Below are 977,423 nucleotides of genomic sequence, written 5' to 3'. Positions count from 1 at the left end.
TACACGAGACAAAAATCAAACAAAATTATGTGATCAATGACGTCATTGTGACGTCATAACATCATTTTTTGCTTGCTTTTTTCTTGCTGTAGTCGCTTGTTGTTGGTATTACTTTTTTGATTACAATAAGATACCAGTGCTAAAATAATTCCCCTTTCAAATATGACGTCAGAATTGCATCATGAATGACGTCATAATGGTGTTTTGTGATTTTTTTTCAGATGTTTTTCTTACTAGTTCAGGCCCTTGGGGGCAAAAATGAGCATCTTTAGGCTAAACGTGTTACAGGTTGTTTTTTTGTAGTTGATGAATCTAACTTCAATTTTAGCGAGTGCCGCAACTTTTTGGGTCACGTAATCACCCCCAAATCGGGGATTCCCCCCAAATCAATTTTGAGCTCTTTTCGCGGCATTTCTATCCAATTAGATACGTTATAGTTTTTTATTTGGTCTGACTGCTACTACAAAATGCACGAGATAAAAATCACGCAAAATTATGTTATTAATGACGTCATTGTAACGTCATAACATTAATTTTTTGCTTGTTTTTTCTTATTGTAGTCGCTTGTTTGTTGTTAGTGTTACGTTTTTGGTTACAATATGTTACCAATGCTAAAATAATTCCCTCTTCAAATATGACGTCAACATTGCATCATGAATGACGCCATAATTTTGTTTTGTGATTTTTTTTCAGATGTGTTTCTTATAGGTTAATATAGTAGGTAGGCAATAACCAGTATTTTATACAGGTTGATTAGTGATAGGCCTATGATGAATGTAGTTACCAAAAAAACTACTCAACATCGGCGTATGAACAGATCTTTCCAGGCTAGATTGGAGGGCAGGAAATCATCAGCCACTCAACAGTCTCGTCGTCCAGGACCCTCAGACCATGCGCATCGTGTGGAGGCCAGTGGGTTAGGCAGTGGCAGAGCCAGGCTCCACTTGTGCATGTCCGAACAAAAACGGCCGACACCAGTTCGCAGGCGGTTAAGCCTGACCCACGCAAGCCTTGCGAGGGACATCCCCGGTGGATGGGGATCGGCGTTGGGTATGAAGTCACGGAGCGTGGAGGTGTGTTTTTGCCACTCCGTGTTCGACATGTGGTTCAGTGTTCCGCACTTAAACTCAGTTCTTCTGTGTTCTGAAGTAGTTATTGTGCGGCAGGCACAAAGGGGCGTCTTGATTTCAGCCGTTGCTTTAAAGGTAGTGGTCGCTTGAATGTTGCATGGAGGGGATGGTCGGGGTCCAAAGCGCAGCAAGCGAGAGAAATCGTGGCTCCTTTACGACGTAGCTCAAAGGGGTTGGATGCCTGCTAGGATGGGTAGGTAGTCCGTCCGAGTGGGACGCAGGCATCCAGTCACAGTACGCAGTGCATCGTTAATGGTGGTATTAATGTGGTAGGTGTGAGAACTACGGCACCAGACTGGTGCGCAGTAGCCTATTCAGAGGTGGAATGAACAAGGGCTAGGGTAGCTGTACGAAGAGTTTTGGCACTAGCTTCCCAGCCGGAACCCGCCAATCGCCTCAAAAGTGCGACGCATGTAGATAGTTTTCTGCGCAGTGACTCCAAGTGTCGGCGGTACGTGAGTGACCTGTCCAGAGTTATGCCGAGATAAGTAGGTTTGGCACAGTAGGGCAGGCGCTCCCCATCAATGTTGATGCTTATTTCACGCTGTGCCTCCCGGTTGTTAGGGTGGAAGGCCGCCGACACTGTCCATGCCTTGCTGAGCTGTAGCTTCCATTTCTGGAGGTATGCTGATAGTGTTTACATGTCTTGGCTGAGGTTCTTCTCCACTGACTGCCAATTTCCCGCTGAGTGCAGGAGTGCCAGGTCGTCTGCGTAAGCATATTTCCTGGAGATGGTGGGGGGTATGTCATAGGTGTATATGTTGAACAGGAGAGGAGTCAAGACTGAGCCTTGTGAGACGCCATTTTTAAGTCGGCGTAGTCTGCTTCGACGGCCGCTACCGGTTGTGAGGGTAAAACTGCGGTTTGCACAAGTTCCATCATCATATGGACCATGTGTCTGTCATGAAGCAGGAGGAGTAACTTGCAGGTAAGGCCACTATGCCATACGGCAGTGGTTCCCAACTCGTTTTTAAGGCGACCCATTTTTACAAAAAATTCAGTTCGGTAAAATCTTGCGACCCAAGCAAATTGTCGTAATATTTTAAAAGCCATACAACATTGTGTTGCAAACAAACAGCACTACAAAAGCAGTAACTTTTTCCGAAAATAATATGTTTATCGAACCACTAATAAGATAGCTGTGCTGACTTGCTGTCAGTGAGTTTTTGAAATCGAGGCGATATTTTGCTTAGGCATAGCCGCATGTCAGCTTTAACTTCCAGCCGGTTTCGTTGTTTAGTTTTCAATACACACATGGCGCTAAATCCAATCTTACAAAGCCAAGTTGTTGCAAATTGAATCTGTTTTTGAATCCCTAATTGTGAAACTGTGGGATACACTTTGTACATGGAAGCCCAAAAGTGGATGTTTGCAGAATCTTTGGGGTATTTGTCTTTAAAGGACGCAAAAGAAATACGGTTTGCTACTTCTGTCGTTATGTCCATCAACTGTTCTGCAACATGGATGGAAAGTTGAGGCAGACCTTTTCCAACAAATGGATCAATTATCCAATCATTTTGGTTATTAAGTGTTAGAGATTCTCCATAGTAGTGCACAAACTTTTTGGCAAACTGTTCCAGGTGTCTAATTATCATTTGCTTAATATCAACTTCATTGCCACAGATATATTGCGTTAGCTGGGGAAACATATCGTAGTACTCATCTCTGGTGACATAACTTTTCCAGAATATGAGTTTTTTGTGTTAAGCAGAAACTTTTGCGGCGTGATCAATCGCCGTAAAACCGTTGCCTTGCATAAATTTAGAGAATTCAGAGAGTTAAATATATCGGCAAGGCAAGCAACTTTTGCCTTGAAACCTTCTTGCAAAAACTTCTCGGCTAATCTCACACAGTTCTGTTGCCTCAAGAAGATAGCAATCTCCTCTCGCAAATTACAAACTCGCTTCAGGACACGACCTCGTGACAACTATCGCACTTCTGTGTGCAACAGCAATGCTTGATAATAGCCTAATCAGAACCCACAAAGACGAAAACAAATGCCGATTTAGTGGACTTGTTTTGATGAAGTTTACACACTTCACATCATTCAACACTTCGTGCAGCTCTTGAGACAGCTTTTTTGCAGCAAAGGCCTCTCTGTGGAGAAAGCAATAAGTCCATACAGCACTTGGGGCTTTGTCTTTGATGGGTTTTACCACACCAGACTATGCGTGGTCCAACGTGTGGAAAACTTTGTCATAGTTTGTCCGACATAGCGTTTGTGACATATAGTGCACGTTACAATATATCGACGGTCGAAAACAAAAAAGTCGTAAGTCCATTTTTACACATTGGAGTAAAAGGCCAAAAAAACAATATTTTCCTGTTTGAATATCGTTAATGCTTTTGCTTTGAGCAATAATATCTGTAATTATAGTAGTAAAATAGTAGTAGATAGCCCTAAGAGCATAGGCTTTGAAAATGTAAAAAAGGGAATTTCTCAAAATGTCACTTACGACTTTTTTGTTTTCGACCGTCGATATATCCCGTAACTTTGTCAAGTTAATTTATGTTTGAGACTGAAATTTTTGTTGGGTTTACATTTAATAATAATAATAACTTAAAAGCGAAAATTATTAAAACTTCTTGCACTACGATCATGCTACAAAGCTTTCCGATGCCTCGACATGAAACGCTTCATGACTTGTGTTTATATTTTCCAGTTTTGTGATCGATCTCATCACGTTTGAAATTTTTTTTATTGTTATTTTTTTCGCCCAAGATACAATATGCCTGAAAAACAAGCGACCCCAAAAAATTATCAGGCGACCCAACTTTGGGTCGCGACCCATGAGTTGGGAACCACTGCCATACGGTATCATAGGCAGCCGTGAGATCAACAAACATGGCGCCAGCCTTCTTCTTAGCCGAAAAACTGTCCTCAATGTCTTGGGTCATAAGTGTGACCTGATCTACGGTTGATCGTCCGTGTCGGAAGCCAGCTTGCTCACGGGGGAGCTGTGGATCTATTATTGGTTCGACACGGGCGTAGATGAGTCTCTCGAAGATCTTGAAAGGGATGCAGAGCAGTGAGTTTGGGTGGTAGCTCTTCGGATCCCCTGGGGACTTCTTCGGCTTAGGAACTGCAATCACAAGGGCTCTTTTCCAGATTCTGGGAAATCTCAAGTGGCGCAAACAGCAGGAAAGGAAGTCTTTCAACCAGGACTTTGAGGCAGCAGAATGGAGTATCAACTCCGGGCATAGGTGGTCAGGGCCCGGTGCTTTACCTGGCTTTATGTGCTGGAGGGCGGCGGAAAATTCCTCCGGGGTGAACTCACCCGAGATGTTGTCCCCGTCTGGGGTTGTTACCCTCCAGAGGTCCGTCATTTCGTAAACAAAGAAGCTTTGAAACTATAAATGATTTCTCAACCAATGATTGTACTGTAGAAACGGTGACAAAATTTCATGAGGAAATTGGCTTTAGTGACAAAAAACTCCAATGGCTACATGCCTACATCACAAAGAAAGCAAAGGTTATCACGAGAGGTTTGGTGAAGAATTGATTTGTTTGGTACAAACGTTTGAAGAGCTTGATAACCCTTTCACCGACTCGTCTGAAAAACTTTTGACAATGTGCTCAAGGCAAGCCTCCAGTGATGAAGGTGTGCCACAGCTTCTAAACCTTCATAACTTTGGAAAAACAAAATTTGAATCGTTTGTATCTTCCAGTTTTCTTGAAGATCAAAAGTTTGCAAAACCAATAACCAAAGTATCATTAGACTTGTTTGGCAAAACGCGAACAACAAAGAAGAACACACAACCCATAGTCAAATATAAATCATCCCTTCTTCATAGAGTGTTCGTTTCAAGCTATGCTCGTGGCAAACATGATTTAAAGTTTTTCTTTAAGCACGAAGTATCATTGTACCCTATAGCATTATCTGCAAACGGTTCTTTGAGATCTACAGCAAAATTGGCTCTCCACACAATTTGGACGCTGTGGATGTCCACAATGTACTGCACCAAGTTGCAACGTCTGTATTATAGACGGTTCAGCACTCATGCAAATAATAAAACCCAGAGGTAATGTGAAAACATTTGATAAATACATTTTTTAAATCGTTATCTCTTACGTTACTAGCAAGGCAGCAAAGTACAATCGTGTTGACATTGTCTTCGATGTATATCTGAAAAATAACATCAAATCTTCAGCATGAAACAGGCGAGGATCTTGATGTTACGTGGTTGTCACACGTAATACTCGTCTTCCTCTCAACTGGTCTGAGTTTTTGAGATATGACAGCAACAAAACTGCGTTATATCAACTGGTTCAACAAGCTGTTATAAGATTGTTGTAACATCATTAGATACAGCTCTTAGTAATCAAACATTGGACATGTCTGAGATTTCTCCGTGTGATCACGAAGAGGCAGACACCCGTATGCTTCTCCATGTGAAACATGGAAAATCCGATGCCATAGTCAAAACATTAGATACTGATGTGGTAATTATTGCAATTTTGTGTTTTGACAAATTAGAAATCTGTAAACTATGGGTTGAATTTGGAGTTGGAGAAAAAACTCGTTTCATTCCAATCCATAATATTGTTTCATCTTTACCTCAATCTCTGATGATTTGCGTTTCTTTGCCTTTGTTTTATGCTATCACAGGCTATGATAGGCTACTGTTTCGTCTTTTTTCGGCTTTGGAAAAAAAGGCTTGGGATTGTTGGATGCTTAATCTTACCGAAATGTGTGGTTCATTTAACTCTCTGAATTTCTCAAGCTCTCCTATTTCTATAAATGACATACAAAAGTATGTCATGGCTCTTTATTTCAATGGTCCTACTATCACAGATGTAGACGAATGCCGTTACCCGTTATATGATGTTTCCCAATGGTTGCACTATTCAAAGGCTGCCACCAACGTCAGCTGCTCTGATGCAGGATTCACACAGAGCGATATATCAAGCTGAAATATGGAAATCAAGCCTCGTAAATGTTCAGCAACCATCTTCTCTTTTAGCTTGGGGTTGGAAACATAATGATGCAAATCAGCTTGTTCCGTTTCGGACCTCAAGCCAATCCGCATCATCGATTCACGAAATGATACATCATTGCAGTTGTCACTTGTCAGTCTACTTGTGGCTCTCGATATTCCTGTAAGAAAAAATCCATAAAATGCACAAGCCTTTGTTCATCCGAGTACGAAACATGCAATTCGACCACACAATCTCCAATCCTCTCTGATGTTTCATCTTCAATCCACATTGACGTTTCATCTCCAATCCACACTGACCATTCAAGAAATGCTTTTGATTTTCTAAATTCTATGTTTTAACTTGAAAAAACTTGTTGTACGAATTTTCTTAACATCAAATTACGTATGGTATGAATTTAACACTAAAAACCGCTACCGGTAGTTTTTTCATCTTGAATTGACAATGTTAAGACTCAGACATTGCATAATCAGGTGTCGTGTATTCATTTGATTTGTAGATCATAATTACATATTATTTTAACTTTTAAAGTGGCATGGCTAAAAGGGAAATTCACCCCTGGTAGTTGCTTTTCTGGTTATATCCTTGATGACGTCATTATTGCGTCATGCTGTACTGGTATTGCTGTTATTGCTTGCAATTGTAAAATTTTAGGCATTTGCAAAACTTATAATAATAGTATTTGATCGCTTTTTTCAGAATAAACTGACCTTTGGTTCCTGAATTTTAAGTTGTCTCGTCTTAATAGTGTAATGATGACGTCATAAAAGATGCAATCATGACGAAACTACTTTTGGGAATTGTGAAATGGTATTAGTAATGGGTACTCCAACTAAAACCAACAGCAAACGACCAAAATAGGTTAAAAAAGCAAAAAAAAAAAATTGATGACGTCATAATGACGTCATTAATCAAACTATTTTGTGTTTGTTTTGTCTCACTTATTTGTGTATGCTTTTTAAGTTAAAATACGCAAAAATCAAATATGCAATTGCACAAAATGCCGTAACAAGAGCTGAAACATGATTTTTGCGGAAATCCCCGATTTGGGGGTGATCACGTGACCCAAAAAGTTGCGGCACCCACTAAAATCAAAGTTGGGTTGACCAACTGCAAAAATATGCAAAAAAACAACGTGTAACACGTTTAGCCTAAAGGTTCCCGTAAGGGCCTGAACTATAGTTTTACCAATTAAACTTTTGTTTACGATGAGGGTAACATTAGCGCGCCGCTGCCAAGAGGTAGGCTACAGTTAAATACTTCTTGTCAGGGTTGCCAGTTTCAATCGGTTTAGTTTCGCCGATTAAGGTGAGGGTTAACATGATGAAATACCCATTTAAAATGTTTGCCAATCCCTAAAAGTGCCGACATTGCCTGACAAGTTGTAAGAGTTGCCAGTTTTGCGATTTTCGCTGCAAAATTGAACTACTTTTGCTTCGTTGTCAAAGAAAAATTATGCCAGCTACGAGTTGTGGTATTGTTGATTATTTTCATTTAGAACCGACTTTTAATAGATAAATACTACTTTTGCTTGAAAACATCCTGCAACACTGACAATCGGTATTTAGAGGTATAGTTGCCCTTTTTTAAGTAGATTTTAGGACGCCTATTCTTAAATGTGTATGTGTAACAAAAGAAAAATACATATCGTAAGACTTCAAATCGCCACCAGAATCAAACAACTTGCGGTTCGCCAACCAGGCTATAAAGTGAAACGACACCGTAACATAAAGCACAGTTTTGCCTCGTTATGTATACGTAACTAAAAAAGCAACTTGTAATTAAAAGGGAGGCACATTAGCTAAAGGCATTTGTGCACCTTCCAGTTCGTAAGGCGAGACTACACTTACTAGAGCTCGAATATTACACCAGATAAAAGACTCTGTGGGTGAGTCACTGGTTAAAGAGGGATAGTAGGGTGTACAATGTTTCAAAAAGTTTTTAGAAATTAGTGCGGCTATGTATTACGAGTTTCCACTTATGTTAAAAAGTATTTTGGTGAAGTTTCAGAATTTTCCCGACAAACTGTGGCTCTGCCGCCATTTTCAAAAAAAAATGGCGGCCAGATAAGATATCATGAAAATCTACAGCCCTAAACTGGCGCAATGTGATCATGTAATATGTCGATTACGGGGTTTTTGGGGTCTAAGAACACAAATTTGAAGTCAAAATCGCTCTACGACCACAATTTTGTAAAGTGAATTTTGACATATAGATGTGATGACACTGTTTTGAACGGCAGATTTACGTGAAAAGACCATCTTATTGTCATTTTAACCTTGAAGTGCATGTAATGATGTATGCATAATTTTTTTTAGTCGGTGTGATTATATCACTCAGTATGAGGGGAAAATGAACATGCACTTTCTCGTGTACTTCAGATCCGATGAAAACCTACTAACTAGTCTACAGTAGCCTGTAGGCTACATAGTTACTAACCTATAGGCTACCTACTTACCAACTAATGGACGGCAACAGAGTAGGCCTACCCCACGGCAGACCAAAAGGTTCGAAAAACAGAAGTAAACTCTCCCAACTGGGTAAATGCCTTCTACACGACGAAGATCATCATAAGCTACAGTGACTTGAAGAGTAGCTAGTAATCCTACGCCAGTTACAAGATTCAGATCAGTTATGCCACTGAATGAGACGGCCAGTGAAGCACACCGGTCATTGGCACAAAGACCAAAAAGAAAGTACTTCTTCATTGGGAACACTAGCAAAGACTAGGTGTTTCTAAGCTTCCTAAAAGCTCTGATGTTCTGGCTTAGCTGTTGTTCCTCAGAGACGAAAGTCACAGAACGATCAAGTCAACCAATCTATCGTGATAGCAAGGGAGGAAATTTTCCAGGTATGGAAACATTATTTTGGCGTGGGTTTGGTATTTGGTAAGAAAAACGAGATAAAATCTGGAACGGAGAAGGAATCGTGTAAGGTTATTGTTAAAATGCGATTATAGACTGGCATCTGAGGAATTTGTATGAAAGTTGGTATCAACTACAATTTGATTCCAGGCGTGAGAGGAATAATAGTGATTCATTTAAAAAACGTTTGCGTGATATAGAAGAAAATCTCAAGGATCCTCTGAATACGGTATATGTAAGACTACCTCGCGGTCAATTCTTATGCATTCTGGTATCATTGACTGGGAGACAGATCTGGAACATTTGAAAAATCAGCTCCGGCGAGATCAAGTAGGTTACGCATTGAGCAGAGATGCTATGCAGAAGAGAAGGGACTTAGCTAGAGTAAAACGACGCAGTGCAGCTTGTGAAAGGAAACAGAAAGAGGATGTTGCTGACAATTTTAAAACAGTGAAGTTGGACTTAAGTACAGATGAAGAAACAGAAAGTGATAGTGACAACTGGAAAACTCCCGAAAGGAAGAGAAAGAAAATGGATATTGTGTCTCCTACAGCTTTAACATCTGATCGACTTGGATTGAGCTATCGGCAAAGAACAATGTTCGTGGCTGCTGTGGCTCAAGCGTCCAGCATACAAGTCGAAGATACTAATATCTTAGTCACAACAGCTCATAAACTGGCTAATAAGACTAGGTCCTCTCACTCCCAAAATATCAGAGATGAGTTCCAGGCCCCTGATTTGGCAATAATTCACTGGGACGGTAAGATTCTGAAAATGAGAGGAAATGTTTCATCCGAACGGTGCTGTGTATATGTGTCTGGCTTTGGTTTTGATGATGAAGGTAATGCAGAAATAAAGCAGCTGCTGGGAGTGCCTGAGCTACCAGACGGCACCGGATCATCTCAGGAACAGGCCATAATAAAGTTGGTGGAAGACTGGAGAGTGAAAGGTGCCATTGGTGGTATGATGTATGATACAACAGCAGCCAATTCAGGGAAGTGGCAAGGTGCTTGTACATTGCTGAAAGCAACAATTGGAAAAGCAATTTGGAGCTTATTGATCAAGAGTGGCTACAAATGCCAGTAGGCTATCAGAATGGAAAAATTTCAAAAATCTATAAGAAATTAAAAAAATTCGTTTTGAACGTAAGGGTGGTCAACGATATTGCGAAACGCCGGATTAAGTTATTCACTGAATTTATTGACAGGTGTTCTGACGAGAGCCACCGGCAAGCTCTCTTGTTTGTTTTGCAAAGGCACAGCAAACAGTTCTCAGATTACAAAAAAGCTACTTTAGCCAAACTCAATTGTTAATGAAATTCGTCAAGAATTCAGTGAATTGATTGTTTGCGTAACTCTGGTGTTGTGTTGATGAAATACTGGGGATTGAAATCAATCAGGACTGAAGCATAAGGAATAGCATGCAGAAGAAACAGGGATAGATCATGTCTAAGAGTGATTAACTCAATTTCTATGTAAATGAATCGTGTTGTTATTGCAAAAGTTTGACAATTGTTCAAGATTATTCATTCTGGGGTGAGGAATTCTTGGTCAGGTTGTGTCCATGTCTGTAAAATTTCACCATAAATTTCAAGAGGTAAAATTTCACTTTGCAAAATTGTTGTCGTAGAGCAATTTTGACTTCAGATTCGTATTCTCTGACCCCAAAACCCCGTAATCAACATATTACATGATCACATTGCGCCAGTTTAGGGTTGTAGATTTTCATGATATCTTATCTGACCGCCATTTTCAAAAAAAATGGCGGCAGAACCACAGTTTTGTCGGGAAAATTCTGAAACTTCACCAAAATACTTTTTTAACAAAAGTGGAAACCCGTAATACATAGCCGCACTAATTTCTAAAAACTTTTAGCAAAATGGTACACCCTAATGGATACGACCTGGGTTGACTTCGACGACGATCGCAATTGTATTTACCTGAACAAGGATTCACGTTTGAAAGATGTTATTGTTTATTATATCAACGATAGACGACGTTGTATCAACGTAAAGTTCAATGCTGCGCATGATGAAATTTTAATGTGTTGTTAGCAAAGGGTTGAAGTATATTCTGTGTTTCTAGGTCTCTTTATTCTGTTTCTAGGTCTTATCTAGTGTTGCAAATCGACACCCTTTTTTAAGCTTTTTCAACCTGGTGGCCTAGAAACATTTATAAAATATAGTTTGTGTTGTCGTTTGCATTACTTTACGTTAATTGTGATGTTAAGCGCCTCTTATGCTCTGCCGTTTCATTTTGCATTTCGTTTTTCAATTCAGTGTTTAGATCATTTATTCATTTTCATTGTAGATATTGTTGTAGTATTTGCAATAATATGCTGGAAGCAGTGCTTGTTGCAATCAGCGCGAGGAATGTCTGATTCTCCCGAAGCTACATTCTTGCGCTGACTGCAACGTGTTTATGTTAAGTTTAATCAGTTCGAGTTATGCACTGGTAGAGACCACACGTGTAGTTCTTTTCCCTCAGTTTTCACAAATAAAAGGTATCAAACATGGCGCTGCGAACAGGATAACGATCCTTTTAAAAAATAAAGTGAAATGGCTTACACGTTTAGAAAAAGAGACGTCCCTAGGCTAGACCTGGAAGTTGACAAAGGCGCTTCTTTCAACGCTTGGAAGGAAGAATGGAACGCTTATGTAGCAGTGTCTGGCTTAGCCGACAAAGATAATCTTACATTTTACAATGTACTAAGACTTTCGTTCTCAAGAGAAACTGCCAACGTCGTTAGCAACTTGGGGTTGAGAGAAGACGAAGAGAAAAACCCTAGACGTATCATAGAAGCATTGAAAGCCTATGTAAAGGGTCTATAAACGAAACTGTGGAGCGCAAAAATTTAAAAAAACGCCTGCAGAGACCGCAAGAGTCTTTCGATGACTATTTAGTATCGTTGCGTGACTTAGTGAAAACCTGCAATTACTGCAATGAAGAATGCGCAAACAAAGCCTTGAGGGATCAAATCGTGGAAGGAACTCACGCTGAAGAGACCGTCGAAGAGTTATTGAGAGAGAAGCCTTTAACATTGGACAGATGGGTAGTAATTTGTCGAGCTCGCGAATCTGCCCGTCGGCAAAGAGCAGATCTTACAGTAGATCGAGTAAACCACGCTTCGGCCTACATGCGCAACAAAAAAAATTTAACTCAGACCGCTAAAAGGACAACGGCGAGTAAAGAAAGCTCAACTTGTAGCATGTGTGGCCGCCCGTGGCATAAAACTTTGAAAGACTGTCCAGCTCGCAATAAAACCTGCTTTAAGTGCGGCAAACTTAACCGTTTCTCGGCTCTATGTAAGAACCACATGGCAAGATCTGGTAATAAATTGCAGTTACTAAGCACTAATAAGGCAGATAAAGCTCTAAAATTGATGACGTTTCAAGAAATGACGCGTTCACTACGTGGAATCGGTAGCGCACCACGAGTAAATTTGGAAGTTAGGTCACCTAATGGATCGGCGAAAATCACCGTGCTGCCGGACTCAGGAGCGGATATCTCGGCCGCTGATGAAACGACCTTACGTTTTCTCGGAGAAGACGCACGGAACATGGGCCGTACCACGGCACCAAGAACTATATACACACTCGATGGATCAACACTGAAGGAGATTGGCCAGCTCAAGGTACAGCTGACGCTGGATAAGATAACTACTGAAGATATTTTATACATTTTTCCTTCTATTCCAGGCGGCATATTAATCTCGTGGAGAACAGCTAAAACTTTACGAATTCTCCCATCGTTTTATCCTAAGCAGATTAATAGTGTATCACGGAAAGCAACGACGAGCACTACACTGGAAGACTTGGTCGAGGAATTTCCAACCGTCTTCGATGGAAAGATCCGGGTAATGAAAGGGGAAGAATTTCGTATCGACATAATGGATCAAGCGCAACCATTTTGTGTGAGTACCCCTAGGGTGGTGCCTTATGCTTATAGAGATAAATTAAAAGAAGAGTTAGAGCTTCTGGAATCTCAAGGCATTATAAAGGCCGTGACGGAACCTACAGAATGGTGTGCACCTATCCTGGTCGCACCAAAAAAGAATTCGGATAATATTAGATTGTGCGTTGATATCTCCAAGTTAAATAGATTTGTGCGACGTGAACGTTATACATCTTCCTCGCCGGCTGAAGCTGTAGCCGACATTGATGCAGAACAAGCACGTTTTTTCACAACATTTGATGCTTTAAAGGGTTACTACCAGTGTCCTTTAGAAAACAATAGCCAACTGCTAACGACCTTCATCACTCCATTTGGCCGGTACAAATTTTTACGTGCTCCATTTGGTATTTGCTCAATCTCTGAACATTACAATCGAAGAATGGATGAAGCTTTCTTTGGATTAAACAACTGTCGAAAGGTAGTAGATGACGTTATTATATTTGACTCTAACGTAACCGATCACATCAATAGAGTAAGAAAATTTCTTCAAAGATGTGCAGAACGAGGGATCTCTCTTCATAAGGAAAAGTTTAAATTCTGTCAACAACGCATTAAGTTTGCTGGATTCGAACTATCCCAGGAAGGCTATAAAATTGATAGCTCCTTGTGTAATGCACTTAGTGACTTCCCAATACCTGCTAACGTCACTGACTTACGTTCGTTTTTTGGTCTCGCTAACCAGTTGTCTAGCAACAGCAAAACTGTAAGCAAGTACTTATTGCCTTTAAGACCTCTGCTTAGCAGTAAAAACGAATTTATCTGGACTCCGGAATTTACTGAAAGTTTTAAACAAGCGAGAAAAGCGTTGTCTGAAATCCCACTTCTTGCTTTTTACGACGTTAACAAACCAACGTGATTACAGACTGACAGCTCGAACAGCGGTCTAGGCTTTTTACTTCAACAATGCAGTGACAGCACCTGGCGTACGGTTCAAGCCGGATCGCGCTTTCTGACGGATACAGAAACTAGGTATGCCACAGTCGAAAAAGAAATGCTGGGTGTCACCTGGGCGATAAAAAAATGCCACAAATTTCTTGCAGGCCTGCCTCATTTTGACGTCATATCTGATCATAACCCTTTAATTTCGATTTTAAACCACAAGCGTTTAGATGAAATCGAGAATCCACGGTTACAGCGCATGAGGATGAAGGTCATGGAATACAACTTCACTGCTCACTGGCAAAAAGGTGCGTCGAATCAAGCCGCTGACGCCCTGTCTCGAAGCCCCGTGTCGGACCCTACACCAGATGATGAAATAGCAGAAAACGGTATCCAATCTGTGCACAGGTTTGCAGAACTCAACGCTTGCGTAGATTTAAATTTAAGGCTTGTCAATCTCAAAGAATTCGCATCAAACGACCAATGTTATCGCCAACTAAAGCAGATCATCGTCGATGGATTTCCCTATTAGAAATCTCAATTGTCTAATACGTTGAAACCCTTTTGGAAGATACGAAATGAATTATCAGTTGACAATGACTTTATTGTGTATGGTGGTCGATTATTCATTCCGAAAAAACTTAGAAGTGAGATACTTACTAATTTACACGACTCTCACCAAGGCGTTACCCGTACCAGGGAACGCGCTCGTTTGGCCATTTATTGGCCCGGCATAGACCATGACATTGAAACCATAATTTTATCGTGTCAAATTTATCGTGTCAATTTTATCGTGTTTGATACCTTTTATTTGTGAAAACTGTCAAGATGACCTCCCCTCGTTGTGCAAAGAGCCAATGGAGTTGAGAAATCAACCCATTCGCCCTTTTCAGGAACTAACGATTGACAGCTGAATTTAATGGACAACACTATCTAATTATGGTAGATTGTTTTACAGACTGGCCGTCAATATATTTCATAAGGCATAACACTACGTCTATTGTGATCATCAAAGCTTTACGTGACTATTTTACTCGCACTGCAATACCAGATGTTATTTGGTCTGACAACGGACCCCAATTCAAGTCTGAGAAATTCACCAAATTTCTTCATGAATGGGGAGTGCGGCATCGTACTTCTACTCCAACCTATCCGCAATCTAATGGGAAAGTTGAAGCAACCGTAAAGAGCATGAAAAAGTTAATTCGTCGTTCATGGACGCATCGCTACCTCGACGAAGATCAATTAGCAAAAGCTTTGATGCAGTATCGAAATACGCCATGCAGGAAGGACGGATTGTCACCTGCTCAGAAACTGTATGGACGACCGACTCAAGACACCCTTCCAGTACATCATCGGGCCTTCTCTCATAAATGGAAGAGCGAGATGCAACTAGCTGAAACGCAAAAAGAGATGTCCATTGAAGACACAAAAGCCTACTACGACAATCGTGCTCATCGTCTTCCTGAATTCCTGATCGGAACTCACGTCGCAGTACAAAATTCGAACACCGGACTGTGGGACATTTATGGGAAAATAGTCGCTGTGGACGACTACCGGAAATACACTGTTAAAACTGCTAGCGGCCGATTGTTAATTAGAAACCGCAAATTCATTCGACGGAGAGTATCTGCGTCTATCCCCTGGCCCATCGAGCCGCCGGACAATGTCAGACCTTCCGCTAGTGTCAACGTGGACTTGTCTGCTCGACCGCGCAGACAGGATAAGAGACCGAATCTTATCGAAGATCCGAGTTGGCCTTAACCTGCCTGGTGGAATGTATTAATTTTGGTGTTGTGTTTTATAGTGTCATTGAACTTAAAGGGGAGGTGTTGTAGTATTTGCAATAATATGCTGGAAGCACTGCTTGTTGCAATCAGCGCGAGGAATGTCTAATTCTCCCGAAGCTACATTCTTGCGCTGACTGCAACGTGTTTATGTTAAGTTTAATCAGTTCGACTTATGCACTGGTAGAGAGCACACGTGTAGTTCTTTTCCCTCAGTTTTCACAAATAAAAGGTATCAAACAGATATGATAAGCAGTTATTTTTTTTTTGTTACTTGATAAGGGCTAACGTGTGTATGGCCAAAACGTTTGTAGCTTATAGTTTATGTTCAATTTTAATGGATTATGTTAAATGCCGTGTGGTTTCTTGGTTGTATATGTCTGTGGTTTACGTTAATTATTGAGCAAAATCTTGCTCATAGCTGCAGCTTTTCATTTGATTCTAAGAAATATCATACGAAAAAAAGAAATTATATGAGCTTAGTCCACTTATTATGCCATTCAGTATCCTACACACAGTAGGCTACACAGCCACTTGCTCTGGAGCGGTGTCGAAACGTTTTTTCGAGCGTCTTGATACGTTTTCACCACTTGGCCTACAACTATGCAGATGCCATCTTAAAAAATATAACCATATTGCATGCTTGATATCTCATAAAAACTTCATCAGCATTTTCACTGAGCCACAGTGCATAGGTGCCATAGGAAATTTGTTCTTCAGCAGTGCCTCAGTTTTGTTGTATAAGTTATCGCACATATTAGCCTACTACAAACCTCAATAACACCAGTCCATCTGTTAGCAACAAATGTCTACAAATCAAGGGCGGATGCAATCAGCAGCCTTAATGGAAGCGATTTCCATAAAGCGCAATGATTGTCCGACCTTTGCGCGTACACCGTGAATAAAGTTACTTTTCTGCATTTTCGGGAGGCAGTTGCTCCAATCGCTCTCCTAGATCTGCCATTCCTACAAATCTACATTAAATATGTAGCCATTGTGTGAAAGAGTTACAAATTGGCTGTGCTGGTACTTTTATTATACTATTGTAATTCAAAATCGGTAACCTACCTTTATTTTGCACTATATCGACACAACATAATGAAGCTGAACAATGAACATACTATCTTCAAACTTTTTGCTGGTAGGCCTAGTCTACAAGCAAACATTTATTATGTTTTGACCCGGTTTGGGCATGTATCTTTGTTATTATCGGTTATCTTGCTTTATGCTTCTCAACAATTCAATTTATTTTTTCTGCCGGCGCAAACATGCACAGAACGGCAAAGTTGACAAAATCAAGCAAAGCATCGGCAAAGTTGACAAAATCAGCCTAAAATAGAATTTTAGATTCGGAGAGGTAACACGATAACAATGAACAATGAATAATAACTAAAACAGGGTTTTTACTTCCATTTAAAACGCCAATAAAGAACTTCCAAAAAATGCCAAAAACCAGACCGAAAATATCCAAACGCATGAACAAGAGTCTCCTACAAGTCAGCAATTGTGAACTGAGTAAGTGACAACTGAGCTAGAATCATTTCAGTAAGTGACTAAAGTTGACAAATGATTAAACTAAGCAACCGAAACTTGTCACAAACAAATTCAATTTAGCAAGCGACGACCAAACAAGTCCGATGCTTGGTACAATCTCATTCGCTGACTTGGACTGTAGCTGAAATGTGTTTGCTGAGTTGTCGTATGCCGAGTGGTCTGACAACCAAAAAAAGTAATATTTCTCGAATCTGGCATTACAATCGTTAATACGGTAACCTTGAGTGAAACAACACAAGTAAAATAACGCACAGTTTTACCTCGCAAGTATACTTAAAGAAAAGAGCAACTAGTGAATAAAAGGAGGCAGGATAGCTGGAGGCGTTCGTGCATCTTTCAGTTCGTAAGACGAAATTACACTATGGAGAGCTCGAATATTACACCAGATGAAGGACTCTGTGGATGAGTCATCTAGTTAAAGATGGATACGATCTGGGTTGACTTAGATGATGATCACCTCAAGAACAAAGATCGATATTTAAAAAATGTTATTTATTTATTATATCAACGATAGACGACGTTGTATCAACGTAATGTTCGATGCTGTTGATGATGAAATTTTAATGTGTTGTTAGGAAAGGGTTGAAGTAGCTTCTGTTTCAGGACCACTTTAACGACATCTAGTATTGCAAATCGACGCTCCTTCTTTATGTTCTTCAGCTTGGGAGCCTAGAAACATTAAACAATATAAATATTGTGTAGTAGGCTACGGTAATTAGCTAGTAGAAGGTTGCGCATAACTCGAAGCTGCAGTTTTTCTTCTGACTCTCATCAGCAGCTGCCATCAGAATTGTAAAAAAGAAGAGATATGGATTGTAATTTGTCTTTGGACTCGAATTATCGGATTATTAATATATCACAAATATGAGTAACAAATTTTTTAAGACTGAAACTGTTTATATTGCAAAGGAAATGTTGGTCTGTTTTTGTATTGCTTTAAAATCATGCTACTCATCTTCAGCCTTCGTCAGGAGACGATATGGAAAATTACCAAAATGCCCCGAAGCGGTGCAAGCTTCAAAAATGTTTGTTCAAGAAACATTTCCATTCAATATTTAGAAGTCACTCGCTCACTGGAGTTCAGCGATGCTCTGCTCCGTGTTGGTATATCTCTTGCTCATTGCTCCTTGAGTGATCTTGATCTCATTCAACTTCCTCTGCATCTGAACCTCCTCCTCATCAATCTCCTTGGTCTTCGCTTTCAAGTTCATTTGCTCCTCCTAGCAAAGTTAACATAGAAATCAGTTGTAGGCGAGAGTAGAGTGACAAGGTTCTATATTCATTATTTCATTCGCATGTAAACGACTAATTGCTGCTGAATGCTTAAACATAAAGAACGTAAAGATGATGTTGAAATAATCGATTGAATTGTTTAAGCGATGGGTGATTATATGAAAATACAAACCAGCAAATAAATGCTTACACAATCTAAGTTTATTGAAATTTGTCGCTGGCATCCCTGATCTTGAATGAAGTAACTTGAATCTGCTGATGTTTGGTCTCCATTATGATTTTTATCTGTAGTTTGCCCAACTATATGCAGAGGTAGTTATTAGGTTCACTGTGATGAAGTTGAGTGACTGACACCAATCTGTGCCTTAATTGGTTGTTTTAAGAAACACAGACCTTGAACTGATGAAGATAGGTTAGCTCCAATCTCGTCAAGTGAGAAACAGAGGGTTATTTTCACGACAAAACTTTTGAAACAATTGGACCCACACAAAGTTTATAAATAATTAACATGGTGCAGCACCAAGCATTACATGATGACGTCCAAACTTGGTCCATTGAAGTTTAAAAGCAACTATGTCGAGATTCTTTTGCATGAGTCACATTTCAAAGTTTAGAGCAGGTGGTGGAGAGCCAGGTCAGGGAAGCTTGGTCCAGCTCGGATGCAACCTAGTTCGTACCCTGAACAGTTCGGACCCTCAGTTCGTACCCTAAAAAGATCGAAAGAAAAAATTAAAAAAATCGGAAGTCGCTGATCGCAGTTTCCGCAAACATTTTAAAATTTTCCCCCTGAAAAGATCGAGAGAAAGGTAGCACAAAGCCGAAGTCGCTGATCGCAGTTTCCGCTAACCTTAACCATAGGCTAATCTATGCTCTAACCCTAACCCTCGCTGATCGCAGTTTCCGCAAACATTTTCCGTAGATTCCGCTAACCGCAGTTTCCGCTATCCTTTACCCTAACTCTAACCATAGATTAATCTATGCTCTAACCCTAACTCTCGCTGATCGCAGTTTCCGAAAACCTTTTTCCGCAGTTTCCGCTAACCTTTACCCTAACCCTAACTATAGAGCAATCTTCTATGCTCTAACCCTAACCCTCGCTTATCGCAGTTTCCGCAAACATTTTTCCGCAGTTTCCGCTAACCTTTACCCTAACTATAGAGCAATCTATGCTCTAACCCTCGCTGATCGCAGTTTCCGCAAACATTTTTCAGCAGTTTTGCTAACCGCAGTTTCGGCTAACCCTAACTCTAATCATCGAGTAATCTATGCTCTGCTCTAACCCTCGCTGATCGCAGTTTCCGCAAATATTTTTCCGCAGTTCCGCGGTTTCCGCTAACCCTAACCCTCGAGTTTGTTTGCGGAAACTCCGATCAGCGACTTCGGCTTTGTGCTATTAAACTGCGATCAGCGACTTCGGCTTTTTTTAATTTTTTCTCTCGATCTTTTCAGGGTACGAACTGAGGGTCCGAACTGTTCAGGGTACGAACTAGGTTGCACCCGTCCAGCTCTACTACTATGCATCCCATTTAGTGTTTTATAACTTTGACCCTCAGAAATGTCGCCGTATGGTTGATTGGTAAAACTCTGTGCAATTTTCAAAATGATGTTGATTCAACGTTGCTCCAGATTATGCGGTTGTTTCTCATCTAGACACATAATAGCATGCCTAACTAATGACAGCAACTGACTTGATGGCTACCTGTTTATGTCACAATGTGTGCAAAATAGAACATTATTATTGTTATAAAACATAGCATTGAGTTTATTTATTGAAGAAAATGAACGGCAGTAGATTTATTTATGTAGTCTTTCGTTTAAATATAGGAAGTGGCTACACTTACGGCGCCGTAAATACAGCTGTTCCATGCCTTTTTGTTCAATCTTTACGTCGCTATTACTGCGCACGCACGCTGTTGCTGCATCTGTGTGCTTGCTGGTTGCTGCGTATGTTTTTCTTTCAGTTTCACCTTCTCTTTCTACGTGAAAGACGAAAGAACAAATGAAAAAAAGTGCATAAATTCAACTACTTTTGCCAAGTGAATCTGTGGCGCGTGCGAACTTTGTCTGGCTCGTACTCCCAAGGATATGAGTTCGATTCCAACAAAAGGTGATTTTTTTTTAAACTCAATTCTAACCCGAAGTGACTCAATCGTTAGGCTGCGCATTTTTGTGGCCTTTTAGTTTGTTTTTATTTTTGACCATCACAACGAAAAACAGTACCGTATATGACAAACATAGCAGGGGTCTAGAAAAAGGTAGAAGCGACAAAACGCCGAGGTTATAGCATGCATGATAGCAAAGCAGGACTATCAGTTTGAAATATGGTACGGTCGTAACACCTCAGGCGCGGATCTACCGGGTGGGCCTGATTGGTACAGGCCCACCCAGATTGACAGTGGGCCCGCCCAAAATCAGATTTATGAAAAAAAACATATTAATATTTAACACTAGAACCACTAAGTGGCACTGAATTGTCTGTGCATCACTATTTCACAGCATTTGTGAAAGATATTCGGTAACACTAAGTTTTTGTATGCTGGCCCGCCGTAGCATTATTGGTGAAGGCCCACCAAGATATTTCCTAGGCCCACCCATAAATTACGTTCTGAATCCGCCACTGTAACACCTTATTAAAATTTAAAACAAAGAGAAAAAAAAGCTAGTGAGTTTTTTTTCTTCAACAATTAAAATGAGTAACAAAAAATTTTAAATTTATAAAAATTTTAGGTGTTACGACCGTGCCATATTTTAAACCAGTGGGCACCAGCGCCCCCTGGGGGCGTTTGCAACCATGAAGGGGAGCGCTGGCTATGAAGTGGGCGATTGGGGGGCGCTGAGAGTAAATCGGGGTGCCATTTACAAGAGGATTGCAAAGCATTTTGTTATCATGCAATTATGTTGGCAACGTTGCTTTGCAGTACCTTACAAGTTTGTTGAGGTCATAACGCATGACTTACTTTGAAGCACTGCGATTACGCAAATCCAATCTTTTGAGTGCTTACTACTCCACACCGAAGTAGACTACGATGGCTTTTCAAGGAAAATTGCCTTGCACGATTTTATTCGCTGTTTGAAACTGTTGTGGAATTTCTACAGAGTTGTCACCCTGATCTTGCTAATGGCCTTCTGGTTGTGATAAATGATATCGCCTGCTTGTCAGACATATTTACGGGAGAGGGTGACTATAGTCCTCACGACCTTTGGTCGACTTTGCCTTACATGCGAGAGTGGGAGCTCCCTATATGTTGGGTTTCTCAGCGAAGGCAAGTCGACCCTTGTGTTCTACCAGAAACAACTTAGGTTTGTGGTACCGAAATAGAGCTAAATCCCGAAAGCGGATTAAGCTGTTTCATAACACCCCACTAGTGTCTGAGGGCTGGGTTTGCCCGAGACACGCAAAGGTAGAGTGTCTTGCGTTGTTCTGAACGTCGGGGGTTACCAGTGCGGGGGAGGGTGACTAGTCCTCACACGCTTTAGTCGACGTTGCCTTACATGCAATCTTGAGTGGGAGCTCCCGATGTTTGGTTGCTCAGCAAAGGCAAGTCGACCATTGTGTTTTACCAGAAACAACTTAGGTTTGTGGTACCGAAATAGAGCAAAATCCTGAAAGCGAATTAAGCTGTTTCGTGCCACATATTTTTCAAATTTCATGAATTAAATGTATCCCTTCTGGGTAACGAAGTAAATCTAATCAAAGTGAAATCGGCACTGTCTGGTTTCAGTAATTAGCTCATGTTGTATCAGAGAAATTTAGATAGACGAGACTTTTTCCAAATCTCAAGCTTGCATCAACTTGATACCAGTGACCATAGGCGCCGACTTTTCAAAAAACCTTGGGGGGCGAGAAAGGTGATGACATCATTGTTAGAAACGATTCCCCGCCCATTTAATATTATTGTTGTATCTCTGCTCCATTCTATTTTCATGCTTGAGTGACCCGGCCATGCATTAACAATTTTTGCTAGTTGATCTTTCTTTTTACGTTTTGGCATGGACTGGAGTGGTCATTGTTTTATAAATCTGGAGAACTGGAGATTTGGAGTGACTAGGGAATATGTAAGAATTCGGTAAGCAACTGTTTGTTTCGTTTTATTATTGTCGTTTTCAATACACCATTTCTTCTAATAAGTAAGGCCTGCACTTTATCCAGTCTAGGCAAAAAACGTTCTAGACATCATTTATAAAACATACCTTTGCTTGGTGCAAGGTTATGCCTGTCTAGTTAACTCTAGCTAGTTGTGTAATTTGTTTGTTATCCTAGGGTAGTCTTTTCAGGTCTGCCAAGGATTCATTTATGGTATGTGCCTTTGTATAGCTCACTCTAGCTAGTTGTGTAATTTGTTTGTTATCCTAGGGTAGTCTTTTCAGGTCTGCCAAGGATTCATTTATGGTATGTGCCTTTGTCTAGCTCACTTTAGCTAGTTGTGTAATTTGTTTTGTTATCCTAGGGTAGTCTTTTCAGGTCTGCCAAGGATTAACTTTTTGGTTTGTGCCTTTGAGCCTGCCATGCTGTAAAGTTTCTTTGAACTTTGTAACTAGTTGTTTTGTTATCCTAGGGTAGTCTTTTCAGGTCTGCCTAGGATTCATTTTTTTGGTGTGTGCCTTTGAGCCTGCCATGCTGTAAAGTTTCTTTGAACTTTGTAACTAGTTGTTTGTTATCCTAGGGTAGTCTTTTCAGGTCTGCCAAGGATTCATTTTTTGGTTTGTGCCTTTGAGCCCGCCACGTTGTAAACTTGGTTTAAATTTTGTAAATAGATCTTCACTTTGGGCAGTCTTGTCAGGTCTGCCAAAGATTGAAGCTTCTAAGCCTGTACTCTGTCAGGCCATTGTTCTAGTCAGGTAGAACTGGTTACCGTTAAACCCTGTAATTTTAGTAGGTTGCTTACTGACATTCTCCGTAACATCGTGAAGGTCAATTGTCACCTCACCAAAGGTAAGTACCATACAGATTTTGTTTTTTGTAGCTTGTATATTGCTGTGTGTTAATTATGGCTCGTAAAAAGCCCAAGCAAACTCCAAGACGGAGTAAGCCAAATGGTTATGCTAGTGGCTCAACAGAGCAGCATGAGGCCGCCTCTAATATTAGTGGTCAACATGACAGTAGCGAAGAGCTGCCAGGTCTTGTTGTGTTAGAACAAGAGCTGGTTGAAATCGAGCTTGGCATAACTTCCATCGACATGGAGCTATGCTCAAGTGATGATTTCCTGAGCTCTTCTGAAGTTTTGGAGGTAAAGAAAAGATGCCTTGAACTTCAAAGGAAGCTCTCCCTTAAACGTTTAGATTTACTCAAATGCAAACCACAGCAATCAGGCTCAATAGAATCTAGGATGAACCGTATGGGGGAAAGCATTTATGGTTTGCTTGAAGCATGCTCTACCCTCATTCGAAGCTGTCGAGAGCAATCCAAGCGAGTGTCACATCAAACATCATCGGTAGTTATGGATGCAGGCAGTGACACAGGCAAAGCTGCTGAGTCTAGCAGTCACGTGACACCCCGTGAGAGTGGTGTAAAGATACCACCTGTAAAAGCAGAACAGGGTATCCTTCAGGGCAGCAGTAGTGCTAGTAATATTCTTAATCCTTACACATCTCCCTTTCGCACTGAAGCTAATAATAGTAGTGAATTTCCCATCGTCGTGCCTCAACCCCAGCTCAGTGCAGGGTTTCAAAATGTTCATGGTCCTCGGTTGTCGCTGGAGAAGTTTGACGGCAATGTGTTAAAGTTCTTTAACTTTAAAAGGCGTTTTGAACGATACATTGAGTCAAACTATCTAAGCTTTGAAGATCGCATCGCCTTTTTGGAGGACAATTGTGTAGGCCAGGCCTTGGAAGTAATTTCTGGCCTGAGTTGCTTGCAAAATAGTGAAAGAGCATATGGAATGGCATGGGATAGATTGAGAAAAAGGTTTGGCAACCCTGGAAAACTCATGGCCAAAGTGAAGGAAGATTTGCTGCAAGGACCCCCTATTTCAGAGTGGGATGCGCCGGGCCTCACAAAGCTTTGCGACAAGATGTATAAGTGTGAAGTCAGTTTCGATGGCTGGGGTAAGTCCCATCTTTTAAACAGTGATGAGGTGCTTCAACGGCTGTTCCTGCGACTTCCTTATAAGTTAAAGGAGCAGTTTGTTAATGTTAATCACTTGGGATCGGACTGTGCCACGTTTGGCGATTTAAGAGTCTTGGTCGAGGATGCAGCCTCTCGAGCCGACAGCCAATATGGCCATCTTATGCAACCAGGCAAAGATGTTAAGAGAGCTCTACAACCAACGATGGCTCGATCTAATCCGCAAGGTGGCTACAAGCGTGCTTCGGTTTGCACAACCCAAGAGCAGATTTCCCAATCTGCTAACCATAAGCAAGAGTCCTGTTGTTTGTGTGCAGAGTCGCATGCCCTATGGAAGTGTGAGATGTTTAAACAAAAGCCTGTTGCAGAAAGAAGAACCCTGGTGCAAAAGCATAGACTGTGTTTTTGTTGCTTGAGAGCAGGCCACAGAGTGGTTGATTGCAGATTTAAGAAATCTTGTGCAACGTGTGGATCGAGGCATAATTCACTTCTGCATGTAAACCGTGTGGAAGAGGAAAGCCCCTCTGCTCTGAAGAAGGGCATCTCAGCAACAACGTCCGCAACTGTGCCAGCAACATCTGGGACAACAATTTTTAAGGTTTTGCCAGTTAAGGTATGGGCTGGGGACCCCTCCAACTATACCTATACTTATGCTTTTATCGATGAAGGTTCTAGCGTCAGTCTATGCTCCTCAAGCCTCGTATCTCGCTTAGGGGTTGCTGCGACAAAAAGCAATGTGGAGTTGCTGACCACCAATGCTGTCTCCTTTCATGACAAGAAAATTGATTTTTTGGCTGTGCAGGGAATGGAAGAGCAGGCTGTGTTTTCCGTTGCAGATGCTCTGGTGATGGACCAGATTGTGGATGTCAGCCACAGTATTCCCACCGAAGCACTTAGTAGTGCATATAGTCATTTGGAGGACTTAAAGTTCCCTGAACTAAAAGATAGGAAGGTTGAGTTGTTATTGGGCAGCGATCTTCACCAGGCTTATCTTTTGCAGGAAGTTCGTACTGGCGCACCAGGAGAACCATGTGGACTGCACACTCTTCTGGGTTGGACCATTTATGGGAAAGATGGTGGCGATAGGCAACTCAACTCACCAGTAATGGTAAACTTTCTTAGCGTAAAGGAGTCTTGCGATAGAATGTTAAATGTATTGTTGCAGGATTTTAATGACATCGATGAGCCACAGGCCCCCTGTCCTTCAATTGAGGATAAACGTGCGCTGCAGATCATGCAGGACACGGTGAAGAAGGTGGATGGACACTATTCTGTAGGGCTGTTGTGGAAGGATGAAGACCCGGACTTGTGCAATAATCGCTCTATGGCACTCAAGCGCCTAGAGGGAATGAAGCGCCGATTTATTACTGACCCGGTGTTATTCAATAAGTATCGTGATAAAATGCAGGAATATGTTAAATGTGGCTATGCTGTGCCACTTGAAACTGGTGTGGTAGACACACCAGGGAAGACGTGCTATGTGCCCCATCACTGCACGACCAATGCGGCCAAGTTTAGAGTCGTTTTCGACTGCAGCGCGAAGTTTAAAGGCGTGTCATTAAATGACAAGCTGCTTCATGGCCCAGATCTCACCAATAACCTTGTAGGAACATTGTTTCGCTTCAGGCAACATCCGATCGCTGTTGTGGGCGATATTAAGGCCATGTTTTCCCAAGTACGTGTAGACGAAGGAGACAGGGATGCCTTTCGATTCTTATGGTATCCGGACGATGATCTCAAGCGGGAACCTGTCGACTACCGTATGCAAACTCATGTGTTTGGAGCAAAGTCGTCGCCATGCTGTGCTGCCTTCGCACTTCGGATGACTGCCAAAGACAATGAAGCAGGTGCTGATCAAAACACTGTTAACACAGTTTTAAAAAATGTTTATGTTGACGATATTTGTCATTCATGTGAATCGCCGGATCAGGCTATCGAACTAATACAACAACTGCGTGAACTATTACAAAGTGGCGGCTTCCATTTAACTAAATTCCTGTCTAACAGTGCAGAGGTCTTGAGTTCTGTGTTGCAGGAAGACTTGGCGTCGAAGGTCGATTTGCCTCAGTGCCAGCTTCCAACGCAGAAAACCCTTGGTGTTGTGTGGAATGCTGCGAGCGATTGCATGGAGGTGAGGGTGAGTATCCAACAAAAGCCTAACACCCGGAGAGGCGTTCTCTCCATGATTTCGCAAACATACGACCCACTAGGTCTAATACAACCCTTCATTTTACCTGCTAGGCAACTCCTGCAGCAGGCATGTGACGCTCAACTTGATTGGGATGAACCCCTTAATGGCCTTGGGCCAGTAAACATTAATTGGGAAGCTTGGTTAAAGGCCCTTCCAGAGCTTGAATGTGTTTCCATCGCTAGAAGCCTGACTCTTTTTGGTAAATGTGCTATCCGCTTTGAATTGCATGGTTTTTGTGATGCCAGTACCAGTGGCTATGGGGTCGTGTTTTATGTTAAAGTGTTTTATGATGATTCTGTAGTAATTTGTAATTTTCTATTTGGCAAGGCTCGAGTGGCTCCATTAAAGCCTGTTAGCGTACCTCGCCTGGAGCTCACTGCTGCTGTGCTCGCTGCCAAAGTCTGCAATTTTATCCTGACGGAGTGTGATTTTAAATTCAATTGTGTTGTCTTATGGACAGACTCAACTGTTGTGCTGCGTTACATTAATAATACTTCGACTCGTTTCCACACCTTTGTGGCTAATAGGCTGAGCACTATTCACATGCTTACCAGTGTCAATCAATGGCATTATGTACCGACTACTTTAAACCCCGCTGACCTCGCGTCTCGGGGAGTTTGGCCTGATAAAGTTAATACCGCTAAGCTTTGGTTTAATGGTCCTAAGTTTTTGCATGATGTCACGAGCAATTGGCCAAACCAGCCCGACTTTGTTGGCGGAATTTCGTCAGACGATCCAGAGGTTAAAAGCATTGAACATTGCTCAGCTCAGCAACACGCGATTACGGACTCAGACTCTCTCTGTCGGTTGTTTACCCGCTACTCGCATTTCCACGATCTGCAAAGAACGGTTGCATGGTTGCTTCGCTTCAAATTGTACCTGAAAAGGAAATGCCGAGATGACTCCTTGACTGTTAAGACAGATTCGCTCAGTGTCGAGGAGATGGACGAAGCTGAACTTGCCATTGTCACAGCCGCCCAGCATCAAGCATACCCGACGGTGTTCGCAGTTCTCCATAACCACCCAGGATTTGACGCCCCGGTGGAACTCGTGTCCGACCTGCAGTTGAAGAAGCATGTGGCTTTGAAGGAGCTACAGTCCCTAAACCCCTATGTTGTTAACGAAACGTTAAGAGTTGGTGGGCGATTGCAACAATCTTCTCTGTCAAGCGGAAGAAGGCATCCGATCATTCTCCCATATCAGCACCCAATCACCGATCTAGTGATCATGAGGTATCACGAACGAGAAGGACACATGGGATGCTCACAAGTCCTTACCGCCATTGCTTCCCGTTATTGGATTGTCAAAGGGCGATCAGCTGTCAAAAGGGTCTTGCATTCCTGTATGAACTGTCGTTTTTGGAAAGCTACCGCCGGAAAACAGCAGATGGGCAACTTACCTGCTCCACGCGTAAACAAATCCATTCCTTTTCAAGCTGCTGGCACTGACCTTCTTGGTCCATTGATGGTAAAGAGCGGCCGCAGCAGTGTTAAGCGATATGTTTGTATTTTTAATTGTTTGGCGACCCGTGCTGTGCACTTTGAGGTCGTGCAATCCCTGGAGGCAAGTGCATTCATTCAAGCCTACCGAAGATTCTGCAGCCGTAGAAACGTTTGTCCTACTGATCTGTACAGTGACAACGGAGGAAACTTTGTTGCTGCAGACCGCGAACTTCGGCAAGGACTCAAGAACCTCCATCAAAAGAAAGTCACCGATGCCTTACTTCGGCATGAAACGAACTGGCACTTCAACCCTCCGCGTGCTTCACATCAAGGCGGCTTCTACGAAATATTTTTTCGTTTATTAAGAAAATTGATGCGGTCGCTGGTAGGAAACGCTACGTTGGATGAGTTCGACCTTCTAACGCTGGTAGCAGAGATTGAAAGAATTTTAAACGATCGTCCCATCACTTCGCTCCCATCGTCACCAGATGATCTGCAAGCCCTGACTCCAAGTATGATACTCACCGGATCAGCTTGTGACACCCTACCGCCAGATGTTTTTATGAAGGCTGACGGTTATCGACGCTCTTGGAGAAAGACCCAATACCTCACAAACAAGTTTTGGGAACAATGGCTGTTGCAATATCTCCCTCTGTTGCAGCCCCGACAAAAGTGGTTTGGCACATCTCCAAGCTTGAAACCAGGCGATTTGGTACTGGTAACGGACGAGGCAACTAAACGTGGGCACTGGCTCAAGGCTATTGTAAAGGAAGTTATGCCGGACACTAATAAACTTGTCAGACGCGTGCGAGTAAAGGTTGCTGACGGTACAGAGTTTGTTCGCGACATCAGAAAGATCTGCCTGCTAGAGGGCAGTATGGACTTTTAAAATGACAATTTTGTTTTCTAGGCTGGCTGGTTGGCACGATTGCACAACTGACATTGCTCATACTGCTTAGGTTTCATATTTGAATTGTATTGCGTGTTTGTGTTTATTTTACTATTATTATTCTTGTGCTCCTCACTACCGCAGCTAGCGCGGCGTCGTCGATGCATTTGCATCCAGCAGTTCTGCCATAACTGTGTTATTGACTCCCATTAATAGTGTTGTTTCTATTTGCATCCTGCAGTTATTTACACTGTAGCAGTCTAGCTCTGTTTTTGGTCTGACTATTTCACACACCTGTCTCACTACTAATGCTTTTGCTATGTGCGATATTATTTTTCGTGTTTTGTCAATTCATTGCTTAATTATCACGACTCGACTTAACAGTCGCGTGTTTTTTCTGGTAGCCTACTTTTGCTCTGACGTTAATGTCACTTGCGCTGGTCATAGCATTGTGCAGTATTAGGTTGTATGTGTGCTTTTGTTTATGCCATATCCCCACTTCTGCCACTGGTACCATGTATGCTATCATTTGTTTTTCGTGTATCCGTTTATGCTGACTTCCAGTTGTCGGTAGACTTATGTTTTTGTGCTTAATTTTAGCAATCGCTAAGCATGTTGGTCAAAAGGGTTTTTTAACTCCTCTTGGGCGTGTCTTCGATGTCCTTCTGTAGGCTACTGTTATGCATGTTCTATTAAGTTTGTGTGTAATGCAAGCCAGCCTTTGTGTTGCAATTGTGATCCTTGCTAACCGCGAATATTTTTGATTCTGGTCGATATTTGCATAATTCATGTTCATTGTCGTTTATTTGGCCACCTTGTGGCAATTAGTTGGTTTGTATTTTGCTTCGTTGTAATCGTTTTACAGTGGTAAAACCCTCATTTGTTAAACTCTGGTTTTGGGGGTGGGTATGTTAGAAACGATTCCCCGCCCATTTAATATTATTGTTGTATCTCTGCTCCATTCTATTTTCATGCTTGAGTGACCCGGCCATGCATTAACAATTTTTGCTAGTTGATCTTTCTTTTTACGTTTTGGCATGGACTGGAGTGGTCATTGTTTTATAAATCTGGAGAACTGGAGATTTGGAGTGACTAGGGAATATGTAAGAATTCGGTAAGCAACTGTTTGTTTCGTTTTATTATTGTCGTTTTCAATACACCATTTCTTCTAATAAGTAAGGCCTGCACTTTATCCAGTCTAGGCAAAAAACGTTCTAGACAATCATAACCATAACGCTATTTTACTCAATTAAAATAGTCTTTGATTAAGCTTAGTGTCTTGCTTATATTGACACCTAGGTCGCAAACTGAATTTATTGGAACCGCTGCTTGAAACGATTAGTTTTACGCATGCAGTACGCCTAGTCGAAAAAAATTGATATTGTTAGCTCATAATTGGAACAGTTGGAAAACAAGCCGATTCCTTTCCTTTTCGTGCGAGTGAATAACAACGACCGAGACAGTGAAGTTATCGAAATAAAACCCAAAAAGTCATGATCTCAAGCAGAGTGGAAACACGCTTTCAGTTTTATTAGCTTCGTTTTGCTCGTTTTGTTAATTACTTACCTTCAAAGCGTAAACAACGGCGAAGTGTTTTCTCTTCTGTTTTTTTATCGAACGTCTTTATATCGAATACCGTATATGCTCGAGTATAGGTCGAGATGTTCACAAGTGATTTTCACCTCAAAAAGACAGGTTCAATTTATACACAGGACAAGCTCGGCAGTTTTCAAAACGAACACATTTTTGCTGCGGCAAAATCATTGCCGACGTAGATTACGGAGTGTGTAATGGCGTCGGTCGAACTAAAAGTTTTTGAATGCGTTCATTTGTAGTGATTCAAACTTAATTTTCAAATTTAATGATTTCTTATCAATTCTAAACTTTATGCACTTGTTGAGCAATATGCAAAGCTCACGAGACAAAACAGCGGAAAGAGCTGTTTTAAGAGATCAATTTTTTAATTTTTACGTGTAGGATATAATTGTTCTTATTACGTAACATTCCATGATCGTTGAAGTTGATGTAAAACCTTAACGGCCGCATAAAACAGTGATGTCAGGTTAGTTAGGTGATAATAGCGGTAAGAGACGTCGCTAATGCAAGCAATATCTGCGACCAAGACCATTAAACACTTTTTCTTTTATCGGTTTTCAATCTACCGGTAATTGTCACACATTGCGAACAAAACAATGCGCTCTGTTGAATCATAATTGATCTCACAGCGGGAAGACCTCGTAGAAAATAGCGCGTCTAATTTAGCTGGTTTACTTAATATTGCAGTAAATACTTACGTGCCTATTCCAGCAGTGTAAGTTACTCTACCAGCTATTTTGAAATTTCCATAAATGATACCGTATGAGAAAGCTATGCGATCAACTGCTGTTTTGCGGGCAAGAGGAGCAACGTAGGCTATTTTTCGCTTTCGGCATTCTTTAAGTCCGTTTAAATGATCAAAATCTCTTTCGCAAAGTGTTTTATCTTTGAAACACCACTTGTAATAACCATTTTTGTTGCCCCTCAACCATGAATTTACGGGGGGCACCGCCCCCCGGCCCCCCCGGAAGTCGGCGCGTATGCCAGTGACAAAGGCATATCTGATGTTGATGTAGAGACGTACAGCAATCATCTTCAAGAAGTACACAAAGACATGGGAGTTCGATTCCAGGATGTATTCCATTTAGAAATCCCTGACTGGATAATCGACCCATTCTGTAATATTTCTGAACATGGAATTCTTGAGAAGGAACTGATAACACTGCAAAGCGATTTTGCACTCAAAGTTCAATATCTCGCATCAATTGTTATGGTTGCAGATTGCAGAACCAAATCAAAGAGAAATACCCTCACGTGTGGAATCGGGTCAAAGTTTTTATCATAGCCTTTCTCAGCCTATACATACTTGGTGGAGCGTGCTTGCAGTGCCATGACAATGCTTCTGGATAACAAAAGAAACCGTCTTGACATACTTAGATAGAGGGAGACTTAAGATTGTTCCTATCCAAACTGGAACCCGATATCAAGAGGCTGATGGCATTTCACCCATAGGCGCCGACTCCGGAGGGGCGGCGCCTCCCCGTGAATTTAGCTCGGGGTGGCTGCCCCCCCGCAAATTATTTAAAAAAAAATCCTAAAGCAAATGTTTCTAAGTTCAAATTTGCGTTAGTTTGACCTTCATTTCGGATCGATCTCAATTAAAAGATCTACTTGTTGCAACAAGAGCGCTGCTCCTAAGATAACAAAAGAAGCAGAAGTACGGTAGCTGATAAACGCCAGCGTGGTGCCGTTGAAGCATTGTAGCAGTGATTGAAATACGTTTTTCTTGATTTCTTCCGCTTTGTTTTTTCTTGGGAGTGTCAACAACGAGGTGCAGTTTGCTCAGTTTAGTATCTACGCCTATTAAGAGCTAAAGTTCAAAGTGACTAGCATATCATTCGAAGTAGCCTATCACAGGCCTCGAAATTCGTTTTTGTTGACGGCAGACAAACGTGTCCGGTCTGAGCAGCTATCTCGGCGGACAAATTAAGTCGCACGGCGGACACACCAGTTTTAGCCGTCGATCGTCATGCCTAATCACTTTATCTTGATAATAATTCTTCGCCATTTCAGAACTATAACTACGGTTTTAGAAGGCTTTTTAAAATATCATTAAAGTCACTCTGAAACATAGGCGTAGCCAGGGGGGGGCTTAAGGGGCCATGGCCCCCCCCAATTTTCAAAGTTTGGATTCCGAAGTTGAGCTCTTTGTTTACAATATAATAAAATTTGTAGAAATTTATAACATTTTCCAAGACATCTGGCTATTAACACCCCAAGGACTTGTTTTAGACACACAGAAAGACACCAATAAATTTTGCAAATTGTAAATCGGGCAAAATATACTCGATTTACGTTTCTTTTAACCAATTTGTGGAAGCAATTTTAGAATGGCTTACTCTGTTGGGTTTTTGTGTAGCTGAGTTTTTGGTGTTCTCTAATTTTAGCCGTAGATTTTGCCGTTCGTGTGTAAGAGCTACCTTTAATAAGTTAATAGCTGTTTATCTGCTAATAAATTTCATACAAATATTACCCTGAAAACGTTTCCAGAAAGCGCTATAATCCCTTATTTAAGTTTAATTTTGCAAAAAATTTCCGGGGAAGCATGCCCCCGGACTCCCATAAAATATGCGTGCCTTCGGCACGCTCTAACCCCAACCAGTTTCATTGCTTCCCCTTGCTCAATGCTCAAGCCACCAGGATACGCCACTGCACATCAGGTGGCGATGTCATAAATCAAACACTTTGTCGTTCTCTTCAATTCATCAAATATTTGGCCCCCCCAAATTTTTTTCCTGGCTACGCCACTGCTCTGAAAGGCTTTCATCTGACCAACGACTTGCGCTTGAAGAGTCAAAGCGCCGTTTAGCTGGTCAATATGTCATATAACTGATTAACTTCCCCCTCGTGTGGCTTATTGCGTCACAATACTCTGGGCAGGAGTCGGAAAATTTCTACACTAACGCTATTATTTTCTGCTGTACAAAGTTTCACAGGCTTTTTTCTTTAAGTTTATTTTTGCGTGCCATGTGAGCGAAAGTGAATTTTTCATGGGTCTTTTCTTTCTTACTGTAATACCAAAACTTAACAAATTTTGTTGCATCTTGCTGTAATAGCCTACTCGTATATATAATCTAATTTAGTAACCAAACTTGCTGTATCATTATTACTCGGAGATCAAAGCCAGATATTGTGACGTAAAACTTGAACTAAATTGCGCGTGAGTAGTATAGAAGTAGGTCTACCTGTACTCCTATCGATTCTTAGCGAAAAATTCACCTTTGTTACGCTGATTCAATGTCATCAATCCTTGAAGCAACGTAAAAATCGGAAGTTTTCCTCCTTGAATGGAAGCTAAGGGATACAGTATTTACATTTTCTAGATGCGCGCTAGAATGCGCTGGAAAATATATTATTGCAATAATTGTTTGTGCTATGCAATGACCATTTGTATCGCTAGATCCTGTGTTGTTTCTCGGCGGACAAATATGACCGATCCAGATGATACTTGCCGCGGACATCACATGCTGTGACGGCGGATATGTCCGCCGTGAATTTCGAGGCCTGAGCCTACACTATAAAGCTTGGCGAAATACAATGGCAGATAGACGCAAACAAACATCAACATTTTGAATGTAAGCAATCAGTCGGCTAGAAAGTTTGCCCCCCGGCAATTTTCAAAACCCGGCGCCTATGATTGCACCAACCTCATCTGTCTCATTAGAGTTGGACTTGAAGTTGTAATGAATGGAAAACAACTTTGGTTGTACTTTTTTTTGTTGATGGGGCGTTTGATACTCTGTTCATTGTCCAGGGGGGCGCTATTAAAAAAAAAGTTTGGGAAACACTATTTTAAACTGATTGTCCTTCTGCTTTGCTATCAGTGTTGTTCAGGATCCGGATTTTTGGAGTCTGATCTTGCCGGATTTGAAGAAATTTTTCGGATCCGGATTGGATTGGATTCAATTTTTTTCAAGAAGGATCCGGAGCCGGATTATCCGAATCCGAATTTGTTTAACTTTGTTTAGTTACGTTTTAATAAATTGAATGAAATAAATTCCATGTAGTTGCTGTTCTACGTTTCAGGCAAGCTAGCCTCCTTAGATCTGGCAGCACTAGTCTGATACCGATGTACCTGTACGGGACTCGCACTCTCGCAGTCTGTCGCAGTCAAAGCAGCAGAGGCAAACCGGCAACTAAGCAAAGGCAGGCACGCCACGCTAAGAGGTTGATGAAAGTAGCCTACCTCGGTACTAGAAAGTGCTGGCCGGTGCCCAGCAGAAGCTAAAAAGTTTGCCATAGTAGATCTCCTGTTTCTGTGCAGTATACTATTATGCTTTTGATAGCTTTTGACTTGACATTTTAGATTTTATTCACATTATCAACTGTTAATGCTTTACTTGTACTCAACTCTTTGTTTAGGTCTGAGGAAGAATAGTTTTCTGAACGACTTACATTTCTGTATGGTTCATGGAAGTGAGCATGTGGTGACAATTTATTATACACTGATCTTATAATGACATAGGCTAGCCTAATTTGTATCATTTTATTCAAAAACAGTAGTTTTCTTTGTTTTGTTATTGTCGTTTATTGTTGTGTTTCAGATTGATTAGGGTAGGCTGAGTGCTACTTTAATATCAGTATAAATTCATTATGCTGCAATTGAGACAAGGATGGTAGGGACAGGGTAAGAAAAAAATGTTAGTGTATCATACCGGTATGTCTGCTTAAGTATAATGCTAGTTTTCGGATATTCGGATCTGGATTGGATATTGCTTTTCCTATTATCTTTGGATCAGGATTGGATTCGGATATTTCTAAAAAATTTCGGATTGGATTGGATTATCAAATTTCAATATCCGCACAACACTATTTGCTGTCATGCACGCCAACAGGGTTGCCATATTGGCGTTTTTCCTGCCAAATTCCACAAATTTGGCGTTTTTTGAAAGCGTTTGGCAGGAGAAAATTACGTTTGGCAGTTTGGCATTTTTTTGGCATTTTTTATTTTTGTGTCTGGCATTTTTTTTGTAATTATTACGGTACCGGTGCAACTCACCACTACAGTTTTTTCAAAAACTTTTATTAATGAAAGTCAATCAAAAAACTTTAATTTATGGACTGGAAACTTTGAATTCTTAATTTATTGAAATGGAAGCTCCAAACCAGAGGCCACTGGCCAGTCGGTAACGACTAGAACATCACACAACTAAGGCAAAAGAGCCACGCAGCTGGAGTCCTGTCTGTCATGAGTTACCAAGGGGGGTGGGGGAGACTTGTATACCTGGGACTGGTATATAAGCCCCCCACCCCCCTTGGTAACTCATGACAAAGACAGGACTCAATGGACATGGCTATTTTGCCTTAGTTGTGTGATGTTCTAGTCGTTACCTGGCCAGTCACACCAGTCACCAACCAAAGTTGGAGTTGGACTGGGCAGCTGGAGAGATGCGGTTTTGACATTTATTTTCTTGCCAATAGTAAGTGTTAACAGGGTATGGTTAATGATGCGCAGTCGCACCGTTTGAGTTGAAAGTATAGCTTAGGCCAGAGGTCTTGTAGAAATTTGAACCGGAACGTATTTGGCCTACCGGTATGCTGTACTGTGTATGAATGGCTGGCTGGGCTGAACACGTTGACATACAGGTAGGCTATAAACCTATACGGGAGGGTACTGTCTCAAAGAGAACACGGTCACTGTGCAGCCTACCAAGAATTTTGTTGACTTGAGCTGCTGAATTGGTACCGGAAGTTCTTCACCAGTACCGTACATGCAGTCTATTACGTATATATGGCATGTGAAAATGAAATGCGTTTTTTTTGGCAGTGGCTATTTGACCGGCGCCGGTCTTTAAATCTGAAACACTATTTGACCGTCATTACGTCATTGTCCAGTCACTTTTTTTCTTTTTCTCTTTCAAAGCAAAAGATGAGAAGCGCGCATATAAGTTCTGAATCCAACCATTTTATTCAACTCGTCATGTGGCGCGTGTGGATCGTCGCCGCTTCCTATTCTAGAGGGATTGAGTTCGATACTACCCAGAAGCGTTCTTCTTTTTTAACTAAATTTTGACCCAAAGTGCATTTTGTTGAGAGCAAAAATGTATTGCTTCGTTCGGCAAACACGGTCACATCAATCAATCATTTTATTTTTCGTCATTAACGCGTCCGGGACGAAAAAGATACTAACTACAAAAATCGATACATATAGACCTCCCAGCACGTTAATGAACGGGAAGACGTGGCAAAACCTTGAAAAGTTTAAAACGTGCCTGAATTGAAAAATTATGTAGGCTATATACCGTATCAGTAGTTAGCACGGCCACAATCGGAAAATTACCCAGAGAAATTCTCAAATTCCAGCAAATTAAAAAAACTCTAACTTTATTACTCACATTTGAAAAGACATAAAAAATAATTAAAAACTGACTAAAAAATGCACTTCGTGTCAAAATTTAGTTAAAAAAAAATAAATAAAGAAAAAGAACGCTTCCGGGTAGTACCGAACTCAGTCCCTTTAGAGTCGGAGGCGGCGACGTATCGCATGCGCCACGTTACGAGTTGAGTGAGATGGTTGGATTTAGAACTTATATGCGCTTCTCGTCTTTTGCTTTGAAAGAGAAAAAGAAAAAAGTGACTGCATAGTGACGTCATGACCGGTCAAATAGTGTTTCAGATTGAAAGACCGGCGCCGGTCAAATAGCCACTGCCTTTTTTTTTATCAGATTATAATCAAAATCTAATATTGTAGTCTGTCCACCCCCCCCTCCCCCCCCCTAGTTACGCCACTGTAGATCACCTTCAGTTAAGCTTATTCAAACAGAATATTTGCGATGCAAAAGTTTCAGACAGCTGTTTGATATTATGAATGCATGTGAAAACCCATCGGATGCCAGAATAGCTCCACATCCACTTGTAAAAACATGCACTACAAGGCCAATTGGTCTTTATCACCTTCCTCTGATTGCGCTTGGTTAATGCTTGATAGCTTCAACTATGTGGCTGCGTACAACCTTTGAAAGTTTGTTATAATTTAGCTTGATACATGCAGTTTGTGTTTCATTATTCATACTAAGTGGTCTATCAAGTTAAATTAAGACAATATACCATCAGACAGAGCTATCATCATTAGTCGTTATCTCCGCCTGCGGCAGAAATCACAGAGCTATATGTAGCACCAAATAGTATGGTGTATGACCTTTCTGATTAACAGGACAAGTGACTATTAACACTAACAGTTTGGCATTTTTTTTGGCAGTATTTTTTAAAACCCTGAAAAATTTGGCAGTTTTTGGCGGTTTTTATGAAACATTTGGCAGGCAAAGCTATTTTGGATCTGGCAACCCTGCGCCATAACGTCTGCGTTTTGTCGCTTCTACGTTTTTCTAGACCTCTGCTATGTTTGTCATATAGGCTACTGTTTTTTCGTTGTGATGGTCCAACCAAACTATAAACAAACTAAACTGAACAGCCACAAAAATGCGCAGCCTAATGATTGAGTCACTTCGGGTTAGAATTGAGTTTAAAAAAAATCACCTTTTGTTGGAATCGAACTCTTATCTATGAGAGTAAGAGCCAGACAAAGATCACACACGCCTCTAATTCACGCCTCTAATGCAAAAACAGTTGAATTTAGAACTTATGCACTTTTTTTCCAACAACAGCGCGCATGAGCAGTAAAAGCGACGTAAAGATTAGAAAAAAGGCATGGAACGGCTGTATTTACGGCGCCGTAAATGTAGCCACTTCCTTAAATATAACGACTAAAAAAAGGTTTTTATCATTCCTGAGAACAACATAATTAACTTTCTTCCTAAGATAATAAAAAAAAGATTGTAAATATTTTTTCAGGAGATGGTTTATACACCAAACAAATTGTTTAACTCGCTTGAACAGAACTAGTTTCTCATGTACTGGTCTTGAACAGTTGAAGTGATTATTTGCAACAACTTTACTCAATTTGCTTCTAAATATCGAAAGTTGTTTTTATGTTTCGTCTTGCTGGCGAGTAGTGCTGCAACATCGACATGACTGCTGAGAAGTAAGTAGAGGTTTTAGTTTCTTCTCTTATTTTATATGCAGCATACTAATATTAATACAGTAGACTGTAGCTATGTCGACAGTTCGCCTTTATCATTATCAACAACTTTTTCTATTTTTATTTGTTTATAACAGTGGTTCTCAACCGGTGGGCCATGGCTCACTAGTGGGCCATGAAAAGATTTTGAGGTGGGCCACAGACCCATTTAAAAATTTGCCAGAGTTAGTGAAAAATTTAATTTCATTTAAAGTGTTACTATAGTTAATTTTACACTTGTCATTGTGTGTTTTGTCTGGTTGTTTTGATTGTAGCAACAGTGCTTCTGTAATTTGCTGCAGAATGGTAATTTCCATTCTAATTATTGAAACAATAATTTAGGGACGTGATGTAATCAATGCCGTCTGTTGCATAATATACGAACGTTGATTTTAAGCAACCACAACAAGTACAACAATATGGTTCTGATAGGGAACCACTTGGCTCCGTGAAGAGAAATTTTTAACTTAAAGGGAGGAATAATCGTGTTGAAAGGAATTGGGAAGAAATGTAAATCAAATGTAAATTTATCTAAATAATCTATTGAAATCGTTAATTTATTTATGACTGAGCGCAGAGTTGCCAGATTTTTTCACAAAAAGTAGCAAAAAAGTAGCAAAATGGATTTGAAAGTAGCCCAATTTCTGCACGATGCTTTTCTTTCAAGGAAAATTTCCTTTTTGTATGTTGCATAATTTTCCAACATGTCCCAATTGTAAGATATTGCATAGTAGCCAGAGGTGGGCACCCGCTACTTTTAAAGTAGCGCGCTACCCGCTACCGCTACTTGGGCCAAAGTAGCGCACGCTACCGCTACCCGCTACCAATTTACAAAAGTAGCGCGCTACCCGCTACCGATACTCGGGTCAAAGTAGCGCGCGCTATCGCTACTTCTTCCGCTACTTTTGTCTAAAATGACACTAGGAAACATTCAAGTCCCTAGTGACACAAAAATGACCTTGAAAACGAATGTTATCATTCGTTTATGCTGTCATTTTAACGTCGTTATAGAAAACACATTCTAAGGGAAATTTATTGTTACGCAACTTTCAAAAACACGAGCATTTCAAAATGAGAGTCACCAAGTCCTGCCCACTTTTTTGGACCCCAAGTCCAGCACATCACTAAGTCCAGCACATCTTTTCCAACAGAGAAAAGTCTCTCCACCGCAGCACTGGAAGGAATGGGGGTGTTGTATTTAATGAACAGATGTTTTAACTCGGTATTCGAAAAGCTCAAGGACTTGCTCTTGTCCGAAAAAAAGGCGTCCACAATTGCTGCTTGCTTCTGCACCGACGTTTCACGGGATGGCGCAAACACTCCAAAAAATACATCCTCGGAGTCATGACTGATGTTGGTGTCACTCTTCTCGGTATCAACCTGGCTTGATGTCTCCTGCAACAGTCGAATTACATCTGTCTTGACTTTTTCTCGCAGTGCGTCAGCATCATCCGTGGAAACGTAGTGCAGAAATTGTAGCCACGACGTCTTGAAGGAGAGATGAAGACATGATGCCATAACGCATTTCATGTTGTTGAAGCACTTGTTGAATCGTTTCTTCACCCCTTCAAGGACTTTCACTTTCAACTCCTCACAGATCACAAGATCACTGATCTCGGTCAACTTCTTCCCGCAAATTGTGATAGTTGGAAGCAAGACTCCGTAATATGCCTTGGACTCGCCCTGGAGAATGTCTAAAGCCTAGCAGATAGGCTTCATCACACGGAGATATTCGCCGAAAAAGTTGACGTCAGCTAGGAAAGACCGAAACTTTGCAACCAAGCCGATTATATAGCTGCTTGACCACGCCAGTATTGCAAAAAAAACAAGCAATTTTTTAAATTTAATTTAAAAAGTAGCGGGTAGCGGGAGTGCGACTGAGCAAAAGTAGCGCCTCTACCGCTACTTTGGAAAAAAATAGCGCCGCTACTGCAGCCGCTACTCTAACTAAAAAGTAGCGCCGCTACCGCTACTTTTACCAAAAAAGTAGCGCCGCTAGTAGCGCCGCTACAAAAGTAGCGCGCTACTGCCCACCTCTGATAGTAGCCTATACGGTATCAGTTCCTACTGTACAATTAAACTTTATAACCTTAAATTACCTAAACAGAAAAAAGATTATATTTACAGTCAGTAATCGGGAAGATCACAAGAACTATCAAATACCAGAGCAGAAATATATGCAAAATAATGCTTACACCAACAATAAAGATTAACGAGAAGAGTTTAGCGCTGGGTAGCGCTAACCAGAGGAAAACTGGTCACAAAATTAGTTTTAACGTCACTCTATTAGCTTTATTGGGAGCTGGTATACAAGTCCCCCCCCCCTTGGTAACTCATGACAAAGACAGGACTTGACCAAACATATAGGGTGAAACTACTTTACCTTTGCTTTACTGTTCACACACTTCAATCCACATGTTTTGGTCAATTCTTCTTTGTGATGAGTTACCAGGGGGACTTTTATACCAGCTCCCTTTATTGTGCTACCATTGTTGCTGACTTAAAATATTATGAGACTGTCACAGCTAGCCTACATTAGGCTAATAAGATTTGCTACATTACTACCCACTACACCTGTACACCTCTAGTCTTTGTCTAATTAAACAATACATATCTTGTCTAAAGTTTACTAATTCAAACTTAAACCCAACTCTTAACTACAAAAAATAAGTCTATCACAAAATTCACTCTCTAAGTCTAACAATAGCAAGTAGGCTACTTACAAAAAACCCTGGGAAACTTCTGCATTTTAAAAAATGTTTAGAACCGGATAAAGGCTACAATACTCGGCCAACTGGGTAACTCAGCAAGTCGCCCATTGGCTAGGAACACTACAGGTGGTCACGTGGACGTGGTCATTTTTACCAAAAAAAGAGAAAAGAGAAAAACGTAAAAACGCTCGAAAGTGAGAGACGTGATGCAAGTCGATTATTCTGTGATTCTTTCCACTTTCATCTTTGTTAAGCATTTGGAAGTAAAAAGTAGCCCAAAAAGTCGCAAATGTCAAAAAATCGCAAACCTTCAAATTCAAGTCGCAAAGCGAATTAAAAGTAGCCCAATTCGCGATAAGTAGCCCAATCTGGCAACTCTAACTGAGCGCATAGTTTGTAATTTAGATCAACGTCGAATTTTTACAAATAACAGACCACTTTGTGATTAAAATCAAGTCATAGCCAAACTGAAAGCGGCAGCTTGAAATTTGTGCAGATCTGTTTTTAGTTTTTTTTTGTGAATTATTGTGTGGACAAATTGACAATAGTTGTGTCTTTCAAAGAAGGAATACGGCATTAATGTTGAGAACCACTGTAACTACAAGTTGGTCAATTCAGGGGCACGCATCTCATTGATGCACGGTATAATCTGTTTTGGAACATTTTCTGCCGTTTTTTTTTGTTTTTAAATCTATTTTGCAGTTTTTTTCTTGCATAAACAAGTAATGGGGCATAAGAATTTTTGTGCAGTAAAAATGGGCCACGAAAGAAAACAGCTGGAGAACCACTGGTGTATAATGAGGCCTTCCTTGTTTTCTACAACACTCCACTTGCAACTCCAGCGCTGGTTTCATGATTAACAATAGAAGTTAATCGAATGTAATCTCAGAAACACTGAAACAATAATCGTTTCATTTGCATGGCAGTATGGGTATAAAAAAGTAAACACAAAAAACACCTAAATGATCCCCTAAAACACCTAAACAAATTCTCTAAATAAACAGAAGTAGTGGCTAGATTTTCAAGAAATCACTGAATCGGTCGTCTCTGAATTGGGATTTCTCTGAAACAGGTCATTTTGCCAAAAATCTAAGTTATATGGGTCATTCTATTATAATACAGTCACACTGTGTAACCCATCCTCTCAGAATCTCTTCATTTTTTAATATGTTAGAGCTACTGGGAAAAGATGAAGATTGGCATTGACGCTGTCAAAATCCATCAAGCGGTTTTCAAGATATCGACAGTTACATTTTTGCCACTAGGGGCGCTGTTTTCGCATCACAAAAACAAATATGGCTTATAATTCTTATTTTATAAGATATCATACAGAAATAATGAAAATATGTATTCTTATAGTTTTTGGGGCAAGGAATTCAAATATGTTATTACATTTGTGAAAAAAGCAAAGGGAAACACTTTATTTTATTGAACAAAAGTTTTGGGGTGCTTCATTTCAATGCCCCATATCTCAAATCTGCAAAAAGATTTTTTCCCCCAACCAATGCTAAACTGTCAAGAAAAGCTACCTGCTTCATGTGCATAAGTATGATAAATACGTTTTGTTTCAAACTTCTGCAATTGACAAAAATGTTTTATTGCTATATTCACAATGTTTTCAATCAATAGACTTGAAGTATAATACATGATCACATTTTATTCTATTTGAATTAAGGCACTAATGATGCTCTACAGTAGCAGAGCGAAATGCATATGCCATAAATAGGGCTCTACTGATTCTCCATGCACTTTTAATATAAAATACATGATCACACAGCATATGCAATATGCATTATGATGTCAATCATAGTAAATGTTCTGGAATAACAAGATATCCAGGCTATCTGTTTTATGTGTAAAAGTAAGATAAAAGTAATTTGTTGCAAAATTTTGCAATTGTCATGAAAAAAAACAAAACATTTTATGGATACTTCAAAATACACTTCTACACAGTACACACTAGTTAGTGATGCTATCTATGATTTGATATGTAGATTGAATGTAGAGCATACACAAAACTGCAATATATCGGGATTAAAAAGTGCCAGTGATAAGTCAAGGAGAAACCAAAATAATGAGTGCAAGATTTCGCAGGGTTGATCGGTTTAAACTGGGGCGGTTTAAACTGCCCGGTTAAAACCTGGTTTAAACCGGGCAGTTTTGACCACTTATTACTGGTCAAAACCCCTTTAGTGTATGAATCAAGTTGCTTTTCAATTGAATTAAAAATATGGGTCCACGTCTTTTAGGCGCTGACAGTTAGGCGCTGGTCTAATAGGCGCGCATACTGTGGCGTCTGGATATTTAGGTGTGGAGCACTGTGGCGCCCGGTCATTTAAGTGCTATTCCGAGTGAAGTCTGTAGATTGTATCAGCTTGGCAAGGAGGGGCGTCGGGCAATGCTTTTCACACAAAATATTATATTGAACAGGAAAATATATTGTTTTGTTAATGCGTGTGCGTTGTTGGTCATGGCTTCAGTGAGTGAAGTTGCTTAAACCGGCAATGCTTTTTCACACAAAATGTTATTTTTTTGAATGCTTTTTCCGAAACCGGTAATGCTTTTTCACACAAAACGTTATGTTATAATTTTAAGCAAAAAGTTTACGTAATTTAGCCTACAGTCTTTTTGATCGAGAAATTCCAAAGTAAGGGGTTGCCTAGTCAGTTTTGACTGCCAATTCCAACGAGTGAAAGAAAAAAAATCCACTGCGTCCCCATCTTTAAGAAGTCCTCATCTGATAACTGCACCGCCAAAATATTTTTTTTTAATTAGCCAAAAAAGGACAGGCAAAGACTATGGATCTGCCATCATTTACATTTTTTTGCTTGAAATAGGCTACCTTTTAATCTTGGACGTAGGGATACTTCCTTGGTCATCATGGCCAAATCTCAAGGCGTGTGTATACGTCCGTGGTCGCGAAAGAGTTAACTAAAAATGAACTCAATAATGTTCGGAAGCTTGAATAATTTATTGATAAAGCTTTCACCAACGCAAACTTGGACTAACAACAAATAAAACAATAATAAATCAATAAAACAACAATATATTTTTCTGTTCAATATAACATTTTGTGTGAAAAGCATTGCCGGTTTAAGCAGCTTCACTCACGGAAGCCATGATATAATTTTCTGCAAGCTGCCAAGCTGATACAATCTACAGACTTTACTAGGAATAGCACTTAAATGACTGGGCGCCACAGTGCTCCGCACCTAAATATCCAGACGCCACAGTGTGCGCGCCTATTAGACCAGCGCCTAAAAGACTTGCTCCCAAAAATATTACCCTCCATGTTTAGTAATGATGTTCAACTATATTTTGTTTTGATCAACAATAACCTAAATGCTGCATTTGGAACAAGAAATATTCAATTTCTCTGTTTATTTTTGATATTTCAATCAGTTGGTATTTCAATTATTGATATTTCAATTGCGTGGTTATTTTAATTATCGAGAAAATTCAAATTTAAAAAATAAGTTTCTGATGAACCAAAAAATGCTTGATAGAACGATCAACCATTTGCACAGCCAACTGAAGTACAAGAATTTATTCCAACATTTTTTTTTTTATGAAAAACATTTACCATCAATTTTGCCATAAAATTTGCGCAACATTTGCCCTCCCGTTGCGTAGCACATAAGACGTAGCATGACATGTAATTAAGGTAGTAGTCTTAACGCTGTTTGATGTCTTGTTTTTGGCGGTGCTGAAACAAGAGAAAAATCCAAGATAAATATAATCTTTCGTACGAATTTTACAGGCAGCCATCTGTGACTGCCTGACAGGTCGGTATTGGCGGCCATTAATGAAAGTTCAAGCCTCCATGGCCGCCAGCTATTTCGAGGCCTGCATATCAATATGGTCACACCTGCTTTTATATTACCTAAATAGCCCATAGTCTAGGTAGCCGACCATTCACTACATAAAAATATAATTTCAAACCAGGTTTAAACCGCTTCAAGAGATCAACCCTGATTCGATAGTTTGACAAAGATTCCTCGCTAATTAGTACAGTGGCAGCCAACCCTCAAATAAAGAGAGGGCACTCAATGATGATGAATAGAAAATTACAGCTTACACTAAGATAAAAACGCAAACTCTGCATCAGTAATTTGATAAACATGTCCAGTTCTGCTGATGCTCGGTGCAGCAACTTTTGATATAACTTTTGTCCTAGGAACATATAAAATATCATCATGTTTTGGCCATTGAAACGTTTGACGTGGCCCACTGGGATGCATGAACTTGACTAAAAGTTCTTCATCAGCTGCTGTATCATTCAAGATAATACCAATCCACCATGCCTGGTCGTATTTCACTGCAACATTAACGTACTCCTCAACATTGAAGTTTTCAGTTTGCTGATGGCTATCAAAAAATTTGAAACAACCTGCAAACAAATGATCCTCTGCTGTGAATTTAAACCTGATGCTTGCAATACATTATAAGGAAAACAAATGATAGCTTCTGGTGCCTGGTATTGTGTGGCCTTGAATGTATCTTTTATTTGAAGCCCGTCGAATATCAATGAGCTTTTCTTTGGATAAAAAATAAAAACTGATTGAAGGCATAGCTGATTTGCATTAACTGTAAGCATCTTTCGCTGTCAGAATTTGATTTTGGCATGGCTGAGCTAAACTTTTGTGGAAAAGTTTTCGCTTAATTGCCCCACCAAGTCCATCACAAGAAGTCTTGTCATGGCTTGTAACGAAATTCCAATTTGCAGAAAATCCAAAGACCTGTTGATGATAGGTCAGACTTGAAAAAATTTTGAAGTTTTTTGTATTGCCCAGCACACCCATCTGAAAAGTACATACTCGATGGGTTGCATGAATGGATAGTTTTGTTTCAAATAGTGAGCCAATTTTTCTTGCATTGCAAACACAAAACTTGTATTATGATTCAGGTCATCAGAAAAGAAGGCCATGCTCTGTTGAATATGAGATGAAGTAGATACTGTAGAGCATCATTAGTGCCTTAATTCAAATAGAATAAAATGTGATCATGTATTATACTTCAAGTCTATTGATTGAAAACATTGTGAATATAGCAATGAAACATTTTTGTCAATTGCAGAAGTTTTAAACAAAACGTATTTATCATACTTTTGCACATGAAGCAGGTAGCTTTTCTTGACAGTTTAGCATTGGTTGGGGGAAAAAATCTTTTTGCAGATTTGAGATATGGGGCATTGAAATGAAGCACCCCAAAACTTTTGTTCAATAAAATAAAGTGTTTTCCTTTGCTTTTTTCACAAATGTAATAACATATTTGAATTCCTTGCCCCAAATACTATAAGAATACATATTGTCATTATTTCTGTATCTTAAAAAATAAGAATTATAAGCCATTTTTGTTTTTGTGATGCGAAAACAGCGCCCCTATTGGCAAAAATGTAACTGTCGATATCTTGAAAACTGCTTGATGGATTTTGACAGCGTAAATGCCAATCTTCATCTTTTCCCAGTAGCTCTAACATATTAAAAAATGAAGAGATTCTGAGAGGATGAGTTACAAAATTTCAAAATTTTGACTTTATTATAATAGAATGACCCTCATGGTAAGCAGTAGTTAATGCTGAAAAGTCATTTAATCTTCTGCAGTAGGCAAATTCTACTATAATTTTACAAGTAAGCTGTTTGAAATGTGTTTTTGTGCCATGCATTGCAGAGTGTTTCTGCTTTACTTACCATTTTCTAGTTTTTAATTCTAATAAATAAACTACATATATAATGATTACGGTATTGTTGTTGTTTTTATAAAGCAATTCAAACTTTGTCTGCATTTAAAATTTAACAATTAATTGTTGACAATTTTCATGTTGTGCGTACTATGAGCAGGAATAATTCATTTCAAGCAATATGGATGCAATGAATGGTTGGTTGTGATAGTTGCGCTGCTATGGTACATTGACTTGTATTCTTGTAAGCTTACAACCCTACATGTTCTTCGGATTAACTTTGTGTTCAGATCTCTCATTCATTGTAGCACAATCTTACAGCGGCAATTGTTTTGCTTTGTTGGCCCACACAAATTCTAGAATGTCAGCTTCATGAATGGTATGGAATTAGGAAAGTAGGTGATGTGCTCTTTATTTTAAGATTGATTTAATGGCCAGGTTAGCAATTGGAAACAAACCCAACCTATGCTTAGACATGACATTTGCAGAAAAAATTTTGTATTTTTTTCCCATAAACCTGTTAGTGGATTTGTTATGTGTTTACAATTTGCTTAGTTCATTTGATTAAACACAAATCGTAGAAGTGCATGAGGGTTATTATAGGTCAGGTGCATGAACAGCAGCTATGCAAGAATTTATCTACTGTACAGCATCGAAGTACAAACCGACTTCCGAGTAATCTTGTTCGTTTCTTTAGAAATTACGTTGATCATTTGCAATTTGTTTCTTGGTTTTCACAACTCTGTCTTGTGTGATAAGATTTTGTTTGACTCATTATTTGCTTATTCAAGATGTGGACATGGCTTGTTTGATTGATAGTTGCATCATCATCATCGTGGCGGGTTGTTTGTTTAAAAAATGTCTTTCACATCAATGATTGTAAGTTTGTGTTTACGTGGATAAAGTAGTCGTTGGATTTTCTTGTTACTAACAATCAGATGGAATTCCAAAACTTAATTGCAATTGGATAACAGCTGGACTTCCCAACTGAGTGCTATATTTGCTTACCGTGTTTGCTTAAAATGCCGTATAATGACATACGATTGTGGTGTGAAACAAATTTGTCTTTTCACTCAACTGCTGTATTGCTAGTTGCTACCTTTGTGAACTAACCTGGTAATTGTGAGCGAGTTCCTTACTTTACCCACAGCCGCCCATGTTGATTGTTGGATGCAACCAAGTGACCGTTTCATTGACATATTTGCTCTGAAGCTTTGCAAGAATCATTTGTTGTTTGTCACTGACTGTGTTGCGTTTGACGGTTGAAAAGCGTTTTGGATTGTCCTTAATAATTTTTAATTCTTTTTAAACACGCGTTTGGCCAACACAACAATGTATCAAACGGATCTACACTACATCTGGAAACCAGTTGGGTCATGCCTCTCTAGACTTGCCTCATCAAGGCATAATCGTTTACTCCTGGTGTGGGACGTTATAGTGCAGCCATGTTACGTTGGGGCTTTGCAGAGAGTGCTGCCTGTGAGTGTGGTGAAATGCAGACGGCAGGCCACATAATTAAGGATTGCCCACTGTACAAATCACCTCATGGTATGGAAGGTCTGGTCTCCATTGACGATGACACCAGGCACCTGGTTTTTTTTTTCGATCATTTATCGGTCATTGACCGATTTTTTAGCAAAATGTCCGAAAAAAATATAGTTAATTCGGTCAAAGTGTCCGAAAAAAACGTTTCTCAGCGAAATTTAACGTTGTAGCTAGCAAGGAAGTGCAAATTTTGGTTTGCATCAGCTACTTAAAAGGAAATATTTTCATCAGAAAAAATGACCGAAATGAATAAAATATGACCGAATTTTTTCAAGTCATTTCGGACAAATGACCGAAAAGTCTCAGCGAAAAAAAAAAACAGCCAGGCAGTGACTAACCGATGAATTTCCTAATATACAGCGACACGACAGAAGAAGATCAAACACTGATTGAAAAACGTGCCTTGGTGAAGATACGATTTTCGATACAAATTGACCTTTATTTATAAATTCTTGTGAAAAAGAACAGTTTTAACACATGCTGTGCTTTGTTATCGCGCGCTGTTATAATCAGGCTGTGGGTGGGGTGAAAAATATATCATATGATATGACTCAGATCCTCAGTATATAAATGAGCGACTCCCACTTCGGACACGCCAAAACCCCTTGGATTCCACACCCCTGGTTACAGTCAACGTTTTCTCGTTGAATCAATGGTAGCTGGTGAGTTTTCAGAATTTCCCACCAAACTGATGACAAAGGTTGCTGAAAGTCACGCTTGAGTAGTCTACTCATTTAATAAATCATTTCTGCTCAGTCCTTTAATGTTTTGTTTTCAATTTGCCACTTTGCCAACATCGATCCTTGATTTGGCTGAAAATAGCTTGGATTCCACTTTGGGGTTTTGTTTGTCTAACTCAAAATTATTTGAAGGAGAGTTTCATCCACCCACTGTCGGCCCTTGCTGGAATTGACATGAAACTATTTGCGTGTCAGTTGACGACGTTGCTAGCTACCCCACAGCCGCCCCAAGGGAGTGCGTTCTGAATCATGCGTTGGATCCTTCATACCGAGCAATTAGACGGCGGTCATTATGACGTCATCGTGGTCAATGGCGTGGATGAACGCGTTCGGATGTGTTGCTTCTTCATCATTTGAAGTCTGTGGAATCCTTTGGTTTAACTTTCATGTTAATTCCTCATGTTCAACCTCAACGCCACATCAATGCTGGTCTGCCTGATTGCGATAATCCGCACTTGTTTGGAAGCGAAGTCTTTCGTTGAACTGCCATGGGAAGGACAGAAGTTACTTTGAAGGCTTAGTTGGTGGCAGCTGTTACATCATCATCATGAAGTTCCTTCCTCTCGTCGAGGGTCGGAGGCAATAAAGCGCTGATTTTTTCTCTTGTTACATTTTATCAAATCCTAACCAGTCTTCAGTAACATTAATCCAAATTCTTGGTGGTCTGCCTCTTTTTTGTTTTCCATTCATTTTTCCACACCATTCCAGCACACCCCAGTTTAAATTTTTAGTGTTGGTAGAGTGGATCGTAGTTAATTGGACATCTAACACAGCGAGTATGTATTGGTTTGACAGGACAATATCTTGCACCATGTTTCAAGTTTGTTGAACCGCCAACTTGATAACTAGAAGTCTGGATCAGAAACATCAAGTGGCCACAGTTTTCATGAATATTACGCGTCACTGCTGCGTACGTCACGGACATCTTTGTGCCAGTGCTGGATTGGACTCGTAAACAGCAATGAACTATTCTATCTAGTTTGCACAAACTCAGTTTTCCCTACAGATATGTTGTCATGCAAACTCGCTAGGCAACTTCCATCAGGACTCGCTGGTCGTTCGCTGTCATTGATGACTATGCGCCTTGCTTGTGACGTCACATACCCGGAAGTCCTGCATGAGTAAATCTCTGTTCCTGTCAAACAACGCTGTGATTGGTGGATACGATCACGTGATAGTGAGTAGGGCGGTGTGCGAGGTGCATTCCATAAATATTCTTGGGAAACCCAGGTTGTTCACTGGAATGAAAGTTATTCCCTCTATAGTCGTGTATTAGCATTTGTAAATCCTATAAACGGAAACACTTATTTGCTGATACGACAGCGACAACTTGACATTCCAAAAGCGCGCGGCACAGTATCTTTATTTTCATGCCGTCCTTGGCATGCTGTTGCAATTATTGTTGTTGCGTGTGCTGGCAATTGCTAGTTGGCTAGAAACTTGTAGTGCTAGAAACGATAAAGAATTTTATGTAAAAACTATTCGGAAAAGTGAGATATTACAGCATAACCCATCATCATCTTATTTTTCCGACCACCTTGATAAACTAATATATTAAATGAGATAGGGTCTGAGATTGGTCGATTGTTGGAATCTAGAGCTGAACATCTTCTTAGATAGCAGTGACATCTTGTGAGCTTCAGTCAAGCTCGTTTCGACACTTCAATGGTATATTACTCTTTGCTTTCACAACGACTGGTGTGCTGTGAGTCGTATCAATATTCAACAAATCACCGGTTCTGGTGAGCCTTTGTAACTGAACTCGTGGGAATGCATCAGCGAGTGGTAGCTTCCAATGCTGGGCGTCTGCTTGTGCAATGAACCGTGACCGTTGTGACGTCATCATGGAGTTAATTGTTAGCCAACAGTGATTGATGCCTTCTATGTTTACTTGAGTAACTTACGCGCTTCCTCAGCAGCGTGACCGTGAAAATCACAACATGGCCTTTGAAACCCTGCGCGGGTAGAAAAGTGCATCGAGCTGGGAAGCAACTCAAGCGAGTTTACAATCGATGTTGTTTGCAATCGATGTTACGATCACTGGAACAATAAAATTTTTCCATTTATTATTAAAGTTCTTGTCAGGCGTCATTATGTTTGACTATTCCGCGCGATGCATTGCACCACTGTGGATGACGCAATATATTGTTGCCGATTGATCGATTGATGTTAACAAAGGAATCGAGTGAAGTGACGCGTTCAAGTGTTCCTCCTGTATCGTGCAGTGTAGCCTTGTAGGATTGCGCAGCATATCCAACGTCACTGTAATGTCAGATACATGATCGCTATGAAGTTCTCTGATTGATAGTGCAGAGCGTAGTCTGCCGCATGTTAATGATTGCCCGTTTCATCTGCGCAGCGTTCTACGAATCGTGCATTGTCATGACCTGTGAACTTCTTGTGTGACGTCACAAAGCAATAGTACGCGCTTTCTTCTTTGACTTCATCGAATTCTAAACTTTCATTGCAATAAACTTACAAAACGGTGTAAAACGGCGAAATGAAAGGTCACAATTTTTACTTTACTTCGAATAAATGCTAAATGACGGTAAACAAGCGCAATGTTGGTTGCAGTTTGCGTTACTGGCCTTCACGGGGTGAATAATAACCTGCCGTCTTAAGGTGTTGAATTAGACGCAACTTGTCTTCGTTCAATGTAGGAATCCCTCACAATTGTTGAAGCCGTCAATCAACATCGTGTTTGCATCGGATGATCATTGTGCTGCCTGATCACCACCTGAATAATTGAGCCATTCTTGTTTTTTTGCTTTCTTTCAACATCTCTGAACGTTGTACCAACGCAGAATGCGCCACCTACCCACGCTTCATAATAGCTGCGATTCAATGACGTCATCGAAGCGGCGGAAATGATGTCATAATCGAGATGCTTCAGTGAAGGCAGGCGTTTGACACGCTTTGCAGGGTAAGGGAGCTTCATGAGACGGAAAGTTTAGCAAGAGAATACTTTGTATTCGGTTGGTGTACCAAAATCATTTTCATTCTTTGCGAAAATTATTTTACAAATTTTTAGATGCAAGTGATAGTTGGGGAAATATGGAAGATAAAAGTTCTTGTGACAGATCACAGCATAGAGGCGAAACTTCGGCACATTGAATATCTTTAAATAGGGGGGTGTGTTATTTGACGAATTTCACGATGGTAACGTGGTACGGTGCTTAAAATATGTGGAGTAGTATCCAAATCCGGAACATGAAAACAATTATCATATTGGACTACCCTAACCCCCATGTACATGCCCCCTGAAAAGGGGGTATCCATAAATTCACCAAAGTATGAGTTTATAAGCCTTTTCACCAAACGACGTGTATTTTGGCAGTATTTATGGTGCTCCTTAAGGGGTTTTCGGGGTCTGTGAGTTCAAATATGGCATTAGAAATTACTTCCAAAAATCCAATATAATGGTAATCCAATATGGCGGCCAAAATGGCGCTTAGAATGGGTACTTTCGTAAAGTTTAACCAAACATAGTCATGTAATATGTCGAATTATAGGTTTTCGGGGGCGTAGAATACGAATTCATGATTATTTCAAACGAAAAATAAGCTGATAACAAGATATTTTCAAACTTATGACGTATATGTAATTTAGTATAAAACACAGTATTCAGCTCTTTGTTAGATTCATGCCGTCAAGAACAGAATTTAAATCAGCAATCGTAACATCCGCTTTGCAACTCAAATTTTTCAGGTAAGCTTTCAGATTGGCTCCATAAACAGAAAATGGCAACTTTTTATGGTCTTTCAATAAACGAAAAATGTCACTTTGTTTTGGAACTGAGAGTGCAGTGTCACAGGCGTATCTGATCTCGAGGTATAACCGCTTCTGTTTCTCAATCTCTGTTATATTACTATTTAGAATCTCATCCACATCAGAGTCCTTTGTAAAAGGACCGCCTTGTTTTTTCAGTACCATGAGCAAGCCAGCCATCTTCAGTCTAGTGCATTGGATACCGCCAGACTTGTAACAAAGGACTTGCAGGACTGGTGAGCAAATACTGGTATTACCCTTAAATCGTGGCAAGCGATAGAACAGATGATCCTTACAGTTATTGAAGAATACAAACTAAGGAAGAGTAAGAGGAATAGGTCAACAAATACAGAGCCAAAAAAGGGGAGTTTTTGGCAAACACGAGGCAGACATTTTGGACTGGAGACAGAGCTTGGTAGAAGTTTTCTGCAACTGGCATGTAGACACCACATCCATGAGTTGATTGGGGGGCATCTTGCTCAATTGTGTATAGCCCAACCACATGATCCAATGAACAACTGTTCAAGCAACTGGTGAACAATTGGAGCGAATTGAACCACAACTACACATTGATCGAGGTGACTGCTCCATAAAGAGAGTTGACAGGCTATATACATAACACCATCACCTTCCTTCAGACATGGATCGAAAACAGCACCAAGGAGAATCTTCAACATGACTACCTGGAGGTGACAGAACTAACACTGCTGTTTCTTGGAGGGATCGTCCCTGCCAGTTGGAGATCCATCACCATCAAAGCGCCTGGGGCATTCCACCATGCCCATTGGATTAGCAAAACTTTGTACACGTTTAAGGTGGCACTCTTCCGATGCCAGCTTGGGAATGTATGTGCACCCGAAGAATCGGAAGACATCACCACTCAACAGTCTTGCTGTATTCTTGGCAATCTTTTACACGAAAGCGTAGTTTACGTGCAGGAGTGCTGCTGATGCACCATCGAATGACCTGGTACTAATGAAGAACCCCCTCAAGGCAGAGGCCAGTATTAGCAAGGACCCAATGATGTGGCCTGCCAAATTTCTCTCCTTTGTTGTTCTGGCCAGACAGAAGCTACAAACCATATGTGGTATCTCTCAGAGAGATTGGTCCCTTTGGCACTCTTCTCAGAACGAACATCATCTAACAAACAGACGATCAGAAATGCTATGCTGATTGCTGAGGTACCATAACGCGACAGACAGTACACAGACAAGAAAACAGGAGATGCCAGCCTCATCAATTGGACACAAAAGCCCTCAAAGACTTCATTGGACATGACTCTTGGAGCATGTTTGAGCTCTTGAATATTGACTCCAGCTTTGTCAAGCTGCCCGTTGCACAATGGACCACCTCAGATAACTATACCGTCATGGCAAGAAAGTTGTGGCCAACCTCCATGTTGTCAATCACGCAGCAAAGTGGGCACTAGGACTCGCCACAGATTTGAACACAATAAAGCGTCCAAATGTGAAGAGCAGCTCGGCTCCAGGCACTATACAGAGTTGTGAAGGGTGTCCGAGAGAAGCTGCATGGACTGGCAACGTCATCTGAGGTTGTGACAAAAAAGTCACTGGCCTCCATTTTGTACAGTTGGGACTAATATGAATGTTTATTGTATGAGTTTGTATTGTGTACTGAAGTTACTTGGAAGTAATTGACTTCCATTGGTCAACAGAGGCATGTAGCTTTAGCAAGCACCGTCAAGCGCCTACAACGTAATGACAGAGCGATGGTAAGATGGACCTGCCTAGTCAAACCTGAAGACAACATCCAGTTTGAGACTCTGCTATCAAAGCTCAAATTAAAAGACATCAGTGAAGTCTCCAATTAGGCAGACTGAGATGGCTTGGTCATGTTGAGCGCAGCTCAAGCTGGATCTCGCAGGTCAGATGTGTCAACACCGCAGCACAGCGGGGTCAAGGTAGACCAAAACTTTCTTGGGAAGAACTTGTAAAACGTGACCTTGTAGCCCTGAACATGGACTCTGCCAACCCAATAAATCGAGAGGTGTAGAGGAGAAGACTTCGTCCCGACAGACAGACAGACAGGCCACACCCCGACATGAGGATTAATTCATGGCATGTATAATCAAAATTGGTTGATGATGATGATGATGGTACATTTCGGGATAACTAATTTTCATTTTGTTCAATAATTGACCATAAATGTGAAGAAAATATGTTTTTTTATATGAAAGTGGAATTAATTGTTTCGTAGACATCGTGTAAAATATGTTCCATGCTCTTTGGCTGTCTTTTTTGCATATTTTGGTACCAAAATGAGCCCTGACAGTCATTCACAGCCTGAAGAATCACCTCTTTAGTCAAGTTGTTGTCTTGCCGGAAACGGTTGCTATGGTAACGGACTGTCTGACCGTAAGATGTCATTGAAAAATAAAAATTTTATCATGGGTTTGCTCCTGATACCCATTCTCAACTTTTAGGTGACTTACAACTTCGTAGTATAAATTCTTAAAAAGAACCCCTTTTTTGGCCCAGCCTAATAAAAGAGGGTATTGCAAAACACAATGCAAAATAACAAGCATAATTCATCAGTATGAACATATATAAATACTCAGGTATATTCATTGCGCATGCCAGGAAAGAATAAGCCTACTTTTGGGATCAAAATCGTATTCTACGCCTTCGAAAACTTATAATTCGACATATCACACAACTATGTTTGGTCAAAATTTACAAAAGTACCCATTCCAAGCCTCATTTTGGCCGCCATATTGAAATACCGCCATATTGAAAATTCTTAGGAATTTTCTAATGTCATACTTGAACACACAGACCTCGAAAAGCCACATATGAGTAAGATAAATACCACCAAAACGCAAGTATAGTGGGTGAAAAGGCCAACAATCTCATATTTTTCTGAAAATAGGGGTACCTTATATTCAGGGGGCATGTACATGGGGGTTAGGGGGGTCGTATGTCGAATTTTCATAAATATTCTAGATTTTGATACTGCTCCACAAATTTTTAGCAGCGTACGGTATGAATCGACAATTAACACACCCCCCTACTTTAAACTGGCTGCTGACAGTGTACGCTGTACGATTTCTATTACAAGAATCAGTATCTTTGTATGAATCAGTATCTCTCCAGGTTACGTGGTTTATTCACAAATGCTTCTTCCATTTAACAGCATAACACAAGATATCAGACAAGCAGCTGCTATAAATAAACGAAATTCAAACTTTGGCAATAAATCCATTCATGTACTGGGACCAATGGTCTGGTCGGAGGTTCCAAGCAACTTGAAAGAATTATTATTTCACTGTTTTACAGAAGAGATTAAAACGTTAATTTTACAAAGCTATGGTGCATCGTTAGTGATTTGTTATGGAAATCCACTTGTTTGTTCAATGTATGTTCACATACAATTATTAATGTACCGGTTAAGTGAGAAATTTGAGAAATCTCTGTTAAGTTTTTGGAGTTTTCTATTGACGTTAATCTTAAAATGTTTGCTTTTTTTTTACATTCCTTTGATATTTTAAATGACAAAATCATCATTGCTGCAGGGTGGCAAATGACTTGTAGACCATATTATGGTCGTCTCGTTGTCTCCCTGTCATTGCGGGAACTTTGTACAACTTTGCACTTTTGCAGTGTATGTGCTGCACAACTTGCGTACTTCGAACATGTGCTGTTCCTGGCGAATAAACCATTGCCTGATTGGATGTTGCACCGGGTCAATTTGTGTATTGCTTGGTTGAAAATACTTGTTGTCGATTGTTGTACTTCCTTGGACACTTTCAATACTTCCATCACAGCAGGGTGTGGGACTGTGGATAAAAAATCATGAAACCTGGCGCGGGAAGCATAATTTAACCTGATTAGTTATTGTTACGTTGTAATAGCGTTTTTGCGACGTCGTTTGTCGGTTAGTCACTGTCAGGTGCTTATTGGAATGGGTTTGTTTTGGTCTGATGTTGTATTTCCGACCTCGTTGAAACGACTATCACTGGTTTCCGCTTCTCAACAGTTTGGGAATGTATTCCACTTCATACAAATGTTTAACTTGCGTTCATTTTGCATCAATCGACGTTGTGATTCTGTGAATCATCGGCATCTGTGGCTGCCTGATCACATCCTGAGGAAAGAAACTATTTCAATAGAAGCGTCACATGGTAACCTTCATGGTTTGAGTGGAGCTCGGAATTGAAAGTTCCAGAAATTGGGACTGTCTCATCCCGACGCGATGGGTCGCGCTTAACAATTGTCTCCTCAACGCTGTCATATTGAAGTCATTTTATTCCTTTGTTCGTTTAGTCTGTTTCTGTCTTTTATTTATATATGACCATGATGCTAGTTAGAGGAACCCTCTGTTTGCACGAGTTGGTGCATAAGTTAGGGTTAAGTTGGGTATTCTGAACCCCATCCCGTCCCACATTGCTCTGAAGGGTCCACATGGATGGAGTCTAAATGAGTCTCCTACAAGTTTGAAGCTGTTTTGAACTGAGAAAATAGCAGTAGAGCAAGTGACAACTGAGCTGGCAACACAACAACAGCAAGTGGCTGAAGTTGGCAAATGATGAACCTGAGCAAGGCGAAACTTGGCACAAGCCTGCAAATGGCATGTCAGTTTAGCAGGCGATGACCAAGCAAGTCCGAAGTAAGCAAGTAAATCTCATTTACAGACTTGACTGTGTAGCTGGAATGTACTTGCTGAAATGTCGCATGCCGACTGGTCCGACGACCGTTTAAAGCAGGGGTCAAACTCAAGTTGCTCTGAGCGAGGGCCAAATGAACACTTGTAAATTAACTCGAGGGCCGCAATACACAATAAGAAGTTAACAAACAAAATCGCACAGTGAGAACGCAATAAAGTAGGTGCAGTTTGAGTAGTAAGAACGCACCAAGAACGTAAGATTGCAATAGGCTAAACAGAAACTGTAGTAAAATCAAAGAGATGAAAAAATAACACTGTAAACACACAAAAACGCAACGACTTGGACCAGCAGAGCAAAAATCTTGCAACCGACGTTCAAACAGCGCGGAAAAATATTAAATTCTTGAAGAAACTGACTGGCGCAAGAAGTAAATAGGCAATGTTATTGTGATGTAACAATACAAGTGTTTGCACGTTATAGAGTAGCGTGACAGCAGCGTTTGAAAAGTCGTATGAGATTTGATAGGCATTTTCAGATTTTTTGAGCAATTTTAAAGTGAATTTTATCGTTTGAAATCCATAGAAAAAGTATATATTTGGTAGTTGAACAGTTACTGTGGTTGTTGCTTTATTAAAGTTCATAAATGCATCGCGGACTGCACCGGAACATCGTCACGAGCCAGATGCGGGTCGCGCGTGTTGGAGAAGCTTGGTTTAGAGGTTCCATGTTTCGCGCTTACTATCTTGGGGTTTGGTGGATGCTTTGTTCGTCCGGTGAAACTCTTTGTGCGAGTGTGAAAATCATTGAGCTATGACCACCCCTGGAGAAGTGACTTGTTGTACACGACCTGATAGCAAGATGGCAAAGTGCGCACAACAAAGTCCATCTCATGCATATGACCATGTGGGTGGTTTTGGTCGCACCAAGGCAAGTTACATTGCTCACCTCAGCGACATTCTCACTTTCCTTGTTCAATTGAGTGAATGACAAGTAATTATCTTTTGTATGAGAAAAGTCTTTTGAGAAGAAAATTATTTTCAGGGTTCCTCTCTAAGGAATGTTTGGAAATCTGTATAACCGTGTTGTCATCGCTTCAAAGAGACAGGCAGTCATCTGTGCGTGGCAGCTTCCTCTATTCTTACATCATTCAGTGGGAGTTGCCACAAATATCTTTTGGATCGCTATGACGTCATATCATGTGTATCCAACTTTATGCTGCTGCGACGTCATTTCCTTGAGCACCGCTCGACGTTAAATTTTCATTTACAAACCGCTTCTTTTTCGTTGAGTTAGATGTTGTGCACTATTTGTATCACCTCAGCAAAACGATTAACCACAGCAGATTTTGCAGCCTGGTTGCAGTATCATGGTTGTCGCAATGTCGCGTGTAGCCTCATCTCTTGCATGGGTTAGATTTTAGAAGCGGTGTTAACCCCCCCCCCCCCCCCCCCCCCGCACTGCAGTCACCCCACCTAGGCCTAACCATTGCCCGGTATATTGCAGGTGGTGTGGTAGGTAGATGTGTGTTGCGATCAAACTGTGCCAACTATGCTCATTATGAGGTAAGCATGCATCGGCTTGTTTCAGCAGCGATGACGTGGTTGTTCAGTCGGTAGACTCTTCAGACGTGAAATTAACGCAAATCAGTTTTTACCAGTCAGGTCTAATTGAACACAAGTTTACTGGAAGTTGCTTGGTCAACTACTTCCTATCGATGGTTTGAAACTGATTGTGCATACACTGTATTGCCATAACTTGACTAGAAACTTTCTTTTTTAGGTTGGAGTGGGTCGAGATTGTGGAGCCTCGGACGAAGGAGAGGATGTACGCCAACCTTCACACGGGGGAGTGTGTATGGGACCCCCCCTCTGATGTGCCCATCAAGCATTCCACCGAGTCACAATGGTGAGGTTTACCCATAAGCTGGACACATTTCTTTGGTGTGAAACTTAAGTGCCCAAAGGAGTTTATCTTGTACGTTCCTTGACGTTGCATCTCTCGATGAAGGTGCACGAAGCTCCAGCTTCTCATTGTTGTTGTGACGTCAATAACCGATGTATTGTTGCACCACAGGTGGGAGCTCTTCGACTCGAAGACGTCGCGATATTATTATTACAACGCGAGCACGCAAAAGACCGTGTGGCACAGACCCAAGGATGCTGACATCGTTCCTCTCGCTAAGCTGCAAACAATTAAACAACAGAGCTCGGATAAGAGTGAAAATAAGTCGAAAAACCGGTATGTGCGTGGCCAGATGTAACTTGTTTTTATGATGAAAGTCGCTGTAACAAGTTGCCCATTATGAAGCGACAATCATGCGAGGTTGGCTTCTTACGACGTTCATTGTTACAGGAGATCCGCTGGCGCCCGCTCAAGTGCTGTCAGAGGGTCCCAGAGGTATGTTGTTGGTAAAAGTTTGATTACTTCTTGTGAGTCACTGGGGATTCGTTTGCGCGATTTTCAAGAATTTCTGAAACCTATCGTCAGACATCGTTTTTAGAAAGTGTGAAGTGTAGATTCTTGAACCATGCCCATTCACACTTTGTTCCTTTTGACGTTGTGTCAATGTAAACTTATTGCAACAGCCTGTAAACTAAATTGCGTTTTTCTTTGTATTCGTCTTGTTGAACTGTTGTAATTTACTTGATGGATAATAATGTTCATGTATTTCTTGAATTTTGTTCTAGTATATTGTTGGAAATCGTGGCAGAACACCAATGTAAGATTTAGGCTTGCAGCTTTTAATTTTATGTAACCATCTATTTAAAATAGAATTTTTATGCGTGTTTGTAATATCGGAGTTTGCTTCATTTGTTCGTTTTACGTATTTTTCAAAATTTCTTTTTTACATGCGCTAGCTGAAGATGCTATCAGGCTACTGTGGCGAAATCGATTCTTAATAAATTACTCTAAGAGGTTAGATTGTTACAGTACAAATGCCAGCATTTGATGAATGCAAAATAGCAGTAGACTACCATGTGAAGGAAACTCTTCCAATTATTTCCGAATTCCGAGTTTTGTTAACTTCAACAATTGTCTTACGATACTTTGTCATCCCATGTTGTCATAGAAACGACTCGACGGGTAGCAGCGACTCCGAGCAGAGCAACCAGCGAGATCAGCCTAAACGGCGTCACCGAGTGTCGGGCGGGAAGTCACGCCGATCGGCCGATCAACAGGTCGGTTGACGCGCGCATGGTTGAGCCAGTCAATTGTTCGTCATAATCTGCGAGGAAATTTACTGAATGTCATTTCCTAAATCAATCGTCTTCAATTTGTATTGACTGTTTGTTCGTTTGTTGTATGGCTTGTTGTATGTTCGCTTTTTAGTCGGAAGATATGGGTTCGATGCCATGTTGGCCTACAACAAAGACTTTTTAGAATCGGTACTTATCTGCTTGGCCTTCAGCAAAGTAGTATATTCCAGGATAATAATGTACTCGGCTGTGCCTCTATAGAGCTGCACCGACACTGTCTGCTTTGTAAAGCCCTGAGAGCAACTCATATTTGCAATGGATAAAAAATACTCATTGTTATTATTACATTCTACTTTCGTTACTTTATCATCAATAGACGTTAGATTAACGATCTCACATTCCAGGGCGCATCCCCACACGGCACCAGCTTCTCTGTGTCCAATCCTTCCTACGAGAATGTGGTATTGCGTCACACTAAGTCTTGTCACGTGGCCAGACCAGAGGACACGCGCCGCTGGTCACCGTCACACTCCGATGAACAGGGATCGCTGGATTCGTCCGAAACGAAACCGAAACAAGCGAAACTAACCGACAAAGAGAAGTTTTCGCGAAGCCATAACGCCACCATGCCTAACTTACGTCAGAATGACGTCACGTCGTCTCCTGGCTCCCACCGGCGATCTCGTTCGCAGGACCTGGTGGCAGATCTTCCTGTGACCACCATGGAGACTCCGAAGGGATCGGATAGCGAGAGGAGCTCGGTCGTGAAGAGTCAGAGCTTCCCCCAACATAGCGCCCCCTCGCGGAAAGGTAATTTGTTCTAATTTTTAATGAAAATAGTAAAGGATCATGTAAATATAAGAAATCAGAATGCTTTGTATAGACATCGATGCGACGTTGTATGATGTCATAATATCCAGCTTATGTGGTCGTCATAGTAACGTTTATGATGTTCAGTGTTCCGCCAGTCCAGCAAGAGGACCACGGAGGTCGTTGACATGGAACTCTTCGCCAAGAGCAACTTGAATGTTCACAAGAAGGGTCTTCTAAGGAAGAAGATCACAATCCACACCATGCTCTCGTGGACCAGGGAGCCCATCCGGAAGCCAATGATCATGACCAAAGAGAAACAGGTTCGACTCCGATGGAAATGTTCTTTAAAAGTTAGAGAGCCATCATTGTTGTCGTCATCCAAATTCGGTTTTGCATTCACTAGTGGAGGTGGCCGATTGTTTCCCTGCAGAGATTGCCTCCACTTATTCTCCGTCTATCCATCGCATCGTCTCCCTTTAGTCCGACTTTGTCTGTCTCATTCTTCACCTGTACTTTCCGCATTCATTTTGGACGTCCCCGTTTCCTCTTCTCATCTACCTTTAAAGTCAATGCCTTTCGAAGAAAACTTCCTTCCTCCCTCTTTAGTACACGTCCATACCATCTTACTCTGTTTGCCCAAGCAAACGGTTCAATAATCTCCCTCATCTCAAGCACATCTATCGGTCTTCAGTCTTTCTCTCCCTTCTGGTTTTTACCCCATACATTGCTCCCACCATTGCCCTTTCCGTTCTTCTCAAAATAGCCAGCTCACTTTCTCTTAATATCCATGTTTCGTTGCCGCACAATATTGCAGACCGCACACAACTTCGATAGACTTTCTCTTTCATTTTTAATGAAAAATTTTTCCATATTATAATATTTCCTTACATTCCCTGAACTTTGCCCAACCCAACCTTGCTAAATTTCGTTTTATTGTCTCCCAGTTTCCAAAATTTTCTCAAGTAAACTGTTGTCACAACTTTTTTTTACTTGTTTCGTATCCAAGTCACCCACTATTAGTCTACGCTGCAATCCCATGGTATTGCATTTACATTCGTCAAGTATCTTCCGTCTTCCTGCCCAATCAAGATAAAATCAATCTCCTGGTCATGTCCTCCTGAGCTATATGGTTTTCACTGCAAGCCACCCTGGGTCTCCTTTGCTTCAAAGTGGCCACCCCTGACCACTCCATTTGTGACGTTGCAGCCAAAGAAAGAAGCGTGCGAGACCTTCAAGTTGATCCAGGCCTACATGGGGGACAGGAAGGCCAAGAAGAGCGACCTCGTCGCGCATGACGTCATCACCAGGGGTTGGCAGTGTCCGGGTAAGACGACATGACATATAACGTCATAGTAGCTTTAGCATTTTGTGTTATGTCTTCCAGTTATTGGGTGGAGCAAATATTTCGCAATGATGGCTTGAACGTGGTGAGTGATCCCGATGCACTTATAACGTAATGCACAACTTGATGGTTGCAGGTCTCCGCGACGAGATCTTCATCCAATTGTGTCGTCAGACGACAGCAAACCCGAAGCATGAATCGATGGAGAAGGGTCTTGAACTCCTGGCCATGTGTCTCTCCTTCTTCCCTCCCTCCACCAAGTTCTACAACTACCTGGAGGGATACATCTGCACTCATCTCGACCGGCCAGATGTCCAAGGTATGTCTTGAACCAACCAAACCTTCAACCAACTAATTTCTTGTAAAGCGATGCCGATGCATTGCTTCATGTTGCAGTTGTTGAACTATGTATTTTCACACAATATGTGTTATGAACAGTTGTACAGTGTACACCTCTATGGTGGATCTCAAGGTGACCCTAGCCTGGTAGCAATACAACCTTAGGCCCTAGCCAACTGTCCTTCCAGTGTCCATTCTGCAGTAGAAGTTTCACCGACAATGAACTGTCGATGAGGCTGAACGTTTTCGACAATGCATAAAATTCTTTCAAGAAAGATCATTGAACATATTTAGCCTAATCCTGCTCACATACAAAATGACCACACAACACAACGGACCAAGTAGAGAATTAATTCCAGAGTAGAAGTATCCAGACAGATTGCGCAAGACAGCTAAAGCACAAGACGAGATAATTGAACAAAACAACAACAAATGTTTAATGTATAGTTCCTGAGCTATGTCTGTTTATGGTTGAAAAAAGTAACCTCTCTACCCAAATAAAATCAGTACCATTGTCACCAGCGCGATCTTGCATCCCCGAAGTGATAGTTGTGCGTTATCTCACGTGATCGGTTGGCATGGTTAAAGGGTTACCTGTTATCTCCCTCCTCCTTTGCAGGGGTCAAAGTGTCGCAATATGCTGAGGTCAGTTACAAGAGACTCATCAAAATCATTGAGACCGGAGCCAAGAGGGTGAGGGTTCATATCCAGTTATACACCTGTTTATTGCTTGTTGCGTCATCAATGAGAGGAGCTCCACGGCGACTGCTTGCATCGATTGCGTCGTCGACGGCTGCTAGGGTTGCAATTTGTTTGCATTTTTGAAGTTGATCGCGTTATGTTTCTGGTGATTTGCGACGATAAAATATTCAATACTGACGTTTGACCTTTGACCAATCAGGGCAACAAGAAACCTTCGGCCGAGGAGGTCAATCAATCACGTCACTCGATATTCAATCCCTCCATGTTCGGGAATACCCTGCAGGAAGTCATGGAGCTCCAGGAACAAAAGTAAATTTCTTTTCCTTTTTCGTCTGAAATTGTGGAAAACAAACAGTTTGTGTGGTGCCCTCGTGTGGCAACAAAGTAGTCTCTATGTCTTTAGCAACTCATAGTAAGGCACTTCATGGTGAGGCACTTGATAGCAAGGCACTTTATAGTGTTTTTGAAGACGGACACAAACGTCCTCAAGCATACCATGAAGTGCGCAGTGTTCGTTATGCGCAGCTGCAAACATTTCATGATCCCCAGATGTTGACATTGATGTTGCATTCCAGGTTTCCAGACCGCCGACTCCCATGGATCCTGACCACCCTCTCCGAGGAGGTTCTGAGACTGGGAGGGAATCAGACGGAAGGAATATTCAGGTTTAGATTTTCTACCCCTGCTATAATAATCGTGTTTTTATTTGCACCCATTGCGATAATATAGATTACACTGCGATCACAGATACGATACAACTGACGACAGGAAGCAGTGAAGTGACATATAGTCTTCGAGTCAGCTGCTCCCCTTATTTTGGCTTGCCATTTAAGTGTCTTTGCCAAGACACAGCCGCGTGCTCTGGAGCGGTGTCGAAACCACGTCCTTTCAAACGTCGCGCAGACGACAACAGCTAGCTTCCGATCCTTTCAAATCTAACAACATGAAAATAATTGACTACTGTGAGATCATCGGCACGTCCGAAAGAATCGTCAGTGGCGTCATAATGGAAACGACTGACAGTGGGTTGAGGGCCGGCGTTGCGTTTTCTTCGAATCGTTACCTCAATTCAGAATTCGAGTATAACTTTTGCCAATTTCCAGAGTTCCTGGGGACATTGATGAAGTCAACATCCTCAAGGTCCAAGTGGATAAATGGGAAATCCCCACAAACCTCCGCGACCCCCATGTGCCCGGATCCCTGCTCAAGCTCTGGTACCGGGAGCTGGAGGAGCCACTTATTCCGTCACAATTCTATGATCGCTGCATCGAGCACTTCAACTCCCCGAACGAGGCGATCGGGGTCGTCTACCAACTTCCAGAGATCAACCGGCTCTGCCTCTCGTACCTCATCAGGTTCCTCCAGGTAAGATCCCCATCATTCTTCCGATGCTTGAGGCCACCACCGTGACCCACCATTATGACGTGATGATTGTTGTTCCAGGTGTTCTCGCGTCCGGAGAACAGCAAGTTGACGAAGATGGATGCAAACAACCTCGCCATGGTGATGGCTCCCAACTGCCTGCGATGTCTCTCCAACGATCCTCGCGTCATATTCGAGAACACGCGGAAGGAGATGTCGTACATCCGCACGCTGGTGCATTATTACGACACTTCCTTCATGGACGGGATAGTATGATCGCGACTTCCAGCATTGACAGAGACTTTCAGACAACGCCGCAGCATTGTTGTGATTTCCTGATATCAACTTCACACTTTATTATAAAATATTGAACTGTCTCAGAACTGACTCGGTGACGCAAGTTTTCGATAAAGAGCGCGAGGCCTGGAGATAGCTTCCGCGAAGCATCAATGAGCGCCCTCCTCCGATAGAGCGTCTGATTCTTTCACATCACTAGATGGAGACATAGTGCCTTCAGTGTTGCCTCATTGTGCCCAACCATTAAAATCCTGGGCTGGGGACGGTATATCACGAACGCGAAGCTTCCCTGCCACATTAGAAAGTTCAATTTCCGATTCGACATTGCTGTCCTTCACTAAGTTACAAGCTTGCTTCCACAATAAAAACTTTAAATATTTCAAAACCAACTTCTCCCTACAACGTGTGCACCACTTTTATATAACCGATAAAAAGTGCAATATTTTTTTTGTAAATCAGAAAGTGACGCCATCCTTCTAGTGTGGTGAATCAGCCAAACACGGATGTACTTTCGCCTCTATATGATCCAAAATCTTTATCCTGGGTGAATGAGTGCATCCTATTTATTTCATAGTTCCCGCCCGCGGCGTTCCGCTATCATAGTGACCCTGTTGACGCTGCACATTCTGATCGTTCAATCAGGTTTATTGCTTCAATGTTTATCCCTTCATTTATCAAGCGCTGTTTTAAATTTTTGTGTTTTATGACGTAAACACAGTGTTTCTGTGACGTAGTTTGATGGGAGCTGTTCCGCCAGGTGGCGTGGTTTGTCTTCCATATTTGCTCTATTGCGACACTGTGTGGTAATAAACAGATTGTTAGTGACGTTTGCAGATTGGTGGGTTATTGAGGTGGATGGAGTGAAACATTAACTATTTCAGTCCAGTCAGTACAGTCCAATAATTTTTAGTACAGTCGTGTGCTTAATGAAGTAATGTACTCGTCAATATGGCTTTTAATTCGAACTGTTGGCTGCCCACTTAAATACTTTAAACTTATTCTAACCCCCATAGTTAAACTTTGGTCAAACAATAGTTTAAAGCTTCAACTGGTAACAAACCGTTGAAATTTTTTTGTCACCAGCAAGGTTGGTTGGTTTTGAATCTTTATCCTCGGACTGACAAAGCCTTGATTGGTTATTTTTGGTAGTTTCGCATACTTGTAGAGGCTTTTGACGTAAAACCTGTTCCCGAGATTGACAGAGTGAAATTTCCGATTGCTGAAGTGTTGTTGCCTGGAATTATTCCATCCACTGGGTGCCGCTAAATGGAAATTAGTTCTGAAATGCTTTGCTCAAACGCATTTCGAGAGTGAAACCAGTGCCGTTTCATCTGAAATATTAGTTTGGTATGTCTTTTGCCGCCTGTAAGGTTGTTGAATGTGAATCATACTGCGCAAAAGATATTTGGGGACATTTAAGTATATTCGAGCAAGAAGTTTTCCGCACCCTCAAAAACCAAGTTTCTCCTCCGCTTATGCGACTTATAAATTAATAGAAATCGAACAACTTTATCTTAGAGAGACGTAACCGCAAGGTTATTTGGTGCTGCCAGTCCTTTCTGATTGATTGAATCTTTATCCTCGGACTGGGAAAGCTTCTTGCAGAACTTAATCCTGGCAGTTTCGCATACTTGTAGACTACAGGCTTTAAATCACTGACGCAGTCCCGGTCGAGAAAATGTTTTTCCCACGAGATTTCTGTCTCATTTGCATATTTTGGTAAAAGTTTGTATTAAAACCGTGTGAATGCAACATTTCCTCGATGGCACGGTTGATTCAGTGTTTTCATCCTCTGCCTAGTGGTCTTGAGAACGAGAGTTCGACGCCCGTCGAAGTCAAACTTTTTATTTTCTTAAAATTAATTTTTGCGGTGCACAAGAGCTTTTCAAAAAAGGTAGGGTTAGGGAAAGCTTATATTTTATTATCATTGCAGAATTTCATTGGCAAATAGTTATTTTGTAATCTGAATTAACCAATCTCTCAAAGCACTTTCGGAAAATCTTACTTTTAGAGTGATTGTGGAATCAATGCGACAGAAATCTCGAGGGAAATAAAATTTCGCGCCCGGTCACCGAGATTGACAGAGTGAAGTTTTCGATTGTTGAAGTCATGTTGCTGGGGAATTATTCCATCTATTAGATGCCACTGAATGGAGAGCAGTCCTTAACGTGCGTTGCTCAAGCGCACACCCCGAGAGTCGAACCAGCGCCGCGTGATCTTGAACCTTCTTCGTTCCAGAAGTGAGGTGCTAACCAACTGAGCTATTCTGCATTGTATAGGGGAAAGTCTTGACCTATGAACCGGGTTTACCCATGATCCACCCCCTTCAAAAAAAATTCTGTTGCACTCTAGCGTCAACTTGTACCATTTCTGAACGTGCTAATGCCTCAGAAGGTTTCTTGGAAAATTTTGGGTTAGAGCTGAAAGGCGTTTTCCAGTTGTTAAGGAAGTTCTGTTTTGAGCCTTCCAGAGTAAAATTTTGGTGCCATTGATTTTTTGTTCTGGTACCTAAGGTTTAGCTCAGTGCAGGAAGCTCTATTTCATATATGCAATGGTAGGCATTAGTGCTGAATCTTAGTTAGACTGCGGCTAATAACTTGCTTTAATTTTTTAGTTCTGATGCAAAGCATACCAATCAGGCTGGTCTTGACCCATGAACCACCAAGGAGCATGACTCTTGAGCCATGGTTCATGGGTGATGCCATTATGTCATAGTATGTAGGACTGTATTATGCTGTAAGGTTTAAGTGTAATTTAGCTTGGTTAAGGGTTAAGGGCATGTTCAAATCATATTTAAAATTAATATGTTTTCAAACACTAAACCTTTGTGATTTCATATCTCTCACTCAACAGTTGAGAGTATAAATACTTAATAGGTAATGAAAAGATTGGATTGCGCGCTTACAAATTCATCGCAAGCTGGGTTTCTTAGCTTTGTCATGTAATCTTAATATTACTATACCTACATTTTAAGCTGAGGCTATATTTACACTATATAGTGTAATAATAACCTCATGGCTCATGGGTAATTCGGGGTGGTTTATGGATCATTACCAGCAGCACCCTTGAGCCACTTTGGAGACTTTCAAGGAAATGTTCATAACTGATACGCTATTAAAGGTATTGATCTGAAACTTCCCCATGATCTGCCCCAATAGTTATGTTAAATGCTTTAAAAATTTGAGCGTTCTATCTTCAGCAAAAAAAAAGTTAACGCAAAAAATCTAAAAAGTGGCTCGTAGGTCAAGACCTTCCCCTAGGTATCGGCTATGTGCTGTATTTGTGTGGTTACGCGACTTTTTTATATCAGCTGAAAGGGTCAATAAAAACATCTCAGTTCAGTTTGTTTTTATTTCTGACCAACAAAGAAAAAGCAATATAGGCTATGACAAACATAGCAGAGGTCTAGAGAAAGGTAGAAGCGACAAAACGTGGACGTTATAACGTGCATAATACCAATGCAGAATGTAGCGGAACGTAACAATCATGTTTAAAATATAGCACGGTCGCAACACCTCTTTCTCTCTGTTGTACAAGTTATTTTTTGTATAATCCAATTGCAATGTTTCCACCAACCAGGGCCGGATTAACCATTAGGCTAATAAGGCTATAGCCTTAGGCCCTGAAAAAATTCGGCCCTTAGTTTTTGTAAGGCTGATAGTGATAGAGATCTAGTACTAGTAAAGTACAGTACAGTTTTTGCTTAAAAACGAATGACTGAGTTGAGTCAATACATATGAAAAGCCAATTTTCAAAACCTCGTAGGCGCCACTTTTACCGAAATTGAGTTTAGAGCAGGGCTTTTCAACCTGGGAGTCGCGAGCCGTTTTTCGGAGGTTTGCGAGGCGCTTGAAATTCCAGTGTACTGTTTTCAATTCTTTGTTGCCAGAAAAGGTCAAAAACTGTGTTTTTTTGCAATCACCCATTCCTCTACTTGAGGTTATTATATCGTTTAAGCTTTCAGACGTTGCAAAGGCTTTAACTATAGGAAAGCATTCAATGTTTTTCACCAAGTTCTTGTAGCCTACGTTGTTTTTGTGCAGACTAAAGTTAACCAGTAGCCTAACAAGGCTATCACCTATGCTAAAAATGCAAAATTATGTAGAATCTTATGCAAAATATAGATTTCTTAGTATCGTTTTCAATGGTAGGCCTATTGAAAAAAATTAGTGTCGGCTATTTTGTTTGAAAGTTCTTTCAGCAACAGGTGCACGCATTGACAAAAGTAGGCTATTAGTTAAAAATATGCAGCACCAACCATCTCACTGAATTTGTTTTAAATAAATCCATAAAAGATTGCAGTAAATTCAACCGGTGAAAGTGCGAAAACGTAGATTATCCTCATTATTTTTTCCCCTATTATCTAGCTAAGCTTGATAGAAAATGAACATAACAATCGGAGGAATGTAATAAGCTTAAAAATCGTGATATCGTAGTAAAAACAGAGAGAGACTGTTCACCAGGCATTTGGTAATAAAATTAATTTGCGTTCTTCTGGTGACTATTTACTAGGTTACCTCGTGATGTTAAAGATGATAACTAGCTTTTTTTCCGACGTTTCGTCAGTCAGCACGACTGACTTTATCATGGTGGCTAAAACAGGTTAATACAACCTGTTCAGCAACGATGGCACAACACAAAAACATACTGATAAAATGAGTAAAGTAAAGCAGCAAGAATCAGAATTAAAACACGCAACAAGATACCTAGAGGTTAAACTAAATGCAGTGAATGCCTAAAACCAGTAGGCTACTTCCCGCAGCGTAAATTTATCTATCTATTGGGCCACTGTCAAGAAACGTTGAAAAGACATCAGACAAGACAGAAAGCAATGGGATTAGCAATAACAATGGTAGAGAAGACGCACTGAGAATGGAAAAGGTGAAGCTAAAGTTAAAGTAATTTGTTGTACACAGAGGGGAAATTCTGACCATCTTTTTGGTTAAGAGCATGTTGTGCCTTCTGGTTTATGTACCATTTTTCTGTGAACAATCTTTTTGTATAATCCTTTTCAGTTTTAAGAATGGTGGCGTTGGTCCAAGTAATTTTATGGTCTGAATTTATAGAGTGTTTGCAAAGAGCGGAATGCTCTGGACGTTGAAATTTAATAGCTCTTTGGTGCTCGTTGATTCTAGATTTAAGATCACGTTTTGTCTGTCCAATGTAGATTAATTCACAGTCATGACACGGAACTTGGTAGATCAATCCAGAAACTTGGTAGATCAATTGATAAAGTCAGTCGTGCTGACTGACGAAACGTCGGAAAAAAAGCTAGTTATCATCTTTAACATCACGAGGTAACCTAGTAAATAGTCACCAGAAGAACGCAAATTAATTTTATAATCGTGATATCATCGCAAAAAAACTTTTTTCGTTTTGGAAGTTTACGTTGGAACAGCTAAACATAACTGGATGTCGGCATGAATCAAATTTGGTTAAATTTTTCATTAAATATGGTTTTGTTGAATACTTTTATGGGGGGGCGCGAGACTACATTGATTGCTCTGAGGGGGTCGTGGAAAAAAGTTGAAAACCCCTGGTTTAGAGTGTCATTAGGTAAAGTATTACCATAGGCACCTAGGCTACTATCCATTTCTTTCTTTCCAAATCTTTTGAATTTGCTTCAAATTTGATAATAAAAATTGTGTTTGTTTCCAAAACCAATTATGCGCCATCATTAGCCATTTTTCTGTTATGTTTATGTTATTTTACAGTTAATAATTTCAATTTTTCATGTAGCCTATGTATTTTTATTACTTTTTGTAGCTTGGTTTGCAAAATTAGGCCCTTCTCAAGTAAACAGCTTTAGGCCTACAGTAGCCTACCCTTAATCCGGCCCTGCCCACAACTAATTAGCACACAAGTACTTTTTCATTCACTCATTTAGCCTAAGTAACACTTCAATTATATGTTAAGAAAGAGGCGTTCTTCCAGGCTATCAGCACAAGGCTGAGCACTCACTAGTACAGTGTACATGTAACATGTACCATGTTTTTAACTAACAAATTTATATTTTAACTCTTTCGCGACCACGGACGTATACACACGTCTTGAGATTTTAACTATGATGACCATAAGGACGTATCCATACGTCCAAGTTTAAAAGGTGTTTCAAGCAAAAAAAATTTAAATGATGGCAGATCCATCCATAGTCCTTATTCATTCTGCTGTATCTCCTAAAGCATTGCGCGCAGAAACGAAGTAAAATTTTTCTCATGTGCAGAATTGTTTTGGCATTCGATTAAACTACATACATTTTCATATTATTGTAACATGCTTGGATGGTAAAGATTATAATGAAGTATACTTTTCTGCCAATTTTTAATTTTGTTAGAAATTAGAAAAAATACCGTTTGGAAAGTTGCTAGTTGTACATTGAATGTTTTAAATTTTATTGCAAAATATTTCATCTTCGGGTAGCTGAAGATGTATGTTTTCATTTGATGTCAAGATTGTGCGTCCACGTCGATCACATGAGATATTATTATGGCGTAAATCCAACAGGTTTTTGTGAAAAATGTCTGGTTATTTAGATTAAAACGTCGTGACCTCGGTGGTTGCGAAAGAGTTAACATTTGACCGAAATTTATCATTATTGCAAAATGCATGTCAATGCTGCAAATTCAAAACCTAACGTTCTCACAGAACATAAGTCAAGCCCCCTGTTAACAAATGCCACTCACACAGAATCTAGCTCAACACATCTGTATTTCTAATGCGACATAACTATAAAACTGGTATAGCTTTTCCCTAGATTCTTACGATAGCTATTATTGATGAAAAGGCTCTACCGGTATATTATGAAGTAAGCGGGGAATTGAAAAGGACATTCAATTCGAAATTAGACTTGCAAGCGAACGGACTGAAATTTAGAACAAGAAGGTTAAATTCACGACTGGGGAATGTCGCTCTTCTGACACCGGTCGCAATAAATTATATTGATTAGAGATATTTTTCAATTTCTCGAATTGTAACTTTGATTTAATAAAAATGTTTAATACTATTTAATATTTTTTGTTTTTTTGTAGGAAGTCATACCCCTAGACTAGACAGACAAAGAGCCTAAATTATTCCTTTTTAATTAGAGACTTAGAGTCTCTCAATATTCTTTTAAATTATCCTTTTTACTTTCCTTTTATAAACAAAAAATACGACAATAAGATTAGACAAAACCCTACGCTGGGGACATTAGAATAAGAAAATCCCTACATACAGTTGCAAATTAAAAATTAAAAGTCGCTGGTTCGACATTCGAATTGTGCGCTTGAGCAACGCACGTTAAGGACTGCTCTCCATTCAGTGGCACCTAATGGATGTAATAATTCCCCGGCAACAACATTTCAACAATCGGAAACTTCACTTTGTCAATCTCGGTAACCGGGCCTGTGTCAAAAGGCTCTATCTACCAGGAATGACTTTTCAAGGCTTTGTCAGTCTGAGGATAAAAATTGCAGCCAACCATTAGCCTAATGTTTCCCCAGAGACATCGTGTTTCCCTTCAAACCGATCTTTGCCACGTTTGATTTTTTTTGATTTTGCATTTATTCATTTGGCAACGCTAAAATGTCATAAATAAATAAATTTATTTGAATTCAATTTTGGCTAAATTCATGTTTGTAAGACTGGAGGCTGAGATGTTGGCCTTGATAGCAATCAGAATCACTATTATAAGTTAAAATCTCGAGTATTAGTTGATAACCACAGTCATTTTGTGACTACATTTGTAATGCTGGTCTGATTAGCACCCAAATACTTAACCAGAGTTTAGCAGTTGTGTTGTAAATCTCGAGAGCATATGGCAACACTTGAACAGTCGGAGGTTTGGAAATTGGAAAACAAATGATGCTGTATGAAAGATTTGAATGATGAGGGATGGAAGGCAGCCTCCCACCATTAACATGGTTTCAAGACATATTGTACTGTACAAAATTTGTAAAATAAATAGAGTAAAAGTTTTTGTTTGATTACTCTACATTTACTAAACCGAAACAAATCGATTTTCAGTTAAACCAATCTGACTGTTACCTGGATGGTGGAGTTAAGAATGGAGTGGATTCGAAGTTTGGTTGAGCAACTTCGCATCTTAGTTGAATCAAGCAAGTCCTGTATATTCTAGTTTTGTTTGTAAAGGAAAGAAAGATGTCCCTGTGATTTTCAATCCCGCAGTAATGCTTTTAGCACCAGTGGTTCTTATCCTTTTTCCTTGTTGGCACCACTTTCAAATCACCAACCAGTTTCCATACCCCCTTCTAGAATGACTCAAAAGTGATGTTGTTTGTTTGCTTGTGTAAATAACAAAACCATTGTGTTTCTTTAATCCCTATTTGTATAACTAACAATGCAATAACACAAAATGATGTTTTCCTCATACGAGGATCTGACAATTGGATTGTTTTTTTCTTGATGTTTTGTGCATCCATCTATCTGTACGATTTAACCCACTGCGATGTCATCCATACAGCTTGTTGATTGCCCAATCATGTCACCAAGATAGCAAACGGCAGGTATGATACGATGTCAAATTCTGCATCATCCCTTGGCTCCAAAACTACCTCTATTTGATTTGAAGAATGCAAAATACTTTCTCGGTAGCAGTGGTTAGGCAATAATTTGTGACGGTTTGCTGTTGATGATGGCATGAAATCGTTGTGTGTAGGTGCTGAGTGCTATGTCAAGAACCCCTGGCTTATAGACCAAAAATGTGTTATTGAAAATATTTACGTGAAAAGTGAAAATATTTTGCAGAGTTGAGCTACCGGTAGGCCTGTTCATAAATAGATTTTTTTTAGAGTGAAGCTGGAGTTTCAAAAATCTCACTTCGTTCAACACTGCTGGATGGTTGCTCGAGAACGACAACTCTACAGCAGCCAGCAATGAAACATAAGATTGAATTGAAATGCAATTCATCGGTCTTGATTGTTTGTTTACGTGTGAACACTTGATTGAAGAAACAATCAATCAAACAGCCTAAGAAACAATAACATTATGTGGCAGCAAGCAGAGCATTTTGAAAACCAAAATGCCAACTGTGATAACAGGATTACTTGATGGTCTGGTGTTCTTTAAAAAGACTGATGACAACCACTGTGCATTTCATTATTTTGTGGATTGAACTGTTAGAAACAACACAGCACAGTATCTCTATTCACTCAGTCAATTTTGGTTTAATGTAATTACTAACTTATTGTAGTTTGGGAAACTAGCTGATCGTATGCGCTACATTTTTCATTGTTAACAAGTAGTTTTGGTGGCTGGATAAATTAACAAGACTGATTTCTAAAGAAGGAATTTTGTCAACATTTATGTTCAGCGTTTTAGTTTTGCCATTTTTGCTTTGTAATAGTCCAGAGCTTGTGGTGCATTCGCAACTTTATAATACATTTGATATCACTTAGTGCCAATTAAGTACCGATAGCACTGGGCAACATTTTCCAACTTATTTTTTATTCCTTGCTCGTTTCATGTTTACTTAGACTAATGTGGCCATGCTGAATCCAAATCTGGTGTTAGATTTTTTCTAACACATCACATTTTTGAGATATGATAATAAAAATACCTTATTTTTGTCAAAAGTGGAAGATTTGGCGTATATACCATTTACCACCAACCTATGCAGTGCCATAGTGAAAGGTTAGTGTTAGACAGGCCAAAATAGCTTAAATAAGGTTACTGGACAAGCATTGCCATAAGCCTTGTTAAATCTTTGTTATTTCATGCAAAACATTGACAGGGGGGGGGGGGGGTCAATTATACTTTTAGCGTCACTTTTAGCTTGATATTATTGTTTTGTTAATAATTTATGCACTCCATGGCCTGGATTTCTGGATGTAGCACAATATGTACCGGTATGTGTAATAAACGTAACGTCAAACCTTACACTTTTGGCAAACGTAACAATTTGCTGTTATTGTTTCTCACAAACCTGACGTGATAGGATAAATCTGAGGTCAGATTTGGAATCAGCATCCCACAGTTAGTATAAGTCATATATTTTCATTTGAGGAATAAATTTGATGTTGCCCAGTGTAGTTATCATGTTTAACAAACCTGGTTTCTGTTTATTTTTATTGCTTCTATTACAACAGTTGTCAAAATCTTGTAGGGAATATATTGATTTAAAAAAATATCATAATGGAAGATTCTACTGAAAATAAAACAGTTCTTGTAACTGGTGGAGCTGGGTTCATTGGCAGTCACACGGTTGTTGAATTGCTGGAGGAAGGAAGAAAGGTGGTCGTCATTGATAATCTTTCAAATGCTGCGTCAGGGATCAATGGCATACCTCCAGCCATCGCTCGTATCAAGGATATTGTTACCGAGAAGGAATTTAAAAATCTCACCTTCCGCAAGGGAAACTATGGAGACAAAGAAATCCTTGATTCTGTTTTTAAGGATTTTTCTATCGAAGCTGTGATACATTTTGGTGGATTCAAAGCAGTTGGTGAATCAAAGCGACTGCCATTAATGTATTATCGAAACAACGTTGCAGAAACATTATCACTAGTGAAAGCGATGGCTGAACATGATGTGAAGTCGATGATATTTAGCAGCTCAGCGACTGTTTACGCTGAACTTCCTCCTGAAAAGCTTCCATTGATAGAAGATGGCCCAGTAGGCAACTGCACTTGCCCATATGCAAATACAAAATTCTTTATCGAAAATATTCTCAAAGATGTTGTTGTTGCCGATCCAGAGTGGAAGGTGATGGCATTGCGATACTTCAACCCAGTCGGAGCTCACAAATCTGGAAAATTAGGAGAAGACCCAAAAGGGATCCCTAATAATTTGATGCCTTACATCGCCCAGGTAAGAACTAACCCCATGTCATATTGCTGTTGATAGTTGTCTGTAATAATTTAAAGCTTATGCAATGAGTCCAATCTATCATAACATTTCAGGCCTCTAAGCTTCTTTAATTTCCTGACTATCAAGCATGGCCTACCAGAGCTTTATCCCAGGGACCAAATGGTTGCGCCTGGCAGCCAAAATAACAAATCCGTTAAAAAATCATGTTTTCAAAAAAACGTTGTTTGATGTTGTGTTTTTGCGTTCACTCAGGTAAGAACAACCCAAACAAAATCCTGAAATATATTTGTAGTTTTATTTAAATGCAGTGCTTCTCAAGTGGATGTAAACTGTAGAAGTAGAGCTAGTCTAGTTTTTGTAGGTTGATGATCAGACTTTTTGCAGCCGACGTTGCACTCTTGACTGTTCTGCTTTATTTTTGCAATTTTGTCGATCATTGTTTTTGGTAAGTACTTGAATTATGAGTTTCATCCGATCGCTTTAATATTCCACTTTTGTTTATAGGTGGCAGTTGGTAGGCGTCCACATCTAAATGTCTTTGGGAGTGATTTTCCTACATCGGATGGTACTGGAGTCAGGGATTATGTCCATGTGGTGGATGTTGCGAAAGGACACACAGCTGCACTGATGTCACTCCATAAAGTGAAATCCGGATTCCGCCCTTATAACCTCGGATCAGGGAAGGGAACATCAGTTCTTGAAATGGTGGAAGCTTTCAAGAAAGCATCCGGGGTCCCCATCGCGGTCGAGATGCAAGATCGACGTCCCGGGGACATTGCGATATTTTATTGCAATCCAGAGCGAGCTTGGAAAGAACTTGGCTGGAAAACTGAGCGATCCATCCATGAAATGTGTGAAGATCTGTGGCACTTCCAGAAATTAAACCCAAGTGGTTATTCTGATTCCTGAGTTCCTTTTAACTTGCTTCCTCATGGTCCTTGTAATCATCACCACGTTCAAATTGAATGAGTTGTTGGCGCGTAATTCTTGCTTCAGCTCACCACTTCCACAGGCTGTCTATTCAAATGGTTTATATTCGTTTTAATTTGTTTTCAGTGGGAGCTTATATGAAAAGGTGATGGCGCTTTCTCCATTTCACTTTAAATGTTACACAAGGTTCTAACATCTCCTTTCATTACGGTAGAAAGTTTTCAATTGGAAACGTGAAAGCTTTTTTTGCAATAGATCGATCATGTCTGATCAGTTGCGACCTCCGAATGGGAGGACAAAGCGGAAGAGTTGCCTAAAGTGACGTCACACAACCACGTCGCATCAAAGCCACTTTCGTTTGAAGCATGACGCGTTGCCCTCGGGCGCCACCTGTTGTGATGTTTGGCAAATTTAGATCCACCGCAGATCCTTCTGTCACTCTGTTCGTATTTATTGATACCAGTACTTAAATTGTGATAAATGTTTTGTTTTCGTTGATTTTTTGACGGAGGTCTGCTTGCGGGATTAGCCTCTTGTGTGAAATTGCCGAGACACAAAGTATTGGCTCAGCATTTTTCAGGTTGTTCAAACTTTTTGTGTACCTTATCTCAGTTTCTGTCACTTGGTTGTTTTGTTTGTTTGTCGTATCCACTCCAGGCTTACACCCGGTGGTTGAAGATTTAGATTAAGTGGACGGGAAGGCAAAGAAGCCAATCTTCGTGTCCACCTTCAGGCATGCCTTTAAGTGTCCTGCCAAAGACACAACCGCATGCTCTTGAGGGGTGTCGAACCGGCGCCCTATCGAACGTCGTTCCAGGAACGTCGTTCCAGGGCTCTCACCACTCGGCAATGCAGCCGACATGTCACTTGGTTGGTATGTCGCATTGGTGACGTCACTTGGTTGATATGTCGCATTGGTGACGTCACATACGTTTCGATTTGAAAAAGTGTCTGAACCACTCAGTGAATATTTGTGAAAGCAATATTTGTTTTTAGAAATAAATTATAATTATTATTTATGAAAGTTTCCCACCGTACCAAGTTTGCATTGATCCTTGTTGCTATATTCTTGTAGAGTTTATATCTGTATCTAATCCTGTATCTTCCTGCTGGTATTCGAACCAGCATGCACTGCATTGCCGTTACATTCTCGACAAGGAGTTCCCGCACCCTGACTTAATTATTAATTTGTAGTACTGTATTTATTAGGTAATCTCACGTTTTAATATTTATAGCTGTAGCGCCGCCACGTATTTGTTAATGCACGAAACACAGCTAGATGTCGCTTTCATGGACTCCGCTGTGTATTGTGCAACCTGCGTTGTAGTTACGCCTGGGAATAAACGCATATGTGAAACTTTTCAAATATGAATCTTCTTAGGATTCCAAACAGAGTGTCAAGGTCTTTAAACGTGTAGCAACTGTGTTTACTTTCATTGGCTGAGCAATCTACATCGATCGTTCTTTTGTTATGTTGGTTAAAGATATTCTATATGTATCTTTGACCTCACAACCCAAAAGTCGTGGTGTTTGTTTTCAAACGAAACAAGCAGATATGAAAACCTTCTGTCGCAGCGTGACAGCCTCCAGAGGGCAGCAGTGAAACATTCGCACTGACGTCATCGTGTTGCTTTGCGATGATTAACAGGCGTGACGTGCCATTCATTTCCGCTTAGAATCTCGCAACCTTTGCAGGTCTACAGCAGTTAGCCGCTTCTATGTAAGGGTTAGACACAAGATAGTTTTTTTGCATAAAATTCTTTCATAGTTTTGTGGTCATAATTGGTGCGCTCTTCCAGGTTCCGCTTTGTATCGAAGCGTCGTGACGCCATAGTAGGCTAGTTTATGACGCTTTGCAGATGACAAAGACAGCGAAGTTCAGAGAGGCGACCGTCGTTGCAAACACGTCGCATGACTGTACACTACAGCGATAGACAGACGTATACCTCCCTTTGATGATACGCCGATTGTAGTACTGATGACGTTTCGTTTGACGTATGTTATATTCAACGAGGTTACCAAAGTCAGACCAACTCATATTTGCGTCAAAATTTTCTCTACTTTGGGAAGGATTCCTTAAGAAAGTGACAGAGTAAATTTTCAGCTGGAAAGCCATTTCAACTTTCATCGTCGGTCATATGTGTCTCGTCCCAGGAAGCGATTGTGCCATGGAATTGTTCATCGTTAGTTGCATCACACTCATGCTTTTCATTGCTAATGGCAACGCACTAGGTAAGCTTTGTCCAGATTTCCATTCTGGATTCCATGAAGCATCTTGGCAACAGGCATGGTTTGTTTCAGATGATGCTGTTGCAGCAAACACAGCGTTTCCACTAGATGGCACACAAGACCTTGAAGGAAGTTCATCGTTAGAGGGCGCTACATGCCCGAACAAGAGTTGCCCGAAGCCCCATCTTCAATCCGGGGAGGTGGAATGCACTAACCATGGAATGGTCGGCAGCATATGCAGGTAGATACGGAAACTCCTATGACCCCATGTTGGATCATCACACGTCAATGACGTCATTACCCATTAAAAGGGGAGAATCTCTCACGAACATGTTACGATATATGAGTTAAAGCGATTCTAGCTGCAAAAAAACGATCAATTACTCGATAAAGATTGCCCATTTTTTACCACTTGCTGTCTTATCATCTCGGTCTATATTCTGTTGTAGGTTCGCTTGTCCTCGCCACCATGTTCTTGTCGGAAGTGACGTGGTGGAGTGCGTTGCTAATAGCGACCATTGTGACGATGCAATCTGGGTCCCGGATGTTCCCTTTTGTCGACGTAAGTTAACCAGTTGTCATGACAATTGGCATTGATTAATGTCAATAAACAATTGTGTGTTGGTTCCCGAGCTCAAGATTCATTCACGCAAGTTCTTTGTGTTTATCACGCCAATGACAACATCTTTATATTCATCCGACTTCTTCAGCTCTCTTCTGCCCCGATCTTCCAAACATTTCTCACGGTCGGCTGACTTGCACCAGAGGTTCCAAGCTCGGTTCTTACTGCGCCTACCAATGTGACGGAGGCGCAGTCATGGATCCTCCGGAGCATGATGGACGGTTTTGCTACAAGAACGCGACTTGGATCGGAGAGAAGGAGCCGATATGTTTCCTCCCCAGTAAGTAAAAAGGTGGCAAGTGTCAACACCACCCTAGTTGAGGAACAGCTCAAAACTATGGAGGGGGAGTGCTGGATATTCAAATGTATCAAATATTCGGAAAATAAGCCTGACATAAACCTGGAAAGCATGTGGTAGGCTACCAAATCGTCAGTGGGCCAAAAAACTTATCAGTTACGTTTCTTTCACAGGCCAGAGTGAATGTCTGATGTCATCAGCAGACAAGGGGCCACAGTATCGCGGCCACATCACGAAAACTGCAAGTGGGTTGCCATGCCAACGGTGGGATTCCCAGTTTCCTCACGAGCACTCCAGGTGGGACTTCAATTTCGCGTTAGATTCATTTGCATTGTTTGTTATGAATTGAAATTAATTTCCTGTGAAAAATTCACTGCCGATTTCTTGCGCTGGTTATCAAATCATTTGCATGACGAAGACTGACGTAGAAATATCCAAACTGATAACAAGAAGCAAATGAAACCGTAGCTAATGCTTGATATATCACGAATATCAAGTGTGTTTAGTTTGAATTTACAGAACACCTTCTCGATACCCGGGTTTCAATTTAGAGGGAAACTACTGCAGGAACCCCGATGACGAAATAGGACCCTGGTGCTACACCACAGACCCAAACATCAGGTTTGACTTCTGCAACGTCCCAGTTTGCCCAGGTGGGTATTGCTAGCTTGGTTGACAAACGCATGACGTGGTTGACGCGATGGTTTTTATTATGGAAGTTTTCCATTATGAACCAGACTGTTTGTAACTCACGACATAGATGCTTATGATATTTGAGTACCACTTTGTTGTCAAGCACAGTGGAAGAGAATCTACACAAACCTGTTGATCACTCAAATGAAGGAAGTTGTTGAAGGTTGTTCGACCTGCACGAACAGATGTTGGGATCAGGATGAGATGTTGCGATGAGGATCAGATCTTGGCATGATGAGACATTCTAATCAATCGTTTTGTTTACAGATCAGTGTCTGGCTCCACAAGGCTCCTTCCTCCGGTACGAGGGGAGGGTGAGCAGGACGAGAAGTAATTTGGCTTGTCAAAAGTGGTCCGACCAGTTTCCACATCAACATCACTAGTGAGTTCAAAGGTCACTCGATAAGTTTAAAGGTCACTCGATAAATTCAAAGGTTACTCGATAAGTTCAAAGGTTACTCGATAAGTAGGATACTTGATACATTGAAAAGTTCCTGGTCTCACTTGTTACTTCTCTGCGCGTTTCATCGAAAGATCATTCTCGACTATTCCAGTTCTCCTGATGAGTTTCCAGACTTGATCAGCAATTTTTGCCGCAACCCGAACAACAACTTGTTTCCATGGTGCTATACAACTGATCCTGACGTCGTTTGGGAATACTGCGAGATTCCCGCCTGTCCAGGTGATGGATACAGATAGCGTATAAGTACAGATAGCGTATAAGTCCTGCTCATAAATCTACTGCTTTGTAAGTTACACACCGCTCGATTTTAGCGAAAAAATATCTTTAAACAATGTGAATTGTGAATGTGATTCGAAAAGAGTTCGCATCGATTGGAAAGATAAAGCAACAACTTTGTTCCAGTGTTGTGCCTGGCTTCCCAGTTCGACACGGGGTTGCATTACAGGGGGAACCACGCGGTCACTCAGGGGGGGATTCCGTGCCAAGCTTGGGAGAGTCAGACCCCCCATAAACACAGCAGGTGAGTTTGGTAACGGAGCTGTTGTGATTCATTACAAGCAAAGCGATGCTGGTGTGTAGAAATAGACTTCAAGCTAGTCGGGGTTTTCGGTTCGACTCTATAGATGTTTTTGTTCTTTTACGTATCGAGCTGGAATCAACTGCTGTGTTTGAGAGGGAAACTTGATACACTGTCTGATATACGTCATCATGATATGGTTCATTGACAGCATGACATCACATCACGATGAAGTCATCATTTACAAATGATGGATGGCGAAATCTTTGACAACAGTACAAGCTCATATTCTCTTTTATTAGGCTATGTGATTTTGTGTCTCAAGGCAATTTGGGCAAGTTAACGTCCCGCAGCTGTGCCTTCTTAACACATTGTGACGTCACGTTTTTCGACAATTACGCCGCTTTTATTGCGTCATCATTTTGTCAGGATTCCAGAAAACTTTCCAAGTTACGGGCTTGTAGCGAATTACTGCAGGAATCCCGACAACGAGGCCAGGATATGGTGCTACACTACTGACCCGGATGTGAGGTGGGACTATTGTGACGTCCCTATATGTTCGAACGACATCTCAGGTTTGTGATTGGAAGATATGAGGAACAATGAACTATCGAACATGATCGATTTACCAACATCATGCTGTCGGTTTCAGATCAATGCCTAGCCGCGGTCTACAAGCGCGGAATCTACTACCGGGGGAGTCATGCGACCACAATCAGTGGGACCCCCTGCCAATCCTGGGGAGCACAAACACCCCATGAACACAACTTGTAAGTGTCATGTGTAAACAGTACTTTACTTTGATGCCACATTAAAGTTACGATGAACAGTGGGCTGAGGCTTTTATTTGAGAATGGGCCCTCACTATTACATAGGAGGTGGATTCCGAGGCATAACCTGTTCAACAATTAGCCTTTGTTGAATGACTAAGATGCCGTTGTCCAAGCGCCAGCGAAAACCTTTGAATGTTGAAGTGCTCGGTTGGGAGTAGATGCTTTTATATTTCACAATGATCGTTGCATCACTTGTGACCAATTTTGATTGAAACTTAACCGAGCAAAGCAAGAATCGAACTAGGGGCCTGTGGTTTAGCCTTCTAACCAGCTCAATATAATTTCAAGCTCACCAGAGAACAACCCCAACACAGGTCTGGAGAGCAACTACTGCCGCAACCCTGACAATCGTCCCGCTATCTGGTGCCACACAACAAACCCGGAAGTGCCGTGGGAATATTGCGCACTGACTATGTGCGCAGGTAACACTCGTTTCTGTCTTGCAATGAATTAAAGACTTTTGTGCAGAAACAAGATTTACTTTTCAACTTTCACACTTTCTAAGATGGAGAGATGCTGAAACCTTTGCCAAACTCCTGAACTTGTCCATCTCTGTTCATCAACGTTTGCTTCCAAGTCAGCTTTAAATTAATTGTAAACCAGTGACATGTTTTCATTTCAGTTTATTTAAATTGTTAATTATTCATGACAGTAATTTTGCTTTTTTAATGGAACATTAATTGCGAACGAATTTTTTACAACGTTTTTTTTTTGGGGATTTTTGAATTGTATGCTTGTTATTTGTGCTGATGAGTACTGATGAGTCTGCCTTCAAAATGGACGGTGAAAAATCTATAAATAAATTGTAATGGTTACCAATGGTTACCAAACCTGACTGTTTTTGTTTCCTGATTTTAGTTGATTGTCTTGAATCTCGGAACGACTCTGGAATACACTACAGGGGTGACCTTTCCGTCACTCGGAGGGGGATTCCCTGTCAACCATGGGAGAGCCAAAGTCCTCACGAACATAATCGGTGAGATCTTGATGAAAAACAAACATGGCGGATATTTTGAATTTACATTTGTCAAAGTTTTATTTTGGTTTTAAATTGATAAAGTTGTCATTAAAAAATCAAACTTTATTAGCGAAAAGCTCAAATTGTTTGTAACAATCGCTTTTCATCGTCTGTGTCCTCATCTGCTGCCATGTGGTATCGAACCCGCTGCTCCGATGTCGTCAATTTGGCTCTGACGCAAATTACGTCACTATTGTTTTGACCAATAGCGTTCTTGCTAATCTTTCAGCACACCTGGGAACCACCCGGTCTCCGGCCTGGAAGGGAATCATTGCCGCAACCCAGACGATTCTGCTGGTGTCTGGTGCTTCACTGCAGACCCTGGGGTGAGATGGGATTACTGCAACCCACCTCTCTGCACCGGGGATTCCCCAGATAGTACGATTTACCTTTAAAAAAATTGTTTCTTTTTTCTTCATTGCACCTCCATTCATGGATTGCGCCCATCTCATTGAATCTCGCACCTCCATTAGACCCTCGCCACATTGTGGGTCATCATGTTGGTGGGTTGAGCCGGGTTATTTAGTTCAAATTATAACCCTGCATCAAAAGCCTCTACAAGTATGCGAAACTACTAGGAATAACCAATCAAGGCTTTGTCAATTGTCAGTCCGAGGATAAAAACCAACCAAGTCTTAATTCAATTATGATTAGTTTAGTTTTACTAATTTCATGGTTTAGATTAATTATGATTCGTGGTCACTGAATCTAAGAAAAGTTTGCACGACCAAACCAAAATGTAACTTTCATTTTCATAAAATAAAGTTTTATTTGTAGATGCAAAGTAATCGAATGAAGAAATGACATCATCTTGACGTGTGCTCTTGGTGTGACGTTGATTGTACGTAATTGTTGCGTCAACTTGCCTGCTGCTGGATTATCTTGGATCGCATTATCAGAACTTACACATATTACACGAACAAACAGCACTTTTATGGCTTTCAAGTATTAATTCTGCAACAAGATAAAACTGGCCTCATGAGCTTTTGTAGAAACATAAAAACTCAATGCTTGGCGTTGTTGTTTCATGTTCGCTCAAAATATATTCGAGGTTTGCGAGAGAGATGACCACTTTTTTGTGTGAAGGGCCTGTTACTTGTTACCACGACTTGGCAAGACAATATTTCATTGTATGTTAATCTGTCCGCCCCGACAGCTCAGGTAGTAAGTTATGCGCAAGACTTCATGAAAGAAGAAGCTTCAAGATCAAACGGCGCTGGTTCGACTCTCGGGGTGTGCGCTTGTGCAACGCACGTTAAGATCTAATCAATGGCATAATTCCCTGCAACAAGACTTCAACAATCGGAAACTTCACTCTGTCAATTTCGATGACCGGGCCGCGTCAGTAATTCAAAGCCTCTACAAGTATGCAAGACTACCAGGATTAAGCTCTGCAAGAAGCTTTCCCAGTCCGAGGATAAAGATTCAATCAATCATTGTAGTTAAATTTGTTGTTAGTTTCGCTTCATCACCGCAACGGGTTGTCTATATTCAAGAGTTGCAATGCTTAACATTTCTTGGCCTTCTCAGAACGACAGGGATTCCAGTTGTGGTGTTGTGGAAAGTTCAATTGATATCAACCCTGAGCAGGCAAACTGATAAGTGCATTAGCATTGTGACGTAACAGTGAGAGATTCACGTGACAACCAATCGATGGCTGTCTTCTTGATTTTATTAGGTCGTTGTGTTGCCATGACAACTTCGTAAATTAATACTAAGTAAATCTTGACGTCATAGAACAGGCGGTTAAGTGATAAGCCAAGTTGTTGCAAACGCGTCGTTTGTGAGGTCATCAATAATGCATCCCGCGCCAAGGTGAGATTGAGGATGATAATGACGACTGCTGGAGCAAATTCTTGGGGTGATTTCTTTAAACTGTGCTAAACCTGGTTTGAAAGCATTTTGATAAACTTTATACAACGTCGCTGTAACGTTATTTTGTGTAGTTTTGAAGCTTTGTGCACTGTGGGCTTGTGACCTTGACAAATGGAAGATAAACTGCGCGCTGGAACAGACGTTGATACAAGAACCGTGGATCGATTCTGGCCTCGGCACTAACGAGAGTAGGGTGGCCAGTTCCTTTCTCTCGCAGCCTTTCCTGCAGCAACTACGCCCACCCAATTTATTGCACCCAAGTGAGCGGTGTTTTCGACAACCAGCTAAAGCCGGGAGTCGAACCAGGTTTGCATGATTGGAAAGCCAGCGCCATTCCACCGCCATGGTTACTGTGTAGGCTTTCCAATCATGCAAACCTGGTTCGTAAAAATAAGGAAAAAGTACAATAAGCGCGGAAAAATAAAAACAACAAAAGGAAAGACAAAATTATCCCTCAACGATATAGTTGAGGTAATGATCAAATCAATATAATTCATCTTTGAAAAATCGTTTTCCAAATTCGCGAAAATCAAGAAATTTCAGCGGAGTTTGGCACATGTTTTCATTTTTGTCTGTTAAGAGTCTTTTTTGTGTCGTGCTTATCTTATGATTATTGCAAAATTCCATGTGGCCAGTGGAGTGTTACCAAAAATGGCCTAAATTAGAAAAAGGAGAAATGGCGAAGATTTATCACGAATGCGTTTATTAAATAATGGATGAAATTTAGAAAGGTGTAGGCCAAAAATTGCCTGTGGCTAAATTTTCATGTCAAGTTAATTATTTGGGCTTTTGGAGTGCCCCCCAATCAAATGAGTCACGCTAAGCTACTGCTTCAGCCCCGTGTAGTTGCATTGCAACCAGGGTCGGATTTAGCTGATGGGAGGCCCGGGGCACTTTTAGATCGGGGGGCCCCGTACAAAAAACACCTCTGCGTCTACAGTAGCATCAATCCAGCACTTTATAGAAACTTCAAGCTTGAAAGCTGAAAGAAAAGAAAAATAATAATACAGAGTCACATTTTTTCTACGTCGGGGGGCCCTTCAAAAGTAGGGCCCGAGGCACCTGCACCCCCTAAATCCGGGCCTGATTGCAACAATTCCAGAAATCCTTCAAATCAACCTTTACCCTACGCGCGCTGTCTGGCACCTGATGTAGTGAGCGTCATCGTTAACATTTCCATTCCTTAAGTGAAATTGATAGAAGCGAAGTCCTTGTTTGGCCATGAAAGGAATTTGTGACGTAGCAATGAGTGTCGTGGTCGTTACGTCACCAAAGATTGTGACGTTCTTTCACGCTTGAATTGCTTTTTCACTATATCGGACTGAGAAAGCTCTTCATGATGCTTGACCTGAACTGACTTGAAGACGAAGTTGCAGCGGTATGTTAATGAAACGATCATGCGAGGGAAGCATTTATTGACATTATCTATCACAGCGGAGATGACAGAGAGTAAACAATGGCTTCCAGTCACTTGCGGTCATAAGGATGATTGCAATTATGACATAAGGATGAAATAGACAATTGCTTTCTCAGGGAAGGAAATTGTGCCATTTTTCTCTCAAAGAAGCTATTGTTTGAAAAATTAGCTTATTTTGAAAAATTGCATTCCCAAACTTCATCAGTTAATAAACTTTGGTTTGTTTCTTATAAAAATATAATACATCGCAAACTAACAATGATACCTAGCCAGGCATTATAAAGATGCTATCGCTTACTCTATGACGTCACAGTAACAAGTTTCATTCAAACGTTGAACAAACGTAGATTTGTGTTTCCTTCAAAACTATCGATTGTAGGAGTTTAGTAAGAAAAAAAAAACCGGGAACGCGTTTTTTTAATTTTATTAAACGTGACCACGTGACCTCTCCCGATGTTTATAGCATCCAGGTAGATGCACAAGTAACCTGCTTCAAACGTTTCAAGTTGAGTTAATCTGCCAAGAATATTTAGTTTCGAGTTGAAAGTGAAAGCAACTTTTGTTTTTTGCTATTCAGTATAAATAATTAAAACCAGTCAGAATAGTTGTTTTCTCGTGAAACACAGAGATGTCATGCACTCGTAAACAATGGAATAGTGACTCAAAAACAATGGGATAATGAGGATAGGCAGGAAATTATTCAGGTGAGATGTGGGCTCATGCGAGCTCGCGTCGTCATAAAGATGTTAGCGATTCTAATTGTGTCTAGAATTTTTGCGACTTGTATTTTTGCGACTTTTTGCGACTTGTAAAAGTATTCCATAGAATGATGAGGAAAGGTTGAAAGGGTGTGGGAAAGTATTCCATAGAATGATGAGGAAAGGTTAAGCTGATCCATTAATGAACATAACTGACTGCGCAGGAGCTGACTGCGCAGATGTAAACTGATCACGTGTTTCATTGCAGATCAGTTTGTTATTGTTGAATATTAAAATATGGTGACGTCAGCTTCAGACAACCAATCAGAAACAAGTAAGTCATCAAATTGTTTCACAAAATGTAGAGCCTATATTACGGCAGCGACACTCCTGAACTCTCGATTTTAACTTTGTTTTAACGTCCGCGTTTTGTCGCTTCTACCTTTTTCTCAACCTTTACTATGTTGATGTGTATTGTTTTCGGTGTGAGGGTGAGAAATAAAACTGAAAATATTGACAAAGTTATGTTCTGCTGAAGATCTTGCCATCCCAAAATGCTTCATGAATCATTGATGAACTCACTTAATTATGACGCCATAGATCACAAGCCATTACGATGGCCGGGCAGTTTTCGCCTCATAGTTCTGATGGGTATGGCTTTCATTCCAGGCCAGGTTGTAACCAAAGACTTTAAAAGTGACACAAAACAAAATGTCAAGGCCTTTGAGAATAAGCTCAGTGGCCGGGTGGTTGCCTCCTTCTGCTCGAGCGCTGGTAGTTCTGAGTTCGATTCCAAGTCAGGTTATATCAAAAACATTAAGATTCTTTCAAAGTAGCCTAGTGTTTGTTTCTTGCGTAAGGCAAGCCGCATCAGTCGGATAATAAAGTGCGCACGTCAAAAACAAACTCTCACGAACCTGAGTAACAGCACGACGTTTAACATGATAAAAAAAAATAATAACAAACAAATTCTCCATCCCGTATTTTCTTGAATAGAAACCGCGGCTACTATTTTTTATTTTTTGAACGTTTCGTGCGGCTTCTATATTTTTTTATATGAATGTTTTTGTCTTTTAATTGGTGCTTAATGGGCATTCGAGTTTATCTACCAATATTAGGCTACCAGTAACAAGAAAACGGAAACAGTAAGTCAGCTGCAACTTTAATGCCTGTTTTTGGATAATAAATAAGCGTAGGCTATACTATTGCACTTTTATCTGTTCGTTGTTCTTAAAAAAAATATTATTGAATACTGGAAAGTATTCAATATAGTCTTTATGTAAATTTTGTGTGATTGTGAGTTACTTTTGTGCTTTTGTCATATATAATTCTAAAGCGCAGCGACAACTTTTTGTTCAGTGACAAACCAAAATGCGCTATGATAAAAATAATCATAATAAATATATAATGATAAATAATAATAAATGTGATAATAATAAAATAAGTGTTTTTGGCCAAATAATAAACAACGCATACAAAACACAAAGCACATTTCTTTTGTGTTGTCAGTTTTATTGTTTTGCAAAAAGCCGATCAGTGTAATATAATATCAATGTTTGAAGTTGTCTGATCTATGATGTAATAATGTCAGTCTGGGCTTTTATCAGGCCATTTACGCAGTGAGCATGAGCGTTCACTTGCTGACATGGTTGGTTGAGTTGTCATCCCCCATCAGTAAAGGAGGCCAATTGTGTTAGTTCGTTTTGTGCTTATGAGGTTTGCAATGAACCCTAATTGTCCGGTAGCCGTGTCAAAGCCTGGGACAACTTTTGTTGGGACCGTGATTAAGTCTCCACCAGAAGGGATTTTGTTATTCCTGAAATTCTGCCACTCCGTTATAATATTAATTGAGAATAAGTCGGTTTTGTAGAAGGGGTGTCTAATAATGGTATAGGCTATTAAGGAAAGATTTGTCATTTTTTAAGTAAAATTAGGCGTTTTGCAGTGATTTGAGATTTATTGATCACACTTTGGCAATTTGAATTCTCAAAACTATCATTTCGAAGCGATGTAAAGTCAATTTAGCTTAAAGTTCAAAATCGAAATTACATTGATCTTCAGTCAGGCCTCCAGTTCGCGCTTTGTCAAGGCTGTGCAAGTGTGTATATAGATCGCTATGACCAGTGCAGGATTAAGGTGGATGCTATTGATGCTGCAGCATTAGGCCCATTCCTGAAATAGGCCCAGACAAAAACAGACGTGAATTTTCCGGACGCTGAACAGTTTTCCTTTGCTTAATTAACCCACAAATAATTCTTATTATGAAATTTGTAGTCCGACTTTCGCACGCCTAGGCACAGTGTTACGCCTAGGCACGTAAGATAAAGCAAGATTTTGGCATAGACTACTTATTTAAGATGAAAAATTATAACACTTTTCGAGCTGTTTCAGGGCCCTTCATTACTTCAGCCGCAGATAAGATGCACGGCTTTATTAACTCTTCCCCAATCGTGTATGCTTTTTTTGGTTTTAACTATTCGTAGAGAAACTAGATAGGATTCATGAAGAAAGGATTTTTCGGTAGTCGTCATCTTTTCATTTGCTTTTTTTAATCGTTCATATCAGAGAATATTCGTCCAAAATATTCAAGTGGCTTGCCTTCAAGATTGTTGTGCTTTGAATGAAAGTGACGAACAACTTTAGAAGGTTTCATAACGTCATTTGGCAGAATTTGGGAGCACACCAAACATTAGGGCCGTGACGATTGTTCACTACCCGGAACTATTGTAAAACCAAGCTCCAAGTATTTTTATTGTATTGCCTGACAAATTCCCCTTTTCGTTTCTTACTTCCCTCTGTGACACTCAACTTATCTGCATATGCCCTTTTCGTAGTTTACATTTGCACCTACTGATACTTGGTTCATTTCCATTTTGAGAATTATTTGTTTCAGAAGTCTTAGTTTTTTCCTTCTTGTTAAAATACACTTGTTGGTTCGTTGATTCCATATTAATCCTTCTGTAGTTTAACAGGACAAGCTATTGCAGCATCTGAAAAGTGAAGAATGACCTTGTATTACAAAACTTTTTGAAAGCTAGACGCAGTTTATGACGAAACAATCATAAACGGCACAAAATCTAGGTCATCGGAAGGTTAACATTTGGATTTCTTTCGGAGCTAACGTCATTGAGCATAAAGCAGATCGAGAATAAAGCTCAAAATCTCATTTCCTCGTATCCAGATGACTTGGAAGACACGCTGGTGGCTGAGCTCATACAGTTTGCTGCATTTATGCGCACCCAGAAACCGGTGAGTGTGAACGAGTCAGCAGAGCTTACCATGTACAAGCTTTTGTCGTCGTTGAACCTTTCTCAAACATTTCCAAACGTCGAGATTACTTTGCGCATCTATCTGTGCTTGATGGTGTCTAATGCCTCCGGCGAGCGGAGCTTCTCAAAACTGGGAATAGTCAAAGGAGAGCTGCGGTCCTCGATGAGGGAGGAAAGGCTAAACATGCTGGCGCTTATGAGCATTGAACATGAGGTGCTGAGCAGCCTTGACTGCACTGACATGATCGAAGATTTCGCGCTTGCTAAGGCTCGAAAAACAGTAGTATAAGTAAGCAGCACTAGCGCAGCATTGACAATATGCCAACGTTAAGTTGATCTGGATTAGCCTTTTCTTCATTAACTCCGCTTTTCAGGCAATATTGGTATTGAATTGTGTTGGTGTTACATAGCCTGATGTTACTCTCGAGTTTTTACGATAACACGTCGTTATTATTGTTCATGTTCATTAAAATTTGGCTGACTGCGTCGAAAGCAATAAAGGCTCTTTGGTCGGTCTGATTACGCGTGTACGGTGGAGTCAGAGTGTCGAATGCATATGTACCAATGCCTAGAAAAAATAGGCCTGTTTTTGCGCTGCAGCATCAGGCCCAGTTTCGTCTTAATCCGGCCCTGGCTATGACCACAGATGCAAATGAGCGAGAAAGTGAACTTAAGAAGCGCTCGATCGCGCGCTCGGTTAAGCGCCCACCTTTGTGAACAAAGAATGGGTAACATCAAACGGCACTGGTTCGACTCTCCAAGTGCGCTCTTAAACAACGTATTCCCGGCAACAAAACTTCAACAATCGGAAACTTCACTCTGTCAATCTTGGTGACCGACCCTGCGTCAGTGGTTCAAAGCCTCCACAAGTACTCGTTTTCTTCGCTGGCAAAGTTTCGATGAATTTCATTTTAAATTTGTGACAAATCGTTTGAAGTTATTATCGCTTTAAAATTAAACTGATTATTATAAAACAATTTAATTACACAAGACGTCGTTTGGGCCTTATACTTGGCTTCATTGTTTACGAAACAATGCACAAAAATGCAGTGGAAAGTTTGTGCATTGCGGCAACATCTTCGTCACTCAAAGCATTGGAAAACTGATGCTTTATTTGCTAACAAACCACAATGCACTCGTCCAACTTTTCAACCTTTTTTTTACTTTTGCGACACCTTACGGAAAAATCTTTAAAATTTTCAGGTTCAGAAATTCAATTTTCCTCAACTTTGATTAAAGAAATTTGAGCTGATGTCTCTCAACTTCTGTTCTGGTTCATCGATGTTATTGAAGAACGAAAGTTGAGGATAATAAGTAAACAAAATTAGTTAGGTTCGAAAACTTGTACAATCTATTGATAAAACTTTCACCATTGTAAAAGCAACTTCTTCAGTATCTTATTCCAACAGAATAATTTTAGTTAATTTATTTAAATAGAACACTGAAGAAGTCGCCTTTACTTTATCAATAAATTATAAAAGCTTTCGAACCTGACTGATTTGAGTTACTTATGATGCTCAACTTTGACTTTGCATTCAAATTTGTTGATTTCACATTCTGCTTCTGTGTCTCCAAGATTGATTGGGAATGGCTTGCAACATCTTGGTAGAAGCTCCTCATTGGTGCAGACAGCACTTCATCCATACAGACAGCACTTCATCCATACAGACAGCACTTCATCCACACAGACATCACTTTATCCATGCACACAGCACTTCATCCATACAGACATCACTTTATCCATGCACACAGCACTTTATCCATACAGACAGCACTTCATCCATACAGACAGCACTTCATCTATGCAGATATCACCTCGTCTATTCAAGTAAAGTTGAATGTTTGATTTTAACATTTTTGTTTAGTTTCCGTGGCAACAAGCGGGAAAAACGTCATATCCGCTTCACAATCGAATGAGTCGTCAACGACTTCCTCAAATAAGCGACGAAAGAAAAGAAAACGGCGATTAAGCAGCGAGGTAAGCGTCATGTACGTCACAATGCAAAGGATTTGTGCCTGTCTTCTCATGTTGCAGCAAGATTGCCATTCTGCACTCATGTCAGGCTAACTTTAGGAACGTGTTTTGTCATATACTCAGCTTCAAAAACTATAATGTAAATAAATGTTGATCATTTTCCTACAGTTGAAACATTTCAACATACAATTAAGTCACAAGCATACAATTCAGGTAGGCCTACCATATTTTCATCGCTTAAAAAGAGAACACGTTTCGCCAACAAAAAAAATGCAAGTAGAATTTTAAGAAAATGAAAATTCTGTGTTTGGCATTGCGTCCTCTATTGGAGCAACAGAAACTAAATGAGTTCCTCATTTGATCAGTGGTCATCTCTAATTTCACGTCATAATTGTTCTGTTATGATTAATTAATCGCTTGTGAGGTAAAAGATTGCTTTGTTAGTCACAAAACTCTGTGAAGTCACAATAGATAATTGTTTGTTTTCTCCCGACTGCATTTATTGTTCAATCGCTGGCTCTACGTCGGAAAGCGTTGAACGAATTGATTGGAACTAATTGAGTTGTGTTCCTTTATTTGTTTAATCAGGGGAACAAGCTTTTAGGATAAAATATCGGTTTGGTTGAGCGGTTAGTTAAGTCCATTGTGACATCATCATGCACATGGTTGTTTGTGGGAATTGAAATTGTGAGGAAAGATATCGATTTCGAGCCGCGCAGGCCGCTTGTTCGAAGGCTGATCTTTCCAATTAGCTGCGAGTTTAGATCAGACTGCCACAGAAAGGAAAGTTAATGGTTTAGACTTAAAGCTGCCGATAGCTGGAAGCTGTAGTTGCTGAGCTCGATGTCCAACCGTCTACAAGTTCTACCATTGTGCGGTCATAGAAATGCGAAGTTGCCATGGTGAAGCTCAATTTATTTCAGAAGAAACGTGTTGCGTGGCAAGAAGCGAACAATTTGAAGGTTATACAAAAATAAAAGTTAATGAGCTGGTTAAGCTACATAGTTTGGAGTGCGTATGGAAGCAGCTTTCTCAGCATTTGGGCTCCAGCGGAATGCACTGTGAAATGACGCAGTGCCAAACCGAATGTTGAACTTCCGATCAAGTTATTATATCCTTAAAGAGGTAGAAGTTTTTTTCAGTATTTTATTGTTGGGCCGAATGTTAAGCGCTGAAACGTTAAGTTTTAAGGATTAACAAGGCCTAGAAATGAAACGCTGATGAGTCCAGTGCTACAACAGATTGTGTTTCAACTATTTCTTAAGAAAAATGATATAACAAGATTTTGTTAAATTATTATCTTCAAGTTTGCAATAAATTTGTAGTCTGTTTTGTTAATTGCGGTTGTTAAAAAAGTTTTACACTTTCCATAAATCCATTTGATCGAAAGGGAATATATATACCTTATGAGGGAACATATATACCTTATGAGGGAACATATATACCTTATGAGGGAACAAGGGGTTAAAGTCAGAATATCAATCACCAGAAGTAGAAGTTTAACACCTCTGGCCACCCCTGATTGACCTATACCATTCTTGGCCACCACTAAGCATTCCTGACCTCCCCTGACTCGTTGTCACGTCATGAAGGATGTGACCGTAACTACAGTTACAAATAACTTGAGCCTTAATTATGAGGTCATCCCGAGAGACCAGGCATTAAATGTGCTCCGAGCTTCCATCTTTGAAATGCGTCACTCGTGTAAACCACAAAGCCGCAAATTTGGCGACAGCAATTGTTGCTTCACTGTTAGCTAGTTCAGATCTATGCTCAATTGCAGAGATAAATTTCTTGCATTCGCTCCATATCGCGTTGTTTAAGATTTGCTTGATGGCTTGGACGAAATTGGTTAACCTTCTTCCCTAATGGAATCAACAAATCGATTTGCTGGCAATGTCGCGACCTAATCTAAGCAGTGCTTAGATGTATATGATATCACAATGCTAAGCAAAGAAATTGATTGGTTGAATCGCAAACTATAAATCCAAATTCACAAAACCGAACAAAATTCAAACAATTCCCCTAATCCACTATCTTCAGGAAAATATACGAAATAATGTTTTCTAATTTAATCTCTAAATGATACATTAGTACTAGAATTCTTCTTCTGATAATCCACAAGTTGGCGCACTCTTCCACGACAGAGTAGTTTAGAGCTTCTTGTTTCCTAGCAACCCTTCATGATTGTTCACGTAAAATTAATGTTACGCCATTCTCATCATTTAAGTTTTAGGTGTTCGAAATTTTATGGCTAGATGCCCTTCCTGGTGATAAGCATGTTACTGGAAATGGTAGACACTCCTCCAGCTAAAGACTGCTTGGAGCGTGTTTTCTGGGATGAGGAGACTAGTGAACGGGGAACAGAGAGAGGCTATGAACTTACACATCACCTGTTGAAAGGTGCCACCCCTTCAGAACCCTTGAGCCTCTTTTTGAAATACCACTGACCACAATCATATCTGACCACAATTTGCTGATCACTGATTTTTAACTTTTCCATCAAAACTCTTAAACTTCATTGACAATTCAGAAGTAGACGACGCATTCCTCCGCAACATACCTGAACGCTGGAAGGCCCGACTTGCTGTGTTGAGTGATAAAGAATAGATGTAGTTAAGTTGTATGTATATTATTCCTGAAGAGGACATCTTGTGATGTCGAAAACGTTCGATACTTAATTTGTTGCGTAGTTTTGTGTTTCTATATGTAATAAACTTGAAGATGTTAAACTTGATCACGTTACTCGGCTTCGTATACCTATGGTTCAACAAGACAAACGCTCTACCGAAGCTCTATGATAAAGAATAACTTTCATTCTCGCTTTCATTATCAGTAAATTGAAACAACAACAAATGACAATTTTTGAAAATCCTTTTAGGTTTTAAGGTCTGTGCGTTGCATTATTGTCACGTCACAATGCCTGTGGCTAAGGGCGCTGGATACGTTTTATCTAGCGTCAACCAGAAGAAGAGAGCTAAGCAAAAGATATTAGAACAGATTGACGAAGGGAATATTGATGGCCGCGAGACGGCGCTAAACATCCAACAAGAATTAAGACGAAAACGTCGCGAGGAAAGACGCCAAGCTCGCGGATGTCGTCACTGCCGACGCAATCACAATGTCACAATGGACGCAATAGCGCGGAACGTATACGTGAAATGTATCGGTTGCGGCAAAGTGCTGGTCCCCGTGCTGCCGCCTAGCAACGGAGTGAGGACGTTTGTGAGGTCATGCTGTGCTGACTTCAAAGGAAAACTCTCCAGGGTGAGTTGAAGTCGCTGTAGCGAATTCGTAGCGTCATGAATGTCCGTGGATGTTCAGTTGTGCATCTATTGCGTCACTTTTATCTTTTTCGTTCGATTGCGACAAAGTTGTATTTTCACTAGATCCATACTCGTTGGTTTAATATAGCGGTTCCCAATTAACCTATGGTACCCGTGCCACTGGTGGTACGCTAAAACCTTCCAGGTGGTACGCAGGTAGGCTATGTTTTGTTTTCCATCACAAAAACTGTCTTTACAACTTTTACCAGAATTGAGTTATCACAATTGTAAATTTCATCAACACGTCGGTTCTTTTGTGAAAGTTTTATCTACGTCCACTCAATGGAGTTGGCTCTCTAGAAAAGCAAAATCAGGCGCAGCTTGAGGACGAGTTTCATGTATTGTGAAGAAGAACCACAATTGCTGAAAACATTTGCCTAGCTACCAGCTCAGTGACCGAGTGGTTTTGCCTTTGGCTCTGGTGCTGGTAGATCTGAGATTGATTCCAGGTCGAGTCAAACCAAAGACTTTAAAAACGGTACCGATTGTGTTCTTTCTTGTATAACACAGTGAGAATAAATCGGATAATAATGTGATAACATCGTAAACCAGATCTAAAAAATTCAACATGAGCCCTGTCGCTAAAAGACCTTAGCTGTTGTAGAGCGACAATAAATAAAACCATAACATTATTATCATTATTATTTGCCCAGCTAAGGTTTTGTTGACACCTTCCAGCCAGACATTGCATTACATAATTTAAATCTGTCATTTCAAAACAAAATTTGTCTGCATTCGAGTTTAAATTTGTAAATGTCTCTCTGGTTGATGAACCCGCTACGAAATCTAGAAGCTCATGACCAACCTCAAGAACACAGTCGCACATTCTTCCAGAGAATCGTTCCTTATGCTCCACTGCTCTATGATGCATGTTTTGTAGATGAAAAATATTCCCCTGTAGGCATCAGCCGTTCCACCACCTTTGTTTTAGCTGACCTACAGTAGTTGTTGGAACCGGATTATATTAAAAGCAGAAACGTTGGTAATTTATACTTTTGGAGGATCCTAAATCTTTCCAATGGGCTTAAAATTGAACTTACAGAGCGTGGGCCTCAAACTGGTATCGGACCCCAATTATCCTCTCAAAGGACCTAATGAAAAACTTAGATATCCAGGCCGACCACCAGACTAGTAAGATGTTACAAAAGTTAGTCATTCAATGCATTTCTCATGTTACGTTGTCTTCTTATGAGGTAAGATCCTTTAACGAGAACAAACAGGGATTTGTAGCCATCATTACTGTTATGCCCTAGAGTGGAAGTAACTTATTGGAATCGGGCTATAAGAGTTTGTGACTAATTTTTGCCAAGCAGAACTTGAAGTTTGTATTTTGTACTAACAGTGACGTTATTGGCAACTAATTAGCGTCTATAAAAAATACTGGGGCCATGATGTCATCATTGAAATGCACTGACGTAATTATCCAATGGATCTTGTGGACGAATTGTGCGTAGAGCGCGAAGATTCCGTCTGCAAGTGGTTGTGTGAACGGACGCCAACGAAACGATGCTGGACTATTTTCGTAAATTCTTAGAAATTCAAAAACAATAAGACAATGAAGTCAAACCTCAGGCATCGTTTCATCGCCATCTCTCGAGTATAATCGATCACTACAATTTATTGCTTCTTTGAAATTGTTCTATTTGCTGCGTTTGATCAAAACAAAAACTAATGGTTGCAAAGTAAGAAACATTTTCATGAGTTGACGTAATAATTCATCACGCCCGACTCTATTATCAGAAGAAAGATTTTGTGATGACATCACGTCATCTACCAGTTTATAATCGTTGTTGCATTGTTTTGACGTTATTCGGTCTTAACTCGCAGCCAGCAAGGAGCCAAGCATGCATAATGCATCACCGGCATCTCCTGATCCTTCACTCGATCACATTGTTGGTGTGTTGGCTTTATTTCATGACGTTGCTTCAACGTCCTCTGTTGGTAAAGTGATGCCTCTATGGTCGACTACAGATCCTATGACAACAACGTTGGACAATAATATTGCAAACAGACCCATCAGGCTCTAGATTGAAAACGGGCCGCACCATCAACGATTGATAATTTTCAAGCCACCTAACGCAGTGAAAGATCACGTCCTGGATGATGAAACCAAACAGTGGCTGCTCTGTGGCCTTCCAATGTAGTTTGGCAACATACTGAATAAAGGATGATAAAAAGATGGACTCTCGGCACCAAGAGGCTCACACGACTAAAAACAAGTGACTTCGAGTGACGCAATAAACGATACTCGATGAATGTAATCTGCACATGTTTTGTTCAAGACTCGATTCCTATTCTTTGTAGAACATCATTCTCAGTGAAGATTGCGAAGAAATACCACTCTTCTTTTGGGGCTCGGTGAGGTAGTTGGATGGTTGTGCTTGTTATCAGTGATTCGCGTTTTGGCTCAAGAAACATTAGACTACTACGGCGCCTGCGTTGAATGAACCCATGACGCGGTGGAATTGTTGCGTAACAAGCGTTCGAATGGGCGTCGTATAATCTTTCTATTCACTGAGATTTTTTATCTTGAGAAACTTCAACTAAACCAACAATCTTTCCTATTCAGCAAATCGCCATCATGTGTGAGGTCACAATTGACTGATTCGTCACAGCTCACCTTCCTGGATCAAATTTGAAAGTGCGAGTCGCATAAAAGTTTGCGCGACGGATGCGGCGAGCTGTTAGATTGGAATGTGAAACTTGCCATGGTCTTCATATTCCAAATGTTTGAAACCAAATATTTCAAATGGAGTTTAATTCCTCTGATGTTGCTATATGTTCTGAGGTATTCTGTGACTTCACAAAGGTGGTTTGAGCTTTCACCAAGCTGGTTTTCAACGACCCAGACTCTTGCTCAACCCAGGAAAGTTAAAATTTCAGTTTATGTCGCTCACTGAGTGGATTGCTACAACTTGGAAAAGCAAAGGAATCGCAAAGCCGATCTCTCTGCAACGAAAATAGGAATTGATTTTCTGGATTAGTGCATTAGCTAAAGAGAAAGCAATTCATGGTTTCAGCATTTAGCTATTTGTTGGTTGAAAGAACGTCGTTGGGCGTTGCATCAATGTAAAAACAGAACATAGCTGGAGGCAACCTAATGAAAAGCATAAGCAGCAAGGTAGCAATTAATTAGCTGTACCGGTTTGTAGCCTAACCCAGCCACTGAGAGAGTTGTTTGCTGCGTTTGAGGTTGTGGATTGTTACGCCAATTAGCCTGTCTGTGACGTGATGGCCAGGCTGGTTGGGGACTGGCAAGGACAGCAACTTCTGCTTGCGTTCTACGCTTCAACTTTAAAGGCTTTCGGAACAAAAATATTTCTGAACGAAATTTATTTCAACGTGATGTTTTTACCCTCACTTGACAAATTAACAATTCGTTAATAATTCGAGGCAGCCACGACACCGACGGTTTATTCGTTTACAATAAGCAAGTAGAATGATCATCCATGCGAAGACGCATAGTCGATGCAGCTAGTCAGTTATTCTTCAAAGTGATGCTTATTTACGTTATTGCAATGTGTTTTTTCAATTAAAAAAACAGAAAAGCTGACACCATTTCAAAGATCGATCGGCTTTTGAAGGAATTCATCCACTGTTGAGAACAGCAGCAGCAGCTAGGCTGTTGGTTCAACAATTGGCTTCATCTCTAAATAACATTAAGCAGATTCGATTCAAAGCATAGCAGGCGAATAGAGAAGAAACTTGTAGAAAGTATAATTTTTTTTTAAGCATGTGTCATCATCTTTTTAGATTGATTCTGTGGTTAGCAGTTTACTCATTCACGTTTTTAATTGTGCTGATTGATTATTGCGTCATAAACTGGTTATGAAATCAGCTTCTAACGATGATTGAAGATCATTCAACCGAGAAAGACCCAGCAGAAGCTGAGGTGAGTAATACGGCTGGATTTTTATTGAGCTGATCCTCACACTCCGCTAGCGGCTGTACGCACCGTGTGGTTCAGACCCTGTTGTACCAACTGTGTGTCATAGTTCTCACCTTGACCGACCGACTCCTTCAAGTACCAGGGTTCATGGCAACTTTATGTTCATCAAAGGCTTTCTCTGCAAACAACATTGTGATAAAGTTGTAGATTTTTGTTGAAAGATTTAAATGGTGTCTATGACTTTTGAAGATGCTTTCTGTGATACACTTACAATGACATCAATTTCCCAAAGTATCAGCGCAGTAGCGAAACACTTTCGTTGAATGGAAATGCGAAACATGTGGTGCCGAGCGTGGCATTTTACTTTACTTACAACGGTACTTGCCCAAAACAAAAAGATATTACTAATTTACTAGTTTAAATAAGCGATTTATCTGCAGGTCAATGAACGGGAAAATGTGACCTCACATTCTAGAAAGGTTTTGTCCTGTTATTTCATAAAGCTGTTTTATAATGTCCTAACAATTGGTTTAAGTGAAATTGTGATAGTTGAAAACAAAATAAGGCAGTTTAGTTGTGAGTCTTTACAGCCACTGGAGATAATGTCCTGGCATCGCCAATTTAGTGGCAACTGGGTTGTTGATCCTTCCATGTCGTTCGCGTTTTGTCGCATCTACCTTTGCTATGTTGACGTGTATTGTTTTTGATATGATGGTCAGAAATAAAAAAACAACAACTGAACTGTTCCCACATTCCAGGACCAACGATGTTGGTAGCCAGCGCCGCCTTGTTTTGTCGCTTTTGTTATTGTAGGTTTCGCCGCCGCCATTTGTTTTCATGGTACAGTGACTACACTGTGACGCAACAGTGCCTGAAGCAACGCGGGACGTGTCACGTGACCAACCAGGCGATGGTCGCTGTTCGCCCTCGAGCACCATACCCCTCCCCTGGTTGGTCACTAGACTAGCATCACTTTCAATCCTGATAGTTTCGTTCCTCGCGACTTGTCACAGTAGTCGTCGTCGTGCCATCGCTGGCTTAGATTGGAAGAGCGCGGTTAGTCAATCAAGATACTTTAAAGCGCAGTGAAGCGTTACTACAACCTCTTCACGTCTTCGGTCAGCATTGTTGTTAGAGTTCATCTATGTACAATTGGGAGGCGCATGGTGATTGGTTCAGTGTGGAGATACGAGCTGTGTGATCGTTCTGGTGTGTAAGGTACGAAAGTGATGGCCGAGGCGTAAATAATGACTGATTTCGATGCCAGATAAATCTTATTGTGAATATACAGCGAATACCGGTATACACTTCAGGCTGGCTGTCTGAGCCACGTAAGTTTGTTTGGGTGTTTGTTCACAAAAAGCCCTTGGTGATGTCACTGAAACGTTCTGTGACGATTTTTGAACGTAATAATGGAAACCGGCTTCGATGACATATTATATGTATTTGATTTTCGTTTGTTTGATTCTGGGCAGGAGAGCAGCTTGGTTAATGTTTAAACCAGAATGTCTCACTCAAGTAAGCAAGTCGTGACCTAGCGTCGACATAACGTCCATTCACATCAATTTTTAACAAAATACTGAGAGTTTATGAGCGAGCAAGCAAGGTTTAAGATGATGGACGCAGAAAACGTAACCCTATCTCTACGCAGCAAGCAGGTCTAACCTGTGGCTAATGGCGGTGCATTATTTGAAGTAACGACCAGATCGGAATCCAGTTGCTATTTCAAAATGTTGCTGTGGTTGGTGCAGTCAAGAGTGTTGAAGTTGAATGACAGTTGTATTGATTAACGCTAGACAGCACTTTCTACAAAACGATAGGACAGCCTCATAAGCTTGCACTGGTAGGCCACATTATTTCACCATTTAACTACGTTTGATGTTCGATGTGGGAGGAAAGTTTTTCTCAAAACTGTCTTGAACTGAGTTAAGATTTGTGCGGACATAAGAATGTTGACTGATATATTACATTGGCTCAATATTATTTGACGTTGCTACAATGTTTAAATGATTTCATGTTGAATGACAATGGTTTAGCTTAGGCAGTAGTTTGGGTAAGTTGCCTGCACAAACATGGAAGAGAACGCATCATTTCAGCGCGCGCCCAAGTACAAAAGCATGTCCAGGAAAGGGGTGGACCCCGCAGCAAGCATGAGAGAGGTAAATGTTTTCCAACAGTGCTTATTGTGATGTACAGTAGATGACAGGTGTGACCTGATTTCATTTCGTAGTAGTGGTGTGGGAACGTTTATAATCCAATTCTGCATAATTCGTAATGTTTTTCTTCACTGGTGTACGCAGTGCTTGGAAAGATCACTCTTGTAATAACTGCTGCTCAAGTGAAATAATGATTATTTTTAAAACTGAGACGTTTGTTTAATGCTAAATTTTTGACGTTACTTGAATGTTCGTAAGTTACGTGTCTTCAGAAACCTTTACTTTATTTTTGTGGTGAATGCTTTGGCTTTCCACCCCGACTCGAAGGATCGTGGGGTGAGCGTATTTGTAATCTGCAATTCCCTACAGCAAGCATGTGAACTTCGTGATACATTACTGATATAATGTAAAGTAATTTGATGAACGATTCGCCATAGGAAGATTGGCGTTGCGCTTTAGCGTCAAAACACCCCATCTGCTGCTGCAAGCTAGACAGACCGCTCACATATTACTGTGGAGAAGTTGTCATCTGGTGCTTATTTCTGAAGCTTTTGCCAGGTTCCAGCTGGGGAGGCACATTTCATGCAGCAATTTCATTCCTGACTATACTTCAGCAGAGTATTGCGCACTTGGTGTTCCTCTGGTAATGTTCACTGCCACAATATTGACGCTGCCATCATCGGCGTCTTGCGCACTAACAGCGAATCAGCGATGCCTCATCTGAAAACCGGTATTGACAGATGTAAGACATCGATGAAGGAATGGGGGCATTCCTTAGGAAACGTAACTTGGGAATGCGGACAGGAGCAAACGACATCTGCTCGAATGCCTTGTCTGAACTGGGGTTTATCTTTTGCCCCAGAATATTTTGCCCTGGAAGCAGAGAACATTTAACTGTGTTCTTCAATTTTATTGAACACTCATTGGTTCAGCAACCCACCAATGACCTTCATACGTCTAACACGTGGTATTAATGCGTCTAGCCGTCTAATACTCTCGCTCCGCCTAACCGTTGTGTACAAGACGTGTGAATAGATCTTTAGCTCTATGGCGGGTATGAAGAGCCCGTACATGACGCTCATAAGGGCGCCGGTTCGATTCTGCTCAAGAACATGCGGTTTTATCTTGAAGAGATTTTTATATTGAAGAGTTTGGCTGTTGATCAGGACAATTGTCGTTTCTAGACATGCTTGCTGAAGGTGGCGCTGAAGGTTGATACCTTTCTTACCTTTCCGTCCATCCATGTGACAAAACCCTTGCATCTGGTTGCACTAATATAACTAAACGTTGCGTCATTAAGCATGACGTCATCAAGCCTCTGGGCCGTTGGTTTGTACATTCATGCAATGGTCTTGTCTTCGTAGAATTTGAAAAGTGTTTGCATATTGACCTTTGAACCGAGAAAGCCTTCATGTTGTTGGTGATGCTGTTTGAATTAATCTCATGACTTCTCTGACGTAATCGATGCAATTGCTGACGACAATTCCATAGTTTGTGGCGTGCGAAAAGATTGCTCGCACTTCTTTATTTGTTTGATGAAAGGTTCAATTTGTGTGCAGGTTTCAAGTTTATATGAATGCGCAGCGCTGGTAGATTTTTGACGTTGCACAAAATTTTGTTGAAGATTTTTGCAGACATTGCTTTCGATGGTAGACCGAAAACGTGTTTGGTTGAGTTGAAGTTTGGACTGTTTGCAAACAAATTGTCCAATACGTGCTGGCAATGTCAGCTACTTTTGTATTGAAATTCCAAGATGGAAGACGTCACTAAAGTTTTCATACGATGTCTTCTCCTGAAGTTGTCAGTGGTCCAAATGGAGTGCAGTGGGATACGTAACGATCAAAGAAATAGCAGCGAGTACAACACTAAATTAATAAAATCAAAGCTTTCACCGCACAAGTGTGGCTTCATCAGTACATCTTTCTTATTCGTATAAAATTAATGTTATTATTTTATTTGAATAAGATTATGCGATCATTTCTTTCACTGTTGGAAGCTGTTGATTCTTTGGGGCGTTTTACCCAAAAAGAGTTGCTTACCTAACCCCCCCCCATTGACACAACATTCGAAGACCTCAAAAATCCAAAGCAGACTCCGTGTTAGTCGTTGCTAGGCAACAACGTCGCGTTCGAGCACGAAGTGACCGGATCGCGCTGAGTTTCCGCATCTCGATTGTGACGTAAGTGCAATGAAAGCGATCGATCTATGAGGGGAGAAAGCAAGAGAAAGAAAACCGAACTAATCAATATTGTATCGCGATGGACCGCTCGCGTTGTTTGTTCCAGTCATGCCGCTGTCCGCGTGGTCTGGCGTTGCTTACAAGTTAGAAGCTTCCAGTCAAGCAGTGCACAGCCCCTGATTGACGCCATTCAGTGGTGTTTGAACACCCCTTGGTGACGCCACCAGGGGCTATAAGTTGTTTTTCGTTGTAGGCGATGACTGATTGTTAGCATTGCTTGCATCTTTTGCAGTTTTAAATTTTTAAACTCAATGAAACTAATTTGCACAAAATATTTTGAGTCTTCAGTGGTTGAATGATTGTCACTTGCAATGGTGAAGGAAACTCGCTCATCAGTGTCCAGTGTTTCCGATGTGAGTATTCAGAATATGAGCTACATGTTTAACGCAGCACAGACAGAGCCGCATCTCAGTTGTGCAGTTCGTAGCCAGATAGACAAGTGGCACTTGAACCGATCAGACACATAGAACGTGTACTAGCTTCGCTACTCAGCAGTGTCATAGAGCTCCATGAACATTGCAGCTACCTCCGCGATGTTCGTGTACGGATCGCGATGTTCTCATTGTGTTGACGCGCGCGGTTCATTGTTTTGTTAATATTTCATCTACTTTGTGCTGGCTTCCTGTCATTCAATGGAATCCTTAAGATATTTGGTTGGATCACTTCTTGCTTCTTGTCATCAGCCGCGTGGCTGGAAGGCGACCGCTGGAAACAGATCAATGATGTCATAAACAAAAAAGCTTCTGTGCTATGGTTGTTGCCTGAAACCTTGATCACTGAAGAATAGAATAAGTTGTTATTCAAAATTTCTAACGTTAAACTTCCTGAAGTAAATGTTGAACAGTGGTTTCGATCACTCAAATTGTGAAAGTTTGTCTTTTTTCAACCTTATTATGACACCACAAGGCATATCATGCATTATTCAAGACCCCTTTCCTCCTAACCAATCAGGCAACGCTGCAAGTGCTCATTCGCTCAGCCGTGACGACGCCATCTTGTATGGTAACCGACGCCCTACTATGAAGTAATGCTGACATCATAAGACGAAAGAGTTGCGCTCATTTGTGTTGGAGTTGCAGTTGAAAAATAAGTTTTTGTTGACGTAGTTTTGTGCCATCACTTGCGTTTTGATGATGTCAGTGGAAGTTATTTGAAGCTTTCGTTGTGGGTTCTTCCAGTGAAAAACCAGGATCATGGCCGGGTCTGGTATAGTGACGCTGCTCCAACGCACATAGAGTGGAGGCGATGTCTGTCCAGGAACCATTCAGAGGATCCATGGGATTGCTTCAGATTATTTGCACAGGAAAATAAATGTTTGCGCACTTAACATCGTGGAATTACTAAACATGTAAAGTTGTAAACAATAAAGTCATGACGCAAACAATGGAATGAAGCTGTAAACAATGACGCCATCGCATAGTTTACAGCTGAGTAAACATCCGATGTCATAGCAACAAATGTTGATGGATTGGTTGTTGATGAAAAACGGAGGCTTTGTTCTTCATGATTGGTTGACAGTTCTTTTTGTTTCCACAGGGCGGAGGAGGAAGTTTACTTCGCGCGGCACGGACCGGCAACTTGGAGAAGGTGGTGAGCTTGTTGGACAATGAAAACGTCGATATCGCCACTTGCAACAGCGTAAGCGACTCTTACATTGTCCGAATTTTGTTTGTTCTACGTACGTATTTTTAAATTTTCCTTTTTACGTGTGCTAGCTAAAGATGCTATTACTATAGCGAAGTCGATTCTTAATAAATTACTCTAAGAGGTTAGATTGTTGTGCAAATGCCAGCATTTGATAAATGCAAAATATCAATTCCATTTGAAGGAAAAAGTAATCTCATTTTGTATTTTCGTTTTGTTCTCGGTCGGATGTGTCGACTTAGGCCGACTACACCACCACCCGAGCAAGAATATCAAACTATCTTTCTTTTCAGACGGGTCTCACTGCGCTCCACCTAGCGGCGAAAGAAGGTCATTGTGACATCATAGAGGCGCTTCTAGAGCGTGGGGCCTCCGCAAACCAAGCGACGAAAGTGAGCGTCTTATAAACTTTAGCAGTTTTTTTGCGATACCCGACGCTGTTACGTGATTAGAACCAGTAACAATAGTGACGAAACAATTAATTGATTTAATTCCAGATGGGCAACACTGGTCTGCACATCGCTTGCTTGGCCGGGAGACTCCCTGTTGTGAAACTCCTGTTGGAGAAGAATGCGGACCCGAACGTCCTGGCACAGGTTGGTATCAAGTTAAACTGACGTCATAATGCCATAGTGCAGTGCAAGTTTCGTAAAAGCATTGCTTTGTTGCACCCACTGCTGCAGTGGTAATAATGAATGGGCGATCTAGATTTTAATATTAACCAGCTTTTGTTTCGTCAGAACTCTTTTACCCCCCTGTACATGGCCGCCCAGGAGGGCCACACCGACATTGTGTCCCATCTTCTCGACCACGGAGCAAGTCATAATATATCCACAGAGGTACGCGATTGTAGTGTTGCCATTAATCGTCTGAAGTTTGTTGTTTGATGATCAGCAATTTGTAGTGGAACTTGCACATTACAGGATGGGTTTACCCCTCTAGCGGTAGCCCTGCAGGAAGGAAGAGACCGTGTGGTGGCGATATTGCTTGAGAAGGACGACAAAGGGCGCGTAAAGCTCCCCCCACTCCACATCGCAGCCAAGAAGGACGACGCTCAAGCGGCTGGTCTCCTGCTACAGAACGACAACAAAGCCGACACCACGGCCAAGGTGAGTTATGCTCTGTTGGATCACAACGTAGAGTACATGATGACGTGACTACATCCATGACATGTTCACTGACGTCATTTGTTTTTGCAGATGGCAGTAAACCGCACCAGTGAGGTAAGTTCACTTTTATTTTCTTGTCCAAACATTGGTTGCATATTGCATGAATGCCGACCCGCGTCGTCGATGCAGATGCCACCGACCGCCCCTGGCATTGTGTGCAACTTATCCTTCTGTAGGAACAATACAATTGTGACAAACTCGCCGCGATGCCGAAACTGGTTTAACTTTTTTAGCAATTGATTCAGTAAAACAACCGAAAAGCAACGTTGTTGCAACGTAGCTGTATAACCGGGTTTAAGTTGCTTATTGTAACGTCACTGTTTACTTTACGATGACGTCAGCCAAGAGTTGTTGACGGTGTTGTTAAGTCACGATGTTGTACCTTGATCTAACAATCGTATATTGTTGACCTCACAGAGTGGCTTCACCGCCCTCCACATAGCCGCGCACTACGGCAACGTTTCCGTCGCTGAAGTCCTCCTCAACAGGGGAGCCATGGTGGATTTCAAAGCGAAGGTGAGCTCAGCATCTGTAGGTGAAGTCGCGCTCTCATTATGATGCTGCTCATGAATTATTGAAGACATAGGAATTCATAATTTATTTGCTTTCGCACTTGGCGCTGCATCGCTCGAAGCCCCATTATGTGTCATCGTTGGTTTCAACTATCCACCACAAGGTGGCGACCGATTGCCCCCCATATGAGATCCAGTTCCCACAAGCATCTTGTTCATCAGCGATTTGAGCGATGTGAGTCATTTACTGATCAAAATATGAGTTTTTAACGTCAACAAAATGTCTTTTAACGATAATCCAACGTTGCACATGTTCTGTAGAATGGCATCACGCCGATGCACGTCGCGGCGAAACGCGGCCACACCAGATTCTGCGGCTTGCTGCTTGATCGTCACGGTCGAGCGGACTTGTGCACACGTGACGGCCTGATGCCCCTCCACTGCGCGGCGCGGTCAGGACACTACCCCATTGTTAAGCTGTTCCTGGACAACGACAACACACCGAAGAATGCCAAGACAAAGGTTAGTGGTTCGATTCCTTCACTGAGCAAATAAAAACTTTCTATTTTTTGATATTCAACATCGTTTGTGTTGTCACAAGCGTTGGCGCCATTAACTTGTTATCAAACAGACGTTTGAAGCAAAACTTCTTGATTCTATGGGTTACGCATGCGTGGCTGATGAAGACTGTGGCCGACGTACAAACTTAATGAGTCGAATGAATGAAAGATTTAAAAGACAAAATTAAAACCAAAACATATTTGAACCAGAGGTAAGTGTAGAGCCGGATGACAAACTATCACTTTGAAGTAGATATGTTGCAAAGCAATCACGATAGCGTTGATTGACCGTTAAATTGCGTTGCAGAACGGACTGTCAGTCCTCCACATGGCGGCGCAAGGCGGACATGCGCAAGTTGTGGAGCTCCTATTGGCCAGAGGTTTCGCAGTGGATGACGTCACGTCGGTGAGCCGATTGCGTCATTTATAGATGACGTATTTGTATTTGATTTATGTCTTGCTTGAGTTTCAATTTCATTCATTAGCGATAAAAATTTTGTTCCCGACGTTTCGCCCGCCGACGGCTTCTTCAAGTTTTGTTCAATTAATGGTAAAAATGAACAAAGCTGCTCAATTTATCTTCAAATTTAATGGAAGTCGTTTCCATCCAGGACTACCTGAGTGCTCTCCACATCTCCTCCCATTGTGACCACACAGAGGTCGTCAAGTTGCTCCTCCAGCACGGCGCATACGTCGATCTCAAGGCTCTGGTGGGTTCTTCAAATACGATCAACTAACTAATTGCTTTCTTACCTTAACATTTGTTAATCGTCTCTTCAATGTAATTATTGACAATTGTGACGTGATAACCATTGTGACTGCATCCTCATCTTAATAATCAACATCCTCCTTAGAATGGCTTCACTCCCCTCCACGTGGCGTGCAAGAAGAATCGGATAGAAGTTGTAGAGTTGCTCCTCCTCTACCACGCCAACAAGGAAGCTCTCACTGAGGTGGGATGTCTTACATTGCGATGACGTATTATGACGTAGAGATTGGTTGATTTCCGCCACACATCGCAATGATGTCGTCACGCCGCGATAATTCGAACGCGGGCTTGGTTGTGTGGTGTGATGTGCTTTCTGCTATACAACGTTATGGTTTGATGTTAAAATGTCACTTTTAGCAGATCGGCTCGTGTGTGTGTGTATGTGTCAGATCATTCTGAATCTCACTTGTCCTACCCGACCAGTGTAACCAAGTGTTCAGTTTGGTGACTTGTCCGGCCTGGTATCGCACCTTGCCACCGACTAACCATCTTGTTGTCTTCTTAGTCCGGACTCACCCCTCTCCACATCGCTTGCTTCATGGGGCACTCCCAAATCGTGGAACTCCTGGTGGATAGGAACGCACAACTAAACACCGTCAATGTGGTAAGTCCACGTCAATATGACGTAGCCGATGAAGTTATTACTGACATAATTAGTTAGTCTCCACACAGTGTGGTTATTCGATCAGCGACATTGGACATTCTATGCAGAGGATGGTTTCTGGATCGTTTTGTCCCCTCCCTCGGTGGATTAATTATCTGTTACTTCAACCTAGCAAGAGAGCATGACTCGACATTATACTTCAGTGGCAATGACGACCATGACTCGGCATTATACTTCAGTGGCAATGACGACGCGAAATATTTATGATTCGAAATGTTTAACATTTTCATAATATTTTGTTTCGACGCCAAATTCTTTCGTTTCGAAATAACTTTCAAAGCGAAACTGAGTTTTTTTCAGTTCAAGGAATTTCATTTTATTTTCTGAAAAATTCGTTTGTTTTAGTTTCGTTTCGAATTGAGTTTCTTGATGAAAAATTTCGTTTCAAGTAAAAACTTGATTGGTTTCAAACAGCCGTACAGTGTAGGGCCTACCCCTACAGGGCTTTTACGCCGCCACCTGTAACTTATGACGTTGTGTTGCAGAGAGGTGAGACCGCCCTACACATGGCCACCAGGGCTGGACGGACCGATATCGTCACTTTCTTATTGCGTCATGGAGCGAAACCCGACGCGAGAAAACAGGTGCATGACGTAGTGTCGTCTGACGTCGTCGACGCGTCACCGACGTGACGTCACAACTGGGGAACGTTCAAGCCCGACATTGTTGGGACTGTCAGTTGCATGGCTGCTTGCTTTGATAGTTTTTAAAATAAGCCGAGTATCGATCAAATTATCTGCGACAGTGTTTCCAAATATCTTTATTCAATGTGCAGTCATGCATGAAATTTATGCTCTCGTTTTATCGCAAGGTGGCGCCATTTCATTTTGTACTGTGTTGCATCAATTGTTTCGTCATCTTTGTGACAAGAGGAACATTCCCGCGTCGGTTGTTACCGCCACCCAGCGTCTGATCTGTTCGCGGGAATGCTTCCGACATTGGCGGCAAATTTATTACAAAATGGGAGGGGGCCGACCGAGCGAGAACGTTCCTCAGTGTTTCCATTTGTTTTTAACTTTTGTGACTTGTATAAATAAAACGGTATGTGATGCAGTTGTTTGTGTTGTCATAATTAACTTTGTTGTTCACGCTGCAAGGAGTGGGAGGGAATCTACTTCGAGGTGAGTGTCAAGACAACCATGTTGTTCCAATTTCGAAACCCTTTCTCGGTCGAATACTGCATCGGTCAATTGTTTATTGCAGCAACAACAGGCTTCACAATGTGGATATTAACGACCTGTTTCAGTCTGATGCTGCGAGTTCGCATTGGTGACAGCGAATTGCAGCATCAGACTAAAACAGGTCGTTGATATTTACTTTGTGAAGGACGCAACGATCATGCTGCTAAAAGCGAAACCCAATCTATTGCTACAAAAACAAGGTTATTGTAAAAGTTAACTTTTAATACCATTGGTTAAACTTGTGGGCGGAGCCTGATGTTGGACTGTTTCTATTGGTTGAATTTACAGGAGTCACAGACCTGCCTCCACCTAGCGGCCAGGTTGGACAAGCTGGATATCGTCAAGATTTTGATCAAGGTATTGGCTTCTATCTCTCGATTATTACGTCACCAGATGACATCACAATATCGACTTCATTTGGTGTGGGCAGCTTAGGATCTATGATGACAGAATTGTTTGCATGTGACGCGGAGCTTTAGATAGGGATGCTACGTTCAGTCTCAGAGTAATCTTAAAAGTCTCCAACTGCGCCTGAAGCTGCATATTGTGATCAACTTCCGTCATCATAGACCTGGTTACATAGGCATGACCGTACCATGGATTTGTACGACCATTTGTCTTTCACTATTTTCACTTCACTTTAAAATTTCGTATTAGTCCATGTTTCTAGAACCATAAACAGATAAAACCAAGCAACCACACGGCATTTAACATAATATATTAAACTGAACATAAGCTACGAACGTTTTCGGCCATACACATGTTAGCCCTTTTCAAGTAACAAAAAAAAATCTGATTTCACAATAACGTCTACATTGAAAATAAATAACTGATCTACGCAATGAATTGAAAACGAAATGCATCAGTGGGAGTTTGCAAAAATTTTTGGCATAGGCTACATTCCCCTGATGCCTCTGGCCAGGGAGTCGTTGCATCACTAAATTTTCAATTCCGCGCTTGCGATAAAAACCTCACACCTATCCCAATGAAATTGCCTTTTCACGAGAGATCTCATCGAGAGGCCAAGTCAGGGATTCATGGGCCAAGTTTACACTCGAAAGCGTTAGTAGGGCAAGTAAAGTCAAGATTTTCTTAGTAAGTTATTTAGGTTTGGTTTTAAGTGAGAGATCTGGAAAGAAGGAGTAAGTGTCAAAATCATAGGTCAATTTTTATCGTTAGGTCAATTTTTAAATTTTAAGTTTATGAAGTCAATTTTATGTAATTCATACAACCAGTCCAAATGCTGAAAAAAAAAAAACTGATAGGCTACATCAACAACTTCTTCATCAATCTCAATCTGTGCTGACTCTGAGTACAGATGGCTACCTCACACCAACCAATTGTGCAATACCGTAGGTGTAGCCTACCGTTGTAATGAAACAAAATTGTTAAAAATAAAAAATGACATTCCTAGAATAATGAACATGGGAAAACCAGATATTTCATCAGCACAGTTTACTCCAACACTGTCAGCCCACGACTGCTTCTGTAAAAAAATAGTTTTTTGATACTTCTGGCCAATGACAGAACCTTTTAATGCTGAAAGTGTGAAACATTAATTCCATTATGTTACATTTCAAATCTTGTTCTTGGTAGATATAACGTTCTTTGTGGAGTTAGTTACCTGCTTGCATCGCCTTCAGACGAGCTGAATAGCTTATGTTCTGTTGAAGATTTTAATAGTTTTGGGTTGATTTAAATTTCTTTGTCGTTAATGCAGCCGTCGTTTAAACATAAAACAAGAAACGGTGGTTCTCTCAGTCAAAATTTCGGTTTGGTTAATAAAGCCAATTTTTTCAAATTATAAATTCAAATATTTTCCTTTTTGCGGTCAATAAAAACTTGCCCTAGTCAAAGTCATTAGTAATCTTAACACAGTCCAATTGACTCTCATCGTTTTCCGTCTGAACCAAGTTTTGTTAATCCTCTTCATTTTCGTTATTCTCATTGGCATATAGTTCAGGATTCGCATCCATCTAATACTTAAAGCATGATATCCAAGTTAGAAGCGAACATTAAAACTTTTCTGTCGATGATTGATTGAGGTAATCTTTATCCTCTGACTGGGAAATCTTCTTTGAGAGTTTAATCCTGGTAGTTTCGCATACGTGCAGAGGCTGTGAACTACTGACGTAGGCCCGGTTACCGAGATTGACAGAGTGAAGTTTCCGAGTTGTTTATGAATTATTTATTCCATCCACTGAGTGCCGCTAAACGCGCACACACTGAGTCGAACCAGCGTCGCTTGATCTTGGAGTTTCCTCGTTTATGATCAGACTCGTCGCCAACAGATCCTCCGGATGAACTTCATAAACGCGCAACAATCGCACCGAAGTTATCTTGGGGCAAGTTGCTACAGTGTGACGGGTGTGAAAGCAACTGATGGCATCGGTTCGATTCCCACCTAGAGCGGGTTGTTGTGTCGTCATGATTGAAGGTGGGGATATAACGACAGGTGCCTCGAATCCAACCTCTGTACCGTTGGGATCGCCTCGGGGTCGTTTCTTGATCCCAACCACACTTCAATAATGTCGCTGAAGTCCATTGAAACAAAACCTCTTGTGCGTAAAGCTGCCGATCTCGTCTTGCGTTTGTTTTGTTCACAATAGCTCATGGGTACCGCCCCGATAGCTCAATTGGTTAGCGCGTCACTTCTGGAACGAAGAAGCTTCAAGATCAAGCGGCGCTGGTTCGACTCTCGGGGTGTGCGCTTGAGCAACGCACGTTAAGGACTGCTCTCCATTCAGTGGCATCTAATGGATGGAATAGTTCCCCGGCAACAAGACTTCAACAATCGGAAACTTTACTCTGTCAATCTCGGTGACCGGGCCTGCGTCAGTGATTCAAAGCCTCTACAGTCTACAAGTATGCGAAACTGGCAGGATTAAGCTCTGCAAGAAGCTTTTCCAGTCCGAGGATAAAGATTCAATCAATCAATAAGTTTAGGAGTTTCTGCTCGATTCCTTTGATTACAATCAAGTGACCTCTTGACCAATGAACGCTCACAATTATACGTAGTCATGCGGACGTCATTGTTACGACATTGCAGAACGAGGCTTACGTCGACGAGAGAATGGCGGATGGATATACTCCTCTGCATGTTGCCGCCAGGGAAGGTCATGTGGAAATCTGCGAGGTTTTGTTGGAAAACAATGCGTCGGTCGGCTTTGAAACAAAGGTATGACTCGAACCTATGTACAGTATATGCAGAAAGGTATTCGTGGCTTTTCAAAGTTCATTGCATTGTGTGCACACACACACGACGCGGTATGTCACGTTCCTAATGTTTTGAGAAACCTCTTTTAATTGAGTCTATTATTTTCAACTAACCGACTTTCAGTTCCCGGAGTTTGCAATTAGAGTTTCCACGACGAAATTGCATCACAATAGCTCGTATTCGCATGTAACAATCGCACTTTCATGATTGACTTTGACAAAACAATTTTAATTCGAGTTCGAAGCACTTCATGACTGTGGCGTTATATGAAATTTCAGAAAGGATTCACTCCTCTTCACTTGGCAGCCAAGTATGGAAGACTGGGAGTGACCAATCTCCTCCTGAAGATGTTTTCATCTCCGGATTCCAGTGGAAAGGTGATGTGCTTTTGGTACTCGGAAGTGTTGTGATAATTCGTTGATGCTGTTTCGTTGACTTATTTTAACTGTGAAGTTTTATTTGAAAAAAAAAATGACAACATTAGTTTCGATCCCATGCCGGTCTGTATCGTATCGGTCACGGCCTGTTGCCTATCGATCACGGTCGGTTGCATCTATTAACATAGATTTATCATATCGGTCTCATAATTTATTATTTGTTACACCGGTGAAGTTTTGTTTGAGAAAGCTGACTTACCCTTGTAAGAGTTTCAGCGTGATTGAAGCTCGAGTACTTGTTGCATATCGGTCACGAACATGTCTTGCACAGGATGGACTAACCCCCCTACACGTGGCTGCCCATTACGACAACCAGCAAGTGGCGTTATTGCTTCTCAAAAATGGGGCTTCTCCTCATGCCTCAGGAAAGGTGAGTTCTGGAAATCTGTAATGACGTAATCATGTGACGTGATTAGAGCATACGTCATCTTGCACGATGTTGATTGACCGATGAGTTCATGATGACGTATGCTGTCGCTTACTGAGCTGATGTGCTCCTCCATAGAACGGATACACTCCTCTTCATATCGCTGCTATGAAGAACCAGATGGAAATTGCTCTCACGCTCCTGGAGTATGGAGCATCACCAAACTCCAAGACGAGAATGGATGTGACTCCTCTCCATCTCGCCTCCCAGGAAGGACATACTGACATGTGCAGCATCCTCCTTGCCAAAGATGCGAACGTCAACGCTCCTGCTAAGGTAATTCCCCGTTTCCATGACAACCAGTCTATACCGTCATTGAATCTGATTTGATGGTTGCCTTCACTTCGATTTTTTTTATTTAGTTGTACCTCACGACGTAGACGTCGTGTTAGTGATGGCACAATATGGTAGATGATGACTTGTCATCTTGCAATTGCAGCATGGACTGACTCCGATGCACCTGGCAGCACAGGAGGATCGCGTTTCGGTCGCTAAGCTTCTTTACGACAATGGAGCACTCGTTGACCCTTTAACAAGATCAGGTGAGCACTTCCTCATCACCAGATGTTGGTTAATGCAGTTATCAACAGCCATTGGTATGAACTCAAGCGTTAGTTTAGGAGGATGATGTCAAGAACGATCCATTGACCATTGATAGTTCTGTTGGAGCTAGTTATTCATGAGTTGATAACTTTACGTGGTCAATATTTGACTTATTCCTTTATGAAACGTGACAGTTCTCTCCTTTACAGGATGCACCCCACTCCATATTGCCTCTCATCATGGCAACATCAATGTGGCTAACTACCTACTCTCCCTCGAGGCCAAGGTCAATGCAAAGACAAAGGTGACGCTTTGATCAACTTTATTCAAAGACGTAAAGTTGTCATCGAAATGATTGTGACGTAATATTAACATACGCAAACACTTTTAGAACGGGTACACCCCCCTGCACCAGGCTTCCCAGCAAGGGCACACTCATGTGGTCAATCTACTTCTCAAGTACGGGGCGTCCCCGAATGAACTGACCAATGTAAGTATTGTTGCGTTACAATGGCATTGTTTGTACTTTGTCGCGAGTCCACCTGTCATATCATCGTGTAGCCTACGTGGCCTCCAAGTGAGTATGGTGATTAATGGATAATGACGTTTGCAGAGTGGAAATACTGCGCTGTCATTGGCTAAGCGGCTTGGTTACGTCACCCTGGTGGACACGTTGGAAACAGTGACGACAGAGATCACCACCACGGTTCGTTGCTTCGATTGTGTGATTGGTTGAAGATGTTGATTAATTATTGTTCAATTTTGGTAGAGAAGTGACTTTCTTCAACCATAGACAGATAAAACCAAGCAACCACACGCATTTCACTTCATACAATTAGAGTGAACATAAATTATAAACTACGATCGTTTTCGGCCATACTCAAGTTAGCCCTTTTCAAGTAATGAAAATAACTAATTTTACAATAACATCTACATTGAAAATAACTGATCTACACAATGAATTGAAAAACGAAATGCACAAGAATGAAACTTTATTATTAAATGAAATTATTGTTCAAACCCAGTTCCCGGATATCAGGCGACCCGACACTTGTTATTTGGTGCGCAAGGTTGTTGCCATGGCATGTCCATGGCAACCAGCGCTAGAGCTTGTTCAGAATGTTCAGTGGTTTCTTGGACTTTTCCATTTGAACATTTCTTGAGAATAAGATCCTCCTGAATTTTTGTTCATTTTAAGATGAGCTTCATTGAACAGGTCACCATATCCGGACCTTGCTCCTCCAGACTTTCATGGCATTCACTTTTGTTAGTTCCTCCTCATTTATCCAGCAGTGATGGACTTGAAATTAGCGCGTCATAATGCAAGACACGACATATGCGCTCAACGTCGGATACAGAGATGATGACATACGACGAAGAAACAACGCAAATATTTATAATTTTTAGGTGAGCGAGGAAAAGCGCAAGTACAACATTCCAGAAACCGTCAACGAAGGGTTCTTGTCTGATGCATCTGATGACGAAGGTAAGTGATGCGATGACGCAATACTTTAGCTCGATGGGTCGTGACGTCATGTTAAATTCGTGGAAGCCAGGATAGTTGGATAATGGCGAGATGACAAATGGCGCACTGTAGATGGTTCAATGGTGCAGATGGTTCAATGGTGCAGATGGAGAGCATCTACCGTTCACAATCGCGCTTCATATCAATTTGTGGGCGCGGTGCACACTGCACAAGTCAACCAAACGAATAAAATCAGTAAATGAAAACAATCAGGTTTCATAACCAATAAAATGTATTTCAAATTTCAAATGATTTTTATTTAGTTACTAAACCTGATTGTTTTTGAACCTGGATTCGTTTGGATGAGGAATTTTAAACCTCGCCTGGGGCTAGCTTGTTGTTTGCGGGTTGCACTGCAAGCTTACTTGGTTGACAAGGCGATAACTGGTTTAGTGATCAGCAGCGTTGATATCGCAGTAGCGAAGCAAGTAACCTAGCAACAGGGTAGGTGAGTTGTCATAGCCGCGCCCATTCTTATGTTATTTGCGTCACATGATGACAGGACGTCGCTGTTACGTCATAGTAAATTCTTCGCAACGGCGACTTAAATCAACGTCACTGTTTGTTTGACGCGATCTTGTAGTTGAAAGAAGCAGGTAATGATGTTGACTACGTGGTTGCAGGAGACGAGCACTCTGGAGGAGGAAGATTCCTCACTAACGATGAGATGAGAGAGCTTGGAGACGACAGCATTGTTCCGACGGAAGCTTCCATGTTCGCGGTCAGCAAGTGAGTGCCAATAGCTCGACACTTCTCCATCGATTATTGTTGATCAAACAATTGGTTGTTGGTAACTTAAACTTTCAACTCATTTGATTAAAAGTTGAATCTAAAACTAATTTGTCCGGTTTAGTTTCAGAAAGTTCAAGAATAAATAATTCCTTGATGACTAAGTGTTGCCAGTGGTTCACTTTCCTGTTGTGGGATTAAATAGCCAACTTGTCATATTGATTGTATGTTGATACGGTATCGCCTCGTTAGGGACTTGCGATATGCTACACTCGATCAAAACGCGACGTTGAGCGACGGTAAGAGACGCTCGTGGTCATCATCAGTGAGCGATGATGATAAAGTGAAGTCCAGGAGGAGTCCTTGTCATAGCGGGTATGTCGTTGTGGAGTTCTCCTTGTCATAGCGGGTATGTCGTCATGGAGTTCTAGTCTAAAATTCTGAAATCTATCGCTTTGTCTTAAAAATATTTGTTTACGATATCGCTTCAGTGATGCTGAAAAGTCCGGCTCAAAGTGAGATGTTTATTTCAACTTTTTAGATTCCTTGTCTCTTTTATGGTGGACGCTAGGGGTGGAGCAATGAAAGGAGCTAGGCATCCCAACATTCGGGTGTTGGTTCCCCCTAAAGCTTGTCAAGCTCCCACCAGGGTCACCTGTCGCCTGGCCCGACGACGCCCCACATCGTCTCGCTCCCCCCAACCTTCCGTGTTTGATGGGGAGGGGAGAGGAGGAAGAGTGATGGAGGTTGGACCAAGAGGGAGCTTCCTGGAGTAAGTGATGATTGATACCAATACGTCATCATTATCAAACGTATGCATGACGCAACTGAGCTATTTTAAAATTGCGTTTGGTTTAACTTTTGACTTTACGAAACACATCCGAGGGTTGCCCATTGAACGGGTGCCCGTTAGTTGCTTGGAGGCAATCTCATAGTCACCACAATGCTAGATAGTAAGGTTGTGGATGAGATGTTCATTCATGCATGACATGGTCGGCCAATCAGTTTGAATTCGATACAAAGCTTTGTTGGTAAACAGTTGATGATTGATGTAGTCTTCAATGCTTCCATCAACCTCTACCGGCTGCAACGAGTCATCAATTGCAAAGGTGGCGCCAGGATGTGCAACTTTGTTCAGATCTTTCACATTTTGTCGCGTCACTTTTGTTTGTCCCTTAAACGTTCAAGTGTAGTTGAGGTCAAAGGTTAAGATATACTGCTGAAGTTTTTCCTTTTTGCTTCAGTCATCTCTACAACCCCCGAAATGCCCCCCCAATGACGGAGGGGGAGGCCTTGGCCGCGGGAGTGCTTCAGCTTGCGCCGAAGCAGAGCACATTTTTGGGGTAACTCATTGTGTCGTCTGCAAGTGGTGTCTTGTTAATTCACGTCAACAATGATTGAATAATAATCGTGTAATTATTCGCGCACGTGTTGCAATCAGCGGGAACCTAGTGCATGTCTGCCACGATACTGCTATTTTACTTCAGTGTCATTGTGACGTCATAACCTGTGACGTAATTTTGAAAACTTACTTGTGGTTTGAATCTTCAAGTACTTTGTGTTCTTCATTTCAAACCTCAATGCAAATATAGCTGTAAGTTTCCTAGACTGCAAGAGATCGGATTTTTCGATCGCTTGTCATATGGGGGAGGCCATTGAACCTTTTCAACTTCCTGCAGTGACATTGAACCTTCATTTAAACGACGTCATTTTCATCAGCTTGAACAATTACTTGTAATCTTGACAGAACTGTTTTTATTCTTTTATAATTATCACCTAGTTTTGAGGTACTCGCGTGGAGTAATAGTCATGCGACCGCATGAGTCTTTGCGCACTTGGAAATTCAGGCATCGAATTGTTTGTTGTTGAAAACGTTGTTGAGCACAACAAGGTTTCGGATTTTTATAATTTTATTAAAATGATGCAATTATTATGTATCTGAACACAGACCAGTGGCGTTGGAGATTCCTCACCACGCCAATGTTAATCAAAACAACCGCCAGATGGTGGTGCTACGGAGCAACGATGGGGAAACGTGGAAGGCCCATGAAGCGCCGTGTACGGATGCAGAGTTCCGGAAGAACTTCAAGCATGAAGGTGGGTGGTATGGGGCTGGGGGGCTTCGAGGTAGTATGGGACTGGGGGGCTTCGAGGTAGTATGGGGCTGGGGGGCTTCGAGGTAGTGTGGGGCTGGGGGGCTTCGAGGTAGTATGGGGCTGGGGGGCTTCGAGGTAGTGTGGGGCTGGGGGGCTTCGAGGTAGTATGGGGCTGGGGGGCTTCGAGGGATGAAACAATAAAAGATGTGTTCTGGAATTTGAACATCGTCGTCTTGATTTATTTGTGTTGTCTGCTGCATCACGTGATCGCTTATTGTTTAGACTTGGAGTCAGCGGAAGAGTTAGCGTCTCGCCGCGTCATCCGCATCATCACCAAGGACTTCCCAAGATACTTTGCTGTCGTGTCACGCCCCCTCGAAGACTCGCTTGTGATTGGTCCAAGTGGAGGCGAGATTAACTCAAGCGTGCTATTGAACGCGAAGGCAAAGTTTCCAGAAGGTTCATTGACCAAGAAAATCAACGTATCAATGCAGGCACGTCATTGCTATTGTGTGTAATAGAAGCTCACGTGACCTTGATGACATAGGCGCCGACTTTTTAAAAAACCTTGGGGGGCGAGAAAAGTGATGACGTCATAACCATAACGTTATTTTACTCAATTAAAATAGTCTTTAATTAAGCTTGTAGTGTCTTGTTTATATTGAAACCTAGGTCACAAACCGAATTTATTAGAACGCTGCTTGAGACGATTAGTTTTACGTAAAAACTTTGATATTGTTACCTCATAATTGGAACAGTTGGAAAACAATTCTTTTCCTTTTCGTGGGAATGAATAACAACGATCAAAACAGTGAAGTTATCGAAATAAAACGCAAAAAATCATGATCTCAAGCAAAGTTAAAACCCGCTATCAGTTTTATTAACCTCGTTTCGCTAATTGCTTATTTTCAAAGCACTAACAACGGCGAAGTGCTTTCAGTTTTTTATCGAGAGTCTTAATAGTCTTTTATCGAATACCGTATATAGCCTACTCGAGTATAGGTCGAGATGTTCGCAAGTGATTTTCACCTCAAAAAGACAGGTTCAACTTATACACGGGACAAGCTGTTGTCTCCAGCTCGGAAGTTTTCAAAATGAACACATTTTTGCTGAGACAAAATCATTGCCGACGTAGATTACGGAGTTTGAAATGGCGTCGGCCGAAGTAAAAGTTTTGAATACGTTTATTTGCAAAGATTCAAACTTAATTTTCAAATTTAATGATTACTTGTCAATGCTTTATGCACTTGTTGAACAATATGCAAAGCTCACCAGACAAAACAGCGGAAAGAGCTGTTTTAAGAGGTCACTTTTTTATTTTTGCGTGTAGGATATAATCGTTCTTATTACGTAACATTCCATGATCGTTGAAGTCGATGTCAAATTTTAGCGGCCGCATAAAACAATGATGCCAGGTTAGCTAGGTGATAATAGCGGTAAGAGACGTCGTTAATGCAGGCAATACCTGCGACCAAGACCATTAAACACCTTTTCTTTTATCGGTTTATGATTGAATTCTCACACATTGTGAACAAAACAATGCGTTCTGTTGAATTATAATTGATCTCACAGCGGGAAGACCTGTTGAAAATAGCGCGTCTAATTTAGCTGGTTTGCTTAATATTGCAGTGAATAGTGACGTGACTATTCCAACAGTGTAAGTTACTCTACCACCTACTTTGAAATTTCCATACCGTATGAGAAAGCCATGTGATCAGCTGCTGTTTTGCGGACAAGAGCAACGCAGGCTCTTTTTCGCTTTCGGCATTCTTTAAGTCCGTTTAAATTATCTAAATTTCTTTCGCGAAGTGTTTTATCTTTGAAACACCACTTGCAATAATCTTTTTTGTTGTCCCTCAACCATAAATTTACGGGGGGCGTCGCCCCCCGGCCCCCCCCGGAAGTCGGCGCGTATGCTTGATGATGTCATAATTGTCGACCATCAAAGCTTCCGGGTCGTTTGTTGCGACTTTTCCTGGAGTTTTTATGCAGCATCGAGAGGATTGGGATCTTCTTTCATTTTCTTTCCATCCAGGTTCTTCCGATCACATCCGAAATGAGTCGACGAGCTGTTGGAGGGAAGGCGAAAGCAAGCTCTGTGCTCACAATTGAACCTCGGAGGAGAAAGTTCCACAAACCCATCACACTCTCAATCCCTCTACCAGGTGAGGCATCCATCCATCAACTGGGCCTCTTCTCGATATCGGATGAAAAGTTTATCTTTCTGCAGCGTCTTTCCCCTAGAATTCCAAAACAAAACTTTTTTGCAATATTCGAGTAGCCGCTCTATGTGGCCGAGTGGTGCACTGCAAAGTTCTTTGACTATTTCTTGTCCACAGAAGGAACTGATATGAAAGAATATCTGAGTTCAACTGATGATTCCACACTTCGCTTACTCTGCAGCATATCAGGTAACGGCCAGGATGGTGCGTGGAAGTTTCGGTATGATCTGGAACTTCTATTTTTACTTAACAATGAATGATTGTTAAGTTATAATGTATGAATGATGGACACAATGGATATTTTGTTGCGTTCTGGGATACTTTCGTGTATTTACTTGACAAATGACATTCTTCAAAAATTTTCAACATATTTTCTTCCAGGTGGATCTGATCCTGCTCAGTGGGAAGATATTACCGGATCAACTCCTCTCAACTTCCTAGATAACTGCGTCTCTTTCACATCCACAGTGTCTGCAAGGTACCAGGGGTCCTACCACTTTCATTCCATGTTTTTAGGAAAACTATTTTGTGCTTTTAAAGAATCAAGAACAATTTTGATTAGTTTGGCTTAGTGGTGAAAGCGTCTGAGGTCTTCTTCACGTAATAATTGCGTTTCGCTGGTTGTTTTTACAACTTGATTGGTTGTCCAGGTTCTGGTTGATTGATTGTCGCCAGCCTTCCGAGTCGTGCACGCTCGCAAATCGAATCTACGCCGAAGCCACTCGCGTTCCGTACATGGCCAAGTTTATTGTTTTCGCCAAGTCACGTGATCCTCTGGAATCGAGACTTCGAGTCTTCTGCACGACTGATGACAGGTGAGCGAAACAGCCTCGTTTGAAACATTGTTTTCCAAAGAAAATCGTTTTTTAAAAAGAGAGCTAAGCCTTTGCTCGCGCGACAGTCATTCCTAACTTTGTGACGTCATCGCCTCATTAGGTACGAGAGAACGCTCGAATCACAGGAGGGAATGGAAGAAGTAGCCAGGAGTAAAGATGTTGAGATAATGGAGGGAAGTGAAGTGGTGATGGAGTTTTCAGGAAACATCTCGTCTCCTCTTAAACCAGGTCAACATCACAAGTGTGTCTTCAGGAGCTGTCTTGACAACAAGATACAACTGTTAGCAAAGGTCAGTTACTTGCCGTATTCTCACATATCATGGGCTTGGTCATTGCTTTCAACTCTCCCGATTGGCTTGCGGCGTATGCTGGGACACCTAGATGGGGTTTTATTTACACGATAAATTGTCATTTAATTGGATCCCAAGATCACAAATCACAAGCAATAATTCCCTCCAGTAACAAGTCATGAGAGTCAAGTCAAGTTCATGAGTGACAAGTCATTATGTGGAGACTTCCAGTGAGAACATCTCTGTCTTCTCAGGTTCGGGATTCGACCCAAGAGCCCTGCGGCCGTCTAACCTTCTACAGGTTACCCATGGGTTCGGTGAAAACCCATGGGCCCAAAAAAACCCTGTGCAGCCTCAACGTCAAGCTTCCCCATTGTGATCCGGTGAGTTGATTGGTTGAGAATGTTCGAGTGCTGTTATTTCGTCATAGGCGGCATTGTGCTACAGATTGTGACGGATTGGCCAACAGTCCCGGCATCCTACTTTATGCTTATGATTCGTCTACTAATTCTTAACTATGTAAAACAGACTTCAATTCAAGTGTGAAGGAAATATGCTTAATATGACTTCAACACCAATGTTGCAGCCTGCAGGATTAAATTTAAAATGTATACTGCTGTTTTGATTTGGTATCTTGACTTATTTTTCTCTACTGCAAGCAAATTATGGACAATAAAATATTTGGGTTGAATAATGAAATTAATCACTTTTGTTTATCGTACAGTATTTTGTCTTTCACATTATTTATCTCATAGTGCTTTAAAAGTCTTCCTGCATAAAATGACATCACTGACTCTTCACGTTAAATTAAACGAGTAAAAATAATTCGATTTCTAATAAAAGTAACTCTTTTGATCTCACCCTGCACCACTCACCCTGCATCATCACTCACCCTGCTTTGTCACTCACCCAGCTTTATCACTCACCCTGCTTCATCACTCACCCTGCTTCACCACTCACCCTGCTTCATCACTCACCCTGCTTTATCACTCACCCTGCTTCATCACTCACCCTGCTTCATCACTCACCCTGCTTCATCACTCACCCTGCTTCATCACTCACCCAGCTTCATCACTCACCCTGCTTTGTCACTCACCCTGCTTCATCACTCACCCTGCTTTATCACTCACCCAGCTTTATCACTCACCCTGCTTTGTCACTCACCCTGCTTCATCACTCACCCTGCTTTATCACTCACCCTGCTTTGCCACTCACCCTGCTTTATCACTCACCCTGCTTTGTCACTCACCCTGCTTCATCACTCACCCAGCTTTGTCACTCACCCTGCTTTGTCACTCACCCTGCTTCATCACTCACCCTGCTTTATCACTCACCCTGCTTTGTCACTCACCCTGCTTCATCACTCACCCTGCTTCATCACTCACCCTGCTTTATCACTCACCCTGCTTTATCACTCACCCTGCTTTGTCACTCTCCCTGCTTTATCATTCACCCTGCTTTATCACTCACCCTGCTTCATCACTCACCCTGCTTTATCACTCACCCAGCTTTATCACTCACCCTGCTTTGTCACTCACCCTGCTTTGTCACTCACCCTGCTTTATCACTCACCCTGCTTTGCCACTCACCCTGCTTTATCACTCACCCTGCTTTGTCACTCACCATGCTTCATCACTCACCCAGCTTTGTCACTCACCCTGCTTTGTCACTCACCCTGCTTCATCACTCACCCTTCTTCATCACTCACCCTGCTTTATCACTCACCCTGCTTTATCACTCACCCTGCTTTATCACTCACCCTACTTTATCACTCACCCTGCTTCATCACTCACCCTGCTTTATCACTCACCCTGCTTCATCACTCACCCTGCTTTATCACTCACCCACTTTTGTCACTCACCCAGCTTTATCACTCACCCACCTTTTTCACTCACCCAGCTTTATCACTCACCCTGCTTTAATTCGCATGAGCTATGTTTAATCAACTCCTCTAGAAGAAGTTAGTTGACTACTGTATAATCACACTGACTTCATATGACGTAACAAAGTGATAGTGTGATCAGCGATGACGCAGTCGTGTTAATATTTCTTGACTTGAAGGATTCGGATTCGGACGGAGATCACGTGACCTCTCGCCTACAGGTAACTCAGCGCGCATGAACACTCACTTCTTCTCTTGTAACTATTCATCTTGTTAGGGTTGGTTGTGGGGGGTTTGTTAGATACTTCTGGGGAATCCCCCTCAATTATGAAGGCAACAATAAACATCCCCAAGGGATAAAACAAACTCCGCTCCACCAAGGCCCAAACTAAGACGATGCAACTGTGTGACATGATTGAAACCAAACGGTTGAAATTAACTTTCAGCGGACGGAATGTGGTTGTGCATGCTATAGTTTCAATAATTCTGCTCTAGTTTGTTTGCGTACTAATAACGTTAATAAAACGTAATAACGATCAAACGTATGACTACATATTGCCACTAGGTGGGAGATGGGAAGCCGAGCAGCCTGGCCCAAGAAGTTGCTGAAGCGAAACGGAGGTATTACCTCATCGATCCCTCTGCAGGTTGGTTGCATTGTGACATCACCATTGTGCATTATTACAGCATAGTTTATTAGGAAATGATGATAATGGTTACGTTTGTGCGACGTAAATGCCCAGTTATAGAAATGTTTAGAAACTGATTTTGGTTTGCAATCAAACTTCATTGGTTTCTCAATTATGTAAAAATAATTTCTTTCTTCCACGCTGCTTTTTCTGGATCGCCAGTTGATGTGCCGGATGATGTGGAGAGCTCCCCAGAGGAGATTGCCAGGGACATGGTTGAGGTCATAGAGAAACTTCAACAGGTAAAAACGATTCTGGAGCCAGGAGTTGAAAACAGGTTAGGAGGTGGACACTCGAAGGACAAAGTGGATGCGAATAGAAAAGACGACGTTGGAGTCAAAGAAACCACTGAAGTTATGATGGAAGTCCGAGATCGTCTTCATGCTGTCAAAGAGATTTTAGAGTCTGGTGATGAGCTGGATGCGGAAAATACAATTTTACTTGAAGAGGAGAAAAACAAAGTTTCAGATTCCCTGTTGGACCAGGAGGACGCAACTGATCAAAGTCATTCTGTGATGAATCAGGAAGAAAAGCTCAATTCTGATTCCGTAGAATCTACATCTCAAAAAATAAAACAATCTCTTTTTACCTTCAAGCAAAATGTGGAGGAAATGCCTCATCATTCTCCTTCATCTGATGCTAGAGGATTGCTGGAACTTCATGGCTGCGCTAAGCGCTCCCCTGAAGAGGTGGAAAAAATTTCAAAAGATTTTGACATCCTTTCAGAAGAAATTGATAATGAATTACACAATCGAAGATCAAAAGACATTCTCTCGGTTCAGTTCGAGGAGAAAATAGAATCACATTTGAGTAGCTCCCTAAACGATCTCACATCTATTTCGAACAAATCTTCCCACGATAAGGATTCTATACCACTTGCAACCTCATCTAAATCTTCAAAAGAAGATCCTTCATCTTTAAAATGCGACTTGATCGATTTTCTTGCATCCGATGTAGAAAAAACGCAACTTCCACGTTTACAAGAACAAAGGGATACTGTGAACGAAGTTGCTTCCGAGACAATCCTTCACCGAGACGACGTGAAAGTTATTGAAAATACCATCAGAGATATCAACTGCGATGAGGAATTAACTCGGATTCTTTCTGATGACTTGGATCGTCATAGCTTGGTCAACGCAACAAGGACATTGTCTGGAAGCGGTCGCTTGGTTGAAGAAAGTGAAGTTTTTGAGACGAAGCGTTCTGCTCCACTGAACAGCGCGAGCAAGGCAGATGACCACGTGTCTGCATCGGAAACTTGTAGAAACGAGAGTGTAGATGCTGGGGAGCTTGAAAGTGTTGAGAACGTGGATGTAAAAGAACCACCTGTTACTCCCGCTAGGTCGGTTCGGTTTTTTGAAAATGTGACTGTGATTGATGATTCCAGCATCAGTCCTCTTCATGCCTTGAATAAGAACATCACTTTACAATCTTCCATTGACAACGTTTCTTCCGATAGAAGCTCAGATATCGCAAGTGAGGAAAGTGATTCCGACACGGGATCTGTATCTTTCTCTCCTCCTTTATCTGACTCCGAATCTTGTCAAAGTATTGAAGATGAGGTGGCTGATGAACAACCGATCACCCTCCAGCAGAGGATCAAAGCTTATGAAGCAGCAACCACAAAGTTACATAAAGAGGTTGAAAAATTCAAAAAAATAACATCTCCTTCAAGTCCTGCAAAAATCACTTCGAGCTGTGAATTTAAGCAATCGTTGTTTGAAGCATCTCCTCCGCGTGATCCGCTGAGATCCCCAAAACGTCAGACATTGGAAGAAGTTTTAAAATATGACAATTGTCCTAAAGATAGCCGTCATTCTGATGAAGAGTCGCAGAGTAAGGAACACTCTCCCGTTGTTGTGGAGGAGCATCACAGTGTTCACGAGTTGCTGAGAGCTTGGGAAAGCGTTCAAACTCCAAGTGGAAGTCCAGTCAAGTCTCCTGCTCGTCAGAAGCACTCCCCCTTGCCATCAAGTGGCGACCAACATACACTTTGGGAAGCGGAAATTGTTGAACAATCGCAAGAATTCGTTGTGTTTGATACTGATCATGAAGAGTCATTCCAACAACGTCAGACATCTAGTGGTTTCTTCAGCTCGAAAGAAGTTAGAAACTCCGTAGATACAACGTTTTCTGATTTCAAAACCATGACGCTAGTTGAAGCTGAGAAAGAAACTAGGCTACTCCAAGGCGACTCAGAGGCTAGCTTTCAATATGGAGATGATCATGAAGATGAAGACAGAGATCATTCAGATGTGGCTGCCGAAGGACAAAATATATCGCACAAACCAACAGAAGTTAACGAGCAAGTTTCTGATCATGTTACCATTCAGAACTTTTGTGGAAAGGATGTTATCATTGAGCTCAGCAGAGGAGAAGATAAAGTTCCGGAAGAATCGGATCCATGTGTTTCTCCGATGGAGGAATTAAGCGAATTTGAAATTCTGGAGAAGAATTTTTACAAGGAAGACGTTGAAAAGATGGCTCAATCGCAGCCTTCTCAAACGATGGATTTCAAAATATTTTCTGAGGAATCTAGTTCCCCACAGTCGCAGATAAAAGGTTCTACCGCAGAGTCAGCTTGCGTTGATGGAAAAGTGGTTGAAATGTCTGAAAAAACAAAAGTTGAATTTGTTGAAACTGTGAAGTTGGAAGCAGAATCTTTTGGCAAATCTAATTCAAGAAATACTGGTGATGCTTCCAAGAGCTTATATCTGGTTCCTGAAGTAATTATCTCCAAGTGTTCCCAAGAAGAGCTAGACAAGCTAGCTGAAGGCAGTGTGGTGCTTCAAAAGGATGGAGATGTTAGTGATTCTTGTCACATGAACAAATTCGAAAATGTTGATTATGAAGACACAAAATCGACCGAAGCATCCGCAATGAACGTGAAGTATGTGGTGGAAGAGACGGACACAAGATGTAGGAGTGAAACTAAAGATGAAGAAGATTTTTATTCTAACCTGGTGATGGATAACAATTGCTCTTCGACAGCTTTGTTTGAAGCGTCGCCAGATAGCTGTGATGACGTGGATCACAGCTCAGTTGATAGTCGACCACGTGTTCTCAGTGACATCACGGAGCAATCAGAGCAAAGTACAACGAATGAAAGCGGCAACCAATCACGCGAAAGCTCCCCACAGTCCGATTCATTGTTTAAAGATGCATCGCAAGAGGAATGCGATGATGACTCTTCCAGTATTCCTGAAGCAGATAGTCATCCATGTTTGTCATCTCCTCCACAGGTGGTTGATCACCAGCATCTTCTTCAAGATCCAAGAAGCGAAAAATCCACTGATGATGACAACATTCACTCGTCAACCACATGTGCTGATGATGTCGAATGCAAAATATTTGCTGTTTCTTCTTTAACTTCTTATGAAGAAACACAACGTGACACTGATTTGGTTTTGAGTACCGAGCAAACGTCTACTGAAAGTCATGAATATCTCAGAGAGGAAACTACTTTATCAACTGATGAAACTCCAACCATGAGAGCTACCATAGGTGAAGATGGAAGCGGTGTTGATCTTGATTGCATCATGAAAACGTCAGATGTGGAGAGGGAATCCCCAGAAGATTCTATGAGAGGTGATGTTGATGGCCCACTAGTATCACTCAATGTTGATGATGTTGCAAATGAATGTCCAGCGATCTCTGATGATGATGATGATGCAGTTGCCGTCATCAACCTGGAAACGAAGCCATCTTTGCATTCCTCATCATGTCATTCTGAAAACTTCAATTTGGGTCTTTCTATGGAAGCAGCTCACCAAGTAAAACATATCTCTGATGACTGTGATCCTCCAAGATCCCCCATCTGTTCATCACACGATGATGCGGGCGTTTCACAGGAGGAAAAGACACAAGATGAAACCAACGACCATTTTCATCAACTCAGGTTTGAAGGCGGTCACCCTGATAAAGATCAAGATGAAAGTAATGAAGATGCAATGCTTTCTTATGAGAACATTGTCGAAGTAAGTCTTGAAAAACGAATCTTAGTGCATCATCATGACATCAATGAAGAGTTTGAAAATGCTTCTCATGCTTTGTATGCAACTGATCCTGTTCAAGACCCCGATGATGTCGCTGGTTTCCTGATGCAGAACACAGATCTTGCTGATGGAGGCTCCATAGTAACTTATGGTGATGTTTCTGAGATACAAAATTTAGACGTAGAAGACAATGCATCTTCAGAGCCCGCTGACGAAAATGTATCAGTTCAACCCTCCCAAAGTGACAGCGAACCTCCAGTTGATAAATCTTTCACAACTGGCAAATTTATTGATTATGACGTAAGCCATTTGCCGTCCAGCTACAACTCAGTCGATGAGCAGCTGGAGGAGAGTTTGAATGTTGATCATTCTGTCAGCATCGAAGAAGTGATGCAAAGTAAGGTCACAAAAGAATTCTTGTCGAACGATCGCCCTGGCAGCGATGCTGATGACCTTGAGATAAGTGGAGAGTCATTGGAGACAAACGAAGAGTCCGTCCGTAGTGACACCACTGGCAGGTTGAATCGGTGTGTCTCATTTCCGGTTGAGGTTTCAAATGAGGATTGCAGGCCAACAGAGGATTTGGAGGAATCTCTAATCACCTCAAGTCGTGAATGTGCTTCACTTGTACAAGCTTCGACCCAGCTTCATTTAGCTGAAACTGAACCAGTTTCAAGAGTGACCGAGATTGATGAGGTCACGAGTGCTGAGGCTGGCTTGACAGCAACATGTGATGACGTCACAAACGAACCAAATTGTGGCGATGTGGTTGCTGAAGGGATCGCTCATCTTGAGAGGACACGGATGAGTTTTGATTCAGTTTGTCACGTCACAGACAAAGATTGTTTGGATTATTCATGCAGCTCAAGCAGCAGCCGTTCGTCGGTGGAGCGCAGATGTGATGACGCGGAGGAAACTCATGGTGACAAAGGTTCCATAGAGTTATCTTGTGTGTCTGAAGGAGAATCAACAACGGGAGTGGCAGGAAGATCTAATAACCTCCCTCAAGATGACGATGAGAAGATTTTGGTGACGCTCGAAACAAGTAGTGATGTCATGGTGGGTGACTTCATCACTAATAAAAATGTTTCTGATGACGAAATTTGTACTCATCATGAAGTTCGTGATGATGATAAAGTTTATGATGATGATCTTTATCATGATGTTATGCATGTTGATGGTGAACTTCTGGGTGATGGTGATCACAGTATGGATCATGCTCATGAATTTCAAGCTAATGAGCATCGTTGTGCTGATGATGAACTTCATACAAGCGATGAAACTGATGAAGAAAATGAATTGCGTGCTCACGATCCACTTTATGCGGGTAGCAAGTTAGATGCTGATGATAAACTCGGTTCCAATACTGGGACCGACGATGAAGCTAGCCAAGTTGATTCCTTGCCACTGAGCATGCAGTCACATCACGTCGATTCACAAACAAAATCTTACTCTACTATTGAAAAGGAAGTTGTTTTGAACAGTGATGTTAACGAAGGTTTGCTTCTGTCAAGAAGTGACGAAGACGTCAATGACAACTGTCGTTCTTCGTCAACTTCATCAGAATACAAAGTTGAGAGCATTTGTGATATCACAAAAAGCGTTGTATCACCGCAGTACTCGGATGGTGATCGTAGTGATGAGGATGCAAGAAGTGAGCAAAGTGCATTTTATCTTGATGTGAAAGATGATCAATGGACTAGTCAGAATGATGAACATCTGATTAGTCATGGCAACTCATCAAAACCTTCTTCGTGTAAGGAAGATCCACCAGTTTTACATCACGAATCTGATGCTGAAATGAATAAACCAATTGTAGACAATGTCGATGCTGTGGCTGGGGAAGATTTATTTTTTTTCCTTAGGAAAGGAGAAGATGTGAAAGAGCATGAAATATTTCATGAAGATGTGAAAGATCATGAAATGTTTCATGAAGATGTGAAAAAGCATGAAATATTTCATGAAGATGTGAAAGATCATGCAATGTTTCATGAAAATGTGAAAGATCATAAACTGTTTCATGAAGATGTGAAAGAACATGATGAAATGCTTCATAAAGGTGTGAAAGAGCATGATGAAAACCATCCAGAAAATGATGATGATTCAGGTGATGACAAAGACAGCCAGTCAACACTAGTTGGAACTCCAGATCATGGAATCAGCAGTTCTGAAAGCGAGGATGAAGATCAAAACATTAAAGTTGAAAAAACTTCTTTGTATCCATCACAAAGAGGTGGATATGATTGTGATGCTTCATTGTCGACCGAGCGAGTTTCAAACCAGATTGATGAATTTCAGACATCACGTGATGAGGATGTTGGCGTGGAGTGTGTTTCAACTGACATGTTGTCTACTTTACCGAGAAGCGAGAATGCAGAAAGTGTCAATGAAACGATCATTGAGGAGCAGAGTCCGGTTGAGTCGGATGCTGCTCAGGAGGAAACGATGCGGCAGTATGTTTGGGACGAAGCTGTGGAATCCAACTTCATAGAACATGATGATCTGACTCCAATTGTTGAAGAAAATTATTCTCTTGATCATGATGCTCCTGTTAGTATTGTGGATGATAATTATACTTGTGACATCATCAGTGCTTTATCGCAGAACAAACCAGACGGAAAAAACAAATTTAACTTTAAACAAGAGCAAAGCACCGATGCATCCCACGCAATCGTTTCATCCATCAGATCTGGCAGTCCTGGTAACATTGAAAATCTACCGATAAACATGGATGTTAGCAAAAGAGTTGAAACATGTGATTACAATATTACTGTCCACGGAGATGTTTGCTCTACTTTGAACGCCATGGATGGCCCTGGATCATCCAAGCCCTTTTTTCCTTTAGATCATTTGCATGATCAATCAGAAACAGAAAAATCATTTGACCATGTTCCACATCCCAATATACACTCTTCCCCTATGGAGTCTCCAAGACCAGATAGCTCAGATGATTTGACTTCTTCTGTGACGAATGAATCAGTTCAAGTGGCAAGTCAAGCAATCAAATCTCACGAACGAGCTCATTTTAATCCTGTCAGCAGGACACACCACCTCTCCGACCAACCTGAACACTATCACGCTGTTGAGTCTGATACGTTGTCAGATTCTGAGCTGGTCTTTAGCGAAAATGACCATGGAACACCAGGAACTGCAGTAATCCAGAAAGACTCCCAAATTACTGAAATCGATCGACCTACATCACCAGTTCCGATGCTAGTTGATGATCTGTCTCCTCATGAACAATATTTATCACGCATTGAACTTGATCAGGTCTGCGATAAGGAATTATTAGAATATGAAAGCTCCGATAGTTGTGTTACTCAAGAATCATGTGATTCTTCTCATAAATATCACGATGATGGAGGTGGTGAGCTATCATTCCCTGAATATCACGAGGAGCATCATGCTAAGTCATTCACTTCTTTAGCACACAAACAAAATGAATGTCATCAGGACAATCATGATGACCAAAGCCAGGTTGAATACAATCGTGATCTTGCCAATCAAGGACATGACGAAATACAACCTGATTATGTGATAGATCATCATCATGAAAATCGTGATAATCAAAGTCAACATGACCAAGGCGATCACGAGGAACACCAAGACGATGTTCATGATTATCAACAGAAAGAACATCATAACACTCAAAGTGATTATGCGCAAAATTTTCATAATGATCAACAAGAAGACCGAGATCACATTTTTCCATACGAATGCACGAAAGATGATCCAGATGAAAAATATTGTGACGAAATACATTACCGATATGGCAAAGTTGATCACGAGAATGATTATGATGAACAAACAGATCACGAATATGCACAAGATGATCACAAGGAAGATCATGTTGACAAAGTACATCACGGATATGACCAAGATGATCACGAGGAAGATTATGATGACCACGTACATCAAGATGATCAGAAAGAAGAACATGATGACCAAACACATCACCAGTATATCAAAAATGTTCACGAGCAAGATCATGACGACCAAGTTCATCACGAATGCGTAAATGATAATCAAGAGGAAGATTATGATCAACAAAAAGATCACGAATATGTCAAAGGTGATCAGAAAGAAGAACATGAATATGATCCAGTTCATCACAATGAATTTGCTCAATTAAAACATGATTACGAGAAAGATCATGATGACCAAACAAATCACAAATACATCAAAGATGATCAAGAGAATGATTTTGACGAACGAGCAGGTCACGAACATGTCAAAGATGATCACGAGACATATTATAAGGAACAAACAAATCACGGATATGTGAAAGATGATAATGAGAAAGATTACAAAAATCAGGCACATAACGAATATGTCAAATTTGGTCAAGAGGAAGATTGTGATAAACAAACACATCACCGATATATCAAAGATGATCACAAGGACGCTCACGATCAACAAATCGAACATGAATATGAACCCAACGATCACAAGGATGATCATGATGAGCAAACCGCACATGAATATGATCAAGATGATCACAAGGAAGATCATGATCAACAAATCCAACATGAATATGATCAATATGATCACAAGGAAGTTCATGATCATCAAATCCAACATGAATATGATGAAGATGATCGCAAGGAAGATCATGATCACCAAATCCAACATGAATATGATGAAGATGATTACAAGGATGATCATGATTATCAAATCCAACATGAATATGATGAAGATGATCACAAGGAAGATCATGATCGACAAATTCAACATGAATACGATCAAGACGATCACATGGAAGATCATGATCAAGAACTGCCACAGGAATATGATGAAGATGATCACGAAGAAGATCATGATCATAAAATCCAACATAAATATGATGAAGATGATGACAAGGAAGACCATGATCATCAAATCCAACATGAAGATGATCACAAGGAAGATTGTGATCATCAAATCCAACATGAATATAATGAAGATGATCACAAGGAAGATCATGATCGCCAAATGCAACATGAATATGATCAAGATGATCACAAGGAAGTTCATGATCACCAAATCCAAAATGAAAATGATGAAGATGATTACATGGAATATCATAATCGACAAATTCAACGTGAATATAATGAAGATGATCACAAGGAAGATCATGATCGACAAATTCAACATGAATATGATCAAGATGATCACAAGGAAGATTATGATCATCAAATCCAATATGAATATGATGAAGATGATCACAAGGACGATCATGATCATCAAATCCAACATGAATATGATAAAGATGATCACAAGGAAGTTCATGATCACCTAATCCAACATGAATATAATGAAGATGATCACAAGGAAGATCATGATCGACAAATTCAACATGAATATGGTCAAGATGATCACAACGAAGTTCATGATCACCTAATCCAACATGAATATGATGAAGATGATCACAAGGAAGATCATGATCGACAAATTCAACATGAATATGATGAACATGATCACAAGGAAGTTCATGATCACCAAATCCAACATGAACATGATCAACACGATCACAAGGAAGATCATGATCATCAAATCCAACAGGAATATGATGAAAATGATCACATGGAAGATCATGATCATCAAATCCAACATGAATATGATGAAGATGATCAAAAGGAAGACCATGATCGCCAAATCCAACATGAATATGATGAAGATGATCACAAGGAAGATCATGATCACCAAATCCAACATGAACATGATCAAGATCATCTCAAGCAAGCTTATGATCAGCAACCTAAACATGATCACAAGGAGAGTAATGGTCAACAAATCGAACATGAATACGATCAAGATGATCACAAGAAAACTCATGATCATCCAACTCAACATGAATATGATCAACACGATCACATGGAAGATCATGATCAAGAACTGCAACCTGAATATGATCAAGATGATCACAAGGAAGATCATGATCACCTAATGCAACATGAATATGATGAAGGAGATAACAAGGTAGATAGCGAACACCAAATCCAACATGAACTTGATCAAAAAGAAGTTCATGATCACCAAATCCAACATGAACATGATCAACACGATCACAAGGATGATCATCAAGTCCAACAGGAATATGATGAAGATGATCACAAGGATGATCATGATCGACAAATTCAACATGAATATAATGAAGATGATCACAAGGAAGATCATGATCGACGAATTCAACATGAATATGATGAAGATGATCACAAGGAAGATCTTAATCACCAAATCCAACATGAATATGATGAAGATGATCACAAGGAAGATCATGATCACCAAATCCAACCTGAGTACGATCAAGATGATCACAAGGAAGTTCATGATCACCAAATCCAACATGAATATGATGAAGATGATCACAAGGAAGATCATGATCACCTAATCCAACATGAATATGATGAAGATGATCACAAGGAAGATCATGATCGACAAATCCAACATGAATATGATGAAGATGATCACAAGGAAGATCATGATCACCAAATCCAACATGAATCTGATCAAGATGATCACAAGGAAAATCATGATCACCAAATCCAACATGAATATGGTCAAGATGATCACAAGGAAGATCATGATCACAAGGAAGATCATGATCGACAAATTCAACATGAATATAATGAAGATGATCACAAGGAAGATCATGATCACCTAATCCAACATGAATATGATGAAGATGATCACAAGGAAGATCATGATCACCAAATCCAACATGAATATGATCAAGATGATCACAAGGAAGATAGTGAACACCAAATCCAACATGAATTTGATCACAAGGAAGTTCATGATCACCAAATCCAACATGAACATGATCAACACGATCACAAGTATGATCATGATCATCAAATCCAACATGAGTATGATGAAGATGATCACAAGGAAGATCATGATCACCTAATCCAACATGAATATGATGAAGATGATCACATGGAAGATCATGATCATCAAATCCAACATGAATATGATGAAGATGATCACAAGGAAGACCACGATCGCCAAATCCAACATGAATATGATGAAGATGATCACAAGGAAGATCATGATCACCAAATCCAACATGAATATGATCAAGATCATCTCAAGCAAGCTGATAATCAGCAACCTAAACGTGATCACCAGGAGAGTAATGGTCAACAAATCGAACATGAATATGATCAAGATGATCACAAGAAAACTCATGATCATCCAATTCAACATGAATATGATCAACACGATCACATGGAAGATCATGATCAAGAACTGCAACCTGAATATGATCAAGACGATCACAAGGAAGATCATGATCACCTAATCCAACATGAATATGATGAAGGAGATCACAAAGTAGATAGTGAACACCAAATCCAACATGAATTTGATCAAAAGGAAGTTCATGATCACCAAATCCAACATGAACATGATCAACACGATCACAAGGATGATCATGATCATCAAATCCGACATGAATATGATGAAGATGATCACAAGGAAGATCATGATCATCAAATCCAACATGAATATGATCACAAGGAAGATCATGATCGCCAAATCCAACATGAATATGGTCAAGATGATCACAAGGAAGATCATGATCACCAAATCCAACATGAATATGATGAAGATGATCACAAGGAAGATCATGATCGACAAATTCAACATGAGTATAATGAAGATGATCACAAGGAAGATCATGATCACCTAATCCAACATGAATATGATCACAAGGAAGATCATGATTGCCAAATCCAACATGAATATGGTCAAGATGATCACAAGGAAGATCATGATCACCAAATCCAACATGAATATGCTGAAGATGATCACAAGAAAAATCATGATCACCAAATCCAACATGAATATGATGAAGATGATTACAAGGAAGATCATGATCACCAAATCCAACCTGAGTACGATCAAGATGATCACAAGGAAGTTCATGATCACCAAATCCAACATGAATATGATGAAGAAGATCACAAGGAAGATCATGATCGACAAATTCAACATGAATTTAATGAAGATGATCACAAGGAAGATCATGATCGACTAATCCAACATGAATATGATGAAGATGATCACAAGGAAGATCATGATCGACAAATCCAACATGAATATGATGAAGATGATCACAAGGAAGATCATGATCACCAAATCCAACATGAATATGATCAAGATGATCACAAGGGAAATCATGATCACCAAATCCAACATGAATATGGTCAAGATGATCACAAGGAAGTTCATGATCACCAAATCCAACATGAACATGATCAACACGATCACAAGGAAGATCATGATCATCAATACCAAATCCAACCTGCATATGAACGAGTTGATCACAAGGAAGATCATGATCACCAAATTCAACGTGAATATGATGAAGATGATCAAAAGGAACCTCACGATCGAGAAACTCAACATGAATATGATCAACACGATTACATGGAAGATCATCATCAACAAATACATAAATATGATGAAGATGATCACGAAGAAGCTCATGATCACCAAATCCAACATGAATATGATCAAGATGATCACAAGGAAAATAATGATCACCTAATCCAACATGAATATGATGAAGATGATCACAAGAAAACTCATGATCATCCAATTCAACATGAATATGATCAAGACGATCACATGGAAGATCATGATCATCCAATCCAACATGAATATGATCAAGATGATCACAAGCAAGCTTATGATCAGCAACCTCAATATGATGAAGATGATCACAAGGAAAATAATGATCAAAAAATCCAACACGAACATGATCAACACGATCACAAGAAAACTCATAATCATCAAATCCAACATGAATATGATCAAGATGATCAAAAGGAAGATCACGATCACCAAATCCAACATGAATATGAACAAGATGATAACAAGGAAAATCATGTTCAACAAATCCAACTTGGATTTGATCAAGATGATCACAAAGAAGATCATGATCACCAAATCCAACATGAATATGATCAAGATGATCACAAAAAAGGTCATAATCAACAAATCCTACATGAATATGATGAAAATGATCACAAGGAAGTTCATGAATACCAAATCCAACCTGCATATGAACGAGTTGATCACAAGGAATATCATGATCACCAAATTCAACGTGAATATGATGAAGATGATCAAAAGGAACCTCACGATCGAGAAACTCAACATGAATATGATCAACACGATTACATGGAAGATCATCATCAACAAATACATAAATATGATGAAGATGATCACGAAGAAGCTCATGATCACCAAATCCAACATGAATATGATGAAGATGATCACAAAAAAGCTCATGATCACCAAACCCAACACGAATATGATCAAAACTATCACAAGGAAGCTGACGATCATCAAATTCAACTTGGATATAATCAAGATGGCCGAATTCAACAGCATGATTCTCCTCAATTTTATCACGAAAAAGATCATGAGGTGCTATATAAAGGCGTTGGTGATGACGATGATGAAAGTGAAAAAATATTAATTTTCCCAGAGAATTTTCAAGAAGTTGGGAAAGGAGAAGTCAACGATCAGTCGTTGATGATGTTTCAAGATTGTGACACAAATGTAGACAAAGATCATTCCACGCAACGACAAACACCTTCTGCTCCTCAATTGTGTCCAATTATAGCAACAGATGTGTTTGAAACAAATGAAGAAATTGTTTACGGCGATTCCAGTCGAGTTTTCACTTCTAACAACAATCAAGCAGTTGAGCAGCATGTAGTTAGTGATGTGCGATCAAATTTCCATCCAGCATTCTTTGGAAATGAGTCTGCATCAACATCTCGAATGATATCACTGGATGAAAGCATTAATAGTGTGTCTACTCCCAAGACTGCCGATTCTGTTGGAGAGGTTTCAGCAGGAGATGAGTTTTCTTTCCGTCAATTTCCATCCAAAAAAGATGGATCACTTTCGGTTGATTCTACGGGGACTATTTTCCAATTTTCATCATCAGAAATGTTTGCTTCAGAGCAGTTTTACTCCACGGAAAAGCTGATCTCAGCCTCCCCGACGGTTACCACGACTCAATCTTCTGACAGTTTTCAACAACTCGGACGTCCTATCAGATTGTCATCTCCATTGTCTTCCCGCTTTCACAGGGAAGAGGGACTGATCTTCCATGAAACTTCTTTTGCAAGTCCATCTGCTCCTCCAAACACCATGTCTACACCCAGGAGCAACATAATCCACTATGAAGAGCTTTTCAACATCCAGCATGATGATGGATTATTTGCATCGGGAGGAGGAGCTTGGAAGCATCATAAGGATGACAAGGAAGGTGATGTTGATAACAAAGATGATGATCGTTCTTCCACGTCATTGGAAACCATTATTTCTCAAGAGCAGGTAGGTTCCTTCTCAGAAAAACTGTCAAAATTTGTCGAAACTATTGAAAAAACTCAACATGTCACTGAGGTATCAGAAACTGTTGTCCCAGCGGCTCCATCGGCTAGAAGTGTCATGGATGTCATGGACACTGAAACCGCCCGAGCCCAGGCCGCTCGGTTTGAAGATTTATCTTACATGTCGATGGCGTATGACGAGGCCACTAGCTGCGATTATTTGGTGACAATGAGTAGTGAGAGCGATCCAAGTCCAACTTCACCAGGAATGATCAATGACGTACAATCACATTCCGGAGGAAATTCAGAACAAACGAGCAACGAACAAGCTATAGATCTTCATCACGACAAAGATTTCAAACCAAAACGGAGTCGTATTCCAATAGCAAAAGGCCAATCGTTGGGAACGAAGACCGAAAAGAAGTCGAAGAGTTCCAAAGGAACTGGTTTATCAAAAAGTTTACCAACGCGGTCCAAGAGTAAAACACTTAACAAAGATAACTTGAGAACTCATGATGGGATAACTGCATCTTCGAAGGTAATGATGCGAGCTTCATCAGCTTCCAAGCTCCCTGTCAGAAAGAGCAGCTTTCCTAAATCAAAGAAGAAGAAGCCCAAGGTAAGGGCAATGAACGATACTCTGCCTTGCTACGATGCATATTCCACAGTATCGGAATCCTCATCTGGGAGCAGTTTCTCAGTAAAGTTTCAACAGAGTGGAGGAAGTTCTCCTGTACAAGAAAGCATCTTCAGAAGTGATGTATTTTACAGCAAGCCTCCTCTGAACAGCGAGAAGTACATTGCACTCCGGGATGGAGTCTACACTTACAAGACATCTCCTGCTCTTGAAAAAGAGGAATGGGAACGCAATCAAGCTGAAATCCGATCAGCATCACCATTTTCCGCATCATCAGATGGAAACGGAAAACGAAACTTTCCAAAATCCTCCCACGATGAACATCACATGACAACCAGAAGTGGCAATATACTTTCCAGTGAAAATCCTTTTTTAGAAGCAAGCCCGGGTCTTCAAGGATTATGTCCCAAAGTCCCGGGCTCGCAAAGGCTTATCACTGATGAACGATCAGAGGTCATTCAAAAACGCGAACTTTGTTCCAATAAGCAAGGATTTCAATCAACGTTGACTTCAAGCGGACACAGATCTTCTGCTATTCCGATTCCTATTGTGACGAGCAGCACCCGTATCTCGCCATCATCAGGGGAGCTGTCTCTTGACAGTCTGAACTCTCATCAGGATAGTTTGAATGATAAGGATGCATTAGACCCTAGCACTCCCCTCTCATCCGATTCTTTAGATTGTGACTCCGTCATCAGGGAAGTAGAAGCAGAAGCGGATGTTCTCTCAATCACTCCTGACTCCATAAATTTATCTCCTGGGTTTCTGCCAAACGTTCTTCACACATCTCTGAAACAAGAACAACCACCATCAGTTTGCTCCAATATCATTGCTGTGGATTCTATAAAAGAAAACGCTTTTATGATAGAGAAAGAACGTACATTGTCATCAGACTCTTTGGATGTCGGAGATTGTGCGTCAGGCAATGATACTTCAGATCTACTTTCTCATGTTCTCCATGAAAGTGGTTTATCTACCTCTTCATCGTCTTCGTTCCAACCGTCGTCGTTGATGACAACTTCTTCATGGATGGAAACATCTCATGGAGGAATTGCATATTCTTCCCACCATTATACCACTGCAACGCCTAAGGAGCTGCTCCATGGACCAAGATATGACAGTTCGTTACTTGTCGTCATCCGTATGACGTAACCATTGCTTGTCGTCATCCGTATGACGTACCCGTTGCTTGTCGTCATCCGTTTGATGTCATTGTTGCTTGACGTAGTTGATGCTTACTGTTGAATTTACGTTGAGTAAAATTGTTTGATCGGTTGTGCTCATGCGCGTTCTGTGTTATCGTACATTGATGTTGAAATAACGTTTAAAAGATGTCAACAGCACACTGCCACACGACAGGTGCACTGCGGCACGCCAATGTGCCAGGAGATGCCGTTTGGTGTGCCATATAGAAACGTAGCACGAACATACTTTGTTCAATTACTTTTATTTCAATTTGCACCCAAACTTGTCTAACTTACGTCATATTTGTGATTGTGACGTGGACATTGTTAGGTGTATTCCCCATATCTTTGCATTGTTCTGCCATGTTCGTTGCATGAGAACTTTCGGATCATGGAGATTAAAATGATGACACGTCATTAATATCCAGGGGGCTTTCCCCGAGCAGATTTGTTTACTACCAAGCAATAGTAACATCCAATGTACTTCCACAGATGTTTAGTTCCGTCGTTTTGTTACGTCATAGTGGCTCATGTTTGTCTGACGTCATGATTACGCATTGCAGTAATTATGATGAATTTGTGTTTTCGTGTAAAATACTTTCTCACGTTTGAAGCGAAACGAAACAACTGAAGCTTTAAAATTGGGAGCAGAGTCCTCAGTGCATTTATACGATTACACTTCGGTAATCTTAACCAAGTTAGTCACTTCGGTAGCGTTATATCACGTTGGGGTGGTGGGAGGAAGAATGGTTAAAAGGAATGACTAAAACTAGAGTTGGAAACACTGGACTGACTAACTTTTGTTTTATTTCCAACTAAAATATTTTTCTAAATTTTTTGAGAGTTTATGGATCAGTTTGGTTTGACCTTGCAGGTGACTCAGTTGGGGAAAGGTTATTTGACCGAAAGCGACAAAAGGTGGCAGCAGAGTTGGGAATTCAGTGGCCCCAGCTCGCGGGAGCGTTGGGTCTCGGTGCTGATGAAGTCTGGAAAGTGCAAAGACAATGCGACGGGGGCTCCCCAGGGGAACAGAGCTCTGCCATGCTTCGAATATGGGCGGAGACTCAAGGGGAAAAAGCTACAGGTGATTGGTTGTTCTGACAGAATGATTGACACTTTATTACAATTATTGATTTGCACGAAATAAATTGTCCTTGAATCCAAACAGATGAGAAGTTGATTGCCGCCCTGGAGGATATTGATCGGAGGGATTTGATCGCTGTCTTCAACGAGCCTGTTGTCGAACAGGGGAATCACCGAAATACACAAGTCGATGGGGGATCGCGTTATGATACGTCAGGTGACGTCACTAGTTTCACTTATGTTCTTGTGCAACTACCTGAGGAGGAATTCCACCAGCGCTAGATCTTTCACGAAGGTCACAACCTCTCATTAGACTCTTGTGTTGATAACATTTCAACTCAAACGCGACATTGCGACCATGTTCCTATCAGGAGCGTTGTTTCCATCGTCCCTCAGGCACTTCTGATTTCCGGGCGTTTTAATGATAGTTGACCATGCCGCCTGCTCGGATGGTGGAAGATACAAGAAGTCCCCACAGGGTAGGCGACGAAAAGCAATTTCATACCCAGACCATTTATGGTGCTAGAGTTTGGTTTAACTTCACTATCTAACTTTCACAATTGCAGGATTCAACGCGCTAGCGGCCGAACTGGGTTCTCCTTTTCCTGGTTCTGCAGGTCACGTGAGCTCCCCCTACCCCTTCCCGATCACAAGGCCGGCCCATAGCACCTCCACACCGTCCAACAAGGTAGGCGAGGTCTAACGCGTGACGCAATCTTCGCGACCTAATCATTAATTTAAATTTAGTCGTTGTCGTGCCTGTGCACCTGTTTCTGTGTCTTCTTCTCAAGCCCAATTGTCTGATTCGAGCATAAGAGCCAACACACAATGACCTTTCCTGTCGTTTCTGTTTGTTAAAATATGCACAAGGCGCGGTGTGTTCAAATTATTCCCAGTTTTGGTACCCGGTCAATTGATCGACAGACAATTTGTCGACAGTCATTTGGTCGACAGACATTTGGTCGACAGACATTTGATCGACAAGACATTTGGTCGACAGACATTTGGTCGACAGGACGTTTGGTCGACAAGACATTTGGTCGACAGAACGATTCATTTTAGGGTTAGGGTTAACTAACCCTAACCTAACCCTAACTCTAACCCAAATGTCCTGTCGGCCAAATGTCTTGTCGACCAAATGTCTTGTCGGCCAAATGTCTTGTCGACCAAATGTCTTGTCGACCAAATGTCCTGTCGACCAAATGTTTGTCGACCAAATGTCTGTCGACCAAACGTCCTGTCGACCAAATGTCTGTCGACCAATCGACCGGCCACCCCGGTTTTAAGTTGCGGCGTTTCTGATTTTTGGTCTTTCCTTGTGCGAATTATTTATGTTTATTGTGTTTTTGCATATTTTTGTTTGTTCGCCAACAGAACAAAATTAACTGAACTGACAAAACAGTTTGTGACTGCATACAGCACGTCCAGTTTTCTTCCTCCAACTGCATCACCAGGATAGAATTGTTGAAAGCTCCAGAGTCGATGCTCAGAAGCATCGCTGTGCCAATGAAACTTTGATTGTTCCACCAACCAACAAATCTTTTGCAAGTTGTCTCTAACAAGGCGGCTTCATAAATCTTAGGCAGAGCTCACTTTGTTGGGAATTTCTGACGTACTCTGACGTCAAAGTTAAATCATCATTCTCAATGTTACCACAGTTGTTACCACAATGTTATCACAATAGTTACCACAATTGCCATGCTCGTGACTTGAGGCCCAAGTCGACGGGCGTTAGTGCATGCCTAATCTCACTTTCAACAAATAGAATAAACATGCGATCCAACCAGGTCATTGTTGCAAGAGAAGCTGTTATGGCTTGACCGCACAATGGTTGTTTGTTCGAAGCTGAGGTGACGCTCACAATTTAACATCCCATTCATTCGACAGGCCCGCATCGAGTCATCGGACACGTTCATGGAGGCGCCACCTAGTGCGAGCGAAACCGACGACCCAAACAAGCCCCATTTTATTTACGGGAATTATGAAGGTGAGAGGGCCGATCTGGGGGGTAACCTCGTCATTAAACAAACTTTGAAAGTTTTTAACTTCTAACAACATTAAATGTGTTTGTCTTCAGATGACGATGCCGTTGGCGACGCAAAGGATAGAGATGACGCGGCAACTTCTGATAGGTAATTAATGTTTTGTTGTCGATACTTGCGACCAGCTTAATGCTTTCGGTCATGGTTGACTGCGTCTAAGACCTTAGGAGCGAAATTGTCGCAATCTAAAACTTGTGGTGACCGAAGCAGACTGACAGGAAACTGTGTTTGCAGGAGCGCTGACTCTCGGCCACCATCTAGAGGATCATCAATTGTATCATCATCGACCACCAGTGGCGAGCACGAGATGAATGATGCTGAAGGTAAGCATACCACCTCAGCTGTTTGAGGTGTCAGAGGTATCTTCTGTTGTTCCTGAAACTTGTAATGTTTTTGCAGCGGCTGTCGTATCTCTACCTGTAGGCGCTATAGAGACTGGCAACGAAGAAGTTCCAGAGGTTCCGCTTCACTCAGTAAGTTCCACCTTCATTCTTAGTTCCACATTTATTCGTAGTTCCACATTCATTCTTAGTTCCACTACATTCTTAGTTGCACATTCATTATTAGTTCCACTTCATTCTTAGTTCCACATTTATTCGTAATTCCACATTCATTCGTAATTCCACTTCATTCTTAGTTCCAGTTAATTCTTAGTTCCACTTCATTCTTAGCTTCACTTCATTCTTAGTTCCACATTTATTCGTAGTTCCACATTCATTCTTAGTTCCACTACATTCTTAGTTGCACATTCATTATTAGTTCCACTTCATTCTTAGTTCCACATTTATTCGTAATTCAACATTCATTCGTAATTCCACTTCATTCTTAGTTCCAGTTAATTCTTAGTTCCACTTCATTCTTAGCTCCACTTCATTCTTAGTTCCACTACATTCTTAATTGCACATTCATTATTAGTTCCACTTTATTCTTAGTTCCACATTTATTCGTAATTCCACATTCATTCGTAATTCCACTTCATTCGTAGTTCCAGTTAATTCTTAGTTCCACTTCATTCTTAGTTCCATCGGTCGTTGCACATTTCTCACTTACGCCGTCCAGGAAGTTCACAATCCTGCCACATGCTACAATCGAATCTAGCGCTTGTCGATGACAATGGCATTTGTACCTAACATAAACCCACCTACCTGCCATCACCCAGGCGGCAAATCAACATTTTTTTACATTGAATCAACGTCTGCAGACGTTGCATCAATGTAAAAGCTGTTTGAATTGGTGCCTGGGCATGAGATGTCAACGGGCTAGGCTGCTCTCCGTGAAAACTATGACTTCATTACTACGCAGATGGAAACGTCAAGGGTCAGCGCTGACGTCAAAGTGGAAACTCAGACAAGCGCTGACGTCACCGTGACGACAGTGACGCGAACGGTGATAGTTGAAAGTGAAAAGACTAGCAACGTGAGTGGCGACGATACGTCTATTGTTTGATGACGTCACACTGCATTATCACATCGCTGGTTTGTTTGAAATCGTGATCAAGGATCCTCATTGTTCTCCTTCTAGAACTTGTAGAACGAACTGCGCAGAAATTTCTAACCTCGAACTGGCGACGTTTGCTAGCGCCACCAAGCAGCAATTGAAGCACACCTCCGAATAATTTCAAAATTTCTTTGCAGGTTTCCCTTCCGGATCGGAATGCGGAAGTTTCCCAGGATGGTAGTGACGTCATTGAAGTTTCTCGACAAGTTAAGCGCACCGTTATCACTAATAATGACGCACGACGTAGTTCTGATGACGATTAGATGACGTTTGCAATTAGAGCGACGTGATTTAGTTTTATTTTACGTGCTTGCACGCGGTGTCATTGTGTAGTTCCTTTAAACTTTTCATTTTTGCTTAATTACAGTTTTTTGTAAAAATAATTGCTGCGGTAAGGGGAACCCCCCACTTCATCCACCAGTTGTTTATCAATCATCACCGCCCTATGTTACCCGATCGCTAGTAGGTTTCTGCATGCTGCTGTGTGGCCACTGACTACGTCAGAGTTGATGACGTGTGGTCGTTGCCTCAACCGTCAATCTTGGGATGTTTGTCAGGGTTTCCGTCAGTATTTGTTTAAATTGTCGGAGAGGCCACCAGCGGCAGTCGTGGCCACCAAGCAATCATCTTCAAGCAATTCCATGTTTGTAGTTTAATTTAGCTTGTAGCCTATTGTTGTGACGTAATTATTTGACGTCTGATACGTCACTCGAGCGCTCATCATCTGCTTTATGCGATCCTGTGACGTCAAGGCATGTTGTGGAGCGATCGGCAAAAGTATGACGTTTGAAAATAAAATGTACAACTTAACTCGATCAACCGTGAATTGACTGAAGAGGAGAAGTTGTCAAAGTAGTAGCCTAGCCTACTAGTTTTTTTACCCGGCCTTTGTTTCGACAAGGCTTGCATCAGAAGCAGCTCATAGCTCATCAAGACAACATTTAGAAGGGTAGCCTACTGTGCAGGGATTTTTTTTTTATTTAAATAAAATTATAATCCCCTGATAACAGCAGAACCGCTGCTGGCGTAACTACACTCCGATGACACAGAGGTAACAAAAATGAGTCTCAAGGAATTATTTTATTCGTGAGTTCGAATTGCAGAATTAATGTGTTATGCAGTGGGGCTGCGTGCCATGGGGCTGCAAGGCTGCAGCCCCACCTGAAAGAACGAGAAGAGGGAAATATCTTTTTCTTTCACTTTGTTCGACCCGGTTACTTTTTTCACTTAAGAATTGCGGATCGAAAATTAAAATATTAAAAGTTTCGTTTGGCAACACCGATATTGGGCAAACTGCTCTGCAGCCCGAGATTCAGGATTTCAAGCGCTCTTTAATTAGCTAAGAATTATCCTTGAAGCTCCGCCTCTTTTGGTATTTTACAGCAATTTTTGAATCTGTTGGGACTGCATGGAAAACAGCCCCACCTAACCGAATAACTTTACAGACTGTAAAGTTAGTTTTTATTTCGGAGAGTAGCGATGAGCCATGAATGTAGAAGTGTTAACTGTAGAGTTAGGGTATTCAACAGGTTATAGGACGTGCTAGAGCATCTCAAAATCACTTGAACCTTGTATGCAACGGCTAGGCTAGTCATTAGTCAAGACTAAGCTCAATACTAGTAAAGTTTGTCGCCAAAGCAATAGCCTACTGCTAGTTTCTTCAAATTATAGCTTAGGAATAGGCTACATTAACTTTTTAACAAAATTTGAATGCATTTTTTCAAAATTTGGGGTAAAAACATGCTCAGAACGCTCCAAATTTAATGTATTTTTTCAAATTTTTCTGGGGGGCGAAGTTGTTCGCATTCGGCGAACTCAGCGACGGGCTTCGCCCCCCAGATTATTTATTGCAGCCCCACTGCTCCCAAACTCCACCAGCCGTCACTGGTGTTATGTGTTAAAAAATAATGTGTTTTGTATCAAAACTTATTTGTACCATAAACAGACATAACTCAGCAACAACACTACATTTAACATTATAAAACAAATAGCGAACGTTTTCGGATGGTCATACAGCCCTTTTCAAGCCAATAAGAAAAAATACGTATTAAAAGAAATACTAAAGAATCATATAGTATCACAGCAAATATATGGTCAAATCTAAACATTTAAGAAACTTTCTCGCTCACACAAAATGATAACTGAAAATTACACAGCACAACGGGTCAAGTATTTGAGAAGTAAAAATTAATTAATTGTTCAGAAAAGGAATCAGACAGAATTACGCAAGATTGGCAGAAGCACAGCACGAGATAGTGGCGCAAACAAAGCAAATGCGAGAAGCACAAGACGTGATAATTCAATCAAAAACTGTTACAGATAAGAAGCTCCGCCAGCAAATAATTGCCTGTTGAGCCCTGGGTTTAAAGATTTGATGATCAATGCCTCGTGAATCTTGGTGTCGAACTCGGACAAACACTTACGAACAATTTTGAAGGACTGCAATGACGGTTTATTGTTTGAGCACGATTGGCAGTTTCTAATATGGTCTTTAACTGCACTGTTTTTATTAAAATTAGCTAAGTTTAAATGCATTTGTCTATCCAATTATGCAGTTTCAAGTATGTTTATCGTATCCTGGGTTAATCTGAGTCGAGAAAAGACGAAATCGTCTTTCGCAGCTCGAAACAGTCTCAAAAACCAATCTCGTTAGAAGTCGAATACACAAGAATGGCGCACTAACGATAAAGAACCTTTGTCTATGCCATTAGTTGATGGTCTATCCCTGAGGTCGAGAACCTATGGATCGCTAGCCATAACTTATATGGCTCTTTTGATGGTGACGTCTGCCTCTCCGATATAGACTAATCTAAGATGGCACTTCTTGACCTGGCAATTGGCTAAAATAGCGCTAGAAATTAGCGCTGACGCTGACGCCGCCAATTTCTTTAAGAGCTTACGCAGTACTTTACGCCGTGAACTTTTTAGGCGATTTGCGCTGACACCGTCAATTTATTTCATTGACGCGTGCAACACTGGTTATTGGGTGGAAAACGATTTATCAATTTGTTTTTGTTCACAACAAGTGAGTTTTTTAAAGAACGCTAATAAACAATGGATAGGCTATTAATCACGGGTCCCTACTGTAAAGTTCTTACTCGGATTGTTGTTTCGACAAGGGTGGCAGAGGGAAGCAGGTTTGTAACTCATTGTAGAAGGGTTCCTACAAGTTGCTCTTCCCATTTTTATTCAACTTGAGAATGGGATCAATGCAGATGAGAGGTATGCTACACGATATTTATGAGCATTCACGGAGTCGATGAAAGATAAATTGGAGAAAGGGTTTTGAGAACCAGTAAAAAGTACAAGTTGATCACAAACATATTTGGTATCATCACTTGTAGGTAGTTGCTTCCTCCTCCAGTGAATGTGGTGCCGAGGAACAGACCTCAGACCACATCATCAATGACTGTACCATCTTTAAGCCACCTAACGGTGTGGAAGGTCTGCGCGTCATGGATGATGAAACTAAATACTGGCTGCTATCTAGCAGCCTTCCAGTGTAGTCCGGGAACATTATGAATCTGGGGTGGTAAAAGGATAGACCCTCGGCCCCAGAAGCTCAGACGACGACGACGATCACTTGTAGGCTCGGGATGGACGACAAGTTGCTCCTCGTGCCCCATCCTGTGAGTAACATCTGCACCCAAGCAGATGCCAAACGAAACTTGTCAACCAAGAGCCTCCACCCGGACGGCACAGCTGCAAGGGGCAATGGACAAGTTTAGACGCCCCACCATTCTGCAGTTCAACATAGAAGGCTACACAACAAGCAAGATCAAAGTTGTGGAGCAGCTTGCCCAATGCCCATACCAACCGGGCACTAGTCATCCTCCTCCAAGAGACCCACTGCACCTCTGCAGATAGGCTAGCTATTCCCAACTACACGCTAGCCGGGTCTACCTTAAGCAGGAAGCATGGCATTGCCAGGTTTGTGCATAAGAGCCTGAAGTGGACCTTTGTCGACCAATCTCCAATTTATGCTGAGATTGAGTGGGTGTGCGTTTGTATCTCAGACTACAACATCGTCAACATCTACAAGCCCTCACCCTCGCGAATGTTGCCACCATCCCTTCCAATGTTCCCCTCCCCCAGTCTCTACGCTGGCGATTTCAACTGCCAGCACATCGACTGGGGCTACAGCAACACAAGCAGCGACGGAGAATTGTTGGCTGACTGGGCCTCTACAAACCAACTTGCCCTTCTATTCAACCCAAAGGAACCAGCCAGTTTCCACTCCGGCCGCTGGGGAACAGGGACAAACCCTGACTTGGCCTTCGCGAGTGTCGACAGCTCTCTTCCAGACAGACGTGTGCTTAAGAAGTTCCCGCGGTCCCAACACCAGCCGTCCCTCATCATTGTCCCAAAACTTGTGGCTCCTGTCCCGACTTCACAGGTGAAGCGATGGAACTCCAAAAAAGTCGATTGGAATCAATACAGCCTCCTAACCAATGAGTCTGCTGCAAAGTTACCCTCACCTGAAACATGCAACGCAGACGAGGCATACCAGGACTTCTGCAATGCCATAATAACTGCGGCAAAGGCCACAATACCACGTTGCCATCGAACCAGCTATACACCATGCTGGGACTCTGAGTGTGAAGCTCTCTATCGCTCCTACCTAAGCGCCACAAGTGGTGCTGCTTCTAACACCGCCGCCACCAGACTACTTGAGCGGCTGGACACAAAGAAGCTCGAGCGATGGAACGAAGCTATCCAAACCATCGACTTCTCACATTCAAGCCGCAAAGCATGGAGCATCATCAACGACCTCACTGGGCGCTCAGCAAACTCCCCTCGTCAGTGCCCCGTTTCTGCTAATGCCATCGCTTCCCAGCTAGTGCAGAACGGGGTCTACAAGACAAAGGACCGTAAGGCATCCCGCCTTGTTGCCAAGGAAGTATCTGCCCTTTGGCGAGTAGAAACACCACAAGAGGAAGCAATCTCTGGAGACTTCACTCCAGAGGAATTCACCACCGCCCTCCGCCTTGTGAAACCACACAAGTCTCCCGGACCGGATAAGATCTGCCCTGAGCTTGTGCTCCATGCTGGCCATGCCCTAAAGTCCTGGTTACTTAGATTCCTCTCTTCCTGCCTGCGCTGTCTTTCTAGATTTTACAGCTGCCTATGACACCGTATGGCATCGCGGCCTTACTTACAAGCTGCTTCGCCTGCTTCCTGACCGACATATGGTTCATGTGATTATGGAACTTGTCAGGAATCGAAGCTTCACCCTCACTACCGGTAGCTCACGGCGAAGCAGACTGAGACGCCTGCAAAACGGCGTCCCACAGGGATCGGTCCTGGCTCCACTTCTTTTCAACATCTACACCCACGACCTGCCAACTACGGTCTCCGCAAAATATGCTTATGCGGACGACCTGGCAATTTTCCACTCCACAAAGTCGTGGGAAAATCTAGAAGACACCTTGAGTCAGGACATGAAAACTCTCTCAGCTTATCTCCAGAACTGGCGACTGAAACTCAGCGAAACCAAAACTGTGACAGCAGCTTTCCACCTCCTTAATCGGGAAGCTGATCGTGAGCTACACGTCCAGAACAACGGAAAATCTCTGTCCTTCTGCCCGAAACCAAGATATCTTGGGGTGACACTACAGATCGCTCACATACTGCCACCATTTGGTGTCACTGCGCAAGAAACTCACATCCCGCGCTGCGCTACTCAAGCGCCTGGCAGGCTCTAGCTTGGGGGCGAGGGCTGACACTTTGCGTATAGCAGCCTTAGCCCTTGTCTACTCTTCAGCAGAGTACTGTGCACCTGTTTGGTGCCGCAGTGCTCACTGCCATAACATCGACACTGCCATAAACAGCGCCCTGCGCACAGTGACCGGATGCCTACGTCACATACCATTGGACAATCTCCCCATTCTCGCTGGCATCCAACCCGCTGAGCTTTGCCGCGAACAAAGCCACTCTGTCCCTCGGTCGACGGGCACTGGAGCCTAACCATCTTCTCCACCACAAGATCTCTGCTCTCCCAAACGAGCACCTCTGTCGACTGAAATCAAGACACCCATTTGTGCCAGCCGCTCAACTTCTTATCAACGAAGCTGATGTACAAGACATCTCTGCGGCTGCTTGGGCGGACCATGAATGGAGTTCTGAATGGAAGTCAACCGCAACCAGACTCTATTCGTTCATCCCCGACGCTGACACACGCCCCATCGGTCTAACACTACCAAGACAGGCATGGGTGCGCCTCAACCGTCTTCGTACGGGCGTCGGGCTTTTCCGCTCAACCATGCACCAATGGGGAATGGCCTCTTCCTCCTCCTGTGAATGTAGTGCCGAGGAACAGACCGCATACCACATCATCAATGACTGCTCCATCTTCAAGCCACCTAACGGAGTGGAAGGTCTGCGTGTCATGGATGATGAAACTAAAGACTGGCTGCTCTCTAGTAGCCTTCCAGTGTAGTCCGGGAACATCGTGAATCTGGGGTGATAAAAGGATAGACCCTCGGCCCCAGACGTTCACACGACGACGACTTGTAGGCTACAACGACGCTTAGACATAACATTACTTTAATCCCATATAGGCCTATAGCCTAATTTTAGGCTACTCAACGTGCAGAGCTTTGCGTACCGGTAGGTAGTTCGGAAGAGAATGGCTGCACCTGGAAGACAAGCTGTCTTCGTCGCATTCTCCGCTTCCCAATAGATGGATCCTCATAGGAACCATTTGTCCAGGGCCTTCAAGCCCATTTGAACCATCACCGAATGCTCCTCGTAAAAGAATCCCCCATCATACTACGCCCTACTGATCAGACCGTGTAGCCTACAACTTTGAATTCTGGCTGTCCAAATCACATTAGCCGCATCCATTCATAGATCACAATTTCATTTCACAGACAGGTAGATTAGGCGTTTATCAGTGACCTAACTTAGATAAAACGTTGTTTTGCTTGACTGAATAAGCTATGTAAGTTTTTGTATTTCTTAACGAAAAAGCTACAAGAAGATATGAGGACGCTAGGTCTACTAAGAAGAAACATAAACGCTACCTCTGACGATTAGCGAAGCAGCATGTAACCCTATAGCTACACATCGAGAATGGTGTAAAGTAACATAACATAATTGTTTATTGGCTGCTGCGAAAAAAATGCACAACGAATCAAAACACAATGTACATAGCAAAAGAAAGAAAATGATGAAAGCATCACAACAGCGGGAGGCTGTGAAGTGACCATTCAAGGTCTTCAAGTCAAGCAGCCACCCCTTAACTCATCAACGATAACTTAGGTAATTATAGGCTACAGTAATTGGCTAATTGAGAAAAAGACATCTTAACTTGTGGGCCTATTTTTGCTTACGTAAAAACTTTTAAGACATTTTGGCTTGCAGTGGAATTATTAGGTTAATGGGGTTCCCAATGGACCCAGTCCAAAAGTAGGCTACCTGATAGACTCCTCTGTAAACGATAATGGGAATCGGAGTGGGGTGGAGTTAACAACCTTCCTGACGAAACAATGCACTAATAGCACCAACTTAAAAAGTGATAAAAGGCTATACCGTACCATTGTGCCTGGAATGCCAACCAATGAGGTCAGTTCCATTTGCTGTGAAATAGGCTTTCCTAAAATCGATTTCCAAAAAAGCTCATGGAAATCAGTAGTCTAATCACTGTTATTTCTTTTTGTGCTTCCCTGCATGGGGAGAAGGTAAAAAAGACTGAGAAAACCCGCTTTACACAAATCATTTTTAAATGGATTTTGCACGTTATGCCAGGTGGGAACCAAGTTTTCTTTGTGTAGGCCTACCGTACGTGCACTCGTTCGTCTCAATGGTTTATCCCTTGCAACTAGCCAATGAAACAAATCCAAACAACAGTTAGGCTGCATAATAACTTGAAATTTAGCAGCCCAAAGCTAAAACTTGTCAAGCATCGGAGAAGCAAAACATTGGAGTAGAGGAAGAACGTGACGTGTGGAAAGAATTGACAGCCAACCTTCGACTCGAAGACGGCACAGGATGATGATGAAAGCTGAAAAGGAAGAATAAAAAGTAATTTTAGTGTTTTCAGTCAAAAAATGGCTATTATTATTATTTATCTGCGTCAGACAAAGCTTTCAATATCCAAAACAAAACAACGAAATAATAAACAAACTGCAAATGCACAAAGGTCACAGAGAGCCACTTTGGATGTGGTCAGTTTAAAAGCACACTAAATAGGCTATCTACTGTTACAAATTTACATACAATGAGCGTTGGAAGAATTGAAAGTATTATTATTTATTACTGCTATATTATAGATGTACATTTAATTTTGATGTAAAAATAATCATTTTTCTAATTTGAATGGAATTTGCAACAGCATGGCCCCTGTTCAGGCACCTATGCTGTGTGAGAAGCGAAAGAAAATGTTCTTTGTCAAAAATGCACCCTTTCACCGACAGAGGGCGTTCTTCTGCTTTTGAAACTTTTCCCGCTTTAAGAAAGCAAATACATAACCGTGGTTTACCATAAAACAACATCACTTAAAAACATAAAATATTTTTCATAAATTAGTTGAAACACTTATGAAGCTTGCAACATGTCAAGATATTACAACCTCCTCCTCATTTTGCCATTTTTGCTTGCACAATTCTCCTCACTTCCTAGACACGTTTTTCACCAATCAACGTCAATCTAACGTCTGAATGATCACGAGGTCGCCATGTTGCCTGCGTACGCGCTTACTGCGCAGTCACATTACGTCACTTCTACGTTGATTCATCGTCCAATTGGCGAAGTCGTTCCAGACAGGCTGCAGGTAGGAGCAGTTGATTTTTGGTTCATGTTTCAACTAATATTTGATACAAATTTTATCGGTTTCAAAATTGTTTCATTGAGTTGATGATTTGTTGAAATGAAATGTTGGTGAGAGTGAGATACTGCGAGGTTTTCGATGGCAAATGAAACGTGCTTTCTCGCTTCGCCATTGCCAGTCGGCCGCCATTACTGCGATTTCCTGTTTGGCGGCTGCTGGAACACATCGTTGTAGTTTGGTTTATATCCATCTGTTTTTAGATCATAAATGTGTTTCGTCGTCTATGTCGAAGCTATCACAAATACTTTCTAAAAATTTTGCAAAAACGTGAAATAATTTGCTGTTATCAGTGACAACTAATTTTAGACATCCAAGCTAGAGGCTAAGTTTAAATATTTGAACACTTGCAAGTAATATGTTATTAGATCCAATCTTCTTCTTCTTCTCTCGTTTGACTTGTAGCAGCTTAGATTGGCAATTGAAGATCCAATGATCCAATAGATCCAATGAAAATGCAAGATATGCCTAAAGTTTGCTATGAAATTTGCATACAAAGTCCAAACATATGAAAAGCAATTGCTTGATGATCCAAGGTCCTTTATCTGGCATGTGTTCAATCTTGTTTTGCTTATGGCTTGTTTGCAAAGCTTCAAAAATCTAGTGGTTCAACAACTATTGAAAAATAAATGCATTCATTATCTAAGTTTAGAATTCACAAATGTGTCAATGTCTGGTTATTGATTAGAAAAAATGGGAATTTTCTTTGAGCTAAACCTTCAAAGCTCATTTTTACATTATACAAAAGCAAAGAAGAGTTCATGCCCCTAAGTCTTTTGTTCAAACTGAAATTCTTAAAACCAAATTCTGTTTTGTTGCAAAATTGTTGCCTTGGATAGCTTTGGTTTCTTAACTAAAAAATATCATATAAATGACTTAAACCTTTTAATAAGGCTATGTTGACTATGTTCAACTTAATTCTATTGAGACAGCAGGTTGTTGATCAATGATTTACTTGGAAATGCAAACGTTAGTCAGCAGTCTATTACCACTCACAGTTTTGCAATGACTGCGATTATAGCGAATTAATATAGATTACAAACGAAAAGGGAGAAGTTCTTTGTAACAGTCACAAACTTTCTATTGTATTTACTTTTGATAAAATTTATAGCCTAGCCTATGAAAACATCAAATGAGCATATACTATAGATTACTAATGTCTGATCCTGTGTGCCAACATATACCGGTAGCTCATAACATCATTTCGTCAATATCAATCGTCAAGTGCGTTGCAAATTTAGAAAATTCTTCTATGGTAAGTGTGTTGCTTCGAAATGTATGTAACATATGATTCCACAAGAAAAGGCGATATATCAAAATTTCAAATATAAATTTTTAGGAGTCCGCGACCGCTTTAAAGGGATGCAACCTAATTCATACCCTGAACAATTCGTACCCTCATTACGTACCCTGAAAAAAAAATCGAGAAATAAAATTTAAAAAAGCCAAAATAGTACACGGATCAGAATTTCCGCTTAACCCCAACTTTAAAATGTTGGCGGAAACTCTGATTAGCGGCTTCGGCTTTGTGTTAATTTTTCTCTCGATGTTTTCATGGTATGAAACAAGGTAGCACAAAGCCGAAGTTGCTAATCAGAGTTTCCACAAACATTTTAAAGTTAGGGTTAAGCGGAAACTCCGATCCGTGTGCTATTTTGGCTTTTTTAATTTTTTTCTCGATTTTTCAGGATACAAAATGAGAGTACGAATCGTTCAGGGTACGAATTAGTTTGCATCCAAAAGGGTCCACCAAGACAAAAAGGTTGGGGACCACTGGTTTAGAAGTTTGGACAGTTTGGACGTCTTGGTGCGATGTTTGTGCTTAGTAAAATCCCGCTGCGAGTAAATAACTGTTTTTGTCCTAATTAAGTGCTCACTTTACGGCAGTATTTTTATGGCAGTGGCTATTTGACCGGCTCCGGTCTTTGAATCTGAAACACTATTTGACCGGTCATGACGTCACTACATAAGCACTTTTTTCTTTTAAAGCAAAAGACGATAAGCGCCTTAAGTTTTAAATTCAACACTGTTTCTTCAACTGAGTCCGTGGCGCATACGTAACGTCTCGGGCTACCATTCTAGAAGGAATGAGTTCGATACTATCCGGAAGCGTTCTTTTTTTTTAATTTTTTTAACTACAAAAGGATACAAACTGATAGAATCAACAAGTGAATAAAAAAGTTTCAAAACGAATTAAAAAAGTTTTTTCTAGTCTTTATTTTTAACAAATTCCTTTCATTTCTTAGCACAAATTCTCTGAAAAAATCACACCTTCTAATAGGCTGTAAGATTACGTTTCGCTGAAGTCCGAAGTTAAAAATTAAATCCAGTCTCATTGTCGCACAACAATCAGTCAAGTTTCAAATCATCATCTCAACCAACCCTTCAAGACAACTTTCCACTTTCAGTTTACTACCGGTACGCTACGCTGAAGAGGTCGGGAGATCGAAACACTGGCCTTTGTCCGTAGTTGCTTTTCATAATGTTTTTTTAGACATTCTTTTTGGGTCAATAATGTCTTTTTAGATATTACTTTTAAAGAAATAAAAAGGAGTCAAAAGGCATGTAAATTTCACTCTGTGTGGAGCTACATGTACTTGAGAGGTTAACTGTTATTCTTTTATTCACAAATTAAAAAAACTTAACTTTATTACTCACATTTGGAAAGATTTAAAAAAATGGGCTGTAGGCTACTCAAATTAAAAATTGACCACAAAAATGCACTTTGGGTCAAAATTTTGTTTAAAAAAAAGAACGCTTCCGGATGGTATCGAACTCATTCCCTTTAGAATGGCAGCCCGAGACGTTACGTATGCGCCACGGACTCAATTAAAGAAACAGTGTTGAATTTAAATCTTAAGACGCTTATCGTCTTTTGCTTTGAAAGAGAAAAAGAAAAAAGTGCTTATGTAGTGACGTCATGACCGGTCAAATAGTGTTTCAGATTCAAAGACCGGAGCCGGTCAAATAGCCACTGCCTATTTTTATTGCCGTAGCAGAATAACCATCATGACGTTGCAGCTGCATTTACCATGGCAATTGTCGTGTGCCGCCGCTAATTTCGAGGACTGCTTGTCTCATGGGTTTTTGTCATCAAAACTGTAATTTTTCCTATACTGCGACATGATGCCTTTAAATATCCATTGCTGGCCATTATTGCCATTTGTCGGGCAATTTTGAGCATTGTCGGACTGCCAGTTCCAATTGAACCAGTTTCGTGGATTATGGTTCGAGTTACGATGACATGTGGTTAGGGTTAAGAGTAGGTTATAGTCCGATAGCTATTTATTTTGTCTGCCAGTGTTGCCAACCACACTTAATAAATGGGTACCAATTTTTTTCTAAATGGGTACCAAATTGATAAACAGAGTACCAATTTTTTTTTCATTTTTAAAAATAGCAAAACTTTTATCAACTTTATTAGCGCAGAACAAAATTATGATATTATCAAATTATGATCTTTTTTTGTGCAATTTGCTTTTACGTGTCAAACCACGTTAGATCGATGTGGATTGACAAAAAAGTTACAAACTTTACAGTACCGGTAGCTGAAATCTTTTTATCTTTGTTATTTACCAGGCTAGATTCAGGTGGGCTGCACGACCAAGTGAATTCAACTTCCCATGTTTCAAATGCTATTTTCATGATAGCATTTGGTTGCTTTTGCCATATAGCCTACCATGCAGCAAATCAAATTAGAAGTAACACTGCAATGGTCGCAGAGTCACCCATTGGTGCACAGAAATAAGCAGTTTAATACAATTAGACTATTAATCGTTAATATAGCAGGTCTAGCCAATGTTTTCTGAAAAAGGCTATTACTGCAACTACGTTAAAATTATTTCTGTTTTAAGCTAGTTGGCTACACTATTTATTTAGATACTGACGCAGTAGGTCTACAAATTAGTGGTGTACCGATACTCAAGTATCGATGTTATCGGTTCAAAACAGTCAGTTTTAAAGTTTGCAACTGCCATGGCCCAAGTTTTAAACATGTAGGCATACCGTACAGTTTATTTAAAATCATAGATTATAATTAATCAGAACAAATGTGTGATGTGACAAAAATGTGATAAATAAATAAACTGATGGATTGATTGAACAAAGAAAATTAGGCTACTTTAAAGTTCAGTTCTTTAAAGTTCAGTACCAGCAGTTCATTAGATTATAATCTGCTGCAAAGCTCTTCTTCAGCGGAAACCTTCAACCGTCACAGCCAATCCAGTCACCTACTTCAACAGGCTACCAACACGTCAATAGGTACCCCTTTCACCTTCTCCACAGCAAAAACCTTCCACTCTTACCAACTTCAGTATTAACATGTAGGCCTACCTTCTCTTCAGCAAATCCGTGCTTCCCTGCAAACTTCGCTGTCAAATTACCAATCAGCACCCATTCTTTCCTTTAAAACCCTCATCTGGCAGCTATTTTTTATAAAATTTTTTTTTTACGAGACGAAATAAAAACACGTCCACCCTTACCATTACCAGGCAATACCAAAGGCAAAATAAAGACCAAAGACAAACAAAAGACCCAATGTCAACCTAGCGCTTTGCTCATTGTCAGGTAGTCAAACTTTTCCGATATTGAAAAAAAGTACAATACGAATAATAAAAACTAAAAATTACAAATGGTACCAAATAGTACCAAATTTTTGCAGAGTGCCAAATCATTTTTTAGGGTACCAATGCAACCAAAATAGTACCAAATTTTTAACTTTTTGGTACTCCAGAGTACCAAACGGCAACACTGGTGTCTGCCAATTCTTGAAAATGTCCACAGTGCCTGACAATTTTCAAGGGTTGCCAGATCTCTTGAGTTTTGCCCAGTAGAGTGGGATAGTTTTGCTACCCAGTTGCAGGTTATTGTATTGTTGATTTCTTATAACTTTGAATCGACTTCAATAGAATAAATACTAATTTTACTTAACTTTTTCTCACCATGGACGTTTATATATGTCTTTGGATTTTGCCATGACAACCAAGGATGTACCTATATGTTCAAGGTAAAACAGTCCTACAAGCAAAAAATGTGTCAGCCACCATTTACATTTTTGAGTCATTTTAACAGCAATTACCAAAATATAGAAATTTAGATAAAATTTTTGCACAACCTGTGACAAAATATTTATTTGCGAAGCACACAATGTTTCAAAAATACCGTATTTATCCATGTATAAGTCGCATTCGTGTATAAGTCGCACCCCAAAATTTGGCTCAAATATTGGTACAAAATTTTTTTTTTAGCAAATTTTATTGAAAAGCAACAATCATCAATTCGCAAAAACAATCGTTTTGAAATAAAAAAAATGCCGTACTTTCATGTCGCCATGTGTTTGCTTGCCGAAACGTGCCTTTTTCTCATTGCAATCAAGCGTGCCGCACACGCACATGCGAGATGTTCGCGTTAAAATTCACATGCATGCTGTGCAGTGAGCATGTTAATGCGATGCTCGCAATCCTCAAACGCAAATAATAATGCTTAATAGCAGCGCTAACGCGGAATCTGTAGCATTTGTTTGTCAAAAGTTTAGAACCTTGTGCATATATAAGTTGCACCCCAACCTTTTTGGGCAAGACTTGGTGCAGAATTTTGCGACTTATACACAGATAAATACGGTAACCAAATTACGTTTAAACAGTGTGCCACTAATAAAAAGTAAAACCAAGAAAAATAAGTCATTTGGGAAGAAGTCTTCTATGTAAAATTTTAAAACTCGTAAAGGGTGGGATTTTTTCCCTAATCTAGTAGCAGATCGAGTTAAAAATGTTTGTTCACAGCTGCTTTATACATGGCAGCATCAAAATGTGGATCTTGTGGCACCAATAACACTTCATATGTTATTATCATTTGTATTTTATGGCAGGTGATTGTTTTAAGTGAACACAATGTCTGCTCATGGAAACATAATCGTTAATGATCTGCTCTGCTTTGTGCAAAACAATGGCTTATCGCTCAGCTTGTCAACTATATGTCGCCTGTGTCTGGAGAGCTATTCATCGAAGGAAATCTTTGATGCAATGCAAGTCCTAACTGATGCAACAAAAGATTCAATTGTGACGCCATCATACATTGCTAGTTTGTCAACCAGAGGAAATGATAATTGCAGCCAAGAAGAGTCAACAATGAAAATTATTTGCCGATTCTTATCACTGACAAATCATGTAAATATGCCGCAGTTTGTTTCCAATGGAAAACGACAGCCAAAGCGTGGTTTATATCAAGATGCTCTTTCAACGGCTTGTTTATGGGACGAGCTTCGAGAGCTGAAGCAGGCTATCATAAACAACCATACACAAGTCTGCAATGAGCTTCGTGATTTGAGATCCAGCGTCAATCACCGAAACAAGCAAACTTGCATCAATTGTGCCGGATCAAATCCCAATGATGGTTATGAGGGTAAGTGCAGTTACAACCCTATTACATGATATGCATTGTTTTGTCACAACAGTTTTGCTAGTTCTGATTGCGTTTCAAATTGAAGCAGATGTTTAGTGGTCTGGCTGTATAAACAATGTGAAGCAGATGTTTAGATAAAAAAAGAAACGATTGGAACTTAGATGAGTGATCGAAAAAGAAAGTTTGATATAAACTTGAAGATGCAGAAAGAAAAGTTATGTGAAGACATAGGTGAGATCTGAGACCAGCTTGGATGCCACAACCACTTAATTAAAATGTTATTTGCTCAAGAAAGCAGCTTCAGATTTGCTCACGTTGTGAATTGTGATTAGAGGTTGTTACTGTTGGTCTGATAAAAAATAATGTGCAGGTTAATGATTTTCACCTTTCTTGATTCCTTATGAACAGTTGATGTCAGGTCAAGATAGAGATGAAGGTTTTCTCAAGGTCCATTGTAATTTTAATAGCTGGAAGTGTGGGTTCAGACGTTCCAGCCTTTGAAGATGTTTATTGCAAATATTTCCAAAATTCCTTAATTGAAGTTGCATTGTGATTCTTGTACAGGTGATGATGGCGAAGGAAAAGGGGACATGCATACCAATGAGGTAAATTTGTTATGTTGATTTTGAAAGTGATTTTATATATTGGTTGCACATTTTGTGGTGTGCGATTTCAGGTAATGTATGTGAAGCAAGCACTTCACTACAACAGTGTTTCATGTAGGTTATATGACAGCTTGGGAATCACTAATTGCAATCTTTATTCTATCATATAGAATTTTTATAGTTTTTATTCCTTTGTTAATATGTGTTGTATCTTTTGGTTTATTTAAGTTGAATTTATGCACCTTGCTGTTGTCCTCCTTAGATCTTCTCTTTTGCGTTGTGTTTATCCATATTCTTTGTTAATTAGCGCTTCTCGTTTTAGGTTTACTTTTAAAAGTTTCTCACAGTATCTTGGTTGTACACTTTTTGAATAAAACACAATTAAATGAGTTTAAAAACACAACTTCAGCATGACTTGTTAAACACAACAATACGAAAAGGTTGTTACTTCATTGGTAATATAAACAGGAAGTATATATTAAGTTTGTCTAATTTGTTTTGCACTGAGTTCCACATAACAAATTTTGAAAACTGTGAGTTTGATATATTTGTGTATATGGATCTTGTAAAAGCCCAGTTGACATCATCACAACAATGACTTCTCACTTGCAGTATTGTAGTGCTGTATGTAACTATTTATGTTATATACTATGTTAATTAGTGTTTATATATTGGAAATAATTCCTATCTTGTACCAGGCTAATGGTGCTGGGATGGCTCACATCAATCCATCTCCTACTGATGAAGTTGAGGCTCTCATGAATGACGACAACATGAGAAAGCGAAAGTAAGCAGTTCGGATCTTTTTCAAGACTCGATTTGGATTGGTTCTGTTGTTTGGCTTGACTTTTGTTACGCTTTGAGTTATAGCAAAATTATACTGTAATAATATACTATGTATATATTACCTATATGACGAAAAATATGTCAAAACGTTTTTGTACACAGCTATAGTTTTAACTTATTTTTTAATATTTTTTTTGACAGACTTTGAAACACAGTTCCACTTTAGTAATTGTTTCATATAAAAGTGAACAGGACGAGAAAACTTTGTGTGCTTCCCCTGTCCAGTTAACTTGTAGTAGTTTGCAGCCTAATCAAACAAAGACTTAATAAATGCTTAATAAATAAAAAGACTTGTCTCTTAATAAATGGATCGTTCCAATGTGTTTAATCAGATTTTTGTATGAAAAAGTGGCGTCTGTAGCACTAATGTGTAATATGTTTCAACTGCTCCATCGTTGGTTAAAAACTGTCATTGTCATTGAATGGTACGCAGGCGAGAGGGTGACGGTGGGCATGGAGGAAAGCTGCCATTCCAACCAATCCCGACTTACAGCACATTGCAACCAGCGATCAACCCGTCTGGCCAATCATCGTTCCCACTTTCAAACTTTAACAACCCTCCAGCCGGGGACCAACAAAGCAACTGGTTTTCAAGTAAGTTTGAGATCGTGAACGATGTTGAACATGTTATTGCGTTTTGAATCAAAGTAAAGTTTTCAGACTGAACAAGTTGAAGTTATCTACAGATTTTACCTTCAAGGCATTTTCGTTATCAACAGCACATTTAGCTTGTTTTGTTTTTCACATTGTAAATTGCCAATAATTCCAAGTTTGAATTATTCAAGAATCAAATATTGCAATAAGAAGCAAACTAAAGCCACAAGCAATGGCATCTGATCTTCCAATTCATTTCGATTTTAGTGATTGCAAAGAAAACAATTTATTTTTTTTCTATTGAAAATACAAGACTTAGATTTACTTTATTGTATAAACTTTGATCCAATGTGTTATTACGTGTAGTAAGTGCAAATACAATGATATGAATAAAAATGAATATTTTATAGTCATTTCGGACAAATGATTGAAAAGTTTCGGTGATAAAATAAACCCAGGCCTGTGCGGTATGTATCGGATCGGTACTAGAAATAATAATGCAAGATGGCCTATTGTACCTACTTGTTGCCGCCATGTTATTTGATTTCTTCAATGTAACAGAAGTCAGTTTTCATCTGTTGTTAGGTTATATATATGTATTTTGATGAGGCAACCTCTACTACAATTAAAATTGTAGGTGCACGGAACTTCATTGATGTGATCAATAGGACGACTGCTACACTCTACGTCCCAGCAGAGCATCTCTCAACCTTACTCCCTTAAAGTCAAGATGTTATTTGTTTTGTAAAATCTTAGGTTTGAAGCAGAGTCAGCTTGGTGGCTGCGTGTTACATTTTCAACCCCTTCCCCAAAGTTTTCTTTGTAGTTTGGGATTTTTTAAGGTAATTGGGTGTAGTGGCCCTTGTGGCCTTCAATGTAAATATTGTGTTCATTCACAGATCCTTCAGGGGAACCCTTCCTGCCACCTCCAACTGACTCTGCGACAAAACCAGCCAAAGCAAGCAGACGGGGTCGAGTGTCTTTAAAAAAAGGTATTTCTTAATTTGACTTCATTTTATGAAAAACCTTTTTCGAGAGACTTAACACGAACCCATATTTAAACCACTGTGGTGTCGCCGATTTGATTCCAGTCTTATTAGACCTCTCTCGGTATTGATTGAGTTTGTCAGCAATAACGATTTGATTTCACGCGCTCTTTGCAGAGGTCGAAGGAGTGATTGAGCAAAAGTTTCAAGCGATTCGGAGTCTTCAGGAGACTACTGCTGATTTGCTGAGTCATGTGATCCGTCATAGTGGCGTCATGCCTCCTGTGACGCAATTGCCAAGTGACATCGTCTTCCCGCTGAACACTCTCGCTGACGTCGCTCATCTGGAGGAGAAGCTAGAGGACCCATCCACACAACAGACAGTGGTAAGCTAACCCTATTCAATCTGCTAACACACCAGTAAGACACTTCAGCATTTCAAATAATTTAATTATTATCAGGGCTGTGGATTCCGAGGGATTTCGGTCTGACGTCGTAAAAAAACGTCTCTGGTTTTATACTGTTCAAACGATAAAAAGTAAAAAAATTATTCTGAAGCTTTTTTGCAATTATTCTTTCTTGCTCTTCGTATGGCGCGCTATAACGTCACCAGAAAATAGACGTGTTTGTTCTTGTAAAAGTTACCGTTTCAATTTCAAGCACAACTTCAGTAAAGTTGCAAAATAAAGGAAAATTTTTTTTTTTAAAAAATCGGGCAACACTGAAGTCGGCTAGTTCTAAACCGAGAAGTCGTAAACGCATATTTTTCGCCCGACTCCACAGCCCTGGTTATTGAACTGGTTTTCGTTGAAATCAGAACCATCACAATCATAGGCGCCGACTTTTCAAAAAACCTTGGGGGGCGAGAAAGGTGATGACGTCATAACCATAACACTATTTTACTCAGTTAAAATAGTCTTTGATTAAGCTTAGTCGCCACCCGAATTTATTAGAACCGCTGCTTGAAAATGAAACGATTAGTTACGCATGCAGTAGCCTACGCCTAGTCGTAAAAATTTTGATATTGTTAGCTCATAATTGGAACAGTTGGAAAACAAGCCGATTCGTTTTCTTTTCGTGCGAGTGAATAACAACGATCAAGACAACGAAGTTATCGAAATAAAACGCTAAAAATCATGATTAGCAGAGTGGAAACCCGCTATCTCGTTTTGCTAATTACTTACCTTCAAAGCGCTACCAACGACGAAGTGTTTTCTCGAATGTTTTTTATCGAAAATCTTTATAGTCTTTTATCGAATACCGTATATACTCGAGTATAGATCGAGATGTTCGCAAGTGATTTTCACCTCAAAAAGACAGGTTAAACTTCTACACGGGACAAGCTGTGCCGCAAAATCATTACCGACGTAGATTACGGAGTTTGCAATGGTGTCGGCCGACCTATATCTGCGACCAAGACCATTGAAACACCTTTTCTTTCAACGGTTTTCGATTTAATTCTCACTCATTGCGAACAAAACAATGTGTTCTGTTGAATCATAATTGATCTCACAGCGAGAAGACCTCGTTGAAAATAGCACGTCTAATTTGGCTGGTTTACTTAATATTGCAGTGAATAGTTACGTGACTATTCTACTTATTCTATCGTCTACTTTGAAATTTCCATACCGTATGAGACAGTCATGCGATCAGCTGATGTTTTGCGGACAAGAGCAACGTAGGCTATTTTTCGCTTTCGGCATTTTTTAAGTCCGTTTAAATTTTAAATGATCTAAATCTCTTTCGCGAAGTGTTTTATCTTTGAAACATCAATAACCATAATTTTACGGGGGGCTCCGCCCCCCGAAAGTCGGCACGTATGATCACAATGATGCTGTGTATTGTATCACACTGCCACCGTTTGTTACATCAGGTGAACCATCTCAGTCTGGTGGGCGGCTCAAGCGCTAAGGAATGCACGCGACGAATACTCAAGACCGTTTTGTCTAACAAGCTTGCTCAGCATATGAACTGGAAGGGAAAGGGGGACAAAATCGCCTTCTCTAACTTCAAGATCCGTGACGTCATCAACAGTAAGTGTCGCTGCATCGCGCAAGTTTCAATCGCCATTGTTGATATTGGTGGTTGCACTTGGGTGGTGTCGAACTGGCGTCCTATCCAGTACCATCCCAGGGCTCTCACCACTCGGCTATGCAGCCGACGGGGCAGGGTCAATAGTAAATTTACGAAAAACTGTTCGACTCATTCCTGATTCTAGACTATTTTTGAAGCAATTTGATGATTCGAGTACGGTTGTAAATTACTAACTTTTTTAAAGATCTTTTATGTTGCAACATGGCAAGCTTAAACTTGTGCTATTAAAAGCTTTTAGTTTTAACTTGTTCATTGCTGCACAATCCCTCTGTGACATTACAATGCCTAAGTCTGGAATCACAGTCTCTCAATGTGACGTCCAATTCTGGTATGTAATAATGGCTAACTTTTGTTTTGCGACATTAACCCGATAACCGTAGTTTAGTGAGCTGACATCTTCGGAACTGATCCTGCGTTATCGACCGCTTTTTGTTGGTCGTATTCAGGCTTACGCCCGGTGATTGAAAATTTAAATTAAGTGGACGGGAAGATAAGGAAGCCAATTTTCGTGACCACCTTCAGGCCGTTAATGACATGCTATGGTTTACAGGAGCTGTCCGGACCAACAGTCTGACAGTGGAAGCTACCAACTACGAGATCGAAGCTCAGATCAAGGCCTGGTTGCGGTTTGCTCCTGCCAGGGAAGGTGGACGTGGTCCTAGCACCCCGAAGGCTCAGCCTCCCGGACAACTCCAGACAGGACAACTTGAACCGATCCGAAGCGACCTCACCGACATAAAGCTTTCCCCGACCCACCAAGCGAATATAGAAGCAGCCCATCAGGCCTCAATTGAGGCCGCACAGCATCAGGCGAGCATGGAGGCGGCCCATCAGGCCAGTCTAGAAGCTGCCCACCAGGCAAGTTTGGAGGCTGCGCACCAAGCTGCTCAACAACAGCAACATCAGCAAGCTAATGCCCCCCCGCCCCCTCCTCCCCCACAACAACCTACCATGTGATTGATGACGTCATTGAAACTGCTGACCATTCGAAAGCCTAGTCAACGTCATATCCTACGTCACTGCTGTTTGTAATCGACTCTTTGATTTGCCGTTTGTCGCATCGCGGCGGCAATCTCGCCGTTTCTTATGACGTTGCCATGCCGGGTGCTCTACTGCCCTCAAGCTGATGCTCGTCGGGAGTAACTCTGTCCATTTGTTGTAAATGTGTGTTTGTGATGTAATCATATAATCGCTTTCTCGCGCCTTTCCGCTGTAGTTGGGATACCACCGCTGGAAGCCGTACGTGTCTGGGCCGTTCCATCTGGTTCGCGGGGTATCTCGGGTCGTCTGATTCTTAATAAAAGTGATGTACACTACCAGGCTGTGGCAATCAAGTTTCTAACTGCATTCGACAGCATCCACTACAGGAGTCGAGTCGCGCTTCAATTGTATTGTACAGAACGTCATAATGCATCGTGTGCGCGTTCCTGTGTTGTGATAATTCTCTGTACGAGATGGGTAATGTACGATCGTTCGTGTGTTGGACATTGCATTTAAACATCACCACACAGCTTTCTATTGCATTGTCACCATCTTATCTGATACGGAAAATTACGTAACATTGAAACGCATGAAATGGCGTACAGCTGCGTCAGTACAATAGTTTCACGCTGTTGCGCGATCGGTGGGTGTCGCTACAGCCACACCCAGAAACACTTGTTTATCCTCTGTCTTGGTTAAAACGTGGTAGCCCTGCTTAGAAACGATGCGCGGCGACACTGATATGAATAATGAAGGTGGTCTGGTACTCCACGTGGTCGTCTATATCCAGTGACGTCGCTTCCGCCTGTAGTTGGTAGGTTCTTGCTCTATCCAGCCGCTGTGTTGTGAAGACGACTCCCTTGTAATTCTCGTTCCTGATGCCGAATGGACTCCCGAAGAGGAAGCGGGTTCGGAACCTGATGAAAACGCAAATTAATTTCGATGCGACGCGCGAAAGCACGAGCGATTTTGGATGCGGCTCACCTTGTCTTGAGATGCAATCGGTCGTCGTTGGTGTAGACAGCCAACCTGACCAGATCTTGGTTCGCCCCTATCCCGAATGGAAGAGCCACTGTCTTGTATTCGATGCCATATCGCGGCTGGTTCTCGCAGTTCGGTCCGAAGCATTGTTTGACGCAATACCTGTCATGACATCATCATTCAGTTTTACTTGCCTCTACTCCAGTGGTATTGTGCCCTTTTATGGCTGGCTACAATCGTTGCCAATATGGTCTATTTCTCAGCATTGCATTAGCAGGAAGAGATCATTCCCAATGTAGGGTTGAGCGGAGAAGTCCAATTCCCTTACAAACCTAATCAATGGGTGAGTTTTGCCTCCTAAAATGACAGTTGATTTATCTCTGTCTAGAACAGTGGTTCCCAACCTTTTTGTTTCCACGGACCTCTACCTAAATTTTACCTGAAACTCAATTAGGGAACGTTCAAATATTACGTAACGCTTTTTTCCCGAATTTTTGACCCCCCCTCCCCCATGTAACGCTTTTTACTACAAATTCAGCACAAAAAACTACCATTCCGTACTCGAAAGCGTTACGTAACGTTTTGCTTGAACCCCCCTCCCCCCCCGATGTGACGCTAACGTAACGCTTTGCATAAACCCCCTCGAAGGCGTTACGTAATATTTGAACGTTCCCTTAACATACGGTACTATTGTACTGTACTGCTATTTTGCATTCATCAAATGCTGGCATTTGCACAACAATCTAACCTCTTAGTGTTATTTATTGAGTAAGAATCGATTTCGCTATAGTAATAGCATCTTCAGCTTATTCAAATACTATTGTAATAATGATGCTACTCAACTACCGTACTGTGTCATATTGCATTGCCGCTATGACTCCTGCGGCAAATATCATGTTAAACGGTTGCTCAAATAAGAAAATGAATGAATTGCTTGTTCAAGAAATGTGAGCAGTATTTGAATATTAAGGTGACCCAAAGTGCCATGCCGAAACTTTTTCTTATCATTAAGCGAACTTAATGATGAGAAATGAAAGTAAAAAGATCGCTTTCCGTTTTTTTCCAAAATTCATCAAGTTAATCACGGACCCCCAAATGCTTTCTCACGAACCCCAGGTTGGGAACCACTGGTCTAGAACTTATTGAGTCACAATGACGACCTACCCGCTTGTTGAGGTCCGGAGATAGCCGACAGGACAAGGAGTGTTGATGCAACTGACTGACCCCAGCTGGTTGAAACACATCTGGTTCGGGAGACAGCGAAGTAGACCTTCTTTGCATTCATCAATGTCTGAATATTAACACGTTTGTTAATCAGCCTCTCACATTCATCACTGCACCATTTGCAGATCTCCAAACGGAAATGCCAACCTCACAGCACGTGATTGCAATACAGTCCAATGACTGCAATGCATGGGTGGAATAATGTGACTGCTATCACCTCACATGCAAGAACACCACGTTTACTGTACGAACACTTGAACGTATTTTGTTGGTTTCTTGTGGTCAGGAAACACTCATCGGGTCTATGCCAGAAGTCAACTTAAATTTCCAAAATTTTAGCCTTTATACAAAAACAAGTCAAAACCTTCACAATTCCTCTTGTTGGCAGCAACCCTGTAGCCTTCCGGACACACGCACTCGTAGCTTCCGATCGTGTTGTTGCAGCTGTGTTGGCAGATTCCCGGGACATCGTTGCATTCGTTCAAATCTAATGTTGCAAGAGACAATTGAGTTTATAATGCTATCTTCATCTTGTCTCATAGCCGTGCGAGTCTAAAATAATTCGGAGGGGCAGAACAAAATTTTGCTCAAATATACCAGTATCGAAATACAGTAGTTATCTGCATTGAGCTTTAAAAATGAGTGCTTAAATGAACATGTTGATTTGGGCAATTTCATAGATGGATTAATCAGATTCAGGTAATTTCATAGTTTGTTGGTGCCAGGGGCTTACGCAAGAGGGGGGGAGGGGGTCAACCCTTCACCATCGTAATAACAAGGCCGATTGTGATGCCATGCACTGTAGATACAGATTGCTGAAGTTCATAACCGCAGTTAGGCTGAGCAGTTGTAACAAAATGTTCAGGTGATAGGCTACTCTATAAAACACAGAATGCGTTTAAGTAGCAAAGTTTAGCGATTCGTGTGCAGCATCCAGCAAGTTAAGTTAATCAAGCATAGTGGTCTTGCGACATTGATGGACTATTAAGCTATAATGGTACCTTGGTTTGGAATCTTTATCCTCGGACTGACCAAGCCTTTAATAAGTTATTACTGGTAGTTTTGAATAGCTACTTGTAGACTGTAGGCTAGACTCGTAGAGGCTTATTGGCAAAGTGAAGTTTTCCGATTGTTGAATTAATTATTGTTGCTGGAGAATTATTTTATCAAAATGTTTCATTAGATTAGCAAGAAAATAGGATTTGACCAAGTAGGCTAGTGTGTAGCCCAGCAGCAGACTGCTGAATAGGCTAAGCCATCTTTACATTACCGTTCATCTGCACTTTTTCAGCAGCATGTTACAGGCACAAAAGTACGGAAAAAACGTTTGTGTACCTATCACGGATCATAAATAATAATAAAATCGTTAGGCCTAGTAAGGTGGTTGCAAGTAGTAGGAAATAACATTTTATAACTTTTTGTATTATACTGTTAAACTTACGTTCATATTGGAAAGTTAGTTGCTAAATAGTTAATTTCTCCTTTACAGTTCATTGATACACCATAAGTGAAAGTTTATGCTTAAGATATACCTAATTACCTAATTCATGTTGTGTGCCAAACTGTCAAGGAAACTATAAAAATGGACCAAAGGTTCGTGTATTCGGATTTCCTAAAAATGAAAAGCTACAAAAAAAAGTGGCTCAATGCTATTCGAAGAGAAAAAAGTTTGTTGTTACCAACAGCAGTAAGGTAGGTTTCTCCAATTTCGCTATTTACTATTGAGGGCATGCATAATAGCCTACATACACACATACATTTTAATTGTCTTAAACAATACTTAGCCTACCTTTGAACACTCTGTACATTGTACAATTTACATGCCTTTATTTTCATAGGTTTGTGAATTGCACTTCCTAGAAAATGAACGGGAAAAGGTGGCAAAACCTTGAAAGGTTTAAAAGTGGATTCTATTAAAGCTGTGCACCAAATTTGTGATGCCCTTGTTGTATTACAAAATACTGCTTCAACATCCAAATGAGACAGCACTTATAATGCCTTGATTTTAAACTTAATTTTATCACTACTGTTGCCGTTGAAGTGTGATTCTTTTAAGTTTTGTTCTGTCATATGCTCTTCATGCTGCTCTTCTAAAGGTATCGGAATATTGTATGTCTGATTTAGGTGCAAATTATGTATTATTGGAAAAATTTTAACCGACACCTTAGAGCAGTGGTCTCCAACCCGTGGGTCGCAACCCCAAGTGGGGTCGCTTTAACTTTTTCTGGGGTCGCTACAACTCACCATATTCAATTTGTTACCGTTTCAATTCATTTCCAAAAAAAATACCTATACTTTTTTGAGTTGAAAAAAGAAGTGTGAAAAAGGGCATGAAAAATATAAATTAGTAAAAATGGTTTTGTGGCCTTGCACCAATATTCTTTTAAACAATTATTGTTTTAAAAGAAATAATAAACTTATCAGTGACAAATTAGCCAAAAGAAGAAAACTGCAAACTTGGAAGTACGGTAATTTACACTTTTTGTGACCAACTTAGGCTATTTTGAAGTGCTTGTATATTTTTGTTGCGCTATGAAATTTGTCTGAACTTTTACTACCTTTATTTCATGATGAAGGAATGATGACTGAGTTTTAACTTTACATTGATTCAACATTGTCAAACGCTCAACCAATGTGAAACTGTTGGCTCATTGAACTTGTGTTACTTTTGTATATTCGACTTTTATCGGCATTAATAAATAAATGTTGCTTTTGCTACTCTCACTGCATGCTTTGATTCTTATCTGGTCAAGTGGTCATGCTTGTTGTGTGTACGGTACTAAAAATAAAACAAACTACATAAAAGTTTGTGTTTTCAAATAACAGGACATTGCGTAACTCAGGGCTGCTCAACTGGCGGACAGCGGTCCGAATCCGGACCTTCTGGGTGTTGATGGTGGACCTTGAGCTTTTGAAAGAATAACCTCATTGCCACGTTTTAGGGCTTCTTTATTTCTACTGGGAGGAAGCAATTTTTACTGTGATTATCTTAGTTGTTGGGAGGCTTCGAATCCCCAACACTTTCTCAGAAATCCAAACCGAGTGCATTTTACAATTTGGGTAGAGAGGTAACTCTTTTAAACCATAAACAGACATAACTAAGCAACAACACTACATTTAACATTATAAAAACAAAAAACAACAAGCGAACGTTTTCGGCTAGTCATATAGCCCTTTTCAAGCCTATAAGAAAAATACATTATTGAAAGAAATGCTAAAGAATCATATAGTATCACAGCAAAAATATGGTCAAATCTAAACATTTGAGAAACTGCCAAATGTTTAGATTTGACCATATTTTTGCTGTGATACTATATGATTCTTTAGCATTTCTTTCAATAATGTATTTTTCTTATAGGCTTGAAAAGGGCTATATGACTAGCCGAAAACGTTCGCTTGTTGTTTTTTGTTTTTATAATGTTAAATGTAGTGTTGTTGCTTAGTTATGTCTGTTTATGGAGTACATTTTAGGCTACCATAAGTGGTTTGGTACAGATAGTTTAACTTTCGTGCGACTTTCGTGGTTGCGTGTGAAATAACTTATTCCCTGACCGCTAAAAATATTCAACTTGTCAAACTGGACCTTTGTAAAGATTAGTTGAGTAACCCTAGTATAACTGGTCTCTAGTAGAGTTTAAAAAAAAAGATACCTGTTGGTTGCTGATAAACCGCAGTGTATCCACTAGCTGTGACGTAGACATTTACGTCACAATAGCGCAATTGGCCTTGTTATCTCGGAGGTGACGGTCAACCTCCCATTGAGCTTGATATTTAAAATTTTTTTATTGCTTAATGACTTAAATGCGTCATCCTCTAATTTTCTTAGTTTATTAAACACGTATTTGTGTTGTGGTACTTAGGTCTACAGCAATTACAGCCAAGAAACTATCTGCGACAAAACAACGTGAAAACTTGAGGAGCTGGCATCGAAATTTCTAAATTTTTCGCTTGCTTTTGTTGTTTATAAGTTTAGTACAGCTGCTGCTTGAAGCTAAACTGTGGGCTATTGCGTACCCAGGTTCACCACCAGCTTGAATAACCGGTCTGCTTTTTGGCGGTGGCTTGCCTGTTATTTAGTAGGCCACAGTTTCCACCGTTTGATTAGACATCTCCTAGGTCCGAGCATGAGCAACTTTATTGTTACATTGAAACGTTTTTAAAACATTGCTTTGTTTCATTTTGACGTAAAATCTCTTTATCTTTTTTGATTTTGAGATCTCAGCAATTTGGTTTCGTTATGCTTTTATTAGGTTAAAAGAAATATGAAATGCCAATGCATGAGAATCGTAGGCTACAAGGTAGAAAGCGACAAGACAAAAATGCGTGGGATCGCGTAAAAAGTGTTTACGATAAACTGACTACTTTCACTCAGGGGTTTTTCAAGCAAGACACTACCCATTTCAAAGTTTTGTTTGCTAAATAAATGATAATTAATCGCAGGATTTGTGTAGAGACTTTTTATCACCTTTAACCAACATTTTTGTGTCCCAAAGTAAAAGCACTACAACGAGTATTTTAAATTCCATTTGCTACAAAATGCAATTTTAACGTAACTCAAATGAAAAACGTCTTCGTACTCCACAGGAAACACCGGCTAAATTCTGAGCCGACAGTGGATTGCATTCACGATTTACGTTGCATGAGCTAAACGCATCAAGACATGTTCCCCTCACGACCATCAGCACTCTTGATAACGCACCATGGCCGATCTTCATAGCAACTGTCCAGTGTCCATACAAATCTTAATGTGGGCTAATAAAGCTATAGCCTAAATTTATGTTTTTTATTTTTTTGTAACATTTTCTTTTTTTTCTTTTCCCTTTACATCTTAAATTTTTCTGAAGGTGTTGCGACCGTGCCAAATTTTTTTCAACTCAATAACTTACTTTGGTCACAAGCACGTTTTAACGTTCGCGTTTTGTCGCTTCTACCTTTTTCTCGACCTTTGCTATGTTGACGTGTATTGTTTTTGATATGATGGTCAGAAATAAAAACAACTGAACTGCATTAACCAACAAATTTTTAACAAAAAAAATACGTACGCTAATGTTTTTGTTTGTTTTTATTATCTCTATCCTGCGTTGCAGGAAAGCGGACTTGAGCGCTATGCATCGGTGTACGCCTTCCGACGTACACCTGACCCACGCTGCAGCCAACTGCAATGTCTGTTTCCGGTTGTCTACTCTACTTATGACTTAAATTTGGTACTACCCATTACTCGAAATCGATCACTGGGTAGAGGCAATTATCGTAAAGTTTCTTGCCCAGAGAAACAAGCTTTCTCGACCATCTTGTAGCCCTAATCATCAGTACAATGACAAGTGTAGGGAAGGTAATTGATACACTTTTAACATTTTTGCCTGTTAACTTAAAATTACGTGACACAAACTATTGATTTTAAGCTGAAATGAAAGTCTGATCCCTTACACAGTATACACACTTTTTAAAAGCATTTTCACTTTTCTATTTTTGTTACTTTTTTTTAATTGAAATTTTAAAAACGTCACTCAAATGTATCAATTTACCTTCCACGGAAGGTAAATTGATACACCCGGAAAGTAATTCGATACAGTAAGGGACCCTTCAAATATTACGTAACGCTATCGAGGGGGAGGGGGTTTATGAAAAGCGTTACGTTAGCGTCACTTAGGGGGGGAGGGGGTTCAAGCAAAACGTTACGTAACGCTTACGAGTACGGTACGGTAGTTTATTCGTGCTGGCTGGTATCGTCGTTTGGTTACTAAATTAAGCTGAAATCATGTCCAACAGCACCTATTCAGCACCAACAAAATCTCTATCAAGTATCAACTACGATACTGTAATTCCCGTAATTCCATACAAGTTCTAAGTCAGGGACGGGCAACATACGGCCCGCGGGCCGGATCCGGCCCGCGACGGGATTTTGAGCGGCCCGTAGACAGTTTCCGGTCTTTTATACATAAATGTGGCCCGCGGCCACACTCTGCCGCAATCCCCACACTACTTGCTTACGACGTCAAATAATAGTGACTGTTAGTTATTCTTTAGTTCTTTGATTTCGGTTTTTAGTGAAGTGACAAGCATGTTATGTTCCGTCATAAACGGGCCCTTCCATTCTTTTTCTTTGTCTCTTGTAAGAATCTCCTTCAGTCTCAAGCCGGAAAAATAGATCAAAGTGAAATTTGGCTGATTAGTGTAATAATTAAACCGGCAACGTATACAAATAATAGTGATTGTTGGTTAAACTTTAGTTCTTTGTGTTTTTAGTTTCTTTGTTTTCAGTTAGAATTAGATTTTGAATTTACACTAAATATTTTCCTATGGATTTTGCCAAGAAACGTAAAGTTGAAAAGGAGTGTCGCTAATTTAACAAATATGCTCAAGCGCTTTTTCACACAAGTCGTCAAGAAAGCAGTAGGCTACCGTATGTTTGCTTTGCAATGAAAGTGACAACTTTGATCGACCACAGATGTCTCATTGACTTTAGCAGCTAGTGAAGTACATTACGTTAATTGTTAATAAATTCATTAAAGACTGTTTTTGGTCTTTATGCTTTAAACTTAAAGGTGCACTGCAACGAAAATACATGGCTTTTGTATTTGTAGATCTTTCTGATATAAAACGTTTTTCAACAATTTTTTTATTTTTTGTGTTACCATTAATTAAAAAACCTTTTTTGATTTGAATGATTCTGATTGGTCAAAATTTTTGATGACGTGATTGGCTGGCAACGCCGCATCCAAGGTCTACTGTTTTGCGTGCAAACACAAGGAACAAATCGCGTAGGCTACCGAAACAGCGAACAATTTTGTGCTAAGGGAGTTTTTACGCCCTTAAAATGGTGGCTTCTCTCCCGGTTGTACTAACCGGGGAATCGTCAAAGGGGTATCCTTTCATCGTTTATTTCATTGTTATTTCAGGAAAACTTTCGCAAGTGCTGTAGCCTATTATAGCACACAATCACTTATTGGTCGTTGGTTAATTCTTGGTCGCTGGTTTGAATCTTCATCCTCGGCTTACTCAGTTTGAGAATGCAGATTCAAACCAACAGCAGTTGTTTTTCAATCTCAGTGGCGAACCCTTTTATTCAATGAAGTAGTGTGCCTGCCTCTGCACACTAGTGTGTATGAATGTGTAGTTAGATTTACTGTGATGGGGTGGTGGCTGACTAGATGACTGCTTATGGTCTTTCGCTACCATCCTGATTGCGCCATAATCTAACCAACAGTTGTACAATGCATTGTTTTGACAATTACATTTTACTCTGATTGTTGTTAATATATGGCGCTGTTAAAACAAAATAAATTGACTTGACTTGACTTTACCTCTGAATAATGACTACAAGCTGAAGAAATGGATCTCGGCGATGAAACTCAAAGACCCACCTGTAAACAAGCACTGCCGTGTGTGCAGCAATCAATTTCTGGCCAACGATTACCAACGTGATCTACAGGCAGAGCTACAAGGCACCAAGTCCAGACACCTGCTCATCCCTGGAGCTGTTCCTTGTCTTTGATTTTTCAAGATATGTGAAAGCCACTGTCAATGCAGTAGCCTACCCACAAAACTCGATCGACCTAGGTACAGGTCTGTGAGTATAATCGGGCGTTTGGTATCGAATAGCAAAGCGAGAAAACAACAAGACTTTGAAACAGTTTTGGTTTTGGCTAACACAGAGTCATTCTCCTGGCAACATTCGCTTTCGATTATTGTCGGCATGATGGCACAATTACCACATATGAGCCTACACCAATGCAAATTTTCGATCCGCTTGCTGTAGGCTACTAAACGTTTTCAGTAGGTACATAACGTATTAATTCCAAAAAAAGAATATAATATACGGTAGCTAAAATTTCATGTCTCAAACGTATGCTTTAGCTGCATACAAACCAAGATATTTTATCAGCACGTGTTTCCACGTCATAATTTTGATATAAACTGGAAAAACGGGCTTTGTAATGGAAAAGCGTTACGTGGGGGAGGGGGGTTGACAAAAGCGTTACGTTGGCGTCACATGGGGGAGGGGGGTCAAAAATTCGGAAAAACAGCGTTACGTAATATTTGAACGCTCCCTAAAACTAATACAGAAATCCCCTTTGACAGCAAAACAATAAATGAAAATTTAATATGTGGTTGGCGTGCTTGGGTGGAAGGATGACTGTTGAGGCCCATGTGTGTGGTGAAGCTTTTGCAGCGGGATGGACATGGGAAGGATCGTTGGCTAGAGTTCTTATTCAAGGGGGGTGTTTTCCGCTTTCCTCATTTTTTGACAGCAGATAGCGTGTAGGCCTACGAAAGCCTATATTATAGTTGTTTCCCAAAGTAGCAGGTCTTGTTAATAAAGAATAACTTATTTAAATCAACTAGATCAATGACATTTATTACAGTCACAAAAAGAGTTTAATATACTGTATCAATTTACCTTCTCCACATGTATCAATTTACCTTTTTCAAAAATGTTATAAAATTCTGATTTGTGTATGCTTGGATGCACATTGCAGAAAAAACGTGACATGCCCTTGAAGCCTTTATCAATGAACTGTCAAATGAGTTTGGTTTCATTTTTCAGGAACTTTTCTTTAATTTTCAAGACGAAAATAATCATGAGTTAAAAATTTTACGAAAATACTCAAAAAAACACACTTTTACAATTTTATACCATAAAAGCACGAGTTAGCTGCATGGTGCAATTTTTGTAGGCATTATTTTCACAGATCTTCCACCTAATGACAATATTTTTGACCAATATTTTTTGTACATTTCTATCAAATTACCTTCCGTATCAAATTACCTTCCCTTCCCCTACGTTTAGTGACCTGTCATAGGCCCACTTTCGTTTCAGCCGTAAACTATATGTTGGTTGCGATTAGAATGGTATTATGAATTTTTTTCAAAACCCCACCCCTATGAAAAATTACTGCGTACGCCGCTGGTTGGTGCCAAAATTAACGTACATAGAAGGATCAATGAGACAGTTTCATAGAAGGATCAATGAGGCAGCTTCATTTCTTCAAATTTTTGCCCGGATGTGCGATGTTTTGCCAACAGGGAGACGGCTGTCTCCTGGCTCGTGCGGCTATGCCTTGTCCACACTTAATATGATTATAATCGAGATTAGAAACAACGTTATGACAAAAACATGCAACAATGCGTCCACATGCACGACGCGTATTAGTGATTGTGACGTGACAATGTTGCAAACCTTTGCAAGTTCCATGTATGATGTGGAAACCAGGAGGGCAACTTCTCCGCTGAACAACATCGACTGCAAACCTGACATTCCGCCGCGTTCGGGAGCGTTGTCCCAGGCGGAAGCGATAAGATTGTGTCGGGGTCTGGCGTAGGTCAATAGCTGGTCTGCGTTGTGGCAAGCGCTCAAGTCCGACGCAAGACTTCCTGTCGGCCAAGTATAGGAGACCAGGAGGACAGATGCAATCGAACGAACCGATGGTGTTGACGCACTTGTACGGGCAAGGACTTCGCGCGTAGTCGACACATTCATTTATGTCTTCACGAACGACGACCAATGAGATGTTGACACGTCATCATGCACGTGGGTTAGTGAAAACAAAAACAAGAAAACATGGTTAGTTACGTCATCATGCACTAGACTCAGGCAAATCCACGCAAGACATCCACATCGAAAAACACAAACTTGTCTTAGTTACTAAGATATATCCATAGCAACACCAAGTTCATAACCGAGCCTTACCGACACAGGGAGGGTTCTGATTGGTGGCCTTAAAACCAGGGGGGCATGCACAATTGTAACCCCCTTCCGTGTTGCGGCAAATCATTCCTGGACCACATTCGTGTCTGTCCGTCGTGCATTCATTGATGTCTGGGATGAAATATAAAGTTAGTCATGGCAACCCTGGAGTGACGTCAAGATTACCGGGTAAGTTTGCATGAACCACTCACCTACACAGACACCGTATCTTGTCTTCTCCATCCCAGTTGGACAGTCATCAATGCATCTGTATCCACCATCTGTATTCTCACATCTCTGGTCGTCCCGACACGCTCGTCGATAACACTCGTTGATATCTACGCACAACACACAGCATTTGTTCCTGTCACTAAAACACGACATTTCATTAACTATGTCACTGTTGATGCAAAAAAATCGAAACGGTGGCAACACTTCCATCTACACAGTTGAACTCACCAACACACTTTCCACGACGTGCTCTTCTGTATCCATGCCTGCATTCGCATCTGTAGGAACCAATCGTATTGTGGCACACGTGGTTACACACGCGTTCGCCCGGTGACTCACACTCGTTAATGTCTGCGTCACAATGAACATTATGATCTCTGCACGATCAAACCAAAGAACAGCGTGTGTTGCTAACACAGCGGCAGCACTCTTGGGCCAGCATCGCAAAATGACTCGACACAAACATTGATCTATCAAGTAGAAAAGACAACAAAGAGCCAGCAAGTCAGTCGCCACCTCCAAAAAGTGACAAAAAGAAAAATAACAACACATAAAAACAAAATGAATTAGTGACAATAGAATCGTAAGTGGAGAAAACATATTCTAATACACAGTGTCAATAGCACTACTGCCCATTAACCTTGCACTGACATATCACTAACAACAGCTAATCCCCCTCAAACTTTTACCTTCACATGTTCTTCCATTGTTGGATCTTTTGAACCCGGGACCACACGTGATCACACACCTGTATCCACCCAACGTGTTGAGACACTCGAGAGTTGGTGGACACTTGAACAGGTCAGTGACGCATTCGTCGATATCTGCAAGACAACGTCATCAGAACAACGCGTCGTCACCGGATGACGTATTCCCATAGAGATATGTGTGAACGTCTTCGATCGAGAAACACTTTTGCATCACTTTCTACGGCATGGGAAATCAATAGTGTGACGTCACTTATACACAAGAATTACTCTATTGTGTCGTCATCTCACCTTCGCACTGTCTTCCATCAGGTCCGATGGCGTATCCATCCGGACATCCACAGATGAAAGATCCCATGACGTTGATGCAGCTGTGGGAGCATGGCTGCTGGGTGTCGCACTCGTTCTCATCTGTAGAGGAAAACCTTTCAGTTACAAATCTTGTTTGGATGAGCAGTTGGGCCAGATCGGCGATCGATGGACCTGGTTCAAGTCCCTGTGCAGTCACTTCTTTAACGTGGAAAGCAATTATCCTGCGTCACTTCTTTAACGTGGAAAGTAATTATCCTACGTTGAGAAGTTGAAAAACGATGAACGTTGATGCCAATCACAATTGCTGTGCCGCAGATGACACGTCACTATCCTCCAATGAATCACCCTCTTGACCTGAATCAATCGATTGTGAATGAAAGTGACGTAACAAAGTGCGACTTCGGTAACCACTCAAATGTTTGGTGATTGTTACCCAGACAATACATTCCGCTTCTGTCGAGAAGGAATCCATCAGGACATCGATCACTCGGATCTCCCTTTCCAATCTTTACGTCCACCTGAAAGGTCAGCTCCTCCACAACCGGATCGTATGTGACAAGTATGTCGCTAGCCGAGAGCTGTTCTACCAGGAAGGGCATCTGCATCAGTGATTGAAGAAGTGTACTTGATGCTAGAGAGTCAATTTAAAAATTCCTCAACGAACAATGAGAGAAGCTACGAGATGCCGCAAGATTTTTCCAAGCTCTTACTTTGTAAAAGTTTTGAGAAGCAGCCAAGTTGAAAGATTTATAAAAAGATCATTTGAACGACAATGAACGTGACGACCATAGAGCCAATGGCGAACTTGATCTACTGTACAAACGACCTACCCTTCCCCTGGAGGAATTGTAAGTGATGGAATGATTCCATGTGTATGGCATGATGTAACCACCAATAGAGATGAGGCGATCCGAGTAAGCAAACAATCTTCCTGCTCCCGTCTGGACGTAATCTTCCGTGTAATCCTAGGACAAGAAGAAGAGCTGAAACTCTCGTAAAACACAAAACGTTGCACTTGGTATACCAGCTCGGCGGCTTAGTAAATAAAGCGTCCTCTACTGTGTCAGTACATGCGAGTTTGATACCCCATCCGATTTTATCAACAACTTCATAAAAGTGACAACAAATTTCACTCATGCTTTGCGCTCATTATTGAGGGAATGGACTGTTTGGGTAATACATACTCGGTTGAGCCTCTAGAGCTGCTCTGAAAAGGAGAAATTTTCCATGTTACAGACTATAGTTTTGCGCTTATGAATATTGTTTCAACGTAAAAAAACTAACTTTGATTTCAACAACAGTGTCCGGTTCCGTTTCGGGGACATCCCCTTCCATCACCACTTCCATTCTCAACTTTCCTTCTGCGTCAAGTCCTTTTGCTTTATGCGTCATTTTGACGATGTCGCCGCTCGCGAATTCAACCTGGGGATACACGCTTCATTCACGTAGGAATTATAGGACCAATAACTTAGAATAAAGTAATGAAGAACGCATTTAAAACTAGTGACAATAACACGTGGGATTTGAAAAGCGTCACGGGTGTGAAAAGCACAGAAAAGAATAATTTGTTTAAAAGCATAAAAGTTTGTATCGCAATTACACAAAAGTTATACAAATATTAATATTGGCTCCTTTGGGCAGCAATGGCGGGGTACAGAGTCAAAGGTCGCGAAGCACTCACCATGACCGAGCGGTCAAATAGTCCCTCCGTGAGTGTGTAGCCATTGTAGGCCCCCTCGATCTCACGCGCCATCGTCCAGTAAATGGGGCTCAACAGCGACACCTGTGTCTTGAGATATGGACCTGTCAATCAAATAGTGGTGATTGGAATATAATTGGTCGGCCTTTGAAGTTAAGTAAGCGCTCATCGCTAAACCGCGATAAAGACAATGATCAGAAGATGATTGCGATGAAAATGTACGATGCTGCTTTGATAAAATAGTTACTCCAGTGTTCACATCTTAAGTTATGAAATAAAAACATACAACTTTGGTAGAGAGTTTGCTTTGTTGAATCATAGAGAAATAAAACATAGTAACTTTAGCGGGTTTAGCATACTTTATTACACACAAAAATATAACATAATTAAAATAAACTCAAACGTTTTCGACACGTACGTGTGCCCTCATCAGGAATTAAATATGCAATACATAAAGTGAAAAATCGTAAGATAAGTTTGACTTTGCACTATAACTGTAACGACACTCTGGACTGAAAGCACAAACTGAACAAATGATACGAGAATGATTGCGAGTAAATTATGCGGTGAGAAACAGATCACGTGAGGTGTAGACTACAGGCATTGGACAAAACAATTAGAACACACACAAAAGGAACGATGAGCCACAGGCGAATAACTGCCGGTTGAGAGATGGATTGTTACGTTTGATTCGGCTTCCATGCTCTTAGTCTGCAAATCAGACCTGCCTCGAGAGATGATTTTAAATTGGTCGATCGAAATATTGTCAGTGCAAGTTTCACAAGAGGCGATGTGCTCTTTAATTGCACTTTTAGTTGTTAAGTTTGGGTTTAAGTGCTCCCCGGCCCTTGTCAACAAATGTCTGGTTGACATACCAATGTATGTCTGGTTTGCGTCACGCAAACAACTAAATTTATACACAACATTCAAAGAAAGAGCAAAGGAGGTAGGCGACTTCAGTTGACTACCTCCTTTTACATTTTTACTTTTACACCTCACGTGATCTGTTTCCCACCGCATAATTTACTCGCAATCATTCTCGTATCATTTGTTCAGTTTGTGCTTTCAGTCCGGAGTGTCGTTACAGTTATAGTGCAAAGTCAAACTTATCTTACGATTTTTCACTTTATGTATTGCAACTTAAATTCCTGATGAGGACACACGTACGTATGAGGATATTTATCTACTGATATTTATCCACTGATGAGGATACACACACGTATCGAAAACGTTTGAGTTTATTTCAATTATGTTTTATTTCTCTGTGGTTCAAAAAAGCATAAAAGTAAAGAAACAAAATTTATTAATTGTCGAATACTGATCCAACCTTGAATCAAGGAAAACAAATTCGGTACTACAAGCAGGAAAAGCAAACGTGATACTAACGCCGACGCAACTATGACCGAACGTGACGTCATTATCAAGCTTTGCCTGTACCAGAAGAGATGATGCGGTGGGAGATGTTGCAGAGCAGGAAGAGTGACAGGTTGGCGGGAAATAAGATCTAATTAAACTCAATGACAAACTTCTTGACTTAAACGCCTCGGTCGATTGTTGATTTCATCGTCTCCAGTTGCCACCATCCATTCTCTATGATGTCACAATGCCCTACTGATGTTGCTTACCTACAGAAGGCGGGATGTTGGAGATCTTCGCGACGATTCGCGTCTTATCATCGCCGATGTCGGTTCCATTAGCGGAGACGTCTGATCCTCCGAAGGGAATATCGTTGATGCTCCCGAAGATGATTCCCTCCCCTTGTCGCGGTCCACCTGTCAATCAACTCTATTAGAAATCTACTTGGTCAAATCTTCAATGAGGTCCAATGTTTTCCGGTTTTGGTCCGAACCTCCGTTCTCAACACTTTAGTACTTAGTACTTAGGAATGTACTTGGAACGCAAAAGATAAAGTATTCCATCGCTTGAAGTTGTTCAACTGGAATCGACGACGATCGCAGGCACCCACCTCGACAGAATCGCGTTCTACATCGATCACTTTGTGTGGCATCTCCTGCACACCAGCGCCCACTGCTGGAAGGGCGCGGATTGTTACACAGCCGAGTCCTGGTTCGATCCCCGAACCCGCACGTGCGACTACACTCGCTCCACTCCCCCCATGTGGACCAACCACCGTCCACTGCAGAAACACGGTTCTCATCATTGTGACGCAACAATGGCCACTCGCCGTACAACAATTAATCACTTTGAACAATTTAGTGAAAACCTTTTTTTCTATGAAATCACCACACTACTCATATAAAGATCGTACAGGGATGTTAGTTTCCGTTGAAGCAACGCCAATAAAAAGGAAATTCTTACTTCCACATCACAAAGCTTCAACAATTGCTACCAACCTGGGCACGACTGCAGTCCACACGCGCGCAATTCCGAGTCGGTGCCGTAGCAGAAGCGGCCTCCAAACCGCGGAGGGGGGCTGGTACAAGATCGATAGCGGTTCGCCTGCCCACCCCCGCATGAACGGGAGCAAGAACTCCAAACTCCCCAGCCTGCCCAGTTCCCATTCACTGAAACACAAAACATCGAGGCAGTGTAGCAAATGATTACGGATACATTCCTTGCTCTCTTCTTGTTGAATTTATTGTGCGGGATTCCAAACAGATCTGCAACCAAGGAGGGAAAGTGCTACGTAAGCGACGTCATCTATCCACACAGGTGCAACAAGCGTTGATTGGATAATCATCTCATTCATGTTCATTACTTGGATTTAAGAAATTAACTCTAAAATAAACAACATTTACCCATTTATTGACGTTGATGCAACCTTCTTTTCACCTACTCACCCGAACAAGCTTCAGTGTGACAATTCTCTGTTTGTGCATTCGACCCAGAACAGGGGCGACCACCGGAGGTCGGGGGAGGGTCAGAGCATTGCCTTGTCCTGCTTTTCGAACCTCCTCCGCACGAAACAGAGCAAACATCCCACAATCCCCATGGTGACCAGTTCCCATTCTCTGTGATGTAACAGACCAGTATTAGCATTGTTAACGGATTTATGTGGTGGGTCGCGCTTGCCGCGATCACTGCTTCAGGAATTTAAATGAAGAAAAAACAAACAAAGAACGCGAGGAACGCGGTTTCAATTGTTCCACCTACCTGGACATGGGTCAGCGTTGCAAAGACGCGAGTTCGTTTCTGCACCAAAGCATCTTGCCCCTCCCCCAGATGGTGGGGGGTTGTTACAGTGACGTAATCGATTCTGGATAGCATGTCCGCATGAGGCGCTACATGGAAGCCAAGGCCCCCAGTTTGACCATGCCCCATTCACTGCGTGAAAACATTGTGATAAAATAATCAAGTAAATAGTCTTGACAACATCATTTTATTCAACTTTTTCTTATATTGTTGTTTCGTATGACACTGTAAGTCCTTTTTCTAATGAACATTCAAGACCAATGAATAACACTGAAGATGAACACAAGTTTAGTTTTCGAAGCTCACCATGAGTTTAGTGTCTACATTTTAGGCTCTTTATTTTTTGATTAGATTAACTATGCGTTCCAACCATTTTGCTTCAATGTTTGATAAAATACACAAGCGAGTTATTTTACTGTAATGACAATTCATACAAATTGTTTCAAATCTTCCTTCAGTTGAGCAACGTTTGAATCTTTACAAACCTGCGCATCTCAACCCGACGCACACCAACTGCTCCGTGTCCTTCCCACTGCATGGGACCCCTCCATGTTGTGGTCGTGGATTGCTACATTCACGTGATCTTGACCTTACTCCTTGACCGCACGTCACCGAGCATCTCTCCCAGAACGTCCACAAGCTCCAGCCACCATCAACTACAAAGAAGAAGAACAAATGAATCGATGGAAGACATTTCGATGCAACACAATACATCATTCCGTGGTGACGTCACGTTACCTGGGCAAGTTCCTTGCTGACATTCTTGTTCATCACGTGACGCGGCCCTGCATCCCCGCCCACCGTTGGCTGGAGTGGGGTTGGTACAAAACCTTTGCCGGTGTCTTACCCCTGCCCCACACGTGGTAGAGCACGCCCCATATTCTCCCCATTCTGAATAACCACCATGCACCTGGTTGAAGAAACAATGAAATGAGCAAGTACTGACGCAATGATGGCTGCGGTATGACGCAACAAAGACTATTGTGAGTTTTTAGGTTTCCCAATCAGTGACGCAAGGCAAACAATCCACTTACCCTGATAGTGACCAGCGCGGGAGATACGTCGCTCCCTTTGTAGTTGGTCGCGATGCACTCGTACTCTCCAGTATCCCCCAGACGACTGGCGACGATACGCAGGGAGTTGTTACTGAGGATCGAGGTTCGGTCACCGAATGATAATGGAAGGGATTCCTTTCTCCATTCTGCAGAATGTTCGATATTAGACGGATTCAAAACAATGAACGCATGCGGAAAGAACAGAAACAAACAAAGACCAATGAATGACAAATATGTTGAATTGTCAAGTGGCACTGCTAAGTTTCAACATGAATTCCCAAGTGAACTTCGTTCATATCCTGTAAGTAAATGAAGCAATAAATGAAATAATCTACAGCTGGAATGTATAACTTATGGAAGTGGTCAGTATCAGCATTGGTGGCTGTCGAAGTGACTTACCAATAACAGGAGTTGGTTGCCCTCTAGCTGCGCAGTTCAGCAATATCGCGTCGCCTGCGTCGATTATTTTATCCGAGGGAGAGAGAGTAATCTCTGGCGCCATCTCGAGGGTGAGCTTTAATGTGCGTTCCACCTATGGACAGAAACAGTCACGTGACGGCGGTATAATCTCGCTTTGCATTGATGATGCTCTGATGAAAAGTTGATGTAGACGACTCACACTTCCTGCGTCATTGAACGCGGTGCATCTGTAGTTTCCACTATCGGTTAGTTCTGTGTTGTATATCATCAGTGATCCATTTGCAAACTGTCGTATCCTGTTCAGGCCTGCAATGGGCTGAACAAAACGTGGCGTGGTTACAATGATAGAAGAATCATTTTGGGACACAGAAAAATGAAAGCAAATTTTAACCACGGCATTTATCAACTTTTGATTTGGAATTATATAACTCGGGAAGCCAGCTTATGACGTCAACCTAGAGAGATTTCATTTACTTTCGTCATCATTTCAAATCAAATTGTAACGTCACAATGCATCATCTTTTAACCTGTCCATCTTTGGTCCAAGTGATGGTTGGACGAGGGTCCGCCTCTACGTGACAATCCAGCATAGAGTTTCCTCCGAGATTATCCACTTGATTCGGGTTCAACTCATCCAGAAAGTGAGGAGGAGATCTCACTGTAAGGAATCCAGCTGCCAGCCTCTTCCCAGCAGGGTTTGTTGCCTCACACATATAGGATCCAGTGTCCTGAGGTCGCACATGATCTATCACGAACCTATGTGAACATAGAAAGTCATGATGATGAAACTTCATTCTGGATTGCTCACGCTATGACGAGCCACTGGCAGATGATGACGTCAACAATGGAAACAATCACTAGCCGGTAGAGCGTAGTAATACAAAAAACTTCTGCTATAACAAGGGATTGTTACGTCATTGTTAGGGTACCTGCTCTCCCCAGAAGAATCAGTGGGTCTTCCTGGGACTGGTTGGTCTTTGAAAACCCAGCTGATGGTGGGGGTTGGTGTTCCGGATGCGGCGCACACGAGCTCGAGCTGATCACCGGAGCTGAGTTCAACATCCCTGGGACCCTTAGTGATGATGGGAGGGATGCGGACTGTGACCTGTGAAAATTTAAAAGAAAATTTGAATATTTGCCCGAAATCTATTTTCTTTGCGTTGTGGCAGGAAACTCACTTTGTAATATATTGGAAATGTGCCTGTAAACTTTTAATCTTTGGAGAACTTGCCTTTTAAGTTTGTACCTCGTGTTTCACGTTTTGCCTTACGCGTTTTCGATGACCTCTTGATTGGCCGCTGTTAAATACGCTTTCCTGACAGCGTTGCGATCTTTTTCATTTCATTTTCCAACTCGAGTTCAACTAGTTGTCAAAGTCAATCGTCAGTGCCGCAGCTATGTGGGCGTGTACATTGCCAATTTATGTTTGAGATTCAAATAAAGTTATCTGTTCGTCTTTTGAGAGTTCGTCCGAAATAGTCAGACGTAAAGGCTAGCGCGAAACATTACATGGTGTCAGAAGTGGATTCGAAGTTGTCGAAGTCCACGGACATTACATGGTGTCAGATGGATTCGACGCACGCAGCAAAGACAGCAATGAACTTCCAACAAGGAAATGTTGCGAAGAATTTTAAAAAGTGGAGGAGGATGGTCGAGTTAAAGTTCGAATTTGCGAATTTTTGTGATAGTTGGAAAACTAATCACCGAACGTTTAGCAGTCCATTACACCCGAAGTTACATGTCGAGAAATGCAGCAACTTGCAGCTGATGAAAATGCTGCCGCTGATGAAAAGTTGTTGCTGATGGAAACGATGCGCTGCTGATGAAAAGTTAAAGGAAAGTTGATTTACTTTTGTGCTGTTTGTTTTGAAAGCTTTTAATTTGCTACTTTTGTTTTGTAATATAGTATAATGTATTGTTTTGATTGCAGAAAACAATGTAATCCCCTTATCTTGGTGAAATCATAGTTTCAAAGACAAATTCATTCTTAGTTACATTCCACTGTAAAAGCAGAATCAACTGCAGAAATGCTTTGTTCGAGTTAAATGAAATGCTAACAACGAGACAACGTGCTATAAGTTGTTCTTGCTGTTCACCCAAGCTTTTTGAAAAGTAAATTGTGTAGTAGATGTGATTTCATTATTTCATGTGTATTTGGCAGTGTACCACTCTTCATAAGTTCATTTTAATCTGTTTGTTTATTGTGAAATAGTTTTCTTTCTTCAGACAAAGGGAGATGTAATATATTGGAAATGTGCCTGTAAACTTTTAATCTTTGGAGAACTTGCCTTTTAAGTTTGTACCTCGTGTTTCACGTTTTGCCTTACGCGTTTTCCATGACCTCTTGATTGGCCGCTGTTAAATACGCTTTCCTGACAGCGTTGCGATCTTTTTCATTTCATTCTCCAACTCGAGTTCAACTAGTTGTCAAAGTCAATCGTCAGTGCCGCAGCTATGTGGGCGTGTACATTGCCAATTTATGTTTGAGATTCAAATAAAGTTATCTGTTCGTCTTTTGAGAGTTCGTCCGAAATAGTCAGACGTAGCCTAAAGGCTAGCGCGAAACATTACATGGTGTCCGAAGTTGGATTCGAACTTGTCGAAGTCCACGGACATTACACACTTGATGACGAGATGACCAAGATGTCGATTTGATAATAATCTGCCTCTAGGCAGAAATACTGTCTAGTTTTCCTTTGTAGGTTTGGACAGGACTTTCTTTCATTCATGCCATGTTGAACCGTTTACACAACAAAATGGTTTCATGCACTAAATCTATCGCATGTCGTCCAGGTCAAAAAATAGAGCGTCTGGATGTTTGTCGATTGAGGATAAAAATTCTATACCAACCATCATCATCATCATCATCGGCCATGCCTGAGTAAGGCGTCGGCTACCGTGAGTCTCCACAACGATCGATTGTCCATACTTCTAATTAGGTTTTCAAAATTTTGGTTTGTCCATGTTGAAAGATTTTTGAAGATTTCCAAACGTGGACGTCCCCGGTGCCTCTGACCAGGAAATCGCCCCATCATTGCCGAGTGTTCAATTCCGCGTTTGCGGTAGACATGCCCGATAAATGTCATTTGCCTTTTTTTGATAGTTGTGATGAGGACGCCAGGGGTGCACCCAGAGCGTCTCCACACTTCTTCGTTAGTGATTTTATCCGTCCAGTTTATTCCCATCATTCTACGAATGAACCAAATTTCAGCACTGTTGATCTTCTTCTCTATCTTCGGGCATACAGTCCAGGATTCACAGCCATATAACAGAACTGACCAAATGTACACATGTAAAATTCTTATTCTAGTGTTTAGAGAGATTGAATTAGATTTCAGTATTTTGTCCATTTTGATGAAAGCTTGTTTGGATTGTGCAATTCTTGATTGCGAACCAGAAATACCAACCAGAAAGACTGAAAAAAGCAGAAAAGTTTCACTAAAGATTTTTTGAAGTAGGCTACGGGATGCTGAACTACCTGATCAAAAAGGTTACATAAAAACAGTTGCCAGATGTTCAGCAAAATCCTATTTGATTAGCTCAGAAGTAAAGCAATGCTTATTTGTTAGCCTAATCCACTCCAAAAAAAATTGCAAAAGCAAAGCAAGTAGACATCATCGTCATTCAGCCAGTTGCGTCATTGCTGGCAGACGACAGATTCCACACTATTTTGTCTTTGGCTGTTCTTATCCAGGTGATATCAACCTTTTCTTCAATGTTATCTCCCATCTTTTGTTGGTCTCCCATTTGTTCTCTTTGTACTTTTTGCTGTCCAAGTATTCAAGTATTTTCCGTCATTCTTGCCACATTTCCTATCCATTGCCTACATTTTCGCCATTTCATTAAAATCTTGATATATGTTTCAGATCATTTCAAATTTTGTCTATAATTTTTTTCTTATCATGTTCCGCTAGGCTGCTGCAATTTCTGGTTTGTTGCTTTTTGTGGAAAGATCAAAGAAAAACGAGCTCGTGGAAAACAATGTCCCACTTTCCTCTACAAGCTCAAGGATCATCTTCACAGTACCAGGGCTATAACAAGCATGGCACACAAAGAAGAAGTTTTCTGAGTTACCAGCGACCACGTTTCTGCTCCATATGATAATGTTCCAACCTTAATCGAAATGTTTTCACTCTTTAAAAATGTGACGAATCTTCTTCAACCTGAAGTTATCCTGTGGGTCACCTCAGTTTTCATGTCGTTTTCTGGTGTTGTCATTGCCCCTAGATATTTGTATTGATCAACCTCCTCTTTTTTCCATCTATCCCGTTCTTGGTTGTTTTTTCAGTTGTCTTTTACTTGTTCATCTTCATTTCATCTCGTTTCTCGTCCCGGTTCAGTTCCTCAAGCAATTGTTGCAGAGTGCATTTTGACTGTGCAAAAAGGATGATGTTATCTGCAAATCTGAGATTGCTCAGCAGTTGTCCATTAACAACAAGTCCTATCTCAGATATGAGCCTCCTCAACTGCAGCTGTTAACATAACAGGTGAAAAGTGTCACATTGGCGCACCCTTTTCTGAATCTTTATTTTATCGCTGTTCTTCTTTTGTAACTTATTTGTTCTTCTTTTCATGTAGCGTCATGTTCGATAATGTTGACTACATCATGATATTGAATTGTATTAAAAACAGAGGGAAAGTTTGATGCCAATCAAAACTTATTCAGAAGATAACAAACAACTAAAATAAAAGAAAACTGATATTTTGAATACTAGGCTGAAAAGAGTGAGCAATGAGCACTGAGCACTGAGCAGGGTTGATTATACGAGGTAAAGTTAGTTCAATATTATCATCACTACGACTTTCCAGGCTCGAAGCAATACCAGCCAAGCCAGCCCAAAGACCTACCGGCGAGGTGATGAACTTACATCAAAATCGACGGAACTTCGTCCAGCCGCGTTGATCGCGGTACCGATGTAGTGGCCAGAGTCTGATGCTTTCGCGTTGTCGATGGTCAAGCTGCCAGAATCACTCAAGCGGAACCGGAAGTTACTTTCGGTCACCTTGAAGCAAATGAAGTGGAACAATCATCAATAGTTTCGATTACAAAACGGAACAAACTTACTGAACTAAATGAGGAGTAACCTACCTATGGTTTGAAATTAAATGAAAACGACCGTAGTCTGTATGAAGCCGCATGGTGGCCTACCAACCTCTCTGCCATCCTTTGTCCACGTCACTTCTGGCCATGGCTTGCCAGAAACTCCGACGGTTAAAGCGATTTGTTCCCCTTGGTTAACAATGACGTCAGGATCACCGATAACCTCAATGGTCGGCGACGCGTGAACGATGAGATTCAGATAGCGATTGATGGTACCGGCAGGGTTGCTTGCGGTTACGGAGTATAAACCTGAAAGTTTGATATAAAATAAAACATTCAATGTATTCAATGACAGACGGCCAAGCAAACCTCTACAGTGAAATAAGGCTCACGTTGGGCAGAATTTTCAGGCGGAAGCTAAGCTGATCAACAAACAGTTCCGTAAATAGTGAATCCTGGAGCAAGATGACAGACAATGGTATCAGCTAAAATGGTTATTCAGTGGATGCAAATGTTAGAAGTTACCTTCGTCCTCTAAAGAAATAACCGGAATCTGCAACGAATCGTCATCACTCTCGATCACCCGTCCATTCCTCATCCACGTCACTTCCGGTTCCGGATGAGCGCTCACGGAGACCGATAGAACAAGAGGCTGCGAAAAGTGACGGTCGGAAAAGAATGTGTTGGTGTCAAAAACTTTTTCGGAAGCCTAGCCCTGTCTAACGTTGTCTGCTTGATAATCCCTTCACAATTATTGATGATGTCACTTTATGCATTCTTATAAATTGAGATTGATGTAATTATAGGAACCAATATTTTCGGGCTTCTGGCCTTTGCGGGTTTTTATCTTTAGAAAAACTTTTCCGGTTTCAGTTTATGCATTCAATCACACGCACGATGTATAACTTGTAAGTCTTGTCCCTTCTTCAATGCTGAATGTTGTGGTGGATTTCTTGGCACCTCTTTGTACCCCTGTGGTGGTTCTGGGGCGCCACGGTTCATTCACTAACTAATGCCAACTCACCTCGCCCGCGATTACTGTCTTTGTGGTGGGGAAGTCCCCCTCGAACACAGGAACAGTGAACACGTCCAGTAACACGTCATGTGTCGCAACTCCTGCAGAGTTTTGCGCAACACAGGTGTACTTCCCTACGTCATCGACCTTTGAAGATGCAAATTAATCATTATTACTGTTCAGCGATGACGTAGTAGTTGTGATGCACCTACAAGATACGGACGTTCAGCACCATATCATCGACCATACTAAAATGTCAAAATACCGACTCAGCAAAATCTGCATAGAAGAAAAACAGAAAGAGAAACGTGGCAGACCACCAAGACAACTTCCAGACATGGACTAAAGACAATCTCGACAGTGGGCGAGCCAGTTCAAAACTGTGACTCATGGAAATCGGACGCGCAGTTTGCTTCAGGTGGAAATGGCGATTGAATATATAAAGTTTCTTAAGGAAAACTTCATTTCAAGCCATGAAGAATCAATTTGATGACGAATCTTTACTGAGTCGCCTTTGAATACAAAGCAGCTTCACGCGTTGGAACCCAATAAGGCCCCGATGACGTAGTTGGAGATAAATAACACGAATCATCACTGTGAAGAAAGGGGCGTTCTTCCCGGCTATCAGCACAAGGCTGAGCACTCACTAGTACAGCGAGCAGCTGCGATTCGCCAACCATAACGGTGTAGCTTCCACGCTAGCCATTCAGACCATCCAATCAACAATATGTTTCTCGGCAGCCGATTTGTAGCAAGAATTGACAGCGACAGACACGTGTTTCGCCCATGAGGCTGGGCTTATCAGTATCGCACCGTATTCTGCCACAAATTTATTCGACCACCGCTTTACCAGTCAGTTTAACTCTTATCTTTGTGGAAACAAAGAAAGAGCCAACAAAACCAGCAGGCGCCAGGGCGAAACACGTGTCTGTCGCTGTCAATTCTTGCTACAAATCGGCTGCCGAGAAACATAACGAATCATCATTGTTGATATTTACAGTATGTACTCTGAGATGACATCCTCTCATGCCTAAATAACAAGATGGCTCCTCAGCTCGTTGGTGATTTTGTGCAAAGGAAATATGGAATAAAGGGAAACTTTTAGGTGGCACCTTTTTGATGACCCTTGCACCAACAATGCCGCTGCTCAGCGACGAAATGAGACAAGAAAGTTTTAACAAACGGATCAAACGCTCGTCACCTCAGCAGCAGCGACCATCAAGCTGTTGTCATCCATCATGGTCATCCTCGGCGTCTGATTGGTTATCAACTCCGCTCCTTTGCGCCATGTGACCATTGGTTGTGGTGTGCCTGACACGTCGCAAGGAAGCGCTATAGAGTCACCTTCAAACACCGTCATGTCGTCGGAGATGGAGCTGATCACGGGATGGGAGTGAACTTCAAGTTCAACTTCATATCGCGCTGTGCCTGTTACGTCACACACGTATTAGAATCATCGGTCCGTTGCTGAGCCAACGATTGGAGATCGTCCTACCTGCCGCGTTTGTGGCGGTGCAGACGTAGATCGCGTCATCCTGGATCCTCACAGAAGGAATGACCAGCCCGTTGCTGAGGTCAACGAACATCTCCGAGTTGCGTCTGAACAAACACAAGATAAACAATCGTCACGCAATGATAACAAACGATATTGTCTAATTCATCTTCAGTCTAAGCTCCCAGTTGTTACTTAACAATGCTCAGGCAACCTTTCATGCAACCAACCTGCTACTTATTCTTTGGCCGTTTTGCATCCACTGGACTTCTGGGCGTGGTATTCCACTGACGTCACATGCAATCCTTAATGTTGCCCCAGGATTCCTGGTTATCTTGCTGGGGCCGGTGGGGATGCTCGGAGGTACTTTACAAATACACAAAGTAAAGGCAGGAAAATTGCTGTGGCAGTTGATGAATTTATGCTTATGTTTTGTTTATTGTTTATGCTACGCTTATGTTTTTATTGCATGTTCAACAAAGAATCCGGTGAATGACGTCACTTGACGTTTTATAAACCATCATGGCAAATCGAACCTTGTACAAACAGCGAGATGTCTCGGTGTGCTCTTCCAGCCGCGCTTGACGCCAAGCACCGATAAAAACCAGCATCAGACACCGTGACGGACGCTATTCGTAACGAACCACGACCCAAAACGCTGCGAAGAATGTGTTGTCAATTGAAATATGAAACAAAGGAAGAAATTAAATGCAATAAGACATTAGCGGTGTTGATTGTTCACGTCATATCTTGTCATGGTTTGCTTGTAATACCTGTACAGGGGATCGGACTTGGTGGCTAACTTCTGACCATTTTTAGTCCAGGACACCTCGGGTAGGGGAACCCCCTCGGCTTCACAGTCCAGAGTCACGGGGTTATTAACGATCACGGTGACGTTTGTTGCTCCTTGACGGATTGTGGGAGGAACTGAGTAGAAAGATGATGATGTCATAATTAGAAATAAAAAATAAAGTAATTACAAATTATCAAAAATTAATTAAAGACATGATGCAAGAGCACCCACCTTGTACCAGAAGTTCAATTATCCTCCTCTCTGATCCTGCTCCGTTTGATGCCAAACAAACGTATCTTCCAGCATCCTCTACATCTACGCTCTCAAGCAACAGGGATCCTTCCTCTCGGAACGTGTAACGAGGAAGATCTTCATCCAGTTGTTCACTTCCCTTCCTCCATTTCACCTGCATCATTTGGTATCCATGATAGCGGATGAGGTTCAGGCACATCATGGAAGTCAACCGTAATTATCTCCTAACTGATTGGACTTATAGCGTCATACGAAACAACAACGACCGCCATTATTTAGTGATTTTACAGTTAGATACAATTTTGTGTTCAAGTGCAAGCTGTTTATTGTTTCTCAGAGATGTAAAACGTTCCATGCGTAGTTGAGTTAAAAAAAAGTTTATTTCATCTGCAAGAAGAGTGCCGGGTCATTACGATTTAAGGTTTCAAAGACGTTGTTTATCTATTTTGATATTGAAGATGCTGATGTTATCATTGTTGCTCATTTTGAATCGTGTAATTGAGAGCATGGTGATGTGGGGCACAATGAAACGGACGTTTTCAAAGTTTTAATCCAAACAATGAAGTAAGATTTATTACTGAGTGAGCAAATTAGAAGCAAAAGTGTTGATGAACAAAACATTATTCAAGCAAAGCGTTGTTTTCCAACATCTCAGTGAAATTGTCCGATTTCTTGGTACGTTGAGTTATTGCTGGCAAATGGTGACAACCAAAGTTAAATAATGCATCCAACCGCTTTACGGTTCAGAAGATTTCGCTGCTGGGTTACTGTGCCTCGAAGAATGAGAAGATAATGTTCTCATTATACTAAGCCAGGCACTAACGAAGGTAGTGTTACCAGTTACTTTTTCTCGGCAACAACGAAACCTTTAGCAACTATGTCCACCCAACTTGTTACATCTTGAATGGACATGGTCAGTGATTTTCTAGAGGGGTTTGTATCAGCTGCGCCATTCTACAGCTGCGATATTGATGAATAAACAAGTCATTTACATTACACGTTACAAGATATTGTAAAATGAGGTTATCGAAGATGTAATGTTAGACCCACTTTTGGAGTAGGTATGCCTCTGGCAACACATGGAAGAAGAACTGTGTCTCCCTGAGTCGCAGTGATGGACGTGCGTCCTTCATCTATTGTTGGAGGCTCGAAGACGCTCAGGTGGGTCACTTGCGACGTAGTGCCTAAACAAAACAATTTGTGTTTACGTTTAGAAATCAGAATGAGTCGAATTTTAAAGGGAATCTGATTGATAGAAGACCGGGAAAGGAACCAAGCTACTCACCTGCCACATTGGTCGCTATGCATGTGTAATCAGCAGAGTCAAATGTTTGGACGTCGAGTAGAAACAGAAAACGTTCATGTTCATTCAACTAAAACAAAGGAACGATATGTTGGCTTCAATAAGTTCGAAGTAACAATAGCTTGCAAAATAGTTTGCAGTTCTTAACTGATCCTAAACTCAACGAAGCACAGAAGCGATGCACTGTTATTGAAACAAGTGATGATATGATTTAGACCATGTTCCCAGTGGAAAAGTGAACATTCACTCACCGGATTTCCATTCTTTAGCCAGCTCAAGGTCGGAGGAGGGTATGCGTCTGACGTGCACTCAAGCGTGACGTTGTCTCCCACCACCGCCGTGACGTCATTGCCGTGATCGTTGATTGTCGGCGGAAGATTGACAGTGACGTGATAATCCTTCTCGGCCACCCCGGCGGGAGATGACGCGAGACATGTGTAGGTGCCAGTGTCGGATAGCTGCCACATGTAAAATTATTCAATCATCACAAAGGAACAGGTATTATAGAGAATTGTTCTGCTCCAGACGTAACAACTTTTTATGACTTTCTCCGGAGACTCATCAAACCTCAAATGGGGTTAAAGGCAATTTATGTGTTGCCTTATTTATATCATCTTCATCAAGCATTGTTCAAAACGCATTTGTCTTAAGTTGACATACATTGATCAACTCTATCAGCCTCGCTAACAGAAGACTTTAGAAACCTTGCTACAGATTAAATAAAGTCGGTAAACTTTAGAAAAGTGGTATAAGTAAACCTGCACTACATGCATTACCTGTGCACTAACGATGTACATCTTTCTTCCATTTTCAAGAACTCGCGAGCTATCGATCACTGGTTCTTCTTCATTCTTCACCCAGCTGACAACTGGACGTGGGACGGCACTGGCATCGCAGATAAGATCCACGCTGTCGCCTACCTTCACAACGATTCGCTCAATCTCATCGGATCCCACTATACTAGTCCGCTCTGATAAATATAAAATTAAGCAGCTGAGGAAAGTGAAATAAATGAATTTCACGAGAACATTTGAGCTCTTCTGTTCGACCAAATTATGTCACTTGACAAAAATAAAGAAAAATAGTAAGAACAGTTCCAACAGTTACAGCTGCGACAAAGCAACTAAAATGATAAATTCCAATGAGCTCACCGTACACTTGAAGATCGATGTTCTTATTCCTCTGGCCAGCAATGGACAAGGCCAGGCAAGTGTACCGAGCCGTGTCACCGACCTCCGTCTTTGTTATAACAACTTGCTGTCCGTCCGCCACAGCTCGGATGCGTGATCCCTCTCGTGGATAAAGTCCTCTCAAGGGATCTTGGTTCTATTAAGTTTTATTGTTGTTAAACTGTCACGATGATAAAATGATTATGATGTAGCATTGCGCAGTCAAAGATCCAGTATGAAGTCACAGATTGACTGAAAGCTATCTCGTTTTTGTTTTGGCGGGTTTGGCGTGACAGAATCTCATAACCATAATCCAAAATTTGGAATCCCATTGGAAATCTACCACGAATGTTTTGAAAAGTATTATACAAGCAACAAAACGTTCTAAACAAATCTTCACTTCACATTTCATCTGACCACCAAAGCATGAAGATTCGTTTTACCTTGGTCCAGGCCACTTCCGGTTGTGGAACTCCCAAAGCTGTGCAATCAAGCGTGACGCTTTCTCCAGTGTAAACAATTAAGTTTTCATCTTCACCGGACAGGAACGTTGGCGAAACTGAAAGTTGTAGTTTTGCAACAGGATATTTAGTTGAGGAATTCAGCAAAGAATTGATGCTTTGAAAAGAATTCAAAAATAGACATCCCATTGATAAAAAGTTGAGTGACTCACAACACTATCATGCTCTTGCAGTATTAAGCAATAGGAGGCGCGATCGGTTATGCTAACGCCCACTCACCATACACGTCCAACATGAAGTCGTGACTAACTCCTCCAGCTTTGTTGGTTGCCAAGCAACTATAAGATGCTGTGTCCGTTTCCTGAAGCAAGAATGAAGGAATAAAAATTGTTGATGAATAATAATCATCGAAGTTTAAAAGACAATTCGATATTCTAAAGGAAAAGAGATTTGCTGGAAGAAAACTACACAAAAATGAGCGATCAGCAACTTTGCTGATTTGATGCTTATTTAGGCAAATGTTTTGTTTTTAGAAAACATAAAATGAAACATTAAAGTAGCATCTGACCTGAGCGTGTAGAATCCTGAGTATTCTTCCTGCGGATGCCAACTGTATTCGATCGGAAACCTCCAATGGAATCCCGTTACGAAGCCACGTGATCGATGGGGGAGGAATGCCACCGGTGACGTTGCATTCCATTATAACAGGGTTGCCAGCAATCGCCTGTTTTTTTGAAGTGGAAAGTTGCAGCAAATATTGAAACAGCGCAAAACACTTACGCGAAGTGAACAAGTTTCGCAAGTTTGTTGTACAAACAAATGAAAAAGCACAAATCAAATAAAGTGATTATCATCTCAAAAAATTACAAAATGTAAAATACAAAACGTCATAGATTAAGACAATCAGTGGTTCTCAACCTTTTTAGGCTTACGGCACCCTTTAGCAGAAAAAAAAATATTTTGTGTCACCCCGTGGTGGACCAACGATCTTTCACTTCGAATGCAGCAGGTAGTTGAAACATACATCAACCGTTTCATATTAAAGACTATTAAAAATAGTAACCTATTCATAGCTTCTCTACTTGACTTTCCGCTGTAATGCAACCTGGAGAAAAGCAGGCAAGTTCGCTTGTGCGTGCCCATCGGGAAAGGCAAATACAAGTAGTCCTCGCTTATTAAGCCCACCTCAGGGCCGGACGATTTGTGTTTATTATGCAGGGGACAAATTTCTGCCACTCTTATACGCATAATTGACTATGACCAACTGTACTATGGTTAAAAGTTGCCAAATAACAACTGTACACAACGATCGGTTCTTTCCTGTTCTACGCTATCCATTTTTGGGGTGCACCGAAAATTGCGTTTTTTTGCGAGTTGTGTCAGCAACGAACATTGCTTTTTACAGCCATACGATCAACATTAAGAACTGAGTTAGCAGCGTAGTAAAGCGTGAAATTGTGGAATGCAAGATAAAAATAGTAAATTGTGACGCTTTTTTACACAATTTCAAGCAAATACAATCGAAACTTGGGCTTATTAAGCGGAGTTTTGGGCTTACTAAATGTTTTTTATTACAAGAATAATTAAATAAAAAGGAGTAATTCCAGAATGGATCAAATTGGGCTCGATAAGCGGTTAGAGAAGGGAGAGAGTTAATTTAAATTTCAACTTTAGCCCTGATTTTAGGTTGCAACAGTACATTCTAGACCTCTAGAGTTTGCCTTTAATGATGTAACAAAAATTTCCTAAACAAAAATGAAAATTTCATTAGCAACAATATCCTAGCTAACCAATTGAGACAGATAAATAATGAATATGAAAAATAGCTCGCGGCACCCAAGAGTATTGTAAATGGCACCCAAGGGTGCCGCGGCACCCCGTTTGAGAACCACTGGATTAAGTCTTACTTCAATGTGCTCAGGCTCTCCGTCAGCGCCTCCTAGTGTAGGAGGTACCAGTATGTGGAGGTTGATGCTGCCCCTATCGCTACCGGCTTCGTTGGTTCCCTCGCAGATGTACTCCGCCCCATCTGACAACTAAATATTCAAAGCTGGTTACTGGAACGTTCTGACGTTTATAGCGTCACTAAAATTATCGTGACGTAATGAATGTTCGTTAGGTTACAAAGAACAAAAGCATTAACAAAGTATATTTGAATCACATCAGGAGACACCTGTGCTCTGTAAACGTGAAGTGTTCCTTCTTTGTCGGACACAGCAAGATTCGGGTGAGTGCGTCCTTCAATTGCTTCTCCATTCTTGTACCATGTAACATCCGGTCTAGGAATCCCGGTGATGATGCATTGAAGAACCTCGTCCTCTCCCAAGACCACTTCCACTTCTGGTTCGGGAACAATCACTTCCGTTGGAACTGTACGAGATGAAGGATTGTGACTTTTTCTTACTGTGCTTTAGATGCCGTGTTCAGAAGTCGATGACGCATTCAATCTGATGGTGGTTTGGGATTACGCCACTCAAGATCACGCAGCGCTGGTTCGGCTCTCGGCGTGTGCGCTTGAGCAACGCATTTCAGGACTGCTCTCCATTCTGCGGCACCTAGTGAATGGAATAATTTCCGGGCAACAACACTTCAACAATCGGAAAACTTCATTCTGTCAATCTCGGTAACCGGCTCTGCGTCAAGAGCCTCTACTACAAGTATGCGAAACTTCTAGGAATAACCTATCAAGGCTTTGTCAGTCCGAAAAAGATTCAAAAACCAACCAACTCACTACCTACCTTGTACGCGCAAATTGAATGATTTTCTTGCTTCACCGATTGTGTTGTCAGCGTGACATACGTAGCTGCCAGCATCTTCAACGTTGCTGCTTCCTGTATAAACAAACAAAATGACTCCTAGCATAGCAAATAATGGTTCACAAATCATGAGACACAAAGACGACTCCCAAGGTGTTTATAGTTTGATAACTGCATTCGACTAAAGGATCCTCCCACGATCCCATGATTGCACCTACCATCTCATGGTTCCTCCCACGATCCCATGATTGCTCCTACCATCTCATGGTTCCTCCTACGATCCCATGATTGCTCCTACCATCCCATAATTGCTCCTACCATCCCACGATTGCTCCTACCATCCCATGATTGCTCCTACAATACCATGATTGCTCCTACCACTCCATGATTGCTCCTACCATCCCATGATTGCTCCTACCATCCCATGATTGTTCCTACCATCCCATGATTGCTCCTACCATCTCATGATTGCTCCTACCATCTCATGGTTCCTCCTACGATCCCATGATTGCTCCTACCATCCCATAATTGCTCCTACCATCCCACGATTGCTCCTACCATCCCATGATTGCTCCTACAATACCATGATTGCTCCTACCACTCCATGATTGCTCCTACCATCCCATGATTGCTCCTACCATCCCATGATTGTTCCTACCATCCCATGATTGCTCCTACCATCTCATGATTGCTCCTACCATCTCATGGTTCCTCCTACGATCCCATGATTGCTCCTACCATCCCATAATTGCTCCTACCATCCCACGATTGCTCCTACCATCCCATGATTGCTCCTACAATACCATGATTGCTCCTACCACTCCATGATTGCTTCTACCATCCCATGATTGATCCTACCATCCCACGATTGCTCACCTATCTGAAGGCGTGTTCCTCCGGTGAGGATTTGCATATTTGCGTTGTTACGCAACAACGCGTCATCTTTCATCCACGTCACCGTCGCTTTGGGAACAGCGTATACGTCACAAAACAAAGTAACTGGACTTCCCCGCACAGAAGTGACATCTACGGAGGGTGGGCCAGCGATGGTTGGGGGAACATTTACTGAAAGTTTGAAATTCCTAAAATAAACAGAGACAATGTTAACGCAAATATGGAGTGGCATCTTTGATTCCTCGGACATACTGAAAAACAAATTATTGATTCATTGTTAATACCCTGGCATTTTGTGATGCTAAGATCATGTTCAGCCAGTTGCTCTATCTAATATGTGAGATGTCACCTTTGTAACCCCCATCAGAAGAATTACATTAGGCAGAAATGCAACCCATTCAGACTAACAATGCACAAACAAAACCTGCAAGAGCGTCACAATGATGAACAACTCACTTTGATTGTATCCCAACGTCGTTGGACACTACGCACATGTATCTTCCTGCATCTTCTTCTTTGGAGTTGTGTATGGTGATAATGTCTCTTCCTTCTGACATTACCAGCTCCTCATTCTGGTTCAAATATTAACACAAGAAAAGTAATTTTTGCTCTCTCTGCTAATTGGTCAAAGTTAAGGTGTAAAATACAGTGTTGTCGTAGACTTATATTTGTTCTGTGTTTATTGTGTAAAGTATCTTCGAGCCGACAAAATTAGCTTGCAAAGGTCATAGTGGTACACCCTGCTTACAGATGATGTTTAAAGTGAGGTTGTTGCTAAGAATTTGAAATCGGAAATGTAACTAGTTGTAAGATTTTGAAGAAACAATCAATGATGATGAACGAAACGTTTGAGAGCGAACGCAATTCGTGACGTTGTAAAGGCGTCGGGATTGGGACCTACCAGTTCGTCTGGTTCGATTGGAATTCCATTCTTTGTCCACTCGACATTTGGAACTGGGACCGCGTTGCTATGACAACTCAAAGTTGCAGTGTCACCTTGATCAACGGTGATGTCACCCGATGACGTAGGAAGAACAGGAGCTACATACGTCACCACTTCGTATACTTTCCTGGCCTGCAACGTCATAAAGTGAACAATGAGCATGAAGGAATGAATCATGTTCAACACCAGAGACCTTCAAACACAAGTTCTCCTCATCAGACTCACCGATCCAACCACGTTCGTCGCGATACAAGCAAACCGTCCATCGTCAGTTCTCTGCGCGCTCGATATGATCATTAGTCTCCCGTTTGATATGATGGAGTATCGGCGATCATCGCGACTCAGAGGCTCTTCATCCTTTATCCAGCTTATAGTCTACAAGTTGTATTACGTCATTAATCAGGTGATAGCAACAATCTGTATCAACAGAACAGATATTTTACAGTTGGATGCAACATAACGAAAGAACAAACGGATACGGATCAGGCTCCTCTTACTGGCTCAGGTGTTCCGCTTGCATCGCAGAGCATAACAACCGCTTGGTTTTGTGTGGCCACTTTTCTTTCGAATGGAGGTCCGGATATCGTAGGAGCGATTTGGATGTTGGCAATAAACGCTTTGCTATCTTGTCCTGCTTTGTTTTTCGCCCGGCAATCATAATGGCCGGAGTCTTCCTGCACAGAGCTCCTGAAAACGACCATTGGTTGAACGCAGAGGCATCAGCAGAGCTTGAAAGACGAAGCAAAAAAGTCACAGCATTCACAATACCAATCGATATCTTCACTGGCATAAATAAATCTACGAATCGATCATAAAACCAACTACACGTTGCAACCGTTTCCGCACTTGCAACATGGACACCAGTGTAGAAAGCAACTCTGGCACTCACAAAAACCATTCCTGTTTTAACATTTGCACGCACATCAACCCCTTTGCTTTCAACAAACAACCCACACTTACAGCACAGTCAAACGTTGGCCTTCCTGGTCTATGACGTATTTCACGTCATCACTTTCCAACGGAAGTCCGTTTTTGTACCACGTCATTATCGGCTGGGGATGTCCGGTCACAGGGCACTGGAAACAAAACAATCGATTTCGTTTAAATATAAAAGTGACAATAACTGGAAGAAATGGAACCTAATTGGAGAAGTATAGACTTTTTAAAATTGTGAGAAAAATACTTTATTCCGTCCAGTTTCGTGCTCTCAAAAAGAAACAATATGAATTTCCAATAATCCGAATCACGTGATCTGGAAATCTCTAGGAGCAAATTTATTATAGGAATGAATGCAATGGTCGCCATTGTACGAAGTCTTATGGCAATGTTACTAGGGTGGCTTACATTGAGTGTGAAGGGATTATTGACGGACTGCCTTATGATCTCTGGAGTGTCGTGATCTCCAACATCAATAGAAGGAGGAACATTCACCGCAACATCAGTCACTTTTTCATCTCTTCCTACGTTGTTAGTGGCAACGCACGTGTAGCGACCTGTATCGGATGATCTGAAACATCAACAGTTGAGAGGTTGAAGAAACAATGAGCTGGATGGTGAAGATTAATTATAACCTTCCCCGAGGAATATAATGTTGGTATATAATGATTGGCATGGACTGTTGTTGGTTGGATGTATGATTGGCAGAGCACAGAGCGGGCATTAATATTTGTCGTAAGTGCAAAGCAACAGTTTGTGGCTGCGCTTTTAAGATGTGTATACCCATCGCAGATACGCGATATCTCAGCACTTTATTAAGCAGACAGTGTCAGCGCTGGTATAGACGCACAGCCGAAAGCCTTATTCTAAACCCATCCATTCCTTTACGTTGCGTGCCAAGCAAGAATAAGATTTCTGAAAAAAAATGACAAGGTATCGAACCCATGTCTGTCGATTCCGAGGCGAGCATTCTAACCACTAAGCCACCAAGACTGAATCTTTATAAGAACTATTACATCATGTTAAGTACAAGCCACGTTGCGTCATTGGATTCATACATAAACCGCCCGACTCACTTTGCGCTTGAGATTTGCAAAGAGCGACCGCCTGGAAAGATGAATACGTCATCACTTGAGACAATCGGAGCACCGTCTTTGAACCATGTCAACTGAGGAAGAGGCACCGCTGTAATCTTGCAGTCGATGTGCAAGGGAGATCCTTCATTGACGTCAACCACCGCGTGATCCTCACCATCCGGGAAGACAGGAGGAGCTGTTGAAAAAGAAGCGTTTCCAGAATAGTCGCAACTGCGCCATTCGTTCAGTATAAACAAATGATGCGGTTAATTCTAGTATTAGAAAAAAATTAACGAATAAACAAGAATTTATTGTAAACTAACTTATGGTAGGCAATCGCCATCAACTAACTTATGGTAGGCAATCGCTATCAACTAACTTATGGTAGGCAATCGCCATCAACTAACTTATGGTAGGCAATCGCCATCAACTAACTTATGGTAGGCAATCGCCACCATCAACTAACTTATGGTAGGCAATCGCCATCAACTAACTTATGGTAGGCAATCGCCACCATCAACTAACTTATGGTAGGCAATCGCCATCAACAAACTTATGGTAGGCAATCGCCACCATCAACAAACTTATGGTAGGCAATCGCCATCAACTAACTTATGGTAGGCAGTCACCATCAACTAACTTATGGTAGGCAGCCGCTATCAACTAACTTATGGTAGGCAGTCGCCATCAACTAACTTATGGTAGGCAGTCGCCATCAACTAACTTATGGTAGGCAATCGCCACCATCAACTAACTTATGGTAGGCAATCGCCATCAACTAACTTTGTACTTCCACATCGAACATCTTTGCATCCTCTCCGGCATCATTGATGGCTGTGCATCTGTATCTTCCCGTGTCTGATGTCTGGCTTGTTTCAATCTCCAGGAGTTGATTTCTGGAGGACAATAAGATCCGAGAGCTGCATGCAAGTTATCCCATTATTGCCAATCAAAGCCATGTGTTAGCCAACTTTTCCGTTTTAATTACAAATTTATATATTTTGTCATTTACTTTGATTGTAGTCTCTCTCTCCCTTTCCACCACGTGATAGTCGGGAAAGGGCTTCCTTCGATTATGATGCATCGCAGCAGAACGCTGTCGTTGACAGGCACACCCATTGCCTTTGGTGGAAGTTCATCGGCGCCTTCGATGACCGGTGGCACTGCGCGACAAACATTGTTCAATAACTGATACAATTGTGATGCAACTAACGTGACGCAAAGATAGCAGTTCCAAAACGAATTAATATGTCGGTCTCATTCAACTGTTTTTAAAGTCTGTGGCAAAGTCACCAGGAGGAGCAAGCAACTGTTGCTCGCATTTTGGAGAGAACAGTGAAGACAGTGATTGGAATTTTCGAGTAGGATTTCGTATCTAAAACATAGCGGGGTTTTTCATAGGCGGCTTACCGTTGACTATGAGCTGGAAGTCCTTGCTAGCTTTCCCGGCTGGATTGGACGCCATACAAGTGTAGACACCTTTATCGTCTTCCGCCGTGTTTGAAATTCGAAGATATCTTCCTCCAAATTGCACCAGGAAGTTCGTGTCGCTCTCCACATCAATCACACGTCCATCTAAGGAAAGTATCAACTCAATGTTCATTGATTTGCTTCAAGATAAAACTTGTTTTGCTCTGCCGCAGTGAGGAAAAACATTTGCAGTAATGTTGAAATAAAGCAAAAGCAATGTGTATTTCTACTTATGCATATTGTATGGTTGAAGACGACAATCGGTCGCAGCAAGCCATGGCTTCAATATCAACAATAAACGTTCTGGCAGCTTGAAAGTATAGTTTGGACTCCAAGTGCTACTAATAAACCAATCATGATTTCATTGTACTTTTCAACCATTGGATGGTAGGAGATGGTATCCCGTATGCTGAGCAACGAAGTAGAGTGGGGGTGTTGACGTGGCTTGTTACGATTGGTGGAGAGCTGTCGTCGTCATTGATTGTCGGCGGCACTGAAATATTAAGCACGGATGATTTCTGTCATTAAAGTTGTGTCAACATCAACTGAGGCAAGCATCGAACCCGCGACCTCTTACCCCTCACGTTCACTTTGTGTTGTTTCGAGTCCTCTCCCGCTTCGTTGACCGCGCGGCACGTGTAGTCTCCAGTGTGCTCCAGATCGGCCGAGTCCACAGTCAAGTAACGCCCGCTTTCAGACAATTGAAATCCCGCTGAAGAGCTCGCGATAACGCCGAGAAGGGTTGAAGCGATGCGGTAGCCATCTTTTTTCCACTGAGCAAATGAAACGTTGACGGTTTATAAAGAATGTTATAAAATGAACAACGAGTGACAGTTTCAATCTTCCAAAATACTTTGCTAAACCCAGCTCAAACTTAATTAAACTTTTCTAAATATTGATCTATGGCAATGCTTGACTTGGCATCCGTGGGTTGTAGACTTAATAGGGAGCTCAAGGGGTACTTTTACATTAAGGCCGGCTTATTTTAGCGACCGGATTTTTTTCAAGGGCCCCGAGAACGAAAAAAATCTCCTATTCTTTGGATTAGTATTGTTTTTTGTTTAGAGGATTCTCGTTTGGAGGTATTCAACCTCTCGTTTTGGTGCCGAGACTAAACAATCTTCCCAACTATCCATGTACTTACCTCCACATCCGGGATAGGGTATCCAACCACGTTGCATTCCAAGCGAAACGGTTTCCCTCTATTCACGTCATGCCTGCTGATGACGTCACTGTCCGGTATAGAAGGAATCGAATAGACATCAAGTTGTACGTCACGCGACGTAGTGCCAACCACATTGGAAGCAACACACGTGTACATTGCTGCGTCACCATCCTGCAGCATGGTTTCATTGTTACGTAATTGTTACGTCACCAGTGATCAACACACTCAGCCGGTTCGGAATCTCATCAAAAGAAAGTTTTTTATAAACTTTGTGGACAAACCTGTGCCGAGGAGACAAAGAGGATTCTTCCGCCAGATTGGGTCCTCACTCGGGGGATGGGGGTCAGTGGTGCCCCGTTGACTCTCCACTCGAGAGTAGGGGGAGGAACAGCATCGGCGTCACATGACAAACTTATGTTGTTTCCACGCGCCACCCAGCGGTGTTCTACTTCCGTGCTATCCCGGATGGTTGGAGGGACTGAAATCAAAATTTTGTTGAATGGATTTATGTAATCTTCCTTTATGCCATTTGACTTTTTTGTGTTTTGCTCATTTAGCTTTAGGAGCATTGACTTAGGGTTGGACACTTCTTCATACGAACAACAACTTAGACACTTTACTTTGATTGTCATTCGATCAGCTTTTCCTTTCTCCAATTTGTTGCGTCACAATTTTGAAATAAACCACTCATTTCTTGACCTAGTTCGTAGCTTCAGACTTTGTGAACACGATAAGTCGCCTACGCCGTCAGCTTGTCATTATTACACTGATTGTTGTCATAACAACCGACCTCTGACGTCCACTTGGAAGCGCTTGTCAGCGACTCCCACGTCATTAGTGGCGATGCAGATATACTTTCCAGAGTCCTCAACTCCACTTTGATCCACTGTTAGATAGCGTCCGTTCTCGCTGGTGTACGCTCTGAAACAAAGCACAATCATTGGCTGGTCACTTTTCAAATCAGCCAATCACGAAAACCGGCAAAGCAAACCAACCTGTCAAAAACCTTTGAAATTTTTCTTCGGTTTTTCTTCCAAACTATCTCAGGAGTTGGCGTACCCGTGACGTCACATTCCAAAGTAAGCTCTTCACCTCTGTTGACCACCACCGTTTCTACGTCATCGCCTCCAACAATGGAAGGCGGTTCAAGAATGATGACGTCATACGCTTTCACAGCATAACCTGCGACGTTGCTAGCATTGCAGGTGAATAACCCGGAATGACGTACCTGTGGAGACTCCCATACGTCATATTATATCTCTCGTCTTATATTTTACAGCATGCACGTCATATTGCGCTGTATCCACAACAATTCAAGTAAAAATTGCACCATAAGAATAACCAGTGGGGTTCGCAGGGAAGATATTGGGCCATGCCCCTCTTTTCATAAATTTTTACAAAATATTTCAGTAATTTGAATTGAAGTTAAGCGTTTACAGTGTAACTTGAAGATGATAAAGTGTTAGACTTTGTCAAAAAATTGAATTGAATGCATCTTTCCTCCTCTAAAAAAGTCTGTATACGGCCCTGAGGATAATTAAAAAAGGGGCGTTGTTTATTTGCGGTCGCTTGGTAATAACCTGCTGCTGCTTTTGTATGGCAGGACTTCTGTGAATCGTATTTAAAACCCACCTTTGCTGACTGGATAACTAAGACTCTATCATCGGACCGCACGGTAGCGCCATTGGGAAGTGGCCGTCCATCTTTTGTCCACTCAACCACTGGATTGGGCAGCCCATCATAACCGCACACCATTTTTATTCGATCTCCAACAACTTCAAATAATCAGAAAGATAAAATTATCTTGAACTTGTTTTATAGCGCAAAACGATGATAACTTGTCGGTTTGAATTTTACAGCAATTTCTTCTGATAGAATAGTCAATAAATACCACGATCCTGTGCGGTTGTGTTGATGACGTTTTCATGACTTTGGTAAACTCCGAAATGTTTCACTATAAACAGACAAAACTCGAAATCTAAAATGTTTGCCGAAAAACAAAGAACTTATGAAGACGATCTACGCATGCACAACAACGTGGTTCGAAGTACCGTGTTCGATCCTTGAATAAGCTGGTCCTGATATTGTGGGAACGACATGAACTTTCAGTCGGAAGTTCTTGTTTTGTTTTCCGGCGACGTTCACAGCTTCGCAATGATACACAGCGGCATCATCTTCCTGGAACAACTCACATTGTTAACGCCTCGCGCGTCAAGCATTGTCAGTTCGAGACAAACACAGATGATTCCACGTCATAATAGAAACGCGTGTTACGAACCTGGGCCCATAAGATGTCGAGTCTAGAGTTGTTCGAACTTAATCTTATCCCAGGACCCAGTAACAGGGGCCGAGAGTTCTTAAACCACGTGATTTGAGGGGGTGGGAAGGCGTCTACGTCACAGAGCATTGTGGCGGGGTTGTTCTGGACAACAGTGATGTTTTCAATCTGCTCACCCCCGATGCTGGGGGGCACTGAAATGTAAAGGCTAGTTTAGCTTTATTGTCGATAGTGGATGTATAAGTAAAAACGTCCGTGCTCATCATCAATCTTCACACCCATCGTCATTATCAGTGTGGTTCTGTCGTTCACATTAAATCGTTTGCGATTGTGATGACGTCAAAGCAGACCAAGTTAAGTACTAAAGAACTAATGTAGTAAGTATCACTGGTGTTCTAAAAATTATTATTAATATCATCATCAACATAATGCATCTTCATTATCAACATCACCATCTTCATTATCAACATCACCATCTTCATTATCAACAACGATGATGTTAAAATCGACAAACTTGAAGACTTACAGAAGACATCAAGTTGAAAGTTTTTGGAGGAGTTTCCAGCGGAGTTCGTTGCCACACATTGATACAAGCCGGCATCGGACTCTTCTGCTCCTGTGAGAGTCAACTTTGATCCTCCTGTGGAATATAAGAGCGTGATGAAAGATGTTGTGAAATTAAGTTACAATTCTGACCACGTCTTGTTATCGACTCACCTGCAGAAACCAGAAACTTCTCGCCACGAAGCGTCGAGACCGCGCGTCCATTTTTCATCCACGTGATCCTTGGTGTTGGGATACCCGTCACGTGACATTGCAAAGTGACGTCATCATCCAGCACAACGTTAATCTTCTCCGTGTCACCTTCGCCGCGAACAGAAGGCGGAACTGCACAAAGAAATGGGGTAAGGAATGCAATCATGGAAGCATAGCCACCCGAATCGTTATAATTTTAGAACATGCTGTGGTTGGTAAAGCCCATACTCAATTACTGAGCTTCGAAGGCTTTTATAATAATCGGCCTTCCGCACTAACAACAGTAGGGAGGCCAGTTCCTTTCTCTCGCCGCCTTTCCTGTGCCAGCAATTATGCCCACCCAATTTATTACACCCTGGGTAAAGATTATGGGTGTGTATCAACAACCAGCTTTACTAACAGAAGTGAAATCAATTTTAAGATCACAGTAAACTTCACATCACTGAAAAGCGAGGCGCCCTATCCGCCACCCCACTGCTTTGTTCGGTAGTTAGTAAAAATTCACATCTATTTATGTTAACGCAACCCTCTGGACCGCAAACCACACGAAAGTAAATGAAAGAACAGTAAGCATGTTGCATTCAGGAATAGTTCATCACTTGCAAAATGATGCGATTGAGGGAAAGATTTCAACGTCTGCAGACATTGAATCAATGTAAAAATGATGGATTATATTGTCTGGGACAAAGAAAAGGAAGGTACCACCCAGTGAAATTCGCGTGGGAAGGCACCACCTCAGCAATGTAGCGATAATGACGTCATTTTACTTCATCAGCTTGTTCAGCAGATGTTGCTGATTAGTCTGAGAGTTGTATATTGGTCACGTGTTCATACTGACCAATCACGTCCAAATGATAATTCTTCCGAGATCTTCCCGCCACGTTTGTAGCCTCACACCAGTAGTTTCCTACGTCATGGAGCTGCGTGCTCAGAATGTGGAGTTGCTGTTTGTTGTTTGTGAAGACATAATCACGCGATGCGTTGATTGGTTGGTTGTCCCTGTTGTACCAGCGAATCTGTAAAGTGCGTTCGTATTTACGGTGGCAGCTGTGTCACGTGTCAATAATGTTACGTCACAATCAAGCAGCAGACTAACCTGTGGAGTTGGTTTTCCTCTTTTGATTCTGCACTCGAGCATTTCCGATCGGCCAATGGTGATCACCTTGTTCTTAGTTTTACCGTGTCCGTATATCACAGGAGGTACTGCAACGTACAAACATGACACCAAGGAATGGGAAGGAATCAATGTGTGTACTAGGCTAGTCACGTCTTGTGGCCTGACTGGAGAATTGGCACCGCACTAACTATATCTTTCGATTTTCGACGTCAGAACGAACTAATATTGCTCATAATTTAAATGAAACTTCCGATGAAATTGACATTTTAATCGGGTCACCGCAGTGAGATACAATACCACTCCGCCTTATTGCTCGGCATAATATCATTCCGTCCGGCACAATATTCTTTCCCCAAGAAAAATATCATACTGTCCTTTTGTCAGGCACAATATCCCTCCGCCAGGCACAATATTAACCTGCATCAACAATTGTTAATGGTGGCAACATACCGTATACCACTAGCGACATCTGTCGGCTGTCTTCTCCAACTTCGTTATTCGCCAAGCACTCGTACGCCCCCTCGTGGCGCCTGACGTCGGTTCTTAGCATCACCAAAACTCTTCCGTTATCTCGCACCTTGAGAATAGGGAGATTACATTACGGGACGCACAGCTCCGTTGTTCCGCCAAATGGTCAATTGACAATTTTGAAAAGCCTCACTGCAAGCTTGATTTTAACAAAAACCTTAAAATACTCTAAAACCAACTTTACCCCCCTTATGCAACCCATATATTTTGTAAACCAAAAAAAAATATAACCCTTCTAGTGTGGTGGATGAGTCAGAAGAGGATGTAATTTAGCCTCCCTTTGATCCCTACTGGAGGGGAGTCTCTAATCACCACCACCAAGTCATGATCAAGCAACTACGTCGTTTAGTAGATAGTCTTTATACTCACTCTGACGTATCTGCTATTGACCAATCGCACTCCATCTTTCAACCACGTGATCGTTGGAATAGGGATGCCAGTTGCAACACATCTTAGTATATAGCGGCGCCCCTCCTTGACTGTATGCTCCACTCTATTTCGTCGCGGGTAAGTTATTGTGGCCGGTACTGTAATGTAGCAGGAGGGTGGAGTTACTAGTAAAAATCAATGCGAGAAACTGATCCGTCCCTGATGGATATACATGTCGAGATGAGGTACTTTTATGTGACCAACTTTCATACAGAAACACAGATGGACTGCTGTGCGGCTCAGTTGTTTGTCGAAACTGCCATCGCGAGGATTCGAAACCACTGCAAAATAATTTCTTGCTTGTTTGCAACAAACCAAGATTTGTTACGTCACTTCACCAACTCCATGCATTCCAATTGTTTCGTAGGAACAGTGGCAGATCCGGGAAAAAGGGGGCGATCGCATGCCCCTAATCACAGAAAATTAACCCGACTCATGGTGTATTTGCAAGGTCGGATTAATGTATACCTCATCATGTTATTGTTGAAATCGTCCACAAAAACTCTTTACAGGGACCACCACTGCCTAGGATCAGTCAGGACTGCAGATAATTTACATAGAAATCTACTAACCGTGAACAATAAAGTTGATTTTTTTGTTGTCTCTGCCAACGCTATTGGTGGCCGTGCATGTGTATTCCTTGGCGTCTTCATCTGTGACATCAACAATTGTGAGGTCCTGGTCGCGATTTGATAGCGACATTCTATCATTGAATTCAAGCGGACTCCCATATGCTTCCCACCTGTGCAAAAATAGACTAAGAAACAACGTAGGCCTACATTGTTCTGTGAACAATAATCTACTATTTGTAATCACTGTTCGATGATTGTTTATTCTCCGATCAAGATATAAACATCGGAATCTTCGAAATTGCACATTTCAAAAGTTTCTCACAAATCAAACAATAAAAGTTGATAAAAAGGGGTTTTCAGCAACTTTTCCATTCGACAGGCTATGAACAATGAAGACTTTGTATGCGTAACTGCCCAGACTGAGATCCGAACCAGAATCCCTTACTTTAGTGATCACTTAAGGTTACGAGCTCGACTTAAGATCAAGCGGCGTTGTTTCGAGTCTCAGGGTGCGCACTTGAGCAACTCATTTTTAGAACTGCTCTCCATTCAGCGGCACATAGTGGATGGAATAATTCACAGACAATAACACTTCAACAATCGGAAACTTCGCTGTGTCAATCTCGGTAACCGGCCCTGTGTCAAGATCCTCTACAAGTATGCGAAACTACCAGGAATACGCTCTCAAAGAAGCTTTCCCAGTCCGAGGATAAAGATCAAATCAAGCAGTCGATGTCATGAAGCGAAACCTACCTTATTTGTGGGAATGGGCGGCCGTATACTCTGCACATCAGTGTTACCGTATCATGCTTAGTGGCTATCACTTCTTGGTCAGGGTTGCCAATCACGGGAGGAACCAAAACATCGAAGTTGTAAACTTTGTTTGTATCTCCCACGTCATTGGAAGCGATGCAGGTGTATTTCCCTCCGTCCGACTCTCGGGCGTCTGAGATAACCACATAAAGACATAGACACAAAATCTCTCAGCTGGTTTATTGCTCTACCGAAGGCGATGACAATGAAAATTATTGCACCAAGTTTGGCAACATTTTTAGCATCCCAGACAGAGTAAAAGCTGCCATCTGCCGACGTTGAATCAATGTAAAATCACTGTCAGAGATCACTAAGTAATAACACGTGGCCAGCGACAAGCTCGCGGGGTACATTGTGTTGGTCTATAACATAACACATTAGATAGTGCACCGGTCATACACCGGCAGGTGATTACTGCAACAGAATACTGACTCGTGATGGTCAATTGTCTTCCATCAGAACTCAATACTTCATTTCCGGTGCCAGAAAAGATCGGGATTCCATCTTTCATCCAGACAATGGTCGGTAGTGGCTTGCCTATTGCGTCACAGATCAACGTCTCGCTTGCTCCAAGCAACACCGTGACGTTGGATGATACGTCACCAGCAATACTCGGTGGAACTGCATATAGAACGCGCAGGCATTATTACGTATGTGCATTTACGTGCGCATTGCTGTGCGTGTCAATGATGACAACCTTATGACGTAGCCGCTAACAAACGTTATAACAAAAATATCAGCTACCCCCCAAGAATATGTGGCTCCATACAAGCTGAAAATTACATGGCAGTTGAAAGGAAAGGTTGCTTGCATGGTGCCAGAGACATCGCGCTTTTTTAACCAGGATTTTTTAACTTTTTTAACGAAAATTCCACACTAAGCATTGACGGACTCACCTAGGACAGTCACAGTGTAAGTCTGCATGTCCTCTCCAGCCTCATTGGTAGCTTTGCAAACGTAAGCTCCTTCATCTGCTACTGCTGTCTGTGAAACTTCAATCACTTGATTGTCGTCACTGATACGCATGCCTGGCCGTGACGTCAGAACAACATCATCGTGCAACCAAGCGACCGATGGTTTAGGAATTCCAGTGACACTAAAAATAATAAATTCTTTGGCTAAGCTATCTAGGCCAAAGAACTTCCACAAGTCTCCTACGTTTTCGTGAGGTGTGAGCTGAACATGCGTCGTTGTGTAGTTTCATGTGTCGTTGTGTAGTTTCATGTGTCGTTGTGTAGTTGCATGTTTCTTTGTGTAGTTGCATGTTTCGTTGTGTAGTTGCATGTTTCGTTGTGTAGTTGCATGTTTCGTTGTGTAGTTGCATGTTTCGTTGTGTAGTTTCATGTGTCGTTGTGTAGTTGCATGTTTCGTTGTGTAGTTGCATGTTTCGTTGTGTAGTTGCATGTTTCGTTGTGTAGTTGCATGTTTCGTTGTGTAGTTGCATGTTTCGTTGTGTAGTTGCATGTTTCGTTGTGTAGTTGCATGTTTCGTTGTGTAGTTGCATGTTTCGTTGTGTAGTTGCATGTTTCGTTGTGTAGTTGCGTGTGTCGCGTGTAGTTGCATGTGTCGTTGTTTAATTGCATGTGTCGTTGTGTAGTTGCATGTGTCGTTGTATAATTGCGTGTGTCGTTGTGTAGTTGCGTGTGTCGTGTGTAGTTGCATGTGTCGTTGTTTAATTGCATGTGTCGTTGTCTAATTGCATGTGTCCATAATCTATGAAGGTTTTGACAAATTAGATGCTGAGCTGGGCAACGTTCACGTTCTCGTGCAATATTGTTTCAAGTGTTTTTGCTTGATTGCTATTTTACGCAAGAACTTATCAGGCTGAGTTAATGTGTGCAAACCGAGTAACAGATAGTTTAAGAATTCCAGTGACAATAAGATAACAAAATTTTATACAATGCTATCTAGACTTAAACACTTCCATACATGGGATGTTCGTCCAAATAAACTGCAAAGGGTATGTTGTTATACTTATAAAGTTATTACTTATTGTGTTGTCATACTTTCCAGTAATAGATAAGAAAAATCAAAAATCATTTTTTGGCAACACTGCTTCAAGGCGTTTTTTTTCCTTGCTATTCTTTGTATTTTAACTTAGAACTTATCAGGCTTGAGTTGCTGTGTACGAGGCAAACACACTCCACCAATTGCATCCCTGAAATGACACCAGGCGTATGACTTACACGCATTGCAGAGTGAGAGGGTCATTCGCTGTTAGGGTGTAAAAGCGGTCACTTCCTCGAATAGAAGGCGGCACTGTAACAAAAACAAACAATCAACAACAAATTGTCATACGCTGATGTCCAGTGATCTCCCTACGCTACTTTCTAGCACAGTTAATCTTTGCAATTATACCAAAACCCTGACAATATTTCCCAAGTTTTTGGCGAAACCACGAAGCCATGCAGTTGTGACAAACGAAAGGGTACAGTGACAAAAGAAAGGGTACAGTGCTTTATTATTATTATCATGTTGCAGCATTTTATTTAGTTGCATTCACAGCTGCTGGCCTTGCCAGGTCACGCTGCATCACCAGGCTGCAAATCTGGAATTTTTTACGAACTATAACGGGCTGAGAAAAGTGCAAGTCAAACTTAGCTCAACAAAACAAACAGAAACTTTCACCAGACTCAGCCCAAAGTATTAGGCTACAGCTTCTTGCACAACATCGTTCTCTACGCTGCATAGTGTCTTCTACTTGAGCAGAGGCGATTAATTGAAACCAGATTACCATGACATTGGTCATTGTTGGATCACAAGAATAAAGAGATTTCATAAAAAGCATGTTATGACTCTATGATGGTACTGCTAATTTGCATTTATCAAATGCTGGCATTTGCACAACAATCTAACCTCTTAGTGTAATTTATTAAGTTAAGAATCGATTTCGCTATAGTAATAGCATCTTCAGCTAGCACATGTAAAAAAAGAAGAAAATTTGAAAAATACGTAAAACGAACAAATAAAGCAAACTCCGATGTTATCAACACGCATAAAAATTATATTTTGAATAGATGGTTACATAATATTAAAATCAAAACCTGCAAGCCTAAATCTTAACTGGTGTTCTCCCACGATTTCCAACAATATACTGGTACAAAATTCAAGAAATACATTAACCTGATCATCCGTCTAGTAAATTACAACAGTTTAAGAAGGCGAATACAAAGAAAAAACGCAATTTAGTTTCAGTCCATTGCCGTAAGTTTATATCGATAAAGCGTCAATAAAGAATAAGTGTAAATGGGCATCCATCTAGTAAATTACAACAGTTCAACAGGACGAATACAAAGAAAAACGCAATTTAATTTCAGTCCATTGCCATAAGCTTACATAGACAAAGCGTCAAAAAAGAATACGTTTAAATGGGCATAGTTGAAGAATCTACACCACAGGGGTCGGAGGTTGCTGATGACATGGGATTTAAGTGGTTGGTCGAATCAATTTCTGTATGTTTATGGTGGCTTTGATTGTATGTAACCATTTATCTTCAGCGATGTCTAAATAATGTTTGCTGGGTTGTTCGGCGAAAGTAACCGCAAAGCAGTCTGCCAGAGCTGGTTTCTTTTTGAGTTCAATATTGTGGAGTTTCGCATAATGTTTCAATAATGCTGCTTTGTCACCGGATTTATCAAAGTAATTAAAACTGTTCCAAATAGATCTATGTGTGGCCCAACGTGTGGAAAATTTTGTCATGGTTTGTCCTACATAGTGTTCGTGACATATGGTGCACGTTGCAATGTATATCCCGTAATTTTGGCAAGTTAATTTTTGTTTTAGACTGTATGTTTTGTTGAGTTTACATTTAATAGAGGTGCATTCTTTTACCATAGGCTTATGCGCTCCATGGTTACCACACAGTGCACATTTGCCGCATGGTTTGAAGTAGCCATTGGTCGGTGTTACTGTATTCAGGGCAATTTTTTTGTATTTTGTGAGTAAATTTCCCAGCGTGCTTGGCTTTTTATATGTCATCATTTGATTGGGCTGTAGTTTTTTCTCTGCGTTGGTGGTCTTGAGTAAATTAGGAAAAGATGTAGGCCAGATTACTCTGTGGGCTTTGGTTGCATTTTTTTCTGTGGGTTTAGGTATCCGTTCTGTCCATTTTTCAGCAAGATGAATTTTTTCTTTGATAAGTTTTTGGGGAAAATTTGATTTCAAAGCCTTGTTTTTAAGATGTTCAAGTGCTGCAGTGTAGTCGTGTTGTGTTTCATTCAATCTCCTGAGTCGTAATGCTTCTCCATGTATGATTGCCTTGAATGTAGATGTGGGGTGATGTGATTTACCGTTGAGGTACAAGCGATCAATAGCTGTTTCTTTGGTGTAGTTGGCGGTCACAAATTTAAAGTTCGAAGTTTTGCAAGTGTGGTGGTTAACATCTAGAAACTCAACATTTTTATCAGTTTGGGAGGTGTTGATTTCTCTGAAAGTAAGTTCCAAGTCGTGATTTTGAAATGCTGTAATTAAGTTGCGTTTTATCAATTCTGTGGTCTTTTGGCCAAATGATATGATCAAACAATTAGATCTAGGAATTAAAACTAACCCTGCACAAGATAAGCTAACAACTGTAACAGCTAGAAATCTCACACAATGAAAGAACACAACACATAATTATAGAGTATACCTTGCCGCCTGGGCTATACATATCGATTGCGACATCCAGTTTATGTTTATAACAACTTTATTGTAAACTCGTCATGTGCACTTCGACGCGACAGTTTGCTGGACATGGAGATCATGGACTTACCATGAACATTGAGATCAAAAAACTTTGAAGCATCACCGACCCTGTTAGTTGCAATGCATTTGTACGAGGATGTGTCTGTTACCACGGCTTGGTTGATCCGTAATACCTCTCCATTGTCTCGTATCTCCACTCGCTCTTCGTCGGCTACAAGCGGGGTGAGCCCTGCAAATTACCACAACCCAGTGAAACTTATCACCATGTACTTTAGAAACTAGACATTTCATCACAACTTCAACTTGTATTGAGACAATCTAGCCTTCATACCTTTAAACCATTCTATATGTGGGAAGGGGATCCCTTCAACTCGGCACTCCAATTGCACTGCGTCATTCAAGATAACAGTTTGAGTGGCCACGTCATCACTGTCGTGGATGGAAGGCCGAACATATACGTCCAATCTGACGTACTGTGACAAATCATGGCGTCAACGTTTGCAAGAGTAGTTGGTATGAGCTAGTTCATGTTAGAACTCTTATACACTGAAACCTTTTTGTCGTATCCCGGTTTTGCCTGACACTGAAAGGTTTACTTGATCCTGGAAACAAGGAAGATCCACTTTCAAAGGATCTTCATGTTTCTCCTTGAATGTTGTCTCACGAAGACATAATCGCGCGCGTCGATACAAACCAGAGGTTTTCAATATTCTACCAAGCAACCAACTTATCTTTGATGAAGCTGATCTAATTTACATCAAGAAAAGTTGAAAAATTCTATGAAATAATTCAATGCAATGTAAGTGGCTGAAATACACGAATCATTTTAAAGTTCAAATGCTCATCAGGAATATTGTCTCAGCCATGCTTGCAATGTTCCTCTGATGAACTTGAAAGTAAAAGCAAAAACATCCATGTGGCTTTATTGCTTCACTAAGTGACTTAAATACACGGATCACCTTATTTGTTTGCCCGACTTTATTTGTTGCAGTGCATTTGTATAATCCAGTATCGGAAACTCTTGCACCAGTAATTCGAAATGTTTTTCCTCTTTGAAGAAGAGTTACATGGCCGGGATCTTCTTGAACAACCTGGACACGAAATGTGCATGTGACGTAATGTTTAACTGAGGTGTTCGCAAAATAACTACAGTGGAACAATACATTACCACTTTCCATCGAAACTTATCTTGCAAGAAAACTCTAAAAACCATTGAAGAAAACTTTAAGTACTAATTGAACACAAAAGCTTATGTTTGAGAAGCAGTTGTATAAAAAAAAAAACTGTAAAGTTCTACCTCTTCTTGGGTTTCTCCTCCGTACCATACAATTAAAGGAGGAGGAACAGCATCCGCTTCACAAGTAAGATCCACATCTTCTCCTTCCAGAACCCATATACTTTCAGTCTTCCCATCACTTCCTTCAATCTCAGGTCTCTCTGAGCAAACAACGGTAACTCATTAATTTGATTCCACAAGAAGACAACCACAGAGACCTAAGCGCTTGTGGTCTTCAGAGCTCACCATGGACTTTCACATTTGTGATTTCCGTCACAATGCCTCGCTCGTTTTCAGCCTCGCATATGTACTGGCCGTTGTCATCCGCGCTGACTACAAAGAGTATCAGAGTTCCATCGGCATCTATTCTCAGATTAACATCTTCATCACTTAATTCCGCCCCATCATGGTACCACCTGCAACAACATCTTCTTTATCGGCAAGTTGTCCTTTAAGTGGACACGAAGATTGGCTTTCTGGCCTTTCCGTCCACATAATCTGCATCTTCAACCACCGGACGTAAGCCTGGATCCGACAAAGCAAGTTTTCCTTTTAGGAATCATGTTAAAAACAATATACAGTACATCTAAAACTTAAATGTTTTTCATGCGCAAAAACCAGACAACTGCTTAAGTTGAGTCACCATAAATAAAGCCCAATTTTACCGTATAGTCGGCTTCGGGTCTCCCGTGGCGTTGCAAGTGAGACGGAGACTTGAGGCCTCGATAAGAGTTACTGTGCACTCATTGCTGTCAGACGTTAAGGTGCAGGCGTGACTACTGATTACAGGAATCTTCTGCACGTCCAGAGTCACTGAAGATGTGTCTCTTCCAGCAGGATTTATTGCCAAACAAATGTATTCATCGTCATCACTCAGCTTGGCATTGGTAATACGCAACTCGCTGCTTTCGGCTGTTAAAAAACAAACGTAAATCACTATTTGACACGAAAATACCACGATGCGATAAACAAGATCTCAGACTTGCAAGTTATCACAAAATGAAAAAATAAATCGCAGTGAAAGAAAATTCATATCAAAAATCATAAAAAACCTCAAATTTATTCAACTCACGTCCTGTCACAACTGTGAAGCGAGAATGAAAGTCATCTCCAATCTCTGTGTCTCCTCTTCTCCACTTAATAACAGGAGTGGGAAGACCAGTGGCGTGGCAAGTGAGAGTCGCATCTTCGTTCACCAAGATCTATGGAAGAAGAAGTAAGCAAGCAAGGTGCTCAACTATTCACCAAGATGTCTGGAGGAGGAAGAAGCAAGCAAGGTGCTCAACTATTCACCAAGATCAGGTGAAGAGGAAGAAGTAAGCAAGGTGCTCAACTATTCACCAAGATCTATGGAGGAGGAAGAAGTAAGCAAGGTGCCCAACTATTCACCAAGATTTATGGAGGAGGAAGAAGCAAGCAAGGTGCTCAACTATTCACCAAGATCTATGGAGGAAGAAAAAGTAAGATAGGTACTCCACTATTCACCAAGATCTATGGAGGAGGAAGAAGTAAGCAAGGTGCCCAACTATTCACCAAGATCTACGGAGGAGGAAGAAGTAAGCAAGGTGCTCAACTATTCACCAAGATCTGTGGAGGAGGAAGAAGTAAGCAAGGTGCTCAACTATTCACTAAGATTTATGGAGGAGGAAGAAGTAAGCAAGGTGCTCAATTATTCATCAAGATCAATGGAGGAGGAAGAAGCAAGCAAGGTGCTCAACTATATATCAAAATTTATGGAGGAGGAAGAAGTAAGCAAGGTGCTCAATTATTCATCAAGACCTATGGAGGAGGAAGAAGCAAGCAAGGTGCTCAACTATATATCAAAATTTATGGAGGAGGAAGAAGTAAGCAAGGTGCTCAATTATTTATCAAGACCTATGGAAGAGGAAGAAGCAAGCAAGGTGCTCAACTATTCATCAAAATTTATGGAGGAGGAAGAAGTAAGCAAGGTGCCCAACCATTCACCAAGATCTATGGAGGAAGAAGAAGTAAGCAAGGTGCTCTAGAAGTAAGATAGGTGCTCAACTATTCATCAAGATCTATGGAGGAGGAAGAAGTAAGCAAGGTGCTCAACTATTCACCAAGATCTGTGGAGGAGGAAGAAGTAAGCAAGGTGCTCAACTATTCATCAAAATTTATGGAGGAGGAAGAAGCAAGCAAGGTGCTCCACTATTCACCAAGATCTATGGAGGAGGAAGAAGTAAGCAAGGAGCTCAATTATTCATCAAGATCTATGGAGGAGGAAGAAATAAGCAAGGTGCTCAACTATTCATCAAAATTTATGGAGGAGGAAGAAATAAGATAGGTGCTCAACTATTCACCAAGATCTATGGAGGAGGAAGAAGTAAGCAAGGTGCTCAACTATTCATCAAAATTTATGGAGGAGGAAGAAGTAAGCAAGGTGCTCAACTATTCACCAAGATCTATGGAGGAGGAAAAAGTAAGCAAGGTGCTCCACTATTCACCAAGATCTATCGAGGAAGAAGAAGTAAGCAAGGTGCCCAACTATTCACCAAGATCTATGGAGGATAAAGAAGTAGTTTAAAATGCATGGGAATCAAGGTATGGAACAATTGACCCCAAAATATGAAGAAAAAAACATGAAAAAAGGCTACAAATTTTTCAGTAAAATGTGCAAAAACACTTCTTCAATAATCAAGACCTACAGAAGCGACATCCACTACCTGACTTTATGTCCATTGTTATTATTATTATTTTTTTGTATTTCTTGAGTCCGTATTAGTTTTTTTTCTGTTCTTCCTTCCTTCTTCTTTTTTGTGTCAATTTGCTATTTAAAAACGCAATACTTTCTTTCGTATAACTGTTTGAATGAGAGAGTGCAGACTCGACGACCTCATATGCCTTCAGGGCTACGGTCTTTCGTACTCTCTCATTGGATGCGCACTGTACGTTTTTGTTTTATGTACGTTTCGCATCCAAACAAAAATAAATGACCATCCATTCTATTATAAATTATAGGGATAGAAAGCATTTTACCTTGATCGAGGAAGGTCCTTTTCTTATACGAGGAGGGAGGAGGACATCAAGGGTCATCTCTCGTCTCACACTCCCAGCAACGTTGCTCGCGGTGCATGTATAACGACCTGGGATTTAAAGAATTATCAGAAACTTGTTGCTTAGATTGTTCAATTCCTAACGATCGCGTCTTGTTTCACCTTTTCATCTTAAAACGTTAAAATTCAACGTTATCTAAACATAAGATAACGTTGTTAAACACATGATGATGCTACTCAAAGAGTGATGATGACTTTGCTCAAATTTTACTGACGTCATATAAACATGATGACGATTTTCAAAAGTAACGTTCTTTAGATTGACGAGACGTCGTTTTCTGATGACGTACCTGCATCGGAAATCTTTGCTGACGAAACAGTGATGCGTCCATCTGACGTCATGACAATTCCCGCCTCATTTCCAGTCAGCAACTCTCCGTCTTTGGCCCAATTGTAGGTCGGGGGTGGGTCACTAATGGCAACGTGGCACTCCATTGTGATTGAGTTGTCGACTATGACGGTATAACGCTCTGGCGTGTCCTCCCCCAATCGTGGTCGCACTAAAACAAGGTCAGTTGAGAATGAGGAGCGACTTTGACACAAAGATAAACAAAAACTCACAATAAACATCGAGGTCAATGTCGATTGAATCGCTTCCGGCGGGATTCGATGCTTGGCACGTGTAGACCCCCTTATCGTGCTCAGTGGGAGATGAGATGGTGAGAGAGCCGTCATCGGACATCTGGAAGCCGGCGCGGTTGTTGAGAGAAGCAGTAAGTCCTTCCTTCATCCAAACAACTTCTGGAGAAGGATTCCCAGTAGTCGCGCAAGGAAGTGTCACCGGTGTCCGTTCAATTGTATGATATCGGGATTGGCCGGGCGTGATCGATGGAGAAACTGTTGAACACAAAACGCTATTATTACAAATCAATTGGGAATTTTTGATGCCGATGACGTTTTCGCTCACCCCATACAGCCAGGTCTACTCTTCGTCTGTCGTCACCAATCGCGTTGGTCGCCGTGCATACGTAGGGCCCTGCGTCGGTGCGACGAGCGTCATTGATGACAATGCTTCCAGCGTTGCTGATCTGAAACGGAATAACGCTAAATGCAAAACTTGGAAACCGGCAAAGAAATGAAATATCTTGTGACTGGTGTCAAACCCACAACAATGCTTGAAATGAACGACTCGGTTACATGTCTTGTAATACAAAGAAATTTATTCTCACACGAGTCAGTTCAATTACAGTACAAAAAGCTAAAAATCAATTTCGATCAGCTAGCAGCTAGATCTTCTTCAGTTAAGCTGAAAGCAAACAGCACAATATAATCAAATGATGAAATTGAAAGTGCGAAAGAATGAAAAGCGTTTCACTCTTGCTACGTAAAAGAATGATGGAAAAACTAACAATCACGAATAGCTAGTCAATAAAAAAATCAATAAAAAAGCAATCAGGTTTGGTAACTACAAAAATTTCTTGGTAGAGCTTTCGCCGCCGTAAAGGCGGCTTCATCAGTACTCTTATTCAAATAGAATGATTTTGAAATAGAAATATTTTGATTCTATTTGAATAAGAGTACTGATGAAGCCGCCTTTACGGCGGCGAAAGCTCTACCAATAAATTTTTGTAGTTACCAAACCTGATTGCTTTTTTATTGATTATTATACGTTTGGTTGAATCCGTTTACATGGATCCTACAATTATTTATGATTAGCAATTCCCAAAACATCGAGAAGCCAGAACTGAGGTTAAGAGTCTGCAGAAACCTTTTATTACGAATAGCTAGTGCTGTATATTGAAAACTACTGTAAATTCTTTAGTAACATAAAAAAGTTAATAATGTTGTATGCTGAACCGGTAGACCATGGTTCTTCGACTCACTGATACTCGGCCGCGAGGGGCGAAGGGACTTCCCCGTCTCATCCATTCGCGAGTGGGGTGGGGATTTCCCGACACGATGACGCATGGAATGACGATGGTCTGACCAGTTATGACGTGTGGTAGCAATTCTCCAACGTCCACACGAGGCAGAGCTGTTTACATCATATCTTTGTTACAAGCAGTTTAACATCAGGGAACATTGAAACAAGAATTACCAACGAAAGATTCATATCAGTCTGGATGGTAGCTGCTGACCTCGTGGTCTTTCGTTGCCATCTTTGTTGTACAAATGATTATTTGTGTTTTTGTACATCGTTGTTTATTCGTCAGTAGAAAAGAATACACTGAACTCACCTGTGCCTGTCACTGCCAACTGAGCCGATGACGTCACAGTGCGAAAGACGTTTATAGCGCTGCATATGTATGACGCTTCGTCATCCAGAGTTAGCCCAGATATGAACAAACTGTTTGTCAGTGGAAGTTGTTGGAATCGTTCATTGTCCAAGGTGGCGCTACTCTTCCCCCGTGACCACGTGATCTCTGGGCGGGGGTAACCGTCGGCCTCACAATGCATCGTCGCGTTATTACCTACGCACGATAGTGATGTCATAGTAGCGTCACTAACGTCATCAATATACAACTAAAATTTTCTATTTTGACTCACCCAATTCAACTCCAATATCTTTTGGGGTGACTATGAAGGTTGGGGCCCATCCCACCTGCAAGTTGACACTCCCTCGGTCTTCCCCCGCCCCATTTCGGGCCCAACATGTAAAAATTCCTCCATCCGATCTCGAGGCCTGACGTATGGTTAGCGTCCCATCGCTCTGAGTGATCACAATGAGATTGCATCGTTATATTATATGGACACGACAACGATGATTTAAAGAAAGAATTCCTAAACCGGCAGATGCCGAAAGTTTAAATTCTTTAAAACTAATATGTATGCATTCATTGAATGTAGGGGAGAGTGGGGTTAGTTGGAAGGCGGGGTTTGTTGAAAAATGATCATTTTTTTAACTCTCCATAACTTTTTTAAATATTTACTGCCAACATGTGAAGTAGTTTATAAAAACACACAATCCATGTTAGTTTCGATTTGTTCAGTCAAGGTATGTTTGTTTGGCTGACAATTTTGAGTTTTCTTACTTTCGAAGTAAATTTTTTAGCGTATTTGAAAACATCTCATGCGTCGATATCGTTAAAGATAGGAAGAAGTTTTTTGGTGTGTGTCAGCTGTAGGTGTTCTACAGCACTAAGAAATAAACAAATTTTAGTTTAATGCATCATGGTTGAATATTTTAGGAAAATAGTTTGTCATATGCTAAGGGGGCTAGTTGGAAAATAGTGGGTGGGGTTAGTTGGAAAATGTTTTAATAACAGCATAACTATGTAGTATGATACGAGTATATCGTCGTGGTATGATAATAAGTAGTATAAGTTCCAATGTACTTGTTTTAAGCAGACATACATTGTAAAATTTTAATTTGAATAACTTGGAAAGTGCTATATATGCGGTATCACAAGTTTTAACAATGCGTTTATTAAAAAATGTTTTTCCGATGATTAGATGTAGAGTTCATTGCATTTTAATTTTAAAGCAAGTAAACATATTTGCTTACAACCCCATGTAAATGTTTGTTGGTTGAAAAAAAGAGTATCCAGTTTATTAGTAGGCATTAAACTGACGTTTTTCAACTAACCCCAGGCATGGGGTTAGTTGAAAAATCAATTGTATGTTTGTTTATTTTAAATTTCCATTAAAAGCTGAATTGATTCAATACTTATTTTTGGTTGTATGATAGAGGACATCATAGATGATAATTTAAGCCGCTTCAAGTTGTCAGGTTATGCACCAATTGTTTTAAATTTCACTTTAAAAAAAAAACTTTTCGACTAGCCCCACTCTCCCCTACATCAGATTAACATTAATCAACGCTTAAATTACAATAACAGTTTTTACACTTCTGCAACGACCCTACAAATAACTTACAGCAACTTGGTACTTTCTCCCCGTCACGACTCCCAGACCTGACTTCCTCCACGTGATGCTGGGAGCTGGAATCCCGTTTGCCATGCACCGCATTGTGACGCTAGTGCCTTCCAGTATCAGTAACTCTGGTTCAGGAATCGAAACCACAGGTGCCTCTGCGATGACATTATCACTGCGTCACAATATTTCTAGGCAAACCACGTGTGGAACAAAAAACGACGACGATTGAAAGAATACGTCACACAAGCGGATTTCTAAAGCGTTTTAGTGTTTTATTGTCTAAACTCAGCAACAACAGTAATTTGCGTTTGTCACAGCGCTTCATCCGCTGAAGGCATCGTTGCTCAGCAGCGCCACACAATGGCAGAAAATAGAAACAATTTCACCTGTAAAAATCCACCGCACGGAAGCGCTGTCAGTTCCAGCCTTGTTGGAGGCCTGGCATGTGTACACTCCTTCATCTTCGCGTGCTGCGTTCACTACTTCCAGGTAGGAACCGTCACGTCCAATCCTGCAATGGTGACGTCATTGCGTGACATCATTCGTCTTGATCATTGCAAAACATTGAGATTAACATAGCTTGAATTTGTACATTAAAGGGCGGGGAAACCCAAATTAACTTTTTGCGAGTTTTTTGTTTCAGCGTGATGCCATTGTGTACAACATGCGTTTTACCAAAAAAAAATCCCAATTTTGTTGCCCTCGTCTCGCTAAGGCCGCTTTTGTTTCATACCCGTTTGCGAGGTCTCGCGCGCATCCATCCGTGACGCTGTACGCTGTGACGTCACAAGGTACATACAGCCGTAGCCAAAAGTTTAAGATTAGACTTGATTTATGACGATTTTTGCATTACTTCAAAATACTGCATCAGATATTGTTTCAGTTGCATCATCTTTATGCATCATCTTATATCTGATGCAGTATTTTGAAGTAATGCAAAAATCGTCATAAATCAAGTCTGGTCTTAAATTTTGGCCACAACTATATGTACCTTGTGACGTCACAGCGTATAGCGTCACGGCTGGATGCGCGCGAGACCTCGCAAACGGGTATGAAACAAAAGCGGCCTTAGCGAGACGAGGGCAACATAATTTGGATTTTTTTTTGCTAAAACGCATGTTGTACACAATGACATCACGCTGAAACAAAAAACTCGCAAAAGTTAATTTGGGTTTCCCCGCCCTTTAAAACTAATTAGTTACTTACTACAACACATTACACATTAAAACAGACTTATGGACACAATTTTAGCAGATATGTGGCTATACAGTGTATGTCATAGGTGACTTTGTTGAACCATAAATAGCGTTCACGTGTTTGATAATGACTAACATGTTGTATGGCCGAAAACGATTGCAATTTTTAGTTTATTTTTGTATATTGCTGTATGTTAAATGCCGTGACTTTGCTTTGTTTTATCTGTTACTAATCATATCAATAAGAATCCGTAAAATATGTTTAAAGAACTACGCAAGAATAATAAGTGAGTGAAACGACAATCCAATATTGCATCCATACGGACTTATTACATTAAGTCACAGATTACTTTCCATCAATGCTACGAACGACCATTTGAACGCTCAGTTGCACAATTACATTTTGTTTCTCATAGAATGATTCTAGTTTCCAATGGGAGATAGTTGACATTGAAACTTCTGTAAAGTTTCATTATTGTAAAATAGAATTTGAAGCTGAGGTAATGTGGCGACACAATGACAACATTCTACATTTCACAATATACAATTTTGGTAGAGAGGTGATTTTTTTGAACCATGGACAAATAAAATCTAACAACCACGCGGCATTTAACATAATATGAAAATAAACTAAAAATTACAAACGTTTTCGGCCACACTCATGTTTGCCTTTTTCTAGTGACTGATTGACTGATGCACAGACTGATGTTCACATGAATTGTTTTCCGCCGTATAATTTACTCGTAATCTTATAATTTTCATCTTATGCATATTGCAGATTAAAGTAATTCCTGATGAGGACACACGTACGTGTCGAAAACGTTTGAGTTGATTTTTAATTTTAATTGTTCTGTCTTCGCAACAAAACATGTTAAACCCTCTTAAAGTTGGAGTTGCTCTCTTGCGTTATATTGCCTTTCTCATTATTTCCGCTAAGGTTACTTTGTTTTGTTTGTCTATGGTTCATTTATCATTATATTACGTTAAATGTCGTCTGGTTGTTAGGTTCTATTTGACAATGACAACTGGTAACGTTTCGGTACTACCGAGGTATTATGATGCAACAATAGCCCATATTAGCGTTTGTTATTACGTTTTTTGACACCAAACACATTAGTTTTTTTCACCTTATTTTTCCAATGTCAAGAAGATACACTTTCCCTCTTAACCACTCCACACTTGGTGGCGGCAACCCTGTGGCCGTGCAATCGATACGAATGGTGCCACCTAGCGAAAAGCTTGATCGTTCTGCAGGAGTGATGGTCACAGATGGAGGTCCTGGATGCAATATTGGTCATAACATGAACAGTGACGACACAAAGCGTAGTATGACGTCAGAAACGAGGTAGGTCATCTTGAATCCTATGTAAGGATCATGTTTAAAACGTGACTCGTGGTCGTTAATACTTTGCAGGAGGCTAATCTCAACACCGCAGTCCAGATATTGCCTTCAAAAATTCTATATAACACATTGGATTAATTCCGGAATCGTGATAAAGTGCTTTGGCCCAGTTTGGAAAAATATATTTAATTTCATGTCCTGTGGTGTCAACCACGTGAGTACAATGGTGCGTAGTCTATTACGTCAACAACAAACCGACTCACTTTGCACAATTACCCCGATGACGCCATTGCTTTCCCCACCGATGTTGACGACGTTACATTGGTACTGTCCTTCATCACTAGGTAGTGCTCTTTGTATCAGCAAAGAGCCATTTCTAAGTTTTCTGGTTCTGTGGAAATGAAACTTCATCATTGGAGCTCCAACGATAAAAGTCATCCGGCTATCCCAAATGTTACAAACACGAAATGTCACCAATGCAACTTTTGATGACGTCACTCACCGAGCTTCTTACCTGAGCCTGTTCAAGTCTTCTCCGTCCACGCGCGACCACGTGATTGTGTACGCAACGTTGCTTGTGACATCACAAGTGAGCGCGATCTCGCCGCCTGGTGTTATAGTCACGTTGCCATTGGTAACAACAATGGGTGGACGCTCTGGAAGCGAAAACATCACACTGATCGATATCCCGTCGCACAAAGAAGCATTACGCGACAAAAACAATCCACGACACTCACCCTCTACGTCAAGAAACGTAACTCCAAAGTCAAAACCTAAAGAGTTATTCGCGAAACATCTGTATCCTCCCTCTGATATCTCCGTGACCTCCTCTATGCGGTAATAATCAGTTATCGAATCTCTGTAACAATCCATTCATCTGGTTAATGGCGTCGAAAAAAAGTCATTGCGTAATAACTTGAACTTGTTCTTCTTCATCACGTACATTACGTAACAGCGTGACGTCACACCGCATACAAACTACTTGGTTGAACGTTCGATTGTTCTGTATAAGCCACACTTTAAACAAAACCTTGTAGCTTAGCAGGCATGTTTGCAATGCCAAGCTAAGTTTGATTGATTCAAATCCATAATGAAATGCATTAACAAACAGCTGAAGAATAATATCACACGCATGCTTACATTGTTATTGATCGTTTGTTTACTTTGATCGCTGCATATAACAAACATTCAATCGCACAGACTTCAAAGTTGGTATGAAAATTGAAAATATGCTTTCAACCAAATGAATACTACGAGAACTTTTCACTGCGTTTCTCCCCAAAACAAGGGCGGATCCAGCAAGTAATTTTTGGGGCAGGGTTTTGTCAACCAAACATAGTGACGTGTGGGTCTGCAATAATCTAACCTTTCTAAACACTACCGCAACTACTTTTTTTCTGTATTTTAGGAGAGGCCATTGCCCCGAAATGATAATGATTCTACGGAGAACTTTCCAGACTCCACTCATTTCATCGACGCATTAGATACCAGGGCACCTGTCGGTCTGTTTATACTATGAAGTGGTTAAGTGAAAAGGAACCACAACTGGGTCAAACGGAACAAGTGAGTTTGTGCTTCAACGATGATCCACCTGTAAAACCTGGGGCTCCCAATATCCACCCATTCCCCCTCAATCTGTCTGCTCCACTTCACGTGGTATGGGATAAGACTCGTCACGTGACAAGGAATCTCAGCCGGATATTCAAAGTATCCCGGATGTGTTTCAGGAACTGCCACAACGGGAGCAACTGAAAGATACAAAAGCGAGCAAAATAAAATATCGCAAAAATTGTGGGTTTCTATGCGTTCACAAACAATTTATTGTCATTTGTCTTCCAGTATGACGTCATAAAGATCGTGCTAACCAGGCTGGATGTTAATAATCGCATTCTTGGTCGCGCGAACGAAGTGATAGTCGTCCAGAGTGAGTCCGTACACCGCCATGTAGAAAGGACGTCGTGGCATCACCATCGGCTCGACTGTGTACAGGTAAGGCTGGTTGGGATCTCGCGGTCGAGATAGCGACACCGTCTGTGACGTAACAAACAAGACTGTGACATTGGTCTACTTCGAAACTAATTGTTTCTCTTCACACCAATTTTCAAACGATGCTTCACAAGTAAAATGCATGATTTTTGATTGTAATTTAAAATTGTAGTAACAACGTCACACTTGTATTGATTGTGCCATAATAAGCGCTGTAGTTCATGCAAAAAATGAAACAAAACTTGATGTTTTTTGACATTGTGGACAAGAGCACTTGAAACAGGCTGATGTAGAAATTAGCTCATGTCCGAAGAGACTCAGACATTTTTCCATTGTGTTTCAGACGCCAAATACTGATGGAAATGATCACATCTTTCCCATAGTCGAGATTGTTGCTTTCTTTGGATTTGGTCTTTCATTAACTTCAGACTTCTGGCAGTAATTACGTTTGGCAGTTGACTGTGGCTGGTGATTCAAAGACCAAAGTAAAATTACACCAAGTTATCGCGTTGCATCGCGATTTCGAATATCAAATTCTCCTCCGTACAACTTTATATCAGGTAACCTGTTTACTAAAAATTGAATGAGGCTGTTCACCAGGCATTTAGTTAATAAGTATAATAACATCAAATATAGTATAGTTATTACTTTCTAAAACCTTTACAGCCTGTTTCACCCTAAAAGGAGACATCCTCAAAGGGCCCTTATTCAAATAGGATAATAATAAATAGTTAAACAACAAGATATACGTTCTTCTGGTGCAAACCAAGCTGAACTAATACAAGATGTATAAGGTTGATCAGCTTCGTTTGCACCAGAAGAACGTATATCGTGTTGTTTAACCTGTTTACCTGTTATAAAGTTGCACTGAGGAGAAGTTGATATTCGAAATCGCGATGTGCAACACTAAAGTGAAAGTCTAACAATTTTAAAGCGACACGTCATAGCGCACTGTGATCACATGACCGATATTTACTTGCCCAAACATCCACTGATTCACGTCCTGGTATTAAACAATTTGCTATAAATACAAGTACACCAATGGCGAGTGGCATCGTAACCAGGACTCACTCGAATGGTTCTTCCAGCGAAGTCGAGAAGTCGCAGCGTTCTGAAGCGGCCAGGCTTCTCGAGCCCAGTAGCGTTGATGAGAATGTAAGAGGGAATGCCTGTGATGTCATAAAGTACCAATATAATAACCGGCCTGACAGCATAGAGTTATAGCAATGTGTGTGCTGTCACTTAGCAGCAAATCGAAAAGACGTTCGCTTGGTTCAACAAACAAACTGCTCGATGCAAAATCATTGGCCTATACGTCATCGACATAATTACCGGAAACTGGCTGGAATTCTGTTTCTGTCCAGTTGAAAGTTGGTTTCCTTGAGAACCTCGCTTGGAAGTCAAGAGTGCTCAACCCAGTGACACGTAAAGAATGCTCTCCGGAGCTCCGAGCGTTTAAACGCCAAGTGCCTAAAATAAAAACGTGTTTCAATGATGCGGAACCACATCATTTTGTATCAGCAACCACAGGTCTTCCAAAACTCAGTTGTATCAGATCTTGCTCAGCTGGGACCTAGGAAGAGTTTTAGAGGAAAGTTCTGAGGAAGATTTATGAGATCACGTGATGGATCATGTTACGTGCCTGGTTTTGGTTCTTTTATGTTGGCAATGAAGACATTCTCCAGATTCAAGAGGACTTCTAGTCCGTTGCCTTCGGTCATGGTGATCCCATCTGGATCCACCAGAGTCAACATCCGGTTGGGTCCGCTGATGGATATAGTCACTTCCTGAAGTTCCGGATCAAAGGGAATCGTCCAATCGTGTTGTCCTCCCCTCGAGTGATCCGCCGCAAGGAGGACAACCTTATGAGCTTGTACCGAGACTTCGATGAACTTCACCACCTGAGACATAGAACATTATCTTGTCAGCACTACAAGCACTTGGCAGCACTCAGCTCATTAACGGGACGCGACAAGTCCTTCTGCATAGGACACGAAAGGTCTTCATCTTTTATCAATGCAGTTCAAAGTCAAGTAATTTTATGATGACATCATAAACGCAACGCAAGAAATATTTCAAAACGTCATCACCTCGGATACGTCATCCTTAGTGATGAGGAAGACTTGGCCGGATGATGTTGCGGCGATTCTTTCATAAGCTTTGTATCCCTTGTGGTTCTGATCCTCGCAGTCTCCAGTCAGGACAAAAACAACCTGGAAATTAATGTTCATTTTTTTCCTTTAGCTTCAATCGGCAAACCTCAAAATACTCGATAACATTGTAATGAACAACAACAACCTACTGTCTTGGATATAATTGATAATTTTAACTTGATACGGTGGCCTGAAAAATTTTCAGCTGCCTATTTCAGGCATTTCCTTTTCAGGCAGCCTACATCACACTACGAACCGGTTTAAGGCAGGTGCATTAATTTGCGGACCTGTCACCAATGAAACACAAATGTTTGGTGCATGCACATACAATTTTTAGCAAAACTCGAGATTGGATAAGAACAACAACTAGATAGAGCAAACAAGTTTTTACCGAATTAGATTAGAATTATCGACATTTTCCTCTAGTCTAATTTATCGAATTAGACAACTACTGTAGAATTATCTAGTTGTCCAAGTCTGGTGTGAACTCAGCTGAACTATCACAAGGTCAAGATGTGAAAGTGCACCTTGCACATCTTGTGATAGTTCAGCTTAGTTCACACCAGAAGAACCGTATCATGTTATTAATTGCGTGAAGTTTTGTTATTAATCGGAAAATACCCACTCGGGAAATACCCACCTGACTTTGTTTCCTCTGAATAATTTGCAAGATTTCTGGGAGCTGATAAAAATCCTTAGATCTTGCATCAGTGAAGACGTAGATGAAAGAACCAGGCAAGGATATGAGCAAAGCCTCCCTGAACATACAAAACCAATTGGTGAGTTCTAATCTAAGAAAACTAAGCTTCATATAAAGCGAGACCGCTACAAAATTAATAAAATGACATAACAGTCATGCCGGTAGCCAACTGAATGGAGGGGGATATGGAAAGGGGCAAATAAGATGAGTGAACACCGGCACTAATCTATTCATAAAAAAGCTTAGAACGTTTAGTTCATATAAAGAAGAATTTTTGTTCTCTAAAAATCTTTCGCATCTTCGGTGCACTATCGTTCATCAGAAGTAAACAATTTTCGGTTGAGTAGCCGAGTGGTGAGAGCCAAGGCTGGACGTTCGAAAGGGCGCCGGTTCGAGACCGCTCAAGAGCATGTGGCTTAGGCAAGACTCAAGGCATGCCGTCGATTGTGAAGTGATGTCCTTTCAAGTACAGCTCTTGATTTTTCTCATGATTATGAACAGTACGCTGCTCTAGAGTGAGATGCCCACGGCCCTTGTTTACTGAGTTGTTCCGTATAATAAGACACGTTGAAGAGAAGTCTATCACAGTAAACTTCTTGAACTAATGTTTCTCACCACTTCATTGCTTATTATTTATTGGTTCTCATTTGTTTTATATTAAACGAACCCCTTTTGCTTCTTTGGAATATTGAAGAACTCAATCAATATTTAAAATAAAAAAAGCAAAACTTTAAGAATTGAAGGAGCAAATTGCTGATGTGTAACATTTAATCAATACAATGCTTCCTCAATCATTCCGTGCCAAGCGGAATGGCAAAGCATTGGGGCATTATTCCTTGAGACATGGGTTCAAATCGTGGCCACGGTTCAAATCCATTTCAACTCTCCGTCTGAACTTTTCTTTTGATACAATGTTTAGGCTACATGGCTTTAAATGCCGTTGGTCAATAATTTGTTGGTTAATAAATAGATTTTTTGAAACTGCGTAAAGATATAAAGTTACAAATTGTAGTTCATTAATTGCGGTTGAATGGCTTCTTCTACCCCGTGATTACTCCGCTTGTTCTGGATGCTGTGCAGAGATGGAATGATTTTGAACGCAAATAGATTGCATTGCAATATTTTTTGGGAAAAATACTTAGCCTATTTGCAGGAAATAAAAGATCAACAATTTGACAGGAACAGGATCTTTCCAGATCTTTCCGACGTTTCCAGAGCTATAAAAGCGACAACTACTACCTGATTTTATCTTCAATGTCATTATTATTTCTTTTTTGCATTTCTTGCGTACCGTACATATTCGTTTTGTTTATTCCTTCTTTTTCATTGTGTTAATTTGCTATTTACAGTAAAACGCAATTTACTTTCTTTCGTATAACTGTTTGAATCGGTCTAACACTACCAAGACAGGCATTGGTGCGCCTCAACCGTCTCCGTACGGGCGTCAGGCTTTTCCGCTCAACCATGCACCAATGGGGAATTGCCTCTTCCTCCTCCTGTGAATGTGGTGCCGAGGAACAGACCGCAGACCACATCATCAATGACTGCTCCATCTTCAAGCCACCTAATGGAGTGGAAGGTCTGCGTGTCATGGATGATGAAACCAAAGACTGGCCGCTCTCTAGTAGCCTTCCAGTGTAGTCCGGGAACATCGTGAATCTGGGGTGGTAAAAGGATAGACCCTCGGCCCCAGACGCTCACACGACGACGACGAATGAGAGAGTGCAGACTCGACGACCTCCTACGCCTCTTTAGGGTTACGATCTTTTGCACTCTCTTCGGATGCACACTGGATGTTTTTTGTATGTACGTTTCGCATCCAAACAAAAATAAATGACCATCCATCCAACAACTAGCTTGAAGAACATAAATTGTTTCATATCATTCCATGATAAGATTGTAGGACACATCAGATTTACATCCCTGGTCTGAATTAGGACTCAGCGGACCTCTATGAAAACTACAAAGAAAGTTCCAATCGGATCCTTTCTCTTACTCTACAGTTGAAGCAGGAGAAAACGTGATGGCAGTTATCGCCAACGAAAAGAGAAGAATATGGCAAGATGTGATCGAATATACAGATCTGTCTCATAGCAGTCGGAAAGCCTGAAAACAATCGAATGGCTGTCGGCCGACTACACTAAACCAGACCACTATTACACCATAACTGTGATGTTGCCCTTCCTGATACAATGCGGTCCACTGCTTTAGCCCTGTGCTATTCGGCTGCAGAATATGCGCAGTTTGGGGACGATTCATATCATTCGCTTATGAATGCGCGGTGATAGTGTAGATCCACCCACCTGATTGCAGTCACACTCATCTCAGGACAGTCTCCTCCTCCTTGGACATACAAGTTCCTCAACGCGCGCGTGAAGGTTCGCGGATTTGACGTCACAATTGTCGGGCCAACCACTGTTAAAGAAAATTGAAACACCTGAAATCAACCTCTGCCAAACGTGGCGCATGAAGATGTGGCTTGTTTCGATGCGCGTGAAGATGTGGCTTGTTTCGATGCGCATGAAGATGTGGCTTGTTTCGATGCGTATGAAGATGTGGCTTGTTTCGATACTTTTCACGTAAATAAATTATTCGGCTTCTTAACTTTTCATAAATCGATTCTTAATCAAATAATCAGAGGTTCAGCTTATTCATGCCTGAATCTAATGAAATGTATTTTTCACTTTCGGTTAATGTTAATTTTGCTGCATCTGTTTAATGATGAAAGAAGTAACATTTTTGTATACCACATAATTAGCCTACCTCCAAATACAAAACAACAATTTAAAACGACAAGTCGTTGGTTATGCAAGAATTTCTTACCTGGATCATGAAAAGGGATGAGGACATAATTATGTAGGGGCTTCTCCACCCTCCCTCTAGTGGTCTCAAGTATCTGTCGCGCCCCTGCAGTCACTTGCTTCAAATCGTCCCACATCGACCCAGTGACGTCAAATACAAAAGCGAGTGTGGATGACCCTGGGATAACCTTGGACAGGTCCGGGCTGTAAGTGTCTCCCGTGATATTCCCCTGTATCGTCCCACGAATGTCTTTGATTCTTTTCCTTCGTCCCGTTTGACCACTGACGTATGTTAGCAACGTCACAATCGTCAACGTCACGATAAACATTGTCCTTCTTTCCATGCTCACGTGCTGCTGTTTACTCCAATTGCATCAACTAAGCTTCCAAGGCGACACCGCAAAGCGATTTAATTAAAAACTTGCAACAAACCGATGAAACCTCGATCCTGGCCTAGTAAGGTTTCTATTAACCTGCAACACGAATTCATAAAGCTCCAGCTGCAACAGCTTTGTTCTGTAACAAAGGCAGCTGAAATTAAGTCGAAAGAAAATTTGTCAAAACGAAATTTAGTTTCTAATAGCCTGACCTGACAGTGACTGGATTGTGCTTGGCGGCTAAACTTTGCAAACGTCTTTCGTGATAGCGCTACCATTATGAGACAACTAACATTGGGTTGTTGATCCATTGAAGGAGGCCGCCTTTGACGCGCGCGACCTAATGAGCCTGCACGGTGTCCAACGACCGGAAACCTCCCGAGCTCTGATTGTTTTCACTTGCAATCGACAATGGAGACAGAACGATCCTGTTGTTGGGCCGACGCTGCAGAAACGTCACAATACTGCTTCTGCCCCTTTCATTGTTGAAGCAACTCACAACAATTCCAACTCAAACCGCAGATTGTAAACGTTCTTCCCTTTGGTGAATAAGTTTCGAAATTAAATTGTTTGCAACATTTATCAAAATTTTTATGTAACTTTTCAGCATTGTCGGAAACAATGTGTTCCTAGTCAATACCCCCCCCCCCAGACAGCAAATCAGTTGTTTTTTGCATTAATTAAACGTCTGCAGACGTGTGGGCCGAGGAATGCTGTAACTCGAAGTTGCACACCCGGTTACACAACACACGGTTGTTGTTCTGAAGGTTGGTTGAGCAAAACCATCATGATACAAACGAATTAATGTGATGATACAAACGAATTAATTTCAGTCCAATCATAAACATGTTCATGATTGAACTGACTCGTGTGAAAATAAATTCCTTTGTATTACAAGGCATGTACAACCGAGCCGTTTATATCAAGCATTGTTGTGAGTTTGACACCTGTCAGAAGATACTTCATTTTCCTCATCATCATGTGATGAAGTTTGATTTCATTCTGCTCACAAAAATTGTTTTCTCGACGCAAAAGTCGCAACCAGAAAGTGCTTCCAACCAATTCATGTGCGAGTCTGCAACTTTCAAGCCTCAATGACAAACTAGCTCAAAAGTATCAGCATTGAACATGAACGGTAAATGCTGCATGAGCCTAATTTAAAGTGAACCGTAAACTAGCTGATTACAAGATCTCTTGTTTTCATGACATCCACCAAGAACAAATGAATACGATATTTGTGAAAGACCCGCCAGTGTCGAAACGTCATATCACGTAGAATGAACGTAAAAAAAAGTGAATTAACTTGTCGACAACCAAAGTGAATTATCTACTTATCTTACGCTTGACTTGACGAACTTCATTATTCCTGAACTGATCAAAACATTGTTCTACGTAACAATCGTTGTCATGGATTCTTTGTGAATATTGTCGCCATAAATAAAGTTATAACTTTCTACTGTATGTTTACTGAAGTTCGTAGCCTACTGTAGTTTTGACAATCTGGTCCTAAACTTGTGCACTCGCTTGAGGTGCGCTTCGAGTCGAGGAGAGCCGGAATGTGGAGAAGTCGCCTCTGAAAATCATTTTCAAGGTTTTTAATTTTATCTTATTTCGTGACTTCCTCGAATTGATTGGCCCCTGACACACTTGACTGGCCTGCTCTTGATGCTTGCTTCCAATTAAATATAATTAATTGATAGTTTTCATAAGTTTTTGTCTTTAACGGCTTTAAAGTTTTTTCATAGATGAATTCCTTATCTGGCAACATTCAAGGCATGAACGCCGCAAACACAGCTTTCTTAGTCATTCACTGACGGCCGGTAATCCTCACTTTTGCTAAAATTAACTGACTTGGATCGAATTAAAAATACATGAGCTGTGTATTTCGACTGTCATTAAAGTAAGATTCATTTCCTCAGCTCTGGACTTATGCAATGAACAAGTTAAAAGTCAGCGACAAAGCAAATTGAAATTTGCACCAACTTAACTTGAATGAAACGGAACACTTCGTCATCTTCCCACCAAGGGAAAGAACACTTTTTCTACAGCAGTGATTACGTAACACAGGATAGCGCTCTTTGTTCCACCTATTCCATACCTAACTTCCGGGGAGCTGCAGCTATTTCCTGTCGTCAATTTAAACAGCCTTGTTTCTAGACTGAACTATTTTCAGCGACTGCTCACTGTTTACCAATCTTCAAGATTTTCTCGAATGCAACAAAAATGTTTTTCTGATGCATTTCACCAGTCGGAGGTTAACAACAGGCGAGCGCGCTAATTAACAAAACGAGCGCTTGTTGACGTTTTGTAATCGGCCATCTTGGAGGCTTCTAATTAAACACTGAGAACAACTGCACTCTCTGAGCCAGCTTGGTGGTCGAGTGGTTATTGTCCTTGCCTGTGGTTCGGATGGTTTTGGGTTCAAGTCTTGAACAAAACAAATATTTATTTTCCTATTTAAAATTAGTTATCAAATATTTTTTTTTTTCAAAAGCATTTTAGAACACTCTTAGGCACTTTCATCTCTTTGATTTGACAAAAATTCAGATCATGTGATAGAAAGCCTAGTCAGGGTGGCTTCGTTCATCTCCAGTGCTGAGATGTCCAGACTCCGGCCTGCAATACGTTTTTGTGTGACCCTGAGACACGTTGAAATCATGCAAATTAAACTTGTATTTTTCAAAATTTAGTGAAACAGCATTTCTCACAGACAAAAGGCAAGCGAGAAAGGTTAGAATCATTGTTACGTCATAATAGCGAAATGAACTTATTAATGTTATTAATTGCCTGGAGGGTGAAGACTGAAGTGTGATATCGTCAATCATTCATTTCTTTAAAAAAAAAAAGAATTTCGACGCTTTAAACCCTGATTAACGTAAAGTCAATAGAGGATCCGCGTAAAGCAGATACAAAAGCATCTAATTTAGTGAAAAAAATTGAATGCAGTAATATTGACGACCTTTTAAAGTACATGTAGTTCATTTTTTTACTAGCAAATTCAACGACCGCTTTCGAGATTTTATAGCAAATACAAATATTTATTGCTGCTTACTTCTTTCTGCTTGAACCCTGGAGGTTCCAGCTCACCTGCAGCCAACTGGTGAAACTGACAGCAACATCTTTCTCTTGTGCCTTTTTACTAGCAGCCGGATAAAAAAAACATAAATGCAAAAGTTTGCAAAGAAAATATTGAGCTTGTTCGGTTGGACGTATTGGACGTTGTGTGAACATTGGTGTTGGTGTTCTTGGTTATAAATCGAAATCGATAAATGGATCAAAATCAAAAGAACGGCTTGAGATCAAACCGAGCAACTTTCAACTACTTGATATTTCGCTTGTCTACCATTATCCAGACCAGTGGCGGCTCGTGCCATGGGGCTGCAGGGCTGCAGCCCCACCTAAAAGAAAGAGAAGAGGAAAAATATGTTTTCCTCTGTATTTGTCCGACCCGGTTACTTTTATCACTTAAAAATTGCGGATCGAAAATTAAAATATTAAAAGTTTTGTTTGGCAACACCGACTTTGGACGAACTGCTCTGCAGCCTGAGGTTCTGGATTTCAAGCGCTCTGATTGGCTAAAAATTATCCTTGAAGCTCCACCTCTTTTTGTATTTTACAGCAATTTTTGAATCTGTTGCAGCTGCATGGAAAACAGCCCCACCTAACCGAATAACTTTACAGACTTTTTAAAGTTAGTTTTTATTTCGCAGAGTAGCGATGAGCCATGAATGTAGAAGTGTTAGCTGTAGAGTTAAGGTATTCAACAGGTTATAGGAAGTGCTAGGGCAGGGGTGGGCAACCTTTTTAACACGAGGGCTAGTTAGGAAAATGTAATGCTTACAGGAGGGCCGCACATCAAATAAACACTAATTCATATTTTCAGCAATGGAGTTTATCTTATTACAATTTTGTACAAGAATGTCATCCTCCTGCAGTGAATTCAATTCAAGCTAGATTACTACAGGCACAAAACTTATTTCACAGGTAGCCTACAGGGGAGTGAAAAGATGATCGTATCACTTCTTAAGCTTCGAAATTGTGTAAATCGAGAAAAAAATAGTCTTAATTTAAATAGCCTTAGCCTATTTGAGGAAAAATAGCTGGAAGAGGATGAAGGGCTGCACAAAAAATGGAAAAGGGCGCACGTTGCCCACCCCTGTGCTAGGGCATCTCAAAATCACTTGAACCTTGTATGCAACGGCTTGGCTAGTCAAGACTAAGCTCAATACTAGTAAAGTTTGTCTCCAAAGCAATAGGCTACCGGTACTGCTAGTTTTTTTAAATACAGCTTAGGAATACATCAACTATTCAACAAAGTTTGAATGCATTTTTTCAAAATTTGGGGTAAAAACATGCTCAGAACTCACCAAATTTAGTGCGATTTTTCTGGGGGAGACTCCCAGACCCCCCGCGAATTGTTTGCAGCCCCACTTCTCACAGACACTACCAGCCGCCACTGATCCAGACTTGCCCTGGGCATTCAAGACTTCAATTTCATCCTCTACGAGTCTACAACGACCACGAGCTGTGCTTCATAAAGTTTCTGAACAAGTTAATTTCTGATGGAAAAGCAAATAACTTATATAGTTTCACTTATCATATCCCATGTAAATAAACTTACTTAAATCTGCCTATTGCTTTGTTGTATTAAAATGACAGTAAATAGTACAATGTTGCTATATATGCAGCTTTCCTCACGTAAAACAAAATTGTCAGAGGCTGTTGGCCGGGGGCACTTCCGCATTATCAAATATAGCCCGCCTGGGAAAAAGTTTGGACACCCCTGCTCTAGTGCTATATCATGAATTTCATTTAATACTTTTGTAAATGGGACATTTAAGAATGACATGTTCACTGAGGTGGAAAACCATGGTGTCTGGTGTCAGTGGCACACCATGCTACATTTCAAGTCTCTTCCAGAGAAACACTCACACAAGCGAAAATTCGGAAGTATTTCAAATGGGCAAGAAATTGTATTATTCAGTTACCATCTCCGCTTGAAGCAGATTGTGTCCATAATAGAAATCGTATAAAGTTACGTTTGATGCACAAAATTTTTGTGTCTGACGTGACAAAATTATCATTTCTGTAGGGTGGCAATTGACTAGTACAGGGTTTCGCAAACTGTGGTCCGCGGACCATTGGTGGTCCGCGACGACTGCACAGGTGGTCCGTGGCGATATGACAAGAAATTAAAAAGCCACACATATAGGCCTACGTTGTATGCTGTATAGTACGTAACCTGTCAAAGATAATTGCCGCAGTTCGATATAATAACTTAAATGATTTCGAAAGCTTTTGCTATCTAGTATCGTTAATTTTACTTGTTGCACCTTCGTTGCAGTTAAAAAGTTGTTTACGAAAAATTCTCGTATTCCTCGTCTATTTTGACCGGATTTTAAAGCCTTTTGTTGTTACAAGGACTGATCTGTCAGGAGTGGACGCGAAGAAGAAGAATTAGCCGAATTATCATCTGATCGAACGTTAATGCTTAGTTTCAATCAAACATCTATTGCATCTTTCTGGTTGAGTGTTGTGGAGGAATACCCATTGCTATCGCGAAAGGCAACTAAAATTTTATTGCCTTTTGCCACGGACCTACATGTGCGAGACAGCATTTTCAGCTCTTACCAACATGAAGACAAAATACAGGTCCAGACTTTCCGTGGACCTTGACTTACGAGTTTGCCTTTCATAAATAACTCCGAGAATTGATGACTTATGCAATAAGAAGCAATCTCATCCGCCCCATTGATGTTGTCAGTTTTTTAAATAAACAAAATTCGGTTTTATTTATTTTGACCTTTGTATTGGGATTGGGGGTCCGCGAATAAACAGATTCACAAATAGTGGTCCGTGGCCCAAAAAGTTTAGGAAACCCTGGACTAGTAGACCGTATGGTCGTCTCTTTGTCTCTTAGTATGGGAACTTGTGCCGCTTTTGCAGTGTAGCCTATAGGCTACACAACTTGCATATTTCGATCATGTACTGTTCCTGTTTCTGGCAAATCCACCATTGATTGAAATAAATTACTGTATTTAAAGTAAATGTACGAGAAAGTCCAAGTTCAAATTATTGTACTTGTAATAATTAACCTTGTGACCTAAACTTAAACAAAACATAAACGCAACAATTTTCGCACGTTTACAAGGCACCTCTGGCACAAGCATTGAGGCACACCAGCAGGAAGCCTAGTTTGGAAGCCGCTAAACGAAAATTCATTTTCAACATATGGAACTTACAAACATTGCTTCAACTGTTGCCTAAGTCACAAAGAAAGTTTCAACTATTTCATCATTTTATGAGACGAAATGCTGCTGTCGTAACTTTGTTTGAAAATGTTATTGTCCAAATAAAACTCTTTCCAAGCAAAACAACTCGAAATAAGGTGAAATCAAAAGAATTACAACGTATCAAAGCAAAACATCTCAAAATATAAAAATAATTTCTCCTGAACACGTAAAAGCCTGAACAGTGAACAGGACCTCACCAGCAAATTGTTTTGAATGTATAATGAAATGGAATTTCTATCATTTCAAAATGGAACAAAACGAAGAAAAACATTTCTGTCGAAATGAAATATTTTTTAAATAATTTTGTTTTTATTAATTTTTCTTCTTATAAATTTAATTAAAAAGCAAACTATTTGAAATATTTTCAGCTGGTGCAAACTTCGGGATGGCAGCTGAAGTCCTTTGTCAAAACACAGGAATTGGTAATAGGGGAAGCAATTAAAGCGATCTACTGTTTCAAACAACTCACAGCAGATGGCGCTTTCAAATTGTGACGTCACACCTCGCTGTTTGTCGACTTTCATAATTATGACGTAATGAAGCTTTACATTGTGGGGGCGATGTTTGGTCGAAACGAATTTCGTTGCAAGAAAAATAACTCTGTCCACTTATTTCAAAAGGTTTTTATTTTGTTCAAACGTAAGTTTTAACAAATTACAAAATTCCTTTGCATGTGTGCAAGAAACGTTACAAGTTATGTTTTTATCTGCAGTTGACAAGTAAATCTTGGTTGAAGATTCTAATTTGAAAAGGATCATGGCCACCTGAAGATGCGGCCTGATTTGTCACATTTTGCAGATTTTGATTACAGCTACTAGTAGTGTTTGACTAACATTTTCTGAGATTTTTTTACTTTTTGCTGTCTCCTAATGATATAAAAGCTTTTTGTTGCCTTGGGGAAGCAATAGCAAATGAGAAAAAATAAGTTGAAAACGCTGAATCAGACTGTTATTGAAAATTAACAGTCTGACTAAAATCTTCGAAATCAAATTTTCTTTGTTTTTCAACATGTGAGGATGTTAAAACCAATTGTATCATCTGGGGAAAGCAGTAAAGAAAGCGTAAAAATTTAATTTTTAGAAACAGTCATTTAAAAATTCGCCCAAAGTTGGAGAAATCTGGAAATTTTAGCAAAATGTGACAAGTCAGGCCGTATCTTTAGGTAGCCATGAAAGGATCTCAACAGAAATGATTTCATCAACTAGTTGCTAACAGTGCAGGCCGTGGGAAAACTATTGTCTACCACTGTCAATTCTTGCTACAAGCAGATCCCTGTTTAATTGTGGTGAACGAAAGAACATTTTAGATGTAAATCCAAGTTTACTCATTACGACCTTGTGCGGAGAACGAGATTATTGTGACATCGCCATTGAAAGGAGCACCTGCTTTGTTGTCCTGGTTGGTTGATGTGGGACTCTGCAACCATCCAGATTTAAGACGCTGATGCCTCTCAACTTCTGCTTGGTTCGTCGATGTTATTGAGGATGCAAAGTTTTATTAGGGATCTTTATTTAGGATGCAACCGAACAATTAAACAAAATCAATCAGGTTCGAAAACTTGTATAACACAAGACAATATTTTTTGTGAATATTTTTTGTTATATTCAATGTTTCTATGTGTTTTTGGGGTCGCTGGAAATGCTACAACTTTTAAAAATGTGTTTGACTTTCCTTGGAAATTTTGTCTTGTGGCTTGCACAGAGACTGTCTCGTTTGGGAAATAAAAGCAAACTTCACCAAATCGTTTGAGATCCTCAACTTTCTTGGGCTGATACATTCGAAGGCATTGAGATCCTCAACTTTTTTGGGCTGATACGATCGAAGGCATTGAGATGTCTAATCGCAACTTCTGACGTCATAAACAGAAATTGCGTTTGGACAATCTTGGAGCCAACGTCATTTTCATGATTCTCGATTTGGAAATAAACAGCGTTTGGGATTATGTTTGTATTTGTTTGTATCAAACATGGAACTAGGGAGTAGGGAGTAGCATGTTTGTATCAAACATGCTACTCCCTAGTTCCATTCTAATTCCCAACCAGGTTTTTTACGTTGAATCAACGTCTTTTAATCTTTTTTAGATCATATTTTAGAACTTTGCGTTCTCAACATCAATTGCTCTTATGTAACCTTCATGCAAGACACAATATAGAAATTGCACCTTCCCAGTTGTTGCTGCCAGTTGCTGGAATTGTTTGCCTATTTGTGTAAAAGAAGCTGAAAATTTAAATGAATTCAAAGCTCGCTTGAAAACGTTCTATTTCCCTGAACATTATGATTGAAAGTACCGTAGTAATTATCATCATTGTTATGCACAGTGCCCAGGAGCATAGTTTACAGTGTGGGTGTGGCTCTATATTATATACAATGTTATTATTATTATATTTTGACTTAGTCGATTGTATATTTCAAGAATAAAAACTTCCAAGAATAAACTGAATCGACAGCACAACGTCAGCACAACGTCAGCTATTGTAAGGGGAGCCCCGTCAATGGTTGATGCTATGTTTTGGGATGATTGGTTGCAAATTTATATGACTGTTAATTGCTATACAAACATAATTAAATTGAATAACTTTGTCATCCAGTTGCCATCATGTCTTAAGAGCAATCAGCCATCGGTCGGTAGTTAAACTAAAGTTGAAGTCATACATAATCTGACCTTGAATCAATGTAAAAAAAGGTTTCAATTTCCCTAGTATCTGGACTAAATTTCTTCACCATTGTTAGGCTTTATTCTAAGAGATTTTGAGAAAAAACTTTTAATTTCTTTGGTGCCTGGCATAGATTAGAACCACTTTCTTACGCAACTGCTCCGTCCATGTCTGAGATTACAGGAAACAGAAGATTTTACAATTGCAAGGTGATAATAATAATGATGGTACCAACACGAAGCTTACCTCCTCAAATTGTTGTCATCTTAAAAACTGTGGACGGTCAGTTTCTTCCAATCATCAGCCGATGAAACAAACAAAAACTTCAACCACTTCGCTTCACTTTGTGAACGTCACAGTCAAACAGTTATCAATTCGCCAAAAAGCTGCCGACACATCAATTTCAATTGCTAGAAGTTAACTACGACTCCATTGAATATATAAGTTTCTAGTTGTAAATTATCGCGTTCCTTCCCTGTCGGCGGCCGCGCGATGTGATTATGACGATCCATTCAGCGCGCGTCATGGAGCTATCTCACTCGGTTGTAAAGCTCAGCAGGAGATCACGTGACTGCGATTAGCTCCTTTATTCGATTCGTTTATTGCGAAACCGACAAAAGATTTCATTAAGAAGCTTTGAGACTCGTTTTGTGTCCTTGCTTTCATTGAAATGTCAGTATTTCGTCGTGAAACGTCAATGCAACATCTAAAGCATCTTTTGTTTTCAGCAAAATGGGAAAATTTGTTTACCCTGGAAACTATTGTGAATGCAACAATTTGAAAACTGGAACGGTCTTCTTCTTCTTCGTGTGAACGTTCTTCGCCACTTCAGGGGTCGAGGGCTCTTACTTCTACCACCTTTGGAAAGTGGCGGCGACTCGGTCTACATGTTTGGGCAGGTGTCGAGCAGCCATTGAATTGATTCATCATCCAGTTCACGCAGACCACGCACACCATTTGGCGCATGGTAGATGGCGCAGTTACAGATGGTGTGGTCTGCGGTTTGTTCCTCTTTGCCACACTCACATATCGCGGATGGAGCCATCCCCCATTTGTGCATGTTGGAGAGGAACAGTCCGACGCCAGTACGCAAGAGGTTGTGCCGCACCCAGGCATTCCTTTGGTAAGACACTTAAAGGCATGCCTGAAGTTTGACATGAAAACTGACTTTCTTCAACCACAAGGCGGAAGTCTGAACACGACAAAAATGTTCATCAGCTGATAATAATGGTTCATCAGAGGATCAAGCGATGTTTGTTACATGATGTATCTGACCAATAAATTAATTAGTATCTAACCATAATCTAACTAGTATCTAGCCATAATCTAACCAACAGTTGTAGGCCTACAATGCATTGTTTTGACAATTACATTTATTCTGCTTGTGTGTTAATATATGGCGCTGTTGAAACAAAATAATGTGACTTGTGACTTGACTTGCTGTTATGTAACATTATGTTGTTGACGTACTTGTTAGGTCACAAAATCCCAGCTTTCCAACCCAGTCAAAAACTCAACTTTTTTCTTACATCGATTGAATGTCTACAGGCGCAATGTAGGCTACAAAAAGGATTGATTAATTGGTAGGGGCAAGAATAGCAAAGATCTTCAACAAGCTGATTACGTTGCACAAGCCCTTCTTACGTCATTACACCTTCTTACGTGATTACACCTTCTTACATGACGTATCTTTATGTTCGATGTCTTCATGGCCCGGTTCTTGGATGATAAGTAGAACCAAAATATTTCTAAGGCTTTTATAAAAGAAAGTTTAAATGCGAGGCTTAGGCTAAAGATAAGTAGCGAAGTAGACGCTGAAGTAGAAAATCTGCTCTGGTTTTTTGATGTTGTTGAGAATGAAAAGCTGCACAAGAATCTTTCATGATGCAACAGAGTTTTTTAATTCTTATATTTTCATTTACTTGTGCTTTTCCAGATAAGAATATAACGAGCAAATAAAGTCAAGTTTCCCGGTCTGGTGTGTCAGCTCTGGCACACCCAATTTGAGAAAATGCAAACTCCAAGTCCTATCAATTGTGTTTGTGTCTGAAGAACCTTTGTCGACTATAACGTACAGTTGGTGAAGCAATTCGCGAGTTTCACTGAAGCGTAATAAAGCAACTCAGCGGGCGGAAAGCGGCAATTTCCAGTCGTCTTTGCTGCTCTATTACGTCACAATGTGCGCAACTGTGCCGAATAATGAGAAATTTCATTGAAAAGAATTCACAACTGCATGTTGGTTTACTGCCTTATAAATCTGCCTAGAGAGCTTCGCGGCCTCATTGTGTGTTGCTGGGAAATTTCTGCAATGACTTTCACTTTTTTATGCTCAACTTAGTCAAATCATGGACGTTGCATTTGCTCTACGAATGCGAAGCTTCTTTTCTGGCCACATCAGAAGGATCAATTTTCAATTCGACATTTTTTACGTCTCGCTACAAGCAGAGATGGGCAAGATCTTGGATCTTGAAGATCAAGAAAAGTCGATCCAAGAAAAGTTGATTTGAAGCTTCCAGCTAACTTGGTTAGTGTTGCCATTTCAAATTTAAAACGTTTTCTGTCATGGTTATAATAAATAAGTCAACTTCCGTATATACTTTATTTTAACGTAAGATAAAAAATGATTCAACTTTGGGGAGAAAGGTAACTTTATCTGTTTATAGTTCAACTTCGTCTTGTAAATTCTAAAAAAATGTTTGCTTTCTTTGACCTAATTTTAGATGTATAAAAAGTTTAGAATGGCGGTGGTAAAACAACTGGACTCTATAGCCTGATATGTGCATCTTAAGTTTGACTCTCACTTCAGCATTGTAGTGCAATATACAGGGGCACCGGAAACCCTCCTTCCCTCAATTTTTCTCTGGATGGGGGGCATGGGGGCAATGGTGCCCTTTATGTAACCTACTGCACATTTTGCAATACAACAACTTCTGCTATTCGCTTTGAGCCTAATTAGCTTATATTATACAGCAGGGGTCACCAAATGGCGGCCCGCGGGCCGCATGCGGCCCGCCACGCTGTATCGCTGCGGCCCGCGGAAGATATCAGCGTACAAGTATAACCAAAAATACTTTTCTTGAGGAGTTAAAGAGCACAAAGGCAAAAAATACTTTCCGGGAAGCATATTTTCGCTTTGCATACGATTCCACCGACCGACCAAGCAGATTATAGTTCTAGGTAGGGGTTGCTTAAAGTTATTCCAATGCGATGTCCAGCCACACTGTCCCAGTGGTTGATTAAAACGTCTGTTCTCGAATTTCGAAAATGTCGAGCATAGGGTTGCTTATTTTAAGTTTGCAAATGTCATGTAAACACTAGTGTGCGCTTCACCGTTATTGTGTTTCACGATCAGTGTTCTCTTTATGTAAGTTTTTGTTGGCAAAATAGGTCGGTGTGCCAACTCAATTTATAATAAATTGGCAAAATATTACATATAAATTTAAAGACTTTTTCTGATTGTAGCCTATTATGAAAATATTTAGCTTAGTACTGCAAAATGTTTTTTTTTTTCTTCTTTTTTTAAAGAAATATAGAACGCTTCATGATTTCGCGTGTTATCCTTGCGCAGGGGCCATGCTAATCTTCTCTGTATCGTTCCAATTTTAGTATATCTACTGCCGAAGCAAGTTCTGCAAAATGTTGTTAATCAACAAATTCTTGCCACGCTGATAAGCATCGCAAGTGACAGTTGTCTATAACAAAAGAAAGACGGTTTTATAGACTCTCACAAAAAGGATGAAAAACCAACTCATTGCTTTTTTAAAGGGACGACTGTTCATGAATTACGATAGAATTACGATTTTTGAGTGATTTCTACAAGCATTTGTTTCATGGTGCCTGGCTTCTTTTTCCCTGTTATTAGAGCCTATTTTTCGCTGATATGTTTGTAGGTCACTATTGTTGCCTGTATTGCAATGTGTCAAACATTTCCTTGTTTACTAAAATTGTTAATTGCAAGATATCTTTTGTGAAGCAAAGTGACAACACCACTCTTGCTTGGCGATGAATATTCTGATGAAACCGCTCGCCTCACTATAAGTGCGCAAAACAAGTGGCCTCGTTTATTAGGCATTGTTAAAAAAAAGTCAAAAGTGTTGTAAAAGGAGCTTGGCCTGGCAGTAGCGTTGTTCGATTAATTTTGTTGCTGCGGTATTCTAACATAAATATGAACAACATGTAACGCTGGATACTGGGTACGAAATGCGTTCTTTTTTAGCATAAGAGTCAACCTACCTAACATTTTATTAGTGCGGCCCGCCACAGCTCTCCTTAGTGCCAAAGTGGCCCGCATGCAAAAAAGGTTGGTGACCCCTGTTATACAGTATACAAATTATCCCGGGGACACATTTCATAACTTACTTTGCAGCAGATTGTGATGCTATGAACGTGAAATTTATCTTTCGTTTCTTCTTGTTCAAGCTATTTCAATATATTTCATTCATTTATCTTCATCTGTCTCACATTTCGATTTATATGGCTAATAGAGGGAAAACAATTAACGAACTGCCCAGCATTATCGCTAGATCTTATCAAAACTTTAAAAAAAATTGGCCTTTCAACAACAAAAGTGCCCTTTTTTATATAACCTTGCCCACCCAGTCAAAATCGTTCCAGCGCCCCTGGCAGTATAGCGCGGTTGGGGTTGATAATTTCTGATTTCAGGGCTGCCAGCTTTAGTTCTGGTGTTTTCTGTCCAAGGTTTTGGTTTCTGGATTCCATTCTTCTTGACATCGTGCTAATAAGACCACCGTGTTCTCGCCACCATCGTACCCAGGAGTATTGTTGTCGTGACGACGACTGTCTGTGTATAAGCGGGCGTCTCAATTGCAAAGCGCCATGTCCGTTATGCTGCCTCTTTTTTATATAGCTTTTGTATTTTTGTTTCGAGCGGTTTATCTGGCCGCAAACCTCCAAACGTGTTAATAGCGCAGAAAACAGTATTATGGTTGCCAGATGGGTAAATGGTGCAATAAACATAATATATATAATCAAGCAAAACTTGAAAATACTTAGTAGCACAAATAAAAGCTTCCCATACGAACTAGACAAAATTTTGATGAAAAATGATGCTTTTCAAAGTTATTTTTTTTAATAAAAAGCATAAAACTAATGGCAAATTTTGTGACTTATCAATTCAATTCAATTTATTTTTCTTTGTTAGAATGCAAAAGAAATGATATTGCGAAAAAGAAATACAGTAACAAAACCAACAACAGAAAAAGGTGGCAAAACCTCTATTCTGATAAAAATTAAAACACTATGCCACTTTATTTGAAAAATTTTCTGGTTTTTACAAAACGACAATAAAAAATATTAAAAAAGAATGTACCGTACTCACAGACTAAACATTTTGTCTTTTTCAAATTACAACATAGTCTTTCAGGGAATTTCATTTAATCATGTTTTCACTGTGGCGTTTTAACCAGAAGTATCGCTAGCTAACAATACATTTTTCCGAAAAGTTTTAATCTTTTCCGGAAGGATGGTGTATCAACTGGCCTTCAGTATCAATTCACCTGCCCTTCCCTATTCTTAATAATAATAATGTTATGGATTTGTTTGAGCTATTATCACTCTACAACAGCTAAGGTCCTTTAGCGTGAGGGCTCAGTTTTAATTTTATATCGGGTTTACGATGTCATCACATTATTACCCGACTTATTCTCATTGCATTATGCAAGAAAGAACACAATTGTTAGGCTACCGCTTTTAAAGTCTTCGGTTTGACCCGACCTGGAATCGATCTCAGATCTACCAGCACTCGAGCCAAAGGCGATAACCACTCGGCCTCTAAGCTGGTTGTCACAACTCTTTGCTAACTGCATATTGAAATTTCATTACCGGCAACATTGAAGTTTAGGCTGATACAACGTCGTCTGTTGTTGATATTTTGTCGTTGTCACACAAGCCTGTAATGAACAATGTAATGAACAATCAACGGATAACATCAATAGATTATGGATTTCAAGCGCTCTGATTGGCCAAAAATTATCCTTGAAGCTCCACCTCTTTTGGTATTTTACAGCAATTTTTGAATCTGTTGGGGCTGCATAGAAAACAGCCCCACCAAACCGAATAACTTTACAGACTTTTTAAATTTAGTTTTTATTTCGTAGAGTAGCGATGAGCCATGAATGTAGAAGTGATAGCTCAATTGGTTAGTCCGCCCCGATAGCTCAATTGGTTAGCGCGTCACTTCTGGAACGAAGAAGCTTCAAGATCAATAGCGGCGCTGGCTCGACTCTCGGGGTGTGCGCTTGAGCAACGCACGTTAAGGACTGCTCTCCATTCAGCGGCATCTAATGGATGGAATAATTCCCCGGCAATAAGACTTCAACAATCGGAAACTTCACTCTGTCAATCTCGGTGACCGGGCCTGCGTCAGTGATTCAAAGCCTCTACAAGTATGCGAAGCTGCCAGGATTAAGCTCTGCAAGAAGCTTTCCCAGTCCGAGGATAAAGATTCAATCAATCAATCAATCAAGTGTTAGCTGTAGAGTTAGGGTATTCAACAGGTTATAGAAAGTGCTAGTCCAGCCTAGGGCATCTCAAAATCACTTGAACCTTGTATGCAAAGGCTAGTCAATACTAGTAAAGTTTGTCTCCAAAGCAATAGCATAGGAGTAGTAAGTAAATGTTAGTTTCGACTTGTAAATGTGTTAACCCTCAGTGTTAACCTGCCACAAGCACATTTGATTTTATACCACATTTATATAGTTATGAATATGAATGGTCTTGTAAATGTAATAACCCAAAGTGGTGAAGCACATTTGATTTTATGTGAGAAAGGTGAATCGCAAAGTGCAAAGTCCGAAAGTGCTAAGTCCGAATTATGTGCAACAAGCAGCGATATAATTGTGAACCAGCTTCATAATTCTCACGATAGGATATTGATAAAAAGGCATTATGAAATAATGAATTGAAAAATGAATCTTTCCTAGCAAAAACATAAGATGCAATCAACAGACATACGTCATCCAAGCATCAAAAAGTGGTAACGCTAAGTGGTGACGCTATATCAAATGTAGTGACGCTAAATGGTGACGGTTAACTCCGCACTAATTTTCTAAATTATAAAACAAAAATGTCTTATCACGAGCCTAAAATAATGCATAGGCTACATAAGATTCACTTACATAACCATACACAGAATTACATTGCTAAACCTGATTGTAACCATTTTTTTTTGCAAACCTTCATTACATCATTTTTTTAAACGCTTTACCAGGGAAACAACCTACAGTATGTTTGCGGTTATTTAACGTTACAGGATTGCTTTGTGTCATCGCTTTTGTTTCATGATGCTGCGCATTGAATGTATTAATTGCGAAATCGTTTTAATTTCGTAGGCTTTCATAATTACCTTGCTTTAATTTCTTTCATTACAATTACACTACATACATTACATAAAGAGCTTGTAAATGATGTGATTTTAACTATTTTTTATCTTCGCTTCGAAGTACTGCCATAATTGTTATTACAATACAATGCCTAAACACACCTAAAGCATATACTTGAAGATCATAAAAGTTTATTAACGTTATTTGTATAATGTTTCTTGCTCAACCAACATAAAAATAGCAATCTCACAAAATAACTAATGTAGTGTTGTTGATTTAAATTGTAGATCTTTTGGTTCTAGGCATATAGAACATCACGATTTGAAATACCAACGCAAAATATATCAAAATCATGAACACAGTTATATTGCCAACATTAACAGACGGAGCAGAAACATAGTCATTCACAAAACAACAAACAAGAAATCTGGCCGCGGCGCAAAGGAACATGGAAAGAATAATATTAAACATAAATAGAAAAGACAAGATTAGAAATGAAGTCATCACAAACAAAACTTGTATTGAAGATGTTATAGAAACAACAACAAACCTAAAGTGGCAACCACAGAATGGACACGAAGATATGCAAGAAGAACTAGAGCGAGACCAAAAAGAAGATGGCGAGAGGCCATAGAAGAAAAGATTGGTATCACCTGGATGAGAACAGCAAAAGACAGAATGGTGTGGAAACATATGTGGAGGCCATCTGCCAGCAGTGGCATGACCGGTTGATGTTGATGATATATCAACGCATGTTTGTTCTTCTTCCCGCACAACACGTAGTGCGGGCCGATCGCGTTGAAGTTAGCAAACTGTCTGTATGCGTATGGACCTAAAAATTATAGATCGGTTAATATGTAGGATTTAATTAAGATGATTTCATAAAAGTTTTGTTAACTTTTTATCGGTTTGGTTGTAGCCATGTTTTTTCGTAAAGTTGTTTGCTTGCAGGAATAGAGTTTTCACTGTTGATTCTGATGGATAGATCTATTGGTTCGATTCCAGAGCTTTCCAAATGCTGGGTTTTGTTCTTGCTGAATGTGTTATTTTGGTAAATCAATGAGGTTTCACTATTTTTTGGCTTGTATGGGTTAGTTAATTTCGTTATACTTTAATTCATTTATTTTCTTAAGCTTGTAAAAATAAAATTGCAATTTGTTGAAAATATTTTTTAAGTTTGTAAAAGAAAATTTAAGTTTGTAACTTAAAATAATTTTTCATGTGTATGTTTTCAGAGATAAACTTTCAGATTACAATTTGTTGAAACTACTTTTTTTATTTTCAGTTTGTAAGTTATGGAACTTAAAAGTTTGCAGCTGGTCAGTTAATTTTTGTTTTGATTTGTCAATCATACAACTTAAAAGTTTATAGTTTGTTAAAAAAAAATATTTTTAGTTGTTGGTTTTTACAAGGAAAGCTTTGTGATTTATTAAAATTATTTATTTTCATTTTTGCAAGTAACAGAACTAACATTTTCAATTTCTTAAAATAATTTTAGAGTAAAAACTTTCAGTTTACAGTTTGTTGAAATAATTCTTTTATTTCTTTCAAGGATAATACATCTGCTTATTTATTTATTTGTTTAATTTTTATATGTTACACAATTCAGTTTGTAATGTTTTAGCATAGAAAATCAAGATGAGGTATTTCCAGCAACTTAAAGCACGCTTATGATTTTATATATTTATGAATATGAATGGACTTGTAAATGTATTAATCCTAAGTGATGAAGCACATTTGATTTTATGTGAGAAAGGTAAATCGCAAAGTACAAAGTCCGAATTAAGTGAAGCGACATAATTGTGTAACCGGGTTCGCTTCATAATTCTCACGATAGGATATTGATGAAAAGGCACCTTATTATGAAATAATTAAAAAATGCTCATAACATATATAAAGTATAAAAAGAGTGGAATGAATGTTTTTTTTTATGTGGTAGTTTGGAAAACATGGAGAAACAAATCTCACCAATCTATGCGCCACAACCGTATGAATATAAACCATTGTATGAGGCTGAACAAGGCTTAGCTAACGAATCAAAACTTAAACGTGCTTCAGAAAAAGTTGTTGACATCGCCAGTACTTTCAATGTGAAGCATGAAATTGAATTTAATCCTCACTTAAGACGAGCTTCATTATCTGTTTGCGTCGGAAGAAAAGCGTTTCATCCTGAACAACTTTGCAAAGTCGCGAAAAAGCTAATTGTGAAACAACCGTTTTTTGCTTTTCCCTCCACGAAAAATATCTTACCAATTTTATACTGGAGCAAAGAAGAAGATTTAAATTATTGTTCTCATAGTCAGCATATCCAGCGTGTGAAAGAGGAGCTCCTACCTCAACAAATTGATTTGAATTTTACCAATGGGAAAGTTTACGCGCCAGCTGCCTATCTCTCGTATATTATCGATGGGAAAGTGAATGTGAAGGTTTATCATGAAGCGTGTCCCTTGCCAACTCCAGAAGATCAACACCAATTACAAGAAATCCTCAAATATTTAAAAGTCCTAAAGGATCAAACACCCAGCGCTTTTCGACCTCAAAAACGTATTAAATTAGATTCGATTCTGTGATTGTTTTGAACCATTTGTCAATAAAATATGATTGAAACTGTGCTGTCTTGTTTCTTTTGTCAGTCAGCACATAAGTTTTATTAAACAACAAGATTTCCAATAAAAAACACAGCAAAAATTAGTCGTAAAGCACATAGACACATACACAAATTATATTGATAATGGCAAAGTAGTGACAGCATCAGAACAGACGATACGTTTCACATAAAAATACGCCAATCCTTTTTTAGTTTGATGATATGTGTAAATTTTGTTTCTACATTCTGACAATTAGAAAAAAAATCAAAAAACCTAACGCAAACTACATCACTAATTGTTGCCTAAACTTAAGACAAGCATGAAAAAATACAAATTCTAGCAGAATGCGAGCACAAATTTTGCAACACGTAATGACACCTGATGATAAAAACACACAAACATATCTCCAAACACAGATTTTAACGTTAGAAATTATGCAACAGAAACTTGCGATATTTTGTTGTAGTTTCTTAAGCTTGTAAAAATAAAATTGTAATTTGCTGAAAATATTTTTAGTTCGTAAAAGAAAATTTAAGTTTGTGACTTGAAATAATTTTTCATGTGCATGTTTTCAGAGCTAAACTTTCAGATTAAAATTTGTTGAAACTATTTTTTTTTTATTTTCAGTTTGTAAGTTATGGAACTTATCAGTTTGTTAAATATTTTAGTTTTTGGTTTTTGCAATGAAAACTTTGTGATTTGTTAAAATTATTGTTCAGTATGTAAACGAAAATTTAAGTTGTGATTTAAAATAATTTTTCGTGTGTATGCTATTAGAATATTTTTTTTTAGTTTACAATTTGTCAAAACTACTTTATTAGTTTGTACTGTAAAACAAAACTTAACTATTCTTTTTATTTAAAATAATTTTTCGTGTGTATTTTCTTTGAGCAAAACTTTCATCATGTTTCCTTATTTCACATTTATTAACTTTACAAAATTAAATGTGAATAATTATATATAATGTAAACTTGATATTTGATTTAACTTATAAATTAATTAAGATAATAATAACTCAAATTGATAGTTTTCTTGTACATAGTTTTGTTTGAAGCAAAAAATATTATGATAATGTTTAGTTTACAATAACTTATTACTACTTATTGCGAATTAATGTGAGTTACTCTTAGATTGATATTTTGTTTTCTTATTTCTAAAAAAAATAATACATCGGCTTATCTATTTTTTATATGTTACACAATTCAGTTTGTAAAGTTTTTAGAGTAAAAAAAATCAAGATAAAGTACTCCAGCAACCATATCGGGGTGCTTGAACGCATAAGATGTGGCTACTCAAAGTGCACTTATAATTTGCAAACTCTTCAAACACTTTCGATGTGTCACATTAAACTTTTAAATGGCAACACCATATACTTAAGGTTTCACCTCCATTCTGTTCTGAAGTTTTTATTATTGAGCTGTTGATTCTCTGATCGATCCCATGCTTCCATTTGTAAGAAGTATTAGTTGTCTTGTTAATACTGGGGTCACAAGTGTTTTTTTTTCACATTTTCAACCCTCCTGTTAGTTTTGTTAAAAACAAGCATGGTTTACTTTGTAAATACTAAAACTTTTATGCTGGTAGTTTTATCAAGCATATTAGGATATATTACAATTCATCTGGAAAGATAATGATTACCTAAAACTTGTTGTTTTAAAGTAACAACAAAATATTCCATCTGACTCTTCCTTGTTTCTTCTCCATCTAAATTTGTTGTCTTATTATAAATCTCATGTACAAAATCGTGCCCAATAGACATCTATCAATGTCATCATACTTCTTCCACTAAATTTGTTCTATTGGCATGTATATCGTACTTGTGATTGATGTTACACAAGCGACAATTTATCAATCACCAAGCCAAGGTAGTCAACAAACCAACATGTTTACAAAAAACTATCATATTTATAGTATATATTTTTAAAGTTCATATAATTAGATATAATTTATAATACTATATTCTATTTAAATATTTATAATATATTTTATATATATGTGTTAATAACATAAATAGGTATAATTTTGTAGGATAACCTAGTTATAATATATGTTTTTTGAACATGTTGGTTTGTTGACTACCTTGGCTTGGTGATTGATAAATTGTCGCTTGTGTAACATCAATCACAAGTACGATATACATGCCAATAGAACAAATTTAGTGGAAGAAGTATGATGACATTGATAGATGTCTATTGGGCACGATTTTGTACATGAGATTTATAATAAGACAACAAATTTAGATGGAGAAGAAACAAGGAAGAGTCAGATGGAATATTTTGTTGTTACTTTAAAACAACAAGTTTTAGGTAATCATTATCTTTCCAGATGAATTGTAATATATCCTAATATGCTTGATAAAACTACCAGCATAAAAGTTTTAGTATTTACAAAGTAAACCATGCTTGTTTTTAACAAAACTAACAGGAGGGTTGAAAATGTGAAAAAAAAACACTTGTGACCCCAGTATTAACAAGACAACTAATACTTCTTACAAATGGAAGCATGGGATCGATCAGAGAATCAACAGCTCAATAATAAAAACTTCAGAACAGAATGGAGGTGAAACCTTAAGTACATGGTGTTGCCATTTAAAAGTTTAATGTGACACATCGAAAGTGTTTGAAGAGTTTGCAAATTATAAGTGCACTTTGAGTAGCCACATCTTATGCGTTCAAGCACCCCGATATGGTTGCTGGAGTACTTTATCTTGATTTTTTTTACTCTAAAAACTTTACAAACTGAATTGTGTAACATATAAAAAATAGATAAGCCGATGTATTATTTTTTTTAGAAATAAGAAAACAAAATATCAATCTAAGAGTAACTCACATTAATTCGCAATAAGTAGTAATAAGTTATTGTAAACTAAACATTATCATAATATTTTTTGCTTCAAACAAAACTATGTACAAGAAAACTATCAATTTGAGTTATTATTATCTTAATTAATTTATAAGTTAAATCAAATATCAAGTTTACATTATATATAATTATTCACATTTAATTTTGTAAAGTTAATAAATGTGAAATAAGGAAACATGATGAAAGTTTTGCTCAAAGAAAATACACACGAAAAATTATTTTAAATAAAAAGAATAGTTAAGTTTTGTTTTACAGTACAAACTAATAAAGTAGTTTTGACAAATTGTAAACTAAAAAAAAATATTCTAATAGCATACACACGAAAAATTATTTTAAATCACAACTTAAATTTTCGTTTACATACTGAACAATAATTTTAACAAATCACAAAGTTTTCATTGCAAAAACCAAAAACTAAAATATTTAACAAACTGATAAGTTCCATAACTTACAAACTGAAAATAAAAAAAAAATAGTTTCAACAAATTTTAATCTGAAAGTTTAGCTCTGAAAACATGCACATGAAAAATTATTTCAAGTCACAAACTTAAATTTTCTTTTACGAACTAAAAATATTTTCAGCAAATTACAATTTTATTTTTACAAGCTTAAGAAACTACAACAAAATATCGCAAGTTTCTGTTGCATAATTTCTAACGTTAAAATCTGTGTTTGGAGATTTGTTTGTGTGTTTTTATCATCAGGTGTCATTACGTGTTGCAAAATTTGTGCTCGCATTCTGCTAGAATTTGTATTTTTTCATGCTTGTCTTAAGTTTAGGCAACAATTAGTGATGTAGTTTGCGTTAGGTTTTTTGATTTTTTTTCTAATTGTCAGAATGTAGAAACAAAATTTACACATATCATCAAACTAAAAAAGGATTGGCGTATTTTTATGTGAAACGTATCGTCTGTTCTGATGCTGTCACTACTTTGCCATTATCAATATAATTTGTGTATGTGTCTATGTGCTTTACGACTAATTTTTGCTGTGTTTTTTATTGGAAATCTTGTTGTTTAATAAAACTTATGTGCTGACTGACAAAAGAAACAAGACAGCACAGTTTCAATCATATTTTATTGACAAATGGTTCAAAACAATCACAGAATCGAATCTAATTTAATACGTTTTTGAGGTCGAAAAGCGCTGGGTGTTTGATCCTTTAGGACTTTTAAATATTTGAGGATTTCTTGTAATTGGTGTTGATCTTCTGGAGTTGGCAAGGGACACGCTTCATGATAAACCTTCACATTCACTTTCCCATCGATAATATACGAGAGATAGGCAGCTGGCGCGTAAACTTTCCCATTGGTAAAATTCAAATCAATTTGTTGAGGTAGGAGCTCCTCTTTCACACGCTGGATATGCTGACTATGAGAACAATAATTTAAATCCTTCTTTGCTCCAGTATAAAATTGGTAAGATATTTTTCGTGGAGGGAAAAGCAAAAAACGGTTGTTTCACAATTAGCTTTTTCGCGACTTTGCAAAGTTGTTCAGGATGAAACGCTTTTCTTCCGACGCAAACAGATAATGAAGCTCGTCTTAAGTGAGGATTAAATTCAATTTCATGCTTCACATTGAAAGTACTGGCGATGTCAACAACTTTTTCTGAAGCACGTTTAAGTTTTGATTCGTTAGCTAAGCCTTGTTCAGCCTCATACAATGGTTTATATTCATACGGTTGTGGCGCATAGATTGGTGAGATTTGTTTCTCCATGTTTTCCAAACTACCACATAAAAAAAAACATTCATTCCACTCTTTTTATACTTTATATATGTTATGAGCATTTTTTAATTATTTCATAATAAGGTGCCTTTTCATCAATATCCTATCGTGAGAATTATGAAGCGAACCCGGTTACACAATTATGTCGCTTCACTTAATTCGGACTTTGTACTTTGCGATTTACCTTTCTCACATAAAATCAAATGTGCTTCATCACTTAGGATTAATACATTTACAAGTCCATTCATATTCATAAATATATAAAATCATAAGCGTGCTTTAAGTTGCTGGAAATACCTCATCTTGATTTTCTATGCTAAAACATTACAAACTGAATTGTGTAACATATAAAAATTAAACAAATAAATAAATAAGCAGATGTATTATCCTTGAAAGAAATAAAAGAATTATTTCAACAAACTGTAAACTGAAAGTTTTTACTCTAAAATTATTTTAAGAAATTGAAAATGTTAGTTCTGTTACTTGCAAAAATGAAAATAAATAATTTTAATAAATCACAAAGCTTTCCTTGTAAAAACCAACAACTAAAAATATTTTTTTTTAACAAACTATAAACTTTTAAGTTGTATGATTGACAAATCAAAACAAAAATTAACTGACCAGCTGCAAACTTTTAAGTTCCATAACTTACAAACTGAAAATAAAAAAAGTAGTTTCAACAAATTGTAATCTGAAAGTTTATCTCTGAAAACATACACATGAAAAATTATTTTAAGTTACAAACTTAAATTTTCTTTTACAAACTTAAAAAATATTTTCAACAAATTGCAATTTTATTTTTACAAGCTTAAGAAAATAAATGAATTAAAGTATAACGAAATTAACTAACCCATACAAGCCAAAAAATAGTGAAACCTCATTGATTTACCAAAATAACACATTCAGCAAGAACAAAACCCAGCATTTGGAAAGCTCTGGAATCGAACCAATAGATCTATCCATCAGAATCAACAGTGAAAACTCTATTCCTGCAAGCAAACAACTTTACGAAAAAACATGGCTACAACCAAACCGATAAAAAGTTAACAAAACTTTTATGAAATCATCTTAATTAAATCCTACATATTAACCGATCTATAATTTTTAGGTCCATACGCATACAGACAGTTTGCTAACTTCAACGCGATCGGCCCGCACTACGTGTTGTGCGGGAAGAAGAACAAACATGCGTTGATATATCATCAACATCAACCGGTCATGCCACTGCTGGCAGATGGCCTCCACATATGTTTCCACACCATTCTGTCTTTTGCTGTTCTCATCCAGGTGATACCAATCTTTTCTTCTATGGCCTCTCGCCATCTTCTTTTTGGTCTCGCTCTAGTTCTTCTTGCATATCTTCGTGTCCATTCTGTGGTTGCCACTTTAGGTTTGTTGTTGTTTCTATAACATCTTCAATACAAGTTTTGTTTGTGATGACTTCATTTCTAATCTTGTCTTTTCTATTTATGTTTAATATTATTCTTTCCATGTTCCTTTGCGCCGCGGCCAGATTTCTTGTTTGTTGTTTTGTGAATGACTATGTTTCTGCTCCGTCTGTTAATGTTGGCAATATAACTGTGTTCATGATTTTGATATATTTTGCGTTGGTATTTCAAATCGTGATGTTCTATATGCCTAGAACCAAAAGATCTACAATTTAAATCAACAACACTACATTAGTTATTTTGTGAGATTGCTATTTTTATGTTGGTTGAGCAAGAAACATTATACAAATAACGTTAATAAACTTTTATGATCTTCAAGTATATGCTTTAGGTGTGTTTAGGCATTGTATTGTAATAACAATTATGGCAGTACTTCGAAGCGAAGATAAAAAATAGTTAAAATCACATCATTTACAAGCTCTTTATGTAATGTATGTAGTGTAATTGTAATGAAAGAAATTAAAGCAAGGTAATTATGAAAGCCTACGAAATTAAAACGATTTCGCAATTAATACATTCAATGCGCAGCATCATGAAACAAAAGCGATGACACAAAGCAATCCTGTAACGTTAAATAACCGCAAACATACTGTAGGTTGTTTCCCTGGTAAAGCGTTTAAAAAAATGATGTAATGAAGGTTTGCAAAAAAAAATGGTTACAATCAGGTTTAGCAATGTAATTCTGTGTATGGTTATGTAAGTGAATCTTATGTAGCCTATGCATTATTTTAGGCTCGTGATAAGACATTTTTGTTTTATAATTTAGAAAATTAGTGCGGAGTTAACCGTCACCATTTAGCGTCACTACATTTGATATAGCGTCACCACTTAGCGTTACCACTTTTTGATGCTTGGATGACGTATGTCTGTTGATTGCATCTTATGTTTTTGCTAGGAAAGATTCATTTTTCAATTCATTATTTCATAATGCCTTTTTATCAATATCCTATCGTGAGAATTATGAAGCTGGTTCACAATTATATCGCTGCTTGTTGCACATAATTCGGACTTAGCACTTTCGGACTTTGCACTTTGCGATTCACCTTTCTCACATAAAATCAAATGTGCTTCACCACTTTGGGTTATTACATTTACAAGACCATTCATATTCATAACTATATAAATGTGGTATAAAATCAAATGTGCTTGTGGCAGGTTAACACTGAGGGTTAACACATTTACAAGTCGAAACTAACATTTACTTACTACTCATAGGCCTACTGTTAGTTTTTTCAAATTACAGCTTAGGAATACATCAACTTTTTAGCAAAGTTTTGAATGCACTTTTTTCAAAACTTTTTATTGCAGCCCCACTGCTAACACCACCAGCCGCCACTGGTAGTCACCCACCCGACTGAAGATCAAGCAGCGCTGGTTCGGTTTTTGGGGGGAGCGCTTGAGCAACGCACTTCAGAGCTGCTTTCCATTCAGCGACACCTAGTGAATGGAATAATTCCCGGCAACAACATTTCAACAAAAATTTTGAAAAAAATGTCCCGAGCAAGCTTGTTAAGCGATGGAACTTCAGAATGGCTAACTGGGAGTACTATAGCATCCTCACCAATGAAGCCACACAGCATCTCCCATCCCCTCACACCAACAACGTGGAAGAAGCCTACCAGGACTTTTGTGATGCAATAACATCAGCGGCAAAACAATCCATCCCCCGCGGCCGACGAAAGACCTACATACCGTGCTGAGATAAGGATGCAAAGCCTGTACTTCGACTTGTTCCACACTCCTTAGGGCAATGACACCAACAGCTCAGCCACAGTTCAGCTGGCAAGGCTGGACTCAAAGAGGAAGGAGCGCTGGACACACTGTAAAAAAAAGTGATTTTACATAAAAAAATATGGCAGCAGCGATGCCATAGAAATGAGGTATTTTCTTAAGAAGAAACGATATGTTATTGAACATCACATAGTTTTGGTAAATTGCATTTACGTAGTTGCTATGTCAATTTACATCCTGGTTGGTTAATTTACATATTTTATGTTCTGATTAATAACCGGCGTACGCGTTTTTATACAGACATTTTTGTGAAATAGACTTTTGTGATTTTACATATGTATGTAAAAATACATTCATTTTACGTATTTTTACATACATATATAAAATCACAAAAGTATATTTCACAAAAATTTCAATAAAAAAATTGGTATAAATAATCTTAGTTTGTAACCAACTTTACCATCAATATTATTCGGAGACCAAAGCCAGACATTGTGACGTAATACTTTTACTAAGTTGTGCGTGATTAGTGTAGATTGTAGAAATACCGTGTACCGATACCCCATCTTAGCGAAGAATTTACCTTTGTTACGCTGATTCAATGTTACCCATCGTTGAAGCAACGTAAAAATCGTAAGTTTTCCTGCTTGAATTGAAGCTAAGGGATACAGTATTTAACGCTTTCTAGATACGCACTACAATCCGCGGGAAATTATATTCTCGCAACAATTGTTCGTGCTATGCAATGACGACTTGTATCGCTAGTTCCTGCGTCATTTCTCGGCGGACAAATTTGACAGATCTAGATGGTACTTCCCGCGGACATCACATGCTGTGACGGCGGACATGTCCGCCGTGAATTTCGAGGCCTGTATACGGTTACTTATACAGTTCGACCATAAGCCCCGTGTATACCATAGCAATCCACAGTTTATAATTACAATCGGCTGGCGATGATTGAAACGTGTGGACTCATGGCCCAATGGGTTAGGCGTTAGACCTGTCTATACTTTCTTAACTGTACATAGGAAGCCTTGAGTTCGAAACCAGAGTCAAAGAGCTCATTAGATAGTCACAGGATTCGGTTAACATTTCTCCTTCTTCTCTTCTTCGTTTGAACCTTCTTCGCCACTCCAAGGGTCGAGGGGCTCTGCCTTTTACCACCCTTGGGCAGTGGCGGCGACGCGGTCTAGATGTTTGGGCAGGTGTCGAGCAGCCATTTAATTGATTTGTCATCCAGTTCACGCGGACCACGCACACCATTTGGCGCATGGTAGATGGCGCAATTACAAATGGTGTGGTCTACGGTTTGTTCCTCCTTGCCACACTCACAGATCGCGGATGGAGCCATCCCCCATTCGTGCATGTTCGAACGAACATTTCTCCTATAGTCAGTTATGACGTACTACCTCTCTTGTTGTTTCACTTATAAGGTGCGACTAATCCACTTTACACTGAAGAAATTCTGCATTATTACAAGCGCAGTCGAAAAACGGCGATAGCGTTTAGTTCTAGAAAAGCAGCAATGAAGGAACTAATTGACAATCAATAACAAACCATTCAACAAACGTGTAAATTAAAAGAACACACTCTTACACCAAAAGTTATCATTTGCAAAGTACAATGAAAAATTGGGGCTGGTTATTAAACATTTCCAAATTTGAAATTCACTACCAACTTGATAAAGCTAAAGCGGTGTTTATTGCAATTTAAATTGTTGAACTCACGATTAAGACACTTGATGAAGTTTATGACTGTGCTGTTGTTTTAGAACGAGCCCCTGCAGCACTTATTGCTCAATATCGTTATCGCAAGATAGATTAGCATTTAGTAAGCATAAGCACAAGTAAGAATAAATTAACGAAAGCAAAAACACAGGTGGCATATAACAGATTCTCTAATTTGCACGCCACAACAAAAATTGGGCAATAGCCTATACACTATACGGTCATTTTTGTTAAAGTTTAGGAGCACGTCTACTGAATAGAATTCTTTTATCAATTTTATTACATATGAAGTTCTTTACAATATTAAGGCCAATCAAAATGCATTAGCCATGAGCAGGCGCGGATCTAGGAGTTTTTTTCAGGGGAGGGGGGCCAGAAAATTTGAAAATTAATTAAAAAGAAAGAAAAAGATAAAACAAATATGAACAATGATACTACGACGTATACGATATGTTATAAAATAGAGGAAAAACGTTTGAAGGAAATGTAATTTCATCTGACCAAGCTCAAGCTCAGTTACGGTAAATGTTACATCTGACCAATCCCAAGCTAAACTTAGAGCCGTAAACCAATTCCAATGCAAAGGTTTATGCAATAAACTGCAGGGGTCACCAACTGGCGGCCCGCGGGCCGCATGCGGCCCGCCACGCTGTTATGTGCGGCCCGCGGAAGGTATCAGCGTACAAGTATAACCAAAAATACTTTTCTTGAGGAGTTAAAGAGCATGAAGGCAAAAAATACTTTTCAGAAAGTATATTGTCGCTTTGCATACGATTCCACCGACCGACCATTCAGATTGTATTTCTAGGTGGGGGTCGCTTAAAGTTATTCCAATGCGATGTCCAGCCACACTGTCCTAGTGGTTGATTAAAACGTCTGTTTTCCAATTTCGAAATTGTCTGTGAGCATAGGTTCGCTTATTTAAAGTTTGTAAATGTCATGTAAACACTAGTGTGCGTTTCACCGTTATTGTGTTTCACGAGCAGTGTTCCCTTGATGCAAGTTTTTGTTGGCAAAATAGGTCAGTGTGCCAACTCAATTTATAATAAATTGGCAAAATATTATATATAAATTTAAAAACTTTTTCTAGTTGTATTATGAAAATATTTATCTTAGTACTGCAAAATGTTGTTAATCAACAATTCTTGCCATACTGATAAGCTCCGCAAGTGACAGTTGTTTAATAATCAAAGAAAGGCGGTTTTATAGACTCTCACAAAAAGGATGAAAAACCAACTCATTGCTTTTTTAGAGGGAAGACTGTTCATGAATTACGATAGAAACGTTTTTTCGAGAATTTCCACAAGCGTTTGTTTCATGGTGCCTACTTTTTTTCTCCCTGTTATTAGAGCCTAATTTTCGCTGATATGTTTGCAGGTCAATATTGTTGCCTGTATTGCGATATGTCAAACATTTCCTTGTTTACTGAAACTGTTAATTGCAAGATATCTTTTGTGAAGCGAAGTGACAACACCACTCTTGCTTGGCGATGAATATTCTGATGAAACCACTCGCCTCCCTATAAATGTGCAAAACAAGTGGCCTCGTTTATTGGGCATAGTTAAAAAAGTCAAAAGTGTTGCAAAAGGAGCTTGGCCTGGCAGTAGCGTTATTCGATTTATTTTGTTGCTGTGGTATTCTAAGATAAATATGAACAACATGTAACGCTGGATACTTGGTACGAAATGCATTCTTTTCTAGCATAGAGTCAACCCACCTAAAGTTTTATTTGTGCGGCCCGCCACAGCTCTCTTTAGTGCCAAAGTGGCCCGCATGCAAAAAAGGTTGGTGACCCCTGCAATAAAGCAAGCTTTTAAACAAAAGTTATTGGAGCATAAGGTGTCGGGTTTTTTTGTGCGTATTTGTCCGTAATCTTAGCTTCGTCAATGTGCTGTGTGGGACTGCAAGAAAGTAACCCTAACGAACTGAGACGTTCTTGTCCACATGTTGAACGTTGGTAAGTTTTGAGTCGTTTTAGAGAACTAAATGTTCGCTCTGCCGTAGCAGTCGTGACAGGAAGAGTGCCAAATATGCGCAACATGATTGAAACTGCAGGAAAATACCGATCTCTAGCTGCGGTCAGAGTGTTTTCTAAATTGGATCCGGCGTTGCACTTCAGCTTTGACGACCATTTCAGGCCGATCGACGCCTTCACTTTAAACTGAAGCAGTTTCACAAACGCGTTCAAATGATCCGTCACGCCAATAACCTGGCAGTAGCTCCTGAAATATTATAGCTGGGGCAACATTGTCAGCGCCGAATCCTTCATCCAGCTGAACCAGAATCCAATCCAGAAAAGGGATGAAACCATTATAGTGATAATACTCTTCTGGACTTTTAGCTGGAACATTTCCTCAATTCTGTTGGGTTCCACTATATCGAGGCATGGTAATTTCACCTCCTATTTCCAGCATCAATTTTTTTGCCTCAACAAAAATATCGTGAAATTTTTTATCAGCATCACATCTTAAATTTTGCAGAGTAACCTTGAATTTTCGAATGCGGCCGTACGATTCTACCAAAAATTATTCCCCCTCCCCCCTCTGGGATAAGTTAAGTCCGCAGAGGGACTAATATCAGTTGTTTAGCAGCATATCAAACCATTTGATGAGGAAACATACAATTTCAACAATTCCTCACAAAATTTCGGGGGAAAAAAGAAGGTGAAGAGTGGCGAAATGGACGTGATAAGGCAGAATGGATATGGATTTTTTGACTTAGAAGTCATCAATTTGCATGAATTCAACAAAAAATTTATGTGTATAATTAAAGTTTACCATTAAAAATATGAAACGTTTGCCACTATGTGCTGTAGCTTTCTCATACGGCTCGGATTTTAACAATTTTACTATCGTTGCACAAGCACAAAGTAAGCACAAAGTAAGTACTAGCTTTATCTTGGGATAACTTAAACTTCACCAACCTGTACCAATTCTCAGCAATTTAAGTTTTACAATAAAATCATTAAACCTTTGCAAACTGAAATAGTATATCTTGCTTTATGCACCTGAAAAGTTTCAAGTTCATATCTTATCAACTAAACGAGCAACCTTCGTTCAAACGTAATCGCTCGTCGAAGCTTGTTTCTAATGCATTGTAAGGCGAATCGATCCTTATTCATTATACCCCACCCCTTTGTTTGCTGTGATCGGTGAATAGTGCCTCCACTAAACTTGCTGTTTGTGAGTATTTGACCGATTTTGGCGTTATATGACCTGGAATTAATTTAATTGGCAATTTTATTATAATAAGATCAACCATTGTTCACAGCTCAGCCTCACAGAGGCATGCAATTTACCCCATTTTGTTGTCCACTTTACCATTCCAAATGCAACCAATGGCTTTACCATGAAATCGGTTGTTTCCATTGTTGAGATAGAGGATGGATGTGTGTCATGAAGTTTCAATTCATATTCTAATATCTACCTTCATCTTCTCAGTCTCATCTGCTGCTGCAGAGGGCAGGACTCAAGGATATGAAGACACTATTTGGAAAAAGAGTTTCTTTCTTGATGACTCTTCAATGTGCAGCATTCCATAAATTTTGTGGAATTTTTTTTCTATGGATAGGTTTGGAACAAGACAATGCTGAAGTTTATTAAAAACACGTCTGTTTTAGGTTGTGCTGGTTACAACATTCTTCTCTCATCAACATATCAACCGAGAACTGTTGGTCTTTTGGTGACGCAAAACTGGTAAGCATTTCTTTGACTTGTTGAACTAATGAGGACAGTGGCGTACGCAGGATTTTCTCAAGGGAGGGGGCCATTGAAAATGCTTTTAAATCAACACGAAAAAATTAAAAAAAACGCCCATTTGCTAATAATAGCCGATAGGTTACTGGCATCAGTAGCGTAGCCAGGAATTTTGAAAGGGGGTGGGTTTGATGGTCGGCGGGTGTATTTGCCGAAGGCAACACTCAGCGGCCGGGAGGCCTCACCCAGAAAATTTTGAAAAATTACTTTGAATTTGGTGCATTCTGAGAGCATTTTCAACAAAAATGTGGGTATGAATATTCCTGTAAAATCGTGCTGTCTGGTGGCATAGCAAAAGAATAAGATCATGTTTTCTTCGGTAATACGGTAAATGTAATACGGTTTTGGCATTGCTATAATATTATAATAGGCTATGCTACATTGCCATTGGCGGGGTGGGATAGGTGGATTGGGCCATGTATTTCGTATTGGCTTAGTCCATTAGTTCTCAAACTGTGCGTCGCGACGCCCTGGTGAATCGTTTCAATTTTCCAAGGGCGTCGCAGAAGAGTTTCGTTTCATAGCTGAATTCAGTTTATCTTATAAAGATGAGGCATGGCCACCTGGAGATGAGGCCTGATTTGTCACATTTTGCAGATTTTGGTTACAGCTACTGCTAGTGCTTGACTGACATTTTTTGAGATGTTTTTACTTTTTGCGGTTTCCTAATGATATAAAACTTTTTTGTTGCCTTGGGGAAGCAATAGCAAATGAAAAAAAGTAAGTTGAAAAACGCAAAATCAGACTGTTATTGAAAATTAACAGTCTGACTAAAATCTTCGAAATCAAATTTTCTTTGTTTTTCAACATGTGAGGATGTTAAAACCTACTGTGTCATCTGGAGAAAAGAATAAAGAAAGCGTAAAAATGTATTTTTTAGAAAAATTTATTTAAACGTTCGCACAAAGTTAGAAAAACCTGGAAATTTCTGCAAAATGTGACAAATCAGGCCGTATCTTTAGGTGGCCATGGATGAGGTTAATCTTTGATTAGCAGTTTCAGTTGTCATCAAAGTTGTTAACTTCATTAAAACACGCCCACTGAAGTCAAGAGTTTTCAAACAACTTTGTGGAGAAATGAATGCAGCGCAACGGAGTTTGCTCTTTTAATTTTCATCCAGGTGGCTTTCGCTTAGAATATTCTTTGAACGCTTCTACGAATTGGTGGATGAACTTCAGGCTTTTTTGCAGCAAAAAATTAATCCACTTGCAGATTGTTTAGCTCAGAACAATTTTTTATTGAAATTGGCTTACTTTACTTTGTTTGTTTGTTTATCTTTACCCTGCATTGCAGGAAAGCGGACTTGAGCGCTATGCATCGGTGTACGCCTTCCGACATACACCTGACCCACGCTGCAGCCGACGGCAATGTCTGTTTCCGGTTGTCTACTCTACTTATGACTGAAATTTGGTACTACCTATTACTCGAAATCGATCACTAGGTAGAGGCAATTATCGTAAAGTTTCTTGACCAGAGAAACAACAGCAAGTGCTGGAGTCGAACATGCAGGCTCTCGACTGCGAGCCCAACGCGCTAACCACTCGGCCACGGATGCCGACATGTGTGATATCTTCGTGATATCTTCGCCATACTGAACATTTCTATGCAAGGGCCGAATAAAAATGACATTTCAGATAAAATTGCAGCATTCGTTAAAAAGCTGCTATTGTGGAAGGAAGATATAGCAAATCTGTCTGGAAGCTCTCGATACTTCACTTTCTTGTTCAATTTGCTTGAAAAGAAAAGTATGACGCTGCCTTCAAATTTGTGAAGCATATTTGGGCAACATTTGTCCAAGCTCGAGTCGAAATTTGCAAAATACTTCCTGAAAAATTTATCAAACTACGAATGGATTCGTGATCCTTTCGTCCAACCTACTCCACTGTCTTTTACTGCACAAGAAAAAGAAGCCTACATTGACCTTTCTTGTGACAATTCCCTGAAAAGGATGTTTAATTCAGGAAATCCGGCAAATTTCTGGATTTCAATGAATGGCGAATTATTACCCTAACGAATTATTATCCCATTTGTCACGTCATATTTATGTAAAGCAGGATTTTCTGCCTTGGCGGTGATAAAAAGCAAATTTCGATCACCAATAAACACTGAAAGAAAAATGCGGGTGACAATTTCAAAAATTCTCCCAAGATTTAATGAACTTTGTAAAAACAAACAAGCTCACACGTCACATTAAGTAATATGCATTGCTTTTTGTTGTTGTATCAACAAACACAACTTTAATAATAATTTTCTTCATTAACTTTTATTTGCTGGTGCGTCGCAAGTCAAGATAACTTTTCCAGAAGCGTCGCAACAAAAAAGTTTGAGAACCACTGGCTTAGTCTATAAAACAACATTGTTAATTGCTTTGACAGTGCAATCCAAAATATATTAAATGCCTTAATTTACGTCGTTAGCTACTAAAAAATTTTAAGGAGGGGGCATGGCCCAATGGCCCCCCCCCTGCGTACGCTAGTGAATGAGGATTATGTTATTTGTTTATTGCTTTGCTTTGTAGTGCTAAGTTTGGAATGCTAATCCAGGCATTGTGGAATTTTATCCACTTTTATTCCCGACCCTAGTTTTTGCAACAAAGTAATATTTCCGCAAATGATCAGTTCTGGTTTGAGATAGATATATCATTTCAATGCGATGACATTTTTATGCGATTATCCAGTAGGCCTAAACATACAATTACCTTGATTTGATTCAATATGTGAAATTTCGAGAAATTAGCTGTCAAAGGGAGTGTAAAAATGTCACAATAAAAATAAAAAATGTGACAAAATGGCGATAATATGAACGTTTGAAAGTCTCATCACAAGGCGGATGAAGTTACTATCATTGTCATTGTTGATGCACCTTTGTTGGAGCTTTGGTAGAGAGTTCGCTTTATTGGCAGTAATATGTAGAATTTATCATTATTTTATTTGGGCAAAAGTAAAAAGACAATGCAAAGAAATAAATCGAACGTTTTTGCAGAAGCTCTATGTGCTCACTCTTGGCTGTGGTTTGCAGGATATAAGCGTTTATGATCATGGAATCCTTTATGAAGACAGCAGACAGCAGGGGAAGATGAAGACAGCCTCTACGTGGCCTTCCCTACAAGTAACTTCGACCAGAGCTAACAAGCACTAGAAGTGAAACCAATGTCTTCACCACGTCACACGACAACCGTACCTACTCTAACGCCTAGCCAGCCCTTTTTAGGGCTTGCTCTAACGGTGATCTCGGCCAATATCGAAGGGTTTTCTTCAGCAAAATCAGCCGTCCTTGCTGAACTCTGCAAGCAACATCAATGCAATGTCCTCTGCCTACAGGAAACCCACCGAAGTGCTACACACCACAGGCCAAGAATACCCGGAATGGACCTCGTCAACGAAATCCCTCATGGGAAACATGGCAGTGCTATGTACGTAAGATCTGGATCACGCATTAACTCAGTTTCGTCCGATGATAGCAATAGCACCGAATGCCTGACTCTCCACCTCGATGGAATAGACGTAACATCTGTCTATAAGCCCCCAAATGAACCCTTCATACCAAACGATCTGATGGTGCAAAATGGCAGTACGCCTGGCTTGTTTATTGGTGATTTCAACAGCCACAGCTCGAGCTGGGGCTATAGAAACACCACTAAGGATGGAGAAGCTGTTGAAAAATGGGCTGACGATAATAACTTGCAGCTCATACATGACCCTAAGTTGCCCCCTTCCTTTAACAGCGGAAGATGGAAACGAGGCTCAAACCCGGACCTCATCTTTGCAAGTGACTCCATCACTATGGGCTGTGTGAAGCACATATTGGATCCAATCCCACATACTCAACATCGCCCAATCCGCCTCCGAATCAAGGCAGTTGTTACTCCAAAGGATGTCCCATATCAACGACGATACAACTTTCGAAAAGCTAACTGGAAGGGATTTACTTCAGATCTGGACTTCCACATCGCCAATTTACACACGTCATCAGATAAATACCCTGACTTCATAGAAGCTGTACGAAGAGCGTCAAGAAAAAACATTCCTAGAGGCTGTAGGACACGTTACATCCCTGGTCTGAATTCAGACTCAGCAGACCTCTATGAAGACTATAAAGAAAAGTTCCAATCAGATCCTTTCTCTCACTCTACAGTTGAAGCAGGAGAAAACGTGATGGCAGCTATCGCCAGCGAAAAGAGAAGAATGTGGCAAGATATGATCGAATCCACAGATCTGTCTCATAGCAGTCGGAAAGCCTGGAAAACAATTAAATTGCTGTCGGCCGACTACACTAAACCAGACCACCACTACACTGTATCTGCCAATCAAATTGCCCATCAACTCCTTCTAAATGGCAAAAGCAAAAATAACATGAAAAAGCAGTCTAAACCCCGGCTAATAAGACCTCAAAATGAACGCAACCCTCGTCTAACATCTCCTTTCTCAATTGAAGAACTGAAGAAGGGCATTGAATTTCTGAAACAAGGTAAATCTGCTGGATTAGATGGAATTCGGACTGAACAAATTAAACATTTTGGTTCAATCGCTCTGGGATGGCTGCTAAAGTTTTACAACAACTGCCTCAGCTCTTACCAAATTCCTAAGCTATGGAGAAAAGCCAAAATTATTGCATTGTTGAAACCAGGAAAAGACCCAACTGACCCTAAAAGCTTTCGTCCTATATCTTTGCTGTGTCATTTGTTCAAGTTGTTTGAACGGCTGATACTAAACCGATTGCAACCTCTCATAGAAGACCAACTCATTAATGAACAAGCAGGTTTCCGACCTGGTAAATCCTGCACAGGACAACTCTTGAATCTAACACAGCACATAGAGAATGGGTTTGAAGAGGGTTCCGTCACTGGAGCCGTCTTTGTAGATCTATCTGCAGCGTATGACACTGTCAACCATCGTCTCCTTATATCAAAGATCCTCAATATCACCGAGAACTTTCGATTCACTAAGCTGATACAATCATTGCTTAGCAATCGCCGTTTCTATGTTTATTTTTGTGGCAAAAATAGCAGATGGAGACAGCAGAAAAATGGTCTACCACAAGGAAGTGTTTTAGCCCCCATCTTGTACAACATTTATACAAACGACCAACCAATCCATCCTGGTACAAGAAGCTTCATATACGCTGACGATTTGTGTATAACAACACAACACAAACACTTCACTTCCGCGGAAACAGTACTCAGTGATGCTCTGGATGGGCTGACGACATACTACACGGACAACCACCTGCGTGCCAACCCCAATAAAACCCAAGTCTGCGCATTCCACCTTAGATCCCGGGATGCATCACGCCAACTAAACATTTCCTGGAATGGAACCAAACTGGCACACTGTATCAATCCCACATACCTCGGTGTCAAATTAGATAGGTCCCTCACATACAAATCCCATATCGAAAAAGTAAGAGCTAAGGTGGCTTCTAGAAATAATATTTTGCAAAAACTCGGAAACTCTGATTGGGGTGCCCTCCCTGACACAATACGGTCAACTGCTTTAGCCTTATGCTATTCGGTTGCAGAATATGCTTGCCCAGTGTGGGAACGCTCAGCACATGCCAAGAAAATTGACCCCATATTGAACCAAAGCTGCCGTCTGATTACAGGTTGTCTCAAACCAACCAACATCACGTCGCTGCACATTCTGTCTGGAATTGCTCCCCCCAACATCAGAAGAAGCGTGACCAGCAGAAAGGAAAGATCTTGTCAGGACATAGATTTGAGACACCCACTGTATGGCCAAACTCCAGCACACAGGCGTCTGAAGTCAAGAAAAAGTTTCCTTGCTTCAGTTGTCCCATTAGGTCATGACGATGTCGCCGCCAATGTGCGGGTTCAACTATGGCAGGAGGGACTGGCAGCCGGACCGACATTGGCCAATATGGAGCTCACACCCATGGAGAGCCTTCCTCCCGGAAAACGTGAACCGTGGAAGTATTGGCGATGCCTCAACCGCTTAAGAACTGGTATTGGCAGGTGTAAAACCTCGATGAGACACTGGGGGTATTCCATGGGGAGCACAAGTTGCAAATGCGGACAGGAGCAAACGATGCAACATCTACTCGAATGCCCTGACCTAAAAGCAAGGTGCTCTGCACAGGATTTGGCCGAGTTCAACGATAGAGCAAGAGCCTGCGTGATGCTCTGGGCTACGGCCGTGTGACACACGATGAAGAAGATGGAATCCTTTATAAGGAGGTGAAAGAATCTCTGGAGCTGACCAGGAATGAGTCAAGCTTGAGCAACTTGTGGAGCAAACTCGATAAGGTTGCAAAACTTCTTCCTTTGGCTCGATCAACGATGGTGGCGGAAGGTTTGTTGATTGCTAACTTTTTTGAATGCTCATTGCTCACCTTTTTTTATATAGGCCATGAAATCTGATATGGTTTGTATCCAAGTACAGTTTAATTGTGCATGTTGCAAATACATCAGTAATTGTGATGTGCGGACATGCCGTTATTATACTTTGTTTATACTAAACATGTTTCCTAATAATAAAAAGTGTTTTCCGAGTACACGCTGCATATGGTGTGCACAACAATAATTTGAGAACAGAGATGTGAAAATTAAGTCCATTACATGAAAACCCAGTGACTGATCTTTCTAACTGTCCTGAGTGGCGTCGTGACCCATCTTTTGTTTTAGTACTAGATGTGATGCCGATAGTGTTGATTTGTGCATGATGCAATCTTGATGGAAAGACTTGAATATATTTATAATATTGCCAAAACCAAGCCAATTTTTACGAAACAAATTTGTAGTGGCTGTTCGGTCTAGCTAGAGGCAGGACCCTAACCCATAATATTCCATGCCCACTGCCCAGGGGTTCCAGATTATTTGTTTACAAGTTAGCTCAGTGTTTAAGTTATGCACCCGACACAAGATCAAACGGCGCCGGTTCGGCTCTGGTGGTGTGCAGTTGAGCAACCCATTTTAAGGACTGCTTTCCATGCAGTGGCACCTAGTGGATGGAATAATTCCAGGCAACAACACTTCAACAACTCTCAGAAACTCCACTGTCAATCTCAGTAACCGACCTTGTGTCAAAAGCCTCTAGAAGTATGCGAAACTACCAAGGGTAACTTATCAAGGCTTTCTCACTCCGAGGATGAATATTTAAAACCAAATCAACCAGGTCCCTGTCATCAAGCTTCAGTACCTTGAAGTTGGACCCTTTTTGCCCCATCCACCCAGAATCCCCGGCCCCTGTGCACCAACGGATACGTACAGCAATGATCTGTCAAACTTGTCCCAACTTATGCAATCTTAAGTGTCACCATTCCTTAATTTAATTTCTTGTTTTGGATATTAAGATTCTTAATTGTAAAGCTCAAAATATATTAACAATACCAGCATTTATACAGCGCTACATCCACAATTCAACGACGTCCTGGCCGCTGTACATGGTGATGACGTAATGCATCCAGTCGTAACGTTCAGTAAGATAGAATGTTTACAAGTTTTGAATTTCATTAAACTTTCTGCTTTGCACAATTCTGGTAGCAACAGCTGGGAAGCTAGGGTTTCCATTGCGTCTTGAATGATTTAATGTTAAATTATCATCAAAATAACGTTGCAAGGACTTTTCTAGTTTCAAACTTAATTTGTTCCCTGCAAATTCTCATGAGCGGAGTGGTCATAAGAAGTCAAAGAAGAAGAAATCTCAAATTCCTGGCGACCTGGAGCTTGATGAGAGCTGTAAGTTGTTTCGTCATAATTGATATTATTTGAAACAAGTCAATAACTCAGTTGAGCTTCCGGTATAACAATCCGAGTTTAGCCAAAGAAAGTGAAATAAAATCAAGGTTTTGTTTACGGGCAACAAACCATCCTCATTAAAGCGTAAAACTATTGCAGGGTGGTGATGAAGACTTTGGAAACTATTGCAGTGTGGTGATGAAGACTTTGGAAACTAACAATGTGTCTAGGACGAGGATAGCATCCACAAGGTGGAGTTCGAGACCGACTGCAGTTTTACTGGCGAACTTTCTAGTGAGAAAGGCATCGCGAAAGTAGAGCGTGAACTCGTGCGCTATCGAAAAAAGAGCGCGAACGAATGGAGCTGCAGCTTATTGTAGCAACAGATGACGTCGCTAGTTATCTAATTAGACTATCATTGCAGCAGCATTCCAGATCAAGCAAATCGTCGTTTTCGTTCGGGAAAGTTTAAAAGGTGAAAGATTAGTGAAAGCTTGAAAAATAAGAAGTTGAAACGTCTCAGTCGCTTCTGGTCGGCATTGAACCGGAAACCTTTGAACTACCAGCTCGGAACCTGCACCGGTTGTACCGGTCACTGGTGGTCACAGCAAGTGGACGGCGAGAGATGAAACAATGAATAGAACATTTCAGACACAAATCCTCGACCAGGGTTTGTGGTAGAAGCTGATTATTTAATTTGAACTGAATTGATTTGAAAGGACGAGAAAAGACTTGAAAGAACGAGTGATGACTTTTTAAAGGCAATTCAAGAAAAGGAGAGGATTTCAAAAAAGAAAAGGGATGTTGTTGAGAAAGAAAAGCGAACCAAGTGTTCCCTATTTTCGCAAGATTCTAGTTCCTTAGGCAGGGATTTCCAAAGTCCGGCTCGTTGGCCAAATTCCACCACAGAGACGTTTTTATATGGCCCGCGCGTGTTGTTGCACAATATGTTATTTTGGCCAGCAGACACACAGAAATCTTGCAAATTCAACTTGCGTTGTTTAGAATAAAAATTATAAAGACAATATTTTGTTATTGCAGCAGCATTCCAGATCAAGCAAATCGTCGTTTTTGTTTGGAAAGTTGAAGCGCAATTTAATATTTGTAACTTTTTTGATTGTAAAACGTCTCAGTCGCTTTTGACCGGCATTGAACCAGAAACCTTTGAACTACCAGCTTTGAACTAATCAGTTGATGTTTTGATCAGATCAATTGGATGAAGAGGAATCAAAATCTCAAGCTCTGGAAATGCTTTAAAGGTGAGGAGGAGGAGGAACATTTCTGAGTATCCAGATATTATTACATATCGAGTTTGTACTTCGGTTCTTTGAACTCTATAAGTTCCGTTTCTAACAAAATGTTAAGGAAAGTAACTTCATGTGACGATAACAATTGTACAATGTTGTATTTCATAAACATCATGATGTGGGTTCGATTCCACGTCTAGTCGCTCTATTATCAAGACAACCTCGCAGCTTCTTATTGAAACGTTCCGCAGATAACGAGAATAAGAAGAAGGTGATCGAGAAGACACTGGAGGAGACCATAGCAGCGGTTACCAAGGCATCGGATGAGGTGAAGATGTTGAAAGTGGAGCATGATACCATAGTGGAGGTTGGTGGTGGATTCGTTTGTGTCTGGACTTCTTGTCATCGGCTATGAGCAAACCATCGCTGCCATTGTAGCGTCATCACACGCAGACGGCGCTTTGTTTCTGATTACATCACTTCCAGAGTTAGTCGCCAATCCCGAGCAACGGATATCCGGAATATTATCCGGGTACTCAAAGGTTAAAAAAATATTTAGCTACTTAACTATAACACAGTGTGTACACCAAAATGTCACTTGGGAGAGTAGCGCCGTTTCTAGCTAATTTGGGGTCGCTGATCACGAATATGGCCATTAAAAGATGCTCTTGTGTACAGTTTTTGCAAAAAAATGAATTTTCGTTTGATGCACTGCACTATATCACTATATAAAGCTGAAATGCAAGGTAATGTCAGTGTATATGGGCCATTCTATCTGTGTGATGATGATTTTTTCCTGCAATGAAGACCTAGAAGCTGGGATCCTCACATCGTTTATGCAGATTGTTCATCAAAGCTAGCTCCATGGAAAGCAGGACAGAAGAGAAGTTTGTTTGCCGTCGCCATGGTGTGGCGTGAACCCTTTAATCATGCATCTGACTGTTACTTTTGCTTCAACAAACTGCCCCAAGTATTGAATAAGGCAGATCGGGCTTTCACTGAGTATCCTCATGTTTCCACTGCAATACGACCTGTGCAGCATTATGCTGATGACCCTGACTTATCCATTCCTGTATATCCAGTGACTGAACACAGTGACAGTGACTCAAACATAGCATCAGATTCTCATGTTTCCTTGTCTGACTGCTTTGAACCCAGACCACGATGCGACCACCATGAAATCTCATTTCCGGAGTTCAACAATTTGGTCAGAGTACTGGAGTTGTCAATGAGACATACAGAGTTACTTGCTTCACGGTTGCAACAATGCAAACTTACAGATAAAGCTGTCACTGTTCGGAGTGTTCGTGAACGATCAGGGAAGGAGTTCATTGACTTTTTTTCTAACAAGGTGATTGATCTGCTGACATTTTGCGATGATGTTGTGTGACTGATGGGTGATCTGGAAGGTCATCATGATCTAGAGGACTGGCGACTCTTTGTCGACTCTTCTAAGGAAAGTCTCAAAGCAGTACTACTGCATAATGGGAATAGAAAGCCATCAGTCCCTGTTGCATATTCTACAACAATAACAAAGTCAAGAGAAAGTATGAAAGCTATCTTGGAAGCCATCAAATAGGATACATTCCAATGGTACCTGTGTGGAGACTTCAAAGGGTGTACATGAAGTGTACATCAGCATGTTCAACATCAGGTACATGCTGATGGGAATGCAATTGGGGTACATAAAGTACTGTTGTTTCTTATGTCTATGGCAGTGCTTCCCAACTGGTGGGTCGCGAAGCATTTCTAAATGTTATTGAAAGTTAAAATTTTCCAAAAAATACCTGCGATACTGTGGATCTCACAAGCCTCAGTTTGGTCTTGAACAGTAGGCTACTGCGCCTTGTCCATCGCTATTCTTATCTTCACTTCATTTGTTGACTTTCCATTTTCATGAATTGTGCACCCTGTTTTCTATTAGATCGGGAAATTATTGCATTATCCTTACATAACAATTATGCAACAATGTAACAAATACGTAACAATTAGATGTGTTGTGTGGTATTAACTATTTCAGTAGGTACGCCAGTAGTAAAGATGCCATAATAAAGATGTCATATTTCATTGTGGGTCGCACAATAAAACTTGCATTAAAAGTGGGTCGCGAACTGAAAAAGGTTGAGAAGCACTGGTCTATGGGACAGTTGAGCGTGACAATACCACTACATACAACAGGAATGGCCAGCTAGGGCATCATACAACCCTGGAGAGCACAATGTGGCCAACATTCTACTTGTTGATCCAAGAAGAATCCTTATGCCTCCCTTACATATCAAGCTAGGCTTTATAAAACAGTTTGTTGTTTCCCTGCAAACTGAGGCAGCAATTAATCAGTTAAAGGCACTATTCCCAGCTCTGTCTTAATGCAAAAGTTACAGCTGGAGTTTTTACTGATCCAGATGTTAAAAAAATATTGGAAGATGAGTTGTTAGAGAGCTTGCTGAATAGGACTGGGAGAACTGCGTAGGCTACATTAGTCTAAAGGCGGTGGTGCATAACTTTCTGGGAAACCATACAATAGCATTTTCATGCAGGTGAACGATTCCATCAAGATGTTGCAAGTATATCGAGGCGATACAAATACAAGGATAGCCGTGTGATGTTGGCTGGATTTTGCTGGTCGAGGAAGAGAGTCTGTACTGGTGAATACAAGCGCAAAGCTTCAGAACAACACTTCTGAGTCTTGCCTCAACTGGATTTAGTCACAGTCGCTATTATTTCTGACTTTACCACGTTTATTTAGCACAGTGCACACTAACTCTGGTTATATACAATATACAAAACAATACAACTTTTTTAATTTTTTAAAAACTCTTTTTCTCAAAGTTGGTACACAGGAGCTCATTTTAATGATGAAATTCGCTTTCAGCATTGTCGACTTGACCATAAAACATGCATCTATTGCCGGTGACAAATTTTTTAGTCAAAATGTGCAGTTGTACACACTGTGTAATAAACTACAACACAAGTTTTACTTTTTTTTAATGTTTCTAGGTTCTCAAGCTGAAGAACATGAAGGAGCGTCGATTTGCAACACTAGATGTCGTTGAAGAGGCCTTGGAACAGAAACTACTTCAACTCTTTGCTAACAACACATTAAAACTTCATCATCGGCAGCATCAAACTTTACGTTGATACAACGTCGTCTATCGTGGATATAATAAACAATAACATCTTTCAAACGATTAATGGTAAATGCGATTGCCATCAACCCATGTCGTACCGATCTTTAACAGTGGCTCACCCACAGAGTCCTTCATCTGGTGTAATGTTCGACCTCTCGTAACTGTATATTCGCTTTACAAACTGAAAGATGCACAAATGCATCCAGCTATCGTGCCTCTTTTAAATTACTACATGATTTTTTCGTTACGCATACTTTACAAGACAAAACTGTGCTTTATTTTACTTGTGTTGTTTCACTCAGGGTTACCATATTGACGTCAACGAATGTCAAGTCAACGTTACCAAATCAAGTTACCAAGTCAACGAATGAGCATCGAACTTGTTTGGTTGTCGCTTGCTAAACTGAATTTGCTTGTGACAAGTTTCGGTTGCTTAGTTTAATCATTTGTCAACTGTAGCCACTTGCTGAAATGATTCTAGCTCAGTTGTCACTTACTCAGTTTACAATTGCTGACTTGTGGGAGACTCTTGTTCTTGCGTTTGGCTATTTTCGGTTCGGTTTTTGGCATTTTTGGAAAGTTCTTTATTGGCAATTTAAATTGAAGTTTAAAAAACCCTGTTTTAGCTATTATTTATTGTCCAAAGTAAAAGTATGACGAAGTCCTAGTAACAAATTATCGTGTTACCTCTCCGAATCTAAAATTGCATTTTGGGCTGGTTTTGGCAATGGCAGCATTTGCTCATTGCCTTCCTGATTTCAATCAATCATTTTATTTTTCGTCATTAACGCGTCCGGGACGAAAAAGATACTAACTACAAAAATCGATATAAACCTAGCAGAGATACATGCCAAAACCCGACCAAAACATTTGTTTGCTTGTATTTGGCTACCAGTGAAAAGTTTGAAGATTGTAGGCTATGTTCGGCTTCATTATGTTGGGTCGATAGTGTAAACAAATGGTAGGTTTCCGATCTTGGATTATAATAGTATAATTATAAAAAAGTACCACCATAGCCAAGTTGTACGGTTATGTAATTATATTAGTAATGTAACTCTTTCATAGCTGCAGCTCTTTCATACAATGGCTACATATTTAATATAGATTTGTAGGAATGGCAGATCTAGGAGAGCGATTGGAGCAACTGCCTCCCGAAAACACAGAAAAGTAACTTTATTCACGGTGTACGCGCAAGGTCGGACAAATGCAGACCTACATATCATTGTGCTTTTTGGAAATCGCTCCCATTAAGGCTGCTGGCTGGATCCGCCCTTGATTTGTAGACGTTTGTTGCTAACAGATGGACTAGTGTTATTGAGGTTTTGTTGTAGGCTAATATGTGCGATAGCTTATACAACAAAACTGAGGCACTGCTGAAGAACAAATTTCCAACAATTTAATCTTGTGTAGGCCTGTGCACTGTGGCTCAGTGACAATGCTGATGAAGTTGTACAAGGTATCAAGCATGCAATATGGTTCTATTTTTGCGGATGGCATCTGCATTGTTGCAGGCTGCTTGGGTAAGCGGTGAATGGCATAAGTGCATTAAGCCGGCAGCTGTAGCCGAGTGGTTAGCGCGTTGGGCTCGCAGTCGAGGGCCTGCATGTTCGACGCCAGCTACCCGCACTTGCTGTTGTTTCTCTGGTCAAGAAAGTTTACGATAATTGCCTCTACCCAGTGATCGATTTCGCGTAATGGTGGTACCAAAATTTAAGTTATAAGTAGACAACCAGAAACAGACATTGCAGCGTGGGTCAGGTGTACGTCGGAAGGCGTACACCGGATGCATAGCGCTCAAGTCCGCTTTCCCGCAATGCAGGATAAAGAAACAAAAAAAGCCGATATAATTGAAACATCTCACTTGATAAATATACCGGAGTAGGCCCATAGACTTTTAAAGAGTTGATTAGTGGTAGGCTACACCGCTACAGAACTTGAGAATAGCGAATAGAAGGTTGCTCATAGGTGGAAGCGGCAGTTTTCTGTCTGACACTCTTCAGGAACTGACGTCAGATTAAAATAAACTTAAATGTGGTGAAGTATTTTTAGTAGAAGGAAAGAAAACTTAAAACCCATGTAAATTCTTCTTTTTTTTCGTATATTTCTTGGAATCAGACCAAAAATTGCAGCTATGAGCAACATTCTGCTTTCTAATTAACCTAAAGTAATGCAAACTATAACACAAACCTTACTGTATTAATGTTTCTAGCCCACCAGTTAGAAAAACATAAAAAGAGGTGTCGATTTGCAATACAAGATGTCGTTAAAGAGGCTATGAAACAGAGGCTACTTCAACCCTTTGCTAACAACACATTAAAACTTCACTATGCGCAGCATTGAACTTTACGTTGATACAACGTCGTCTATTGTTGATATAATAAATCAATAACATCTTTCAAACGTGGATCCTTGTTCTGGAGGTAAATACAATTGCGATCATCGTCGAAGTCAACTCAGATCGTACATATCTTTAACCTGTGGCTCACCCACAGAATCTTTCATCTGGTGTAATTTTCGAGCTCTCGTAAGCTTAGTTTCGCCTTACGAACTGGAAGATGCCTTCAGCTATTGTGCATTCGTTTAATTACTAACTTAGTTGTTCTTTTTGTTACGCATACTTGGCGAGGCAAAACTGTGCGTTGTTTCACTTTATAGCCAGCCTAGCGAGCTACAAGTAGGTTAGTTCTGGTAGCGAGTTTAGTCCTACGATGCGTGTTTTGTTGCAGAAATTGTGATTCAATCATTTTTCTTTTACGGTGCGATACTGATAAGCCCAGCCTCATGGGCGAAACACGTGTCTATCGCTGTCAATTCTTGCTACAAATCGGCTGCCCAGAAACTTATCATTTTTTTTTTGTTACACATTTAAGAAGAATAACCCTATTTGCTTAATTTACAAGTACCGGTTACAAGTCACTAAATTTAAAAAAATATCTGGCAACACTCTTAACCAATAAACTGATTCGAGGTCACCTACAATGTCCCTCATCTCGATGGCTACTTTTAAATACGACTTATCAAAGTTTAAAAAAATTACTCTGGCAACACTGTTAACAATAAACTTAATTTGAATTACTTCATAAAAATTAATAAATTAATAATACTTTTGTTAATAATTTGAATTCTTTATTGAAATTCTTTCATAAAAATTAATAAGTTAAATAAACAAACTTACTTTTGTTGATGTTTATCGACCTCAAGTTGAAGAACATAAACAAACCTTGGTTTGATAATATTATAAACATTTTTGTTGATGTTACGTCACCTGATGTAAACAAACAGTTTGTTGTATTTTTAACTCAACCAAACAAAATCACTGGATGACATAATTTTATTGTAAACATCAACAAATAAATAAAAACATCAACAATCCTTGTGCGTGAGGGGACGATCGAAGCCAACATGGATCTCCAACTTCTGTAAAAGACAAAGCGAATAATTGACGTTGATTTAATGTTGACACAATTAATTGTTATAACGTTGATACAACGTAAACAACTCTCACTTTATTGTCCGTCCGATCCAATGCTTCTTGTAGCTTGGATATTTCCTCCATGTTCGGAGATCTCACCCTCCCATCTCCATCATCGAGGGATTGCAACATCACAACTTTCTCCTCAACCTTGTGCAACACCTCGATGACGTCATCGATAGATAGGAGGTTGCCATAGAGATCCATCCGAACAATCTAAACACAAATTAATTATGACGCAACAATTAAACATAAACAATTTATTTATGTTGTGACTTTTTGTTTATTTATTTTATGTTTACAAGAATTGTTAGAAAATGATTAAAATTGGAAACTGGAACTTACTTTGTGAAACTTGTTGAAACTGAGACGTTAAAACAACGTAATGCGACGTTGAATCAACGTCTGACCATGAATCAATGTGTTGGTTATAAAAGTTAAACATGACTCACGGATCCACGCATCGATTTGATCGCCTCCTTCCATGGAAGGAATTCATTGGAATTCATTTCGCAGCCGGACAGAGCAAGGAATCGAAGTCGCGTCGGCATCGATTTGATGAATGACGTCACTGCATGGATGTCATTCTGAGTGTCGGAGTCATCCATCCGTATCCTCCCTCCAACAAAATGACTTCCTGCTGTGATTGTCACTTCCAAGTCGTTGCCTTCCCGCAGAATCTTTGTGATGGCGATGATGGAGCGACCATCATAGTGATCTAACAATGCAGGAATAATATCAATCAATATTAGCTCGGCTAACCAGGTTGTCATTTAAAACCACAGTTTGGTTCTAACCATAAAATAATCAAACATTGAACACAAGTTGTTTACTAAAGAACAAAACATTAATTCATTTATATCGCAAACAAAAATATAAACAAATTATTTTGAACAAAACTTTCAGATTTGAGTCAAAGTCTAATTTGAAAATAACTTGAGTAGACTTTTGGGTGCTGGTTTAGGATCGGCCGCCTTGGTTAGTGACGTCACAAAAATCTGTGACGTCATGCAAAAAAACGCAACTACTTGTAGGAAGGGTGCAAAAACGCGGAATAGAAGTAAAAGCGGAATGCCAATTGATTTTTAAATATTTGTAGGCATTATTATTGATCTAGCGCTAACTTAAACTGTTACTATTTTGTACCAATTCTCAGCAATTCATTTTTACAATAAAAATACTTGCTTTATTAACGTAACAACTTTCACGTTTATATGTTATCTACAAAACGAGCAATCGTGGTTCAGTATAAGCCGCCCACAGTTTGCTGTGATCGATGAATACTGCCTCCACCAAATATGCTGTAGCTTTCGCATTTCTGCTCGGATTTTAACAATTTTACTATCGTTGGATGGCATTATGCTTCATCTACCCGAATGGATTAATTGCCAATCTAAAGTAGGCACTATATTTATGTAGCGCTAACTTAAACTTTACTATTTTGTAACAATTCTCAGCAATTCAATTTTTACAATAAAAATACCAAACCAACACAAATTAAAAGAGTATGTCTTGTTTTATTAACCTAACAACTTTCACGTTTATATGTTATCTACAAAACGAGAAATCGTTGTTTAAACGTAACCGCTCGACGAAGCTTTTTTCCATTGCATTTTTCAAGGCGATTCGATCGTGGTTCAGTATAAGCCGCCCACAGTTTCACGTGATCTATGAATACTGCCTCCACCAAATATGCTGTAGCTTTCTCATTTCTGCTCGGATTCTAACAATTTTACTATCGTTGGGTGGCATTATGCTTCATCTACTCGAATGGATTAATTGCCAATCTAAAGTAGGCATTACATTTATGTAGCGCTAACTTAAACTTTACTATTTTGTACCAATTCTCAGCAATTCATTTTTTACAATAAAAATACCAAACCAACACAAATTAAAAGAGTAGGCTATGTCTTGCTTTAGTCAAATGTTAACTTTCACATTTATATCTAATCCACAAAACGAGCAATCGTTGTTCAAACGTAACTGCTCGAAGAAGCTTTTTACCAAAACAATGCAAACACAAAGCGATCAGTTTCCAGTGTTCATTACAAGCCGCCCACAGTTTGCTGTGATCGATGAATACTGCCTCCACCAAATGTGCTGTAGCTTTCTCATTTCTGCTCGGATTTGAGAAATTTTACCATCGTTGGAAAGCACGATACTGCATCTATCCGAATTCATTAATTGCAAGTTTAAAGTAGGCATTATATTGATCTAGCGCTAACTTAAACTTTACTATTTTGTACCAATTCTCAGCAATTCATTTTTTACAATAAAAATACCAAACCAACACAAATTAAAAGAGTATGTCTTGGTTTATTCATATGTTAACTTTCACATTTATATCTAATCCTCAAAACGAGCAATCGTTGTTCAAACGTAACCGCTCGACGAAGCTTTTTTCCAATGCATTTTTCAAGGCGATTCGATCGTGGTCCAGTATAAGCCGCCCACAGTTTGATGTGATCGGTGAATAGTGCCTCCACCAAATATGCTGTAGCTTTCTCATTTCTGCTCGGATTCTAACAATTTTACTATCGTTGGATGGCATTATGCTTCATCTATACGAATCAGTTAATTCTAATTCACAAATACACACTGGAGCCATTAACTGATGGTTTAAACTTTACTATTTTGTACCAATTCTCAGCAATTCATTTATTACAATAAAAATACCAAACCAACACAAATTAAAAGAGTATGTCTTGGTTTATTCATATGTTAACTTTCACATTTATATCTAATCCACAAAACAAGCAATCGTTGTTCAAACGTAACCGCTCGACGAAGCTTTTTACCAAAACAATGCAAACACAAAGCGATCAGTTTCGAGTGTTCATTACAAGCCGCCCACAGTTTGATGCGATCGGTGAATAGTGCCTCCACCAAATATGCTGTAGCTTTCTCATTTCTGCTCGGGTTTTAACAATTTTACTATCGTTGGATGGCATTATGCTTCATCTACCCGAATGGATTAATTGCCAATCTAAAGTAGGCACTATATTTATGTAGCGCTAACTTAAACTTTACTATTTTGTAACAATTCTCAGCAATTCAATTTTTACAATAAAAATACCAAACCAACACAAATTAAAAGAGTATGTCTTGTTTTATTAACCTAACAACTTTCACGTTTATATGTTATCCACAAAACGAGAAATCGTTGTTCAAACGTAACCGCTCGACGAAGCTTTTTTCCAATGCATTTTTCAAGGCGATTCGATCGTGGTTCAGTATAAGCCGCCCACAGTTTGCTGTGATCGATGAATACTGCCTCCACCAAATATGCTGTAGCTTTCTCATTTCTGCTCGGATTCTAACAATTTTACTATCGTTGCATGGCATTATGCTTCATCTACTCGAATGGATTAATTGCCAATCTAAAGTAGGCATTACATTTATGTAGCGCTAACTTAAACTTTACTATTTTGTACCAATTCTCAGCAATTCATTTATTACAATAAAAATACTAAACTAACACAAAATAAAAGAGTATGTCTTGGTTTATTCAAATGTTAACTTTCACATTTATATCTAATCCACAAAACGAGCAATCGTTGTTCAAACGTAACCGCTCGACGAAGCTTTTTACCAAAACAATGCAAACACAAAGCGATCAGTTTCCAGTGTTCATTACAAGCCGCCCACAGTTTGCTGTGATCGGTGAATACTGCCTCCACCAAATGTGCTGTAGCTTTCTCATTTCTGCTCGGATTAAAGAAATTTTACCATCGTTGGAAAGCACGATACTGCATCTATCCAAATTAATTGGTTGCAAGTTTAAAGTAGGCATTGCATTGATCTAGCGCTAACTTAAACTTTACTATTTTGTACCAATTCTCAGCAATTCATTTTTCACAATAAAAATACCAAACCAACACAAATTAAAAGAGTATGTCTTGGTTTATTCATATGTTAACTTTCACATTCTCTGCGATTCGCAATGACAATTTACAGTTTAATGCGATGGCTGTGCTTGGCAAATATATCAATGACTGCATCATGCTCGAGTGCAATATCCTTATTTAAATACATCTGAGCTAGACCATCCAAACGTGGCTCGGTCATGGTCGTGCGGTAATAATTTTTCAGGTACTTTAGTGAACTGAAACATCGCTCATTGGAGGCAGTTGTAACTGGAAGCGTAGCAAAGATTCGAAGTAATAATTTATGGATAATCGGATAAGTGCCGAGTTGTTCAGCCGCTTGATACGCATCCACAAGAGTCGCAGGTCGTTTATCCACAGAAACTGCAAGCCAATTCGCTCTCCATCTTCGCAATTCAATAGTAGCTGCAAAGCAATTGCTTGGTTCAACATCCAGCATTCCATGGTAGAAGTCAAAAATCTCGTCGATCGTGCAGTCCTCATCTTCATGAATCAATGAAGGCAGAAATGTGCTGACTTTAAAAGCTGAGCAGTGCTCATTGAATCTATCGTGAATTTGTGCCATGCAATTGTCAAGAAAAGGAAGAAAAACTGTTGATAAATTACATTGCAAAAAGTATACCCCGCCCCCCGCGCTAGGATGAATCATCCAAGCAATTATTGCGCTACAACTTTTTTTTTTGCAAAATTTGTATTTTATTTTTTTACCTGATCATTAGGGGGAGGCCATCGCCCTTTATCCTCCCCCCTAAATACGCTACTGCCTTGGACAATGGACATGCAACCAATTGATTCGGGTAGATGCAGTATCGTGCTTTCCAACGTCAGTAAAATTGTCAAAAAAGCTTCATCGAGCGGCTACGTTTGAACAACGATTTCTCGTTTTGTGGATTAGATATAAATGTGAAAGTTAACATATGAATAAACCAAGACATACTCTTTTAATTTGTGTTGGTTTGGTATTTTTATTGTAAAAAATGAATTGCTGAGAATTGGTACAAAATAGTAAAGTTTAAGTTAGCGCTACATAAATATAGTGCCTACTTTAGATTGGCAATTAATCCATTCGGGTAGATGAAGCATAATGCCATCCAACGATAGGAAAATTGTTAAAATCCGAGCAGAAATGAGAAAGCTACAGCATATTTGGTGGAGGCACTATCACCGATCGCATCAAACTGTGGGCGGCTTGTAATGAACACTCGCAACTGATCGCTTTGTGTTTGCATTGTTTTGGTAAAAAGCTTCGTCGAGCGGTTACGTTTGAACAACGATTTCTCGTTTTTTAGATAACATATAAACGCGAAAGTTGTTAGGTGATTAAAGCAAGACATACTCTTTTAATTTGTGTTAATTTGGTATTTTTATTGTAAAAAATGAATTGCTGAGAATTGGTACAAAATAGTAAAGTTTAAGTTAGCGCTACATAAATATAATGCATACTTTAGACTGGCAATTAATCCATTCGGGTAGATGAAACATAATGCCATCCAACGATAGAAAAATTGTTAGAATCCGAGCAGAAATGAGAAAGCTACAGCATATTTGGTGGAGGCAGTATTCATCGATCACGTGAAACTGTGGGCGGCTTATACTGAACCACGATCGAATCGCCTTGAAAAATGCATTGGAAAAAAGCTTCGTCGAGCGGTTACGTTTGAACAACGATTGCTCGTTTTGAGGATTAGATATAAATGTGAAAGTTAACATATGAATAAACCAAGACATACTCTTTTAATTTGTGTTGGTTTGGTATTTTTATTGTAAAAAATGAATTGCTGAGAATTGGTACAAAATAGTAAAGTTTAAGTTAGCGCTACATAAATGTAATGCCTATTTTAGATTGGCAATTAATTTATTCGAGTAGATGAAGCATAATGCCATCCAACGATAGTAAAATTGTTAGAATCCGAGCAGAAATGAGAAAGCTACAGCATATTTGGTGGAGGCAGTATTCATCGATCACGTGAAACTGTGGGCGGCTTATACTGAACCACGATCGAATCGCCTTGAAAAATGCATTGGAAAAAAGCTTCGTCGAGCGGTTACGTTTGAACAACGATTTCTCGTTTTTTAGATAACATATAAACGTGAAAGTTGTTAGGTGAATAAACCAAGACATACTCTTTTAATTTGTGTTGGTTTGGTATTTTTATTGTAAAAAATGAATTGCTGAGAATTGTTACAAAATAGTAAAGTTTAAGTTAGCGCTACATAAATACGGTATAGTGCCTACTTTAGATTGGCAATTAATCCATTCGGGTAGGTGAGGCATCATGCTTTCCAACGATAGTAATATTGTCAAAATCCGAGCAGAAATGAGAAAGCTACAGCATATTTGGTGGAGGCAGTATTGATCGATCACATGAAACTGTGAGCGGCTTATACTGAACCACGATCGAATCGCCTTGAAAAATGCATTGGAAAAAAGCTTCGTCGAGCAGTTACATTTGAACAACGATTGCTCGTTTTGTGGATTAGATATAAATGTGAAAGTTAACATATAAATAAACCAAGACATACTCTTTTAATTTGTGTTGGTTTGGTATTTTTATTGTAAAAAATGAATTGCTGAGAATTGGTACAAAATAGTAAAGTTTAAGTTAGCGCTACATAAATGTAATGCCTACTTTAGACTGGCAATTAATCCATTCGAGTAGATCAATCATAATGCCATCCAACGATAGTAAAATTGTTAGAATCCAAGCAGAAATGAGAAAGCTACAGCATATTTGGTGGAGGCAGTATTCATCGATCACAGCAAACTGTGGGCGGCTTATACTGAACCACGATTGCTCGTTTTGTAGATAACATATAAACGTGAAAGTTGTTACATTAATAAAGCAAGTATTTTTATTGTAAAAATTCAATTGCTGAGAATCGGTACTAGCGCTAGATCAATAATAATGCCTACAAATATTTAAAAATCAATAGGCTTTCCGCTTTTACTTCTTTTCCGCGTTTTTGCACCCTTCCTACAAGTAGTTGCGTTTTTTGCATGACGTCACACATTTTTGTGACGTCACTAACCAAGGCGGCCGATCCTAAACCAGCACCGACTTTTGTTAGTTGGTCACTAAATCACAAGTTTTGTCTTCAACGGCTTCGAAGTTTTATCAAATTAGGACAAAATACTTAGGCTAGCTTTGCAGGTGGAAACTAAACTTTTGTTAAAACATTAAACTAACCAGAGCTTGCAAATTAAAATAAACTTTAATTTCTTTGTCGATAAATCTTCGAAGCAACTTCAGAACTTGATCATGAAAATTTTCCAATCAGCCATTTCTTGCTGCAGCTCAATCGAAGCTGATGCTTTCTTCAAACTCAGAAGACACGGACAGAAACAAACTTTAAAGTATTTGCCTGTTGAAACCAAGCAGAATGATCACAGAATTGAAAGCTGAACCAACTATTTCTTGCTGCAACTGAATCAAAGCTGATGCTTTCTCTTCAACGACTGAAAACAAAATGGCTGTCGCCTGCAGATTTGGGCGGGAGTTTTTGTGCGGTGTTGCCAAACATAATTAAACTGGACAAATAAATTAAACCGACAACCAAAAGAATAAATTTGTAAAGCTAAACCAGTTGAAAAAAAACACTCAATAATTTCAACCTTTATTGAAAAGAATTCAAAATTAACTATTAGTTTGTAAGTTTCTACAATACGCACATATTATAAAAAGGTAAGATTAAGCTTAGGAATAGATTGCAATGTTGGCAACTCTGTTAGCAATCAACAAAAATTGTCGTCTGCAGCTTTGCGCAGGATTTCTGCGTAGTGTTGCCCAGAAAAAATAATATTTACTCACACATTTAAGTAGCAACTAGTGTTAGAAAATTTATTGTTTCGATGCTTTATTGAGGTTTGTTTAAATTAAACGTTTTTTTAAATTTCAAGTCATAAATATTGAATATTACGTTTCTAAGAAAAAAAATTTAACGTTCTCCCAGTTCAGTAAGCCGTAACATAACCCTTGCCTCACCTACCTAGGAATGAAGCTCGACCGACAATTAACCTACAAACACCATGCTCAAGCCCTCCATGCTAACCTATCAGCACGCACTAATTTGCTGAGATGCCTACCGAAATATCCTGGGGTGCTGGTACATCCACATTCCGTACAAGTGCTCTTGCACTTGTTTACAGCATCTCCGAATATGCTTTCCTGCTTGGTGCCGCAGCGTACACATTTGCAAAATTAAAACCACCATGAGAATAATCACTGGTTGCCTGCTTCCAACTCCCACTGACTTTCTACCGGTACTATCAGGCATCGCTTCATGTAGACTTCATAGGGAAAATCACGTACGCAGTCTGGTCCTACAAGCTATGTCAAGGGATGATCACCTCTTCAACCAGATTGTCCTAAACTCGCACTCCCAAAGGCTCCAGCGCCTGAAATTTCGACGCCCTTTTTCTCGACATGCTTCAGCTATCTGTAAATCTAACTTCCAAATTTCCTAAGTCTGCAACAGTGAATGGAGAGAAGTTGCGAGACCAACCCATGTCACAGTGCAGAGTCACTATATACATAGTCTGGAAAGTCAATGGCAAATCTGCCTGAGGTTGTTGTTTACAGCGCCACCTAGGAGAGCTATGGTTAAATCACAGAATCTGCTTGGAAGGTATGCAAATACAGGCATATTGTCTACTATCAACGGCGAAACTGTGCATGATATTGTGGTTGCAGACTTGTTTTAAACTATTGTAGAATGTTTAGGATGTTAGTTACAGTTATTATCCAGAAAAATTCGTTTGGTCTACTTTTCTGAGGCTTAGTTTAGCATGACTACAAGTAGTTAAAAGATGATGTGAGTTTTCAAATTACTAAGGAATTGATTAGTTTATAGTTTGAAGTAGTGGTCTTTAAAGTTCATAAGTTTCAATGTACCAAGTATATACATCAGCTTACTAATTGAAGGGATTAATTACTAAATATTTGTGAAAGCTTTAAGCTGAAGTAGGCTTGAAATTAGTACCGTAATTGGCAGATGCTACTTAGCCAGCATCATTTCCAAAAACATTGTTTGATCGATTAATTCAGTTGACAGTTATTTTAAAAAGGTCTATAAAGTTGTTTTATTATGTGATACAACAAAACGGTGATAGGTTTCAATCTGTGATACTCAAAATAGCCGCTCCCAAAAATAATGTATAAACAAAGAGCATTAGCAAGACAAATTTGAGTACCGGTAAGTATGTAGGTTCAGTAATTTAAAGCAACAATGTCATAAATATTAAAAGTCCTGAGATTTAACTTAAAACTAGTTAGGCTGAAGGAAGATACAGCAGAATCAGATACGGTACCTACCGTAACTTGTTCCATATTTGGGGAACCTGGTTTGCGACATAGCATAATTGGTTATGTAGGCTACAGACTGGAAATTTGATTGAATGGACCAGTTAAGGCAGTTATGCTGACAAAGGTTATGTTTTGTTTATTTCCTTTGTGTTGTAATTTTTTATTAGCATGCCATTTTTTTGTAGGTCATCAGTCTACTTTGAGACTACTAGCAAACACTGGTTTAATGCAGTAACCGGTTAACCACTACTTTGCTTTGTATCATCTTCTTTTCGCCCTTTTTCACATCACAGAAAACATAGGCTAGCTTATGACTGCTTGAGGTTTCAGTGGCATGGCTGAAGTTTTTCTTGTTGAAGTGGCTACCGTTACTAATTGCTTGTGATCTGCTTGACATGTTACAAAATACCTATAGGCTATCATAACGTGTCAAAATCAACAACTTGGCATTAGGTTGCATCCCAGTTTCTTAACTAATTCACATATTTAAAATGAACTGCCAAGTTGTTGATTTTGACAATTTGAATATTTCAGATATGTTACATTTTAGCATGTTACTTGTGGGCCTGTCATTCCTGATTTTGAAAACAATTTATATGCTTAATACAAATAGAGAATGTTCATAAATACAGTATATAATATATATATATTTCTTACAATGCAGCAATAAGTGTACAAAAAGGTTTACAATTATACAATTCTTAAAAGTCATTAAAATGTTGTCACAATGCTTGGAAGCTCTTCAAGACATGAGTGAAGAACATCTTATATTTTTCGATAAGGTATGTTGAGCTTGACTTCTTTACATGCAAAATACTATTCAACCAAATATAGTTATTACTATCTAAACCTAAAGCTTACTGGTTAACAATTCTCCGCAACAGCATTATCTGTTAACCGGGTTATTATATTGTGATTATTCTTGTATTTTTTTTTGTCTTTTTGCATGTATGGTAATTAATATGGACTTATTGGTGTGATGCAAATAAATTGTAATAATAATATTATCCACAAATATTTACTAATTAAACCCTTCCATTAGTAAGCTGCTGTATACACTTGATACATTGAAACTTATGAACTTTAAAGACCACTACTTCAAACTATAAACTAATCAATTCCTTAGTAATTTGAAGTCACATCATCTTTTAACTACTTGTAGTCATGCTAAACTAAGCCTCAGAAAAGTAGACCAAACGAATTTTTCTGGATAATAACTGTAACTAACATCCTAAACATTCTACAATAGTTTAAAACAAGTCTGCAACCACAATATCATCAACAGTTTCACTGTTGATAGTAGACAATATGCCTGTATTTGCATACCTTCCAAGCAGATTCTGTGATTTAACCATAGCTCTCCTAGGTGGCGCTGTAAACAACAACCTCAAAACATGACTTTCCAGACTATGTATATAGTGGCTCTGCACAGTGCACAAGCTGAATCGAGATGAAAATTTTAATTGGAAAAAACTATTATTGGCATCTTTACAAGTTAGTTACCATTATTTTATCTATTCCAGTAAGTAAGACAATTTGCGAATGAGTTGCTCTCTCTTGTATCGGACTTATAAAAGATGGCATTCTTGCGTTGTTTTAAAATCGACAGCTTATAGGCTAAGTTTCGCTCTTTAGATCCGAAACTAAAAAATTGTCTTATAAAAAAAGTCTAGACTTGAGGACACGTCAAGTTTAGTAAAATTGAAAAAAAATATTTGTTTGTGCTTACTCTGATGGAAAAAATTTCAAAATCGATCTAGAATTTTCAAAGAAAGTACAATTTGGGTGTGGAAAAGAAACAGAAGACAAGAAGCAGGTGTAGGCAATTTAAGGCGATGTGAAACTTGAATGGACAATATCAAATTATCACACAGGGTGACTAGCCTACTGTTGTGCAAAGTGTTTTTGTGAAGTTTTATGCAATAAAATCCAGTATCCGTAAACATGTAAGCATTTTAAGGTCAGTATTTTCTAATTCTTGCAAGGTGATTCCTCAAGAAATACTATCACAACGCATCAATCCACGTGATCCAGATAGCGCGCCCTGAATGGCTCGTTAGGGAAACGCGTTGTGTGTCGCACACACGCGCGCGAACGATTGCTGTCAGCTGTTGAGAGCCTGACTCCTGAGCAGTGGTGCCACTCCTAGTGTTTTTCCACTAGATCTAGTGTTTTTGGGTTGCATCTAGTGTTCTAGTGTTTTATTTTGCTATCTAGTGTTTTTTTAGTGCTATGTTGGTGTGAATAAGTTTGGACAGTTTTCAAAGTAGCCCCACCTATTTTTGTTTGGTTGCATCAATGTGTTTGTAGTGATTTTCAAAGAGGACAGCGAGTTTTTTGTCTGGTCACACCCAATGATGAGCAAATTTGATATATTTAGCATAAATACCTAAAAAATGCACACAAATGACTGTGAAAAGTGTTCAAAGTAGACTAAAGTAGGTAGCGTATCCTACCTTATGATAGGCTTACATTTCGTCGGTTTACATTTGATGAGTGTGGAATTCTTAAGACTACACTACCTCAGAGACTGTGAGTAATATTGTGTTTTTGACAATAAATTTGCAAAGGCCAAATTTGGGCAAATTTTTTTCCTACCCCGAAAATGATTTACTCTCCTAGTCCTATGGCTATGACTTCAGGGCTCTCACTTTCAAGGAAATTCATTTCTATTTTGAAATTTTAAGGACTTTTAACACTCACTAACGCCATTGGCTGTCATTTTTGTACATTATGCATGTAGGCCTAAATGATCATGTATTTATGATACTAGTGTTTTTTTTGTAAATCTAGTGTTTTTTTTTAGTCAAATCTAGTACATTTCCATGACAATAGAGTGACAACATTGCTCCTGAGACTAGAGATTTATAGCTTGATGCTGATCAGTGCTCTCATTTCACGGGAATTTGTCCCTAAATCTGGAGTTTTGACCACTTTTAGGGACAAGTTTAGGGAATTTGATGATTTAGGGATTTTTTGGGGATTTTAGCAGTTTTGTCTTGTTTGCTTACAAAAGGAATGAAAGTTTATTTGTATGTACAACTTTCAAGTTTTTGGCAAATGTAGCAACAGTACATGTACTTCTAGACTACCTGTACTGGACACAGGTGACGTATTCATCACGTGACCAACTGACCATACCACAGAGGACCCAAAGGAATTGCGCTTTTTCAAATCAGTTTTTCAAAAACTAGACAGAAGACAGAGTATTCAGTTCATTGAAGTTTTCTTATGAAAAATAATATATAGTTCAGTTTTAAACTTTGAAGGAAATTGTGTGCTTTGCAGAAAGGTAGGCTTCCTTTTTAATGTTTTGTGTGCGTGACTGTGATGTTAGCACAGCAGTAGCTATGGGAAAGCTTTGTGAGAATGGAACCTATGGTACTGCTCAGTACAAAAGTAGCCTATGTACAACTTTACAAAGCATAAAACATTATCAAGAAATACCACGTTTTTGATTGTTGACAGTGAATACAAGAAGGCTTGCATTGAGTGACATTGATAACAGCACAGCAGTAAGGCATGCAAGTTTGCAAGAAGTCAAGTTTTGGAAATAGCCTAGGCTACATAATAGTAGTAAGCAGTTAGCTATGGTATTTTGTAATTTTCGCAAAACTAAAGCATACAGTTTTGAAATCAGTTAGAAAGTGATGTTTCCAATTCAGCTGTCTTATCACAGCAGTTACATGTTAGACTAATTTGGTCATTCAATTTACAAATAAAGACTCCTGATGAATTGTTGCATGGTTGCAGGTTGTGTAGCTTGGTACAAATTTCAAATTATGGGACGTTGCTCTGCTTATGGCTGTAAAAGTGGCTATGTTAGGCATAAAACACCAAAATGTGTGTCAATGCACAGTTTTCCTTTTCAAAATCATGAACTGTGAGAAAAATGGGTCTGTAAATTCTCTCGAAAAGATTTTGTTTCAAGCAAAAGTTCGAAGGTGTGTTCTTTGCATTTTACTGATGATTGCTTTGTGAATTTATCGGAAGATTCTAATGCAAGTCGAATTAAGAAGAAAGGAACTTCAGATCTCAAAAGAAAGTGAGCCTCAGATTGTATATACAGATAAAAGCTAATGGTCTTTTGTACTTTAAGATGTCCGCATTGAACATGAACGGCTTAAAGTACACAAGACCCAAAGCTTAGTTCAGTTCAGTTTATTGGTTTTGTTGACGACAGAGAGGAAAAAAACAAAACAAAATTATTCAAAACACAAATAAATTCGAACAAATAAATAAATTCTAGTTAATTATCTTTTAAGATTTATGTTGCTGTGCTACCTCATATCTTATTTTCTCCATATAGGCCTAGTAGGCTGTTAAAAGTATGTATAGTGTTAATCATGTTGGGCCTACCAATGATATGCAGCCCTAGGCTTATTGATTAGGCTATGAAATTGAGACCTTCCATTGAATGTTTTGACTCATAGAGTACCGTACCGGTATGTGTTGTTTATCATGAAACTCTAATCTTAAAAAAGATGCATAGCTTTTGTATTGTCACTTTTACAGAAAACTAAGGAGTGATGCATTGCTAACATTATTTTCCAACTGTCCAACTTACACGTCCAGTGAGCCACCACCCAAACGATCCAAAACTACTTCTGCCAGTGCCAGACACAAACAAGATACTAAAAATGTAGAGAAAATGAGCAAATTATATTTAGAAAAAGACCAGGTGAGATCAATTGAAGACATATATCAGCGAATACAGACAGAACAAGCCATGCCATTTGAAATTACGGCGTTGTTAAAAGATGACATTTTATTTCTTTGTATATATTGTTGACATGACTGCTGAAATTCCATCCATAAGTCTTCTAAAGTTCGTTGATACACCACAAATTGACACATTCTTCCGCAACTGAGTTATACACTGACAGGTCCCACCTACTGAACCGGGTGGCAAGCCGAAGGCAAACAAGAAGGTGTTCCGCTGTTTGGGGCTTGGTGCCACAGATACATGCAACAGGGCCCGTGTCGTAGCCCCTCTCTACCATTGCAGACTTAGTACGTCCAACACCGGTTCAGAGTCGATTTAATGTTTTCCACTTTGCCCAAGGAGCGTTTGCTCCTGGGGGGAGGGACTCTGATTGTGGGATCTTCATTTCAGTGTATAATGGGTCATTTTCGAATTGTTTTTTCCATTGCCTAAGTCTTGCTTCTTCCTTGGTTGAGGTTAGTGGCTGAACGTGTGTTAGGAAGCTTTTTCTTGATTTCAACCGGGTTTGTGCAGCAGTTTTTCCATATAGAGGATGTTTTTCATCACATGTTTGTTTTAGCCTTTCAGCTTGACTGTTAACGTCTCTTCTTATGTGTGGTGGTGCAATACCAGCAAGCAGATAAAGTTTGTTGGTATTTGTGGGCTTCAGACACCCAGTAATAAGACGACAAGAATGATTGAGTACCGAGTTAAGCTTCGATGAGTGACAGGACCTGTTCCAAACAGGGCATGCATATTCTGCTGTGGAGTAGCACAAAGCCAATGCGGTCATTCTGAGGGTTTGTGGATTAGTGCCCCACCCAGAGTTGGTAAGCTTCCTCAGGATATTTTTTCTGGTGTCATCCTTAGCCTTTGTGTTGTCAATGTGCGTTTTGTAGCTGAGAGTACGGTCCAATGTCACTCCAAGGTAGACTGGGTTAGGGCAATGTTCCAGCTCTGCTCCCGACCAAGAGATTTTGAGGGTCCATTGTAGCTGCTCTGTTTTTTAGGTGGAAAGAACATACTTGTGTCTTTGAAGGGTTAGCTTTGAGGTGATTGTTGGTGTGATATTGTGTTAACTCCTCGAGCCACTTTGTGAGGTTTTGTTCTATAGCCAATGCCCACAAGAGGGGGGGACAACCGGTGCATTGCACCGGGGCCCGGTGAGTTCAGGGGGGCCCGACAAAATGTCTAAATTCACGCGCTAAAAATGTTGATTTCAACAATTTTGCATAAAATATTGTTGTTATATTAGTTTCGTGTTGCGATTGGGCCCACTCATGGGTGTGCCCTTTTTTAAAACTACAGAATTTTCAATTTTTTAGTTCAGAGGGGCCCGACAAAATGTCTAAATTCATGCGCTAAAAAGATTGATTTCAACAATTTTGCATAAAATATTGTTGTTATATTAGTTCCGTGTTTCGATTGGGCCCCCTCATGGGTATGCCCTTTTTTAAAACTACAGAATTTTCAATTTTTTTTAGTTCAGGAGGTCCCGACAAAATGTTTAAATTTGCGTACTAAGGTCGATTTTGCATAAAATATTGTTTTTTATATTAGTTTCATATTTCGATTAGCCAATCATGGATATCCCTTTGTTTAAAACTACAGAATTTTCAATTTTTTGACTTCAGGGGGGCCCGGACATTGTTTTTTATAAATAAATTTTTTTATAAAAAATATAAATATTAAAAATATTGTTTTTTATATTAGTTTCGTTTTTTTTAGAAAGTACTGAATTTTTATAGTTCAGGGGGCCCGACAAAATGTTTAAATTTCAGTGCTAAGGTCATGTTTGATTTGGCCAGGCTAAGCATCGAATCAAAACTAGCCAAAACGATTGATTTTGACACAGCCATCAGAAATTTTGCTGGTAGAAAGGCCAGAAAAGCTCCTCTAAAACGTACCGTGAAACCTTACAACTTTGCCCAGATATCATGAGTTAGCTGACAATTATTTGTTGTAAATTTTGTTGTAAAAGAGGTAATTCTTGTTGCAATGGCTTATCTGGTTTGCAAAGACATGTGCTAAAGCATGCAACAACTTAAATTATCAGAAGTAATCTTTTTCATTATTTTTTTGTTTGTTTTATTTTGCTGGGCAAAGTTGTCCCCAAAGTGGCAACTTTGCCCACAGCTAGTTTTTTGGCTATATTTTACACATTTAGTTGTGGATCAAGCAATTTTAACATGGTGTCATACAACTTTGCCCACAAGCAGTGTTTTTAAAAATAACTTACAGTAGAAAAATAACTTTCTGCCCAATTGGTAGGGACTTTATACAATTGGTTACCCTCATGGTCGCGATTAGCCACACCAGGCTTAATGATCGAATATTGAAATCAACTTGTTTACGTATTGAATAGAAATTGCTAACATAAACAGTAAAGAAATATGAACAACTACTGAACGACAGTATCATCAATCATGCACCTTTCTGTCGTCGTGGTCGTCTGAGCTTCTGGGGCCGAGGGTCTATCCTTTTACCACCCCAGATTCACGATGTTCCCGGACTACACTGGAAGGCTGCTAGATAGCAGCCAGTCTTTAGTTTCATCATCCATGACGCGCAGACCTTCCACTCCGTTAGGTGGCTTGAAGATGGTACAGTCATTGATGATGTGGTCTGCGGTCTGTTCCTTGGCACCAAAGGTGCATGATTGATGATACTGTCGTTCAGTAGTTGTTCATATTTCTTTACTGTTTATGTTAGCAATTTCTATTCAATACGTAAACAAGTTGATTTCAATATTCGATCATTAAGCCTGGTGTGGCTAATCGCGACCACGAGGGTAACCAATTGTATAAAGTCCCTACCAATTGGGCAGAAAGTTATTTTTCTACTGTGGCAACAGTGGATGTTACAAAAATTAATTTTCGGATACCAACAGCAGAACGATTACAATACATGTTTTACAGTTTGTGACAAATTACACAGAAAAGAAAATATTGTTTCGTCGATCAAAGATTGGTTCTGGAAGAACGCGAGATATGGCATCAAAGTCCACAAAAGTCTGATCCTCATTCAAGGGCCATGAGTACTTGTCACAAGACAAATTGTATGGGGGCCTTAAGAATTTGACTTCATAAACTGAATTGGAAACTGATTTGGCCCGCATACAATTTGCTATTGTCACCCGTTGTGTTTCGGGAGGTTGAACCAATATATATTAAATTCCACCACTACCCAATTAGACACCATTAATTCATCTTTGTTTGGTTTTGAAAGAGCTGCTGTTGTTTCCATGTTGGCATTGATATAGATTCCCATATTTTTTCTGCACAATGTCGTCAGATGTCATATAGTGCCAAAATGTGGTGATTTGGAACGTCAACCTGGTAGACAGCACTAGTGATGGAGCAAGCTGTAGCTCTGGAACCAGAGCTGTGTGCAAGCTTATCCTAAAAATTATAACTAAACAACAGAGAAAAAATCATAGCCATCAATCCAGCTTGTTTCTGCTGATTTAAAAACTGCTAGCAATTAGAGATTTAGCTGAATGAGGTATCACCTCATATTCATGATGTTATTTTAACCAATCACAGCAATGTGTCTCTTAGTGACTTGTAATCAAGTTCATGACCTTAGGTACAAACTTTATAAAAGTCATATGAAAGAAATAGGCAGTTTGTGTTCGCTGGAGTGATCATGAGGAGTGGGCAAAGTTGTACCCAAAGTACAAAATAAGGGGTCACAACCACTAAAATGCCCAAAAAAATATCAAACTTCTTTGAATTTAATAAAAACTCATTTGCACATACTCATGAATAAATATAGAAGCTTTGCATATGGAAAACACTCTGCATGGGTAAATGACCTTTGACCCCCATGTGAAATTTCCGACACATAGTTTTTGCATTTTTTTCCCTTATATTTTCTTTTGGAATTAACTTAATGAAAATAATCTTAAAAAGTTATTTTTTTCTGCTGAAACAATTAATAAAATATTCATATTTAACAATATCATCCATTAAACAAAACCAATAAATCATGAAAACCGTATTGTGGTCGGATATACAAGTCACAAATTTCGGGCAAAGTTGTCCACCCGGGCAAAGTTGTAAGGTTTCACGGTACATATTATAGGCTTTATGTGAATAGGCCTGTTTCAGAGTGTGGGTTTTATGTCATATTTGATTGTGTGCAGGCTGCCTTGAATTTGCAGTTTTTGTGGTGGTCAAACGTGTCCAACTGAACTTTCTCCTTTGGCTTGTTAAAAATGCAACACCGGGTCAAATTAAATCATTTGCAAATTTTCATTGTCTATTGTAAACACTTCAGGGCTACTACTGCTAAACATGCAGTGTTAATGAGTCACAGGTCAGCACCATCTGCCAGAGAAGTATCCTCAGACAACTTCAAAAATGTGTAATTGTGTATCTGTACTACTGTAGCCTACATTCTTACAGTATATACAATTACCAGTACAGTACTAGTTAGATGTGCACTGTGCAGTCACTGGTTTGTAATCCTGTCTAAGTTTAATCAGTTAGTTGGAAGTCTAAGTTTAATCATGACAGAGACCAGCAAACAAGTCTTCCGGCAAGGCCTGCATAGTTGAATGTAGTGGAAATGTCTGCCAGGTATTTGAAAGGTGTGAATATTTCATTTGTTTATGCTTGTCATTGTTTATGTTTAACACAAATATTGCAGTGTGATTGAATATTTCAGTTTATTTCACTGTTTTAATTTCAGTCTTAAGCCTGGGTTCTTTAATGTGAATATTTGGATGTGTAAGTTTTAATAACCAATTGATTGATCAGGTTAGGTTACAGTCATGACGCAGAAGGTATTCCATGCATTTTTCTGACATCTTGTCAATTTATGACACTTAAGCAAGCAGTGACAGTTTGTATGTGTAATCATATTGAACTGGTACTGTTGTTTAGTGTGATATTTTATGAGTTTAGAAAATAGTAAAAAGTATTGAAATATTATATTGTTAGAATTTCTGAGTAAGAGGTCATTAACTGTCACTTTTTCAGTACAAAAGTGTTCAAGTGTTTTTTTTTTGGGTATCTACAGTATTTTTGAGATTTTAGGATTTGTTGAATCATTTTGCTATACTGTACATATTGGAATGCAAGCAAGTTTCATGGAGGCAGTGCTGGAAAATAATTTTTGACCTTGTAGCAGGGCTAAATGTCATAACAGTCTAACAGAAATCGAAAAAAAAGTGAAAAGATTAGGTAGTGAAAGTGTGATGTTTGAGTAAAAAATCATAGGTTTTTGTTGTTGTTGAAGTACAGTTACTTTTAACTCTAGACAGAGTCAAAGTGTCCTAATTGCAGTGCAACTTACTTTTTCCAGCACTGCAGAAAGGTGCTGATTTTCAAAAATATGCTTAGTATATCAATAAATTTTTTTTTTTTTATTTCTTAAGTTTTCGTTTGTTTTTGCTGTTTATTTCTTCGCTATTCGTAAAGGTAAAAACCCTACATCTTCTCTGGCCAGGCCATTCCAATCTTATTCTTGAATTTCAGGAACAGTGTCAATATTGACTCAAAACAGGCATTCTGTATGTATGCACTAAGCAGGATGTCTGTGAAGTCTTGATACATAATATAGCCTAGTGATAGATGTAGGTACAATGGTACATTCTATAGGTAACTTCTGGGTACTGATCACTTGTTGTGGAAATGAAGAGAAAGTGACTCACCATCCTGCTTAAATGCAGTTTCACTCAGACAAGCAAAGAAAACCAAAGGAGTGAAAATAAGAAGCAACAGCCTATTGATCTTGAAAAGAACTTTGTATATATGATATGTCATGATAGTGTCATTTCTACCATTCATCCTAAGTTTGCTCCCCTAGTGTCTGCAGATTTCAAGGTCAGAAACAGTATATATTGTATATTAATGTAAAACTGTATGCACATTGCACACACAGGGGCACCGGAACGATTTTTGACTGGGGGGGGGGGGCAAGATTATGAAAAAAGGGCACTTTTGTGGCTGAAAGGCCAATTTTTTTAAACGTTTTAAGATAAAATATAGCGATAATGTTCATCCATGATTCTATCAGCTCATTATCGAGTAAGTTAATAATACAAGAGTCCGGTATACAAAGAACAATCACATGGAAGGGCATCATGCTATGTTATAATGATGTAACCTACTGTGATACAGAATTTTGTGTGGTGGATATTATTTTGAGGCAAAAATGAAAGATTATAATTAGGCTAAAAGCGAATAGCAGAAATTGTTATAGTATTGCAAAATGTGCAGTAGCTGACATGACCTTCAAAGGGCACTTTTGCCTCCCATTCAAAGAAAAATTGAGGGCAGGGGGGCATCCTTCCCCCGCTTCTGGCGCCCCTGTGCACACATATGCAATGCTATGTCAGCCATGCCGGATAGTATTGCCATTTCTATCTCTGTGTGTAACTGGTAGGCTATACCCTATATCTGTGAATTTAAAGTTGTAAACACCACTATAATACTGCATTCTTTGTGAATTAATGGATTGTTAAACCTAATTATTCTTTGTAATATATTTTAAACAGATCTGATTTAAAAATAGAAACACTGTCCAGAACACCATGTGTGCATTGGCCTTGTGGATTAACACGCACCGCAAATTTTGCTTGTGATTTGTGAGATATCATGCGACATGTCGTTCTGGGGGGGCCCGGCAACAACATCTGCACCGGGGCCCGGCAGGGCTCTTGGAGGCCCTGTCTATAGCAACAAAGGTCTTTTCTTGTGGTGTTATGCAAAGATCATCGGCGTATATAAACCGCTTAGTGTGTTGATCTATCGGCTGATCGTTGGTGTATATGTTATACAGTAACGGTGCTAGAACACTTCCTTGAGGAAGTCCATTCCGTTGATGATGCTGATACCAAGGATGGTCGCAATGATATAAAATTGTAGAAAGAACAACGTTTTATTAGCTTGAAGGACATTAAAATTGACTACAGGAACAGTTTAAAGAGAGAAAGTTTAGTTGGTTTACTACACACCCAACAACGTACCGGTATGGAGTCAGCTGACAAACTGGGTTTAACCTGTTAAGCGTCACTCCTGGCAAATGAAGTTGCTTTCGTATTGTCATCTTTCGTATTGTCACCCGGGTCCCGGAGTCAGCTGGCTTATCAGCTGACAAACTGGTTTTAAGTGATCAAGCTAAATTGTTTAAGTTGGCAATGGCTGTGAAGAGTTCAGCTACAGGTGCTGAAGCACATCATGCACATGAACTAATTGCTAGTCAAATTAGCTGTGATGAATAAGTCGTTAGTCGTGCACAGTTTATGTTATTTTAGCATGTGATGAACATTGGTAAATCTTCACTCTATCCCTGTAATGTTAAGCATCACTGTACATTTTAAATACTGCTTTTTGCTTTGAGACTTATAAATCCAACTGACAACGAAGTCATGTAGAAAGGTTTCAGCTAGTGTTGTTGTTTAAACCGCCTCTTGTTTTTCGTTTCAGAACGTGAAACTGAATGTAATAATGATTTAGAGAATTTTGATGTAATCTAGGGATTTTTAGACGTAGCTTTGGGGACTTTTTTCTTTTCATTTATGAGAACACTGATGCTGATAAGGCTGCAGAATTCAGATGAGAAGTTGTGTTCTGCCGAACTGTTTGCTATAATTTTATGCTTGGTTGTTAAATAATCATTCAAGCTTCGGTTCAAAGTTAGGTTAGGCTAGGTTTTCCAAATTTTGTAAAGTGGGAGGCAATGTCTGTAATTATCAGGTCTTCTGGAATAAGAACTGCTTATTCAGGTCAAGTTGCTATTTGTGGTTCTGACATTTCTGCATTTTCGATATGTAGCTTTGAGAATGACACTATTAAAGTTCATAGTATTACGGAAGGCTCAGACAACTAAGTTTTCAGCTCTTAAATTCTTAGTTCTGTCTACAGTATATAGGCTATATAGATTACCTTTTTTTTTTTAATTACATTAATCTCTTCACATAGCCTATTATCTTTAATTCATAAAGCTGACCTTGTTGTGAGTAGCATTATTAACTGTTAAATCATACCTAAAAATTTTAAAAAGCGAGTAAGAAGCATGGAAAGCTCTTCTGTCATTGGACACTCCAAGGAGCTTCCCACTGCTGATTCTTAACTAATTCATCTACTTGTTTTAAAGTATCAGGTTCGGTGGCCGTGCTTAACTATATTTATCGATGCATATACCGCAATATTAGATCCATTCATGCACGTCTTGAACCATTAAGGTTTTGTCACGTTTTCCTTTTGTTGGTTTTGTTACTGTATTTCTTTTTCACAATATCATTTCTTTTGCATTCTGACAAAGAAAAATAAATTGAATTGAATTACCAACACTACAATATGTACTTGCATTCTGTGCTTTGATGAAGGTGATACTCAAGTACTTTACTACTTTTTCTCTGACACATTTTGATTAAGGTGGTGGCATAAAACATAGACCAACTCGTATATTTCCATATGGATAAAGGGTAGTTGTTAAAAATACTAACATATAGCTTGCATGAATGAACAGTACACGTAGGTTAAAATAACCAACTAGTAGACACTTTTCAAAACCTTAATGTGTTGAAATAATTAATTGCACGTTCACAGAGCTAGAGCACTCATAAGCAATTGTTTTTTCAGGAAGAAGGAAAAAGGCTAACTATTCTCTTTTCAAATGAAGATCGCATTCCTAAAACAGGATTAAAGTTTTTACTCTCCCAACGTTATCGTGGAGTAGAAGCACCGTTATACCAAATTGGGCCTCTTGACAAAAGAACAACGAAACCGCTTCAGAAGAGAATTTACAAAAAGGTGAGTTCTTACATATCTTTTCAAATTTTTTTGTCTAGTAATTTTCTATGACATGTACCAAACTTTTGTTTGATCACAGGCTTGTATGAGTATATTCTTTGATAACATGGTCATGCAGAGCCAGGTCCCATGTTGTGTACTGGGGTTGGTCAGTTGTTGTCATTGACGTGGCTCTTCTAACAACATTTATTGATTGGAGCCGTATGAGAAAGAGAATGGGGTTACTGCCAATTCTACAACCCCACTTCACCATTGCAGATGTAGTGCAACCAACTCTAGATAGTAGGTGGTTTAAGGATTTTTCCTTTTCCTAAAGCATTTCCTCGCGGAAAAGTGATTCAGATGTTCTGATTTCTATGTCTGTAAAGGCAGGCTTGTGCTTTCACTAAAGCTAGTCGTGCTATGTCGAGAAGATTTTTCTTGACTATCACTGATTTTTGCTGCCATTTGTCCGAAAGAGTATCATTTGTTATGATTATTTGTTTTGTTTGGCATATATTGTTTTTCGTTGTGACAGTCAGAAATAAAAATAAACTGAACTGATTTACATGGATTATTTTGTGTTCTTTACATTTCTCATTCACACAAAAAACTTGTTTTTCAAGAGCCTCAAACAACAGCGAGTAGATAACTTCGCTGCAGCAAAGAAGTCACAAGTGATAGAGGAAGAGAACTGGAAAAAACAGCAGTTTTCTGCAGCAATTTGATGAAGAAAACGACTCTCCTTTCGAACCAGCTGCACCTGGTACATCTGAATGTGACAATGCCCCGGTATCCAGTGATTATCCTGCTCTGCGATCTTTTGCTGTAAACATGTTAGAAAATATTCGCAAATGCAGTAACTCTGGTGATGTTTCATGTCCGCACTTTTACCCCACCAAAATTAAATTTTGATGCCAACTCACTGTGCTCTTTAATTGATTATGCCACGCTTACTGAGTCTATCCTTACTTCACACTTGACCATGGATGAACTAAAGGGTTTGATAAACAAAAAGTTCGAATGCCCTCATTTTCCTGCCCATACTCAGGCTGTGGAGCGCCTCATTCGGGAAGTCACTAACGCATGTGGAAGTGTTGCTGGCCATCGACGACGGGATGGTTTTATTCGGGAGAGAATTGCCTGGCGTAGGGTCTTGCCGAAAGCAGACACGAAATCTGACTTTCTTTCATTGGCTGCAGTATATTGTTTTGATATTCACCACTGTTTCTTGTTCATTGTCTTTATTCTTCATTCGTTTGTGCACGTTTTACAAGCACATATAAAGTTGGTTGGTTGATGTGTAAGCTACTATTGGTTGAGTTGCAGTTAGTATGTCTGTCAAAAAACAAATGTAAATCGGCGAAAACAATAAGTTTTTCCTTCAAAAAATTTGTACCTGGCAACTCTGTGCTGGCAACAAATGCCAAGGACAACAATGACTACATTTTTAAGGTTACTGAATATTTTTGCGTGAAATTTTACAGAAATACTCTACATAGCAATAGTCACCCTGTGTGATAATTCGATTTTTGATTTTCACATCGCCTTAGTAGGCATACAAGTGGAAATTGAAATCATTTAAACAAGTAGCCTGTTCAGGACGGAAATTTAATTAATTGTTTTGAAATACAACTTTAATATTTACTAAAGGTTTTTTGTTATTATGAAATTGTTATTAAAATTAAACTCGTAGCCTATCTCATTTTTTAAAAGCTGTGCTACCAGACCTTTTGGATCATTTGTGGAAAAACTCGTAGCATCAAAATTGGCTTGCTTTTGTAGCTTTAACTTTTCTCACAAACTGTTACAATTATGAGTCTTCTTCTTTATATGCTTTTGAGTACAAAGCTAAAACCTCAATTGCTAAGGTAACAGGGATCAGTTGTCAGTAGATGTTACAGAAAATATATTTCGCACTTATTCAGTGCATCGTCAGTTCTGAGATCAGTTCTGGAGATCAGAACTGACGATGCACTAAATAAGTGCGAAATATATTTTCTGTAACATCTACTGACAACTGATCCCTGTTACCTTAGCAATTGAGGTTTTAGCTTTCTAGATATGGAACAGGGATCGTTTCGGAATAAGACTAGGTCAGAAAGCGAGGCAGACTCCGACGCAGCTCAGCATCAGCCAAGAGCAGTTAGCTACTTTTGAGTACAAGTTTTAATTTTTTATTACCTCTTTGGCCACCTTTCAGTGAAGTAATAAATGCATTTAAATCTTCAAACTGTGTTTCATTAGTGAACTTTGTACAATTTTTGAATTTCAACCTGCATTTCATTTATCAAACTTTATGCAAAAAAATAGTACAAATGCATTTAACAATATTTAATTAATTATTATTTTTCTAAATTCATACGGTCGCACTGAGACGGGTTGTGGTGACTTTTCACCATGACGAATCTTTGTTTTATGACTTCACAATGTTGTTTTTATTTGAGTAAAAACTTTCAAAGTAAAAAATTTTGGAAACTTGTCGCTACTGTACTTACATGTTTTTAAATTTATATTTTTTTGATGTTCATTGTATTGAAGTTTTAGACTAGCTTTACGCTACTTTTACTTACCTGCAGCAACTTTCCGGGTTTCTTTCAGCAATTCCTCAAGAAATAGTTGCCTTTTCTGCATTTTTTCGTCTAAAATAGAAAAACTTGTCATTAAAATTATGATTTGTAAACGTCACTTTGATAAGGTGGCAGGACTTTTATTTTAACTCTTAACTAAATTATCAAATGTTACCAAATTGCAAGTACATCTTCGTAGATTTTGCTTCAGTAAATTTCCAGATGCTTTACTGGTGAATATTCCGCATTTTATGATTTGTTCTAATTAGTCTCAACAATACAGAACAGGTTTGTATGACATGCGGCTGCAAACTGTCAGCTCGACAGCTCAATTGGTTAAGTGTCCAATATGTGTACGAAGAAACCGCAAGATCAAACAAAGCTGGTTCGACTCTCGGGGTGTGCGCTTAAGCAACGCATATCAAGAACAGCTCTTTATTCAGCGGCACCAAGTGGATGGAATACTCGACAAAACAGTTAATGAAGTCAAACTTGGTGACCGGGCAGCGAAAGTTTTTTCCCACGTACTTTCTGTCTTATTTACATATTTTGGTAAAAGTTTGTATTAAAACCGTGTGAATGCAACATTTTCTCGTTGGCACGGTTGGTTCAGTGGTTTCATTCTCTGCCTAGTGTTCGTGAGAACGAGGGTTCGACGCCCGTCGAAGTCAAACTTTTTTTTTCTTTAAATTAGTTTTTGCGGTGCGCAAGAGCTTTTCAAAAAAAGTAGGGTTAGGGAAAGCTTATATTTTATTATCATTGCAGAATTTCATTGGCAAATAGTTATTTCGCAATCTGAATCAACCAATCTCTCAAAACACTTTTGGAAAATCTTACTTTTAGAGTGACTAGAATCAATGAGACAGAAAGCTCGTGGGAAAAAAATTTTCGCGACCGGGCACGGGTCAGTGGTTCAAAGCCTCTAGTAGTATGCGAAACTGCCAGGATTAAGCTCTCAAAGAAGCTTTCTCAGTCCGAGGATAAAGATTCCACAATCACACAATGAAATTATGTCATGCGGCCTTTGAGATGATTTGAATATATTATCGTTGCAATCTATGTTTGACGCTGAGTGTAATTACAATGTTTGGTTTATTACTTCAACTTCAACTAATCACGTTTGGTTTGTTGTTCTTTGTCACTGTCGCAAACCGCTTTACAATCGATGATCTGTAGCGATCTTCCTGGCGTCAGCACTACCTGACTACTCACTATAGAACAGCGAGCATTGTGTTTCGCTAACCATACCGGTGTTGATTTTAGTTAGAAAAAATATTTGAGTGATACAGAATTGTAGGAAAGTTAAGGAATGGTAGCCTATAAATGTCTTAGCATAGCAAAGAGTGTGAGAACCTAGAAGTTAGAATTGTTTAGTAGGAAAGAGTAAGTAGCCTAAGCCGTTATGATATAGCGCCAAGTTAGGGAACGTTCAAATATTACGTAACGCCTTCGAAGGGGAGGGTATGCAAAGCGTTAGGGAACGTTCAAATATTACGTAGCGCCTTCGAGGGGGAGGGGGGTTTATGCAAAGCGTTACTTTAGCGTCACATCGGGGGGGGGGTTCAAGCAAAACGTTACGTAACGCTTTCGAATACGGAATGGTAGTTTTTTGTGCTGAATTCGTAGTGAAAAAGCGTTACATGGGGGAGGGGGGGTTGAAGAAAACGTTGCGTTGGCGTTACATGGGGGAGGGTGGGGCCAAAAATTCGGAATAAAGCGTTACGTAATATTTGAACGTTCCCTAAGACAATAATGTAATATTTCAAAGTAAACCCATTGCCTATTCAACTACTTAACATTCAAATGACCTACACTGTTAATCAAAAGGGTGGAAACCTTGGGGTGGAAATTTCCATGGGTGGAAATCTCTCGCGGCAAGGGTGGAAAGCGAAAAGAATGGTGGATATTTCCACCATCTAGAATTTAATCCACCCTAAACTGTGGAAATACACACGTTGTTAACAAGGAGGGTGGAAAGGTTGAGTTGGAAATTATTGAGGGTGGTTATTTCTCGCGGCAAGGGTGGAACGAAGGAAAGGGTGGATTGTTCCACCCATCTCAAATTTGTTCAAATCTCAAAATAGAGATAATTAGCGTATAGCATCAGTAGCTTTGCGGTATGGTAGGAAGAGAAGCTTTCTACACTGTTTAATTTGAAAAAGTTGCAAAAGCTTTTTCAATTGCCTTTGTAGCCAAATTCAGTGCATTGTTTCTGCAATAAGCTAAACCAGCTCATTAACCCAAAGATAAATACAGATGGTACTGTAGGTTAAAGATTATTTACTTGTAGCGTCTGTGGCATAACATGTGTGTTGTTAAAAATGCTTAGATTGCTGGTGTAGGCTATAGCTTATAAGCTTAAAGCGTATTTGAAATGAATTTCTTTGAATGAAAAGAAGCTTTATTCCATAATCTGCAGTTTGAATTGAAATATCTGTAAACATTAGGCTAATACCAAAGAATAAAGGGAAAACATAAAATTAAAAATTTATTTTAAAACAAAGTTTGATTATGAAAGACCTTATAGACTATTCATTCATTGAGCGACGTACTTTCTATGTTTAACGGTGCTGATGAGTTCCACTAATAATTCAAACTAATACAAATAACAAAAGTAGGCCTACCCAACCAGCAAAACTGGTTCTATTCACATTGATTCAATGTCTGCAGATGTTGAATCAATGTAAAAAAGACCAGTTTTGTGGGCTGGGGCATGGATTTCAAAAAAAGGATTTTTTTCCAGAAAGTTGAAAACGATGTACAAACAATATCAACTTATTTTTCATTTCGACGTCCTAATCAGAACGTCACCCTATAAAATATTGTGTTAACAATAGCTAAGTGGTAAAACACTATGAATAATGGCATATACCGCACCAAACGCTTTTTGCATTGCTTAAACAAAATATTAGTTCTTGTTTACTGCTTTGCAGTTGAGACTGAACTAATATTAAAAAAAAAACAAGCATGTTTATCGAAATTACCGTTTTGGAAATACGATTCAATGAGAAAGAACTTGCTAAAAGTAATCAAAATGAAAAATTAGTGGGCATGCAATGTAATCATATCCAATCAAAATGTTGGCAAAAACAAACACAAGCAATAATTTCATTGAAAATCTTATCTGAGTGAGAAAACTTGTTGGAAACTCCTTCCTAGCAGTACTTCACAGTTACAGATATTTTCAATCACAAAGACAGGACGTCACCAGGGTCAAAAGTATGAATTGCCACTTTTATTGTGTTGTTGCCTGTAAATTATTTCATCCTCTTGGTGCCGCTAAAGAAAGCTGTTCGTGTAGCGCAATGCTCAAAGACGTGTTCCGACAGCTGAATCATCGCTCTTTGATTTCGAGAAATTTGAGTTTGGTAAACTATTTCCACAGTATTGTCGGAGCAAACAAACGAGTTCAACTATAACAAATTTATGAGAAATGTTCAAAACAAATTTTTTTCTATGAAAAAACTTTTTTTCACTGGAATGTCTTTTTAAAATAAGTTTGTTTTAAGCAGTACTCAAATTTACTGTACGTTTGTGAACAATTGTAGAAATTGGGCAGCTTAATAGTTTTAGAAATGAGGAGTGATCGAAACGAACTTAGAGAAACAACTATAAGGATTGTGAATTTATGTAAATATCGAATGACTAATTTTGAAATTACAGAATCAAGACCAAAACAAATATTGATTACCAAAGCCTATTGCTCACCATCCCTATGGAAAACCATGTTCTGCTGAAACACATCAGCTCAAATCTTACAAAATGTTGTCAGTAATCTTTTTTGCCCCAGAGCCCGTGATTTTTATCACAGAACAACATAACAGCTGTTAAACATTTACCTTGACATTTAATCCAAGCAACAAAGATGAAAAGAAGCAGACCTCCAACCTTTAGACTGGGGAAGAAAGTTTTTACAAAGAAAATAATATACATTTGTTATAACGATTTCCCCATAGGACATGCACGACATGAAGAATGATGTTGCGAACAATTTTTCATTTGCAAAATGACGATCAGCGATTACAAACTCCGAAACACGAGATCTCTCGTAAATTTGAAAGAATCGAAAAAAAAACGACTCTAAACGTTAATCCATACCCAAGAATTTATTAGGTTTACTAATTGCAAAAAGAAGAAAGTCATGACATATCACCTTATTGAATTCTTCACGCACACTGCATAAGATACAATCAGACTGAAACAGATTTATGTTAGTCGAGCTTTATGTGTTGCGAGAAATACTACAAGTTAAATGTTTCTATCTGCAACATGAAAATTTTGATTTGAACCATCAACATTTTGATAAACATCGCTTCAAAGAATTGATTTTGAACAGAGTATTTTCAGAATACCTGAAAACGACATTCTTCTAAAACGAAATGAAATTTCGAAAAAAGGAATAACGATTAAGTTTTCAATGAGACGAAATCCTACAAAGCATGTCAACAGCGTCACGATTAACTTTAATAATACCTCCTACCCTACTTTTCATTCAAAAGTGGACCTCATTTCTTTTTCGATATTTGACTACTGGATTCTTTTCATGTTTTTACAAAGGATTGGTAGACTTTGTAATCATTTTAGCTAATTCATTGTTTTCATAACACACTGAGAACCCTCCCGGAGCGAATCGATTTATCAGCTTTCCGCCGAAACAGCTCTTGCCCCAGACAGCAAAATCCGTCGTTTTTACATTGATTCAAAGTCTGTAAACGTGGAATGTAAAAACGACGGATTTTGCTATCTGGGGCGTGATCATTATAATCTCTTTTGCTTTCTGCTTTTCCTTATTTTCTGTTCGCTCGTATACAGAGTAAGGCTCGTATACAAAGTAATTACGTTTTATAACGTGTTTTAATTGTATCGTCGTATTGAGCTAGCTGGTAATTACAGATGGCTTGGAAGGCTGTTGTTTTAACTTCAGTTCTGTTCAGTTGTTTTTACTTACTTCGACATCAGGGGTCTCCAAAAACAACAAATCACAATTTACAACGATTTTGTAATTTTCAGACCTTTCTCATGATTTGCATTATCGTTTCGAACTGATAACTTGACAAAACGAAATAGCTTGGTTGGACTTGTTTGCGTTTTTCGTACATAATATAGTAGGGGAGAGGAAACAAATTTTGCTTGATCTAACGTTTCTTGAAATGTTGTAGTTTTGTTTCTAATAGCCCCAGTTAGCTTACAAACAACAAATTGTGAAGCTAATATAGGTAATATTGCATTATATAGGTAGTATTGGATAATATTTGTATAACTGCATTCACAAATATAAGTAATAGCCTGCGACAGAACAACACATCGCATGCAAAACAAAAAGTAGAAATAAAACAAAAACTGACATCAACTGCAGGGCCGTTGAGAGGATAATTGAGGCCTGGTACCAATGAGATCCTTAATCCCCAAATCAGGACACTTCTAAGAAACAAAATGCACTGTATCCGAACAAATCTCGGTGGTTTCTTCAAGTTCTCAGGCCCTTAGGTAGGTTACAGGCCCCTAAAATCATCTCGGGCGTCCAAAAGTATTTTCTGGACCCCCCTGTCAATGCTATTGTCAACATGCAATAAGCTTGTTACACATATCTTTCATAAAGTTAGGAGTTGGACTTTGTTGTCTCATGGCCATGGTTGTCTCTGGAAATTCTTTATGAACCCATTGCTTATAATTCATGAATCTAAGCGTTGGATCCGATCCTCATCTTTACTTTCATCACAGACCAAACCAGTATAAACTTTGTTGAAATATTTTTGAAAACGTGTTTTCCATCGAAGGAGGGGTTGGCGGTTGCTAATAATACTTCGTCCGTTATCGCCAGAAAAAATAATCCTTCAGCAATTTCAGTCGGAGTTGAAGGCTATTCCAGATAATATCGGTGCTGACAATGCTGTCATCGAAAAGTGCAAGTTCTTGTCTAGTATCCTCTGTTACACCTTTATCATTACCTAAGCGTTCACAACCGTTTTCTGGAGAGTATATGACAGATCTGTCATGTCTCCTGGGCAAAACTAATCGGTTTCAAACACAAATCAGTAAAGCGTTGATAAAAAAAATAATGAAATTTCATAAGCCTTTTCACTTCTGTGTCAACAGTAACAGCTTTCTCAATGCTTAGGTCTACTTAGTTTGGTGACTGTATGTCCTTAGAAGTGTAAAAATGTAGCCTCAAAGGCAATGGTTGCATCTTGTGTATGATTGACATGATTTTGGTATATACATTGCAATGCAGAGTTGAGGTCGTGGCTATCTAGTCTAAGGACAATCTTGTGTTTTTACTCGACTTAAAATTTTAGATAACATTTTCACACAATATGCAAATACTGCACAGTATCCTATATATATTTCTTGCGTGTTTAGTTGATTTCAGCAACATGGTCCTGTGTTTTGCCATGTTAGACAGGTAGCCACTACCTGGTCTCGCTCCCTAAAGAAGTCAGTCGTGTCTGATTGACGAAACGTCGGAAGAAAAGCAGATTGTCACTTTATACATCGTCATCGTGTGGTAGTTTATCTTAATTTGCACCACTAGAACGCATCATGTTATTTAACTAAATGCCTGGTGAACGGACTCATTCAATTTTCAACAGCAGCCTATACTTCGCAGTTGGACCATTTCTTTTTTCAAGCATTGATAAAGATATTAACCACAACAAGCAATCAGACGTTCAAGAGGAACAATATCCTGCAGAACAGCTTTGGTAGCTACTGTATAGTCGAAAAATTGGTTTTGTACACAATTTCTTTGTGTATTCAGGAAAAATCGAATCATTGCCTGATCAGCCAGACTTTGGAGCCAGCTCCAATGTGGTAATAAATTTATGCAGATCTGTTTCAAGAGGTCTTGACCATTTGCTTTACTTTGACAGATGGTTTACATCTATTCCTCTTGTGACCCATCTGGAAAAATCAAAAATACACTGTTTAGGGACTTGTGGCAGTTAATCGGCGTGGATCACATTTTCCGGTGACAAAATCTTTTGAAGTCTGGAAGGGGTGCTCATGAAGAAAAGAAAGTTGTGGTTGATGGCACGGAAGTGCGTGCGGTAAAATGGATGGGCAACAGATCTGTCATTTCATTGTCCACCTTTGCCTCTGCTCAATCAATAGGAGATTGCAAACGGTGATTGTGAAGGAGTACAATCAGTTTATGGGAGGCGTTGATTTTCAATGTATGACGATTATCCAGCTTTGGTGAAGAAAGCACTACGAACTATTATCCCATTCGCCATGTCGTATTTATGTGAAGCAGGATTTTCTGTCTTGGTGGTGATGAAAACCAAATGTCGATCACGAATAAACACCGAAAGAGAAATGCGAATGGCAATTTCAAACATTCTCCCAAGATTCAATGAACTTTGTAAAAACAAACCAGCCAACAAGTCACATTGAATAATATGCATTGCTTTATGTTGTTGTATCAATAAACACAACTTCAAAAATAAGTTTTCTCGTTAGCTTTTATTTGCTTGTACGCCGCAAGTCCAGAAAACTTATCCAGAGGCGTCGCAACAAAAAAACGTTTGAGAACCACTGTCATAGACATTTTTGGAGTCTTTTAAACTTAACATCGATGGTGGGGTTGGCGGGTTGCTAATAATACTTCGTCCGTTATCGCCAGAAAAAATAATCCTTCAGCAACTTCAGTCGGAGTTGAAGGCTATTCCAGATAATATCGGTGCTGACAATGCTGTCATCGAAAAGTGCAAGTTCTTGTCTAGTATCCTCTGTTACACCTTTATCATTACCTAAGCGTTCACAACCGCTTTCTGGAGAGTATATGACAGATCTGTCATCATTGTCATGTCTCCTGAGCAAAACTAATCGGTTTCAAACACAAATCAGTAAAGCGTTGATAAAAAAAAATAATGAAACTTCACAAGCCTTTTCACTTCTATGTCAACAGTAACAGCTTTCTCAATGCTTAGGCCTACTTAGTTTGGTGACTGTATGTCCTTAGAAGTGTAAAAATGTAGCCTTAAAGGCAATGGTTGCATCTTGTGTATGATTGACATGATTTTACTTTTAGTATATGCGTTGCAATGCAGAAATAGCCTACGGTAAATTTTGATGTTGTGGCTATCTAGTCTAACGACAATCTTGTGTTTTTACTCGACTTAAAATTCTAGATAACATTTTCACACAATATGCAAATACAGATCCTATATATATTTCTTGCATGTATAGTTGATTTCAGCAACATGGTCCTGTGTTTTGCCGTGTTAGACAGGTAGCCACTACCTGGTCTCGCTCCTTGAAGAAGTCAGTCGTGTCTGATTGACGAAACGTCGGAAGAAAAGCAGATTGTCACTTTATACATCGTGTGATAGTTTATCTTAATTTGCACCACTAGAACGCATCATGTTATTTAACTAAATGCCTGGTGAACGGACTCATTCAATTTTCAGCAGTAGCCTATACTTCGCAGTTGGCCCATTTCTTTTTTCAAGCATTGATAAAGATATTAACCACCTAACAAGCAATCAGACGTCCAAGAGGAACAACATCCTGCAGAACAGCTTTGGTAGCTACTGGATAGTTGAAAAATTGGATTTGTACACGATTTCTTTGTGTATTCAGAAAAAATCGAATCATTGCCTGATCAGCCAGACTTTGGAGCCAGCTCCAATGTGGTAATAAATTTATGCAGATCTGTTTCAAGGGGTCTTGACCATTTGCTTTACTTTGACAGATGGTTTACATCTATTCCTCTTCTAAACCATCTGGAAAAATCAAATATACACTGTTTAGGGACTTGTGGCAGTTAATCGGCTACCAGGGATCACATTTTCCGGTGACAAAAGAGGTGCTCATGATGAAAAGAAAGTTGTGGTTGATGGCACGGAAGTGCGTGCGGTAAAATGGATGGGCAACAGATCTGTCGCTTTATTGTCCACCTTTGCTGCTGCTCAACCAATGGGAGAGTGTAAACGGTTTGACAAAAAGAAAAAATGTTCTAAAACGGTACCTTACCCTGCAATTGTGAAGGAGTACAATCAGTTTATGGGAGGTGTTGATCTCATGGACTCTCTCATGGCTCTATATCGAATCAAAATAAATCATTTTTTAGATCTAACTATAATAATCTGCTGGCTGTTGTATAGAAAGGACTCTTTCGCTGTCAGTGGTTCTGAGAAAACAATGATGCTTCAAGAATTCAAGCTTTGTATTGCTGAAGCTCTGCCTCTTGAAGGAAAACCTACGACACCTCGTAAAAGAGAGCTGCTATCACAGACAACGACTTCACAATTCATAAAAAAAGAAATTAGGTGCTGCTACCAAAGCAATACCTCCTGTTGAAATCCGAACTGATGGGTACCATCACTTTCCAGTAGTGATGACAAGAGGAAGATGCAAGAACCCCAATTGTAAGGCAGCCCCTGCGTTTTACTGCGAAAAATGCAAAGTGCATTTTGCATTACCAAGGACAAAAATTGCTTTGTTGATTTTCACCGAAATTACACTGTTGACAACTGGTATTTCTAATATGTTTCAAATGTGGCTTCTAATTTTTTATTGTGCTTTTACTTGGAGATTTCCGTGCGTTTGAAGTGGTGCTTCTTATGACGATGCCATGTGGCGTAGGCTACGCAGGAGCCGCGGTGCACCGTCTCGACGACACTCCTCAACTCAATAATCACCTACGCAAGTCAATAATGGGATTCCTGGGGAGAAGTAGCCTACTGCTAGTAGCCTACAATACAACCAAAACCAAATTATCAGCCACAGCCATTCAAAAAGCGTTGTGCCATATGTGTTGACGACATCAGAGGAACGGGATATTCCAAAAAATGAAATAATCTCATCAAAGTTTCTCATCGTTTCTTCAAATGCAATATGCCTTTGTACTCAGCTGGTCATACAGGCAAATGTTAAAAATTTCATGGAATCAAAAGATCACTAACGATGAAGTATTATCTAAATTCAATTCAAGCAAATTCTCTTACAAATAGTCAAAAGAATAAAATTGAAGTATTTCGGACACACAATAAGGCAAAACTCGTTACAAAGATCATTAATAGAAGGGAAGATAAACGGTAAAAGAAACAAAGGCAGACCAAGAATGATTTGGACATCAAACATCACTAAATGGACAAAACTAAGTTATGAAAATGCAGTACGAACAGCTCATGGTCGAGAACAATGGCGCATTGTATTCAACCCTCAATACGAGGAAGAAACAATGATGATGATGATGATTTGTGCTCAAAGCACACGTTGAAATTATGTACCGTATTTTCTTGAATAGAAACCGCGGCTACTTTTATTTTTATTTTTTGAACGTTTTGTGTGGCTTCTATTCGAAGGCGGCTTCTATTATGTTTATATGAAAGTTTTTGTCTTCTAATTGGTGCTCACTGCTCGGTGGGCATTCGAGTTTCGAGTAACAAGAAAACGTAACCAGTAAGTCAGCTGCAATTTTAATGTACCGGTATCTTTTGTGAAACCGCTAATCCGACAGCTGCTATTATGTTCGCATCTGTGTGAAGCAAACAAAACCAAAAGGAAATACCTTTTGCTTTACCTGCCGCCTTTTAATTACAGTACCGTGCTCATCCAACTTTATGCAAAGCACTGAAAAACAATGAGCCGGCTCCAACGCAATGTGTAGTGTGTGTGCCGGTGTATCATATTATATAGCTTTACGTGCGAATCTTACATCGTGCTTTACTTCTGAAATCTTCGATGCTAGAAGCCCATAGATATTTTACTGGTTGGAAAATCTGGCATTGTTACATTATGTTACAATGTAAACAATGACTAAAATTTTCAGTAAATAATGACGGTTTACATTGTTGTGCAATGCAAAAATGACTGATTATATCGGCCGGATATCAATGGTTTCTATCGTTTTCAACATCAAATTGAAACAAAAATTGCATTTGCTTTTCACAAGCCAATGCTTTCCGAAACTTATAATGTCTAGTTTTCATGGAAACAAGCATCCCTTATCAATAGTACCTAAAGTATTGCCTTTTTTGTTTGTGTTGTTTTGCCTTACAATCGCATGAAAATATTTCGATGTGAGAAGAGCAGCCTACTATTGAAATTATATGAAATTTCTCATTTGCAAATTTGTTGTTGTTTAAATTATTGATTTTCACGACAGCGTCTAACAAAGAAGCAAAAGCCGTTCCAGTTGCACTGTAGCACGTTTATGACTAACCATGTGGGATACTCACTAAAATACAATTATAAATAACGCTAGGTTGGATTACTTCTTTTATTGTCTATTTCTACCAGACAGTTTACTTGCTACGTCGTAAGTAACAACTAACAAAGACAACATAAAAGACACAAAAAGAAAATACAGTTGGACAGAAACTATTACCTGAAAGTGGTAAAACAATGGGTACAAGCAAAGCAGCCATTATCTCAGACACAAGATCCATCCTTTACGTTGATCGTCTTCAGACGTTAAAAAACGTAAAAATGACAAAGTTTTCTTTCTAGGAATAGTTTTTAACAAGAACAAAGAAATTGTCATATGGTTTCAACAAAAGAAGTGATTTCACCGTAGTTTCAAAGTTTATGGTAATAGTTGACATGGAGCTACAATAAAAAACAATTAATTTGTAGGCTACCCGATTATTACCCTTCTTCAAATTTTTCAAACCTTTAGATACCGCACAGGATTGATAGAATAAAGCTGTCACCGTTTATTAGTCATGTTGTAAAGAAGTAATTTTGCTGTACCATAGACAGAAGCAAAACAAATCAATTGGGTTTGAATGACGCTATTGAAACCCAATTACCCATCGGTCTATCATCTGTGTGAGGTGTAATCTGTGTATTGTAGTCTCTTGTTAGTCTCTTGTTATAAAAGCTGAAAATTACGTTTTGTTGGTTACTTGAAAGAGAAGTTATTTTGTTGTACCATAGAGTAGACAACTAATCAATCTCAATTATGACAGTGTGGTCCAAGTGCAGACCCGCGAGCCAAATTTGGCCGCGAGCTCCTTTTTTTTGCCCAGAGAACTGATAGTCAGCTTTGCTTCAATGTAGCAATATCACTTCAATTTTTGTTTCTTTGTTATTGTAATTGACAAAAAACTTTGTGAACGATCCTTTGTGATGCATAACAATGTTTTTAGTTACTCGCCTTGTTGTCCTAGCCTAAAACTTACCAGTTTCGCAAAACCTAAAGGTCAAGATAATGAGTAGACTACTTGTAAAAAAAAGAAAGGTGGAAGAAAGATCATTTTAAAATAAAGAGGAAGAAGATTATTTATTTGCAGAAAATTCAGGAAAACCACTCTGTCTAGTTTGCCAAAAAAAACAGTTTCAGCTGCTAAAGAGTATAACGTCAAGCGCCATTATGAGTCTTTTCACAAAAATAAGTTTAAACTGACGACATCCAAAGTGGTTCTCTGTGGCCTTTGGCTATGCGATTATGGGAGCCAGATCAGGCCGCAGAATCAAAGTGTTAAACGTAGTAGCATATTTTGGGTGGAGGGTAGAATATTTTAACATTTTTGTTTGTGCTGTATTTTGTGTGCGACAGCATCGCTGGTCAGATAAATGAAGCGTGAATTGGATGGTGAAAGAATTGTTTTCGCTTCGTCGACGAAGAGACGCTGACCTAATTTACTGGTATCTCTGTGCGGTCGAGTGTGGCGAGGATTGACAGATGCCTCAGAAATGTTAAAGTGTTAAACGAAAGCGTTGTTTGTACGTTGTAAATTCTTTTCGCTGACCAAGTTTTTATGTGCAGTAGGCTACTTGTTTTGTTTAGTTTAGTTCCAATGGCAGAGCTAGAGGTAGTCATAATGCAGAGAAAAGCACGATTTAAAATGAAGTTATGTTATTTGTTTAATTCACAGCAAAACTTTGTATGAAACCTACTGTAGGGGATAGTGGTATTGTTTTGTTTGTCGCTGTGACTTCATCGTGGATTATCAACAACTAGTGAACTAAGTTGTTCATATACATGAATTTCCCCTTGAAGTAGAATATTGAAATCAACTACGTAATTGCGTTACTTTGGGCGATCTGCACCTTGGACACGAAATGGTTTGGTAAGTAACATTGTGACTTTTTTCTAGTACCGTACTATAATTGTCAAACTAATTAAACCAAAGTTATTGACTTTTTGTCTATCTACAGTAGTATTCTTTATGTTGTGTATATATGCTGTAACACCAGTCTAAATTGTAACAACAAAAAACATGTAGGTCGTAGCAGATTATTATATATATTCTGTAATCTGTGTATTTTTTGTTTACACTGTTTGTTTTTGTCACAACTTATAAAACCAAATGCTGTCAAGGTTAGGTCTAAAACATTTGACCAGTTATCCATTTAAACCAGTGGTTTCCAAAGTGGGCGCCAGCGCCCCCCTGTGGGCGTTTGCAATCATAAAGGGGGCGCTGGCTATAAAGTGGGCGATTGGGGAGCGCTGAGAGTAAATCGGGGCAGTTACAAGAAGATGATAGCAAAGCATTTTTTGTCATGTTTCGCTTCAAGGAAATACAAAAGAAGACGGTGACTATAAGAGCTCTGTGGCAGATTTTGTAGCAATTATGTTGGCAAAGTCGCTTCACAGTGCCTTACAAGTTTGTTGAGGTCGTAACACGTGACTTACTTTGAAGCACTGCGATTACGCAAATCCGATCTTTCAATCCGAGAGTATTTTGATCTAGCGTTCGTCTTAATCTATCTTTGAAGACTGTCATCAAAGCAGTGAATAAAATTAAAGCGCACGCTCTGAATACACGCTTATTCAAATGATTGTGCAATGAGAATGATGAAGCTTTTGAGCGCATACTACTCCACACCGAAGTACGTTGGCTTTCCCAGAGAAATTGATTCACGATTTTATTCGCTGTTTGAAACTATCAAGGAATTTCTGCAGAGTTGTGATCCTGCCCTTGCAAATGACGTCCTGGTTGTGAAAAGTGATATCGCCTACTTGTCAAACATAGGCTATTTTCCTAATTTAATGAATTGAATTTATCCCTTCAGCGTAACGAAATAAGCTCGTGTTGTATCAGCGAAATTTAGCTAGACGAGAATTTTTCCACTTCTCAAGCTTGCATCAACTTGATACCAGTGGCAAAGGCATATCTAATCATCTTCAAGAAGTACGCAAAGACATGGGAGTTCGATTCCAGGATGTATTCCAGTTAGAAATCTATGATTGAATAATCGACCTATTCTGTGATAGTTCCGAACATGAAATTTTTAAGGAGGAACTAATAACATTGTAAAACGATTTTGCACTCAAACCGAAGTTCAACATCTCGTATCAATCGTTCTGGCTGCAGAACCAAATCAAAGAGACATACTCTCACGTGTGGAATCGGATCAAAGTTTTTATTATTGCCTTTCCCAGCTCATACTTGATGGAGCGTGCTTTCAGAGACTTTTTGGTAATTTGTCCGATATGACTTGAAAAAATTCGGTCATTTTTTATTTATTTCGGTCATTTTTTCTGATGAAAATATTTCCTTTCAAGTAGCTGCTCCAAACCAAAATTTGCACTTCCTGACTAGCTACAACATTAAGTTTCGCTGAGAAACGTTGTCGTGTTTTATCTGAGAAAAGTTAGAACAGACAAACGTTTCTTCAACGTTCATCAGCGAAACTCAACCTTGCAACATCCGGCCGCAATTGACCGAATTGACTATATTTTTTTCGGACATTTTGCTAAAAATAGGTCAATGACCGATAAATGACCGAAAAAAAAAACAGGACTCTAGTTTTGTCATTTGACTAGAAGAAGCAGTTAAACCACGAACCCATACCGGTAACTCTTTATTTAATTTGATTAAATAGGTGAAGCAACTTACATTGCATAGAATTGTCTGATAATATTCTATTGTGAATTATTTAGCGTGAGAATATTTAATATTTTCTGGCAACTTGTCATGTTTTGCACGATGGTTTTGTTGTGTCTACTGTTCTAAGTACATATCAAAGCCAAGAGAAAGTAACTGGCCACTCTCCTTTCGTTAGTGCCGAAGGCCTAGTGTGATGACAACCTTATCTTCTCATTCCCAAAACTTAGTAACTGAGTTTGGCACCACATTTACCTTATCTATTAATTATGCACAGCTCATAGTTATTTTGTATTTGCAGATCGCTGGAGAGCTCTGCTGTGCTTACCACTTGTATTCAAAGAGGGAATACAGCATTTTGTGATAATTGGCGCTGTAAGTCATCAGTCTACCGCTAGCTATAATTGATTACAATTACATTTTTTACTTAAACGGTTTGATGCTGTTACCTCGCAGTATCCGTATCATAATGCACGTAAGCACTATGTAAGGTAGGAGGCACTACTTCACCTATTAGAATGTATCAAAATAAAAACAAAATGGAAAAATGATGATCATCGTAGAATGTGTATGACTGTCTTGCAATATTAGTAAAAGTTATATCTCATTTTATATCCCGCATTCACATTAAGCGCTTGCTTAATGAAACAAAATTTGTCGGAAAATGCTTCACAACTCATTACTCACACCTAGTGGTCAAAATTGTTAAACCGTACATCAGCGGAAACATCATCATTTACAGATGATGATTCCGCTAATTCCGCACCTAGTGGTCAAAATTGTTAAACCGTATATCAGCGGAATGCCAACTCTATTTTCTTCGCAATAGTGCACTCTCCAAGACAGAGCGTTAAAAAAGAGGTGAGATCACGGGCTCTAAGTCCACTGACGTCACAAATAAAAGAGAGAATTTTTTTTCCATTTTTTTGCTTGCAAAAATGCGCATGGTTTTTATCGGGGCTCTGGAATAGGAGTTTTTAAAAAAACAGGCAAGACTGCAACTCCGGCTGCATACAAAACGATAAACAATGTTTTTCAATTTTAAACTGCATGCAATTAGATATATAAGACTAAGCTTCTATTACTTACAACAACACAACTTTAACGCACAACGTTTCATAGAACCACTGATTATTATTCTTTTTGTATTCTTTTTGAATACTCCAAAAAACAATCTGGAGGTCCTAAAAAACCTTACAACACTGAAGCCGGAGTCAGCCAGTTATAAATCGAGGAGTCGAAGTCGTAAATTTTTCTCCCAACTCCACAGCTCTCGTTTTGACACATTAAAGCTTTGGATGTTTTAAAAGAATTTTGTTTGAGCAAATGAAATTTCAAGAATCGTGGTGAGAAGCAAAACTAAATAAAAGAATTGAAACTGAAACGAACCAATAATTTCAAGTAGCTTTAAGATTAATTCGAAGTGTTCGGTTTGCCCTATTTTCTAGAAACGTAAGTGCGTTTGAAAACAAAACCGTGTCATGACGAATTTTTGTTTTGTTTTTTTATGTACAAATTCTGCAAAAAAGTCAAAGTGTTCATGTTAAAAGAGTTTTTTTTAACCATAAATAGACATAACTAAGCAACGAGACAACATTTAACATTGTGAAAACAAAAACGACATAACAATCGTTCTCGGTTATGCAATTTGCATCTAGTAGTCTTCATCAAGCCTTTAAAACACCTTGTACCTTGAATAAGAAATACTAAAGATTAGACAAAAATATACAGGATAACAACAAAACTATGGTCTAATCTAAACAATTGAGAAACTGCTATATCTTGCACACATACGAAATGAGAACTAAAGTTACAGCTCTTAAAAAAAGCGTTTTGTTTTGCCTGATCGAAGATGAAATTAAAAGTGAAATGAAATGCAGATGAGATGATCAAAATTGAATTGAAATTTGAATTTTATTGGATAAATGTTTTATTAATCAGATCATAAACAGTTTTTCGAGGGTCACATTTTGCTGCTGAATATTTCATTTGCCTGCCATTTTTATATTGGTGCGAAATTGTTACATTGCCAATAACTCTGTAAAGCTTATTTGTGTGCCATAGAGATGGTAGTGTGTCACAACAACACAATTCGTTAGCATCGTATAAATCTATACCTTTTCCAAGTATAATCAGTTTTACCATAGGCCTATAATTCTTATAAGGTTGGATCAATGCTAATGTTACATATTGTTTTACAGGATGACAGTTTCAGCTTGACAAAAGTCACAACTCCTTATCTGGAGCACATCCGAGGGATTTTCTCTACACGTGCAAAGGCAACTGCTATGCCACATCGAGGAGCCTGAAACTGCACTGCTTCTGCTTCTGCACACGTATTGGATATTTGATATTAACTTTCCCCAAGAAGTCGCCGAAACGCTACAACTATTAAATTACCTGTGTGACATTTCCCGGTTTCCGTTGATATTAGCACACCTGTGCAAGCTTTAATAAATCAGTTTTGAATAACAATTTAGTAGTGCTGGTGTAAGGCAGTGATTTTTAACATGATTGTGTTCCTCGGTACACTATATCGTTCCGTAAAAGATCGTCAGGTGTTCCGCAAGAAATTGTTAAAATGGACTAGCGTTCTATGGAACACAGGTCGAAAATTAAAATCACAACTGCTTTGCGTTTGCCTTTCTGCAATTCCTGCCCGTATATCAACTTTGTGCAATTGTGCTCATCCAAACAGGCCAAGATATCGCATTGAGAAAAGCTGAAAGTGAATAAACTGTTGTTGTATTGTTTATTTTATTGCATTATGGATTAGCCCATATTGTAAAATCCGATTTGGTGTTCCGTAACATTGTTTTAATGGTAGTAAAAACAGAGAGAGACTGTTCACCAGGCATTTTATAATAAAAGTAATTGTCTTGTCTTAATAAAAGTCTTGTTGCGTGTTTTAATTCTGATTCTTGCTGCTTACTTTATTCATTTTATCAGTACGTTTTTGTGTTGTGCCATCGTTGCTGAACAGGTTGTGTTAACCTGTTTTAGCCACCTTGATAAAGTCAGTCGTGCTGACTGACGAAACGTCGGAAATACAAAAGCTAGTTATCATCTTTAACATCAGGAGGTAACCTAGTAAATAGTCACCAGAAGAACGCAAATTACTTTTATTATTGTTTTAATGCATAAAGTGTTCCGTGGCTCAAGAAAGGTTGAAAAACACTTGTGCAAGGAACACTTTTTACGCAACTTGACGGATAGGGAGGCAGAAAGTGCAACAAAAAAACAGGAACACGAATTAATGCGATAAAAAAAACAGTCTGAATTGTAGAGTGGACATTTCCAACTCAAGCAAAAGTAATAAGGTAAAAATTAGGACCATCCTAAAGGGTGGAAATTTAGACAGCCTGAGAGTAAATGCTACTGAGGTGGAAATTTCCACCTCAGATGAAGGGCGGAATTTTACACTTTTTGTGGTGGAAAAATCCACCCTATGAGTGTATGGGCCTAGGGTGGAAAACAGAGACTAGGGTGGAAATTTCCACAGTTTAGGGTGGATTTTGCTGGGGGTGGAAATTTCCACCATTGCTCAAGGGTGGAAATATCCACCATTTTTGGTGGAAAAATCCACCCTACAGAAGCATAGGGTGGAAAACAGAGACCACCCTTAGGGGTGGAAATTTATATACTTTTTGCTTAACAGTGTACTGTATTTCAGTGTTTATAAAAGTATGAGCTAAAATGTACCTTGTATAGCCAACTATGGAAATGCTTGGACATTTTAGACTTTTGAAATTTGACTGTGAGACGACATAACATTAAAAAAACTTAGTAAATAAATTATTCCAGCCCTTCTGTGGTCGGAAAGAAAAAGTCAACTAAAAAGTAACTTCAATTTTAAACTTAAACTTGTACGAAAATTTTTTAACAATTTAATTATCAAGATTTAATTTATTGGAATAATATATGGGAACAAAATCAATAACAGAAAAAAGTTGCAAAACTGTTTAAGGCGTGCATATGATGTAGACTTAGAGCATACATGTAAATCAAAGTACAATGTTAATATGATGTTAATAAATGTTAAAATGATTAACTTTAATATAAATTTAAATACGATGAAGTTAAAAGACTTCTCTTGTTAGGTGAAATATAAAACTTTGAAAAACTAAATTACCTTAACTTAACTATTAATTAGTTAAATAATTAATTTAACTAAATTATTTAATTTATTTTTTACTTCGAAATATTTTTTTCATAAAAGATGTAAATCTGCGCTTCAACGATTGATGTTTTGAGTCTTGTGATGCTGAAGATGAAGCATTCTGAGATGATGATTGAGGTCGATTTGAAGCGTTGGGTGGCGTAGTCTGTTGTTGAGATTCTTGAAGAATGGAATCTTGAAGGAGATCTAAAATAAATATGTTTATATTACAACAATAGATATTATTTAGTTATAGCAGACATGTTTAACAATTTAATATTTTTATATTATCAAGATTTAATTTATTGGAATAATACAGTATATGGGAACAAAATCAATAACAGAAAAAAGTAGAAAAACTGTTTAAGGCGTGCATATGATGTAGACTTTAAGCGTACATGTAAATCAAAGTACATTTAATAACGGCCATCAAGCCTGATATTATGTCAACAATGTGTTTATTGGGATGTTTATTTGTTATACGATAATATTACCAGAAGAGCTTGGTTGGTGGGAAGATGATGGCGTTTGTGATGATGTAGATGCACTTAAAGGTTGTTGGGTTGATTTGGAGGTTGAGTTGCCTGTAAAAATTTAATATGAATTTAAATATAATGAAGTTAAAAGACTTCCCCTGTAAAATGGATAACAATGAATAATACGGTAAAATGAATAAACTACAAAACTAAATTATTTAATTTATTTTTTACTTCGAAATATTTTTTTCCTTAAAGATGTAAATCTGCGCTTCAACGATTGATGTTTTGAGTCTTGTGAAGCTGAAGATGAAGCATCCTGAGATGATGATTGAGGTCGATTTGAAGCATTGGGCGGTGTAGTCAGTTGTTGAAAGTCTTGAAGAAGGGAATCTTGAGGGAGATCTAAAAATTAATATACTGTTATATGTTTTTTGTATACTGTAGTTTCTTACAAAAAAGCTTTTGGTATGGTTGTAACAATACGTAACAAAGATTAACGACAAATACAAATCAATTATTTAGTGATTGGCATGATTGTAAACATTATATTTTCGTGATAATAGACCCTTTGTTCACTTAACAAAAGCTCTATTGAACTTAAACGTGGTGTTACCTTACAAATTGACACAAAGCGGTAAAACTTGCAAACACAAACTATCGAATAACTGACCTAAACAAAACCTGTAGGCCTACGTATGCTGCCAACAACTCTACAAGACTGCCAGATTATGACAAATAATGAACCAATACGTAACAAAGAAACTTTTAAATTGAAGCATTGTGACCAGTAAGCTTGCTGCTGCGCTGTCAGGAAGAAGGAAGATGTGTGACGACGAGCGACGTGTCACAATGATGTAATAACCTAGATAGTAAAATTGGTTGTTTTTACATTGATTCAACGTCTGCAGATGGATCAACGTCAAATGCACAATCTTTTCTACCTGGGAATTATATTTGAAATGATTCTTTGTTAAAATAATGTTAGAGCCCATTTTGCAAACTGCAGTGCCCACAATTCAATCCCCACTATACAATACACTGCTCTAAAGCAGCTGAGTGATGGAAGAGCTGGGAATTAAAGATTATCGATACATGTAAACGATCGCCTAGCCTAGTGGTTTCCAATGGAGATAAATATCTTTCACTTGTAGCTGACAAGAAAGCACATATCGTATATTGTTCCTTGTCACAACATATTCACAAAATATTTAGCCAATATTCCTACTTGAGGCAATTTGTGAAGACGACGTTGATGGTTGCGTCAGTGCTGACGTAGATTCTACTGAAGGACGTTGGTTCATTGCAGAGCTCGATTGATCTGTAAATTTGGAAAAATAATTTGTTGTTTGTGCAATAGATATTATTTAGTTATAACAGATAAACAAATAAGCAAATATTGTTCATTGCCACATTGTACTCGCTGTGTAACACTTGTGCCTCTTCTAGCATAAAGTTATGAAGCACAAGATTGAGAGAATACAATTGACAAAATCAAACAAATATTAATTACATAATCGCCTGAGCGCTCATTCACAAATAACGTCAAGGGTCCAATTACTAATGATATTTGTTGAAAGGAATATCAATTATTATAATGAATTTCTCCATAAGATAACAAATTATATCTTGACTTGGTCTATTATAATGAAAAAAAAACTCTATGATTAGATTTGTTGTTAGTGGTACGATAAATAAACTGTAGATGAAATAAAAATTAACCTTTGTTTATGAACGGATCCAAAAGGAGTCCTGACGTAAATTGTACAACAACAGCCCAGTGGTCCTTCAGCAGGTTATTTTGAACGAAAAATCTAAAATCGCTTAATGACATTTCACGACAGATATATAAAGCACTGAAGTACTCCTGAAAGGTCTGGTGGCTAAAATATAATCGTTGCTGCCCTTCCATGAGCGCATATTCTCTGTTTGCTCCCATTAGAGTGACGACAAGATCTTGAACTTCCTGACTGGAGAGATTATTTTTTTCAAGGTCGTCTGTTGTGATTAAGACGGTTCCTCTTTTTGTTGCTTTGTAAGCGAGTTTGGAAAGTTTGATGACAATATCATCTGATATCGAAATTCTAGCGTGTGCTGAGGTTTTAAGATTTAACAATACAGTATAAAATATCCTGGTCATTGTGGATATATCATCAATTTGTGACGATCCAAGGGATGCTCTCACGTAGAGCTGCAGCATCAGAGGGTTGTGGCACATTGATGTTAAGTGTGGAGTTTTTACTGCAAGATTGTACCAAAGAATCTCGGATTGTTGTTGGTCGTTGACTAAAGCGTCGAATAACGTTTTCATGTTGTTAGATGTCAGATCACGAATGAAGTAAGTGCGTTTGGGTTGGCATCTTTCAGGAATATGAAGCATTGCGTGTGGTCGAGAAGTGAATATCAAGTGACAATTCTTAAGAAATTTTTGCAGACACAGATTTGAAACAAGATCCCTATATTGAAGTGGAGTGTTGTATTTGGATTCTTCTACATTTTTGTTCAAGTTCCAACTCACTTGATCAAATCCATCCAAAATAATAAAGCAGTTTTCTGGATTGGCTGTCATCCATTCAAAAACAGAATTCTGTTCTTGGTCGCTTAAGTTGTAATTGCAATCTCCCAGTAAAAACTCTTTCAATGTAAATTGTCTGTTGCGGTCATTCATGTCCATAAAAAGCTTCCTTAGGACGAGAACATTTTCATTATGAGAAAGTCGTCTTGCCAGACGTTTCGATAAAGTTGTTTTTCCTGACCCAGGATATCCAATTACTGATACAAACCTGTTGGTTTGAATATCAGAAACTAATTGATCGATTGTTACTGCTTGGTCAGATTTACTTAATTTAATTCCTTGACTTTTGGGATTGTACTTGTTATCGTCAGGAATGGACCTTCCTTCGTAAAAATGAACTTTATACATTTCACAATAAATTTCTGGAAAACCCTCTGGAGAAACGTCAAAGCTGGAGAGATCAACGTCATATTTGCGATGATATTGTTTGCGAGCTGCATGTTGCAGCTTTTTTAATTCTTTTGCAGAACCTAAACAAAAGAAAAACAAAAACATATTTGAAAAATTACTTTTGAATTGACGAGTGATCTTATTGGCAACCTCACTTGATTAGACTTTGAGTGAGTTATGGTTAAGCAAATATTAGAAGCTTGGTAAAATATCCAAACATATACGGCTAAGTACAGTTACGATTCTGATTTAATAAGCTTGTTCAACACGTTATGTGTTTTACGTTTCTCAGTTTATCAATACAATATTCAAAACATTTGTGAAGGATATTGCAAATTGTAAGCCTAAACAAACGGACTTTAGTAATTTTACCAAACCACCACGTTTAGACCGCTGGAAACAAAAATATTTCGTTTCTTTTAGAGGCAAAATTTAAATCTTTATTTTTGTTCAATTTGGGTAGAGAGGTTACTTCCTTCACCGCAAACAGACATAGCTGAGCAACATCACAACATTTAACATTATAACAAACATAAATTAAAATAAAATGTCGAACGTAGTCGGCTACGCCTATTGCTCTTATCAAGCCAATAAAATATTAGGCTACATTCTTTACAAGCACAATCTACAACTACTGCTTATCTTGCACACAAATGGACTGACAACTCAAAAAGATGACGCAGCAGAACGTGCCGGGAATTTGAAAAAGGAATAAACTAATGTTCAGAAGAGAAGTGTTTGAACAGATTACGCATGATGGACAGAAGTACAAGCCCGAGACACAAACAAAGCACAAAAAAAACACACAACAACACTAACAAGCCATAACATGTGGAAATTTAATTGAAAGACTGTTAAGAGATAGGAGTTATTAGTTCAGAGTTATGCATTTGTAACAAAACAAATAAAAATTTTAGAATGTACAATGCTCCAAAAATCTTGCACAATATTCTTCAAAAATTTAATACTGACAATTTCCTACCGATCGGTCAAAATTACGTAGCAGAAGATATGGAAATAGTGAAAGTAAAGGAAGAATATGCTGCTGAAAGAGTTATGTGGAGGACTGCCATTTGCACTGGCGACATCACTTAAAGTTGGAGTAAAGCCAGAAGAAGAAGAATATGCTGGTCCGGAGTGAAGAGTTGTCGCGGTCAAGAATTTGTCAGAGTTGCCAAATTATTTACTTTATAAATATTGTTTTACAAGCTTTGCTATATCAGAGATGCCCGGTACTTCAACTGAACACTAAACAGCATCACGTTATTTTAAAGTTGAATTAAGCATTCTACCATTTTTAATGCAAAAGTAGTTTATAAGTTATGATTATATAATTAAAAGTAGATTATATTTTTAATTATTTAATGAAAATAATGTTGATGTGATCGTTTGCGGCAGATAGAAATGTCCCATTTTCATGGAAATTGACAAACTCGTTTGCAATGGTGACAAAACTAATGCAGGGTTTGTTAGCTGACCTAGAAACTTTTACTACAAGTGGCGTTTGTAGTAGCCCGGATGTTGCATCGTTGCTTAAAACCGTGCAATCTTAAATTAAAACTTTGCTAGATCGGAAGGCAGTCGCAATATTATCTTTGAAACGACAAACAACTTGTTATAACGTGGAAAGCAACTTTTTTATTATAATTCCAAAATCCAATAAAATTTAACATTTGCCGAAACTTTTATTTTTTTCAAATGACTGTTTACTAGAAGTTTTTGATAAAAGTTTGTGTAATATTATATGAAACAATTATGAAATCTTTTTATGCGTGTCTATAATGAGTCTGGAACTTAGTGATTGGTAGCCTACTTGTGGACATTTGTGTGTCAGTATTATCGAAAAGGTGTTATTAGCATATTCATGCTAAAAGTCTAAAATATTTTACTAAAAGCAAAAAAGCTTATGTGACGTATCATAATATGAGGAGGAAAGGTCAACAGCAACCAATATTACGTTATAGCGATATTATAGAGATAATACCAAGCAAGAAATGGTATATCTTGTTTTTGAGTGTGACACCACAATATCTGAGTGGCCATCAATTCTCTATGGGCAGACTGCAGTTGCCTGAAATAATTTTCCAAGGATCAACCTACGAAGTCTTGCCGTTGTCACTTACAGTATATTGCTACAGGTCCTCTAGACACACTGACCTCAAAACCAATTGTAATCAACATCCTGTTTTCTTAAATAGTTCAGAACAACTGACCCAAAGGCCCGTCTCAGCAACTGAAGCAAACAAAAATTCATTCATTTAAACAAATCCACAAAACCTTGATCAATACTTTTGTTGATATTTATTAACGTTGTTGTTTTATTAATGAACAAAATACAAAGAGATGCTACTTTGAAAAAAAAAAAAATACTTTGAAATATTTTTTCTATTAAAATGTTACTTTTAAAGTATTTACATTTTTATTGCAACGAACAAGTGACTTTATAATGTTTTTTGTATGATTCTAGCTTCGCAATAAAATCAACGATATATTTTGCTAATTGTTATAACATTTTGCTGAATCTTTTGAGTTTTCCGTTGTTTCGAAGATTAAAAGTATGAAGCTGATTTGTTTGCATAGCTTAAGCTTGGCATGGTTACAGTTGATAGTGAAGCAAGATTGATTGACAATCAAAACGACTTATACAACTTTTCAATTAAAATACAGCAACATAGCAACAGTTTGCAAACTCTTTATGTCTATCATCATTTAGCTCAATGCCTTATGCCTTAATAACCGAGCCATTATTACCATAATTACGGAAACTATTTCAATCAAATATAAACAGTACAAACCTTCATTTTCAGACTTGGCACAGCTTTGCTCCGGCAAATTGTAGATCGTTGTATGAAACTGCCTCTTGTCAACGTGTTTCACCACTTGTTGATACTGCCGCTGGTCAACCTGGACCACTTGAAGATGCTGCCGCTGATCAACCTGGACCACCTTTTGATCAACATGTTGATGGACAGTTGTAGAAAACTGTCGGTTGTCCTGGTAAGTCAGATGTTGCTGAGCTTGTCCTGTGAGAAAACTTTTTAAATATTGTTTTGACAATTAACATGTGAGCCTTGAATTTAACGTAAGAAGACGTCAATGCTTAATGTCGGGATCATGGCGGTTGTAAGTTTTGTTCTCTTTTAATAAAATGAAGCAACATATTTTAAAATGCGTGAAATACGTAAAAACCAATGCTATCAAAATTATCAACATGTTAGAGCAACAATCAAATCAAACTCACCTTCATCCACCACTTTCTCACTTGAAATTCCTTCGTTATTGTTTGAGAGAGACATGTTTTCTAATTTGTGAATCTCGATAGAATAGAATACTAAAACTTAGCAGCTGACACTACAAAACACAATTGCAAGTGATTATAATGACGCTCCAGTAACAACAAAACAGACAAATCAAGCAATTATAAAGTTTGATTGAACATGTTTTATGGCGACAAGCCACCTTGCTTAGCATCAAAATTTACAAACTTGTGTAAACGTTAGTCACACTATTTTGTTTCATCTAAAGCGTACGCCCGGGGATTGAAGATTTAGATTGAATGGATGGATGGCAAGGAAGCAATTTTCAGGTAAAACACAGTCGCATGCTTTTGGGCGGTGTCGAACCGGCATCCTATTGAGCGTCGTACCAGGGCTCTCACCACTCGGTTGCGCTACCGACACATTGTTGCTCTAACTCTGACTTATCTTCACCAATTAAACTAGAAACAGAGCAACAACATTTATTTTTACTGTTTTAATTTGACCCTTCCAAGATTCGAACCTTGTCCTACAAGTTGTCGACTGTACAGAAGCGTTCAGTCGCTTGCGCTTATAACTGAATTATCACGTGAGTATCACGTGAGCAATGCGTGGCCAGGAAAACGATAGAAAAAATGAAATGTTCTTGATGAAAAAAGTTTTTACCTCACAAGCATAAACGAAAAGATTCTTTGTTTACGTAATCGCAACCTTGATAGACGTTGAAACAATACTTTGTTTGCAATGTCTTGCTAATTTAAAGATTTGGAAATTAAATAAACCAAAACTTTTGTTGATACTTTCTCTGTCGGCAACAATCCAGTTATACTTCAAACAGCTTTGCTAGGCGTATGAACAACAAAAGCACGGGTTGCAGTAGATCACACATATAAGTTTCGACATCAGCCAAGTTAAACTTCTATCTCACTTTTTCTTCCATTGCAGCATATTATTAGCTCATAGACCTCTCGCTACAAAAGATATCTTTCTACAGACAATGTTGTGCGCATCTAGTCACAGTACGCAATATGTCATTGATTGGCTAGTCGATGAGGCGAGTGTAGGCGGTGCGGTATTCAACGATGGATTGAACCAAAGCCAATGTGTCAGCACTTGCACCCAAGTTGTGCCCGCCAAACGCCTCAGCAAGTCGACGTGAGAAGTCATATTTTTGTGTAGGGACCGTAGATGGTGACGGGGTGTGGCATCCAACCTGCTGGGAATTATACACCTGACTTGTCTGACAAAAGAGCCTAACCACTTGCTCCACGCAAAGTTCACATCCAACCTGAAGAATCTCCCTGGCGATTAAAGTCAAGACATCTCTTTGTACCAGCTGCTCTTCAATTGATAAATTATTATATGAAAGACACAATGCAGCATGGTGGGGTCCACGTCTTTTAGGCGCAGACAGTTAGACGCTGGTCTAATGGGCGAGCACACTGTGGCGCCTGGATATTTAGGCGCGGAGAACTGTGGCGCCCGGTCATTTAGGTGCTATTCCTAGTAAAGTATCCAGATTGTATCAGCTTGGTAGGTAGGGCAATGCTTTTCACACAAAATGTTATATTGAACAGAAAAATCTATGGGTGAAGCTGCTTAAACCGGCAATGCTTTTCATACAAAATGTAATATTGAAGAGAAAATTATGTCATGGCTTCCGTGAGTGAAACTGCTTAAACCGGCAATGCTTTTCACATAAAATGTTATATTGAACAGAATAATATGTCATGGCTTCCGTGAGTGAAGTTGCTTAAACCGGCAATGATTTTCGCATCAAATGTTATAAGTTATTGAACAGAAAAATATGTTGTTTTTTTAATGCTCGTGTTCGGCATTTATTTGTTGTTAGTCCTGGCTTGCGTCGGCAAAAGCTTTATCAATGAATTATTCAAGTTTCTGAACATGTCTGAGTTCACTTTTAGTTAAGTCAAATAATAGCCACACTACACATCAGTAAAAAATATACCGTACCGTCCGTAGGCTACGTAGCCTATATTCAAGTGGGTGGTAGGCTTGAGTGAAGAGTAACTTAGTTTTCTGTCAAAACCCCGACTAGGTTTAATAACGAGCGAAGTCTCACCATGATGCTTGCAACTTGTAGCCAAGGTGTAGCCTATATGCTCTGTAGAAATGTATTCATGTGAACAGTAGTAGGCTAAAGCGTCTTACGCGTTCTCGTCACATGGCCAATCCATCCCGAGTAGAAGCAATTGCGAAAGATAACAGATCAAGTAAAGTTCCATCTGGCTGCAACTTGTGTTCAGGATGCATTGCAAATGTCATGTAGAGATGTGCTAATATCAAGAGTAGTAGAGCGTTGTCTCGCACCTCATCTCCACACGGTCTATCCGTCCCAAGTAGAAGTAATTATTAAAGGTAACAGATTGCACAAAGCTGCGTCTTTAAACCGGCAACTTCTACTCCAGAAGTACGTGTCCTGTGGAGATCAGGTGGTCTATTGCTCTAATTGCCCTGCATATAAGCCGACATTGAGTCTGAGCACTGCATTTGTGCATAGAAAGGTTTGGTAATTTGCTACTCCAGAAGTACGTGTCCTGTGGAGATCAGGTAGTCTACTGCTCCAATTGCCCTGCATATAAGCCGATGTTGGATCTGAGCACTTCATTTGCACCAAAAAGTTTGGTAAGTTTGCTACATCATAAAGCAAAGATTGATATGGCAGCTTCGACTATTTCAACTTCACGTAATCGTGAAAAAATTGCTGCTGATGGCTTCATGTATACATTTGATAAAACGAGTGTCGATAAAACTAAGAAGTTTTGGCGTTGTGTTGGTCGAAACGAGGGATGCAAAGTTCGAATTCACACTGATACTACAACAAACGAGGTAATATGGCGTGGGCTACGTAGCCTAACTATTATTAAACAAAGTCTTATCGATGTTGCAATTTTCTCGCTAGAAATTATTTTTCAAAAGGCACTGAAAGTTGATTGGTATCAACAAAGATATTTTAAGCTAAGCCGTAGGCTATCACTGAATAAATTGCTGTGAGCATAGATTAGTCTATTAGCAAGAAGTCATGTTGCAATCGTAGGCTCAGAGGTGGGCAAAAAGTAGCGCCTCTACCGCTACTTTGGAAAAATTGCCCACCTCTGCGTAGGCTACAAGGGTTTCTAGTACTGTAGGCTACGGGATGCGAAATTGTCTTCTAGGAGTAGGCAGCGCTAAGTAATAGTGCATTCAGGTATTTTTCAACATACATGCTTTTCTTGACTAGGTCAATAGTAAACCAGTGCTTGTTTGTTAAATGACTTTCAAAATGTTTAAAAGCGCACAACTTTGATTAATTAATGCTATAATGTGTGCAAACTTGAGATGTCCAAAGCGATTATACTACAGCCTGAAAAACTGTAGCCTACATTAAAAACTCTTACCGTGGATAGATTTTCCTATTAATTCACATGTAATATTTTTTTACACTCGAATGAAAGTGGTTTTTAATCAAGCTGTAATTGGTCGAGTGATCTATCGGGCTACAGTGCACAGTTTGTGCAATTATAAGTTTATGGGCCTAATAGACCTTTTCCGAGCTGATATCAGTCAGGCGTGACCGGGTAAACACAGTCCTCTGAGATGGCGCAGACAAAACAGATTTTGCTTGAAACTTGTTGCATTTTTGCGCGTATTGTAAGTTGTAACGACATCGCAACGTTTTCTAAGTAATTTTTATCTGGACAAACATGTGTTTTAATGTCTATGAAACCTTTAATCTTGCATTCGTTTGTAACAGGCCCAGAGTAAGTTATGATCATGTGTAAAATTGAGTGCAGTACCGGTAGGCTACAAAGTCAGAAATTCAGATTATGTTGAGGTTCAGTTCAGATTATGTTGATTAACTACCGAACCGGTAGCCTGCAAGCCTAAATTGTGTATTTTCCTTTGTAAACAGAAAAGTAAGATACACTGCCAACTTTCCCGATTTGCCTACAGTGTCACGATTTCAAATGCAACATCAAACTCTTTCTGATAAAGCGCTAGCAATATCATGCACTATCGAAGTATCTCTTCTGAAGAATGCACAGATACTACAAAAAGAAACAGTTGAACAACGTGACAGTGATCAGCTCCGGAGCTCTCTTTTATCATAAATTAGCTCCAGCTCCTGAGCTTATTGATACCACTGCTCCGGCTCCAGGCACCGAAAAGTGCTTTTATTAAAATAATGACGACATCCAATTTAATTTCTAAAGCTTAAAATTGCCTGCAGTCAACTGTTACTAAAAAATGGCACAACTTTATGAAATTTGAGGTACTTTCATCAAAATGTTATGCGGAACTAGGCTACGTTTCACAACGTATTCGTTAATTCGACGTCTGATTACGCAAATAATTTCTTAAATTTTGTTAAGGGTTGCTGTTAAATTATGTGATTTTAGCCAATAGTAGTAGCATCTTAGGAAATACATCGGAGCCGGAGCTATTTTTCAAACAACTGGCTCCAGCTCCTGCTCCAGTTCCACTTGAATTTCAAGTAAAGCTCCAGCTCCGTTGAAAATGCACGGCTCCGGGGCTCCGGCTCCAAAGCCCTGCTTACAAGTATTTGACTGTGGCCTAATAGTAAATCCTGGCTGTTCACACTTGGAAGCTTCTCCAGATGGGAAAGTGATAGATTTTTTGCGCAGGAAAGCCAACTTTAAATTTTGGAAATAAAGTGCCCATACAAATATAGATACCATAGCGTCAGAGCAGCAACGTCTCACCCTGTCTTTTGCTTAGAACTGAACCAGGCAAACAACTTGCCACAATAATTATTGAAAATCTCTCATCACTATTATTTCCAAATTCAAGGACAAATGGCTATATCCGGATGACTTGGTGTGATTTTATTGTGTGCACGTCCAAGTCACTGTTTGTACAGAGAATTCCATGTGATGATGATTTTTGGAATTGTATGTTACTTAAACTAAACAATTTTTACTTCGGCCATGCTTTAAACTATTTATGTAGCCTACTACAGAGGGAGCTCAATAAATCATTTCGCTCTTTGAAATCTGCACATTTTTACATCTAAAGCAACTTTATTCAGTGCAGACAAACAGACGGTTCATATTCAGCTGAGGTGATCACAGGTCACTGCATGAACATGATGAAATTAACAAAACATGTTTACAAGCAATATCTAATCTTTTTCTGACGAAAGTATTGGCCTTTGAAAATTGCAAAGCATGCAACAAACAGCCCAAATTTGATTAACTATTCCAAGCATGTTAACTGGTATCTTTCTGTCAAAAAAAATGAAACGAACTGACAAAAGGTTTCATAAACATTAAAACACATGTTTGTCCAGATAAAAATTACTTAGAAAACGTTGCGATGTCGTTACAACTTACAATACGCGCAAAAATTCAACAAGTTTCAAGCAAAATCTGTTCTGACTGCGTCGTCTCAGAGGACTGTGTTTACCCGGTCACGCCTGACTGATATCAGCTCGGAAAAGGTCTATTCTACTGTTGCCTTGTGATACTCTGTAATTTGCAAAGCGGACTGGAAAAACGCTGGATTTGTTTTCAGATCGTCAAACAAATCAATCGACACAACCAAGATAATAAAAGATGCGCTCATACTAAGCAGCATGCAACGCTCTCCTAGCCGCTGCACTTTAGTGTGAGTAGCAGACTCATCGAGTAAGCAGAGTCATGCAGCAATCAGCCAGCCACAAGCACAGTAAGGGAAACACAATAGCAATAATAGTAACGCAATAATAACGCAATTTTACGACACTGCTTCTTGAATTAGTCTAACTTACTTGATGTTACAGCTTAATTCACCGTAACCATTGCTTGCTTTGTTTAGGCCGACGACGAAACGGTGACGGGAGACGAAACCCCATGTTTCCATTGGAAATGTGGAACGTTCACGACCGAGTGCTTCATGACCAGGTAGGCTACACTGACCACTGAACCAGATATGATTCGCGGTTTAGGCACAGACTTATGCAGAAGAATGCGTCCTGCCTTGGTCTAGAGTAGGTTACGTTTTTTTACAATAGGTTGCTATGACTCATCATTCATATGGTAATGCAGTGTTGGTTTTTAGGATCGAACAAACAACCATGCCGAGGCCGCACACAGGAGAATCCAAAGTGAGCTGGGAATGGACCACCCAACACTTTGGAAATTGATCGACAGTTGCGGAAGGTGCAAAAATCTCGTGACCTGGAGTACGAGCAAAAGATTGCTGGATATGCTCCGCCAGCAAAGCGTAGAAAGTACAGAGATGCAGACAAAAGGCTGTTAACTTTGGTGAATCGCTTCATCGGGAGAAGTGGCGGCCCCAGTCAAACAATGTGGGAGTTTCTTCGAGGAGTGAGCCACAACTTCCACATGGGACCTTAACATTTCAAATTACCTTCTTTATGTTCATTGTGTTTTTTTATTTATTTGCAGTGTTTAATTGCGCATTTTCCGTATTTATTAATTGTATAATAAAAATCTTCATCCTTCCACCTCGTGTAGCCTACCTTCTCAAACAAAAGAGCTTGCTGTGGGTTCTTTGCTGTAGCCTACTTGCAAATTCAGGCACTGCACACCAAAATTTTAACCACCCGCTTACGGTATGTTTTTTTAATGATGTTTAGTGTAGTTATTATTTGACTTCACTAAAAGTGAAGTCAATAATGTTCGGAAACTTGAATAATTTATTGATAAAGCTTTCACCAACGCAAACCTGGACTAACAACAAATAAAACAATAATAAATCAATAATACAACAATATATTTTTCTGTTCAATATAACATTTTGTGTGAAAAGCATTGCCGGTTTAAGCAGCTTCACTCACGGAAGCCATGATATAATTTTCTGGCAAGCTGCCAAGCTGATACAATCTACAGACTTCACTAGGAATGGCACTTAAATGACCGGGCGCGACAGTGCTCCGCACCTAAATATCCAGACGCCACAGAGTGCGCGCCTATTAGACCAGCGCCTAACTGTCTGTGCCTAAAAGACTTGCTCCAGCATGATGTGCCACCGAGACCGGACTCCATGGTTATACCTAACGCAGGCCAGTGATAACCATTCCTTTAACCACCAGGCTGGCAACAAGGGATCCACTCATTTTTACTTTGTATAACGCTTTTGGCGATTTAAAAAGTGCTGCTACAAAAGCTGGATATTTGCTCACATTGATTACGTCATAAAGTTTTGTATTGTCGATAAAATTGGTTGGTTGTGCTTTATTTGTGTATTACCGTGATTTTCAAACTGTGCTTCGCAACGAACTGGTGCGGCGTTTGAAATTTCAAAGGACATTGAACAAAAGTTTGGTTTCGTAACTAAAAAAATATCACATGAATGAATCAATATTTTTTAAGGCTGTGTTCAACTTAATTCTTTTAGCAGATTAATGATCAATACTTAACTTAGAACTGCAAACGTTAATCAGCAGTCTATCACCACTCACAGTTTTGGAATGACAAAGATTATAACAAATTAATATTGATTAGAAATGAAAAAAAGGGGAAAGTTCTTTGTAACGGTTAAAAGTTTTTATTAATTTTTGATAAAATTTATAGAAAAACATTAAATCAGCATGTAGATTACTGATTTCTTTTATCCTGTGTGCCAACATATTGCTCATAACATAATTTCGCCATTATTAGGCTATACACCTGGCTTGTCTGGCAAAAGAGCCTAACCACTTGCTCCACGCAAAGTTCACATCCAACCTGAAGAATCTCCCTGGCGATTAAAGTCAAGACATCTTATTGTACCAGCTGTTCTTCAATTGATAAATTATTATATGAAAGACAAATATTATATGAAAGACACAATGCAGCATGGTGTGCCACCGAGACCCGACTCCATGGTTATACCTAACGCAGGCCAGTGATAACCATTCCTTTAACCACCAGGCTGGCAACAAGGGATCCACTCATTTTTACTTTGTATAACGTTTTTGGGGATTTAAAAAGTGCTGCTACAAAAGCTGGATATTTGCTCACATTGGTCACGTGATGAAGTTTTGTATTGTCGATAATGAATTGGAAGGCTATAACTATTTCAAATCAACGACACCAGTAAATCTTCGCTATTCCGTTAGAGCAGTGGTTCTCAACCGGGGGTCCGTGAAGCTGATCCAGGGGGTTCGTGAAGGTTTCCGAGTTTGCAGCATGATTGATAAACAGGGCCGTTGACAGGATTTCTCGGGCCCGGTACCAATTTATTTTCGGGCCCCCTTCGGCCTTCATCGACTATGTTATGAAAATAAAGGTTGTGTACATGTACAAACTTTTATTGATGTCGTTTAAGCATGGTCATTTAACAAATCTTGCGCAATCTTAAAATTTCTTGAACCGCAAAACTTACTATCTCTATCTAGCGGTTGCTTTTTTGAACTTTTATTTGTCACATGGCGCTAGAGTATTCTAGGCTCACCAGAAGAGAATTTACAGCAAAGGTAGTGCAGACAGTCAGAAAGTTTTCAATTTGATTTGGGAAAGGTGTTTGGGCCTCGATCAAACATTTGCTGATTGCTGCAATCTGAAAAGCGGTTTTGTGCAGTTTTTAATGCAGTGAAATGCAATTTTTAGTGCAGAAACAGGGATAGCAATCTTCTTACCTGTGCCATTTCAGTTTGAGTTTAAACAAATATTAACCTGTTTATGTTGAAATTCGTGTTTCGGGTAATATTCATTGTTAGGGAAATCACTATTACTAGACTAAACTAAATTCTTATTTTACTGTTTGGTGGCTGAAGTGGCTATTTGACCACCAGAAAGCTGAAGTGCAGTGCTGTGTTAAGCCCTTTGTGGGCCCCCGGGGCCAAAATAATTTTGAGCCCCTTATTGGCAAGCAGACTTATGATAATATAGTGTGCATGTTAACTGCACTGATATGGAAAGGTGGTTAACTTCACTAGAGTTTCTCACCAGTTGAGAAAATAATACAAATGTAAATAAGAGCAAACACAGGTCCATCAAGTCATAGCTACACCTTTGCTTGCAATGAAAGCCAAAAGTGTTAACGATTTCTAAACATACTGGCAACGGTCATGAAGCGTATGGGTCATTCAACCCAGATCTTATATCACACAGTAGAAGCTGGTATCAAAATTTGACATGCTTATCACATTGAGTTCATACAATTTTTTACATCGGACAAGAATTGACAAAATTATGAGAATTTAAATTGGTTACCTACATTTGGAAGCAATTTTTTCCAAAAATTACAATTGGCATTTGAAATTTCACTAACCTATTATTTTTAAATGTATATATAGCCATAACATAGCAAAACAGTTTAGAAGTGCAAAAAAAAAAGTGAATTCACAAATGCTTTAACAAACAACATTTTAACACTTTCACCAAGTGGGAATTATGTTTTGCCTTATAGGATCGCCGAGGTGGAGGCTGACTTGGTGACCTGATAAGGTCTTTCGCTTCTTTCCTATCTCACTTTTATGTAATGTACCACTTGTACCAGTGCATTTGATGTGATATTTTGTGAAAAAAAATAAACCAGTGATTGATTGATTAAACCACTCACCTATACAATACTTTCAAAAAGCTAACAAGTACCCAATCAAAATGCTAACAGGAAAACTCAAGTGTACTCAAATGTGCATAATCAGGAACTTAAGTACGATAAAAACAATGGTTTACCAATCTAGTGATATACTTTCAATTCACAACAGAACAGTGTTAATCCATAACAGTACAGAATGGCGTACATGGTTTATTAACTAGGCCTACTCACACAAGATACACTATTATTAGAAACCTGTTGTTAATCATGCTATATTTCACTAAAGCATTTTTTTTATTAATTGCCTTATTTTTGGAACATCGTGGTTGCTGAATTTAAGAAGCACAATTATTATGAGCAGCAGTTGCTGTAATCTAACTGTTGAATTAACTTTTCTACATGTAATTATTTTTTCATATGCAAACACCATTGGTCATGCTAAAAACAGTTGTTATTGAAATGGTGCATGAGTGCTGACTTATGTAGATGAAGTTTAATAACTTCATCACATGTTGCAACTACTTCACAGGAATCACAGCATACATAAGAAAATTACTATGATCTTTAACAAAACGGAGCAATATTTACAGTGTAACACTAGTTAATAGGTTTCTAGGTAAGGTCTAACAGCTTCATCACTCACTGACAACTTTGCAGTACTCAGAAAGCCTTCATAGGTTACTGGTGCTTAATGAAATGTTATAATGCTTACTGCACAATACCGGCTAACTACTACCTAGTTAAACTTTTATAACTTCATAAACAATCATCAACCCAGCAGTGTACAGAACACAGCAGAAATATAACTAATAGTAAACACAGGTCTATCAAGTTATAGCTTCATCTTTGCTTGGAATGAAAGAAATGAAACATAAAGCAGCAACGATTTGAAATCACAAACAAAATACTGGCAACTGTCATAAAATACTTATTATACTGGTATCTAAATGTAATATGCTGGTTACACTTGCTGATAGCTACCTCTGTAAAGTCAGGGATATTTATAATTGCGGGATTGTAAATGCTAATTAATCTATGAGAAATGCTATTTTGTTTACTGTTCACAATTTTTTAGCAATAAACAAAATATTACTGCACAAATGGAATAGGCTACAAATAAGACAAACATTTTTATGGCCTACAGTTAAAGGCAGGTTAATTGATTATACATATATATTAGGGTGCATCATCTCCCCCTTATTTTTTAAATCAAAGTTGTGCCATTGAGAAATGGTGTCCATTTTAGGTCAGATTCAGCCAAAAAAGTTATGGGGGTTGTGGGACCCCCCCTACCACCACCTCCGCAACCCCCCAAATCCGCTTCACTAAAATCGCAATAACTCAAAAACCAAACAAGATAGACAAATGGTGTTTGGTATCAACATCATCGCAACTACTTGATTTAATTCAAATCTGCCAAAAAATTTGCAATTTTATGTGAATTTTAATTTTGCAAACTTCTTGGTGTGCCATCCTTCAGCCCCAAAGTTGGGCAGTCCGCTGGTAGCATTATCAGTGACTTCGCTTGTGACTTGTTACGTGAATGGAAGTGCTCTATAGATGGGACCATAAGCATGGTGTTTGACACTACATCTACAAACACTGGTCTGTGGTCAGGAGGTTGTGTGGAACTGCAAGACCGGTTAAGCAAACCACTGTTATGGTGTGCCTGCAGAAAGCACATTGGCGAACTTATTGCTGGCAGTGTTTTTGATGCACTGCAAATTGAAACATCCAAGTCTCCAGAGATCACAATATTTAAAAACTTTCGAAGTTTCTTTAGCCATGTTTCTCAAGATAATATATATATCTTTTCCTCCTTATTTCAGTGAAGCCGAGTGCATTTCAACCAGTGGAATGGATTTCCTAAATAAACAAAGAAAAGATGGTACAGATCTTGCTATTCAACTGCTGACAAAAAATGATAGCAGTGATATCCCTAGGGCGGACTATGAAGAGCTTTTACAACTACTTCTTTTTAGTTTTCAAACACCCCTCCCACACAAGCCATTCAAATTCAAAAAACCAGGTGCAATTCATAAAGCTCGATGGATGGCTAAAGTGATTTATGCAATAAAGCTTTTTTTGCTATCTATGGAGGCGGAAAAAGTGATGGATCCAAATAATGCCAGAAAATGCTTGATTTTACAACCCAAGGACACCAAAAAGCTGAAAAGATATGCAATGTTTCTTTTGTATGTGTACATTCCTTGGTGGTTTCGTTGTGGTTCTGCAATATCTGCTCCACAGGCTGACCTAGCAATGATAAAAACATTGCATCAATACAAACAGATTGATGCAATAGCAGCGTCAAGTGCTTTAAAAAAGCTCCATTTACATTTGTGGTACTTGACTGAAGAGATGGTCCCACTTTCCCTGTTTGATAACCACGTTAAGGATGAAGAGAAATGGGAAATTGCTCAAGCTCAGTTAAAAGTAAAGGAATCAGCCCCATCAGTCCCTCAAAAGAGACAAGGTAATGGAAAGCCAACATTTCCAATGCTGGTTGATGAACAATCTTCCCTGGCAGACTTGATAGGAGAAGATTCATGGTACTTTTTTAAACTGTTAAAGTTAGAAACAGATTTTTTAAAAAGAGATGTTAAAGAGTGGCCAAAAGATGAACAATATTTAACTGGAAGAAAAAAATCAGCATTAATTACTGTTGTTAATGACTGCTCAGAGAGAGGAGTTAAGTTGGCCACAGACTTCCAACCATCAGCTAAAATACCAAAACACTTTGAGAATACACTTCAAGTGGTGGAGAAAAGCAGATCCAATAGGCCAAACTTAAGGAAAAAGCCGCTCACATGAGATATGGTAGATTTATCAATTGTCTTGCCAAGTGAGCAATACATCATTATTTATTACATTATACTGATATTGTATCTACCATTCATTTTTGTACACTTCTTTATTCCAAGAGAATCTCCTGATAAGCAAGCACGCACATGTGTTCCTCACATTGTACTAAGACAGTAACGTGTGTTTGATGTGTTGATATATTTCACTCTATCAGTGTGTGTTGTGTAACAGCAGGCTTGCTTTACACCAAGATGGAAATAATACAAAAACTTGTATGACAACATTAAAATAAGACAAATTGGCTATGAACTAACTTTATTAGGCCAGTTATCACAAAATCAGATATTTTATAGCAAATGATATTTCAAAAATTGATTGATTTTCAAATATTTTTGTATTTTGCATGAACATACGAACCCTGTCATAAAATCAAAAATTAAAATTCACATAAAACTGCAAATTTTTTGGCAGATTTGAATTAAATCAAGTGGTTGCGATGATGTTGATACCAAACACCATTTGTCTATCTTGTTTGGTTTTTGAGTTATTGCGATTTTAGTGAAGCGGATTTGGGGGGTTGCGGAGGTGGTGGTAGGGGGGGTCCCACAGCCCCCATAATTTTTTTGGCTAAATCTGACCTAAAATGGACACCATTTCTCAATGGCACAACTTTGATTTAAAAAATAAGGGGGAGGTGATGCACCCTAATATATATCATACCTATTACACTACTCAATGTTCGCTTATTACTTGCTAACCTTTGACTTTGAGGTCAGTTTTTGAATTGTTTGTCTTACTTTTGGTGGTCGTTCTTAAGCTTGTGGCCTGCTGGTCACTTTATCTGGTTCTTACCACAGCAATTAAAGACATGGGTAAAAATCGCATTAAATGCTTCATGGTTTCCGGTACATTCAAGGTTTAACATTTGGCTAAACATAACTTTTGAAAAAAAAAACTATGCAAAGAGCTTGGAGAAAAACATTCCCTTGTTTGGAACATCTGCAAAACTTTTGCAGCACGTCTGCACCATTGCTAATCATGTAAACGAATGTATTCCAATTGCAATAACGGCAAAGCAAAGTTTGCTAGGTTCTGACAAACCTCCATGTTCATTGTTCAGCCATTTCAAAGAATTCCTCTTTGAGAGTTTTGTTTATCTGAAATGTTCAAAGCAAGAATGTCGGTAGTTCAAACAAGACATCTTCTTTATGAAATGCTGAATGAAATCTTGGTACATAGCAAGGTTACACCATTCTAGAACTAGATTACCGGTTGTAAACCAGTAACATTCACTTTGAAGTAAAGCTTAAGAAAACAAAACACCCTGTAAAACCAAAACGTTAAGCTAAAAGTGCAACAGCCTTAATGCAGCTTCTGACACTTCAAAAAATACTTTTACCTTGCAAGTTATACCGGTAGATGTAGAAAAAATATTTTATTGTTAAATGGGATATCAATAGACCAACCATACTTTAAGCTAGTCCAGTATTACAAAAAGTATTTCATGTGTCTTGTTTACTTATTGGCAGACTTCAAAATCAATCGTACCTGACTCTTAAAGTTTATGCTAACGAGAAGCTACCGGTAACCTACGCACAAATCATGAACGCTTTCACCTTATGCTAAAGAAAGGTTTCAATCTATGCTTTTGCAAAATTTAGACAAGGCATTGCAATTAAGTTATGCAAATGTCTTATATAATTTGCCCATTTATGACAATCATTTTAAAATGAGCTGTCTACTTCGTGGTTTAACCTATAACAGTAGCACACAAAGTATGGTGACCCTACCACTACCAGTGTATAAAGCGATTTCAGTTCAACAGTTGCCAATTCCAAAGTTTTACCACAAAATACGAAAAAATAAACAGCCAAAATAATTAGAACACATTTATCTTAAACACACCTTTGTAGGAATTGGGCCTGTCTTGATTTCAAGTATTCAATTGCAACCAACCTGTTTTATTTCAAATACAGGTAATTTTACTAATGTTGTCACATTTTAACTTTTCAAGATAATGTGGTTTTTAGAGATGTTTTGGTATAAGGGCCCAGCATCTCATTAGTACCGGGCCTAAATTATCTTGTCAATGAACAAGTAGGCTACACGCAGTAAACTTTAACAACTAAAAAACAGATTGTTACTGAAACGCAAAAGTCAATTACCTGTGGGCCCCCTGAAATTTTATCACAAAATAACGACCAAGATAGTGTGGTGATTTTAGAGATATTTTGATATAAGGGCCCAGGCCCAGCATCTCATTGGTACCGGACCTAAATTATCTTCTCAATGGAAGTACACACAGTAAACTTTAGCAGCTAAAAAACATGTTGTCACTGACACGCAAAAGTCTATTACTAGTAGGCCCCCTGAGATGGTGGGCCCAGTACCCAGAAGGGGGCCCGGTACTTTACCATCTGACGGCTGAAATAGCAGTTTTAACCTCTGATGGCAATTCCTTCAGATCTGATTATATTAAGATCTTGATTATGTTTGAAGTCGCGGGGAATTTTTAAAATCCGGGCCCCTTAAATATTCCGGGCCCGGGTCCAAAAGTACCACCTAGACCCCCCTGTCAACGCCCCTGTTGATAAATTACGAAATTTAAAAATTGGTTGGTTGTGCTTTATTTGTGTATTACCGTGATTTTCAAACTGTACTTCGCAACGAACTGGTGCGTCGTTTGAAATTTCAAAGGGCATTGCACAAGTGTTTGGTTTCGTAACTAAACAAATATCACATGAATGAATCACTATTTTAATAAGACTATGTTCAACTTAATTCTTTTACCAGATTAATGATCAATACTTAACTTAGAACTGCTAACGTTAGTCAGCAGTCTATCACCACTCACAGTTTTGCAATGACAAAGATTATAACGAATTAACCTAATATTGATTAGAAATGAAAAAAGGGGGATGTTCTTTGTAACGGTTAAAAAGTTTTTATTAATTTTTGATAAAATTTATAGAAAAACATTAAATCAGCATGTAGATTACTAATTTTTTTATCCTGTGTGCCAACATATTGCTCATAACATAATTTCGTCAACGTCATCAATCGTCATAAGTGCGTCTCGAGTTCAGCAAAGTCTTTTGAGTGTGTCGTTTCGAAACTGATGAAACATTTGATTCCGTCATAGTAGAAGCGATATACCAAATTTCAGATAAAAGTTTTTGAGGGTCCGCGACCGCTTCGAATGTACCAAAAAGGGGTCCGCCAAGACAAAAATGTTGAGAACCACTGCGTTAGAGTATACACACAAAACAACTGTACTCCTGCCTTCTTGGAAAACTTACTTCAATAGTAGTTACAATATACATTTTGCAACATTAAAATCCTTGTGCAGAGGCAAGAATGATAGATATTGAAAGCAAACAGCGTTGACACGGATTGTGCAGGCGCCAAGGTATGCTTTTGGACCTAAAATAATTTTAGAGACCCAAAGTGTTTACGGGGTCATGGGCCACTTGGGTCAGTAGTAAACTACTTAAGAAGTAATAAAGTAATGGCTTATTGCAGCAGACTTACAGTAAGCATAAATAGAAATTGTACAGGATATGTAGGATAACTCAAGTTGCATCGCATGGAATAAATAGACTCAGGAAATCACAAATGAAGCGTGACTTCCAACATATACAGCAGTTTGTAGCTAACTCAAAACAAATCGTGGGTGATTTTCTAACAAACCAAAGGTAAAGAACATATCCTGGAAAGATTTTTATTCGATTTCAGCTCAAATGACTCGATTTGCACAGCAATGAAAACATTGGGAAACAAAATAAAATGAGTTGAAATAAAATAAACCAAGAACTGAAAAGAGCTGAGAACTTCAAACAAAGCTTCAGTTTTTGATCGAAAGAACTGAACACAAATTATTTCACTAACGTTTCACAAAGTTCGCCCCGATTGCTCAGTTGAAGGACCTGACTTTCTACACTGAAACAACGCAAGGTTAATAGACGCTGGTTCGAATTTCGAAGTGTGCGCTTGAGCAAGGCATTCTTGCTACACATCTTCAAGTCTTGGTATGATTCCAGCCGAGTTAGATACAATAGGGTAGTGATTCTCAAACTGTGGCATGCCGAACTCTTCCAGGTGAGACGCCAGAACTCATCTAAGTAGACAGAAGTTACATGATGACCTTTAATTTATTGTCAGCTATCTTTCCATCTTCACATGTTTATTACAGAACAAATACATTGCTCAACAGAAGTTGACAAGTAATTTACTTGTTGCATGAAATTGATTGAAAATAAATTTCATTAAAATTTTACCATGTCAGTTTCTAACTCAATCCACTGAAACTTTTCATTCAATCTTGTATGACGTCACAAGCCATAGTTTAAAGAATAGTAAAACGAACAAGTCCAAATAGTTGGAAGTATGAAAACTACAAAAGTGGCTTCAATTGCGACATGGACATGATTATAAAGTTTGTTTGTTGCAGTTCATGGTCTGTGCTGCCTTGTACCAACTTTGTCACTTAACCAATCTTTGTTGCTACTGTCATATCGTGGAAAACTATACACACGTTTGTTTAATGAAAGATTTTGATGAATTCAATATCTGATACATTTACAATCGTTTGAGAGGTTTTGTATCATCTTCAACACCACTTAAACTTCAACGATTTTAATTTATTTTATATAAACGCAACGTTTCTATTATTTTTCGTTGTGATTGTCGGAAATAAAATCAAACTGAACAGTTTGTAAGATCGTCTTTCATTTACAAGGTGGTAGCCTATAAGCCTTATATCACGACTTATTCAAATAGAATTATCTCAGTGAAGATCGGGTGTAGCATCAGGCAACCCGCACCGCTAGACGATCTTACACTGTACAAGAAAGCAAGATATGCGAACCAGTTGCTATAGATTTGTAGGATAAAATAAAACACAACATAAAATTAAAACATAAATATAAAAAACACAAAATAAAATTGATAATATAAAATAAAAACATAAATATAGCTTATAAACGCAATATTCAGGAAAAGCAAATTATGCAGACCAGTTGCTATGCATTTGTCACAGCAGCTACTGCTGCCATCATGTTGTTTGTAAGTGTTTTTGTTGTAAAAGCAAAGTCAAACAATTTCTTTCTATTTGATTAATAACTGACATTGACAGTTATTGATTAATAACTGACAGTTATTGATTAATAACTAAAACAACAACTGACACCATCTTATATTATGTGCCAAATAATTGAAACTTTGGATAGCTTTATTGCTGTAGAACACCTTGCCTGAAAGAAAGCCCATATTTACAGCCCCATGAGCCTCTGTCTGGCGAGGGCCACCGCAATGGGTCCCACTTATTTTTAGTCAGTTCTACGTTTTATTCACTTTCTACTTGATTATCCAACGCAAAAATAACATCAACTTATGATTATTCGGGAATAAATTTGATGTTGTAGATTATTTTGCAAAACTAATCAAAGCTGTTTAAAACTTCTTATTGCTATACAAGGAAGTAAAACCTACCCATACAGAAGTGGGAATTTCCACAAGCCATAGCTTACAAACGTTACAATAGCGAACGTAGTAGTCATACTTTAGTTGGAAATATAAGGACATTGTTAGTAAGTAAACAATAAATTTAAAAATAATTTCATTATACAAAATTGACAAACCGTTTCACAAACTGCTCAATACTGCTTACAATATTTCAAAGACCTTCCTTCTATTCAGCATTGTAGTATACGCTTGCAGAAAATTTCCAAGAATTTGAAAATAAAACAAACAAATCAAATCAGGCAGAAACACACAAAGCTTCATTCAGTTGGTTACTTATTTATTGAAAAGTTGCTTCCACAAATTATGTGCAAATGGAAAATTTTCTGTGAGAGAGTTTATTAAGTTGTGAGATAAATTAGAAAATTGCGAAATTACAATAAAAGCATTGAAGTCGTTTTTATAATCGATGCTGCGTTCAATGAATCAAATGCTGAGCTTGCAAATCAAACAATCCACAAATCTCATCAACTCTTCCATTGCAGCCCAGTGTCCCAAAGTAGCCTAACAATAACATAATGGCCCTTTATAAAGAGTTTCCAAAGACGTCATATCTTAAAACTCATCATGGTTATAATTTTGCAAGTTTTCTTATTTCGTCACAGGGTAGTCGGCTAAGCATTGTGAACGTTCATATATTGAATTCTCATGCTCATACAATTTGCGAGAGAAGGTTCATCCATCCTTCAGATGCAACACAAGCAACATACCTAAGAGGACAGAAGTTGCCACAAAATAATCAATTTTAATTTATATGTCAGCTATCTTCACACCTTTGAATGTTTGTTACAAAACATCTATATTGCTCAACAGAACGCCAGTTGCCAAGTAATTCACTTGTTGCCAGAAATCGATGGAAAATAAATTTCATTGAAACTTTGCCGTGACAATTTTTAACTCAATCTCCTGAAACTTTTTATTTAATCGTCTGTGACGTCACAAACTACCAAGTTTAAAGTTAAAACAAAGTCCAAATAAAACAAGAAATACAATTAATTTGCAACAAGTTCTCAATGCCAAGCAAAGTGAATTACATCAAATGCAGCTTCTATTCACTAAAAGCTTAACAGGCTGTTTCACTGTTAGGATTATTATAAGGTTCTGAATAACTTGCAAAATAATAAATCGGTAATACTTGAAAAGGTATAAAATATTATAGCCTTGCCCTTTTTCCTTCCGTTGTTCTACAAATGAAACAAATTTTTGGTGCAGTTCAAACACGTTTAACCACTTTTTTCACTTGAAGGTCTCTGCACCCCGAAGCGAGCACCCCGACTGAAATCAAGACCCACATCGTGTCAGCCGCTCAACTACTCAAATGTCGACAATGCAGTGCGGATCTGGAAAAAAGTTGGAGAAGGACTAAAGTTTTAACAAAGCAAAATTTATAACATAAATGGACGATTCAAAAGTTAATGTCGAAAAAATAAAGAGGGGGTGTGGGGGCTTGCTCCCAGGAAAATTTTGACAAATATGATATTGTTTTGCTCACTTTGTAGGCAGATTTGGCGCAGTAATACTGTTTTTTATCAAGATGCACAATTTGCATGTCAGCTAACCATAAGTCGCTTTGTAGGCTAAGTAACATAGTTCAAAAAATTGGATTTGGGTTGAAAGTTTGGTTTAAAATTGAAATTAGCGTACCATTTCAAAAACAATATTCATCCACGACCACAGAATGATTTCAATTATTTATTTCTTGAAAATTTGTAGACTATAGCCTGGTTTCTTAGGCTTTGGTATAGCTTTTCAGCTGACTGAAACTTTGAAAATATATCTGAGGTGTCCTGTCCTTCGCTTTACCGGCAGTATGTTTGCCGCTCACTTCACTTTATAATAGTGGTTCTCAACCGGAAGTCTGCGAAGCGATTTCAGGGGATCCGTGAAACTTTTCGAGTTTGCAGCTTAATTGATAAAGTACAAAATTACAAAATTGGTTGTGATTTATTTGTGTATTACTGTGATTTGCAAACTGTACGTTGCAACGAACTGGTGCGTCGTTTGAACTTTCAAACGACATCGCACAAAGAATAGGTTTCGTGACTAAAACAAATCATATGAATGAGTTAAATCTTTTAAGAAGGCGATGTTGGCTATGTTCAATTAATTCTTTTGAGACAGCGGATTGTTGATCAATGCTTAACTTATACTGCTGACTAACAGTTGGACTTCTATCAGCACTCACTAAACCACTGCTTTATAGCATATTTCCATTACTGTAATACTGAAATTTGCCACTTTAATTGTTAATTAACTGGGATATTTGAGTGAGCAGTGTTTTGTAGGACACAAAAAGCTTTTTATTCCCTTAATCCACTTTTGAAACTATACATGCCTATTGCTCAACATCGCTGATTAAGTGAATAAAATATTGTTCATCAAGCAAAGCAAGCGAGAAAATTTTGCAAAAATGGAAAACAAATTCTTAATCGAATGTTATCGTACATGCAAAATTACAAACCGAACAGCGCTGCACAAACTAAGTATGGGTGGACCCCTAGATGAAGGTGAGCCTCCAGCCGAGGATTTGAGAAGCAGTAAATATGGCTTTGGACGATTTAAGCTGTTGATTATATCGAGTTGCTGTTGTAAATTTTTCTATTTTAACCCTTTACTGACGGCGACGACTTCCTGTAGTCATTTCAAAACAATTTTTTAAAACGTGGTGTCTTTCAGTCAAACTAAGAATAATACCAGCTTGGATTTTGAAATTATTATCAGTTTATTTGGTTTTTATTATTTTCGCAAAATGAGAGCGTTAGCATCTAAAGTAGGTCAAAAACATTATTCGCCATCGAATAAAGTTTAATATGAAAGTTTTTTACTGGCGCGATGGTATAAAGAAGCAAAACTTCAACAACAAAATACACATTGAGTAAATCTACAAGGACTGTTTACAATGCTAAGCGTAATTCGCTTTATTTTTTATAGTATCTATCACTGCATATTTTATGCATACGCTTTTCACATTTTAGACATCGCAATCTTGTGTTTTCTATGCACACTACACATCGTCAGTGTGAGTATGATACAAGGATATGATTTACAGCGTCAAATCTTACGGTTGTCCTCGGTGGCGCAGTTGGTCCTCCTAGGTGGAGCTTTGGCATTTCCATCTTTTCCAATGATCGTGCGATCTCCCTCCTAAATTGGAGATGGTTTACAGTGGACTTATTCATATGGTTGTAAAAGCAGAAAGCAGCCACAACTGATGAATTGACAATGTGGGAAAAAAGATTCCACCACCATTTCTTTGACCGAAGTCGTGCTGGTTTATAGGAAGAGAGTTTCCTGTTGCATACATCTACGCCACCCATTCATCGGTTATAGATCGTAATAACCACTACCACGTTTAACCACTTTTTTTACTTCAAGGTTTCTGCACCCCCATGCTAGCAGCTACTGCTAGTGTTTGAATGACATTTTTTGAGATGTTTTTAGTTTTTGCGGTTTCCTAATGACATAAAACTTTTTTGTTGCCTTGGGGAAGCAGTAGCAAATGAGAAAAAATAAGTTGAAAAACGCTAAATCAGACTGTTATTGAAAATTAACAGTCTGACTAAAATCTTCGAAATCAAATTTTCTTTTTTTTCAACATGTGAGAATGTTAAAACCTATTGTATCGTCTGGGGAAAAGAATAAAGAAAGCGTAAAAATTTAATTTTTAGAAAATTTTTAATGTAATGTCAGCTATCTTCACACCTTTGAATGTTTGTTACAAAACATCTATATTGCTCAACAGAACGCCAGTTGCCAAGTAATTCACTTGTTGCCAAAAATCAATGGAAAATAAATTTCATTAAAACTTTGCCGTGACAGTTTTTATATAGCGCTGCATCCATCGCAGAATGCGTTGCTTCTCAGCGCTTTACAAAGCAGACAGTGTCAATCACGCCTAAGAGAACACAAGTTGCCACAAAATAATGAATTTTAATTTATTGTCAGCTATCTTCACACCTTTGAATGTTTGTTACAAAACATCTATATTGCTCAACAGAACGCCAGTTGCCAAGTAATTCACTTGTTGCCAGAAATCGATGGAAAATAAATTTCATTAAAACTTTGCCGTGACAATTTTTAACTCAATCTCCTGAAACTTTTCATTTAATCGTCTGTGATGTCACAAACTACCAAGTTTAAAGTTAATACAAAGTCCAAATAAAACAAGAAATACAATTAATTTTGCAACAAGTTCTCAATGCCAAGCAAAGTGGATTACATCAAATGCAGCTTCTATTCACTAAAAACCTTAACAGGCTGTTTCACTATTAGACCCATTAGGATTAACGTAAGATTATCTGAAAAACATGCAAAAATAATAAATCTGTATGACTTGAAAGAGTATAACCATCATAGCCTTAACCTTTTTTCTTCCGTTTTAAAAGGAACAAATTTTTGGTGCAGTTCAAGCACGATTAACTAATTTTTTCACTTGAAGGTTTCTGCACCCCGAAGCGAGCACCCCGACTAAAATCAAGACACCTATCGTGCCAGGCGCTCAACTACTCAAATGTCGACAATGCAGTGCGGATCTGGAAAAAAGTTGGAAAAGGACTGAAGTTTCAACAAAGCAAAATTTATAACATAAATGGACGATGCAAAAGTTTATGTCGAAAAAAGTAATAGTGGGTGTGGGGGCTTGCCCACAGGAAATTTTTGGCAAATATGATATAATATTGTTTAGGTCACTTTTTAGGCAGTTTTGGCGCAATACTGTTGTTTTTCATCAACATGCACAATTTGCATGTCAGCTAACCATAAGTCGCTTTGTAGGCTAAATAACACAGTTCAAAAAATTGGATTTGGGTTGAAGGTTTGGTTTAAAATTGAAATTAGCTTATCATTTCAAAACAATATTCATCCGCGACCACAGAATGATTTCAATAATTTATTTCTTGAAAACTTGTAGCCTATAGCCTGTTTTTTTTTGGCTATGGTGTAGCCTTTCAGCTGGCTAAAACTTTGAAAATCTATCTGAGGTGTCCTGACCTTTGCTTTACTGACGGTATGTTCGCCGCTCACTTCACTTTATAGTAGTGGTTCGCAACCGGGAGTCTGCGAAGCGATTTCAGGGAGTCCGTGAAACTTTTCGAGTTTGCAGCATAATTGATAAAGTACGAAATTTCAAAATTGGTTGTGATTTATTTGTGTATTACCGTGATTTGCAAACTGTACGTTGCAACGCACTGGTGTGGCGTTTGAACTTTCAAGCGACATCGCACAAAAATAGGTTTCGTGACTAAAACAAACCATTAAAATAAGTTAAATCTTTTAAGAAGGCGATGTTGGCTATGTTCAACTTAATTCTTTTGAGACAGCGGATTGTTGATCAATGCTTAACTTATACTGCTGACTAACAGTTGCACTTCTATCAGCACTCACTAAACCACTGCTTTATAGCATAATTCCATTAATACTGAAATTTGCCACTTTAATTGTTAATTAACTAGGCTATTTGAGTGAGCAGTGTTTTGTAGGACAAAAAAAGCTTTTTACTCCCTTAATCCACTTTTGAAACTATACATGCCTATTGCTCAACATCGCTGATTAAGTGAATGAAATATTGTTCATCAAGCAAAGCAAGCGAGAAAATTTTGCAAAAATGGAAAACAAATTCTTAATCGAATGTTATCGTACATGCGAAATTACAAACCGAAAAGCGCTGCACAAACTAAGCATGGGTGGACCCCTAGATGGAGGTGGCCCCCAGCCGAGATTTGAGAAGCAGTAAATACGGCTTTGGATGATTTAAGCTCTTGATTATATCGAGTTTCTGTTGCAAATTTTTCTATTTTAACCCTTTACTGACGGCGACGACTTCCTGTAGTCATTTCAAAACAATTTTTTAAAACGTTGTGTCTTTCAGTCAAACTAAGAATAATACCAGCTTGGATTTTGAAATTATTTTCAGTTTATTTGGTTTTTATTATTTTCGCAAAATGGGAACGTTGGCATCTAAAGTAGGTCAAAAACAGAGTATTTTTCGAAAAGCATTCGCCATCGCATAAAGTTTAATACGAATGTTGTTTACTGGCGCGATGGTTAAAGAAGCAAAACTTCAACAACAAAATACACATTGAGTGAATCTACAAGGACTGTTTACAATGCTAAGCGTAATTCGCTTTATTTTTTATAGTATCTATCACTGCATATTTTATGCATACGCTTTTCACATTTTAGACATCGCAATCTTGTGTTTTTTATGCACACTACACATCGTCAGTGTGAGTATGATACAAAGATATGATTTACAGCGTCAAATCTTACGGTTGCCCTCGGGGGCGCAGTTGGTCCTCCTAGGTGGAGCCTTGGCATTTCCATCTTTTCCAATGATCGTGCGATACCCCTCCTAAATTGGAGATGGTTTACAGTGGACTTATTCATATGGTTGTAAAAGCAGAAAGCAGCCACAACTGATGAATTGACAATGTGGGCAAAAAGATTCCACCACCATTTCTTGGACCGAAGTCGTGGTTTATAGGAAGAGAGTAGCCTGTTGCATACATCTACGCCACCCATTCCTCGGTTATAGATCGTAATAAGAAATGGCTGCTCTACAGATTTCTTTTTTTTTGTTCTTCACCCTTCGTTGGACGGTTTGCGTTGGTGCAACACCATAGTAATTGCTTGCAACGGTGACGACACAATTATCGTTCCATCTGGCGCATCGGTACCGACTTCCATCTGGCGCATCGGTATCTGGTGCAGACTACAGTACAGTACCATCGGAACGGTAGTCATATGTACCTCTAGGCTGTTTCTGCCATGCTTTCTTGCAGATGAGGGAACATTTACTTGTCCTTTTTTGAAGTCATTGATCTCCAACAAACTTTAAAAAATATAGGTCATATCACTGTTAGATATAGATCAGAAGCGATTACAGGAATACCATGCTAGAAGTATCGCTGATGTGCTCTTCAAAATGTGGCTGGATGGTAAACATCTCACTATAATCCCTGCGTCAGAAAGCCGTAGCTTTTGTGTACCAGATGTTGCCAACGTTCTCATTTTGGGAACATACAGTAAATGCAACCGTGAGAAAGAGGCCTCTAAAAATTCGCAAACAAATATTATGGAAAATGATTTATTAGTTATAATGCAACAAAATTAAAAAGAAAGTTCCGAAAAAAGTTTGCAGGTATATAATTGGGAAAAGCTTATTTCTGACAATTAAAAAGTCGCTTTTTCAGTAAAATTAAAAGTACAATGTTTACAAAAATTATAACTTTTACGCATACATTAGAAATATTATTTTTTCAGCAACAGCATACAAAAAAGGAAAGATTAGAATTCGATTCGAGTATAACTGTACGTGACTTTAATTTCATGTTCCCCTAATAAAAACGTTGGCGCGTAAACGGTTGAATAGTCAAGACACATTATACAGACTAAAATGCGTGGGTTCCCAAAGAGCTGAGAGCCCCGGTTAGCGATTAACACAGCCCTGCAAGTAATTATGTTCCTTCTGAACGTTTCAGAGCTGAACAAAATGTTGCTGCTGCTGAACTACGACACAATGTTTTGATGGTCTACGGCACTTTCTAAGGTCCGCAGCAACACAAGTCCGATATGGCGATGTAGCGACATTCCAGAAGTAATTGCACAAAGTCCAACATCCGTCTCCGTGGGGTCGGTTTGCCATAGTCCTGAGAAAAAACGTAGGTATTTCACCCCAAAGCACCTTATTGCTCATAAACATGATAGAAATCTAAATAGTCGAAGGGGCGCCACTCGCAATCGACGGCACGCCTTTAAGTGCCTTATTAATGACACATCCACATGCTTTTGAGCGGTGTCGAACTGGCGCCCTATCGAACCTCGAACCAAGGATCTCACCACTCGGCTATGCAACCAGCCTCCATGGGGAGTGTGATAAAATTTGTTTCAAAAGTTATCACACTCACTAGTGAAAAAATAAAAAAATTTTTTTAACTATTTGAGTGTTTCCGTAACTCTAACTACACAGAAGTAGTTCTAAGTAAGTGCAGTAAAAAGCTGAAGATCTTGTACGGTTAACTGCCAATGTTCCGCAAAAGGAAGACGACGTCACTTCCGTTAGACACCTGTATAACTTCTTTAACCGTCACAAAACAGTTTTTTATCACAATAATAACCAAACATCAAAAATTTACTCAAATCTGACAAGTGGAAGTATATGCGCGGTAAAATAAAGGTTAATGCTGTCTGCAAAAAAAATTCAGAAATATCAAAAAGCTGCCACAAGCGGTTGCCGCTTAATCAACTAAAACTTCTCTCAAAAAAAAAACTTGAATAAATGCCTTAAATAACAACTAAGTCCAAATAGATGGAAGTATGAAGACTACAAAAATGGCTTCAAATGCAACATGGACGTCATTGTAAAGTTTGTTTCTGTTGCAATTCATGGTCTGTGTTGCCTTGTACCAACTTTGCCACTTAACCAAATTTTGTTGCTGCTGCCATCTCGTGGAAAACTATATAGGCTACACGTTTGTTTAATTTAAGATTTTGATGAATTCAATATCTGATGCATTCACAATCGTTTGAGAGGTTTTCTACAACTAGAGGTTGGCCATGAAACTTTGTCAGATGTGGAAAAAGTTGTTTTGTTATTCACAGGCATTCCATGTATTTGTGATTAGTTGTTGTTGTTGGTTTAAACTTTTATGCTTAGACTGAAAAAACCTCCGATAGGTTATTCCTGGCAGTTTTGCATAGCCTACTTGTAGAAGCGTGTGAGCAACATCTCCCACTCCCGAAATCTACTAGTGTGCCTTGTGGTGGCACTGGTGAGTTATGGAAGTGGGAGCGTGTATTTGCAAGACAAGAAAAACAACAAGAGGTTTGGGGGGTCTCCCCCACAAAAGTCTGCCCATTATTGTGCTATGCTACGCCAGAACTGAGTAGGACATTGTAATTTTAAACTAATTTTGGAGATAGTTTTTAACTGTTTTGCCAAAAACGAACTCAAAAGACTCAACGCACCAAAACATGAAGCACCAGCAACGATGGCTAGAAAGCTTGGAAAAATTACGAGGGCCAGCTCCAACAAAATTGCCGCTTCAACCTTTAGGTTTTCGTATTCGATTTGTTATTATCTGTTTTTAATTTTCTAACAAGTGGTTTTTCACCTTTATTGACTTTTGAATTATTATTTTTGTAACATAGTTTGTTGGTGTAAAAAAAATGTAGTCAACCAATATTGCTTCCAGGCTGTGTAATACCAGTATTCAGTGGCGTACGCAGGGGGTGGGGGGAGGGGGCATTGGGTCATGCCCCCCCCCCCTTTTAAAAATGTTTTAGTAGTTAACGAAGTAGATTAAAGCATTTAATATGTTTTGGATTGCTCTGTCAAAGCAATTAACAATGTTGTTTTATAGACTAGGCCAATACGAAATACATGGCCCAATCCACCTACCCCACCCCAGGTATGCCAATGTAGCATAGTGTTCTGTAAGCCTATTATAGATATTAGTGAGAGAGAAATGGATAAAGTCTAAACTAAAACCATACTGGGATATCATGAAGACGTCTGGGATATCAATGGCCAGTAGCATAGCCAAGGGGAGGGGGGGTTGGGACTTGGGGGTTACAACCCCACTTTGGCACGCGTGTGACGTCACAAATTGAGAATGATGCTTTCAGTTTCTTTATGCTTGGGAATGATGGTTTCAGTCTAAAAAAAACTTGCCTAATTTTAAACAAAACTGCATTAAAAGAGCGAGTTTTGCCAATACCAAACATTCAAACATCTCAGCCAGGAATTAACAACAAGAAAACATAGAGACTTAGCTTTATTTCCTAAAATTGCCGTAGAAAACATGATCTTATTCTTTTGCTATGCCACCGGACAGCACCATTTTACAGGAATATTCATACCCACGTTTTTGTTGAAAATGCTCTCAGAATGCACCAAATTCAAAGTAGTTTTTCAAAATTTTCTGGGTGAGGACCCCCAGACCCCCGCCGCTGGGTGAGGTCTTAAGCGGAAACGCCCCCTTTCAAAATTCCTGGCTACGCTACTCTCAATGGCCCCCCCCCCCCCTTGAGAAAATCCTGCGTACGCCACTGCCAGTATTAGTGTTTCTAGAATGTTTGAAACAGAAACTGCAGTAGCCTAAGTTCTGTATCAGATATAGGCTACGCTACGCATAGAAACAGTTGCAGCACTGTTTGGCGTTGGCCCTAGTGTTGTTAAGCGGACAAACGGAGTTTCGCATTCCGGTTTTCTTAGGTATCCCTGATGTTGACTGACTGAATGCTTAACCGGGACTTTGTGGTTGATTGACCGGGAGGCCGGAACAAAACCTCAGTAGCCTACCAGTACCTACCCTTTGAGAGAATAGTTCTGGCCGGTATCAAAGCGATCTTCGGACCCCAAATCCAAACACTTCTGAAGCAAAACACTCTACATCCAAAGAATACAATATCAATACTTCTTCAAATTTCAGGGCCGTTTTGGTTGATTGACCAGGAGGCCACGACAAAGCCTGACAAAAACAGGGCCGTTGAGAGAGAAATAGCAATTTGTTATTCAGATTCTATAAGGAGCCTACATAGCGAAGCATGGTCTACACCAGGGGTCACCAACTGGCGGCCCGCCACGCTGTATCGCTGCGGCTCGCGGAAGGTATCAGTGCACAAGTATAACCAAAAATACTTTTCTTGAGGAGTTAAAGAGCACGAAAAAAAAAAACTTTCCGGAAAGCGTATTTTCGCTTTGCATACGATTCCACCGACCGAGTAATCAGATTATAGTTCTAGGTGGAGGTTGCTTAAGTTATTGCAATGCGATGTCCAACCACACTGTCCCAGTGGTTGATTAAAACGTCTGTTTTCGGATTTCGAAAATGTCTGTGAGCATAGAGTTGTTTATTTTAAGTTTGCAAATGTCCTGTAAACACTAGTGTGCGTTTCACAGTTATTGTGTTTCACGAGCAGTGTTCTCTTTGTGCAAGTTTTTGTTGGCAAAATAGGTCGGTGTGCCAACTCAATTTATAATAAATTGGCAAAATATTATATATAAATTTAAAGAATTTTGCTGATTGTATTATGGAAATATTTAACTTAGTACTGCAAAATGTTTTTTTTTTTTTAAGCAACATGGAACGCTTCACGATTTTGCGTGTCATCCTTGCGCAAGGGCCATGCTAATCTTTTCTGTATCGTTCCAATTTTAGTACATGTAGCCTACTGCCGAAGCAAGTAGGCTACTGCAAAATGTTGTTAATCAATAAATTCTTGCCACGCTGATAAGCATCGCAAGTGACAGTTGGCTATAATAAAAGAAAGACGGTTTAGACTCTCACAAAAATGATGAAAAACCAACTCATTGCTTTTTTAGAGGGACGACTGTTTATGAATTATGATAGAATTACGATTTTTCGGTGATTTCCACAAGCGTTTGTTTCATGGTGCCTGGTTTCTTTTTCCTTGTTATTGGAGGCTATTTTTTGCTGATATGTTTGCAGGTCACTATTGTTGCCTGTATTGCGATGTGTCAAACATTTCCTTGTTTACTGAAATTGTTAATTGCAAGATATCTTTTGTGAAGCGAAGTGACAACACCACTCTTGCTAGTTGCTTGGCAATGAATATTCTGATGAAACCGCTCGCCTCGCTATAAATGCGCAAAACAAGTGGTTTCGTTTATTAGGCATTCTTAAAAAAGTCAAAAGTGTTGTAAAAGGAGCTTGGCCTGGCAGTAGCGTTGTCGGATTAATTTTGTTGCTGCGGTATTCTAACACAAATATGAACAACATGTAACGCTGGATACTGGGTACAAAATGCGTTCTTTTCTAGCATAAGAGTCAACCTACCTAAAATTTTATTAGTGCGGCCCGCCACAGCTCTCCTTAGTGCCAAAGTGGCCGGCATGCAAAAAAACTTGGTGCCCCCTGGTCTACACAATAAACTTAGCCTACATCGCAATAACATAGCCTACTATTTGTAAACATAAAGGAACGCATAAATATGCTCAGTGTTGAATAATAATTCAATTCGATTAGTCAGGAACAGCGAAAGAATATTTGGTCATCGAGTCAGCTGTTCCAAACTGGAGCAAAAAAATTCTGGTCCGATATCAATCAGCTCCTCGCGCCCCAATTAAGACACTTCTGAAAAAAAACATAGGCTACTAAATCTAAAGAATACAATATCCTTAAAATTCCAAGTCCCTTGGAAAGATTAGGTGCCCTAAAAATTAGGCTATTCTGGGTTAAAAAGTTGCCTACCCCCTGTCAAAGCTAATGACCGAGATCTTCGAAAATCATTTCTTGAAACTGCGCTCAAAAATTAATAAGCTGTAGGCCAACAGGCAATGTCAATCGTATAGAAAGTCAAAAACAATTATTAAATTTTTGAAATCGTCGTTGTCGTGTGAGCCTCTGGGTCCAAGGATCTATCCTTTTACCACCCCAGATTCATGATGTTTCTGGATTAAGCTGGAAGGCTGCTAGAGAGCAGCCAGTATTTTATTTCATCATCGAAGACACGCAGACCTTCCACTCAGTGGCGTAGCAGCCACCTGGCGGTTCTGGCTCTGCGCCAGGGGCGGCAGGCTGCAAGGGGGCGGCAAAATGAGGCTGCACAGTGCACACAGATCGTGAAATGAAGTAGGGGAAGGTGGGGTAAGTTGAGCAGGTTTTTATAAAAACGCGTTTCTTGAAAATGTGTCAGGGTTCAGAGAATATTTTTGTCATGGATGTTAAAGGTATGCTCATTGGCCCTGTTTCAAAGCAAAATTATTTTTCTTGTCTCTTATATTTCATCTGATCTGAGTAGTTTTGTAAAAGTTGCTCAACTTACCCCACCTTTTTTTAATGGGGTAAGTTGAGCAACAGCATGGGGTAAGTTGAGCAACAATGAATCAAGGCGTTGATTGCTTACATTAATAAGAAATCAAGACAACTTCAATTTCTTAAGTTGCAGAGTTAGTATTAATAGGCTACTTTCTTGCAACTGAGCCATTGATATACCACTCAGAATATGTTTTTGGTCTTCGTATCTACTGTAGGAAGGGGGTGGTTGCCCCAATTTTCAATATATCACCATATAAACTATTTAAATGTTAAGCTATAGTGAGGAGTTTTTGGAAAAATCTCTTGCAGACCGATCACGTAAGGCTGTAGTAGGCCCACGACTTAAACGGTCCGTACACAGCCTTGTCTAGAGGCTGTAGTTGATGCGATGTGTGGACTGTGGGGTGGTATGGTAGCAAAACCACACAGCTAGCTCTGCATAGCTCTACTGACTGAAGTGACATTAACGGCAGCGACAGCATTCTTCACTCGATTCATGTAACGAGTCAGCGTCATTCGTTTAATACCATGATGAATAGAAGCAGCATTTACGGATTTTTCATTTATAACATTAATTATCTGCTGCACTCCTCAGCACAGCATCTTGAATGTTTCCCCTGTTTGTTTTTCTTTGGTATATACGTGGCATTGTATTTAACCCATGGCGATCTATACTACTGGCCATCCCAACGTGGCAACAGCCAAACAATGTGGGGGCCTATTAAGTTTTGGCAACTAACAGATATTAGGCGTAAAAAAGGCGTTTTTGCATGAATTATTACTAAAAACAAATACTTCTGGATTAGAAAACGAATTTTTTAACATACTGAGTGTTGTGAAAGTTGGGTCACTCTTGATTTCGTGTAGGCTACCTTGATTCTGTTGATATCTTGATTCTCATGGTATTCTTAACATGTAGCTATTGTCCTGCTTTCTTGCCACTTATTTAATAATATTACATCTTAATTACGTTTTAGCACTGTATTTACAATTTTTAGGCTAAAAAACATTACTTGACCAATGAAAATTGCTGATTTCATGTTGTAACACTTATCTCAGTCGGTAAATTGAAATTTCGTATAGGTGTTCCCGACAATTTTCACCTATTTCAAACGTCATATAAAAACAGTTCAAGTCTACTGAATATTACGTCATGGAAGTTGCTAGAAAATGTTCCAAAATTGCACCATCGTTAATAAGACTTGTGTCAAACCTGTTTAAACCTGTTTGGGCCTGTTTAAACATGAATGCATTGGTTCACTAGCTTTGGACACCTGTTTTGAATTGCGTGACAATTGATTTCACTATTGCGTCACAGTTATTTTCTACGTGAATTTGAGATATTGATATCTATTCTGGTCATTCGTAAAATGATTGCTTGAAAGTTGGCCGCTCATTTAACTGTTGGCTTAGTGCTTGCTAGCTGGACAAAAGTTCCGTCTTTTATCCAAGTAATTTGTATTGTAGTGACAGTTTTTAGAGGTGTAAGGCGTTGCACCAGTCATTTCGATAGCCGTGGGCTAGTTTTACTGGAATACACTTTTGAATAGACGTTTCGAAAGTGTGTTTATTTTTCGGTCAGTACATACAGACGAACGGATTTGGGAATTTTATGTTACAATTTTCCCACGAAGAGATTATGGTTTACCGCTGTGACCAATAGGCCCCCGCATTATTTGGCTGTTGCCACGTTGGGATGGCCAGTAGTATAGATCTCCATGATTTAACTGACCAAGCGATATATTTGAAAAGGTAACCTGTACATCAATTGTAGCTTTAACATGAAAAGGAAAGAAAAAACAAGATAATTAGCTGGCTTGACCTGATCAGCCGTCTTAAAGTGCCCCTGACAGGTTGGATCCAAGTATAGTAACTTTTTAAACCATTTCCTAGCGCAGAATTACACTTAGCGAACTTTTTAATCTTAACCTCGTAACTCGACTGGTTAGGGCGTAATTTAATCAAACGACTGCTCCGCAGCGCCACCACAGGCGAAACTCCATATTTCACTGCTCTGGGACGACTTTGGTGGTATTACGTCATTGTAAGTCGGCGTTCTTAGCGACGGATGAAACATACGTTTCCTAGATGTAATTGCTGGATCACAGTTTAGTCGGAGTTGGTACAAGCGGTTGCTTTTTTCAAAGATCTGTTGTTTTTTACAGTTTAATAAAACTGTACTGGATACGTTCCTACAAAACCTAAAATATACTTGAAGTGAAAAATGAAGAAATTGTACGAATCATCATTCATATTTAATTCATCATCACTATTCAAAAATAAATAAAAGTTCTCTCTCTCTCTCATGATGTGCCCTCAGTACGTACATAGCAGAGTCTATACATGTAAAAGCCTAGTTTACCTGTACAAGGGTACGTTTTTGTAAACGTTGTTGTTTAGAAGTGCTGAAATCATCATCAGCAACTGGTTGCATCTTTGCTTTTATAGATGGTAGCCTATGGCAGATTTCTTCAAAATGTAAAGTTTGCTCAAGCCCATTTTTACTTGAGTGGTATTAACAAAATCATCTTCAGTGAAGTGAAGAGAACATATACGACTAGTTTTGTATGGCCCATCCTACTTTTGAACACTTGAAGAAAACTTCGACCATTTTCTTCTCAGCACCTTGTTTTGTGGGAAAGCGTGAAAAGCACACGGTCTTTGTCACTGACACTGTCACATATTATTTATTTACGTCAGACAAAGCTGTCCACATCGAAAACAAAACAACGAAATACTGTAATACACAAACTGAAAATGCACAAAGATCACAGAGAGCCACCTTGGATGCCGTCGGTTTAAAAGCTCACTAAATAGGCTATCTACTCTTACAAATTTACATACAATGAGCGTTGGAAGAATTGAAAGCATTCAGAACGACAAAAACAATCAGATGACATCATGTCTGATATAAAGCGATTTGAGGAGTGTATGCAATCGGTTAATAAACGAAAACATGTTTTTTCCTCAATAAAGCATCAAACGTAGTTACATTATTCATTACTTGATATTCACGGGCACTGACCTAACGAGGCAAGTTGTGCAATATTCTGAAAGAGTCATTGTAAGCAACACGTAATTGTTTTATACTAGAAGATCTAAACTTGTTCCACAACTGGGATAAGTAAAATGACATACAATAAGAACGAAATAAACTGTTTTTTACAGCGGGTGAGCATTTAGAAAAATTGAGATTTTGCATTATTTGCAGCACAATACTGAGAACGTACTTGCCTTGAAATATAATTTTCATCTGAGAACTATCAATAAATACATCCAGGTATTTTACAGAGTCTGTGAACACAATTTCAGATTTACCTAGATGTAGCAGAGGAGCACGTAAAAGATAAAAGTTTTTTGGGGAGAATAACATACCAAATGACTTTTTAGAATTGAAAGTAATTTCATGTTCAACAGCATACTTGTGGCAAACATCTAACAAATTTTGTAAGCCACACAAACTAGGCGAGATGCAGCAAATGTCATCAGGAAACATAATATGATTTAGACAAAAGTTGCCAACATAGCAACCAACTTTTGTTTTATTGAGATAAGAAAGCTGATCAATATATACGGCAAAAAGATAGGGGCTGAACAGTGAACACCCCACCTTGTCAGACTCCGTTGGACACAGTAAATGATTGGCACAGGTGACCTTCCCACCTCACTTGCATGGTTTTTTTACTATAAAGGCACAAAGGTCACCAGTATTCCAATAAGCGAACAAAATAGATAGGCAGTAGGCACGTTATGTGTGATAAGCGTTTTAAACAATAAATGATGATTGACTTTGTCGAAGGCTTTTGAATCATCCAAAAAGACAGAATATACAGGAGTGTCATGACTGATATAAGAGGACACTGGTTGTTTTAATAAAAAACACTCATGTCAGTACTATGAGCAGACTTAAACCCAAATTGATTGTCACTGGTATTCAAGAAAGGCAATAGATGATTCAAATAAAACATTCAAACAGTTTTGAGATTACTGTAGCTAGAGCAATAAGTCTATAGTTACCTGAATCTTGAATGTCGCCATTCAAATTCTTTACAATCGGGACTAAGACAGTGTTCAAGCAAGAATTTGGTACAGTGCCATGACTAAGACACATATTAAAAAGTACACTAATATAAAAACGAATAATCAGCATAAACAATATGTTCAACTGAAATTTTGTCAGCACCAGCAGCGCGGTTTAATTGCAGTTTGACAAGCAAGGAACCAATTGTGTCCATGTTGCAACAAAAGTTGTAATATTTATCCCTAGAAGAAATACATGAGTTAACAAATTCTTTTTCAGTGTTGGTTTTGCTAGAATTTAGCAAGGAGCTGTAATGATGTTTTCACATCTCAGCAATTGCTTCAGGACCTTTTGCTCCACCAACATTTACAGGAAGAGAACTCTTTTTGCAAGTAGACTTTTTTACTTTCTGCCAAAATGACTTATGTGAGCTGTCCAAGTTGAGTGCTGAGGCAAGCACATTTGCTCTATGTTGTTTAGAGGCATGATTACAACGGTGAAAGGCTTTTTTAAACTCCTTTCGTTTGCTCTGCATCAACTCATATAGGTAACCATTTCACTGTTTCCCATTTTTTACCTACATGATGTAACTTTCTCTGGCAGTAGCATGAGCTTGCTTAACATGATTATTCCAACCAGGAACAGAAAATATGTTACATTTCTTCTTTACATCAACAAAGATTTTATCAAAAGCTGCTTTGAGAGCATCAGTTATAATATTATAGAAAGAGTCTATTGAGGCAACATGAGAAGCATCTGAACAATGAGAATTATTGCATTTAATACTTTCAGTTGGCAAGGAAATTTTGGATAGATATTTTTAAATACAGCAATAGGCTATACATGAACAGCAATTTTTAGGCATTGCTTCAACCATAAATTAAAGGTAGCCTACTGTTTGTGAGATACTGTTGTTACACTGCAAATGGCTATAGCCAGATTAGGACAAATAAAAAAGTATCAAAATTGTAGCCCTATGAAACTGCAATTTCAATTGAATTGAGATGCTGTTTGATAAAAATAAACTCAACCTATTTGATCAAAACCTGGTAGTACTAGTAAGTTCACTTTTCTATTTCGGTAATTCTTAATTTGCACATGCTTTAGACCAACAGAGCCCAACACATTCTCGTTTTGCAGTAGCCGTACTATACCTAACCAAGTCACCAGTCACCACAGATTGTATCCTTACCGCTTACGGTGACGTCACAGCGATGTTGCCGTTTTTATTTTCGCAATAGAATGAGTGTCAGATTCGCCGATGTCAACGAAAGTTTGCAAGCGTGTAACTTAGTAGCCTGTTGATATTTTTTACAATTTTCTGGTCAGGGAAGTTTGTTAGTGTCACCTTTTTGGTATCTTAGGTAAATTTCGCAAATTTATTTATCTGTCAGAGGCACTTTAAGTTATTTACTGGGTAAGTTGAGCAAATGCTCAACTTACAACTTGGGGTAAGTTAAGCAACTGCTCAACTTACCCCATCTCCACCATTTTAAAAAAATATTAATTTTTTCAAAGACTGCTAGAAAACTATATTACATTATTGGCTACAAGCCGAGGCAGATGTAACGTCTACCTCAATTGCCAAACGAATTTCATGTATCTCTACTAATAATTCAATAAACAGAAATTTCCGCCGCTGCCAAATATTTATTCCTAAGCACCTAAACTCAAAAAAGTGGAACCATTCCTAAACCTAAACAAAGCTTCCAGTTGTTTAGGTCGATATAGTGGTAGGCACTTTAACATGCAGATATCCAATCCGGCACGAACCAATCAGAAGCTACGCTGTTCTTGACGTCATCAAGGTTGCGTCTAGGAAGAATAAAGGAAAAACGCATATTCTAGCTAAATTAAATCAATGCTTTGCCATTGGTTGACTTGGCGCATTGGGTTAAGGCGGTGGTAGTCATTACACTGACGTGGGTTTGATTCCCACCTCTGCTATAGCTCTTTTTTCTTCTGTAATTAACAAACAAAGTTCAAAGTAATAATTACATGTAATTCTCTGGCTGAATGCTGGAATGGTCACAATTGGACAGATAACGTAGCATCTGATTGGTTCGTGGTTGGATTGGACAGAAGTCCACGGATTGGATATCTGCATGTTAAAGTGCCTTCCCGATATAGTGGCTTAAAATGCATTCTGGGTAAAATAGCTTGGTGGCGGAAAAATTTGTTTTAGCTTTTCCGTTTTCCCGGAACTAGGGGTTGCTCAACTTACCCCATTGCTCAACTCACCCCACCTTCCCCTAATGCAAAAATAAATAAACAGTAAAACAAGAAAATGATTTACAAAGAGACAGCTAGCACCCCTTAAAAAATTTAAGGATAGAACAACAGCTAAAAAGCTTGCGCGATGTTGGATATAGCTGTAGCCTGTAGGCCTACTCCGTCTGTTGTTCAATTCTTAGTAGCCTAACATGTTTGTTTGTTTGTTTGTTTATCTTTATCCTGCATTGCGGGAAAGCGGACTTGAGCGCTATGCATCGGTGTACGCCTTCCGACGTACACCTGACCCACGCTGCAGCCGACGGCAATGTCTGTTTCCGGTTGTCTACTTATGACTTAAATTTGGTACTACCCATTACTCGAAATCGATCACCAGGTAGAGGCAATTATCGTAAAGTTTCTTGCCCAGAGAAACAACAGCAAGTGCGAGTGGCTGGAGTCGAACATGCAGGCTCTCGACTGCGAGCCCAACGCGCTAACCACTCGGCCACGGCTGCCACTAACATTTAATACGTCATAAATCTAGAGGAGTTTCTCAAAGCTCAAAATGATAAAGTCGTATTTACGTTCTACCATGAATGATGATCGGCTATCAGCTCTATCGATTCTTTCTATAGAAAGAGACTACGTTCGAAAACTTGATTTTGAAGACATTATCGCTGATTTTGCTTCGGCGAAAGCTCGAAAAGTTCAATTTTGAGGCGGCTATTGATCTTTTATTTGCCTAATACATTTGTTGTCCATTTTTAGTCTTTTATTTTCGCCTTAAAGCTGAGACAGTGAGGCTTCTTTCTCAAGCCAGTGCCGGTGTTTGGGGTGTGCAAACCATGCGATTGCACAGGGCCCGCAAATTAGGGGGCTCGCAATTTACTCAGAAATGCAGTAATTTTTGCCATTTCCAATGGAAAAAATTCGATTCACAAGCAAGTACCGTTATCCTTGAAGTCAGTTGCGGCTTTAGGAATTAGTAACAAGAAAACATGGAGACTCAGCTTTATTTCCGAAAAATGCCAGAGAAAACATGATCTTTATCCTTTTGCTATGCCACCGGACAGCACCATTTTACAGTTAATATTCATACCCAAATTTTTGTTGAACATGCGCTCAGAATGCACAAAATTCAAAGTCATTTTTCAAAATTTTCTGGGGGCCCCCCAGACCCCACACCGCTGGGTGTCGCCTTCGGCGAACACGCAGTCAGGCTTTGCCGCCGGCCGTCAAACCCCCCTCCCTTTCAAAATACTTAGCTACGCTACTGAATTGGATCATTGTCATTGGGGCCCGCAAAGCACATTCCGCACAGGGCTCGAAATACCCTAATACCGGCACTGCTCAAGCAATATAGAACTTCTGAGACGCGGCACATTATTTGTAATTATTTTTTATTGAAACGATTGCTTGAACATGAAACTATTTCAAATTTGCTGCAGTTTACTTAGGGCGGCATTTTCAACGAAAGCCAGGGGCGGCAGCATGTGCTCCTACGCCACTGCTTCCACTTCATTGGGTGGTTGGAAGATAGTGCAATCGTTGATGATGTGGCCTGGGGTCGGTTCCTCAACATCTCATTCACAAGTAGAAGAACAAGACGTTCACCATTGGCGCATGGTTGAGCGGAAAAGCCTGACGCCTGTACGGAGATGGTTGACTTGAGGCACACCCACGCCTGTCTTTGTAGTAGCCTGTTTGTAGTGTCTTTGTAATCGTGTAAAAAGTCAGAAACAACTTTTTGTAATCTTTCCTATTACGTCATTGTATCATGTCATGCATCATTGAGTTTGTGTCATTGTGAGTGACTGCAAACCAGGATTTCTGTGGTGCAAACTGCAAAGCTAACAGCTGTAAGCTGATTGCTGTCTTGGATAAACAAGATCAAGCAGATATACAGTAACTGGTTTTATTTTTGATATTGTATTGTTTTTGAATAATTTCTGTGCCAGGGTGATCCATTTTTGGTCATGTTTTCTGTGCATTTTCAAATTTTCAATTATATTAGTCATAGGTATCAAGCTGAAAGCTTTCCGACAATAGGCCTATGTTGTTTTTTTTTAATTTTCCTAAGAAAATTAAAAACAATTTAAAATCCCACTTGGGTAATATTTCTTCCTACTCCTATTGAAATTTTAGTTTGAAAAGTGCTTTTTTAAAGATCTACCGGTACATTGCTTGGCTTGTTGAGTGTTATTACACTGGCCGGTCGGACACAATTTGTGGTGCCGGCAGTTTTTGAACTGATTTAGACTAACTTTGGGGAGCAGACTCCGAAAATGCAATGAGTTTTTCTCCATCAAGTCAACTTTTTAAGTTGCAGTGATTTTGACTTATTGCAATTGCCCTACAAAGTAGCACAAATACAATACGTTTTAATGCTGTCATTATGGGATTACAGGGTCATTTCATTATAATTCATCCAGGCCATGGAACCATAAAATTTAGAATTGTCCCATTTTTTCACAGTTTAAAATGCTTGAAATTCTGAGTTATTTGGCACAAATTTTGTCAAAATTAATTGAGCGGTTTTTGTTTTATCACTATTTTAATGTTTGACCACCAGGTGGTGATTTTTTTTAGTGAGCCACATAAAAATGCTCATATCTTGCGACCTATTTACCCAATCTTCATAAAATTGGTATCTATCCCCAGTCCTCGAAATAAGCGGCGGCACACGGCAATTGCCGTGGTAAATGCCGCCGCAAACGTAATAATGGCCATTCTGCTACGGCAATAAAAATGCCGTCGCAAAATGAGCACTTAATTCGGACAAAAATTGTTCAAAATTTCTTCCTGTTTGATTTACTCGCAGCGTGAGTTTAATCAGCAGAAACATCGCACCAAGACCTCACCTCGGACTATTTTACTTGCTGTGAACACTCACACAGTCTTCAAAATTAGCATATTTTTACTTCGCAAAAACGTTGACGAGGTCAAACGGCAAAAGTTGAAATTGCCTCGGCAATTGCTGTGAACGTTTATTACGAAAAAATTATACCAAAACATGTAAAACGAGAAGAGAAAAAAATAATTGAATAGTCTATCACGACGGCACTGTTTGATTTGTTGTGATGTAATAATACCAAAAGCAGCGATCAACGCGATACGCACACTGTTACGGTGATTCACGCTATAACTCATTGGGGGGAAAAGTAAGTTAATTTTGGGTTGATTCAACGTTCGAGTCAGCACAAATCGATTTAAGTTTCCCGGCGAGTTATATCGCGTAACAACAATGCCCAATAAGATATTTACGTTTGTTTTACATTAATTCGACATCTAGCGACGTTAAATTATCATGAAATAACGTTAATTGCTCAATCAGGTACCGATAACAAATCAATAGCTCCCTGCGAGAAGATTGCCTCGATTTACGTATACAGTACACGTACACTAACATAATTTCTGCACAATTAGGATACTGCGAGCAACACAAAGTCTGTTAGATAAAGAACTAGTCAGAATCGGAATCATCGGAGAATGAGGTTGTCGCGTCGTCACTGGAATACTTGAAGACGCAAAACTGCCCGTTCATGAACGTGCGATGCCATATGATTGGAAGCATTACTTTTCTTTACTGCCAAAGAACCATTTATCCAATTTTGTACCACTTTTTATATTCGCAACGACACCGGTCAAAAATAAGCATTCGATGAAAGAATAACTTTTGCGTAACAATTAAGCCAGTATTTATAAGGTTGCAAACTTTTTACAGTTCACAAGAGCATTGTCAGCGTATAAAATAGCGTGCGTGATGCTCTGGGCTACCGCCGTGTGACACACGATGAAGAAGAAGCGCATAAAATTTCTTTTGATTAAAGCATACGGCAATTGCCGCCGCAACCCACGGTTTGTTGATTTGGCGACGGCAATGTTTTTGCCGTGGTAGATGGAAGCTAACTTCGAGGGCTGTATCCCCCCATTTTCAGAGGTGGGCTTTCCAAAAATGAAGGTTAAAATGAGCTACGGTAGGAGTTATACTTTTTGTGATATAAACATTTGTAGTGCTTCGATAGCATGGCCGATTTCGCCATGCGGCCACGCATTTTTTTGATCATTATTATTAGCATAGATGTTATATTCCAAAAATATCTTTTAAATCACTTACAATTCACAACCTCATAATAAAAATTGTGCACAAAAATGCAGAATTTTTAAAATAGCCATAAACATTGGATTTTATTTTATTTTCATAAGCCCATACTAGGCGGTCCGCCCCTCCCCCCCATACTATGCCACTGTATGTCAAGCAAAGAATAGTAGTATAATACATTATTACACAAAGTGAAGGAGTCAAGACATAAAGATGAATGAGTTTAATACATCGAAAGCATGTAATGAGCTTGTCCAATGTGGGAAATAATTATACCATTTTCCAAACATATCTCGCTGCTACTGGTAGGACAGTGTGCACAGTACAATTGCATTACTTTAATTTGTCAGAAGTTACATTAAAGAACAGCGACAGTCTTAATAGTAAAGTGAGCTATATGCAACAATCTAAGAAATACATAACAATCTGAGAAAGGAAGTACATTGTCCCACTATTCTGAGGATATAACTACAAGTCTATACACTTCTCCTATCATTTCTGAATTGGAATATATATATAGGCTTTGTCTGCACTGATCATTGTAAAATTACATGCATACCGGTACATCATTGTAAGATTATTAGTGCCAAGAAGTGTACGAAACATTAAAGATAGTTTTCACTTTTCACTGACTTTCTGCAATAAAATATGATTAAAAAGGATTCAATAAACCTATAGTTTTGCATGCATAACTAGTGCATCCCATTTTGCATTTAACATTATGTGACACTGGACAAAATATGCTCACTGCAGAGCCATTACAACATGTGAGGGCAACAATCGGAATGAATGAAAACGCAATTGAACAAGGGCCGCCATGCATGTAAATAAACCGACAACCACGGTTTCTACCATATAGCTAAACATGTGAGAGGCAGCATAAATTACTATACAATTGAACACGGGTTGTCAATTGTCATGCATGCGAATAAACTTTAAACCACGATTTCTAGCATGTACAGTAACTAAGTATTGTGAGAGGAAGCAAAAATATAAATACAACATAAATAAACAAAGGTTGTTGCACACTTGGCCACATAGAACAGCATGCCATTATTGTAACATTAGTCAAGACCTAGACAGCAATTTCAGGCAATCAAACCCAACATAATAGAAGCCAATCAATGCTCATCTTGAATGCAAATGAAGCGACGATTCACAGTTTCTATGTTTGGAGCTGAAAATGTGTATATTCTGCCAGTTGTAGTGGAAGGACTGTCCAAAATCGTTATGATTGAAGAAATGTGCATGTAACACTTATCTTCACGGCCAGGCCAATTGAAAGATGGAGAGGGGCTACAAGGATGCATAAAATTGACAAGAACATCATTCTTTTCTTTGTCCACGATTTCAACAAGCCCAACCTACCCCTGTTCGTCATAAATACATGCTACATAAGACATGACACTTACATCTTGGATGTTTATCATTGGGGCTGCATCGAAGAAACAATGTGTGCCAGTGAATTGTGGATCATCTGATACCCGCTTAAAACTGAAAGAACCAATACCACTTGAACTAGAGTAATGGTATCCACGAGTACCAGGCACAGTGCTTCCACGCTGGAATCTTTGTTCAAGAGTCTGAAAGTTGGTAATTTTTTGCCACAAGTCATGGTAAATCTCCATGTGACGGGATTGGTGGAGTAGTAAAAAGGAAGCTGGGTAACGAAAGTCTAGGCAGACCAACTGCTAACCAAATTTTGACTGATGCAGCTGCCTTTCAATACTGCTCTGAAGCTGTAACAAGTGTAACTTTAAGGTTACACTTGTTAAGAATAAACCCTCATTCTTCTATATAAAAGCTGAGGAATTGGTGCCAGTAAGAAATACTCAACAAAGATTCCAGCGTGGAAGCACTGTGCCTGGTCCTGAATTTCTTCTATCCTGATGATTTTGGACACTACAACTGGCAGAATATACACATTTTCGGCTCCAAACATGGAAACTGTGAATCGTCGCTTCATTTGCATTCAAGATGAGCATTGATTGCCTTCTATTATGTTGGGTTTGATTGCCTGAAATTGCTGTCTAGGTCTTGACTAATGTTACAATAATGGCATGCTGTTCTATGTGGCCAAGTGTGCAACAACCTTTGTTTATTTATGTTGTATTTATATTTTTGCTTCCTCTCACAATACTTAGTTACTGTACATGCTAGAAATCGTGGTTTAAAGTTTATTCGCATGCATGACAATTGACAACCCGTGTTCAATTGTATAGTAATTTATGCTGCCTCTCACATGTTTAGCTATATGGTAGAAACCGTGGTTGTCAGTTTATTTACATGCATGGCGGCCCTTGTGCAATTGCGTTTTTATTCATTCCGATTGTTGCCCTCACATGTTGTAATGGCTCTGCAGTGAGCATATTTTGTCCAGTGTCACATAATGTTAAAATGCCAAATGGGATGCACTAGTTATGCATGCAAAACTATAGGTTTATTGAATCCTTTTTAATTGTACTTTATTGCAGAAAGTCACTTAAAACTATCTTTAATGTTTCGTACACTTTGTATATATGTAATTTTACAATGATCAGTGCAGACAAAGCCTACATACCGTATTCCAATTCAGAAAGGATAGCAGAAGTGTATAGACTTGTAGTTATATCCTCAGAATAGTGTGACTTTATTTTGCAATGTTATCTACCGGACCGGTGGGGTAATATGTACATATTTGCTCAGATTGTTGCATGTAGCTCACTAACCTCACTTTACTATTAAGACTGTCGCTGTTCTTTAATGTAACTTCTGACAAATTAAAGTAATGCAATTGTACTGTGCACACTGTCCTACCAGTAGCAGCGAGACATGTTTGGAATATGGTATAATTATTTCCCACATCAGACAAGCTCATTACATGCTTTCGATGTATTAAACTCCTTCATCTTTATGTCTTGACTCCTTCACTTTGTGTAATAATGTATTATCCTACTATTCTTTGCTTGACATACAGTGGCGTAGTAAAGGGGGGAGGGGCGGACCGCCCAGTATGCGCTTATGAAAAAAAAATAAAATCCAATGTTTTTGACTATTTTAAAAATTCTGCATTTTTGTGCACAATTTTTATTATGAGATTGTGAATTGTAAGTGATTTAAAAGATATTTTTAGAATATAACATCTATGCTAATAATAATGATCAAAAAAAATTTGAAAAATAGGCATGGCCGCATGGCGAAATCGGCCATGCTATCGAAGCACTACAAATGTTTATATCACAAAAGTATAACTCCTAGCTCATTTTAACCTTCATTTTTGGAAAGCCCACCTCTGAAAATGGGGGATAGATACCAATTTTATGAAGATTGGGCAACTAGGTCCCAAGATATGAGCATTTTTATGTGGCTCACTAAAAAAATCGCCACTTGGTGGTCAAACATTAAAATAGTGATAAAACAAAAACCGCTCAATCAATTTTGACAAAATTTGTGCCAAATAACTCAGAATTTCAAGCATTTTAAACTGTAAAAAAATGGGACAATTCTAAATTTTATGGTTCCAAAATTTTAATTTTCTGGATGAATTATAATGAAATGACCTTACAACCTTTATTATTACTCTTGCAATTCATTCTAAAACAAACAATAAAAGCAGACAATGCCAAGACAATTGCTTTCTGTGTTAAAAATGCTAGTAAGAGCAAATCAAGACAGCATAATGGTGCTTTTTTTCAGAAATTTGTTTGATAGTTGTCAATGTCACTTTGATAGTTGTCATTTGATAGTTGTCACTCGAGTCTTCATCAAGTTTAGTCAGTACTTGTTTTCTATTTGGAGTGTTCATTACCTGTAGCTGTTGAGTGTTCATTATATGAACTATGATTTTAATTTATTTTTTTCTGCTGTAAATATGACAAAACATTTCCCTTGGCAACAAATTCTCAGCACTAAATTCTCCAGCACCGAATTTCCTTGGATTGAATTTTGTGGCCCCAGTACTGGCATACCAGAAAGTGCAACAGTCGTAAACTTAGATTGTAAAGTACGGTAGCCTACAGAATTGCAATAAATTTATGTGAACCAAAGTTCATACTTACTTGTTTTTTATGAATATAGGCTATTAGGATTTAGAAGACAAGCTAAAGCAATAAATTGCTGGGTTTGAGTTTAGTGTTATTAAGCAGTACTAACAAAGTGAGCTGTCAAGAAAGTTGTGAAGAAAGTGAGCAATTGTCAAGTTTATTATCGTACATTTTTTGAAATTGAGTTTATCAGTTTTTATCTGTGATAATGGCACTTCTGTTGGATGTGAAATGATTGCTCTGCAAGTGGACACTTGCAAAAGTATGAGAAATTAAAATTGTTTCATTTGAGAAGGACTTCATTCAAGCTTTACTTGGTTTTGGTTTGGTTTGGTTTTGAATCTTTATCCTCGGACTGACAAAGCCTTGATAGGTTATTCCTGGTACTTGTTCGCATACTTGTAGAGGCTTTTGACGCAGGGCCGGTTACCGAGATTGGCAGAGTGAAGTTTTCCGATTGTTGAAGTCTTGTTGCCGAGAAATTATTCCATTCATTAGGTGCCGCTGAATGGAGAGCTGTCCTGAAAGTGCGTTGCTCAAACGCACACCCCGAGAGTCGAACCAGCGCCGCGTGATCTTGAGCCCGGCGCGTAACCACTGAGCTAACGGGGCGAACTTCAGGACATGTGTTGGCTAGCCAGGCTCTCAAGTCTTCATCAAGTTTAGTCTGTATTATATTATACATGTTTTCTATTTGGAGTGTTCATTACCTGTAGCTGTTGAGTGTTCATTATATGAACTATTTTAATTTTTTTTTTCTGGTTTAAATGCGGCAATAAAACATTTCCCTCGGCAACAAATTCTCAAAGATAAAACAAAGATAGGCACGCTTTGTAAAGCGTGCTTATCTTGCTTATTTTTAAGTGAAGTTGGGGATCAAGATAAGTCTTGGGCTCCCCACATTGTTTGCAAAACTTGCAAAGAACATTTACGTCAATGGACAAACAAAAGAAGAAAAGGATTAAGGTTTGCTATTCCAATGGCGTGGCATGAATCAAAAGATCATAATAGCGATTGCTATTTTTGTGCAGTAAACACAAAAGGCATGAACAGGAAAAATAGGAATTCCTTGCAATATCCAAACCTACCTTCAGTAATCAGGCCAGTGCTACACAGTGAAGAACTTCTTGTTTTTGAAGGGTTTGCACAATTAAATTTACTTCCTGACAGCAAAGACGAGTAAGCTTTCACTGACAGCGATTCCACCCTTGCTAAAAGCGAACTTACTCCTGCTATTTTACCTCGTCAAGTTTTTTCTCAGAGAGAACTCAATGATTTGGCGAGGGATGTAAATTTATCAAAGAAATCTTTTGAGTTACTGGCTTCAAGACTCAAAGAAAAAAATATGTTGGAACCAGGTATACTGTAATCACTTTTTATCGGAAACACCATGTCAAGTTTTTTTTCTTATTTTCTTCCGGAAAATGATATTGTATACTGTACCGATGTGAAAGGTTTTCTTAAAAAGCTTGGTGTGGCAGAATACAATCTTCAAGATAGGCGACTTTTTATTGATAGCTGTAAACGAAATCTAAAATGTGTTTTACTGCATAATGGAAATGTTTGTGGATCTGTACCACTTGGACAATTGGACATTCAACAAATCTCAAAGAAAAGTATAGCAAATTCAAATTTGTTTTGGAAAAAATTTCATACTATGAAAACAATTTGGACCATTTGCATTGATTTGAAGATGGTTGGATTTCTGCTTGGAATGCAAGGTGGATACACAAAGTTTCCTTGTTTTATCAGTTTGTGGGACAGCAGAGCAATAGATCAGCATTGGAATGCAAGGTGGATACACAAACTTTCCTTGTTTTTTCAGTTTGTGGGACAGCAGAGCAAGAGATCAGCATTGGAATGCAAGGTGGATACACAAAGTTTCCTTGTTTTATCAGTTTGTGGGACAGCAGAGCAAGAGATCAGCATTGGAATGCAAGGTTGATACACAAAGTTTCCTTGTTTTATCAGTTTGTGGGACAGCAGAGCAAGAGATTAGCATTGGAATGCAAGGTGGATACACAAAGTTTCCTTGTTTTATTAGTTTGTGGGACAGCAGAGCAATAGATCAGCACTGGAATGCAAGGTGGATGCACAAAGTTTCCTTGTTTTCTCAGTTTGTGGGACAGCAGACCAAGGGATCAGCATTGGAATGCAAGGTGGATACACAAAGTTCCCTTGTTTTATCAGTTTGTGGGACAGCAAAGCAAGAGATCAGCATTGGAATGCAAGGTGGATACACAAAGTTTCCTTGTTTTATCAGTTTGTGGGACAGCAGAGCAAGAGATGAGCATTGGAAAATTGGCCTACGAGAAGTTAAATAATTTCTGGCGAGAAAAATGTTCAAGCTCATTCTCTGGTGGAACGATCAAAAATTGTGTTACCTCCTCTTCATGTTAAGTTGGGTATCATGAAGCAATTTGTAAAAGCACTTGATTAAAGATGGAAATTGTTTCAGATATATTTGCACAAAATTTCCAGGATTAACAATTGAAAAGTTAAAAGCCGGTATATTTGATGGGCCTCAAATCAAAAAATTAATCAATGATGCTTTTGTGAAAGTTGTTAAGAATTTTTTTGGGAAATAAAATGGCATCCAATTACAAAGAGCTCGTGTCTAACTTCCTCAGAAGACTCCAGGATGTTGGTGTTAACATGAGCATCAAACTTCATTTTCTGCACAGTGATTTAGACTACTTTCCTGAAAATTGTGACGATTTGAGTGACGATCAAGGGGAACGTTTTTCTTCAAGACATTAGTGAGATGGAAGTCAGATATCAAGGGAGATGGGATGCTATAATGCTAGCGACTATTGCTGGTCTATTAAACGCGATGATGCTTTTGTGGTTCACTCTCTTAGATCTCTTAAGCGCAGTTTTATGGCAGACACTTATGCAAGCTGAAGATTAAGGAGAAAGTACCATACCTTTTAATCCTATGTTTGTGTGTACGTTTTAAATTTCTTTGTTGGCTTGCTGAAGTTGATTTGTGTCTTTTGACAATACATTTGACTTTTAATTAGATTTCACATGAGCATTGATGCATAAGTTCACTATGCAGTAGAATAGCTGTAACTAGAAAACTAGACCTGATAGGCAAAAACTGACTGCATTTTTGAAATCAGCGACCACAAATTAGCTGAAAACAACTGAAATATTTTCGGCACACAATTTTTTTTTTTTTGACTAGTGTTGTCATACGATTTAAACACACAGTACCGTATTTTACGGACCATAAGGCGCACTTTAAATTCTTTTTTTCCTCATAAATTGATCGTGCGCCTTATGGTCCGGTGCGCCTTATGTATGGATCAAGTGCGGTAGTGCTTTATTGCCTACACTCAAAACCAGTACCGATACTACTATTATATATGGTCCGGTGCGCCTTATGGTCCGGTGCGCCTTATAGTCCGGTGCACCTTATGTATGAACAAAAAACTAATCAAAGCAATTTATTGACAGTGCGCCTTTTGGTCCGTAAAATACGGTAATAATAGTGTTATAAGCAGATTGCTTGTACTTTTTTCATGCAAATAGCTTTCGCTGACCATGCATTTTCCAGTTAGTTTTGAGAAATGCTATGCACAATACAGCATACCATACACCAAAGTAAATTCTTAGCTGTAGATGTGAATAATCAAATTTTTTGCCACTCTGGATCAAGAATTTCACAAAGTGTGTCTCGTGAGAGAGTTGCAAGGGTACTGTGAAAGTTTATTGACTTGAATGTTGCAGCCATAGGCGCCGACTTCTATTTTTGCACGGGGTGGCGGATAGCACAATATGGCAACCTAAAAACTTTCAAACTGCATGTTTTTGTTTGATTTTTACTAAGCGTGTTTTGTAAGTTAGATGCAATTGTCTTTTCACACCTGATTTGTAGCTCGATAATTTACAAAGCAACCTAAGAAACATCAAGGCATGTCGTAAATTTTATTGTTACGTTGCTGCTCCGACACTTAACATTTGGCAAAAGTATTTTTGCGAACAGCAGCCCTGTCAATCCAACTGTTAATCAACTGGTCAAGTTGTAACCGTGAAGCTTCAGCTTGATAAACATTTAAAATTAGGACATGGTTCAATCGCTGATTGCATCATGGTAGATCGCAAGTAGGTTTTTATGTGCCTAAGTTCACTAAACGATCGCTCCGTTGGGTTTATGTCATCTTTAAAGATGGGAGCGACATTTTCAAAAGCAGCTCTGTTCTCTTCCGATGCTTGATCCTTGGCAAGCAGAACTGTGCCATGTCATTGATCGTTTTCATGTCCATGGGAATTGGCAGGGGTGTAGCTTTCCTCGAATAGAATCATGTAAACGTGTAAATTTGCAGAACGTTAAAACTGCTACTTTACTAAGGGCACTTTTTAAATAAAACTCAAAAAGTTTCGAAAATTGCATTTTTTAATGAAATTTGAAAATAGATATTCATTTAGGGCAGGGGTGACGAACCTTTTTGCTGTCGCGGGCCACTTTGTCAATTACACATGAGTTATCGGGCCACACAACTTTTTAATCGTCAAAATTCCATGACGTCATAGATTGGAATCGACCAGAATTGGTGAATAGTGTTTTCACACCTTTACACACCACACCTTAGTCCGGGAACATCGTGAATCTGGGGTGGTAAAAGGATAGACCCTCGGCCCCAGACGCTCACACGACGACGACACCTTTACCTTATAACTTTCCTATTTTCTAACTTTAAACCCTGAAAGTTAGTGTTTAGGGCAGTGGTTGCCAACCTTTTTTACCTGGTGGACCCTTGTAGTCGACATTCAAATTTAAATCCCCCCCCCCCTATAAATTTAGTTCGTTAAAAACTCGTTTACATTAATATTTCAATATAAGTTTTGGAAGATAAACTAAACTTTCACTAGTAATAAGCTTTTTAGCTGGTAATATTTCTTTTCAAACTAAAATAATTTAATTAAAGAAGAACGTAGCTGAAAAGTATTTTATTCAAAGAATAGGCATTCAAAATTCTAAGAGTAAATGCATTTAACAGTCTGTGTGAATCTTGTGATTTTTTTTCGATAACTCATGAATGTCGTGGAAGAGTATTGGAAAGAGCACAACGATTATCATTCTCCACGTCTAATCTGTTTCTCTGTTTTGTTTTCATTTGCAAGAGTTGAAAAATCTGATTCGCATAGATAAGTGGAAGCAAACGGAAGGATACTTCGAGTAGCTTTCTCTGCCACTTTGGGATAGGAATTACACGTTAATGGCCAAAATCCAGTGATTGATATCTTTCTGAATAAGTCTCTTGCGCAAGAATCCGTTTTGAGTTCTAAAAATTCATCCAGCAATTTATCGAGAAGTTTTTCCACCAGCAATGTGAATGGCTTCTGATCAACGAAGCTGATGAACAAGACATCTCTGCGGCTACTTGGGCGGACCATAAATGGAATTCTGAATGGAGGTCAAGCACCACCAGACTCCATTCATTCATCCCCGACGCCGACACACGCCCAATCGGCCTGACACTACAGAGACAGGCGTGGGTGCGCCTCAACCGTCTCCGTACGGGCGTCGGCCTTTTCCGCTCAACCATGCACCAATGGGGAATGGCTTCTTCCTCCTCCTGTGAATGTGGTGCCGAGGAACAGACCGCAGACCACATCATCAATGACTGTACCATCTTCAAGCCACCTAACGGAGTGGAAGGTCTGCGCGTCATGGATGATGAAACTAAAGACTGGCTGCTCTCTAGCAGCCTTCCAGTGTAGTCCGGGAACATCGTGAATCTGGGGTGGTAAAAGGATAGACCCTCGGCCCCAGAAGCTCAGACGACGACGACGACGTGAATGAATTTTGTGTTAAATCAAGCTCATCGTCATAAATTTTAGGAAAATATCGAATGAATTCCAGTTCTAATTCTAATGCTGTGAGATGTTGCAAAGTCAATTCTTTTTCCAACTCTGGAAGAACTTGTTCTTTGCCATCAACAACCAGCAGCAATAATAATTCTTTAAACATGGGAACATGTTCAATTGTTCATTCTAACTTTTCACTTTTAATTATTATCAAGCTTGCTGGTGAAAGCTTCCAAAGCATCTTTAAGTGCTGAACGGTACTGGTATCTACTCCTGGAGGGGCTACCCAAACCAGGCTGGTCGAAATGTAGAGGCCAGACAAAACGTACTCCCCTCGCGAGGAAGACAGCAGAGCCTTCTAGTACCTTAAGACAATCTCCAAATGACGATGACATAAATCAATCACTCTCTTCCAACCTTCCTTGAACCATCATGGAAGCAGTAGCCTACAGTTTGTAAATTTCCATTGTATCAATATGTCAATGGCTCATGGATACAGATAACCCATGTGGATGAGCAATCTGCTTTAAACAGAGATGGCAATTGAATATATACCGTATATTGGTGTTTTTTCCTTGCATTTTCAGATTTAGTTTATTCAATGGACCAAACATATCAACCAAATAAGCAAAGAATCTAATCCATCTGTCATCATTCAGCAATGAAACAAATTCCAATTTTATTTAAAAGTCAAAAAATAATTTAAGCTCGTCTATGAGCTCAAACACTCGTTTGATTACGTTTCCTCATGAAAGCCATCCAGTATTTGCACGAAACAGAAGTAGACCTACTTGATGGATTGCATCCATGTCAGATTGTCAGTGCACTTAAATAATCGGGAGTTAATCTAATAATAATTTCCTCTTTAACGCTCTAATCTAGGCCAACTTACTAGGCTTAAAAGGTTTACAATCCTAAAACCAAATTCCCCCTCAAACTTGCAAAATTCCCCCCTAGTGGGGAATTCTCCCCCGGTTGGGAACCACTGGACTTCAGGGCAAGAAAATAGCAAAGGAAAGGTGTACCAGTGAAGGCATAAAATAGCTTTGAGATGTCTTTTGTCTTCAATGCATGAGCGATTGTCAAATTGTTTGCGGGCCGCACAAAATTCTTTGACGGGCCGCATGCGGGCCGCATGCGGGCCGCAGGTTCGTCACCTCTGATTTAGGGGGTGGAGATACCAATCATCGAGATAATTTATTTCCAAGTATTTTATAGCTGTCATAATTTATAGCGATATTATGAGCAGTTTAAAGTTTTTCATAAAAGATTTTTGAGGAAGGCAATGGAAAGATCGTATTTTATTGATTAATAAATCCCATTGTAAACCTAACAAATGTAACAATGACTTATGACAACTAACAAATAAAATGATCGCAACAACAAGGAAAAAACTCGTAGCCACGACGTGTTGCGTAATCTTCACGTAGCTTGCTTGATGTTACGCGAGTATCACGCTTGTGACAAAAACAACCATTTTCTTTGCAATCCTGTATTGGTTCACCTCTTGCCTTACGTTGACTTGAAGCGAAAACCAATGATCAAAAAAAGATTTAAACGTCCGTTCAAATTACATTTATTTGCAGTAAGTAATGTAACCTAAACGGGGTGGCTGCCACGGCGTAAGTCGGCGCCAGTTGTTGCAGGCTTGCAGCCATGGTGCAAAACTACAAAGAAAATTAGTCTAGAAGGGAATGGCTATATTTGCTTTCATGTTATAGTAGACCGACAGTTAACTGCGTAAATCGCTTGACCATCAGACCACTTCGTCGTTGTTTGTATGAAGCAGAAAGTTTGTGATTAGCTAAATAGAAGAATTTATGTTGTCTATCTTCACGTGGTGAATCTTGGTCACTGGAAACTTTCCCAAGGTAATACGACAACCAGAAGCAGAAACTGCCGAAACTGCAGGTGACAGACCACTCCAAACAGATGTTAAGTCCCGAATCATAACTATTTGTGCACAAAAGCAGGCATACCTTTTACCTGGCCTAGTAAAAGCAAATTTTATTGCTCTACATTGATTAAAATATATAGTCAAGTGGGGTAAAAAAAGCAGTGGGGGTATTGGGGTAAAAAAAACAGTGGGGGTATTGGGGTAAAAAAAAAACCTTATCATTTTACATCTAAAATGAGTAGATATTCACTTAACTTTTTTAGTGTCTGTTTAAGTGGTCTCTGGTGAATACTTTGAGGGGTAGAGGAAAAAGATTGGATTTGATAAAGAAGAGATATATATATATGTTAAATAGAGTAATTATGGCCAGCGAAGGGTGCAAAAAAAGGTTCGGACAACTTTATTAAAGGTTTTTGCTCAGTTTTAGTGATAGGTGGTATGAATGTTTAAATATTATATTGTGAGTACTATGTTGTGAAGCTACTTGATGCAACAAAGACTGGAGCCTCCAAATGTTTGTGTAGATTATTATTAAGGTGTTTCTTTTACCCCAATAATTTTCGTTGATTTGGGGTAAAAAAAACAGTGCATTTTATGGAATGTTTTGGCTCATATTGGTGTTACATCAACTGCCAAGCAGTATGTCACCAAAAGATACAAAAACAAACTTCTGGATACGTATCAGTGCCAATGTATGCATGTGTTATGCACGATCAATTGATGTAGTGGGAATTGGGGGTCCGAGGTTAAGGTTAGTGTTGCGGGTTAGTTGATCTATAGCGCAGATTGAGAGCACAGAGTGGTCCAGTGATTGTGCATAACACATATACAATCATACATACACAAACTGTTGTTTGATTTGTTGTTTTTTAGTTGCATGTTTATTTACAAACTGCTGGTTGATTTTTTAGAATTCACAATCCGCGAAATTTAATCGCCCACTCAGCACGTTCAAACTAGAGCTGCAGTTAAAATTCAGGATGGCGTGCATAAGTAGTAAGTACACTAGACACAATTGTTTTCTTGCTGCTGTTTTTATTACAGAAACGAGACTTTGCGATTTTACAATGTGTATTTTAATCAAAAGTGCATACAAAAATTGTGGAAAAAATTGTTTACATCATCATCATGCAAGAGAGTGATGAGAAATTCAATGCAATGCAAGGAATGTGGAAAGTGGGTACATGCAAGATGTGCTAATGTCAAGAGAGCCGCAACAAGATTGGCGAAGTGTTTTGTGTTTGGGAAATGCAGTAAAGGAAGGAATGAAGTGGAAGGCCATGATGATGAGTTCTGCCATGGCATCGAAACGGGAGCAAGTCTTTTAGGCGCTGACAGTTAGGCGCTGGTCTAATAGGCGCGCACACTGTGGCGTCTGGATATTTAGGTGCGGAGCACTGTGGCGCCCGGTCATTTAGGTGCTATTCCTTAGTAAAGTCTGGAGATTGTATCAGCTTGGCAGCTTGCCTGAAAATTATATCATGGCTTCAGTGAGTGAAGCTGCTAAAACCGGCAATGCTTTTCACACAAAATGTTACATTGAACAGAAAAATATATTGTTGTTTTATTGATTTATTATTGTTTTATTTGTTGTTAGTCCAAGTTTGCGTTGGTGAAAGCTTTATCAATAAATTATTATTGAAGCTTCCGAACATTATTGAGTTCAATTTTAGTTAACTCTTTCGCGACCACGGACGTATACACACGTCTTGGGATTTTTGCCATGATGACCAAGGAAGTATCCCTAATTTTAATCAAATAGGCTACCTTTTAATGTCCAAGGTTAAAAGGTAGCCTATTTCAAGCAAAAACATAATGTAAATGATGGCAGATCCATAGTCTTTGCCTGTCCTTTTTGGCTAATTAAAAAAAATATTTTGGCGGTGCAGTTATCAGATGAGGACTTCTTAAAGATGGGGACACAGTGGATTTTTTTTCTTTCACTCATTGGAATTGGCACGCAAAACTGGCTAGGCAACCCCTTACTTTGGAATTTCTCGATCAAAAAGACTGTAGGCTAAATTACGTAAACTTTTTGCGTAAAATTTTCCAAATTTTTCCATAATCATTCTGCTGTACCTCCTAAAGCATTGCGCGCAGAAACGAAGTAAATTTTTTCTCATGTGCAGAATTGTTTTGGCATTCGATTAAACTACATATGTTTTCATATTATTGTATCATGCTTGGGCAGTAAAAATTATAATGAAGTACACTTTTCTGCCAATTTTTAGTTTTTTTAGAAATTAGAAAAAATACCGTTTGGAGTTGCTAGTTGTACATAGAATGTTTTAAATTTTATTGCAAAGCTTTGCATCTTCGGATAGCTGAAGATGTATGCTTTCATTTGATGTCAAGATTGTGCGTCTACGTCGATCACATGACATGTTTTTACCGCGTAAATACAACAGTCTTGTGTGAAAAACGCTCTACTACTGTTCACATGAATACATTTCTACAGGGCATATAGGCTACACCTTGGCTACAAGTTGCAAGCATAATGGTGAGACTTCGCTCGTTATTAAACCTAGTCCGGGTTTTGACGGAAAACTAAGTTACTCTTCACTCAAGCCTACGGCCCGCTTGAGTACAGCCTACGGTACATTTTTTACTGATGTTTAGTTATTATTTGACCTAACTAAAAGTGAACTCATACATGTTCGGAAACTTGAATAATTTATTGATAAAGCTTTCGCCGGCGCAAACCTGGACTAACAACAAATAAATGCTGAACACGAATATAACATTTTATGTGAAAAAATCATTGCCGGTTTAAGCAGCTTCACTCACGGAAGCCATAACATATTTTTCTGTTCAATATAACATTTTGTGTGAAAAGCATTTCCGGTTTAAGCAGCTTCACCCATATATTTTTCTGTGTAATATAACATTTTGTGTGAAAAAGCATTGCCAGTTTAAGCAACTTCACTCACTGAAGCCATGACCAACAACGCACACGCATTAACAAAACAACAATATATTTTCCTGTTCAATATAATATTTTGTGTGAAAAGCATTGCCCTACGCCCCTACCTGCCAAGCTGATACAATCTACAGACTTTACTAGGAATAGCACCTAAACGAACGGGCGCCACAGTGCTCCGCACCTAAATATCCAGACGCCACAGTGTGCGCGCCTATTAGACCAGCGCCTAAAAGACGTGGACCCATCGAAACAGTGACAGACTTCTGTTATCTGGGTGATCGGATAGATGGAAGTGGTGGATGTGAAGCAGCGGTGACAACAAGGGCAAGATTGGGCTGGGCAAAGTTTAGGGAATGTGGGGAAATGTTGTATGGCAGAAAATTTTCACTAAGGATGAAAGGAAAAGTATATCGGAGCTGTGTGCGGCCTGCAATGCTATATGGTAGCGAGTAGGGTGGGCTGAAAAAACTTTTTTTTTGAAAATTACGAATGGGGGGGTCCTAATGCCTGGCAAATGATCCAAAAACATCCCAAAATTTTTTTTGGGGAGTTGGGGGCAAAAACCAGCCTCCAACTCCCCCATCAAGGTCATGCGGGAGTCAAATTTCATGAAAATGCTGTAACTCGAGAACCGCTTGTGGTAGAAAGCTGTTCTTACTCTCAAATGATGCAGAATAGTCATAATTCTATCTGTCCTAAAACAACTTTTCTTCGTAAGTAATATATTTATTGAGATATTTAGAAAAAACTGGTATTCCATGTTCTTATGTACATTCGCATGTGCTTATCACATCAGCCTTTCTAGATTTTCGCTATTAAAACTGCTGACATGCAAACTTCAGCAGTCAGCACTTGTCACCAAAGCATCTCTTTTGATGAGTTGTGTGCAATAGACAATTACTGTAGACATAGAATTAGACCAATGAACGTCTTAAGAGCGTTCATTAAAAACGAATACAAAACGATATACTAGCAAAATCTAATATAAAATCGTCTCCACTCCTGCACATATGAAAGGCCATTCAGTTGCAAAGTTATCATAGCAGTGTACACTGTATCATACAGTATAATGTTCTGCAGTGTATAACCGAAATGTTGTAGCCTTCCTGAATTGTAACTGGCTTGACAAAACGTTACGTTGGCGTCACATGGGGGAGGGTGGGGGTCAAAAATTCGGAAAAACAGCGTTATGTAATATTTGAACCTTCCCTAAGACGTTTCACAATCAAAATACTACTGGCATCTTGTTTTGAGTAATATAAAGTTGCAGTGAAAAACAAAAAAACAGTGAAATAATGCAGGATGCAGCCCACAGAAAAGTGACACTGCAGTTATTACTTTGCCTAATTTGTGGAAAAATGAGACTTATTGTCAAATTTTTTCATCATCTTTCTGGATCTAATTTTTTGCCGTATAAGCCCATCATGTCGCTCAAATGTTGCAACTGCTGTTGCTGCTTCACTGACAAGCTTCATGTGGCGCTCAACTGCTTGATTGTGGCATGGATGTAGCAGCTTGAGAGGGTTGGTACGAATGTCATTTACTTCGGCAGAGGACTTCTTCCTAATTGCTGGTGGTTCAGTAACACTGTCCATGTTCAATTGTTCATGTCTACAAGTTTGTAATAAACTTTGGCCTTTACGTTAATTTTTGGGACTCTAAAACGGCGAAAGGTTTCAGAAGATACGTCTTCATCTGGTTCATCTTCTGGCCAATATCATCCATAACTTTCTGCTGGGATTTCAGCATCAGCACTTGCCTGCAGCTCACCGCGGATAGCCATAATTTTGTTTACTGCAAAAACAGCGAACCTGGTAATCACTATCATCCAACATGGCCAATAAAATATTTTCTGGGTGAGCAAAATAGGCATTGCGCTCGAGAGATGTTATTGCTGTTTCTCTTATTTTTAGACTAGGCAACTTTGTAATTCGCTCTAGCAATGCATGGAAATTGCACTTGCTGCACGGATTTTAAGACTTTACATTTCCGAAGAAAAACCATCAAAAAACCTTGGTCTTTTAGCAAAATTTTGTGTTAAAATTTTCTTTCCTTCCTGGTTTGAGATAAAACGAAGAAATACCATATCTGAAGGAGCAAAGAATTGACGATGAAATCGGGTATAATTATGTTTGTCAACAATGCAACCTCGTTTCAGTCGAAGCTTCTATTGGTATAAACAAGCACATCCATCGCATTGACACGTGAAAATAATTTTTTTTAAAGCATCTTTTCTTCTTTTGTAAGTGTGCCGCGTGCGTTTTATATTTTTTCTAATGTGCCAGAAGCTGAAAAAGTTTGAGAACCACTGATTTAGAGATTGTTGTATTTTATTCCACAGTATCGTTTCTTTTATAGTTGAAATTATCAAAGATCTTAAAACTAAAAAGCGAATTAAAGTTTGGATTTCTTCCCGACAAAGGGACCATAAAAGGAATTTTTGCATTAAAAGTGATAACAGAGAGATGTATGTCCGATTCTTCTGTTTATTTAGATGATTTTGTATTTTATTCCACAATATCATTTCTTTTGCATTCTTGCATTTTATCCAGTGTTTACCTTTGAGTGCCTGCCCAGACGGCAAAATCCGTCATTTTTACATTGATTCAACGTCTGCAAACATTGAATCAATGTAAAAATGACGAATTTTGTTGTCTGGGTTCGTTCAATATAAGTGTTTTACATCAAAAGAACATTTTTCATGATTAACAATAGAGGTTAATGAGATAAAGTCTCCACGAAAACGTGTCAACGAAAAAAAGACAGTTGCCAAATAGCGTTTGACATAAAAGATGAAGTTAAAACCTAAGTGGCAGTTTAGAATAAACCTGGGTTTCGGCGTTACATGACCTGGAATTCCTTTGGTTACTTCGTTCGTTAGACTCTCAGTTAATGTTACTTTATCATGGCAGATGAATATGCAACGCAATGCAAAGGTGAGGTTTTTCTACATGATGGCTATATGTTTCAACTAGCTCAATATAGTGCAGACAGGCTTAAGAAATACTGGCGTTGTTCTCGATGTGATGAGAAATGCAAGGCTCGCATCCACACTTGTGCGGCAACAAATCAGGTAATAATGTGTGTTATGATGACGGTTTTCTTTGGTAAAGTTGTGAATATGGAACGTACCATATCACTAGGGATGTTTCCGGTGTCATAAATATGATTTAAGATCTCAGTGGTTAGGTCTAAACCCCACTCATCTAATGCTTCGATAATTTCAACTATAAAAGAAACGATATTGTGGAATAAAATACAACATTCTCTAAATAAACAGAAGGCGTCGTTGGATTTGGAATTTTGTAACCTAGTTGAGGATTCTAATATATTCTAAGTTTGCATACAGACGGTGACGTAGGATACATGTCGATTTTATGTGAGCAAACATTTCAATTTAATAGTACAACATTTTTCGCTAAATTTCATTTCAATTTATTTTTCCTTGTCGGAATGCAAAAGAAACGATATTGTGGAATAAAATACAATTCAAAACTGTAGCTGAATAGGGAACTAGCCGAATCGGACTGTAGCCGAATAGGGAACTAGCCGAATCGGACTAGCCGAATTGGACTAGCCGGATTGGACTAGCCGAATCGGACTAGCCGAAACGGGCCATTCCGATGAAATCAATATTATAATAAATAAGAAGAAGCTTTTATACTAACAGGTGTTTTATTTTACCCCATGAAATTTTTTTTTACCCCAAAGCTGGGGTAAAAAAAAATTCAGGTATTTTGTGCATAATTTTCAAACCAGTTAACACTTTCATGCCTGGGCTAGGGCATCTCATGCGTTACGAAATTTTAAACGCTGAAAACCATACAATAAAACTATTCTATCTATTCTAAAAAGCTGAAATTTCATGACTTTGTCACAAAGTTCATACGCATATTGGAGATGCTACTCAAAAATTTGTATCTCAGATACTTTTTGAAATACAACGTGGTTTATGACACCTTGTCAGAAACATTTTTGCAGTTTGCTCTTTTTAGGAGCAGAAATTTTCTCCTGTTGTTTCTTTATTCACTGGTGTTATGTGCCGGCGCATAGCACGTGCCCAACTTGCAGAATTGAATCTTTTATAGAAACATCACCCTATTTGCATTGATTCAACGCCAGTAGACGTCAAAATGAGCATCTCCTTTCGTGCCTCGCCTTGCGTTGGCTTGTGCAGCTGTAACCGAAATGATTGCGCCGCTTTTACAAGACATACACAACATCAACAGACGTCGAACGTATGTAAGTAATAGTTTAGAGTGAGCTTTGTAAATTGTGGTTGGTGAGAGATGTCTGGTTGGGTAACAACGAAAGATGCAATCCTGCGCTGGCAAAGCTCTTCTGAACTGTGAAAGAGTTTGCAACTTATAACGTGGACGCTTCATTGCGAACGGCGAAGACAGTGTAGATTTACAGCCAAGCGATGCGTCTTTTGATGTGTCTTACCCATGGCTTACGTAATACAGGCCTTGCCATCGTGCGAGCTGGAGTCCAAGCTGGAGGCGAAGCTTGCTTTTGAACTGTTTGCAGTGAAGAGTTCTCTCAGATTCGATAAGATAATAAAGAGAAAGAAAAAAATTGCTCCTCCGCGATCTCGTAGTATTTCTCGTATGTATCGTCACAATGATTGATTCAGAAAATATTTTACGAAAGTAGCCAACTAACTAAAAGGTTTTTTTTTTCTTATTTTGGTTATGAAATAGCAATGTAGTGTTGATTTTATTTTATTTTGAACAACTATAGCTGTACCTTGAACAGTCAAAATATCAAAGAAGACTTCTCTACTATAGATACAGCCAGAAACTCCCAAGGTGTATTAGAGGACTAAAACGATAAAAATTTTAATAAACAAATTACAGAGTAGAAGTTACTCTGCATGTTTGTTTTTGACAGAGAATTTTACCAAGAGCCTAAAAGTATCTTTGCGCAGGGCTAGGTCAAAGCAAGAGATTAAAACTTTAGTTTTTTTATCTGTTACTGATCAGGAATAGGCTATAAGGAACCTAAAAGGCAAGCCTATGGTTGAATAAAATCATATACTGTAATTAACTACTCGCATGTTATATTTAGGTAACTTAATAACAATTAATTCATAATGGGGCGTAAATGTGTGCTGAATTGCAATTATTACTTGCTTCTTGCCAAAGATATGATAAATGTGTAGTCTTGTAAACTTTTGCAGTTGGTTACTTGACATGAATGTATATTGTTCATTGCAAGAATGTATCAGTTTTTTCATACAATGAACGGAATGACTTGTGAAACTTGACTAAATTTGTTAAAACAATTTAGTAATAGTTATTCAGTTATTAAGAAGGCTGTGTTTATATTTACACAATAGTATAATAATAGCCTCTATAGTGTTGCCAGATAAGGAATTCTGCCTAAATTTGAGAAAAGATTAAAGCTGTTGAAAACAAAAACTTGTAGTTTGGAAATTTTTTTTAGTCCTGGGCAAAGATTAAAACCCTATTCTTATTCCTAACTTTAAACCCTACCTTAAACCTTCCTAACTTTAATCCTAACTCTGGCAACACCTGATTGTAACAATGGCATTAAGTGTGGAAAAATAGCCACTTCCTATTAAGAAATACAGAAAGCTAGCTAAATCATCAACAACAAAATGGCAAGGCTATTTGCTTTAATTCTGGTCGTTAATGAGACTGTGACTACTGCTGTATATATATGATAGTGATCAATGCTTTCAGAGTGCTCAATGTATTATGTGTTACCATCATGACTTTTAGAAATTTAATAGGCAAATAACTTACTGTAGATTTAGAACATACTGTACAATACACAACATTATTGCTACAATTTATGTGTCAAAGTTATGGAGCTGGAGAAGGGCTTTATTGGAAAATCAAAGGAATCTGATGAATGTCATAAAACGTGGTATACCAAACGACAAGAGTTGTTACCCATTGCACAGTTGAAACGAAATGAACTAGAACTTGCATAATGGAGAGCATGAGTCAAAGTGGAAGATTGCATTTACGACTAAGTGCAAAGATATGCCTTTATTCTTATTGAGTATACATATTGCGCGATGTGAAAAGAGACAAACGAGATGCTGCAATCTCTTACAACTCCATTATGGAGTTAAGCTTCCCAAAGCACGCCAATCAATTACATTAAATACCCATGGCAAGAAGTTTGATAAAAACCCACAATGCAATTACACCCAGATTGAAATTATGCATCACTTGCCAAAGACAAGCAAAACAGAGCTTGATATTCTAGCCAAGGGCAACCCTTCTGACACGGATGAGTGTGATGATGCATGCTAATCATCAAGTATATACATCTGAAACTGACAGTATCAGAATTTGCAATTACAAATAACGAAGGTGCATTGATGCACTTAATAAAAGTCTTTTAAATCAAAATCTGTCACCAATCTAATTGAACATTTACTATGACATCATGATGCTTATGCTGTGTGATCATGTATTTTTTATTAAAAAATCAATAATCAGCAGTGCCCTATTTATGGCATATGCTTTTCGCTCTACTACTGTATAGCATCATTAGTGCCTTAATTGTATGACACTTCGAGTCTATTGATTGAAAGCGTTATGAATATAACAATGAAAAATTCATGTCAATTGCAGAAGCTTGCAACAAAATGTATTTATCATACTTTTCTACATGAAGCAGGTAGCCTTTCTTGACAGTTTAACATGCATTAGTTGGGGGAAAAAAATCTTTTTGCAGATTTGAGATATGGGACATTGAAATGGAGTACCCCAAAACTTTTGTACAATAAAATAAAGTGTTTTCCGTTGCTTTTTTCACAAATGTAATAACATATTTGAATTCCTTGCCCCAAAAACTATAAGAATACATATTTTTATTATTTCTGCATCATACAAAATAAGAATTCTAAGCTATTTTTGTTTTTGTGATATGAAAATAGCGCCTCTGGTGGCAAAAATATAATCGTTGATATTTTGAAAACTGCTTGATGGATTTTGACAGTGCAAATGCCAATCTTCATCTTTTCCCAATAGCTCTAATATATATATTAAAAAATGAAGAAATTCTGAGAGGATGGGTTACAAAATTTCAAAATTTTGACTGTATTATAATAGAATGACTCATACATATTGTCTTTCATTGTGCTTTTGTGTTGTGCTTGTATTTACGTTACTGATGTTAAATCAACGTTAATAATAGCAGATTATGCTTGACAAGAAATATTGTTTTCTTGTGTGCATTTGTACCGTTTCACTTAACACCTTTTATTCTACTATGTGCTTTATTTAAATGTGTCATTCATTGTAAATCGAACATAGAATGCATATAACTTATCAATTAAATTTAAAAAAAAATATTATTATTTACTGATATGGTATCAATCGAGCAGGATTTAACAAAATGGGCAAACAAGCCTTGAAAAGTGTGTTTAGCAAGTCATAGACATGAGTTTTTGTTCGCCTCCAGCTTGGACTCCAGCCTGCACGATGGCAAGGCCTGTATTACGTAAGCCATGGTCTTATCTCAGTGGCGTAGCCAAGGGGGGTTGGGGGTTACAACCCCCCCCCCCTTTGGCACGCGTGTAACGTCACAATATTCGACACGGGCTATTTTAGCCCCGTGCTAATTAATCGCTAATAACGGGAGCTATGAAAATCACAGAGCCAAAATATTTTGCAAGATAATAGCCATGTGTATTGTGCGTGTAGAAATTAAAATTTTACCCCACAAAGTTATTGAAATAAAGTGTTTGAGATGAAAAAACGATAGAAAGTAGGTTTTTATTCTAATTTCCCGAAAACAGCTTCAAAATTGACCGTTCCAACGCATATTTTTGAATTATAACATGGAGTAATGCTAAACTAAACAAAAATTTACTTTTCCTTATAAACATAAGGCATTTTTGGGCGTTTTTACATTACAAAGAAATTGCACTAATATTTATAATCTACCATATAATTTGTTTGCTCAAATATCAAGCAGCGAAATGTCGACTCTGGTTTACCGCTCTTGCCCTGACCTAATTCTAATCGTAGAGAAATAACCACAGCTTGATATGTCGTATCGTGTCATTGCGAGTGCCAACAGCTTATAGATACTTTGCTTATGTCGATACAACGTTCAGCGGTGTTGCGATACAACCTAAGAAAATCATGAGTTTGTTTCAAATTGCATTCCTCTTGAATGAATGCTTTTTTGTGACGCAAAACTTTCGCAGGAAATATCGGCCGCTTTACAGCGGTTCACCATCGTCAGACGTTGAAACAGTACAAACATTTGATCTGTGAAAGTAATGCCTATCAGCGAAAATGGAAACACATAATGTCATCCAGGCACTGTTTATTGAAAATGAAGACATGCAGCTCGTCATTGCATTGAGAAAAACTGACTTATCAAAATTTTTCGAAGACAAGAAATTCTAGTCACAAAAAAAATATGACTTGTGCGAAATATTGTACAAAACAGACCGTATTACAAGTGTAGTAAATTAGCATCGTCAAGTATAATGGTAATGAAATTGAACCGCACAGCTTTATAAGTAATATTTCGATCAATTAATAGATAGAAAAATACCCCGCTTTTGAATAAAACGGTGATGACCAAATCATCATCGGCCATGCCTGAATAAGGCGTCGGCTACCGTGAGTCTCCACAACGATCGATTGTCCATACTTCTAATTAGATTTTCAAAATTTTGGTTTGTCCACGTTGAAAGATTTTTGAAGATTTCCAAACGTGGACACCCCTGGTGTCTCTGACCAGGAAATCGCCCCATCATTGCCGAGTGTTCAATTCCGCGTTTGCGGTAGACGTGCCCGATAAATGTCATTTGCCTTTTTTTGATAGTTGTGATGAGGACGCCAGGGGTGCACCCAGAGCGTCTCCACACTTCTTCGTTAGTGATTTTATCCATCCAGTTAATTCCCATCATTCTACGAATAAACCAAATTTCAGCACTGTTGATCTTCTTCACTATCTTCGGGCATACAGTCCAGGATTCACAGCCATATAGCAGAAATGACCAAATACTGTGATTAAAATATCTAATCTCATAATCAGCGATAACATGATAAGAACAAATCTTATGATAGCCCGCTATTTCATTATGAAAACCACTGGTAATAGCAAATTTGAGTTTGCTGTTAATTTATGGTTTCGTCCCAAAAATGTTGACATTGTATGGCGGAGTGACCCACGTAGAATAGGTACATCATCCAATCGTCTAGACATGTGTGGTTTGACTAATGACATGGCCAGCTGCCACCCCTCCACAAAACTTTCGTCTCCCTTGGCTTGTGAAAAGGACAACTCGCGGTTCAAGTAACTAATGGTCATCGCATTGACCCGCGCAACGTCTAAAATGTAAGAAAATGCAGACACAGTCCATTTTGCTGATTTCGGCTTGACGCTATAATATGCCATCTTCTGGTCGACGACATCAGTCCCACCCTTGATAAAATCGTAGAGCTTGATTATTGCAGGTTTTTCCTTTCCGTCATCTTTGGTTACTCCAAGGATTGGCTGCATAGTTGATAAGACCAGAACATTGCGTTTACCGGTAGATTTTGGTTTGACTGCGTACGACGTAACGTTAATGTATTTTCTCGACTCCTCCCAGTAAATTTTGGTACTGAAGACTTCCCAATCAGTGAGAGATTTTAACTCGCTAACCCCTTTTCTATTGCTTTGCCATTTTCCAACTAAAATTATGTTTTTGTTCCAAAGCCATTCTGCCTAATCAAGTGAAGTGTAAAAGCGATCAAGGGATATGTTTCGTCCTTGAAGCGAAGAAACTCTGTCCAAATTGTGTATCAACGTTTCCACATATTCCAGTGGAAGTCAGATAGTGTGGTCCTGGTACACCTACTGGCTTACCCGCATAAGCTATGGCGGTATAGGTGAATGACATACGCGCACTATTTATGCTTCATAGCAACAAATCATATTTAGCAGGCTTATTTTTTGCCTGAAGCTTATTGCCTGAAGGACTCACCAACGCGGATGGAAGCAAAGTCTCATCCAGTGAAAGGAAGTCTTCTGGTATTAAAATCTTTTCACAATTTCCAGTAAAATATTGGAAAAGTTCTCTAATTGCTGTAAATCGATCACTTTGCCAGCGATTGGCCCTTGTGCTTTTATCATCAAAACAAATATTTGCAGACAGAAATTTGAATCGGTTCAACGACATTGTCGCACTAAATGTAGGATGTCCATATAAATGGGAAAAGCAATCTTAATTCGGTGAAATGTTCGCTTGAGTAGTCCTCTAATACACCACAATCCAATGAATGCTTCTAGTTCTATGGCATCAGTTTGCTGAAAATGTGAAGCATGCCAAGATGTTCGTTGAGCCTCCGATATTCGCGATAGCCTCTCTCGTATACATGTGCTGGTGCTTGAAACAATGATGTAGATCATCTCTGCTGTAAATAAGAAACGCCATGCATCATACGACGTCGTTGCATATTGATAATCGCGCTTTACTCCTGGTAAACTGTGCACCACATTAGCAGAGTTTTGTCTTCCTCTTATTGATGGTTGCTTGGTACTCCAAACAACTTTCACTCTACTTCTTTAGTCAACAACCATCGACATTCGGTCCTCTTCCTGGTCAGGCAATGTATGGTAATTTTCCTCATCCAAGGCGCTATCTAATGATTTGGCGGCATGGCTCCTACGACGTTGGGACTGCCTATGTCTGACGGTCACGACCTCATCTTCGTTACTCAATTGTCAGATGTTAGCGGACCACCTTCACCATCAGATAAAGGCAAATCAACATCACTATCCGAAAAATTTGCATCTCTTTCATCTTCGGTTGCTAATAAGTTTGCCGTTTGCCTTGCATCATAATACACATTCGAAACCATAATTTTGAACTGTGGTATAAGGTACACACGGGCCACTTGCTGAAACAAAATTTATTTTGCAAGAAAAATCAATCCAACGTAGGGTGTGAGAAGGTTTTTTTCTTCAACTGTTCGTGTTTTGAGCAATAAAGAAGTTAAATTTAATAATACAATAATTGGAGGAAAGAGCAGACATTCGTTACAATTATTATTCAGACGCTATACTATCCCTTGCTGGCAGAGTCAGCCATTTGCATTGATTCAACGTTGGCAGATGTTGAATCGTTGTTGAGTGACTGATTTTGATAGCCGAGGTGACTCAACTGCTGTATCGCATTTTTCGCTCGATTTTGCCATTGTAAAAACATAGCTTCATTCTTACCTTTGACTGACGATAAAAACAGCAGTTTTCGAAACGTTTGAATAATATGTTCGCTAATGTGTTAGCTTTGATATTCATAGTCCGAATTTCCTCTAAATCCTACGGTTATGCTCCGAAGTTTATTACTTTACTTCTGGCCTTTTCAATATCAAATTGATTGGGCCATAGAACATATTTTTTTCATATAGCCTAATGATGTAACCTGACTTGTAATATCGCCATGGTATTATGTGCATTTCTACATTACTCCTGTACGCAACGTTGGTCTTTAGCATACTAACATATCGTAGATGTCGTTTTATTTGGACAGTTGCTCATAGTAGGCTACTCCCAGAGTTAAATATACTGCAAACGTGTTGCAGATAATCTATATCGCACCTTTAGAGGAATTCATCAGTACGATTTTACATAATTCAAGAGTTTGCCGCAATAATCAGGAATGCTTTGTGTCTTATTCAAAGTATTCTTCATCTCATAAATAACAAACTGCCATGAGACATCAAAATGACGTAGAATAGCTACAAAGTTTATAAGTTTTGCGCAAAGAAATTAAAATGAGCCAGGATACTTGGTTTCTGTCCGATATAAACTCATCTATATTTGTCTAAATAGGTTGAATGACAGTAAATTGGCATAATTTGACTGTTACAACCGATTACACAAATATGTGAAACGTATATCATAATGATTTTTAGCAATGATGGGATCGCTTGAAGTACCTCCCATTCTTCATTGTAGGGACGCTATGAACTCATAACGAAAATCAATGACCTAGAATTCATTACACCGTGGTGCTGACAAAACACGTTATGTATGTAGCATGACAGGTGTTATATTATATTGTATCGACGCTCTACGAGATAAATACCAGTGAATATACTTGCAAGAATCTAGGGCAGTGGTTCCCAACTCATGGGTCGCGACCCAAAGTTGGGTCGCCTGATAATTTTTTTGGGTCGCTTGTTTTTCAGGCATATTGTATCTTGGGCGAAAAAAATAACAATAAAAAAAATTTAAAACGTGAAGAGATCGATCACAAAACTGGAAAATATAAACACAAGTCATGAAGCGTTTCATGTCGAGACATCGGAAAGCTTTGTAGCATGATCGTAGTGCAAGAAGTTTTAACAATTTTTGCTTTTATTATTGTTATTATTATTATTAAATGTAAACCCAACAAAAATTTCAGTCTCAAACATAAATTAACTTGACAAAGTTACGGGATATATATTGTAACGTGCACTATATGTCACGAACGCTATGTCGGACAAACTATGACAAAGTTTTTTACACGTTGGACCACGCATAGTCTGGTGTGGTAAACCGCATCAAAGACAAAGCCCCAAGTGCTGTATGGACTTATTGCTTTCTCCACAGAGAGGCCTTTGCTGCAAAAAAGCTGTCTCAAGAGCTGCACGAAGTGTTGAATGATGTTGTGAAGTGTGTAAACTTCATCAAAACAAGTCCACTAAATCGGCAGTTGTTTTCGTCTTTGTGGATTCTGATTTTATTATCAAGCATTACTGTTGCACACAGAAGTGCGATAGTTGTCACGAGGTCGTGTCCTGAAGCGAGTTTGTAATTTGCGAGAGGAGATTGCTATCTTCCTGAGGCAACAGAACTGTGTGAGATTAGCCGAGAAGTTTTTGCAAGAAGATTTCAAGGCAAAAGTTGCTTACCTTGCCGATATATTTGACTCTCGGAATTCTCTAAATTTATATATGCAAGGCAACGGTTTTACGGTGATTGATCGCGCCGCAAAAGTTTCTGCTTAACACAAAAAACTCATATTCTGGAAAAGTGTCAGCAGAGATGAGTACGATATATTTCCTCAGCTAACGCAATATATCTGTGGCAATGAAGTTGATATTAAGCAAACGATATAATTAGACACCTGGAACAGTTTGCCAAAAAGTTTGTGCACTACTATGGAGAATCTTTAACACTTAATAACCAAAATGATTGGATAATTGATCCATTTGTTGGAAAAGATCTGCCTCAACTTTCCATCCATGTTGCAGAACAGTTTATGGACATAACGACAGAAGTAGCAAACCGTATTTCTTTTGCGTCCTTCAAAGACAAATACCCCAAAGATTCTGCAAACATCCACTTTTGGGCTTCCATGTACAAAGTGTATCCCACAGTTTCACAATTAGGGATTCAAAAACAGATTCCATTTGCAACAACTTGGCTTTGTAAGATTGGATTTAGCGCCATGTGTGCATTGAAAACTGAACAGCGAAACCGGCTGGAAGTTAAAGCTGACATGCGGCTATGCCTAAGCAAAATAACGCCTCGGTTTCAATAACTCACTGACAGCAAGCCAGCACAGCTATCTCATTAGTGATTTGATAAACATATTATTTTCGGAAAAAGTTACTGCTTTTGTAGTGCTGTTTGTTTGCAACACAATCTTGTATGGCTTTTAAAATATTACGACAATTTGCTTGGGTCGCAAGATTTTACCGAACTGAATTTTTTTTTAAAATGGGTCGCCTTAAAAACGAGTTGGGAACCACTGATCTAGGGTACGATAAGGCGTTGTGAAATCAATAATCGAGCAATTTCGTTATGATTATGGGAATACAACATGCATCAAAAAGAATCAAATCAAAAATAAATGTATTGCAGTCAAACGTTGTCGTAATCACCGAATTGACATAGTTTGTTTGTTAGCCGGCCAAGCGTAACTAATCAGGCGACAATACGTCTTCACAGTTCAGTTGAGTTTTGTTTTTATTTCTGACCATCACAGCGAAAAAGAGGTCTAGAAAAAGGCAAATGACACGAGAGTGGGAAAAACGAAAGATTTGTTTCTTTATTATAAAAATCAGGCAGCTTTCAAATTTGACCGGCGTTCATAAATACGTTTATTAACAAACTTTAATAATATGTATTACAAACATGTTAATATCATTCAACGCTCAAAGGCCTTGCGATTGTTTTTCCAGCGGTAAAAGATTCTAGTTCATAACTGAAAGAAGTTATAAGCGGTTAAACTTTAATCAAAGAAAAACAGAAAAACATCGTCTCAAAAAGCCCAGATATGAAAGAGTTAATGGATTTAAAAAAATTCATTGTGGCATAATAGACATACATGCTCTCTATATTGTGACCAACTTTAGTGGTCATACTTGATAAGCTAAAAAATCTAGGACAACCTTTCTGAAAAAAATTTTTTTTTACCCCATTTGACTATATATACAATATACATAACTTGCAGTAAATTAATTGTAAAAAAATCAATCAAATTAGTAGTAAAACAATTTTTGCAATTATCAGATCTTCTTGGATAAAAGCTGCTTATTCTGATACAAGGTCAAGTTGCTGTTTGTCATTCTGACATATTTATGTATTATGTTGATATGTAGGTTTGATAATGGCACTAATAAAGTTCATGGTATTACAGTAGACTCAGACAGCTAAGTTTGCAGCAATTAAATTCTTAGTTCTTTGTCTGTATGAGTGTATGTGTGTAGAGTGTATTTTTTTTTTCTTCATAAAATAATATATATATCAATCTTTTCACATGTTATCTTCAGTTCATTAAGCTGACGTTGTTCTTGGCAGTGCTGTTAATTGTTAAATCATGCCTAAAAGTTAAAATCAATCAATCAATGTTTTATTTGTCAGTAACAGGAACATAGGTACATGTTTGAAATATGCAAGTAGCCTATTACACAATGCAAAAGTTACACAAGTTCCCATACCGACAGGGAAACAACGAGACGACCATACGGTCTACTAGTCAATTGCCACCCTACGGAAATTACGATTTTGCCATTAAAAGAGAATAAGAAGCATGGAAAGCTGTCATTGGACCCTCCAAGGAGCTTCCCACTGTTGATTTACCAACACTACGAGATGTCCTTGCACTCTGACCTTTGTTGAAGGTGATACTGAAGAACCTTATTACTAAATTACTTCTTGACAGGTTTTGGTTAAGCTTGGTAGTGGCATGAAACATAGATCAACTTGTATTTTTTCACATCGATCTGTCTAACGCGTCCTCTCTTGTCAATCCCACCTTGCTGCTTTCTTCCTCTACTTGTCTTTTTAATTTATTTGTCACATTTAAGTTATTTATTACTGATAGACTGCGCGGCTTGCAGCGCAAAAAATATTATATATATGTTGCACAAGCACACTCGCTGATTGTCATTGCAGTTTCCAGTATTGAGGTTTTCTCACAGAACTGGTATAGGAGTTGTGGGGCTTGCTACTATTCGGCTAGTCCGATTGGGCTAGTCCGATTCGGCTAGTCCAATTCGGCTATTTCCCTTTTTGGCTACAGCCCGATTCGGCTAGTCCGATTTGGCTAGTCCGATTGGGCTAGTTCCCTATTCGGCAATTTTTTGAAAATCCAACGATAATCCTTCTGTAATTCCAACGATGTCTTCTGTTTATTTAGAGAATTTTGTATTTTATTTCACAATATGGTTTCTTTTGCATTCCAACAAAGAAAAACAAATTGAAATGAAATTTAGCGAAAAATGTTTGAACTATTAATTGAACTGTTTGCTCACATAAATTCGACAACGATGCCTTCTGTTTATTTAGAGAATGTTGTATTTTATTACACAATATATTTTCTTTTATATTTGAAATTATTGAAGCTTTAGATGAGTGGGGTTTACACCTAACCACTGAGATCTAAAATCATATTTATGACACCGGAAACATCTCTAGTGATATGGTACGTTCCATATATATTCATAACTTTACCAAAGAAAACCGGAGCAACAGAATGCTCACTCCACAGAACAATTAGCCTTATGAATTATTTAACAAAGATCTTACTCCGAATCATGATGATGAGATTGAGACCAAAACTAAAATCGGAAATTTCAACAGCACATTTTGGAATTGTTCCAAACAAAGGGACCACAAAAGGAATTTTTACATTAAAAATGATAACAGAGAGATGTATGTCCGATTCTTCTGTGTATATATTTAGAGAAATTTGTATTTTATTCCACAATAGCGTTTCTTTTGCATTCTTGCATTTTATCCAGTGTTTACCTTTGAGTGCTTTCCCAGACGGCAAAATCGGTCATTTTTAAAAATGACGAATTTTGTTGTCTGGATTCGTTCAAAATATGTTTTTTACATCAAAACAGCATTTTTCATTATTAACTATAGAGGTTAATGAGATAAACAGAAGTATTTTGTTAGTTGTTCGAGTGTGTTGTTGTTCAAAATACATGTAAAAACTTACATACGAGTTATTAATTACGGTGATAGCATAAATTTGATGCTCTAAAACAAAGCCATATATTATCATATATAGTATAGTCAAACTGGCAAATGAGCGGACGGACAGTTTTTTACGATAATGCGCGGTTCATAAATTTAGAGTATTAACCGGCGATTCAATTCGATAATATCAAACCTCCATCTTTACACTCTGACTACAAAAAAAATTAGGCCTATATCACGTGAAAGTTACGAGTAATTAAGCATTGATTTCAACGACCTAATTTTTGGGCAAAGTCAACTTTACGACCGGTTTTGCGAACTTTGATCTTCCACTTTGCAAGGCAACTTGATAGTTACTTTGAACTTTAGTCCAACCTAGAGTGGTTTCACTTTAACTTGAATAAAAAAATGTCTACTTTCTGGCTTTCTTTTCCAATTAAAAATCATTAATCAGCGCATTCGAAAAGGTTTTCCAGAATTTCGTTATTGCTTTGTGACATGCATTTCTGTTGTAAACAACTTTCCACTTTTTTCTCTGCTATTCTCTTTTAAATACTGGCGCGCGGTAATTAGGAGTGGTAATTACGCAATTCATTATGACGCAACCAAAGGCTTCAATTTATCACATGGCTCACCCAGACAGTAAGATCCGCCATTTTTACATTGATTTAACGTCTGCAGACGTTGAATCGTTGTAAAAATGACGGATTTTGCCGTCTGGGAAGGCACTCAAAGGCAAAAGAAACGATAAATTGTGGAATAAAATACAAAATCTCTAAATAAACAAAAAACGTCGTTGGATTTACAATTTTGTAATAGTTGCGGATTCTAATATATTCTAAGTTTGCATGCAGACGGCGACGCAGGATGCATGTCAATTTTATCTGAGCAAACATTAACAGTTCAAAAATAAATTTAATTCGCTTTTTAGTTTTAAGATCTCAATGGTTAGGTCTAAACCCCACTCATCCAAAGCTTCGATAATTTGCAACCAATGGCTTTACCATGAAATCGGTAGTTTCCATTGTTGAGATAGAGGATGGATGTGTGTCATGAAGTTTCAATTCATATTCTAGTATCTACCTTCATCCTCTCAGTCTCATCTGCTGCTGCAGTGGGCAGGACTCAAGGATAGCAAGGCACGATTTGGAAAGTGAGTTTTTTTCTTGGTGACTCTTCAATGTGCAGCATTCCATAAATTCTTTTGAAATCTTTTCTATGGATAGGTTTGGAACCAGACAATGCTGAAGCTTATTGAAAACACGTCTGTTTTAGGTTGTGCTGGTTACAACATTCTTCTCCCATGAACATATCAACCGAGAACTGTTGGTCTTTTGATGACGCAAAACTGGTAAGCATTTCTTTGACTTGTTGAACTAATGAGGATTATGTTATTTGTTTATTGCTTTGCTTTGTAGTTCTAAGTTTGGAATGCTGAGGAATGCTATTCCAGGCATTGTGGAATTTTATCTATTATTATATATTCCCGATCCTAGTTTATGCAACAAAGTATTATTTCTGCAAATGATTAGTTCTGGTTTGAGATATACAATTTCAATGTGATGAAATCTTTATGCAATTGTCTAGAAATTAGCTGTCAAAGGGAGTGTTAAAATGTCACAATAAAAATAAAAAATGTCACAAAATGGCGATAAAATGAACGTTTGAAAGTCTCATCACAAGGCGGATGAAGTTACAATCATTGTCATTGTTTACGCAACTTTGTTGGAACTTTGGTAGAGAGTTCATTTTATTGGATCAGTAATATGTAGAAATTTATCATTATTTTATTTGGGCAAAAGTAAAAAGACAATGTAAAGAAGTCCAGAATGGCCCGTTTCGGCAAGTCCGATTCGGCGAGTCCGATTCGGCGAGTCCGATTCGACTAGTCCGATCCGGCGAGTTCCCTATTCGGCGAGTTTTTGAAAGGAAATACTCGGGTACCGTAGCCTAATTATAATTGTCGTTTTTACATCGTTTTAACGTCGCTAAACATTGAAATCGTGCAGAATGGAATAAAAATAAAATGTTTGAACTATTAAATTAAAATTCGTCATTTCAGTTCAGTTATTTTTATTTTTGACCATCATACACGTCAACATAGCAAAGGTGTAGAAAAAGGTAGAAGCGACAAAACGCGAACGTTAAAACGTGCTTGTGACTGAAACTGAAGTAGGTTACTGAGTTGAAAGAAATTTGGCACGGTCGCAACACCTTCAGAAAAATTTAAGATATGAAGGGAAAATAAAACAAAGAAAATGATACAAAAAAAATCATGTTTATGTCTATAAGTTAGTACTTTTGAATAGTTAAAATGATTAGTTTAGATCAACAAATGTGTGGCCTACAGCTTGGATTGAAAGGAAATTATTGGGTACCGTAGCCTAGTTATCCCGACCAGCAAAAATTTGATCCAAGAACCCAGTTAGCCTAACAGTTCATTTTTACATTGTATTAACAGAATGAAAAGGCTAACCAAATGTGTGGCCTATCGTTTTAACGTCGCTAAACGTTGAAATCGTGTAGAAAAGAGAACTTTGCTGACTAGGATACGTTGAAACTGAAAAACATTCACAGAAGCCCTACGATACGTTGCAGTTTTAAGATGATGATGATGGCGTATGAGCGATCTTTCCAGGCTAGATTGGAGGGCAGGAAATCTTCAGCCACTCAGCAGTCTCGTCGTCCAGGATTCTCAGACCATGCGCACCGTGTGGAGGCCGGTGGGTTAGGCAGTGGTGGATGACATGGTCTGCGGTCTGTTCCGTGGCACCACACTCGCATTCTGATGAAGGAGCCAGGCCCCACTTGTGCATGTCCGAACGAAAGCGGCCGACGCCAGTTCGCAGGCGGTTAAGCCTGACCCACGCAAGCCTTGCGAGGGACATCCCTGGTGGACGGGGATCGGCGTCGGGTATGAAGTCACGGAGCGTGGAGGTGTGATTTTGCCACTCCGTGTTCCACATGTGGTTCGTCCAGTGTGCCGCAGTTAAACCAAGTTCTTCGGCGTTCTTAAGGAGTTGTTGTGTGGCAGGCACAAAGGGGCGTCTTGATTTCAACCGCTGCTTTATAGGTGGTGGTCTCTTGAGTGTTGCATGGAGGAGATGGTCGGGGTCCAAAGCACGGCGGGCGAGAGAAATCGTGGCTCCTTTATGGCTTAGCTCAGCGGGTTGGATGCCTGCTAGGATGGGTAGGCAGTCCGTTGGAGTGGGACGCAGGCATCCAGTCACAGTACGCAGTGCGTCGTTGATGGCGGTATCAATCTGGTGGGTGTGAGAACTACGACACCAGACCGGCGCGCAGTACTCAGCGGTGGAATGAACAAGGGCTAGGGTAGCTGTACGAAGAGTTTTAGCACCAGCTCCCCAGCCGGAACCCGCCAATCGCCTCAAAAGTGCGACGCGTGTAGATAGTTTTTTGCGCAGTGACTTCAAATGCCGGCGGTACGTGAGTGACCTGTCCAGGGTTATGCCGAGGTATGTAGGTTCGGCACAGTAGGGCAGGCGTTCCTCATCAATCTTGATGTTTATCTCACGCTGTGCCTCCCGGTTGTTAAGGTGGAAGGCCGCCGACACTGTCTTTGACTTGCTGAGCTGTAGCTTCCATTTCTGGAGGTATGCTGATAGTGTTTGCATGTCTTGGCTGAGGTTCCTCTCCACTGACTGCTAGTTTCCTGCTGAGTGCAGGAGTGCCAGGTCGTCTGCGTAAGCATATTTCCTAGAGGTGGTGGGGGGCAAGTCGTAGGTGTATATGTTGAACAGGAGAGGAGCCAAGACTGAGCCCTGTGGGACGCCGTTTTTAAGTCGGCGTAGTCTGCTTCGACGACCGCTACCGGTTGTGAGGGTAAAACTGCGGTTTTGCACAAGTTCCATCATCATATGGACCATGTGTCTGTCAGGGAGCAGACGGAGTAACTTGCAGTTTTAAGATAATGTATTCAGACGTTGAATCAATGTACAATAGGGTGGTCCTTATTTTTTGACTTTTGAAATTTTTAAGTCTCACCCTCCCAAAAGGTTCCATTGTAGATAAAAACACTCTGTGTGAAATATTTTTGAAAAAATTAATGTTTAGAGGTTCCTCAAGGCCCTTGAAATTTCCCCATACACTATGTATTGTATAGGCCCTATAGGGGGTGTGATGCAGTAATGCGGTAAGAAATAAACTTTTTGAAACCCCTCTAAACAACTTTGTGCAGATATGAAAACACCTGAAAGCACTCTTAATCACAGTATTTTAACAGCAATCACAAGACACAATTGTTCCACTCTACGACATAAATGTGTATTGCACAATTCTCACAAAACACAGTTGTATTATTAGAGGACACAATAGCAGGCCTCGAAATTCATGGCGGACATGTCCGCCGTCACAGCATGTGATGTCCGCGTGAAGTACCATCTAGATCGGTCAGATTTTTCTCCTACTGCATCTTTGACTGTGCACTGGGACGGAAAACTTCTTCCAGATTTAACTGGCAACAAAAGTGTCAACCGCCTTTCTGTACTAGTTTCTTATCATGGACAAACGGCAAACGCAGCTTCTATCCATACCTAAATTGGCATCTGGGACAGGTGAAGCCCAGACTTTAGCAGTTTGCCATGCAATTAAGCAGTAGGGTCTGGAGGAAAACATACAAGCAATGCGCTTTGACACAACTAGCTCAAATACCGGCCGTATAAATGGAGCCTGTGCCATTGTCGAGCAGACTCTTGGTCGAGATCTACTGTATTTGACATGTCGCCATCATATCATGGAGCTTATCGCTGGAGCTGCCTTTAAAAAGGCAATGTCAACAACCTCTGCACCAGAATGATGTTCTGCTCTTTAAACGGTTCAAGGAGCAGTGGGAGTACATAGCTCAAGAGAATTATGAAGATTCTTCCTCTGTTGAAGAAGCTGCAGCTGGTGTTAAAGATATCAAGGATGACTTATTCAGTTCATTCATGTAGTATTGGCCAAGGAAAAGCAACCTCGTGATGATTATCGTAAACTAATGGAAATCTTATTGCTTTTTCTTGGATACTAATTATCACCATTGTCATGTACAGCGCCCAGGAGCTGGGTTTTTTTTTTCGCTGACACTTTTCGGTCATTTGTCCGAAATGACTTGAAAAAATTCGGTCATTTTTTATTTATTTCCGTCATTTTTTCTGAGGAAAATATTTCCTTTCAAGTAGCTGATACAAACCAAAATTTACACTTCCTGACTAGCTACAACATAGGCGCCAACTTTTTATGCTGTATTGACGATTGATACATAAAACAATAGATGAACTAGCGATCGGCAGCAGGACAACATTTTTTGAATGCAAACCGCAACAGCTTTGCGATAAATGATCACTAGAACGAGTAGGATGCTACAATTCTACACCAGACAAAATCTGTCATTTTTACATTGATTTAACGTCTGTAGACGTTGAATCAATGTAAAAATGACTCATTTTGCTGCCTGCGACATAGCAAAAATCTACCATTTTGTGTCGGTTCAATGTCATCAGATATTGAATGCACCCAAAAACAACATAATTTGCTACGTAGACGGAGCGTGCGTTTAGCTTTATGCGCTTGCAAACAGACTCGATGTTGCTTTCGAAAGTCGAAACCTCTGCAGTGAATTGTCGCGGCAGTGAACCGCTCGCTGTGAAAACGAACTTGAAGTCTCGGCCCGAGGTAACCACTAACCAACGTAACAAGGGCTGGTACAAACCGCATTGCGCACACGCCGCATAATCAACACAACTACGGACTCGCGCAAACTGCATGGCGCACACACGACCGTTGCCATAGAAACCTGATCAAAGGCGGGGAATATGCGCATTTTTTGTTTCATCTGCAACACGAAAACAGGTCAGTCATAAGTTGCGATATTGTAGTGAAAAGGGAGCTATAATCAAACGTCTCTCCGTAACTATTTTTAAAGAGCTGTTTACGGATGTCAGCAACTTCTAAATTTATTCAAGGTGACGTGCTGTTGAATTGATGTAAACGTGAATGATTTTACTTTCAACAGGTACATTTTCAAGCATATAATCAAGTTAGTATTTGCATTCCATTTTCAAGACATTGTCATTCCATTTACAGTATACCTTTTAGTAAACCTTTTCGTCTCTTGTTTCATGGTAATAAATCTAATTCGTTGCTAAACTTTATGTTGTGCTTAGCTTAAAGAGTCGCAGTCCATCAACCGCTACTTTACGCAGACGCATGGCATGTGTTTGCTTAACCGAAGTGGTCGAGTTTATAATAATTAACGGTAGGTCGAACGTAGCGATAACTCCGAGTGTGGCAATAAAAGCAATCCTAGTGTGACGACATACTGCAATTACGTCATTCATCTGCGTGACATTTTGCTGAATTTACGTTGCTGCTGATGAAACACGCTTTCGCCCCCACGGCCAAAAAAATAGTTAGGCGCCTATGAGCTACAACATTAGGTTTCGCTGAGAAACGTTGTCGTGTTTTATCTGAGAAAACTTTCTTCAACGTTCATCAGCGAAACTCAACCTTACAACACCCAAATTGACTATATATTTTTCGGACATTTTGACCGAATTGACTATATTTTTTTCGGACATTTTGCTAAAAAATCGGTCAATGACCGATAAATGACCGAAAAAAAAAAACCCAGCCCAGGAGCATAGTTTGACTGTGGATGTGGCGCTATATAAATATTGTTATTATTATTATTATTATTACTACACTGGGGCAAGCTAATTTTAAAGCACCTGGTGCAAGACATGCACGGTGGAGGATGAAAGTGATATACACCTTTAAGGTGTGGTTATTTCAAAGTCAGTTTCACCTGACATGCCGTGAGCCAAACGGTCTCCGTGACCTATGTGTGTTTTTTACACGTATCTATATCAAGGCATGGATAACAGCTCCTTTGGCTATAAAAACTCCCAACAATGATTTGTTGTTATATAAAGAATTGGAATCTTATAAAACTGTTAACAAAGGTACCTCCAAAGCAACAACTGAAAAGGTGAGTCGTCATCTGTGGTATCTTTCGGAAGAGCTTGTTGGCCTTTCTCTGTTTGATGATGATGTTGCAGCAAACATCAAAGAAGAAATAGTGAAAGGGATGAGAGTTGGAGAAGAAAATTTGGAAGCACCCAAGAAAAATTTGAGTCACCATGACACTTGACAGCATAAAAACTAAGACACTATCTTCATTTGCCAGTACAAGCACAAAGTTATTGTTCAAAAAATTAGCCTTCCAGATTCTTTTCTCTATCTCTCTGTGTCGGAGTGGGAAGAAAACAGTGCTTATCAGACTGCTCGAGAACTATGTAAATCTCTGGCTGTGACCAATGATAATGCAGAAAGAGCTATAGCACTTATCCAAAACTTTTCTGGGCGACTCACTAAGGATGAGGATCAGTTGCAGTACCTTCTTCAAGCCGTTTCACAACATTAAAAATGCATTTCTGAACCACTTAAAATAGCTTTGATGTGACATTTTACCCTTGAGGCGTTGACCATTATAACCTATGATGACTATTAATTTGCATTTAGCAAGTTTGTTTAAACATGACTGCAATATCGTATGAACTACAATTTTTCTAAATTACACATCCAATATATATCTATTCAGCATGTATTTTTATTGCAACTAAAGGCTCACTCATAGCTATTGCTTTACACTGTTTGTTGCGCAACATTTCGAAGCAGTTAAATATGCTTCATCAGTCATCACTTTCAAACATGTGAACATTATCATTTTTTTATGACTAAGATTTATCATCAAAATCGCAAAAAAGAACTTTCATCTTAGGTATACCAAACTGGGTTATTCTTTGTGCCATGCTGATGAAAACAAGCCTTAACATTTGTGCATTTCAAATCCGCATGGCAAAACCAAGCTTACAGAGGTATGACATAGCCTTAGCCTACATGCATAAAAACGTGAAATTTCAGAGGCCTCGAGGAACCTCTAAACGTTAATATTTTTCAAAAACATTTTTACACAGGGTTTTTTGTGGTAAATGGAACCTTTTTGGGGGGTGAGACTTGAAAAATAATAGAAAATTTTTTTTAGCCCCAAATAAGGACCGCCCTAATGTACAAATGAAATGTTATGCTAAATGGGTTCTTGGAACAATTCGAAGGGCTTCTGTGAATGTTTCTCAGCTTCAACGTATCCTAGTCAGCAAAGTTCTCTTTTCTACACGATTTCAACATTTAGCGACGTTAAAACGATGTAAAAACGGCAATTTTTGTTGGTCGGGATAACTGGGCTACGGTACCCGATAATTTCCTTTCAATCCAAGCTGTAGCCCACACATTTGGTTAGCCTTTTCATTCTGTTACTATGTAAAAATGAACTGTTAGGCTAACTGGGTTCTTGGAACAAATCGAAAGGCTTCTGTGAATGTTTCTCAGTTTCAAAGTATCCTAGTCAGCAAAAGCTCCCTTTTCTACACGATTTCAACGTTTAGCGACGTTAACACGATAGGCCACACATTTGGTTAGCCTTTTCATTCTGTTACTACCTACAATGTAAAAATGAACTGTGTTCTTGGAACAAATTTTTGCTGATCGGGATAACTAGGCTACGGTACCCGATAATTTCCTTTCAATCTAAGCTGTAGGCCACACATTTGTTGGTCCAAACTAATCATTTTAACTATTCAAAAGTACTAACTTAAAGACATAAACATGATTTATTTTTATTTTTGTAACATTTTCTTTGTTTTTTCCCTTCATATCTTAAATTTTTCTGAAGGTATTGCGACCATGCCAAATTTCTTTCCATAGGCGCCGACTTTTCAAAAAATCCTTGGGGGGGGGGGGCGAAAAAGGTGATGACATCATAACCATGACGTTATTTTACTCAATTAAAATAGTCTTTGATTAAGCTTAGTGTCTTGTTTATATTAACAAATAGGTCGCAAACCGAATTTATTAGAAGCGCTGCTTGAAAGGATTAGTTTTACGCATGCGGTATGCCTAGTCGTAAAAGTTTTGATATTGCTAGCTCATAATTGGAACTGTTGGAAAACAAGCCGATTCATTTCCTTTTCGTGCGAGTGAATAACAACGATCAAGACAGTGAAGTTATCGAAATAAAACGCAAAAAATCATGATCTCCAGCAGAGTGAAAACCCGCTATCAGTTTTATTAACCTCGTTTTGCTAATTACGTTTACTTTCAAAGCGTTGACAACGGCGAAGTGTTTTCTCTTCTGTTTTTTATCGAAAGTCTTTATAGTCTTTTATTGAATACAGTAGGCTATACTCGAGTAAAGGTCGAGATGTTCGCAAGTGATGTTCACCTCAAAAAGACAAGTTTAACTAACACGGGACAAGCTGTCTCCAGCTCGGCAATTTTCAAAATGAACGCACTAAAAATCGTTGTCGACGTAGATTACGGAGTGTGCCTAAGTAAAAGTTTTGAATACGTTTACTTGCAGTGATTCAAACTTAATTTTCAAATTCAATGATTTCTTGTCAATTCTAAACTTTATGCACTTTATGCACGAGACAAAACAGAAAGGGGAGATCATTTTTTTATTTTTGCGTGTAGGATACAGTCGTTCTTATTACGTAACATTCCATGATCGTTAAAGTCGATGTCAAACCTTAGCGTTCGCATAAAACAATGATGTCAGGTCAGATAGGTGATAATAGCGGTAAGAGACGTCGTTAATGCAGGCAATATCTGCCCCCAAGACCATTAAACACCTTTCCTTTATCTATTTTCGATCTAATTCTCACACATTGCAAAGAAAACAATGCGTTCTGTTGAGTCATAATTGTCTCACAGCGGGAAGACCTCGTTGAAAATAGCGCGTCTAATTTAGCTGGTTTACTGAATATTGCACTGAATACCGGTAGTTACGTGACTATTCCAGCAGTGCAAGTTACTCTACCATCTATTTCGAAATTTCCATACCGTATGACAGTGGTTCTCAAACTTTTTCAGCTTGTGGCACATTAGAAAAAATATAAAACGCACGCGGCACACTTACAAAAGAAGAAAAGTTGCTTTAAACAAAATTATTTTCACGTGTCAATGCGATTGTCGTGCTTGTTTATACCAATATAAGCTTCGACTGAAACGAGGTTGCATTGTTGACAAACATAATACCCGAATTTCATCGTCAATTCCAAGCAGTCTCTCTCGTTTACAGCTTTTAATTTCAGTCAAAACAGAAAAGCCATGTTGACATAGCCATGAAGATGCAAATGGCAATATAATTTTGATTGCTTTTGCACGGATCATGAAATAGAATTTGGAAGCAGACGGCCAAAACGCATCCAAGTTTTTTTGTGGCAACAGCGTTTGAAAAACTGGGTCGTTTCGTAAATCAATGAGCTGTTCTTCTTCTTTAGAAAGATTGCTTGATTCATTGCTTCCAAATGGTGTAAGGTAATGTTAGCAATAGCTAGCATAGCAGCCCAATAGTGACGTGGCAGTTACCCTGCTGTATCGGCAATGCCATAATTGGTTTCATCGTTACATATGCTTATTTATCATCTATTGAAGGAGTTAAAGCGCTTTTAAGTCGCATTATGCTTGTCTGAATGGCTTATTTTAAATATTTATAGCCTACAGTTCTTTCCCAAAATTTCAAAAAGATTTGCGGCACACTTGAGAATCTGTGACGGCACACTAGTGTGCCGCGGCACACAGTTTGAGAATCACTGCCGTATGAGATAGCCATGCGATCAGCTGCTGTTTTGCGGGCAAGAGCAACGTAGGCTTTTCTTGCTTTCGGCATTCTTTAAGTTCGTTTAAACTATCTAAATCTCTTTCGCAAAGTGTTTTATCTTTGAAACACCACTTGTCATCACCATTTTTGTTGCCCCTCAACCATAAATTTACGGGGGGCGCCGCCCCTCGGCCCCCCTGGAAGTCGGCGCGTATGTTTCTTTCAACTCAATAACTTACTTCGGTCACAAGCACGTTTTAACATTCGCGTTTTGTCGCTTCTACCTTTTTCTACACCTTTGCTATGTTGACGTGTATTGTTTTTCATATGATGGTCAGAAATAAAAACAACTAGAGATGTACCGATGTATCGGTATCGGTGATATTGGCCATTTTTTGAGTATTGGCATCAATATCGGCAAAATTTGGCCGATACTGTGGCCGATACTAAACATGTAAAAAAAGGGCGTTTGCTGCGGATTTTCTGCAGAAGAAAAGATATAGATTTTTTTCAAGTAGTAACTAACGTCACATTAATCTGATGTAGAAAAATAACAACCTAGGCTATTCAAATTTTTGATACCTCACACTCCCATGACTTCATACGCGCACCTTTTGGCATTGTTTGCTTACAGTGATTCTTTCACTCAAACAAAACGTTTTGTTTCAGCAGTTTTGCGTTGTTCGATTCTTAAGTTGTGAAGGAGACTCAATTTCTCCAATATTTATCATTTGTATTTCTTTTTTACTCTCAGCAGAGGATAAAACCAGGCCAAAACTACCCAGATAGCAAAAATGTATAATTTTGCATCGTTTTTACATTGCTAAACGTTTAAAAAACCCATGTAACTTGGTTGTTTTTAGTAAGCTGGTTCTATCAGTTTGTGATTTAATTTCCACCTTTCGTTGTAATAAACTCACCAAGCTTAAACAATGTCATGGCAGATTAAGTAGGCTCAAAATGAAAGCAATGGGACTACGAATCCTCACTAAACTAATCAATAAATGGTCTTGTTGCGCCTAAGATGACAACCTCATTGTGAAGAAAGGGGCGTTCTTGGTTTGGTTTGGTTTGGTTTTTGAATCTTTATCCTCGGACTGACAAAGCCTTGATAGGTTATTCCTGGTACTTGTTCGCATACTTGTAGAGGCACTTGACGCAGGGCCGGTTACCGAGATTGGCAGAGTGAAGTTTTCCGATTGTTGAAGTCTTGTTGCCGAGAAATTATTCCATTCACTAGGTGCCGCTGAATGGAGAGCAGTCCTGAAATGCGTTGCTCAAGCGCACACCCCGAGAGTCGAACCAGCGCCCCCAGCTATCAGCACAAGGTTGAGCACTCACTAGTACAGCGAGCAGTTGCGATTCGCTAACCATAACGGTGTAGCTTCCACGCTAGTCATTTAGACCGTCCATTCGTCCAATTAACTATATGTTTCTCGGCAGCCGTTTTGTAGCAAGAATTGACATCGACAAGAATTGAAATGGCTAGTGTGGAAGCTACACCGTTGTGGTTAGCGAATCGCAACTGCTCGCTGTACTAGTGAGTGCTCAACCTTGTGCTGATAGCTGGGAAGAACGCCCCTTTCTTCACAATGAGGTTGTCATCTTAGATGCAACAAGACCATTTTGATTAGTTTAGTGAGGATTCGAAGTCCCATTTCTTTCATTCTGAGCCTACTTATTCCGCCATGACATTGTTTAAGCTTGGTGAGTTTATTACAACGAAAGGTGGAAATTAAATCACAAACTGATAGAACCAGCTTACTAAAAACAACCAAGTTACACGGGTTTTTTAAACGTTTAGCAATGTAAAAATGATGCAAAATTATACATTTTGCTACCTGGGTACCGGTACCGTAGTAGAGTGGTTCAAAATAACCGACTTTTGAAATGTTTATGGGCCACCCTCCCAAAAGCTTCTATTTTATACAAAAACACCTTGTGTAAAATATTTTTGAAAAACATTAATGTTTAGGGGTGGCCCAAGGCCCCCGAAATTTTGACGTTTTGACGAAACACTGCAGATTTAAAACAGCCATATTTTGAAAACCCTTGATGCAAACATATAAGTGTTGGGGTTCATTTTCATCAGTATGGTGAGCACTGTCATTTGGTGCACAGCAACAGTTCAAAACATGCTATATTAAAATATCCGATTTTTTTTAATTTGATCAAAATTCTTGATAATGCAGTTATTTTAGAACTCAACTCTACCAGTACGAGTACATGCTATTGCTTCAATTGTGCCGGTTCAAGAATTGTAATTGAATGACTGGAATGCTCAGAATAAAGAAAACCACAGAGAAGAGAAATTGTATATAACACCTATTTTATCAGCAAATCTTGACCACACCAATGTTTCAGATAGAGCTGCTATGTACATTTGTACAATTGTACATAGTCAGTGAAACTGTAAAAAGAGTTTACTTTGAGTACATCAAGCGTAAGGCGCAGCAGGTACAAAGATTTCTGTTGCAGTTTGCAACAGAAATCTTGAACAACTTTTCTCCTAATGCAAATTTGACTGTCCACTGTGATGGAAAACTTTTTCCAGATTTAACAGGAAACAAGAATGTTGCCTGCCTTCCCACACTAGTTACTTTTCAAGAAAAACGCAGCTCCTGTCATTAGGTACAGGTGAGGCTCAAGCTCGAGCAGTTTTTCAAGCGTTTAAAGAATGAAACATCGAAGAAAAGGCACTGTGTTTTGATGCCACAAGCTCAAACACTGGTCCAATAAATGGAGCCAGTGTCATTATTGAACAGTAATTGGGTCAAGATCTGTTATATTTGGCATGTCGCCTCCACATACTTGAAGTGAATGCAGTTGCTGCTTTTAAAAAAGTAATGACATCATCATCTGCACCAGGTATCCAGCTTTTCAAACGTTTTAAGAAGTTCTGGGAGTTTATTGATCAAGACAAGTTTGAAGATGCCTCCACAGATGAGGTAGCAGCAAGTGGTATTGAGGACGTTAGGGAAGGACTGGTCGAGTTTATTAACACAGTGTTGACCAGGGAAACACAACCCTGTGATGATTATCGGGAAATTATGGAATTGTCGTTGCTGTTTCTGGGAGCTCCACCATCTAATAAAATCCGATTTTGACCCCCCGGCCCAACCATCATGCACGTTGGATGGCTAAGGTCATCTACACATTCAAAGTGTGGATGTTTCGCCGTCAGTTTCGCCTGAGTCTCCAGGTCTGTTGTAACTGCTGATTCTGCAGGTCTAGCTGTAACCAATGACCATGCAGAAAGAAGCGTTGAAGAGGAGGACCAACAATAGTGGGTATTTTATGCAAGTTGTTTCTTAGCACCGCAAGAAGTTTCCTTGGCCACTCAAGACCGCAAGAAGTTGCCCTTAATAGGGCAACATTGAGTGGTTGGTTGCCATGACACCCCTGTTTTAAACAACTAATACCCACCTGGCCATTGTGGAGAGGACCCAAAATAACCTTGTGTGGATTGTGGAATTAGCTGATTCACTTCAGACATAACTACAGTATTCATCTTTCAAAATATAACCTTACTGTGAAAGATTATATTACTATAAAATTCATACCGAAAATACATGAAATACAAATTTTGAATTGTTTGACTTCATCAAACAACAGTGCTCACCATGCTGATGAAAATGAACTCCAACACAGATATGTTTGCTTCAAGGGTTTTCAAAATACGGCCGTTTTAAAGCTGCAGTAATTCGTCAAAACGTCAAAATTTCGGGGGCCTTGGGCCACCCCTAAATATTAATATTTTTCAAAAATATTTTACACAAGGTGTTTTTGTAGTAAATGGAAGCTTTTGGGAGGGTGGCCTATAAAGATTTCCAAAAAAAATTTGTTTACCCCTGTTTTGAATCACCCTACTGGGTAGTCTTGGCCTGGCAAAAGCTTTTCAACTAAACGACAAGTGCCCTTAGGTTGCACATTACTTGTTGAATAGTTTTTGTACGACTACACAAATCATTTGGTTTACATTTTACATCTTGTTATCCATTATGATAGCTTATTTGGAGAGTTTGCCCAAACACTTTATTAATTTTTCAGAAACCCAAATTATGATGTAATGTTTCTTCTCTTATACCCCAGTCCTCAATTACAGTGGACTTTCATTACTAAAGCCTACTAAAACCTTGATATAATTCCTTGCAAATACCAAAATTGCTTCTTTTTGTAACACCAAAGTATCGGCCAAAATATCAGTATCGGTATCGGCCTAAAAAAGTGATATCGGTATCGGCCAAAATATTGGTATCGGTACATCTCTAAAAACAACTGAACTGACATAACGAATTTTAATTTAATAGTTCAAACATTTTATTTTTATTCCTTTCTGCACGATTTCAACGTTTAGCGACGTTAAAACGATGTAAAAACGACAATTATAATTAGGCTACGGTACCCGGTAATTTTCTTTCAAAAACTCGCCGAATAGGGCACTCGCCGAAAAAGGCTCTCGCCGAATAGGGAACTCGCCGAATCGGACTAGTCGAATCGGACTCGCCGAATCGGACTCGCCGAATCGGACTCGCCGAATAGTAGCAGACCATGGCGATCTATACTACTGGCCATCCCAACGTGGCAACAGCCAAATAATGTGGGGGCCTATACGAAGTTTCAATTTACAGACTGAGATAAGTGTTACAACATGAAATCAGCAATTTTCGTTGGTCAAGTAATGTTTTTTAGCCTAAAAATTGTAAATACAGTGCTAAAACGTAATTAAGATGTAATATTATTAAATAAGTGGCAAGAAAGCAGAACAATAGCTACATGTTAAGAATACCATGAGAATCAAGATATCAACAGAATCAAGGTACACGAAATCAAGAGTGACCCAACTTTCAAAACACTCGGTATGTTAAAAAATTCGTTTTCTAATCCAGAAGTATTTGTTTTTAGTAATAATTCATGCAAAAACGCCTTTTTTACGCCTAATACCTGTTAGTTGCCAAAACCTAATAGGCCCCCACATTGTTTGGCTGTTGCCACGTTGGGAAGGCCAGTAGTATAGATCGCCATGTAGCAGACCCAAAGAAGTAAATCAAAAGTTTTTTCTGAAGCTCTATATGCTCAGTCTTGACTGTGGTTTGCAGGACACAAGCGTTTATGATCATGGAATCCTTTATAAGGAGGTGGAAGAATCTCCGGAGCTGATCAGGAATGAGTCAAGCTTAGCCACTTGTGGAGAAAACTCGACAAGGTTGCCAAAACTTCTTCCTTTGGCTCGATCAACGATGGTGGCGGAAGGTTTGTTGATTGCTAACTTTTTGAATGCTCATTGCTCACCTTTTTATATAGGCCATGAAATCTGATATGGTTTGTATCCACGTACAGTTTAATTGTGCGTGTTGCAAATACATCAGTAATTATGATGTGTGGACATACCGTTATTACACTTTGTTTATTTACACTTTTGTTTTATTAAACTTTGTATTGTTTTAGGATGTATGGGAAGGCAAGATAGAGCCATCATGAATCAACAGTCAACACCTTACAATAGCCAATCAGCAGACAATTTTCAAGCCTTAAGGTTTAAAATTAATCTCACGTTTACAGAGATAGAGCACTCATAATGGAATAGTTTTTTAGGAGTCTGGAAAAAGCTAATTATTTTCTTTTTAAAAAAGTTGCCAGCGATTTTGTCATCATCTGCTGTCGTGTTAACTCTATCCTTTATTGCCAGTAGAATCAAGCATCCAGTCATCAGCAATAGTATTTTCGATGAAGCGGATTTCATATTCAAAAGTGCAACACCTTCAATGATAAATTGGTTAAGCATTTTGAAATGCCGTTGTGTAATATCAGCTTGTCATAAATCTATTTGTAGAGACTCATGCCAATGGAGAGCTCACATTTTATGTATTTGTAATTTCGAGCAACAGCAAGTAACCGATTTCGCTGCAGCAAAGAATCTCAAGTGACAGAGGAAATGAAGTGGAAAAAACAGCAGTTTTCTGCAGCAATTGATGAAGAAAATCACTCTCCTTTCGAACCAGCTGCACCGGAATGTGACAACTGTTGAGACTAGTAAAGGTGGGGTGTACTGAAAACTTGTGGCAAACCTTTTTATAGGGCGATGTCTTTTCCAAAGCTAATTAATTTCAGGTTGATGCTGCACTCACTTTAAAACTTCTTCTGTTTTTGGCTTGTGTACACCATATACAGTGTTTATTTTTAATAATTTTTAAGTATATTGGGCGAAAATAATTGAATATTAATGCAGTGTGTTGTGTGATTATGTAATACATGTTACTACAACAAAACCAAAGTCTCATCTTATGCAGGATGTATTCCTACTCTTGCCATAGCATTGAAAAAATGCTGCAATATCATCAGTTTTTGCTTGCCAAGCAAGTATAGAGTTGCCATGTATTTTTTTCAATATCTTACCGGACTTCACCATTCTTTCCCCAACAGGGTAAATAGTAGGCCTAGTCACGTCAGGCGGTATTGTTGCTATTAGAGCGGAATGGCCCGTTTCGGCGAGTCCGATTCAGAGAGTTCCCTATTCGGAGACAGCCTTTTTCGGAGCGTTTCCTATTCGGAGATTTTCTGAAAATCCAACGACGCCTTCTGTTTATTTAGAGAATTTTGTATTTTATTCCACAATATCGCTTTTGCATTTCGACAAAGAAAAATAAATTAAAATGTTTGCTGATGAACCTTTTTCACAAACGATGCTGTAACTCAAAACAGTCAAAGAATTTTTGATACCAACAAAGCTTTTGAATGTAATGAATGTAATGTAATATTTCATATCAACAAAATAGCGTCATAAACTCTGGCTTATCGTCCTTATCAAAGCTTAGTAAGAGAATATAAAGGCAAACCAAACGCGGTAGCCTATGGGTTTCATCGAAAGGAAATATGTTTGCAACCGCCAAATTGGTCAGGTTCAACTTCGGTACGGTAGCCTAGCTCTAAAACCTTTGCGATTTCAAAGCAAACAGTGAGTGTGAGTGGTGTTTTTCTACTATTTCTCTATTTTCGTAGGCCATGTTTCATACTCAAAACTACACAGCAGGTACCGAGCTAAAAATAGCTTGAATCAAAAATTTGAGCGTCTGTAACTTACCTTCGCACAAAGCGAACCAATCAATTTATTAACTAGTTGTCTTATTTTTTGCAGTTATACGTGGTTCTTCTGAAAAAGCAAAGTTGGGTTTTCCCACTCCTATATGCTTTGCTACCCAACAAAACACGAAGGACGTACACGACATTGTTCAGCGCAATGAAGTAATCTCTAAATGTATGTTATTGATAATAAAATGAATAATCGTTGGATTTACAGAAGGCGTGGTTGGATTTTCAAAATATCTCCGAATAAGGAACTCTCCGAATCGGACTCGCCTAATAGTAGCAGACCCGTTTTGTTTGGGCAAAAGTAAAAAGACAATGCAAAGAAATAAATCGAACGTTTTTGCTGAAGCTCTATGTTAATGTGCTCACTCTTGCCTGTGGTTTGCAGGATACAAGCATTTATGGTCATGGAAACAGTTATAAGGAGGTGAAAGAATCTCTGGAGCTGACCAGGAATGAGTCAAGCTTGAGCAACTTGTGGAGCAAACTCGATAAGGTTGCCAAAACTTCTTCCTTTATCTCGATCAACGATGGTGGTGGAAGGTTTGTTGATTGCTGACTTTTTGAATGCTCATTGCTCACCTTTTTATATAGGCCAAGAAATCTGATATGGTTTGTATCCACGTACAGTTTAGTTGTGCGTGTTGCAAATATATCAGTAGTTGTGATGTGCGGACATACCGTTATTATACTTTGTTTATATTAAACAGGTTTCCTAATAATAAAAAGTGTTTTCCGAGTACACACTGCATATGGTCTGCACAACAATAATTTGAGAACAGAGATGTGAAAGTAAAGTCCGTTACATGAAAACCCAGCGACTGATCTTTCTAGCATTTTGGTCATTTTTGATCTTTCCTATATGGTCTCCTGACGAAGACTGGTAGCATGATTAAAATAATAAAAAAACAGACCGACTGATCGAAATTATTTGACTAATTTGAAATAAACAGATTATACAAATACAAACCAACATATCCTGTGCAATATAAACAGATTTATCTTTGGACTCAAATTGTTAGAATATTAATATACGGTATCAAAAATATTAGTAAGAAAATGTTCAACACTGACGCATTTTCATAGTCTCCACTCTCCAGTATAAACTAACAGCTATCTGAAGGAAAATTAATATTGCAGTAAAGCCTACTGTATATAACTTATATATTATGTCACAAAACTGGAACGAATTTATATTTAACGACCAGTCCTGAGACAGAATTAACAAGTTCCAGGTTAAATTCGCCATCGATTTGAATGTTGTTCATAAATGTAATGGACATGTTTCGTTCGTTTACGTTGATCTGGCGTTATGTTTGATACCTCGGGAGCGAACATGAAGAACTTCAAATCCAACTGGAGAATCGACCAATCAACACTTGAAAACTCAGCTGGATGATGCCGCAGGTCTTGATGGAGATGCTGAGAGTTTCAAATCCAACTGAAGAATCGACGAATCAACACATGAAGACTCAACTGGATGATGCCACAGATCCGAATGGAGATGCGGAGAGTTTCAAAGCCAACTGGAGAATCGACGAATCAACACTTGAAGACTCAGCTGGATGATGCCACAGGTCCTAATGGAGATGCTGAGAGTTTTTTTTTTTTAACTTTTCTCGACTGTCATCTCTTTCACGCTACACCTTGTCCGGTGACTCATGACGCAACAGAAGCAGCGCGCCATCGACCTCCCGCCATGTTAATGACCAGTCTGTGTTCTTGTTGCTTGTGTTAAATAATCACGTTTCGTTTTCTGTCATTTTTCACTTGATAATCTCATCCAATTTTTTGTCATGTTCTTTCTTCGGTAGGCACCCAGCACTTTATTACCCGACAATTGCTACATTATTTGGGTGTTCTTAGTTTTACCGGTTTTACTTCATGATCTGTTTTTGTATTGTCTTTTTCCTTCCTAGTATACCTTTTGCTAAGCACCAAGCAGGGAACTGTGAATACCATTTTTTAAAGACTTTGGTATGACCTGACCGTGTGTTGAACCGATGGGCTACTGACTGCCAAGCTAAGTGCTTATACACATTTCGCTACCGTGCCAGTTAGTTTATATTCAGTTTTGGCTACTAAGTATTCTAGAATGCATGTGAGTCGTGAATGTTACTGTTACCTGATAATTTGTCTGGTCACATTTTTTTCAGAAACCTATGATAGAGCTCGAGAGAAAGAAAGAGCTTCACTTGACAAACCGGACATCAATACTGCCACTGAAAACGAATTGGTGCATTTACCAAAGAAGCGAAAGTAAGAAATCTAATTTGTTTGATCGTATTTATTGGAGGTTCGGTCGATATTTTAACGATTTTTGTAAAAATCTTTATTTAATTGTAGTTCAATCTGCATGCACATAGGTACAAACATCAATACACACACAAATTTTTGCATATGGTGATATCCCCTGGTTTTGTGCATGTGCTCACTTGGTATAGGTGACTGACACTTTGTTTAATTTTTCCAGAATAAAACGTCCACGGTGGTTGGTTCAGTCGCAGTCGGAGTCGTCTGACAGTGGGAAAAATTATGAAGCTGTTGCAAACTTTTCTGGGGAAGAAATTCCACCAGCTCCTGTTATTCCATCAAAAAGCACTCTTAATAAGGCACTCCCAATTGGCTAGTGTAATATGTTAGTTGAACGGTAACTGTTTAAATACTTAAATAGTCTCTGGTGTCAATTAATGTGAACTGTTGATTATTATTGATATATGATTTATAATATATCATTGTCTTCGTTTGCCGTTTTAAGATCGAATATTGTACAGAACGACAGTGAGGCACTGGAGGGAGCTCATGAAATTAGTCACTGCAGTACATCATTGGTGGATGAACTCTCGCAAAGTTCTTACAGATTTCAGGAAACTACCAGTTGATGTTAAGCTTTGTAACTTTTGATCAATGATCATTGGTCACCACCTCACAATCACAAAAATGTGGAGAAGAGCTTTAGTAGTTGCGATCCCTAAGCCTCACAAGCCACCAGAGGACCCAAGGAGTTATCGTCCGATATCCCTCCTCTGTGTTCCTTTCGAGATCCTCGAAAGACTGATCTACGCACGCGTCAACCCAATTATCGACCCGCTCTTTCCAAAAGAGCAAGCTGGGTTTCGGCGCGGAAAATCCACCGTAGATCAGGTCACACTCTTAACCCAATACATCGAGGACTGCTTTGAGGCAAAAAAGAAGGCCGGCGCTGTCTTTCTAGATCTCACGGCTGCCCACGGCTCTCTCAGCCTATCTCCAGAACTGGCAACTGAAACTCAGCGAAACCAAAACTGTGGCAGCAGCTTTCCACCTCCATAATCGGGAACCTGATCGTGAGCTACACGTCCAGAACAACGGAAAATCTCTGTCCTTCTGCCCCGAACCAAGGTATCTTGGGGTGACACTGGACAGATCGCTCACATACCGCCACCATTTCGTGTCACTGCGCAAGAAACTCACATCCCGCGATGCGCTACTCAAGCGCCTGGCAGGCTCTAGCTGGGGGGCGAGGGCTGACACTTTGCGTATAGCAGCCTTAGCCCTTGTCTACTCTTCAGCAGAGTACTGTGCACCTGTTTGGTGCCGCAGTGCTCACTGCCATAACATCGACACTGCCATAAACAGCGCCCTGCGCACAGTGACCGGATGCCTGCGTCCCACACCATTGGACAATCTCCCCATTCTCGCTGGCATCCAACCCGCTGAGATTCGTCGCGAAGAAGCCACTCTGTCCCTCGGTCGACGGGCATTGGAGCCTAACCACCTTCTCCACCACAAGATCTCTGCTCTCTCAAACGAGCACCTCCGTCGACTGAAATCAAGACACCCATTCGTGCCAGCCGCTCAACTTCTTATCAACGAAGCTGATGTACAAGACATCTCTGCGGCTGTTTGGGCGGACCATAAATGGAATTCTGAATGGAAGTCAACCGCCACCAGACTCTATTCGTTCATCCCCGACGCCGACACACGCCCCATCGGTCTAACACTACCAAGACAGGCATTTTCCGCTCAACCATGCACCAATGGGGAATGGCCTCTTCCTCCTCCTGTGAATGTGGTGCCGAGGAACAGACCGCAGACCACATCATCAATGACTGCTCCATCTTCAAGCCACCTAACGGAGTGGAAGGTCTACGTGTCATGGATGATGAAATCAAAGACTGGCTGCTTTCTAGTAGCCTTCCAGTGTAGTCCGGGAACATCGTGAATCTGGGGTGGTAAAAGGATAGACCCTCGGCCCCAGACGCTCACACGACGACGACGACCAACTCACCAAGTATTTTTCCTCTATGCATGACCTTTTTTAGTTTACTAATAGCCCAGTGAGAGTATCCTCGTGTCCTTAATTATCAAAGGAAAAAGGACTCCTTTTGGTAAATGAGGAAAAAAGTGCTATCCTGTCATCTACAGTCAGTTCCTTTTTACTAAATTATTAGGTTTGGTTAGGTTAGCTGCACTAATCCTTGCCTGATTATTCGGCAAAACAAGCTTGCTTGTAAATAGCATCAAGATACCTATAAAGGTAGTTGTGCTTTGAAATATTTTTTTGCTTGTTCGTTGGGCTTTATTGAGTTTGATGTATTTATTCTCTATTCAAAATACCTTCTAGACTAGAGACATCCTAAGTATTTCTACCCTGTGGTAATTGCCTACTACCCACAACCATGTTGATGACCCCTTGTGTAGATAGTAGATAATGCCTTCTTTGACAAAATTAGTTTTGCAACATTTGAACAAAGCATTTGCTATGTAACCTACTGTGATTATATGCATGCAGGCTCAGTAAACATCACTGTGTAGAGCACAAGGAGATCTCGGCCCATATCATGTACAATTGGTGTAGGATAAACCCATGAACTGAAATCAGTTAAAGCCTTGCAAAGAGGTTCAGAGTGGCGCATTTGTTAAGCGGTATACCGGCTTAAGGTATAATCTCGTCGATGAGCAAGAATGGTACAAGCTCACGAGTCGTGGGTTCGAATCCCACCTCTGAGCCATTTTATGGCTATCTTTGACGTTAAAAACATTTGCTATTTGTTTATTTTACAATTTGGGTAGAGAGGTAACTCTTTTAAACCATAAACAGACATAACTCAGCAACAACACTACATTTAACATTATAAAAACAAAAAACAAAAAGCGAACGTTTTCGGCTAGTCATATAGCCCTTTTCAAGCCTATAAGAAAATACATTATTAAAAGAAATGCTAAAGAATCATATAGTATCACAGCAAAAATATGGTCAAAGCTAAACATTTGAGAAACTGCCTCGCTCACACAAAATGATAACTGAAAATTACACAGCACAACGGGTCAAGTATTTCAGAGGTAAAATTAATTGATTTTTTTTTTTTTGGATGTAGAAATCAAGATAAATGGTAATGGATTTGATACTTGGGTCTGGCGTAAACCTACAAACACTAATCTTTTCCTTAATTTCAGCGCTGTTTGCCCGTCTAATTACAAATCTGCTTTGATCAAGTGCCTTATCTCGCGAGCTCGCGACATTTGCTCGAACAATGACTGTTTCAACAATGAAATTAATAAATTACGCTCATACTTTGGTGCTAATCATTATCCGACTTGGTTTTTTAACAAGGTTCTTAGGGGATTTTTGAATTCGGTTTCCACTACGTCTCCAGTTGAGGAACCTGATTTCAAAAACTTTCTAACAATCCCGTTTGTTGGCAAGGAATCCAAACGTTTTGCCACAAGTTTGTCCAGATTTATTGCATTAAAGTTTAACGTTAAGATTTTTCCCGTTTATAAAACATTTAAAGCTGGTTATTATTTTCAGTTGAAGTCTAAAACTCCTTTCCGCTTATGTTCTAACGTCGTGTATAAGTTCACTTGCTCGCATGATGCGAGATCGTCATACGTTGGTATGACCACACGACATTTGGTGACGAGAGTGGGAGAGCATTTGAATTTAGCTAATTTTAATAAAAACAGTGCAATTAAAGACCATATTAGAAACTGCCAATCGTGCTCTAACAATAAACCGTCTTTGCAGTCTTTCAAAATTGTTCGTAAGTGTTTGTCCGAATTCGACACCAAGATTCACGAGGCATTGATCATCAAATCTTTAAACCCAGGGCTCAACAGGCAATTATTTGCTTGCGGAGCTTCTTACCTTTTAGCAGTTTTTTGATTGAATTATCACGTCTTGTGTTTCTCGCATTTACTTTGTTTTGTGCCACTATCTCTTGTGCTTCTGTCTTTCTTGCGTAATCTGCCTGAGTCCTTGTCTGAACAATCAATTAATTTTACCTCTGAAATACTTGACCCGTTGTGCTGTGTAATTTTCAGTTATCATTTTGTGTGAGCGAGGCAGTTTCTCAAATGTTTAGCTTTGACCATATTTTTGCTGTGATACTATATGATTCTTTAGCATTTCTTTTAATAATGTATTTTCTTATAGGCTTGAAAAGGGCTATATGACTAGCCGAAAACGTTCGCTTTTTGTTTTTTGTTTTTATAATGTTAAATGTAGTGTTGTTGCTGAGTTATGTCTGTTTATGATTTGTTTATTTCTTACAGAAACAGCAAGAAGATACGTCGTGGGCGACAATAACCTCCACAACTTGATAAAAGTTGCCCTGGAGAACCAAGAAAGATTGAAGGTGCTGACATCACTAGTTCAATCATCATTAAATGAAAGACAGGTGGATGTCAGCACCTATAATGCATTGCCCGAGGGCATCAAGTTGCCTCTATCTTCTATCGAAGAGTTAACGGCATTCGAGGAGCACATTCAAGTCGACGCTACGAAAAACATCTTGATTAGTTGCATGTCATTGACGCTTTTATTGATACGATATAAACGTACGTTTTATTTTTGTAAACTTTTTTTGCAGCACTGGCTTTTAAAGTTTAAGTCCAGAATGTAAGCGAGATTTGTTCTTATTTTATTGTTTTAATGAGTTTTTTATCGTGGAATACCATTTCAATTTCAGGTTAACATCCTGCAGGACATCGGGGGACGCTCCGTTGACGAGTTTGTCCGACGCACTCTCAAACACGTCCTAAAAGACGAAGTTGGTGATAATTACAATTTAACCGGACGAAACGGGAAAACCGGCACTGGCAAATTGAAAATATTTGAAGTACTTTACTGTAAGTGTGACCTTTGTTGCGTGTGATTCTAATATTTTCTTCCACATTTGTAATGTGCTTTTGATTGTTGGAGTCTCCTTGTTAATCTTCATTGTTGAAAGTTGTCTAGATTTGCATTGTTTCGCAATCTCGTATTGTATACGTGTTGCTGGTAGTGGCCACACACGTTGGGAAGGCTTGAAGATTGGGAAGGCTTGAATTGGCTGGACAGGCTGGGAAATATCCAATGTGCTGAAAAATGCCACTTTTTTTGCTTTTAATAATTTCAAAACTTTCTTGTTGGCCAATCATGCCTAAGTTGTTTTTCTCTATTCTAACCTGCTCTATTTTTCTTAAAAATGCCAAAATTTGTTGGTCCTCCAGCGCAAATATATTTTGGTAGAACTTTTAATGTGATTGATGCTACAGTAGCATCGGCTGGAATTTATTATGTAGCCTACTTCCTGTCTATGGCTACAAAAACATGTGTTTATCTATCATGGCAAAAATGCTCACTGCTAAAATTTAGGGCCCACAAGTAAATTTTCAATCTTTTGCAGGCGGTTTGAAAATAAACTTCGCAACAAAGTATGCCACATAGCAAGATTTGGAAAGGGCTGTTTCGAAGTGGTGTGTGGGAAGCCGTGATAGAGGTGGCAAACGAGCCGAAAGAGAAGGTTTAAAGAGAAAAGCTCAAGATGACGACGAGTGACACTTTTCGGTGTGACACCATATACTTTTCATGGTCTCTTCAGATTCCACTAGTATTGTGCGAATTGTAGTGCACTTTTTGCGCCTCCTAACTTGTCTTGTTAATATAGTGTTGTACGTATACTTCAAGGTGGTCAATGCAGTCCAAAAAGCAGAAGCAGCTTCACAGCACATCCTTCAGGTGTTAAACGTCCTAGCCCTTGCTGCAGATGCCAGATGGTATCATCCAACCAAATATATTTTGAACCTTTAGATGCTTTGTTCTGTATCCAAATAATTAAACACAATGGATTAGCGGTGGCCGGTGGGAGATTTCTAAAATGGTTAACAGAAGACGCGAAATCTAAGAAATAATCCACTCCACAATGAATTGTTCACACGTACTAAACTAAATTATAAACACGTTTCGCGGGCCGCACACAAATCAAAATTGGCACATCTTTGCGGGCCGCGCAATTTTTCTTCGCGGGCCGCATTTGGCCCGCGGGCTGCACGTTGCACACCCCTGTTCTAATATATTCTAAGTTTACATGCAGACGGCGACGCAGGATGCATGTCAATTTTATTTGAGCAAACATTAACAGTTCAAAAATAAATTTAATTCGCTTTTTAGTTTTAAGATCTCAATGGTTAGGTCTAAACCCCACTCATCCAAAGCTTCGATAATTTCAACTATAAAATAAATTGATAGGTTTGGAACCAGACAATGCTGAAGCTTATTGAAAACACGTCTGTTTTAGGTTGTGCTGGTTACAACATTCTTCTCTCATCAACATATCAACCGAGAACTGTTGGTCTTTTGATGACGCAAAACTGGTAAGCATTTCTTTGACTTGTTGAACTAATGAGGATTATGTTATTTGTTTATTGCTTTGTAGTGCTAAGTTTGGAATGCTAATCCAGGCATTGTGGAATTTTATCTATTCCCGATCCTAGTTTATGCAACAAAGTAATATTTCCGCAAATGATTAGTTCTGGTTTGAGATATACGATTTCAATGTGATGAAATTTTTATGCGATTATCCAGTAGGCCTAAACATACAATTACCTTGATTTGATTCAATTTGTGAAATTTCTAGAAATTAACTGTCAAAGGGAGTGTAAAAATGTCACAATAACAATAAAAAATGTCACAAAATGGCGATAAAATGAACGTTTGAAAGTCTCATCACAAGGCGGATAAAGTTACAATCATTGTCATTGTTTACGCAATTTTGTTGGAACTTTGGTAGAGAGTTCATTTTATTGTATCAGAAATATGTAGAAATTTATCACTGTTTTGTTTGGGCAAAAGTAAAAAGACAATGCAAAGAAATAAATCGAACGTTTTTGCTGAAGCTCTATGTGCTCACTCTTGGCTGTGGTTTGCAGGATACAAGCATTTATGATCATGGAATCCTTTATAAGGAAGTGAAAGAATCTCTGGAGCTGACCAGGAATGAGTCAAGCTTGAGCAACTTGTGGAGCAAACTCGATAAGGTTGCCAAAACTTCTTCCTTTGGCTCGATCAACGATGGTGGCGGTAGGTTTGTTGATTGCTAACTTTTTTGAATGCTGCTCATTGCTCACCTTTTTATATACATAGGCCATGAAATCTGATATGGACTGAATCAACTTCAACAATCAGAAACTCCACTGTCAATCTCAGTAACCGACCCTGCGTCAAAAGCCTCTAGAGTCTAGAAGTATGCGACACTACCAAGGATAACTTATCAAGGCTCTCTCAGTCCGAGGATGAAGATTTAAAACCAAATCAACCAGGTCCCTGTCATCAAGCTTCAGTACCTTGAAGTTGGACCCTTTTTGCCCCATCCACCCAGATTCCCCAGCTCCTGTGGACCAACGGGTAGGTACAGCAATGATCTGTCAAACTTGTCCCAACTTATGCAATCTTAAGTGTCACCATTCCTTAACTTGATTACTTGTTTTGGATATTAAGATTCTTTTGTGAAGACCAAAATATAATAACAATACCAGCATTTAAATAACGCTACATCCACAATTCAACGACGTCCCTGGGCGCTGTACATGGTGATGACGTAATACATGCAGTCGTAACGTTCAGTAAGATAGAATGTTTACAAGTTTTGAATTTCATTAAACTTTCTGCTTTGCACAATTCTGGCAGCAGCAGCTGGGAAGCTAGGGTTTCCATTGCATCTTGAATGATTTAATGTTAATATCATCAAAATAACGTTGTAGAGACTTTTCTAGTTTCAAACTTAATTGTTTACTGCAGATTCTCATGGGTGGAGTGGTCATAAGAAGTCGAAGAAGAAATCTCAAACTCCTGGCGACGTGGAGCTTGATGAGAGCTGTAAGTTGTTTCGTCATAATTAAGATTATTTGAAACAAGTCAACAACTCAGTTGAGCTTCCGGTATAGCGGTCGATAAATTTAGATAATTAAAAGTAGATAATTAAAGATATCGATAAATTTCCTGTCAGTTTTTACTTGTCCGAACTTTCTAGTGAGAAAGGCATCGCGAAAGTAGAGCGTGAACTCGCGCGCTATCGAAAAAAGAGCGCGAACGAATAGAGCTGCAGCTTATTGTAGCAACAGATGACCAGATGACGTCGCTAGTTATCTAATTAGACTGTCATTGCAGCAGCATTCCAGATCAAGCAAATCGTCGTTTTTGTTCGGGAAAGTTTAGAAGGTGAAAGATTAGTGAAAGATTGAAAAATAAGGTGAAACGTCTCAGTCGCTTCTGGCCGGCATTGAACCGGAAACCTTTGAAATACCAGCTCGGAACCCGCACCGGTTGTACCGGTCACTGGTGGTCACAGCAAGTGGACGGCGAGAGATGAAACAATGAATAGAACATTTCAGACACAAATCCTCGACCAGGGTTTGTGGTAGAAGCTGATTATTTAATTTGAACTGAATTGATTTGAAAGGACGAGAAAAGACTTGAAAGAACGAGTGATGACTTTTTAAAGGCAATTCAAGAAAAGGAGAGAATTTCAAAAAAGTAAAGGGATGTTGTTGAGAAAGAAAAGCGAACCAAGTGTTCCCTATTTTCGCAAGATTCTAGTTCCTTAGGCAGGGATTTCCAAAGTCCGGCTCGTTGGCCAAATTCGACCACAGAGACGTTTTTATATGGCCCGCGCGTGTTGTTGCACAATATGTTATTTTGGCCAACAGACACACAGAAATCTTGCAAATTCAACTTGTGTTGTTTAGAATAAAAATTATAAAGACAATATTTTGTTATTGCAGCAGCATTCCAGATCAAACAAATCGTCGTTTTTGTTTGGAAAGTTGAAGCGCAATTTAATATTTGTAACTTTTTTGATTGTAAAACCTCTCAGTCGCTTTTGACCGGCATTGAACCAGAAACCTTTGAACTACCAGCTTTGAACTAATCAGTTGATGTTTTGATCAGATCAATTGGATGAAGAGGAATCCAAATTTCAAGCACTGGAGACGCTTTAAAGGTGAGGAGGAGGAGGAACATTTCTGAGTATGAAGATATTATTACATATTGAGTTTGTACTTCGGTTCTTTGAACTTTACAAGTCCCGTTTCTAACAAAATGTTAAGGAAAGTAACTTCAGGTGACGATAACAATTGCACGATAACAATAATTGTGACGATAACAACAATTGTACAATGTTGTGTTTCATAAACATCATGATGTGGGTTCGATTCCACGTCTAGTCGCTCTATTATCAAGACAACCTTGCAGCTTCTTATTGAAACGTCCCGCAGATAACGTGAATAAGAAGAAGATGATCGAGAAGACACTAGAGGAGACCATAGCAGCGGTTACCAAGACATCGGATGAGGTGAAGATGTTGACAGGGGAGCATGAGATCATAGTGGAGGTGGTGGTGGATTCGTTTGTGTCTGGACTTCTTGTCATCAGCTATGAGCAAACCATCGCTGCCATTGTAGCGTCATCACACGCAGACGGCGCTTTGTTTCTGATTACGTCACTTCCAGAGTTAGTCGCCAATCCCGAACAACGGATATCCGGAATATTATCCGGGTACTCAAAGTTTAAAAAAATATTAGCTACTTAACTATAACACAGTGTGTACACCAAAAAATGTACACACTGTGTAATAAACTACAACACAAATTTACTTTTTTTAATGTTTCTAGGTTCTCAAGCTGAAGAACATGAAGGAGCGTCGATTTGCAACACTAGATGTCGTTGAAGAGGCCTTGGAACAGAAACTACTTCAACCCTTTGCTAACAACACATTAAAACTTCATCATCGGCAGCATCAAACTTTACGTTGATACAACGTCGTCTATCGTTGATATAATTAACAATAACATCTTTCAAACGTGAATCCTTGTTCAGGTAAATGCGATTGCCATCAACCCAGATCGTACCGATCTTTAACAGTGGCTCACCCACAGAGTCCTTCATCTGGTGTAATGTTCGACCTCTCGTAACTGTATATTCGCTTTACAAACTGAAAGATGCACAAATGCATCCAGCTATCGTGCCTCCTTTCAATTACTACATGATTTTTTCGTTACGCATATTTTACGAGACAAAACTGTGCTTTATTTTACTTGTGTTGTTTCACTCAGGGTTACCATATTGACGATTTTAGTACCAAATTCGATAAGCTTGGTTTTTTTTTTGGTGGTCAGACCACTCAGCATACGACAACGTACGACATCAGCAAGTATTTTCAACTACTGTCCAAGTCAACGAATGAGCATCGGAGTTGTTTGGTCGTCGCTTGCTAAACTGAATTTGCTTGTGACAAGTTTCGGTTGCTTAGTTTCATCATTTGTCAACTTTAGCCACTTGCTGAAATGATTCTAGCTCAGTTGTCACTTGCTCAGTTTACAATTGCTGACTTGTAGGAGACTCTTGTTCATGTGTTTAGCTATTTTCCGCTTGTCATGTGGCATTTTTGGAAGTTCTTTATTGGCAATTTAAATTGAAGTTTAAAAAAGCCCTGTTTTAGTTATTATCCATTGTTCAAAGTAAAAGTATGACGAAGTCCAAGTGACAAATTATCGTGTTACCTCTCCGAATCTAAAATTGCATTTTGGGCTGGTTTTGGCAATGGCAGCATTTGCTCATTGCCTTCCTGATTTAACTGATAACAGCAGAGATACATGCCAAAACCCGGCCAAACCATAATACATGTTTGCTTGTATTAGGCTACCAGTGAAAAGTTTGAAGATTGTAGGCTATGTTCAGCTTCATTATGTTGGGTCGATAGTGTAAACAAAAGGTAGGCTACCGATCTTGGATTAGAATAGTATAATTATAAAAAAGTACCACCATAGCCAAGTTGTAATGTAATTATATTAGTAACGTAACTCTTTCATACCCATCAGCTCTTTCATACAATGGCTACATATTTAATAGCCTATAGATTTGTAGGAATGGCAGATCTAGGAGAGCGATTGGAGCAACTGCCTCCCGAAAACACAGAAAAGTAAGTTTATTCACGGTGTACGCGCAAGGTCGGACAAATGCAGACCTACACATCATTGGGCTTTTTGGAAATCGCCTCCATTAAGGCTGCTGGCTGGATCCACCCTTGATTTGCAGACATTTGTTGCTAACAGATGGACTGGTGTTATTGAGGTTTTGTTGTAGGCTAATATGTGTGATAGCTTATACAACAAAACTGAGGCACTGCTGAAGAACAAATTTCCAACAATTTAATCTTGTGTAGGCCTGTGGCTCAGTGGCAATGGTGATGAAGTTGTACAAGGTATCAAGCATGCAATATGGGTATATTTTTGAGGATGGCATCTGCATTGTTGCAGACTGCTTGGGCAAGCGGTGAATGGCATAAGTGCATTAAGCCGGCAGCTGTAGCCGAGTGGTTAGCGCGTTGGGCTCGCAGTCGAGAGCCCTGCATGTTCGACTCCAGCCACCCGCACTTGCTGTGGTTTCTCTGGGCAAGAAACTTTACGATAATTGCCTCTACCCAGTGATCGATTTCGCGTAATGGGTAGTACCAAATTTAAGTCATAAGTAGAGTAGACAACCGGAAACAGACATTGCCGTCGGCTGCAGCGTGGGTCAGGTGTACGTCGGAAGGCGTACACCGATGCATAGCGCTCAAGTCCGCTTTCCCGCAATGCAGGATAAAGAAACAAAAAAGCCGATATAATTGAAACATCTCACTTGATAAATATACCGGAGTAGGCCCACAGACTTCTAAAGAGTTGATTAGTGGTAGGCTACAGAACTTGAAATTTGCAAATAGAAGGTTGCTCATAGGTGGAAGCGACAGTTTTCTGTCTGACAGTCTTCAGGAACTGACGTCAGATTAAAATAAACTTAAATGTGGTGAAGTTTTTTTAGTACAAGGAAAGAAAACTTAAAACCCATGTAAATTCTTTTTTTTTCGTTTATTTCTTGGAATCAGACTAAAAATTGCAGCTATGAGCAACATTCTGCTTTCTAATTAACCTAAAATAATGTAAACTATAACACAAACCTTACTGTATTAATGTTTCTAGCCCACCAGTTAGAAAAACATAAAAAGAGGTGTCGATTTCCAATACAAGATGTCGTTAAAGAGGCTTTGAAACAGAGGCTACTTCAACCCTTTGCTAACAACGCATTAAAACTTCACTATGCGCAGCATTGAACTTTACGTTGATACAACGTCGTCTATCGTTGATATAATAAATCAATAACATCTTTCAAACGTGAATCCTTGTTCTGGAGGTAAATACAATTGCGATCATCGTCGAAGTCAACTCAGATCGTACATATCTTTAACATGTGGCTCACCCACAGAATCTTTCATCTGGTGTAATTTTCGAGCTCTCGTAAGTGTAGTTTCGCCTTACAAACTGGAAGATACCTTCAGCTATTGTGCATTCGTTTAATTACTAACTTAGTTGTTTTTTTTGTTACGCATACTTGGCGAGGCAAAACTGTGCGTTCACTTTATAGCCAGCCTAGCGAGCTACAAGTATGTTAGTTCTGGTGGCGAGTTTAGTTCTACGATGCGTGTTTTGTTGCAGAAATTGTGATTCAATTATTTTTCTTTTACGGTGCGATACTGATAAGCCCAGCCTCATGGGCGAAACACGTGTCACTGGCAACACTCTTAACCAATAAACTGATTCGAGGTCACCTACAATGTCCCTCATCTCGATGGCTACTTTCAAATACGACTTATCAAAGCTTAAAAAAAATAATCTGGCAACACTGTTAATAATAAACTTAATTTGAATCTTTATTGAAATTATTTCATAAAAATTAATAAGTTAAATAAACAAACTTACTTTTGTTGATGTTTATCGACCTCAAGTTGAAGAACATAAACAAACCTTGGTTTGATAATATTATAAACATTTTTGTTGATGTTACGTCACCTGATGTAAACAAGCAGTTTGTTGTATTTTTAACTCAACCAAACAAAATCACTGGATGACATAATTTTATTGTAAACATCAACAAATAAATAAAAACATCAACAATCCTTGTGCTTGAGGTAAATACGATTGCCATCATCATCGATGCCAACCTGGATCTTCAACTTCTGTAAAAGACAAAGCGAATAATTGACGTTGATTTAATGATGACACAATTAATTGTTATAACGTTGATACAACGTAAACAACTCTCACTTTATTGTCCAACCGATCCAATGCTTCTTGTAGCTTGGATCTTTCTTCCTTGTTCGGATCTCTCCCCCACTCCCCATCATCGAGGGATCGCAACATCCAAACTGCCTCCTCAATCTTGTGCAACACCTCGATGACGTCATCGACACATAGGAGGTTGCCATCGAGATACATCCGAACAATCTAAACACAAACTGATTATGACGCAACAATTAAACATAAACAATTTATTTATGTTGTGACTTTTTGTTTATTTATTTTATGTTTACAAGAATTGTTAGAAAATGATTAAAATTGGAAACTGGAACTTACTTTGTGAAACTTGTTGAAACTGAGACGTTAAAACAACGTAATGCGACGTTGAATCAACGTCTGACCATGAATCAATGTGTTGGTTATAAAAGTTAAACATGACTCACGGATCCAGGCATCGATTTGATCGCCTCCTTCCATGGAAGGAATTCATTGGAATTCATTTCGCATCCGGACAGACCAAGGAATCCAAGTCGCGTCGGCATCGACTGGATGAATGACGTCACAGCATGGATGTCATTCTGAGTGTCGGAGTCATACATCCGTATCCTCCCTCCATCAAAATGACTTCCTGCTGTGACTGTCACTTCCAAGTCGTTGCCTTCCCGCAGAATCTTTGAGATGGGGATGATGGAGCGCCAATCATTGTCATCTAACAATGCAGGAATAATATCAATCAATATTAGCTCGGCTAACCAGGTTGTCATCTAAAACCACAGTTTGGTTCTAACCATAAAATAAACAAACATTGAACACAAGTTGTTTACTAAAGAACAAAACATTAATTCATTTATATCGCAAACAAAAATATAAACAAATTATTTTGAACAAAACTTTCAGGTTTGAGTCAAAGTCTAATTTGAAAATAACCTGATTAGACTTTTGTGAGCTGGTCACAAAATCACAAGTTTTGTTTTCAACGACTTCGAGGTTTTATCAAATCAGGATAAAATACTTAGACTAGCTTTGCAGGTGGAAACTAAACTTTTGTTAAAACATTAAACTAACCAGAGCTTGCAAAATAAAATAAACTTTGATTTCTTTGTCGATAAATCTTCAACCAACTTTAGAACTTGATCATGAAAATTTTCCAATCAGCCATTTCTTGCTGCAGCTCAATCGAAGCTGATGCTTTCTTCAAACTCAGAAGACACGGACAGAAACAAACTTTAAAACATTTGTCTGTTGAAACCAAGCAGAATGGTGATAGAATTGAAAGCTGAAACCAACTATTTCTTGCTGCAACTGAAGCAAAACTGATCCTTTCTCTTCAACGACTGAAAACAAAATGGCTGTCGCCTGCAGATTTGGGCGGGAGTTTTTGAGCGGTGTTGCCAAACATAATTAAACTGGACAATTAAATTAAAACCCCAAACAGGAAAATAAATTTGTAAAGCTAAATCAGTTGAAAAAAAAACACTCAATAATTTCAACCTTTATTGAAAAGAATTTAAAATTAACGATTAGCTTGTAAGTTTCTAAAATACGCTCATATTTTGCAAAGGTTAGATGAAGCTTTCGAATAGATTGCAATGTTGGCAACTCTGTTAGAAATCAACAAAAATTGTCGTCTGCAGCTTTGCGCGGGATTTCTGCGTAGTGTTGCCCACAAAATAAAATATATTTACTCACACATTTAAGTAGCAACTAGTGTTAGAAAATTTATTGTTTCGATGCTTTATTGAGGTTTGTTTAAATTAAACCTTTTTTTTAAATTTCAAGTCATAAATATTAAATATTACGTTTCTGAGAAAAAATTGAACGTTCTCCCAGTTCAGTAGGCCATAACATAACCCGTTTCTCACTTACCTAGGAATGAAGCTCGACCGACAATATTATTGTTGCGACCGAGCCAAATTTCCTACAACTCAATAACTCACTTCGGTCACAAGCATGTTTTAACGTTCGCGTTTTGTCGCTTCTATCTTTTTCTCGACCTTTGCTATGTTGACGTGTATTGTTTTTGATATGATGGTGAGAAATAAAAAACAACTGAAGTGAACTGAACCTACAAACACCATGCTGAAGCAGGCCCGGATTTAGGGGGGGAAGAGAGTGCAGGTTTCCCGGGCCCCCCGAACCTTGAAGGACCCCCCTACGTGGAAAATATGTGATTTTATGTGATTTTTTTTCCTTTCAACCTTTAAAGTTTCTGCAAAATGCTGTGCAGTGCTCGATTAATGCTACTGTTGACGTAGTTAGAGGTGGTTTTTGCACTGGGGCCCTCCGATCTAATAGTGCCCCGGGCCCCCCATCAGCTAAATCCGGCCCTGTGCTGAAGCCCTCCATGCTAAACTATCAGCACACAACAATTTGCTGAGATGCCTACCGGAACATCCTGGGGTGCTGGTAGGCTACATCCACGTTCCGTACAAGTGCTTTTGCAATTGTTTACAACACCTACGAATACAACACCTTCCCTCACTTGGTGCTGCAGCGTACACACTTGCAAAATTGACACTGCCTCAACACCACCATGAGAATAATCACTAGTTGCCTTCTTCCAATTCCCACTGACTTTCTGCCGGTACTATCATCAGGCATCGCTTCAGGTAGACTTCTTAGGGAAAATCACGTACGCAGTCTGGTACTACAAGCTATGTCAAGGGATGACCACTTCCTCAACCAGATTGCCCAAAGCTCGCACTCCCAAAGGCTCCAGCGCCTGAAATTTCGACGCCATTTTTCTCGACATGCTGCAGCTATCTGCAATTCCAACTTCCAAATTTCCGAAGTCTTGAAACAGTGAATGGAGAGAAATTCCGAGACCAACCCATGTCACAGTGCGCAAGCTGAATCGAGTGGATGAAAATGTTTATTGGAAAAGATTATGATTTACATTTTTACAAGTTGGTTACTATTATTTTATCTATTCTAGTCAGAAAGACAATTGCGAATGTGTTGCTTTCTCTTGTACGGTATCAGCTTGCCTTAGTGAACTTATAAAAGATGGCATTCCCGCGCTGTTTTAAAATCGACAGCTTAAGTTTCGCTCTCTAGGTTCAAAACTAAATATTTGTCTTATAAAAAAATCTAGGCTAGATGACACGTCAAGAATCTGAGAAGGTTTGCTGTGTTTTTCACATTGATGAATCTTTGTTTTATGACCTCAAAATGCTGTTTTTATTTAAGTAAAAACTTTCAAAGTAAAAAATTCTGGAAACTTGTCGCCACTGTACTCACATGTTTTTAAATTTACCTTTTTTTGATATTCATTGTATTGAAGTTTTACTTACTTGCAGCAACTTTCCGGGTTTCTTTCAGCAATTTTTTAACAAATAGTTGCTTTTTCTGCATTTTTTCATCTAAAACATAAAAACTTGTCATTAAAATTGTGATATGTAAACGTCACTTTGATAAGGTAGCAGGACTACAGTATATGCATTTATTTTAACTCTTAACCAAGTTATCAAATGGTATTAAAATAAAACAAGTGTTACCAAATTGCAAGTGCATCTTCATAGAAGTTTGCTTCAGTATATTTCCAGATGATTTTTCAGCGAATATTCTGCTTTTTATGAATTGTTCTAATAGGCGTCAACAATGCCGGACAGGTTTGTATGACATGCGGCTGCAAAATTTTCAGCTCGATAGCTCAGTTGGTTAAGCGTCGACTATGTGTACGAAGAAACCGCAAGATCAAACATAGCTGGTTCGACTCTCGGGGTGTGCGCTTGAGGAATGCATTTCAAGGACTGCTCTTCATTCAGCGGCACTAAGTGGATGGAATACTTGACAAACAACAGTTTTTGTCAAACTTGGTGACCGGGCATGCGTAAGTGGTTCAAAGCCTCTACTGGTATGTGAAACTGCCAGGGGATAAAGATTTCACAATCACTCAATGAAATTATACCATGCGGCCTTCGAGATGATTCGAATATATTACCTTTGCAATCTATGTTTGACGCAGAGTGTAATAACAATGTTTGGTTTATTATTTTGACTTTAAATAATTACGTTTTTTTAATTGTTCATTGTCACCGTCGCAAACCGCTTTGCATTTAATGATCTTTAAAAATTTATGTCAAAGTTGCTTCAATGCGTGATGATTTTAATAGTGTTCCAATTATCGTAACCTTGCTAAATCATGTTCAAACGAAATTTATTAACTTTGTTAACAATTTCAGTTATTTAAGTACTGTTCGATAAGCTTGTGGGCAATAAAAAATCTAGGGAAGCATTTGATCACGTACTATACCCCTTAAAAAAAATTGAGAAAAAACGTGCAAATAAAATTTTTCTTCATTTTTACAAATGTTTTTCAATCGCTTTGCTCGTTCGTCCTCATTTTTATGAGCCTAATCGACGGCGTTTTGCACATAAAGTTTCAGCAGTAGATTTTAGGGGTAGAAATGTTTTATGTGCTTCCTCAAAAACTAAGACAATAATGTAATATTCCAAAGTAAACCCATCGCTAATTTCAACTACTTAACATTTAAAATGACCTATTTCAGTGTTTACAAAAGTATGAGCTAAAATTTACCTTGTATACTAAGCATAAGGAAGGCTTGGACATTTCAGACTTTTGAAATTTGACTGTGAAACGACATAGGCTAACATAAAAAATAGTAAATAAATCATTAAAGCCCTTCTGTGGTCGGAAAGAAAATATCATATCAAACGTAACTTTAATTTTGAACTTAAGTTTGTACGAAAATCTAGTTTTTATTTGATAAACTTGGTCAAATATGAAGTGTGGGTCGTGATAGAAAACCCATTAATGATCCTAAAATGCACAAAAGACGGTTAAAAAAGGTTAAAACTGTCAGCTGTTTCTTGGGGCAAGCCCCGACACCATCTCCCGCACTATTTTATTTGTCGGAGCTCAACTTTTACACAATCCGTTTTGTCGACATCCTCTTAAAAAAATTTCTAGGTTTGGTACTTCATGCGATATTATAGGCGCGATATGGGGCCACTTTAAAACTAGTGTTTAAAAGTATGACGTCATCTTTTGATTTTTACCATGTTTGTCATATTTAATCCATTATTTATATCCATTCCGCGTGCGGTTAAAAGACACAGAAAGCTTGTTTTTATTTGATATAAGTTTTGACATTTTCTTGGTGGTCTCCATAGCTTCTCAATTTAATTTGCATAATTTGCTACTTACCGGTTGGCTTCGGTAGAAATATTTTTTGCATTGTAGATCTGACACTTTCCTTCAATGTTAGTGTTTTTGACTTGAGTTGGAAAAAAAATGAAGAACTTTGGGAAGATGAAGTCGCTGTAACGAATTGAGACCACTTAACAAACTGAATGTTTTGAAAAATCTTCTGCTTGTAAAAAGAAGAATCATTCAACAATTTTTGAAATATTTCAACGTCTTATCCTTCATCACTAATATTCAATTTTTCTTTGCTTGAATGAAACAGTAAGGATGATGTTAGAATAATATATGGGAACAAAACTAACAAAAGGAACAAGTGGCAAAACTACAAAAGTTTAAGGCGTGCTCGTGCATATGACGTAGACTTAAAGCTTATACGGAAATCAAAGTACATTTAAATACGGCCACCAAGCCTGACATTATGTCAACAATATGTTTATTGGGATGTTTATTTGTTATACAATAATATTACCAGAAGAGCTTGGTTGGTGGGAAGATGATGGCGTTTGTGATGAGGTAGATGCCTTTGAAGGTGGTTGGATTGCTTTAGGTGTAGAAGTGTCTGCAAAATTTTAATATGCTTTAATGACGTTTAAAAGTTTTGTTTTATTTAAACAAGGAAACATTCACTCAATCAATGCTTTATCAGCAATTTTTTAATGCAAAACTTATGAAACGAAACACTCAATCACCAAAATTGGACATTTATTGCATAGAAAGCAAAATGAAATATATTCCAAAAACACCATTAATTTACTTCTGAAAAATACTTACTTTTGATCATACAAACAGATTACCAGTCTCATTTTTTAATCCTAAATCGATTTCGCTATCACAGCATCCTCAGTAGAATCATGTGAGTATAAGCAATAAATCCATGATTATTATAATCTTGCCAAGATCTTGTTAAGCCTCTTGACATGATCATACTGAGGATGCTGTGATAGCGAAATCGATTTATGATTACAAAAGTGAGGCTGGTAAACTATTTGTTGCGTTGAGTAACAAGGCTTATACTAATGATACGAGACAGTTAACCGCTTCAAGTGGACAGAGTTTGCTGGGTTGGTTCACAAAACAGAAAATTTTTGTTAGTCAATTTACCTTTGTTCATGTCTGGGTCCAAAAGAAGTCCAGATAAAAATTCTACAACAACTGACCAGTGATCGACCAGTAGGTTAGTTTTAACAAATGATTTAAAATTGTCTAAAGGCATCTGATGGACCATGTATAAAGCACTAAAGAACTCCTGAAAGGTTTGGTGTGAAAAATACAATCGTCGGTTACCCTCCAAAAGACCACACGATCGATTTGAACCAAACAAAGTGACAACAAGTGCTTGGACTTGTTCGCCTGTTAGGTTTTCTCTATCTAGGTCTTCGGGTGTGATTAAAACAGTTTTATTCTCAGTTGCTTTAAACGCCAGTTTTGATAAACTGATAACAATTTGGTCCGAGAGTGAAATGGCGTGTTCTGATGATTTGAGATTTTCCAGCACCCTGTAAAATATTCTAGTCATTGTCGAAACATTTAAAATTTTATGTGATGAACCAAGAGAAGCCCTCAAGTACAATTGTAGCATCAAGGGATTGTGACACATTGATTCTAGATGAGGAATTTCCGCGGTTAATTTGTCCAATATCTCACGTGATTTCTGTTCATCGTTTATAAAAGCATCAAGTAACGTTTTCATATTTTCACTCGTTAAGTCTCCAACAAAATAGGTTTGATTTGGGCGACATTTTTTAGGAATTTTGAGCATGGCGTGTGGTCGTGAAGTGAATGCAATGTGGCAATTGGGTAAAAAAGTTTCTCGACACAGATTCGACACAAGCTCCTGGCAGGTGAGTAAAGTGTCGTAATTAGATTTTTTCACTTTATCTGTCAAATTCCAGTTCACCTGGTCGAATCCGTCAAAAACAAAAAAGCAATTTTGTGCATGGTCTTTCATCCAACTAAAAATTACATTTTGTTCTTCGTCTTTTAAGTTAAACTTTACATCTCCAAGCAAAAACTCTTTCAATGTTAGTTCCTCATCATCACAATCACTCATGTTCATGAAAGGTATCCTCAGAACGAGAAAGTCCTCATTTTGGTTTAGATGCCTTGCCAGGCGCTTTGACAACGTTGTCTTTCCTGCCCCAGGGTAACCGACGATTGATATGAAATTTTGTAATTGACATTTGGAAATTAGTTCATCAATAGAAACTTTTTTATCGGACTCTTCAAATTTAATTTGTCTGGTTTTGGGATCATACTGGTCATCGTTGGGAATGAACCTCCCCTCATAGAAGTCAATGGACAGCAGCTCTGGGTAAACTTCAGGCAAATTCGATGCGGGATTATCAAACTTTGACACATCCACATCGAATTTGCGATCATAAAGTTTTCCTGTGGTTTTCTTTAGTTTGTCGAAGGCTCCGTTTGGACCTGAATAAATACAACATCAATTACACTTTTGAATTTAATACACTCAAATACACTTTTGAATTAGTCAACAACAAAAATAAATAAAACTAATATTTCCTTACATATAATTATTAGCTGAGTGTTCCCGACAATTATTCACCAAATCAAACGTCATATAAAACCGTTATGGTCTACTTAACCTAGCTGGCATCTTACGTCATGGAAATTGCTAGAAAATGTCCAAATATTGCACCATCGGTCGTAAGACCTGATGAAATATTGCATCACTACCTTTGAACACCAGTTTGAATTGCGTGACAATGTTTTTCATTATTGCGTCACAGTACTGCGTACGTGAGTTTGAGATATTGCTATCTATTCTGGTCATTCGTGAAATGGTTGCTTGAGAGTTAGTCGCACATTTAACTGTTGGCTTAGTGCTTGCTAGCTGGACAAAAATTCCGTCTTTATCTAATTAGTTTGTATCGTAGTGACAAGTTTTAGCGGTGTACGGTGTTGCATTCCCATTTCGACAGCCAGGTGGCTAATTTTACAGAAATACAAATTTGAATAGACGTTTCAAAGGAGTGTTTCTCCTTCGGTCATTACATACAGACGAACGGATTCGGGAATCTTATGTTACAATTTTCCCACGAAGAGATTATGGTTTACCGCTGTGACCACTGAGATGAGCATGGTCTTCTTCTAAGATTCTTTTTTAGTTATCTTGAAGAAGAATAAGATCAAGATCACTTTTTTTTTGTGTGATCTTGATCTTGAAGAACAATAAGATCAAGATCACTTTAAAATTGAACATTACTTACAAGATAAAGAATTTTTTAGAACTTATTCTGTACAAAGTAATCGGTGGCAATTATTGACATTAAACCACTTTTAATATGATATGTTTCCAAGAAAATTCGAGTTGAACTTTCAATCGAATTTAATCAGTGTTGCCACTTCAAAATTTGAACAGTTTTATGTGTTAGTCATTAGAAATAAGTCAACTTTAGTATATACTTTACGTTGAAGTATTATAAAAAAAACGGTCCACAATTCTGTTTTGTGTATGCTAAAAAAATGTTTGCTTTCGTTAACCCAATTTTAGATGTTTAAAAATTTAGAATGGCAGTGCAAAACAAACTGGACTCAATGGCTGACTTTGGTCATTTAAAGTAGTTTATTGCAGACAATTACCCAGACCAATAATTTAGGATCTGAGCATATGCTGCTTCTTTTTGTATGGCTTTGTAATTTTGTTTGGAGCAGTTTATTTGACTGCAAAACTTTGAACGTTTTTGATAGCACACAACAATATCAAGGTTGCCAGATGGGTAAATGGTGCAATAAACAGTGATATAATCTGGTGAAAGTGATCTGATCTTGATCTTGAAGATCACCAAAACTGGTGATCTTGCCCATCTCTGCTTTTTATATTTCTTGATAGCTATTAGTTAGAAAGACAAAATAAAGCAACTTTAGCGGGTTTAATCACAATGCTCTGGGCACGAGTCGGAAAATTTCTACACTAACGCTACTATGTTCTGCTGTGCAAAGTTTCACTAGGCTTTTTTCTTTAAGTTTATTTTTGCGTGTCATGTGAGAAAAGTGAATTTTCCCTGGGCCTTTTCTTTCTTACAGTAATACCAAAACTTTTGCTGCATCTTGCTGTAATAGCCTATTGAACTCGTATAATCTAATTTTGTAATCAACCTTGCCTTATCAATATTACTCGGAGATCAAAGCCAGACATTGTGACGTAAAACTTGAACAAAGTTGCGCTTATTAGTGTGGAAGTACCCGTACTCCCATCGATTCTTAGCGAAAAATTCACCTTTGTTACGCTGATTCAATGTCATCAATCGTTGAAGCAACGTAAAAATCGAATGTTTTCCTGCCTGAATGGAAACTACCCAGACAACAAAATTTATCATTTTTGCATTGATTCAACGTCTGCGTCTACATTGAATTAATATAAGAATGATAGATTTTGTTGTCTGGGTGAGAGATACAGTATTCACATTTTCTAGATGCGCGCTAGAGTGCGGGGAAAATTATATTCTGGCAACAATTGTTAGTACTATGCAATGACGATTTGTATCACATGCTGTGACGGCGGACATGACTGCCGTGTCCGCCGTGAAATTCGAGGCCTGAATAATTTTCCATGAAATGTACCAAACTTTTGTTCGATCACAGGCTTGTATGAGTATATTCTTTGATAACATGGTCATGCAGAGCCAGGTCCCATGTTGTGTACTGGCCACTGGGGTTCGTCAGTTGTTGTCATTGACGTGGCTCTTCTAACAACATTTATTGATTGGAGCTGTATGAGAAAGAGAATGGGGTTACTGCCAATTATACAACTCCACTTCACCATTGCAGATGTAGTGCATCCAACTCTAGATAGTAGGTGGTTTAAGGATTTTTCCTAAAGCATTTTCTTGCGGGAAAGTGATTCAGATGTTCTGATTTCTATGTCTGTAAAGGCAGGCTTGTGCTTTCACTAAAGCTAGTCGTGCTATGTCGAGAAGATTTTTCTTGACTATCACTGATTTTTGCTGCCATTTGTCCGAAAGAGTATTATTTGTTATGTTTGGCATATATTGTTTTTCGTTGTGACAGTCAGAAATAAAAACAAACTGAACTGATTTACATGGATTATTTCGTGTTCTTTACATTTCTCATTTACAACAAAAACTTATTTTTTAAGAGCCTCAAACAACAGCGAGTAGATGACTTCGCTGCAGCAAAGAAGTCACAAGTGTTAGAGGAAGAGAACTGAAACAGCAGTTTTCTGAAGCAATTGATGAAGAAAATGACTCTCCTTTCGAACCAGCTGCACCTGGTACATCTGACTGTGACAGTGTAACAATGTCCCGGTATCCAGTGATTATCCTGCTCTGCGATCTTTTGCTGTAAACATGTTAGAAAATATTCGCAAAAGCAGTAACTTTGGTGATGTTTCATGTCCGCACTTTTACCCCACCAAAATTAAATTTTGATGTCAACTCACTGTGCTCTTTAATTGATTATACCACGCTTACTGAGTCTATCCTTACTTCACACTTGACCATGGATGAACTAAAGGGTTTGATAAACACAAAGTTCGAATGCCCTCATTTTCCTGCCCATACTCAGGCTGTGGAGCGCCTCATTCGGGAAGTCACTAACGCCTGTGAAAGTGTTACTGGCCATCGACGACGGGATGGTTTCATTCGGGAGGGAATTGCCTGGCGTAGGGTCTTGCCGAAAGCAGACACGAAATATGACTTTCTTTCATTGGCTGCAGTCAGCCTGCAGTATAATGTTTTGATATTCACCACTGTTTCTTGTTCATTGTCTTTATTCTTCATTCGTTTGTGCACGTTTTACAAGCACATATAAAATTGGTTGGTTGATGTGTAAGCTACCATTGGTTGAGTTGCAGTTAGTATATCTGTCAAAAAACAAATGTAACGGCGAAAACAATCGAATATTAATGCAGTGCGTTGTGTGATTATGTAATACATATTAGGCTACTACAACAAAACCAAAGTGTCATCTTATGCACAGAGTGCATTCCTCCTCTTGCCAAAGAAGTGAAAAAGGCTTTAATATCATCAGTTTTTTGCTGACCAAGCAAAAATAAGGTCGCCAGGTGATTGTTTAATACCTTACCGTACACCGCCAGCCTTTACCTAAAAGGGCAACTAGCAGTCGCGTCATATGTAATTGTTGTGGTTGTTGAAGTTGGAATTTTTTACAATTTAAAAAAATAAACAAAGTTTTTTCTTTAAAAAATTTGTACCTGGCAACTCTGTGCTGGCAACAAATGCAAAGGACAAAATCGACTACATGTTTAAGGTTACTGAATATTTTTGCGTGAAATTTTACAGAAATACTCTACGTAGCAATAGTCACCCTGTGTGATAATTCGATTTTTGATTTTTTTAAATTTTTTGGTTTTCACATCGCCTTAATATATATAAAGCTAAGTACAGTAAAGAGTTTGATTTAACGTCTCATTTCTTCCACAGGTCATGCGTTTTATATATTTTCAATACATGTATACGGTACGGTATGGACATGTGATAAGGAGGGAGGAAGGAAGTTTTCTTAGAAAGGCACTAGATCAGCGGTTCCCAAACTTTTCTAAAAATTTTGCCTGGTGGACCCTTTGCAATTGTTTTGATATTTCGCGGCCCTATAAAAATCAAAGAATGCTATAGGAAAAATGCAAAAACCACACCAATGAAAGAAAAGCAAAAACAATCAAATACGGTAAGCGTTTAACTCTCCTATCTACTATAAGTGCTACCAACTCAGTCTGCTACTACATCTACACCGCGACAGTCACTCCTCCGTTCAAGGGTCAGTTGACCCATGTTTCTTGTAGTAGGCTACACTAGTGCAGTCACGATTGTTTCTAATGTTAACAACTTTCTAACTATAGCGAACGATTCACTGATAGCATGATTGTAGTACAGCATAATAGCCTAGATGCTTTATGATGTCACAATTAGAGACCTCCTAAAACACGCAATAATGTTTACAACATTTGCTCACTCAAGACTAATGATAAAGCAAGCAGTACACCTGAGAAATCTTCATTATCCAATCACAATCATTAAAAATATAAATTCTCAGTGCGGACCCTCTGAAACTGCTGTACGGACCCCAGTTGGTCCGCGGACCCCAGTTTGGGAACCGCTGCACTAGATCTAAAGGTGGATGGGAAGAGGAAACGCGGTCGTCCAAGAAGAACGTGGAAACAACAAGTGAAGGATGAATTTAAAAAAGTCGGACTGAAGGAGGAAGATGCAAGGGACAGGGTGAAATGGAAAAAAGGGATTAAAACAATCGGCCACCCCCACTAGTGGGGAACAAATCGACGATGGATTATGATGAATACAATGTTAAAAACATTTGCGAAGCATTTTGTTAAACTTAAGCTGAAAGAACAACAAATCACCATCCTTCCAAACATGGCTGTTCGAAACAAAATATTTTGTTTCCTTGAAAACCGAAATTCCATATCTTGTTTTTGTTTTCGTTTCGAAATAATTTTGTTAGCAAAAGGATTCGTTTCGTTAAACCATTTTGCTTCGTTATCCATTCGAAACGAGATGACACACAAAAAAAATTGAAAGTGGAATTTACACCGAAAACTAAAAACAAAAATGCAGGTGTCGAAGTGATCTTGATCAGTCGTTTTCAAAAGTTCCATAGTCTACTAGCAATCCCCATCGATCGGCATCGCAAATGAGGGAATGTACACGTATTGCACTCTTAGAACGAACCAATAATATCAAGGATTTCTAGAAGTATGGGATGCAAAAATACTCGCTCAGAGTAGGGTGCGTTATGCAAAAGTGTTGCCGGACGTTTTTAGTTAAAATGTTATTGTTGGTTGTCTCATGAGTAAACAAACCCTAAGCCAAGTATTTTAAAAGCTTTGAACAACTCACACATGATCTAGTTGTAAACCTGGATACAACAAAAATAACTTTTGGTGTTAATAACGTGTTGCAATAACCTGATCTGTAGAAGTTACAACTTAAAATTAAAGAATAAATTCAATAAAAAATCACTAATGCAAGAATTTGAAATCTACTTCTTAATAACTTGATTGTGTTGCGTAGCAGCAGCGTAGTGTGTAAATTTGTATTTAATGGCTGTAGCTTAATTGCTTTGAACAGCAATAATATCTAAAAACTGTCGCAAAAACAAATTGAATTTATTGAATTTTACAAAATTTTGAAAAGATTAACTACAAAGCAACGGTTTACTTCTGAGCTGACCAAAAAAAAAAAAAGTATCTGACAACACTGTTTTATAACGTACCCTACTGTAAGTATATGCCTTCGCATCACGTACAACTAGAAATCCCTGAATGATACTCACGCAATTCGCTCTTAATTTAGCACTTCTGTAAGCTAAATCATATTATTATGACGTCATAGATATCTTAAAAAAGAGGTTATGAGCTTCAAATTCCCATTAGGTCAAGCCACACTACTTTAGTTCCCCTGCCATGTTGTAAAGACTCGATGAGATAAACTGATGACATTGTTTTACGCGTTCATATTTTTTATTTTAGTAAAAAAAATTAAGTTTAGAAATATTTTTGTAATTTTCAGAAAAACATTTCGTTAGAAAATTTTGAAACATTTCTTTTGATGCAAAAATATTTGCCATGATTCTTTTTCGTTTCAAATTATGTTTCTTTGTGAAAGATTTTGTTTCAAACAAAACTTGTTTTGAACAGCCCAATGAGGAAACTAAATTATGTTTGGAAAAAATCGTAAAATTATTGAAATATAAGACTTCGTGTAATATTTATCCTGTATTCAAAACATTTGAAATTCATTAATTTAAACATATCCACAAAGTCCTGATCAATAGTTTTGTTGATATTTACTAACGTTTGTCTTTTATTAAATGAACAAAATGCAAAGAGATGTAATGATACTTTGATTTGTTATTGCATAGTTTAACATGGTTACAGTTGAAGCAAATTCATTGACAATTAAAACTACTTATACAACTTTTTAATTAAAATATGGCAACATAGCGACAGTTTGCAAACTCTCAATGTCTATCATCATTAAGCTCAATGCTCGGATGCTTTAACAGCCGAGCAATTATTACCATAGTTATGGAAACTATTTCAATCAAACATAACAGTACAAACCTTCATCTCCAGATGGAACACAACTTTGTTTCGGTAAATTGTAGATCGTTGTATGAAACTGCCTCTTGTCAACTTGTTTGACCACTTGATCAACATGTTGATGATGATGATGGGCATGATACTGGCGCTGGTCAACCTGGACCACTTGTAGATGCTGCCGCTGGTCAACCTGCTGGACCACTTGTTGATACTGCCGCTGGTCAACCTGGACCACTGCTTCTTCAACATGTTGATGTACAGTTGTAGAAAACTGTCGGTTGTCCTGGTAAGTCAGTTGTTGCTGAGCTTGTCCTGTAAGAAAACTTATTAAATATTGTTTTGACAATTAAAATGTGAGCCTTGAATTTAACGTAAGAAGACGTCGATGACTTGATGTCGGGATCATGGCGGTTGTAAGTTTTGTTCTCTTTCACTAAAATGAAGCAACATATTTTAAAATGTGTAAAATACGTAAAAAGCAATGCTATCAAAGTGATCAACATGTTAGAGCAACCATCAAATCAAACTCACCTTCATCCACCACTTCCTCACTTGGAACATCTGCAATTCCTTCGTTATTGTTTGAGAGAGACATGTTTTCTAATTTGTAGTTGTCGACAGATTAAAATACTAAAACTTAGTAGCTGATACTACAAAACACAATTGCAAGTGATTATAATTGCTCTTCAGTAACAACAAAAAAGACAAATCAAGGAATTATAAAGTTTGATTGAACATGTTTTATGGCGACAAGCCACCTTGCTCAGCATCCAATTTTACAAACTTGTGTAAACGTTAGTCACTATTTTGTTTCATCTAAAGCGTACGCCCGAGGATTGATGATTTAGATTGAATGGACGGAAGGCAAGAAAGCAATTTTCAGGCATGCGTCGTTTAAGTGTCATGTCAATAACACAGTCGCATACTTTTGAGCGGTGTCGAACCGGCATCCTATTGAGCGTCGTACCAGGGCTCTCACCACTCGATTACCGACACATTGTTGCTCTAACTCTGACTTATCCTCACCAATTAAACAAAAAACAGTGCAATAAAATTTAATTTTACAGCTTTAGTTTGACCTTTCCAAGATTTGAACCTTGGTCTACAAGTTGTCGACTGTGCAGAAGCGCTCAGCCGCTCGCGCTTATAACCGAATTATCACGTGAGCAATGCGTCGCCAGGAAAACGATCGAAAAAATGAAATGTTCTTGATGAAAAAAGTTTCTAACTCACAAGCATGAACGGACTATTTGTTTACGTAATTGCAACGTTGGTAGACGTTGAAACACATTTTTTTACAATCGTTTACAAGTTTTGAAGATTTAGAAGTTGAAGAAATCAAAGCTGTTTATTCAGACTTTTGCATCACAACCAACATAATAATAGCAATTAATGGTTTATTTGCCATAAATGAAACCAGTAGGCCGACATGGTCGAAATATGCAAGTTGTATAGCCTATACACTGCAAAGTGGCACAAGTTCCCATACCGACAGGGAGACAACGAAACGACCATGCGGTCTACTAGTCAATTACCACATAACAGAAACGATAAGTTTGTTACGGCAGACACAAAAAAATTATATATATTTTATATAACAGAAAAATACAACGATCCCGCGCTTTAAAATATCCACCAAAAGGAAGAACAAAGATTTATTTTAAATATTGTTTACTCAAAATTACAAGAAATAAGCAGAGATTAGATTTCCATAACATACAATTTACGATTCTCCATAGCTTTGTAAAATTATGGAGATGTGGGGATTCGTAGAAGCCATTGAAGCCCCAATCGAACGAAAATAAAATCCGCCATACTCAAGCTTCACCTTGTTTGAGGTCATCAGTGGTGCATGACTATGTTGGCTTGAGCGGGAATCGACTTTCTAACTTGTTGAAAATTTCAACTACCTGCCAATAAGAGAATGTGTTAAATTTAAGTGTTGCAAGATATTGTGGGCACCTATGTAAAGAGTGTGTGCTACCGCTACTGTGCAATAACAGTTCAGTCAAAACATTGAACAATATCTCGCAACACATAAATTTAACATACTCTTTTATTGACAGGTAGTTGGAATTTTCAAGTTTTGCCCGTTGACAATTATTTCAAAATTTCCTTTAAGTAATTTTTTTTCATCTCTGTCAAACCCATCAAAGCATAACAATGTTTGCAAATTCAATCCACATTCAAAACTTATAACCGGAAAGTTAGTTTTGGGTTAGTTTTAAACGGACAAATTTTGTGATACAAATACTTTAAAATAACATACGCCTACAGTTTGAAAAACATCTGATAACACTTTTTCTTAAGGCACTCCTTTCTTGGCAGTTAAGGTAGCCTATTTGGAAATCCGGTTCTTCTGAACCCCTGCTTTGGTGGGAATCGAACTTCCGACAAGTTTGTACTATAATGTCGAACACGTCGTTCTCAACCACTTGGCCACATCTCAAGACAATGAAACAACAGCTTTGGTTGGTTGATAGTTTTGAATCTTTATCCTCAGCCTGACACAAAGCCTGGACAGGTAATTTCTGGTAGTTGCACATTCTTGTACGGGTTTTTTTATAGGCAGAGTCGGTCACCGAGATTGACAGAGTGAAGTTTCCGATTGTTGAAGTGCTGTTGCTGGGGAATTATTCCATCCATTAAAGGCCGCTGGATGGAAAGCAGTTTATAACGCACGTTGCTCAAGCCCACACCCTGAAAATCGAACCAGCGCCGCTTTATCTAAATTTTCTTCGTTTACAAAGTCACGCGCTAACCAAAGGAGCTACCGTACCGGGCTATATGGTAGCCTACAACTTCAATTAATCTTTTACAACCATGAGAGCTTACTTCGACACTTACTCTGACTGTTACAAAATACTGCTTACCTTTACCAGGGGTGTGATAAACTTTATGGTCCTAAAAGCTGATAGAAAGGCGGCCGAGAGAAACAAACAGGCAACTGTAGTCTCGTTAAAGCCAATGCTTTACCATAGTGAGAACCCGTCTCATCTCTTAAACCTAGGAATCAAATATGGAACCACCTTTACAAAGCTAGGACCTATACAGAACTTTACTTTCAAGAACAAGTTGTTCATTTTCTTGCTTCTTTATTCACAAATTGTGCTTATTTGTTGCATCATTTAGCAAGAAATCTGGTTGCTTTTGATTGTTGGCACACTAAAGCCGCCATTTTGTTTTATTTTCACAATGACCATCTCCTCACATGCAAGTAATGAGAAAAAGTTTGAACCTGACAGTGAGCGTTCAAATCATACTTGAACAGCTGCAGGAGGTGAATAGATACTCTTGCAAGTCACGTGGGTTTAAATCAGAAGAAAATTATTCATCAGAAGACGTTGTCGATTGCAATTCGCTGTAAATTCTTAAGCAGAAATCTTCCGCGTACATGCAGCACTGTAATTGTGTCTGTGATGCTGTCGATACGACACAGGATAAAATTAAATTCTTCAATTGCCAACCATAAGATGTTAGACATAATCCTATCTTTATTAACAAACCGGTTCAAATTGTATTTAATTTGTTTGTATAAGCATGGCAATATTTCTGGGCTTCCATGTGTGGGAAATCAAACAACTGCAAATCATTCAGTTCAACAATGACAACTTCGCTTGATACCGCCAAGCGCAAATATTAATAACTCCGCTATAAGTACAATCTGTTCAAATTGTTTGTTCATGATAAAATTTGTCGTAACTAATAACTTCTAAATTCTTTCCTTATTGTTTGCAGGGCTCCTATAATCTCAACAATGTAGCATCGTGCGGGACAATGATAGCTCGGTAAACGATCAGCGACGTGGAAGTGCAAACTAGTTGATGACTTTGCTAAGTCGAATGTTTGTCGAACTGTTGGTTCATGATAAGATTAATTTGTGCAGCATAGCAACGAACAATGTGGGTGATGCCAGGACTAGATACGAGCAACCTTGAAACTGTTTGTTTGCTAACACTGGTTCTTGTAAATTGCCAACCTGATATCGGATGATGTTTTTGCAGAATTGGCCAAAGTAGAAACGTCAATCATCATAACATTGAAGTGCTGATAGGAATAAACTATAAAATGTTTTTATCATGAATTTTTGGTTCAGAGTGTTTTTTAGATTCTATCACCACTTTGCGCAGTTCAGAGTTGCCACTTAACAGCAGCTTTACATGTCAGCTGCGTCGCATGTTTCCATAGAGTCGTTTGGCTGGCATGATCGTTCTCATCGTAAACATAAACCTCACTTTCACCATGGAAACCGGGAGATTCCCCTTTCATGAACAGCTTTTCAAATTTGTTTGAGTTTCGTTTTCAAGCCTTGCATGTTAACTTTATTAACTTCCTTGCTTCATTTGCCTGTATAGGTCATCCGTCCGCAAGTGGTTACCAATCATTTTTAATGCGTGGTTTCTTTTGTATATGTTGGAACTTTTCTTTCCTTCTTTAGTTCAAACAGTAGGCTACACATCGCTGCAGGAGTTGATGTGTTGCTTTTTACGGTCGCTTAGTTCGTACGTTCTCTATTGAACTGCTACCGTAGTCAGCAGGCAAGTTCCTGTGCCTTTAGGTATGCCACTATAGTTTTAACATGGATTGTCAAAAAAAGTTAAAACAACAAGCTAGTTTTTGTAAAAACACTTTTTTAAACTTTGACTCAAAGTTTATCCTCTTAAAGATAAAACAGTGTCTCTAGAGTAAGATGCATGTTCACTTCCTCTTCCCTCAAAGACAAATTTAACTCAAGCAATATTGTGAGTGGATAAGCGAACAACTAGGTAAGTTGGCTGTTGAGCCACAGAGCTGAGCGCATACGAAGCGTATGTGCAGCTCCAGAAAAACGTTAATTTAACATCAATCGTGAACGTGGAGCTGCGTTCTGACATGCTCTCCCGCCTACGTGAACAAACATCTTCATACCTAAATCACGATTTCAAAGAATAACCTGAATAGTTTTATACCCAATAAAATAACAAAAACGCTTGTTTCAAATAACCCTAATTTACTGTTAAAATTTCTCCCTGAAACTCAAAAAATTTCTCGAATTACTACTTTAAATAATAAAAGAGTTAATTCAATCTAAAAACATGAAATATTATTTTATTTTGGGGTAACGTGACTCTATTTTAATCGGGGGGGAGGTGGAGCAGGGGCACTTTAAAAGCAGACATATTAATTTTTATATAAAATTTTTGGGTTAGGCAATTTTTAGCCTGTAACATTTGAAATTTAACCCACTACCCAGTAAACGGATTGATACTGATGCCTGGCTATTTTCGCCTTTCTCAATTGGCCTGTTTGTAAAATAATGCATACGATATACACAACACGAAAAAAGACTCATAACAAACAAAAATAAAGACATTTAAGCAATTAGGTTAGGGATTCTTGATTATTTTGAAATCTACAAACGAGTTTTGAAAGATTAATTATTAAAACATTATTCTGTTCCTGTTGTACAGTTAATGAGACAAAATAAGTTACTGCCCGCAGACAGAAAAATTCGTCAAGAAATGACAGATTTTGCTGTCTGGGTGAGCATCCAGCATTCAACAACTTATGTACGTCATAAATTTTCAAATTAAATTGAATCAGTGGCGCACGCAGAAATGTTTTGTTGGGAACGAAGGAGAAGGGTTGAAAACAGTTTCCATGACATTACGTCAAGCAAAACCATGGTAACCACCTTTTATTCAACGACAGGAACAAAACTGAGCTCATGAAAAGTTAGAAAATGTTGTAATTATATTCATCATCAGAGCTGCAAGTTTGTTCAGTAAATTTAATCGACTTGACGTTTTTGGATAAAAATGTTGTAAAGTTTTATGTGTAGTGAGTAATGTAGGCCATGAATGCAATGCACTGTGTGACACAGTGCATCTGTGTGCTAATAACTTATCGCGGGCCGGGTTTGGTCGGTCTTTCTTGTGGTAACTTACAGGTAACTTACAAAAAAGCATTTTCCTTGAAGTTGCGTTGAGATTGCATCTTTATCAATCAATCAATCAATCAATGTTTTATTTGTCAGTAACAGGAACATAGGTACATGTTTGAAATATGCAATATACACAGTACAAAAGTTACACAAGTTCCCATACCGACAGGGAGACAACGAGACGACCATACGGTCTACTAGTCAATTGCCACCCTACGGAAATTACGATTTTGCCATTTAAAATAAGCTTACAAGAGAAAAATAATAATTGAAACGTTCCCGCGCTTCAACAACAGCATACGCACAAAAAAAACATATTGATGATAACGTAGGCCAAAACACAAAATTCCATGAAGCAAGCAGAGAATAATAAAGTTTCCGAAGCAACTGACAAGTTGGTTTCCATAACATATCACTTACGATGCACTGTAGCTTTGTAAAATTAACGTTTTGATCTCTTTTTTGAAACAATGAAATGATAAGTTTTTTAGCCTACTTGGAACCTCTGACCAGAGCATTGGTCCCAATACCTGCATGGACTTTTTGCCAAATTCTGTGTTTGATCTGTTTATAAAATAATTGTTGCCTGTTTGATATCTTGTGTTATGCTGATGAATAGATGAAGCATTTGTAAATAAATCACAATACGTAGACGGATACTCATTCATATGAACTTTGTACATATGTTTTTTTATTTCAATGTTATGTATGTCTTTTAGTTTCAAGATGTTCATTTTGAAAAATAAAAAATTAGTGTGAGCATAGTAATTTTGTTTCGTTATTATTCTTATAACCTTTTTTTGTAATTTTATTAATGGATCCAGTGCACTGTCACAGGCCTTTCCCCAGCTTGAAATACAATATTGCAAATGACAGTAAATCAAAGCGTGATACACATCTTTTAAAGTGTCTGTGTTGACATAATTTCTGAGTTTAAGCAACGCCCATGAACCTTTTGCTACTTTTCCGCAAATTTTATCTATGTGATATTTCCATGTTAATTTGTTATCTATGTAAACGCCAAGGTATTTTATTTGATCTTTTCGTTGAATGCTTGTGTTACCAATGTTAATGTTAAAATTTTTTATGTGTTTTTTATTTGTTATTAGCATGTATTCAGTTTTTGAGAAATTTAATGATAATCTATTAAGCTTCAACCAGTTGTAAACTTTTTGCATTTCGGCATTCACATTGTTCTGCAAATTTATTTCACATTTGTCGCTCATCGTAAGATTGGTGTCGTCAGCAAATAGTTTCACATTCATGTTTGTTGAATTTGGTAAGTCATTTATATACAGTAAGAAAAGAAGGGGTCCCAATGTCGATCCTTGGGCACACCGCAGGTAACCTGTCTTGAGTTTGAAGAGATTCCATTGACGACCGTGTGCTGTAGACGATTGCTGATATAGCTTTTTAACAATTGTAATGGAAAGCCCCAAAAACCGTATGTTTGCAGTTTCTGTATGAGAATAGTGTATATTTTTAATATATTTTTAATATATTTATAAATCTGGTTGTTGTAGTGATTCAGTCTTTATTCCTCGCCAGTGAAAAAATAGTTAAGAAACGGTAAGAAAAACATATTTTTTTCAAATTAAGTTTGATTGTTGTGCTGAAACTAAAAAATTGTCAGTTAATTAAATAAAAGTTGATTGCAGTCAATAACCGAAAAAAAGTTGTAGATATTTGTTCTATCACTTGTTTATTGTTTTGCAACAACGTGATTGTTGCATCACATTAATACGAATTTGCGGGTGTACTGTAGGCCACTAATATTGTAAAAGAAATGCAAGAACAAAGTCATTACATTCTGATTTTGTAACTTTTGTAATAATAACAAGTTTATTTATTGAAGTATCTAATTACTTTTTGAAGAGTATTAACAAAATTTATTTTCTTACAAGCAATTCGTAATTTTTAAATATTTGTTGGTGGGGATTCCATAACAAGCGCAAAGTAAATCATGGATTCCGCGATGACAAAAAGATTAAAAAGCGCTTATGTAAACAAAATAATTAGGCCTGAAAGAAAGTTGAAGAAAGTCATATTGGCAATCAATTACAAAACAGTTCAGATATCACGCTCAATGGATGCGGTTGACTTCCAAACCAACGAGAATATAGATTTTAGCAATGCAGAAACTCATGAGAATACCTTTATCCTTAAAATTAGAAAGTCTACTCGTGGCAAAACAGCAAATCTTTAGGCTTATTACACTGATTCTTAACTTACTGATTTCCGCTGACAACTAAAAGACAAAAAAAAGTTCAAACCTTGATCGAACAGATAGACGATAATGACGTCATAAATACGTTTATAAATATTATTATTGTTAACAAATGTTCTAAAAACACAAACTTCATTAGAGACATATCTTTTGAAGTGAACTGGACACCCTAACCCGCGATGCTTAGCGAATTTTGGAAAATTATCCAAAACAGTCAAAACGAACGATATTATACGAATGGCAAATGAATTTGGAAATTTGGAAGCCCATGATCGCTAACGTTTATCATATCAGGCACATAATCATCATCATCATTCAAAATCATTAGAAAAAAAAATAAATTGGAAAAAGTTCCAGATTCTGGAAAGCTGGAACGTGCAACGAGATCTTCTCTGGAAACCTGGTCTCAGGGGCAGAAGATTTATTTTAGAGATTAATTTCAAATAGGCAGATAGATTTTGGAGTGGATTTGTGAAATATAAAGTGTTGGTGAAATAAAATTGCGTTTGAGAAATTTTCAAAGCAGTTGTAGACAAATGCAATCGGCAGAGTCTGACAACGTTGCTTTTCATCACAAAAACGACAAATTAAAAACTGCCGCCGCGATTGGTGCGCTGCTAGTTGGCCTAAGCGATTGTGAGGTCACTAGGTGATTGTTCACTCTGTGAATTGAAAATGTGTGCAGTGCTTGCGATTCAATTTCCTTCACAAGTGCGCTTCCTACACTATTGTGTCGCACAATCACTTGAGAACGTGCTTATAAGCTGATTCGAATAGACTTTTTTTTAGTCATGACTCGAATGCATGACCCAATATCTTCAACCACTAGACATAGGTCTAACTACGAAACAATTTGAAACTTTATAGATATTTCGCCAATGTCAGCAACATCAAACTTGAGTAACCGTATCGTGGCACTTTAATGCTTTGCTTGAAGTTGGACATGAGATTGCCTTCTCTTCTATGCGACCTAGATACAAATTAAAAAATTACAAAATCTCCCAAACTAGTTCATCATTTTCATTCACAAAACCAGGGTGGTAGATGAGATTGTCCATTAAGTACAAACGCAAGTGTCATGATGAACTGAAAACCGATTTCAATTTAAAATTTTACTTAAATACTATGACCTGCTTTTGAGGAGACACTTCGCATTAAAGTGCAAAATAAAAGTTTATCCCTTAAAACCATGAAGCTCCTTCCCAGTTGTGAACCATTGATTAGACGAAAAGCAAGGAAATGCCAAGAAGAAAATCAAACGCTTTCAGGTCACGATTGCGCCTCCTCTGGAAATACCTGACTCAATTACACGTGCAGAGAAATGGACAGTTGGAACTTAAATTTTTGTTGTTGCTAAAACTGCAAACGATTCATTTTCACCAAACAGAACATTGTTCAAAATTATTTAAAATTTAACATATTCATAAATTAATTTTGTTTTATTTCTAAATATTTTGCTTCGATTAAAATTGATTTCGTTTTGACTTGAAAAAAATTTTCTATAATTTTCCTATTGTAACAAGAAGTTTTATGTGTGGGAAATGTGACAGCTGCAAATCGTTGATCTCAACAATGGCAACTTAGCTATCTTGGTACCTCCAAGCACAAACATTAATAACGCCGCTACAAGTACAATCTCCTTCAAATTGTTTGTTCATGATTAATTTGTCAGAAGAAAAACTTTCAAAGTGCTTGCTCATTGTTTGCAGGGCTCTTATGATCTCACAATGTAACGATAATAGCTCGGTTATCGCAAACTCGGTATCGGATGATATCTTTTGCAAAACAGCTAACGTACAAATGTCAATCATTATGCACTAATTACAAACTGGTCAAAAGAAATGTCGATCAACTACAACGTAAACACGTGTAATCAACGTTGGTAATGCTATAAAGCAACGAGTTGGATATCGAACAATTTCTGTAGGATCTAACCAACGTAATTACGTCATGTGTTTTGTGTCTTTTTGAAAGTGCAAAAAAACTCACAGTTTTTTTGCACTTTCAAAAATTATTATAATTACTATTTTTCTTAAGACACAGGTGGAATGTTTTTTAAATATATTTTACACTTTTTACTATAATTAGTGTATCAACTTTGTCTGTGGACAATTGAAAACCTGGCCTGTGAGTCACTACGTACATGTTTCAAAGGTTTTCAAAGTATTCCGTAAAAAAATACTAAGTTAATCTCAAGAAATATGTTTGCTTGGAAGAAAGCTTCATCGTCAGCAAGAACAATAATTGCTTTCCAAGATACAGTGACTAGATGTGACTAAAAGCTCTCACTCAACAGAAATGACTCCACGTATTATGATTGTTTTTTTCTTAAGATTGCAAACATGTAACTATTTCAAAACGTTTCCTCATGTTTTCCGTCATCATCCGCCCGTTAACTCAATGGTTAAGCGCCTGACTCCAGCGGCGCTGGTTCGATTCTCGAAGTGTGCGATTGAGCAACGATGGATTAATTCCCTGGCAACTAAAATTCAGCAATTGGAAACTTCGCTCCTTGGTAATCGGCCATGCGTTGAAAGCATCTGCAAGTATGCGAAACTATTAGGAATAAACTATCAAGGCTTTGTCAGTTCAAGGTCAAAGATTCAAAACCAACCGAGTCTTTCAAGTTATAAACTACCATTTGTCCCGAAGAAACGACCTTACTTCCAGCTTCAGTTGGGGTCAATGGTAAAATAAGTTTTCTAATTTCGATTAAAGTGGCGCTTTTGTATACTCAATTGAATTGGCGTAACGCCCCATAATTTCGATTAAAGTAGCGGTTTCGTGTACTCAATTCAATTAGCGTAACGCCCCATAATTTCGATTAAAGTAGCGCTTTCGTATACTCAATTCAATTAGCGTAACGCCTCATAATTTCGATTAAAGTAGCGCTTTCGTATACTCAATTCAATTAGCGTAACGCCACATAATTTCGATTAAAGTAGCGCTTTCGTGTACTCAATTCAATTAGCGTAACGCAACATAATTTCGATTAAAGTAGCGCTTTCGTATACTCAATTCAATTAGCGTAACGCCCCATAATTTCGATTAAAGTTGCGCTTTCGTATACTCAATTCAATTAGCGTAACGCCCCATAATTTCGATTAAAGTAGCGCTTTCGTATACTCAATTCAATTAGCGTAACGCCAGATAATTTCGATTAAAGTAGCGCTTTCGTGTACTCAATTCAATTAGCGTAACGCCCCATAATTTCGATTAAAGTAGCGCTTTCGTATACTCAATTCAATTAGCGTAACGCCACATAATTTCGATTAAAGTAGCGCTTTCGTGTACTCAATTCAATTAGCGTAACGCCCCATAATTTCGATTAAAGTAGCGCTTTCGTATACTCAATTCAATTAGCGTAACGCCCCATAATTTCGATTAAAGTAGCGCTTTCGTATACTCAATTCAATTAGCGTAACGCCACATAATTTCGATTAAAGTAGCGCTTTCGTATACTCAATTCAATTAGCGTAACGCCACATAATTTCGATTAAAGTAGCGCTTTCGTGTACTCAATTCAATTGACGTAACGCAACATAACTTGATATAATAATGAGGTTAAACTTTTGCATTTAGGGAGTACTAGAGCAATAAGACTGCCAGGTTGGAACTTTTTTGTTGCATATTCTACATGCGGTTGTCAAGTGCAAGCAACAAGCGACTGGTTTGAACGACTATATTTGTGATACGCACTGAACTTGTTTATGACGTTGCAATGACGGAAAGCAACTTTGGGTGTATTTCTCCTTTGTATTTTACACTTGGTGCACTTGTCAGTCACTTGTCACTGGTAGGTTTGTCCAAATAAATTTTATTGTTCCAATTTATTGTAGCCATGGTGTTCTAACATTTCTCAATACACGTTTTGTGAGATGGCGATATTTAGAATAAGTTCTAATTGCTTTAGGTTGTAACTGTGCTATCAGTTTATATTAGGCCGACATTTTGAAGACACTAAACAATGACCTAATAAACTTGGTGTTTATCGAAAAAATAAGAAATTTATTATTGAAACCAAAACAGAACAAACACTTTCTTCAGCAAACGATGCCATCGCTTTTTCGGCAACCAATGACGCAAGATTGACAGCGACGATGGACATGTGTTCAGATGGTGCTCACTTTCGTTTCTAGCAACGCTTCAAGCTCAAGGTCGACACCTAGTGGAGTAGAGTGACTCGTTTGATTGGGAAGCACTCCATAAGCACAAGAAATTTAACTTGATATGAAAATTATACAATTTTTTGGTCCATGAAATTCCAAATGTTGCCATTTTTAAATAAACACGTTTGTAATAAACTCAGCTATGTTCACCTTTCTAACTCGACCTATTTGCAAACTAATACGATATGCATATAACAAAAAAATGTTCCGTTATGTGCACAACATAACGAAAACATAACAAAATTAAATGCTTCCGAAACGTTTGGTGGCGAAGATTTAGAACAGGGGTGGGGAACCTGCGGCCCGCGGGCCGAATGCGGCCCGCGTGACTGTTCCATGTGGCCCGCGTCAAAATTTCTTTACCCAAAATGTATTGAAACAACAGCTCAAAAAGAGTAGGTTCTGCATTCTCGGTATATTGCGAATGGCCTTCGATGTCTAGTTGCTCCATCATAGAAGGCCATTTGTAACAACAATGTGTACGTCACAACGTGTAAGTCACTACTTCGCTGCATTTTTTATCTGTAAATAAAATTTCGAAGTTTTTCGTGGCCCGCCTGTGTTAGTTCTCATTTTATGTGGCCCGCAATACTAAAAAGGTTCCCCACCCCTGATTTAGAACAATTGTTTTATGGGTCGGCCCCACAAGTATTTACGGACCGCTGACCTAAACAACTGAGTTGATACCCAAGTTGCCATTTAACAGCAGCTTTACATGTCAGCTGCGTCGCATGTTTCCACAGAGTCGTTCGGCCGGCATGATCGTACTCATCGTAAACACAAGCCTCACTTTCACCATGGAAACCGGGAGATTCCCCTTTCATGAACAGCTTTTCAAATTTGTTTGTATTACATTTTCAAGCCTTGCATGTTAACTTTATTAACTTCACTGTTTCATTTGCCTGTATAGGTCATCCGTCCCCAAGTGGTGACCAATTATTTTTAATGCGTGCTTTCTTTTGTTTATGTTGGAACTTTTCTTTCCATCTTTAGTTCATACAGTAGGCTACACATGGCTGCAGGAGTTAATGTGTCGTTTTTTACGGTCGCTCAGTTCGTACGTTCTCTATTGAACTGCTATCGTAGTCAGCACGTGAGTTGCTCTGTCTTCAGGTATGCCAGTATAGTTTTAACATGGATTGTCAAAAAAAGTTAAAACAACAAGCTAGTTTTTGTAAAAACACTTTTTTAAACTTTGACTTAAAGTTTATCCTCTTAAAGATAAAACAGTGTCTCTAGAGTAAGATGCATGTTCACTCCCTCCTCCCTCAAAGACAAATTTAACCCAAACAAAATTGTCAGCGGATAAGCGAACAACTAGGCAAGTTGGCTATTGAGCCACAGAGCTGAGCGCATATGAAGCGTATGTGCAGCTCCACAAAAACGTTAATTTAACATCAATCGTGAACGTGGAGCTGCGTTATGACATGCTCTCCCGCCTACGTGAACAAACATCTTCATACCTAAATCAAGATTTCAAAGAATAACCTGAATAGTTTTATACCCAATAAAATAACAAAAACGCTTGTTTCAAATAACCCAAATTTACCGTTAAAATTTCTCCCTGAAACTAAAAAATTTCTCGAATAACTGCTTTAAATAATAAAAGAGTTAATTCAATCTAAAAACATGAAATATTATTTTATTTTGGGGTAACGTGACTCTATTTTAATCGGGGGGAGGTGGAGCAGGGGCACTTTAAAAGCAGAAACATTAATTTTTATATGAAATTTTTGCGTTGGGCAATTTTTAGCCTGTAACATTTGAAATTTAACCCACTACCCAGTAAACGGATTGATACTGAAGCCTGGCTATTTTCGCCTTTCTCAATTGGCCTGTTTGTAAAATAATGCATACGATATACACAACACGAAAAAGACTCGAAACAGACTAAAATAAAGACATTTAGGCAATTAGGTTAGGGATTCTTGATTATTTTGAAATCTACAAACGAGTTTTGAAAGACTAATTACACTGGTCAACAGCAAATTTTAATCGAGCTCGTGATTGATTGATTCTAGAAGCATTTTGTGCGCTGATTTCAAAAATGTCTTTACTTTTTTCCTAGCACATCATGTTTTCTAGATATTCCAATTTTAAAATTTTGAAGACATGCCACATTTACAGGCAAGTAAAGCAGTTTTTTTATTCGCAAATTAAATGTGACGTCATAATAAAACAATGATATAAACAATAAAACAATGAAACGTCATAATCAAGCAAAGGGACAAAATAACTTATCCAAACTTGGAATCTGCTCGCCGGCCGGTTCCTCATGATGAAACCATGTCGCCACCTTTACCTCCACAGGGAGGCCTAGATTCCATTGAAAATGATGGTGATGACGTCGCTTCATTAAGCGAACTCTCATCAACAAGTTCTGAGTATCAAGAAGAAGAAGAAGAAGGCAGGCCACAGTTATTTTCCCAGGAGCACCTCAATGATTTGATTAGAGACCTTGGCCTTTCAAAGCAAAAGTCAGAAATCCTTGCGTCAAGATTAAAAGACCTCGCTGCGTCTTAAAAGACCTCGCTGCTTTGTTTAAAGTTGATGGCCCCTGTGCTTTTGTCATGATATTGAAGAACTTTTTCACAAATTGGAAGAAGTTCACAATCCTCATGAGTGGCGAGTTTTCATTGATTTCTCGAAAAGAAGCCTGAAAGCTGTTCTTTTACATAACGGAAATGAAAAGCCATCCATTCCCATAGCACACTCGGTGCACCTAAAGGAATCTTATGAAAACATCGAAATTCTTCTCAATGCTATTAATTACAGGGATTATGAGTGGAGTATTTGTGGAGACCTGAAAATGATTGGAATCTTAATGGGGATGCAAGGGGGATTTACAAAGTACTGTTGTTTCTTGTGTCTGTGGGATAGTCGCGCTACTACTGAGCACTACCAGAAAAAGGATTGGCCAACAAGAAGCTCCTACAATCCTGGATGAGAAAGTGTCCAAAATGTCCCGCTAGTTAATCCTGACAAAATTCTTTTGACGCCGTTACATATCAAACTCGGCTTGATGAAGAATTTTGTGAAAGCAATGGGCAAATCAAATTCAAACGGTTTTCTGTACCTCTGTAAGAAATTTCCAAAACTAGGTCATGCATAGCTTAAAGAAGGAATATTTGTTGGTCCACAGATTCGAGAAGTTTTAAAAGATACTGACTTTGAAAAATCACTCACTACATCAGAATGTCGAGCATGGCAATCCTTTAAATGGTTATGCTTTAACTTTTTGGGAAATTTCAAGGCTGCTTCCTTCAGAAAAGGTCTTGAAAGGTTGCTCTCAACTTACAATGACATGGGCTGCCGCATGTCCCTCAAGATTCATTTTCTTCATTCCCACCTGGACTTTTTCCCTGAGAACCTTGGTGCAGTAAGTGATGAACAAGGTGAAAGGTTTCACCAAGATATCCAAAGCATGAAAGCACGCTATCAAGGGTTCTGGAACGAAAGGATGATGGGTGATTACTGTTGGATGCTGCATCGCGATGATCCAACATGTACACCTATGCCCAGCGATTTTAATGCAGCAATGTCTAAGTGTCATTGCAACATTTTAAACACTATCTTTGGTATCATGCTGAACGTTTTTCTTGTGTTTTTGTAATATATTACAGGGAGCTTAAAAACCTGACACTTCAGTATTGTGCTAGCTCAAGTATTTAGTACCTCAGACAAGGTTTAAGAAGCATTTTTTGCACTCTAGTGTCTAGTATGCATACATATGCAACTAAATAGTGTTGAATCTGTGAAAGCAATGCACAAATCTGAAACACTCTGCTCTCTGAAGCTAATCTAAATTTGAAAATTGTAGCGACAAAATCGGTATTTGAACGCAATATTGACGTTTCTGGTCAAAAATTTTCAGACCAATAACTTTAAAACCTGATGTGCTAGAGCGAAACTAGCGCCAGATTTGAAATCAGCAGCAAATTGTGGTCTAAGAAAAGTTACTCCCATTCTCGATTAAAATTTTTTTTCAAATTTTGTTAACCTGTGATTAAAACATTATTCTGTTCCTGTTATACAGTTAATGAGACGAAATAAGTTACTGCCCGCAGACAGAAAAATTCGTCAAAAAATGACAGATTTTGCTGTCTGGGTGAGCATCCAGCATTCAACAACTTATGTACGTCATAAATTTTGAAAATAAATTGAATCAGTGGCGCACGCAGAAAAGTTTTGTTGGGAACGAAGAAGAAGAGTTGAAAACAGTTTCCATGAAATTACGTCAAGCAAAACCATGGTAACCACCTTTTATTCAACGGCAGGAACAAAACTGAGCTCATGAAAAGTTAGAAAATATATATTTCCACGGCCATTATTCCAGTGTAACTACTGCACTGATGAGACCGGGAGGTCGAAACGGTGTGCACTGTCTGCAGTTATTGACGCTCTTGGTTTACGCCAATTGAGCACTTTACTGGAGGCACCTTGCTATGCATTGCGCAAAGCTCACTGCTTGCAGTTTGAGCACTTTGGCAAGGTTGGCAGTAGTACCATTTTTGGTTACTGATAAGGTACCACAAATGGGAAAATGTCACATGGAGATATATATATTTCCACGGCCATTATTCCAGTGTAACTACTGCACTGATGAGACCGGGAGGTCGAAACGGTGTGCACTGTCTGCAGTTATTGACGCTCTTGGTTTACGCCAATTGAGCACTTTACTGGAGGCACCTTGCTATGCATTGCGCAAAGCTCACTGCTTGCAGTTTGAGCACTTTGGCAAGGTTGGCAGTAGTACCATTTTTGGTTACTGATAAGGTACCACAAATGGGAAAATGTCACATGGAGATATATATATTTCCACGGCCATTATTCCAGTGTAACTACTGCACTGATGAGACCGGGAGGTCGAAACGGTGTGCACTGTCTGCAGTTATTGACGCTCTTGGTTTACGCCAATTGAGCACTTTACTGGAGGCACCTTGCTATGCATTGCGCAAAGCTCACTGCTTGCAGTTTGAGCACTTTGGCAAGGTTGGCAGTAGTACCATTTTTGGTTACTGATAAGGTACCACAAATGGGAAAATGTCACATGGAGATATATATATTTCCACGGCCATTATTCCAGTGTAACTACTGCACTGATGAGACCGGGAGGTCGAAACGGTGTGCACTGTCTGCAGTTATTGACGCTCTTGGTTTACGCCAATTGAGCACTTTACTGGAGGCACCTTGCTATGCATTGCGCAAAGCTCACTGCTTGCAGTTTGAGCACTTTGGCAAGGTTGGCAGTAGTACCATTTTTGGTTACTGATAAGGTACCACAAATGGGAAAATGTCACATGGAGATATATATATTTCCACGGCCATTATTCCAGTGTAACTACTGCACTGATGAGACCGGGAGGTCGAAACGGTGTGCACTGTCTGCAGTTATTGACGCTCTTGGTTTACGGCGACCAGGACTGCCGGCCGGCGTACCGAAAGCGCCGCCGCGATTTCAAAGGCGATCAAGAAGAATTCTTGGCTCTCAATTAAGGAAAATCAGTCAGTTTATTGCTCAGTTTGTTGTTCTGCAGTGAAACGAAATCAAAACTTGGTCAGGAAAGTTGAAAATAAAAATTCTCAGCAAAAAGAAAATTGTCAGTTTTAGAAACAGTAAATTTGCTAGCTGCCAGTGAAAAGTACGGTAACCTACTCAGTCTCGAACCATTCGGAAATTTAAAGAAAGGAAATTCGTCAACCTCAAGTCTTTAGTACCCTACCCAATCAACACGGAATACTTTAATACCCAATCTTTACCCTAGCTAACCTTTCCCACCCTTATCAAGCACCGGGATTCGCAATTCCAGCCCGGGCTTGTTACCCCCATCTTTACCCCGAAGATCACACTAAATTTTGGTTTAAGAAGAGAGAAGATCAAAAAAGACTTTAAAAACTGTAATTATTTGTGTTTTGTTGTTTTATAGTAATTTTCATAAATAAATTAAAATCCAGTTGCAACATTTAAAAACCAAAAAAATCCTAGCCTAATTTTTGAACATCTTTACATCAATATTGCCGCTCAGTTTTATCAATTCGTATAATTTTAGTTATATTGTGTAACCAACTTGTGTGCTTTCTACATTTTTGTAAAAATAAGCTAATTGACCCATCTATTTTACCCAAATTAACACCCATTTCGACCATTTTTTTTATCATAGCCTTTTAGCTTTAATTCTGCGACATTCCTAGTGTTGCCAGTGATCTTTCAATATAATTTTATCTCTTTCTTCTTAATCTTACATTAGACGTTATTCATATTTACTTTTCACTTGGAATCTCTCATCCTTGAACTAAACTGATTGTTTTCCACCAATTTTGCGACCTTTTGACTTGTATATTGTATTGTTGTTCTGTATTTTAGCCGTAAAGTATCTCGCATGGTCACTCTGCCAGCTGGCATAAAGTTTAATCGTGACATCACAATCGAAAATTTAAACAACTGCTCTTAAAGCATTAATTATCCTTTTTCAATCTGTCGCACTAATTTGTAATCAAACTTTGTTTTCTTTTCAACTTTAACCGACATTTCCATTGTAGTATTACTCATTAACGTAGAATCAACGTAAATTGTTTTATTTTATTTGTCAATTCTTTAGCAAATCTCTGATTCAACCCTCAATTTGATTGCAATCTGTCACTTGTTATTTAAATTGTTAGTTAACTCTCCAAAACATAGAAACGTCGCTTTAAACTTTAAACAATTAATTTGATTGCAATCTGTCACTTGTTATTTAAATTGTTAGTTAACTCTCCAAAACATAGAAACGTCGCTTTAAACTTTAAACAATTAATTTGATTGCAATCTGTCACTTGTTATTTAAATTGTTAGCTAACTCTCCAAAACATAGAAACGTCGCTTTAAACTTTAAACAATTTGTAATAACCAGCTTTTTAGAACTATTTTATTTAAACAATGTCTCGCTTTTCAAGTCGTACAGGTTTGAAGACTTCTAGAGATAACCTGGCCGGTGTTGGTTTCTCCTTCCCACCTTCTCAGTCCACTAGCTTAGGCTGGCTGACGAGGAAGCAGGTTCCTGTGAGTGGTCACTCACTCAACCCAGATGGTGAAGCCTCCCCGGTAGACTCAATGCTTTTTGCGAACTCGTCACTTCGTCACGGTGACGAGTGTCCGATCCGCAATCCCACACCATATCGTGGCTACCCCACCCATTTCGAGTCACCCTTCCCGAGGTCGAATAGACTGCAGTCCGTCTGCCCTATTCGCCTCACCCTCCCGTATCTATTCCCTCTTCTCTGTCCTTTCTCCACTTGCAGGAGGGCATCTCAACCCTACCGAGATGTGCAGGCGTATCAGGACCATATGCGAGCATTTCATGGTTCGCGCGCCGAGTTCCTGATCACCTGCAGCAGGTGCTACCGTGTTCTCCCTCGAGCTTACAAGCTAGATGGGGCCCAAGAGCACTGGCGATCCTGCCCCGAGGGCCTTCAATTGCCAACCTGCCTTCCCTGGCCGAGCAATGACCCGACACCCTCGGAGAGCCAAACCAGACCCCCTATTATGACCAAGCCTGGGCCTTCCTACACCTCTGTTGTCAGGCGTGGAAGGCGCCGGCCCTCGACTGCAGGCGCATCGGTCGAGGGGTCATCCCCTCTTCCCCCTTCCTCTGTCATCCGTTCTCAAGTCTTCTGGCGGCAAGGCCTAGACAGCACTTCCACTTCGCCCCCCTCACCTGACACTATGCCGAAACTATTCCATTCTATTCTATCACATCCAGGCAAGACTTCGCTCAGCCCTGCTGATACCGACAGCTTGCCTGATCTAGATGTGCTGTTTCTTCCTCGTCTGTCTTCGGCCGGACCTGAGTCGGAAAGTGGGGACTCTACCGACTCGTCCGACTCGTCGAACAGCGAATCTCTGTCCTCTTTCTCCACTTCCTCGCCTGATAGCCCAACCACGGACGGTTACGGCCCTGCTGTCAGTGCGAACCCTTTTCTACATGTACCCTTGCGCAAGCCGACCTCCACCGGAGCCGTGGCAGTGGACTCGCTCGGTCTATCCAAGCCGGCTTCGCGCCCTTCTTCTTCTTCTCTGCCTCTGACGGCTACCACCGGAGCTGAAGCTGGGGACTCTTTCAGCTCTTCCAAGCCGCCCATGCAAACCTTTTCTCCTAACTCTCTTCAGCGCTATTCATCTCACTCCTCCCTACCCTTTAATCCTGTCTCCACCTGCCCTATACAACCTTGTACCTCAGCGCTGTCTGCTGAAGCCCAACCTTTTATCCCACCTACCCAAACCACCCATTCTAAATTCCTTCCAAGTATCTCTTCCCAAACCTCGACTCGGCCCCGTAGTGACACCATGACATGCAACCAAGCCACGATTGATTCCGGACTCCCACAGACTACCCCAGGGATGTCCACCACACCCAACTCTCAACGATCCATCCAAGACCCTGTTGAACCGGTCAGGGAAAGTAAGACGAAGAGCTCCAGGCGGGCTCTTCGCAGTTTAGTGAATCTTACTTTAGCGGGTGGCATAAATTTCGACCAGTTCTGCATTGAATTGGAAGAGTGGACCGCTGGCACTTCGCCGCCCAAGAGGACACGTCCTCGCAAACCACGCTTCAATCGTGGCGCCCGGGCTCGCGCGGCTCGCCGTCGTTCGAACGGGGGTTCTCCTCGGTCGGACGGTGGGGGTTCGCGCGGGAACGGAGCCCGATATCGTAGCGGCGTGGGGTTGCGAGCCGCCTTCTCGCGGGACGCGAAGGGGACGGTCCGCCGGATCGTTGAAGGCAAAAATTGTGACCGTCGTTGCGAAATCCCACCTCAAGAAATTGAGGAGAGATTTCGACGCGACATGACCGCTCCTGAAGCCGGGAGTTGCTCGCAGATGCCCGAGTGGATGAACGCCCACTGCTACGAGCATGACAATGTGAACCTCTCCCCCGTCGATGACGGTGAAGGTCCCATTACGGCCCGGGAGGTGGAGGCGGTCCTCCAGTCGCTTGATGTCGGTTCCGCCCCTGGTTCTGACGGATTGTCCTACGGTTTCTGGAAGATCCTGGACCCAAGAGGGGGACTCTTGGCCAGCCTTTTCGAGACCTGCCGGATCAACCGTCGTGTACCGGACCAGTGGAGAACCAGCAGGATCACACTCATATGTAAAGACCCTGAGGGTGACCTGCACGACGTCAGCAACTGGCGGCCCATCTCCATCTGCCGAAACATATATAAGATTTACGCCGCCGTATTGGCCCGGCGCCTGCAGCGATGGGCGGTGGAGGGGAATGTTATCAGCCGAGAGCAAAAGGGTTTCATGCCCACGGAGGGCGTCTATGAGCATGTGTTCATGCTCGACACCATCCTCTCGGATGCACAGTCACGCAAAAGGCCTGTGTCGGTTGCGTTTCTGGACATCCGAAACGCCTTTGGCAGTGTCCGGCACGAGTGCATAGCCGAGGTCCTGCGTCATTTCGACGCCCCCACAGACCTTATTGAATGCATCTCCGACATATACGTCGCTAACACCTGCACCGTCCGCTGCGGCAATGGTGAAACCGAACGTATCCCTGTGGGGCGGGGAGTCCGTCAGGGCTGCCCGTTGTCTGGGCTGCTATTCAATTTGGTCATCGAGGTGCTCCTCAGGGGCGTCCGTGACAAAACGGATTGCGGCTACAACCTTCCTGCCAAAGAAGACGACATTAAAGTACGTTGTATGGCTTATGCGGACGACATCTGTCTCGTTTCTTCCGATCGCGAGCAGATGATCTCTCTCCTATCTACTACCGATCCCTTCTCTTCCTGGTCCGGGCTACGGTTCAACCCACGCAAGTGTGGCACCCTTTCGTATGGGAAAGTGTCGGCGTCCCGTCTGCGGGTCGACCCGAAACCTTTCTCCCTTGCCGGGGAGAAAATTCGAGTCATCCCCAAAGGCGAGACGTATAAATACCTCGGCGCTCGAACCGGTTACGCCTCGGACGCATCCCTAACCCAACCCTTCATCTCCACTCTGGAGAAGCACATTTCTTTATTAATGAAATCCTTTCTTACCCCAAGCCAGAAACTCCTGGCACTCACCTCTATCATTCTCCCGTCCGCGTCATACCATCTGCGAGTGCGGCGCTTCAGACAGTATGAGCTTCTGAGGCTTGACCGACTGGTATTGCGGTGTTTGAAGGTGGCGTGGCGTCTTCCCAAGTGGGCGTGCAGCGCGTTCTTCTACTGTAAGCCTGCATTAGGAGGTTTGGGCATCCTGAACTTGTGTCGCGAAAGTGACACGCTTTCGGTAGCTCATGCTTTCAAGATGCTGACGTCACCTGACAACATTGTCTCTGCCGTCGCTCTCGGGCAGCTTAGGCGTCATGCCTGTCTGAGGCTCGGCACTCCGGATCCCACGCCTGGTCACTTGGCCAGTTATCTAAACAGTGAACCCCCTCCTGACGGCACCCGCTCCAAACCGTGCCCTACAGGCGAGAGCCTGTGGGGCCGTGTCCCGGCGGCTACCCGTCGTCTGAACGTACGCTGGTCCGCCCGCCCGGATGGCGGCCTTGAGTTGGCCGCGGGGAGCTCCACAATCACCCCTCCCTTAAGGAAAAAAGTGGTGCCGACCCTCCATCAACACAATGACTTGTGGTGGAGGAGACAGTGGGAATCCAAACCTGACCAAGGCAAGACGGTCAGTGCCCACTGCCTGTCCGGATTCTCAAATTCCTGGACCCGGCGCCCGGAGCTCCTGGATCACGCGGACCGAGTATTTGCGTACAAGGCCAGATTGAACCTATTGCCACTCAAATCCAAACCAAGCCATGGCCGTCCTTACCTACCTGCCATGTGTCGTGCGTGTGGGAAAGCAGAAGAGACTCTCCCTCACATATTGAATCACTGCCCTACCGTGATGACTGTCGTCACGGAACGTCACAATTCAATATTGAGGGAGATCGCGGGGCACGTGCCTGCCGAATGGCAACCCGGGCTTGCCATAGATAGTACGGTTCCACAGCACGTGGAAGCGGGCGGTGCCGATCTGCGTCCTGACATCGTCTTGCAACGCCCTGACGGTGTCACGGTCGTATGTGACGTCACATGCCCGTTCGACTACGGCGCGGATTCTCTTCGAAAAGCCGCCGACAGGAAACACGACAAGTACGGCGAGTTATGTGTCAACATAAAGGAAGACAGGAAGCGCCCTTGCAGGGACGTCCTGTCACTTCCGTTCGTCGTAGGCTCCCTCGGGAGCTATGCCCCGACGAGCTCTCGAGCTCTGACGGCCTTGGGCGTTCCTGCTCGTGGGGTAGCAGAGGTGGCTAGAAAAGTGGCCTCCCTCTCAATCGAAGGATCCTTCCGCGTCTGGAAAGCTTGGAACGCCGGGCTCACTCGTGGAGGGGCTACGTCATAGAAAAGACGACATCAGCGATCAGAAACTTATTCCCTAATAACGTTGCAGTAAGTATCCGAGCGCGCAAGACAGCAAACCGTTTGGACGTTATAACTTTATAACAATATTGTGTTAAAATTGATCACCCTATATCACCACCTTATTTCTATAAACTAGCGCCATTTCTTTTATATGATACTCCAGTCTCATCAAAAACAAACATTCTAAAGTAAAAAGGAAGGAAATAAAATACCTCTTGTACATTGTGACTTGAGACTGGTTCAATAGTAATTAAGCAATTTCAATCACCACTAGATTCTCTATGTATTAATCAATCAACTGTTTCGAACTGTCATACGCTGTTTTCGCCTTGTAACGCTGTTCTTGCCCGCTCGGATCAACCTCGCTCCGCTTTCAACGCATCGATCAACACAATCCCCTGATCAACTCGATGTAGCCTCAAAATTTCTACCCCAAATTTATATTTTTTACCGGTAATGTAGCTTATCAGTGCCCCTGGTTTCGATCGCTAGCCTCCCCGACCCAGCTGGGCGAACCTGCCTCAACGTCTGGTCAGTGCACATCCGTGCTCGCCGAATGAAGGCCTACTCTTCTCCAGTGAGTTTTAATTACACTCCCACCTTTATTTTTTGTTTTGTTTTATTGATTAATCGAGCCTCTGCTCCACATGTTTATTGAATATTTCGTCTGCCACGAGAGCCAAATTATCCCTAAATGGTCCTACTCTCTTCCTCGTGGGAGACCCCAATTTTATCCGCTCTGCCTGCTGGCAGACCGGGTATAAGAGTCAAAGTACCTGCGCGAGGACGCGTGAAGGAGACGTGGGCGCCACCCGGCGGTCAATTACTGCTGGTTACAGCGTCCACACGCGACGGGTCGCCCGACCCGTCGCAGGGCTCTTTTCTGGGCTATGCAGAAAGAGCCTGTCTCCCTGGCCCGCTCCGCCATTCTAAATTTGCGGACGGGCCATATAGTGTTTCGATCCACATTCTCCCTCCACAGGTACCTCGACTCCCCAGCCTGGCCCTCGCGACCTAAGCTGGTGGACTTAACCCTCCGGGTGCATCGTCACCCCATAAATCACGCCGCTCCCCGCCGCCGCGGGGTGTGGCAGGCCGGTTTCTTAAAGTCTTCGACCTGGCTATGTTTGTTTGTACTCTCTCGCCGTGTCAATCTTTTGTACCGTGAGTTACTGATGCGAATAAAACAGTTCAACAAAAACTTTACTGGAGGCACCTTGCTATGCATTGCGCAAAGCTCACTGCTTGCAGTTTGAGCACTTTGGCAAGGTTGGCAGTAGTACCATTTTTGGTTACTGATAAGGTACCACAAATGGGAAAATGTCACATGGAGATATATATATTTCCACGGCCATTATTCCAGTGTAACTACTGCACTGATAAGACCGGGAGGTCGAAACGGTGTGCACTGTCTGCAGTTAGGCTGGTAATTATATTCATCATCAGAGCTGCAAGTTTGTTCAATAAATTTAATCGACTTGACGTTTTTGGTTAAAACTTTGTCAAGTTTTATGTGTAGTGAGTAATGTAGGCCATGAATGCAATGCACTGTGTGACACAGTGCATCTGTGTGCTAATAACTTATCGCGGGCGGGGTTTGGTCGGTCTTTCTTGTGGTAACTTACAGATAACTTACAAAAAAGCATTTTCCTTGAAGTTGCGTTGAGATTGCATCTTTATAAATCTGGTTGTTGTAGTGATTCAGTTTTAATTCCTCGCCAGTGAAAAAATAGTTAAGAAACGGTAAGAAAAACTTATTTTTTTCAAATAATGTTTGTTTTAATAAATTAAGTTTGATTGTTTTGCTGAAACAAAAAAATTGTTAGTTAGTTAAATAAAAAGTTGATTGCAGTCAATAACCGAAAAAAAATATTGATATTTGTTGCGTCACTTGTTGATTGTATCACAACAACGTGATTGTTGCATCACATTAATACAAATTTGCGGGTGTACTAATATTGTAAAAGAAATGCAAGAACAAAGCCATTAGATTCTGACTTTGTAACTTTTGTAATAAATACATGTTTATTTGTTGAAGTGTCTAATTACTTTTCGAAGACTACTAACGAAATTTATTTTCTTGCAAGCAATTCGTAATTTTTAAATATTTGTTGGTGGGGATTCCATAACAAGCGCAAAGTAAATCAGGGATTCCGTGATGACAAAAAGATTGAAAAGCGCTGATCTAAACATAATCCTTAGGCCTGAAAGAAAGTTGAAAAAAGTCATAATGGCAATCAATTACAAAACAGTTCAGATATCACGCTCAATGGGTGGGGTTGACTTCCAAACCAACGAGAGTAGGCTATATGTTTTGCTATATGAAATTAAAACTCGGATCGTATTTCTATTTTCTGCTTGTAAAATCAATGTCCATGACCAAAACTGTGAAGCCTACAAAAAATAGCTGGTTTTGAAGTTCGGAGAAAAAGTTTTTGGGTAATCCAATTGTATTTTCTTAATAGTTTTGAGATGTATTATTTTTATCGTTTGTTTTGATTTTAAAGCTTATTTCCTATCAACTGACTTAAGTTTTTCTATTCCAGGGAAAATTTATCCGAATCGATTTCGATACTTCAGGATACATATCTGGAGCAAACATTGAAACATGTTTTGGGACTGCAGAAACTCATAAGAATCCCTTTATCCTTAAAATTAGAAAGTCTGCTCGTGGCAAAATAGCAAAACTTTAGGCTCATTACACTGATTGATTTCCGCTGACAACTAAAAGATAAAAAACCTTCAAAACTTTGATCTGACATAAAGACGATAATGACGTCATAAATACGTTTATAAATATTATTATTGTTAACAAATGTTTTTAAACCACCAATTTCATTAGTGACGTATTTTTTGAAGTGAACTTAACCCACGAGAAATTTTAAACGAACTATAACTTGAAATTGATTAGGCGAGTACTTGCCTCCCGTCGCTAATAAGCTGAACTATCGTAACTCCAAAAATGCAGTTTTGAGAAAATTGAATTTTAAAGTTCACGCTGTGTTTGCTGTACGGTACATTGTTTGATCTTTTTAAAAGTTCTCTAACGGAAAAACATAAAAACTAAACATTGTTTTTCATGGAGTTTTGCTGTTGAAAAAAAAAGATAAATCTTTTTTGCAAAATTTGAACGTTAGAATAATGAATATGAACATACGATAGTTTAAGAAAAAAAAAAAAAAAATTGTCGATATGTAGTTACAAGAATACAGCAAAATTGTTGTAGCCTATGCGAAATAGAAAGAAATATAACTAAGTTGTTGTTGTAGCCTAAATTGCTGTAGCCTATGCTTATCCGCTGACAAACAATATTGTCAGCGGATGAGCGAACAACGAGGGAAGTTGGCGGTTGAGCCACAGAGTTCTTCTTCGTCGTATGAGCTTTCTTCCGGAATATGTTTGGGCATGAGGTTATCAGCCACTCGACAGTCTCGTCATCCAGGGCCTTCAGTCCAAGCGTTCCATGTGGTGGTTGATGGATTGGGCAGTCATGGACGACATGGTCTACTGTCTGGTCTGTGGCACCACACTCGCATCCCGGTGAGGGAGCCAGGCCCCATCTGCACATGTCTGAACGAAAGCGACCGACGCCAGTTCGTAGGCGGTTAAGCCGGACCCACGCAAGTCTTGCGAGGGACATTCCCGGAGGGTGGGGATCGACGTCGCGTAGGAGCTGAGCGCATACGAAGCGTATGTGTAGCTCCAGAAAAACATCAGTTTAATGTCAATCGTGAACATGAAGCTGCGTTGTGATAAGTTGGCTACAACGTTTGCTCTCCCGTCTACGTCACCAAACATCTTCAAATTTAAATTACGATTTCAAAGAATAACCTAAATAGTTTTCAATGTTGTACAACATGTAGGCTAATGGTGAAACAAATTAATAAAGTCAATATAATCTTGAACAACAAACACACTTGTTTCAAATAATCCAAATTTACTGTTAAAATTTCTCTCTGAACCTTCTTCCAGCGGCATCATTTTACAACGCAAACAGGCGGCATAAGTGCAATTGTACCTTCATACAGTATATGTTGCATGAAAATGAGGGTAATCATACTTTCTGTATGGTTCTGATTGGTCCGAACATTTCAATACACTAATCAGACATAACTTATATGATTGTTGGCATTGCTATGTCTGCCAAGCCAATGCACGAAAACAACGTAAAACTAGGAAAAGCTTTGTGGTTTGTGTCCAACATGTTTGCGACAAACATTCGCATGCAAAACAACGTGTGTTATTTGTAAAAATTAATAAAAAAGCTTCCTAAATTATCTTTAAAATTGTAATAAGTTTTTTTGTATTTTTTTGCTACAACAAAAAACTATTTCTCCAAAATAAAAATGCTATCTTTATTTTTTCCACGAAACAAGTTCGAGAAGCAATGGACTAGTAAACAATCTCGTTCCAATTCTTAAATTAAAACAATCGAAAGAAACCAACGTTAATCTCCTTGTATTTTAAAGCTTGTTTGTACATTGTAATTTATAACTTACTTTGTACACAACAAATTGATTTGAAGTATTTTCACTCTGTTTCTACTTTTGTACGTTGCTGGTTATATTACCATGTTCATGATGTGAGCTGAATATGTTTCTCATCGTATTACGTTGGAAAGACGCAATGGATATTTTCTTGTATTGCCCATTTCTGAATCTTCATATAAACTCAAGAGAGATATTCAATTTTTATTCTGCTGGAAAGATCACGAATTCCAACGTGACAAGATGAAAACAAACTAAAATTAATGTTGAATGTTGAACAATTCAAAGAACTACATCAGTGATTTACAAAAGTAAATTACAAAAAGTTTATGAACAATTGTTCAATGTCCAAAGCAATACGTAGATTCACTAAAGAGCTTTATTGCGCGCTTTTATGATCAACTGTTTGCTCATTGTTTGAATAACTCTCAGTAAAGGCGAACAATTTATCACCAAACTCAACAATACCAGCTTAGCAAACAAGGATGCCTCAATATCAAGCCACAAACGAGCGTGACTTGTAAATCATGAAAGCATCCAAAGCGTTTCTTCATTCTGTGCAAACCGGCCAACTGCTGCCGTCGTAAAGCTGCACTTAATGACTTGCAAGTTAAACAAAAAAACTTTCCAAACTGTTTTTCGTTCGAAATATTTATGAACCAGCTAACTGTCGCCAACATTAAAATCATGGTCGATTGTTCTTTCAAATATTTAAACGTAAAAGTTGACTAAATTTTGACTGACACTTTTTGTGGCTGCGCCTCTCCAAAGCTGCGCTGACACTGTCTGATTTTTAAGCGCTGAGTAGCAACGCATATCTGGATGGATACAACACTATCATATATGAAAACACGCAATACAATCATTATATAACAAATTTTCAAAATTTCTTTATCTTTATATTTTTATTGTTTGCGGATGATTTCGAGAAGCTGATTCCAAAAACGCAATGATCACAGGCCACAGCATATAAACTGTATTTTTGTATGTCTATTGGCAGGGCCATAGCAACAAAGAACGTGGCCCCCTCCGAACATAAGTCCGGGCCCCTTCTAACGCAGAAACTGGAATGTGGTATTTATATTATACAACATGCAGGGTTCATATAATGTATACACAGTAGAGAGCACAGTTCCTCTAATTAGCGAAGCTAACCGCGCTTTGGTTAGGGGATTAGCATTTTCGCTAATATTTAGAAATTTTAGCAAACTTGTTAACGAAAGTAAATTTATTGGAAATCCGATGATTTCTTTGTTGAAAGCTAACTTTTACATTATAGCTGCGCCCACCATTGTGTAGCTTATACATAGGTCTACAGTAACAGTGTGGATATATATTCCATAATTACGTAAAGCGCTTCTTTCGTGCCTTGTTCTGCGCAAATTGTAAAAGGTCATAGTCCAGGGATTTGGTAATCTTGTTTTCGATGGTAATTGCAAGAGCAGAAAGCCTGTCATCTGTCACGGTAAAGCGCAGGATATTCTTGATCAGTTTCATTCTGCTGATGGTCCTTTCAGCACTGGCGACAGTACCTGGTGTGGTCGGTCAGAAGAATTCTGAAGCAAATGCAAAGATTCGGATATATCTCCTGAAGGCTGTTCTTGTACGTTAAAAAATGCTTGCCGTGACAAGTCCTCTTTCTTTCTCGATGACATATATAAAACGATTCAATTCTATTATTAGTTCGTTGGCATCAATGTCTCCTATTTTTCTTCTATTTTTTGCAGTAATTGTCTAGTTCCATTGTCAGCCCCGTTAGCTCAGTGGTTAGCCTACGCATCCGCTCAAGACCACGCGGCGCAAGTTCGACTTTCGGGGTGTGCGCTTGAGCAACGCATTTCAGGACTGCTCTCCATTCAGCGGCACCTACTGAATGGAATAATTTCCTGGCAACAACACTTCAATAGTCGGAAAACTTCACTCTGCCAGTCTCGGTATCCGGCCCTGCGTCAAAAGCCTCTACAAGTATGCGAAACTACCAGGAATAACCTATCAAGGCTTTGTCAGTCCGAGGATAAAGATTCAAAACCAACCAACCCAACCATTCTCTCTGAGACACTTCTACAGGCTGCTACCGTTGTGCAGAAATTCAAACAACTTGTACCACTCCACGAGTTGGTCAAAGCGCGAAGAAACAAAAGAAATGGCCTGATCAGTGAGAGCAAGAAAAAATTGCGATTTGAATATTTCTACAGCAGAAAGACGACTCGAATCATCAGCACATTCGTAACCAAACATTCTCTTCCTACGTCGCACCATGTTTTTTGAAAAACCTGCTCAATACCAATAAGCTAAGCTATTTCGCGTGCATTTGTGACTATGTAGTTATATTATGCATTTCGATAGTCTTCCAAAAACTTCGGCGGAGGGGCTCTCATTCCTTGCGGGGCCCCCTCCGATTGGAGGGTTCGGAGGGCGGTTGCTACGCCTCTGTCTATTGGGGACCAGGACAAGGCCTGCTGGGTTGCTCCATGTACTTGGTGGCAGCTATCACAACATATAAACTGTATTTTGGGATGCCTATGGGGACCAGGACAAGGCCTGCTGGGTTCCTCCATGTACTTGGTGGCAGCTATCACAGCATATAAACTGTATTTTGGGATGTCTATTGGAGACCAGGACAAGGCCTGCTGGGTTCCCCCATGTACTTGGTGGCATAACATACAATAAATACATGATGATGATGATGATGTTCGCCCTTCGTTTCCGAAGATGGCCAATGAGACTGAGATCAAGCTTCTTTTTTCTTTTTTTAGTGTTGACTTTAAATACATACAATACTAAACATAATACTAAACTATACATATAATAAATACATAAATACAAAACATACAATACACAGTGTAAAAAATTTTTAATTTTTTTTTTATCTTTATGTTTTTATCGTTTGTGGATGATTTCGAGAAGCTGATTCCAAAAATACAATGATCACATTATTCCTTTATCATCAACCGTTAACTGTCAAAAGGCCAATTTGCATAAATAGGTTACGCGCTCAACCGATCCGTTTCATAACAAATGCACAATGACTTTGAAACTCTCTCAACATTATTGTTGTGTGAATCAACGTTTCCTTAATATAGTTCGACGATGAGGTCTCCAGCAATTTTGATAAATTGAAAGAGGTCTGGAACATAACCATTAATTTGCTGTCAGCTTATTGGGGGTTCGGGTTGATTGTCTTACTACTCAGGGGGTACTTAACGGAAATAAGGTTAAGAACCCCTAACTTACAGTCTACAGCCTAACCTTTATCTCGTAATATGTATAGAAGGCTTAAATCTGCATATTCCTTTGATGTATAACAATGGCATTAAACTAACACAATGGCAAAATAAAACTTACTTATAATGCGTCTTTTCCGCTGCAAATCAAATCTGGCCGTCTGAAGACAAGTTTAGACACTCCTGCTAAAGCGTTTTGTAAAAACTTCTTATTGACCAATGTCTTTTACTCAGCTCCCTTGTTTGTTGTGAACGTAAATTACGCTCCGTATGTCAATTGGTTACATTTGAAGTTATTCTAGTAGTTTATAAAAAATAATGACTTTAATTTAAAATTTTATTACTTGATAAGAGTCATGATGATAACAATAACATTATGTAACATTGTTTTTGTTTAAGTCATTTGTTTGATGCTCCTTAATGTTTTTTGTGGCGCTGAGTTTGAAAATCATGTTAGTGTTTTGTATCATTGAGATTTTTGCTGCAATCACACTTTCACTATTTATGACAATCTGTATTGTTTGTTATGATTATACTTCTATGTTGCGTGATAATAGATTTAGCTTTTAGTGATCTTCTGTTAGCTCTGTTTAAACACGAAAATCACGATTAAACAGCAATTTGTTATCACAAGTTATAAAACAAACAAAATACACTTTTTTAAAGACTTAAAACTTTAAAAGTGTAGACTACTGTTGTACGAGTTTTTCTTGACCAAAAGTATTTTCCATTATCAAAAATCACATGTAATCGCTCATGATTGCACTGCCCCAGCAGCTCTGATATCGTCTTTGCATTGGTTAAATATCGGGGTGCAATGTCTCATTATGTTTCTCACTAAAGCCCCTAAAAATTTGTTGAACGAACTCAAAGTTAAAAAAAAAAATCAAGTATGGACATGCGGCATCCTATCTTCTGGTAACTTGTGATGAGTGTCTTCACTATCTCTTTGTAATTTGGATCTTTATTGTTTTCTAAAAAAACATCAATGTTTTACTAACTTTAGTATCTTGGTGGAATCTCTCACTATGTTTCACACTTTCGCGACTCTATATCAAGAAAAAAAAATACATTAACAAGTTATCCGAAAGGCAGTAGCGTTGTTATGGTAGCCTATTGCTTACCACGGTTTTACAGGTTCTTTGTTTGAATTAAGACTTCATTATTGAGTGGTAAGAATATTGACTAACAGTTAGCAACTAACAAATTTTAATGGCATTGCAAAAGATGTTAATAAAATTATTTACTTCAAGCACTTTATCCTGAACTAAAGTGCGAAAGTTGTGCCTGTTTGATGCAGATAAATTTCTCAACTCCAGGAGTGGTATTAGAGAGGCACAAACGTAAGTCGTGCTCCACATTAAGCCTTGATCAAAGTTTTTATTTTATGTTTAACTGCGTTGAAAGTCATTTTCAAGCAACACACATTTTTCTCTAGTATAGAATGTTAAACAATAGCAACACATGAAAACTAAACTGCCATCCAAGTACCCTTAGAAATTTTCTTGTAAGCCCCTGAAGGTTCGCGAACCCAGGTTAAGAACCCTTGCTGTAAGTTATCTGCTTTTCCTTGAGAAATTGAAGCATTCAGAAACGTTGTAAAACAAAGCTGTGTTTAGGGATATGAGTGTTTTTTGCGCTCGTTGTTTTTAAAAACCTTTTTTTTACGATTACATATGCATAGATTATTTTTACATGTTTTAGATCAGGGGTGTGCAACGTGCGGCCGCGGGCCAAATGCGGCCCGCGAAGAAAAATTGTGCGGCCCGCGAAGAAAAATTGTGCGGCCCGCAAAGATGTGTCAATTTTGAATTGTGTGCGGCCCGCAAAACGTGTTTATAATTTAGTTTAGTCTGGTACCTGCGAACAATTCATTATAGAATGGATTATTGTAGGCTACATTTTGCACCTTCTGTTAACCATTTTAGAAATCTCTCACCGGCGACGGCTAATCCGATTGTATTTAATTATTTGAAACGTCAGTAGATCAGAGGCTCAGAATTGCACAGGGAACAGCTCAAACTATGAAACCGTATTCTGACGTTAATTTTGTGAAGCACAACTTACTGGTGCTGATATTTTTACTGAAGTAATTGATGCCTTTGACAAGTTCAAACTGGACTTGTCCAGCTGATGCGGAATAGCAACTGATGGTGCTCGATCCATGTCCGGAACTGGCATTGGATTCATAGGTCTCTTGAAATCTGCCTTGAGGGAGAGAAAAATCGATGATGACATAGCAATTTTTCATTGTATCATTTACCAGCAAAACCTGTGCGCCAAATCCTTGAAGTTCAAACACGTCTTGAGCCCGGTTATTAAGGCAGTAATTTCATTCGAGAACGAGGGTTCAGCCATTGTCAGTTTCAAAAGTTTCTGGATGATCTCAACACGACACATAAAGATCTACTTTACTTTTCCGAGGTGCATTGGTTAAGCAAGGGCTGCATGTTGCAACGATTCTACAAAATACGGAAAGATGTCGTAATTTTTTTGATTTTACCGAAAACATCTCAACCAAGATGACTTTCCACATTCGAAAAAATTCATGGCTTCAAAAATGGCTCTTTTTGGCTCGACGTATTTGTGCGAACAATTTTTTTCTAAAATGGGCGTCATAAAATATCCCTATCGATCGGTTCTGACAGGCGAACACCTGGAAAATGGACTTCGAATTGCGAACACTTCCATTAAGGTGAATTTGGAAAAAGTCGTCGGGAAAAGAAACCAGCTGCAAATTTCTCACTGAACTCGTAGTCGGTGTGACAATAAATTTGAATAGCAGTTTTCTTCAGAAATTTATGCGTCTTAACTTATTATTTTTGCAAGAAGATAACCTCTAATAATGCCATAAGAATAACATGAATAAGAAAAAAACTACTTTTTTGTGCCTGCAACTACTAGAAAGCATAATATGTTAAATAAATGTGCGGCCCGCGATTTCACCCAGATATTTATACATGGCCCTCCTGTAATAAAGGTTGCACACCCCTGTTTTAGATCATTGGTAAACTCTTTATCTGGTGTATATTGATCTGTGCGATGTGTAGAAACAAATCGGTTTATTTTGTCACTCATAAATGTAGACAAATGATTACATTTTGTCCCCTGAAGAGCCATGTAGTGATTTTTATTTTATTAACTTGTTGAGTGCAGATGACCACAATTGTTGTGCGAGGTAATCGCTGTCACTGTGCCCAAGAACACAATGGTTGATTTTGATATCGCAGCTTTTTATGGCGCATTTAATTTCGCTTTGTGGTCTCAACGGCGCTGTGAAAAAACCGCGTGTACTGCCAAGCGTGTTGCAAATAGGCTACTTTCATCAGCGGTAGGAAAGAATTGATACAGTTAATGCGACTTTCAAATTCATCAATTATGTCGCTAATAAGCAAAATGTGCTGTCAATCGATCTATTGACTTTGTGCTCTGGCATACGGCAATTAACATTGTCGGAACATTGCCACAAAACGGCAATGAACATTGTCGGCTGCGTAGCCGAGAGGTGAGAACGTCTGCGCGACGTTCGAAAGGACGTGGTTTCGACACCGCTCCAGAGCACGCAGGTGTGTCTCGGCAAAAGACACTTAATGTCAAGCCAACATAAGGGGGTCAGCTGACTCGAAGACTATATGTCACTTCGCTGCTTCTTGTCGTCTGTTGTATCGCATCTGTGTTGTTATTGTGTTCATAAATGTAGTTGTACGGATGAGAGTTTAGTATTCGAAAACGCGTTCTGCAACATTGCTTTGCACGCTCCAATGCCTGATGGTAATTTCTGGTAGGTTTCCATCACGCGTTGAAGCAGTGTATGACCAGTTGTTTCGTTTTTCTTTGTTTATTGCATTGATCGGTTAGTGCTTGCTTATTTGCAGACATTTCTGAATAAATAGCCTACAGTTTGTTTGCAATGACTAAAAAAAAACAACAAATCGAAGAAACGGAAGTCTCCATCTTCCAGCAATCTAAATAGTCAGACTTGGAATTTCTCAATGTAGAGAGAAAAAAAGTTTTCTCTGCCTATAAAACGTTGAATGGTAGTTTTATTAAATATTTCTGGAAACTTCCTTCGTTTCATATTATCTGAATTTTCTTTTTTCAAGAAAAAAATATTTTCTAATCATCCTGTTAGTAGCTGTAGCTTTGTGGACAAAATAGAGATTTCATACAAGGTTCCTTGGCGTCAGGGATAATTAATTTCACCTAAGGTAGGAGCAGGGCCAGATTTAGCATATGGGGGGCCCGGGGCACTTTTAGATCGGGGGTTCCCGTGCAAAAACCATCTCTACGTTTACAGTAGCATCAGTCCAGTACTGCGCAGCATTTTGCAGAAACTTTAAAGACCAAAAGGGAAAAAATAACACAAAATCACATTTTTTTCCACATAGGGGGGCCCTTCAAAAGTCGGGGGGCCCGGGGCAACTGCCCCCTCTGCCCCCCCCTAAATCCGGGCCTGGGTAGGAGTGAGTTTGACAAACCGATGGTAAAACGGACACTGTATTGGCTACATTTATGTAGCCTACTCCATCGTTCGGCAACATCGCCCAGGTCCACGTCTCTTCAAAATTTGATATTTATTAAACGGCTTAAACAAAACATGAAAAATTGAACATTAAAAGCGAAATAAATAACAAAAAAAAGATCACAGATACGTTCTGTTGATGTTAAATTTAAAAGCTTTGGTTTAAATTTGAAATGTTGCGATGCGCAGAACTTAAATCACTCTGCGCAAATGGTCTTGTGTCATTGTGCATTGGTGAGCGTGTGTGATCCACATGACAACACACAACGTTCAAGTCGTAAGTTAAAACAATGCAAAGTCTAAAAGCTGTTGCTTAAAAGTTTATTACAATGACTTGCAATAAATAGTTTGCTCATTGTTCGAACGAATCTCATTGATACCGAACAATGTATTTCGAAACTCTTTCAGCATAGCTTTATCGTAAAACTTCAAGTTGCAAATCATAAAAAGTTTCCAAAAAGTCCTTCATTGTTCAAAGCAAAGGATTTACCCATAAATATCTCTGCACGCAGTTCCAGTAACTTGTATGTTTATTGTTAGAACGGTTTTCATTATTGCAAACATACAAATTGTAAACTATAAAGTTTGTCCAAAATAATAGGATCATTTCGGATAAACTTAGTGTTTTATTGTTCGAACGAATTTCATTACAACAGAACAACTTATCACCAAACTCAGCAATAACAGCTCAGCAAACAACAGTGCCGCTACATAAAACCCACAAATATAACTTGTAAATCATGAAAGGCAAAATATTTTCACTTTGCGCTAGAGTTTCATTAAGCGGATGCCGCCAACAAACCCATGACCTTTGTAAAGCTTCACTTCATGGCTTGCAAATCATCAAAGTGCCGGATAGCTTTTTTTTATTCTATGTCTGATTTTGTCAACCGGCTACCTGTGGCCAACATTAAAATTATGGTGTAGTTTGCTTCGAATCATTTGATATAAATTTAAAGACTTTATTGTTGTTTAAGAAAAAGACTTCATAAAAAGAAACCTAAAAATTGAAGATGTCAACAATAGAGAAGATGGAGGAGTCGCTGCCGACAACTGGTCGACCCTGATGTTTCGAAATGAAGACCAAGCTTTTTTAAAGCAAAATGGATAGCGACGACTGTTGTTTAAGCTTGAGAATATTTTCTTGAATAGTAATGAACATGGCCACATTAATGAATTAATTACATAATTACAAATCATTCAAATCAACAATAACAACACATTAGCTTGATAATAAAATTAATTTGCGTTCTTCTGGTGACTATTTACTAGGTTACCTCGTGATGTTAAAGATGATAACTAGCTTTGTATTTCCGACGTTTCGTCAGTCAGCACGACTGACTTTATCAAGGTGGCTAAAACAGGTTAACACAACCTGTTCAGCAACGATGGCACAACACAAAAACATACTGATAAAATGAATAAAGTAAAGCAGCAAGAATCAGAATTACAACACGCAACAAGATACCTAGAGGTTAAACTGAATGCAGTGAATGCCTAAAACCAGTAGGCTACTTTCCAACAGCGTAAATTTATCTATCTATTGGGCCACTGTCAAGAAACGTTGAAAAGACATCAGACAAGATAGAAAACAATGGGATTAGCAATAACAATGGTAGTTATTGCTAATCCCATTGTTTTCTATCTTGTCTGATGTCTTTTCAACGTTTCTTGACATTGGCCCAATAGATAGATAAATTTACGCTGTTGGAAAGTAGCCTACTGGTTTTAGGCATTCACTGCATTTAGTTTAACCTCTAGGTATCTTGTTGCGTGTTTTAATTCTGATTTTTGCTGCTTTACTTTATTCATTTTATCAGTATGTTTTTGTGTTGTGCCATCGTTGCTGAACAGGTTGTGTTAATCTATTTTAGCCACCTTGATAAAGTCAGTCGTGCTGACTGACGAAACGTCGGAAATACAAAGCTAGTTATCATCTTTAACATCACGAGGTAACCTAGTAAATAGTCACCAGAAGAACGCAAATTAATTTTATTACCAAATGCCTGGTGAACAGTCTCTCTCTGTTTTTACATTAGCTTGATGTAACAAAGCGCAAAAATTAATACAACTCTGCTAAGTGCAATTTCCTTCAACATCCAGGACTTTACTCCGTCTCAGTTCAAAATGTTTGCTCATAATTTTGCATCAATAAACTTTACAAACTGCTTATTGTTACCAGGACTCTAATAACGCTAACAGTGCGTCATTGCGCTGTGCAGCATTATACTCGGTGTACGACGACGCAATCAACAACGTTGCTTTCAGTTTCGGTGGGTCTGTGGCAAGTTGAACTGCTGAACTTATCATTATTTTAAAGCTTTCGTAGATTCTAACATCTGTTGTTGTCAGACCATTTGGTGACAAACGAATTAAAAAGGCAACAATTTCGTGTGCACAGAAGATTGGAGGAGTGATGCAGATTGATTGGAATCTTTCTATTACTACACTTTTTGTTGTCGCTTTGAGGCCACATGTCCGCAGCTTTTCAAATACGGAACTGTTTAAACTTGAACTTTTTTCAGTTGCATGTTTTATTTCTCACCATCAAATCAAAAAAAAAAACAATCTTACTTGCCATGACATACCAGGAGTCTAAAAAAAGATAGAAGAGACAAAACGCGGACGTTAAGGCGGGCTCAAGAGAAAAATAATTTACTAAATACAAAAATTGGTATTGGGCAAGGTCGCAACACTTTGAGATATTTAAAATGTAAAAAAGAAAACAATTGGAGTTTTAGAGAAAAAAAGCTTATATAAAATAACAAACAAAAGAACTTAATAGACAATTACGATGTTGGTCGGTCGCGGTGCGTTATCAAGGGCGTTGATGGTCAACGTGGGAGACACAGCTATTGGTGAGTTAGGTTTAGTTTAACCACGCAACTAGACCACAAGAAAGTTCTCAGCTCCGCAGGGGAAGTTGAACCATGCGCTCGGGCAATACTACCACGACAGAGCGGACTTGCATGGTTCAACATAACTAAACTCAATAAATTAAAAAAAGAGTTAAAAATCAATTAAAGTTGTCATTACGTCACAATCGAGGATTGGTGTACTGTGTCATAGTGACACCTTCCGGAAGTTTGGAAATGTATTTCAGTCGCGGTGACTTTGACTAATCGCTTGAAAGTCTTTCGTGTTATTGTTGTTTTGCAGATTAACATTTATGAAAGGTTATAAATTTTTCATTTTGCAATGAAGTAATAAAAGAAATACTACTCTTTATTCTCCTCTTTCTCTTCGTACCAATATTGATAATTATTCAGCGGATTTCACTGATTAATTATTTTGCAAATGTCGTTGGCTCTAGTATAGGGTTGCCATACCGTCCGGAAAATTCCGGACATGTCCGGAATTTAGGGTTGAATTTTGCGTCCTGGAGGAATTCAAAAAAATGCTCAAATGTCCGGAATTTTATGATGAGCGTTTTTGGGGAATTAAAATTGCCGGAATAATCCTGTAAATTAGGGGTGTCCTAGAAAATTCGCTCAGCCAGCTCATTTTACTGCATCTGCAATCGTACTGTGCAGTGCACACTGCCAATCCAGAACATTGTTATTTCGTACCGTGTGCATTTTTTTTACTACGAGGTTGTACAGAATTATGATGTAACAGAGCGTTTTCTTTATCAATGATGTTTACCACTTAGAAGTCAATGTTACCATTTTAGTCTTTTTAAAACCAAATCTGGTTTATTTTGCAACCGTTTGGTTTATTTTTTTCGATTTGGTTTATTATTATTATTATTTTTTGGTTATAATTTGTTTTTTTAACATATTTTACGTCAGGTATTCGGTTTGTTGCAGTGATTACTTTACTCGAACAAGTTTTTTAGTTTATTTCTGCTATAGTTATTCAATATTTTGACTGGAGGAAAGGTGGTTTGCAATCAAAATTGATTGAGTTTACAAACAAGGCGAACGAGACTGCCGACACAATAGCCACCTATGTAAAAGACACCTTAAGGATGCTTTTGAAAAAATGTGTGGCATTTACAGGAGACAATTTATTGTAATACTATGTTTGGATGACTTCGGCGTAATGAACAAGGAAACAATGTGTTTGCAAAGTTGAAGAAAATGTTAAACCCATCATTGATTGGGGTTGGCTGTTCATCACACGTTTTGAACAATTGTATCCATCATGGGGCTGAAAGAATAAACATCGATATTGAAAATAATATCAATAAGATATTTCAATATTTTTCTATTTACACAATTAGAACTCAACAACTGAAAGAATACTGTGAATTTGCAAATTGTGAATACAAGGGACTTCTCTCTCATAGCAAGACTCGCCGGCTCTCCTTGTTTCCTGGAATTTCAAGATTGTTAGAAATTGTTAGAATTCGTCATAGCACATGACTAGGGAACTGTGTTCCGAAAGCTAGTGTAATTTGATATTGCCAAAAAGAACCCGCAGCATCAGGCTATAACAGATCGTTTGAATCTACACTGTGAAGTAAGCAACGATCATGCTGCTAAAAGCGAAACTCATTCAACTACATTGTTAGAAATGTTTTCACCCCTGAAGTCCTACTTTTTGTCACAAGAACATCCACCAATACAGTAGAATTCGTCTATAGTGACACCTGAAGAGACCGCGGAAAAAGTGTCACCATAACCGAAGTGTCACTATAGCCGAATTCTACTCAACTGTTGCGTATGCAAACGGGACTTTGCAACAGGTGTCACTATAGGCGAAGTGTCACTATAGCCAAAGTCACTGTAGGCGAATTCTACTGTAGTTATTAAACGGTTCTTTGAAAATGAAATGAGCGAGTTATACCTTTGGCATATGCACTCACTAATGTCCGTGTTTCATGGACGTATTCAAGCAGTTGAGAGAGAAAACAATTCCGTTGCAGAAGTGCTAGAAAATTTGGAGCTGGTTCATAAGGTGCTTGAGGAAAGGAAGAATGAAAACTTTATGTCCTTGAAAGTTAAAAGGCTTTTAGTTGAAAAAAGAAAAGAGGAATATGAAGATGAATCACAAGATGAATGTAACAATTTTCTTTCCGAAGTTGCAAACCTCTATGAGAGATGCTTGGAGTACCTGTGCAAATGGATGAAACCAATGGAAGAGTTTGCTTGTTTCAAATGGATGACCTTGAACGAGATACCAAGTTGGAAGGATGTAGACTGTAGAGCCTTACCTAGAATATTTGATTGGTAATGGGGTTGATGTGGACGATGCAAAGTGCTTTGACCAAATCTGTAACTTGAAGCAGTTTGTGGAAAGTTACCTACAGGACGAAGAATTTATTAAATTTCCAACGCATAAGAAATGGTGCAAATATTTCGATCAGTCTACGAACATCACATGCCACTCAGAAATTTTAAGGATTGTTCAGTTTTTTTTTGCTATTACATCCCACAATGCCAATGTAGAGAGACTCTTTTCACTGATGCAAAGTTAGTGGACTAAAGAAAGAAACAAGTTGAGCGTTGCGACTATGAAAGGCATATTGACTCTTCAATATAATTTCTAAGATATGTGCTGTAGTGAATTTTTCACATTTTTGAAATCACACAAGGCGGCAAGGCCCTATTGAAGAGAACTAGATCTTCAGAAAAATATGCATGGTCAGAAGAGTAAATTTGTAGTGACTTGACTTACAAGCGTGTCTTTAATTTGTTTTAGGCATGTAATTGCTGTTCTTCCTTTTTCGGCACAACCTAATTCTCATTATTATTTTTCACTCTGAAGTTGAGATTTTTTTCAGTGACGGTCCGTAGCTATATTTAAAGAGTGCTTACCCTGCCTGGTGTAAGATTCTGCTCGTGACAGAAGACAATACTTTTCATTTCGGTAGCTGGCGCTTTAGCATGAGTAGCCTATCGTACAACGTTTGCAGCTTTAGCATTTCGGTAGCGCATATATGGTCTCATGAAAATAGTCATGCACTGTCCGGAATTTTGCCTTTTCAAATATGGTAACCCTAAAATAGAATTTTTCTTTGTCGGGATGCAAGACAAGCGCTATTGTAAAAATAACATACAGCATCTAATCCAATAAAAGGAAAAGGTGGAAAAGCCGGACTGGTTTAAGACGTAAATGTACAAGATCTTTTATGATGCATGTATCGATGAATATAATTAGGTACGGCCACCAAACTTGATAGTTGATTAGTTGAAACGAGTAGCCAAAGATGATTAGTTGAAAGAATTAGTTGTCTCCTCGTTCCTAAAACAACTGGATGGTCATTTTTGAAGCCATACAATAGGTGACGACAAGAAGTACTTTAAGATATTAACGTATGCAGTGGCAGGGCTGTAGCCTAGGCCTAGGTTATAGTTACTGGGTGCCCAGTGCTGTGTTAAGGGGGGGCCAAGGGGGGCCCGGCCCCCGGGCCCACCATCTCAGGGGGCCCAAAAATGGTAGACTTTCGCGCTTTAGTAAAGTTTTTTTTGAGTTGCTAAAGTTTACTGCGTGTAGGCTACTTGTCAATTAAGACGATTTAGGTCTAATTATACTAAAATATCTCAAAATTGGCCCCTTTACTACACTGAAACATCTCTAAAAACACCATTACTATCTTAAAAGAAAGTTAAAATGCGATAAAGTTAGTATCATGATCTGCAGAAGTGTATTTAACATAATTATAACAGGTGGGATGCAATTGAATATGTGAAAAAATAACATACAGCATCTAATCCAACAAAATAAAAAGGTGGAAAAGCCGGACTGGTTTAAGACGTAAATGTACAAGATCTTTTTTGATACATGTATCGATGAATATAATTAGGTACGGCCACCAAACTTGATAGTTGATTAGTTGAAACGAGTAGCCAAAGATGATTAGTTGAAAGAATTAGTTGTCTTCGTGTTTCTAAAACAACTGGACGGTCATTTTTGAAGCCATAGTCTGTAGCCATAGTCTGTAGGCGACAAGAAGTACTTTAAGATATTAACGTATGCAGTGACAGGGCTGTAGCCTAGGCCTAGGTTATGGTTACTGGATGCCCCAAATGATATTGCCGACGGACGGCCTACGTTTGCAAATGACGGAACAATAGTCTGACGTAGGTTCAATGTTTTGTTTCAGTTTTGAATCTTTACCAAGGCAAGTTATTTGTTTCAATAGCTTCATTTAAGTAAGATATACAATAAACCTACATCGCAATAACATACAATTCGTAAACATAGAGGAACGCAAAGGCTAAATATGCTCAGTGTTGAATAATCCTGACAAAAACAAGGCCATTGAGAGAGAAATAGCTTAATTTGCTAATCAGATTCTACAATAGCAGCTTAGGCTAGGCATAGCGAAGTAGGATATACAATAAACTTACATCGCAATAACATACAATTCGTAAACATAGAGGAACGCATAAATATGCTCTGTGTTGAATAATTCAATTCGATTAGCCAGGAACAGTGAAAGAATATTTGGTCATCGAGTCAGCTGTTCCAAACTGGAGCAAAAAAATTCTGGTCCGATATCAATCAGCTCCTCGTGCCCCAAATCAAAACACTTGAAACCTAAAAAAAACACACCACATCCAAAGAATACCAAGCCCCTTGGAAAGATTAGGTGCCCCAAAAATTAGGCTATTCTGAATTCAAAAGTACCCCCTGTCAAAGCTAATCACCGAGACGTTCTCAGCTAAACCAGAACGCATACTTAGCCTACTTTCAATTACGTAAGCTATATTGCTATATAAAGTAAGAAACAATTTTTAAATTTTAAAATCGTATCGTCGTCGTCGTGTGAGCCTTTGTGGCCGATGATCTATCCTTTTACCACCCCAGATTCATGATGTTTTTGGATTAAGCCGGAAGGCTACTACAGAGCAGCCAGTATATTATTTCATCATCCAAGACACGCAGACCTTCTACTCCATTGTAGGGTGGCAATTGACTAGTAGACCGTATGGTCGTCTCGTTGTCTCCCTGTCGGTATGGGAACTTGTGTAACTTTTGTACTGTGTATATTGCATATTTCAAACATGTACCTATGTTCCTGTTACTGACAAATAAAACATTGATTGATTGAAGATAGGGCAATCTTTGATGATGTGGTCTGCAGTCGGTTCCACAACATCACAAGTAGAAGAACAAGACATTCACCATTGGTGCATGGTTGAGCAGAAAAGCCTGACGCCCGTACGGAGACGGTTGACTTGAGGCACACCCACGGTCCCACGCCTGTCTTTGTAGTAGCCTGTTTGTAAATTGTAATGTTTTTGTAATCATGATGTCTATTCAACTTGTATACTGAAATGATTTTCAGACAGATTGATGGAATGGAGGGTATCAGCATAGGAGGTATGAACATATCCAACCTAAGGTATGCAGACGATACTGTTTTATTGGCGGAATCAACAGAAGCTCTCCAAACAATAATAGAAAAAGTGAACAATATTGGAAAGGAATATAACATGAAAATCAACATAAACAAGACGAAAACTATGATTATTACAAGAAAAGAAAATGTACCAAGTTTAAATATTACCATTGGCGGAATGCTGGTCGAACAAGTCAAAAGCTTTACCTATCTGGGACACACAATAACTGAAAATGGCAGATGCAATACGGAAATATTGAGACGAATAGAAATAGCAAGAAACAACTTCGTGAAAATGAAAAAGACATTAACAACACGCAAAATTAACATCAACACTCGAAAACGAATTGCGAAATGCTATATATGGACTACACTACTCTACAATGCAGAAACATGGACACTGTCATCACAAATGGTTAAACGACTTGAGGCATTTGAAATGTGGATTTATAGAAGAATGCTTAAAATTTCATGGAAGGATAAAATCACAAACAAAGATGTACTATCCAGAATACAAACCAACATGGAAGTTCTACAAACAATTAAATCAAGAAAATTGAAATATTTTGGCCACATGATTCGCAATAATTCTATTCAAACACAACTACTAGAAGGAAAAATGAACGGCAAACGAAATAGGGGCAGACACCAAGAGTTTGGACTAATGATATTGAAGACTGGTCAGGACTTAACTACAAAACTGCAAAAGAAAAAGCTCAAAACAGAGAAACTTGGCGTCTCATTGCCTCCAACCCTCGACGAGAGGAAGGAACTTAATGATGATGATGATGATGATAAAAAGTCAGATACAGCTTTTTGTGATCTTTACTATTACGTCATTGTATCATGTCATGCATCATCGAGTTTGTGTGTGCATAGCTTACAGCTGATTGCTGCCTTGGAAAAACAAGATCAAGCAGATACAGTAACTGGTTTTATTTGTGATATTGCATTGTTTTTGAATAATTTGTGTGTCACGGTGATCCATTTTTGGTCATATTTTCTGTGCATTTCCAATTTTTCAATTATATTAGTCATAGGTATCAAGCTGAAAGCTTTCAGACAATAGGCCTACCGGTATGTTTTTTTAAAAATTTTCCTAAGAAAATTAAAAACAATTTTAAATCACACTTGGGTAATATTTCTTCCTACTCCTAGTGAAATTTTAGTTTGAAAAGTGCTTTTATTTTAAAGATCTACATTGCTTGGCTTGTTGAGTGTTATTACACTGGCCGGTCGGACACAATTTTTGGTGCTGGCAGTTTTTGGACTGGTCTAGACTAACTTTGGGGAGCAGACTCCGAAAATGCAATCAGTTTTTCTCGATCAAGTCAACTTTTTAAGTTACAGTGATTTTGACTTTTTGCAATTGCCCTACAAAGTAGCACAAATACAATACGTTTTATTGCTGTCATTATGGGATTACAATCTTTATTATTACTCTTGCAATTCATTCTAAAACAAACAACAAAAGCAGACAATGCCAAGACAATTGTTTTCTGTGTTAAATGCTGGTAGGTGCAAATCAAGACAGAATAATGTTGCTGTTTTTCAGAAATTTGTTTGATAGTTGTCATCTTCCATCCATCAGTGTTCTTAACTGTGATAACAGTACTATTGTACTGTTGGATGTGAAATGATTGCTCTGCAAGTAGACACTTGTGAAATTAAGAGAAACTAAAATTGAAATTGTTTCATTTGAGAAGGACTTCATTCAAGCTTTACTTCAGGGCAGGTGTTGGCTAGCCAGGCTATCTAGTCTTGATCAAGTTTACTCAGTACTTGTTTTCTATTTGGAGTGTTCATTACCTGTAGGCTACCTGTTGAGTGTTCATTAAATGAACTATTTTAATTTATTTTTTTCTGGTGTAAATATGATAAAACATTTTCCTCGGCAACAAATTCTCAGCACTAAATTCTCCAGCACTGAATTTCCTTGGATTGAATTTTTGTGGCCCCAGTACTGGCATACCAGAAAGTGCAACAGTCGTAAACTTAGATTGTAAAGTACGGTAGCGTACAGAATTGCAATAACTTTATGTGAACCAAAGTTCATACTTACTTGTTTTTTATGAATATAGGCTATTAAGTTTTAGAAGACAAGCTAAAGCAATAAATTGCTTGGTTTGAGTTTAATGTTATTAAGCAGTACTAACAAAGTGAGCTGTCAAGAAAGTTGTGAAGAAAGTGAGAAATTGTCAAGTTTATTATCGTACATTTTTTGAAATTGAGTTTATCAGTTTTTATCTGTGATAATGGCACTTCTGTTGGATGTGAAATGATTGCTCTGCAAGTGGACACTTGCAAAAGTATGAGAAATTAAAATTGTTTCATTTGAGAAGGACTTCATTCAAGCTTTACTTCAAGGCAAGTGTTGGCTAGCCAGGCTCTCGAGTCTTCATCAAGTTTAGTCTGTATATACATGTTTTCTATTTGGAGTGTTCATTACCTGTGTACCTGTTGAGTGTTCATTATATGAACTATTTTAATTTTTTTTTCTGGTTTAAATACGACAATAAAACATTTCCCTCGGCAACAAATTCTCAAAGATAAAACAAAACACGCTTTACAAAGCGTGCTTATCTTGGTTACTTTAAAGTGAAGTTGGGGATCAAGATGAGTCTTGGGCTCCCCACATTGTTTGCAAAACTTGCAAAGAACATTTACGTCAATGGACAAACAAAAGAAGAAAAGGATTAAGGTTTGCTATTCCAATGGTGTGGCATGAATCAAACGATCATAATAGCGACTGCTATTTTTGTGCAGTAAACAGTACACACAAAAGGTATGAACAGGAAAAATAGGAATTCCTTGCAATATCCAAACCTACCTTCAGCAATCAGGCCAGTGGTACACAGTGAAGAACTTCTTGTTTTTGAAGGGTTGCCACAATTAAATTTACTTCCTGACAGCAAAGACGAGTAAGCTTTCACTGACAGCGATTCCACCCTTGCTAAAAGCGAATTTACTCCTGCTATTTTACCTTGTCAACTTTTTTCTCAGAGAGAACTCAATGACTTGGCGAGGGATGTAAATTTATCAAAGAAACCTTTTGAGTTACTGGCTTCAAGACTCAAAGAAAAAAATATGTTGGAACCAGGTATACTGTAATCACTTTTTATCGAAAACACCATGTCAAATTTTTTTCCTATTTTCTTCTGGAAAATGATATTGTATACTGTACCGATGTAAAAGGTTTTCTTAAAAAGCTTGGTGTGGCAGAATACAATCCTCAAGATAGGCGACGTTTTATTGATAGCTGTAAACGAAATGTAAAATGTGTTTTACTGCATAATGGAAATGTTTGTGGATCTGTACCACTTGGACAATTGGACATTCAACAAATCTCAAAGAAAAGTATAGCAAAGTCAAATTTGTTTTGGAAAAAATTTCATACTATGAAAACAATTTGGACCATTTGCATTGATTTGAAGATGGTTGGATTTCTGCTTGGAATGCAAGGTGGATACACAAAGTTTCCTTGTTTTATCAGTTTGTGGGACAGCAGAGCAAGAGATCAGCATTGGAATGTTTGTTTTGTTTGTTTGTTTATCTTTATCCTGCATTGCGGGAAAGCGGACTTGAGCGCTATGCATCGGTGTACGCCTTCCGACATACACCTGACCCACGCTGCAGCCGACAGCAATGTCTGTTTCCGGTTGTCTACTTAACTTATGACTTAAATTTGGTACTACCCATTACTCGAAATCGATCACTAGGTAGAAGCAATTATCGTAAAGTTTCTTGCCCAGAGAAACAACAGCAAGTGCGAGTGGCTGGAGTCGAACATGCAGGCTCTCGACTGCGAGCCCAACGCGCTTACCACTCGGCCACGGCTGCCGATGCAAGGTAGATGCACAAAGTTTCCTTGTTTTATCAGTTTGTGGGACAGCAGGGCAAGAGGTCAGCATTGGAATGCAAGGTGGATGCACAAAGTTTCCTTGTTTTATCAGTTTGTGGGACAGCAGAGCAAGAGATCAGCATTGGAGAATTGGCCTATGAGAAGTTAAATAATTTCAGTCAAGAAAAATGTTCAAGCTCATTCTCTGGTGGAACGATCAAAAATTGTGTTACCTCCTCTTCATGTTAAGTTGGGTATCATGAAGCAATTTGTAAAAGCACTCGATTAAAGATGGAAATTGTTTCAGATATATTTGCATAAAAGTTTCAGGATTAACAATAAAAAAGTTAAAAGCCTGCATATTTGATGGGCCCCAAATTAGAAAATTAATCGATGATCCAAACTTCCCATCTTCCGTGAAGGAACATGAACTGAGTGCCTGGGATGCTTTTGTGAAAGTTGTTAAGAGTTTTTTGGCAAATAAAAAGGCATCCAATTCCAAAGAGCTTGTGTCTAACTTATTATATATACTCAGAAGACTCCAAGATATTGGTGAACATGAGCATCAAACTTCATTTTCTGCAGTCATCTAGACTACTTTCCTGAAAATCTTGGCGATTTGAGTGACGAGCAAGGGGAGCGATTTCATCAAGACATTAGTGAGATGGAAGTCAGATATCAAGAGAGATGGGATGCTACCTGACTATTGCTGGTGTTCTAAACACGATGATGCTTTTGCGGTTCACTCTCGTGGATCTCTTAGAAGCGCAAGTTTTCAAGTTTATGGCAGACACTTAAGCAAGCTGAAGATTAAGGAGAAGTTACCATACCTATTCATCCTATGTTTGTGTGTACGTTTTAAATTTCTTTGTTGGCTTGCTGAAGTTGATTTGTGTCTTTTGACAATATATTTGACTCTTGAAAAGATTTCACATGAGCATTGGTGCATAAGTTCACTCATGCAGTGGAATCGCCGTAACTAGAAAACTAGACCTGATAGACAAAAGCTGACTGCATTTTTGAAATTAGCTGAAAACAGCTAAAATATTTTCAAACCACCACAATTTTTTTTTTGATGGCTAGTGCTATCATACGATTTAAACGTACACAACAGTAGGCTACTTTTTTTTAAGCAATTTAAAAAAATTCTCCAAAGTTTTCTGGTTTAAACTGTTGGACATGCTTTCGAACACTCCTCTCTCAAGTCTCAAGCCGAAATAATTTGTCCGTGTCCATATTCCTTGGAAGGCCAGTCGCCGATGGATGACATCAAAAGCATTTAAACTTCTTTATTAGGAAGTGCGATTATTCCTTTTGTGTGCTCTTCTGTTTTAATGAAGCCCTGCTGTGCGAAAATTGGTTCTTTGTAGTGCGATGTCTAGCACATAAGATTATGGCCTGGGATTACAGACACTGTCTTTGTTTTGATTGCATGCATCTGTCTCACCTTTGCATCATTTCGCCTTTGAACATTGCAGACAATCATGCGAAGCAAAAAAAAACATTCTCTTTGCTAACGGTACAATTATACGATTAAATGAATGAAGTATGCAAACTAGAAGCAAATCCTGATTCTTTTATCCGACTTATTCTTTTAAGCGGTATACGCTTAACCGATGTTTTTACTTAACTTTAGATCGGATTTGGTTTAGGATTTCAGGTTTTGATTCAAATAAACGATTGATACGTTTAAGCAGTATACTATTAACCGATTTCGTCTGTATAAGCAGATTGCTTGCACTTTTTTGGTGCAAATACCTTTTGCTGACTATGCGTTTTCTTAAATTTGTCTTGAGAAATGCTATGTACAATACAGCATAGCCTACTGTACCTGACCAAAGTAAATTCTTAGCTGTGGATTTGAATAGTATTATAATGAAATTTTTTGTCAGTCTAGAATCTAGATCAAGAATTTCACAAAGTGTGTCCCGTGGGAGAGGCACAAGGGTACCGTGAAAATTTATTGACTTGATTGTTGCAGCCATAGTGCAAAACTGCAAAGGAAATTAGTCTAGAAGGGAATGGCTATATTTGCTTTCATGTTATAGTAGACCAACAGTTAACTGCGTAAATCACTTGAGCATCAGACCACTCCGTCGTTGTTCGTATGAAGCAGAAAGTTTGTGATCAGCTAAATAGAAGAATTTATGTCGTCTATCATTCTTCACGTGGTGAATCTTGGTCACTGGAAACTTTCCCAAGGTAATAACGACAATCAGAAGCAGAAACTGTCGAAACTGCAGATCACAGGCCACTCCAAACATATGTCAAGCCCCGAATCATAACTATTTGTGCACAAAAGCAGGCATACCTTTTACGTGGTAGTAGAAGCAAATTTTATTGCTCTACATTGATTAAAATATATAGATAATTTATTAGTAGTAAATCATTTGTAAAAAATCAATCAAATTCGTAGTAAAACAATTTTTGCCCTTATCATGTCTTCTTGAATAAACGCTGCTTATTCTGATACAAGGTCAAGTTGCTATTTGTCATTCTGACATAATAGGCTATTATGTTGATATGTAGCTTTGATAATGGCACTAATAAAGTTCATGGTATTACAGTAGACTCAGACAGCTAAGTTTGCAGCTATTAAATTCTTAGTTCTCTGTCTGTATGTGTGTACAATGTATCTTTTTTTTAAAATAAAATTATGTATCAATGTTTTCACATGTTATCTTCAGTTCATTAAGCTGACGTTGTTCTTGGCAGCACTGCTGTTAACTGTTAAATCATGCCTAAAAGTTAAAAGAGAATAAGAAGCATGGGAAGCTGTCATTGAACTCTCCAAGGAGCTTCCCACTGTTGATTTACCAACACTACGAGATGTCCTTGCATTCTGACCTTTGTTGAAGGTGATACTGAAGTAACTTATTACTAGGGCAAGTTTTTATTGCATTAAAATCGTGAGATATTTGCACTTAAAAGAAGTTGCAGTAAAAAGTTGCATTTATGCACAAGTACATTTAAATTATTAGGGTATGAGATACTCGAAAGGTTCTGTTGTATAACAACTTAAGACTTGCAGGATGTCTGCTTTTTTCTTTCTTTTTTGTACGCTATTGAACATTTTTATGTTCTTGAGATTTGAAACCTACGTCATAGCATTTCGCTGTCAGTTCCTGCAGAGCTGTCAAATTTAACTGGTTGGGGTTGTTGAACTTCTAACTTGCAAGCCAACTGTTGCGTCATAGATAACATTGAGATACCGCTAATCTATCAGACTATCACATAGCTCTTTGTTATGCAAATCAAAGAGAATAGAACAATATATACCTTAGTGGCGAAAATGTAATTTGCGTTTTCTTGGCAACCACTAAACCAATTTGAACATAATTCAGCATAGCCCCCTTTTATGGTGTAAGGGTTTAGTTTTTGGCATTGGCCATTGTAACACTGCGACTAGAAGGCAGTGAAGTATCAGTATAAGGGATTTGATTGTATCATATTTCCGTAACAAAACTAAACTTACATCAGTTCAAACAACCAACAAAAGATTTACAAACAAACACCGTGTAAGGAGTTACGAGTTTTTGGCCGAATTTGGCATTATATATATGACCTAAAATTACTTTGATTGGCAATTTTATTATAATAAGATCAACCATTGTTTACTGCACAGCCCTCACAGGGGCATGCAATTTACCCCATTTTGTTGCCCACTTTAGCATTCCAAACGCAGCCAATGGCTTTACCATGAAATCGGTTGTTTTCATTGTTGAGATAGAGGATGGATGTGTGTCATGAAGTTTCAATTCATAATTCTAATATCTACCTTTATCCTCTCAGTCTCATCTGCTGCTGCAGCGGGCAGGACTCAAGGATATGAAGGCACTATTTGGAAAGAGAGTTTCTTTCTTGGTGATTCTTCAATGTGCAGCATTCCATAAATTTTTGTGGAATTTTTTTCTATGGATAGGTTTGGAACCAGACAATGCTGAAGCTTATTGAAAACACGTCTGTTTTAGGTTGTGCTGGTTACAACATTCTTCTCTCATCAACATCTCTCATCAACCGAGAACTGTTGGTCTTTTGATGACGCAAAACTGGTAAGCATTTTTTTGACTTGTTGAACTAATGAGGATTATGTTATTTGTTTATTGCTTTGCTTTGTAGTTCTAAGTTTGGAATGCTATTCCAGGCATTGTGGAATTTTATCTATTTCCGATCCTAGTTTATGCAACAAAGTATTATTTCTGCAAATGATTGGTTCTGGTTTGAGATACAGTATACAATTTCAATGTGATGAAATCTTTATGCGTAGCTGTCAAAGGGAGTGTTAAAATGTCACAATAAAAATAAAAAATGTCACAAAATGGCGATAAAATGAACGTTTGAAAGTCTCATCACAAGGCGGACGAAGTTACAATTATTGTCATTGTTTACGTAACTTTGTTGGAACTTTGGTAGAGACTTCATTTTATTGGATCAGTAATATGTAGAAATTTATCATTGTTTTATTTGGGCAAAAGTAAAAAGACAATGTAAAGAAGTATGGAATGGCCCGTTTCGGCGAGTCCGATTCGACGAGTTTTTGAAAGGAAAGATATCGGGTACCGTAGCCTAATTATAATTGCCGTTTTTACATCGTTTTAACGTCGCTAAACGTTGAAATCGTGCAGAATGGAATAAAAATAAAATGTTTGAACTATTAAATTAAAATTCGTCATGTCAGTTCAGTTATTTTTATTTTTGACCATCATACACGTCAACATAGCAAAGGTGTAGAAAAAGGTAGAAGCGACAAAACGCGAACGTTAAAACGTAGTTGTGACCGAAGTAAGTTATTGAGTTGAAAGAAATTTGGCACGGTTGCAACACCTTCAGAAAAATTTAAGATATGAAGGGAAAATAAAACAAAGAAAATGTTACAAAAAAAATCATGTTTATGTCTATAAGTTAGTACTTTTGAATAGTTAAAATGATTAGTTTGGATCAACAAATGTGTGACCTACAGCTTAGATTGAAAGGAAGTTATCGGGTACCGTAGCCTAGTTATCCCGACCAGCAAAAATTTGTTCCAAGAACCCAGTTAGCCTAACAGTTCATTTTTACATTGTAGTAACAGAATGAAAAGGCTAACCAAATGTGTGGCCTATCGTTTTAACGTCGCTAAACGTTGAAATCGTGTAGAAAAGAGAACTTTGCTGACTAGGATACGTTAAAACTGAAAAACATTCACAGAAGACCTACGATACGTTGCAGTTTTAAGATAATGTATTTAGACTAAAATTGCAAGTTACTCTACCATCTACTTCGAAATTTCCATACCGTATGAGATAGCCATGCGATCAGCTGCTGTTTTGCGGGCAAGAGCAACGTAGGCTTTTCTTGCTTTCGGCATTCTTTAAGTCCGTTTAAACTATCTAAATCTCTTTCGCGAAGTGTTTTATCTTTGAAACACCACTTGTCATCACCATTTTTGTTGCCCCTCAACCATAAATTTACGGGGGGTGCCGCCCCCCCCCCCCCCCCGGAAGTCGGCGCGTATGTTTCTTGCAACCCAATAACTTACTTCGGTCACAAGCACGCTTTATTGTTCGCGTTTTATCGCTTCTACCTTTTTCTACACCTTTGCTATGTGGACGTGTATTGTTTTTCATATGATGGTCAGAAATAAAAACAAGTATATAACAACTGAACTGACATGACGAATTTTAATTTAATAGTTCAAACATTTTATTTTTATTACTTTCTGCACGATTTCAACGTTTAGCGATGTTAAAACGACAATTATAATTAGGCTTTGGTACCTGATAATTTCCTTTCAAAAACTGGCCGAATAGGGCACTCGCCGAAAAAGGCTCTCGCCAAATAGGGAACTCGCCGAATCGGACTCGCCGAATAGTAGCAGACCCAAAGAAGTAAATCGAAAGTTTTTTCTGAAGCTCTATGTGCTCAGTCTTGGCTGTGGTTTGCAGGATACAGGCATTTATGATCATGGAAACCTTTATATTGTTTACATTGTTTACGCAACTTTGTTGGAACTTTGGTAGAGAGTTCATTTTATTAGATCAGTAATATGTGGAAATTTATCATTATTTTATTTGGGCAAAAGTAAAAAGACAATGTAAAGAAATAAATCGAACGTTTTTGCTGAAGCTCTATGTGCTCACTCTTGGCTGTGGTTTGCAGGATACAAGCATTTATGATCATGGAAACCTTTATAAGGAGGTGAAAGAATCTCTGGAGCTGACCAGGAATGAGTCAAGCTTGAGCAACTTGTGGAGCAAACTCGATAAGGTTGCCAAAACTTCTTCCTTTGGCTCGATCAACGATGGTGGCGGAAGGTTTGTTGATTGCTAACTTTTTTGAATGCTGCTCATTAGGGTGGTCCTTATTTTTCAATTTTGGAAAATTCAATGTCTGACCCTGCTAAAATGTGCTAGTGGGCACAAAAACACTGTGTGTAAAATATTTTTAAAAAATATTGATGTTTGGAGGTTGCCCAAGACCAATGAAAAATCACCATACACCACCCCAATAGACGGAATGTTGTTCGGTTCATCATATTGAATTTACACCATTATTTTTCATAAATGAATTTCTAACAATGCTTTCTTATTTTCTAAACAGATTGTTAAGCTAAGTAGAAAATAATGGCAAGTGCGTCTAAAAGCCGAAAACAGGTGTACCTTCTAGATCAGTGGTTCTCAACCGGGGGTCCGTGAAGCCATTTCAAGGGGTTCGTGAAAGTTTCCGAGTTTTCAGCATGATTGGTAAATGTTGAAATTTAAAAATTGTTTGTGCTTTGTTTCGGTATTAGCCTACAGTGATTCTCCAACTGTAAGTTGCAACGCACTGGTGTGTCGTTTGAAATTGCAAAGGACATTGCACAAAGGTTTGGTTTCCTAAAAAATATCATATCAATGACTTAAACCTTTTAATAAGGCAATGTTTGCTATCTCCAACTTAATTCTTTTGAAACAGCAGATTATTGTTCAATGTTTAACTTAACACAGAATGACCCGTTTCGGTGAGTCCGATTCGGTGAGTCCGATTCGGTTAGTCCGATTCGGTGAGTCCGATCCCTTAACGGGGGATTTTTTCAATTTCTTTTTTAAATTATCGGGTACCATAGCCTAAAATCATTGCCGTTTTATGGTTAGGGGTTAAGGTTAGAGGTTAGAAGTTAGGAACTCACCGAATCAGACTCACCGAATCGGACTCACCGAATAGTAGCAGACCCAACTTAACATATAGCTGATAGCATATACAGTAGTGCCAACATATAGTTCATAAGTCATAACATAGTTTCGTCAATCTCATCAATCGTCAAGTGTGTTGCGCCAACTCGCATGGGTGAGCTTATTGAAGCCGCTGAGCGCAATGCAGGTTTACAAAAGGTCAATAACTATTGTAAGAATGGGTGAACTAGGCTACGGTACTGTAAGAATGAAGAATCTACGTAAAAGCCTGGATTCTTGCTCCACTTGCCGTTAAAGCTCCCAACAGTGACCTGTGTGTTTTGAAGAGCTTGGTTGATGATAAGTGCATCAATAAAGGCATCTCAATGGTGACAGCTAAGAAGGTGGCTGCTCATTTATGGTATTTATCGGAAGAGTTAGTGGATCTTTCCCTGCTGGATGATGACATTCCAACAGATATGAAAGATGAGATGGTGCAAGCAATGTCTAGCAATGCAGGAGAAGGCCTGGTAAAACAGGTTACATTAGTATTTGGTAACTTTAAAGGGAAAATGTTATCATCATTCTTCACAACTAACACAATGTAACACATGGTCACTCTTCAAGAAACTGAACATTCCAGACTCTTTCCTTCCAGCAACAGAGTGGGAGAAAGATGGAAATTTTCAAACTGCTAAAGCATCAGTAAAGTCTCTGGCTGTTACAAACGAACATGCTGAAAGAGGAGTTGCTCTTGTACAAGATTGCTCTGGACGTTTCACAAAAAATAAAGAACAATTACAATTCCTCCTGCAAGTCGTTTCTGATCACCGTAAGAAATATCCACAAACCCTCAAAAATACTTTAATGCAACAATGATTGGTTGGTCACCACCATGACACTCTTGTTTGGCATATTGAATATACTGTACTGTCTAACTAAGGACATGGACATTGTACAGTATAATATCCTAAATTAAGGGTATTAGAAATATAGAATATCGGTATATAATATAACTATATCAAAATATAGTTATTACTATCTGAATTCTTAAAGGGGCAGTAAACCCCAAACCATACTTTTCGATTTTTTTGTTTGTAAGTGCTCTAGACATGTATAATAAGTAGTTGTCGTTGAAATTTTCCCTTAATTTCATTGCGTTTCCTTTGTAGGGCCGTTTTAGTTAGCCCTTAGTTTCAGAGCGACGCGTGCTCACTGAACCGTGCGATAATCACGTGTGACGTCATGAGAGTACTAGCCGATCTTATGTTCGCGCAAGAATGCATTGTATGCAATTGTTCTGCAGACGTTGAATCAATGTAAAAAAGCGACTGATTTGTTATCTGGGTATGTTCACACTGAAACGACCATTTATTAGGTTTAAATGAAGTAAGAGACGAAGTACATCTGCAAAACACAAGCCAACAATATAAAACGAACCAATTAAATCAGTCTCACACGATCAGAACTTAAAGTAACAAAAGTCCCTTTAACTGAACACAGCAAGAAAAGCTCTTATGAAAATGGGCTTGCAGAGAAAACAATCAATGGAAAGATGCAGTGTATGCAAGTGTTCATAGTGTCGTTTCCAACAAATACAATGAACTACATGTATTTATGTCGATTGTAAGCGGCTTAGTAGTTGATAAAATGAACACTGAAAGTAACTACCTTTCGACAAGTACCATATTAGTTTGTAAAGAACTAGGTCAAGAAGATTCTTAAGACCTCTAGTAAAGCTTACTGTACTGTCTGTACATGTTCAAAATCCACTCTCTCTGTGCACACGGAAAAGCTTTTTTCAAAGCAGACTTTGAATTCTGACTTTTTATTTCAAATCAGGATATTTAAATCCAACGTATTCGCCGCTATCTTGATTTGAAAATTTCGATCTAATTGCCGAAACGACGCATGACGGCAGAGGCACACGGATTGAACGTCCAAGGTAATCCCAGATCCAGCAAACAAACTGTCTATAGGCAATGTGCCTATAACGTCTGTAAAAACAACTTTTGGCTACATTTACTCTTGTTACGGTAACTCCTTCAAATTCAAAACAACTTTTTAAATGGCCGCGAGTGTTGTATGTGCCGATTCGATGGGAGACGGCCATGGCCGCAAATTTTTTTTTGACTTGGCAATGGGAAGCATGTACATTGTACACTGTACAGCCAAATACAACTTGTATTGCTTCAGTGAAATTGTTTTCAGTGAAATAGCTTAGCATCAATAAATCATCATTAGGCCTACGTTGTTGCTTTCTGGGCGAAGTTGGCCTGTTTACGAGCAGTTTTGAGAAAAGTACACATAATAGCAAATCAGTCGCTTTTTTACATTGATTCAACGTCTGCAGACGTTGAATCAATGTAAAAAGCGACTGATTTGTTATCTGGGTATGTTCACACTGAAACGACCATTTATTAGGTTTAAATGAAGTAAGAGACGAAGTACATCTGCAAAACACAAGCCAACAATATAAAACGAACCAATTAAATCAGTCTCACACGATCAGAACTTAGAGTAACAAAAGTCCCTTTAACTGAACACAGCAAGAAAAGCTCTTATGAAAATGGGCTTGCAGAGAAAACAATCAATGGAAAGCGCGCCGAGCAGAGAAACTATAACGTACAAACACACGTAAAATAAACGTAAATTTGTTATAAGACACACTGGCTTTTCAATGAGTCATGTAAAAGAAGCTGGATTTGCTAGCTAAAGTATAAAATGTACTGGCTGAAGTCCATACCTGAAGAAGTTGCAAATTCACTATTTTATTCAATCTTGTGTCCATTCAGTGCTGTGCTTCCCACAATGTCCAGGAGAATCTACCCTTCCATCTCCTGCTAACATGAGGTCAATACCATCACCTTCCAATTGTTGACGTACAGTGTTCTGGTCAATGACATATTAAAAATTCTTATCAATGACACTATTTTAAAGAAAAGATTGAGCGCTTCCGTTTACAGTATGTGTGTGTTTCCATACATCAGGAAGCATTCATAAAATATCTATAACAGATATATCATTGTTTACAAACTTCTATTTGAATAAGTTTATACTGATGAAGCTACACTTGTGTGGCGAAAGCTCTGTATTTAAATAAACCGATTCTTCTGATTTGGTGTGATATTGTTTACTTTATTTAAAATGTTTTGTCACACCGTGCATCCCAGTGGATCATCAGTTAAATTATAGGAAAATTTGATGAAAAGTTTAGGAACGAAGTTTTGTTTTGGAATGTTACAAACTTACCCCAGCTTTTCACTACGTTCATTGGTAGACACCTCCGAAATTGTATTTATTGAGAAATTTGGATAGTGCATTTCATTATCTTCAAAAGATATGTCTTGCAAAGCCATTCTTGCTTTTTTGGGAGTGGAAGTAAGGTAATCTGATGGAATTCATTTTCTTTCTTGCAAGTTGCAGGTCACACCTACAGATTGTGTTAATACCAGGGCATTAGCCTGAGTTGCTGCAATAAACATATTCCAAATCAAGCAAAGCAACTTTTACAGTATTATTTGGCATCACTTCTCTTTCCAAAGCTATTAAAATGTACACTACTGTTATTTCATAATATGTTATATTATAGAGTCAAAGTTTCTTACCTTTTGCTGCACTCATTGGCTTCAAGGCAGCTTGGCATCCTTTTGATGAACAAGCACGGAAATCTAACACGTCATATTGTGTTACAGCATCACTCACAAGTAACCATTTCTGTTTGGCATGACTTCGGCTTTTTTAAAAAAATTTCTCTCGATCTTTTCAGGGTACGAATTGAGGGTAGGAATTGTTCAGGGTACGAATTTGGGTGCATCCCTAGCCAGTAACTGAAAAAGAAAACAACAATGTATATATGAAGGAACATTTTTTGTTAATGCATTTGGTGAATTATACATGGGACGTTCTAAAAGCGCATGTAGCTGGGAATCACTATACCAGCAGGCAGCATACATATTGTAAACTTATGGAAAACAATTTCTCAAGGATGCTATTCGCTACTTATGTACGGTACTTTATAACAAACATGTAGTAATATAATTGTTAGCTTAAAATTACCTCAAGAACTTGCCGCTTCCTAGCAGCCGGTCGCATGGATAAAGTGGAATTTTGTTGTGGAGTTATCTCTCCACTGGACTTTGAATCCAACGGTTGCAAAGTTGTTGAAATGTTTTTGTTGGGAAAAATTGAAGGGCATGCATTAAGGTTTAAATTGAGACGTGTGGCATGACCCATGTCAAATTGAAAAAGATTTTGAAAATCTGTTTCCTTGAAATGGAGTCGCCATATTGTGCTGGACTCTGTTGATCCTGGCCACACTCTTGTGGTGTTTACAGACTTGTTCCATTTCTTTTTTATGGTACGATTTTTTGGAAAATGGAACAAAGAAATTTTATCAGTAGCCTAGAAGAACTGCCAGATGAACAGTTATAAACGGTACAACACACCGATTTGGCATGATGAGTACCAAATTGTAACAGGTTTAACTTAGCTTACTCACACAGCACTGGGGAAGAATGCATATTGAGATATAGGCCTACTTGTCTAGCCAATACACAATCACAAATTGAAATACATGAGTAAATACTGAGACTGGTAGGTAGGCCTATTGTGCACACAGCACAGGAAACAGCACTGACTAATCATGAAGTAAAAAATAAATGCAAATCTCTGCAACCCTTGACTGTCTAAATCTGCTGTTAAATACCATCAAAACTATGCAAACACTGCAAGGTCTAGCCCAAAATGTTTAGGTTAAACGTCCAATAAAAAGTTTAGTGTAGTCTGTAAAATCATGTAAGCTAGCACCAAGGCTACAATAAACTAAATCTGAACTTCAATTGTAACTTGGAATAATCTTATCCACTGCTGCAAACGCATGCCACACCTAAAACAAGCAAAATATTTGTCCAGCAGTACTCTCATGACGTCACCCGAGAAAAATTTTTATTTCGACAACAGTTCGCGCGGTGTGTGTTCGAATTACAAAACCAAAACTTTGTTTTAAGATTGCGTGAGAACAAATGAGTATTTTTTCATAAAAACAAGTGCAACGTGTTTTTGAATATCCCCTTTATGTATTTCAACTCTCAATTTGCATTTGAAAATGGGGTTGTCTGCCCCTTTAACAGCCTGTTTCACCTCAAACGGATCATCAGAAGGGTCTTATTCAAATAGAATCTATAACTATAACTATGTAACCTATTCTATTTGAATAAGACCTTCTGATGATCCGTTAGGTGAAACAATTTGTAAAGGCTTCAGATAGTAATAACTACATTTGATTTAATTCGCTCTGCTTTGCCTTTTTGCTTGGCATTGAGCACTTTTTGTAGTATTAATAGTTTTCATTGTTTTACTATAACTATGTATATATTTTATAGGTATATAATTATATATGTTTATAGGTATATTAATATATATTATTTATAGGTATACATAACTATATATGTTATTTTCTGTGTTATCAGTATGATTTCTAGACTGAACAAAAACCTGTTAAACACAGTATAGTCAATCAATAAGTATTTTGTGTTACTCTGTGATGGTTGATGTTCTTTTGATAAAAATCTATGACGCTAGAACTTTAAAGCATCAACTTATTAATGTCCTTCGCCAAGCTTGGCCCCCTCACAGTAAATAAAGAGATGCTAAAGTTCAAAATGTTGAATCAGAACAGGTTATGTGACCAGCCAGGCATATTTATTTCCCAGAATTTGCTACTTTCCGTTCATCGTTAGCACAGATAGCATGGACTGATGACTGCTATACAATCATGGAATGATGTAAAAAACACTAATTGTGCTCTATTTCTTTGACATCTAGTACCGGTATATGCACATTTTTTGCTATAAATTTCAAATTTCAACGGCTCTGGGCTACCACTATATGTACATATATTCTTTTCATATTTTACACAGAGTGTTTTTTAGCCAATGAGAACATTTTGGCATGGTCAGACTTAAAACTTTTACAAAAAAAAATTTACCCTCAAATAAGGACCACCCTACTGCTCATTGCTTACCTTTTTATATAGGCCATGAAATCTGACATGGTCTGTATCCACGTACAGTTTAGTTGTGCGTGTTGCAAATACATCGGTAGTTATGATGTGTGGACATACCATTATTATGCATTGTTTATTTACACTTTTGTTTTAATACACTTTGTATTGTTTCACATGGATGTAGGGAAGGCGAGATTGAGCCATCATGAATCAACACCTTACAATAGCCAATCAGCAGACAATTTTCAAACCTTAATAGTTTAAAATTAATATCACGTTTACAGAGATATATCACTCATAATGGAATAGTTTTTTAGGAGTCTGGAAAAAGCTAATTATTTTCTTTTTAAAAAAGTTGCCAGCGATCTTGTCATCGTCTGCTGTCGTGTTAACTCTATCTTTTATTGCCAGTAGAATCAAGCATCCGGTCATCAGCAATAGTATTTTCGACAAAGCGAATTTCATAATATTCAAAAGTGCAACACCTTTAATGATAAATTGGTTAAGCATTTTGAAATGCCGTTGTGTAATACCAGCTTGTCATAAATCTATTTGTAGAGACTCATGCCAATGGAGAGCTTATATTTTCTGAATCAGAAAAAACAGCAGTTTTATGCAGCAATTGATGAAGAAAATCACTCTCCCTTCCAACCAGCTGCACCGGTATGTGACAACTCTTGAGACTAGTAAAGGTGGGGTGTACTGAAAACTTGTGGCAAATATTTTTATTGGGCGATGTCTTTTTCAAAGCCAATTAATTTCAGGTTAATGCTTCACTCACTTTAAAAGTTTAAAACTTCTTCTGTTTTTTGCTGCTTGTGTACACCATGTACAGTATTTATTTTTAATAATTTTTAAGTATATCGGGCGAAATAATTGAATATTAATGCAGTGTGTTGTGTGATTATGTAATATATGTTACTACAACAAAACCAAAGTGTCATCTTATGCAAGATTGCATTCCTACTCTTGCCATAGCAGTGAAAAAATGCTTCAATATCATCAGTTTTTGCTTGCCAAGCAAGTATAGGGTTGCCATGTGTTTGTTCATTATCTTACCGGACTCCGCCATCCTTTCCCCAAAAGCACAAATAGTAGGCCTAGTCACATCAGGTTGTATTGTTGTTGGTAAAATTAGAAAATTTTCCAATTCAAAAAATAAACAAAGTTCTTCTCCTTAAAATATTTCTACTTGGCAACTCTGAGCTCGCTACAATTTTCTATGTCCAGTTTTAGTAGTAGTCCAGTTTTAATCTGGTGATGTCCCCGTTTCCGAGGGTGGCCGGATTCACCTTCATATGCCGCAATTGCCTTCTCACCCTGCCTCCACATCGATCTGTCTAACGCATCCTCTCTTGTCAATCCCACCTTGCTGCTTTCTTCCTCTACTTGTCTTTTTAATTTAGTTGTCACATTTAAGTTATTTATTACTAATAGACTGCGCGGCATGCAGCGCAAAAAATATTATATGTTGCACAAGCACACACGCTGATTGTCATTGCAGTTTCCAGTATTGAGGTTTTCCCACAGAACTGGTATAGGAGTTGTGGGGTCTGCTACTATTCGACTAGTCCGATTGGGCTAGTCCGATTCGGCTAGTCCAATTCGGCTATTTCCCTTTCGGCTACAGCCCGATTTGGCTAGTCCGATTGGGCTAGTTCCCTATTTGGTTACAGTCTTTATCAGTTAGTTCCCTATTCGGCAATTTTTTGAAAATCCAACGATAATCCTTCTGTAATCCAACAAAATCCTTCTGTAAATCCAACGATGTCTTCTGTTTATTTAGAGAATTTTGTATTTTATTCCACAATATGGTTTCTTTTGCATTGCGACAAAGAAAAACAAATTGAAATGAAATTTAGCGAAAAATGTTTGAACTATTAAATTGAACTGTTTGCTCACATAAAATCGACAAAGATGCCTTCTGTTTATATAGAGAATGTTGTATTTTATTCCACAATATATTTTCTTTTATAGTTGAAATTATCGAAGCTTTAGATGAGTGGGGTTTACACCTAACCACTGAGATCTAAAAGCATATTTATGACACCGAAAACATCCCTAGTGATATGGTAGGATCCATATTCATAACTTTACCAAAGAAAACCGTCGAGCAACAGAATGCTCACTCCACAGAACAATTAGCCTTGTGAATTATTTAACAAAGATCTTACTCCGAATCATGATGATGAGATTGAGACCAAAACTAAAATCGGAAATTTCAACAGCACATTTTGGAATTGTTCCAAACAAAGGGACCACAAAAGGAATTTTTACATTAAAAATGATAACAGAGAGATGTATGTCCGATTCTTCTGTGTATGTATATATTTAGAGAAATTTGTATTTTATTCTACAATATCGTTTCTTTTGCATTCTTGCATTTTATCCAGTGTTTACCTTTGAGTGCCTTCCCAGACGGCAAAATCGATCATTTTTAAAAATGACGAATTTTGTTGTCTGGGTTCGTTCAAAATATGTTTTTTACATCAAAACAACATTTTTCATGATTAACAATAGAAGTTAATGAGATAAACAGAAGTATTTTGTTAGTTGTTCGAGTGTGTTATTGTTCAAAATACATGTAAAAACTTACATACGTGTTATTAATTACGGTGATAGCATAAATTTGATGCTCTAAAACAAAGCTATATATTATCATATATAGTATAGTCAAACTGGCAAATGAGCGGACGGACAGTTTTTTACGATAATGCGCGGTTCATAAATTTAGAGTATTAACCGGCGGTAAGTATTAACCGGCGATTCAATTCGATAATATCAAACCTCCATCTTTACACTCTGACTACAAAAAAAAATTAGGCCTATATCACGTGAAAGTTACGAGTAATTAAGCATTGATTTCAACGACCTAACTTTTGGGCAAAATCAACTTTACGACCGGTTTTGCGAACTTTGATCTTCCGCTTTGCAAGGCAACTTGATAGTTACTTTGAACTTTAGTCCAACCTAGAGTGGTTTCACTTTAACTTGAATAAAAAAATGTCTACTTTCTGGCTTTCTTTCCCAATTAAAATCATTAATCAGCGAATTCGAAAAGGTTTTCCAGAATTTCGTTATTGCTTTGTGACACGCATTTCTGTTGTAAACAACTTTCCACTTTTTTCTCCGCTATTCTCTTTTAAATACTGGCGCGCGGTAATTAGGAGTAGTAATTACGCAATTCATTATGACGCAACCAAAGGCTTCAATTTATCACATGGCTCACCCAGACAGTAAGATCCGCCATTTTTACATTGATTTAACGTCTGCAGACGTTGAATCGTTGTAAAAATGACGGATTTTGCCGTTTGAGAAGGCACTCAAAGGCAAAAAAAACGATAAATTGTGGAATAAAATACAAAATCTCTAAATAAACAAAAAACGTCGTTGGATTTAGAATTTTGTAATAGTTGCGGATTCTAATATATTCTAAGTTTACATGCAGACGGCGACGCAGGATGCATGTCAATTTTATCTGAGCAAACATTAACAGTTCAAAAATAAATTTAATTCGCTTTTTAGTTTTAAGATCTCAATGGTTAGGTCTAAACCCCACTCATCCAAAGCTTCGATAATTTGCAACCAATGGCTTTAAATCACAGAGGCATGCAATTTTCCCCATTTTGTTGCCCACTTTACCATTCCAAATGCAGCCAATGGCTTTACCATGAAATCGGTTGTTTCCATCATTGAGATTGGGGATAGATGAGTGTCATGAAGTTTCAATTCATATTCTAATATCTACCTTCATCCTCTCAGTCTCATCTGATGCTGCTGCGGCGGGCAGGACTTTTTCTATGGATAGATTTGGAACCAGACAATGCTGAAGCTTATTGAAAACACGTCTGTTTTAGGTTGTGCTGGTTACAACATTCTTCTCCCATCAACATATCAACCGAGAACTGTTGGTCTTTTGATGACGCAAAACTGGTAAGCATTTCTTTGACTTGTTGAAGTAATGAGGATTATGTGATTTGTTTATTGCTTTGTAGTGCTAAGTTTGGAATGCTAATCCAGGCATTGTGGAATTTTATCTATTCCCGATCCTAGTTTATGCAACAAAGTAATATTTCCGCAAATGATTAGTTCTGGTTTGAGATATACGATTTCAATGTGATGAAATTTTTATGCGATTATCCAGTAGGCCTAAACATACAATTAATTTGATTTGATTCAATTTGTGAAATTTCTAGAAATTAACTGTCAAAGGGAGTGTAAAAATGTCACAATAAAAATAAAAAATGTCACAAAATGGCGATAAAATGAACGTTTGAAAGTGTCATCACAAGGCGGATGAAGTTACAATCATTGTCATTGTTTACGCAACTTTGTTGGAACTTTGGTAGAGAGTTCATTTTATTGGATCAGTAATATGTAGAAATTTATCATTATTTTATTTGGGCAAAAGTAAAAGACAATGCAAAGAAATAAATCGAACGTTTTTTCTGAAGCTCTATGTGCTCACTCTTGGCTGTGGTTTGCAGGATACAAGCATTTATGATCATGGAAACCTTTATAAGGAAGTGAAAGAATCTCTGGAGCTGACCAGGAATGAGTCAAGCTTGAGCAACTTGTGGAGCAAACTCGATAAGGCCAAAACTTCTTCCTTTGGCTCGATCAACGATGGTGGCGGAAGGTTTGTTGATTGCTAACTTTTTTGAATGCTCATTGCTCACCTTTTTATATAGGCCATGAAATCTGACATGGTTTGTATCCACGTACAGTTTAGTTGTGCGTGTTGCAAATATATCAGTAATTGTGATGTGCGGACATACCGTTATTATACTTTGTTTATATTAAACATGTTTCCTAATAATAAAAAGTGTTTTCCGAGTACACACTGCATATGGTCTGCACAACAATAATTTGAGAACAGAGATGTGAAAGTAAAGTCCGTTACATGAAAACCCAGTGACTGATCTTTCTAGCATTTTGGTCATTTTTGATCTTTCCTATATGGTCTCCTGACGAAGACTGGTAGCATGATTAAAATAATAAAAAAACAGACCGACTGTTCGAAATTATTTGACTAATTTGAAATAAACAGATTATACAAATACAAACCAACATATCCTGTGCAATATAAACAGATTTATCTTTGGACTCAAATTGTTAGAATATTAATATATCAAAAATATTAGTAACAACATTTTGAACACTGACGCATTTTCATAGTCTCCAGTATAAACTAACAGCTATCTGAAGGAATATTAATATTGCAGTAAAGCCTACTGTACTGCTATTTTGCATTCATCAAATGCTGGCATTTGCACAACAATCTAACCTCTTAGTGTTATTTATTAAATAAGAATCGATTTCGCTATAGTAATAGCATCTTCAGCTAGCACATGTAAAAAAGAAAATTTGAAAAATACGTAAAATGAACAAATAAAGCAAACTCCGATGTTATCAACACGCATAAAAATTATATTTTAAATAGATGGTTACATAATGTTAAAATCAAAACCTGCAAGCCTAAATCTTAACTGGTGTTCTCCCACGATTTCCAACAATATACTGGTACAAACCTCAAGAAATACATTAACCTTATCATCCATCTAGTAAATTACAACAGTTTTAGAAGGCGAATACAAAGAAAAACGCAATTTAGTTTCAGTCCATTGCCGTAAGCTTACATTGATAAAACGTCAATAAAGAATAAGTGTGAATGGGCATCCATCTAGTAAATTACAACAGTTCAACCAGACGAATACAAAGAAAACCGCAATTTAATTTCAGTCCATTGCCATAAGCTTACATAGACAAAGCGTCAAAAATGAATAAGTGTGAATGGGCATAGTTGAAGAATCTATACCACGGGGGTCGGAGGTTGCTGATGACATGGGATTTAAGTGGTTGGTCGAATCAATTTCTGTATGTTTATGGTGGCTTTGATTGTATGTAACCATTTATCTTACTGTATAATTTAGCCTACTGTATATAACTTATATATTATGTCACAAAACTGGAACGAATTTATATTTAACGACCAGTCCTGAGACAGAATTAACATGTTCCAGGTTAAATTCGCCATCGATTTGAATGTTGTTTATAAATGTAATGGACATGTTTCGTTCGTTTACGTTGATCTGACGTTATGTTTGATACCTCAGGAGCGAACATGAAGAACTTCAAATCCAACTGGAGAATCGACCAATCAACACTTGAAAACTCAGCTGGATGATGCCGCAGGTCTTGATGGAGATGCTGAGAGTTTCAAATCCAACTAAAGAATCGACGAATCAACACTTGAAGACTCAACTGGATGATGCCACAGGTCCTAATGGAGATGCGGAGAGTTTCAAAGCCAACTGGAGAATCGACAAATCAACACTTGAAGACTCAGCTGGATGATGCCACAGGTCCTAATGGAGATGCTGAGAGTTTTTTTTTAACTTTTTTTGACTGTCATCTGTTTCACGCTACACCTTGTCCGGTGACTCATGACGCAACAGAAGCAGCGCGCCATCGACCTCCCGCCATGTTAATGACCAGTCTGTGTTCTTGTTGCTTGTGTTAAATAATCACGTTTCGTTTTCTGTCATTTTTCACTTGATAATCTCATCCAATTTTTTGTCATGTTCTTTCTTCGGTAGGCACCCAGCACTTTATTACCCGACAATTGCTACATTATTTCGGTGTTCTTAGTTTTACCGGTTTTACTTCATGATCTGTTTTTGTATTGTCTTTTTCCTTCGTAATATACCTTTTGCTAAGCACCAAGCAGGGGACTGTGAATACTATTTTTTAAAGACTTTGGTATGACCTGACCGTGTGTTGAACCGATGAGCTACTGACTGCCAAGCTAAGTGCTTATACACATTTCGCTAGTTAGTTTATATTCAGTTTCGACTACTAAGTATTCTAGAATGCATGTGAGTCATGAATGTTACCTGATGATTTGTCTGGTCACATTTTTTTCAGAAACCTATGATAGAGCTCGAGAGAAAGAAAGAGCTTCACTTGACAAATCGGACATCAATAGTACTGCCACTGAAAACGAATTGGTGGATTTACCAAAGAAGCGAAAGTAAGAAATCTAATTTGTTTGATCGTATTTATTGGAGGTTCGGTCAATATTTTAACGACCGAAAAGTCTCAGCGAAAAACAAAACCCAGCATCATAACGGAATAAATGGTCAGGGTTTATGAAAGGCGGTATGCAGTTGAAACAATCTACTGAGCTGCGAGAAGTTGCAACAATTTAGTGTCGTTAGATGGTCCCACAATAGCATGTGACAGTGACAATCCCGATAAAGCAGTTATTGCGTGGTACAACGATTCTATTGCAGGACGCCTCCCAGACTTCAACAACGCTAAGTGGTCATTTTAACACTGTTGCAAGTTTAATTCTATTTACTTGTGCTATCGTTATTTGTATTTTGGCCTCCAAGCACGCAGATTTGGCCGCCGAGAAGGAGCTCTTGGTAGGCCACGATGGTTGCCGGAAAAAAATACGAGTTTTAAGGCCTGTCTCATAACCCTTTCTGTTCTTTGGTAGTGAGCTTAAACTGGCTTCTGAACAGCCACACCTTTAACTGGGCAAGCACAAGCAGATATCGTCATCAATGCCTTCAAGGAATGGGGTATTGACAAGAGTGTTCAAGCATTGTGTTTTGACACAAGTGCTAACACAGGTAGACTTGGGGGGGCACATGTTCTAATTGAACAAGAACTTGGTACCGATCTTCTGTTTCTTGCGTGTCGTCACCGCATTATGGAAATTGTGATTGGAACAGTGTTGATGACCTGCATGGGACCCTCTTCTGGACCAGACATGGGACCCTCTTACTTTTCAAACAATTCCAGGCTCATTGGGAATTTCTAGATCTAGAAAACTTTGAAGATCCATCCACGGATAAATATTGAATATGTCAGTGAATCCCTTTCTGACGTCAAGAATGATATCCTGAGTTTAATTGAGAGTCAGCTAGCCGAAAACCACCCAAGAGATGATTACCTAGAAATGCTGAAATTGTCTATGATTTTTTTGGTGGAGTTCCTGCCAACAAAGTTAAGTTCAGGGCTCCGGGACCGGTGCACTAAGCCCATTGGATGTCGAAAGTTATCTATAGCATAAAGGTGTGGCTGTTTAGAAGCCAATTTAAGTTCATTACCAAAGAACAGAAAGGTGTTACGAGATATAACCATCTTTACCATTTGGGTTTATCTCAAAGCCTGGATTACAGCTCCTCTCACAGCCTGTGCTCCCAACAATGACCTCCTGCTCTTTCAGTCCCTGGTACACCGTGGTGCAGTACAAACACATTAACCCAGCCATTTCTAGAGCAGCAGCAGTGAAGCTCGTTGGCCACCTGTAGTATTTATCAGAAAAGATGATTGAACTGGCCTTGTTTGACAAGAATGCGCCTGCAGCAGTGGAACGAAAAATGGTTCTCGCATTACAAAAACAAGGGAAATGCAGATCCTCCGAAGCGAATTCACGTGAATCTAAAAATATTCAAGAAAGTTGTTTGGTCGACTTTGTCACACAAAGATCTCAAATGCTTTTTGATAGAAAAAACCTTCTTGATGGTTTTCTCAAAGCAGATCCAGAGACACGGAAAGTGCGAGAAAATTTTCAAGCAGCATGTGACATTGTGCAGGGCTGCAGGCCATAAAGTTGTCAACAACCACGCAGAACAAGGAGTAGCTCTAATTCAAGAGTTGAGTGGCCTACTAACATGTCATGAGGAACAATTTCAGTATCTGTCACAGGTTGTGCACGAACACAGAAAAGCATAGCCTGACAGCAACAAAAAGACACTCACTGAGAAAGTCTGAATGGTTCATGGTTATCAATTGTCTGGCAATTGACTTTGTATGACTGTATGTGCAAATGTGCATTGTGCTGTGCATCACATATAATATACATCAATTGCAACAATTTCCAGATTTTACTGAAATTTCAACCTGTTTCAGCTACCACTAAATGTTAAAAAAATATGTGTTTTTGTATTCATTTTGTAAAAATTTTAAAATCGCAATTTTCCAAAAGTACATATTTACCATTGTTTGACTTTACCAAGTTATAGTACTCTCCAACCCGATGAAAATGAACCCAAACAGATGTATGTTTGCTTTAAGGGTCTACGAAATACAGGTATTTAAAGTTTGACCCATTTCGTCAAATACCCCCAAATTTCAAAAGCCTTGAGCTACCCCTAAACGTTAATATTTTTCAAAAATATTTTACACAAGGTGTTTTTGTAGTAAATGAAAACCTTTGAAAGGGTGAGACTTTACAACTTCAAAATTTCCCTTTTTTTGAACCACCCTAGTATCCATGTACAGTTTAGTTGTGCATGTTGCAAATACATCAGTAGTTATGATGTGTAGACATACCGTTATTATACTTTGTTTATATTAAACATGTTTCCTAATAATAAAAATTGTTTTCCGAGTACGCACTGCATATAGTCTGCACAACAACAATTTGAGAACAGAGATGTGAAAGTAAAGTCCGTTACATGAAAACCCAGTGACTGATCTTTCTAGCATTTTGGTCATTTTTGATCTTTCCTATATGGTCTCCTGACGAAGACTGGTAGCATGATTAAAATAATAAAAAAACAGACCGACTGATCGAAATTATTTGACTAATTTGAAATAAACAGATTATACAAATACAAACCAACATATCCTGTGCAATATAAACAGATTTATCTTTGGACTCAAATTGTTAGAATATTAATATATCAAAAATATTAGTAACAAAATTTTCAACACTGACGCATTTTCATAGTCTCCAGTATAAACTAACAGCTATCTGAAGGAATATTAATATTGCAGTAAAGCCTACTGTATATAACTTATATATATTATGTCACAAAACTGGAACGAATTTATATTTAACGACCAGTCCTGAGACAGAATTGACAAGTTCCAGATTAAATTCGCCATCGATTTGAATGTTGTTCATAAATGTAATGGACATGTTTCGTTCCTTTACGTTGATCTGACGTTATGTTTAATACCTCAGGAGCGAACATGAAGAACTTCAAATCCAACTGGAGAATCGACCAATCAACACTTGAAAACTCAGCTGGATGATGCCGCAGGTCTTGATGGAGATGCTGAGAGTTTCAAATCCAACTGAAGAATCAACACATGAAGACTCAACTGGATGATGCCACAGATCCGAATGGAGATGCGGAGAGTTTCAAAGCCAACTGGAGAATCGACGAATCAACACTTGAAGACTCAGCTGGATGATGCCACAGGTCCTAATGGAGATGCTGAGAGTTTTTTTTTTTAACTTTTCTTGACTGTCATCTGTTTCACGCTACACCTTGTCCGGTGACTCATGACGCAACAGAAGCAGCGCGCCATCGACCTCCCGCCATGTTAATGACCAGTTTGTGTTCTTGTTGCTTGTGTTAAATAATCACGTTTCGTTTTCTGTCATTTTTCACTTGATAATCTCATCCAATTTTTTGTCATGTTCTTTCTTCGGTAGGCACCCAGCACTTTATTACCCGACAATTGCTACATTATTTCGGTGTTCTTAGTTTTACCGGTTTTACTTCATGATCTGTTTTTGTATTGTCTTTTTCCTTCCTAGTATACCTTTTGCTAAGCACCAAGCGGGGAACTGTGAATACCATTTTTTAAAGACTTTGGTATGACCTGACCGTGTGTTGAACCGATGAGCTACTGACTGCCAAGCTAAGTGCTTATACACATTTCGCTAGTTAGTTTATATTCAGTTTCGGCTACCAGCCCTCGAAATTAGCTTCCATCTACGACGGCAAAAACATTGCCGTCGCCAAATCAACAAACCTTGGATTGCGGCGGCAATTGCCGTATGCTTTAATCCAGGGGTTCCCAACCTTTTTTACACCGTGGCAACTTTTGAAAATTTTGAAAAATCAATGGCCCCCCTATTTTTTTCAACCTTTTGAAAAAATTAAGAAACGTCATTTTAATTAAAAAACTTGTTTATACAGTAACCGGTAGTTAGAATGATAAAATAATATAAATACAACACACAATAAACATGATAGTACATTAATTAGTTATTATTATTGCATATGCAGTTAATGCAATGGATGAGCTTGTTTTTGCTCTGACAATGTCTTAATTGCTGGTTTGGTGGTGGAAAGAGCAAGCCGCATGTCATGTTGAATATCCAAGACACTGCGCTGCTTTGTTTTCAGAAGTAATATTGTTGAAAACCCACATTCACAAAGATATGTTGATGGGAGGCAACAGCAATGGCATGACAATTTCATTAAGCTTAGGGCACAATTTGCTTAGTTTTGCCCAAAATGTGGTCAAACTATCTTTCTCAAAGCTCAATCGGGTTTCCGTCTCTTCTTGCAACTTCAAGAGCTCGCTTTGAGCACCAAGATTTGGACAAAATGTACTAGTATTTTTATTAAATTTTAATTTATTTCTTTTGTTATATAGTGTTGGAGTGGACTTAGAGATAATATATAAAAAATAATTATTTTTTAAATTTTTTCATGGCCCCCTTGAAAAAGGCTCATGGCCCACTAGGGGGCCATGGCCCCAGGTTGGGAACCCCTGCTTTAATCAAACGAAATTTTATGTGCTTCTTCATCATTGTGTGTCACACGGCTGCAGCCCAGAGCATCACGCAAGCTATTTTATGCGCTGACAATGCTCTTGTGAACTGTAAAAAGTTTGCAACCTTATAAATACTGGCTAAATTGCTACGCAAAAGTTATTCTTTTATCGAATGCTTATTTTTGACCGGTGTCGTTGCGAATATAAAAAGTGGTACAAAATTGGATAAATGGTTCTTCGGCATTAAAGAAAAGTAATGCTTCCGATCATATGGCATCGCGCGTTCATTAACGGGCAGTTTTGCGTCTTCAAGTATTCCAGTGACGAGGCGACAACCTCATCCTCCGATGATTCCGATTCTGACTGGTTCTTTATCCAACAGACTTTGTGTTGCTCGCAGTATACTACTTGTGCTGAAATTATGTTAGTGTACTGTATACGTAAATCGAGGCAATCTTCTCGCAGGGAGCTATTGATTTGTTATCGGTAGCCTACCTGATTGAGCAATTAACGTTATGTCATAATAATTTAACGTCGCTAGATGTCGAATTAATGTAAAACAAACGTAAATTTCTTCTTGGGCATTGTTGTTACGCGATATAATTCACTGGGAAAATTAAATCGATTTGTGCTGACTCGAACGTTGAATCAACCCAAAATTAACTTACTTTTCCCCCTCAGTTATTTCACATGAATTACCGTAACAGCGTGCGTATCACGTTGCTCGCTTTATCGCTACTTTTGGTATTATTACATCACAACAAGTTAAACAGTGCGGTCGTGATAGACTATTCGATTATTTTTTTCTCTTCTCGTTTTACATGTTTTGGTACAATTTTTTCGTAATAAACGTTCACAGCAATTGCCGAGGCAATTTTAACTTTTGCCGCTTGGCCTCGTCAACGTTTTTGCGAAGTAAAAATGTGCTAATTTTGAAGACTGTGTGAGTGTTCACAGCAAGTAAAATAGTCCGAGGTGAGGTCTTGGTGCGATGTTTCTGCTGATTAAACTCCCGCTGCGAGTAAATCAAACAGGAAGAAATTTTGAACAATTTTTGTCCGAATTATTTTGCTCATTTTCCGACGGCATTTTTATTGCCGTAGCAGAATGGCCATTATGACGTTTGCGGCGGCATTTACCACGGCAATTGCCGTGTGCCGTCGCTAATTTCGAGGACTGGCTACTAAGTATTCTAGAATGCATGTGAGTCGTGAATGTTACCTGATGATTTGTCTGGTCACATTTTTTTCAGAAACCTATGATAGAGCTCGAGAGAAAGAAAGAGCTTCACTTGACAAATCGGACATCAATAGTACTGCCACTGAAAACGAATTGGTGCATTTACCAAAGAAGCGAAAGTAAGAAATCTAATTTGTTTGATCGTATTTATTGGAGGTTCGGTCAATATTTTAACGATTTTTGTGAAAATCTTTATTTACTTGTAGTTCAATCTGCATGCACATAGGTACAAACATCAATACACACACAAATTTTTGCATATGGTGATATCCCCTGGTTTTGTGCATGTGCTCACTTGGTATAGGTGACTGACACTTTGTTTAATTTTTTCAGAATAAAACGTCCACGGTGGTTGGTTCAGTCGCAGTCGGAGTCGTCTGACAGTGGGAAAAATTATGAAGCTGTTGCAAATTTTTCTGGGGAAGAAATTTCACCAGCTCCTGTTATTCCATCAAAAAGCACTCTTAATAAGGCACTTCCAATTGGCTAGTGTAATATGTTAGTTGAACGGTAACTGTTTAAATACTTAAATAGTCTCTGGTGTCAATTAATGCGAACTTTTGATTATTATTGATATATGATTTATAATATATCATTGTCTTCGTTTGCCGTTTTAAGATCGAATATTGTACAGAACGACAGTGAGGCACTGGAGGGAGCTCATGAAATTAGTCACTGCAGTACATCATTGGTGGATGAACTCTCGCAAAGTTCTTACAGATTTCAGGAAACTACCGGTTGATGTTAAGCTTTGTAATTTTTGATCAATGATCATTGGTCACCAACTCACCACCTCACAATCACAAAAATCTGGAGAAGAGCTTTAGTAGTTGCGATCCCTAAGCCTCACAAGCCACCAGAGGACCCAAGGAGTTATCGTCCGATATCCCTCCTCTGTGTTCTTTTCAAGATCCTCGAAAGACTGATCTACGCACGCGTCAACCCAATAATCGACCCGCTCCTTCCAAAAGAGCAAGCTGGGTTTCTGCGCGGAAATCCACCGTAGATCAGGTCACACTCTTAACCCAAGACATCGAGGACTGCTTTGAGGCAAAAAAGAAGGCCGGCGCTGTCTTTCTAGATCTCACAGCTGCCTACGACACCGTATGGCATCGCGGCCTTACATGCAAGCTGCTTCGCCTGCTTCCTGACCGACATATGGTTCACATGATTATGGAACTTGTCAGGAATCGAAGCTTCACCCTCACCACTGGTAGCTCACAGCGAAGCAGACTGAGACGCCTGAAAAACGGCATCCCACAGGGATCGGTCCTGGCTCCACTTCTTTTCAACATCTACAGTTCTACACCCACGACCTGCCAACTACGGTCTCCGCAAAATATGCTTATGCGGACGACCTGGCAATTCTCCACTCCACAAAGTCGTGGGAAAATCTAGAAGACACCTTGAGCCAGGACATGAAAACTCTCTCAGCTTATCTCCAGAACTGACGACTGAAACTCAGCGAAACCAAAACTGTGGCAGCAGCTTTCCACCTCCATAATCGGGAAGCTGATCGTGAGCTACACGTCCAGAACAACGGAAATCTCTGTCCTTCTGCCCCGAACCAAGGTATCTTGGGGTGACACTGGACAGATCGCTCACATACCGCCACCATTTGGTGTCACTGCGCAAGAAACTCACATCCCGCGCTGCACTACTCAAGCGCCTGGCAGGCTCTAGCTGGGGGGCGAGGGCTGACACTTTGCGTATAGCAGCCTTAGCCCTTGTCTACTCTTCAGCAGAGTACTGTGCACCTGTTTGGTGCCACAGTGCTCACTGCCATAACATCGACACTGCCATAAACAGCGCCCTGCGCACAGTGACCGGATGCCTGCGTCCCACACCATTGGACAATCTCCCCATTCTCGCTGGCATCCAACCCGCTGAGATTCGTCGCGAAGAAGCCACTCTGTCCCTCGGTCGACGGGCATTGGAGCCTTACCACCTTCTCCACCACAAGATCTCTGCTCTCCCAAACGAGCACCCCCGTCGACTGAAATCAAGACACCCATTCGTGCCAGCCGCTCAACTTCTTGTCAACGAAGCTGATGTACAAGACATCTCTGCGGCTGTTTGGGCGGACCATAAATGGAGTTCTGAATGGAAGTCAACCGCCACCAGACTCGATTCGTTCATCCCCGACGCCGACACACGCCCCATCGGTCTAACACTACCAAGACAGGCATGGGTGCGCCTCAACCGTCTCCGTACGGGCGTCGGGCTTTTCCGCTCAACCATGCACCAATGGGGAATTGCCTCTTCCTCCTCCTGTGAATGTGGTGCCGAGGAACAGACCGCAGACCACGTCATCAATGACTGTACCATCTTCAAGCCACCTAACGGAGTGGAAGGTCTGCGTGTCATGGATGATGAAACCAAAGACTGGCTGCTCTCTAGTAGCCTTCCAGTGTAGTCCAGGAACATCGTGAATCTGGGGTGGTAAAAGGATAGACCCTCGGCCCCAGACGCTCACACGACGACGACGACCAACTCACCAAGTATTTTCCTCTATGCATGACCTTTTTTAGTTTAGTAATAGCCCACTGAGAGTATCCTCGTGTCCTTAATTATCAAAGGAAAAAGGACTCCTTTTGGTAAATGAGGAAAAAAGTGCTATCCTGTCATCTACAGTCAATTCCTTTTTACTAAATTATTAGGTTTGGTTAGGTTAGGTGCACTAATCCTTGCCTGATTATTCGGCAAAGCAAGCTTGCTTATAAATAGCATCAAGGTACCTATAAAGGTAGTTGTGGTTTGAAATATTTTTTTGCTTGTTCGTTGGGCTTTATTGAGTTTGATGTATTTATTCTCTATTCAAAATACCTTCTAGAGACATCTTAAGTATTTCTACCCTGTGGTAATTGCCTACTACCCACAACCATGTTGATGCCCCCTTGTGTAGATAGTAGATAATGCCTTCTTCGACAAAATTAGTTTTGCAACATTTGAACAAAACATTTGCTATGTAGCCTACTGTGATTATAAGCATGCAGGCTCAGTAAACATAACTGTGTAGAGCACAAGGAGATCTCGGCCCATATCATGTACAATTGGTGTAGGATAAATCCATGAACTGATATCAATTAAAGCCTTGCAAAGAGGTTCAGAGTGGCGCATTTGTTAAGCGGTATACCGGCTTAAGGTATAATCTCGTCGATGAGCAAGAATGGTACAAGCTCACGAGTCATGGGTTCGAATCCCACCTCTGAGCCATTTTAAGGCTATTTTTGACGTTAAAAACATTTGCTATTTGTTTATTTCTTACAGAAACAGCAAGAAGATACGTCGTGGGCGGCAATAACCTCCACAACTTGATAAAAGTTGCCCTGGAGAACCAAGAAAGATTGAAGGTGCTGACATCACTAGTTCAATCATCATTAAATGAAAGACAGGTGGATGTCAGCACCTATAATGCATTGCCCGAGGGCATCAAGTTGCCTCTATCTTCCATTGAAGAGTTAACGGCATTCGAGGAGCACATTCAAGTCGACGCTACGAAAAACATCTTGGTTACTTACATGTCATTGACGCTTTTATTGATACGATATAAACGTACGTTTCTTTTGTTTTGGTAAACTTTTTTTGCAGCACTGGCTTTTAAAGTTTAAGTCCAGAATGTAAGCAAGATTTGTTCTTATTTTATTGTTTTAATGAGTTTTTTATCGTGGAATACCATTTCAATTTCAGGTTAACATCCTGCGTGACATCGGGGGACGCTCCGTTGACGAGTTTGTCCGACGCACTCTCAAACACGTCCTAAAAGACGAAGTTGGTGAAAATTACAATTTAACCGGACGAAACGGGAAAACCGACATCGGCAAATTGAAAATATTTGAAGTACTTTACTGTAAGTGTGACCTTTGTTGCGTGGGATTCTAATATTTTCTTCCACTTTTGTGCTTTTGATTGTTGGAGTCTCCTTGTTAATCTTCATTGTTGAAAGTTGTCTAGATTTGCATTGTTTCGCAATCTCGTATTGTATACGTGTTGCTGGTAGTGGCCACACACGTTGGGAAGGCTTGAATTGGCTGGACAGGCTGGGAAATATCCAATGTGCTGAAAAATGCCACTTTTTTGCTTTTAATAATTTCAAAACTTTCTTGTTGGCCAATCATGCCTAAGTTGTTTTTCTCTATTCTAACCTGCTCTATTTTTCTTAAAAATGCCAAAATGTGTTGGTCCTCCAGCGCAAATATATTTTGGTAGAACTTTTAATGTGATTGATGCTACAGTAGCATCGGCTGGAATTTATTGTGTAGCCTACTTCCTGTCTATGGCTACAAAAACATGTTTTTATCTATCATGGCAAAAATGCTCTGCTAAAATTTAGGGCCCACAAGTAAATTTTCAATCTTTTGCAGGCGGTTTGAAAATGAACTTCGCAACAAAGTATGCCACATAGCAAGATTTGGAAAGGGCTGTTTCGAAGTGGTGTGTGGGAAGCCGTGATAGAGGTGGCAAACGAGCCGAAAGAGAAGGTTTAAAGAGAAAAGCTCAAGATGACGACGAGTGACACTTTTCGGTGTGACACCATATACTTTTCAGTGGTCTCTTCAGATTCCACTAGTATTGTGCGAATTGTAGTGCACTTTTTGCGCCTCCTAACTTGTCTTGGTTAATATAGTGTTGTACGTATACTTCAAGGTGGTCAATGCAGTCCAAAAAGCAGAAGCAGCTTCACAGCACATCCTTCAGGTGTTAAACGTCCTAGCCCTTGCTGCAGATGCCAGATGGTATCATCCAACCAAATATATTTTGAACCTTTAGATGCTTTGTTCTGTATCCAAATAATTAAACACAATGGATTAGCGGTGGCCGGTGGGAGATTTCTAAAATGGTTAACAGAAGACGCGAAATCTAAGAAATAATCCACTCCACAATGAATTGTTCACACGTACTAAACTAAATTATAAACACGTTTCGCGGGCCGCACACAAATCAAAATTGGCACATCTGTGCGGGCCGCGCAATTTTTCTTCGCGGGCCGCATTTGGCCCGCGGGCTGCACGTTGCACACCCCTGTTCTAATATATTCTAAGTTTACATGCAGACGGCGACGCAGGATGCATGTCAATTTTATCTGAGCAAATATTAACAGTTCAAAAATAACTTTAATTCGCTTTTTAGTTTTAAGATCTCAATGGTTAGGTCTAAACCCCACTCATCCAAAGCTTCGATAGTTTGCGACCAACGGCTTTACCATGAAATCGGTTGTTTCCATCGTTGAGATAGGGGATGGATTAGGGTGCATCATTTGCCCCTCATTTTTTTGTTTGGTTTTCTGCAGTGGATTAAAATGTTCCTTTTTATGATTGTTGAAGATGTGCAACTTTTCAGAAGAATTCATTAACATCTAGGGGTACCACAATTGGATTAAATTATGTCATTTTTTGTTATTTTGGGGTCACTTCATGGCGACTGGTGCAGTTGTTGAACCATATGCCGTAGATTTTTATGAAATTTGATATGAAGAATCTCCATGCAATTCTAAGAAAAGTGATACCAATTTTACCAAAATCGGCCCCGTACTTTTTGAGATATCGGCGATTGAAAATTGGCCCTTTTCGTGATCGCTCATGCGTAAAAATCAACTGCAAATTTTGTTTGACCTATTATGAAGGTGTTTCAAAAGGTAACTTGAAAATTCCAATGCATATGAGTTATCCAAAGTAAGGAGATTCTGAAAATATATATTGTTTGTTTGTTTTTATATCGCTACAGGCCACCAAGTGGCTAGTTTCACCTATGACTATTTGCGATCAGTCATGCATGACGAAACTTTGATCGCTTGTAGCAAAAAACACTCTACTTCGATTTTTCTGCTACTTGGCTTATATGAAAGGTAATTTTCTTGGCATTGTTGCTTCCAAATATGAAGTGGGATGTTTGAGTGGAAATGAGGTAGTTTGCTGTAGTAAGTGTACCATGTATTTTTTAAAGTGAAGGAAGGATGGGTAGCACAGTATAAACAACTGACTGAGGGGAGACGTTAAAACCAATTCCGTGACCGGTTACAACGTCTTATACAACAGTTACAATGTTAAATTGGGATTCTCATGAATTAGAAAAACACAAACTGAATGGGTTCTGGAAGCTCCAGCCAAAACGCACCATTTTGGCCTTAATGTGCAAAATTTTGACAAACCAATCTTCATATCTGGTTGTCTCTTTTTAAACTCTGATACAACTCATTTAGTGTCACCAAAATCAATCTTCCAAAACCTCAACCACGTCAACAAAGGGCTTTCCCTCAAGAGATTATTGATTCTGTATGAAGATGATGAATTTAGTAGGCCTAGGTCAAAAGAGGGTCAAAAGGATAAAGTGTCTGTGGGCAAAAAATGCTATCAACAAAACGATTGGTTTTGGTGACACTAAATGAGTTGCATCAGGAGTTTAAAAAAAGATCTCAAGTTACTGATAGAGGCGGGAAACTTGGCAGAATCTTACAGACTTGCTTTCTTTAATGGTCTGTGATATTACCGGTACCTAAAAAGAATGCATGTTTTGCAAGTGTGACCAATGTCCATCTTCAAAAGTTTTGAGAAGCCACCTTAACTCGCTGTTTGAGGATCATGATGAAGACATCACTTTTAAACAGTGGACAACAGTTGATAGAGCAGAAATTGTTACGATGATCAGTTGATCACGAGTGTTCCAGATTTCATAGAAACCTTGATTGAGAAGCTGGTCTAACTTTTTCCACATAGTTATGTGTCCAAAGCACAATCAAATTATTACAAGTCCAGAAAAGAAAATTTGCAAGAAGGTGAAGTTTTAATTGCAATGGACTTTTTAGAAAATTATTCCTTTCATGTGCAAAATGAAATCTTGGGCTTTTACTGGACACACGCCCAAGCAACTGTGCATCCAGTACTTTGCTATTACAAAAACACCGACTCCGACATGGTTGAACACTTATCCCTTTGCCTTCTATCAGACATAGCCTACTGGTTCATGACGTGCAAATGGTGTATTACATTCAAACTGCAAAGTTTAAACGTCTTGTCAAATTTATCTTGTCGTGCTATGGCTGGTACTGGTTTTTAGCATTGTGCCAAGTCAATGCACCAACAAACGACTTGCGCTTTATTGAAGTCTTACACCAATACAAAGAAGAAGACAAGCTGGTAGCAGAGGTAGCGCTCAAGTATTTCATGCTACACACATGGTACTTGTCTGAGGAACTTGCTCCCTTTGCCCTTTTCAGCACCAAGACACTGCCAGCTGAGAAAGCAGCAATGGCAAGAGCAATACTAAAGAAAATGAAAAGTTTCAGACAGCCATTAAAAAGATTCGTAGAAGGTTTTGGAAAACCAAGGTTGATTCTAGTGTTGCCAGCCACCAAGTAGTTGGCTGATCTAATCAATGAAGATTCCTGGTTCCTTTTTGCAGCACTAAAGCTTGGCCATTGTACAAGTTTCATGGACGAAGATGTTCTTCAGTGAGACAGCTGTCCTTCATATGCAGCTTGCTGCAACACAGTTGTAAAGCAGGATGCAGCTGAACGGGGCCGTCAAGCTTGGATGCGACTATCTTTCATCGGCAAAGTGTGAACAGAGATTCCAAACTGTTCTGCAGACTGTTGAAGGGAGCTATCGGCAGTGTCCGAATTTACGGAAGAAGGAAATGAACAACAATGGATACTGCATATTTAGTTGAGCAGGAAACTGTGCCTTTTCCAACTGTGTTATTTCAGTTCGGAAATTTTGCAAATTCAGCAAAACAATGTGCATTTATTGGTGTTTTGTGACCAAAACAGTGAATGTTAAAGTTTAGATAAAGTTCAGCGAATATTTTTTTGCAATAAAATGATCAAAAGGTGTGCAGTTTAGAGAGAAAAACCCTAAAATGAATGATTTAACGCTTTTGGACTAACGGTACATATGTGTACCACAGACATGCCATCTGAAACTAGGCTTTTCGCATTTTTCGCTCGACGTCTATATGTCAAAACTTCATTCGCAATGTGGTACCCCTAGATCCAAATCATTTCGCATAAAACTTCACAGGTGTGTTCACTTTGACAAAAGGAACACTTCTGACAACTGCAGAACAAAGTTTAAACGAAAAAGGGCAGATGATGCACCCTAGGATGGATGTGTGTCATGAAGTTTCAATTCATATTCTAATATCTACCTTCATCCTCTCAGTCTCATCTGCTGCTGCGGCGGGCAGGACTTTTTCTATGGATAGGTTTGGAACCAGACAATGCTGAAGCTTATTGAAAACACGTCTGTTTTAGGTTGTGCTGGTTACAACATTCTTCTCTCATCAACATATCAACCGAGAACTGTTGGTCTTTTGATGACGCAAAACTGGTAAGCATTTCGTTGACTTGTTGAACTAATGAGGATTATATGTTATTTGTTTATTGCTTTGCTTTATAGTGCTAAGTTTGGAATGCTAATCCAGGCATTGTGGAATTTTATCTATTTCCGATCCTAGTTTGTGATGATGAGAAATTCAATGCAATGCAAGGAATGTGGAAAGTGGGTACATGCAAGATGTGCTAATGTCAAGAGAGCCGCAACAAGATTGGCGAAGTGTTTTGTTTGTGGGAAATGCAGAAAAGGAGAGAATGAAGTGGAAGGCCATGATGATGAGTTCTGCCATGGCATCGAAACAGTGACAGACTTCTGTTATCTGGGTGATCGGATAAATGGAAGTGGTGGATGTGAAGCAGCGGTGACAACAAGGGCAAGATTGGGATGGGCAAAGTTCAGGGAATGTGGGGAAATGTTGTATGGCAGAAAATTTTCACTAAAGATGAAAGGAAAAATATATCGGAGCTGTGTGCGGCCTGCAATGCTATATGGTAGCGAGACATGGGTATTGAGAGAGAGTGAACTGGCAATACTGAGAAGAACGGAAAGGTCAATGGTGAGAGCAATGTGTGGGGTGAAAACGAGAAGGGAAAAAAGGACTGAAGAATTGTTGGATATGCTAGAGATGAGAGAGACCATAGACCAACTGGCAAGGGCAAATGGAGTAAGATGGTATGGACATGTGATAAGGAGGGAGGAAGGAAGTTTTCTTAGAAAGGCACTAGATCTAAAGGTGGATGGGAAGAGGAAACGCGGTCGTCCAAGAAGAACGTGGAAACAACAAGTGAAGGATGAATTTAAAAAAGTCGGACTGAAGGAGGAAGATGCAAGGGACAGGGTGAAATGGAGAGAAGGGATTAGAACAATTGCTGCGCGGAAACAATCGGCCACCCCCACTAGTGGGGAACAAACCGACGATGGATTATGATGATGATGATGAGTTTATGCAACAAAGTAATATTTCCGCAAATGGTTAGTTCTGGTTTGAGATATACAATTTCAATGCGATGAAATTTTTATGCGATTATCCAGTAGGCCTAAATATACAATTACCTTGATTTGATTCAATTTGTGAAATTTCTAGAAATTAACTGTCAAAGGGAGTGTTAAAATGTCACAATAAAAATAAAAAATGTCACAAAATGGCTATAAAATGAACATTTGAAAGTGTCATTACAAGGCGGATGAAGTTACAATCATTGTCATTGTTTACGCAACTTTATTGGAACTTTGGTAGAGAGTTCGCTTTATTGGATCAGTAATATGTAGAAATTTATCATTATTTTATTTGGGCAAAAGTAAAAAGACAATGTAAAGAAATAAATCGAACGTTTTTGCTGAAGCTCTATGTGCTCACTCTTGGCTGTGGTTTGCAGGATACAAGCATTTATGATCATGGAAACTTTTATAAGGAGGTGAAAGAATCTCTGGAGCTGACCAGGAATGAGTCAAGCTTGAGCAACTTGTGGAGCAAACTCGATAAGGTTGCCAAAACTTCTTCCTTTGGCTCGATCAACGATGGTGGCGGAAGGTTTGTTGATTGCTAATTTTTTTGAATGCTCATTGCTCACCTTTTTATATAGGCCATAAAATTTGACATGGTTTGTATCCACGTACAGTTTAGTTGTGCGTGTTGCAAATCATACGCGCCGACTTCCGGGGGGCGGCGCCCCCCGTAAATTTATGGTTGAGGGGCAACAAAAATGGTGATTACAAGTGGTGTTTTAAAGATAAAACACTTCGCGAAAGAGATTTAGATAATTTAAACGGACTTAAAGAATGCCGAAAGCAAGAAAAGCCTACGTTGCTCTTGCCCGCGAAACAGCAGCTGATCGCATGGCTTTCTCGTACGCTATGGAAATTTCAAAGCAGATGGTAGAGTAACTTACGCTGCTGGAATAGTCATGTAACTATTCACGGCAATATTCAGTAAACCAGCTAAATTAGACGCGCTATTTTCAACGAGGTCTTTCCGCTGTGAGACAATTATGATTCAACAGAACGCATTGTTTTCTTCGTAATGTTAGAGAATTAAATCGAAAACCGATAAAAGAAAAGGTGTTTAATGGTCTTGGTCGCAGATATTGCCTGCATTAACGGCGTCTCTTACCGCTATTATCACGTAGCTAATCTGACATCATTGTTTTATGCGACCGCTTAGGTTTGACATCGACTTTGACGATCATGGAATGTTACGTAATAATAAGAACGATTATATCCTACACGCAAAAATAAAAAAATGATCTCTTAAATTTAAAACAGCTCTTTCTGTTTTGTCTCGTGAGCTTTGCATATTGCTCAACAAGTGCAGAAAGTTTAGAATTGACAAGAAATCATTGAATTTGAAAATTAAGTTTGAATCACTGCAAATAAACGTATTCAAAACTTTTACTTAGGCCAACGCGATTTCACACTCCGTAATCTACGTCGACAATCATTTTTAGTGCGTTCATTTTAAAAACTGCCGAGCTGGAGACAACAGCATGTCTCGTGTTAGTTGAACTTGCCTTTTTGAGGTGAAAATCACTTACGAACATCTCGACCTTTACTCGAGTATATAGCCTACTGTATTCAATAAAAGACTACAAAGACTTTTGATAAAAAACAGAAGAGAAAACACTTCGCCGTTGTCAACGCTTTGAAAGTAAGTGATTAGCGAAACGAGGTTAATAAAACTGATAGCAGGTTTTCACTCTGCTTGAGATCATGATTTTTTGCGTTTTATTTCGATAACTTCACTGTCTTGATCGTTGTTATTCACTCGCACGAAAAGGAAACGAATCGGCTTGTTTTCCAACTGTTCCAATTATGAGCTAACAATATCAAAATTTTTAGGACTAGGTGTACTGCATGCGTAAAACTAATCGTTTCAAGCAGCGGTTCTAATAAATTCGGTTTGCGACCTATTTGTCAATATAAACAAGACACCAAGCTTAATCAAAGACTATTTTAATTGAGTAGGCTAAAATAACGTTAAGGTTATGACGTCATCACCTTTCTCGCCCCCCAAGGTTTTTTGAAAAGTCGGCGCCTATGTTGCAAATACATCAGTAGTTATGATGTGTTTTGTGGACATACCGTTATTATACTTTGTTTACATCAATCGTGTTTCCTAATAATAAAAAGTGTTTTCCGAGTACACGCTGCATATGGTCTGCACAACAATAATTTGAGATCAGAGATGTGAAAGTGAAGTCCATTACATGAAAACCCAGTGACTGATCTTTCTAACTGTCCTGGGTGGCGTCATGACCCATCTTTTGTTTTAGTACCAGATGTGATGCTGATAGTGTTGATTTGTACAAAATGCAATCTTGATGGAAAGACTTAAATATATTGTCAAAACCAAGCCAATTTTTACAAAACAAATTTGTAGTGGCTATTCGGTCCACCTAGAGACAGAACCCTAACCCATAATATTCTATGCCCACTGCCCAGGGGTTCCAGATTATTTGTTTACAAGTTAGTTCAGTGGTTAGGTTACATGCCCGACTCAAGATCAAACAACGCCGGTTCGGCTCTGGTGGTGTGCAGTAGAGCAACCCATTTTAAGGACTGCTTTCCATGCAGCGGCACCTAGTGGATGGAATAATCTCGGCAACAACAATTGCAAACTTCACTTTGTCAATCTCAGTAACCGTCCCTGTGTCAGGAGCCTCTACAAGTATGCGAAACTACCAAGAATAACCTTATCAAGGCTTTGTCAGTCCGAGGATGAAGATTTAAAACCAAATCAACCAGGTCACTGTCATCAAGCTTCAGTACCTTGAAGTTGGACCCTTTTTGCCCCATCCACCCAGATTCCCCCGCCCCTGTGCACCAACGGATAGGTGCAGCAATGATCTGTCAAACTTGTCACAACTTACGCAATCTTAAGTGTCATCATTCCTCAACTTAATTTCTTGTTTTGGATATTAAGATTCTTTTGTAAAGGCCAAAATATATTAACAGTACCAGCATTGATATAACGCCACATCCACAATTCAACGACGTCCTGGGCGCTGTACATGGTGATGACGTAATGCATCCAGTCGTAACGTTCAGTAAGATAGAATGTTTACAAGTTTTGAATTTCATTAAACTTTCTGCTTTGCACAATTCTGGTAGCAACAGCTGGGAAGCTAGGGTTTCCATTGCGTCTTGAATGATTTAATGTTAAATTATCATCAAAATAACGTTGCAGAGACATTTCTAGTTTCAAACTTCATTTGTTTACTGCAGATTCTCATGGGTGGAGTGGTCGTAAGAAGTCAAAGAAGAAGAAATCTCAAACTCCTGGCGACCTGGAGCTTGATGAGAGCTGTAAGTTGTTTCGTCATAATCATAGGCGCCGACTTTTCAAAAAACCTTGGGGGGCGAGAAAGGTGATGACGTCATAACCTTAACGTTATTTTAGCCTACTCAATTAAAATAGTCTTTGATTAAGCTTGGTGTCTTGTTTATATTGACAAATAGGTCGCAAACCGAATTTATTAGAACCGCTGCTTGAAACGATTAGTTTTACGCATGCAGTACACCTAGTCCTAAAAATTTTGATATTGTTAGCTCATAATTGGAACAGTTGGAAAACAAGCCGATTCGTTTCCTTTTCGTGCGAGTGAATAACAACGATCAAGACAGTGAAGTTATCGAAATAAAACGCAAAAAATCATGATCTCAAGCAGAGTGAAAACCTGCTATCAGTTTTATTAACCTCGTTTCGCTAATCACTTACTTTCAAAGCGTTGACAACGGCGAAGTGTTTTCTCTTCTGTTTTTTATCAAAAGTCTTTGTAGTCTTTTATTGAATACAGTAGGCTATATACTCGAGTAAAGGTCGAGATGTTCGTAAGTGATTTTCACCTCAAAAAGGCAAGTTCAACTAACACGAGACATGCTGTTGTCTCCAGCTCGGCAGTTTTTAAAATGAACGCACTAAAAATGATTGTCGACGTAGATTACGGAGTGTGAAATCGCGTTGGCCTAAGTAAAAGTTTTGAATACGTTTATTTGCAGTGATTCAAACTTAATTTTCAAATTCAATGATTTCTTGTCAATTCTAAACTTTCTGCACTTGTTGAGCAATATGCAAAGCTCACGAGACAAAACAGAAAGAGCTGTTTTAAATTTAAGAGATCATTTTTTTATTTTTGCGTGTAGGATATAATCGTTCTTATTATTACGTAACATTCCATGATCGTCAAAGTCGATGTCAAACCTAAGCGGTCGCATAAAACAATGATGTCAGATTAGCTACGTGATAATAGCGGTAAGAGACGCCGTTAATGCAGGCAATATCTGCGACCAAGACCATTAAACACCTTTTCTTTTATCGGTTTTCGATTTAATTCTCTAACATTACGAAGAAAACAATGCGTTCTGTTGAATCATAATTGTCTCACAGCGGAAAGACCTCGTTGAAAATAGCGCGTCTAATTTAGCTGGTTTACTGAATATTGCCGTGAATAGTTACATGACTATTCCAGCAGCGTAAGTTACTCTACCATCTGCTTTGAAATTTCCATAGCGTACGAGAAAGCCATGCGATCAGCTGCTGTTTCGCGGGCAAGAGCAACGTAGGCTTTTCTTGCTTTCGGCATTCTTTAAGTCCGTTTAAATTATCTAAATCTCTTTCGCGAAGTGTTTTATCTTTAAAACACCACTTGTAATCACCATTTTTGTTGCCCCTCAACCATAAATTTATGGCCCCCCCGGAAGTCGGCGCGTATGGTCATAATTGATATTATTTGAAACAAGTCAATAACTCAGTTGAGCTTCCGGTATAGCGGTCCGAGTTTAGCCAAAGAAAGTGAAATAAAATCAAGGTTTTGATTACGGGCAACAAACCATCCTCATTAAAGCGTAAAACTATTGCAGTGTAGCGATGAAGACTTTGGAAACTATTGCAGTGTAGTGATGAAGACTTTGGAAACTATTGCAGTGTAGCGATGAAGACTTTGGAAACTATTGCAGGGTGGTGATGAAGACTTTGGAAACTATTGCAGGGTAGTGATGAAGACTTTGGAAACTATTGCAGTGTAGTGATGAAGACTTTGGAAACTATTGCAGTGTGGTGATGAATACTTTGGAAACTATTGCAGTGTGGTGATGAAGACTTTGGAAACTATTGCAGTGTGGTGATGAATACTTTGGAAACTATTGCAGTGTAGTGATGAAGACTTTGGAAACTATTGCAGGGTAGTGATGAAGACTTTGGAAACTATTGCAGGGTGGTGATGAATACTTTGGAAACTATTGCAGTGTAGTGATGAAGACTTTGGAAACTATTGCAGGGTGGTGATGAATACTTTGGAAACTATTGCAGTGTAGTGATGAAGACTTTGGAAACTATTGCAGGGTAGTGATGAAGACTTTGGAAACTATTGCAGGGTGGTGATGAAGACTTTGGAAACTATTGCAGTGTAGCGATGAAGACTTTGGAAACTATTGCAGGGTGGTGATGAAGACTTTGGAAACTATTGCAGTGTAGTGATGAAGACTTTGGAAACTATTGCAGTGTAGTGATGAAGACTTTGGAAACTATTGCAGGGTAGTGATGAAGACTTTGGAAACTATTGCAGGGTGGTGATGAATACTTTGGAAACTATTGCAGTGTAGTGATGAAGACTTTGGAAACTATTGCAGGGTAGTGATGAAGACTTTGGAAACTATTGCAGGGTGGTGATGAAGACTTTGGAAACTATTGCAGTGTAGCGATGAAGACTTTGGAAACTATTGCAGGGTGGTGATGAAGACTTTGGAAACTATTGCAGTGTAGTGATGAAGACTTTGGAAACTATTGCAGTGTAGTGATGAAGACTTTGGAAACTATTGCAGGGTAGTGATGAAGACTTTGGAAACTATTGCAGGGTGGTGATGAAGACTTTGGAAACTATTGCAGGGTGGTGATGAAGACTTTGGAAACTATTGCAGTGTAGTGATGAAGACTTTGGAAACTATTGCAGGGTGGCGATGAATACTTTGGAAACTATTGCAGTGTAGTGATGAAGACTTTGGAAACTATTGCAGGGTAGTGATGAAGACTTTGGAAACTATTGCAGTGTAGTGATGAAGACTTTGGAAACTATTGCAGGGTGGCGATGAATACTTTGGAAACTATTGCAGTGTAGTGATGAAGACTTTGGAAACTATTGCAGGGTAGTGATGAAGACTTTGGAAACTATTGCAGTGTAGTGATGAAGACTTTGGAAACTATTGCAGGGTAGTGATGAAGACTTTGGAAACTATTGCAGTGTAGTGATGAAGACTTTGGAAACTATTGCAGGGTGGCGATGAATACTTTGGAAACTATTGCAGTGTAGTGATGAAGACTTTGGAAACTATTGCAGTGTAGTGATGAAGACTTTGGAAACTATTGCAGTGTAGTGATGAAGACTTTGGAAACTATTGCAGTATAGTGATGAAGACTTTGGAAACTATTGCAGGGTGGTGATGAAGACTTTGGAAACTATTGCAGTGTAGTGATGAAGACTTTGGAAACTATTGCAGTGTAGTGATGAAGACTTTGGAAACTATTGCAGGGTAGTGATGAAGACTTTGGAAACTATTGCAGTGTAGCGATGAAGACTTTGGAAACTATTGCAGTGTAGTGATGAAGACTTTGGAAACTATTGCAGTGTAGTGATGAAGACTTTGGAAACTATTGCAGTGTAGTGATGAAGACTTTGGAAACTATTGCAGGGTGGCGATGAATACTTTGGAAACTATTGCAGTGTAGTGATGAAGACTTTGGAAACTATTGCAGGGTAGTGATGAAGACTTTGGAAACTATTGCAGTGTAGCGATGAAGACTTTGGAAACTATTGCAGTGTAGTGATGAAGACTTTGGAAACTATTGCAGGGTGGTGATGAAGACTTTGGAAACTATTGCAGTGTAGTAATGAATACTTTGGAAACTATTGCAGGGTGGTGATGAAGACTTTGGAAACTATTTCAATGTAGTGATGAAGACTTTGGAAACTATTGCAGTGTAGTGATGAAGACTTTGGAAACTATTGCAGTGTAGTGATGAAGACTTTGGAAACTATTGCAGTGTAGCGATGAAGACTTTGGTAACTATTGCAGGGTAGTGATGAAGACTTTGGAAACTATTGCAGTGTAGCGATGAAGACTTTGGAAACTATTGCAGTGTAGTGATGAAGACTTTGGAAACTATTGCAGTGTAGTGATGAAGACTTTGGAAACTATTGCAGTGTAGTGATGAAGACTTTGGAAACTATTGCAGGGTGGCGATGAATACTTTGGAAACTATTGCAGTGTAGTGATGAAGACTTTGGAAACTATTGCAGGGTAGTGATGAAGACTTTGGAAACTATTGCAGTGTAGCGATGAAGACTTTGGAAACTATTGCAGTGTAGTGATGAAGACTTTGGAAACTATTGCAGGGTGGTGATGAAGACTTTGGAAACTATTGCAGTGTAGTGATGAAGACTTTGGAAACTATTGCAGTGTAGTGATGAAGACTTTGGAAACTATTGCAGGGTGGTGATGAAGACTTTGGAAACTATTGCAGTGTAGTGATGAAGACTTTGGAAACTATTGCAGGGTGGTGATGAAGACTTTGGAAACTATTGCAGTGTAGTAATGAATACTTTGGAAACTATTGCAGGGTGGTGATGAAGACTTTGGAAACTATTTCAATGTAGTGATGAAGACTTTGGAAACTATTGCAGTGTAGTGATGAAGACTTTGGAAACTATTGCAGTGTAGTGATGAAGACTTTGGAAACTATTGCAGTGTAGCGATGAAGACTTTGGTAACTATTGCAGTGTAGTGATGAAGACTTTGGAAACTATTGCAGGGTGGTGATGAAGACTTTGGAAACTATTGCAGTGTGGTGATGAAGACTTTGGAAACTATTGCAGTGTAGTGATGAAGACTTTGGAAACTATTGCAGGGTGGTGATGAAGACTTTGGAAACTATTGCAGTGTAGTGATGAAGACTTTGGAAACTATTGCAGGGTAGTGATGAAGACTTTGGAAACTATTGCAGGGTAGTGATGAAGACTTTGGAAACTATTGCAGTGTAGTGATGAAGACTTTGGAAACTATTGCAGGGTGGTGATGAAGACTTTGGAAACTATTGCAGTGTAGTGATGAAGACTTTGGAAACTATTGCAGTGTAGTGATGAAGACTTTGGAAACTATTGCAGGGTAGTGATGAAGACTTTGGAAACTATTGCAGGGTAGTGATGAAGACTTTGGAAACTATTGCAGTGTAGTGATGAAGACTTTGGAAACTATTGCAGGGTGGTGATGAAGACTTTGGAAACTATTGCAGTGTAGTGATGAAGACTTTGGAAACTATTGCAGGGTGGTGATGAAGACTTTGGAAACTATTGCAGTGTGGTGATGAAGACTTTGGAAACTATTGCAGTGTAGTGATGAAGACTTTGGAAACTATTGCAGGGTGGTGATGAAGACTTTGGAAACTATTGCAGTGTAGTGATGAAGACTTTGGAAACTATTGCAGGGTAGTGATGAAGACTTTGGAAACTATTGCAGGGTAGTGATGAAGACTTTGGAAACTATTGCAGTGTAGTGATGAAGACTTTGGAAACTATTGCAGTGTAGCGATGAAGACTTTGGTAACTATTGCAGTGTAGTGATGAAGACTTTGGAAACTATTGCAGGGTGGTGATGAAGACTTTGGAAACTATTGCAGTGTGGTGATGAAGACTTTGGAAACTATTGCAGTGTAGTGATGAAGACTTTGGAAACTATTGCAGGGTGGTGATGAAGACTTTGGAAACTATTGCAGTGTAGTGATGAAGACTTTGGAAACTATTGCAGGGTAGTGATGAAGACTTTGGAAACTATTGCAGGGTAGTGATGAAGACTTTGGAAACTATTGCAGGGTAGTGATGAAGACTTTGGAAACTATTGCAGGGTAGTGATGAAGACTTTGGAAACTATTGCAGGGTAGTGATGAAGACTTTGGAAACTATTGCAGGGTAGTGATGAAGACTTTGGAAACTATTGCAGGGTAGTGATGAAGACTTTGGAAACTATTGCAGGGTAGTGATGAAGACTTTGGAAACTATTGCAGTGTAGTGATGAAGACTTTGGAAACTATTGCAGGGTAGTGATGAAGACTTTGGAAACTATTGCAGGGTAGTGATGAAGACTTTGGAAACTATTGCAGTGTAGTGATGAAGACTTTGGAAACTATTGCAGGGTAGTGATGAAGACTTTGGAAACTATTGCAGGGTAGTGATGAAGACTTTGGAAACTATTGCAGGGTAGTGATGAAGACTTTGGAAACTATTGCAGGGTAGTGATGAAGACTTTGGAAACTATTGCAGGGTAGTGATGAAGACTTTGGAAACTATTGCAGGGTAGTGATGAAGACTTTGGAAACTATTGCAGGGTAGTGATGAAGACTTTGGAAACTATTGCAGGGTAGTGATGAAGACTTTGGAAACTATTGCAGTGTAGTGATGAAGACTTTGGAAACTATTGCAGGGTAGTGATGAAGACTTTGGAAACTATTGCAGGGTAGTGATGAAGACTTTGGAAACTATTGCAGGGTAGTGATGAAGACTTTGGAAACTATTGCAGGGTAGTGATGAAGACTTTGGAAACTATTGCAGGGTAGTGATGAAGACTTTGGAAACTATTGCAGGGTAGTGATGAAGACTTTGGAAACTATTGCAGGGTAGTGATGAAGACTTTGGAAACTATTGCAGTGTAGTGATGAAGACTTTGGAAACTATTGCAGGGTAGTGATGAAGACTTTGGAAACTATTGCAGGGTAGTGATGAAGACTTTGGAAACTATTGCAGTGTAGTGATGAAGACTTTGGAAACTATTGCAGGGTAGTGATGAAGACTTTGGAAACTATTGCAGGGTAGTGATGAAGACTTTGGAAACTATTGCAGGGTAGTGATGAAGACTTTGGAAACTATTGCAGGGTAGTGATGAAGACTTTGGAAACTATTGCAGGGTAGTGATGAAGACTTTGGAAACTATTGCAGGGTAGTGATGAAGACTTTGGAAACTATTGCAGGGTAGTGATGAAGACTTTGGAAACTATTGCAGGGTAGTGATGAAGACTTTGGAAACTATTGCAGTGTAGTGATGAAGACTTTGGAAACTATTGCAGGGTAGTGATGAAGACTTTGGAAACTATTGCAGGGTAGTGATGAAGACTTTGGAAACTATTGTAGTGTAGTGATGAAGATTTTGGAAACTATTGCAGTGTAGCGATGAAGACTTTGGAAACTATTGCAGGGTGGTGATGAAGACTTTGGAAACTATTGCAGTGTAGTGATGAAGACTTTGGAAACTATTGCAGGGTAGTGATGAAGACTTTGGAAACTATTGCAGGGTGGTGATGAAGACTTTGGAAACTATTGCAGTGTAGTGATGAAGACTTTGGAAACTATTGCAGTGTAGTGATGAAGACTTTGGAAACTATTGCAGTGTAGTGATGAAGACTTTGGAAACTATTGCAGTGTAGTGATGAAGACTTTGGAAACTATTGCAGTGTAGTGATGAAGACTTTGGAAACTATTGCAGTGTAGTGATGAAGACTTTGGAAACTATTGCAGTGTAGTGATGAAGACTTTGGAAACTAACAATGTGTCTAGGACGAAGATAGCATCCACAAGGCGGAGTTCGAGACCGACTGCAGTTTTACTGGCGAACTTTCTAGTGAGAAAGGCATCGCGAAAGTAGAGCGTGAACTCGCGCGCTATCGAAAAAAGAGCGCGAACGAATGGAGCTGCAGCTTATTGTAGCAACAGATGACCAGATGACGTCGCTAGTTATCTAATTAGACTGTCATTGCAGCAGCATTCCAGATCAAGCAAATCGTCGTTTTTGTTTGGGAAAGTTTAGAAGGTGAAAGATTAGTGAAAGGTTGAAAAATAAGAAGGTGAAACGTCTCAGTCGCTTCTGGCCGGCATTGAACCGGAAACCTTTGAACTACCAGCTCGGAACCCGCACCGGTTGTACCGGTCACTGGTGGTCACAGCAAGTGGACGGCGAGAGATGAAACAATGAATAGAACATTTCAGACACAAATCCTTGACCAGGGTTTGTGGTAGAAGCTGATTATTTAATTTGAACTGAATTGATTTGAAAGGACGAGAAAAGACTTGAAAGAACGAGTGCTGACTTTTTTTATAGGCAATTCAAGAAAAGGAGAGGATTTCAAAAAAGAAAAGGGATGTTGTTGAGAAAGAAAAGCGAACCAAGTGTTCCCTGTTTTCGCAAGATTCTAGTTCCTTAGGCAGGGATTTCCAAAGTCCGGCTCGTTGGCCAAATTCGACCACAGAGACGTTTTTATATGGCCCGCGCGTGTTGTTGCACAATATGTTATTTTGGTCAGCAGACACACAGAAATCTTGCAAATTCAACTTGTGTTGTTTAGAATAAAAATTATAAAGACAATATTTTATCATTGCAGCAGCATTCCAAACCAAGCAAATCGTCGTTTTTGTTTGGAAAGTTGAAGCGCAATTTAATATTTGCAACTTTTTTGATGGTAAAACGTCTCAGTCGCTTTTGACCGGCATTGAACAAGAAACCTTTGAACTACCAGCTTTGAACTAATCAGTTGATGTTTTGATCAGATCAATTGGATGAAGAGGAATCAAAATCTCAAGCTCTGGAAACGCTTTAAAGGTGAGGAGGAGGAGGAGCATTTCTGAGTATGAAGATATTATTACATATCGAGTTTGTACTTCGGTTCTTTGAACTCTATAAGTTCCGTTTCTAACAAAATGTTAAGGAAAGTAACTTCAGGTGACGACAACAATAATTGCACAATGTTGTGTTTCATAAACATCATGATGTGGGTTCGATTCCACGTCTAGTCGCTCTATTATCAAGACAACCTTGCAGCTTCTTATTGAAACGTTCCGCAGATAACGAGAATAAGAAGAATGTGATCGAGAAGACACTGGAGGAGACCGTGGCAGCGGTTACCAATGCATCGGATGAGGTGAAGATGTTGACAGCGGAGCATGAGGCCATAGTGGAGGTTGATGGTGGATTCGTTTGTGTCTGGACTTCTTGTCATCAACTATAAGCAAACCATCGCTGCCATTGTAGCGTCATCACACGCAGACGGCGCTTTGTTTCTGATAACGTCACTTCCGGAGTTAGTCGCCAATCCCGAACAACGGATATCCGGAATATTATCCGGGTACTCAAAGTTTAAAAAAATATTTAGCTACTTAACTATAACACAGTGTGTACACCAAAATGTCACTTGGGAGAGTAGCGCCGTTTCTAGCTAATTTGGGGTCGCTGATCACGAATATGGCCATTAACAGATGCTCATGTGTACAGTTTTTGCAAAAAAATGAATTTTTGTTTGATGCACTGCACTATATAAAGCTGAAAGGCAAGGTAATGTCAGTGTATATGGGCCATTCTATCTGTGTGATGATGATTTTTTCCTGCAATGAAGACCTAGAAGCTGGGCTCCTCACATCGTTTATGCAGATTATTCATCAAAGCTAGCTGCAAGGAAAGTAGGACAGAAGAGAAGTTTGTCTGCCGTCCCCATGGTGTGGCGTGAACCCTTTAATCATGCATCTGACTGTTACTTTTGCCTCAACAAACTGCCCCAAGTATTGAATAAGGCAAATCGGGCTTCCATTGAGTATCCTCATGTTCCCACTGCAATACGACCTGTGCAGCATTATGCTGATGACCCTGACTTATCCATTCCTGTATATCCAGTGACTGAACACAGTGACAGTGACTCAAACACAGCATCAGATTCTCATGTTTCCTTGTCTGACTGCTTTGAACCCAGACCACGATGCGACCACCATGAAATCTCATTACCGGAGTTCAACAATTTGGTCAGAGCATTGGAGTTGTCAATGAGACATACAGAGTTACTTGCTTCACGGTTGCAACAATGGAAACTTACAGATAAAGCTGTCACTGTTCGGAGTGTTCGTGAACGATCAGGGAAGGAGTTCATTGACTTTTTTTCTAACAAGGTGATTGATCTGCTGACATTTTGCAATGATGTTGTGGGACTGATGGGTGATCTGGAAGGTCATCATGATCTAGAGGACTGGCGACTCTTTGTCGACTCTTCTAAGGAAAGTCTCAAAGCAGTACTCCTGCATAATGGGAATAGAAAACCATCAGTCCCTGTTGCATATTCTACAACAATAACAAAGTCAACAGAAAGTATGAAAGCTATCTTGGAAGCCATCAAATATGATACATTCCAATGGTACCTGTGTGGAGACTTCAAAGGGTGTACATGAAGTGTACATCAGCATGTTCAACATCAGGTACATGCTGATGGGAATGCAATTGGGGTACATAAAGTACTGTTGTTTCTTATGTCTATGGCAGTGCTTCCCTACTGGTGGGTCGCGAAACTATTTCAGGTGGGTCGCGAAGCATTTCTAAATGTTATTGAAAGTTAAAATTTTCCAAAAAATACCTGCGATACTGTGGATCTCACAAGCCTCAGTTTGGTCTTGAACAGTACTGCGCCTTGTCCATCGCTATTCTTATCTTCACTTCATTTGTTGACTTTCCATTTTCATGAATTGTGCACCCTGTTTTCTATTAGATCGGGAAATTATTGCATTATCCTTCATAACAATTATGCAACAATGTAACAAATACGTAACAATTAGATGTGTTGTGTGGTATTAACTATTTCAGTAGGTACGCCAGTAGTAAAGATGCCATAATAAAGATGTCATATTTCATTGTGGGTCGCACAATAAAACTTGCATTAAAAGTTGGTCGCGAACTGAAAAAGGTTGAGAAGCACTGGTCTATGGGACAGTTGAGCGTGACAATACCACTACATACAACAGGAATGGCCAGCTAGGGCATCATACAACCCTGGAGAGCACAATGTGGCCAACATTCTACTTGTTGATCCAAGAAGAATCCTTATGCCTCCCTTACATATCAAGCTAGGCCTTATAAAACAGTTTGTTGTTTCCCTGCAAACTGAGGCAGCAATTAATCAGTTAAAGGCACTATTCCCAGCTCTGTCTTAATGCAAAAGTTACAGCTGGAGTTTTTACTGATCCAGATGTTAAAAAAATATTGGAAGATGAGTTGTTAGAGAGCTTGCTGAATAGGACTGGGAGAACTGCGTAGGCTACATTAGTCTAAAGGCGGTGGTGCATAACTTTCTGGGAAACCATAGAATAGCGTAGCATTTTCATGCAGGTGAACGATTCCATCAAGATGTTGCAAGTATATCGAGGCGATACAAATACAAGGATAGCCGTGTGATGTTGGCTGGATTTTGCTGGTCGAGGAAGAGAGTCTGTACTGGTGAATACAAGCGCAAAGCTTCAGAACAACACTTCTGAGTCTTGCCTCAACTGGATTTAGTCACAGTCGCTATTATTTCTGACTTTACCACGTTTATTTAGCACAGTGCACACTAACTCTGGTTATATACAATATATGATACAAAAGAATACAACTTTTTTAATTTTTTAAAAACTTTTTTTCTCAAATTTGGTACACAGGAGCTCATTTTAATGATGAAATTCGCGTTCAGCATAGTCGACTTGACCATAAAACATGCATCTATTGCCGGTGACAAATTTTTTAGTCAAAATGTACAGTTGTACACACTGTGTAATAAACTACAACACAAGTTTTACTTTTTTTTAATGTTTCTAGGTTCTCAAGCTGAAGAACATGAAGGAGCGTCGATTTGCAACACTAGATGTCGTTGAAGAGGCCTTGGAACAGAAACTACTTCAACTCTTTGCTAACAACACATTAAAACTTCATCATCGGCAGCATCAAACTTTACGTTATTACAACGTCGTCTATCGTTGATATAATAAATCAATAACATCTTTCAAACGTGAATCCTTGTTCAGGTAAATGCGATTGCCATCAACCCAGATCGTACCGATCTTTAACAGTGACTCACCCACAGAGTCCTTCATCTGGTGTAATGTTCTACCTCTCGTAACTGTATATTCGCTTTACAAACTGAAAGATGCACAAATGCATCCAGCTATCGTGCCTCCTTTTAATTACTACATGATTTTTTCGTTACGCATACTTTACAAGACAAAACTGTGCTTTATTTTACTTGTGTTGTTTCACTCAGGGTTGCCATATTGACGATTTTAACACCAAATTCAATAAGTTTTGTTTTTGGTTGTCAGACCACTCGGCATACGACAACTCATCAAGTACTTTTCAGCTACTGTCCAAGTCAATGAGCATCGGACTTGTTTGGTCGTCGCTTGCTAAACTTAATTTGCTTGTGACAAGTTTCGGTTGCTCAGTTTCATCATTTGTCAACTGTAGCCACTTGCTGAAATGATTCTAGCTCAGTTGTCACTTGCTCAGTTCACAACTGCTGACTTGTGGGAGACTCTTGTATAACTTATGTGTTTGGATATTTTCCGCTTGTCATGTGGCATTTTTGGAAGTTCCTTATTGGCAATTTAAATGGAAGTTTAAAAACCCCTGTTTTAGTTATTATTCATTGTCCAAAGTAAATGTATGACGAAGTCCAAGTAACAAATTATCGTGTTACCTCTCCGAATCTAAAATTGCATTTTGGGCTGGTTTTGGCAATGGCAGCATTTGCTCATTGCCTTCCTGATTTAACTGATAACAGCAGAGATAGGGTAGTTCAGGGCAAAACAAGTCGTCGGGTAAAACCGGTCAGTTTGATTTTAATCAAGCATAACTTTTTTTTTGGAAATAATACACTCAAAAAAATGCTTTAGCGCAGTTAGTGGTTCTTTTGTGATGCGACAACAGCAACTGCTATGCAGTTTTTGCTTGCTATCTTTGTCTAGGCTGCGAAACGTAAGTTGGTGTAAAATTTTACCTTCATATTTTGGACTAACTTTTTTTTTGTGGTTTTTGGTTGTGGTGGTCCATTTCTTGTGTGTGCAAGTGTGGAGTGAAATTTCACACGATATAAAAGATTTACCGTTCCAATGCTTTAAAAAAAATGTCAAAAACCAACTGTTACATGAATATACATGCGTACCTTAAGTGCTCAATACAAAGGATAACTTACCTTTACAGTATATCATCATATCGTACTTATTAATCTTTGTTCTCTATAGTTAGTATCAAATTGCCCTGTTTTTGTATGCTTTACATAAAAATTGTTGCAATTCGGTGGTGGTATTCACGTTTTTCCCCGTTATTTCAAGAAAACTTTCGCAAGTGCTGTAGCCTATTATAGCACACAATCACTTATTGGTCGTTGGTTAATTCTTGGTCGCTGGTTTGAATCTTCATCCTCGGCTTACTCAGTTTGATGATGCAGATTCAAACCAACAGCAGTTGTTTTTCAATCTCAGTGGCGAACCTTTTTATTCAATGAAGTAGTGTGCCTGCCTCTGCACACTATTGTGTATGAATGTGTAGTTAGATTTACTGTGATGGGGTGGTGGCTGACTAGATGACTGCTTATGGTCTTTCGCTACCATCCTGATTGCGCCATAATCTAACCAACAGTTGTACAATGCATTGTTTTGACAACTACATTTTACTCTGATTGTTTGTTAATATATGGCGCTGTTAAAACAAAATAAATTGACTTGACTTGACTTGACTTGACTAAACAGAGCATTACACTATGAAAATTGTTAATTAAACCAAGACTTTCTAGTGTAAGCGAAATTACAATTATTGTAATTTGTCTCAAAACAACTCATCTTGTAGTTCTTCCTTGGAAATTAGTTTTTTGGGTATTTATTTTTGTTCAGTCATGGCTATTTTGGTTGGGGCAACACAAGTCAGTCATGAAGTGCTGTGCCAAACGTTTGGTGAAAATGCTAAATTCTTTAACCAAACTGTCATGTAGGCTTAGGCTACCTGGTTCATAGGGTATTAGTTGCCTATTACATCAAAAATCAGCTTATCCTAGTGTGAGCGAAGCATTTAGTTTGGGAGGGGGTCTACCAAGGGGGCACGATTTTTTTTGACTTTTGGCCATGTTTGAGGCCCTATCACTGCTAAACCAAATTAGGTAACAAATCAAAATTTTTACAGGTGATAGTACTTCTGCCAAATATTAAAAAAACAACATCGTTCACATTGTCACTCTAAAAGGTCATAGACATCCAAAGATGGCCGTTTCCAGCTCTCAGCTAAGATTTTCCAAAATTTTAAAACCTCGTCAAGACCCCATTTGTGATTGGTTTTGGCTGAAATTTGGTAGAAATGTTGTTTATAAGATTCTCTATGTACTGAAAAAATATCCGTACAAAATATTAAAGGATTTGGGAGTTATTTAATGTGAAACGTGGGTCGAAATGAAAAAAAGCAAAAAGGTGGGGTCCTTTTAATATCTTGGTTACCCCTGACCCCAGTGAAAATTTGCACTGAAATGTTGTCCACTTATTCACTAAGATATGATAAGTTTACCACGCAAAATTCAGTTATGGTTCTCAATGTTTTCTTATAGAAAGTGTGCGTCAAAGTTTGGACAAAAACGCAAAAAATCACAAATGAAAAATTTTAAAAAAATGTAACAATATGGAACTATAGCCTACTAGAAAACGTTTGAAGTGTATTTTTGATTGTGTTTCTATCAATTGTTCACAAAAGCAATTCTTCTAACATTTGGCAACTGTAATGTACCATGTATAGCCTACCTCATTGTTAGTGAACAAAATGGCAAATTTTGTCATAATCTTCCTTGCTCAGTTTGTTTTGTCGTCCAGAAGAACCATGGATTCGGCACAGTAATTGAACAAATAATGTCATAAAATGGAATCCAGCATGTTTGCTGATGTCTGTTCTGAACGAATGTGCTGCAGTGGTGTAGCCTACTTTGTATGTGAAACTGCATTTTGTATGTGTAAATATAGGCTACTCTTTCTCTCATCAAAAAACACTGACCTGTTTTACCCTTACTTAGGGGCAAAACCAGTCATTTGACTCGGTCGTAAAAATGATGTTTTATTAACATAACTTAAAAATAAATTTCACTTTTTTTTTGCTATCTTGTTTAAGGAAGCCTTAGTATAACTGTTTAACACTAAAAATTGAAACATTTTTAACTTTATGTGAAGATATACACAATCAATAATACCAAAATGTGACTAGTCTTGCCCCGCACTACCCTACATGCCAAAACCCGGCCAAATCATAATACATGTTTGCTTGTATTAGGCTACCAGTGAAAAGTTTGAAGATTGTAGGCTATGTTCAGCTTCATTATGTTGGGTCAATAGTGTAAACAAATGGTAGGTTTCCGATCTTGGATTATAATAGTATAATTATAAAAAACTACCACCATAGCCAAGTTGTACGGTAATGTAATTATATTAGTAATGTAACTCTTTCATAGCTGCAGCTCTTTCATACAATAGCTACATATTTAATATAGATTTGTAGGAATGGCAGATCCAGGAGAGCGATTGGAGCAACTGCCTCCCGAAAACACAGTTAAAAGTAACTTTATTCACGGTGTAGGCCTACGCGCAAGGTCGGACAAATGCAGACCTACACATCATTGTGCTTTATGGAAATCGCCTCCATTAAGGCTGCTGGCTGCATCCGCCCTTGATTTGTTGACGTTTGTTGCTAACAGATAGACTAGTGTTATTGAGGTTTTGTTGTAGGCTAATATGTGTGATAGCTTATACAACAAAACTGAGGCACTGCTGAAGAACAAATTTCCAACAATTTAATCTTGTGTAGGCCTGTGCACTGTGGCTCAGTGACAATGGTGATGAAGTTGTACAAGGTATCAAGCATGCAATATGGTTATATTTTTGAGGATGGCATCTGCATTGTTGCAGGCTGCTTGGGCAAGCGGTGAATGGCATAAGTGCATTAAGCCGGCAGCTGTAGCCGAGTGGTTAGCGCGTTGGGCTCGCAGTCGAGAGCCCTGCATGTTCGACGCCAGCCACTCGCACTTGCTGTGGTTTCTCTGGGCAAGAAACTTTACGATAATTGCCTCTACCCAGTGATCGATTTCGCGTAATGGTAGTACCAAATTTAAGTCATAAGTAGAGTAGACAACCGGAAACAGACATTGCCGTCGGCTGCAGCGTGGGTCAGGTGTACGTCGGAAGGCGTACACCGATGCATAGCGCTCAAGTCCGCTTTCCCGCAATGCAGGATAAAGAAACAAAAAAGCCGATATGATTGAAACATCTCACTTGATAAATATACCGGAGTAGGCCCATAGACTTCTAAAGAGTTGATTAGTGGTAGGCTACAGAACTTGAAAATAGCGAATAGAAGGTTGCCCATAGGTGGAAGCGGCAGTTTTCTGTCTGACACTCTTCAGGAGCTGACATCAGATTAAAATAAACTTAAATGTGGTGAAGTATTTTTAGTAGAAGGAAAGAAAACTTAAAACCATGTAAATTCTTTTTTTTCGTATATTTCTTTGAATCAGACAAAAAATTGCAGCTATGAGCAACATTCTGCTTTCTAATTAACCTAAAGTAATGCAAACTATAACACAAACCTTACTGTATTAATGTTTCTAGCCCACCAGTTAGAAAAACATAAAAAGAGGTGTCGATTTGCAATACAAGATGTCGTTAAAGAGGCTTTGAAACAGAGGCTACTTCAACCCTTTGCTAACAACGCATTAAAACTTCACTATGCGCAGCATTGAACTTTACGTCGATACAACGTCGTCTATCGTTGATATAATAAATCAATAACATCTTTCAAACGTGGATCCTTGTTCTGAAGGTAAATACAATTGCGATCATCGTCGAAGTCAACTCAGATCGTACATATCTTTAACCTGTGGCTCACCCACAGAATCTTTTATCTGGTGTAATTTTCGAGCTCTCGTAAGTGTAGTTTCGCCTTACAAACTGGAAGATGCCTTCAGCTATTGTGCATTCGTTTAATTACTAACTTAGTTGTTCTTTTTGTTACGCATACTTGGCGAGGCAAAACTGTGCGTTCACTTTATAGCCAGCCTAGCGAGCTACAAGTAGGTTAGTTCTGGTAGCGAGTTTAGTCCTACGATGCGTGTTTTGTTGCAGAAATTGTGATTCAATCATTTTTCTTTTACGGTGCGATACTGATAAGCCCAGCCTCATGGGCGAAACACGTGTCTATCGCTGTCAATTCTTGCTACAAATCGGCTGCCCATAAGCTTATCATTTTTCTTTTGTTACACATTAAAGAATAACCCTATTTGCTTAATTTACAAGTCACTAAATTAAAAAAAAATATCTGGCAACACTCTTAACCAATTCGAGGTCACCTACAATGTCCCTCATCTCGATGGCTACTTTTAAATACGACTTAACAAAGTTTAAAAAAATTAATCTGGCAACACTGAAAACAATAAACTTAATTTGAATTCTTTATTGAAATTCTTTTATAAAAATTAATAAGTTAAATAAACAAACTTACTTTTGTTGATGTTTATCGACCTCAAGTTGAAGAACATAAACAAACCTTGGTTTGATAATATTATAAACATTTTTGTTGATGTTACGTCACCTGATGTAAACAAGCAGTTTGTTGTATTTTTAACTCAAACAAACAAAATCACTGGATGACATAATTTTATTATAAACATCAACAAATAAATAAAAACATCAACAATCCTTGTGCTTGAGGTAAATAGGATTGTAACCATCGCCGATGTCAACCACGATCTTCAACTTCTGTAAAAGACAAAGCGAATAATTGGCGTTGATTTAATGTCGACACAATTAATTGTTATAACGTTGATACAACGTAAACAACTCTCACTTTATTGTCCAACCGATCCAATGCTTCTTGAAGCTTGGATCTTTCCTCATTGTTCGGATTTTTCCCAACCCAATCGAGGGAATGAAACAAGTTCGGATCTCTCCCCTCCCCATCTCCACCATCGAGGGATTCCCGCATCACAACTTTCTCCTCAATCTTGTGCAACACCTCGATGACGTCATCGATAGATAGGAGGTTGTCAAGGAGACTCATCCGAACAATCTAAACACAAATTAATTATGACGCAACAATTAAACATAAACAATTTATTTATGTTGTGACTTTTTGTTTATTTATTTTATGTTTACAAGAATTGTTAGAAAATGATTAAAATTGGAAACTGGAACTTACTTTGTGAAACTTGTTGAAACTGAGACGTTAAAACAACGTAATGCGACGTTGAATCAACGTCTGACCATGAATCAATGTGTTGGTTATAAAAGTTAAACATGACTCACGGATCCAGGCATCGATTTGATCGCCTCCTTCCATGGAAGGAATTGATTGGAATTCATTTCGCATCTGGACAGATCAAGGTATCCAAGTCGCGTCGGCATCGACTGGATGAATGACGTCACAGCATGGATGTCATTCTGAGTGTCGGAGTCATACATCCGTATCCTCCCTCCATCAAAATGACTTCCTGCTGTGACTGTCACTTCCAAGTCGTTGCCTTCCCGCAGAATCTTTGAGATGGGGATGATGGAGCGCCAATCATTGTCATCTAACAATGCAGGAATAATATCAATCAATATTAGCTCGGCTAACCAGGTTGTCATCTAAAACCACAGTTTGGTTCTAACCATAAAATAATCAAACATTGAACACAAGTTGTTTACTAAAGAACAAAACATTATTTCATTTATATCCCAAACAAAAATATAAACAAATTATTTCGAACAAAAGTTTTAGGTTTGAGTCAAAGTCTAATTTGAAAATAACCTGAGTAGACTTTTGTAGCTGGTCACAAAATCACAAGTTTTGTCTTCAACGGCTTCGAGGTTTTATCAAATCAGGATAAAATACTTAGGCTAGCTTTGCAGGTGGAAACTAAACTTTAGTTAAAACATTAAACTAACCAGAGCTTGCAAATTAAAATAAACTTTGATTTCTTTGTCGATAAATCTTCAACCAACTTTAGAACTTGATCATGAAAATTTTCCAATCAGCCATTTCTTGCTGCAGCTCAATCGAAGCTGATGCTTTCTTCAAACTCAGAAGACACGGACAGAAACAAACTTTAAAACATTTGTCTGTTGAAACCAAGCAGAATGATCACAGAATTGAAAGCTGAACCAACTATTTCTTGCTGCAACTGAAGCAAAACTGATCCTTTCTCTTCAACGACTGAAAACAAAATGGCTGTCGCCTGCAGATTTGGGCGGGAGTTTTTGAGCGGTGTTGCCAAACATAATTAAACTGGACAATTAAATTAAAACCCCAAACAGGAAAATAAATTTGTAAAGCTAAATCAGTTGAAAAAAAAACACTCAATAATTTCAACCTTTATTGAAAAGAATTTAAAATTAACTATTAGCTTGTAAGTTTCTAAAATACGCTCATATTTTGCAAAGGTTAGATAAAGCTTTCGAATAGATTGCAATGTTGGCAACTCTGTTAGAAATCAACAAAATTGTTGTCTGCAGCTTTGCGCGGGATTTCTGCGTAGTGTTGCCCACAAAATAAAATATATTTACTCACACATTTAAGTAGCAACTAGTGTTAGAAAATTTATTGTTTCGATGCTTTATTGAGGTTTGTTTAAATTAAACCTTTTTTTTAAATTTCAAGTCATAAATATTAAATATTACGTTTCTGAGAAAAAATTTAACGTTCTCCCAGTTCAGTAGGCCATAACATAACCCGTTTCTCACTTACCTAGGAATGAAGCTCGACCGACAATATTATTGTTGCGACCGAGCCAAATTTCCTACAACTCAATAACTCACTTCGGTCACAAGCATGTTTTAACGTTCGCGTTTTGTCGCTTCTATCTTTTTCTCGACCTTTGCTATGTTGACGTGTATTGTTTTTGATATGATGGTGAGAAATAAAAAACAACTGAAGTGAACTGAACCTACAAACACCATGCTGAAGCAGGCCCGGATTTAGGGGGGGAAGAGAGTGCAGGTTCCCCGGCCCCCCCGAACCTTGAAGGACCCCCCTACGTGGAAAATATGTGATTTTATGTGATTTTTTTTCCTTTCAACCTTTAAAGTTTCTGCAAAATGCTGTGCAGTGCTCGATTAATGCTACTGTTGACGTAGTTAGAGGTGGTTTTTGCACTGGGGCCCTCCGATCTAATAGTTCCCCGGGCCCCCCATCAGCTAAATCCGGCCCTGTGCTGAAGCCCTCCATGCTAAACTATCAGCACACAACAATTTGCTGAGATGCCTACCGGAACATCCTGGGGTGCTGGTAGGCTACATCCACGTTCCGTACAAGTGCTCTTGCAATTGTTTACAACACCTACGAATACAACACCTTCCCTCACTTGGTGCTGCAGCGTACACACTTGCAAAATTGACACTGCCTCAACACCACCATGAGAATAATCACTGGTTGCCTTCTTCCAATTCCCACTGACTTTCTGCCGGTACTATCATCAGGCATCGCTTCAGGTAGACTTCTTAGGGAAAATCACGTACGCAGTCTGGTGCTACAAGCTATGTCAAGGGATGACCACTTCCTCAACCAGATTGCCCAAAGCTCGCACTCCCAAAGGCTCCAGCGCCTGAAATTTCGACGCCATTTTTCTCGACATGCTGCAGCTATCTGCAAATCCAACTTCCAAATTTCCGAAGTCTTGGAACAGTGAATGGAGAGAAATTCCGAGACCAACCCATGTCACAGTGCGCAAGCTGAATCGAGTGGATGAAAATTTTTATTGGAAAAGATTATGATTTGCATTTTTACAAGTTGGTTACTATTATTTTATCTATTCTAGTCAGAAAGACAATTGCGAATGTGTTGCTTTCTCTTGTACGGTATCAGCTTGCCTTAGTGAACTTATAAAAGATGGCATTCCCGCGCTGTTTTAAAATCGACAGCTTAAGTTTCGCTCTCTAGGTTCAAAACTAAATATTTGTCTTATAAAAAAATCTAGGCTAGATGACACGTCAAGAATCTGAGAAGGTTTGCTGTGTTTTTCACATTGATGAATCTTTGTTTTATGACCTCAAAATGCTGTTTTTATTTAAGTAAAAACTTTCAAAGTAAAAAATTCTGGAAACTTGTCGCCACTGTACTCACATGTTTTTAAATTTACCTTTTTTTGATATTCATTGTATTGAAGTTTTACTTACTTGCAGCAACTTTCCGGGTTTCTTTCAGCAATTTTTTAACAAATAGTTGCTTTTTCTGCATTTTTTCATCTAAAACATAAAAACTTGTCATTAAAATTGTGATTTGTAAACGTCACTTTGATAAGGTAGCAGGACTACAGTATATGCATTTATTTTAACTCTAAACCAAGTTATCAAATGGTATTAAAATAAAACAAGTGTTACCAAATTGCAAGTGCATCTTCATAGAAGTTTGCTTCAGTATATTTCCAGATGATTTTTCAGCGAATATTCTGCTTTTTATGATTTGTTCTAATAGGCCTCAACAATGCCGGACAGGTTTGTATGACATGCGGCTGCAAAATTTTCAGCTCGATAGCTCAGTTGGTTAAGCGTCGACTATGTGTACGAAGAAACCGCAAGATCAAACATAGCTGGTTCGACTCTCGGGGTGTGCGCTTGAGGAATGCATTTCAAGGACTGCTCTCCATTCAGCGGCACTAAGTGGATGGAATACTTGACAAACAGCAGTTTTTGTCGAACTTGGTGACCGGGCATGCGTAAGTGGTTCAAAGCCTCTACTAGTATGCGAAACTGCCAGGGGATAAAGATTTCACAATCACTCAATGAAATTATATCATGCGGCCTTTGAGATGATTTGAATATATTACCTTTGCAATCTATGTTTGACGCTGAGTGTAATAACAATGTTTGGTTTATTATTTTGACTTTAAATAATTACGTTTTTTTAATTGTTCATTGTCACCGTCGCAAACCGCTTTGCATTTAATGATCTTTAAAAATTTATGTCAAAGTTGCTTCAATGCGTGATGATTTTAATAGTGTTCCAATTATCGTAACCTTGCTAAATGATGTTCAAACGAAATTTATTAACTTTGTTAACAATTTCAGTTATTTAAGTACTGTTCGATAAGCTTGTGGGCAATAAAAAATCTAGGGAAGCATTTGATCACGTACCATACCCCTTAAAAAAAATTGAGAAAAAACGTGCAAATAAAATTTTTCTTCATTTTTACAAATGTTTTTCAATCGCTTTGCTCGTTCGTCCTCATTTTTATGAGCCTAATCGACGGCGTTTTGCACATAAAGTTTCAGCAGTAGATTTTAGGGGTAGAAATGTTTTATGTGCTTCCTCAAAAACTAAGACAATAATGTAATATTCCAAAGTAAACCCATCGCTAATTTCAACTACTTAACATTTAAAATGACCTATTTCAGTGTTTACAAAAGTATGAGCTAAAATTTACCTTGTATACTAAGCATAAAGAAGGCTTGGACATTTCAGACTTTTGAAATTTGACTGTGAAACGACATAGGCTAACATTAAAAAATTAGTAAATAAATCATTGAAGCCCTTCTGTGGTCGGAAAGAAAATATCATATCAAACGTAACTTTAATTTTAAACTTAAGTTTGTACGAAAATCTAGTTTTTATTTGATAAACTTGGTCAAATATGAAGTGTGGGTCGTGATAGAAAACCCATTAATGATCCTAAAATGCACAAAAGACGGTTAAAAAAGGTTAAAACTGTCAGCTGTTTCTTGGGGCAAGCCCCGACACCATCTCCCGCACTATTGTATTTGTCGGAGCTCAACTTTTACACTATCTGTTTTGTCGACACCCTCTTAAAAAAATTTCTAGGTTTGGTACTTCATGCGATATTATAGGCGCGATATGGGGCCACTTTAAAACTAGTGTTTAAAAATATGACGTCATCTTTTGATTTTTACCATGTTTGTCATATTTAATCCATTATTTATATCCATTCCGCGTGCGGTTAAAAGACACAGAAAGCTTGTTTTTATTTGATATAAGTTTTGACATTTTCTTAGTGGTCTCCATAGCTTCTCAATTTAATTTGCATAATTTGCTACTTACCGGTAGGCTTCGGTAGAAATATTTTTTGCATTGTAGATCTGACACTTTCCTTCAATGTTTGCGTTTTTGACTTGAGTTGAAAAAAAAATGAAACACTTTGGGAAGATGAAGTCGCTGTAACGAATTGAGACCACATTACAAACTGAATGTTTTGAAAAATCTTCTGCTTGTAAAAAGAAGAATCATTCAACAATTTTTGAAATATTTCGACGTCTTATCCTTCATCACTAACATTCAATTATTCTTTGCTTGAATGCAACAGTAAGGATGATGTTGGAATAATATATGGGAAGAAAGCCAACAACAGGAAAAAGTGGCAAAACTGTTTAAGGCGTGCATATGATGTAGACTTAAAGCTCACATGTAAATCAAAGTACATTTAAACACGGCCACCAAGCCTGACATTATGTCAACAATATGTTTATTGAGATGTTTATTTGTTATACGATAATATTACCAGAAGAGCTTGGTTGGTGGGAAGATGATGGCGTTTGTGATGAGGTAGATGCACTTAAAGGTTGTTGGGTTGTTTTGGAGGTTGGGTTGTCTGTAAAATGTTAATATGATTAACTTTAATATAAATTTAAATACGATGAAGTTAAAAGACTTCTCTTGTTAGGTGAAATAAAAAACATTTTAACAATTTTTAAAATTTTTTAACAATTTAATATTTTTATATTATTTATTGGAAGATTTAATTTATTGGAATAATATATGGGAACAAAATCAATAACAGAAAAAAGTTGAAAAACTGTTTAAGGTGTGCATATGATGTAGACTTAAAGCGTATATGTAATCAAAGTACATTTAATCACGGCCACCAAGCCTGATATTATGTCAACAATATGTTGATCGGGTTGTTTATGTTAATGGAATTACTCGAAGAGCTTGGTTGGTGGGAAGATGACGATGTTTGTGCTGAGGTAGATGCCTTTGTAGGTTGTTGGATTGCTTTAGGTGTAGAAGTGTCTGTAAAATTTTAATATGCTTTAATGACGTTTAAAACTTTTGTTTTATTTAAACAAGGAAACATTCACTCAATTAATCAATGCTTTATAAGCAATTTTTTAATGCAAAACTTATGAAACGAAACACTCAATCACCAAAATTGTACATTTATTGCATAGAAAGCAAAATGAAATATATTCCAAAAACACCATTAATTTACTTCTGAAAAATACTTACTTTTGATCATACAAACAGATTACCAGTCTCATTTTTTATTCATAAATCGATTTCGCTATCACAGCATCCTCGGTATGATCATGTGAGTATAAGCAACAAATCCATGATTATTATTATCATGCCAAGATCTTATTAAGGCTCTTGACATGATCATACGGAGGATGCTGTGATAGCAAAATCGATTTATGATTAAAAAAATGAGGCTGGTAATCTGTTTGTTGCGTTGAGTAACAAGGTTTATACTAATGATACGAGACAGTTAACCGCTTCAAGTGGACAGTTTGCTGGGTTGGTTCACAAAACAGAAAATTTTTGTTAGTCAATTTACCTTTGTTCATGTCTGGGTCCAAAAGAAGTCCAGATAAAAACTCTACAACAACTGACCAGTGATCGACCAGTAGGTTAGTTTTAACAAATGATTTAAAATTGTATAAAGGCATCTGATGGACCAAGTATAAAGCACTAAAAAACTCTTGAAAAGTTTGGTGTGAAAAATACAATCGTCGGTTACCCTCCAAAAGACCACACGATCGATTTGAACCAAATAAAGTGACAACAAGTGCTTGGACTTGTTTGCTTGTGAGGTTTTCTCCATCTAAGTCTTCGGTCGTGATTAAAACTGTTTTATTTTCAGTTGCTTTAAACGCCAGTTTTGATAAACTGATAACAATTTCGTCCGATAGAGAAATGGCGTGATCTGATGATTTGAGGTTTTCCAGCACCCTGTGAAATATTTTAGTCATTGTCGAGATATTTACAATTTCATGTGATGAACCAAGAGAAGCTCTCAAGTACAATTGTAGCATCAAGGGATTGTGACACATGGATTCTAGATGAGGAATGTTCACAGTTAATTTGTCCAATATCTCACGTGATCTCTGTTCATCGTTTATTAAAGCATCAATTAACTTTTTCATATTTTCACTCGTTAAGTCTCCAACAAAATAAGTTTGCTTTGGTTGACATTTTTTAGGAATTGAAAGCATGGCGTGTGGTCGTGAGGTGAAAAGAATGTGACAATTAGGTAAAAAACTTCCTTGACACAAATTCGACACAAGCTCCTGGCAAGTGAGTAAAGTGTCGTAATTAGACTTTTTCACTTTATCTGTCAAATTCCAGTTCACCTGGTCGAATCCGTCAAAAATAAGAAAGCAATTTTGTGTATGGTCTTTCATCCAACTAAAAATTACATTTTTTTGTTTGCTTGCCAGATTAAACATTAAATCTCCAAGCAAAAACTCTTGCAATGATAGTTTCTCATCCTCACAATCACTCATGCTCATGAAAGGTATCCTCAGAACAAGAAAGTCTCTAGTTTCGTCTAGACGCCTTGCCAGACGCTTTGACAACGTTGTCTTTCCTGCCCCAGGGTAACCGACGATTGATATGAAATTTTGTAATTGACATTTGGAAAGTAATTCATCAATTGAAACTTTTTTATCAGATTCTTTAAATTTAATTTGTCTGGCTTTTGGATCATACTGGTCGTCGTTGGGAATAAACCTTCCTTCATAGAAGTCAATGGACAGCAGCTTCGGGTAAACTTCAGGCAAATTCGATACGGGATTATCAAACTTTGACACATCCACATCGAATTTGCGATCATAAAGTTCTCCTGTGGTTTTCTTTAGTTTATCGAAGGCTCCGTTTGGACCTGAATAAATACAACAGAATTAAAAGTAAATCTACACTTTTGAATTAGTCAACAACAAAAATAAATACGATTAATATTCCCTTACAGATAGCCTAACTATCAGCTGAGATGGGCATTGTCTTCATCTAAGATCTCTTTTTTTTTGTGATCTTGAAGAACAATAAGATCAAGATCACTTTAAAATTGAAGTTTAATTACAAGATAGAGGCATTTTTTAGATATTATTCTGTACAAAGTAATCGGTGGCAATTATTGACATTAAGCCCCTGTTAATATATGTTTCCAAGAAAATTCGAGTTGAACTTTCAATCGAATTTGATCAGTATTGCCACTTCAAAATTTGAACAGTTTTATGTGTTAGTCATTAGAAATACGTCACCTTTAGTATATACTTTATGTTAAAGTATTATAAAAAATGGTTTAACTTTGTCCACAATTCTGTTTTGTGAATTCTAAAAAAAGTTTGCTTTCTTTAACCCAATTTTAGATGTTTGAAAATTCAGAATGGCAGTGCAAAATAAACTGGACTCAATGGCTGACTTTGGTCATTTGAAGTAGTTTATTGCAGACAATTAACCAGACCAATAATTTAGGGTCTGAGCATATGCTGCTTCTTTTTGTATAGCTTTGTAATTTTGTTTGGAGCAGTTTATTTGACTGCCAAACTTTGAACGTTTTTGATAGCACACAACAATATCAAGGTTGCCAGATGGGTAAATGGTGCAATAAACATTGATATATTCTGGTGAAAGTGATCTGATCTTGATCTTTAAGATCACTAAGACTGGTGATCTTGCCCATCTCTGTTTTTTATATTTCTTGATAACTATTAGTTAGAAAGACAAAATAAAGCAACTTTAGCGGGTTTAACATGTTTTATTACAAAAAGATATAGCATAATTAACATTAGGACGACCAAGTGGCTTTTTTGACGCATTTCTATATTTGAACAGCTGGCATTCAGTCAAATGTTGCGCTTTTCGGCTGAAACTTCCTGACAATTATTGTTTCCTGTAGTCAACCTAAAGTGTAATTTTTATTACTCGTCTGGTACAAATAAAAAAGTTACACATGAAACAACCACCAGCTCAGTGGCCGAGTGGTTTCGCCTTCGGCTCTGGTGCTGGTAGATCTGAGATCGATTCCAGGTCGGGTCAAACCGAAGACTTTAAAAACGGTACCGATTGTGTTCTATCCTGCATAGCGCAGTGAGAATGAGTCAGGTAATAATGTGATAACATCGTAAACCTGATATAAATTAAAAATGAGCCCTGTCGCTAAAAGACATTAGCTGTTGTAGAGCGACAATAAATAAAACCATAACATTATTATTATTCATGAAACAACCTAGAACGACCAAGTGGATTTTTTGACGCAGCACTGTTCGGTAATGACGTAACAAGCGCAAAGACAATGCTGTGCGCGTGCGATGCAACTAACAACTCTGGTTTGACACAGTAGGCTTCAGCAACGTCGTCAGCCAGTTACATGCAGTCGCAGTGTATTTTTCAAAAGCAGACTATTTAGTACTGAAGGGTTTACAAAATCGTTTGTGCAATATCGTGCGATGGTTTGTTGAGGTAGTAGCCTACGCCTACTACTGATAACTGCAAAAGCTTCGTTGAATGTGTAGCGGACAGCAGGTAACTTAACTTATCCGCCCATACCTAGCTGTAATACTAGTCTACAGCGACATTTCGGGCACAACAATGTGGCAGAAATGATCCGAGAACGAAGTCTGTACTTCTTTATTACAAGTATGATTTTATTGTCATCACATAACTTAAAAGATTGCAATCGTCTTTCCACAACCGAACATAATCCAAATCATAAGTCCAACCCAGGAAACTGCACACTGAACATTGACTGACGGAGCCAGAAGTAATTTAGCTGATTGGCATACGATTTCTTAAGAGGTAAGCAAATTCCTAATCATACTTCAGGAAGCCCAAAGCACACTTAACAAACTACATGAATTAGTTGACTTACTGGGTAACATTACATATATGCAACAGAACGATAAGTTCAAAGCGGTAACAGGCGTTTAAGAAAAGTTGAAAAGACCTAAGGTGAAAATCCCGAAGCACAATTGTAAATTTCACGACGGTAACAAACCTAAGGAAAGTTGAAAAGACCTGAGTTGAAACGCAGGGCGCTACAAATGCAATAAATCGGTAAAATTACATTATGCGTCAGAAAAGCCACTTGGTCTGTCTAGGTGGTTCGAAATGCCGGTCTTTCTAGTGTTAAAAAATCAACTCAAACGTTTTCGACACGTACGTGTGTCCTCATTAGGAATTACTTAAATCTGCAATATACAGTAGAATTCGCCTGTAACGGCTTCCTTTATAACGTCAATTCGCCTATTACGTCACATTTCGCTCGGTCCCGGCAGAATTCCTATCTTTTACGTACATTGTAGTTCGGCTACAACAGCATCGCCTATAACGTCAATTCGCATGTAACAGCACCCTTTATAGGTCCCCAGACGTCTTTTGTTCGTTTATAACGTCACTTTAAGCCATCACCTTCACCACGAACGGTCAGTCTTTTAATCCAGTTAGCGCTGCTGCTTGCAAAATGTCTTCCCTATATTTCTATTTCCTTCCCTATATTGCTACGTGGTTTGCAACAAGGACTTGAATTAACTGAATTACCTTTTTTCTTCCCGCATGAAAAACTATCACGTGTAAAAAGCAGCTCTATGCCTTTTTTTGCTAATAAGCAATGACCTTTTCTACTACTGTATGTAACGAGCTGTATTGCACAAATTTCCTGTACCTTTCGCTGTAGGTTTTTTTTTTTTTTTAATTTTTTTGTTTGCTGTATTTTTCTGCGTGACTTTTGTCATTTTGGTGGTACACAGTAAACCTGACTGGATTATACACCTCTTTCTTTAATCAAAAGACAGTTTTGGAATAGCTTGCGGTAGTTCGTCTATAACGTCAATTCGGCTATAATGTCAGTTTTTGCCATCCCTTTGAGGTGCCGTTATAGGCGAATTCTACTGTAGGCTATATAGCCTACGTAAAATGAAAATTATAAGATAAATTTGACTATGCACTATAAATGCAACGACACTTCGGAGTCCGGACTGAACCATTAGTTACTTTCAGATATGAATTAAGCTTGCATTTATGAAATTAATCCACTCAGTGCATTTGTAAGACAAAGATGTGATTGTGAAATATTTTCTTGGGTTCTTTCGGTGGCTGCAGACTAAGCTACAAGTAGCCTACAACTATGTTATAAATGGCAACCAGCTTTATTTTTGACGTGTCGTCAGTCAGCACGACTCACTATCAAGGTGGCTGATGCAGTTGTATACTACCGCTTTAGCAGCAATATTGGACAACACAGGAAAATCTTGGAGTGAAAAGTTATCGTTTTTATAATTACAGTTATTTTATAATTGAATGACTGGTAAACACTGAACAGTCTTATTCTGTATCTACAAGCATATAAGTTATAATAATCATAATCATTCGCTATTTCCGCTTGCAGCAAATTGCGCATCAACATGGGTCACTTGACAGGGTCCCAAGTGATTTTATGAGCCGTACGCCCGTACTGCTTCCATGCTGGCTCAAGGCAGATTGGAAGAGGGTGATATGTCACCACATGTATAAGTTATAAGTAACATTAAATATGCATGTGCATTGTGCATGAAATGCATTGTAACCCGGTAATGTTAATTATTGCCTTTATGCGTCTACGGTACGGCAAAGCTCTCTACTGAAGCTCTAGCATTCGAACATCTGCAAATATTTTATAACTGATCCTTTATAGCTTGATTGTTAAGTGGAAAGTCATCAAAAAAGTTAAAATTATGAAGTTAAATGTCAGGTAGACCCACAAAGTTCAAGTAATCTAAAACAACAACGTTTTATAATAAATGCTGGGAACCCCTGCTTTGAAAGATAAGTTTTATTTGAATGTCATGATTAAACATTGTGACGTGATTTTGATTATTGTTGTTGTCATATTTCAACTGTACACTTGGTCACAGCGGTAAACCATAATTTCTTCGTGGGAAAATTGTAACTTATAGTTCCCGGATCCTTTCGTCTGCATATAATGACCGAAGAAACACACACTTGAACTTCTTTTCAAACAGTGTATTTCTGTAAAAATTAGCCCACGGCTACCAAAAACGAGGGGGTGCAACGCGTACACCACTTAAACTGTCACTACACAACAGATTACTTGGATAAAAGACGGAACTTTTGTCCAGCTAGCAAGCACTAAGCCAACAGTTAAATGTGCGGCCAACTTTCAAACAATCATTTTACGAATGACCAGAATAGATATCAATATCTCAAATTCACGTAGAAAGTAACTGTGACGCAATAAATGAAAGACAATTATGAAGTCATTCCAACAGGTGTTTAAGCTGATGTAATATTTCCTGTTTAAACAGGCCCAAACAGGTCCAAACAGGTCTTATGAACGATGGTGCAATTTTGGCACATGCTTTAGGAATTTCCATGACGTAATATTCAGTAGACTTGAACGGTTTTTATATGACGTTTGATTTGGTGAAAATTGTCGGGAACATAGCGGCCCCTAGTTATGACAGTCTGACATGGCATAACTAAAAAGAAATGACGACAATTGTGAGCCAATGAATAAAAACACACGATACACAAATTTTTTGAATCACTCACGTTTAAGTTAATACGCAAATACAAAGGGCATGCAAAGAATGAACAGCAATAAGAATAAACACGACGATACATGAAATTGGTACCATAGGTACACGCTAAATGACGCTATATACAATGGTTGCGCTAATAACCGACTGTTCCGGGCTCAGACAAGGGTCGGCCACCGCAGACAAAACCAGGCTCAAACCCTAACACTTAGGTGTTCTTTACGGGGGCGAGGCACGAAATATCCCTCAACACGTAGTCTACTTTCACTTTCCCCGTACTCTCATCATAGTTGCAGACGGCAACTTTGGCTCTACGAACCACAGGCTTCCCTTTCCTAATTTGTGGAACTACCTCATGCACCCTCCCAAGTTGATACTTCCCACGTTTACCAATGTCTTGGAGAGAACCTACCACTACAAGTTGACCAGGCTCCAAATTCTCGGCCATTTTTAGCCATTTTTTCCGGCCCTGAAGACCTGGCAAGTAAAAATCGATCCATTTATTCCAAAACTGCTGAGAAAGTGACAAATTGAACCGATAATCCCTTCTTAATTGGTCACGATCATGTGGTTGCCCAACAGCACAGTATGGGTCTAAGTATGGGGTCAAAAGTGAGGCAGGGGTGATGACAGTAAAATCCCTAGGGTCGTCACTCAAAGGTACCAAAGGGCGTTCGTTCACGATCCGAACGGCACTACCTGTGTACGTAAGCAGTTCAATAAAACTGGGCTTACGTATTGAAGAGTCCAAAATGTGAAAAAATGCAATTTTAAATTGTTTAACCATTGCCTCCCAGGCGCCACCTTGCGCCGGAGCATACGGAGGTATAAATTCCCAGTTTATCTCTCTCTGTCTCAGGGCGTTGTGAAATTCAGCTGATTCTATCAACTCGGGTAACTTCTTAGATGCTGCCTGAAAGGTACTTCCATTATCGGAATAGATAGCATTAACCTGCCCACGTAAATCTGTAAACCTTGTAAAGGCAAGTAAAAAATCACTCAGCGACAATGACGTAACCAGCTCAACATGAATAGCGCGAGATGCCATACATGTGAATAAGAGTCCCCAAGCTTTTTTGTGACTCCTACCTTCAACAAAGGTCAATGGTCCAAGATAGTCCAAGCCGCAATCAAAAAAGGGTTTCCTATGGGCAGTTGTGCGAGACAAAGGTAAATCAGACATGAGCTGCCTTATAGGCCGAGCTTTCTCAATCGCACATACACCACAATCATTAAGATACCTCTTCACGGAAGCATTACCATTAGCGATCCAAAACTTCTGTCGCGTAGACAACAAAGTGTGCTGTACTCCACAGTGCGCATTTCGATTATGATGCGACAGTACAACAAGCCTAGTGAAGGGGTGCTTCGAAGGCAAAACAATCGGATGCTTTGCTTCTAGAGAAATCTCGGGAGAATTACTTAAGCGCCCTTCAATGCGGATTACACCAGCATCATCTACACAAGGTCTGTACTTTTTAAGTGAACGCAATCCTTTCAAGCGTTCCTTCTCACGTTGCGAAGCGCCAACACTACCCCGCTTTATCACTTCCTCAAGTGCATCCGGCGATCGTTTGGTCATTAAATGTAACACATCGCCATACACGCTTTTCTGAACAAACTTCACAGTTAAGTCTAAGGCTCTATCAAGATAAGAGGCGTCCAGTTTTGGCTTCATAAAGCTACGCTTTTTCGTTTTACAGCACAAAAATTCAACAAAAGCAACCAAATAAGCAATTCTCTTTTTCATAACATACAAAGAAGGTGCGGCCTCGATCAATCTGTGAAGGCCACCCTGTCCAACGTCAAGCGACCCCTCTTCGTCACGAAGATATAGGCTATGGACAGGTACTGGAGTGGGGTTTTCTACAGATGGAATTTCTTCACACTGATAGAGAAGACTAGAACCATTTAACCACAACTCTCGAAACTCTTTCTTTGTAATAAGATTTGGCCTTGTGCCAACATCAGCTGGGTTCATATCGGTAGGGCAAAAACGCCAATCCTGGGCTCCAGACAACAATAAAATATGCTCAACTCGACGCGTAATAAACTTATTCAAACGTAAATCAGGGTTCTTAACCCACTGCAACACAGTCCGAGAATCACACCAAAAATACTTACTGCAGTCGGGCATCTTCAATGCCTCGTAGGCCTGCTTCACGAGTCTTGCTGTATTTAAAGCGGCAACAAGCTCTTTCCTAGCTATCGGCCAAGAAAACTGATTTTTTACAACAATGGTAGATTTACCCAGAACGAAAGACACACTCGGAACTCCGTTAACCAGTCTACGTAAGTAAACAACAGAAGAGAAAGCTTGATTCGAAGCATCACTAAACCCATGCAATTGATATGAAACAATATCATCAGGACTGCACACACCAGAGTTTGCAAAATACCATCTCGGTAACGAAAAATCCTTAAGCAGGTCCAAAGAGCGAAGCCACGACTCCCACTCTTTAACAAAGCTATCAGGGACCTCGGTGTCCCAATCAAACTTGTCTATCGCCAATTGCTGAAGTATAAGGCGTGCTTTTAGAAAAAATGGCGCTCCAAAGCCTAGCGGATCAAAATTTTGTCCAAGCTGACTGAGCATACTTCGGCGCGTGTGTTTAGCTAAGGGCATTAAGGAACATGCGATACGCATCTCGTCAGACTCGGTTTGCCACACACAACCCAATGTCTTCGCTGATGGCAAAGTCATATTTTCAGTCTGAAAGTCAATGTCACGAATCAAAGGTGAAAGCATCTCATTATCCAAATTTGACAAGACAATCATAGACTCCTTGTTAGCACTCCACTTAACAAGTTTAAACCCACGGCTATCAAACAAAGCAATTGATTCATGAGTGATTTGCTGAGCTTCCTCTAAGCTATCAGCCGAAAATATAAAATCATCCATGTACATATTATTTGCAATATTGCAGAGAGTCAATTCACCAGCACTGCTGGGATTCTGCTCGATCATTTTCTTTATAGCCAAGCAAGCGATATACGGGCTACTCTTTATTCCCCAAGGGTGTACACAAAAACGAAATGGTACCATCCTACCATTTTCAAGGTCATCATCTTCAAACCACAATATACGAAACAAATCCCTTTGCGACTCCGGTAACTTTATTTGAAAGAAGCATTTAGTCACATCAGCCATGAGACCAAATCTACCAAGCCGAAATCTAGCCAAGACATCTACCAGAGGGTTTAACAAGTCAGGACCCGAAAACATTACATCATTAACACAAGTTCCTCGAAATTCAGACTTGCCATCGTAAACAATGCGCTTTTTTAATTGTGACGTCACAAAGTATGGTAAATACCATTCAAATCCCTTGACATTTCCTGCTTCACCCGCGCGCTCAATATAGCCATTAGATTTAAGATCTTTCATGGTGTCAGTAAGGAAATCACGAAGTTCAGGTTGTTTTAAAGCTTTCTTTCTTAAAGCAGCAGCTCTATCTGACGCCAACACAAAATTGTTAGGTAGATCAATATCTTCCTTCAACGGAACAGGTATCTCAAATCGACCATCTTTCAACTCAATATTCGGTTCGACAAGTTCTCTAGCCAAAATATCATTGCGAGACAATTCACAGGTTTCATTTTGCAAAGTCAAATCCTGAATGACTTTATTCAGGTCTGCTATTTCCATATCACGAGACTCAATTTTACGCTGAAAGCCAGAGATGACATCCGACTCTGAAGACGTCTGCACTCTGCACACTTTAGCAACGCTTTCAACTAAGGGTGACTTACCACCACAAGCCAACCAACCGAGAGGAGTGAGTAAAGCATGCGGTTCACTGCGATTTTCACCAACACGTTCTTCTTTTGCCCACATCAAATAAGCGTTGTCATTGCCAATCAGTACATCTACAGTACTACAATCATTCAAATGAAACATATTCACGTCATGAAAATGACGGAAACCACTTAAATCTTGTTTATGAGGTAAAGTTTTAACATCGTCAGCCCAAGCTGGGTTAACCACCGAGGTTATATCACAAAACAGGTCATCAGTCTCTAACGACTGGATGTTGAGTTTAACAAGGTCAGCACAAGTAGGTTTCTGACCAGCCAGAGTATCTATTTTAAACGACGCTTTATCATACGGTTTAAGACCAAGTTCGCACACCAAGTCACTCGAAACAAAGGTCAACTGCGAACCAGGATCATGCTGACAATACACCAACTTCGATTTGCCAGTCATTGGATTCAAAACACGAGCAGCAGTAACGCGGTTAAAGGCTGCTTTAACATTTCCAATCTTAACATTACGCACAGGAACTCTGGCACCAGCATCATCTTTACCGACCGAATCCAGAGAATCACGTGACGTCACATAAAAATCATGCAGAAGAAAATAGTGTTTCCTATCGTTGGTAGGTCCACACTTACGACAGTTATTTGCATGATTACAGTCTCTAACCATATGCTGGCGCAAACAATTCAAGCATTTGCCAGCTTTCACAATGACATCTCTCCGATCTTTAGGTGTCAAGCGCAAAAATTCTTTACAATTAGACAAAAAATGATATTCAACTTGACCACGTGACGAACAACAAAAACACGCCGGTATGTCACTATGTCTGGCCACACCGCCGCGCGGTGCGCCAACAGCAGTCGAGTACTGCGAACTCCCTGAAATCACATTATCATGGGGCTTTACCGACGTCTGCCTAACCGGACATGAAGGCAATTTTCCTTTGCCAAACTTTTTAAAATGCTGCGATTCACCAGAATCGCCCATTAGCATAATGCTAAAATCAGTCGACTTGCGCGTTTCCTCCCGTACTACAAATTCAAACAAACTCTGAAAGGTAGGTTCCTCAGTGCTACCATACTGATCACCTAAAAAGTCAAGATAACGCTGCTTAGCGTCAAACGGGAGTCGCTTAGCCAAATCCAAAACAAAACGTCCTTCTAATTTATCACGCTGACCATAAGCTTTCGCGTAAAGCAAACACTGCGACAATTCATCTTTAAACTCTTTCAAATCACTGGAAGAGATAGAAGTCAATTTGCTACCATAGCGATACTTTCTAATTTCTGGTTCTGCGAAAAGACCTCCACGAACCCCAAAACGTTGGGACAAGCGAGCTAACGACATTTCTATCCTGTCTTCCTCTGACAAGCCAGGAGTGTCAGAAACCAAATTAGCAATCGTTTGTGCAGCTGTTCTAACACAAGCTGCTTGCAACAAAGTCAAACGAGTTCCCTTAAAGGGCGAAGCTGCCATCAAGGCCATAACACGATTTTTAAAGAAGACAAATGGCATATTATTACCATCGTAACCAATCAAGGCCGCCTTATCGAAGAACGTCCTACTATTTTGGTATTCAAAAAAGCAATCCTGCTGTTGAGAACTCGATTTAGCGGGAGAAGACAAGCTATATCCCTTAATGGGCTGAGTGGGCTCAGTCACATGCACAGCCCGATCACGATCCTCACATACGTTAAAATCAGGAGACACGATACGCCTCTCACAACCACCCAAATTACGTGTAGCTGGGCGATCAAAAACTAGCGGCGCTGAAAACTGTGAAGGGGGCAAAGCATTACTGCTAATGGCGGCCCCGTGACCTGTACGCTCTGGGGGAGGAGTTCGGTTGTAATTTGCAGACCTTGGCTCTACAGCCTTCGGAAGACCCTTAGCCGCGGCCCTGAGACCTCCTGAAACAGCTTGAAAAGATGTGGATTGTACAGGTCCACTTACAGATTGAACAGGCGTCTGGAAAAGGTTATGTAAATTAAACTGTGATTGATGTTCACTTCTGGAATGCCTAGAAGATCCCTTCTTAGAGCTACGCCGGGAGCCCACCTCTGATCGATATTCAGCTAATGCCACTTCCTTACGTTGTTCAGCCCTCAACTGAGCGTCTTTGAGTGCGAACTCAGCAGCTCTCGCTTCGGCTTTCGCGGCAGCCTCAGTTCGTACGGCCTCAGCTCTCGCGGCGGCCTCAGCAGCTCTCGCTTCGGCCTCAGCTCTCGCGGCAGCCTCAGCTCGTATGGCCTCAGCTCTCGCGGCAGCCTCAGTTCGTATGGCCTCAGCTCTCATGGCAGCTTCAGTTCGTATGGCCTCAGCTCTCATGGCAGCCTCAGCAGCTCTCGCTTCGGCTTCGGCTTGTATCTGGAGCTCCTCTCGTCTTAGCTGTAAGTTAATTTGTGCCACTATCCGTGACGAGCTCTCAGACATCCTAGTGCTTACATTTGAGGCGCTATCTTCAGGATGTATGTCAGCATCCAACCTATCTGAGAACTCACTTTCTTTTTGTTCGAAGTTATTTTTTAACGAGTTAAATTCGGGATCTACCCTATCACGAAGTTCTGCTAAGATTGCAGAGTTAAAAATTTTACTCAAGAGAGCATGGAAATGCCGTAATTCCTCTTCTAAAGTAGATAAGTTAGATCGAAAAATTAACAGTTCCTGCTTATCACTCAAAGAACCTAGGGCCACAGAAAGTTTCCCAATTTGAGTCAAAATATCCCGTCTAAGATGCCGGGCCTCTCGAACTGACTTAGCCTCATCGTTATTGGGTCCCTCCCCAGAATGGCCTGCCCGACCGCAAAGAACATCATCAGGCTTAAACTCAGTCGAGTCTACGGCGGTCGAGTCCTTGTCGCCACCGAGTGTAGACATATTAAATGTTAGGGCTAAATTTAACAATTAAAAAATTAAGTTACACAAACACACAAAATTACAGTAGTTATAAAAAACTTAACTGCAAAGACCGTAAAAAATACAAAAAAAAAGAATTTAAATGCACGATACCGTAGCTGTACGAGTATGTGAAGTCCCAACGTCCACAAAACTTGCTTGGATTCTTCCACTTGAATCTTCAAGCACAGATGGATTGCCTTTAATCTTCTTTCTTGCCAATAAATGTCAAAGTTATTTTTCTTCTGTACCAAACTGAGAAGAAATGTTTTTACTTTTTAGCTTAAAGTTCTTCAGTTGCCTACCGAGAAGAAATGTCTTTAATTTTCTTTGCTTCTTTAGACTACCAACCAACAAGATCTTCTTTTATTATTTCTTTGCTTTTGTAGCCTACCAACCAACAACTTCGTCTTTTATTTTTTGTGGTCACAGCGGTAAACCATAATTTCTTCGTGGGAAAATTGTAACTTATAGTTCCCGGATCCTTTCGTCTGCATATAATGACCGAAGAAACACACACTTGAACTTCTTTTCAAACAGTGTATTTCTGTAAAAATTAGCCCACGGCTACCAAAAACGAGGGGGTGCAACGCGTACACCACTTAAACTGTCACTACACAACAGATTACTTGGATAAAAGACGGAACTTTTGTCCAGCTAGCAAGCACTAAGCCAACAGTTAAATGTGCGGCCAACTTTCAAACAATCATTTTACGAATGACCAGAATAGATATCAATATCTCAAATTCACGTAGAAAGTAACTGTGACGCAATAAATGAAAGACAATTATGAAGTCATTCCAACAGGTGTTTAAGCTGATGTAATATTTCCTGTTTAAACAGGCCCAAACAGGTCCAAACAGGTCTTATGAACGATGGTGCAATTTTGGCACATGCTTTAGGAATTTCCATGACGTAATATTCAGTAGACTTGAACGGTTTTTATATGACGTTTGATTTGGTGAAAATTGTCGGGAACAACACTTTCTTTTTGAGTGTTTAAATAAAATTGACTTTTATTTAGCAATAAAACCACTCAAACCACGATGCAGCATAAAAATATTTGCGTATAAACCTTGTTTCTTAAGTTAGTTAATTTTGTGAATAATCTATTCATCTTCGATGTGAACATGAACAGTTGACAAACCTTCTTGATCGCCAGATCGAACATTGCTTTGTTCTGGCTGAAGAACAATCTTGGTTATGTTTTGCCGCTGATCAACCTGGACCACTTGTTGATGATGATGTTGATCAATATGTTGATGATGATGATGGGCATGATACTGCCGCTTGTCTTGCTGAATTAATTGAGGTTGAAGAACGGTTATATTGGTCGAAGCTTGTTCTGTAAGAAATAAAATAGTTTATTGTTATGACGTCACTTTCAATTTTCCTTTTTTGGGGATCTGTAATGCTAACGATTTTTATTTCGCAACAAAAGCCACTAAAACTACAATACAAAAATGTCAAAATATTTTAGCACTTGATCATTGTTAACCAAGTTTTTTCATCTTTGATCTTGAAAAGACAAGAAAGCCAAGATCCGTGTCTAACTTAAAATATGTGATTAAATGTCTTGGTAAAGAAACATCCGCATGCTCTTCAGCAGTGTCGAACAGCCCTCCTTTTAACCGTCATACAAGAGCTCTCACCACACGGCTATGCAGCCAACCATACAATGGTAACACAAAAGTTCTAACTAACACCAGAAGGCGTCATACGATATTTGAGAAGCTCCTTAATCAAGTTGTTTAAAATAAACTCACTAGAACTTTCTGGCAATGGTCTTTCAGTTTCCTCAGTTGAAGTTGTTCCGTTTTCTTCTTGATTTTGTGGGAAATACATTTTTTTATACTTTTGTAAATTGTTAGTCAGTTAATCAAAACAGAACTTAGTACGTAGTTGATGCTACAAAACACAATTGTGCGTCATAAACATCTGTATTATTTATCACAGTGAACCTCACAAATCAAGCCACTTAAAGTTACATTGAACAAACCAATATAAACGCGTGGTTTGAATAAGTTGTCGACTGCGGCTTATTGATCTCTTTGTTTTAATGCGACAAACTACTTTGTTTAATTTGAAATAATACAAACTTCATCCACGCGGGATTCATACATTATTGTTCTAACTCTAACTTATCCTCACCACCGAAATAACACAGCAAGTTATACTTTCAATGTTTCTAGTTGGACCAACACTAGATTCGAACCCAGGCCAACCAACTTGTCGACTGTGCATAAGCGCTCAGTATCTTGAGTTTTATAGCCGAATGATCACGTGAGCAGGGCGTAGTCAGGCAAAGAAAAGAAAAACGGGAATTTTCTACAAGCAACTCAGAAATACAATCTGTTAAGTGGATGCATCGTAGCTAGACGTTAAATCAATGCAAATAATAACATTAATATTTATTGTTCAACAAAATTTTTACACATTTAGAGCAGCAAATTTCACATTACCTCAAGTGTGGCGCCAATCAATGCTGTTGGAAACGAAAATATTTCGTCTCAACGATAATTCTTTGCTTGAAGTTCGTTTTGTTTGTTTTGTTTGGAAGTTCGAGTTGGTTGAAACTACAGTATGTCCTTAGCAATGAAATAAATTGATTACAGTGAAAGCAATTTCAATCATGCACTTAACACGTAGGAATCTTCTTCGTTTGAACCTTCTTCGCCACTTCAAGGGTCGAGGGGCTCTGCCTTTATAACCCTTGGGCAGTGGCGGCGACGCGGTCTAGATGTTTGGGCAGGTGTCGAGCAGCCATTTAAGTGATTTGTCATCCAGTTCACGCGGACCACGCACACCATTTGGCGCATGGTAGATGGCGCAATTACAAATGGTGTGGTCTACGGTTTGTTCCTCCTTGCCACACTCACAGATCGCGGATGGAGCCATACCCCATTTGTGCATGTTGGAGCGGAATAGTCCTTAAAACGAGCGTAATGCACTTAACACGTAGGAATCTCATCTATAACCTGCTGTATATCTATCAAAACAGTGATGGATCCAGAGAGAGGGTACTCCGTCACGAGCTTTACTCTTCCCCCCTCCAAAAAAAAAAAACACACACGTAAATTTCTACATTTTTCAAGATTTTCTCGCTCTCTTTGCTCGCTCCATCTCCTGCCATTAACCTAACGTTTAGCGGCATTGGGAACGCATGATTTCAGCAAGGGATTTAAGAAACAGTAGCCTACAGGTAAAGTTTTTAGGGTTCCTTAAAAACCAAAATGCAAATAATTCAAAGTGTATCTAAACCGTTATAAAAATAAAACCTATAAGCAGATGTCAAACTTCGTTTGTCCTATTGCCGGTCTACGAAATTATTTTTATCTTAAAACCGGTCCGTGATAGAAGGACCGCTGCAATGTAATCTATATTCCTTAAAGCAGAAATTTCTTACCATTGACAAAAATAAATGCAAAAGTAGCAAAACAAGCAAAGTAGACCTCTATGTGGAACAAATTGATGTTGAATTGAAAGTGGTTGCTTTGCATCTCAGTGGTTAGAATGCTATCAGTGCATTGGACCTAGGTTCGATTCCACGGTGAGGCAAGTAACCATTAGCAATGTGAGTGCAGTGCAATTGTTAAGCTTCGTTTCTTAGAACAAATAAAAATAATGTCATGTTTCCATTGTCTGCCGCTGTACGACAGCTAAATAACTTTCAATGGCTGTACACTTTCACTTTTGTTTCATATTAACAATGTGACTTGCATTGTGACCCAGACATCTTTCACGCTTTTACGCGAGAAAGAAAACGATCGGTACTTTAGTGAGATCCAACCAAGAATGCTATCCTGGCTTACTGAAAGCTGTGAAAAATACACCAACGGGGTCACCAATGAGTTGGTGTGTCTTATAATTGGCTACAAAACCAGCCAACAACAGTCGACAAGAAAGCTCGTGATTATTAAATATTACACAAATCGTAGAACATGAATCGGTGTATCTGCGGCAGTCCATGGTGAGTGCTGGTTTGTACCAACTTTGTCACTTAAATTCACAACCGTTTGTGAGGCTTTGTTTAAAATCTTTTTCAAAATAACATCAGCTATCAACATGAATTAAATATAAACCCAACCATAGAAGTACGGGCCAGGAAGAAGCGAGGTATTTGCCCTTCTTGTTGTCAAAGTAGGTCGCAAATTCAAGCAAACCCTTATTTTATTCCAAAACAAAACTTCGTTCCTTAACTTTTCATCAAATTTTCCTATAATTCAACTGATGATCCACTGGGATGCGCGGTGTGACAAAACACTTTAAATAACGTAAACAATATCACACCAAATCAGAAGAATCAATTTGTTTAAATACAGAGCTTTCGTCACACAAGTGTGGCTGCATCAGTATAAACTGCAACAATAATAAAGAATGATATACTATTAAGACATTACTATTAAGTTCTCTTAATTTATTGTCAGCTATCTTTCCACCTTCACATGTTTATTACAGAACATCTACATTGCTCAACAGAATGCCAAGTAATTTACTTGTTGCATGAAATAGTTAAAAGTAAAAAAAAAAGTTAAAGTTAAAAGTAGGTCACTTATTGCCTGAAATGGATGATGAATAAATTTCATTAAAATTTTACCATGTCAGTTTCTAACTCAATCCACTGAAACTTTCATTTAATCTTGTATGACGTCACAAGCCATAGTTTAAAGAATAGTAAAACGAACAAGTCCAAATAGTTGGAAGTATGAAAACTACAAAAGTGGCTTCAAATGCAACATGGACGTCATTGTAAAGTTTGTTTCTGTTGCAGTTCATGGTTTGTGCTTCCTTGTACCAACTTTGTCACTAAACCAAACTTTGTTGCTGCTGCCATCTCGTGGAAAACTATACACACGTTTGTTTAAAGAAACATTTTGATAAATACAATTTCTGATACATTCACAATCGTTTGAGAGGTTTTCTATCATCTTCGACACCAGTTAAACTCCAACGATATTAATTTATTTTATATAAACGCAACGTTTCTATTGTTTTTCGTTGTGATAGTCGGAAATAAAAGCAAACTGAACTGAAGTGTTTGTAAGATTGTCTTTCATTTACAGGGTGGTATGCCCAGGGCCCACAAGAGGGGGGGAGAACCGGTACATTGCACCGGGGCCCGGTGAGTTCAAGGGGGCCCGACAAAATGTCTAAATTCATGCGCTGAAAAGGTTGATTTCAACGATTTTGCATAAAATATTGTTTTTTATATTAGTTCCGTATGTCGATTGGGCCCCCTCATGGGTATGCCCTTTTTTAAAACTACAGAATTTTCATTTTTTTAATTCAGGGGGCCCGACAAAATGTTTAAATCAGGTCGATTTTGCATATTTTTTTTTGTATTAGTTTCGTATTTCGATGGGGCCCCTCATGGATAGGCTATGCCCTTTATTAAAATTACAGAATTTTCAATTTTTTAAGTTCAGGGGGGGCCGACAAAATGTTTAAATTTGCGTGCTCAGGTCGATTTTGCATATTGTTTTTTGTATTAGTTTCGTATTTCGATGGGGCCCCCTCATGGATAGGCTATGCCCTTTATTAAAATTACAGAATTTTCAATTTTTTAAGTTCAGGGGGGGCCGACAAAATGTTTAAATTTGCGTGCTCAGGTCGATTTTGCATAAAATATTGTTTTTTATATTAGTTTCGTATTTCGATTGGGTCCTCTCATGGGTAGGCTATGCTTTTTTTGTAAACTACAGAATTTTCAATTTTAGCGTTCAAGGCCCAGGGGGCCTGACAAAATGTTTAAATTTACATGCTAAGGTCAATTTTGCATAAAATAGTATTTTTCATATTAGTTTCATATTTCGATTGGGCCCATCATAGGCATTCTTTTTTTAAAAACTACAAAAAACACATATTGCAGTGTGAATGAATAAACGCAACGTTTCTATTGTTTTTCGTTGTGATAGTCGGAAATAAAAGCAAACTGAACTCTTTGTAAAATCGTCTTTCATTTACAAGGTGGTATGCCTATAAGCATTATATCACAACTTATTCAAATAGAATCATGTCAGCGAAGATCGGGTGTAGCATCAGGCACCCCGCACCGCTAGACGATCTTACACTGTTCAAGAAAAGCAAGGTATGCAGACCAGTTGCTATAGATTCGTCGGATAAAATAAAAAACAACATCAAATAAAAACATAAATATAAAAAGCACAAAATAAAAATAATAACAAAAAATAAAAACATAAATACAGCTTATAAACGCAATGTTCAGGAAAAGCAAGTTATGCAGACCAGTTGCTATGAATTTGTCACAGTAGCTACTGCTGCCATCATGTTGTTTGTAAGAGTATTTTTGTCGTGAAAGCAAAGTCAAACCGTTTCTTTTCTATTTGATTAACAACCACTAGATTACAGTGGTTCCCAACCTTTTTGTTGTCACGGACCCCTTTAGACAAATTATTAATTCTGCGGACCCCTACCTAAATTTTGCCTGAAACTCAATTAACATACTATATTGACTATTGCAATAATTATGCTACTCAACTACTGTACTGTGTCATATTGCATTGCCGCTATGATTCCTGCAGCAAATATCAGGTTAAACAGTTGCTCAAATAAGAAAATGAATGAATTTGTTCAAGAAATGTCAGCAGTATTTGAATATTAAGGTGACCCAAAGTGCCATGCCGAAACTTTTTCAAGGTAAGCAAATTTAAGGAGAGGGATATTGTTGCCTTTCTTGAACTAAACGACTGAACTGTGCTTGAGTTTTTGACAATGCAACTCGCATGTCATCTTCAACGTCCAGGCGATTTCGATGTTGTTTTTATTGTAACAAGAGCTGAAAATCCTGCCTCGCAAAGGTTAAGTGGTTATGAATGGTAACAAAACAATAATCGCTTGCTTTGCCGAGAATGGGTAGGTTTGCAGTTGTGAGCACCAAAATTCTTCCACAGTTTTGAAATGAAATTCAATGCGTATAATAACTCTTTTGATCTCAAATCAATTAGGTCATCTTTACTGAGATCGTCATCGATAATGTTGCTCAAGTCAAAAAGAAAAGGATTTCGAATCCATGTTTCAACTTTGTGCGGCAGGTGTTCTAAATTAAAATAACGTTGAAATGAGATTTGCAGGGTTTCCAAGAGTGCACAAAATTTTTCTCTCATAGAGATCAAAAGAGTACATTCTCTTTGAGTTTCATCTATCATCAAGATAAGATCTTCTAACATTGGAAAGTTAGCGTAATTACCTGCTTCCAATCTGCATTTCCAAACCGGCAACTTGGCTAAAAACGCTTTCAGTTTTTCAGCTGCATCAATTATTGTCACACCTGGTCCTTGAATGCCACGATTAACATTGTTAATATGACCGAAAATATCGGCTAAGTAGGCCATGCTGTATAGATAACTTTTACTTTCAAACAATTTTGAGAGGGGACTTCCTTTTACTTTCAAAAGAGTTGATACCTCATTTTTAGCTGCTGCAGTCGTTTTAAAACTTCTCCTCTTGATAACCAACGTACCTCAGAATGATACAAAATAACTTCGTAATCTGACCCTACTTCTTGACAGAGCGCTTTAAAAGTACGGTGGTTTACAGATCTGCTTTTGATGAAATTAACAACTTTCACGCAATTTGTCAGAATTTCTTTGAGACTTGCTGGTAAAGTTTCTGCTGCTAAGGCACAGGCCTACCTGTGCAAGAAGCAATGGGTAACAACCACGCGAGGAGTTTGTTTTTTATTAAAGCAGCAAATCTGGATTTGTTCCCGAGCATAGCTGGTGCTCTATCCGTACATATAGAACAAATTATTTTCCCAAAATTCATCAAGGTAATCACGGACCCCCAAATGCTTTCTCACGGACCCCAAGGGGTCCGCGAACCCCAGGTTGGGAACCACTGCACTAGAACAACAATTCACGATATGTTATGTGCCAAATAATTGAAACTTTGGATAGCTTTATTGCTGTAGAACACCTTGCCTGAAAGAAAGCCCATATTTACAGCCCCATGAGCCTCCGGCCGGCGAGGGCCACCGCAATGGGCCCCACTTATTTTTAGTCAGTCCTACTAGTCAGTCCTACGTTTTATTTATTTTCTACTTGATTATCCAACGGGAAAACAAAAACTACCATCCACTTATGATTATTCGGGAATAGGTTTAATGTTGTAGATTATTTTGCTAAACTAGTTTCGTTTAGCACGATTTTGTCGAGTCCCCTTGAACTCACCGGGCCCGCCCCGGTGCAATGCACCGGTTGTCCCCCCCTCTTGTGGCCCTGGCTACCATTGTGTTGTTTGCATGTGTCTTTGTCGTGAAAGCAAAGTCGAACCATTTCTTTTCTAGTTGATTAGCAATCACTAGAACAACAAGACACACAACCTTATATAACGTGTTAAATAATTGAAACTTTGGATAGGTTTATTGCTGTAGAACATCGTGCTTAAACGAATGCCTATGCTTACAGCCCCATGAACCTTTGGCCGGCGAGGGGCATCGCAATGGGCCGCAGTCTAACGTTTTATTTCTCTTCTATTTGATTATCCAACGCAAAAACAACAACTAACATCATCTAACATCAACTTAACATTACGTTTGTTAAACTAATCAAAGCTGTAACTTCTCATTGCCATACAAGGAAGTAAAACCCAGCCATACAAAAATGGAATTTTCCACAAGCTATAGCTTACAAATGTTACAATAGCGAACGTAGTGGCTATACACTTTGGTTGGAAATATAAGGACATTGTTAGTAAGTAAACAGTAAATTAAAAAACAATTTCATTATACAAAATTGATAAATGGTTTCACAAACTGCTCAATACTGCTTACAATATTTCAAACACCTTCCTTCTATTCAGCATTGTAATATACGCTTGCAGAAAATTTCCAAGAATTTAAAAATAAAATAAACAAATCAAACCAGGCAGAAACACACAAAGCTGCATTCAGTTGGTTGCTTATTGAAAGGTTGCTTCCACAAGTTATATGCGAATGGAAAATTTTCTGTGAGAGAGTTTATTAATTTGTGAGATAAACTAGAAAATTGCGAAATTACAATAAGACATTGAAATCTTTTTCATAATCGATGCTGCTTTCAATGAAGCAAATGCTGAGCTTGCAAATCAAGCAACCTATAAATCTCATCAACTTTTCCATTGTAGCACAGTGTCCCAAAGTGCAATATAATAATGGCCAGTTATTGAGATACAGGTGATAAAATTCTCAAATTTGGCAGAAGGATTTTCAATATGGCAATCTTGTTAGAGCCTTTTCTTGCACGGCAGCGTTGCCTTCCACTCTATAATGCAAACACCACGACCTTTGTACGTCATAAACCTTGGGAAAACATTTGTTGATGTTCAGTGGAGTACGCAAAACATTTCCATTGGTTGAGGGTTCCAAAAACATGCATGAAGTTACTGTTAAAAGTTGTTCTGAGAGTTACGTTGAAATTGCATCATAATACTTGTTGTAGTGATTTAACCCTATCTTAATACGAGCTGTTTTCGTATACGCCAGTGTTTCCCAACCTGGTGGTAAATTGCCCCCGGGGGGTAATTTGCCTGTTTTCGGAGGGTAACGAGACCGGAGGTTGTAAACTTTATAAAAGCAAAGGAATGGAACAGTCGTCTTTACAAGGAACTGTGCAAGAAGATGGGAGAAATATACGAAGTATTACTGTACCACACAAAAGTACGATGGCTGCCTCATGGCAAAGGATAACCCGCCTGGTCGAACTTCGTGAGGCTGTCCATGTTTTTCTGATAGAAAAGAAGTCCGACTTGACTGAATACTTCTCTAACCAACAGTGGATTTCCCAGCTGTGCTACCTGGCTGATATCTTTGGTGAATCGAACAAAAGCAATCTTTTAATTCAAGGCAAGAATGTAACTGTGATCGACACCAAAGTAGCCGGAGCAGCATTTATCGCAAAGGTTAAATTGTGGAACAAGCGAGTTGGAAGAAGCACAGTTTTAGACGTTTGTCATGTATCTCGGAGGCAATGGACTTGAGTTGACAGCGGCGTTGAAGAAGGACATAGCTGACCACTTAGGCCAGCTAGCCAAGAAGATGGACAACTACTTTCCGAATTTGAACACGGCTAGTTTTCAATGGTGCACTGAGCCCTTCACATGTGATGACAGCCAGGTGGATGATGATGAGTTCTAAAATTGTAGTCATATTGCCATACAAGGAAGTAAAACCCACCTATACAAAAGTGGGATTTTCCACACGCCACACCTTATAAATATTACAATAGCGAACGTAGTAGCAATAGCGAACGTAGTAGTAGCTTAGATCGCAAATACGAGGACATTATCAATGAGTATTGAGTAATCCATAGACGTTTCATCAAATATCCCTTATCTTTGAACAATATTTCAAAGACCTTCCTTACATTCAGCTTTGCAATTTATGTTTGCAGAAAACTATTAAGAAATTGAAAGGAAAATAAGAAAATCAAACCAGGCAGAAACACACAAAGCTTCATTTAGTTGGTTGTTGGTTTATTGAAAAGTTGCTTCCACAAATTATGTGCGAATGGAAAATTTTCTGTGATAGCACTAATTAACTAGTGAGATAAATTGGAAAATTGCGAAATTACAATAAAAGCATTGAAGTCGTTTTTATAATCGATGCTGCTTTCAATGAATCAAATGCTGAGCTTGCAAATCAAACAATCTATAAATCTAATCAACTCTTCCATTGTAGCACAGTGTCCCAAAATGCAATGAAATAATGGCCAGTTATAAAGAGTTTCCAATGACGTCATATCTTGAAACTCATCATGGTTATAATTTTGCAAATCAATCTCTATGGTTTCATGGCCACCTGGGGATGCGACCTGATTTGTCACATTTTGCAGATTTTGATTACAGCTACTGCTAGTGCTTGACTGATGTTTTTTGAGATGTTTTTACTTTTTGCGGTTTCCTAATGACCAGGCTTGTCCATGGGACATTTTTTTCTGTCCCATCCCATCCCATAGCAATTCATGCCTGTCCCGTCCCATCCCATCCCATGGGATTCCCATCAAAATACAATTCAATAAATGTTATTAAATTTATGGAAATTTAAGTCTAATGTGTACTAGATAGGACTAAATGTACAAAAAGAGATACAAAACGACAAAATTTATTGACTTTGTTAACTTTAAAGTTCAGAAAAGTTGTCTATCTATGACAATTCATTATCATTGGCACTCATATTCCGAGTCACTGTGCTCATTCAGCAAATTTTCAATTTCCTGTTCCACTTCAACTACTTCTGATAGTGATGATTTAGTTAGTTCGGATAGTTTCTCAACCATTTTCTGATGATGGGACAGCAATTTGTGCTGTCCCATCCCATCCCATCCCATCCCATGGGACATTTCCCATGGGATTCCCGTGGGAATCCCATTCCCATGGACAAGCCTGCTAATGACATAAAACTTTTTTGTTGCCTTGGGGAAGCAATAGCAAATGAGAAAAAATAAGTTGAAAAACGCTGATGAGCATGGAGGTGTGATCTCGCCGTGTTCCACATGTGGTTCGTCCAGTGTGCCGCACTTAAACCAAGTTCTTCTGCTTTCTTAAGGAGTTGTTGTGTGTCAGGCACAAAAGGGCGTCTTGATTTCAGCCGCTGCTTTATAGGTGGTGGTCTCTTGAATGTTGCATGAAGGAGATGGTCCGGGTCCAAAGCGCGGCGAGCGAGAGAAATCGTGGCTCCTTTACGGCGTAGCTCAGCGGGTTGGATGCCTGCTAGGATGGGTAGGCAGTCCGTTGGAGTGGGACGCAGGCATCCAGTCACAGTACGCAGTGCGTCGTTGATGGCGGTATCAATCTGGTGGGTGTGAGAACTACGACACCAGACCGGCGCGCAGTACTCAGCGGTGGAATGAACAAGGGCTAGGGTAGCTGTACGAAGAGTTTTAGCACCAGCTCCCCAGCCGGAACCCGCCAATCGCCTCAAAAGTGCGACGCGTGTAGATAGTTTTTTGCGCAGTGACTCCAAGTGCCGGCGGTACGTGAGAAACGTTTTCCATTGAAAAACGCTAAATCAGATTGTTATGGAAAATTAACAGTCTGACTAAAATCTCCGAAATCAAATTTTCTTTGTTTTTCAACATGTGAGAATGTTAAAACCTATTGTGTCGTCTGGGGAAAAGAATAAAGAAAGCGTAAAAATTTAATTTTTAGAAAAATTTATTTAAACGTTCGCCCAAAGTTAGAAAAACCTGGAAATTTCTGCAAAATGTGACAAATCAGGCTGTATCTTTAGGTGGCCATGATGGTTTGCAGTCGACCTTATATCTGGTCCTCTGTTTTTTATTCATGAGATCTCAAAATGTTTTCATAAAAATTTCTCTCCCCAAAGACATTAAATCTTTTCCAAAGTGTATACAAAACTTTATGAAATGACAACACTGATTTGTCTAGACAGCAGTTTAATTTTCTCATTTAGTCACAGGGTAGTTGACTAAGCAATGTGAAGGTTCATTTATAGAATTCTCATGCTCATACAATTTGCGAGAGAAGGTTCATTTACCCTTCAGATGCGACACAAGCATAATAATAATAATAATAATGATTGTTTTTATATAGCGCTGCATCCATCGCAGAATGCTTTGCTCCTGAGCGCTTTACAAAGCAAACAGTGTCAATCACGCGCAAGAGGAGAGGTTGACACAAAATAGTGAATTTTAATATATTTTCAGCTATCTTCACACCTTTGAATGTTTGTTACAAAACATCTATATTGCTCAACAGAACGCCAGTTGCCAAGTAATTCACTTGTTGCCAGAAATCGATGGAAAATAAATTTCATTAAAACTTGGGGGTGACAGTTTTAACTCAATCCGCTGAAACTTTTCATTTAATCGTCTGTGACGTCACAAACTACCCAGTTTAAAGTTAAAACAAAGTTCAAATAAAACAATAAATACAATTAATTTTGCAAAAAGTGCTCAATGCCAAGCAAAGTGAATTACAGCAAATGCAGTTACTATTCACTAAAAACTTAACAGGCTGTTTCACCATAAGACCCATTAGGATTATTATAAGGTTCTGAATAACATGCAAAATAATGAATCGGTAATACTGTATTTGAAAAGGTATAAAATATTATAGCTTTAACCTTTTTCCTTCCGTTGTTCTACAAATGAAACATTTTTTTTGTTGCAGTTCAAGCACGATTAACCAATTTTTTCACTTGAAGGTCTCTGCACCCCGAAGCGAGCACCCCGCCAGTTCAAAAATTGGATTTGGGTTGAAGGTTTGGTTTAAAATTGAAATTAGCTTACCATTTCAAAACAATATTCATCCACGACCACAGAATGATTTCAATAATTTATTTCTTGAAAATTTGTAGCCTATAGCCTTTTTTTTTTTGGCTATGGTGTAGCCTTTCAGCTGGCTAAAACTTTGAAAATCTATCTGAGATGTCCTGACCTTCGCTTTACCGACAGTATGTTCGCCGCTCACTTCACTTTATAGTAGTGGTTCTCAACCGGGAGTATGCGAAGCGATTTCAGGAGGTCCGTGAAACTTTCCGGGTTTGCAGCTTAATTGATAAAGTACAAAATTTCAAAATTGGTCGTGATTTATTTGTGTAGGCTATTACCGTGATTTGCAAACTGTACGTCGCAACGCAATGGTGCGGCGTTTGAACTTTCAAACGACATCGCACAAAGAATAGGTTTCGTGACTAAAACAAATCATATGAATGAGTTAAATCTTTTAATAAGGCGATGTTGGCTATGTTCAACTTAATTCTTTTGAGACAGCGGATTTTTGGTCAATGCTTAACTTATACTGCTGACTAACAGTTGCACTTCTATCAGCACTCACTAAACCACTGCTTTATAGTTATAGCATATTTCCATTAATACTGAAATTTGCCATTTTAATTGTTAATTAACTGGGCTATTTGAGTGAGCAGTGTTTTGTAGGATACAAAAAGCTTTTTACTCCCTTAATCCACTTTTGAAACTATACATGCCCATTGCTCAACATCGATGATTAAGTGAATAAAATATTGTCCATTAAGCAAAGTGAGCGAGAAAACTTTGCAAAAATGGAAAACAAATTCTTAATTGAATGTTATCGTACATGCGAAATTACAAACCGAACAGCGGTGCACAAACTAAGTATGGGTGGACCCCTAGATGGAGGTGGCCCCCAGCCGAGGGTTTGAGAAGCAGTAAATACGGCTTTGGACAATTTAAGCTCTTGATTATATCGAGTTTCTGTTGCAAATTTTTCTATTTTAACTCTTTACTGACGGCGACGACTTCCTGTAGTCATTTCAAAACAATTTTTTAAAACGTTGTGTCTTTCAGTCAAACTAAGAATAATACCAGCTTGGATTTTGAAATTATTTTCAGTTTATTTGGTTTTTATTATTTTCGCAAAATGGGAACGTTGGCATCTAAAGTAGGTCAAAAACAGAGTATTTTTCGAAAAGCATTCGCCATCGAATAAAGTTTAATACGAAAGTTGTTTACTGGCGCGATGGTATAAAGAAGCAAAATTTCAACAACAAAATACACATTGAGTAAATCTACAAGGACTGTTTACAATGCTAAGCGCAATTCGCTTTATTTTTTATAGTATCTATCACTGCATATTTTATGCATACGCTTTTCACATTTTAGACATCGCAATCTTGTGGTTTCTATGCACACTACACATCGTCAGTGTGAGTATGATACAAGGATATGATTTACAGCGTCAAATCTTACGGTTGCCCTCAGTGGCGCAGTTGGTCCTCCTAGGTGGAGCTTTGGCATTTCCATCTTTTCCAATGATCGTGCGATCTCCCTCCTAAATTGGAGATGGTTTACAGTGGACTTATTCATATGGTTGTAAAAGCAGAAAGCAGCCACAACTGATGAATTGACAATGTGGGCAAAAAGATTCCACCACCATTTCTTGGACCGAAGTCGTGGTTTATAGGAAGAGAGTAGCCTGTTGCATACATCTACGCCACCCATTCATCGGTTATAGATCGTAATAAGAAATGGCTGCTCAACTGATTTCTTTTTTTTGTTCTTCACCCTTCGTTGGACGGTTTGCGTTGGTGTAACACCATAGTAAATGCTTGCAACGGTGACGACACAATTATCGTTCCATCTGGCGCATCGGTACCGACTTCCATCTGGCGCATCGGTATCTGGTGCAGACTACAGTACAGTACCATCGGAACGGTAGTCATATGTCCCTCTAGGCTGTTTCTGCCATGCTTTCTTGCAGATGAGGGAACATTTACTTGTCCTTTTTTAAAGTCCTTGATCTCCAACAAACTTTAAAAGATATAGGTCATATCACTGTTGGATATAGATGAGAAGCGATTACAGGAATACCATGCTAGAAGTATCACTGATGCGCTCTTCAAAACGCAGCTGGATTGCAAACATCTCACTATAATCCCTATGTCAGAAAGCCGTAGCTTTTGTGTACCAGATGTTGCCAACGTTTCCATTTTGGGAACATACAGTAGATGCAACCGTGAGAAAGAGGCCTCTAAAAATTCGCAAGCAAATATTATGGAAAATGATTTATTAGTTATAATGCAACAAAATTAAAAAGAAAGTTCCGAAAAAAGTTTGCAGGTGTATAATTGGGAAAAGCTTATTTCTGACAATTAAAAAGTCGCTTTTTCAGTAAAATTAAAAGTACAATGTTTACAAAAATTATAACTTTTACGCATACATTAGAAATACTATTGTTTCAGCAACAGCATACAAAAAAGAAAAGATTAGAATTTGATTCGTGCATAACTGTACGTGACTTTAATCTCATGTTCCCCTAATGGAAACGTTGGCGCGTAAACGGTTGAATAGTCAAGACACATTGTACAGACTAATACGTGGGTCCCTAAAGAGCTGGGAGCCCCGGTTAGCGATTAACACAGCCCTGCAAGTAATTATGTGCCTTCTGAACGTTTCAGAGCTGAACAAAATGTTGCTGCTGCTGAACTACGGCACAATGTTTTGATGGTCTACGGCAGGGCTTTCCAAACTTTTTTGCTCGCGACCCCTTTTAATCTCCTAAAATTTTTCGCGACCCCTTACGATTAAAATGACAAACAGTGCGAAATATACATTTGTGATAGCCTATTTATTGAAAAGCTTAACTCGAACGAAAACCAAAAACAATTTACCGGCACTCTGTTCATTTTGTTTTTATATTTATTTTTGACCATCACAACGCCTATGGGTATGGTCAGGGCCGGATTTAGCTGATGGGGGGCCCGGGGCGCTTTTAGATCGGGAGGCCCCGTGCAAAAAATTCTTTCAAGCCTACGGCGCGAAAAACCATCTCTATGTCTACAGTAGTATCAGTCCAGTACTGCATAGCATTTTGCAGAAAACTTTAAAGGCCAAAAGGAAAAAAATAACACAAAATCACATTTTTTTCCACATAGGGGGGCCCTTCAAAAGTCGGGGGGCCCGGGGCAACTGCCCCCTCTGCCCCCCCCTAAATCCGGGCCTGGGTATGGTATGGGTCCGCCTATGGGTAAGCTACGGGAAACAAAACAAAAAAGCAAACACATTTATTCAGTGTGATGGGTGTGACTGCTTTCTGCCACAAAGCAAGTCCAGTCATGGCTCAGTGTTTGTTAATGCAGGTCTCAAGGCAGTTTCGATGTTGCTTAGGCTGGAACGGTAGGCAAAGTGAAAACATTTCAGACAAATCATTTTGAAATTTTGGCTTCCAGATGTTTAAATTTTTGATGAACGCATCAATTTTAGATTTCAATTCAAAATATTGATGTTTTTTCTTAGAAGGGACAAATTAAATTCGTTCAGTTTTTCAAGCAAATCTGACATTTGGCATTTATAATTCCAAAAGCTAGATGGGAAAATGGTGGACCAAGACTGAACTTTATTTTGTTGGAAAAATCACGATTTCGGTTTTCAACATGAATTGGCTACGGTTGCCATTTTAAACCGTTGACTTTTGAAAGCCACCTCACTTCACAATGCAGTACCGGTAAAAGAGTTTTTAACTCCGATTCCATTCACCTCATAAATTTTAAAAAATACAGGCAGCCTATTGAGTGCGCGACTCTAAATAAACTTAATAACTGTCACAGCATCTCCCACAGAAGTGTTAATATGCAGTACCTTGTGCAAATTGGTATACTTTCTGCGACCCCTGAAGTTCGTTACGCGACCCCTTGGGGGGTCGCGACCCCCAGTTTGGGAAGCCCTGGTCTACGGCACTTTCGAAGGTCAGCAGCAACACAAGTCCGATGTAGCCGATGGCGATGTAGCGACATTCCAGAAGTAATTGCACAAAGTCCAACATCCGTCTCCGTGGGGTCGGTTCGCCATAGTTCTGAGAAGGAACGTAGGTATTTCACCCCAAAGCACCTTATTGCTCATAAACATGATAGAATTCTAAATAGTCGAAGGGGCGCCACTCGCAATCGACGGCATGCCTTTAAGTGCCTTATTAAAGACACAGCCACATGCTTTTGAGCGGTGTCGAACTGGCACCCTATCGAACTTCGAACCAAGGCTCTCACCACTCGGCTATGCAACCAGCCTCCATGGGGAGTGTGATAAAATTTGTTTCAAAGGTTATCACACTCACTAGTGAGTAACTACAAATAAATAAACAATTTTATAACTATTTGAGTGTTTCCGTAACTCTAACTACACAGAAGTAGTTCTAAGTAAGTGTAGTAAAAAGCTAAAGATCTTGTATGGTTAACTGCCAATGTTCCACAAAGGGAAGACGACCTAACTACTTCCGTTAGAGACCTGTATAACTTCCCTAACATTCACAAAACAATTTTTTATCACAATAATAACAAAACAAAATTCAGAAATATCAAAAAGCTGCCACCTGCGGTTGCCGCTTAATCAACTAAAACATCTCTCAAAAAAAAACTTGAATAAATGCCTTAAATAACAACAAAGTCCAAATAGATGGAAGTATGAAGACTACAAAGATGGCTTCAAATGCGACATGTACGTCATTGTAAAGTTTGTTTATGTTGCAGTTCATGGTTTGTGCTGCCTTGTACCAACTTTGTCACATAACCAATCTTTGTTGCTACTGCCATCTCGTGGAAAACTATACAGACGTTTGTTTAATGAAAGATTTTGATGAATACAATATCTGATGCATTAAACTATAAACATAAAACCTCCGATAGGTTATTCCTGGCAGTTTTGCATACTTGTAGAAGCGTGTGAGCAACATCTCCCCCTCCCGAAATCTACTAGTGTGCCTTGTGGTGGCACTGGTGAGTTGTGGAAGTGGGAGCGTGTCTTTGCAAGACAAGAAAAACAACAAGGGGTTTGGGGGATCTCCCCAACAAAAGTTTGCCCATTATTGTGCTATGCTACGCCAGAACTGAGTAGGAGGACATTGTAATTTTGAACTAATTTTGGAGATAGTTTTTAACTGTTTTGCCAAAAACGAACTCAAAAGACTCAACGCACCAAAACATGAAGCACCAGCAACGATAGCTAGAAAGCTTGGAAAAATTACGAGGGCCAGCTCCAACAAAATTGCCGCTTAAACCTTTAGGTTTTCGTGTTCGATTTGTTATTATCTGTTTTTAATTTTCTAACAAGTGGTTTTTCACCTAGGAGCAAAATGGTTGGAACGCCTGGTTAATCTAATCAAAAAATAAAGACCCCAAAATGTAGATACCAAACTCATGTTCAGCAAACAAACGTTTCGAAAACTATACTGTCTTCATCTTCAGTGCTAGAAATGTATAACACATTTATAACACTGAAGATGAAGACAGTATAGTTTTCGAAACGTTTGTTTGCTGAACATAAGTTTGGTATCTACATTTTGGTTTTTCACCTTTATTGACTTTTAAATTATTATTTTTGTAACATAGTTTGTTGGTGTGAAAAAAATGTAGTCAACCAATATTGCTTCCAGTCTGTGTAATACCAGTATTCAGTGGCGTACGCAGGGGGGGCCATTGGGCCATGGCCCCCACTCTCCCCTTAAAAATGTTTTAGTAGTTAACGACGTAGATTAAGGCATTTAATATGTTTTGCATTGCTCTGTCAAAGGAATTACTGTAACAATGTTGTTTTATAGACTATGCCAATACGAAATACATGGCCCAATCCACCTACCCCACCCCAGGTATGCCAATGTAGCATAGTGTTCTGTAAGCCTATTATAGTGATTATTGAGAGAGAAATGGATAAAGTCTAAACTAAAACCATACTGGGATATCATGAAGACGTCTGGGATATCAATGGCCAGTGGCATAGCCAAGGGGAGGGAGGGTTGGGCCTTGGGGGTTACAACCCCCTCCTTTGGCACGCGTGTGACGTCACGATATTGAGAAAGATGCTTTCAGTCTCTTTATGCTTGGGAATGATGGTTTCAGTCTAAAAAAAATTTGCCTAATTTTAAACAAAACTGCATTAAAAGAGCGAGTTTTGTCAATACCAAACATTCAAACATCTCAGCCAGGAATTAACAACAAGAAAACATAGAGACTTACCTTTATTTTCGAAAAATGCCGAAGAAAACATGATCTTATCCTTTTGCTATGCCTCCGGACAGCACCATTTTACAGGAATATTCATATCCACAATTTTGTTGAAAATGCTCTCAGAATGCACCAAATTCAAAGTAATTTTTCAAAACTTTCTGGGGGAGGCCCCCCAGATCTCCGCCGCTGGGTGACGTCTTAAGCGGAAACGCCGGCGGGCGAAGCCCGCCGGCCGTCAAAGCCCCCCATTCAAAATTCCAGGCTACGCTACTCTCAATGGCCCCCCCTTGAGAAAATCCTGCGTACGCCACTGCCAGTATTAGTGTTTCTAAAATGTTTGAAACAGAAACTGCAGTAGCCTAAGTTCTGTATCAGATATAGGCTACGCTACGCTTAAAAACAGTTGCAGCACTGTTTGGCGTTAGCCCTAGTGTTGTTAAGCGGACAAACGGAGTTTCGCATCCCAGTTTTCTTATGTTGACTGACTGAATGCTTAACCCGGACTTTGTGGTTGATTGACCGGGAGGCCGGAACAAAACCTCAGTAGCCTACCAGTACCAACCCTTTGAGAGAATAGTTCTGGCCGGTAGGCTATCAAAGCGATCTTCGGACCCCAAATCCAAACACTTCTGAAACAAAACACTCTACATCCATAGAATACAATATCAATACTTCTTCAAATTTCAGGGGCAGTTTGGTTGATTGACCAGGAGGCCACGACAATCCAAGACACTTCTGAAACAAAACACTCTACATCCAAAGAATACAATATCAATACTTCTTCAAATTGCAGGGGCGTTTGGTTGGTTGACCAGGAGGCCACGACAAAGCCTGACAAAAACAGGGCCGTTGAGAGAGAAATAGCAATTTGTTAATCAGATTCTATAAGGAGCCTACATAGTGAAGCATGGTCTACACCAGGGGTCACCAACTGGCGGCCCGCGGGTCGCATGCGGCCCGCCACGCTGTATCGCTGCGGCCCGCGGAAGGTATCAGGGCACAAGTATAACCAAAAATACTTTTCTTGAGGAGTTAAAGAGTACGAAAAAAAAAAATTTCCGGAAAGCGTATTTTCGCTTTGCATACGATTCCACCGACCGACCAATCAGATTATAGTTCTAGGTGGGGGTTGCTTAAAGTTATTCCAATGCGATGTCCAACCACATTGTCCCAGTGGTTGATTAAAACGTCTGTTTTCGGATTTCGAAAATGTCTGTGAGCATATAGAGTTGTTTATTTTAAGTTTGCAAATGTCCTGTAAACACTAGTGTGCGTTTCACCGTTGTTGTGTTTCACGAGCAATGTTCTCTTTATACAAGTTTTTGTTGGCAAAATAGGTCGGTGTGCCAACTCAATTTATAATAAATTGGCAAAATATTATATATAAATTTAAAGAATTTTGCTGATTGTATTATGAAAATATTTAACTTAGTACAATTAGTACTGCAAAATGTTTTTTTTTTTTTTTTAAGCAACATATAACGCTTCACGATTTTGGGTGTCATCCTTGCGCAAGGGCCATGCTAATCTTCTCTGTATCGTTCCAATTTTAGTACATGTAGCCTATTGCCCAAGCAAGTACTGCAAAATGTTGTTAATCAATAAATTCTTGCCACGCTGATAAGCATCGCAAGTGACAGTTGTCTATAATAAAAGAAAGACGGTTTTATTGACTCTCACAAAAAGGATGAAAAACCAACTCATTGCTTTTTCAGAGGGACGACTGTTTATGAATTAAGTTATGATAGAATTACGATTTTTCTGCGATTTCCACAAGCGTTTGTTTCATGGTGCCTGGTTTCTTTTTCCTTGTTATTGGAGGCTATTTTTCGCTGATATGTTTGCAGGTCACTAGGCCTTTTGTTGCCTGTATTGCGATGTGTCAAACATTTCCTTGTTTACTGAAATTGTTAATTGCAAGATATCTTTTGTGAAGCGAAGTGACAACACCACTCTTGCTAGTTGCTTGGCAATGAATATTCTGATGAAACCGCTCGCCTCGCTATAAATGCGCAAAACAAGTGGCTTCGTTTATTAGGCATTCTTAAAAAAGTCAAAAGTGTTGTAAAAGGAGCTTGGCCTGGCAGTAGCGTTGTTCGTTTAATTTTGTTGCTGCGGTATTCTACCACAAATATGAACAACATGTAACGCTGGATACTGGGTACAAAATGCGTTCTTTTCTAGCATAGGCTAAGAGTCAACCTACCTAAAATTTTATTAGTGCGGCCCGCCACAGCTCTCCTTAGTGCCAAAGTGGTCCGCATGCAAAAAAAGTTGGTGACCCCTGGTTTACACAATAAACTTAGCCTAGCCTACATCGCAATAACATAGCCTACTATTTGTAAACATAAAGGAACGCATAAATATGTTCAGTGTTGAATAATAATTCAATTCCATTAGTCAGGAACAGCAAAAGAATATTTGGTCATCGAGTCAGCTGTTCTAAACTGGAGCAAAAAAATTCTGGTCCGATATCAATCAGCTCCTCGCGCCCCAATTAAGACACTTCTGAAAAAAAACACACTAAATCTAAAGAATACAATATCCTTAAAATTCCAAGCCCCTTGGAAAAATTAGGTGCCCCAAAAATTAGGCTATTTTGGGTTCAAAAATAGGCCTACCCCCTGTCAAAGCTATAATGACCGAGATCTTCGAAAATCATTTCTTGAAACTGCGCTCAAAAATTAATAAGCTGTAGGCCAACAGGCAATGTCAATCGTATAGAAAGTCAAAAACAATTATTAAATTTTTGAAATCGTATCGTCGTTGTCGTGTGAGCCTCTGGGTCCAAGGATCTATATCCTTTTACCACCCCAGATTCATGATGTTTCTGGATTAAGCTGGAAGGCTGCTAGAGAGCAGCCAGTATTTTATTTCATCATCGAAGACACGCAGACCTTCCACTCAGTGGCGTAGCAGCCACCTGGCGGTTCTGGCTCTGCGCCAGGGGCGGCAGGCTGCAAGGGGGCGGCAAAATGAGGCTGCACAGTGCACACAGATCGTAAAATGAAGTAATGCAAAAATGAATAAACAGTAAAACAAGAAAATGATTTACAAAGAGACAGCTAGCACCCCTTAAAAAAATTTAAGGATAGAACAACAGCTAAAAAGCTTGCGCGATGTTGGATAGCTGTAGCCTGTAGGCCTACTCCTTATGTTGTTCAATTCTTAGTAGCCTAACATTTAATAGCCTACGTCATAAATCTAGAGGAGTTTCTCAAAGCTCAAAATGATAAAGTCGTAGCCTATTTACGTTCTACCATGAATGATGATCGGCTATCAGCTCTATCGATTTTTTCTATAGAAAGAGACTACGTTCAAAAACTTGATTTTAAAGATATTATCGCTGATTTTGCTTCGGCGAAAGCTCGAAAAGTTCAATTTTGAGGCGGCTATTGATCTTTTAATTGCCTAATACATTTGTTGTCCATTTTTTGTCTTTTATTTTTGGCCTTAAAGCTGAGACAGTGAGGCTTCTTTCTCAAGCCAGTGCCGGTGTTTGGGGTGTGCAAACTATGCGATTGCACAGGGCCCGCAAATTAGGGGGCTCGCAATTTACTCAGAAATGCAGTAATTTTTGCCATTTCCAATGGAAAAAATTCGATTCACAAGCAAGTACCGTTATCCTTGAAGTCAGTTGCGGCTTTAGGAATTAGCAACAAGAAAACATGGAGACTCAGCTTTATTTCCGAAAAATGCCAGAGAAAACATGATCTTATCCTTTTGCTATGCCACCGGACAGCACCATTTTACAGTTAATATTCATACCCAAATTTTTGTTGAACATGCGCTCAGAACGCACAAAATTCAAAGTCATTTTTCAAAATTTTCTGGGGGCCCCCCAGACCCCACACCGCTGGGTGTCGCCTTCGGCGAACACGCCGTCAGGCTTTGCAGCCGGCCGTCAAACCCCCCTTCCTTTCAAAATACTTAACTACGCTACAGAATTGGATCATTGTCATTGGGGCCCGCAAAGCACATTCCGCATAGGGCTCGAAATACCCTAAGACCGGCACTGCTCAAGCAATATAGAACTTCTGAGACGCGGCACATTATTTGTAATTATTTTTTATTGAAACGATTGCTTGAACATGAAACTATTTCAAAATTTGCTGCAGTCTACTTAGGGCGGCATTTTCAACGAAAGCCAGGGGCGGCAGCATGTGCTTCTACGCCACTGCTTCCACTTCATTGGGTGGTTGGAAGATAAGTGCAATCGTTGATGATGTGGCCTGGGGTCGGTTCCTCAACATCGCATTCACAAGTAGAAAAACAAGACGTTCACCATTGGTGCATGGTTGAGCGGAAAAGCCTGACGCCTGTACGGAGATGGTTGACTTGAGGCACACCCACGCCTGTCTTTGTAGTAGCCTGTTTGTAGTGTCTTTGTAATCGTATAAAAAGTCAGAAACAACTTTTTGTAATCTTTCCTATTACGTCATTGTATCATGTCATGCATCATCGAGTTTGTGTGTGCAAAGCTAACAGCTGTAAGTAGGGTTGCCAGATTGGGCGCTTTTACGCCCAATTGGGCTACTTTTGATTTCTCCAGGCGCCAAAAATTTGCGTTGGGCGCGCTTTTTTGGCTGGCGCCCAATTGGGCTACTTTTTTTTTAAATGTAACATAATTTTTTTATGTAAAAATTGTATCATATTTAAGATTTTTACCTAATTCGTAGTTATTTCATTGAGGAGCAGCGTTTTTGGAGGCCTCGGTCAGGCAGGGTTACCAATTTGGTATAAAGATGCCAATTTTCAAAAATGTGCATGTTTAGGCTTTAATATCTGGCAATCTTGGCAACTTAAGTGATCCAGGTTTTCATGAAAATGCAGTGGACATCAGTTCAGTTTGTTTTTATTTCTGACCATCATAACCAAAAACAATATATGTCAAACATAGCAGGGGTCTAGAAAAAGGTAGAAGCGACAAAACACGGACGCTATAACGTGCATGGTGCCAAACCAGGACAATCAGTTATGGCATGGTCGCAACACCTTAATAAAGTTTTTGCAAATGTAGAAAGATGAGAAAAAAAGGCTAGTGATTTTTTTTAACAATTCATATGAGTAAAAAGAAAAACAAGACAAAAAGATAGTTTCTACGATGATCGACCATGGTGGGTTATCAAAACTGTTGATGGTCTTGAGGGGAACACTCTTGATGCGTTTGCTTATCACGAAAAGCGATTCAACCATTTTTTGTGTTTAGGTACCAGTACTTGTTTGTAGTTATTTTAACAAACAGTTGAGTGAATGCATGGTTGCCAATCTGTCTGAAAGATGTGAAGAACTGGAAAAACATTTATAATTTGGGACTGATGATCAAGCGCTCTGGAAGAATTTTGTATAATAGCCTATCTCTTTGCTTGGGCTCCATTTTGGGCTCTATTTTAGAAACCCCAAAAAAATTGGGCTACTTTTGGGCTACCTTTTGCATAAGCTTGGGCTCTTTTTTATATTAACCTCTGGCAACCCTAGCTGTAAGCTGATTGCTGTCTTGGATAAACAAGATCAAGCAGATATACAGTAACTATAATTTTTAATTATATTAGTCATAGGTATCAAGCTGAAAGCTTTCACACAATAGGCCTATGTTTTTTTTTTAAATTTTCCTAAGAAAATTAAAAACAATTTAAAATCCCACTTGGGTAATATTTCTTTTTACTCCTAGTGAAATTTTAGTTTGAAAAGTGCTTTTTTTAAAGATCTACATTGCTTGGCTTGTTGAGTGATATTACACTGGCCGGTCGGACACAATTTTTGGTGCCGGCAGTTTTTGAACTGATTTAGACTAACTTTGGGGAGCAGACTCCGAAAATGCAATGAGTTTTTCTCCATCAAGTCAACTTTTTAAGTTGCAGTGATTTTGACTTATTGCAATTGCCCTACAAAGTAGCACAAATACATTACGTTTTAATGCTGTCATTATGGGATTAGGCTACAACCTTTATTATTACTCTTGCAATTCATTCTAAAACAAACAATAAAAGCAGACAATGCCAAGACAATTGCTTTCTGTGTTAAATGCTAGTAGGTGCAAATCAAGACAGAATAATGGTGCTTTTTTTCAGAAATTTGTTTGATAGTTTTCATCTTCCATCCATCAGTGTTCTTAACTGTGATAACAGTACTATTGTACTGTTGGATGTGAAATGATTGCTCTGCAAGTAGACACTTGTAAAATTAAGAGAAACTAAAATTGAAATTGTTTCATTTGAGAAGGACTTCATTCAACCTTTACTTCAGGGGGGTGCAACCTAGTTCGTACCCTGAACAGTTCGGACCCCGAGTTCGTACCCTGAAATGATCGAGAGAAAAAATTAGAAAAAGCCGAAGTCGCTGATCGCAGTTTAATCGCACAAAGACGAACTCGAGGGTTAGGGTTAGCGGAAGCCGCGGGGTCATTTCATTATAATTCGAACGGGCATTGGAACCATGCAATTTTTTTATTGGCTTATTTTATTCCTCTCATTATGCTGAGAAAAATGACACCAATTTTATGAAAATTGAGTCAGCGGTTTTCGAGATATCACGTCATTTATATACTGTCACTAGGTGTCCTCGCGAACAGAAGAGCAACACGTTTATGACCATAATTCTAGACCCACTGGTCCAATCTTAAAAGTTTTTGTGACTAACCCCATGTTTTCACTGGTGGGCTTTCCAATAACATTGTGTAAAATGAGCTACTGGCAGTAGTTTTCATGATACTACTAGTTTTAACTATCTTTAATCCGCGACCAAAATGACAATGATCTGAGTTTTTTTTTTTTTTTTTTTAATTTATCATTGGAAAGAGGAAGGTTACATGTGGGTTATATGCCATTTTTAGATAGTTACTACATCAACTTCGACTTTTACAGCAGCAAAAAATTCATATATTTCAAGTTTTCAGCAAAAACAGAATATACGATTATATTGAATATTTTTCGGATGGCTGTGCCGCTCAATATAAAATTTACAAGTATTTTCTTAACCTTTCTTATCATTTCAACGATTTTGGTCTCCAAGCAAGCTGGTCATTTTTTTGCGACAAGCCATGAAAAGTCACCTTGCGATGGTGTTGGGGGAACACTGAACAGTCAAGCGAAAGTTGGCCAATGAAAGCTTAAGTCGACCAAGGGGCCAGCAAATGTTAAATGCTTCAGATGCATACGGATATTGCAAGGAGAACATCAAGGGCATCAGATTTACATTCATGAAAGCTGATGAAGTGGACTGTCAAAGAACGTATCTTAACTCCAAGAGATTTCCAAAGGGTTGCACACTGCACTGTCCCCAGTACCAAAGAGTATCATTTTGTTTGTCAGGGTTGGGTCAATGGGTCAGTCAGTTTCAAACGTCTTTCTGATGATGTTCAATTGTTCAAGTTGCCGGAACACATCAGTTCTTTTCAAAAGCACCTTCACTGGACATTGAAATAATCAAAATATCAACATGTAGCGTGTGTTTATGATGGAAAGTGGTGGGTTGGTATTGACCATGTTGATCGAGAACATAATGACATTACTGTTAACTTCATGCATCCTTGTGGACCATCTCCTTCCTTCATTTGGCCTTGTCATGAAGACAAATGTCTTATATGGACATTTCATCTATGCTCATGACATTAAATTGCACCAACTACATCAACAGGATGTACATATATGTTACCAAATTCCATTGCGAAAGAAATTAACAAGCTCCTATGAACTTTCATAAATAACAACTGAAACTCTCCTGTACGTTCTAGTTAGAGATTCTTTCACAAGGATAAAAGGTATTAGAATTTGCAATGCATGTTGTTAATATGTTTGAAGGAACTATTCAAAATGCTGAAATGCATATTTTCCCACATTTTCGATTCAGCCTATTAAACCTGTATGTAATATGTAGCCTATGCTCGACAACATTGGTTGTCCCCATGAGCGAGTTTAAAAATGATAATGTGATTGAAAACAGTTAAACAATCGATGCTTAGAATACAGCATACTCTATGCTCAGAAGTTTAAGTTGCTCTGTGTATATATATTTAAAGAAGGTTAACTACCAGTGCAGTTAAGTTATATACCGGTACTTAAAATTAATCCATTTCGGCTAAGTGACTGTTACACAGCAGTATTTATCTGTAAACAGTAATACCAACCTTGGAATACAATACTGATCAGGTTCGAGCCTAATTGCTGAGTTACAAAATGCTCTTAATTAATGAGTAACTAGTTGAAAATGATATACAACACACATCAAACCTTCCTCTTCCAATTCATAAAAAAAAAAAATTTAAAAAAAAATTCAGATCATTGTCATATCTGCCGCAGATAAAATGTAGTCAAAATTAGTCTATCATGAAAACTACTGCCAGTAGCTCATTTTACACAATGATGTTATGGGAAAGCCCACCAGTGAAAACATGGGGTTAAACGCAAAAATTTTTAAGATTGGACCAGTGGGTCTAGAGCAGGGGTGGGCGAACTACGGCCCGCGGGCCGCATGCGGCCCGCGAGACCATTTTATGCGGCCCGCCGGCATTTGCAGAAACTACTAATCATCACTTATTGTTTTAATTAAACAGATTACATGACAAAATATTATTCCCTTTACGAGTGTGTTTTTCTCTTCACTTTCAGTGCGTAAACACACACACATCAGTCGCGCATGTATTGCAACATGCTCTCACGCATTGTTTGATCATAAAATACAAATACGGTAGCGGCTACCGTAGGCCTACCAGTACTTCTACTTTCCTCCAAATAGCTTTTCATTGTTATTTGAGACGCACAGTTTAATGTTTTCTACTTCGACAGGATTTTTGTTAAAAAATAAAAGATTTATATTTTTACTCTGTTAAAATAATGAGTGTTGACAAGAAGCGAAAGATTGAAGACGAAAGTCGTGTTTTTAATACGTAATGGACTGTTAAATACTATTTTATCAAAATTGGGAATAAAGCAGTTTGCTTGTTGTGCCGTGAGTCCGTGGCTGTTATCAAGGAGTACAATTTAAAAAGACACAACCAAACCAGGAGATTGTGAAAAACTGTGAACACTTGCACAAGTCTCATTAATTTTTGTGATGATGATTGCATAGCTTTATACGTAACTGAGTGTGAAATGCAAAAATTGTGTTTAATATGAATATGCGTTTATTTACCAGGGTAAATTTTCCTACTTTGTAATGAGAGTGTGCGGCCCCCCGGCTGCAATATTTTTTCAAATGTGGCCCTCAGTACAAAAAGTTTGCCCACCCCTGGTCTAGAGTTATGGTCATAAACGTGTTGCTCTTCTATTCGCGAGGACACCTAGTGACAGCATATAAATGACGTGATATCTCGAAAACCGCTGACCCAATTTTCATAAAATTAGTGTCATTTTTCTCAGCATAGTGAGAGGAATAAAATAAGCCAATAAAAAAATTGCATGGTTCCAAAAAGTCATAATTTTGTCTGAAATATAATGAAATGACCCAGCGGGAAAATATTTGCCATAACTGTGATCAGCTAGGGTTAGGGTTAGAGAGCATAGATTACTCGATGGTTAGAGTTAGGGTAAGCTGAAACTGCGGTTAGCAAAAACAGCGGAAAAATGTTTGCGGAAACTGCGATCAGCGAGGGATAGGGTTAGACTAGAGCAGGGTTGTCCAAACTTTATGGGACGCGGGACGCATTCAGCAAGGAAATTAGATCGCGGGCCGCAGTTGACATTTTTCCTCTTATACACTGTCTCACCGTACCAGATGTAAAGTAAAACACGTACATGTGTAAATGAATCTTTATATTTATCATAAAAACATATTGGGGAATAGATTAAAGAAGCTAAGATGTGAATACTACGAATAAGAGAGTTTTGGAAATTTTAAGCAACGTCAGTAGACCAGGAAACCTTAAAAATAACTGACAAGTATGAATAAGAATAAACCATAAATTTATTGGTAAAAAGTATTTAAGGAAGTACGCAAAACGGTACAGTTTACTTAAAATTCAGTGAGATGGGTGTGCCTGCATTTTGGAAGCCAGCTCCTTTGTGTCAATGTCAACTGAGGTTAAGGCTAAACGAAGGCAGGCTTCGAGAGATGTTTGTTTAAGTAGATTCCTCTCTTTGGATTTAATCGACTTCATTGCGGAAAATGCTGCTTCACAAAGGTAGGTACTGCCAAACATTGACAGCAAGTGCAATCCAAAACGGCGTAAATTAGGATAATGCTCTTCAGAAAGAAGAGGCCAAAATTGAGTGATTGGCAGTGTAGCTTTGCTTAATAAAAACTGGTCACTTTGCAAGTCACACAATTCAAGCTGCAAATCGTCATCGGCTTCTGATATAGTTATAGTCAGCGGAGCATTGAATACATTGAAGTTTTTCTCAAGGTGCCGGAAATCTTGAAATCGCTTGTTGAAGTCTTCAATCAGGGTATCAAGAGTTTCAACAAAGCAGCAGAAGTTATTGTTCTCTATTTCTTTAGAAATAACGTCACAACTTGGAAAGTGAATCAGAATGTTACTTTGCAGATTACTTTTGAAGAGACATAATTTTTTGCGGAAGCCATCTATGAAACCATACAGAGAAGCAATTGTTTGATTCCTACCCTGTAAACTTAAATTGAGCTTATTCAGATGCTGAGTAATATCCGTGAAAAATGCTAGACCTTTCAGAAAGTTGACGTCTTGCAATAAACCTTTAAACCTATCAGTGTCTGCATTCAGTTCTTCTAAAAAGTTTAGAATCTCATTACGCAGACTGAAGAACTGCTGCAAACATTTCCCAGCACTAAGCCAACGAACAGTAGAATGGAGTGAAACGTCAGAAAATTCTGTATCCAAATCTTTCAAGAAATCAACAAATAGACGATGTCTCAGCGCTTTATTACCGCCTCTAATGAAATTAATAATTTTCGTTACATGCTGCATCACATCAGATAAACGTATACAGCAACTAGATAACGATTCTTGATGAATAATCAATAATGCAATGAAGCATTGGGCAGTCGACTCCAGCATCTCTCAAGTACCCTATAACCCCTCTTTTAGCTCCAGTCATTGATTTGGCACCATCTGTAACGATGCAAGAGCATTTCTGAAATCCACCATACTTGCTCACTAAAGAATTCAGCGCTTCATAAATATCAGATCCTTTCGTAGTGGTAAAAAGTGGGAGTAAGCGGAGTAACTCCTCACTGACATTAAACTGTGAGTCAATACTTCTAATAAAGACAAGCAACTGGCTGACATCCCTTATACAGACGAAATCGGTTAATAGTATACTGCTTAAACGTATCAACCGTTTATTTGAATCAAAACTTGAAATCCCAAACCAAATCCAATCTAATGTTAAGTAAAAACATCGGTTAAACGAATACCGCTTAAAAGAATAAGTCGGATAAAAGCATCAGGATTTGCTTCTAGTTTGCATACTTCATTCATTTAATCGTATAATTGTGCCTGTTAGCGAAAAGAGACTGTCTCTTTTTCGCTTCACATAATTGTCTGCAATGTTTAAAGGAGAAATGAAGCAGAGGTGAGACATACGCATGCGATCAAAACAAAGACAAGTGTCTGTAATCCCAGGCCATAATCTTATGTGCTAGACATCGCACTACAAAGAACCGATTTTCGCACAGCTGGGCTTCATTAAAACAGAAAAGCAGACAAAAGGAATAATCACACTTCCCAATAAAGAAGTTTAAATACTTTTGATGTCATCCGTCGGCGACTGGCCTTCCAAGGAATGGACACGGACAAATTATTTCGGCTTGAGAGGGAAGTGTTGGAAAGCATGTCCAAAAGTTTAAACCAGAAAACTTTGGAAAATTTTTTTTTAAATTGCTGAAAAAAAGTAGCCTACTGTTGTGAAATGCAGTGCGTAATTTCGTTTGTGCACTTTCGTTCAGTTGAAGAACATTGCAAATTAATTATTTTACCAGACAGCGCAAAAGACTTGAAAAAAAAAACTTTGCGATTTCAAAACAAACAAAACACAAACAGCGCAAAAGATTTGAAAAAAAATAACTTTGCGATTTCAAAACAAACAATGAGTGTGAGCCGTGTTTTTCTACCATACCACTATTTTGGTAGGCCACGTTCCATACTCACAACTACACAGCTGGTGCGGAGCTAAAAATAGCATGGTTGAATTAAAAACGTCAACGTCAAAGTTCGCGTTGTGACGTCACAAAGATCGGTTAGATTAAAAGAAGTCCGATTGCTACAGTTTGCAGAAAAATGCTTTGATCGTAAATGCTCTCCCAGTCAGCAAAGCTGGTCTTTTTTACATTGTTTCAACGTCTGCAGATGATAAATCATGGAAAAAGGACCAGTTTTGCTGGCTGGAACATACAGCACAGTGTTATGTAACACAGAAGTAGTAAACTCTTTAAAATTTTCGTAGGCCATGTTCCATACTCAAAATTACACAGCTGGTGCGGAGCTAAAAATAGCACGTTTGAATCAAAAACATCAACGTCAAAGTTCGCATTGTGACATCACAGATATTGGTGAGATTAAAAGAAGTCCGATTGCTGCAGTTTGCAGAAAAATGCTTTGATCATAAATGCTGTCCCAGTCAGGAAAGCTGGTCTTTTTTACATTGTTTCAACGTCTGCAGATGATAAATCAATGCAAAAAGGACCAGTTTTGCTGGCTGGAAAACACAGCATAGTGTTATGTAACACAGAACTAGTAAACTCTTTAAAGTTTAACCAGAATCGTAAACAGTTGTAGGAAGTATCAGTTGTAATGTGCGTTGCAGCCTAGTCAGCACAGACATCTCAACAATTACGCCCATTCACAATAAACCTTTTTTTTAGTAAATTGGTTAAACGAATCAATCGGATAATCGTATCAAAACGTCTGGCAAATAGGTGATTCGATTAATCGATTTCGTCTGTATCTGTGCTTTCATCAAGAGCGAGAGAAAAATAAACACACTGCTGAATTTGATTCATGACCTTCTCCTGAATGAAATTGCTAAGCTCTTCAACACGTCTAGCAACAGTTTGATGCGAGAATGGAATTTTTTCAAACCCACGAGCTGCATCGTTAAAGCCAATGGCCTTTCCCATAGTTATTGCACATCGCTTAATGAGATCACCATCAGAGAATGCCTTTTTGGATTTAGCCATCAAAAGTGATACATCATAAGAAGCAATGGTTGTAGAAGACAAAGGCTTCACTAATTGAAACATGTTTTCTTGACGCTTACGCAGGTTTGATTTGAGATCATTGAGTAGGGCTCGCCGCGCCTCACCAGTGTATTTATCATAGCCAGTGACATGAAGAGTGCTGTAGTGTCGTTGTACATTGTACTCTTTCATAACAGATATCATTTCATTACAAATTAAACATAAAACTCGACCACTTTGTTCTTTCACCAGGAATCTCAATTCCCAACTATCCTTGAATTTACGTTTTTCATCAGAGATTTTTCTTTTCTGAGCCATCGTGAAAAATGTGGCACTAAGTCTGAAAAGAAAGAATAAAACAGAATGTAATGGAGGATTAAGTAAAACTGAAATTATAAAGAATATTCTCAGCATAAAGCACACAGCCAATATTGCAAAAAACATTTTATTTACAAATGCCTGACGTTTCGAGATAAACTTTTCTCATTTTCAAAGGCTACATTGTACCGGTTAGGGTTAGGCTAAATTGTTGAAAACTAGCATAAGACGTACGAGGCAGAAATTTAATTTACGTAATAAACAATAACAATGCCTCTTTACCATTGTATTCATACTTGGTTGTTATGTCACTTATTCGGTCTGTCTGCACTGTCTAAGTACCAAAGGATCGGTCAACAGTCTCAATATTATATTAGAAATCGATTTCATGAGAGGCCGCAGCCCTCACATCGTCAGTCTATACTAATATGAAACAAGTTACGGTTCGTGCAAAGATAACAAAAAATACGCACTATGACGTAATAAGAATAAAACAAAGGCGTGAATGCCACGGGAATGCAAAAACATTATGTCACTTATATGCGGATTTTTATAAATTTACCATTTTAAGGTTGTTTTTCTAGGGTCGGCTTATATGCGAGGATATACGGTAATATACAGTTTTCTAGAAGAGGCGGCGGGCCGCATTGAAGGAGGTCGCGGGCCGCATGCGGCCCGCGGGCCAGGCTTTGGACAACCCTGGACTAGAGCTTAGATTGCTCTATAGTTAGGGTAAAGGTTAGTGGAAACTACGGATAAATGTTTGCGGAAACTGTGATCAGCGAGGAGGGTTAGGGTTAGAGCATAGATTGTTCTAAAGGTTGGCATAAATTGCGGAAAAATGTTTGAGGAAACTGCAATCAGCGAGGGTTACGGTTAGAGCATAGATTTCTCTATGGTTAGGGTAAAGGTTAGCGGAAACTGCGGTTAGCGGAAACTACGGAAAAATGTTTGCAGAAACTGCAATTAGCGAGGGGTAGGGTTAGAGCATAGATTAGTCTATGGTTAGAACTTAGAGTTAGGGTTAGCGGAAACTGCGATCTTCGACTTAGAACCGCTAACCCTTCCGCAGCAATCTTTCTCTCGATCTTTTCAGGGGGAAAATTTAAAAATGTTTTCGGAAACTGCAATCAGCGACTTCCGCTTTTTTTAATTTTTTCTCTCGATCTTTTCAGTGTACGAACTGAGGGTCCGAACTGTTCAGGGTACGAACTAGGTTGCATCCGCTGAGAATTCGTTGCCGAGGAAAATGTTTTGTCATATTTACACCAGAAAAAAATAAATTAAAATAGTTCATATAATGAACACTCAACAGGTAGCCTACAGGTAATGAACACTCCAAATAGAAAACAAGTACTGAGTAAACTTGATCAAGACTCGATAGCCTGGCTACTGGCTAGCCAACACCTGCCCTGAAGTAAAGCTTGAACGAAGTCCTTTTCAAATAAAACAATTTCAATTTTAGTTTCTCATACTTTACAAGTGTCTACTTGCAGAGCAATCATTTCACATCCAACAGTACTATAGTACTGTTATCACAGTTAAGAACACTGATGGATGGAAGATGACAACTATCAAACAAATTTCTGAAAAAAAGCTGCAACTTAAAAAAATCACTGAAATTGAGTTTATCAGTTACGCAGTGAAATTGAGTTTATCAGTTTTTATCTGTGATAATGGCACTTCTGTTGGATGTGAAATGATTGCTCTGCAAGTGGACACTTGCAAAAGTATGAGAAATTAAAATTGTTTCATTTGAGAAGGACTTCATTCAAGCTTTACTTCAGGGCAGGTGTTGGCTAGCCAGGCTCTCGAGTCTTCATCAAGTTTAGTCTGTACATGTTTTCTATTTGGAGTGTTCATTACCTGTATATATGTACCTGTTGAGTGTTCATTATATGAACTATTTTAATTTTTTTTTCTGGTTTAAATACGACAATAAAACATTTCCCTCGGCAACAAATTCTCAAGGATAAAACAAAACACGCTTTACAAAGCGTGCTTATCTTGGTTACTTTAAAGTGAAGTTGGGGATCAAGATAAGCCTTGGGCTCCCCACATTGTTTGCAAAACTTGCAAAGAACATTTACGTCAATGGACAAACAAAAGAAGAAAAGGATTAAGGTTTGCTATTCCAATGGTGTGGCATGAATCAAAAGATCATAATAGCGACTGCTATTTTTGTGCAGTAAACATACACACAAAAGGCATGAACAGGAAAAATAGGAATTCCTTGCAATATCCAAACCTGCCTTCAGCAATCAGGCCAGTGCTACACAGTGAAGAACTTCTTGTTTTTGAAGGGTTGCCACAATTAAATTTACTTCTTGACAGCAAAGACGAGTAAGCTTTCACTGACAGCGATTCCACCCTTGCTAAAAGCGAACTTACTCCTGCTATTTTACCTCGTCATCTTTTTTCTCAGAGAGAACTCAATGACTTGGCGAGGGATGTAAATTTATCAAAGAAATCTTTTGATTTACTGGCTTCAAGACTCAAAGAAAAAAATATGTTGGAATCAGGTATACTGTAATCACTTTTTATCGGAAACACCATGTCAAGTTTTTTCCCTATTTTCTTCTGGAAAATGATATTGTATACTGTACCGATGTGAAAGGTTTTCTTAAAAAGCTTGGTGTGGCAGAATACAATCCTCAAGATAGGCGACTTTTTATTGATAGCTGTAAACGAAATCTAAAATGTGTTTTACTGCATAATGGAAATGTTTGTGGATCTGTACCACTTGGACAATTGGACATACAACAAATCTCAAAGAAAAGTATAGCAAAGTCAAATTTGTTTTGGAACAAATTTCATACTATGAAAACAATTTGGATCATTTGCATTGATTTGAAGATGGTTAGATTTCTGCTTGGAATGCAAGGTGGATACACAAAGTTTCCTTGTTTTCTCTGTTTGTGGGACAGCAGAGCAAGAGATCAGCATTGGAATGCAAGGTGGATGCACAAAGTTTCTTTGTTTTATCAGTTTGTGGGACAGCAGAGCAAGGGATCAGCATTGGAATGCAAGGTGGATACACAAAGTTTCCTTGTTTTATCAGTTTGTTGGACAGCAGGGCAAGAGATCAGCATTGGAAAATTGGCCTACGAGAAGTGAAATAATTCCTGGCGAGAAAAATGTTCAAGCTCATTCTCTGGTGGAACATAAATTCAGATTCCAGTATCAAATTCAGATTCCAGTATTGGTTCACCTTGTTCATTATTAATAGCAGGAATATTTCCTCTCTCATCTCCATACAGGTCGCTAATATACTCTTCCCATCTTCGCGTCGCCAGATCTCGGTCGAAAATCATTTTTCGTCTTTATCCTTGATGCAATTGTTTTGTCTTGTATTTGACTTTCTATTACCAGTCATTTCTTTAACTTTTTGATGCATATCCAGGAGTCGATCTTAACTTTGTTTTTCACTACCCCACCGGACTAGTTGCTCCCCGTTTTCACTAGCCCGCACGATTTTTCACTAGTCCGACCAGTTTACTGACTTTTCACTTGTCTGATGACGTATTAAGATAAGTGTTTTGGCTTAGACTGAAACTAACTAAAGGCTTTCAGATTTCAGTACGCACAAGAGAGCAACAATACGCACAAAAACACCTTCTAGGTCACGGAGGCACACAAGCTCTTCAACTACGACAAGGTAGCAATCCAAATAAGCCTCAATTAGCGATAACTACCCAGCTAACACTAAGCGTTAGACACTTTGTAGTAACGTTGAATCAGCATTTGATCACAATATATCAACAAAAATACGTTAATTTCGCTAACTGCTGCCTGCTGGGATGCTGACTTCTCCGTGCTGACTCAGGGTTGCCAACCTGTCTTCACCAAAAAAAGCCAGACCTAGTCACAAAAAAAGCCTAATAAAGCCAGCAAAAAAACAGCTGAAAAAGCCAATTAGTATTGTCACGATTTCTTTCTATCTCTTACCAGGAAAAAGACTTGGAAAGGTTCAATGACGTAGTTTAATGGGTTAAACCAAAAAGCAGTCAATTAAATGTCGAATGGTTCTGGTTCTACTAGTGAAATGATAATCTAACTTCTTAAAGGACTTTAACGAACGGCTTCTCAAATAACTCTAATTTCGAATACAATTTATATCAGCACCAATTCTCATCTACTTGTATTCGATTGCTTCAACTCTCAATCAACAATAATTTCTGCACCAACTACCAATCCACAACTCATAACACAACTCTCATAATCAACTCATAATAATCATCATAATAATTACACCAGTATTTATAGAAGGTTTCTCGGTATAGTAACTTCGAGAAGGTTACGTAATGTCACACCACTCATTGTTCTGTCAAGTTGCATAAAATGCAAACAAGCAGAAGCTCAAAGAAGTTTAAAGAATGTCACGTAGGGTAGAAGATTCTTACATAATAAATATTTTGCAATCGGACATCTGCTGGTAAACAACCTTATGACGTTGTGACAAACGACGCTCAGAAATTATGAAAAACAACAGAACATTCCAGAGTTGCATACTTACAGACAATTCTAGAAATACGTTACATAATACAGATTTCTCATTCAAAGGTTACTTCAGGTCAATACCCGATAATAACACATCGCTCAAAATTCCACAATGAAAACAGCACATTCTGTCAAGACGCAAAGCAGCCCGACGCGAGGCCTTGCACATTGATTGTGACAAGTATTCATTAAACATACACATATAAAAAGTGCACAACCAAATAGTGTCCCACTGAACTTTGACTTCAGCGACAACGCAGAAACATAGTTAATGAAAAGACAAGCAACTAGAATATTTTCTAGTTTCAGCTTCAAAACGAAATTCGGTCAGACACTACAACCAAATATAAGGTAGAAATCACTGCTCAAATTGACGCAGACCGAATTTTTTACCTAAAAAAAAAAATTGCGAAAGATAAAATTAAGCCAAAAAAAGCCAAAATTATGTTGGCTTTTTATTAATTTGACAAAAAATCGATGAAACATGAAAAAAAGCCAGAAAAAGCCTAATTTTTCTGGCTTTTTTTATTTAAAAAAAAAATAAGCCAAGCGAGTTGAAAAACAACCAGATTCTCAAAATCTGGCTTTAAAAAAGCCAGATTGGCAACTCTGTGCTGACTACTACCACGCGTCCGCGTCGTGTCTAGCGAAACTGCGAGAAAAAAGTAGTCACGTGCTCAGTCGACCGACTTTGCCGCCTTCTTCGTTTGCAGTATTTCAGAATGACGTCGCCGATCGCTATTTTGTAAACCAAAACTTTTCACCAGCGAATATTTTCACTAGCCAATCGGACTAGTACTGCAAAATTTCTACTAGTCCGCGCAAATTTTCACTAGCCATTGGCTAGCGGACTACCGCTAAGATCGAACCCTGATATCTCGTGACTTGTGTGTAGCTTCTAATTGTTCTATAGTTTCACACTGTTCATCCCACCACTTTTGTTTTGCTGTTTGGCACTTATGATTTATTTCTTTATGTAGCTTAAAATACTGGATATTATTGTCTTTGTTTCTTTTTCTTTCTATCATCAAGTCTAGAATCTCTTGATTCATCCAAGGTTGCTTAGAAGCTTTTTTCTTTTATTTTAAAACTTTTTTGCTTGCATCATTCAAGTTCTTCTGTATTTCGTGCCATTGGTTTTCAATCATGTTCTCAGTGTCACCTTCTTGGGGTCCAGATTCCTTGTTCAGTAAGGCAAATTTGTTGTTCACCAAAAGATTGTACTGTCGTTTCGTTTCTTCAATTGTAAGTTGATTCATATCTAACTGTTCCAAAATGGGGTTTTGTTTCATTTTTTTTCAGTTTTATTTGCACCTTTACGACAACTGGATTATGATCAGAGTTTATATCAGCTCCTGGATACGTTTTGGCTTGTTTTATTGAGTTCTTGAATCTTTAATTTATCATAATGAAGTCAATTTGGTTACGTTATTGATCTCCAGGGCTATGCCATGTGTATAGTCGTCTAGGTGGTTGTTGAAATAAAGTGTTTGCTATTACCAGCTGATTCAGTTTGCAAAATTCCAATAGTCGTTTTCCTCGTTGGTTCATTTCTCCCAAACCATAACGTCCTGTTACTGGAAATTCATATTGGTTTCCAACTTTCGCATTCCAGTCTCCCATTATGAAAGTAATTTCATTCCTTTTGGTATATGATAAAACATTGTTTATGTTGTCATAGAATTCTTCTATTTCTTCATCTGTATGATCTTGTGTTGGTGCATATACCTGTATATATAACATTTATGTTGAAAGGGATTCCTTGCAGTTTCATCATTATAATTCTGTTGGACATTGGCCAATATCCGCCAATATCCCATCAGTGCAGATGTCACGCTTTTCTTTATTAGAATTCCTACTCCATGGATATGTTTACATCCGCCTGAATAGATCATTACAAAGCCATCATCTGTTATTTTACCATTATCTTTCCACCGTGTTTCACTAATACAATTTGGGTAGAGAGGTAACTCTTTTAAACCATAAACAGACATAGCTCAGCAACAACACTACATTTAACATTATAAAAACAAAAAACAAAAAGCGAACGTTTTCGGCTAGTCATATAGCCCTTTTCAAGCCTATAAGAAAAAATACACTATTAAAAGAAATGCTAAAGAATCATATAGTATCACAGCAAAAATATGGTCAAATCTAAACATTTGAGAAACTGCCTCGCTCACACAAAGTGATAACTGAAAATTACACAGCACGACGGGTCAAGTATTTCAGAGGTAAAATTAATTGATTGTTCAAACAAGGACTCAGGCAGATTACGCAAGAAAGACAGAAGCACAAGAGATAGTGGCACAAAACAAATTAATGCGAAAAGCACAAGACGTGATAATTCAACCAAAAACTGTTAAAAGGTAAGAATCAAATTGGTAAGAATCAATTTTTTCTTATAGGCTTGAAAAGGGCTATATGACTAGCCGAAAACGTTCGCTTTTTGTTTTTTGTTTTTATAATGTTAAATGTAGTGTTGTTGCTGAGCTATGTCTGTTTGTGTTTCACTAACTCCCATAATGTCAATTCCCATTGCTTTCATCTCCTGTTTTAAATTGTCATAACGCCCTATAGCATGCAATGTTCGTACATTCCATGTTGCTAGTTTGAGCATCTTTCCTCTAGTTTTCAGACAGCCTCCGTCAGGCTCATACCGTCCATAGGGCTTTGGGCATGTGCCGTCATCATAGTTGTCCATACTGGTAGATGGAGATGTTCCTTCCCTGTAGCAATTGAAGGATGTCTCTGCAGGGGTCACAAATCGATCCTTATATCTCACTTCATTGTTACTGACGTTCATTGTAGACTATGGATAAAAATACTCGATGAGGCTCCAATCTCTTTCGGGGTGACTGGCCGACGGCCGTTACTCACTTTGTCAAGAGTACGCCCTAGCGAGCCACATCGCTTTGCTGTTACGCCCTTAGTAGGGTGCGGCTGATGCCCCGTAAAATTTAAAACTTGATTGTAGCAACCCTAACTTTTTTTTGGAAGTGAGGCTTGGTCTACAAAGCTTAAATATGAAGTTTCAGCAAAATTGAATAAGGTCTAGGGGGTCCAGATTGCAATCAAACTTATAAGATTATCGATTTTCCCAAATTTCCGTTTTGACATTAAATTGAGTGATTTATGTTTAAAAAAAAGTTTAAGTGGTTTTTATATGTTCATGTGATACCAGCTAATTTTTGTAAATTATTGCAAATTATAGCTTTTATGCTGTGAACAGCAGCTTAGGTTTCACTTAGAACCAGTGTGTCAATTTAGGGGTAATTTTGCATACTTTGAGCAATGGAATTTCTGAAATTTTTGCAGAATTATGGCAAACTTTCTAAGTTTAGGCAAAATCTGTGGAGCATACTTTGCAAAAAATTTCAAAAACGGTGTCTTCGGATTGCAAATTCTTTGAATGAACATACCGTAACTGACACTTCAAAATCAGTGTTTTATACTTTTAATGCCATTTACCACAGCGCTGTGTAGGCTTTAATCATATTAAATTTAATATAAGCACTCCTTTGTTGCTTTTGAGTTAAAATATAGATATTACGAAGTGACATTCTAACATTTGTGTTTCAGTACTCTATGATTCTTAATTGCATATCATTTCACCACAGGTTTTCACCTTAAAAAGAATTACTTCACCTACATGGTGCCTATACGCAGCCTAAAGTAAGGGGCGACCTATATCTTCTTGAAGTTGTATACAAGCACCAGTTTTAATGCCCTGTATTACAGCTTGTTGTGTCAAAAACAAGAGATGTAACAAAATTTTTGCAATGCCAATCTTCAAGCAACTGCATAGTAACTTTGGACACAAGTGCTCCAATTGTTTCTGTTGAATGGGTTGGAATTATTGGAACACCCAACAATTTAATGCCACTGTTCCGGCGGGTCGATTGCCCTCTTGATTAGAATTGAAATTGTGATGAATTTTGTAACTTGGTTGGTTGAATTAAGCAACGTTGAATTTGCGTTCTTTCACTGTTATACGTTACGTGGCCCGCCTTCTGACCAAGACGTTTAATTTCTGATTGTCGCATTTGCCGCGTGCCGGGAGCCGTGGTTTCTGGAGAGTATTTGCCTGCCTTTGTGTTGAGTTTCATTTCATTATCGAAAAAAGCAAGCTAGAGAAATGAATGTGTACCACGGATTTAAGTTGTCGTGTTAAAGCCAATGTAAGTTGATACAAAATCAGGTTTTTATCCCAACTCGCTCTCAATAAATCAAAAAACAACAAGAAACAATTGCAAGTATGATTCAGGCAGACCGAGGAGGGATTGTAGGTAGGCAGTGAGCACCTACTCATGTAACCAAAAATAAAAACCTGATAATTGGACAACTGAAGTAAAGAACTATAAAGTATCTAAATAACGAAATAAAAGAATTAAAAGAACTAACAAAATTGACAGAATTGAAAGAACAAGAACTAAAGGACTAACTTAAAGACTAACAAATTTAAATTTCAACCAAGGAAGACTTCTGAAGGGGTGGTCAGCACATCCCTGCAACGAAAGGACTTTAATATAACCGTACTTTAATTGTGTTGTAAACTGGAACTCTATTGTACCGGAGCCTAATTGTGTATAATAACTTGTGTAAAATACTGTATTGTTTGTCAAAAGGCTTGCTCCACCGTAACTCAGAGAGCGGTAAGTTACTAATTAATGTTGGTTACGCTGTCCATTACGTTACGTGTGTCGATATTACTGTGTGTAGGCTGTAGTATACAGTAGTGTAATTTCTTAAATTGATAAATGGAAGGTGACGGTGGCCATCCGGTGTCTCGTACGCTTCCCGTTGGCAGTGGGACAGGGGGCGCTGCGTCTGGGGGCGGTGCGGCGGAACACCCGGGCGTTGGGCGGGTGTATCCTCAGGGGGTTCATGGCAGCCTTACCCATGCTGATTCCAGTGCAGAAGCTGTGCTCAGGGACGTCAGACACAAAAAAAGAGAGGTGCTGCAGGGGGTTGGAGAATTAAGGAGAGGTCTCCCCATGGTACATGATGAAGCGTTGCTAGAGCGGGCCTTGGTTGATATGGCGGAGTTAGAGGGCAACTTTGGAGAACTGTTAGAACTTGCGAATAAACTAAAGGATAGCACTATGATATCTGAAGCTACAGAACAGGTCAGGTTAGAGATTGAGGAATTGAGACGTACTATAAAACAGAAGCAAACCTCCAAGGTAGATACAAAATTAGGTACAATAAAAGGAAAATCAACCACCAGTGCCTCGAGTAGTCGCTCGCGCCGTTCAAAAGAAGAAGAGATTGAAATCCGGCTCGAAATGGAGAAGTTGCGGTGGGAAAAACAGATGCGGATGAACAAAGCCAAAGCAGAGGAAGCCAGAGCCAAAGCCAAAGCAGAGGAAGCCAGAGCCAAAGCCGAAGCAGAGGAAGCCGAAGCCAGAGCCGAAATTGAAATGCAGATCAAGGCAGCCGAACTGAGAGCAAGGCAAAGTAAGCTTGACTTGTTTTCACAATGTGGATCGGACCAAGGGTCGGAGCGCGGGCAACGACGGCCTACGGCCAGTAGTCTCGGAGTCACCGACTACATCCCCACAGCTACATGAAAGAGTGGAAGTCGTGGATTCATTCATTAGATTTACTAAAAGAATTTTCCATACCTAGATGGTATTTTGTAAACACAGAGCCGTGTTGTGCAGACGATGATATCGTATATCAGTTACATGGATTCAGTGATGCCTCCAATCACTCCTTTGCCTCCGTTGTGTATATACGTAGGCTGTGTAACGGAGTCCCTTGCGTATCCTTCGTTTTTGGCAAAAGTAGGGTTGTCCTCAAGCATCAAAGTGCATGGCCGATTGCCAGAAAGGAGCTTGTAGCCGCGCTTAATACTACGGAACTGTTAAACCAGGCAGCTAATGCACTACACCTGCCTGATCTTAGAAAACATTTCTGGTGTGACTCGAATACTGTCCTTCAGTGGATCAGAAATCCTGATTTACGATTATGCAAGTTTGTTACTCGTAGGTTAAATCGTATTTTACTCTTGTCAGAGGTGAGAGAATGGCATTTTTGTCCGACACATCTCAACTCGGCAGACGTTGGAACCAGACCGAATGCCATCACCAAAACAGGTTCCAGAGAGATGTGGTTGAGCGGTCCATCTTTTCTCATGCAGGAGGGCGAGGTCCCAACGGTGAATGGAGCAGATGCTGCTATTCGTAAAATGGAACTGTCGCCGGCGATAACGGTAAGTGAAAATGCAACTGCTGGCTCCATTAGCAAGATGATCGAAACCGCACCTACTTTGTACGTGTTGAAAAAAAGAGCCGCCTATCTTGTAGCTTTCACGGAGTTCATTGTATCCAAATGCAAGAAACATGGGTATGTAAAACCAAAGTTAAATGCATCCTATCTTGAGGACGCTTTAAATAGGGTTGTTTCTTACGTACAAAAAGTAGTGTATAGAGATTTGTTAAGTTGTGACGGCCTGCCGGAGTCGATCGATGTGGTAACAAAACGTCTTGCTTCAAGCGAAGCTGGTGCTGATAAACAGTGCCTGAAGGAGTTGCGCTCTCTAAAAAAGTATCGTCCTTGTGTGGACACACGGGGGAGACTTCGTATTGAAGGTCGATTGAGTAAGTCTCCCGAAATAACTGTCGATGCGAAGCATCCTCTTATTTTGCCTTCGAGGCACGCATTGACACGGCTAGTTGTCCTTGACGCTCATTGTGATAGCTATCACTGTGGTGTGCAACAGACACTGTTATCTACTCGTCAACGTTTTTGGATTGCAAACGGTAATTCCTCGGTGAAACACTATTTGCATGACTGCGCTCCATGTGCCTTAGAGAAAGCAAAGCCTATCAGGCAGCTTATGTCGGATCTACCATTACCACGAACCACGGCCTATAACAAACCCTTCTTCAACAGTGGCGTAGATTATTTTGGTCCAATGACGTTTGTGGAAGGAAGAAGCCAAAAGAAAGCATGGGGATTGTTATTTACCTGTCTTGCGAGTAGAGCAATCCATGTGGAACTTGTGACGTCACTATCTTACAGTGAATTTGTTTTAGCATTTACCAGATTTGTAGACTTGCGTGGATCTATACGTAACATGTACTCAGATAACGGGACCACATTTCAAGCGGCAGCTAAAAGACTACCAGAAATTTTGGAGTCTTCTGAAATTCAAACTTCTTTGCGAAAAAAGGGAATTAACTGGGAGTTCATTCCTCCGTATGCCCCGGCCCAGGGAGGGGCCTGGGAAGCAATGGTCAAGCAATTCAAAATTGCCTTTTCCCACGTTATTGGGAACTCATCACGGAAACCCAACTTTGTTGAACTTCTTACATTTACTGGTAGTGCCACAAGAATAGTCAACGAAAGACCTTTAGTCCCTGTCTGTGATGACCCTAAGGATTCTACTGTTATCACCCCAGCCGCCCTCCTTAACCCATTCTTGAGCCCATTTTCATCAGTAGGAAATCCTCATGACCGAGATGAGTTACGGAGAGACTATAGGTACAACCTGGCTCTATCTCACAGTTTCTGGGAGAAATGGATCTCTTTCTATTTACCCTCCCTGCAGGGTAGAAAAAAGTGGGCCAGTTTGGTGGAAAACCTACAGCCTGGCCAATTAGTGGTGGTTGGTTCTCCAGAAGATATAACTAAGAGAGGAAGGTACCGTCTGGGGAGAGTCCATGAGATCATCCCCCAAATTAGAAAAGGAAAACCGATTGTCAGGCGCGTCAGGGTGGCAGTCTCAGTGGTGGATGAGGCATCGGGTGAGGTCAAAGTGGACCTGGTCCTAAGGGATATATCGTGCGTTGCTCCTGTGGGGAATGCTTGACTGCGTTCAGGACCCGGCCACGCCCTGGTCTGTTGTTAGCTGGTGTCGTCGAGGCATCTGTACCACCCTTGCCTTTCATTTAAATTTGTAGTGTATTGTAGATATGTACCGCGCAAATCTGTTATTAACCTGCGTATTTCTATGTGTCATCCGCAGGGCTCCAATATGCGTAACTCAACAACATGTCTTAGTAACGTATGCTCTACAGCAATCTCAGTCATCGGCCTCGTTATAAGTAGCTAGTTAGTTAGGCCTACTGTGTAATGCATTTGATTTGTTTGCTATTGTGTGTTTCATGCAAATGATGTAAATGCTAACCGTGTAAGTATTCGCAAGCGATCTCAGTAATTTGCGTCATTATAAGTAGCTAGTTAGGTACTGTGTAGTGCGTCTGAGTTGTTTGCTACTATGTGTGTCTCATGAAGCTAACGTAGATATTAATCGTTAATCGTGTAAGTATTCGCCAGGCCATTGTGGCCAGGGTGTCCAAGTGCCTTGCACTGCTATCAAAAGATAATCACCGTTTTTGTGTAGTTTTAATGTACATACTTTCTGTGTATTGCATGTCGGGAATCGACCCTTCTACTTCAACCTTTATTTAATTATGTGCCATAATTAGGGGCCGCAATGTTCCGGCGGGTCGATTGCCCTCTTGATTAGAATTGAAATTGTGATGAATTTTGTAACTTGGTTGGTTGAATTAAGCAACGTTGAATTTGCGTTCTTTCACTGTTATACGTTACGTGGCCCGCCTTCTGACCAAGACGTTTAATTTCTGATTGTCGCATTTGCCGCGTGCCGGGAGCCGTGGTTTCTGGAGAGTATTTGCCTGCCTTTGTGTTGAGTTTCATTTCATTATCGAAAAAAGCAAGCTAGAGAAATGAATGTGTACCACGGATTTAAGTTGTCGTGTTAAAGCCAATGTAAGTTGATACAAAATCAGGTTTTTATCCCAACTCGCTCTCAATAAATCAAAAAACAACAAGAAACAATTGCAAGTATGATTCAGGCAGACCGAGGAGGGATTGTAGGTAGGCAGTGAGCACCTACTCATGTAACCAGCCACCAATGCCAGATATCAAAACTCGGAGCCTTTCATCTTGCTTTTTACTTGCTTGTTAAAGTCTCCAGAAGTTTTCCATCCCAATGTAAAGCACCAACAGCAAACAGCAGGTGGTGACCACGAGGAGAGAATTTTTCTGAAATATGTTGCGCTGTTTCAACTCTGTATCTGTGTGAATGAGATGGATGGAGATTTAGCTTCAAAGCATCTCCAGAACAGGCTTGAACTATAATATAGAATGGAGAGTAAGAGATAAGGCAGTTGGTGTAATGCTGTTTCTGATTGCTACAGAGACTAATCCTGGAGATTTCACTATGTCATGAGGAATGAACATGGCTGTTCCTGTTTTTGATCTTCTTTCATCGTTTTTCCTCTATCTCACAAATCATTGAAGATGTGCATGGCTCATTGTCCACGTCATCCTCAGCTTCTAAATCAATAGCATTATTTATGCCGTTAACTCAGGTCTCCTCCTTTGCTACTCGTCTATCTTGCTGTTGTCGCCTGGTACTGATCTTTTTTACTTTTGCTTCTAACACTTTATCTTTTCCAGCCATACTTGCTTCCCGGTTGCCTTGTATACTGATAAGGAATAGAATGTCTTCTTCATTGCTATTTTTTTCATTACATTGCGTGGCCAGAAAGTAAAGGTTTTGCTAAGCTTTTTCTGAAATTCCTGTATATTTTTTAGTGGTTTGCCTTTGTCTCTCTTAATCTTCATTTGAAACTCTTGCTTGTAAAAAGAAATTATATTTTCTTACATTTTTTGCTTTGCAACTGTAGAAATGTTAGCTCACAAGCAAAACGTAAAAACTTGCTCTTACTGTACTGTAATTACCTGCCTTCCTGATAAAATTGTTTGAATTAATTTGAAAATCACTTGCTTGTAGGTTGGTAACTTGCTACGTTTGATACCTTGATCTGCTTTTGTGGTAACCGTAGCGAGTAGAACATACCAAGGGTCATGTTGTGCATGAGAAGACATAGACTGGCAAACTTTTTTTCGATTAAATAGCCTACCAACAGAATACAAACTACACGTATTGATTCTGATCTGCAATTGATAAATACGATTCTATGAATGTTTCACCACATAGCATACTAAATGTTTAAGGTAATTCACAATACCTAAGTTGTCACAATTAAAATGGTTAGGAGCCTTGTCTTGATATTGGAGAAGTGCTCTGTAACGACTCCTTACATTTAACCTTATTCTGAAACTGGGAACAATGCCTTAGAAATTATCTGCACTTACTAGACTGAAACCTGGAGGTATTTGACAGAGCTAAACAGTGGTAAGTCATTTTGAAGGTATTATGACATCACATAGGCATGTTTTCACTTTCAGAGATTCTCAAGGTAAAGCTTACAAGTAGTGACCAGGAAGATTTCAGTCACTCACATTTAATAAAAGTTGTGTATTGTACTGGTTAATACACAGACTATGTTGTTCTACTGCTTAATACTTGTATTCTCCAGCAATTACATCAAGCATATTTTGCAATAGGTTGTCACATTACTTCTCAAAATAGTGTTTGGCTGTCTGCTTGCAAAACCATACTTGTTAAAAAATAGTATGGAACATAATAATAGCCTACTGTGTGAAACATTGCAACTGTGGAGCCTAGATGACCTTAAATACAGAATTTACCATGATAAATGAAGGACTATGTAGCACTGTAAAACTACCCGATTATGGCAATTAATTACCAAATTTCTCAATTTTCAATTCAAATCTGGACCCCCTAAACATTTATAGATTGGTCTTAAACTTCATAAATATTGTTTTTGTACCAAGTGTCACCTATAAAAAAATGTAAGGGTGTTTTGCTTCAGGTCGGGGCATCAGCCGCATCCTAGGCCCCTTAGAGCCATTGACCCGATTGATGAGTTCATTTGCCTCTCCAGCCGATCCAGTCTTCATGCACTTCATGGCATTGACTTCCCAATAAAACATGTCAAACGCAAACTATTTAGACATGCACCTCACTTAGTTTAGTCCGGCAGTCGAGCCGTTACCAGGGTGTGGCCGTTGGTGTGCATTACCAACTACGTGGAGCCATAAGTGAGACTTAGGATTTCAGTGGAGGACCAAAATTCTCTACCCACATCAGGGATGTGCGACTGGTAGGAACAGAGGTGCTACCTGTCATGAAAACCGCTACACCCGTAAGACATGGATTAGTTGAGTATTATTACACTGGCCGACACAATTTTTGGTGCCGGCAGTTTTTGAACTGATTTAAACTAACTTTGGGGAGCTGACTCCGAAAATGCAATTAGTTTTTCTCCATCAGGTCAACTTTTTAAGTTACAGTGATTTTGACTTTTTGCAATTGCCCTACAAAGTAGCACAAATACAATACAATACGTTTTAATGCTGTCAATATGGGATTACAACCTTTATTATTACTCTTGCAATTCATTCTAAAACAAACAATAAAAGCAGACAATGCCAAGACAATTGTTTTCTGTGTTAAATGCTAGTAGGTGCAAATCAAGACAGCATAATGGTGCTTTTTTTCAGAAATTTGTTTGATAGTTGTCCTCTTCCATCCATCAGTGTTCTTAAAGTTGTGATAACAGTATCTACCTACTGTTGGATGTGAAATGATTGCTCTGCAAGTAGACACTTGCAAAAGTATGAGAAACTAAAATTGAAATTGTTTCATTTGAGAAGGACTTCATTCAAGCTTTACTTCAGGGCAGGTGTTGGCTAGCCAGGCTATCGAGTCTTGATCAAGTTTAGTCAGTACTTGTTTTCTATTTGGAGTGTTCATTGCCTGTAGCTGTTGAGTGTTCATTAAATGAACTATTTTGATTTGTTTGTTCTGGTGTAAATATGACAAAACTTTTCCCTCGGCAACAAATTCTCAGCACTGAATTCTCCAGCACCGAATTTCCTTGGATTGAATTTTTGTGGCCCCAGTGGTACTGGCAATCTGGCATACGGTACCAGAAAGTGCAACAGTTGTAAACTTAGACTGTAAAGGTCTGGAATGCAGAATTAAGCTACAGAATTTCAATAACATTATGTGAACCAAAGTTCATACTTACTTGTTTTTTTAATGAATATGGACTATTAGGTTTTAGAAGACATGCTAAAGCAATTATTATTATTTATTTGCATCGGACAAGGTTGTCCATGTTCAAACCCTTAAATTGCTTGATTTGAGTTAAGTGTTATTAAGCAGTACTAACAAAGTCAGCTGCCAAGAAAGTTGCAAAAAAAGTGAGCAATTATCAAGTTTATTATCGTACATTTTTTGAAATTGAGTTTATTAGTTTTTATCTGTGATAACGGCACTACTGTTGGATGTGAAATGATTGCTCTGCAAGTGGACACTTGTAAAAGTATGAGAAATTAAAATTGTTTCATTTTAGAAGGACTTCATTCAAGCTTTACTTCAGGGCAGGTGTTGGCTAGCCAGGCTATCGAGTCTTGATCAAGTTTAGTCAGTACATGTTTTCTATTTGGAGTATTCATTACCTGTACCTGTTGAGTGTTCATTATATGAACCATTTAAATTTGTTTTTTCTAGTTTAAATACGACAATAAAACATTTCCCTCGGCAACAAATTCTCAAAGATATGCACACTTTGTAAAGCGTGCTTATCTTGCTTACTTTAAAGTGAAGTTGGGGATCAAGATAAGTCTTGAACTCCCCACATTGTTTGCAAAACTTGCAAAGAACATTTACGTCAATGGACGAACAAAAGAAGAAAAGGATTAGGCTAAGGTTTGCTATTCCAATGGTTTGGCATGAATCAAAAGATCATAATAGCGACTGCTATGTTTGTGCAGTAAACACAAAAGGCATAAACAGGAAAAATAGGAATTCCTTGCAATCCAAACCTACCTTCAGCAATCAGGCCAGTGTTACACAGTGAAGAACTTCCTGTTCTTGTTTTTGAAGGGTTGCCACAATTAAATTTACTTCCTGACAGCAAAGACGAGTAAGTTTTTACTGACAGCGATTCCACCCTTGCTAAAAGCGAATTTACTCCTGCTATTTTACCTCATCATCTTTTTCTCAGGGAGAACTCAATGACTTGGCGAGGGATGTAAATTTATCAAAGAAATCTTTTGAGTTACTGGCTTCAAGACTCTAATCTTACTGTAATCACTTTTTATCGGAAACACCATGTCGAATTTTTTCCCTATTTTCTTCCGGAAAATGATATTGTATACTGTACCGATGTGAAAGGTTTTCTTAAAAAGCTTGGTGTGGCAGAATACAATCCTCAAGATAGGCGACTTTTTATTGATAGCTGTAAACGAAATCTAAAATGTGTTTCACTGCATAATGGAAATGTTTGTGGATCTGTACCACTTGGACAATTGGACATTCAACAAATCTCAAAGAAAAGTATAGCAAAGTCAAATTTGTTTTGGAAAAAATTTCATACTATGAAAACAATTTGGATCATGTGCATTGATTTGAAGATGGTTGGATTTCTGCTTGGAATGCAAGGTGGATACACAAAGTTTCCTTGTTTTATCAGTTTGTGGGACAACAGGGCAAGAGATGAGCATTGGAATACAATGTGGATGCACAAAGTATCCTTGTTTTATCAGTTTGTGGGACAGCAGGGCAAGAGATCAGCATTGGAAAATTGGCCTATGAGAAGTAAAATAATTTCTGGCAAGAAAATTGTTCAAGCTCATTCTCTGGTGGAACGATCAAAAATTGTGTTACCTCCTCTTCATGTTAAGTTGGGTATCATGAAGCAATTTGTAAAAGCACTCGATTAAAGATGAAAATTGTTTCAGATATATTTGCACAAAATTTCCAGGATTAACAATTGAAAAGCTAAAAGCCGGCATATTTGATGGGCCTCAAATCATAAAATTAATCAATGATCCAAACTTCCCATCTTCAATGAATGAACAAGAACTGAGTGCCTGGGATGCTTTTGTGAAAGTTGTTAAGAGTTTTTTGGCAAATAAAAAGGCATCCAATTACAAATAGCTCGTGTCTAACTTACTCAGAAGACTCCAGGGTATTGATGTTAACATGAGCATCAAACTTCATTTTCTGCAGTCATTTAGACCAGGGCTTCCCAAACTGGGGGTCGCGACCCCTCAAGGGGTCACGTAACAAACTTTGGGGTCGCAGAAAGTATACAAATTTTACACAAAGCACTGCATCTTAACACTTATGTGCAAGATGCTGTGAAAGTTATCAACTTTATTAAGAGCCGTGCGCTCAATAGGCCACTCGTATATTGTAAATTTATGTAGTGAAATATGGAATAGGAGTTTAAAACCTTCTTTGCTGCATTGTAAACGTGGAACGCAAAACTAAAGCCAATGATTTAAAAAATTATTGGTGTTAAAAAATTAAGTCGTGATTTTTCCAACAGAAAAAAGTTTAGATTTTATCCGCCATTGTTGTAAAGACGTTTTTCGAAAGGCGTTTCAAATTATGCTATTTGTCAAGTTTGCTTGAAAAAGAGGAACGAATTTAGTTTGTCCTGCCAAGGAGAAAACATCTAGGCCTATGTTGAGTGTTGTTACATTGAAATCTAAAGTACATGTTACATGTTCATCAAAAAATTAAATATCTAGAAACAAAAGATTGAAAATGATTTATTTGAAATATTCTCATTCTCGGTAGCATTTCTCAAAAAAGTTTTTGGCTAACAATGGTGTGGAATCAAACGTTATTAAGCCTCTGGTTATCGACACTTGTGAAGACTGTTGAAAGGGTTTATAAAGTATTTTCTTCTAGAATTGGACAATAGGCTATCAATTTAGATTGGATCCAAAACCTATATTGCAATGGAAAAACAAAGTACCGAGCACCTCTCTTTGAAATCTCAGGAAAGAAAAGTTTGCAGATCTGTCTCTTGACTCTAAGTTGTGGCTTGAATTTTCTGGAAAAAGTTTCACACTTTTTGGCTTAGCCTAACGTTAAACCGGATTATTCACCATTATATGGCTTATCAGTAACCACACTCCTGCCGTTTGTCTCCACGTATAATCGTATATGTGCGTGTCAGTGTTTTCAATGTTGATAAAATACCGTTCCAGCGGAAGTAACATTGAAACTGCCTTGAGACCAGCATTGACAAACATCGAGCGACGGCTAGACTTACTTTGTAGCAGAGAGCAGTCGCACCCATCACACTGAATAGTGAATAAATGTGTTTACTTTTTGGTTTTGTTTCCAGCAAGCTACAGATAGTAAAGTAGTAGGCTTCGAGTACGGATAGCTTGTTTTTAGTTTAAATTGAACCTTTCAATAAATATCACAAACGTATATTTCACATTATTTATCCTTTTAACCGTAAAGGGTCGCGGAAAATTTTAGGAGATTAAAAGGGGTCGCGAGCAAAAAAGTTTGGGAAGCCCTGATCTAGACTACTTTCCTGAAAATCTTGGCGATTTGAGTGACGAGCAAGGGGAGCGATTTCATCAAGACATTAGTGAGATGGAAGTCAGATATCAAGAGAGATGGGATGCTACCATGCTAGCCGACTATTGCTGGTCTATTAAACGCGATGATGCTTTTGCGGTTCACTTTCGTAGATCTCTTCTCAAGTGCAGTTTTATGGCAGACACTTAAGCAAGCTGAAGATTAAGGAGAAGTTACCATACCTATTCAAGTATTCATCCTATGTTTGTGTGTACGTTTTAAATTTCTTTGTTGGCTTGCTGAAGTTGATTTGTGTCTTTTGACAAAATGTTTGACTCTTGAAAAGATTTCACATGAGCATTGGTGCATAAGTTCACTCATGCAGTAGAATCGCCGTAACTAGAAAACTAGACCTGATAGACAAAAACTGACTGCATTTTTGAAATTAGCCGGAAACTAGCTGAAATATTTTCAAACCACCACAAATGTTTTTTGATGGCTAGTGCTATCATACGATTTAAACGTACACAACAGTAGGCTACTTTTTTTCAGCAATTTAAAAAAATTCTCCAAAGGTTTCTGGTTTAAACTGTTGGACATGCTTTCCAACACTCCCCTCTCAAGCCGAAATAATTTGTCCGTATCCATATTCCTTGGAAGGCCAGTCGCCGACGGATGACATCAAAAGCATTTAAACTTCTTTATTAGGAAGTTTGATTATTCCTTTTGTGTGCTCTTCTGTTTTAATGAAGCCCAGCTGTGCGAAAATTGGTTCTTTGTAGTGCGATGTCTAGCACATAAGATTATGGCCTGGGATTACAGACACTGTCTTTGTTTTGATCGCATGCGTCTGTCTTACCTTTGCATCATTTCGCTTTTGAACATTGCAGACAGTAATGCGAAGCAAAAAAGAAACATTCTCTTTTCGCTAACGGGTATAATTATACGATTAAATGAATGAAGTATGCAAACTAGAAGCAAATCCTGATTCTTTTATCCGACTTATTCTTTTAAGCGGTATACGCTTAACCGATGTTTTTACTTAACTTTAGATTATATTTGGTTTGGGATTTCAGGTTTTGATTCAAATAAACGATTGATACGTTTAAGCAGTATACTATTAACCGATTTCGTCTGTATAAGCAGATTGCTTGCACTTTTTTGGTGCAAATAGCTTTTGCTGACTATACGTTTTCGTAAATTAGTCTTGAGAAATGCTATGTACAATACAGCATAGCCTACTGTACCTGACCAAAGTAAATTCTTAGCTGTGGATTTGAATAGTAATCAAATTTTTTGTCAGTCTAGATCAAGAATTTCACAAAGTGTGTCCCGTGGGAGAGGCACACAAGGGTACCGTGAAAATTTATTGACTTGAATGTTGCAGCCATAGTGCAAAACTGCAAAGGAAATTAGTCTAGAAGGGAATGGCTATATTTGCTTTCAAGTTATAGTAGACCGACAGTTAACTGCATAAATCGCTTGAGCATCAGATCACTCCGTCGTTGTTCGTATGAAGCAGAAAGTTTGTGATCAGCTAAATAGAAGAATTTATGTCGTCTATCTCCACGTGGTGAATCCTGGTCACTGGAAGCATTTCCAAGCTAATGACGACAACCAGAAGCAGAAACTGCCGGAACTGTAGGTCACAGACCACTCCAAACAGATGTCAAGCCCAGAATCATAACTATTTGTGCACAAAAGCAGGCATACCTTTTACGTGGTAGTAGAAGCAAATTTGATTGCTCTCCATTGATTAAAATATATATAGATAACTTATTAGTAGTAAATCATTTGTAAAAAATCAATCAAATTAGTAGTAAAACAATTTTTGCCCTTATCATGTCTTCTTGAATAAAAGCTGCTTATTCTGATACAAGGTCAAGTTGCTGTTTGTCATTTTGACATTTATATATTATGTTGATATGTAGCTTTGATAATGGCACTAATATAGTTCATGATATTACAGTAGACTCAGACAACTCAGTTTGCAGCTATTAAATTCTTAGTTCTCTGTCTGTATGTGTGTAGAATGTATCTTTTCTTTTAAATAAAATTATATACCAATCTTTTCACATATTATTATTATCTTCAGTTCATTAAGCTGATGTTGTTCTTGGCAGTGCTGTTAACTGTTAAATCAAGCCGAAAAGTTAAAAGAGAATAAGAAGCATGGAAAGCTGCCATTGGACCCTCCAAGGAACTTCCCATTGTTGATTTACCAACACTACAAGATGTCCTTGCATTCTGAGCTTTGTTGAAGGTGATACTGAAGTACCTTATTATTTTTTGACAGGTTTTGATTAAGCTTGGTAGTGGCATGAAACATAGACCAACTTGTATTTTTTCACATGGATGAAGTAGGGAAGGCGTTTTCACATTTTTTCACAGTAGGGAAGGCGTTAAAAATTTTAAATGTGAAGGTATAGCCATCATAAATCAACACCTTACACTAGCCAATCATCACACAATTTTCAAACCTTAATGGTTTAAAATTAATGTCACATTTACAGAGATAGAGCATTCATATGGGATATTTTTTTAGGAGTCTGGAAAAAGCTAATTATTTTCATTTCAAAAATGTTGCCAGCGATCTTGTCATCATCTGCTGTCGTGTAAACTATATCCTTTATGGGTCCACGTCTTTTAGGCGCTGACAATTAGGCGCTGGTCTAATAGGCGCGCACACTGTGGTGTCTGGATATTTAGGTGCGGAGCACTGTGGCGCCCGGTCATTTAGGTGCTATTCCTAGTAAACTCTGCAGATTGTATCACCTTGTCAGGTAGGGGCATAGGACAATGCTTTTTACACAAAATATTATATTGAACAAAAAAAAATATTGTTTTGTTAATGCGTGTGCGTTGTTGGTCATGGCTTCAGTGAGTGAAGTTGCTTAAACCGGCAATGCTTTTTCACACAAAATGTTATATTCAACAGAAAAAATATATGGGTGAAGCTGCTTAAACCGGGAATGCTTTTCACACAAAATGTTATATTGAACAGAAAAATATGTCATGGCTTCCGTGAGTGAAGCTGCTTAAACATAGTATACTAGGCTAGAGCTTTTTAGGTAAAAAAATACAATCAACCATTCAGAAAAATGATCTGTGACTTAATAAGGATGATACTATCATAATTTATCTCTGATGTCACAGACAATAACCTTATTTTTATAACATTTTGTGTGAAAAGCATTGTCAGTTTAAGCAGCTTCACTCACGGAGCACCTAAATGACCGGGCGCCACAGTGCTCCGCACCTAAATATCCAGACGCCACAGTGTGCGCGCCTATTAGACCAGCGCCTAATTGTCAGCGCCTAAAAGACCTGCTCCCTCCTTTATTGCCAATAGAATCAAGCATCCAGTCATCAGCAATAGTATTTTCGATGAAGCGGATTTCATTTTCAAAAGTGCAACACCTTCAATGATAAATTGGTTAAGCTTTTTGAAATGCCGTTGTGTAATATCAGCTTGTCATAAATCTATTTGTAGAGACTCATGCCAATCATATTATTTTTTTTTCAAAACGTTGCCAGCGATCTTGTATCATCTGCTGTCGTGTAAACTCTATTTTTTATTGCCAATAGAATCAAGCATCCAGTCATCAGCAATAGTATTTTTGATGAAGAGGATTTCATATTTAAAAGTGCAACACCTTCAATGATAAATTGCTTAAGCTTTTTGAAATGCCGTTGTGTAATATCAGCTTGTCATAAATCTATTTGTAGAGACTCATGCCAATGGAGAGCTCACATTTTATGTATTTGTAATTTCGAGCAACAGCAAGTAAACGATTTCACTGCAGCAAAGAATCACAAGTGATAGAGGAAATGAAGTGGAAAAAACAACAGTTTTCTGCAGCAATTGATGAAGAAAATCACTCTCCCTTCGAACCAGCTGCACCGGAATGTGACAACTCTTGAGACTAGTAAAGGTGGGGTGTACTGAAAACTTGTTGCAAACATTTTTATAGGGCGATGTCTTTTCCAAAGCTAATTAATTTCAGGTTGATGCTGCACTCACTTTAAAACTTCTTCTGTTTTTGGCTTGTGTACACCATGTACCGTTTTTAAACCAAGTACATCAAGATAAGGAACTATTGAACAACATAACTCAAAGGCAACTCAAATTTCTCGGTCACATTATCAGAAAAGGAGATTTCGAAAATCTCTGTCTAAGCGGCCGCCTTCTCGGGAAACGTGCTCGTGGCAGACAACGAACAACATTTATATCCAATTTCAATACATCGATCAGCCAACCAAGAACACTTTGGGACACTGCGCGACAAAGGGAACACTGGAAAAATTTACGAACTGAGCATCTAGTTCATCAAAGGCCGCATCGGCTATGATACTGTTGATGACACCATGTACAGTGTTTATTTTTAATAATTTTTAAGCATATTGGGCGAAAATAATTGAATATTAATGCAGTGTGTTGTGTGATTATGTAATATATGTTACTACAACAAAACCAAAGTCTCATCTTATGCAGGATGTATTCCTACTCTTGCCATAGCAGTGAAAAAATGCTCCAATATCATCAGTTTTTGCTTGCCAAGCAAGTATAGAGTTGCCATGTATTTTTTTCAATATCTTACCGGACTTCACCATTCTTTCCCCAACAGGGTAAATAGTAGGCCTAGTCAGTAGTCACGTCAGGCGGTATTGTTGCTATTAGAGCGGAATGGACCGTTTCGGCGAGTCCGATTCAGAGAGTTCCCTATTCGGAGACAGCCTTTTTCGGAGCGTTTCCTATTCGGAGATTTTCTGAAAATCCAACGACGCCTTCTGTTTATTTAGAGAATTTTGTATTTTATTCCACAATATCGCTTCTTTTGCATTTCGACAAAGAAAAATAAATTAAAATGTTTGCTGATGAACCTTTTTCACAAAAGATGCTGTAACTCAAAACAGTCAAGCAATTTTTGATGCCAACAAAGCTTTTGAATGTAATGTAATGAATGTAATGTAATATTTCATATCAACAAAATAGCTTCATAAACTCTGGCTTATCGTCCTTATCAACGCTTAGCAAGAGAATATAAAGGCAAACCAAACGCGGTAGCCTATGGGTTTCATCGAAAGGAAATATGTTTGCAACCGCCAAATTGGTCAGGTTCAACTTCGGTACGGTAGCCTAGCTCTAAAACCTTTGCGATTTCAAAGCAAACAGTGAGTGTGACGTGTGAGTGGTGTTTTTCTACTATTTCTCTATTTTCGTAGGCCATGTTCCATACTCAAAACTACACAGCAGGTACCGAGCTAAAAATAGCTTGAATCAAAAATTTCAGCGTCTGTAACTTACCTTCGCACAAAGAGAACCAATCAATTCATTAACTAGTTGTCTTATTTTTTGCAGTTATACGTGGTTCTTCTGAAAAAGCAAAGTTGGGTTTTCCCACTCCTATATGTTTTGCTACCCAACAAAACACGAAGGACGTACACGACATTGTTCAGCGCAATGAAGTAATCTCTAAATGTATGTTATTGATAATAAAATGAATAATCGTTGGATTTACAGAAGGCGTGGTTGGATTTTCAAAATATCTCCGAATAAGGAACTCTCCGAATCGGACTCGCCTAATAGTAGCAGACCCGTTTTGTTTGGGCAAAAGTAAAAAGACAATGCAAAGAAATAAATCGAACGTTTTTGCTGAAGCTCTATGTGCTCACTCTTGGCTGTGGTTTGCAGGATACAAGCATTTATGATCATGGAAACCTTTATAAGGAGGTGAAAGAATCTCTGGAGCTGACCAGGAATGAGTCAAGCTTGAGCAACTTGTGGAGCAAACTCGATAAGGTTGCCAAAACTTCTTCCTTTGGCTCGATCAACGATGGTGGCAGAAGGTTTGTTGATTGCTAACTCTTTGAATGCTCATTGCTCACCTTTTTATATAGGCCATGAAATCTGACATGATCTGTATCCACGTACAGTTTAATTGTGCGTGTTGCAAATACATCGGTAGTTGTGATGTGTGGACATACCGTTATTATACTTTGTTTACATCAATCATGTTTCCTAATAATAAAAATTGTTTTCCGAGTACACACTGCATATGGTCTGCACAACAATAATTTGAGAACAGAGTTGAGAAAGTAAAGTCCGTTACATGAAAACCCAGTGACTGATCTTTCTAACATTTTGGTCATTTTTGATCTTTCCTATATGGTCTCCTGACGAAGACTGGTAGCATGATTAAAATAATAAAAAAACAGACCGACTGATCGAAATTATTTGAGTAATTTGAAATAAACAGATTATTCAAATACAAACCAACATATCCTGTGCAATATAAACAGGTTTATCTTTGGACTCAAATTGTTAGAATATTAATATATCAAAAATATTAGTAACAAAATTTTCAACACTGACGCATTTTCATAGTCTCCAGTATAAACTAACAGCTATCTGAAGGAATATCAATATTGCAGTAAAGCCTACTGTATATAACTTATATATTATATCACAAAACTGGAACGAATTTATATTTAACGACCAGTCTTGGGACAGAATTAACAAGTTCCAGGTTAAATTCGCCATCGATTTGAATGTTGTTCATAAATCTAATGGACATGTTTCATTCGTTTACGTTGATCTGACGTTATGTTTGATACCTCAGGAGCGAACATGAAGAACTTCAAATCTAACTGGAGAATCGACCAATCAACACTTAAAAATTCAGCTGGATGATGCCGCAGGTCTTGATGGAGATGCTGAGAGTTTCAAATCCAACTGAAGAATCGACGAATCAACACATGAAGACTCAACTGGATGATGCCACAGATCCGAATGGAGATGCGGAGAGTTTCAAAGCCAACTGGAGAATCGACGAATCAACACTTGAAGACTCAGCTGGATGATGCCACAGGTCCTAATGGAGATGCTGAGAGTTTTTTTTTAACTTTTCTCGACTGTCATCTGTTTCACGCTACACCTTGTCGGGTGGCTCATGATGCAACAGAAGCAGCGCGCCATCGACCTCCCGCCATGTTAATGACCAGTCTGTGTTCTTGTTGCTTGTGTTAAATAATCACGTTTCGTTTTCTGTCATTTTTCACTTGATAATCTCATCCAATTTTTTGTCATGTTCTTTCTTCGGTAGGCACCCAGCACTTTATTACCCGACAATTGCTACATTATTTCGGTGTTCTTAGTTTTACCGGTTTTACTTCATGATCTGTTTTTGTTTTGTCTTTTTCCTTCCTAGTATACCTTTTGCTAAGCACCAAGCAGGGAACTGTGAATACCATTTTTTAAAGACTTTGGTATGACCTGACCGTGTGTTGAACCGATGGGCTACTGACTGCCAAGCTAAGTGCTTATACACATTTCGCTAGTTAGTTTATATTCAGTTTCGGCCACTAAGTATTCTAGAATGCATGTGAGTCGCGAATGTTACCTGATGATTTGTCTGGTCACATTTTTTTCAGAAACCTATGATAGAGCTCGAGAGAAAGAAAGAGCTTCACTTGACAAATCGGACATCAATAGTACTGCCACTGAAAACGAATTGATGCATTTACCAAAGAAGCGGAAGTAAGAAATCTAATTTGTTTGATCGTATTTATTGGAGGTTCGGTCAATATTTTAACGATTTTTGTGAAAATCTTTATTTAATTGTAGTTCAATCTGCATGCACATAGGTACAAACATCAATACACACACAAATTTTTGCATATGGTGATATCCCCTGGTTTTGTGCATGTGCTCACTTGGTATAGGTGACTGACACTTTGTTTAATTTTTTCAGAATAAAACGTCCACGGTGGTTGGTTCAGTCGCAGTCGGAGTCGTCTGACAGTGGGAAAAATTATGAAGCTGTTGCAAACTTTTCTGGGGAAGAAATTCCACCAGCTCCTGTTATTCCATCAAAAAGCACTCTTAATAAGGCACTCCCAATTGGCTAGTGTAATATGTTAGTTGAACGGTAACTGTTTAAATACTTAAATAGTCTCTGGTGTCAATTAATGTGAACTGTTGATTATTATTGATATATGATTTATAATATATCATTGTCTTCGTTTGCCGTTTTCAGATCGAATATTGTACAGAACGACAGTGAGGCACTGGAGGGAGCTCATGAAATTAGTCACTGCAGTACATCATTGGTGGATGAACTCTCGCAAAGTTCTTACAGATTTCAGGAAACTACCGGTTGATGTTAAGCTTTGTAACTTTTGATCAATGATCATTGGTCACCACCTCACAATCACAAAAATCTGGAGAAGAGCTTTAGTAGTTGCGATCCCTAAGCCTCACAAGCCACCAGAGGACCCAAGGAGTTATCGTCCGATATCCCTCCTCTGTGTTCCTTTCGAGATCCTCGAAAAACTGATCTACGCACGCGTCAACCCAATTATCGACCCGCTCTTTCCAAAAGAGCAAGCTGGGTTTCGGCGCGGAAAATCCACCGTAGATCAAGTCACACTCTTAACCCAATACATCGAGGACTGCTTTGAGGCAAAAAAGAAGGCCGGCGCTGTCTTTCTAGATCTCACAGCTGCCTACGACACCGTATGGCATGCATCGCGGCCTTACTTGCAAGCTGCTTCGCCTGCTTCCTGACCGACATATGGTTCACATGATTATGGAACTTGTCAGGAATCGAAGCTTCACCCTCACCACTGGTAGCTCACGGCGAAGCAGACTGAGACGCCTGAAAAACGGCGTCCCACAGGGATCGGTCCTGGCTCCACTTCTTTTCAACATCTACACCCACGACCTGCCAACTACGGTCTCTGCAAAATATGCTTATGCGGACGACCTGGCAATTCTCCACTCCACAAAGTCGTGGGAAAATCTAGAAGACACCTTGAGCCAGGACATGAAAACTCTCTCAGCCTATCTCCAGAACTGGCGACTGAAACTCAGCGAAACCAAAACTGTGGCAGCAGCTTTCCACCTCCATAATCGGGAACCTGATCGTGAGCTACACGTCCAGAACAACGGAAAATCTCTGTCCTTCTGCCCCGAACCAAGGTATCTTGGGGTGACACTGGACAGATCGCTCATATACCACCACCATTTGGTGTCACTGCGCAAGAAACTCACATCCCGCGATGCGCTACTCAAGCGCCTGGCAGGCTCTAGCTGGGGGGCGAGGGCTGACACTTTGCGTATAGCAGCCTTAGCCCTTGTCTACTCTTTAGCAGAGTACTGTGCACCTGTTTGGTGCCGCAGTGCTCACTGCCATAACATCGACACTGCCATAAACAGCGCCCTGCGCACAGTGACCGGATGCCTGCGTCCCACACCATTGGACAATCTCCCCATTCTCGCTGGCATCCAACCCGCTGAGATTCGTCGCGAAGAAGCCACTCTGTCCCTCGGTCGACGGGCATTGGAGCCTAACCACCTTCTCCACCACAAGATCTCTGCTCTCTCAAACGAGCACCCCCGTCGACTGAAATCAAGACACCCATTCGTGCCAGCCGCTCAACTTCTTATCAACGAAGCTGATGTACAAGACATCTCTGCGGCTGTTTGGGCGGACCATAAATGGAATTCTGAATGGAAGTCAACCGCCACCAGACTCTATTCGTTCATCCCCGACGCCGACACACGCCCCATCGGTCTAACACTACCAAGACAGGCATTTTCCGCTCAACCATGCACCAATGGGGAATGGCCTCTTCCTCCTCCTGTGAATGTGGTGCCGAGGAACAGACCGCAGACCACATCATCAATGACTGCTCCATCTTCAAGCCACCTAACGGAGTGGAAGGTCTACGTGTCATGGATGATGAAATCAAAGACTGGCTGCTCTCTAGTAGCCTTCCAGTGTAGTTCCGGGAACATCGTGAATCTGGGGTGGTAAAAGGATAGACCCTCGGCCCCAGACGCTCACACGACGACGACGACCAACTCACCAAGTATTTTTCCTCTATGCATGACCTTTTTTAGTTTAGTAATAGCCCAGTGAGAGTATCCTCGTGTCCTTAATTATCAAAGGAAAAAGGACTCCTTTTGGTAAATGAGGAAAAAAGTGCTATCCTGTCATCTACAGTCAATTTCTTTTTACTAAATTATTAGGTTTGGTTAGGTTAGCTGCACTAATCCTTGCCTGATTATTCGGCGAAACAAGCTTGCTTGTAAATAGCATCAAGGTACCTATAAAGATAGTTGTGCTTTGAAATGTTTTTTTGCTTGTTCGTTGGGCTTTATTGAGTTTGATGTATGTATTCTCTATTCAAAATACCTTCTAGAGACATCCTAAGTATTTCTACCCTGTGGTAATTGCCTACTACCCACAACCATGTTGATGACCCCTTGTGTAGATAGTAGATAATGCCTTCTTTGACAAAATTAGTTTTGCAACATTTGAACAAAGCATTTGCTATGTAGCCTACTGTGGTCATAAGCATGCAGGCTCAGTAAACATCACTGTGTACAGCACAAGGAGATCTCGGCCCATATCATGTACAATTGGTGTAGGATAAATCCATGAACTGAAATCAATTAAAGCCTTGCAAAGAGGTTCAGAGTGGCGCATTTGTTAGCGGTATACCGGCTTAAGGTATAATCTCGTCGATGAGCAAGAATGGTACAAGCTCACGAGTCGTGGGTTCGAATCCCACCTCTGAGCTATTTTATGGCTATCTTTGACGTTAAAAACATTTGCTATTTGTTTATTTCTTACAGAAACAGCAAGAAGATACGTCGTGGGCGACAATGACCTCCACAACTTGATAAAAGTTGCCCTGGAGAACCAAGAAAGATTGAAGGTGCTGACATCACTAGTTCAATCATCATTAAATGAAAGACAGGTGGATGTCAGCACCTATAATGCATTGCCCGAGGGCATCAACTTGCCTCTATCTTCCATTGAAGAGTTAACGGCATTCGAGGAGCACATTCAAGTCGACGCTACGAAAAACATCTTGGTTAGTTACATGTCATTGACGCTTTTATTGATACGATATAAACGTACGTTTCTTTTATTTTTGTAAACTTTTTTTGCAGCACTGGCTTTTAAAGTTTAAGTCCAGAATGTAAGCAAGATTTGTTCTTATTTTATTGTTTTAATGAGTTTTTTATCGTGGAATACCATTTCAATTTCAGGTTAACATCCTGCGTGACATCGGGGGACGCTCCGTTGACGAGTTTGTCCGACGCACTCCCAAACACGTCCTAAAAGACGAAGTTGGTGAAAATTACAATTTAACCGGACGAAACGGGAAAACCGGCATCGGCGAATTGAAAATATTTGAAGTACTTTACTGTAAGTGTGACCTTTGTTGCATGGGATTCTAATATTTTCTTCCACTTTTGTGCTTTTGATTGTTGGAGGCTCCTTGTTAATCTTCATTGTTGAAAGTTGTCTAGATTTGCATTGTTTCGTAATCTCGTATTGTATACGTGTTGCTGGTAGTGGCCACACACGTTGGGAAGGCTTGAAGATTGGGAAGGCTTGAATTGGCTGGACAGGCTGGGAAATATCCAATGTGCTGAAAAATGCCACTTTTTGCTTTTAATAATTTCAAAACTTTCTTGTTTGCCAATCATGCTTAAGTTGTTTTTCTTTATTCTAACCTGCTCTATTTTTCTTAAAAATGCCAAAATTTGTTGGTCCTCCAGCGCAAATATATTTTGGTAGAACTTTTAATGTGATTGATGCTACAGTAGCATCGGCTGGAATTTATTATGTAGCCTACTTCCTGTCTATGGCTACAAAAACATGTTTTTATCTATCATGGCAAAAATGCTCAACTGCTAAAATTTAGGGCCCACAAGTAAATTTTCAATCTTTTGCAGGCGGTTTGAAAATGAACTTCGCAACAAAGTATGCCACAGAGCAAGATTTGGAAAGGGCTGTTTCGAAGTGGTGTGTGGGAAGCCGTGATAGAGGTGGCAAACGAGCCGAAAGAGAAGGTTTAAAGAGAAAAGCTCAAGATGACGACGAGTGACACTTTTCGGTGTGACACCATATACTTTTCAGTGGTCTCTTCAGATTCCACTAGTATTGTGCGAATTGTAGTGCACTTTTTGCGCTTCCTAACTTGTCTTGTTAATATAGTGTTGTACGTATACTTCAAGGTGGTCAATGCAGTCCAAAAAGCAGAAGCAGCTTCACAGCACATCCTTCAGGTGTTAAACGTCCTAGCCCTTGCTGCAGATGGCAGATGGTATCATCCAACCAAATATATTTTGAACCTTTAGATGCTTTGTTCTGTATCCAGCTCCAACAGTTTCGAAATCTCACAAATAGTTATGAAGTTGGGCACAGGACAAGTGTCGAAAAGATCAAAAGACATGAAGGCGGTGAATATAGCCCTATGCGAGTAGATGGGTTAGCCTACGCAAGTAGGCAGTGGTAGCCGCGTGGGTTAGCCCAAGTATAACCCATTAGACGTAGGTGGGCTGCCCACTTGGGACATTTCTGCAAACCGTGGACACATAGGTACTGGGGACCATTTGGGTTAGCCCAAGTATAACCCGTGAGACGTAAGTGGGCTGCCCACTTGGGACATTTCCGCAAACCGTGGACACATAGGTACTGGGGACCATTTGGGTTAGCCCAAGTATAACCCGTGAGACGTAAGTGGGCTGCCCACTTGGGACATTTCTGCAAACCGTGGACACATAGGTACTGGGGACCATTTGGGTTAGCCCAAGTATAACCCGTGAGACGTAAGTGGGCTGCCCACTTGGGACATTTCTGCAAACCGTGGACACATAGGTACTGGGGCCCATTTGTGTTAGCCCAAGTATAACCCATTAGACGTAGGTGGGCTGCCCACTTGGGACATTTCTGCAAACCGTGGACACATAGGTACTGGGGCCCACGCAATACAATGTGGGTAACCCACATGCAGCCCAAGTGGCCCCCACGAACCTTTGCTGACTGGGATATGTGCGATAGCTTACACCCAAAACTGAGGCACTGCTGAAGAACAAATTTCCAACAATTTTATCTTGTGTAGACCTATGCACTGTGGCTCAGTGAAAATGCTGATGAAGTTTTTATGAGATATCAAGCATGCAATATGGTTCTATTTTTGAGGATGGCATCTGCATTGTTGTAGGCCAAGTGGTGAGAACGTCTTAAGACGCTCGAAAAAACGTTTCGACACCGCTCCAGAGCAAGTGGCTGTGTACTGTGTGTGGGATACTGAATGGCATAATAAGTGGGCTAAGCTCATATAATTTCTTTTTTTTCGTATGATATTTCTTAGAATCAGATGAAAAGATGCAGCTATGAGCAACATTTTGCTCGATAGTAAACATAAAGTAATGCAAACGACAACACAAACTATATTTTATAAATGTTTCTAGGCCACCAGGTTGAAAAAACCTAAATGTTTGTCGATTTGCAACACCAGATGAGACCTAGAAACACAGAATACTTCAACCCTTTGATAACAACACATTAAAACTTCACTATGCGCAGCATTGAACTTTACATTGATACTTCTTCATCTGTCGTTGATATAATAAATCAATAACATCTTTCAAACGTGGATGTTTGTTCTTGAGGTGATCATCATCAATGTCAACCCAGGTCATATCCATCTTTAACCAGTGACTCACCCACAGAATCTTTCATCTGGCGCAGGGGTCACCAAACTACGGCCCGCGAACTGATTTCATCCGGCCCGCCACGTGCTGCGGAAATAACAGCTGCACTACAACTGCTAAGGAAAAAAGTTACCAAACTTTTGTAAAGGACTGACATTGGTGTTTATCATTAGGCCACCACAAATGGGGACAGCCTAGGCCAAATTTGGAAAGATGTAATGTTTTTTCAAGAGCACGATGCCCTGTAGTGTATCAGGATAAGTTTTCCAGCGACCTTTCGATTTTCATCACAACTTTGATATTCCACCGCTGACTTTGTTATTTATTGTTCTCAATTCAAGTCAATGGAGATTCTAAATAGTTGTATATCTTTTCGCAATTTGCATCCGGCACACAGCTGTTAATCTCGCAGCAATCCGAGCCTCAGAGAAAAAAGTTTGGTGACCCTTGATCTGGCGTAATATTCGAGCTGTCGTAAGTGTAGTCTCGCCTTACGAACTGGAAGATGCACAAATACCTTTAGCTATTGTGCCTTCCTTTTAATTACTAGTTGCTTTTTTAGTTACCTAGGCTATGCATAACGAGGCAAAACTGTGCTTTACGTTACCGTGTCATTTCACTTTATACCCAGGCTAGCGAGTGGCAAGTTGTTTGATTCTGGTGGCGAGTTGAAGTCTTACAATATGTATTTTTCTTTGGTTACACATTTAAGAATAGCCGTCTTAAAATCTAGCCTACTCAAACGGGGGCTACTACCTCTAAATACCGATTGTCAGTGTTGCAAGATTTTTTCAAGCAAAACTAGTATTTATCTATTAAAAGTCGGTTCTAAATGAAAAAAAAACAAAGAAATCAACAATATCACAACTCGTAGCTGGCATAATTTTTCCTTGACAACGAAGCAAAAGTATTCCAATTTTGCAACGAAAATCGCATGACTGGCAACTCTTACAACTTGTCAGGCAATGTCGGCACTTTTAGGGATTGGCAAAAATTTTAAAAGGTTATTGCATCATGTTTACCCTCAAATTATTCGGCAAAACTAGACCGATGGAAACTGGCAACCCTGACGACAAGTACTTAACTGTACCTCTATGCAGCGGCGCGCTAATGTTACCCTCACCGTAAACAAAAGTTTAATTGGTAAAAGTAGTCCGAATCGAATAGGCAACCCTGACAACGGATATTTAGAGGAAACGCTTGCAGATCTCTTGTTTAAAAAAAGGTAGTTCAACCTGGCAACATTCGTCTCGAAGGTTACTTTTAGATAGATACAACTCTTATTGAAATTAAAAAAAAAATTAATCTGGCAACACTGTTAACAAATAACTTAATTTAAAATCTTCATTGAAATTATTTAATAAAAATTAATAAGTTAAATAAACAAACTTACTTTTGTTGATGTTTATCGACCTCAAGTTGAAGAACATAAACAAACCTTGGTTTGATAATATTATAAACATTTTTGTTGATGTTACGTCACCTGATGTAAACAAGCAGTTTGTTGTATTTTTAACTCAACCAAACAAAATCACTGGATGACATAATTTTATTATAAACATCAACAAATAAATAAAAACATCAACAATCCTTGTGCTTGAGGTAAATAGGATTGTAACCATCGCCGATGTCAACCACGATCTTCAACTTCTGTAAAAGACAAAGCGAATAATTGACGTTGATTTAATGTTGACACAATTAATTATTATAACGTTGATACAACGTAAACAACTCTCACTTTATTGTCCAACCGATCCAATGCTTCTTGTAGCTTGGATCTTTCCTCCATGTTCGGATTTCTCCTCCTCCCATCTCCATCATCGAGGGATTCCGACATCCAAACTTCCTCCTCAATCTTGTGCAACACCTCGATGACGTCATCCACAGATAGGAGGTTGTTAAGGAGATTCATCCGAACAATCTAAACACAAATTAATTATGACGCAACAATTAAACATAAACAATTTATTTATGTTGTGACTTTTTGTTTATTTATTTTATGTTTACAAGAATTGTTAGAAAATGATTAAAATTGGAAACTGGAACTTACTTTGTGAAACTTGTTGAAACTGAGACGTTAAAACAACGTGATGCGACGTTGAATCAACGTCTGACCATGAATCAATGTGTTGGTTATAAAAGTTAAACATGACTCACGGATCCAGGCATCGATTTGATCGCCTCCTTCCATGGAAGGAATTGATTGGAATTCATTTCGCATCCGCGCAGATCAAGGATTCCAAGTCGCGTCGGCATCGACTTGATGAATGACGTCACTGCATGGATGTCATTCTGAGTGTCGGAGCGATCCATCTTTATCCTCCCTCCATCAAAATGACTTCCTGCTGTGACTGTCACTTCCAAGTCGTTGCCTTCCCGCAGGATCTTTGAGATGGCGATGATGGAGCGATAATCGTCGTGATCTAACAATGCAGGAATAATATCAATCAATATTAGCTCGGCTAACCAGGTTGTTGTCTAAAACCACAGTTTGGTTCTAACCGTAAAATAATCAAACATTGAACACAAGTTGTTTACTAAATAACAAAACATTAATTCATTTATATCGCAAACAAAAATATAAACAAATTATTTTGAACAAAACTTTCAGGTTTGAGTCAAAGTTTTAATTTGAAAATAACCTGAGTAGACTTTTGTGAGCTGGTCACAAAATCACAAGTTTTGTTTTCAACGGCTTCGAAGTTTTATCAAATTAGGACAAAATACTTAGGCTAGCTTTGCAGGTGGAAACTAAACTTTTGTTAAAACATTAAACTAACCAGAGCTTGCAAATTAAAATAATCTTTGACTTTCTTGTCGATAAATCTTCCAAGCAACTTTAGAACTTGATCATGAAAATTTCCAATCAGCCATTTCTTGCTGCAGCTCAATCCAAGTTGATGCTTTCTTCAAACTCAGAAGACACGGACAGAACCAAACTTTAAAACATTTGTCTGTTGAAACCAAGCAGAATGATGACAGAATTGAAAGCTGAAACCAACTATTTCTTGCTACAACTGAATCAAAACTGATCCTTTCTCTTCAACGACTGAAAACAAAATGGCTGTCGCCTGCAGATTTGGGCGGGAGATTTTGTGCGGTGTTGCCAAACATAATTAAACTGGACAATTAAATTAAAACCCCAAACAGGAAAATAAATTTGTAAAGCTAAACCAGTTGAAAAAAAAACACTCAATAATTTCAACCTTTATAGAAAAGAATTCAAAATTAACTATTAGCTTGTAAGTTTCTACAATACGCACATATTATAAAAAGGTAAGATTAAGCTTAAGAATAGATTGCAATGTTGGCAACTCTGTTAGAAATCAACAAAAATTGTCGTCTGCAGCTTTGCGCGGGATTTCTGCGTAGTGTTGCCCAGAAAAAATAATATTTACTCACACATTTAAGTAGCAACTAGCGTCAGAAAATTTATTGTTCCGATGCTTTATTGAGTTTTGTTTAAATTAAACCTTTTTTAAAATTTCAAGTCATAATGATTGAATATTACGTTTCTAACAAAAAAATTAACGTTCTCCCAGTTCAGTAAGCCGTACCATAATCCTTGCCTCACCTACCTAGGAATGAAGCTCGACCGACAATTAACCTACAAACACCATGCTCAAGCCCTCCATGCTAACCTATCAGCACGCAATAATTTGCTGAGATGCCTACCGGAATATCCTGGGGTGCTGGTACATCCACATTCCGTACAAGTGCTCTTGCACTTGTTTACAGCACCTCCGAATATGCTTTTCTGCTTGGTGCCGCAGCGTACACATTTGCAAAATTGACACTGCCCTTAAAACCACCATGAGAACAATCACTGGTTGCCTTCTTCCAACTCCCACTGACTTTCTACCGGTACTATCAGGCATCGCTTCATGTAGACTTCATAGGGAAAATCACGTACGCAGTCTGGTCCTACAAGCTATGTCAAGGGATGACCACCTCTTCAACCAGATTGTCCTAAACTCGCACTCCCAAAGGCTCCAGCGCCTGAAATTTCGACGCCCTTTTTCTCGACATGCTTCAGCTATCTGTAAATCTAACTTCCAAATTTCCGAGGTCTGCAACAGTGAATGGAGAGAAGTTGCGAGACCAACCCATGTCACAGTGCACAAGCTGAATCGAGATGAAAATTTTAATTGGAAAATACTATTATAGGCATCTTTACAAGTTAGTTACCATTATTTTATCTATTCCAGTAAGTAAGACAATTTGCGAATGAGTTGCTCTCTCTTGTATCGGACTCATAAAAGATGGCATTCTTGCGTTGTTTTAAAATCGACAGCTTATAGGCTAAGTTTCGCTCTTTAGATCCGAAACTAAAAAATTGTCTTATAAAAAAAAGTCTAGACTTGAGGACACATCAAGTTTAGTAAAATTGAAAAAACATATTTGTTTGTGCTTACTTTGATGGAAAAATTTTCAAAATCGATCTAGAATTTTCAAAGAAAGTACAATTTGGGTGTGGAAAAGAAACAGAAGACAAGAAGCAGGTGTAGGCAATTTAAGGCGATGTGAAATTTGAATGGACAATATCAAATTATCACACAGGGTGACTAGCCTACTGTTGTGCAAAGTGTTTTTGTGAAGTTTTATGCAATAAAATCCAGTATCCGTAAACATGTAAGCATTTTAAGGTTAGTATTTTCTAACTTTTGCAAGGTGATTCCTCAAGAAATACTATCACAACGCATCAATCCACGTGATCCAGATAGCGCGCCCTGAATGGCTCGTTAGGGAAAACGCGTTGTGTGCCGCACACACGCGCGCTCGTCTGCTGTTGAGAGCCTGACTCCTTAGCTGTGGTGCTACTCCTAGTGTTTTTCCACTAGATCTAGTGTTTTTGGGTTGCATCTAGTGTTCTAGTGTTTTATTTTGCTATCTAGTGTTTTTTTAGTGCTATGTTGGTGTGAATAAGTTTGGACAGTTTTCAAAGTAGCCCCACCTATTTTTGTTTGATTGCATCAATGTGTTTGTAGTAACATCATAACATTTGATGCATTACTTCGGAAATATATTTTTTCTTTTGTTGGAAGATGTGAAGTATCATTTAACTCTATTGTTGCCTCCCTGATGAGGTCTGATTGCCATCGTATATCAAATTACCGTCTTCATTATAATACCGTCTTCATATTATAATAATTCTATGTATGCTATTATCTAGTTTTGATGGCTGCCATGTCATCTGATTGTCTTTATCGTTCTGAATACTTTCAGTTCTTCTAACTTGTAACACTACCGTACCATTATACCGTCTGTAAACTTGTAACAGTAGATAGCCTATTAGTGAGATTTTGTGCATTTGCAGTTTGTGTATTACTTCGTTGTTATTTATTTGTTGTTGTGCGTTATTTGTGCATTTGCAGTTTGTGTATTATTTCGTTGTTTTGTTTTGGATATGGACAGCTTTGTCTGATGCAAATAAATTATTATTGTAGTGATTTTCAAAGAGGACAGCGAGTTTTTTGTCTGGTCACACCCAATGATGAGCAAATTTGATATATTTAGCATAACTACTTTAAAAAATGCACACAAATGACTGTGAAAAGTGTTCAAAGTAGACTAAAGTAGGTAGCGTAGCCTACCTTATGATAGGCTTACATTTCGTCGGTTTACATTTGATGAGTGTGGAATTCTTAAGACTACACTACCTCAGAGACTGTGAGCATAGTTAATAAATATACCTAGTTCATTAGTTCCATTTAATTTGCCAGTTTTCTACAGGTTTTCCCATAGTGGTTTTGCTGAGTCAGCAAAACGTGTTAACCACCGACAGAGGGCGTACGTGCCGAGTTTAAACGGCAAAATTCGTATTCAGTTGGCGAACTAGGTTATTAACTATGCTGTGAACTAGGTTTATTAACTATGCTGTGAGTAATATTGTGTTTTTGACAATAAATTTGCAAAGGCCAAATTTGGGCAATTTTTTTTCCTCCCCCGAAAATGATTTACTCTCCTAGTCCTATGGCTATGACTTCAGGGCTCTCACTTTCAAGGAAATTCAGTTCTATTTTGAAATTTTAAGGACTTTTAACACTCACTAACGCCATTGGCTGTCATTTTTGTACATTATGCATGTAGGCCTAAATGATCATGTATTTATGATAATAGTGTTTTTTTTGTAAATCTAGTGTTTTTTTAGTCAAATCTAGTACTTTTCCATGACAATAGAGTGACAACATTGCTCCTGAGACTAGAGATTTATAGCTTGATGCTGATCAGTGCTCTCATTTTACGGGAATTTGTCCCTAAATCTGGAGTTTTGACCACTTTTAGGGACAAGTTTAGGGAATTTGATGATTTAGGGATTTTTTGGGGATTTTAGCAGTTTTGTCTTGTTCGCTTACAAAAGGAATGAAAGTTTATTTGTATGTACAACTTTCAAGTTTTTGGCAAATGTAGCAACAGTACATGTACTTCTAGACTACCTGTACTGGACACAGGTGACGTATTCACCACGTGACCAACTGACCATACCACAAAGGACTCAAAGGAATTGCGCTTTTTCAAATCAGTTTTTCAAAAACTAGACAGAAGACAGAGTATTCAGTTCATTGAAGTTTTCTTACGAAAAATAATATATAGTTCAGTTTTAAACTTTGAAGGAAATTGTGTGCTTTGCAGAAAGGTAGGCTTCCTTTTTAATGTTTTGTGTGCGTGACTGTGATGTTAGCACAGCAGTAGCTATGGGAAAGCTTTGTGAGAATGGAACCTATGGTACTGCTCGGTACAAAAGTAGCCTATGTACAACTTTACAAAGCATAAAACATTATCAAGAAATACCACGTTTTTGATTGTTGACAGTGAATACAAGAAGGCTTGCATTGAGTGACATTGATAACAGCACAGCAGTAAGGCATGCAAGTTTGCAAGAAGTCAAGTTTTGGAAATAGCCTAGGCTACATAATAATAGTAAGCAGTTAGCTATGGTATTTTGTAATTTTCGCAAAACTAAAGCATACAGTTTTGAAATCAGTTAGAAAGTGATGTTTCCAATTCAGCTGTCTTATCACAGCAGTTACATGTTAGACTAATTTGGTCATTCAATTTACAAATAAAGACTCCTGATGAATTGTTGCATGGTTGCAGGTTGTGTAGCTTGGTACAAATTTCAAATTATGGGACGTTGCTCTGCTTATGGCTGTAAAAGTGGCTATGTTAGGCATAAAACACCAAAAGGTGTGTCAATGCACAGTTTTCCTTTTCAAAATCATGAACTGTTAGAAAAATGGGTCTGTAAATTCTCTCAAAAAGATTTTGTTTCAAGCAAAAGTTCGAAGGCGTGTTCTTTGCATTTTACTGATGATTGCTTTGTGAATTTATCGGAAGATTCTAATGCAAGTCGATTTAAGAAGAATGGAACTTCAGACCTCAAAAGAAAGTGAGCCTCAGATTGTATATACAGATAAAAGCTAATGGTCTTTTGTACTTTAAGATGTCCGCATTGAACATGAACGGCTTAAAGTACACAAGACCCAAAGCTTAGTTCAGTACAGTTTATTGGTTTTGTTGACGACAGAGAGGAAAAAAACAAAACAAAATTATTCAAAACACAAATAAATTCGAACAAATAAATAAATTCTAGTTAATTATCTTTTAAGATTTATGTTGCTGTGCTACCTCATATCTTATTTTTTCCATATAGGCCTAGTAGGCTGTTAAAAGTAGTGTTAATCATGTTGGGCCTACCAATGATATGCAGCCCTAGGCTTATTGATTAGGCTATGAAATTGAGACCTTCCATTGAATCCGCCCCGATAGCTCAATTGGTTAGCGCGTCACTTCTGGAACGAAGAAGCTTCAAGATCAAGCGGCGCTGGTTCGACTCTCGGGGTGTGCGCTTGAGCAACGCACGTTAAGGACTGCTCTCCATTCAGCGGCATCTAATGAATGGAATAGTTCCCCGGCAACAAGACTTCAACAATCGGAAACTTCACTCTGTCAATCTCGGTGACCGGGCCTGCGTCAGTGATTCAAAGCCTCTACAAGTATGCGAAACTGCCAGGATTAAGCTCTGCAAGAAGCTTTCCCAGTCCGAGGATAAAGATTCATTCAATCAATCAATCAATGTTTTGACTCATAGAGTACCGTACCGGTATGTGTTGTTTATCATGAAACTCTAATCTTAATAAAGATGCATAGCTTTTGTATTGTCACTTTTACAGAAAACTAAGGAGTGATGCATTGCTAACATTATTTCCCAACTGTCCAACTTACACGTCCAGTGAGCCACCACCCAAACGATCCAAAACTACTTCTGCCAGTGCCAGACACAAACAAGATACTAAAAATGTAGAGAAAATGAGCAAATTATTTTTAGAAAAAGACCAGGTGAGATCAATTGAAGACATATATCAGCGAATACAGACAGAACAAGCCATGCCATTTGAAATTACTGCGTTGTTAAAAGATGACATTTTATTTCTTTGTATATATTGTTGACATGACTGCTGAAATTCCATCCATAAGTCTTCTAAAGTTCGTTGATACACCACAGATTGACACATTCTTCCGCAACTGAGTTATACACTGACAGGTCCCACCTACTGAACCGGGTGGCAAGCCGAAGGCAAACAAGAAGGTGTTCCGCTGTTTGGGGCTCGGTGCCACAGATACATGCAACAGGGCCCGTGTCGTAGCCCCTCTCTACCATTGCAGACTTAGTACGTCCAACACCGGTTCAGAGTCGATGTTTTCCACTTTGCTCAAGAAGCGTTTGCTCCTGGGGGGAGGGACTCTGATTGTGGGATCTTCATTTCAGTGTATAATGGGTCATTTTAGAATTGTTTTTTCCATTGCCTAAGTCTTGCTTCTTCCTTGGTTGAGGTTAGTGGCTGAACGTGTGTTAGGAAGCTTTTTCTTGATTTCAACCGGGTTTGTGCAGCAGTTTTTCCATATAGAGGATGTTTTTCATCACTTGTTTGTTTTAGCCTTTCAGCTTGACTGAACGTCTCTTCTTATGTGTGGTGGTGCAATACCAGCAAGCAGATAAAGTTTGTTGGTATTTGTGGGCTTCAGACACCCAGTAATAAGACGACAAGAATGATTGAGTACCGAGTTAAGCTTCGATGAGTGACAGGACCTGTTCCAAACAGGGCATGCATATTCTGCTGTGGAGTAGCACAAAGCCAATGCGGTCATTCTGAGGGTTTGTGGATTAGTGCCCCACCCAGAGTTGGTAAGCTTCCTCAGGATATTTTTTCTGGTGTCAACCTTAGCCTTTGTGTTGTCAATGTGCTTTTTGTAGCTGAGAGTACGGTCCAATGTCACTCCAAGGTAGACGGGTTAGGGCAATGTTCCAGCTCTGCTTCCGACCAGGAGATTTTGAGGGTCCTTGTAGCTTCTCTGTTTTTTAGGTGGAAAGAACATACTAGTGTCTTTGAAGGGTTAGCTTTGAGGTGATTGTTGGTGTGATATTGTGTTGAGCGTTGAACTCCTCGAGCGACTTTGTGAGGTTTTGTTCTATAGCAACAAAGGTCTTTTCTTGTGATGTTATGCAAAGATTATCGGTGTATATAAACCGCTTAGTGTGTTGATCTATCGGCTGATCGTTGGTGTATATGTTATACAGTAACGGTGCTAGAACACTTCCTTGAGGAAGTCCATTCCGTTGATGATGCTGATACCAAGGATGGTCGCAATGATATGAAATTTTAGAAAGAACAACGTTTTATTAGCTTGAAGGACATTAAAATTGACTACAGGAACAGTTTAAAGAGAGAAAGTTTAGTTGGTTTACTACACACCCAACAACGTACCGGCTATGGATTCAGCTGACAAACTGGGTTTAACCTGTTAAGCGTCACTCCTGGGAAATGAAGTTGCTTTCGTATTGTCATCTTTCGTATTGTCACCCGGGTCCCGGAGTCAGCTGGCTTATCAGCTGACAAACTGGTTTTAAGTGATCAAGCTAAATTGTTGAAGTTGGCAATGGCTGTGAAGAGTTCAGCTACAGATGCTGAAGCACATCATGCGCATGAACTAATTGCTAGTCAAATTAGCTGTGATGAATAAGTTGTTAGTCGTGCACAGTTTATGTTATTTTAGCATGTGATAAGCATTGGTAAATCTTCACTCTATCCCTGTAATGTTAAGCATCACTGTACATTTTATATATATACTGCTTTTTGCTTTGAGACTTATAAATCCAACTAACAACGAAGTCATGTAGAAAGGTTTTTGCTAGTGTTGTTGTTTAAACCGCCTCTTGTTTTTCGTTTCAGAACGTGAAACTGAATGTAATAATGATTTAGGGAATTTTGATGTAATCTAGGGATTTTTAGACGTAGCTTTGGGGACTTTCTTGTTTTCATTTATGAGAGCACTGAATTGCTGATAAGGCTGCAGAATTCAGATGAGAAGTTGTGTTCTGCCAAACTGTTTGCTATAATTTTATGCTTGGTTGTTAAATAATCATTCAGGCTTCGGTTCAAAGTTAGGTTAGGCTAGGTTTTCCAAATTGTGTAAAGTGGGAGGCAATGTCTGTAATTATCAGGTCTTCTGGAATAAGAACTGCTTGTTCAGGTCAAGTTGCTATTTGTGGTTCTGACATTTCTGCATTTTCGATATGTAGCTTTGAGAATGACACTAATAAAGTTCATAGTATTACGGAAGGCTCAGACAACTAAGTTTTCAGCTCTTAAATTCTTAGTTCTGTCTGCTGTATATAGGCTATATAGATTACCTTTTTTTCAAAAAATTACATTAATCTCTTCACATAACCTATTATCTTTAATTCATAAAGCTGACCTTATCGTGGGTAGCATTGTTAACTGTTAAATCATACCTAAAAAATTAAAAAAGCTGGTAAGAAGCATGGAAAGCCCTTCTGTCATTGGACACTTCAAGGAGCTTCCCACTGCTGATTCTTAACTAATTCAGCTCATCATAATCCATCGTCGGTTTGTTCCCCACTAGTGGGGGTGGCCGATTGTTTCCGCGCAGCAATTGTTTTAATCCCTTTTCTCCATTTCACCCTGTCCCTTGCATCTTCCTGTTTCTACTTGTTTTAAAGTATCAGGTTTGGTGGCCGTGCTTAACTAGCCTATTTTGTCGATGCTTATACCGAAATATTAGATCCTTTCATGCACGTCTTAAACCAGGGCTTCCCAAACTGGGGGTCGCGACCCCCCAAGGGGTCGCGTAACGAACTTCAGGGGTCGCAGAAAGTATACCAATTTGCACAAGGTACTGCATATTAACACTTCTGTGCGAGAAGTTGTGACAGTTATTAACTTTATTAAGAGTCGCGCACTCAATAGGCTGCCTGTATTTTTGAAAATTTATGAGGTGAAATAGAATCGGAGTTAAACACTCTTTTACTGCATCGTGAAGTGAGGTGGCTTTCAAAAGTCAAAGCTTTAAAATGGGTGACCAATTAACGCTGAAAACTGAAATCGAGATTTTTCCAACAGGATAAAATTCAGTCTTGGTCCACCATTTTCGCAATAACATCTAGCTTTTGGAACTATGTAAAATGTCAAATTTGCTTGAAAAACTTAACGAATTTGATTTGTCCCTCCTAGGAAAAAACATCAATATTTTGCATTGAAATCTAAAATTGATGCGTTCATCAAAAAATCGAACATCTGGAAACAAAAATTTCAAAATGATTTATCTGAAATGCTCTCACTTCGCCTACCGTTCCAACCTAAGCAACATTGAAACCACCTTGAGACATGCATTAACAACCACAGCCACGACTGGACTTGCTTTGTGGCAGAAAGCAGTCACACCCATCACACTGAATAAATGTGTTTGCTTTTTTGTTTTGTTTCCAGTAGGCTACCCATAGGCTTCGTTGTGATGGTCAGAAATAAATAAAAAATAAAAACAAGCTGAACTGAGTACCGGTAATTTATTTTTAGTTTTCTTTTGATGAAGCTTTTTAATAAATATCACAAATGTATATTTCGCACTGTTCGTCATATTAATCGTAAAGGGTCGCGAAATTTTTTAGGAGATTAAAAGGGGTCGCGAGCAAAAAAGTTTGGGAAGCCCTGTCTTAAACCATTAAGGTTTTGCCACCTTTTCCTTTTGTTGGTTTTGTTACTGTATTTCTTTTTCACAATATCATTTCTTTTGCATTCTGACAAAGAAAAATAAATTGAATTGAATTACCAACACTACAATATGTTCTTGCTTTCTGTGCTTTGTTGAAGGTGATATTCAAGTACTTTACTACTGTAACTTTTTCTCTGACACATTTTGATTAAGGTAGTGCCATAAAACATAGACCAACTCGAATATTTTCATATGGATGAAGGGTACCGTAGTTGTTAAAAATACTAACATATAGCCAGGGCCTCCAAGAGCCCTGCCGGGCCCCGGTGCAGATGTTGCTGCCGGGCCCCCAGCGCGACATGTCGCATGATATCTCACAAATTACAAGCAAAATTTGTGGTGCGCGTTAATCCACAAGGCCAATGCATACATGGTGTTCCGCACAGTGTTTTTATTTTAAAACCAGACCTGTTTAAAAAATAATACAAAGAATACGGTACATTAGGTTAAAGTATAAACACTCCACCATTTCACAAAGAATGCAGTATTGTACTGATGTTTATGACTTTAAATTCACAGATACACACTAGTTATACACAAAGATAAAAGGCTGTGGCTATAGTTACACTATGTAGTGTAAATATAGCCTCAATAATGTTGCCAGATAAGGAATTCTTCCCAAATTTGAGGAAAAGTTTATAGTTGTTGAAAACAAAAACTTGTATGGTATCATATTTTGGAAATTTTTTTTAGTCCTGGGCAAAGATTAAAACCCTAACCTTATTCCTAACTCTAACCCTTACCTTAACCCTTCCTAACTGTAATTCTAACTCTGGCAACACCTGATTATAACCATGGCAAAAAGTGGGTAAAAATATCCACTTTGAAGATAAAAATGGCAACACTATCCGGCATGGCTGACATACATATGTAGCAATTGTAGCATTTTGGTTTTTGGTTTTGGTTTTGAATCTTTATCCTCGGACTGACAAAGCCTTGATAGGTTATTCCTGGTACTTGTTCGCATACTTGTAGAGGCTCTTGACGCAGGGCCGGTTACCGAGATTGGCAGAGTGAAGTTTTCCGGTGTGCATACAGCTTTACATTAACATACCGTACAATATCATTTCTGACCTTAAAATAAGCAGAGACTAGGAGACCAAACTTGGATGAATGCATTGCTATTGTTCATGACATTAAGAAATATATATATGATACAGGCTATACCAACTTCATTTCAGGATCAATAGGCTGCTTCTTATTTTTACTCCTTTAGTTTTCTTTGCTTGTTTAATAGAGTGAAACTGCACGCAAGCAGGATTGAAGGTCACTTTCTCTTCATTTCTACACTCTACAGCAAGCAGTCAGTAGAAAACAAAGTTGAATATATTTCTATTTTCAATTCCTATCAATGTAAATGTACCTACATCTATCACTGTACTATGTATCACTACCTTTACAAATACCCTGCATAACTACAGAACACTTGAGCATTTTTGTACTGAAAAAGTGACAGTAAAGACTTCTTGCTAAGCAATTCTAACAATATTTCAATACCGGTATTTTTTACTATTTTTTGAACTCTTAAAATATCACACTAAACAAGATTATCTACAACTAAAATTGTACCAGTTCAACATGATTACACATAACTGTCACTGCTTGCTTGTGTCATAAATTGACAAGATGTCAAAAAAATGCATGGAATACCTTCTGTGTAATGACTGTAACCTAACCTGATCAATCAATTGCTTATTAAAACATACCGTACACACCCAAATATTCACATTAAAAGTTACAACAGCACTGAACTTAAAACACTAACACTGAAATTAAAACATTGAAATAAACTGAAATATTCATTCACACTGCAATAAGCGTTTTCTTGAGTTTTTTAAAAAAGAATGCTCATGATGGGCCCAATCAAAATACGAAACTAACATAAAAAATAATATTTCATGCAAAATCGACCTTGGCACGCAAATTTAAACATTTTTTCAGGCCCCCCTGACAGTAAAACATTGAAAATTCTGTAGTCATAAAAAAGAGCATACCCACGAGGGGGCCCAATCAAAATACGAAACTAATATGTATATATAATATGAAGTAAAAACCAATATTTTATGCAAAATCGACCTGAGCACGCAAATTTAAACATTTTGTCGGGCCCCTTGAACTCAACAAATTGAAAATTCTGTACTTTTGAAAAAGGGCATACCCATGAGGGGGGCCCAATTGAAATATGAAACTACCGTTAATATAAAAAACAATATTTTATGGAAAATCGACCTGAGCATGCAAAAACATTTTGTCGGGCCCTTTCAATTAAAAAAAATGAAAATTCTGTAGTTTTGAAAAAGGGCATACCCATGAGGGGGGCCCAATTGAAATATGAAACTACCGTTAATATAAAAAACAATATTTTATGCAAAATCGACCTGAGCACGCAAATTTAAACATTTTGTCGGGCCCCATGAACTCGAAAAATTGAAAATTTTGTAGTTTTGAAAAAGGGCATTTATAGGCTACCCAATTACCCATGAGGGGGCCCAATCGAAATACAAAACTAACATAAAAAACAATATTTTATGCAAAATCGACCTGAGCACACAAATTTAAACATTTTGCTGGGCCCCTTGAACCCAAAAAATTGAAAATTCTGTAGTTTTAAAAAAAGGCATACCCATGAGGGGGCCCAATCGACATAAGGAACTAATATAAAAAACAATATTTTATACAAAATTGTTGAAATCAACTTTAACGCGTGAATTTAGACATTTTGTCGGGCCCCCTTGAACTCACCGGGCCCCGGTGCAATGCACCGGTTGTCCCCCTCTCTTGTGGGCCCTGCATATAGCTTGCACGAATGAACAGTACACGTAGGCTAAAATAACCAACTAGCAGACACTTTTCAAAACCTTGTGTTGAAATAATTAATTGCACGTTCACAGAGATAGAGCACTCATAAGGAATTATTTTTTCAGGAAGCTGGAAAAAAGCTAACTATTCTCTTTTCAAATGAAGATCGCATTCCTAAAACAGAATTAAAGTTTTTACTCTCCCAACGTTATCGTGGAGTAGAAGCACCGTTATAGGCTACCAAATTGGGCCTCTTGACAAAAGAACAACGACAAAGCTTCAAAAGAGAGTTTACAAAAAGGTGAGTTCTTACATATCTTTTCAAATTTTTTTGTCTAGTAATTTTCTATGACATGTACCAAACTTTTGTTCGATCACAGGCTTGTATGAGTATATTCTTTGATAACATGGTCATGCAGAGCCAGGTCCCATGTTGTGTACTGGGGTTGGTCAGTTATTGTCATTGACGTGGCTCTTCTAACAACATTTATTGATTGGAGCCGTATGAGAAAGAGAATGGGGTTACTGCCAATTCTACAACCCCACTTCACCATTGCAGATGTAGTGCAACCAACTCTAGATAGTAGGTGATTTAAGGATTTTTCCTTTTCCTAAAGCATTTCCTCGCGGAAAAGTGATTCAGATGTTCTGATTTCTATGTCTGTAAAGGCAGGCTTGTGCTTTCGGGTCTGCTACTATTCGGTGAGTCCGATTCGGTGAGTTCCTAACCTCTAACCCCTAACTCCTAACCCCTAACCCTAAAACGGCAATGATAATTAGGCTACGGTACCCAATAATCAAAAAAAAATTAAAAAACTCCCCCGTTAAGGGATCGGACTCACCGAATCGGACTCACCGAAACTGGCCATTCCGTGTGGTTTCACTGAAGCTAGTCGTGCTATGTCGAGAAGATTTTTCTTGACTATCACTGATTTATGCTGCCATTTGTCCGAAAGAGTATTATTTGTTATGTTTGGCATATTATATTGTTTTTCGTTGTGACAGTCAGAAATAAAAACAAACTGAACTGATTTAAATGGATTATTTTGTGTTCTTTACATTTCTCATTCACACAAAAAACTTGTTTTTCAAGAGCCTCAAACAACAGCGAGTAGATGACTTCGCTGCAGCAAAGAAGTCACAAGTGATAGAGGAAGAGAACTGGAAAAAACAGCAGTTTTCTGCAGCAATTTGATGAAGAAAATGACTCTCCTTTCGAACCAGCTGCACCTGGTACATCTGAATGTGACAATGCCCCGGTATCCAGTGATTATCCTGCTCTGCGATCTTTTGCTGTTAACATGTTAGAAAATATTCGCAAAAGCAGTACGGTAACTCTGGTGATGTTTCATGTCCTCACTTTTACCCCACCAAAATTAAATTTTGATGCCAACTCACTGTGCTCTTTAATTGATTATGCCACGCTTACTGAGTCTATCCTTACTTCACACTTGACCATAGATGAACTAAAGGGTTTGATAAACAAAAAGTTCGAATGCCCTCATTTTCCTGCCCATACTCAGGCTGTGGAGCGCCTCATTCGGGAAGTCACTAACGCATGTGGAAGTGTTGCTGGCCATCGACGACGGGGTGCTTTCATTCTGGAGGGAACTGCCTGGCGTAGGGTCTTGCCAAAAGCAGACACGAAATATGACTTTCTTTCATTGGCTGCAGTCAGCCTGCAGTGTAATGTTTTGATATTCACCACTGTTTCTTGTTCATTGTCTTTATTCTTCATTCGTTTGTGCACGTTTTACAAGCACATATAAAGTTGGTTGGTTGATGTGTAAGCTACCATTGGTTGAGTTGCAGTAAGTATGTCTGTCAAAAAACAAATGTAAATCGGCGAAAACAATAAGTTTTTTCTTCAAAAAATTTGTACCTGGCAACTCTGTGCTGGCAACAAATGCCAAGGACAAAAATGACTACATTTTTAAGGTTACTGAATATTTTTGCTTGAAATTTTCCAGAAATACTCTACATAGCAATAGTCACCCTGTGTGATAATTCGATTTTTGATTTTCACATCGCCTTAGTAGGCATACAAGTGGAAATTGAAATCATTTAAACAAGTAGCCTGTTCAAGACGGAAATTTAATTAATTGTTTTGAAGTACAACTATAATATTTACTAAAGGTTTTTTGTTATTATGAAATTGTCATTAAAATTTAACTGGCAGCCTACCTAATTTTTTAAAAGCAGTGCTGCCGGACCTTTTGGATCATTTGTAGTAAAACTCGTAGTATCAAAATTGGCTTGCTTTTGTAGCTTTAACTTTTCTCACAAACTGTTACAATTATGTATCTTCTTCTTTATATGCTTTTGAGTACATGTTTTAACTTTTTATCACCTCTTCGGCCACCTTTCAGTGAAGTAATAAATGCATTTAAATCGTCAAACTGTGTTTCATTAGTGAATTTTGTACAATTTTTGAATTTCAACCTGCATTTCATTTATCAAACTTTATGCAAAAAAATAGTACAAATGCATTTAACGATATTTAATTAATTATTATTTTTCTACATTCATACGGTCGCACTGAGACGGGTTGTTGTGACTTTTCACCATGACGAATCTTTGTTTTATTACTTCACAATGTTGTTTTTATTTGAGTAAAAACCTTCAAAATAAAAAATTCTGGAAACTTGTCGCTACTAAACTTACATGTTTTTAAATTTATATCTTTTTGATGTTCATTGTATTGAAGTTTTAGACTACAGTAGCTTTACCCTACTTTTACTTACCTGCAGCAACTTTCCGGGTTTCTTTCTGCAATTCCTCAAGAAATAGTTGCCTTTTCTGCATTTTTTGGTCTAAAATAAAAAAAACTTGTCATTAAAATTATGATTTGTAAACGTCACTTTGATAAGGTGGCAGGACTACAGTATATGCATTTATTTTAACTCTTAACTAAATTATCAAATGTTACCAAATTGCAAGTGCATCTTCATAGAAGTTTGCTTCAGTAAATTTCCAGATGCTTTACTGGTGAATATTCCGCATTTTATGATTTGTTCTAATTAGTCCCAACAATACAGAACAGGTTTGTATGACATGCAGCTGCAAAACTGTCAACTCGATAGCTCAATTGGTTAAGTGTCCAATATGTGTACGAAGAAACCACAAGATCAAACATAGCTGGTTCGACTCTTAGGGTGTGCGCTTAAGCAACGCATATCAAGAACAGTTCTTTATTCAGCGGCACCAAGCGGATGGAATACTGGACAAAACAGTTAATGAAGTCAAACTTGGTGACCGGGCAGCGAAATTTTTTTCCCACGTACTTTCTGTCTTATTTACATATTTTGGTAAAAGTTTGTATTAAAACCGTGTGAATGCAACATGTTGTCGATGGCACGGTTGGTTCAGTGTTTTCATCCCTGCCTAGTGTTCGTGAGAACGAGGGTTCGACGCCCGTCGAAGTCAAACTTTTTTTTTCTTTAAATTAGTTTTTGCAGTGCACAAGAGCTTTTCAAAAAAAGTAGGGTTAGGGAAAGCTTATATTTTATTATCATTGCAGAATTTCATTGGCAAATAGTTATTTCGCAATCTGAATCAACCAATCTCTCAAAACACTTTTGGAAAATCTTACTTTTAGAGTGACTAGAATCAATGAGACAGAAAGCTCGTGGGAAAAAAATTTTCGCGACCGGGCATGGGTCAGTGGTTCAAAGCCTCTAGTAGTATGCGAAACTGCCAGGATTAAGCTCTCAAAGAAGCTTTCTCAGTTCGCGGATAAAGATTCCACAATCACTCAATAAAATTATATCATGTGGCCTTTGAGATGATTTGAATATATTTCCTTTGCAATCTATGTTTGACGCTGAGTGTAATAACAATGTTTGGTTTATTACTTCGACTTTAAATAATTACGCTTGGTTTGTTGTTCTTTGTCACTGTCGCAAACCGCTTTACAATCGATGATCTGTAGCGATCTTCCTGGCGTCAGCACTACCTGACTACTCACTATAGAACAGCGAGCATTGTGTTTCGCTAACCATACCGGTGTAGCCTCCAGGGGCGCTGGAAGCAGGGGGGGCGATTGCCCCCCCTGCCCTCAAAATTTCTCTGGTGCCATGGGGGGCAATGGTGCCATTTTAAGGTCATGTGAGCTACTAAACATTTTTCAATATAGCAATTTCTGCTATTCGCTTTTAGCTTAATTACAATCTTTCATTTTGCCTCAAAATAATATTCACACACATAATGGTATATCACAGTAGCCTACAGGTAGGCTACATGATGCCCTTTCGTGCTACCGTATTGTTGTTTGTATACCGGTATGTAGTTCTTGTATCATTACTCGATAATGAGCTATTGTGTAGGTCACAAACATAATTTATTGAAATTCTACCACCACTAGACTATGCTTCTTCAAAGATAGTTTTGTTACAACTATGTTTGATGTTACCACCAGCTGTGAAAATCAAACGCTAATGATTCGAGGCACCACTAACGACCGTTTTGCATTGCAGAGGATCAAATGTTGGGCCCGATGGCCCGGTATTGTTGATGGCTGACTTGTCAGAAAAGAAAATGTTCCTCGTGATCTTGATTTTAGTTAGAAAAAATATTTGAGTGATACAGAATTGTAGGAAAGTTAAGGAATGGTAGCCTATAAATGTCTTAGCATAGCAAAGAGTGTGAGAACCTAGAAGTTAAAATTGTTTAGTAGGAAAGAGTAAGTAGCCTAAGCCGTTATGATATAGCGTCAAGTTAGGAAAGATGAATGCTGAACGCAGTTTTAACGCCATGAGGCGAGTAAAAATGTGGCTTCGTACCATAATGACAGACAACAGTTTAAACAACCGAATGTTTGCGACTATTCACAAACAGGTGATGGACACCATTGACTTAGAAGCTGTTGCAAATCAGTTCATTCGAGCAACCGACGCGCGTAAAATGCAGGTCTACTTTGGATTGGTTTGATATTTTTTCCATAATATACAGTACAGTATACAAATTATCCCGCGAACACTTTTTATACTTTACTGCAGATTGTGACGCTATGAACGTGAGATTTACAGTATTTTTCGTTTCTTCTTGTTCAAGCTATTTCAATATATTTCATTCATTTATCTTCATCTGTCTCACATTTCGATTTATCTGGCTAATAGGGGGAAAACGATTAACGAACTGCCCAGCATTATCGCTATATCTTCTTAAAGCTTAAAAAAGGGCCCTTTTTTCATAATCCTGCCCCCCCCAGTCAAAAATCGTTTCGGCGCCCCTGGTAGCCTCCACACTTGTCTAGCCATCAAGACTTTTCCCAAAAACATGTGTTTCTCGGCAGTCGAGTGTAGCAAGAATTGACAGCGATAGACACGTGTTTTGCCCATGAGTATAAACTTCACCAGGAACGGAACTTGCAATGACTAAAATTTTATGCACACAGTGACCATTATCTAGTCGATATTCCTACTTGAAGCAATTTGTGAAGACGAAGTTGATGGTTGCGTCATTGCTGACGTAGATTCTACTGAAGGACGTTGGTTCAATGCAGTGGTCGATTGATCTGCAAAAATGATACACGGTGTTGAAAAAACAGAATGAATAAATTTCTTGCTCTTGATGCAATGTTAGTGTTCATACAGGTTACAAATCATCCTCTTCTATGAAATACAGTGCTCTGAAGCTGCTGCGTGGTTGAGCCGTTGGGAAATAAAGATTGTGGGCACATGCGGATGATCGTCTAGCCCAGTGGTTACCAAAAGTGATTTTACTTGTAGCAGATTAGCAAGCACAAATTCCTTTAAGGAAATGTTTTTCAATCGTTTTGTTCGTTCAACCTCGTGTTTATTAACCTAATTGACTATTAACTTATTAAAATTAACTATTAATTATTAACCTGAGAAGAACGGAAAGGTCAATGGTGAGAGCAACGTGTGGGGTGAAAACGAGAAGGGAAAAAAGGACTGAAAAATTGTTGGATATGCTAGAGATGAGAGAGACCATAGACCAACTGGCAAGGGCAAATGGAGTAAGATGGTATGGACATGTGATAAGGAGGGAGGAAGGAAGTTTTCTTAGAAAGGCACTAGATCTAAAGGTGGATGGGAAGAGGAAACGCGGTCGTCCAAGAAGAACGTGGAAACAACAAGTGAAGGATGAATTTAAAAAAGTCGGACTGAAGGAGGAAGACGCAAGGGACAGGGTGAAATGGAGAAAAGGGATTAAAACAATTGCTGCGCGGAAACAATCGGCCACCCCCACTAGCGGGGAACAAACCGACGATGGATTATGATGATGAATTGACAGCATGTTTGATGCGCTTCCTCAAAAATTAAGACAATAATGTAATATTCCAAAGTAAAACCATTGCTCATTCAATTACTTAACATTTAAATGACCTATTTCAGTGTTTATAGAAGTATGAACTAAAATGTGCCTTGTATAGCCAACTATGGAAATGCTTGGACATTTCAGACTTTTGAAATTTGACTGTGAGACGACATAACATTAAAAAAACTTAGTAAATAAATTATTCCAGCCCTTCTGTGGTTGGAAAGAAAAAGTCAACTAAAAAGTAATTTCAATTTTAAACTTAAACTTGCACAAAATTTTTTAACAATTTAATATTTTTATATTACATCAAGATTTAATTTATTGGAATAATATATGGGAACAAAATCAATAACAGAAAAAAGTTGCAAAACTGTTTAAGGCGTGCATATGATGTAGACTTAAAGCGTATATGTAAATCAAAGTACATTTAAACACAGCCACCAAGCCTGATATTATGACAACAATATGTTTATTGGGATATTATTTGTTATACGATAATATTACCAGAAGAGCTTGATTGGTGGGAAGATGATGACGTTTGTGATGAGATGGATTCATCTGAAGGACCTTGGTTCAATGCAGTGCTCGATAGATCTGTAAAAATGAAGCACGATGTTGAAACATAAGATCAACGAAACTTACTGCCATTGATTTAAGCGTTCAAGCCGATTGTTGCAGCTATACACTTCACCAGGAACTCGCAATGATTAAAATTGTATGCACAAAAAGACCATAATCTAGCTTGTATTCCTACTTGAAGCAATTTGTGAAGACGAAGTTGGTGATTGCGTCACTGGTGACGTAGATTCATCTGAAGGACGTTGGTTCATTGCAGAGCTCGATAAATCTGCAAAAATGAAACACGCTGTTGAAAAAACAGAATAAATAAATTTCTTGCTCTTGATGTAATGTTAGTGTTCATACAGGCTACAAATCATCCTCCACTATGAAATACACTGCACTGAAGCTGCTGCGTGGTTGAGCCGTTGGGAAATAAAGATTGTCGGCACATGTGGACGATCGTCTAGCCCAGTGATTCCCAAAAGTAATTTTACTTACGTAGCAAACAAGCAAGCAAGCACATACTGTCCTTTGTCACAAGACAATGGCAAAATATCTAGCTTATATTCCTACTTGGGGCAGTTTGTGAAGATGAAGTTGATGATTGCGTCAGTGCTGACGTAGATTTCATTGAAGGAAGTTTGTTAACTGCAGAGCTCGATAGACCTATAAATTTAAAAAAAAGTTTAATTATTAGTTTAATTAAAGAGTTTAATTATTATATAAAACGACATCAAGTCTCAAGGTTTTATTTGTCAATTAAAATTTGTTTAAGGAGTATAGCTTATAGTAATAATTGTTTCCCATAAAGTTGATAAATCATGTCTCGACTTATAATGAAAAGAAGCGCAATAATATAATTTGTTGTTAGTTTTATGATGAATAGTCTTTAGATAACACAAACTTACCTTTGTTCATGATCGGATCCAAAAGAAGTCCGGCCGTGAATTGGACAACCACAGACCAGTGACCCTCCAGTAAGCTACTTTGAACGAATAATTTGAAATCAGGTAATGACATTTCACGACAGATGTATAAAGCACTAAAGTACTCTTGGAAGGTCTGGTGGCTAAAATAGAAGCGTTTCTGCCCTTCTAGGAGTGCATATTCTCTGTTTGCTCCCAATAGAGTAACGACAAGATCTTGAACTACCTGACTGGTGAGACTTTCTCTTTCAAGATCGTCTGTTGTAATTAATACGGTTCCTTTTTTTGTTGCATCATAGGCGATTTTGGAAAGTTTGATGACAATATCATCAGATATGGAATCTGCGTGTGTAGAAGTTTTAAGATTTAACAATACAGAGTGAAATATCCTGGTCATCGTGGATATATCATCCATTTGAGACGATCCAAGAGATGCTATCACGTAGAGTTGCAGCATCAGAGGGTTGTGGCATGTTAATGTTAAATGAGGAGTTTTTACTGTAAGATTGTTCCAAAGAATCTCGGATTGTTGTTGGTCGTTGACTAAGGCGTTGAATAACGTTTTCATGTTGCCAGATGTCAGATCACGAATGAAGTAAGTGCGTTTGGGTCGGCATCTTTTTGGAATATTAACCATGGCGTGTGGTCGAGAAGTGAATATCAAGTGACATTTTTTAAGAAATTTTCCCAAACAAAGATTCGAAACAAGTTCCGAATATTGAAGTGGAGTATTGTAGTTGGATTTTTTTACTTTTTCGTTTAAGTTCCAACTCACTTGATCAAATCCATCCAAAATAATGAAGCAGTTTTCCGGATTGGCTGTGATCCATTCAAAAACAGAATTCTGTTCTTGGTCGCTTAAGTTGTACTCGCAGTCACCCAGTAGAACCTCTTTTAACAAGAAATAGTCGTTGCAGTTGTTCATGTCCATAAAAGTCATCCTTAAAACAAGATGGTCGTCATTTCGAGAAAGTCGTCTTGCCAGGCGTTTCGATAGGGTTGTTTTTCCTGACCCAGGATATCCGATTACCGACACAAACCTGTTCTTTCGAATATCAGAAACCAATTGATCGATTGTTACTGCTCTGTCAGATCCAGATAACTCAATTCCTTGACGTTTGGGATTGTAATTGTCATCATCAGGAATGAACCTTCCTTGGTAAAAACCAACTTGAAGTATTTCAGGATAAATTTCTGGAATGTTCTCTGGAGAAACATCAACGTTAGAAACATCGACGTCATGCTTCGGGTGATAAAGTTTGCGAGTTGTTTTTTGAAGTTCTTTAAATTCTTTTGTTAAACCTGTAAATAAAAAATAAAAACATTCGGAAACATTATTTTTCAAAATGGCCACTTGCGTTGCTGTTAACGTTATTTGATTAAATTTTAGGTGATTTATGTTTTGACAAACTGGTGCTGTTTGTGAGCAGTGGGGCTGCAATGAATAGTGGAAGGGGGGACGAAGCCCGCCGCTGATTTTGCCAAAGACGACCGACTTGGCGGGGGGTCTGGGGGGTCTCCTTCCAGAAAAATTTGAAAAATCGCATTAAATTTGGTGCGTTCTGAGCATGTTTTTACCCCAAATTTTGAAAAAATGCTTTCAAACTTTGTTGAAAAGTTGATATTCCTAAGCTATATTTTTAAAAAACCTAACAGCATTCCTTTGGAGACAAACTTTACTAGTATTGAGCTTAGTCTTGACTAGCCTAGCCGTTGCATACAAGGTTCAAGTGATTTTGAGATGCCCTAGGCTGGACTAGCAATTCCTATAACCTGTTGAATACCCTAACTCTACAGCTAACGCTTCTACATTCATGGCTCATCGCTACTCTGCGAAATAAAAACTAACTTCAAAATGTCTGTAAAGTTATTTGGTTTGGTATAGGACAGTTTTCAGAGGCTCACAGGGCGGCCGCGACAAAAATCGTAATTGCTTGTACACACTACACAGTATTGACATAATTCGCGCCAAATTATTGAAAATTTTTCAACCGGAAGTAATGCTTTCAGTTAAATTTACCTTTGCATGTAGATCTAAAATACATTCTTAAAATATTACGTGTTATTTATATTAAAATTTCACAACAACGGTCTTAATTTTTATGTTTTTCCCACATCACTATATCCCTCCATTAGACTAATAGAATTTACCCTTCAGGACCTTTGGTACATATGTGTACCACAAAAGTTTAGCATTGTCTAGCAACATGTTTTTTAATTTTTTTTTATGGTTTTACTGATGAGATAAGTCAGATTAATCACTAAACATTGATGTAGAATAAAAATTATACTTTTTTTACATTTTTTTCTTGTTTTGTTGATCTTTCAAAGTTTACCGCTTCAAACCCTGACCAATTGACCAAACAAAACCAGTTAAAGCAAAGCTTAAACAAAATACAATTTCCAAATTTTTTTATTTATAAATAGATTATCTATTTAGGAAACGTTTAGAGACAAACACTTTTTGATAACTACAAGAAAATGATTAGACATCGTGGAAAAAGTTCATGGTACACATATGTACCAACGGTCCTCAAAGGGTTAATTATAAAATGTTACCATGTTTCCAGATTGAGCTATCACAAGATTTTGTAAATGACAACCAACTTTATTTCAGACTTGTCGTCAGTCAGCACGATTGACTTTATCAAGGAAGCTGAAACATTGGGGAGCAAATTTGTGCTTTTTTTAAACTTTGTATCCTGAAAATGTCTTCATTTCGTTCAATATGTTCCTGTGCTGTTCAATATTGTTGCTAAACTGGTAGTAGGCTATGCAACTGCATCAGCCACCTTAATAGTCAGTCGTGCTGACTGTACTGACTAGGCCACCACAAGATGTTGTCATTTAGAACATCTTGTGGTAGCCTAATCTAGTCTAACCTAGCCTAATCTACACAGATATGCTGATGAATTTTCATCAAAAAAGTTTGGGGTCATTTCACAACAAAATATGTACAACAAGTTTTAAAACCATTAGAATAGGCAATACATTTTAATTTGTTTTCTGAAATTGTTTAGAGCTTACTCTCTTGTTGCTCAGAGTGAGGAGATGACGTGGTTCGTTGAGATGAGCTTGGTGTTTGTGACGTCAGTTGAGGTGTTCCTTCTGAAAAAAAAAATCAATCTCCTTCGATTTCAAAGCCATGTTATCCTTCGTTGGGTTCACTAACTCACTCTTGATGATGTTGTTGATGTATAACAATTGTTAGAGTTCCCAATATGTGATGTGTGATAGTTGGGTACACACAAAGGTAGGAATCTGTTACTTTGAAAATAGCGCGCTATCGCTACCGTTACAATATGCATAAAGCGGCACTACCAGTTGATGAAAAGTAACGCACTGCCGCTACAAACTAAAAGTAGCGCGCATTGCCTCTAATTCTACGCGCTACTTTTGTCGTGAACTGACACTTGAAAGCTCCATTCAAGTGTCTTGCGACGTCAAAATGCCCTTGAAAACGAATAATATCACTTTCAGTACAACATTCGTTTACATTACAGTTTCCACGTCATTATGGGAGAACTGTTTCAGTGAAAGTTTATTCTGATGCTCCTGTGTTTCTCTTTTGTTTTAATCGATTTATTTCACTTCAAATTGGATATTAGCGTATAGCGGAAGTACGACTGAAGCAAGTGTAGCGCTCTTTCGCTACCGCTACGTTAGGACAAAAGTAACGTTGCTACTGCAGCTGCTACTCTAACAAAAATGTAGCACCGCTGTTGCTACCAAAAAAGTAACGCGCTAGTGGCGGCGCTGCAAAAGTAACGCTCTACTGCCCCACCTTTGGGTGCACAGGTGTTCAATCATGTAGTGTGCATTTCAAGAATTGTTGCAACAATTGTTAAGGTCTTGATCTAGACGTAGCTTCAATATATTCTTAATTGCAGTTAAATTTAAAATCTTAAAACAAAGTTAAACAGAGTTGAACTTGAACAATCTCAGCTGTGATAACGTATAATTATTTTAAGTCTATATTATATCGTAAAATAAACTTAGAATCATTGTCGCACTTGATCTTGTATTGAACTTACCAGGATTCGAAGACGATGATTGAGTGGAAGGATAGACATGCGATGGAGATGAGGATGGCAGAGATGCAGATTCTGCTGTTTTTGGAATTGTGTCTTGCAGTACTTCTCGATCAATTTCGGTTGGAGTAGCTGCAATATAACATTCATAATATTGCTTATTGTTTTTAGACTGTTTATGAAAGCATAAGTTACAAAAACAAAAAAGCAAATTATACAAATTATCTTCTGATTGAAGTAAGCCGCAAACCAAGCACATAGACCTCATGTAAAATCAGCCGCAATACTTGACGCACAGCACTTTATAGTTTTTTATCAAAACTATGTATTTATATCAAAGCGATGATTAAGACGAAATGATAAAAACAAGTTGATAACAAACTTACTTTGCTGTTGCACGTGCTGACGAGATGAGGAACTTGATCTGATGGATGATTGTGAATAATTGGTTTCATCTGCTTCTGATGAGCCTTTTAATAATTTATGACAAAACTTAACTAATGGAACTGAAATTGTAACTAAAATGTTATTTAAAAACATTTAACTTTAACATTTCTTTTCCTTTAGAGTTTAATTTGATTTGAAGTTGTTTTGCTTTGAAGTCGGTTGCTCTGAGAACTGAACGAGTAATTCTGTATGTGCCTACAATTTATGTTAGTAACAAAATGTTAAAAACAAGTTGATAACAAACTTACTTTGTTGTTGCACGTGGCGAGATGAGGAACTTGATCTGATGAATGATTGTGGATAGCTGGTTTCATATGAAGATGCTTCTGACGAACCTTTCAATAATTTGTGGTAAAACTTAACTCAAGGAACTGTGGTTGTACTTATTGCTGATAAACATCAAATTTTAATATTATTATTTATGTTATTGTACTGTATTTTGTTGTTATTTGGTATTATTATATTTTTTATCATTATTTTTGATTTCTTAGCTCTTTATGTTTTAACCCCATCTTGATACGAGCTGTTTTCGTACGTGGAAAGCACGTCACGGGCTATCTTAGCTCCTTGGTAATTAATCGCTAATAACGGGAGCTATGAAAATTACAGAGTCAAAATATTTTACAAGATAATAGCCATCTGTATTGGGCGTATAGAAATTAAGTTTTTACCCAACAAATTTATTGAAACAAAGTGTTTGAGATGAAAAAATGTCAGAAAGTCGGTTTTTATTCTACTTTAGCAAAAATAGCTTCAAAATTGAAATTTTTAAATTATATCATAGAGTAATGCTAAACTAAACAAAAAAATTACTTTTGCTCATAAATATAAGGCATTTTTGGGCGTTTTCACATTTCAAAGTATTGTAATTGCACTAACATTTATATTGTACTAACATTAAACTATATACTATAGTATATACAGTATATCTAGCATTGCACGAAAATGTCTAGAAACCTGAGACGAAATGCTTATTGTGAAGGGCAGGAAGGTAGAAAAATGACCAGTGCAGGTTTAGAAATTTCGCAAAGAATAAAAACTAAAAGTCAAGAAATGTCACATTTCTAAAATATTTCCTTCTGTGAAATATTTTACTGCTAGTGTGGGGCCTCCTTGTAGAACCCATGTCGCTACAGATAGGGTTAACAGACTATTTACTTGGAGAAGTACCAGCATAACATTCATTCATCATTATGTGACAATCACATAACGTACTGTTGTTGTAACTACGCTTCAGGTCATGTGTGTCAAACACCCTACCTCGGTCATTTAATTTTTTCAACATTTGTTAACTCGCAGAATGATATTGAATTCCTTTTAAAACCTGGCCGCCGAAAACCTGTTGCACCATAAACATCTTTTAATTATAATAACAATCTAGCTGATTGGTAAGGTCTGCTGCATGGCCGAGTTGTGAGAGCACTGGCAAGACACTCAAATGGGTAGTTCGACACCGCTCAAGAGCATGTTGCTGCGTCTTTGGCAGGACACATAAAGGTGTGCCTGAAAGTGGTCACGAATATTGGCTTCTTTGCCTTCCTGCCCACTTAATCTAAATCTTCAACCACCGGGAGAAAACCTGGGTACGAATAATATTATTATAATGAAGTATATTTTTATATGGCATTGCAGAATGCGTTGCTCATCAGCGCTGAACAAAGCAGACATTAATCAATATTAAACTGAAAAAAAACTAGCATAAAATAATTATGTTTATTTTTAAATTATATTTTGTTAAATGCGCTGCAAATGTGATAAAAATTGCTGTTAAAACTATCTACTGTATTACACGGCATTTAACATAATCCATTAAAATTGAACATAAACTATAAGCTACAAACGTTTGCCTCAGGCGCTTCTTATTTACTCAACGTCTTTTCTTGATGCGTCATGATGCGTCTTTGCCTCGTGTAATTTAAACGCCATGTGATGTGCCTTTCTCCTATGCTCTGCCGTTTCATTTTGCATTTCGCTTTTCAATTCAGTGTTTAGATCAGTTATTCATTTTTATTGTAGATATGATAAGCAGTTATTTTTGTTACTTGATAAGGGCTAACGTGTGCATGGCCGAAAACGTTTGTAGCTTATAGTTTATGTTCAATTTTAATGGATTATGTTAAATGCCGTGTGGTTTCTTGGTTGTATATGTCTGTGGTTGAAGAAAGTGACCTCTTTATCAAAATTGTATCTACTGTATTTGTATCTAAATTGAATAAATGTCAATATGTGATAACGCTTCAACTGTTCTGATAGAACCTTTAATGCTAGGTTAGACCTGTTCAAAATTGAAAATTTTTTACATTTTTTAGCCTCTCACCATTGTTTCCCATAATTTCGACCATGAGAAATCAGATAATAAAACAATTTTTCTCTCAGATGATGGAGTAATCGGCCGTGGCCTAAACATTTTCATTTTAGCTTAAATCACCCCTTTTTGAATTGTTAAGCCATGGTTTTGACGGTTGAACTCTTTATTTCAACTAAAAACACTTTCATCTAATGCCTTACAGATAGCTCTCATGTGAAAAATCAACTTTTGGAAATTTAACATCATTTTAAAAAGTGTGAAGATTAAGAAGATTTAAAGGCAGCACTTAGCGCCACTAGTGGTTAAAACGCATTTTGGTCATTTCAGGCAACCTATACACATCTTTTGAAATTTTTCAATGGGTCTAGTCTGACAGAAAAAGACCTCAGATTTGTATTTGACGATGACGTAAAGGTGACGTCATAAAATTTATGGTGACGTCGTCCTAAAATTTTTAACTTTGACAATAATGATTTATTAAAGGGCAAGAGATTGCTCATTACTCTGTAAGACAAGACAATAAAGTTAGTAGGCTACATTGCGTTATTAAGTGTCGCTTCACATTTGAGTTTTTCTGATTTGAGGTTTTCATATTTCACGCTTGTAAGTCTTCCTACAAAGCCGGTTGATTATTACGTCGACCACAAAGATTTATGGAATAGCAGCATCCGTTCGGAAGGGAGAATGAGAGTTTAAAGAAATAGCGAATAAAAAAATGTTTTAAAAAAAAGAAAAATTGCTAAAAAGCATTGATCCAACAAGATCGAAATCGCTTGTTTAACATTTTTTTTTTAAAACATTTTTTTTTATTCAATATTTTTTAAACTCTCATTCTCCTTTCCGGTATTGATTCCGTACATGGTATTGCACTGACTCTCGTGAAATTAGATTTATTTGTATTGATAATTTTTCGAATTTATGCTTTTGGAAATAATCCGTTAAAATTCGAGAGGGGCTATTGTTAGGTTTTATATGACTGTGCGTAGTTTATCTCAAAAATATGATTGTTGTTAAGGTTGTAAGTGGTTGTGCATAGTTGTGCAAATACAGATACCGTAGTTTGTGTTAATACATACAAAAGTAAACTATAAAATAAACTTTGTATCAGTTTGTATCCTCTGGGGATCCTTCTCTTGTATCATGGGCCAATCCTATAGATGTTTGCTGGTACACCCCTTCATTTTCTATAAAATAAACGATCTTCTTTGCAAAACATGTCTCAGCAAAAACAACATCTCACCTGCAGGATAATAATTGTGTTGGTGGAAAATGAAAGATCGATTGTCTGTTGGATTTTGAACAACCGTTTCAGCAGACAGTATGGTGTTTTCAGCTTGTCCTATATGCCCAACATGAACTGATGGTCTAGAAGACAAACCACTGCCAGAAGCCACTGACCGTTCCTGAAAAATACGAGTTTGAAAAAAATAGTTTAAACGGTTAAAAAAATAGCGAATCAAACAGACAATTATCAAACCCATCCAGTTTTTTCCATGTGGGATATAAGAATTTAATCTTTATGATGGCACAAAGCAATTTCTCAAAACAACAACATACTGTAAAAGGTTTAGAATAAGTCACAAAGGGGGCGTGGGGTCACATTATAAAAACCACAACATCGAGAGGCCACTGCTAACCGCAAGATTATTATCCAAGAAACGCTGGCATTGTGCTTATTTATTGAACAACGATTCGCTGCAGATGTTGACTGACCTCAGCATTTCTGCTCATACTCCTTCCAGTCGCCATTCTGCTCACTTTTCTGCTCGGAGTTTGACCTTCCACGTTCTCCATAGTATCTGGAAAGTAAAAAAATGGATTTACAATAAAAAAAGAATAATCAAGATACCTTAACATGTAATTTACAATATCGAGATGGCAACCAAACATACGATTTCACAATGTATATAATAACGACTTGTTTTAGTCTGATGCTGCGAGTTCGCTGTGGCAATAGCGAATTACGCTGGCTTTCGGAACACATTTCCCTAGTCATGCAATGTGGTGTTAAAGTCAGTGAGTTGTTCTTTAATGCGGATCTTTTGTTTGGCTTGAGGCTGCTGTCTGAGTTTCTGTGTTACTAAGTGTTATTACTGTGAAATTTTGTTGAATCGGTTGATTAATAGATTAGGTGACGTAGTTCATCCCTATTGGCACAGTTGTTAATTTCTGGATTCTGTCTTCTTATGAAAATGGCTTCTTTGAAGCGTAATTGTACCGCGTCGCTTTCTCTGGCAATGATTGTAAATTCAAAGTCGGCGCGGCACTGTTGTTGATGATCAAAGACCGAACTTTTAACTGAGCTAAGGTGTTCTTTCAGGCGGGAGTGGAGTAGGCCAATCGTGGTGCCTATGTAGCTTTCCCTGTATTTCTTGCATATGATCGTGTAGACAGTTCTTGGTGGTACAAATGTCGTCGTCCTGTAGACGGCAGTTTTGTAGCCGGCAAGGTTCGGATTTTAGTGGTTTTTGAAGGGCGTTCCGAAGGTTTCGTCAGCGTCGAAAGAGGCGGACTGGCAAATCCATAAAAACAAATTTAAAATGTATTGAGTTATATTATGTCTGGGTGGGTTTGTCTATTTTGCTGGTGTCGTCGTCATCTGGATGGTTGCTTAAAAAAGTTCTTGGGGTATCCATTGTTCTCGATCGTCTTCTCAAGTTTCGTCAGTTGTGGTGTTGCCCTGTTGAGTGAGGAACATCTATCTTTTCTTTTCTGTATTTCGTTTAGGAGTATTGGTCTTCTTGGTACCATTGGTGGGTATAGGGCCGAGTCGAAGCGTGGGAGTAGTTTTGTCTTTGCTTTTTTCTGGTAGAACTCGTGGCGGATTGTACCGTCTCTGTCGAGCTTTATAGTGAAGTCCAGAATCTTTGTAGTGAAGTAAACAGAGTCCAAAAATCAACAACAGTGCCAAAAGGGAAGAACTACGTCACCTAATCTACTAACCAACTGATTCAACAAAATTTTACAGCAATACCGCCTAACAACACAGAAAATCCACCGACAGCAGCCTCAAGCCAAACAAAAGAGCCGCATAAAAGAACGAATCACTGACTTCAACACCATTCGTCATAGGAGCCAGCTCAGTGGCCGAGTGGTTTCACCTTCGGCTCTGGTGCTGGTAGGTCTGATATCGATTCCAGGTCGCGCCAAACCGAAGACTTCAAAAACGGTACCGATTGTGTTCTTTCTTACATAAAGCAGTGAGAATAAATCGGGTAATATTGTGATAACATCGTAAACCTGATATAAAATTAAACATGAGTGATGTCGCTAAAATACCTTAGCTGTTGTAGAGCGACAATAAATAAAACCATAACATTATTATTCGTCATAGGAGACCAGCTCAGTGGCCGAGAGGTTTCGCCTTCGCCTCTGGTGCTGGTAGATCTGAGATCGATTCCAGGTCGGGTCAAACCGAAGACTTCAAAAACGGTACCGATTGTGTTCTATCCTGCATAGCGCAGTGAGAATGAGTCGGGTAATAATGTGAAAACATCGTAAACCTGATACAAATTAAAAATGAGCGATGTCGCTAAAATACCTTAGCTGTTGTAGAGCGACAATAAATAAAACCATAACATTATTATTATTCTTCGTCATAGCACATGACTAGGAAACTGCGTTCCGAAAGCCAGTGTAATTCGCTATTACCACAGCGAACTCGCAGCATCAAGCAACACCAGGTTGTTAATATCTATACGTTGTGAAGGAAGCAACGATCATGTCTCTAAAAGCAGAACTCAAGCAATTGCAATTAAACATACGATTGTTATCAATATCGACATCATGGTCAAGGAAAAGCATTAAATCAAGTTTGATATCGATAATTTTCACACTTGGCAGTGGAAATAGTCGGCAGTGGAAACACAGTGAAAGTAGATCTCGGTAATCAGGCTTGTGTCGGTCTGGTTTATAGCCCCTACAAGTATGCGTAACTGCCAAGAATAACCTATCAAGGCTTTCTCAATCCGAGGATAAAGATTCAAACCAACAAAAAAGCAACTAAAGGTGGTTACAATAAGGAGAGATGCCTTATTTGGCAACAAATTTTCAATTTTAATTTTAGCATCTGATATTCAGATGCAACAGAATATTATTAGATCCTTGGTAGCCTATATATTTTTTTAATTTTTCAAATACTTTATTACAATGCAAACTGGACTGAAAGAAGTTCGTTAAATTGTCTTCCTTTAGAACAATTCAAAACCAAACGGTATCCTATAGAAGATTGTGGTAATTTTAGGCAGAACAAAATCCCGGTAATTATAAAGTTAAATTTGAGGTACACAAATTGATGCTACAATCATAGTGGTTGCAAATTTTTATTCTCTTGGAGTAAAATGTAGCAACACATTTCAAAATGTGATATAATTTATGTGTAAAATATCAAAAAAGTCATGAGTATCAAAGTAGACTAATCTACATATCATAGAAACCCTCCAAGCAAACTTACCAGGATTGGTTGACAAGTCACCTTCATCCTTCACTTCTTCATTTTGAACAACTGTTCTGGTTCGTTTGCGAGACATTTAGTATTTAGTTTAAGAAACTTGACAAAAGAACAGATTTAAAGCTAACTATCTGTAATTAATGCTGCAAAACGCAAATGTGATTGATTTTAACGATGCTTTCCTCAAGAAAAATATGGCGAATCAAGCAATGATAAAGTTCCAAGGTGCAAACCAACATAACCTTTATCTTCAATATAATATATTCCACTGACACTAATTAATTTTCATATTTGTTTGGCGTAAAACCAGCTTCAACAAAACCAGCTTGTTTAACAACAAATGATACAATCTCATTCACGAGGGATTCATAAATTATTGTTCTAAATCCAACTTATTTTCATCACTAAGACCACAAACAGCGCAGTTTAATTCGGTTATTTTGTTTTGCCTTTCATTAGACTGCAACCCAGACCTCAAACTCGTCGATTGTGCAGAGGAACACTCAGCAACTCGGGTTTTATAGCGGAATGGTCACGTGAGTAAACCGTATGCAGAAAAAATGGAAACTTCTTTGTGAGCAACAAGCAAACCTCCAGCAATAAGCGATTTAGTTTATTGCGTTACATCGTTGGCACATGTTGAATCAACGTAAATAAAAATATTAAGGTTTTGCTTGATAAAGAGTCAACTTCTTTTGCCTTTGCTTGCCATCTTCACTTTCATTGAGACTTGAGAGGAAGAGTAGAATATAGTTGACATACAAAATTTATAAAACGATATAAAGTTGAATGTTGTTTTAGAAAAACACAAATTTTATTGCATTTCAATACTATTGATCGCAAATCAATAATAAAAGGTCAGGATTGTTGACTGTGGTTTGCTAGTCTTTAGAGAACAAGGGAGTTGACTCAACAATTGACGCAGTTCGTACGAGGGCTGATACACTTCATACAACAATCTCAGCCTTTTCTTATTGTTAAAAAGAATACTATTCTCCTGTTTGGTGTCGCAATACTCACTGCTGCAACATGAATTTCGGCCAATAGCCTTGTGTCTTTGATTCCCTCATGGGAGAAATTTCGAACTTGTCTCGTTTGCAGCCATCATCACTAGTGACACATGTTCTAGCAATAACATCTCGTTTTATTATTCTTGGGATGCATTCTTTATGAATTGCAGCTTGCTGCTTGCATTGTACAACCACACATTATGTTAGATTTGCGTTGTGTGGCGTTAGATTAACCATGGCTGCCTAAAGATGCGGCCTGATTTGTCACATTTCGTAGAAATTTTGAGAATTTGCCAACTTTGGGCGACTGTTTAAATGAATTTTTCTAAAAATTATATTTTTTGCCCTCCTTACTGTTTTCCCCAGATGACACAATAGGTTTTAACATCATCAGCTGTTGAAAAATAAAGACAATTTGATTTCGAAGAGTTTAGTCAGACTGTTAATTTTTCAATATCAGTCTGATTGAGCGTTTTTAATTTATTTTTTCTCATTTGCTACTGTTTCCCCAAGGCAACAAAAAGCTTTTATATCAGAGACAGCAAAAACTATAAACATTTCAGAAAATGTCAGTCAAACACTAGCAGTAGCGGTAGCCGGTAACCAAAACTTGCCAAATGTTACAAATCAGGTCACATCTCCAGGTGGCCATGGATTAACGCAGTGCTTGGTATTGCTTTGTGATTGTGGACGACAATTTTCAAATTGTAATGTTAAAATTATTATCTGCTTTAGTTGTTCAGCAAAAGCGTTCATAAAGTTTCAATTAATATTCTTCAAAAACCTGTGCTGCCATGTTTCAAAAAAATTTGAAATGTTGACAAAACTGTGTTTGTGGCAGTCGGTTGGAACTAAAACAATTGCGGTTTTGATCAACAGGTTATTTTTAGTACTATTATGTCCAACATGTCTTAACCAACATGCCTTAACCACTTGGCCACTTTTCTAGACAACAGCATAAAACAACAACTTCATGCTAAAACTTCAACTAATCTTTTACCAATCATGAGAGTCTACTTCTACACTCATTGTGGTTGTTACAAAATACTGCTTACCTTCACCAGGGGTGTGATAAACTTTGTGGGCCTAGTAGCTGATAGAAAAGTGGCCGAGAAAAACAAACTGGCAACTCTACTCTCTTTAATGCCAAATATTTAGTATAATGAGAATCGCTGTCACAATCAAGACTTTCTCGTCTTCCAAAGTTTGGGCCTTTGCAGAACTTTACTTCCAAAAACAAGTTGCTCATTTTTTAACTTGCGTATTTATTCTTGATAGCAGAATCTGCAAACAATCTACAGAACATATTAAATCATGTTGTCAATAAGTGTAAAGCAATGGGTTTAGAGTTAAATTCAAGTACAGCAGAATGCATGACGGTATTAAAAAAGAAAACTTATCCAAATTGCAGCCTAACACTCAATGGTGTTACAGTGAAACAAGTTGATAAATTTAAATATCTTGGGTACATTATAACTTCCGATGGCAAAAGTGTCAGTGAAATTAAAAAGAGAATCGCCATAGCAAAGGATACTTTCAGTAAAATGAGCACAGTCTTCAGGAATCGCAACATGACAATAAAGACCAAAATAAAAGTTTTAAAAGCATATGTAAAATCAATTCTAACCTACGGATGTGAATGCTGGACAATAAGTAAAGATATGAAGAAAAGACTAGAGGCTGCTGAGATGTGGTTTCTCAGAAGGATGTTGAGGATATCTTGGACTGAAAGAAAGAGTAATGACGAAGTTGTGAAACTGGAAAAAGCAAAAAAGAGATTAATAACAACAGTTAGAAGGCGCCAGATGCAATTTGTAGGTGATATTCACAGACATGGAGATTTGGCACTATTGGGGATGATGCAGGAAAAAAGAAGCAGATTGAGGTCGACAAAGATTAACTTATTTAAACAGCTTGAATCAACCACAAACACAACAGTCAAAACGACCGATTTTATACGAATGGCGAATGACAGAGAAATTTGGAAGACCATGATCGCCAACGTCTGTATCAGATCAGGCACATAATCATCATCATTTATTCACAAATTGTTTTTATTTGTTGCATCATTTAGCAAGAAATCTGGTTGCTTTTGATTTTTGGCACACTAAAGCCGCCATTTTGTTTTATTTCCACAATGACCATATCCTCGCATGTAATGGGGAAAAGTTTGAACCTGACACTGAGCGTTGAAATCATACTTGAACAACTATAGGAAATAAATAGATACTGTTACAAGTCACGTGAGTTTAATCTGTAAAGAAATTTCGTGTGAGGTCAACACATTTCACAACAAGTTTACAAATTAATACTCTTGCAGCTTGCTATTAAGTAACTTGAAATAAGTCATAAGTCTGGTGGAACAGGAAGAATTAAGGAACCAAGATATTTTTAATTTCTGGCAGGTTGGAGCTGAGATGAGTTCACGATGAACACGACTCTATATTAAAACAATGGAATGAAATCAGGCACCTGAACCAAAGTGATACAATCATGTTTGCCTGTTTGGGCAACTTCAGTGGATTTGATGACGTTGTACTTCATTTAAATTGCCGACCAATGTGGCGTTATAGAGGTCGTGAAAGGCTCTTTGCTATTGCACATTCGGCATTTTCAAAGTTGAAAAGAATTATTCATCAGAAGACGTTGTTGTCTACAACTCGCTGTAAATTCTTAGGCAGAAATCTTCCGCATACATGCAACACTGTAATTGTGTCTGTAGTGCAGTCTTAAAACGACACCGGATAAAATTAAATTCTTCAATTGCCAACCATCAAGATGTTAGACATAATCTTATCCTTGTTAACAAATCGGTTCAAATTGTATTTAATTTGTTCATATAAAGAATGACAATATTGCTAGGCTTCTATGTGTGGGAAATCAAACAGCTGCAAATCATTCAGAACGACAATGATAACTTAGCCACCTTCGTACCTCCAAACGCAAACATTAATAACTCCGCTATAAGTACAATCTGTTCAAATCGTAACTTACAACTTCTAAATTGCTTCCTCATTGTTTGCAGGGCTCTTATGATCTCAACAATGTAGCATCGTACCGGACAATAATAGCTCGGTAAATGGTCGGCGACGTTGAAGTGCAAACAAGTTTGTGACTTTGCTAAGTGGAAGGTTCTTCAATCTGTTGGTTCATGACAAGATTAATTTGGGCAACATATCAACGAACAATGTGTGTGATGTCAGGACTACATACAGCGACCTTCAAATTGTTTGATGACACTGGTTCTTGTAAATTGCCAACCTGATAGCGGATGATGTTTTTGCAGAATTGGCCAAAGTAGAAAAATCAATCATCATATAACACTGAAGTGCTGGTAGGACAAAATGTTGATCATCTGTGACGTGTGGTAGATGGTGGAGTCATAAAGCAATTTGTTAGAACAATGACACGTTTTATATGACAAAAATGTTGCTACGTGGCCTTTTGGCACATTACGTGTGTTTTTTGTTATTAACGAAGTGTTCGCTTTAAAATGTTTTTTATCATGATATTTTGGTTCAGAGTGTCTTCTAGATTCTATCACGACTTTGCGCAATTCAGAGTTGTCATGTAGTCCGCATATGATTATTATTTTGCGGAGGAATTACCCTTCAACTACCTGAACAACTGCGTTGCTACCCAAGTTGCTTCTCAACATCAGCTTTACACGTCAGCTGCGTCGCATGTTTCCATGGAGTCGTTCGGTCGCCATGGTAGTACTCATGTTTTTCAAAGGTAAAATAAACTTATCGCAACACACAAGGTAATAAAACTTATGCTAACCAAGCAATATGACATTCTTATTATTATAATCGCTTTAGCGTGGGTATTAGTTTCCATTAGTGTTGCCAAATAGATAGTTTGGTCTCCAATGTAGCGAAATTTGGAAAACTATTCAAAATCTTTAGAAAAAATAAATAAACTGCAAAACAGTTCTAGATTTTGGTAAGCTGGGACGTGCAAGAAGATCTGCTCTGGAAGCCTGGTCTCAGGAGCGGAAGATTTATTTTAGCGATCAATTTCAACTGGACAGATAAACTTTTAGAGTCGATTTGTTGTGAAATATAAAGTGTTGGTGAAATAAAATTGCGTTTGAGAAATTTTCAAAGCAGTCGTGGACAAATGTATTCGGCAGCATCTGACAACGTTGTTTTTCATCACAAAGACGACGAATTAAAAACCGCCGCCGCGTTTGGTGCGCTGCTAGTTGGCCTAGACAACTGTGAGGTCACTAGGTGTGTGTTCACTCTGTGAATTGAAAATGTGTGCAGTGCTTGCGATTCAATTTCCTTCACAAGTGCGCTTTCTACACTATTGTGACGCACAATCACTTGAGAACGTGCTTATAAGTTGACTCGAATAGACTTTTTTTTAGTCATGACTCGAATGCATGACCCAATATCTTCAACCACTAGACATAAGTCTAACTACGAAATAATTTGAGACTTTATAGATATTTCGCCAATGTCAGCAATATCAAACTTGAGTAACCGTATCGTGGCGCTTTAATGCTTTGCTTGAAGTTGTACATGGGATTGCCTTCTCCTTTACGCAACCGAGATACAAAATAAGAAATTACAAAATCTCCCAAACTAGTTCATCATTTTCATTCACAAAACCAGGGTGGGAGATGTGATTGTCTATTAAGCACAAACGCAAGTGTCATGATGAACTGAAAACCGATTTCAACTTAAAATTTTACTTAAATACTATGGCCTGTTTTTGACGAGACACTTCGCAATAAAGTGCAAAATAAAAGTTTATTTAAAAAAAGGGGAGCGATTACTTTGAACCCGTATCAATGTAAAGTCAATCGTCGTCGTTTATATTACAGTGTTCTCATTTTTCTTAAATAAAAGTTTATCCCTTAAAACCATGAAGCTCCTTCCCAGTTGTGAACCATTGATTAGACGAAAAGCAACGAAATGCCAAGAAGAAAATCAAACGCTTTCAGGTCACGATTGCGCCTCCTCTGGAAATACCTAATTCAATTACACGTGCAGAGAAATGGACAGTTGGATTTTTAATTTTGTTGTTGCTAAAACTGCAAACGATTCATTTTGCACCAAACAGAACACATCGGAGAGGAAATGACAACTTGTGTGGAATGTTCAAACTCACAAGTGAATGTTTGTAATTGGCCACTCAATATTGTCGTCAAAGAAACCATTAAAAGCACAGGTGATCGTGCGCCCTCTTTGCGTGACTTGTCAGCCTCTACTTGCTTTCACATGTTTGTGTATCACATTGCTCAAAATTATTTAAAATTTGAAAATAATTATAAATTAATTTTGTATCATTTCTAAATATTTTGCTTCGATTAAAATTGATTTGTTCGACTTGAAAATTTTTTCTATAATTTTCCTATTAATTGTAACAAGAAGTTTCATGTGGGGGAAATTTGACAGCTGCAAATCGTTGAACTCAACAATGACAACTCAGCTACCTTTGTAACTCCAAGCGCAAATATTAATAACTCCGCTATAAGTACAATCTCCTTCAAATTGTTTGTTCATGATTAATTCATCAGAATAAAAACTTCCAAACTGCTTGCTCATTGTTTGCAGGGCTCTTATGATCTCAACAATGCAACGATAATAGCTCGGTTATCGTAAACTCGGTATCGGAGATATGTTTTGCAAAACAGCCAACGTACAAATGTCAATCATGATGCATTAATTACAAACTGGTTAGAAGGAATGTCGATCAACTACAACGTAAAATACACGTGTAATCAACGTTGGTAATGCTATAAAGCAACGAGTTGGATAACGAACAATTTCTGTTAGGGTCCAACTAACGTAATTACGTCATGTGTTTTGTGTCTTGTCAGAAAACTCACAGTTTTTTTGCACTTTCAAAAATTATTAGAATTACTATTTTTTTTAAGACACAGGTGGAATGTTTTTTAAACATATTTTACACTTTTTACTATAATTAGTGTACCAACTTTGTCTGTGGACAATTGAAAACCTGGCTTGTTAGTAGTCACTACGTATATGTTTCAAAGGTTTTCAAAGTATTCCGTAAAAACATACTAAGTTAATCTCAAGAAGTATGTTTGCTTGGAAGAAAGCTTCATCGTCAGCAAGAACAATAATTGCTTTCCAAGATACAGTGACTAGATGTGACTAAAAGCTCTCCCTTAACAAAAATCACTCCACGTATTATGATTATTTTTTCTTAAGATTGCAAATATGTAACCATTTCAAAACGTTTCCTCATGTTTTCCATCATCATCCGGCCGGTTAACCCAATGGTTAAGCGCCTGACTCCAGCGGCGCTGGTTCGATTCTCGAAGTGTGCGATTGAGCAACGCATTTTAAGACTGCGCTCCATTTAGCAACACCTATAATGGATGGATTAATTCCCTGGCAACTAAAATTCAGCAATTGGAAACTTCGCTCCTTGGTAATCGGCCATGCGTTGAAAGCATCTGCAAGTATGCAAAACTATTACGAATAAACTATCAAGGCTTTGTCAGTCCAAGGTCAAAGATTCAACACTAACCGAGTCTTTCAAGTTATAAACTACTATTTGTCCCGAAGAAACGACCTTACTTCCAGCTTCAGTTGGGGTCAATGGTAAAATAAGTTTTCTAATTTCGATTAAAGTAGCGCTTTCGTATACTCAATTCAATTGGCGTAACGCCCCATAATTTTGATTAAAGTAGCGCTTTCGTATACTCAATTCAATTAGCGTAACGCCACATAATTTCGATTAAAGTAGCGCTTTCGTGTACTCAATTCAATTGGCGTAACGTCACATAATTTCGATTAAAGTAACGCTTTCGTATACTCAATTCAATTAGCGTAACGTCACATAATTTCGATTAAAGTAACGCTTTCGTGTACTCAATTCAATTGGCGTACCGCCACATAATTTCGATTAAAGTAGCGCTTTCGTATACTCAATTCAATTAGCGTAACGTCACATAATTTCGATTAAAGTAACGCTTTCGTGACTCAATTCAATTGGCGTAACGCCACATAATTTCGATTAAAGTAGCGCTTTCGTATACTCAATTCAATTAGCGTAACGCCACATAATTTCGATTAAAGTAGCGCTTTCGTATACTCAATTCAATTAGCGTAACGCCCCATAATTTTGATTAAAGTAGCGCTTTCGTATACTCAATTCAATTGGCGTAACGTCACATAATTTCGATTAAAGTAGCGCTTTCGTATACTCAATTCAATTAGCGTAACGTCACATAATTTCGATTAAAGTAACGCTTTCGTGTACTCAATTCAATTGGCGTACCGCCACATAATTTCGATTAAAGTAGCGCTTTCGTATACTCAATTCAATTAGCGTAACGTCACATAATTTCGATTAAAGTAACGCTTTCGTGTACTCAATTCAATTGGCGTACCGCCACATAATTTCGATTAAAGTAGCGCTTTCGTATACTCAATTCAATTAGCGTAACGCCACATAATTTCGATTAAAGTAGCGCTTTCGTGTACTCAATTCAATTGGCGTAACGCCCCATAATTTCGATTAAAGTAGCGCTTTCGTATACTCAATTCAATTAGCGTAACGCCACATAATTTCGATTAAAGTAGCGCTTTCGTATACTCAATTCAATTAGCGTAACGCCACATAATTTCGATTAAAGTAGCGCTTTCGTATACTCAATTGAATTAGCGTAACGCCACATAATTTCGATTAAAGTAGCGCTTTCGTGTACTCAATTCAATTAGCGTAACGCCACATAATTTCGATTAAAGTAGCGCTTTCGTGTACTCAATTCAATTGGCGTAACGCCACATAATTTCGATTAAAGTAGCGCTTTCGTATACTCAATTGAATTAGCGTAACGCCACATAATTTCGATTAAAGTAGCGCTTTCGTGTACTCAATTCAATTAGCGTAACGCCACATAATTTCGATTAAAGTAGCGCTTTCGTATACTCAATTCAATTAGCGTAACGCCACATAATTTCGATTAAAGTAGCGCTTTCGTATACTCAATTCAATTAGCGTAACGCCCCATAATTTCGATTAAAGTAGCGCTTTCGTGTACTCAATTTAATTGGCGTAACGCAACATAACTTGATATAATAATGAGGTTAAACTTTTGCATTTAGGGAGTACTAGAGCAATAAGACTGCCAGGTTGGAACTTTTTTGTTGCATATTCTACATGCGGTTGTCAAGTGCAAGCAACAAGCGACTGGTTTGAACGACTATATTTGTGATGCGCACTGAACTTGTTTATGACGTTGCAATGGCGGAAAGCAACTTTGAGTGTATTTCTCTTTTGTATTTTACACTTGGTGCACTTGTCAGTCACTGGTAGGTTTGTCCAAATAAATTTTATTGTTCCAATTTATTGTAGCCATGGTTTTCTAACATTTCTCAATACACGTTTTGTGAGATGGCGATATTTAGAATAAGTTCTAATTGCTTTAGGTTGTAACTGTGCTATCAGTTTATATTAGGCCGACATTTTGAAGACACTAAACAATGACCTAATAAACTTGGTGTTTATTGAAAAAATAAGAAATTTATTATTGAAATCAAGACAGACCAAACACTTTCTTCAGCAAACGATGCCATCGCATTTTCGGCAACCAACGACGCAAGAATTGACAGCGACGACAGACATGCGTTCAGACGGTGCTCACTTTCGTTTGTAGTAACGCTTCAAGCTCAAGGTCGACACCTAGTGGCGTAGCGTGACTCGTTTGATTGGGAGGCACTCCAGAAGCACAAGAAATTTAACTTGATATGAAAATGAGACAATTTTTGGTCCATAAAATTCCAAATGTTTCCAATTTCTAATAAACACGTTTGTAATAAAACTCAGCAATTTTCACCTTTCTAACTCGACCTATTTGCCAACTAATACGATATGCAAATAATGCAACATAACGCATATAACATATGTATATAACAAAAAAATGTTCCATTATGTGCACAACATAACGAAAACAAAACAAAATTAAATGCTTCCGAAACGTTTGGGTGGCGAAGATTTAGAACAATTGTTTTATGGGTCGGCCCCACAAGCATTTACGGACCGCTGACCTAAACAACTGAGTTGATACCCAAGTTGCCACTTAACAGCAGCTTTACATGTCAGCTGCGTCGCATGTTTCCATAGAGTCGTTCGGCTGGCATGATCGTACTCATCGTAAACACAAGCCTCACTTTCACCATGGAAACCGGGAGATTCCCCTTTCATGAACAATTTTTCAAATTTGTTTGTATTATATTTTCAAGCCTTGCATGTTAACTTTATTAACTTCTTTCAAAATAACTTAAACGTTTAATTGGAGGTCTTTATGGCTAGCGTGGAAGCTACACCGTTCTGGTTAGCGAAGCGTTACTGCTGCTCGCTGTGCTAGTGAGTAATCAGCCTTGTGCTGATAGCCGGGAAGAACGCCTTTCTTCACATAACCCACCCCAGGCACCTGCTGGTTTTGTTGGCTCTTTCTTTCCACAAAGATAAGAGTTAAACTGACTGGTAAAGCGGCGGTCGATTACTCAAGTGGCAAGAATACGGTGCGATACTGATGAGCCCAGCCTCATGGGCGAAACACGTGCCTATCGCTGTCTATTCGATGCTACAATCGGCTGCCAAAATAACTTAAACGTTTATTAACTTCACTGTTTCATTTGCCTGTATAGGTCATCCGTCCCCAAGTGGTTACCAATCATTTTTAATGCGTGCTTTCTTTTGTTTATGTTGGAACTTTTCCATCTTTAATTCATACAGTAGGCGACACATGGCTGCAGGAGTTGATGTCGGTTTTTACGATCGTTCAGTTCGTACGTTCTCCATTGAACTGCTACCGTAGTCAGCAGGAGAGTTGATTCGTCTTCAGATATGCCACTATAGTTTTAACATAGATTGTCACAAAAAGTTAAAACAACAAGCTAGTTTTTGTAAAAAGACTTTTTTAAACTTAAAGTTTATCCTCTTAAAGATAAAACAATGTCTCTAGAGTAAGATGCATGTTCACTCCCTCCTCCCTCAAAGACAAATTTAACCCAAACAAAATTGTCAGCGGATAAGCGAACAACTGGTGAAGTTGGAGGTTGAGCCACAGAGCTGAGCGCATACGAAGCGTATGTGCAGCTCCAGAAAAACGTTAATTTAACGTCAATCGTGAACGTGGGGCTGGGTTCTGACATTCTCTTCCGCCTACGTGAACAAACATCTTCATACCTAAATCAAGATTTCAAAGAATAACCTGAATAGTTTTATACCCAATAAAATAACAAAACCGCTTGTTTCAAATAAAAATAAAGACGTTTAGGCAATTGGGTTAGGGATTCTTGATTATTTTGAAATCTACAAACGAGTTTTGAAAGACTAATTATTAAAACATTATTCTGTTCCTGTTGTACAGTCTATGAGACAAAATAAGTTACTGCTCGCAGACAGAAAAAATTGTCAAAAATGACAGATTTTGCTGTCTGAGTGAGCATCCAGCATTCAACAACTTATGTACGTCATAAATTTTGAAAATAAATTGAATCAGTGGCGCAAGAAGAAAGTTTTGTTGGGAACGAAGGAGAAGGGTTGAAAACAGTTTCCATTAAATTACGTCAAGCAAAACCATGGTAACCACCTTTTATTCAACGACAGAAACAAAACTGAGCTCATGAAAAGTTAGAAAATGTTGTAATTATATTCATCATCAGAGCTGCAAGTTTGTTCAGTAAATTTAATCGACTTGACGTTTTTGGATAAAAATTTTGTAAAGTTTTATGTGTAGTGAGTAATGTAGGCCATGAATGCAATGCACTGTGTGACACAGTGCATCTGTGTGCTAATAACTTATCGCGGACGGGGTTTGGTCGGTCTTTCTTGTGGTAACTTACAGAACTTACAAAAGAGCATTTTCATAATATAATATAGCGAAGAAATGGTTAAGAAACGGTAAGAAAAACTTATTTTTTTCAAATTAAGTTTGATTGTTTTGCTGAAACGAAAAAATTGTAAGTTAGTTAAATAAAAAGTTGATTGCAGTCAATAACCGAAAAAAAAATATTGATATTTGTTGCCTCACTTGTTTATTGTATCACAACAACGTGATTGTTGCATCACATTAATACAAATTTGCGGGTGTACTAATATTGTAAAAGATTCTATTACAATATTATAAGATTAATATTAATATTAAAAGATTCTATTTGAATAAGACCTTCTGATGATCCGTTAGGTGAAACAATTTGTAAAGGCTTCAGATAGTAATAACTACATTTGATTTAATTCGCTCTGCTTTACCTTTTTGCTTAGCATTGAGCACTTTTTGTAGTATTAATAGTTTTCATTGTTTTAATATTGTAAAAGAAATGCAAGAACAAAGCCGTTAGATTCTGACTTTGTAACTTTTGTAATACATGTTTATTTGTTGAAGTATCTAACTACTTTTCGAAGACTACTAACGAAATTTATTTTCTTGCAAGCAATTCGTAATTTTTAAATATTTGTTGGTGGGGATTCCATAACAAGCGCAAAGTAAATCAGGGATTCCGTGATGACAAAAATGTTAAAAGCGCTGATGTAAACAAAATAATTAGGCCTGAAAGAAAGTTGAAGAAAGTCATAATGGCAATCAATTATAAAACAGTTCAGATATCACGCTCAATGGGTGGGGTTGACTTCCAAACGAACGAGAGTAGGCTATATGTTTTGCTATATGAAATTAAAACTCGGATCGTATTTCTATTTTCTGCTTGTAAAATCAATGTCCATGACCAAAACTGTGAAGCCTACAAAAAATAGCTGGTTTTGAAGTTCGGAGAAAAAGTTTTGGGTAATCCAACTGTATTTTCTTAATAGTTTTGAGATGTATTACTTTGTATCGTTTGTTTTGAATTTAAAGCTTATTTCCTATCAACTGACTTAAGTTTTTCTATTCCAGGGAAAATTTATCCGAATCAATTTCGATACTTCAGGATACATATCTGGAGCAAACATTGAAACATGTTTTGGGACTGCAGAAACTCATAAGAATCCCTTTATCCTTAAAATTAGAAAGTCTGCTCGTGGCAAAATAGCAAAACTTTAGGCTCATTACACTGATTGATTTCCGCTGACAACTAAAAGATAAAAAACCTTCAAAATTTTGATCTGACATAAAGACGATAATGACGTCATAAATACGTTTATAAATATTATTATTGTTAACAAATGTTTTTAAACCACCAATTTCATTAGTGACGTATTTTTTAAAGTGAATTTAACCCACGATGCTTCATAATCCAAAGAAATTTCGAACGAACTATAACTTGAAAATGATTAGGCGAGTATTTGCCTCCCGTCGCTAATAAGCTGAACTATCGTAACTCCAAAAATGCAGTTTTGAGAAATATGAATTTTAAAGTTCACGCTGTGTTTGCTGTACGGTACATATTGTTTGATCTTTCTAAAAGTTCTCTAACGGAAAAACATAAAAACTAAACATTGTTTTTCATGGAGTTTTGCTCTTGAAAAAAAAGATAAATCTTTTTTGCAAAAATTGAACGTTAGAAAAATGAATATGAACATACGATAGTTTAGGAAAAAAAAAAAAAATTGTCGATATGTAGTTACAATAATACAGCAAAATTGTTGTAGCCTATGCGAAATAGACAGAAATATAACTAAGTTGTTGTTGTAGCCTAAATTGCTGTAGCCTATGCTTATCCGCTGACAAACAATATTGTCAGCGGGTGAGCGAACAACGAGGGAAGTTGGCGGTTGAGCAACAGAGTTCTTCTTCGTCGTATGAGCTTTCTTCCGGACTATGTTTGGGCATGAAGTCATCAGCCACTCGACAGTCTCATCAGCCAGGGCCTTCAGTCCAAGCGTTCCATGTGGTGGTTGATGGATTGGGCAGTCATGGACGACATGGTCTACTGTCTGGTCTGTGGCACCACACTCGCATCCTGGTGAGGGAGCCAGGCCCCATCTGCACATGTCTGAACGAAAGCGACCGACGCCGGTTCGTAGGCGGTTAAGCCGGACCCACGCAAGTCTTGCGAGGGACATTCCCGGAGGGTGGGGATCGACGTCGCGTAGGAGCTGAGCGCATACAAAGCGAGAGTGCAGCTCCAGAACAACATCAGTGTAACATCAATCGTGAACATGAAGCTGCGTTGTGATAAGTTGGCTACAACGTTTGCTCTTCCGTCTACGTGACCAAACATCTTCAAACCTAAATCACGATTTCAAAGAATAACTTAAATAGTTTTCAATGTTGTACAACATGTAATGATAAAACAAATTAATAAAGTCAATATAATCTTGAACAACAAACACACTTGTTTCAAATAATCCAAATTTACTGTTAAAATTTTTTTTAAATTCTGAATGAATTCTATCAAACATTATATAATGATCAAACACAAAACATTGTCACTAAAAATCCAGTCGAACAAATTCCTCCAATTCTGAAAAGCGAAGTAGAAAAGGCAGTCAAACAGATGAAAAATGGAAAAGCACCCGGAGAAGACCACATAGTAATAGAGATGGTAAAAGCATAGTAAAAGCATAATTTTACAACGCAAACAGGCGGCATAAGTGTAATTGTACCTTCATATATGTTGCATGAAAATTAGCGCAGGTATACTTTCTGTATGGTTCTGATTGGTCCGAACATTTCAATACACTAATCAGACATAACCTATATGATTGTTGGCATTGCTATGTCTGCCAAGCCAACGAACGAAAACAACGTAAAAGTAGGAAAAGCTTTGTGGTTTGTGTCCAACTTGTTTGCGACAAACATTCGCATGCAAAACAACGTGTATTATTTGTAAAAATTTAATTAAAAAGCTTCCTAAATTATCTTTAAAATTGTAATAAGTTTTTTTGTATTTTTTGCTACAACAAAAAACTATTTCTCCAAAATAAAAATTCTATCTTTATTTTTTCCACGAAACAAGTTCGAGAAGCAATGGACTAGTAAACAATCTCGTTCCAATTCTTAAATTACAGTAAAACATCGAAAGAAACCAACGTTAATCTCCTTGTATTTTGAAGCTTGTTTGTACATTGTAATTTATAACTTACTTTGTACACAACAAATTTATTTCAAGTATTTTCAGTCTGTTTCTATTTTTGTACGTTGCTGGTTATGTTACCATGTTCATGATGTGAGCTGAATATGTTTTTCATCGTATTACGTTGGAAAGACGCAATGGTTATTTTCTTGTGTTGCCCAATTCTGAATCTTCATATAAACTCAAGAGAGATGTTAAATTTTTATTCTGCTGGAAAGATCACGAATTCCAACGTGACAAGATGAAAACAAACTAAAGTTAATGTTGAATGTTGAACAATTCAAAGAACTACATCAGTGATTTACAAAAGTAAATTACAAAAAGTTTCTAAACAAATGTTCATTGTCCAAAGCAATACGTAGATTCACTAATGAGCTTTATTGCGCGCTTTTATGACCAACTGTTTGCTCATTGTTTGAATAACTCTCATTAACACCGAACAATTTATCACCAAACTTAACAATACCAGCTTAGCAAACAAGGGTGCCTCAATATCAAGCCACAAACGAGCGTGACTTGTAAATCATGAAAGTATCCAAAGCGTTTCTTCATTCTGTGCAAACTGACTAACTGCTGCCGTCGTAAAGTTTCACTTAATGACTTGCAAGTTAAACAAAAACTTTCCAAATGTTTTTCGTTTGAAACTTTTATGAACCAACTAACTGTCGCCAACATTAAAATTATGGTCGATTGCTCTTTCAAATATTTAAACGTAAAAGTTGACTAAATTTTGACTGACGCCTTTTTGTGGCTGCGCCTCACCAAAGCTGCGCTGACACTGTCTGATTTTTAAGCGCTGAGTAGCAACGCATATCTGGATGGATACAACACTACCATATATGAAAACACACATTACAATCATTATATAACAAATTTTCAAAATTTCTTTATCTTTATATTTTTATTGTTTGCGGATGATTTCGAGAAGCTGATTCCAAAAACGCAATGATTACAGGCCACAGCATATAAACTGTATTTTTGTATGTCTATTGGCAGGGCCATCCCAGCCAGCAAGCCTATATGGGCCCCACATGGGGACCCATATGGGCTGATGTACGGGCCCCATGTGAGATGCCCATATGGGGCCCATACACATTGTGTCCGCGGGCATCACATTGCCCCCATATAGGCTGCCCATATTCATTTATGGGTTGCTCACACTCAACCCACAAATCTAATATGGGCTGCCTATATGTAACCCATAAATCTAATACAGGCTGCCCATATGTATATCAGGTATATAACTGCAGACAGATGCCAAAGTGCCAAACTGCAAGCAGTGAACTTTGCGCAACGCATAGCAAGGTGCCCCCAGTAAAGTGCTCAATCGGCGTAAGCCAAGAGCGTCAACTGCAGACAGTGCACACGATGATGAACTGTTTTATTTTGATCAACAACGCACGAGTAGGTATATAGGTCCATGTGACATTTTCCTATTTGTGGTACGTAAACACAAAAAATAGTACTACTGCTAACCTTGCCAAAGTGCTCCAACTGCAAGCAGTGAGCTTTGCGCAATGCATAGCAAGGTGCCTCCAGTAATTTTGCTTGTTCAATTTCATTTTGTGTTTGTTTAAAAGATCAACAAAAGTCGTTTGAGGCAACTAAAAAATCTCAAAGTCTAGACAAATGCTGATCGAGGTGTATATCATATTAGTATGGGTTGCCCACAAACCTTTGAATCACTGTGTGGGTAGCCCATGGTCTGCCCATAAAAAATGTGAGCAGTCCATGGTCTGCGCATAAAAAATGTGGGCAGCCCATGGCCTGCCCATGAAAAATGTGGGTAGCCCATGGTCTGCCCATAAAAAATGTGGGCAGCCCATGGTCTGCCCATAAAAAATGTGGGCAGCCCATGGCCTGCCCATGAAAAATGTGGGTAGCCCATGATCTGCCTATAAAAAATGTGGGCTGCCCATGTTTTGCCCATAAAAAATGTGGGCAGCCCATGGTCTGCCCATAAACAAAGTGGGCAGCCCATGGTCTGCCCATAAACAAAGTGGGAAGCCCATCAATATTTCATGCTTAGCCCATGATCAATAATTTTATGTGGCTAAATTTCTTAAAATGCATTTATATGATCACGCATTTGAAGATTGGAAGTTTTATATTCCACCTTGTCATTTAGCAACACATTCTGCAAGAAAGCCCACATTGGGCGCATATGGCAAAAACAAAAAAACCCACATAAAACCCACATGCCCACAAGCCCATTAAAATAGTATATGGGGCCCATATGGGCTTGCTGGCTGGGATAGCAACAAAGAACGTGGCCCACTCCGAACATAAGTCCGGGGCCCCTTCCAACGCAGAAACTGGAATGTGGTATTTATATTATACAACATGCAGGGTTCATATAATGTATACACAGTAGAGGGCACAGTTCCTCTAATTAGCGAAGCAAACCGCGCTTTGGTTAGGGGATTAGCATTTTCGCTAATATTTAGAAATTTTAGCAAACTTGTTAACGAAAGTAAATTTATTGGAAATCTGATGATTTCTTTGTTAAAAGCTAACTTTTACATTATAGCTGCGCCCACCATTGTGTAGCTTATACATAGGTCTACAGTAATAGTGTGGATATATATTCCATAATTACGTAAAGCGCTTCTTTCGTGCCTTGTTCTGCGCAAATTGTAAAGGGTCATAGTCCAGGGATTTGGTAATCTTGTTTTCGATGGTAATTGCAAGAGCAGAAAGCCTGTCATCTGTCACGGTAAAGCGCAGGATATTCTTGATCAGTTTCATTCTGCTGATGGTCCTTTCAGCACTGGCGACAGTAACTGGTGTGGTCGGTCAGAAAAATTCTGAAGCAAATGCAAAGATTCGGATATATCTCCTGAAGGCTGTTCTTGTACGTTAAAAAATGCTTGCCGTGACAAGTCCGCTTTCTTTCTCGATGACATAATTATATAAAACGATTCAATTCTATTATTAGTTCGTTGGCATCAATGTCTCCTATTTTTCTTCTATTTTTTTGCAGTAATTGTCTAGCTCCATTGTCCGCCCCGTTAGCTCAGTGGTTAGCCTACGCGTCCGCTCAAGACCACGCGGCGCAAGTTCGACTTTCGGGGTGTGCGCTTGAGCAACGCATTTCAGGATTGCTCTCCATTCAGCGGCACCTACTGAATGGAATAATTTCCTGGCAACAACACTTCAATAGTCGGAAAACTTCACTCTGCCAATCTCGGTATCCGGCCCTGCGTCAAAAGCTTCTACAAGTATGCGAAACTACCAGGAATAACCTATCAAGGCTTTGTCAGTCCGAGGATAAAGATTCAAAACCAAACAACCCAACCATTTTCTCTGATACACTTCTACAGGCTGCTACCGTTGTGCAGAAATTCAAACAACTTGTACCACTCCACGAGTTGGTCAAAGCGCGAAGAAACAGAAGAAATGGCCTGATCAGTGAGAGCAAGAAAAAATTGCGATTTGAATTTTTCTACAGCAGAAAGACGACTCGAATCATCAGCACATTCGTAAGCAAACATTCTCTTCCTACGTCGTACCGTGTTTTTTGAAAAGCCTGCTCAATACCAATAAGCTCAGCTATTTCGCGTGCATTTGTGACTATGTAGTTATATTATGTATTTCGATAGTCTTCCAAAAACTTCGGCGGAGGAGCTCTCATTCCTTGTGGGGCCCCCTCCGATTGGAGGGTTCGGAGGGCGGTTGCTACGCCTCTGTCTATTGGGGACCAGGACAAGGCCTGCTGGGTTCCTCCATGTACTTGGTGGCAGCTATCACAGCATATAAACTGTATTTTGGGATGTCTATTGGAGACCAGGACAAGGCCTGCTGGGTTACCTCATGTACTTGGTGGCATAACATACAATAAATACATACAATACTAAACATAATACTAAACTATACATATAATAAATACATAAATACAAAACATACAATACACACTTTACACAGTGTAAAAAATTTTCATTTTTTTTTTATCTTTATGTTTTTATCGTTTGTAGATGATTTCGAGAAGCTGATTCCAAAAATACAATGATCACATTATTCCTTTTTTTTTATCATCAATCGTTAACTGTCAAAAGGCCAATTTGCATAAATAGGTTACGCGCTCAACCGATCCGTTTCATAACAAATGCACAATGACTTTGAAACTCTCTTAACATTATTGTTGTGTGAATCAACGTTTCCATAATATAGTTCGAAGATGAGGTCTCCAACAATTTTGATAAATTGAAAGGGATCGGGAACATAACCATTAATTTGCTGTCAGCTTATTGGGGGTTCGGGTTGATTGTTTTACTACTCAGGGGGTACTTAACGGAAATAAGGTTAAGAACCCCTGACTTACAGTCTACAGCCTAACCTTCATCTCGTAATATGTATAGAAGACTTAAATCTGCATATTACTTTGATGTATAACAATGGCATTAAAATAACACAATGGCAAAATAAAACTTACTTATAATGCGTCTTTTCCGGTGCAAATCAAATCTGGCCGTCTGAAGACAAGTTTGGACACTCCTGCTAAAGCGTTTTGTAATAACTTCTTATTGACCAATGTCTTTTACTCAGCTCCCTTGTTTGTTGTGAACGTAACTTACGCTCCGTATGTCAATTGGTTACATTTGAAGTTATTCTAGTAGTTTATAAAAAGAATGACTTTTATTTAAAATTTTATTACTTGATAAGAGTCATGATGATAACAATAACATTATGTAACATTATTTTTGTTTAAGTCATTTGTTTGATGCTCCTTAATGTTTTTTGTGGCGCTGAGTTTGAAAATCATGTTAGTGTTTTGTATCATTGAGATTTTTGCTGCAATCACACTTTTACTATTCATGACAATCTGTATTGTTTGTTATGTTTATACTTCTATGTTGCTTAAATAATAGATTTAACTTTTAGTGATCTTCTGTTAGCTCTGTTTAAACACGAAAATCACGATTAAACAGCAATTTGTTATCACAAGTTCTAAAACAAACAAAATACACTCTTTTTAAAGACTTAAAACTTTAAAAATGTAGACTACTGTTGTACGAGTTTTTCTTGACCAAAAGTATTTTCCATTATCAAAAATCACATGTAATCGCTCATGATTGCACTGCCCCAGCAGCTCTGATATCGTCTTTGCATTGGTTAAATATCGTGGTGCAATGTCATCACTATGTTTCTCGCTGAAGCCCCTAAAAATTTGTTGAACAAACTCAAAATTAAAAAAAAAAAATGAAGTATGGACATGCGGCATCCTATCTTCTGGTAACTTGTGATGAGTGTCTTCACTATCTCTTTGTAATTTGGATCTTTATTGTTTTCTAAAAAAAAACATCAATGTTTTACTAACTTTAGTATCTTGGTGGAATCTCTCACTATGTTTCACACTTTCGCGACTCTATATCAGGAAAAAAATACATTAACAAGTTATCCGAAAGGCAGTAGCGTTGTTATGGTAGCCTATTGCCTACCACGGTTTTACGGGTTCTTTGTTTGAATTAAGACTTCATTATTGAGTGGTAAGAATATTGACTAACAGTTAGCAACTAACAAATTTTAATGGCATTGCAAAGGATATTAATAAAAATATATACTTCAAGCACTTTATCCTGAACTAAAGTACGAAAGTTGTGCCTGTTTGTTGCAGATAAATTTCTCAACTCCAGGAGTTGTATTAGAGAGGCACAAACGTAAGTCGTGCTCCACATTAAGCCTTGATCGAAGTTTTTATTTTATGTTTAACTGCGTTGAAAGTCATTTTCAAGCAACACACATTTTTCTCTAGTATAGAATGTTAAACAATAGCAACACATGAAAACTAAACTAACATCCAAGTACCCTTAGAAAATTTCTTGTAAACCCCTGAAGGTTCGCGAACCCCAGGTTAAGAACCCTTGCTTTAAGTTATCTGCTTTTCCTTGAGAAATTGAAGCATTCAGAAACGTTGTAAAACAAAGCTGTGTTTAGGGATGTGAGTGTTTTTTGCGCTCGTTGTTTTTAAAAACCTTTTTTTACCATTACATATGCATAGATTATTTTTTACATGTTTTAGATGATTGGTAAACTCTTTATCTGGTGTATATTGATCTGTGCGATGTGTAGAAACAAATCGGTTTATTTTGTCATAAATGTAGACAAATGATTACATTTTGTCCCCTGAAGAGCCATGTAGTGATTTTTATTAACTTGTTGAGTGCAGATGACCACATGTGCGAGCTAATCGCTGTCACTGTGCCCAAGAACACAATAATTGATTTTGATATCGCAGCTTTTTATGGCGCATTTAATTTCGCTTTGTGGTCTCAACGGCGCTGTGAAAAAACCGCGTGTACCGCCAAGCGTGTTGCAAATAGGCTACTTTCATCAGCGGTAGGAAAGAATTGATACAGCTAATGCGACTTTCAAATTCATCAATTATGTCGCTAATAAGCAAAATGTGCTGTCAATCGATCCATTGACTTTGTGCTCTGGCATACGGCAATGAACATTGTCGGAACATTGCCACAAAACGGCAATGAACATTGTCGGCTGCGTAGCCGAGAGGTAAGAACGTCTGCGCGACGTTCGAAAGGACGTGGTTTCGACACCGCTTCAGAGCACGCAGGTGTGTCTCGGCAAAAGACACTTAATGTCAAGCCAAAATAAGGGGATCAGCTGACTCGAAGACTATATGTCACTTCGCTGCTTCCTGTCGTCTGTTGTATCGCATCTGTGTTGTTATTGTGTTCATAAATGTAGTTGTTCTGATGAGAGTTTAGTATTCGAAAACGCGTTCTGCAACATTGCTTTGCACGCTCCAATGCCTGATGGTAATTTCTGGTAGGTTTCCGTCACGCGTTGAAGCAGTGTATGTGTTTCGTTTTTCTTTGTTTATTGCATTGATCAGTTAGTGCCTGCTTATTTGCAGACATTTCTGAATAAATAGCCTACAGTTTGTTTGCAATGACTAAAGAAAAACAACAAGTCGAAGAAACGGTAGTCTCCATCTTCCAGCAATCTAAATAGTCAGACTTGGAATTTCTCAATGTAGAGAGAAAAAAGTTTTCTCTGCCTATAAAACGTTGAATGGTAGTTTTATTAAATATTTCTGGAAACTTCCTTCGTTTCATATTATCTGAGTTTTCTGTTTTCAAGAAAAAAATATTTTCTAATCATCCTGTTAGTAGCTGTAGCGTTGTGGACAAAATAGAGATGGTTTCATACAAGGTTCCTTGGAGTCAGGGATAATTAATTTCACCTAAGGTAGGAGTGAGTTGTGCTTTTAACAAACCGATGGTAAAACGGACACTGTATTGGCTACATTTATGTAGCCAACTCCATCGTTCGGCAACATCGCCCAGGTCCACGTCTCTTCAAAATTTGATATTTATTAAACGGCTTAAACAAAACATGAAAAATTGAACATTAAAAGTGAAATAAATAATAAAAAAAAGATCACAGATACGTTCTGTAAATGTTAAATTTAAAAGCTTTGGTTTAAATTTGAAGTGTTGCGATGCGCAGAACTTAAATCACTCTGCGCAAATGGTCTGGTGTCATTGTGCGTTGGTGAGCGTGTGTGATCCACATGACAACACACAACGTTCAAGTCGTAAGTTAAAGCGATGCAAAGTCTAAAAGCTGTTGCTTAAAAGTTTATTACAATGACTTGCAATAAATAGTTTGCTCATTGTTCGAACGAATCTCATTGATACCGAACAATGTATTTCGAAACTCTTTCAGCAGCTTTATCGTAAAACTTCAAGTCATAAATCATAAAAAGTTTCCAAAAAGTCCTTCATTGTTCAAGCAATGGATTTACCAATAAATATCTCTGCACGCAGTTCCAGTAACTTGTATATTTATTGTTAGAACGGTTTTCATTATTGCAAACATACAAATCGTAAACTATAAAGTTTGTCCGAAATAATAGGATCATTTCGGATAAACTTAGTGTTTTATTGTTCGAACGAATCTCATTGATACCGAACAATGTATTTCGAAACTCTTTCAGCAGCTTTATCGTAAAACTTCAAGTCATAAATCATAAAAAGTTTCCAAAAAGTACTTCATTGTTCAAAGCAATGGATTCACCAATAAATATCTCTGCACGCAGTTCCAGTCAGTAGCGTAGCCAGGAATTTTGAAAGGGGGGGGTTTTCACCATCCAACGGCGGGGGGTCTGGGGGGCCTCTCCCAGAAAATTTTCAAAAATTACTTTGAATTTGGTGCATTCTGAGAGCATTTTCAACAAAAATGTGGGTACGAATATTCCTGTAAAATGGTGCTGTCCGGTAGCATAGCAAAAGGATAAGATCATGTTTTCTTCGGCATTTTTCGTCAAAAAAGCTAAGTCTCTGTGTTTTCTTGTTGCTAATTCCTGGCTGAGATGTTTAGTATTGGCAAAACTCGCTCTTTTAATGCAATTTTGTTTAAAATTAGGCAATTTTTTTTAGACTGAAAGCATCATTCTCAATATCGTGACGTCACACGCGTGCCAAAGGGGGGGTTGTAACCCCCAAAACCCCCCCCCCTTGGCTACGCCACTGGTTCCAGTAACTTGTTTGTTTATTGTTAGAACGATTTTCATTATTGCAAACGTACAAATCGTAAACTATAAAGTTTGTCCAAAGTAAAAGGATCACTTCGGATAAACTTAGTGTTTTATTGTTCGAACGAATCTCATTACAACAGAACAATTTATCACCAAACTCAGCAATAACAGCTCAGCAAACAACAGTGTCGCTACATAAAACCCACAAACATAACTTGTAAATCATGAAAGGCAAAATGTTTTCACTTTGCGCTAGAGTTTCATTAGGCGGATGCCGCCAACAAACCAACCTTCGTAAAGCTTCACTTCATAGCTTGCAAATCGTCAAAGTGCCGGATAGCTTTTTTTTATTCTATGTCTGATTTTGTTAACCGGCTACAAGTGGCCAACATTAAAATCATGGTGTAGTTTGCTTCGAATCATTTGATATAAATTTAAAGACTTTATTGTTGTTTAAGAAAAAGACTTCATAAAAAGAAACCTAAAAATTATAGATGTCAACAATAGAGAAGATGGAGGAGTCGCTGCAGACAACTGGTCGACCCTGATGTTTCGGAATGAAGACCAAGCTTCTTTGAAGCAAAATGGATGACGATGATTGTTGTTTAAGCTTGAGAATATTTTCTTGAATAGTAATAAACATGGTCACATTAATGAATTAATTAAATAATTACCAATCATTCAAATCAACAATAACAACACATTAACTTGATGCAACCATGGCCACCTGGAGATGCGGCCTGATTTGTCACATTTTGCAGATTTTGATTACAGCTACTGCTAGTGCTTGACTGACATTTTTTTAGATGTTTTTACTTTTTGCGGTTTCCTAATGATATAAAACTTTTTTGTTGCCTTGGGGAAGCAATAGCAAATGAGAAAAAGTAAGTTGAAAAACGCAAAATCAGACTGTTATTAAAAATTAACAGTCTGACTAAAATCTTCGAAATCAAATTTTCTTTGTTTTTCAACATGTGAGAATGTTGAAACCTATTGTGTCATCTAGGGAAAAGAATAAAGAAAGCGTAAAAATCTAATTTTAAGAAAAATTTATTTAAACGTTCGCCCGAAGTTAGAAAAACCTGGAAATTTCTGCAAAATGTGACAAATCAGGCCGTATCTTTAGGTGGCCATGATGCAACCAAGCGCAAAAATTAATACAACTCTGCTAAGTGCAATTTCCTTCAACATCCAGGCCTTTGCTCCGTCTCAGTTCAAAACATTTGCTCATAATTTTGCATCAATGAAACTTTACAAACTGCTTATTGTTTCCAGGACTCTAATAACGCGAACAGTGCGTCATTGCGCTGTGCAGCATTATACTCGGTGTACGACGACGCAATCAACAACGTTGCTTTCAGTTTCGGTGGGTCTGTGGCAAGTTGAACTGCTGAACTTATCATTATTTTAACTCTTTCGTAGATGCTAAAATCAGTTGTCGTCAGACCATTTGGTGACAAATGAACTAAAAGAAGCAACAATTTCGCGTTCACAGAACATTGAAGGAGTGAGGCTGATTGATTGGAATCTTTCTATTACTGCACTTTTTGTTGCCGCTTCGAGATCACATGTCAGTAGTTTTTAGAACTGTTTAAACTTGAACTTTTTCCAGTTGCATGGTTTAATTCTGACCATCAAAGCAAAAAAACAATATTACTGTACTTGCCATAACATAGCAGGGCTCTGGAAAAGGTAGAACCGACAAAACGCAGACGTTAAGTCGTGCTTCAGTGAAAAATAATTCACTCAATATAAAAATTTGTATTTGGCAAGGTCGCAACACTTTGGGATATGTAGAATTTGAAGCAAATCTAAAAAGGGGTAAAAAAGAAAACATTTGAAGTCTGAGAGAAAAGAAGATAAACCTATAAAAAATAACAAACAAAAAACTTGATAGACAATTGCGATGTTGGTCGGTCGCGGTGCGTTATCAAGGGCGTTGATGGTCAACGTGGGGGACAAAGCTATTGGTGAGTTATATTTAGCTCAACCACGAAACTAGACCACAAGAAACTTCTCAGCTCCGCAGGGGAAGTTGAACCATGCGCTGGGGCAATATTACCACGACAGAGCGGACTTCTATGGTTCAATATTACCACGACAGAGCGGACTTGTATGGTTCAACATTACCACGACAGAGCGGACTTCTATGCTTCAACATTACCACGACAGAGCGGACTTCTATGGTTCAACATTACCACGACAGAGCGGACTTCTATGGTTCAACATTACCACGACAGAGCGGACTTCTACGGTTCAACATTACCACGACAGAGCGGACTTCTACGGTTCAACATTACCACGACGGAGCGGACTTCTATGGTTCAATATTACCACGACAGAGCGGACTTCTACAGTTCAATATTACCACGACAGAGCGGACTTGTATGGTTCAACATTACCACGACAGAGCGGACTTCTATGGTTCAACATTACCACGACAGAGCGGACTTCTATGGTTCAATATTACCACGACAGAGCGGACTTCTATGGTTCAACATTACCACGACAGAGCGGACTTCTATGGTTCAACATTACCACGACAGAGCGGATTTCTATGGTTCAACATTACCACGACAGAGCGGACTTCTACGGTTCAACATTACCACGACAGAGCGGACTTGTATGGTTCAACATTACCACGACAGAGCGGACTTCTATGGTTCAATATTACCACGACAGAGCGGACTTCTATGGTTCAACATTACCACGACAGAGCGGACTTCTATGGTTCAATATTACCACGACAGAGCGGACTTCTATGGTTCAACATTACCACGACAGAGCAGACTTCTATGGTTCAACATTACCACGACAGAGCGGACTTCTATGGTTCAACATTACCACGACAGAGCGGACTTCTATGGTTCAACATTACCACGACAGAGCGGACTTCTATGGTTCAACATTACCACGACAGAGCGGACTTCTATGGTTCAACATTACCACGACAGAGCAGACTTCTATGGTTCAACATTACCACGACAGAGCGGACTTGTATGGTTCAACATTACCACGACGGAGCGGACTTGTATGGTTCAACATTACCACGACAGAGCGGACTTCTATGGTTCAACATTACCACGACAGAGCGGACTTCTATGGTTCAATATTACCACGACAGAGCGGATTTGTATGGTTCAACATTACCACGACAGAGCATACTTCTATGGTTCAATATTACCACGACAGAGCGGACTTCTATGGTTCAATATTACCACGACAGAGCGGACTTGTATGGTTCAACATTATTAAAGTTGTAATTAGTTGTAATTAATTAAAGTTGTAATTATTGGTGAGTTAGTGGTTACAAGAGTAGGTGCTCACTGCCTACCTACAATCCCTCCTCGGTCTGCCTCAATCATACTTGCAATTGGTTCTTGTTGTTTTTTGATTTATTGAGTTAGCGAGTTGGGATAAAAACCTGATTTTGTATAAACTTATAATGGCTTTAACAACGATAACTTAAATCCGAAATCCGTGGTACACATTGGCATTTCTCTAGCTTGGTATTTCGATAATGAAAAGAAACTCAACACAAAAGCAAAATTGTGACCAGAAACAACGGCTCCAGGCACGCAGCAAAAAGCGACAATCAGTTGTGAAATCTCTTTGCAGCCAGGCAAGCCACATCACGCAGGACACAAAAAACAACGCAAATTCAATGTCAACAAATTTTCATCACAATTTCAATTCTAAACAAGTTTTCATCACGATTTCAATTCTAAACAAGTTTTCATCACAATTTCAATTCTAAACAAGAGGGCAATTGACCCGCCGGAACATTGCGGCCCCTAATTATGGCACATAATTACAAACAAAAGTTGAAGTAGAAGGGTCGATTCCCGAAATGCAATACACAGAAAGTATGTACATCAAAGCTACACAGAAACGGTGACTATTCTTTTATAGCAGTGCAAGGCACTGGGATACCCTGGCCACAATGGCCTGGCGAATACTTACACGATTAACGATTAATATCTACGTTAGTTTCATGAGACACACACAGTAGCAAACAAATCAAGGGCACTACACAGTAACTAACTAGCTACTTATGATGACGCAAATCACTGAGATCGCTGGCGAATACTTACACGATTAGTATTTACATCATTTTCATGAAACACACAATAGCAAACAAATTAAATGCATTACACAGTAGCTAACTAGCTACTTATAATGAGGTCGATCACTGAGAGCGCTGTAGAGCATACGTTACTAGGACATGTTGTTGAGTTACGCATATTGGGGCCCTGCGGATGACACATAGAGATACGCAGGTTAAAAACAGATTTGCGCGGTACATATCTACAATACACTACAAATTTAAATGAAAGGCAAGGGTGGTACAGATGTCTCCACGACACCCGCTAACAACAGACCAGGGCGGGGCCGGGTCCAGAACGCAGTCAAGCACCCCCCACAGGAGCAACGCACGATATATCCCTTAGGACCAGATCCACTTTGACCTCACCCGATGCCTCATCCACCACTGAGATTGCCACTCTGACGCGCCGGACAATCGGTTTTCCTTTCCTAATTTGGGGAATGATCTCATGGACTCTCCCCAGACGGTACCTCCCTCTCTTAGTTATATCTTCTGGGGAACCAACCACCACTAATTGGCCAGGCTGTAGGTTTTCCACCAAACTGGCCCACTTTTTTCTACCCTGCAGGGAAGGTAAATAGAAAGAGATCCATTTCTCCCAGAAACTGTGAGATAGAGCCAGGTTATACCTATAGTCTCTTCGTAACTCATCTCGGTCATGAGGATTTCCTACTGATGAAAATGGGCTCAAGAAGGGGTTAAGGAGTGCGGCTGGGGTGATAACAGTAGAATCCTTAGGGTCATCACAGACAGGGACTAAAGGTCTTTCGTTTACTATTCTTGTGGCACTACCCGTAAATGTAAGAAGTTCAACAAAGTTGGGTTTCCGTGATGAGTTCCCAATAACGTGGGAAAAGGCAATTTTGAATTGCTTGACCATTGCTTCCCAGGCCCCTCCCTGGGCCGGGGCATACGGAGGAATGAACTCCCAGTTAATTCCCTTTTTTCGCAAAGAAGTTTGAATTTCAGAAGACTCCAGAATTTCTGGTAGTCTTTTAGATGCCGCTTGAAATGTGGTCCCGTTATCTGAGTACATGTTACGTATAGATCCACGCAAGTCTACAAATCTGGTAAATGCTAAAACAAATTCACTGTAAGATAGTGACGTCACAAGTTCCACATGGATTGCTCTACTCGCAAGGCAGGTAAATAACAAACCCCATGCTTTCTTTTGGCTTCTTCCCTCCACAAACGTCATTGGACCAAAATAATCTACGCCACTGTTGAAGAAGGGTTTGTTATAGGCCGTGGTTCGTGGTAATGGTAGATCCGACATAAGCTGCCTGATAGGCTTTGCTTTCTCTAAGGCACATGGAGCGCAGTCATGCAAATAATGTTTCACCGAGGAATTACCATTTGCAATCCAAAAACGTTGGCGAGTAGATAACAGTGTCTGTTGCACACCACAGTGATAGCTATCACAATGAGCGTCAAGGACAACTAGCCGTGTCAATGCGTGCCTCGAAGGCAAAATAAGAGGATGCTTCGCATCGACAGTTATTTCGGGAGACTTACTCAAACGACCTTCAATACGAAGTCTCCCCCGTGTGTCCACACAAGGACGATACTTTTTTAGAGAGCGCAACTCTCTCAGGCACTGTTTATCAGCGCCAGCTTCGCTCGAAGCAAGACGTTTTGTTACCACATCGATCGACTCTGGCAGACCGTCACAACTTAACAAATCTCTATACACTACTTTCTGTACGTAGGAAACAACCCTATTTAAAGCGTCCTCTAGATAAGATGCATTTAACTTTGGTTTTACATACCCATGTTTCTTGCATTTGGATACAATGAACTCCGTGAAAGCTACAAGATAGGCGGCTCTCTTTTTCAACACGTACAAAGTAGGTGCGGTTTCGATCATCTTGCTAATGGAGCCAGTTGCATTTTCTCTTACCGTCATCTCCGGCGACAGTTCCATTTTACGAATAGCAGCATCTGCTCCATTCACCGTTGGGACCTCGCCTTTGTGCATGAGAAAAGATGGACCGCTCAACCACATCTCTCTGGAACCTGTTTTCGTGATGGCGTTCGGTCTGGTTCCAACGTCTGCAGAGTTGAGATGTGTCGGACAGTAATGCCATTCGCTCACCTCTGACAAGAGTAAAATACGATTTAACCTACGAGTAACAAACTTGCATAACCGTAAATCAGGATTTCTGATCCACTGAAGGACAGTATTCGAGTCACACCAGAAATGTTTTCTAAGATCAGGCAGGTGTAGTGCGTTAGCTGCCTGGTTTAACAGCTCCGTAGTATTAAGCGCGGCTACAAGCTCCTTTCTGGCAATCGGCCATGCACTTTGATGCTTGAGGACAACCTTACTTTTGCCAAAAACGAAGGATACACAAGGGACTCCCTTACACAGCCTACGTATATACACCACGGAAGCAAAGGAGTGATTGAAAGCATCACTGAATCCATGTAACTGATATACGATATCATCTGCGCAACACGGCTCGGTGTTTACAAAATACCATCTAGGTATAGAAAATTCTTTCAGCAAATCTAAAGAATGAAGCCACGACTTCCATTCTTTTATGTAGTCGGGTGGCACTTCGGTGTCCCAATCAAGACCTTCAATAGTTAAACGCTGCAGAATTAACCTAGCTTTTAGGAAGAATGGCGCGCCGAACCCTAGTGGATCGAAATTTTGGCCAAGTTGGCTTAACATTGAGCGACTTGTGTACTTCTCCAAAGGTCGAAGAGAGCACTTAATGAATAATGAATCTGACTCAGTTTGCCACACGCAACCTAGAGTTTTTGCTACTGGTAAGTCTGTATCGTTTTTTTCCAGGTCAACATCGCGAAAGGAAGAAGCTAACATCTCCTTTTTGAAGTTGGACAAAACATCCAACGCCCCTTTGTTGGCACTCCATTTCACCAAACTAAAGCCTCGGCTATCGAACAAGTCAATGGCTTCTTTTGCAATCTCACTGACCTCATCAAGGCTATTTCCAGAGAATATCAGATCGTCCATATACATATTTTTTCGAATGGTACTCAGGGTCAGGTCACTGGCTCCAGTGGGGTTTTGTTCAATCATTTTTTGAATAGCTAAGCAGGCGATGTATGGACTGCTTTTAATTCCCCAAGGATGTACACAAAATCTAAACGGAATTACTTTGCCCTTTTCGATATCATTATTCTCAAACCATAGCAAACGGAACAAGTCGCGTTGTTCCATTGGTAATTGAATCTGGAAGAAGCACTTGGTTAGGTCTGCCATTAGGCCAAACTTTCCCAATCTAAAGCGAGCCAGAACTTGTGTTAAAGGGTTTAATATGTCTGGGCCCGACAAAATCACATCATTAACACACCTACCCTTAAACTCAGATTTGCCGTCATATACCACTCGCTTTTTTGCTTGGGATGTCACAAAATATGGTAAGTACCACACACATGCCGATGAGCCGTCGTCTTTTACCGGCTCAATGTACTCACTGGACTGCATTTCAGTCATCGTGTCTACTAAGAATAATCGAACATCAGATTGCTTTAAAGCCTTTCGTCGTAAGCTCAGAACACGGTCAAGAGCCAAAGAGTGGTTATCCGGTAATTCAAAGTCGGTTTTTAACGGTACGGGCATTTCAAATCTCCCATCTTCAACTTTCATTTGCGTCTCAACAAATTTTTGTGCTATGACATCATTGCGGGACAGTTCTATCGTTTCATCTGTTAGGGTTAAATCCTTTATTACATGTTTTAAACAACTGATTTCAATCTCCTGCGCATCAAAACTGTCAAGACTAAGTGACTCCTCAGCGACGTTACCATTAATGGCAACACGACGCACTTTAGAATCACCAAAGATCATAGAACCTCGACCTCCACTAGCCAGCCAGCCCAGTGGGGTTAAAATAGCATGGGGCTCTTCCCGAGTCATGCCAACACGTTCTTCTAATACTCGCATCAAGTAAGCATGGTCATTCCCGATTAGAATATCGACCGACATTTTGTTAGGTAACGAAATCAATTCAACATTATCGAAATGTGAAAACCTATTTAAGTCTTGATGCTGCGGCAATGTTTCGACATGGTCACTCCAAGGTGCATTTACCACTGCTTCCACATCACCATACAGTTCGTCAGTAACTAAGGATTGGATATTAAATTTAACCAGATCAGAGTGTATTTCTTGTTTGCCTGCTAGAGTGTCCATGCGGACGGATACGTTATCCGCGGCTTTTAGATACAATTCTTTAGCCAATCGGCTTGAAACAAATGTGAGCTGAGAGCCTGGGTCGTGTTGACAGTAAACCAGTGTGGTCTCTCCATTAGATGGGTTTATGACCCGCGCAGCCGTGACACGATTAAACACTGCCCTCTTATGAGCGATGCTTACGCTACGATTAGTGACGGCAGGTGCCGTTCTAAGACCATTGCCATTGCCCGATGTTCCTTGAGGATTCACATAGGCGTCGTGCAGTAGATAATAGTGCTTAAATCGGAAATGTTCGCCGCAGCGCCTACAATTACATGTTTGGGTGCAGTTTTTCGCTTCGTGTCCTAGACGTAGGCAGTTTAGACAACGACCAGTCGTGGCGATGACATCTCGGCGTCGCGACGGCGTCAAGTTTAGGAACTCAGGACAATTGGGTAGTCTGTGACGCTCTTGCTTATTCTTACTCTCACAATAGATACAGAGGATGTCCTTCCTCGTACCCTCAAAAGAGCGGCTACCAAACGTTTCTTCTCGGCTCCCAGAACTAAAGCCAGACCCGCGACTGCTACCTTGGGTGACATTTCTGACAGGCTGTGCTGAGGTTTGACGAATACGCATAATGTAATTATCACTTGCCGACCGTTTTGTATCTTTTCTAGCAACGACTTCCTCCATTAAGCGTATGGCGAAGTCCGTAGAGCGACACGTCTCTTCGCGATTTACGAAATCCATTAGGCTTTGGAAGCTTGGTTCCTCGGTGCTACCATATTGCTCTTTCAGATAGTACAAAAAGTCTTTCTTCGCATATCCAGGTAATCGACCTGCCAAGTCTAGTACAAAACGTCCTTCTAGCTGATGACGCTGGTTATACGCTCTAGCGAAGAGGGTACACTGAGCCAGCTCGTCTTTGAATTCCTTTATTGAGGATGATGACATCCCAGATAATTTATTGCCATGCCGTATCCGCCGAATCTCCGGCTCCGCGAGAAATCCGCCTCTAACGCCAAAGCGCTGCGACAAGCGATCCAGCGACATATCGATCCTTTCCTTTTCGCTCCAACCAGAAGTATCCGATGTTAAGTTTGAAATGGTTTGCGCGGCGCTACGTACGCAGGCTGCCTGTAGCAAAGTCAGCCGATTTCCCTCAAATGGGCAACTCTCCATTAGTGATTCGATACGGTTTTTAAAAAATATAAATGGCATGTTGTTGCCGTCATAGTTGATCAATGCGGCCCTGTCATAGAAAGTGCGACAATTATGATATTTATAGAACCAGTTTTGTTGATCCTCAGCGCCTCTGTTTGCATTAAGCCCTGGCGGGGATGTCATAACATGTCTAGTTTCTCGGCCATCATCTTTAACTAGTGGTAAATTACATCTCTCACTTTTAAGATCTTTCCTTACAGTTAAGGGGCATGTTTGTGACGGTTTCACAACCTTCTCTCTATAAAAATCATGTTGATCATAATGAGGTTCTCTTTCAGCGGCCCCATGAGTCCCCCCGGGCGGTTTTTCCAAAAAATTATCTTTAGTCCACGTTCTATACCTGTTTGTGAGGGCGTTCCCTGGAAAGAGCTTTCTTAGGGGAGTTTCTCTATGTGGCCGTTCCATTAAATTCTCCTGTTTAGCCTTGCTCTGTTTAGGTTGGGCATCTATGCTAGCGGCCCCATGAGTGTCATGGGATCTCCCAGGCGGATTGACAATGTCAACGTCCCACCTCTGGACCTTTTCTATCGCTGTAGGGATGTAGTCGGTGACTCCGAGACTACTGGCCGTAGGCCGTCGTTGCCCGCGCTCCGACCCTTGGTCCGATCCACATTGTGAAAACAACTCAAACTTACTTTGCCTTGCTCTCAGTTCAGCTGCCTTGATCTGCATTTCAATTTCGGCTCTGGCTTCGGCTTCCTCTGCTTCGGCTGTGGCTCTGGCTTCCTCTGCTTCGGCTTTGGCTTTGGCTCTGGCTTCCTCTGCTTTGGCTTTGTTTAACCTCATCTGTTTTTCCCACCGCAACTTCTCCATTTCGAGCCGGATTTCAATCTCTTCTTCTTTTGAACGGCGCGAGCGACTACTCGAGGCACTGGTGGTTGATTTTCCTTTTATTGTACCTAATTTTGTATCTACCCTGGAGATTTGCTTCTGTTTTATAGTCAGTCTCAATTCCTCAATCTCTGACCTGACCTGTTCTGTAGCTTCAGATATCATAGTGCTATCCTTTAGTTTATTCGCAAGTTCTAACAGTTCTCCAAAGTTGCCCTCTAACTCTGCCATATCAACCAAGGCCCGCTCTAACGACGCTTCATCCTGTACCATGGGGAGACCTCTCCTAAATTCTCCAACCCCTTGCAGCACTTCTCTTTTTTTATGTCTGACGTCCCTGAGCACGGCTTCTGCACTGGAATCAGCATGGGTAAGGCTGCCATGAACCCCCTGAGGATACACCTGCCCAACGCCCGGGTGTTCCGCCACACCACCCCCAGACGCAGCGCCCCCTGTCCCACTGCCAACCGGAAGCGTACGAGACACCGGATGGCCACCGTCACCTTCCATTTATCAATTTTAAGAAATTACACTACTGTAATATACTATAGCCTACACACAGTAATAGCGACACACGTAACGTAATGGACAGCGTAACCAACATTAATTGGGGACTTACCGCTCGCTGAGTTACGGTGACGCAAGCCTCTTGACAAACAATACAGTATTTTAAACAAATTATAATACACAATTAGGCTACAGTAGAGTTCCAGTTTAAAGCACAATCAAAGTTTATTAAAGTCCTTTCGTTGCAGGGAAGTGCTGACCACCCCTTCTGAAGTCTTCCTTGATTGAAGTTTAAATTTGTTAGTCTTGTTAGTTCTTGTTCTTTTAATTCTGTCAATTTTCGTTATTTAGATACTTTGATAAAGTGAATGTCTTCTGAGACACCGAGACCTAACCCTTTAGATACTTTATAACTTCTTTACTTCAGTTGTCGAAAGGTAATTAGGTTTTTATTTTTGGTTACAAGAGTAGGTGCTCACTGCCTACCTACAATCCCTCCTCTTGGTGCCTCAATCATACTTGCAATTGTTTCTTGTTGTTTTTTGATTTATTGAGTTAGCGAGTTGGGATAAAAACCTGATTTTGTATAAACTTATAATGGCTTTAACAACGATAACTTAAATCCGAAATCCGTGGTACACATTGGCATTTCTCTAGCTTGGTATTTCGATAATGAAAAGAAACTCAACACAAAAGCAAAATTGTGACCAGAAACAACGGCTCCAGGCACGCAGCAAAAAGCGACAATCAGTTGTGAAATCTCTTTGCAGCCAGGCAAGCCACATCACGCAGGACACAAAAAACAACGCAAATTCAATGTCAACAAATTTTCATCACAATTTCAATTCTAAACAAGTTTTCATCACGATTTCAATTCTAAACAAGTTTTCATCACAATTTCAATTCTAAACAAGAGGGCAATTGACCCACCGGAACAGTTAGGTTTAGCTCAACCACGAAACTAGACCACAAGAAAGTTCTCAGCTCCGCAGGGAAAGTTGAACCATGCGCTGGGGCAACATTACCACGACAGAGCAGACTTCTATGGTTCAACATTACCACGACGGAGCGGACTTCTATGGTTTAACATTACCACGACGGAGCGGACTTCTATGGTTTAACATTACCACGACAGAGCGGACTTCTATGGTTCAACATTACCACGACAGAGCGGACTTCTATGGTTCAACATTAACACGACAGAGCAGACTTGTATGGTTCAACATTACCACGACAGAGCGGACTTGTATGGTTTAACATTACCACGACAGAGCGGACTTCTATGGTTCAACATTACCACGACAGAGCGGACTTCTATGGTTTAACATTACCACGACAGAGCGGACTTCTATGGTTTAACATTACCACGACAGAGCGGACTTCTATGGTTCAACATTAACACGACAGAGCAGACTTGTATGGTTCAACATTACCACGACAGAGCGGACTTGTATGGTTTAACATTACCACGACAGAGCGGACTTCTATGGTTCAACATTACCACGACAGAGCGGACTTCTATGGTTTAACATTACCACGACAGAGCGGACTTCTATGGTTTAACATTACCACGACAGAGCGGACTTCTATGGTTCAACATTAACACGACAGAGCAGACTTGTATGGTTCAACATTACCACGACAGAGCGGACTTGTATGGTTTAACATTACCACGACAGAGCGGACTTCTATGGTTCAACATTACCACGACAGAGCGGACTTCTATGGTTTAACATTACCACGACAGAGCGGACTTCTATGGTTCAACATTACCACGACAGGGCAGGCTTCTATGGTTCAACATTACCACGACAGAGCGGACTTCTATGGTTCAACATTACCACGACAGAGCAGACTTCTATGGTTTAACATTACCACGACAGAGCAGACTTCTATGGTTCAACATTACCACGACAGAGCGGACTTCTATGGTTTAACATTACCACGACAGAGCGGACTTCTATGGTTCAACATTACCACGACAGAGCAGACTTCTATGGTTCAACATTACCACGACAGAGCGGACTTCTATGGTTCAACATTACCACGACAGAGCGGACTTCTATGGTTCAATATTACCACGACAGAGCAGACTTCTATGGTTCAATATTACCACGACAGAGCGGACTTCTATGGTTCAACATTACCACGACAGAGCGGACTTGTATGGTTCAATAGTACCACGACAGAGCGGACTTGTATGGTTCAACATTACCACGACAGAGCGGACTTGTATGGTTCAATAGTACCACGACAGAGCGGACTTGTATGGTTCAACATTACCACGACAGAGCGGACTTCTATGGTTCAACATTACCACGACAGAGCGGACTTCTATGGTTCAACATTACCACGACGGAGCGGACTTCTATGGTTCAACATTACCACGACAGAGCGGACTTGTATGGTTCAACATTACCACGACAGAGCAGACTTCTATGGTTCAACATTACCACGACAGAGCGGACTTCTATGGTTCAACATTACCACGACAGAGCGGACTTGTATGGTTCAACATTACCACGACAGAGCAGACTTCTATGGTTCAACATTACCACGACGGAGCGGACTTCTATGGTTTAACATTACCACGACAGAGCGGACTTCTATGGTTCAACATTACCACGACAGAGCGGACTTCTATGGTTCAACATTACCACGACAGAGCGGACTTCTATGGTTCAATATTACCACGACAGAGCGGACTTCTATGGTTCAACATTACCACGACAGAGCGGACTTGTATGGTTCAATAGTACCACGACAGAGCGGACTTGTATGGTTCAACATTACCACGACAGAGCGGACTTGTATGGTTCAATAGTACCACGACAGAGCGGACTTGTATGGTTCAACATTACCACGACAGAGCGGACTTCTATGGTTCAACATTACCACGACAGAGCGGACTTCTATGGTTCAACATTACCACGACAGAGCGGACTTCTATGGTTCAACATTACCACGACAGAGCGGACTTCTATGGTTCAACATTACCACGACAGAGCGGACTTCTATGGTTCAACATTACCACGACAGAGCGGACTTCTATGGTTCAATATTACCACGACAGAGCGGACTTCTATAGTTCAACATTACCACGACAGAGCAGGCTTCTATGGTTCAACATTACCACGACAGAGCGGACTTGTATGGTTCAAAAATATTAAACTCAATAAATTGAAAGAGTTAAAAACCAATTAAAGTTGTAATTAGGTCACAGTTGAGGATTTCGTGTCACTGTGTCATAGTGACACCTTCCGGAAGTTTGGAAATGTATTTCAGTCGCGGTCGTTCGTCGATTCATGTCGTCTACCTTCGCGTGGTGAATCCTGGTAACTGAAAAATTTTCAGGCTAATGACCACAATCAGAAGCAAAAACTGTAAAAATTGCAGGTCACAGACAAAGTCGCGGTTACTTTGACTAATCGCTTGAAAGTCTTTCGTGTTATTGTTGTTTTGTAGATTAACGTTTATGAAAGGTTATAAATATTTCATTTTGCAATGAAGTAATAAAAGAAATACTACTCTTTATTCTCCTCTTTCTCTTCGTACCAATATTGCTAATTATTCAGCGGATTTCACTGATTAATTATTTTGGCAATGTCGTTAGCTCTAGTAGTCTATTACATTGAACCAGCTCTTACGACTTATACTATACTATTGATGCAATAAATCGCATTGTCGCTGTGTCATTATTTTTTCAAATTTCATTCCCTAAAAATGGTGACAAAAATGTGGTTACCAAATACAAGATTGTTTATAAAAATTCTATTTTTTTGTCGAATTGCAAGACAAGCGATATTGCGGAAATATAACATAGGCCTACAGCAACTAAACCAACAAAAGGAGATGGCAAAACCGTACCGGTTTAAGACGTAAATGTACAAGATCTTTTATGATACATGTATCGATGAATATAATTAGGTACGACCACCAAACTTGATTAGTTGAAACGAGTAGCCAAAGATGATTAGTTGAAAGAATTAGTTGTCTTCGCGTTTCTAAAACAACTGGATGGTCATTTTTGAAGCCATACTGTCTGTAGGCGACGACAAGAAGTACTTTAAGATATTAACGTATGCAGTGGCAGGGCTGTAGCCTAGGCCTAGGTTATAGTTACTGGGTGCCTCAAATGATATTGCCGACGGACGGCCTACGTTTGTAAATGACGGCACAATAGTCTGACGTAGGTTCAATGTTTTGTTCGGTATTGAATCTTTACCAAGGCAAATTATTTGTTTCAATAGCTTCATTTAACAAACAAGGAAAGTAAATAAAATTGTCAAAACAATGGGTTAGAGAGTTGTTATTGTGATAGAAAGGCTTTGATTAGTTATTCCTGGCAGTTTGGCATACTTGTAAAGGCTTGGACCACTGACGCAGGTTCGGTTACCGATACTGACAGTGTGAAGCTTCGATTGTTGTTGAAGTGCTGTCTGTAAACTATAGGCTACCATGCACTATAGGTGCCGCTGAATGGAGAGCAGTCCTTGGAATGCATTTATGTGACTTAGCACGTAATATTGTGAGTGTTTTTCTCGAAAGAATTCCGATACAAAGTAAATTAAGTAAACGTATCGCGGTCAGCAACGTTGCTTGGTGAGTTAGGGATGTGGTCATTTTGATGACATGGCTTCGATTCTCACCCTCTGCCATAACTCTTTTTTCTTCTGTAACTGAATTGAATGCAAGAAGAATCTTAACGACTGCAATCAGATGGGTTCACAAGGAACATTGTCCTACCTTTCTTAACCGGTGCGCCTAAATGGAGAGCTGGAGAGCTGCATAGCCGAGCAGTGAGAGCCCTGGTTCGATAAGGTGCCAGTTCGATACCGCTCAAAAGCATGTGGCTGTGTCTTTGGCAAGACACTCAGACGCATGCATCAATTGTGGAGTGGCGCTCAGTGTGGAGTGGCGCTCAGTCGACTATAGCCCTTGATTTTTCTCATGATTATGAACAACAAGCTGCTCTTTAGAGAAATAATTACGGTCCTTCTTACGGTCCTTAGGGCTATGGCCTGCTGAACTGAAATGGAGAGCAGGTTTTAGAATACGTTGCTGAAGCGCACACCCCGAGAGTTGAACCAGCGCCGCTTGATCTTGAAGCTTCTTCATTTACAAAGTCACGCGCTAACCAACTGAGCTATCAGGGCGGACTTAAAAAATATTTTAATATGGTAGCCTAAGCCAAACTACACCCCACTATATATAGTCCAGCTGGAATTACAATATAATTCATATGCAATTGTCAACAATCGTCAACGGCGTATCTGAATAAGCGCTACGAAGTGGTGAGTAAGGTTGATAGGTGGGTTATTGAATAATCATCGCAACAGGTTTAACCTTATATAGTATAGGTCAAATGGTGCATAGGCTACTCTGCCACGTCTTCGCAGCGCCCATACATTCTACGATCCAATCGAAGACCATGTCGCACAAGCTCATTTATGACGTAATCGCCGTCGACGCCGCCATGCGGTGTCGATAACAGCAACGCGTCAGATTTTTATCCAATTATTTTATTTTATTAACATTTTCTATTTTGCAATAATATTTCACAAAATGTTGACAAATTAAATTACAAACTTTAGTTACATCTTCAAATGATTAATTTCAATTCTTGCGTGCAGCGACGTATGCAAAAGTTTCTCAAGGGAGGGGAAAGCATTCGAAGTAATTTTCGAAACGAAATGAACACGAATCAAAAACGTCCGTTTGCTAGTAATAACCAGTAAGTTATAATTGTATAAGATTGGCCTACCATAGCTATATATTCAGTTTGTAGTGACATAGCCGTACGAGCCAGGGGGGCAGCCGCCCCCCTGTTGTTTCAAAACGTCGCGAATCCGGGCAAAATCTTAAAATTATTAGGGCAAAAATTGCTATATAAAAAGCTACAAAATTACATGAATTAAGAAAAACTATAAATTAATATCTTTTACCTATCAAACTAAGTACAGCCTGTTATTTGCACAAGAAATGTGCCGCAAAATTTTCATTTGGCACACCCGTACTGATGTATTGTATTGCATGGTGATCAAACTATAGTATGAAATGCATTTAACCAACTGCATCATGCCAATTTGGGCAGCCACCAAAATATGTCTCTAATACTTTTGTGAAACTGCCCAACTCAAAACACAAAATTTGCTATATAGCTAATTTTATTAATTTTCACAAATGCATCGTGTTGATTTGGGCAGCTAAAAACATGAAATTATTTGATGAAACTGATTAGTCTGTCTGTTTATGCAACTGCCCAAATTAGCGTGAGGCAGTTTCCCCAAAATGAACAAAATCATTAATTTTTCCCACTTACATAACTGTATCGTTTAGATTTAGGCAACAAAAAATATGAAATTATCTGATCATAGTCTATTTATAAAACTGCCCAAATTGGCATGATGCAGTTGCCTCGCATCAAAATTTACAAAGTCTTTCATTTTTTTCATAATATCCATAAATGCATCATCTTGATTTGGGCAACTACAAAATATGAATTTATATAGCCTAAATCTGGTGAATAGCCTACCGGTACTTTTACAAAACAATGCGGGTGGGGAGGTCACAGTACTTTTTCAACCATAAATGGACATAGCTAAGCAACACCACAACATTTAACAAAAACATGTTATACCATGACTTCTTCCGCGCGCATTTTGGCATTGGTTGCTTGCAGTGATTCTTTCACTTAAACAAAACGTTTTGTTTCAGCAGTTTTGAGTTGTTCGATTCTTAAGTTGTAAAGGAGACTCAATTTCTCCAATATTTATCATTTATGTTTCTTCTTTAATCTCAGCAGAGTATAAAACTTGTAAAAGTTTTTCATCCATACGACGTCATGAATGAAATTATATCTCAAATCGGCGTAATGACGTAACATCATCTAAACATTTTACCGAATAATAAATTAACAAATTCGATCGTCAAAAGTGGTTTGGTGGTGGTAAATATTACGTAATGAAAAAAATGTGATAAGGTTGGAAGACATTACGTCATGTATTTTCAATACAAATATGAAGTTTAAAATTTATTATTTTGTTCATAGTCGTAATCCACCTTTAAAGCGGTACTACAAAGAACAATTATCGATAAGGGGGGCATCAAGAATAAGTCGACATGACTTTTAACCCTTAGAAGGTTGGGCTCCTGGGTTTTGCTCAGTTTGGGGGGGGGCTGTCAATTCTTCTTATGCTTTAGGAGTGATATCTCTGTTATTTTGGCACGGTTTCAAAATTTGGGATTCACTTTGTAAAATTATTCACGCTGAGCATATCCGAAAATTAAAACTAGTATGTGAATTTTAGAACTGCTCATATACGTTGAAATGTTGAGGTCACTTATCAATGTAATTTGTATCGTGAGTTTACACATTATTTTTTGGTAAAGTAATGAAGAACGTGCATAGTATTGTTGTGATTAATTTTTTTTACATTATTTTACATACAGCCAATGCCCTTCACGCTGTGAAACAATTAGGATTAACGAGACATGGGCCAAATTAATTACTTTCATCCAGCTGGTGGGAAAATGTTTCACAATAGAATATCAAATATTTCAGAGGATGTGCTGAGAAATGCCTTATATCTTTCAATTTATAACCTTTATTCGCTCAAAATTTTAGCTCAATAGAGGTGAATAAAAGTTATGAAAAGTCAAAAATCTCGTAGTCGCAGCCTCAGTGGTTTTAGAGATACAACTGTTGATACAAAAAAGTTGAATTGACAGCCCCCCCCCAAACTTCAAAGGGTTTGCATTGAGTCAACAGATCTATGCCTTAAGGTTTACGTCAGCTCCGGAGATCAGTAAAATATAAGGTTGTCATCTTCAGTGCAACAAGACCATTGATTGATTGGTTTAGTGAGGATTCGTAGTCCTATTGCTTTCATTTTGAGTGATCATACTGATTTTCAATTTATTCCTACAAGACGTTACGTAATGAAAAAATATATAACTAAGGTTGGAAGACATTTCGTCATGTCTTTTCAATTCAAAATGAAGTTTAAAATTTATTATTTTGTTCATAGTCGTAATCCTCCTTCAAAGCGGTATTACAAAGAACAATTTTCGATAAGGGGGGCATCAAGAATATGTCGACATGACTTTTAAGGTTTACGTCAGCTCCGTAGATCAGTAAAATATAAGGTTCTCATTATCGTGATTGTAAGCCGCGGTTTTTCTCTAAAAAACAGATTCCTGGTAAGCTAAACATTTTTTCCAGCCCTGGTAGAAAACAAGAGAAATTAAATAATATACCACTGTCTTGCACCAGTGGCGTAGCCAAGGGAGGGGGGTTCGGGGGTTTCAACCCTTCAAATTGAATTTACGGATGTTAATACATTGTTTACAAGAAAAGTTTTAGCCTATGATGTAATTTCTCGTCAAACTGTGCAAGGGTGCAAGCCATCTGCAACTGCTGAGACCGTTTGTTCGATCTAGATTAACATCTAAACAGCTATTCGTTATACAAAACTTAAATATATCAGAAATAACATAAAGTAACTTCATTGTCTCAAAGCTTTTTGTTTGACACTCATCAAGATGTATGACCTCTATGACGTTACATTTTCTAAACTTTGGGTTGACTTCAGAGCATAAAAGTTAGTGACTTACCGGAATAAGATCGTTTTTTGAATCAACCAAGGAGAAAATTGCTAAATAATAAAACTGTAATAATCTCGCAAAAAAAAGCAATCAATCTATGTCTCTAAAACAAAGTTTGCCTAATTTTAAACCAAACTGCATTAAAAGAGCGAGTTTTGCCAATACCAAACATTCAAATATCTCAGTCTGGAACTAGCAACAAGAAAACATAGAGACTTAGCTTTATTTCCGAAAAATGCCGAAGAAAACATGATCTTATCCTTTTGCTATGCCACCGGACAGCACCATTTTACAGAAATATTCATACCCACAATTTTGTTGAAAATGCTCTCAGAATGCACCAAACGGAAAGTAATTTTTCAAAATTTTCTGGGGGAGGCCCCCCAGACCCCCCGCCGCTAAGTGTCGCCTTCGGCGAACACGCCATCGGGCTTCGCCCGCCGGCTGTCAACACCCCCCCTTTCAAAATTTTGGACTATACTACTGTCTTGCACTATCAATATTTTGCCCCCCCAATGTTGAAGGTCTGGCGGCGCCACTGCCTTACAATGACGTAACAATTACTTTTGCACGTGACACAACAAACACAGGGTTGCACATTCCCAGACAGCAAATCAGTTGTTTTTTTACATTGATTCAACGTCTGCACACGTTGAATCAATGTAAAAAACGACTGATTTTCTGTCTGGGTTATTGCATCACTTTTAAAACCTGGTTGGCTAAACAGATCAGTCACATCACACTGATATTCGTGTAGCGCTATATGTTGGCTAACTGAATGCTTAACCGGAACATTTTAGTTGATTTACCGGGAGGCCAGGACAAAGCCTCAGATCCGGCACCAGCCGTTGAGAGAATAATTTTGGTCCGTATCAATGAAATCTTCGGGCCCAAACTAAGAAACTTTTGAAACAAAACACTCTACACCCAAAGAATACAATATCAACACTTCTTCAAATTGCAGGGGCGGTTTGGTTGTCTGACCAGGAGGCCACGACAAAGCCTGACATTAAAGTAAACACCAGGATCTGAGCCATCTGGAAGAGAGAAATAAAAATTTGCCAATCAGATTCTATAATAGTAGGCTATAGGCTACATAGCGAAGTAGGATATACAATCAACTTACATCGCAATAACATACAATTCGTAAACATAGAGGAACGCAAAGGCTAAATATGCTCAGTGTTGAATAAGCCTGACAAAAACAAGGCCATTGAGAGAGAAATAGCTTAATTTGCTAATCAGATTCTATAATAGCAGCTTTAGGCTAGGCATAGCGAAGTAGGATATACAATAAACTTACATTGTAATAACATACAATTCGTAAACATAGAGGAACGCATAAATATGCCCAGTGTTGAATAATTCAATTCGATTAGCCAGGAACAGCGAAAGAATATTTGGTCATCGAGTCAGCTGGTCCAAACTGGAGCAAAAAAATTCTGGTCCGATATTAATCAGCTCCTCGTGCCCCAAATCAAAACACTTGAAACCTGAAAAAAAAAACACACCACATCCAAAGAATACCAAGCCCCTTGGAAAGATTAGGCGCCCCGAAAAATATTCTGGATTCAAAAGTACCCCCTGCCAAAGCTAATGACCGAGACGTTCCCAGCTAAACCAGAACGCATACTTAGCCTACTTTCAATTACGTAAGCTATATTGCTATATAAAGTAAGAAACAATTTTAAAATCGTATCGTCGTCGTCGTGTGAGCCTTTGGGGCCGATGATCTATCCTTACCACCCCAGATTCATGATGTTTTCAGATTAAGCTGGAAGGCTACTACAGAGCAGCCAGTATTTTATTTCATCATCCAAGACACGCAGACCTCCTACTCCATTAGGTGGCTTGAAGATAGGGCAATCGTTGATGATGTGATCTGCAGTCGGTTCCTCAACATCACATTCACAAGTAGAAGAACAAGCCCTTCACCATTGGTGCATGGTTGAGCGGAAAAGCCTGACGCCCGAACGGAGATGGTTAACTTGAGGCACACCCCCGCCTGTCTTTGGAGTAGCCTATTTGCAGTGTTGTACGCGTCATTGAAATAATTTGACGGCGTCAGCGTCAGCGCGAATTGCCTAAAAACTTTACGGCGTAAAGGACTGCGTAAGCTCTTAAAGAAATTGACGGCGTCAGCGTCAGCGCTAATTTCTAGCGCTATTTTTTGCCAGCGTCTCATAAAACGGAAATATTTCAACCAAGTTCAGGCTAACAATAGCTATAAATAAAGAGCAGGTATTATGTTTTGAGACTGTAGCCTATTGTAATTAACTGCTCAGCCTATTAGTTATTATTTCCTTGCAGAAAAACAAGCATTTCAAAACGTTTGTCTGACAATCTGCTGCGTTTGGGACGCATATTCAAGGGCGCCGGAGCGATTTTTGACTGGATGGGCAGTAGTATGAAAAAAGGGCACTTTTGTTGCTGAAAGGCCAATTTTTTTTGTAAGTTTTAAGATAAGATATGGCGATAATGCTCATCTATCAGCTCATTATCGAGTAGGCCTAATGATACAAGTGTCCGCTATACAAAGAACAATGGCACGGAAGGGCATCATGCTATTTTATAATGATGTAATATAACTTAGGCTACTGTGATGGAGAATTTTGTGTCGTGAATATTATTTTGAGGCAAAAATAGAACATTATAATTAGGCTAAAAGCGAATAGCATAAATTGTTATATTGCAAAGTGTGCAGGAGCTTTCATGACCTTAAGAGGGCACCATTGCCCCCTCTTCCCTCCTCATCCACAGAAATTTGAGGGCAGGGAGGCATCCGCTCCCCTTGCTCCCCCCCTCTTCCGGCGCCCCTGCGCATATTGTCCTTTCCAAGCGAAAACATGCGTTCCACAGCAGCGCTGGTTGGTATTGGTGTGTTGTAGCCTATGTCAAAAACAAGTTGAAAACGTTTACTCGGAAAGGTATCACTGTTCCAAGCGTGCTGTGATAGTTTAGCATCATAGCATGTACAAATCTTTTAACGAGGTCCACTGCACCAACATCGCTCTTTTCAGGGGCATAGAGCTCTTGAAATAAAGTATATTCAACGTCCCCGATGCCATTCATGGATTTTTCGCTTTCTGTTTCTGATCTCTCGTTCTCAATAAATGGGTGATCACCATTTGGCGAACTTCTTCCGCATGTATTCCAGGGAGCCATTCCAACCAACGCAAAAGCTGGTAATTCGGATGAGTCGCGCTGGCCAGAATACATTGTGAAACTCTTATTGTGATTTGTGAAACGAGATTATCCATGAAAACAAAAAATGACGCTTAAAATCGGCAAAATAGTTGACGGCGCTATCACTTCCGTCAAATGAAAAATAAATTGATGGCGCTAGCCTCAGCGTCAACAAAAAGTTGACGCCGTCAAATGACGCCGTCAATTTGACGGCGTCAACGTACAACACTGCCTATTTGTAGTGTCTTTGCAATCATATAAAAAGTCAAAGACAACTTTTTGTGATCTTTCCTATTACGTCATTGTATCATGTCATGCATCATCGAGTTTGTGTGTGCAAAGCTAACAGCTGATTGCTGTCTTGGAAAAACAAGATCAAGCAGATACAGTAACTGGTTTTATTTTTGATATTGCATTATTTTTGAATAGTTTCTGTGCCAGGGGCCCAGGGTAATCCATTTTTGGTCATATTTTCTGTCCATTTCCAATTAGATTAGTCATAGGTATCAAGCTGAAAGCTTTCAGACAATACGCCTATGTTTCTCTTAAAATTTCCTAAGTAAATTAAAAACAATTTAAAATCCCACTTAGGTAATATTTCTTCCTACTCCTAGTAAAATTTTACTTTGAAAAGTGCTTTATTTTAAAGATCCACATTGAAAAGTAGTGTCAAATTCAGACAAAGCTAACTATAGAATAGATATTTGTGTGCAAAAGTCAAGACTAGTCTTGTTTATTTTTGATTAGACATGACTTGATTAGACATGGATTCATCATTATTAAGTTCCTTCCTGTCGTCGAGGGTTGGAGGCAATGAGACGCCAAGTTTTTCTGTTGTGAGGTTTTTCTACTGCAGTTTTACAGTTAAGTCCTGACCATTCTTCAATATCATTAGTCCAATTTCTTGGTGGTCTGCTCCTATTTTGTTTACCGTTCATTTTTCCTTCTAGTAGTTGTCTTTGAATAGAATTATTGCGAATCATGTGACCAAAATAATTCAATTTTCTTGATTTAATTGTCTGTAGAACTTCCATGTTGGTTTGTATTCTGGATAGTACATCGTTGTTTGTGATTTTATCCTTTCATGAAATTTTAAGCATTCTTCTATAAATCCACATTTCAAATTCCTCAAGTCGTTTAACCATTTGTGATGACAGTGTCCAGGTCTCTGCATTGTAGAGTAACGTACGGTAGTCCATATATAGCATTTCACAATTTGTTTTCGAGTGTTGATGTTAATTTTGCGTGTTGTTAATGTCTTTTTCATTTTTACGAAGTTGTTTCTTGCTATTTCTATTTGTCTCAATATTTCTGTATCGCATCTGCCATTTTCAGTTTTTGTGTGTCCCAGATAGGTAAGCTTTTGACTTGCTCGACCAGCATTCCGTCAATAGTAATATTTAAACTTGGTACATTTTCTTTTCTTGTAATCATCATCGTTTTCGTCTTGTTTGTGTTATTTTTCATGTTATATTCCTTTCCAATATTGTTCACTTTTTCTATTATTATTTGGAGAGCTTCTGCTGATTCAGCCAAACAGTATGAATATCGTCTGCATATCGTAGGTTGGATATGTTCATTGTTCATACCTCCTATGCTGATACCCTACATTCCATCAATCTGTCTGAAAATCATTTCAGTATACAGGTTGAAGAGACATGGAGATAGTATACATCCCTGGCGAACTCCACGTTTTATGTCCATTGCACCAGATAAACTATCTTCTATCTGAATAAACGCCTTTTGTGTCCAATATATTATATATAGATTAGCTATCAGTCGCAGATCTTTTCCATTTAAACCTATATCAGCCAAACATTGCATCAATTTTTCGTGTTTAACTTGGTAAAAGACTTTTTCATAGTCTATAAAGCAAGTATAAACATCTTTGTGAAGAGAGGGGCGTTCTACCCGGCTATCAGCACAAGGCTGAGCACTCGCTAGTACAGCGAGCAGCTGCGATTCGCTAACCATAACGGTGTAGCTTCCACGCTAGCCATTCAGACTATCCAATCCACGATATGTTTCTCGGCAGCCGATTTGTAGCAAGAATTGACAGCGATAGACACCGGACGAAACACGGTACTAAAAAAAACAACTTTTTTTTAGTAAATTGGTTAAACGAATCAATCGGATAATCATATCAAAACGTCTGGCAACTAGGCGATTCGATTAACCGGTTTCGTCTGTATATATATATTATAAATATGCTTTAGTCCTTCACAATCCAGAGCTCTTATCATTTTCGTTGTTATTTGATCTTACCAGGAGCTTTATGGCTTCATCAAATTCAGATTCCAGTATTGGTTCACCTTCTTCATTATTGATAACAGGAATATTTCCTCTCTCTCATCTCCATACAGGTCGCTAATATACTCTTCCCATCTTCGCATCGCCAGATCTCGATCGAAAATCATTTTTCGTCGTTATCCTTGATGCAATTGTTTTGTCTTGCTTTTGACTTTCTATTACCAGTCATTTCTTTAACTTTTTGATGCATATCTCGTGACTTGTGTGTAGCTTCTAATTGTTCTATAGTTTCACACTGTTCATCCCACCACTTTTGTTTTGCTGTTTGGCACTTATGATTTATTTCTTTATGTAGCTTAAAATACTGGATATTATTGTCTTTGTTTCTTTTTCTTTCTATCATCAAGTCTAGAATCTCTTCATTCATCCATGGTTGCTTAGAGGCTTTTTTCTTTTATTTTAAAACTTTTTTGCTTGCATCATTCAAGTTCTTCTGTATTTTGTGCCATTGGTTTTCAATCATGTTCTCAGTGTCACCTTCTTGGGGTCCAGATTCCTTGTTCAGTGAGGCAAATTTGTTGTTCACCAAAAGATTGTACTATCGTTTCGTTTCTTCAATTGTAAGTTGATTCATATCTAACTGTTCCAAAATGGGGTTTCGTTTCATTTTTTTCAGTTTTATTTGCACCTTTATGACAACTGGATTATGATCAGAGTTTATATCAGCTCCTGGATACGTTTTGGCTTGTTTTTTTGAGTTCTTGAATCTTTGATTTATCATAATGAAGTCAATTTGGTTACGATATTGATCTCCAGGGCTATGCCATGTGTAAAGTCGTCTAGGTGGTTGTTGAAATAAAGTGTTTGCTATTACCAGCTGATTGAGTTTGCAAAATTCCAATAGTCGTTTTCCTCGTTCATTTCTCCCAAACCATAATGTCCTGTTACTGGAAATTCATATTGGTTTCCAACTTTCGCATTCCAGTCTCCCATTATGAACGTAATTTCATTCCTTTTGGTATATTATATGATAAAACATTGTTTATGTTGTCATAGAATTCTTCTATTTCTTCATCTGTATGATGCGTACAAGTGCATCAACCTTGCGTACAAGTGCACTAGCCTTGGTCTACAGCTCAGCCGAATATGCCTCAGCTGTGTGGAACCGCAGCAGACACACAAAAAAGATGGATGTATGCATTAACGACACCTTGCGCATCATCACTGGCTGTCTCCGCCCCACACCTACTGCTTATCTGCCAACTTTGGCTGGCATTGCTCCTGCTCATGTCCGTAGGGAAGAAGCCTCTCACAAACTGGCTCTACATGCGAGACTCGATCCTCAACACCTTCTCCACAGTCACTCTCAAACAAATGGACCAGTCAGACCTCAACGCCTATCATCAAGGCGCCCATTCCATCGATATGCTACACAACTTGTGGATAAGAACTTCAGCTGCATGGAAACATGGGCCCAAGAATGGAACGAGCTGCCACATATTCCTCCCCAGTTTTCAGTTATGCCAGCACTCTCCATCCCTCCTGGAGCAGACCTCTCAAGAAAGGCATGGGTCACATTGAACAGGATCAGATGTGACGTTGGCTGTACTGGAGCTAATCTGTTTAGGTGGGGGTTGCATAATTCGCCGATATGTGTCTGCGGAGCGGTAGAACAAACAATGCAACATATACTCCACGAATGTTCCATCTTACGACCCCCAAGTGGAATCACTGGTATTCGACAACTGGACCCAACTACCGTATCTTGGCTGCACGAGGAGGCATTGCCAATCTAAGCTACTACAAGTCAAACGAGAGAAGAAGAAGAAGAAGAAGAAGAAGAAGAAGAATCTGTATGATCTTGTGTTGGTGCATATACCTGTATAACATTTATGTTGAAAGGGATTCCTTGCAGTTTCATCATTATAATTCTGTTGGACATTGGCCAATATCCGCCAATATCCCATCAGTGCAGATGTCACGCTTTTCTTCATTAGAATTCCTACTCCATGGATATGTTTACATCCGCCTGAATAGATCATTACAAAGCCATCATCTGTTATTTTACCATTATCTTTCCACCGTGTTTCACTAATACAATTTGGGTAGAGAGGTAACTCTTTTAAACCATAAACAGACATAATTCAGCAACAACACTACATTTAACATTATATTTAAAAACAAAAAACGAACGTTTTCGGCTAGTCATATAGCCCTTTTCAAGCCTATAAGAAAAAATACATTATTAAAAGAAATGCTAAAGAATCATATAGTATCACAGCAAACATATGGTCAAATCTAAACATTTGAAAAACTGCCTCGCTCACACAAAGTGATAACTGAAAATTACACAGCACAACGGGTCAAGTATTTCAGAGGTAAAATTAATTGATTGTTCAAACAAGGACTCAGGCAGATTACGCAAGAAAGACAGAAGCACAAGAGATAGTGGCACAAAACAAAGTAAAGCACAAGACGTGATAATTCAACCAAAAACTGTTAAAAGGTAAGAATCAAATTGGTAAGAATCAATTTTTTCTTATAGGCTTGAAAAGGGCTATATGACTAGCCGAAAACGTTCGCTTTTTGTTTTTTGTTTTTATAATGTTAAATGTAGTGTTGTTGCTGAGCTATGCCTGTTTGAGTGTTTGTGTTTCACTAACTCCCATAATGTCAATTCCCATTGCTTTCATCTCCTGTTTTAAATTGTCATAACGCCCTATAGCATGCAATGTTCGTACATTCCATGTTGCTAGTTTGAGCATCTTTCCTCTAGTTTTCAGACAGCCTCCGTCAGGCTCATACCGTCCATAGGGCTTTGGGCATGTGCCGTCATCATAGTTGTCCATACTGGTAGATGGAGATGTTCCTTCCCTGTAGCAATTGAAGGATGTCTCTGCAGGGGTCACAAATCGATCCTTATTATATATCTCACTTCATTGTTACTGACGTTCATTGTAGACTATGGATAAAAATACTCGATGAGGCTCCAATCTCTTTCGAGGTGACTGGCCGACGGCCGTTACTCACTTTGTCAAGAGTACGCCCTAGGGTCAAATCATTATATTTCAACAAGAAAATTGCAATTTGTAACCCAATAGGTGCCCCAATGCTTTTCATAGACAAATTTCAAATTTTTAAAATTGCAATAAAAAAAACTCTGAAATAGCACAAAATACTGTAATTTAGTGATCAAATTCAAACATGAAAAGTTTTTACTCTTTTTCATACAGTTTTTACAAGTTTTTTACAACGCATTGGGGCACCTATTTTGAATATTGGACACGATTCCTTGATTCCCGAAGGTCATTTTCCTGTTTTTTTTTTTCGAAACATCATCTCCTTTTCGGAGGGCACGCGCTTGAAATGGGTCATCTTTGAAAATAAAATCCCAGTTTTGACCCATTTGCAAGTCTTTTTTGCTTAATTTGACCTCATTTTTTAATTCTACACCCCCAAAAATGGTACATTACCAGTTTTCGCTACATTCCTAGCGTTAGAACTGCAAATTTTATCAATATTTGTATTTTTACCTTATTGCACACAGCGCCTCTAGTGGTACAATCAAATCAGTGTAGCTCCGCCATTTCTCGATGGATTTCACTGAAATTTCTTTTATCAAATTTAGCTCATTCAAGTGCAACTTATATCAAAAATTTATGAGTTTTTGAGACATTGGGTTACACCCCTTGTTGAATTATAATGATTTGACCCTCTAGCGAGCCACATCGCTTTGCTGTTACGCCCTTAGTAGGGTGCGGCTGATGCCCCGTAAAATTTAAAACTTGATTGTAGCAAACCTAACTTTTTTTTGGAAGTGAGGCTTGGTCTACAAAGCTTAAGTATGAAGTTTTAGCAAAATTGAATAAGGTCTAGGGCAGTGGTTCTCAACCGGGGTGCCGCGGCACCCTGGGGTGCCAATTGCAATGCTCAAGGGTGCCGCGAGATAATTGAAATATTGCAATACTGTGGCCCATTCTTTATTTTAACTTTAACCCGTTAAGAGCGAAATTTATTTATTTCTAACAGAGTTTCAGTGCGTATGAAGTTTCGCGTCTCCCAGTTATTCCCGGCTCCTTTCTGGAGAGTCGCTTAGTGGGGAAGTCGCTGGCGGTACGTTGATAATCCGCGGTAAGCCTTTGTTTTCTCGCCCAGGAAAAACAGTGTGAAAGAGATTTTGACTCGTTGCTGTTCTTTCCATAAAAACGTTTAAAACGCGTCAGTATTGCCAGGTTTGCTGATTTTATTTTGCGAAGATACCGAGAAATCCATTTTTACTAGACTCTCATATTGTTTTGAATCTTAAAGAAGAAGAAAAGTTAATTGACAATTGTAATAATGGAAATTTTAAGCTTATGCACAAACAGATGCCTCTCGACGAGTTCTGGATAAAAATTCAAAATGAATATATATATAACCTTGCGTTTAGAAGAAAGCTATTGTGCTTTTGCTGCAGTTTTCCACGTCATACCTAGACGTGAAAGTGGATTTTCTGTATTAACGAACATAAAAACTAAAAAACGAGAACGACTGCTTATAGTCGAGGAAGAAATGCGGATGGCTTTATCGAATGTGTCCCCAAATATTAAGGGCCTTTGTGCAAGGAGTCAAGCCCAAATTTCACACTGACTTTTGAATAAATAGGCTACATTTATTTATGCGCGCTATACTGTACAACTCATTGTGTTATTTCATACAGTTATTTGAAATACAGAAACCTCATAAAATTGATCCAGTTTTACCAGGGTGCCGCAAAGTATTTATCTCTTTGATAGGCTGCCGCAAGGTCAAAAAGGTTGAGAACCACTGGTCTAGGGGGTCCAGATTGCAATCAAACTTTTATAGGATTATCGATTTTCCCAAATTTCCGTTTTGACATTAAATTGAGTGATTTATGTTTAAAAAAAAAATTTGAGTGGTTTTTATATGTTCATTGTTCATGTGATACCAGCTAATTTTTGTAAATTATTGCAAATTATAGTTTTTATGCTGTGAACAGCAGCTTAGGTTTCACTTAGAACCAGTGTGTCAATTTAGGGGTAATTTTGCATACTTCGAGCAATAGAATTTCTGAAATTTTTGCAGAATTATGGCAAACTTTCTAAGTTTAGGCAAAATCTGTGGAGCATACTTTGCAAAAAATTTCAAAAACGGTGTCTTCGGATTGCAAATTCTTTGAATGAACATACCGTAACTGACACTTCAAAATCAGTGTTTTATACTTTTAATGCCATTTACCACAGCGCTGTGTAGGCTTTAATCATATTAAATTTAATATAAGCACTCCTTTGTTGCTTTTGAGTTAAAATTTAGATATTACGAAGTGACATTCTAACATTTGTGTTTCAGTACTCTATGATTCTTAATTGCATATCATTTCACCACAGGTTTTCACCTTAAAAAGAATTACTTCACCCACATGGTGCCTACACGCAGCCTAAAGTAAGGGGCGACCTATATCTTCTTGAAGTTGTATACAAGCACCAGTTTTATGCCCTGTATTACAGCTTGTTGTGTCAAAAACAAGAGATGTAACAAAATCTTTGCAATGCCAATCTTCAAGCAACTGCATAGTAACTTTGGACACAAGTGCTCCAATTGTTTCTGTTGAATGGGTTGGCATTATTGGAACACCCAACAATTTAATGCCACCAATGCCAGATATCAAAACTCGGAGCCTTTCATCTTGCTTTTTACTTGCTTGTTAAAGTCTCCAGAAGTTTTCCATCCCCAATGTAAAGCACCAACAGCAAACAGCAGGTGGTGACCACGAGGAGAGAATTTTTCTGAAATATGTTGCGCTGTTTCAACTCTGTATCTGTGTGAATGAGATGGATGGAGATTTAGCTTCAAAGCATCTCCAGAACAGGCTTGAACTATATATAGAATGGAGAGTAAGAGATAAGGCAGTTGGTGTAATGCTGTTTTTGATTGCTGCAGAGACTAATCCTGGAGATTTCACTATGTCATGTGGAATGAACATGGCTGTTCCTGTTTTTGATCTTCTTTCATGAGAGCGTTTTTCCTCTATCTCACAAATCATTGAAGATGTGCATGGCTCATTGTCCACGTCATCCTCAGCTTCTAAATCAATAGCATTATTTATGCCGTTAACTCAGGTCTCCTCCTTTGCTACTCGTCTATCTTGCTGTTGTCGCCTGGTACTGATCTTTTTTACTTTTGCTTCTAACACTTTATCTTTTCCAGCCATACTTGCTTCCCGGTTGCCTTGTATACTGATAAGGAATAGAATGTCTTCTTCATTGCTATTTTTTTCATTACATTGCGTGGCCAGAAAGTAAAGGTTTCGCTAAGCTTTTTCTGAAATTCCTGTATATTTTTTAGTGGTTTGCCTTTGTCTCTCTTAATCTTCATTTGAAACTCTTGCTTGTAAAAAGAAATTATATTTTCTTACATTTTTTGCTTTGCAACTGTAGAAATGTTAGCTCACAAGCAAAACGTAAAAACTTGCTCTTACTGTACTGTAATTACCTGCCTTCCTGATAAAATTGTTTGAATTAATTTGAAAATCACTTGCTTGTAGGTTGGTAACTTTTGTAGGTAGGTTGGTTACGTTTGATACCTTGATCTGCTTTTGTGGTAACCGTAGCGAGTAGAACATACCGAGGGTCATGTTGTGCATGAGAAGACATAGACTGGCAAACTTTTTTTCGATTAAATAGCCTACCAACAGAATACAAACTACACGTATTGATTCTGATCTGCAATTGATAAATACGATTCTATGAATGTTTCACCACATAGCATACTAAATGTTTAAGGTAATTCACAATACCTAAGTTGTCACAATTAAAATGGTTAGGAGCCTTGTCTTGATATTGGAGAAGTGCTCTGTAACGACTCCTTACATTTAACCTTATTCTGAAACTGGGAACAATGCCTTAGAAATTATCTGCACTTACTAGACTGAAACCTGGAGGTATTTGACAGAGCTAAACAGTGGTAAGTCATTTTGAAGGTATTATGACATCACATAGGCATGTTTTCACTTTCAGAGATTCTCAAGGTAAAGCTTACAAGTAGTGACCAGGAAGATTTCAGTCACTCACATTTAATAAAAGTTGTGTATTGTACTGGTTAATACACAGACTATGTTGTTCTACTGCTTAATACTTGTATTCTCCAGCAATTACATCAAGCATATTTTGCAATAGGTTGTCACATTACTTCTCAAAATAGTGTTTGGCTGTCTGCTTGCAAAACCATACTTGTTAAAAAATAGTATGGAACATAATAATAGCCTACTGTGTGAAACATTGCAACTGTGGAGCCTAGATGACCTTAAATACAGAATTTACCATGATAAATGAAGGACTATGTAGCACTGTAAAACTACCCGATTATGGCAATTAAGTACCAAATTTCTCAATTTTCAATTCAAATCTGGACCCCCTAAACATTTATAGATTGGTCTTAAACTTCATAAATATTGTTTTTGTACCAAGTGTCACCTATAAAAAAAAGTAAGGGTGTTTTGCTTCAGGTCGGGGCATCAGCCGCACCCTAGGCCCCTTAGAGGCTTAGAGCCATTGACCCGATTGATGAGTTCATTTGCCTCTCCAGCCGATCCAGTCTTCATGCACTTCATGGCATTGACTTCCCAATAAAACATGTCAAACGCAAACTATTTAGACATGCACCTCACTTAGTTTAGTCCGGCAGTCGAGCCGTTACCAGGGTGTGGCCGTTGGTGTGCATTACCAACTACGTGGAGCCATAAGTGAGACTTAGGATTTCAGTTAGAGGACCAAAATTCTCTACTTACATCAGGGATGTGCGACTGGTAGGAACAGAGGTGCTACCTCTCATGAAAACCGCTACACCCGTAAGACATGGATTAGTTGAGTATTATTACACTGGCCAACACAATTTTTGGTGCCGGCAGTTTTTGAACTGATTTAAACTAACTTTGGGGAGCTGACTCCGAAAATGCAATTAGTTTTTCTCCATCAGGTCAACTTTTTAAGTTACAGTGATTTTGACTTTTTGCAATTGCCCTACAAAGTAGCACAAATACAATACAATACGTTTTAATGCTGTCAATATGGGATTACAACCTTTATTATTACTTTTGCAATTCATTCTAAAACAAACAATAAAAGCAGACAATGCCAAGACAATTGTTTTCTGTGTTAAGTGCTAGTAGGTGCAAATCAAGACAGCATAATGGTGCTTTTTTTCAGAAATTTGTTTGATAGTTGTCCTCTTCCATCCATCAGTGTTCTTAAAGTTGTGATAACAGTATCTACCTACTGTTGGATGTGAAATGATTGCTCTGCAAGTAGACACTTGCAAAAGTATGAGAAACTAAAATTGAAATTGTTTCATTTGAGAAGGACTTCATTCAAGCTTTACTTCAGGGCAGGTGTTGGCTAGCCAGGCTATCGAGTCTTGATCAAGTTTAGTCAGTACTTGTTTTCTATTTGGAGTGTTCATTACCTGTAGCTGTTGAGTGTTCATTAAATGAACTATTTTGATTTGTTTGTTCTGGTGTAAATATGACAAAACTTTTCCCTCGGCAACAAATTCTCAGCACTGAATTCTCCAGCACCGAATTTCCTTGGATTGAATTTTTGTGGCCCCAGTGGTACTGGCAATCTGGCATACGGTACCAGAAAGTGCAACAGTTGTAAACTTAGATTGTAAAGGTCTGGAATGCAGAATTAAGCTACAGAATTTCAATAACATTATGTGAACCAAAGTTCATACTTATTTGTTTTTTTAATGAATATGGACTATTAGGTTTTAGAAGACATGCTAAAGCAATTATTATTATTTATTTGCATCGGACAAGGTTGTCCATGTTCAAACCCTTAAATTGCTTGATTTGAGTTTAGTGTTATTAAGCAGTACTAACAAAGGCAGCTGCCAAGAAAGTTGTGAAGAAAGTGAGCAATTGTCAAGTTTATTATCGTACATTTTTTGAAATTGAGTTTATTAGTTTTTATCTGTGATACTACCTACTGTTGGATGTGAAATGATTGCTCTGCAAGTGGACACTTGTAAAAGTATGAGAAATTAAAATTGTTTCATTTGAGAAGGACTTCATTCAAGCTTTACTTTAGGGCAGGTGTTGGCTAGCCAGGCTCTCGAGTCTTGATCAAGTTTAGTCTGTATGTACATGTTTTCTATTTGGAGTATTCATTACCTGTACCTGTTGAGTGTTCATTATATGAACCATTTAAATTTGTTTTTTCTGGTTTAAATATGACAATAAAACATTTCCCTCGGCAACAAATTCTCAAAGATATGCACACTTTGCAAAGCGTGCTTATCTTGCTTACTTTAAAGTGAAGTTGGGGATCAAGATAAGTCTTGGGCTCCCCACATTGTTTGCAAAAATTGCAAAGAACATTTACGTCAATGGACGAACAAAAGAAGAAAAGGATTAAGCTAAGGTTTGCTATTCCAATGGTTTGGCATGAATCAAAAGATCATAATAGCGACTGCTATGTTTGTGCAGTAAACACAAAAGGCATAAACAGGAAAAAATAGGAATTCCTTGCAATCTAAACCTACCTTCAGCAATCAGGCCAGTGTTACACAGTGAAGAAGACCGGGTCGCGACCCCAAAGGGTCGCAACCCCAAATGGGGTCGCGACCCATAGTTTGAGAAGCCCTAATCTAGACTACTTTCCTGAAAATCTTGGCGATTTGAGTGACGAGCAAGGGGAGCGATTTCATCAAGACATTAGTGAGATGGAAGTCAGATATTAAGAGAGATGGGATGCTACCTGACTATTGCTGGTGTTCTAAACGCGATGATGCTTTTGCGGTTCACTCTCGTAGATCTCTTAAAAGCGCAAGTTTACAAGTTTATGGCAGACACTTAAGCAAGCTGAAGATTAAGGAGAAGTTACCATACCTATTCATCCTATGTTTGTGTGTACATTTTAAGTTTCTTTGTTGGCTTGCTGAAGTTGATTTGTGTCTTTTGACAATATATTTGACTCTTGAAAAGATTTCACATGAGCATTGGTGCATAAGTTCACTCATGCAGTGGAATCGCCGTAACTAGAAAACTAGACCTGATAGACAAAAACTGACTGCATTTTTGAAATTAGCTGAAAACAGCTGAAATATTTTCAAACCACCACAATTTTTTTTTTTTGATGGCTAGTGTTATCATACGATTTAAACGTACACAACAGTAGGCTACTTTTTTCAGCAATTTAAAAAAATTCTCCAAAGTTTTCTGGTTTAAACTGTTGGACATGCTTTCCAACACTCCCCTCTCAAGCCGAAATAATTTGTGCGTGTCCATATTCCTTGGAAGGCCAGTCGCCGACTGATGACATCAAAAGCATTTAAACTTCTTTATTAGGAAGTGCGATTATATATTCCTTTTGTGTGCTCTTCTGTTTTAATGAAGTCCAGCTGTGCGAAAACTGGTTCTTTGTAGTGCGATGTCTAGCACATAAGATTATGGCCTGGGATTACAGACACTGTCTTTGTTTTGATCGCATGCGTCTGTCTCACCTTTGCATCATTTCGCCTTTGAACATTGCAGACAATCATGCAAAGCAAAAAAAACAACATTCTCCTCGCTAACGGTACAATTATATATGATATACGATTAAATGAATGAAGTATGCAAACTAGAAGCAAATCCTGGTTCTTTTATCCGACTTATTCTTTTAAGCGGTATACGCTTAACCGATATTTTTACTTAACTTTAGATTGGATTTGGTTTGGGATTTCAGGTTTTGATTCAAATAAACGATTGATACGTTTAAGCAGTATACTATTAACCGATTTCGTCTATATAAGCAGATTGCTTGCACTTTTTTGTTGCAAATAGCTTTTGCTAACTATGCGTTTTTGTAAATTAGTCTTGAGAAATGCTATGTACAATACAGCATAGCCTACCGTACCTGACCAAAGTAAATTCTTAGCTATGGATTTGAATAGTAATCAAATTTTTTGTCACTCTGGATCAAGAATTTCACAAAGTGTGTCTCTTGAAAGAGTCGCAAGGGTACCGTGAAAATTTATTGACTTGAATGTTGCAGCCATGGTGCAAAACTGCAAAGGAAATTAGTCTAGAAGGGAATGGCTATATTTGCTTTAATGTTATAGTAGACCGACAGTTAACTGCGTAAATTGCTTGAGCATCAGACCACTCCGTTGTTGTTCGTATGAAGCAGAAAGTTTGTGATCAGTCGAATGGAAGAATTTATGTCGTCTATCTTCACGTGGTGAATCCTGGTCACTGGAAGCATTCCCAAGCTAATGACGACAACCAGAAGCACAAACTGCCGAAACTGCAGATCACAGACCACTCCAAACAGACGTCAAGCCTCGAATCATAACTATTTGTGCACAAAAGCAGGCATACCTTTTACGTGGTAGTAGAAGCAAATTTTTTTGCTCTACATTAATTAAAATATATATAGATAACTTATTAAATCAAATATAGTTATTACTATCTGAAGCCTTTACAAATTGTTTCACCTAACGGATCATCAGAAGGTCTTATTCAAATAGAATCTTATTCAAATAGATTCTATTTGAATAAGACCTTCTGATGATCCGTTAGGTGAAACAATTTGTAAAGGCTTCAGATAGTAATAACTATATTTGATTTAATTTGCTCTGCTTTGCTTTTTTGCTTAGCATTGAGCACTTTTTTGTAGTATTGATAGTTTTCATTGTTTTAGATAACTTATTAGTAGTAAATCATTTGTAAAAAATCAATCAAATTAGTAGTAAAACAATTTTTCCCCTTATCATGTCTTCTTGAATAAAAGCTGCTTATTCTGATACAAGGTCAAGTTGCTGTTTGTCATTCTGACATTTATGTAGCAATGTAGGCTATTATGTTGATATGTAGCTGGTCACAGCGGTAAACCATAATCTCTTCGTGGGAAAATTGTAACATAAGATTCCCAAATCCGTTCGTCTGCATGCAATGACCGAACAAGAAACACGCCTTTGAAACGTCTATTCAAAATTGTATTTCTGTAAAAATTAGCCCGCGGCTATCGAAATCGAGATGCAACGCCGTACACCTCTAAAACTGTCACTACGATACAGATTACTTGGATAAAAGACGGAACTTTTGTCCAGCTAGCAAGCACCAAGCCAACAGTTAAATGTGCGGCCAAATTTCAAACAATCATTTTACGAATGACCAGAATAGATAGCAATATCTCAAACTCACATATGTAGTTCTGTGACGCAATAATGGAAGACAATTATGAAGTCATTCAAACAGGTGTTTAAACCTGATGTAATATTTCCTGTTTAAACAGGTTTCAAACTGAAACAGGCCCAAACAGGTTTGACACAAGTCTTATGAACGATGGTGCAATTTTGGCACATTTTCTAGCAACTCGCATGACGTAATATTCAGTAGACTTGAACGGTTTTTATATGACGTTTGATTAGGTGAACAATTGTCTGGAACATAGCGGCCCCTAGTTATGACAGTCTGACATGGCATAACTAAAAAAGAATTGACGACAATTGTGAGCCAATGAATAAAAACACATGATACACAAATTGTTTGAATCACTCACGTTTAAGTTAATACGCAAATACAAAGGGCATGCAAAGAATGAACAGCAATAAGAGTAAACACGACGATACATGAAATTGGTACCATAGGTACTAGGATCGGAATGGCCCGTTTCGGCGAGTCCGATTCGGCGAGTCCGATTCGACTAATCCGATTCGGCGAGTTCCCTATTCGGCGAGAGCCTTTTTCGGCGAGTGCCCTATTCGGCGAGTTTTTGAAATTTTTAAAAGGAAATTATCGGGTACCGTAGCCTAATTACAATTGCCGTTTTTACATCGTTTTAACGTCGCTAAACGTTGAAATCGTGCTACATCGTTTTAACGTCGCTAAACGTTGAAATCGTGCAGAAAGGAATAAAAATAAAATGTTTGAACTATTAAATTAAAATTCGTCATGTCAGTTCAGTTATTTTTATTTTTGACCATCATATCAAAAACAATACACGTCAACATAGCAAAGGTAGAAGCGACAAAACGCGAACGTTAAAACGTGCTTGAATTCGTCATGTCAGTTCAGTTGTTTTTATTTCTGATCATGATATCAAAAACAATTCACGTCAACATAGCAAAGGTGTAGAAAAAGGTAGAAGCGACAAAACGCGAACGTTAAAACGTGCTTGTGACCGAAGTAAGTTATTGAGTTGAAAGAAATTTGGCAAGGTTGCATCACCTTCAGAAAAATTTAAGATATGAAGGAAAAATAAAACAAAGAAAATGTTAGAAAAAAAATAATGTTTATGTCTATAAGTTAGTACTTTTGAATAGTTAAAATCATAGGCGCCTAACTATTTTATTGGCCGTGGGGGCGAAAGCGTGTTTCATCAGCAGCAACGTAAATTCAGCGAAATGTCACGCAGATGGATGACGTAATTATGTCGTCACACTAGGATTGCTTTTATTGCCACACTCGGAGTTATCGCTACGTTCGACCCGCCGTTAATTATTATAAACAAAGCTCGACCAAAACACATGCTATGCGTCTGCGTTGGCTAGCGGTTGATGGACTGCGACTCTTTAAGCTAAGCACAACATAAAGTTTAGCAACGAACTAGATTTATTAGCATGAAACAAGAGACGAAAAGGTTTACTAAAAGGTATACTGTAAATGGAATGAAAATACTAACTTGATCATATGCTTGAAAATATACCTGTTGAAAGCAAAATCATTCATGTTTGCATCAATTCAACAGCACGTCACCTTTAATAAATTTAAAAGTTGCTGACATCCGTAAACAGCCCTTGAAAAATAGTTACAGAGAGACGTTTGATTAAGTTTTCGACTTGCATTGCTCCCTTTTCACTACAATATCGCAACTTATGGCTGACCAGCTTTCAAGTTCCAATTCGCTGTAAAGATGAAAACAAAAGATGCGCATATTCCCCGCCTTTGATCGGGTTTCCATGGCAACGGACGTGTGTGCGCCATGCAGTTTGCTCGAGGCCGTTGTTGTGTTGATTATGCCGCTTGTGCGACTGTGCGCAATGCGGTTTGTACCAGCCCTTGTTACGTTGGTTAGTGGTAACCTCGGGCTGAGACTTCAAGTTCATTTTCACAGCAACCGATTCACTGCCGCGACAATTCTCTGCAGAGGTTTCGACTTTCGAAAGCGACAGCGAGGCAGTTTGCAAGCGCATTAAGTTAAACGCACGCTGCGTCAACGTAGCAAATTATGTTGTTTTTGAGTGCATTCAACATCTGATGACATGGAATCGACGCAAAATGGTAGATTTTTGCTATGTCACAGGCAGCAAAATCATTCATTTTTACATTGATTCAACGTCTGCTGACGTTAAATCAACGTAAAAATGACAGATTTTTTTGTCTGGGGTGGGATTGTAGCATCGCTACTCGTTCTAGTGATTATTTACTGCGAAGCTGTTGCGGTTTGCATTTAAAAATGTTTTCCTGCTGCCGATCGCTAGTTCATCTATTGTTTTATGTATCAATGCCGCATAAAAAGTTGCTCCCACGCGGAAATATGCGTGGGGGCCTGGTCCCCACGGCTTAGGCGCCTATGGTTAAAATGATTAGTTTGGATCAACAAATGTGTGACCAACACTCCTACAGCTTAGATTGAAAGGAAATTATCGGTTAGGCTACCGTAGCCTAGTTATCCCGACCAGCAAAAATTTGTTCCAAGAACCCAGTTAGCCTAACAGTTCATTTTTACATTGTAGTAACAGAATGAAAAGGCTAACCAAGTGTGTGGCCTATCGTTTTAACGTCGCTAAACGTTGAAATCGTGTAGAAAAGGGTGCTTAGGATACGTTGAAACTGAGAAACATTCACAGAAGCCCTACGATACGTTGCATTTTTAAGATAATGTATTCAGACGTTGAATCAATGTACAAATGAAATGTTATGCTAAATGGGTTCTTGGAACAAATTGTAGGGCTTCTGTGAATGTTTCTCAGTTTCAAAGTATCCTAGTCAGCAAAAGCTCCCTTTTCTACACGATTTCAACGTTTAGCGACGTTAACACGATAGGCCACACATTTGTTTAGCCTTTTCATTCTGTTACTACAATGTAAAAATGAACTGTGTTCTTGGAACAAATTTTTGCTGGTCGGGATAACTAGGCTACGGTACCCGATAACTTCCTTTCAATCCAAGCTGTAGGCCACACATTTGTTGGTCCAAACTAATCATTTTAACTATTCAAAAGTACTAACTTATAGAAATAAACATGATCTTTTTTTTTTTTGTAACATTTTCTTTGTGTTATTTTCCCTTTATATCTTAAATTTTTCTGAAAGTGTTGCGACCGTGCCAAATTTCTTTCAACTCAATAACTTACTTCGGTCACAAGCACATTTTAACGTTCGCGTTTTGTCGCTTCTACCTTTTTCTACACCTTTGCTATGTTGACGTGTGTTGTTTTTGATATCATGATCAGAAATAAAAACAACTGAACTGACATGACGAATTCAAGCACGTTTTAACGTTCGCGTTTTGTCGCTTCTACCTTTGCTATGTTGACGTGTATTGTTTTTGATATGATGGTCAAAAATAAAAACAACTAAACTGACATGAAGAATTTTAATTTAATAGTTCAAACATTTTCTTTTTATTCTTTTCTGCACGATTTCAACGTTTAGCGACGTTAAAACGATGTAAAAACGTCAATTATAATTAGGCTACGGTACCCGATAATTTCCTTTCAAAAATTTCAAAAACTCGCCGAATAGGGCACTCGCCGAAAAAGGCTCTCGCCGAATAGGGAACTCGCCGAATCGGACTAGTCGAATCGGACTCGCCGAATCGGACTCGCCGAATAGTAGCAGACCCTACTAGGATGCACCAAACGCCCCTAGGTAACCCTACCAAGCCTAACTTTTCTTTGGTGGTGAGGCTTCCTGAGAAAATGATATCTACAAATTTTTAGGTTGATTTGACCAAAACTGAGCTCCCACATTAATATTTGTCATTTAGATGGTGCACGTGTACTGTGAAAGCCTAAAATTTGGCCAAAATATCATTTCCCAAGATCCAGTAGAGCTAGAGCTGTTATTTAGCACCAAAAGATGTGAAATCACCATGTTTGTATCAGAGTGTGAAACTAAATATGCTTTATTTTTGACGAAATTAAACAAAAACATAATTTGGAGTGAAAATAGAACAGGCCAAGCAATTGCTCTATAGGCTATCACTAAAGTCACAAATCCATTTTTTGAAATTTTACGTATCATGACTAAGTAGTAGTCGTATGCATGATGCAATGCTAATAATGCAGTAATATTAACACCTACAGTATTATATATTATTCCACAGTTAGGAACCATGATTGTGAAACCAAGTTTCTCGAACGTTGGTTGGGTGTTGTCTGGTGGGTGTTGGGTGTTGTCTGGCGTTTTCAACCACTTGCAACACATTTTCGAACTTTTGCTCTTCAGAGCCAATGAAATCATAGCAAAGCTTCACACCACATTTAGCTGCGTCATTCACAACACTGATGCTGCTTACAATAGCTTCTATCTCAGTGTAATCATTTTCAAACTGCCAATATTCTAAAGAAAGTCCTGCTTTATTCTCATAATTTTGAAAAAAGACCACGAATCCATTCCAACATAATTAGACAAATCGTCCGAAACTTTTGTTGGCATGCTTATAAAGCTAGGTTTTCCTAAGCCTTTGCCAAACCTTTTGGTGCACTGATCAGCTCCATCCACTCGGGACTCAAACAACTTTGCAACCATCCTCTTCTTGTCATCAGTAGTGGTAGTGCTACTGAAAAGAGCCAACGGTACAAGCTCTTCAGTGAGATACCACAGATGGCTGCCAAAGGACTTACTAGCAAACTTCGCGACGACATCATCAACAGTTGAGTAGCAGATCAAAGAATTGATGAACGCTTGGTCACTTCCTGGGGCAGTGGATGGCACAGGTGCTGTCAGCCACCACGGAATGTAACAAAATACAACAAATTGCACAAACCGATGTATCTTCTCTGATTGCCCTGTGGCAAAATGGCACCTTATGGAAGCTCATTTTGAATCTTGCCTCCCATCAGGTCGAGCTTCATTGCATATATTATCTTCGCCATCCACCTGGCTGTATGCAATGCACCAGGTTTACGTAAAGAGGAAAAGTGTTGTCGACTCTCCATCGCTGAGATACAAAAGAACAAGAGTTACAAGCTCCTTATAGTCACCTCTACTATATGTCTCCTGGATATAATCTTCGCAAAGGTTTACAATTCCCAATTTTAAAGGCAATAATGCAGCCGGTATTTGAGGAAAGTCAATATTTTCTGTATTTTGGTGTGTTAGTGCGAAAAAATTTTCTTTGAATCTTTGAAATATTGTGACTTCAGGATTCTTGGAAACTTCAATTTTTAAACCGTCTCACACATGGGTCAATACAACTTCGCCTATGTGGTAACGGCATGCAAACCATAAAAGAGGCTTGTCTAGTTCTCTTTGTAGTGTCACACAACCTGCAGTTTTGGAACCAGTATTTGAGCTTGTTGTGTCGAAGACCATGCCTGCTAGACAATGTTTGACATTCCACTTTGTCAAAAGCTTGCAAGTTGCAATCGGATCTCCAGCTCTCTCGGATGACTTGTGAGGAAGTGCAGACACGCCTAGCAATTTGGTTCCACCAACTCCCGACAAGAGAACAGGCAATCTTTCGATTTTAGTAGTTCTGTCCAGCGTGTCCATCAGTTTGCCGTCCCAATGTATATTGGCAGCTGAAGGTGGATTTTAGCTTTTGTCAGCGATGGAATTCACAGCTTTAATCCTGTACCTCTCAGTTGAAGTACAGCCGAGATTCAGTGTTTTTGGATCTCCATCAACTGACTTTATAGTCTCCTGCATGACAGATGAGATGGCTGTTGAAGAAACATTGTTCCTCACTAATGCCTGGACCACACGAGGGGCGTTCAAAACATCTGTTTAGACTTTCCTTCTATCCTCCAATAACGTTTTTGAATTGTCATTAAGCTCTCCATGCTGACATACAATTTCTCAACTTCCTCAGCCATTTTTTGTGGAAAAAGAGTCGGTATTCTTGCCTTGTCATAGATTTCCTGTACTATTTTAACAGTGCTTTTAGCCGCCCCACGGCGGTCGCTCTTTCTAGGGTTTGTGATGGTTTGGAAATGGGCTAAAAACACAGTAAAATTTGTTGAGATGTAGGCAATCGACATCCTTTTATCATCCTCTTCTGTAGCAATTGTTCCAAGCAGAGTAAGTGTCATCTCTTCGGTGGCATTATCGAATTTAAACTTGGGCATTATGTTACTTTGTAGATAGTAATAATATAGTTTTACAATCTTCAATGACAAACAATAAATTTTAGATAGTACTTGTCAGAGTTACACAATTGTGTTCATTCTATAAAATGAATAACGGTTACTGCCCTCTAGTGTCCAAAATATTAAAAAGTAACAATAAAAATGAACTCTTCACCCTTAAAAATGGGGGGATAGACACCAGTTTTGCATCATTTGGACAAACATGTCAGGAAATATTGTCAGTTACGTGTTGGCCACTAGAGGCGGTATTGCGCTAGGGGAGAGGACAAAATTGCTTTCATCTTGGCTTCCCTTGCCCGAATTTAAACAATTTTTTTATCAATAGTGCAGAATGAAAAGGAGCATCTTTTCAAAGTAAGTATACTATCATATCTAAGATGTAGCTCCATCTAGTGGCAAATTTGTGTAAAAATAATGCTCAATCTCCTTGGAAAAGGGCTGTGTGGGAGGCCAAAACTTAACGAATTTACAAATAAATTTCCAGAAGTTGTTTTCTAAGCTAACCTCACCCACAAAAAAAAGTTAGGGTGTGTAGCATCATTTTAAAAAAATAGCTGGGCATACGGTGCACCCTAATAGGTACATGCTAAAATGACGCTATATACAATAGTTGCGATAATAACCGACTGTTCTGGGCTCAGACAAGGGTCGGCCACCGCAGACAAAACCAGGCTCAAACCCTAACACTTAGGTGTTCTTTACGGGGGCGAGGCACGAAATATCCCTCAACACGTAGTCTACTTTCACTTTCCCCGTACTCTCATCATAGTTGCAGACGGCAACTTTGGCTCTACGAACCACAGGCTTCCTTTTCCTAATTTGTGGAACTACCTCATGCACTCTCCCAAGTTGATACTTCCCACGTTTACCAATGTCCTGGAGAGAACCTACCACTACTAGTTGACCAGGCTCCAAATTCTCGGCCATTTTTAGCCATTTTTTCCGGCCCTGAAGACCTGGCAAGTAAAAATCGATCCATTTACTCCAAAACTGCTGAGAAAGTGACAAATTGAACCGATAATCCCTTCTTAGTTGGTCACGATCATGTGGTTGCCCAACAGCACAGTATGGGCCTAAGTATGGGGTCAAAAGTGAGGCAGGGGTGATGACAGTAAAATCCCTAGGGTCGTCACTCAAACATACCAAAGGGCGTTCGTTCACGATCTGAACGGCACTGCTGGTGTACGTAAGCAATTCAATAAAACTGGGCTTACGAATTGAAGAGTCCAAAATGTGAAAGAAGTATTTGGTCACATCAGCCATGAAACCAAATCTTTCAAGCCGAAATCTAGCCAAGACATCTGCCAGAGGGTTTAACAAGTCAGACAAGTCAAGAAAAGAAGACATTACATCATTAACACAAGTTCCTCGAAATTCAGACTTGCCATCGTAAACAATACGCTTTTTTAATTGTGACGTAACAAAGTATGGTAAATACCATTCAAATCCCTTGACATTTCCTGCTTCACCAGCACGCTCAATATAGCCATTAGATTTAAGATCTTTCATGGTGTCAGTAAGGAAATCATGAAGTTCAGGTTGTTTTAAAGCTTTCTCTCTTAAAGCAGCAGCTCTATCTGACGCCAACACAAAATTGTTAGGTAGATCAATATCTTCCTTCAACGGAACAGGTATCTCAAATTGACCATTTTTCAACTCAATATTCGGTTCGACAAGTTCTCTAGCCAAAATATCATTGCGAGACAATTCAGAGGTTTCATTTTGCAAAGTCAAATCCTGAATGACTTTATTCAGGTCTGCTATTTCCATATCACGAGACTCAATTTTACGCTGAAAGCCAGAGATGACATCCGACTCTGAAGACGTCTGCACTCTGCACACGTTAGCAACGCTTTCATCTAAGGGTGACTTACCACCACAAGCCAACCAGCCGAGAGGAGTGAGTAAAGCATGCGGTTCACTACGATTTTCACCAACACGCTCTTCTTTTGCACACATCAAATAAGCGTTGTCGTTGCCAATCAGTACATCTACAGTACTACAATCATTCAAATGAAACATACTCACGTCATGAAAATGACGGAAACCATTTAAATCTTGTTTATGAGGTAAAGTTTTAACATCGTCAGCCCAAGCTGGGTTAACCACCGAGGTTATATCACAAAACAGTTCATCTGTCTCTAAAGACTGGATGTTGAGTTTGACAAGGTCAGCACAAGTAGCTTTCTGACCAGGTAGGGTATCCATTTTAAACGACGCTTTATCATACGGTTTAATGCCAAGTTCGCAGACCAAATCACTCGAAACAAACGTCAACTGCGAACCAGGATCATGCTGACAATACACCAACTTCGATTTGCCAGTCATTGGATTCAAAACACGAGCAGCAGTAACGCGGTTAAAAGCTGCTTTAACATTTCCAATTTTAACATTACGCACAGGAACTCTGGCACGAGCATCATCTTTCCCAACCGAATCCAGAGATTCACGTGACGTCACATAAAAATCATGCAGAAGAAAATAGTGTTTCCTATCGTTGTTAGGCCCACACTTACGACAGTTATTAGCATGAACGCAATCCCTAACCATATGCTGGTGCAAACAATTCAAGCATTTGCCAGCTTTCACAATGACATCTCTCCGATCTTTAGGTGTCAAGCGCAAAAATTCTTTACAATTAGACAAAAAAATGATATTCAACTTGACCACGTGACGAACAACAAATACATGCCGGCAGGTCTTTGCGTCTGGCCTCACCACCGCGCGGTGCGCCAACAACAGTCGAGTACTGCGAACTCCCTGACATCACATCATCATGGGGTTTTACGGACGTCTGCCTAACCGGACATGAAGGCAATTTTCCTTTGCCAAACTTTTTAAAATGCTGCGACTCACCAGAATCGCCCATTAGCATAATGCTAAAATCAGTCGACTTACGCGTTTCCTCCCGAACTACAAATTCAAACCAACTCTGAAAAGTAGGCTCATCAGTGCCACCATACTGATCACCTAAAAAGTCAAGATAACGCTGCTTAGCGTCAAACGGGAGTCGCTTAGCCAAATCCAAAACAAAACGTCCTTCCAATTTATCACGCTGACCATAAGCTTGCGCGTAAAGCAAACACTGCGACAATTCATCTTGTAAACTGTTTCAAATCACTGGAAGAGATAGAAGTCAATTTGCTACCATAGCGATACTTTCTAATTTCTGGTTCGGCAAAAAGACCTCCACGAACTCCAAAACGCTGGGACAAGCGAGCTAACGACATTTCTATCCTGTCTTCCTCTGACAAGCCAGGGGTGTCCGAAACCAAATTAGCAATCGTTTGCGCAGCTGTTCTAACACAAGCTGCTTGTAACAAAGTCAAACGAGTTCCTTTAAAGGGCGAAGCTGCCATTAAGGCCGTAACACGATTTTTAAAGAAGACAAATGGCATATTACAGACGAAATCGGTTAATAGTATACTGCTTAAACGTATCAACCGTTTATTTGAATCAAAACCTGAAATCCCAAACCAAATCCAATCTAATGTTAAGTAAAAACATCGGTTAAACGAATACCGCTTAAAAGAATAAGTCGGATAAAAGCATCAGAATTTGCTTCTAGTTTGCATACTTCATTCATTTAATCGTATAATTGTGCCTGTTAGCGAAAAGAGAATGTCTCTTTTTTGCTTCACATAATTGTCTGCAATGTTTAAAGGAGAAATGAAGCAGAGGTGAGACATACGCATGCGATCAAAACAAAGACAAGTGTCTGTAATCCCAGGCCATAATCTTATGTGCTAGACATCGCACTACAAAGAACCGATTTTCACACAGCTGGGCTTCATTAAAACAGAAAAGCAGACAAAAGGAATAATCACACTTCCCAATAAAGAAGTTTAAATACTTTTGATGTCATCCGTCGGCGACTGGCCTTCCAAGGAATGGACACGGACAAATTATTTCGGCTTGAGAGGGAAGTGTTGGAAAGCATGTCCAAAAGTTTAAACCAGAAAACTTTTGAGAATTTTTTTTTGAATTGCTGAAAAAAATAGCCTACTGTTGTGAAATGCAGTGCGTAATTTCATTTGTGCACTTTTATTCAGTTGAAGAACATTGCAAATTAATTATTTTACCAGACAGCGCAAAAGACTTGAAAAAAAAAACTTTGCGATTTCAAAACACACAATGAGTGTGAGCCGTGTTTTTCTACCATACCACTATTTTCGTAGGCCACGTTCCATACTCACAACTACACAGCTGGTGCGGAGCTAAAAATAGCATGGTTGAATTAAAAACGTCAACGTCAAAGTTCGCGTTGTGACGTCACAAAGATCGGTTAGATTAAAAGAAGTCCGATTGCTACAGTTTGCAGAAAAATGCTTTGATCGTAAATGCTCTCCCAGTCAGCAAAGCTGGTCTTTTTTACATTGTTTCAACGTCTGCAGATGATAAATCATGGAAAAAGGAGCAGTTTTGCTGGCTGGAACATACAGCACAGTGTTATGTAACACAGAAGTAGTAAACTCTTTAAAATTTTCGTAGGCCATGTTCCATACTCAAAATTACACAGCTGGTGCGGAGCTAAAAATAGCACGCTTGAATCAAAAACATCAACGTCAAAATTCGCGTTGTGACATCACAGCTATCGGTGAGATTAAAAGAAGTCCGATTGCTGCAGTTTGCAGAAAAATGCTTTGATCATAAATGCTCTCCCAGTCAGGAAAGCTGGTCTTTTTTACATTGTTTCAACGTCTGCAGATGATAAATCAATGCAAAAAGGACCAGTTTTGCTGGCTGGAAAACACAGCGTAGTGTTATGTAACACAGAACTAGTAAACTCTTTAAAGTTTAACCAGAATCGTAAACAGTTGTAGGAAGTATCAGTTGTAATGTGCGTTGCAGCCTAGTCAGCACAGACATCTCAACAATTACGCCCATTCACAATAAACCTTTTTTTTTAGTAAATTGGTTAAACGAATCAATCGGATAATCGTATCAAAACGTCTGGCAAATAGGTGATTCGATTAACCGGTTTCGTCTGTATTACCATCGTAACCAATCAAGGCCGCCTTATCGAAAAACGTCCTACTATTTTGGTATTCAAAAAAGCAATCCTGCTGCTGAGAACTCGATTTCGCGGGAGAAGACAAGCTATATCCCTTAAGGGGCTGAGGGGGCTCAGTCACATGCACAGCCCGATCACAATCCTCACAAACCTTAAAATCAGTAGGCGCGACACGCCTCTCACAACCACCCAAATTACGTGTAGCTGGGCGATCAAAAACTAGCGGCGCAGAAAACTGTGAAGGGGGCAAAGCATTACTGCTAATTGCGGCCCCATGACCTGTACGCTCTGGGGGAGGAGTTCGGTTGTAATTTGCAGACCTTGGCTCTACAGCCTTCGGAAGACCCTTAGCCGCGGCCCCGAGACCTCCTGAAACAGCTGGAAAACGTGTGGATTGCACTGGTCCACTTACAGATTGAACAGGCTTCTGGAAAAGGTTATGTAAATTAAACTGTGATTGATGTTCACTTCTGGAATGCCTAGAAGAGCCCTTCTTGGAGCTACGCCGGGAGCCCACATCTGATCGATATTCAGCTAAAGCTACCTCCTTACGTTGTTCAGCCCTCAACTGTGCGTCTTTGAGTGCGAACTCAGCAGCTCTCACTTCGGCTTTCCCGGCAGCCTCAGTTCGTACAGCCTCAGCTCTGGCGGCGGCCTCAGCAGCTCTCGCTTCGGCCTCAGCTCTCGCGGCAGCCTCAGCTCGTATGGCCTCAGCTCTCGTGGCAGCCTCAGCTCGTATGGCCTCCGCTCTCATGGCAGCCTCAGCAGCTCTCGCTTCGGCTTGTATCTGGAGCTCCTCTCGTCTCAACTCGTAGACATCCTAGTGCTTACATTTGAGGCGCTATCCTCAGGATGTATGTCAGCATCCAACATATCTGAGAACTCACTTACTTTTTGTTCAAAGTTATTTTTTAACGAGTTAAATTCGGGGTCTACCCTATCACGAAGTTCTGCCAAGATTGCAGAGTTAAAAATTTTAGTCAAAAGAGCATGGAAATGCCGTAAATCCTCTTCCAAAGTAGAGAACTTAGATCTAAAAATTAACAGTTCCTGCTTATCACTCAAAGAACCTAGGGCTACAGAAAGTTCCCCAATTTGAGTCAAAATATCCCGTCTAAGATGCCGGGCCTCTCGAACTGACTTATCCTCATCGTTACTGGGTCCCTCCCTAGAATGGCCTGCCCGACCGCAAAAAACACCCTCAGGCTTAAACTCAGTCGAGTCGACGGCGGTCGAGTCCCTGTCGCCACCGAGTGTAGACATATTAAATGTTGGGACTAAATTTAACAATTAAAAAAAAATTAAGTTACACAAACACACAAATTATTACAGTAGTTATAAAAAACTTAACTGCAATGACCGTAAAAAATACAAAAAAGAATTTAAATGCACGATACTGTAGCTGTACGAGTATATGAAGGCCAAAAGTCCACAAAACTTGCTTGGATTCGTTCACTTGAATCTTCAAGCACAGATGGATTGTCTTTAATCTTTTTTCTTGCCAATGAATGTCAAAGTTATTTTTCTTCAGTACCAAACTGAGAAGAAATGTCTTTACTTTTTAGCTTAAAGTCCTTCAGTAGCCTACCAACCGAGAAGAAATGTCTCCAATTTTCTTTGCTTCTGTAGACTACCAACCAACAAGATCTTCTTTATTATTCTTTGTGCTTCTAAGTTCCAACTGACAACAGCGTCTTTATTTTTTTATGCTTCTAAGTGCTTCTTGGCCTACCAGCTAACAAGCCACGTCTTTTATTTTTTGCTTCTAAGTGCTTCTTGGCCTACCAACTAACAAACTTTGCCTTTTATTTTTTATGGTCACAGCGGTAAACCATAATCTCTTCGTGGGAAAATTGTAACATAAGATTCCCAAATCCGTTCGTCTGCATGCAATGACCGAACAAGAAACACGCCTTTGAAACGTCTATTCAAAATTGTATTTCTGTAAAAATTAGCCCGCGGCTATCGAAATCGAGATGCAACGCCGTACACCTCTAAAAACTGTCACTACGATACAGATTACTTGGATAAAAGACGGAACTTTTGTCCAGCTAGCAAGCACCAAGCCAACAGTTAAATGTGCGGCCAACTTTCAAACAATCATTTTACAAATGACCAGAATAGATAGCAATATCTCAAACTCACATATGCAGTTCTGTGACGCAATAATGGAAAACAATTATGAAGTCATTCAAACAGGTGTTTAAAGCTGATGTAATATTTCCTGTTTAAACAGGTTTCAAACTGAAACAGGCCCAAACAGGTCCAAACAGGTTTGACACAAGTCTTATGAACGATGGTGCAATTTTGGCACATTTTCTAGCAACTTGCATGACGTAATATTCAGTAGACTTGAACGGTTTTTATATGACGTTTGATTAGGTGAACAATTGTCTGGATTCTGGAACAGTAGCTTTAATAATGGCACTAATAAAGTTCATGGTATTACAGTAGACTCAGACAACTCAGTTTGCAGCAATTAAATTCTTAGTTTTCTGTCTGTATGTGTGTAGAATGTATCTTTTTTTTTTTAAATAAAATTATATACCAATCTTTTCACATATTATTATTATCTTCAGTTTATTAAGCTGATGTTGTTCTTGGCAGTGCTGTTAACTATTAAATTATGCCTAAAAGTTAAAAGAGAATAAGAAGCATGGAAAGCTGTCATTGGACCCTCCAAGAAACTTCCCATTGTTGATTTACCAACACTACGAGATGTCCTTGCTTTCTGAGCTTTGTTGAAGGTGATACTGAAGTAACTTATTACTAATACTCTTTGACAGGTTTTGATTAAGCTTGGTAGTGCCATGAAACATAGATCAACTTGTATTTTTTCACATGGATGTAGTGAAGGTGTTAAAGATATCAAATGTGGAGATATAGCCATCATAAATCAACACCTTACAATAGCCAATCAGCAGACAATTTTCAAACTTTAATGGTTTAAAATTAATCTCACATTTACAGAGATAGAGCACTCATGACATAATGGGATAGTTTTTTAGGAGTCTGGAAAAAGCTAATTATTTTCCTTTCAAAAAAGTTGCCAGCGATCTTGTCATCATCTGCTGTCGTGTAAACTCTATCCTTTATTGCCAGTAGAATTGAGCATCCAGTCATCAGCAATAGTATTTTCGACGAAGCGGATTTCATATTCAAAAGTGCAACACCTTCAATGTTAAATGACAAATTGCTTAAGCTTTTTGAAATGCCGTTGTGTAATATCAGCTTCTCATAAATCTATTTGTAGAGACTCATGCCAATGGAGAGCTCACATTTTAAGTACGGTACTGTATTTGTAATTTCGAGCAACATCAAGTAAACGATTTCACTGCACAGCAAAGAATCACAAGTGACAGAGGAAATGAAGTGGAAAAAACAGCAGTTTTCTGCAGCAATTGATGAAGAAAATCACTCTCCCTTCGAACCAGCTGCACCGGAATGTGACAACTGTTGAGACTAGTAAAGGTGGGGTGTACTGAAAACTTGTGGCAAACCTTTTTATAGGGCGATGTCTTTTCCAAAGCTAATTAATTTCAGGTTGATGCTGCACTCACTTTAAAACTTCTTCTGTTTTTGGCTGCTTGTATACACCATGTACACTGTAGGCCTACAGTGTTTATTTTTAATAATTTTTAAGTATATCGGGCGAAAATAATTGAATATTAATGCAGTGTGTTGTGTGATTATGTAATACATGTTACTGCAACAAAACCAAAGTGTCATCTTATGCAGGATGTATTCCTACTCTTGCCATAGCAGTGAAAAAATGCTGCAATATCATCAGTTTTTGCTTGCCAAGCAAGTATAGAGTTGCCATGTGTTTTTTTCAATATCTTACCGGACTTCACTATTCTTTCCCCAACAGGGTAAATAGTAGGCCTAGTCACGTCATGCGGTATTGTTGCTGTTAGAGCGGAATGGCCCGTTTTGGCGAGTCCGATTCAGAGAGTTCCCTATTCGGAGACAGCCTTTTTCGGAGCGTTTCCTATTCGGAGATTTTCTGAAAATCCAACGACGCCTTCTGTTTATTTAGAGAATTTTGTATTTTATTCCACAATATCGCTTTTGCATTTCGACAAGGAAAAATAAATTAAAAACAAAACTTTTGAATGTAATGTAAAAGCAAACCAAACGTGGTAGCCTATAGGTTTCATCGAAAGGAAGTATGTTTGCAACCGCCTAGTTGGTTAAGTTCAACTTCGGTACGGTAGCCTAGCTCTAATACCTTTGCGATTTCAAAACAAACAGTGAGTGTGAGCGGTGCTTTTCTACTATTTTTCTATTTTCGTAGGCCATGTTCCATACTCAAAACTACACAGCAGGTACCGAGCTAAAAATAGCTTGAATCAAAAATTTCAGCAGTCAAAGTTCGCGTTGTGACGTCACAGAGATTGGTGAGATGAAAAGAAGTCCGATTGCCGCAGTTTGCAGAAAAATGCTTTGGTCGCACCCCAGTCAGCAAAGCTGGTCTTTTTTGCATTGATTCAACGTCTGCAGACGATAAATCAATGTAAGAAGGACCAGTCTTGCTGGCTGGAACATACAGCAAACGATTTCGTCTGTAACTTACCTTCGCGCAAAGAGAACCAATCAATTCATTAACGAGTTTTCTTATTTTTTGCAGTTATACGTGGTTCTTCTGAAAAAGCAAAGTTGGGTTTTCCCACTCTTATATGCTTTGCTACCCAACAAAACACGAAGGACATACACGACATTGTTCAGCGTGATGAAGCAACTCATGCCTTCTCTAAATGTAGGCTATGTTATTGATAATAAAATGAATAATCGTTGGATTTACAGAAGGCGTCGTTGGATTTTCAAAATATCTCCGAATAAGGAACTCTCCGAATCGGATTCGCCTAATAGTAGCAGACCCGTTTTGTTTGGGCAAAAGTAAAAAGACAATGCAAAGAAATAAATCAAACGTTTTTGCTGAAGCTCTATGTGCTCAGTCTTGGTTGTGGTTTGCAGGATACAAGCGTTTATGATCATGGAAACATTTATAAGGAGGTGAAAGAATCTCTGGAGCTGACCAGGAATGAGTCAAGCTTGAGCAACTTGTGGAGCAAACTCGATAAGGTTGCCAAAACTTCTTCCTTTGGCTCGATCAACGATGGTGGCGGAAGGTTTGTTGATTGCTAACTTTTTTGAATGCTGCTCATTGCTCACCTTTTTATATATATAGGCCATGAAATCTGATATGGTCTGCATCAACTTCAACTTCGACTTTCATCAACTTCGACTTTCATCAACTTCGACTTTCATCAACTTCGACTTTCATCAACTTCGACTTTCATCAACTTCGACTTTCATCAACTTCGACTTTCATCAACTTCGTTTCTGGGCGCTGTACATGGTGATGACGTAATACATGCAGTCGTAACGTTCAGTAAGATAGAATGTTTACAAGTTTTGAATTTCATCAAACTTTCTGCTTTGCACAATTCTGGTAGCAACTGCTGGGAAGCTAGGGTTTCCATTGCGTCTTGAATGACTTAATGTTAAGTTATCATCAAAATAACGTTGCAGGGACATTTCTAGTTTCAAACTTAATTTGTTTACTGCAGATTCTCATGGACGGAGTGGTCATAAGAAGTCGAAGAAGAAATCTCAAACTCCTGGCGACGTGGAGCTTGATGAGAGCTGTAAGTTGTTTCGTCATAATTAAGATTATTTGAAACAAGTCAACAACTCAGTTGAACTTCCGGTATAGCGGTCGATAAATTTAGATAATTAAAAGTAGATAATTAAAGATATCGATAAATTTCCTGTCAGTTTTTACTTGCCCGAACTTTCTAGTGAGAAAGGCATCGCGAAAGTAGAGCGTGAACTCGGGCGCTATCGAAAAAAGAGCGCGAACGAATGGAGCTGCAGCTTATTGTAGCAACAGATGACCAGATGACGTCGCTAGTTATCTAATTAGACTATCATTGCAGCAGCATTTTAGATCAAGCAAATCGTCGTTTTTGTTCGGGAAAGTTTAGAAGGTGAAAGATTAGTGAAAGATTGAAAAATAAGAAGGTGAAACGTCTCAGTCGCTTCTGGCCGGCATTGAACCGGAAACCTTTGAAGTACCAGCTCGGAACCCGCACCGGTTGTACCGGTCACTGGTGGTCACAGCAAGTGGACGGCGAGAGATGAAACAATGAATAGAACATTTCAGACACAAATCCTCGACCAGGGTTTGTGGTAGAAGCTGATTATTTAATTTGAACTGAATTGATTTGAAAGGACGAGAAAAGACTTGAAAGAACGAGTGATGACTTTTTAAAGGCAATTCAAGAAAAGGAGAGGATTTCAAAAAAGAAAAGGGATGTTGTTGAGAAAGAAAAGCGAACCAAGTGTTCCTATTTTCGCAAGATTCTAGTTCCTTAGGCAGGGATTTCCAAAGTCCGGCTCGTTGGCCAAATTCGACCACAGAGACGTTTTTATATGGCCCGCGCGTGTTGTTGCACAATATGTTATTTTGGCCAGCATACACAGAAATCTTGCAAATTCAACTTGCGTTGTTTAGAATAAAAGTTATTAAGACAATATTTTGTTATTGCAGCAGCATTCCAGATCAAACAAATCGTCGTTTTTGTTTGGAAAGTTGAAGCGCAATTTAATATTTGCAACTTTTTTGATTGTAAAACGTCTCAGTCGCTTCTGACCGGCATTGAACCGGAAACCTTTGAACTACCAGCTTTGAACTAATCGGTTGATGTTTTGATCAGATCAATTGGATGAAGAGGAATCAAAATCTCAATCTCTGGAAACGCTTTAAAGGTGAGGAGGAGGAGGAGCATTTCTGAGTATGAAGATGTTATTACATATCGAGTTTGTACTTCGGTTCTTTGAACTTTATAAGTTCCGTTTCTAACAAAATGTTGAGGAAAGTAACTTCATGTGACGATAACAATAATTGTACAATGTTGTGTTTCATAAACATCATGATGTGGGTTCGATTCCACGTCTAGCCGCTCTATTATCAAGACAACCTTGCAGCTTCTTATTGAAACGTTCCGCAGATAACGTGAATAATAAGAAGGTGATCGAGAAGACACTGGAGGAGATCATAGCAGCGGTTACCAATGCATCGGATGAGGTGAAGATGTTGACAGTGGAGCACGAGACCATAGTGGAGGTTGGTGGTGGATTCGTTTGTGTCTGGACTTCTTGTCATCAACTATGAGCAAACCAACGCTGTATTGTAGCGTCATCACACGCAGACGGCGCTTTGTTTCTGATTACGTCACTTCCAGAGTTAGTCGCCAATCCCGAGCAACGGATATCCGGAATATTATCCGGGTACTCAGTTCTTAAAAAATATATATACACTGTATATTCCAAAGATATCTCTGCTATGATTGCAATTAATCTAAAAGTTGGACAAACAAGTTTATGTTCATGAACTTTTAGTAACGATTGCAACGAACATCAAGATTATATTTGAAACACAAGACCCGAGAAAGTTTTGCAACCAATCATATAATGAGCATTTATGGAATATAGAGTGTTGCACACGCCTCATGACATTTAAATTCTAATCTAAACTTGCTTGATTTTTGTGATTTTGTGTTAATCTCAGGTCAGATGCATCAACATTGCAGCACATTGGGGTCAAGGTGGACCAAAACTTTCTTGAGAAGAACTTGTTGAGCGTGACTTTTTAGCTCTGAACATGGACTCTGCTAATCCAACAGACCTCGAGGTGTGGAGAGAAAGGCTTCGCTCTCGACAGACAGACAGGCCACACCCTCAGCATGAGGATTAATTCATGGCCTGTATAATAGGCCATAGCAGTGTAAATGGCCATAAGCAGTATAAATAGCTGGCCAATAGCCAAAATGGCCAAAATAGCCAAAATGGCCAATAGCTGTATAAATGGCCATAGCAGTGAAAAAATGCTGCAATATCATCAGATTTTGCTTGCCAAGCAAGTATAGAGTTGCCATGTGTTTTTTTCAATATCTTACCGGACTTCACTATTCTTTCCCCAACAGGGTAAATAGTAGGCCTAGTCACGTCATGCGGTATTGTTGCTGTTAGAGCGGAATGGCCCGTTTCGGCGAGTCCGATTCAGAGAGTTCCTTATTCGGAGACAGCCTTTTTCGGAGCGTTTCCTATTCGGAGATTTTCTGAAATTCTCGAGGCCTTCTGTTTATTTAGAGAATTTTGTATTTTATTCCACAATATCGCTTTTGCATTTCGACAAAGAAAAATAAATTAAAATGTTGGCCGATGAACCTTTTTCACAAAAGATGCTGTAACTCAAAACAGTCAAAGAATTTTTGATGCCAACAAAACTTTTGAATGTAATGTAAAAGCAAACCAAACGTGGTAGCCTATAGGTTTCATCGAAAGGAAGTATGTTTGCAACCGCCTAGTTGGTTAAGTTCAACTTCGGTACGGTAGCCTAGCTCTAATACCTTTGCGATTTCAAAACAAACAGTGAGTGTGAGCGGTGCTTTTCTACTATTTTTCTATTTTCGTAGGCCATGTTCCATACTCAAAACTACACAGCAGGTACCGAGCTAAAAATAGCTTGAATCAAAAATTTCAGCAGTCAAAGTTCGCGTTGTGACGTCACAGAAATTGGTGAGATGAAAAGAAGTCCGATTGCCGCAGTTTGCAGAAAAATGCTTTGGTCGCACCCCAGTCAGCAAAGCTGGTCTTTTTTGCATTGATTCAACGTCTGCAGACGATAAATCAATGTAAAAAGGACCAGTCTTGCTGGCTGGAACATACAGCAAACGATTTCGTCTGTAACTTACCTTCGCGCAAAGAGAACCAATCAATTCATTAACGAGTTTTCTTATTTTTTGCAGTTATACGTCGTTCTTCTGAAAAAGCAAAGTTGGGTTTTCCCACTCCTATATGCTTTGCTACCCAACAAAACACGAAGGACGTACACGACATTGTTCAGCGCAATGAAGTAATCTCTAAATGTATGTTATTGATAATAAAATGAATAATCGTTGGATTTACAGAAGGCGTCGTTGGATTTTCAAAATATCTCCGAATAAGGAACTCTCCGAATCGGACTCGCCTAATAGTAGCAGACCCGTTTTGTTTGGGCAAAAGTAAAAAGACAATGCAAAGAAATAAATCGAACGTTTTTGCTGAAGCTCTATGTGCTCACTCTTGGCTGTGGTTTGCAGGATACAAGCATTTATGATCATGGAATCCTTTATAAGGAAGTGAAAGAATCTCGGGAGCTGACCAGGAATGAGTCAAGCTTGAGCAACTTGTGGAGCAAACCAGATAAGGTTGCCAAAACTTCTTCCTTTGGCTCAATCAACGATGGTAGCGGAAGGTTTGTTGATTGCTAACTTTTTTGAATGCTGCTCATTGCTCACCTTTTTATAAATATAGACCATGAAATCTGATATGGACTGTATCAACTTCAACAATCAGAAACTCCACTGTCAATCTCAGTAACCGACCCTGCGTCAAAAGCCTCTAGAGTCTAGAAGTATGCGAAACTACCAATTTGGTCACAGCGGTCAATCTCAGTAACCGACCTTGCGTCAAAAGCCTCTAGAAGTATGCGAAACTACCAAGGATAACTTATCAAGGCTTTCTCACTCCGAGGATGAATATTTAAAACCAAATCAACCAGGTCTGTCATCAAGCTTCTGTACCTTGAAGTTGGACCCTTTTTGCCCCATCCACCCAGATTCCCCAGCTCCTGTGGACCAACGGGTAGGTACAGCAATGATCTGTCAAACTTGTCACAACTTATGCAATCTTAAGTGTCACCATTCCTTAACTTGATTACTTGTTTTGGATATTAAGATTCTTTTGTGAAGGGCAAAATATATTAACAATACCAGCATTTGAATAACGCCTCATCCACAATTCAACGACGTCCCTGGGCGCTGTACATGGTGATGACGTAATGCATCCAGTCGTAACGTTCAGTAAGATAGAATGTTTACAAGTTTTGAATTTCATTAAACTTTCTGCTTTGCACAATTCTGGTAGCAGCAGCTGTAAAGCTAGAGTTTCCATTGTGTCTTGAATGATTTAATGTTAATATCATCAAAATAACGTTGTAGAGACTTTTCTAGTTTCAAACTTAATTGTTTACTGCAGATTCTCATGGGCGGAGTGGTCATAAGAAGTCGAAGAAGAAATCTCAAACTCCTGGCGACGTGGAGCTTGATGAGAGCTGTAAGTTGTTTCGTCATAATTAAGATTATTTGAAACAAGTCAACAACTCAGTTGAACTTCCGGTATAGCGGTCGATAAATTTAGATAATTAAAAGTAGATAATTAAAGATATCGATAAATTTCCTGTCAGTTTTTACTTGTCCGAACTTTCTAGTGAGAAAGGCATCGCGAAAGTAAAGCGTGAACTCGCGCGCTATCGAAAAAAGAGCGCGAACGAATGGAGCTGCAGCTTATTGTAGCAACAGATGACCAGATGACGTCGCTAGTTATCTAATTAGACTATCATCGCAGCTGCATTCCAGATCAAGCAATTCGTCGTTTTTGTTCGGGAAAGTTTAGAAGGTGAAAGATTAGTGAAAGATTGAAAAATAAGAAGTTGAAACGTCTCAGTCGCTTCTGGCCGGCATTGAACCGGAAACCTTTGAACTACCAGCTCGGAACCCGCACCGGTTGTACCGGTCACTGGTGGTCACAGCAAGTGGACGGCGAGAGATGAAACAATGAATAGAACATTTCAGACACAAATCCTCGACCAGGGTTTGTGGTAGAAGCTGATTATTTAATTTGAACTGAATTGATTTGAAAGGACGAGAAAAGACTTGAAAGAACGAGTGATGACTTTTTAAAGGCAAATCAAGAAAAGGAGAGGATTTCAAAAAAGAAAAGGGATGTTGTTGAGAAAGAAAAGCGAACCAAGTGTTCCCTATTTTCGCAAGATTCTAGTTCCTTAGGCAGGGATTTCCAAAGTCCGGCTCGTTGGCCAAATTCGACCACAGAGACGTTTTTATATGGCCCGCGCGTGTTGTTGCACAATATGTTATTTTGGCCAGCAGACACACAGACATCTTGCAAATTCAACTTGCGTTGTTTAGAATAAAAATTATAAAGACAATATTTTGTTATTGCAGCAGCATTCCAGATCAAACAAATCGTCGTTTTTGTTTGGGAAGTTGAAGCGCAATTTAATATTTGCAACTTTTTTGATTGTAAAACGTGTCAGTCGCTTTTGACCGGCATTGAACCAGAAACCTTTGAACTACCAGCTTTGAACTAATCAGTTGATGTTTTGATCAGATCAATTGGATGAAGAGGAATCAAAATCTCAATCTCTGGAAACGCTTTAAAGGTGAGGAGGAGGAGGAACATTTCTGAGTATCCAGATATTATTACATATCGAGTTTGTACTTCGGTTCTTTGAACTTTACAAGTTCCGTTTCTAACAAAATGTTGAGGAAAGTAACTTCATGTGACGATAACAATTGTACAATGTTGTGTTTCATAAACATCATGATGTGGGTTCGATTCCACGTCTAGTCGCTCTATTATCAAGACAACCTTGCAGCTTCTTATTGAAACGTTCCGCAGATAACGAGAATAAGAAGAAGGTGATCGAGAAGACACTGGAGGAGACCATGGCACCGGTTACTAATGCATCGGATAAGGTGAAGATGTTGACAGTGGAGCATGATGCCACAGTGGAGGTGGTGGTGGATTCGTATGTGTCTGGACTTCTTGTCATCAACTATGAGCAAACCATCGCTGCCATTGTAGCGTCATCACACGCAGACGGCGCTTTGTTTCTGATTACGTCACTTTCGGAGTTAATCTCCAATCCCGAGCAACGGATATCCGGAATATTATCCGGGTACTCAGTTCTTATATATACACTGTATATTCCAAAGATATCTCTGCTATGATTGCAATTAATCTAAAGATTGAATAAACAAGTTTATGTTCATGAACTTTTAGAAACGATTGCAACGAACATCAAGATTATATTTGAAACACAAGACCCGAGAAAGTTTTGCAACCAATCATATAATGGGCATTTATGGAATATAGAATGTTGCACACGCCTCATAACATTTAAATTCTAATCTAAACTTGCTTGATTTTTGTGATTTTGTGTTAATCTCAGGTCAGATGCGTCAACATTGCAGCACATTGGGGTCAAGGTGGACCAAAACTTTCTTGAGAAGAACTTGTTGAGCGTGACTTTTTAGCTCTGAACATGGACTCTGCTAATCCAACAGACCTCGAGGTGTGGAGAGAAAGGCTTCGCTCTCGACAGACAGACAGGCCACACCCTCAGCATGAGGATTAATTCATGGCCTGTATAATAGGCCATAGCAGTGTAAATGGCCATAAGCAGTATAAATAGCTGGCTATTTATACTGCTTATGGCCATTACTGCTTACTTAGTAATTATTACTGCTTACTGCTTATGGCTCTTGCGGATAGCGAGTTTCTTTCTTGGTGACTCTTCAATGTGCAGCATTCCATTAACTTTTGTGGAATTTTTTTTCTATGGATAGGTTTGAAACCAGACAATGCTGAAGCTTATTGAAAACACGTCTGTTTTAGGTTGTGCTGGTTACAACATTCTTCTCTCATCAACAAATCAACCGAGAACTGTTGGTCTTTTGATGACGCAAAACTGGTAAGCATTTTTGTGACTTGTTGAACTAATTAGGGTTATGTTATTTGTTTATTGCTTTGTAGTGCTAAGTTTGGAATGCTAATCCAGGCATTGTGGGATTTTATCTATTTCCGATCCTAGTTTATGCAACAAAGTAATATTTCCGCAAATGATTAGTTCGTGTTTGAGATATACGATTTCAATGCGATTAAATTTTTATGCGATTATCCAGTAGGCCTAAACATATAATTACCTTGATTTGATTTAATTTGTGAAATTTCTAGAAATTAACTGTCAAAGGGAGTGTAAAAATGTCACAATAAAAATAAAAAATGTCACAAAATGGCGATAAAATGAACATTTGAAAGTGTCATCACAAGGCGGATGAAGTTACAATCATTGTGATTGTTTACGCAACTTTGTTGGAACTTTGGTAAAGAGTTCATTTTATTGGATCAGTAATATGTAGAAATTTATCATTATTTTAATTGGGCAAAAGTAAAAAGACAATGTAAAGAAGTAAATCGAAATTTTTTGCGGAAGCTCTATGTGCTCACTCTTGATGGTTTGCAGGATACAAGCATTTATGATCATGGAATCCTTTATAAGGAGGTGAAAGAATCTCTGGAGCTGACCAGGAATGAGTCAAGCTTGAGCAACTTGTGGAGCAAACTCGATAAGGTTGCCAAAACTTCTTCCTTTGGCTCGATCAACGATGGTAGCGGAAGGTTTGTTGATTGCTAACTTTTCTGAATGCTCATTGCTCACCTTTTTATATATATAGGCCATGAAATCTGATATGGACTGTATCAACTTCAACAATCAGAAACTCCACTGTCAATCTCGGTAACCGACCTTGTGTCAAAAACCTCTAGAAGTATGCGAAACTACCAAGGATAACTTATCAAGGCTTTCTCACTACGAGGATGATTATTTAAAACCAAATCAACCAGGTCCCTGTCATCAAGCTTCTGTACCTTGAAGTTGGACCCTTTTTGCCCCATCCACCCAGATTCCCCAGCTCCTGTGGACCAACGGGTAGGTACAGCAATGATCTGTCAAACTTGTCCCAACTTATGCAATCTTAAGTGTCACCATTCCTTAACTTGATTTCTTGTTTTGGATATTAAGATTCTTTTGTAAAGGCCAAAATATATTAACAATACCAGCATTTATATAACGCCACATCTACAATTCAACGACGTTCCTGGGCGCTGTACATGGTGATGACGTAATGCATGCAGTCGTAACGTTCAGAAAGAAAGCATGTTTACAAGTTTTGAATTTCATTAAACTTTCTGCTTTGCACAATTCTGGCAGCAGCAGCTGGGAAGCTAAGGTTTCCATTGTGTCTTGAATGATTTAATGTTAAATTATCATCAAAATAACGTTGTAGAGACTTTTCTAGTTTCAAACTTAATTTGTTTACTGCAGATTCTCATGGGTGGAGTGGTCATAAGAAGTCGAAGAAGAAATCTCAAACTCCTGGCGACGTGGAGCTTGATGAGAGCTGTAAGTTGTTTCGTCATAATTAAGATTATTTGAAACAAGTCAATAACTCAGTTGAACTTCCGGTATAGCGGTCGATAAATTTAGATAATTAAAAGTAGATAATTAAAGATATCGATAAATTTCCTGTCAGTTTTTACTTGTCCGAACTTTCTAGTGAGAAAGGCATCGCGAAAGTAGAGCGTGAACTCGGGCGCTATCGAAAAAAGAGCGCGAACGAATGGAGCTGCAGCTTATTGTAGCAACAGATGACGTCGCTAGTTATCTAATTAGGCTATCATTGCAGCAGCATTCCAGATCAAGCAAATCGTCGTTTTTGTTCAGGAAAGTTTAGAAGGTGAAAGATTAGTGAAAGGTTGAAAAATAAGAAGGTGAAACGTCTCAGTCGCTTCTGGCCGGCATTGAACCGGAAACCTTTGAACTACCAGCTCGGAACCCGCACCGGTTGTACCGGTCACTGGTGGTCACAGCAAGTGGACGGCGAGAGATGAAACAATGAATAGAACATTTCAGACACAAATCCTTGACCAGGGTTTGTGGTAGAAGCTGATTATTTAATTTGAACTGAATTGATTTGAAAGGACGAGTGATGACTTTTTAAAGGCAATTCAAGAAAAGGAGAGGATTTTAAAAAAGAAAAGGGATGTTGTTGAGAAAGAAAAGCGAACCAAGTGTTCCCTATTTTCGCAAGATTCTAGTTCCTTAGGCAGGGATATCCAAAGTCCGGCTCGTTGGCCAAATTCGACCACAGAGACGTCTTTATATGGCCGCGCGTGTTGTTGCACAATATGTTATTTTGGCCAGCAGACACACAGAAATCTTGCAAATTCAACTTGCGTTGTTTAGAATAAAAATTATAAAGACAATATTTTGTTATTGCAGCAGCATTCCAGATCAAACAAATCGTCGTTTTTGTTTGGAAAGTTGAAGCGCAATTTAATATTTGCAACTTTTTTGATTGTAAAACATCTCAGTCGCTTTTGACCGGCATTGAACCGGAAACCTTTGAACTACCAGCTTTGAACTAATCAGTTGATGTTTTGATCAGATCAATTGGATGAAGAGGAATCAAAATCTCAAGCTCTGGAAACGCTTTAAAAGTGAGGATGAGGAGGAGGAGCATTTCTGAGTATCCAGATATTATTTCATATCAAGTTTGTACTTCGGTTCTTTGAACTTTATAAGTTCCGTTTCTAACAAAATATTAAGGAAAGTAACTTCATGTGACGACAACAATAATTGTACAATGTTGTGTTTCATAAACATCATGATGTGGGTTCGATTCCACGTCTAGTCGCTCTATTATCAAGACAACCTTGCAGCTTCTTATTGAAACGTTCCGCAGATGACGAGAATAAGAAGAAGATGATCGAGAAGACACTGGAGGAGACCATCTCAGCGGTTACCAATGCATCGGATGAGGTGAAGATGTTGACAGTGGAGCATGAGACCATAGTGGAGGTTGGTGGTGGATTCGTTTGTGTCTGGACTTCTTGTCATCAACTATAAGCAAACCATCGCTGCCATTGTAGCGTCATCACACGCAGACGGCGATTTGTTTCTGATTACGTCACTTCCAGAGTTAGTCGCCAATCCCGAGCAACGGATATCCGGAATATTATCCGGGTACTCAAAGTTTAAAAAAATATTTAGCTACTTAATTATAACACAGTGTGTACACCAAAATGTCACTGGGGAGAGTAGCGCCGTTTCTAGCTAATTTAGGGTCGCTGATCACGAATATGGCCATTAAAAGATGCTCCTGTGTACAGTTTTTGCAAAAAAAAAATGAATTTTTGTTTGATGCACTGCACTATATAAAGCTGAAATGCAAGGTAATGTCGGTGCATATGGGCCATTCTATCTGTGTGATGATGATTTTTTCCTGCAATGAAGACCTAGAAGCTGGGCTCCTCACATCGTTTATGCAGATTATTCATCAAAGCTAGCTGCAAGGAAAGTAGGACAGAAGAGAAGTTTGTTTGCCGTCCCCATGGTGTGGCGTGAACCCTTTAATCATGCATCTGACTGTTACTTTTGCCTCAACAAACTGCCCCAAGTATTGAATAAGGCAAATCGGGCTTCCATTGAGTATCCTCATGTTCCCACTGCAATACAACCTGTGCAGCATTATGCTGATGACCCTGACTTATCCATTCCTGTATATCCAGTGACTGAACACAGTGACAGTGACTCAAACATAGCATCAGATTCTCATGTTTCCTTGTCTGACTGCTTTGAACCCAGACCACGATGCGACCACCATGAAATCTCATTACCGGAGTTCAACAATTTGGTCAGATCACTGGAGTTGTCAATGAGACATACAGAGTACCTTGCTTCACGGTTGCAACAATGGAAACTTACAGATAAAGCTGTCACTGTTCGGAGTGTTCGTGAACGATCAGGGAAGGAGTTCATTGACTTTTTTTCTAACAAGGTGATTGATCTGCTGACATTTTGCAATGATGTTGTGGGACTGATGGGTGATCTGGAAGGTCATCATGATCTAGAGGACTGGCGACTCTTTGTCGACTCTTCTAAGGAAAGTCTCAAAGCAGTACTACTGCATAATGCGAATAGAAAACCATGAGTCCCTGTTGCATATTCTACAACAATAACAAAGTCAAGAGAAAGTATGAAAGCTATCTTGGGAGCCATCAAATATGATACATTCCAATGGTACCTGTGTGGAGACTTCAAAGGGTGTACATGAAGTGTACATCAGCATGTTCAACATCAGGTACATGCTGATGGGAATGCAATTGGGGTACATAAAGTACTGTTGTTTCTTATGTCTATGGCAGTGCTTCCCAACTGGTGGGTCGCAAAACTATTTCAGGTGGGTCGCGAAGCATTTCTAAATGTTATTGAAAGTTAAAATTTTCCAAAAAATACCTGCGATACTGTGGATCTCACAAGCCTCAGTTTGGTCTTGAACAGTACTGCGCCTTGTCCATCGCTATTCTTATCTTCACTTCATTTGTTGACTTTCCATTTTCATGAATTGTGCACCCTGTTTTCTATTAGATCGGGAAATTATTGCATTATCCTTACATAACAATTATGCAACAATGTAACAAATACGTAACAATTAGATGTGTTGTGTGGTATTAACTATTTCAGTAGGTACGCCAGTAGTAAAGATGCCATAATAAAGATGTCATATCTCATTGTGGGTCGCACAATAAAACTTGCATTAAAAGTGGGTCGCGAACTGAAAAAGGTTGGGAAGCACTGTTCTGTGGGACAGTTGGGCGTGACAATACCACTACATACAACAGGAATGGCCAGCTAGGGCATCATACAACCCTGGAGAGCACAATGTGGCCAACATTCTACTTGTTGATCCAAGAAGAATCCTTATGCCTCCCTTACATATCAAGCTAGGCCTTATAAAACAGTTTGTTGTTTCCCTGCAATCTGAGGCAGCAATTAATCAGTTAAAGGCACTATTCCCAGCTCTGTCTTAATGCAAAAGTTACAGCTGGAGTTTTTACTGATCCAGATGTTAAAAAAATATTGGAAGATGAGTTGTTAGAGAGCTTGCTGAATAGGACTGGGAGAACTGCGTACATTAGTCTAAAGGCGGTGGTGCATAACTTTCTGGGAAACCATAGAATAGCGTAGCATTTTCATGCAGGTGAACGATTCCATCAAGATGTTGCAAGTATATCGAGGCGATACAAATACAAGGATAGCCGTGTGATGTTGGCTGGATTTTGCTGGTCGAGGAAGAGAGTCTGTACTGGTGAATACAAGCGCAAAGCTTCAGAACAACACTTCTGAGTCTTGCCTCAACTGGATTTAGTCACAGTCGCTATTATTTCTGACTTTACCACGTTTATTTAGCACAGTGCACACTAACTCTGGTTATATACAATATACAAAAGAATACAACTTTTTTAATTTTTTAAAAACTCTTTTTCTCAAATTTGGTACACAGGAGCTCATTTTAATGATGAAATTCGCGTTCAGCATAGTCGACTTGACCATAAAACATGCATCTATTGCCGGTGACAAATTTTTTAGTCAAAATGTACAGTTGTACACACTGTGTAATAAACTACAACACAAGTTTTACTTTTTTTTAATGTTTCTAGGTTCTCAAGCTGAAGAACATGAAGGAGCGTCGATTTGCAACACTAGATGTCGTTGAAGAGGCCTTGGAACAGAAACTACTTCAACTCTTTGCTAACAACACATTAAAACTTCATCATCGGCAGCATCAAACTTTACGTTGATACAACGTCGTCTATTGTTGATATAATAAACAATAACATCTTTCAAACGGCTCACCCACTGAGTCCTTCATCTGGTGTAATGTTCGACCTCTCGTAACTGTATATTCGCTTTACAAACTGAAAGATGCACAAATGCATCCAGCTATCGTACCTCCCTTTTAATTACTACATGATTTTTTCGTTACGCATATTTTACAAGACAAAACTGTGCTTTATTTTACTTGTGTTGTTTCACTCAGGGTTGCCATATTGACGATTTTGGTACCAAATTCGATAAGCTTGGGTTTTTTTTTGGTGGTCAGACCACTCAGCATACGACAACGTACGACATCAGCAAGTATTTTCAGCTAGTGTCCAAGTCAACAAATGAGCATCGGACTTGTTTGGTTGTCGCTTGCTAAACTGAATTTGCTTGTGACAAGTTTCGGTTGCTTAGTTTAATCATTTGTCAACTTTAGCCACTTGCTGAAATGATTCTAGCTCAGTTGTCACTTGCTCAGTTCACAACTGCTGACTTGTGGGAGACTCTTGTTCATGCGTTTGGCTATTTTCGGTTCGGCATGTGGCATTTTTGGAAATTACTATTTGTTTGCTTGTATTAGGCTACCAATGAAAAGTTTGAAGATAGTAGGCTATGTTCAGCTTCATTATGTTGGGTCGATAGTGTAACCAAAAGGTAGGTTTCCGATCTTGGATTATAATAGTAATTTATAATTACAAGAAAGTACCACCATAGCCACGTTGTAATGTAGTTATGTTAGTAATGTAACTCTGTCATAGCTGCAGCTCGTTCATACAATGGCTACATGGTTAATAGGCAATAGATTTGTAGGAATGGCAGATCCAGGAGAGCAATTGGAGCAACCGCTTCCCTAAAACACAGAAAAGTAACTTTATTCACTGTGTAGCCTACACATAAGGTCGGACAAACGAAGGTCTACACATCATTGTGTTTTGTGGAAATCACTCCCATTAAGGCTGCTGGCTGGATCCGCCTTTGATTTGTAGATACTTGTTGCTAGCAGATGGACTAGTGTTATTGAAGTTTTGTAGTAGGCTAATATGTGTGATAGGCCTAGCTTATAAACAAAACTGGGGCACTGCTGAAGAACCAATTTCCAACAATTTAATCTTGTGTAGGCCTGTGTACTGTACCTCAGTGAAAATTCTGATGAAACTTTACAAGGTATCAAGCATGCAATATGGTTCTATTTTTGAGGATGGCATTTGCATTGTTGCAGGCTGCTTGGGCAAGCGGGGAATGGCATAAGTGCATTAAGCCGGCATTAAGATGTCGTTAAAGAGGCCTTGAAACAGAGGCTACTTCAACCCTTTGCTCACAACACATTAAAACTTCACTATGCGCAGCATTGAACTTTACTTTGATACAACAGATAAATAACATCTTCTCAACGCGGATGCTTGTTCATGAGGTGATTGCGATCATCATCAAAGTCAACCCTGATGGTGACAATCTTTGACCAGTGGCTCACCCACAGAATCTTTCATCTGGTGTAATTTTCGAGCTCTCGTAAGTGTAGTTTCGCCTTACAAACTGGAAGATGCCTTCAGCTATTGTGCATTCGTTTAATTACTAACTTAGTTGTTCTTTGTTTGTTTAACTTTATCCTGCATTGCGGGAAAGCGGACTTGAGCGCTATGCATCGGTGTACGCCTTCCGACATACACCTGACCCACGCTGCAGCCGACGGCAATGTCTGTTTCCGGTTGTCTACTCTACTTATGACTTAAATTTGGTACTACCCATTACTCGAAATCGATCACTGGGTAGAGGCAATTATCGTAAAGTTTCTTGCCCAGAGAAACAACAGCAAGTGCGGGTGGCTGGAGTCGAACATGCAGGCTCTCGACTGCGAGCCCAACGCGCTAACCACTCGGCCACGGCTGCCGACTTCTTTTGTTGCGCATACTTTGCGAAGCAAAACTTGTGCCGCTACACTTTATAGGTAGCTACAAGTAACCTAGATTAGTTTCAGTGGCGAGTTTAGTCTTACGATGCATTTTGTTGCAGAAATTGTGATTCAATCATTTTTCTTGTGTTACGCATTTAAGAATAACCGTCTTAAATTTAAAATCTATTTGAAAGGAGGGTACTACCTCTAAATATTGATTGTCAGTGTTGCAGGACGTTTTCAAGCAAAACTAGTATTTATTGCAAAACAGGTATTGTTAAAACGTTTTTAAGGATTATAATCTTTACCCTCATTGTAACCCAAACTAGCTTAGATAGAACTGGCAACGTTGACAATATATTTAGAAGTACCGGTTACAAGTCACTAAGTTTAAAAAAATACCTGGCAACACTCTTAACCAATAAACTGATTCGAGGTCACCTACAATGTCCCTCATCTCGATGGCTACTTTTAAATACGACTTATCAAAGTTTAAAAAAATTAATCTGGCAACACTGTTAACAATAAACTTAATTTGAATTCATTATTGAAATTATTTCATAAAAAGTAATAAGTTAAATAAACAAACTTACTTTTGTTGATGTTTATCGACCTCAAGTTGAAGAACATAAACAAAACTTGGTTTGATAATATTATAAACATTTTGTTGATGTTACGTCACCTGATGTAAACAAGCAGTTTGTTGTATTTTTAACTCAACCAAACAAAATCACTGGATGACATAATTTTATTGTAAACATCAACAAACAAATAAAAACATCAACAATCCTTGTGCGTGAGGTAAATATAATTGCCATCATCATCGACGCCAACCGCGATCTTCAACTTCTGTAAAAGACAAAGCGAATAATTGACGTTGATTTAATGTTGACACAATTAATTGTTATAACGTTGATACAACGTAAACAACTCTCACTTTATTGTCCAACCGATCCAATGCTTCTTGCAGCTTGGATCTTTCATCCATGTTCGGATCTCTCCACCTCCCATCTCCACCATCGAGGGAATCCCACATCACAACTTCCTCCTCAATCTTGTGCAACACCTCGATGACGTCATCGATAGATAGGAGGTTGTAATTGAGATACATCCGAACAATCTAAACACAAATTAATTATGACGCAACAATTAAACATAAACAATTTATTTATGTTGTGACTTTTTGTTTATTTATTTTATGTTTACAAGAATTGTTAGAAAATGATTAAAATTGGAAACTGGAACTTACTTTGTGAAACTTGTTGAAACTGAGACGTTAAAACAACGTAATGCGACGTTGAATCAACGTCTGACCATGAATCAATGTGTTGGTTGTAAAAGTTAAACATGACTCACGGATCCAGGCATCGATTTGATCGCCTCCTTCCATGGAAGGAATTGATTGGAATTCATGAAGCATCTGAACAGAGAAAGCTTTCCAAGTCGCGTCGGCATCGATTTGATGAATGACGTCACTGCATGGATGTCATTCTGAGTTTCGGAGGATCTCATCTCTATCCACCCTCCATCAAAATGACTTCCTGCTGTGACTGTCACTTCCAAGTCGTTGCCTTCCCGGAGGATCTTTGTGATGGCGATGATGGAGCGATCATCATTGTGATCTAACAATGCAGGAATAATATCAATCAATATTAGCTCGGCTAACCAGGTTGTAATCTAAAACCACAGTTTGGTTCTAACCATAAAATAATCAAACATTGAACACAAGTTGTTTACTTAAGAACAAAACATTAATTCATTTATATCGCAAACAAAAATATAAACAAATTATTTTGAACAAAACTTTCAGGTTTGAGTCAAAGTCTAATTTGAAAATAACCTGAGTAGACTTTTGTTAGCTGGTCACAAAATCACAAGTTTTGTCTTCAACGACTTCGAGGTTTTATCAAATTAGGATAAAATACTTAGGCTAGCTTCGCAGGTGGAAACTAAACTTTTGTTAAAACATTAAACTAACCAGAGCTTGCAAATTAAAATAAGGAAGTGGCTGCGTTTACGGCGCCGTAAATACAGCCGTTCCATGCCTTTTTTCTAGTCTTTACGTCGCTTTTAGTGCGCATGCGCGCTGTTGCTGAAAAAAGCTGGATATATAACTAAATTCAACTGTTTTCACCAAGTGATTCAGTGGCGCATGCGGTCTGCGTCTGATTCTTACTCACAAGGATATGAGTTCGATACATCCAAGAGGTGTGCTTTTTTTTAAGCTAAATTCTCACCTGAAGTGACTCAATCGTTAGGCTGCGCATCACAACGAAAAAACAGTATATGACAAACATAGCAGAGATCTAGAAAAAGGTAGAAGCGACAAAACGCGGACGTTATACCGTGCATGATACCAGATAGCCGAGTGGTGAGAACGTCTGCGCGGCGTTTGAAAGGACGCGGCTGTGTCTCGGTAAAGACACTTAATAGCAAGCCAAAATAAGGGGAACAGCTGACTCGAAGACTAAATATCACTTCGCTGCTTCCTGTTGTCTGTTGTATCGCATCTGTGATCGCAGTGTAGGCTACTGTATGTTATCGCAATGGGCGCAAATGAAAACACGATTATTATTATAAAGCAGGACAATCAGTTTAAAATATGGTGTCGTCGTCGTGCGTGAGCCTCTGGGGCCGAGGGTCTATCCTTTTACCACCCCAGATTCACGATGTTCCCGGACTACACTGGAAGGCTACTAGAGCAGCCAGTCTTTGGTTTCGTCATCCATGACACGCAGACCTTAGTTCAACTCTCCGTTAGGTGGCTTGAAGATGGAACAGTCATTGATGATGTGGTCTGCGGTCTGTTCCTCGGCACCACATTCACAGAAGGAGGAAGAGGCCATTCCCCATTGGTGCATGGTTGAGCGGAAAAACCCGACGTCCTGTCCTGGTATAGTGTTAGGCCGATTGGGCGTGTGTCGGCGTCGGGGATGAACGAATAGAGTTTGGCGGCGCTTGACTTCCATTCAGAACTCCATTTATGGTCCGCCCAAGCAGCCGCAGAGACGTCTTGTTCTCAAACCTTTAGTTAGGCTAGCCTACGTTACGATTCAATCGTTAGGCTACCGGTACGCATTTTTATGGCCGTTCAGTTTAGTTTGTTTTTAGTTCTGACCATCACAACGAAAAATCAGTTTGAAATATGGCACGGTCGTAAACACCTAAAAATTTTATGAATAAGTTATAGAATTTTAAAGAAAAAAAAACTCACTAGCCTTTTTTTTCTTTCTAAATTTATAAAAAAAATTATTAAGGTGTTCGACCGTGCCATATTTTAAACTGATTTTTCGTTGTGATGGTCAGAACTAAAAACAAACTAAACTGTTTCTGTTTTTGTTTTATTTTTTTGCTATTTGTTTTTTGGGTTTTGTGGCCGTGCTAAGTAGCTACTGATATAGCCTACTAGATAATTTTTCATTCAGGCACGTTTTAAACCTTTCAAGGTTTTGCCACCTTTTCCCGTTCGTTAACGTGCTGGTAGATTTATATCGATTTTTGTAGTTAGTATCTTTTTCGTCCCGGACGCGTTAATGACGAAAAATAAAATGATTGATTGATTGATTGATTGAACGGCCACCAAAAGCGTAGCCTAACGATTGAATCGTAAAGTAACCTAACTAAAGGTTTGAGAACAACACGTCTCTGCGGCTGCTTGGGCGGACCATAAATGGAATTCTGAATGGAAGTCAAGCGCCACCAAACTCTATTCGTTCATCCCCGACGCCGAAACACGCCCAATCGGCCTAACACTACCAAGACAGGACGCCGGTTTTTTCCGCTCAACCATGCACCAATGGGGAATAGCCTCTTCCTTCTTCTGTGAATGTGGTGCCGAGGAACAGACCGCAGACCACATCATCAATGAGTAAATGACTGTTCCATCTTCAAGCCACCTAACGGAGTGGAAGGTCTGTGTGTCATTGTAGCGATCCATTATTTCAACATATAAGTTTTCCTGCCTTTTACTAAGTTTCTGTAATTTTCCATGCAACTGCTCCCAAAGAAAATAGAAAAAAGGGCACACACAATAAAATGGTTTGTTCGTCCTTTGACGAGAGCTCTCTATCAATTCAAATCGGACTAGCTCACATCAAACCAGTTCAGTTAGACCAGTTCAGCTGTCAGAAAAACATTAAATTGATTGTTTAATTAAAATGTAATAACTCGTGATAATGTTTCACTATCCTGTAATTTCATTATTCTGTCCTGTTTGAATTCAAATTGTGTTATAGACCTACAACATTATACGAACACCTTCTGATAACTTAAAATTATAATTCGAATAACAATTGTGTGGAAATTACAGTATTTCATGGAGTCAGATAGCCAAACTAGATAAATTAGATAGATAGAAATGTCATCAGGCAGTCAGACAGCCTTCATCTTAATTCAACTTATAAACAAACCATCTTCATACTTACACTCATACTTAAATATAAACTCTCCTTATACTTAAATATAATAAATATAACCACATCATGGATGACGAAACCAAAGACTGGCTGCTCTCTAGCCTTCCAGTGTAGTCCGGGAACATCGTGAATCTGGGGTGGTAAAAGGATAGACACTCGGCCCCAGAGGCTCACACGACGACGACGTCATATTTTAAACTGATTGTCCTGCTTTATAATAATAATCGTGTTTTTATTTGCGCCCATTGCGATAACATACAGTAGCCTACACTGCGATCACAGATGCGATACAACAGACAACAGGAAGCAGCGAAGTGACATTTAGTCTTCGAGTCAGCTGTTCCCCTTATTTTGGTTTGCCATTAAGTGTCGTTACCGAGACACAGCCGCGTTCTTTCGAACGCCGCGCAGACGTTCTCGGCTATCTGGTATCATGCACGGAGCACGGTATAACGTCCGCGTTTTGTCTCTTCTACCTTTTTCTAGATCTCTGCTATGTTTGTCATATACTGTTTTTTCGTTGTGATGTTCAGAATTAAAAACAAACTAAACGGCCACAAAAATGCGCAGCCTAACGATTGAGTCACTTCAGGTGAGAATTTAGCTTAAAAAAAAGCACACCTCTTGGAAGTAACGAACTCATATCCTTGTGAGCAAGAATCAGACGCAGACCGCATGCGCCACTGAATCACTTGGTATTTACAGTTGAATTTAGTTATATATCCAGCTTTTTTCAGCAACAGCGCGCATGCGCACTAAAAGCGACGTAAAGACTAGAAAAAAGGCATGGAACGGCTGTATTTACGGCGCCGTAAACGCAGCCACTTCCTTAAAATAAACTTTGATTTCTTTGTCGTTAAATCTTCGAAGCAACTTCAGAAATTGATCATGAAAATTTTCCACTCAGCCATTTCTTGCTGCAGCTCAATCGAAGCTGATGCTTTCTTCAAACTCAGAAGACACGGACAGAAACAAACTTTAAAACATTTGTCTGATGAAACCAAGCAGAGTGATGACAGAATTGAAAGCTGAAACCAACTATTTCTTGCTGCAACTGAATCAAAACTGATCCTTTCTCTTCAACGACTGAAAACAAAATGGCTGTCGCCTGCAGATTTGGGCGGGAGTTTTTGTGCGGTGTTGCCAAACATAATTAAACTAGACAATTAAATTAAAACCCCAAACAGGAAAATAAATTTGTAAAGCTAAACCAGTTGAAAAAAAAACACTCAATAATTTCAACCTTTATAGAAAAGAATTCAAAATTAACTATTAGCTTGTAAGTTTTTACAATACGCACATATTATAAAAAGGTAAGATTAAGCTTAGGAATAGATTGCAACGTTGGCAACTCTGTTAGCAATCAACAAAAATTGTCGTCTGCAGCTTTGCGCGGGATTTCTGCGTAGTGTTGCCCAGAAAAAATAATATTTACTCACACATTTAAGTAGCAACTAGCGTCAGAAAATTTATTGTTTCGATGCTTTATTGAGTTTTGTTTAAATTAAACCTTTTTTAAAACTTCAAGTCATAATGATTGAATATTACGTTTCTAACAAAAAAATTTAACGTTCTCCCAGTTCAGTAAGCCGTACCATAATCCTTGCCTCACCTACCTAGGAATGAAGCTCGACCAACAATTAACCTACAAACACCATGCTCAAGCCCTCCATGCTAACCTATCAGCACGCAATAATTTGCTGAGATGCCTACCGGAATATCCTGGGGTGCTGGTACATCCACATTCCGTACAAGTGCTCTTGCACTTGTTTACAGTACCTACGAATATGCTTTCCTGCTTGGTGCCGCAGCGTACACATTTGCAAAATTGACACTGCCCTTAAAACCACCATGAGAATAATCACTGGTTGCCTGCTTCCAACTCCCACTGACTTTCTACCGGTACTATCAGGCATCGCTTCATGTAGACTTCATAGGGAAAATCACGTACGCAGTCTGGTCCTACAAGGACCACCTCTTCAACCAGATTGTCCTAAACTCGCACTCCCAAAGGCTCCAGCGCCTGAAATTTCGACGCCCTTTTTCTCGACATGCTTCAGCTATCTGTAAATCTAACTTCCAAATTTCCGAGGTCTGCAACAGTGAATGGAGAGAAGTTGCGAGACCAACCCATGTCACAGTGCACAAGCTGAATCGAGATGAAAATTTTAATTGGAAAATACTATTATAGGCATCTTTACAAGTTAGTTACCATTATTTTATCTATTCCAGTAAGTAAGACAATTTGCGAATGAGTTGCTCTTTCTTGTATCGGACTTATAAAAGATGGCATTCTTGCGTTGTTTTAAAATCGACAGCTTATAGGCTAAGTTTCGCTCTTTAGATCCGAAACTAAAAAATTGTCTTATAAAAAAAGTCTAGACTTGAGGACACATCAAGTTTAGTAAAATGAAAAAACATATTTGTTTGTGCTTACTTTGATGGAAAAATTTTCAAAATCGATCTAGAATTTTCAAAGAAAGTACAATTTGGGTTTGGAAAAGAAACAGAAGACAAGAAGCAGGTGTAGGCAATTTAAGGCGATGTGAAATTTGAATGGACAATATCAAATTATCACACAGGGTGACTAGCCTACTGTTGTGCAAAGTGTTTTTGTGAAGTTTTATGCAATAAAATCCAGTATCCGTAAACATGTAAACATTTTAAGGTTAGTATTTTCTAACTCTTGCAAGGTGATTCCTCAAGAAATACTATCACAACGCATCAATCCACGTGATCCAGATAGCTCGCCCTGAATGGCTCGTTAGGGAAAACGCGTTGTGTGCCGCACACACGCGCGCGAGCGATTGCTGTCCAGGGTTGCCAGATTGGCCTTTTTACGGCCAAATTTCAGAAATTTGGCCTTTTTGAAAAGTGTTTGGCTGGACAATTTTTGTTTGGCCGCTTGGCCTTTTTTTGGTCTTTTTTAGTTTCCCGATTGGCATTTGTTTGGCCTTTTTTTCTTTTGGTTTTCATAGTTCTTTTGGTTATCCCTAGCAACAGTGAAAAGTTTTGGTGTAGCGTTTTACATCATGCCCATTTCAAAGACCTTGCTAGCTATGCTTTAACATGTCTCTGCATCCCTGTCAGTAATGCAGTAGTAGAGAGGATTTTTTTTATTACTTACTGCAGTGAAAATAAACACGAAACAAAATGCAGACTGAGCTTTTGGAAACGATTTTGCGAATACAAACGGACATAGGCTGCTGAATGGAAAATGTTGCACAAACTTTGATGGCAGTGCCATAATGATAAGGCGTTTCACATCTGATATTGTTTATGGTGAAACTAGCAGTAACGAAATGGCAGAGGCGCTAGCTTTCCTATAATAAGGAGTGTTCATTGTGGAAAGATGTTAAATTTTAGTGTTTTTTAGTTGGACATAAATGCAATTGATTTCTTTGATTTTGCAGTGTTGGGTGTTTAATGTAGCCTACAAGTAATTATATTGGGTATAAATATTGTATATATATACTATTTCATATTGCATTAAGTGATATGCCAATATTAACTCCTTCTCACTAGTCACCTAGGTCTCACTGGTGGACGTTAATGGCTTTTTAGTTTACAGGATGACGCTTAGCCTAATGTTGTATGCATATTTCAGTTGTATTGTAATTGTTTCCATACCTATCTGTTTGTATTTAATGGATTGCATTTTTTCAGGAATTTTACTACGCGATTCTTCTTTAACAGATAACATGTAGAACAATAGAAACTTGGTAAATATTATCTAATTTGTTGTTGAAAGTAAGTGCAAAAACACCACTGATTTCAACAAAGAGAACAAAACCTCAGGTTTGGCCTTTTTTTCTATAATTTGGCCTTTTTTGGGGATGCATTTGGCCTTTTTTGTTATATCAATCTGGCAACCCTGTTGCTGTCTGCTGTTGAGAGCCTGACTCCTGAGCTGTGGTGCCACTCCTAGTGTTTTTCCACTGGATCTAGTATTTTTGGATTGCATCTAGTGTTCTAGTGTATTATTTTGCTATCTAGTGTTTTTTAGTGATTTAGTGCTATGTTGGTGTGAATAAGTTTGGACAGTTTTCAAAGTAGCCCCACCTATTTTTGCTTGGTTGCATCAATGTTTTTGTAGTGATTTTCAAAGAGGACAGCGAGTTTTTTGTCTGGTCACACCCAATGATGAGCAAATTTGATATATTTAGCATAACTACTTTAAAAAATGCACACAAATGACTGTGAAAAGTGTTCAAAGTAGACTAAAGTAGGTAGCGTAGCCTACCTTATGATAGGCTTACATTTCGTCGGTTTACATTTGATGAGTGTGGAGTTCTCAAGACTACACTACCTCAGAGACTGTGAGTAATATTGCGTTTTTGACAATATATTTGCAAAGGCCAAATTTGGGCAAATTTTGTTTGTCCCCCGAAAATGATTTACTCTCCTAGTCCTATGGCTAAAATGGCTATGACTTTGTAGGGTTCTGCCTAACTTACGACCCCAGCGTAGACTTTGGCTGTCTAGTTAATGTCTTTGTCCTTTGTTTAGCTGTCTTTGTTAATAAAAAATAAAAAGGCTATTTAAGCGGATATTGAGAGATTCTAAGTCTCTAATAAAAAAAGGGATAATTTAGGCTTCTGTCTGTCTAGGGGTATGACTTCCTACAAAAAGCAAACCAATCAAATAGAATCAAACATTTTTATTATTTATCAATGTTACAAATTTTACTATTCAGGGAGTTGAAAAATGGCTAACCAATCTAGTTTATTGAGACGGGTGTCGGATGAGTGACATTCTCCCGTCGTGAATTTAACCTTCTCGTTCTAAAGTTCAGTCTGTTCGCTTTGAAAGTCTATTTTCGAATGCTTGTCTTTTTCAATTCCTTGCTTACTTCATAATATACCGGTAGAGCCTTTTCATCAATAATAGCTATCGTAAGAATCAAGGGAAAAGCTATATCATACCGGTTTCATAGTTATGTCGCATTAGAAATACAGATGTTTTGAGCTAGATTCTGTGTGAGTGGCGTTTGTTAACAGGAAGTGTGACTTATGTTCTGTGAGAACGTTAGGTTTTGAATTTGCAGCGTTGAAATGCATATTGCAATACTGATAATTTCGGTTAAATGTTAAAATATAAATTTGTTAGTTAAAAACATGGTATAATACATGTTACAACTTCAGGGCTCTCACTTTCAAGGAAATTCAGTTCTATTTTGAAATTTTAAGGACTTTTAACACTCACTAACGCCATTGGCTGTCATTTTTATACAATATGCATGTAAATGATCATGTATTTATGATACTAGTGTATTTTTTGTGATTCTAGTGTTTTTTTCAGTCAAATCTAGTACTTTTCCATGACAATAGAGTGGCAACATTGCTCCTGAGACTAGAGATTTATAGCTTGATGCTGATCAGTGCTCTCATTTTACGGGAATTTGTCCCTAAATCTGGACTTTTGACCACTTTTAGGGACAAGTTTAGGGAATTTGATGATTTAGGGATTTTTTGGGGATTTTAGCAGTTTTGTCTTGTTCGCTTACAGAATGAATGAAAGTTTATTTGTATGTACAACTTTCAAGTTTTTGGCAAATGTAGCAACAGTACATGTATATACTTCTAGACGTACTGTACTGTACTGACTAACTGTACTGACACAGGTGACCTATTCATCACGTGACCATAGCACAGTGGACCCAAAGGAATTGCGCTTTTTCAAATCAGTTTTTCAAAAACTAGACAGAAGACAGAGTATTCAGTTGATTAAAGTTTTCTTGTGAAAAATAATATAGGGTAGGGTCATGCGGGGTCAAACGGGACACTTTATCAGTTTTTTGAATGCCACATAAAACCTATGATGAAATTTAAAAAAAAAATATTTACCACATAGCATTACACCTTTCAGCAATAAAATAAGACATTTTTCAGAAAAATTAAAAACTTGCAAAAACATAAAAAAATGTGCTAAGCTGGGGTAGTTGTGGCCCATTTGACCCCATCAGCTGTGGGGTCAAACGGGCCACAACTTCTATACGTCTAAATGGTAAGGAAAGAACTTCATTTTTACTATTTTATCACAGACCTGTTGGGTGGCATGCATTTTGTTCAAGTGATGCTCAACAATTTTAGCAATAAAGGCCTTCTACGCCCTTTTCAGATAAAGGTAGAACACATAATTTGCACTGCTCTTTTTGCAACTAAAATTGAACGATGTGAATAAGGAAACATTTTACAAATGTTCACCTTTAAACGGGCAGTCATAAACAGAGTAGAAGAAGCCAAGTCAAACAGCAGGGTCTATAGTTGACAATTGAAATAGGATACTATACAATAGGGTGATTCATGAATTGGGGAAAAATTAAAAGTTTGAAATTCAAATTGGGCACCCTCTCACATCGTGTCAATACCTGAAAAAATAATCCTGTCAAGTTTTTAAGGCAACTGAAAACAGTTTTAAGGTTGCTACCTACTTTGAAAGCTTCACGGAATACACTAATAGCAACACGGGATTACATGATAGGTATATAATGACAAAATTACTCAAAATTAAGTAGTTCAGTGTTGACAGATATCTAGAATGTTATCAGTTATAGTTATTGCATCAGTGTAGACTTATTCCTATCTGGATACAGCTGTCTGAAGTTTTAGACTGTCATGAGGAGGAACTACTTTTGCTCTTTGTCATTGGTGTGCAGAAAATTGTATTCGCTCATCACGCTCAAATTTGTATTCGCCACACCACATTCAGTTATGTCATTCACAACTCTCATGCCAAGTAGAGTCGATTTTGTAGCAATGTAGCCTGTAGGTGTCATTGGGTTCCTAAAAAGGTGGGTCTTGACTCAAAAAGTCAAAATGCAGTTCAGTAATTTTTTTAAATTGGGTGTTGTTTGCTTTGGTGAAGTCCTGCAGTTCTTTCCTATTGACAGTCATCAAGTCCACAATGGCAAGTTTAGAAGGGTTCTCAAATCTTGGATTTTTCAAAGCCTTTACCACTTTCAGTTTTATGCTTTCTATTTTCTTTTTGCTCAAAGAGAAAAGGCATGTCTAGAGCTAATCATGCAACCAACAGCTATGTCTAATAGTAATAATAGGCCTGTTTACCTAAAATATACCATAGAAATTAAATAGAATTAAAAAAGTTATGCAAGTGAGCTATAACTTGTCAAAAAGCCAATGCGGCCCATTTGACCCCATTTTATTTAAACAGAAAAATTACAAAAAGTAAAAAAGTGAGACTATTAATATTTTCAACATATTAATTCAGCATTATGGGGTGTATGCTGTTCAGTAAATTTTCATTCCAGCTTAATTAGTTTTTGTGGTATACCAAAGTTTTTTTGGTAAATTTTAATATTTTCACATTTTTTGGCCACTTTTTGCATCATCTGAAGTATATTTTCCGAATGTAGATCTATTAACTTCCGATTTTAGAAAAGAATAAGTAGGAAAAAAATGTGATAAGTAGGGTGTACCAAAAAAACCTTACTTTCACTGATCTTGCTGTTGGCTGGCAAAAAGTTGTGTTTGGGGTCAAAACTAATGCTAATATAAAACATTTTAAATTTCATTGTTGTTTGACGCCTATTTTCTTTGCGTTTCCATGGAAACAACCCAAATTTAAAAAAATGGCGTAACTTGAAAACCACTATAGTTAGAAAGCTCTAATAAACACCAAAAGTTTCAGAACACTAATATTCCTATGAGTGTTTAATACATTTTATGGGTCTAGGTAATGTAGTTTTTTAGATATTTCCTAAAATAGCGTTTTTGTAAAAAATCTAGTTAATTTACTCTAAATATTATTTTATACAAATTTTTGCTATGGCTGGCTAAAGTGGCAATGTAACAATCACACAATAGTCTGGCAATGTAAATAAAAAATTAAAGTACTTGACTAAAACCTTAAATTACCAGTATATTATTGGGGGGGGAAGAACAGTCACCTTCACGCGGTCCCCCCTGTAAGTAGCATTATAAATATGCGAAACGAAGACTGTCAAAACCGAACCTCGACCCGGAGCGCTCAGCACAAGACCCCACGAGAACCGCTCTTTTCAGAGCGCGGCAGTCCCACTGTCGACAAGTACCGTCGTCCCACCATCTTACAGCTGAACGCTGAGAGCATCACATCCAGCAAGATTGATGTGATCGAGCAGCTCGCTCATAAGAACCGAGCTCTTGTCATCCTCCTCCAGGAGACCCACTGCACTTCTGCAGACAAGCTAGTAATTCCACACTATTCACTAGCTGGGTCAACCCAAAGCAGGAAACATGGCCTCGCCACGTTCGTCCATGAGAGCTTGAACTGGACGCTTGCAAACTCCTCCGTCAATGAAGAAATAGAATGGGTTTGTGTGAACATTGAAAATTACAACATCATCAATGTATACAAGCCACCATCCTCACGCCTGAACCCATCATCTATACCCGCATTCCCCTCACCCAGTATCTATGCTGGTGACTTTAACTGCCAGCACACCGACTGGGGTTACAAGTACATCAACAGCGACGGAGAATGCCTGGCTACTTGGGCTGCGAACAACAACCTCGCCCTCCTTTACAACCCAAAAGATCCAGCCAGCTTCTGGTCCGGACGCTGGGGAACGGGCACCAACCCTGACCTGGCCTTTGCAAGCATGGACACAGACAGCTCTCTTCCTGACAGACGTGTACTAGAGAAGTTCCCACGTTCCCAACACCGACCTTCGCTCATCACTGCCCCTAAGCTTGTCTCTCCCATCCCAAGTGCCCCAGTGAAGCGATGGAACTTTAGAAAGGCCAACTGGAATCGCTACAGCCTCATAACCAATCAAAATGTGGCGGAACTACCATCACCTTCTACCGCCAACGTGGATGAGGCCTACCAAGACTTCTGCCGTGCTATCAAATCCGCAGCTAAACAAGCTATCCCTCGCGGCCGCCGAAAGAACTACACGCCGTGCTGGGATTCAGAGTGCGAAAATTTATACCACTCCTACGTTCGTGCCTCACCAGGTGCTGCCTCTACCTCAGCCGCAACAAAACTGCTCGATCGGCTAGACTCACGGAGGCTAGAGCGATGGAAAAACACCGTCAACACTATCGACTTTACACACTCTAGCCGGATAGCATGGAGTACTGTCAACAACCTTACGGGTCGTTCAGCACGCCCTTCCCGCCAATGCCCCGTTACTGCCAATAACATCGCATCAGAACTGGTGAAAAATGGGACCTACAAAATAGGCGATCGCAAGTTCTCCAAACTTGTAAAGAGGGAAACGTCTGATCTCTGGAAAATCCCAACACCAGACGAGGAAAGCATCTCTGATGAGTTTACGTCAGATGAGTTCACCGCTGCCTTACAATCTACTAAGACCCGTAAGGCCCCTGGTCCCGATAACATCTGCCCCGAACTTGTACTCCATGCTGGCACCGCCATGAAGTCTTGGCTGCGAAAATTCCTGTCTTCCTGCTTATGCCAACTCAAGATCCCCAAAATTTGGAGACGAGCCAAAGTAGTCGCGATCCCTAAGCCTCATAAGCCACAAGAGGATCCGAAGAGCTATCGACCTATATCTCTTCTCTGCATCCCTTTTAAAATCTTCGAACGTCGTTTATCTACACTCGAGTCGAACCAATTATAGACCCACTCTTGCCCCGGGAGCAAGCTGGTTTTCGACGTGGAAGATCTACTGTGGACCAAGTCACTCTCTTGACTCAAGACATCGAAGACTGCTTTGAGGCAAGGAAGAAGGCTGGTGCTGTGTTTCTTGACCTCACAGCTGCATACGACACCGTATGGCATCAAGGCCTCACCTGCAAACTGCTCCGCCTGCTCCCGGACAGGCACATGGTCCGCATGATCATGGAGCTCGTTTACAACAGAAGCTTTACTCTCACCACTGGAAGTGGTAAACCAAGCAGGTTACGACGCCTTAAGAATGGCGTTCCTCAGGGATCTGTCCTGGCCCCCCTTCTGTTGAACATCTACACCCACGACTTACCAATCACGGTATCCGCAAAGTACGCCTATGCCGATGATCTGGCCATTCTACACTTGTCGAATCAATGGCAAACATTAGAAGGGACTCTAAACCAGGACATGTCGACACTTTCGGCATACCTCCAGAGATGGAGACTGAAGCTCAGCGAAACCAAAACAGTGACGACAGCCTTCCACTTAAACAACCGGGAAGCAAAGCGCGAGCTCAAGATCAGCACCAATGGAAAAACCCTGCCCTTCTGCCCAAACCCTAAATATCTAGGGGTAGTCCTGGACAGGTCGCTCACTTACCGTCAACATTTGGAGTCACTACGCAAAAAGATCTCAACACGCACAGCTTTGCTAAGGCGTCTGGCCGGCTCTGGCTGGGGAGCCGGAGTTGATACCCTGCGCATTGCCACCATCGCGCTAGTTCACGCTCCAGCAGAATACTGTGCACCTGTCTGGAGCCGCAGTGCCCACTGCCATCAAATCGACACTGCCATAAACAACGCCTTGCGTATCGTGACAGGATGCCTGCGACCTACACCATCGGAAAATCTCCCTGTCCTTGCAGGCATCCAACCAGCTGAGCTTCGTCGCGAAGAAGCCATCCTGTCTCTCTCTCGTCGCGCTACGAACCCCAACCACTTGCTCTACTCAAGTCTCTACGAGTCTGTGAACGAGAAACCTCTGCGACTGAAATCGAGAGACCCATTTGTACGTGCCGCACAACTCCTGATGAAAAGTGCTGAAGACCAATCCATCAGTGCGGCTACGTGGGCGGACCACCAATGGAGCTCGGAGTGGAAGAAGAACTCCTCAAGACTCCAAAGTTTCATCTCCGATACCAGCCACCATCCAACCGGAAAGCATTTGCCAAAGAAGGCCTGGGTGCGGCTCAACCGCCTGCGTACTGGCGTCGGACTATTTCGCTTCAACATGCACAAATGGGGGATGGCTCCATCCGCGATCTGTGAGTGTGGCATGGAGGAACAAACCGTAGACCACACCATCTGTAACTGCGCCATCTACCATGCGCCAAATGGTGTGCGTGGTCTGCGTGAATTGGACGACGAATCAATTCAATGGCTGCTCGACACCTGCCCAAACATCTAGACCGCGTCGCCGCCACTGCCCAAGGGTGGTAAAAGGCAGAGCCCCTCGACCCTTGAAGTGGCGAAGAACAAGGTTCAAACGAAGAAGAAGAAGACCAGTATATTTATAGTATATATATATAACACTGGTCTACACAAAATTTCAGGTTTGGGTTTTGACAACCTATTTTAGCTAATTTTGGGGCGCTGAATCCGAAAATGAACTCAGATTTTCTCTATCACATCACGTTTTTGAGATATGAAATATCCCTAATTTTTGAAAAAAATCAATTTTTGCCCCCCCTCTGTTGTCAAAACAAGGAATTCTGATGCAATAAACACTGTTTTACCTGCAATAATCTAGCTTTAATGAACAAACAAGCATTCTATATTATATTCACACAAATTTGCGTTGTCTTTATTTAAAATTTCATGCCTTGGAATAAAAAATAGGCATGCAAAAGAGCAACCATAGTAACATCAAACGCTACATTATGCTGACGAACATGTCGATAGGACAGTGACAAGGTATTTTCTGAATTATAGCCTACAGTTCACACAATATGCACATAGACATTCCAATGGAGTGCAGAAATTCTGAAGACACACACAGAAATAGCAAAGTGCCAAAATAAAGATTGACTCAAAGGGACTTGGGCAGGGCGAGTTCAGAAACAGTCAAAAAAAGAGCTTTCATAAATATGAACTCTTCACTTATAAGCTTAAAAAGGCTCTTTTGAGGGACTTTCTTTTATGAGCAGCATCTGGAATTTCTCTTTTAAAACTACAACAATAGTCGGCCATCATGACAATCCCACCGACCTTGATAACGTTCCTGCATAATTTTAATATCCTGGTGGAAACGTTCACCCTGTTCTTCACTAACTTTCTCAAGGTTTTCTGGAAACTCATCCGCATGGCTTTTCAAATAGTGAACTTTGATGCTCATCCTGCATCTCAAATCTTCAAAACTAAGCAGTAGCTCCCTTAAAAGATCTTTATAATTTTCTGCTTTTCTGTTTCCCAAAAAATTTCTCACAACAGCACCGAAAGCATTCCAAGCTCTAGCCTCGAATGGCAACATTGATTTTACAAAATTTTCATCCTTTAACAATTGCCTGATTTGTGGTCCATTGAAAATCCCAGCTCTTTTTTTCTCTTCACTGAGACCAGGAAAAGCATAACATATATACTTAAAACACTCTCCTTCATGATCCAAAGCTTTTACATATTGTTTCATGAGACCAAATTTGATGTGAAGAGGAGGCAAGAGGATCTTTTTGATATCAACTAACTGATCACGTATGATATTTTTGTTTCCAGGTGTCAAGGTGAGCCTTGGAGGCCACTCTTCTTTGTTCCAGTGCTGATCCTTGGCCCTGCTGTCCCAGTAGCATAGGAAATATGGGTATTTGGTGTAGCCACTTTGTTGCCCCAGCAAAAAGTTCACCATTTTTAAATCTACACAGATGAGCCAACCATGCTCATGGTACTTTAACTTTTCAAGAAAGGTTTTGATGTCCTGATACTCTTCTTTCATTGTCACCGAATGTCCTATCGGAATAGAACCGTACACGTTACCATTGTGAAGTAGAACACACTTCAAACTTCGTTTGGAGCTATCAATGAAAAGTCTCCATTCGTCTGCATCATACTGTGATAATCCCATTTCTAGAAGAAGCCCTTCTATATTGTTGCAATAAACGAAATTGGGCCCCTTGTTTAAAAAGTTGGCTCTTTTTTGGCCCTTTTTGAACGTGCAGTTGGCTCCTTGCCAAATTTACATCTGGTAACCCTGCTGCACAGAGATAGCAGCTGACCCACAGATAACGCCTGAGAAGCCAAGACAGGGAGTTCAAGCCAGCATGGAAAAACTCAACGCTACCGATCTCCACTATGTCCTATTACGATTATTATCATAACAGGAACTTTTTTTATTTTAAAGGAAATCTGAACCAATTTATGAATTTAGTGTAAAAATATCTCTATGTTTGAAAGTTTATAGCTGTCAGAAAATAATTATATTTGACATTTTACTGCACTAAAAAGGGTAAAAATTGGTCAATTTCATTAATAATGGCAACGATAGAAAGAAAACTTGATGTGATAGAGAAAATCTGAGTTCATTTTCGGATTCAGCGCCCCAAAGTTAGCCAAAAGCAGTTGTCAAAACCCAAACCTGAAAAAAAAAGTTGAAATTTGTAGACCAGTGTAATCAGTTAACATGCAGTAAGCAATACTATTTTACTTCCTTTGACAATGCTCAAGACAAAAGGTGTACCAGTGGTCCGGTACCTGTGTAGCCGTAATGCGATAGGCAATGTTTTACGCATCATATCAATGGAAATCAATGTTGCTTGATTTGTAGTTTTTACAAGTACAGTTTCATTCCTTTTTTAGTAACTCTTTCTGATGATGTAGCAACTGCTGTGGCTTGTTTTTCTCTCAATCCTTTGATAATCTTTAAAAAAATTTGTTTTGCTGTAGAATTTTGGGTGAGTTTGTCATAAAATTCAGTAAGAAGACCCAATGCTCGTTCAGATGCATTGACAATTGGGATTGCTTTGATTATATTTTTTACCTTTAAGTATCAGTAGATTTTTGTGCCAAAACTTGGGATTAGCTGTGAAAAAACTTTTATCTAATTTGAGCAAATTGAACTAAGTCCATGAATCTTTTCCTATAAAGTTGTGGAGTTGAGTTTGTTCAGGAGCATCACATCATGCTTGTTGGATGAGTAGAATAATATATTCATTGAAAATATCTTTATTCAAATCACAATTGCTGAAGTTAAATCTGGTATCTGAAGCAACATTGAATGAAATCTCATGTCTGGCAGTTTTTCTAGTATTATATCATATACACTTATAGAGCCCTGGTTTACTGCATCCAATTCTCTTGATTCTCCAATCAATGATTTAAAACTACATTGCCAGTTGAGCAATGATATGAAAGAGATTCAAAAATATTCTGCAACTATACCTCCACTTTTTATTGAAATAACTTTCAGCATATTTGACAAAGTTTTATAAACATTTGTGGTACCTTTCTGAGCACCTAGTTATTTTTGCACTATTCAGCTATCATGCTTCCTTCACTCAAAAACAGAAAATGGGTAGAGAACTTTTAAATTATGATGGAGCATTTAAATCAAGTAAACTTTCAAAAACCAGAATCCAGCAAATGCCAGTTCTTCAACAACAAACTCAACTCCACAACCTTATAGGAATAAGACTCATGGACTTAGTTCAATTTGCTCAAATTAGATAAAAGTTTTTTCACAGCTAATCCCAAGTTTTGGCACAAAAATCTACTGATACTTAAAGGTAAAAAATATAATCAAAGCAATCCCAATTGTCAATGCATCTGAACGAGCATTGGGTCTTCTTACTGAATTTTATGACAAACTCACCCAAAATTCTACAGCAAAACAATTTTTTTTAAAGATTATCAAAGGATTGAGAGAAAAACAAGCCACAGCAGTTGCTACATCATCAGAAAGAGTTACTAAAAAAGGAATGAAACTGTACTTGTAAAAACTACAAATCAAGCAACATTGATTTCCATTGATATGATGCGTAAAACATTGCATATCGCATTACGGCTACACAGGTACCGGACCTCTGGTACACCTTTTGTCTTGAGCATTGTCAAAGGAAGTAAAATAGTATTGCTTACTGCATGTTAACTGATTATATATATATACTATAAATATACTGGTAATTTAAGGTTTTAGTCAAGTACTTTAATTTTTTGTTTACATTGTCAGACTATTGTGTGATTGTTACATTGCCACTTTAGCCAGCAATAGCAAAAATTTGTATAAAATAATATTTAGAGTAAATTAACTAGATTTTTTACAAAAACGCTATTTTAGGAAATATCTACAAAACTACATTACCTAGACCCATAAAATGTATTAAACACTCATAGGAATATTGGTGTTCTGGAACTTTTGGTGTTTATTAGAGCTTTCTAACTATAGTGGTTTTCAAGTTACGCCATTTTTTTAAATTTGGGTTGTTTCCATGGAAACGCAAAGAAAATAGGCGTCAAACAACAATGAAATTTAAAATGTTTTATATTAGCATTAGTTTTGACCCCAAACACAACTCTTTGCCAGCCAACAGCAAGATCGGTGAAAGTAAGGTTTTTTTGGGACACCCTAGTGATAAGTAAACAGAGTAACAGAATGGCCCGTTTGCCCCCGCGTCCCATTTGACCCCGCTTGACCCTATAGTTCAGTTTTAAACTTTGAAGGAAATTGTGTGCTTTGTAGAAAGGTAGGCTACCTTTTTTAATGTTTTGTGTGCGTGACTGTGATGTTAGCACAGCAGTAGCTATGGGAAAGCTTTGTGAGAATGGAACCTATGGTACTGCTCGGTACAAAAGTAGCTTATGTACAACTTTACAAAGCATAAAACATTATCAAGAAGTACCACGTTTTTGATTGTTGACAGTGAATACAAGAAGGCTTGCATTGAGTGACATTGATAACAGCACAGCAGTAAGGCATGCAAGTTTGCAAGAAGTCAAGTTTTGGAAATAGCCTAGGCTACATAATAGTAGTAAGCAGTTGGCTATGGTATTTTGTAATTTCCGCAAAACTAAAGAATGCAGTTTTGAAATCAGTTAGAAAGTGATGTTTCCAATTCAGCTGTCTTATCACAGCAGTTACATGTTAGACTAATTTGGTCATTCAATTTACAAATAAAGACTCCTGATGAATTGTTGCATGGTTGCAGGTTGTGTAGCTTGGTACAAATTTCAAATTATGGGACGTTGCTCTGCTTATGGCTGTAAAAGTGGCTATGATAGGCATAAAACACCAAAAGGTGTGTCAATGCACAGTTTTCCTTTTCAAAATCATGAACTGTTAAAAAAATGGGTCTGTAAACTTTCTCGAAAAGATTTTGTTTCAAGCAAAAGTTCGAAGGTGTGTTCTTTGCATTTTACTGATGATTGCTTTGTGAATTTATCGGAAGATTCTAATGCAAGTCGAATTAAGAAGAAAGGAACTTCAGATCTCAAAAGATAGTGAGCCTCAGATTGTATATTCAGAAAAAAGCTAATGGTCTTTTGTACTTTAAGATGTCCGCATTGAACGTGGACGGCTTAAAGTACACAAGACCCAAAGCTTAGTTCAGTTCAGTTTATTGGTTTTGTTGACGACAGAGAGGAAAAAAACAAAACAAAATTATTCAAAACACAAATAAATTCGAACAAATAAATAAATTCTAGTTAATTATCTTTTAAGATTTATGTTGCTGTGCTACCTCATATCTTATTTTCTCCATATAGGCCTAGTAGGCTGTTAAAAGTAGTGTTAATCATGTTGGGCCTGCCAATGATATGCAGCCCTAGGCTTATTGATTAGGCTATGAAATTGAGACCTTCCATTGAATGTTTTGACTCATAGAGTACCGTACCGCTATGTGTTGTTTATCATGAAACTCTAATCTTAAAAAAGATGCATAGCTTTTGTATTGTCACTTTTACAGAAAACTAAGGAGTGGTGCATTGCTAACATTATTTCCCAACTGTCCAACTTACATGTCCAGTGAGCCACTACCAAAACGATCCAAAACTACTTCTGCCAGTGCCAGACACAAACAAGATATAATACTGAAAATGTAGAGAAAATGAGCAAATTATTTTTAGAAAAAGACCAGGTGAGATCAATTGAAGACATATATCAGTGAATACAGACAGAACAAGCCATGCCATCTTAAATTACTGCGTTGTTAAAAGATGACATTTTATTTCTTTGTATAGTATATATTGTTGACATGACTGCTGAAATTCCATCCTTAAGTCTTCTAAAGTTCGTTGATACACCACAGATTGACACATTCTTCCGCAACGGAGTTATACACTGACAGGTCCCACCTACTGCACCGGGTGGCAAGCCGAGGGCAAACAAGAAGGTGGTCCGCTGTTTGGGACTCGGTGTCACAGATACATGCAACAGGGCCCGTGTCGTAGCCCCTCTCCACCATTGCAGACGTAGTACGTCCAACCCCACCCAGAGTTGGTAAGCTTCTTCAGGATATTATTTCTGTTGTCAACCTTAGCCTTTGTGTTTTCAATGTGCTTTTTGTAGCTGAGAGTACGGTCCAATGTCACTCCAAGGTAGACGGGGTTAGGGTAATGTTCCAGCTCTGCTCCCAACCAGGAGATTTTGAGGGTCCTTGTAGCTTCTCTTTTTTTTAGGTGGAGGTGTGATACTCCTCGAGCGACTTTGTGAGGTTTTGTTCTATAGCAACAAAGGTCTTTTCTTGTGATGTTATGCATACATCATCGGCATATATAAACCGCTTAGTGTGTTGATCTATCGGCTGATCGTTGGTGTATATGTTATACAGTAACGGTGCTAGAACACTTCCTTGAGGAAGTCCATTCCATTGATGATGCTGATACCAAGGATGGTCGCAACGATATGAAATTTTAGAAAGAACAACGTTTTATTAGCTTGAAGGACATTAAAATTGACTACAGGAACAGTTTAAAGAGAGAAAGTTTAGTTGGTTTACTACACACCCAACAATTAACGTACCGGTATGGAGTCAGCTGACAAACTGGGTTTAACCTGTTAAGCGTCACTCCTGGGAAATGAAGTTGCTTTCGTATTGTCATCTTTCGTATTGTCACCCGGGTCCCGGAGTCAGCTGGCTTATCAGCTGACAAACTGGTTTTAAGTGATCAAGCTAAATTGTTGAAGTTGGCAATGGCTGTGAAGAGTTCAGCTACAGATGCTGAAGCACATCATGCGCATGAACTAATTGCTAGTCAAATTAGCTGTGATGAATAAGTTGTTAGTCGTGCACAGTTTATGTTATTTTAGCATGTGATAAGCATTGGTAAATATTCACTCTATCCCTGTAATGTTAAGCATCACTGTACATTTTAAATATATATGTACTGCTTTTTGCTTTGAGACTTATAAATCCAACTAAAAATGAAGTCATGTAGAAAGATTTTTGCTAGTGTTGTTGTTTAAACCGCCTCTTGTTTTTCGTTTCAGAACGTGAAACTGAATGTAATAATGATTTAGGGAATTTTGATGTAATCTAGGGATTTTTAGACGTAGCTTTGGGGACTTTCTTGTTTTCATTTATGAGAGCACTGAATTGCTGATAAGGCTGCAGAATTCAGATGAGAGGTTGTGTTCTGCCGAACTGTTTGCTATAATTTTATGCTTGGTTGTTAAATAATCATTCAGGCTTCGGTTCAAACTTAGGTTAGTCTAGGTTTTCCAAATTTTGTAAAGTGGGAGGCAATGTCTGTAATTATCAGGTCTTCTGGAATAAGAACTGCTTATTAGACCTCCCTAATCCCCGGACTTTCTTCTGTTTTCTTCTATATTGTGACTTTTCTGCATGGATTTTCAATGCTGATTTCAAAAATATGCATAAAAATTTTTTTCGATCAACTTCTTGGAAGTTATTCGCTGTTGCTTAGCAACAAATTTTCATAAAAACTACAAAATTCCCCTTTAAAACCCCTTTACTTTTAACCTAGTATGTTGATATCTAGATTATCTGAAAGCACTTCTTCAGCTGAAAAATTAAAAAAAAAAATTATTAAAATTGGACAATCGGTACCAGAGTTATGACCGTTTAAGTACCCAGATTATGCAGTCACGCATGACCGATTTTTGTTAATTTATTGCCAAATGATACTAGAAAAATGGTGAAAGTTGCTGTCAAGGGGTTTTTGGGGGTAAGGAGTTCAAAAAATATATTAAAAAGTGTCTCAGAGCAACAGAAGAAAAGTTATTAAAAGATTGATACAAACTGTTATGCATGAATGATTTTGTCGCAGTCGCTTCATTCCTACAATGAGATGTATTCCTTAGGCACCACAAACGTTAAATGCCTGGAGTCATATACAATATAACGTGGAACCGATCATCTCAATGTAGCTTACATCTGGGTACCCATTGCACTTGAGGTTAAAATGCACGCTTCATTGCTCGGAAAGAGCTCTGATCAAGTGCAAGATGGTCACGGTCCGCCACAATTTCAATAACATCTCTCACCCAGCATAATGTAGTCTATGTATCTAAATCATGTGAAAAAAAATGGATTAAGTCAGCTGAACTTAACGTTATCCTTCTGTGATGCATTTCAGGTTTCACTATTGATCAGTTAGCATTTTCTACTTGTATCTTGTATGTATAACGTATTGTATACACTTCTGTCTAATATTCCGTATGTATTCATTTATCCATCATGGAGCTGAGGAAGAGTAAAATGAACAATGGTGGTTGCTTGGTAATTTGCAGCCTTTAAAACATTTTAAGGAAGGACAATTTGGACCAACTACTGGAGATGTTCTTCAGAAATACATATATCATCTTCAATTAAATCCTCGTAACCACCAGAGTGGGAAGCTCGCAGCTTGGGATACAGCAGTATGTCTAGCAAAAGTATGTCAGCCTGCTTGCATTCCACTGATGACAAAACAAAATATCTAAAACAAAATTATTCGTTTGGTTGATGAATACAAGAAATACAAACATGCCAAAAAGGAATCAGCTGCCTTAATTAAATTTCGAGAAACACTGACAACACGATTTATGATATCTGCTAAGAATGCCGAAAATTTTATTAACAAAAACAAAACATTGCTACCAGAAGATAAGGCAAAAGATATACAGTTTCTTCAATTTTGCAATAATTTTGATCTTCTCAGCAGTACTTTGAACTATTGATTCCATGTCACTTTCACTCAATCCATTAAAACAATCTCTAAATTTTGAAAAGAATGGATCATTTGGACCAGAAGTTGCACCCAATTTACACCTTACTGCTCCTGACAAGATGAGTTCAAGGATGTGTTGCTGACACGCAAACCAAAACAGTGATTTTCCATAAAGATCTCCAAATACAGTAGATATTAGCACCATTTTCACTGCCGGTATTTGCACTTGTTGTATCAAATAAGAGACCAACAACACTCTCTTCGATCTTCTACTCTTGCAAGAGCAATCAAACGCTTTGTGCTATATGTTTTCCAATGTCTTCTGAAATTAGAATGTCCCCTAGCATTTTCTCCTTATTTATGCCATACTTCTGTGACACAGACAGCTAAAAACTCCTGCATTTGTCCGCTTTGTTTTCTTCGCTTCCGATCGAAATGGACTACCAGATGTTCAGGGAAGATAAATTGGTCTTTTATGGTAGCAGCAGATTCAAGTTCATCGTGTTATCAGTTTTTCTTGAAATTTTATTGAGGCAGCAGATTCCTTTTTGGCATGTTTGTATTTATTGTATTCATCAACCAAACGAATAATTTTGTTTTGGATATTTTGTTTTGTCATCAGTGGAATGCAAGCAGGTTGCCATACTTTTGCTAGACATACTGCTGTATCACAAGCTGCAAGCTTCCCACTCTGGTGGTTACGAGGATTTAATTGAAGATGATATATGTATTTCTGAAGAACATCTCCAGTAGTTGGTCCAAATTGTCCTTCCTTAAAATGTTTTAAAGGCTGCAAATTACCAAGCAAACCACCATTGTTCATTTTACTCTTCCTCAGCTCCATGATGGATAAATGAATACACACGGAATATTAGACAGAAGTGTATACAATACGTTATACATACAAGATACAAGTAGAAAATCCTAACTGATCAATAGTGAAACCTGAAATGCATCACAGAAGGATAACGTTAAGTTCAGCTGACTTAATCCATTTTTTTTCACATGATTTAGATACATAGACTACATTATGCTGGGTGAGAGATGTTATTGAAATTGTGGCGGACCGTGACCATCTTGCACTTAATCAGAGCTCTTTCCGAGCAATGAAGCATGTATTTTAACATCAAGTGCAATGGGTACCCACTACCCAGATGTAAGCTACATTGAGATGATCGGTTCCACGTTATATTGTATATGACTCCAGGCATTTAACGTTTGTGGTGCCTAAGGAATACATCTCATTGTAGGAATGAAACGACTGCGACAAAATCATTCATGCATGACTGTTTGTATCAATTTTTTAATAACTTTTCTTCTGTTGTTCTGAGACACTTTTTAATATATTTTTTGAACTCCTTACCCCCAAAATCCCCTTGACAGCAACTTTCACCATTTTTCTAGTATCATTTGGCAATATATTAACAAAAATCAGTCACGCGTGACTGCATAATCTGGGTACTTAAACGGTCATAACTCTGGTACCGATTGTCCAATTTTAATAATTTTTTTTTTTAATTCTTCAGCTGAAGAAGTGCTTTCAGATAATCTAGATATCAACATACTAGGTTAAAAGTAAAGGGGATTTAAAGGGGAATTTTGTAGTTTTTATGAAAATTTGTTGCTAAGTAACAGCGAATAACTTCCAAGAAGTTGATCAAAAAATTTTTTTTATGCATATTTTTGAAATCAACATTGAAAACCCATGCAGAAAAGTCACAATAGAGAAGAAAACAGAAGAAAGTCCGGGGATTGGGGAGGTCTACTGCTTATTCAGGTCAAGTTGCTATTTGTGGTTCTGACATTTCTGCATTTTCGATATGTAGCTTTGAGAATGACACTATTAAAGTTCATAGTATTACGGAAGGCTCAGACAACTAAGTTTTCAGCTCTTGAATTCTTAGTTCTGTCTACTGTAAGGCTATATAGATTACCTTTTTTTCAAAAAATTACATTAATCTCTTCACATAGCCTATTATCTTTAATTCATAAAGCTGACCTTGTTGTGGGTAGCATTGTTAACTGTTAAATCATACCTAAAAATTTTAAAAAGCGAATAAGAAGCATGGAAAGCTCTTCTGTCATTGGACACTCCAAGGAGCTTCCCACTGCTGATTCTTAACTAATTCATCTACTTGTTTTAAAGTATCAGGTTTGGTGGCCGTGCCTATTTTGTCGATGCTTATACCGAAATAATAAATCCTTTCATGCACGTCTGAAACCATTAAGGTTTTGCCACGTTTTCCTTTTGTTGGTTTTGTTACTGTATTTCTTTTTCACAATATCATTTCTTTTGCATTCTGACAAAGAAAAATAAATTGAATTGAATTACCAAAACTACAATATGTTCTTGCATTCTGTGCTTTGATGAAGGTGATACTCAAGTACTTTACTACCGTAACTTTTTCTCTGACACATGTTGATTAAGGTTGTGGCATAAAACATAGACCAACTCGTATATTTCCATATGGATGAAGGGTAGTTGTTAAAAATACTAACATATAGCTTGCATGAATGAACAGTACACGTAGGCTAAAATAATCAACTAGCAGACACTTTTCAAAACCTTAATGTGTTGAAATAATTAATTGCACGTTCACAGAGATAGAGCACTCATAAGGAATTGTTTTTTCAGGAAGCTGGAAAAAAGCTAACTATTCTCTTTTCAAATGAAGATCGCATTCTTAAAACAGAAAGAAAGTTTTTACTCTCCCAACGTTATCGTGGAGTAGAAGCACCGTTATACCAAATTGGGCCTCTTGACAAAAGAACAATGAAAACGCTTCAAAAGAGAGTTTGCAAAAAGGTGAGTTCTTACATATCTTTTCAAATTTTTTTTGTCTAGTAATTTTCTATGACATGTACCAAACTTTTGTTCGATCACAGGCTTGTATGAGTATATTCTTTGATAACATGGTCATTGGTCATGCAGAGCCATGTCCCATGTTGTGTACTGGGGTTGGTCAGTTGTTGTCATTGACGTGGCTCTTCTAACAACATTTATTGATTGGAGCCATATAAGAAGGAGAATGGGGTTACTGCCAATTATACAACCCCACTTCACCATTGCAGATGTAGTGCAACCAACTCTAGATAGTGGGTGGTTTAAGGATTTTTCCTTTTCCTAAAGCATTTCCTCGCGGAAAAGTGATTCAGATGTTCTGATTTCTATGTCTGTAAAGGCAGGCTTGTGCTTTCACTAAAGCTAGTCGTGCTATGTCGAGAAGATTTTTCTTGACTATCACTGATTTTTGCTGCCATTTGTCCGAAAGAGTATTATTTGTTATGTTTGGCATATATTGTTTTTCGTTGTGACAGTCAGAAATAAAAACAAACTGAACTGATTTACATCCATGGATTATTTTGTGTTCTTTACATTTCTCATTCACACAAAAAACTTGTTTTTCAAGAGCCTCAAACAACAGCGAGTAGATGACTTCGCTGCAGCAAAGAAGTCACAAGTGATAGAGGAAGAGAACTGGAAAAGACAGCAGTTTTCTGCAGCAATTTGATGAAGAAAATGACTCTCCCTTCGAACCAGCTGCACCTGGTACATCTGAATGTGACAATGCCCTGGTATCCAGTGATTATCCTGCTCTGCGATCTTTTGCTGTAAACATGTTATAAAATATTCGCAAATGCAGTAACTCTGGTGATGTTTCATGTCCGCACTTTTACCCCACCAAAATTAAATTTTGACGCCAACTCACTGTGCTCTTTAATTGATTATGCCACGCTTACTGAGTCTATCCTTACTTCACACTTGACCATGGATGAACTAAAGGGTTTGATAAACACAAAGTTCGAATGCCCTCATTTTCCTGCACATACTCAGGCTGTGGAGCGCCTCATTCGGGAAGTCACTAACGCATGTGGAAGTGTTGCTGGCCATCGACGACGGGATGGTTTTATTCGGGAGGGAATTGCCTGGCGTAAGGTCTTGCGGAAAGCAGACACGAAATATGACTTTCTTTCATTGGCTGCAATCAGCCTGCAGTATAATGTTTTGATATTCACCACTGTTTCTTGTTCATTGTCTTTATTCTTCATTCGTTTGTGCACGTTTTACAAGCACATATAAAGTTGGTTGGTTGATGTGTAAGCTACCATTGGTTGAGTTGCAGTTAGTATGTCTGTCAAAAAACAAATGTAAATCGGCGAAAACAATAAGTTTTTTTCTTCAAAAAATTTGTACCCGGCAACTCTGTGCTGGCAACAAATGACAAGGACAAAAATGACTACATTTTTAAGGTTACTGAATATTTTTGCGTGAAATTTTACAGAAATACTCTACATAGCTGTGTGATAATTCGATTTTTGATTATCACATCGCCTTAGTAGGCATACAAGTGGAAATTGAAATCATTTAAACAAGTAGCCTGTTCAGAACGGAAATTTAATTAATTGTTTTGAAATACAACTTCAATATTTACTAAAGATTTTTTGTTATTATGAAATTGTCATTAAAATTAAACTCGTAGCCTATCTAATTTTTTAAAAGCAGTGCTACCAGACCTTTTGGATCATTTGTAGAAAAACACGTAGTATCAAAATTGGCTTGCTTTTGTAGCTTTAACTTTTCTCAGAAACTGTTACAATTATGAGTCTTCTTTTTTATATGCTTTTGAGTACATGTTTTAACTTTTTATTACCTCTTCGGCCACCTTTCAGTGAAGTAATAAATGCATTTAAATCGTCAAACTGTGTTTCATTAGTGAATTTTGTACAATTTTTGAATTTCAACCTGCATTTATCAAACTTTATGCAAAAAAATAGTACAAATGCATTTAACAATATTTAATTAATTATTATTTTTCTAAATTCATACGGTCGCACTGAGACGGGTTGTTGTGACTTTTCACCATGACGAATCTTTGTTTTATGACTTCACAATGTTGTTTTTATTTGAGTAAAAACCTTCAAAGTAAAAAATTTTGGAAACTTGTCGCTACTGTACTTACATGTTTTTAAATTTATATCTTTTTGATGTTTATTGTATTGAAGTTTTAGACTAGTTTTAGCCTACTTTTACTTACCTGCAACAACTTTCCGGGTTTCTTTCAGCAATTCCTCAAGAAATAGTTGCCTTTTCTGCATTTTTTCGTCTAAAATAGAAAAACTTGTCATTAAAATTATGATTTGTAAACGTCACTTTGATAAGGTGGCAGGACTACAGTATATGCATTTATTTTAACTCTTAACTAAATTATCAAATGTTACCAAATTGCAAGTGCATCTTCATAGAAGTTTGCTTCAGTAAATTTCGAGATGCTTTACTGGTGAATATTCCGCATTTTATGATTTGTTCTAATTAGTCTCAACAATACAGAACAGGTTTGTATGACATGCGGCTGCAAAACTGTCAGCTCGATAGCTCAATTGGTTAAGTGTCCAATATGTGTACGAAAAAACCGCAAGATCAAACATAGCTGGTTCGACTCTCGGGGTGTGCGCTTAAGCAACGCATATCAAGAACAGCTCTTTATTCAGCGGCACCAAGTGGATGGAATACTCGACAAAACAGTTAATGAAGTCAAACTTGGTGACCGGGCAGCGAAATTTTTTTCCCACGTACTTTCTGTCTTATTTACATATTTTGGTAAAAGTTTGTATTAAAACCGTGTGAATGCAACATTTTCTCGTTGGCACGTTTGGTTCAGTGTTTTCATTCTCTGCCTAGTGTTCGTGAGAACGAGGCTTCGACGCCTGTCGAAGTCGAACTTTTTTTTTTCTTTAAATTAGTTTTTGCGGTGCACAAGAGCTTTTCAAAAAAAGTAGGGTTAGGGAAAGCTTATATTTTATTATCATTGCAGAATTTCATTGGCAAATAGTTATTTCGCAATCTGAATCAACCAATCTCTCAAAACACTTTTGGAAAATCTTACTTTTAGAGTGACTAGAATCAATGAGACAGAAAGCTCGTTAGTAGTATGCGAAACTGCGACTATTGCGACCGGGCATGGGTCAGTGGTTTAAAAGCCTCTAGTAGTATGCGAAACTGCCAGGATTAAGCTCTCAAAGAAGCTTTTTCAGTTCGCGGATAAAGATTCCACAATCACTCAATGAAATTATATCATGCGGCCTTTGAGATGATTTGAATATATTATCTTTGCAATCTATGTTTGACGCTGAGTGTAATAACGATGTTTGATTTATTAGTTCGACTTCAAATAATTAAGTTTGGTTTGTTGTTCTTTGTCACTGTCGCAAACCGCTTTACAATCGATGATTTGTAGCGATCTTCCTGGCGTCAGCACTACCTGACTACTCACTATAGAACAGCTAGCATTGTGTTTCGCTAACCATACCGGTGTAGCCTCCAGGGGCGCTGAAAGCAGGGGGGCAATCGCCCCCCTGCCCTCAAAATTTCTCTGGTGCCATGGGGGGCAATGGTGCAATTTTAAGGTCATGTGAGCTACTAAACATTTTTCAATATAGCAATTTCTGCTATTCGCTTTTAGCTTAATTACAATCTTTCATTTTGCCTTAAAATAATATTCACACACATAATGCTATATCACAGTACAGGTAGGCTACATGATGCCCTTTCGTGCTACCGTATTGTTGTTTGTATACCGGTATGTAGTTCTTGTATCATTACTCGATAATGAGCTATTGTGTAGGTCACAAACATAATTTATTGAAATTCTACCACTCCTAGACTATGTTTCTTCAAAGATAGTTTTGTTACAACTATGTTTGATGTTACCACCAGCTGTGAAAATCAACCGCCAATGATTCGATGCACCACTAACGACCGTTTTGCATTGCAGAGGATCAAATGTTGGGCCGGATGGCCCGGTATTGTTGATGGCTGACTTGTCAGAAAAGAAAATGTTCCTCGTGGTCTTGATTTTAGTTAGAAAAAATATTTGAGTGATACAGAATTGTAGGAAAGTTAAGGAATGGTAGCCTATAAATGTCTTAGCATAGCAAAGAGTGTGAGAACCTAGAAGTTAGAATTGTTTAGTAGGAAAGAGTAAGTAGCCTAAGCCGTTATGATATAGCGTCAAGTTAGGAAAGATGAATGCTGAACGCAGTTTTAACGCCATGAGGCGAGTAAAAATGTGGCTTCGTACCATAATGACAGACAACAGTTTAAACAACCGAATGTTTGCGACTATTCACAAACAGGTGATGGACACCATTGACTTAGAAGCTGTTGCAAATGAGTTCATTCGAGCAACCGACGCGCGTAAAATGCAGGCCTACTTTGGATTGGTTTGATATTTTTTCCATATACAGTACAGTATACAAATTATCCCGCGAACACTTTTTATACTTTCCAGTAGATTGTGACACTATGAACGTGAGATTTACAGTATCTTTCGTTTCTTCTTGTTCAAGCTATTTCATTCATTTATCTTCATCTGTCTCACGTTTCGATTTATATGGCTAATAGGGGGAAACGATTAACGAACTGCCCAGCATTATCGCTATATCTTCTTAAAGCTTAACAAAAGGGCCCTTTTTTCATAATCCTGCCCCCCTCCCCCCCAGTCAAAAATCGTTTCGGCGCCCCTGGTAGCCTCCACACTTGTCTAGCCATCAAGACTTTTCCCAAAAACATGTATTTCTCTGCAGTCGAGTGTAGCAAGAATTGATAGCGATGGACACGTGTTTTGCCTATGAGTATAAACTTTACCAGGAACGGAACTTGCAATGATTAAAATTTTATGCACACATTGACCATTATCTAGTCGACATTCCTACTTGAAGCAATTTGTGAAGACGAAGTTGATGGTTGCGTCATTGCTGACGTAGATTCTACTGAAGGACGTTGGTTCAATGCAGTGGTCGATTGATCTGCAAAAATGATACACGGTGTTGAAAAAACAGAATGAATAAATTTCTTGCTCTTGATGCAATGTTAGTGATCATATAGGCTACAAATCATCCTCCACTATGAAAAACAGTGCTCTGAAGCTGCTGCGTGGCCTGTTGGGAAATAAAGATTGTGGGCACATGCGGATGATCGTCTAGCCCAGTGGTTACTAAAAGTGATTTTACTTGTAGCAGATTAGCTAGCACAAATTCCTTTAAGGAAATGTTTTTCAATCGTTTTGTTCGTTCAACCTCGTGTTTATTAACCTAATTGACTATTAACTTATTAATTATTAACCTGAGAAGAACGGAAAGGTCAATGGTGAGAGCAACGTGTGGGGTGAAAACGAGAAGAGAAAAAAGGACTGAAGAATTGTTGGATATGCTAGAGATGAGAGAGACCATAGACCAAATGGCAAGGGCAAATGGAGTAAGATGGTATGGACATATGATAAGGAGGGAGGAAGGAAGTTTTCTTAGAAAGGCACTAGATCTAAAGGTGGATGGGAAGAGGAAACGCGGTCGTCCAAGAAGAACGTGGAAACAACAAGTGAAGGATGAATTTAAAAAAGTCGGACTGAAGGAGGAAGATGCAAGGGACAGGGTGAAATGGAGAAAAGGGATTAAAACAATTGCTGCACGGAAACAATCGGCCACCCCCACTAGTGGGGAACAAACCGACGATGGATTATGATGATGATGTTGAATTGACAGCATGTTTGATGCGCTTCCTCAAAAACTAAGACAATAATGTAATATTTCAAAGTAAACCCATTACCTATTCAACTACTTAACATTTAAATGACCTACTGCATTTCAGTGTTTATAGAAGTATGAGCTAAAATGTGTCTTGCATAGCCAACTTTGGAAATGCTTGGACATTTCAGACTTTTGGAATTTGACTGTGAGACGACATAACATTAAAAAAACTTAGTGAATAAATTATTCCAGCCTTTCTGTGGTCGGAAAGAAAAAGTCAACTAAAAAGTAACTTCAATTTTAAACTTAAACTTGTACAAAAAATTTTTAACAATTTAATATTTTTATATTATCAAGATTTAATTTATTGGAATAATATATGGGAACAAAATCAATAACAGAAAAAAGTTGCAAAACTGTTTAAGGCGTGCATATGATGTAGACTTAAAGCTTACATGTAAATTAGAGTACATTTAAACACGGCCACCAAGCCTGACATTATGTCAACAATATGTTTGTTGAGACATTTATTTGTTATACGATAATATTACCAGAAGAGCTTGGTTGGTGGGAAGATGATGGCGTTTGTGATGAGGTAGATGCACTTAGAGGTTGTTGGGTTGTTTTGGGGGTTGGGTTGTCTGTAAAATGTTAATATGATTAACTTTAATATAAATTAAAATACGATGAAGTTAAAAGACTTCTCTTGTTAGGTGAAATAAAAAACTTCAAAAAATAATTTACCTTAACTTAACTATTATCTTAACTATTAATTAGTTAAATAATTAATTTAACTAAATTATTTAATTTATTTTTTACTTCGAAATATTTTTTTCATGAAAGATGTAAATCTGCGCTTCAACGGTTGATGTTTTGAGTCTTGTGGAGCTGATGATGAAGCTTTCTGAGATGATGATTGAGGTCGATTTGAAGCTTTGGGCGGTGTAGTCAGTTGTTGAAAGTCTTGAAGAAGGGAATCTTGAGGGAGATCTAAAAATTGATATACTGTTATATGTTTTTTTAATATACTGTAGTTGCTTAGGGAAGCTTTTGGTGTGGTTGTAACAATACGTAACAAAGATTAACGACAAATACAAATCAATTATTTAGTGATTGGCATGATTGTAAAAATTATATTTTCGTGATAATAGACCCTTTGTTCACTTAACAAAAGCTCTATTGAACTTAAACATGGTGTGACCTTACAAATTGACACAAAGCGGTAAAACTTGCAAACACAAACTATCGAATAACTAACCTAAACAAAACCTGTAGGCCTACGTATGCTGCCAACAACTCTACAAGACTGCCAGATTATGACAAATAATGAACCAATACGTAACAAAGAAACTTTTAAATTGAAGCATTGTGACCAGTAAGCTTGCTGCTGCGCTGCCAGGAAGAAGGAAGATGTGACGACAATCGATGTGTCACAATGATGTAATAACCCAGATAGTAAAATTGGTTGTTTTTACATTGATTCAACGTCTGCAGATGGATCAACGACAAATGCACAATCTTTTCTACCTGGGAATTATATTTGAAATGATTCTTTGTTAAAATAATGTTAGAGCCCATTTCGCAAACTGCAGTGCCCACAATTCAATCCCCACTATACAATACACTGCTCTAAAGCAGCTGAGTGATGGAAGAGCTGGGAATTAAAGATTATCGATACATATGAACGATCGCCTATAGCCTAGTGGTTTCCAATGGTGATAAATATCTTTCACTTGTAGCTGACAAAAAAGCACATATAATATATTATTCCTTCTCACAACATATTCACAAAATATTTAGCCAATATTCCTACTTGAAGCAATTTGTGAAGACGAAGTTGACGGTTGCGTCACTGCTGACGTAGATTCTACTGAAGGACGTTGGTTCATTGCAGAACTGGATTGATCTGTAAATTTGAAAAAATAATTTGTTGTTTGTGCAATACATATTATTTAGTTATAGCAGACAAACAAGCAAATATTGTTTATTGGCACAATGTACTCGCTGTGTAACACTTGTGCCTATTCTAGCATAAAGTTATGAATCACAAGATTGAGAGAATACAATTGACAAAATCAAAAAAATATAATTACATAATCGCCTGAGCGCTCATTCACAAATAACGTCAAGCGTCCAATTACTAATGATATTTGTTGAAAGGAATATCAATTATTATAATGGATTTCTCCATAAGATAACAAAATATATCTTGACTTGGTCTATTATAATGAAAAAAAAACTCTATGATTAGATTTGTTGTTAGTAGTACGATAAATAAACTGTAGATGAAATAGAAATTAACCTTTGTTTATGAACGGATCCAAAAGTAGTCCTGATGCAAATTGTACAACAACAGCCCAATGGTCCTTCAGCAGGTTATTTTGAACGAAAAATCTAAAATCGCTTAATGACATTTCACGACAGATGTATAAAGCACTGAAGTACTCCTGAAAGGTCTGGTGACTAAAATAGAAGCGTTGCTGCCCTTCCATGAGCGCATATTCTCTGTTTGCTCCCATTAGAGTGACGACAAGATCTTGAACTTCCTGACTGGAGAGATTATTTTTTTCAAGGTCGTCTGCTTTGATTAAGACTGTTCCTCTTTTTGTTGCTTCGTACGCGATTTTGGAAAGTTTGATGACAATATCATCTGATATCGAAATCCTAGCGTGTCCTGAAGTTTTAAGATTTAACAATACGGTATAAAATATCCTGGTCATTGTGGATATATCATCAATTTGTGACGATCCAAGAGATGCTCTCACGTAGAGCTGCAGCATCAGAGGGTTGTGGCAGATTGACGTTAAATGTGGAGTTTTTACTGTAAGTTCGTTCCAAAGAGTCTCGGATTGTTGTTGGTCGTTGACTAAAGCGTCGAATAACGTTTTCATATTGTCAGAGGTCAGATCACGAATGAAGTAAGTGCGTTTGGGTCGGCATCTTTCAGGAATATGAAGCATTGCGTGTGGTCGAGAAGTGAATATCAAGTGACAATTCTTAAGAAATTTTTGCAGACACAGATTTGAAACAAGATCCCTATATTGAAGTGGAGTATTGTATTTGGATTCTTCTACATTTTTGTTCAAGTTCCAACTCACTTGATCAAATCCATCCAAAATAATGAAGCAGTTTTCCGGATTGGCTGTCATCCATTCAAAAACAGAATTCTGTTCTTGGTCGCTTAAGTTGTAATTGCAATCTCCCAGTAGAAACTCTTTCAATGTAAATTGTTTGTTGCGGTCATTCATGTCCATAAAAAGCTTCCTTAGGACGAGAACATTTTCACATTGAGAAAGTCGTCTTGCCAGACGTTTCGATAGAGTTGTTTTTCCTGACCCAGGATATCCAATTACTGACACAAACCTGTTGGTTTGAATATCAGAAACTAATTGATCGATTGTTACTGCTTGGTCAAATTTACTTAATTTAATTCCTTGACTTTTGGGATTGTACTTGTCATCGTCAGGAATGGACCTTCCTTCGTAAAAATCAACTTTATACATTTCACAATAAATTTCTGGAAAACCCTCTGGAGAAACGTCAAAGCTGGAGAGATCAACGTCATATTTGCGATGATATTGTTTGCGAGCTGCATGTTGCAGCTTTTTTAATTCTTTTGCAGAACCTAAACAAAAGAAAAACAAAAACATATTTGAAAAATTGCTTTTGAATTGACGACTGATCTTATTGGCAACCTCACTTGATTAGACTTTGAGTAAGTTATGGTTAAGCAAATATTAGAAGCTTGGTAAAATATCCAAACATATACGGCTAAGTACAGTTACGATTCTGATTTAATAAGCTTGTTCAACACGTTATGTGTTTTACGTTTCTCAGTTTATCAATACAATATTCAAAACATTTGTGAAGGATATTGCAAATTGTAAGCCTAAACAAACGTATTTTATCAATTTTACTAAACCACCACGTGTAGACCGCTGGAAACAAAAATATTTCGTTTCTTTTAGAGGCGAAATTTTAAATCTTTATTTTTGTTCAATTTGGGTAGAGAGGTTACTTCCTTCACCGCAAACAGACATAGCTGAGCAACATCACAACATTTAACATTATAACAAACATAAATTAAAATAAAATGTCGAACGTAGTCGGCTACGCCTATTGCTCTTATCAAGCCAATAAAATATTAGGCTACATTCTTTACAAGCTCAATCTACAGCTACTGCATATCTTGCACACAAATGGACTGACAACTCAAAAACATGACGTAGCACAACGTGCCGGAAATTTGAAAAAGGAATAAACTAATGTTCAGAAGAGAAGTGTTTAAACAGATTAATGAGGAATAAACTAATGTTCAGAAGAGAAGTGTCCAAACAGATTAATGAGGAATAAACTAATGTTCAGAAGAGAAGTGTTTAAACAGATTAATGAGGAATAAACTAATGTTCAGAAGAGAAGTGTTTAAACAGATTAATGAGGAATAAACTAATGTTCAGAAGAGAAGTGTCCAAACAGATTAATGAGGAATAAACTAATGTTCAGAAGAGAAGTGTTTAAACAGATTAATGAGGAATAAACTAATGTTCAGAAGAGAAGTGTTTAAACAGATTAATGAGGAATAAACTAATGTTCAGAAGAGAAGTGTTTAAACAGATTAATGAGGAATAAACTAATGTTCAGAAGAGAAGTGTTTAAACAGATTAATGAGGAATAAACTAATGTTCAGAAGAGAAGTGTCCAAACAGATTAATGAGGAATAAACTAATGTTCAGAAGAGAAGTGTTTAAACAGATTAATGAGGAATAAACTAATGTTCAGAAGAGAAGTGTTTAAACAGATTAATGAGGAATAAACTAATGTTCAGAAGAGAAGTGTTTAAACAGATTAATGAGGAATAAACTAATGTTCAGAAGAGAAGTGTTTAAACAGATTAATGAGGAATAAACTAATGTTCAGAAGAGAAGTGTCCAAACAGATTAATGAGGAATAAACTAATGTTCAGAAGAGAAGTGTTTAAACAGATTAATGAGGAATAAACTAATGTTCAGAAGAGAAGTGTTTAAACAGATTAATGAGGAATAAACTAATGTTCAGAAGAGAAGTGTCTAAACAGATTAATGAGGAATAAACTAATGTTCAGAAGAGAAGTGTTTAAACAGATTAATGAGGAATAAACTAATGTTCAGAAGAGAAGTGTCCAAACAGATTAATGAGGAATAAACTAATGTTCAGAAGAGAAGTGTTTAAACAGATTAATGAGGAATAAACTAATGTTCAGAAGAGAAGTGTTTAAACAGATTAATGAGGAATAAACTAATGTTCAGAAGAGAAGTGTTTAAACAGATTAATGAGGAATAAACTAATGTTCAGAAGAGAAGTGTTTAAACAGATTAATGAGGAATAAACTAATGTTCAGAAGAGAAGTGTTTAAACAGATTAATGAGGAATAAACTAATGTTCAGAAGAGAAGTGTCCAAACAGATTAATGAGGAATAAACTAATGTTCAGAAGAGAAGTGTTTAAACAGATTAATGAGGAATAAACTAATGTTCAGAAGAGAAGTGTCCAAACAGATTAATGAGGAATAAACTAATGTTCAGAAGAGAAGTGTTTAAACAGATTAATGAGGAATAAACTAATGTTCAGAAGAGAAGTGTTTAAACAGATTAATGAGGAATAAACTAATGTTCAGAAGAGAAGTGTCTAAACAGATTAATGAGGAATAAACTAATGTTCAGAAGAGAAGTGTCCAAACAGATTAATGAGGAATAAACTAATGTTCAGAAGAGAAGTGTTTAAACAGATTAAAGAGGAATAAACTAATGTTCAGAAGAGAAGTGTTTAAACAGATTAATGAGGAATAAACTAATGTTCAGAAGAGAAGTGTTTAAACAGATTAATGAGGAATAAACTAATGTTCAGAAGAGAAGTGTTTAAACAGATTAATGAGGAATAAACTAATGTTCAGAAGAGAAGTGTTTAAACAGATTAATGAGGAATAAACTAATGTTCAGAAGAGAAGTGTTTAAACAGATTAATGAGGAATAAACTAATGTTCAGAAGAGAAGTGTTTAAACAGATTAATGAGGAATAAACTAATGTTCAGAAGAGAAGTGTTTAAACAGATTAATGAGGAATAAACTAATGTCCAGAAGAGAAGTGTTTAAACAGATTAATGAGGAATAAACTAATGTCCAGAAGAGAAGTGTCCAAACAGATTAATGAGGAATAAACTAATGTTCAGAAGAGAAGTGTCTAAACAGATTAATGAGGAATAAACTAATGTTCAGAAGAGAAGTGTTTAAACAGATTAATGAGGAATAAACTAATGTTCAGAAGAGAAGTGTCTAAACAGATTAATGAGGAATAAACTAATGTTCAGAAGAGAAGTGTCTAAACAGATTAATGAGGAATAAACTAATGTTCAGAAGAGAAGTGTTTAAACAGATTAATGAGGAATAAACTAATGTTCAGAAGAGAAGTGTCTAAACAGATTAATGAGGAATAAACTAATGTCCAGAAGAGAAGTGTCCAAACAGATTAATGAGGAATAAACTAATGTTCAGAAGAGAAGTGTCTAAACAGATTAATGAGGAATAAACTAATGTTCAGAAGAGAAGTGTTTAAACAGATTAATGAGGAATAAACTAATGTTCAGAAGAGAAGTGTCTAAACAGATTAATGAGGAATAAACTAATGTTCAGAAGAGAAGTGTTTAAACAGATTAATGAGGAATAAACTAATGTTCAGAAGAGAAGTGTTTAAACAGATTAATGAGGAATAAACTAATGTCCAGAAGAGAAGTGTTTAAACAGATTAATGAGGAATAAACTAATGTTCAGAAGAGAAGTGTTTAAACAGATTAATGAGGAATAAACTAATGTTCAGAAGAGAAGTGTTTAAACAGATTAATGAGGAATAAACTAATGTTCAGAAGAGAAGTGTTTAAACAGATTAATGAGGAATAAACTAATGTTCAGAAGAGAAGTGTTTAAACAGATTAATGAGGAATAAACTAATGTTCAGAAGAGAAGTGTTTAAACAGATTAATGAGGAATAAACTAATGTTCAGAAGAGAAGTGTTTAAACAGATTAATGAGGAATAAACTAATGTTCAGAAGAGAAGTGTTTAAACAGATTAATGAGGAATAAACTAATGTTCAGAAGAGAAGTGTTTAAACAGATTAATGAGGAATAAACTAATGTTCAGAAGAGAAGTGTTTAAACAGATTAATGAGGAATAAACTAATGTTCAGAAGAGAAGTGTTTAAACAGATTAATGAGGAATAAACTAATGTTCAGAAGAGAAGTGTTTAAACAGATTAATGAGGAATAAACTAATGTTCAGAAGAGAAGTGTTTAAACAGATTAATGAGGAATAAACTAATGTTCAGAAGAGAAGTGTTTAAACAGATTAATGAGGAATAAACTAATGTTCAGAAGAGAAGTGTTTAAACAGATTAATGAGGAATAAACTAATGTTCAGAAGAGAAGTGTTTAAACAGATTAATGAGGAATAAACTAATGTTCAGAAGAGAAGTGTCTAAACAGATTAATGAGGAATAAACTAATGTTCAGAAGAGAAGTGTTTAAACAGATTAATGAGGAATAAACTAATGTTCAGAAGAGAAGTGTCTAAACAGATTAATGAGGAATAAACTAATGTTCAGAAGAGAAGTGTCTAAACAGATTAATGAGGAATAAACTAATGTTCAGAAGAGAAGTGTTTAAACAGATTAATGAGGAATAAACTAATGTTCAGAAGAGAAGTGTCTAAACAGATTAATGAGGAATAAACTAATGTCCAGAAGAGAAGTGTCCAAACAGATTAATGAGGAATAAACTAATGTTCAGAAGAGAAGTGTCTAAACAGATTAATGAGGAATAAACTAATGTTCAGAAGAGAAGTGTTTAAACAGATTAATGAGGAATAAACTAATGTTCAGAAGAGAAGTGTTTAAACAGATTAATGAGGAATAAACTAATGTTCAGAAGAGAAGTGTTTAAACAGATTAATGAGGAATAAACTAATGTTCAGAAGAGAAGTGTTTAAACAGATTAATGAGGAATAAACTAATGTTCAGAAGAGAAGTGTCTAAACAGATTAATGAGGAATAAACTAATGTTCAGAAGAGAAGTGTTTAAACAGATTAATGAGGAATAAACTAATGTTCAGAAGAGAAGTGTTTAAACAGATTAATGAGGAATAAACTAATGTTCAGAAGAGAAGTGTCCAAACAGATTAATGAGGAATAAACTAATGTTCAGAAGAGAAGTGTTTAAACAGATTAATGAGGAATAAACTAATGTTCAGAAGAGAAGTGTTTAAACAGATTAATGAGGAATAAACTAATGTTCAGAAGAGAAGTGTCCAAACAGATTAATGAGGAATAAACTAATGTTCAGAAGAGAAGTGTTTAAACAGATTAATGAGGAATAAACTAATGTTCAGAAGAGAAGTGTCTAAACAGATTAATGAGGAATAAACTAATGTTCAGAAGAGAAGTGTCTAAACAGATTAATGAGGAATAAACTAATGTTCAGAAGAGAAGTGTTTAAACAGATTAATGAGGAATAAACTAATGTTCAGAAGAGAAGTGTTTAAACAGATTAATGAGGAATAAACTAATGTTCAGAAGAGAAGTGTTTAAACAGATTAACGAGGAATAAACTAATGTTCAGAAGAGAAGTGTTTAAACAGATTAATGAGGAATAAACTAATGTTCAGAAGAGAAGTGTTTAAACAGATTAATGAGGAATAAACTAATGTTCAGAAGAGAAGTGTTTAAACAGATTAATGAGGAATAAACTAATGTTCAGAAGAGAAGTGTCTAAACAGATTAATGAGGAATAAACTAATGTTCAGAAGAGAAGTGTCTAAACAGATTAATGAGGAATAAACTAATGTTCAGAAGAGAAGTGTTTAAACAGATTAATGAGGAATAAACTAATGTTCAGAAGAGAAGTGTCTAAACAGATTAATGAGGAATAAACTAATGTTCAGAAGAGAAGTGTTTAAACAGATTAATGAGGAATAAACTAATGTTCAGAAGAGAAGTGTTTAAACAGATTAATGAGGAATAAACTAATGTTCAGAAGAGAAGTGTCTAAACAGATTAATGAGGAATAAACTAATGTTCAGAAGAGAAGTGTTTAAACAGATTAATGAGGAATAAACTAATGTTCAGAAGAGAAGTGTTTAAACAGATTAATGAGGAATAAACTAATGTTCAGAAGAGAAGTGTTTAAACAGATTAATGAGGAATAAACTAATGTTCAGAAGAGAAGTGTTTAAACAGATTAATGAGGAATAAACTAATGTTCAGAAGAGAAGTGTCTAAACAGATTAATGAGGAATAAACTAATGTTCAGAAGAGAAGTGTTTAAACAGATTAATGAGGAATAAACTAATGTTCAGAAGAGAAGTGTTTAAACAGATTAATGAGGAATAAACTAATGTTCAGAAGAGAAGTGTTTAAACAGATTAATGAGGAATAAACTAATGTTCAGAAGAGAAGTGTTTAAACAGATTAACGAGGAATAAACTAATGTTCAGAAGAGAAGTGTTTAAACAGATTAATGAGGAATAAACTAATGTTCAGAAGAGAAGTGTTTAAACAGATTAATGAGGAATAAACTAATGTTCAGAAGAGAAGTGTTTAAACAGATTAATGAGGAATAAACTAATGTTCAGAAGAGAAGTGTTTAAACAGATTAATGAGGAATAAACTAATGTTCAGAAGAGAAGTGTCTAAACAGATTAATGAGGAATAAACTAATGTTCAGAAGAGAAGTGTTTAAACAGATTAATGAGGAATAAACTAATGTTCAGAAGAGAAGTGTTTAAACAGATTAATGAGGAATAAACTAATGTTTCAAAAGAGAAGTGTTTAAACAGATTAATGAGGAATAAACTAATGTTCAGAAGAGAAGTGTTTAAACAGATTAATGAGGAATAAACTAATGTTCAGAAGAGAAGTGTCTAAACAGATTAATGAGGAATAAACTAATGTTCAGAAGAGAAGTGTCTAAACAGATTAATGAGGAATAAACTAATGTTCAGAAGAGAAGTGTTTAAACAGATTAATGAGGAATAAACTAATGTTCAGAAGAGAAGTGTCTAAACAGATTAATGAGGAATAAACTAATGTTCAGAAGAGAAGTGTTTAAACAGATTAATGAGGAATAAACTAATGTTCAGAAGAGAAGTGTTTAAACAGATTAATGAGGAATAAACTAATGTTCAGAAGAGAAGTGTTTAAACAGATTAATGAGGAATAAACTAATGTTCAGAAGAGAAGTGTTTAAACAGATTAATGAGGAATAAACTAATGTTCAGAAGAGAAGTGTTTAAACAGATTAATGAGGAATAAACTAATGTTCAGAAGAGAAGTGTTTAAACAGATTAATGAGGAATAAACTAATGTTCAGAAGAGAAGTGTTTAAACAGATTAATGAGGAATAAACTAATGTTCAGAAGAGAAGTGTTTAAACAGATTAATGAGGAATAAACTAATGTTCAGAAGAGAAGTGTTTAAACAGATTAATGAGGAATAAACTAATGTTCAGAAGAGAAGTGTTTAAACAGATTAATGAGGAATAAACTAATGTTCAGAAGAGAAGTGTTTAAACAGATTAATGAGGAATAAACTAATGTTCAGAAGAGAAGTGTCCAAACAGATTAATGAGGAATAAACTAATGTTCAGAAGAGAAGTGTTTAAACAGATTAATGAGGAATAAACTAATGTTCAGAAGAGAAGTGTTTAAACAGATTAATGAGGAATAAACTAATGTTCAGAAGAGAAGTGTTTAAACAGATTAATGAGGAATAAACTAATGTTCAGAAGAGAAGTGTTTAAACAGATTAATGAGGAATAAACTAATGTTCAGAAGAGAAGTGTTTAAACAGATTAATGAGGAATAAACTAATGTTCAGAAGAGAAGTGTTTAAACAGATTAATGAGGAATAAACTAATGTTCAGAAGAGAAGTGTTTAAACAGATTAATGAGGAATAAACTAATGTTCAGAAGAGAAGTGTTTAAACAGATTAATGAGGAATAAACTAATGTTCAGAAGAGAAGTGTTTAAACAGATTAATGAGGAATAAACTAATGTTCAGAAGAGAAGTGTTTAAACAGATTAATGAGGAATAAACTAATGTTCAGAAGAGAAGTGTCTAAACAGATTAATGAGGAATAAACTAATGTTCAGAAGAGAAGTGTCCAAACAGATTACGCATGATGGACAGAAGTACAAACCTGAGACACAAACAAAGCATAAAAAAAACACACAACAACACTAACAAGCCATAACATGTGGAAATTTAATTGCAAGACTGTTAAGAGATAGGAGTTATTAGTTCAGAGTTATGCATTTGTAACCAAACAAATAAAAGTTTTAGATGCTCCAAAAATCTTGCACAATATTCTTCAAAAATTCAATACTGACAATTTCCTACCGATCGGCCAAAATTACGTAGCAGAAGATATGGAAATAGTGAAAGTAAAGGAAGAATATGCTGCTAAAAGAGTTATGTGGAGGACTGCCATTTGCACTGGCGACATCACTTAAAGTTGGAGTAAAGCCAGAAGAAGAAGAATATGCTTATCCGGAGTAAAGAGTTGTCGCGGTCAAGAATTTGTCAGAGTTGCCAAATTATTTACTTTATAAATATTGTTTTACAAGCTTTGCTATATCAGAGATGCCCGGTACTTCAACTGAACACTAAACAGCATCACGTTATTTTAAAGTTGAATTATGCATTCTATCATTTTTAACTGTTTGAAGGTTGGGGGGGGGCTGTCAATTCAACTTTTTTGCATCAACAGTTGTATCTCTCAAACCACTGAGGCTGCGACTATGAGATTTCTTGAATTTTCCTAACTTTCATTCACCTCTATTGAGCTGAAATTTTGAGCGAATAAAGGTTATAAATTGAGAGATATAAGGCATTTCTCAGCACATCCTCTGAAATATTTCATATTCTATTGTTCAAAATTTTCCCACCAGCTGGATGAAAGTGATTAATTTGGCCCATGTCTCGTTAATCCTAACTGCTTCACAGCGTGAAGGAAATTGACAGTATGCGTGGACCTTTTGTTCTCACCACGGCTTATAAGCGACGTCGATACAAGAAAAGCTTCAACTTTGATACGATGAGTTACCGTCGCTTGCGGTTGAAATTGCGTAAAATTAGACATAAGACTTGGTGCCAATGCATCTAGAGCGAGAATAGTTTTTCGCAGACAATTATGTCCTTTCAATCAAACAAAGCGTAGGCTACAACGTTATTGCCTACTATAGAAGCTGCTCTGTAACATATTATGATTTTGGTTTCAAATCTTTCCTTTTGTCCGACACACTATCAAAAGCAGAAAAGGCGTCGATGTTCCCAAAGCTTCTCACATATACTTGTAAACATTTATTTCCAAGTCGACATGTAAAGATTTGAAATGCAATACGCTTCTCATTTGTGTAGGATAAACCAGAACATCACGCTTTTGTGAAAAGGACGATCGTTCCACCACGTTTATACGTGATGCAGCTTAGTTGAATCAATATATTCGAGGCTTTTTGTACCAGGTTCACTGTCACTGATAAACTAAACCGCGATGCAGTACCTCGCAAAGCAATTGTAGCGTAACATTTCCATGTGCTATAACTCGTCATAAATTGTGAAAACTTGTGTATTTACTTGTCAAGTTGTCTCATGTGAAATATAAGTTTGCATAGCAATGTCACAATGAAATCTTATCTCCGTTTACCAAACTAAAGATATGAACTTATGCGACGTCTTGCAACGTTGAATCGACGGAAAGGCGGGTAACTGCCAAACTGAACTGAGAATGCATGAAAGAAATCGTTTATTATCGAATGGACGTGACGTCAGAAAACGATGAATCGACATAGGCTAGCGGCGAGAGATATTTTAGTTAGATAATGACACGCGGCAGCGCGTTTACATTGAATAAAAATACCTTTATTTTATCCATTTCTATTTCCATTCTTCCTAGTTTCGTCTCACAATAACAAACAAATGAAGTTACGCATATTTACTAAATTATTCAATAAACAATAATGCATCATCCAGCATTATGTCAGCGCTGATTGACTAGACATATTCACGAGTTGTGTGAGAATTGTATTCGATTAATCGCATTATTTATTGTAGGTAACACCTGCAAAAATTCAAGTAATTGCAGACTCTGCCTTCATAAGTGTAGTTTAGAAGTAGCCATCTCATATTGAGCCAATCCAATCAATGTAAAATAGAACGCTTTTACTTGATAGCGCGTGTGATATATAGGTTTTATCTAACAACTACTTTCAGTTACATTGAAAGTGAATGAGTAAGCATTATGCAGTCTGTGACAAGGACTGGAAATGTATAATCAGAAAATATAATATCATAAAGTATATTGCGTTATGTACATCTAGTAATTTTTATGAACATGGTATCATTTTGCAGGCAGGCGTTTTTATAGAGATACAAACTTATTCCATAGTTTGATTTATGGCACTTATCCAACTGTTTCATAATGCGAATAGCTGTTTTAGTTCAATTTAGAAAAAAATATAACTTATAACCGCAGACAGATGCAACTTTTTTCATGCTTTAGGCAATCGGCAGTACGGTGAACTATAGTGGTACATAACATAACCCATATGCGGGGTAATCGCAAGGGTCAACCCAAGTAATGGAAAGGTTCTTTTTGAATTATGGTGATGGAATTCTTGTAATGCTATTGAACTTCATCTTTTTATGAAAAACTTATATTGTTTGCATTTGCAAGAAATATCAAACTTTTGGATTTTTTTTATCACTGAACTGTCCGTTAGTAGAATGTTTCTTTATTACCTTAGTTAGGCCTATTGGTAAGTCAGGAAAGTATTTGTTGATGTGACATATGAGGACATTGTAAGAGACCGAGTTATTTTGTAAATAGTATTTGATTTTTGGACACCATCAAAATTTTCTCACAATACACAAATGCGCATCGAGATATAGTGCTCACAGTTTGGAAAAGTTAGATTGTGATAATTACAACTTGCCTGAGTAGGCCTACAGCAAGGGACAATCAAAATAGATGAAACCGCATTCATGGTAATATAGACGTTTTGCAAACTGCTCTTTTCGTTTTCAATATAATAACAAGAATGACAGCTTATTTTCACTAAACATATAAACAAATATCAAAAATTATGAATGAACAGCGCATCTATATTTTTCGGTTTAGGTTCAACAATGCATTCTAGCCGTCAAAATGATGGAATATTTGGTAATTTTGTTGAGACATACCATTGCTCAATCGTTGAATTTACATCAGAGATAATTTTATTAGATAGATTATCAGTTTCATGCACATGGTTTCATTCAGCGTTATAATGTTGTTTTTCAAGCCACGTGGCGTTCATGGTCATAACGCAACATTGCAGAAACAGCCAATATTGATACCAGGTAGGCCTACTAATTATTACGCCGCTTTCGTCGAATCTACGTCGCTAAACGACGATATTGTGCAAACGCCTGTTGGATTTCCCTTCTACGTGTAGTTTATCATAAACGTGAAGCATTGCTCAAAAAGCTAATCTGAATCACCATAGATAACCATAGCATTCATATAGTTTCATCATCAGTAAATATGTAAAGTGCACTTCACAATTTTTAACAACGGTCTGACAATTTATTATATTGCAAAGTTTTGATTTATTCTCGATTTTTATAATTCTGTGTAACAGTTTTTTTCTAACTAGTTTCTATGGGACTAACAATTTGTTTCATTATACATTTTCTTTAGTATTTCAACGCCATTATTAAAAAAATTACGTCCTTTTCACTTTTAAATAAAACATGGCAAGGCAAGGATTCAGTGCTGAAGAAATATTGCAACATGTTTTACTGGATTCTGACGACAAAAGCCAGGCGGATGATTTGGAGGATTTATGGCACTCCGATTCAGATGAAGAAGCGGATTCTTCTCCGTCAACTTCCGCAACAGCGATTCCGATCGAGATTGACGACCAGTTACCTTCCATGGGCGATGTTCAACCGGAGTTTGCGCCATCAGGACGGATTATAACATCGAAAAGACTGGTGAACAGCATAGATTCCTATCTCGACATGAACAACTACGATGCTGTTGAGTTTTTCTGACACACTGAAGTCTTATACAACTTTTGTAGAAAAGCCAAAGAACAGACAAGAGGGCGGCGTCAGCATTACTTGGTCTAATGCGAGACCGGTGCACAATGGGAGAAGGGGCCGGGCTAACATTATATCTGGCCCGATTGGTGTTAGAGGAGAAGCCAAAGAAGCCAAGACCCCTCGGCAAGCATGGGAACTATTTTTTTCTTTAAACATTTTGAACATTATTGTTCAAGAAACAAATAGAACAATTGCCACACTCATTTCTCAATTGCCAGAGAGAATTTTAGATGACAGCAGGTACTGCTATTTTGGCCCAACCAACAACGAGGAGATGCTGGCCTTTGTTGAATTGGAGTATTTTCGGGGGCTTTTAGGACAGGCTGGTCATTCCACGGATGTATTGTTCAATCAACTGCAAGGACATCCCGTGTTTAGTGCAACAATGAGCAAGAACCGCTTTAAATTTTTATTTTCGAACATTTCGTTCGACGACCAAAATACTAGGCCGCAACGTTGGAAGAATGACCGGTTGGCCGCATTTCGAGTCGTTTTCGAAATGTTTAACGAAAACTGCGGCAAACATGTCATTCCAGGTGACTACTTGTCGTTGGACAAAACGCTATACCCCATGAGGACACAAATTGCCTTCAAGCAATATAATCCAAACAAGCCTGCGAAATATGGCCTTCTGTTCAAGTCGGTAAACGCCAGCAGATTCCCATACACATTTGCGGCATCGGTCTATTCAGGTAAACCGAAGGAAGAGCCATTTAATTTTTACGTTCGTGGAACAGAAGAACTGGTAAAAGGAATGGTGATGAGCCTGGAACAACACGGTGACCTTCAAGGTCGGAATATTTTGTATGACCGCTTTTACACCTCCATACCACTCGCGCAGTGGTTGCTTGACAGGGGTATAACGTCAGCTGGAACCCTCAACGCTATACGTAGAGGAATACCCCTGGAAGTGAAGCAAGTGAGTGGTAGGGAGAAATCTTCGTACGAAATTTATTGGCAGACGAGTGAGGCTGATCTCAGCCTACATTCTTATGTAGTAAAAACGAAGAATTCTGGCATGCGGAATGTGTTGATGTTGACGACCATGCAACCTCTATTGGGGATTACCAAGGATGACGGCAAAAAGAAGCCAGGCTTGTATAAGCTTTACGACTTCACAAAGGGTGGCACCGATATCATCGACCAAAGGATGGGTTGGTTCATTCACGTGCAAAGCGAAGTCCCCACGGTGGACAACTACTGCGTTTGCTTATTAATTGCTTAATATTACACTTCTCCCGCCAACCCGAGTATACTCGTGCATTGTGACGTCATTTTTGACGTCATTTGATAATTAGATAAATCTGGTCTTTTTGTTTGCCAAACTGCATGAGTCTGACTGTTTTAGAAAGAGGAAGACTTGTATTGTCTAAAAGTTGAAAGAAATTACTAGGTTTGTATTTAAATTTCATCTGCAATATTTAATTATTTACAAAGAATTGTCATTTTTTGTAAAAAACTGTCATTTTTTGTGCAAAGTGAAGCTTATCCAGTTCTTTCCTCGCATATCGCGTCAATATCTCCGTGACAACCTTTGTGCTGCAAGTGTAGCACTTGCCTGACATTTACCGGTAAAGTTTATCGCAGTTTGAAGATTTTTTTCCCGATATCTAAACGGAAGCGAAAAAAGTAAAAAAAAACACAAATTTTTTGTAGTTTGTCAGAAATTTTAGTGATTTAAGGCATTTTCAAAAAAAAATGCACAAAATTTGTAAACATACTGTAAAAGACTGTTGAAAATGCACCAACTTTCATGTTTTGATTTTTTTTCTAGCAGTTTCCGTTCTCAAAATACAGCAGTTCAAAATCAAAGCCTTGCTCAAACTAAATTTTAAAAAAATCCACCAAAAAACTCTTGGCAGTGAAAGTGAGAAGGTGCCAAAGCCACAAAAAATAAACTACCAAAAAACCGTGGCCAATGTCAATGCTGTGAAAAGCCTTTATGCCCTGCACATTCCATACGAGTATGTCAAGTTTGCTTTTGCGCAGAATAAACTATTTGAATGATTGCGGTTTTATAAACTTTGGCTTCAACCACAGCCTAAATAAAACGCGGAGCTCAATGAGAGATTTTCCTTTTTTCCTTTTATTAGACAGATAGCTATTTTTACGTTGATTCAACATATCAAGACGTTGAATACTTGTAAACATGTGCGGTTTTGCAATTAGATTGCTTATCAAAATCATCTATCTTTTTTTGTATAAAAAGTGGGTCATAAAACTAATCGTAATACTCGATGTAAAATTCAGCATTTTTATATGCTGAAACAGTATTGTATTCATATTTTATAAATCCATTTTCTATTTAGAAAATATCAATATAATGCGGTTTGAGCATAGCTGAATTTTAGCACGGATACAACGACTGATTTTATGACTTTTATACAAACAAGGACAGAAGAGAAGTAATCTAATTGCAAACCCGCGCATGTTTACATCGTCTTGCAATGTTGAATCCACGTCGAAATGATTGTATTAGCGTTGTATTCAATTTCTCGTATTATCGAACTGTAAATGTGCAGCCACTTGTAATTTCAATGTGCCTCATTGCATATTCTTAAATATTTCTGAATTTGTGTGTACATAACCTGACAGAACACAGGTTGCTTTACCATTGAATCAAGTTGAAAAACGTTGCTGCAAGAGCCTTGTGCCAATTGCTGCAGTCCGGTATTGCTGTAACCAAATCAAAATACTTATCAATATTTTGCTGCCAAACTGACATTTTTATCGCATAAACGCCCATTAGGCAAAAAAAAAAGGCAGCTAATTCTTTGTAAAGTATTTCTCCAGGTTCACAATGATTTGACGCATAATAAATACTACTTTGAATAAATCTAAATATTGTTTGGATTTTAGTGTGTGGCATATGAATCTTAGAGAGCTTATTGAATCCACAAGAAAATGACCCGAGGCATTACAGATTTTCCTTTTGATGAAAAGCGTTGTGACGTTCTGTTAATTAATGAACCGTAACTGTTTTATTTTGAATTTCTTTCTGACTTCTGTTTATGTAAAGCATCATCGACTTTATCGGGTAATCTTACTCCTAGTACTAGCCTTGTATGTAGCCGAGTTCACATTGAACTTACATTGAGAGACGCTGTTGCAACTACAATACATTGCATTTAAACCGCTTTTTTTGTTGCATGATCTTCCATTCGTTTCGTGGATTACATAATAGTATTTGATAAACGCCACCCTGCTTCTTCAGCTGGTCTACATTTGTTAATAAAGCGTAGGAGTTGCTGTTCTTGGAACCGAGGTCACAAGATCATAATCCAAATTGGTGTGACACGCGTTCAGAAATCTCATTACTGCATGTAATTGATGAAGCATTGTTCTTTTAGTCAAGAAGCGAGCTTTATTTTGAGCGTGGGAAAAGTTATTATTTTGCATGAAAAATATAGATTCAAATTGAGATTATGTAAAAAAAATTTAATCACAACATGGCAATGCATGTTCTTCATTACTCTACCAAAAAATAATGTGTAAACTCACGCTACAATTGCTTTAATCGCAAAATAATCCAAAAGTCATAAGTCACCTCAACATTTCAACGTCTATGAGCAGTTCTAAAATTCTCATAGGTTTAATTTTCGGATATGCTCAGCGTGAATAATTTTACAAAGTGAATCCCAAAGTTTGAAGCCGTACCTTAAAAAATAACAGAGATATCACTCCTAAAGCATAAGAAGAATCGACAGCCCCCCCCCCAAACTGAGCAAGACTCCAGGGAGCCCAACCTCGTAAGGGTTAATGCAAAAGTAGTTTATAAGCTATGATTATATAATTAAAAGTAGATTATATTTTGAATTATTTAATGAAAATAATGTTGATGTGATCGTTTGCGGCAGATAGAAATGTCCCATTTTCATGGAAATTGACAAACTCGTTTGCAATGGTGACAAAACTAATGCAGGGTTTGTTAGCTGACCTAGAAACTTTTACTACAAGTGGCGTTTGTAGTAGCCCGGATGTTGCATCGTTGCTTAAAACCGTGCAATCTTAAATTAAAACTTTGCTAGATGGGAAGGCAGTCGCAATATTATCTTTGAAACGACAAACAACTTGTTATAACGTGGAAAGCAACTTTTTTATTATAATTCCAAAATCCAATAAAATTTAACATTTGCCGAAACTTTTATTTTTTTCAAATGACTGTTTACTAGAAGTTTTTGATAAAAGTTTGTGTAATATTATATGAAACAATTATGAAATCTTTTTATGCGTGGCTATAATGAGTCTGGAACTTAGTGATTGGTAGCCTACTTGTGGACATTTGTGTGTCAGTATTATCGAAAAGGTGTTATTAGCATATTCATGCTAAAAGTCTAAAATATTTTACTAAAAGCAAAAAAGCTTATGTGACGTATCATAATATGAGGAGGAAAGGTCAACAGCAACCAATATTACGTTATAGCGATATTATAGAGATAATACCAAGCAAGAAATGGTATATCTTGTTTTTGAGTGTGACACCACAATATCTGAGTGGCCATCAGTTTTCTATGGGCAGACTGCAGTTGCCTGAAATAATTTTCCAAGGATCAGCCTACGAAGTCTTGCCGTTGTCACTTACAGTATATTGCTACAGGTCCTCTAGACACACTGACCTCAAAACCAATTGTAATCAACATCCTGTTTTCTTAAATAGTTCAGAACAACTGACCCAAAGGCCCGTCTCAGCAACTGAAGCAAACAAAAATTCATTCATTTAAACAAATCCACAAAACCTTGATCAATATTTTTGTTGATATTTATTAACGTTGTTGTTTTATTAATGAACAAAATACAAAGAGATGCTACTTTGAAAAAAAAAAAAATACTTTGAAATATTTTTTCTATTAAAATGTTACTTTTAAAGTATTTACATTTTTATTGCAACGAACAAGTGACTTTATAATGTTTTTTGTATGATTCTAGCTTCGCAATAAAATCAACGATATATTTTGCTAATTGTTATAACATTTTGCTGAATCTTTTGAGTTTTCCGTTGTTTCGAAGATTAAAAGTATGAAGCTGATTTGTTTGCATAGCTTAAGCTTGGCATGGTTACAGTTGATAGTGAAGCAAGATTGATTGACAATCAAAACGACTTATACAACTTTTCAATTAAAATACAGCAACATAGCAACAGTTTGCAAACTCTTTATGTCTATCATCATTTAGCTCAATGCCTTATGCCTTAATAACCGAGCCATTATTACCATAATTACGGAAACTATTTCAATCAAATATAAACAGTACAAACCTTCATTTTCAGACTTGGCACAGCTTTGCTCCGGCAAATTGTAGATCGTTGTATGAAACTGCCTCTTGTCAACGTGTTGATACTGCCGCTGGTCAACCTGGACCACTTGAAGATGCTGCCGCTGATCAACCTGGACCACCTTTTGATCAACATGTTGATGGACAGTTGTAGAAAACTGTCGGTTGTCCTGGTAAGTCAGATGTTGCTGAGCTTGTCCTGTAAGAAAACTTTTTAAATATTGTTTTGACAACTAATATGTGAGCCTTAAATTTAACGTAAGAAGACGTCGATGACTTGATGTGGGGATCATGGCGGTTGTAAGTTTTGTTCTCTTTCACTAAAATGAAGCAACATATTTTAAAATGCGTGAAATACGTAAAAAGCAATGCTATCAAAATTATCAACATGTTAGAGCAACCATTAAATCAAACTCACCTTCATCCATCACTTCCTCACTTGAAATTCCTTCGTTATTGTTTGAGAGAGACATGTTTTCTAATTTGTGAATCTCGATAGAATAGAATACTAAAACTTAGTAGTTGATACTACAAAACACAATTGCAAGTGATTATAATGACGCTCCAGTAACAACAAAACAGACAAATCAAGCAATTATAGAGTTTGATTGAACATGTTTTATGGCGACAAGCCACCTTGCTTAGCATCAAAATTTACAAACTCGTGTAAACGTTAGTCACACTATTTTGTTTCATCTAAAGCGTACGCCCGGGGATTGAAGATTTAGATTGAATGGATGGATGGCAAGGAAGCAATTTTCAGGTAAAACACAGTCGCATGCTTTTGAGCGGTGTCAAACCGGCATCCTATTGAGCGTCGTACCAGGGCTCTCACCACTCGGCAACCGACACATTGCTGCTCTAACTCTGACTTATCCTCACCAATTAAACTAGAAACAGAGCAACAACATTTATTTTTACTGTTTTAATTTGACCCTTTCAAGATTCGAACCTTGTCCTACAAGTTGTCGACTGTACAGAGGCGTTCAATCGCTCGCGCTTATAACTGAATTATCACGTGAGTATCACGTGAGCAATGCGTGGCCAGGAAAACGATAGAAAAAATGAAATGTTCTTGATGAAAAAAGTTTTTACCTCACAAGCACAAACAAAAAGATTCTTTGTTTACGTAATCGCAACCTTGATAGACGTTGAAACAATACTTTGTTTGCAATGTCTTGCTAATTTAAAGATTTGGAAATTAAAGAAACCAAAACTTTTGTTGACACTTTCTCTGTCGGCAACAATCCAGTTATACTTCAAACAGCTTTGCTACGCGTATGACCAACGAAAGCACGGGTTGCAGTAGATCACACATATAAGTTTCGACATCAGCCAAGTTAAACTTCTATATCACTTTTTCTTCCATTGCAGCATATTATTAGCTCATAGACCTCTCGCTACAAAAGATATCTTTCTACAGACAATGTTGTGCGTATCTAGTCACAGTACGCAATATGTCATTGATTGGCTAGTCGATGAGGCGAGTGTAGGCGGTGCGGTATTCAACGATGGATTGAACCAAAGCCAATGTGTCAGCACTTGCACCCAAGTTGTGCCCGCCAAACGCCTCAACAAGTCGACGTGAGAAGTCAAATGTTTGTGCAGGGACTGTAGATGGTGACGGGGTGTGGCATCCAACCTGCTGGGAATTATACACCTGGCTTGTCTGGCAAAAGAGCCTAATCACTTGCTCCACGTAAAGTTCACATCCAACCTGAAGAATCTCCCTGGCGATTAAAGTCAAGACATCTCTTTGTACCAGCTGCTCTTCAATTGATAAATTATTATATGAAAGACAAATATTATATGAAAGACACAATGCAGCATGGTGGGGTCCACGTCTTTTAGGCGCTGGTCTAATAGGCGCGCACTCTGTGGCATCTGGATATTTAGGCGCGGAGCACTGTGGCGTTCGGTCATTTAGGTGTTATTCCTAGTAAAGTCTGCAGATTGTATCAGCTTGGTAGGTAGGGCAATGCTTTTCACACAAAGTATTATATTGAACAGAAAAGTATATGGGTGAAGCTGCTTAAACCGGCAATGCTTTTCATACAAAATGTTATATTGAAGAGAAAATTATGTCATGGCTTCCGTGAGTGAAACTGTTTAAACCGGCAATGCTTTTCACATAAAATGTTATATTGAACAGAATAATATGTCATGGCTTCCGTGAGTAAAGTTGCTTAAACCGGCAATGATTTTCGCATCAAATGTTATAAGTTATTGAGCAGAAAAATATGTTGTTTTTTTAATGCTCGTGTTCGGCATTTATTTGTTGTTAGTCCTGGCTTGCGTCGGCAAAAGCTTTATCAATGAATTATTCAAGTTTCTGAACATGTCTGAGTTCACTTTTAGTTAAGTCAAATAATAGCCACACTACACATCAGTAAAAAATATACCGTACCGTCCGTAGGCTACGTAGCCTATATTCAAGTGGGTGGTAGACTTGAGTGAAGAGTAACTTAGTTTTCTGTCAAAACCCCGACTAGGTTTAATAACGAGCGAAGTCTCACCATGATGCTTGCAACTTGTAGCCAAGGTGTAGCCATGGCCACCTGTAGATGCGGCCTGATTTGTCACATTTTGCAGATTTTGATTACAGCTACTGCTAGTGCTTGACTGACATTTTTTTAGATGATTTCACTTTTGGGTGTTTCCTAATGACATAAAACTTTTTTGTTGTCTTGGGGAAGCAGTAGCAAATGAGAAAAAGTAAATTGAAAAACGCAAAATCAGACTGTTATTGAAAAATTAACAGTCTGACTAAAATCTTCGAAATCAAATTTTCTTTGTTTTTCAACATGCGAGGATGTTGAAATCTATTGTGTCATCTGGGGAAAAGAGTAAAGCAAGCGTAAAAATCTAATTTTTAGAAAAAATTATTTAAACGTTTGCCCAAAGTTAGAAAAACCTGGAAATTTCTGCAAAATGTGACAAATCAGGCCGTATCTTTAGGTGGCCATAGTGTAGCCTATATGCTCTGTAGAAATGTATTCATGTGAACAGTAGTAAAGCGTCTTACGCATTGATTGATTGAATCTTTATCCTCGGACTGGGAAAGCTTCTTGCAGAGCTTAATCCTGGCAGTTTCGCATACTTGTAGAGGCTTTGAATCACTGACGCAGGCCCAGTCACTGAGATTGACAGAATGAAGTTTCCGATTGTTGAAGTCTTGTTGCCGGGGAACTATTCCATCCATTAGATACCGCTGAATGGAGAGCAGTCCTTAACGTGCGTTGCTCAAGCGCACACCCCGAGAGTCGAACCAGCGCCGCTTGATCTTGAAGCTTCTTCGTTCCAGAAGTGACGCGCTAACCAATTGAGCTATCGGGGCGGACTCGTCACATGGCCAATCCATCCCGAGTAGAAGCAATTGCGAAAGATAACAGATCAAGTAAAGTTCCATCTGGCTGCAACTTGTGTTCAGGATGCATTGCAAATGTCATGTAGAGATGTGCTAATATCAAGAGTAGTAGAGCGTTGTCTCGCACCTCATCTTTACACGGTCTATCCGTCCCAAGTAGAAGTAATTATTAAAGGTAACAGATTGCACAAAGCTGCGCCTTTAAACCGGCAACTTCTACTCCAGAAGTACGTGTCCTGTGGAGATCAGGTGGTCTATTGCTCTAATTGCCCTGCATATAAGCCGACATTGAGTCTGAGCACTGCATTTGTGCATAGAAAGGTTTGGTAATTTGCTACTCCAGAAGTACGTGTCCTGTGGAGATCAGGTAGTCTACTGCTCCAATTGCCCTGCATATAAGCCGATGTTGGATCTGAGCACTTCATTTGCACCGAAAAGTTTGGTAAGTTTGCTACATCATAAAGCAAAGATTGATATGGCAGCTTCGACTATTTCAACTTCACGTAATCGTGAAAAAATTGCTGCTGATGGCTTCATGTATTCATTTGATAAAACGAGTGTCGATAAAACTAAGAAGTTTTGGCGTTGTGTTGGTCGAAACGAGGGATGCAAAGTTCGAATTCACACTGATACTACAACAAACGAGGTAATATGGCCTGGGCTACGTAGCCTAACTATTATTAAACAAAGTCTTATCGATGTTGCAATTTTCTCGCTAGAAATTATTTTTCAAAAGGCACTGAAAGTTGATTTGTATCAACAAAGATATTTTAAGCTAAGCCGTAGGCTATCACTGAATAAATTGCTGTGAATATAGATTAGTCTATTAGCAAGAAGTCATGTTGCAATCGTAGGCTCAGAGGTGGGCAAAAAGTAGCGCATTTACCGCTACTTTGGAAAAATTGCCCACCTCTGCGTAGGCTACAAGGATTTCTAGTAGTAGGCTACGGGATGCGAAATTGTCTTCTAGGAGTAGGCAGCGCTAAGTAATAGTGCATTCAGGTATTTTTTAACATAAATGCTTTTCTTGACTAGGTCAATAGTAAACCAGTGCTTGTGTGTTAAATGACTTTCAAAATATTTAAAAGCCCACAACTTTTATTAATTAATGCTATAATGTGTGCAAACTTGAGATGTCCAAAGCGATTAAACTACAGCCGGAAAAACTGTAGCCTACATTAAAAACTATTACCGTAGATAGATTTTCGTATTAATTCACATGTAATATTTTTTTACACGCGAATGAAAGTGGTTTTTAATCAAGCTGTAATTGGTAGAGTGATCTATCGGGCTACAGTGCACAGTTTGTGCAATTATAAGTTTATGGGCCTACTTCTACTGTTGCCTTGTGATACTCTGTAATTTGCAAAGCGGGCTGGAAAAACGCTAGATTTGTTTTCAGATCATCAAACAAATCAATCGACACAACCACGATTCCAGTGCCATGACTGTGGAGATTAAAACGGTGAAGCATCATGTCAGGGACCGCGCCGTGGCAACCTTAGAACAACCTGCTCAAATGATCAACGGAGTCATGGCTTCCGTGAGTGAAGCTGCTTTAACCGGTATAAGGAAAGCTAGTTTAAAGCGAACAATACAAAGAAAGAGGAATAGTGCAAGCGGCGTGCCGCCCAATCCGCAAACACTGGAGGAACTTGTTATACCTCAGCAATACCGGTCTTACTGTCCAGTTTCTGGGCAAGGTAAGTAAGCTTGCTCTCTAAAGCAATAGGCCCATAATTAATAGCTGATCACTTCATGTCTTGGGCAAATTGCCAACGCAGCTAGTTGTAAATGGTGTATTTTTAGAAGAAAACTTTTTACTGCACGACACGGGTGCCGCCACAGGAAGCCGGAGAATACTAGTTTTCGGAAGGGAAAGCAATCTGACATGGGCAAGCAACCCAACTGATGCTAATCACCTGTTTATGGATGGAACGTTTAGCATCACACCACCTCTGTACAACCAAGGGCAGGTAAAAGTAAATTACGTCATTGTTATGTCAATGTTGCGTTGTCCAGAACATCAGATTTTGAAAAATCACAGTTTTAAATCCTTACCCTTTTTATGGTTTCATAGCTCTACGTAGTTCTTGTAAAGAGACAAGGTTGGGTGCTGTCTCTGCTGTACGCGTTACTACCGAATAAAAGCAGGCGGAAATATCAAGCTTTTTTCGAAATAATGCGCCAGTTGATGCCAACACTAAACGTAAGTCCAATGAATTGCCTTATTGCAGCTTTTACTGATTTTTATGTTACCACTGGCTTTACGCTCATGCACAGTTGCAGACTGCAGTTGCAAATTTACGCCTAGACCTTATTGACGTCTTTTGTAGCCAATAGGAATTTCAATGGATTTTGAAACAGCGGCGTTCCAGGCAGCCAAGGACACATTTCCGTCAACGCAAATATTCGGGTGCTTGTATCATCTCACCCACAACATGCAAAAGCACCTCAACTCAATACCAGGAGCTATTCGGCGTTACCGCAATGACTCTGAGTACGCGCTTCATTGCAAAACATTAATGGCGGTAGCTTTCGTTCCAATTGCACGCGTGGAAGAAGCATTGACAGCTTTGGAAAATTACTTGCAAGAATTGCACTTTCTGATCGATTGGTTGGAAGACAACTATGTAGGTGAGCATTGAGCTGCTTTAGGTTTGAGCTTTAGGTAGTTTATTGCATCTGTACTAAAATACATTTAGTTTAAGTTAACCTTTGTAAGGCTTTAATAAGCTGGTTGCAAACTTAACTCTATGGAACATAAAGTAGAACGATAATAAAAGATGCGCTCATACTAAACATCATGCAACGCTCTCCTAGCCGCTGCACTTTAATGTGAGTAGCAGACTCATCGAGTAAGCAGAGTCACGTAGTAACCAGCCAGCCACAAGCACAGTAAAGGAAACACGCTAGCAATAATAGTAACGCAATAACAACGCAATTTTAAGACACTGCTTCTTGAATTAGTCTAACTTACTTGATGTTACAGCTTAATTCACCGTAACCATTGCTTGCTTTGTTTAGGCCGACGACGAAACGGTGGCGGGAGACGAAACCCCATGTTTCCATTGGAAATGTGGAACGTTCACGACCGAGTGCTTCATGACCAGGTAGGCTACACTGACCACTGAACCAGATATGATTCGCGGTTTAGGCACAGACTTATGCAGAAGAATGCGTCCTGCCTTGGTGTAGAGTAGCTTATACGTTACTTTACAATAGGTTGCTATGACTCATCATCCATATGGTAATGCAGTGTTGGTTTTTAGGATCGAACAAACAACCATGCCGAGGCCGCACACAGGAGAATCCAAAGTGAGCTGGAAATGGACCACCCAACACTTTGGAAATTGATCGACAGTTTGCGGAAGGTGCAAAAATCTCGTGATCTGGAGTACGAGCAAATAATTGCTGGATATGCTCCGCCAGCAAAGCGTAGAAAGTACAGAGATGCAGACAAAAGGCTGTTTACTTTGGTGAATCGCTTCATCGGGAGAAGTGGCGGCCCCAGTCAAACAATGTGGGAGTTTCTTCGAGGAGTGAGCCACAACTTCCACATGGGACCTTAACATTTCAAATTACCTTTTTTATGTTCATCCATGGCCACCTAAAGATACGGCCTGATTTGTCACATTTTGCAGAAATTTCCAGGTTTTTCTAACTTTGGGCGAACGTTTAAATAAATTTTCCTAAAAATTATATTTTTACGCTTTCTTTTCTCTTTTCCCCAAATGACACAATAGGTTTTAACATTCTCACATTTTGAAAAACAATAAAAATTTGATTTCGAAGATTTTAGTCAGACTGTTAATTTTTCAATAACAGTCTGATTTAGCGTTTTTCAACTTCCTTTTTCTCATTTGCTACTGCTTCCCCAAGGCAACAAAAAAAGTTTTATGTCATTAGGAAACCGCAAAAAGTAAAAACATCTCAAAAAATGTCAGTCAAGCACTAGCAGTAGCTGCAATCAAAATCTGCAAAATGTGACAAATCAGGCCGCATCTCCAGGTGGCCATGGTTCATCGTGTTTTTTTATTTATTTGCAGTGTTTAATTGCGCATTTTCCGTATTTATTAATTGTATAATAAAAATCTTCATCCTTCCACCTCGTGTAGCCTACCTTCTCAAACAAAAGAGCTTGCTGTGGGTTCTTTGCTGTAGCCTACTTGCAAATTCAGGCACTGCACACCAAAATTTTAACCACCCGCTTACGGTATGTTTTTTTTAGTGATGTTTAGTGCAGTTATTATTTGACCTAACTAAAAGTGAACTCAATAATGTTCGGAAACTTGAATAATTTATTGATAAAGCTTTCACCGACGCAAACCTGGACTAACAGCAAATAAATGCCGAACACACGTAATAAAACAACAATATATTTTTCTGTTCAATATAACATTTTGTGTGAAAAGCATTGCCGGTTTAAGCAGCGTCACTCACGGAAGCCATGATATAATTTTCTGGCAAGCTGATACAATCTACAGACTTCACTAGGAATGGCACTTAAATGACCGGGTGCCACAGTGTTCCGCACCTAAATATCCAGACGCCACAGAGTGCGCGCCTATTAGACCAGCGCCTAACTGTCTGTGCCTAAAAGACTTGCTCCAGCATGGTGTGCCACCGAGACCGGACTCCATGGTAATACCTAACGCAGGCCAGTGATAACCATTCCTTTAACCACCAGGCTGGCAACAAGGGATCCACTCATTTTTACTTTGTATAACGCTTTTGGCGATTTAAAAAGTGCTGCTACGTAAGCTGGATATTTGCTCACATTGATTACGTCATAAAGTTTTGTATTGTCGATAATGAATTGGAAGGCTATAACTATTTCAAATCAACGACACCAGTAAATCTTCGCTATTCCGTTAGAGCAGTGGTTCTCAACCGGTGGTCCGTGAAGCTGATCCAGGGGATTCGTGAAGGTTTCCGAGTTTGCAGCATGATTGATAAATTACGAAATTCAAAAATTGGTTAGTTGTGCTTTATTTGTGTATTACCGTGGTTTTCAAACTGTGCTTCGCAACGCACTGGTGCGGCGTTTGAACTTTCAAAAGACATTGCAAAAAAGTTTGGTTTCGTAACTAAACAAATATCACATGAATGAATCAATTTTTTAATAAGGCTTTGTTCAACTTAATTCTTTTAGCAGATTAACGATCAATGCTTAACTTAGAACTGCAAACGTTAATCAGCAGTCTATCACCACTCACAGTTTTGCAATGACAAAGATTATAACGAATTAACCTAATATTGATTAGAAATGAAAAAAAGGGGAAAGTTCTTTGTAACGGTTAAAAAGTTTTTATCAATTTTTGATAAAATTTATAGAAAAACATTAAATCAGCATATAGATTAGGCCTACTAATTTTTATCCTGTGTGCCGACATATTGCTCATAACAAAATTTCGTCAATGTCATCAATCGTCATAAGTGCGTCTCGAGTTCAGCAAAGTCTTTTGAGTGTATCGTTTCGAAACTGATGAAACATTTGATTCCATCATAGGAGAAGCGATATACCAAAGTTTCAGCTAAAAGTTTTTGAGGGTCCGCGACCGCTTCGAATGTACCAAAAAGGGGTCCGCCAAGACAAAAATGTTGAGAACCACTGCGTTAGAGTATACACACAAAAGCACTGTACTCCTGCCTTCTTGGATGACTTACTTCAATAGTAGTAACAATATACATTTTGCAACATTAAAATCCTTGTGCAGAGGCAAGAATGATAGATATTGAAAGCAAACAGCGTTGACACGGATTGTCCAGGCCCCAAGGTATACTTTTGGACCTAAAATAATTTTAGAGACCCAAAGTGTTTACGGGGTCATGGGCCACTTGGGTCAGCAGAAAACTACTTAAGAAGTAATAAAGTAATGGCTTATTGCAGCAGACTTACAGTAAGCATAATAGAAATTATACAAGATATGTAGGATAACTCAAGTTGCATCGCATGGAATAAATAGCCTCAGGAAATCACAAATGAAGCGTGACTTCCAACATATACAGCAGTTTGTAGCTAACTCAAAACAAATCGTGGGTGATTTTCTAACAAACCAAAGGTAAAGGAAATATTCTGGAAAGATTTAGAAAACATTAGGAAACAAAATAAAATGAGTTGAAATAAAATAAACCAAGAACTGAAAAGAGCTGAGAACTTCAAACAAAGCGTTAGTTTTTCAACGAAAGAGCTGAACACAAATTATTTCCCTAAAGTTTCACAAAGTTCGCCCAGATTGCTTAGTTGAAGGACCTGACTTTCTGCATTGAAACAACGCAAGGTTAATAGACGCTGGTTCGAATTTCGAAGTGTGCGCTTGAGCAAGGCATTCTTGCTACACATCTTCAAGTCTTGGTATGATTCCAGCCGAGTTAGATACAATAGAGTAGTGGTTCTCAAACTGTGGCATGCCGAACTCTTCCAGGTGAGACGCCAGAACTCATCTAAGTAGACAGAACTTACATAATGACCTTTAATTTATTGTCAGCTATCTTTCCATCTTCACATGTTTATTACAGAACATCTACATTGCTCAACAGAAGTTGCCAAGTAATTTACTTGTTGCCTGAAATTGATGGAAAATCAATTTCATTAAAATTTTACCATGTCAGTTTCTAACTCAATCCACTGAAACTTTCATTTAATCTTGTATGACGTCACAAGCCATAGTTTAAAGAATGGTAAAACGAACAAGTCCATTAGTTGGAAATATGAAAACTACAAAGTGGCTTCAATTGCGACATGGACGTCATTGTAAAGTTTGTTTCTGTTGCAGTTCATGGTCTGTGCTGCCTTGTATCAACTTTGTGGTTTAACCAAACTATATTGCTGCTGCCATATCGTGGAAAACTATACACACGTTTGTTTAATGAATGATTGTGATGAATTCAATATCTGATACATTTACAATCGTTTGAGAGGTTTTCTATCATCTTCGGCACCAGGTAAACTCCAACGAATTTAATATATTTTATATAAACGCAACGTTTCTATTATTTTTCGTTGTGATGGTCGGAAATAAAACCAAACTGAACTGTTTGTAAGATCGTCTTTCATTTACAAGGTGGTAGCCTATAAGCATTATGTCACAACTTATTCAAATAGAATCAACTCAGTGAAGATCGGGTGTAGCATTAGGCAACCCGCACCGTTAGACGATCTTACACTGTACAAAAAAGCAAGGTATGCAGACCAGTTGCTATAGGTTTGTAGAATAAAATAAAACACAACATAAAATTAAAATATAAATAAAAAAACACAAAATAAAATTGATAATATAAAATCAAAACATAAATATAGCTTATAAACGCAATGTTCAGGAAAAGCAAGTTATGCAGACCAATTGCTATGAATTTGTCACAGCAGCTACTGCTGCCATCATGTTGTTTGTAAGTGTATTTGTTGTAAAAGCAAAGTCAAACCATTACTTTTTTATTTGATTAATAACCAGTAAAACAACAACTCACACAACCTTATATTACGTGACAAATAATTGACTTTGGATACGTATATTGCTGTAGAATACCTAGTCTGAAAGAGGGCCCATGCTTACAGCTCCATGAGCCTCCGCCCGGCGAAGGGTAGCGCAATGGGTCCCACTTATTTTTAGTCAGTCCAACGTGTTATTTATTTTCTACTTGGTTATCCAACGCAAAAACAACATCAACTTATGATTATTCGGTAATAAATTTAATGTTGTAGATTATTTTTCTAAACTAATCAAAGCTGTTTAAAACTTCTCATTGCCATACAAGGAAGTAAAACCCACCTATACAGAAGTGGAATTTTCCACAAGCCATAGCTTACCAATGTAACAATAGCGAACGCAGTACCTATACTTTGGTTGGAAACATAAGGACATTGTTGATAAGTAAACAGTAAATTAGAAAATAATTTCATTATACAAAATTGATAAACCGTTTCATAAATTGCTCAATACTGCTTACAATATATCAAAGACCTTCCTTCTATTCAACATTGTAATATACGCTTGCAGAACATTTCCAAGAAATTTAAACTAAAACGAACAAATCAAACCAGGCAGAAACACACAAAGCTTCATTCAGTTGATTGTTGGTTTATTGAAAAGTTGCTTCCACAAATTATGTGCGAATGGAAAATTTTCTGTGACAGCGTTTATTAACTTGTGAGATAAACTAGAAAGTTGCGAAATTACAATAAAAGCATTGAAGTCGTTTTTATAATCGATGCTGCTTTCAATGAATCAAATGCTGAGCTTGCAAATCAAACAATCTATAAATCTCATCAATTCTTTCATTGTAGCGCAGTGTCCCAAAATAGCCTAACAATAACATAATGGCCCTTTATAAAGAGTTTCCAAAGACGTCATATCTTGAAACTCATCATGGTTATAATTTTGCAAATTTTCTCATTTCGTCACAGGGTAGTCGGCTAAGCAATGTGAACGTTCATATATTGAATTCTCATGTTCATACAATTTGTGAGAGAAGTTTCATCCACCCTTCAGATGCAACACAAGCAACATACCCAAGAGGACAGAAGTTACCACAAAATAATGGATTTTAATTTATTGTCAGCTATCTTCACACCTTCAAATGTTTGTTACAAAACATCTATATTGCTCAACAGAACGCCAGTTGCCAAGTAATTCACTTGTTGCCAGAAATCGATGGAAAATAAATTTCATTGAAACTTTGCCGTGACAGTTTTTAACTCAATCTCCTGAAACTTTTCATTTAATCGTCTTTGACGTCACAAACTACCAAGTTTAAAGTTAAAACAAAGTTCAAATAAAACAATAAATACAATTAATTTTGCAAAAAGTGCTCAATGCCAAGCAAAGTGAATTACATCAAATGCAGTTACTATTTACTCAAAGCTTAACAGGCTGTTTACCATTAGGCCTGTTAGGATTATTATTAGGTTCTGAATAACATGCATAAATAATGAATCGGTAATACTTGAAAAGGTATAAAATGTTATAGCCTTGCCCTTTTTCCTTCCGTTGTTTTACAAAAGAAACAAATTTTTTGGTGCTGTTCAAACACGTTTAACCACCTTTTTTACTTCAAGGTTTCTGCACCCCCAAGCGAGCACTCCGACTGACATTAAGACCCACATCGTGTGAGCCGCTCAACTACTCGAATGTCGACAATGCAGTGCGGATCTGGAAAAAAGTTGGAGAAGGACTAAAGTTTTAACAAAGCAAAATTTATAACATAAATGGACGATGCAAAAGTTTATGTCCAAAAAATAAAGGGAATGTGGGAATTGCTCCCAAGTAAATTTTGGCAAATAGGATATTGTTTAGATCACTTTCTAGGCAGATTTGGCGCAATAATGTTGTTTTTTATCAAGATGCACAATTTGCATGTCAGCTAACCATAAGTCGCTTTGTAGGCTAAATAACACAGTTCAAAAAATTAGATTTGGGTTGAAGGTTTGGTTTAAAATTGAAATTAGCTTACCATTTCAAAAAAAATATTCATTCACGACCACACAATGATTTTAATAATTTATTTCTTGAAAATTTGTAGCCTATAGCCTGTTTTTTTGGCTATGGTGTAGCCTTTCAGCTGGCTAAAACTTTGAAAATCTATCTGAGATGTCCTGTCCTTCGCTTTACCTACAGTATGTTCGCCGCTCACTTCACTTTATAGTAGTGGTTCTCAACCGGGAGTCTGCGAAGCGATTTCAGTGGGTCCGTGAAACTTTCCGAGTTTGCAGCATAATTGATAAAGTACGAAATTTCAAAATTGGTTGTGATTTGTTTGTGTATTACTGTGATTTGCAAACTGTACGTTGCAACGCAATGGTGCGTCGTTTGAACTTTCAAACGACATCGCACAAAGAATAGGTTTCGTGACTAAAACAAATCATATAAATGAGTTAAATCTTTTAAGAAGGCGATGTTGATTATGTTCAATTAATCCTTTTGAGACGGCGGATTGTTGGTCAATGCTTAACTTAGACTGCTGACTAACATTTGCACTTCTATCAGCACTCACTAAACCACTGCTTTATAGCATATTTCCATTAATACTGAAATTTGCCATTTTAATTGTTAATTAACTGGGCTATTTGAGTGAGCAGTGTTTTGTCGGACACAAAAAGCTTTTTATTCCCTTAATCCACATTTGAAACTATACATGCCTATTGCTCAACATCGCTGATTAAGTGAATAAAATATTGTTCATCAAGCAAAGCAAGCGAGAAAATTTTGCAAAAATGGAAAACAAATTCCTGATTGAATGTTATCGTACATGCGAAATTACAACCCGAAAAGCGCTGCACAAACTAAGTATGGGTGAACCCCTAGATGGAGGTGGCCCCCAGCCGAGGGTTTGAGAAGCAGTAAATACGGCATTGGACAATTTAAGCCAGGGGTTCTTAACCTTTTTTGTTTCGTTTACCCTTGCCGAATAAAAAAAGTAAAATTTACCCCACCGTTTTGGTGGCCCCTTGTGATGCATCGTGTCCAGTCAACAGTGCGAAGAAATGCAAAACATCCTTTTTTGTCTGGATTTACCTTGGCTAATATCAAAAACAAGCTGTTTATTTGCCGAAGACACGATTGTTCTTGACGGGGTTCTGTGAAAAATAATGTCTACTCAAATATCCTAAATAAGTATGATAAAAGCACACAAGAATGTTTAGTTTTTTTTCTTTTATTAATAACTTACACGCAATTTGAACAGTCAATCAGTGAGACTTTTGTGCTTGCTTTCCACGAACAATTTTGGAGATTTTTGGAACAGTCGTTGAAAGAGCTACTCGCATGTCGTCTTTGGGAACTAAGCGAGATCGAAATTTTGTTTTAATAGTTAATAATGAAGAGAACCCTGCTTCACACAGATAAGTTGTTTAAAAAGGTATAATAACTTTAAATGCACGCTTAGTCAACGTAGGAAACTCTTCGACTAATCCACACCAAAACTTGGGAAAGTCACCATTGCACGATAAGAATTTAGAACAAAGCGTTGTTGAACATTGAAGATCAATCAATTCATCTTTGCAAAGATCATCGTCAGCAATACTTTCAAACTTGGCCTCGAAGGGATGAGTTATCCAAAGAGCAGTAGGCTACCGCTAAAACTTTCACCTTCAAAGTAACCGTCAAAGTTTTTTTTTAAGGCGGCAAGGTGCTGGCATATTTCGACTTCGAGGTCAGAAATCTCGTTGCGACTTCTACTGACTTTCCAATCATCAAATGTTGGAAAATTTGCGTAAATTCCTTTTTGAACTCTTCTACTCCACAGATCTAATTTTGTCTGAAAGCCTTGAATTTTATCACGTACATCTATAATGGTAACACTTTTTTCTTGCATTTGCATATTGAGCTGGTTTAAGCTTGAAAAAGTGTCTGTCAAGTAAGCCAATGCACCAATAAATTTGTTGTCGCCAAAATGCTTACTCAACGGGGATTTGCGTTTTCGAAGAAAAATCTCGATTTCACCATGTAGTTCAAAAACTCGAGACAAAACAAGACCCCTAGAGAGCCACCGAACTTCGGTGTGATAAAGGAGAACAGCATAAATTTGAATCAAAATCGAGTGCAACACTACCAGTTTTTTAATAACTGAAACAATGAAGTTTGCTTTAATTTATGATTCAGTAAATTTACCCCCTCGGTAAGTGATATTTACCCCCAGGGGGTAAATTTACCCCCGGTTAAGAACCCCTGATTTAAGCTCTTGATTATATCGAGTTGCTGTTGCAAATTTTTCTATTTTAACCCTTTATACTGACGGCGACGACTTCCTGTGGTCATTTCAAAACAATTTTTTAAAACGTGGTGTCTTTCAGTCAAACTAAGAATAATACCAGCTTGGATTTTGAATTTATTTACAGTTTATTTGTTTTTTATTATTTTCGCAAAATGGGAACGTTGGCATCTAAAGTAGGTCAAAAACAGAGTATTTTTCGAAAAGCATTCGCCATCGCATAAAGTTTAATACGAAGGTTGTTTACTGGCGCGATGGTATAAAGAAGCAAAACTTCAACAACAAAATACACATTGAGTAAATCTACAAGGACTGTTTACAATGCTAAGCGTAATTCGCTTTATTTTTTATATCACTGCATATTTTATGCATACGCTTTTCACATTTTAGACATCGCAATCTTGTGTTTTCTATGCACAGAGGTGGGCAGTACCGAGTACAATTGTACCGCGGTACTGTACCGCGGTACTTTTTGTGTACCGGTACCGGTACCGCGGTACTTTTTGAAATTTGTACCGGTTGCCTAAATACCCAGTACTTTTTTGGTCAAAATACCCAGTACTTTTATCGGTACTTTTTTTTCAACAATGTTAACTCCGTAACGATTTAATCCGTGTTTACGGCATTGAAAAAGTTAGAAGAACTGAAATCTAACAATATCGTTGGTGTTTGCTTGCCGTTGCCCGTTAGTGACAGTTTTGATGGAAGCCATCCAAACGAGATTTCATCACGTACTCCACAGCACTGATCATCAACTCGCCATGGGGTTGCATTCACATTTTCGGCTCTCGTTGATCCCACAATCGAACATGGATGAACGATATTCATTTCTTTCGGAAAGCATAGCGAAAAGCATCAAGACTCAGTTGATCAGCAAGCTTGAATCTTTGCTTGAGCAAGAAGGTCAGAATGAAGCTGAAGCAGCGACGACTTAGAAGAAGTTGCTCAGCAAGACGAGTTTTTCGGTTTTTTATTTGAGCAACCGAGAAGCCGACGACAAAGTGCATCTAAACTGGTTGATGAATTTCTCAAAATGAGTCCTCAGAGATGCATCACAGATGCATGCTTCAAGCATCCGACGATAGAAAGATTGTTTATTAAAACAAACACTGCAATCCCTTCAAGTGCTGCTATTGAAAGAGTTTTTTCCACTGCTAAAGATATTTTGAGGCCGAAACGAGCTGGATTAAGTGACACTCATTTTGAGATGCTACTGTTTTTGAAAGCGAATGCCTAGAACAGGCTTGCCCCAAACTTTTACTAAATACCCAATTAGTTATAAAGTAATAGGCCTATAACTTTAGGGTCTTATCAAATTTTTTTTTGTAAAGTGTTGGGGACTGTAATTTCATCAAGTTTTGAAAAAATATTTCAAAATACCAATATTTTTAGTCATAAAATATCTCACTTAATAGGTTAATTTTTAATGAATCATTTAGGTCTTAGGAAGATAAACTTTTCATTTTTAACAATTTCTCTTTAAAATATTTTTTTATCTTAGAAATGATACCTTTTTAACAGATTTTTATCAAAGTTACAACTTTCTACTTGACAAAATATAAAATTACTCGAGTAACGTTACTTTGGCATAAAACTAAACAAGTGAAAGTAGAAAGTACAGTAATGAGAAATAAAACCAGCCTACTCAAAAAGTACTAGTTACTGAACATTGCTACTTAACATAAAAGTAAAAAGGAATTATAGTGTCACTGTCTTTTATTTTTTGCAAGTTGCTTTTATGTTTATGCTAATTTTTATGCTAATTGCAAGCCAGTCCATTTTAGATGGATACCAGTTTTTTTTGTTTTATTGCTACTTAAGTAACACTACTTTCATTACTTTGCACCTCTGATGTTGAATGGCCTTCACTTCCAATATAGCTTTCTATACGGCATGTTGTGTTGGCCCTTAACTATAAGTCTATAAACTAACAAGTATTAATATGCCTACCTTAAATTGATGCATTTATACTGAGAAAAATCAAGAGACTTGTGACTTTATTTTCCGATCTGTTCCATTCAGCTTAGCGTGCCTACCAAAGGGCTGGTTGAGCAGTCTTTGTGTAGAATATGAACATTGTCATGGCGCGTGCTGTTACTTGTTAATATAATTGGGATGGAGATGAATCGCATTTGTGGTTTTAAATGTAAGATTATTTCGATTGCAATCACAAAAAAAATTCATCATTCCAAGTCTTGTAACTTGTATTTAAAAAAGTACCGTACCGAGTACCGTACCGGTACCGCGGTACTTTTTGAAAATAGTACCGGTACCGGTACCGCGGTACTATTTTTGACCAGTACCGAGTACCGGTACCGCGGTACTTTTAAATTGTACCGTGCCCATCTCTGTCATAGACTATGCACACTACACATCGTCAGTGTGAGTATGATACAAGGATATGATTTACAGCGTCAAATCTTACGGTTGCCTTCGGGGGCGCAGTTGGTCCTCTTAGGTGGAGCTTTGGCATTTCCATCTTTTCCAATGATCGTGCGATCTCCCTCCTAAATTGGAGATGGTTTACAGTGGACTTATTCATATGGTTGTAAAAGCAGAAAGCAGCCACAACTGATGAATTGACAATGTGGGCAAAAAGATTCCACCACCATTTCTTGGACCGAAGTCGTGGTATATAGGAAGAGAGTAGCCCGTTGCATACATCTACGCCACCCATTCATCGGTTGTAGATCGTAATAAAAAATGGCTGCTCAACTGATTTCTTTTTTTTGTTCTTCACCCTTTGTTGGACGGTTTGCGTTGGTGTAACACCATAGTAATTACTTGCAACGGTGACGACACAGTTATCGTTCCATCTGGCGCATCGGTACCGACTTCCATCTGGCGCATCGGTATCTGGTGCAGACTACAGTACAGTACCATCGGAACGGTATAGTCATATGTCCTTCTAGGCTGTTTCTGCCATGTTTTCTTGCAGATGAGGGAACATTTACTTGTCCTTTTTTGAAGTCCTTGATCTCCAACAAACTTTAAAAAATATAGGTCATATCACTGTTAGATATAGATCAGAAAGCGATTACAGGAATACCACGCTAGAAGTATCGCTGATGCGCACTTCAAAACACAGCTGGATTGCAAACATCTCACTATAATCCCTATGTCAGAAAGCCGTAGCTTTTGTGTACCAGATGTTGCCAACGTTCCCATTTTGGGAACATTAAAAAGTCGCTTTTTTAGTAAAATTAGTGCTCTTAGAAAGTACAATGTTTACAAAAATTATAACTTTTACGCATACATTAGAAATATTATTTTTTCAGCAACAGCATACAAAAAAGAAAAGATTAGAATTCGATTCGTGCATAACTGTACGTGACTTTAATCTCATGTTCCCCTAATGGAAACCTTGGCGCGTAAACGGTTGTATAGTCAAGACACATTATGCAGACTAAAATGAGTGGTTCCCTAAAGAGCTGAGAGCCCCGGTTAGCGATTAACACAGCCCTGCAAGTAATTATGTGCCTTCTGAACGTTTCAGAACTGAACAAAATGTTGCTGCTGCTGAACTACGACTCAATGTTTTGATGGTCTACGGCATTTTCTAAGGTCCACAGCAACACAAGTCCGATGTAGCCGATGGCGATGTAGCGACATTCCAGAAGTAATTGCACAAAGTCCAACATCCGTCTCCGTGGGGTCGGTTCGCCATAGTCTTGAGAAGGAACGTAGGTATTTCACCCTAAAGCACCTTATTGCTCATAAACATGAGAGAAATCTAAATAGTCGAAGGGGCGCCACTCGCAATCGACGGCACGCCTTTAAGTGTCTTATTAAAGACACAGCCACATGCTTTTGAGCGGTGTCGAACTGGCGCCCTATCGAACTTCGAACCAAGGCTCTCACCACTCGGCTATGCAACCAGCCTCCATGGAGAGTGTGATAAAATTTGTTTCAAAGGTTATCACACTCACTAGTGAGTAACTACAAATAAATAAAAAATTTTTTTAACTATTTGAGTGTTTCCGTAACTCTAACTACACAGAAGTAGTTCTAAGTAAGTGCAGAAAAAAGCTGAAGATCTTGTACGGTTAACTGCCAATGTTCCACAAAGGGAAGACGACGTCACTTCCGTTAGACACCTGTATAACTTCTCTAACCGTCACAAAACAATTTTTTATCACAATAATAACAAAACATCAAAAATTTACTCAAATCTGACAAGTGGAAGTATATGCGGTAACATAAAGGTTAATGCTGTCTGCAAAAAAAATTCAGAAATATCAAAAAGCTGCCACCAACGGTTGCCGCTTAATCAACTAAAACATCTCTCAAAAAAAAACTTGAATAAATGCCTTAAATAACAACAAAGTCCAAATAAGTTTGATGGAAGTATGAAAACTACAAAAGTGGCTTCAGTTGCGACATGGACGTCATTGTAAAGTTTGTTTCTGTTGCAGTTCATGGTCTGTGCTGCCTTGTACTAACTTTGTCACTTAACCAAACTTTGTTGCTGCTGCCATCTCGTGGAAAACTATATAGGCTACACGTTTGTTTAATTGAAGATTTTGATGAATTCAATATCTGATGCATTCACAATCGTTTGAGAGGTTTTCTACAACTAGAGGTTGGCCATGAAACTTTGTCAGATGTGGAAAAAGTTGTTTTGTTATTCACAGGCATTCCATGTATTTGTGATTAGTTGTTGTTGTTGGTTTAAACTTTTATGCTTAGACTGAAAAAACCTCCGATAGGTTATTCCTGGCAGTTTTGCATAGCCTACTTGTAGAAGCGTGTGAGCAACATCTCCCACTCCCGAAATCTACTAGTGTGCCTTGTGGTGGCACTGGTGAGTTATGGAAGTGGGAGCGTGTATTTGCAAGACAAGAAAAACAACAAGGGGTTTGGGGGGTCTCCCCCACAAAAGTCTGCCCATTATCGTGCTATGCTACGCCAGAACTGAGTAGGACATTGTAATTTTGAACTAATTTTGGAGATAGTTTTTAACTGTTTTGCCAAAAACGAACTCAAAAGACTCAACGCACCAAAACATGAAGCACCAGCAACGATGGCTAGAAAACTTGGAAAAATTACGAGGGCCAGCTCCAACAAAATTGCCGCTTAAACCTTTAGGTTTTCGTATTCGATTTGTTATTATCTGTTTTTAATTTTCTAACAAGTGGTTTTTCACCTTTATTGACTTTTGAATTATTATTTTTGTAACATAGTTTGTTGGTGTAAAAAAAATGTAGTCAACCAATATTGCTTCCAGGCTGTGTAATACCAGTATTCAGTGGCGTACGCAGGGGGTGGGGGGGGGGGCATTGGGCCATGCCCCCCCCCCCCCCCTTAAAATGTTTTAGTAGTTAACGAAGTAGATTAAAGCATTTAATATGTTTTGGATTGCTCTGTCAAAGCAATTAACAATGTTGTTTTATAGACTAGGCCAATACGAAATACATGGCCCAATCCACCTACCCCACCCCAGGTATGCCAATGTAGCATAGTGTTCTGTAAGCCTATTATAGATATTAGTGAGAGAGAAATGGATAAAGTCTAAACTAAAACCATACTGGGATATCATGAAGACGTCTGGGATATCAATGGCCAGTAGCATAGCCAAGGGGAGGGGGGGTTGGGACTTGGGGGTTACAACCCCACTTTGGCACGCGTGTGACGTCACGATATTGAGAATGATGCTTTCAGTTTCTTTATGCTTGGGAATGATGGTTTCAGTCTAAAAAAAACTTGCCTAATTTTAAACAAAACTGCATTAAAAGAGTGAGTTTTGCCAATACCAAACATTCAAACATCTCAGCCAGGAATTAACAACAAGAAAACATAGAGACTTAGCTTTATTTCCTAAAATTGCCGTAGAAAACATGATCTTATTCTTTTGCTATGCCACCGGACAGCACCATTTTACAGGAATATTCATACCCACGTTTTTGTTGCGGTATATGCGGTAAAATAAAGTATATGCGGTAAAATAAAGGTTAATGCTGTCTGCAAAAAAAATTCAGAAATATCAAAAAGCTGCCACAAGCGGTTGCCGCTTAATCAACTAAAACTTCTCTCAAAAAAAAACTTGAATAAATGCCTTAAATAACAACTAAGTCCAAATAGATGGAAGTATGAAGACTACAAAAGTGGCTTCAAATGCAACATGGACGTCATTGTAAAGTTTGTTTCTGTTGCAATTCATGGTCTGTGCTGCCTTGTACCAACTTTGCCACTTAACCAAATTTTGTTGCTGCTGCCATCTCGTGGAAAACTATATAGGCTACACGTTTGTTTAATTGAAGATTTTGATGAATTCAATATCTGATGCATTCACAATCGTTTGAGAGGTTTTCTACAACTAGAGGTTGGCCATGAAACTTTGTCAGATGTGGAAAAAGTTGTTTTGTTATTCACAGGCATTCCATGTATTTGTGATTAGTTGTTGTTGTTGGTTTAAACTTTTATGCTTAGACTGAAAAAACCTCCGATAGGTTATTCCTGGCAGTTTTGCATAGCCTACTTGTAGAAGCGTGTGAGCAACATCTCCCACTCCCGAAATCTACTAGTGTGCCTTGTGGTGGCACTGGTGAGTTATGGAAGTGGGAGCGTGTATTTGCAAGACAAGAAAAACAACAAGGGGTTTGGGGGGTCTCCCCCACAAAAGTCTGCCCATTATCGTGCTATGCTACGCCAGAACTGAGTAGGACATTGTAATTTTGAACTAATTTTGGAGATAGTTTTTAACTGTTTTGCCAAAAACGAACTCAAAAGACTCAACGCACCAAAACATGAAGCACCAGCAACGATGGCTAGAAAGCTTGGAAAAATTACGAGGGCCAGCTCCAACAAAATTGCCGCTTCAACCTTTAGGTTTTCGTATTCGATTTGTTATTATCTGTTTTTAATTTTCTAACAAGTGGTTTTTCACCTTTATTGACTTTTGAATTATTATTTTTGTAACATAGTTTGTTGGTGTAAAAAAAATGTAGTCAACCAATATTGCTTCCAGGCTGTGTAATACCAGTATTCAGTGGCGTACGCAGGGGGTGGGGGGGGAGGGCATTGGGCCATGCCCCCCCCCCCCACCTTAAAATGTTTTAGTAGTTAACGAAGTAGATTAAAGCATTTAATATGTTTTGGATTGCTCTGTCAAAGCAATTAACAATGTTGTTTTATAGACTAGGCCAATACGAAATACATGGCCCAATCCACCTACCCCACCCCAGGTATGCCAATGTAGCATAGTGTTCTGTAAGCCTATTATAGATATTAGTGAGAGAGAAATGGATAAAGTCTAAACTAAAACCATACTGGGATATCATGAAGACGTCTGGGATATCAATGGCCAGTAGCATAGCCAAGGGGAGGGGGTGTTGGGACTTGGGGGTTACAACCCCACTTTGGCACGCGTGTGACGTCACGATATTGAGAATGATGCTTTCAGTTTCTTTATGCTTGGGAATGATGGTTTCAGTCTAAAAAAAACTTGCCTAATTTTAAACAAAACTGCATTAAAAGAGCGAGTTTTGCCAATACCAAACATTCAAACATCTCAGCCAGGAATTAACAACAAGAAAACATAGAGACTTAGCTTTATTTCCTAAAATTGCCGTAGAAAACATGATCTTATTCTTTTGCTATGCCACCGGACAGCACCATTTTACAGGAATATTCATACTCACGTTTTTGTTGAAAATGCTCTCAGAATGCACCAAATTCAAAGTAGTTTTTCAAAATTTTCTGGGTGAGGACCCCCAGACCCCCGCCGCTGGGTGAGGTCTTAAGCGGAAACGCCCCCTTTCAAAATTCCTGGCTACGCTACTCTCAATGGCCCCCCCCCTTGAGAAAATCCTGCGTACGCCACTGCCAGTATTAGTGTTTCTAGAATGTTTGAAACAGAAACTGCAGTAGCCTAAGTTCTGTATCAGATATAGGCTACGCTACGCATAGAAACAGTTGCAGCACTGTTTGGCGTTGGCCCTAGTGTTGTTCAGCGGACAAACGGAGTTTCGCATCCCGGTTTTCTTAGGTATCCCTGGTGTTGACTGACTGAATGCTTAACCGGGACTTTGTGGTTGATTGACCGGGAGGCCGGAACAAAACCTCAGTAGCCTACCAGTACCAACCCTTTGAGAGAATAGTTCTGGCCGGTATCAAAGCGATCTTCGGACCCCAAATCCAAACACTTCTGAAGCAAAACACTCTACATCCATAGAATACAATATCAATACTTCTTCAAATTTCAGGGCCGTTTTGGTTGATTGACCAGGAGGCCACGACAAAGCCTGACAAAAACAGGGCCGTTGAGAGAGAAATAGCAATTTGTTATTCAGATTCTATAAGGAGCCTACATAGCGAAGCATGCTGGTCTACACCAGGGGTCACCAACTGGCGGCCCGCCACGCTGTATCGCTGCGGCTCGCGGAAGGTATCAGTGCACAAGTATAACCAAAAATACTTTTCTTGAGGAGTTAAAGAGCACGAAAAAAAAAAACTTTCCGGAAAGCGTATTTTCGCTTTGCATACGATTCCACCGACCGAGTAATCAGATTATAGTTCTAGGTGGAGGTTGCTTAAGTTATTGCAATGCGATGTCCAACCATACTGTCCCAGTGGTTGATTAAAACGTCTGTTTTCGGATTTCGAAAATGTCTGTGAGCATAGAGTTGTTTATTTTAAGTTTGAAAATGTCCTGTAAACACTAGTGTGCGTTTCACAGTTATTGTGTTTCACGAGCAGTGTTCTCTTTGTGCAAGTTTTTGTTGGCAAAATAGGTCGGTGTGCCAACTCAATTTATAATAAATTGGCAAAATATTATATATAAATTTAAAGAATTTTGCTGATTGTATTATGGAAATATTTAACTTAGTACTGCAAAATGTTTTTTTTTTTAAGCAACATGGAACGCTTCACGATTTTGCGTGTCATCCTTGCGCAAGGGCCATGCTAATCTTCTCTGTATCGTTCCAATTTTAGTACATGTAGCCTACTGCCGAAGCAAGTAGGCTACTGCAAAATGTTGTTAATCAATAAATTCTTGCCACGCTGATAAGCATCGCAAGTGACAGTTGGCTATAATAAAAGAAAGACGGTTTAGACTCTCACAAAAATGATGAAAAACCAACTCATTGCTTTTTTAGAGGGACGACTGTTTATGAATTATGATAGAATTACGATTTTTCGGTGATTTCCACAAGCGTTTGTTTCATGGTGCCTGGTTTATTTTTCCTTGTTATTGGAGGCTATTTTTTGCTGATATGTTTGCAGGTCACTATTGTTGCCTGTATTGCGATGTGTCAAACATTTCCTTGTTTACTGAAATTGTTAATTGCAAGATATCTTTTGTGAAGCGAAGTGACAACACCACTCTTGCTAGTTGCTTGGCAATGAATATTCTGATGAAACCGCTCGCCTCGCTATAAATGCGCAAAACAAGTGGTTTCGTTTATTAGGCATTCTTAAAAAAGTCAAAAGTGTTGTAAAAGGAGCTTGGCCTGGCAGTAGCGTTGTCGGATTAATTTTGTTGCTGCGGTATTCTAACACAAATATGAACAACATGTAACGCTGGATACTGGGTACAAAATGCGTTCTTTTCTAGCATAAGAGTCAACCTACCTAAAATTTTATTAGTGCGGCCCGCCACAGCTCTCCTTAGTGCCAAAGTGGCCGGCATGCAAAAAAAGTTGGTGCCCCCTGGTCTACACAATAAACTTAGCCTACATCGCAATAACATAGCCTACTATTTGTAAACATAAAGGAACGCATAAATATGCTCAGTGTTGAATAATAATTCAATTCGATTAGTCAGGAACAGCGAAAGAATATTTGGTCATCGAGTCAGCTGTTCCAAACTGGAGCAAAAAAATTCTGGTCCGATATCAATCAGCTCCTCGCGCCCCAATTAAGACACTTCTGAAAAAAAACATACTAAATCTAAAGAATACAATATCCTTAAAATTCCAAGTCCCTTGGAAAGATTAGGTGCCCTAAAAATTAGGCTATTCTGGGTTAAAAAGTTGCCTACCCCCTGTCAAAGCTAATGACCGAGATCTTCGAAAATCATTTCTTGAAACTGCGCTCAAAAATTAATAAGCTGTAGGCCAACAGGCAATGTCAATCGTATAGAAAGTCAAAAACAATTATTAAATTTTTGAAATCGTCGTTGTCGTGTGAGCCTCTGGGTCCAAGGATCTATCCTTTTACCACCCCAGATTCATGATGTTTCTGGATTAAGCTGGAAGGCTGCTAGAGAGCAGCCAGTATTTTATTTCATCATCGAAGACACGCAGACCTTCCACTCAGTGGCGTAGCAGCCACCTGGCGGTTCTGGCTCTGCGCCAGGGGCGGCAGGCTGCAAGGGGGCGGCAAAATGAGGCTGCACAGTGCACACAGATCGTGAAATGAAGTAGGGGAAGGTAGGGTAAGTTGAGCAGGTTTTTATAAAACCGCGTTTCTTGAAAATGTGTCAGGGTTCAGAGAATATTTTTGTCATGGATGTTAAAGGTATATTCATTGGCCCTGCTTCAAAGCAAAATTATTTTTCTTGTTTCTTATATTTCATCTGATCTGAGTAGTTTTGTAGAAGTTGCTCAAGTTACCCCACCCTTTTTTAATGGGGTAAGTTGAGCAAAAGCATGGGGTAAGTTGAGCAACAATGAATCAAGGCGTTGATTGCTTACATTAATAAGAAATCAAGACAACTTCAATTTCTTAAGTTGCAGAGTTAGTATTAATAGGCTACTTTATTGCAACTGAGCCATTGATATACCACTCAGAATATGTTTTTGGTCTTCGTATCTACTGTAGGAAGGGGGTGGTTGCCCCAATTTTTAATATATCACCATATAAACTATTTAAATGTTAAGCTATAGTGAGGAGTTTTTGGAAAAATCTCTTGCAGACCGATCACGTAAGGCTGTAGTAGGCCCACGACTTAAACGGTCCGTACACAGCCTTGTCTAGAGGCTGTAGTTGATGCGATGTGTGGACTGTGGGGTGGTATGGTAGCAAAACCACACAGCTAGCTCTGCATAGCTCTACTGACTAAAGTCACATTAACGGCAGCGACAGCATTCTTCACTCGATTCATGTAACGAGTCAGCGTCATCCGTTTAATACCATGATCAATAGAAGCAGCTTTACGGATTTTTCATTTATAACATTAATTAGCTGCTGCACTCCTCAGCACAGCATCTTGAATGTTTCCCCTGTTTGTTTTTCTTTGGTATATACGTGGCATTGTATTTAACCCATGGCGATCTATACTACTGTCCATCCCAACGTGGCAACAGCCAAACAATGTGGGGGCCTATTAAGTTTTGGCAACTAACAGATATTAGGCGTAAAAAAGGCGTTTTTGCATGAATTATTACTAAAAACAAATACTTCTGGATTAGAAAACGAATTTTTTAACATACTGAGTGTTGTGAAAGTTGGGTCACTCTTGATTTCGTGTACCTTGATTCTGTTGATATTTTGATTCTCATGGTATTCTTAACATGTAGCTATTGTCCTGCTTTCTTGCCACTTATTTAATAATATTACATCTTAATTACGTTTTAGCACTGTATTTACAATTTTTAGGCTAAAAAACATTACTTGACCAATGAAAATTGCTGATTTCATGTTGTAACACTTATCTCAGTTGGTAAATTGAAATTTCGTATAGGCCCCCACATTATTTGGCTGTTGCCACGTTGGGATGGCCAGTAGTATAGATCTCCATGATTTAACCGTATCTGCCACTGCTTCCTTTTGGCGTCAAGAGTTACTGGCCGAGACCATCAGGTCTACGTCTCTCTTATTGCTAATTACTCCGTCGGCTTAGCTCAAATAACAACGGGAAAAAGTATGCCGTTGGTCAAAAGCCTTATCTATCACTTCAATCAATTTATTTCGCAAAATATATTCGTGATTGTGTATTTTAGGTAGAAAAGGGGATAAAGACTCGGTTTTTGACCTATTTTCGCCATTTCTTGGTCAAATTTTTCAGTTCACATTTTATTTTGAAAGTCCTCTTGCATAGAACACAGAATTTCATCAATTTTGTTTTTCCGTTTCTGTGCAAACAGTATTCCATACACTTTTTGCACTACAAAGCAATTTGCGCAAATAATAAATTACCTTCCTAATTGATGCCTGCCAGCAAAGAATGACTCATATCGCGTCAAAGACCAACTCCCTAACCAGACAGCAAAATCGACGTTGAATCAATGTAAAAATGACGGACTTTGCTGCCTGGGTAGAGAATGGAATTTTAGCGCCGTCGTGTTATGACTGACAGACACAAAATGAAACCGCACGCTAATAGTAAACCGTCAATCAAGCTATTGAATATCAGCAAATTTCTTGCATTTTATAACTGGCTGTGACAAAAGGTTTATTGTGAACTTCACAATCATCCGATACCAACATGATCGGGTTTAAAAGTTGGGGTAAGAAAAAAAAGTAAAAGTCAAGAAATCTCAGGTTTCTAGCGTCACTGCTTCTATGTGAAATTGCTGAATTAGCAGAGGGCGAGACCATAGGGTCTACGCCAGTGACAGATACGGTTAACTGACCAAGCGATATATTTGAAAAGGTAACCTGTACATCAATTGTAGCTTTAACATGAAAAGGAAAGAAAAAACAAGATAATTAGCTGGCTTGACCTGATCAGCCGTCTTAAGTCATTTACTGGGTAAGTTGAGCAAATGCTCAACTTACAACTTGGGGTAAGTTGAGCAACTGCTCAACTTACCCCACCTCCACCATTTTAAAAAAATATTAACTTTTTCAAAGACTGCTAGAAAACTATATTACATTATTGGCTACAAGCCGAGGCAGATGTAACGTCTACCTCAATTGCCAAACGAATTTCATCTATCTCTACTAATAATTCAATAAACAGAAATTTCCGCCGCTGCCAAATATTTATTCCTAAGCACCTAAACTCAAAAAAGTGGAACCATTCCTAAACCTAAACAAAGCTTCCAGTTGTTTAGGTCGATATAGTGGCTTAAAATGCATTATGGGTAAAATAGCTTGGTGGCGGAAAAATTTGTTTTAGCTTTTCCGTTTTCCCGGAACTAGGGGTTGCTCAACTTACCCCATTGCTCAACTCACCCCACTTTCCCCTAATGCAAAAATAAATAAACAGTAAAACAAGAAAATGATTTACAAAGAGACAGCTAGCACCCCTTAAAAAATTTAAGGATAGAACAACAGCTAAAAAGCTTGCGCGATGTTGGATAGCTGTAACCTGTAGGCCTACTCCGTCTGTTGTTCAATTCTTAGTAGCCTAACATGTTTGTTTGTTTGTTTGTTTATCTTTATCCTGCATTGCGGGAAAGCGGACTTGAGCGCTATGCATCGGTGTACGCCTTCCGACGTACACCTGACCCACGCTGCAGCCGACGGCAATGTCTGTTTCCGGTTGTCTACTTATGACTTAAATTTGGTACTACCCATTACTCGAAATCGATCACTAGGTAGAGGCAATTATCGTAAAGTTTCTTGCCCAGAGAAACAACAGCAAGTGCGAGTGGCTGGAGTCGAACATGCAGGCTCTCGACTGCGAGCCCAACGCGCTAACCACTCGGCCACGGCTGCCACTAACATTTAATACGTCATAAATCTAGAGGAGTTTCTCAAAGCTCAAAATGATAAAGTCGTATTTACGTTCTACCATGAATGATGATCGGCTATCAGCTCTATCGATTCTTTCTATAGAAAGAGACTACGTTCAAAAACTTGATTTTGAAGACATTATCGCTGATTTTGCTTCGGCGAAAGCTCGAAAAGTTCAATTTTGAGGCGGCTATTAATCTTTTATTTGCCTAATACATTTGTTGTCCATTTTTAGTCTTTTATTTTTGGCCTTAAAGCTGAGACAGTGAGGCTTCTTTCTCAAGCCAGTGCCGGTGTTTGGGGTGTGCAAACCATGCGATTGCACAGGGCCCGCAAATTAGGGGGCTCGCAATTTACTCAGAAATGCAGTAATTTTTGCCATTTCCAATGGAAAAAAATCGATTCACAAGCAAGTACCATTATCCTTGAAGTCAGTTGCGGCTTTAGGAATTAGTAACAAGAAAACATGGAGACTCAGCTTTATTTCCGAAAAATGCCAGAGAAAACATGATCTTATCCTTTTGCTATGCCACCGGACAGCACCATTTTACAGTTAATATTCATACCCAAATTTTTGTTGAACATGCGCTCAGAATGCACAAAATTCAAAGTCATTTTTCAAAATTTTCTGGGGGCCCCCCAGACCCCACACCGCTGGGTGTCGCCTTCGGCGAACACGCAGTCAGGCTTTGCCGCCGGCCGTCAAACCCCCCTCCCTTTCAAAATACTTAGCTACGCTACTGAATTGGATCATTGTCATTGGGGCCCGCAAAGCACATTCCGCACAGGGCTCGAAATACCCTAAGACCAGCACTGCTCAAGCAATATAGAACTTCTGAGACGCGGCACATTATTTGTAATTATTTTTTATTGAAACGATTGCTTGAACATGAAACTATTTCAAATTTGCTGCAGTCTACTTAGGGCGGCATTTTCAACGAAAGCCAGGGGCGGCAGCATGTGCTCCTACGCAGGGCCTCCAAGAGCCCTGCCGGGCCCCGGTGCAGATGTTGCTGCCGGGCCCCCCCAGCGCGACATGTCGCATGATCTCACAAATCACAAGCAAAATTTGTGGTGCGGGTTAATCCACAAGGCCAATGCACACATGGTGTTTTGAACAGTGTTTCTATTTTAATATCAGATCTGTTTAAAATATAATACAAAGAATACATTAGGTTTAACACTCCATTATTTCACAAAGAATGCAGTATTGTAGTGGTGTTTACAACTTTACATTCATAAATACATGAAGAATGCATTGCTATTGGTTCATGATATTAAGAAATACCAAGTTCATTTCTGGATCAATACTCAATAGGCTGTTGCTTTTTATTTTCACTCCTTTGGTTTTCTTTGCTTGTTTGAGTAAAATTGCATTTAAGCAGGATTGGAGGTCACTTTCTCTTGATTTCCACAGCAAGTGGTCAGTACTCAGTAGAAAACAAAGTAGAATATATTTCTATTTTCAATCTACCAATGATGTAAATGTACCTACATCTATCACTATACTATGTATCGAGACTTTACAGACACCTTGCATAACTACAGAATGCCTGTTTGAGTCAATATTGACACTGTTCCAGTGTTCCTGAAATTCAAGAATAAGATTGGAATGGCCTGGCCAAAAATGACTGCTCAGAAATAAATAGTGAAAACAAACAAAAAGAAAAACTTAAGAAAAAATATATATATATATTTGTTGATATACTAAACATATATTTGAAAATCAGCACCTTTCTGCAGTGCTGGAAAAAGTAGGTTGCCCTGCAACTAGGACACTTCTAATTCTGTCTAGAGTTAAAAGTACTTGTACTTCAACAGAAGTGAAGACCTATGATTTTTTACTCAAATATCACACTTTCACTCATCTTTTAACTTTTTTTTCAATTTCTGTTAGACTGTTATGACATTTGGCCCTGCTACAAGGACAAAAATTATTTTCCAGCACTGCTTTTATGAAACTTGCTTGCATTAATATAGCAAAACGATTCAACAAACCCTAAAAACTCAAAAATATTGTACTGTATATATATATCAGAGATCAGAGAAGTTTCATGATTTCAGTATAATTGTAGGCTGTGTTTAGATATATTTACACTATATACTATAGTGTAAATATAGCCTCAGTAGCGTTGCCAGATAAGGAATTCTGCCTTAATTTGAGAAAAGTTTAAAGCTGTTGAAAACAAAAACTTGTATTGTGGAAATTTTTGTTAGTCCTGGGCAAAGATCAAAACCCTGACCTTATTCCTAACCCTTACCTTAACCCTTCCTGACTTTAATCTTAACTCTGGTAACACCGGAATGTAACCATGGCAACAAGTGGGTAAAAATAGCTACTTCGATAATTTGTAACCAAAAAAAACACTTGAACAGTTTTGTACCGTACTGAAAAAGTGACAGTGAGAACATCTTGCTCAGCAACTCTAACAATATTTCAATACCCATAACTGTCACTGCTTGCTTAAGTGTTATAAACTGACAATTTGTCAGAAACATGCATAGAATACCTTCTGTGTAATTACTGTAACCTACCCTGATCAATCAACTGCTGATTAAAACATACACACCCAAATATTCACATTAAAGCACCCAGACTAACACTGAAATGAAAACATTGAAATAAACTGAAATATTCACTCACACTGCAATATTTGCATTAAACACAAACACTGAAATATTCACAATAAAACACACATACAGCCCTCCAAATCCTTGACAGACATTTCCACCACATTCAACTATGCAGGGATTGCAGGCCTTGCCGGTGGACATGTTCGCTAGTCTCTGTCATGATTACACCTAGACTTCCAACAGGATTACAAAGCAGTGACTGCACATGCACATCTGATCTAACTATTGTTAATTGTAGAGTAAGAATGTACAGTTATACAGTACCGTACATTTTGGAAGTTGTCTCAGGGTATCTCTCTGGCAGATGGTGCTGACCTGCTCATTAGCACTGCTTGTTTACCAGTAGTAGCCTTGAAGTGTTTACAATAGACAATAAAAATCTGCAAATGATTTAATTTGACTTGGTGTTGCATTTTTAACAAGCCGAAGGAGGCAGTTCAGTTGGACCTCCACAAAAACTGCAAATTCAAGGCCTGCACACACTGAAATATAACATAAAATCTACTCTCTGAAACAAGCCTATTCACAATAAGCCTATATTTTTTAGAGGAGCTTTTCTAGCCTTTCTACCAGAAAAATTCCTGATGTGTCAAAATCAATTGTTTTGGCTAGTTTTGATTCGATGGTTAGCCTGGCCAAATCAACAAGACCTTAGCGCTAAAATATAAACATTTTGTCGGGCCCCCCTGAACTAAAAAAATTGAAAATGCTGTGGTTTTTTAAAAAGGAATGCCCATGATGGGCCAATCGAAATACAAAACTAATATAAAAAACAATATTTTATACAAAATTGACTTCAGCACGCAAATTTAAACATTTTGACGGGCCCCCTTGAACTAAAAAAATTAAAAATTATGTATTTTTAAAAAAGGGCATACTCCAGAGGGGGCCCAATCGAAACACGAAACTACTGTAATATAAAAAACAATATTTTATGAAAAATCAACCTTTGCACAATTTAAACCGATGCAAATTTAAACATTTTGTTGGGCCCTCCTAAGCTGAAATAATTGAAAATTCTGTAGTTTTAAATAAGGGCACACCCATGAGGGGGCCCAATCGAAACACGGAACAAATATAAAAACAATATTTTATGCAAAGTTGTTGAAATTTTTAGCGCGTGAATTCAGACATGTTGTCGGGCCCCCCTGAGCTCACCGGGCCCCGGTGCAATGCACCGGTTGTCCCCCCCTCTTGTGGGCCCTGCTCCTACGCCACTGCTTCCACTTCATTGGGTGGTTGGAAGATAGTGCAATCGTTGATGATGTGGCCTGGGGTCGGTTCCTCAACATCTCATTCACAAGTAGAAGAACAAGACGTTCACCATTGGCGCATGGTTGAGCGGAAAAGCCTGACGCCTGTACGGAGATGGTTGATTTAAGGCACACCCACGCCTGTCTTTGTAGTAGCCTGTTTGTAGTGTCTTTGTAATCGTGTAAAAAGTCAGAGACAACTTTTTGTGATCTTTCCTATTACGTCATTATATCATGTCATGCATCATCGAGTTTGTGTGTGCAAAGCTAACAGCTGATTGCTGTCTTGGATAAACAAGATCAAGCAGATATACAGTAACTGGTTTTATTTTGGCAGTGGCTATTTGACCGGCGCCGGTCTTTGAATCTGAAACACTATTTGACCGGTCATGACGTCACTCTATAGGCACTTCTTTCTTTTTCTCTTTCAAAGCAAAAGACGAGAAGAGTGCGTATATAAGTTGTGAACTTGACGATTATCTTCAACTGATTGGATGACGCGTGGGTTACGTCTCTGGTTGGTGTACCAGAGGGTATGAGTTCGATACTTCGCGGAAGCGTTTTTTTTTTTAATTTTTAATTAAATTTTGACCCGAAGTGACTCAATCGTTAGGTTGCTGCATTTTTGTAGTCAATTTTTATTTTCGGAAGCCTACAGCCCAATTTTTTATGTCTTTTCAACTATGAGTAATAAAGTCAGAGTTTTTTAATTTTCTTGAATTTGAGAATTTCTCTGGATAATTTTCCGTTCGTCATAAGAGGATGTGACCCTGTTTGCCGAACGACGCAAAAATGTAATGCGTCGTTCGGAAAAACGATGTTTTCCGAACACGATGTTTTCCGTGATCGGAAAACACGGTCACATCCTCTTATGACGATCGGAAAATTATCCAGAGAAATTCTCAAATTCAAGAAAATTAAAAAACTCTGACTTTATTACTCATAGTTGAAAAGACATAAAAAATTGGGCTGTAGGCTTCCGAAAATAAAAATTGACCACAAAAATGCAGCAGCCTAACGATTGAGTCACTTCGGGTCAAAATTTAGTTAAAAATTAAAAAAAAAACGCTTCCGCGAAGTATCGAACTCATACCCTCTGGGACACCAACCAGAGACGTAATCCACGCGCCATCCAATCAGTTGAAGATAATCGTCAAGTTTACAAGTTATATACGCACTCTTCTCGTCTTTTGCTTTGAAAGAGAAAAAGAAAGAAGTGCCTATAGAGTGACGTCATGACCGGTCAAATAGTGTTTCAGATTCAAAGACCGGCGCCGGTCAAATAGCCACTGCCTTTTATTTTTGATATTGTATTGTTTTTGAATAATTTCTGTGCCAGGGTGATCCATTTTTGGTCATGTTTTCTGTGCATTTTCAAATTTTCAATTATATTAGTCATAGGTATCAAGCTGAAAGCTTTCCGACAATAGGCCTATGTTTTTTTTTTTAATTTTCCTAAGAAAATTAAAAAACAATTTAAAATCCCACTTGGGTAATATTTCTTCCTACTCCTAGTGAAATTTTAGTTTGAAAAGTGCTTTTTTAAAGATCTACATTGCTTGGCTTGTTGAGTGTTATTACACTGGCCGGTTGGACACAATTTTTGGTGCCGGCAGTTTTTGAACTGATTTAGACTAACTTTGGGGAGCAGACTCCGAAAATGCAATGAGTTTTTCTCCATCAAGTCAACTTTTTAAGTTACAGTGATTTTGACTTTTTGCAATTGCCCTACAAAGTAGCACAAATACATTACGTTTTAATGCTGTCATTATGGGATTACAACCTTTATTATTACTCTTGCATTACATTCTAAAACAAACAATAAAAGCAGACAATGCCAAGACAATTGCTTTCTGTGTTAAATGCTAGTAGGTGCAAATCAAGACAGAATAATGGTGCTTTTTTTCAGAAATTTGTTTGATACCGGTAGTTGTCATCTTCCATCCATCAGTGTTCTTAACTGTGATAACAGTACTATTGTACTGTTGGATGTGAAATGATTGCTCTGCAAGTAGACACTTGTAAAATTAAGAGAAACTAAAATTGAAATTGTTTCATTTGAGAAGGGCTTCATTCAAGCTTTACTTCAGGGCAGGTGTTGGCTAGCCAGGCTATCGAGTCTTGATCAAGTTTACTCAGTACTTGTTTTCTATTTGGAGTGTTCATTACCTGTAGGCTACCTGTTGAATGTTCAATGTTCATTATATGAACTATTTTAATTTATTTTTTTCTGGTGTAAATATGACAAAACATTTTCCTCGGCAACAAATTCTCAGCATTAAATTCTCCAGCACCGAATTTTTGTGGCCCCAGTACTGAACTGGCATACCAGAAAGTGCAACAGTCGTAAACTTAGATTGTAAAGTACGGTAGCGTACAGAATTGCAATAACTTTATGTGAACCAAAGTTCATACTTATATACTTGTTTTTTATGAATATAGGCTATTAAGTTTTAGAAGACAAGCTAAAGCAATAAATTGCTTGGTTTGAGTTTAATGTTATTAAGCAGTATATACTAACAAAGTGAGCTGTCAAGAAAGTTGTGAAGAAAGTGAGCAATTGTCAAGTTTATTATCGTACATTTTTTGAAATTGAGTTTATCAGTTTTTATCTGTGATAATGGCACTTATGTTGGATGTGAAATGATTACTCTGCAAGCAGGGGTCCCACTCGGCATAAAATCATAAAAAATCATAAAATTTTGCTTGATTTGGAAAAAATCATAAAATAGCATAAAATATAGACACAATCATAAAAAATCATAAAATTTAGTTGTAATGGAGAACTGAACATGTAAAAATCAAAAAAATTACGAAGTGGCTATTCTTACAACATATTGTAAAACTAGCCTCTGAAGCTATTCTTACAAGCACCACTCAAGCAAGACGTTGTTTACTCGAGCAAGACCTTAATGCGCTCAGGCGTTTCATCCGACGACGCTCATACGTAATTTCGCGCGCATGCGTATTGGCTTGTGCTGCACACTTGATCGTAGAGTGAACCGCGGTAGTTGCTGATTTTGCTGATCGAAACTACACGTCAATGAATCCATCGTCATCATGATTACGAAGGGAGCATTATATTACAGTTTTGAGACACTTTCTTCGGCTATTAAACAATGGGAAAAAGAAAACTTTGTCAATACAATACAGTATGCTTGTGTGCATGGAGGAAGAACACCCAAATCATGTAGTCAAGGAAAAAGACCAAATCAAAGGTAAGTAATGATGGTTTTGTCCTTGGGTGCCCATAGGTTGAGCTACTCATGTAGCCTATATGCATAAGTTTTGCTAATAGATTGAGTTTTGCATAAGTGCAAATTGCCTACATTCCTTATGAATGCTAAGAACTTAGCAAAATGCATATATTCTGCTGAACCATTCCCGCATGCTGTCTATTGTAATAAGTTTTGCTAATAGATTGAGTTTTGCATAAGTGCAAATTGCCTACATTCCTTATGAATGCTTAGAACTTAGCAAAATGCATATATTCTGCTGAACCATTCCCGCATGCTGTCTATTGTAATTTCCATTGAATTGTCATGCCCAGAATTATTCCTAAGTTGCATTGAGTTACCCATTAGTTTTGTCAATTTACCCATATGTTACGTCGAATTGCTCATCAGCACAATTCGTCGAATTACCCGTAAGTCTCATGAAATTATCCATAAAGACATGCCTTATGGGTACTTCAACGCAGCTTTTTGGCAATTTGACGTCACTTATGGGTAAATCGACTAGATTTATGAGAATGCTCGGCTGAACTTGTGTTAATTCAACGTGACTTTATGGGTAATTCAGGTGGGCTTATCGGTAATTGGATGCAACTTATGGGCAATTTGACATGACTTGCTGTATGGCTACTTTAACGTGAGTTATGGCTAATTCAGGTGTACTTATGGGTGATTCAACACGGCCTATGTCACCTCATCTTTGTTGTTTTTCAGTACTTTTATCAAAGGTTGTCCATTTGGAATCAAAGTAAATGCAACGTCAGATGGAAAAGCGCTATGCATCACTGAGATTAGTAATGTCAATGATCATAATCATGATTTCAATGAAGTAAGTGGAAATAACCCTTTGTAGTAGTCATAGCCTTTGAGCTATGGTCACACTAGCCCTGTATATGATAAGGAGGCTTTCATCAGAAATTATGTGAAGGATAAAAAAGAGCAATAACATTAGGGGGGGGGGGGGGGGTTAATCGGCTTTTTTTTCAAATTCAATTTTAACCCAGGTTTTAGGATACAACAGTACATTCTAAGACCACTAGTAAAAAAAATTGAAATTTCCGTCCAAAACCCCCTCTATCCAAAAAATTACTTTTCGTGTATAATTGCATTTTGATTATGACACTTGAAGTTCAAATATTGTTTGCTACTGTACTAAAACACGTTAAGAATGTTGCAAGACAGTTTTTCTGATCTTGACTTCATCGTAAGACACGGTAAAGTGGTCATTTCACTTTGCGCGCATGACTACGCACATGCTGAATATGACCAGTTTGTGCGAAACTGGTCATATTCAAGCCGCCGATTCACCAAACCTGGTGATCTTGCCCATCTCTGTGGGTTGGACACCTGTCAAAAGATATGTCGTTTTCTTGATTATGTGCATATAAATTATTTTTCAGAATGCATTTAATTTGATGCCTAAACAACGAAGATTAAATGAAACAGAAAGCAGTGTGATCGGAGAAATGCTTGCCACCAAAGCAAATAAAAAGTTGGTACAAAAGCACATTGCAGCTTCTACAGGAAAAACAGTTATTCTTAAAGATCTGCATAATATTGCCGCAAAACAGAGACCTTTGTATGAAAACACCTATGATGAACTTATTAATGAAATGAACAAAGAAAAAGGTTAGTCGACAGACAAAACTTTTTTGTCTGTTATACAGTACAAGATATGTTCATGCTAAATAGTAGAGATGACTTTCTAATTTCTATGTGCAGTATGATAAGTAGTGATAGAATGAGCTCCGGTTCCGGTCAAATTCTGGCTCCGTACTGGAGGTGATGTGACTCCGGCCTAGAGCCGGATGTGTGTGTGCAAGCTGTGGTCAGGGTCATGACCTTGGAAAAATCTAATTTTTTGCATCATTGTAGTACTGCAGCAATGCAAGAATAGGCTACCAGGTTGCCTGTAACATTGGTCAACACCGTAGGCGTATTTGCAATCTACAGGTCGCTGCTGCAGATTGAGTGTCACATGATATTGTGAGCATTCTTCTTGAACCATTTCAGATATATTGTCAATTAAGCAATTCGCGATTGACCTCTTGCCGTAATGGTTTAGACTGCAGATGAATTATTTCGATGACGTGGGTTCAATCTCACCATTGCCAGTTCAATTTAAAGTGTTGACCGCCTGGTTTACCGGTCAATAGACTCCGTCTACTGCAGCAAACTGCGGATTACCAGTACGCACATCATAGTAGGCTACACAAGAAAAATATCTAATTTTCAGACGTTTTTCTATTCAGAAAACGTTTGTCTAGTATAACCAACACAGAACATTAGCAGTACCCTACAACGTGTGGAAAATTTGCAACATTGAGCTATAAAGGGTCAATTGAGAGTATTTTTTGCTTCATTTTCTTCACAAGAATTCATTCTACTTTCCCAAACTCATGCTCCAAAGATTTTTGTTGCAACATAAGGCGCTATGGGGATTGTAAGATTGAAAGCGGGATCAAGGAATTCAATCAAAGGTCTTCAATATCTTGAAACAATTCTACTTTGAGTGGATAGAAATAGAAAACATTGCTAAATTTGAAATCTACGTAAAAGTTTACTCCTAATGGATCCTTTTAACGGACCCTAAGCATTGCAATGTGGCATCTTTTAGAGAATGGGGTGAGAGTGGTATACAACCGCTCAGTTGGAACATTGATTATATGATGTAAATATTACCAAAGGCCTAAACATCCTTCCTCTGGCCAATAATTAAAATAACATAGAATAGAAAACAAATTTCACTAAAAGTTGATGTTTTTGCTTTTAAATCTGATGGAGTGCCTAATAGGCCTAATTGTTTTGCGCTATTTTAGTCTGGCCCAGGATTGTCAAGATTCTTGCTTTGTAGGGTATACTAATCCTCAGTTTATTTTCATTTTAGGTGCTGCAGTAGATGTGTTTGCAGATGATGACAAACAATTGCAGGCGATATACTTTCAAACGAAAGACATGCGGGAAACCTTTGCGGCATATCCCGAAATGCTGCTGATTGATGCAACCTACAAACTTAATGACTTGAGAATGCCATTATATGTGATGCTGAATGTTGATGGCTTAGGTCAGAGTGAAATTGTGTGTCTGTGGCTTGTAGCCACTGAAGACAAACTGACCATCAGCAAGCTGTTAACTCAGTTTAAACTCCACAATCCAGCTTGGGATAAAGTGGAGGTTGTAATGGCTGACAAAGACATGACAGAGCGGGATGCCATGATGAAAATGCTGCCTACTGCAGAAATTTTAATTTGCTATTTTCATACCCTTCGCACTTTTCGTAGAGAAGTTTCCATGGAAAAATTAGGCATTTCTTCAGCCCAAAGGCAGGTATCACTGGAAATTTTAGGAAAACTGGCAAATGCCAAAAATGAGTCAGCTTATAATTTACTGTATAACCAATTCGTTGACACAGTCCCAATTGCTGTCACAACATATTATAACGATAACTGGCATGCTATTCGACATCAATGGGTGGATGGACTGAGCAACTTGAAAGCTAATTTTTTGAACAGAACTAATAATCGACTGGAATCCATCAATGGAAAGTTGAAAAGTGTCATAACAAGATACTCAGGAATGACCATGTTTTTTAAAGATCTGATGGCATGTATCCAATCTCTTTCCACCGAACGTGACCACAAAGCGTCAAATGCTTTCCTTAAGGTTCCAATTGATGCGATTTCAAGTGTGGCGGAGAGACAATACCAACAGCTACTGACACCATTTGCATATATTCATGTGCAACAACAATTCAAGTTAGCGGAAAAGGTTGTCATGTCAGAGATTTTGAATGATTCTGCCATAGTAAAATCTCGTGTCCATGGGGAATTGGCAGTCACAACAACAGCATGTCCTTGTGGATTCACATCATCAATGCTGCTACCTTGTAGGCATGTCTTGGCAGTTAGAAGGCAGCTCCATATGTCAGAGTACAATCCCAATCTTTGTTCAGAACGGTGGACAATGCAATATTTTCTTAAATCCCATCGCCTGACAAGAAACTCACTGGACAACGGTCCTGCATCCACATTACCAGCTGTTGAGATTCTTAACAAGCCTCAAAGAAGATGTGTTTTATCAGAACAGCAAAAGTATCGCCGTGTTCAAGATATTTCCCAGAAGATTGCGTTAATGATATCTGAACAAGGAATGGATGAATTCCAATACAACCTGGATAATTTACGACAAATTGCAGAGTTCTTGCAGGAAGGAAAGAAATTCCAAGTTGTGAACTTTTTGGGTCAAACTCAGAAAGGTAGGCCTATATGCTAGCACTATTTACTAAATCAGAAAAACTAGCCTACTTTTTCAAATATCTGAAGAGATATGGGTTAGTTACTGCAACTTGCGTCGTGATTTTGCAGTCAATTTTTTTTTGAGCAATGATTTTTATGGCGTTGAGCTATCCAATATGTGGGCTAATATGTACTGCATGCGCAGTTGCGCACTAATTTACGATTATACAAGGTTGCAGATGCTCAGTAATTCTGCTTTTGTGAACAACTGCATGATCCTTTTCAGGCACTGATACTGGAAGTGCTGCTGCAACATCTTCCAGCAATGATCCTGGAATTGTATTTCCTACGGTCTCAAACAGTACTTTACAGCACACACCCGGTGACGTCTTGTCGACCGTTGATACCAGTGCGATTATGATGCAGACACCGTCCAGTTCTATTCAGTCTTTTACAAGTATGTGCTGTTTCTGAAACATTCATTTCTGATTAGTTGTTTTTTCTTGCATTGCATAATGCATTATGTTTATTAATTTTTTAATAAAAACGTTGAAATAGTGATGTTTTCTACGTTGTAGCCTATATTCGATTCTCGTGTTTATTAACAGATGATGCAGGATCAATTAAATTTCCACCGAAGATGATGAAACGTGGCAGGCCAAAAGGAGCTGGATTGACAGTCATTGGGTTACCACGCAAGAGACAAAAAAAGAGCGGACCAATTCCATTCAGACTGAAGTTGTCTTTTCAGAAAGAAGCAGGTTTGTTGCATTTATGTTTGTGTGACTTCATTTTTGTTATAGCCTACGTTAGTTTAAAAAACTACACTTTGACTTCTGTGGGTCTGCCTAGCCGATAGGCTACGTCAAAGCGTACGTAGGCTACATCAAACAAAGTCACCCATGGTCATATTTTTCAGCAATACTCAGTTGGTTTGTCGATTCTGAGGTAGTAGAAGAGGTCTTGCGTCCATTCAGCGATCGACTGATCGAAGAAAATGAAATTGAAACGTTGCCCGAAAGAATTCCAATGAAGTGTTTAGATGAAAACATTGCCATTGCTTCTGTGCGAAGACATTTTTCTTTTGACGGTTGGACGTTGATGGAGAACCTACTGACCACTTTGCGAAATAAAGGCCGCTGGTTGTGCATCTCCTGTTATTTAGATCTTGATGCAGGCGACAGCATCATGTGCGACTCGTGTCTGGATTGGCACCATCTGAGATGTCTTGGTAGAACAATGCCGCCAAAAACGAAGTCTTGGTTCTGCAGGAAATGCAACCTTATGGAGAAGTGACATTGAATGTTCAGGTGATACTGCAATCTCGCTTTGTCAATTAAACCAAGGTTATGTAAACCGTGAACTACGAAAAGACTTATTGGCCTTGACGCGTTATGCTTGAAACTTGTAACATTTGATAAAAATCGTTTCTTCAATGGTCCTCACATAAAACGCTAACGATGTGTTCTTGAATGACTAATGAGTCCAATCCTGGCATTAAAAGTTCTGATGCATTTAGGACATTTAACATTCTTTGGGAGAGTTGGCTGAAAGTCATGGACTAGTACAGGTTTGTAATGTAGTTGCTGCAATATACTACGGTCCAACAAGACCTTCAACAGTTCATCAATATTCAACTATTTTACTGTTTCCAACTTAACACAATTAGTATACGTATGTTGAACTCTTTCATAGCAAATGGTGGTACAGAACTTGAAAATAGCAAGTAAAAGGTAGCTCGAAGCTGCAGTTTTTTTTTTGACTGACTCATCAGGAGCTGTCATCAGAATAAAACAAACCTAAATGTGGTGAAGTACTTATAGTAGAAGGAAAGAAGAAAAACTGGAGCTTCAAACTATCAGCTACCTTATACTCGCTAAATCCAGATTTGTTGCATGTGTGTAGTATTTACATTTCTTCACTGTAATCTTAGGCTATGGCATAAATGCTTTGATTTCTTATGGCAAAAAATGGGTGATGAAGATCCATAAGTTTATAACAGTAAAAAATCAATTGTTTATTGTTGAAAGTGGTTGGCTTCAGTTGAAGATGCCATGAGATCCATTGAAGAGTACGAAGCAAAAGCAGGAACGAAGCTTGTTGTTGTTCAGAAACGAGCATACGGTGCCATGTTAATGTTGATTTTTAACATCCTGTCATTGTAATTCACTAGTGTACTAAGTGTTGATATTCATACTACAATAATAAGCCTTTTCTTTGTTGACAAAGATTCTGAAAAGGTTTCTGCAAAGCACAGTGTTTTCACCAAAGTGGAGGTTAGGCATCATAAAAGAGGAAACGGTTTACTAACTGCAAAAAATGCTATAAACATATGTAAATGTGTTCTGTTTCATCAACTTTTCATCTCGTTTCTTAAAGACACTCAGTTTTCAGGTGTAAAAGCTTTGTTGATTCAAAGTAGCCTAGCCTACTTCACTGACCTCTTTTGTATTTTTTCCATCTAGTGTGCCAAATCCATACGCCTATGTGGTGTTATTGATTGGACCAAGTGACATGTCCAGCGGTAACCAAAGGCAGGGTTTGGGTCACAACCAATCTTTTTGAGACAATTTATTTTTTACCATATTCACGTAGTAGGCTTGGTGGTTTTCAATGTTACGTACAGTACCGTATATTATTTCTGTAGGCTACTATCATAAGATGAAAATTTAGTTGATTGTAACTCATCTTAGATGAAGATAATACGATTGTTGCATCGTTGCGGCCAAGGCATTTGCCTCTTGGATGCAACTTACAAGACGTCCAAGTATTCCCTTCCTCTATTTTTTCTTTGCGTCAGAACGAATGTTGGTTACCAGGTTGTTGCTACGTTTATTATCCAAAATGAACAAGCTTCGGACATAGCAGAAGCACTTTCTGTTGTAAAAGGGTGGTCAGAAAACTGGAACCCTTCGTTTTTCATGACCGATAAATGTGAGGCGGAAATCAAGGCCATCGAAAGCGTTTTTTCAAGTTAGTGAATTGCATTAACATTTTCGTTGCTTGTGTGCTGTCTCCATTGCTCATGCATTTGTGTCGTCACTGTTAAGTTGCTACTGTACTTTACCACTCAGTGCCCACGACTTCTTGTTCCGCAGATTGCTACGTGTTACTCTGTGCCTTTCATCGCGAACAAGCCTGGGAAAGGTGGATGAGGAAAAGTGACAATGGCGTTCGCGATGATAAAGCAATTGTGCTGACATACTGGACGCAATGAGGAAAGCAACTACATAGAACAGACTTGTTTGCAATCAAACCAGGCGACAATGAGCGAATGGCAAACGCGATACCCCCCTATTCAGGGATAATATGCGTGTCTGTGACCGCAGGGGACCTGGAGCCGAGTTGTTTTGCACGTTGATAGCACCATGCAGTTGCAAGCACAGTAATAGGCTACTGAGCTCACATTTTGAACAATTCTGTGATCTTCACACCAAGGCTTTTTTTCAGTTGCTAACACGGCCACAAATCGCAGCGCATATGCGTGCTTAGTGTTAAGTAACAGCCTAGTGGAAAGTGTTGTGGATTGAATTTGCTAGTTCAAATAAGTATATTAATTCCGGTACCCAAAGCCTCAAATGAATTCACGAATATCGCAATTGTTAACAATGGCATATAAATTAGGATGTTAGTGCACACAAAGTAGGGAAAGTATTGCTTGAAGAGTTGATTCCTGGGACAAAAATTGAACACTGTAGGCTATGTCGAGCAGAAACTGGTTTAGTGTTTTAAGGTGGTCAAAAATGTAAGCATGCGTCTATTTGCATCCAACAAATAACGAAACTCTAAACTTCTCAGTTTGGTCGGGAAACAAAAAGGGTTGCGAGGACAAATGGCAGGTCTCATCTAGGCAAGGAGAGGAGGGACACATGGGTGATGATCTGGCCTAACAGTTACTGTGCTGTGCTCAAAATATGTACAGTTTTTGTTTAACATGTGCGGTATTCACTTTTTGTAAATAGCCTAGCTTTTCGGAAATGCAACGAGTCATCTGGCGCTATTTGCTTGTGTTTGAAGCCCGGTTGCTCGCTTTGTGAAAAAGCTATCAACCTCAACTTTTGCTTGTCAATAGACAGAGATATGTTGTTTAGATTAGCGTTTATTAAATGCTGTTATCTTTAAAAATATTTGTGGGATAAATGGTTAAAGTCGGTCAAGTTCAACTCTTTACCTAAGAAATATTTTTAACTTTTAGAGTCTGGCTGACCTTAATTTGGATAGACGATAGCTTGTGCTTTCCAGCAATGGTTCAATTGTTAAAATCGAAGCAGAAACAAGCAACTTACAACTAATTTAATAAAGACATATAATGATCGCAGACCGGGGAGACTTGTATACTTGCTTCGATTCGGAAATGCAACGAGTCATCGGGCGCTATTTGCTTGTGTTTGAAGCCCGGTTGCTCGCTTTGTGAAAAAGCTATCAACCTCAACTTTTGCTTGTCAATAGACAGAGATATGTTCTTTAGATTAGCGTTTATTAAATGCTGGTATCTTTACAAGTATTTTTGGGATAAATGGTTAAAGTCGGTCAAGTTCAACTCTTTACCTAAGAAATATTTTTAACTTTTAGAGTCTGGCTGACCTTCATTTGGATAAACGATAGCTTGCGCTTTCCAGCAATGGTTTAATTGTAAAAATCGAAGCAGAAACGACAAAGATATATTATTGATTAAATGCTGGTATCTTTAGAAGTATTCTTCGGATAAATAGTTAAACTTGGTCAAGTTTAACTCTTTTCTAAGGAGATATGTGGTGTTTTTCGGGCCTGTGTTACATAGCTATTAGGTAAAAGCGGACACTTGCATGCTTTTTTTTGTCATGGTTGACTATTTTCACCCCACTTTTCCACCATTTTATGGTGGATTCCTCCTGTGTGACGTCATCGCCTTTTTAACCAGGGTGGCGACTTGTATACCAGTTCCAGATCACGCATGAGCGCATATTGATGTCAAACGTAATGCTTGAGTGGTGCTTGTAAGAATAGCCTCTGAGGCTATTTTTACAATATGTTGTAAGAATAGCCACAGCCAAAAAATTAATATAGTGTAATGTGTAACAATTCCAACCATGATAACAGCATAATTATTTGTGTAACGATTGTGTTGAATGCATTGATTTAGGATAACTTGTGGTTGCGTAATCAAGTCCAGTGTTGCCTGTGGAGCTGGAATGAGAAAAGGAGCGTAACTAGATACTTTCAGTGCATGTTTTAAACGTCATTAGACATAGACAAGTAGACGCTGACAAGATTTCAAGACATTGCAGTTATTGTGGGAGAATGGTGAAAGGATAATTTGACAGCAATGTTTTGGGAAAAAGCGTAGGGCTAGGCAAGGAAACTATTGAGGCCATTTGCAAGCAATGTGTTACTCAGGCGAAATTCATGGCGGAAATTCATGGCCTTAAATCTTGAGTGGGACCTCTGACATTACTTCCTGTAGTTTTTGCCTTAGCAAAAACTTCAAGTCAAACATTGCATCTACCCAAAGATACAAAAGGATTTAAGAAGCATTAAAGGATCCTTTGATTGAAGCTTATATTTCATTTGTATCATTTGCTTCTGGTGACTTTGAACGGTTTTTAGTCCTATTCCAATATGAAGAGCCACTGATTCACATTTTTTACTCAGCAATGTGCTATCTGATCACAGCTTTGCTTAGTAAATTTATCAAAAAAAAAACAACATATCATCCACAGAGTCAGAACATCTTGTGCTTGATGTCACAAACAAAGAACTTCAGAAGCTGTTGAACTTGATTGATGCTGGAACATGAGCAAAAATTTTACTCTGTGATATTGCAGTCCTTACTGAAGCCGACAAGAAAAAATTTAAATCAGACTGTCTAAACTTTTTTGTGGTTGCTACAAGTTACCTTTTACACCATTTGCTATTGCATTCATCTGTTCTTAAGCAGGCACAATTTTTGCACCCAGAAAAAAGAAATGATGTTGGAACTACAACTTCTACTGTCAATCCATTGGACAGTCTCCAATTGCAATAAAAAGTGTCGTGCAAGTGCTTTTGCAATTGATGTATCTGTTTCAAGAGAAGAACTTTATGATAAGGCAAGACTGCAGTGGTTGCGGTATCAATCTAAGGATATTCTAGATGAGTTTTACAAAAAGACTGATCTTGAAAGTAACAAATACAGTATACTACACCAATTCCCAATCTTCTTACTGGACTCAAGCACAAATCAAATATGGTTTAACAGTAACACCCCTACCAAAAGTGTCTTCCTACATGAGAATTGACTATTATTAGACAAAAATTATTAGACAAAAATGCCAGTCCTGAAAGAGGTTTTTCCATTAATACACATTTGATTGATTCACATAGAAGTTCTCTTAAAGGAATCACAATTGTTTCACTGAGGATGGTGAAAGATGAACTAAATCGGCATGATGATGAGGTAAACTTTCCCATTAACCGTTTGAGTAATGTTACCAGAAAGTTGGTTTACATGAAAGTTGCCATCTGATCACGGCTTTGCTTAGTAAATTCATCAAAAAAAAAAGAACGTATCATCCACAGAGTCAGAACATCTTTTGGTTGATGTCACAAACAAAGAACTTCAGAAGTCGTTGAACTTGATTGATGCTGGAACATGAGCAAAAGTTTTACTCAGTGATGTTGCGGTCCTCAGTGAAGTTGACAAGAAGAAATTTAAATCAGACTGTCTAAACTTTTTTGTGGTTGCTACAAGTTACCTTTCACATCATTTGAGTTATGTTACTAAAAAGTTGGTTTATATGAGCCATGCAAGAAAGATCAAGCCACAACAAATACTGATTAACAGGTCTGTTCCAAAGGAATTATGATAAATTGGATTTCCGCAGAACCTAGAAGTACTGGTTATTCCCAATGTCTTTGCAAGTCTGTTGTTGCGTTGATTTGATTTTTAAAGTGCAGCTTGCTCTGAACTGAGCTAAACAATTTAACCACATTTAAATAATGTAAAGTATAACAAGCTTACAGTAGGCTATATTATGTTTTCTACTTCCACTCAAAACCTGTACCGTAGCCTATGTTTGCTTTTACGTAATGACTTGCATTGATTGTTTTTCCGTAATCGCTTCTTATCTTTAAACTGTGAAAATAAATACTTTAAAAAAATTAAATGTAACAAAACATCGAGCTCTGATGTAAAATCATAAAAAAATCATAAAATTTTGATGAAAAATCATAAAAAAATCATAAAATAACCAAAAAAATTCATAAAAAATCATAAAATTTTTGACTTTTTTGGCATAAAATCATAAAAAAATAGGAACATCTTGAGTGGGACCCCTGTAATCTCCATTTGCACCGCGCTGATGTTGTCGATTGTTCCTCCAGCACAAGACAATGGAAGCGCGAATCACCGAGCTGGAGGCGACGTACAAGGACGATCTGAAGAAGTTGCGACATCTTCAGGAGACGAACAGAGATTTACAGTACGACATCGAGGACATGGAGGAGGAGATAAAGACATGGTTTGTTATTGCGGAATGATGTTGGTTCATTAATGAATGATCTTGAATAATGTCGGTGTCATATTTTGAACCACATTATATATTTATTACGTCATAAGCGTTTTCTTTGTTCAATAGCAGCTGAACGTTCAAACATCATTTTGATATTAATTTCTGTCTCAAGTTTTCAACGTTAATTCTGTTGTTGATGACGTCGATTGACGCTGTTGACATCGGTTGTTGCTTTTCTTTTCAGTTTTCTTTCCTGTCAGTTTTTACTTGTCCGAACTTTCTATTCCTTGTTGAGAAAGGCATCGCGAAAGTAGAGCGTGAACTCGTGCGCTATCGAAAAAAGAGCGCGAACGAATGGAGCTGCAGCTTATTGTAGCAACAGATGACCAGATGACGTCGCTACTTATCTAATTAGACTATCATTGCAGCAGCATTCCAGATCAAGCAAATCGTCGTTTTTGTTCGGGAAAGTTTAGAAAGTGAAAGATTAGTGAAAGATTGAAAAATAAGAAGGTGAAACGTCTCAGTCGCTTCTGGCCGGCATTGAACCGGAAACCTTTGAACTACCAGCTCGGAACCCGCACCGGTTGTACCGGTCACTGGTGGTCACAGCAAGTGGGCGGCGAGAGATGAAACAATGAATAGAACATTTCAGACACAAATCCTAGACCAGGGTTTGTGGTAGAAGCTGATTATTTAATTTGAACTGAATTGATTTGAAAGGACGAGAAAAGACTTGAAAGAACGAGTGATGACTTTTTAAAGGCAATTCAAGAAAAGGAGAGGATTTCAAAAAAGAAAAGGGATGTTGTTGAGAAAGAAAATCGAACCAAGTGTTCCCTATTTTCGCAAGATTCTAGTCCCTTAGGCAGGGATTTCCAAAGTCCGGCTCGTTGGCCAAATTCGACCACAGAGACGTTTTTATATGGCCCGCGCGTGTTGTTGCACAATATGTTATTTTGGCCAGCAGACACACAGAAATCTTGCAAATTCAACTTGCGTTGTTTGGAATAAAAATTATAAAGACAATATTTTGTTATTGCAGCAGCATTCCAGATCAAGCAAATCGTCGTTTTTGTTAGGGAAGTTGAAGCGCAATGTAATATTTGCAACTTTTTTGATTGTAAAACGTCTCAGTCGCTTTTGACCGGCATTGAACCAGAAACCTTTGAACTACCAGCTTTGAACTAATCAGTTGATGTTTTGATCAGATCAATTGGATGAAGAGGAATCCAAATTTCAAGCACTGGAGACGCTTTAAAGGTGAGGAGGAGGAGGAGCATTTCTGAGTATGAAGATATTATTTCATATCGAGTTTGTACTTCGGTTCTTTGAACTCTATAAGTTCCGTTTCTAACAAAATGTTGAGGAAAGTAACTTCATGTGACGATAACAATAATTGTACAATGTTGTATTTCATAAACATCATGATGTGGGTTCGATTCCACGTCTAGTCGCTGTATTATCAAGACAACCTTGCAGCTTCTTATTGAAACGTTCCGCAGATAACGAGAATAAGAAGAAGGTGATCGAGAAGACACTGGAGGAGACCATAGCAGCGGTTACCAATGCATCGGAAGAGGTGAAGATGTTGACAGTGGAGCATGATACCATAGTGGAGGTTGGTAGTGGATTCGTTTGTGTCTGGACTTCTTGTCATCAACTATAAGCAAACCATCGCTGCCATTGTAGCGTCATCACACGCAGACGGCGCTTTGTTTCTGATGACGTCACTTCCAGAGTTAGTCGCCAATCCCGAGCAACGGATATTCGGAATATTATCCGGGTACTCAAAGTTTAAAAAAATATTTAGCTACTTAACTATAACACAGTGTGTACACCAAAATATCACTTGGTAGAGTAGCGCCGTTTCTAGCTAATTTAGGGTCGCTGATCACGAATATGGCCATTAAAAGATGCTCCTGTGTACAGTTTTTGCAAAAAAATGAATTTTCGTTTGATGCACTGCACTATGTAAAGCTGAAATGCAAGGTAATGTCGGTGTATATGGGCCATTCTAACTGTGTGATGATGATTTTTTCCTGCAATGAAGACCTAGAAGCTGGGCTCCTCACAGCGTTTATGCAGATTATTCATCAAAGCTAGCTGCAAGGAAAGTAGGACAGAAGAGAAGTTTGTCTGCCGTCCCCATGGTGTGGCGTGAACCCTTTAATCATGCATCTGACTGTTACTTTTGCCTCAACAAACTGCCCCAAGTATTGAATAAGGCAAATCGGGCTTCCATTGAGTGTCCTCATGTTTCCACTGCAATACGACGTGTGCAGCATTATGCTGATGACCCTGACTTATCCATTCCTGTATATCCAGTGACTGAACACAGTGACAGTGACTCAAACATAGCATCAGATTCTCATGTTTCCTTGTCTGACTGCTTTGAACCCAGACCACGATGCGACCACCATGAAATCTCATTACCGGAGTTCAACAATTTGGTCAGAGCACTGGAGTTGTCAATGAGACATACAGAGTTACTTGCTTCACGGTTGCAACAGTGGAAACTTACAGATAAAGCTGTCACTGTTCGGAGTGTTCGTGAACGATCAGGGAAGGAGTTCATTGACTTTTTTTCTAACAAGGTGATTGATCTGCTGACATTTTGCAATGATGTTGTGGGACTGATGGGTGATCTGGAAGGTCATCATGATCTAGAGGACTGGCGACTCTTTGTCGACTCTTCTAAGGAAAGTCTCAAAGCAGTACTACTGCATAATGGGAATAGAAAACCATCAGTCCCTGTTGCATAATCTACAACAATGAATGAGTCAACAGAAAGTATGAAAGCTATCTTGGAAGCCATCAAATATGATACATTCCAATGGTACCTGTGTGGAAACTTCAAAGGGTGTACATGAAGTGTACATCAGCATGTTCAACATCAGGTACATGCTGATGGGAATGCAATTGGGGTACATAAAGTACTGTTGTTTCTTATGTCTATGGCAGTGCTTCCCAACTGGTGGGTCGCGAAACTATTTCAGGTGGGTCGCGAAGCATTTCTAAATGTTATTGAAAGTTAAAATTTTCTAAAAAATACCTGCGATACTATGGATCTCACAAGCCGCAGTTTGGTGTTGAACAGTACTGCGCCTTGTCCATCGCTATTCTTATCTTCACTTCATTTGTTGACTTTCCATTTTCATGAATTGTGCACCCTGTTTTCTATTAGATCGGGAAATTATTGCATTATTCTTACATAACAATTATGCAACAATGTAACAAATACGTAACAATTAGATGTGTTGTGTGGTATTAACTATTTCAGTAGGTACGCCAGTAGTAAAGATGCCATAATAAAGATGTCATATTTCATTGTGGGTCGCACAATAAAACTTGCATTAAAAGTGGGTCGCGAACTGAAAAAGGTTGGGAAGCACTGGTCTATGGGACAGTTGGGCGTGACAATACCACTACATACAACAGGAATGGCCAGCTAGGGCATCATACAACCCTGGAGAGCACAATGTGGCCAACATTCTACTTGTTGATCCAAGAAGAATCCTTATGCCTCCCTTACATATCAAGCTAGGCCTTATAAAACAGTTTGTTGTTTCCCTGCAAACTGAGGCAGCAATTAATCAGTTAAAGGCACTATTCCCAGCTCTGTCTTAATGCAAAAGTTACAGCTGGAGTTTTTACTGATCCAGATGTTAAAAAAATATTGGAAGATGAGTTGTTAGAGAGCTTGCTGAATAGGACTGGGAGAACTGCGTAGGCTACATTAGTCTAAAGGCGGTGGTGCATAACTTTCTGGGAAACCATAGAATAGCGTAGCATTTTCATGCAGGTGAACGATTCCATCAAGATGTTGCAAGTATATCGAGGCGATACAAATACAAGGATAGCCGTGTGATGTTGGCTGGATTTTGCTGGTCGAGGAAGAGAGTCTGTACTGGTGAATACAAGCGCAAAGCTTCAGAACAACACTTCTGAGTCTTGCCTCAACTGGATTTAGTCACAGTCGCTATTATTTCTGACTTTACCACGTTTATTTAGCACAGTGCACACTAACTCTGGTTATATACAAAACAATACAACTTTTTTAATTTTTTAAAAACTCTTTTTCTCAAATTTGGTACACAGGAGCTCATTTTAATGATGAAATTCGCGTTCAGCATTGTCGACTTGACCATAAAACATGCATCTATTGCCGGTGACAAATTTTTTAGTCAAAATGTACAGTTGTACACACTGTGTAATAAACTACAACACAAGTTTTATATTTTTTTAATGTTTCTAGGTTCTCAAGCTGAAGAACATGAAGGAGCGTCGATTTGCAACACTAGATGTCGTTGAAGAGGCCTTGGAACAGAAACTACTTCAACTCTTTGCTAACAACACATTAAAACTTCATCATCGGCAGCATCAAACTTTACGTTGATACAACGTCGTCTATCGTTGATATAATAAATCAATAACATCTTTCAAACGTGAATCCTTGTTCAGGTAAATGCGATCATCGTCAAAGTCAACCCATGTCGTACCGATCTTTAACAGTGGCTCACCCACAGAGTCTTTCATCTGGTGTAATGTTCGACCTCTCGTAAGTGTATATTCGCTTTACAAACTGAAAGATGCACAAATGCATCCAGCTATCGTGCCTCCTTTTAATTACTAAATGATTTTATCGTTACGCATACTTTACGAGACAAAACTGTGCTTTATTTTACTTGTGTTGTTTCACTCAGGGTTGCCATATTGACGATTTTAGTACCAAATTCGATAAGCTTAGGTTTTTTTTTTGGTGGTCAGACCAGTTCAGTTCAGTTGTTTTTATTTCTGACCATCATATCAAAACAATACACGTCAACATAGCAAAGGTTGAGAAAAAGGTAGAAGCGACAAAACGCGAACGTTAAAACGTGCTTGAGACCGAAGTAAGTTATTGATTTGAAAGAAATTTGGCACGGTCGCAACACCTTCAGAAAAATTTAAGATATAAAGGGGAAATAAAAAAAAAAAATGTTACAAAAAAAAAAAAACAAACAAATAAACAACATATATTTAGGCTATAGCTTAATTAGCCCACATAGCTTTAGCTGATATATTTAAGATTTGTATGGACAGTTGCTATGAAGATCGGCCATGGTGCGTTATCAAGAGTGCTGATGGTCGTAAGGGGAACACGTCTTGATGCGTTTAGCTCATAGCAAAGAAGAGCAAGGCAGGCAAAGAAAACCCCACAAAGAAATCCTACCACGGGCAAAGCCATTTCAAGCGCAATGCACCATAGGCCTTGCACGATTCACAAAATAGATAGGCTATAACTTGACGACACTGAAAACAATGACGAAAACAAATAAAACAAACTAGCAAAAACAACATCATCATCTTTCGGAAATTCAATTATACCCAGGGAAGTTATGTCTTGAAGATATCAAGCGTGCTTTGATAAAAGTTGCGTTGATAAAGCGATAATTTTAAACCCCAGTCAGCTAAACTCGTCACTTCCACACTGATCCAACGTTAGCAAACGTTGAATTAATGCAAAAACGACAGGCATCGCTAGCTGGGAAGTAGTAGTGGCATGTCACAGTAATATGATAAATTTGGGTTACCGTGTATATGTTTTACACGTTAAACCATAACAAAAGTGATAAAGAAATCCAATTTGGCATGTTAGAAAAATAGATAAATAATCAGACAATAGCATGACGATCCAGTCCAAGATATTGATATAAAAAGCAACTGGTTGGAGCACATGGCCACCGCTTCACCGAAAGATGGAGATTGGTCAAAAAGGATGGAAAAACTTCTGCAGACTCTGTAGAACTTCTGTGGACAAAAAACACAAGAACCAGAAGGCCAGTAGGAGTACTTACAACCTTACTATTTTGCTAATGAATCTACACACATTGGCCTATCATTTCTGAGCAAAAAAAAAAAATAATAATATTAGTATGTTTGGTGCATGTAATACTTAGATAAGATCATTTTAAGAAAGATTTAGCTTGTTCATTTTTAATTTAAAGCCTTTTACAGTTTTGCATTCATTTCTTGTAGTAGGGGGAAGCTTGTTCCAAACTGTTGGCCCCATGTACCGTATTGATTGTTTGCAAGTGTTAATTCTACAATATATCGGAATATAAGGAGAATTTCTTCTTGTTGTTAGGCTACTTGATTGTTTACACATAAGTATATCATTGAATGTTGTGGGAAGTAGCCTTTTTGAATATTTAAACATGAAAGTTGCAATCTCTGTAGTTTTCATGTGGTTAATTGATTTTAAATTGTTGAGTTCCATTACACCTTTTACGCTTTCTCTGCGGTCAATGTTAAATACAGTAGGCCTACGAAGAAAGTTATTGCATGTACGTTGCAGCTTTTGCAATGTAGTTTTGTTTTCATGACACCATGTTGAGATACAATATAATATCTGACTCTCAACTAGAGAATGGTAAATGGAGAGAAGTGCTTGTTTGTTTAGGAAAGGCTTAATTTTTTTTTTTTTTTTTTCGGCATACGACCATACGACCACTCGGCATACGACAACGTACGACATCAGCAAGTATTTTCAGCTACTGTCCAAGTCAACCAATGAGCATCGGACTTGTTTGGTCGTCGCTTGCTAAACTGAATTTGCTTGTGACAAGTTTCGGTTGCTTAGTTTAATCATTTGTCAACTTTAGCCACTTGCTGAAATGATTCTAGCTCAGTTGTCACTTGCTCAGTTTACAACTGCTGACTTGTGGGAGACTCTTGTTCATGCGTTTGGCTATTTTCGGTTCGGCTTTTGGCATTTTTGGAAGTTCTTTATTGGCAATTTAACTTGAAGTTTAAAAAACCCTGTTTTAGCTATTATCCATTGTTCAAAGTAAATGTATGACGAAGTCCAAGTAACAAATTATCGTGTTACCTCTCCGAATCTAAAATTGCATTTTGGGATGGTTTTGGCAATGGCAGCATTTGCTCATTGCCTTCCTGATTTAACTGATAAGATACATGCCAAAACCCGGCCAAAGCATAATACATGTTTGCTTGTATTAGGCTACCGGTACCAGTGAAAAGTTTGAAGATTGTAGGCTATGTTCAGCTTCATTATGTTGGGTCAATAGTGTAAACAAATGGTAGGTTTCCGATCTTGGATTATAATAGTATAATTATAAAAAAGTACCACCATAGCCAAGTTGTAATGTAATTATGTTAGTAATGTAACCCTTTCATAGCTGCAGCTCTTTCATACAATGGCTACATGGTTAATAGGCTATAAATTTGTAGGAATAGCAGATCCAGGAGAGCGATTGGAGCAACCGCCTCCCTAAAACACAGAAAAGTAACTTTATTCACGGTGTACGCGCAAGGTCGGACAAACGAAGACCTACACATCATCGTGGTTTGTGGAAATCGCTCCCATTAAGGCTGCTGGCTGGATCCGCCCTTGATTTGTAGACGCTTGTTGCTAACAGATGGACTAGTGATATTGAGATTTTGTTGTAGGCTAATAGCCTATGTGTGAAAACTTATACAACAAAACTGAGGCACTGCTGAAGAACAAATTTCCAACAATTTAATCTTGTGTAGGCCTGTGCACTGTGGCTCAGTGACAATGGTGCTGAAGTTGTACAAGGTATCAAGCATGCAATATGGTTATATTTTTGAGGATGGCATCTGCATTGTTGCAGGTTGCTTGGGCAAGCGGTGAATGGCATAAGTGCATTAACCCGGCAGCTGTAGCCGAGTGGTTAGCGCGTTGGGCTCGCAGTCGAGAGCCTGCATGTTCGACGCCAGCCACCCGCATTTGCTGTTGTTTCTCTGGTCAAGAAAGTTTACGATAATTGGCTCTACCCAGTGATCGATTTTGAGTAGTAGGCTACCAAATTTAAGTCATAAGTAGAGTAGACAACCGGAAACAGACATTGCCGTCGGCTGCAGCGTGGGTCAAGTGTACGTCGGAAGGCGTACACCGAGCGCTCAAGTCCGCTTTCCAGCAATGCAGGATAAAGAAACAAAAAAAGCCGATATAATTGAAACATCTCACTTGATAAATATACCGGAGTAGGCCCATAGACTTCTAGAGTTGATTAGTGGTAGGCTACAGAACTTGAAGTTAGCGAATAGAAGGTTGCTCATAGGTGGAAGCTGCAGTTTTTTGTCTGACACTCTTCAGGAACTGACATCAGATTAAAATAAACTTAAATGTGGTGAAGTATTTTTAGTAGAAGGAAAGAAAACTTAAAACCCATGTAAATTCTTTTTTTTCGTATATTTCTTGGAATCAAACCAAAAATTGCAGCTATGAGCAACATTCTGCTTTCTAATTAACCTAAAGTAATGCAAACTATAACACAAACCTTACTGTATTAATGTTTCTAGCCCACCAGTTAGAAAAACATAAAAAGAGGTGTCGATTTCCAATACAAGATGTCGTTAAAGAGGCTTTGAAACAGAAGCTACTTCAACCCTTTGCCAACAACGCATTAAAACTTCACTATGCGCAGCATTGAACTTTACGTTGATACAACGTCGTCTATCGTTGATATAATAAATCAATAACATCTTTCAAACGTGGATCCTTGTTCTGGAGGTAAATACAATTGCGATCATCGTCGAAGTCAACTCAGATCGTACATATCTTTAACCTGTGGCTCACCCACAGAATCTTTCATCTGGTGTAATTTTCGAGCTCTCGTAAGTGTAGTTTCGCCTTACAAACTGGAAGATGCCTTCAGCTATTGTGCATTCGTTTAATTACTAACTTAGTTGTTCTTGTTGTTACGCATACTTGGCGAGGCAAAACTGTGCGTTCATTTTATAGCCAGCCTAGCGAGCTACAAGTAGGTTAGTTCTGGTAGCGAGTTTAGTCCTACGATGCGTGTTTTGTTGCAGAAATTGTAATTCCATCATTTTTCTTTTACGGTGCGATACTGATAAGCCCAGCCTCATGGGCGAAACACGTGTCTATCGCTGTCAATTCTTGCTACAAATCGGCTACCCATAAACTTATCATTTTCCTTTTGTTACACATTTAAGAAGAATAACCCTATTTGCTTAATTTTAAAATCCACTTGAAAGGAGGCTACTTCCTCTAAATTTTAATTATCAGTGTTGCAGGAAGTTTTCAAGCAAAACTAGTATTTATCTTTCATAAGCCGATTCCAAACGAAAAAAGCAAAGAAATCAACAATACCACAACTCGTAGCTGGCATAATTTTTCTGAGACTGCGAAGCAAAACTAGTCTAATTTTACAACAAAAACCGCAGAGCTGGCAACCCTTAAAACTTCTCAGGTATTGACGTATTGTTAAACATTTTTAAGGATTATTGGATCATAATCTTTACCCTCATTGTACCCATACCAGCTTAAATGGAACTGGCAACCCTGACAATAGACATTTTTGAGTACCGGTTACAAGTCACTAAATTTAAAAGAAATATCTGGCAACACTCCCAATAAACTGATTCGAGGTCACCTACAATGTCCCTCATCTCGATGGCTACTTTTAAATACGACTTATCAAAGTTTAAAAAAATTAATCTGGCAACACTGTTAACAATAAACTTAATTTGAATTCTTCATTGAAATTACAGTAGAACTCGGTTAATCCGGATTCGATTGGACCGGCGATTCCATCCGGATTAGGCGAAAATCCGGATTAACCGATGACGGTTCTATCAAGCCTGACGTTTCCTAGATAGAAGGGTATCGGTAAAAATCACCGAAATTGAACGCATTAGTGTGGTCATCTGTCAATTCCGAGACGCGCGATCACCATATTAGCGATAGAATTTTTTTGAAATGCAGTATGCATGTAAAATGAATGTATTTGTAGACTCTGCGTCTAACGCAAGAACACACTGGCAAAAGTTATATCTTCAGACATGCGTGTCGGAATAATCTGTAGTCACTCAAAACTTTTGAAAACAGTTACGGAAGACGAGTTTCTTTGGAAAACTGACAAAAAATCAAACAAAGTCTTCTATTGGAAAAACATCACCGACATACCACCGAAAATTCCACCGACATCTTTTCAAGTTACAGTGCGAGTTTGAGCATTTGCGCACGAATTTTGCGTTAGGAGGGATTACTGTTCATGAAAAGAAGAAATCCGCAATAATTTATTGCATCACATTAACGGAACAATAGATAAGAAATTTCTCGCAATAAGCCACGTTACGTTTTAGCATAAAATGGCAAAACTGTCGGGAAAATCCGGATAAAGCGCAACTTTTGTCCGGAATAAGCGAAGATCCGGATAATCCGAAACTGTTTCTCAAGAAAAAGATTACAAATCATTTGTACTTCCAGTTTCATCCGGATTAACTGAGTTCTATTGAAATTCTTTCATAAAAATTATTAAGTTAAATAAACAAACTTACTTTTGTTGATGTTTATCGACCTCAAGTTGAAGAACATAAACAAACCTTGGTTTGATAATATTATAAACATTTTTGTTGATGTTACGTCACCTGATGTAAACAAGCAGTTTGTTGTATTTTTAACTCAACCAAACAAAATCAATGGATGACATAATTTTATTGTAAACATCAACAAATAAATAAAAACATCATCGATTCTTGTGCCTGAGGGGAAGGCCGAAGCCGCCGACGCCAGCCCGGATCTCCAACTTCTGTAAAAGACAAATCGAATAATTGACGTTGATTTAATGTTGACACAATTAGTTGTTATAACGTTGATACAACGTAAACAACTCTCACTTTATTGTCCAACCGATCCAATGTTTCTTGTAGCTTGGATGTTTCCTCCATGTTCGGAGATCTCACCCTCCCATCTCCATCATCGAGGGAATCCCACATCCAAACTGTCTTCTCAACTTTGTGTAGCACCTCGATGACGTCATCCACAGATAGGCGGTTCCGATGGAGATCCATCCCAAAAATCTAAACACAAATTAATTATGACGCGACAATTAAACATAAACAATTTATTTATGTTGTGACTTTTTGTTTATTTATTTTATGTTTACAAGAATTGTTAGAAAATGATTAAAATTGGAAACTGGAACTTACTTTGTGAAACTTGTTGAAACTGAGACATTAAAACAACGAAATGCGACGTTGAATCAACGTCTGACCATGAATCAATGTGTTGGTTATAAAAGTTAAACATGACTCACGGATCCAGGCATCGATTTGATCGCCTCCTTCCATGGAAGGAATTGAATGGAAGTCATGTAGCAATCGGACAGAACAAGGGATCCAAGTCGCGTCGGCATCGACTCGATGAATGACGTCACTGCATGGATGTCATTCTGAGTGTCGGAGGGATCCATCACTATCCTCCCTCTATCAAAATGACTTCCTGCTGTGACTGTCACTTCCAAGTCGTTGCCTTCCCGCAGGATCTTTGTGATGGCGATGATGGAGCGATCATTGTGATCTAACAATGCAGGAATAATATCAATCAATATTAGCTCGGCTAACCAGGTTGTCGTCTAAACCACAGTTTGGTTCTAACCATAAAATAATCAAACATTGAACAAGTTGTTTACTAAAGAACAAGACATTAATTCATTTATATCGCAAACAAAAATATAAACAAATTATTTTGAACAAAACTTTCAGGTTCGAGTCAAAGTTCTAATTTGAAAGTAACCTGAGTAGACTTTTGTCAGCTGGTCACAAAATCATAAGTTTTGTCTTCAACGGCTTCGAAGTTTTATCAAATTAGGGTAAAATACTTAGGCTAGCTTTGCAGGTGGAAACTAAACTTTTGTTAAAACATTAAACTAACCAGAGCTTGCAAATTAAAATAAACTTTGATTTCTTTGTCGATAAATCTTCGAGGCAACTTTACAACTTGATCATGAAAATTTCCCAATCAGATATTTCTTGCTGCAGCTCAATCGAAGCTGATGCTTTCTTCAAACTCAGAAGACACGAGCAGAAACAAACTTTAAAACATTTGTTTGATCAAACCAAGCAGAATAATGACAGAATTGAAAGCTGAACCAACTATTTCTAGCTGCAACTGAATCAAATCTGCTCCTTTTTCTTTAACCGCTGAAAACAAAATGGCTGTTGCTTGCAAATTTGGGCGGGAGTTTTTTGTGCAATGTTGCCAAACAAAATTAAACTGAAGGATTCAATTGAAGCAACAAACAATAGAATAAATTTGTAAAGCCAAATGTGGAAAAGAAACTGAAGACTAGAAGCAAGAATAGGCCTACACAATATTTTTTTTACTATGAATTTGTCACTAAAATCAATATTTAAATGCTAGCCTTCCTGAAGTTTTACAAGCAGTGCTGCCAGACATCTTTGAAATATTTGTAATAAAATTCGTGTTATCAAAATTGGTTTGCTTTTGTAACATTAACCTTTCTTACAAACTGTTACAATTATGATGTTTCTTCCTAATTTATTTTTGAATACAAGTTTTAACTTTTTATCACCTCTTCGGCTACCTTTCAGTGAAATAATTTTTCTGGGATGGGATGATGAGCACCTTCACGTGGTCCCTCCTGTGAGTAGCCGACTTCAATAGCAAATGAAAAGGCAAAACGAAGCTCATCAAACAAGTCAGAAAAAATGACTACATTCACGACGCTTTTCAGCGAAAACAGCTCTTTTTCAGGGCATACGGCCGTCCCAGTTGGGACAAAGACCGGAGAGAGGAGTATTTGGCAGAGGTCTTTCCGAATCCTCCAGCTGAACGTCGAAAGGCTTCCGACCAGCAAGCTTGGGCGAAACACGTGTTTATCGCTGAGTTCCTGCTACACTCGACTGCCGAGAAACACATGTTTTTGGAAAAGTCTTGATGGCTAGTGTGGAGGCTACACCGGTATGGTTAGCGAAACACAATGCTCGCTGTTCTATAGTGAGTAGTCAGGTAGTGCTGACGCCAGGAAGATCGCTCCTTTTCAACAAGCTTGACATTGTCGAGCGCCTGGCCCACGAACACAATGCAACCACTGTCCTCCTCCAGGAAACCCACTGTACAACAGTGGGAAAGCTAGCAATCAACAACTTTCCTCTAGCTGGATACACTCCGAGCAGGAAACATGGCCTCGCATCTTTTGTTAGAGGAAACCTGTCTTGGAAAACATCAGATTCCTCTCAAGAGAATTCCGTGATAGAGTGGCACTGCATCAATGTAGAGGGGTACAACATCGTGAACATCTATAAACCTTCTCCATCGCAAATGTCTGCTACATCTCTATCTGTGTTCCCCACCCCTTGCATCTACGCTGGAAATTTCAACTGGCAGCATACTGACTGGAGGTACAATAACATCAATGCGGATGGAGAATGCTTAGCAACATGGGATGCTAACAACGACCTGATCCTCCTTCAAGATCCTAATAGCTCGCTAACTTTCCTATCAGGGCAATGAAACACTGGTACCAACCCAGATTTAGCATTCGCGAGAACCATAATAACTGCCAATTCCCCGACAGACAAGTACTAGGAAAGTTCCCACGGTCACAACATCGGCCCTCTCTTTTCACCTCCACTCGTCATGTTACACCAATAACGAGCAAGCCAGTGAAGCGATGGAACTTTCGCAAGGCTGACTGGGAGCGCTACGGCACAATTACCAACCAGTTCGCTAAGGAGCTCGCTCACCCAGACGCTACTAACGCGGACAAAGTTTACCAGGACTTCTGCAACCTAGCCACCTACGCTGCAAAAAAGTGCATTCCTCGTGGCTGCAGAAAACTCTACATACCGTGCTGGGATAAAGAATGCGAAAAACTCTTCCGCACCACATAAGCCTCCACTAGCAACGCATCAGACTTAGCGGCCAGTAGCCTACACTGATCACTAGGCTTGATAACAACAAGCGAGAGCAATGGGAAGGCACGGTCCAAAACATCGACTTCACCCACGCAAGCCGTAAAGCTTGGTCCACCATCAACAGGTTAACTGGCAGGCCCAGACAACCGCTTGGAGAACGCCCCATTAGAGCCAACTCCATTGCGTCACTACTTGTGAATAATGGGGTATACCCCTTAGGGGATAAAAGCACGGTTCGCCAAGTGGCTAAGGAAGTGTCCGAACTGTAGAAGACTGCAACACCACGTGAGTAAAATATATCTCGAGACTTCACCCTCAAAGAATTCCAGCATGCTCTAAACCTCCTGAAGCCAGGCAAAGCACCGGGCTCAGACCATATATGCCCAGAGTTCATCCTCCACGCCGACAAAGCACTGAAATCTTGGCTGCACACTTTCCTCTCCTCCTGCCTGCACCACCTAAAAATACCCAAAACCTGGAGACGAGCTGACGTCATAGCCATACCAAAGCCCAACAAGCCCCTGGATGACGCTAGGAGCTACCGTCGTACCTTACTTCTATGCATCCCTAATAAAGTCTTCGAAAGGCTCATCTACACCCGAATCGATCCGATCATCGACCTACTCTTACCATCAGAGCAAGCTGGTTTTCACCGTGGCCGATCAACTGTAGAACAGGTTACTCGCATGAGCCAAGACATAGAGGATTGTTATGAGGAAAAGAAAAAGACTGGTGCCGTGTTCATTGATTTCACTGCAGCATATAACACAGTGTGGCACCGCGGCCTCGCCTACAAACTTCTTCACCTCATTCTCGACCGGCACATGGTCAGAATGATTATGGAGCTTGTCTACAACCGCAGTTTCACCCTCACCACTGGACACGGACAAAGAGGCAAGCCAAGCCTCAAGAACGGTGTTCCTCAAGGATCCTTCCTGGCTCCACTCCTTTTTAATGTTTACATCCATGATCTTTCATCAACAACATCTAAGCTGTGTGCCAATGCCGACGACCTGGCTATGATGCATAACGCTTCGGAATGGTCTCCACTAAAAAGGACCCTAACTCAAGATATGGCTAAGAGGTCAGACTACCTCCACAAGTGAAGACTCAAGCTCAGTAAATCTAAAACGGTGTCGACCGCTTTCCATCTAAACAACAAGGAAGCAAAGCGTGAGCTAAATATCAATATCGATGGAAACATCCTCCCCTTTAACCCCACACCAGTCTACCTCGGTGTTAGCTTGGACAGGACTCTCACGTACCGACACCACTTGGAATCACTCCGCAAGAAAGTAACATCATGCGTTGCCCTTATTCGTCGACTGGCAGGTACGAGCTGGGGTGCGACAGCAGCAACCCTGCGCACCACAACCCTGGCTCTCGTCCATTAGACCGCAGAGTACTGCGCCCCTGTATGGTGTCGTAGTGCTCATACCCACCTTCTCGACAAACCCACCAACGACGCCTTGCGTATTGTATCGGGATGTCTAAAACCAACACCTACTGAGTTTTCACCAGTTCTTTCAGGCATCGCCCCTGCTGAGCTTCACCCCAGAGCTGCCACACTCTCCCTGGCTCGCCGGTCATTGGAGCCACACCACGCGCTCCACAGCTACACCACCAGACCAGCAATAAAGAAACACCTCAAATCGAGAAGCCCCTTTGTTGCTCAAGCACAATCTTTGCTGGAGCACAACACCAGTGCCTCATCTTGGATCACCAATACCTGGCAAGAGGAGTGGAAACACAACACCTCCAGACTCCACACCCTTGTCCCCGACGCTGGACCCATGCCACCAGGAAAGGAGCTCAGCCGACCTGCCTGGGTACGGCTGAACCGCCTCCGCACGGGTGTTGGGCGCTTTGCATCCTTGATGCACAAATGAGGCCTATCAACATCTGCGGCATGCAACTGTGGTGCAGAGGAACAGACAGCAGACCACATCCTCCACCACTGCCCAACGTTTACTCCACCAAGGGCAGTTGGTCTGTCAACGCTGGAGGACTTACAATCAAGTGGCTACTGGAAAAATGTCCAAACATTTGACCCCGATCCATTGTAGTCAAAAAAACAACAACTTCTCATACGAAAGAAGAATAAATGCATTTAAATCGTCAAACTGGGTTTCTTTAGTGATTTTTGTAAAAATTTTAAAATTTTTACCTGAATTTGATTCATCAAACTTTATGCAAAAACGAAATGATATGTAAATGTAATGTATATGTAAACAAAAATGTATTTAATAATATTCAATTTTTTCTCACTCTTCTTTTTTTTCTGAATTCATGCGGTCGCACTGAGCCGGTTTCCTGAGATTTTTCACCTTGATGAATCTTTATTTTATGACTTCACAATTTTGTTTTTATTTGAGTAAAACTTTTAAAGTAAAACTTGTCGCTACTACTACTGTTCTGGAAACTTGTCGCCACTGTACTTACATGTTTTTAAATTTTTATTCTTCTTGATGTTCATTGTATTGAAGTTTTAGACTAGTTTTAGCCTACTTTTACTTACCTGCAGCAACTTTCCGGGTTTCTTTTAGCAATTCCTCAACAAATAGTTGCCTTTTCTGCATTTTTTCATCTAAAATATAAAAACTTGTCATTAACCCTTTGAAGGTTGGGGAGAGCTGTCAATTCAACTTTTTTATATCAACAGTTGTATCTCTATAACCACTGAGGCTGCGACTACGAGATTTCTTTACTTTTCCTAACTTTTATTCACCTCTATTGAGCTGAAATTTCGAGCGAATAAAGGTTATAACTTGAGAGATATAAGGCATTTCTCAACACATCCTCTGAAATATTTTATATTCTATTGTTTTAAATTTTCCCAAGTTTGTTCAAATTTGTTCAAAATTTTCCCCTATATCCTTATCTTTAAAACCCTATATCTATATCTATAAACCCCTATATCCTTAAAATCCTATTGTTCAAAATTTTCCCCAATAATCCAAAAGTCATAAGTCACCTCAACATTTCAACGTATATGAGCAGTTCTAAAATTCATATAGTTTTAATTTTCAGATATGCTCAGCGTAGATAATTTTACAAAGCGAATACCAAACTTTGAAACCGTGCCTTAAAAAATAACAGAGATATCATTCCTAAAGCATAAGAAAAATCGACAGCACCTCCAACAAACTGAGCAAGAATCCAAGAGCCCAACCTTCTAAGGGTTAAAATTATGATTTGTAAACGTCGCTTTGATAACGTAGCATGACTGCAGAATATGCATTCATTTTAACGCTTAACCAAATTATCAAATGTTATTAAAATAAAACAAATGTTACCAAATTGCAAGTCCATCTTCATAGAAGTTTGCTTCAGTAAATTTCCAGATGATTTTTCAGCAAATATTCTGCATTTTATGAATTGTTCTAATGGACCACAACAATGCCGAACAGGTTTGTATGACATGCGGCTGCAAAACTGTCCGCTCGAAAGCTCAATTGGTTAAGTGTCCAATATGTGTACGAAGAAACCGTAAGATCAAACATAGCTGGTTCGACTCTCGGGGTGTGCGCTTGAGCAACGTATTTTAAAGACAGCTCTTCATTCAGCGTTACTAAGTGGATGGAATATTTGACAAACAACAATTTTTGACAAACTCGGTGACCGGTCATGGGTCAGTGGTTTAAAGCCTCTACTAGTAGGTGAAACTTCCAGGATTAAGCTCTTAAAGAAATTTTCTCAGTTTGCGGATAAAGACTCCACAATCACTCAATTAGGTCCTATCATGCGCCTTTGAGACGACTCGAATATATTATTATCTTTACAATCTATGTTTAACGCTGGGTGTAATAATAATGTTTGGTTTGTTACTTCGACTTTAAATAATTAGGTTTGGAGTGTTGTTCTTTGTCACCTTCGCAAACCGCTTTACAGTCAATGATCTTTAAAAACTTTTGACAAAGTTGCTTCAATGCGTGATGATTTTAATAGTGTTTCCAATTTACTTAGTGACGTACTACCCCATAAAAAAAATCGAGAAAAAACGTATAATTTTTCTTCCTTTATGCAAAAATATTATTCAATCGTTTTGCTCGTTCAACCTCATGTAATCGATTGCATTTGGCGCGCGAAGTTTCAGCAGTGGAATTAATGAGTAAAAATGTTGTATGTGCTTTTTCAAAAACTAAGACAACAATGTAATATTCCAAAGTAAACCCACTTCCCATTCAACTACCACTTAAGTGACTTGTTATATGGGAACAAAACCAACAACAGGAAAAAGTGGCAAAACAGCAAACGTTTAAGACGTGCATATGATATAGACTTAAAGCATATATGTAATCAAAGTACATTTAAACACGGCCACCAAGCCTGACATTATGTCAACAATGTTTATTTGGATATTTATTTGTTATACAATAATATTACCAGAACAGCTTGGTTGATGGGAAGATGATGGCGTTTGTGATGAGGTAGATTCATCTGAAGGACCTTGGTTCATGGCAGTTCTTGATAGATCTGTAAAAATGAAACACGATGGTGAAACATAAGGTTAACGAAATTTACTGCCATTGAGCGTTGAAGCCGACTGTTGCAGCTATAAACTTCACCAGGAACTCGCAATGAATAAAATTTCTTGTTTAAGTAGTTAATAAACCATGTATGCCATACTGCGCTGTTATAAATTACCACTGTTCTGTTGTGAATTGAAAGTGTATCACTAGGTTGGTATGTAGGGGAAGGTCGGGTTAGTTGAGCCACTTTTTGCATTTTTGCAATTTTTTTTTATATGAGTTGCTTTTATTTCTTCATTCACAGTGCTCTACCTTCTGCGTATATTAAACAATATTTGTAGGAAGTACAAGCCTTATCGAATGACGACAACCGGGTCCACAGGTGTTTAAAAACTTGTAGTCAAATGGCTCAACTAACACCATGGTAAGGGTTAGTTGAGCCACAGACTGGGGTTAGTTGAGCCTCATTTATTAGTTTTGAGAACACAAATTTAACCATGTTTCTTTTCCAAGTCTTAGTTTATATTTAAAGTAATAATATCAATGTATGAAAACAGTTTAACAATTGTTCCAAGAGTCGCTCGTAACTCAATGTGCAGATAAAATAATGAAGGTATTGCTACGGCATCCAAATAACACCATTTCATTATAGCTTGACCACGTTTATGAGCTTTTGTTGAGTTTTATGTAGTTCAAAGAGATTTACTGGACCGTAAACAGACTTATCCAACGGCTGCAATCTATGTAACGTGTGTGGAGGTATCGTAAGCATTATAACGCCCTTTATACACTGGCTCAACTAACACCGAATGCAGAGGCTCAACTAACACCTTAACTATACCGCCATGAAAATGTTAAAACTACAGCAAAACTTCATGGCACACCATGCCGCTTTTTATTCAGAACGTAGCTTGTTTGGTAAGCTACCAAACAAATTAAATGAAACTGTCTCAGTAACCAAGTATAAAAAAATATTATTGGACATACCTCTATTTTCAAAATCTACTTTCCAAGGTCAAAACTCAACTTTTTAACTTCAGCACCACATATAATATCAATCGTCAACTCAAACCAGATGAGAGACCACGCTATGAGAAACTTTAAGATCACTTGATGATAAAATGTGGTTACCTCACCACATTTAAGAATTAAAAGGGGTGGATCAACTAACCCGAGCTTCCCCTACTGTTTTTTATCATACTAAAGTTCCTGATTATGCACATGTGAGTTTTGAGTACACTTGAGTTTTCATGTTAGCATTTTGAATGGGTAGCTTTTGAAAGTATTATAAAGGTGAGTGGTTTAATCCTACAAGGCAAAAATAATTACCACTTGGTGAAAGTGTTAAAATGTTATCTTTGTTAAAGCATTTGTGAATTTTTTTTTGCACTTCTAAACTGTTTTGCTATGTTATGGATATACATTTAAAAATAATAGGTTTGTGAAATTTCAAAGAATGTAGTTATTGGAAAAAATAGCTTTCAAATGCAGCTAACCAATCTAAAATTTTCATAATTTGTCAATTCTTGTCCGATGTAAAAATTATTTGACCTGAATTTGAGAAGCCAAATTTTGTACTAACTTTTGTTGTGTGATATAAGATCTGGGTTGAGTGACCCCTACGCTTCATGACCGTTGCCAGTATGTTTAGAAATCGTTAACACTTTTGCCTTTCATTGCTGTAGCTATGACTTAATTGACCTGTGTTTGGTCTTATTTACATTTGTATTGTTTTGTTAACTGGTGAGAAAGTCTAGTGAAGTGAACCACATTTCCATATCAGTGCAGTTAAAATACACATTATATTATAATACGTTTGCTTGCCGATAGGGGGCTCAAAATTATTTTGGCTACGGGGCCCACAAAGGGGCTTAACACAGCACTGAGTATACATATTGCTCATTCAACTAACTTAACTTATTTTAAATAACCTATTTCAGTGTTTATAGAAGTAGCCTATGAGTAAAAGTGAGCCTTGTTTATACTACGCATATGGGAAGGCTTGAACACTTCAGACTTTTGAAATTTGACTGTGAGACAACATGACATAAAAAAAGGCTTAATAAATAAATTATTGCAGCCCTACTGTGGTCGAAAAAAAAGTCATTTAAAACGTGACTTCAATTTTAAACTTAAACTTGTACGAAAATCTAGTTTTTATTTGATAAACTTGGGCGAATACGAAGTGTCCGTCTTGATGAAAAACCCATTAATAAGCTTAGAATGCACAAAAGGCGGCCAAAAAAGGTTAAAATTGTCATCTTTTTAAGGGCAAGCCCCGAGACTATCTCCTGCACCATTTTATTTGTCAGAGCTCAACTTCTGCACTGTCCATTTTGTCGACTCCCTCTGAAAAATTCTTCCAAGGTTTGATAATAATAATAATAATGTTAGTTTTTATATAGCGCTGTATCCAACGCAGAATGCGTTGCTCCTCAGCGCTTTACAAAGCAGACAGTGATGCTGCATGCGATATTATAGGCGCGTCATGGAGTCACTTTGAAACTAGTGGTTAAAAATATGACGTCCTTTTTTGATTTTTACCATGTTTGTCATATTTAATCCATTATTTATATCCATTCCGCGTGCGGTTAAAAGACACAGAAAGCTTGTTTTTATTTGATATAAATTTTAACACTGATTTTGTGGTCTCCATTGGGCTTCTTAATTTAGTTTCTATAACTTGTTACTTACCGGTAGGCTTACGTAGAAATATTTTTTGCATTGTAGATCTGACACTTTTCTTCAATGTTTCTGTTTTTGACTTGAGTTGAAAAAAAAATGAAGAACTTGGGGAAAATGAAGTTGCTGTAACAAATTGAAACCAATTCAACAATTAATATTTAAAAATATATTTAACTGAAGAGAAAGAAGCGCTTACTAACAATTTTTGAAATAATTCAAAGTCTTATCCTTCATCACAAACATTCAATTCAATTTTTTTTTGCTGGAATGCAACATTAGGGTGGAGTGAAAAAAATTTTTTTTTTCAAATCAAAAAATCAGATTAACCAAAAGTGGCGTATGGACCTAAAACCAACTTCTGAGAAGGTTTTGGGTTTGTGCCACCTACACCCAGGTGGCCCATAATTTTTAAAGGTCATCCGAGGGTCAAATTTCATGAAAATCCCATAACTTGGAAACCGGTTAAGCTAGAATGTTGGTTTTTGGCTTAAAATTTCCAGAAGGTCCATGTTTATATGTGCTCTAATGCAAGTTTTGTCTCTATTTTAACTACAAAGGTGATAATAATAAACAATTACGTTTTAGTTTGAAAGCTATGTACGGTACCGTCTTCTTCTTCTCTCGTTTGACTTGTAGCAGCTTAGATTGGCAATGCCTCTTCGTGCAGCCAAGATACGGTAGTTGGGTCCAGTTGTCGAATACCAGTGATTCCACTTGGGGGTCGTAAGATGGAACATTCGTGGAGTATGTGTTGCATTGTTTGTTCTACCGCTCCGCAGACACATATCGGCGAATTATGCAACCCCCACCTAAACAGATTAGCTCCAGTACAGCCAACGTCACATCTGATCCTGTTCAATGTGACCCATGCCTTTCTTGAGAGGTCTGCTCCAGGAGGGATGGAGAGTGCTGGCATAACTGAAAACTGGGGAGGGATATGTGGCAGCTCGTTCCATTCTTGGGCCCATGTTTCCATGCAGCTGAAGTTCTTATCCACAAGTTGTATAGCGTATCGATGGAATGGGCGCCTTGATGATAGGCGTTGAGGTCTGACTGGTCCATTTGTTTGGGAGTGACTGTGGAGAAGGTGTTGAGGATCGAGTCTCGCATGTAGAGCCAGTTTGTAAGAGGCTTCTTCCCTACGGACATGAGCAGGAGCAATGCCAGCCAAAGTTGGCAGATAAGCAGTAGGTGTGGGGCGGAGACAGCCAGTGATGATGCGCAAGGTGTCGTTAATGCATACATCCATCTTTTTTGTGTGTCTGCTGCGGTTCCACACAGCTGAGGCATATTCGGCTGAGCTGTAGACCAAGGCTAGTGCACTTGTACGCAAGGTTGATGCTCGGGCTCCCCATCCTGTTCCTGCAAGGCTTCTCAAGAGGTTATTTCTCGAGGTAACTTTGGCACGGAGTGACTCGATGTGGGGTCTGTAGGTCAACTGTCGGTCAAGTTTTACTCCAAGGTAAGTTGGGTTTGCAGTGTATGGTAAAGGATTTCCTTTTAGCGAGACAGACAGTTGACGCTGAGATTCCCGATTATTTAGATGGAAAGCAGAGATTGTTGTTTTCGACGCATTCAGTTTGAGCCTCCACTTGTCCAGATAGTCAGCCACCAGTTTCAGGTCAGTTTCAAGTTTTCTTTCCACCTCATGCCAGTTCCTGTGAGCATATAGAAGAGCTAGATCATCCGCATAGCCATACTGTTGCGATGTAGTGCATGGGAGGTCACTTATATAGATATTAAATAGGAGTGGCGATAGTGTTGACCCTTGGGGGACGCCATTTTTCAGGCGGCGTGGTCTGCTGGTTTTTCCCTCGTTGGTATGCAGTATGAAGGTACGGTTCGAGATGGTCTCTACCAGAAACTTAACCATGTGTCGGTCAGGAATGAGTTGTAATAGCTTCATAGTAAGACCACGGTGCCACACAGTGTCATAGGCTGCTGTAAGATCCACTAGGACAACACCCACCTTCTCACGGGCTTCAAAACCACTTTCGATGTCATCAGTAAGCTTGACAACCTGGTCACTGGTCAGTTGTGCATCGGCCGCGTCGGAATCCAGCTTGTTCTTCTGGCAGCTTTGGGTCAACGATTGGTTCGAGTCTGCTCAGTAAGAGACGCTCAAGTAACTTGTATGGCACACAGAGCAGGGAAATGGGCCTGTAACTTTTAGGGTTATCAGCTGGCTTGTTGGGCTTTCTAATGGCTATGATGTTAGCTTTCCTCCAGATCTTTGGGAGGAGCAACTTCTTTAGGCAGAATGACATGAGCTGTCGCAGCCACTCTCGTGCGAGTGGTCCAATATGTTTAATTAGCTCTGGTGGGATTTTGTCTGGGCCTTGTGATTTGCCAGTTTTTAGGTGTTTGATGGCTGCGTCTAACTCAGAGATGTTAAAAGAGGTAGATAGGAAACAGCTTGAACTGGGTACCTTCCATAGTTGGTTGATTTCATTTTTCACTGCTCTGGCATGCGCTTTATCAGCTCCTTGATATTGGCCATTTGCGAGAAGTTGTTTCGCTATGGAGTTGGCCGTTATAGGGCATGGCTTTGGTTTCGTGGTCCTGCCTGTGAGGCGGTTGAGCGTTGACCAGGCTTTCCGACTTGAGTGGGTGAAGTCTATTCCAGCGACGGATTCCTCCCATCTATCTCTTTTTTTCCTGTTGATGCAGTCTGTTAAGTCAGTAGCGGCTGCCGCAGCTGTCAAGCCAGGTTCGGATGACATAAAAATATCATATTTTTGCTGACATTCGTTATCCCAGGTTGGGATAAAATTTCTCCTGCAGCTCCTTGGGATGGATAGCTTGGCTATCCATCCCAAGGAGCTGCAGGAGAAATTTTACCGTGAAGAAGTGAAAATGCTATATTTGAACTATTTGCACCCATATTTATGTTCTAAGGCATAATAGGTACAAACTGACTAAGTACTGCTTAAAATACTTTCTAAGTAGTTAGTACAAAGGATATGCAAGCAGCAATCATGGATATGTAACAAAAAAACTCAATGACAAAAATAATGTAGCAAAGACTCATATGCAATAATGTTACAGTGCTATTTGACATTAAGTTTCAAAATTTACATCTTTGGTTTCCATGAAATTTATAAGAAACTACATACAATCAGGGTCGCATTATAAAAATTATCATGTGGTGAAAAAATATTGAAAACCTTCAACCTGAAAACATCAGGACTATCAAAATCAGAAAAAATATATTTCGACTCTGATCCATTGCAAATTTGGGCAAGGCTGTGACTGGGCTTTGGTGAAGACCCTTGCCAACCTTAATCCACCACTGTTTGCAATGAGTGTTACAGAAACCATGACATTAACTCATTTATAATTACACGTATCCAATAGCAATACACAGCACAAGTTTATTGAAATAACTAGCAAAGCAAAATATGTATTTGCTGATACTGGTTCCCAACAATTTAAGCTTATTCTAAACATCACTCCTATGAAAATGCATGCTTATTGTTTATTAATTAAGCACTAAATTAAGAGTTTGGCTATGTAGCGAACTGTTGCTTTGTATTGAATGTCTTCATGAGTTTTCGCGATCTTATTTTCTGACGTATATGACCGTCCCTTCTTTCAAATCCGGCGACAGCTGATGAAGCTTCGGTTACCAACTTGATGAGCCTTTCAACGGCTTGGTTGTGACATGGGTGCTCGAGTTTTAACTTGTTCTGTCTAAAATCTTCAATATCTTCATTCTTCAAATGTTGTAATGCAGGTGGCTCATACATGGCTTTCAGATTTAAACTGGATAATTTACAATATATCAATATATGATATATATAATATACAAATACTTTAGCAGTTGGATTAATTTTTGGAATTTGAAACTTTCGGACTTTTTGATATGAACTGTGACCAAACTCTTCAGTGGTTGCCAATTCTTGAAGGTCGCTGCCATCATCAACACAATCGAATGCCTCATTTTCAATGACATACTGTCCTGCTGCTCGTCGCATGCTAAGCACCTTATTAACCCTAAGCCGGCGAAGGCTTTCATCGTCATCGGCCAGCATTGCCAACAAAACATTTTCATGGTGCGCAAAATATGCATTTCTTTGAAGAACTTTCGATGCAACATCTCGTACATTTTTCTTTGGAAACTTTACCACACGATCAACAATACTGTAGAAACTTATTGGTCCATCAGTAATCTTGCTCTTGAGCTTGATTTGGAACCAGCTAGGGAAATAGACTTTGAGTAAAAACTCCACCATAGTGCACAATGTTGGCGATGCATTTTCTTGAGACACATAAAAACGCAGTATACGGCACCTGAGTGTTAACCAACATGAGTGACATAATCCACCAACTTCTTACAGCTCAAGGTTAGCATCTACACATCCCAACATGACAGCAAAGCTTATTCGAGACGCATAATATTGGTCACTGCTTAAATCATCAATTACGTCATTCGGGATGACAGGAAACTTTGGGTTAGGAATAGCCTTAAACTTCACCACGCTCCATTCAGAAACTGCACCATGTAACTTTTTACCCAGAGGTCCTGAGAATGAATCCGGACCTGCTGTAAGACCATCCAGTGGTTGGAAAATGTGCCTTAGTGGAAGCTGATTTAAATGGAGCAAGCATACAACCCATTGCAATGGCTGTCCCAGTAAAGCTTCTAAGGATGCAATACAGCCACTTTTGATACCTGTCATTGTAGCTGTTCCATCAGAACCAACAATCTTTAACACCGTTTCCAATGATGTGCCCTTTATGAGATTGAATATAGTCTTGGCTATATTCACACCAGTTCCCTCTTCTGGAGCTACATGTGAGATGTAAAAAGAACCGGGTTCACCTACGATCACATATTGCTCTTCAATATTTGTTTGGCGATAATATGTCCCGTGTGATTCAGCCATCATTAATGTTGCATCTTTTTTTTCCGTCAATGAATATGGAATCCACCTGACTGAAAAGATCCTTCTCTGTTTGTCTTATTTCCGCTCGATATTTTTCTCGTTGTCTCCTCAATTTGCTTCTGTCAATAACATGTGTTTTATTGTCGTCAGTTATGATGCCAAATGCTTTTAGTGTTGCTGAAGCTACAGCTGTGCCAGCTCTGTCTGAAAGTTCATACCTCTCACAGACCAGGGCAATTTCTTTAAGCGATGCACGGTTTTGTTGCTGAACTTTTTTCTTGGGGCTAACATACTTATCACTTAGTGATGATACCTCTGAACATCCAGTATCACTAGTGTCAGTTTCTGAACTCAATATCGACGACACAGCATTAACAGAGGTTGTTGCAAGCATGTTGTCCTGAATTGTGTTTAAATAAACTTTTTGTACAAAATTTAAATCTGAAGTGTCCAATGTTTCAATTGTGTCAAGGCATTTACCAATTCTTGGACCCTTTTGATCTTGATAAAATGCAAAGTCTTTCTCATTTATTCTCAGCTTATGTAATTCTTCCAGTTTACGTCTTTGTTTTTGGTCGTGACAAAATATATCAAACAAATCATCAGTATCATGCAAAAATTCTTTTGTACTGAGTTCCAAATTTGTACTTTTTGTAGCTGCCCATTTTCCATTTTTAGGCCGAAATTCCATGTATCTAAAATCCTTAACTACCTTTTGAAGTCTAAAAACTACACCATTTACAGTAATGCAATAAACACTGCTGTGAATCCAACGCTCAACAAGTTCGGAAGCGATGTTAACAATTGCTGCTTTTGTTCTTCAGTTCCGCTCATGCAACAATCTTTGTAGTACATCTCTTTTTGTGGGAAGAACACCCATAGGGAATGAACCAGTACTCCTAAACTTATAGCCTACTGTCCTTGACGTTCACAAATCCTTGTCACAGCCTTTCTTGTAAGCATTTTAAACAACGGTTTAAGGTTACTTCAAAACTCAGTAATATAGTTTCATGGTCTGAATTTTACAAAATAAATGTGCAGCGTTCAAAATACACAGTTCACATTTTCAAAATACAATTGGGCAGGATGGTGCAACCAGACTTCTGCACTGTCATAATTTTCCTTATGCACTGTCATGCCCAATCACAGAAATACAGCATATGGGCCAGCAATCTCAACATAACAATTCTAGGCTATTTCAAGTGCATTTCTATATGATTGGTTTATTAGCTGACAGACTGAAACTTACCAGTAACACCTACACTAGCTTACTGCAAACTGCACTGAGCCATGTGTACCTAGCAGAATGTCATGGATCACTAAGCACCAATGAGCAGTGTAGTTCCATAGAAATCACATGGTGCAATGGCAAAGGAAAGGGAGAGATGATCTTTGATCATTGCTATTACAATATTCTATTGTTACAGATTCCATTTGAAAATCGAACATGATGATGGATGCTACGTTTTTCATGAGAATAAGGCAAAAACTTTATTTTGGCAAATTCTGGCTTATGTGTTAGAAATAGAGACAAAAGTTGCATTAGAGCACATATAAACATGAACCTTTTGGAAATTTTAAGCCAAAAAACAACATTCTAGCTTAACCGGTTTCCAAGTTATGGGATTTTCATAAAAATTGACCCTCGGATGACCTTTAAAAATTATGGGCCACCTGGGTGTAGGTGGCACAAACCCAAAACCTTCTCAGAAGTTGGTTTTAGGTCCATACGCCACTTTTGGTTAATCTGATTTTTTGATTTGAAAAAAAAAAATGTTTTCACTCCACCCTATGCAACATTTAATGATAATGTTGGAAGAATATATGAAAACAAAGCCAACAACACGAATAAGTGGCAAAACTACAAAAGTTTAAGGCGTGCATATAATGTAGACTTAAAGCATACATGTAAATCAAAGTACATTTAAACACGGCCACCAAGCCTGACAATATGGCAACAACATGTTTATTGGAATATTTATTTGTTATATGATAATATTACCAGAAGAGCTTGGTTGATGGGAAGATAATGGCGTTTGTGATGAAGCAGAAGTTCTTAAAGTTTGTTGGACTGATTTCGACGTTGAGTTGTCTGTAAAATGTTAATATGATTAACTTTAATTTTAATACAAATTTAAATATAATGAAGTTAAAAGACTTCCCCTGTTAGCTGAAATTAATAAGCTTCAAAACTAAATTATTAAATTTATTTTTTACTTTGAAATATTTTTCTCAAAGATCTAAATCTGCGCTTTAACGGTTGAGGTTTTGAGTCTTGTGAAGCTGAAGATGAAGCATTCTGAGATGATTGAGGTCGATTTGAAGCGTTGGGCGGCGTAGTCTGTTGTTGGGATTCTTGAAAAGGAGAATCTTGAGGGAGACCTAAAAATAATATACTGTAATATGTTCATATTATACTATAGTTGCTTGGGAAAATTTTTGGTGCGGTTGTAACAAGATGCACTTTCCAACTATGTTTATAGCTCAGTTTTGTTTAGAATAAATAAGATTAACCATAAATACAAATCAATTTTTTGGTGATTGACATGATTGTACACATTAAATTTTTGTGACTAATAAACATTTTCACTTAACAAAGGCTCTCTTAAACTTAAACATGATGTTACCTTAAAGTTCTTATCATCTAATGCAACCTGCTATCAAAGCAGTCAGTGCTCATATACAAATGATCATCTACTGTGAAGTAGGGTGGGTCGTTTTTGACTTTTTTTCGAAATTCAAAAACGGCTAGTCATAAAAAGTGGCACATGCATGAAAAAATTACGTGTGCAAAATTTCATCAGTTTGGGGGTGCATCTTCTGCCCCCGCAGGGGGGTCAAACTTTCAATTTTTTGAAAAAAAAGGTGAAATTTCACTTTCCGTTTTAACATAATTTTTTTTATAATTTTTCTACTGGCTAGTTATAAATTGTAAGTGGGATTTACCCATAACTTTCCTATGTAAAGGCACGTTCGAATCTTAAGGTTTACTGCCCCCGCATCGACGACCAAAATGCTGAATTTTTACTAATTTGAAATGCTATTTTGTCATTGCTCTATAAACAAACTTGTCGCAAAAGGGCGAGACGGTGTACGCTTATTTATGTTCTGTCCACTAACTTTGTAGGATGATACGAACTGATGATGGCGTATGAGCGATCTTTCCAGGCTAGATTGGAGGGCAGGAAATCTTCAGCCACTCGGCAGTCTCGTCGTCCAGGATTCTCAGACCATGCGCACCGTGTGGAGGCCGGTGGGTTAGGCAGTGGTGGATGACGTGGTCTGCGGTCTGTTCCGTGGCACCACACTCGCATTCTGATGAAGGAGCCAGGCCCCATTTGTGCATGTCCGAACGAAAGCGGCCGACGCCAGTTCGCAGGCGGTTAAGCCTGACCCACGCAAGCCTTGCGAGGGACATCCCTGGTGGACGGGGATCGGCGTTGGGTATGAAGTCACGGAGCGTGGAGGTGTGATTTTGCCACTCCGTGTTCCACATGTGGTTCGTCCAGTGTGCCGCACTTAAACTAAGTTCTTCTGCGTTCTTAAGGAGTTGTTGTGCGGCAGGCACAAAGGGGCGTCTTGATTTCAAGCGCTGCTTTATAGGTGGTGGTCTCTTGAGTGTTGCATGGAGGAGATGGTCGGGGTCCAAAGCGCGGCGAGCGAGAGAAGTCGTGGCTCCTTTACGGCGTAGCTCAGCGGGTTGGATGCCTGCTAGGATAGGTAGGCAGTCCGTTGGAGTGGGACGCAGGCATCCAGTCACAGTACGCAGTGCGTCGTTAATGGCGGTATCAATCTGGTGGGTGTGAGAACTACGACACCAGACCGGCGCGCAGTACTCAGCGGTGGAATGAACAAGGGCTAGGGTAGCTGTACGAAGAGTTTTAGCACCAGCTCCCCAGCCGGAACCCGCCAATCGCCTCAAAAGTGCGACGCGTGTAGATAGTTTTTTGCGCAGTGACTTCAAGTGCCGGCGGTACGTGAGTGACCTGTCCAGGGTTATGCCGAGGTATGTAGGTTCGGCACAGTAGGGCAGGCGTTCCCCATCAATCTTGATGTTTATCTCACGCTGTGCCTCCCGGTTGTTAAGGTGGAAGGCAGCCGACACTGTCTTTGGCTTGCTGAGCTGTAGCTTCCATTTCTGGAGGTATGCTGATAGTGTTTGCATGTCTTGGCTGAGGTTCCTCTCCACTGACTGCCAGTTTCCTGCTGAGTGCAGGAGTGCCAGGTCGTCTGCGTAAGCATACTTCCTGGAGGTGGTGGGGGGCAAGTCGTAGGTGTATATGTTGAACAGGAGAGGAGCCAAGACTGAGCCCTGTGGGACGCCGTTTTTAAGTCGGCGTAGTCTGCTTCGACGACCGCTACCGGTTGTGAGGGTAAAACTGCGGTTTTGCACAAGTTCCATCATCATATGGACCATGTGTCTGTCAGGGAGCAGACGGAGTAACTTGCAGGTAAGGCCGCTATGCCATACGGTGTCATAGGCAGCCGTGAGATCAACAAACACGGCGCCAGCCTTCTTCTTAGCCGAGAAGCTGTCCTCAATGTCTTGGGTCATAAGTGTGACCTGATCTACGGTTGATCGTCCGTGTCGGAAACCAGCTTGTTCACAGGGGAGCTGCGGATCTATTATTGGTTCGACACGGGTGTAGATGAGTCTCTCGAGGATCTTGAAGGGGATGCAGAGCAGTGAGATTGGACGGTAACTCTTCGGGTCCCCTAGGGGCTTCTTCGGCTTAGGGACTGCAACCACAAGGGCTCTTCTCCAGATTCTGGGAATTCTCAGGTGGCGCAAACAGCAGGAAAGGAAGTCTTTTAACCAGGACTTTAAGGAGGCAGCAGCATGGAGTATCAACTCCGGGCATAGGTGGTCAGGGCCCGGGGCTTTACCTGGCTTTATGTGCTGGAGGGCGGCGGAAAATTCTTCCGAGGTGAACTCACCCGAGATGTTGTCCCCGTCTGGGGTTGTTACCCTCCAGAGGTCCGTCATTTCTTGCAAGACGGATCTATCAGATTCACGGTCTCTCGATTTGTATTTCCCGTTCTCCACAAGTTGTGAGGCGATGGAGTTTGCTGAAACGGGACATTGTTGACGAGAGGCACGTGATCTGCCAGTTAGGTTGTTCAGTGTACTCCATGCTATGCGGCTGGAGTGCGTGAAGTCGATTGATTCAACGGCTTCTGTCCAGCGCTCCTTCCTCTTTAAGTCCAGCCTTGCCAGCAGAGCTGTGGCTGAGCTGTTGGTGTCATTGCCCTGAGGGGCGTGAAGGAAGTCGGAGTAGAGGCTTTCGCACTCCTTATCCCAGCACGGTATGTAGGTCTTTCGTCGGCCGCGGGAGATGGATTGTTTTGCCGCTGATGTTATTGCATCACAAAAGTCCTGGTAGGCTTCTTCCACGTTGTTGGTGTGAGGGGATGGGAGTACTGTGTGGCTTCATTTGTGAGGAGGCTATAGTACTCCCAGTTAGCCATTCTGAAGTTCCATCGATTAACAGGCTTGCTCGGGACAGGCATTATGAGCGTTGGAGCCGTGATAATCGAGGGTCGATGTTGGGACCTGGGGAACTTTTCTAGCACACGTCTGTCCGGTTGGCAATTATCGGGGTCATCACTTGCGAAAGCCAGATCGGGGTTTGTACCAGTGTTCCAGCGTCCGGAGAAGAAGCTCGCTGCACCCTTGGGATCGTGCAGTAGGGTGAGGTTGTTATTGGCTGACCATGAGGCCAGGCTTTCTCCGTCGGTGTTGGTGGTGTTGTAGCCCCAATCAACGTGGTGGCAATTAAAATCGCCAGCATAGAGGCTGGGTTGGGGGAACACTGGGATGGCTGTTGGTGTTAAGCGTGAGGGTGGTGGCTTATAGACATTGATGATGTGATAGCCTGATATGTCTATGCATAACCACTCTATCTCCGACTGGGCACTGGACTGGTCTATTGGCGTCCAGCTCAGTTGCTCATGGTCAAACGTGGCGAGGCCGTGTTTCCTGCTGATGGTTGCGCCTGCGAGTGTGAAGTTGGGTAATACCAACTTATCCACAGATGTGCAGTGGGTCTCCTGGAGGAGAATAACGAGGGCCTGATGTTTTGTGGCCAGATACTCGATGATGCTGAGCTTGCTGGCCGTGATGCCCTCGGTGTTCAGCTGCAGTACGGTGGGTCGTCGGTACTTTTCGACAGAGGAGCTGCCGCGCCCTGACAAGGGCGTTTCCCTATCCACCCTGGGCTGAACCTGGGCCTGGTTTGCTCGAGTGTGACAAGCTTCGTTTCGCATATCTTTTCTCAAAGATATGGTACTGACGGGAGGGACCACGAGAAGGTGCTTGTTCTTCCCCCCCCTTGATACGAACTGACAAACTATAAGACGTAGTCTTGCTTAAATTAAAAGCAATAGTAGCCTACGTTTGATCAGTTGCAGCTATAAAACGCAACCTATAATTTACTTCAGAATAAAAGCAATATGATCTGCAGATTCCGTAAATGGCATGTTATCATGATCTTGTTTGCACAAATTTGTCATTTACAAACCATTAAACGTTCACTTGATAGGCTACTACAGAACCACATACAAGAGTAAACTTTGTTTGACAGCAATGTAACGATAAAACAGAACTTGTGTTAACAAAAAAAAAAACGAAATTGTGTCAAAAATACAACAAACAACAAGGTCTTTTAGCCAGTTCCCCAGATTATTGCTCAAATTTAGTTCTGGCTGAAGTCTAATGAATCATAAAATCTTGTTTCGACTGGTACCTAGGAATTTTTTTCCTTGATTGTAATATTGCTCGTAGGCTACCTATATCTTTCAATGCTGTCCACCACATGTGATGAGCATCTGTTGTGTGTGGCAGAGAAAACGTAGAAAACAACTGTTGTGAAGGCATCTTTGTTTTGATGTGCTCTTTTATCACATTGCTGTCAACACTACGCATCGCTGGGGGTTCGTAACTGGAAAATTTTGCCAGTCTATCATCTCAAAGTAACATTCGGAACTGAACTGCAATATTGACAGGGTGAATTTTTGCTGACGAGTGCTGTGAGATGATAATATTCATGAATTGAAAATTCTTCTCCATCTTAGTTTCCTTACATACTCTTTGCTATAACATATGATTGCAATCAAAATGTTTTTAGGAAGGGCATAAAACGCATTCCTCTATATTACTTTGTTGAGGATATTGCGAGCTTTATTCGATAGCTTCTGAGCAGAGTGTAGAATTTTAAAGAAATGTTTTTGGCCATTAGTGAAATTGCTTTCCTTTATAATGGCAAACCATACTGGAATATAAACATTCATAATATAGTCCACACGTTCCACCAATACAGCTGACGGGTTAGATGCAACATATAAACGTCGAATTGTATTGGCTGTGTTCAACCATCTTGAGTGGTTCATCATACCTGGACTCCTATATGCGAAATGAATTGATATATCTCCACTTTTCACTGTTCTGTGCATGTGTAGAAGATATTTTTGGTCAGTGCTGAGGTCATTTTCATCAATTTCAATCTCTGGTGCCGGAACTGCTTTATATTTTACAACATCTAGTTGTGTGACAGTGGCTAGCTGCTTTATAATGGGCCCAGTGAAGCTATCAGGTCTGCTAGTATTGCCATATCTTTTATAAGATGCCTAAGAGGCAATTCATTACTATGGAGTAGGCATATTAACCATTGAAGTGGCTTTTGGTAATGGTCTTCCAGGAGCTTTATCACGACGCCTTTTTGACCTGTGTTTACTGCGGTTCCATCGCATCCAATTGCCATTACATTATCGTAGCTAATTTTATTGGATCCAAGATATTCAAGAATCCCAGTAGCTATTGACACACTAGATCCGTTGGCTGCAGTAAAATGACCAAGGAAATGACAACTTGGCTCCTCAAGTAAAGTAATGTGTTCTTCAACTGCGAAATGTAATCGAAGTCGCCCAGCAGTTTCATCTTGTTTGATGGTTTAATCTTTTCGGCCATCAAAATATATGCTTTGCAAATTTATGCACATGATACTTTCCATTTGAGTTGTAGACCTCAACTTTTTTCTCGCTCTTCTCACTTTGCTTTTATCTATATGAGTGATTGAGATTCGCCATCCTTTACAACTCCCGCATCTTGTAAAAATGATGAAGCAATAAGTGCTGCAAACCTATCTGAAATACCAGTACGATCGCATGATTCAGCAAATATTACTAAACTGGAAGTAACTTTGCTTTTTCTGGGGTTTTCCGAGGCAAAACTGGATTGATAATCAAACTTTTCGCAGCGTTCTTCATTGGATGACAAAGTTTCTGAGCTTGAATAAGAAGTTAAAGGTGTTTTAGCCAAAGCGCTACTTGTGCCTGCTCCTGGGTCTTCACGTAAAGAACGGAATTGTTCTGATCTTCTCGAAAAACGTTTAAAATTAGATTTTGTGGCCGATTTATCATGTTTATCAATCACCATGCGAGTTGTTCTTTGATCAAGAAGGAACTGTTGTTCTGTAACAGGGACACGATTTTCCTGCGGGCAAGTGCATTGCAGAAAATTGGAACACTTAGGCTATAACAACCGATTTCAAATATTTTTGCTTTGCAGATTCTTTCATTTGGTCCAAACTTTTCTGAAATTTAGGCCCACCTCTAGAATTTGACTTCAAAGGGTGATTCTTTTTTTTTGTAACTCTTTATCATAAATATATACTGATGTTCGTACCTCATTCGTATCATCCTGCAAAGTTAATGGGCAGAACATAAATGAGCGTACAGCGTTAACACCATCTCGCCCTTTTGCGACAAGTTTGTTTATTGAGCAATGACAAAATAGCATCTCAAATTGGTGAAAATTCAGCATTTTGGTCGTCGATGCGGGAGCAGTAAACCTTAAGATTCGAACATGCCTTCACATAGGAAAGTTCTGGGTACATCCCACTTACAATTTATAACTAGCCAGTAGAAAAATTGTAAAAAAAATTATGTTAAAACGGAAAGTGAAATTTTACCTTTTTTTCAAAAAATTGAAAGTTTGACCCCCCTGCGGGGGCAGAAGATGCACCCCCAAACTGATGAAATTTTGCACACGTAATTTTTTCATGCATGTGCCACTTTTTATGACTAGCCGTTTTTGAATTTCGAAAAAAGTCAAAAACGGCCCACCCTACTGTGAAGAACACCGCGCATATTGCAGCTGTGTGGCTATGGCGCTGTGAAGCAAAGATTGCTATTGCTACAATTCTCACCAGACAGAGTCACACAATGATTAACTATTCAAAGTACACATTGACTATTGTCCAGGCTAGCGGTTCCCAACATTTTTCAATACCTTACTGGGTCAATTCGCCATTTTTATCAGTGTCGGTGGGTAGACAATTTTGCGTATTGAAAATGCAATATGTATAAAAGTAATCACGTCAGACTTTGGGAAGCGCTGATCTAGCGACCTAAACAATATTCCTACTTGAAGTGATTTGTGACGTCTGAGATGTTGATTGCGTCAGTGTTGACGTAAATGCATTTGAAGAACCTTGGTGCATTGCAGAGATCGATACATCTGTAAAAATGAAACACGATGTTGAAACATAAGATTAACAAAATTTACTGCCATTGAATTAAACGTTCAAGCCGATTGTAAAAGCTATGAACTTCATTAGGAACGGAACTCGCAATGATTAAAATTTTATGCACACAGTGACCAGTATCCAGCTTATACTCCTACTTGAAGCAATTTGTGACGACGAAGTTGATGATTGCGTCACCGCTGACGTAGATTCATCTGAAGGACGTTGGTTCATTGCAGAACTCGATAGATCTGCAAAAATGAAACACAATGCTGAAAAAATAGAATGAATAAATTTCGTCCTCTTGATGTAATGTTAGTGATCGTATATGCTACAAAACATCCTCCACTATGAAATACAGTGCTCTGAAGCTGCTGCGTGGTTGAGCCGTTGGGAAATAAAAATTGTGGGCACATGCGGATGATCGTCTAGCCCAGTGGTTACCAAAAGTAATTTTACTTGTAGCAAATAAGCATATATTGCTCCTTGTTGTAATATTGGAAACGTGCCGAAACATTACACTACACTAGCGCGAAACATTACACTTGTCACAAGGTAATCGTAAAATATTCAGCTTATATTTGTAATTGAAGCAATAATTAAAATTTTATGCACACAGAGACCATTGTCTAGTCCAGGGATCCGCAAATAGTGGGTCGCGACCCAAATTTGGGTCGCGAGACCATCCACAGTGGGTCGCAAAACAGTTTAAATTTACTATAAATATAACTTGTATGGCAAAAGTAAATACAATCATACACTCTTTGATGTGCTGAGTTTCGTACAATTTTGTACAAAAAAGTTTATACTTTCGATTGTAGTACAGTAGTCCCCGCTTATTAAGCCCACAGTTATAAAGCCTACAAGGCACCTTGAGCAAGGACATGAAAACTCTCTCAGCTTATCTCCAGAACTGGCGACTGAAACTCAGCGAAACCAAAACTGAGGCAGCAGCTTTCCACCTGCACAATCGGGAAGCTGATCGTGAGCTACATGTTCAAAACAATGGAAAATCTCTGTCCTTCTGCCCCGAACCAAAATATCTTGGGGTGATACTGGACAGATCGCTCACATACCACCACCATTTGGTGTCACTGCGCAAGAAACTCACATCCGGCGCTGTGCTACTCAAGCGCCTGGCAGGCTTCAGCTGGGGGCGAAAGCTGACACTTTCCGTATAGCAGCCTTAGCGCCTTGTCTACTCTTCAGCCGAGCACTGTGCAAATGTTTGGTGCCGCAGTGCTCACTGCCACAACATCGACACTGCCATTAAAAACAACGACCTGCGTACAGTGACCAGATCCCTGCGTCTCACGCCATTGGACAATCTCCCAATTTTCGCTGGCATCCAACCTGATGAGCTTTGTCGCAAAGCAGCCACTCTGTCTCTCGACCGACAGGCACTGGAGCCTAACATCTTCTCCACTACAAGACCTCTGCTCCCCCAAACGAGCACCTTTGTTGAATGAAATCAAGGCACCCATTCGTGGCAGCCGCTCAACTACTGATCAACGAAGTTAATGAACAAAACATCTCTGTGGCTACTTGGGCAATGGGCAGGACATAAATAGAATTTTGAATAGAAGTCAAGTACCACCAGACTTCATTCGTTCATCTACGACGCCGACACATGCCCCATTGGCCTGACCCTACAAAGACAGGCATGGGTGCGCCTCAACCGTCTTCGTATTGGCGTCGGGATTTTCCGCTCAACCATGCACTAATGGGGAATGGCCTCTTCTTCCTCCTTTAAATGTGGTGCCGAGGAACAGACCGCTGACCACATCATCAATGACTACTCCATCTTCAAGCCACCTAACGGAGTGGAAGGTATGCGTGTCATGGATGATGAAATGAAAGACTGGCTGTTTTCTAGTAGCCTTCCAGTGTAGTCTGGGAACATCGTAAATCTGGGGTGGTAAAAGGATAGACCCTCGGTCCCAGAGGCTCACACGAAGACGAAACCCACAGTTAATAGGTCCACCGGATTATTAAGCCCAATTTGATCCGTTCCGGAATTACTGAAGGTATAGGTGTGGTAGAAAATTGTCCCAGCTTAATAAGCCCAAAATCGTCCAGTCCGATGTGGGCTTAATAAGTGAGGACGACCGTATTGAAATTAATATTAAATTGCGAAATATTATGCTTCTGAAACGTTTGGGTGCCGAAGATTTAGAACGATTGTTTTTTGGGTCGCGCCAAAAAGTATTTGCGGACCCCTGGTCTAGTCGATATTCCTACTTGAAGCAATTCGTGAAGACGAAGTTGATGATTGCGTCAGTGCTGACGTAGATTCCACTGAAGGAATTTTGTTAACTGCAGAGCTCGATAGATCTATAGATTTGAAAAAAAGTTTTGTTGTTGGTGAAATATTTATTATACAAAATGACATCAAATCTCAAGGTTTTATTTGTCGATTAAAATTTGTTTAAGGAGGATAAATTATTGCAATAATTTTTATCATATTGTTACTAATTGTGTCTTAACTTATGATAATGAAAAGAAACGCGATAATAAAATTTGTCGTTAGTTTTATGATGAATAGTCTGTGGATAAAACTCAAACTTACTTTTGTTCATGATCGGATCCAAAAGAAGTCCGGCCGTAAATTGGACAACTACAGACCAGTAACCCTTCAGTAAGTTATTTTGAACGAATAATTTGAAATCAGGTAATGACATTTCACGACAGATGTATAAAGCACTAAAGTATTCTTGGAAGGTCTGGTGACTAAAATATAACCGTTGCTGCCCTTCCAGGAGTGTATATTCTTTGTTTGCTCCCATTAGAGTGACGACAAGATCTTGAACTACCTGACTGGTGAGACTTTCTTTTATAAGATCGTCTGTTGTGATTAATACGGTTCCTCTTTTTGTTGCTTCGTACGCGATTTTGGAAAGTTTGAAGACAATATCATCAGATATGGAAACGGCGTGTGTAGAGGTTTTAAGATTTAACAATACACTATGAAATATCCTGGTCATCGTGGATATATCATCAATTTGTGACGATCCAAGAGATGCTCTCACGTGGAGTTGCAGCATCAGAGGGTTGTGAGACATTGATGTTAAATGTGGAGTTTTTACATTAAGATTGCTCCAAAGAATCTCGGATTGTTGCTGGTCGTTGACTAAGGCGTAGAATAACCTTTTCATGTTGTTAGACGTCAGATCGCGAATGAAGTAAGTGCGTTTGGGTCGGCATCTTTTTGGAATATTAAGCATGGCGTGTGGTCGAGAAGTGAATATCAAGTGACAATTTGCAAGAAATTTTCCCAAACAAAGACTCGAAACAAGTTCCCAATATTGAAGTAGAGTATTGTAGTTGGATTTGTTCACATTTTTTTTCAATTTCCAATTTACCTGATCAAATCCATCCAAAATAATGAAGCAGTTTTCCGGATTGGCTGTCATCCATTCAAAAACAGAATTCTGTTCTTGGTCGCTTAAGTTGTAGTTGCAATCTCCCAGTAGAAACTCTTTTAAAGTCAATCGTGTGTTGCGGTCATCCATCTCCATAAAAAGCTTCCTTAGGACAAGGTAGTTTTTATCTTGAGAAAGTCGTCGTGCCAGGCGTTTCGATAAGGTCGTTTTTCCGGACCCAGGATATCCGATAACCGACACAAAACTGTTCTTTCGAATATCAGAAACTAATTGGTCGATTGTTACTGCCTGGTCAGATCTAGATAACTTAATTCCTTGACTTTTGGGATTGTACTTGTCATCATCAGGAATGGACCTTCCTTGGTAAAAACCAACTTGAACCATTTCAGGATAAATTTCTGGAAAACCCTCCGAAGAAACTTTAAAATTGGAGAGATCAACGTCATATTTGGGATGATATTGCTTGCAAGTTGCTTTTTGGAGTTTTTTTAATCCTTGTTTTGAACCTGAAAAGCAGAAATGAAAATTGTTTGTAAAAAATTATTTGTGAGATTGTAAGGCGACTGGTTTTGCTGGTAACCTTACTCGATTAGACTTTGAGTGACTTACAGTAGGTATTGTTCAACAAAATGAAATAAAAGTTTGATAAAGAGTCCAAAACATATAAAGCTAAATACAGTGAAGATTTTGATTTAAAACGTCTCATTTCTTCCATAGTTTATACGTTTTATATATCTTCAATACAATATTAAAAACTTTTGTGAAGGATTTTGTTAATCCCAAGCTTAAAGAAATTTTAGCATTTTTAACAAATCACCATGCTTCATGTGACATTTTCCCATTTGTGGTACCTAAACACCAAAAATGGTAGGCCTACTACTATTATTATCTTCTTTATTATTAATTCCTTATCTTGTTTTTAGTTTTTCCGAGTTTTTATGAAAGTTGGATGCAAGAATTTTGCTCTGCATGTCCAAGTCTTAAAACTGAATTTGAGTAAATTTAGGACCTTGACACGAACTAAACTTAACAAATTATACAAGAAAAATTATAATTTCAAATTTTTCAAAAATTTGCAAAGGAATCACAAAGTGGAATTTCGGAAATATGTGAAAAAAAAGAGAAGACAAGAAGTAGGCTTTCAAATGGAATTTCGGTCATGTGAAAAAGTTTACTGTGCTGAACTGAAATGTGATAAATTATCATTAAAACACAACTGTAAATTGTGCAAATTAGTTATTTTTATTGTCAAAATGTTCATAAAATTATAAGTTGACTGGTAGCCTAACTGTATTTTTAGAAGCAGGACTGCCAAATCTTTTTTGTCATTTTTTGTACTAAAATTCGTGCAAAACTAGCATACTTTACTTCTTTAGCTTTAATGTTTGATACAAATTGTTAAAATTATAATTATTCTGCTTAGCCCTACTTTGTTTTTAAATACAATTTTTGCTTTTTTATCACTTTGACGACCTTTTTGGTGAAATAATAATTGCATTTAAATTGCGAAAAATTTATTTCACTTGTAACCTTTGAAAATTGAAACTGGAATTTAATATGAACAGAAGTAGTATGTCTGTATTTTATTATATTTAATTATATCTCTATTTTTATTTACTTTTTTTCTGATTCCGCGTGGTCACACTGAGCCGGTTTCCTGTAATTTTGACCTTGCTGAGTTTTTTATGACATCACAAATACGTTTTTGAATACGAGATTCTCAAAGTAAAAAGTTCAGGAAACTTGTCACTTTTTGAATTTCTTTTGTGTGTTGGAGATTTAAATTGCACTTGATGCATTTACAAGTGTTGATTGTAGGTCTATTTTTACAAACGACGAAATAAAAGTTTCATTTTTTCTTTTTCTTTTCTAGGTTTGGTGGCTGTGCATTTTTGAGATAGTGTTTTCCAAACAGTGTTTTAGCAATGCATATTTTAAACCTTTCGGTTTCGTCATCTTTCCTTTTGTTGGTGCCAAATTCGTGTGTTTACTTTATCGGTTTCCACATGTTTGCTCCGGCAATAAAAAGTAAATTGAATTGAATTCGCTTCGAAATAATTTTGTTAGCAAAAAGTTTCGTTTCGTTAAACCGCTTTGTTTCGTTATTCATTTGAAACGAGACGACACGCATAACAATTTCAGAATGGAATTTACACTACAACAAAAAATAATTCAGATGTCGAAGTGATCTTGCACCATCATTTTCAAAAGTTCCATAGGCTACTAGCAATACCCCACCGATCGACATCGTGGAATGAGGGAATGTACAGTCCACGTATTGTACATGTAGAACAATCCAATGATATCAGAGATCTCTAGAAGTATGGAATGTAAAACTGCCTGCTCAGAGTAGAGTGCTTTATGCAAAAGTGTTGCCAGACGTTTTTAGTTAAAATGTTATTTTTGGTTGTCTCATGAGTAAACAAACCCTAAGCCAACACATTTAAAAGCTTTAAACAATTAACACATTAACTAATTGTAAGCCTGGTACAACAAAAATAACTTTTGGTGTAATAAACGTGCTGCAACAACTTGATTTGTAGAAGTTACAACTTAAAATTAAAGAATAATTTCAATAAGAAATTCACTAACGTAAGAATTTGAAATCTACTTGTTGATAAATTGATTGTGTAGCGTAGCAGCAGCTCATTAATTTGTCGGCAGCCGTGGCCGAGTGGTTAGCGCGTTGGGCTCGCAGTCGAGAGCCTGCATGTTCGACTCCAGCCACCCGCACTTGCTGTTGTTTCTATGAGCAAGAAACTTTACGATAATTGCCTCTACCCAGTGATCGATTTCGAGTAATGGGTAGTACCAAATTTAAGTCATAAGTAAAGTAGACAACCGGAAACAGACATTGCTGTCGACTGCAGCGTGGGTCAGGTGTATGTCGGAAGGCGTACACCGATGCATAGCGCTCAAGTCCGCTTTCCCGCAATGCAGGATAAAGATAAACAAACAAACATTAAGTAAATTTGTGTCTTTAGGCCGTAGCATGATTGCTTTGAACAGCAATAATTTTTATAAACTGTTGCAAAAACAAATTAAATTTATTGAATTTTACAAACTTTTGAACAGAATTAACTACAAAGCAACGGTTTACTTCTGAGCTGACCAAAAATAAAACATAAATTTGAAAAACCATCTGGCAATACTATTTTATAACGTACCCTACTCTGAGTAGGTGTCTTCGCTTCACGTACAACTAGAAATCCCTGAATGACACTTTCGCAATTTGCTCTTCAGCACTTCTGTAAGCTAAACCAAATTATCGTGACGTCATAGATATCTTAAAAAAAGGTGATGAGTTTCAAATTCCCATTAGGTCAAGCTGCACTACTTTAGTTACCCTGCCATGTTGTGAAGACTCTATGAGATAAACTGATGACATTGTTTTATGCGTTTATGTTTCTTATTTCAGTAAAAAAATTAAGTTACGTACTATTTTTGAAATGTACAGAAAAAAGTTTCGTCACAAAATTTTGAAACATTTGTTTTCAATGCAAAAGTATTTGCCATGGTTTCGTTTCGTTTCAAGTTATGTTTTTTTGTTAAATGTTTTGTTTCGAACAAAAAATTGTTTTGAACAGCCCAATTAGGAAACTAAATTGTATGTTTGAAAAAATTGTAAAATTATTGAAATAAAACACTTTGTGTAATATTTATGCTGTATTCAAAACATTTGAATTTCATTCTTCTTCATCGTGTGTCACACGGCCGTAACCCAGAGCATCACGAAAGCTCTTGCTCTATCGTTGAACTCGGCCAATTTCATTCATTCAAACATATCAACAAAACCTTGACGTTGTTTTTTATTAAATAAATAAAATACAAAAGATGTAATGTTACTTTAAAATATTTCGTCTTTTAAAATGTTACTTTTAAAGTATTTACATTTTTATTTCAACAATCAAGTGACTTTATAATGTTTTTTGTATCATTCCATCAACGATATATTTTGCTAATTGTTATAATATTTTGCTGTATCTTTTAAGTTTTCGTTGTTACAAAGATTAAAAGCATGAAGCTGATTTGTTATTGCATAGCTTGGCATAGTTACAGTTGATGATGAAGCAAGATTCATTGACAATTAAAACTACTTATGCAACTTTTCAATTAAAATATGGCAACAAAGCAACTGTTTGCAAACTCTCTATGTCTATCATCATTAAGCTCAATGCTCTGATGCTTTAACAGCCGAGCAATTATTACCATAGTTATGGAAAGTATTTCAATCAAATATAAACAGTACAAACTTTCATCTCTAGATGGAACACAACTTTGCTCTGGCAAATTGTAGATCGTTGTATGATACTGCCTCTTGTCAACATGTTTGACCACTCGCTGATCAACATGCTGATGATGATGATGATGGGCATGATACTGCCGCTGATCAACCTGCTGGACCACTTGTTGATGATGCTGTTGGTCAACCTGGACAACTTGTTGATCAACATGTTGATGGACAGTTGTAGAAAACTGTCGGTTGTCCTGGTAAGTCAGTTGTTGCTGAGCTTGTCCTGTAAGAAAACTTATTAAATATTGTTTTGACAATTAACATGTGAGCCTTGAATTTAACGTAAGAAGACGTCGATGACTTGATGTCGGGATCATGGCGGTTGTAAGTTTTGTTCTCTTTCAGTAAAATGAAGCAACATATTTTAAAATGTGTAAAAAGCAATGCTATCAAAATTATCAACATGTTAGAGCAACCATCAAAGCAAACTCACCTTCATCCACCACTTCCTCACTTGGAACAACTGCAAATCCTTCGTCATTGTTTGAGAGAGACATGTTATCTAATTTGTGAATCTCGATAGAATAGAATACTAAAACAGTAGATGATACTACAAAACACAATCGCAAGTGATTATAGTGACGCTTCAGTAACAACAAAAATATAAATCAAGCAATTATAGAGTTTGATTGAACATGTTTTATGGTGACAAGCCACCTTGCTTAGCATCAAAATTTACAAAATTGTTTAAATGTTAGTCACACTATTTTGTCTCATCTAAAGCTTACACCACTGGGGGTTGATGATTTAGATTAAATGGATGGAAGGCAAGGAAGCAATTTTCAGGCATACGTCGTTTAAGTGTCCTGTCAATAACACAGTCGCCTACATTTGAACGGTGTCGAACCGCCATCCTATTGAGCGTCGTACCAGGGCTCTCACCATTCGGCTACTGACACATTGTTGCTCTAACTCTGACTTATCTTCACCAACTAAACTAGAAATAGCGCAATAAAATTTAATTTTACAGTTTTAGTTTGATCTTTCCAAGATTCGAACCTTGTCCTACAAGTTGTCGACTGTGCAGAAGCGCTCAGCCGCTCGCGCTTATAACCGAATGATCACGTGAGAAATGCGTGGCCAGGAAAACGATCGAAAAAATGAAATGTTCTTGATGAAAAAAGTTTCTAATTCACAAGCATGAACGAAGGGACTCTTTATTTACGTAATTGCAATGTTGGTAGACGTTGAAACACAATTTTTTACACTCGTTTACAAGTTTTGAAGATTTAAAAGTTAAAGAAATCAAAGCTGTTTATTCAGACTTTCCATTCCCAACCAACATAATAATAACTATCTGTTGTGTTTTTAGCTCATTCAATCAGAGTCATACTGGAATTCTGTTTTATTATAAAATCGCAACCAAGATATAGTGTGAAACCTGCAAAGTAAGCCCAAAACGAGAAGTGCCAATTAACAAAAGCAGGCGGATGAATATTAAGCAAAAGAGAAGACCTGAGGGAAACGAAAACAAAGTACATCGTTTCAATGCAAATAAACTAAAATACATAACACCTCCCCAATAAAATTTATGACCACCCATAACGAAGAGGTGGTTGGCGTCTTCTCTTTGATCGCCTTAATGTTTGTTCTTGGTGCGATGACGATGATAGATCGTCCATCGCTGTCGGCATCGATGAATCCTCGGTCGCAATCGGCGTCGATGAATCCTCGGTCGCAATCGGCGTCGATGAATCCTCGGTCGCAATCGGCGTCGATGGATCAGTAACCTCGTCAGCTGTCGTTGAATTGGGAACCTCGTCAGTGGTCGATGACGACGTGAAAGTAGTCTCTCCTGGGTCCCCGTCTTCCGGTGAGAGGTAACGCGGACGTAGCTGGTCGATGTGACGTCTCCATATTGGACCTCGAGGGTCCACTCGAACCTGCAAACTACGACTCCCGTGTCGCTTCACCACGACGGCAGGAACCCACCGAGGGCTTCGGCTTTGCCTGGAACCAAAGTATAAAGCATAACAAGGATCACCAACATCGAAGTTAATTGTTTTCCGGTTTTGTTTCCGAGGCGAAGGACTCGTCGATGGTTTCGTGATCTGAGCTGAGGAAGGAAGTAAAATATCTAATTTAGTACGTAGTTGTCAGTGGTTTAATAACTCACTGGGAGAGTAACCACTGGCATTAGGCGTACGGCAAAACTGCATCAAGAATTGAGTGGTGGCACTTTTAGGCGGTAACGACGATTTTCTCAACGCCTGCTTGAAAGTGCGCACCAAACGCTCTGCAGCACCATTCGTAGCTGGATGGTATGGTGCTCCAGTGATGTGGACTATACCCCTAGCTTTACAATAATTCTTGAAGTCTTCTGAAGAAAACGTAGTTGCATTGTCTAAGACAATGGAGTGGGGGTATCCAAAATGGGCAAAATCCTGCTCTAAAAGATCAATAGTAGCAGACGTCGATACGGAAGAAGTTGGGTGAATAGAAGGATACTTACTATAAGCATCGGTAACAATAAGCCAATTGGAACCTAAAAAATTAATAGCGTGATCGACATGAATTCGACTCCAAGGCTTCTCTGGAGCTATCCATGGGTGGATAGGAGCAGTGGCGTATCCTGGTTGGTTGAGAAAGGGAAGCAATAAAACTCGTGGGGGATCAGAGCGTGCCGAAGGCACGTGGTTTCTAGGGGGGTTCGGGAGCATGCCCACTCCCCGGAAATTTTTTTGCAAAATTACACTCAAATAATGGATTATAGTGCTTTCTGGAAACACTTTTAGGGTAATATTTGTATAAAATTTATAAGCAGATAAACAGCTATTAACTTAATAATGGTAGCTCTTACGCACGAACGGGCAAAAAATACGGCTAAAATTGGAAAACACCAAAAACTCAGCTACAGTTACCTACTGCTGTAGTAGCTTAAGCCAGAATTCATTTCAGTCACGTTTAGCCTCGACCTCACATATCCTGTCTTATGCCAAAGTTTATCCAGCCAGGATAGCAGTGTAAAGCCAACATTTGGCTCAAACTTTTGCTTACTAGGCCGATATTATAACCATAACAGCGCTTTAAATTTTTTCATTTTTAGCCCGCGACGCAAAATCCAACAGAGCAAAGTTGCCAGACTATAATAAGGTCTAAAAGCTAAAATAATACAAAAATAGGCCAAAACAAGCAAAATATTAGACAAAAGGGCCAAATGGATATATTTACCTGTTTCTATTAAAAATAATAAAATGTACATACATTTTATGACTTGTAGCGGATTTCAATAAATTGTAGCAAAAATAATTCTGCAAGTATAGCCCGAAAAATAGCAAGTATAAAAGGACTGTAGTGGATGAGTTTTAATCCGCCACATTACTAGTATTAAACAAGTATAGAACATATATTGAACAATGGAGAACATGGTTTCATCTGGTAGGGTTACAATATTTGAGAAGTATTGATTATTATGCATTTTGAAGAATTAATTTAAAAAAAGCCTAATTTGAGGAATTTAGCCAATCTGGTAACCCTGCGACAGGGAAGCGATTGAAAAGTTGCTTCCATGGATTAGTTAAAAGAAACGTAACTCGCGCAAACTTTGCTCTGCTTTTTTTCCTTAGTCTCTCACTTGTTTCTTAGTGTAGCAAAAACGAGAGCAAGGGAAGCTATACGAATCTTCGCTTCCGTAAGCTTCCAACTTTTTTAAAATTAAAACCGAGCTGAAATCACACGGTGACATGAGTTAGAAACCGTTCTAATTTGTATTCAGGTAAAGAAATTACGAAACCGTTTTACTGAAAAACATAATTTTCTCTTTTTTCAATTTTGACAAGGGAAGCAATGCTTCCCTTGCTTCCATTGAGGATACGCCCCTGGATAGGAGCCTTGCTTGGTGCAGCTTGATGCTCACCACATGTAGTACATGTTCGGCAGAGGTCGACAATGTCCGCATCGATATTGGGCCAGTAGACTGCTGTCCTGGCCAGCTGTTTCATTCGCTGCATGCCGAAATGACCTTCGTGTAAAAGAGAAAGAATATCATTGCGGAGTTTAAAAGGAATAACTACTCTAGAACCATATAATAAACAACCATAACATGTTGTTAGAGAATCAGCCACTCTTCTAAACTGTTCGATTGGATCGTTAGCATTTGATTTCGCAGGCCATCCTTCTTGTGTAAAGCGAATGATTTTAAACAAGACTGGATCCTTGGAAGTTTCCTTGCGCAAAGTAGAAGAATCGGAATGACTAACCTGCGAATCCAACGTATCAATTGCGCAGACAATATCAACATCATCTGCACTTTCCTCCCCATCAAAAATTGTGTCATCGTTGGACGGAAGACGGCTCAAGGCGTCAGCATTTTGGTGATGCGTTGTTTTGCGATACTCTATAGTATAACTAAATTGACTCAAAAACAACGCCCAGCGTGCTAACCGGTTAGCCGCCAGCGAAGGGGTAGGTTTATCTGGACCAAAAAGTGAAAGTAAAGGCTTATGATCCGTTACCAAAATAAAATTCCTACCGTAGAGGTATTGACAAAATTTCTTCAAAGCGAAGATGATGGACAAAGCCTCCTTTTGGATTTGGCTGTAGTTTCTTTGAGCCTTTGTCAAGATTTTCGACACATTGGCTATTGGCCTCTCGCTTCCGTCCGGGGAGCGGTGAAACAGTGTGGCGCCAATGCCCAGGCTTGATGCGTCGCATGTAATTCCTAAAGGAAGCAACGGGTTAAAGTGTACGAGAACATCGTCTGCGGAAAGAAACGTTTTTAATTTTGCAAAAGCGCATTTTTCTTTGTGTTCCCAGCTCCAAGGAACACCACTCTTGGTTAAATGATATAACGGTTGCGCTACCGCAGAAAATTCCGGGGGCATAAACTTAGAATAAAATTGAACCGACCCCAGAAAAGAACGTAATGTTCCAACATTGAAAGGAGCAGGCATGTTCAGTACAGCATCGACTTTAGGACCCTTTGAAATCCCCTGTTTAGAAAGAACATGACCTAAGTACTCGACATTTGCCTGGGCAAATCTACATTTTTCCTTCCTACATCTAAGACCTTTCGAAGATAAACGATCGAGTAGTCGTTTAAGGTTCTGGAAATGCTCTTCCGCTGTAGAGCCACTTATCAAAATGTCATCCAGGTAGACTGCTACACCTGGAAGGTCACTAGTTAGATCATCCATTATCTTTTGGAAATGGCCTGGGGCAGAAGAGATGCCAAATGACATAACATTTTGCAGTAAAACCCCTCTATGGGCACTTAATGCCAATATTTTTTGACTCTTTGGGCCTAACCTAATCTGGTTATAAGCATCTGCCAGGTCAATCTTAGTGAATCCGTGGCCACCCCCTAGTTTACGCATTAAATCCTCTGGAAGAGGCAAAGGGTGCCTGTGAGTTTTAAGTTGTGGATTAACCGTCAAAGAATAGTCACCACAAACCCTTAATTTGGATTTCTTACCTTCGGTAGAAGCCTTGCGAACTGGTACTACAGGAGTTCCCCAGTCGCAAAATTGCAAAATCGCAAAAAAGCCTTGCGAACTGGTACTACAGGAGTTCCCCAGTCGCACAATTGCAAAATCGCAAAAATCGCAAAAAAGTCCATCGGTGCCTTTAACTTTATGTACCACCGACGGTTCAGTGCCAAACACCGTCTCCTTAGCCACTTTTGCAGCGTCTTCAGTTTCTATGGCTATTCCAAGAGCACGTGAAAAAGTAAGATCGTCAGGTTTAATTTTAAAGAGAGCTTTAAGAACTGCTTCGTTTCCTACCGAGCACATAAAACAAGTACGCAAAGCTTCATCTAAAGGATTAGTAATAGAAGAAAAGTCGCACGTGGCAGCGGCTTGCCTTATTCGTGCACCCAATTCTGGAACAGTCTCACCTGGTTTCCGCTTCAAGTTGCTCCAGAAGCGAAATCGTTCACGAATAACGAAGCGCTTAGGGTCGAACTGTGCCTTCATGTAATTCGAAATTTCCTCCATTGTAAGTTCATTGATTGGCTTTGCTGTAGACTCTTGTGCGGCCAGATTGAGGATCATCTTGTAGATGCTGGTTGACTGGTTAGTGAGGAAAACTTGAGCCTTTTTATCATCAGGAACGGACTGTGCTTTTACAAATGTGCAAAAACGTGACCAATAATCAGTCCAAAGTTCTAAAGTTGAATCAAACTCACAAAATTTTGGAATGGCTTGAGATAATCGATTTTGGTTTTCTGATTCGCATGGAATTTTGAGTGCTGAAATCAACTCCTTCAGTTGTTCTTCATGATGACGTTCTTGCTGTTGCATTTGTTGTCGTGCCTGTTCTTCTTGCTGTTGCATTTGTTGTCGTGCCTGTTCTTCTTGCTGTTGCATTTGTTGTCGCGCCTGTTCTTCTTGCTGTTGCATCTGTTGTCGCATATGTTCCAGCTGCGACTGCATTAATTCCACGACTTTTTCCATATTGTAAATAATTTAAAAAAAACTAGAACTTGTAGAAAGTAAAACTCGTAGGGACTAAGACTGAACACTTCTGCGAACCACTGTAAGTTTCTCGTTCAGACGTTCAGCATCCCATCCTCGTCGCCAAATAACTCTGTTGTGTTTTTAGCTCATTCAATCAGAGTCGTACTGGAATTCTGTTTTATTATAAAATTGCACAACCAAGATATAGTGTGAAACCTGCAAAGTAAGCCCAAAACGAGAAGTGCCAATTAACAAAAGCAGGCGGGTGAATATTAAGCAAAAGAGAAGACCTGAGGGAAACGAAAACAAAGTACATCGTTTCAATGCAAATAAACTAAAATACATAACACTATCAATGGTTTATTTGCCATAAATGGAACCAGTAGGCCGACATGGTCGAAATATGCAAGTTCTATAGCCTATACACTGCAAAGTGGCACAAGTTCCCATACCGACAGGGAGACAACGAAACGACCATGCGGTCTACTAGTCAATTGCCACACAACAGAAACGATAAGTTTGTTACGTCAGACACAAAAAAGGTTATATATATTTTATATAACAGAAAAATACAACGTTCCTGCGATTTAAAATATACACCAAAAGGAAGAACAAAGATTTATTTTAAATATTGTTTACTTAAAATTACAAGAAATGAGCAGAGATTAGATTTCCGTAACATACAATTTACGATTCTCCATAGCTTTGTAAAATTATGGAGATGTGGGGATTCGTAGAAGCCATTGAAGCCCCAATCGAACGAAAATAAAATCCGCCATACTCAAGCTTCACCTTGTTTGAGGTCATCAGTGGTGCATGACTATGTTGGCTTGAGCGGGAATCGACTTTCTAACTTGATGAAAATTCCAACTACCTGCCAATAAGAGAATGTGTTAAATTTAAGTGTTGCAAGATATTGTGGGCACCTATGCAAAGAGTGTGTGCTACCGCTACTGTGCAATAAAAGTTCAGTCAAAAAGATTGAACAATATCTCGCAACACATAAATTTAACACACTCTTTTATTGACAGGTAGTTGGAATTTTCAAGTTTTGCCCATTGACAATTATTTCAAAATTTCCTTTAAGTAATTTTTTTTTCATCATCTGTCAAACTCATCAAAGCATAACAATGTTTGCAAATTCAATCCACATTCAAAACTTATAACCGGAAAGCAATTACAGAACGTATCCCTTGAAACATACACTTTGCAATGCTAAGGCGTATTTTATTCTTTATAAAAAAATTTAATTTCATATCAAGTATATCATTTATACTTGTAGTTAGTAGTTTCTTTTTACATCAAGCAAGTTTGTAAATATCACTGCAAGATGAGTTGATTACAAATTATTTTAAACTAATTTTGTTTAACGTCACATTGGGTTAGTTTTAAACGGACAAATTTTGTGATACAAATACTTTAAAATAACATACGCCTACAGTTTGAAAAACATCTGATAACACTTTTTCTTAAGGCACTCCTTTCTTGGCAGTTAAAGTAGCCTATTTGGAAATCCGGTTCTTCTGAACCCCTGCTTGGGTGGGAATCGAACTTCCGACAAGTTTGTACTATAATGTCGAACACGTCGTTCTTAACCACTTGGCCACGTCTCAAGACAATGAAACAACAGCTTTGGTTGGTTGATAATTTTGAATCTTTATCCTCAGCCTGACACAAAGCCTTGATAGGTAATTTCTGGTAGTTTCACATTCTTGTACGGTTTTTTTTATAGGCAGGGTCGGTCACCGAGATTGACAGAGTGAAGTTTCCGATTGTTGAAGTGTTGTTGCTGGGGAATTATTCCATCCATTAAAGGCCGCTGGATGGAAAGCAGTTCTTAACGTGCGTTGCTCAAGCCCACACCCCAAAAATCGAACAAGAGCCGCTTTATCTAATTTTTTTTTCGTTTACGAAGTTACGCGCTATCTAACTGAGCTATCGGGGCTACATGGTAGCCTACAACTTCAATTAATCTTTTACAATCATGAAAGCTTACTTCGACACTCATTCTGACTGTTACAAAATACTGCTTACCTTTACCAGGGGTGTGATAAACTTTATGGTCCTAAAAGCTGATAGAAAGGCGGCCGAGAGAAACAAACAGGCAACTGTACTCTCGTTGAAGCCAATGCTTTAGCATAGTGAGAACCCGTATCATCTCTTAAACCTAGGAATCAAATTAAGAACCACCTTTACAAAGCTAGGACCTATACAGAACTTTACTTTCAAGAACAAGTTGCTCATTTTCTTGCTTCTTTATTCACAAATTGTTTTTATTTGTTGCATCATTTAGCAAGACATCTGGTTGCTTTTTATTGTTGGCATTACTAAAGCCGCCATTTTGTTTTCTTTTCACAATGACCATCTCATGTGAAAAACGTTAATTTAACGTCAATCATGAACGTGGAGCTCATTTTCTAGCTTATTTATTCACAAATTGTGCTTCTTTGTTGCATCATTTAGCAAGAAATCCGGTTGCTTTTGATTGTTGGCATACTAAAGCCGCCATTTTGTTATATTTTCACAATGACCATCTCCTCACATGCAAGTAATGAGAAAAAGTTTGAACCTGACAGTGAGCGTTCAAATCATACTTGATCAACTACAGGAGGTGAATAGATGCTGTTGCAAGTCACGTGGGTTTAAATCAGAAGAAAATTATTCATCAGAACACGTTGTCGATTGCAATTCGCTGTAAATTCTTAAGCAGAAATCTTCCGCGTACATGCAGCACTGTAATTGTGTCTGTGATGCTGTCAATACGACACAAGATAAAATTAAATTCTTCAATTGCCAACCATAAGATGTTAGACATAATCCTATCTTTATTAACAAACCGGTTCAAATTGTATTTAATTTGTTCGTATAAGCATGGCAATATTTCTGGGCTTCCATGTGTGGGAAATCAAACAACTGCAAATCATTCAGATCAACAATGACAACTTCGCTTGATACCGCCAAGCGCAAATATTAATAACTCCGCTATAAGTACAACCTGTTTCAAATTGTTTGTTCATGATAAAATTTGTCGTAACTAATAATTTCTAAGTTCTTTCCTCATTGTTTGCAGGGCTCCTATGATCTCAACAATGTAGCATCTTGCGGACAACAATAGCTCGGTAAACGATCGGCGGAGTGGAAGTGCAAACAAGTTTGTGACTTTGCTAAGTGGATGGTTGTCGAACTGTTGGTTTATGATAAGATTAATTTGCGCAACATATCAACGAACAATGTGGGTGATGCCAGGACTAGATACGAGCAACCTTGAAACTGTTCGTTTGATAACACTGGTTCTTGTAAATTTCCAACCTGATATCGGATGATGTTTTTGCAGAATTGACCAAAGTAGAAACGTCAATCATCATTTAACATTGAAGTGCCGGTAGAACAAAAAATTTAAAATGTTTTTATCATGAATTTTTGGTTCAGAGTGTTTTTTAGATTCTATCACCACTTTGCGCAGTTCAGAGTTGCCACTTAACAGCAGCTTTACATGTCAGATGCGTCGCTAGTTTCCATAGAGTCGTTTGGCTGGCATGATCGTTCTCATCGTAAACATAAACCTCACTTTCACCATGGAAACCGGGAGATTCCCCTTTCATGAACAGCTTTTCAAATTTGTTTGTGTTACGCTTTCAAGCCTTGCATGTTAACTTTATTAACTTCCTTGTTTCATTTGCCTGTATACATCATCCGTCAGCAAGTGGTTACCAATCATTTTTAATGCGCGCTTTCTTTTGTTTATGTTGGAGCTTTTCTTTCTTTAGTTCATACAGTTGGTGACATATCGCTGCAGGAGTTGATGTCGGTTTTTACGGTCGCTCAGTTCGTACGTTCTCTATTGAACTGCTACCGTAGTCAGCAGGCAAGTTGCTGCGTCTTCACATATGCCACTATAGTTTTAACATGGATTGTCAAAAAAAGTTAAAACAACAAGCTAGTTTTTGTAAAAACACTTTTTTAAACTTTAACTTAAAGTTCATCCTCTTAAAGATACAACAGTGTCTCTAGAGTAAGATGCATGTTCACTCCCTCCTCCCTCAAAGACAAATTTAACCCAAACAATATTGTGAGCGGATGAGCGAACAACTAGGTAAGTTGGCTGTTGAGCCACAGAGCTGAGCGCATACGAAGCGTATGTGCAGCTCCACAAAAACGTTAATTTAACATCAATCGTGAACGTGGAGCTGCATTCTGACATGCTCTCCCGCCTACGTGAACAAACATCTTCATACCTAAATCAAGATTTCAAAGAATAACCTGAATAGTTTTATACCCAATAAAATAACAAAAACGCTTGTTTCAAATAACCCAAATTTACCGTTAAAATTTCTCCCTGAAACTAAAAAATTTCTCGAATAACTGCTTTAAATAATAAAAGAGTTAATTCAATCTAAAAACATGAAATATTATTTTATTTTGGGGTAACGTGACTCTATTTTAATCGGGGGGAGGTGGAGCAGGGAACAACGAAAGTCGTGAATTTGTGACATTTGACCGAATGTAACAAGTTTGAAAGCTGTGAAAATATTTAATCACTCTCGGTTGATTGTAATGATTTTAGAAGAAATTATGAACGCAATGTACATCAAATTAACGTTGCTGAAGCATTTACAGATTGGTAACTTTTATGCATCCCATGTTGTTATATGTCATTATTATTTGTTAAAATACTTAGCATCAAACTTTTAAGATTAATAAAGACATTTAAGATTATTTTAAAATCTACAAACGAGTTTTGAAAGACTAATTATTAAAACATTATTCTGTTCCTGTTATACAGTCAATGAGACAAAATAAGTTACTGAGTTACTGCTCGCAGACAGTAAAATTCGTCAAGAAATGACAGATTTTGCTGTCTGGGTAAGCATCCAGCATTCAACAACTTATGTACGTCATAAATTTTGAAAATAAATTGAATCAGTGGCGCACGCAGAAAAGTTTTGTTGGGAACGAAGGAGAAGGGTTGAAAACAGTTTCCATGAAATTACGTCATGCAAAACCATGGTAACCACCTTTTATTCAACGACAGAAACAAAACTGAGCTCATGAAAAGTTAGAAAATGTTGCAATTATATTCATCATCAGAGCTGCAAGTTTGTTCAGTAAATAATCGACTTGACGTTTTTGGATAAAACTTTGTAAAGTTTTATTTGTAGTGAGTAATGCAGGCCATGAATGCAATGCACTGTGTGACACAGTGCATCTGTGTGCTAATAACTTATCGCGGGCGGGGTTTGGTCGGTCTTTCTTGTGGTAACTTACAGGTAACTTACAAAAAAGTATTTTCCTTGAAGTTGCGTTGAGATTGAATCTTTATAAATCTGGTTGTTGTAGTGATTCAATTTTTATTCCTCGCCAGCGAAAAAATAGTTAAGAAACAGTAAGAAAAACTTATTTTTTTAAATTAAGTTTGATTGTTTTTGCTGAAACTAAAAAATTGTTAGTTAGTTAAATAAAAAGTTGATTGCAGTAAATAACCGAAAAAAAATATTGATATTTGTTCCGTCACTTGTTTATTGTTTTGCAACAACGTGATTGTTGCATCACATTAATACAAATTTACGGGTGTACTAATATTGTAAAAGAAATGCAAGAACAAAGCCATTAGATTCTGACTTTGTAACTTTTGTAATAATAACAAGTTTATTTGTTGAAGTATCTAATTACTTTTTGAAGAGTACTAACGAAATTTATTTTCTCACAAGCAATTCGTAATTTTTAAATATTTGTTGGTGGGGATTCCATAACAAGCGCAAAGTAAATCATGGATTCCGCGATGACAAAATGTTAAAAGCGCTAATGTGAACATAATAATTAGGCCTGAAAGAAAGTTATAATGGCAATCAATTGCAAAACAGTTCAGATCACTCTCAATGGGTACGGTTGACTTCCAAACCAACGAGAATATAGATTTTAGCAGTGCAGAAACTCATGAGAATATCTTTATCCTTAAAATTAGAAAGTCTACTCGTGGCAAAATAGAAAATCTTTAGGCTTATTACACTGATTTTTAACTTACTGATTTCCGCTGACAACTAAAAGACAAAAAAAGTTCAAACCTTGATCCAACAGAAAGACGATAATGACGTCATAAATACGTTTATAAATATTATTATTGTTAACAAATGTTCTAAAAACACAAACTTCATTAGAGACGTATTTTTTGAACTGAACTGGACTCCCTAACCCGCGATACTTAGCGAATTTTGGAAAATTGTCCAAAACAGTCAAAACGAACGACTTTATACGAATGGCAAATGACAGAGAAATTTGGAAGCCCATGATCGCCAACGTCTGTATCAGATCAGGCGCATAATCATCATTATCATTCAAAATCATTAGAAAAAAAATTAAATTGGAAAAATTTCCAGATTCTGGAAAGCTGGAACGTGCAACGATATCTGCTCTGGAAGCCTGGTTTCAGGAGGGGAAGATTTATGTTAGAGATCAATTTCAACTCGACAGATAGATTTTGGAGTCGATTTGTTGTGAAACATAAAGTGCTGGTGAAATAAAATTGCGTTTGAGAAATTTTCAAAGCAGTTGTAGACAAATGTAATCGGCAGAGTCTGACAACATTGCTTTTCATCACAAAGACGACGAATTAAAAACTGCCGCCGCGTTTGGTGCAATGCTAGTTGACCTAAGCCACGGTGAGGTCACTATAAGTGTTTGTTCACTCTGTGAATTGAAAGTGTGTGCAGTGCTTGCGATTCAATTTCCTTCACAAGTGCGCTTCCTACACTATTGTGACGTACAATGACTTAAAGACGTGCTTATAAGTTGACTCGAATAGACTTTTTTTAGTCATGACTCGAATGCATGATCCAATATCTTCAACCACCAGACATAGGTCTAACTACGAAATAATTTGAGACTTTATAGATATTTCGTCAATGTCAGCAATATCAAACTTGAGTAACCGTATCGTGGCGCTTTAATGCTTTGCTTGAAGTTGGACATGAGATTGCCTTCTCTTCTACGCGACCTAGATACAAAATAAAAAATTACAAATATTGCCAAACTAGTTCATCATTTTCATTCACAAAACCAGGGTGGGAGATGTGATTGTCCATCAAGTTCAAACGCAAGTGTCATGATAAATTGAAAACCGATTTCAACTTAAGATTTTATTAAATACTATGGCCTGCTTTTGACGAGACACTTAGCAAAAAAGTGCAGAATAAAAGTTTATCCCTTAAATCCATGAAGCTCCTTCCCAGTTGTGAACCATTGATTAGACGAAAAGCAACGAAATGCCAAGAAGAAAATCAAACGCTTTCAGATCACGATTGCGCCCTCCTCTGGAAATACCTAACTCAATTACACGTGTAAAGAATAGGACAGTTGGAATTTAAATTTTTACTTTTGCTAAAACTGCAAACGATTCATTTTCACCAAACAGAACACATCGGAGAGGAAAGGACACCCTTGTGTGGCCTGTTCAAATTCACAAGTGAATGTTCGTAATTGGCCGCTCAATATTGTCGTCAAGGAAACCATTAAAAGCACCTGTGATCGTGCGCCATCTCCACGTGACTTGTCAGCCTCTATTTAACGTTTGTGTATCACATTGTTCAAAATTATTTAGAATTTAAAAATATTTATACATTAATTTATATTTCAAAATTAATTTTGTTTTATTTCTAAATATTTTGCTTCGATTAAAATTGATTTCGTTTTGACTTGAAAAATTTTTTCTATAATTTTCCTATTAATTGTAACAAGAAGCTTCGTGTGTGGGAAATTTGACAGCTGCAAATCGTTGAACTCAACAATGACAACTTAGCTACCTTCGTACCTCCAAGCACAAATATTAATAATTCCGCTACAAGCACAATCTCCTTCAAATTGTTTGTTCATGATTAATTTATCAGAAGAAAAGCTTCCAAACTGCTTGCTCATTGTTTGCAGGGCTCTTATGACTTCAACAGTGTAACGATAATAGCTCGGTTATCGTAAACTCGGTATCGGACGATATCTTTTGCAAAACAGCAAACGTACAAATGTCAATCATCATGCACTAATTACAAACTGGTCAAAAGGAATGTCGATCAACTACAACGTAAAATACACGTGTAATCAACGTTGGTAATGCTATAAAGCAGTGGTTCTCAACCTTTTAGTGATTGCTTAGTGACCATTTACGAACTTTTACTGCCGCTGCGTACCACCCAGTAACGTAGCCAGAAATTTTGAAAGGGGGGGAGGGTTTCAAAGCCGGCGGGCGAAGCCTGACACAGCGTTTGCCGAAGGCAACGCACAGCGGCGGGGGTCTGGGGAGCCTCTCTCAGAAAATTTTGAAAAATTACTTTGAATTTGGTGCCTTCTGAGAGCATTTTCAACAAAAATGTGGCATAGCAAAGTACCACTTGGAAAGCCCCCGCGTACCACTACCACAGGTTGAGAAGCACTGCTATAAAGCAACAAGTTGTAAAACAAGTTCTGTGGGGTTTAAAATTAATGACGTCATGTGTTTTGTGTCTTGCCAGAAAACTCACAGTTTTTTGCACTTCACCAAAACATTTTTCAATTTATTTTTTGAGACACAAGTGGACTGTTTTTTAGAGATTTTAGACTTTTTTGTGAAAATTAGTGCATCAACTTTGTATGTGAACAATTGAAAACCTGGCCTATTAGTCACTACGTACATGTTTCAAAGGTTTTCAAAGTATTCTGTGAAATTAAAAATACTAAGTTAATCTCAAGAAGTATGTTTGCCTGAAAGAAAGCTTCATCGTCAGCAAGAGCAATTGCTTTCCAACATACAGTGACTAGATGTGACTAAAAGCTCTCACTTAACAGAAATCACTCCACGTATATCCGAGCGGGTTGTTGACATCACTCCAGTTTTACTTTGCCAGTCCATTGACTTGGAAAATTAAGTTTTATGATTTTTTTTCTTAAGATCGCAAACACGTAATGACGTAACCATTTCAACACGTTTTCCTTCATTGTCCGCCGCGTTAGCTCAGTGGTTAAGCGCTCGACTCAAGGTCACGCAGCGCTGGTTCGACGCTCGGGATTAGGGTTGAACGGATAGTTGTAAAAGCTTGATATCCGGATAACGGATATTAACGGGTTTTTGGCAATTTTATTATTTGGTTAACCGGATATTAGAAAGAACACTGAAAGCTACCCTGTGGCAGCATATCTAGTCTTTTAACCACTAAAATACACATGTTATCTTACAAGCAACTCAGTTACAAGTTAATGGTTCAACTATGTTTCATTTTTACACAATAAAACGAAAACTATCGAATGCTTATTTTTTTCTGTAATAAATTTCGAATAAAGCAAAATGCATCAATTGTTGAATCGTTTAGACGAGACCGGAGTTTTGTAGCAAAAAGCCCGCATGCACTGAATGCTCTTTCTGCTTCTACAGAAGTGGGCTGAATGGTAAGCAGCGCTTCATAAAGAATTTTAAGATTGGCTGGCCGTTTCGCTGTTGCTTCATAGATTCACATTCTTTTCGGATTGTCCTTCTGCTAAGTTCTATGGTATTGGATTTGGAAGGTGGAGTTGCAGTAGCAGCAACAGATGCTGACATGATGGCTTGCTTTAGTTGTTCCTTCAAAGATGTAGGCCCTTTTTCTACCCTTGCAGAAGTAGTTGATACCAAGTTGCTTTCATCTTCTACTCTAGATTCAGGATCTCTTGCAACCTCTCCAAGTAACCTTTGCAATAGGGTTGCTGCGAGAGCGTATACCTTGCTTCTTTTTCCGAATTCACCAAACGTGTCAAGTTTATCATCCATCAGAAATCTGGGATCATGCAGGATTTCAAAATTGCAAAAGAGGCGTAAAACACTCAACACACAGTAATACTTTTACTTTTTTATTACACGGTTAACCGACACAAAACTATCCGGATATCAGATAGGTGAAAATGCCTTGGTTAACCGGTTAATCGGTTAACCGATATACGGATAGTTCAACCCTACTCGGGATGTACGCTTGAGCAACGCATTCTAAAGACTGCTCTCCATTCAACGACACCTAGTGGATGGAATAATTTCCAGGCAACAACACTTCAACAATCGAAAACCTCACTCTGTCAATCTCGGTAACCGGCCCTGCGTCAAGAGCCTCTACAAGTATGCAAAACTATTAGGAATAAACTATCAAGGCTTTGTCAGTCCGAGGATAAAGATTCAAAACCAACCGAGTCTTTCAAGTTATAAACTACCATTTGTCCCGAAGAAACGACCTTACTTCCAGCTTCAGTTGGGGTCAGTGGTAAAATAAGTTTTCTAATTTCGATTAAAGTAGCGCTTTCGTATACTCAATTGAATTGGCTTAACGCCACATAATTTGATAAAACAATCAGGCTAAAGTTTTGCATATACAGTAGGAAAAAATTGGAACAACGGGGCTGGTTGGAACTTTTTTGTTCGATATTCTACATGGGGTTATCAACTGTAAGCAACAAGCGACTGATTTAAACGACTATATTTGTGATACGCACTGAACTTGTTTATGACGTTGCAATGACGGAAAGCAACCTTGAGGGTGTTTCCCTTTTGTGCTTTACACTTGGTGCACTAGTCGGTTACATGTATGTTTGTCCAAATAAATTTTATTGTAAAATTTCAAACATGTTGCAATTTATTCTAGCCAGGGCCTCCAAGAGCCCTGCCGGGCCCCGGTGCAGATGTTGCTGCCGGGCCCCCCAGCACGACATGTCGCGTGATATCTCAACTTTATTTCAGGATCAATAGGCTGCTTCTTATTTTTACTCCATTAATTTTCTTTGCTTGTTTGAGCGAAACTGCATTCAAGCACGATTGAGGGTCACTTTCTCTTCATTTCTAAAGCAAGTGGTCAGTAGCCTACTCAGTAGAAAACAAAGTTGAATATATTTCTATTTTCAAGTGCTATCAATGTAAATATACCTACATCTATCACTATACTATGTATTGTGACCCTTACAAACACCCTGCATAACTACAGAATGCCTGTTTTGAGTCAATCTTGACACTTTTCCTGAAATTCAAAAGTAAGTTTGGAATGGCCTGGCTGGAGAAGACTGTTAAGAAATAAATAGAGAAAACAAACGAAAAGGAAAACTTAAGATATATAAAAAAATATTTATTTACATGCTAAGAATATTTTTGAAAATCAATGCCTTTCTGTTGTGCTGGAAAAAGTAAGTTGCACTGCAATTAGGACACTTCTGATTCTGTCTAGAGTTAAAGTAACTGTACTTCAACAGAAGTAAAGATCTATGATCTTTCACTCAAAAATCACACTTTCACTAATCTTTTAACTTTTTTTCGATTTTTGTTAGACTGTTATGACACTTAGCCCTGCTACGAGGACAAAATTATTTTCCAGCACTGCCTCAACGAAACTTGCTTGGATTCCAATATAGCAAATAATTCAGCAAGTCCTAAAAACTCATAAATACTGCACTGTATTTTAGTGCAGTTCCATGATTTCAGTATAATTAGTATCCAAAAAAACACTTGAACATTTTTGTACTGAAAAAGTGACAGTAACAACTTCTTGCTCAGTAATTCTAACAATATTTCGATACTTTCTACTATTTTCTGAACTCTTAAAATATCACACTAAACATGATTACACATAACTGTCACAGTGTCACAGTGTCACTGCTTCAATATTGTATGCAAAATCGACCTGAGCACGCAAATTTAAACATTTTGTCGGGCCCTTTAAAAAATTCTGTAGTTTTGAAAAAGGGCATACCTATGAGGGGGCCCAATCGACATACAGAACTAATATAAAAAAACAATATTTTATGCAAAATCGATCTGAACACGCAAATTTAAATATTTTGTCGGCCACATGAACTCAAAAAATTGAAAATTTTGTAGCTTTGAAAAAGGGCATACCCATGAGGGGACCCAATTGAAATACATAACTAACATAAAAAAAAACAATACGGTATTTTAAGCAAAATCGACCCGAGCACGCAAATTTAAACATTTTGTCGGGCCCCTAAATTCAAAAAATTGAAAATTCTGTAGTTTTAAAAAAAGGCATACCCATGAAGGGGGCCCAATCAACATATGGAACTAATACAAAAACAATATTTTATGCAAAATTGTTGAAATCAACTTTAACGCGTGAATTTAGACATTTTGTCGGGCCCCCTTGTACTCACCGGGCCCCGGTGCAATGCACCGGTTGTCCCCCCCTTTTGTTGGCCCTGATTTTAGCCATGGTATTCCAACATTCCCCAATACACGTTTTGTAACATGGCGATAATTAGAATAAGTTCTAATTGCTTTAAGTTGTAACTGTGCTACCAGTTCATGTTAGGCCCACATTTTGAAGTCACTAAACCATGACCTAATAAACTTGATGTTTATTGAAAAATAGAAAATTTATTTTTGAAACCAAGACAGAACAAACACTTTTCTTCAGCAAGCGATGCCATCGCATTGTTGGCAACCAATGACACAAGAATTGACAGCGACGACAGACATGTGTTCAGCCGGTGCTCACTTTCGTTTCTAACAACGCTTCAAGCTCAAGGTCAACACCTAGTGGCTTAGCGTGGACTCGTTTGATTGGGAGGCACTCCAGAAGCACAAGAAATTTAACTTGATATAAAAATTAGACAATTTTTTGGTCCATGAAATTCAAAATGTTGCCATTTTTAAATAAACACATTTGCAATAAACTTAGCTATTTTCACCTTTCTGACTCGACCTATTTGCAAACTAATACGATATGCACATAACGCAACATGGTTGATGCAGCGCTTCAACCATGTTGCCTGATGTTTTTTCAATAAAACTTTTCGATAAAACTGGTATTCTTGACTTGAAATTGAACTAATATTTGTTTGCTAAATTTACAAACAACCAACTTTAAAAAAGCTTACAACTTTTATTTGTCAACTCATTGCAATAGCGTTAAAAATTTTAAACTGTTAAATGCAATTGCTTGCCGCATAAAAAAGCAGAAATTCATCAAACAAGTTACTCTTGTGCGACATCATCAATTTACCTGAGACAGGCATTGTTAGATGAGTCAAGTTATAAATGTAATTTCTATTACATTTGTGATTTATTTCTAAGTGGTAATTTCTACGAGCAATTGATTTGTCTAAATTTATCAACACAATATTATTTTGACAGCCTAAGTTGCTTTTTTCGTGTCCAGTCTTGCATTTGATTAATGGTTTGAATCAAACAATTAAAAAAAATGGTTGAAGCTTGACTGATTATTGAGCAACGTGGTTAAACTAGCTTTATGTCTGGGAATAAACATATAATCTGGCAACACTTTTCTACAACGCACCCTGCTCTTAGCACCAAAATGGCGTAAGTTGACCTTCCTGGTTTCCCTCCTACTGATCTACAATTTTGCCATAAGTCTATTTTGTTGAAAACAAAACTTGATGACTTTTGCTGAAACGTCATCAAACATTTATAAACTAGAGGTGGTTGAAGCAAACCGGTCAAACGGATTTTTGTTTGAAAAGTTTACCTTGAAAAACAAATTAAGGCAAAAATTTTTGTAACAAGAAGCAGAATTTTAAAATACTCTGTAGCTTGTTTGAAACACTCCAACCTGTATAGTTCATATATCAATCGTATTCATTCGTCTGTGCTTCATGTGCAAGGTTGTTTTGCATTTCATGACGCTGCATATTGATAATATCGGAGTTTGCTTTATTTGTTCGTTTTACGTATTTTCAAATTTTCTTTTTTACATATGCTGGCTGAAGATGCTATTACTGTACTGTAGCGAAATCGATTCTTACTTAATAAATAACACTAAGAGGTTAGATTGTTGTGCAAATGCCAGCATTTGATGAATGCAAAATAGCAGTACCATCTTGCTGCGTTGTAACATTCTCTTGCATTTCATGCCGTTTCATTTATTATCATCTCTTTATTTAAACTTTGAAAATATTTGGGATGACTGGACTTGAAATCAAACCCAGACCTTCCAGTGACTCGACTTGAAATCGAACCCAGACCTTCCAGTGACTCGACTTGGAATCGAATCCAGACCTTCCAGTGACTCGACTTGGAATCGAACCCAGACCTTCCAGTGACTCGACTTGGAATCGAACCCAGACCTTCCAGTGACTCGACTTGGAATCGAATCTAGACCTTCCAGTGACTCGACTTGGAATCGAACCCAGACCTTCCAGTGACTCGACTTGGAATCGAACCCAGACCTTCCAGTGACTCGACTTGAAATCAAACCCAGACCTTCCAGTACTAGAATCAAGGGCGATAACCACTCGGCTATTGAGCTGGTCCAAACGTACTACTGCGACGCTTTGACAAACCAACTGAAAGGAAAGGTTGCTTGCTGTGCCACAGGCGTCGCACGCTTAGAACATGCAGGCCAACCACGCAGTTGGCTAAGCTATAGATTGTAGATCATGGGGATGCGAAACTACATCCGCTTTTGGCTTATCCGCAACACTAGAAGGGTTACGTTTTTTTTTTTACTTTTTATAGGTTACATAAGAAGAGTGAAGTTGGGTTTAAAGTAATTTAAGGATTTTAGTTGAAAGCAAGCCAGCAGCAAAGCGTAAAAAATGTCAAATTGGCAATTGACCCTTCTAATGTTGGCGAAACTACGGAGTTGCGCGTCCGTAATGTACTGTCCCTAGGCTAGTGTTCCAGACAATTGTTCACCTAATCAAACGTCATATAAAAACCGTTCAAGTCTACTGAATATTACGTCATGGAAATTCCTAAAACATGTGCCAAAATTGCACCATCGTTCGTAAGACCTGTGTCAAACCTGTTTAAACCTGTTTCAGTTGAAACCTGTTTAAACATGAAATGTTGCGTCGCGCTAACTGCTGGCGTGCCTTTGAGTTATCACAAATTTTTCTGATTCATTCTCGAAGTTGTTTGTTGGAAGTCGGTCGCACATTTAACTGGTTTATTTGGTGCTTGCTAGCTGGACAAATTCTCCGTCTTTTATCCAAGTAATCTGTATCGTAGTGACAGTTTTTAGAGGTGTAAGGCGTTGCATCTCGATTTCGATAGCCGCGGGCTAATTTTACAGGAATACACTTATTGAATAGACGTTTGAAGGAGTGTTTCTTTTTCGGTCGATACATACAGACAAACGGATCCGGAAACTTTATGTTACAATTTTCCCACGAAGAGATTATGGTTTACCGCTGTGACCATAAAAAATAAAAGACGAGTTCTTGTCAGTTGGTAGGTCAAGAAGAAATTAAAGCAAGAAAAATAAAAGACGATTTTGTTAGCTGGTAAGCCAAGAAGCACTTGAAGGCATAAAAATAAACGACGTGTTTGTCGTCAGCTAGTGCAGAAGAACTACTTAGAAGTACAAGAAATAATAAAAGAAGATTTGTTGGTTGGTAGTCTACACTCTTACAGAAGCAAAGAAAAGTAAAGACATTTCTTCTCAGTTTGGTACAGAAGAAAAATAACTTTGACATTCATTGGCAAGAAAGAAGATTAAAAGACAATCCATCTGTGCTTGCAGATTCAAGTGGAAGAATCCAAGCAAGTTTTGTGGACTTTAGGACTTCATACCTGTACAGCTACGGTATCGTGCATTTAAATTCTTTTTTGTATTTTTACGGTCTTTGCAGTTAAGTTTTTTATAACTACTGTAGCCTAATAATTTGTGTGTTTGTGTAACTTATTTTTTTTAATTGTTAAATTTAGCCCCAACATTTAATATGTCTACACTCGGTGGCGACAGGGACTCGACCGCCGTAGACTCGACTGAGTTTAAGCCTGAAGATGTTCTTTGCGGTCGGGCAGGCCATTCTGGGGAGGGACCCAGTAACGATGAGGCTAAGTCAGTTCGAGAGGCCCGGCATCTTAGAAGGGATATTTTGACTGAAATTGGGGAACTTTCTGTAGCCCTAGGTTCTTTGAGTGATAAGCAGGAACTGTTAATTTTTAGATCTAAGTTATCCACTTAAGAAGAGGAATTACGGCATTTCCATGCTCTTTTGACTAAAATCTTTAACTCTGCAATCTTGGCAGAACTTCGTGATAGGGTAGATCCCGAATTTAACTCGTTAAAAAATAACTTTGAACAAAAACAAAGTGAGTTCTCAGATATGTTGGATGCTGACATACATCCTGAGGATAGCGCCTCAAGTGTAAGCACTAGGATGTCTAGGACGTCTCGGATAATGGCACAAATTAACCTGCAGCTAAGACGAGAGGAGCTCCAGATACAAGCTGAGGCCGATGTGAGAGCTGCTGAGGCTGCCGCGAGAGCTGAGGCCATTCGAGCTGAGGCTGCCGCGAGAGCTGAGGCCGAAGCGAGAGCAGCTGAGGCAGCCGCGAGAGCTGCTGAGTTCGCACTCAAAGACGCTCAGTTGAGGGCTGAACAACGTAAAGAGGTAGTTTTAGCTGAATATCGATCAGAGGTGGGCTCTCGGCGTAGCTCTAAGAAGGGCTCTTCTAGGCATTCCAGAAATGAACATCAATCGCAGTTTAATTTACATAACCTTTTCCAAACGCCCGTTCAACCTGTGAGTGGACCAGGGCAATCCACACGTTTTCCAGCTGTTTCAGGAGGTCTCGGGGCCGCGGCTAAGGGTCTTCCGAATGCTGTAGAGCCAAGGTCTGCGAATTACAACCGAACTCCTCCCCCAGAGCGTACAGGTCACGGGGCCGCCATTAGTAGTAATGCTTTGCCCCTTTCACAGTTTTCTGCGCCGCTAGGTTTTGATCGCCCAGCTACACGTAATTTGGGTGGTTGTGAGAGGCGTATCGCGTCTCCTGATTTTAACGTGTGTGAGGATCGTGATCGGGCTGTGCACGTGACTGAGCCCACTCAGCCCCTTTAGGGATATAGCTTGTCTTCTCCCGCTAAATCGAGTTCTCAACAGCAGGATTGCTTTTTTGAATACCAAAATAGTAGGACGTTTTTCGATAAGGCGGCCTTGATTGGTTACGATGGTAATAATATGCCATTTATCTTCTTTAAAAATCGTGTTACGGCCTTAATGGCAGCTTCGCCCTTTAAGGGGACTCGTTTGACTTTGTTACAAGCAGCTTGTGTTAGGACAGCTGCGCAAACGATTGCTAATTTGGTTTCTGATACCCCTGGCTTGTCAGAGGAAGACAGGATAGAAATGTCGTTAGCTCGCTTGTCCCAGCGTTTTGGGGTTCGTGGAGGTCTTTTTGCAGAACCAGAAATTAGAAAGTATTGCTATGGTAGTAAATTGACTTCGACCTCTTCCAGTGATCTGAAAGAGTTTAAAGATGAATTATCGCAGTGTTTGCTTTACGCGCAAGCTTATGGTCAGCGTGACAAATTGGGACGTTTTGTTTTGGATTTGGCTAAGCGACTCCCGTTTGACGCTAAGCAGCGTCATCTTGACTTTTTAGGTGATCAGTATGGTGGCACTGATGAGCCTACTTTTCAGAGTTTGTTTGAATTTGTAGTACGGGAGGAAACGCGTAAGTCGACTGATTTTAGCATTATGCTAATGGGCGATTCTGGTGAGTCGCAGCAATTTAAAAAGTTTGGCAAAGGAAAATTGCCTTCATGTCCGGTTAGGCAGACGTCCGTAAAACCCCATGATGATGTGATGTCAGGGAGTTCGCAGTACTCGACTGTTGTTGGCGCACCGCGCGGTGGTGAAGCCAGACGTAAAAACCAGGGATAGTAAAAACCTACCGGCATGCATTTGTTGTTCGTCACGTGGTCAAGTTGAATATCATTTTTTGTCTAATTGTAAAGAATTTTTGCGCTTGACACCTAAAGATCGGAGAGATGTCATTGTGAAAGCTGGCAAATGCTTGAATTGTTTGCGCCAGCATATGGTTAGGGATTGTGTTCATGCAAATAACTGTCGTAAGTGTGGGCCTAACAACGATAGGAAACACTATTTTCTTCTGCATGATTTTTATGTGACGTCACGTGATTCTCTGGATTCTGTTGGGAAAGATGATGCTCGTGCCAGAGTTCCTGTGCGTAATGTTAAGATTGGAAATGTTAAAGCAGCTTTTAACCGCGTTACTGCTGCTCGTGTTTTGAATCCAATGACTGGCAAATCGAAGTTGGTGTATTATCAGCATGATCCTGGTTCGCAGTTGACGTTTGTTTCGAGTGATTTGGTGTGTGAACTTGATCTTAAACCGTACGATAAAGCGTCGTTTAAAATGGATACCCTGGCTGGTCAGAAAGCTACTTGTGCTGACCTTGTCAAACTCAACATCCAGTCGTTAGAGACAGATGAACTGTTTTGTGATATAACTTCGGTGGTTAACCCAGCTTGGGCTGACGATGTTAAAACTTTACCGCATAAACAAGATTTAAATGGTTTCCGTCATTTTCATGACGTGAATATGTTTCATTTGAATGATTGTAGTACTGTAGATGTACTGATTGGCAACGACAACGCTTATTTGATGTGTGCAAAAAAAGAGCGTGTTGGTGAAAATCGTAGTGAACCACATGCTTTGCTCACTCCTCTCGGTTGGTTGGCTTGTGGTGGTAAGTCACCCTTAGATGAAAGCGTTGCTAAACTGTGCAGAGTGCAGACGTCTTCAGAGTCGGATGTCATCTCTGGCTTTCAGCGTAAAATTGAGTCTCGTGATATGGAAATAGCAGACCTGAATAAAGTCATTCAGGATTTGACGTTACAAAATGAAACCTGTGAATTGTCTCGCAATGATAGGTTGGCTAGAGAACTTGTTGAACCGAATATTGAGTTGAAAGATGGTCGATTTGAGATACCTGTTCCGTTGAAGGAAGATATTGATCTACCTAACAATTTTGTGTTGGCGTCAGATAGAGTTGCTGCTTTAAGGAAGAAGGCTTTAAAACAACCTGAACTTCGTGATTTCCTTACTGACACCATGAAAGATCTTAAATCAAATGGCTATATTGAGCGTACTGGTGAAGCAGGAAATGTCAAGGGATTTGAATGGTATTTACCATACTTTGTTACGTCACAATTAAAAAAGCGCATTGTTTACGATGGCAAGTCTGAATTTCGAGGAACTTGTGTTAATGATGTAATGTTTTCGGGTCCTGACTTGTTAAACCCTCTGGTAGGTGTCTTGGCTAGATTTCGGCTTGGTAGATTTGGTCTCATGGCTGATGTGACTAAATGCTTCTTTCAAATAAAGTTACCTGAGTCGCAAAGGGATTTGTTTCGTATATTGTGGTTTCAAGATGATGACCTTGAAAATGGTAGGATGGTACCATTTCGTTTTTGTGTACACCCTTGGGGAATAAAGAGTAGCCCGTATATCGCTTGCTTGGCTATAAAGAAAATGATCGAGCAGAATCCCAGCAGTGCTGGTGAATTGACTCTCTGCAATATTGCAAATAATATGTAGGCTACATGGATGATTTTATATTTTCGGCTGATAGCTTAGAGGAAGCTCAGCAAATCCCCAGTCAGCAAAGGTTCGTGGGGCCCACTTGGGCTGCATATGGGTTACCCACATTGTACTGCGTGGGCCCCAGTACCTATGTGTCCACGGTTTGCAGAAATGTCCCAAGTGGGCAGCCCACCTACGTCTAATGGGTGGGCAGCCTACCATGCAACCATTATTAAAATGTGAACCGCCGTCGCATTATATCGTTGTATATATTCAATTTTTATGATTATTGCACTTTAATATAGCATAATGGACCGGTGCAAACGTATATTTTATAATTTTTCATCATGGTGGGTAGCCCACTTCATGCCCACAGAAAGCCCAGAAAGCCCAGAAAGTTTATTTCAAGAAATAAAAATAAATTCCCAGATACATTTTCATGATATGATAACATTATTAAGATAAATTCAATAAAAGATGTCGGGAATCGGTTGTAAAGAAAAAAATATGAAGTAGGCCGCGCACTTGGGGCCTAATCGGAAACATCAGATAAACTCACCTTAAGCCCACAAGCCCACAAATGCCCATGGAAATCCCACGTGGGCCCCACGAACCCTTGCTGACTGGGTCACTCATGAATCATTTGCTTTGTTTGATAGCCGTGGGTTTAAACTAGGTAAGTGGAGTGCTAACAAGGAGGCTATGATTGTCTTGTCAAATTTGGATAATGAGATGCTTTCACCTTTGATTCGTGACATTGACTTTCAGACTGAAAATATGACTTTGCCATCAGCGAAGACATTGGGTTGTGTGTGGCAAACCGAGTCTGACGAGATGCGTATCGCATGTTCCTTAAAGCCTTTAGCTAAACACACGCGCCGAAGTATGCTCAGTCAGCTTGGACAAAATTTTGATCCGCTAGGCTTTGGAGCGCCATTTTTTCTAAAAGCACGCCTTATACTTCAGCAATTGGCGATAGACAAGTTTGATTGGGACACCGAGGTCCCTGATAGCTTTGTTAAAGAGTGGGAGTCGTGACTTCGCTCTTTGGACCTGCTTAAGGATTTTTCGTTACCGAGATGGTATTTTGCAAACTCTGGTGTGTGCAGTCCGGATGATATTGTTTCATATCAATTGCATGGGTTTAGTGATGCTTCGAATCAAGCTTTCTCTTCTGTTGTTTACTTACGTAGACTGGTTAACGGAGTTCCGAGTGTGTCTTTCGTTCTGGGTAAATCTACCATTGTAGTAAAAAATCAGTTTCCTTGGCCGATAGCTAGGAAAGAGCTTGTTGCCGCTTTGAATACAGCAAGACTCGTGAAGCAGGCCTACGAGGCATTGAAGATGCCCGACTGCCTTAAGTATTTTTGGTGTGATTCTCGTACTGTGTTGCAGTGGGTTAAAAATCCTGATTTACGTTTGAATAAGTTTATTACGCGTCGAGTTGAGCATATTTTATTGTTGTCTGGAGCCCAGGATTGGCATTTTTGCCCTACCGATATGAACCCAGCTGATGTTGGCACAAGGCCAAATCTTATTACAAAGAAAGAATTTCGAGAGTTGTGGTTAAATGGTTCTAGTCTTCTCTACCAGTGTGAGGAAATTCCATCTGTAGAAAATGCCACTCCAGTACCTGTCCATAGCCTATATCTTCGTGACGAAGAGGAGTCGCTTGACGTTGGACAGGGTGGTCTTCACAGATTGATCGAGGCCGCACCTTCTTTGTATGTTATGAAAAAGAGAATCGCTTATTTGGTTGCTTTTGTTGAATTTTTGTGCTGTAAAACGAGAAAGCGTAGCTTTGTGAAGCCAAAACTGGATGCATCTTATCTTAACATTGCTTCAGAGTTGGCTGTGAAGTTTGTTCAGAAGAGCGTGTATGGCGATGTGGTACATTTAATGACCAAACGATCGCCGGATGCCCTTGAGGAAGTGATAAAGCGAGGTAGTGTTGGCGCTTCGCAACGTGAGAAGGAACGCTTGAAAGAGTTACGTTCACTTAAAAAGTACAGACCTTGTGTGGATGACGCTGGTGTAATCCGCATTGAAGGGCGCTTAAGTAATTCTCCCAAGATTTCTCTTGAAGCAAAGCATCCGATTGTTTTGCCTTCGAAGCACCCCTTCACTAGGCTTGTTGTACTGTCGCATCATAATGGAAATGCGCACTGTGGAGTACAGCACACTTTGTTGTCTACGCGACAGAAGTTTTGGATCGCTAATGGTAATGCCTCCGTGAAGAGGTATCTTAATGGTTGTGGTGTATGTGCGATTGAGAAAGCACGGCCTATAAGGCAGCTCATGTCTGATTTACCTTTGTCTCGCACAACTGCGCATAGGAAACCCTTTTTTGATTGCGGCTTAGACTATCTTGGACCTTTAACCTTTGTTGAAGGTAGAAGTCACAAAAAAGCTTGGGGACTCTTGTTCACATGTATGGCATCTCGCGCTATTCATGTTGAGCTGGTTACGTCATTGTCGCTGAGTGATTTTTTACTTGCCTTTACAAGGTTTACAGATTTACGTGGGCAGGTTAATGCTATCTATTCCGACAATGGAAGTACCTTTCAGGCAGCAACTAAGAAGTTACCCGAGTTGATAGAATCAGCTGAATTTCACAACGCCCTGAGACAGAGAGAGATAAACTGGGAATTTATATCTCCGTATGCTCCGGCGCAAGGTGGCGCCTGGGAGGCAATGGTTAAACAATTTAAAATTGCATTTTTTCACATTTTGGACTCTTCAATTCGTAAGCCCAAATTTATTGAACTGCTTACGTACACAGGCAGTGCCGTTCGGATCGTGAACGAACGCCCTTTGGTACCTTTGAGTGACGACCCTAGGGATTTTACTGTCATCACCTCTGCCTCACTTTTGACCCCATACTTAGACCCATACTGTGCTGTTGGGCAACCACATGATCGTGACCAATTAAGAAGGGATTATCGGTTCAATTTGTCACTTTCTCATCAGTTTTGGAGTAAATGGATCGATTTTTACTTGCCAGGTCTTCAGGGCCGGAAAAAATGGCTAAAAATTGCCGAGAATTTGGAGCCTGGTCAACTTGTAGTGGTAGGTTCTCTCCAGGACATTGGTAAACGTGGGAAGTATCAACTTGGGAGGATGCATGAGGTAGTTCCACAAATTAGGAAAGGGAAGCCTGTGGTTCGTAGAGCTAAAGTTGCCGTCTGCAACTATGATGAGAGTACGGGGAAAGTGAAAGTAGACTATGTGTTGAGGGATATTTTGTGCCTCGCCCCCGTAAAGAACACTTAAGTGTTAGGGTTTGAGCCTGGTTTTGTCTGCGGTGGCCGACACTTGTCTGAGCCCAGAACAGTCGGTTATTATCGCAACCATTGTATATAGCGTCATTTTTTGCGTGTACCTAATACCTATGGTACCAATTTCATGTATCGTCGTGTTTATTCTTATTGCTGTTCATTCTTTGCATGCCCTTTGTATTTGCGTATTAACTTAAACGTGAGTGATTCAAACAATTTGTGTATCATGTGTTTTTATTCATTGGCTCACAATTGTCGTCAATTCTTTTTTAGTTATGCCATGTCAGACTGTCATAACTAGCGGCCGCTATGTTCCAGACAATTGTTCACCTAATCAAACGTCATATAAAAACCGTTCAAGTCTACTGAATATTACGTCATGGAAATTCCTAAAACATGTGCCAAAATTGCACCATCGTTCGTAAGACCTGTGTCAAACCTGTTTAAACCTGTTTCAGTTGAAACCTGTTTAAACATGAAATGTTGCGTCGCGCTAACTGCTGGCGTGCCTTTGAGTTATCACAAATTTTTCTGATTCATTCTCGAAGTTGTTTGTTGGAAGTCGGTCGCACATTTAACTGGTTTATTTGGTGCTTGCTAGCTGGACAAATTCTCCGTCTTTTATCCAAGTAATCTGTATCGTAGTGACAGTTTTTAGAGGTGTAAGGCGTTGCATCTCGATTTCGATAGCCGCGGGCTAATTTTACAGGAATACACTTATTGAATAGACGTTTCAAGGAGTGTTTCTTTTTCGGTCGATACATACAGACAAACGGATCCGGGAACTTTATGTTACAATTTTCCCACGAAGAGATTATGGTTTACCGCTGTGACCAGCTAGACATGAATACCGCATCTGACTCATTAGTGCGTCCGCTTCGGAGAACTCGGCAGGCATACAATACTTACATGAAAAGAACCTGTGAGGGAAGATGAGGATCTACCAAGTGAACCGTCGCACACTGCATGTCTGTGGATACAAAGCTATAATGAGCAATGGAAGCTGAGGGACATGGAGGAAGCCTTTAATGTGCAACTGCACGATGACTTTGACCGCACTTTATCTGAAAGAGCATGTTTCAATCTATAAAAACCAACCTCACCGTTACATTTTAAGGCTATGTTTATCTCAATAAAAATTATCAAAACCATGGTCCTACACGCACTTGTATTTTTGGCCACGTTCCTGCAATGGAGGATTGTATTACACAATACACTGGATTGTGACGTCAGTTCGAGACAGACCTCGAAGTGACAATCGCTTTTGCAAGTTCTTTCATTGGTCAACGTCTGCAGACGTTGAATCGATTGTCTCCACTAAGTTTGCTTTGAACTGATGTCATATCACTAGATGGCGTTGACGAGTTTTCCACTTCCAGGTAACGTGAGAGAGAAGCGCTAGAGAGCGTGGGAAAAAGATCGATTTCTTGGCTGTGGGCCTCAATTGTAAGGAAGTGAGTTTATCAACCGGTACCGGATGTCTTGGCAATGGATTTTAGCCAATGTTAATTCGATCGTGCAGTTATACGTTAATTGCAGCTACTTAGTCTTAATCAAAACAAAATTGATGCGTTGAAGTCATATTATGCAATTGAAAGTATGAAGACTTGCGAATCGATATACAACCGTGTGGAGTTACAACTGACACTGGACAAATATTTGCACATACTTATGTTGTCATTGTCACAAAATGTAGCCTATGTTTGTGCACAATCTATACAATCGCATGTGGTAGCCGTCACTACTCTGTCCATTCAAGCGCTTCATCGCCCTCTATTTGCAAGATTCAAGAATATTATTCAGACACAGAATACAATGCATGCCAATAAAGCATCGCAGCAGTTTAGCAACAGGAAAAGCTAAAAAACGCATAAGTTAACCCGCTTAAATACAGTAAGTACGAAAGAGGCTAGTAGGTTAGTAAGTTAAACAATTAAGCGTGGTGGCAACGTCTTGGCAAACAAATCGTCAACGAAAACAAAATCTATCGTTCTATTTCCACCTCCAAAGCAACCTATCATGAAATAGAACTAGGATTTGTCAGAGATTTCTAGAAGTACAGAATGTCCGACTACTTGACAAGAAGAGGTGTGTTCAATTTAAGTGTTGCCAGATATTGTTCAAACTTTTCTGGTAAACTGATACTTCAAACTAATGGTAGCTCAAGCCTTGCACATTGAAAATGATTCCAAAATTAATTTAAAGCAATTTTTATCCTCTAAATCAAACTCATATTGACTTAATAGGATTGAATAGCATTATTCAGAGCAAAAGCAAATTTGTTTTGAATAATGGTCTCCAATTCTATTAAGTTATTGTCAGTCATCTGCTTATGGTATTACAAAATTACTTCTCTCCCAAAGGTAACTCATAATGATGTTTACAAGTTTTATTTACCTACAGAAATTATAACCATAATAAAATTAAAACATATTTATTATTTGACACAATGTCATGATGCTTTATATCCATAATGAGAGGTGGTAGCCTTTATTTTCCAACTGCAACGTAGGGCGCTACGGGGTTCTGGCGTGAGAGCTGTTAAAAGAAGAATTTCGATCGGACACTAATTTGAGGATTTCAAACAAGACACGACTGAAGAAAAGAATAGAACACCAAAAAATGCACTTTATTTTCTTCTCGGATTTCGAAAATAAAAATGTTGAGCCATAACATCCCTGCAAGGTTTAAAACTGCTTCGTCGATCCTTCGTCAACGTTACTACTTCGCACTTTTATAGTGACGTAACTCCGAGCACATTAGATTTGTTTTAGTTGCAAACTGGTGTCTTTAAGCTGTGTAGCTTAACATGAAATTTAACACCTATAACATAATAATAAATAGGTGATATAACAAAATAATGATTCACCACTTTTATTTGAATTATCAGTATTTATTATTGCACCAACAATTTAGAACATGTACGATTGTTCGTGCTGCGTTTAACAAATTTTTGGCCATTACATAATATAAAAGACAATATTTGTCGGCTACTTTAAGTAGTATGTTATTAAATCTATTCATATCGTAGGCTACTGAAGTGTTGCATTTGGAGAACTTCGATTTGCTGTAGCTGGCCAAAAATTCTAGGGCTAAAGAAACGCTTTTGAGTAACCACTGTTCACGAAATTATGGCCAAGTTATCTGTCTCCGTATTGTGACATGGATTGTCACGCAATCGTGACGTCATCATTGCGATGCACTGTCACGCTTGAGCGACAATCTCTCGTCATTCTTTTTCTAATTTTCTAACTTGTGTTTTCCAAACGTGCTTCGTCTTCCTTTTACGATGTGTGAACCTAACGGACGGACGTAATTAAGAGTGTGAAGTGACTATTCCACATCACAATTGAACCCGTCTCTTGTTAACAATATACCATCAATCTTCACTCAACACATGTGGAACTTGAGTCGAAAGTTAGGAAGAAGACAGGTTGGATAGCAGCTCATATACATAGCGGTTATCAAAAAGAAAGAACATCTTCAATTGTGTTAAACGGGATGTCACTTCAATCGTGAGTCTGTAGTTACCGTACCCATCTTCAATTGTGTGGTTCTGGTCACTTCAATCGTGAAGCTACAAGAATTGTTTTTTGCTGGTGCTGTAAAACGCATATTGCTGGCCAACCGAAGCGGCCAAAGAACAGCAATCGAAAAAGCGAAACCAGATCTCCAGCTAGAGAAGTCACTAATTCTACTGTGGGGCAGTATAAGCACGGTTACTTTATACTGCCTGAAGCGGCTGGGGAACGGTCACCAGACCAACAATCCGTCGACGATCGAACTGTCCGAGGAGAGCAAGAAACTGTGTTATTCCACCGACCACAAGACGAAGCGCGCGACGCCATTTTGAAACTGGATCACGTGGACAAAGAGTGCGACGCTTCTTGTAAGGGCAGTGGTGCGAGGACTATTTCCTGCCTCTGGTCAGTGTGTTACTTATTTGATTGTGTATGTTATCGAGCTTTTATAGCAAATTTGTGTAGCCTACTGCAATTTAGTAGTAAAAGTTAATTTGTTGATTACCGTAGGCTACGTATTCCATTTAATAAGTTACTGAAATAACTATGAGTGCCGCTTCCCTTGAGGACTGTCTGTGGGTCTCGGGCGGGCTGGGGAGTGTACAGGGGCCGGTCCGCCGCTCTTTGGTGGGGCGAGGTGGATCTGTCGCGGAGAGTGGGGCCACCGTAGCGCGGCTTCCGGTGAGTGGACCAGTAGTACAATCACAACTGCCCTCAGAGGTCGGTAGAGAGGAGGTTCACCAGGAAGTGTTAGGGCTACAGAATGACAGGGAAGCCCGTCAACGAAGGCGTCAGCTACTTAGTGATATCAGTGCGGCCACGAGACAGCTTGGGGAACTAAGAAGCAGAGACGAAGTGATAGAATTTGAATCACAGCATGTCAAGGCTCTAGATTGGAGGGTTAGAGACTTTTGTGCCATTACGCAGAAAGAGGACTCCGAACCTCGAGTCGCCCCCGAGTTTGAAATGTTGGTGAGGAGATGTAAAGAACGATGGGAGGAGCTAACAGACTCGCCCCCAGTAAATTCAGCTTCCCTGCCAAACATAACCATTGGGGTCCCTCCCTCATCTGCAGGGAAAAGCAGAAGGTCTGCGCATATTTTAGCTCAGATTGATCTGGAAACTCAATTAGAACAGATTCAAATTGAGAACCGCTTAGATGAGGCGCGAGAGACAAGGAAATTGAAGGAGGCCCGAAAACAGGAAGCCCGAGAAGAGCGTAAGCTGGCCAGAGAGCTTAAGGAGGCCCGGGAACAGGAAGCCCGAGAAGAGCGTAAGCTGGCCAGAGAGCTTAGGGAGTTACAAGTACGTGCAAGCTTGCAGAAGCAGATGGCCATGTCGGAATGCTATACAGAGAAGACACATAGCTTGAGGAGTTATCGCACGCGGGATTCCAAGACGAGCGCCCAGGTGAAAGATGGTCCCCATCTCAAGGAAAGCGAGAAACCAAAAAAAGCCCCTCACTCAGTGTTGTCTAAATTCTGTGCCCATATGGAGGCTGCTAACAAAGCAGACAAGTTAATGGCCCCTAGCTTAAATGTACCTGTTTATGAGAGACCTATTAGACCTCCGCCAGGATTTACCGGTACTGATACTACTAGGTATATCCCTAAGGGTAGTGCAGTCCATGATGGGTATTATGGCTTACCCCTGCATGAAAGTGACGTGATGGCAAGGAGAGAACAGCAACCGCCCCTAGCCTACGACGGAGCGTGCGAAAAGGCGTCAAGGAAGGACTATCTTGACATGGCCTCGCTCATAAAATATGACGGGTTTTCTATGCCCTTTATTGTTTTTAAAAACGAGATAAATGCTTTGTTAGAAAAATGCCCATATGAGGATATGAGACTGAGCTTGATTAGAGCAGCATGTATTAAAACTGCTGCTCAAGACATAAGCTTGGTGATCAGTAGCACCCCAGGTTACAACGAAGCAATGCGTGCTAATATGGCATTGGAGCGTTTGTCTTTAAGATTTTCTGTTCGCGGCGGTTTTAATTCTGAGGCTTGTGTTAAAAGTATCCGATTTGGGCCGCGTGTGTCGGGGGCTGACATTACTGGTTGGCGCAAGTTTCGGGCAGAATTACTAGATTGCCAAATATATGCGGCAGCATACAAGCGGTTGGACTACCTTGAAGGGAAATTTGTCTGTGATCTAGCTAAACGTTTGCCCGTTTATGCGCGTCAACGCTTCATTGATTTCTTAGGTGATAAATTTGGTTGTACGGCGGACCCTTCCTTTGATAGTTTGTTGCAGTTTGTTATTGCGGAAGAAAATGCGAAATCAACCGACTTTGGCGTTTGGTTAATGAGTGAGGACCATAAGTCGAGCAATAACCATTCTTTTGGTAAGTCGGAGAGTAAAAGGGACGCGGGTGCATTGCAAGTGAAACATACGGCGGCCAAGGTTGACGGCTATGGTAATATAAATTCCGCAACGTCAAAAACGAGTGTCTCGTTGTGTGAGTGTTGCCTTTCGTTTGGTGTGAATGTGGATCATGGTTTGGAGGTATGTCATCGTTTGCAGGGTATGACTGTGGCAAAGCGTGAAGAGTTTTTCTACAAACATTGGCTCTGTTATAATTGTGGAGGAAAGCATCGGGCTAGAGATTGTCGCTGTGCCATGAACTGTGATCAGTGTCAGGACGCTAACTACAAAACGCCAAAGCATTTCGCTATGTTGCATGAATGGGTCGTTAATGATAGGCCAGCAAACAAACCAGTTCCAAAGAAGGTACGCGAGTCCGCTGTGGACAAAGTTGACAAGTCTGCGGTTAATAAAACTGGAGTTCAAGGTAGAGAAAAATCAGTCTCTTTGAGAAATGTGAAAGTGACACCTTGTAAAGTTTTAAACCGAACAGTTGCTGTGAAGGTCATAAACCCGGCAACTGGCTTAGAAAAGTTGGTGTACTGTCAGCTTGATTATGGATCCCAGATAACGCTGGTATCAAAATCATTGTGTGCAGAGTTGGGTTTACAGCCCTATGAAAACATTTCCTTTACCATGAAAACATTAAACGGTGATGCGAAAGTTGATGCTGGTTTGGTCAAATTTGTGGTAAAATCGTTGTCGACTGGTGAGAGTTTTAATATAGATAATGTTGTTTGTTCGACGCCATGGAGCGATGACATTGAAACCTTGCCTCATAAGCAAGAATTGAGTGGTTACAGACATTTTGATGACATTAGTGTGTTTGAATTAGAAAATCGTCAGACTGTGGACATTTTGATAGGCGACGACTGTCCATTCTTGTTAACTGTGCTTGAAGAGCGAGTTTGTAAAACGTTGTATGAGCCGCACGCGATCAACACACCGTTGGGATGGCTAGCCGGTGGGGGGCGGTCTCCTCTTTGTTCGGACAGTCGTGCCACAGTCAGGAAAGTACAGGTTTGCAATGATCTTGAGAACGTGAACTGGTTGAAACGTGAAAATTTGACGCGCGACTGCATGGTAGATGAATTAAGGCAGGAGTTAAAAGAGGCCACGCTGGCAGATTCGCGGCAGAGCATGTCACTTGCTGATAAGTTTTGGGGTCACTGGACAGATTTCTGTCTACCTAAGTTGCGGGGTCGAAGAAAATGGAGAGACATCTGTCACAATTTAGAACCCGGAGACTTGGTCCTGGTATGGGATATGAATGATCGGCCTAAACGAGGGGACTACCGAATCGGCAGAGTGGTTGAAATTTTACCGCAGCATCGAAAGAGAAAAGAGTTTGTGAGAAGGGTGAGGGTGGCTGTGGTAGCATGGGACACTAACACAAAGAAGTCGCACGTTGAAACCGTGCTTCGTGATATTTCTTGCGTTGCTCCGGTGGAGGGCGCGCGGGCACGCACTGCTGTGCTCGCTCCAGTTGGTTCGGGCCCCCCAGATGGACGTTAAGGGACGTCACTCATAGAAAATGTGTTCACTTTTTTTTATTAATGTTTAATTGCTTATGACTTGTGTGATGTATGATGCTTATGTTGGCTGTTTACAAATTAAATAGATACAGTCTGGCTGGAACCGTATGTATTTATCAAGTACATATTGTCACTTTGAGTTACGCCAATATCGCTTACAGCAAATTTGCTTGTGATACCTGTGACTAAGCGGAGCATCTTATTCATTCTTTCACATTTAATTTAGTATCTTCATATGACAACTTTGTTTTGTATAACTTTAGGTGTATGGTGTGTTAGTACTGTAATGTCGTGTGAGCATGGTCCGTTTTAAATACCTTCAGACAGCAGTATGGGACTACAGGTTCATCTACATGACTATGTATGTTATTTATACGACAATATTATGCGGTATTGCTATTATGTTTAATGCGTGTTAGGTATGGCCAATGATGAGTAATTTCGTTTAGGCAAAAATAATCTTCTGGAAGATGGATATTGTAATATTCATCTTGGAGGCTGCTATGTTCACGAAATTATGGCCAAGTTATCTGTCTCCGTATTGTGACATGGATTGTCACGCAATCGTGACGTCATCATTGCGATGCACTGTCACGCTTGAGCGACAATCTCTCGTCATTCTTTTTCTAATTTTCTAACTTGTGTTTTCCAAACGTGCTTCGTCTTCCTTTTACGATGTGTGAACCTAACGGACGGACGTAATTAAGAGTGTGAAGTGACTATTCCACATCACAATTGAACCCGTCTCTTGTTAACAATATACCATCAATCTTCACTCAACACATGTGGAACTTGAGTCGAAAGTTAGGAAGAAGACAGGTTGGATAGCAGCTCATATACATAGCGGTTATCAAAAAGAAAGAACAACCACCATAATGAAGATAATATTACAGTAATTAACTAATCACCGTGTTTACTATAGCTAGGGTTCGATAGGCTTATTTTAATTTAGGAAAAGCTTACATGATTATATACTGTGCACATAGCTACAGCAAGTCCAAAAGTTTTGGTCTATTTAAGTTTTTGACAAAACGCGCGGTGTGAATAGATGTGACACAACAAATACTAAGGCTATAGCAGCTTCATCCATTGATTGAAACCACAATTATCAACCTTGCCAAATACAAACATTCTTGGAAGAGCAATATCGGATGTCTTATGGCAAAGGAAAGGGTTTCACAGTTGTGTAGGCTGTATGATATTATATGCTTACAATATGCTTTTTCTTAAAGTTTATTTAGTTGTTTACTCTTAGATATGGCTTAGAATGTGCGATGATATGATGTAGTATGAAGAGTTTTTAAGCCACTCTAAGTGACTTACGAGAACACGCAGAAGAAAAGTTCAAACCTATTTTTTTTTATTTTTTTTAATATTGGCTATTAGGTTTTAGAAGACAAGCTAAAGCAATAAATTGCTTGATTTGAGTTTAATGTTATTAGGCCTAAGCAGTACTAACATTAACAAAGTCAGCTGTCAAGAAAGTTGTGAAGAAAGTGAGCAATTGTCACGTTTATTACTGTGCATTTTTTGAAATTGAGTTTGTCAGTTTCAAAGTTTTTTTGGGTCAATCTAGCACGCTTATGGCTACAACATCTAGAAGACATATTGTCTCAATAACACAAATATTTTCTGCTACATTGTGTGATTAGCCTACACACTATAGCTTAACAGCAACCAATCACTGATTTTGTAAAGCGTGCTTATCTTACTTACTTTAAAGTGAAGTTGGGGGATCAAGATAAAGGAGCCAGTCTTTTAGGCTCAGACAATTAGGCGCCGGTCAAATAGGCGCGCACACTGTGGCGTCAGGATATTTAGGTGCGGAGCTCTGTGGTGCCTGTTCATTTAGGTGCTATTTCTAGTAAAGCCTGCAGAATGTATTATTTTGGCAGGTAGGGCAATTCTTGCGAGTACGTGTGAGACAACGCTCTACTGCATGAATACATTTCTATAGAGCATATGAACCCTGGCTACAAGTTGCAAGCATAATGGTGCGACTTTGCTTGTTATTAAACCTAGTTGGGATTTAGACGAAAACTAAGTACTCTTCACTCAAGCCTACCACCCGACCCACTTGAATATAAGCTACGATTGGACGGTATATTTTTTATTGTTATTTAGTCTAGTTATCATTATTTTGACTTAACGAAAATGGTAACTCAGTCATGTTCGAAAACTTGAATAATTTATTGATAAAGCTTTCGCCGAAGCAAACCTGGACTAACAACAAATAAATGCCGAACAGGTGCATTGCAAAAACAATATATTTTTCTGTTCAATATAACATTTTGTGTGAAAAGCGTTGCCGGATAAAGCAGCTTCACTCACTGAAGCCATGACTAACAACAAATAAATGCACGCGCATTAACAAAACAACATATTTTTTTGTTCAATATAACATTTTGTGTGAAAAGCATTGCCCTACCTGCCAAACTGATACAATCTGCAGACTTCACTGGGAATAGCACCCAAATGAACGGGCGCCACAGTGCTCCACACCTAAATATCCTGACGCCACAGTGTGTGCACCTATTTGACCGGCGCCTAACTGTCTGCCCCTAAAAGATGTGGACCCCAAGATAAGTCTTGGGCTCCCCACATTGTTTGCAAAACTTGCAAAGAACATTTACGTCAATGGACAAACAAAAGAAGAAAAGGATTAAGGTTTGCTATTCCAATAGTGTGGCATGAACCAAAAGATCATAACAGCGACTGCTATTTTTGTGCATTAAACACAAAAGACATGAACAGGAAAAATAGGACTTCCTTCCAAACCTAGCTTCAGCAATCAGGCTAGTGCTACACAGTGAAGAACTTCCTGTTCCTGTTTTTGAAGGGTTGCCACAATTCAATTTACTTCCTGACAGCGAAGACGAGCTAGCTTCCACTGACAGCGATTCCACCTTCGCTGAAAGCGAATTTCCTCCTGCTATTTTACCTCCTCAAATTTTTTCTCAGGGAGAACTCAATGACTTGGCAAGGGATTTAAATTTCTCAAAAGAATCTTCTGAGTTACTGGCTTCAAGACTCAAAGAAAAAAATATGTTGGAACCAGGTACTGTAATCACTTTTTATCGGAAACACCATGTCGCATTTTTTCACATTTTTCCTCGAGAACATGATATTGTATACGGTACCGATGCGAAAGGTCTTAAAAAGCTTGGTGTAGCATACCGTATAATACAATCCTCAAGATTGGAGACCGTTTATTGACAGCTGGGTCATTGTATTATAATACAATCAAAATTTTGAAATTTTGTAACCAGAATTTCTTCATTTTTTAATATGTTACAGCTATTGGGAAAAGATGAAGATTGACATTTACGCTGTCAAAATCCATCAAGCGGTTTTCGAGATATCGACCATTACACTTTTGCCACTAGAGGCGCTGTTTTGATGTCGCGGCAACAAAAAAATAGCTTAGAATCCTTGTTTTTTAAGATACAGAAATAATAAAAATATCTATTCTTATAGTTTTTGGGGCGAGGAATTCGAATATGTTATTACATTTGTGAAAAAAGCAAAGAAAAAAACTTTATTTTATTGAACAAAAGTTTTGGGGTACTTCATTTCAATGACCCATATCTCAAATCTGCAAAAAGATTTTTCCCCCAACCAATGCTAAACTGTCAAGAAAATCTACCAGCTTCATGTGCGAAAGTATGATAAATATGTTTTCTTTAAAACTTCTGCAATAGACATGAATGTTTCATTGCAATATTCACAATGTTTTCAAACTGTAGGCTACACTTGAAGTGTACTACATCATCACATTTTATTGTATTTGAATAAGGCACTAATGATGCTCTGCAGTAGTAGAGCGAAATGCATATGCCATAAATAGGACTCTGCTGATTCTCCATGCACTTTTAATAAAAAGTACATGATCACACAGCATATGCATTATGATATCATACTAAATTTTTGGAATAACAATAGGATCAAGGCTATCTGTTTCATGTGTAAAAATACGATAAATGTAATTTGTTGCAAACTTTTGCAATTGTCATGAAACAAACAAACAATACTAATAAACAATAAAGCGAATGGGGTGAGGTGGTATGGGCATGTTTTGAGAAGGGATGAAGATGATGTTTTGAGAAGAGCGCTGGAGTTGCGAGTGGAGGGTCGTAGAAAACAAGGAAGATCAAAGAAAACGTGGAAAAGCAAGTTGAGGAAGAAAGTAGCAAGGTGGGCTTGACAAGAGAGGTCGCGCTAAACAGATCGACGTGGAGGCAGGGTGTGAAGACGATTACGGCACTTGGAGGTGAATCCGGCCACCCTCGGTAATGGGGACATCACCGGATTAAAACTGGACTGCTACACTAGACAAACAACATTTTATGGGTATATACTTCAAAATGCATATCTACATCCTAGTTATGCTATCTATAATTTGATATGTAGATTGTAAAGCATACACAAAACCGCACTAAACTACAATATATCAGGATTAGAAAGTGCCAATAATAAGACAAAGAGAAACCAAAAGAATGAGTGCAAGATTACTGTCACAATCAAGGTGCAATGCCTCGCGATGGCTTGCTTTGTATCTTCAACGAGCGTGTTGTTTTGGTTGTGGAATTCTGGTGCGATGTGTTATTATCGGTTATGACCTGAAGTAACCTCTGATTACGAAATCTGTATTATGTAAAATGTGTTTTCTGGAATCATTTTCCCTACGTGACATTCTAGAGATTTCTGTTGTTTACATTTAAATGCTACTTGATAGAACAATGGTTCTTTATGATGTAACCTTACGTAACCTTCTCGAAGTTACTGGACTGAACAACCAACTATAAATAGTGGTGTAGTTTGTGTAAATATTATTCTGAGATGATTATGAGTTGGTTATGAGAGTGGTGTTATGAGTTGTGGATTGGTAGTTGGTGCAGAAATTATTGTTGATTGAGAGTTGAAGTAATCGAATACAAGTAGAAGAAATTGGTGCTGATATAAATTGTATTTGAAATTAGAGTTATTTGAGAAGCCGTTCGTTAAAGTCCTTCAAGAAGTCAGATTATCATTTCACTAGTAGAACCATTCGACATTTAATTCACTGCTTTTCGGTTTGACCCATTAAACTACGTCATTGAACCTTTCCAAGTCTTTTTCCTGGTAAGAGATAGAAAGAAATCGTGACAATTACTCATGATGATAAATAAACTATTGCAGCTTCAACTGAGATAAAACGTAATCTCTGCATCAGTGATTTGATAAACACGTCCAGTAGGGTGTTTATTTTTTTGCCAAAAAGTTTATTTTTTCTTCTGCCTATGTTTAAAGTGTTCCTTTTGGGAAAAAAAACACTGTCTGCAAAACAATTTTTTGAAAAAAAATGATCCCTGGGGGGTCCTCCGGAGCAATTGCATGAACCAGTGTGAAAAGAAGCATTTTTGCTTATAATTTCCTTATTTTTGATAATAGCACAAAGATTTTGGCGTCTATCCCCACTAATTCAACTACAAGGATGTCATTTTAGCTAATAAATAAGTTCTTGCACTGCATTGGGATGACAAAATGAGCAATTTTTTACTATATTTATTAATATTTTTCAGATTGCTGCAGGCTAACTGAAGCTTATAGCTCACTGAGTACTGGTAAACCTAATAATATATATTTTTTTTTATATCATGATTTGATGAGTGTGGTTCAGCATCTGGATCGAGTTCTGAAAAAAAAAATTCTGCTGTTAATGCAGCATCAATGTCAAAACCAAGTCGTAATGCAACAAAACTTTTTGGTCTAGGTGAAAGCATTTGAAGATGGGAAGATGGGAAGAGTATATTAGCGACCTGTATGGAGATGAGAGAGGAAATATTCCTGCTATTAATAATGAAGAAGGTGAACCAATACTGGAATCTGAATTTGATGAAGCCATAAATGAATTGAAAAGCCATAAAGCTCCTGGTAAAGATCAAATAACAACGGAAATGATAAGAGCTCTAGATTGTGAAAGACTAAAACATATTTATAACTTATGTAATAACATCTACATGAATGGCCACATGCCACTAGAAATGAATGAATCCATTCTTGTCAAACTGCCGAAGAAGCCAAAAGCCACACAGTGTACAGAATTTAGAACCCTTAGTCTGATGAGTCACATACTAAATATTTTGCTGAGAGTTGTTCTCAGAAGAAATAGAAAAATCATCGAAAATGAAATTAATGAAACTCAAAGTGGTTTTATGCCTGGAAAGGGAACACGGGAAGGAATTTTCAATATGAGAACTATAAGTGAACGTTACAACCAAATCAATAAAGATGTTTATACTTGCTTTATAGACTATGAAAAAGTCTTTGACCAAGTTAAACACGAAAAATTGATGCAATGTTTGGCTGATATAGGTTTAACTGGAAAAGATCTACGACTGATAGCTAATCTATATTGGACGCAAAAGGCGTATATTCATATGGAAGATGGTTTATCTGGTGCAATGGACATAAAACGTGGAGTTCGCCAGGGATGTATACTATCTCCATGTCTATTCAACCTGTATACTGAAAATGATTTTCAGACAGATTGATGGAATGGAGGGTATCAGCATAGGAGGTATGAATATTTCCAACCTACGGTATGCAGATGATACTGTTCTATTGGCGGAATCAGCAGAAGCTCTCCAAATAATAATAGAAAAAGTGAACAATATTGGAAAGGAATATAACATGAAAATCAACACAAACAAGACGAAAGCGATGATTATTACAAGAAAAGAAATGTACCAAGTGTAAATGTTACTATTGATGGAATACTGGTCGATCAAGTCAAAAACTTTACCTATCTGGGACACACAATAACTGAAAATGGCAGATGCGATACGGAAATATTGAGACGAATAGAAATAGCAAGAAACAACTTCGTAAAAATGAAAAAGACATTAACAACACGCAAAATTAACATCAACACTCGAAAACGAATTATGAAATGTTATATCTGGACTACGTTACTTTACAATGCAGAAACATGGACACTGTCATCACAAATCGTAAAACGACTAGAGGCATTTGAAATGTGGATTTATAGAAGAATGCTTAAAATTTCATGGAAGGATAAAATCACAAACAAAGATGTGCTATCCAGAATACAAACCAACATGGAAATTCTACAAACAATTAAATTAAGAAAATTGAAATATTTTTGGCCACATGATTCGCAATAATTCTATTCAAAGACAACTACTAGAAGGAAAAATGAACGGCAAACGAAATAGGGGCAGACCACCAAGAATTTGGACTAATGATATTGAAGACTGGTCAGGACTTAACTACAAAACTGCAGTAGAAAAATCTCACAACAGAGAAACTTGGCGTCTCATTGCCTCCAACCCTCGACGAGAGGAAGGAACTTAATGATGATGAAAGCATTTCAATTGCTGATGCTGAAATTACTGGGGCAAGATTGCCAACCTACAGCCAAGTCATCTGTTGTTATATGTATTTGCAGCAGTACAAGCCAGGACAAACCAAGTACATAATAGCAAAAGAAATTTTAAACAAGTTAATTTCGTTCTATAAGAAGGGCAATATTCCCATGATTCGAGAAGAAAAAGCGTGCAAAAAGATAATCCAAGCAGTTCAAAATAATGCAAAATTGAGGACAATTCCAAACAAACAAAGAACTAAAAAATTTACCCTTGAAAAGCTTGAAAAAGAAACCAAGCTTCTTCAGAAAACATTCCCACTGTGGCCTCAAAATGCAGAAACTCTTATAAGAAATCAAGAAGATTTGAAATTTTTGCAATCCATGAAAGCAAACAGAACTGCAACCTTTGGAGGCTTTGACAGAATTCACAAACAAAAAATACAAAAAAAAATGAAAGAGAAGAAGCGAAGCAACGGCGAAAAGAAAGATCAATGCAACAACAAAAAGAAACAGAAGAAACGCTCGCATTTGCAGTAGCGAGGAAAGTTTAGTTGATGATGACGATACTTTCAGTGAATCAGAAATTGCTGATGAAGTTTCTGATCAACCACCATTCAAGCCACAACGAAAAAAAACTGGCACTTCTGGAATTTTTACACCAGATGTACTTCAGTCGCAAAAGCTCATACCTGTAGCAGCAAGAATCAAAATGACCCCGGCACAACAACGAATTTACACCAGATCGCTAATCGAAGAAAGTGGAGGTGACCCAACAAAGCTAAAAATGTCATATAGCCTAGTTATGTGGACAAGTCTCGTCGTAGAGTGGCCCAAAATATTGCTACTTCAACCAAAGAAGTTTGGAAGCCTCCAAGAATATTGTTCTAATGGATATTTCAAGCTCAGATTTGGGTAGCAAAACAGCACAAGCAATTGAACAACTGAAAGAATATTCTTTGTCAGTGCTACAGAGCGATTTTATACCAGCAAGAGATGACTACCATGAACTGATACAGCTGTGCACTAAATTTCTAAGAGGAAACATCACTTTGAATTTTAGAAGACCTGGAGCTTTGCACAAAGCACGCTGGATGGCAAAGTTGTTGTATTCTTTCAAGATCTGCCTCCTTGAATCAGCCGTTAATCGATTACCACCTAGTACAATTGCAACAACAACACAGCTGAGAAAGTTGAGACAGTTTATAAATTTTTCAGCTCTAGTATATTGTCCTTGGTGGTTTTTAAGCAGTTCTGCTGTGGATGCTCCATGCAATGATTTGAAATTGTTCAAATCAATCTTGATTTATGCTGATGTCGATGAGTTGGTGTCTAGTAGTGCAATAAGCGCATTGCAGAGACATCTGTGGTACCTCACGCCCGAGATGATTCCTCTTTCCCTTTTCAGTTCAGAGCTTTCCAATACTGAAAAGGAAGACATTGCACAACTCTTATTGCATAAACCTCTTAAACCGCTGATGTGCCCATCAAGTCGCTATGGTACTGGATTCGGAAAGCCAGGTTTTCCAACTTGGCTTACATCTACCACCTCCTTGCGTAAACTTATTACAGAGGATTCATGGTTCTTCTTTGAGATCATGAAAATTGATATTACGTTTTTACTTGAAAATGCTGCTAATTGGCCAAGTGCAAATTCATACCAGAGAGGTCTTCAAAATGTTGATGCTTTAAATGTTGTGAATGACTGTGTTGAACGAGGGGTGAAACAGTGTGCAGACTTTTACCTTGTGGACATTCTGAGGATCATTTTCAAAATGTTCTGCCAGTGGTGGAGAACGACCGTAGACAGATTCCAGATATTCGAAAAAGCTCCACATAATTTTTGCTCCTACTATTTGAGTAACTGCTAGTGCATTCATTGCTATTTTTGTATCATTTTCATGTTAGTTTTGTGAAGTTTATTCGTTCGTATGTTTAAACTCAATTTTTTTTCGAAATTGATTTTTTTTTTAATTACAAAATGTGTGCAAATTGTCTACTCAGGTTGGTTCAAGAATCTTTTTGTTAGCATAAACGACATTCTTGTAGCCGAATTAGTGGGGATAGACACCAAAATCTTTATGCTATCATCAAAAATAAGGAAATTATAAGCAAAAATGCTTATTTTCACACTGGTTCATGCAATTGCTCCGGAGGACCCCCTAGGGATCATTTTTTTCAAAAATTGTTTTGCAGACAGTGTTTTTTTTTTCCCAAAAGGAACACTTTAAACACAGGCAGAAGAAAGAATACACTTTTGGCAAAAAAATAAACACCCTACTATATAGCATTGCTCAGTCAATTTAGCTTTGGTAGTTAAGTTTAGTTTTCAGTTTATTTCACTTTCGCGAGGAGACAGGAAAGGACCGTGAGATAATCGGGTCATCCTTTACCATCTGTCTGTGGTAGATAGACGGGATTCCTCCATCTTCATGTGTAAAGATGGGTTACGTTTGTGAAAGAAGTTTCAGTTCTGAAATAGAATACTTAGCTTAATTCAACAAGTTTACAATTATGGTTATAGTTTTTTAACTATTCTGCCGTCCCAAGGTAAAGCGACGTAACTACAGATTTTTGATTTTTCCACGTTTTAATGTTAAACGCTTCGCAAAGACTATATTTTTCTTCCAGCAAAAACTCAACAGCGTAACTGCAGTAGTTTGCGAGATATTTGTTGGTCAAAACGACGTAACTGCATATAAAGATCATCTATGCAAAGCCAAAACGACGTAACTGCCAGTTACGTCGTTTTACCATAGTATCCAGAGCAAATAATCTCAGTTACGTCGATTTACAATAGAATCTAGAGTTAATCCCAAATTCTCAATGGGATGCCAGTCTCTGCCAAACAACGCCAGCTGTTTCGCTCCTGTTGCAAAGACAATTACCTAGCAAAATAATAACCTCATTTTGTAGATAAAATTCTTATTAGCGTCTGAAGTGAAAACATTGGTATAGAAGCTGCAGAGTCAACACGTAACAAAATATTAACCTCATTTTGTAGATAAAATTCTTATTAGCTTCTGAAGTGAAAACATTTTGTCTACAAAATGAGGTTAATATTTTGTTGCGTGACTCTGCAGCTTCTGTACCCAAACACTCTTCATAAAGCGTCTTGTAGCATCCTTTTAGTGAACAGAATCAGCAGTTAGCTTTAACGCAGCTACAAGTTAAACGCGAATAATGGCAAAAAAATCGACTTGCATGAAGTTGTGAAAACGCTTATGAATGATTCTGAGGACGATAACGCTAATGACATAGACTACATGGTGACATACTAAGCAAGGTATGCCCACTTATGCCGGAAAATCGACCACAATTTTGGGTACAGCTACCCACCAACGACAACTCACTTGACTTAATTGATGTTGACTAAAGATACTGCATTGTCTTTGAACGATATTACATGTTTTGTGTGTGAATTCAATGCATTGCGTCAGATACGCCGGTTTGCCTTTGCAGCACTGTCAGAAACACAATCAGGTTTACAAAGGTAAAACGACGTAACTACACTAATTATCTTAATTAGCGAAAATTAGGACAGCAATCAATGTTTTTGTTCCCATTAAAACAAAAAGTAGACAAGGTCTTTTAGTTAGAGGCATCAAATGTTGAATTGCGATTAAAATGTCGTTATGGTTTACGATTAACTTTAAAGCGCTTTTTCTCGGTTTTAACTTTTCTGTAGTTACGTCGCTTTACCTTTGGACGGCAGTATTGTACTGCAGATTCCAGAACAAGATTTAAGTTGCAAATTTTTTACGTTAATTTCTGCACATGAAGAGAGTAAAAGAAAGTGGAGCTTTATTTAGAAGGAAAAAGAAAGCTAGAGAAGAGGATTTAAAACAGAATAAAGGAGTCATTTTGAAGTTCGTAAAAATTGTCTCTGCTAAAGAAACAGAAGAGGTTAGCAGCAACAGTAAATCGCTACCTCAAGTTGAGACGGAAGAAGAAGTGTACCTTGAGCAAAACAATAACGAAGTGATCATTGAAAGAAGTCAGCCAATGAATGATAATAATAACGATATAATTTCTGAATTTGCTTCAATGAAAGCTAGACGTATTGAATTGGGAACATTCAACAAAACTAAACAAACACTGCTTTAATACTTCTGTTGTGTGGAATTTAAATCAGCTGTTACGACGTGTTAAAGGGGGGGGGGGGGGGGTAGGGGGGCGGTATTTCGTGCAAAAATCCAAGGGCGGTATATTGCGTTGCTACTAAACTGCAAGTAGGTTACTGGAGTTTAAATGCAAACCCTTCCAAAACCCAAGTAAGATGTTCTCACTTAAATAACCATAGTTAATCAAAAACTTAACATCAATTGGAAAACACTGCTTTACAATATCGGTAGCCTATACCCTCTTTCCTGTATATTTTGGCGTAACACTATGGATAGGACCCTATCCTATAAGACAAATGTACTAAAACTTAAATAAATCATCTGCTCTCAACAGCCTTTTGCAACCGTTTGGAAACTTAAACTAGGAAGCAAACGCACACACATTGAAACAGATAGCACTGGCTCTCTGCTATTCAACTGCAGAATACTGCGCACCCATATGGTCCAGACCAAGTCATACCAAAGTGATTGATTCTGATCTAAACGAAGTATGTAGAATCATAACTGGCACCCTCCGTCCCATACCAAGTAGCCTTCTGACTTATATGGACTAGCCACCATGGCTCCACCTTATAACTTATCCGAAGAGACGTCGCTACAAAAACGAAAGAACAAAGCAGATTACCGACCAACGCCACCTTCTCTATGCGCGCAAACCTACAAAGGCTGAGCTCAAGTCACGCATGAGCTTCGTCAAAGTTCATTGGAACACAAACGCGGCAAAACTGCGCGATTAGAACAATGGTCATCCGAGTTTGACGGCACACAGCATATTAAGTTCTCTGAAAGCCTCCAACAAGCTCCCCTTCCTTGAGAAGAGAGTGGTGTTGCTTGAATAGAGCCCGCTGCGGAGTCGGGAGAAATAAACCAATCTATTTCGATGGAATGACTCCCGATCAGACTTGGACAACTAGATAATTCTAGTTCTATAATTCGATAAATTAGAGCGCAATGTCGGTAATTCCAATTCAGTAAAAGCTTGTTTGCTCTAATTGTAGCCTAGTTCTTATCCAATTTTTAGCTTTGCTAAAGAATTTAGTTTGTCCAAAAGTATTTTTTGGCAAATGGAAGGATACTGCGCTCTTATCAACGTTAAACAAAAAAATGCAATAAAACGATCAAGATCAAAGTGTCATTCCATCCCTTGAACACCAAAGTCATGAAAAATTCGATTAATTCATCAATTCACTGACATTACAATATATATTATGACGTAAGTGGTTTTGGCGCTGTGATGGTGGAATCACACTTGATCCTGAGTTGTCACATTGGCGTTTTCATCCAACTAGAAAAAGATATCTGACAACTGCGTCCAACTAGGCTAATTCTAATTTAGTTTAAATTCTACTCTAATTTGTGAAAACTTGGGTAGCTCTAATTCTAATCCTAATCTAATTTGTAAAAGCTTAAATTACTCTAATTCTAATCTAATTTCGAAAGACTACAAAAATTCTAGTTGCCCAAGTCTGCTTCAGGCAGTGATTCTTCTAGATCATCGGGGTAATAGTGAAGCAATGTTTTAGCACTCTCTTGAATTTTACAGTTAGACATGGTGTTTAATTCTGCCAGAAACGAAAATCTTATTTGAAGACGATCATATGCTGCAATTCGGGATTTCATACACAAAATCATTTGGTCAATGATTGGCAAATATGAGTCTACTTTGAATTTGATCGATGAAGTGATAAGCTACGTGTTTTCAGATCCACCTTCGCTATCCAAGCATATACTTTTCTTCTCTTTTTTCTTGAAATTTCTTCAATAGTCTATACTCTGTATAATGTTGACAGCCACTTAACCCATTTATGCCTAGCGTCCTATATGTAGGACTAGTGGCTCCGAGAGGGGGGGAAGTCGGGCCACTTTCCCCCCTATGACTAGATATGACTAGATATGGCTGAGATGTCCGACTACCTCCACAAGTGAAGACTTAAGCTCAGTAAATCTAAAACGGTGTCGACCGCTTTCCATCTAAACAATAAGGAAGCAAAGCGTGAGCTGACCATCAACATCGATGGAAACATTCTGCCATTTAACCCCACACCAGTCTATCTTGGTGTTAGTTTGGACAGGACTCTCACGTACCGACACCACTTGGAATCACTTCGCAAGAAAATATCATCGCTCGTTGCCCTTATTCGTCGACTGGCAGATACGAGCTGGGGTGCGACAGCAACAACTCTGCGCACCACTACCCTGGCTCTTGTCCATTCCATCGCGAGTACTGCGCCCATGTATGGTGTCGTAGTGCTCATACTCACTTGCTCGACAAACCCATCAACGACGCCTTGCGTATTGTATCGGGATGCCTGAAACCTACACCTACTGAATTTTTACCAGTTCTTTCAGGCATCGCTCCTGCTGAGCTTCGCCGCAAAGCTGCCACACTCTTCCTGGCTCGCCGGTCACTGGAGCCACACCACGCCCTCCACAGCTACATCACCAGATTGGTAACAAAGAAACGCCTCAAATCGAGAAGCCCCTTTGTCGCTCAAGCACAATCCTTGCTGGAGCACAACACCAGTGCCTCATCCTGGATCGCCAATACCTGGCAAGAGGAGTGGACAGACAACACCTCCAGACTCCACACCTTTGCTCCCGACTCTGGACCCATGCCACCAGGAAAGGAGCTCAGACGACCTGCCTGGGTGCGGCTGAATCGCCTCCGCACTGGTGTTGGGCGCGTCGCTTCCTTGCTGTGGTGCAGAGGAACAGACAGCAGATCACATCCTCTACCACTGTCCGACGTTTACTCCTCCATGGGCAGTTGGCCTGTCAACGCTGGAGGACTCTACAATAAAAGGCCAAAAGCGTTAAAGTTAAAGCTATATTCTATAAAACTTAATTTACAATTACATAAATACAGCACGACAACCTGTGCCATAACATCCACAGTGAAATGAAACGTTTCAGCATCTAGGGTTAGGCCTACATTCAACTCAGAAAAAAGAAGAAGTTAAAATGCATTAACTTTTACAAGAACTGAAAATAAGGAGACATCTTGATCGATGCTACAGGAAGGCCTATCATCTGCGGCGTATAAGAAATAACATAATGCCTTGTGCCAAAATCTCACAAAAACTACAAAGAAATAACATTATAAACGAACACCTCAACTCAAACAAAACACTGTGTGCACTCTGCTTCTATTCTAAGCAGAATAGTCAGAAGTCGCAAAAGACTTTAAATCTTTTTGCATTGTTGAAAAAAAATTCTTTGCAGATTTCATCTACACTTAGTTCATCCAAATACACTTAATGGGAATGGCACATGGCAATGAAATTGAGTTTTGAAGCAACCATTGTGCTTCGTAGCCGTGTTTTTAAGCGGCGCAGCGACCTAACGATCTTTCAGCTTCTGCAGAAGAAGGGCCATTGACCAATAGCAATTTTAGAAGTTTTTCCACACGGCATAAAACTCTTTGACAATAATAGGCGTAAGTCCTATTAGTATTAACTTGTTTCAAACATCGCACACATATCGTTCTAACGCTGTAACTTAACAGCACTGTCGTTGACTGTGCCAGATACTAAAACTTCAAGCATTTGGTGAGTTTTAATTTCTTCGCCATTGAAGCGGTGCGTGAGGCCTTGCACTATGCTGTCAATAAATGCATAGAACTGCCTTCTGTAATGAGAAGCGAGGTCATGGGAAGCACTTTGCTCCTTGAAATTTGAACTTTAGCTAAGCCTAAGCTATCTACTTGCTGCTGAAATTCCTTGTATGACTGCATAAATTGTTCTTCATTTCTAAGATTCTGGTTATTAACTTTTGAGTTTTCAATCAGCTCCATCATGTCGCTGATGGTATAAGACTTGATCTGCAACAGGCCAGTTATCTTTTCAAGTGGTTTGAATAAAACTTGGCAAAACTGCAATGCAAAGTAGGCTATGTGTTGCCTTGCAATAATTGGGAATAAAGGCCTAATGATTTCGCATTGTTGAAATTTTGAAGTGTGTTTAGCAAGGCTTCGTAGTTTGACAACACTGAAGAAATGGCCGGTAGGCTACACGTGTCAGCCATCTTGTTTGGCACAAAATGTGCAAGCTATGGTGGGATTCCTCCTGCAGACCAGACTGATTTTGCAAACTACTTAGCTCCTGAACAATTCCCATAATTCAGTCTTTCGCTGCCATCCTTGTTGTGCGAATTATTTGTGTTTATTGTGTTTTTGCTTTTTGTGTCTTTCTTTTTCGCCAACAAAACAAAAAATAAACTGAACTGAACCGTAGCATTATACAGGTCTCTATTGCAGATTTGCATTGTCTTGCGAGTCGGAGTTTCCAAGCAAACAACTAAAAAGTTGTGCAACAAAATAAAAAAATGAAAATAAAACATAAAAGTAGAAAAAATGTAAATATTAAATTTTTATCTCTACATTAGTGGGGGGGGGGGGGTAATTTTGCATTAGTTACTCCCCACTCCAATTGGTGGGGGGAGTAATCTACCCCGCGCCCCCCCCTCTAACGAAGTCCATGGTGGAAGTCTTGTCAACAATTTTGCTGATGTCCTCGCCAGCTGCAGCAGAAAGTTTTTCCACTTGTGCTACGACAACATTTTCAGTATTGTGAAATTGGCTACGACGCTGAAGAACAAATTAGTGAAAGCAACAGGTTCAATTCGTGAAAATAGGACCGAAAAATGTCCGTTGATCGCTAAAGATGCTCTGAAAAAACAAGGAAGAGGAAAGTTCGATCTTAAAACCGATACTGACAACGGCGTGCTGGTTTGCAAATGGAATGACAACATTGTGGTAAATTTATGCTCGAATACGATTGGAGCTTACCCAGGGTTGCAAGTCGATATTGAAAAAAGTAGGGGATAAATCGATATCGATAGCCTCCCAAAAAAGTAAAGAAACATCCGATTTCAATACCTTCCCAAAAAAGTAAAGAAATATCCGATTTCAATATAGCTTTCCAAAAAAGTAAAGAAACATCCGATTTCAATACCTTCCCAAAAAAGTAGAGAAATATCCGATTTCAATAGCTTCCCAAAAAAGTAGAGTAATATCCGATTTCAATAGCCTCCCAAAAAAGTAGAGAATTAAGAATAGGCTAATCGATATTAAACGCAATTAAAAAAATGCAAATCAAGTATCTGCTTTTATACTGCCTACCAGTGCTTCCTTTCTGCTCAATCATGCATAACTTCAAACAAAATGCTTATCCTTTCAACTCCGCTTGATCGGTATTGTTCAATTATCGTTTTTCTCGCATGAGCGTCAAAATACGCTATGATATCTTTGTCCGTCGTACATAGGCGTAGCCAGGGGGGGGCGAAAGGGGCCATGGCCCCCCCAAAATTTTCAAAGTTTGGATTCCGAAGTTGAACCCTTTGTTGAAAATATAATATAATTTGTATCAATTTATATTGTTTTTCAAGACATCTGGCTATTAACACCCCCCAGGACTTGTTTTAGACACACAGAAAGACACCAATAAATTTTGAAAATCGTAAATCGCGCAAACTTTACGCGATTTACGCTTCTTTTAACTAATCTGAGAAAGCAATTTCAGAATCGCTTACTCTGTTGGGTTTTTGTGTAGCTGAGTTTTTTGTGTTCTCTAATTTTAGCCGCAATTTTTGCCTGTTCGTGTGTCTAGGATACCTTTAATAAGTTAATAGCTATTTATCTGCTAATACGTTTCATACAAATATTACCCTGAAAGTGTTTCCAGAAAGCGCTATAATCCATTATTTGAGTGTAATTTTTCAAAAATATTTCCTGGGGGCATGCCCCCGGACTCCCTAGAGTACGCGTGCCTTCGGCACGCTCTAACCCTCCACCAGCTTTATTGCTTCCCTTGCTTAACCCACCAGGATACGCCACTGCACATCAGGTGGCGATGACTTAAATCAAACATTTTGTCGTTCTCTTCAATTCATCAAATATTTCCCCCCTCCCCCAATTTTTTTCTGGCTACGCCACTGCGGCGTCGTATGTTATGAAGTAGAATTGAAGGCTTGAAAAAAGTCGCAAAACAATCGAATAAAGAATATCGATTCCGTCAAAAAAAGTAAAGAAAGAACCATAAACGATATTGGCGGAAAAAAGAAAAGGCTTGGGCGTAATCGATATTGAAAAAGTAGGAATAGCGCTATCGAATAGCGATTTGGAACCGATACTTGCAACCCTGAGTTTACCCAACTTCTAAAGCCTTTCGACATTCGTCCTCTGAAAAGAATCGTGTGCAAATTGAACAACCTTGATTGATCAAACTCTATAACAAACATATGGGGCAGTGGCGTGGCCACAAAAAAAATTTCGGGGGGGAGGGGGGGGCAAATATTTGATGAATTGAAGTGAACTACAAAGTGTTTAATTTAAGACAGGGGTCACCAAACTTTTTTCTCTGGGGGCCGGATTACTGCGAGATTAACAGCTGCGGCCGGATGCAAATTGCGAAAAGATATAGGTTACATTCAGTGGCGTACGCAGGATTTTCTCAAGGGGGGGGGCCATTAACGGTAGCGTAGCCAGAAAATTTGGAAGGGTGGGTTTGACAACCGGCGGGCGAAGCCCGACGGCGTTTTTGCCTGAGACGACACCCAGCGGCGGGGGGTCTGGGGGGCCTCCCCCAGAAAATTTTGAAAAATTACTTTGAATTTGGTGCATTCTGAAAGCATTTTCAACAAAAATGTGGGTATGAATATTCCTGTAAAATGGTGGTGTCAGGTGGCATAGCAAAAGGATAAAATCATGTTTTCTTCGGCATTTTTCGGAAATAAAGCTAAGTCTCTACGTTTTCTTGTTGCTAATTCCTGGCTGAGATGTTTGAATGTTTGGTATTGGCAAAACTCGCTCTTTTAATTCAGTTTTATTTAAAATTAGGCAAGTTTTTTTTAGACTGAAAGCATCATTCCCAAGCATAAAGAGACTGAAAGCATCATTCTCAATATCGTGACGTCACACATCTTAAGGGGGGGGGGCCATAGCCCAATGACCCCCCCCCCCCTGCGTACGCTAGTGGTTACAATATACAACTATGTAGAATCTCCATTGACTTGAATTGAGCACAATAATTAACAAAGTCAAAGATGGAATAGCAAAGTAGTGATGAAAATCGAAAGGTTGCTGGAAAAGTCATCCCCGCTGTGATACACTACAAGGCATCGTGCTCTTGAAAAACATTACATCTTTCCAAATTTGGCCTAGGCTGTCCCCATTTGTGGTAGCCTAATAATAAAAACAGAACTCCAACATGTAGCCTAGACTGCCTGGTGGAAATTAACAAAGAAGTCTCTATTAAACAAAAAGGCAAAGCCAAAGACGGTTGCCTATGCCAAGGGAAGCACATGTACAGAATTTATAACAGTGTCTGGCAGTTTTTCTATTACCGGTATTATAGAAAAAGTATTGTTATAAAAACAATTCTTATTTTAGTTTTAGAATCTATAATAATTTGTATCTACGACATCTAATATAATATAATAATTAATTTACGATACCAGCTGTTATTTCCGCAGCACGTGGCGGGCCGAATGAAATCAGTTCGCGGGCCGGTTCTGGCCCACAGGCCGTAGTTTGGTGACCCCTGATTGAAGACATCTGCAGTGGCGTTTCCTGGTGGGTTAAGCAAGGGAAGTAATAAAGCTGATGGGTGGTTAGAGCTTGCCGAAGGCACACGTATTCTAGGGGGGTCCGGGGCATGCTCCCCCGGAAAATTTTGTAAAATTACATTCCAATAATGGATTATAGCGCTTTCTGGAAACACTTTCAGGGTAATATTTGTATGAAATTTATAGACAGATAAACAGCTATTAACTTATTAAAGGTAGCTGTTACACACAAACAGGCAAAAATTGCGGCTAAAATTAGAGAACCCAAAAAAAGCTGAGCTACACAAAAACTACAAAAAAAACCAACAGAGTAAGCGATTCTGAAATTGCTTCCACAGATTAGTTAAAAGAAGCGTAAATCGCGTAAACTTTGCGCGATTTACGATTTGCAAAATTTATTGGTGTCTTTCTGTGTGTCTAAAACAAGTAGCCTACTGGGGGGGTGTTAATAGCCAGATGTCTTGAAAAACAATATAAATTGATACAAATTATATTATATTTTCAACAAAGGGTTCAACTTCGGAATCCAAACTTTGAAAATTTGGGGGGGAGGGGGGGCATGGACCCTTTCGCCCCCCTGGCTACGCCTATGTACGGGGGGGCGTTGACATAATGGATCAGGACATTTCGAACTATCTCATCGCAATGAGAGGTAAAAAATGTTATTCGTGCTTGATTTCATACATTCTCGATATTTCTGTCAACAATGCATGGCAACTGCAAGAAATTTGCAATAAGTTAGAGGCAATTCAATGGATTTGCTTTCTTTTCGAAGATATGTTGCCAGAATATACTGGTCACATAATCGAAAGCCACCTCAACAAGGAAAGCGGGCAGACCACAAAAGGTTTTATCCGATGTAGGGGAAGGTGGGGATGGTTCGGACACTTTTTTGAAATTTGACCGTAAAAATTTTTTTAAACTTTTTGGAAGCTTAAATTTTATGTCAACTTATAGCTATGTCTTTCTTGAAAAAAAGGTGCACAGCATGGATTTCTCAAACTTTGTTTTCTTATTAATTTTCCTAAAATGCTGACATCACTGAATTGTCCGAACCTACCCCAATGAGGGGTTATGTCGGACAAACCAAAATATGGTTGAAAATAGTCTTGAATAACATGTATTGTACCAATAATATTTACAAAGAAATCCTGCAATTGTTTCATGTTGAAGGGAATAACAAAATATCAAAAAAATTACAGAAGGTCTATAGCCTAGGGGATACCCCGGACACTTAGATATTTTATGTCCGCGGTATCCCCATGGTCACGTGTAGCAAACAATGGCGGATTTCTACTAGTACAAAATGCTCTACTAGAAAACTCTTTTGCTGTAAAGAACCTGCTATCTACCACGTATATACTACACTAAAGGTTAAAAGCTTTACTGCACAAACTTTTTTATAAAAGCTTACGACGTTCACTGAAAATATTACCTCTTTGAGAAAAAATCTAAACTTCTAAATTTGAACAACTGAAGTTCTTAAAGCAGTCCTAACGCAGCTGGCAACTTTCACCAAGGGTTGCCAGATTCTGCAGAGCAATATATACCAAATAGTGAAAAAAAATATACCAAATATATACCAAACTTTAAAAAATTATACCAAGTTTATACCAAACAGATCTGAAAAACAAAAGTTTACACAAAAATTACGTTTTGCACACATCAACTAGCTGTATAATGTTTAATTTTTAACTTGGGCAAAGAACGTTTTAGTTTAGGCTAATTTTAATATAAGTTATATGACCGGAAGATAAATTGATTACCACAACGATTTCGCATGATATTTAATCAAGTTTCAGAAGAAAAAAAAAACGTTGCTGGAGCGTTGGTTCCTGTGATACAGACGAGACTACGCCCACTTTGCAACCATCAAGAACCCAACAAAACAGACTTTACTCCGAATAGCACCAAAATGACCGCGTGCCACACCTAAATGTCCTGACGCCACAGTGTGCGCACCTATCTGGCAGGCACCTAATTGTCTGCACCCAGTGGTGTAGCCAGGAACTTTGAAAGAGGGGGGGTGGGGGTTGACGGCCGGTGGGCGAAGCCTGACAGCGTGTTCGCCAAATGCGACACTCAGCGACGGGGGGTATGGACATCCCCCAGAAAATTTTGAAAAATTGCCTTGAATTTGTTGCATTCTGAGAGCATTTTCAACAAAAATGTGGGTGTAAATTTTCCTGTAAAATGGTGCTGTCCGGTTGCATAGCAAAAGGATAAGATCATGTTTTCTTCGGCATTCTTTGGTAATAAAGCTTAGTCTCTATGTTTTCTTGTTGCTAATTCCTGGCTGAGATATTTGAATGTTTGGTATTGGCAAAACTCGCCCTTTTAATGCAGTTTCGTTTAAAATTAGGCAAACTTTGTTTTAGAGACATAGAGACTGAAAGCATCATTCTCAATATCGTGGCGTCACATGCTTGGCGCTTGCCAAAGGAGGGGGGGTTGTAACCCCCAACCCCCCTTGGCTACACCACTGTCTGCGCCTATAATAGACGTGCTTCGAAAACTTTGGAAATTTTTCGCTTTGCCGAAGTATCAACGTCAGGGTAATAAAGAATTAAGTAACTATGATTCAATAATTACATACGATATAACACAATAAGGGTATTAGTAAGCATAAAAAAGTTTTAGCCACACATTAACAGCACTGTTCAACATTTTGAAACCAAAATTTACATTCCATCAACAGCACAGAAAAAATCATAAGTCAACAACACTTGCAATGTTGCTCACTGAGAAGCATTCTTTAACACCTTGAGATAACAATACGTTGTAAAACATTACAGTTAAGCAACTCCAATGACACTCATGCTTTAGAAAACCTTTAAGTTTTTATGGTCATTAGGCTAAATCTCAAATGGTACATCCATTTTAGTGTTTCAACTTAACCTTTTTGAAAGAAGAAACAACTTTTTATTGGTTAACACTCCAAATTTGTACATTGAAAAAAAAAACTACTAGTCAATTGACACAAAAATTAAAAACATACCAAACTCATAAAATCACCTACCAAATGCTACAAAATATACCTATATACCACACATAAAAAAAATATACCAGATTTGTGAAATTTGGTATATAAGTATACCAGATGGCAACCTTGGTTGGCGTGCAAACTGCGTGGCGATGTGAAAATTAAACCGAAAGTTGCTTGTCCGGGGCATCCCCTTGTCCGAACCATCCCCACCTTCCCCAACATTAAGATGCCTAGGTTATGAGCATTGGGTGATACTGTGATAGGCCAGGACAATAACAAACTCGATGCGCCTATTGCCATGCAATAACTAGGCTACTAGGCTACAATGATGCGAAAAATGTGATGTCGGTCTGCATGTCAAATGCTTCAAGCAATATCATATTTCCCAATGACGTGTTTCAGTGATGTGTTGCTTTGCTACTTTTCATCTTCGTATTTTGTGAACTTTCATTTCAATAGAATGCTTGATGACAAGACATTTCCCTTTATCACTTTGAGCGGTGACAATTATAGGCCTACGCATTAGGCTACACACAAGAAACTTGCGAAATTTGATAGCGGATTTGCCTAGCGTCCTATATATAGGACGGTCTTTTTCTCCACCAGTAGGCTACTAACAATAATTAAGAAAAAATTAATTGTGAAATATTTTTTAGGATTAGGCTATTAGGGGAAGGTGGAGCAAGATGGGACGTGGGGCAGGACGGGACACCGTGGATATTTTTAAAAGTATTAGCTTTAGCAACCTCTACCCATTTAGATGTTACAGTATACCATGATTCTCAATGACTTGCAAAAAAAAGAGATGTTCAGAGAAACAACGTGGTCGTGGCAGCAGGATAACTGATTAGAGGCTAGTTGCTATAAGAAATCTTATCAAAACTTTTCACATTTTAGCATGATTTCAGAAAAATGTGGAAGATGATATGTGGTCTAGAGATACAGTAATAAAAGTGCTTTTTGGGGTATCTGACTTTTTAGATGTGAGTTGCATATATAATAAACAAATAGAAAATTTCAAAATGCCAATCATTGGGGCAAAACGGGACAGAGCTGCTTGGGGCAGGATGGGACATCTGTCCCGTCTTGCTTGGCTTGGCTAAAATTCACGACTGGAGAATGTCGCTATTCTGACACCGGTTGCAATAAATTAAATTAGTTAGACATATTTTTCAATTTCCCGAATTTGTAACTTTGATTTAAATAAAAAATGTTTAATTCTATTTAGTTTGTTTACTTTTTTGTAGGTAGCCAAATCATCCCCTAGACTAGACAGAAGCCTAAATTATCCTTTTTTAATTAGAGACTTAGAGTCTCTCAATATCCTTTTAAATTATCCTTTTTATTTTTATAAACAAATTACGACAGTAAGTCAGGCAGAACCCTACACTGGGGGCTCGTCCGGGATTATCCTTTCTATATTCTTTTTATTAACGATATTTACGACAATTAGACAGCCAAACCCTACGCTGGGGACTAAGATAGATAAAATCCCTACACTGGGGGCTCGTCCAAACAAAACGATCATTAATTAATTCCACAATATAATATGAAATTGATGATGATGATGGCTCATACGCCATCATCATCAACAGCAAATGAGTGAATAAGGTTTAGTGGAGTCAAAATATGTAGAAGTTTATGAGATAGTCAGACAGTCTTAATATAATTAACTTATTAAACCTTTAATTTAACATATGTAATATAAATGTTAGCCTACCACATTGGTGACACTCAGACAAGTAAGTTTAGAAAGATTTTCTCCAAACTAGCTATGACAAATCTGGTAAGTACGCTATGCTGGGCCTACAATGTTTTATTTCTAAGGAAAAAAAGCACGTACTGATAAATATATTTTAAAATCATGTAACTTGATAATATTTCACACGTTGGTTCGCCAATAGATTTTGTGTAGCCTACTGCACTTTTTAAGCGCAACGCCAGCAATTTATTGCTTGTCAAACGTAACTGATTTTTGTTGTTTGCTCATGGGAAGTAATAAAGCGAATTGTTCAGCGGTAGACCGCTTACTTAGCCGCCGATGTCGAAAATGTTATTTTCATACCGAAGCGCCATTTGCCACTTCTAATATTTTTAAATTATCATTCACATTAGATTCACTTATGGTCAACAAGTTGCCTTTTCAGGGAAACATAACCATGTAATTTTTTTAGAAAAATCGCAGTGTCAAATGTAACTTGAATTTTTAGTTCATTTTAATATTCCTTTTATTTTGCCTTACTCGGCATTGCAGATTGCAGGACACCCCGTCCCAATCTTATTTTATACAGACGTGCAGGCACCGCTCTGCAAAGCGTTGTGGTTTCGCTCCCAAGCAACCACTCGTGATTTTTGTGCGTCATAGGGGAAATCATGCGAAGCCGCCTGGACACATAAGGTTGTTATCGTTCCGCCATTTTTTTTATAATTATTATGAGCTAACATGATTTGAGAAACTTTGTTTAGCTATTTTAGCCGCTGTTCTTCTTTTGTTTGGAATTGCAGTATATGCACAGTTATTTACCCTGAATATGAAACTTTGTGTGCAAGCTTGGTTGACATTTGGCCATGTAATTTCTTTTATCTCTTGATAATGCAGAAGCGCTGCCACGCGCTGAGGTCGACAAAACAGTACCATTCATCCCACGTCGTTCAAACGTTGATTAACCACTAAAAAACATACTAGCCGCTTTAGGCCTAAGGATTTTATCTCGATATGTTCTATTGAACCATTACTGTTTCCTGTTACATTCACCCTATTAGCCGTAAGCTTAGCCTACGCCATGACACTGTCATGTTACATAGTATTTCCATTTACCCTATGTTATTATTTACCGCTTTTACATATCGTACTTCAAGCTACGCCATGTCTCACTGACATTGTTCATTCACTGATATATCGCATCACCACCTGTTTTCACTGCATTTCATTACAAGTTTAGGTGCTCATCATTTCACCTAGCCTACGTTAACTAAGCTATTCGTCCTCAACGACTTCGCTCTTCACTGACATTGTATCCCCTGTATTGTATCACATTGTACATACTTACAGTCTACCGATCTATTCTGCCTGTTCTCACACTTGAACAGCTTCACGTATAAGCTGGCATTTGCCGCCATGACTAAATCATGTCGCCCAGGCGTTTCAACCATTTTAGCCTATGCTATATGTTGTTGTTATTGTGTTATACTACCGTGTAGCCTACGTACTTTACTTATTACACCGTAATTATGTATCTTGCGGATGCTACTCTGTATCACTTTTTGCAGATGCGCCACCTCACTACATGGTTGCTGCTAGATGAGATGCGAGAGACCTTGAGAGACTACAGCACTACGACGGATGACACGACAGATCTCTCTATCGCCACCCACACGGTGACTTTCATCAACTTACCTCCACGTGAGATGCCTCTATTCGAGATGCCTTTACTTAATGACGTCAACTCGGCTAACCTTATTGCCGCCTACATGCACCGAAGCTGCATCGTTATCTTTCAACATGGTCAAACCCATGTCCTTCGCAAAACTGTGATACCGTGCACAGTAGTTGCATTGCTACGCACTCAAGCCTTCTTCACACAAGAAGCACTGCTGCTTGCGACACACCGACATGCACCACAGTTGCACTGTCTATCCAGCATCCAGCTGCTCAAGACGTCTGCTTTACAGCTTGCGACCTTACAAGCTGGCCACTCCCATGTCGTGCTCATCATCTGTCAACAGTCATAAACTGAACTGCTCATCAGCACTGCTTGTCATAGTCTCGAACTCAACATTGCTTGAACTGTATAGCATATCTGGTCCTCAAAGACATTACTCTCATGAACGCCAT

The 977,423-nt window shown here is 38.9% G+C and overlaps 22 protein-coding genes, 1 long non-coding RNA gene, 2 other non-coding genes and 2 pseudogenes across 95 annotated transcripts; 17 read left to right on the top strand and 10 right to left on the bottom strand.

The window, feature by feature from the left end:
* The first annotated feature begins 23,327 nt into the window (after positions 1–23,327).
* On the top strand, positions 23,328–28,925 carry LOC145765714 (uncharacterized). Its single transcript, XM_082577537.1, has 2 exons — positions 23,328–26,793; positions 27,055–28,925. The coding sequence occupies exons 1-2, from the start codon at positions 23,328–23,330 to the stop codon at positions 28,923–28,925; spliced, it is 5,337 nt and encodes a 1,778-aa protein (XP_082433663.1).
* A 9,406-nt stretch (positions 28,926–38,331) lies between these two features.
* Positions 38,332–66,484, top strand: LOC145765073 (rho GTPase-activating protein 39-like). Its single transcript, XM_082576811.1, has 14 exons — positions 38,332–38,502; positions 59,386–59,511; positions 59,680–59,844; positions 59,959–60,003; positions 60,677–60,785; positions 61,208–61,613; positions 61,761–61,936; positions 62,823–62,940; positions 63,095–63,277; positions 63,917–63,990; positions 64,199–64,308; positions 64,575–64,664; positions 65,103–65,364; positions 65,443–66,484. The coding sequence occupies exons 1-14, from the start codon at positions 38,489–38,491 to the stop codon at positions 65,635–65,637; spliced, it is 2,073 nt and encodes a 690-aa protein (XP_082432937.1). The 5' UTR covers positions 38,332–38,488; the 3' UTR covers positions 65,638–66,484.
* Positions 66,485–75,748: 9,264 nt separating this feature from the next.
* On the top strand, positions 75,749–78,807 carry LOC145765414 (UDP-glucose 4-epimerase-like). The gene is made up of 2 exons (XM_082577238.1): positions 75,749–76,464; positions 76,969–78,807. The coding sequence occupies exons 1-2, from the start codon at positions 75,790–75,792 to the stop codon at positions 77,371–77,373; spliced, it is 1,080 nt and encodes a 359-aa protein (XP_082433364.1). The 5' UTR covers positions 75,749–75,789; the 3' UTR covers positions 77,374–78,807.
* A 441-nt stretch (positions 78,808–79,248) lies between these two features.
* Positions 79,249–85,124, top strand: LOC145765405 (plasminogen-like). Of its 2 annotated transcripts, none has more exons than XM_082577223.1 (15): positions 79,249–79,626; positions 79,696–79,864; positions 80,073–80,185; positions 80,334–80,525; positions 80,717–80,840; positions 81,063–81,196; positions 81,504–81,618; positions 81,791–81,918; positions 82,102–82,219; positions 82,646–82,791; positions 82,869–82,986; positions 83,338–83,471; positions 83,908–84,025; positions 84,297–84,393; positions 84,845–85,124. In XM_082577223.1, exons 1-15 carry the CDS (start codon positions 79,533–79,535, stop codon positions 84,869–84,871), a joined length of 1,827 nt encoding a protein of 608 aa, XP_082433349.1. In that variant the 5' UTR covers positions 79,249–79,532; the 3' UTR covers positions 84,872–85,124. The 2 variants fall into 2 exon arrangements, with proteins under 2 accessions (XP_082433349.1, XP_082433348.1); XM_082577222.1 differs by having other exon boundaries at positions 84,297–84,445.
* Positions 85,125–102,550: 17,426 nt separating this feature from the next.
* On the top strand, positions 102,551–147,884 carry LOC145765542 (uncharacterized). The gene is made up of 47 exons (XM_082577379.1): positions 102,551–102,675; positions 106,448–106,549; positions 106,849–106,947; positions 107,053–107,151; positions 107,296–107,394; positions 107,479–107,664; positions 107,755–107,778; positions 108,142–108,240; positions 108,558–108,758; positions 109,104–109,202; positions 109,408–109,506; positions 109,651–109,749; positions 110,071–110,169; positions 110,715–110,813; positions 111,699–111,767; positions 114,460–114,588; positions 114,906–115,004; positions 115,336–115,434; positions 115,570–115,767; positions 115,931–116,033; positions 116,244–116,338; positions 116,426–116,524; positions 116,648–116,740; positions 117,442–117,520; positions 118,183–118,288; positions 118,541–118,663; positions 118,830–119,060; positions 119,533–119,631; positions 120,237–120,385; positions 120,667–120,878; positions 122,420–122,549; positions 122,724–122,795; positions 122,988–123,084; positions 123,257–123,421; positions 123,543–123,732; positions 123,987–124,115; positions 125,794–125,835; positions 126,180–126,261; positions 143,328–143,537; positions 143,622–143,753; positions 144,103–144,224; positions 145,424–145,523; positions 145,614–145,668; positions 145,813–145,901; positions 145,978–146,051; positions 146,881–146,994; positions 147,213–147,884. The coding sequence occupies exons 1-47, from the start codon at positions 102,589–102,591 to the stop codon at positions 147,336–147,338; spliced, it is 5,403 nt and encodes a 1,800-aa protein (XP_082433505.1). The 5' UTR covers positions 102,551–102,588; the 3' UTR covers positions 147,339–147,884.
* Positions 147,885–161,773: 13,889 nt separating this feature from the next.
* On the top strand, positions 161,774–168,742 carry LOC145765578 (uncharacterized). Of its 3 annotated transcripts, XM_082577414.1 has the most exons (9): positions 162,212–162,301; positions 162,436–162,532; positions 162,866–162,906; positions 163,605–163,693; positions 164,186–164,346; positions 165,246–165,338; positions 165,510–165,718; positions 167,206–167,365; positions 167,977–168,742. In XM_082577414.1, the coding sequence occupies exons 2-9, from the start codon at positions 162,463–162,465 to the stop codon at positions 168,381–168,383; spliced, it is 1,230 nt and encodes a 409-aa protein (XP_082433540.1). In that variant the 5' UTR covers positions 162,212–162,301; positions 162,436–162,462; the 3' UTR covers positions 168,384–168,742. The 3 variants fall into 3 exon arrangements, with proteins under 3 accessions (XP_082433538.1, XP_082433539.1, XP_082433540.1); XM_082577412.1 differs by lacking the exon at positions 162,436–162,532 and having other exon boundaries at positions 161,774–162,301; XM_082577413.1 differs by lacking the exons at positions 162,436–162,532; positions 165,246–165,338 and having other exon boundaries at positions 161,774–162,301.
* A 54-nt stretch (positions 168,743–168,796) lies between these two features.
* Positions 168,797–238,507, bottom strand: LOC145765712 (hemicentin-1-like). Its single transcript, XM_082577536.1, has 107 exons — positions 238,186–238,507; positions 237,666–237,777; positions 235,303–235,420; positions 234,600–234,722; positions 234,152–234,410; positions 233,842–233,979; positions 233,581–233,678; positions 232,389–232,554; positions 232,115–232,271; positions 231,261–231,382; positions 231,038–231,179; positions 230,787–230,914; positions 230,309–230,459; positions 228,372–228,496; positions 227,986–228,140; positions 226,657–226,819; positions 226,347–226,580; positions 225,993–226,144; positions 225,077–225,197; positions 224,731–225,006; positions 224,460–224,669; positions 224,093–224,199; positions 222,168–222,297; positions 221,761–222,007; positions 221,342–221,511; positions 221,117–221,256; positions 220,779–220,910; positions 220,151–220,292; positions 219,887–220,048; positions 217,323–217,395; positions 216,033–216,232; positions 215,569–215,757; positions 215,077–215,269; positions 214,324–214,493; positions 213,692–213,849; positions 213,245–213,371; positions 212,774–212,880; positions 212,516–212,693; positions 211,639–211,809; positions 211,448–211,561; positions 210,922–211,115; positions 210,695–210,821; positions 210,276–210,418; positions 209,639–209,871; positions 209,434–209,564; positions 208,925–209,121; positions 208,623–208,814; positions 208,056–208,251; positions 207,849–207,971; positions 207,419–207,583; positions 207,021–207,171; positions 206,792–206,928; positions 206,009–206,204; positions 205,341–205,503; positions 204,957–205,072; positions 204,494–204,683; positions 204,222–204,371; positions 203,955–204,128; positions 203,510–203,625; positions 203,036–203,241; positions 202,142–202,234; positions 201,577–201,773; positions 201,311–201,439; positions 199,972–200,127; positions 199,683–199,764; positions 199,386–199,501; positions 198,925–199,099; positions 198,550–198,743; positions 198,025–198,231; positions 197,756–197,843; positions 197,521–197,654; positions 196,450–196,624; positions 196,199–196,352; positions 195,962–196,083; positions 195,656–195,791; positions 195,429–195,532; positions 195,135–195,361; positions 193,943–194,080; positions 193,444–193,570; positions 193,031–193,227; positions 192,746–192,880; positions 188,807–188,982; positions 188,405–188,633; positions 188,077–188,193; positions 187,857–187,989; positions 187,437–187,603; positions 187,141–187,312; positions 186,888–187,058; positions 186,364–186,534; positions 186,051–186,221; positions 185,604–185,774; positions 185,216–185,386; positions 184,875–185,021; positions 183,232–183,353; positions 182,835–182,972; positions 182,381–182,515; positions 181,984–182,149; positions 181,530–181,649; positions 181,221–181,355; positions 180,760–180,882; positions 180,513–180,638; positions 180,304–180,432; positions 179,794–180,099; positions 170,977–171,099; positions 170,553–170,679; positions 169,392–169,550; positions 168,797–169,324 (listed from the first exon to the last, which is right to left on the bottom strand). The coding sequence occupies exons 1-107, from the start codon at positions 238,505–238,507 to the stop codon at positions 169,123–169,125; spliced, it is 16,875 nt and encodes a 5,624-aa protein (XP_082433662.1). The 3' UTR covers positions 168,797–169,122.
* A 12,503-nt stretch (positions 238,508–251,010) lies between these two features.
* Positions 251,011–251,113, bottom strand: LOC145765779 (U6 spliceosomal RNA). The gene has a single exon (XR_014288652.1). It is a non-coding gene; the product is annotated as a U6 spliceosomal RNA (small nuclear RNA).
* Positions 251,114–278,083: 26,970 nt separating this feature from the next.
* LOC145788223 (uncharacterized) lies at positions 278,084–535,001 on the top strand. 34 transcript variants are annotated; one of them, XM_082599950.1, is made up of 10 exons: positions 425,682–425,753; positions 435,344–435,419; positions 435,975–436,125; positions 436,843–436,920; positions 508,422–508,502; positions 510,589–510,743; positions 521,445–521,520; positions 522,075–522,226; positions 523,704–523,952; positions 524,515–524,620. In XM_082599950.1, exons 3-9 carry the CDS (start codon positions 436,117–436,119, stop codon positions 523,756–523,758), a joined length of 606 nt encoding a protein of 201 aa, XP_082456076.1. In that variant the 5' UTR covers positions 425,682–425,753; positions 435,344–435,419; positions 435,975–436,116; the 3' UTR covers positions 523,759–523,952; positions 524,515–524,620. The 34 variants fall into 34 exon arrangements, with proteins under 34 accessions (XP_082456098.1, XP_082456097.1, XP_082456094.1 ...); XM_082599947.1 differs by lacking the exons at positions 425,682–425,753; positions 435,344–435,419; positions 435,975–436,125; ... (3 more) ...; positions 521,445–521,520; positions 522,075–522,226 and adding exons at positions 518,185–518,279; positions 527,573–527,651; positions 527,729–527,813; ... (3 more) ...; positions 534,052–534,211; positions 534,726–535,001; XM_082599953.1 differs by lacking the exons at positions 425,682–425,753; positions 435,344–435,419 and adding an exon at positions 436,189–436,449 and having other exon boundaries at positions 435,995–436,125.
* LOC145788218 (uncharacterized) lies at positions 286,048–910,937 on the bottom strand. 21 transcript variants are annotated; one of them, XM_082599934.1, is made up of 22 exons: positions 910,851–910,937; positions 910,058–910,105; positions 909,730–909,822; positions 907,647–907,739; positions 907,389–907,481; positions 900,182–900,346; positions 899,967–900,056; positions 893,085–893,198; positions 890,305–890,394; positions 805,117–805,287; positions 804,849–804,938; positions 667,720–667,812; positions 667,470–667,559; positions 666,103–666,195; positions 332,059–332,151; positions 331,065–331,235; positions 330,849–330,938; positions 330,391–330,561; positions 311,419–311,487; positions 286,659–286,924; positions 286,240–286,422; positions 286,048–286,151 (listed from the first exon to the last, which is right to left on the bottom strand). In XM_082599934.1, the coding sequence occupies exons 2-22, from the start codon at positions 910,065–910,067 to the stop codon at positions 286,098–286,100; spliced, it is 2,382 nt and encodes a 793-aa protein (XP_082456060.1). In that variant the 5' UTR covers positions 910,068–910,105; positions 910,851–910,937; the 3' UTR covers positions 286,048–286,097. The 21 variants fall into 21 exon arrangements, with proteins under 21 accessions (XP_082456060.1, XP_082456040.1, XP_082456041.1 ...); XM_082599914.1 differs by lacking the exon at positions 910,851–910,937 and having other exon boundaries at positions 910,058–910,829; XM_082599915.1 differs by lacking the exons at positions 667,470–667,559; positions 667,720–667,812; positions 910,851–910,937 and adding an exon at positions 803,488–803,580 and having other exon boundaries at positions 910,058–910,829.
* On the top strand, positions 298,747–310,815 carry LOC145765593 (uncharacterized). Its single transcript, XM_082577428.1, has 6 exons — positions 298,747–298,777; positions 299,285–299,441; positions 299,912–300,077; positions 308,696–308,866; positions 309,897–310,046; positions 310,774–310,815. The coding sequence occupies exons 1-6, from the start codon at positions 298,747–298,749 to the stop codon at positions 310,813–310,815; spliced, it is 717 nt and encodes a 238-aa protein (XP_082433554.1).
* On the top strand, positions 324,244–329,074 carry LOC145765592 (uncharacterized). Its single transcript, XR_014288591.1, has 3 exons — positions 324,244–324,434; positions 326,497–326,570; positions 328,397–329,074. It is a non-coding gene; the product is annotated as an uncharacterized LOC145765592 (long non-coding RNA).
* Positions 340,132–343,515, top strand: LOC145785559 (uncharacterized). Its single transcript, XM_082597220.1, has 4 exons — positions 340,132–340,260; positions 342,588–342,740; positions 342,870–342,955; positions 343,113–343,515. The coding sequence occupies exons 2-4, from the start codon at positions 342,713–342,715 to the stop codon at positions 343,311–343,313; spliced, it is 315 nt and encodes a 104-aa protein (XP_082453346.1). The 5' UTR covers positions 340,132–340,260; positions 342,588–342,712; the 3' UTR covers positions 343,314–343,515.
* Positions 365,943–366,042, bottom strand: LOC145765728 (U6 spliceosomal RNA; annotated as a pseudogene).
* Positions 428,134–434,581, top strand: LOC145788226 (uncharacterized). Of its 3 annotated transcripts, XM_082599986.1 has the most exons (6): positions 428,134–428,377; positions 428,957–429,059; positions 429,274–429,398; positions 433,338–433,420; positions 433,754–433,913; positions 434,453–434,581. In XM_082599986.1, the coding sequence occupies exons 1-6, from the start codon at positions 428,281–428,283 to the stop codon at positions 434,491–434,493; spliced, it is 609 nt and encodes a 202-aa protein (XP_082456112.1). In that variant the 5' UTR covers positions 428,134–428,280; the 3' UTR covers positions 434,494–434,581. The 3 variants fall into 3 exon arrangements, with proteins under 3 accessions (XP_082456112.1, XP_082456111.1, XP_082456110.1); XM_082599985.1 differs by lacking the exon at positions 434,453–434,581 and having other exon boundaries at positions 433,338–433,622; positions 433,754–433,890; XM_082599984.1 differs by lacking the exon at positions 434,453–434,581 and having other exon boundaries at positions 433,338–433,887.
* On the top strand, positions 507,117–644,320 carry LOC145788221 (uncharacterized). 4 transcript variants are annotated; one of them, XM_082599945.1, is made up of 10 exons: positions 507,117–507,308; positions 636,094–636,222; positions 637,650–637,769; positions 637,983–638,137; positions 638,911–639,159; positions 639,722–639,827; positions 640,042–640,166; positions 642,933–643,015; positions 643,353–643,512; positions 644,046–644,320. In XM_082599945.1, the coding sequence occupies exons 5-10, from the start codon at positions 639,063–639,065 to the stop codon at positions 644,195–644,197; spliced, it is 723 nt and encodes a 240-aa protein (XP_082456071.1). In that variant the 5' UTR covers positions 507,117–507,308; positions 636,094–636,222; positions 637,650–637,769; positions 637,983–638,137; positions 638,911–639,062; the 3' UTR covers positions 644,198–644,320. The 4 variants fall into 4 exon arrangements, with proteins under 4 accessions (XP_082456071.1, XP_082456069.1, XP_082456070.1 ...); XM_082599943.1 differs by lacking the exons at positions 507,117–507,308; positions 636,094–636,222 and adding an exon at positions 542,951–542,993 and having other exon boundaries at positions 642,933–643,174; XM_082599944.1 differs by lacking the exons at positions 507,117–507,308; positions 636,094–636,222 and adding an exon at positions 633,112–634,550 and having other exon boundaries at positions 642,933–643,174.
* Positions 551,857–553,922, top strand: LOC145788225 (uncharacterized). The gene is made up of 2 exons (XM_082599983.1): positions 551,857–553,057; positions 553,863–553,922. Exon 1 carries the CDS (start codon positions 552,209–552,211, stop codon positions 552,929–552,931), a length of 723 nt encoding a protein of 240 aa, XP_082456109.1. The 5' UTR covers positions 551,857–552,208; the 3' UTR covers positions 552,932–553,057; positions 553,863–553,922.
* On the bottom strand, positions 600,607–600,718 carry LOC145765803 (U6 spliceosomal RNA). The gene has a single exon (XR_014288669.1). It is a non-coding gene; the product is annotated as a U6 spliceosomal RNA (small nuclear RNA).
* On the bottom strand, positions 668,083–679,767 carry LOC145765591 (uncharacterized). The gene is made up of 10 exons (XM_082577427.1): positions 679,692–679,767; positions 676,952–677,037; positions 676,479–676,641; positions 673,179–673,265; positions 672,870–672,953; positions 672,487–672,615; positions 671,480–671,560; positions 669,228–669,754; positions 668,435–668,972; positions 668,083–668,192 (listed from the first exon to the last, which is right to left on the bottom strand). The coding sequence occupies exons 1-10, from the start codon at positions 679,765–679,767 to the stop codon at positions 668,083–668,085; spliced, it is 1,881 nt and encodes a 626-aa protein (XP_082433553.1).
* Positions 753,839–800,067, top strand: LOC145788220 (uncharacterized). Of its 6 annotated transcripts, none has more exons than XM_082599937.1 (16): positions 753,839–754,127; positions 754,723–754,851; positions 756,358–756,512; positions 756,572–756,742; positions 756,954–757,031; positions 758,103–758,154; positions 758,397–758,512; positions 760,530–760,684; positions 763,909–763,984; positions 764,537–764,691; positions 764,917–765,001; positions 765,398–765,475; positions 766,521–766,572; positions 766,818–766,933; positions 798,410–798,580; positions 799,185–800,067. In XM_082599937.1, exons 4-16 carry the CDS (start codon positions 756,575–756,577, stop codon positions 799,284–799,286), a joined length of 1,404 nt encoding a protein of 467 aa, XP_082456063.1. In that variant the 5' UTR covers positions 753,839–754,127; positions 754,723–754,851; positions 756,358–756,512; positions 756,572–756,574; the 3' UTR covers positions 799,287–800,067. The 6 variants fall into 6 exon arrangements, with proteins under 6 accessions (XP_082456063.1, XP_082456064.1, XP_082456062.1 ...); XM_082599938.1 differs by having other exon boundaries at positions 756,358–756,610; positions 756,685–756,742; XM_082599936.1 differs by having other exon boundaries at positions 754,634–754,851; positions 756,358–756,509; positions 756,573–756,742.
* Positions 772,360–800,889, bottom strand: LOC145788227 (uncharacterized). The gene is made up of 4 exons (XM_082599987.1): positions 800,811–800,889; positions 772,986–773,251; positions 772,567–772,749; positions 772,360–772,478 (listed from the first exon to the last, which is right to left on the bottom strand). Exons 1-4 carry the CDS (start codon positions 800,869–800,871, stop codon positions 772,410–772,412), a joined length of 579 nt encoding a protein of 192 aa, XP_082456113.1. The 5' UTR covers positions 800,872–800,889; the 3' UTR covers positions 772,360–772,409.
* LOC145765589 (uncharacterized) lies at positions 806,094–825,251 on the bottom strand. Its single transcript, XM_082577424.1, has 4 exons — positions 825,155–825,251; positions 824,720–824,935; positions 806,600–807,922; positions 806,094–806,203 (listed from the first exon to the last, which is right to left on the bottom strand). Exons 1-4 carry the CDS (start codon positions 825,207–825,209, stop codon positions 806,094–806,096), a joined length of 1,704 nt encoding a protein of 567 aa, XP_082433550.1. The 5' UTR covers positions 825,210–825,251.
* On the top strand, positions 828,969–832,201 carry LOC145765482 (uncharacterized). 3 transcript variants are annotated; one of them, XM_082577309.1, is made up of 7 exons: positions 828,969–829,105; positions 829,506–829,806; positions 829,913–830,079; positions 830,184–830,312; positions 830,482–830,740; positions 831,131–831,216; positions 831,376–832,201. In XM_082577309.1, exons 2-7 carry the CDS (start codon positions 829,548–829,550, stop codon positions 831,673–831,675), a joined length of 1,200 nt encoding a protein of 399 aa, XP_082433435.1. In that variant the 5' UTR covers positions 828,969–829,105; positions 829,506–829,547; the 3' UTR covers positions 831,676–832,201. The 3 variants fall into 3 exon arrangements, with proteins under 3 accessions (XP_082433435.1, XP_082433434.1, XP_082433436.1); XM_082577308.1 differs by having other exon boundaries at positions 830,440–830,740; XM_082577310.1 differs by lacking the exon at positions 830,184–830,312 and having other exon boundaries at positions 830,440–830,740.
* LOC145765794 (U6 spliceosomal RNA) lies at positions 848,664–848,763 on the bottom strand (annotated as a pseudogene).
* Positions 860,274–866,029, top strand: LOC145764804 (zinc finger SWIM domain-containing protein 3-like). The gene is made up of 7 exons (XM_082576481.1): positions 860,274–860,483; positions 861,213–861,327; positions 861,899–862,127; positions 863,386–864,753; positions 865,020–865,190; positions 865,342–865,494; positions 865,899–866,029. The coding sequence occupies exons 1-7, from the start codon at positions 860,326–860,328 to the stop codon at positions 866,027–866,029; spliced, it is 2,325 nt and encodes a 774-aa protein (XP_082432607.1). The 5' UTR covers positions 860,274–860,325.
* On the top strand, positions 865,676–868,054 carry LOC145764995 (uncharacterized). 3 transcript variants are annotated; one of them, XM_082576720.1, is made up of 4 exons: positions 866,026–866,043; positions 866,253–866,303; positions 866,764–867,706; positions 867,832–868,054. In XM_082576720.1, exons 3-4 carry the CDS (start codon positions 867,427–867,429, stop codon positions 867,948–867,950), a joined length of 399 nt encoding a protein of 132 aa, XP_082432846.1. In that variant the 5' UTR covers positions 866,026–866,043; positions 866,253–866,303; positions 866,764–867,426; the 3' UTR covers positions 867,951–868,054. The 3 variants fall into 3 exon arrangements, with proteins under 3 accessions (XP_082432845.1, XP_082432844.1, XP_082432846.1); XM_082576719.1 differs by having other exon boundaries at positions 865,676–866,303; XM_082576718.1 differs by having other exon boundaries at positions 865,676–867,706.
* On the bottom strand, positions 882,676–884,453 carry LOC145788228 (uncharacterized). Its single transcript, XM_082599988.1, has 4 exons — positions 883,913–884,453; positions 883,296–883,558; positions 882,877–883,059; positions 882,676–882,788 (listed from the first exon to the last, which is right to left on the bottom strand). The coding sequence occupies exons 2-4, from the start codon at positions 883,449–883,451 to the stop codon at positions 882,726–882,728; spliced, it is 402 nt and encodes a 133-aa protein (XP_082456114.1). The 5' UTR covers positions 883,452–883,558; positions 883,913–884,453; the 3' UTR covers positions 882,676–882,725.
* Positions 910,938–977,423: the final 66,486 nt, after the last annotated feature.

This window comes from Aplidium turbinatum, chromosome 2 (genome assembly GCF_918807975.1).
Source record: "Aplidium turbinatum chromosome 2, kaAplTurb1.1, whole genome shotgun sequence".
Classification (NCBI taxonomy): Eukaryota; Metazoa; Chordata; class Ascidiacea; order Aplousobranchia; family Polyclinidae; genus Aplidium; species Aplidium turbinatum.
This window is presented reverse-complemented; position numbering and strand designations above follow the sequence as displayed.

What these genes read in the sequence shown, in the direction of transcription:
- LOC145765714 (XM_082577537.1), top strand. Translation starts at nt 23,328, where the DNA reads ATGGCTCGTAAAAAGCCCAAGCAAACTCCAAGACGGAGTAAGCCAAAT. An exon ending in TAGAAGCCTGACTCTTTTTG is followed by an intron (nt 26,794 to 27,054) that starts GTAAATGTGCTA and finishes TCTTATGGACAG; the next exon opens with ACTCAACTGTTGTGCTGCGT.
- LOC145765073 (XM_082576811.1), top strand. An exon ending in GCCGATCGGCCGATCAACAG is followed by an intron (nt 60,786 to 61,207) that starts GTCGGTTGACGC and finishes CTCACATTCCAG; the next exon opens with GGCGCATCCCCACACGGCAC. An exon ending in TTGAGACCGGAGCCAAGAGG is followed by an intron (nt 63,991 to 64,198) that starts GTGAGGGTTCAT and finishes TTGACCAATCAG; the next exon opens with GGCAACAAGAAACCTTCGGC.
- LOC145765414 (XM_082577238.1), top strand. Translation starts at nt 75,790, where the DNA reads ATGGAAGATTCTACTGAAAATAAAACAGTTCTTGTAACTGGTGGAGCT. An exon ending in TGATGCCTTACATCGCCCAG is followed by an intron (nt 76,465 to 76,968) that starts GTAAGAACTAAC and finishes TTTTGTTTATAG; the next exon opens with GTGGCAGTTGGTAGGCGTCC.
- LOC145765405 (XM_082577222.1), top strand. Translation starts at nt 79,533, where the DNA reads ATGTGTCTCGTCCCAGGAAGCGATTGTGCCATGGAATTGTTCATCGTT. An exon ending in GCCGATATGTTTCCTCCCCA is followed by an intron (nt 80,526 to 80,716) that starts GTAAGTAAAAAG and finishes TTTCTTTCACAG; the next exon opens with GCCAGAGTGAATGTCTGATG. An exon ending in CGCACTGACTATGTGCGCAG is followed by an intron (nt 83,472 to 83,907) that starts GTAACACTCGTT and finishes TCCTGATTTTAG; the next exon opens with TTGATTGTCTTGAATCTCGG.
- LOC145765542 (XM_082577379.1), top strand. Translation starts at nt 102,589, where the DNA reads ATGGAAGAGAACGCATCATTTCAGCGCGCGCCCAAGTACAAAAGCATG. An exon ending in CAGTGGATGACGTCACGTCG is followed by an intron (nt 109,203 to 109,407) that starts GTGAGCCGATTG and finishes GTTTCCATCCAG; the next exon opens with GACTACCTGAGTGCTCTCCA. An exon ending in ACTCTCAATCCCTCTACCAG is followed by an intron (nt 122,550 to 122,723) that starts GTGAGGCATCCA and finishes TCTTGTCCACAG; the next exon opens with AAGGAACTGATATGAAAGAA.
- LOC145765578 (XM_082577412.1), top strand. Translation starts at nt 161,791, where the DNA reads ATGTCTGCTCATGGAAACATAATCGTTAATGATCTGCTCTGCTTTGTG. An exon ending in GGGACATGCATACCAATGAG is followed by an intron (nt 162,907 to 163,604) that starts GTAAATTTGTTA and finishes ATCTTGTACCAG; the next exon opens with GCTAATGGTGCTGGGATGGC. An exon ending in CATCCACACAACAGACAGTG is followed by an intron (nt 165,719 to 167,205) that starts GTAAGCTAACCC and finishes TTGTTACATCAG; the next exon opens with GTGAACCATCTCAGTCTGGT.
- LOC145765712 (XM_082577536.1), bottom strand. Translation starts at nt 238,507, where the DNA reads ATGGAAAGAAGGACAATGTTTATCGTGACGTTGACGATTGTGACGTTG. An exon ending in CGCCCATTCCCACAAATAAG is followed by an intron (nt 214,494 to 215,076) that starts GTAGGTTTCGCT and finishes ATTTTTGCACAG; the next exon opens with GTGGGAAGCATATGGGAGTC. An exon ending in AAGATACGGTGTCTGTGTAG is followed by an intron (nt 180,433 to 180,512) that starts GTGAGTGGTTCA and finishes ATTTCATCCCAG; the next exon opens with ACATCAATGAATGCACGACG.
- LOC145765593 (XM_082577428.1), top strand. Translation starts at nt 298,747, where the DNA reads ATGGGAAAGCTTTGTGAGAATGGAACCTATG. An exon ending in ACTTCAGATCTCAAAAGAAA is followed by an intron (nt 299,442 to 299,911) that starts GTGAGCCTCAGA and finishes TCACTTTTACAG; the next exon opens with AAAACTAAGGAGTGATGCAT. An exon ending in TATATTTAGAAAAAGACCAG is followed by an intron (nt 300,078 to 308,695) that starts GTGAGATCAATT and finishes TTGTTTTTTCAG; the next exon opens with GAAGAAGGAAAAAGGCTAAC.
- LOC145785559 (XM_082597220.1), top strand. Translation starts at nt 342,713, where the DNA reads ATGCAGCAATCAGCCAGCCACAAGCACA. An exon ending in ATCAGCCAGCCACAAGCACA is followed by an intron (nt 342,741 to 342,869) that starts GTAAGGGAAACA and finishes TGCTTTGTTTAG; the next exon opens with GCCGACGACGAAACGGTGAC. An exon ending in ACCGAGTGCTTCATGACCAG is followed by an intron (nt 342,956 to 343,112) that starts GTAGGCTACACT and finishes GTTGGTTTTTAG; the next exon opens with GATCGAACAAACAACCATGC.
- LOC145788226 (XM_082599984.1), top strand. Translation starts at nt 428,281, where the DNA reads ATGATGCCACAGATCCGAATGGAGATGCGGAGAGTTTCAAAGCCAACT. An exon ending in TCAGCTGGATGATGCCACAG is followed by an intron (nt 428,378 to 428,956) that starts GTCCTAATGGAG and finishes CATTTTTTTCAG; the next exon opens with AAACCTATGATAGAGCTCGA. An exon ending in TCCTGTTATTCCATCAAAAA is followed by an intron (nt 429,399 to 433,337) that starts GCACTCTTAATA and finishes TATTTCTTACAG; the next exon opens with AAACAGCAAGAAGATACGTC.
- LOC145788223 (XM_082599947.1), top strand. An exon ending in CATTTACCAAAGAAGCGAAA is followed by an intron (nt 530,481 to 530,694) that starts GTAAGAAATCTA and finishes TAATTTTTTCAG; the next exon opens with AATAAAACGTCCACGGTGGT. An exon ending in ACGCTACGAAAAACATCTTG is followed by an intron (nt 533,874 to 534,051) that starts GTTACTTACATG and finishes TTTCAATTTCAG; the next exon opens with GTTAACATCCTGCGTGACAT.
- LOC145788225 (XM_082599983.1), top strand. Translation starts at nt 552,209, where the DNA reads ATGGTGTGGCGTGAACCCTTTAATCATGCATCTGACTGTTACTTTTGC.
- LOC145788221 (XM_082599943.1), top strand. Translation starts at nt 639,063, where the DNA reads ATGATGCCACAGATCCGAATGGAGATGCGGAGAGTTTCAAAGCCAACT. An exon ending in TCAGCTGGATGATGCCACAG is followed by an intron (nt 639,160 to 639,721) that starts GTCCTAATGGAG and finishes CATTTTTTTCAG; the next exon opens with AAACCTATGATAGAGCTCGA. An exon ending in ACGCTACGAAAAACATCTTG is followed by an intron (nt 643,175 to 643,352) that starts GTTAGTTACATG and finishes TTTCAATTTCAG; the next exon opens with GTTAACATCCTGCGTGACAT.
- LOC145765591 (XM_082577427.1), bottom strand. Translation starts at nt 679,767, where the DNA reads ATGTCTCGCAAACGAACCAGAACAGTTGTTCAAAATGAAGAAGTGAAG. An exon ending in GTATGAGCAGAAATGCTGAG is followed by an intron (nt 676,642 to 676,951) that starts GTCAGTCAACAT and finishes CGTATTTTTCAG; the next exon opens with GAACGGTCAGTGGCTTCTGG. An exon ending in ACACAATTATTATCCTGCAG is followed by an intron (nt 673,266 to 676,478) that starts GTGAGATGTTGT and finishes AATTATTGAAAG; the next exon opens with GTTCGTCAGAAGCATCTTCA.
- LOC145788220 (XM_082599936.1), top strand. An exon ending in ATCAACGATGGTAGCGGAAG is followed by an intron (nt 760,685 to 763,908) that starts GTTTGTTGATTG and finishes CGTCTGTTTTAG; the next exon opens with GTTGTGCTGGTTACAACATT. An exon ending in GCTCTGGAAACGCTTTAAAA is followed by an intron (nt 766,573 to 766,817) that starts GTGAGGATGAGG and finishes AACGTTCCGCAG; the next exon opens with ATGACGAGAATAAGAAGAAG.
- LOC145788227 (XM_082599987.1), bottom strand. Translation starts at nt 800,871, where the DNA reads ATGCAGAAAAGGCAACTATTTCTTGAGGAATTGCTGAAAGAAACCCGG. An exon ending in AACCCGGAAAGTTGTTGCAG is followed by an intron (nt 773,252 to 800,810) that starts GTAAGTAAAAGT and finishes CTGCATTGTTAG; the next exon opens with ATCACAATGATGATCGCTCC. An exon ending in TCAAATCGATGCCTGGATCC is followed by an intron (nt 772,750 to 772,985) that starts GTGAGTCATGTT and finishes ATTTGTGTTTAG; the next exon opens with ATTGTTCGGATGTATCTCAA.
- LOC145765589 (XM_082577424.1), bottom strand. Translation starts at nt 825,209, where the DNA reads ATGTCTCTCTCAAACAATAACGAAGGAATTTCAAGTGAGGAAGTGATG. An exon ending in TGCCAAGTCTGAAAATGAAG is followed by an intron (nt 807,923 to 824,719) that starts GTTTGTACTGTT and finishes TCTTTTGTTTAG; the next exon opens with GTTCTGCAAAAGAATTAAAA. An exon ending in GGATCCGTTCATAAACAAAG is followed by an intron (nt 806,204 to 806,599) that starts GTTAATTTCTAT and finishes TCAAATTTACAG; the next exon opens with ATCAATCCAGTTCTGCAATG.
- LOC145765482 (XM_082577308.1), top strand. Translation starts at nt 829,548, where the DNA reads ATGACTGTGGAGATTAAAACGGTGAAGCATCATGTCAGGGACCGCGCC. An exon ending in CTCTGTACAACCAAGGGCAG is followed by an intron (nt 830,080 to 830,183) that starts GTAAAAGTAAAT and finishes ATGGTTTCATAG; the next exon opens with CTCTACGTAGTTCTTGTAAA. An exon ending in AGTTGATGCCAACACTAAAC is followed by an intron (nt 830,313 to 830,439) that starts GTAAGTCCAATG and finishes CGTCTTTTGTAG; the next exon opens with CCAATAGGAATTTCAATGGA.
- LOC145764804 (XM_082576481.1), top strand. Translation starts at nt 860,326, where the DNA reads ATGATTACGAAGGGAGCATTATATTACAGTTTTGAGACACTTTCTTCG. An exon ending in TGAAATGAACAAAGAAAAAG is followed by an intron (nt 862,128 to 863,385) that starts GTTAGTCGACAG and finishes TTTTCATTTTAG; the next exon opens with GTGCTGCAGTAGATGTGTTT. An exon ending in TTCTATTCAGTCTTTTACAA is followed by an intron (nt 865,191 to 865,341) that starts GTATGTGCTGTT and finishes GTTTATTAACAG; the next exon opens with ATGATGCAGGATCAATTAAA.
- LOC145764995 (XM_082576719.1), top strand. Translation starts at nt 867,427, where the DNA reads ATGAAGATAATACGATTGTTGCATCGTTGCGGCCAAGGCATTTGCCTC. An exon ending in CATCGAAAGCGTTTTTTCAA is followed by an intron (nt 867,707 to 867,831) that starts GTTAGTGAATTG and finishes CTTGTTCCGCAG; the next exon opens with ATTGCTACGTGTTACTCTGT.
- LOC145788228 (XM_082599988.1), bottom strand. Translation starts at nt 883,451, where the DNA reads ATGGATCCCTCCGACACTCAGAATGACATCCATGCAGTGACGTCATTC. An exon ending in TCAAATCGATGCCTGGATCC is followed by an intron (nt 883,060 to 883,295) that starts GTGAGTCATGTT and finishes ATTTGTGTTTAG; the next exon opens with ATTTTTGGGATGGATCTCCA. An exon ending in TGGATCGGTTGGACAATAAA is followed by an intron (nt 882,789 to 882,876) that starts GTGAGAGTTGTT and finishes TGTCTTTTACAG; the next exon opens with AAGTTGGAGATCCGGGCTGG.
- LOC145788218 (XM_082599914.1), bottom strand. Translation starts at nt 910,712, where the DNA reads ATGCTTAATATTCCAAAAAGATGCCGACCCAAACGCACTTACTTCATT. An exon ending in CCACCAATCAAGCTCTTCTG is followed by an intron (nt 666,196 to 667,469) that starts GTAATATTATCG and finishes TCATTTTTGCAG; the next exon opens with ATCAATCGACCACTGCATTG. An exon ending in AACCCGGAAAGTTGCTGCAG is followed by an intron (nt 286,925 to 311,418) that starts GTAAGTAAAAGT and finishes CTGCATTGTTAG; the next exon opens with ATCACTATGATGGTCGCTCC.